General features: G+C 54.5%; 36 protein-coding genes and 17 pseudogenes across 70 annotated transcripts in view; 24 read left to right on the top strand and 29 right to left on the bottom strand.

The window, feature by feature from the left end:
- Positions 1-43,042: 43,042 nt before the first annotated feature.
- On the top strand, positions 43,043-146,129 carry KDM4B (lysine demethylase 4B). Its single transcript, XM_079701954.1, has 23 exons — positions 43,043-43,216; positions 45,817-45,982; positions 51,885-52,060; positions 52,971-53,085; positions 59,754-59,947; positions 82,052-82,101; positions 85,942-86,045; positions 90,463-90,600; positions 113,152-113,348; positions 121,054-121,155; positions 121,505-121,704; positions 129,458-129,900; positions 130,350-130,470; positions 132,473-132,651; positions 134,930-135,152; positions 136,767-136,843; positions 137,129-137,184; positions 137,366-137,474; positions 141,665-141,850; positions 141,932-142,096; positions 142,543-142,662; positions 143,156-143,248; positions 144,311-146,129. The coding sequence occupies exons 1-23, from the start codon at positions 43,182-43,184 to the stop codon at positions 144,485-144,487; spliced, it is 3,426 nt and encodes a 1,141-aa protein (XP_079558080.1). The 5' UTR covers positions 43,043-43,181; the 3' UTR covers positions 144,488-146,129.
- A 49,255-nt stretch (positions 146,130-195,384) lies between these two features.
- PTPRS (protein tyrosine phosphatase receptor type S) lies at positions 195,385-258,031 on the bottom strand (the record flags this gene model as incomplete). Of its 7 annotated transcripts, XM_079703704.1 has the most annotated exons (34): positions 195,385-195,453; positions 196,168-196,303; positions 196,495-196,649; positions 198,547-198,672; positions 198,758-198,884; positions 199,630-199,808; positions 200,032-200,317; positions 200,416-200,570; positions 203,370-203,489; positions 203,569-203,744; positions 204,329-204,452; positions 204,531-204,628; positions 205,876-205,923; positions 207,443-207,555; positions 207,735-207,746; positions 208,265-208,422; positions 208,911-209,126; positions 209,232-209,325; positions 210,209-210,462; positions 211,077-211,174; positions 211,627-212,235; positions 213,857-213,974; positions 216,054-216,080; positions 216,231-216,424; positions 217,797-218,102; positions 223,480-223,624; positions 223,873-224,006; positions 225,060-225,641; positions 227,129-227,398; positions 238,267-238,377; positions 244,502-244,690; positions 250,750-250,891; positions 251,491-251,636; positions 257,941-258,031. In XM_079703704.1, the coding sequence occupies 34 exons, from the start codon at positions 258,029-258,031 to the stop codon at positions 195,385-195,387; spliced, it is 5,808 nt and encodes a 1,935-aa protein (XP_079559830.1). The 7 variants fall into 7 exon arrangements, with proteins under 7 accessions (XP_079559830.1, XP_079559831.1, XP_079559833.1 ...); XM_079703705.1 differs by lacking the exon at positions 216,054-216,080; XM_079703707.1 differs by lacking the exon at positions 205,876-205,923.
- A 118,681-nt stretch (positions 258,032-376,712) lies between these two features.
- On the bottom strand, positions 376,713-378,222 carry ZNRF4 (zinc and ring finger 4; the record flags this gene model as incomplete). Its single annotated transcript, XM_079701455.1, has 2 exons — positions 376,713-377,932; positions 378,059-378,222. 2 exons carry the CDS (start codon positions 378,220-378,222, stop codon positions 376,720-376,722), a joined length of 1,377 nt encoding a protein of 458 aa, XP_079557581.1. The 3' UTR covers positions 376,713-376,719.
- A 66,999-nt stretch (positions 378,223-445,221) lies between these two features.
- On the bottom strand, positions 445,222-453,949 carry TINCR (TINCR ubiquitin domain containing). The gene is made up of 3 exons (XM_079702102.1): positions 453,667-453,949; positions 450,975-451,087; positions 445,222-446,263 (listed from the first exon to the last, which is right to left on the bottom strand). Exons 1-2 carry the CDS (start codon positions 453,924-453,926, stop codon positions 451,084-451,086), a joined length of 264 nt encoding a protein of 87 aa, XP_079558228.1. The 5' UTR covers positions 453,927-453,949; the 3' UTR covers positions 445,222-446,263; positions 450,975-451,083.
- A 17,655-nt stretch (positions 453,950-471,604) lies between these two features.
- On the bottom strand, positions 471,605-505,847 carry SAFB2 (scaffold attachment factor B2). Of its 4 annotated transcripts, XM_079701962.1 has the most exons (21): positions 505,625-505,847; positions 504,396-504,483; positions 499,713-499,777; positions 499,420-499,627; positions 496,987-497,045; positions 496,094-496,121; positions 494,676-495,186; positions 494,203-494,252; positions 493,578-493,678; positions 488,413-488,562; positions 488,212-488,324; positions 484,067-484,197; positions 482,681-482,772; positions 479,776-479,912; positions 478,071-478,361; positions 476,927-477,067; positions 475,706-475,748; positions 474,237-474,367; positions 472,494-472,606; positions 472,291-472,357; positions 471,605-472,001 (listed from the first exon to the last, which is right to left on the bottom strand). In XM_079701962.1, the coding sequence occupies exons 1-21, from the start codon at positions 505,808-505,810 to the stop codon at positions 471,851-471,853; spliced, it is 2,856 nt and encodes a 951-aa protein (XP_079558088.1). In that variant the 5' UTR covers positions 505,811-505,847; the 3' UTR covers positions 471,605-471,850. The 4 variants fall into 4 exon arrangements, 2 of the variants coding, with proteins under 2 accessions (XP_079558088.1, XP_079558089.1); XR_013810834.1 differs by lacking the exon at positions 472,494-472,606 and having other exon boundaries at positions 471,962-472,001; XR_013810833.1 differs by lacking the exons at positions 472,494-472,606; positions 475,706-475,748 and having other exon boundaries at positions 471,962-472,001.
- A 460-nt stretch (positions 505,848-506,307) lies between these two features.
- SAFB (scaffold attachment factor B) lies at positions 506,308-540,393 on the top strand (the record flags this gene model as incomplete). 4 transcript variants are annotated; one of them, XM_079702876.1, is made up of 21 exons in its annotated part: positions 506,308-506,511; positions 509,859-509,943; positions 519,672-519,736; positions 519,818-520,024; positions 522,724-522,786; positions 525,338-525,365; positions 526,309-526,819; positions 527,243-527,302; positions 528,035-528,119; positions 529,867-530,016; positions 530,094-530,176; positions 530,492-530,631; positions 530,778-530,866; positions 532,456-532,562; positions 534,447-534,734; positions 535,889-536,026; positions 536,470-536,512; positions 538,946-539,064; positions 539,375-539,481; positions 539,864-539,930; positions 540,100-540,393. In XM_079702876.1, the coding sequence occupies 21 exons, from the start codon at positions 506,323-506,325 to the stop codon at positions 540,215-540,217; spliced, it is 2,742 nt and encodes a 913-aa protein (XP_079559002.1). In that variant the 3' UTR covers positions 540,218-540,393. The 4 variants fall into 4 exon arrangements, with proteins under 4 accessions (XP_079559002.1, XP_079559003.1, XP_079559004.1 ...); XM_079702877.1 differs by having other exon boundaries at positions 506,323-506,511; positions 539,381-539,481; XM_079702878.1 differs by lacking the exon at positions 519,818-520,024 and having other exon boundaries at positions 506,323-506,511.
- A 3,880-nt stretch (positions 540,394-544,273) lies between these two features.
- MICOS13 (mitochondrial contact site and cristae organizing system subunit 13) lies at positions 544,274-546,055 on the bottom strand. Its single transcript, XM_079701859.1, has 4 exons — positions 545,901-546,055; positions 545,055-545,232; positions 544,805-544,856; positions 544,274-544,497 (listed from the first exon to the last, which is right to left on the bottom strand). The coding sequence occupies exons 1-4, from the start codon at positions 545,927-545,929 to the stop codon at positions 544,400-544,402; spliced, it is 357 nt and encodes a 118-aa protein (XP_079557985.1). The 5' UTR covers positions 545,930-546,055; the 3' UTR covers positions 544,274-544,399.
- Positions 546,056-547,711: 1,656 nt separating this feature from the next.
- On the top strand, positions 547,712-550,765 carry HSD11B1L (hydroxysteroid 11-beta dehydrogenase 1 like; the record flags this gene model as incomplete). Of its 2 annotated transcripts, XM_079703512.1 has the most annotated exons (8): positions 547,712-547,745; positions 548,223-548,341; positions 548,425-548,555; positions 549,189-549,300; positions 549,683-549,774; positions 550,077-550,170; positions 550,303-550,468; positions 550,570-550,765. In XM_079703512.1, the coding sequence occupies exons 2-8, from the start codon at positions 548,269-548,271 to the stop codon at positions 550,763-550,765; spliced, it is 864 nt and encodes a 287-aa protein (XP_079559638.1). In that variant the 5' UTR covers positions 547,712-547,745; positions 548,223-548,268. The 2 variants fall into 2 exon arrangements, with proteins under 2 accessions (XP_079559638.1, XP_079559637.1); XM_079703511.1 differs by lacking the exon at positions 547,712-547,745 and having other exon boundaries at positions 548,118-548,341.
- Positions 550,766-552,686: 1,921 nt separating this feature from the next.
- RPL36 (ribosomal protein L36) lies at positions 552,687-553,934 on the top strand. 2 transcript variants are annotated; one of them, XM_079702840.1, is made up of 4 exons: positions 552,687-552,749; positions 552,926-553,020; positions 553,601-553,735; positions 553,807-553,934. In XM_079702840.1, exons 2-4 carry the CDS (start codon positions 552,928-552,930, stop codon positions 553,894-553,896), a joined length of 318 nt encoding a protein of 105 aa, XP_079558966.1. In that variant the 5' UTR covers positions 552,687-552,749; positions 552,926-552,927; the 3' UTR covers positions 553,897-553,934. The 2 variants fall into 2 exon arrangements, with proteins under 2 accessions (XP_079558966.1, XP_079558967.1); XM_079702841.1 differs by having other exon boundaries at positions 552,739-552,814.
- Positions 553,935-554,057: 123 nt separating this feature from the next.
- LONP1 (lon peptidase 1, mitochondrial) lies at positions 554,058-575,527 on the bottom strand (the record flags this gene model as incomplete). 2 transcript variants are annotated; one of them, XM_079704047.1, is made up of 19 exons in its annotated part: positions 554,058-554,405; positions 555,399-555,563; positions 555,638-555,849; positions 556,626-556,791; positions 557,149-557,289; positions 559,470-559,586; positions 559,669-559,791; positions 560,182-560,269; positions 562,584-562,762; positions 563,493-563,631; positions 565,296-565,516; positions 567,007-567,090; positions 567,479-567,608; positions 567,959-568,020; positions 569,445-569,676; positions 571,538-571,657; positions 572,223-572,311; positions 575,096-575,208; positions 575,404-575,527. In XM_079704047.1, the coding sequence occupies 19 exons, from the start codon at positions 575,525-575,527 to the stop codon at positions 554,229-554,231; spliced, it is 2,682 nt and encodes an 893-aa protein (XP_079560173.1). In that variant the 3' UTR covers positions 554,058-554,228. The 2 variants fall into 2 exon arrangements, with proteins under 2 accessions (XP_079560173.1, XP_079560172.1); XM_079704046.1 differs by having other exon boundaries at positions 575,096-575,527.
- Positions 575,528-576,149: 622 nt separating this feature from the next.
- On the top strand, positions 576,150-617,570 carry CATSPERD (cation channel sperm associated auxiliary subunit delta; the record flags this gene model as incomplete). The annotated part of the gene is made up of 24 exons (XM_079701456.1): positions 576,150-576,223; positions 578,023-578,077; positions 579,277-579,353; positions 580,745-580,817; positions 581,742-581,856; positions 585,127-585,194; positions 586,663-586,776; positions 587,966-588,049; positions 592,102-592,252; positions 593,009-593,104; positions 597,910-597,992; positions 598,366-598,542; positions 600,879-600,992; positions 602,020-602,142; positions 602,858-602,916; positions 603,965-604,043; positions 604,503-604,555; positions 607,076-607,150; positions 608,512-608,640; positions 609,902-610,085; positions 613,074-613,231; positions 614,534-614,745; positions 616,654-616,780; positions 617,414-617,570. The coding sequence occupies 24 exons, from the start codon at positions 576,150-576,152 to the stop codon at positions 617,568-617,570; spliced, it is 2,637 nt and encodes an 878-aa protein (XP_079557582.1).
- A 41-nt stretch (positions 617,571-617,611) lies between these two features.
- Positions 617,612-619,607, bottom strand: LOC307051700 (proline-rich protein 22-like; the record flags this gene model as incomplete). The annotated part of the gene is given in 4 exon segments (XM_079702228.1): positions 617,612-617,785; positions 617,789-618,654; positions 619,092-619,154; positions 619,246-619,607. Coding segments are annotated over 4 exon segments (1,233 nt in total). The 5' UTR covers positions 619,376-619,607.
- Positions 619,608-621,483: 1,876 nt separating this feature from the next.
- LOC307051107 (cation channel sperm-associated auxiliary subunit delta-like) lies at positions 621,484-637,586 on the top strand (the record flags this gene model as incomplete). Its single annotated transcript, XM_079701457.1, has 12 exons — positions 621,484-621,579; positions 622,383-622,472; positions 623,221-623,279; positions 624,354-624,432; positions 624,892-624,944; positions 627,698-627,772; positions 629,138-629,266; positions 630,530-630,713; positions 633,374-633,531; positions 634,829-635,059; positions 636,984-637,069; positions 637,414-637,586. 12 exons carry the CDS (start codon positions 621,484-621,486, stop codon positions 637,584-637,586), a joined length of 1,413 nt encoding a protein of 470 aa, XP_079557583.1.
- Positions 637,587-637,900: 314 nt separating this feature from the next.
- On the bottom strand, positions 637,901-639,897 carry LOC307051496 (proline-rich protein 22-like; annotated as a pseudogene). The gene is made up of 3 exons: positions 639,536-639,897; positions 639,382-639,444; positions 637,901-638,943 (listed from the first exon to the last, which is right to left on the bottom strand). The product of its transcript is annotated as a proline-rich protein 22-like (transcript).
- A 392-nt stretch (positions 639,898-640,289) lies between these two features.
- LOC307051108 (tRNA-dihydrouridine(47) synthase [NAD(P)(+)]-like) lies at positions 640,290-641,579 on the bottom strand (the record flags this gene model as incomplete). Its single annotated transcript, XM_079701458.1, has 5 exons — positions 640,290-640,362; positions 640,482-640,610; positions 640,691-640,879; positions 641,230-641,305; positions 641,465-641,579. Coding segments are annotated over 5 exons (582 nt in total), but the record flags the coding sequence as incomplete, so codon positions are not given.
- A 190-nt stretch (positions 641,580-641,769) lies between these two features.
- Positions 641,770-658,143, top strand: LOC307051109 (cation channel sperm-associated auxiliary subunit delta-like; the record flags this gene model as incomplete). The annotated part of the gene is made up of 12 exons (XM_079701459.1): positions 641,770-641,865; positions 642,707-642,796; positions 643,545-643,603; positions 644,678-644,756; positions 645,216-645,268; positions 648,254-648,328; positions 649,694-649,822; positions 651,087-651,270; positions 653,931-654,088; positions 655,386-655,616; positions 657,541-657,626; positions 657,971-658,143. The coding sequence occupies 12 exons, from the start codon at positions 641,770-641,772 to the stop codon at positions 658,141-658,143; spliced, it is 1,413 nt and encodes a 470-aa protein (XP_079557585.1).
- A 314-nt stretch (positions 658,144-658,457) lies between these two features.
- On the bottom strand, positions 658,458-660,220 carry LOC307051631 (proline-rich protein 22-like; annotated as a pseudogene). Its single transcript has 3 exons — positions 660,091-660,220; positions 659,938-659,999; positions 658,458-659,500 (listed from the first exon to the last, which is right to left on the bottom strand). The product of its transcript is annotated as a proline-rich protein 22-like (transcript).
- Positions 660,221-662,324: 2,104 nt separating this feature from the next.
- LOC307051110 (cation channel sperm-associated auxiliary subunit delta-like) lies at positions 662,325-675,956 on the top strand (the record flags this gene model as incomplete). The annotated part of the gene is made up of 10 exons (XM_079701460.1): positions 662,325-662,420; positions 663,262-663,351; positions 664,100-664,158; positions 665,233-665,311; positions 665,771-665,823; positions 668,579-668,653; positions 670,019-670,147; positions 671,410-671,593; positions 674,264-674,421; positions 675,719-675,956. 10 exons carry the CDS (start codon positions 662,325-662,327, stop codon positions 675,954-675,956), a joined length of 1,161 nt encoding a protein of 386 aa, XP_079557586.1.
- Positions 675,957-678,790: 2,834 nt separating this feature from the next.
- LOC307052304 (proline-rich protein 22-like) lies at positions 678,791-680,787 on the bottom strand (annotated as a pseudogene). Its single transcript has 3 exons — positions 680,426-680,787; positions 680,272-680,334; positions 678,791-679,833 (listed from the first exon to the last, which is right to left on the bottom strand). The product of its transcript is annotated as a proline-rich protein 22-like (transcript).
- Positions 680,788-682,659: 1,872 nt separating this feature from the next.
- Positions 682,660-698,794, top strand: LOC307051111 (cation channel sperm-associated auxiliary subunit delta-like; the record flags this gene model as incomplete). Its single annotated transcript, XM_079701461.1, has 12 exons — positions 682,660-682,755; positions 683,597-683,686; positions 684,435-684,493; positions 685,568-685,646; positions 686,106-686,158; positions 688,913-688,987; positions 690,353-690,481; positions 691,744-691,927; positions 694,582-694,739; positions 696,037-696,267; positions 698,192-698,277; positions 698,622-698,794. The coding sequence occupies 12 exons, from the start codon at positions 682,660-682,662 to the stop codon at positions 698,792-698,794; spliced, it is 1,413 nt and encodes a 470-aa protein (XP_079557587.1).
- Positions 698,795-699,108: 314 nt separating this feature from the next.
- LOC307052172 (proline-rich protein 22-like) lies at positions 699,109-701,105 on the bottom strand (annotated as a pseudogene). The gene is made up of 3 exons: positions 700,744-701,105; positions 700,590-700,652; positions 699,109-700,151 (listed from the first exon to the last, which is right to left on the bottom strand). The product of its transcript is annotated as a proline-rich protein 22-like (transcript).
- A 1,872-nt stretch (positions 701,106-702,977) lies between these two features.
- Positions 702,978-716,955, top strand: LOC307051112 (cation channel sperm-associated auxiliary subunit delta-like; the record flags this gene model as incomplete). Its single annotated transcript, XM_079701462.1, is given in 11 exon segments — positions 702,978-703,073; positions 703,916-704,005; positions 704,755-704,813; positions 705,888-705,966; positions 706,426-706,478; positions 709,234-709,308; positions 710,673-710,801; positions 712,064-712,141; positions 712,143-712,245; positions 715,261-715,418; positions 716,718-716,955. Coding segments are annotated over 11 exon segments (1,158 nt in total).
- Positions 716,956-719,790: 2,835 nt separating this feature from the next.
- LOC307052393 (proline-rich protein 22-like) lies at positions 719,791-721,787 on the bottom strand (annotated as a pseudogene). The gene is made up of 3 exons: positions 721,426-721,787; positions 721,272-721,334; positions 719,791-720,833 (listed from the first exon to the last, which is right to left on the bottom strand). The product of its transcript is annotated as a proline-rich protein 22-like (transcript).
- A 1,872-nt stretch (positions 721,788-723,659) lies between these two features.
- On the top strand, positions 723,660-739,720 carry LOC307051113 (cation channel sperm-associated auxiliary subunit delta-like; the record flags this gene model as incomplete). The annotated part of the gene is given in 13 exon segments (XM_079701463.1): positions 723,660-723,755; positions 724,559-724,648; positions 725,388-725,446; positions 726,505-726,583; positions 727,043-727,095; positions 729,841-729,915; positions 731,278-731,406; positions 732,669-732,746; positions 732,748-732,850; positions 735,506-735,663; positions 736,963-737,174; positions 739,084-739,203; positions 739,548-739,720. Coding segments are annotated over 13 exon segments (1,425 nt in total).
- A 314-nt stretch (positions 739,721-740,034) lies between these two features.
- On the bottom strand, positions 740,035-742,031 carry LOC307052559 (proline-rich protein 22-like; annotated as a pseudogene). Its single transcript has 3 exons — positions 741,670-742,031; positions 741,516-741,578; positions 740,035-741,077 (listed from the first exon to the last, which is right to left on the bottom strand). The product of its transcript is annotated as a proline-rich protein 22-like (transcript).
- A 1,872-nt stretch (positions 742,032-743,903) lies between these two features.
- LOC307051114 (cation channel sperm-associated auxiliary subunit delta-like) lies at positions 743,904-759,949 on the top strand (the record flags this gene model as incomplete). The annotated part of the gene is given in 13 exon segments (XM_079701464.1): positions 743,904-743,999; positions 744,803-744,892; positions 745,635-745,693; positions 746,752-746,830; positions 747,290-747,342; positions 750,090-750,164; positions 751,527-751,655; positions 752,918-752,995; positions 752,997-753,099; positions 755,736-755,893; positions 757,191-757,421; positions 759,346-759,431; positions 759,777-759,949. Coding segments are annotated over 13 exon segments (1,410 nt in total).
- Positions 759,950-760,094: 145 nt separating this feature from the next.
- Positions 760,095-762,259, bottom strand: LOC307051115 (proline-rich protein 22-like; annotated as a pseudogene). The gene is made up of 3 exons: positions 761,898-762,259; positions 761,744-761,806; positions 760,095-761,305 (listed from the first exon to the last, which is right to left on the bottom strand). The product of its transcript is annotated as a proline-rich protein 22-like (transcript).
- A 1,872-nt stretch (positions 762,260-764,131) lies between these two features.
- On the top strand, positions 764,132-777,693 carry LOC307051116 (cation channel sperm-associated auxiliary subunit delta-like; the record flags this gene model as incomplete). Its single annotated transcript, XM_079701465.1, is given in 11 exon segments — positions 764,132-764,227; positions 765,031-765,120; positions 765,853-765,911; positions 766,985-767,063; positions 767,523-767,575; positions 770,330-770,404; positions 771,770-771,898; positions 773,161-773,238; positions 773,240-773,342; positions 776,001-776,158; positions 777,456-777,693. Coding segments are annotated over 11 exon segments (1,158 nt in total).
- A 2,834-nt stretch (positions 777,694-780,527) lies between these two features.
- LOC307052845 (proline-rich protein 22-like) lies at positions 780,528-782,292 on the bottom strand (annotated as a pseudogene). The gene is made up of 3 exons: positions 782,163-782,292; positions 782,009-782,071; positions 780,528-781,570 (listed from the first exon to the last, which is right to left on the bottom strand). The product of its transcript is annotated as a proline-rich protein 22-like (transcript).
- Positions 782,293-784,396: 2,104 nt separating this feature from the next.
- LOC307051117 (cation channel sperm-associated auxiliary subunit delta-like) lies at positions 784,397-798,010 on the top strand (the record flags this gene model as incomplete). Its single annotated transcript, XM_079701466.1, is given in 11 exon segments — positions 784,397-784,492; positions 785,334-785,423; positions 786,173-786,231; positions 787,306-787,384; positions 787,844-787,896; positions 790,648-790,722; positions 792,087-792,215; positions 793,478-793,555; positions 793,557-793,659; positions 796,318-796,475; positions 797,773-798,010. Coding segments are annotated over 11 exon segments (1,158 nt in total).
- A 2,834-nt stretch (positions 798,011-800,844) lies between these two features.
- Positions 800,845-802,841, bottom strand: LOC307052753 (proline-rich protein 22-like; annotated as a pseudogene). Its single transcript has 3 exons — positions 802,480-802,841; positions 802,326-802,388; positions 800,845-801,887 (listed from the first exon to the last, which is right to left on the bottom strand). The product of its transcript is annotated as a proline-rich protein 22-like (transcript).
- Positions 802,842-804,713: 1,872 nt separating this feature from the next.
- Positions 804,714-820,847, top strand: LOC307051118 (cation channel sperm-associated auxiliary subunit delta-like; the record flags this gene model as incomplete). The annotated part of the gene is given in 13 exon segments (XM_079701467.1): positions 804,714-804,809; positions 805,651-805,740; positions 806,490-806,548; positions 807,623-807,701; positions 808,161-808,213; positions 810,965-811,039; positions 812,404-812,532; positions 813,795-813,872; positions 813,874-813,976; positions 816,634-816,791; positions 818,090-818,320; positions 820,245-820,330; positions 820,675-820,847. Coding segments are annotated over 13 exon segments (1,410 nt in total).
- A 145-nt stretch (positions 820,848-820,992) lies between these two features.
- Positions 820,993-823,157, bottom strand: LOC307051119 (proline-rich protein 22-like; annotated as a pseudogene). The gene is made up of 3 exons: positions 822,796-823,157; positions 822,642-822,704; positions 820,993-822,203 (listed from the first exon to the last, which is right to left on the bottom strand). The product of its transcript is annotated as a proline-rich protein 22-like (transcript).
- A 1,871-nt stretch (positions 823,158-825,028) lies between these two features.
- Positions 825,029-841,116, top strand: LOC307051120 (cation channel sperm-associated auxiliary subunit delta-like; the record flags this gene model as incomplete). Its single annotated transcript, XM_079701468.1, is given in 13 exon segments — positions 825,029-825,124; positions 825,928-826,017; positions 826,749-826,807; positions 827,889-827,967; positions 828,427-828,479; positions 831,233-831,307; positions 832,673-832,801; positions 834,064-834,141; positions 834,143-834,245; positions 836,903-837,060; positions 838,359-838,589; positions 840,514-840,599; positions 840,944-841,116. Coding segments are annotated over 13 exon segments (1,410 nt in total).
- A 145-nt stretch (positions 841,117-841,261) lies between these two features.
- Positions 841,262-843,426, bottom strand: LOC307051121 (proline-rich protein 22-like; annotated as a pseudogene). Its single transcript has 3 exons — positions 843,065-843,426; positions 842,911-842,973; positions 841,262-842,472 (listed from the first exon to the last, which is right to left on the bottom strand). The product of its transcript is annotated as a proline-rich protein 22-like (transcript).
- A 1,871-nt stretch (positions 843,427-845,297) lies between these two features.
- On the top strand, positions 845,298-861,393 carry LOC307051122 (cation channel sperm-associated auxiliary subunit delta-like; the record flags this gene model as incomplete). The annotated part of the gene is given in 13 exon segments (XM_079701469.1): positions 845,298-845,393; positions 846,197-846,286; positions 847,027-847,085; positions 848,163-848,241; positions 848,701-848,753; positions 851,507-851,581; positions 852,947-853,075; positions 854,338-854,415; positions 854,417-854,519; positions 857,181-857,338; positions 858,636-858,866; positions 860,791-860,876; positions 861,221-861,393. Coding segments are annotated over 13 exon segments (1,410 nt in total).
- Positions 861,394-861,538: 145 nt separating this feature from the next.
- Positions 861,539-863,703, bottom strand: LOC307051123 (proline-rich protein 22-like; annotated as a pseudogene). The gene is made up of 3 exons: positions 863,342-863,703; positions 863,188-863,250; positions 861,539-862,749 (listed from the first exon to the last, which is right to left on the bottom strand). The product of its transcript is annotated as a proline-rich protein 22-like (transcript).
- Positions 863,704-865,574: 1,871 nt separating this feature from the next.
- LOC307051124 (cation channel sperm-associated auxiliary subunit delta-like) lies at positions 865,575-879,131 on the top strand (the record flags this gene model as incomplete). The annotated part of the gene is given in 11 exon segments (XM_079701470.1): positions 865,575-865,670; positions 866,474-866,563; positions 867,296-867,354; positions 868,432-868,510; positions 868,970-869,022; positions 871,769-871,843; positions 873,209-873,337; positions 874,600-874,677; positions 874,679-874,781; positions 877,439-877,596; positions 878,894-879,131. Coding segments are annotated over 11 exon segments (1,158 nt in total).
- A 2,834-nt stretch (positions 879,132-881,965) lies between these two features.
- On the bottom strand, positions 881,966-883,962 carry LOC307052844 (proline-rich protein 22-like; annotated as a pseudogene). The gene is made up of 3 exons: positions 883,601-883,962; positions 883,447-883,509; positions 881,966-883,008 (listed from the first exon to the last, which is right to left on the bottom strand). The product of its transcript is annotated as a proline-rich protein 22-like (transcript).
- Positions 883,963-885,834: 1,872 nt separating this feature from the next.
- On the top strand, positions 885,835-901,906 carry LOC307051125 (cation channel sperm-associated auxiliary subunit delta-like; the record flags this gene model as incomplete). Its single annotated transcript, XM_079701471.1, is given in 13 exon segments — positions 885,835-885,930; positions 886,734-886,829; positions 887,571-887,629; positions 888,688-888,766; positions 889,226-889,278; positions 892,027-892,101; positions 893,464-893,592; positions 894,855-894,932; positions 894,934-895,036; positions 897,694-897,851; positions 899,149-899,379; positions 901,304-901,389; positions 901,734-901,906. Coding segments are annotated over 13 exon segments (1,416 nt in total).
- Positions 901,907-902,220: 314 nt separating this feature from the next.
- LOC307052561 (proline-rich protein 22-like) lies at positions 902,221-904,217 on the bottom strand (annotated as a pseudogene). The gene is made up of 3 exons: positions 903,856-904,217; positions 903,702-903,764; positions 902,221-903,263 (listed from the first exon to the last, which is right to left on the bottom strand). The product of its transcript is annotated as a proline-rich protein 22-like (transcript).
- Positions 904,218-906,088: 1,871 nt separating this feature from the next.
- Positions 906,089-922,165, top strand: LOC307051126 (cation channel sperm-associated auxiliary subunit delta-like; the record flags this gene model as incomplete). The annotated part of the gene is given in 13 exon segments (XM_079701472.1): positions 906,089-906,184; positions 906,988-907,077; positions 907,813-907,871; positions 908,941-909,019; positions 909,479-909,531; positions 912,286-912,360; positions 913,726-913,854; positions 915,117-915,194; positions 915,196-915,298; positions 917,953-918,110; positions 919,408-919,638; positions 921,563-921,648; positions 921,993-922,165. Coding segments are annotated over 13 exon segments (1,410 nt in total).
- A 314-nt stretch (positions 922,166-922,479) lies between these two features.
- On the bottom strand, positions 922,480-924,244 carry LOC307051861 (proline-rich protein 22-like; annotated as a pseudogene). Its single transcript has 3 exons — positions 924,115-924,244; positions 923,961-924,023; positions 922,480-923,522 (listed from the first exon to the last, which is right to left on the bottom strand). The product of its transcript is annotated as a proline-rich protein 22-like (transcript).
- A 2,104-nt stretch (positions 924,245-926,348) lies between these two features.
- Positions 926,349-942,773, top strand: LOC307051127 (cation channel sperm-associated auxiliary subunit delta-like; the record flags this gene model as incomplete). Its single annotated transcript, XM_079701473.1, is given in 14 exon segments — positions 926,349-926,444; positions 927,287-927,376; positions 928,126-928,184; positions 929,259-929,337; positions 929,797-929,849; positions 932,603-932,677; positions 934,043-934,171; positions 935,433-935,451; positions 935,455-935,616; positions 938,273-938,430; positions 939,733-939,952; positions 941,856-941,982; positions 942,327-942,468; positions 942,617-942,773. Coding segments are annotated over 14 exon segments (1,566 nt in total).
- Positions 942,774-942,797: 24 nt separating this feature from the next.
- On the bottom strand, positions 942,798-944,811 carry LOC307052290 (proline-rich protein 22-like; annotated as a pseudogene). The gene is made up of 3 exons: positions 944,450-944,811; positions 944,296-944,358; positions 942,798-943,857 (listed from the first exon to the last, which is right to left on the bottom strand). The product of its transcript is annotated as a proline-rich protein 22-like (transcript).
- Positions 944,812-945,203: 392 nt separating this feature from the next.
- DUS3L (dihydrouridine synthase 3 like) lies at positions 945,204-950,406 on the bottom strand (the record flags this gene model as incomplete). 2 transcript variants are annotated; one of them, XM_079702237.1, is made up of 13 exons in its annotated part: positions 945,204-945,276; positions 945,395-945,523; positions 945,609-945,797; positions 946,145-946,220; positions 946,380-946,476; positions 946,725-946,835; positions 946,916-946,981; positions 947,161-947,277; positions 947,495-947,647; positions 947,803-947,844; positions 948,219-948,731; positions 948,985-949,273; positions 950,309-950,406. In XM_079702237.1, 13 exons carry the CDS (start codon positions 950,404-950,406, stop codon positions 945,204-945,206), a joined length of 1,953 nt encoding a protein of 650 aa, XP_079558363.1. The 2 variants fall into 2 exon arrangements, with proteins under 2 accessions (XP_079558363.1, XP_079558364.1); XM_079702238.1 differs by lacking the exon at positions 948,219-948,731 and having other exon boundaries at positions 949,198-949,273.
- A 19,495-nt stretch (positions 950,407-969,901) lies between these two features.
- On the top strand, positions 969,902-973,175 carry NRTN (neurturin; the record flags this gene model as incomplete). The annotated part of the gene is made up of 2 exons (XM_079703524.1): positions 969,902-970,070; positions 972,624-973,175. 2 exons carry the CDS (start codon positions 969,902-969,904, stop codon positions 973,046-973,048), a joined length of 594 nt encoding a protein of 197 aa, XP_079559650.1. The 3' UTR covers positions 973,049-973,175.
- A 2,679-nt stretch (positions 973,176-975,854) lies between these two features.
- LOC307052635 (3-galactosyl-N-acetylglucosaminide 4-alpha-L-fucosyltransferase FUT3-like) lies at positions 975,855-976,967 on the bottom strand (annotated as a pseudogene). The gene has a single exon. The product of its transcript is annotated as a 3-galactosyl-N-acetylglucosaminide 4-alpha-L-fucosyltransferase FUT3-like (transcript).
- Positions 976,968-1,004,313: 27,346 nt separating this feature from the next.
- NDUFA11 (NADH:ubiquinone oxidoreductase subunit A11) lies at positions 1,004,314-1,010,456 on the bottom strand. Its single transcript, XM_079702591.1, has 4 exons — positions 1,010,228-1,010,456; positions 1,006,145-1,006,237; positions 1,005,910-1,006,032; positions 1,004,314-1,004,496 (listed from the first exon to the last, which is right to left on the bottom strand). Exons 1-4 carry the CDS (start codon positions 1,010,322-1,010,324, stop codon positions 1,004,384-1,004,386), a joined length of 426 nt encoding a protein of 141 aa, XP_079558717.1. The 5' UTR covers positions 1,010,325-1,010,456; the 3' UTR covers positions 1,004,314-1,004,383.
- Positions 1,010,457-1,011,526: 1,070 nt separating this feature from the next.
- Positions 1,011,527-1,013,211, top strand: VMAC (vimentin type intermediate filament associated coiled-coil protein; the record flags this gene model as incomplete). The annotated part of the gene is made up of 2 exons (XM_079703522.1): positions 1,011,527-1,011,717; positions 1,012,893-1,013,211. The coding sequence occupies 2 exons, from the start codon at positions 1,011,527-1,011,529 to the stop codon at positions 1,013,209-1,013,211; spliced, it is 510 nt and encodes a 169-aa protein (XP_079559648.1).
- Positions 1,013,212-1,016,407: 3,196 nt separating this feature from the next.
- CAPS (calcyphosine) lies at positions 1,016,408-1,017,382 on the top strand (the record flags this gene model as incomplete). 2 transcript variants are annotated; one of them, XM_079702176.1, is made up of 4 exons in its annotated part: positions 1,016,408-1,016,490; positions 1,016,558-1,016,735; positions 1,016,878-1,017,084; positions 1,017,155-1,017,382. In XM_079702176.1, 4 exons carry the CDS (start codon positions 1,016,408-1,016,410, stop codon positions 1,017,254-1,017,256), a joined length of 570 nt encoding a protein of 189 aa, XP_079558302.1. In that variant the 3' UTR covers positions 1,017,257-1,017,382. The 2 variants fall into 2 exon arrangements, with proteins under 2 accessions (XP_079558302.1, XP_079558303.1); XM_079702177.1 differs by having other exon boundaries at positions 1,016,878-1,017,003.
- A 1,427-nt stretch (positions 1,017,383-1,018,809) lies between these two features.
- On the bottom strand, positions 1,018,810-1,072,262 carry RANBP3 (RAN binding protein 3; the record flags this gene model as incomplete). Its single annotated transcript, XM_079702175.1, has 17 exons — positions 1,018,810-1,019,135; positions 1,019,221-1,019,404; positions 1,019,803-1,019,945; positions 1,021,955-1,022,075; positions 1,023,483-1,023,592; positions 1,024,049-1,024,151; positions 1,025,263-1,025,341; positions 1,026,522-1,026,625; positions 1,028,514-1,028,630; positions 1,030,141-1,030,259; positions 1,031,109-1,031,201; positions 1,032,074-1,032,139; positions 1,039,834-1,039,920; positions 1,040,004-1,040,040; positions 1,048,513-1,048,701; positions 1,054,064-1,054,114; positions 1,072,158-1,072,262. The coding sequence occupies 17 exons, from the start codon at positions 1,072,260-1,072,262 to the stop codon at positions 1,019,092-1,019,094; spliced, it is 1,752 nt and encodes a 583-aa protein (XP_079558301.1). The 3' UTR covers positions 1,018,810-1,019,091.
- An 11,887-nt stretch (positions 1,072,263-1,084,149) lies between these two features.
- The window catches only part of RFX2 (regulatory factor X2), a gene marked incomplete at both ends in the record, with an annotated part of 44,865 nt that continues 1,555 nt past the window's right edge, over positions 1,084,150-1,127,459 (bottom strand). The window contains 16 exon segments of the mRNA XM_079701474.1: positions 1,084,150-1,084,265; positions 1,084,742-1,084,784; positions 1,085,777-1,085,930; positions 1,090,325-1,090,533; positions 1,091,210-1,091,359; positions 1,092,284-1,092,381; positions 1,093,579-1,093,733; positions 1,094,056-1,094,168; positions 1,094,486-1,094,604; positions 1,095,477-1,095,592; positions 1,097,866-1,097,985; positions 1,100,130-1,100,311; positions 1,107,075-1,107,149; positions 1,122,188-1,122,449; positions 1,123,904-1,123,983; positions 1,125,926-1,126,015. Of these exon segments, the coding sequence (XP_079557600.1) occupies positions 1,084,150-1,084,265; positions 1,084,742-1,084,784; positions 1,085,777-1,085,930; positions 1,090,325-1,090,533; positions 1,091,210-1,091,359; positions 1,092,284-1,092,381; positions 1,093,579-1,093,733; positions 1,094,056-1,094,168; positions 1,094,486-1,094,604; positions 1,095,477-1,095,592; positions 1,097,866-1,097,985; positions 1,100,130-1,100,311; positions 1,107,075-1,107,149; positions 1,122,188-1,122,449; positions 1,123,904-1,123,983; positions 1,125,926-1,126,015 (2,082 nt within the window).

Raw genomic sequence — 1,127,459 nt, forward strand, 5'->3', positions numbered from 1 at the left:
AGTGTAGGTGCACTGCTGTGCAGAAATAATCACAATGTAAGGTGTATTCATTTCCTGGTAGACTTTTGGTAGTTTTAATTTTTTTAAAGCAGTTTTATTGAGATATATTGCACATGCCATAACACCCACTTAAAGTATACAGTTCAGTGGGTTTTAGCATATTTGCACAGTTGTGCAATCATCACCTCTGTCTAGTTCCAGAATTTCATCCCCCCTCAAAAGAAGCCCGATCCCTGTTAGCAGTCACTTCCCACCCTTCCCCATCCTCTGGCAACCATTAACCTACTTTCTGTCTGTGGATTTGCCTGTTCTGGATGTTTCATATAAATAAATTAATACAACACATAGTTTTTTTGTGTCTGGCTTCTCTCACTGACCCTAGTATTTTCAAGGTCCATCCAACGTTGTAGCAAGTGTCAGCACTTCACTCCTTTTTATGGCTGAGTAATATTCCAGGGTGTGGATGGACCACCTTTTAAAATCTACCTGGTTGGTTTTTTTTTTCTTAATGTAAAACTTCCTTCTCTCCCTCCACCCCACGTTATAAAATTAATACATAATCCCTTCAGAACATTTGGAAACAATATATGAAGAAAAAGCCAAAGCACATAATCCTGCCCCTGAGAGGGTTAATATTTTTAGGCTTTATTTATACATGTGTGTTGGTACTGCAGCATTCAACCTCAGAACAACTGAGGCATAGACAGGTTAAGTGGCTTACTAGAGGATATGGCAAAGCCATGGTACATATTTGTTTACAGATGTTTCTCCATGTATTTATTACTTTTTAAATATTTATTTATTTATTTGGTTGCGTGGGGTCTTAGTTGCAACAGGAGGGCTCCTTAGTTGTGGCGTGTGAACTCTCAGCTGCAGCATGCATATGGGATCTAGTTCCCTGACCAGGGATCGAACCCAGGCCCCCTGCATTGGGATAGAGGAGTCCTATCCACTGTGCCGCGGGGGAATTCCCTCCAAGTATTTGTTTTATATACAAATTTAAGAATGACATTAGGACAGTAGTGTATGTACTATTTTGTGCCGGTTTTTCTTTTCTATTCAGCTCATTGATGGGGTAACCCGCTTTGTCTAGTACCTAAACAAACACATGAGCCGTGGTCTGGTGTTTGCTTTATGTGTCTGTGCTCATAAAAGTGAAACGTATACTACACATGTGTCTAGCGATATCTGCTTGGCGTGAAATGGAATGTTAGAATTCCTCCTCCAAATGTATTTGTTTTCTAAAAAATTTTTTTTATTAAAAAAATTAAAAAAAATTTTTATGTTTATTTTGGCTGCACCACGTGTCTTGCAGGATCATAGTTCCCTGACCAGGGATTGAACCCGGGTCACGGCGACGAAAGTGCTGAGTCCTAACCATTGGACCGCCAAGGATCTACCCGCCAAATGTATTTCTAAAAATTTATTTTTTAGAGACATAGGAAGATCTAGGGACTTCCCTGGCAGTCCAGTGGTTAAGACTCTGTGCTTCCACTGCAGGGGGGCACGGGTTCGATCCCTGCTCGGGGAACTAAGCCGCAAGCCATGTGGTGCAGTCAAAAGATAAAAATAAAGACATAGGAGGACCTATTTTTCTGTCCATCTCTATCTTTTATGCATCAGACTAGCCTATAAGTGGAAGCTGGAGGGGAGTTTTGGGAAAGCAGAGGAATGTGAAGAACAGTTAGAAATGAGCTGGCCTTGGGTCATCTGAAGGCCAGTGCCAGAGGTCCTCCTGACCTTACTTAGGGACAGATGCCTGTGATTCCCAGCCCCAGCCCTTTGTGAGATCTGCGCCTGTCTGCAAAGACTGGAAAATGATTAGTGAGTTGTTCTCAATTTGTCCATTTGAAAATTCTGAGACTGAGTCCTTCCTCCTTTGCATAGGACACCTTTTAATTAAATGACAGTGATTATAGTTTTCTTTCCTAACATTTTGTTATGAAAACTCTCAAACGTAGAAAAATTGAAAGGACTGTATGGTGAACTGTCAAATATACTTCCTGTCTGGATTCTACAACTGTGAAGTTTCTTAACATATAGATGGCATTTTAAAAAGTCCCCCTAAGAACCCTGCTACACTGCTGGTGGGAATGTAAATTGGTGAATTGGTGTACCACTGTGGTGAACAGTACAGAGGTTCCTTAAAAAGCTAAAAATAGAGTTACCATATGATCCAGCAATCCCACTCCTGGGCATATATCCAGAGAAAACTCTAATTTGAAAACATACATGCACCCCAATGTTCATAGCAGCACTATTTACAATAGCCAAGACATGGAAGCAACCTAAATGTCCACTGACAGGTGAATGGATAAAGAAGATGTGGTACATATATACAATGGGATATTAGCCATAAAAAAGTATGAAATAATGCCATTTGCAGCAACATGATGGACCTAGAGATTCTCATACTGAGTGAAGTAAAGCAGACAAAGACAAATAACATATGATATCACTTATATGTGAAATCTAAAATATGCTACAAATGAACTTATTCACAAAACAGAAACAGACTCACAGATTTAGAAAACAAATTTATGGTCACCAAAGGGAAAAGGGGGTGGGGGAGGGGTAAATTAGGAGTTTGGGATTAGCAGGTACAAGCTATTATATATAAAATAGATAAACAACAAGGTCCTACCATATAGCACAGGAAACTATATTCAATATGCTGTAATAAACCATAATGGAAAAGAATATGAAAAAGAATATATATATACATTTATGTATGTATACACATTAAAACTGAATCATTTCCCTGTACACCAGAAACTAATATAACATTGTAAATCAACTATACTGGAATTAAAAAAAAAAAAAGGAACTTGAGAAAAAATTATAAAAAGTCCCCCTAAGCAAAATTGGAAAGCTGACAACCTATTTAGGTCCCCCAATTAAAAAAAAAATTCCAGAGTCTGTGAAATCCAAACACCTGGAATTCACTGTCTAATGGGGTTAACTGGGAAGTAGAGGAAAAAAAGGCTTGGGGTAGGGGGATCCCCACACGATTGTACTTTTGAGTCTATATTACTGCTACCAGATTACATTTCTGTCTTTCCCACGGGTTAGGGAGTTCCTTGGGAGCAGTTACTGGTTCCTACTTTTTAAGTTAAATTTTAACTGCTTGAGGGAATATCTGAATATGGCCCCATGACGATGTAAGTCACCCTAGAGCAGATTAAACTCACCAACGACACTTTTTACCAACGTGGATCCCTCCTCTCCACAAAGATTTAGTTTACTCAGTTTGGGGATGGCCTTGTTCTGCGCATTGCCACAGGTATGGGCTCTTAGAAACCACAGGACAGTTGCTCTGCGTTCCTTTCCATAACAGTATTGTTCAGAATTCTGGTCCATTCTGCAGCTCTCCACGTGGCTTGTAGGGGAATCATTCCATGACAGTACATGTAGATCTACCCCCTTTTCAATTGCTACATAGTTAAAAGTATTCCAGAGTACCCTGTGCCACAAGCTCTTTATATAATCTGGAAATAGTTGTGTACAGCGCTGCAGCCGCATACTTGAACCAGGCAAGCTCCACGCTCCGGACCCTTTCTCAGGGTACAAGACCTCCAGGAATAGAGCGTAGATGCACTCGCCACGTTATTAGGAAATATCGAATTGTCCGATTTACATTCCTGCCGACGAAATGGGAGCGTGCCCAGCCTACTGCCTGGTATGCAATTAATAATCATGATGATGATGATAATGGCAAACCTTAATTAAATGCTCACTTCGCGAAGTCACAGGGTCAAAGGCTTTACGTGCCTCCTCTCACCAATTCGCGCAAACTTCCCAGGAGAGGGGCCGACGGTGAGGGGTTGTATCGCTGTCATATCCATTTCACAGGGGACTGCGGCCCAGCGAGGTTACTTCGCTGGAGGCCAACCACACTGAGGCATGTGGGCCCAGCTGAGCTTTGAACCTAAGTCAGGAGGCACCAAACTCCTTGCCTCCCTTACGTTTTAGGGAAGTCGGCGAAGGTCACCTAGCTTTATCCTGAAGACCTGGCGTCTTTGCAAAGTTTTGTCGATTGCAACGGAAATGAACTTGGAATTTTTGGGGGGGGAGGGGGCAAGGGGAGGCAGGGGCACTTGCTGCTTGACTTTTATTTCACCAGTTCTCAGTTCTCCTCCTTTTCAAATTGAGTTACGTTGGAGCTATGTTTCCTAACTCGGGACTTTGCGAATTGGAGAACACTGAACCCAATTTCCGGCTCTGGGTCTCGAACCCGGTCTCCGAGCCTGCCAGGCGCGGTGCTGATGTTGTGCTGGATCTCACGTACTCAGTTGCAGCCTGATAACCAGGGCGGGGCCCGGACCGTGATTGGCATCCGCCCCAGCCAGTCCGCGCCTGGGGCTGACCCCGTAAGCCAATATTCTCTTGCCCCCGTGCGGTCGTTGGGCGGTCCCCGAGGCGCCCTTGTCAATCTGAGGCCTAGCGCCGTCCTGTTGGTCGCGGCCTCTTGCCTGGCGTGCGCAGCCTGCAATGAGAACCAAGCCGGTCAGCGGGCACGTGGGTGGGCGCCGGCGTGTCCTAGCCGGCCGGCCAGTGGCGAGGCGAGACCGGTGCCTGCGCCCGCCCAATCGAGGCGCGCAGGGGGCGGGCCGTGCGGTGTTGGTGGGCCCCGCGGAGGGGAGGGGCGGAGCTGTCAGCGTCAGCCAATGGGTGCGCGGGCGTGGGCTCGGTGGCCAATGGCAGCCGGGGCGGAGCTGGCGCGCGGCCTTATAAGCCCCGCCCGGGGCGCTCGCGGAGGGCTCGGCCGCCAGCGACCGAGCGGGGCCCGGCCCGAGCAGGGCCTGGGGGTGCGACGCCGAGGGCGGGGGAGCGCGCTCCGCAGCTCCGGACCGGGCCGCGCGCGCCGCCTCAGGTGAGCCCGCAGGGAGGCGGCCGCCGCGTCCGATCGCGGGCCCCGTCGCCGCCGCCGCCCCCGCGCCGCGCCTGGGGCTGCGGGCGGGCGGGCGCCCGGGACTCGAGGCCCAGGCCTCGGGCGCGGCCTGCTCGGGCCGCGGCCGCAGTGCTTTGTCCCGGCCCGCGAGGCGGTTGGGGGCGTTAACCGCCCGGTCCCGGGCGCTCGCCGGGCCTCGGGCGGGGGCAGCGCGGCCGGACAATGGCGGGGCCGGGGGCGGGAGGCGGGGGCGCCCTGCCCGGGCCGGGGGCGAGCGGGGGCTGGGCCGGGGCGTCCCCGCCGGCCCCGCACAAAAGATGACAGCGTGGGTGGCCCGGCCCGGCTGGCCCTGCCTGGCGGGGCCCTCCCCTTCCATTATTCACAACAATCCTAATAATTAAAAGAAATAATAATAGTAAAGAGAAAGAGAGAGAGATATCCCAGGCCCTGGGTGAAACCCGCCTCCATTTCCGGCCCTTTGGGCACTGGTGGGGTTAACGGGGCGCTTCTCAGCGGTGTCCCCCGAAATGTCCATCACTGCATCCCACCCCACTGCCCGAGTCAACCGCTGTGCCATCGCGGCGTCCAAACTTGCACCCCATTTCCCTAAGCCCCCCTAAAATAAGCAAGCAATCAGAATTTCCTATAAAAAATTATCCACTTGATATGCACATAGCAGTTTCCAGACGCGTGCCCCCACGGCCTTCCCCTCTCTGCCCGATCGCCATCTCGAAGGCCCCTTCTCTGTAGAAATAAATCCTGGTGTCGCTCCCGCGGGGACCCCTTGGGCTGTCCTCTCCAGCCCCGTGGGATCTGGGGGACGGATTCCTTCTGAAAGGGACCTGCCCCAGATCTGCAAGGGCCTGCGTTTCCGCCCAGTGGGCGCAATGACACCAGGCAGAATGGGGTGCGCGTCTGCCGGGGCCAGGGTGGAAGGTTTTATAGGGGATTTTTTTCCCTTGGGGGCTGGGGAGACGTGGAGTGCTTCTTGGTGTGTCCCATCTGTTTGGTTGGGGGAGGATGCTTTTGTTTTAATGATTCAGGTGCACCTGGGAACTGTTTCCCGAGTTATGAAACTAGTGAGAAGGTTGTTCTGTGCAATGGAGCCTAACAATCCTGTGATATGTAAAGAGTGTGTCCTTTTCCATGTGTTTCTGTCCGTGGCATTTATTCAGCAAGCTCCTGTGGCTCCCACTGGCTGCCAGCGCTGTCTTAGGGTCTGAGGTTGCCTGCCTCACCCCTCTGCCTCAGCAGCCATTTATCCGGCTGTCCCCAGGCTGGAGAAAGCCCCTAAAAGGGGCTCACTACATGACTCCTCTGGGCTTTCCGCGCTGCCGTGCAAGAGCCGGTGACTCCCCTAATTCTCCAATAATAGCTTCCTTATGAGGCGTCGGGAGGGTTTGTCAACTCCCCGGTCAGCTTTTCCTCACCACCCTCGCAAAAGCAGTGGGCAGCCTCTGTGGTCTTTGTAGTTTGCTTTTTGGAATCCCAAAGGACAGAGTGTAAAAGTCTGGAGTCAACTTGTGATCATCTGAGGGGAGGGTTTCTGAAACTCGCTGGCCCTCTTTCCGTGTTTCTGATTGGACGCTTGTCAAACGTTGGTGCTCCCCTTTTGTGCCGGGGGCACCTCCGCGGTCAGACCGCCCTGCCCTGGGGGAAGTCACCTCCGCGAGCAGAGGTGCAGTTGCATCAATGCTCCCAGGTTTTGCGGTGATTCAAGCAGATACTGTGTCACGCGCTGCATGTACGTGTGTGCATGTGTGTGTGTGTGTGTGTGCGCGCGCGCGTGCGTGCGAGTGTGTCGTTGTTGAGACAATTTCTATACAGGTCTTAGTAACATTGTTTTTCTTGCATTTTCTAATCCTTGCCACTTTGGGAAGTGGGCTGCTAAGGAGGTGTTAAGAGCTTAAAGGTGTGGCTGATCAGTCATTTAGGACCCCGCCCTGCCTTTGTTGTACTTTTCTGTCTCCTAGTAAAGACCCTTCCCCAGTCCCTCTGGGGTGGTCGGGGGGCCCTCCATGCCCCTCTCTCCTTGCCTGGCCGCTCTGCTATACTTGACCCTGCATTTCCCCTCCTCCTCTGTGGTGTCTTGCCCCTGCCCTCATGAGCCCCGCCCCTTCCCCTGGCTGGGCCCAGCCGGAGCCTCAGCCCTGGGGAGCCCATCTGTTCCTTGGTTCCATCTGACACTCACCTGGCCTGCGGACATTGGGTTTTGAGCACTGGGGCAGGTTGCAGGGAGTCCCTAACTTCAGGGGACTTTGGGTCTAGTGGGGGAATGGGAGAGATGGGTGTCCCGAGGTGTGGGCACAACTGTGCTGGCGGTGTGGTGCCCACTGCCCCGAGGGGCCTGGCTCGGCGAGTGGGCAGCATGGGGTGAGAGGGGTGAGGGCCGAGGTGTGGGCAAATGACCATTTCCGGCTGTCTCTCTTCCCGGGATCTGGAAGTGTGGGGGGCAGTTTCAGAGCTGTGAGACCCTGCGCCAGTCACTTGCTCAAGAACAAAGCTTGCGGGGGGGGGGGGCGGGGGGGGCAGTCACTAAACCTTCCCTAAGCCCACTGGGCAGGGGCTGGGGGAAGGGCGTGGAAAGCAAAGGAACTGCGGGCAGACTGCACGACTGTTGAGGTCACCCCCCCCGCCCCCACCCCATTCCTCTCTGCCGGCCCCGAAGGGTTCCTGGCTATGCTCCAGATACCTGTTCCCCCACCCCCCGGGCTGCTCAGTGGGACCTCACCCCCACAGCTCTGACCTGCCCTGCCCCAGTCCCTCCACTTCTGAATGAGGACACCGGACGGAGGAGAGGGGCTGAAGCTGGACTCCTTTCTGACCTGTGTTCTTGTTGGTGCCCCTGGATTCCTGTCCTTGACTCCATTCCCCAAACAGAGTCTGAAAGATCCGGGTTCACATCCCTCCTCTGGGGCATGACTCTGGGCCTCGCTTTCCTCATCTGTAAAATGGGTATAATAAGAGCCCATGCTGGGTCATTGAGGGGGTCAAAGGGGATGAGAGTCACTGTGGCTTCACACAGTGCCAGGTTGCTCTGAACCTGGCACTGATTTCTTACTAACGTCAGGTCCCTTCCTACTCTGCCCCGTTCACGTTCAGGGCTGGGTCATTCTCAGGGGGGTCTGTCCCGGGCACTGTGGGGTGTGGAGCAGCATCCCTGGCTCCCACCCCGTTGATGTCAGGAGCACCCTTACCCCCACAGTTGTGACAACCACCGATGTCCCCAGACATCGCCCAGTGTCCCCTGGAGGGTGCAGTTGCCCCCAGGTGACCCTCTCTCACTTAACCTTTAACACCACAGCAGCCTGATATTTGGCCATGACCCCGATTGACCTCAAGTTCCAGGTCCGTTTGTCCCTGTCCTCCCCTCCCCCATCTAAAAGGGAGGGGCTCATATTTGCAAGCTGTGTCCGGTGCACACTCCTCGGCCTGGCTGTCCAGGTCTTTCCTACTCTGTCCCCTGGAGGAGAGGTGCTCGCCTGCAAACGTGCCCACCACTGGCCATCCACGTGGTGTGGGGGTATCCCGAGCCCCTGCAGGGCCCCCCACAGGCTTCCACATGCTCCCGGGATCTGGAAGCATGGTGGGTAGGTTTAGAGCTGTGTGACCTCTGCCTGTCCATTGGCTTTAACAGTTTGCTTCAAGTCGACTTTGAGGTGGCTCACCCCTTTCATCTTCCCTCTTCATGAGCAATGATGCCTGAGGTCACGGGACTGTTACTGTGCCAGGTGCAGGTACTTTTACACAATGAAATGAATTTAACTACGATACTTAAAAAAACCTGTGCCACCTCAAGACTAAGGCCTGAGTGGATCCATGAACTGATGATTGTGGGGTTGGATGGATTTTTTTTTAAGGCGATCATATATTTTATTTATTTATTTATATTTATTGATTGATTGAGTTTTGCCTGCATTGGGTCTTCGTTGCTGCACGTGGGCTTTCTCTAGTTGCGGTGAGTGGGGGCTGTTCTTCCTTGCAGTGCGCAGGCTTCTCATTGAGGTAGCTTGTCTTTGTTGGGGAGCATGGGCTCTAGGTGCAGGGGCTTCAGTAGTTATGGCACGCGGGCTCAGTAGTTGTGGCTCGTGGGCTCTAGAGCGCAGGCTCAGTAGTTGTGGCGCATGGGCTTAGTTGCTCCGCGGCATGCGGGATCTTCCCAGACCAGGGCTCGAACCTGTGTCCCTACATTGGCAGGTGGATTCTTAAGCACTGCGCCACCAGGGAAGTCCCATGGATTGGTTTTTGAGTTTACTCCCTGCTTTGATTTGTTCTGGGAGCATCTTGGGGGCTGGATAACGTGTCCCGACTAATCTGTCAGTTCTCACTACTGCTCCCTCAAGGGGCTTTTAAAAACTTGAAAAACGGTCTTCCTTTGCTCGGGACCCTCCAGTGGCTTCCTGTTGTCCTTGGGAAAAGTTGCAGACCCTTTCCATGGCCTCCCTGTTCTGTCCTATGAGGTGCTCTCCACCCCCCCCACCCCCGCCCCGTGCCTGCTCCCTTCAGTCGAAACCACTTTACCTGCCTACTTTTCCCCACCTCAGGGCCTTTGCACTTGCTGTTCCCTCTGCCAGAGTGCTGTCTCCTCAGGTCTGTTTGTCATTCAGGTCTTGGCTCAGAGGGGCCATCCCTGACCTCACTGCCCAAATTCACCCTTCCATCCACTCTCTCTCCCCAACCTGCCTTTTCTTCTTTGTATTCAGCACTACCAGAAATTTGTATTAATCTGTTTATGTACTTATTGTCCATCTCATCCACTAGGGCAGCAGCTTTTCCTGTAAAGGGTTAGAAAGTAACTATTTTCCTCTTTGTAGGCTGGACTGTCTCTGTCCTGACCTCTCCGCTCTGCTGTTGTAATACAAAAGTACAGAAACCAACAACTGTGCCTTTGTTCCAATAAAACTTTATTTATGGACACGGAAATGTGAATTTCACATACTTTTCACATATGATGAACTATTTTCCTTCTTTTGATTTTTGTTTTCCCCCCACCGAACCATTAAAAACCGTCAGAACCATTCTGGGCTGGTGGGCCATACAGAAACAGGCAGTGGGCTGGATTTGACCTGTGGGACATAGTGTGGGAGCACCTGCAGTAGGGTGTGAGGTTCCTGCTGTGGGAGCGACATCTGTCTTGGTCGCTGTGTGTATCCCCAGCACCTCAGGCAGTTCCTGCCCACAGTGGGTGTTCAGTAAGCATTCATTTGTTGGATGAATGAATTTCCATCTTTCCTACATCAAAGTATTTAGAATCATACTCTGTATGTTAAAAAATGGATCCTGGGTTGTTTTGAGGAAATTAAAATGCAGGGAATATAAGAAAATGTTCTGATCCCATTCACCAAAACAATCTCAAAATTGAGAAAAGAGTAGATGTAGGGACTTCTCTGGTGGTCCAGTGGTTAGTACTCCGCGCTTCAACTGCTGGGGGTGCCGGTTCGATCCCTGGTCGGGGAACTAAGATCCCTCATGCCACACGGTGCGGTCAAAAAAAAAAAAAAAAAAAAGTAGATGTAAACAGGGGCAAATACTTCATTGCTGGCAATGCCCCACCTTTCCGTGATGCCCCCTTTGTATTGCACCTCTGCAGGCAGCAGAAGATTGAGAAGGAGTGTTCTGGGCCTAAGGAGTTTGTTTTGACCTCACAGAAGTTGAGGGTTTAAAAGGAAGACACTGTTTCCCAATCCTCTTGTTTTGTAAGCATCTGGCCCATCCTCTTTACCAACACCAGCGCCCCTTCCAAAGGGGCAGCGGAGTCCTGGGAGGAGGTTGCTGCAGCCATCCGGCCGCTGGCCTGCCCGGGAACACTCGTGGAGAGGTGGCTCTCGTGTGTGTGAGAGCTGAGCTTTGTGGGGCGAGTGGATGGGAGACGGCTGTGGGGCTGTGCGCCGGCCCGTGTTGGGAGTGGGATTGTGCCGACCTCGTGCCCTTGGCCTTGCTCCCCACCGTGGAGACTGGCTGACAAGTGATTTCCCAGCCAGGCAGATTGTTAGTGTCTTAGATCTGGGTCTGTCCCAGGAGTGTTCTGACTTGTCAGGGAAGCATACCGTTAATTTACGGTCATGCTTTCTCTAGCTGATTGAGATAAACAACCTGGAGAGGATTACTCAGAACTTCTTGGCTTTCCAAAGTTGCTGTCCCTTTTTTTTTTTTTTTTTTTTTTTTGCTGGTCTCTGTCTTTGTTTGTTCCTCCGCCATCTCCCCCTTCCTCCTTCCTTCCCTCCCCTCTTTTCTTTTCTCATCCCACCTCAGTGGCTCCCGTGGACCCGAGGGCATTGATGAAAAGTTTGCTCTGCCGTCTTTGCCCCACGGGAGGCCTGTGGCTCTGGTCAAGCGGAGTCGCTCTGGGCCTCGGGTGTGTTTTGTTCAGTGGACAAAGAGTAAGAATCAGAAAGCAAGGTGCCAAGGGCTGCTGCACCCCGAATGGGTCTCTGGGTACAGAGCGGAACCAGAGCTAATGTGGGTTTGGCCCCGGCTGCCAGCACTAGCGATCATGGCTCCCATTCTCAGATGAACCTGTGCAGCGAGCTTTGAAGAGGTGATCTGCGGGTGGGGCGGCAGGATCTGTCCCAGGACCCACTTCCCTCCTGTGTTTGCAGTTGGACCCAAGTGACGGCACCTCCTGGGCAGGTAGGGGTGGAGGTGGGCCCACCTTCATGGTTTCGTGGCTGCTCGCTCCCGTCTCAGGGGAGAGAACGTGGAGAGAAGTGATTCGTGGAGGATGAGCTGGCAGGGGATCCGGAATTGTGCTTTGTGCAGGAGAACAGGGATCCCGGAGGCCTCCTTTGAGCAGGAGCCAGCCTGAAGCCGCCAGCCGGCGCAGTGACGGCGACAGGGCTGTGCTGGGGGTGCCCCGGACCACGCGTCGGGTGGAGAGGGGCCGTGTGCTGGGCGGCCCACTTGGGAAGGCGGCAGCCTGGGAGCTGCCCCCAGGATGCAGGCAGGACCCTGGCCAGGCAGCAGGACTGGGAGTTGCTGCTGGGCCCTTCAGATCCCCGCTCTTTGCCCGTCCTATCCTTTTTTTCATTTCTTATTTTTTTGGCCACGCCGCTCGGCTTGTGGGATCTTAGTCTCCTAACTAGGGATTGAACCCGGGCCCCTGGTATGGAAGCGTGGAGTCCTAACCACTGGACCGCCAGGGAAGTCCTCCGTTCTGTGCTTTAAACCCTCTGCATCAGAAAGGCCAGCGTCCGCGGGCCGGCTTCCTACCTCGGCGGCTCGGGAGCTGCATGGATCTGATTATCTCCGCACGGGTCGGGAGAGAGCCTTGCTGTCTCCAGCTTGCGTGTGAGTGAAGGCCCTGGAGTTGAAACTCCGGATTCACTGCTTCGTTCCAGCTCCTTCCCCCAAGGAAGAGGAGGGAGCCGGTGAAGAAAGCGAGCTCTCTGACACCCTCTCGGGAAGGAAGACGTCTGGTTTGCCCGCCTCTTTGTGTCCTGGGCGCTCCACAGGCAACCCGAGCCCATTCTGAGCTGGAGACTGAGGGGCAGCGCTGTCCTTGAGAAATGGGCTTCTCTGCACGTCCAGACCCCCATGCCGGGCCCCACGGAAGGAAGGGTGGTCAGCCAGCCGGTGGACAAGCTGCGGCTGGGGAGGGGTGTGGCGTGGGTAGGTCCAGGCTGGCCGCGGCGGGGAGCAGGGGTGGAGTGGCCTCTGTAAATGCCCAGCCATGCCGTCCGCCAGCTTCGAGGTGAAGATACGAAATCGGGAACCGCCAGCAGGCCCCCCATGTGGCTCTCGGCCAGGTGGTCAGCAGCTTGGTTGCGCGATCCACCAGGGCTGACTTTGCAGCAGACCCGCCGCCGTCGGGCGTGCGCCGAGCCTGGGCCCATCCATGCGTCTGCTGTCACCCAGCGGAGAGCACCAGTCATCTGGCCCGCATGCACGAGGCCAGCGGCTCAGTGTCTTTTGCCCGCAGTGGGTCCCAGCCCGTGATGAAAGCCTAGAGCCGGGCTCCCAAGAGCAGCGGGGACGGCAGGGCCTGGGGGAGCAGAACTGCCGAGACAGATGCAAACCAAGCACAGGGCCGGGGCCGTGCTTGCTGGCTCGGGTGGTGGCCCGGGAGCTGCAGAAGAGTTGCCACCTGGGCCGAGCCTTGTCATGGGCGAGGTGAACAGCAGGCAGAGGAGCAAGGACTTGGAGGGGACACTCAGCGCCCTGCCTGGGATACCCTCGTGGAGGAAGCAGGGGAAGCCGGGGTAGCCCTCCAGTCTGTCTCTCGGGCAGCTTTGGGCACCCCCTGTGCCAGGCTCCAAGGGGTAAAGCGGAAGGGGCCAGCAGCTCTGCCCTCAAGGAGCGTAGAGTCTAGTCAGCAAGGCCAGACCAGAGGTGTTCAAGTCACGTTGGAGCCATGGACGGCTGCCCAGAGGTCGGCTCTGGTGTGCTGACGACTAGATCCCACGTTCTCTAGGACAGCCCCTCTTCAAATGCTCCTGCCCTGCCTTTTTAAAAATATATTTTTAATTGTATAATAATATTCATATACCATACAATTCATCCTTTTAAAGGGGACAGTTCAGTGGTTTTTAGAACATTTACAGAGTTGTGCAACCATCACCTTTATCAAATTCCAGAACATTTCCCTTACCCCCAAAGGAAACCCCCGTACCTGTTTAACAGTCACTCACCATTCCCCCGTCCTCCTTGGCAACCATGAACCCACTCTCTGTGTCTGTGGATTTGCCTGTTCTGGATGTTTCATGTGAATGGGATCACACACTGTGTGTCCTTCTGTGTCTGGCTTCTCTCACTGAGCATCGTGTCCTCAAGGTCCATCCACGTTGTAGCAAGTGTCAGTGCTTCTCTCCTCTTCATGGCGGAGTGATGTGCCCGTGTGTGGGCGGACACGCTGTGTATCCACTACCTGCTGTGGGGATCTAGTAGTTTCTACGTTTTCCTGCCCCTTCTTTTCCCGCACTGTCTCAGAGTTCCAGAATTCCAGGGCTGTGGCGTGCAGAATGCTCACCCAGTCGGCCCACAGCAGAGGCAGCACTAAAACCCTTTGTGGGGATACAGCCTGAGGGCTGGGGTGGGGGAGGGGTCAGAGAGGGAGGCCAGAGTCAGGAGGCCCGACCGTCAGGCGTGCTGCCCCCACTCACCTGCAGGAGGAGCTCAGGCCGCCTTTTGCATACGCAGGTTCTGGATTCCTGCGTTCACTAGTGATCCTCACCTCTCTGCCCTCTGTTGCCTCCAGCTGGTGCTGGGCAGGGCCCCCAGGGGGTGGGCTGTGCTGGCCCTGCCTCGCTTGGTGGCTCGGTCCCCTGTAGTACCTTTCTGTGCGTCCGCTCCGTGGAGCAGCGTGGCCCCGGCCCCCGCCGCCTGGACTTGTGTGTTTCCTGTGCATTCTCCTCCCGGTGGGCAGCGCTGGGGCTCCCTGCCCCAGAGTCCACCAGGGCTAGAAAGGGGGTGTCCTGTTTGCTGCCTGCCCCGCTGCTGGCCTGATTGGCTGAGTGTGGTCCAAGCCCTGAGCGGGCTCCCCGAGAGCTTCACGTGGCTCGGGATTAGACCACACGTGCCCTCCTTTCCAAGCCCCACCCCCCCGCAAGCCCCCACGTGTCAGGCCAGTAGGTTTGAACGCGAGCTGCTTCCTGGGCCACTTCCCTTCCCTGGTCTGCCCGGCCCCGGCCCTGACAGGGTTGTGGGTTGTACCTTAGAAGGCAGCCACCGGGTTGTGAACATCCCCACAGAGCCACCGAGCAGAGTTCTGCAGGTGGCCATGGCTCCTGCCCAGGCATCCAGCATCCTCAGTGGATAAAGAGGCAGTCGGGTGCCCCCTTGCCCTCCAGGGGAAGTGCCGTCACCACGCTGGGCCGTTTGGAAATGCAGCTGGGCTCTCCGGGGACCGTGAGGGGACAGAGGGGGTGTGGCCTCATAGCAGGGCAGAGCCCAGCCAGCTCTGGTCCTCCCACTGGTGTTGAGGACAGTGACGTGTGTGAGAGACTTGCTGTCCCCTTAGCAGAGGATACAGGAGACCTGGGGGGGGTCCCAAGTGCCAGGGAGCTGCTCGTGGCACCGGGAGGACACCAGGGGAGACACACGTGGACGCTAATGGAATGTCACCTGGTGAAACGTCAGGCTCTGTACGGTGCCCCCCCCCCCGCCAGGCACCAAAACAAACTCCAGTGGATCTAAACCTGAATGTGAGAACTGAGATGACAAAACCCTCAGAAGAAAACAGGTGAAAGTGTAAACTGACAGCTTTTCTAAGGCAGCGCTGCCCAGTAAAGACGCAAAGCAAGCCCCGTGTGTCCTTTAAAGTTTTCTAGAAGGTGAAAAGAAGCAGGGGAAATTAATTTGAGTAATGTATTTTATTGAACCCAGTATACCCAAAATGTTATCATTTCAACGTGTAATCATTATAAAAGTTGTTAATGAGTTATTTTCCACTCTTTTTTGTGTGTGTGTGTGTGGCGCTGTCTTTGACATCCTACGTGCATTTCACACCTAGCGCTGGTCCTGGGCGAGCTGAGTGCTGTATTGGGGCCGGGGATGCTATAAAGGGGATGCCTGGTGCTCAGTGGAGGCTGGCCCCGCCATCCCCCCATCCCATTCCCGCCTGCCTGCCCAGCCCATCAGAAGTTCTGGATCTGTTAGCCTCTAGCTGGGGAGACGAGACAGATGCAAGGTGAAGCAGCTAGGGCCATGTGAAGGGTGAGTGCACCAGCCTGGCCTGCAGGATGTCAACTGGAGGGCCAGCCCCAATGGGCAGGGTGGCGTGGCCGTGGCCTCAATCCTTCTTGTGGAGGCTTGTACACAGCCTCTCATCTTTAACGGGAGCTTGAAACCTTGGCCTGGCTGTGAAGGCTGATGGGTCCTGTGGCTGAGCTCAGGGCGGTGCATTTGTGGCATGGATGCTGGCCGTTCTGGGGGGCTCTGAATTTGGGACCCGAGATGTTTCTGTGAAGCGACTTGCAGGAACTTGGGATGCTTCTTTGGCCATAGGAAAGCTGAGACCCGTGTACAAGCATAGTTTGGAAATAACATCCCACAGCTGCAGACAGTCTAAAATGGCCTGAGGTCTCAAGGTAGGATGGCCAGTGGGATCGGCAGTTGGAGGCTGGTACCCACGTGCCTGGCCTGCCTGGGCTCAGAGCCTGCCTCTGTGGGGTGTGTGTCCTTATCTCCGAAATGGGGATGACAGTGGAGATCTCTGCTTCAAGGATGGATGAGATTAACTGAGTTAATCTGTGAAAATCCCTGAGTGAAGTAGTTCCCACCCCGGGGGTAATTCTGTCCCCAGGGGACACTGGGCAGTGTCTGGGGACATCTGTGGTTGTCACAACCTGGGAGGGCGGCTCCTGGAATCGGGGTGGTGGTGCTGGGGCAGTTGCTCTGCACCCCACAGCGCCCAGGACGGCCCCGCAAGGAGAGTGACCTGGCTCTGATGTCCCAATGTCTCCCTGGCCCAGGGAGAGCGTTCAGAGATTACAGGGGCGATTTTTCTCTGGGCTTCTGTCTTTCCTTGAATGTGAATCAAGATGTTGCAAGAGAAGTTTCTGAAATCACTGCATTCCAGAATAGCCCGCGGTTTTTACGCTGCTGTTCCATATTTGTCCAGGGAAGGAAGTTGGGGAACAAGCAAGGTTATTAGAAGGCACCTTGAAAATAAGCTGGTTTCTTCTTCTCCTGGAGCTTCTTTATTTTAAAGGGGTGGGTCGGAGGGTTTGGCTGGGGTTTTGTGGACCAGGCTGCCAGGGTGGTGGTCCTGGGGGTGGCTGGACTGGAGCAGCCAGTCCAGAGCTCAGAGCCCCGCGGCCTGTTCTGCATGCCTCGTTTGGGGTCCTCCTCTGGTAACCTGGGGTCTGCTGTGGGCCACCTGCTGGAGGACCGTGGTCCTGGGGTGAGCGGTGCCCCAGGCCCTCGCCAGGGCCCTGGCGGGACAGTGGAGTTTGCCGATCAGCTCCGGGTGGGGAGGAGGACTGGGTTAGGTGTCCTCCGTGCGGCCACCGAGACAGGGGGACCCGGAGCTGCTGCCTTGGGTTCCAGCACCTGTGCTCCCGAGGCCCTGTGTTTGTTAATTTGGCCTTTAGCCAAAAGAAGGCCTGAAAACTTTGGATCGACCGAGCTGCAGTGGCTGTTTTCCTAACAAGCCTCCTAGAGGGATATTCATTGTAAAAATAATTTATCCTCCCGGTGTAAAAACCAGCAGTTACCGGAGGCAAAACCAAGACAGTGAAGGCTGCTTGTGGTCCCTGCTGAGCCCCTGACGTGTGGAATTCGTGAGGGTCTCTGAGTGCTCCTGGGGTCCAGCGGTCGGCTCGGGGGTGATAGGACCCCGAGAGGCTGATGCAGTAGTCGGGGACTCAAGGACCCCAGTGTGGGACCTGCAATGTGGCCCTGTGACCGACAGGCAGGGGTCCTGTCACACAGGCTGGGAGCCTGGGAGGGCTGGGAGCCCAGCGTGGTCGGGATCGGTCAAGGGCGAGGGAGTGGGCGTTGCTAAGTGACCCACCCCGCCCCGCACAGGGGAGAGAGCCTGAACCCACGCTCCCCTTCGTCTGCCTGCAGTGTCGGCTGAGAACGTTTGTCCCCCAGACCCGTGGTTTCATCTGAGACCCGCCGGGCTCGGGGCTCAGCCTGTGAACTTGGGTCGGGACTGTGGAGATGGGCGTGGCTAGAATGGGTGTCTCGGGCACCTGCCAGAACCCTTGGGTGTCTGCCTCCATGGATCTGCATTCGGGATGTCCCCGCTGGGTGTGGAGCGGTTCCACAGCCCTCCCCTGGGGTAGGGAGCGCCTTGCCTGGGTCCCCTAAGTGCCGGCGTCGCACCCTCAGGTGCTCACCCCCTTGCAGCTATCGGCGGAGGCTGGCACGGGAGGCATTGATGGCAAATAAAGGCTTCCCTGGAAAGCAGGGCTGCTCTGGGGTCCCCTAGTACTGCCTTACAGGGACCCCCCCCCAGCCATCTGGGCACTCAGGAAGGCCAGGGGACTTTGGGTGTGACCAGCCTCTCCACAGCCTCCAGGGCCCTCCCAGGCCTCTGCCCCAGGCAGCACTTGGTTTGGGGTCTAGAGCCAGAGCTCAGAATGGGACCTGAGCTCCCGAACCCTGTCACTGCCACCGACTTGGGGCCTCGGTGTCCTCACCTGCTCTCCTTGTTAGGGGCCAGCGAGCTGTAAACGGGGCACGTATGTTAATAAGTGCTCGGCTCGCACTCCGCTGCCAGCGAGAAGCTTCGGCTTACAGTGGGCTGCGGCAGAGAAGACAGCAGGCTCACCGCAGCTCCCAAAGCCTGGGCTCTACACTGTCAGCCAGCTCCGTGTTTATCCTGCAGGCCAGGAGCCCAGGAGCCAGCAAGGAGCCATGGCCCCTGTGTGATGGGGACCGGAGAGGGGTGTGATCGCAGAACTGGGGGAGCAGTGCTTCCTTCACGGGCGGACAGGGAAGGCCTCTCCCAGGGGACGTTTGGGCAGAGGTCTGAATGACTCGAAGGGACAAGAAGCTCCACATGGAAGCACAAGGAGCACGTGCAAAGGTCCTGAGGTGGAAATGTCGGAGAGGATTGCTGTGAGTGGAAGAGAGTGAGTACGTGTGAAGCAATGGGCTCAGCTCCCTTGAGTGGTCGTGTTGTGTTTCGGGTGCCTGGCCCAGCGTAGAAGGTCCGGGGGGAGCACCGGTTCTTGGACCGTGTTAGCTCGTTCTGTTGGTTGTGTCAACTGGTCTTCTCTTTCTTTATTGTTCTGCCTTTTTAAGCTTCCCGTTTGGAAGAGTTAAGACCTTGGTATTGCAGCAGATCATTTCCACCCGGAAACAAGGGCTTTGAAATGGAGAAACCTCTTGTAGAACCCAGGGTGCCCCCCCACCCGCCGCCCCATCTCAAATGCTTTTTGTAATACTGTCATTCTTCAAGGTGGTGTTTGGACAATCGCGCATCTTGTTATGATCTGTGTTGTGAAAACACTCAGGCGGCCCTGGTCTCCTCTCTGGCCATCGTTTTGGGGAGGGTATCAGACAAGATGGCATGCAGTCCTGACGGTGGAACATTCTGAAGCATATTTGTAAATCTGGATGGCGAAGGCACTTGTCAGTGGCCATCCTTGTGCTGGTTCCCTTTGTTTTATTTTTTGAACTTTTCATTACAGGGAATTTGAACATACGCAAAGGTAGACAAAATAGGGTAAAGAACCCCACATACTCATCACCCAGCCCCAAACCATCAGCCCATATGGCAGAATGCCCTCCTGTCCATGATGAAATATCCCCCATATTGTTTTTTATATATTTTGGTTTTAGTTTTTTTATTTTTAAAGTTATTTAGGCCTCACGGCTGTGGGAGGATTGAGCCTGGGCCCCCTGCAGTGGAAGCACTGAGGTTTTTTTTTTTTAAGATTTATGATTATTTATTTAATTTATTTTTGGCTGCGTCAAGTCTTAGTTGTGGCACGCGGGCCTCTTTGTTGCGGTGTGCGGACTTCTCTCTAGTTGTGTTGTGTGGGTTTTTTTCTCTTCTCTAGTTGTGGCACGCGAGTTCCAGAGCACGTGGGCTCTGTAGTTAGCATCACACGGGCTCTAGTTGAGGTGCGTGAGATCGGTGCACAGGCTTAGATGCCCTGCAGCATGTGGGATCTTAGTTCCCTGACCAGGGATCAAACCTGTGTCCCCTGGGCTTCCCTGGTGGCGCGGTGGTTGAGAGTCCGCCTGCCGATGCAGGGGACACGGCTTCGTGCCCCGGTCCGGGAGGATCCCACGTGCCGTGGAGCGGCTGGGCCCGTGAGCCATGGCTGCTGAGCCTGTGCGTCCAGAGCCTGTGCTCCGCAACGGGAGAGGCCACAACAGTGAGAGGGGCCCGTGTACTGCAAAAAAAACCACACAAAAAACCTGTGTCCCCTGCATTGTAAGGCGGATTCTTTACCATTGGACCACCAGGTAAGTCCTGGAAACACTGAGTCTTAACCACTGGACTGCCAGGGAATTCCCAAAACATTTTGTTTTTAAAGAATTGCAGACTCCCAAGAAGTTGCAAAAATAGTATGGAGAAGTCCCATGTGCTCTTCTCCCAGTGGTGACATTTTACACGACCACAGTCCACTGTCAAAACTAGGAAGTTGATGTTGGCACAGTACACTACAGCCCTCACTCAGATTTCACTAGTTTTAGTATGCACTCATTTTTTGGTATGTCTGTGTGATCTCTTATCAGCCGTGTAGATTTGTGTAACCACTATCACAATAAAAATACAGAACTGTCAAAAAAAAAAAAGATACAGAGCTGTCTTGTCAACACAGACCAATTACCTCGTGATCCCCCTTTAAAGTCACCCCCACCTCCCACCCTTAGCCCCTGGCAACGACTGATCTGTTTTCCAGCTCTATAACCTTGTCATTTTGACAGTGTTAGGGAATCATATGTAACCTTATGGGATTGGCTTTTTCCCATAAGATCCATCTGAACTGTTGTGTGTATCAACAGTTTATTCCTTTTTATTGCTCAGTAGTAACTCTAATTATCCAATATTATTTTATCATCCTTTTTATTTCTATAAGGTGGGTAGTAGTAGTAATGTCCCATTTGGCATTCCTGATTTTAGCGCTTTGAGTCTTCTCTCTTGTTTTTCTTGATCATTCTACCTAAAGGTTTGTCCATTTTGTTGATCTTTTCAAAGAACCAGCTTTTGGTTTAGTTAATTTTTTTCTATTTCTATTTTGTTAATTTCTGCTCTGATCTTTATTATTTCCTTCCTTCTGCTTGCTTTAGGTTCAGTTTGCTCTTCTCTTTCCAGTGCCATAAGGTAGATGTTGAGATTATTGATTTGAGCGCTTTCATCTTTTTTTCATATAGGCAGCTATAAATTTACCTCTCAGTTCTGATTTAGCTGCACTGTATAAGTTCTGGTTTGTTGTGTCTTCATTTTCATTCACCTCAAAGTGTTTTTTAATTTCACTTTTGATTTCTTCTGTGACCCATTGGTTATTTAGGAGTGTGTTGTTTAATTTTCACATATTTGTGACTCCCCACATTTCCTTCTGTTATTGACCTCTAATTTCCATTGAGGTCAGAGAACCTACTGTGTATGATTTGAATTCTTGTTAATTTGATGAGGCTTGTTTTGTAGCCTAATGTTTGGTGTATCCTGGAAAATGTTCCATATGTCCTGAGAAGAAAGGATATTTTGCTGCTCTTGGGTGGGGATTTCTATAGATGTCTGTTGGTTTGTAGTGTTGTTCAAGTCTTCTGTTTCTTTGTTGATCTTCCTTGTTTTATTCATTATTGAAAGTGAGATATTGCTGTCCCCAACTATTATTATTGAATTGTCTATTTTCCCCTTCATTTCTGTCAGTTTTTGCTTCATTTATTTTGGGGCTCTGTTATTAGGTTCGTATGTGTTTATAATTATTATATCTTCCTGATGGAGTGGCCCTTCTATCTTTATAAACTGGCCATCTTTATCTCTAATGACACTTTTATTCTGAAGTCTATTTTGTGTGATATTAGTATAACCACTCCCGCTTTCTTACGGTTGCTATTTGCATGTTATACCCCTTTCTGTCCTTTTATTTTCAGCCTATTTATGTTTTTGAATCTGAAGACTATAGACAACATATAGTAAGGTCTTTTTCTTCTTCCAATCTGATAATCTCTGTTTTTTGATTGGATTGTTTAGTCACATTTAAGTCATTATTGATATAGTTGGATTTACGTCTTCCATTTTCCTTTTTGCTTTCTGTCCAACATCTTTTGTTTCTCTCTTCCTCCTTTACTGCTTTCTTTTGCATTAAGTGAATATTTTCTAGTGTAACATTTTAATTCCTTTAATGATTTTTTTCATTATATTTTTGGAAATATATTCTTAGTGGTTGTTCTAGGTCTTATCATATACATCTTAACTTACCAGAATCTACTTCTGATTCCCAGTATTATTTGAAGCAAGTTTATACTCATCAGGATTAATTAGGATTAAACTCATTTGATCAATGAAATGGCTTGGGTGACTTGGGTTTTTCAAGGATGCTGATGTATCTGTTGGCCTCAGTGGTGCCCTTCTTTTGTTTATTCCTTTTCACATTTGGTGAAATGAACGTCTCAAAGGACCTGTAATGATCAAAAATATTTGTGAAGCTCTACCTTCTCAGGATCAGGCTTGGGAAGGCCTCGACTCCTGTGTCATCACTCTCCTTGTAGTTTTGGCCTTGTTTTCTTCTCCTTTGCCCCATCTAAGCTGACTGGTTTGTAGCCCTGATCCTGCCTCAGGATTCCAAATCTGGGTCAGTGTGTCATGCCCACTTGGAGGCAGGTCTTTGGGGTTAAGGAGTGCCCGGTGCAGGGAGGCCCAGGGCAGCCTCGAGATAAGTCTGCGAAGGCCAGCAAGATGGTTGGGCTGTGACTTGGTTGTTAGCTGTCACTCTTTTTGTGAGAGCCCAGGTGGGCGGCCTGAGGGGTGGTGGTCAGGATGGCACTGGGCAGAGAACCAGGAGCAGACCGAGTGGGTGCCTCTGGTCACCAACAGCATGAGCAGCCCCAGTATTCTGGATACATTTAGTTGAAGCTTCAAAACAGCATCAGAGTTTTTTTTTTTTTTTTTTTTTTTGCGGTACGTGGGCCTCTCACTGCTGTGGCCTCTCCCATTACGCGGGCCTCTCACTGTTGTGGCCTGTCTTGTTGTGGAGCACAGGCTCCGGACGCGCAGGCTCAGCGGCCATGGCTCACGGACCCAGCCGCTCCGCGGCATGTGGGATCCTCGTGGACCGGGGCACGAACCCGTGTCCCCTGCATCGGCAGGCGGACTCTCAACCACCGCGCCACCAGGGAAGCCCGCATCAGAGTTTTGATCAAACGTCGGGGAGCTCTCGTGCTATTTTTTTTCTGGCTTGGTATTTTTTTTTAATAGCAACTTTATTAAGTATAATTCACATGCCATAAAGTTCACCCTTTTAAAGTGTACAATTCAGTGGTTGTTAGTATATTTACAGGGATGTGCAGCCATCACCACCATTGAATTCTAGAACATTTTCATCACTCCAGAAAGAAACCCCATACCTATTAAATAATCACTCTCCATTCCCCAGCCCAGACAACCAAATGTTGTAGTGTCTCTGTGGATTTGCCTGTTCTGGATGCTTTGTATAAAGGGAATCACACACTGTGTGGCCTTCAGTGTCTGGCTTCTCTCACTGACCATCATGTTCTCAGAGGATCTGTGTTGTAGCGAGGGTCAGTACTTTACTCCTTCCATGGCTGCATAATATTCCACTGTACGAATGGACCACATTTTGTTTATCTGTTCATCCATCGATGGACATTAGGGCTGTTTCCACTTTTTTTTGTCTATTGTGAATAATACCTATGATGCATAATATGGACATTCATGTACAAGTTTCTATTTGGACACGTTTCATTTCTCTTGGGTAGATACCTAGGAGTGGAATTGCTGGGCCAGATGGAAGGTCCATGTTTGACGCTTTAGGAAACTGCCAAATTGTCTTTCACAGTGGCTACACTGTGATATAATCCCACCAGCAGTGTACGAGGGTTCCAGCGTGGCTTGGTATTTTTAAATTTGAATTAGGTTGGGGACCGTAATCATTTTGGTGATGGTTTAATCCCAGGATGCGCGGTCTCTTTGCCCTGAGATCAGCTCCCGTCCACCCAGATGGACCAGCCAGGGAGCTGCTGGGAATGGGACCTCTGGGAATGGAGCTGAAGGGATGGGACCTCTGGGTCCTGGCACGGCTCTCGAGGCTGCTCTGCGTCCCCTTTGTTTTTATAAAAGTGGTACATAAGTGTTGTCAGCAGAGACAGAAGCCTGTGTGAATTACAGATGTCCCCAGATCCTGCCACCCGGATAGAACCATTCTTGACATCGTGGTGAAGGCTCTCTGGTCATCGCCGTGTGTCAGGTGGAGGTCTTTCTAGTTTGTTGACTCCACACTCCCCAGCGGACACCCTTCTATCTTGAAGGGTGTTTTTCAGTTGTCCCCAGAAAGGTGGTCTGCTTGGATGCTCCTACGACAGCTGGGGGCTCTCATCGTCCTGGCGACAGCCCCAGCTTTTGTGCCTCCTTCTAATCTGTCACCTCCTAGTTGCTGCTTTTTTTTTGAAATGCCAGTTCATAGCCCTCGCCCATGTGTTACACTGGGGTGTTTGTTTTTTTTCTTGACTTATAACAGGGTTTCTCACCCTCAGCACTATTGATATTTCTGAGCTGGATCGTTCTGGGGGGGCCACCCTGGGCACGGGGAGGTGTTGAGCAGCATCCCTGACCCCCACCCCCTTGATGCCAGGAGCCCCTTCCCTCCCCCAGTCCTGACAAGCACAGATGTCCCCAGATGTCACCAGGTGTCCGCTGGGAGACAGACTCGCCTCTGGTTGAGAACCAGTGTTTTATTATAACCCTTTCTATATTAGGGCTGTTAGCATCTTCAGCATTATACGTTTTTTCTCAGTTTCTCATTTATCTCCCGGCTTTATTTTTGATGTGTTGTTACATAGAATATTTTAAAGCTTATTGCCAAATTTGTCATTTCCTTTAAAGCGCCTGGTCTTGTGACCTGCCTAGAGAGGTCTTCCCTTCCCTGAGATTACCAAAACACTGGCCCACTTTTTTTTCTCCTGCATTTTTATGGGTTTTAGAAGGACCCACAGTCTGGAGGCCCCGGGAGGGGGACAGAGCTTTGTGTTTTCCACGCGGCTCTCCTGTAGTCTGCACAGGCTAGTGAGGCTCGTGGTTAGGACACAGATCTCGAGCTGGGCTCCCCTGTTGCTAGCTGTGTGATCACTGCCCCATGCCTCAGCTTGCTCATCTGTGAAATGGGCTGTGAGAGCAGTACCTGCTTCCTAGGGTTTTGGGGCTGATCAGACGTGCCAGGTGCTTAGAGCCGGGCCTGCACATGTTGAACTGTGTCCCCATCATCAGCCTTTTTATCTGTCCTGGTCATCCCTGACCCTCACACTAGCTCCAGGGGAAGCTCCAGGCAAGCTCTAGAAGGACGACGCTGTTTGGGGAGGTCAGGGAACCTGTCCAGGGTCCCCAGGGCCGTGGGTGAGAGGCAGGGTCCTCTCTGGGCTCAGAACCTGTGCACACGTGCGTCGTCCGGCCCCACAAAATTACGAGGTACCTTTGCAGAGAAATAGGAAGATTATTTTGTCAATGATTATGGTTTTAAATGGTTAGTCATGGAACATTGAAGACCTGTACACACGAGTAGAGAATGGGCTGGTGTCTTGAGCGTCTGCAGGGGTGGCCTTCTGGCCGTGTGGGGAGCTTGCTGGGGTGCCACACCCCCTCCCAGGGTGCCGTTGTCCGTCCTGCTCTCTGTGTGGCACCAGCCCCTTGCCTGGGCTGTGGGCTGGGGGACAGGTGGTGGCCTTTGCCCAGGCTGCGTCCCTGACCCCCCGAGCCTAGTAAAGACGTAGGTGGGCTGGCAGGCCCTGTTCTTGTCCACGATGTTCCAAAAGCAGGTGCTGGCAGCCTCCTTGGCTCCCTGGCCTTTCACCCACGTGCCTCCTTTTTTTTTTTTTTTTGTCCTTTCAATCCAAGTGCTTCCTTTCTCTTTTTTTTCCTTTTTATTTATTTATTTATTTATTTATTTATTTATTTATTTATTTTATTTTTTGTGGTACGCGGGCCTCTCACTGTTGTGGCCTCTCCCGTTGCAGAGCACAGGCTCCGGACGCGCAGGCTCAGCGGCCACGGCTCACGGGCCCAGCCGCTCCGCGGCATGTGGGATCTTCCCGGACCGGGGCACGAACCCGTGTCCCCTGCATTGACAGGCGGACTCTCAACCACTGCGCCACCAGGGAAGCCCTTTTTTTTCCTTTTTGAATAAAAAATTTTGGAGACGTAATTTCAGATTTCCAGAAAAGTTGCAAGAATGGCACGAAGAATTCCCAGACACCTTTCACCTGGCTCCCTAGGAGTTAACCTTTCACCGCAGCTGCTCTTGTTCCTTTTCGCTCTCTCATCCTCTCTCTCTGCGCATTTCTTCCTGAACTGTTCCACATACATGCCTCTTTACCTCTAAATACCTCAGTGGGCATCTCTTCTGAACAAGGGATTCTCTTATCAAATTATCAAAACCAGGAAGTTAATTCTCAAAATTCTCAGAGTCCAGGCTCACACACTGCATTAATACGTCACATCGCTTTTGTTTCTGTTCATCTGGATCAGTGTCTTGAGTCTGTCCTTCTGGCTCGTGGCTTGGACGTTGGGAGAGTACAGGCCTGTTATCCTGTGGGGCGTCGCTCGGTGTGGGTTTGTCTGACGGTCCTCTCACGTCTGGCAGGAACATCCCAGAAGCAGTCTGGTGTCCTTCTCGGAGCATTGCCTCTGGAGCCCACGTCTGGTGGCATCAACCTGGCCCACTTGGGTAAGGGGGTGTCTTGCAGATTTCTCCACCCTGAAGTTACAATTTTACCATTTGTAATTGGTAAGTTTCTTGCGGGAGGTCCTTGGGGACCATGTAAACACCCCGTTGTTCCCCCAACATTCACTGTTTGTTTGGGCAGCCATTGTTGATTCTTGCCAAGTAGGGATTGTCTAATTCCACCATTCCTTCTGCATTTATTAGTTGGCTTTCTACTGTGAAGAACAGCTGTCTCTTCTTCCCCATCTGTTTATTTATATCAGCGAGGACGCATGGGTCCTTAACTGATTCAGTAGATTGTAATCCATTGCTGTCATTGTTTTTGGTTGCTCTAGTGGTCCCAGATTTATCCAGAGGTAGAGCTCCCTCCCGCTGGCTCCTCGTGTCCTTCAGGCACGTGCCCACCAGTCTCTGGGCACTTCCCCACTTTCGGGCACAGTGAGGTGTTCCAGGCCCATGCTGTGCACTCGCACCTCAGCTCCAGGCTTGACTGCTTCTCCAAGGAGCCCTGGTTCTTCTTGTGGACAGTGCATTTAGAAACCAAGATCTGGGTGTTCAGTTGCTCATTGCCAAGGGGGTGTCTTTGCCTCTGGGCCCTTTTGCCCGGGAAATAGGTGTGTAAATAAGTACACATGTGCATACATTAGTGCGTCTGTGTGTACATGTATCGCACAGACACCCACATCCATTTCTGCTTCTACCTGTACACACTAGTGCCCACGAGTTCACACCGACACCTCCACTTCCAGCCCTTCGTTTGTGCAGGCTGCTTGCCGGCCTCCCCTTCCCTTTTCTGTAACCCTGTCTCTGTCAGTGAGAGCCCTTCGTCACCCACAGTAAAATAAGCCCCTGGAGTAAGTCAATATTTGCTTTATCTTTATCTCAAAGGCACATAGTTCCAAAACCATGCTTAAAAGTGACATGGCTTAGTTCTTTCTTTTCCTCTTTATTGTGGTTGTATTATGTACTTGAAATACCGTTTGGTTTGCTTCTGTTTGTATTTCATTGTAGGATTCTTCTCCCTCCCACCACAGTTCTTGTTGATTTCATTCATTCCCTCATTCATTTAGTATGTGGGACATTAGCATGGTTCAAGGGTCAGAAAGGTGTCTGGAGAGATGCATCATCACCCTTCCTCGCCCTCCCTCCTGCAGGGAATGATCTCATTAGTTTATGTCTCAGAAATGCAGAACTGTGTGTGTGTGTGTGAATATATATATATATATATATATATATATATATATATATATTTTTTTTTTTTTTTTTGGCCACGCCTTGTGGCTTGTGGATCATAGTTCCCCAACCAGGAATTGAAACCATGCCCCCGGCAGTGAAAGCATGGAGTCCTAACCACTGGACTGCCATTGAAGTCCCAAGTATATTTTCTTATACATGGAAGGTGGCACGGTGGGGATCACTCTTGCACTTTTCTCTTTTCACTGCGCAGCGTGTCCTGGAAGCAGCTTCATCTGGCCATGGAGATGTGCCTGCCCTCCTGCACAGCTGCGTGGTGTCCACTGGGGGCTGCAGCACAGTTAACCCAGCCTCTCCCCTGTACGTGCATTGGGCTTGTTTCCAGTATCTTGCTGGTACAAACGGTGCAGCAGTGAATGCCCTGGTGTAGAGGTATCTTCATATTCTTGGAAGAGTATATTCAGGGTCGGTTTCTAGCAGTGGGATTGCTGGCTCAAAAGATAAGTGCCAAGATGTGTGTTAGCTTCTGGCACGTTCCCTCCTGGGGGGGCGGATGGGTTTACTCTCACTAGCACCGAGAGGGTCTGGTCCCACAGCCTCACTAGCAGGGTGTGCTGTTCTAGTGGAAACATACTTGCTGATCTGAGCCGTGAGAGATGGGGTCTCAGTGTAGTTACTTTTATTTTTTTATTTACTTTTTAAAAAAAATTTATTTTTGGCTGCATTGGGTCTTTGTTGCTGTGCGCAGGCTGTCTCTAGTTGCGGCGAGCGGGGGCTACTCTTCGTTGCAGTGCACAGGCTTCTCATTGCGGTGGCTTCTCTTGTTGCGGAGCATGGGCTCTAGGTGTGCGGGCTTCAGTAGTTGTGGCATGCAGGCTCAGTAGTTGTGCTCGCGGGCTCTAAAGCACAGGATCAGTAGTTGTGGCACACGGGCTTAGTTGCTCCGCGGCATGTGGGATCTGCCTGGACCAGGGCTCGAACCCGTGTCCCCTGCATTGACAGGCGGATTCTTAACCACTGCACCACCAGGGTGGTCCCGGGGTCTCAGTGTAGTTTCAATGAGCATTTCTGAAATTAGGGGTGAGGTCGAGCATCATTTCATGTGTTAAAAGCCAGTTTGATATCTTTTCTGTGAATAGTCTGTTTATGCTTTTCACCCACTTTTCAGTTGGATTTTTGACCTTTCCTCATTGATTCAATTCCACCCTTACCCAGTGCTTTGAGATGCCACCCTTGTCTCCCCCCACTCCCTGATCTGTGATTCCCCCAGCCCCTGGAGGAGGTCAGGCTCTAGAAAGAGACGTGCACACGCTTTCCTTTCCAGCCTGCTAGGTGTGCCTCACAGGACGTGGTTGATCTGAAGTGTGCCCTGCAGGACATGGTTGATTGCTTCCAGGCATCTCAGGTTCTCAAGATCCAGCTGGAACCTTCCTGTCCCGGTGCTCCCGACCCTGCAGAGGCAGGTCCTGCAGAGGAGTTGGGGTGGACAGGTGGGCTGTGTGTCCAGAGCACAAAGGCCTAAGAACAGCCGGTGGAAGAAGGCAGGTATTTTTTAAAAAAGAGACATTGCCAGACTGCCCTTGGGAGCAGTCCTGGGTGGCCACTGGGGGCATGTCACCAGATCTGCCTTCCTTGCCCGAGTGAAGGTCTTAAATGACAAAGCCCATGACAGCTGCCATTTACGAGGGTTTACCGTGTGCCAGGGTCTCCTTCCGGTGCTTTTGTCTGTGGCCTTGTTTAACCTCCTGCAACCCCACAATAGGGCACGGTGACCCACACTTGACAGATGAAGAAACCAAGGTGCAGAGGTTAGGAACTTGCCCCAGGTCACACGGCCGGCTGGGACCCCTCGGGGGCATCTGTGCTGGTCTCTGCAGCCCCACCACGGTCTCCAGAGAATGGAGTAGGACGTACCATGGGAAATGTGATCACAGAACTGTGTGTGAGGCTCTGCCACTGGGGAGCGGGCTCTGGGGTTTAGCCTCTTTTTGTCCCTCACTCCATTGCTGTAACGTCGAGCGTCTTCTCAGGTGCTTGCTGGCTGTTTGTATATCTCCTGCAGGGAGGTGTCCAATCAGTTCCTTTACCCACTTGTGAATTAGGTTGTCTTTATTGTTGTTGACCCATAAGAGTTCTTTATCTATTCTGGATACAAGTCCCTTTTGAGATCTAAGGTTTGCAGATATCTTCACCTATCCTGTGGGTTGTCTTTACTTTCTTGATTATGTCCTTCGAAGCACAAAGTCAGTTCATTTATTTTTTCTTTTGTTGCTTGTTCTTGTGGTGTTGTATCTAGAAACCGTTGCCTAATCCCAGGTCACAAAAATTAATTCGTGTGTTTTCTTCTAGGAGTTTTAGAGGTTTAGCTCTAACGTTCAGATATGTGAGTTAATTTTGAGTTAATTTCTGCCTGGTGTGAGGTAGGGGTCCAGCTTCATTCTTTTGCACGTGGACATCCAGTTGTGCCAGCGCCATGTGGTAAAGACTGCTCTTTACCCCTCGGACAGTCTCGGCAACCTCACTGAAAACCAACTAACTTTAAATGTGCAGGTTTATTTCTGGACTGCCCACTCTCGTCCATTGAGCTCTCTGTACATCCTGAGACCAGGACCACATTGGCTTGATCCCTGTAGCTTTGTCACCCCGAGTTATTTTATATCTAGTCTCTGGGGTGGACGTTAAAGAAAAATGATATGGTTCTTACATTTCCAGGAGATGAGATCAGAGCCTTCCTGGGGTTGGGATCCAGACAACCCAGGGTGCCCGCCACCTCCCTAGCTGAGCCATTGCCACTTCCTCAGTTGGATTTTGTTGTCTGTGAGGATACAGAGGATTTGGTGAGATATTTGTAAACGAGAGGCTCTTTCCCAGTCTGTAAAGACTGATGAAAATGTCAGCTCTTCAAGTCTCTCAGACAGGAAGCATCTGAAACTTGTGCTCAGCAGGTCGGGTCTTTAATCAGTCCTGAAACTGGACTGCAGGCTGGCGTCAACTTGCCTTCTCTTTTCTTATCGGTTTGGATCTTTTTACAGCCAGACTCTCCTCTTCCAGCTAAAACCTGCTGTGCAGTGAACTTCAGAGGACGGAGATAGAGGTTGTGTTTTTCTGTTTGTTTTGTTTTAGTTTTTTTTGCTTTTGATATTTTATTTTGAAATAATTTAAGAGGCATTGAAATGTTGCCGAGACAGTACAAAGAATTCCCATGTACCTTTCAGCCGTGTTCCCCTGGTACGAATGCCTAACGTAACTGCGGAAGGATGACCTGAAGTAATGACAACAGATTTTATTAGGATCCCACTGGGTATCCGTCTCAGCCCCTTTTCTGCCCAGGACCCAACACGGGACCACACGGTGCAGGTGTCAGGCTCCTTAGGCTCCTCCGGACTGGGGCCGTGTCTTAGTCTTTCCTTGTGTGTTGTGACCTTGACACTTCCGGAGAGCCCTGGTGGGGGGTTTTGTAGTGTCCCTCTCCTTGGCTTTGTTTCTCATGGTGACACGAAGGTTATGCATTTGAGGGAGGCTGCCCCAGGGCGATGTGCTGATATGTCTCTTTGCCTGTGGGGTCAACCTTCACCCCTCGGTTAAGGTGGCAGCTGCTTGGAGTCTCTGCCGGAAGGTTGCGGGTTCTTCCTCTGGGACCTCGCGACAGCACACCTGCTTCTCATAAACATTTGCCTGTCAGTTTCAGCGTCTGCGGTGGATCTTTCCTGCAGCAGGGATTACCGTACAGATCTCACGGTGCATTTATGTTGCCCTCACTCCTTCTGCATTATGATCTAGAATTTTTTGTGGAAGAGAGCTATCCCTTCTCCCCCATTTACATTACATGTTGAATTTCATACCAGTAAGGACCGGCATGTGTTTATGGTACTCTGTGGGTTTGTAGTCGAGACTGTCACTGTTCATCTTGTTGTCCTCGCTGTCCTCACTTTGGTTGTCCGGTGCCCCTTCCCTGCGCTCATGTCCTCCTGGGAGCCCCCGCCCTCCCTGCTCCCACGAGGGGCTCCAGCTCACCTTGGGAGCAGCGGGGAGCAGGCCGAGTTGGGCGCTGAGCCCTCCTGGATCAGGTAACACACACAGGCGAGGGCTCCCTGCCTTTGTGGGCGGAAGATGCTCATCAGCTCTCTGCCTCTCGGACCCCGGGCCCAGCTCCCGGGCCACCGTGGGCAGTGTGGGTGGTGTGGGTGGACCCGTCGCGAGGGCCAGCCCTAGGTAGCCCAGAGCTGATAAGACCAGGGGCCCGGCTACCCCCGCCCGGGGTGGGGAGGCCAGGCCTGTGGGGTCGGTCCCAGAGGTGCCAGCAGCCGGTGGCAGTTCCTGGTGCCTCAGCGTGTGGAGACAGCTGGCTTTTCCCCCTGTTCCTGCTGCTTCTTCCCGGCCCACCTGCCTGCCCTTTGCAGAGGGTGGAGGAGCCATCAGCATCTGCGGGGCGGGCACCTCGGAAGAGCGACATCATCTGATTGTCAGAGGGCGCTTTTTTAAAGGAGAAATGGTCAGAGTGTGCCTCTTTGGGGAGGTGGTGTCTGAGGCCTTGGGTCGCCGCTCAGTCTGTCCCCTCACTGCAGCTGGACGCCCCCTGCCCACCCTGAGTTCTCTTCTCAGCGCCCGGCTTTCCCGGGAACCGCTACCAGGCTAGCGGCCCAGCCCTGCCAGCCTGGGCAGCAGGAGGCACCAGGGCCTTTCTGTTTTGTTTTCCTTTTAAAAATTACATACACTTTATCGTTTAAACAGCTGTAGATTTATAGAGAAATTGAGAGCTCTAGGGAGAGTTCCTTACACCCCTGACCCCGACACCCAGTCTCCTGTTATTCTGTTTTACACGAGGCGGGTACGTTTGTTGCAGTCAGTGAACCTTATGAGTACATTCTCATTGACTAGGGTCCTGCTTCATTCAGTTTGCCTTGTTTGCCCCTGTTGTCCTCGTCTGTCCCAGGACCCCCATGACATTCAGGTGTCTCATCTCCTCGGGGTCCTCTGGGCTGTGACGGTTCCTCAGACTTTCCTTGTTCTCGACGCCCCTGACAGGTTTGAGGAGGACTGTGGCCAGAGATTTTGTAGAATCTCCCTCAGTGGGAACTTGTCCGGTGTTTTTCTCACGGTTACACTGGGGCGCAGGGTGCTGGGAGGAGGACCACCTGTGAAGGGCCGTCTCATCCTTCATCTCGGGGTGCCTGCCGTCAACAGGACTCATCACTGCTGGTGTTGACCTCGGTCCCCTGGCTGAGGTCGTGCTGCTCAGGTGTCTCCACTGGAAGGTCACACCTCCCCCCTTTCCATACTGTCCCTCTTGAAAGGAAGTCACTGTGCCCAGCCCACACTTAAGGGCCCCCTGATCCCTCAGCCCTGGCTGCCCTGTGCCGAGTGGGCTGTGGCCAGGCCCCTGGTGTCTCAGGGCCTCCAGGGTGGTGACAGACTGGCTACGGGGAGCCCTCAGTCCTTGCGGGAGCAGGGGAGGCGGGTGAACCTAGCCCATGTGGACATAGGTCAGGGTGGACAGAGGCCTTGCCTTGGCTGTGGCCTGAGGGCTGAGCCTTAACCTCAGCCCCAGAGCTTCCAGCCTCCTATTTTGGGGTCATTGCTGTCATCCCCCAGAGCACGAGGGCAGGAGGACCCCACAGCCATGGGCAGCAGCAGACTGGGGTCTGTCCAGCCGAGGACCACAGGCTCGGGTGGTCTTTGCCTTGCAGACCACGTGCTGTGTGTGGGGTGGCCCATCGTCCATCTGGGGAGACAGTGTGCAAAGAGGTAGTGACAAGTGACCAGGGAGACACATGACCCCATCAGATGTGAGTGAAAGTCAGGCCAGCTATTCTCAGCAGGGAGGCCTGCGGGCAGTGGGGGTGAGAAGGTCCCTCTCCTCTGTCAGCGGGTAGATGTACGTGGAAACCACCGGATCAGTCTCCCTTTGCTACGGTAACAAACGACCACAGACTCAGTGACTTAAAACAATGCGCATTTATCATCTCACCGCCCTGGCGGCCAGAAGTCCGACATGGGTCTCACTGGGCTAGGATCAAGGTGTGGGCACGGCTGATTGATCCTCCTGGAGGCACCAGGGAAGACCAGCTTCTAAGGCGCCGCATCCTCGGCTGGTGGCCCCTCCTCCGTCTTCAGAGCACATCGCTCTGACCTCTGCCTCTGTTATCAGTTCTTCTCTGACTCTTACCCTCTCGCCTCCCTCTTAGAAGGACTCTGGGGATGACACTGGGCCCCCTGATAACCCAGGATCATCTTCCATCTCAAGATCCTTAACTTGGACTTCCCAGCGGGCCAGCGAATAAGACTCTGCACCTCCAGTGCAGGGGGCCCGGGCTCGATCCCTGGTCGGGAAGCTAAGATCCCACGTGCGGCGCGACCAAAAAAAAGAAGAAAAAAGATGTAGAAAAAAAAGATCCTTAACTTCATCCCATCCGCAGTCTCTTGCCACCAAGGAGAGCATAGTCACAGCTCCCGGGGATTAGGATGGGGACATCCTTGGGGGCCATTTTTCCACCAGCCACAGCCATGTTGAGACATGCCAGAGTAATCAAACCCCCGGACTTCTGCTCTCGTCGCTGTCGGGCTGGTGGGGCTGCAGAGCGGGGCAGGTGGCAGCGGCCGAGGAGCCCTTGGGACTACACGTGGCCCCGGGCGGCTTAGCTGGTCCAGAGGAAGAGGCGAATGCCCGAGGGCCGGTCATTCCACAGCTCGGTGTGGCCTTTCAGCCCAGGGGCTGGCACCTGTTAGAAGACAGTGAAATCAATGTAGTGGGTTGTGCCCAGTAATTTTAAAAACCTGATTAAAAAAAAAGATAGAAAAGGTCAGCACACGTTGCCTGTTGAAAGGGAGTTTGTGGGACTTGTGCTATTTAAAGCTCCTGGTGAGTTAGGGAAGGTGTGCAGGACCAAGTTCCACACCCCCAGGGCACCCTGGCTGAGCTGCCCTGCAGCCAGGTTGGCCCCCAGCAGCTAGTCCAGTTTCAGGCAGCATGTGCAAAAGCACAGGGGCAGGGAGGGTCCGGCAGACGCCGAGCCATCAGCTCAGCTCAGGTGTCTGGGAGGTAGGGGCAGGGAGCCCAGTGAGTCGGGGCAGCTGGAGCCCAGACTGTCAGAGGCCCTGGGGCCACACCCCACGTTTAGAGTCTTGTCCTGTGTCCATTCAGCAAGTGACCCTGAGCCTGGCTGTGAATGCCGTGGGGGGGGACCCTGCCCCCCGTGGGGTCTCAGCTGCACGGCGCCTGCCACGCTCTGCCCTGTGCTCTCTGCCCCCTGGGGGTGTACATGGCGGTCACCACGCGGCAGTTCCTGTCTGACTGTCCTCCTTGGAGGGGCACCTTCCCTGCCTGCGGGGGTTCGGAAGAGGCAGAACTTCTTGTAAACCTCCCAGGAGTGCCTGTACCTTAAGGTTTCCAGAAGCATCACTGGTCTGATTTGATTGTTTTTGGAGGCTCTTGCTTCCTCAGCTACTGATGCTTAGGAGCTGAGCTTAAAATGGGCTGTCACTGGAAGGCTTTAGTGGGGCAGGTGCTCATGGTTGTGGATTTTCATGTTCTTGGAAAGTGGCGAGGATTTGGAAACATCTGAACAGAGGCAGGCATCCCTGGGCTGCACGCTGCTGCTAGGAGTGTAATTTGGAGTTAAGACTTAATCAGGCCATCGTTTTAGTTAATTGTGCTTTTGTTTTGCACATTTTAGGAACCATCGCCATTGCTGGAACCTGACAGAAACCCTAACAGAAGCCAGTTATTGGACCATCTCCCTGTAGCCTCGCTCCCCACTGCATATCAGGAACCTTGCAGTAAGTACGTGTGCGGGCCCTCGGCCCCAAGGCTGCTGGTGGAGAAGGTAGCCCTGTTTGGTTCTGAGTTCCTGGGGTGTCCAGGGGCCAGATGCCCCTAGAGGAGCCTGGACCCCTCAGCATGGTTCTGCTGGATGTGACTTCTCTCCGCGTCTGCACTCTGGCCCCTCGGCATCTGAACACCTATTCCTCACTTCTAGAAGCCCTGAGAACCATAGTGGGTTTGGGGGGACTCCAGGATGGCCCAGGATGAGCTGCCCTATCTGTATCGTGTCCCTGGGCAGGACACCACTTCTGGCTTCACCGAGGGGCATATTCACCCCACCTCACACCCTGCGGGAGATGATGATCAGTCACAGGGAGAGGGGAGGGTCTTCAAAACTGGAGGATTATTATTATTTTTTAAAAATTAATTAATTAATTATTTTTGGTTGCATTGGGTCTTTGTTGCTGCGCGCGGGCTTTCTCTAGTTGAGGCGAGCAGGGACTACTCTTTGTTGCGGTGCGTGGGCTTCTCATTGCGGTGGCTTCTCTTGTTGCGGAGCACGGGCTCTAGGTGCGCGGGCTTCAGTAGTTGTGGCTCGCAGGCTCCAGTAGTTGTGGCTCACGGGCTTAGTTGCTCCGTGGCATGTGAGATCTTCCCGGACCAGGGTTTGAACCCGTGTCCCCTGCATTGGCAGGCGGGTTCTTAACCACTGCACCACCAGGGAAACCCTGGAGGATTATTTTTAAATGCTTTGAAAAGAATCCCATGACCCAGCTGCTTCTGGGTTTCAGCTCCAGGATGTCCCCCTTCTCCTGGACTTTTCTAATTAACCAGGGACAGAGGGTTCACAGAGGTGGCCTCTGGAGGTAGCCCGGCGGGGGTCACTGGTAAGAAAAGAGGGAGCAGCCTGAGCCCCTCGTGGCTGGCACCCACGGGCAGGGGCACCTGGGTGGAGGGGTGCTCAGTGTGGGACGAGCAGTTCCCATGCTCTTGGCCACAGCGAGGAAAGCTGGCTGGGCGAGAAGGGCTCGTGTTCAGTGTTGACCTTGGACGAAGCCTCCTCCCAGGGCCACGAGGCTCATGAGGGCTCAGTGTGGACTAGAACGTGGCCTTGTCTGTTCTGCCACGATTTAGGAACCCAGGAATTGGGCCGTGGAGCTCAGGTTCCCCTTTACAAGCGGTGGAGTGCAGGTTTTGTTCCTTAAAGGGGAGATTTCAGGCATCTGGGTCCGGGGCCGGCAAGCTGCGGCCCGAGGACCACTCGGCCCACTCGGCCCATTGTGTGTTCTTGTAAATAAAGCCTTATCGGCGCAGAGCTGCTTCTGTTCACTTGCACCTTCCTCCTCGCGGTGGTGGAATTGCGTGGTTGTGACAGAGGCCTCGTGCCTGCAAAGCTGCAAACGTTTACCATGTGGTCCTGCACAGAGAAGGTGGGCCGTCCCCAGTCCCTGCCAGCTTGTCACTGTCTGGGGCTGGGTGGACCAGGCCCTCGTCGACTGGTTTAGAAATGGTCAGTTCTGACTGTGTGTCCCAAAGCGTTGCTTTACCCTTAAAGCTCACGCTTTCTTACAAGACAGTCAAGTCCCTGAAACTCGGTTATCCTCTTTGTATCCCCATCTGCACGACACGTTCTGCGTACGTAGCTCGCCCTCTGCAGTTAACTTTTTAGTAATCCCTGACAAGGATGCTAATCATCTCCCTCTATCAACCCATTTTATAGCTGGAGAAACTGAGCGCCAGCCCTGGAAGGTGTGAGAATGTTCTGGGCTGGGGGAAGAGTGGGAGACGGAAATGAGTGAGGTCATGGACACCTTCCCCAAAAGGCCTCGGGCGTTCGCAGAGATCAGGGTGCTCGTGACAAACGGGACAGGTTGACTGCGGTCTGGCAGGTCCCAAACAGGCTGCCTTGGACTTCAAAAAAATTAAGTTTTATAGAGATGTAATTACATGCCATAATGGTCACACCTCAAAGTATACAATTCAGGGAATTCCCTGGCGGCCCAGTGGTTATGACTCCGCACTTTCACTGCCTTGGGCACAGGTTCAATCCCTGGTCAGGGAACTAAGATCTCATAAGCCGCACAGTGGAGTAGACAAATTAATTAGTTAATTAATTAAAATAAAGTATGCAATTTAGTGGTTTTTAGTACGTTCACAGAGCTGTGCCGCCACCCCACCATCTAACTCCATCTAACTCCAGAACACCATTATCAACTCCCCAAAACCACTGTACATTAAGCAGACACTCCCTCTCCCTCCCTCAGGCCCTGACAACCAGGAATCCACTCTCTGTGTCTGTGGATCGGCCTGTTCTGGACGTTTCCCATCATTGGAATCACACCCTGTGTGTCCTCCTCCGTCTGGCTTCTCTCACTGAGCATCGTGTTCTCAGGCTCCATCCACGTGGTAGCGAGTGTCAGGGCTTCTCTCCTTTTCATGGCTGAGTGATGTGCCCGTGTGTGGAGGGACCACCTTTGATGTATCTGTCATCCGTTGATGGGCGGTCATGTTGTTTCCGCTTTTGGGGTTTTATGAATGATGCTGCTGTGAACGTTCAGGTGTCTTGGTGGACGTGTGGTTTTGTTTCCCTTGGGTCGGCACCTAGGGGTGGGATGGCTGGGTCAGATGGCGGCTCCACGCTTCACCTTTCACGCTCCTGGCCGCCGTGGTTGGGTTCCTGTGTGTGTGAAGAAGCCTCTGCCAGCAGGTCCCGCTCCACCCTGTCTCGTTAGGAGCAGGATCTGAGCTGGAGACACGTGGGTTCAGTTCCAAGCAGAATAGCTCCACGCGGGAGGGAGAGTGCAAGGCCGCCCCAGGCCGTGGGTGGGCTTCTCACCCAGCCTTCTTCCTGCCCCCCCGCCCTCCCGGTTCTTTGCTTTTTCGCTCATTTACTTCATTGTAAGGATTTCTTCCTCCTCAACATATTGCTTGGCCTGTTTTTTCAGGTCTGGTAGCTTTTTCCTGCCTTTTTTTTTTTTTGGTGAAAAAAGCACCCAGTTTTGCATCTGTGGGCACAGACAGGTGACGTCTCCGGGCTAATAAAAGATGCCCCTGTCATGGGCTGTGGGCGGCCCCGCCGTGGGCACTTCCTCCGGGAGGGTTGTGACAGAGAGAGCTTTTTTTCTGTAAAGTTCAAAGGTATACTAAAGATCAAGAGAAGAAGGTGGCCTTAGCGCCGGTTTTTAGGAGGAGAGGCGTGATAAACGTTCCTCGTTTGCCTCCGTCTGTTTTGAGCAAGGCCCCCGACCACGGGGGACATGTTGCTATTTATTCATTCATTTTCTCTCTGCAGTTTGGGGGGTACCTAGGTGGAAGGATTGGGTGTTGAACCAGGACACTGTCATTTTAGAGTCACGCGAGGTTGTGACTCAGATCACCATATTCATGGGACTTTGCCCCATGTGGCTTCTTGAGGCTTCCGTGGCCAGTGCTGTGGGCCCTGTGGCATCTTCCGAAAGCGTGGCCCTGATTGTCGCGGTCCCCAGGTGTCGCACGCTTGCTCTGGGATTAGTGAAGGGGCTCTGGTGGTGTGGGGGGATGGGGCCGAGCCGGGCCCCTGGGGATTCCCAGGGCCTGCCCTTCCCATGCTCAGGCCTCCTGGGGATGGGGCTCCCGGGGGCTCCCCAGGCCATCATGCAGCCCAGCTTGCGGTTCACCCCTCCTGGCTCCTCCCCACAGCTCGGCCGAGTGTCTTGGGGGCTGACGAGGTGTGAGCCTCTTAACCTGGGAGTCGGCCCGTGGGAGCACTGGCACCAACGTGAAGATGCAGGCCAAGGTTGTCTGGGGAGCGAGCGGCCAGAAAGGGCTCCTTCGGCATCACTGGGCCCTCTGGCTGTGCCCATGAGTCAGCTCTGCGGCCAGAGTGTGGCTCCAAGCTCTGTGCTCTGGGGCGCTGTGCATGTCTGAGTCGTGGGGAGGACGCGGGGGTCATGTTGCAGCCCACTGGATATCGCTTGGTCCCCTTCGTCCTCTTCTCGAAACTGTGCTTTTGTCTGAGCGAGTAGGCAGATGTGCTTGTCTTTCCAGGACGCATCTCACAGCAGCGGTCCCCGGTGGGAGGGGCATGGTGACTGTTACTTATCTCTTTGTGTGATGGATTTTTCACGTGGCTTTTGAGGCAGAGGGAACAGCGCTCCTTGAGGTGCCCACACCCTAATTGTGGAACCTGTGAAGATGCTCCCTGACGTGAGAGGGACTCTGCAGCTGGGATGAAGTTAAAGATCTGGAGATGGGTGCTCACCCTGGATTAGCCAGGCGGTCCAGTGTCATCACAGGGGTCCTTCTAAGAGGGAGGCAGGGGGGTCAGAGTCAGAGAAGGGGACGTGGTGATGGAAGCAGTGGTCAGAGAAGAGACCGGAGATGCTGTGAGTATGCAGGAAGGGGCCTCGAGCCAGGGCTGCCGTGCCTCTAGAAGCTGGAAAAGGCAGGAAACCTCCAGAAAGAGCACAGCCCACTTGAGATCCGGGAGGGACTCCTGGCCTCCAGAACTTGAAGATAAAGTTGTGCTGTTTCAGCCACTAGGTTTGTGGAGATTCGTTCGGCAGCAGTAGGGAACGAACATGCAGGGCTGCGGGTGATTCTTCCTTTGTGCCTTTCGGAGTTGGCGTCGCTCAGATAAACGTTAGCATGGTCCTGGCCTTGTGCGCGGGGCTACGCATCCGTGCCCCCCCACCCCCACCCCATGCCCACACAGCCCCGTCCGGCCAAGCTGCCTTCCTCACGTCTCTTGTCCTCACATTTCTCAGTTGGCCCTTCTGACCTTGGCCTCCCGCCTTCCTGGCTCTGGGCTCTCTGCCTGCTTTGTCCCTCTCGTCACTGTGGCTGTTTCAGTCCAGCCAGTTCCATGGGGTGGAGCCAGATCAAGGCTGGCATCCTTGCGTCCTTCGCGGGCTGCTCCTGGAGCCTGTGCTCCCCCCGGCCCGGGATCTCCTGCTCTGTGGGGCCAGCACGATGACCCCCCCAACGCCGATCTGGCTCCACAGGCCAGGGGGCAGGGGGGACAAAGGGTTCTCTGACACTGGGGCTGGTGGGTACGGTGGGGCAGCACTAGTTGCCCTGAGCGCCCCCTGGGCTTCAGGCTCTGTGTGATCAGGGAGCATGCCCAGCTTGCAGGGAACCTGGGACGTAGGGGGTGCTCCCAGCAGAGAAGGAGGAAGTGGAGGACGTTCTACCGCCAAGCTTTTCCCTGTATGAGGGCACCTGATGAGCTGCTCTCGGGACACGGTGATGGAGTGCCAGGCCCACACCCGGGGGCGGGGGACAGGGGCTGGGGGGCTCCCGTGCTGCCTTCACGGTGGGTTTCCTCTTGAGTCTTGGTGGAGGGGTGCTGGCTCCTCCTGGGGCCTGAGCCCACTCAGGGGCCCCTCAGTCATCGTCTCCTGTTGGGAACTGGGCTGTGGTGGCAGGAACTGGGCCGAGATGGGAGCAGGGCCGAGGGCTGGCTGGGAGTCATGGTGAGGCTTGGGGCTTCACCTGATGGCAGGTGGAGGGGAGGGCCTGGGAGGAGAGAGCTGGGGGAGAGACACCCCCCGGGGCTGGGGCACAGGCCCTGCAGAGAAGAACTGAAGGCACTTTGTGCTCAGAGAGCCCCCGAATCCTTTTCAAAAACAGTGCACCCCTCAGAGTAAAGCTTTTAGTAGGGTGACATTTTTTTCAGAGGACGTACCTTCCCGCATATATATTTTTTTTTTTTGGCCATGGCTCACGGGCCCAGCCGCTCCACGGCATGTGGGATCTTCCCAGACCAGGGCACGAACCCGTGTCCCCTGCATCGGCGGGCGGACTCTCAACCACTGCGCCACCAGGGAAGCCCACCTTCCCGCATGTTGAATACTGTATTCTTGTCAGAACCCCAGAGTTGCAGATTCCAGCCATCCAGTTTCTGGAAAACATCTGCCATTGGACCTCAGAAACCCTTAGTCCCCAGAGCCCCTCAGTCAGGAAGATGAGGCTGCCTGTTGGGGAAATGGCGTCCTTTACCAGTCATCTTATTTCTGAATTCTGGCTCACAGATGGACAGACAGAGTGCACCCGGCTGTGGGAGACCCACACCTTGGGGTGTCTCTCCCCCCGCCCCCCGAGGCTTGCAGGCTCAGCGCACCCCGCTCTGTCGGGCTCCTGGCGGGCGGGCATCAGCCCCAGGCCGGAGTCCAGATCTGGAGAGCCTTCTGCCCCCGAGAGGAGCAGCTGTCAGGGTGGGGCGGGAAAGACCCCCCACCTGGTCACCGTGCTGCAGCACAGGTTGGGTGGTAGCCTCCACGGGGGTGGCCAGTGTCCCCCACGGCTCAGCCTGTGAGTCCCCCAGTTTGAAGGCCGCTGGGGGAGGTGCCGGTGCAGCAGCCCAGGAGGGCCTCTCTGGGCCGGACTCATTCGTTGGGACCCAGAGAGCGGGTGGACCCCTCCTGTCACCTGTCTCTGGGTGAGGAGGAGCCGTCCAGGACAGCTGGGGAACCGCCCCTCCACGCGTGATCATGCTCATCGGTCCCAGGCTGCGGGCTGCAAGGGCTGGGCGAGCATCAGGCCCGGAAGGCCAAGGCGTGTAGGGCCTCCCCGAACACAGGACTTGAGAAAAATCATCGCTTTATTGAGAGGTAATTCACAAAGCAGACAGTTCCATCCATTTAGAATGTGTAATTCAGTGGTTGCAGCCTATAGGCATGCCTGCTCTCAGCCTCAGAATCAGGAGTGGGAAGAAAGGGACGCTCTCTTTCCTGTTAGAGGCTTCAAGGGCTGGGCCGGGGCGGGGGCGGGGGCAGGGACCCACCAAGTGTCTCTGGAGGCCGCACTTCCTGTTAGAGAAGGAACCCAGCAGACGCCGCCTCTGTGGCTGGGCTGCGGGGTGTCCTCCGTCTCTCATGGGATGGGGGCTTGGCTCTGGGGGAGCCCTTCTGTGGGCTGAGGAGTTGAAGGCTCCAGGCGCCCACCCTGCCAGGCAGCCGGAGGTTTTGTTTATTTATTATTATTTTTTTTTGGCAAGTGCAGAACTTTCTTCTTTCCTCCTCCCCTACCCTAATCTCTGTTTCCTTTCTGAGGGTAGCAGCTGTATTGAGATAGAATCCACCCGCCAACCAGGTCTCCCACTTACAGCGCACGATTCCAAAGTGTTTAGCGAATTCAGAGTCCTGCAGCCTTCACCACAATCAACTTTGGAACATTTCCATCACTCCATAAAGAAACCCAGACCTCTTAGCCTACGGTGGCCTCCTGTGTCTGGCTTCTCTCGCTGAGCATCGTGTTCTCAGGGTCCATCCACGTTGTAGTGATCACGTCAGGGCTTCTCTCCCTTCCGTGGCTGAGTGATGTGCCCATGTGTGGAGGGACCAGTTTGTGTACTATCATCTTTTGATGGACACTCGGGTTGTTTCCACCTTTTGGCTGTTGTGAATCATGCTGCTGTGAACATTTGTGTACAAGTTTTTGTGTGGACGTATGTTTTCATTTCTCTTGGGTGTATACCTAGGAGTGAGATTGCTGGCTTGTGTGGTCAGTTCCATGTTTAACTTTTTGGAGGGCTGCCCCATTTTACATTCCCCCCAGGTGGGAGTCAGGGTTCCAGTTTCTCACCAACACTTGTTGTTATCTGCTTTTTCACTCTAGCTGCCCCAGTTGGGGGAGGTGTGTGTCACTCTAGATTTGCATTCCTCTGATGGCTGATCGCCTCAAGCATCTTTTCACGTGCTTACTGGCCGTTTGAGTCTTCTCTTTGGAGAAATGTCTATTCAAGTCGTTGGCCCACTTTTTAATTGTGCTGTTTGTCTTTTTACGATGAAGTCGTTAGAACCTCACATTTTGGGCGCGGCACTGTCTGGTAAAGAGCACATTCCTTTTGTTATTTTTTAAGTATGTGCACGTCTGATTTTTATTTGCCCTCCTTCAAAAAACGTGTCAAGGGTTATGGAGTGTTGGGATTATAAACCATTTTAATTTTCTTCTTTATATTTACCTACTAAAAACTTTACTGCAACCGGCACGAATAAGACAAAAAAAAAAAAAGAAAAAGAAAACCGCACATGATCCACTGCTGAGCTGAATCTGGATGACAGCGGTGATTGGAGAAGCATATCTTGCCAGGTGCAGTGCAGGAAACTCTACCTGCTGTCATATCACCTGCTTGCTCCCCCTGCCCCCCATGGAAAAAGCGCTCCTGCAGTTATGTTTAATGGGCGAGAGAACTCGTGTGGGCAGGACCCCGGGGCTGCCCTGCCCCTGCCCAGGACAGGCTGGTCTTAGGGGGAGACGGGTGTCCTGCCTCACCTCATTTCCCACCAACAATGCCTTGTGGGAGGGCAGGGGGCAGCACTCGTGGCAGGGTGGGCTTCTCTCGTGGTGACACAGCTGGGCTTGAGGGGGAGCCTGTGTCCTCCTCCCCTGCTGGGACCGGCCTGGCCAAGAGGAGAGTTGCTGTTGCGGGTGGTCCTGGTGCCCGTCACCCACAGCGGGTGGCGGTGTGTTGGGAGACTGGTGTGGTCGCAGCAGAGCCGGGCTTCCAGGCACGCGACGCCCCCTCGTGAACTGTGCAGAGTGGACACACCACCCGCATAAAATGTGGAGAACAGGGCCGGGGCTGTTAAGCGCTGATGTGTCCACCGCTTCCGAATCTGGGCACCATCTGTGGTGGGCTGCGGAGCTGGCCTCTGGCCCTTTGCCTGGCCGTCGGGGGCTTGGGACAAGGAGCTGAGACCCGGGTGATCGTGTTCCGGCTGCAGGCCTCAGAGGATGGATTTGATGGCCATGCAAGATGGGTGGGCAGCAGGGACCCCCTCCGCTGCTCTGTGCGGGCAGGGGCGATGGGTGCAGGGAATCTGGGCGGGTGGGGAGGTGGGGTTGACAGGACGGGGCGGCTCGGGTGGCAGGCACACGAGGAAGGCTGGCGAGCGATGGCTGTGGCCGGTCGTCTGTCCTGTCCCCGCTGTGTCCTGTCCCAGGTCCCTGCCCCGGGAGGCCTCCCTCCCTACGCCCCTGTGCCTCCCTCCACAGCCCTTAGCCCAGCTCAGGTCCACACCCATGTTCCCAGATCATCGGGGTTGGGCCTGTCCCCCTGGGGCCTTGAGCTCCTTCAGGAGGCCCCGGGTGAGCCCCGTGTGGCTGGGTCTGGGCTGGAGGGGAGAGGGCAGCTGGCTTCTGGGGGCTCAGGTGGGGAGTCAGGCGCCAGGCCCCGGCTGTGGGGTGGGGAGCAGGTGGGAGACGGCGTGGTGGTCCATCCCGAGGGCTGGTCAGCCTGGCCGCGGCCTGGGCCCTCTGGTGCCTGCTGGTCCGCAGGGGGGTTTGTGATGACCCTTCCCCTTTATAAACCTGTGTGACCTCGGTGGTTCCCTGTGATCCCCCTCAGAGCTGTTGTCACACGGTCCCGGGCACCTGTGGCCTGTCCTGTGGACCGCGGCTTCGGTTGCCCTGCGAGGAGGAGTGACACAGGTTCCTGTGCACAGGGCGGAGGGGCCCAGGGGTCCCAGCCCGGATGCAGTGGTGACCCCGTGTGTGCCAGGACCTCCGGGGTCCTCAGCAGTCCAGCCGTGAGTGTGACCTTCAGAGCGTGGCCTTAGCTGCCGACCCGCTGCCCTGTGCGCCCAGGCATGGGGTGGTTGAGGGCAGGACCTGGACCTGGTCTAGTATCTGCCTGGGCCTCCAGGTCTGTCCCAGGCAACTGCTCGCCTCGGCTCCCGTTCCTGGGCTCGTGCTGCCCTCTAGCGCCCGCCGGGGGAGCGCCTTTGGGGAGCTAGTGGCTGCGTCTTGGCGACATGGACCCCCCCCACTCTCTACTTCCCGGTCTGGCGGGCTTCCTACCTTTCTCACTCCCCAGCTCACTTTGGGGTGGGGGGAGGTGGCCTTGGTTAATTGTCCTCCAAGTTCTGGGTCTGCGTGCACTTGGGTTCTGACCTCTTTCCAGTCCTGGAGGGAGTCTGGTCTCCTCTTGTCCCAGTAGGGACCCTTCCCCAGAGTCTGTCCCCCAAGCCTCTTCCTCATTGGGGTGGGTCACCAGCCACCCCGCTGGGCCCCCCTAACTCTCGTAACTCTTGGGACGGGCGGGGGCCTCTCCAGCCTGCAGCCTTGTCCCCTAGAGGAGCCTGATCCCCACCACGCTCTGTGCTGGATTGGCCAGGTGTGGTTATAGCCCAGGGTGACATGGCGGGAAATGAGCCTCTCTGGCCGGACCTCCTGCTCTCCTGGTTCCAGGTCCCGGCCTCGGGCAGCCCGTGGGTCACTGGGGCCTGGGTTCGCTGACAGCAGCCGGGCCAGTGCTGGAGGGACCCACACACTGCTCCCCTGCTTGTGGCGGCCCCGCCTGAGGAGGAAACACACAGGACCTCACTCACCTTCCCAGCCCCTCCCATGCTTCTGCCTCTGGATTCCAGCTGTGAGGTCAATGCCAGTGAATCTGGATGAGGCCCTGATAAGAAAAGGTTTTATTTCCGAGGCCCCTTGTTTGAAATGGGTGCTCTGGCCTCCAGCATCGCATGGGCTCTTAGAACGGGCTACCTCTGTTAGTAATTCGTTGCAGTCATTTGGTCTTTTGTGCCAGAGTGAGTGATGAAGTGGCCCCCAGGGTCCCCTTGGCCCTGCTCGGCTGCACGGCCTCTGTCCTCGGGGCCGGGTGGTTTGGGCGCCTCCTGGGGAGAAGGGAACCAGCCCATGGTGGTGATGGAGGTGCTGATGCTCTCTTGTCTCCCTTGCAGGTGTGGCCGTCTCTCCACTGCAGCCATGGGGTCCGAGGATCACGGGGCCCAGAACCCGAGTTGTAAAATCATGACGTTTCGCCCAACGATGGAGGAGTTTAAGGACTTCAACAAATACGTGGCCTACATCGAGTCCCAGGGGGCCCACCGGGCGGGCCTGGCCAAGGTGGGTGATGCCCCAGGCCCCCGTGCAGCTCTCCCCGGCCCCTGCCCTGTGCCCACCCAGGGGCAAGGGGCCCGAGAGGCACCCATTAATCTGCTCATTGAGCCCCTCTGACCTAATTTATCCATGAACATATGTTCTTTCCCCAAGTCAGGCACAGTTCTGGGCACCGGGGTCCCCGAGGGCGCTGATCCGGGGTGGGACACAGAGCATCATGGTGGGACCAGCAGCTGTCTCACCCTGTCAGGGGGGTCCCAGGGGAGTCGGTGCCGGGGAGGGCTTACATTTTGCCTTTATATTCCTACTTAAACACATTTTTTTGAGACTGTAACGCACGTATGAAGCGAGTTCAAGCATTGCGACAGGGTAGGAGGGAGAATGAGTGCCCCCTTCACCCACCCTGACCCAGGCTCCTCTGCCCGGAGCGGCACAGCACTGATTCCTCGTGTCTCTTTTCACGGAGCATCACACACGGACGTGCACGTGCGTGTGTGCGTGTGTGAACACTGGCAGATAGCATGCCTGCCTACGCCTCTTCTGTGCGGGGAACAGACCTTGGGGACGGGTGCCGAGTTTCTTCATGTGCACGTGAACCTGTGTGTGTGAGGGTCTACTCACCACATAATCTGGGAGATTCGTCACCTGATTCGGGTTCTTCTAGTTGCTTCCTGTGTGACCGGCACTTTATCTAATACCCAGCCCTCTATTATTTAAGCTGGGGGTCGCTAAGCCTTTTCTGCAAAGAGCCAGATAGTAAATATTTTCAGCTTCTTGGGCTGGACTGTCTGTGGCCACCACTCAGCTCTGCGGCGGGGGATGACCCATAACCCCACAAGCATGGCTGTGAGCACATGAAACCTGATTTATAGACACCGAAATATGCATTTCGTAGAATTTTCACCTGTCCTGAAAGTCTTCGTTTGTTATTTTCCCTCAACCATTTAAAATTTTTTAAAAAGGAATTCCCTGGTGGTTTAGTGGTGAGGGCTCTGCACTTTCACTGCCGAGGGCCTGGGTTCGATCCCTGGTTGTGGTACTAGGATCCCACAAGCCATGTGGGGTGGCCCAAAAATAAATAAATAAGTAAAATTTTAAAAAGTCAAAAAGAATTAAAAATTTTTTTTTCAAAAAATGAAAAAAAAATAAAAAACAGAAAGAATGCCGGCGTCAGCTCTGTGGCTGGACGGAAGCAGGTGGTGGGTGGTATTGGGCTGTGGGTCACGGTGGTCTGTCCCCCAGACGGTGTCTGCAGCGAGGGGACAGGTGTGCTGGCCTTCCTCTGCCCACCTCCCCTGCCGGGTTTGGTTGGCTGTGTGACATCCATGCCTTTAATCTCAGCTGTGCAGATGAGGAGAGAGGTGGGTCTGCGACATCTTCCCTCCTCTCCCCTCTCCTTGGTTTTCGTTCCTTGGGCCCCATGATAGCACACACCCAGCAGAACCTTCTCATCGAGGTCTGTGGCTCTGGAAGCCCCGGGCCTGGGTTCTTGGAGGTTCGGAGCCTCCCTCTGGGCTGGACCGATTGGCTGGGGTTGGTTGTCAGGTGGCTCTTTCCCTCAGGTGCCCCAGCTGGGGGCGGTGCGGGGGACTCTGAGGCCTGGTGCCCGTGGGGCTGGGCGTGGGGGGCCCTCCCTTCATCTGGAACGTGTCCTGTCCCTCACCTCGCTCCGCATTTGCGGGGACGCAGCGCCAGTTCTGTTTTTGGATCCACGTTGTCCCCTGTGCCAGGAATCTTGGTAACCTCGTGGAGTGCTCCATTGGCAGCACCTGCCACTTCCCCTGGCCCCTCTCCTTTCCTTCCTCCTCTGTCATCTCCGGCTCCGGCTTCCGGGCTGTTTCCAGCACCTTCTGTCCTGGGGCTGCTTTGGGTGCAGCCTCGTGGGGCGTGACCGAGTCTCCCCTGCACGCCCTCGCCCCGGCTCTGCTCCTTCCCTTTTCTTCTCCTTTTCTGGCTCCTGCCTTTCCTTTGAGCCCCCTGCCTCTGCTTTTAAGCCTTTAATTCCCGTGGACCAGTTTTCTGCTAACTTACTTGATCAATGGGAAACCATTCGGACTGGATGTTTTTGTGAGGCAGATGTTTTCAGGGCACGTTTTCACTCTGCCCTTTGTGGGTTTTTTTGGCTGTGTTGGGTCTTCGTTGCTGCGCGTGGGCTTTTCTCTAGTTGTGGCGAGTGGGGGCTACTCTTCGCTGAGGTGTGCAGGCTTCTCGTTGCGGTGGCTTCTCTTATTGCGGAGCACAGGCATGCGGGCTTCAGTAGTTGTGGCACGAGGGCTCAGTAGTTGTGGCTCACGGGCTTAGTTGCTCTGCAGCACGTGGGATCTTCCCGGACCAGGGCTCGAACCCGTGTCCCCTGCATTGGCAGGCGGATTCTTAACCACTGCGCCACCAGGCAAGTCCCCTTCTGTCCTTTGTTTGCATGTTCCATTCCACTCTTCTTAAGTGGTGTTTTCTTTGCTGTTTTCTCTCTGGCAAGGGCAATTCTCTCTGGAAGGGCACGGTGAGGGCGGGCAGGGGCTCCGGGGAGCAGCTCCCCCGCTGTCGCTGAGAGATCCTGTGGGGACAGTCACGCCGACACACACGCGTGCACCTGCATCCCTGCTCCCGTCAGGCAGGGACGGCGTGTAGGTGCCTCTAGCCCCTTGGGGCCTCCCTGCCACTGAGGGGACAGATGGGTCCAGGGAGGCATGTGCCACGGCCCTCGGTGCCCCCAATTCCTTCCGACGCAGGCTGGCAGCCCTGAGGGCTGCCAGCCTCTTTGGAGAAGGGACACAGTGTCCTGCTGGCCTGAATGAGTTCTGTAGTCGCTGGGGTCCCCCTCACCCTGGTCTCATCAGCCTTGACCGCCCTTCTGTGTGTGTGTGTGTGTGTGTGTGTGTGTGTGTGTGTGGTGTTGAGGTTTCTTTTTTCATCAAAGCTACATTTGATGGCCCCCCGACAAAAGCTCTGTCGGGCCCGGGGCAGTTAGGTCAGGGTGGACACTCAGCAGGCACAGCTGGGCCGGGGCCCGGAGCTGAGGGGGCTCTGGGTACGGGGGCCCCCACCCTGAGGCCATTGGGCTGGCGGGTCACATTCCTCACCCACCCTGAGTGTGCTCTGGGACCAGTGTCCAGCTGGGCTCCTTCCCCCTCAGGCTGCTTGGGAAGGGCTGGGGGAGGGAGGGAGCCAGGAAGGGGCATGGCTTAGGGTCCTGGGGAAGGGGTCAAGGGGCGTCAGTGCCCTCAGTGCCCTGCTGCCAGGCGGTGCCCTGGCTCTTCTTAGCCTCCAGGCCTGCTGCCAGCAGAATGGCTTTGGGTCCAGCTGGTTCTGGGAGGCAGAGGCTGGCCCCTCACTTCCTTCCCTCTAGAAGGGTCTCCCACACCTGCCCCAGCTGCCCGCCAAGCTGGCCACCTCCCTGGTGTCACGCCGTTCCCTTGGGTGTGTGGCCTCTCCATCCTCCTGGCCTTGGCTGAGTCTTGCCCCCCAGGAGCTTCGAGTGAGGGTCCGTCCAGGGCCACGCAGTCGGGATGCTTACGGGCCTTTAGGGGGCGTCCTTCAGGTGTCCTCTGCTTGGAGAGCCTCCTTTCAAATCCTGCTCTGCAGAGGCTTGAGGGTGTTAGGCCGTGGTGCTTTGCTGAGGGATTTTTCCAGAAGCTTCGTGTTCCAGACCAGTGGCCTTCTGTTCGTGTGCCTTTCCAGAACCTGCTTAGCATGTGCCTGGGAAAGTGTGGTCACATGTGTGAGCCAGGTGTCAGGAGCGTCTGTCGGGAGCATCTCCCCAGTGTCTAGGTGTCACACAGCAGAGCCCGAGGGGACAGGACTGAGCCCAAGGCTCTCCCCTGAGCGCGGAGGGCTGAGGAGTGGTCCATTCATCCCGCAGCCTGGTTAGGGAGGCGTTTCTCCAACAGACTTGGGGTGGGGGAGCCGGTGCAGGGTCACTGCGCTTTCCCCCAGGAGGAAACTCAGGCTTTTCTGCAACGAGGAGGCATCAGCCACGTAGTTAAAAGAGCAGCTCGGGGTCCCAGATCCCTCACCCCACCACCCGTTTCCCTGCAAGAACATCCCGTATCCTGGAGGCATGGGCCCTCTTCTCCTTTTCTTTTTTTTTTTTTTTTAAATATTCATTTATTTGGTTGCACCGGGTCTTAGTTGCAGCAGGCGGGCTCCTTAGCTGTGGCATGCGAACTCTCAGTTGCAGCATGCATGTGGGATCTTAGTTCCCCGATCAGGGATTGAACCCAGGCCCCCTGCATTGGGAGCGTGGAGTCTTAACCACTGTACCACCAGGGAAGTCCCCCTCTCTTCTTTTTATTTTTTGCATTTCTAGCCTTGAGTGTTTTAGTTCATCACCTGACTCCTCAGATTTCTCACTGGGAAGCTAACAAAACCGTCGACCGGCAGGCTGAGCCCAGCACCCTGTTGCCACGCCAGGCGCCCATGGCATTGTGACTGAACAGCTGTGTCTTCCGGGAGGGGGCTCGTCCCCATCTAACTCTAAATGACGGTCCTGCTGGCACTGCTGACATGGGGGCCAGGTCATTCTCTGGGGGGCCATCCTGGGCACTGTGGGGTGTGGAGCAGCCTCCCTGCCCCCACCCCCTCGATGCCAGGAGCCCCCCAAGTCCTGACAACTACAGACGTCCCCAGACATGACCCAGTGTCCCTTCTGGGGCAGGACTGCCCGGGTGAGGAGCGCTGACTTTCTCATCGTCGCTGCTGTCATTGTTACTGATTTATGTGGGTGGACACCCCCATGCGTGCTAGTCGTGGGTGGGCAGCACCCATTTTAGCAGGCAACTGGAGAGTCAGTGTTTTCATCGCCAAGCAGAACATTTCTTTGCACCCATGTGACAGCGGGATCCTGGGGATGGTGAGTGGACTTAGCCACTCCCGAGCTGTCGGCAAACTCGGGCCTCAGCGCCGTGTGCTTCCCTGGTGGCCCTGAGCCGGGAGAGGGTTCGGCCACCCCAGGGTGCATGGCTGATGCACCAAAAACGGGTTGGTTTAGTTCCTTTTCCCAGAGCTGTTGGGTGGGTGGCCCACTGGACGCCCTGGAAGGAGGTTCAGGGCTTGCAAACACCCACCCAGGCCCGTGGGGCTTGCGCAGAGGTCACCCCCGACCGGTAGAGAGGAAACGTGGAGGGGGAGGTCCATCCCCATCCGTGGCGCCCTCCGTGTCCCCTCCTGGGGTGGGGGGGGTGCCGCCACCTGCTGGGGGAGGGGCGTGGTGGTGCCTGCTGGGGTGGGGGCTGCAGTGTGACCTTCTCAGGCCTCCTCCCACTTGGAATTGTCACCCCCCACTGCCTGCCCCCCACCTCCTGCCTCTGGGCGGCTCACCCAGCCCCGCTTTACCCTTATTACTGTCCTACAATTTCCTTCTTCTCGCCGGGATTTATCACCTGCGCCCTCCAGTCAGGACTCAGACCCTCGCCTGAGTCCTTTGTGTCCCCATGTCTCCTCAGCACCTAGAGCTGCGATCGCCCCCAGTAGGTGTCACTGGAGCGAGTGCGCTGGAATGAGTGTGCACTGTGGCACCAGGGTCTCTGCTCTGGGGCCTCATCCGCGCGGAGTCCCGAGCCGGGCACATGGTGGCCAGAGGGCGCGGTAGCAGAGCCCCCGGGACACAGCGAGTGCATCCTGGGCCGAGGGGCGCACACAGCCCAGCCTGCCCACGTCTGCTCACTCTGTGATCGCACACGTCCTCTGGGGCCGCTCCCACCTCTCCAGGCCCTGGCCCTGTGCAGAGGCAGGCACAGCCCCCCACCCTGCTGCGTGGTGCCCAGATAGGCCTGGCTCCGGGTCTCCTGGGAGCTTGGTGACACGGACAGGGGGTGCTAGGTGCCCCCAGGCTCTCCCTGCCCCTCACCCAGTCCCGAGTGGCCGAGCCCAGGGTAGGCGCCGCTGACCACCCTCCCGCTCCGTCTCGCAGATCATCCCCCCGAAGGAGTGGAAGCCGCGGCAGACGTACGACGACATTGACGATGTGGTCATCCCGGCGCCCATCCAGCAGGTGGTGACGGGCCAGTCGGGCCTCTTCACGCAGTATAACATCCAGAAGAAGGCCATGACGGTTGGGGAGTACCGACGCCTGGCCAATAGCGAGAAGTACGCGGGCCTGGGTGGCGTGGCGGGCAAAACGCCAGCTCGGGGTGCGGAGGGAGGGGCACACGCAGCCCCCACAAATCCCTCTCTGTGTGCCCTGGGTGGGCCTCAGCACCCCCGGTTCACAGTCCCCCAGTTCTTAGGGGCAAAATCCAGACCCTCACCCGACCCAGGGCCGTGCTGTCCACCTCACGCTGCCCTCAGCGCTGGCTGCGGGGCTGGCCCTTCAGGGCCTGCCTGTGTCCCCTGTCCCCAGAGCGCCTCCCCCCTCCCCCAGGACGTCTCGGCTCTGACAGCACCTCCCCAGAGAGGGGCTCCCTGGCACGTCTCCCCAAGTGACTGGTTCGCCATGGCACACTCGGGCATGCACACACACTCCCGGGAGCTCACGGGCGCGTCGTGGGCACTCATGGCACGCGGGCACGCTCCCTGGCACACAGCACCGCTGTTCACTCCCCCTGTTCTGTGTAGCTCCCAGCCCCCCTCAGTCGCTGAAATCGTCTGTGCATCTCTGGCAGTCTCTTTTCTCTCAAACAAGCGTCCTGTAAGGGCAGGCGTTGTCTGTCCCCTCATGCTCTGCCCCTGGCCACCACGGTGCCTGTCGGTGTCTGCAGGGTGGTAGGAGGACAAGAACAGTCAAAACCCAGGTCCCTCCTCCGGCTCTCGTGGCCCTGGCGTGCGGTCTGACCTGGGGGCCCTGGGCCCCGATAGCTGGCGAGACGGGACCCCTGGGCACCGTTCCAGGCAGGGCTGCCCCCCCGCCGTCCATACACCTCACCGCCTGGCAGTCACCACAGCTCATCCGTGGGCTCCGGGGCCGTGCCCTTGCCGGGAGGGCGGGTATCTGAGCAGAGCCCTTCCCTTGGTGTGTCCGGCAGGTGCCCTGAGCCCCACACGCTCGGTTTGTCCCCAGGTACTGCACCCCCCGGCACCAGGACTTCGATGACCTGGAGCGCAAGTACTGGAAGAACCTCACCTTCGTGTCGCCCATCTATGGGGCTGACATCAGTGGCTCCTTGTACGATGAGGTAAGTACTGAGGCCCCTAGGTGTCCCCGTGGATGTGGAGGTGTGGAGGGGGGCGAGCGGGCTCCACCTTGGACCACAGAGGCTGGGATGACACGGAAAGCTCCACGGGGCCTTCTGTTTGGGCTCTGGTTGCAGGCACGTGCCAGCTTAGGATGAAAAGAAGAAGCCAGAGGTTTGTAGAATCTTCCCTGCCAGGTCATAGTGCTGCCCCCCTGCCCTGATCCCACGCTCGGCCGCTGACCTAGCGGCCTGGCCACAAAGCGGTTCTAAAAAGATGACATCGAGCATTCCGTCCCTTCTCCCAGGGGCCTCTCTGAATTCTCGGTTGTTTGAGTGCTTTTCTTCTCAAGTTTCTATCACTCCATCTTCCTGGAAACCTGGAAGCCCGAGTTCTCAGCCTTCCAGGCCACCCCTGGGTCCACTCACGTCCAGTCCCTGTGCTGGGCTGGCAGGACCCCGCTCCTTGGCCTTTGGGCCTCTGCTGCCCGCGGCCTGTCCAAGGGCAAGACAGGCCCTGGTCGAGGCTTGATGCCGAGGTTCCCGAGGGTGCTGGTGTCAAACGGAGGGAGGTTTGAGTGGGATCGTGTTTTGCGGGGGACAATTTATAAATATTTATGGGACCTCGGATAACCCTGGGTTGGATCTACCGGGGTTAATTTCAAAGCTCCGAAGCCTGACTCTTTCCTGGGTGTGTGCTGCATGGGGTGCCCTGGGCTAGGACCTGGCCCTCTCCACTCCCCGGGGGCCCCCTCTGCCTCCCTGTGTGCTGCCCCCGGTCGTTCCTCTGAAGGTCATCTGGGGGGAAGACTCTTGTCCACTCAGCCCTTCTCCCCTGAGGGCAGCACGGAGGTCGGGGCAGGAATAAAGTCCCCCTCTGAGAAGGGTTGGGACCCTCCTTGGTGCCCAGGGGAGGAGCCTGTTAGAAGAGGCGGCTTGTGATTCCCAAAAGGCGTGGGAAGCAAACGACTGCCGCTCAGGTCCCAACACCAGTCACTGCCAGTGTTTCGCTTCACCGGCTTCACGGAGCCCAGCTGACCTGGGCCCGGACCTTCCACTAGTGGGTCCGCTTTGTGGTGCATGGTGCCGAGGGCGTTAGTTTGTTACCTGGAAGATGCAGGTCAAGCTCGAAGTGAGCTCACCCACTGCCCCCAGAACCACAGGGAGACGCCCTCGCCCCGGGGGTCCAGACCGAGTTTGCCCCTGTCCTGCTACCTCCTTCCTGGGCCTCGGTTTCCCCATCAATAACATGGGGCCTGGCGGGTGCATGGCAGTCCTTCAGTGGGCGTGTCCCGGACCCTGAGCTCACATTCTTGGCCTTGATCCCAAAGGGTCAGATGACCTGCAAGGCCAGGCCTTCTCCCAGCGAGCACGCAGCCCCTGGCAGCAGGGCTGCGCCTGCTCAGAGGTCGTGGCCGCAGAGGCCCTATCGCACGCGCTGCAGCCCAGGTCCCTAACCGGCGACTCCCGCTGGCACCCGCCCCTGGGTGCACCTCGCTGTCTCCCGGCTGCGCACCTCTGAATGCCAGGATTGGTCACCTTGTTCGTGGCAGGTTTTGTGGTTATACAGGTGTGTTTTAGCACTGTGGGCCAGCTCGCCCTTGGGCTAGTGCAGAAGTTCCTGGGTCGGGTTGACGGGGGCCTGGTGGGGCTGTGGCCCCAGGGCTTCCTGGGGCCCGTTGCGGCCTGTCTACTGCTCCCCCTGCTTCTCTGCTTTCTTCGAGGGCCTCCAGGCCCGGGGAGAGGGGCCAACCTCCAGGGCCCCCATTTCCCACACCAGGCCACCGAGGCCCGGACCACCCTCCCTGGCAGCCCAGGATCAGTGCTGGGCCTCCAACCCTCTCCGGTTTCATTGTGTTTGCGGCTCCTCCTGGAAGCTGCTCGGGCAGGAGGACCGCGGTGGGTGTCCCTGGGGACACGTCTGGTCTCTGAACACAAGGAGGGCTGTTTCCCCTGGGCCTCTGCAGGCAGGGCCTGGCGTGGTCCCGGGCAGGAAGGCACCTCTGTTCTTTTTTTAAAATTTAATTTAATAAATTTATTTTTGGCTGCGTTGGGTCTTCGTTGCTGCGCACGGGCTTTCTCCAGCTGCGGTGAGCAGGGGCTACTCTTGGTTGTGGTGTGCGGGCTTCTCATTGCGGTGGCTTCTCATTGCGGAGCACGAGCTCTAGGTGCGCAGTTGCAGCGTGTGGGCTCAGTAGTTGCAGCACACAGGCTCAGTAGTTGTGGCTTGCAGGCTCAGTAGTTGCGACTTGCGGGCTCTAGAGCACAGGCTCAGTAGTTGTGGTGCACTGGCTTAGTTGCCCCGAGGCTTGTGGGATCTTCCCGGACCAGGGCTCAAACCCGTGTCCCCTGCATTTTCAGGCAGATTCTTAACCCCTGCGCCACCAGGGAAGTCCTGCGCTTCTGTTCTTTAAACACCACGTTTAGTCCTTAGAGAACCAGGCGATTTCCCCGCAACTCCAAGCGGGGACGTCGAGGCTCCGTGGCTGGGAAACTTGCCGAGTCCCACTCCCTGTGTCCAGTCCCAAGCAGGTGTTAGAATCTAGGCTGTCTGACCGGTGGCCCCAGCTGGCTATGCCCTGTGACCTCGGCCAGCTGTCCTCTTGACTTGGCCGCAGTGTGGACCTTGGTGCCTGGGGGTTGGTGTTGCCCAGCTCCACCCGCCAGCCCGATCCCAGCTTGCGGCTCTGCTGCTCGGTTTATGGATCGTGAAGGGAATTAGACCCCAGCAGCCTGATGGGATGGAATAACTGAAGTTCATGTGCTCGTGTACAGGTGGGTGTGGAGTCAGACGCCTGATTGTCAAATGAACTGTCCTTTTCCATGGAGAGTTTTAGAAAGTTAGTGCTAGTTGGATTGGTTTATTTATTTGTTGATTATCAGACTTACTGTTTTTTTTAAGCATTATTGAGATATAATTCACATACCATACAATTTACCCATTTAAAGTGTGTAATTCAGTGTTTTTTTGTATATTCACGGAGTTGTACAGCCATCACCACAGTCAATTTTAGAACATTCTTATCATCCCCAAAAGAAGCCCCATCCCCATTAGCAGTCACTCCCATCTGCCTCCTCAGCCCCTGACAATGACGAACCCACTGTCTGTCTCTGTGGATTTGCCTGTTCTGGACGTTTCATATGAATGGAATCACACACTGTGTGTCCTTCTGTCTCTGGCTTTCTCACTGAGCATCGTGTTCTCAGGGTCTGTTCACGCTGTAGTGAGTATCAGTGCTTCTCTCCTTTTCATGGCCAAATAATATGCCACTGTATGGATGGACCATATATTCTTTATCCATTCACCAGTTGATGGACATTTGGATTGTTTCCACTTTTTAGCTATTAGGAATAATGTTGCTTTGAATATTCACTTACAAGTCTGTGTGTGGACATGTGTTTTCATTTCTCTTGGACAGCTATCCAGGGGTGAATTGCAGGTCACATGGTAACTCCGTGTTTAACTTTTTGAGGACCTGCCAGATTTTTTCCAAAGCAGCTGCCCCATTTTCCATTTCCACCAGGCAAGCATGAGGGTTCTGATTTTTCCATATCCTCACCCACACTTGTCATATTCTGTATTTTTTATTTTAGCCATCCTGGCGGGTGTGAAGTAGTATCTCATTGTAGCTTTGATTTGCATTTCCTGGTGGTAATGATGTCGAGGGTCTTTTCATGTGCCGATTGACCATTTGTATATCTTCTTTGGAGAAATGTCCATTCAGATCTTTTGCCCATATTTAATTGGGTTATTTGTCTTCTCATTATTGAGTTGTAAGAATTCTTCATGCATTCAGGATACAAGTCCCTTACTTGATAAATGATTTGTGAGTATTTTCTCCCGTTCTGTGGGTTGTCTTTTTACCTTCTTGGTTGTGTTCTTTGAAGCGCGGCAGTTTTTATTTTAATAAAGTCCAATTTTTCTGTTGTTTTTTCTTTTATTTCTTGTGCTTTGGGTGTCTTATTTAAGAGTCCTTTGCCAATTCCAAGGTCGTGAAGATGTGCCCCTATGTTTTCTTCGAAGAATTTTATAATTTTGGCTCTTACATTTAGGTCTATGGTCCATTTTGAGTTAGTTTTTTTATATGGTATGAAGAGGGAGTCCAAGTTCATTCTTTTTCATGTGGACAACCAGTTGTTGCAACACTATTTATTGAAAAGGCTATTCTTTCCCCCACCGTGTAGTCTTGGTGCTGGGTGGGGTCCTGAATAACAATAGTCATAATGATCATTGTTGTTACTGTTTTAAATAGGTATCTTTTTTAGGGCAGTTTCAGATTCACGGCGCAGTCGAGAGGAGGGGACAGAGGGTCCCCATACGTGCTTTGCTCCCCTGCGCCCTCAGCCTCGCTCTCTGTCAGCGTCCCCACCAGAGCCGTGCGTTTGCTACATTGATGCCTTGTCCGCGCGTTTGTTACATTGAGTCCCTTGTCTGGGACTCTGATCCCAGGGTCCGTAGTTGACATTCAGGTTCACTCTTGGTGTCATACCTTCCATGGCTTTGGACAAGTGTATAATGGCAAGTATCCGCCATTAACGGTGTCATACAGAATAGTGTCACTGCCCTAAAAAGCCTCTGTGCTCCAGCTGTTCATCACTCCACTTCCCCCAAGCCCTGGCAGCCACTGATCTTTTTACTGTCTCCATAGTTTTGCCTTTTTCCAGAATGTCCTATAATTGGAATCATACAGTATATAATCTTTTCAGATTGGCTTTTTCCACTTAGTCACATGTAACATCTTACGGAAAAACCCAAACGAACTTTTTGGCCAACCCAATGTTTACGGGTCCTCCGTGTCTTGTCATGGCTTGACAGCTCATGTCTTTTTAGATCTGAATAACATTCCATTGTCTGGATATATCATGGTTTATCTAACCGTTCACCTACTGAAGGACATCTTGGTTGCTCCCAAGATTGGGCAATTACGAATAAGGCTGCTGTAAACAGCCGTTGCAGACTTTTGTGTGGACATAAGTTTTCGTTCGACTCCTTTGGGTAAATACCAAGGAACGTAATTGCTGCAGCGTATGGTAAGAGTATGTTTAGTTTTGTAACCTGCCTTCCGGAGTGGCTGGAGCATTTTGCATTCCCACCAGCAATGAATGAGAGTTCCTGTTGCTCCACATCCTCACCAGCATTTGGTGGTGTCAGTGTTCTGGATTTGGGCCATTCTTATCTGTGTGTGGTGGCACCTCATTGTGGTTTCGATAATGCATTTCCCTGATGATGTGGAGCATCCTTTCATGTGCTGATTTGCCATCAGTGTATCTTCTTGGGTGAAGTGTCTGTTCAGGTCTTTGGCCCAGTTTTTATGTGGATTGTTCGCTTTCTCATTGTTGAGTTTTAAGAGTTCTTTGTATATTTTGGTTAACAGTTGTTTATGTTTTACAAATATTTTCTCCAAGTCTATGGCTTATATTCTCATTCTCTTGAGGACCCCAAATTTTTGTTTTTAAATAAAAATTCAAAAATTGGAGGCTTGTCCCTTGAGAACCTCTGGCTTTGCTCTCCCGTGCTGCCGACGGTTGTAGTGATGACCCCACGAAGGGCTCCAAGGCCCAATGCAGGCTCGGCGGGGCCGAGGCAGAGCTCAGTGGGTGAGCCTGCCCTGGGTTCTGGAAGAGGATTTGGGGCTTTGGCGCCATGTGTTTGCCGTGCCTGACCTAGTACAACAGTCTCCTTGTACTGAGGGGAAACTGAGGCCCAGAGCAGAGAATGACTTGGCCCATGATGAGTTATCGCCCAGCTTAGTCTAGACCCTGGGTCCCCTGTCCATGTGGGCTGGATGGGGGCGGGTGGCAAATGGACAGGGCTTTGGGGAGGCGACTGGTTGCTGGTGCCCCCAGTCTTGGGCATCTTCCACTTGAGGCGACCCTGGGCTTCTCGTGCTCGCGGTGGGGGTCTGATCGTGGCCCTCCTCCGTGTCCTGGGCTCTGGCCACAGCTCACCTTGCAAAGACCGACCTGCCAAGTCGGGCCTAAAATGTGGATGCGGTGGGTGGCACTGGGTGGATCTGGGGCATGCAGGAACGCTGCTGTGCACTCAGCATCTCAGCAGCCCCGAGGCTTCCCCGGGGACTGGAAGTCAATGAAAGCATGTTTTACGAGCTCTTATGACAAGATAAGGTTTGTTTGCTTGTGGCGTTAGGAATAGATGAGCCTGGTGGGTGGGGATCCCTCCCTCGTTTGCCTGGCTCTGAGTGCCGTCCCCGTCTCCGCTGTGGGAAGGTGCGGGAAGGCCTGTCTGGCACGTTGCTGGGAGCCCCGCTCGGCATGTTTTTCCTCCTTCTGTGTCACTGACTTCAAGGCACGTGAATTATTCACCACCAACCGTGGCCACAGCGTGGCCTTCCCCGCCCATGATTCACGCACAGCTCAATGTGGGATCCAAGGGAAGCCTCGCCTGACCGCCTGGCCCGGGGCAGGGGGCCTGTGCCTGTGGGGTGTGCGCAGCCCAGGGTGGGTTTTGGACCCTGGGGTGGGCGAGGCTCGGAAGCAGGCAGGTGTGGGGCAGAATGCTGTTTGGGCCCTGGGCAGGGGTCACACCATGGCCCGGGCTCGGAGGGAATGACGCAGGTGTCTCACTGCCGGCGTCTGGGGGCGAGTGACGGTGGGGGAGGCTGGGTGCCTGGGGTGGCCGGCAGGCTGACCGTGTGCTCGCCGCCATGCAGGACGTGGCCCAGTGGAACATCGGGAACCTGCGGACCATCCTGGACATGGTGGAGCGCGAGTGTGGCACCATCATCGAGGGCGTCAACACCCCCTACCTGTACTTCGGCATGTGGAAGACCACCTTCGCCTGGCACACGGAGGACATGGACCTGTACAGCATCAACTACCTGCACTTCGGGGAGCCCAAGTCCTGGTGAGGGGCGGCCGCTGCTGAAGGGGGCAGGGCTGCCCGATGGGTGCGGATGGTGGGGAGGCCTTGCACGTGGCTCCTGGGGCTGCACCTGGGGCTGTCGGGCGGGGCAGGCAGAGGTTGGGGTGGGGGGCTCCACCGGCCCAGCCCCTGTTAGATGAGGGCACACACGCCCCCCAGAAACGTGCTTCCAGATCCCCGGAGCTTGTGGTTTGTGCTCAGAGCACCTTACACTGAACGTGGCTGCTGCCAGGCTTCCGGTAGCGCCTCCCAGGGCCGCGGGCCTGGGGAGCGGGCGGCCTTGTGCCTGAGCCTCCCCTCACCTCCCTCTTGGCCCCCAGATTGGGGGGTGGGGTTAGCTGTTTGCAGGGTGTGGGCGGGCATGCTGGGCCCTGCAGGGCACTCTGTGAGCAACGGGTCCCCCAGGCTGGGTCAGATTGCCAAGGTGGTCGTGTTCTGGAATCTCCCAGCTGAGCACTCACCTGACACGCAGCTTTTGCCAGGGGGCCAGCAGGAGGCCGTCTTTGTTCGCTGTGTTTTTTTTTTTTTTTTTTTTTGCGGTATGCGGGCCTCTCACTGCTGTGGCCTCTCCCGTTGCGGAGCACAGGCTCCGGACGCGCAGGCCCAGCGGCCATGGCCCACGGGCCCACCTGCTCCGCGGCATATGGGATCCTCCCGGACCGGGGCACGAACCCATATCCCCTGCATCGGCAGGCGGACTCCCAACCACCGCGCCACCAGGGAGGCCCCTGTTCGCTGTGTTTTCAGCAGAGACTTCTGAGCTGGGGGCTTCGCATCGCCCTGCCTCTCCCCAGCTGTTAGAAGGTTCTGTTGTCACAGTAATCATCGCAGCTCAGGGGAGCAGAGACAGGTGTTCAGCTCAGCCAGTGAACCCTCACCTTTGTATTGGGGGGGGGCCACCCAGCAGGGACCCAGGCGGACCCTGGCCAAGGCGCCCCTGCCTTGTCCCAACAGAGAGCTGAGCCCCACGTGGCTGAGCCTGTGCCTGCCGGCCTGGGGGAGGGCCCCCTACCCCCTTAAGTCAACAGGGACATTCTGGGGCCCTTTGCTGCGGGGCAGGAGCAGGCCCTCTGAGCAGCAGACCCGGGTGGGAAGCCAGGTCTCCCTGTCGGCCGTCGGCCGTGTGACCACCCTCTCCTCGCCTCTGCTGTGGACCGAGTGAAGCCCCTGCCCCGCTGTCTGGCAGCGGTTCCCACTCAGATGGGCAGGGAAGGCTGGGGACATGTGTGAGTTTCCCAGGGCTGCTGTAACAAAGGACTGCAGATCTGGTGGCTTTAACTCAGCTCACATTTATTCTCTGACAGTTCTGGAGACAGGAGGCTGACTCTGCCTCATGGGGCTAAATCTGGGTGTGGGCAGGGCTGGTCTCTCCGGGGGCTCCAGGGGAGCATCGGTTCCCGCCTTTTCCAGCTTCTAGAGGTGCCACATCCCTGGTTCGCAGCCCCGTCTTCCATCCTCACAGCCAGCAGCGCAGCATCTCCCGTCTCTCTCTGCCTCTGACCCTCCCGCCTCCTCTTATGAGGGACCCTGTGATGACACCGGGCTCCCCGGGGAATCCAGGGTCATCCCTGTCTCAGGGACCTTAACTTAATCCCTTCTGCAAAGTCCCCTTTGCCACATGAGGTGATATGTCCACAGGTCTCGGGATTAGGCCGTGGCCATCTTTGGGGCTGTTATTCTGCTGGCCACAGGCCCTCTGGCCTTCGCGTGGTGCTACTTTGTGTGTTTGCTGGGATCCTGTTACAATTCCACGGGCTTCCTGTTTTCAATCCACTCCTCTCCCTTTTGTGGCCTTCTGTGGCTTTACGTGAGCCCTTGATCATTGGAACCTCTGTGGGGGAGGTATTTTCCTTTGGGGAAAGATTTGGAGAGAGATTGACGTATTTGGTGATGGTGGTTGAACAAAGGCCTGAGCGTCACGCCTGCAGTGTGGTCCTGCGCACCGAGTGGAGGGGTTTCCTGGTCAGGGTGCTGTCCCCAAGCTGCCCGGGAGGCCCCAGTGACTGCGTGGCCGCCCCATCCCCCCCGACTCCTCACGGCAAGGCTGGGCTGGGACTGCATGGAGGCCCCAGTCCAGGCCTTGTGGGAGGGGCCCTTGCTCTGCGCCAGGCCCACACCTGTGGGGTGCAGTAGACCTGCCCCTTCCCTGGGGGCTCTGCCCACCGCTCCGCACAGCAGCGTCCTCCCCGTGGGCCTGGCGGGCTGAGTGCAGGTGAGTGGCCTTCAGGCTCCCCGTGCAGATAGAGCCGCAGGCTGGGGCTGCATGCGTGCGTGTGAGGGTGTGTGTGTGTGTGTGAGTGAGTGAGTGTCCGAGGGGGTGTGTGTGTATGTGAGTGTATGTTTCTGCGTATATGTATGTGTGTGTTTGTGTTTGTGTGTGTGTATACAAATGTGTGTCAGTGTATATGAGTGTATGTGAGTGTATACACGTGTGTGTGTCTGTGAGTATGCATATGAGCGTATGTATGTGTGTGTTGTATAAGTGTGTATATGTGTCTCAGGTACCTATGTGTGTGTATGTGAGTGTGTGTTAGGTATCTGTGTGTGTTGTGTGTGATGTATATGTGTGTGTATGTTTGTCAGGTATCTGTATGTCTGTATTGTGTATATAAGTCTGTGTATATGTGTGGATCAGGTACCAGTGTGCAACGAGTGTCAGATATCTGTGTGTGTGTGTATTTGTCAGGTACCTGTGTGTGTGTGCGTGCATGTGTGTGTGTGCGCATGCGCACTGCTGGGCCCAGCTCGCTGGCCTGGGCCGTGTCTCATGGGGTGGGATGGTGGTGGGAGGGACGTCTGCCCGGGTCTCTGAGTGGCCGTGTCCCAGTCCTGCCCCAGCGCGGCTGCCCCGAGGGCCGCTAGATGGCGCTCCCGCCCTTCCCTCTGGCTTGGCTCTGTGGGCTGCTGGAAATTTCCCAGGTTCTTTCATCCTTTTGTAGACTCCTCCGAGCGGCTGTGGCAGTGGTATTCCGAAGGCCCCCTGGAAGCAGCAGCAGGGGGTGAGGGAGCCTCTGCCCTTGGGCAGTGGGAACTCTTAGCCCTGGGTTTGGTCAGGGCCGCCCAGCCAGAGGGGTCCGAAGGGGAGAAAACCCACCTTTTCCTTAAAAAAAAAAGGAAAGAAAGAAAACAGAAAAAGTAAGCAAGCAGCCGCTGCTGGGTCCCCGCACTTGCTGGGCAAGGAAGGTTGAGCTTTCAGATGCAGGCCTGCCTGGGGATGGGGAGGCCTCGGGAGACTGGGGCCCTAGTGTGTTCTCTGGGGACACGTGGCCTGGGGGGGCAGGGAGGAGTGAGCGGCTGGGGGCCTCTTGAGAAGCGGCTGGGATCGAGGGCAGATGGAAGACAGTGGGACTGGGTTTGAGGAATGTCCCCCAGAGACAGGATGCTGGGAACATGAGAACCAGCAGCCCCCGGGTGACAGGGCCGGCGCCTTGCTCCCCTCGCTTGCCTGTCCCCCAGGGCAGCCCGCAGCACCCCTGCCCCCTGAGCTGCACCCCTGGTTTGCTCGGGTGGCCCCTGCTGTCCACCCACCACCCGCCTCCCCCTGCCCCACAGCCCGATTCCTGAGAGTGCTGGGGAAGCAGCCAGAAGGGTCACATTGACCACAGTGGTGATTCCTTATGGGAAGAACATTCCGGAAGGCACTTGACCTGGATCTCGGTTTCTGGTCCTGAAGGGGTGGGATTGCACGTGGGGGTCCCTCATCATGCCCGAGTGAGGCCACAGGGGCTCCGCGCCACCTGCCCTGTCGTCCCACCCCTGGTGCCCGGCCAGCTCAGCTGAGCCACCGTGCTGGAGCCCTTCCTGCTCTCTCCCCGGGACTGGGGTGGGGACCCCAGATGTTGGCAGGACACGCCATGCTCGTCCTTCAGAGCGACCACGTGCTGGCCGTGTCTGAGGTTGGTGTCAGTCTTTCCCTGCCAGACTCGGACCCCATGAGGGCAGGGCCCTCGGTGTCCCTCCCCTCCACCCAATGTCCCCATCACCAGCAGGGGCCTGGCACAGGGTGGGGATGGACGCTGTCAGGAGACCAGGGTTCTGAGAGCACAGCGACCCCGTAGCCCCTGGGAGCCCCTGTGCACGGAGGTTTACGTCGTGTGGAGGCCGCACTCCCTCTTGGGTCACCGTGGACCTCTGCAGGGGTGGGGTGCGGGGGCTGGTTTGGTGTCCTCTTGTCCCTGGGCTGGGGGTGCAGGGAGCCACTCAGGATCCCTGGGAAGGTGGTGCCCCTGCTCCCTGCCTTTCCCTGGGCCCTGTGGGGCGGGGTCTCCGGCAGAGCCGTCCCCACGTCTGTCTCCCGAATCACACCGTGCTCTTGTGTCTGCAGTAGCTTGATCGCAACCGTTTCGGGGTATTTCAGTAGCACTTTTTTTTGGAAAGTGTCGACTTACTCAGGTTTACGGCGTCTTCTGGAGCCTTTCTGGGTCTGTTGCTACTTTGGTGGTGTGATTTGTGTGTCAGAGTGACGCTCACAGCCTTGTGTCGATAAAAGCATGGAATTTGCTCCGAAAGGCCGGCATTGTGCGGCGCTCTCTGGCAGCAAGGCTAAGAATATCCGCAGCACGTGAGGGCTTCAGATCCCTTTAGAGACGGGTATTTAAAATAGACCCAGCCTTGCAGTGGCCCGGACGGTTGGTCATCGAGGCCAGGAGGTCGTGGGCCTGGGGAGGCAGGCAGAGCAGCTCTGCCTGGTTCAGGGTGCCTCCTCCCGCAGGGCCGGGCCTGGGTGCAGGGCACCGGGCTCAGCATCCAGAGGACCCCCTTGAGCCCGTGGGTGGCGCTGGGTCAGCCGTCCCGGGGCTGCTCCGTCTGCCGGGCCTCCCTCGATACCCACCCCTGGTACTGCCCCTTTGGGTCCCTGTGGGCAGCATGTCACCAGGAACTGTATCCATAGATGAGCGTGTGACACACCCACCTGGGGTCGTTTCACGCTGTTGCCCAGACGCAGGGCTCTATCCACACGCAGCAACTGCCGTGTGCCCACATGCGGGTGGGTGGAGGACATGCCACCAGAGGGCCCCAGGACAGGACAGACAGTGTTCCCCGTGGGGATTGTCTGGGCCGTGACCTTGGCCATCAGGCAGGTCCTGCAGTTGGTTTTCTCTCGGCTTCCCCAGCCCCTCCCACCCTCTGGCTTCTGTTGGCCTGGGTGTCAGGTGCCTCAAGGCGGGGGCAGGGGAGATAGGGTCTCTTGGATTGTGCTCCCACAAAGGGCACGGAGCCCCCCTGGCTCGTGAACAGTCCTGGGGTGTGATGGGTGGATCCCTGAGGGCAGTCGGTGGAGGGGCTGCTGGTGAGGGGGCCGGGGAGCCTTTTCCAGAGCTTCTCTCCCTCCCTGACCTTTAAGAAGCCTGAGCGCTGCACCAGGGTGCATTGAGAATTTCTCCTTTTGATTCCATTGCACCTGCAGTTTTTCTTCGGCATTTTCACTCAGGGGCTTTCACAGGAGAGGGAACGGGCAGCCTTTCTTTTGCTGCCGGGAAACTTGACACCCAGCAGGCAGTCATCTCGGCCTGCACTTGGTACTCCGGAGGTGTGCCTGCGCGTGTGTGAGTGTGTGTGCATGCGTGGGCATGGGTATGTGTGTATGTGCGCACGTGCACGTTTGAGGGCATGTGCTCCCTGCCGTGGGGCACAGGAGGGGCATGAGCTGGTGTGCAGATGTGGCCCAGCTCCTGTGTTTCCTGCTCTCTCTCTCTGGCTGCAGCTTGGGAGAGAGGCTGGGCGTGCTGGGCTCAGGATTCAGGGGTCTATTGCTCCTTCGGGGGCGGGGTGGGGCTGCTTGGCTGCTCCCTTCCCCCTTGATGGGCACCCTCCCAGCCCCTCGGGACCTCCCTGCAGGCCCACCCCAGGCGGCTTCAGCCCACTGCCCAGACGTGCTCCCTGTCGGTGTTGAATAGTCACCCCAGTGAGCCCCAGGGGACAGGCGCCTCCTGCCCTCCTCCCGGCCACAGGCTCCCTGGCTCTGGCTACAGGTGGCACTGCTGGACCACAATGCCAGGCGGCCGCCAGGGCCTCTGCTTTGTCCCTGGTGGCAGAATTGGGAATTCTGGTGATTGATGGAGCCAAGCAAAGCGACCGCAGGCAGCAGCTCCGAAGGCCCGTGGTGGAGAGCGCTGGTGACTCCCGGAGGAGGTCCCTGGGTGACCTCGTGGCTTCTGAGAGCCTGGCACGGCGGGGAGCAGGGGCCATTCCCTGACTCAGGTGCGGCCCCGCCTTGCCCCACGGTGGCGGGAGGGCTGGCTGGGCACCATCTGGAGTGGAGATTGGTAGGAGTGTAACGGCTGCACAGATTGGCTTTGGTAACTTAGCTTCCCAGCACTGCACCCCATCCCCTTACAGGATGCCAGCGTGAGATAGAGGCGCTGCCTCCTTTCCTCCTGGGTCTCTGGGGAGAGAGGCGCCGCAGCTCAGCCAAGCAGCTTCGCTCAGCAGCTCCACATGGCCGCAGCACCTGGGGGGCCAGGGGAAGAGACCCACCGGGATGATGCAGGGAGTCTCGGTGTGTACCTTGTGAACACACTGGGGAAACCAGCAGGCTCCTGCTTCCTCTGCCCTGCCTCGTGGGCCATGGTGACCAGAAATCCAGCAACAAAAAGAATGTTTTTGAGCAGAGAGCTCTTCCTGAGAGCAGACTGCCAGAGAGAGAGTACAGAGGTGTTAGGACCCCTGTTTATTAAAAGACAACAGATAGGTGGCAGGGTCCTGCTGTCCAAGGCCCCGAGCTTTCTTGAATCTGTTTGCGGAGATACTGGACCTAGCAGCCCTGGCGGAGTCTGTCCTCAGTCCACGCAGCCTTGCCTGAAGCTGCTTGTCGGAGGTTTTATGATGGCGGTGGTCGTGTCTCTGCAGAAGGATCCTCCTTCTGAGAGAAGATGGCTGTTGTCCTAAACAGCACGACCAGCCGAGGCCTGTCTTCCCGGCTCGTGGGTCCTTGGTCCGGAGCTCGCTGTGCACTCACTGTTTGACGCAAAGGGCTGTGGGCAGCAGGGGGCGCCTTCTCCGTCACCTCTTTTGATGGTGGCTCTGGCCACAGCAGCAGGCCTGCTTGTCGTTTATTCCCTGTGTGCCTGACCCGTGTGCCCACTGCCTCCTTCCAGGGTGCATGGTGACCTTGGCGTTAGGGTGACCAGCGCAACTTTCCTAGCTTTGGAGCCGGAAGCCTCGCATCCTGGAAACCCTCTCAGACCCGGGGGGACCTCGGTGCTTGGTCACCCTGGAGTGTGCACGCTTGTGCACTCGAGTTGCGTGTGTGGCAGCATACATGCATGCATCTAGTCAGGAAAGGACAGTGTGTCTCCTCACTCAGGCAGTTCGTGAGTCTGGCCTCCACAGGGTCCCGCCCACCACCCCTGGGGACCATGCCCAGAAGACTGGAGACCTGGCGTTCTGCGAGGTGACCGAGAGCCCCTGCTGGGAGCTGTCTCTTCCAGCTGGGCTTTGCAGCCGCGCACACACCCTGGAGCTCAGCAGCACGGGGACGCTGGCGCAGCGCTGGGAGAAGTGGTTTAGCACATGCCCAGGAGGGCCTGAGCACCCAGGGGCTTATGGCAAGCACAGCCGTGTTACTACCCCCCCACCCCGGGACCCCTCCCCGCCCTCCTCATAGAGCCCTCGGTCCGCTCTTGTCGGGACCACACTGTCGTCCCCGATGCCAACAGCCCAGCCTTTCTTCTTGTCAGGATTGTGCCGGAAATCTGAAACCGGAAGCTGGCTTTGGCATTTGAAAATTAACTCCTGATGCTGGAGTCTCAAATTGGGGCATCGTGTCATCAGGCTATGAGGATAGGATGGCATCATTAATTAACCTGGCGGGTGCGACAACAGGCAACTTTAGAGGATTTTTGTGCAGCGTGACACAGCATGGTTTGAACCACAGATCAGCCCAAACATCTGACTGCTTCTTGCCAGCCTCGCCCGCACTAAACTCAGTAGCCTGGTGCTGCCCCAGCAAAGCCAGACAGTTGCGTCAGGTGACAACCTGTGCTGCGTGCAGCTCGGGGCAGATCGTGGACCTGGGAATCCCAGTGCTCCCCCAGGGGCTCCCGCTCACCGGGCAGCAGGGTCCGTTCTGCAGGCTGCCTCCTTGAATCTCGCAGTGCTGGCGGGGACAGGCACAGTTGGTGTTCGTTCAGGGAGTGCAAAGTGATTTTAACATCACGCTCGGCAGAGGAAGGTCAGCCTTCTGCGAAGGAAAATCTCACCATATGCTCTCCTCCAGAGCTGATGAGGCTGAGTGGGGGGATCTGCTGATATTCCCAATGATCTCATGCCTTGCCGTGAGCCTGGGCAGCCGGGCAGCAGTGCAGCTGATGGATTTGGAAATTGGCTTCTTGGTGAGCAGGGGTGGGAGGGTTCATGACGGAGGGTGCCTGGTGCAAACGGTCCACTGTTTCCTTGTTCCTTCTGTGTTTGTCACAGGCTGGTCTGTTTATCCACTGTTTTGGTGGTGTACTCCCTCTCTCTCTTTTTGAAAGAGTTTATTTTTCAGAACTGTTTTAGATTTTACAGCAAAACTGAGAAGACAGTACAGAGAGTTCCCATGCACCCCACACCCAGCCTCCTTATTAGTTTACATGAGGCTGGGACATTTGTTGCAGTTAATGAACCTTATGGGTACATTCTTGTTGACTAGGGTCCTGCTTCATTCAGTTTGCCTTGTTTGTCCCTGGTGTCCCCTTCTGTCCCAGGACCCTGTCCAGGTCCCCTGTGACATTCAGGCATCCCATCTCCTCGGGTTTCTCTGGGCTGTGATGGTTCCTCAGGCTTTCCTTGTTCTTTTTAATTTTTTAAAATTTATTTTATTGAAGTATGGTTGATTTACAATGTTGTGTTACTTTCTGCTGTATAGCAAAGTGATTCAGTTATACATATATATGTTCTTTTTCATATTCTTTTCCACTATGGTATATCACAGGGTATTGAATATAGTTCCCTGTGCTATAGAGTAGGACCTTGTTGTTTATCCATTCTATATGTAATAGTTTGCATCTGCTAACCCCAAACTCCCAATCTTTCCCTCCCCGCCCCCACCCACCCCCGGCAGCCACCAGTCTGTTCTCTATGTCTGTGAGTCTGTTTTTGTTTCACAGATAAGTTCATTTGTGTCGTATTTTAGATTCCACATACAAGTGATAGCATATGGTATGTCTTTATCTTTCTGACTTACTTAACTTGGTATGATAATGTCTAGTTGCGTCCATGTTGCTGAAAATGACATTATTTCATTCTTTTGTATGGCTGAGTAATATTCCATTGTGTATATGTACCACATCTTCTTTATCCATTCATCTGTCGATGGATATTCAGATTGTTTCCATGTCCTGACTATTGTGAATAGTGCTGCTATGAACATAGGGGTGCATGTATCTTTTTGAATTAGAGTTTTCTCTGGATATATGCCCAGGAGTGGGATTGCAGGATCATATGGTAGTTCTACTTTTAGTTTTTTGAGGAACCTCCATACTGTTTTCCATAGTGACTGCACCAGTTTACATTCCCACCAACTGTGTAGGAGGGTTCCCAGACTTTCCTTGTTCTTGATGCCCTTGATGGGTTTGAGGAGGACTGTGGTCAGAGATTTTGTAGAATCTTCCTCAGTGGGAACTTGTCTGGTGTTTTTCTCCCACAGCTGGGGCTCTGGGTGCCGGGAGGAGGACCACGCATGAGGGGCCATCTCGTCCATTGTCTCGGGGTGCCTGCCGTCAACAGGGCTCATCACTGCTGGTGTCGACCTCGGTCCCCTGGCTGAGGTCGTGCTGCTCAGGTGTCTTTACTGGAAAGTCACACCTCCCCCCTTTCTGTACTGTCCTCTTTGGTGTGTACTCTTTCTTTCTTTTTTTTTTTTTTAATACTTCAAATTAAAAGGAAAGAGAATAATTAACAGAACAGCCCAGTACCCAAATCGGACAGATGTGGACGATCTGGCGTCCTTCTGTCAGACAGTTTTGATCTCTTTGCTCCTCCCTCCAGCTGGGCAGTCTTAGTTCTCCGCTGCTGCATAGCTGATCCCGTAGACAGATGGCTTGAGGTGACCGGCTCTCAGCGCCCCTGCATGGGCCTGCTGGGGCCTCAGTTTACGGCCTCAGAGGCAGAGTCGAGTGTCGGCGGGCCGGACCCGTACCCGGAGCTCTGGGGAAGGTCCATTTGGTACCGAGGGTCCCCTCATACTTGGCCCCTCTGACTTAGGGACCAATGCCTTTCCAGGGCCCACCAGATTAGGTCAGGCCCACCCACCAATTATAGGATCTGCTGATTTGGGGCCTTAATTATAACAGCCAGATCCCCTCCCAGCAGCACCAAGAGGGATGTTGGAATGACCGAGAGCAGGGATGTGAGCCTCAGGGGCACCTGAGGACTGTGTCTGTCATGGTGTGTTCCCTTTTCGGTAAATGTTTTTATTCTAAGACGTTACATGGTACAGAAAAATACATGAAATATTGTACGTGGCCGAAAGATGGATACATACATACAGTTTATCGAATGACTCTCCAGTCAACGCTGCTGAGAAATGAACCCCCTCGTTTTCTGTCCTGGGCCCCATTCCTTTGCGGCCCTTTGTGGGTTCCCCCAACCCCACAGAGCTGGGACCGTCCTCCTGCTTCTGATGGCCCGTGTGTCACTGCTTCTCTGGGCCGTTTTCTTTGTGTGTCTGTGTCCCTGGGAGACACGGCTGAGTGATGGCTGGGTTTGAACCCCACGCACACGGACTGATTTGTCTCTTGCGTTTCTGCTCTGTCTGCGAGGAGGATTCGTCCCTGCCGTGTGTGGTGATAGTTTATCCATTTTCACGCTGCAGCGTTTTCTGTTGTGTGACCACGCCTCCACCTGTTTATCTGTTCCACTGTTGGTGGACATTTGGGCTGTTTCCAGTTTGGGGCTGGGGCAAATGTCGTGTCATCTTTTACCTGCTGCTCGTGTAAGAATCTGTCACTGTACGTGACAGTGTGACAATGTGAGAAGACATAGTGGTAGCAGTGGCCACGTTCCGATGCTTCTTGTGTGCCAGGCTATGCTTGGAGTGACTCCTGGTCTCGCCCACTGCCCCACGCCGTCCTCCTTCACACGTGGGACCAGATTGGCGAGACCGTGGTTTGAGACCGCAGAGCTGGGGAGTGGTAGGGCTGGGCCCAGGCTACGGGTGTGAGCCTGCATTCCTAACCACTGCTCCGCCCTGCCCCTCGGAGTGTCCTCCTGCAAATCAGAAGGGGCGGCGGGTTCTGGGAGTGCGTGCCCAGGCAGGCGCTCCCCCGTGGGGACAGGGGGCGTCCCAGTTGGCAAAGGTGGACTGAGCTTGCAGGCGTGGGAGAGGGTGGACCCTTTTCTTAGAGTCCCCAAAACATCACTGAACGAAGCCCTGCTGAGCTGAAATCAAAGCCGGCAGGTTCTTGTGGGAGATGGAGGAGATGCTGCACAAACCCAGGGACCCAGGCCACCAGAGGCTCAGCCACCTTCAGTGCACGGCTTCTGAGGTCACCCTGGGCGTAGGCGTCCAGGTGGGGCAGGGGGAGGCCGTTTTCCCGAAACTTTCATGGGCGGGCCAGGGAGGCAGGTCCGTGGCTTCTGCCCACATCTCATTGGCCAGCGCCAGGTCACGTGGCCACACCTTCCAGCACGGGAGCCTGGGAAACGTAGTCTGACTGCGTGTACGGGGGCAGAGGGCTGGAAAGGGGCAGGTGAGCCGTAGCTTTGCTACCATGGACGAAGGTGGCTTCAAGGTTGTAGAAGGAGATGGGTCAGCTCAAACCCTGGCCAAGTGCCCGCTCTGGACCCAGCGTGAACCACTCCAGGGCAGACACCGTGTGTCAGGGCAGGAGCTAATGGTGTGCCCCCCGAGTGGGCATGGAGGGCCATGTGGGTGGCACGCGGCAGCGGGACCCCTGAGATGGAGGCAGGGAAGGCGCTGGGCTGAGACCTGTGGGAGGAGAGGCAGCAGGGCAGCCCATGGAGGGCTCTGCTGGAGGGCAGGTGGCCAGGCCAGGAGCAGGGAGACGCGAGTTACTCCACCGTTCCAGGGGGATGTTAGCCGCGGGAGGGAAGGTCCAGGGCATGGGTGTGGGAGCCCTGGGCAGGCCGGTCGGGGTAGCCCTCGCTGCCTGGGCAGGCCAGCCTGCCTCTGTGGGCGCAGTCATCTCCTGTCTGTGTGTTACTCGTGGCCGCAGGCGTGGGTGGCCTGTCACACAGCCTGCTGGCTTGGTCTGGCAGGAGCAGATGGCCCTTCATTTTGGAGTCTTTTGTTCAAAGTGGGCGCTTTGGGGTTGGAACGATATAGCGCTCTGCTGGCTCAGGCCGCTTGCGAGACTGCAGGACTTTTGCTTTAGGGCAGCAGGAGCCAAACCAGCCCACCCGGCGTTCCTGGTTCCAGTCTGGAGCGCCAGGCCGGTCGCCAGAATCCTTCCCCATCCCACCGCTCTAAGAAACTGTCAGTTCTTCTGAGAGAAGTGGCTTCGCCGGGCATTGTTCCCATCTTGAGATCCTCCCACTGGCTGTGTTTGGATGAAGGGTTGCTTGAAGCATCGGGGGTCTGTGGCCAATGCGGTCCTGGCCTGGAGTCACTCACCCTCCCCATCGTTCTGTAGATTCCTGCTCTGTGTGCAGGGTCTGGTTTCCATGGCAGATCTCTCCCGTATTGGAGAGGTTGCTCTCGGCCGATTTCAGCTCCCCAGAAGGGAGATTCCTGCAAATCTGTGAGTTGAGGGAGTCTTTGTTAGCTTTGCTTCAAAATCTGGCTAAGGCTGTGTTTTCCTCTCACGTGGGCACGGCAGCGGGAGCTGGGGAGCGGGGACCAGCAGGCTCATCCCCGGGATGAGACGTGCTGAAGGCCCTCTTGCAGCAGCTCCCCTCCAGCTTGGTCTGTTTGCTCTCCCCTGCTTAACCCATGTGTGAGCTTAACCCTTCTCAAAGCACCAGGGCCCAGAGCCACCCCGAGAGTGACCCCGAGGGCCCTGTGCCCTTCACCTTCTGGGCAGTCAGCTGAGACCCTGATGGTCTTACACGTGGAGACTGGAACTGCTGGTCACGGGACCTGCTTGTAAAGATGCCGTCACCTGAATGCTCTCCAGAGCCAGTCCCATAGCTAAGGGGCAAGTCACGGTCACCCAGGGCCCCCTCTGGTGGGGCAGGGAGAGTTCCGGGCCTGTCCTCCCAATCTCTGGGGGCCTCCATTGTCAATGTGTGTCCACACGAGGTTCAGCGGCCTCACGCGTCTGTGGGTGTGCATGCTGATGAGCACAAAAGCATCAAGGACACGGGAAGTGATTTGATAGGCCTGGCGCCTCCCCGCACTGAAGCTGCCCCGGCTCTCTCAGCCCGAGGGCAGACCTGGACTCCCAGCCACCCTCCCCAGCTCCCGGCAGCTAGCCTCCATGTCCCGGCGTGGCCCCTGCTGTTTAAGTCTTGCTCATGCACTCTCAGCGGACCACCCTCTGTTCTTTCCTGTTCCCGCCCTCCTGTGTGTTTCAGCAGAAATAAATCGGGGGCCGGGGAGCATAAGCAGGCCGTGGGTCCTGGGCGAAATGGGAGCTGCCTGCCCTTCAATTTACAGGTGGAAATTGAGGCCAGTTCGACGAGGGGGAAGTAGCGGTGGCTTTACCAGCAGCACCGGGCGCTCCCAGCACTGCATCCCCACAAATCGACCCCCTGCACGCAACCCCCCCACCCCCCCGCTGGCAGCACAAGGCCCTTCCCCAGCTCCCACTAGAGGCTGCGTTGATTATGTTGATGGGCGCCTGCCTTTTTAAAAAATTTATTCATTTATTTATTTATTTTTGGTTGCATTGGGTCCTCGTTGCTGCGCGCGGGCTTTCTCTAGTTGTGGCGAGCGGGGGCTACTCTTCGTTGTGGTGTGGTGGCTTCTCCTGTTGCGGAGCGCGGGCTCGAGGCACGTGGGCTTCAGTAGTTGTGGCTCGCGGGCTCTAGAGCGCAGGCTCAGTAGTTGTGGCTCGCAGGCGTAGTTGGTCCGCGGCATGTGGGAACTTCCTGGACCAGGGCTCGAACCTGTGTCCCCCGCATTGGCAGGCGGGTTCCCAACCTCTGCGCCACCAGGGAAGCCCCCGCCTGCCTTTTAAAACCTCACCTGAGAAGGATCCCCCACAGCTTCAAAAGCAACGTCAAAACCCAGCCCACAAGTGACTTGGCATTTTCGGTCCTGTCTATAACAAAAAGAATTCATGGGCCTGAAATAAACCCGGGCCAGGGATCAGGTACCTCCACTTCAGCATTTAATTGCAGCTCAACACTGCTCACCTTGTAAAGTCTGTTCCTTAATTAAAGTGGGCTTACGGGCTCCCGTGAACCGGGCCCTAGAGCTGGGGGGCCTTCAGGATGCTCACCCACTCCGTTTCCCTGGGAACCTCGGGGAGGTGGGGGCAGCCTGCGGGCGAGCGAGCGTGGAGCCCAGGGCGCGTCCCCACTTCCCCAGCCCCCTGAGAAGCCTGGGCGGCCCCTCTGGCTGCAGAGCTCCTGGTCCTGTCAGCAGGCTGGTCCTTTGGCATCCCCGTCAGCCGGCATCCCCATCTGAGACGCCCCATTTTCTCTGAGTGGATGCTCCCTGAACTTTGTTTATCTCTTGAACGTTTCAATAAAAATGTCATTACTTGAAATCATTGACACTGCTGGTGTGAGATACCAAATTCCATCACCTATTGTCCCGTAAAACGATCCATTAAAGATAAAACCACCGCAGCTCAATAAGGTTCTATCCTAGAGACAAGCCACCCTGGTCCTGGGCTGATCCTATCTCCCCAGCAAGTGTTCGTATCTGTCACATAAAGGGCCCCAGCACTTGGATAAATGAGGGAGGCGGCCCCCTGTGGAACAGCCTCCTCGGAGGGTGAGATGGGATTTCCTGATAGAAACAGGGCAGGCATCCTTTTGCTGTCAGGCAGTTTCAGTCGCTCTCAGGGAGGGAGCCATGCCTCCCAGGTCGAGCTCCTTTGTGCAGTGGTGGCCAGATGGGGGTGCACGGGGTGGGGGGGACGCGGAGGGGACCCACCCCACCAGGCTGGATTGCTCTCCTGAGTATTTAGGAAAGGGCTCAGTCTCCCCTCCTTCCCCCGGGCCAGGTGCCCTGCAGCCTCCCCTCCCGGGCAAACTGGGCAGGTGACAGCTCTTCTTCCTCCCCTCCCAGTGGGGCAGGGGACTGCGGGATATCTCGGTGGTTCCAGGGCTGTCCTGCCCGGCCTTTGGACCTGCTCCCTCGTGTTTCAAGGGCGAGCCTGTCTGCTTTTCCTAACATCTTTTATTTCTCCAGCCTGGTACCGGGTGACCACTCGTCCCCCTTTGACCCTGCCGTCAGCATGACTGTTAGTAGTCCGTCTTTCACGTTTGAACTGTCATGATGAGGCCTGCTCGTACCTGACAAACTAGTCTTGCCATGTGTGTACCTGGAGTCACCCGGCGATGTCACGGTCACACCTGTTACCTCCTTTACTGAAAGATGTGGGCAGGGGCAAGGGGGCTTTTTGCTGTACAGGCACACGCCTTGTTTTATTGTGCTTCTTAGATGCTTCATTGTTTACAAATTGAAGGTTTGTGGCAACCCTGCCTTGTCAGATGATGGTTAGCACTTTATAGCAGTAAAGCATTTTAAAATTAAGGTATATGCACTATTTTTTTAGACATAATGCTGTTATTGCACACTGTTAGGCTATGGTACAGTACAGTACCGTGAACGTAACTTTTTTTATGCACTGGGAAACCAAAAACTTAGTGTGACTCGCTTTATTGTGGTATTCGCTTTATTGCAGTGGTCTGGAACTGAGCCCACCACAACTCCGAGGCCTGCCTGTGTATTTGTTGCCCTGTCCTACTCCAGACAGAGACAACCGAGGGGCTGCATCTCCTGGCGGTGTCAGCCTCCCAGAGAGCACTTCCGTCTCTGGACCAAACTCTGCGATTCTGTCAGTGGCCAGTACATGCCCAGGTTTATGTTTGCCTTCGTTTGTGGTGAGGAATTCCTGCCTCTGGACCGCTAGACAAGGGATAGGGTTCACCTTAGTGGGTTTTATAGTCTTCTGTGAATGTCTTTCTGGTGCAGAGGAAGCCTGGCTGTCTGTTGATTTTTTTTTTTTTATTCTGCATCCTTGCTGGACTGTTTAGTTCTTAATTCACCAGCTCATTCTCTTAGTTTTCCCTGGTAGAAGGTTATATTACTTGACATGAAAAAGTTTGTCTCTCCCTTTTGATTGTTACTCCCCTTATATCTTTTTCTTGACTTATTACACTGGCTAGTGTCTTCAGCGCGGTGCTGTGGATTGCCTTCCCCCAAACTTTCCAGAGTACCTCTTCTGCCTCACATTGAACTGTGACCGTGGGAAGGTCCCTCCTAGTCCTGGATGGCTAAGAATTTTTTTAAAATATATTCCTTTTAAAAAAAAAGTTTTTTTTAAAATTTATTATCTTTGGCTGCTTTGGGTCTTCATTGCTGTGCGTGGGCTGTCTCTAGTTGTGGCTCGCAGGCTCAGTAGCTGTGGCGCACGGGCTTAGTTGCTCCGTAGCGTATAGGATCTTCCTGGACCAAGGCTCGAACCCGTGTCCCTTGCATTGGCAGGTGGACTCCCAACCACCATGCCACCAGGGCAGTCCTAAGAATTTTTTATACAGAACGGTTTGGAATTTAATGTAAATGCTGCACGTAAAAGTCACCTGCAGTGCTTGGACGTGTTGTGGCTGGTCTCCATGGTGATCACATTAGGGGAGACCGCCTGTGACTGTGCTTCTCTGGGCCCTTTCGCTCCTCACTGCGGAGGAGCAGAGCGAGAGGCTGCTCTGGCCCAGCTCATCTCTAACCAGTGCAGAGATGGCACCTGGGCAACTCGGGGGCGAGGGGAAGCCTGCTCCGTGACCAACTCGTTCTGCTTGGCTGCCCAGACCACGGGGCAGCGCGCCAGGACTGTCCCACGGATGCGTGGCTAGAGAGGGCGTGTGTTTGAGGATTGCAATAAAAAACGGCTTTTCCCTATGCCCAGCACACGGGGCGCTGGGGGCCGCTGGCATTCGGAGCTGCCATGGCCTCCTGGGCCCGTGCCGGCGGCTCACTTGTGCCAGGTGGCCTCCAACGTGACATGTGGTCTCGGCACTTCCTGTGGACTCTGCCTTCTTGTTTCCGTCGCTGTCATTATAGCATGTTAAACGGCGAGGGGCCTGTCTGCCCCGGCCTTGTGCAGACACTGTGAAATTAACTTCCTCACCCTCCAACTCGTGTCGGGCTGAACTGACATTTCCAAAGGGCTCCTGGCTGGACCCCTGCTCTTGGCACGCTCTCCTCAGCAGAGAGGAAGGGCCGGGAGCCGAGCCTCGTGCCGGTGGAAGCTGTCAGGCTGGGCAATGGAAGAAATCCTAAGCGCTCTTGTCACCCGGGGGAGAGTCACACACATCTCGGGGAGCAGATACAGTCCGAATTATAGCGCTTCATACCTGGCTCCGAGCAAAACGGTTCTGCAGGGCCCTGGCAGAGGCCAAGGGGGCCTCTTGGGGATGGGCAGCAGGGTTTGAGAGTCAGGACCCCATCACCTCTTATTACCCTTGCAGCTGGCGGGAGCGTGTGGGAATTACCTCGTTACCGTGGCAACACGCCCTCCTCACAGGGAACTCCGTCCACTCTGACGGGTCCTGTAGCCCAGGGTGGCCGGCCAGCCGAGCAACCGGGCCCCATTGGGGGTGCGACGCCTTCCACTGGAGCGTCCCGTTCCTCGTCTTGACAACTTGCCCTGGGACCACAGGTTTTCTTGCTGGCCTGAGAGGCAGCAGCCCATCTGGCATTGTCTGTCCCTGGCCCGGGAGAAGGAGGGCAGCGGCCAGCCCCACCCACCTTGCCTCCCGAGGTCTCATGTGGCCGTCCCAGGACAACGGTACACGGGCTCCCTGGACCTCCCGGGGGTCAGCTGGGCACAAGGTACCGTGGTGCACACCCCTCACTCAGCACAGCCCTCCCCGCTGGGAGGTGGTCCCAGACACCCACTCCCTGGGCCAGAGGGCACTGGGCAGTGGGAGTCCACACCCAGAGGCCCGGGCTCCTGCGTGGCCTGAAGCCCCTTGCTTCTTCTGCAGAACCGATGGCCCCGAGCAGGTCCCCGCTCTCCACGATGGCCCATGTTTCTCTTCCTGACACACTCATTTAATTTTTAACTCACAAGGCATTTGCTTATTTATTTTCATTGTTCTTGATAATAATTCTAAGCCATTAGAGGGGAAAATTATATTCAAAAATGCTGTTTCACACTTTATTTGTTTGATGATTTAGAGCAATAGAAAATAGCACATTTGCTGGCTTTTATAGTCTGATAATTATTCACATCCATCAAGCCATTCCAGGGGAATAAACAAAACACCAAGAAAATGACACCATTAATAGCATCCTTCACTGCAGACAGGAAGCCTTTCCCGGGTCAGCGTCTTGGGAGGATGGACGCAGCCTGTCCCCTGCCCAAGGCGAGAGCCTGCCCGCAGAGGATGTGTTTCCTTTCAACTACCTCTGCCTCTGGGCCCAAGAGCTGCCCTCCCACTAGACTGAGGCCTCTGCCCAAACAGCACCCACAGCCCCCGGCTTCCAGAGCTTCTTGACTGGACTCTGGCCTGGCCTCAGCAAGGTCCACGGGACGCCCCCCTCTGGCCAGGGGTGCACCCCTCCAGCGTCCAGCCTCAGTCCGTCCCTGGCCCCCCGTAAGCACGTCCGACCCCTGCACACGTGTCAGGACGCAGGTCTTGGACGCAATCACTGGCTGCTCCGGCCCCAGGCCTCCCTCTTGGCCTATGCCAGGTGTGCGGGTTTCCACGTTGCCTTTTTGGGGGTGGCCGTGGTTGGAGGGGGTACATCCACTACTCCAGACGTCAAGTGTAAAAGAAGAAACCTGGAAAGGAGAGGCTGGGAGACGCCCACCTGGCAGGGCCAGCCCGCCCATCTCTCCCCAGACCAGGGGGTCACTTCCTTCTGGAAAGTGGCCTCTGGACTCTGGTCACTGCCGGAAGCCTTCCCGTCAGCCGATCGTTTGAACAGTGAAACTGCTGGACTGGGATGGTCTCTTTACCATTGTGTGGCTTTGCATGCGTCTCATGTCCTCTGCCGTTGCCTCCTGGGCTGTATAGCGGATCTAAAATTGCTTTATTTTCTCGCCGAAGTCCCTGGTATTTGCAGACGACTGCCTTTCTGAAAAAGGCGTCTGGCAAACGATGCCTGAATTCGTCACTCTCGACCTCCTCGGCAATTCCACAACATTAAACCCGGAGTTATGGAGCCTGTCCAATCCTGCTGCAGCCTCCGCGGGGTCACCTGGAGCGGTTGCCAGGGACACCGAGCTGACAGCGCCGAATTTTCCACGACTTTCTGGTTGAGTGTCATCCAGAAGTGCTTTGTGTAAAATGTTGACCAGAGGAGAGAAAGGGCAGGGGGAGGGGCGCACATGATGGGCTGGTAAACTACGTGGAGATCAGGACTGGGGCTCGTGTGCTATGGCCGGAGGGACCTGCGTGACCCCGCGTGGGCAGCCCGACCCTCTGCAGACTCCCCCAAGGGGTTTCCCCCATTTCTGACTCTGCCCCCTGAAGCCCCTGGTCTGTTGTCCCTCCCATCCCTCCCTGGATTCTGGGAGTGGCTCTGCCCGTTACTGTATCCGACACGTCCAGATTCTTCTGCCATGACTTCTGTGCTGGCCTGGAGTGAGTTGACCACCAGGAGGCACCCAGCCACAGCCCAGTGTTTGGGGAGGAGCATGGTGACGGGGGCCGTCTGCGGGTGGGATGTGGTCAGCCCAGGAGGAGGCGGGGGCTGGTGGACCAAGGAGACGGCCACTGTGTAGCAGGGCACATGGGAAACCAGCCTCGTGCTGGCGGAGAGTGGGATGGGGGAGCCAGGGGGGCTCTGTGTGGGCTTGGGCAGGGCTGACCGCCAGCTGGGAAACCTCGCACCGGCCCAGTCGTGAGATCGATGTGGACCCGGGCAGGCCGTCTGTCCAAGGAAACATGCAAGCACCCTTTGCCGCCCAGGCGACCCGGGCTGCCACGTCCAGAGAGCAGCTGCCTGGGGTCGCAGGCGGGCAAAGCAGATTGATTTTGGCCGTGAGGTTTGACCTTGTGATGGGGACGGAGTTCCCAGGGAGCAAGACAAACTGCCTCCATATCGGCGACCAATAAAACCGACTCTGTTTTACGGCCCCAGAACCTGCTCACTAATGGCCAGACAGATGCTTGCCTACTTCGAGAGTTAGCGAGCAGCCCTGCTCAACCCAAAGAGCTGCTTTGCCTTCTTTTTTTTCCTCCCAGAGCCAAGCCTGGGAGTCAGGGATGCCCCAACCCAGTGGCGTGACGCCAGGCGGGGCTGTAACAAGGTTAGCGCGCCCTGGTCCCAGGCTGGAGACTATGCATGGCTCTGCCATGGGGGCCCCTCGGTCTGGGACTTTCCTTCAGTGGTGAATGTCAGCCCTGCTGGGAGGCCGGCTCACCTGAGCCTTCATTGCTCTGGGCTTGCCTGGGGCCCTGGAGGGGAGGGCCGTGGCAGGGAGGGGGCTCTATGGGCACCTGCCGCCCACATCGCTGCACAGATGGAGCCTCTGCTGCCCTCCCTGCCTCCTTTGAATGGACGGCCTACGCTCAGCGCTTGTTTCGTTAAGGACCAGGACCCCAGTTCTGCCCGCCTTCCCCTGAAGACTGAGGTTTTCAGCTTGCTGAGTCCCTGGGTGTGGGCTGGGGGAGCACAGGGGCTTCTCAGCACCTCCCAGGCTGTCGCTGGGTCGTTCCAAGCCGTGGGAGGCGCAGTGTGCTCTTGGCTGTCGGAGTGCAGACATCCCCCGTGACTGCCGGCTTCCCGTCCACGAGTCCTTTCTAATCTCTCCAGGGGCTGCTCTTCTGAACACTCAGCCCAGCGTCCTGCAGTTTGTACTTTCCGATAACAGAGGAGCCACGTTCCAATGTATTAAACTTTTAACATCCACCAGATTCAATTAATCTTATCTTTACAACTCCCAATTACAGGCGGTAATTAAGTGAAAGCAGCATTGTAGACTGGTGATATTGCATTAATCATCACAGCCTTGGAGCCATAAGTTAGTTCCTTCCTGTCCTCGGGCATCTTCCCAGAAGGGACGGAATGTTCCATTTCCCTGTTTGGTGGGGGGATGTTAATCCCACAGAGGTGCTTTGGATTGGGATTAATTTTTATCATCTTTATGTAAGTGATAAAAGGCCATTTAAAAAAGAGTCACCTCCTCTTTGTCCAGATAATGGGCAGTTCTCTGACGACAGCAGAATTAAAGGTGCCATGGCCACCTCCAGGGCCCTGAAACATGCCCAGAAATTAATTATTTTTATCCTGTTAGATTAGAGACAGCACAATGTTCACCTTATCTCCTACCCTTGTCCCCTTTTATTTTATTAAAAGTAACGATAAACCTTTCAGCTGGAGTGGACTCAGCCAGCTACTGAGCCTGGGCGATCTTCCACGTTCCGTGTCCCTCCCCATTTGGCTTCCTGCCCTGTGGGGGAGGAGGGAGCAGCTGTGGGGAACATCCTGCTGTGGACTCGTTCTAGAATTCCAGAGACTGCCGTTGTTATTCTGGAGCATGCTCCCCGCCCCCTGCAGCACTGCTGACATTGGGTGGGTCATTCTCTACTAGGGCGCATCCTGGGCGCTGTGGGGTGTGGAGCAGCATCCCTCCCCCCCGCCTCGATGCCAGGACCACTCCCCCAGTCGTGACAACTAGAAATGTGTCAGACGTGGCCCAGTGTTCCCAGGGGGCAGGATTGCTGGATCCTGGAGTTTCTCCCAGATGGGATGGGACTCGGATGCTCTAGTAGCTGTACCGTTGGACAGTTTACCACCCTCCCTCCTCCTCTGGACAGTGGCCCTACCATGCCACTGGGAACGTCTCCACTCCTGGCATTCCGAGGGTGTGTCACTGCCCCCCAAGTCCTGGGTCCTGGGCCTCCATCTCACCCCTCCTCCCATCCATGTGGCATCCCCCGACCCTGACAGCCCCTCCCCTACACCGACCACAGCCGCCCAGCTCTGCCCTGTGCCGGGCCCGCGTGTCTCCTGGGGCCCTCAGCTGTGCAGTGGCCACCCACTCTCCCCTCTGACGTGCCTCCCTTCTCTCGTAGGTACGCCATCCCCCCAGAGCATGGCAAGCGCCTGGAGCGTCTGGCAATCGGTAGGTGCCTGGGGCCCACTGGGGCCAGGGTGGGCGGTGGGCTGGCAGCCTCTCCCTCCCTGGCTTCACACTATTGTCTGGGGGTCGGTGTCCCGGAGGGTGATGTGCTCCAGGTGTCCTGGCTGTGTTCCACTCCCTTCCCTGGCGGTCAGGTCATGGACCCCCACTGTGGGTCTGTCACTTCACGAAAGCCACACGGATGCCGTCGCTTCAACACTCTTGTTTTCTAGCCTCTTGGCCCAGAGTTTGGGACAGGACCGCAGGCTTTGCCAGCTGGGGGCAGCCCGTGCTCCCCCCGCCCCCCAGCACCTGGTGCTGCATCCACACTTTTCTGTCTTTATGGAGTCTTTGCTCAGTCTACAACACGAGAAGTCCAGTTCGGAGGTCCGCAGCTGTTCCGTGCGGCCGCATGGGGACTGCAGGGCCATTTGCTAATCCCGTGCAGGGTCGGGTCACCCGGGCTCCCTCCACCACCTGGATTGAGACCCTCGCTAGGGCCTTTGGGCTGACAGGATTTGTCGGAGAGGCTCCTGGGCTGCGTCCGGGACTCTGACCACCCGGGTAAAGGCCGGCCCTCAGGGCATGGGATCCTTAGAGACAAGCCAGACACCCAGGCTGGGGGGCGCGGAGGCCTCTGTGTGCCCCGATGGGGGGCCGGGCTGTGGCCCCCCATCGCTCTCATCTCGCACCTGTCCTGTCCCCATGGAGACCCGTGTCCTGAGTGCGGACGGCTGTCAGTGCCTGGACAGACGTTCACAGACCCCACTGGCCCAGCGGGTGGGCCCTCGCTGTGCAGCCAAGAACAGCCCCTCCTTCTCAGGCAGCACCCGGGTGAGGGTGAGAGTCTGCTGTGCAGATAGCACGGGGCCTCAGGCCACCCCGACCCCCGTGGCAGCAGTAGGCAGCCGGCACCCCCAGGTGGCCACGGAACCTTCCGAAGCCATGGCCTGGTGTTGGTGAGGCTCCCTGCCAGCCGGCTGCCGGCCTCTGTGGGCGCCTCCCTGCCTGCACTTGACTTGGGGGTGGGAACGGCCCATCTCTTCTGCCCAGCAGATTCTCGCTGCGGGTTGGCGGGGTCGACAAGGTCCCAGGTGGGAGGGAGGCCGTCAGGTGAGTTGGGCAGATGCCCCCAGGCCCAGTTCCTATGCAGAGGCCATCGTCATGTCACCTTTTATGTTGGAAACTTGGACCTTGACCTCAGCTCTCAGGAACATGCTTCTCCCGGGAGAAATTCCAGTGCAGGCGGGCATGGCAAAGGCTGATTTAACTTACTTACTGAGCTCGAAAGTAAAACCAAATTAATTTTTTTCCCATTATGTTTTTTAAAATGCAAATTAAAAATGTCTTTTCCTATTGTATTAGCTTCCTGTTGATGTAACAAGTTACCACAAACCCAGTGGCTTAAAACAACACACATCCCCTCAGTTTTGCTGTGAACCTTAAACTACTCAAAAAAAAACTAATTAAAAAACGCCACAGATTTATTTTCTTACACTTCTGGAGGTCAGAAGTCCACAGTGAGCCTCTAGGGGCTAAAATCAAGGCATCAGCAGGGCTGGCTCCTTCAGGAAGCCCCGGAGGAGAACCCAGTTCCTGGCTTCTATGGCTTTTGGAGGAGCTGCATCCTGGGCGTGGGGCCGCATCGCTCTCATTTCTGTCTCCCTGGTCTGTGGTCGAGTCTCCCTCTGACCCCCTCTTATAAGGACCCTCCGGATGACACCAGCCCCCCTGGGTGGTCCAGGCCCATCCCCATCTCAGGGGCCTGAACTTTATCCCGTCTGCAGAGTTCTTCTTACCACTGAGGGGACGTTCCACAGATTGAGGGGATCGGGACATGGATGTCTTGGGGGCCACTGTTCAGCACCCCATACCTGCAGAACCACGCTTAGCCATGCCCGCTGTTCTCCCTCAGTATGCCTTTTCTACTAGAAAAGTTTTGGGTGATTGGAGCGCCAACTAGAGAAGCCGGATGCAGCATCCTCTGGGGCCCCCCGCCGACCTCAGACAGTGCCACAGCCTCTCTCCCTGGAGCTCGCCCTGTGCTCCATTCCCACAGCTGGGGCTGCTGCCGGGTCCTTTCTGATGCCCAGACCTGGATGCTGGCTCACTTCCTGGGCATCTGAGGAGGCTCAGTGGCCGGGGCTGGGAGAGGAAGAGTCGGCTAGCAGGGAGGCTGCCCCGTCCTTGCTTCTTGAAAAATCCAGACTCATTAAGTCATGTGGCTCCTGGAATTCAGGAAAGGGGCTGTCAGCTCTGGAGGGGTGGCGGGAGCCTCCTGCTTCCTCTGCAGCCCCCTCACTTAGGACTGCTCACCCCTCCTTGGAGGAAGGATGGGGGAGGCTCCAGGGCAAGTGACTCACTGCCCTCCTAGGCGTCCCTTCCAAACTTTTTGGGGGCGTGCATCAGGGGCTCCATTACTGAGATGGGTGGAACGGGTTTGCGATTAATACGGAAAATGAATAGCCGTGCTCCGAATGGGCTCGCTGGGAGAGTTGTGCGGCCCACGGGGAGAGCACTAATGTGTTGGCGCGTTATTGGTGCTAATCACTTAAAATGTGCTTCTTTATTAGAGTTTTAATGAGAGCCACTTAAACTGTGCATTAAAAAGAGGAACTGCGGAGAGGCCGGCGGGCCGGGCGTCAGGCAGCCATAACTCTCATTGAAATGCTTTTAGTGCAGAGCGGAGTTGCTGGATTCAGTCATCCCTGGCACCTTCCAGAGCCTTGCCGTTGTGTCCTTGCGGTTAGGAGCCTCCTCCAGCCTTGTCGTGTGGGTGGGGCCACGCGGGTGCACACGTGCATACACACACGCACGCATACACACACACGTGCCCTCTTTAACCAGCAGCCCCTCGAGGGTGCGCGCTGGCCTGGAGGCTGGGCCCGGTCTGGATCGGCTTCCAGAAGGGTCCTGGGGCTGCCTGCATCTGGGGATCAGTCCCAGAGGGAGGTGGCCGCTCGGGAGCGCGTGCTGGTGCCACTGCCGTGGGGACTCATCCCACACCTCGAGGAGCCATGTGGCAGCCGTCCTGTGCCCACTCTCCGTGCGGGTTTGAGCGGAGGCGCCTGGCCGCCATGGGCAGAACCTGGGACAGGCTTTTCCTTAACCACAAGACACACGTGTCATTGACTTGAGTTTCAGCCAACAGGTGATTTGGGAACGTCCCTGAACTGTGTTAGTGAAGCACGGTTTCTGGGCAGGTAGAGCTGATGGGCTTTCTGTAGGCTTGCGGAGGCTATCCCTGTTTTAAATTAGTTACGTGGTGCATCGTGGGGCAGAGAGCATAGGGGCTGTGGGCGCGGCCTGCGTTGGCCCCGTGTGTCTGGGGCCGAGGGTGGGCAGGTTGTCTCCCGGGCCTCCGTGTCCTCACCTGCCTGGTGGCGGTAGGACCACGTGGGTGGAGAGCCTGCGCCACTCAGGCAGCCCCCCTCTTTGTTGCGGACTCGTCAGTGTTGGGGGGCGGCGGGGGACCCCACTCACTCCTCATGGTCACCGTGTGTCTGGTCAAGAGCAGCAGCTCCCCTGTCCTGTCTCCGGGCTGCGCTCTCACATGGCCGAGTGACCGTGTGGAAGCAACGTAGTGGCTTTTGTCTTGGGGGAGCTTGGGGTGGGCGGCGGTCTCTAGGCAGCCGCACCCTGTCTGCGACCGCGGGTGTGTGCTGTGGGTGCGCGCCTTGTCACCCAGGACCCCGTCCCGCAGTCCCCTGTGTGTTTCGTTCCCTCGGGGCCTCGGAGGAAAGGGCTGCCCGGAGAGAGGCGTCCCGGCTGCCCCGCCGCCCCATCCCGCCGGGCAGGCCCCGCCCTGTCCTGCCAGGCTGATGCTGGTCTTCTCTGCTCTAGGCTTCTTCCCCGGGAGCTCCCAGGGCTGCGACGCTTTCCTTCGGCACAAGATGACCCTCATCTCGCCCATCATCCTCAAGAAGTATGGGATCCCGTTCAGCCGGGTACGTAGGGGCTGGGCACAGACCACCTGCTCGTGGAGGGGCTTCTGGGGCCTGTGCCCTGGTGACCACGAGTGCCCCAGGAAACTGGCGTCTTAACCCTGGAGAAGGTTCTAGGACGATGGCAAGCCAGGGCAGGGCCATCAGCCTCCAGCTCTTCCAGGGTGGGGAGTGAGGATGGAAGAGGGGCAGTCAGGAGGGGCCTTGACTTTCCTTCCCACCCAAACCCAAATGTCGGCAGGTCCTGCAGGCTGGGCTGGGGAGTGGACGGTCGGGGCAGCTCCTGCTGACCTGGCAGGAAGCGCTGAGGAGCCGGCGCTCCCCGTGGGAGTCCCTTCCCGCCCACCCGTGCCCAGGCAGACGCCTTTGAGTGAGCAAATACCTCTTTAGAAATGAGACGCCTGGCTCCCTCGCAGTGTGAAGGCTGTGAACTCATGCAGTTTCCTGCTCCAGAGGCTGCTCCACTGGTCCGCGTAGGGCTGTGAGGGGTGAGGCCGCGCTAGGAGCCGGGTTGGCAGGGACCCCACTGCCTGCGGAGGGCAGGCGGGTGGGGGCTGAGCACCGGGGCCAGGCCGCCTCTGCCCCGGGAGTGGGCCCAGCTGTCGTCACTCCAGGCCAGTCCTTCCCCGCAGACAGCCCTCCTGGACGGGAGAGTCTGCGCCCCGGTCCCTGCGTGGGTCCAGGCGAGAGGCCTGTGCCCAGAACTTACCGGACAGGTGTGTGGGCCATGGCGCCGAGGGCAGGGGGCAGAGGGGACTGTCCGGGAACCCGGCTTCTGCAGGTTTCCCCGAAGAGTGCTTCGTCAGGCGCAGGAGCGAGTTCTGGGGGCGCACCTTCATGCCTCTCTCTCTGGCCAAGGGCGTCAGCAGGTCAGAAATGATTCTGACGTTTCAGTCAAACCGCCTGCAGCATCAGCACACAGATCAGGGATTCGCCTTTCTGTCGGGGCCACAGCTGCTGCTCATGCTTATTAGGTAGCGGGATATTTCACTCTGAGAAATGCAGCTTTCCATGCTTCCCTCTTCCCACCCACCGCCCCCGCCCCTGTCTTCTGGTTGGAACGTCATTCTTTGCCGGGAACCTCGCAGACAGGTCGCGGCGTTGCTCACGGGAGTGAGAGGTGCTTGCTCTCCTGTCCCTTTGCCGCGGACCTTCTCCAGAGTCGTGCTCCCTGGAGAGGGATGCTGGTCGCGGGAGTCAGCTGGCGGGCACCCTTGTTCTCCTGGGTCAGTGCCCGTGTGGCCCTGCAGCCTGTATACGAAATGTCCGAGCGTGACCCAAAGGCGGCGGCGGCAGCCTCCTGGCCCGGAGGGGCTGCTGGTGACTGGAGAGAGGCCGGGCTCCGCAGCCACAGCGGCTGCCCACGGGGTCCAGGCAGAGCTTCGTCCCAAGGCCCTTGTCTAGCAGCAGGGAGCCCTCCGTGGGCCGCCGGCCTCAGGACCAGGCTCCAGGCCCTGTGGCATCAGGCTCCACATGGAGCCCCTCGTCTGAATTCCTGGCGGCCTTCAGAGTGACGCCCCGCACTCCGCTTATAAATCTTTGTAATGGTATTTACTTCTAGAAGAAAAAGCAGATCGATAGCAGAGCTTTTTAATAATTAAAAGTGTGTCTTTCTGTGATCTGCCACGGACTTCCTCATTTATTCTTGGAGAGCTCGCACAGGCAGCCGACTGCCGGGCTTCCTCGGTGACTGGCGTCTGGGGCTGGCGCTGCCTCCACTACTGACTGCTTTGCGTCACGGCCTATCTGTCATCCCAGGCGCCCTCTAATTTATTGTCGGGATAACGTTGACGGTGGTGACGCAGAGGACAGACACCGTGGGTTTGAAATGGAGCCACCAGGATGTAGATTTTCTGACAGGGACATAATCTTCTTGTTGCTCTAAGTGAGCACATCTTCTGTTCTGGGCCTTGATGTATGGGCGGGATCGGGCGGGGGACCAGGCCCTCAGTGTGCCTCTCCCCACGGGGGTTCCAGCTCCGTGACGGGGACCCTGCTGCGTCCCTGAGGCTCACGCAGGCCAGTGCACGCACGAAGCCGTTCTGGAAAGCGAGATAGCGCTTTACAGAATCAGCTCAAGTAGGATAAGAACATCAGTAATTGCATTTAAAAGCACATCCCCAAACCCGAATTTTATTTATCTCATTTGACGAGGCTCCGAGTCCTGCAGCAGAAGCTGGCCCAGGGGACCCTTCCTGAGAACGAGGATGCTGGCCGCTGGGCCCTGGGGACACTACATGTCCCCTCCTCCCCCGTCTGCTGCCGTCGCTTTATCCCCGCACGCGGCTGGCTGTCACTTGGACAGGAATTTAAAAATATAACTTAATGCACAGTGACTTCCCTTGATGGGTACAATTCATTATTTGAAAAGAAAAATATCTCCGTGTTCTTAAGGACTGGCTTTTCTCCAGGCTACGTCAGTTTTGATTGATTTCTGACTCTGTGGTTGGCTTCTGGAAGTCTCCCCACCTCCACCCCCCCCACCCCCGGTCGCCACCTCCCGCCACCCACCCTCCCCTGCCAGGGTTTGACTCCTCGTTGGTTACTTAGATGAATCCAGCGATTTCTGCTCCTCTCTCTGGGGTTATTAGCAGGCCCTGAAAACTACAAATCAGTGACAGAGTGCTGAAGAGCCTCTAAGTGGGGCAGAAGCCTTGAGCAGACACACTTTGCAGAAGGAGGCGTGCACAGGCGCCGGCAGGACTCGGTGGGCGGCATCCGCAGACCTCAGGGAGGGAGCCGGAGCATCACGCCCACCCCGCAGGGCCGCTGTGTGCGAATACCCCATACCCCATATGCCGCCGAGGGGGCAGGGGGAACTCGCCCTTCCCACCACGTGGGTGCAAACGGGCGGCCACTGCGAAGAGCCGCTGGGCAGTTTCTTGGGGCCCCACGGTGCCCCTTCCGGAGTCTGTTTACTCCGGAGTAATGCAAGCAACCGCCGGGAGAAGATGAATCCACAGGTGCCCCCAGCTCTGCTCACAGAGCCTCAGACCAGGAACAGCCACAGGCCTGTGAACAGGAGGCTAGATGAGCACGTAGCAACACATCCTCATAGCAGGAGACCCCTTTAGGAACGAAAAGGAGCAGACGACCGATGTGCCCAGCGGGACGGATAAACCCCGAGGATGTGCTGAGCGGAAGAGGCCAGACGCAGAGCATGGGCGGTGCGGTCCGTGTCTGTGAAACCCTAGAGAGAAACGTTGTCAGGGGGCGGGGGGGCGGGTTTGGGGCCCCGTCCTCAGAACTCCAGACAGCCTGATGTGCACCACGTGCTCAGCCTAGGAGAAGACTGGCCCTCCTGACCCCAGAGGGTCACTCCTGTGTCACAGCCTCTAGTCCAACAGCCCCGCCTCACATCCTGGGACACAGCGAGTAGGGATGGTGGCCGCTGCTATTTGTCATCCGTCTTCCGGAACACTGGTCTGTTGGAGCGCTTGCTGATGGCCGGGGGTAGTCAGTGCAGAGTGGGGAGGGGCCCGGGGAGGAGGCTGCAGCCTCCTTCTCCAGGCCTCGGGCTGGCACCTCTGGAAGCCTCTGTCTGGCGTCACTGTGGGTCCCCCACCCTGGTCCCTCACGCCCAACTTCTTGGTTTGGGGTCTCTGTCGCAGAGGCCGGACCAGAGTCTGGCCATCCAGACCATTTTGAATAGGCCTGGAAACACGCGCTCGTCCTGCAGTGTCGTGACCTTGACATGAGTCCTCCCGGCCCACTGACGTGTCGCTTTGGTCTCTTTGCCCTCACTTGGAGGGACCCATGTCTTGGGATGTAGTGGACAGATTCCCTGCTCGCGGTGGCGGGGCCGCTTAGGCCAGCTTCTGGGGACGTTTTGGAGGTGGGCCTGCTCCTTCCTCACACGAGGGCCGGGCGCTGTGCTGCTGACTCGAACCCACCCTGGGCTCCACGGGCTCCAAAGGCTCCAAGGGCTCCGAGCTCCGCCAGTGCCGACCGGCCCTCCTCGCCAGCCCTGGAGCCGCGTGGGAACATCTCACAGTGCATGGAGGCTCAACAGGCCACCTACCCCCAAAGCAGGAGGACCCGCCCCCCGCCGCCAAACGAGAAGTACCTAGAATCCTAGCATTGCTGCTCGCCTGTCTGGAGAGTGCAGACTGTCTGTCCCCTCGGGGCCTGGCGAGGTCTCAGTGAGCGGCGGGGCTGGGAGCCCAGCTGCCGCCCTGGCCACTCGCCTCACCTACTTTCCAAGCCATGTGAGAACCAGGCCACAGCCTGTCACTTGGCCGACTCCTTTGGCTCCTAAAGTTAGGCTTCCTGACACTCGTTGGGACATCCTCAAGCCCACGTCCCCCTGCTGTGCTCCTCGGTGGCTTCTTGTGGCTTTGCCATCAGCCCATGATGCCCTGTGTTGGGCGTTGCTTCTGGTCAGGCCTCGCCCCTCACCTGTTGGCCTCTTGCCCCTCAGATCACGCAGGAAGCTGGGGAGTTCATGATCACGTTCCCCTACGGCTACCACGCCGGATTCAACCACGGATTCAACTGTGCGGAATCTACCAACTTTGCCACCCTGCGGTGGATTGATTACGGCAAGGTGGCCACTCAGGTGAGTGCCCGCAGACCCTGGGGAAGGGTCTAAACGGGGCTGGCCCCCACGTGCTCACCCAGCCCAGGGCCTGGGCGGCAGCCGTTTATATTCGACCGGAGGCTCGGATTCTCCATCAGGGTCTGTTTCTGGATCCTCAGCAAACTTGTCCCCAGAATGTTCCTCACCTGGAGGCAGGGGAAGGGGGTCTGGGCAGTCCTGGGGTCGGGTCTCCCCTCCTCCTGGCAGACCCCAGGTGTGTTCCCCATCGTCTGCGGATCAGGGAAGATTTGTTCCTTGTTAGTTGACCCCTTGGAGGCCACCTGGCCGGGCGTGGGGTCTGCTTGGGCCCCAGCGCCTTTGCCCCCCTCCAGCTTCCCCATCTGGGCTTTTCTGCTGCGGGGTGCAAGAAAGACAGCGGGAGAGAGAGAGAGAGAGAGGGTGCAGAACCCTGGTAGAGCAGACCCTGCGCTCGAGCCTGAGGGCTTCTTGCTGCCTCGCCATCCACATTCAGAGGTCACTAAAAGGCCGGAACACTCCTTTGATTTTCCTCAGTAATTTGCCGTTCTGGTCCCAGAGGGCCGATTATTGGTCAACAGATTTGACATCTGAGCCAAGCGCTTGTTCTCAGGTTCCTTTTCTCCTGCACTCACCTGTCTGTGGTTTTGATGGGCAGCTTTGGGGGCATGAGGCCCCATAGTGGCGAGTCCAGGGAGCGGCTGAGCACTGGGCAGGGCCCTGGGAGGGAGAAGCTGCTAGGAGGGCTGTCGGGCAGGCAGCAGGCCCAGCCCTTCCTTGGCTGCCGGGACCAGGGGCCTTCTATCCAGGACTGGTACCACGGGTGCCGCGGAGGAAGCCGGCGAGCTCTGCCCAGCTCTGAGCTAGTCTCAGACCAAGTGGCCCCGGCTCTCAGGTTTCAATCCCTTTAACCTTCTCTCCACTGCAAAAGGGGGCCCGGCTGTTCACAAGCATGCACTCTGGTATTTGGGTCATGGGACAGGAGAGGCCTCTGCTGCTGGGCTTCCTACCAGCCTCCCAAGCCAGAGCCCTGGGGTTCCAACGCAGAATTTCTCAGCCGTCATGAGTCAGGACCCAGGGTTGGGACAGATGGTGGGTTTCTCCCAGGCCCGGAAGTGGGGGCAGTGTGGACCCGGAGGACTTGGAGCCTGGATCCTGATTCGTTCAGCGTTTCCCAGACCTTGGACCCTTGCAAAAGAGGGTCTAGGCCGTGACGATCGGGTGTCACAGCCTGGAGCCGTGGCCCGATGGAGTGGAGGGGAGCCGGTGGCGTGCAACACCGCGAGTCCACGGCAGGGCACGTGGCAAAGAGCAGGAAACCCCACACCAGGGGTGTTCAGGGGGGTTACAGACTGATGCTTTTGAACAGGTGGGGTTAAACAAGATCCATCCTTAAAGCAAATGTCGCCTGCTTCTTTCCACGTTTGAATGGGGTGAAAAATTAAGATGAAGAAAATTAAGCTTCACAGGTGGCTTTGCGTCACATCTCCGCTGGGCAGCGCGGTCTAGATGGGCTGGCTCGTCTCTGTCTTTCTAATGATCTGTTTCTCTAACTTCGCTGTGTCAGTGCAGTTGAGAAAAGGAAATGGGCTTTGTAGCCAGGAAGACTGGAGAGGCGCCCCGGGATTTAAAGTGCTGGGTTTTTTATACTTAATTCAGGAAACTGTTGGGGGATTGTCTTTGGCAGAGCCTCTGGCTTCGCTGCAAGAGGAGGGACGGGGGCGTCAGGATTGTCCCTTTAGATACACAGGGGTAATTACACCTCCCGGGGTATATTTGCAGGGAGTTCTGTGTGCGCGGGGACCACCCAGCCGCGGCTGCGATTGAGTTATCAGCCTGGCCCGGGGCTGGTCCCAGAGGTGCTGCTGGAGCCGACCCTGCTGCGGGGCCGGCGGGGGTTTCCCGGATATTAAAAGCAATTTTGGGTTCAGCCATGTGTTCACAAACAAGTGGCACTTGGGAAGCGCAGCCTTAGATGGGGCTCCACGCTCACATCGCCAGGCGGCGGAGCGTGAAATTACTGAACAAGTGATGAGCGTTGCTCTGAGCCGGCCCAGGTTCTGGGGTGCCCGGCGGCTTCTGCCAGGAGTGGCCACTGGCCAAGGGTCACCCGTCGGTTGCCACCTGATGTCAGCCTCCAGGCCTTTCGGTGGTGGAACGGGACAGCAGGTCCCGACCTCCAAGCTCCGTTGCCCCCGTAACGAGTCCGGGCTGGAGAGGCCACCTGGGCGCCTGGCCTCGCAAGTGACAAGCTGAGGGCATTGGCGGCAGGGGACTGTTCGGGTCCCGGGGTGCTGGGCCTGTGGACTTAAGGGAGGGGGGTGGGGTGGGGCACGGGGGGACCCAGGGCCCCTTCCCGCTGAGCAGGGGCCTCTCCCTGCAGCCTGAGTGCCCCCGTCCCGTCTGCATCCCCTTCCAGCACATTCCTCAGAATGCAGCCAAGGGGGAGAACGTCCACTTCCCAGATTCTAGAGACTTCTGTACTTGTTGGTTCGTTACCTCTTCTGGCACCCAGCGAGCCCCTCACTCCCCGCAGCGTCCGTTTCTGTCACTCTCCCTCGCTGACGCGTTAAAGGCTAAGCTCTCACACTCGCCAGCCTGTGTGAATTTCAGGTGTTCCTGTTCTTTCTTCTAGAGCAGAGTCGGCAAACGGGGGCCCACGGGCCAAACCTGGCAGGTCGGCTATTTTTGTATGGTCTGCAAACAGAATGATTTTTAGATTTTTAAAGAGCTGGGGGAGAAAAAAATCAAAGGAAGAGTGTGTGACAATTGAAAACTAGATGAAACTCACATTTCACGTTGATAAGTAGTTTTATTGGCACAGATGCGCCCATTCGTTGACGTGCCCTGCAGGGCTCCTTGCCTACAGCGGTGGAATTGAGTAGTTGTAACAGGACCGTCTGGCCTGCAAAGTGGAAAATATTTGCCGTTTGGTCCTTACTAGGAAGTTTGCAGTCCCTGGTCTAGAGAATCGAGGGTGTGGGCGCTCTGGCTCCAGCTCGTTAGGGCTGAAGGTCACCTCCTTTGCTCTTTTCTTTGCAGCCCAGAGTCTCCGGCACCTGAGGGGCTGTTCCCCCCAGCAGGTTGGCTCCCAGCCACTGTCTCTGGAGGTTCCGGAGGGTCCAGTGAGGGCGCTGGTGGCTTTGGTGCCCGGCAGCCCAGGCCAAATGCCGATGTGCCACTGCCGGCCCCCTGCAGAGCCCACCCGACTTCCCCACTGCGGGCAGGGTGCCCAGCCCTCGGGCCCAGGTCTGCCCTGCAGGCCACAGGGTCGCCCAGCATCCCCCTGGCTCTAAAACTCTGGAGAAAATAGGCTTGTGGCCTCTTGCCAGAGCCCCTTGGAGGGAGCACCTCTGGTCCCCGTCTACGCGACAGAGGCTGCAGACGGCTGCCCTCTCCCGCCCTCTCTGCTGAGCACAGCACGCTCGTCCCACTTGCAGTCTGCGCTCTGTGTTCACTGTCAAGTTGAGGGAGAGTTTCTTCTCCGGGATGGTCTTCCTTCGCCGTCGCTGACGCTAACCCTCATCAGCCCTCTGTGCACGGGAGGAAAGCCTCGTGGCCACCTGCTCCCTGCCTGACGCAACCTGCAGTGGGGGGCGCCCACCGTGTCCCTGCCCCGGCGCCAGGGGGAGCGGCCCTGCCTTCCTCTTGGCCAGTGACTATCCCCGCCTACAAAGGGGGTGAAATGGATAAGGATCCAGCAGAGCTCTGGGTGCAAATGGCCCTGGCCCCTCGGGCTCTGGCCCAGCCCAATCCAGGGCCCCCTCCCCACCCTCACTCCCGCCCCCTGCGGCGCTGTGACACTTGGGACCAGGTCACCCTCTGGGGGGCCATCCTGGGCGCTGTGGGGTGTGGAGCAGCCTCCCTGGCCCCACCCCCTCAGTGCCCAGTGTGACAGCCACAGACACCCCAGGCATTGCCATGTGTCTCCTGGGGACAGGATCAGCCCCAGCTGAGGGCCCTGGCTGACCTTTCTCTCTTCGGCGCAAAGGGTGGTTGGTTAGTACGGCTGTACTTTTTGGACTGTGGTAGTGAGGCTTCGTCAGCTCAGTTTAGTTCCTCTCCCTCGGGCATGTGTGCGAGACCTCGCATCTGCCCGCCACCTTTTCCTACTGAAAGGCAGTTTTCGTGGCCGTGGTCCACAGCCTCGGGGTTTGGAGTCCCTTAAGCACAACAGATGCTAGCTATTGCCAGAGCCGCGAAACCGTGCTTAACAGGGAGCGAGGGATGGACCTCTGGGGCTGTGGGTACGTTACCTCCATGTGCCTCTCTTCTCCTGGGCAGGGGCTGGGGGGCTGGGCCGACAGCAGGGCTGTGGGAACCAGGACTCTGCAGGGCGTCGATGTATCTGCTCTATAGGAACCGGTCCTCTTTCAGGAACTAGATGTTGGAGAGGTCACTGCCCCCGAGGAATCTGAAGTTCTCTACCAAGCCCGTGGGCAGAGAGGCCCCCGATCCTGGGGTCGTTCGGGGTTTAAGGGAGCCGGGCCCCTGCCCCCGTGGGTAGGAGGGGCGCCGTGTCCCGAGTGGACCCTGAGCATCCTCGGGGCTGGGCGGCATCCACACTCACACCCAAACCAGCGCCCAGCAGCTCCTGGGAAAGCGCACCCTGATGGCAGGGCTGCCTGTTTCTTCCTCCTGGACTCCCGCCAAGGGTTCTGGACCGCATGGCCCTAGCCCCATGGCACGTGGATGAGCCCCTTGCTTCCTGGGCTTCTGGACACATGGCGGAGCTGGTAGTGGAGCCGGGGCTGGGCCTCCATGCGGAGTGGAGGTCGGTGGAAGGAATTAGAACCCAAGCCCATGGGGCCGGGGCAGGCAGAGACCGCCCGAGTCTGTGGGGGGAGGGCGAGGGGCGAGGCTGCAGAGTTGCTCTGGGCCTCAGAGGAGGAGGCGGTAGCTACAGGGACAGGATGGCAGATGGAGGCTTTTACAGACTCTAGGAGGGGGCGGGGACTCCCTGCTGGCTTCATCCTCCAGTTTCGGAGATGTGGGAAGAAGAACACACACGACTTGGCCTTCCATTCCCACCCCCTTGGTCCGGAACGGTGCTGCCCCGTGGATGGACCTCGAACACATGATGCTCAGTGAGAGAAGCAGACACAAAAGGCCACGTAGTGTGTGATTCCATCGACGGGAATTGTCCACAACTGGCAGATCCACAGAGACAGTGGGTTAGTGGTTGCCAGGCACTGGGGAGGACTGCTAAGTGGTACAGGGTTTCTTTTTGGTGTGATGAAAAGGTTCGAAAATGGATTGTGGCAATGGATGCACAGCTCTGTGAGTGGAGGTGGAGTGTAGGGCATGCGAATTATAGCTCAGTGAAGCTGTTAAAGAAATCCTACCGCCTGGATTACCAGATTATCAGCGCACAGGGTGTGGGTGGGTCCACGGGGTGCACGGGGTATGCCATGCTGACTAAGCAGACCTCCCTTCCTTGGTCCACAAACACTGGGGAGCCTGTGAAGCAGGAGACAGCATTGGGAAAGGGGTTTTGGAACCGGGAGGCCCCTTTGTGGGCCACTGGGGGGACCCGTGGGGGCAGCTCCCGGAGGGTGTCTGCCGTCAGTGGGACACGTGCGTCTCTCTCTGCCGGTCCTCAGGCCTTCCTCATATGGGGACAGTCGTCGCATCGTTGATTTTCACAGTGGAAAATTTATACCCATGGCTGGGGGTCTGGGTGAACCGTGTAATATTACGCAGCCACAAAAATGGTTTCACTGTTTATTGGTGTGGAAAGATGGGCACGGCATTTTGGGTGGAAAAGCTAGGTTTTCGATCATGAATGTATAATCCCATTGTGTGTGTGTGTGGTGGGGGATTTGCCCAAATGTTGGTCAATATTAGGTCTGTGGGGTGGAATTGGGGATACCTTAAAAACAAGGACTCTCCAGGGCCTGAGATCAGAGCCGGCAGTGGGCAAGTCCCCGACTGGCCATGTGCATCCTTACGCCTGCCTCTGGTCACATGCTGCTGCTTTTGTTTTGAGCCGTCCCTTCCCTCTGTCCCCACTCCCTGGGCTCCCCCAGCCCCGCTCTGTCTCTCTCCAGCTTTACTGATGGCTCTTGCCTGCATCAAGCTCTGACTCTGGGCCTCGTGACCTTGCAAGGACCAGAGAGAGGTCAAATGAACCCGCCAGGGGTTCTGGGAGATGCTCTCTCTATCCGCACGTGTCTCGCAGGCTTGCGGCCTCCCCCAGGCGGGTGTCCGGGGCTCGGCTGTGGCTGCAGGGGCCACCTCCAGAGGCCTGTGCCTCCGTTTCCAAGAACAGAATTCCCCGGGCACGTGCTCAGCCGGGCAGACTTTGTAGTGGGATTACTAGCCAGAGAGATCAGAGGGATGCTCCAGCTTCACTGGAGAAAATAAAGTGTGCACACATCAGCCTCTTTAGGTCTGAGCTCAAATGAGTCCTGTAAGACCGCATGCCATGTTGGATTAGCTCACGAGTCCCTCCCAGCTCCCCCGGTTGGGTGGCGCCGGGTGAAGCCTGACAAGGGCCTCTTTCCTCCACCGAGGGCGCACTGGTGTCCTGGCCACCCCACAGCGTACAGGAGAAGACTTCGGATTAAACGGAGCAAGAGAGATTTAGAAGCCGGCTTGAATGGCCGGAAGCCCGGCGCACTTAGCTGGTTTTCCGCCAGCTGTCTGGGCCACCGCCTGCCAGCCCTCAGCCTCCGGGAAAGTCTGCGCCCCCATGGCTTCTGCTGAACGTGGAAGGCGGGGAGGCCCGTCCCCAGATGCACCGCTTCCAGGGGCAGCCCCCACGTCCCCCCACTCCCGCATCCAGGGCGGGGGGCCTTTCCTGAAACTCGCCCCCCCGGCTCAGCCTGGGCCACCTTGAACTTCACTGCTGTGAAATGTGAACCAAACTGTTTCCGCTGCTCCAGAACACGTGCCTTCTGTTCAGTAATGCTGCCGCCTGCTCTGGGCGATTAACTTGGAGCCCGGGGGGAGGTGACAGAAGGTGGGGTGACGGTGGGGGCCGGGCAGAGGAGGGCAGGAACAGAGCTGCAGCCCGGACGCTCCTTGGGCCCACCTGCCTCCGCGGTGCCAGCCTGTGCACTGCTGCGCCTCGCTGGCTCCCTGATTTATGGCACTGGTGGTGGCCGGTGCGCGGGGTTCGCAGTCAATTGCCGTATAAAACGTGCTTCCCCTGGAGCCTCCCCCAGAGCTTCCTGTCACTGTGTCCCTGGCAGCGGCTTCAAGCCCAGGTGCACACAGTCGCATAGCGGGGAGGCTCGGAGCGGAGAGCACGGTGCCATCGCTCTGCCTTCCGGCCCGGTTTTGTGTTGGCTTAAACTCGGACCATCTAGAACAGGTGCCACCGGATCTGGAGGGATGGGTCTCAGGCAAGGTCTCCCCACGGCACAGCAGCCTCGTGCGGCCTGAGCATTGGCATCCCCGGGCCCACCCCCTCCCAATGCCAGGGGCCCCTTCGCTTCCCCAGTCGTGGCCTGGTGCCCCCTGGGGCAGGTCCTGGATGAGAGCCTGGTCTAGAGGGCGGGTCGCAGGCCGTTCTTCCGCCTTCTTTTTCACTGTCACCCACCCCCCCACCCACAGAACACTTTTACACTTTCTTCCTCATTGCCCCTCTGTGAGATTCTAACACCGTGGATACACCACATGTCTGTTCAAAGACAGTGAGGCTTTTCTGCCCCCAAGAAGGAGTTTTCACCCCCTTAGGGGCAGTGTCCCCCGAGTGAAAACACCCTAGAGGACAGGTCTAGGGGAGCAGCCTTGGGAGCAGAGAGAGGGGCCCCCGCCAGCTCAGACGTGGACAGGACTTGAGTGCTTGGTGGGCCCCCTTGGGGAGGGACTTCCCCCGGGCCGGGGTTCAGAGGCCACCCTGCTCCCCGCTGCTGTGGCTGGGAGGGCTGGTGGGAGTTGCCCGTGGCCCAAGCCGCTCCAATACAACTTTGCAGCTGATGAACCTCCTGTCTGTCTCTTTGGGAGATGCTTGCAAAGAATCTCAAGCGTAGTTGCAGACCTCCCCCTCCCCTGCAACTGAACACACCAGCCCGTCGCGTCTTCCCTGCTCCCCTGGCTTCTCCAGGTTCTGAGTGCATCCGCAGAGCGCTGGCGCCCGCCGTGGTTCTGGAGAGCCGGTGGCTCAGCATGTGGCCGACCTCGGCTCTCCCCAGGTGAGCGATGGGCGGGCATCCCAGCCCCCTCGGCCCAAAGCCCCTGTCTCTTCCTTCCTACTTCCCCTCCTGTCCCCGCCTGGGGTTGTCTGCCTGGGTTGCAGGCAACTGTGTTCAGGCTTCCCGCCCAGAGGGTGGGCCCTGGAAATGCACACGAGTGCGAGTGCTCGCACCTCAGTCTCTCTGGAGGGGGTGCTGCCCGCTCATCACGGTACAGCTTCTGCCGGCCGCCTCCCTGGTGGGTTCCCAGCACTGGGGGGTCCCCACTGGCAGACACGTGGCCACACAGCTCTGGGAGAAGGGTGCTGGCCGCTGCCAGGCTCGCTCACACTGATGGGCCTGCTGCCCCTTGCCGCATGGCTTTGCTGCTTTTCCTGGTGGAACTGGGAGCTTGTGATTCAAATCCACACATCAGAGTTTCTCCCCCTCGGCACTGTGGACCCTGGGGCTGAACCATCTCTGGGGGCCGTCCTGGGTGCTGCGGGGTGTGGAACAGCCTCCCTGCCCCACCCACTCAATGCCAGGAGCCCCCCACCCCCTCGCGTGACAGCCACAGGTGTCCCCAGACATCGCCCAGTGTCCCCTGGAACGGCTTCCCCCTGGGTGAGAGCCCTGGGCTGCCGAGGTTCCTTGAGGGTCACCTACGCCCTGCCACAGTCTCCAGCGCGTGTTGCCCGGGGATGCCACCTGCAGGTCCGCTCCAGAGGGCAGTGACCTGCTTTTTCCTTTTCGTTCTACTTTCCTTACACCACATGTGTTGAGTCCACAGTCTCAATCTGGGCTTTTCTGCTATCCTGCCTGTGAATGGGGTTTGTTTCTTGGCCTGGAAAACGCCTTGCGGCTTTGGATGACGAGGTTGTTACAGAGGTCAGGCAGGCTGGCTCCCCTCGGAGCCTGGAGAACAGAGGGAGAGGGACTCCATGGGTCCTGGTCAGCAGGAGGGGCTGTGGGTGAAGGGAGAGAGCTGAGGGGCTGGTGGGGCCCTCGGGCAGAGCACCCTTGGGAAATGCCTGGCACCTAGGGCCTGGGTTCATCATCGTCCGCACAGAGGGGGAGGTGGGAGGGCCCTTCACAGCAGGCGGGAGAACTGTCTAGGCTGCAGGGCTGCAGCCACAGTGCCGCACGGAAGAGGCTTCCTTTATGTGGAGGAAGAAAGAGAGTGACCTTGGGGAGGGGGGCAGCATCCTGCAGATCAAAGGCCTGTGACTTTGCCCAGCCCTGGGAAGCAGCTCCGCCAGCCAGGATGGGGGAGCCCCGGGAGCCCTGCACCTAACGGTTTTGTTTATGAAGCGCTTCCGAGGGCTTCCAGTGGATTTCCTAATGAACTGGTTTGTTATCGCGTCCCCGCTGCAGTGCGGGTAATTACATCAGAAACAGGGGGCCAGCTCTGGTCCTGACAGATGCAGGCTCCTGGGAGGGTGGTTTCTGCCCCGTCTCTGGGTGCTTAACACTTTGTGGGCTGAAGCGCCCCCGGCCCCGGGATTGTTCCCTAGGAAGCACGCGTGTCGCTCCCACATCAGCATCTGCTCAGCACCGGTCATCTGCAAGTTGCTGGGAGACGGGAACAAGTCGGCGAGGTGCAGAGGAGGACACAGATGAGGGACAGGACGCCCAGGAGCGCTCCGACCCAGGGAGACCGCGAAGGGCACGGCAGGCAGGCAGGCAGCGTCAACCAGCAGGGGCTTCTTGGGGGGCGGGGTGGTTCTAGACCTTGGTGTATTCAGGTCACAAAATGCCATCAACAGGGGAGGGGTGCTGAAAGCAACAGGAAGGTGTCCCCGCCCTGCCCTGGAGGCCAGAAGTCTGACGTGGAGGTGTGGCATGGCTGAAGGCTCCAGGGGACGGTCCTTCCTGCCCCTTCCAGCCTCTGGCGTGGCCGGTAATCCTTGGTGTCCCTGGTTTGTAGACGCATCACTCCAGTCTCTGCCCATCTTCATGTGACCCTGTCCCCATGTCCGGGTCCAGCTTCCCCTCTTCTTACAAAGGCCTCGGTCACTGGATTTAGAACCCACCCTGCTCCAGCGTGACCTCACCTCGGCCAACTTGTCTGCAGAGACCCTCTTTCCAAATAAGGTCTCATTCTGAGGTCCCTGGCAGACATGCATTGGGGGACACCGTTGAGCCCTGTCCCCTGCGGAGCAGTGGGGGAGGAGCGTGAGTCCACACCCAGGAGCAGAAAGTGGGGTGGACGGGAGGGACGGTTTGGGTCTGGGTTTTAGGTGCAGTGCCTGCGGGGCTGGCAGTAGAAGGGATGTGGGGCTGCCCGGCCGCGCTGTCCAGCACGAAGCCACCGGCCCGCACAGCCCTTTAACCATAAGTTAGTTAAAGTGAAGTAATTACGTGTGCTGTACCTCAGTCACACCAGCAAGTGCTAGTTCATAGCCACGTGGGCCGGTGGTGCTCTCGGGGACAACATAGACGTAGGACGTTTCCACTGTGCGAGGAGACCCCTCGTGGAGGTGCCTCGGGCAGTGAACATTCGGGGGTCTGCAACTCGGGGCACAGCCAAAGCGAACCGTGGTCTGGAAGACAGGCCCGCGCCTGGCCCGGCCTCCCCACATCGGGTCTGCAATCCTGAGGCCTCCTCCGGTGCACACAGCAGGGCAGGCAGGAGCCCCGAGGGCAGGGAGTCGGCACCACAAAGCTGTTGGGGATGATCTCAGTGAACCCCGTTTAATAGTCTTCAGGCTGGTTGCTGTGCCTCCTCTCTCCCGCTTTGCCATCTGACATGAGCAAACTCTAATGTCTGTTCAACCTTTTAGGAAGAGGTGGTCTCCTAAAGCTTGGTGCTGTTTAAATCAGGGGAAGCATGGCAGATGAGCCCCCCAGGCTCCGGGTCCTCCCGGCCTTGTACTCTGTACCCAGCTGGCTGCGTGTGCCGAGTGGCCCCGGGCAGCGTGCAGTTCCCGAGGGGGAGCGAGGGTGTTCCTGGCATTGTCGTTGGTCCAGCAGTGACACTTCCACCTTTGCTGGGGGGACCAGCTGTCAGTGCCACGTGCCTTGGCTCAGATCAGAGCACTGGGGCAGGGGAGGGGGGGCGATGGGTGTGGCAGAGCCCTGCTGGGAGGGAAGGGGGCCTGGGGATGGAGGGGTGGGGGGGTGGGCAGAGGAGCCAGGGATGTGACACGGGCACTCCAAGGAAGCTACTGGCCCTGCTCAGCCTGGAGCAGGGCTTCTCGACCTGGGGATCCTGGGGGCCTGGTTGCCCCCGACAGATGTACCGTAGAATGTGTGCATTCCCCTAGGAATCAGATTCCAGCAGGTTCCCCAGACCCCTAGCCACTGGCCCCTGGTGGAAGAGGGCAGGGCAGTTGCCTGCAGAGGCAGGCTCGCCTTCCAGGCTGCGTGGAGTGGTCCCCAGCGAGCTTTTTGTAGGGGCTGGTAAACATTTTATGGAGGCAGAGGTTACCTCCTGAAACGCCCATGTCGTAAGTGTTTGCACAGTGAGTCTTCACAAAGTGCCCCCAGGGTCCTTCCCGCCCGGCTTCCGGCAACGCAGAGGGGTCTTACCCTCCACGGAGGATCTGGGGGGACCTGGGGCTGCCGGCTTCCTTCTCCTGCTGCAGCCCCAGACCCCAGTTCTCCACCTCCGTGAGACGGGGCATTCCTGTACCTGGCGTCGGGGGTGACTTTGGTCGTCAGTGAAGCCGTGGAAGTTCCTCTCCCTTCTGTGATGGCTCCTGCAGCCGAGTGGCCGAGGGAACCCTGAGCCGAGTGCACATAGCTTGTGGTGGGGAGAACCGTAAGGATGTTGAGGGGTTTTCTATCAGAATTGGTGTTTTGAAGACTGTGGACTCAACAGTCAGGAAAGTAGAACGAAAAGGAAAAAGCAGGTCACGTCCATCAGGAACCGAGGGAAGCAAAGTTAATGGTCACTGCAGCCAGGTTTGTATTAACTTAATATATGTGGGTGCTTAAACAGGTAGTAGGAGACTAGAAACAACCTAAATGCCCACGTGCGGGATGGGCCATCTGGGCACTGGAACACCGTGCACCCCCGAGAGGGGTGCGGGGGCTGGTTACGCCCTGCATCTCTGGGGAAGGCACCATGTAAGCAGTGACTGGAGGGGCTCTTCTCCGGAGAGGAAAAGACATCTGCATCGTGTGTTGGGATGGCCCGGAAGGAGACTCCAGAAAGTGGGAACAGCGGGGGTGGGAGGGGGGATCTGCTGCCCTTTGTTCCCCAGACTCTGCGCGCCCACCGTGCAGTCTGTCCTGAGCTCTGTCTGTGTGTGTGGCTCTGGGGGTGAACAGCTGCTGGGGGATGGGGGCCCTCGCTCTCCTCTGGTGAGGGTCCCCCCAACTCCCCAGGCTTCCACGTTCTTTACATCTCAGGCACTGGGGGGCCCAGGTGTCAGTCTGGAGTTGTTAGGCTCTGTGGAAGGTTTTTGTGTGTTTGCTCCCCAAAGAGCCCCCGGCCGTGCCTTCGGAGGATCTTGTTTGAAGCCCCGCCCAGGGAGACCCGCAGACTGAGCCCTCAAGGTCACTGGGGACAGGCCGGGGTTGGGCAGGGAGGGGAGGGTTGCACGGGGAGAGGGGTGGGTGGTCAGTGGAGTCCCCTTTCCCCACTGTTTGGGCTTGGAATTTGGGCGAGTTTTCCTTTTGAGCTGAGATGTTAAAGGAAGGTCTGGCTTTCAACGTGGTTTTCATTTTGTCTCTTTCCCAAAGCACACACTTTCCCAAAGCACACCGTTTTATGTGATTTCAGTTTTGCATGGGATTATTATGGTTTGTAAAGCATAATTCCTTAGGCATTGAGAATAGAGTAACAGGCTGGGGAATCAGACACAGAGAACAGCCCAGCTGCCTTTCACTGTCCGGGTGAGTGGGAGGGGAAGGGGCCGGAGAAATAGGAGGGAGGGGTCTTGCTTTAGGATCGGGATGCTCCAGTACTGGGAGCTCTCAGGGCGTTAGCTCATTTCAAACCCTGATTGCATGAGGCTGGACCTCTTCCCCTAGAAGGGTCTGTTATGATGACTTTCTCACATCTTGCCCCAGCCCTGCCTCCCAGGGAAGACGCAGGGCTCATACCTGAGCCAATGGGTTGATAGTTTCTTTACAGGTAGCAGAATGCTTGCAGAGGGGCCCCTGGATCCAGTGGGACCAACTCCAGCGCCATCAGCATCTGGGCGCTTCCTGGGAAGCAAAGAGGATGGTGGGGTGATAGAGCATTCGCTCCCTTTCTCTTTAAAGGTCCTGCTCTGACCGTGTGTTGGAGGGACACATCCTCTGGGGACTTCCAAGAAAAGAGCAGGGCAATGACATTTTCTGAGACTTTCCACGTCTGAAAATAGGGAACAAAAAAAGAGAAAAACACCTCAATGGAAAGGCTGACCATGGAATTTGAGGTGCTCTCCCAGAAATCTCTGCTGCGGACAGGGGCTGACAGTTTGGCTGGGTATCGACATCTCCTTGGGTGATGGTTTTCCCTCAGAACTTCAAGGGCCTGGCCCGCCTGTGGTCTTCATTCCCTGCTGTGGCAGAAAGCCAGCTGGTTTTCCGATTCCCGACCCTGGGCAGGTGATGTGCCTTTCTCCCTTCAAGAAGCTTCTCAGATCCTCTCTTTGTGTTCTGAAGCTTCTTTATTATGTACTTGGTGTGAGCCTGATTTTAGCCACCTGACATTCCTTGGGCCCTTTCGGCCTGGAAACTAGTGATTCTGGGAAATTTTCCTAAATTACTTCATAGGTGGCTTTCTTTCCAGTCTCTCTTCTGTTTCAAACTCCTGTCATTTAGGTGGATTTTCAGATCCCATGATCCCCTTTCTTTATCTTTTCCTCCCTCTTTTCTGCTTTGTCTTGTTTTTTGTTTTGTTTTGTTTTGTTTTGCCACTGGATCTTAGTTCCCTGACCAGGAATTGAACCCGGGCCCCCGGCAGAGGAAGCGCCGAGTTCTAACCGCTGGACCATCAGGGAATTCCCTGTCTTGTCTTTTTTATCTGTTTCCTGAGGGAATTCCTTGACTTTCTATCAGTGCTTTTTTTTTGCTGGGTGTTTTTAATGTCTGCCCTTTTTTGTCTTCTGTATATTCCGTTTTGTAGGCTCTGTTCTTGTTTCATGAGGCCATGTCTTTTTTTTAAAACTTTTTTTCAAAAATTAATTTATTCGGCCCCCACTGTGCGGCATGTGGGATCTTAGTTCCTGGCCAGGGATCAAATCCACACCCCCTGCAGTGGATGTGCAGAGTCTTAACCACTGGACCGCCAGGGAAGTCCCGAGGCCGTGTCTTTTATTTCTGAGGATATCAATGAGTATTTTAAACTCTTCTGGAAATTGGCTTCTCTGTCTTTTCTTTCCCATTGTATTTTCCATTTGTTTCAGTCTCCACAGACCACAGTAGATGCTTGACACTAATAATTATGAGTGGGGGCCATGGAGCTTGGCAGTAATGATTGTGAGTGGGGACTGTGACACTTGGTGGGGGTGATGGTGGGTTGGGACTCTGAAGCTGGTGGCAGCTCTGGACACAGGGCAGGTCTTTTTCGCTTGAGGCTATGCTGTGGGGTGACCAGGGGGGGCTGGGGTCTCCCAATATCAGCATCTTTGGGTCCCTCCCCTTGGACTGGCCAGGTTGTGCAGGGAAGGGCTTCCCGGCCTCCTGCCTCGGGGGAGGATGTGGAAGGGGGTGCAGAGGGCGGCCGGAGCCTGTGCCACCAGGTTCCGTATGGACGTGACCCCTTCCCCCTGGTTCCGGGGGTGGCGCCCACATCCTCCCCCTGCCTGGCGTCCCCATGTGGGCAAGGTGGGTAGGGGAGCAGGGGTTAGCATCCTCCCATGGCCTTCGCCCCGACCTCCGTAGTTTAGTGCCCCCAACCCCCCATTTTCAGAGGACCCGGGTGTGCGTTGGCTGTGGTGGCCAGTTTCTCTGCTGGTCCAGCTCCCCTGCGCCTGCATCCCACCCCTTGCTGGCCGCTCACCCTGTCCAGCCTGGGAGCATTTCTTTGTCTCCTTTCCCTCTGCCTGTGCTTGATGATGCGCCTTTCTTACAAGTCCCTGAGCTGTGGCTTCAGGAGAAGAGGAGGTGGCAGCTGTGCGCAGCCCCGTTTAGACCCCGAACAGCTGGCCCGTGGTGCTTGCCTGTCCCCACGGTGCCGTCCTCCCGCCCTGCAGCCATGGGTGCGGGGTGGCTCAAGGGTGAGGGCCTCCATGGGCCCCTGGAGGGGTCAGCAGGTGGAGGTGGATGTCACCAAGGATCAAGGCCGGGGATGAGTGGGAGTGAGTGAGGGGAACAGAGGAGTGGGCCCGGGGGCTCAGAGGCTGCGAGGCTCCTTCCCCAGAGGATTCGGGAGTCCCTGGGAGGCGCCACCGCCCCATACCCTTGGTGTGGGGCACCCGGTGCCCGTCCACTGGTTGCCAGGGGCCCCCCAGCTCGAGCCGAGCGCTCCTGGGCCCAGGGGCCACCTGCCCTGAGCCCCGCGACATTCTAATTTCTATTTTTTCATGCTTTGGTGAGAAAAAACCTCTGTTGTCTTTGCGTGGGGCCCCTGCTTTGATAACCAGAGACAAACCTCCGCCCTACCCTGTTTTCTCATTTTCTTCAAACTTAGAATCGGGTCCTGGGAGACCCAGGCATGAATGTCGCCGGTTTGATGTGTCAGTCTTCTAACACGGGCGACAGCCTCCCGGCTCCCGGCTCCCGGCTGGGTGCTCAGATTAGGCCCAGAGTCCCTGAGCTCCACGGTCGTAACTCTCGCCATTCGTCATTTGGAAGTGACAAGTGTGCGTCTTATTGAGCCCCTGGCGGGCGCTGTCAGGACCCTCAGCCTTCTGTATGGGACTGTGATGGGATGAAGCCATGGGTGGGGCCTCACATAGGCTGGCATTTATGTCACAGGAGGCTCCCTGGGTAATGGCCCAGGCCCCAGCGGCCGGGGTGCTGCCCTGTGAGGCTCCTGCTGCCCCCGACCCCTCCCTGCCCCCTCCTTCCCACCCCCCTCTGTCTGTTCTGTCCCCCACCACCCCCCGTATTCTCCCCCCTTCCCTCTCTGCACCCCCTCCTCGTGCAGAACTGCAGTAGGACAGCCATGTGCACACCGGGGTCCTTGGGGACCCTGGCGAGTCCATGAGGGTCAGTTACTGGGGTGTGAGGAGGCGGGAGGAGGGTCCCCCCGCCCAGGGCCTTAGCTGGGTAAAGAGCGCCTGGAGCTGGAGGGGCAGGACCTGAAGAGCACACAGTAGGTGCTTGTTCCTGGCAGCCAAGAGGAAGGCTCGGGCGGACCTCGGGTGGGCGTGGCCCTTCTCTGCCCCCATGTTCCTGCCCCCTCGCGTGTGTTTATTTCTCCCCATCTCACTGTCAGCTGCTGCAGGGCCGGGCCAGGCGCTGGGCCGTGAGGCCACAGCCCTTCAGCCTGATTAGCTCGGAGCATGTAATGGTTCAGCCGTGGAAGACAGACTCTGTGAGCTAAAAGTGAGAAACCATTTTGCTCTGGGATTTTATGGCTTCAGTTGCTGGATCTAATCTAAGATCAGTGCCTTTCTTTTTAAACAACTAAAACCTTGGGAAATTGAAGCCCTTAAAGTATGCTTCCACTGCGGGCCAGGCTGTTTGGAAGCTCTAGGAAGTCTTATATCCATCCTACCTGGAACTTGGGCCACATCTTAGACGTGTCTCTGAGCTGCGTACAGCATGTGACTGCAGGTAGGTGTAGCGTATTGGGATGGGTTCAGTAAGAAAAAGGGCCCACCTGCACACCTACCACCACAAAAAATAGAAGAGAAAGTCACCCCCAAGCCTGGCCCTTTTGCATCTCCTGCCATAGGCCCTGGCGAGGTGACCAAGGATCCTGACCCCTTCATTCCTTAGGTGTCATTTCAGGGAACTTCATTACCACGTTCCTCCATTTATGAGCGCCTGAGTTCATTAAAACGGAAAACCGGGACTTCCCTGGCAGTCCAGTGTTTAAGACTCCATGCTTCCACTGCAGGGGGCACGGGTTCGATCCCTGGTCAGGGAACTAAGATCTCACATGCTGCGGCATGGCCAAAACAGAACAAAACAAACCAGAAAACCTATGGCCGTCCCCGGCACAACGTGTGAGATCCGTGGCTCGGGTTTAGAAGCTGGTACCTCTGTAGGAAGGAGACTTGGCGACCCCAGACAGCATGGGGCTGGTCCCTTTGTTGGGCCCCCGAGTCTCTTTTGAAGTGGGGTCTGGGCCTGGCCCGGCTGGGGGTGTGCATAGCTGGCCTAGGCCCACTGCTCAGGTCCCCAGGGGCTCTGGTGGAGGGCACGTTCCCCCGAGAGTGGTCGGCTCGGGCTGCAGCTGTGAAAGCAGGTGCAGCCTTGAGGAGGTGGAGCCCGAGGCCAGGCCTCTGTGTGCCAGGTTCTGGGTGCTTCCTGGCACCTGGTGAGAGTCAGATTCTGGCAGCAGGTGGTGGGGATGTGCAGCTTGCTATGCTCAGTAAAAAGCGGGACTGCAGTAAGTTTCCAGGCTGACACCTGTCTTCTGTCAGCTCAGGCTGCAGAAATATGGTACCAGGGACTGGGCGGCTTAAACAACAGGCATTTATTCCTCACACTTCTGGAGGCTGGGAGCATGAGATCAGGGTGCCACTGGGGTCAGCTTCCCGTGAGGACTCTAGTCCTGGTATGTGGACCGCCAGCTTCCTGCTGTGTCCTCACATGGGAGCAGCGGGGGCAGGGGTCAGATCTGTCTCTGTTACTCTTCTGAAAAGGACACTAGTCCTCTAGGATTAGGGCTCCACCCTATGACCTCATTTAACCTTCATCACCTCCTAATTCCTTCTCTGCAGATACAGACACACTGGGGGGGTCAGGGCTTCAAGATACCTTGTGAAAATTATTCTGTGACTTAATCAAGGTTTGGCAAACTTTGTAAAGGACAAGATAGTGGATATTTGTGGATTTGGGGGCCATCCTGTTGCTGTGTAATTGCTCAGCTCTGCTGTAGCAGCACCAGTGTGGCCGTGGGCAGGGCCGTGTGCTGGGCTGTGTGCCAATAAAACTTTATTTACAAAAACAGGTGGCGGGCCAGATTTCACAGTCTGCCCACCCCCAACCAACTTAAATGATATACTTGCTCAGTAAAGAGATTTAGAAAAACAAATACTACAAAATTGTTTGACACCCCCCTCCCCCCATTGAAAGAACCGTGGTTGTTTTGGTTTTTTTTTTTGCGGTTCGCAGGCCTCTCACTGCTGTGGCCTCTCGTGTTGCGGAGCACAGGCTCCGGACGCGCAAGCCCAGAGGCCATGGCTCACGGGCCCAGCCGCTCCGCGGCACGCGGGATCCTCCCAGACCGGGGCACGAACCCGTGTCCCCTGCATCGGCAGGCGGACTCTCAACCACTGCGCCACCAGGAAAGCCCCCGTGGTTGGTTTTGATGAATAACCTTGACTTTCCCTAAAGGTTTTTGGTCGCAGTTGAGGCTTTAATGTATTCTTGACTGTGAATTTCGTATTTCTTCTGAAAACAGATCCATTGTAAGACCGTTTCTGTAGTTGAATTGGTGCTTAGGACCAAGGTTCACCAGCCCCGCACAGGGCCGTCGGGTGGCTCTTGTCACCTACCCAGGGGGTCCACAGAGGTTGACCTGTGGTTAGAGTTTTCCTGAGGCCTGTGCATGCGTGTGCGCGTGCGCACGTTTTTCTCTCTGTGATGAAGCAGAGACGGTCTTTGTCTGGATTTCTCACATCCTTGGGTGAGATCCCTGGGAGGGGAGGAAAGGGCCTCGCTGGCTCGCCCGTGGCTTGTCAGGGCTGCACCCTTGACGTCCTTGCCAGCCTTTTGCTCGGCAGGCAACTGGTGTCTCCTTCTGGGGGGCATCCTGTCCCCCCTCTTCTTGGGGGGAGGTGGGGGCGGAGCTCGTGTCTCCTCTCTGCTGTCACTTTAAACAGCTCGTTCCTCCCTCGTTAATTAACTTGGCGCCAGCAGCTCCACCGGGGGCCCTGTTAGGGGCTTTTTGAGGTGCACTTTTCGGGGCTGTCAGGCCCCCCCTTGATGAGAGGCTGCGTCAGAGAGCCAGTTCCACTCTGAGTGTCGGGGTGCCACCTCCCTCTGCTCGCATCACCTGGGGAGACCACCATTCCACGCCCAGAATCTGGGGGTGGGGCTGAGCCAATGGGAGCCAAGAGCCCTGTGGGCGGGAGGCCGACCCCCAGCCAGGCGGGCAGGCCCAGGGTGGGGACCCACAGAGAGCGCAACCTGTCTCGCATCCATAGAGGCTGGTGCTGGGACCCAGGCCATGCGCAGTGCATGTCCGCCCCCCAGCCCCCCGCCTCTTCCTTTACTCCTTCTGTCCCCAGATGTTCCCTCGGCACTAATGGGATCACCAGCCACCCCGCCTTGGCTGATTTGAGCAGGATGCTCAGCGTCCTCATTACCTAGTTGCTTGTGGAGCGCGAGCCCTGCCCCACGCCGTTCTGGTGGCTGAGTCTTGAAGGTACAGAGGGCCCCGGGGTGCGCTCAGGCTGCAGGGGGCCCTCAGGCCTCCTCCCTCCCCTTCGAGCCCGGTTTCCCCGGGGAGAGCCCACTGCGGCTGGTCTCCGGCTGATGGGGCTGCTGAGCTCAGGAGCTGGAGAGCAAGCAGCAGACACAGCCGCAGTGACTCCAGCAGGTCCTCAGGAAGGTCTGGGAGCCCGCCGGGCTGGAGGGGAGGACGCAGTCCCTCCCTGGGCGCTGCCCTGAGGGTTGTGCCCCAAGCCTCCGGCCTCCCGCCCTCCCTGAGCCCCATTTCCAGGACGGCCCTGCAGCTCAGAGCCCCCGTGCCTACTCGCAGGCCCGAAGTGAAACAGCGGCGCGGGCAGTTCTGCTGGGCAGGGGCCACAGATCAGAAGACAGTGGTGCAGGGTCCGTGGGGACGGTCTGGCGTGCTCAGCCCCTGGAAGTTGCTTTTAAGTAGCCGGATCTTTTCGCTGGTCTTAGCAAATTCTTTTGCCAAACTGTGAGCTGAAACAAGGCGATGGGGCTGTGGTGCTCAGCTGCTTAGCCCACGGAGGTGACTGTTGCTGTGTCCTGAAACGGGGGCTGTCCCTCCTGTCCCCCACGACCCAAGGGGCCTTGCCTCCTTCCCACCGTTTCCTCCCTGGTGCCCATGCCCCCCACACCTTGGTCCCCACCAGCAACAAACCCCACCACAACCAGAACCCCACGGAGACGTGAGGGTGGGTGTTCCCAGCCCTGTGCCCTGGCTGGGCGAGGGGCGCGGGCTGGGCTCCGGGACACAGGCAATGTGCTCGGGGTCCCCTCCATCCCCTCCACGGTACACACAGGTGCTTTTTTTAATTACTTAAGGAAAAGCAATTGCAAGGCCGCTTGATACAAATCCCTTAAGCTGCTGTTGGTGTTGACGCCGGGGAGGCTGCGGCCAGCCAGGAATCTGGAACCCAGGCGCCATCTGTGCTCTCGCCATCCACAGCCAAATTACACCGCCAGCCTTTCTCTGCTGCGCAGTTTCTCATTAACTGAATTGAGTTTGTGGGGAGTCGCTGGGTCATAAATATTCCCTCCCACTTGGTGTGGTCAGGCTACTGCTGTCCCCAAGCGGAGCTCCCGGATGTGGCCTGGGAGCGGGCAGGATGGGGGCGCTGGGGCTGCAGGAGACGCCATGGGACCCGCCCCCAGCAGCCTCAGGCTCCGGGTCATAAATATCTCGCTGTTTCTGAGCCAATTGAGGGAAGTCGGGAGGGGCTCGTGGGGGCAAGATACATAATCGCTGCATTCGATTAAGTCTTTTCCTTCCGCTTCCTTCATTTCCTTTGAGAAAGTGGCAGTGACGGACGGGTGGTTGTAAACAGAGGCGAGATGTGCATTTAAAACGGAGACACGTTCATAATATCCTTTGAAATTGCTTGGGATGAAAAATGAACGCATACGCAATTCTAAATACATACACACGCACGCGCACGCACACACACGCGCGCATACACACACGCAGCCTGGAAAAAAAAAATCCAGAGACACTTTTTAAGCTGTGGTTTGGGGAACGGCTTAAAAAGGGATAAGCCTGTTTATCTGACAGGGGGGTGTTTAGAGTCAGAGCTGCAAGGGCTGCAGTGCGGGTGTCCCTGAGGGGTGACTGCCCCGCGGCCTCCTGTCGCAATGCTCAGGACAGGTTCGTCCCCCTAAGGAGGCAAGGACAGTGCCCCTTCAGAGGGAGGCGAGCTCGGCCCCCCAGGGTCAGGCCCACCCTGAGGTCCCTCGTGGAGCCATCCCTGGGGAAGCTCATCTCCCAGAAGGTGGCTGCCCACCGCCAGGTGCTGCTTTGTCCTCTAGGGTCTAGACCAAGAGCCGGCAAACCTCAGCCTGTGCCGCATCCGGCCCTCTGCCTTTTTTGTAAATAAGGTTTTATCTGCACTCGTCTACACCCATTTGTTTACGAGTCCGTCTTGCTGCTCCCAAGTGACGACAGAGCTGAGAGATTGTTAACAGAGATCAGTGACCCGCACAGCTGGAAGCATCTATCCTGCTTGGTCCTTTGTGGGCAGCTCGCCAGCCCTGCCCTAGACCAGTGGTCCCCTCGGTCTCTCCTTCCCTCTCGCTCTTGGCCTTAGCCCGCAGGTAACTAGGACACCAGGGCTGTCTGATTTCTTCCCCTTGACCGAGGGCTTGCCGTCCCGAGCCTGGCTTCTGCAACCCTTGCCTGGCTTCTCCGGCCCCCAACTCCTCTGGGACGGCTGCAGCGCCTTCTGCACGGGGCCCAGTCCTGGGGGCCACCGTGACCCTGTGGCATAGAGGGACAGGCTCCCGGAACACGGGGTTTGCGTGTGGAGACATCTTCAGGGTCTAGACAGCAGAGGAGGGGGAGGAAGGACCCCATTTCAGCCCGTCCTCATTATGCTTGTTTGTTCCACGCTTGAAGGTCCCAGGCACAAGGGACTCTACTAGCCAGGCCAGCATTGGCTTGAGGCGAGTTCCGGCCGCCCTGGGGCCAGGTGCTGAGTCTCCTGGGTCCCCAGCCTCCTCTCCCAAAGCCCAAGGCAGGGACACGGGGGCGGGGGAGCACCTTCTTCAGATCACATTTGTTTCCTTGTTTGCTCTTTGGGGGCTGACAGCTTTTTCCCTCTTCCTAACTAACCTTTGGAATTACCGCTGTTATAAGACATTCCACGTGCATTTTACCTGGTCGGGGGTACGCATATCTGACAGGAGGGAGATTTTGGTTTGAACTGACCGGAGGCGGCCGAAGCTCAGAGCACGTGGCCTCGGCTCCTGAGCGGCTGGGGGCACCGTGGTGGACCACGGTCAGGTGGGGGGCTGCGACTCCGTTGGGGAGGCCAGAGGCTCCCACTGGGGGGATGCAGCAGCCTCACCTTCCCCCGCATCGGGATGAGAAGACCCCCTTTCCTGTCTCGTGAGAGAATTTCTAGGGAGGATGGGGTAGGCTCAAGGCGCCCTGCGTGGTGTGGGGTGACTGGCCCGCGGGCTCAGTGGTCTTTCTCCTGCCCGCACGCAGTGCACATGCCGGAAGGACATGGTCAAGATCTCCATGGACGTCTTTGTGCGCATCCTGCAGCCGGAGCGCTACGAGATGTGGAAGCAGGGCAAGGACCTCACGGTGCTGGACCACACACGGCCCACGGCCCTGAGCAGCCCCGAGCTGAGCACCTGGAGCGCCTCCCGGGCCTCGCTCAAGGCCAAGCTCCTCCGCAGGTGAGCCACCCAGCGAGCCCGGCCCATGGCTCCCCGCTGGCCGGGCTGCAGGCTGTCCCCCCACCCTCTCCCCTCTCCTCTCCCTCCCCCTCCCCATCCTCTGCCTCCTCCACTTCTCCCTCTTTCAGAGGCAGAGTGTTTCTCGGGCCTGACTTCCTCCGCGGGCTGTTGGGGACCCACTGCCGTCGCTGCCTGTGTTGTCAGGGGACTCAGGCTCCCACCCACTCCTTGTCTACCAGCTCCTGGGAGGTGGGCCCTTTCTGCCCTCTCAGGACCCCACACACCGTCCCTCTCAGGCTTCCGGCTCACTATCGCGCCATCCCCGGTGTGAGAGCCCCGTTTCTGCGTCGGGGCCGCGTGGCCCTTCTTGACTCTGAGCTATGGCAGGAGCCATGGGGCACAGGCCCCGAGCTCCCTCCATGAGAGCCACGTCCCTGCCCCTTTGCGTCTGTAGATGCTTGTTCTGGTGCCTCGGATAACGTGTTGCTTGAATCCGCGGACACGGAGGTGACTACAGAGACCTGTCCCCCGGACGCCCTCTGCCACCCCATTCCATCTCAGAGGCCCCCCTTCTGGCCCACCTTCCACCCAGCGTGGTCCCTGCCCGGCCGCTGCCTGGTGTCCGGCGGGGAAGGAGAGGGCAGAGTGGCCGCCCCCTCTTGGCATCTGCGCCGAGGCCACCGGGATGTGGGTGGCGGAGCTGGGGAGTGAGGGGCAGTGCCATGTGGCCTCGGAAGCGTCCGACTCCATCATGCTCTTTCTCTGGGAAACGTCCAGGCTCTCAGGGCCTGAGCTGTCTGTGGACAGGGTTCAAACAGATTCCTTCTTGGTGCCCAAGGAACGGTCGGCAGGTCCTCGCTGGGCCTGGGGTATGGCTGGAGCGCACGGGGCGGCCCAGAGCATCCTCGTGTTGGTGTTAGGGTTTCAAGGGCTCAGCAGCCTCTTCCTTGAGCACTTGGCTCCACGGCGGTCGCCCTGGACAGTAAGACATTCCGTAAACAATGAGCGTGGCGAGTCTCAATAAAACTTTATCTATGGACACTGGAGTGGGAATTTCATATCATTTTCACATGCCACAAAATGTTATTATTCTTTTAACTTTTGAACCATTTAAAAACGTAAACATCCTGCTTAGCTTGTGGGTGGCATAAACAGGCTGCAGTCGGATCTGAGCCTCGGGTGAGGTTTCCATCTGTAGCCCTTGGTCACTGCTGGCGGGTCTTGTCCCCATTGGTCAAGGGCGGCGCCTCCCCCAGAACCTGGTCCCTGAGGGGTGGGGCCTTGGCCAGTGTGTTCCTTGGGCAGTGCATCCTCGGTGGCACCCCAGCGCTCTGCAGAAACTGGGAGAAATCATCCTGGCCAAGAGGTCACGCCCAGCCCAGAACCTTCTCCCCGCTGGGCCTGTTCTCCTTTCTGCGCGCCCTCATCCTTGTGTTTTCCCCACCCGAGGCCCCTCTCTGAGAATGTTCTCTCAGCTCCTGGGTGCTTTCCCATCTGCTCCTGACAGCCCGCGTGAAGGTGTCTCTCTTTTCTGATTTCTTTTGTTGTCTCTCCTTTTGACTTTCCGCTCTCCTGTGTGTTCCTCACGAAAAGCACCTTCTTGGTGAGGCTGATCCGCTGCAGCTCCCGCTCTTTCCCGCTCTTTCCCGCTCTTTCCCGAGGGAGGGAGCGGAGTGATCCTGCATTTGCATAATGGTTGACTGGTGATGGCTCAGACTAATTGGTCAACAGAGTGACAGCCAAGGACTGGGGCCTCATTCCAGGATGGAATGGGATTAGAGGCTGTCAGAGGACGGGGACCCGGCCGCCGGGTCTTGACCGGAACCTTCTGTGCACAAAGAGCCCCATACCCCCTCCCTGTCCCCTCGTCATGTTGCACGGCAGGCGTCCTTTCTGGAACGTCCCTCTCTCCCACCTCCCCTCCCTGTGTGCCGACCTGGGACTGAATAACAAATTAAGTCGTGTTCCCAAGGATGCAATTTTCTTTAAAGCCTTTAGTATGTAAAATAAGGCTGCTTCCCCCACTTTTTAAAAAAGTCATTGGTTGTGGGGGGCTTCCTCTTAAGAGGCTGACTGGGGACTCATATTTGGAGGCCCAATGCCAAGCTGGAAGCCGCTGCCCCCGCCCCACCCACTGCCAGTGGCAGTGGCCCTCAGGAGTCCCTTGTGACTTTCTCTCCTGGCCACGTGGCCAACCTGTCCTCGCCCAGCTGTGCCTTGTCTCCAGGGCTGCCAGCTCCCCTGAGCCTCCCTTGTTGGAGAGTTGGTTTGGGGGGAGGAGTGGCACCAGCCTAGTAGCATCCTTGACTCCTGCCAGATAGGGGATGGGGGCAAATCTGGCTCTGTCCCTAGACCAGGGTCTCCCCTCGGCACTGCTGACATCCTCTGTGGGTGGCTGTCCCAGGCACCGTGGGGGGTTGAGCAGCATCCCCACCCCCGCCCACTTGATGCCAGGAGCAGCCCCCCAGTGAGACGACCACAGATGTCCCCAGACATCTCCCAGTGTCCCTTCCCGAGGGCTTGGCATTGGGGTGGGCTCCTCGTCTGCCTGCTGTGGGCACCCTCCCGCGCCCCCTTCCCTGTGCAGCCTCGCCTTCTCCTCTGGGATGCTGCATCTGTTCCTTGGTCCTCACTCAGACAGGCTCAGCCAGGCCCCCGCCCCTCGAGGGCCCAGCCTTCCTGACGGCCCCCTGCACCCCGCCCCAGATGTCACCTCAGAGCAGAGGCAGGTGTTGGCTCCTTTGGGAGAAAAGGACGCCCTCCCGTGGATTTACCTTCCACGCCTAGGTCTTGTCAGGTGAACTGACCCCGCCTCGTGCCAAACAGGGCCCGTAGCCTGTGACCTTCTTGTCCGTGCCGCGTGGCCCCCTCGCCATCGCGGCCAGGCGGGACCCCTGCCCAGCTGGCGTCTTCACCTTGCTCCCCTCCCCTGCTCCTGCCTGCCTGAGCAGCCTTCCTCCATGTGCAGCCTTCCTCCATATGCAGGCTGTGTTTTCTTCTCGGCTCCTGATTATTTTCAAGGAGAGCTTCAAGGAATGCTCCGCGTTGCCCACGTGTTCCAGCAGGTGTGCGCTCTGCTGGACACTCACACGCACCCTGTGCAGAGCATCTGAGCAGCCGGGCTTAGAGGGAAGTGGGGGAGGGGAAGCGTGCTCCTCTCCGGACCCACGGCGCCCCGTCCCTCCCCAGCTTCTGCTGCTCCCCCTGACGGGACCTCCAGCTGCCCACGCAGGAGGCTAGAGCCCGCTAGCCCTGCTCGCCCAGCCCAGCAGCTCCCGCTCACCACCTCTCCACCTCCCATCCTCGGTCATCGTGGAAACAAGGAGCCAGGGAGCACATCCCTGCCCCCTCTGCTGCCCCCAGACCTGCGAGGAGCCAGTCTGGTCTCCCCTCTCCCCCTGTGCCTGATGCCCTGGCCAGACTGTACACGACTGCACCTCCAACCCACTCCTTCCAGCCACCCTGACCCTGCCGCGCTCCTGAGCCCTTTCCCCCAGTGCAGCTCCTGTCCGCTCAGAAGGGGCCATGACTATGGGGCCTGCCAGCCCCTGCGGCCCCAGGAGCTTGTTGTCCCTGTGACTTCACCAGAAAACCCACCGAACGCCACACCTACTCGCCGTGGGTCAGGGCACGCTGGAGGAAGGGGCTGCGACTCCTGGCCAGGAAGCCCCAAGTCCCCCCCGGGGAGTCAGAGTTCTGGGCAACAGCCCCGCCTTGGGATGCCCAAGGGGTTGTGTGCCCTGGGCCCCTCAGTGAGCCCCCTCACCCTGCCTCTCCTGCCACCTGAGGTTCAAGGACACCTGCTCCCATCTTGGAAATATCAATGTAGGGATTTGGACTCAGTACCAATACTCGTTTCTTGTCATCTTCGCCAAGTGACATCCCGTTAAGCCTGGCAGGTAAAGTGCACGTTTGTGTCCACCCTGCTCTGAAACGCCATGAAAACGACTGTAAAGGAGGGGCAGGGAAGAGGAGAGGGGACGAGCAGTATCGGCAGACTCCGAAGGAAGGAAAAGAGGGGCAAGCGACACCTGACTTTACAGCACAGAGAAAACTCGAGTCCATGGACCTGCAGACGGGGAGCGGGCTGGTTCACGCCACAAGGCCTGGGACTCAGGCACGGGCGCCTGCTGGAGCGGGGACCGCGGTGTGCTGGAGGCATCGCTGAGCTCAGGGCCTCCTCCTCCACCCCATCCCCCAGCAGAAGGCGCTGGCCCTACTGCTGGGGAGATCGGACCTGCCAGCCTCACATCCCCAACCGCAGGCCGGGTCAGAGTGGCCCAACGGAACAAAGCCACACATGTGATATCGGGGGTCCCCCGTGAAGTGACAGGGCTCCCACCTGCCCGCTCCCCTTCTAGGAGCCCTGCTCACACACAGCTACCAGCGAACATGTTAGTCCCTTGTACATCACAGCCAGGGGTCCCTAAACCCCTGAGGAAACTCAATGTGAAAGAGTCTCAAACAAATAAAAGAAAAGTGGGACCCCACAGGAGAGGCCATGCAGTGAGCAGAAGAAAACTAACTTCTGCGAGAGGGCAGGTGACTTGCCATTTATGGAAGAACCTGCTGTATAAACAAAAAGGCTTTTAGCAAAGAGATGGCTCTTGGACATTTAAAAGAGAGCAAAGGACTTCGCTGGTGATGCAGTGGTTCGGAGTCTGCCTGCCAATGCAGGGGGCACGGGTTCGTTCCCTGGTCCGGGAGGATCCCACATGCCACGGAACAGCTGAGCCACAACTGCCGAGGCTGTGCCTTGTTGTGCGCCACAACTACTGAGCCTGTGCCCTGGAGCCTGCAAGCCACAAGTGCTGAGGTCCACACGCCTGGAGCCTGTGCTCCACAACGAGGGGGGGCTGCCGTGGTGAGAGGCCTGCGCACTGTGGCGAGGAGTGGCCCCCACTCGCTGCAACTAGAGGGAGCCCATGCACAGCAATGAAGACCCAACGAAACTTAAAAAAAAAAAATTTAAAAGAGAGCAAAGAAATGTAAGAGGTGGGTTGGGAGCCAGCTTGAGGAAATCTAGAATGCAGACTTTTCACAACTCAGGTTAAACAGAAGATTGCAAAGCCTCTGGAACAAACAGGTCAGCAGGGCCCAAACAGCACTGGACTTGGCGATCATGATGCTACAAGCTAATAGACAAAGGACAAGGGTCTTAAAGGTCAGGAGAGCAATCATTTCAGCCCAGAAATACCGAGCCAAATTACCAACTTCGTATGGGAAGGGAATAAAGATCTTTCTGGGCAAGCAAAGTACCAGGTTCCCCCTCCTTTCTGAGAAAGCTGCTGGAGGATGTGTTCCAGCTAAACAAGGGCATCAACCAAGGAAGACATGGGATCAAGGAAACCAGATCCAACTCAGGAGAGTCCAAGGCAGTCTCAAGATAAGAGGAGGGCCTTGGGGTGTCATTGAGGAGCATGTGACCCCTGCCTAGGAGGCCACACCAAGATCTTGGAGATAACCAGGAAAGCTAAGCGTCTAAGAGAGGGGGCCAGTTACTGACTCCAGAAGGAGCGAGCAAAGAATGCAGTGTGAGCAGCTCTGTTGCTCACGGATGAACTATATTTACAGGATCAGAAAAATGTAATATAGAATCTCACCACAACCAAAATGGCAGAGAAGCCAGGAGGGGTTGAGGTGGGCAGGATGGCCACAGTCTAAGTGTCTGTGCTGGCAACTCAGCAGAGAAGCCAGAACCAAAAAACAGCAGCAGCGTGAGGAGACACATGCAAGTCAATACAAGAAGAAATGGCTAAAAGAGGGGAAGGCATCGCATCTGGGAAGTGGGCCCAGGGGATGCTGTTACAGCCAGACTGCGATTAGGGTGTGCGCACAGCTCCCCACAGCTGTCAGCAAGTCAACCCCAGATTCCCCTGGTGTTATTTCCCAGCTTATGTTCTCACAAAACAGATTCTCCTTTGCATGCCGACGTTCACCTCACTTTCCCCTCTGCAGTAGGGCCTGTCCCTTCGCCTACGTCTCTGCCCCTAGTTCCACCCATTCGGGGGTGGGGGTGGGTCCCTGCGTTAGTGCAGCCCGGTGGCTGCTGGGGGTTTGGTGCTGGGGGCAGAGCTCTGAGCCCACTGGTGTGTCGGAGGCCGAGGAAGGCCTGGGCTCTCTGGGGACCCTGAGGCGGGTAGGGGCAGAACCCAGTTCCGGGTTGGTGGGGGTGGGGGAGGGCTGGAGAGGGGGTGAAGAGCGGGGCAGCTACAGGAAACCGAGGCCGCTACAGGAAACCGAGGCCAGGTGAGTTGGCGGTAGGAGGGTGCCCCTCTGCTGGGTGCTGGGGCCAGCATGGGGGTTTGCTTGTGGGCACCCGGCCCTGCAGCATTCCCAGACCCCAAGAGAAGCCTCCGGATGACAGCTGGGGAAAAGCCCGGAGCTTCCCGCCTGTGTCCGCGTTGGGGCTGCACCCGGCATTTCCCAAACTCACTCGGTGTGGAGAGTGTACCCGGGGAGGCCTGAGTCTTTCGTGCCCCCTCCCGCCCCCATCTGTTGCCGACTCCCCCGCCCTGTCCCCACCCGCCTGTCCTCCTGCACCCTTCCCCCTCGCAGTGCGCCCTTGCACGCCATGCTGTGTGTGATGCCATGCCTCTGCCCATGACGTGCCCTCCCCGGAATGCTCCCTGCTTTCCACCTTTGGTCATCAGGGTGGTTCATGCTGCAGACATCAAGTAGGGCTTGTCGTGTGCCAGGCATTGCCTGGGCTCAGGGCACAGAGCCAGGGGCCCTCGAGTTAGGCAGCTGAGCAGCAAGGGACAGGCAGTGGTTAGCGGTTAGCGTCAGGGGACAGTTAGAAGGAGGCACCCCCGGGGCCAGCAGCGTCGGGCAGGGAGGCAGCAAGGAAGCCGTGAGGCCCCAGCGTCCTGCTGCAGACGCCCCTGGGAGGAGATGGGGGTCCTGGCATCTGGAGCCCTCGGGGCCTCCCTGCCCACCCGTCCCCAGTCAGACAGCCCTGCTTCCCCTTGGTGAGTGCTTGGTCCTTGGAGGTGCGGCTGCCAGGGACCCTGTAGGGTCTCCTTATAAGGTCTTGGTGTCTGACCCCACTGGGGCCACATGGAGAGCTCCCTGGGGGAGGGAAGCCACGGCCAGCGCCAACAGCTCTCTCCAAAACAATCCCTCGGCTGTGAGACCCGGAGCCTGTGGCTGTCCTGGTATCCCCTGCCCAAGGCTGAGCCTCTTCACCGCCCTGGCCCCTGCATCAGCTCCCGGGCCAGTCACATACCTCCTGAGGTCTCAAAGCTGCACTGTCCCCTCCCTGGAAAGTTTCCAGGAACCGGCAAGGACGTCCCCCCAGGACCCGGCAGGGGTGCCCTGGCCACTAACCTGCAGCCCCCCTCCCTTTGTCGCTTTCCTTTCTTCCTTTTTAACCCCAATTCCCCCTCGTTTTCACTAAGAAGCCACAGCTCAGCTTCAGCGGGGATTCTCACTTGGGGCCTGAGGACCGCCCTCCATCCCGTCCGGGGACTGTCGCAGCCCCTGAGCCCGGGGCCCCGCCCTGGAGGCTGGCGTGGGCAGGAGGTGAGGGGGGCCGGGGCGCAGCTTAGAGAAGGGGCCGCCGCGGGCTCTGGGCTCTGGGCTCGGAGCTCCTGCAGGTGGAGAGGACGCAGGGAGAGCCCGGGGCCCCGCGAGGCCCTGTGGCGAAGCGTCTAGGGAGTTAACACAAGTCCTAGAGAAAAACCCCCTGACGTTTACGTTCTAGACAAATTAGTCTGAAAGAAAACAGACACTGGAAAAAGACTGAGGAGGAGAGGAAACCAAGTCTAGAGAGGAAGAAAGAGCAGACCAGGAGGCCGGGGCTGTCGTAAGTGCACCTTTTGTCTGTCGCGCAGGCATTTTCCACGAGCTGCTGTTTCCATCTGAGCCCACGCTCCCCGTGTCTCCCGCCCCACCACACAGAGGCTCCTGGAGCCCGTCCGTCCCGCCATCCCATCTCCAGCTGCCATCGGCACGCGCTTGACACCCACCTTGCCGTCCCCTCCCCTCCCCCAGGCCTCTCTCCCTCCACCGCCCCTGCCCCCAGGAGCCAACCCCACCCAGGGCCCCCGCTTCCCTGGGCCTCCTGGGGGGCTCTGTCTGCTGGACAGGGCGCACAGCCCAGGGCTTCTCCCCTCCGTTGTTTCGCCTCCCGTCTGATGAGCCTCCCTCTCCAGGTCTCACCGGAAGCGGAGCCAGCCCAAGAAGCCCAAGCCGGACGACCCCAAGTCTCCTGGCGAGGGGGCAGCTGGGACGGCCCTCCTGGAGGAGGCTGGTGGCGGCATGAAGGAGGAGGCCACACCAGAGGCCGACCCCGAGGAGGAGGAGGAGGAATCCCAGCCGCTGCCGCAGGGCCGGGAAGCCGAGGGCTCCGAAGGTCAGTCCTGCTTGGTGCCTATGCTGGCCAGGCCCCGTGCTTTCAGAATCCGATCCATGTGCCTTGTGGGCAGGGAGGGTGTTTTCTAAAAATGTGCACTCTGGGAGTGCTGTGAGAAGTCCCTCTTCTCCCAGAAACTGAAGAGAGGCTGTCCCAGTCCGTCCAGCTGCTGAAACAGAATCCACAGGTGGGCAGCTTGAAACAATGGGCTTTATTCCTCGGTGCTGGAGGCTGGGAGATCAGGGTGCTGGTGTGGCCTGGTGCTGGCGAGGGCCCACCTGCCGGTTTGCATGTGACCCTCTGTCACTATGTCCTCAGGGGGAAGAGAGAGCCAGTGAGCCCTCTGGCCTCTAAGGTCACTGATCCTTAGCCAGGGCCCCACCCTCATGACCCAGTCACCTCCCAACCAGCCCACTGCGGGCTGGGCTTCAGCATGAACTTGAGGGGACGCAGACACTGAGTCCGTAACAGAGGTGTTCTCTGCTCGGTTGGGAAAGGGGATGGCCTGCTGTTTGCAGCCAGATGCTGGACGTGCCTACGGTGGGGACGCCCCACCTGCAGGCTGGCGTTGAACAAAAAAAATGTATCTGGGCACCATGGTGGGTGTGTCTCAGAACCGTACCCTTTACACTGCCTGGGGCCCGTTAGTCGCGGAATATCACTCCGTGAGCGTTTGAACGTTCCCCACTCCCATGTTTTATGGTGCTCCTTTTTCTTTTCCACGGCTGGTTTCATTTTCCTCATTTGCAGCTTCAGCTGCTCACACGTTTGCACCTAGCAGCTGCCCCCCAGGTGTAAAGGAGGGGCTGGGCGGGGCTGGGGGGGCTGGTGGCAGATTGCCAGGCAGCAGTGCCTCAGGCCCCCATCACGGGCCGTAGGTCGCTGGAGGGTTCCTCTTCGGGGCTGTGTCTTGGAGCAGGTGAGCCAGCACAGCTCTGCCCGGCTTAGGGTCAGGCCCTCCCCGGGGTGCTCACGGCTGGTGTCACAGATGACGTGGCATTTGAGGTGACCGTCCACCAGGCACCGAGAGGGGTAGGCGCATGCCCCTGATGTCCCTACGGGCTGGAAGGGGGAGTGTCCCTGCGGGGGGCCCCCAGGAGCTGGAGGCAGGGAAGACTGGAAAGTTTCCCGGGTAAATTGCGTGCTGGCCTGTCCCAGACAGCCTGGCATGCCACTTGCCTGGTGGGCATCACGCAACAGCCCGCTTCACACGGGAGGGTCTGGACAGTCTGGGGAGGCAAGACACAGGCGGCGGGGGGCGGGGAGGGGGTGTGCGTCGGCACAGTCTGTGCGCAGGCACGATCACCCCGTGGAAATGGACCCAGAGGCTGAGGCCTGGTGACACAGGGAGCTAGCGGAGTTGCCCGAAACGGGCTGGACACACAGAGCCGCACCACACTTGTCACGTACGGGTGTTCACAGAACACATGGTTTTGAAGAATATCCTACCTATAATGAAAGCATCCAGAGGGTGATGCAGGCTGGAACAGACGTAACAGAAAATAAAATACCTTTATGGAGAAAATTAAGAGACGTTTTTGAAAGACAAGGAGGCGCTGTAACATAAACGGGGCTGCACGTGTTAGGGGGGCTCCCTGCAAAGGTGCTGGCCAGCGGCCTTGGGGGATGTTGATTTCGATGCAGCCGGAGGGAGCAAGGACCGAGGAAGAGGGGTCGGGAGAGGTCAGGGCTCTGTGACCGGCCAGCGGCCTGCAGGCAGGAGCAAGGACACTGTCCTGGGCTGCAGTGAAGGCCACTGCTCTTCCCTGGGGTGACCCTCACATGCATCCCCGAATGTCACACGGGCACCCACGCCCCATGTCCCGTTTACTTAAAGTTCAGAAAACACGCCAGGCAGACACTGGGCTGTTTAGGAAAGCATCCGAGTCTGCTGGGTCTGCCGTGTGACAAAGTACCTGACACAGGGCTTCAGGAACCGAGGTTCATTGTCTCTCGGTCTGGAGGCCGGAAGTCCGAGGTCAGGGTGTGGGCAAGGCTGGTTCCTTCTGAGACCACGAGGGAGGGTCTGTTCCAGGCTTCTCTCCTTGGCTCGTAGACGGCCACCTCCACGCTCACACGGCCTCTCCCTGTGTGCCAGTCTGTCTGCATTTTGCCTTTCAGAAGGACACCGGTCACATTGGATGAGGGCCCACCCTAATGACCTCATCTTATTAACTCATGACATTAGCAATGACTATTTCCAAATGTGGCTGCATTCTGAGGCCCCGGGGTTAGGACTTCCACATAGGAATCTGGGGGACACAGTTTAGCCTGTAACAGAGTAAACGTGCCAAAACCAAGAGGGGCTCCCTCGGAGTGGGTGGTCTGCAGCTGGGAGGGGCACGTGATCCTTCCGGCTCTGTGCCTGTGTCGTGAGTGCTCCGGGCCCCAGTTCCGTGGGGCGAGTCGGAGCATGGGCTGCGGTGGGTGAATGAATGATGGACCCTCTGCCGTGGGCTCCGGGATCCAGGGCCCCGAGTCCCATCGACAGGTGAGGCGTTTGCATCTGACTCCAGAGGCCATGGAGCTAAGCTGTAGGGAGGTTAGGACAGTGGTTGACATGGCTAGGTTGGGGTTCTGGCCCAAGAGGTTGGGAGACTCGGCGGGAGTCCCTGGTGTGACTGGCAAGGACTGGGGTGGTGACCGCCCTGCCCCAGGGTGGGCTGCATGGAGCGGGACAGGAGCAGGCTGGGCTCTGTACCCGGTCCGCCCCAGGTGGCACCTTGCAAAGTTGCCAGGGGGCATCGGTGCTCTCATGGGGGTGGGGTAAGTGGGAGGAAAAAGCAGGTGGAAATAAAGAGACCAGGTTGAAATCTGGGGACCCGGGCCCTGGACGCCACCTCGGCAGGCCAGTGGGGATGTTGGAGGGTTAAAGGAGAGGACGCACACCCCGCCCGGGGCCTGTGGGAGGACGCGCGTCCCAAGGGTCTTGGCTTCAGCCCGAAGTGGCTTTTCCCAGGAGTGGAGTCAGCCCGTCGGGGGCCAGCCAGGGTGGGTGCTCCTGGGCCGACCAGTTCAGACGGTCCCGAGAGACAAGGGTTTTAGCGGGACCCCTCCTGGGAAGGGTGGGAAGGATGCCTTGCGACCACGGGCATCTCTCCTCCCTCTCGAGCAGGCGCAAGGGGCCGCCGGCCTGAGGCTGGATGCAGGGCAGCCAGCAAGAGTAGATGCCCTGTTTACCCAACTGCTTAGCAAAGGAATAATGGTTCTCTTTTCATTAACTGAATTGAGTTAAAATGAACCTTCGCCCAAACCCATCGACTGTTTATAGAGACAGCCGCACCCCCCATGCCCCATCACTTCCTGCTTGGACCCGGCCCCGTCACAGGGACACTGTGCCTCGGTGTCTCGGGATCCCAAGAGCTGGCCTCAGGCTCATGCACGGCGAAGGCCCGGTTCCTCTCCAGTTTTCCCTTTTCTAAGCAGATTGTTACCTAAATGGGGCGGGGTAGGGGGTGGTCTCTGTGCCCACCGAGAGTAAAACATGCTGCTGCAGACCAAACCCTGCAGGATGTGTGCCCTCCTTCCTGGCATCTGCAGCCACTCTGTCCCCCTTCCAGGGCCTCAGCCCAGGACCCCCAGGGCTTCTCCAAAAGGGCTGCAGGCTCCGTGCTCTGTGGTGGGCTCAGTGTCACATGGCTGTGGACCCCAGGCAGAGCCGGGATGTTCCCAGGGAGGCGTCTCTGCTCACGGCTGGCTGCTTCCTTTTTCCAGACACCCCGTCCCTGTTCCACTCCAGAGCCTGGTTCCCAAGAAAGGAGGAGTTGGGGTGTTGGGACATCTCCTGGAACACCAGCCCCTCTAGAGGGGAAGGGGTCCCTTCAGGGGACAGAAGGAGGCTGCCACAGCTGGGGAGCCACGCGTCCCGGTCGGGGGCTGTCCCTCGAGCCCTTGGAGGAAGATTGCTCTGAACGCATCAAATAAATAAGTGCTCACAGTCGGGGGTGACAGCAAACACGTCTGGGGAACAAGTGGAAGATGTTAAAGTGGTTTCTACACTCCCTTTAACGTCAGCTTCATGCCCCTCAGAGCTGTGAGTGTGAGGAGCATTCGGGCACGAGGACAGGACATTTTGTTTTAGGTTTGCATCGGGAGGGTGTGTGCTTGCCGCCGCTGCTCACGTAGGAAGCCCCCTGACTGGAGTAGGCGGAGGCGGGCAGGATGCAGGTGCCTGGACTCTACAGGGGCAGGAGGGGGCCCGGCTGGCTGCAGGTCCCTTGGCCTGGCGGTGGGGGGCTGCTTCCCCTCCTGGCTGCCGGGTCCCACCAGCTCCCGCTGCTGGGGGTCTGCAAGAGCAGCTGCCCCGTGGCCTGGCCCAGGATGGGACCAGCAGCCTCGGGCACAGCAAGCCCTGGTCCCGGTGGGAAGGCAGCCCGTGTCCACCTGGCTTGCTGGGACCGCAGGGGCTCCCTCCTCCTGCCTGGCCCTGGCCAGCTCTGGCCAAGCACGGCCACTGTCCCTTCTGGCAGCTCTGGAGCTGGCGGTGGCAGGGGCAGTGGCAGGGCCCCAGGAGGGCTGGTCCCAGAGCATGTGGTCCCCCGCAGGGCCGGGGATGGGTGTGCAGCCGCCCTGGGTCACTTCCCCTTCCCTCATGCGCCTTTTTTGATGGCTTTAGGACAAGACCCCAGGGGGGTGGCTGCACCCAGCGGTGAGCAGCAGGCTGGGCGGGGCATTGACACTCATGCCACAGTCCCCTGGCCTGGGCTCTGCTCAGGACGGATGCGGGCTGGCTGGGCCAGGCAGGGCAGGGTCCCTAAGCCAGGCAGCAGCCCTGCGCCCCCTGCTCTCCCCTGGGAGAACTTTGGTGGGAGAGGAGGCACGGGGGCCCCAGAAGCTGGCGCGCCTGTAACATCCATCGGCAGTGGGGGGGTTCTTGGCTGAGCCTCCCCACAAAAAACAAGTGCCAGATGGGCCTCAGCAACCCTGCTGGGGCAGAGGGGGTCCCTGCCATTCTGCGTCCCCTTGCACACCGGGGGCGGTGAGAGGCCCTGTGTGCTGGGGAGGGCCCCGGCTCGGGTCTGAGCCACCGTTCCAGCTCCATTTCGAGGCTCCTTCAGGCAGGCCAACCAACAGGCTTTCCAAGCGCGGCCTGCCTGCCCTAGGCCTCCGGTGGTCCCCACGGCGTGAGGACAGACAGGGCCCGGGCCCCCCAGTGTCCCTAGTGCCCTTGGGCTTGTCCCCTAACAGGGTCCTCTGGGTGCGCCCCCGTCAGCTTCCCAGGGCCTAGTGACCGTGAGGAAGGAGCCAGGGACGTGTCCTTCCCCAGCAGCATCTGGAGCCGGGGCAGCTCGCAGGCTCTGCCGTCCTGAGGCCCAGGAGGCCGTCGTTGGACTTCCGTTCAGGTGGCTGCACTGTCAGGGAGGAGGGCATAGTGGATTTCCTTAGAGAACAAAGCCGTTTCTCCGGAAGTCCCTGCTGCCGTGTCAGAACGGGGCTCTGGGCCGCCTCAGCACCATTTCTATAAATCAGTAGAAGCGGCAGGAAAGAGCCTGATCTCCTGGGCCCTAGGTCACCTCCTGGGGCTGGGCTGCTGTCACCAAACCTTATGAGCAGTGTTTCCCCCACACCTCTCCCCGCCCCCCATCTGCCCCCCACCTTTCAACGCCCCCCCATCTCCCCTCTCCCACGTGTCCTGGGACGGGGAGGTGACCTTTAGTGGCCAGGACCATCCAAGTCCAGCATCTGTAGGGGAGAAGCAGCTTTGTCTGCGGAATGCCCGTTTCCTTTCCTCAGCCGGATAACTGTTCCTGGGGTGCTGGCAGTTGGGGGTTCCTGGGGAGCGTGCTGGGCTCCTCCAGGCGGGCAGAGGCACAGGAGGGATCCTGACTGCGCCCGTGTCCTGGGAAGGGTCAGGGCCAGAGGGCATGGGGGGCGCTGGTAAGCACTCCCTCCTCTGAGAATCTCTTGGAAAAGCTCGGCTGCCTGCTCAGGACCCTGCGGGCTGCAGCGGCCAGAGGGGCACCTCCACGAAGGCCAGGCTGGCTCAAGCCTCTGCGCTCGCCCAGTGGGGGCCGCGGGTGGGGGTCGGCTCCCTCCTAGCGCTCAGGGCGGGGGGTCTGCCTGGAGGAAGGGAGGGAGGGCCCTTGCTTGACCCCTTCCTGGGTCAGGGCCGGTCAAGGACTAAGTGATGGCCTTGCCCTTGGGAGCATCATCCCACCTGTGTCGTTATCTTTGGCTGAGGGACGGGGGTGAAACACAGACAGGTTTTTATAGCAAGAGGTAAATGTGGATGCCGCGGGGCCCATCAGACCCTGTCACGTGTCACGTTGTAACAGGTTTAGCCAGGAGAGGGACCACTGCTTTTCTGCGAGTTGTCCTTACTTTCCTGGCCCTCAGAGACCCAAACTGTGACGCATTGGAACCGATGGTTCACGGGTACCATCAGTAGAATGACCACAGTTCATCCCCGGGTATCAGCTGCTGTCACACCTCAGCTGTGACGTCACCTCCTGTGACGTCCTGAGCCTGTGGGGACCCGGGACAGGCAGTGAGGGCCTGAGCTCGTGTGCCCATTCTCCAGGTGGGCAGGGAAGGCCCGAAGGCTGTGCTCTGGGCCGCTGGTCCTTGTGGGCGGGCATCCCTGAGGCCGTGCACACCTCGCCCTGAGCACAGCAGGCCTCGTGGAGCCCCCCGCCCGCATGCATCCCTAGTGGCTGTGTGATGTGACCACAGAGACCCAGTGGCTGAAAGCAACAGTCTTATTCTCTGACATTTTTAGGGGTCAAGAGTCTGACATGGGTCCCACCGGACTAAAATCCAGTCATGGGCAGGGCTGGCTCCTCTGGAGGCTCCAGGGGAGAATCATTCCCTGCCTTTTCCAGCTTTTAGAGGTGCCGCATCCCTGGCTCTTGGCCCCATCCTCCATCCTCACAGCCAGCAGCGCAGCATCTCTCTGGCTTCTTCCGTAGTCACGGCCCCCCTGGCCCCAGCTGGATCCCCTGCTTTTAAGGATCCTTGTTAGTACATGGGGTCCGCCTCAGGATCCTCAGCTCAACCTCATCTGCAGGATCCCTGCTGCCATGTCAGGCTCCGCATGCACAGGTCCCGGGGCTACAGTGTGGGCGTCTTTGGAGGACATGACCCCTCCAACCACACCGCCCATCTCCGTTTATTTGATGAGCTGCACGCCCACTGTGGTCCTGAATTAAAATGCTGCTGAAGACACTCCCTGTCCACCTCCCTCCCCACCCTGTCACCTGTCAGGAAGCCCCCCAGTGCCGGCCCTCGCGTCTTCCGGGCCCTGCAGTCCTCTCTGGCACTTCTGTTTCACACAAGTAGAACCACTTGTTTATGGTTTGTTGTTTAAGGTTATGCTTTTTAAAACTTCCACAAACTGTGTGCGTTTACTGTAGAAATAAAGGAAACTCAGACACATGAAAAGAAAATGCATCCTGCCTCCTCCCCCCTCCCCTCAGAAAGGATGTTCAGAGCCGGTCTCTTCCCAGCTGCTTTCGGACAGCTCGCCTCGGCGCCCCGTGCTCATTCCAGAAGGTGCTCTGAGCGTGTGGCAGGACTCTTGAGGCCAGGGTGCTGCTGCTCCAGGGCTCGGCTGCCTGGCAGGGGGACCTGGCAGCAGTGAAAACTGCCCGAAGCCTGGGTTCCTTGGGGGAAGGCCTCTCTGGCCTAGAGGGGGCCCTCAACTAGTGCAGCCGGCTCCCGCTCGGGCTGGGGGGGCTCGAAGGGGGTGCCTGGCCACTGGCCCCTGGGGTGCCCCGGCCCCCGCCTCTGACTCATCTCTCTTCTGCCCCCACAGAGGACGGGAGGGGCAAGCTGCGGCCAGCCAAGGCCAAGAGCGACCGGAAGAAGAAGAGCTATGGCCCTCCGCACCTCCACCACCCGCTCATGCCCCAGCTGCCGCCGCCCCCGCCCACCCAGTTCCCCACCGAGGAGGTGCCCCTGCTGGAGATCCCGGCACCGGTCACTGGCCCTGAGGCCGCCGAGCAGACCCCCCCGCCACCGCCCCTCAACGTGGTGCCCCCCGAAGCGCCCAGCGAGGAGCCAGAGGTGAAGCCACGCCCCATCATCCCCATGCTGTTCGTGGTGCCGCGGCCCGGCCCGGCGGCAGGCGACAAGGGCCGCGTGTCCTGCCAGCAGGCCTCTGAGCACTTTGCCCAGAAGGGCCCCACCTGGAAGGAGCAGGTGGCCCCCATGGAGCTGACGGGGCCCGAGGAGGAAAGTGGAGCCGGCGAGGTGCAGGTAGGGGGCAGTGGGTGCCGGTGAGGGTCCTTGGGGCCGGGGGTCCCCCTGCCCCACGTGCTGGCCACGGCCCCACTTGTCCCAAACGGCCCCTGTGGGTCCTGTCCCGGAGGCCAGTGGCATGTATGTGGTTTAGAAACCACCATGGGGGGCCTTCCCTGGCAGTCCAGTGGTTAAGACTCTGCGCTCCCAGTGCAGGGGGCCCGGGTTTGATCCCTGGTCAGGGAACTAGATCCCACATGCCACAACGAGGACCCGGTGCAGCCAAATAAACAAATGAATATTGAAAAAAAAAAGAAAAGAAAAGAAACCACTGTGGGTGTTGGCTGCCCCCTTCCTGGGGTCTTTTGCCCCTGACTGAGGACACTGGGGTCCCTCTGAGCTGGGCTCCACCGCCTCTGCTTCTGGCCCCAGAGCTGCTCCCACAGAGGCCTCCTGTGCTGTTTTAGGCTCCGTCGACCTTTTCCAAGTTGAAGATGGAGATCAAGAAGAGCCGGCGCCACCCTCTGGGCAGGCCACCCACCCGGTCCCCGCTGTCTGTGGTCAAGCAGGAGGCCTCAAGTGACGAGGGTGAGCAAGGCTGCCCCTGGCTCTGCTGCGCCCCTGCCCTGTCTTCCTCTGCCACCCGCCCGGCCTGCTCACTCCCGCCACCCCCAGCCGAGGTCGGGCCTGCAGACCCAGCCCCGGCACAGCCTCAGACCCTCTCCCCAAATGCCGTGGGGCCGAGGTGCCCCCTGCCCAGCCCACAGCTCCCGAGGTCAGGCCCGGCTGCCCCCAGGCCTCTGCCCTGCCCTTGTTTGCTCCATTTCCCCAGGGACGCTTGCTCTACTGGGCCCAGGGCCTCAGATGTCCAGTGGGGCCTCTGATGGGCAGGTGCAGCCACCTGGGCTCACACCCTAGCCCACTGCCCAGAGCCGGGGACCGTGGTGCCATTTGCCTTTCTGTGACTCGGTTTTCCCATCTGTAAAACGGGGTCTTCTGGCCCCCTCAAGGGGTCCTGCCAGGGAGGTGCACGGGGCTGAGGCCTGTAAAGCGTGTGGCCTGGTGCCAGGCACACGGTGGGTGCTGGGAATGCCAGGAGCGCCGAGGCCAGTTGTCACCCAGAGCTCCTGGTGCGATGCTTTCACAGTCTCCGTGGTAACCTCTGCCCCCTCCTTATCCTGTGAGAACTGAGAAGATGCCGTCAGCAGAGGCTCCTGCCCACGACCCCCAGCACACTTGCTGTGGCCCTTGTGCGTTTGTGTCCCTTCCTGGCCCTCCAGGTGAGCGAGGACCACACCTCATCCTCTCACAGCCTCGGGATCTGTTCGGATGCCTGGTTGCCTGGTGCAGAGCGTTTCCAGAGGGCAGCAACGAACGATGGTAGAGGTGCTGGCCGCATCCCCCAGGGAGAGGCTTGAGAAACGGATTCAGGGTTAGAGGATCACGGAGCAGCATGGGGCCTGGAGCTGGCCCATTTCCAAGTCCATTTCCAGCAGAGACGTCCTGGCCCTGCGGTCCCTGCACCCGTCCTTGGAGACAGGGCTGCGTGGCCCCGAAGTGGGAGAAGCTGCTTCGAGAACAGAGGAAACCTCGCCCTTGGCCGTCACCCCGCAGACACCTGTGACTCACGATGCTCCGGGCTCTGATCTCTGACCTGAGGCCAAGCTGCCCGCAGGGAAAGTCAGCGCCGGACTGGGGAGCGGCCAGTCCCAACAGAAGTGACCCTTCCTGCCTGAACCCAGCGTGCGCCTGGGAGAAGTTGGAATAAGAGGCGGTGGCACTGGAGCTGGAGGGGCAGAGACGGAGAAGCTTCTATTTAACACTCGGCTGAAAGTCGGAGTGATTGTCTTATCTGCAGAAATCCTGCTAAGCCCATTTATTGTCTTCCGCTTCAGCCTTCCGTTTGAGACGCACATGGAATGTGAAAAGCGCCTGGGTGGCTTCTTTAATTCTGAAACTAATTTGAGGGCGAGGACGTGGAGGGTTCTAGAAGCGGGTCTCGGGCTGGAGCTCTGGGAGCAGGAGGGGCCTCTCTGGAGATCAGATGCGGCCCCAGGGCCCCCATGCATTGAGGCAGCCTCTGGCCTTACAGCTGGGACGGCTGTGGTACCAGCCATGCTGGCCCAGCTCCTGGGAAGGTTGGGGCCCCAGGGATGAGGACCCCGCTCCTGGGGCAGGTTCCTGGGGACCGCTGACGTTGATGCCAGGGCAGGTGGCACCCCTGTGTCCTCAGGAAGTGCAGGAATGGGATGTGGGGGATTGGGGACAGTGAGCTGGGAGTCGAGGCCGGCGGAGGCCAGCCCGGTGACAGGTAATGGGAGGGACATCTGTCAGTGCCCTCCATCTTACAGGACATTGGGGCAACAGTGCCCCCGCCCGACTCCCAGGGGAGTCTGTGCCTGACCTGCCAGGGCCTGACCATCCCATCTCCTGTCCCCAGATGGGATCAGCCCTGAGCAGAGGGGGGCCAGGGCACCTCCCTGTAGAAGGGCTCAGGGGCCGAGAAGTGGGGACCCATCCCCTGGAGCGCGCACTGGGTGGGGTGGGGTCCTGGGTGCTGAAGCTCCTCCTCCCTCCCGCTTTACTCCAGAAGCCTTCCCTTTCTCCGGGGACGAGGACGTGGGTGACCCCGAGGCCTTGAGGTCTTTGCTGTCCCTGCAGTGGAAGAACAAGGTGGCCAGCTTCCAGGCCGAGAGGAAGTTCAACGCGGCGGCCGCCCTGACGGAGCCCTACTGTGCCATCTGCACCCTCTTCTACCCGTACAGCCAGGTGAGCCGGTGCTGAGGGACCCCCGGGCCATGCCGGGCTGGGCAGCGTCCGCCTGCTCCCGATGGCGCCAGGGCTCGCTCTGCCTGAAGGGAATCCCTTCCCCCTGAAGGGAGGGTGATGGGGACCAAGAACCCATTTGCTGTTGGAGCCACAGTGGGCTCGGTAGAGAGCCCGACGGAAGGCCCCTGTGAGGGCTGCGGGGAGAGAGCCCAGGGTCTGCGTTTCAGTGGAAGGTAATTTATCAGTGTGCCTCAAAGAGGATGAGAGTGCAAGGAAGCATCTCAGATGGCTGTCCTCTGAGAGGCCCTCAGCCCAGCCCAGGGGGCAGCGCAGGCAGGGGGCCCGGGGGTGGGCCCGGGTAGGCGCCTGCGTGGTGAACAGGGGCTGGCGGTGGGGGGCTGGGGCTGGGCGAAGACCCACGCATGGCCTGGCGCCACGCGGCCCCCAGCTCTGTCCTGAGTTTCCAAGTTGTGATCGTGGCCTTTCCCCGCACTCTGCCCTGTACCATCCACCGCCAGGTCCTCCCGGTTTCCTCCTTAACCTGTTCCGTGCTGTGTCCCCCTCCCCTAACCCTGACCACTGCCTGCCTCCTGCCCTTCCTGTTAGCACCTCATCACAGCCACGCATGGCCCAGCTGGAAAGCCCGCCAGGCTCACCACGGCCTCCGGCCTCTCCACATGCCCCACAGCCACCCTCTCCTGTGATATCTGCCCCCGCACGCACACATAGCACGCTCCGTGCTGTCCCCCAGCATCTCCCACACACCCAGGCCTCTCCCTTGCCAGATGGATTTCTGTTCACTCTTTGATTCCACCCAGCTGCCACCTCTTCCAGGAAGCCTTCCTGGACCTGCTATCCCAAGCTGACTCCAGCATGCCCCCCAGCTTCCCCCACCCACCTCTGCTCTTGCCCCTGCCCTCTGTTTATCAGCCCTTGGAGGACAGGGCTGGGTCTCACTTGTTTTGGGGTCCCCGGCTTCCAGCCTAGTGCCTGGCATCTTCCACGTATTCGCTGAGCTAGCCGAGCTCTGTGCCCTGTGCTGAGGGCGGCACACCCATCTCGAGGGCCCTGCCACTCAGAGCTGCCAGGACCTGTGGTCCCTAAGTGAGCCAACATCTGGTCGTGGAAACAAGTAAGACGAAACGTCCAGACGTCTTCTCTAGGCCCGCGCCTCCTCAGCGCCGCTGGAAGTCAGCGCTGGGAACACTGGCTTAAGAGGCGAATCTCCTTAATCCCGGTTGCTAAGTGAAGTATTGTGACTCAGCTTCATCACGTCAACAGTACCAGCGGGCCTTGTGGGGCTGCCGCTTCCGCAGTCCGGAGCCCTCAGAGTTGGGGACCAGACTTCGCTTGTCCCATATCATGGGAAGGGCTGTGGCTGGATACTCTGCCTGTTTGGAAACCATCCGGTCCCCTAATCCAAGTTGCCAGGTGGGGCGCCCCAGGGCCCCACCACCACACACACAGTGCATCAGGCCAGTGGTCTCTGGTGGCCTCTTTCCTTATGACCTGAGTCGGTCAGAGTCCTTCCGTCACTCTGGGTGATGGGGAGGCTCGTCTGGGAGCCCCACCACCCTGTGACAGGCCCAGGGTTGCTGGATCCCGGTGCCATGGGCAGGATGTTTTCACCACAGTCTCTTCATCTGATTGGATTTGGGGGGACTGGGGTACAGCCATCATGGGGCGCGTGCGAGTCACAGGTGGGGAGAACGCCCCACATAGATACACAGATAACACGGCATCAGGTGATGGTCAGGACCACGAGGACAGACAGAGCAAGGAAGGCCTGGGGGCCGCTGGTTATGTGAGCAGAGATCTGAGTGCCCCAGGCAGTGGAACGGCACATGCAAAGGCCCCGGGGCAGGACCATGCCTGGTGTTCGGGAGGAACAGCGAGGAGGCCCTCGTGGCCGGAGCAGAGCGAGCCAGGGGCAGTGGGATGAAGGCGAGAGGGATGAGGGCAGCAGGGCAGTGTCTGTGCTGTGTCTGCAAGTAACCCTAAGTGGGAGGGCTTGTGGGTGGGTGGGACAGGGTCTGACTGCCTTTGGGGAGGATCTCTCAGGGGCTTCTGAAGCAGGGTTGGGGGCTGGGAGGGTACGTCAGGGACACCCATGGTGGGGCAGTTGCAGGTGTCCTGGTAGGGGTGCTAGTGCGGCAAACAGCAGCCCGGGGTGTGCTGCTTGGGGACGGAGGAGCAGAGGGTAGAGTCAAGGATGTCAGGGGTCCCCGCCCGCCCCATGCTGGGCTCTCCACTGATGATGGCGGCCCCCCTCCTGCAGTCCCTACAGACCGAGAGGGAGACTCCCCAGGCCTCCCTCGGCGAGGGCCCCTCAGCCACACCGCCTTCCAAAAGCGGTCAGAAGACGCGGCCGCTGATCCCCGAGATGTGCTTCACCTCCAGCGGGGAAAACACAGAGCCGCTCCCCGCCAATTCCTATATCGGCGACGACGGGACCAGCCTGCTGATCTCCTGTGCTAAGTGCTGCCTGCAGGTCCATGCCAGTGAGTGCTGGAGGGGGGCGAGCCGAGGGGTCCGCCACACACAGCCCCGCTTCACCCTCCCGAGACGGCCACCCTCGTGTCTGCGGGGCAGGGAAGCCCCTTCCTCTGGCTGCTGCTTCGGGCCTATAGCGGGACCTGGCGTCATGGGGTGGGGGTCTTGACCTTTGGGGGCAGGTGTCCTGGTCCTGGTCAGCCTCCTTCTGGGAGGTTCCACCGAGGCCTGCCCTCCCCGCCCAGGGCCTGGGAGGCAGCAGGAGATGAGGTACCCGTCAGGGGCCGTGACGCTTTTAAACTCCACACTTTGGGGCCGGAGTTGGAACTGATGGTAGAGCTGAGGTTCTAGAGTGGTCCAGGGGTCTGATTTATCTCTGCCATCAGTGACTACCCTCCCCCAAACCCTGAAGGCCCAACCATAGCCTGAGACAGGAAGATGCATGTCTGTCCCCTTCTTGGGTGGGAGGGGGCAGCGAATGTGAGATTAAGATCCCAGGACAGGGAGAAAGCTTCCTGGAGCCGCTTAATTTTGCGTGTGTACATCTCTGTCCGGCGCCCGCCCTGCAGAGGCCTGCCCGGAGCTCAGTCTGTCTCTTGGCTGGGAGCCCGTCTGCTCTGCCCGGCCGGGCCAGGCTGTGAGACGTGCTCCTGGGCAGACGGGCCCCCCGGGGTCGGGGTTGGGGGGAGGGGGTGGGCAGCAGCCGAGCCCACCACCCTGCCGCTCTCGAGGGGCCTGAGGTCCAGCCACGCAGGGGGAGAGGAGCCTCCCTCATTGCCCTTGGGAGGCAGAATCCTCAGCACAGGCATCTTCCTTGAGCCAGACAGAGGGGGACACCCCCAGGCCTGACCTTGGCTGAGGGCCCCAGGGGATGGAGCAGGGGGCCGGGTGTGGGCTCTCGGGTACCTTGCTATCCCTCGGGTCGCCCCCTTCCTGCTGCCTTGCTTTCTCCCTGTCCTTCCCCCAGGGACCTCTCAGCACTGGCCAATGGCCCCTCTAGCCCACAGAGCCCGTTTGGTAGGCAGCGAGCCCCAGCTGGCTCGGGGTCCCCGCAGGACTGCTGGGCAGTGACCCCGGGTGAGGCAGGGTCCTAGGGCAGGCTGTGCCTTCTGCCCTCGCTCCGGGGCATGGTCCTCCGCCCCTCCTCCATGCCCTCTCCCCCGTGCCCCCTCCGCGACTGTAAATCCGGACCACATCCCAAAGCCAACACCTTGGTAACCCAGAGCCTCCGACTGCGCTTTCGGAAACAGTGGACTCTGGGCCCAGCTCTGCCACTCTGAACTCCGGGCTCCCCGAGGCCCACCTTGCATCTCACACCACCGCTCGGCCACCTTCCTCTCTCTCAGCTCAGAAGAGCCTGGGCGAGCCTCCCAGACTGGGGTGGGGGGCGAAGGCCAGGCTGAGTCTCCAGACCCGGCAGGGCTCCCGCTTGGGGGCCAGCTCTCCTTCCCCGCGTCCGTTTCCAGACTTTCTCCGGCTCTGCGTGCAGTGGCCCGGATTGAGGTAGAGCGGTTGGTGAGCACAATTACCCTCAGTGCCGCAGCTGCCCTTCCCCCGCCGGGGGGTCCCCGTGCAGCCCGCAGGCAGCCGCAGTGACAGATGCGTCGGCCCCTGTCTTCCAGGTTGCTACGGCATCCGCCCTGAGCTGGTCAACGAGGGCTGGACGTGTTCCCGGTGCGCGGCCCACGCCTGGACTGCGGTAACTCGCCCCTGCAGCTGGGGTGGTGCTCTGAAAGCCGGCGCGGCCCGTGGGGGAGCCTGTCCTGGGCCCCGGGCTCGCCCGATCCCGCAGGGTGACCTTGGGCTGGCGGCCTCACCTCCCTGGGTCTCGGGTGGAGCCCGACGCACTCTCGGCCCATCGCTTCCTGTGGCCGCTAGTTTGAAATGTAAGGACCGTGGGCGGGGGACGGAGCAGGTCCCGGAGCAGCAGGCGGGCGGCGCCGCCCTGCACACCCCTCACCTAGCTGTTGTCTGGTCCCTGTAGGAGTGCTGCCTGTGCAACCTCCGGGGAGGCGCCCTGCAGATGACGACTGACAGGAGGTGGGTTAGAAGGGACTCTCCTCCTGGGGGGTCCTGAGGGGCGATTTGGCGCGGGGGCAGGACCGGCAGGAGCTGATGAGGTCCCCTCGGCCTGGCCAGCCGGTGCGTACAATCGTGAGATGACCCCAAGGGGACGGAGTGCACCTGTGACCCCTGACCCCACCCGTTCCGCCCCTCCCAGGTGGATCCACGTGATCTGCGCCATCGCTGTCCCGGAAGTGCGGTTCCTGAACGTGATGGAGCGCCACCCCGTGGACATCAGCGCCATCCCCGAGCAGCGGTGGAAGCTGGTAGGGACCCTGGAGTCCCTACGCCCCAGGGATGCAGGGTAGCTGCCAGGGAGCCAGAAGTCATGATTTCAGTTTGGCCAGCAGTTACTCTTTGAATAGCCATGGGGGTACCCGGAGAAAAGCAAGGCTCCCCTCCCCGCCTCTATTTCCAGCTTTTCACACAGAGGAAGCCACTCACACTCTGCCCAGTTCTTTCTTGCCTAACCTGCGATATGCTGCCAAACAGAATTTGAAGTACCCAATCCAGTTACAGTGGTCATAGAGCAGGGCTCTAGAATGTCTTCATCAGGCCTGACTGAAACTCTCACACGTTAAATGGCAGCTCCCTATTTCCCCTCCTCCACCCTTGTGACCATCACTCTGCTCTCTGCTTCTGTGAGTTTGTTTCCTATGCCTCGTGGAAGTGGAATCACGCAGCATGGGTCCTTCTGCGTCTGGCTTTTTTCACTGAGCATAACGTCCTCAACATCCATCCATATTGCTGCAAATGGCAGGATTTCCTTTTTCATAGCTGAGTAATATTCCATTGTATTTCTACACCACATCTTCTTTATCCATTTTCCGTCGAGGGACACTTAGGTTGCTTCCAGGTCTTGGCTATTGTAAACGATGCTGCAGTGAACATGGGGGTGCAGGTGTCTTTTCAAGATAGTGATTTTGTTTCCTTCAGACAAAAACCCAGGAGTGAAATTGCCAGATGATATGGTAGTTCTATTCTTAATTTTTTGAGGAACCACCATACTGTTCTCCATAGCAGCTGCACCAATTTACATTCCCACCAACAGTGCACGTGGGTTTCCTTTTCTTTCTGTCCTCAACAATATCTCTTGTCTTCTTGAGGATAGACATTCTAACAGGTGGTTTTGATTTGCATTTCCCTGATGATTAGCGATGTTGACATCTGTTCATGTACCTGTTGGCCATCTGTATGTCTTCTTTCTTTTTTTTTAAAATTAATTTATTTTTGGCTGCGTTGGGTCTTCATTGCTGCGCATGGGCTTTCTCTAGCTGCAGCGAGCGGGGGCTGCTCTTCATTGCGGTGTGCGGGCTTCTCGTTGTGGAGCATGGGCTCTAGGTACGTGGGCTTCAGTAGTTGTGGTATGCGAGCTCACTAGTTGTGGCTTGCGGGCTCTAGAGGGAAGGCTCAGTAGTTGTGGCGCACGGGCTTAGTTGCTCCACGGCATGTGGGATCTTCCCGGACAGCGCTCGAAGCCGTGTCCCCTGCATTGGCAGGCGGATTCTTAACCACTGCGCCACGAGGGAAGCCCCATCTCTATGTTTTCTTTAGGGAAATGTCTATTCAAGTCCTTTGCCCATTTTTGAACTGGGCTGGTGGCTTTTTTGCTCCTAAGTTGTAGGAGTACCATCACTGGCCCCTCTAAGGAGCACAGCCATCCTTGGGCAGATGTGGTCTTGCAAGGCTCACGCCTCCTGCTCTTGCTGGTAACACACACACCCCTCCCCCATCTGGGAGAGCCTTTGGCTCAGTGGGCAGTAGGCAGACAGTGAACAAACACTGGCTTCCCTTCCCAGCTCGGCCACCAGCCAGCTGTGTGGCTCTGGACAGATTCCTTGACCTCTCTGTGCCTCAGCCTTCCCCTCCATAAAATGGGGCTGCTAGCAGTCCCCTGTGTGGGGGGCATCAACTGGGCCACAACAGAAAGCGCTAATCTTGCCATCTGAGCACCAGCGTGTGCTCCAGGTCATCATCACTTGTGAGTTTGCAGGTGGCCATGTGGGGGACATGTGGGTGATGGGATGTGTCTTGTGGCATCTGGGAGCTGGGTCCTTGGCCAGGGGTATGGACAGCATCCTGGCTGCTTGTCCTGCCTGGTTTATTTCCCAGCTGCCTGGGGCAGGCCTGGCTAGTGACACTCCTCCAGGCCTCTAGTGGGCAGGAGGCAAAGAAATGGGGCTGCGGCCACTGAACCCAGTGGGGGAGTCCCAGTGAAGGCACAGAGACACCGACTGCGGAGCCCACAGGTGCGGGGCCCCCGGGCAGGGCTGAGGGGGCAGCCAGCTGGAGCCGTGTGGGAGGGGACGGACGGGGCTTGGTCAGGAGACGGGGCACTGGGGCCAGCGCCAGCCCCACCCAGCGAGGACGGGCGTTAGGAAGAGGCTGGCGCCTGCGGGTGATTCCTCCAGGAGCGCAGGCGGAAAAGGCCTCATTATTCAGGTGGAATGATGGTGCGGTGCGCTGTGCCGTGATAGATCCTCCCTCCCAGACGCTTTATGGATCATCTGACATTTCCAGCTTGCAGCCTCTTCATTACCAGCACTTGTAACGATGAATTAAAAATCCTTTTACACGAGGCTCGCTTGTATCGCCTAATGGAGCCTCGCAAGGAAGCCAGCGGTTAACTCCTGTGTGCCTGGCCGCCCGCCTGCCTTCCCGGGGCCATGTGCAGGCCGCAGGCTCGGGGACAGTCACACCTGGTCATCTGCCCAACTTTCTGTCCCCGTGACTCCCTGGCCACTGGTCCTGGTGAGCGGGGGTGGCCCCAGCCTGCCGGCAGCCCGAGCCTTGTGCTCACCCCCTCACCGAGCCAGGTCAGGTTGTGAGGGCCGGTGGAGGCGAGGCTGCCGGGGCAGGTGCCTTGAACCAGCTCTGCCCTCTCGTTGGCCCTGCCTTGAGGTGTAGAGGCCAGTGTCACACCCTGATGGGAGGGAGGGTGGGCTGGCAGGCAGGCAGGTGGTGAGGGATGACGGCAGGGGCCGGTGGGGAAGAGGGGAGGCCGGAGACATAGGACATGGTGTCTTGCGGCCTCCATGGCTGATGGCACACCCAGCTGTAGCCCTTGGCCTCCTGCTGGCCGCTGTTCCCCACCGATGTCCACACCCCACCATGTACCACCCCCCATCCCCACCCCCGCCTCACTGCCTCCAGTGAGGGAGTCCTAGACACAGGACTCACCCTTAAGGCAGCCCTGAGCTCAGCCCTTGACAAATGGCCCGATGGGGGCCTGGCCTGTATTCCTCATGACGTGGAAACTCAGAATAATGAGCTGCCACCGGAGGCTGGCTTGAACGAGCTGCATGTCAGGCCGGGCCGTCGGGTTTCTCCCGGGCCTCGGCTGTGGGGTCGCGGCCCGGTCTCCAGGGCGGCTGTGCTCCACCTTCCGCTCCCCGTGGAGCCACGCAGAGCCCAGCCCTCAAGGGTGGTGTTGTGCTTCTGCACCTGTCCCCGCGGGCGGGCCGGAGAATCAGGCATCGACGGCCTGATAATGAGATATCATTGCCATCGATCGGCGCCGGGCAGCACTCCTGCAGCGCCTTTGCTCTGGGGCTTCTCTGGCTTTTGAATGCGGTTTACAAAGCGGTAAAGGCCCGCTTATTAAATGCCCAGAGTGATGGGCTGGTGGTTGCTGAGTGGTGGCAGGGCGTGGCCGTGGGTGCAGCATCCGCGGCCTGGGAGCTGACGCCCAGCAGAGCAGGTCGCCCAGGCGGGGCGTTCCCACGGCGTGGGCCCTCTGCCCCACCTTATGAAGGGTTACACTGCAGCGCCTTTCATTCAAAATTCAGATAAAATCCCCCATTTTATTTATTTATTTATTTTCTTTAAAAAAAATCCCCCATTTTAAAGGGAACATTTTCCTTTTACTACATTCACAGTTAGGCAACCATCACCTCTATCTAGTTCCAGAACATTCCATCACCCCAGAAAGAAACCCCCTCCCTATTGGGTGACTGCCATCTCCCTCCCTCAGCCCCTGACAACCCCTAACGCACTGGCTGTCTCTGGATCTATCTGCCTGTTCTGGACGTTTCCCATCAGTGGAATCACACCCTGTGTGTCCTTCTGTGTCTGGCTTCTCTCACTGAGCATCGTGTTCTCGGGGTCCATCCACGTTGTAGCGAATGTCAGTGCTTCTCTCCTTTTCATGGATGAATCACGTTTCACTGTGTGATTGTTGGTGCCTATTCCAGTCGTGGAAGTGCTCCTGGGGGGCAGCTGCAGGCCGGGTTGGTGGGCCTGGGGTGGTTTGGGGGGGTGCTCTACATCGCGGTCAAGACTCTCCCAGGATGCCTCCACTCAAGGCCGGCTGCCGTGCCTCTGCACTCCAGCCCTGGGTCTCAGAGACTCCGGAGACAGACCTGGGGGCCTGGTCAGAGGCCTCCCAGCCCCAGGGGGTGGGGGCGGGGGCAGAGGCACTGGCCAGAGCCCCATTCCCACCGCCGTGTCCCTGCAGAAATGTGTGTACTGCCGGAAGCGGATGAAGAAGGTGTCGGGCGCCTGCATCCAGTGCTCCTGCGAGCACTGCTCCACCTCCTTCCACGTGACCTGCGCCCACGCCGCTGGCGTCCTCATGGAGCCAGACGACTGGCCCTACGTTGTCTCCATCACCTGCTTCAAGCACAAGTCGGGGGGTCACACTGTGAGTGCCTGCCTGCCCTCCGCCCTGTTCCCCTGCCCGCCCACCCGCCCTGCTGTGTTCTGACACCCCCTCCGCCTCCAGGTCCAGATCCTGAGGGCCGTGTCCTTAGGGCAGGTGGTCATCACCAAGAACCGCAACGGGCTTTACTACCGGTGCCGCGTCATCGGCACCACCACGCAGACCTTCTACGAAGTGAACTTTGACGACGGGTCCTACAGCGATAACCTGTACCCAGAGAGCATCACCGTGAGCAGCGCAGGGCTGAAGGGGGCGGGGCCAGGGGCGGTGGGTGGGGCGAGGGGCGGGCGCAGGCGCAGGGCAAGCGTTGCCCTTAGGAAGGGAGGTGGCCGGATCCCTCACAGAGGTCCCCTGCATCCAGGGTCACCATTGTCCCTGCTGGACAGGCCCAGGCTGTAGGGCCCCTGCTGGAAAGTGCCACCTGTTTCTGTAGAAACAGCAGAGAGCCAGGCCAGTCTAGATACGCCTGCAGGCGGGCGATTCCCCAGGGCTGGGGTGGCCACGGCACCCCTGGCCTGGGCACCTGCCCACAGCTCACCTTGATAGTTCAAGCTGAGAGCACTGCCTTCCTCCTGGCGGCAAATTCTGCCAAATGGGACCTTTCTTAGCCCAGGCGAGCGTGGTGACTGAGGCCGAGGGCGCCCCTTACCCCCCGCCCGTCCTTCCTTCCACAGAGTAGAGACTGTGCCCGGCTGGGTCCCCCACCCGAGGGCGAGTTTGTTGAGCTCCGGTGGACTGATGGCAACATCTACAGGGCCAAGTTCATTTCCTCTGTGACCAGTCACATCTACCAGGTGAGGGCGTCCTGTCTACCAGGTACAGGGATGGGCTGGGGCGGGGCCCTCGACGAGGCCCTGCTGGGGATGATGGCGTTTGCCCGCTAACTGAGAAGGTCAGCACAAGCTGGAAGGTTGTCCAGCTGTCCAATATTATCCCCTTTGGAGGTGTCTTCCCGATTTGTGTGTGTGTATGTGTGTGTGTGGTAGAACATACCTAACATAAAATTTACTGTTTTACCGATTTTTAAGCGTACAATTCAGTGCCCTTGTTTTTTTTAAAAAGCCAAGTCGGTTGTGAGTTTCTAGCCATGATTGTGGAAAAGAAGTTATTGAAAAGGGTGGAATCTTTGAAGAGAAACCACCCGTATCCCAGCGAGAAAGATGACAGCTGCTGACCCTGTGCTATTTCCCGTGGCTTGTCTGGCAAGCAGGCCGTGAGAGTGCGGGTGTCGGGCCTCAGCCAGGCCAGGCTGAGCAGCCAGCAAGCTGAACTGTGTTCCCTTGGCAGGTGGAGTTCGAGGATGGGTCCCAGCTGACGGTGAAGCGTGGTGACATCTTCACCCTGGACGAGGAGCTCCCCAAGAGGGTCCGGTCCCGGCTGGTAAGTGGGCTGGGGGTGGGGGTGAGCGCTGCTGCCTGGGAGAGTGAACCGTCCAGGTGGCCTTGACCTCCTGCCTCGGCCTTTGCCTGTTCTGGGGCGGGAGGGTCAGCCCGGCTGGCGAGGAGGAGACAGAAGCGCCTGCACATGGATCTGAGCTGCAGGTCGGTGATGCACAAAGGAACGGGGGAGACTGGCCTCTTCTCACAGCCTTTCACTGTCTTCTTTCTTTTGTGTTTAATCCAAGGTTTTGAGGATTGGGCGCCATGGCCATGGGTGGAAGAGCTGAGTCAGAGCTGGTGGGGGTCTCAGATGCCAGGTTCCCTTGGGGGACGGACAGGAGCTGCCAGGCAGACGAGTGGCCTGTGTGCAGCCTGGCCTTGCCTCCTGCACTCTGTGGATGGCAGGGCGCCCGTCCTGCTAGGGGGCCAGTGACTGGGAGCTTAGGGCCCCTCCTCTGCCTGATGGGGGGCTCACTCACAGGGTGGGGGTCCAGGCAGAGGCAGGAGGGGCCATCCCCAGTGAGCGTTGTTTCTCAGAACATTGTCATTGGCTGAGGGTCAGCAGCCCAGGGCCCTTGACCCCCAGCAGGGCAGGCATCTCCTCCAGCCAGGCCCCCGAGCGGAGCCTATATTTCAATCTGTTCTGGCTGTGATAACAAAATATCACAGACTGGAACTTACACAACAAACTATCTCTCCTGGAGGCTGGAAGTCCAAGATCAAGGTATCAGCAGATACCTTGGAGTCCTGGAGGCTGGAAGTCCAAGATCAAGGTATCAGCAGATTCGGCGCCTGGTGAGGGCCGGATCCTGGCTTACAGACACCTGCCTTCTGGTGTGCTCACATGGTGGAGAGAGAGAGAGCGAGAGAGAGCTCTCTGGGATCCCTTTATAAGGGCACTGATCCCATTCACAAGGGCTGCACCCTCATGACCTCATCACCTCCTGATACCATCACACTGTGGCAGGGTAGGGCTTCAACACAGGACTCTGGGGGTGGACACAGACCTTCAGGCTGCAGCACCCCATCCGCACTAACCCCAGTGCCGTCTGATCTCCTGCAGTCGGTCAGCACGGGGGCCCCGCAGGAAAATGTCTTCTCGGGAGAAGAGGTGAAGGCCGCCAAGCGCCCGCGGGTGGGCACCCCTCGCGCTGCGGAGAACTCGGGGCGGAACCCGGACTACCCGGCCTTCATGGAGAGCCTCCTGCAGGCGCAGTGCTGGCCCGGAGCCCCGTTCTAGGACAGCCGGCCGCCCGGCGACCCCTTGGCCCAGCAAGGCAGGCGCGGCGGGCCCAGGCATTTGCTTGCTGTGAATCCCTGTCCTCGCCTCCGTGGCCCGAGAGGCTACCTCGGCGACAGGAGCGAGCAGGACGCCACATGCGCCCCCGGACTCAGGGAGCAGGGCCACGTGGGCTCTGGGGGGCCGGCGGGGGCACGCGCCACCCCCTCGACCCAGATTCGTAAACCACGTAGGCTCTTCTTCTCGAAAAGGTGCTACTGCATTGCCTGCCTCCTGAGCAGCCTTTGAGATTGTGACTTCTGTACATAAATCACCTTTGTGAGGTTCTTTCTATAAATACCTATTGTTTAAAAAAAATGCAAGAAAAAAAGGAAAGAAAAGGAAAAACAAGCCCCAAAGTTGTTTTCTAGATTTGTGGCTTTAAAAACAACAAAACAAAATGTCCTTTTTCTCAGAACCAAGATTGCTGCGGGGAGATGAAAGCAGCTCGTCTTTTTGTTTGTTGTGTTTTCTGGTCTCGCTGGTCTGTGAGAGGCGGGGATGCACTGTAGCTGCGGTGAGGCCTGGGGGCGCCCAGGGATCCCGGACGGTGGCGCCTGGTCACTCACTCTCTCCCGATCGTGAGATCGAGAAGGTCCGGGTGGCTGGCACCGCCGCCAGCGCCCAATGGGAGGAGACCGGCAGCTCCCTGGGTGGCCTGCCCCTTGTCTGCGTGGCCTTTTGCAAAATAAACGCTCTCTCCTCTGGTGGCTCCATCTTTTGCTTCTTCCCCTCGGGAGACCCATCCCCCAGCTGAGGCCTCGGGTGGGTGGCCCTCGGGGGGTCCGGCTGTGGCCCAGGTGTGCAGGGGGTCTTCCCCGGAACCCGAGGGGCTGGCACATCCTGTATCCTCTCCGTGACGCGTGGATTTGTGTGTCCAGGAGAGAGAGAGCACGAGAGGGAATCGCTTTCAGCTCAGAGGAAATCTGCCTCGTAAGGGTTGTGGGTTGAGTTTCCAGGCAAAAACGTGCTTCTTAGCACCCCGCCTCTCAGCTGCCCCGCTGTCCCCTGTAGAGGGATTGAGGGCGTCATTTGCTTGTACAGAATTTTTTTAATTTTAAAAAAGAGGCTCCAATGGTTGCCAGGCCAGAGAGAACTATGTAAGGGGAGCGGAGAACAACTTCCTTGATGGGGAGGGGGCAGGTGCCCTGGAGGGGCGGGCGGGGCGGGAGGTGCCAGGGGAGTCGGCGGAATGTCGGGGTTTCCTCTGCATGCAGCAGCCCCTGCCCCGGGGCGCTGTCACTGTGTTCATATGTAGTTTGAAAATGCTATTTATATTGTAAAGAGAATAAAAAGAAGCGGGCAGACGCCCCTGCGGCCCTGGGTTGGGCGGTGGGCCGGGCCCTGTGGCCGCTCTGGGTCGCACCCCGTCCGTCGGTCGTGGGTTCCCAGACAACTCTTGCAGACAGATGGTCTCACAGCAAAGGGGAACGCACACTTCCCCCACGAAGATACATCAGTGTCTGTGTGCGAAAGCAAAAAACAAACCCACCCACCCTGTTTTTTTCCTACCCGAGATTAAGGATGCGCGCTGTATTTTTGCCTAATTCCCCTGCCTCTAGGTTCATAATGAATTAAAGGCTCGTGAGCACTGCGAATTACAGCTCCAGGTCGTTGCAGTGTCTTCTTTTCTGAGTGGGCGCTGGGATGGCGGTTGGCGGTCGGCGGTCTCCAGCAGGGGTGGGCTCCGGTCGCCCCCTCCAGGATGGAACAGGCGTGGAGCCTCCCTGGAGGTGGGGGCCGGGGTGGGGGGGCACGCGGCCTGGCGCCGCAGCCCCTGCTCCCCGCCTCCAGGGTGGAAGAAGTTTCCTTCCTGAGCTGGACATCTGAAGCTTGGCTCCACACAGACCCCCCGCATCAGAGGCAGTCAGGGACCCTCTTTGTCTGACCCACCCCTTGCTTGTCAGGGGCCTGCGGCCACCCTCTCCCCCAGCCCTCCCAGCCTCAACCCAGTTCTTGTGACATCTGAGCTGGGGAGCATATCTTGTGGTGGGCGGCCACTGGGCATATGCGAGACAGTGGGGTCTCCCACAGTGGGGTGAGGCTGGGACCCCCGTATTCATGACCATGGCGCTTGTCCAGCCAATACTGGGGATACAGCGGTAGGTGTGTCACCAGTGGGAGAGTTAGTACGTAAAATGGGATGTCAGCTGTGATATGGAGAACTGGGTGCCCTGAAGGAGATGAGAGGTTGAGTCATGGGGACTTCTTGGGGCACAGCCTGTGCAGAGGCTCTGGGGCAGCACCGTGCCTGGCTGTTTGGAGGAACAGCCAGGAGGCCTGTGTGTCTGGAGCAGAGTGAGCGAGGGGGAGAGAGGGAGGAGGGGAGGGCAGGGAGGGGACGGGGCAGGCCGTGCAGGGCCTTGTGGGCCGCGGGGAGGACTTGTGGTTTTCACCCCCAGGGAGGTGGGACCCTGGAGGGCTGTGGGCCGAGGAGGAGGGGCGGGGCCTGACTTAGTTGCTCACAGGTGCCCTCTGGCTACTGAGAGGAGGACAGACTGTGGGGTGAGGTGGGAGCTGGGGACCAGGGCAGAGGGGGCTGCGCTGAGCATCTGGATAGATGGCTTTTGCCATGACCTGGGATGGGTAGGCTCGGGCTGGGGAGAGGCCAGGAGCTCAGCTTTGAGCACGATTCCCCCCCCCCCCCCATATGAAGGTACATGGCTGGACATGGGGCCAAGGGCCAGAGGAGGGCCTTTAGGAGACATGAGCAACCAGGGGATATACTTACTGGACAGGTGGGCCCTGGAGTGTCTGTGCAAGACAGTGACGTGGGGGAAGTCAGGAGCATGGGGCTGTGGACAGGGCGCCCCCCTGGGCCTCGGTTTTTCTTCTGCAGAACGGATGTTCTTCAGGGTGCTGTGTCCTGAAATCTCCATCCAGTCATTGCCACCATCACCCCACTTCCCAGACCCCCTTTCATAGAGATGCTGCTTCCAGCGCCCTCAACAGAGCCACCGGGACTCAGTTTCCCCATTGCTACGGGGGATTCTCTGTGACATTGACCAGGTGAGTCAGCATCTTCTGAGCCTGCCTGGGGCCTGGCGGACATGGTCGGTCCTCAGCCCCAAGGAGGGGGCCACAGACAACAGCAGTGCAAGTGGCTGACCCAGGTGATCTCAGCAAGGCTGTAGATGGCCCGCTGTTCCCAGCGCTCTCTGAAACGTCATAAAATGAGGAGGCAGTTTGGGACAGGCCATCGTGGACTGAGGCCAGGGCTAAGACACCAGGCTGGATCCCCAACCGTGCGGCCACATGGAGCGGTGGGGTCCATGTGGTGCTGGGCTCTGTGCCCAGCACTGGAGTTTGAGTCATTTATCAGGTGGCAAATATGAACTGCCCTGTGCCAGGACCTGGAAGATGGCTGAGGAAGAGGGGCACACGGTCGCTGCTTCTCTGTAATTTAGAGTTCAGGAAAGCAGGCAAACGATGGAAATGTAAGGGACCATATATGCAGCTTTGACACGTGTCCTAACGGACAAGAAGGAGGGCAGAGACAGAGGGTAAGCCGTGGTCTCAGAGACCTGTCAGATGGAATGTCAGGATCCTAAAGAGGTGATGTTTAGACCCGACCCCTCAAGGGAGGTCGATCAGATTTGGGCCAGGGGTGCGTGGTGTTGAAGACAGCAGCCTCTTAGGGCAAGGCCCCCGCAACCTACAGCCCTCAGTCCAAATCTGGTCCGCCACTTGTTTTTATAAATAAAGTTTTATTGGCACAGGCACGCCCATTCATTGAGTACCATCTATGGTGGCTTTTGCTCTGCAAGGGAGGGCTGAGCAGTAGCAGCAGAGACCACCTGGCAGCCCGAAAGCTAGACATAGAGTATTTGGCTCTTTACAGAAAAAAACTGCTCATTTCAGACTTAGGGCCAGTGAGAGGTGACAGCCTCCATATACCCACTCTGTTCCTACGACAGAATCATTCTCTCATGGGGCATCCCTCAGTGCCCAGATCCACCTTGTCCCTCAGAGGCTCCTGATTAGGCCCTGTGTACCTAGCGCACCTCCCCCCACCCCCACCCCACAAAGAGCTTGGTGGGAAGAAAGGGACTTTGGCCTGGGCCCTTCTATCCAATCGTCATCCCTCCCCTGGGGGCTGTGCCCTCCACACCTGGAGTATCGCTGCTCATCCTGCTGATTGCTGGCAGGAGGACCAAACACCCACTGTGTTCAACCCCTTAGGCTGCCCCCACCCCCTCAGGTCACCCCAGTGCAGAGAAGGACAGCGAATTTAGGCCTCCCTTGGCCCCTGCAGTCTGCGAGTCCTGGCTCTAACCCCCGCTGTCACGATTCACGGCTTTTATGACAGTGCTGAAATCTGCGTGCCTGCTCCCCCATCTCCCCGTCACCAGCTGTCCCCCCCCCACTCTCCTGGCCACCCATCCTGGCTGCCCCCCCGCCCCAGCGAGGCTGCTCAGGGACACAGAGTCACAGCCCCGAGAACACCACCAGGGAGAAAATCTCCCAAAGACCCCAAGGCCTGGAAGCCAGGCTCAGAGAGCCCTGCAGCTCTGGGCTGGGCTTGGGGACTCACCTCGGAGCTCCGGCACCCGTGCCAGGGAGCATTATCTATGGGTTAGATTTACTTAGTGCTTTTGCTCCCTTAATGGAGAAAATAAGAATTATTTGCTGCCACGGACGGCCAGCCTGAGGGGTGACACAGTGGCCAGCGGAGGCAGGGCTGGGAGAAGTGAGTGTTAGGGTGCCTGTCGTCTCCCTGAGGTGACGGGGACAGATGGCTCCCCACCCAGCAGCTTCCGGGGGATGGGGAGGGGCCTCCCAGGCAAGACAGCCTCCCTCCCTCCTCTTCCAGGTGGCCTCCACTGGCCCCAGAACACTTAACTGCTCTGTTGCACCCAAGTTAGTTTCAAAGGACCATTAACTGGTGGCTTAAAACAGCAGACATTTATTCCTTCCTGTCCTGGAGGAGGTTGGAAGTCCGAGACCAAGCTGTCACAGGGTCACGCTCTCTCCGGATGCTCCAGGGGAGAATCCTTCCTGCCTCTTCCAGCTTCTTGTTGTCCCAGGTGTCCCTTGGCTGTGGCCGCATCCCTCCACCCTGTGTCTTCACATGGCCATCTCTCTGTGTGTCTGTGTCTTTTCTCTGTCTCCGATGTCCCTCATCCTTTCTCGTACAAGCACACCAGTCGCTGGATTTAGGGCCACCCGGGGAATCCAGGACTGCCTCATCACCTCAGAACCCTTGACTTAGTTACGTCTGCAAAGACACTTTTCCCAAAGAAGGTCATAGTCACAGGTTCCGGGAAGTAGGGTGTGAGAGTATTTTGTTGGGGGGAGGCCCCAGGCAAGCCACTCCAGTCTCCTCCCCCACCACAGCCCCAGGGACCCCTGCTGTAGCTCTCTGGTCCCATGACCATCCCCCTACTTGATCGTGAGCCCCGTGAGCATAAGGACACAGTCTCAGTCCCATCAGCAACCCCCATGCTCGGCCTAGGGCCTGACAGGCAGATGGGTCCTGAAGAACATGGTTGGTGACCTACAAGGGCTGGTGGGAGAGGGTATAAAAGAATGAGGGGGGAAGGGGAACATAGTAGCTGGAGTGAAGAGGGGGTGACTCGCTCTGAGTACACCTTTTTTTTTTTTTTTTTTTTTTTTTTTTTTTTTTTTTGTGGTATGCGGGCCTCTCACTGCTGTGGCCTCTCCCGTTGCGGAGCACAGGCTCCGGACGCGCAGGCTCAGCAGCCATGGCTCACGGGCCCAGCCGCTCCGCGGCATATGGGATCCTCCCAGACCGGGGCACGAACCCGCATCCCCTGCATCGGCAGGCGGACTCCCAACCACTGCGCCACCAGGGAGGCCCTGAGTACACCTTTTTGAAATAGCTCTGACTCTTACAATCACAGTCCTGTTTCACATACCCCAAACAATAACTAACTAATGTCAACCAGGATGTGGTGGGAACCCCAAAATGGAAAACAGTAACACATGAACCCAACTGTGCTATAAATGAAGGCAGAGGTAGAGAGAAAGGAGCTGATCAAAGTAGCTTGGAAAACAGTGTTTTGCCTGGATACTGTTAGGCTAGAAACAAAGATACCTATACACGCATACTGTATTCCAGTAGAAACTGGTTCTCCCAGGTAAGCTATGATGTAGCTCATTTATCTGAATCCCGGGGTTGAACAAATGAGTAAATAAATTGTATGTGATGAGAGCCAGGTTCCTTTCAGTCAGAGAAAGCAATTACAAGTAAGTCAAGAGGATGGGAAACTAGAACAAACCTTGTGCTAGGCTGGAATCAGAAGTCCCAGTATTAATTCATGGTCCTCAATATAGAGAGAAAGAATAGATAGATAGATAGAGTCAGATAGTACAGTTAGACACAGAAGGAAATATAGGTGTGTGTGTATGCTCGGATACTCTGATGCCCCAGTAGCAACGAGCACACCTGGCACCTGGACTTTGGTTTCTAAGTACCATTCTCTAAAAAAAGGAACCAGAGCTCCTTGGAGAAGCCATTAACTTTATGCCTGGGGCAGAGAAAACACAAGTCTGGTGCATCTTGAGTTGCCAGAAAGGAAGGAAATACTAAAAAAAAATTTACAAATATATATATGGGACACAGAACCCAAACCAAAGCCACTCCCAATAACCAACACTAGAAGAGTTTGAACAATAAAATAAATGATAGTATTGGATTATAACCTAATAGAATAAAATAAATATCCAAACTGCTATAAGTAACTGAATTAAAACATAAATGGACTGGAGGAGAAGGGACAGCTCTTCCTTACAGATGAATTCTGATTAATTAATGTAGGGGTGAAAGTTTACATTCAAACTGTTTACATTCGGTCACTCAGCAAATGCTGGCGGAGGGCCTTTGCTGTCCTGGCTCTGTTCTGCGTGCTCGGGCTACACTGGGGAAGAAGATAGGCAAAAAAATTCCTGTCCATGGGAGCTCACTGCCTCTCAGGAGAGGCAGATAGTGTGAATAACCAAACGACGGAACAGGTTAGAAGACTATAAATGCTACATGAAGAAAAGAAAGTAAGAGAGATGAGGGTGGAGAGTCAGGTTACTATTTTAAATAGAATGTTCAGAGTCTCACTGAGAAGGTGACATTTGAGCAAAGACCTGAAGGAAGTGAGGGAGTGAGTCAGGTGTACATCTAGGGGAAGAGAACTTCCATTGTAGGGCATAGCCTGTGCAAAGGCCCTGGGGCAGGACCATACCTGGTTCATCGGAGGGACAGTGAGGAGGCCCGTGTATCTGGAGCAGAGTGAGCGAGGGGGAGAGAGGGAGGAGGAGAGGGCAGGGAGGGGACGGGGCAGGTCATGCAGGGCCTTGTGGGCCATGGGGAGGACTCGGGCGCTTACCCCCAGGAAGGTGGGAGTCCTGGAGGGCTGGGGCAAAGGAGGGGCAGGACCTTATTCAGGTGCCCACAAGCTCCCTCTGGTGGCTGTGGCGGGGAGGACAGACTGTAGGTGGCCAGGGCAGGAGCCTGGAACCAGGGTGGAGGCAAGTGAGCGGGTCCAGATAGGTAATGATAGGGGCTGGACCAGGTGGAATCAGAATGACCATTCTTTGGGTTTAACAGCGTGGGGGTCCCTGCTGACCCTGAAAAGGGGCAGTTAGGGTAGAGCAGGGGCATGAATGCCTGGTTGGAGAAGGGTCCACATTTTTACACAAAGAATTGCGCTGTTCTTTGGTAAATTGGTAAAAATATTCCATAGTGCAGATGGACTGTTAATTTGTTTAATCAATACCCTATTGATGGACTTGGAGGTTATTTCCAATTTTTCCCAATTATGAACTATGCTATAGCAAAGCAGTTTTGTTATTATTCACGTGTGCATGTTTCTCTAGAATAAATATCTAAAAACGGGGGTGAGGAGGGGAGGACTGATGGGTGGAAGCTTCTGTCATTTTACTTTTAATTCCTGCAGCCAGGTGACCCCCACCCAATACCTTGTGCACCCCGACGTGCGTTGGAGGAGGATGCCTCCTCCCCATACCTTCCAGGATGAAAGCTCTCACCTAGCCTGTGATCCCCATCTATCGGATCAGTAAAAAGCTATATCTGACCATGGCCTTAACATTTATTCCTTTTATAATGAGTCAGGTTGAGCATCCTTTCAGATGATTAAAAGCCTTTTGTCAGAACTGTCTTGAAACACAGTATTTTAAAATTCCCCGATGACCATTTCCTCCCAGCGAGAGGGCTGATTTGATGTTCAATCTTTCACCATGCTGTATCCACCCAGCCCCGCGTCACTGGCTGAGCTGTGGGTCAGGGGCCACACCCACAGGCTTACCCTTCTCTTATTTGATTCTGTGAAATTAGAAAAACCAAGCCCATAATTACTGAGTAGTGAGACTGTCAGCAAATGGCTGGTGGCTGGACATCAGCTCAAACTAGGACTGGGGAAATGCAGGCATGTCTTGCCAAAGACCCCTGTCCATCACTGCAGGCTGGAAAACTGGTCCTTGCCATTTGGGGAAGGACCACACACTCCACACCCCAAGTTTGGTTGCGTTAACACTGCAAAGAATCCCACATTTGTTTCTGCTGAAGTGTTTCGATATGGTTTTAAAATATACCCCCATGATGAATCATCCATCTTCTTCTCCAGCAGGAAAAGAAAATCATCACTGAAGGCTCAGACCTCTGGTGACGGAGCTCCGTTTTCTTAAGAAACCCCAATTTGTTCTCAGAGTTAGGAATGGCAGCCCCAAAGGGATTGCCCCGGGCTTCCCGAGGGGCTGAACACCTCCTGGCCACACTCCTGGTGAGCAGCCGTCTGAAATAACAGCCGCAGACGTGGGCAGCATGATCAGTGTTGCAGAGAAATATCTCAATACGCATGTTTCAAAAATGCATGTGAGCCCTTTTTCCCAAGAATGCCTGCATCCTTCAGTGGACAAAGTCTCGTCGCTGCTGCTCAGCTTGAAGAGGGTGATGGGACTGGTTTCATAATCATTTTCATTGCTGTGTCCCCATGAGAAGGCAAGTCACTGCTACTGGCTGTTTTTGCTATATAAAGCTGTGTGGAATTTGTAGTTTATGAGCGACCACATATTTATGTAGCCATGGCTCCTCCTGGTTGTCCCCCAAGCTGGTGGCCCTTGAGTACCCACCCCACCTCGCCTTCCCCTGGCTACCCTGTGGCTCACAAAGAAATGCTTAATTGTAAAGATCCTTCCTTAGAGAAAAAGTTTTTAGTGATTAAACAAGGCAGATGCTGTTGGTGGAAAAACCCAGCAGACACCCCCAACTGCTTCTCCCTTGTCCTCCTCCTTTACATTAAAGGCTGGGAAATCAAAGTACTTGCCTTCCCAGCCTCCCTTGCAGCTATATATGGTCATATGACATGGTTCTGGGCAGTGAGACATAGGCAGGGAATTCTGGAGAAGTTTTTTACTTCCTCGTGAAAGGGACAATCAAGGCTGGTGCTGCCCTTTTTTCCCATTCCTTTTACCTCTTCCTCCCATATGGAATGTGGGCGTGATGGCCAGAGCCACAGCAGCCATTTTACAAGAGAGAGGCTGAGAAATGTCCTTGACATCCTTCCTTCATTCATTCATTCTTTGGATTGGTAGTATTTGCTTATTTACAGGGTGTAAATACTGTCACCGTGGCTGAATCCAAGCTAGCAACCTGATGTCACTGATTGCAGAATCATAAAAAGAAGCACAGTAGCCCACCATTATATAGTATTTCCACCAGATACAATAAATATAAAAAACCTGAAGAACATAGATGATAGCAAAATACAGTAAAATAAGTAGCAAGTGATGAGTTTTGAATATTTATCACTTTGTTTTTAATATAATTTATTTCATTGGAAGTTTATATAATTTTATTTTTCATAATGGCTGTGTTTAACAACCAGTTCACAACAATAATTGCCTTATTTTGCTCAAGTTTGAGAGTGGGATAAAAACGTTTGGTTGAGCCCAAAGGTCGCTGAGTTTTGTTTGAAAAGTATTTCGTCCGGTTCTGTTATTTTTTTTTTGCGGCTCAGATTGCTAGGGGCCCCACGTCATCTTTCAAGAGCATTTCCTAACCGTTGACACCAGGAACAGGGCTCGAGTGACCACAGAGCTAATAAATGCCAATCGATTGCTGTACTTTCCATTCACACTCTTTCCAGTGCTTGTGAGAAGTCCTCATGCTCACAACTTGATGAGTCCCGGCACATACAGATTCTCTGTTTCCTATTTGGGCTGACCTGTAACTACCACTCATGCTAACAGGATATTTCTAGGTATTTACCTTACGATTTTAGCACAGCTTTTACACCTCAATGAACCACTTCCAAGACACTGATACAATTAAAAAAAACTTTTTTTATTAAGCCATCATTTACATACCATAAACATATCTTCACTCTAACAGTTCTATAAGTTTGGCAAATGCATCCTCATGAATAACCACCACCCAAAACATGATATAGAACATCTCCCTCCCTCCACAATATTGCCTTATCACCCTCCAAGCTCCAAGGCAACTGTTGATCTGTTTTCTACTCCTCTAGATTAGTGTGACCTGTTCTAGAACTTTCTGTAAACAGAATCCTGAAGAATGTAGCCATGTGTGTCTGGCTTCTTTGTCTCAGCACAGTGCACTTGAGATTCACCCTCATTGTGTGTTTCAGCAGGGAGTTCCTTTTTCGTAGCTGTATAGTATTCCACGCAGGGCTGGACCACAGTTTGTTTTGTATGCTCACCAGTCAGTGGACATATGTGATTGCAAGTGAAGCCACGTGAATTCATTCATACCCACAGCTGCTTGTGGGTATTTCATGAGACTATTATTCTCAGCTTTCACTGCTTCTTACTGAACCTTCTCCAGCTGGGGTTTCCAGCATGGAGCTCTTGCAAAGAAAGTTGTAATGATTAACCTTGTATATAATTGCAGAGCAGAGGAGGGACAATGCATGGGCAGGCAAGGGACATTCACAGCCACCAGTGTGGCTGGAACAGGGTGAGTGATGGGAGAGCGGGAGGAGACAGAGGGAGCTTGCCCCAGGGAGGAGCTTGGCTTTTCTGCATTTTGCTGGAAGAGGACTGGGATCTCTGGAAGGATTCTGAGTGGGGAAATGTTAGGATCAGCCCAGAGGGGGAGTCAGGAGACCCTGTGAATCCCCTGAAGGGCCACGATGATAAAACTAGGTGGGGCTGATGGACTAGCCCTGCTTCCCCCAGGAAAGGGGTGGAGGGCAGCCCTCAAACTCCTGCCTCCGCTGGATTAAACATATTGACACCAGGGTCACGACCATCTGATAACAGAATCCATTCCGAACAGCTGCCTGGTGACAAGTATAATAAAGCGTATTAATGAGGCCATTATTACTCCCTAATTAAAAGCTAATAATGAAGAGTTAATTGCCTTTAAAAGATGAAGCAAGGCCGGGCTGGGATTTATCTCTGTTTGCCTTTGCTTGCCTGGATAGGCTGATATTTGGGAACTAATTAATTGAATCAAATGTTACAGAAAACTAATAATCTCCTCATGCCATTCGGGCTGTTGAATTAAAAGGTGTTTGCTGCGTGTCTGAGTGTATCCATTTTAAGGTCCTGGGTCCTCTGTTCCTGGCAGGGGGTGGGGTTGGCAAGGTGAGTGGGGCGTGTCTGGGGGCCATTTGTCCTCCTGATCTGGTTCACCCTCAGCTGCCCAGAGGCTGTTCCAGGGAACAGACAGACCTGGCCGAATCTCAGATCTATTTCCATAATAATAATAATTCTTACTACCTTTTATTTTGAAATAGCTTAAGACAAAAGAAGTTACCAAAAATAGTACAGAGAAGTCCTATGTCCCCTTCACCCAAGCTCCCCTAGAATCCTATTTTACACAGCTGTTCTACCTTATCCAAACCAAATTGGCATCCTACAGTTAACTCAGGCACAAGCCTTATTCTGATTTCACCATTTTCCTTTTAGAGTTTATATGGGGATATGTCACATGTCAGCAAGTTCAGCCTTTTAAAGTGTACGGTTCAGTGGCTTTTATTGTATTTACAAGGTTGTGCAGCCATCGCCTCTAATTCCAGAATATTTTATCACCCCAGAAAGAAACCCCGTCCCCATTTAGCATCATCCCCTTTCCCCCTCCCCCAGCCCCTGACAACCACGAATCCACTCTCCACTTCTGTGGATTTGCCTGTTCTGGACATTTCCCATCAATGGAATCACACACTGTGTATCCTGTGTCTGGCTTCTCTCACTGAGCATCGTGTTCTCAGGGTCCATCCACGTGGTAGCGAGTGTCAGGGCTCCTCTCCTTTTTGTGGGCAAGTTTATGAATGAATGTGTGTTTTCAATTGTCTTGGGTCTGTATTCATTTTTAATTGCACACATCAAATGCAAATATGCCACTGAACACGAGGCATAAAGCTAAATCTTTCTCCACCTCCTGCCTGTTTCCTCAGCCAGGACCCTCCTCTCAGAGGTCAGACCCTATCACATTTTGGCGGGGGGCCCTCCTACACACTGTTCTCTGTGTGTTGACAGATGTCCGCATGTCCCCAGGGAGATGCAGTCACTGTCCTGAGACTGTTTTCACGAAGATGGAATCTCAGTTCGAATGAAATTTGGCCTTGTTCCTTGTTTGTTTTTCTAGAAAATCCCCGTAGAATTACCCGCATTTATTTTTCCCTTTTGCTTTTACAAATTGAGTTATCACTTAACTCTAAAATGATGCTACAACCTTAAGAGTACAACTTGATGGTTTTGCATAGAGAGAGAGACACCTGGGTTACCACCAGCCAAAGAAGTAGAACAGGGGTTGGCAAACCCTGGCCCACCAGCCTGTTTTTGTGTGGCCTGGGGACTAAGGGTGTTTTTACATTTTTTTTTTTTCGCCGTGCCCCTTGGCATGTGGGATCTTAGTTCCCTGACCAGGGAACGAAACCGCGCCCCTTGCATTGGAAGTGCGGAGTCTTAACCACCGAACTGCCAGGCAAGTCCTGTTTTTACATTCTTAAATGAATTTTTTAAAACCAAGAGGTGGCTAAATACATCACCACACATGACAATTGTATGAAATTCCCATTTTTGTGCCATAAATAAAGTTTTACTGAAACACGGCCATGCCCATTCATTTGTGTATTATCTGTGGCTATCTTCAAATGACAGGGACATTGCTGAGAAGTTGTGACAGAGACCCTCTGGCCCATCAAGCCTAAAATATTTATTCTCTGGCTCTTTACAAAAAATGTTTGCTGACCCCCAATGGGCGGACCTCCTTCATGCTCTGAGGCTCAGAGAGGTCAAGAGCTGTGCCCAAGGTCACAAAGCTAATGTTCTCCTCCTTGGCTCACACAATAAGAGGCAAACTTCTGGTCAGTCATTTCTTTATACAATAGTTATATAACCATGTCCTCCTCTGTCCTTCCTGTGCTGGTTGAAATTGGGGCCTCAGGCTGGCTTCTGTGGAGCCCCCAGATTGGGGGAGATCAAGCTAGAACCAGACACCTCTAGTCCTTTGGGGTCAGAGCTTGGGGAGGCCAGAGTGGGCTGCAGTGGGGACCCAAGAAGGCTGATTGGGGAGCTGCTGATGGAACCAGGCTTTGGAGGACAGGAGTTCTCTGGGGAGAGTGGTGTCAAAGGTACAAAGGTACCACTGTGTCAGGTGGGGTGAGGCGATCAGAGCTTGAAGCAGCCAGAGATGCTGCTGTATCTTGAACCCCTTGTCAAGTGCGTGCACCACAACCCAAGAGTGACAGAGATCCATCGAAATCACAGAGCTGGTAGTGCCCCTCCATTACTCAGTAACCTTCCTTGGCTCTCTATTGCCCCCAGGATAAAGTCCAAACTATTTATATTATGAACATGGCTTAAAAGGGCCTTCAGCATCTGGTCCGTATTGGCCTTCCCGTGCCCCCCACCTCTCTGCTTTTAATCCATTTCTGTTTAAAATCGTTATTGACAGGTAAGGACTTACTATTGCCATTTTGTTCATCGTTTTCTAGCTCTTTTTTAGATCTTGCTTCTTATCCAGCTGTCTTTTTGTGTGTTTTGAGGCCTTGGTATCAATATGCTTTGATTTCTTTATCTGGTTCTTGTGTGTAACTACTACAGGTTTTTCCCCTTTCATTACCACAAGGCTTACATAAAGTGTCTTCAAATTGTAACAGCTACTTTTAAACTGAAAATAACTGAACCTAGATAGCATTCCTAAGCTTTACACTTTTAGTTTCCCCTTCACCTTTCAAGTTACAGTTTACATATTTTTTATATTGTGTATCCAATAAAAGATTATTATAGTTGTGATTCCTTTTTTACGTTTGCTTTTTAATTTTTAAACTCAACTTTTTATGTGAATTACACACAGCCTTACCATATCACAGAATCTTTGACCATATTTTTACCATTACCAGTGAGTTTTATGCTACCTCCTTATGTTTTAATGATGTTCATTAGTATCTTTTGTTGCCACTTAACTCCTTTTAACATTTCTTGTAAGGCAGGTGTCCTGGTGATAACTCCCTCAGCTGTTGTCCATTTTGGGGGGTCTTTCTCTCTTCTTCGTTTCTGAAGGACAGCTTTGCCGGATACAGAATTCTTGGTTGACTTTTTTTTTTTTCTTTCAATATTTTGAATCTGTCATCCCATTCCCTCCTGGCTTGAAAAGTTTTTGTTGAGCTATCCACCTATAGTGTTATGGTGGTTCCCTTGTATGTATGTACGGGGCCACTGGCTTTGCTCTGCAGACCATCAGCTCTGCCTACCAGACCCTCCCCTCCAGCCTTGCTGGGCTTCACAGCCCCCAGCTGTTACCAGTCAGGCCTACTGGTCCACAGGGCCCCCGCCCCAGCACCACACAGGGGTGGGCGGGGCTATAAATTAGCGTCCCTGCCTGAGCAGGAGGGGGCCAGATGAGGCTTCGGGGCCGCAGGGCTCCTCCTTTGAGGGTCCACATGAGGCAGACCTGCATCCTGCCAAGTTCCCTGGTCACACTGTCACCATCCTGGTTCTGCAGATGAGCAAAGCTGCTGGCTGAGATGACTACTTGGACGCCGCAGGTAGGAACTCTGTTTGCCAAGATCCCAGGGCTGATTGTTGCAAGCCCCTCCCCCCTTCTCCATCTTGGTCCTATTCCCCGTGGTCAGGCCCTGAAGATGCCCCTGCACTCTCCGTGGGGGCGAGACCAAAGCGGGGGCTCCCAAGAGGCAACCCACAACGCTGGGGGAGCTGGATGTCCACCCTGGGCTCTCTGAGCCCACTGGAGGAGACCGCTCGGTTGGTACTGCGCCGGCTGGGGGGAGGGGAAATGCGGTTTGTATGCCGCTGCTTCTCCTACCCTCTGATGCAGCCTGTCTTGGTCTCTGTGGCGCAGGAGATGCTCAGCCTTAACTGCATGTTCTAGGATATTCTCAGTGGTTCCTTGTCCATGAATAGCTGTTAGTTGTTGTTCTTGTGACAGGGAGCAAAATCGGGAATGAACTATGTCACCATCTGGGTGGCATCACCTCCCTGTTTCTCTGCTTTTATACTCCAGGCAAGACTTGCAGGCCCCCAAACTCACCTCCTCCGGACCTTTGCACTTGCTCTTCCCTCTGCCTGGGAAGCTGGGCCCCTCATCTTTACCTACCTCTCTCCTGTTTCTCCTTTGGCTCTCAATTGGAGGTCACCTCCTCCAGGAAGCCTGCCCTGCCCCCTGATTTTGCTGTGTTATGTACCCTTCCCTCTGTGTGCCCTGGTTGTCAAGGACAGCTGTGTTCACTGCTTAGCTCTCAATCTGTGGGTGTGTTGATTGACTGTGCGAGGGTAATCTGAAATCCTTAGAGGAAGATGCATCTGTAGACCAGGATGCAAGCCAGAAAAGGCTTGGCAGGACAGGAGAAGGGCTGTCAGGCAGAAGGACCAGCCCGACCAAAGGCCTGGAGGCACGACTTGCCAGAATAGGCTTTCGGGCAAGTGGTCCACGGTCTCCGTGTGTCTGGGCCCAGCACGCGCGAATCATTGGAGGTGCCCATCACTCTGCCCCCATCACACTGCACACGTGTGCCTCGTGGCCGCTCTCCGGGGACCCGGAGCATGGTGAGAACAACCAGCGAATATAGACTGTGCTTCTGCTCGCCCTGTGGTTGGTAAGGCTGATTGTTTCAATACAGCTTCTGCCAGGGTCATGGGCAATGCAGGAGGCGTCGGTTCCTAACTCTTGAAGTGCTGTGCGCCCCTTATGAGCAGATGGGGCAGTGGCTTCTGCAGAGGTCCCCGAGCTGCCTCACTCTTAGTGCTTGGGGTCTCCCAGGGAGTCATGTGATCTCGGGTGAGTCTTTGCTGCTGGGAAGATTTGTCATATATAAGACCACAGACCTCAGCCCATTCTTTTTTTTTTTTTTTTAACTTTTTATTTTGGAATGATTCTAGATCCAAAGGAAGTTGCCAAGATTGTACAGAGAGAAACGGTATACAATTATGTATATGATTATATGTATCTTACATAACCCACCCTTCATATAATATCCAAACCAGGAAACTGACATGGGTACATTGTGTCTCATTCTGTGCAATTATATCACACACGTGTGTTGACTCTTGTAACCACCATCTGGATACAAATCTGTTCCATATCCACAAAGATCTCTCCTCCATCTCTATAATTTTGGTTATTTCAAGAATGTTGTATAAAGGCAACAGTACAGTACGTTGTGCTTTGAGATTGCTGTTTTTACTCGTAGTAATGCCCTTGAGGTTCATCTAAGCGTCTGTACCTTTTCTTTACTGAGTAGTATTCCCTGGTGTGGATGGACCATGGTTTGCTTAACGGGTGAATCCCTGTTACAGGACATCGGGGTTGTTCCCAGTTTTTGTCTATTACAAATAAAGCAGCAACAAACACTCATGTCCAGGTTTTTGCAAGGACATAAGTTTCTATTTCTCTGGGATAAATGCCCAGGAGTACAATTGCTGGATTGTATGGTAAGTGTTTTGTGTTTTAAGAAACTGCCAAGCTGTGTCCCACAGGAGCTGTACCATTATACATTCTCACCAACAGAACATGAGATCCAATTTCTCTGTACTCAGAGCAGCTTTGTTTTTTTTTAACTTTTTAAAAAAATTAATTAATTAATTAATTAATTAATTTTGGCTGCATTGAGTCTTCGTTGCTGTGCATGGGTCTTTCTCTAGTTGCGATGAGTGGGGGCTACTCTTCGTTGCGTTGCACGGGCTTCTCATTGCAGTGGCTTCTCCTGTTGCGTGCAGAGCACAGGCTCTAGGCATGCAGGCTTCAGTAGTTGTGGCATGTGGGCTCAGTAGTTGTGGCTCGCGGCCTCTAGAGCGCAGTCTCAGCAGCTGTGGTGCACGGGCTTAGTTGCTCTGAGGCATGTGGGATCTTCCTGGACCAGGGCTCGAACCCGTGTCCCCTGCATTGGCAGGCGGATTCTTAACCACTGTGCCACCAGGGGAGCCCTCAGAGCAGCTTTGATCTCCATTCAGGCTTGTCCTGGAAGCCCCACATCCCAGGGTTTTTTGTTTTGTTTTGTTTTGTTTTTGTTTTCAGAGGTGGTTTCCTGGGCCCCAGGGACAGCCCTTGGAAGAGGGTGGGGGAATGTGGGCTTGTGATTCTATTTCAGGGTGAATTCTGCCATGGACTGAATGTGTCCATCCCCAACCCCTGAATCCCTATTTTGAAACCCTAATCCCCAGTGTAATGGTATTTGGAGGTGGAGCCTTTTAGAGGTAATTGGGTTTGGATGAGGTTATGAGGGTGATGCCCCCATGATGGGATTAGTGTCCTTCTAAGGAGCTGAAGGGATCAGAGCTCTCTCTCTCTCTGGGCCATGTGAGGACACAGCAAGAAAGAGGCCATGTGCAAGCCAGGGAGAGGGCTCTTACCAGAACCTAACCATGCTGGCACCCTGATCTTGGACTTCCAGCCTCCAAAACTGTGAGGAATTAAGCCGCCCAGTCGATGGTATTTTGTTATGGCAGCTCAAGCCGACTAGGACAAGTTGGAAAGCTCCCAGCCCCTGGAGCTCTGAGCCTTCCTAAGCAATATAGGATCCAAGATGCTACCAACCACCAGACAGAACATCCACACAAATCAGGTGCCAGAATTTGAAGCACATAATTGCAGGCATTCACTGAGGAATTTATCTTAAAAAACAAAATATGCAATTTGTTTATTTTATCCTGTGGTCCATACAGTTTTAGTCTTGCAGCTATGTGCGAATCTTTAAGTAAAGTAAAAGAAACCATCAACTGTTGGGGACAATTTTGGCATATTTTTCTCCCAACATATTGCACCCTGAATGACACACACCTCTCTCTGCCTCTTTGATTTTATGGTGCTAATAATCACAGGGGCTTTTTGCACACACACACACACACACACACACACACGTGAGGTTCTATTAGTCTTGCCAAGAGCCTCTGTCTCTTAACCCATTGCTAATCAGATCTAATCTTTTGGGTTTTTACCTTTTTTTTTTTTAATAATAATTATAGATGGACAGGAAGTTGCAAAAATAGTACATAGAGTCCTGTGTACCCTTCACCCAGCTTCCCCCAGTGCTGACATCTTTTATGGCTCTAGGGCAATATCAAATCCAGGAAATTGACATTGGGATAGTACTGTTAATTAGATGATGATATTCAGATTTCATTGTTTTTCTGACCTGTGTGTGTGTGTGTGTGTGTGTGTGTGTATATGCAGTTTTATTCCATAGATGGATTTGTGTACCCATCAACACTGTCAAGATCCAGGACTTCTACTTCTCCATCTCCACAAAACAATTCTCTCATGCTATTTCTTTTTTTTTAAATTTTATGGAAGTATAGTTGATTGACAATATTGTGTTAATTTCTGCTGTACAGCAAAGTGACTCATTTATACATATATATATTCTTTTCATATTCTTTTCCATTATGGTTTATCACAGGATATTGAATATAATTCACTGTGCTATACAGTAGGACCTTGTGTTTTTTTTGGCTGCGTTGGGTCTCTGTTGCTGCACGCGGGCTTTCTCTAGTTGCGGTGAGTGGGGGCTACTCTTCATTGCAGTGCGCGAGCTTCTTATTGTGGTGGCTTCTCTCGTTGTGGAGCATGGACTCTAGGCGCATGGGCTTCAGTAGTTGTGGCTCATGGGCTTAGTTGCTCTGCGGCATGTGGAATCTTCCCGGACCAGGGCTCGAACCCGTCCCCTGCACTGGCAGGTGGATTCGTAACCACTGCGCCACCAGGAAAGTCCCTAGGACCTTGTTGTTTATCCATCCTATATATAATAGTTTGCATCTGCTAACACCAAACTCCCAATCCTTCCCTTCCCCATCCCCTCTCCCCCTTGGCTGTTCTCTATGTCTGTGAGTCTATTTCTGTTTCATAGATAAGTTCATTTGTGTCATATTTTAGATTCCACATGTAAGTGATATCATATGGTATTTGTCTTTCTCCTTCTGACTTCACTTAGTATGAGAATCTCTAGGTCCATCCATGTTGCTGCAAATGGCATTATTTCATTCTTTTTTATGGCTGAGTAATATTCCATTGTATATATGTACCACATCTTCTTTATCCATTCATCTGTCGATGGACATTTAGGTTGTTTTCATGTCTTGGCTATTGTGAACAGTCTTGCTCTGAACATAGGGGTGCATGTATCTTTTCGAATTATAGTTTTCTCTGGGTCAATGCCCAGGAGTGGGATTGCTGGGTCATATTCTCATGCTAGTTCTTTGTATTAACCCCACCTGTGCTCCTCTGCCCCCAGGAAACACTAATCTGCTCTCCATCTCTTTGGTTTTGTCATTTTGAGAATATTGTATAAATGAAATCAGACACCACATAACCTTCCGTGATCGGCTGTCTTTGCTCTGCATGACTGCCCTGAGGTCTGTGCAGGTTGCTGTGTGTATCGATCAGTTTTTCCCTTTTTATGGCTGAGTAATATTCCAGGTATTGGTTTGCCAACATTTGTTCACCCATTCAATCACTGAAGGACATTTGGTTTCCAGTATTTTGCTCTTATGAGTGGAGCTGTTATGAATATTTGTGTACACTTTTTTGTATGAACATATGTTTTCATTGCTCTGGGATAAATGCCCAGGAATGCATTTGTCAAGTTGTATGGCAGCTACATGTTTGGTTTTTAAAGAATTGCCAATCCAAGGTCCAAAGTCGCTCTACCATTTTACACCCCACCAGTAACAAGTGAGAGATCCAGTTTTCCTGCAGCCTCCCTAGCATCTGGTATCGTCACCATTTTCTGTTTTAGCTCTTCTAATACATGTGATGGTATCTCATTGTGGTTTTAGTTTACGTTTCCCTAATGTCTAATGATGCTGAACATGTTTTCATGTGCTTTTTTGGTATCAGATCATTCTCTTTTTCCAAAAACAAAAAAAATTAACTGAGGCTTTCCATACAGTAAAGAGTGCATATCTTCAATGTGTCTTTTTATTTATTTATTTTTTGGCTGCATTGGGTCTTTGTTTCTGCACGTGGACTTTCTCTAGTTGCAGCCAGTGGGGGCTACTCTTCGTCACAGTGTGCGGGCTTCTCATTGCGGTGGCTTCTCTTGTTGTGGAACATGGGCTTCAGTAGTTGTGGCATGCAGGCTCAGTAGTTATGGCTTGAGGCCTCAGTAGTTGTGGCACACGGGCGCAGTAGTTGTGGCTTGCCGGCTCTAGAATGCAGGCTCAGTAGTTGTGGTGCATGGGCTTTGTTGCTCCGCGACATGTGGGATCTTCCTGGACCAGGGCTCAAGCCCGTGTCCCCTGCATTGGCAGGCAGATTCTTAACCACTGTGCCACCAGGGAAGTACCTATTTATTTATTTTTAATTGAAGTATGGTTGACCTAAAATACTATATTGGTTTCAGGTGTACCACATAGTAATTTGATATCTTTATAGAGTATATTCCATACAAAGTTACTATAAACTATTGACTCCATTCCCTGTGCTCACATGTGACTATTTAAATTCAAATTAATTCAAATGAGGGGCTTCCCTGGTGGCGCAGTGGTTGAGAGTCTGCCTGCTAATGCAGGGGACGCGGGTTCGAGCCCTGGTCTGGGAGGATCCCACATGCCGTGGAGCAACTAGGCCCGTGAGCCACAACTACTGAGCCTGCGCGTCTGGAGCCTGTGCTCCGCAATGGGAGAGGCTGCGATAGTGAGAGGCCCGCGCACCATGTTGAAGAGTGGCCCCCGCTTACCACAACTAGAGAAAGCCCTCGCACAAAAATGAAGACCCCACACAGCAAAAATAAATAAATTAATTAATAAACTCCTACCCCCAACATCTTAAAAATAAATAAATAAATAAATTCAGATTAATTCAAATGAAATAGAATTGAAAATCCAGCTCTTCAGTCATGCTGGTCATGTTTCATGTGTTCAATGGCCATGTGTAGGTAGAAGCTACTGTATTGAACAGCACAGATAGAGACCATTTCCATCACTGCAGAAAGTTCTAGGAAATAGTGCTTTTGGGGACTTCCCTGGTGGTGCAGTGGTTAAGAATCAGCCTGCCAGTGCAGGGGACACGGGTTCAAGCCCTGGTCCAGGAAGATCCCACATGCCGTGGAGCAACTAAACCTGTGCACCACAACTACTGAACCTGTGCCCTAGGGCCTGCGTGCCACAGCGACTGGAGCCTGCGTGCCACAACTACTGAATCCTGCATGCCTAGAGCCTGTGCTCTGCAACAAGAGAAGCCACCACAGTGAGAAGCCCGTGCACCGCAACGAAGAGTAGCCCCCGCTCGCCACAACTAGAAGAAAGCCAGCACGCAGCAATGAGGACCCAATGCAGCCAAAAAAAAAAAAAAAAAAAAAATAGTGCTTTTCTAGTGAGGATGAAGAGGTATCTCATTATGGCTTTAATTTGTTTTAATTGAAGTATAGTTGATTTACAGTCTTGTGTTTCTGGTATACAGCACAGTGATTCATATATATATTAATATATATATATTCAGATTTTCCATTATAGGTTACTACAAGTTACTGAATATAGTTCCCTGTGCTATACAGTAGGTCCTTGTTGTTGTTTTAATATTCCTTTCTCATACTGTCCCTGAATGAATATTTTTTGGGGGGGCACCATGCCACATGGCATGTGGGACCTTAGTTCACCAGCCAGGGATGAAACCCATGCCCCCTACAGTGGAAGCATGGAGTCCTAACCACTGGACCGCCAGGGAAGTCCCTAGGTCCTTGTAGTTTATCTCTTTTCTGTACAGTCGTGTGTCTCTGTTAATCCCGAACTCCTAATTTATCCCTCCCCCCTTTCCCCTTTGGTAATGTAAGTTTGTTTTCTATGTCTATGAGTCTGCTTCTGTTTTGTAAGTAAGTTCATTTGTATCATTTTTTAGATTCCACATATAAGTGCTATCATATGATATTTGTCTTTGTCTGACTTATTTCACTTAGTATAATAATCTCCAGGTCCATCCAAGTTGCTGCAAATGGCATTATTTCATTCTTTTTTATGGCTGAGTAATATTCCTACATAAAGTACTGAGCAAGTAGGAGGTGATCCCAGGAAGCCCTGGGAGAGGTGGAGAACTTAGATGGGAGGGAATGGAGCCAATACAGGATGCATGCATAAGTAGATGACAGCTATGGGTAACTGGGGCTCAGTCCCACTGGGGTCCCTGGAGACAGTACAGGGAACAACCTGAGTTGTCCTACCTAAAGGACGAGGGAGCTGGGGAATTGATCTACCAAATCCTACTGTCCTTGTGAGTGAGGGGTGAATGAGAGGCGAGCTTCAGGTGGAGGCCAGTAAACTCCCTACACCCAGGCTCACCCTGCACAGGGCTGAGCTTGCTCTGGCAGCCAGAGAAAAATCCCACAGCAGCGTCCGGGATTTACGTGCAGCAGCCTTTGGCATGTTGAGATGAGCACGAGGGTGTGGACATCTTCCAAGGCCCCCTATTCTTCTTAGGAAAGACTCCTCGGTGTCAGTTTCAAGGTCCAGCATCCCTTGCCTTCACCTCTTGGACCTTGTTCCACGCCACACTCTTCACCCCCAAATTCTTCAAAGGCACCAAGCCCCTTCCACCTTGAAGGCCTTTCCCTGGGCTGTTCCCTGGAGCACCTTCCACCCCCCTTTCTCCTGGCCAACTCCAGTTCATCCTTTGGGTCTCAGCTTAAATGCCACCTCCTCCAGAAGCCTCTCCTGATGCCCCCATCCAGTTTGAACCCCCTGTTCCAGCTTCCTGCATCCTTCCTGTGCTCGCCTTTGGAGAAATTCTCATAGCCATATTTATACAATTATTTGTACCTGATATAGCGTTTGTCTCATCTGCCTGCTTCCCAAAGGTGCCTCAGTGTATCTGGGGCACCCAGCCTGGGGCCTGGTACACAGCAGATGCTCAATCTACAGGGAAACTCATGAGTGCAGACCTTCCTCTGCCAGGGGAGTGAAGTGTGGCCCGGATCACACAGCAGGGCCCGCTGGCATCCTTCCTTCTGCTTCCACAGTCCCCCTGGGGACCCCCTTGGCCCTTTACTCCAGAACTCCTGTAATTGAAAGCAAATGTTCCCTCCAGAAGTTTACCATATCTGTGTTCATCTTCTTCACGGGCTAATTTTATTAAAGTTCCCCAAAGAGAGAACTGTAAATTCATTAGTGCGCATCTTGGACCAGACCCTCCTGTACGCCGGGTAAAAAAAAGATTAGAAGTAAGCTGGGCCCGATGATAATGAAACAGAAGATGCTCAAACATAATTCTTAATTAAACTGTAATGAGATAAGAAGTTGTTGCCGTCTTGTGGTCCTGGCCTGAGTCCCCCATGTTGTCACTGTAGCTCCGTGATTTATGATTTTCCTCCCTCAAAGATGTAATTAGTTTTTTTCTTCCCACTTAAAAAAAAAATCCAAAACATTATTTAGATTATTTAAAAAAAAAAAAAAAAAAGCCTGGGCCACAATTGGGGGTTGTTTTTATGCTGGTGCAATAGTAACGTCAATTTAGAAAAAAATAAATGTAGGAGGCTGAAGGAGGAGGGTTCAAGATGAGAAAATGCAGTGTAATAGCAGGACGTTGTGTCCAATTCCGCCCTGAGCCAGCCTCTTGGACTTGGGACTGGCTGGTGCTGGTGCAGGGGATGCCCTTTCTTCTCTGCAGATTGGGATCCTTTAGGGCCCCCTGCCTCCCTCAGAGCCACTTGCAACCCCACGGTGCAGGAATATTTAGGGTCCACTTGGCTTCTGTCTCCTGGTCACTGAGCCCTGTGATTAGGATGGGCTTATATCTCACAGGATTTTGGAGGGGATGGGATTGAGTGGTAGGATATGGAGGGGGACTTACAGAATGGAAATAAGGGGCAGTCAGGTTTGCTGCATGGCCTCATGATGTCTCCCTCCCCTCCTGTCACCTGTTTCAGTTTCAAAGCCCCAGGAGAGGGTGACCCAGCCTCAACCCAGGGCTGCTCCTCACACACCTTTGTACGGGGTCAGGGGAGGACCAGATCCTTCACTGAAAGAGGGCATCATGGCACCCTGAAGCCACATGCAGCGAGAGGCTCCCTGAAATGGAAGCCAGGTGCAATTAAACATGACTGCTTAGGCCCCAAATGACGACTCTGCTGTGGGACTTGCTGCAGGCTCTTTGAAGGGAGGGTTGTGGTGGAGGGTGGTGGTGGTCTGGAATCCCCAGTCAGAACATCTATTCCTCAGGAGTGGGCTCATCACTGCCACAATGACAGGAATAATCAAAACCATTGAGCCCCCTTCTGTGCATCTGACACTGTGATCAGTGTATCAGTCAGCTATTGCTGCATAACCAGTAATCCCAGAACTTAACAGCTTGAAAAACAATATTTCTTATCTCACAATCTCTGTGGGCAGGACTCTGGGTGCAGCTCAAGTAGGTGCCCTGCTTGAGGGTCTTACAGGTTATAACAAGGTGTTGGTCAGGGGCCGCCGCCTCATCTAAAGGCTCAACTGGCAAGGAGCTGCTTCCAAGCTTCCTCCATGGCTCTTGGCAGGATTCATTCCTCATGGGCTGTGGGACTGAGGGCCTCAGTTCCTTGCTGGCTGTGGGCCACAACCCGGTGTCAGTAGATTGGCATTGCTGTGTGGCGGGCAAACGGACCCAAGGTCAGTTTGGTAACATGGTGAGGCAAGGAGAGTACAGTGTTTATTGTAGGTGCCAAGTGAGGAGAACGGGCAGTTCATGCTCAAAAGACCCAAACTCCCTGGTGGCTTTCGGGGAAGGGCTTTTAAAGGCAACATTAGGGGTGTGGGTTGTGGTGTGTATGATCAGCTTGTGGACCTTCTTCTGATTGGTTGGTGGTGAGGTAACAGGGTGATGTTTCAGGAATTTCAGTCATCAGCCTTCTGGTTCCAACCAGTCTGGGGTCTAGTGCTTGTGGTCAGCATGTAGTCACCATCCTCCACCTGAGTGGGGGTCTTAGTTTCTGCAAAACTAATTCAAAGATATTGTGTCAGGTTGTTATGTATATCCCTTGAGGAGGAACTAAGACTGTTTTATCACTGAAGTATTGTTTAAGCTATTATTACTTTTCTTGCTTGACTGTTTTTCCTTTGTTTCTGCATCCCCTCACTTCCCTAATTAATAACTGCTGTGCCAGCTCTTTGGAACTCAGGGAAAGCCTAGGAGACTAGAGCGTTCCCAAACAAGAAGCAGGGGACACAGAGGGGATTTTGTACACAGGAGGGCCCTGCAGAGTCCTGCCAGTTTCAACCAAAACCCAGTAGACTGGCTTTGCTGTGCACAGGCGAGTGGACCCAAAGTCCGTTCAGTAACAATTCATTCGCCTATTCAACAGATACTTATTGTGCAACTACTATGTGCCAGGCCTCTGCTGGGTGCTGAGGACCCGGCAGTGACCAAGAGAGACCAGATCCCTGCCTTTAGGCACCTCGCGATCTAGTAGGGGGAGATCAACGTTCAATAAATAACCACACACCGAAATATAAAATCACAACTGTGATCACCACTGGGAAGGAACAGTGAGTTAGGAGGATGGTTTAAGGGGGCTCGACCTGGTCTGGGGGGTCGGTGAAGACTTCTGGAAGAAGTTTGAGCTGGGAGCTGAAGGATGCGTGTGGGGTATGGGGTCGGACAGGCCAGAGAGGAGCACGCCAGACAGAGGGAACAGCTTGGGCAAAGGCCCCGAGGTAGGACAGGAAGAGGGGCTGGAGGAAGGCCGAGAGTTAGGAGTTTGCCTCAGGAGGCCCTGAAGGTTAAAAAAAGTGATTTTTTTTTTCTTTTTTGGCTGCATTGCTCACAGCTTGTGGGATCCTAGCTCCCTGACCAGGGATTGAACCCAGGGCCTCAGCAGTGATTGTGCTGAAAGTACTGAGTCCTAACCACTGGACCACCAGAGAATTCCCTTTTTTTGTAGTTTTATTGGAGTATAGTTGACTTACAATGTTGTGTTAATTTCTGCTGTACATTAAAGTGACTCAGTTATACATATATATACATTCTTTTTCATATTCTTTTCCATTATGGTTTATCACAGGATATTGAATATAGTTTCCTGTGCTATACAGTAGGACCTTTTTGTTTATCCATCCTATATACAATAGTTTGCATCTGCTAATCCCAAACTCCCAATCCATCCCTTCCCCACCCTTCCTCCCCCTTGGCAACCACAAGTCTGTTCTCTATGTCTGTGCATCTGTTTCTGTTTCACAGATATATTCATTTGTGTCATATTTTAGATTCCACATGTAAGTGATATCATATGGTATTTGTCTTTAAAAAAAAAGGTTTTTTGGGGGTTTTTTTTTTTTTACATCTTTATTGGAGTATAATTGCTTTACAATGGTGTGTTAGTTTCTGCTTTATAACAAAGTGAATCAGCTATACATATACATATGTTCCTATATCTCTTCCCTCTTGCGTCTCCCTCCCTCCCACCCTCCCTATCCCACCCCTCCAGGTGGTCACAAAGCACCGAGCTGATCTCCCTGTGCTATGTGGCTGCTTCCCACTAGCTATCTATTTTACGTTTGGTAGTGTATATATGTCCATGCCTCTCTTTCGCTTTGTCACAGCTTACCCTTCCCCCTCCCCATATCCTCAAGTCCATTCTCTAGTAGGTCTGTGTCTTTATTCCTGTCTTACCCCTAGAAAAAAAGGTTTTTTAAATTGAGTTAATTACTGGGACTTCTCTGATGGTCCAGTGGCTAAGGCTCTGTGCTCCCAATGCAGGGGGCCTGGGTTCGATCCCTGGTCGGGGAACAAGATCCCACATACCACAACTAAGACCAGGTGCAGCCAAATAAATAAATTAAATAATTTTTTTAAAAATTGAGTTAATTACATATCCTAAAACTCACTGCTTTATACAATTCAGTGGTTTTCAGTATAGTCACAGAGTTGTGCAACTATCACCAGTATCTGATTTCAGAATATTCTCATTACCCCAAAAGGGAACTCTGTCCCCATTCCCTCTCCCCAGCCCCTGATAACCACGAATCCACTTCCTGTCTCTGTGGATTTGTCTGTTCTGGACGTTTCCCATCAATGGAATCACACACTCTGTGGCCTTATGTGTCTGGCTTCTCTCATTGAGCATCGTGTTTTCGAGGTTTATCCATGTCGTAGTGAGTGTCAGTGCTTCTCTCCTTTTCATGTCTGAATAATGCTGCATTGTATGTTTATCCACATTTTGTTTATCCATTTGGCATTGATGGACATTATGGTTATTTCCACCTTTGGCTATTGTGAATCATGCTGCTATAAACATTTCCATATACGTTTTTGTGCAAACGTATGTTTTCAGTTCTCTTGGGTAGATACCTAGGAGAATTGCTAGATTCTATGATAATTCTATGTTTAACCTTTGGAGGAACTTCCAAACTGTTCTCCTAAGTAGCTGCACGTTTTCATATCCCACCAATAGCGTATGAAGGCTCCAATTTCTCCCCATCCTCGTCGATGCTTGTTATTGTATTTTTCTTTTTTAAGTTAGCCGTCCTAGTGTATGTAGTGTGGGTTCACTCACTGTGGTTCTCATGGGTTTATTATAAGCCTAGAGGGACATTGGAGGTAGGAAGTCACTGCAGAGAGGGCTCAGATCTAGTTGATAAAGCCACTGGGCTCCGAGAGAGGATGCAACTTGCAAGTGCCCCCAGCTTTCTGGTGCTCTTCTGCCTGGTGTCCATTGTGAGGGCTCCGAGGGTGGGTGGGAGGGAGTGAGTTAAGCCAACCCAGTCCTCCCAGGACTGGGAACCATCAGCAGGGCCCCAAGACAGCAAGGTTTGCTATTCAAGAGGCTCATTCAGCTGGAGCCCCTTTCTAAAAGGGCTAGAGAGGGAGGAGGCCCTGCTGCTCCGTGCAAACAAAACTCTGAGATGGAGCGGCCTCATTCCTTCCTTTGTAGGGTCCAGCTCTGCTCTCTGCCTGGGGCACTGCGGGGGTGGGGACAGCCTCGCCTGAAGCCCTCTGGCTGCAGACGCCCATTGTTTGCCCTGATTGAAATGCAAAGAGAAAATTAGAATTCACCAGCTTCCTTTCCCCTCTTTCTTCTGGATTTTAATGAATTCAGCGGTTAAAGGCCGAGCAGGTGAAGAAAATGGCTTTTGAAATATTTTTCAAAAGAACAATTTTTGTCTCCAGGCTGGTCCTCGCGTTCAACTTCATTTGGCAGAATGTTCCTCCAAAGTTTAGGGGTCTGGGCAGCTCTTTCCCGACCCACCAACTCCCTTCTCCTTCTGATTCATAAGCTGACTTAAAGAGCCACAAATTGTGTCTGTTTATGAGACAGATCATCAGGAAAATACATATATGGGAGAATATATTTGCAAAAGGCACAGCTGATCAAGAACTGTTATCCAGAATATACAAAGAACTCTTAAAACTCAACAATAAGCTCACCTCAGACTCAATGGTGACAAGCTGAAAGCTTTTCCTCTAAGATCAGGAACAAGACAAGGGTGCCCACTTTTGTCATCTCTATTTAAAATAGTCCTGGGAATTCTCTGGTGGTGCAGTGGTTAAGAATCTGCCTGCCAACACAATGAAGAGTAGCCCCCACTCACCGCAGCTAGAGAAAGCCTGCGCACAGCAACAGAGACCCAACGCAGCCAAAAATAAAAAAAAATAAATTTATTAAAAAAAAAAAGAACTAATATTGTTAAAATGTCCATATTACCTAAAATGACCTATAGATTCAATGTAATCTCTATCAAAATTCCAGTGGCATTTTTCTGAGAAATAGGAAAAACAATCCTAAAATTTATATGGAATCACAAAAAACCCTGAATAATGAAGCAATCTTGAACCAGAAGAACAAAGGTGGAGATATCACACTTCATGATTTCAAACTGTATTACAAAGCTACAGTAATCAAAACAGTATGGTACTGGCATAAAAACAGACATAAAGACCAATGGAACAGAATGGAGAGCCCAGGGACTTCCCTGGTGGTCCAGTGGTTAAGACTCCATGCTTCCATTGCACGGGGCACTGGTTTGATCCCTGTTTGGGAACTGAGATCCCACATGCTGCACAATGCAAAAAAAAAAAAAAAAAGGAATGGAGAGCCCAGAAATAAGTCCACGCACCAATGGCTAACTCATCTTCGACAGGGGGGCTAATAACACAGAATGGGGAGAGGACAGTCTTTTCAATAAATGTTTTTGGGAAGCTGGATGTCCAAATGCAGAAGAACGAAATGGGACTCTTATCTCACAGCACGTATAAAAATCAACTCAAAATGAATTAAAAACTTAAATACAAGACCTGAAATTGTAAGAGACCAGAAGAAAACACTGGGGAAAATCTTCTTGACATTGGTCTAGGTGATGATTTTTTTCCATATGACCCCAAAAGCAAAAATAGACAAGTGGGATTATATCAGACTAAAAAGCTTTTACCCAGTGAAGGAACTAATCAACAGAGTGAAGCAACCACCTATGGGATTGGAGAAAATATTTGCCAAAAATATATCTGATGGGTTAATATCCAAAATATATGAGGAACTTAGCTCAGTAGCAAAAACCCCCAAATAACCCACTTTAAAAATGGGCAAAGGACCTGAATAGACATTTCTCATGGCCAACAGGTACATGAAAAGGCATTCAACATGATTAGTCAGCAGGGAAATGCAAATTTAAACCATGAGATATCACCTCAAACCTATCAGAATAGCTATTATCAAAAAGCCAAGAGATAACAAGTGTTGGCCAGGATGAGGAGAAAGGGGAACCCTTGTGCACTGTTGGTGGGAATGTCAACTGGTTTCAGCCACCATAGAAAACAATATGGAGGTTCCTCAAAAAAAATTAAAATAAAACTACCTTATGATCCAGCAATCCTAAGTGGGTATGTATTGAAATAAAATAAAAACAGGATCTTGAAGAGATATCTGCACCCCAGTGTTCACTGCAGCATTATTTACAATAACCAAGGCATGGAAACAACCTAAGTGTCCATCATGGATGAATGGATAAAGACAATGTGGTGTATAAATACAATGGAATATTATTCAACCTTAAAAAGGAAGGATATCCTGCCATTTGGAACAACATAGATGGTTCCAGTCTTTTTCTTATTGATGGTTGTTCAGCACTTAGTTGTGATTTTGGTGTGTTCATGAGAGAAGGTGAGCTCAAGGTCCTTCTACTCTGCCATCTTGCTCCAGATCCCTGGAACAATATGGATGGACTTTGAGGACATTATGCTGAATGAAATAAGCCAGTCACAGAAAGACAAATACTGTATGATCTCACTTATAAAAAAAAAAAAAAGTTGAACTCAAAAGCAGAGTAGAATGGTGGTGGCCAGGGCCAGGGGCAGGGAGGGGGATGGGGAGATACTGGTCAAGGGGTAGAAAGTTTCAGTTATTAAGGATGAATAGGTTCTGTGGATCTAATGTACAGAGTGGCAAATATAATTAGTAGTAGTGTATCAGGTACTTAAGATTTACCCTCTTAGCAAAGTTCAAGTGTTCTCACCACACACAAGAAAAAGTAACCATGTGAGGGGCTGGATATGTAAATTAGCTTGATTGTTGTAATTACTTCACAATGCAACTTGTATCAGAACATCACTGTTGTAACCTTAAATATATACAATCTTTATTTGTCAATTATACCTCAGTAAAGATGTGGGGGGAAAAAAACAGTAAGAAAACAAACAATCCAATTAAAAATTGGGCCAAAGACCCGAACAGACACCTCATCAAAGAAAATACACAGATGGCAAATCAGCACATGAAAAGATGCTCCACATTGTACGTCATCAGGGAAATGCATATCAAATGCACAATGAGGTATCACCACACACCCATTGAAATGGCCAAAATCCAAAACACTGATAACACCAAATGCTGGTGAGGATGTGGAGCAACAGGAACTCTCACTCATTGCTGGTGGGAATGCAAAATGCTCCAGACATTTTGGAACGCAGGTTACGAAACTAAACATACTCAACTACACGATCCATCCATCGTGTTCCTCGGTATTTAACCGAATGAGTTGAAAATGTATGTCCACAAAAAAGTTGCACATGGATGTTTATAGCAGCTTTGTTCATAATTGCCAAAACTTGAAGCTACCAAGTTGTCCTTCGGTTGGTGAATGGATAAATGGGACATCCAGACAATGGAATGTTATTCGGTGCTAAAAAGAAATGAGCTATCAAGCCATGGAAAGACATGGAGGAACCTTAAATGCACGTTACTAAGTGAAAGAAACCAATCTGAAAAGGCTACATACACTGTGATTCCAACTATAGGACATTCTAGAAAAGGCAAAACTGTGGAGACAGTAAGAAGATCAGTGGTTACTGGGAGTTAGATGAAGAGGGGTGAATAGGTGGAGTGCATGGGATTTTTAGGATGGTGAAACTATTCTGGATGATACTACAATGATGAATAGAAAAAAGAAGGAATCACATAATAAGAACAACACACAACTGCATGCTAAAGAAAGAAGCCAGACCCCAAAGAGAATGTGCTACATGATTTCATTTCTATGAATCTCAAGAACAGGAAAGACTAATTTATGGTGATGTAAATCAGAACAGCCATTCTTCCTGGGGTGGGAGCGTTGCCTGGGAGGGGGTGTGAGGGAACCTTCTTGGGGATGGTGCTGTCTCACAGAATACCAGAGGCTGGGTGGCTTATAAACAACAGGCATTTATTCCTCAAAGTTCTAGAGGGTGGGAGTCCAAGATCAAGGCTCCTACTAGTATACCAGCCGCTTGACATCAGCAGTGGTCAAATCAGAGCAAAATCCTTACTCTCCTAAAGCTGACATTCTAGCAACAGAGAAATATAATCAGTTTTTAAAAGATCATTCTGACTTTTGCATGGATAAAGTACAGGAGGAGGTGCAGGCTGGGAACAGGAAGCAGGAGCAGTTACCAGGGAGGAGTGGGGATGGAGAGTCATGGGATGAAGGATGTGGTGAGGGGCTGGATATGGGGGTGGCAAGGGGGACAGGATTCCCTGGTCATGGCCCAAAGAAAAGACTGGAAGTCCAAGATCAAGGCACTGGCAGAACTGGTGCCTGGTGAGAACCTACCTCCTGGTTCATAGATGGCCATCCTCTCACTGTGTCCTCATATGATAGAAGGAGCGAGGGAGCTCTCTGGGGTCTCCTTTTTTTTTTTTTTTTTTTTTGGCTGTATTGGGTCTTCGTTTCTGTGCGAGGGCTTTCTCTAGTTGCGGCGAGTGGGGGCCACTCTTCATCACAGTGCGCGGACCTCTCACTGTTGCGGCCTCTCTTGTTGCAGAGCACAGGCTCCAGACGCGCAGGCTCAGTAGTTGTGGCTCACAGGCCCAGTTGCTCCGCGGCATGTGGGATCCTCCCAGACCAGGGCTCGAACCCGTACCCCCTGCATTGGCAGGCAGATTCTCAATCACTGCACCACCAGGGAAGCCCCTGGGGTCTCCTTTTTAAGGGCACTAATCCCCTACACGAGGGTTCCACCCTCATGATATAATCACCTCCTAAAGGCTCCACCTCCACATACCATCACATTGGGGTGGGGTTCAATATACCAAGGGAGGGGGCACATACAGACTATATAGCAAGCTGGAAACATTCTAATTATCTTGATCTGGGTGGGTAAGTAGATATAAACATTCATCCAGCTGTACACTTAATATTTGGACTTTGATGGTGTGTAAATTATACCTCAATTTTTAAAAAAGATAAGAGGAGGTTAGCAAGAGGTGAGGTGGTTGTGATAAGTAACACTCAACTGTGTCTTTTTGCCTGGATCTGAACAGTAGAATTAAGAGAGAATTAAAACAGAATGTCCTTATTTTCAATTCAAAGGTATCTAGTGCCATTCCCTGGGCCATCTAAAATCATCCCCCTTCCCACAGATTCTACTTCCCTTCTGTGCTTTGGTTCCCAAACTTGGGAAACCAGGTACACTGGTTTGCTTGTGCTGCTGTAGCAAAGCGCCACTGATGGGGCAGCTTAAATAATAGACATTGATTGTCTCACAGTCTGGAGGCTGGAAGTCCAAGATCAAGCTGTCGGCAGGGTTGGTTCCCTCTGCTGCTTCTCTCCTTGGCTTGCAGATGGCTGTCTTCTCCCTGTGTCCTCACATGGTCATCCCTCTGTGTGGGTCTGTATCTTAATCCAGTGGTCCCCAACCTTTTGGGCACCAGGGACCAGGTTCGTGGAAGACAATTTTTCCATGGATGGGGTGGGTGGTGGGGTGGAGTGTGGAGGTGGGGGGATGGTTCAGACAGTAATGCGAGCAATGGGGAGCAATGGGGAGCAATGGGGAGCAGCAGATGAAGCTTTGCTTGCTCACCCGCTGTGCACCTTCTGCTGTGTGGCCCAGTTCCTAACAGGCCGTGGACTGGTACTGGTCCGTGGCCTGGGGGTTGGGGACCCCTGTCCTAATCTCCTCTTCTTTTTTTAATTTTTATTTATTTATATATATATATATATATATTTTTTTTTTTGCGGTACGCGGGCTTCTCACTGCTGTGGCCTCTCCCGTTGCGGAGCACAGGCTCCACACACGCAGGCTCAGCGGCCATGGCTCACGGGCCCAGCCGCTCCGCGGCATGTGGGATCCTCCCAGACCGGGGCACGAACCCAGGTCCCCTGCATCGGCAGGTGGACTCTCAACCACTGCGCCACCAGGGAAGCCCATCTCTTCTTCTTCTTTTTTTTTTTTTTATTATTAGTTTCTGCTTTACAACAAAGTGAATCAGTCATACATACACATCTGTTCCCACATCCCCTCCCTCCTGCGTCTCCCTCCCTCCCACCCTCCCTATCCCACCCCTCCAGGCGGTCACAAAGCACCGAGCTGATCTCCCTGTGCTATGCGGCTGCTTCCCACTATCTATCTACCTTACGTTTGGTACTGTATATATGTCCATGCCTCTCTCTTGCTTTGTCACAGCTTACCCTTCCCCCTCCCCATATCCTCAAGTCCATTCTCAAGTAGGTCTGTGTCTTTATTCCTGTTTTACCCCTAGGTTCTTCCTGACATTTTTTTTCTTAAATTCCATATATATGTGTTAGCATACGGTATTTGTCTTTCTCTTTCTGACCTACTTCACTCTGTATGACAGACTCTAGGTCTATCCACCTCATTACAAATAGCTCAGTTTCGTTTCTTTTTATGACTGAGTAATATTCCATTGTATATATGTGCCACATCTTCTTTATCCATTCATCCGATGATGGACACTTAGGTTGTTTCCATCTCCAGGCTATTGTGAATAGAGCTGCAATGAACATTTTGGTACATGTCTCTTTTTGAGTTACGGTTTTCTCAGGGTATATGCCTAGTAGTGGGATTGCTGGGTCATATGGTAGTACTATTTGTAGTTTTTTAAGGAACCTCCATACTGTTCTCCATAGTGGCTGTACCAATTCACATTCCCACCAGCAGTGCAAGAGTGTTCCCTTTTCTCCACACCCTCTCCAGCATTTATTGTTTCTAGATTTTTTGATGATGGCCATTCTGACTGGTGTGAGATGATATCTCATTGTAGTTTTGATTTGTATTTCTCTAATGATTAATGATGTTGAGCATTCTTTCATGTGTTTGTTGGCAGTCTGTATATCTTCTTTGGAGAAATGCCTATTTAAGTCTTCTGCCCATTTTTGGATTGGGTTGTTTGTTTTTTTGCTATTGAGCGCATGAGCTGCTTATAAATTTTGGAGATTAATCCTTTGTCAGTTGCTTCATTTGCAAATATTTTCTCCCATTCTGAGGGTTGTCTTTTGGTCTTGTTTATGGTTTCCTTTGCTGTGCAAAAGCTTTGAAGTTTCATTAGGTCCCATTTGTTTATCTTTGTTTTTATTTCCATTTCTCTAGGAGGTGGGTCCAAAAGGATCTTGCTGTGATTTATGTCATAGAGTGTTCTGCCTATGTTTTCCTCTAAGAGTTTGATAGTTTCTGGCCTTACATTTAGGTCTTTAATCCATTTTGAGCTTATTTTTGTGTATGGTATTAGGGAATGATCTAATCTCATACTTTTACATGTCCCTGTCCAGTTTTCCCAGCACCACTTATTGAAGAGGCTGTCCTTTCTCCACTGTACATTCCTGCCTCCTTTATCAAAGATAAGTTGACCATATGTACATGGGTTTATCTCTGGGCTTTCTATCCTGTTCCATTGATCTTTCTTTCTTGTGGTACAAGACAGTACCACACTGTCTTGATTACTGTAGCTTTGTAGTATAGTCTGAAGTCAGGGAGCCTGATTCCTCCAGCTCCATTTTTCGTTCTCAAGATTACTTTGGCTATTCGGGGTCTTTTGTTTTTCCAAACAAATTTTGAAATTTTTTGTTGTAGTTCTGTGGAAAATGCCAGTGGTAGTTTGATAGGGATTGCATTGAATCTGTAGATTGCTTTGGGTAGTAGAGTCATTTTCACAATATTGATTCTTCCAATCCAGGAACATGGTATATCTCTCCATCTATTTGTATCATCTTTAATTTCTTTCATCAGTGTCTTATAATTTTCTGCATACAGGTCTTTTGTCTCCTTAGGTAGGTTTATTCCTAGACATTTTATTCTTTTTGTTGCAATGGTAAATGGGAGTGTTTTCTTGATTTCACTTTCAGATTTTTCATCATTAGTGTACAGGAATGCCAGAGATTTCTGTGCATTAATTTTTGTATCATGCTACTTTACCGAATTCATTGATTAGCTCTCCATCTCCTCTTCTTATATGGACACCAGTCATACTAGAGTAGGGCCCACCGTAATAACCTCATTTTTAACCTAATCACCTCTTTAAAGACAGTATCTCCAAAGAGCCACATTCTGAGGTCCTGGGGGTTAGGACTTCAACGTATGACTTTGCAAGGACACAATTCAGCCCATAACCAGCTGGTTTAACTCAGTATATAACCAGAAAAAAGATTCAGCTGGCTGGACAAAAGCTTGAGCAAGGGCAGTCTCCAAGTGGGTGGGGCAAATCATCCTGGCAGTACTTCCCTCACTCCAGAAGCAGCTGTTTGTAGTCTATGGAATAGCGGGGGAAGGTTGACACCCCCTGGAACTGGCTCAAGATGGCTCTCTTATCTCCCAAAGATTCATCTGGTGGAGGAGCCTGCAAGTTGGGCCTGAGCGGAATTGCTGGGATAACAGCTGTCAGTCAAGGGCACAGCCACTAGTCCTCTTCCTCCTCTAGGAGTCTGTGTCCAGCTCCCCCAGACCCCGGCCGGGGTGTATGAACATTAAAACTATCCTTTGGAGGGGAGGGCCCATTGTGAGCCTGTCTGGGCCCCTCACATCAATCAAAATGTGTTGCATCTGCCATGCTGTTTTCAAATGCCATGCTCTCTGACTGGTCCTTGCGTGAGTTGTGCCTTCTTCCAGGAACCTTTCCTCTCCACAGTGAAGAAATTAAAATCCTTCTCGCCTTGACCTCTGGGAAGACTTTCCTGACCACCCTCCCATCTATGTACCCATTGACCCCATGTATTCCACCTGGCAGAAAAGAACAGAAATGTCCTGTTTATGGGTCTGTCTCCCCAACTTGGCAACAAACCTATGAAGGCAGGGGTTATATCTTATGCATTCTTAAATATCCAGTTCCCAGTGCAATGTTTGTTCAATTCCTGGCCCTGCCATTTTTCAGGCTGTGTAACCTTGGGCAAGTTACTTAACCTCTCTCTGCCTCAGTTTTCTCATCTGCAAAAAGGGGGTGATGATACTACTTTGTCACTGTGGTGTAAAAACACCACAGTTACCACTCAATAAACAGGAGCTGTTTTTCTATGATTGTGACAGGGACCCCAGGGGAGATGGCATAGTTAGCAAGATTTAGCTGTGCTCTCATGTTTGCAGGCTGCTGCTGTCAGCCCACGATGAGCTAAGTCTCTAATACCTGATGGTGGATGGAAGGACTTTATTTTTTTTAATTCATTTTAATCACAATTACTATATAAATGCATTTTCCATCGTAAAAACAGAATTGTTATAAGAACTAAAGTTCTCTTTCACTCATCTTTCATCCTAGTCTGGTCTTTGCCCTCTGTTCTAGTTTATATTGCTGTACAACCTCCACCCCCAACCTCCTGTTGTAAGCATCAGTCATTTTGTTATGCTCATGGGTCAGTCATTTGGACCAAGAGTTGTGGGGATGACTTGTTTCCATTACGTGACCTCTGGGACCTGAGCTAGGAGGCTAGGACTGCAGACCAGGGCAGCTATATGTGGCCTCTCTGTGTGGCTTGGGCTTCCTCACAGTATGGTGGGGATCCAAGAGAGCATCCTGAGAAGATGCTTCCAAGAAGTGAATGTCTCAAGGGAACCAGGTGGAAGCTGATAGCCTTATATGACCTCATTTACAATCTTTCTTTTCTTATTGTGTTAAAATAACATAAAATTTACCATTGTAATAATTTTAAAGTGTGCATCTCAAAAAAAGTGTACAGCTCAGTGGCATGAAATATATGCACACCCCCATAACTCTTTTCATCTTGTAAATCTGAAATTCTGACCCTAATAAACACTAATTCCCCATTCTCCCCACCTCCCAGCCCCTGGCAATCACCATTATGATGTAGTGTCTTTTTTTATTTACAGTTTCTAATTGGTTATTGCTGATAGTACAACTGGCTGATGACTTTAAAAAATTATTATAACTTCTTATTTTGAAATTTAGACCCACATAGAAGTTGCAAAAATTCCTGTGTAACTTTTACCCAGCTTCTCCTAATGTTAGCATCTTACATAACCACAGTACATTTATTAAAACCAGGAAATTAACATTGATACAACACTAGCAACTGACTTACAGACCTTATTCAGATGTAAGCAGTTTAAAAAAAAAACACACATTTATTTATTTATTTATTTGTGGCTGCATTGGGTCTCCGTTGTTGCCCACGGGCTTTCTCTAGTTGCGGCGAGCAGGGGCTACTCTTCATTGCGGTGCGCAGGCTTCTCATTGCGGTGGCTTCTCTTGTTGTGGAGCATGGGCTCTAGGCACGTGGGCTTCAGTAGTTGTGGCACGTGGGCCCAGTAGTTGTGGCTCACGGGCTCAGTAGTTGTGGCTCACTGGCTCTAGAGCACAGCAGGCTCAGTAGTTGTGGCACACGGGCTTAGTTGCTCCGCGGCATGTGGGCTCTTCCCACACCAAGGCTCGAACCCGTATCCCCTGCATTGGCAGGCGGATTCTTAACCACTGTGCCACCAGGGAAGCCCCCAAATGTAAGCAGTTTTGACTCTCAAGTCCTTTTTCTGGTCCATAATCAATCCAGGACCCATGTTGCATTTAGTCATCATATTCCCTAAGTGATAGATAAGATTCTCTTCTTTGTCTTTTATGTTCTTGTGTACCTGAAAGGGTACTGGTCAGTTATTTTGTAGAGAGTCCCTCAAGCTGAATTTGTCTGTTTTCTCATGATTAGATTGAGGTTATGCATTTGGGGGCAAGAATGTCACAAAAGTGATGTTGTGTCCTTCTCAGTCACTATATCAGGAGGCATATGATGTTGATATGTCTCATCACTGGGGGCCTTGACCTTGATAACTTGGTTAAGGTCCTGTAGGTCAGATTTCTCTATGGTAAAGTTACTGTTTTCCCCTTTGTAATTAAAAAAATAACATGTGTGGAGATACTTTGAGACTATGCAAATACCCTATTTTTAATCCTTTTCACCCATTATTATTATTTTTTTTGGCTGTGTTGGGTCTTTGTTGCTGTGCATGGGCTTTCTCTAGTTGTGGGGAGTGGGGACCACACTTCATTGCGGTGCACAGGCTCCTCATTGAGGTGGGTTTTGTTGCGGTGCACGGGCTCTAGGCGTGCGGGCTTCAGTAGTTGTGGCATGCGGCTAAGTAGTTGTGGTTCGCGGGCTCTAGAGTGCAGGCTCAGTAGCTGTGGCGCACAGGCTTTGTTGCTCTGCGGCATGTGGGATCTTCCCGGACCAGGTCTCGAACCCGTGTCCCCTGTATTGGCACGCGGATTCTTTTTTTTTTTATTTTATTTTATTTTATTTTTTTATTTTTTATTTTATTTTTTTTTATTAGTTTCTGCTTTATAACAAAGTGAATCAGTCATACATACACATCTGTTCCCACATCCCTTCCCTATTGCGTCTCCCTCCCTCCCACCCTCCCCATCCCACCCCTCCAGGTGGTCACAAAGCACCGAGCTGATCTCCCTGTGCTCTGCGGCTGCTTCCCACTATCTATCTACCTTACGTTTGGTAGTGTATATATGTCCATGCCTCTCTTTCGCTTTGTCACAGCTTACCCTTCCCCCTCCCCATATCCTCAAGTCCATTCTCAAGTAGGTCTCTCTTTATTCCCGTTTTACCCCTAGGTTCTTCATGACATTTTTTTTTTTAAATTCCATATATATGTGTTAGCATACGGTATTTGTCTTTCTCTTTCTGACTTACTTCACTCTGTATGACAGACTCTAGGTCTATCCACCTCATTACAAATAGCTCAGTTTCGTTCCTTTTTATGGCTGAGTAATATTCCATTGTATATATGTGGCACGCGGATTCTTAACCACTGCGCCACCAGGGAAGTCCCAGGCCAATGACTTTTTTTTTTTTTTTTTTGCGGTACGCGGGCCTCTCACTGTTGTGGCCTCTCCCGTTGTGGAGCACAGGCTCCAGACACAAAGGCTCAGCGGCCATGGCTCACGGGCCTAGCTGCTCCGTGGCATGTGGGATCTTCCTGGACTGGGGCACGAACCTGTGTCCCACGCATCGGCAGGCAGACTCTCAACCACTGCGCCATCAGGAAAGCCCAGGCCAATGACTTTTTATGGTGGCTTTGTTAACTGGTATTTTGTTGGATTTTCTTCTTACTTATAGTACAGTTTAAGATGATTCGTTCACGTTGTCTGGTAGGCAGTCATATTTCTTGCAGTAATGAAAGCTTTGTCGTTTTCCATTCATACTTGTAACTCATTTCTTGCTCTTGTCTTGTTGCACTGGCTGGGGTCCCTATTATTATATGAAATGATTGTTATGATAATGGAATTCCTTGAATCATTTCCAAGTTCACTGCATATGTTTCTAGATCAGAGACTAGCTCGCTCTGGCCTGTGGGCCAAATCCAGTTCACTATCTGTTTTTAAAAATAAAGTTTTGGGCTTCCCTGGTGGCACAGTGGTTGAGAGTCTGCCTGCTGATGCAGGGGACATGGGTTCGTGCCCCGGTCCGGGATGATCCCACATGCTGCGGAGCAGCTGGGCCCGTGAGCCATGGCCGCTGAGCCTGCGCGTCCGGAGCCTGTGCTCCACAGCGGGAGAGGCCACAGCAGTGAGAGGCCCACGTACCGCAAAAAAAAATAATAATAATAAAAAATAATAAAAAAAATAAATAAAGTTTTATTGAAACACAGCCACACCCATTTGTTTTGTCTAGGGCTGCATGTGTGCTGTAGCAGCCCAGCTGAGTAGTTGCAACAGAGACCTTCTGGCCTGCAAAACCTAAACTGTTTGCCCACTTTTGTTCTAAAGTTTCAGCATTGTCAATTACTTTATCAAATTAAGGAACGGTGGTTTATTTTTTTTAAATCAAATGCTTTGGGGTGATATTTCTTTTTTCCATGGATTGATTTATTATTTTCTTATTGCAGATATACAAAAGTGATATAATGATATCGTGGATGCCATATCCTTAACACCCAAGTTAAAAATTAAAACATATACATTGAGTTGGATATACATGTGTACCCTTTGCTGAATGCATTCCGCTTACTCCTGCCCAGAGGGAACAATTACCCTGAATTTGTTTACAGATGAGTTTTTCTAAGAGTTTTATCGTTTTAACTCTTTTACATTTAGGTCTTTGATCCATTTTGCGTTAATTTTCATATATTGTGTGAGGTGGGGTAAATTTTCATTCTTTTGCATGTGGATATGCAGTTGTCCCAGCACCATTAGCTGAAGAGACTTTTCCTTTTTCATTGAATGGTCTTGGCACCCTGGTCAAAAATCAGTTGGTCACAGATGTATGGGTTGATTTCTGGATTGTCATTTCTGTTCCATTGATCTGTATGTCTATCCTTATGCTTTATCACAGTGGTTTTTTTTTTTTTTGGTTTTTTAAATTTTTTTATTTTTTTTTATTAGTTTCTGCTTTATAACAAAGTGAATCAGTCATACATATATATCTGTTCCCACATCCCCTCCCTCATGCATCTCCCTCCCTCCCACCCCCCCCATCCCACCCCTCCAGGCGGTCACAAAGCACCGAGCTATCACAGTGTTTTGATTACTGTAGCTTTGTAGTAAATTTTTGAAATCGGGAAGTGTGAGTCTTCCAACTTTATTGTCCCTTTTCAAGGTTGTTTTGACTCTTCAGATTTCTCTGCACTTCCATATAAATTTGAGGATTAGCTTTGCCATTTCTGCAAAAAAATCATCATTAGGATTTTGATAGGTGTTGCATTGACTCTGTAGTTTGCTTTGAGTAGTATTGCCACACAGATGCGTTTTTATATATTTGCCGGTTATGCATTTATCTCTAATATATACTTGCTTTATGTGTATTAAAATGTTCTATAATGGAGTTACACTAACTTTTCTTCCTGTGGCCTGCTTGTTTTTGTTTAGTGTATTTGAGATTTGTTTATATTGTGGTGCAGAGTTCCAATTGCTTCGTGCTCATTGCTGTATAGTATTTCATTGTATGACCAAACAGAGTTCTTTATACATTCTCCTGCTAGTGGATATTTTAAAAAAATTTTACTGGAGTATAGTTTGATTTGCAATGTTGTGTTAATTTCTGCTGTAGAGCAAAGTGATTTAGTTATATATATATTCTTTTTCATATTCTTTTCCATTGTGGTTTATCACAGGATATTAAATATAGTTCCCTGTGCTATATAGTAGGACCTTGCTGTTTATCCATTCTATATATAATAGCTTGCATCTACTAATCCCAAACTCCTAATCCTTCCCTCCTCCACCCCCCGCCTTGGCAACCACAGGCCTGTTCTCTACATCTGTGTGTTTGTTTCTGTTTCATAGACATGTTCATTTCTGTTATATTTTACTTTTAAAATTTATTTATTTTATTTACTTATTTTTGGCTGTGTTGGGTCTTTGTCGCTGTGCATGGGCTTTCTTTAGCTGTGGGGAGTGGGGGCTACTCTTCATTGCGGTGCACAGGCTCCTCTTTGAGGTGGGTTTTGTTGCGGTGCACGGACTCTAGGCGTGCGTGCTTCAGTACTTGTGGCATGCGGCTAGGTAGTTGTGGCTAGCGGGCTCTATAGAGTGCAGGCTCAGTAGTTGTGGTGCACAGGCTTCGTTGCTCTGCGGCATGTGGGATCTTCCCGGACCAGGTCTCGAACCCGTGTACCCTGTATTGGCACGTGGATTCTTAACCACTGCGCCACCAGGGAAGTCCCAGGCCAATGACTTTTTTTTTTTTTTTTCCCGTTACGCGGGCCTTTCACTGTTGTGGCCTCTCCCGTTGTGGAGCACAGGCTCCAGATGCGCAGGCTCAGCGGCCATGGCTCACGGGCCTAGCTGCTCCGTGGCGTGTGGGATCTTCCTGGACCGGGGCACGAACCCATGTCCCCTGCATCGTCAGGCAGACTCTCAACCAGTGTGCCACCAGGGAAGCCCAGGCCAATGACTTTTTATGGTGGCTTTGTTGACTGGTATTTTGTTGGATTTTCTTCTTACTTATAGTACAGTTTAAGATGATTCGTTCACGTTGTCTGGTAGGCAGTCATATTTCTTGCAGTAACAAAAGCTTTGTCGTTTTCCTTTCATACTTGTAACTCATTTCTTGCTCTTGTCTTTTTGCACTGGCTGGGGTCCCTAGTATTATATGAAATGATTGTTATGATAATGGATTCCTTGAATCATTTCCAAGTTCACTGCATATGTTTCTAGATCAGAGACTGGCTCACTATGGCCTGTGGTCCAAATCCAGTTCACTACCTGTTTTTATAAATAAAGTTTTATTGAAACACAGCCACCCCCATTTGTTTTGTCTAGGGCTGCATGTGTGCTGTAGCAGCCCAGCTGAGTAGTTGCAACAGAGACCTTCTGGCCTGCAAAACCTAAACTGTTTGCCCACTTTTGTTCTAAAGTTTCAGCATTGTCAATTACTTTACCTAAGGAAGCGTGTTTTTTTTAAAAAATCAAATGCTTTGGGGTGATATTTCTTTTTTCCATGGATTGATTTATTATTTTCTTATTGCAGATATACAAAAGTGATATAATGATATCATGGATGCCATATCCTTAACACCCAAGTTAAAAATTAAAACATATACATTGAGTTGGATTTACATGTGTACCCTTTGCTGAATGCATTCCGCTTACTCCTGCCCAGAGGGAACAATTACCCTGAATTTGTTTACAGATGAGTTTTTCTAAGAGTTTTATAGTTTTAACTCTTTTACATTTAGGTCTTTGATCCATTTTGAGTTAATTTTCATATATCGTGTGAGGTAGGGGTAAATTTTCATTCTTTTGCATGTAGATATGCAGTTGTCCCAGCACCATTAGCTGAAGAGACTTTTCCTTTTTCATTGAATGGTCTTGGCACCCTGGTCAAAAATCAGTTGGTCACAGATGTATGGGTTGATTTCTGGATTGTCATTTCTGTTCCATTGATCTGTATGTCTATCCTTATGCTTTATCACAGTGTTTTGATTACTGTAGCTTTGTAGTAAATTGTGAAATCGGGAAGTGTGAGTCTTCCAACTTTATTGTCCCTTTTCAAGGTTGTTTTGACTCTTCAGATTTCTCTGCACTTCCATATAAATTTGAGGATTAGCTTTGCCATTTCTGCAAAAAAATCATCATTGGGATATTGATAGGTGTTGCATTGACTCTGTAGATTGCTTTGAGTAGTATTTCCATATAGATGAGTTTTTATATATTTGCTGGTTATGCATTTATCTCTAATATATACTTGCTTTATGTGTTTTAATATGTCCTATAATGGAGTTATACTAACTTTTCTTCCTGTGGCTTGCTTGCTTTTGCTTAGTGTATTCGAGATTTGTTTATATTGTGGTGCAGTTCCAATTGCTTCGTGTTCATTGCTGTATAGTATTTCATTGTATGACCAAATAGAGTTCTTTATACATTCTCCTGCTAGTGGATATGTTTTAAAAATTTTATTGGAGTATAGTTTGATTTGCAATGTTGTGTTAATTTCTGCTGTAGAGCAAAGTGATTTAGTTATTATATATATATTCTTTTTCATTTCCTTTTCCACTATGGTGTATCACAGGATATTAAATATAAATCCCTGTGCTATACAGTAGGACCTTGTTATCCATTCTATATATAATAGTTTTCATCTGCTAATCCCAAACTCCCAATCCTTCCCTCCTCCACCCCCCTGCCCCTTGGCAACCACAGGCCTGTTCTCTACATCTGTGAGTTTGTTTCTGTTTCACAGACATGTTCACTCCTGTTATATTTTTACAATTTATTTATTTTATTTATTTATTTTTGGCTGTGTTGGGTCTTTTTTGTTGCACGCGCCCCTTCTCTATTTGTGGCGAGCAGAGGCTACTCTTTGTTGCGGTGTGTGAGCTTCTCATTGTGGTGGGTTCTCTTGTTGCAGAGCACAGGCTCTAGGCACTCAGGCTTCAGCAGTTGTGGCATGTGGGCTCAGTAGTTGTGGTGCACAGGCTTAGTTGCTCTGCGGCATGTGGGATCTTCCCGGACCAGGGCTCAAACCTATGTCCCCTGCATTGGCAGGTAGATTCTTCACCACTGCACTATCAGGGAAGTCCCTGTGTTATATTTTAGATTGCACATATAAGTGATATCATACAGTATCTGTCTTTCTCTTTCTGATTTACTTCACATAGGATGATAATCTCTAGGTCCATCCATGTTGCTGCAAATGGCATTATTTCATTTTATGGCTGAGTAATATTCTAGATTGTGTGTGTGTGTGTGTGTGTATCACATCTTTTTTATCCATTCATCTGTTGATGGACATTTAGGTTGTTTCCATGTCTTGGCTATTGTAATTAGTACAGCTATGAACATAGGGGTGAATGATCTTTTCAAATTATAGTTTTGTCTGGGTATATGCCCAGGAGTGGGATTGCTGGATCATATGCCAACTCTATTTTCAGTTTTTTGAAGAACCTCCATACTGTTTTTCCATAGTGGCTGCACCAGTTTACATTCCCACCAGCAGTGTAGGAATGTTCCCTTTTCTCCACACCCCCTTCCTGCTGGTGGATATTTAAGTTGATTCCAATCCTTTATAAAATAAAAACATTATTTCCAGATTTTAAATTTATTTTTTGTTTATAATAAAAATGTATTATACAGTGTCCTTTTTTAAAAAAAAACAAATAATTCCACTATGGACAAACCTCTACATGTCTCCTTGGCCATATCTGCCCAAGACAAGTCTCTGTAAGATGTGTAGGAGTGGAATTGTTAAGTCTAAAGATTATGTACATTTTCAGCTTACTAGATACTGTCAATTTGCTCTCCAAGGTAGCAATTTATTCTAACTTTAATTTGAGTGGGCTTTTTTTTTTTTTTTTTGGCGGTATGTGGGCCTTTCACTGTTGTGGCCTCTCCCGTTGCGGAGCACAGGCTCCGGACGCGCAGGCTCAGCGGCCATGGCTCACGGGCCCAGCTGCTCGGCGGCATGTGGGATCTTCCCGGACCGGGGCATGAACCCGTGTCCCCTGCATCTGCAGGCGGACTCTCAACCACTGTGCCACCAGGGAAACCCTGAGTGGTCTTTCTAATGTTAAACCATCCTTGCATTCCATAAATCCTTCCCTATTGAGTCATAACATCCTGTTCTTTTGAAGAGATGCTAGATTTGCATTGCTAGTATTTTCTTAGCTTTTTTGAATCTAGGCACATGAGTGGGATAGATTTTTTTTTCTTGGCTTGTCCTGTACAGTTTGAGTACTATCTCTTTTTTTCCCTCTGTAAGCTGACATAGCTTATAAAAGATTCAAATCATCTTTTTCTTGAAGATTTGGCAAAACTCACCTGGAAAACCATCTGGGAAGGTGCCTGGTACAGCGGCTAGATCTTTCACCATCACTTCCATGTTCTTGAAGGTTATTCACTTTTTAATGACTTGGTTTTCTTAGATTTTTTCCAATTTTATCATTTATACAGTTAGTGGTATAAAGTTGTATATATGTAGTATATGCTCATCCTTTAAAATATTTCCCTTGTAAGAACTGTTGGTTCCTCTGTCATCCTTAACATTTGTGCTGTCTTCTTGCCAAAGGTTTTCCTCTTTTATGGGTGTTTCCAAAGATCCAGCTTTTTATATTATTTTGTTATTGTTACTGTAGTTTCCCATTTCATTAATTTCAGATTTTCTTAATGTTTTCCCTTGACTTTCCTTGGGTTTATTTGTCCTTTTGTGGGTGCTTGAGTTGAAAGCTTAACTAGTTTATTTTCAGTTATTTTCCTCATAAATTCATATAAGGCTACGTATTTTCCCTGAGTACTTTGACTACATATTTCATTTATATGCAGTGATCTCCCTCCCTCCATAAATGCACTTACAACTTTGAATTTACCTCTGAGTACATTTTTGGTTACATCCCAAAGGTTTTAATTTGCAGTTGTCTTATTCCGTTCTAAATGCTTTGTAATTTACATATGGCTTATCTTTAACTCATTTAACACTTCCACCTGTGTAAATTTGAGGAGCTACATGTCATCACTGATTTATAATTTTATTGCATGGTGGCTAGTGAGTGAAGCCTGAACTTTTTTTTTTTTTTTATGGTCTAATTCATGGTCCTTTTTTTGGCGATGGGCTCTTAGTGTTTGGACAGAACATACATTCTTTATTTGTTGGGCACACAGTCCTGTACATATCTATTTGCTCACGTTTGCTATTGAATTATTCATCTCCTCAAGATCCTTATTATTTTGTCAGTTTGGTCTTTCCATTTCTGAGTTAGCTTCAGCATCCAGCATCATTGTAGTCCTGTTCATTTCTCCTCATGGGTATTTTAGTTTTAAACATTTCAAAGTGATGTTATTAGTTATGGACAAAGTGTGTATTTAGGGTATTTGCACTTTCCAGAGCACTAGAATGCTTTGGCCCCTCATAGGTCTTTGCTGATGGGAGGTGGGGCTCTGTTTTAGGACCCTGTCCCTCTCAGCTTGGTGCTGATGCTGACTGTGGTCTGGAGGAGCTCCTAGATGTCGTGAACTTTCTATCACCGTGGGAACGGGCCAGATCTGGGCCCACGTCCAGATTCCACTACTTACCATCTGTGTGATCTTGGGTAAGAAACCTGGCTCCTTTGAGCCTCAGTTTTCCCACCTGTCCATTGGTGCATTGTCAGAAGGATTGAGATTGTACGAGCTAAGCATATAGTAAGTGCTCAATAAATGGGGGATGCATGTTATGGAATCCTATGGAGGGTCAAGGCAACTGGAGATGCTTAAGAGTCTTGGTGTTCCTGTTAGTGGGTTGAAGCAATTCCTCAGGGCCTTCTTGTTCCAGGAATTCGTCAGATAAATCCCTGTCTGCCACCACTTACCCCAACTATAGCCATGAGCATCTCAAGGGAGGAACCTCAGAGCTAAGGGTCACACATTCAAGGAGGGCAAGGCAGATCCTATTCAGACACCTTAGCCTCAGTGAGCTTGAGTGAAACAGAGAAGGGAAATAAGAGATGCCTTCTTCGAGGAGCTTTTAGTACTGGGCTTTGAGGACTGAGTGGAAGTCCTATGGGCAGAGAAGCCTGTTGATAAAGTCTTGGATAATTTAGGTAGGACCAGGCTTGGGTTAGACTCTGACTTTTCTATCCCTTTGGTCCCCCAGTCTATTACTAAGAGGAGGACCCCTCCACTACTTCTTGAATTCAGAACTCAGAGGCTACTAGATGTAGTCCTTTACATGCTATTTCTTCACCTTCCTCTCTTTACTGCCCGCTCTTCCCACCATCCCACAAGGGGGGAGTGAGGGACTTTTTCCCCATGTCAGCTCTGCTATCACTCCCACTATCCCTCCCTCTCTACTGTCTTTCCTGCTTGTCTCCCCTGATACTCATCTCACAATTTAAAAAAAGCCTCAATCTGTGGTTAATGTTTTCCCCCCTTTTCCTGGATTTGGATGCTCTCTTTTCTTGACTGTACTTGCCTGAGACTTATCTATTATGCTGTTTTTAAAAAAAGGTTTTTAATTCTGTTAATACAGAAGAACCTCCATCATGCCCAATTAGAGTTACTTGAACTGAAAGTTTGGTTCATATATTTTAAAAGTTGACTTGTTCTCAGAATTTGTTTTCTTATCAACATGTTCAAGGCTATGTTTTCCTCTGGGTATCCCTTTGGCTGCATCCCACAGGTTTCACTACATAATGTACTATCTGAATTGTTCAGTTTCAAAAATTTGTAATTTCTATGTTGATTCCTTAACTCATGCCTCATTTAGAAACATGTTTTTAAAATTTCTTATTGTAGGCCTTTTCAGGGGAGTCTAACTATTACAGAGTCTAATCCTGGGGCCAAGATCAGGTTATCTTATCTAATATTTGTTTCTTGAAATTTATGAACATCTCCACTGCTGGTTTTTATTAATGCTGATTTTTATAAATGTTCCATATGTGTTTGAGAATTTTAGGGGTGGGGATATAGGGTTTGGTAAATCTATTTGACTAAGCTTATTACTGGTGGTGATCACTTTTTTGATTTATTTACTTACTGACTACCGGATCTGATTGCTTCTAAAAGGGATGACCCCACTCTTTCCTAGGCTGGGCCCCTTCCCTAAGACCCTCTTCTCATCCCTGGAGCATCTCTGTGAGAACAGGGGGAATCTTTCATCCATCTCAGGGTCTTAAGCCAGATGGGGAAGGGACCCAAGCATGGGTGTAGACCCAGAATGGCTCACCCTCCATCCTCCAGGGTCTGACTCTGGCTCGGAGTAGGGTCCACTCACTGGGTGCCCTACAGCGTGGGGAAGAATAGTGCTCCCAACCCAATTCTTCCCTCCGTGAACTCAGCTTTATCACTCACCGTTCTGTGGGCTGTGGATGAGACTGGCTGGGGTATGAATCCCAGGTCCACTTCAAACCACCGTGTGACTTTGCATTGGCACCTGCCCTCTGTTTCCTCATCTATAAATTGGGTTGACTCCCACCTCAGAGGGCTGGCCCACGGTAGATGCTCAGTGGTGGTCACAGTTATCAACAAGAGTAACTATTATCAATGCGGCAGCCCCTGCAGGGCCAGGGCTTGGGGTTTGCGTTCAAGCTCTCCAGGCCCCCGGCTGCCCCAGGGAGATGGGGTAGACGAGGTGGGGGCTTGACAAAGACTCCACCACTGGCCGGGGTCAGACGATCTTCCTTTAATACAAAGTCGATTTATCTACATACACAGAGGTGGGAAAACCACCCAGCTGCTTCCGTTTGAATAAACAGTGTTGAAAGCAACGGCAGATCTGCTCTTGTACAAAGAGAAAAACTTACTTGCTCAGGGGTGGGGGTGGGGGTGGGGGTGGGGGTGGGGAATCCCATCCTTCTGCCCCAAAACTTGCCCCATGGTCCCAGGGGGCGGAAAGGGTCCCTGATCTGGGGCAGCACATGGCCTCTCTCTCCCTGAAGAAGTGAGAACCTCCTGTTTTGTTCAGTCCTTCTCCTCAGGGTGGGAGACCGGGGGATGGGGGCTGAGGCTGCGGGGAGGGGGTCGCTGCCATCTCCTCTGTGGCAGCGCCCAGCCCGTGGGCTCGAGACCTGACGCTGGTGGGCCTGAGTCCCCCTGCTCCCCACCCTCACCCTCCTGGATATGTCTGAGAATTTCATTATAAAAGAAGCAAAAAAAAAAAAAAAAAAAAAAGAAAAACCAGGAGCAAAAGGTCCTATTCTTGAGTGAGGCACACCTTTAGATGGTAGGAAAAAAAAAAAAAAAAGCAAGCCACAGGGGCAAGCCTAAGCCCACGCACGCCTGCCAACACAGCTGGCACACAAGAACGGCTGCTACAGTGAAAAAATAGACTGTCTGTGAACAGAATAGGAATAAGCCAAGTTTTTCGTTTTAAATTCGTTGACTGTCAAGTCTTCTTTTTTTTCCCCCCGTTTGTTTCTTCTTTTAAAAAAAAAAAAAGAAAAAAAAATACACTATTTAAAAAAACAGGAAATGTCACTGGATAGTTACACTGCGTTCGAAAGAGAGCTGCATCGGGTCCCCATCCCCGGCGCCCTCCAGGCTGTGGGGCAGGAAGGCTCCCCGGGGAAGGACGAGGGCCAAGTTCACAGCCCCCGCCATCCTCCGGTTCTGGGGAAGAACCCCCCACCGTTTGCTCACCGCCTCCCCCCTCCCCCCACCCCGGAATCTCTCGTTTTGGAATCTTGTTCTGGAAGGAAATGAGGAATGTGCCGAGTAGCGAAGGCGGCGGCCGGTCCAGGGGGGTGGCTGGGGCCACGCGGGGGTTTGGGACCCTGCAGAAACGCGGCCGCCGCCTCCTGCCCCGGCCGCCGGGGTCCAGGCCTCGGGGCCCGCCCGGCACGGGAGGCATCGGGGCCGGTGGAGTCGGGCCGGGCCGACAAGGCTCTAGGTTGCATAGTGGTCAAAGCTCCCGAGGTACTCCAGAGCCGCCTGGTAGCAGAACTGGTACTCGTCCTGCGTGGGGGAGGGGAGGGGTGGGCGTCTGTCAGCGCCTCTCCTGCTCTGAAGCCTCCCAGGGCTCCCCGGGACCCCCAGAGCAGCCTGCGCCTTCGCTGGGGTCTCCCCTCCTCATCTGCCTCGTCATCTCTTAGGCCGTGGCTGCTTGGCCATGCCCTGCGACACTCCCCTGGGGGCTGGCAGGCTGCCACTCCAGCTCTGTCTCCCCAGAGACGGGAGAGTTTGGAGGACATTGGTTTTTCTTTTGCTTTTAATTTTTTTTTGGCAGTGCCGCACGGCATGTGGGATCTTAGTTCCCCAACCAGGGATCCAACCCATATTCCCTGCATTGGGAGCGCAGTCTTAACCACTGGACCGCCACGGAAGTCCCTGGAGGACATTGTTAAAATGTCCCATGTGAACTCGATGGCAGGAAGTCCCTCCCTGCTCTGGGCCTCACTTCAGGATTTGCGGCCCGTGCCGGGCCTGAGCCTGACCTTGCTGTGACTCTGGGGCCGGGATGGACGCATCCCTGCCCACTCCAAGGGACGCTTCTCAGCTCTGGCCTTCAGCTTACTCTTGGGTCAGCCCAAAGCAGGAGGGGCTGAGGACCTTCCACCCACAAGCACCCAGAGAGTGGAGGGTGGCTGTGCTCATCTCACAGGGGAGAAAACAGAGGCCTGGGCCAGCACCGGCATGGGGCCCGGCCGCCGCCTCCCGTCCCGCCCTCACCTCCATCTGCACCATGGCTGGCCTCTGGGTCCGCAGCATCTTCACGGTCTGGAAGATGTCCACCACGCCTTCGTACCGCATCCGCTCCAGCACGATGCTGAGCGTGATGAAGACACCCGTCCTGCCCACGCCGGCACTGTTGGGGACAGTGTGGGAGTTCAGGGGTGGGTGCTTGGGGGAGCCTGACCTAACTGCCCGACTCCCATCCCTCCTGCTCTGATGCGTCCCAGGGATGGAAAGAGCCCAAACGGGACTGCCTGAGGCCGTCCTCATGAGGCCTCGGTTTCCCTAGCCGGGCCATGGGCCAGGGCTCGGGGAGCAGCTCACCTGCAGTGGACAGAGATGGGGCCGTCCTGGCCAAACTGTTCCTTGGTCTTGTGCACTTGGCCGATGAAGTCTATGAAGCCCTCCCCCGACTTGGGCACGCCCTGTTCCGGCCAGTCCGTGAATTGGAACTGCCGGACAGTCCGGGACTGTCCATCCTGGAACAGAGAGAGAGAGACAGAGAGCCCAGTCTTGTTATCAAGGTCAGTGGCGGTCATGGTTGTTTTCCCACCCTTGCCAAAGTCCCATCCTCCACCCCATTTTCCGCCTTGTCCTACACTGTCTAATGGCACCATCTTTCACTGAGATGCTCCAATGTCGTCTTCACCACCCAAGGATGCCATGTTCATCCTCCTCACCATCCTCTAACTTCACCACCCCGTGACACCACCTCATATGGCCATCGTTCACCCCCCACCCCCCAACTTCTCTTTGCACAGCTCCAATACCATCCACCACTGCTGTCCGCCATCTTCCATCCTGTGCCGTCCCAGAGTGCACCCAACATCTGCCCTTCTTGGTCCCATTCTCCAGCTCCCTGGCATCCTCCACTCTGCACCATCTCAGAGTACAAGAGCACTGACCCGTACCCTCACCTTCCAGTGATGCCATCTTCCATCCCCCACCACTGACTGCCCATTGTCTTCGACCACCCACCAGCGCCATCATCTACTATCCGTCACCACCCCACGGCGCCATCTTCCACCAGCCACCACTGGAAGCTCACCTTCCACCTGCGCTACCCAACACCGTTACCTCCTAACTTTCACCATCCACTGCGGGTAACTCACAGTCCTTGAGCATCCCATGATGCCGCCTCCCACTGACGTACTCCATCCCTACCACTCAACCATCCTTCTCGCCCATCCCATCTTCCCACGACCCAGCAGGGCCATCCAACATCATGGCTCTCTGCCACCTTCCATTCATCACGACCCAATGGTACCATCTTCCATGATCCGTCCCTGGTAATTCAGCACTCCCCCCCTCTAAGGACCATCTTCCACTGACGTTCACCGCCCTCCTTTACTCATCATCTACCTCTTCCCAGTCACGGTCTCTACATCAAAATGGTGCCACCCAGTGATGCCGTCTTACCCTGATGGTCTCCATCCTCCACCACTTAACGCTTCCTTCCTCCAACCCCACCTTCCTCTACCTTATACCATCAACAGCACTGTCTACTACCACTGATCGCTGAATGCTTGTCATTCTTTACTCTCTCCAGTCATTTCCCACTGATCGTCTCCATCCGCCACTGGCCAGACATCTGCCCTCTCCAATCTCATCTTCCTCCACCCGTTGCTGATAACACATCACCCTTCACTAACCCGCAGTACCATGTTCTGTTGGCATTCTCCATCCTGTTATCTATATGTTCCAATCTCCAGTCCCACCTTCCTCCTGTCCAACACCATCGTTGTTTACCACCCTCCTCCACTACCACCCAACAGCAGCATCTTCCACTGATTCTCCAATCCCCCCATTCCACCAATCCAACGGCGCCATCTTGCACTCCCCACACATGATGACTAATGATGCTCTTTATCCATCAGGCTTTGCCATCCACTGGCAACATCCTGACTGACATTCCCACGCCCCATCATGCCACCCGTGGATTCTCCGCTTTTTTCCCTTTACGGCTCCGTCAACCACCACCCGGCACCATCAATCCATTATCTCTCCCCCAGCCCGCTTTCAGCCCTCTAACGCTACTACCCTCCATGGGTTGTTGCTTCCGGGGAAACGCCCCACTCACTCCCTTTAACACGATGGCCTTGGGCCGTGTTCCCTAGTGAGTGGTGTGACGCATGCTCCAACGGGGAGGCCATGGGGTCAAGGCCCTCTCTTCCCCCCACTTGGTGGTGGGAGTGACTGTCCAACTGGCCAAGTCACTCCTCTTCCAACCAGCCCTGGGGGCTTCTCCTTCCCCTGGGCCTTTGCTTCTACCCCCAACTAGGGAAGCCCTCTCCAGGCCACTAGCGGAACGGTGAGCAGCCTGTAGGGTCCCGCCTGGGGTTCTGGTCCTTCCCAGCTCTCCGACCCCAAACTCACCCTGGCGTCTGTGACCTTGAACTCCCGCAGGATGTACTGAGGCATGTTGTATTCCGCCATCGGATCTACCACGAAGTACTGGTAGCGGGCGGAGCGCTCGGCCGGCCAGTACTGGTGACACTTCTCCTGTTGGGGAGGTGGCCACCGTGGTCAGCCCTGCCCCCCGCCACTGGCCCGGCCCCTGCCCCTCCCCCCGTGGCCCCTGGCTCACCCGGCCCATCTCCCGCAGCTTGGTCAGCATCACCACGATGGTTGAGTTGTTCTCCCAGAGCATGCGCCAGAAGTCCTCTGTGGTTTCCGCCAGCGGCCCCTGTGTGGCGATGTAGGCCTTCTGCTGCCTGCGGGGCGCGGTGTGTGAGCCCAGGGCCACGGGGAAACCCCCGGCCCAGGCATCATCTCCCTCCCTGTCTGGTTCAACCCTCCAAATAATCCCGTTTTCCACATGGATAAACCATCAGCCTGAGAATAGATTCCCACTTCTCCAGGAGGCTGCAGGACCGTCTGCTGACCTGTCTGTCCTGCCTTCCTCCTCTGCCCGCACTCAAGTACCATTAAACTAATTTCCGTTGTTTGCACAGGCCAAGCTCTCCCTAGGGCTGTGCATAGGCAGTACCCCCTCCTTGGAACAGCCCCCCTTGGCCAGGGTTTCTCAACCTCGGCACTACTGCCATTCGGGACTGGATGATTCTCTGTGACGGGGCCGTGCTCTGTGTACCCTGGGGTGCTGGGCAGCATCCCTGGCTTCTGCCCACTAGATGCCAGCAGTAATCCTCCTCCCTCACTCCCGTTATGACCATCCAAACGTCCCTAGATGCTGTCAGATTTCCCCTGGGTGGCAGAATTGCCCAGATTGAGAACCTCTGATAGAGAAGGAGAGATAGAACCATGTTACGGACAGCAGCCATCACTTAAATAGATGTCTAAAGATTCCCTCCACCTCAGCTGTGACTGAGACGGGCAAGGTCTGTCTAGCTCTCTCCCATGCAAGACTGGAGGCCCCCCGAGGGCAGGGCTGGGACCTTCCTGGAGCCTTAGCATCGCCCAGCAAAGGCCAGGGCCCCTGCAGTGGCCAGGGGCAGGTACCTGTAGCCATCAATGAAGCTGGCGTTAATGTAGTCGGAGCCCTCCACGCCCCGGATGGGCTGCAGACAGACCCGTGTGCTCTCGTAGGGCATGATGTTGACCAGGCGGTTCTTGAACTTGTTACAAGGCAGATTGGCACTGATGAAGCGGGATGTGTGGGCTTTGGAGTTGGCCAGCCGCTGTGGGGATGAGGGGACAGGGGGCCACCATCAGGACAGCCTCCGGCTGGGAACCTGCTTTCCCCAGGGATGGGATGGGCTGTGTGTTTTCAGCCAGGGCGCTAACAGGGGCCTGGCAGGCAGGGGAACACCAATCCCCCCACCCTCTGGTCCCCTTAACTCTGGTCTCCCGCTCAGCCCCCTCCCCCAGCCGGCCCACAGCAACCTCTACCCCCCAGGCCACCTTGAACTCAAGTTCCATGCCGGTGATGTGCTCGCCGGGCTCCACCTGGGTCAGCTTCTGGATGTAGGCGTAGAGGCTGCGGGCAGGCACCTCTGTGTTGCCGCAGCCCACGGCCTCCAGCAGGGCCTCGTGGATGAAGCTGTACTGGTCCTCAGTCTGCACCATGTAGTTGCGCTGGGACCGCATGAGCGTCACGTGGCCATACACGTCCACCGTCTTCTCTGGCTTGATCCGCTCAAGCATGGCATCGATGACAATGAAGCAGCCCGTGCGGCCCACGCCAGCGCTGCGGAGACAGGCAGGGTCATCAGGGGCCCCCCGGGCAAGGGGGTGGGGTAGGTGCGGCGGGGCGCAGCGGGCAGCCGGGGACTGGGACAGGGGTACCTGCAGTGGACCACGATGGGGCCCGCGTCCGGCGGGTTGCAGGTCTTGACTCTCCGCAGGAAAGCCAGGAATGGCGTCGGGTACTCGGGCACCCCATGGTCCGGCCACGCCGTGAACTGGAACTGCCGGACTTCCCGTTTCTCGCTGGAGCCGTTCTGGGGGCCAAAGGGACACCGCCAGTCACCGCAGCCCACCACCCACATGCTGGGGGCCACGTTCACGCCTCCAGACCACCACTACTCTGAATGCCTGACTCAGGTGCCCAGCTGCCCCGGGGCTTGGGGGTGTGTCTACCTGGGAGTTTCACTGGCATCTCATGCTCAACGTGGCCAGCACTGTGCCCTCCACTTTCTCCCCAAACCCTTTCCCCCCATCTCAGCTGATGGTGGTGCCATCCTTCCATGCACTCAGGCTGGAATTTAGGAGTCGCCCTTGACTCCCCTCCCCTGCCTTCCCACATCCAAGACATCAGTCAGCACCGTCAGCTCTGCCTTCAAAGTCTACCCCAAGCCCACCCACTTCTCACTTGCCCCCTCCATGGTGACCACCCGGGTCCAGCCCCATCATCATCCATCCAGACCAAAGCAGTCACCCTGGTCCCCCGGCATCCCCACCGCAGTCTATTCCCCCCTCAGCAGACAGAGGGCACTGGTGAGCACCCAAGTCAGGTCCCACCCCTCCTCTGCTTCCTCTGCCCACAGCCCTCCCTGGTGGTAAAAGCCCAAGTCTCCCCTGCAGCCCACAGAGTCCTGCACGACCTGCCCCGTCCCCTCCCCGCCCTCCCCTCCTCCCTCTCTCCCCCTCGCTCACTCTGCTCCAGACACACAGGACTCCTGGCTGTTCCTCCAGCACACCCGGCATGGTCCGGCCCGAGGGCCTTTGCACAGGCTGTGCCCTCTGCCTGGAATGCTGTTACCCCAGATCTCCTCCCTTCCTCACCAACTCTAGGTCCTCCACTACCCATTCTATTCTTCCCTGTTTTATGTGTAAGATTTCCTGTCATTTTACATATTTATTGTCTGTGTCTTGTCCACTAGACTGTAAGTCCCATGAGAACAGGACACTTTGGGTGTCCTGATGCCCAGGTAAGGGTCTGACACACAGTGTGTGCTTCAGGTGTGAATCAACTGAAAATCCATACTCCCTCGTGTCCGTTGACCATCTTCTGGCACCTGGGCCAGATGTATGCTTAATGTTGAGAGGCCCTGGCTGGTGGCCAGGGGAACACTGTGGTGCCAGGAGCACCTCCACTCCCCAGCATGACTCTAAAAAGTGTCCCCTGTCTCCCAAGGCACTAGAAATAAAAACAAAAATAAACAAATGGAACCCTAATTAAACTTACAAACCTTTGCACAGCAAAGGAAACCATAAACAAAAAGACAACGTACAAAAAATATCTGCAAACAATGCGACCGACAAGGGCTTAATTTCCAAAATACACAGACAGCTCATACAACTCAACGACGAGAAAAACAAACAACCCAATGGAAAAATGGGCAGAAGACCTAAATAGACATTTCTCCAAAGAAATACAAATGGCCAATAGGCACATGAAAAGATGCTCAACATCGCTAATTATTAGAGAAATGCAAATCAAAACTACAATGAGGTACCACCTCACACAGGTCGGAATGACCATCATTAGAAAACTCCACAAATACCAAATGCTAGAGAGGGTGTGGAGAGAAGGGAACCCTCCTACACTGCTGGTGGGAATGTAAATTCGTGCAGCTACTGTGGAAAACAATATGGAGGTTCCTCAGAAAACTAAAAACAGAGCTACCATATGATCCTGCAATCCCACTCCTGGGCATATATCCAGACAAAACCCCAATTCAAAAAGATACATGCACTTCTATGTTCATAGCACCACTATTCACAATAGCCAAGACATGGAAACAACCTATATGTCCATTGACAGATGAATGGATAAAGAATATGTAGCACATATATACAATGGAATACGACTCAGCCATAAAAAAGAACAAAATAAGGCCACTTGTAGCAACATGGATGCAATTAGAGATTACCATACTAAGTGAAGTCAGAAAGAAAATGACAAATACCATATAATATCACTTATATGCAGAATCTAATGACACAAATGAACCTATCTACAAAACAGAAACACACTCACGGACATACAGAACAGACTTGTGGTTGCCAAGGGGGAGGGGGTTGGGGGAGGGAAGGAGTGGGAGGTTGGAGTCAGCAGATATAAGTTCTTATATACAGAATGAATAAATAAGGTCCTACTATATAGCACAGGGAACTATATTCAATGTCCTGTGATAAACCATAATGGAAAAGAATATGAAAAAGAATGTATATTTATGTATAACTGAATCACTTTGCTGTACAGCAGAAATTAATACACTGTAAATGAGCTACACTTCAATAAAAAATTTTTTTAAAAGTGCCCCCAGACATTGCCAAATGTCCCCTGAATGGCAAAATGTCCCAACTGAAAACCACTGATGTACAAGGGCACACGGAACCATGTTATGCACAGCAGCCATCAGTTAAATACATATCTAAAGACTCCCCCTGCCCCAGTCTCGACTGCCCACTGTGTCTTCCATCCAAGACTGGAAGCCCCTTGAGTGCATGGCCAAGACCCTGCCAGGAATCTGCCATAAACCCAGGGTGGGTGAGGCCAGAGAGCAAGGAAGACCTGGTGGGTGGGGCAGGATGACTGATGGCAAGGGGACAGCAGGTTCCTTGCTAAGGAGGATTCTGCTGGTTTGTCCTCCTGCTGTGGCTGGAGACAAGAGCTGTTCCCCTCTGAGTCTCAATGTCCCCATCCATGAAGTGGGCCACCCGAGAATGTGGTCAGCCTGGGTCAACATGGTTTCCTCTCTGTCCCATGGGGAGCTCCCAGGGCAGAAGCTTGTCTTCCTCCTCCACCCCCATCACCCCCTCCCCAGAGCCCCCAGTCCCGGCCTGGGCCCCACCTTGTGCAGGGAGAACGTCCGCACGCAGAATGTGGCCAGCTCGATGGTGTCCAGCAGGGTGACCTGGATGAAGCCATAGGTCTCCGTGCCCCTGTTGGGCCAGTACTGATCACATTTGATCTGTACCAGGTAAGAGAACAGAGGTGAGTGTGGGCCGGAGCCGACTGAGGGCTTGGGGGCCACAGGGTCCAGGCCTCACCCGTGATTTCTCCTCTAGCCGTGTCATCATAACGATGGTAGCGGAGCGCTGCTCCCACACCATACGCCAGAAGTCACCGAAGGTCTCGGGCAGCGGCCCCTGCGTGGCAATGTATGCATTCTGCCGCCGATAGCCATCCACGTAGTTGGCGTTGATATAATCGCTGCCCACGATGCCTACGGCCGGGGTGAGAAGCCAGAGATCAGTGGGGCCACTCTGTCCTCCTAGGCTGGTTCCACCTGGTCCACCACTTCCCACTTACTGGAAGCCCTCCTGGACTGTCCCAATCTGTCCCCAAGGAAATCGTGCGGCATGTACTTCATGGTTTCTCCACCTCAACACTATAGCCATTTGGGGCCACATCATTCTATGCTGGGGGCTGTCCTGTGCATTGCAAGTTATTGAGCAGCATTCCTGGCCTCTATACCCTAGATACCACTAACACCCCCTTCCTCTAAGCCGTGACAACAAAAACATCCCCAGACATTGCCAAATGTCCCGAGTGGTGGAACTGCCCTGATGAGCGTCACTGACGTAGAGGAATAGATGGAAATATGTAATGGACAGTGGCCATCAGTTAAATACATATCTAAAACTTCCCAGTGGCTTCTGGCTAGCGTTGGACCAGGCCTCAGTCTCCCCACCTGTCTCCTAGCTAGTCCACTCTGGCCTGGCCCCGTGGCCAAGAGGAGGCATGGGGTCTATGCGCTCTCTGTGGAACGAGGCTGGGCATGATGGAGCCTGGGGCCCCGCGTGCTACCTTCAATGGGCTGGAGGATGACACGAGAGTGGTCATAGGCGATGACGTTGGCATAGCGGTTTTTGGGCTTGTTCACTTCCAGGTTGGAGTGCTCCCACGTGAACTGCTGGCCCGGATCGATGGACTGCGGGGAAGGGGAGGCAGGGGGTGTCAGGGTGGGTGTCTGTGGGCCCGGGAGAGTGGGAGGTGGGGGCCAGCTCACCTCGTACTCCTGGGAGAGCTTGAGGCTATCGTTGGCCTTGAGGCGTTCCGTGTGCTCCGCCATGTCCGCGATGGGGATGGGTGGGTGGCTGAGCATGCCTGCAGGAAGAGAAGACCCAACAGCGTGGCCGGTCACTCGGGGGCCAGCCCGGGGGCCGGCGGGGAGGGCGGGGAGGGGTGCTCTACAGTGTGAGTCTGCGATGGACGAGCTGCAGTTAGAGGGAGTGGCGGGGAGGGGAAGGTTCAGGGCAGCCCCCGCGGGGGCAGGGACCCCAGGCCTGCGGGGCTGAAGGGGGGAGCACGAGGCGGCGGCTCTGGGCTGAGCCCCAGCTCCCAGTGCCCCCCGCAACCAGCTGGGGATGCAGGGGCTGGGGGAGGGTCAACCCGCCCAGAACTTCAAGCTCCTGGTGCCTCGTGGCAAGAAGCAGGCAAGTGACACAGAGATGAGGAAGCGGATGCAGCTGGCCGGGCTTTCGGAAATACCATCCCTGGGGCAGGGGCGGGAGGCCGATACCCCTTTTGGCCCCTTGGGGATCAGAGGGACCAAAAAGTCCTCTGCCAGGTGGAGCTGAGTGACCGGGGAGGGGAGACACGGGGTATGTGTGTGTTGGATGGTGGGGCAGCTGCCACGAACCCCTGACCTCTGAAGGCTCATTTTCTCATCTGGTACATGGGATGGTGACGTCCCTTATCTTTGGAGCCCCCGGGGAGGGTGGCTGGAGGGCGTGGGGTGGGCCTGGCTCTTTCCTCCCCGTATCTGAGCCTGCCAGACCCCTGTCCTCTCCTCTCCTGGGGCCTGGTGGCCACGCATGCGCTCACACATTCGCTCTGCAGCTACAAGGAGGCTGACAGCTACGCGCCAGCACCGAAGCACTGGTGTTAAACCGATAAAGACGTGCTGAGCCAGTTGGTGAAGAGCTGTCGTTCTGAGCCCCTGCGTGTTCCCCGCGACCCCGGGTGCTGCCCCAGAGCCCACATCTAAGGGGTCTGAGGCTGGTGTCCATTTGACTGGTGGGTCCCCTATCACATGGGCGATACTTACATGTACATACATGTCTCGCCTAGACTCCTGCGCTCGCTCGCTCGCTCTCTCTCTCTCCCCCCCTCCCCCCCTCTCCCCCTCTCCCTCTCTCCCTCTCTCCCTCTCTCTCTCTCTCTCTCACACACACACACACACACACAGTCACAACCCGTGACCTCAGGGCCCGGCAGACCACCCCCCTCCCCCTGCCGAGAAGCCAGCGCAGGACAGGTGGGCAGAGAGAGAGGAGGCGGGATGGAGAAACCAAGGATGAAAACAAACAGGCGCGAAAGGAAGCTAAGAACAGAGAGACACAGGAACTAACTTTCAAAGTGAAACCCCGGCTCCCTGAGGGGGCTGCTGAGGCCTGAATCTGCAGAAACAGCAAACAATAAATAAATGAAAACACGCGGGGAGGCCACCTCCCCCCGCCCCTCGCTGGGTGCACGCACAGCAGCCGGCGGACAGACGCAAAGGGCAGAGCAACAAGTGAGGGACACACGGCCGCCTGGGCCCCAACCAGAGAACCAACAGCAGCTGCTGTGCATCCCTCCGGCTGGACATCGGCCAGTCCTGATTTTCAGCTGTGACTTCGGAAAGATCCCAAAGTTTTAGGTTCTTCTATCAATCAACATGTCCCCCCAGACCGACCTGGCCTTGGATCCCCTGTTGGGGTCAGCAGAGGGGATTTTGGAGGAGAGGCAGGATGGTGAGGGAGAAACTTGGGGGCAGGGGAAGGACATACGGGCCCATGCCAGGACCTTTAAGGAGGACAGCACCAATCACTTAAACATACACATTTAAAATCCTCATTTGGATGGAAACAGAATTGATATAAGCTGGTCCAGAGACAGAAAAGAGAAGGGAGTACATTAGGGGTGCCATGAGACCTTTCATGATCTCTTGTGGAGGACTGCAGCCATCAGTTAAAATAAATGATCAAAATCCTTGTTTGGATAAACATGGAACTAACATGAGACAGTCCAGCAGCAGAAAAGAGAGACAAATAAATATATTAGGAATAGCATGCAAGGCTATATGCATGAGCCCTTCAGGAGGACTGCAGCCATCAGTTCAATATAAATGTTTTTAAATCTCCATTTGGTTGGAAAGAGTTAATATGAACGAGTTCAGAGACAAGAAGTGAAGAGCTGGGCGCAAGCAGAGAGACAGACGTTACCATGCTGTGAGCTCATAAGGAGAACAGCAGCCATCAGTTAAATTAAAAATTCCTTATTTGGTGAGAAGCAGCTGGCATGAGCCCGTTAAGAGGGAGGAGGTGAGGGAATGAGAGGATCACTGCACATGAAGGTGATCAAGGGCAAGGTCCTGATTCAGTTCTCCCACCAAGCATGGCAGGCGACTCGGCTGAATCCTATTAACCTACAGGGAACTATAAAGAGGCAGGGAGAACATGAGCATCTGCGGCCATGGAGGGGAGAGAGACAGAGTGTGGTGGAGGCGGAATTCTTACACCTTGCTAGGGGCACATCCCTGGGGATTGGGAAAAACCCTAACACCCACCACCGAGTGGCCTTAAGACTAGAGGTGTGAACAGAAGCAGAGCTCTTTCTGCCAGAAGAAATGAGGATTCAGAAAAGTTTTGCTTTTGTCTTTGTCTGAAGATGTCCTTTAAGCTCCCAGAGAAGACAGCAACCACCAGTTAAATGCAACTCTTCGAAAGCCTCCGTTGGTTGTAAGCAGAATCAACCCATGACAGTTCCAAGCCCAGAGCCACGGAGGAATTTGGGAATTAGGAACTGAATCGTACCAAGCACAGTTCAGTGGGGGCAGTCCTCGGGATCCACCGAGGTGGCAGCTTCCTCTCTTCCTATGCTACCTCTCCCCTTCCCCCGTCGCTGTCGTCCCTGGCACCTGGGATCAGCACATACCTGGCGTCTGGAAGTTAATGCGTCTCATTTCCACGGGGTCCTTGGGGTGGTGGGGGGCGAGGTCGGCATTGTTCAGTAGGCATTTGGTGCGGGGCTCTGAGTCCTTGCGTTTACTTTGTAGGAGCAAGCAGACACGCGAACATGTGACCCAGCTGCGCGCAACTGGGGTTCCCACGACCCCGCCCAGACACGTGTGCAATGGCTGGAGCAGCCAGGCACCCGCTCACCCAACAGGCACGATGCCACCCCAGTTCCCCTTCCTTGGCCTCCGAAGGGCAGGACCAGTTCTTACCTGTCAGGCTTACTGCTCCCGAAAACAGACATAGGTGACGAGTTGGGGGGGAAAGAAGACAGGTGAGGGTGTGCTGGCCATCAAGGGCCTGTTCTGTGACTGTGGGTGGCTTTCTTTCCCTCTCTGAGTCTCGGTCTCCTCCAGAAAATGGGGCTAATCCTTCCTGCGTGGGTCCCCCGCCACAAGGAATAACATCTCAGCCCTCTCTTTCTAAGCTGGGACGTGTCCCACGTGACCTCGTTAAACTGGACAGAGGCAGCCCCCACCCCAAATCTTGCCGAGTGGAGCGCGAGACTTAAGAGGAGTCAAATCACTGGCTGGGTTGGAACACTAGCCCTGCCATTTCCCAGGCTGTGTGACTTTGATCAGGTGGCTTAATTTCTCTGAGCCCTGGTTTCCCTGTCTGGACCATACAGGGCTTCTGCGATGATCCTCTGAGATGACCGTTCCCCGCTGGATCTTTCCAGACCCCCCTCCTTTTTTAGGAAGCCTTCCCTCCTGTCAAGTGGGGGGCGGGGCAGGGGGCTCACTTCTTATAGAGCAAGATGGCAATAACGATGCAGATGATGAAAACCACAGCCAGCACGGGCCCGATCACCCAGATGAGCCCCTCCTCGCCGTCCACAATGGGCTGCGGGTCTGGGTTATCCAGCTGGAAGGGGTCTGAGAAGGGGCTTGCCGCAAATGTCTGCAGGAATGGGGTGGGGGGACCTCCATCAGTGCCCGTCCTCCTCACGGTGGCCACATGGGTCTTTCTCAAACACAAATCCATGTCCATCCCCTACTCTAAACCCCCCTACAGCTCCCAAGAACCCTGACCCTGGTGGCCTGCATGGCCTGGCCCTTGCCAATCTTCACTCTCTCCCTTCCTCACTCTGTTTCAGCCACTCTGAAATCCCTTTTGCTCCTCTTGCACCCCAGACCTTTGCACATGCAAACTGTGGGATGCCCTTTCTTTACCGAACTCCTACATATCCATCAGAGCCCTAGTTCCAAAGTCCTTTCCTCTAACAAACCTTCCCTATGGGATACTCTCAACCTCAAACTGTTCCCTCTGCCCAACTCTGACCACAGTTAGGAGGATCTGTATCTGGTTCTGAGGTCAGGGCCCTAGGGACTGGCCTGCCTCACTCAGGGGGTGTGGCTCGATATGGGCAGACACCATTTGGGACTTACGGGTTCGCTCTTCTGCAGCACAGCAAGCACAAAGAGAACATATCGGTGGCCAGGCTCCAAGCCCCTGTTGTCAAAGCCACCGTACTGCTTCTGGTCGCCGGGATGGAAGGTGGGTGGCAGCACTGAGAAGCGAGCCGCGATGTAGGGCCGGGGCACCTCCAGCTGGCGCGAGTGCCGCAGGCTGCGCCTCTGCAGCCGTGCGATATCCTGGATCAGCTGTGGGAACAGAGATGTGGGCTGCTCAGAACCTGGCTGGGAGCAACTGGGCTCACGAAAGCTGGGACATGTCTGGGCCCCACTGGTTGGGCCCCAGGCTCTTACCTCCTCCAGGTCCATTTCCTCTGGGCTGCCCAGCGGGGTCAGGAACTGGCCACCACGAGATTTACGCAGTGGCACCATCACAATGTAGTAGTTCCTATCAGGAGATGGAATCATGGGGGGTTGTCTACTAGCATGACCAAGGGATGCTATCTAGGGCTGAGCTGGGGAGCTGCCCCTCTCTGAATCTTCCCTTCTGCTCATACAATGGGCATATGGCCCCAGTCACATAGGACTATAGTTCCTGATTCAAGCCTCCAGGCTTCTGATGATACTGTACCTTTTGCCTAGAAAGCCTACCCTGTGCAATTACAGTTGACCCTTCAACAACATGGGGGTTAAGGGGGCCAACCCCCTGCACAGTCAAAAATCCATATATAAGTACAGTTGGTCCTCTGTATCCATGGTCCCCTATCTATCTGTGGATTCAACCAGCCGTGGATTGTGTAATACTGTGGTCTGTACTTCTTGAAAGAAATATGCATACAAATGGACCCATGTAATTCAAACCTGTGCTGTTCAAGGGTCAACTGTATATTTCTCAAACTCCTATACATCCTTCAAAACCCCAGCTTCCATGCCCACAGTCTTGTAATTCTCGATTTTCCCGTTTCCCAGAGTCCTCCTCTCCTTACTGGGGACTCTCAGCCCTGGTGCCTCTCACTGCCACACCATAGGACTGAGAGTGTCTGTGTCCAGCTCTGTCTCCCCACCAGTCTAGGAACCTAGAACCAGTAGAAGGTCAGGCATATGGGGGCGTCAGGGAATGCTCAAGGAGCAGACACGAGGCCATATTTAGCGACAACATCTACGAGAAGCACTGGACCTTCAGGGGAACCACACGGGGTGGGGCTGATGCAATCTCTGTTTTACAGACAGGTGAGGAAACTGAGGCACAGAGAGATCAAGCGGCTGGCCCCAGTCACAGAGCTGGCTGGTGAAGGGGTGCAAGATCCCTGAGGGGGGCGAGTTGAGCTTACTGGACAGGCACAGGGCTCTGGCCGTCGGGCAGATACACCACAATGTAGCCATCGGAGTCAGGCTTGGGGGTCACGCTGGGCTTAGAGCTGAGCAGGTTGAAGGCAGTCCAGGCAGTGACCGTCTGCTGGAGGCCACCCAGGCTGCTGCCGCGGTTGGTCAGCACGAAGTTGTAAAAGGTGTTGGGCTTGAGGTGCGTGATGAGCTTCTTGGTGGTGCGGCCGTCCACGTCCAGCGTGAGCCCATTGTACTGGATCTGTGGGACGGGCCAGCTCAGCAGGGCTCTGGGTTGAGCCCCTGGTCCTGACTGAGCCTGGATCCCAGACTTAGCCCTGACCCTGCCAACTGTGACCCCAGACTGAGCCTCAATGCCAGCTGAGCCCCAATTCTAACAGAGCCTTGATCCCAGACTAAGTGTTGACCCCAAACTCAGCCCCAACCCCAGACTGAGCCCCGAACCCAGGCTGAGCTTCAATCGCTGCCAAGTCCTGGCTCTAAGTCCCAGTCCTTAAACAGCCCTAATTCCAGACTGAGGCTCGAGCCTAGACTGAGACACTGAGCCTGAATCCTAGCTGAGCCCCGATCCCAGGCTAAGCCCCAGCTCTGACTGAGCACTAATCCCCTACTGAGCCCCAAACCCAGACTGAACTTCAACCCTTGGGACTGATCCCAGGCTAGGCCCCAATTCTGACTGAGCCTTGATCCCAGACTAATAAGTCTTGACACCAAACTAAGCCCCAACCCCAGACTGAGCCTCGAGCCTACCCGGCAGCGAGTCCAGCTGACCCCCAACCCTGGACCCAGCCCCAACTCCAGACCAGGCCTCAACCCCGGCCGAGCTCCACCCCCCGACTCATCGGGAGGCTGCACCTTGTAGGGCGTGGGTGAGTGGTAGTTGTCGGGGAACTCCCAGCTGAGCAAGACCGCCGTCTTCATGATCATCTTCACCTTGAAGTTCTTGGGCGAGACTGTGCCACGCAGCAGCAGGCGGGAAAGAGCAAAGGAGAGGTCCCGTGAGTGCTGGGGGGCGGGGGGCGCGGGGGGGACGGGGTTGTGTGGGGGGCGGCCCAGGCGCTCCCTGTCGTCCGCTGTGCCCGTGGCCTTACTGCCTGGCCCTGGCCCGGCCCTGCCTGTTCCAAGTCCCTGCCACGGGAGACGGCGCAGCTGGAGAGAAAAGGCGGAGGTGGAGGGGGGTTGGGGGGGACGGGGTGGGCTGGGGGCGGTGGAGGGGGGCGGCGGTGCCACCTAGGTGTGTCCCACCTTTGCCAACGCCGGAGCCTCGGGGTCTGGACTGGCCTTGAGCATCCACGAGGAAGCAGAAAAGTGACCACTTACCTGGGCGGGGGAGAGGGAGGGGGCTGGGGTGGGGGTGGGCGCGAGGCCCGGTCCGGCTCTGGTGCGGGGATCACCGCGCGCCTACCTTGGTCCCGCAGGAACGTCCGGTAGCGGACGGGGGGGCTGTAAGGGCCGGGGCCGCGGCGCGTGTGGGCCCGCACTTGGAGGTCATAGGCCGTGTCGGGCTTGAGGCCCTGCAGCGTGAGCACGTTCTCGGCGCCCGGCTCGGCCGCCGCGGGCAGCTCGGTCTCTCGGGCGGGGCCCAGGGCGCCGGCCTCCCGCACGGCCACCGTATACTTGACAATGGCCCCGTTGCGCTCGGCAGGCACTGGCGGCAGCCAGCGGAGCAGGACTGTGCCGGCGGAGGCGTTGCCGGCCGCCTCGAGGATCTGTGGGTGGCCGTGGGGCGTGTCCTCGGGGATGCTCAGGACCTCGGCCACCTCCTCGCCCAGGCCGCCTCGGCTCCGGGCCGCCAGCCGGAACACGTACGTGGCGCCCTTGTGCACGCCCGACGCAGTGTAGTGGTCCTCGGTGGGCGGGAACTCCAGTGTGGCCAGGGGCGACGAGTCCTCGCGGCCGAACTGCAGGCGATAGCCCAGCACCTGGTCCTCGGCGGTGCCGGCCGGGGGCTCCCAGCGTGCCAGCAGGCTGCCCTCGGGGGTCTGCTGCACCGACAGGGTGGGGCGGCCCAGCACTGTTGCGGGGGGGGGAGGATACAGGGCCGGGGTCAGCCTGGGAGCACAGGGGGAGATAGCCATTTTTTTTGGCCACACCGTGCAGCTTGTGGGATCTTAGTTCCCTGACCAGGGATTGAACCCAGGCCCTCCGCAGTGAAAGCGTGGAGTCCTAACCACTGGACCGCCAGGGAATTCCCAAGGGGTTGCCATTTTTTAAAAGCGGTCTTGGGAAGGCTTCGCTCAGAAGCAAAGACTTGAAGGAGGTGGGGGAGGGAGCCGCGGGGAGGTCTTGGGGGAACAGTGATTCAGGCAGAGGGAACAGCCAGTGCAAAGGCCCTGAGGTGAGACTGTGCTGCGTGAGTGCAAGGAACAGCGAGGAAGCAGGGGACTCAGAGGACCCGATAAACGAAAACATCAACAGATGTCACAGCAGGCCCGCATCTATGTTTCTCCTTCTTCTGTTAGTAAGTCACTCAGCTCTTGCCTCATTTATTCACCCCTTGCCTCCTGCCAGCACCTGATTAATATCCATGGAACGTAGGAGTGTCCAAAACCCTGTCCCTGCCCCCATGGTTCTCACAGTCTGGGTAGTGATCAATGTGTCAAGGCCCTGAGAAGCCCTGCAGTGCTGAAGCTCTATACATGAACAGGCTTCTCCATTGCAGGACTTATCAGGACTTTTAATGGATGGTGGTGTGAACAGTCACAGTGTATGCAGCAGGTTCTGCTTAGCAAGCACGGCTCTAATGTAACGTCCCTGAGAGAGGACAGCAGATCACAGGAAGCTTCCTGGAAGAGGTGACATGGGCGCTAGAGGACACAGAGACTAGGCAGACGAAGGGAATGGTAGGGGCATGGGCTGGCAGCAGTGTGGAGGGGTGCTGTGTCCAGCTGGGAGGCCTTGAACATCAGGCTCTGTGGTCAGCAGTGAGGCATGGAGAGTGCAGGAAGTGGGGTGGAGGCCATGGGGGCCTTTGTTCCTCTAACACACCAAGCTTGTTCTCTCCTCTGAGCCTTTGCCCAGGCTGTGCTCTCTGCCTGGAATACCCTCTCCCCTTACATTTTCATGGCTCTCTCTCTCTCCTCACTCAGCTATGTTTGGCTGGTGAAAAAACAACCTCTTGGGACTGATGGGAGGGGCCTGAGGGGGAAACTGAGGCAGGGCTGCCAGGAGAGGAGGCTTCAGGGTGCAGCGGGGGAGACGGGCACACCACCCTGAAATGACAACCCGCCTGGGGTGATCAGAGCTGGGATGGGGGAGGCACGGGGTGCTGGGGGCAGGAGGGGTGCAGCCTGACCAAGACTGTGGCATGGGGGTGAGTGGGAAAGGCTTCCTTAGGAAGTGCTGACTAACCAAAGACCCAAAGGATGCAGAGGAGACGGCCACCCCGGAGAAGGGTATCCAGGCAGGGGGAACAGGAGGCAGAGGGTGAGGAGTTAAGAGCTGGCTGTTAAAGGTTTCCATCTGGCTAGAGCTGAGCGGGGCTGGACCACACTGGGTCTTAATATCCTCTGGAGCAGCCCCACACCTTTGCTCTCCCCGTTCCTCCTGCTTGGTGCATCCTCCCCCCACCAACAGGGGCTCAAGAACTCTGCAGGGATGCTCTGAGGGCAAAGGGGCCATAGAGGGTCTCGCACCTGCTCCCTTGGTCACTACCACCTTGGGTTTACTGCGAGCGCCATCGCCTTTCATGGTGTAGGCGGCTACCGTGATGGAATAGGCGGTCTCAGGCTGCAGGTTTGTGATGATCATCTCCTGCGGGTGGGGGCAGGGGTGGGGAATCAGTGACACAACCAGGGCTGCCCACCCTCCTCCCCATGCTAGGGACAAGCAAGGCAGACACGGGGCCCAATCTGCGGGCAGAGACGTGCACCCGAGCTCATGCACAGACCCCGACACGTAGCACGTCCATGCTGACATGGGCACACGTGGTATGACATCTGTCATGGATCGCCTGGATCAGTGCAGTCCCCACCCCTCTGGTCCCCAGCTACCACTCTTGCCCCACCCCCGTTCTGTCCTCCCTGCAGTGAGTCAGGTCTCCAGGGCTCTGGTCTCCCCGGGGACAAAAGCCCAAGTCCTTCGTACCACCGGAAGTCCTCTGCCGCGCACAAGGCCCTGCACGACCTGCCCCGTCCCCTCCCTGCCCTCACCTCCTCCCTCGCTCACTCTGCTCCAGCCACACGGGGCTGCCTTTCTATCCCTCCTCCAACCAGATATGGTCCTGCCCCAGGGCCTTTGCACTGGCTGTGTCCCCCCCACCCGACCCCCGTCTCCACTACATCCATTGTTGTGCCGGAGATTCCTTATACCAGCTCTTGAAAGCCAACAGTCGAATTTTCAGAAAATTTGCAAGCCACTTATTAAACAGCCGTCATTATAAATGAAATTATATAAACGTACGATCAAATAAATAGTAAAAACAAAGGTAATACTCAAAACCCACCCCTCCGTCATTATTTTACCGTGTTTACTATTATCTGTGTCCTCGAGATTATTCTATTCTCTCATATCTGTGCGATACAAATACTACACAATGACGAGCTACCACAAATCTGGTAGGTGGCTTGAAATCGACATGGTGGGAGTATTTACACCATGGAAAAGGGCAAATGCTACCAGTCAGGATTGCACCCAACCAACAGCTGGCTGTTCAATCATTTACACCACTATCTGTGCCCCGTCCCCACCAGAGCTGTAACTAGACACGTATTTGTGCCTTGTTCCAAGTAACATCCGTCTCCCCTGAACCGTGACCCCAGGAAAACGGGCTCAGGTGTGTCTTGGTCACCGCCGCATCCACGGCACCTAGCTCAGGATCAGCAGGTGCTCAGTAAATCACTGCTCATTCAGTGAATGACAGAGCACCCTGACCCTCACACACTCACACGCGTGTCCATGTTTCCCATACATGCACACCCACAAACATGTCCGGCATGCCCGGGAGCTCCGGGGTGGCCCCAGGTCAGGAGCATAGGAGAGGGGACAGGATGCACAAACAGAGGGTCTCCTGCCCCTGAGCCTCACATTCAGTCCTTCCCAGGGTCTTAGTGGGTTGGAGGGTCTGAGCCGGAGCCATGTGGGAACCTCCCCCAAGACTGGGGTGGGGCGGGGTGGGGGAGAAGCAGAGCTACTGGAGTGGGTGAGGCCGTGTCAATTTAACATCAGGCTTGGGGCTGTCAGAAGAGCCTGTGGTCCCTATCTTAGGGGCAGAAAGACAGCCCAGAGAGATGCAGCGACTTGCCCAGAGCCACACAGCAATCCTGACTCTGGTTCAGGGTCTCCTGCAGGCCTCCTTTCCCACCTGGGGCCCACTGACCCCTCTCATCACGTCAGGGCCAGAATGAAGGGGACACTTTGGCCTAAGAGAGAAACTTCGAGGTCAGGAAGGGCTGAGTCAGGTGACAAAAGGGTCAGGCTAGGCTGGAAGGTGACTCAGTTTGGATCTGCCAGGCCTGGGTGCAACAGGGGAAGCTGTGGGCTGGAGGGGGGGGTGGTTAACGCTGTGAACAGCTGGAGCAAAGGTGTGGTGGAGAAGACCCAGGCCGGGAGCTAGGCTGGAGGAGGGAAGTGGGGAGGCAGGAGGCCAGCGGAGTTCAGGGGCCATTCAGCTAAGAATGGATATCTCCGTGGTCCCCAGCAGAAAAGCCCATGTGCCTGATGCAAAACCGAGGCTGCCGGCTAGCTCCAAGAGGTAACTAGGTGTGCATCGGGGGCCCAGGGGAGGAGACCCTTTTACAAGGGGCGTGCGGGGGATGGGGTCACAGCACTGCACGGCCCGCCCGCGGGAAGAGCACTGGCAGCGGCTCGGGGTGGCAGGGGGGCACTACTTACATATTCGGCCGTGTCGTCCGTCTCCCACTGAGCGCGGGAGGAGGCGGCAGGGGAGAGAGGAGGAGGTGAGCGGAGTAGCCAGAGAGAGAGAAACACAGAGAAGCAGCGAGAGGGCGGGAGCGCAGGGGGCCCGGGGCCCCACCCCACCGCCAGGCCCCGCCCTGGAGCCCCGCCCACCTGGGCATCGGCCAGCATGATGTCCTTGATGCGCGGCGGCCCTCGGGCCTCAGCGCCCTCCATGCGCACGTAGTGGACCTGGTAGCCGCGGATCTGGCCGTGCTGCCGGCCGGGCGCGGGTGAGCGCCACAGCACGCGAATAGCCGTGGCGTTGAGCGCCTCCGCCTCCACCTTCCGCGGCGGCGCGCTGGGCACTGGCGGGTGGGGGGGAGGGGAGGGGCGGGCGGGGCCGTTACTGGGGTGCCCAGCCCTGCCCCGGGCAGCGCCACTGACCGATGCCAAGGTGCCGAGTGACTGCCAGTTATAACCCGGCGCTCTGAGCGCTCACCGCTGGCCCGGAGGGAATACCTCCTTCACGCTTCCCACAGCCCGGGGAGGGGGCTCTGACGGTGCACCCCGTTTACAGACGGGCAACTGAGGTCCCCCCAGAGCCTAGGTCACCTGCCCAGGGCCACAAGACATGAGTGGGCCGTGCATGCCCCACTCTAAGAGGTTTACCCACACTGCTTCCAACCTCAGAGCATCCCTTCTAGATAGGGGTTCTTATGCTCTCTTTACAGATGGGGAAATCAAGGCACAGAGAGTTGATCCCAGGACCACAGGGTTATCAAGAGGCAAAGCTGGGATGGGAACCCGGGCAGTCCAGCTGCACGCTCCTACACATTCCAGGGTGCAGCCAGCGCACTCCGCACTGGAGCATTTTTTCAGCCAGCCCCCAAGCTGAGAGCCCTCGCCACCCACCCCACCCCCACCCCAAGGCCTGGCGTGAAGAACCGCTTCATTTCTTCCCCGTGGTTAGGACAAAATGTTGGGGCTGCCAACCGAAACTTCCAGGCCAATGGCTCAGAAAACAGCTGGTCCAGGTTTCCTGCAATTTTATTGGGGAAGCTGCCTGCTTCATTTTGCCCCATGCCCTCAGCTTCTACTGTGTGACTAGCGTCTTAGAACTTTCTAGCTCAGCTACGGTGGGAATATTTACAACACAGAAATCGGCCAGTGCTACAAATCAGTCTCTATGCCTCAGAGAGCTGGCGGTTAACCACCATCAGCACGCAATCTACCTACTTTCTAGGTAGGATAGCTCAGACCCAAGTAGCTCCAAATCTCAGGTTATCCCTAGAGTCTAAAAAACCAGGTTCCTGGGGTGAGGGACCATAATTTTTGTTGCAAGTGCTGCTTGCTGTTTCCTACACTCCGTTTCCATGGCTTCCACCACCGGACCAAAATACAGGGCTCCCTGCTTAACGTTCCAGGCCCAAGGTTCAGAGAGAAAATGTAGCCCGGAAGATCCAGAACAGAGAATTCCAAGATCAAGGAGCCCGGGTTGGCTTGGGGAGGCTGATGGCCACTTGTCTCCTTCTCCTGATTATGGCTTCTATGGTTGGCTAAAAAGTTCATTCGGTTTTTTCCATAAGATCTTACTGAAAAACCCGAAAGAACTTTTTGGCCAACCCAATACCTTCTGACCGCCAGCCAGCCCAGTTTTCCAGGGACAGAAGGCTCCAAGGCAGGGGCCGGGCTGGGGCCTGGGGGTCCCGGGGGTCCCAGGCCGGGGCCGGTGCTTACCGTCCTCGTCGGTGCGGATGACCACGGGCGAGCTCTCGGGCCCTGGTCCCACCTCTGTGTGAGCGATGGCCGTGATGCGGTACTCGGTCCACTTGTCCAAGGCCTCCAGCAGGATCTGGGTGGTGGTCGGGGGGATGCCGTTCACCTCCTTGGGTTGCGGGTCCTCTGAGCCCAGCGGTCGGTAGCGGACGCTATAGCTCACCAGGGCCCCGTTGTGCGTGTCCGGCGGCGGCGGGCGCCAACTTACCAAAATGGCCGTGGAGCGCGTGCTGACACATTTAACGTCTTGAGGGGGGGCTGACGGTTCTATTGGAGGGGGGGGGAGAACGTGGGGGTGGGGAAGGGAGGCGGGATGGGCGGGGAGGGGGTGGGGAAACAAAAGATGGGAAAGAGAAAATAAAAAAGAAGATGATAACAAACAAAACAGAACCAAACCAAAGAGAAGTCGAACCCAAAAGAAGCGGGTGTCAACCAAAGGTGAGATGGGCGGGTGGGTGGGTGGGTGGGCGGGCGGGGATGGGGGCAGAGAGGGCTGGCCAAGAACACTGCACTCACCACATGGGGCTGCACTTGGCACACAGTAGTTCTTAGGGAGAGGGTAGCCACAGTCCCCAAGGAGCATATGCACGTATGCTGTGCACCGTGCCAAGCGGAACAGCAGTAAAAGCCCCACTTACTGGCACCTACTATGTGCCAGGCATGGTGATAAATGAAATAGCAATAAAAGTCCCCTATACTGGGCACCTACTATGTACCAGGCACCACGCCAAGTGGAACAGCAGTAAAAGCCCCATTCACTGGGCACCTATTATGTGCCAGGCACGGTGCCAAAACAACAGTAAATGTACTTATTTATTGAGCACCTACTGTGTGCCAGGTATAACACCAGGAATACAATGACAATAAATGTACTTATCTATTGAACACCTACTGTGTGCTAGGCACTGTGCCAGAAGAATAGCAATAAAAGCCTCATTTATTGGGCACCTACTATGTGCCAGGCACCGTGCCAAGGGCTTCACAGAATAACAGTAAGTGTACTTATTTAGTGAACACCTACTGTGCACCAGGCACAGCACAGGAGCAGAATGACAGTAAATGTACTTATTTATAGAACATCTACTGTGTGCTAGGCACTGTGCCACAGGAATAGCAAAAGCTCCATTTACTGGGCACCTACTATGTGCCAGCCACTATGCCAAATGCAAAAGCAATAAAAGCTCCATTAATTCAGTAACTACTATGTGCCAGGCACGGTGCCAAGGGCTGCACAGAATGGCAGGTGAAAAATCTACTTATTGAACCCTACTATGTGCCAAGCGCCATGCCAAGGGCTTCACAGAATAACAGTGAAATATTTATTGCACACCTACTGTGTGCCAAGCACTGCACCAGAAGAATAGCAAAAGCTCCATTTACTACTGGGCACCTACTATGTGCCAGGCACAGCACCAGGGATGGAATAACTGTAAGCACTAATTTACTGAATACCTACTGTGTATCCGGGGAATAGCAGTAAAAGCTCCATTTACTGGGCACCTACTATGTGCTAGGCGTGTCTCTAAAAGCTTCATAGGTTAACAGTAAGAGCATCTGTTTACTGAACACCGGTACTGCCAGGGACCCAGAGGGCAACCCTGTGGTTACTTCTTGGCCTCACTTGCAAAGAAAACAATGTCTGAGTCTTGAGCACCTACTGTGTGCCAGTTAGCATGCCAAGGGCTATACAGAGTAATAATAAAAGCCCCTGTGTATTGGACACCTACTGTGATGGCACTGGGTCAGGGCATTACAGATAACACAGCCCACAGTTAGCACCTACTGTGTGCCAAAGTTTTAGTAACTCATAGTTCTTCTGTTTTGAGCCCCTACTGTTCACCTGATGCCAACCTAAGCCCACTGCAGATCAATAGCACGTCTCATTTATTGAACACCTACTATGGGCTGGTCACTGCAACAGCCCTCTGAAGATAAAAGTAGCCGTTGCCATTTATGCGGCACCTACTGCATGCCAGGCACTGTGCTAAGGTCTTTACTGAAACAGAAAAACAGTTCCCACATATTAGGTACCTACAACATGCTAGGTACTATACTAAGGACTATGTAGAACATTAGTTCTCATTTCTTAACAGGGCCTACTGTGTGTCAGGCCCTGTTATTTCTGGATAACAGTAATAGTCCCTACGTTTTAAGCGTCTGCTATGTGTCAAGCACCTTATATAAAAATAGTAATAGTTCTTACTTATTGAGCACCTACTATTTACACACACAGTTCCAAGAACCTTGCAGACAACAGTTTCATGTTTGGAGCAAAAACGAAACCATGCTAGGCCCTTCCAGACTGACAGTGGCTCCCATCTGAGCACCTACTATGTGCTTAGCACCAGGCCAACCTCTTTAAAGTGCCACTTATTGAGCGCTTACTGGATGCCAGGCACTGTGCCAAGGGTTTTGCAGAGCAATCATCGTAGCCCCCATGTTTCGGGGACCTACTGTGTACCTGGCACCAGGTTGACCTTGTTACAAGCTACTAATAGCTTCCATTCATGGACTGCCAACTCTGTGCCCAGCACCCTGCCGATCCATATTTAGACTGAAAATGGCAGCTGCCATTTATGGAGCACCTACTGTGTGCCAGGCAGCATGCTAAGGACTTTGTTAGATAACAGTGATACTCCCCATATATTAAGCATGAACTGTGTGTGTTAAGGGCTTTATGGAATATCAGTAATAGTCTCCATGTGCCGAGCACCTACTATGGGCCAGGCCCTGTATTAAGAGCATTACTGATGATAATCCTCATGTTCTATACATCTGCTGCACGCCCAGCAGCCTAGGCCCTCTGCAGACTCAAAATACGGCCCACTGATTGTGCCTCATTTAATTCTCATGACCCTCTTACGTGGCTGGAACTAGCACCCCTCCACCCCCCCCTCCACGTTCCAGGTGGGGAAATGGGTTTCAAAGCCCACCTGGTTTGCCTGGCATTCTTTTATCATTGGTTGTATAGCTACTGGGTGCCAGGTCCCACCCGTTCTGGGTGCTCACCTCCCATTTTACAGGTGAGGAAACTGAGGCCCAGAAAAGGCAAGTGGCCTGCCCAAGGGCACATGGCGCGAGCCAGGCCTTGAACCCAGGCTCAGCTGCTGTCCATGGGCTGTCTTGGTTGAGGCTGGGAATTCAGACCTCAGCCTGTGCCTTTATCAGCTCAGGCCAGCTGAGGATGGCTGGAGCCACACCCTCTCAAATGCCCATGACCCTAGAGCCCGCCTTGTCTGGAGGGAGGCTCAGAGAGGTCACTGGCCTTGCTTGAGGTCAAGGCATATAGAACCTTCACCATCATGCCAGCCGCACTTATTCACTGCATGGGTTTACAGACCACTTACTATGTGCACGTCCCATGCTAGGGTCTGGGACCCGGAGATGAATCAGAGGCCCCCATCCTCAAAGACATCAGGCTACCAGAGACCCCAGAGGCCACTCCAATGGCTTACTGCAACCAGAATGACTCTCTGGTCTCACTTAAATCGAAACACTGGGGTTCCCTCCTCTGGAAATAGACACTTGGGGGTCCCCTCCCCCATTTCTTGACCAGCCACCCCAACCAAAAGTGCCCGGGGGGAATCAAGCAGGGGTGGAAAGACCAACCGAGGAATGTGCCAGAAGGAATGGATTCGCTAAGAAAGGGGAAGGAAAAATAAAACCAAAACCATAATAAAAGAAGAAACAACGATGATGGTGATGATGATGAGAAAAAACATAATAAAAGAAAGAAAGACGCCTTCCAGAAAACTCCCAGTCTGGTTACCTACCTTCCACTCTTCAACTGCTAACTTAAAAGACTTTCTTACGAGGGAGGGAATGGCGGAGTGCTGAGCTACAAGGCCAGACCAAGCTCTGGGTGGGTCTCTGGCCGCGAGCGAGCGGCCGCGCAGCCCTGCTCCGGCCCCAGTGTGGGCACGCTGCAGTTCCGGGTTGGCGCCGATGAGGCAGGAAGGTGGAACGGTGTCTGGGGAGACCCATGGCTGAGTGGTCTGGCCTCCACCTACCCTTGAGTTCAGCCTAAGAAGCCCGCACTCCCCGGGGGGGATACGCCTGGCCCTGCGTCTCGGCTGCCAGTTCTCTCGGGCCCCACCCGTCTTGGGGTGCGAAGTGGGGAGTCCCTTCTCCCCCACTCCCTGTCCTGGGCCGCCCCGGAGGTTTGGAGGTTCGCGTGGCTGGGCCAAAGCCGCTTTCTCGACGACCTTGGAGGCCGCCTCCTTCACAATCCGGCCCAACCTGCGTGACTTGTCGGGAGGGTGGGGGGCAGCGTGGATGCGCACACGGATGCGCGGTGTGGGAGGGGGAGGGGCGTGGTTCCGGATTCCACGTTCCTGGGCAGGTGTGCCTCTCGGCAGCGGGGTGCAGAGTTTAGGGGACTGAATTTGGGCTCTGGACGGTCTGCACAGCCCAGAGCTGCTGGGGCACACGGGGCACAGGCTAGGGGGCACGCAGGGTGGGCCGTTTTTGTGAACCCGCTGGAGACCAGCGCGTACTCACCTTCGCGGCACCTGTGCCGGTCTCCCACGTGGCCGCCCAAGCCACAGGACACCCTCACTGATCGCCTCAAGCACAAACATTCCTGTGAGTTGCGGAGCGCTCGGCTCGGCCCCGGTGGGGCGGGGAGGAGGGGAGGGGGCCGGGGGTGACAGTGGGGTGCTGTGTCTCCAAGTCCCCTGATCCCAGCGGCTCAGACACCCCGGCCCAAGTTGCTGTCACTCTGGACTGACCCGTGACCCCCTGTGTGCGCACGCCCAGGGGCGAGGGAGGCGGGGGCTTGAAGGTTTGAACACTGAGGCAGCTTCCGGAACAAGGCCTGGGGTGGCTACCCCGTGACTGACTGAGCAGGGGGAGAGGAGAAGAAGAAAGGGGGGGTCACGGCGGGGGCCACTTGGGCCAGACTGAGCACAGAAGAAGGAGCGGAGGGAGGAGGGGGAGGCAGGGAGGCGGCGGTCGGAGGGGCCTGCCTAGGCCCTGAGCTCAGAGCAGGCAGGGAGGGCACGGCGGGCGCCACGGTGTGGCCCAGAGCCAGCTGCAGTGTCCTGGCCAAAAGGTGACTTTCTGTGACAGGGAGGCCAGGCGGGCACAGCGAACAACTCCAGGAATTCGAGGGCCCTATGTTTTGGGGGTCCTGCGCTTCCCCCAGAACCTGGCATCAGCTCGGACTCCCCCATGCCCCCGAGTCCCTGGCGATGGGGACCCAGTCCTGGGGCAAGAAGGGCCATCTGGGGAGGTAGGATCATCTCTGCATCCTCTGCTCTCTCGGAAGGATGGGGTGTGAGCTGTGACGGCGTCACAGACCCCTCCAAACACCTGTGAGATGGGCGCAACGTGGCCATTCCACTAACCCCAAAACCGGAGGAGAAAGGCAGAGGAGAGAGGAGGTGCCATCAGCGAAACCGGCCACGGCTGTACCCCAGGGAGATGGAGAAATTGGAGCCTGTGGGGTCCACGGGTGAGCCCCTCACTGCACTGGTGGGGGAACCGAGGCGCAGCATGGACGCAAGCGCGCCCGAGGCGGAGGAGCGAAGCGGGACGGGCGGAGGCGCCCCCCACCCTTGCGCAGGCCCCGCCCGGGTCAGTGCGCAGGCGCCGGCCAGGTCCCCACCCACGCAGGTCAGGACAGGGTCCGCGAGACACCTACTGGACTGCAGCGTGCGCTGCCGCACCACCGAGGTGAAGGCGCCCAGGCCTTGCGGGGAGCGCGCCGCCAGGCGGAAGGCATATTCGGTGTTGGGCTTGAGGTCGTCCACCACGAAGGCCGTGGCCGGGTCGAAGGTCCTCCCGACCTGGGGGCGAGGCGGGGAGAGAGACGGAGATGGAGAGGGACAGAGAGAAACCAGAGAGATACAGACACAGACCTCACAGAGTGATGGAAATGGAGGAGGAAAGAGTGAGTGGTGGAAAAATTAGCAACGGACAGGGGCAAAGAGAAGGGGGGAAGAGAGACATTCCGGCACAGGCTCGGGGAGACAAGAGAGTCGCCCAGAGCGGGAGCCGGGGGCGAGCGCCAGCCCGCCTCCCCCCGCCCACGCACCTCTCTGCCGTGGTCGCCTTCCCGGAAGAGGAGCTCATACTTGATGATGCTCTCCTGCCGCGGGGGGCTCCACGAGAGCCCGATGCTCGTCTCCGACTTGGCCTCGGCCCGGAAGTTCATGGGCTGGCCAGGCACTGCGGGGCAGGGGGCGAAGAGGACTGGCATTGGGGGGAGGCCTGGGAGGGATGGGCCCGCATAGGGTATCCAACCCGCCAGGTTCCCATTCTCCCAAAAAGGGCCCCGTGAAGCTCAGCACCACCCTAAAAGGAAGGGCTTGTTAGGCTCTGGATGCTTCTGGAGTGTTCTCCACTGTTCTTATTTCTCTGATTTTCCCAGGGACCCCCTACCGCCCCTCGTTGTCAGCTGCCCACCCCAATCCCCCCATCCTCTCTGCTGCCAGTGGGAAAACATTAAAAAAAATCCCCTTCTCAACGCACCCCAGCATCCTCCCCATTCCCCCAGTTAAACAGAAAACTGGTGGGGACCATAATTTGGAATGTGGATCTCCACCCTGTATCTGATTTACGGCAGCAGAGTTCCAAACCTCCTGTCCCTTTGCTTGGGCAGCTGCCTGACTCTTCCTAGATTTGAGGTTCCAAAGCCTGAGTCCATAAGAAAAAGCCCAGAAACCTGCAGAGAGCTGGGGCCCCACGCACCTAAATGCTCCACATCCCTACCCCACGTCCTTCACCCCAGCAGGTGAGAGACCAGCTCACAGACTTCGGGTTAACACACTATTATTTCAAAATGGGCGGCATGGATCCCCCCAGAGACAGCAGTGAACAGGGGTTCTCAAACTCAGAGATGGATGGGAGCCGGGGCAGTTAACAGAGAAGAGGGAGGCGAACGGAAACCACACCCCTTTTCTCAGATGCAGCCGGCGGTCGCATCTATCTGGATGCCATCGGATGACCGATTGTAGCCCTATGGGCTTGCCAAATCGGATTTTCCAAGGGTAGCCAGAAATCTGGGTTTTCTAGGACAACCTCCCGCTTTGCAACGCTGGCGTGAAAATACCTTAAAGCACCAGGCAGGCCAAATAAACCACGTGGTGGCTTCCAGGTAAGATCGGCCAGCTGCATGCTGGGAGACGCATCACCGCATGGCTGCCTCCTTCCCTCTGGTGGGACAGCCCCGAAACCTGCTGCCCCGCCACCAAGAAGCTGTGCTTCCCGCGGGCATCTCACCTCCCTGCTGTGTCTTGACCTGGATGGGGTCCGAGAGGGGCCCATCGCCTACGGAGGTGAAGGCCAGCACGCGCACGGTGTATGTCTCGTCCTCCAGCAGGCTGCCCACGGTGGTCAGCAGGCTGTCGTCCACGTTGTGCTTCTGCCAGTTGCCCACAGGGTGCTCGGGCTCCATGGTGTAGTAGACCCGGTAGCCCCGGATCAGGCCGTTGGGTTCCACGGGTTCCTCCCACTGGATGATCATGGTGGTGGCGCTGAGCATGCGGGCCTGCACGTTTCGGGGTGCGCTGGCAGGGGCCTGCTCGCCGGTGCGGGTGACCACCGACTCGCTGGGCGGACCCTGGCCGATGGAGTTGACAGCCGACACCCAGATCTCATACTCCGAGTTGGGGCTCAGGCCGCCAATGCTGTAACGCGTTGTGGTGATGTCCTCTTTGATCTGGTAGGGCCCGTCCTGGCTCTTGGATTTATATTCGATGACGTAGTAGGACACGGGGTCTGGGTTGCCAGAGTCCCACGTGATGGTGATGCTGGTGGCTGTGTTCTCTGTCACCACAGGGGTCCCAGGGGCTTTGGGGAGAGCTGTGGGTGGGAGGCAAGTTCACACATCAGGCACGCTGGCTGCAGACCCCAAAGGCTGTGTGACTTTTAGTCACACAACTGCCCTCTCTGAGCCTTCATTTCCTTGGTGGCAACCATGGGCCTAACGACCCCTAGCCCACCATCTATAGCAGGTGTTGGCAAACTACAAACCAAGGGCTGGCACCTGGTTTTGTAAATAAAGTTTTATCAGCACACAGCTACGCGTATGTATCGCTGCTGGCTGCTTTTGTGCTATGATGGTAGAATTGAGTGGCTACAGCAGAGACTAGATGGCCCATAAAGCTGAAAATTTTTACTTAAAAAAAAAAAATTGGCTGTTTAAGAAAAATATTCACTTCTAAAGGAAACAGTGGTGGCCCCTGGGCTACAGCTCTTCTCTGTGCTTTACTCTGCTTCACTCTGCTCAGCCACAGGGCCCTTCTGTCTGTTCACACTTCACACTTGCTGTTCCCTGCCCCTGGAATGCTCAGATGGCCAGATGGCTTAAGGCCACCCTCACCACCCTGGCTAAAGGTGCCTTTGCCCAGTTCTTATCACTGCTTGACGGTACGTCATGACCAGGTTTGTATGTTGTCCCCACCAGCAGGGACTGAGGATGGTTTACAGTGTGTCCCCAGCACCCAGATAAAACTGTGACTTCTCTCCCACTTGTCCCAAGATCTCATATCACACAGGCCCCAGGAAGCATGCACCAGAAGACGTTCAATCCCTCAGCAAAATGACCAACACACCAGCTGATGCTGACACTTTCTATGGCCCTAGGGCAGGGCTTGGCAACCTTTACCTGCAGAGGGCCACACAGTAAATCTTTTCAGCTTTGCAGACCACGTGGCCTTTGCTGAGAATCACTCAGCTCTGTCACTGTAGCCCCAAAGCTGCCACAAGCCAGGTGTGAACAAATGGGCAGGTGTCAATAAAGCTTTATTTATAAAAACAAGTGGAGGGCCAGATTCAGCCCATGGGCTGTAGTCTGCTGGCCCCTGTTACAAAGCTAGAAAAATTATTTGGGGTCACCCTCCTCTGAATCTCGCCACAGACTTGAGACATCAGGAGAATCTGTAATCCCTCCCCACCCCACAATGCTCTCTCTGAGTTTTGCACAACCTGTTTCCCTTTTCAACTTTTAGTCTTTCCCTGACCTAGCTTTCCCGGGAGTTGGAACGTTTATTCTGCGGGTCTGAGTGTTGCTACATAGTCCCCATCACTGCTCTAATCAGTCTGCATCATAGCTGCCGGGCTACGTGTCATCTCCCACTTTGGACTGTGAGCCCAATAGAGCAAGACTGGGTCTCGTTCCATGGGGCCAGGCCCAGAATAATTTGTCACCAATAAGTGTTTGTTGACTGTCCTCTTCACAGCCAGGAATGACTGAATCCTGAAGAGTAACTCAGAGGTTTTCCACCTGTACCCCCCACCTACATATGAGGTCTGACCTGCCTCCCCCATGCCCCATGGCCCCTGCTTACATTTCACCGTGATCTGGGCCACGGCCTCGATGACACCCAGGCTGGACATGGCCACGCACGTGTAGTTGGCAGAGTCCTTGACGTCTGTGAGTTCCAGCACGTTCCGGCCCACGGGCATGTCATCCTCAGGCGTCAGGTCCTCGGCCCCCTGCATCCACTTGACGTATGGCATGGGCGAGCCCACGGCCACACAGGTGATGTTCACGTTGCCACCTGGCATGATCTCGTGGCTCGTGGGCAAGATGGAAAACCGTGGAGCCACGCGGCGGACTGGGGAATGGGGTGGGTGGGAGATGTAGGGGTGGGGGAGGGGAGGGAGGGGGAGGGGAGGGAGGTGCAGGGGGTTGGGGGGATGGGGAGACGGAATGCAGGGGAGAAAAGAAAGAAAAGCAGGAAGAAAGAAAGGAAAGAAAGAAAAAAAGGAAAAAAAAAAGTGGAAAACAATTTAAATATAAACAGGGCTGTTTCCTTCCCCCCAATTGAAACTTTTTCTTCCAAATGAAAGAAAACAACAACAACAAAAAAAATTAAAAAACCAAATTCCAACACAAAGAAACCAAAACTTCAAAGGAAAGTACTTCACAAACAATATAGAGAGAGATATATCGATATATAATAAAAGAGACATGAAGCATTATTCCATAGCAACAGGGTTTCAGAGACCAGAGTGGCTGGTCCACAGCACAGTTAGGAACACAAAAATTTATCAGCCGTTTCTCATCTTTGCTGACAGACATGGCTTCGGGGAGCAGCCCCTCCGCCCGCTCTCCCAACTGGGGAGCTTCGGAAGATTCGTGCTGCAGGGGTCGGGGGGCTCTGGGAAGGTTGGACGGGGCGGGGTGTGTGTGTGGGAGGTCATGGGAAGAGTTGGGACCAAGAGGCAGAGGGGACCAGGATGTCGGCCCCCCATCCTCACTCCCTCTGGTGACCCAGGGGCCCTGCCCACTTCCCCGGGGGGCCCTCAAGGAAAAGATGAGAAACTCTAATGAAATTTTTGTGGTTTTTGGGTATAGAAACCCTTCTAAAAGCTTCTGTCGGATTTGACAAGTTTCCATTGATAGATGCAGCTCTCAGAATCACAAACAGCATGCAAAGTAGGTTGGTTGAGAGAGAGAGAGAGACAGAGAGAGAGAGAGAGACAGAGAGAGACGAGGGAAAGAGACAGAAGGAGGAAAAGAGAGGTTAATGTGAAGAGGCCTGGATCTCAGGGGCCTTTAGTGCATACTCACGGAGGAGGGGGGGACCAGAGAGAAGAGATAGATGGGTTCAGAGACAGAGAGAAAACAGGAACACAGAGAGGGAGGGACAGAGAAAGAGAAAGGAGGGGGGGAGGGGGCCCCTTCAATGCTGCATATTAGTTCTAGATGTGACCCAATGTGACATGTCACATTGTCACATCACAGCCCTGGCAGAATAAATAGGATATTAATAATAATAAACGAGGGAATGAACTTGAACGTTGAGAAAACAGGGACATGTTCTGTGCATTTCTTAGCGGGAAGCGAATGCAGCCTTCTGTCCCAATCTTGCAGACCATGAAGGCAGCAGGATGCATTTCGGGGGCTCCATTTTCGGAAGCTGCATGGGGTTCGGGGGGGAAGGGGCGAGTGCTAATGGACACCTGAACTGCCAAGAGGCACGGCTGCCCCGTCGGAGATGTTTCCCTGCAGTGGAAAGGACTTGGGTTAGCTAGTAAACCCTTCTAGCCAGAAGGAGCTTGTCCCTGGCTTCAAGGAGCCACGTGGACGTGCCCCCAGCTTTGGGCAGTTCAAGGAGTCTTGTCTCAAACTGTGGAGATGACGGATTGGAGGCTCAGCAAGGCTAAACAGGGCCACCAAGTGACGTTCGGCAACCCGACCTGCCTCTAATTTTCACATGGAACTGCGGTTGCAGCCGCACCCCTAAGGGGGTCGCTGTAGGGGTGTCTGCCCTGTTCTACGGAGGAGGGGACTCACTCGCTCTCTCCCTCTCTCTCTCTCCATGGGTTCCAAGCTGGAAATCTCAATCCCAGTTCTCTGAATCCCCGCTGGAGAGAAGGGGGAGCTCCGTGTGGGCGGAGGGAAGGCCAAGAAAGCTGGCAGCCCTTCGGAAAAGGAAGCCCCGCGAAAAGTCCAGGAGTCACGCTGGAGACAGGATGGAGGAAGTGGAAGGTGTTCGGCAGGGGGGAGGAGGTGGGGTGGGCAGGGAGGGGAGACAGAGGGGCCATGCAGACAGACTGGGGGTGAGGGGCGGGGCTGGGCTCTGAGATGGGGGAGCGGCTCTCCGGCAGGGCTGGGTGGAGGTATCGGGGGAGAATGGGGTCCGGCCAGCCAGCGGACGCGGTCCAGGCCAGCCGCCGGCATCCACAGCGAGGCACGAGTGGGATGCCCAAACGCTGCGTTGTCATGGAAACGGAACACAATGGGGGATGAGTGTGAGGGAGCTAATTAATCAAGGACAGAAAACGGCATCGACATCCAAAACAAAACCAGGGCAAACAAATGAAAAAACAAAGTGGGGTGGTGGGGGGAAATAATCCAAAAAAACCAACCAAACAAAAAACCCCTCCAAAACAAAACACCTGAAAGCAAGAAAAAAACCAACCAAACAAAAAAAAAACATGGAATGGGTGTGGGGCTGAAAATCGGGGTCTGAAAGGAGGACGGCTGTGGCTTCCCCAGGGAGGTGCCCCCCAACCCTGGCAGAACACAGCATCTGGCCTCCCCACCCAGCACCCAAGGGTCCTGGCAGAAGCTCGAGGCGGCCACAGAGGTGAGATCCTCATCGAAAAAGAACCTTCGGAGCAAACCAACCCAGCCACAGGAGCCCCACTTCTCAGTGATTCTCCCTGCTCTTCGTTGAGAGCTAAACAAACAGAGGCCAAGTCACTTGAATCACACAGCAAGGTAAACTCCTTAAGACCTCAGAGTCCCATGGAAAACCTGCTCCGGCAGAGGTGGGGGGCTGATGAGGCTGGATGAGCCCTGGGAAGGGCCCTCATCCTCCGGGAGCCTCAGTTTCCTCCTTTGTGAAATGGAGGCCATCGGTGATGTGTTGAGAAGGCCATTAAGCTGACTGGGGCAGTGCCCAGCACACAGAAGATGCTCAGCCTGGGCATGGGCCAGTGAAGTTTCCTTCTGGCCTTCCAGGATGCTGGAAAGATCAATGAGATGCTCATCATTGAGGGAGTTTGGGGATGAATTAGTTAAAAAAAAAAAAAAAAAAAGTAATGGGAAGAATTTCTATTGAATCCCTCCCACTTTGAGAGGCCAGTGACCTCATGCCCATTTTGTGGAGGAAGCAGTGGAGGCCCAGAGAGGAGCTAGGGCTAGTTGGAAGACACAAAGAAAGGAAGTGGTAGGGCCAGAGCTCAAAGCCAGGGATGCCTGATCCCTACCTCTGAGATAAAGTGAGCCTTCTCTTACCGTGGTAATTAGCAAGAATTATATCTACGTGTCCCTTCTTGGCTTTCAAACTTGTGTCCTTACCCTCTGGGGATACCGAAGAGGGCAAAAGTACCCATCACCCATATACACCTATCAACTGAATAATCATCAGTCGAAAAATATCCAGCAGCCATCAAAATAAGTGTCCAGAAGCCATCAGTAAAAGGTTCGTACTGAAAGGGATTATTGGAACATCAGAGGGAATAAAGGCTAGCTTTAGGATTTAAAGGTTAATATAATCCCAATTTATGTGCGTAAGGCTCAACATCATGCCCCAAAGACCCTGTTCACATTGAATCTTATCTTAAAATATCTTCCCTTAGGAGTGTCATAATTTGGAAGGTACCTCTAACACTTTTCAGAAGTAGACACAAGGCATACATCTTGAACACATAACAGACTTGCTGTACAGGGTTGTTAATTATAAGTCAGTTAAGTGTGGGACGGCATTTATCAACAACTGTAATTTTGGTGCTCACAATCCCCAACATGGCCGGCAGCCATCAATTAAATGGATCTGCCAATATGCTATAAAGGCTGACACCTAAGACACTTTGCCCACTTGCTTTCTCACCTACCCCATTCGTTTCTAAGGGTGTGCAGCAGGAAGAGGGCTGGTTTGCCACGAGTTAGGGGAGGATTGTGCCCATGAGCACTAGGTGGCTTAAAAACCCCCTGAGAGGGTCTCATAAGGCCTCTGGGCATCCTTCCAGTTGGCGAGGGCGGGCGGCTGACGCTGTGTTCTGCCCAGTTTGGTGCTGACTCCCACCCACATCATCTTTCCACCCCTGGCTGCAAGCTTGAGGTGCAGGTTAGAAAAGTAAGGTGGGCACGGAACCCATGGGACGGAGTGGCCCCGCGGGACCCCCGCCCCCAATTACCGACCTGAATGGAGGGTCCAGGCAGGTTATAAGGGGACCACACCAGCCTTGGTCCTCAGCACGCTCCAGCTGGCTCTCGTTTCCAGCTCTTCTCGTCACCGAGTAGCCGGGGGGGTCCCAGTGGGGGGGACCCGCGTGGGTGAGGGAATCAGAAGGGTGGGCGGTGGGAGGGTGGTGGGTTGGTGGGGGGTGGGTCGCTTCAAACCCCGATTCACATGGAAAAACAACTCAAAAACCTTCAAAGCAACCGGGAGACGACCCCTCCCCCAGGCAGGAAGAGGCAGAAACTCAAAAACCAAGAAAGTGGGGGTCGGGGAGGGGTGCCCCAGGGGAGGAGGGGTTGGGGAAGGGTGAGGGGGAAAACTCAAAAGTGAGGTGATCTGGTTGGAGCACTAGGTAGGGAACTCAACAGTGTCAGACATCTCAACGATTCAGCAAGCCGCAGCTCTGAAGGGTGGGGGGGCTCTGCTGGGCATTTTGGGGTGGGAGAGGCTGCTGGGTGCTCCTCCGGACTCCAAAATGAGGATGTGGATGGGGAGGGGAGGGGAGAGGTGCCAGTTCTGCAGCCTCCACAGGGTTTACTTAAGCTTAGATTACACCTGTCAGGGGACAGGAAGGGGTCCGAGGCCTAATTCCAAAGCCCCTCCCTTGAACCCCAGCCTGTGGCCCAGGGAGGGTGGGTACCGCCCTGAGGCCTGGCCTGTGCATCTTCCTTCCCCCCCCACCCTTCTCCGCCACCCTGCCTCCCCACTCCCACCACCAGCTCCCTCCGCCATCGGGATTAGCGTGCAAGGCCTGGAGGGACCTGGCTGGACCCCTGGCCCACGGGCTGACCAGCGGCCTTGACAAGCTCTTGTCATTTTGAGCTGGACATTTTGCTGCGCTAAAGATACTTTTTATTGTTGGTTTTTTTTTTTTTTTTTTTGGGTACCCTCTCTCTCTCGATTTCTTTTTCCTGGTTCTAGCAGAAAATGGGGTGATATCTTGCCAATCGACTGATTCCCCTTGTCCCCCCGCCGCGGCCGCCAGAGACACGGGGCTTTCCGAATGACAAGGTGTAATCTAATGTTCCCCTCAGCCCCCAAAAACAGAGGCAACAGCAATGCAAAGGGTGTGAGGCAGGCAGCAGGCGAGGTGTCTAGAGCTCAGTGTTCCTGGAAAACGGCCCCGCACCACCCACCCCGACCCGCCATGCCCCAATGGAGGAAAGCCCGCCTTCCCACCCCTGAGCACCCTCTCCCCTTGGGATGAGGGTGGGATGAGGAGAAGGGCTGGGTCTTGACCTGCCACTGCCTACCACCAGGGTCAAGTCAGGGGCTTTGGGGGTGAAGGGTGGGGTGGCATGCCAGGTGTGATCAGGAGCCGGGGGAGGTCGCCAACATACCCCGGTGGTAGTCTTTCTGGAGATACAGGAGGTGGCGGGGGGCGGGTTCCAGGCCCAATATCTGTATCTACTCTTGTTTGGGGGTGCCAGGAGGTAAGGGGAACACCTAGAGGTCACATCCACCAGAACTCTGGCTTGGGTGCCAGAGTTTTAATTTTAAAAACAATCTGCCCCACAGAATTCCATGCTATGAACTGATCTGAAGAGGCCTGGGGAAGGGTTTCAGATAAAAGGTTCTGAAGAACACCTGGAAATTGGGGCAATCTGGATCTCCCTCTGGTACTGTATATTGAGTCCCGATCTCTTAGCTCAGCATTGAGAACTGGCGTTAAATTATCCCCATCTGGCTTCTTCCAAGATCCTGGGAATATCCTAAGTCCCTTGAAGGTGGAAAGTTCTTTCCCCTGTCTCTAGCTCGCTCCAAGTTCTCCCCGCATGTTCCTGTCATCAGGTGGGTGGCACACCATTTAACCGGGTCCTGCACCGTGGTTCAATAATGCTATGATGCTAGACCAAGTGGTAAAGACACCATCGTTAGCCACTAATTCGCACCTTAAAGGCTGACAATTTTAAAGATTTTAAAGAATATTAACAGCCAGGGAGAATATAACCTGATCATGTTCCCACCCTGTCAAAGTCTGAGCTGCATCTTCCTTAGGAGAGCTCTGGGAGCACAGCTCCCAGCTGCATTAAGAAAATGGGCTTGGTTTTGACCTTGGTCCTTTGAATATCAGAGATATACTGCAGGAGAAGGGTAAATCTGAATATTCCACCCCGTGGATCACCCAGGGTCAGCAGAAGCTGGAGACTGTGAATTGAAAGAAGAGTTAGGTTGAGGGTGGGGATTTGGTGCAAATAACTCCCAGGATTGGTTGCTCTGGTAACACTGTAAATGCTTGTAGCTTTCAGGCCAGAACATGCTAGGCGGCTCTTCTCTTCTGCTGGGCTGGTACTTATCTGCAAAGGTAGCCTAACATCCAAACTGTTCCTTTTTTTTTTTTTTTTGCCCCCTTCTGATACTCTGGCCATAGAACTTCCTGGGGGCGTGACAGGGATTAAGATGAGAGATGTGGCTCTGGGGAGGCCACTGATCTCATGGGAATGGGGTTGGAGCCAGGAGAAAATGAGACCATGAGATGGGCTCAGAAATGCATTAGCAAAAAATGAGATCTGAGCAAATGAATTAACATCTGCCCTCCAATTCTTTTCAAAGCAGTTTCCTATAAGCCATCTTATTCAAACAGCGGATGTTTGAAATACATGATGGGGAAACTGAGGTCCCCAAAGGAAAGCGACTTGCCCAGACCATTTATCTGAACTCGATTTCCCTGTTTTACAACTTCACTTGCGATTTCCTATGTGCCATGCAGTACACAGGGCACAAGATGAGCATTAATTTGCTCGATGGAATCCTCCCTACTACCCTGTGAGCTAGGTAAATCAATGCTTCCTATTTTTCAGATGAAGAAATAGGGACTCCAAGCAACCAAGTGACTAGCCCAAGGTCACACAGCCGGGGAGGGGCAGAGGCAGTACTTGAATCTAGGTCTCCCCAAGCAGCAAGTCTGTGCTCCCACCACCAGTCTATACTGCCCCAAAAGTCCAAGTGGTCTTCAGAGACCCTCAGCCACCTCTCAGTTTCAATTCACTGGGACCCAGCTTTAGTGAAGGGGCCGGGAGACCTCTGTCTTCCATCTTTTGGAGAGGTTCTGCCTGGCAGCTCTCACTCTGGATTCAAAATGAGACAGGAAAAATAAATCCCTTGTTATTGCTTCTGAAGTCCTCTTGCCAACTTGCCCCTGAACTTAATAACTGGGAGTTTAGAGAAGGCAGGTGAGGGACAAGAGAGAGAAAAAGGTGACCCCAAACAAGCTGATCTCAGCCCTCCACTATCATCAGTGTTGGGTAGTAAGCTGGGGGCTAGTGGCTATAAATCTAAAGGGATATTTTATTGGGGGTTGTTTTTTATTTGGGGTTGGAATGGGGCTCTCAAGGGCTTGCCTTTCCTCAGGGAGGGAATAGAAGATGGGAGCGAACATCTCCAAAGGTTTCAAGAGTGAGAGAAACACACAGAGAGAAAGAGAGCTGAAAGAGAGAGAAAGGCAGAGGGAGAGCTGGGGAAGTGGGGGTGGGGGGTGGGGGCTGTGCCCAAAGTTCCCCAGGGTTTTCTCCAGAATTCCACAGTTCTGATGCTCAGGTACTCAGAAAGTGACCGTGCTGTGTTGCTGGACAAAAGACGCCTGTGACTGGGCCCAGAGCCTGTGAGGTGGTGGGGGAAGCAGCCAACATCATCTGGGAGGCAGAGGCGTAGCACTAAAGGGCAGAATAACTGGCTAAGTAGTTCTTCCAAAGTCTGTCATGCTACATTGTCTGATGGGTGGATCCGTATTGGTACCCAGCCAGGATGCAAAAAGTCATCACACCAGCTACCATGTTGAGCACTGCCTATGCAGTGCCAAGCATGCATCATTCTGGGAGGACGGTCCACTGAAAGGTGGCCAGTTCTCATATTTGGACGTGTTGCTCCAATGAACAAGAACTCAAAATGCCGGCTACACATTCAGCTGTGCTTCAAGTGCCTGTTTTGGCGTTGTTTGCGAGGGTGGGAGGTGGTCTCATGCTGAGGCAGAAGGATGGAAACATGCCTGCTTAAGCTCCCTTCCAACATGGCTGCCCTGTGGGGCTGAGGCATCAGCTCTGGGTAAAACAGAGCTGGCAAATTGGGCTGCTCTCCTCACACACCCCACCCAGGCTCTGACCTCCCACCATCTGTCTATGCCACCTCCCTTGTGCTCTTGAGCCCAGGCGGTCACTTTCTGCCCCAGCATCCCAGCTGTGGGACCCCTTCTGCCCTCCTGGATGGTAGTTGGGACAGGAACACTGGCTTTTAAATCACAATGCGTTTGGAGAACAACCACACAACAGCTCAGCCCAAGAAACCCAAACCAAAGAGCACGGAAACACAGGACAGAACCAAAGACGAAACGCTTTGGGGGAGGAGGGGGTTGGGTGAAGGGGATGGGAGGAGGGAAAAAAAGAACGAACCAATCGGTTTTTCCCCCCCAAACGAAACAAAATCAACATTAATAATTAAATAAAAGGAAGTTAGAAAGAAAAAAACGAAGAAAACCAAAGGAGAAAAACGGAACGGAAGACGAGAAACACTCCAACAGAAGGCGTTGGGAATTCACCAAACCGAACCGACAAGAGTGGCATGCAGAGAAGATTTTTACATTCTCCCAGCATGCATCAGGCCCAAGTTACCATGACGACGAGGAGTGCAAAGAACTTAGCAACAACATTACCAAAGGATGCATAGAGGCGACCACAATGCAAGCATCGCATGTGTGCGGCCGGCCCTAGGCCGGGCTGGGCGCGGCTGAAATTTTCGTGTCTTTCTGGGTTTTTGCTCTCACTTGGTGGTTTTTTGTTTTGTTTTGTTCACGTTGAGCTCATTATTTGTATTCGTCATTTTTTTTTTTAGTTCATTTTTCTATTATTTTCTGTGTGCATGTCTGCGTGTGTCCGTGTGCCTGTCTGTGTGCGTTTCTTGCGTGTGTGTGTCACTTTCGGAATGTAAAAATGTGGGTAAAGAAAGTAAAAAAGAAAAAAACACACCAACCTTCTCGAAGCTCTGAGGGATGTAAAGGGGGTTTGATGCAGAACACAATGACATGGGGAGAAGAGAAAAAATAGGGGAGATACAGAGAGTAAAAAGAGGACTTCCCAAGGCTAAAAGCTGCAATAGTTTGTTGATTTTTTTTGTTTTCTTTAAACCAAAAAAAAAAAAATTAAAATTAAAAAATAAAAAGAACAGCAACGACCTTTTAGTCTTTCCTCCGTTCTTTCCTTGACATACAAGATCTACATTTGCCTTCCACGATTTTTTTAAAATTCAATTTCGGAGCGTCTGAGACCCAGGCAAAGAATGGGAAGCTGGACCCCCCCAAAAGAAAGGACCCCACCTCTGGGACGGGGCGGGGGGTGCTGAGGACACAGAAGGCCCCCCTCCCTTGTCGCACCCTGGGCTAGAGGCCCCGCCCCCGCCCTGACCCATGCCTGCTGCCCACACTGTCCTCCTTGAACTCTGCAAGACTTACAAACCCCCATCCCAGGTGTTTGCAGAGAAATAAGCAGGTTAGACGAAGACCAGTCAGTTGGAGTCGTGGGCACGCTATAACTCACCAGAGGTGCCGTGGCATCGGATCGGATGTGTGCCCCCTGCCCGCCCCCGCCCCGGCGTCCCCGTCCCCTCCCGCCAGGCAGCCTCCTTCCTCCTCAGAGACGAGATGCAGAACCCAAGGGCAGCCAAGGTGCTGCTTCAGGGCTGGTTGGGGCCGTGCTTATTGGGGACCAAGGGGCTGAGGGTCTCCGGGTGAGGGAGGAGCCGCACGGCCTCCCAGGTGGAGAACGGCAGGGGCGTGGTGCGTCGAACGGGGGAAACGGAGGCCCAAAGATGGCTGGCATGGGGTCAAGTATACAGAGCCAATTGGGGCAGCCCGGGGGGATGAACGGGACCCTGTTTCCTGGCAGGCGGGAGCTGTTTCTACCACGAATCGGATCAGAAACAGCCAAGGGGATACAGGAGATGGAGGAGGAAACAAGTTAAAATTTCTGAAAGGACGGAAGAGAACCGACCCAGGGATGAGACGGGGTCCACAGAGACATCTAGGAGTAGGGGCAGCCCCCCCAACCTGGCACCTTTGAGGGGACACCAAGGGGCCCAGAAGAAAGTATGTGTAGCCGCTTCCCAGGCCCTCCTTGGGTGGGTGGGGGTGTCAGGGCAAGGACCCCCGTGCTTCCAGGCGTGACTAAGTGGGAAACTGACAAGCCTCAGCCCAAGCCCCAGGGTGTCTGCCTAAAGGAGCCCTTCTCTGAGGGTGACTAGGAGAGCACCGGGCTCAGAGACAGCTGAGGGCGTGGGGCTAGCAGGGGCAGCCTTGAAGACCCCTCCCCAACTCTTAGATTAGGGGGACGGTGAAGCAGGGAGCTACGAGGCCACGAGTCTGGAGAAGCGAAGCGAGCACACAGCAAAGGGGAGGCACTGCACGACACACCACAGAAGCCGACTCGGATGGGCGGGCGGGCGGGGTGGGGCAGAGGCCTGCAGGCTCCCCCGGCCCTGTAGGCCCACGACTGACCCCTCCGGCCCTGCCCCATTCCCTCCTGCCGCCCCCCACCCCAAGTCCTGCAGCCCACGGGGCAGCCATCACAAGGCACGGGGGTGGGGGTGGGGGTGGGGGTTGAAGCTGCCCCCATTTTACAGGCGAGGACACTGAGGTCCAGAGAGGGACACAGCCTCGCCCAAGGTCCCGCGGCCACAAGCGGGGCTGGGCCTGCCTGCTGGGGTCTGCAGGGGACAGGGGAGCCCGGAGGCTGTGAGCCCGAGGAGGAAGGGGGACGGGTGGTGCGGGTCCCTGCCTTCGACCTGGACGCGGCATTCCCTACCTCGCACGTAGAGATTGGCGGGTGAGGAGTAGCGCACGCCTGCGCTGTTGGTCGCCACACACTCGTATTTGCCCTGGTCGGTCTCCTCGCTGCTCTCAATCTGCAGGGCTCCTGTGGGTAAAGGGGACAAGGCCTGGCCCATTAGGGGAAACCTCGAGGTAGGGGTGGTGGGAGGGCTGTCCCAGAGTCCTGTCTCTTAGTCGGTCTGGGCCGGAGAGGCAGATGAAAAAGCTGAGTCAGCCTAGAAGCCCCCACTGGGTCAGGGCCTCCCTGCCTGCCTTTCCCCACCCCGATCCTGGCCCATCCTGGCCTGAACATACCGCCTGCCCCACAAATCCTCCACCCTCAGCTGGGACCTCGTAAACGACTGCCAAGTTGAGTGACAAAACTGGGGAGAATGTGTTTTCAGGAAAGCACCAAGCGATGTTCTCCAGGCAGGGTGGGGTGCAGGGCAGGTTGGCGGGCCCAACCCATAGCAGCCGTTCCAAAGGCCCTGACGCTTAAGGGGCCACCACAATGATGTGCCAATTCAGGGAGCCGGCGATCGCCTGCTGGTTTCAACCAGTGCCCGTGTGTAAATGACCGTGGGTCTGGGTTCCTCAAGTATGTTTGGAATCACAGGCCTCAAGGCCCACGGTGTCCAGAAACGGAGACAGGGGTGTATATCTTCGAGGGTGTTTAAATTTCAGGATATACAACAAGTATGTTTGAAAGCAAAGGCCTGGATCCACGCTTTCTGTACCTGAAACTGATTGAAGAGTGAATTTCCCCAGAGATTTAAAGTCATCTAAGTCAGTCAGTCTGAATTCACAGATCTGTTTTAAAACCACAGGCCTGGATTCAGGATTCCGGATGCTCACAAGTAAATGAATTTTCTCAAGTGTGTTTGCAATCACAGACGGAGACCCAAGTCCACGGTGCTCATAGCTTAATGGGGAGAATTTTCAAAAGTGTTTGAAATCAGGTGTGAAGGAAAACCTGTAACCCGTGCAAATAAAGTTGAGGCTGAAATGCCCCCAGCGTGCTTGAAATTATAAACCTGGATCAAAGAATTTGTTGGTCATGAGTAAATAAGAATTTTAAAAAGAGGTCAATTTTCTCAAGCTTATTTAAAATCACAGGCCCAAATCAAAGGTCTTGGTGCCCACAAGTAAATGAAAATAGGGCAGATTTTCCCACAATATGTTTGAAATCACAGGCCCAGATGAAAGACTTCACTTCCCATGAACATGTGAAAATGAATGAACCTTCTTAAGAATATTTAAAAGCACAGAGCCTTGATCACACACTACGGTGCTCACAACTAAATGAAAACGTGGCCAAGATTTCCCCAAAGATATCTGAAACCACAGGCCTGGGACAAATCTTCATTTTCACAAGTAAAATACATCTCTAAGTATGTTTGAAATCATGGGCCTTGATCAAATACTTGAGTGTCCGTGAACAAATTAAAAATGAGGCAGAGGTTTCCACAGTTATGTTTGAAATCAAAGGCCTGGACCAAAATCCTCATTTTCATAAGTAAATAAAACTGCGTAAATATCTATAAGTATGTTAGACTCACAGTCCTGGACCCTGTGACTGGTTGACTTTGGTAAATGAAGGTGAGGGAATATCTCCAAATGTGTTTCAATCACACATTGTTTTTGTTTGCTGTTCTTGTTGTTTTTGTTTGCTGTTGTTGTTGTTTCTCCCAATCACAGGTTTTGATCAGAGTCCCTGGCACCAGGAGTCCAAAAATCCAGTCCAAGGTCCCGAGCAGACCCCTCCTCCCAGCTTTGTTTGTGGGTGTCTCACGGAAGTGAGGGGAACCCACAGATCGGGAAGTTCTCTCTGGGGGCCGTGGATTAGGCTTCTGCCCCTCCATAACACTTCCTACCAACCTCAAGGTTCCAGGGAAGCAGGCAGGCAGGTATTACTATGGAGGCCCAGAAAGGGCAGGGAGCCTGCTCAAGGTCACACAGCATTTCGTGGCAAAGTCAGGACTAGACATGGACTCTTCCCTAGGGCTCCCACCCAGGCCTGTTCTAGTCTATTCTCTAAGGGCAGCACCATGGGGCTGCCTTTGAGACTGCCTGTCTCTCTGCTCCCTCAAGCTGGACCCTCCACTCCTCCTGCCCCGCCACCCAAATCAAAGCTTCAGAGCTGGAAGGCCCCCTCTGCACGTCCATTGTACAGATGGGAAAAACCAAGGCTAGAGACAGATGAGGGCTGCATACAGAGCAGTGGTCAGAAGCCTGACTGCCAGTGCTCTGGGTGGGCATGGGAGACGCTGCCCCTTCCTGAGGACACAACCCCCTGACTGTGGCCAGGTGACCCAAGGGGCCACCACGGCCACACTCAGCCCCCAGCCACAGATAGTGACATAGACACAGAGACTGCACAGACACTGGGCGGGGTGGCGAGGAGAACACATGTGGAGGGGGGCCTGGGGCAGCCCCCCGTGGAGCCTGGGGGGCTGGGGGGCAGCGAGAGAGAGTGTGAGTGGGTGGGTGGGTGAGGAGAGAGCCTCTTACCTCGGATCGGAGTGCTTTCTGTAAGGGAAGCAGAGAGAGTCAGGTGAATGTCAGAAGGCAGTCCTGGCGGGGCCAGGGGGCCCCAGGGAGGCGGGGCTGGGCCACGAGCCAGGCCTGAACACTCTGCCCCCGGGGCTGGGAGGGGGCGCTGAGGCAGCCCTGGGCCTACACACCCTGCAGGCCTTGCTGAGGAAGAATCCGGAGGGCTTCCCGCAGGAGGCAAGAATCTCCTGGGGAAGGAGGGGCTGAGTCTAGAAGCCCCTCTGGACTGGCCTGAGGGGCGTGGCCATGCCCCAGGGAGGTCCATGGCCTCGCCTGGCCCTGTGGGCTGCCTTTCTTCTGGGCTGAGGGAGGGAGGTCCACAACCTCCCCTCCTATTCCTTCTTGGGAGGGTCACGGAATGATGGGGGTCTCGGGGGTCTTGTTAGAGAAGGGGGAGAGGGGTTAGTGCCCCAGGGCTGGGCATTAATAAAGCAAAGGGAAGGTGTTACAGACAGGCCAAGTAGGAGGGACAGGGGAGGGCAGTGAAAGGGGATGGAGGGCAGAGGGAGGGCCCTGCAGCCTCCTTAACGTCCAAAAGGAAAAGAGGAAGAGAACGATCTATGTGTCTATATGGGCGCTGGGGGCTGGGACACCTCAGGAGACCAGAAATGGTGGTGCCGGGCTAGAGTTTCCCACCCTCTGCTCATCTTACCAGGGGAGATCTGGGCCCCCTCTCTCTCTGCTGAGGACCTGGGCACCCCAAGGCCAGGGCAGGGAAGCCACCGAGGGTGAGAAAACACAGCTCTTTCTGTCTGGCCCAGGCCCGTTTTGCAGATGAACAAACTGAGGCCCACAAGGGGCCAAGGAACTGTCATGCCATGAGTCAGAGGCAGGGGTGAGCCTTGAACCCAGCTCTCCGGCCTCCCAGGCTGGGGCCCCTCTAGAACTTTAGGGGGGCCCTATATTATCTCTTACAAAATCCCCAAACTAATGGGGCCACTCCCCCTCTTCACACGGAGGGAGGGGAGAGAGGAGGAGGGAGGGGAATTTGCCTAAGGCTGCACCATGGAGAGCGCAAATCTGGGTCAGTGGGAATCTAGGTCAGCTCTGGCTCAGGCTGTTTTACTACACTTGGACTATCACCATAGTCCAAGTGACAGAAGCCAGAGGCCAAAGGACAGAACTTCCCAAGATGGCCAAATAGCCCATGGCCACTATGTTGAGAGGAAAAGATACACCTCTTGGATATTAAAGGTGGTTTTGCTTTCTACTCCGAGGAAGATGAGAAGTTACTATCACGGGCCAATATCAGTCATTCTTACCTTAGTAAGAATTAGCCCAGCAAGTTGGATTCAGGGGATTTAGGCTGGGCTGGGAAAAGAGGACGAGATACACCCAGTACTAGCCCAGCTGGAACATTCCTCCCTCTCCCTAGATCCAGCCCGCAAACTTCTGTAATTTCACATTTTCCAGCAGTGTCAAGGCCCAGAATGGGGCAGGGGGTGCCGTATGTGCGAAGCTCCACTAGCCCCTCGTGGTCTTGTCTTTTTTCCTCTTTTCCTTTTGGGCTCCTCTCTCTGCAGCCCCCGGGTGCCCAGATGGGGAGGGCTGGGTGGTCAGGGGCAGGGGGGTGGGTGGGGGGAGACGTTAGTAAACATGCCACGTGGAGTGGGTCACAGTTACTGTCACGGTGGCCGTTAGTCTGAGGGGAGGGGACGGGAAGGGGGGGACACGGTGGGGGGGGGCGTTAGTTGTTGACGTGGTGAAGAAATTAAACTTACCAAAGGTTTCTGAACGTTTACAACGGAGGGACAAGAAAAGAGAACAGGAACATTAACGGGTGGTTATGCAGAAGCCTGTATCCTCGTGGGTGCGGGAGGGGAGGTCAGAATAATGATCAGATTGATTACAATTTTTTTTTTTCCTTTGGCCGTGCTGTGCGGCTCGTGGGGTCTTAGTTCCCCGACCAGGGATCAAACCCGCGCCTCCTGCAGTGGAAGCTCGGAGTCTTAACCACCAGACCACCAGGGAAGTCCCTTGATTATGATTTTTAAAGCAGCTGATGTTCACTGAGCACTTGCTACATGCCAGGAGGCCTGTCAGGGGCCCCTCACAGAAACGCTAGGGAATAGGCACAGTGTATGAGGATGCTGAGACCCAGGGGATGGGGCACCGAGGTCCACACTCTTTATCATTTCATTATATTGGGGCGACAATGGTGGAAACCAGCAGAGAAGCAACTGGACCCCAAAGGTTGCCATCACTCCCCCAGCTGAACCCCCCAAGCTGCAAATATCCTCAGACGGGTCGGGACAGGGAAGGCTACGTCTCTCCCCAGTGCGAGGTCCAGGTCTCTCCCGGGAAGAAATTCTGGGCTTAACATCTGCCCCTTTTCAGGGTTTGGGTCTTTGTTGAGGGAAGGAGAAAGCAGAGGATGGGCAGACAGGACTCCTCAGAGGACGGGACTGGGCAGTGAGTTGGGGGGGAGGGGAGCTGAGAAGGATGGGGTGGCCTTCAGGCAGGGGTGGCTCCAGGGCGGGGCCCTCAGAGGAAGGGGAGAGAGAAAAGAGAAGGTGCACCAACATGTGTCCATGTGACTGAAACATGCGTGTGTGCCCGTGGGCACATCCCGACCACACACGTGTCCACGCCCACAAGGACCAGCCTGAGACGTGCACACGGGACTGTCACGCGGATACACGTGTGACCGACACACGTGGACAAGCTTTGCTATGTGGGGTGGGGAGGCAACCCTGTGCTGATGGCACAGCCTGTGTGTGCCCACAGACGGGGAGCAGGTCAGGACACACGGGGAGCCCGGACACACACACGCGAACATTCGTGAGGCAGTTAAGACAGCTGACACAAAGCACACACAGCCCCCCAGAGAGATGGACCCACAGACAGGGGCATAGAGGTGCTGTGCTAAGACACGATTGTGAAGTGCCTGGCCCCAAGGTGGCCAAGGCCTTGTGCTCTGTCCAAGGCTCCCCTATCCCGGCCGGGGCCTGGACAAACAGGCTGGACTGCCTGTCCGTGCCCCATCACGTCCTTACTGCTTCGGTCTTGGAGACACTCTCTCCCTGCAGCCCTCTATGGCTCCCCAGTACCTTACCTGTCTATGCCCACCATCTCCTCTGGAGACACCCACTGCTTCAGCACTGGAAATACTCTCTTGCCTTTGCCTTATGCTCCCCTCTACTCCTACCTGTCTGGACCCCATTATATCCTCACTGGACAAGTCTACTGCTTTAGCACAGAAGATACCCTCCCTCTGCCACCTTCCATAGCTCCCCATCACCTCTGTCTCTCTGTTCCCCCACTGTGTCCCCGCTGTTGGGGCACTGTAGACACCCACCCTCCTCTGTGGGTTTCCATCACCCGCAACTATCTGTGCCTCATAAGGACCCCACTGCTTGCGTACTGGAGACCCTCTGCCCCTGCAGCTGCCCATCATTGTACATATCTGGGTCCATTATATCTCCATGCAGGCACTGAAGAACTCTCCCCCTACCATCCGCCATAGCTCCCCATTACCCCTGCCCGTCTATATCCTATTACATCCCCACTGGTTCAGCTCTGAAGACACTTTCTCCCCCAATACCAATGCCCTCCGTGGCTGCACATCAGCTCTGCCTTTCTGTCCTCCATCAGTCCCCAGGGCTTGGGCCCTGGGATGCTGCCCTCCCCCTTCTACCCTCTGTGGCTCCCGCATCCTCCTGGCCACCTGCGCTCACCTGATCGCAGCTGCTTGATGCGCCCATTGCTGGCACTGGGGTCCACGGGCAAGAAGTCCTTGAACCAGGTGATCTCGGGGTCAGGGTTGCCACTCGCAGCACAGAGCATAGTAGCTGTCCGTGTCCGCTCTACCACCTTCAGCTGGGGGCCCATGTCGATGTTGGGGAAACCAGGGGGCAGCTGGTCCTCTGAGGGTGGAGACGGGAAAAACAAAGCAGAGGCCCAGTTGTCACAAGGCCATCCCACCAGGGTGGGGCTCAGGGACGGGCCCTGGGTCCAGCCCCTGCCTGGCTGGGTGACCTCCTGTGGCCTGTTTCTTCCTCTGTCTGTGAGAAAGACCACTCTCATGTCGGGGAACTGTTGGAAGAACATCAGGCTAGATCAGTACCTCTGACTCGGGGCGATCCTGCCCCCAGGGGACACTGGGCCATGTCTGCGGACATCTATGGTTGTCACTCCTGGCATTGAGTCAGTGGGCCCAGGGATACTGCTCCACCCCTCCCAGCGCCTAGGACGGCCCTGCAGAGGATGATCCAGCCCTGATGTCAGCAGCGCAGAGGCTACAAAACCCTTGGGTTATTTTACAGCAGCCAGAAGGAGCTTTTTGGAATGTAAATGGCACCACACTGCCCCCCTGCTGCCCGTGGCCCCCACCAGCCTCTGGAGGAACCCAGCCTCCTTGCCCAACGCTGGCCCCCGCCGGCCTCGGCTGCCCCGTCACACGCCAGCCTCACACTTCTTGCTCTCTCCATCCAGCCACACCAGCCACCTTGGTCCCCAAAGTCATCACGCCCCCTCCTGCATCACCCCTGGGCATCCACGTCACCTCAGGCTAGCTCGTGGCCCCAACTTATAAATCCTCCTGGGGACTTCCCTGGCGGTCCAATGGTTAGGACTCCATGCTTTCACTGCAGGGAGCATGGGTTTGATCCCTGGTTGGGGAACTAAGATCCTGCATGCCGCACAGCATGGCCAAAATAATAACAATAATCATAAAAAATTCTCCTGGACTCCAGAACATCCAAGTGTCAAACTCCATGGATCATGATGTATCCGTGTCTATGCCATGTCCCTACCGCCCCATGCAGGTCCTGGCACACAGCAGGTGTGCCTACTACTGAGCCCACGCTCTAGAGCCCGCGAGCCACAACTACTGAAGCCCGTGTGCCACAACTACTGAGCCCGTGTGCCACAACTACTGAGCCCACGTGCCACAACTACTGAGGCCCGCGCGCCTAGAGCCCGTGCTCTGCAGCAAGAGAAGCCACCGCAATGAGAAGCCTCGTGCACCTCAACGAGGAGTAGCCCCTGCTCGCCACAACTAGAGAAAGCCCGCGCGCAGCAATGAAGACCCAACAGCCAAAGATAAATAAATTTAAAAAAAATCTTAAAAAAAAAGAGTGGATATATGTATTTGTATAACAGATATACTTTGCTGTACACCTGATACTAATACAACACTGTAAGTCAATTATACCCCAATAAAATTTTTTTTTAAAAAAAGAAGAATGTGGTTCGGGCCTGAGGCGATGGGGCAGGTGGCCTTCGTTCGTGTAATTTGCACATCGCACCATGGGCTCCATGGCCTGACTCAGCTGGAGTTGATGCCAGGGTGGGGTATGCAGCTCAACAGCCTCCCACCAGGTCCCATCCCCTCCTGCACCTTTGCCCTCCCCCTCCAGCACCTGGACTCCTGGATTCTTTTGTTCTCACCCCTAAAACCCCCAGCTCTGGTCTGGCCTGTCATCTGCAGTGGACAAAGGGTCCCCTGGGGTAGGGCAGGCTTCCTCAGCTAAAATTAAAACAGCCACTAGCCCCCTTGTTATGGGCTGAAATGTGTACCTTCCCCCTCCTCCAATACATAGGTTGAGGCCCTAACCCTCGGGACCTCAGAATTAGATTGTACTTGGAGACAGAGTCTTTAGAAAGGTCATTAAGTCAAATGTGGTATTAGGGTGACCCTCATCCAACACGACTGGTGTCCTCATAAGAAGAGAAGATTAAGAACCAGGCACACACAGAGTGGAGACCATGTAAAGACCCAGGAGAAGACGGCTGTCTCTGAGGCAAGGAGAGAGGCCTCAGAAGGAACCAACCCTGCCGACACCTTGATCAAGGACCTCCAGCCTCCAGACTGTGAAAAAAACATGTGATGTAAGCCGCCCAGACGGTGGTACTTTGTCAGAGTAGCCCTAGCAAACTAACACAGTCCCTGCCCCACCCCTGATGGACAAGTGACAAAAAAGTGATCGCACGCAGGGCTGATGAGACCGAGGAGAAACAGGCCTGCGAGTGGACAGCTGGCAGGAATGTTCGTTGGTACAGCGGGGCCAGAAGGGGCGAGTGGGTACCATCCACCTGAGATCCCCGAGCCCTCAGCTCAGCGGCTGCCTCCCCAGGCCCGTGCACTCAAGGAGGAAGGCAGAGGTATTCCTGAGGCACCAACAGTTAACGGGAAAATGCTGGCGACAATCTAAACACCTGTCAACAGAGACCTGGGCCATCTATGGATCGGTCCCCGAAACAAGCAGAAGGAATCGCCTTACAGACAGATTTGTAACAAACTCCAAGATGCATTCCTAAGTGGACAGAGTTCAGTGTAAAAGATGTGTAGACCAAGGATCAAAAACTACAGCCCCTGGGACTTCCCTGGTGGCGCAGTGGTTAAGAATCCGCCTTCCAATGCAGGGGATGCGGGTTCGATCCCTGCTCAGGGGACCAAGATGCCACATGCTGCGGGGCAACTAAGCCTGCGTGCTGCAACTGAGCCTGTGCGCTCTGGAGCCCGCACGCCGCAACGAGAGAAGCCCGTGCACCGCAATGAAAGATCCCATGTGCTGCAACTAAGACCCAGCGCAGTCAAATTAATTAAAGAAAACAAAAACAAAAAACTACAGCCCCTGGGCCAAACCTGAGGCCCCGCTTGTTTTTGTTGATAAAATTTTATTGGTGCACGGCCACGCCCATTGGTTTCCTCATCATCTACACGGCTTTCCTGAACTGAGAAGTTGCAAGAGACATTGTCTAGCCTGCAGAGTCAAAAATATTTACTCTGGTGTTTTATAGAAGAAGCCTGCTGCCTCCTGGTAAAGATAAAGCTGCTATTTGTGTAAAAAGGAAATAATAAATGTGTATTTGCTTACAAATGCCCAGGAGGGGCACCGGGCATGGTGGGTGTGTTGGGGGATGGACAGGGGGCTGGGGAAGAGGTGGGCCAGAGGCCACCATGTGGGGAGGGAACAGAGACCCAGGTACATGGAAGGGGCAGGAGGCCAAGACGGGGTAAGGGAGAGCCTGGCCGGGGCACCATCACCCCGTGTCCCCAGTTAAACAAGAGAGCTGTGGTTCCGGCCCAGGCAGGGGTCGCTTCGTAGAGGAAAACGGCCCCAGTCCCAAGTCCTGAGCACTATGTACCAGGCCCTGTAAGGTAGCTTTCTGTGCCCACCTCTGAGATGGGATCTATTTCACAGAGGGGGAAACTGAGGCTCAAACACATGCGTACCTGCCCGGGTCATACAACCAGGACACAGCAAGGCTGGGATTTGAACCCAGGCCGAGGTAAGCCTGGAGGAAGCTGGGTGTGGCCGGCATCTGCAGAACCCCCAAGCCGGGCCTGGACCTGTGGGGTCAGATGGAGTGGCTGGATCCTGTCTGAGCTCGGTCCGCACCCAGTTTGTTCTTCCCGGCCGGAGGCCTGGACCACCTCATGAATGGTTCTGATTGGCTACTGATGACGTCACCGGAGGTTCGGGCCAAGACAACTGGGCCTCAATTCTTGGTGCTCAAAGCTGGCCCAGGCGTGCTGGGGGCTGGGTCTGCTGGCGTCCCTCTGTGCACCCGTTTCCTCTGTGTGTATGTGCATGGGTGCATGAGTGTGCATGCGTGCTCACCCATGTATGCACCCGCACCCCACGCGTGTCCACACATGAGCACTTCCTGGGTGCGTGCAGCCCCGCGAGGGGCCCCCGTGAGTGCCTGTGGGCGGCAGCCAGCCAGGGTGGGGGAGGCCGCGGCTGCCTGACGTTACCGAGAGCTCCTAATTAAACAAAAATGTTCATCGAGTACCACATTGTGCCTGATTCCTCGGAGTTTAATTAAAACAACAGCGCGGGAGGTGTGAGCAGGGTCCACAATCAGATGGCAGCGGAGGAAGGGAAGCTGGGGGTGCTGGGCCCAGCAGCCCAGACCTTCCCGCTCAGCCGCGGGGGGGTGGGGTGGGGGGGTGGGGGGAGGGTGTCCCTGGGGCTCGGAGCGGGCGGGGGGGCCGAGGCGGGGGAGGCAGTGGGCACAGGCGTTCTGGGTCAAACGCTCTGGGCTGGGCGTCCAGCCCAAGCGCCACGTCTTTCTAGGCGGCCCGAGAACAGAGAGATGCCAAGGGTCTTGTTGGGGGAGGCGGGGAACAGAGATGTGTCTTTCCCAGACTCCCAGAGACTGGGCGGTTAATAGATTCACAGCGTGTCCTTTTAACTCTCTGAGCGCTTACAATGGAGGCTGGCACAGTAGGGGGGGGCGGGGCGGGAGGCGGGCTGTTCCTGAGAAAGGTCAGGGCAAAAATATCTGCTGGGAAGAGGCGGGGCGGGCTGGGGCAGGCTGGGGCGGGTGGACCCCTCCCCTTCCCTCCTCCTCCCTCAATCCGCCAGCAGGATGGGCTCCAGTACACACACACAATGAAACTATGAGGCCTCTTGTTAAAAAATTACTAGGAATTTCCAGGCGGTAACAGCAGAGCCTTCTGAGGGCGGTCGCACACCAGGGTCTGGGACCACGTGCCCCTGCAGCCAATGTGACAGCTCCTCCCAGAGCTCCAAGCTGACCGTGGCTCCACTGCCTGGGAGGACACTGGATGACTCCCAACCTGGGAGCCACAGGTGGGGGCCACCTGCCCCCAATGGCTGGCAGTGGCTTGTATTTTTTTTTTTCCTTTTGGCCATGCCGCGCAGCATATGGGATCTTAGTTCCCTGACCAGGGACCCCACATCCCCTGCAGTGGAAGCGCAAAGTCTTAACCAATGGACCACCAGGGAAGTTCCAAGTGGCTTCTACTTAGAGATCAGACACGGTCAGGGTGCCCCTGTAGGCGACAGGCAGAATCCACCTACCCACCCACCCACCTGACAGCTGCAGTATGGTTGGTGGCAGCTGTCTTGTCACAACCAGAATAACAACAACGACAATGATAATAATATCAGATCGGTAGAATCAACCAAATGCTTGTTCCCCTCGTGGCACCATGCTGGTCCCCCACTTGTATCTGGTTCTGAAACAATCCCTTGCGGTGAACATCATTATTATCCCACTTTGGAGGTGAGGACACTGCAGCTCAGAGAGGTTCACTAACTTGCCCAAGGTCACAAAGCTACAGAGGGGCAGTGCCAGGACGCAAACTCAAGTTGCAGGCCCCTGGGTTAAAACCACCTGGCAAGGGAGAAGGCAGCAGGGAGCAGCCGGGGTCGGGGGCAGGCGGGTTTGTGGTGAGACTGTCTGAATGATGCTGTTTTACAATAAGGAAGCCATTTCCTGGTCCCTAGTCCACCTGAATGAGGCCAGCAAGAAGCCCACAGGAAGGATCTGTGTGAATCTATGAGGAGGTGATATTTAGCTGTTTCTGCCTAGCCAGCCTCTATTCCTCCTTTGTTTCTTTAGGGGAGCCACCCCTTACTGACCCCGTCTACTTGACTCCAGGGAAGACTCTGCCCATCAGAGTACTTGTTCCTCCAGACACATTGACCAACTCAGGGATGGTCATCTGACCCAAGCTGGGCCAACGAACAGCAGCAGTCCTGGGTCATTTAGTCCAGGGGGCCCCGGAGCCTGGGGCTAATGGGGGAAATCTCACTAAGGATACAGTTGATAGGGAAGAAAACAAACCCAGAGGCAGAAAGTGAACTCTGAGAACATCATACGAGCTCCTGGATCCAGCTAAACCTGAAGCTACTCCACAGATATTTTAATTACATGAACCAATGAATTCTCAGTTTGAGTTGGATCTGCCTCTTGTAATCAGAAGAGCATGATTAAGATGACAAATGGAGATGATTCTAGTCCCTTAACACTCTTCTTTTCAGCAAAGACTCAGTAAATTCCTACCCGAAGGCTCTAGGCCCCAGTTGTATTACAGGCTAAAAAAAGGAGATCAAGGTCCCCCCAAAGAGAACATCCAAAGCAAGACTTTCACGAATCCCTTTGGTATTTGTCCCCAGAGTCCAGGCCCCAGGTCCTCCCCAACCCACCCTGGGGAGCCCAATACCTCGGAGGACAGTGAGCTTGGCATGGACAGTGATCTCCCCGACTGAGTTTTGGGCCACACACTCGTACACGTTCTCATCCCGGGGTGTCCGGAGTGGCTGGATCCTCAGCACGGCCCCTGCACTCCCATCAAACTCAATCGTCTGCCATGGGTAGGAGACAAAGGTCAGGGTGAGGCTGGGGTCCCAGGCGTGAACAGGAGAGGAGCTGGGGGCTGTACACACATGTGTGTATACATCCATGTAAAGATGCTGGAGGCAGAAAACGGTCTGTACAAGGGTATTGTGCATAAGTGGGTGTGTGACACTCGCACGTAAGTCTGGTGACAGGCATGTGACAGGCATGCGAAGGCATGTGACAGGCATGCGAAGGCATGCTGGATGTGGAAATGTGTGTGTCTGACCATGTACTTGTGCACAGAGTTGTGAATTCCCTTCTGTGTGCAGTGGTGAGATAAGATTCAGATAGGGCAGGGAGTTGCTTGAGGCCACACAGCACAAAGGTGGCAGAACAAGCGAGCCTGAAGGGCCCTCATGGGGCACATGGTGGGGGGGTGCACGTGGCAGAGAGTGGGTGGGAGAAGAGAAGGGACCTGTCTGGAGAGGGTGCCTGCCCTGACTGCCTGTGCTCCATCTGGGGAACGTTTCTGGGATGGCTTCTGTGGCTGAGCTGCCGTGGCCCGTCCAGGGGTGGGGCTGGCCCTCAGCTGTCTCCCCTCCCCTCCCCCCTCCCCCTGACTCACCTCAAAGCGCTGCGAATTGACCTTCTTGCCCTTCTTGTTCCAGGTCACACGTGGCTTGGGATCTCCCGTGGCCTGACACACAAAGGAGGCCACGCCCCCTGACACGCCAATCTGGTCCTTGGGTTCTTTGATGAACCTGGGGGGCTCTGGGGAGAGAACAGGAAGCGGAGGGGCTCTGGTGGGCCCGGGCATGTGACGAGGACCCTATGGGGCCAGGTAAACATGCCCTCCAGCCTCTGTCCAGCCAGAGGTACCATGTGGGCCCGACAGGAAGGCTTGAGAGAAGAAGAAATGATACCACTGCCCCCTGTGGGTACCCTAGGCCCTGCCCAGCACCTCCACCCCCCCCACCCGGATACAACAGCCACACATACTCACACGAGGACACACCTCACGTGGGCACACGTGCTCAGACCCAGTGCCACACGGGAAGGTGAGAGGGGATACCCCTGAGACTTTGGGGTCCCTAAATTCAGCCCCTGAAGGCCCTCAGTAGTGACCAGCCAAACTATGGAGGGTCCTTGATCTTAAAAAGACTTGAGAGGAGAGAACTTGGTCTAATCCCCTGATGGGACATGTGGGGAGACTGAGGCATCAAACAGGGAAGCAGAGGGGTGACCAAGGGACCTGAGGTCAGAGCCAGACCAGAGATCGAACCCAGGGCTCCAGCCTCTTCATCCGTGGGAGATGTCCTAACACAAGGCATCAGAGCTGGAGGCCAGAGCTCAAAATGGGTGATCGGATGCTGCCAACCACTAGAGCAAGTGCTTATTGAGTGCCTACTGTATGCGGATGGTGTACACTCAGCAACATCACATCCTTCTGACAGTGCTGGGGGACAGAGCCACCATGATCCTCATTTCACACTCGAGAAAACCAAGGCACAGACCAGGCAAGGCATTTGCTTCGACACAGCCAGCCAGTGGCTGAGCGGGGATTTGAACCGGGCTGGTCCTGTGCCCCCGTCCTTTGCCCCTCATGATGATCTGATGTGCTAAGTCTCCCCAGGAAAGTCTCAAGTGGGAGCTACTACGTCTTTGATGCCGACACAGCCTCAACTCTGCACCTCGGACAGGCTACAGTACCTGAGAGTTCATTAACATTGTCCTCTTTTTTTTATTGACTTTTCACAGTAACCTATGAATCACCCAAAGGGATACTGGATTTCCATCCACAGTAATGCTACAATGTATCCCATAAAATGAATTCAGTTACTTCTGAGAGTTTTACCAACAGACCCAAGGGCTGCAACATACTTACAAGGTCCCGAGGGAAACAACCTACATATACAACAAAACAACAAAAGGGGATGATTAAATGAACACTGGGCCACCCACTAAGTAGAATATGCAGCTGTAAAAAGGGACAAGGATGCTTTTGTAATGAACTACTAGGACAGGAACAGCAAAATACACTATGAAATGGACAAAAAGTGAGGGGTAAAAAGTATAGTAAATGCTCCTGTTTGTGTGATGAGAAAAATGAAAATGGGGAAAGTATGTGTGTGTGTATGTGTGTGTGTGTGTGTGTGCGCACGCGCGCATGCACAGAAACAACAGCTGCCCCTGGGAGGAGAAAGCAGGTGGCTGGACACGGGAAAGAAGGTTTCATACCCTGGTAACTTTTTTACATTTAGAACTATTTGAAGATAAATTGAAATTATTATTTTTGTAAGGTTTGAATAGAAAGGTGAGCCAATTAAAGAAATATATTAAGTAAGTAAAAGTTTGGGGCCTGAGGAGAGGCAGAGAGAGGATTGAACAACGCCAGGCCTCTGAGCACTGAGCCACTCAGGTTCACCTAGAAAGTTCTGGCTGCTCAGAAGTGCCAAGAAGTTCAAGGAGGCCTCAGGTTCCAAGTCTGGGTGCCACAGAGCCCAATTTCTCCCATCTGTGACTCAGGCTGAGCTTTGAACAAAATAGAGTCCCTGTCTCAGTGGCTTGACTGGCCTCACCTCCCTCATTCCAGGCTGTGCTCCCGTTGATATGACCATATAAGTCTACACTGGCCACCTCTCTGGAAAATCAGTAGATCCACTGCATGCAGGCATCAGTGGGCTCACTCAAATCCTGTGTATCTTGCTGGGGAAGTGATTGTTAATTCCACTGTACAGATGGGATTGTACAGATCCAGGGAGGTTAATGAGCTTGCATGAGGTCACACAGCTCAGAAATGACAGCACCAGGGTTTGATCCTGGGTCTATTGTCCCCAGGCCCACTTCTTCTGTTCCTCTCACCTCCAGGCCCTGAGCCTGATTTTTGATGTTTTTGCTCCACGCTGAGCCCTGGGTTGGGCCTGCCTCTCTGGCTCTGCCTGCCTGGGTTGCCCCTCCTACAGTATTGGTGACTGGGGCCATATGGGTCCCCAGCCAAGGTCATGGGGGGAAGTCTCTGTGGTCAGGTCAGGAATCTCGCTTCTGGGAAAAATCCTCCCTGGGGAGCCACTGGAAGGAAGGGAAGAAGCGGGCTGCAGGGAGTGAGACGCATCCAGCTGCCTTTTTATGACTCGGAGCCGGGAAGACACCCCGAGCACCCTCCAATCCGGGAAACGAGACACGACGGGAGCCCGTGCTGTCCCTCCTCCTCTCTTCATCTGGCGGCTTCAACCTCAGCTCAGCCAGCACCTCCCCCAGGGAACCTTCTTGGACTACCACTGGCCGGGTCAGGACGCCCTCTGTCCCCATCCTTCCATGGGTGCCTCCTTCCATCACGGCCCCGATCACACTGGGTTGAAATACTTGGTTATGTGCCACCTGGCAGGGTGGACATGAAACAGACCCTACTCCTTGGGATCCCACCACACCACTTCTCTGTGCCCAGTGACCCCTGAAAAACTGGGGCTTTGAACCTTGATGCTTGCCTAATGCTGGGCCCAATGAAGCTGCCCATTCGCTCCCTGGCGCCCCCTCGCTGCAGGGCAGACGCCTCTCAGCTTACCTCCAGGCGGCTCTGGGATCCCAGCCAGCCCGGAAGAGCTTTCTCCACCCGTTGCATCCCCCCATTAGAATATTTCTTGCAGACGCTTAGCTTCTCTCATTTGGACAAACCCTCCCGTCCTCTTCTTGACAAAGGGGCCCCAGACATAAGAAAGACACACTGGGGTATGGCCGCAGCCTGTGGCAAGCAAGCGCTCCTTTTGTGCTGGGCCTGTTCTCACACTCAGCTCTATTCTGAGACTCAGAAAGGGTGAGCCACTGGCCCCCAGTCACCCAGCTTGTGATGGGCAAGAGCTAAGATTCCAACCTGGGCCTATTGGGCTCCCAAAGCCCTGCAAATAGTACACTTGATATACAGGGTTGTGGGTCTTCAGTGATGGAGAGCACCCTGGGTGTTCCTGTTTCTTAGATGAAGAGACCGAGGTTCAGAGTGGCGATGCCAACAGCGCAGAGCATGGGAAGGGCTTGGCCTGATTTCTGTTTTTCCATTTCAGATTTTGCAGAGAAAAATCTGGTGTCAGAGCTGGAGACCCACCCACCAGTCCCCTCCAACCCAGCCTGGGCTGGCCGCACAGCACCCTGGGAAGGCCCCACAGGACCAGAAGCTGTTTTTAGGGCAGAAATCACTCTTCTTGGTGCTGGATGGTGGACACATCAGCTGCCTGCCCGGGCTCTCTACCACCTGACAGCTCTCACCTGAACGGTTTCCTGAGGACCTGGGCTACTCCTTGAAGCTGGCAGTGCCAATCACAGTGCCCACAGCCCCTCTGCTGGCCCCCAGATGACAGGGTTCCTGCTAAACAGACCACCTCCTGGGGTCAAGATGCCCCAGCTTTGGAGACGGAGACCTAGGTTTGAGTCTAGGCCACTACCAACACCTAAAGGGATACAGTAGTAACAATTCCAGGGGAATTCCCTGGAGGTCCAGTGGTTAGGACTCCGCACTTCCACTGCAGGGGGCACGGGTTCGATCCCTGGTCAGGGAACTAAGATCCCACATGCTACACGCAGTGTGGCCAAACAAAAAAAGAATTCCAGGGCTCACTGAGGGAGCATCCACAGAGCTGGCCCCGGCTACATGCCCCGTGCTGATAGCCTGGGTCACACTCCCTCATGGCTCACCTGGACCACTGCAGTCTCCTCTGCCCTGGCATCCCCCCATCCTGTCCTCCCTCAGCAGCCAGAGGGCACCTGTGAGCACCTCAGTCAGGACCTGCCCCTCCTCTGCCCACAGCCCTCCAGGGCTCCCACCTCCCTGGGGTACAAGCCACGTCCTCTCTGCTGCCCACAAGGCCCTGCACAACCTGCCTCATCCCCTCCTCCTTCTCTCCCCCTCGTTCACTCTGCTCCAGACACACGGGCCTCCTCACTGTTCCTCCAACACACCAGGCACAGTTCTGCCCCAGGACCTTTGCACAGGCTATGCCTTCTGCCCAGGACACCTTCCCCCTAGACATGCATGGGGTGCACTCCTCAGCTCCTTTAGGTTTCTGCTCAGATGTCATCTCCTTGGTGTGACCTTCCCTGATGCCCTCCCACCCATTTAAAATGCAGCCCCTAAACCTCCACTCACGCGCTCATCTCCCTTCCTGTTTATCTTGCTCCCGGGCACGTCCACCATCCAGCACACTCGGTGTCTCTCCCTCAAGATTATCAGCTCCAAAAGGGGGTGGGATATCTGTTTTGTCTCCCAGGTCTAAACCAGTGCCTGGCGCACAGTAGGTGCTTATGAAAAACCCACTGAATGAGAGCACAGCCCCACCCATGGTCACATGATAGAGCGAGGATCCGAACTCAGGACAGGATAGCCTCCAAACTCTGTGATCTCTACCCCCTCCTCACAATGGCCACTTTGCAGCCTCAGTTTCCTCACCTGTCAATGGGAATGATCTAAGCATCCTGCCCAAAGCTGGTTAATTATCACTGGAGCAAGATGTCAAAGTCGTAAATATATGATTTATTCCACTAGTGTAAGTTAAACCAGTGGTTGTCACGTGGGGGTGCCATCGGGGGGATGGGGCCAGGGATGCTACTCCGCACCCCACAGTGCTCAGGACGGCCCCCCACTCCCCGAGAATGCTCTGGCCCCGACCTCAGCAGTGCTGAGGGCAGGGGAAACCCTGCATTAAGTGAATGAATGAAAAACTAAAAATACTCAGCCCTCGGCCCACTGTTCCCACTGCAAGGAATAGAGCACAGAAGACACAGGCCCTGGGAGGTGACCAGATGGATCACAGCCCAGGCATGCCTGGCTATGTGGGGTGATGGGTAGCAACCCGGGCTCTGGCGCCAGGCAGACTGGCCGATTCCTGGCTGTAAAACATAACCTCACTATGCCTCAGTTTCCCCATCTGTACAATTGGGATGGGGAGAATAGCCTCCATCTCATCAGGTGGTGGTGGCTGATCTGAATGTGTTAGGCATTTACTACAAAATAATATAAAAACTAGAAAAAGCATGGATGGATGAGGCAGGTGTGTATGTCTTTGGTGTTCTCACCCAGGAGCAATAATTACCATGCTCGTGGTAACCCGGAATTGTGGACCTACTGTGTGCAAGCAGCATGCAGGGGCTTATCGTGTGTCCTTGTCCCAGGAATGCTGGGAGATGGATGATGCTGAGTTTCATTCTGTCAAGGTAGAAATGGCCGCTGAGCGAGATTGAATCACTAGCCCAAGGTCACACAGCAGGTTAGCAGCGAAGTCAGGATTCAAACCCAGCCTAACAGCAGATCCCAGTTTCCTTCCCTCCTGACCTGACCCTTTGTGTCCCCATCAGCCTAATGACACCTCCTCTAGGCCCCTCGTGGTGGGACAGACCGTGGCATTAGGACTAGGACTGACTCTCACCCTCTCCATGTTACTGCCAGAAGCACAGCCTTGCCCATCCCCAAACTACACCAACCTCTTTCTTCACCTCCAGGCCTTTCTGTGTGCTAACACCTTTGCCAGTAATGCCCGTTCTATTGGCAAACTCCTATACACCCACAAAACCCCAGCTCCAATGCCCTCTCTCCCAAGAAGCCTCCCCTGGCTCCGCCTGGGAAGGTTTGATTGCCTGTGTGTCTACGAACTGGGTGCTGGTATTTCTACCTGTGGCAAGGGAAGGAAAACTCTGTGGCTACCTCAGGAGTGACTTCAAGTAAGCCCCAGTCCCCGCTGAGCTTTGGTTTCTCTCATGGAAAAATGGGGATGGTAATGAAACAAGCATGCTGGGTTCTGTGAGGTGGAGGGAGATGAAGCAGGTAAAGCCTGCATTTAGCACTGGGCTTGGTGCAGATTCAACGCTGGGCAAACAGACACTGTCATCACTGTCACTATGACTGCTTTCTCATACCGTTCTTGTTATTCACCTCTGCACCTCTCAGGACCCAGTGCACAGCAAGCATTCTACTCGGCCTCGTTCACAGAGCACAGAGGCTCTGCACGGCAAAACCAGCGCCCTCCCCCACGCCGGTGGGGGGGACGACACGTGTTCACACGTGCACATGCAAACTCAAGACGCCCACACTTACCTTCTGTGGCACAGCCTCCTACCAGCAGGACCACGAGTAGGCCCATGGGACCAACCACAGATGCCACACCATGGCCCCAGGCAGGCGCCATGCTCGGCCGTGACCTGCAACCTCCAACCTCCGGCCCTGGAGGGGGGATGCCCCCCCCCCACGGTCCCTCACAGAGAGGCCTCAAGCCAAGCGTCAGTTGGGGCAGCGTCTGCAGAGACAAAAAGAGGGGCCGTGAGAGGGGAGCAGGGGAATCCAGGGGGCCTTCATGGGGGAGGCAGCAGGAGGATCACAGAGGGGCAGACGGGAGTCACAGGATGCGAGGGCGAGGGTTACAGGACAATGGGGGAGGGTCAGAGGGTGACGATGGGGCAGAAAGAAAGCGCTGAGCCCCCACGACGAACTGAATGTTGTGCCCCCCAAAATTATTATGTTGAAACCTAACCCTCAGTGTGATGGTCTTAGGGGACTTTGGGAGGTGATTAGGTCATGTGGTGGAGCCCTTGTGAATGGGATTAGTGCCCTTATAAAGAGACCCAGGGAACTCCCTCGCTCCCCACCACCATGTGAGGACATAGCAAGGTCGTCTGTGAATCAGGAAGCAGGTTCTCACCAGACACCAATTCTGCTACCGCCTTGATCTTGGACTTCTGGCCTCCAGAACCGTGACAGATGTGTGTTGTTTATAAGCCACCCAGTCTATGGCATTCTGTTATAGCAGCCAGAACAGACTGAGACAGCCCCTACCCCTGGCTGAGCCCCCGCCCCAGGCTGAGCCCCAAACCAGGACTGAGCACCCCCTCTAGAAAGCGCTCTGAACATCTAATTTCTCCCCCCTCGCAGGCTGGGCCACCCACCCAAAGGAAGAGGCTCCAGCTAACACTTCTGACTGTCCCTACAAATCTGCCCATTCGGCCACCAGACGGACCTTCCCCCCAAACACACCTGCCCGTCCCTGCCCTGCTCTAACACCTCCCATGGCTCCCGTAAGCCCCAGAGGAAGCTGCTCCTACTGGTGTCATCCCCTCTCTCATGGGAGGTGCAGCCACACAGTCCCAGCTCAGTCCCACCCTGCTGTGCTCTCTGCTGGAAATGCTGTCCCCACACTACCGCATGACAGGTCTCAACTCCACTGTCACTTCCTCTGGAAGCCCTCCCTGCCCCTGGCAGGTCAGCCCCCACCCCCAATTCCACATCCCACGGCTTCAGAAATGACGGAGATCATCCTTCACAGCATTTACCCCAGTCTGCAAATCAAGTGAGAATATTCATCACCCAGCATCTGTTTCTCCGGTGAGAATCCAAACTCCTCTAGGGCAGAAGGGTCCTTCTCAGGGGCCAAACCCTAGGACGGCCCCCTCTCCACTTTGGCCAGGGCCAGGGTGGAAGAGGGGGCAGGAGGAGGCCCAAGGATGAGGCCCTCGTGGCCGGGTCAACCTTATACACCCACCCCAGGCCATGCCCCAGGCGGGTCCACACTATGGCCACGGGGACGGGTGCCACGTAATCATGGGGCAGCCCCTGTGATTCTGGCTCCCAAAATATCCAGCTGTGGTCACTACGCCCAGCCCCAGAGTGGCCCCAGGGGAAGGCTGGGCTGGTGGTGGCCGAGTCATGGCCCAGGGTGGAGAGTGGAGAAGGTGGGATGAGGAGGGTGGGGATAGGGGCACTCAACGGGCACACAGTCAGACCACGGACAATCAGACCAGACAGAAAAGGAGGATGCTTGCACATAGGCCAGCCACAGACAGACCCAGACACACGGTCAGACCACAGACAGACAAGGAGACCAGACACAGTCACAGATGTATTTGTACAGTCAGGCAACAGAGATGGGTCCACATGTGTAGTCAGGCCAATAAAACTGACACACAGACCACAAACATGGACAGGCACAAAATCAGACCCCAGACACACAGAATCAGACAAGATACACACAAAGGGTCACAATGGGGCAGACAATACATATACACAGTCAGACCACAAGCAGTCAGGTCAGAGACACACAGGTACATGCCAAGACCACAGACACACAGCCAGATGAGATATACACACAGGGTCACGGTCAGACAGGCAATACACATACACGGTTGGGCTACAGGCAAGCATGAACACAGAGGCACGTCGGAGCTCCACAGGGCGTGGCAGGTAAAAACACACAGCTCACAGACTCGGATGCGGGCACACAGTGGGGCTACAGAGATGGGCAGTCAGCAGAGCAAACTTGCACCCAGCCAGACAATATGCACACTGACACGTAACGTCAGATCCCCCTCATCCACATGCATGTGCATAGACAGGCAGGCGCACAGTCAGACCACAGATACACACTGGGACCCAACCACGGGCCCTTTAAGAGTACAAGTGGCTGATGAGGACGGTGAAGGTCCCAGCTGGGGAAATGGCCCATGGCCAGCTGGGGCCAGGGTGACCACAGCAGCTGGTCCCGCCCACAGATGCACATCAGCTTGGCCACATCTGGGGAGGGGGCTCAGCTCTGGCCCAGACCACTTGGATTGGCTGCCCAGGCCCGCACAGAGCATCTGGGGAAACTGAGGTAGAATTTTAACACGGAGGGGCTCAAACCCACCACCCTGGGGCGGGGGGGGGTGACCTCCCTGCTCTAGTCTCCTCACCTCCGATGCCAGCTGGCATGGGCAGGGGTCACCTGCATGAAGGGCCCTGGCCACAATGCCTCCCCCACCCCCTATGCCCCACTGGAGCCAGGGACAGCTGCCTTCTAAAAAGGAGGCCCCTAATTACCCCTGGCTCCTGCAGCCCCGCCTTCCCAATTACTGGGCAGGATGGGGCCGATCCAGGCACAGGCGGGGCCCAGCCATCAGCTCCCAACTCCCCCAAAGAGGTCATTCCAGCCTGCTGGGCCGGGGGAGTACACGACACTGGGGGCTTTCAAGGCCTGGAGCAGGAATGGGGGTGGGAGGCGTGGGACAAATTCAGGGTGGAAAGGATCAGACAGAACACAGAAGGTTAAAAGTTCCAGGGTTGGGACTTCCCTATCGGTCCAGTGGTTAAGACTCTGCGCTTCCAATGCAGGGAGCGTGGGCTCGATCCCTGGTCAGGGAACTAAGTAAGATCCCACATGCCGTGAGGTACAGCCAAAAAAAAAAAAAAAAAAAAAAAAAAAAGTTCCTGGGTCTCTTAGGCCCCCATTCTCCCTGGAAGAACTTGCCATGGCAAAGCCCCAGACCCTCCCACCTCTTCCGGCTTCCTGCAAGACTAGGGGTAGGCTCCCCTGCAAGGGACTGGGGGAGAATATAAGCAAATTCTGTCAGCTCTGTCTCCAAAACCTAGGCTGAGACTGTCTACTTCTTACCCCTTCTGCCTCTACCCGGTCCAGCCCCCTCATTGCTCACCTGGACCAATGGAGTCATCTCCTGCCATGCCACCCCCCACCCCGTCTGTCTTCCCCTCAGCGCCAGAGGGCACCTATTAGCACCCGAGTCAGGTCCCATCCCTCCTCCTTTGGTGGTAAAAGTCCAAGCCCTCCCTGATGCCCACAAGGCCCTGCACGGCCTGCCCCGTCCCCTCCCTGCCCTCCCCTCCTCCCTCTCTCCCCCTCGCTCACTCTGCTCCAGCCAATGGGTCTTCTGGCTGTTCCTCCCACATGCCAGGCACGGTCCTACCCCAGGGCCTTTGCATGGGTTGGAACCCTCTGCCTGGACCTCTCTGCCTCCAGATTTAATGTTAATATTTACGACTTGACTGAGAATTAAAGGATGAATGGGAATGGGGGTGGGTGTCTCCACAGAAGGAACAGCGTGAAGAAGGACAAGAAGCAATACTGAGCGGTCCTAGCAGGGAGATGGGGAGAGATTAGGGCAGAGCGGTGGCCACACACTGAACCCACAGAGCAAGGAACCCTAGGCAGCTCTGAGCAGGAGGGGATGTGGCCAGGTTGGCACCACGCCAAGCCTCCTCTCTGACGGGTCTTGCAGTAAAGCAGCCTGAGCCATCAGCCTCCCCACTGCTGAGAAAGGGAAACTGAGGTAGGTGCCTCAGAGCTGCACGACGCGGCAACCCCCAAGTTCTTGGAGGATGAACGTGGCCATTAAGAAGGGAACAGCCACCGATGGGAGTCACAGGAAATAACTTGGGTGGGAAATGAGGCTGGGCAGGGAATGGGGAGGAGGGAAGGGAGTGGCCTCGGGACCTGGAACCCAGGGCCCCGGAAGGGTCCCTGCCCACCTCTGTGCCAGGCGCAGAGCTGCCCACCATCTGTTCCCAGCAGCTGGGCAGACGTGGGTGCCCGTCTTGCACAGATGAGGCAACTGAGGTTCACAAAGGAGCGGGGACTGTCAAGGACCCCCAGCTGGGTGGGGCCTTGGTTCCAGAGACCACGTTTACACAGGACTGTGTCCTTCCCTGGCCACTGTGTGACCTCAGGAAAGTGGACTACCCTCTCTGGGCCTGGTGCGGCCTGCTGGATGGCCTCTGGGGGCTCCCAGGCCTCGCTCACAGGGGGTGAGTGGGCATCCATTCCAGTCAGGTGCCAGGGTGCAGGTCACGCGATCCTGGAGCCAGCTCTGTGTGCCCACGCAAAGCAGGGAGCATAAAAGGGTGATTATGACCCAGGACTGGGCAGCAAATAGGCTCCATGTCACTTGTATGGGGCCGGGTGTCCCAGGGCCTGAGGACTCTGGGCTGCCTCTCCCTGCCCTGCCTGAGGGTCTGGTCTGTCCTGGGGGTCTAGGGGCTCACTTGCACAACCTTGACTCTCAGGGACTTCCCGGGGCCAGGGGAAGGAGAGGTGGGTGACACTGGCAGTGGGGCTGAAGGAAAAGCCCCCTAGGGACACACAACGTCTCCGCCCTCACACCCACGCCCCACACCTCTCCAGCCCCAAAGCTTCCCTTCAGGGCCAGGGGACTTTCCTGCTGCCTGGAACCCCTTTCCCAGGGCCTCAGAGCCCTTGGAGGGCAGGACCCGGGTCTCCAGCCTCCCTGGGTTGCTGTGTCCCCGAAGTGTGAGACAGGGTCCAAGCTCTAGCTCTGTAGCCCCTGGTGGGCTCCAAGGGGCTCTGGTCAAGCCCCTCTCCCTCCTGGGGCCTCAGTGTCGCCCCACCGGGCAACGGGCTCAGGATGTAGCTGGGTGGGACTGGCCCTGCCACCTTCCTGGAATGGGCTAGGACCAGGGCTGAGGGATCTGCCTTTAGCTGACTATCGATTTGTATTGAGTGCTGTCCCCAAGGGTCCCCACCGCCAGGAGAGGATGGGCAGGGCAGCTGGGGAGCCAGGCCCAGCCCCAGAGGGAGTAATGGGTAACGCCAGCTGGGTGCCCCCCTCCACGTGCCCAGCCCTCTTAAATGTTCCCTGTGCTTCCTTCTGTTTGACAGCAGAGGAAACTGAGGCTCAGAGAGGGCTAGCTGCACATGGAGGGTCACGCAGCGTGGAGGGGCTGGGCTGGGTTAAGATTTGAGGCCAGAGACCAGCTCTCAATCAAGCCCAGAGTCCACGCTCCCTGCGTGCCCAGCCTGCCAGGATGGCCCCTGCCGGCATGTTCCCCACGCCGGCTTCATGGAGGAGCCTGAAACACCAAGATCTGGGTGCACCCCTGCCCTGCTGCTCACACCTGCCAGGGCTCCCCAGCGCCTCTGCTCAGTGTCCTGGGCTTGCCCTGCTGCTTCTTCCCACAGGTCACCACAGTTCTCAGAATGCACCGGTCCACCTCTGGTCCTTTCTTAATACAGGTCCTACTTCCAGGTGGCCCACCTGTCAACTCATCCTTCCAGCCGTAGCCGCAGACCTACCCACCCCAGGCTGAGACTGGACTCTTCCCCCAGCCCTGGGACCCCTCCTCTGCCCAGTCTTGACCCCCCACAACCCTGGCGCTGGAAGTAGCTGTGTTTGACTCTGCCCCTCCTCTGCTCTAAAACCTTCCATGGCTTCCATCAAAATCCATTGAAATCTAGATTCTTAACCTCAGCCTCCAGAACTGCCGACTCCATCATGTTGCACCCCGACTGCCCTGTTTGCCCTATGGGTGTCCCTACTCACTGCCTTCTGGCTCACACAAGGATATTTGTGCACGCTGTTCCTTCCACCCAGCGCACCGTTCCTCGTTCTCCATCAGACCTCAGCCTTCACGCTCATCCTCGGGTCTTGGCTGAGCTGGCACCTCCTCCAGGAAGCCCTCTTGGATGCCGCAGGAGGGACCAGGGTCCCCTCTGGGCTCCCTCAGCGCCGGTATCTCCCACCCCAGCTCTGCTCCTGTCACAGATCCATCATCCTCCAGGATGGGAGTCTTCCCCCCACCCTAGGAACATGCATTTATTAGATGCCTACTACATGCCTGGCCCCACCTGACACTTTACCCATACCATTCCTGCGGTCATATCCATTTCAGAGAGGGAAACTGAGGCCAGAAGGAGCCACCACAGGCAGCAGAGGCCAACGTAGACATGGCCTCCAGGTGCAGCTTACATCTGCTCTTGGTTGCGGTGGGGGGGATGTCTGCTCAAGCCTTAAGGGATGGAGGTGAGGCTCAAGGAGGGTCAGCCCAGTAGTCACAGGAAGCCCCTCTAAGGTCGCCCAGGACTCTGAGTAGGAATCCTGGGAAGCAGGATTCTCCAGGCAATAATGGGGGGTTCAGAGGCATGGAGCTTGGAGACAGGTATGGAAAGTGGGACGGTGGGAGCTGATATGCCTGCCCAACCCCTCAGTTTATTAAAGCCCCGACTAGGCACAGCATCGATCTGGAGTCCTTAAGCCTGAGGGGCGCAGGGACAAAGTGAGAGAGGAAAACTTTCTGTGAGTTTTGGGGAGTGGCTAAGAGCAGGGATCCCAGCCACTAACCCCCCACCCCCAGCCCAGCAGTCCTGCCACCTCCTCCGCGGAGCGGGTCCCCAGCGGAAGGAAGGATGCCAAAGCACCCACCCGCTATCAGAGCGCCGCCCCCCCTCACGGCTGGCAGAGAAGGCTGCCCCAGCCTGGCTCCGCCCCCAGGAGGTGGGGGAAGAGGTCGGGCTGGGGGCCAGGCAGGGGAGGGGACCCCACAGAGCATAACGGTCTGGAGTTTTCCAAAGTACGAGAGCGACCGGCCTGAACGGGGTGGGGCGGCGCGCCAGGCAGCGGCGGGCTCGAGCTATCCCTGGAGGGCAGCTGGGCCAGGCCGCGCGGGGCGGGGGTATGGGGGGAACCCGGGGTGGGGGGGCTAGGAGACGGACAAAGGCCAGTGCAGACTGGGCCTCGAGGTGGAAGGGGGTACCGACGCACTCACCCTACGGCTCAGAAATCGGGGACCAGGCCCCACGCTGCCTCGGCCGTGCCCGCTGCAGCCCTACCCAGGGTCCGCCCGGAGCGCAGCGAGAACTCGGAGACGCCGAGGCTCAGCGAGCTCGGCCTGGGGGCGGGGTGGGGCGGGGCCAGGGGCGGGGCGGCCAGGGGGTGGGCCCGGGGAGGGGCCCCCAGAGCGAGCCTCGGGCGGGGCCCGGCCGGAAGTAGGGCGGGGGACCAGTCGGGACCCAGATCAGCGGGCACTGAAATCCTACGTGGATGGGGGTCCTGTGTCGGGGAGGCCTCCAAGGAGGTCACTGTTTCCCCGCAATGTGCACATACATGAGGGAGTGCCCCCAGTGGCACAGCTCAGGATCCTCCCTTTGGAAGCCTGATGCCAGAGGGATCCCCTACCCTGCTCCCCCTTCCCTTCCAGGAGCTGATCGTGGCCATGGCAACGGATGAAAGGGCTGGATGCTGGACAGGGCGGCAGAGAGCTCCCCAAACACACCCAAATACAGGAGGTCGAAGAAGGGGCAGAAGATCCCCTCCCAGTCTGGGTTGGATGGCAGAGGCCGCGCCCCCTACAAACACAGAAACCCACAGTGTGGGGGAGGGGCAAAGGCACAAAGAGGCTTCTCTCCTGCTGCGAATCCAGTTGGGGTCTGGGGGGGGGGGATGAACGGGGACACCGTGGCAGAGGCCTCAACCTTAGCCACAACTCTGAGGGGGTGGAGAGCGCAGGGCCAGATTGGAAACAGATGGGGCCACCGTGCCAGGCCCGAGACACCCGATCCCGAGCGGGGGTGGGGGGGGGGGGAGAAGGGGCGTCCCCACCCAGGCAGCCAATCCTGGCCGGCGCTGCTGCCCGGAGCGGGTTTGAAAACTCCAAGGGAGAGGCCGGGAACGCCAAGCCCCAGCGGCGTTGGGAGCTGGGGAGCTGGCGGGAAAGCGTCAGGGAGGGGTAGGGACCCTGACGGAGACCCAAGGGCAGCCGCCGGGGCGGGGTGGGAGGCGTTCCCCCATCTGATCCCATCCCTGGCGAATTGGGATCAGTTCCACCATTAGTGCTCTGGACGACTCCCATAGTCTATGTGTACTGAGATCTTAGTATATTCCAAGCCCTGTGACGGCTCACATCACCCTACCATCAATCAGCCCCATCAACCAAAGGGGTTAGGGAGGAATAGAGAGAAATTACCAAGGTCAGGAAGAGCAGCGATTCGAACCAATGTTTGGGTCCAGAGGCTAAGCGTCCTTACCCACAATGCTACAGAGGACTGGAGCCAGAAAATGACAAACCACTATAAATTTAAAGCCCAGGAGGAAATGGCAGTGCTGGAGACAGACAGGCCCCAGCCTCTAGAAGTGGGACAAAGAACACGGGCTTTGATGGGCGGCACCCAGGCAGCTGCTTGAGCCCCGAGGCACCCCAGATAGGGACAGGGACGACTCACTTCCCAAGGTGGCCCATCCACGCCCTGCTATGGCTGCCTTGGCAGGTCCACCCCCCCATCTCTCCCCAGCACCAAATGCATCCTCCCCTGGGTGATCTGCCCTTTCCAGTCTGGTGCCTCAGTCCCTCGCTTTGCAAAATAGAGCATATAATCCCACCTCCCCTGGCACTGGGGAGGCATGCACTGGGGTCCTCTAAGCACTGAGCACAGAGTAAATGCTCTGTGAATGTCCGCGTGCAGACTCTCCACCTGCCCCTTCTACATGGAGCACACAGTAGGTGCTGCTAAACACGAGATGCTCCAACATCTCCCCTCCCCCACACAGCCCTAACCCTGGGAGGCCCACAGTTGGTGCTTCATGGAGGTGGGACCCCTGGCGCCACAGCACCATGTGGGAAGCACACAGGAGGTGCTCTGGGTCAACGTGGGGATGAAACTGAGTGGCAGAACCTCCCCCAGCATGGCAGGACACACAGTGGGCCCTCAGAAAATGCCCCCAGAAGCATAGTAGGTGCTTTGCAGGCTGATGCCCAGGCAAAGGGCTCGTGCAGAATCGCTATGAAGATGAACAAAGCGGGGGAAGAGAGGACACATGGGGTGGGATGCAGCGTTAAAAGGGAGGGTCAGGGAGTGGGGAGGTGACATGAGTAAGACCTGAAGGAAGTATGGATGTTTAGGAGGAGTGACCCAGGCAGTGGGCACAGCATGTGCAAAGGCCTTGGGGCAGGACTGTGACTGGCATGGTGCAGGACAGCAAAGAGGCCCGTGTGGCTGGAGCAGAGTGGAGGAGGGGAGGGCAGGGAAGGGACAGGGGCAGGTCTTGCAGGGCCTGTCTACCCCGAGCGAGGTGGGAGCCCTGGAGGGCTGTGGGCAGAGGAGGACAGACTGGGGGTGGGGGGAGCCGGGGTACCAGGGCAGAGGTGACTGCACAGGTTCAGACAAGCAATGAGGGGACTGATCAGGTGGAGGCAGAGAAGGGGGGCGTGCGGGAAGCATGTACATTCTGGATAGATTATGAAGGCAGAGGCAAGGACATTTTCTAAAGGACTGGCTGTAGGGTGCAAGTTAAAGAGGGGACTCAAGATGAGCACCTTGACAACTCTGGCCTGAGCCCCTTGAAGGTTAGGGCTGCCACCTCCGGGAAGCCCTCCCTGACTGCTTTGCCCACCCAGTGCCCCCGAGGGCTGACCCCGGGAGCCCACAAACTTTCAGTTGCTACGTCCTCTGTATACACCCAGGAGGCAGCTGTCCTTGGGATGGAGCATGGGGCTAGATCACGTCAGCTCCTGCAGCTGGGACATTTGGGGGGATAATTTTTTTCAAAATAACTTTTCTTCTAATTATAAAATAGGCGTGTGCAGCAGAAAATTGGGGAAAATCAGCATAAAGAAGAAAATAAAAATGGCCCACAATCCACCCCTCTCCTGGAGAGAATCTGTTAGGTCATTTTCATTCATTCTTTCCAGAAACACTTATTGAGCACCTACTGTGTGCCGGCCCACTGAGGACACAGCAGCGGAATGACAAGTACCGCACACACGCCCCCCCCCCCCTCCCAGGGCTCAAAATAAGCAGGAGAGACAGACATTCCCAGAGAAACAAACATTGTCAATAACATAAGGCTGGAAGTACTGAGAGGCATGAAAAAGAAAATAAGATGACCTGTAAGGTTCTAGAAGCATGGAGGGGTCTGGGGGTACCTCTCAGAACACCTGGATGAATTGAGCAAATCAGACAGACAAACTCCTAGGGGAACAGAGTTTCAAGCAGGAGGAACAGCAAGTACAAAGGCCAAGGCTGACTGCCTCCTTCCAGTCTTTCTGCGATGTGTTTAAATGGGTACACAGAGATCACCAGTATGAAACCATTTGCCAGGGTCCAGCCCACAGAGTTTACTGGGACCTCACTTAATCTGTAGTATGAACAGCAGAGACATGTCTTCAGATGAAGCTGTGACCCATCGTTTACAAGCAAAGGGTCATTCCATTGGGATGGTCACAAGCCTTTGAAACCTGCCCTGATGTGGCAGTCCCAGGTAAAACTACACCCTGGACACCCTGGGCAGGACGTCCCGCTCCCAATCCCTTCCCTGACTTCACATTTGGGGCCAAAATTTCATTTAGGAGCAACCACCAAACTCCACACCCTTGGTTTTGGGAGCAAGAGAGAAACTGGTTGGGCAGCTTCCTCCTTTCTCAGGCTCCAGGGCTCCCAGGCCCCAGGTTGCCCAATGGGGCCCCTCCCTACCCAGCTCAGCATTCATGCCCCGGAGCAGCAAGCATGTGCGGACCAGCCCAGTGCCTGCCTCGCCCATACTCACATCTCAGCCCTGGCGCCGTGTCTGCCTGCCAGCCACACCGCAGCAGGCATATAGCCCGCCACAGGCACGCACCAGCTCTTCATCTGCCTTTTTCACCTTCTGGTTCCCCCAGGCCCAGCTACCATCCTCTCCTTCTGGACAAATCCAGGATGCTTTCAGGTGCAGCTGGATCCAGCAAACCTGCTCTTCCCTCTGTTCTCCCCTGCTCAGCTGATGGCAGCTCCATCCTTACAGAGGCTCAGCCTAGAAGCTGGGGGCTGACCCTGACTTCTCTTCTTCCTTCATGCTGCGCCAGTCTGGAAATACTCTCAAGTTTCCCTCCTAAATTTTTCCTGAGTTTCTTCATCTCTCTCCAGATGCCCTTCCCATCCTGTCCAGCCCCCATTAGTGCCCACCTGGACCAGTACAGTCACCTCTGCCCTGGTCCCCCAGCTCTGGCCTTTACTCCCCACAGTCTGTCCTCCCCACAGCAGCAAGAGGGTGCCTGTGAGCACCTGAGTCAGCTCCTATCCCTCCTCTGCCCACAGCCCTCCAGGGCCCCCACCTCCTTCCAGGTAAAAGCCCATGTCCTCCCTACTGCCCACAAGGCCCTGCATGACCTGCCCCGTCCCCTCCCTGCCCTCCCCTCCCTCTCTCCCCCTCGCTCACTCTGCTCCAGACACACGGGCCTCCTCGCTGTTCCTCCAACTCCCCAGGCATGGTCCTGCCCCAGGGCCTTTGTACATGCTGGTTCCCCTGTGCCTGGAACATCTTTCCCCCACATTTTCATGGCTGTTTCCTTCTCGCCATTCAGGTCTCCCTCAAACATTGCCTCCTCAGAGAAGCTGATCACCCTGGCTCAGGTACCACCTCCATCAGCCTTTATCACACATCCTTTCTCTAGCTTTTTTTCCTTTTTAGCACTTATTTTCATCTGAAATTATCTATTTCTTGTTTACTGTCTAGATCTGTGATGTCCAATAAGGAACCACTAGCCGCATGTGACTAAATTAAAATGAAATAAAGTTCAACAAAATTCAAAATCCAGTTCCTCGGTCACACATGCTGTGTTTCTGGTGTGGCTCGTGGCCACAGTATTGGCACAGACATCGCATATTTCTATCAGCGCAGAAAGTTCTGTGGACAGCTCTGATGGAGGAGGTGGGAGCCCGGAGGGCAGGGCAGGGTCGGTTTCGGCCATTGGTGGTCCTAGGGCCTGGTGTACAGTAGGTACTCAATAAATGCTTTCTAAATGAATGAAAGAGGGACTTCCCTGGTGGTCCAGTGATTAAGACTCCACGCTCCCAAAGCAGGGGGCCTGGGTTCGATCCCTGGTCAGGGAACTAGGTGCCGCATGCCGCAACTAAAGATCCTGCGTGCTGTAACGAAGACCCAGCAGAGCCAAATAAATAAATAAATATTATAAATAAATGAAAGAACAAACTAATGGCTAAGAGGCCTTGTGAAGTCTGGTGGGGCTGATTTGCAGGACAGGGCAGAGGTTGGCAGGCACCATCTGCAGCCACAAGTCCACAAAGCTGGGAATTGAACCTGGGTCGTCCGTCCCAGGCACCCTCTGGGGGCTGCTGCTCCGGCCCCAAGGGCAGAAATTTGTAAAAAGCTGCTCCAAGCACAGCCAGACTCCGCCCTGCAGCCAGGCGCCAACATGCTGACTCAGCCAGAGGCAGAGGGCGGAGGGGTAGTGCCCTTGCCAGGCACGGTCCCTCCAGGCTGGGCCCCCGCCAAGCCCCCCATCTCCCACCTTGGACCAGCTGTGGCCGCTTTAATGGATCTGGCCGCATTCTCTCTGTGAATGCCTCTGCGCTCACCAGGTCCCCAGTGAGGACATGTGTGGCATTCCCCCCCAATCCTCCCCGCCTTGTCCCCTACTTCTGCCACATCCCAATAACCCTCATTAAATCTTTCATTTAACTGGCTCACGCAGTTCTCTTAAACTAATTTACTTTAGAAACTAACTCTATAATGCAAGGCTCTAACTGCGGAGCCTTGAAAGTCACCAGAAAAATTATTACAATGAAACTATGTACCGAATTCTTCCATTTTCCCTGGATACTGTTGCTAAGGCCAGCAGCCCAATGGGATTTGGTTATAGAGAGATTGGCAGGTGTTGGTTTTAAAAATCACCCTGCACCGGACTGAGACTTTCCCCTTGACTTGTTATGGACCAAAAGCGGAGTTGCTGCTGGTCTGTGTAGCTCTGTGCTGTCGGACGCCTCCTCCACAGGTCACCCCAAAACAACCTCATCCTGGGGGGCAGGTCCCCCACTTTAGAATTCATGGCCCAGAGGAGGCAGGAGGCCTAGGTTCTCTTCCCAGCTCTGTCCCCAGGGGGCTATGTGGCCCTAAGCAAGTCCGTGCCCCTCTCAGGGCCTCTGTGTCCCCACCTGTGCAGAGGATGGTTGGGTTTTCAGTGCCTGGGGCTGATTCTTGTGGGTTCAAGGCCTTTGAAGATCAGGGAAACTGAGGCACTGGCCAGAGAGGTCCCCAGGACAGGGCTTCATGCAGCTCCTGACTGACTTCCCTTGTGAGGGTGGGATCCAGTCCTGGTCACTGCTGAAACCTCAGCATCTATCTTGTGCCAGGCCCTATCCTGAGTTTTGGGGACACAGCAGGAACCAGGACAGACAAGCTCCCAGGGCTTCTCTTCTAGGGAGGGAGAGTGACATCCTTTTTAGCACTTATTTTCTTATTTTTAGCACTTATTTAGCACTTATTTGCATAGCCATGCAAAGATAGGGGTGGGGAGGGAATTCTGAGCGGAGGACACAGCACATGCAAAGGTCCTGTGGTGAGAATGAACACACTATGTTCTAGGGAAAGAGAGGGAGATGGGATTAGAGAGGAAAGGTGGGGGGACGTCATTTGAGGAATGCACACATTGAGGCATGAACGATTATCACACTTCAGTAACAATTCTTTCACACACACACCTGCATTTATAGAGCACCTGCTGTATACCAGGCTCCAGGCTGAGCACTAGGGACACAGGATGACCCAGGCAGCTTTGGCCTGGCGTCAGGAAGTTCATAGGCTGTAGGGGAGGCAGATGGGGTCTCTGGCAGTTAAAAACCAGAAGTGAGATGGGGAATGCATCTGGCATGGGGGCGGGGCAGGCTTCTGGTAGGTGGTGATATCTAAGATGTGAAAGAAAAGGGGAACTGGGAGAGGAAATCTAAGTGGCACTGGACTGAATGGAAAAAGTGGGAATGGGAACCTTGGGCCAAGTCCCATCCCATAGGTGAGAAGCCTGAGGGACCGGGGGCTGCTGAGGGGGATGGGACAGCAGAGCTAGGTTCCCTGCTTGGCCCAGACTTGTTGTGTGAGGTCAGTTGCAGGCACAACCTCTCTGGGCAGCTCCCCAAGCTCTCAAGTCCTGGGTGACCAGGGGGAAGGTGACATCTTTGGACAGGGGTTGGGACCTGTACCCAACCCCTCCTCTCCCAAGACCTCAGAACGCTCATTAAGACCTAGTATGGGAGGGACTTCCCTGGTTGCGCAGTGGTTAAGAATCCTCCTGCCAATGCAGGGGACACGGGTTCGATCCCTGGTCCAGGAAGATCCCACATGCTGCGGAGCAACGAAGCCCATGTGCCACAACTACTGAGCCTGCGCTCTAGAGCCCGCAAGCTACAACTACTGAGCCCACATGCCACAACTACTGAAGCCTGTGCACCTAGAACCCGTGCTGCACAATAAGAGAAGCCACGGCACTGAGAAGCCCGTGCACCACAACGAAGAGTAGCTCCCGTCTGCCACAACTAGAGAAAGTCTGCACACAGCAACGAAGAAACCAGTGCAGCAAAAATAAATAAAATAAAATAAATAAATTTATTTTTTAAAAAAAGACCTAGTATGGGGCAAGGTGCTCCAAACCAAGCTGGGCACACAGTAGGTGCTCAACGAGCACACTAGCTCCTATTCCTGGCTCTTCCCACGGGCCAGGCCTCCATGAAGCCGCTCACTGAATCACCTTAAAGATTGGTGTTATTATTCTCCCCATTTTTCAGTTGGGAAAACTGAGGCCCAGAGGTTGGGTCCATATTCTCACCACTAGAACAGAACTAGGACTTGAACCCAGGCTGGGTTCTCAACTTCTCTCCCCACGCCACTCATTCAGGCCTTGGCTTCCTCTCCTCCTGCCTGACTGGAGGTCAGCCAGTCCTGGAGTTTGTGGCATCTCGAACCCAGCCCATCTGTGATTTTGCAGCCCACACGTGGGTGGGGGCTGGCTGCCTTGTGGAAGCACAAGGATGGACCACTGGTTCCCAGATGTATCAGTTATTATGATCAATTATTAATTACTCCCCAGCAGTGGCCCCCAGCAAGCCGTGCTCATTTGGGAGCCGTGATGGAGGAGGTACAGGTTTGGGTGAGAACAGTGGTTTGGGCTCAGCAATTGTCCCGGCAGATGTCACCTCCAGGCCTTTGCATTCTCTGTTCCTCTGCTGGGAACACTCTTCCCCCTGAAACCCACATGGCTCCCTCCTTCACCACCTCTGTTCAAGTGTCACTTCTGCAGTAAGGTCTTCTGGAATGCCCTCTTTAAAATTTTGCCTCCCACTCTGGGCCCTCCCCAGTCCCCTTCTCTAAATTTTTTTTCCCCCTAGAGCAACATACCACTCTCTGACATTTGATCTTTTGTTTTTTTTCCCCTGTGCTTTGTTTATTCTCAAGCTCCCCAGCTGGAGTGCTAGCTGCAAGAGGGCAGGAGATTTGTTCTTTCAAATTCCTCCTGTTGAGGACAAGAAGCAGCTGGCACACAGCAGATGCAAACCTTTGTGGAATGGAGAGTCCCTCTTATCTGCCCCTAGAAGCAACCTCTGTTGCTGGTTTGTGTCAATCTTTGCATATCTTTCCTAAGCAGTTACAGACCAAAGGTAACACCAGAATACAGAACGTTTTTCTTTTTCTTCCGTGAAACTGTATCATCTTGTCTGTATCATTTCCCAACTTGTGTTCTTTCACAAGACACTGTATCTACAGTGTGCATACACATCCCTAGACTCTTTCTACCTGCTGTGTATAATCTTCCATTACAAGGCTGTGCCCAGTTATTACAATCCCCTGTTGATGGACACTTAGGTTGGTTCCATTTTATTTCTCAGTCTCGACCAATGCCTGTGAATCTTTGCGTCCATACCTCCCACATCTCAATGCAGAGAGATGGGCAGCTGGGGTGTCTGCACTTTCCCTTTGGGCCTGCTAACATCACCTCTCAGAACTTATCTGAAAGACACATCCCCATGAAATGACATCTGTAGAAAGTCCTCACGGCAAAAGACTTGAAGCAACCTAAGTGCTCAACTATAGGGGACTGGTTAAACATACAACAGTGCAAGGGACCAAATAATGCCACAAAAGATTAGTATCTTTTAATATTATGAGACTAGTATTGCAGTTGTGAAAAGGAGAGAGCCAGATGTATAATTATGAAATTACTTTTAAGATACTACATTTTAAGGGGGGGGGAACCCCAAGGTACAGAACAGATGCTACCATTTGGTTAAACAAAGGAATACAAATCTACCTACCTACTTAATGTTCACCGAAGATGTCTAGATAACTGTGCTGTCCAAAATGGTGGCCACAAGCCACACGTGGCTATTTACATTTAAATGCAATAAAATGGAATGAAATTTAAAAGTTGAGCCCTCATTTGCACTAGCCACATTTCCAATGCTCAACAGCACACGTGGCCAGAGGCTACTTTATTAGAAAGCATCAGCAGAGAGTATTTCTAACATTGCACAAAAGTTCTGCTGGAGAGCGCTGATATTGAGCAAGGGCGAGCAAGCTACAACCCATGGACCAAATCTGGCCCACTGGCTGTTTGTGTCAATAAAGCTTTATTGGCACACGGCCACAGTATTGTCTCTGACTGCTTTCATGCTACAATGGTGGCATTGAATAGTACTGACAGAGACCACCCGCCTCACAGCAGGGCTGAAAAGATTTACAATCTGGCCCTTTACAGAAAAAGTCTACCAAACCCTGTCCTAGCAGGACGCTGGTGCTGCTTCTGAGGAAGGAGCCGGGAAGGGGACTGAGGATACGAGGGGAATGGTGGTAGAGAGGCTCTCCCCTGTGTATTCTTCTGTACATCCTCAGTTGTGTCTTACATATATGCATTATCTGGCCAGAAAAAAAAAATTAAAAATAAAAGATGTTGCAAAGTGGCAATGCTAATTTATTCTCCCGCTGATGACGCCCAGGGGTCCCTCTCCCATCTCCACTCTGGATATCATCAAGCTTCAGACATTTTTGCCAAGTGAACGGGCAAGAAATGGATCTTGTTGTTTTAATTTGCATCTTCTGGGCAAGAGATGGGGAATCTTTAAATATAGGATAAATGCTTGTCTACTCATCCATCAGTTCCCAGACTCTGAAAAGCCAGGGACCCCATCCATCTCAGTCGCTGCAGCATCGCAGCATCCCAGGACCCGTGTGGGACCAGGCAAACAGTTGGTGCCCAATAAATGTGTGTCAAGTGGATGAATGAGGGCCTGAGGGAACTGGGCCCGGGGCTGGGGCTGCATTACAAGGTCTGGGATCCTTGGGGGCAGCAGTGGGCATCGAATGCCAAGCCGAGCTTCTCTGAGGCAGGCTTACCAATGGACCTGGGGCCGGCCTGGCTCCCGAGCAGGCCAGAGTTCCCAGCCTCTTGGGCAGAAGCCTGGGGACATCCTTCCTAGGGACAATTCTCAGCAGAGGGGGTGTGGGCAGGGTGGGGGGAACCTCGGGCTCCAGGCGGGAGAGAGATTATATATTCATCAGAATCTTAAACAAAAGCCCCACGGCTGCCTGTCAGCTAGGCTCTGGCTTTTATGGTAATCGGGGATGAATTACCCACAATGCCCAGCCAAGCGCAAGTGGTTCTTGGCCCAGATCCTAAACTAATTTTTATATGTTCGTGTGTACATAATTTCGTTCACTCCCTCCTGTCCCACTTCCATCATTTGTGGGAGCATCGGGGAAGGGGCAGGGGCAGAGGGAGCCCTGGGTATGAAGCAGAGGACGCTCATCAAGACCCCCACCCCCCGCCCTTGGGCCCGCCTGGCACCAGGCCCTGGGCCCAGAGCGCGTGGAAGTGGGAGGTGAGTGCCGAGCGGGAGCCAAGGGGAGCCTGGAAACCACCAAGAACTAAAGCCGGCAGCCCCGGGGGTGGAAAACACACAGAGGAGAAGGGATAGGAGCAAGGTGGGGAGGATGTGTGGGCCCATGGGTGCTGTGCCACATGCTGTATGGCCTGGGGCAAGTGCCTTAACCTCTCTGGGCTTCAGCCTCCTGGTCTGTGAACCAGGCCTCCTCTGTATCTTGAACTGGAAGTTCAGTGAATCTCAGAATTTCTGCCCCAAGAGCCCCAGTGGAGCTTGGAGCTGGCAAAGGCCCAGCCCCATCTAAACCCAAACGTGTAGCTGGCTGTGTTCTAAGTACTCTGTACATATTAACTCATTTCATTCCCTTCTGTTACCATCCCCATTATACAGATGGGGAAACTGAGACTAAGAAAAGGATGTGCCTTGGTCAGGGGACACTGGCTTGCTTGTAGCATGGGACACTGGCCCCAGATCATACCCACGGGCTAACTTAGGAGCCACCAGATCCAGGAGGTCCCCTCCAACACCTGCAGAGAGAACCACTCCCTTTGCCTTCTGGAAACCTTGGCGGGTGTCCTGTAACACGGGGGTCCCCATGCCTGTCCCTCCCATCCTTGCAGATGCTCAGCCCAGAGATCTAGGAGTTATCCTTGATGCCTCTCAACCCCACCCTGCACCCACTGCTTGGCCAATCCACTGGCTCTTCCAAAAACAAAATCTCTCCAGCATCCACCCACTTCTCCCCCTTCTCTGTCTCCATCTGGTCCAGCCCCATCATCGCTCACCTGGACAAGTGCAGTCACCCCCACCCTGGTCCCCAGCTCCTGCAGTGGCAAAAGGGCACCTGTGGACACCTGAGTCAGGCCCCATCCCTCCTCTGCCCACAGCCCTCCAGGGCTCCCACCTCCCTGAGAGCAAAAAACCAAGTCCTCCCCTCAGCCCACAAGGTCCTGCACAACCTGCCCTGTCCCCTCCCTGCCCTCACCTCCTCCCTCTCTCCCCGTCACTCACTGTTCCAGCCACACAGGTCTCCACACACCAGGCATGGTCCTGTCCCTGGGCCTTTGCACGGCTCTCCCCCCAGCCCCCCCACCCCAGGAACACCTTTCCTCCAGATCGCCACATAAATCACTCTCTCACCTCCTGCTGGTCTTTACTGAAATGTCACCTCCTCCGAGAGGCCTGCCTTGATTCCATAGCTAAAATAGTCCCTCCTTATCACCTACTCCTCTCCCTGGCTTCATTTTTCTTAAAGGCATGCTATAGCTCCTTAAATATTTAACCTATTTATTTGTGTACTGTTCTTCTCCCTGCTATGCTTCACAAGGACAGTACTTTTTCTTGTCTTCTTCACCACTTTATTCCCAGCACCTGGGTCAGGGCCCAGCATACAGTAGGTGCTCAATAAATATCCACTGATGAATCTCTAGATGCCCCCCAGAAGGATCCTGGGCCCAGAGGAGGCACTGTGATTATTTTCTCAACACTTAGAAGCTTTTCCTGGGGTCTGAAAGAGAATTTTAGATCTGAAACCATGGGAGGTTTCTGCAACTGGTCTGGTGGGAGCCGCCAAAGAATAAAAACATTCTTATCCTACTACACTGTTAAGTGGAAGCCTGTGCTCACTTGCTGGTGGCTGGAATGGAGATTACAGACACTCTGTAGGGTGACCAGGTGAGATCCAACGAATTCTAAAATGTGCATTCCACATAGAACCTCTTACTCGTGCTTGAAGCCTATGTGTGAAAAGCACTGCAGCTCATCTCACAGGAAAGTGAAAGAGAGAGATGGGTGGGCATGACGGTCAGGAAGGGGCTGGACAAGCCAGTGGCATAGTACACAGCCCAGAAAAAGGAGATGAAGGCTCTGTACATACTGAGTCTGTTTGTGAAAAAGCACGGCACGGAAGAGTTGGGTGTAGGATGTGTGGGAAAGGAGAGAGGAGACCAACAGACCTAGAGGTACTAATCCTGAAATGACAATAACAATACTTGCTAATATTTTAAGACCATGTATTATTTGCTAGACACATATCTCACCTAATTCTCTCCATTTTACAGAAGACAAAATTGAGCCTCAGAGAGGTCAGGCCACTTACCCAAAGTCACACAGCTTGGAGGTGGCAAAGCGGGGATATGAGCACAGGTCAGCTGGGCCCAGAGCCTGACCTAGGATGAGGCGAACAAAGCTTGCTAGCAGTCGAGCTCAACACCTGGTAGAGAGTAGGTGCCCAATGCCATGGAGATGCCCAAGGGCAAAGGGAGCAGAGGAAGGACTGCTCAGGTGGAAACGGTGAGAGTTACTGAGCAGTCGGTCGGATGTTTGCTGGGGAGAAGGGAGGAGGGCTTGAGCAATCAATGCAAACGTTGGAAACCGGGCATCGGGGAGCGAGGTGGCTGGCTCGGAAGAGAACAACTGGCTGCCAATCTCATTTCCTCCTGTGACAGGGATGGGCAGGGCTGGCCGGAACCCACAGCTGGCATGAAGCCAGGGCCAGCAGGGACCTCCTCACCTGTCACCCGTTATGTGTTCATCAAGAACAAGGGGTAAGTCATAACTACACAGGGTTGGTGGCAGGAGGGAGTGTGCGTGGGCCCTTTTGGTGGGGGGGAGGGGAGAGCCTGGCCCAAGGTCAATGTGGTCCCTGGCAAACCTTTCCTCTGCTCTGCCTCAGTTGGACCAACTCACCATTCAACCTGTGTTTACAGAGAACCATATGGTATGAGGTCCAAGACCACGAGTTTGATGTGAGTTTGGTCCCAGGCTCTGCTCCTTGCTTACTCAATGGCCTGAAGTAAGTCATTTCCCTTCTATGAACCTCAGTTTTCCCATCTGTAAAATGGAGTCATCACTCCCTAGCTTGGGACAAGTCACAGGCTTTAGATTCAGAGCAACCCGACTCTGAACTGTGGCTTAACCTCCTAGCTGAGTGGCCTCTGGCAAGCAGTTTAAGCAATCTGGGTCGGCTTTTCTTTCTCTTTAACAAGGAGTTAAAGGATCCTTGTCTGAGCCCCTGGACCAAGCCATGCCTGAAGCTGGTCTATTCTAACATCAGTCTTCTCAGTTACAAGAGCTAATCAATCCATCTGCTTTTTTTAAAAAAACTAAAGTTAGTTGATTTGGGTTTCTCCTCCTTTCAAGCTGCGTGCCCACTGTGCAACTGAGGATAGAGCCTCATTAGTAGCATGGCAGGAAGCTGAGGATAACCTTCAAGGTTATCCCTGCTCAACAGTCAACCTGCTGAGGGACTTCAAACAGATTCAAACCTCTGGGTCTCAGATCTTTCAGAACGCAGATGCTGGCAAGCAACACCCACACAGCATCATCCACATCTGGGACTGAGGGCAGTGCCTGCTTACTTTGCACCTACCTCGTGCCCATTGACTGGCTGCCTATTATGGACCCATTGGTCTAACATCTACCATGATCCATTCAGTGAGCACCTACTATGAGATGGGCCCCATGAAAGACACAAGATTTAACCACTTCACCTTGAAGGCTCACAGTGACTTTGCATAGGAAATCCTTGCCCATGCTGTTCCCTCTGCCTGGAACACCATTCCCTCCTCTCTCTGCCCAAGTAACTCCTACTCAACCACCACATCTCAGATCAGCTGTCACCCCCTCCAGGAAGCCTTCTTTGACCTCCCCTCCCATTGTTCACTCTTAGAGCCTTGCATCCTCTCTCCCTCTTCCTCATCCCAGTTCCAGAGCTGACGATTTCTGTATTTCATTGAGTTTGAGTTGCATAATTATTTTATGTGTCAATAAGAAAGAAAAAATGCTACCAATTAAACTGGACATGACTTCCTTATCACACAGAATTATCATTTGAGAGCGACTGAAAGAGCTTTTTTAGACTTCTTTGGACATACACTTTGATCACCTTTCTCTCCTGAACATAAATGCAAAGTGTAAGTAAAATATATGCTTCAAGTTTTTCTAAACCACCTCTGTGTTCCAAGTCCACCTCTTCTGAATTGCTTTTCACCCCAGTGCTGCTGATTTGGGCTTCTGCACGTGGCACCAGTCCCTGTGCGGCCAGGCCCCAGGTACCTAGCATTTCCCATGGGTGGCTGCCCCAAGATTTCCCTCCAAGCCTCTGACACCCACACTAAGGGATCCACGGAAGGTACTGATAATGCATGGAAGGCTCCCACCCACCCTCGAGTGGCCCAAGCACTGTGGTTTTGTCAACTAACATTTTAGGGGCCACAGTGGTCAAGACAGGAATAACCCATCTGCCTAAAACTACCTGGCACACAGCAGGAGCTCAAAAAATATTACTGGGATGACGAGCAAATAGCTGAGTCTGATTTCACAGTAAATGAGAGTTCAGAGAGGTTGGGCAAAAGCCATGAAGTCACAAAGCAAAGTAAGAGGTAAGGGCAGATTCAAATCCAGGATCCCTGGCTTTGTCCCAGTCTACCTGCCAACAGCACTTACAATGTATTTTTCTAAAATGGGGCAGGGCGGGGACCCCAGCCAACATCTTGACTAAGAGAACTCAACCTCACAGGAGCCTTTAAATACACGGCATAAAAAAAAAATGATACAAATGAACTTATTTATAAAACAGAAACAGACTTACAGGCATCAAAAACAAACTTATGGAGTGGCACTGACATATATACACTACTAAATGTAAAATACATGGCCAGTGGGAAGCAGCCGCATAGCACAGGGAGATCACGCATAGCACAGGGAGATCAGCTCCGTGCTTTGTGACCACCTAGAGAGGTGGGATAGGGAGGGTGGGAGGGAGACGCAAGAGGGAGGGGATATGGGGATGTATGTATACATATAGCTGATTCACTTTGTTATACAGCAGAAACTAACACAACATTGTAAAGCAATTATACTCCAATAAAGATGTTAAAAAAAAACAACAGAACAAACTTATGGTTACCAAAGGGGAAACGTGGGGGGAGGGATAAATCAGGACCTTAGGATGAACATACACATACTACTATATATAAGATAGATAAGCAAAAAGGACCAACTGTATAGTACAGGGAACTCCACTCAATATTCTGTAATATCCTATATGAGAAAAGAATCTGAAAAAGAATAAATATATGTGCAACGGAATCACTTTGCTGTACTCCTGAAACTAACACAACATTGTAAATCAACTACATTCCAATAAAATTTTAAATAAACAAATAAAGAGGGTCAATCTATACATAAATTAGGAGGAAGTGACAGATGTGAAGTGCTTAGAGAGCAAGCTGCACCCCAGCCAGGCCACCCAGCCGCTGTGCAACATCTAGCTGTGTGACACTGGGCAAATGACTCAACCTCTCTGGGCCTCAGTTTCTCCACCTGCCAAATGGGTATAAGAGTCCCTGCCTCACAGAGCTACCATGAAGATTAAACCTATGAAAAGTCTGCCTTCAAACTCTATCCCAAATCTCCCCACTTCTCCCCCATCTTCTGTCTCCACCTGTTCCACCCCTCCATCCTGCCGGGACCAGTACAGTCTCCTCTGCCCTGTGCCCCCCACTCCCACCGTCTAGCCTCCCTGCAGCAGCCAAAGGGCTCCTATGAGTGCCTGAGTCAGGTACCCACCTCCCTCCTCTGGGTAAAAGCCCAAGTCCTCCCTGCCTGTGCTCTTACATGACCTGCCCCCACCCCCGTCCCCTCCCCGCCCTCCCCTCCTCCCTCTCTCCCCCTCGCTCACTCTGCTCCAGCCACACGGGCCTCCTCGATGTTCCTCCAACACGCCAGGCACGGTGCTGCCTTTGCACAGGCTGTGCCCTCTGCCCAGAACATTCGCCCCCGACACAGCCACTTGGCTTCCTCCCTCACCTCCATCAGAGTTTTACTCAAATTGTCAACTCCTCAATAAAAAGCCGTCCCTAAAACCCCATTTAAAATGATGGCCCTGGGGGCTTCCCTGATGGCACAGTGGTTGAGAGTCTGCCCCCCGATGCAGGGGACGCAGGTTCGTGCCCCGGTCCGGGAGGATCCCACGTGCCGCGGAGCGGCTGGGCCCGTGAGCCATGGCCACTGAGCCTGCGCGTCCGGAGCCTGTGCTCCACAACGGGAGAGGCCACAACAGTGAGAGGCCCGCGTACCACAAAAAAAAAACACCAAAAACATAAACGACAGCCCTCATCCCTCCACTCACGTATCCCTTTTTCTCTTTTACTGTGTTCTCTTATCACCACCTGACATGACACATATTTTGCTTATTACCTCTTCCTGATCAGAACGTGAGCCCCACAAAGGCATACACTTCTTCCCCACCGGGCCCCAGCAGAGACCCAGCACACAGTAGGTGCCCGGATGACAAGGCACAGATGTTGGGAGGCGGCAGCCACAGCTGAACCAGCCGCCGGTCCTCCAGGGCTGGCTGGCGGAGGAAGCAAATCCACGCCTCCTCTGGGGGGCCCTTCCTGTCCCCATTTCTGAGCTATCCCTGGACTCTGCCCTCTGCCCCCTTTCCTGAGCCTCCAGCCAACACCTGCTGAGAAAATGCAGGAAGCAGGGGTGGCCTCCGTGGTGCCTGTGGCCTGGGATGGGCATGTTCCTCCGGGCAGTTTAATCCCTGCCCCGTTGGAAGGGAGGCCCCAGAGGTTGAGCCAGCACCTCCAAGCCAAACAAACAGATCGACTCGAGAAGCATCCATCTCCCTGATCCCGCTGCCAGGAAGAGGTGCCACTCTGGAAGGTGCCTGATGACTATTTAGGGAATAGACGTATTATGTAGGGGCGCCGTGTCACCCTCACTCTGAGCCCAGCAGTAAGGCTTCACCCTTGCTAACTCATCGGATCCTCCCAAGGACCCTGGGAGGGTGGGGTCATCATTTTCCCTGTTTTACAGATGGGGACACTGAGGCCGGGAGGTGAAATCACAGCAGACGAGGAATAGAGCTGGGACTCGAACCCAAGCCATCTGGTCCTAGAGTCTGGTTCTTAACCACTAATCTACATGGTCTCAATGAATACAAGTATAAAACACGGCAGGAAACAGCTGCAACACCTACGGACCATTTGCTGTGTCCTTGGCCTGGTGGGGGAGGGGGAAACAGCAAGTGTACCTTATGCCTCAGCCACCCTCCAACAATCTGGTAACATGCCCCATTCTACAGATGAGGAAAACTGAGTCCCCGAGGGAGGAAGTGATTTCCTGAAGGTTCCCAGAAGCGGCAGTGTCCAGACCTGGCACCAAATTCACTCCATCCTTCCCTGGGATGGGTAATGGAGGCCGTTTCAGAGGTGGCCCGAGTGCTATAACGAGGTCGGCTCACATCTCAAGAATACCCACTGTGTGCTGGCCCGAGTGAAAAACCATCAGGGGTCTTATTTCCAGGTGGGTATACTGAGGCTCAGAGAACTTCAGCCATGTGTCTGAGTCCCGAGATGTCCCCATTTCACAGACTGGTGAACCGAGGCCCAGAGAAGTTGCTCCACGTGCCTGAGGCCACACAGCCAGCAAGAGGCAGCCCTGGGACTCGGACCCAGGGCTTCCTGACCAGACTTGGAACTGTGGGCTGGCGTGAGCCTGCAGTCGAAGCTCTTGGCTCTGCAAACCAGACACCCCTTGGCCGCGATGGAGGATCAGGATCCACAGGGACACACAGTGCGAAACCCCAAATGACAAGTGTCAGGATGGAAACAGCCTGTGGGTGGCTGGGCTTCTTCAGGCGTAAAAATGGGGGGGGGGGGGAAACACCTAACACCAACTGTATTTTTAAAAATCCCACAGCAATAAAGAGGCTGGACCGTCAGCACGGCATCACATCCGTGGGCAGGCAGAAGCCCCAGAATGCAGGGACACGGCTATTTTAAAGGGGCTATTTCTGGAGGCCGAGGTGAGAACATGGGGGCGGGAGGAAGGATCAGGAGCAGCGCTGGGTGGCCCGAACTGGCCGACTGCAGGGGGAGGGGGAGAGGCGAGTGAAAAGGGAGAACTCGGGAGCCACCTGCTTGGTTGGTGCCAATGCAGGCGCTGCCACCAGCCAGCTGGAGGACCTCAGGCATCTCAGAGCCTCATTTCTTGCCCTGTGAACAGAGATCTGTGGGTGCAAAACGTGCACGGGGCCCTACTGTGCACAGGCGCTGCTGTGGACACAGCAGAGGAGATGGCCGAAAAGGAGGTGGATGACACGTAAAAGGCATAAGACACGGAGATGGCTACAGCAATTCCAGTAAAAGCAGAGCAGGCGAGGGGAAGATGGTGGCCAGGTAGAGAGGTGGATTTGCAAATAACACTCTTACAAATCGTTTCGCAAGTAATAACTTTGCAAATCTTCACAGGGAGGTCAGGGGAAGCCTCACTTAAAAACGAGCAGAGACCCGAGGAGAGAAGGAAGAAAAGCACTGTGTCCTGAGGCTCACCTACTGCCGCTATTAGGATCAAGTTGGGCTGCGGATGCCGAAAAGTCACAAGAGGGGCATCTTCACATAAAAGAAGCTCCCAGGTCGTCCTTTCAGGGCTATTTTGCCCACCCCCTAATCATCAGGGCCCAGGCTCCTTCCATCTCTTTGATCCCCCATTCTTATCACTGATACCTGCCTCATGGTCCAAAATGGATGCCTGGGTGCCTACCATCACCTCCGTATTCCAGCTGGGGGTGGGGAGAAGGAAGCATGTGCTACCTCCCTTTGAAGGCATTTCCAGGAAATTCTGTTCATTTATCCCACTGGTCAGAACTGAATCATATAGCACAGACAGCTGCAAGGTACAATGGGAAATGTTTGTTTGTTTTTTTTCACCAGGTGGCTATGTGCCCAGATAAGTCAAAGGGTTCAATTGCTGTGGAGGAGAAAGATGGGATATTGAGAGACCCCACCAAAAACATGTAGCCCGATGGGGTTAGGTCTTACTTTTAAACCAGTGTATCTGAGAGACTTTGGCCTGCATAGAGAAGACAGATGTTATCAGGGCCAGCCCCCTGCCTCCACGCCAGGATGCTTTTCATTCATCCCAGGCTCCGCCTCCCCAAATACCCCAAGGTCAGAAACTGGCCGCAGACCAAGTTCAGGCTCCGTGTTTCCAGGGGCCCCTCGGAAGGCAGGACCCCACCTATGGTCTGTGCTCGCTAAGCACCTGGGCCCAAGGCACCAGGCATCTCCCGTCCCACCTTGCGCCTGCCTGGTGAGGATGCCCAGCCAATTCATCTCCTTCTCCTCAGTAAACAACTGTCAGGGAAAATAAATAGTTTTTAATAGGCTCATTAATTGAATTCAGGGAGAAATAACCTTCTCCCCAGGCTGTTGAGAAGGAGTACTCAAGACACACACAAGAAAGTCCTAACACCCTGGTCCGAAGGTGGAGACCCCCGAACAGTTCTAGCCATGTTCAGCCACACGGATTCGACCAGCAAGGGCGCCATCCCCCTCCCCGGCTTTTTCCAGCCTTCTCAAGGTTGGAAGTCTCCGGTGGGTGCTAACTGGGCTTTAACGCCTCAGTAGCCCTTGGCCTCTGCTCTACGCCTGTGGGCGGCAGCAAGATGATTTAATGTCAGTTTTTTTTTCTTTTTTCTTTTGGTTCTCATCACATTTACTTCAAAGGTTCTGCCTTCTTATGTCAAGGACATACCAGGTTGCCCATTCATGACAGTAGGACAAATTTTTCTCCTTTAAGTTTTCAAAGAGAATGGGTTTCAAGAAAACTACCAAGTCACTAGGAGGACCAGGTAGATGGGGCAAAAGGCACATGTCAAAGTGAGTGACTGAAATTTGGGTGATGTCGGGGAGAGCACTGGATGGGGAGTCCAGAGGCCTCGATGCAGCCCACAGGGTGACTGAGGCACAGAACTAGAAGGTCAGAACTGACCCCCTGCACCTGTCGAGGGCTCTGGCCACACAGGTGTGACTCGGTTTCCCCACCGCGGCTCAGGTGGTCCTGGGGCAGGCCTCCTGCCAGCCTGCTCTCAGCACTGCAGCAGGAGACTTGACACCCCTGGGAGAAGCCAGACTGGGGCCCTGCTGCTCCCAGGACCCCCAAACCCTTTGTCCCCCAAAGCTCTGTATGCAGGTCCCCCAATTTGCCCCCAGAAGGCATTCATCATCATGCCGTATTGTATGATGTTTAGCCAGTTACATCTTTGCCATGCCAGCACTTTCCAAGCACACTCGGTTCGGATCTTTCTAATCATTCAAGAGACAGTCTTACTCCCATTTTAAGACAAGGAGACTGAGGCCCAGGCAGGAGAATCCGCTGGCCCAGGGTCATGCTGTGCGTGAGGCCAAGACTCACACGTGGGTTATTCAGACATCCAATTCAATCCCTCAAAGAAAGCCTGGCCCATTCCTGGGGGCTCCTAAGTGACTTTTCTACCTATCTGGCCGGATGCACACGGTATCAAATGAACATCAGGGCTACTTGAGTCTTAAAAATCCCCTGGCCCAGTTACTATGCCCTTTGGGGGTTCCCTGCTCCTTTGGGCTTCTCACCTCCTCCCCAGGAGACAAGAAACCTCATGGACTGTTTCAGGGTTCCCTGACCCCATGACATCTGTCCTCAGGGCCCCTGGCTCTCAACAGCCAATCATCGTGGCTTCTGCGCCAAACAGCTCAGACATGCAGAGACTCATGAAGGCAAGCAAGTGGCCGAAGTCACACAGCATCTCCACTGGGGACTTGGTCTCCTAGCCTCCCTGCCCAGGGCAGTGGGAACTGAGTCAGGGCGTTTCAGCTGCCTGATGTGGGGCTTTCCCAGCCACCATGACCCGCCTAATCTGGACAATTAGACACGCTGGTTCTAGTGCAGGAGGGCAGTGGCTCTCAAAAACCAGGGTGGCTGGTCTGGGGAGAGGGAGCCAGGTGGAGCTCCCATCCTGAAAAGGGGGGCAGACAGACCGCAAAATAGCAACTGAAGAAGCAAAATAAAAAGAGTGCCGGGGAACACTGGCTGGATAGGGTTGGCCTGGCCAGAAATGGAGCTCCTGGCTGAGGAAACAGCAAGGACGAAAGCCTGGAAGTGGGAGAAGAAGGAAGGTCAAGGTGGTTGGCACAGAATGAGTGAGGAGGGAGTGGGTGGAGAAGCCGGCCGGGGACTGGCTGGCAAGCAGGGTTTGGGTGTGCCAACCAGAGAGGCAAAGCAACTTCCCTGAAGTCACACAGCTCGTAAGAGGCAAAAACATATCTCAGATCCAGACCAGCCGACAACATGTCCCTCCTTCTGCGACCAACCTTCTGTCTCCATAATTGCTATGTGCTCCAGCTGGGCAAAATGAAACTGCAGAGCCTCCTTGTGTAAAAATTATTAAGAATTTCAAGAAAGCAAGAGCAGATCATTCAACCAAGTAAAGACCCACTGAACCTCCATAAGCACAGAAATGCTACCTCAGTTCACCTGTGGGCACACAGGCAGCCCCAGGAAAAGGCTCCAGCGTGCCAGTTTCTCATCCTCACTCCGTACCTCAGTTTCCCCATCTGCCAGGTGGGGCGACAGCTGCCACCTCTCAGGGCTGTTCTAAGGATGAAAGGAGAAAGTTTGAGTGAAGCCGGAGCCCAGGGCCAGACACGCAGTATAGGCTCCATGACGGGGACTTCATGCCTGTTTGGGTTATTTCTCCTCCGTTGCAGTTCTTTGGGAAATTGTGGGTGTGGAGCTCCATCCACATCTCCCCCAGCGGTTCATGAAGGTGGGGGATGGGAGAGCACAGTCATTTAGTCCCTGCTTGTGTACCCTGGGTGCCAGGTCCCATATCAACGTGACAGCATTTAACTCCCAATGACACAGCAGGCAAGATGTATCCCCATTTCGTGGATGAGAAAAGCGAGGCTGGGGGGAGGGAATAAGGGGTCACCTCACACAACCGGGGAGGGCCTGTACCAGGATTCGAACTTAGTGCTCCGGCCTCCAAAGGCCAGGTGGGGAAAAAGGGGAAAGACCTGCCCGCAGCAGCCCCTCCATCTCCCAGATCCAGCACTGTCACCAGAAACCCCACCCGTTCGTGCTTCTAGAATCCATACATCAGGGGCAATTACACGCTTGTGATAATCAACTGGGCCGTGGGGCCGGGACAGGTGGGCAGCGGGAACCCGTTAGCAATCTCGGCATTTGAGTCCAGCAAGACGGTGCAAGGCATGGGAGGCGGACGTTCATGGACAAGCCAATGGCCCGGCTGCCTGATTTCTCTCACCACTGGGGTCTGGAGCACAAATCAGGTTTTCTAAGGCTCAGCATTACTGACATTTAGAACCTAATCATTCTCTGTGGAGGGCCATCCTGGGCGCTGCGGGATGTTGAGCAGCATCCCTGGCCCCACCTGCTCGATGCCAGGAGAGCCCCCAGTCGTGATGACCACAGATGTCCCCAGACATCGCCCTGTGTCCCCTGGAGGAGCGAAATCGCCCCTGGTTGAGAGCCACTGTAATGAACTCTACTGATAACGCAGGTGACCCGGTGCCCCCGAGAGCAAACAGGTATTTCCGGAAAAGACAGGAGGCGAGGAACGGATCCTGCAGCCAGAAGATAATTCACAGCCCTGCCCCGTGGGATGAGCCGGCTTCCTTCTGTGTAGCGTTTAAGTTTATCATTATGACCAATATTAATATAATCAGCCAACGTTTATCGAGCGCAGCTGCTGGCCCAGGCCCTGTTCTCAGCCCTCCCCGTGAATAATCGCGCCGCTGCCTCCAAATAACCCCTCAAGGTGGCTGTGATTCTTCAATCCATTTTACAGCCTGGGAAACTGAGGCTTGGGGACCGCAAGTGAGGTGTCGAGTCCACACAACTGGCAAACGGAGGTGTTGTAAGGAGAAGAACGATCAAAGAATGAAAAAATAGGGCCATTTCATGTAAAAAAAAAATCTAGATTTCTGGTTTATCTTGGAAAACCAAGCAGATCTGGCTGTGGAGCCATTCAGGGCTGCCCGTCTGGTGCCCACCACCCCTTGGCATGACCTGCCCAGCCCTGATGGGCACTGGGGTTTGAGAATGACATTTCTGCCATGTCTTTTTTTTTTTAATTCTTAGTGGAGTATAGTTGCTTTACAATGTTGTGTTAGTTTCTACTGTACAGCAAAGTGAATCAGCTATACATATACATATATCCCCTCTTTTCTGGATTTCCTTCCCTTTTAGGTCACCGCAGAGTACTGAGTAGAGCTCCCTGTGCTATACAGTAGGTTCTCATTAGTTATCTACTTTATACACAGTATCAATAGTGTATATATGTCAATCCCAATCTCCCAATTCATCCCACGCCTCCCTTTCCCCCTTGGTATCCAAACGTTTGTTCTGTCATGTTACCCTCTCTGGACTGGTGTGAAGACATCCAGCCCACCCTTCTAGTGCGAGGTCCAGCTGGGCAGGCAGGCAGGCAGGCGTGGCTGTGTGGCTTTGGGCAAGTTCCTCTCCCTCTCTGGGCCTCGGCATGACAGTTGTTCCAAGAGGTGTTTCCCCAGTTTCCAGGTCTCCACTCTGCACCCAAGCTCTGGGGCTTTCAGCAAACTCTAGCTGTACGTGTGGAAACTGCAATGTGAACTCCTCAGTGTCGGGACCCCATGTGGTCACCCACCTCTTGCTTCTGCTTCCCTCACCTCCTGCCACACAGCTGAAGGTGCTCCACCTCCCAGATTTGCACCTGCTGTTCCCAATACCTGTTCAACTCAGAAAGGTCCCCCTGATCCCCACCCCCAGACAAAATAGTGGCCTGGTGACCTGCCGGGGGGCATGGGATTTCCAGTCTCTGCAGAGCCCTACTGCAGCCGATATTTTTCTTGCTTAGCTTATTTATGTATTCAGTCTCTCCCAATAGACTGCAGGGTCCAGGGGATGGAGGACCGAGCCTGCTTTGTTTACGGCTGTATCCCCAGAATTCGACTTTCATTTGCTTTTATTTACAAAAAGAAAGGAAAAGAATGTACAAAGCGCTTTCTGTCTACCTGGCATGTATTTGTTCATGAGTAAAGCAACACCAAAGCACCCATTTTACAGATGAGGAAACTGAGGCACACAGCAGCTACATAACTAGTCCAAGGCTCCACAGCTGGTCTACATAAATAGTCTGAGGCCCCACAGCTGGTGAGCAGCAGAGCTGGGATTTGAACCCAGAGTCTGGCTCTTGAGTTCTCTGGCCGCCGGTATTCAACAAATACTGATTGATTGAATGAATGAATGAATTGGAAAATGAATGAATGAAGGCTCACACACCAAGCTTATAAACTGACTGCTTTCCTGAGCACGTCTCAGCAGGGCCCGAGTCAAAGCTGAGCCCACACGGCCCTGAATTGTCCCAAACCTCCCCCCAGGCACTCACCCAGATCCACCATAGCTCTGGAAGTCGGGGGGCCACTGTCTGAGGTCTCAGGAGTGCGGGAGCCACCTGCCCTCTCCGCCTGCCTTGCCTGGCTTCCTATGGCTCAGATCCTGCCAGGCCCTGGCCCGGTCCTGCTGCACAAGTGGGGCGGCCTTGATTAGGCAGCCAGTGACGGGGAACGCCCCAGTTTGCAGTGGCTGAGTCATCCTAACATTTCTCCCATGCTAGACCCCGTGAGGGGCTGAGGGTTGGGGGGTGCTGCTGGGGAGCCCCCACCAGGCAGGTCTGGCTATGGATCAACACATCACTTTACACGCATTAACTCATTTAATCCTCCCAACAAAGCTATGAGGTGGATAGCATTACTCTCCATTTTACAGATGTGACCATGGAAGCACAGAGAGGTTGGGCAACTTGCCCCAGGTCACACAGCCAGCGAGTGGCAGAGCCGGGATTTGAAACCAAGCAACCTCGGACCAGCGTCCATACTCTTACCCTCTGAGGAAGGCAGGTGGGAGTCCCGGAGTCTCCACGGTGACTCTCACCCAGCAGGTGAACCGTCATCAAAGCTACTTCTTTGACAATGGGGCAGAGCCCTGGCTCCTTCCCAGGGGTTAAGACTTCAGGTTCTGGCAGCCACTAGTCCTGGGTAAGATTTCCAGTTCTGTCACTTGTGGACTGTGTGACCTCAGGCCAGTGAAGACCTCTCTCTGTGCCTCAGTTTCCCTTCTGCAAAATGGGGTTCCGAGCATGCTCTTAAGGTGCTTACTCAGCGTAGGACCTGGCACAGGCACCAACTCCAAATGAGTCAGAGCAGCCATTATTATCCCCCGACATCCCCTCATTTGCTGATCACGGGGTTAATTATAAGTGGCATTAAATTATACACACACAGACGCATCGACCTCCCTTCCCCAGAACCCCTGAATTTCCACCAACACTCAATTACCCACACGACAGCACGACAATAGAGCATCTTCCCGGCCCCTCTCCACCTGGCCTGCCTCCATCCGAGGGTCCCAGGCCTCTGGCACTGAGGCTGCGACACCATTCGGGGGCCGGGCGTCATAAGACAGATGCAGCCAGCAACCGATGACACGTCCAAGAGCTGAGGGAGACACTTTACCTACAGCATCTCCTGTCCAGGCTTGCCATGAAGCAGGCTGTGATTGCTCTGATCTTAGAGATGAAGGAGCACAGAGAGGTCAACCAACCAGCCCAAGTATGCACAGCAGGGTGGGTGCTGGAAATCAGGCCCCCCCCACCCCGAAGCCAGAGGCATAACCTCATTTTGCAAGTGAGGAGGCTCCCACACGGAGAGGTTAAAGGGCAGAGGCGATGCCACACAGAGAGGGAGAGAGGAAGGAGAGAACCAGGAAACAAAAAAATCGGGATTTTCAGTTTCCCTAGGAGCAAACGCCTGGCCTTCCTACAGGGGACTGATGTAACAGCAAAGAGTTCAAAAAACAAACCGAAAAAACTCAAAAGCCGCAGGGACCATCCAGGGAGTTCTGGAGAAAATCTGCCCCTTCAAAAAAAGGGTATTTATGGGAGCGGGGTCACTGTGACCCAGAAACCCAAGCTCGAAGCCTCAGATCAGGGTGGAATCCATGGGAATGAGTATGGGGATCTCCGGGGAAAGAAACCTCGGTGTGTTTTCAGGTCTGGAATCCTTTTGGCCTCCGCAGGACTGGGAGGGCGCCTCGATTCTGAGAACAGGAGAGGGATTCCACGGCCAGCCCGGAATAGCACCAACCCCCAGGTCCAGCCTGGCCAGACCAGGGGGGAGGGGCAGGGGCACCGGCAGCTCCTCAGAGGAGGGGAGAGAGAAGAGAGACAAAAATAAAGCAACACGAAAGTCGGGGCCTGTCCGTGAGTCACTCCCACCCGCTCGTTAATTTTCGCCTTTGCAGAAGTGTAAGCCAATTGATTTTTTTCATGCTCCCCCTACACAACACCCCGCCCCCCGCCCCCCGACAACGCTTCTGAAATATCAGAGACAAGACAGAAATGGTACGTCGGGGTTCTTTTTTTTTTCCCCTTTGTGTGTGTGTGTGTGTGTGTGTGTGTGTGTGCGCCTTTTTTTTCCTTAGAGAATAAAGAGAGAAGGGGGAAAAACCCCACAAACCACACTCGAAACCCGTGAGCTTCTAGAAGGCCAGAGGGGGTAACAAGTTGGACCGCTGGGTCAGCAGACCCAGGTGTCACCACTTCCTGTGCATCTCAAGCTAAGATCTGCCTACGTCCGGGCTGTCCGTCCTCCTGGTGACAGGCTGACATGCGCTTGAATTTCACCCCCTTCCAACACCCCATCTTCTCCGGCTATAAGCCAGGAGCTTTCTGGTTCCAGGCTGAAGTCAGACAAAATGTTTGAAACCATCTGAAAAGCCCTCATTCTCCCCAGAGCAGTGGTGTGACTTTTGTCCATGGACACACACGGGGTTTTGTCAGCTTGGCACCTGGATCTTGCCCCCTGTCCCCACTGGAGGCTGAGCCCCCCTGCCTGGCCGGCAGCTGGGGTCTCTCCACACACCCCCGCCGGGCATCTTTTGTAGCGGGGAAGGACAGGGCAAGGGCAGAGAGGGGCACCTCCTCCTTGCAAATTCTGGGAAACGGGCCACCCATCCACGGAGGGTGTGCCAGGAGGCTGTCCTAGGTGCAGAGGAAAGCGGGGTGGCATCTCAGCGCCCCTGCCTAGGCCCCCTGCCTCTTTCCAGAAGCACAAGCCCTCCCTCTACACCCAGAAAGGGAGCCACGGCCCGCAACGTGCTGGCCAAGCCCACTGCACTTCCCAAGGACCTTTCTCAGGCTCCAGATGACTCTACAAATGGAACCTAATGCAGCTCCATCTCGGTGGGGGGGGGGCGGCGGGGATAGCTTTCAAATGCGAACATTAAGCTTTGTCAATTATCCCCCAAACCTGCCAGGTTTATAAATATCCGTCTTTATTTTTAGGGTTTTCCTCCCCATCCTGAAGTCTCTCAATGCCCCCCCACTCCCCCCATATGCAATGGCTACACTAAAGTCACGCGAAGCAGGTGAACCCGGGGCTCCCGGGTGCCGCGCCTCAGAGCCACGTAGTCCCTGCCCGTTCCTGCCTGCCCCTTCCCGGCCACCTCGCTGACCATTGTTTGGTGGAGTAATCAGCGAAGCCACAGGTCTCCCAGCGCCTGGCTCCTGGGAGCGGCAGCTAGAGGTGCGCTGTGCTCCAAAACCTGCGACAGGCTGTTCAGTGCCAACCCAGAAGGCAGGAGGGGAAATCGAGTCACCCCTGGAAAGCCGTTTGCTGAGGGGAAGTGGATCTGTCTCCCCAATCCGTCCCGGGTCTAGGGAATACCAGGCAAAGCCCCACGCTCTGAGCAGCCCAAAGAAGAAAATGAGCGCACAGTGATGGCTGCAGAATTGTCCCCCCAGATGCCACCACTAAATCCCTGACATCCAGGGAGCTTCTCCCCTTCCACCTGCTCCTGACACCTCGGCCCAGAACCACAGCCCCATTGTTGGGAAAAAAATGCCCCATGTCTCTGAATGCGGCCCACGGATATGTGAAGATGCCCGGGATCCCCTGGGAAGCAGGGAAAAAAGAAAGGTGCTTGGAATGCCGCAAGGGGCTAGAAACAGAAGCACGGTCAGTGGACGATGATTCCTGTGTGGGCAGCAGGCAGGCGCCTGGCTGGCAGTGCTCCTCTTTCTGTGCCCACCACAAGGCCAGGGCCCCTGGGGGAGGAGGATTCCCCCAAGGAGCCCAGCCCACACCCCAGCAGCGCCCTCCAACGCCACACCCCGGCCACACCAGAATGACCCATCCCCCTGTCCCCGCAGAGGGTGAGGAGTGGGCCAGGCGTGGCCTCTCCTCGCAGGATGGCCACCGACATGACAGCACCAGCCCCCGTCCCCCCCTGGGGGGCCGATGTCATCGGCTAGGTGGCAGGAATAGAAAAGCGTATGAGCTCACCAGGCAGGCCGGGTCTCCCACGACGTTTTGTTTGCCTGTGCCCAATTATACCAAACTCTCAGGGCAATCAAGTATGGCGGGTGGCTGCCCCCAGGGGGCTGGGGGGGCCGGGGCCCCAGGCAGAAGTGCACCGTCATGGTGAAGGTGCCCCCCAGGCCCGGGCACAGGGCAAGACGAAGCTTTCTGGAGGGGGAAGAATGGAGACACAACAGCAGGCATCAAGAGATGCCTCTCGGAGGGCACTGTCGGGGGCGGGTAAGGGGAGCCAGCCAGAGAGCCAGGCCCAAGTTGGTGGGCTCTAGGATTGGGGGGTGGGAAGCAGCCGCCCCCCAGCCCCAGCTGCCTGCCTTCCGCAGCCAAAGTATCAGCTGGCAGAGGAAGAAGAGAGCTGAGGGACAGAAGGTAGGCGAGATTGGCAGGGGGAGGGGGCACAAAGGAAGGGGACCCTGGGAGGGGGAGGGGAGCTATGCAAATGGTAGAATCGACAGAGTCCCTCAGCGATTAATAAAAGCTCCAGCAGCGGCGGCTGGTATCACAGGAGTCGAGGCGCGGGCTGGCTCTCTCTTCTCACTGGCGCAAGGTGGCTCAGAGGGGGAAGCAGGGCACCCCAAACAAAAGGAACCCTTGCCCCCTGAACCCCAGCAACAGCAACAATGGGGAACATCAAGGGAAGAATAGAACCCCGGCAGCCAAAGTCCTGGGGAGGGGGGGCGCGGGGAGACCAATGGGAGCCCAGAGCAGGTGGGTCCCTGTCCTCGGGACCCTCGGGGACCCTCCGGCTTTTGTCCCCGCTTCTCAGAGTCCTAATACCCGGCCTGGACACCTCAGACACCCACCCACCTCTTCGCGAGCTGGGGGCCAGGCTGGTTTTTCAGGGGTTTGGCTAGAGGCAGAAGGGCCCCACACTCAGAATGAAGACTCCCCCAGATGGAGATGGGGGGACAGGGGAATCCCAGCTGAGCCCGAGAGGGGGAGGGGAGGGGAGGCACCCCCCAGATGAAGGCGCTGGGGAGGTTTGTTAATTTGGGGGATGAGGACCCTAGCGGGTAGCTAAATTTGAGGAAGGGTTGCAGAGGAAAGGACACTCAAAAGCTGCTTATTTAGGGGGCTACTAGAGGAGGATTTGAAATCGGGGAAGAATCACTAAAGAGGGATTTGGGGGGGTGTGGCTGAAAAAAAGATTCCACTTTGGGGTGGATTCTCTGATTTGAGAATTTTGGAGAGAAAGCAGCCAAAGGAGAGTTCTCTGATTTAGGGGGAGTTTCGTGGGGGTAAGTGTCCAGGATTTGTGTGTGTGTGCTGAGGGGGGGAGGGTGGAATTCTAAATTTGGGAGTAATTTCCGTAAGGAGCAGTGAACTTGGCCGCAACCCGGACAAAACCCTTGCGCTCAGAGTATGGGCGCTCGAACTCGGGGGGCTTCCCTCCGGGCACGGCGCCCCCCACCCGCACACCCTTCAACCTGGTTCAGACGGCTCCGCCCCCGGGATGACGTCACCGCCCCTCCCCCCCCCCAGCCCCCGAGGGGGCTCCCGGGGCGTGCAGAACCCGCGAGGCTGGCAGCTCCAGGGGCGGCTTCCCCTCTCCCGGGATCCCCACGGGGCCCCCAGCTCCGAAGGGAGGTCGGGGGCCGGGCGCGCGCACCCGCCCGTCCGCCAGAGTCCCTGGGGCCGGGGGCTGCCTTGCCCCACCTGGGGGAGCTGGGAGGGGGAGCTGGGGCCACAATAGGGTGGGGCAAGGCTAAGGTAGCGGAAGGCTCCCCACCAAAGGATACATGAGGCCGGGAGGGCGCTAGGGGGAGAGAGCATTGAGTAGGGGGGTTCTCTAGGGGAGGGGGATTGGAGAGCGAAGGCGGCGGGCACAGCAGCGGCCCTGGGCGCACCGGCCAGTCGGTGCTCCCCTCGCTCCCACCTGGAGCCGACTGTCCCGGGCTGGTCTCCACTCCGGGGCGCCCGCGCGGCCCCCACCCCCAGCACAGCACCCCCTGCCTCCGGGACCCGGCCGGGCGCCGCTGGAGCCAGCACCCCCTCCCCACACACGCGCGTCCTCCCTCCGCGCCTTTGCCCCGCCCGCAGCCCGGGGTGGTGCAGCCGACGGCGCTGGGCAGCTTCCAACGCCGCGCTCCGGGCGAGTCCAGCCCAGCCCCCTCCCCCGCCGCGGCGAAGCCCCCCACCCCGCCCGCCGAGCCCTCCCCGCTGCCCCTGTCTGCCCCGGCCCAGCCCCTCAGGGGCATTGTTCGGACGCAGCTTGCCGGGCTCAGCGGCTGGGCGTGCAGCCGGCTGCAGCGGAGCATCCTCCAAGCACAATGGCCGGGCAGGCTTCCCCGGCACAAAGCCGGCGCTTTGCCCACTCCGCTGCCTCCGAGAACCCCGTTGGAGCGCCCGCATTTTTAAAAATCTAATTCATGATCTTTTTTTCCCCCTTTACCTGGAGGCTGGCTGGGCTGGGCTCCCCCGGCTCTGCCCCGCTTCACATCCTGGCTGTTGCATGGGATTCGAGCGGAGCCCGAGCGCCAGCGGCTCGCGGCGTGCGCGCGCCGGCCGGGCTGCCGGGCGGGCGGCGCGAGGACACTCACTGCGGCTCGCGCTCCCCTCGCGCCGGCTCGCGCGCCCCCCCAGCCGGTGACGTCATCCCTTCCGCTAGCGCCGCCGCCGCCGGCTGGGGGCGGGGCCGGCCCGGGCGTGTCACTGCGCAGCCGCGCAGTCGCCACGCCCCTCGGCCAATGAGGCGGCTCGGCGAGATCACCTGGCCCGGGGCGTTTAAAGGGCTGTGGGAGCACGTGGGGGCGTGGGGCTTCGCGCTACACGTGGGAGGCGGCGTCAGCCCGGGTTACCCGTCTGCCCGCGGGTCTGCCCGCTAGCCCCAGGGAGCTTGGCCCAAAGGCCATGGTGTTTGCCATGTGCTGCTCTAAACTCTGCCATGGATCCCCAGTGCCATGGCTTCCCAGTGCCCTCCGTGTAAAATCCAGCCCCCTCTGGGGGGCCCACTTCTCTGCGTTCGCACCCATCACTCTGCCTCCAGGTGTCCATACCTAAGCCAAGCCAGCTTCTTAGAGTTCTTTCAATCTGTTCACTGCTGACTCAGGGCCCTTGCCCCTGCTGTTTCTTCACCTGGAATAGGCTTCCCCCAAGATCTTTCCCTTCTCTTTTTTCCTGCCTCTGCTTAACCTGCAGCTCCTGGGAGGAGCCTTCCTTGACCATGACCATCAGCCACCCCACGCTCCATTCTCTGTGCCATTGTCCTGATTTAATTCTGGTCATGCTAGGGTGTGGATCTCCATGGGGCCTGGAGATCCCTGTGTCTTGGCTGCATGAATGAGGGAATGAGTGAGGGAACATTTCCTGCAAAGTAACCACTTTACAAACATCTCTTCTAATTACCATCAGCTGCTGCCCTTGAGGCAGGACAAACCACAGTAGGAACCCCAGCTCAAACACTAACTTGCCGTGAGGGGCCCTGCCTCAGCTTTCCCACCTGCAAAATGGGTTTGCTTCTCTGGGTCTTAGTTTCCCATCTGTGAAATGGGGCAAGGTGGCCGCTGCTCACAAGAGAGTGTAAGGATGAAGTGTGATACTGTGCCTGCCTGGCCTGTAGTTGGTGCTTGAAAATGGGATAATGAGAAGAGGAAAAAAAAAGAAGAGAAAAATGGAAAGATTACCATGGAGGGTGGGAGGGCTCAAAGACACCAAACAAGATTGCACATAAAATTATTGTATTCTGAACCTGTTGGAAGCGTTTTATTTCTCCAAGGTATGTGTTTGGAGAGGGCCTCATCTCCACAAAAGGACTCAAGTTTAGAATTTGGGTTTTTTTCCTCCAAAACCATTGATTCATTCATTCCTGGCCAAAGATGCAGATATAAACAAAAGGCATTAACTCAGGGAACAAAATGAGAAGGCGGAAGTCATAAATAGGAGAAAAGAGAGGAAGAGAATGAATAATTCAACAAGGAACCTAAATTAAGCTTGGAGTTTCCCAGCGGCCAGTGCAGGTTTGCAGAACCTATTTTGTCCTCCTTCCTAGCAGTGTGACCCTGACCTAGCCATTGACAGTCTAACCTTGGTTTTCTCATCCAAGCAATTGGGAAACAGCCTCATCTTGAAGAATCAAATGGGATGGTCTGTGCACAAACGCTTAGCTGATCTGAGGTACACAGTAGGTGTTCAAGCCTTGCGTACTCGATGGAGGTAGAGTGAAATGAGACTGCTGGCTCTGGAGGGTCTGGACATGGCATGAGCCACACTCAGCCCTGCCACCTATTAGGAGAGGGACTTTGAACAAGTCACTCAGAGGCTCACTGTTACCATCTGCAAAAAGGGTACAACCACATCTACCTCTGAGAGTTCTTGTGAGCGGCAAAGGAAAGCAGTTGTAAAATATGGTGCAGGAAACCAGCCCATTCAGGCCATCAATCTGTGTGCCAGGCTGTTTTTAGGGCTGGGGCACAGAAATAAACAAAAAGGCTAAAAAATTCCTGCCCTCCAGGAGTTGAGTCCAGTGGAGGAAATAGACAATATCTCACTTGGGGTAAAAACCCAAGTCCTCCTTGCAGCCCACAAGGTCCCCCACTGCCTGCCCCCATCACCTCCCTGCCCTCACCTCCTCCATCTGCACCCCTTGCTCACTCCATTCCACCCATGCCAGCCTCCTCACTGTTCCTTGCAAACATCAGGCACAGTCCAGCTTCAGGGCCTTTTCACTGGCTGTTCCCTCTGCCTAGGATGCTGTTCCTCCTGCTCTTCCCAAGACTGGACCCTCCTCATCCTTCAGATCTCTGAAAGACCCTCCCTGACCATCTTGCCAAAGTTTATCTTCATCTCAGTACCAGATTATTTATTACAATTTGGAACTGATTACTCTCTGGGGCAGTTTGCTTGTTTTCTGTCTGTCTCCCCACTTTATCTGTGCCTGTTTGCCCATCTGCCAATGTAGGATAGTAATAGTCTCTATCTCCTAAGGTTGTTAGGAGGGTGAAATGAGTTACACCATCTAGAGTCTGGAAGCATTGATAAATGTGACCACTGTCAATGGAAAAACCAGGATGACTAGCCAGGTGATCATAAAAATCAATACAAGGAGAACAGAACATCCTAGTCTGATATTGTTGCAGCCTCTGGCCAGCCCCAGAGGGTTGACAAGTGTCAGAAGGGCATTAAAGATCCTGTAACACCAAACCAAGACCTCCTGCAAGCTGAAGCTTGAAAAGGAAAGAGGAGAGAATGTTCTCCCTGGGGGCACAGCTTAAGCCTCAAAGTTCTACAAGGTGGAAAATACTAGAATTGGGAGGTGGGGCATAGTAGGTTCTGGGTCTCTTTTGTGTCTGCCAACCACAGGGACTGGCAAGCTGTGGATGTGACTCATTGCTTGTTGGGTGAAACGTTCAGTTAATGAACATCTCCACCTTTTGCAGGGGAGTGGTGGGTTTTCTTCACCCTTCCACCACACTCCTCCTTCCCTGACAGTCCAACCTCCACCCTAGTATCTCCCAGAACCTGGTAATTAGCTTCACTGTGTTTTTATTGAGACAACTCCAGAGAAACCATCAACAGCCCATCATGGTATGTACACAGGACTCCTCATGCCAAGTTCACAGAACCCAGCCTTAAATTCTTTTTTTTTTTTGCGGTACACGGGCCTCTCACTGTTGTGGCCTCTCTCGTTGCGGAGCACAGCCTCCGGATGCGCAGGCTCAGTGGCCATAGCTCACGGGCTCAGCCTCTCCGCGGCATGTGGGATCTTCCCGGACCAGGGCACGAACCCGTGTCCCCTGCATCGGCAGGCGGACTCTCAACCACTGTGCCACCAGGGAAGCCCCCAGCCTTAAATTCTTGCAAGCCATTTCCAAAATATCTCCCCTACAACTCTGCCCTATGCCAGAGAGTCCACTGTCTTTGTGCCTTCCTTCAAGTTAAACATTTCTCTCTCTGTCTCTTCCCAAGTTCACTTCAAATGCCAAAGAGAAAAGGGGCAGACGGAAACACCCCATTTGCTGACTGGCTGCTCTTTACAGGGTTCAATGTGGGGCCCCTTTGTGGGGCCCCTGATTTAGTTTATCAGGTAAGCATTAGGGCTCTGGAGTCAGAAAGACATGGTTTCAAATCCTGGTGGTAGCACTTAACAGAATTCAACATCCCTTCATGATAAAATACTCAGCAAACTAGGCATAGAGGGTATTTCCTTGACCTGATAAAGAACATCTACAGCTAACATCATACTTAATGATGAAAGACTGGATGATGTCCCCCTAAGATCAAGAGCAAGACAAGGATGTCAGCTCTCACTAATCCTATTTAACATTGTACTCGAGGTTATAGCCAGGCAATTAGGCAAGAAAATGAAATAAAAGGCATCCAGACTAGAAATGAAGAAGTAAAACTATCTCTATTTGCACGACATCATTTGGTAGATAGAAAATCCTAAGGAATCCACTAAAAAAAAAACTATTAAAACTAGTAAACAAGTTCAGCGAGGCTGCAGGTCACAAGATCAATACACAAAAATCCATTGTATTTCCTAAGCATTGGCAATAAACAAGCAAAATGAAATTAAGAAACCAATTCCATTTGCAACTGATCAAAAAGAATAAAATATTTAGTGATACCTTTACTGAGAAATGCAAAATTTTATACTATGAAAACAACAAGACGTTGCTGAAACAAATTGAAGAAGACCTAAATAAATGGAAAGACATCCTATGTTCATGGATTGGAAGACTTAATATTGTTAAGATAGCAATTTATCCCCAAGTTGAACTACAGGTTCAACCCAACCCTTATAAAAATCCCAGTTGGCTTCTCTGCAGAAATTGACAAGCTGATTCTAAAATTCATATGGGAATTAAAGGGACCCAGAATAGCCAAAACAATCTTGAAAAAGAACAAAGTTGAGGGGCTCACACTTCCCAATTTCAAAATTATTGCAAAGCTACAGTCATCAAGACAGTGAGGTCCTGGCATAAGGATAGATGGTCAATGGAATAGAACTGAAAGTCCAGAATAAGCCCTCTCATCTATGGTTCATTGATTTTCACAAGGTTGTCCACTCAGTGGGGGAAAGAATGGTCTTTTCAACAGGTGGCACTGGGAAAATTGTATCCATATGCAAAAGAATGAATTTGGACCCCTACCTCACACCATATGTAAAAATTAACTCAAAATGGATCCTAGACCTAAATGTAAGAGCTAAAACTGTAAAACTCTTGGGTAAAAACATAGGCATAAATCTTCATGATTTTAGACTGGACAATGGATTCTTTGGGGATGATAAAAATATTTTAAAATTAGATTGTAAATGATTGGTGATGATGATGGTGGTTTGTGAATATACTAAAAACTATTGAACTATATAACTCAAGTGGATGAATTGTATGGAGTGTGAATTATATCTCAATAAAGCTGTCATTTAAGAAACTCTTGGTTAAACTTAAAAGCTTTTGCACAGCAAAGGAAACCATAAACAAAACAAAAAGACAACATACAGAATGGGAGAAAATATTTGCAAATGAAGCAACTGACAAGAGATTAATCTCCAAAACATACAAACAGCTCATGCAGCTCAATATCAAAGAAACAAACAACCCAGTCAAAAAAATGGGTGGAAGATCTAAATAGACATTTCTCCAAAGAAGACATACAGATGGCCAAAAGTCACATGCAAAGATGCTCAACATCACTAATTATTAGAAAAATGTAGATCAAAACTACAATGAGGTATCATCTCACACTGGTCAGAATGGCCATCATCAAAAAATCTACAAACAATAAATGCTGGAGAGGGTCTGGAGAAAAGGGAACCCTCTTACACTGTTGGTGCGAATGTAAATTGGTACAACCATTATGGAGAACAGCATGGAAGTTCCTTAAAAAAAACTGTAATAAAAATAGAACTACCATATGATCTATCAATCCCACTCCTGGGCATATATCTGGAGAAAACCATAACTCAAAAAAGTACATGCGGGCTTCCCTGGTGGCGCAGTGGTTGAGAGTCCGCCTGCCGATGCAGGGGACACGGGTTCGTGCCCCGGTCCGGGAGGATCCCACATGCCGCGGAGTGGCTGGGCCCATAAGCCATGGCCGTTGAGCCTGCGCGTCCGGAGCCTGTGCTCCTCAACGGGAGAGGCCACAACAGCGCGAGGCCCACATACCGCAAAAAAAAAAAAAAAAAAAGGTACATGCACCCCAATGTTCATTGCAGCACTATTTACAATAGCCAAGATACGGAAGCAACCTAAACATCCATCGACAGAGGAATGGATAAAGAAGATGTGGTACATATATACAATGGAATATTATTCAGCCACAAAAAAGAATGAAATAATATCATTTGCAGCAACATGGATGGACCTAGAGATTATCAAATTAAGTGAAGTATGTCAAAGACAAAAACCATACGATATCACTTATAAGTGGAATCTAAAATATGACACAAATGAACTTACAAAACAGAAACAAACTCACAGATGGAGAGCAAACTTATGGTTACCAAAGTGGATAGTGGGGGTGGGGGGAAGAGATAAATTAGGAGTTTGGGATTAACATATACACACTACTATATATAAAATAGGTAAGCAATGAGGACCTACTGTATAACACTGGGAACTATACTCAATAAATTTTAATAGCCTATAATGGAAAAGAATCTGGGAAAGGATATATACATACACGTATAACTGAATCACTTTGCTGTACACTTGAAACTAACACATTGTAAATTAACTATACTTCAATTTTTAAAAAGACATTAAAACACACACACAAACAAAAACACTTGGTTATGCTACCTCTGTGTTACATGACTCTGAGCAAACCATGTGTGTCTCTGTTACTCTCAGTTTCTTTGTCCTGAAATCAGGTATAATTAGACCTACCCCACTCAGGCTTTCTGTGAGGGTCAAATGAGCCATGTCACAGGAAATTATTTTGGCAAGTGTAAAGAAATACTTGAATCCAAGAGAAGGGAACAAGCTTGAATTACCAGGTACAACCCCACTGGGGACTAGTGTACAGCTATGAAAAAGGATTGGTAGCATGGACCCATGAGGAAGGATCTCCAGGATAATTTGTTCATGATAAATGCAAGTGGAGAGCTTTGATTATCATGTTCCACCTTCCACCTACGTTTTCAGCTTATCCTTCCTTACTTTAATATGAGCAAATGCATACATTTGCATATCTATAAACCCAGTTCACCACCATCATCCAAAATAAACAAAAGATGGGATGGATGGGTCATTCAAACATTTCTTTGAAAATGGCATCTTTCTCTTTGTGGTGACAGAATAGTTCTGACTCTTCATTGTGGTTGTGGTTACACAAATCTGAACATGCGATAAAATGGTAAGGACTACACACACATCACACACACACACACACACACAAGTGCATATAAACCTGAAAAGTCTGGAAGATGTCAGTAGAATGTCAGTTTCCTGATTTTGACAATGTTCTATGATTACGGAAGATGTGACCACTGGGGGACGCTGGGTGAAGGGTACATGGACCAATCTGTACTATCTTTGCAACTCCCTGTGAATCTATAATCATTTCAAGATAAACGCTTCTCAAGGAGCATATTGGGAGGCTGAGGTGTGGTGTGCATGTTCTGTCTGCTCCCCATGACTGGGCTGGGCATGGGTGTTGCTTCCTATTTGGAGGGCCTACAGACAACACTATGCTAAACATTTTGACTCTCACCCATCCACGCAAGCTGCTTTCCCTAACGCTCCAAACCCAGCCATTCTGCATTTAAGCTCTTACAGACGGTTAGTGAGAGAAGAAAGTGAGGCAGCCCTAAATTTTTGGAGCCTGAAGAATAGGGAACCTATGTGGGTTGGAGCCCAGGCCTCTATGTCTGGACCCCTCTGCTCCCCTGGCATTTTGAACCTGTATTAGTTTCCTAGGGCTGTGGTAACAAAGCACCACAAACTGGGTTGTTTAAATGATGGAATTCTATTGTCTCACAATTCTGGAAGTTGGAAGTCCCAAATCAAGGTGTTGGCAGGGCTGTGAGGGGAAGCCTCTGTTTCAGGCCTCTCTCCTTGGCTTATAGATGGCCATCTTCCCCCGTATCTCTTCAGATCATCTTCCCTCTGTGCACGTGTGTCTCTGTGTCCAAATTTCCCCCTTTTTTAAGGACACCAGTCATTTTGGATTAGGACCCACGTTGATGACCACATTTTAACTTGATTACCTCTGTAAGCACCCTATTTCCAAATAAGGTCCCTTTTTGAAGTCCTGATGGTTAGGACTCCAACATAACTTGTTTGGGGGGGAACATGATTCAATCCAGAACAACCTCCCCCAGAAGGTGACTCAGCTGAAATCCATCTAGGACTTCAGCTGCTGCTGGGTAATTAAGGGGCTTAGCATCCCCAAGACATACTACTAGAGACACCAGACCCTGGCCCATACATCAGGAGCACCCTTTGCTGATGGCAAGAAGATCCAGGCTTTCAGGGAGGCTGGAGATGCCATGCCTCAGGTCAGCTCTAGGGCCTGCCTGGAACATGGAGAGATCAAGGGACTTTATTGCACTATCTTCCTGGGAACTCAATGACAATCTTCAAAACTGGCCTCTGTTACCACCTACCTGGTGTAGATGTGGTCTCTGGACTCACCCATTTTAAGGGACAGCGGCCTGGATTTTCCACCAGGTGGGGGCTGGGTCTTATATCCAGGGCCCAAGGGACACACCTAGTCTCACCATCCAGAGCCCCTGCTTCAACCTCACCAAGCCAGGGTCCTCCTACCACCAACACCTTGGGTCCCCAAGCATAGCACCTGAACATCTGGGTGGACCTAAGGTGATTTTAAGTTCTACATACACAGAGCATGAAACACCACAGAATCACGCTGGCCAAAGCTATTCACTTCTCTATTTTCTTTTCCAGGAGAAAGTCTTGGGTGGTGCTAGCTGAGTCATGAACGCCTGCCTGCTCACATTCTCTCAACACTTTCTCCAGGAAGGAGAGAGTTGGTCTTGCTGGGAGTCTGTGCCCGAGAATGGTGGTCACAGCTCAGATCGGATCATTGCCCTCGAATAATTTCAAGGCTGGGCCTTCATCGTTTTTCCTTGTAAACTTTGGCCTTACTTATTCATTGGATTGGTTACTTTTACTTGCTTTTGTGTATTCATTTCATTTGCCTCCAGCTCTAGAGGAGTGTAGCCTAATGTTCCTTTTTTAAAAAGAAGTTTGGTTACCTAGAAGTAAACAAGTGGACGTAAAGAAAATATGAAGTAACCAATGGTCAAGCACCTCCTCCATGTTTGAAGAGGATTAAAGTCCAGGGCACATTGAATTATCTTGATGAAGCTTGGTGATGCCCAAGCAGTATGGGCCTCCATGAGACCCATTTTACAGATGAGGAAACTGAGGCTCCAGGAGGTGACATTACCAGCTCAGGGACAAGTGTGGAACAAAGTTTAGCCTGACCGCAGAAGTTATACTCTTTCCTTCCCCGACGGTCCTCCCTCCAGATGTTTCCCAGACTCTTCCCACTTCCTGGCTTGCTCTCTCCGCCACTTTCTGCCACCCCGCAGTTTTGCCAACTCCAGCCCGCCACCTGCAGGAGGCCCTTCTTACTCTTCCAGCCCCCAAATCACTCTGAAAGCTGGGCTGGGGGCCCAGGATGGGCTGGGGGCTCATCAATCCCTCTTACAGAGCCAAGCACACCCTGGGGCTTGCTGAATACTTGTGCAGTGTGTGGGACCGTCCCTGTGTGTGAAAAGGGTTAACTCACTTCATTTGCATACCATGCCCAGATGCATTTTGGGAACAGACTGCAGCATGATGCAGGGGCTTGGGGTGGGGGCGGGAGGGTAGTCCTGTAGCACCAGGAGAAGTGGATGAAAGGGACAGGGTTTCTTCTGGGCAGAGCTAGAAGGGTCTGAGTGGGGGATGTGGGCAGGAGTGAGGCACAGATCACCCTAACTACTGGGGGGGTGCTTAGTTAGAGTGACATTCCTTTTCCCTGTAATGAACCAATCAGAGAGGTGCAGGCATCCAGAGGGGGGTCCCCCCCAGGAGCTGTCCTCAGTTTACCTATCTGCAGTTTGGGCATATGGTACGTTCTTCCAAAAGTTTAAGCGGCGCAACAATTCAACCCAGCCTGGGTTAACCACTGTGTGAATTTAATCACATGCATAGTAGGCATTTAATAGATGTCAGAGTGTTCATTTTTCACACCTCTAAAGGCAACCAGGCCTCAGAGAAGGAACGTGGCTTATCCAGAACACACAGTGGGCAGGACACACAGCAGACATGGATGTCCCAGCAGGGCTGGAGCTTAGCCCTCTTGCTGCCACCCTCTCTGGCTTCCACCCGACCACAAGTGGGATCGTCCTGGCAGCAGAGATGTGGCGCAGGATAAAACAGGAAGTGCTAAATAAATCCACTTGCCTGGCGTCCCAGTTACCCATGGAGCGCCTCTCCTGGTGCCTGGCACTCTGGGGCCCTGGAGGGGGGTGCTTTTCCTGTGCCCATGAGACTCAAGGCAGCTGCAGCATTTCAGACACTGCACATGGGTCCCCCAGGCTATGGTCACTGCCCTTGTCCCCCAGTATTGTCGTGACTTTTCTGAACTGAAAGAAACTAAAATATCGGGATGTTTCTGAGCTGGGAGCAGGCCTCCTGCTGAGGGAAAGGGAAGGGTCGCTGACACAGGATAACAGAATCCATCTGATGAGCACCTACTATGTGCTGGGCTGTGGGCTGAGAGCTTCCCTTGTCACCAAGCAGCTGGAATCATCCCCATGGAGTAAGACTGATGATTTCTGCCCATTTCACAGCAGAACAAATAGAGGCTCAGAGAGAGAAGGGGTGTACTGGCATTCATATAGCTTGGGACAAACAGGGCTGGGTATAGACACCAGGTTTGACTCAGCTCATTTCTTAATTCATTCATGCATCTGACAGATACCTATTGGGCACCTACTGTGTGCCAGGGAGTGGGAACACAGCAAGGAACAAAATAGGCAGCAATCCCTGGCTGACTTTTTAGAGGAAGAGATGGACATAAAACCAGATAAATAAATGCAAGGTGGGAAGTGCTAGGGAGGAAGAGAAAGTAGGAGTGGGGAAGGGTTGGGGGTGCAATTTTAAATCGGGTGGTAAGGGAAGGCTATGCTGTGATGAACAAAGGTCTGAAGGCATTGGATGAAGATCATCCCAGGTAAAGGGAACAGTCAGTGCAAAGGCCCTGGGGTAGGACAGTGCCTGGCATGTTGGAGGAACAGCAAGGAGCCTGTGTGTCTGGAGCAGAGTGAGGGGGTGGGGAGAGGGAGGAGGGGAGAGCAGGGAGGGGATGGTGCAGGTCATGCAGGGCCTTGTGGGCCACCTGGAGGACTTGAGCTTTTACCTCCAGGGAGGTGGGAGCCCTGGGGGGCTGTGAGCAGAGAAGAGGCAGGACCTGACTCAGGTGCTCACAGGCGCCCTCTGGCTGTTGCAGGGAGAACAGACTGTGGAGGGCGAGGGCGGAAGGTAGCTGGGAGACCAGGGGAAGGTGCCTATGCTGGTTCAGGTGGCTGATGACGGGTGTCAGACCAGGGTGCAGGCAGCTTAGGGGGAGAAGTGGCCAGATGGGGGACAGACTTGGGAGACAGAGTGACCCTTGACCACACTTCCCTTTCAGTCTTTCTGGGGCCTGGGCAACCTGAAGGGACTGAATGGGGACACATTTATATTCTAAACCCTGATAAGGGGTGGTGCCCACAGCCCGCCGCCTGAGTCCTCTGGCTCCTGCAGCTGTGCCACAGGTGTTGTGTAACGAGGTTGAGATGTGGGAGCCCCCGCCCCCCAGGCAGGGCAGCCTGTGCCCCCAAGCCTCAGTAACCAGGTGCCCGCTCTACCCTGAGCACTTGAGCAGGAGTCCCCAGAATGCTGAGCTGGAGACACCAATGACATCAAACCTAGAGGCCCATTGCCCACTCTCAGCCACTCCCAGTGTGTGCCACACCCTGCCGAGGCCCCAGTGACAACCACAGCCAACCAGTGACCGGGGCTGGAGGCATCACCAGAAATGACATTTCCTGAGCACACTCTCTGTTCCAGACTCTGTTCCCAGTGCTTTTTGGTGACCCTTCACAGTCCTGGGAGGTCTGTGCTGATACTGCTTCCACTTTACAAGTGAGGCATAGAGAGGCTGAGGACAGCCCAGGCTTCAGTGAGTCAAGCTGAGCCAATGCTGCCCTGTGGTCTCGGGTTAGTGGTCCCCTCTGCCCTTGCACTGCCGGCTCTTGAGGGGCCTGGAAGGTCAGTGGATTTCCCAGAGCAGAAACCCCTCCCTGACACAGGCCAGTCTTGAATGCTTCCAGCGATGGGACCCCCACTCCCTGTATGAGAGGGCTGCCTTGGTTTTGGACTGTGCCAAGAGTTAGTGTTTCCTTTAATCCATCTGGTCTCCGACCTCTCCCTTTAACCTCCCTCCTTTGGCCCTGGTCCTGCTCTCTGGAGGCTGCTCAGGAAATGTGCCTGTCTTCGCCCTCCTCCTTCTCCTCTGCCCTTCCCTCCACCACTTCCTCTCCTCCGCCTCCAGGCAGCCCTCAGCTTTCAGTCTAAGGAGCAGAATTGGAGAATCAATGAATTCCAGGCTTTGGAGTCAGACACGCCTGCCACTTGGCAGATCTGCGGCCTTGGGCAAGCCATGTTATCCCTTGGAACCTCTGTTTCCTCATTTGTAAAAAAGAAGGCAATATCCCGTCTTCGTCGCCCCTGTGGCCCCCATGCCCAGCTCAGGGTCTGGCACACAGCAGATGCTCAATAAACATTTGTCAAATGAATGTTTTTCCTTTCAATGATTGGTCCACTGATTACTACTCGCATGTTCCAAATCTTACCCTTCTTCTTTTTTTTTTTTTTAATAAATTTACTTATTTATTTTTGGCTGCATTGGGTCTTCGTTGCTGCACGCGGGCTTTCTCTAGTTGTGGTGAGTGGGGGCTACTCTTTGTTGTGGTGCGTGGGCTTCTCACTGTGGTGGCTTCTCTTGTTGCGGGGCACAGGCTCTAGGTGCATGGGCTTCAGTAGTTGTGGCTCGTGGGCTCCGTAGTTGTGGCTCGCAGGCTCTAGAGCGCAGGCTCAGTAGCTGTGGCGCATGGGCTTAGTTGCTCTGTGGCATGTGGGATCTTCCCGGACCAGGGCTTGAACCCGTGTCCCCTGCATTGGCAGGCGGATTCTTAACCACTGCGCCACCAGGGAAGTCCCCGAATCTGACCCTTCTTAAGAGCATTCCAGAGTAACCCCCTCACCAGCACCCAGCCAAACTCTCTCTGCTCTGCCCTCGCTCTTCTTCCTGACTCACGACCTTTGCACACGCTGTTCCTTCTACCAGGAATGCTCTTCCCTCCTGCTTTGCTTTTCATCCTTTATAGGGCAGCTGAGGAGTCCTCCATCCGGCTCCCTCTCTTCTCAAACAGTTTGCATTTAAATCATTAACTGTGATAGTTAATCATGTAATTAACCGCTTAATATCTGTCTTCCCACACATTCTGTCACGATGGCAGGACTTTTTATCTGCTTTTTCATACTTGTAGCCACAGCAGCTTGGACAGCACCTGACACATACTAAGTGCTTGATAAATGCTTGTGAGTGAAAAAAATGAAGGACTTGTGTTACACCACCATTCTGCCCGTTTCTTCCCTATGCTCCAGTTTACCAGTTTTTTGAATTGAATACATTCCTCCTAGTGAGAATGCAAACAGAGAAAGTGGTAGCATCACCTCCCTGTTTTTGCACTCCATACTCCTCTTAATACAATCAAAATGTTTTCACTTTTTCCCCCCTTTTTCAGTTTTTCTCATTCAGGAGCAGAAAATGTTAAAATATGTTGATGTAGTCAGAAGTGTTTTAAGCCTTCAGACAATTCAGACTTGAGAATCAAGTGATGGCGGAAGAGCTAAAAAAAATACATTCTCGCGTATTAGGAGGAGAAAGAAAATGCCATTTCAATAAAATCGAGACTCGTTAATGCTGGAATATAAAGATAGACACTTCCTGTCCTCGACACGCAAACTTTACCCACAGCTGTGGGTGCCAGGCCCTGCAGAATGGCTGGGGCAGGGCGGCCACAAAGAGACTATAATTGCTCCGGAGTTGAAGCCCTACGTGTTCGCGGAGCCATGCCAAGATTGGATGAAGGTCACAGAGGATGTGAAATGCTGTGGGGAAGAAATTGTCCTTGGGGCCCTCCCAGGAGATAGGAAGGGGAGGGGTTCAGCCTCCAGGAGAAGGGATTCTCATGCCCTGTTGCCTATTACAGGTGGAGTCTTGTCTCAGTCAGGTCTTGCACAGATGTTTATCCTCCTGGGGGGGGGGAGGTTTCTAGTGAACACCCAAGTACCCCTATGTAACCTTGGGTACATTGCACACCCTCTCTGTGCCTCAGCTTCCCTATCTGCCAAATGCAGGCAATAATTTAATATTAAAGTTTTAATATTAGCTATGATTATTTGCTATTATTATTAGCTCTTTGTATTGTTTTTGTTGTTGCTTTTATAATACCCTATCTGCAGGGAGTATGCCCAGCCCCTGGACTTTTCCTGACAATTGCCCCTGCCCCTCAATCCCACTAGCACAGCGCCCCCTGTCTCATTCACAGTGTTACCCCACCCTCCTGTCTTAAGAGCTTAGACCAGGGAAGCTGGCTGAGCCAATCAGATTCTTTCCTCTGGCAGTTTGAGTGAGGGCTCCAAAGCACGCAGAACATACCACTGCCTTGGGGGAGGGACAAGCAAACTGAAGAATAAAGATGGTAATTGCAGATCATGACAATTGCTACAAAGAGATAAAAGCACAGTAATATGATGGAGGGGTACCTGTGGAAGAAACTTTAGTCAAGGGGGCGGGGGATGGGAGACCTCTCTGATGGCACGCAGAGCAGAGGGTACAGCAAGGGCAAAGGCAGGGCAAAGAGTTTGAATTTCATCCTCGGGGCAATGAAAAGAAACTGAAGGGATTTTTAACAAGAAAGGGATTAAATTTGTGGCTTAAGAATGTCAATCTAGAAGATGAAGGAGCAACATTTCCTGAAAAGAGCCAGCCTGTGTTTAACCCACAGCCCCGATTGCACATCTGCTCATTGATGGGAAGTTGCTGCTTGGAGCCTGTGTTAAGAAGGATTCTGAGCCTGAGTCCCAGTTCTGCAGGGAAAGGAGTGCTGCAATCTATTAGTGATGCCTGGGTCCTGTCTCCTTGTGATAGAGTTCTGTTATTGGTTAGTGATGTCTGTCATAGGCAACTGAACAGACTATGGTTGTCTGTATGTTACATGTTTGCTGTCCAGGCTTAAGATGCTGCTTCTGCTCAGAGAAAATTCTCTACACCCTCCTGGGAAGGACAGTAAGATGGATCCTGGACCCAGAAAGACAGGGTTCAATTTTTGGCCTGAGTGCTCCCTCCCTGTGCGGCTTCGGGCAAGTTGCTTTCTTACACTGAGCTTCATTCCCTCCTCTGGGAAGAAGGAGCAGAAATCTCACCCTAAGGACTTAGTCTGTGGATTGTATGAAGTGGCATGTGGGACATCCTGCCATGCAGTAGGACTTGGCTGTAGTGGATATTGGCCTCTCCAGGCCCCCCCTTGCTGCGGCCCATGTTCTGAAGCTGAATCCATTTTATTTCCAGACTCAATTCCAGGGTTGGTTCCAACTCTGTCCCCCAGACATTGGCAGATACCCTAAGCTGCGTCTTGCACCTGGGTTCTGTCCCCACAGCTGCCAGAGCCTTGGCATCCATCACCCACAGACATGCCCCCACCTGGTGACGGTGTGCATGAAACAAAGTGGGCACAGGGACAGATGGCCGGGGACTCTCGTGGAGGGGGAGGTTTCCCACACCTGGCCTCCACTGGCTGCCCCCCAAACTGGGCCCACCAGGGAGGGTTCTCCTTGCCAACTGGAGTGGGGACTGTCCCAATGCCTGGCTGCCTCCCAGCTCTTGGCCTGCTCTCCCACCATCAGCATTTATGTTTGCAGGTGGCTGGGGCCACTTTGCCTCCCCTGTTACTTGGGACGGACGGAGGGATTTGGGGGTACTCTGAGGAGTGGGGGACACCACAAATGCATATTGCTGAGGCCTGACCCAAGGGTGACTTTGGAAAGCAGGAGGAGATAGGATGAAACCAACCTGGGGAACATCCTCCATTCAGCAACCAGAGGGACATTTTTTTCCCCACACCATGTGGTATGTGGGATCTTAGTTCCCCGACCAGGGATAGAACCCGTGCCCCCTGCATTGGAAGCCCGGAGTCTTAACCACTGGACCACCAGGGAAGTCCCCAGAGGGACATTTAAAAACACAAACTGTATCCTCTCCTTCCTCTGCTTGGATCCTTCTGCAGCTGCTTTTGCCCCCGGGCTAAATCCCAGACTCTTTGCACTGCCTAGGAGGCCCCCACACCCCCTGAGCCATCCTCTTCCTCTTCATTCCCCTCCCCCATCTGGCCCCCATTCCAGGCTAAACTCCGAGTCTCTGAACTTGCTTCATGCTTCTCACAGGCCAACCTTGGTCTCACCTCCAGGCCTTTGTGCATGCTGTTCCTCTACCCAAAATGCTTTTCCCTCCCCTTCACCTGGCCAACTCTTCAATCTTCAAGTCTCAGCTTCAATGTCACCTCTTTAAGCAAGCCCCCCCGATGACGTCCCCCGACCCCAGTCTGGGTTAGATGCCCCTCCCTGTGTGTCCACCATCAAAGCTCCGATCACCTGTTGAGCCCCAGCTGCAGCAGGCACCCAGCTCCTTGTATGCATCATCTCGATGGAATTTTCACCCCTCCTGGGAGTCGTATCTGTGAGTGTCCCCATGACTCAGGTACCAGAACACAGGCCTGCCTGGCTGGCTAGGGTTCGAAACCCAGCTGTTCCACCCATGCACCGTATGACTTTGGATCAGTGACCTCACCCATCTTGGATACTGTTCTCTCATCTGCAGATCATGACTGCAGGTGGGGCTTGTTCAATGAGTGACTCAAGAATAAATGAAGGAATGGGACTTCCCTGGTGGTCCAGTGGTTAAGACTCCGCGCTCCCAGTGCAGGGGGCCCGGGGTTTGATCCCTGGTCAGGGAACTAGATCTTGCATGCCTCAACTAAAGATCCCACATGCTACAACTAAGGACCGGCGCAGCCAAATAAATAAGTAAATATTTAAGAAAAAGAAAAAAAAGAGAGGAGGAATGAATGAACCAGCAAACGAATGAATTGTGCTTGTCAGCCTGTTTCACACACGACAGCCAGGGGCGTCTCTTTAAAACCTGAATCAGAAGATCCTGTCACTCCTGCACCAAATCCTTCCATAAGTCCAGTACCCTCTCAATAAAGTCCACATTCCTCCCCACAGCCCACAAGGCCCTGCACCACCTGCCCCCATCCCCTCCCTGCCCTCCCCTCCTCCCTCTCTCCCCTCGCTCACTCTGCTCCAGAACATGGGCCTCCTCCCTGTTCCTCCAACATTCCAGGCACAGTCCTGCCCCAGGGTCTTTGCACATGCTGTACCCACTGCCTGACACACTGTTTCCCAAACTCTTGGCCAAACCTAACTTAACCGTCACCTCTGCTGAGAAGCCTTCCCTGATCACCCTACCTGAGCACATGCCCAATTATTCTCTGCCCCATTCATTTTCTTCTTAGCTCCGATCCCCATTTGGTAAAAAATCCCTGCATTTGTCAGGGATGACTTACCTGTTCAACGTCCATGTCTCCTGCTAGAGCTGTGTCACCTTGGGCAAGCCTCTGCCTTCCTCTGAGCCTCAGTCTGTTCATCTGTCAAATAGGGGTATGAGCCACTAGGCAGTGGGCCCACAATTGGCCATCTTGTTCCCTGCTGTGTCTCAGCACCTAGAACAGCGCCAATAAATGAATGGATGGATGAACAAACAATGAACAGATTCATTCCCTCTCAGAGCCCAAGTTTATCCTGCTTAGCCCCTCTCTGGTGGCCTCTCAGAGCTCTGTCTCCCTGGGGCCAATGAGCTGGGCTTAAGTGAAGGGGTGCTGGGTCCAGATGTCACTGTGGCATTTGTGTCCCCCATATACGTCCCTGCTTCTGCCTGTGAGGGAGGCAGATGGGCTTATAACATCCAGTGAGTCTCAGCCGCTACACCTCTGTCTGGGGACATGCCCAGGCCACTCGTCAGAGGGCCCATGTGGGAGTGTGTGTGGCTGTTCTCCCATGTGGGTCAGGACCCTTTTGGCCACCTGGGCCAGCGTCACCCCTGTAAAATACCAACCTGCATCTCCTGCCATGTGTTTCCTCCTGCCAGCTGCCTCTTGGCTGTGAGTTTCAAAATCTGCCACATTGGAGGGGGGCAGGAGGGTGAGGCACATACGAATGTCCCAAGAGGAGTAATGTTAATTGAGCACTTACTATGTACCGGACCCTGTTCCAAGGCCTTTATTACAGTTTCCACATCTAATTCGCTCACAGTCCTACAAGGTAGGATGTCTGTATTATCAGCCCCATAGTATACGTAGGGAGACCGATATACCGAGAGAAAACATGACTTGCCAAAGGCAGAGAGCTGGCAAGGATGTTTGATTGCAGCACTATCTCCAAAAGCAGAAAGAACATGGAAAGCAACCTATATGTCCATCCACACGGACCAGTTACAACAGTCTCATATTCCAAAGAATTGCAAACAGGTGTTCCGACAAAAACTTGCACGCACGTATTCATAGCAGCATGATTCACAGTAGCCAAAAGGCAGAAACAACCCAATTGTCCATCGACAGGTGATGGATAAACAAAATGTGGTCCATCCATATAGTGGAATATTATTCATGTTAAAAAAAAGAAGGAAATTCTGACACATGCTACGATATGGATGAACCACAAAATATTATAAATAAAATAAGCCAGACACAAAAAGATAAATGCTGTCTGATCCCACTTGTAGGAGGTCCCTAGAAGAGTCAAATCCATAGAGACAGGAAGTAGATGGGGGGCCAGGGGCTGAGGGAGGGGGATGGGGAGTCAGTGTTTGATGGGGACAGAGTTTCAGTTTGGGGAGATGAGAAAGTTCTGGAGATGATGGTGGGGATGGTTGCCCAACATTGTGAATGCACTTAATGTCATTGAATTGCACACTTAAAAATGGTTAAAATGGTAAATTTTGTTATACATATTTTACCACAATAATTTTTAATTTCAGAAGAATCGAAGCACTGACATATTATACAGTATGGATGAATCTTGAAAACTTTATGCTCATTGAAAGAAGCCAGACAAAAAAAAGACCACACATTGTATGACTCCATTTATACGAAACGTCCAGAACGTCCACAGAGACAGAGAGTGGATTTGTGCTTGCCAGGGGCTGGGGGAGGGGAGGGGGAGTGATTGAGAATGGGGATGGGGGGTCACTTTTGGGGGGGATGGGAAAGTTCTAGAAGTAAATAATGGGGATGGTTGTACAACCTTGTGAATGTACTTGCAAAAATGAACTGTACATTTTTAAGTGTTTAAAATGGTAAATTTTATGCCACGTGTATTTCACCACAATAAAAGAAAAAACAGCTTGGTTTATTCTCTCAGTGGAGTAGCCGGCAGATTTATAAAAAGTGAGAATCCATGTACCCATAAGAAATGATCTCAAAGGTGTATTGTTAAGTGATAGCAAGGAAGGTGCAGGATAGTATTTGAGTACACACACATGTGTAAAAAAAATCGTGAAGGGAAGAAAAATATACACACAGGTGCTTATGTGTGCACATGTCAACCCTGGAAGCAACACAGGGACCTATAAAACTGGCTGACTCTGTGATGGGCACTGGATGACCTATCCCTGGGGGGATTCCTTTTTCCCCCTGTGAACTCTTTTGTACCTTGAAAGGCAGAAAAGCACGATGGTTAAAACCCCAGCTCTGCCTTTGACCAGCTGTGTGACCTTGGGCCAGTCACTTAACCTCTCTGTGCCTCAGTGGCCTCATATACAAAACAGGAATGATGATGCCCACCTCAGAGGGCTCTGTGGATGAGGATATAATGAATTAACACCAATCAGGTGCTGAAAATGGGGCTTGGCATGAGGCAGGTGCCATTTAAGCATTGCTCTTGACTTGTATACACCGGTTCATCTTTATCTATCCAAACAAAGAAATATCTAAGACCAAAATTTTAAAACATTGAATGGATGGTGTATGGAGAGTGCTTAGGGCCTGGCGCCCAGCCCATGGTTGGCATCTGCAATCTCTGAGCCAGTGAGCTCACCCCTTCACCCCACTCCCATCCTCAGCCCACAGGGGCTCAGCCTCATAGCAAGTGAGGTAACCTGGGGAAATGGAGTCCCTCTGGCCACAGGCATTCCACAACACCTTGCCTGCACAGGGGGTCAGGGGAGGGAGGGCCCTCCTGGCATTTAGTTCTCAGGGGAGGGTCGAGGGTGGGAATCATCTCCTATTTGCCTTAATTAGCATCTCGAAGGAGCTGGTTGCCATGACTTTAGGTGGAAGACATGGGCTGGGGTGGAGCCTGGCCCAGGGTGCCCCAGGAGGGACTCCATTCCTCCCCGGGTGGCTGGCCTGGCCCATCACTCAGCCTCTGGACTCAGGCTGATGTGGGCCCGCATCCAGCCTTTCTTCTCACCGTGTGGCCTGTTCCTCTTCTGTGAATGAGGACTAGGAAAACAAGAAATCTTCTTTCTCGGGCTGTTGGGGGGAATTTAACAGGATATAAAATGCCCAGCTGTGGGCTAGGAGATCTAATGATTGTTGTTGTTATTTAATTGGGGGTTAGTGGTTTTAAATATGATCCCATTTATGATCCCCAGACCGTCTCTATGCATAGAAAAATGTCTGAAGAACACACATCTCAATGTCAGTAGTGGTTATGTGTCGGGGGCTGTAATACAAATAAAATAATAGCTGGTACTTATTAAGCATCTACTATGTGCTAAGAACTTTGGATGCACAACTCATTTAGTCTTGAGGTTGGGGGAATGCGACCCCATTGTACTGATAAGGAAACTGAGGCTCAGAGAGGGAATGTGTCTTCTTTTTTTCAATAAATATAATCGTTTATTTCAATGGTTGATAATTTAAATGTTACTTTAAAAAAATCAGCCTGTTCACACATTTGTATATTAAACACTGAAACGATTAGAGAGGGAATGTGTCTTAAGGTCATGCAGCAAAGCAGGGCAGAGCTGGGACAAGACACTTCTGTGGTAGTCTCTGCTTCCCCAACTGTCCAAGTCTGTCCATTTCTCAGGGGATGGTGAGAGAAACAGAAATAAGTCAAAGTGATCCAAATAAAGAAATGTTCGATGCTGGTGCTAAGAGGTCTTCTGATCAAGGAGGGTATCAGTGAGTAGAGTTTGGGGTGCAAGGGGAGGGTGGCTTCTCTAACCTTGTTCAAGGGCCAGAAAAGCCCCCCAAAAGAATTTTCAGCTGATATAAATATTGTGGCTCCTGAGACTTGGACCCCAGAACTGGTCTTTCAGAGAAGGGCTTGGTTGGAGGGAGCTCTTTCCGATACTGAGCACATCCCACAGCTAGACAGCAGGGAGGTACAGCCTGGCTGGCTCTGGTCCATTCAACAAACTCAGGTTGATGATGGTGGGCAAGGCCTAGGGGCTAGGGGAGGTATTAAGACAGGCCTGGAGACTGAATGGAGCATAGGGTCCAGCATGTATAGACACTGAAAGGATGGGTGGAAGAATGGATGGGTAAAAACTGATGGATGAATGGGTGGGTGGGTAGATGGATGCATGGATGCATGGATGCATGGATGCATGGATAAGTGGATGGACGGATAAGTGGATGGATGGGTGAGTGGATGGATGGAGGGATGGATGGATGGATGGATGGATGGATGGATGGATGGATGGACAGATGTGTGATTGGATACATGGATGAGTAGAGGTTGGATGGATAGGTGAGTGGATGGATGGTTGGATGGATGGATGGTGGGTAGACAGATAGCACTCCTTCCTAACTGTAATGACAATAATCTAGTGACACCATCTCTGCCTTACCAAGCAGACTGTGTGCTGAGCACATGACCTCACCAGACTGACTTTGGTGGGGGCGGTCCACTGATACTTTCACCCCAGAGTTGGGGTATCTGAGGCTCAGAGAGGCAAAGTCCTTCCTTAAAATCTCAGTGGTGGGGACTTCCTTGGTGGCGCAGTGGTTAAGAATCCACCTGCCAATGCAGGAGACACGGGTTCGAGCCCTGGTCCGGGAAGAGCCCACATGCCGCGGAGCAACTAAGCCTGTGTGCCACAACTACTGAGCCTGTGCTCTAGAGCCCACGAGCCACAACTACTGAGCCCACGTGCCACAACTACTGAAGCCCGTGTGCCTAGAGCCCATGCTCCGCAAGAAGAGAAGCCACCGCAATGAGAAGCCCGCGCACCGCAACGAAGAATAGCCCCCCCAACTACAGAAAGCCCGCGCGCAGCAACAAAAACCCAACGCAGCCAAAAAATAAAAAAATAAAAAAATAAAATAAAATAAATCTCAGTGATGAACCCTTCCTACCACTGTCCTGATATTGCCCTTGTTGAGGTGACCTCCCAGTGTGCACACCAACCAATCACGTCTCAGTCCCCAACCTCCTCTCACTCCCAGGAGCATCTCACTTGGCTCGTCCCTCATCCTCCTGGAAACAATGTCATCACTTGGCCCCTGGGAACCTGCATCCACCTGGCTTCCCTCTGTCTCCTCTGTTGGACCTTCTCAGTCCCTCTGCCAACTTCTCTCCTTCTCTGATCAGGTTCTAGACACTGGACAGCCCTCGTGCATCTTCTCTCTTCCTTTTCTTCCTGGACAAATCCATCCCCATGGATTCAAATATCTTCTTCCATCAATGACCACCAGATTTATGTTTTCAGAAGGAATCTCTTCCCTGAACTCCTAATATCTAACTTGCCCCCGACATCTCCATGTGGGCACCCAATAACACATCTAAGCCAAATCTTGATTCTCACCCCTACCCCACCAACCTGTTCCTCCCTCATCCTTCCATCTCAGCTGATGGCAGCTCCAACCTTCCAGGTGCTCAATTCAGACACTAGTATCATCCTTCTCTTTCCCCTTTTCCCCACACCTCACAACCAGCCCTTCTGAAAACTCCATTGGCTCTGCCTCCACAATCTATCCAGAAAGCGCCCACTTCGCCTCCATCTTCTATATCCTCTGGTCCAGCTCCATCACTGCCAGCTTGGACCAGTGCAGTTGCCTCCACCCTGGTCCCCTGGCTCCCACCCTTGCCCCCCCACAGTCTGTCCTGCCCATAGCAGCCACCAGAGGGCACCTGTGAGCACTTGAGTCAGGCCCCGCCCCCTCCTCTGCCCACAATCCTCCAGGGCTCCCACCTCCCTTGGGGTAAAAGCCCAAGTCCTCCCCTCTGTCCACAAGGTCCTGTGTGACGTGCCCAGTCCCCTCCCTGCCCTCCCCTCCTCCCTCTCTCTCCCTCGCTCACTCTGCTCCAGACACAGGGGCCTCCTCGCTGTTCCTCCAACATTCCAGGCACAGTCCTGCCCCAGGGCCTTTGCATGGGCTGTGCCCTGTGTGCCTGCTCAAATGCCACCTTCTCACTGAGGCCTCCCCTGACCACCCTGTTTAAGATTTACCTCCCAACACATCTTCATCCTCTTTTGCTCCTTGATTTTTTCCCCTTAGCTCTCACCACCATCTGACCCACTGTACACATGTACTTGTTTATTTTTTACTGTACAATGTCAGCTCTTGTTAACTGAGACTTTTCATTCTGTTATGTTCACCATTTCCTCCCAACCTAGGAAACCTAGGACAGTGTCTGACACACATTTAATATTCGTTGAATAATTAAATGTTTAAGGGAAGTCCCAAACCATTGAATGAGTGCCTACTATTGCCAGACCTTGGACGATCTGTCCAGGGAAAAAAGGAAATACAATTAGAGACAGGTGGGTAACCCATGAAAAGACCACGCCCATAACCAGTGCAGACCAGACTTTCCTGACCTCAGCTCCAAAATGTGGCAACAAAAAAGGGAATACCTTCCCTCCGAGGTCTCCCTGGGGGCTGCGACATGCCTCCCATACCATGAACTTGGACCTCCGCCCTTGGCCTCTGCTCTCCCTTGAACATCTCGAGTTTCTGATTTAGAGGACGTTTCTCTTCTGAGAATGCTCATGGAAGCCTCTCACACTCTGGGCCAGCAGCACGTGAGCCTGGGAAGAAAATGTAAAGGTCAGTGTCTATAATTAAATTTTCCCTGAGATAAAAATAACATCTTTGTAATTGTTTAAATGGTTCTGAGGGAAGGAAGGAAGGAGAGAGAGAGAGAGAGAGAGAGATGCCTGCAGTTAAAAAATTACAGGCTCTGGTCTCAAGCCCACATGAGCACCAACTATCCCTAGTAGAGTGACCTTCTTCCCTTGTAATCTGGTGTGTGTGCATGTGTGCGAGCGTGCATGCACACACGTGATCATAGGAAACTCCAACTGATGCTGATAGTATGCTAAACTGGGGTCAGGAAGTCTGCCTGGAGATGGGGGCTGAGCTGGGATCAAGGGTTTCACCCAAATGAGTGGACCCTACATGGAGGACCCTAGGGGGTGACACAGGGAGGGATGAGGTGGGTCTGCGCCCTCTGCTCTGGGCCTTGGTTTCCCCTCCCTACACACTGGTGTGAGACTCTGTTCTCCTGCTGCCCTTCTAGGGAGAACATCCCATATGTTGTTGGGTCTGGGCTCCCCATTCTGTCCCCCGTTCTCAAATCCCACCCCCCACTCCATCCTGTGTGTGGCCTGGGGGAGGGAGAGAGGAGGGAGAGGTACATCCACATGCCACTGAAATAAATTTCCTCCCTATTAATTTTCGATGCAGAAAGATTTATCATCATCTCCTCTCGCCTTTCTGCGGAGTTGACATTGAGTCAAAGAAACTTCCTCCCGGCTGGGGTGTGTGGGGGGTGTCACGGGCCTTTTACCTGGAGCCTCTCCCTCTGCTCCCCTCTCCAGCCCTCAGATTCTCTGCTTGGGTCAGTCACTTCCCTAGACCAAGCCTCAGTTTCCTCACCTGAACTGATTATTTCACACCCATATTCACAGGCTCACAAAGAATGTATCATGATGTCAGCATGCCGGGTTGAAAAATAAAACAAGTCTTGATGTATTGTTCGTGAATTAATCCAATAGGTACTTACCAAGCCCCTACTGTGTGCCAGGCTGTCCTAGGCATCAGAGAAGCTACAGAGACACACACACCACAGACGAAACCCCTTGCTCTCACATTGGCAATTAACAAAATTGAATTTGTAATGAGGGCAGAAGCAAAGCAGGCGTATCAAGATCATGTACTCATGTGCATAGAAAAAAGACTGAAAGGAAAACCATCAAAATAGTAACAGTGGGTATCTCGGGGGAATTGGATGTCTGAGAACTGGGTAATCTGCATCAAAAGGATACATCCCAAACCTCATGATCATGACGCGAATTTCACCTTAATAAGAATTAAAAGAAGAAAAGCAAAGAGAGAGCAGCCCTGGAGCTAATGATGATGTGACATTGACAGTACAGATAAAAATCTCAGACTAGGAGCTTCATGGGAGGAAATCCTGAATATATCTGAGAATCCAGAATCAACAAGTGAAACTATATTTCTAAGGACAAAAAAAAAAAAAAGAAATAGGGTAATCTCATTCAGTGAGTCACTCACAGGAAGAACTTAATCATGCGATATTTTGCATCAAGAACCTCCATCATGCCACTTTGCTAAAAGGATGTGTCCATTTCTTTCAATTTTTCATTTGGATACTTGTGTGTAAAAATTTACTTGATATATAAAAAGCTTATATTGATATTTCCAATAAAGTTGTTTTAAATTAGTAAAAGAGAAGGAAGGAAGGAAGGAAGGGAGGGAGGGAGGGAGGAAGGAAGGAAGGATAAACAGAAAAATAGACCTTATAATATATATCTGATCTCTGATTAGTCATTCCAGGTCGCTTCCTCAGGAAGATAATTGTGGATGGGAACATACAAGTCTATAACAGCAACACATCAGATACAACCTAAGTGCTTAGCAATAGAGGATGAATTTGAAAAACACTATGTTGCCATTAAATAAATTACAATGTGTATCATTGCATAGAACAAAGACTAAAAGGAAGCACCCTTAGAAGTTTGCACACTGGGGCAAGAAAACAGCCAAGTTTCACTTCTTCTTTTTAGTATGTTGAGATTTTCTAAATTTTCTGCAGTGAACGGTGTTACTTCTGTGGTCAGAGCAGGGATAAACAACATCAGTACATCCTTGTTCTTAAAGAAAGAAGGAAGAGTGAGAAAGGAAACCTGGGTAAAGTTGGGGGTGGGGTGGGGGCATGATCCTGACTCCATCATTATCAGCTGTGGCGCTAATAAGACATGATCTTGGTTTTCTCACCTGTAGAATGGAAATAATGAGATCTACATGACCACAGGGGTTTAGGATGAGGATTTGACAAGCCCAGCTGTGGAGGGCATTACAGACTCTCACAAGAGGCTGTCACCTCTTGTCTAGAGACCACCCCTGTCTCCTCTGGCCTCCTGGCCTCCATCTCTGCCCCTGGCAGCCCAAGAGAGTTTTTGAAAGAAGTTACAGATTAAATCTCTTCCCTCCCCTGCTCAGACCCTCCTCTATTCTATGAAGCAGATACAGTATCATCAGTTCCACTTGGCAAATGATGAAACGGAAGCATGAGGATGCTATGCCCCTTTCTGGGGTCTTTGGTCCCAAGATCACCCAGCTACTGAGGAGCAGATCCAGGACTTGAACCCAGGATCATCTAGCTCTCAAGGCTATGTGCCTAACCACTGCACCACCCAACTTGTCCCCATCCCCTCCCCGCCTTCCCCTTCTCCCTCTCTCCCCCTCACTCACTCTGCTGCAGCCACACAGGCCTCCTGGCTGTTTCTCCAACACGCCAGGCACAGTCCTGCCTTAGGAAAATCAAACCAGAACGAGATTCTGCTTTGTACTGATCAGATTGGGAGAGAACTGGAAAAAAATTGTATGAAATCAAGTATTGATGGGGGTGAGGAGAACGGGATGCATATACAGCAGCTGTGCAGCCTGACGACATCTAGTAAAACCCCAGAGCAGGGGCTTCCCTGATGGCGCAGTAGTTAAGAATCCACTTGCCAATGCAGGGGTCACAGGTTTTTGTTTTTTGGGTTTTTTTGTTTTTCTCTAATCTTAAGGGTAATTTTTAATTTATTTTTTTTATTAGTCTCTGCTTTACAACAAAGTGAATCAGTCATACATATACATCTGTTCCCACATCCCCTCCCTCCTGCGTCTCCCTCCCTCCCACCCTCCCCATCCCACCCCTCCAGGCGGCCACAAAGCACCGAGCCGATCAGGGGTCACAGGTTTGATCCCTAGTCTGGGAAGATCCCACATGCCACGGAGCAACTAAGCCCATGCGCCACAACTACTGAACCTGCACTCTAGGGCCCACGAGCCACAACTACAGAAGCCCGCGCACCTAGAGCCCATGCTCCACAACAAGAGAAGCCACCGCAATTAGAAGCCCACGCACCGCAAGGAAGAGTAGCTCCCCAACTAGAGAAAGCCTGCATGCAGCAATGAAGACCCAATGCAGCCATAAATAAATAAATAAATAAATAAATAAATAAAAACAGAGCAGCAACTCCAGCCCTCAACAATTAACCCAGAGAAGCATCTGCACATGTGTGCAAAGACTCACGTTCAAGCATGTGCCCTGAGGAGTTGGTGACATGTCCAGCAGGTGGGGACATGGTAGATAAACCATGGAACATGCATCTTATGGAAACGCATGCAGCCATTAAAAAAAGAGAGACTGGTCCACATGTCCTAACCTGGCAAGGTCTCTGAGATGAAGGTTATTTGGCCCTACGAGTGGGATACTGCCTGACCTGGTAAGAGTGACTCATTTAGGGAGGGCTAAGTAGCTGTCAGGCACCATGCAAGCCACATTGTGTGAATTATTTCATTAGATGCTCCGAGAAAATGGAGGCACAGAGAGGCTAAGCAACTGACCCAAGGTCACACAGCCAGTGCATAGCAGAGCTAGGAATTAAACACGAGCTCTTTGATGCCCACCTCTGTGTTCTTACCCTGTCTGCCCCTGTTGTATCATTTATTCGTTCAACAAACATTGATCATCGCTGTGCGCCTGGCACTATTCTAGACGCTGGAGGCCCAGCAGAGAGCAGAAGGGACAATATTTCCCACCTTGCTGGAGCTTCTGGAAGTTGGAGACAGAGAATATGCAAGCAAACAAACAACAAATGGTCATTTCAAATACTGATAAGTGATAGGCAGAATTGAAACAGGGTGATGTGGAAAAAAAGTGATGGAGTGAGGGGATGCAACTTTAGCTGGGATGACAAGGGAGGGCCCCTCTGAGGAGGTGACATTTGAGCTGAGACCTGAATGATGAGAAGGAGAAAACCATGGGCACATGTGGAAGAATAGTGTCCCAAACAGAGGGTATAGCCTGTGCCAAGGGCCTGGGGCAGGACCATGCCTGGCGTGTTGGAGGAGCAGTGAGGAGGTCCATGTGTCTGGAGCAGAGTGAACGAGGGGGATAGGGAGGAGGGGAGGGCAAGGAGGAGATGGGGCTGGTTGTGCGGGGTCTTGTGGGTCTCAGGGGGACTTGGGCTCTTACCCAAGGGAGGTGGGAGCCCTGGAGGGCTGTGGGCAGAGGAACGGTAGGACCTGACTCAGTTGCTCACAGGCGCCCTCTGGCTGCTGCTGGGAGGACAAACCATAGGGGACGTGGGCAGGAGCCGGGGGACAGTACTGGTCCCGGTGGGTGATGGTGGGACTGGACCCAGGCGGACGCAGAGGATGGGAAAGAAGTTATAAACATTCCAGCTTCACCTACCACCACCGTGAGTGGTTCATCCTCAGGGTGGTGGCACGTTTCTCCCCATTACCACCTGCTTTAGAGAACCCCCAGATCAGCTGCAGCTGCCAGAGCCTCCCAGCCAGCAGTGCCCTTTGGGGCCCAGAGACACGCAGCATGGTCCCCAGGCCACACAGCAAGCCAGATGCAGGACCAGACCTCGGGGCCCCAGTGCCACCTCTCTGCTGGCTCAGCTGTGCTCTGCCTCCTCTTCCAGGGGCAAAGATGAGGAGTTTGTTGACTGGTATTATTTTTATGGATTTTTTAACAAGTGCTCAGCAAAAAAGACACACTTGGCTCAGCTACTTCCATGATATCTAAATGATTCATTTACATGGTCCTGGGTGTGCAGGCCTCTAGGTGCAAAAAGCCTGCAGTTTGATCTTTTTCGATTGTTTCTTTTTCAAGCTGTTGTACTGCGTGACCAACTCATCCTGGTTTGACAAGGACTGCCTGGTTTTAACACTGAAAGTCCCTCATTGCAAACCAGGATGGTTGATCATCTTACTCTGATGGGAAAACCGTGTGAAATACACACACTGTGCATAGGTGGAATGGGGGTTCCTCAAATGGGGTTGATGACAGTTCCTGTCTCATTAGAGTCTGTGAGAGGTGGTTGTGACAATAAATGTCCTGGTTTTGTTTGGGGCTTTGTAATAAAGTATTGTCCCATAGTTATAGTTGGACCTTGCACTTGGATCTGAGCTTCCTAATGGCAAAAGGGAAAAAAGAAACATAATTTCTTTTCTTTTTTTTTTGGCCACACCGTGCAGCTTGCAGGTTCTTAGTTCCCCGACCAGGGATCAAACACAGGCCCTGGCTGTGAAAGCGCCAAGTTCTAACCACTGGACTGCTGGAGAATTCCCCAGAAACATAATGTTTTTTTACCTGGAAAAAAAAAAAAAAAAGCCCTGGTATATAGCAAGCACTCAATAAAATTCTGGCTCTTACAGGGTGGGTGAAGGACCCAGGGTTTCTCATAAGGGCACCTATTTGGGGGAGAGGATGCTTCAAGCTCCTTCTAAACTGTATTACAGCAAAAGTGACCTCAGATATTTCTGCCCTGGATGGACGAAGAAGTTCAGTGAGCCCCAGCGGGTCTTCAGGATGTAATAGGCAACTTCTCTGTTGCTCTACAAACTTCTATGGCTCCCATGGCTCTCTGGAGTCAATCCAACCCCCTCCCCTCCAGACCACGGTGCCCATGATGACCACAATGTGTAACTTAGTCCCCCCACCCCTGAATCACCCTTAGCATCCACTCACGTTCCCACCTCCAGCCTTTTTTTTTTTTTTTTTTGCAGTACGCGGGCCTCTCACTGTTGCGGCCCCTCCCGTTGCGGAGCACAGGCTCCAGACGCGCAGGCTCAGCGGCCATGGCTCACGGGCCCAGCCGCTCCGAGGCATGTGGGATCTTCCCAGACCGGGGCACAAACCCGTGTTCCCTGCATCGGCAGGCGGACTCTCAACCACTGCGCCACCAGGGAAGCCCCTACCTCCAGACCTTTGAACGCAGTTTTCTCTGCCTGAAATACCCTTCTCTGCTCACCTGGAGAACCACTTAGGGTCAGAGGCAGCCCTTTCCTCTCAGGAGTCCTTCCCAGTATCGAACAACTATTCCTGGAGCACCTATGGCTGGAGTCAGCCAACTGCAGCCCCAGGGCCATATCTGGCCCCCTGCTTGTTTTTGTAAATAAAGTTTTGTTAAAACACAGTCATGTCCATTCATTTATATGTGTCTATGGCTGCTTTGCTGCTACAATGGCAGAATTGGGTAGTTGCCACAGAGCTCACCTAGCCTGCAAGGTAAAAATATTTACAGTCTGACACTTCAGAGAAAAAATTTGACTCCTGACCTAGTGGATGCCCAGCCCTGGGCTGGATGTGTGGACACACTGGCGAAGGAGATGGACACAGTTCTATTCTCACAGTGCTCTTGATTCAGCGAAGGAGACAGACGACAAATAAAAATCACAGGTTCTGAAGTTAGCCCCAACTCAGGTGGACACAAAATATGGCTACTTCATTTTCCATTATTCATCTTAATTTCTGATTCAGAAACCTCCACTTCTTCTAGTATCAGTTCCTCTTGGGGGTCCATTTGCTGAAACCATGCTCCCATTCCTCGGTCTTCTCCAGGGCCAGGGAGGAGTGCACCTGATTAGGTCCTTAGCCGTTCATCAGCCTACACAAGTGGCCTCCCTGCCCTTCCCAGCCTTCTCGACTCAGAGTGATAAAGATTATATTATAATTGGAAACTTCTATACATCAGAAGACACCAGAAACCAAAATAAAAAGAAGTAACAAAACAGTATGGTGGTCCTTCAAAAAGTAAACATAGAATTACCATTTCATTTAGCAATTGCAGCTATGGGTAGATACACAAAAGATTTGAAAGCAGGGACTCCAAGAGTTACTTGCACACCTGTGTTCATAGCAGCATCATTCACAGTAGTCAAAAGGTGGAAACAAACCAAGTGTCTGTCGACAGATGATGGATAAGCAAATTGTGGTCCATCCATACAGTGGAATGTTATTCAACCTTTGAAAAGGAAGAAGATTCTGACACCTGCTACAACATGGATGATCCCTGAGGACATGATGCTTGGTGAAATAAACCAGACACAAAAGGACAAATACTGTTTGATTCCACTCATAGGAGGTCCCTAGAGGAGTCAAATCCATACAGACAGAAAAGATGGTGGGGGCCAGGGGCTGGGGGAGGGGCATGGGGAGTCAGCGTTTAACTAATGCTCCCTCTCTGCCCCCACCTCTCATTCTCTACCTTATTCTCTCCCCTCCAGCCACCCAGCCTCCTCACTGTTTATTATTATTATAGTTGTTGTTATTATTAAAAACTCATTTATTTTATTGTGGTAAAATATAGGTAACATAAAAACGTTTTAACCATTTTTAAGTGCACAGCTCAGTGACACTAAGCACACTCACATTCTCGTGCAACCATCCCCACCTCCATCTCCAGAACTTTCTCATCTTCCCAAACTGAAACTCTGTCGCATTAAAAACTGACTCCCCCTCCCCCAGCCCCTGGCCCCCACCATGTACTTTCTGTCTCTATGGATTTGAGTCCACTAGGGACCTCACATAAGTGGAATCAGACAGTATTTGTCCTTTTGTGTCTGGCTTATTTTACGGAGCTTAATGTCCTCAAGGTTCATCCATGATGTAGCATGTGCCAGAATGTCCTTCCTTTTTTAAGGCTGAAAAATATTTCATTGTATGGATGGACCACAATTTGTTTATTCATCATCTGTCAGTGGACACCCGAGTTGCTTCCACATTTTGAATACTGTGAATCATGCTGCTATGAACACAGGTGTAAAAGTATCTGTCTGAGACCCTGCTTTCAATTATTTGGGTTATATATCCTCACTGTTCTTTGAATATACCAGGAATGATCCTGCCTCAGGACCTTTGCACTGGCTGTACCATCTGCCTGGAGTGCTTTCTCCCGGATCTTTCCACAACCGGCTTCTTCTCATCTAACCCTGGCAGCCTCAGGCTGACCCAGCCATCGCTCTTCATCAGGACATTGGCGACCTGGCCACCCAGAGAAATCTCCACCCAGAGAAGTCTTGCTCTGAGCAGAATGACTCCTATTTTATCAAGCCCCTCTGTACATGCCTTTGAATCCTACCATATCCCTGCCTTGGAGTCCAGATACAGTCATGCGGGAATCGTGAGAAACATTTCAGGGTGGATGACAGTAACAAAAAAATGATACACTGATGTTAATAATGACTATAAAACAGTCACCTTGTATCACATTCCTACCTCGTGCCAGGCAGGTGGCTAAGTGTTTTGTGTGTGACATCTTGTTGAATCTGGAGAGATGGGGATGATCACTGCACCCATTTTACAGATGAGGAAACTGAGGCTCAGCCAGGGGAAGGCACTTTCCCAAAGTGGCATTACCAGGACTCAAACCCAGATCTGTCTGCTCCATTGATCCCAGCTCCATGGTCCCCAGGGAACATAATTCAAGGCAGATCCATATGGGGTGGGTTATAAGGGTTGGGACAGGGTGGCAGGATCCACCTGGCCACCTCTGTATTCTTTGCAGTGAGTAAATTGCACCCTGTTAGATCTCCCAGCTTCTGTGTCCATCGTTTGCTATTTCTCTTCATCGCGTGCACTGCCCCATTCTCCCACTGTCTGGGCTGGGTGGTTAGTATCATGCACCACCTAGGACTTGGCAAAGAGCATCTCCTAGCAGGATGCCTTGCTGCTGTTTGTAATAACGATGCTTTTGTGTGACATCATCCACATGGCCTTGGTCAACCCTCTGGGGCGGGCACCATGGACATCCCCATTTTACAGATGAGAAGAATGAGGCTTAGCAAGAGGAAGTCTCTTGCTCAAGGTCCCACAGGAAGATTCGAGTCTGGGCAGACAGACTCCAGTCCTCAAGGCTGCACCACCTGGCTCTGTGCCTGGCTGCATGATGGCATTTTGCTTTATTATTTCGCGGGTGCCCTGTTAATCGTCCGAACCAAGCGATTAAGCACATCCTTTATATATGGCCCGATGTCTAATTGTCCAGACCGTGGAACCAGTGACTCAAAACCTCCCTCCCTAATTGTCTTTCCTGCACAATTAGTACATCGTTATTTATGGTTCTGTGGTTGCCTGAACTTCTGCAGTCTACCGGCCTTGCTTCTAATCATCCTGACTCTGTAATTAATGCCTTGTACTAGGCCATCTCCTTTGCTCTGTATAGTTAGAGCCATGCACATTCCTGGGGTGAGGGCTGGCAGTGCCCAGAAAAGGAAAATGCAGCCCCTGCCTACAGGGAGGTCATTGTCTAGTTGGGAAGACAACAAGCAAATGCAGAATTTGCTTTATGCTCATGGGAGCCACAAATCCTGGTTGTAGAGTGAGGCACAGATTGAAGGTGCCCTCTGCTGGAGGAAAGGCAATGAAGGCTGGGTCATGCAGGATGCATAGGAGTTTGTGATGTGGAAGGGAATTCCAAGCAGAGGGAACAGCATGTGCAAAGGTTTCAATGTTGGAAAGAGCTGGGGATTTGGGTGGGAAGGTGAAGAATTAGTGAAACAGGCTAGAGTGTAGAATTATGAGAGGAGAGAATTTAGGGAGAAGGAGAAAGACTTAATGGGGGTCCTATATGAAGACACTGAAGAGCAGGTCGAGGGGCTTAGATTTTATCCTCTGGGGATCCACAGGAGGATTTGAGCAGAAGAGAGATTTGATCAGGTTAAATTTTTAAAAAATAATTACTCTAGTCACCTTAGGGACAGTAAATTGGAGGGGGAGAAAATGGAGGCCATGAGATCAGGAAGGAGGTGATTTCTGTTGTCCAGAGATAAAGTTAAGGTGAAATTGAGTGGATCAGAGGCTGTGGGGAGGGAAAGGAGTGGATGGATAAGAGAGAGATTTAGAGGCTAGAATGGACAGGATGTCGAAACTGATAGGTGATGGGTGAGGATGTGGGAGGAGGGGCAGTGGATGCCCAGGTCTTTGATCAAAGGGGATGTGAGATGGGTTGATGGAGCCACTCCCAAGAAGAGGACAGGAAGGTTTGTAATGTTGAACCAGAGGAGGGACAAGCTGGCTATTCTTGTCTGGAGCACAGAAAGCTGTTCAGGGCTTGGGATCAGAGTGGATGAGTTCACCAAGAGAGAGAGCGGAGACCTGGAAGCAAGAAACCAGTGTCTGTTGTTATAAGCCACTGACAGCGCAGGGCAGCAGGCAGGGGCAGGGGATGTTTGTTATTCGGCATGATCACAGCATTAGCTGGTTACTACAAGTCTCCATAAACAGACTCTGAGCCCTCTGAGGTCAGGCCCCTTTTGATAGACATGGAAACATATCCCATCTGGAGCAGCTCCATCTACACACCTCAGAAATCACCAACTAGACAAGAATCCAGCCTCCGGCAGCTGCTCCCTGAATTAAGAAACTCAGGGGGTTCCAATAGGTTCTGTGGTAAATTACCCATGAAAGTACCAGGGAAAACCTAGCTCACGGTGGTGGTGGAGGGGGGAGAAGAAGACCTGTGATGATATATCTACAGGAAAAAAAAAAAAGATTTGGGAGCTCAGTGGTGGAATGTTCTATAAGAACCTTTTAAAAGCAAACACAGGAGACATGAGCAGTTTTTAAAATGACAGACAATACGATGGAAGATAATATATTTAAAACCCATATCAACTGTTAACAGACCATAAAAATACAGCTACATTAATCTGAGCTGTCTGTCACGGGCCCTCCGAGCAGCTGTGTGATTTTATAGTTTCACTCTTGGAGGTTTCCTTGACACTTTCACAAATACATCTCAATTTATTTGGATAAGGACAATAGAAATATTGAGCTTTTTTGTTTTTCTTTCTTTCTTCCCCTCTTCTTCCTCTGCTGGCTCCCTGAACAGATATGACGGAGCTGGCCGTGCAGAGCTTCTTTAAATTTTAAAATATTTTTTTTTGACTTGGAGAAAATTTCCTATTGGGTTCTAGGGCCCCAGTATATCAGGGTTGTGGGGAAAGGCCAGGTTGGTGCGTTAGTTGCTGTGTCCGCAGGCAAATGCCTCACCCTCTCTGAGGTCTGTTGGGAGAGATCCTGCACACACCTGCTCCTCTTCCCCGGGTCTCTATATACAGAGAGCACTACCCACACCTGGCTAAATCCACGCCCCTGTAGGATTGCCCACCATCACCACCACCACCACACCACAGCCGCCGCTCACCTCCAAGCCCTCCCCTCCTCCCCTCCCCTGGCTCACTCTGTACCCACCACAAGGGTCCCCTCACTCTTCTGCCTACCTGCCAGGAACTATCCTGCCCCAGGGCCTTTGCACGCGCTATTTCCTCTGTCTGGAAGGACCTCCCCTCATTCTTCCCATAGCTGGCTCTTCTTCCTGTTTCAGCTTAATGCCACCTCTTCCCAGAGGCCCACCCTGACTACCCCCAGCTAAAGAAGTTTCCCTGTCTTTCCTTTCACATCACAACATGTTCTGTATCCTTCCCAGCACTTACATTCTTTGAAAATATTTTATTTGCCCATTCGTTAGTTCATTGCCTGCCTCTCACACTAGACTGAGCTCCATGAGGTCGCGGATTGGTTGGTTGGTTTTCTTTTTTTTTTTAATTAATTAATTAATTAATTAATTTGTTTTTGGCTGCATTGAGTCTTAGTCGCTGCACGCGGGCTTTTCTCTAGTTGCGGCGAGCGGGGCCATTCTTTGTTGTGGTGCATGGGCCTCTCATTGCGGTGGCCTCTCTCATCGCGGAGCACGGGCTGTAGGCGCACAGGCTCAGTAGTTGTGGCTTGCTGGCTCCAGAGCGCAGGCTCAGTAGCTGTGGCGCACGAGCTTAGTTGCTCCATGGTATGTGGTATCCTCCCGGACCAGGGCTCGAACCCGTGTCCCCTGCATTGGCAGGCGGATTCTCAACCACTGCGCCACCAAGGAAGCCCGGTTTGTTTTCTTTTGTTGGTCTATTTCGGTCACTGATATCTTCCTCGTGCCTGGAACAGTGCTTGGTACACAGTAGGTGCTCAATAATACTTGTTGAGAGATTGAATGAAAGGGGAAGGAACTAGGCCACTCTCGGGCCAGGGAATGCTGGGACAAAGCCTTGGACGTAGAATTTGCAATTGGAAATTGTGAGCCCCAAGTGTCTGGTGTGGGACCCCAACCTTTCCTTCTTCCAGGGAGGGGTTTCTATCTGATGGTTCAAGACCCCAAATCCAGCACCATGCCAGCCACTCTGCGTTCTGCTGCTCATGTGCCCCCTCCCTGTGACAGCTGGCGACAGCTTCCTGGCCAAGAAGGGTCCTCCCCTGAGCCCAGCCCCGCCCTACTGCCTCCCCTTCAGAGGCATCCAAGAAGTTGTCACTGCTGCAGACGAAACCTGCTTGATGCCGGGGAAGGCCCGGCACAGTTGTCCCCAGGATGGAACATCTGGGCTGCATGTTACCGGCAGTTGGTGGGAGCTGGGACGCTGCGAGGCACGGTGACATCTCTGGGAGGCTGGGTGGCCCTGAGTCGCCTCCTGGTCCTACCATCTGTCTGCGACCAAAACTTGCCTGATGATTTCTCTGTGCCAGGGAGGAAAGGGTCCCAAAGCTGACTGTCATCCCTAATTCTTTCAGCCCCTCCCTCCCCATTTCCTTCCATCAGTGAGGCCTGGGGCTTTATCTCCAAATGATACCTTGAATCCAAGCACTTCGCTCTATCCCACTTCTGCTGCCGCTGTCTGGGCCAGGCCACCGTCATCGCTCACCTGGACTAGTGCAATGGCACCTCTGGGGTTTGGTTCCAGCTACCTCCCTACCCTCGCCTCCTCTCACTCTGTTCCAGCCACACCAGCCTCCCTGCTGGTCTTGGAACACACCAGGCATGGTCCAGCCTAAAAGTCTTTGCTCATGCTCTCCCCTCTGCCTGGAACAGTCTTCTCCCCAGATCTCCCCATGGCTGGCTCCTCCTCATCCTCCAAGTCTCTGCTCAAATATCACCTCCTCCAAGAAGCCCTCCTGATTTTCCTTGCATAGTCAATCTTAGTCTGGTCGGGCTGCTATAACAGAATGCCATAGACTGGGTGGCTTATAAACAAGACACTTCTCACAGTTCTGGAGGCTGTAAGTCCAAGATCAAGATGTTGGCATATTTGGTGCTGCCAAGTTCAGACACCAAATGATTTCTGGTTCGTAGACTACCATCTTCTCACTGTGTTCTCACATGGCAGAAAGGGTAAGGGAGCTCTCTGGGGTCTCTTTTATAAGGGCGCTAATCTCATTCATAAGGACTCCCCCCTCATGACCTAAGCACTTCCCAAAGGCCCCACCTCCTAGGACCATCACATCAGGGATTAGGTTTCAATGTACGAATTTGGAGAGGACACAAACATTCAACCTATAGCAATCTCCTCCATGCTCCATCCACTCCATGGGTCACCTTCTCTCTGCCTAGAACTCTCCTCTCTTTGCTTGGCAAATTCCTGTTCACGCTCTTAGTCCCAGTTTGTTCCAGTCTCCCAGCCCCCTGGGTCCCTTCTCCTTGACCCCAAGGGGCTGGGTGAGTCTGTGTCCAGCTCTGCATCCCTGCCATCCTGGGGTCCCTTGGGGACCTCACAGCCCAGGGCTGGATACACAGGGGTTATCATAAAACATTTGCTGCCCTGTCACTTTCCCTCCTCAGACACCTCTTGCCCTGGGTTTCCTTCCAGAATTTCCAGGTATCGGGGGCTCAGCTGCAGTGTCTGTTTGGAAGGGATGGGGTAGCTGGGGGTTTGAGGGGACCATCTTGAGCCTGGGTTTGCACAGTGCACTCACTTCTTAAACTTGGGTTTTCAGTTTCTTTGGGGTGGCTCCACAGTCCCTGATGGAAATTTTAGAAGGGTTTGAAGCCCCCCCCCCCAAACCTCTCTTTGGCAGTGCCCATCTCCCCCTCTGGCTACCCAAGGCCCCAACCCCCTCCTGGCATCTCTCTCTTAGTCTCAGACCCCTGTCCCCATTGCCAATGGCAGATGTCACCTCGGAACATTCAATCATATTATCAGAGGCATCAAAGAGCCTAGCGGTGAAAATGGTTGACCCTGGAGCCACGTGGCCCAAGTTCAAATCCCAGGTTGCCCTTTGAGTTCATTCTGTGTGACCTTGGGAAAAGCATTTGTCCTCTCTGAGCCTCAGTTTCTCCATCTCTAAAATGGGGGTAATGGTACCTACCTCTTAAGAATTAAATGAGTTCCTATGCTGTTTATTTCCAAAATAGGGCTGGGCACGCAGGTGTTGCCCTAAGAAGTGTGTTAGCTGCTGTTATTATTATTATTTTATTTTTTAAATCCCCCAGGGCCCAGTCTCAGCCGTGATCTCCCCTGCTCCTGAGTACAAAGTCCTGGCCCCTAGCCCCTGCTCTGTGCAGAGCAGCCACCAGTGCTGAAAGAAGATTCTAGAAGAAGGTGGAGGGGCTGCCTGGTGGCTCCTTTCAGAGCCGCATTTGCAGAGCGAGCCCAGTGCATTGACTTAGAACAGAGGTTTTTGTTGGGGACTTTGGGCAGTTTAGCAGGGAGGGGCTAAAGGTCCCAGCCCCACCCAGGTGGCTCCTGACACTCTGAGCAGCCCCAGGGGGAGTGAGTTACAAATCAAGATCTCACAGGCAACAGCCCCTTCACGTGCCTGGGGACCTTGAAGAAACCCAGTTCCAGCCCCTAGCAGTGACCCTGGGGGAGACCTTTGCCTGTAGGCACAGCCAGCCAATGAGAAACCCCGCTGCGGGTGCCTGGAAACCGTTTCCATGACACCCAGGAGCCTCGGTCCCTGGAAGGGCCTGGTCCGAGGGTGAGGGGCTGGCGGGTGGGATGGGGGGAGAGAAACGCTTGCTCGGTAACCATGGCAACGCCAGCAGCTGCCGGAGGCAAGCCCAGCTGGCACGGAGGCGCCTGTCCCCCGGATCCCAGTGCTGCCGCCGCCCCCAGGGCCCTCCTCCTGGCACAGGCAGGGAGACTGAGGCCCAGAGACACCTGTCATCCACTCTATGTTGCCCTTCGGAGATGAAAATTGCATCGTGCCTGTGCCAACGTGAGGGGCCCTCATAGGAAATGGTGGGGCCTTTGGAGACAAAGCTGAGACCCTGCAGGCTTGGCCAGGGGCAATCCAGGAGGGCTTCCTGAAAGAGGTGAGCATTTCCCAAGCATCATTGGTAATGGTTGTTGGCATGTCAGCACCCCACCTGTTCCACAATTTATTTAATATCTGCCTTTCACTGACTCATGTCTTCACAAGTAAGTGTATTTAAAAACAGAGTCTCTGCTTCCCTCCTGCAAATGGAAAGCTGGTTGCACCTGCCCAAATAGAAGAGGGTGACAAAACACACATGATGGAAACAAAACACAGTTATTCCATCTAGCGAGGAGTCACTGCCCCCTCAAGGCTGGGGGCTGCAGCCTGACCTCACCTTGCTTACAAGACGATGAGTGAGAGAAAAGGGTTAAAAACCCCTGAGTTCCCAGCACTCTCTCTTTTGCATCATCAGAAGTAATGAAAGATTGGAAAGGGACTGATTTCTCCCCATGTGAATTAACGCTATTTATGTAATCATCCAGAATCACTCTGGGCCACAATATTGAGGGGAATCCTGACCTACAGAAAGAGGATTTGGTTAGGTGGAAAGGAAGGGTGTTCTAGGCGGGGGGGCACAGCATTGACAAAGGCTCAGAGGAAGGATTCGCGAGGAGAGGGGTGCAGTTATGAGAGATTTTTTCCCCAGGCCAGAAGGAACAGCGTCTTCTGGTCTTTCTGATGTTTTCCAATGGACGAGGGGAAAAAAGCAAATGAACAATGATGTCCAAGTGGGAGGGGACTTAGGGCTTTGGGTTCTGAAAGAGTAGTGTATGGGGTTGTCTGGGTGGAGGAAGTGTTACATGGGTGGTGATTCCAGGAAGCAGCAGAAAGGGAGGGGAGATGGAGACAGGCAAGGGAAGGAGCCAATATGGGAACATCAATGAGCAGTGTCTGTTGTGAGCATCTGGGGCCCAGTCCTGCTGGGGATCTCTGGAATATTGTGTACAGAAAGCCTCAGAGTTGTCGCATTTGTATTTTAAAGGCTCTGACAAGTCCTGCAAAAGAGATACCTGTTGAACAGTTTCCCAGATGAGCCTGAACATAAACTCTTTAGCCACAGCAGTTTTCTGGACACATTTTTTGAGGCATCACATCATCCAACTGCCTCCTCTTGGCCTTCTCTTATATCTAGGTTGTGACGAGAGAGAGAGAGAGAGAGAGAGAGAGAGAGAGAGAGAGAGAGAGAGAGAGAGAGAGAGAGAGAGAGAGAGAGAGAGAGAGGAGGGCTAACAAAACTGACAATAAAATAAAATTAATATAATTGTTATTCTTTCCCCAAGCGGACATGTACTGGCTAATGTATCTGAAAAGCCCGAAGTTCTCTTCTTCCAAGTATGGCTGGATCCAGGAGCTGACATATTGCTATTGAGGCTATTTTTAAAACATATGCCTTTATCGAGGCATAATTGACATGTAAATAGGCAAAAGAGTGTACTTTGATGGGTTATGACATAGGTATATGTCCATGAAACCATCACCGCAATCAAGATAATAAATATATCATCCCCTAAATTTTCCTTGTACCCTTTTATAATGTCTGCCCAACACATGAAGAAAGGCTGGCACTGTGATAGGGCATGGAGTTTGAGAGATGAAACCTGCTGCCATGGCTCTGTTTCGGTTGTGAGAAATGGAAATTTAACAGGTCTGGGAAGAAAAACATATAAACAGATTCCAGCAACTGCAAATTCCAGGGTCCAGCTTCAGGCATAGCTGGATCCAGGAGTTGAGCTGATGTTATTGGAGGTCTCTTTCAGTGTTTCAGCTTGGCTTTCCTCTAGGTGAGCTTCATTCACAGTCAGGCCCCCCATTCATGGGGTCAAAAGAGACCCCAGAATAAGCTCCAGACTTATTTCTCTTCCCAGTCAGCCAGGCAAGCAGAAATGAAAACCCTCCTGCCTATTGGTTCCAGCAGAGACCATGCATAATTCTGACTGGCTTGGCTCAGGTCACATGGCCACCTCTGAACCAATCACTGTGGCTGAGGGATGTGACACTCCCACTAACCAGCTCAGGGTTGCTCTAGAGCAAGAAGTATGCCAGGGTGAGGTCAGGCTGGGAGTGGGGAGCAGGGGTCCCCCGAAAGCAGAGCCAGTATTTGTCACCCATGGCATCTGAACTGGCCCAAACAGCCAGGGCTTAAATCTTAGGTTCACCATGATAGGCTGTGTGACATTAGGAAAATGGCTTGCCCTCTCTGGAAGTCTGTTTTTCAATCCACAAAAAGAGACCTATAGGGAGCCCATGATTGAGTCCTTGAGACATTGGGCTTCGACGTGTCTGGAATACCCAGGAGCCTGAAGAGGACCCTGCCTTCCTCCCGCCTCTGTCCTGGGACTCCAAGGCCCTGATTACTGAGTCCTTACTATATGCCAGGCCTTATCACATGGACCCACACCAGGGGCCACCCCAGTCTCAGCACATCCTAGAGTAAAATTCATAGGCAACATAACTGACCTACACATGTAATTTCAAAAAAATATAACTTGCTAGTTATAATATAAAGGAGAAACAGAAAGAATATTCTTTATAATAAAATTCTATGGATTTCAATATGTAAATGTTCCAGCACAACCATAATAAAAGATACAGCAAAGCCAGCAGAGGCACCCTCCCCCTCATGGGCTCCCATCAATGCTTCTCTGGACCAGGGCAGTTACCTCTACCTTGGTCTCCTGGTTCTCTCCTTCGCTCCCCACAATCTGTCTTCCCTGAAGCCCCTAGAGGACCCCTGTGAGCACCTGAGTCAGGTGCCTCTCCCTCTCCTCTGCCCACACCCGTCCAGGGCTCCCACCTCCCTCAGGGTAAAAGTCCAAGTCCTCCCCACCACAGCTCCCAAATCTGTGGACCTGCTCCCTCCTTGCCCTCCTCTCCTCCCTCTCTCCCCCTCGCTCACTTTGCTCCAGCCACGTGGGTTTCTTCACTGTTCCTCCAATACACCAGGCACAGTCCTGCCCCAGGACATTTGCACAGGCTGTGCCCTCAACCTGGAAAGCTTTTCTCCCAGACATTCCTATGTCTGATTTCTCCTCGCCCCTGAAGTCTCAGTTCAAATGTCACCTTTTTTCAGAACTCCTCCCTGACCCCCAGTTAAATGCTCCCTGCCCTCCCTCCTTTACTCCCTATCACATCCCTCCCTTCGCTCTTCTTCTCTGAACACTGCTTTCTGATTTTTCTTTAATTCAGTTCATTCTTTGTTGTCTGATCCAGGAGCCCCGTGGGAGCTGCTAGAACAGTGCCTGGCACATAGCAGTCTTCAATAAGTGTTCATTCAATGAATGTTTAAATGAGTACATCTTCTCATGCCCGCTTTCTGGATGAGGAAGCTGAGGCATGGAGTGGTTAGTTTGCCTGGAGCGAGAGCCAGGCTTGAGACACTCTGAACTAACACTCTCAACTCTGATGCTGAAACCCTGGTTCCCCAAAGACCCAGACTGTGAATACAGAGGAGGGGGGAGTGGCAGTGAAGGAGTTAAACCTCCTCCCCTCCCCCCCAACTTGAGTCACCAGGCCTGGGTCACTTTGTGCCGAATTCACACATCCACACACGGTTTCTGGCTCCCTTGGCTCACCACACAACCCCCCCAGGGGGAAGCGTATTCGTCTCCATGGCAACTGTGTTGTCTCCCATCTGACTGGGGCTGAGTGACAGCCACTGGGCCAGATGAAGTCACTCACCACCCACACAGGAGAGAGAGGAGCTGGCCCAGAAGTGCCAACAGCAGGGACAGACTCAGAGGTTCACTTCACCCACCAGCAGGCAGGAGCTGGGGGGAAGAAATCTGCCCACTGCCCGCCATTCCACCATCATAGCTTCGTGCCTTGGTGTCTTAAAGACTTTGCTGGCTCTGGGGCTTCCGAGAGATCTTAGATCTCAGGTGTGTGGGATTGAATGCCCCGAAGGAGAGATTGCATCTGATCCTTTTTTGTAATTCCCACTCCCAGCACTGGGCCTGGCACATAGTAGGTGCTCAATAAATGCTTGAGAAGGAAAGGAGGGAGAAAGGGAGGTGGGGGATTGTTGGCTAAAGCACTTTAGTTCTTACCTAACCGTCTAGATTTCTTCCAGGATTTTTCTTATCATCCAGCACTTCCCTTATCGGTTAACCTTTTCATTACCAGCTCACACCTTAGTTATCAGCTCACACTTTATCAGCTAACACCTCAGCTATCTTCTTTATCAGAAATGTTCAAGGAAGGCTGAAGAATGGGGGAATGAGCCTCAGAAAACAGTATTCTTGCCCTCAAACCCTTCCTTCCCTCCCCACCAACTCCCAGGGTCGCAGAGGGAGTTGACTGGTTTTGCAGGAAGCTGGGGAGGGGAAGTTCAGAAACCAAAGGGAATCTCAAGGTGAAAAATGTGGGCTCAGTTCTTAAGGAAGGATTTTCATGCCAGTGGAACTATCCAAAACCTGAATGGGCTGCCTTAGGTGGTAATGAGGTCCCCATCACAGGAGGTAGCCAAGGCAATCTAGAGAACCATGTTTGGGATGACATGGAGGGAACTGGAGCAGGAGGATTCCAAGAGTCCTTTCTTTTTGATTCTAAGATTTGGTGACAATTCTAAGATTCTGTGCCTGAAATTCAGCAGCAAACTCCAAGCTTCCACAATGACAGAAGTCTGGGTAGTTGTTACAAAATCTTCTGATTAGCCATACAATTCACTGATTCCAGAAACATTGATTGATCACATGCTGTGAGCCAGGCCCTCTCCTAGGAGATGGGGACACAGCAGGGACCAAAATGGTCAATACATGACAGTCTTGGGTGGAGACAGACAAGAAACACTTAAACCAATGGGTTATAATCTATCCAGCTGATAAATGTGCAATGGGAGGAAAACAGAGCAGGGAGGTGGGACTCTGGGAGTGCGTGGAGGAGGGAGACTCTAGTTAATATGGTGATGGTGATGCTTGAGCTGAGAGCTGAAGAAGACGAAGGAAGAAGCCACGTGAACAAAGGGTGTTCCAAGCAGAAGAAATAGCCAGGGCAAAGGCCCTGAGGCAGGAACATGCTTGGTATGTTTGAAAAACAGCAAGGAGATGATAGAGGAGGATTGTAGGCGAGGTAGAGGTACCTGAGGATGTGCCATCTGAGCTGAGAAGAAGCTATACCTGCAAAAACCAGGGGCTTTCCAAGCAGAGGGTATAGCACATGTAAGGGTCCTGGGGCAGGAATGAGCTTGGAGAGAGAGGAAGAAAGAAAACGACACATGAACACTTAGAAGCAGAGACAGAGAGACTGTGAAACAGAGACAGACGGACAGACAGAGAAACAGAGACAGAGAGCGAAGAGTCTTCCATTGACAGGTGTTATGGGTTGGATTTGATTCTCCCCAAGTTCATATGTTGAAGTCATAACCCCCAAGAACTCCCAATGTAATCTTATTTGGAAATAGAGTGGTTGCAGATGTAATTAGCTCAGTTAAGGTGAGGTCATACTGGTGGAGTATGTGTCCCTACTTCAATATGATTGGTGTCCTTATAAAAGAGGGAAATTTGGACACAGACATGCACATAGGGAGAAAGCTTTGTGAACATGCAGATGAACATCTACAAGCCAAGGAGAGAGGCAAGGAACAGATCCTTCCCTCACAAGGGACCAACCCAGCCAACACCTTAATCTCAGACTTCCAGCCTCCAGAAATGTGACAATACCTGTTGGCTGTTTAAGCCTCCAGTTTGTGGTGTTTTGTTACAGCAGCCACTGGAAATGAATACTCTGGGTGAGCCAATGAGTTAACAAGTGACTGCATTTGGAAAGTCAGGGACTGTTCTGCAAAACTTGAGGTCTGCCCTGGTTAACCTCACCTCAGACTGGAGGGATAGACTACAGGGAATTTCCAATTCAGGGGTTTGAATCTCATACTTGTGTCTCCAGGAGTCGATAGGTTTAAAGTTGACCTACTATGCCCAGAATCTTTCTATGATTCATTGCACAGCATCCTCCCCATGGACCCCCCTCCCAAAGTAGGAACTCACTGTCCTTTTTACAGATGAGGAAACTGAGGCTCCTAGAGGGCACTGTGGTAGGCGGCTCACAAAGATCCCAAGGATCTTTGCCTCTTGGTCCTCCTGTCCATGTGTAATCCTCTCCCCTTGTTTCTAATGAATAGAATACAACCAAAATGATAGATGTCACTTCCACGGTTGGGTTATAAAAAGACTGTGACATCCATCTTGCTGGACTCTCTCTACTGACTCTGTTTTGATGAAGTAACCTGCCATGGTAGGGAAGCTCAAGTGTCAAGGACCTGGGAGCGGCCTCCAGCCAACAGCCAGTGAGGAACTGAGGCCCTCCTTCTAACAACCTGTAAGGAACTGAATAATGCTGATGACCACGGGAGATTGGAAGCAGATCCTGCCCCAGTCAGACATTCAGCTGAGACTTCATCCCTGACTGATACCTTGTTACAGCCTGAAGCACAGGACCCTGTTCAGCCATGCCCAGATCCAAGAAACTGAGGTAGTAAGTGTCATTTAAGGCACAAAGTTTTGGGGTAATTTGTTAACGCAGCAACAGCTAACCAATACAGACAAACCTTTACCTAGGTCACACAGTAGGCAATAGCAAAAGAACTTGAACCCAGGACTCCATAGAGACTTGTCCAATCCCTTGCTCTCAACAATGACCAACTGACCCCTAGATTTTCTGTTTGAGTATTGCTTTAGACTCCCCACCCCAAAAATTACATGGTTGCAGGACCCACTTGTTTGCAAATTCCCTTGACTTCTGTTTGTTTTCTTTCTCTTTCTTGAATTTACCAAGCTTTCTCCGACCTGGGGCCTTTGTGTTGGCTGTGCCCCCTGCCTGGAGCACCCTCCCCCCAGCCTGCTCCCCCACTTGCTTCAGGTCCCAGCTCAAATGTCAACTCCTCAGAAGGAGCTTCCCTGATCCCCCTTTCCCCAACTAAAGCCACTTCTTTGTCTCTCTCTAGCACGTTAGCCCATTTTATTTCCCATAGAATCCTCATCAGAAAGTATTTCAGAAAGAAAGAAAAAATTGTTGCTGCTTTATCAGCTGTCTGCTTCACAGGGCAGGAATTTTTGTCTTCCTTAGTCACTGCTGTGTCCCCAGTGCAGGGTCAGGCACACAGTGAATGCTGGAATAGAGCCCACATGGGGCTGGTCTGGGACCTTGCATATGTGCCTTCACAGCTCTGAGACTCAGTTTGCCTGCCAACGAAAGGGGACAATCATCCTCCCTCACAGAGATGACTGCTGACCCTGGGAACAGGTGAGTGGGAAAGCTCAGTGGGGTCAGAGACCACCGCCCCCCCTCCAAGAGGTGGCCTCTCCGGGTCACAAGGGCACCTCGCTGTCCGCGGTGCTGAACGGTGCAGGTGTAGGCATCTCCCGTGCCCTGCCTACTGCAACTCCTTGAAAGGGAGTCTACACCGTACACAGTCTGGGCTGTAGAATCTGGAGTTTCAGGAACCCACATGGTTTTTTCACAGAACTCCCACCCCGGCTACTATCTTTGTGACCTCTGGTGGGAGGAGCCTCTCTCACTGGAAACCCTGACCTCCCAAAGCCCCACCTGGCCCCCGTCTCAGTTCTACCTACCTAAGTGACAATTCGGGGGATCATGACTTGATACCAGTAACTTCTAATCTAGTCCCTCAGTCTCTCTGTCTGTCTGTCTCTGTCCCTATGTGTCTCTGTCTCCCTGTGTCTCTGTCTCTATGTCTCCCTGTATGTCTGTCTCTATGTCTCTTTCTGTGTCTCTATGTGTCTCTGTGTCCCTCTAGCTCTATCTCCTCTGTCTATCCCTATCTCTTTTTATTTCTATCTCTCCCCCCCCACCCCCCACCACTCTGAAAACTCCAAGCCCTTCATGCTGCCTGCAATGGACCCAACTTTCTCCAGCCACCTGTGGGGAGGCAGAAACAAAGTGAAGACTCACCCCTCTCTCCCTGTCTGCATACCAGCCTTTATATGCTGCAGTGCACTGGGGCATAAAAGGTCATCCTGTCCTGCCCCAGTCCTGCCTCCGCCTCCATCTCTACAGTGATGTCACTGGTAGACAATCTTTCAGTGCCTCCCAAGGGCCACTCCCTGCTCCCCACCTAAAAAAATCTCATTAGTCCCTGAACACCTGGAAGCAGAACATGAGGTGTGTGAATAATTTATTTTGTGAGTCATTTTAATATTTTATAATAATTGTGATGAGCCGCTTGGCTTTGTGGAGCTCTTTGGTGTCATTAAGATAGAGCCAGAGATGGGCACTGCCACCGCAATATCTCTGAATCAGCCGAGGTGACTTGTCCCCATGGGGGCACACAGCAGGGGAGCCAGGCTAGGGCTGGCTAGGGGAAGGAGACAATCTCAAGGAATACTGAGGCAGATGGGGTGTCACTAGTGGTCAGCGGGCTCAGTTGTACCAAGACTGCAGCTATAGATCAGCTTCATCTGCTTTTTACTTTCATTGCTCCAAACATTTACTCACTTATTCAAACTCTCTGTTAGGACTGAATGTTTTTGTCCTTCCCCGCATCCCCAAATCACACGTTGAAGCCCTGACCCCCAGTGGGATGGCATTTGGAGGTGGAGCCTTTGGGAGGTAACTACGGTTACATGAGGTCCCAAGGGTGGGGTCCTTATGACAGAATTAGTGCCCTCATAAGAAGAAGGAGAAACTAGAGCTCTCTCTTCTCCACATAAGGACACAGTGAGAAGGCAGCTGTCTACAATCCAGGAAGAGAGCCCTCACGAGGAATTGAATCTGCTGGCACCTTAGTCTTGGACTTCAGAGTCTCCAGAACTGTGAGAAATACATATCTGCTGCTTAAATCTCCAAGTCTATGGTATTTTGTTATAGTAGCCTGAGCAGACTATGACACTCTCCAAAGGTTTTTTGGTGCACTTAAGCTCAAACTCCCCACCATGGTCTAAAACAGCCCCCCAGATCTATCCCCTCTGTGACCTTCCTGCTCTCACCTCCTCCTCTGCCCCCAACTCTGCTCCAGCCACACCAGCCTCCCTACTGTCCCTCCAATCCACAAGCACATCCCCACCTCAGGACCTTTGCACTTTCAGTGCCCTCCTCCTTACACACTCTGTCCCAGGCTCTTCCTTTGATGAGCTCCTCCTTATTTTCAAGCCTCAGCTCACATGTCACCTCCCAGAGCTCACAGTGGTAGGATTTGGAGAGGGGGTGTGCAGTGGGAGGGTGTGCTTGGCAGGGAGCTCCGTGTGGGCAAAGACTTGGTGCCAAGAGTGTTGAGACTGAATCAGCTGAATGTAAGGATGTGCAGGTGGAGAGGTGGGCAGGGCTGGGAGAACCAGGTTGGGAGAGAAGATGCTGGAGAAAAAGTCTGGGAGCTGGGCTGGAGAGGGTCTTGAAAATCAGGGTAATACTTTGGGCTCCATACTGGAAGAAAACATTTTAGCTCAATCTTAGCCAGAGTCACCTGGCCACTTTCTCCCTCCAGAGGACGTCATTATGACCCACTCTGATTTGGTTCCTCCCAAATCTCAGCATCTTGCAGTGAGTACCAGCCTACCCCAAAGCAAGAGATGAAGAAACCCACACCTGGCATCAGTGAACAGCAGTGAACTGGCCAGACTCTATGGGGAACTCAGATGACAGGCCCCAGGAAGGCTGGAGCCCTGGGTTTGCATTGGAAATTCTCGATTTGCCCATCCTCTTCTCCAGAGCCACTCAGTTCTTTCTCATCCTTGCCCATGTCCCTGGAGAGGTTCACCTGCATAGACAGAACCCATGATCTCCCACTGGCCAGATCCTGTCGGGTTCAACCAATGAGAAGCAGTGGTGGGTGATCAGAGAAAGAGGTTGGGGTATTTATTCTCCCAGCTCCTGTTCTGCTGTACTACCACTGAGCACCTGAGCCCCTTGCAATGCTATCTCCCACTGGATTCCAGGAACCACATTCTCCCTTGTCCCACTCAGACCTAGATGTGATAAGAGCTCCCCACAGTTGCAGCCACCAGGTCCCGCAGTATGCCCTGAGGGTTTCCCATCACCCTGCCTACAGCTCTGTAAATAATCCTGTATTAAATGTTCTTTAAAGACCCTGTTTGAGTGACTTCATTTTCTCCAGGACTGTGAATGATTCAGTTATGGAATGATAAGCATCTGAGCCCTTTTCTATAGGGTTAGAGCCTTAGATGATGAGCCATAAAGTTATTATAACCAAGCAGCACCCTATGGGGCCTTCCCGGAAGAGACTGCCCCCTCCCCCCACCCCCATGTTCTCCACCTGCCTCTTGTCTGTAGAGAAACTTTAGACTCCTAGGCCTTTCCCAAGTTCCAAAGCGTAAACTTAATCAGAGAAGTAAGAAAATGCAGAAAGAAAGGAAAAGAGTTAAACAAGACAAAATAATAATAGTTTAGCCATTAAACAAAGTCAAGGACCTTTAGTTCCTGCTCAAGGGCTATAGATAATATTCTGAGCCATGTCCTTTGAGCTGTTTTGCAGATGATGAAACACCTACCAGGCGGAAGAAGCTAACTGCATGCTGCCCACAAGCATGTAGACCCCAGACCTGTTGGAAACAGAAGGTTGATGATGTTGACTCCTGATTACCTCACCACCAACCAGTCAGAAGAATGTCCATGAACTGATTATACACTCCACAACCCTTAAAAACCTTTCCCTGAAAGCTTTCAGGGAGTTCAGTCCCTTTAAGTACTAGCTACCTGGACTCCATCTTGGTGCCCTCAATAAACTCTGCCTTTCCTTCACCACAACCAAGTGTCAGTAGATTGGCTTTACTGTGTGCAGGTAAGCGGACCCAAGTTTGGTTCAGTAACATTATCAGACATTTATCAAACAATAAACCCCTAGTACAACTAGACTCTTGGGACAGCCCCACAAAGTCACAGACAATGGAATTTCCAGTGCAGTTAATAGCCTGGACATTAAGCCACAGAAATCCAGGACAATGAGCCCCCAGCAGTTAAGGGATTTCGGAAGAGTTTTTACCATGACATCTTCAGGTAATGGACAGCATGATAGAGAGGGTCTGGCATCCACCAAAAATCCATGCCCCCACCTCCCATAGTGTGAACCTCCATTCCCCCCCACCACTGGAAAAGGCAGCCTGGCAGTGGACCTCATTTTCCAAACACCCTTGCAGTGGGTGTGGTCATGTGAGCTGGCCAATGAGACATGAGTGGAAGTGATAAGCATTATTCCTGAGTGGCAGTCTGTCTTGGTTTTCTATTGCTGCTCTAGCAAATTACCACAAACTTAGTAACTTAAACCAACACGAAGTTATTATCTCAGAATTCTGGAGGTTAGAAGTGTAAAAAGCATCTGAAAGGCTGTGTTCTTTCTGAAGGCTCTTGGGAACAATATATTTCCTTGCCTTTTCCAGCTTCAGGGGCTGCTTCTATTTCTGCGCTCATGGTCCTACAGCACTCTGACCTCTTCTTCTGACTTTGCTCTCTGACCCTCCAGTTTCTTTCTTAGAAGGACCCTTGGGATTACATTAGACCCACCCAGATAATCCAGGATCGTCTCCTCTTCACAAGATCCTTAATTTAATCACGTCTACAAAATCCCTTTGCCATGTAGGGTAATATGTTCACAGGTTCTGGAGATTAGGACATGCCTTTGAAGGGCCATTATTCAGCCTACAACAGGGTCTTTAAGAAACAGGCATATCTTAATGCCATTTGCAGCAACATGGATGGACCTAGAGATTATCACACAAAGCAAGGTAAGTCAGAAAGAGAAAAACAAATACCATATGACATCACTTGTAGGTGGAATCTAAAATATGCCACAAATGAACCTATCTACAAAACAGAAACAGACTCACAGACATAGAGAACAGACTTCCCAAGGGGGAAGGGGGGTGGGGGAGGGAAGGATTGGGAGTTTGGGATTAACAGATGCAAACTATTATATATAGAATGGATAAACAACAAGGTCCTATTGTATAGCACAGGGAACTATATTTAATATCCTGTGATAAACCACAATGGAAAAGAATATGAAAAAGTATATATATATAATGTATAACTGAATCACTTTGCTGTACAGCAGAAATTAACACAACACTGTAAATCAACCATACGTCAATAAAATTTTTTAAAAAGCAGGAATTTCTTGCCTACGCTCTCATTCCCATCTATAAACTGGAAGAGGTGGCCACTGAAGTCCTGGAAGAGGGCAGAGTCACAAGATAAAAGGTTACAATCCCACCAGCAGTGCATGAGAATTACAACTTCTCTACCTCTTCACCAACACTTGCTTTTGTCTGTGTTTTCGATTCTACCCAGAACGTGACTGTATTTAGAGACAGGGACTTTAAATAGGTAATTAAGGCCAAATGAGGTCACATAGGTGGGCTCTAGTCCAGCATGACTGGTGTCCCTATATGAGGAAATTAGGACACAGAGACACACTGAGTAAAGACCATGTCAGGACACAGCGAGAAGGTGGTCATCTGCAAGCCAAGGAGAGAGGGCTCAACGCTGCTGACACTTTGATCTTGGACTTCCAGCCTCCAGGACTGTGAGAAGATACATTTCTGTTGTTTGAGTCCCCAGGTCTGCAATATTTTGTTACAGCAGCTGAGCAAACTCATACATGTTCCTTAGCTCTTCCAGCTTCTGGTGGCTGCTAGCATTCCATGTTTTGTGGCCGCATCACTCCAATCTCTGCCTTGGTGGTCACAGTTCCTTCTCTTCTTCCATATGTAGTCAAATCTCTCTCTGCTTCTCTCTTATAGACATATGTGATTGCATTTAGTGCCCACCTGGATGATCCAGGTAATCTCCTCATCACAAAACCCTTAATTTAATCACACCTGCAAAGACCTCGTGTGTGTGCATGTGCACGTGCATGTGTGTGAGTTCACACCATAGTAGGCAACTTTCATAGGTTCCAGAGATTAGGACCTGGGTCTCTTTGGGGGACCATTATTTATCTACCACAGTCATAAAAATGGAATAAAACAGTATGTAGTCTTCTGTGTCTGGCTTCTTGCACTCAGCATAATGCCTTTGGGAATCATCCAAGTTGTTGCATATATCAATAATTTGTTCCCTTTTGTTACTGAGTAGTATTCCATTGTACAGATGGACCACGGTTTGTTTATCTGTTCAGCCTGTGAAGGGCATTTTGGTTGTATCTACTTTTAGGTGATTTTGAGTAAAGCTGCTATAAACATTCACACACAGGTTTTTGTATGAACATAAGTTTTCATTTCACCTGGGTAATTTGTTTCACTTGCAATGTGATCTCTGGGTCACATGGTAAATGTTTGTCCAACTTTACAAGAAACTGTCAAGTGGTTTTCCAGAGTGGCTGAACTGATCCCTCATTGATACTGAGGGATGACTATATGATTTGCAAATATTTTCTCCCATTCAGTAGGTTGCCTTTTCATTTTGTTGATGATTTCCTTTGCTGTGCAGAAGCTTTTTAGTTTGATGTCATCCCACTTGTTGATTTTTGCTTTTGTTGTCTTTGCTTTTGGCGTGAAATCCAAAAAGTCTTAACCATGACCGATGTTAAGGAGCTTACCACCTGTTTTCTTCTAGGGGTTTTATGGTTTCAGGTCTTATATTCAAGTCTTTAATCCATTTTGAGTTAATCTTTGTGTATTGTATAAAATATGGGTCTAGCGTTTCCCTGGTGGTGCAGTGGTTGAGAGTCCACCTGCCGATGCAGGGGACACGGGTTCGTGCCCCGGTCCAGGAAGATCCCATGTGCCACAGAGCGGCTAGGCCCTTGAGACATGGCCGCTGAGCCTGCGCGTCCGGAGTCTGTGCTCCGCAACGGGAGAGGCCACAACAGTGAGAGGCCCACATACTGCAAAAAAAAAAAAAAAAAAATTGGTCTATTTTCATTCTTTTACCTGTGGCTGTCCAGTTTTCCCAACACCATTTATTAAAGAGATTTCCTTTCCCCATTGTATATTCTTGGCTCCTTTGTTGTAAATTAATTAACCATATATGTGTGGGTTTATTTCTAGGCTTTCTATTCTGTTCTATTGTGCTATGTATCTGTTTTTATGCCAATAGCATACTGTTTTGATTACTATAGCTTTGTAATATTGTTTGAAATCACGGCGTGTGATACCTCTACAGGTTTTTATATGAACATAAATTTTCATTTCTCTAGGATAAATGCCCAAGCGTGTAATTGTTGGGTCATACGGTAAGTGTATGTTTAGTTTTGTAAAACTAAGCAAAACCCAACAAACAAAACAAAACTCTGCCAAGACTCTTTTCCAGAGTGACTGTACCATTTTACACTCCTACCAACAATGTATGGGTGATTCAGTTTCTCTGCATCTTCATCAGCATCTGGAATTATCACTATTTTTTATTTTACCCTTTTTGACAGGTGTGTAGTGACATGCCAACTGTGTTTTTAATTTGCATTTCCCTAGAGGGTAATGATGTTGAACATCTTTTCATGTTCTTATTTGCCATCTGTACATCCTCTTCAGTGAAATGTTTGTTTCTGTCTCTGTCCATTTTTTTTAACTTGGTTATTTTCTTACTGTTGAGTTGTCAGTATCTAAAATGTATAAAGAGCCCTTTATACATTTTATTTTTATTTATTTATTTAAATTAAATGAATTTATTTATTTATTTTTGACTGCATTGGGTCTTTGTTGTTGCACGTGGGCTTTCTCTAGTTGCGGCGAGTGGGGGCTACTCTTCCTTGTGGTGTGAGCAGGCTTCTCATTGCGGTGGCTTCTCTTGTTGTGGAGCACGGGCTCTAGGCACGTGGGCTTCAGTAGTTGTGGCACTCAGGCTCAGGAGTTGTGGCTTGCAGGCTCTAGAGCGCAGGCTCAGTAGTTGTGGCACACGGGCTTAGTTGCTCCGCGGCACATGGGATCTTCCTGGACCAAGGTTCGAACCCGTGTCGCCTGCATTGACAGGCGGATTCTTAACTACTGCGCCACCAGGGAAGCCCTTTATACATTTTAGATACACATCCTTTGTCTGATATTTGCAAGCATCTTCTCCCAGTCTGTGGCTTGTCTTTTCCACAGTGTCTTTCACAGAGCAAATGTTATTAATTTTTGAAGTCCAATTTACCCATATTTTCTTTTATGGATCATCCTTTGGTTTCCTGCTTACAAACTCCTCTAAAACCAGGTCTTGAGGATTTTCTCCTATGTTTTTGTGTCAACGTTTTACATTTTACATGTAGATCTACAACCCATTTTGAATTCTGTTCTGAGTGTGATGTATAGCCTGAGAGGGTTTTGTATAGCCTGGGGACCTTAGGAAGCCATTGAGGGTTCTTGAGTCAACGGAGGTTTAGATGGAAAGAGAATTTAGGCAAATAGAGTCAATTAGTTCATGACAGCCCCACTCTGAGCCTCAGGCTCCCCCATCAGTAAACAAACTGACCAAACCAGAGGATCTATAATGCAGTGGTAATTAAATGAGGCCACATCCCAGGATATGTGACTCCATGCTTCCCAGAACTCAGGAGTCAAGCTCCAGTGCTTCCAGAATGTGCCTGCAACTGAGTCCCAGTGCTCAGATTTTAAGAGTGACTCAGTGGGATGGAGCAGGACTCTGGAAGACCGTGGCTCCTTTCTGCTGGGATGGCAAAGTCAGGTCATTTTTCAATTCCAGTCATTCACCTTCATACATAAAATGTGCCAAGAGTCACTTTCCCGAAAATCTAAATTGAAAGTAAATAGCACGGGGACAATTCTCAGTGATAAAACCTCCAATTCTGGAGCTTCTTGGGATAATATTTATTCTCCCCTCTCACTAATGGTCTAGCCACCTCCCCAGGTGATTAAAGTAATGGGTTTGCTTAACCTGACTGGGGCTGCATCCCACCTGGGGCTGATTAGACCCCACGTGGAGCCCCCCACTGCCCCCTCCGCTGGACAATTATATTAACTGCTGCTGGTTTGCAATTACTATAAATCAGAAAGCGCGACGGCCTGGATTTGTTTTTCTTTATTGAAAATGTTTAAACTTCATGCATTGCAAATGTCACCACCCCAGACTGGGTTTAACTCTCTTTGAGACTTGGAGGCTTGGCTCTCAAGGGACCTTCTGGGAGTAGTACTAGGATCATCTCATTTTCCAGATGAGAAAATGGAGGTTCAGAGAAGGATGCCATTTGCCCAGGGTCACACAGATTGTGGGTCACTGCGCTGAGGTTTTTTGTTTTAGTGCCCAATGGAGTTACATTCTTTGAGGTGAAATTAGAACATAAGTAAGTCTCCTGGGAAACATTGTGACAATCTGTCATCTCACTGCCAATGTTGAGAGGTATGTCCTTCCAGAATGATTTTCTATGCAGAAATATTCACTCATACACCAAATGTTTATGGAGCCCTTTCTTTGTGGTGGGCACCATTTTTAGGTGCTGAGGATACAACAAGAAACAAAAGAGACTTCCAGGGAGATCATTCCAGGCAGAGGGGACAATCCGTGCAAAGGCCCTGAGGCTGGCCAACGCCTGGAGTGTTGGAGGAACAGCAAGGCTGGAGCTAGTAAACATGTTAGGGAACCACTGACAGAAACTGCCTGCCTTGGCCAGGCATGATGATAACCACTTGCATGAGTTGTCTCACAACAGGGGGTCCCGATAAAGAACATGGTGCTGCCTCTGAAAACTAACCGGGAGAATTCAGGAGGGGCCAAAAGGAGGGAGGAGACGCCAGCCCATAATATACCCTACCAACCACCCAGAATCCATCTCGCTGGAATCCATCTTGGCTGAGAGATGCACGCGCCACCAGGAAGGACCCCGAGTCAGACCAAATATGGGCCAAGCAAGATGATTGGCCAGAGACAAAACGGGAACTAACCTCATTACCATAAAAACCTGAGACTGGAAGCCACGTGGCAGAGCACTTGTCCTGGGTTCCCTTACCCTGCTGCTCTCCACCAGGCCGCCCCTTCCCAATAAAGTCTTTTGCTTTGTCAGTAGGGGTGTCTCCTCTGACAATTCATTTCCAATTGTTAGACAATAGCCCACTCTCGGGCCCTGGAAGGGGTCCCTCTTCCTGCAACAGGCATGGGGGGTGGTGAGAGGTGAGGGCAAGAAGATCAGCAGAGGGCATGCAGGGTGGAATCAGGGGGAAAGGAGAGAACTTAATGTAATTCTTAAAAGTGGAAAACCAAGGTTTGCTGGGGATGTGGGGTGAGAGGGTGACTCCAAAATCCTGGCTAAGCAGCTCCAATAATGTAGCTGCCTTCTTCCAAGATGGGGGTCACGGGAGGAGCAGGTTTGGGTGATGGTGGGGTACAGGGTGGTCGAGGTGAGTGAGACCTCCTACGTAGAGACTTCGAGGGGCAGCTGGACCCCGAGTATGGAGCTCTGGGGAGGCCTGTGTGGACCATCAGGGCATAGTCAGGGTTCCAGGGCTGAGAGTGGACGAGGCCCCCTGGGGAGGGAGTGGGGGGGGACTGAGGAGGGGCCAGGAAATGTGGAAGGGAAGCCAGACGAGTTGGGGGGTGGTCCCTGAGACATTCCCAGGAGAAGGAGGGTCCAGCAGGGTCAGACTCCGCCTAGGGGGCGCGCGGGGGGGTGAAGAGGATTAAGCAGGCTGTCATTGACCTTGAGGCGAGCAATGTCAGTGGTGGAGGACAGGGAAGGTGCGAGAAGCTGATCGGAGAAGGTTGGGGAGAGAGACAGAAGTGGAGCCAGCGAGTATAGACAACTCCCTCAAGTCAAAAGAGGCAAAGACAATGAGAGGCAGCCAGAGGGGTTGGGAGTTGAATTTTTCCTGTAAGATGAGAAGATGTGATGGAAGAGAAAGGGGCCCTTTCTGGAGCCGTGTCCTTGAGTGAGGATCCCTGCCCACCCCACAAGGTGTTCATCCTGCCTCCATCGCCTCGTCTGCAAAATGGGCACCAGAATAGAATCTACCTCTGGGGCTGCTGGTCCCAGTGCGGTCCAGGCATCCAGCAGAGGTCCGGACTGGCCGCAAGCCTCCCTCCCCTGGGCTGCGTCTGGGAGCTGGTCGCCCCCAGCCCGAGACCTTGACGGACGCATCGCCCCTACCCCCACCCCAAGGGAAGCGGAGAGTGTCGAGGAAAAACTCGACGCCAGATCCCCTCTGAGAAACGGCCCCAGAAGTCAAAGTGCTTTTTCAAAAATAAATACCCTGATTAGCATAAGGTATGCAAATGTATGCTAATGTGACAACTATTAAAAGATTCCAAATGTCATCGAAGGAAAACACACCGGTCCGGGGCTGGGAGGGTGGGGGGATGAGAGGAGAGGACGCAGCCCAGACTCTGGAGAAAGGTCGGGGAGCTCAGCCCCAGTGTTACGGGGCTCGACACACACGGGTTATCACAGGGTGGACCACGTTTTGTCCTGGGAAGACCCACAGAGCTTTCTACAAATCCTGTCAAAGTCTGTTCCCCCAGACACACCTCCAAACGGTTGAAAAACTTGGTTCAGAGTAACAAGGACTTTCATTCCACAAGTAAGCCCAAGCTTAGGTGACAGACCCCAGCATCTTTCCTGAGAAGAGGTTAAAAGCAGAGGCTGCCTCGCAACAAAAGACACCCCCAGATCTCCCAAGAGATGTTTGCTGCCCATAACAAATCCATGTGTAGCTTACCTCACTTCAGGAGAAAATTTCCATCCCCAGTGGCGTTTTCCATTTCCAGCTTGTTTTCTGAGTCAGGAAGAGAAAATACCAGCGAGGCAGGGGAGGGAACTAGTCCCAGGGTCACACAGCTGTGCCTTCTCACCTAATCACCAAAACTATTTAAAGCATTTTCAGATGAGAAAACTGAGCAGCAGAGAGCTGAAGTGACTTGTTCTGGGTCACAAAGCAACTGTGAGGCTGCCCGAGCCTCAGATTCCCAAATCTCACAGTCCCTTTTACACCACCTTCCTAACCTCTGCTATTATATCCTGAATATTTTCCTTCAAATGGACTCACTTCTTAAAATCTGAAATCTCTTTAAAAGGAAATTGCTTATCATGACCGTAAATGAAAAGCCAGAATCACTAACCGTAAGTAGAAACTAACTCAATGAAAGACAAATCATATTATTAACTTCTGACTAGAGACAGCTGTCTCTGAGGCTCTGCGCTGGGCCCCCTTACCCTGCTCTCTCCCTTTGTCCAAGAGGGAGACTCCCAGGTGTGAGAGAGGTGTTAAAGACTGATTAGCACCCAATTAAGACTTTCTGTTTCAAAAAGAAGTGAAAAGAAGAGCTCTCTCATTATGAGATTCACTGGTATTTATCGTGGTTTTATGTGTCACCTAAAACCATCTCATAGCCACTAGGCTTGTGTCCATCTACCTGAAAGGCAGGAAGACTGTCCCAATACTCTGGAACTTTAGAATTATGGCCAGGGATCCATTTTGGGATTCCTACCCTCAGTGTCCATGGTCATATCAACATAGTCCAAAGATAATGGATGGTTTCACTCATATATAGAGCCACCCATCCACCCACTACCCACCCATCCATTCATCCATCTATCTATCCACTATCCACCCACCCCATATCCACTCACCCATCCATCCATCCATCCATCCACCCATCAATCCACCACCCATCCATCCAACTACCCATCCACCCACCCATTCATCCATCCATCCACCACCCACCACTCATCCACTAACCCACTCACCCACTCATCCATCCACCCATCCATCCATCATCTATCCACCCATTCATTCACCCCATTATCCCACCCAGCCATCCATTCACCCATTAGGTAAATATATATCCAGCACCTACTGTATGCCAGGCACTGTTCCCAGATATGGAGACACAGTCCCAACCAAGACACATCTGGTCCCCACCCTCTTGGAGCTTCTCAACTAGCTAGGATATTTTCCATCTCTTGAGCAACATCATGAAGCAGAGTGCAGAATTTCTCTCCATGTTTTTTAGTAGTTAGGGTCATTCTGGTGGGTGGACATTTGTGGCTTTTCCCAACCTGCATTCTTCCCCCCCTACCTTCAGGAGGCAGCAGTACCCTGGCTTTGCTGCTGCCTGGAAGGGGTGGGGGGTGCTCTACCACATATTAGAGACTGTTAGAGCCTTTGCCAACCCATGTCCTCTTTCTTCTGGGCACACAGCAAGACTGCATTTCCCAGCACCCCTTGCAGTTGGGGTATCCATGTGATTGAATTTAGCCAATGGAATGTGGGTGGAAGTGATGTGCCCCTCACTTCCAGTCCTAGCCATGCTCTTTCCACCTTGATGATGGAGAAGCCACAAGACAGACAAGGCTGGTCCCTGAGTCATCTGGTGGAGAAAAGCTGCCTGCTAATCAGGAACACCTGTTTGCACTTTATATGAGCAACAAACAAATTCATGTTGTGTCAAGTCACTGAGATTTGCCAGTTTCTTACAGCAAGGAGTGTTACCTTGACCAATCCACACCATTCCCAATTTCCAATCCTGTGGTTTAATTGGCCCCACCCCAGCTCTGGGTGGAGCTTAGGTGATTTCAGCCAATCACTGAATCCTTTTCCTACTAGTCTCCTGATTGGGTCAGCCATAGTCACATGGTCAAAGGATGCAGCTGGAGAGATTTGATGGGTTTCCAGGGACCACCACATTGGGAGCGCTCAGGCTGCTGAGCCCAGTGAACCAAACCAGAGAACTGAGCTTCTAACATTTGCTCCTGGGAGAGAAAAAATAACTTAAAAAAATTTTTTTTAATGCTCTGGGCTTTTTCCTGGATGGTCCAAATTCGGAAACTGTTTCCCCAGGTTTAACCACCTTGATGATTCCCAGACCTCCATCTCCAACTAGATTTGGCCCCAGTGCTCTAGCCAGTTCCTCTGGTGCCCCCTTCTGGATGTCTACCAGGTACAACCTACCCAACCACCAATGCATTTACCCCCTTTTACAGCTCCTCTTCCTGTGCCCCATCTCAGCAGTGGCCCCAGTATTTTTCTGGTAAGCTGGAAACAAGACTCAACACCTCATTTTCCGTTCCCTGCCCCCAATTCCACACTCACCAAGTCTTAACTGATTTTACTACTATTGTCTCCAGCTCACCCCCTCTCTCTATCCCCACTTACCTTTTTCAGCCAACCCCCAGCTCCTGCAACAGCCTCCTTGATGGCCTCTCAGCATCCACACAGCAGCCAGAAAGATCGATCATAAGTGTAAGTCCAATCCTTCCCCTCTCTTCCTCTATAGCTCTCAATGGCTCCCCAGTGCCCTCCAGAAAAACTCTAAATGATTTTTCAAAATACCTCTCAGTCTATAGCTACTTCATTCTTCCCTGCTCCACTCCTACTTCTCCTCATTCATCTAACACCTACTCATCTTTAGATGTCAACCTCCAGAAAGCTTCCCCTGACCCCCTACCCAGTGCTGAGAGAGGAGTCTCCCCTGCACTGCCACAGATGCCTGAGCTTCCCCCATCACAGGTCTGACCACCCGATGCTGTAACTGCCTGATTATCTGTCCTTAAGTTCCAGGAGGAAAAGGACTGAGTCTGTCTTGTCCACCCCTGTCCCCAGCCCCTTACACAGCACCTGGCATCCAGCAGGGGCTTAATAAACTTTTTGGAATGACCGAATAGATGGAGGAAATAGAGATGTGAATGCCACTGTGCAAAGTGGATGCTGGGGGTGCCCCAAGCTCATGCCCCCAACACCCACATTTTAATGGTCCTAGCCAACAACATCCTTCTGCAGTCACCTGCCTCTCCCTAGCTGAAGTTTTCTTAACCTGGGTGAGAGGCAGGTGGGAAGTGCCAGAGAGTTGATGCTTCCAGAAGCAGCCCTTGGCCAGTGATGGACAGAAGCTGATGCATAAATAATCCCAGCTCCTTATCTCTTGGATAGCTCATGCTGTCTCCCTGGGAGGGGTCCCCAGTGGGTGCCCAGGGGGACTGAGTCCCGGTCGCCCTAGACAGTCACCTGCTCCTGAGCCTTGGTCCCTTCCGTTCCCTCCCCTCCCCTCCAGGGGCTTCCTGGGATCACCTCCCACATAAACTATTTGCCCCCAAACCCTCATTTCAGAGGTTGCTTCCAGGGAGCCCAGCCTGAAACAGTGCAATGGAAATCTCTCAATCCTCTAACCCAGTTGCCAACACTTCCAGAACTTTGACGTGCTTTGGGGGAAAAAAAAAACCCAAAAACAACAAAACCCATCGCCTCTTGCTCCGTGTCAGCTGTGGACCTCGCTGTCTCCACGCACAGACTGAGACACTTGCCGTTGTGTATTAAGTGTGTGGGGGTTTTTTTTTTGAGAACAAGATTCTCTTCTGCAATGTGTGTGCGTGTGTGTGTGTTTAATGACTTTCTCATTTTGAGATCAGGCCAGACAGCTTTTTGAATAAAGTCTGTCCGGGTCCTGGAACATAAAGAAAATTCTCTCGGCTTAATAGCACTTCCACCCGCTTGCCCGTCTATCACAGACACACCACAGAATGAAAAGAAAGCACATTGATTGGATCTATTTCTAATCAACAGTCTAAGATACTGTTTGAAATCTTCCAGTAGATGGAAGAATCTGGAAATGGCTTTGCCTTGTCTCTCAAGGGTGTGGGGTCTACAGGAGATGAGAGAGAATCATGGCAGCCATCAGCAAGCATTTACTGAGCACCTACTGTGTGCTGCAACCTCGGGCTGGGTGCTGAGGACACAGCAGTGACCAAGACAGACCCAGCTCCACCTTTCCTGTGTCGAAGACAGTCAGGTCACCCGTAGCCCATGATCAGGGCCACGATAGGGAATGCTCAGGTAGCTCTGGGTGCACAGAGGGGGTGCCTGATCCAGCCTGAGATCAGGAAGGGCTTCCCAGAGTCAGAAAAAGCTGAGAACTGAAGGCTGAGGAGGAGTTAGTTGTCAAACCAAAACAAGAAATGGGGACTCTGGGGACAGGGAGTGGCATGTGTAAAGGTCCAGGGGCAAGTGAAGGTAATTTGGTGTGGCTAGAGGGTGGGAAAGTAGTGAGAGAAGAGGAGGGCGAAGTTGGCAGCATCTGGATGACCATGGGAAGGTGTTTCAACTTTCCTGTGAACAATAGGGAGCCATGGAAGCATTTAGAACAGGGGAGTGAGTGACATTTGTTAAAAATCATTTCGGCATAGAGTTATCATATGACTCAGCCATCCTGCTCTTAGGTATATCCCCAGAAGACCTGAAAACAGGGACTCAGAGAGATACTTGCACACCCATGTTCACAGTGACCAAAAGATGATTTACAGCAGTCAAAAGGTGGAAGCAACCCAAGTGTCCATTGGCAGATGGATGCATAAACAAAATGTGGTCCATCGATACAATGGACTATTACTCAGCCTACAAAAAAGAATGAAGTCCTGATACATGGCTCAACGTAGATGAACCTTGAAAACAGTATGCTCAGTTAAATAAGCCTTTTTCCATAAAAGGACAAATACTGTCTGATTCCACTTCTAGGTGGTACTTAGAACAGGCAAATTCATAGAGACAGAAAGTAGATTAGAGGTTACCGGGGGCTGAGGAAGGAGGATGGAGAGTTATTGCTTAATGGGTACAGAGTTTCTGTTTGGGGTGACAAAAAAAATTGGGGGGAATAATTTCAAAACGTCTGTGATGATTATACAACATAGTGAATGTATTTACTTTTTTTTTTTTTTTTTGGCTGCGCTGTGCGGCTTTCAGGATCTTAGTTCCCTGACCAGGGATCGAACCCCAGCCCCCCGCATTGGACACTCAGAGTCCTAACCACTGGACTGCCAGGGAATTCCCCTGCTGAATGTATTTAATACCACTGAATTGGATGCTTAAAAATGGTGAAAATGGTCAATTTTATGTTATGTTTATTTTACCACAATTTTTCTAAAAAGTTAACAATATAAAAAGAAGAAGAAAAAAATCATTTGGGCTGCTGTGGGAGATGTAAGATGAAGCAATGAGTCTGGGCAAGCAATGACAGGGGTCCAGGCCAGAGTGGAGGCAGCAGAGGTGAGAAGTGGGAGGGGGGGCGTGTTTTGGAGGCGGGGCTAACAGGATGCTATGGGGAGGTGACGTATCAGCTTCCTGTGGACCCCACCTCCAAGGATGGCCTTTACAAGCAACTGGGCTTACTGTACCCATTCTCCGGAGGCCCAGGCACTCCCACCTCACCTGCAAGTCCCCTTGGCCTCTCCCCCTCCAAATCCCACCCTTTATGGTCCATCCCGGGGAAACACCCCCTCCCCACCCCACCCCCACCCTACCCCCGCCCCCACCAGCAAGGAGTCCCAGATGGGAATTAACACCACCTCTTCCGGTGCAAAGAGCGAGGCAACCCTGGGTAAAAACACTCCGTCTCCTCGGCGATTCCTCCACCCACCTTCACTTACAAGGTGCAGATGTAATACCTGCTTTTAAATTCAATTAAGTCAGATTCAGTTCTGTTACTGGAATACATTACCCAGCTGGAGACAGCGGGGTGGGGGGAAAGACAGGAAAAAAACACACACAAAACACAACACAGACCTATTTAGAGATTTCCCTCTAAATGGATTTTAATTCTCTCGATTTATCAGAGGCCAGAGGAGCTGCTGACAGCCAGCGTTTTTGTTCATTGTCTGCGAACCCAGTTTCAGCCACAAGGAGGGGTGAGGAGAGGCTCAGCTTCTGTTCTGACATTTGCTTCCAGTGGAGGCCATGGGGGTGGAGGAGCATCTGTGGTCAGCCAGACCCGGGTTCGAATCCCAGCTTTGCCACTCACTGGCTGCCACATGACCTGGAGCCAAGTATGGCACCCTCTCTGGGCCTCAGTGTACTCATCTGTAAAATGGGGACAGCAGTTGTGCTTGTCTCCAAAGATGGGTGAACACTCGATTATCCAAGAGGATTCAGGTCAAGTGAGAATCTTCGATACAGATAGGATCACACAGGACTAGATTCGTTTTCGGAAGCCCCACCCTTCCCTCTATCAAAACTTATCCTTCCTATGTCCCATTTCATCAGGGAAAGCTCTGATAAATCCATGATGCCAGAGCACCTACGGGAGATAACGGTATAACCCACTCTTGCTCCTGGGAAGCCCACATTTGGTCCTGGGCTTCACAGATGCCCCCCCCCACCTAGTGTGGCCCACCTGAGTGGGGCATGTACCCCAGAATTCACAGCCCTGAGACCAGCACCACCTAGCTTAACCCTCAGCCTCCCATTTCACAGATGGGAAAACAGAGGCTCAGGAAAGAGAAGGGGCCATCTTGAGGCCTCACAACTGAGAGCTGTCCCCAGGAGGCCTGGGTCCTAACCTGGTTGGGTCCAGACTTACCCTCGGACCTTGGAGAAGCATCCATGCAGGGCCTCAGTTTTGCCATCTGTCCAGGAGGAGGAAGAACGGAAGGTCCCTCTGGGTCCTTCAAGTTCTGCTGTGCTAAAAGGATTGTCTGTGGGTTCAGTCAAAGTATTCTGGGACCCCTGGGAGGGCCTTTGTGTTCTTAAGAGCCTGGGCAGCAGTAATGGGGGATTTTTGCACCAGAATCCAAAGAGTTTTTGTCATGGCTACACCAGGACCTCATCTCTTGAGTCCTGGCCTGTAATATCCCTTGGGGGCCTCAGTGGGCCATAGTTGGCTTCTTGGAAAGGCCACTTTATCCACACAAGGCCTCCTGGGATCCCAGACACACAACCCCTCATCTGGCCCTGCCTTGGAAGGGCTACTGAGGAGGGCGGGAGACGTAAAGGGTACTCCGGGGAATTCCCTGGCGGTCCAGTGGTTAAGACTCTGTGCTCTCACTTCAGGGGGCACTGGTTCGATCCCTGGTCAGGGAACTAAGATTCTGCATGCCACACGGTGCAGCCAATAAATAAATAAATAAATAAATTAAAGGGTACTCTGGTCCCAGGATCAGGGGAGGAAAATTGAAAGAAAAAGATAGAATACAGTTACCCTTGAGGGGGCCTGACTGGGAGAGGGCTAAAAAAAGGGGCTTCTGAGGATTAGAATATTCTAATCTTGATCTGGTGGTGGCTACACGGGTTTATACCCATGTAATGATGCCTCAGGCCACACACTTAAGACTAGTGCACCGCAGAAGGTTTGTTGGACACGGATATAAAGGAGGGAGAAAGACCGAGAGATTGGCAAAGACAGAGACAGAGAGAGACAGACACAGAGAGATAGGTGAAGACAGAAAGAAATGGAAACAGAAATTGAGACAGAGACAGAAAGGGGGAGAGATGGAGAGAGACAGACATGAAGAGAGAAAGAGGTAGAAAGAGAGGAGGGGGGGGAAATGAAAGAAAGCCAAAGCAGAGGGGGGAAAAAAGGAGGTGGAAACAGGCAAACGGCCCAAGAGGGGGAGGGAGGCCAGGAAGCCAGGAGCCATCACACACAAACATGTCCTTAATTGTAATTACACGGGAACATTTAGTTTGTAGATGCAGCAGAAATGGAAATGCTACGCCTTGCCCATTAATCTAATGGCTGTTAGTCAGTCACTCTTCAAAAGGAGCTCCGGTTGTGGCTGCATGGGGGGTGGCCTGCGGGGAGCAGATCGGAGGAGGTTTTAACCTAATGATGCCCTTACAGAGAGACTGAGAGGCAGTTCTGGGGAGAAACAAACTTCAGAGAAAGTCCTGGTTGGTGAATTTCAGAGCCCTGCAGGTAGCCACCAGCCCAGAGCTGGGGCTGGCTGGTGAGCAGGAATTCTAATCTGCAAGGCTGGGTCAGGGGAGATACAATGTATCCCAAAGGGATCAAGCGGTTCTTTAACTCACCCTAGAGGGTAGGAGAAAACTTCCTAAATGGGCTGACATCTGAACTGTGCTTAGATGTATAAAATGAGGCCAGCAAGCAAAAAAGGAAGGGAGAAGGTCCCCCCAAGTAGAGAAAACAGCTTGTGCCAAAGGTCAGGAAGGAAATAAGTGGGTAACACGGAGTGTGACTGGGAGGGGTGAGCTGGAGAGTCCGCAGAGACCAGACCACACAGGGCCTTATAAAACATACTGAGGGGGACTTCCTTGGCGGTCCAGTGGTTAAGACTCCATGCTCCCAGTGGGAGCACGGGTTCGATCCATGGTCAGGGAATTAAGATGCCACATGCCATGCCGCACTGCGTGGCCAAAAAAAATATTAAAAATTAAAAAAATACGTATACTGAGGGAGAGGGAAGGGGGTAGGGGCAACACAGAGTTAGGGGATTAAGATGTACAAACTATTATGTATAAAACTACAAGGATATATTATACAACACAGGGAATATAGCCAATATTTTATAAGAACTATAAATGGAATATAACCTTTAGAGACTGTGAATCACTATATTGGACACCTGTAACTTATAATATTATACATCAACTATACTGCAATAAAAAAAATACTGAGATATGTGGTTCTTAGGGTAATGGGGAACCATTGAGGGTTTACAGCAGATGCACACAAGTTCAGATTTATACTTTAAAAAGGTAGCCTTGGGCTTCCCTGGTGGTGCAGTGGTTGAGAGTCCGCCTGCCGATGCAGAGGACACGGGTTCGTGTCCCGGTCCAGGAGGATGCCACGTGCCACGGAGCGGCTGGGCCCGTGAGCCGTGGCCGCTGAGCCTGCGTGTCCGCAGCCTGTGCTCCGCGACGGGAGAGGCCACAACAGTGAGAGGCCCGCGTACCACAAAAAAAAAAAAAAAAAAAAAAGATAGCCTTGCCTATGGAAGCAGATTTGGGGGTCAATCATAATATCTTTTACTCACACAAAGAGAGTGAGCTTCCTGGTCCTGGTGGTATGAAAGATAAGGCACCACTAATGACCCCGGGATGTGGGGGATTTCGACATCAGGCAGGGACTGGGATTGCAGAGTTGGGGTTCTCAGCTCGGAAGGTGGGAGGACCCTGCAGAGAGGGGTTCGATATGTTACTAATCTCACTTGGGGCCAAACTTGGATATGCAATGAGGGGTGTGGATGAGTCAAAAACACCTGGGTGGGAGGCTTGAGTCAGCATCCGGTGTGTACCTCCCCTCCCCACACCCCCCCTTGCTACTCTCAGCCTGGAGTGACTCACTCCTTCATTTGGCCTGGAGTGTGGAGGTCTGATGGGAGCAGAGGAGGGAAAGGCCACCCAATGATCCTGCTGCAACTCACCACTCCGGCTCATTTAGTGCCTACTATGGGCCAAGCGGTGTGCAGGAACCAAAACTCTGCCTCCCCCCAGACTCAGTACCTCTGGAATCTGTTGGCTCCAAAGTATATCTCAACCTCATCCACTTCTCACTCTTTCCATGGCTGCAACCCTGGTCTGGCTCCACCATTACTCATCTGGACCAGCACAGTCCCCTCCACCCTGGCCCCCCAGCTCCCGCCCTGGTCCCCCACAGGCTGTCTCCCCAAAGCAGCCAGAGGGTACCTGTGAGCACCTGAATCAGGTCCAGCCCGTCCTCTGTCCACAGACATCCAGGGCTCCCATCTTCCTTGGGGTAAAAGCCCAAGTCCTCCCCACAATTCCCAAAGCCCTGCAGGACCTGCCCCCCGCCCCGGTCCCCTCCCTGCCCTCACCTCCTCCCTCTCCTCTCCTCACTCACTCTGTCCAGCCACGTGACCCTCCTCACTGTTCCTCCAACACACCAGGCATGGTGCTGCCCCAGGACCTTTGCACTGGCTATTCCCTCTGCCAGGAATGCTATTCCCTCAGATCTTCTAATAGCTTCTTTTTATTCTGTCTAAACATCACCTCCTCAGGTGAGCCTTCCTTGATCGTTGGGCTAAAGTAGCATCCAACTTACTCTCCTCCCACCTTTGCCCCTTGCTTTTATTTTCCTCACAGCATTGGGGTCCTCTGAAATGGCTGTTTTTCTGTTTATGTTTGTTTTCCTCACCAGACCTTAAGGTCCAGTAAGCTGGGCCAAGGCTTGCCTTGGTCCGTCTCATATCTCCAGTACCTAGCACAGGGCCTGGTACACAATAAATGCTTAATATGTGCTTGTTGGCTGACTGAATGGGCCTCTTCAGCACCTCCCCGTTTGTGGGGACTTTTATGGACCCCATTTCACACCGTGGGAAACAGGCTCAGAGAGGTGCAACCTGCAGGTGCTGCAGAGGCGTCGATGGCTGGAGGGTGTGTCCTGGGACTCAGTCGGTTGAATGGTAGTGTCTCAGGCACAGACCAGCAAGCTGAGGTCCTATTTGACAGGGTTGGGGGGTGGGGTCTGTTCATGCCGTCTTGGGGACACTGTGTGTGCGCGTTTATGAGGGAGGGGGCTCCTAACCTGGGGGTGTTCTAATTTATTGGTGGAGGAACCCTCTCAGTTACCTTCAGCTTCCCCCCTAAAATCGGCCTCGGGTTGGCCAGGCAAGGGGACCCGCGTGGGGAGCGACACGAGTAAAGGGCATCACGCTTATTATAAAAACTCACAGCTCCGAACAAAGTGCAAATCCCTCTCCCACGAGCTCCCTCGTCTTCCCTTACCTTCCCTTCCCCTGCCCCCCTTTCTCCTTCCTCCTCCGTCAACACCCTCCCCGCTGGCCCCAGAAAGAGCATCCCGGTCCCCAAGAGCTAGCGCCGGTCTCCCGCCCACGGGAACCCACAGCCAATGGCCGCGCTGCCTGATGAGGTAATGCGTCCCCCTCCGCGTTCCCATTGGCCAGCCTGGAGGCCTTTCTCTTGTCGCCCCCCCAGGAAAACTCAGACCTTGTGAGGCATGGTCGGGGGGTCCCTGAAGCCTCTGGGCACCTGCACTCCCCTCCTAGCTGTGGGACCTCCATCTGCTCCTGCACGTCTGTGGGCTCAGGCCCTAGCGAGAAGGGGAAGGCTGGACTTAGAGACCCCTGCCCGCCTCACTCTGCTCCCAGGGGCGCCCAGTCCTCCCGTCTGCGCAGGAAAGATAGAAGACTCCCCCCACAACCCCGACCCAGCCCCCAGCAATCAAAAGACCCCAGAGCTTTGATTGACCTTTCAGGACAATTGCACATTAATTGAGCGCCCACTGTATGCCAGCCTGGGACCCACTGGGGATACTGCGGTGGTGAAATCGCACCCAGGTCCCTGCCCTCTGGGCTCACAGAATGAATAATGGGGAAGAGGGACAGAGCACCAGGCGGTCCCCTCTCCTTCCCCCTCTAGCCCATGCGGCTGTAGACTGAGGGCAGAAAGAGTACGCAGGGGCCGGCCGTTTCCTGGCAGCCAGGCTGCGCTGTCAGCACTGCCAAGCCTGGCAGGGATGGCAGAGGCGGTGGAGGGGGAGGCAAGGGCGGGGGCTCCCCTCTTAATTATCTTGTTCACTTGTTTATTTACTGGAAGCTTGGGCGCGTTGCGGGCTGTGCCTTCCTGTTCACTGTGTATTCATTCAACAAACATTTATTTGATTCTGCCCCTCCCCCCACGACTGGTTCTGGTTTTATATACTTATTTCTTCCTCCTTTATCACCCTCCCCACCCGGAACCGTTCTAATAGGCTTTTTTTTTTTTTTTTTTTTTTTTTTTTTTGTGGGCGTTCTTGAGACTAGATAAGGTTGTTTTGTCTGCCTGTGTCTCTTTTTTCTTAACTTTCTTTTTGAGATGGAAAGCACAAATCTTAACTGTACAGCTGGATGCACTTTTGCCCAAGCACACACATCCCCGTGGTCAGCACCCAGAGGGAGGGGTAGAACCAGGGCCAGGGGGTTGGGGGACCGCAGTGGAGGTGAGTCTTACAAGTGCAAGGTCAAATCTCATCTTTATCTGAAATTTTGATATTTTGTTCATTCTAGATTTTGTTTTGGCATTCATTTTGGTTTTTCCAAATATTGCAGTCAAATGTTACTTACTTTGATTGCTGAGTTTTGCTGTGCTCCCTTAAATTTTGTCCCTCAGGACTGTGCCTTCCTCACCTTACCCTATTTCTGACCCTGTATAGAACATTCCACCACCAGGAAGGCTTGGGGGGAGGAGGATACCCCCAGTGTCTACTCCCCTCCCCCAAGGTAATTTTCTACTCTCCATCATCACAGTTTAGTTTGCCTATCTTTATTTCTTTTAACAAGGTTTTGTTTTGTTTTTTTAAATAAATTTATTTACTTATTTTTGGCTGCATTGGGTTTTCGTTGCTGTGCGCGGGCTTTCTCTAGTTGCGGCGAGCGGGGGCTACTCCTCGTTGTGGTGTGCGGGCTTCTCATTGCAGTGGCTTCTCTTGTTGCGGAGCACGGGCTCTAGGCGCGCAGGCTCAGTAGTTGTGGCACTCGGGCTCAGTAACCACCTCAATAGATATTCAGCTGTTCCATCACCCCCAGAAAGCTCCCTCGGGGCATGTGTTTTTAATTTACAAAGAGCGGGGAGGGGAGGAGCATGAGACATCTCACTTTTTTTCTTGTTTTCTGAGCTTTCTGCTTTGTTTTGAAGTCCCATCCATGTGTCTTAAAATGAACATCTTTGTCTATTATAACTTTCTTGGGGATGACTCCCCATAATCCTCATTCTCCTGAGTCTTCTCCAGTTTATTTAATTATTTTAAAACTGAATAGCTAGTGGCTTAATAAACTATATGGGAAAAGAATCTGAAAAAGAACGGATATATGTATATGTGTAACTGAATCACTTAGCTGTACACCCGAAACTAACACCACATTGTAAATCAACTATATTCCAATATAAAATAAAAATTAAATTAAAAAATAGCTAGCGACGACTTGCTGTGGCCTGGTGACATTCCAAGCACTTTATATCTATTAAATATAAACACTATATATATATATATATATATATATATATATAAACAAAGTTATCTAATCCTGTCCCACAACAGCATCACAAATTAGATACTTATCATCCCCATTTTAGAGATGGAAAAACTGAGATACAGAAAGGTGATGTCCCCTGCTCCCATCCCAGAGTTCCAAAGTGGACAGAGCTGGGCTTTGAACCAGGCCCTGTGGCACCCCGGACTCCTGATCATGGCACACGCTGCCTCCACACTCCTGGCAGGTAAAAGCAGTCAACAAAGATCAGCCACAGGCCCACACTCCCTCTCCCATAATTCCAACACCTAAAAAGCTCCAAAAATAGAAAATTTTCATCGGATGACTCTAAAACTCATTGAGAATCAAGAGTTAATAGCCTTTGGGAATTCCCTGGGGGTCCAGCGGTTAGAACTCCACGCTTCCACTGCAGGGGGCGCGGGTTTGATCCCTGGTCAGGGAACTAAGATCCTGCAAGCTGCATGGCGTGGTCAATTGAAAAAAATAAAGAATTAATAGCCTTTGATTTTTACTAAGCTTTATTTATCCCATTTATTGTATGTATGCATGTGTGTGTGTGTATATATATATATTCTATCTACTGTTACTGTGTTTCATTGGGAAGGGAGAATGGGCTGCCCCAGGCCCTGCTGGAGGATGTTATTAATATATGCTGAGTACACCTTAATAGCGTCCTAAAATCTAGGACTATCTGAATTCCAAAACACATCTGGCCCCAAGGGTTTCAGATGAACTCTATTATTAGTTACTATTATTTATCAAGCCTACTGTGTGCCACCAATTCATTTAGGCAGTGGGGACACCGTAGTGACAAAGGCAGACCCAGCCCTCACAGAGTTCACAGTTCAGTAGGGAAAGAGGACAGATGTGGTGCTGGGTGGTTACAACACTGGGTGATTGGGCCCATTGCGGGGGAAGCACAGACCTGGTGGGGGCCCAGAGGAAGAACTTGACTCAGGCTGAGGCATTCAGAGAGGCTTCCTGGAAGACGTGATGCCTGAGTGAAGACCTGAAGGGGAAGAAAGGGATAGTAGGGGAGGGAGGACAGGGTATTCCTGTCCATAAGCAGAAAGTACAGCTTGTGCAAAGGCCCTGAGGTGCTCCAAGGGCCTGAAAACTGTCCTGTGAGCCTTCAAAATATCCTAGGAAGACCAAGAACACAGAGGTCCATGTTGGCTTTCCTGCCTGCCTGGTGAGGCTCCCATAACCCTCCTCTGACCCCAGGGTGCTGGGGCTTGAGCCTCTGCAGCTCCTGGGCATCTGGCAGTCACATCACTGGTCTCCCCTGGGATCTCCTGGGGCTCAACTCTGCAGCCGTCAGGACCTGATTACACTGTAACAAGTATGGGCACCATTCACCCCATCCTTGATGCTAGGGAGACCTCCCCAGGGGAGACTGGAGTGCAGAGGCCTGAGCTGGGGGCTCACTCCATCCAACCATGCTCCCTGGGCCTTAGCAATTGGCCTGTATGAGGCTGCAGACTTTTTTTTTTTTTTGGAAAAAGACTTCACTCTGTGCAAATCTGGCATCTTTGTGGATCAATTGTCCATTTCTTCTACTTCTGGGTCAGAGATCCAGGAATCTGCTGCTCCCTTATTTCCCTTTCTCTTACCCTTCCCCCTCCATATCATATACAACAGTCCCCCCTTATCCAGGGGGAAACGTTCCAAGACCCTCAGTGGATGCCTGCAACCTCGGAGAGTACAAAACCCTATATATACTATGTTTTTTCCTATACATACATACCTATAATAAAGTTTTTAATACAATTGTTAAAGGTTACACTCCATTTATAGTTATTACAAAATATTGGCTATTGATAAATTAGGCACAGTTAGAGAATATCCAAGTTGCCAGAATCACTACGCTTGCACTTTGCAGCCACCATGAAGTAAAATAAGGGTTACTTGAACACAAGCCCTGCAATAACATGACAGTCAACCTGATTACCTAGACAGCTACTAAATCATGAGCAGGTAGGAGATGCTGAACAAAGGAATAATTCAAGCCCCGGGCGGGACAGAGGGGGACTGTGCAAGATTTCATCACGTGGCTCAGAACGGCAGCAATTTAAAACTTATGAATTGTTGATTTCTGGAAATTTCCATTTAATATTTTCAGACCTTGGTTGATGGCAGGTAGCTGAAACCATGGAAAGCAAAACCACAGATAAGGGGGAACTACTACAATCCTGTCACCTGTGCCTGCAAAATCTATCCCAGATCGGCCCACTTCTGTCCCCTCCTCTGTCTCCACCTGGTCCAGCCCCCATCATGACTGGTCCTGCCTCAGGGCCTTTGCACTGGCTGTTCCCTCTCCCTGAATGCTCTTCCTCCAGCTGTAATAACCTCATCTATTTCCTTTGCTTTTAAAAATGTATGTCAAGGGACTTCCCTGGTGGTCCAGTGGTTAAGACTCTGTGCTCCCAGTGCAGGGCACAGGTTCGATCCCTGGTCGGGGAACTAAGATCCTGCATGCCACGCAGCACGGCCAAAAAAAAAAAAAAAAAAAGTATGTCAAGGATGTAAGTTCCAAGAAGGCAGTGACTGTGCCTACCATGGTCACTCTTGGGTCTCTAGCTCCTAACACAGTTTCTGGTACACAATAGGTGCTCAATAAAAATTTCTTCACAATGGAAAGGAATTTTTTTGGAAATACATTGAACCTCAGAAAGCAGCCTGGTTGTATTCCCAAGTCCGGGGTGGGAGCACTTGGCCACAGACACTTGATAGAGATTTAGAAAAGGAAAAAAAAAAGCCTCCAAATTTTGGTTGCCTCCCTCTGCCTTTAATTATTTTGTCGACAAGGCTCACAATTCAGCAAGTCAAGGTGGCATTTGAGAGGGACGGTTCCCTTTAGTGTAGCTGACAGCTAATTTGTGGGAAGTTTAATTACAGGCGGCGTTAATTAACTGGCAGAGTGCTGGGCAAGGAAGGCAGCCATCTGTTCCTAAAAGTGTCCTCCCCTCCTGGGCCTGGCTGGGATGCTGGGAGGGGTGGGCTAGGAAGAGGACAGGGCGTGGGGAGGAGGTGGAGACAGAGGAGGAGGGTCAGGTGATGAATCACAACCTTCACAACCTCCCTTCCAGATGCCATCAGGGCTGAGATCTGGGCAGCCAGCCTCCCTGTGGCCCGCACCATCTTGCAGCTGCCTCCAGTGGTTGCTGGGAGTTCCTTGGAATCTGCTTCTCACTGGTTGTATCATAAGGAGCAGAGGGTGTGGAGCAGAAGGGGTGACGAACACACTATCCTCAGGTCACATTGGAGTGGACTGGCACCCGCCAAAGGAGGTTGGAGGAGGAGCTGGGTCAGAGCCAGGGGTGAGGGATGCCCTAAGCAGCCTGAACTGGGAGTGGGGGGATCACTCTGCCTCTCATTCCACCATTCACCCAGCTTTGTCCCTTCTCAGCTATCTACCCTGCGGCAAGCCACTTAACTTCTCTGGGCCTCCGTTTTCTCATCTGGAAAATAGGATTGACTATAATAGGACCCAATTCCATTTGTCTTTCTAGAATAGTTGAGCCCAAGCATTTTCAGGCTGCTGAAGGCAGCTTTGTTATGAACTTGAAGTTTCATTACTTGTTATTACTAAAAATATGTATGCATATTGAGGAGGGTGTGTGTCCAATAAAGTTGAGAGCCCTTGGGCCTTGTAGGACTCTGGGTCCTTGCCTATGCTGTTCCCTCCTCCTGGAACACCCTTCCCAGCCCTGCCCAATTGCTTCTGTTCTATCCCTCAGGTCTTGAGGTAGATGCCCTCTGCCCGAGAAGCCTTCTCTGACCCTCCAGGCTGGGGTAAGTGCCCCTGTGGACCCTCACAGCACCTGTGCATCCCCCATCACCCCTGAGTCATACTGTCACTGCTTTGTCATGGCCCATTCCTCCCACTAGACTGGGAGTCCCATGCTGGCAGGGACTGTGTCTGTCTTGGTTACTGCTATGTCTAGTGTGCCCAGCACAGGCTTGAACAAGTAGTCGGTCAGCACCAACTGTTGTACAGACAGACAGCTGGAGCCATGACCCACACACCGGGAGGTGGTGGGCAGCAGAATGCAGAATCCAATGTTAGAGCCATTTAAAAAGGGACAAAATAGAGCCATTTGAAGAGACGTGGATGGACCTAGAGACTGTCATACAGAGTGAAGCAAGTCAGAAAGGGAAAAACAAATATTGTATAATATCGCTTATACGTGCAATCTAGAAATGGTAGAGATGAACTTATTTGCAAAGCAGAGTAGGGTCACAGATGTAGAGGACAACTTATGGTTACCCAGGGGGGAAGAGGGGGATAAATTGGGAGATTAGGATTGACATATATACACTACTATGTATAAAATAGATAACTGGGACTTCCCTGGCAGTCCAGTGGTTAAGACTTTGCCTTCCAATGCTGGGGGTACAGGTTCGATCCCTGGTCGGGGAGCTAAGATCCCACATGCCTTGTGGCCAAAAAGCCAAAACATAAAACAGAAGCAATATTGTAACAAATTCAATAAAGACTTTAAAAATGGTCCACATCAAAGAAAAATCTTAAAAATAAATAAATAAAATAAAATAGATAACTAATAAGGACCTACTGTATAACACAGGGAACTCTACTCAGTGCTCTGTGGTGACTTAAATGGGAAGGAAATCTGAAAAAGAGTGGATATATGTATACGCATGACTGAGTCACTTTGCTGTACAGCAAGAAACTAACACAACATTGTAAAGCAACTATATTTCTATAAAAATTAATATATAGGGCTTCCCTGGTGGTGCAGTGGTTAGGAATCTGCCTGCCAATGCAGGAGACACAAGTTTGAGCCCTAGTCCAGGAAGATCCCACATGCCGTGGAGCAACTAAGCCCATGAGCCACAACTAGTGAGCCTGTGCTTTAGAGCCTGCAAGCCACAAATACTGAAGTCCTTCCGCCTAGAGCCCATGTTCCGCAACAAGAGAAGCCACCGCAATGAGAAGCCCATGCACTGCAACTAAGAGTAGCCCCTGCTCGCTGCAACTAGAGAGAGCCAGTGTGCAGCAACGAAGACCCAACGCAACCAAAAATAAAATAAAATAAATTTTAAAAATTAATATATTAAAAAAAACAAAGTTAGAGCCATTTAAAAGTGGAGGGGGGCTTCCCTGGTGGCACAGTGGTTGAGAGCCCGCCTGCCGATGCAGGGGACGCGGGTTCATGCCCCGGTCCAGGAAGATCCCACATGCGGCAGAGAGGCTGGACCCGTGAGCCATGGCCGTTGAGCCTGCGCGTCCGGAGCCTGTGCTCCGCAACGGGAGAGGCCACAACAGTGAGAGGCCCGCGTACCGCAAAAAAAAAAAAAAAAAGGGGGGGGGGAGGGGACTGTCTCGGGTGCAGGAGTGTGGCCCTGGGAAGGCTACATCCTCTTTCAGAGTCAGTTTCTTCCTCTGGAAAATGGGACCGGATGCAAGGAGTCAGTGCCGGAAAGAGCATGGCGCAGCACCCGCCATGCCGCGTGTGCTCCGTAGTCATGCTGGTGGCTACTGTTATCCTTGAGTCCACCCCCATCACTGAGGTTGGTCCCCTTCCTCTGAGCCTCAGTTTCCCCATTTGGCCATACTCCCCCTTAGACAAACACAGCCAGGGCATGTCCTGGATGGACAAGAGGCAGCGTCTGCTGGTGCTTACCTAAAGCAGCAGTCAAGGCGGGGCCGATGGGGCTGGCACAGGCTGGCCTCACTAAGCTGGCCGTCCTTAGCAGCACCCGGCTTTCCCGGAGGCGGCTGGAGAAGGGCCCAGACCTGGCTGTGGGGAGACTGAGGAGGCTGGGATGATGCTGAGGCCTCTTCTCAGAGGGTACTGTGGGCAGGGACCTCTGTGTACACTTATTAAGCACCCACTGGATGCCAGACTAGGCTGCCTGGGGTCTTTGCCCATGCTGTTCCAGCTGCCAGGTTCACTTTTCCTTTTCACGGTGCTGATCCCTGCCCTTTCTGCTCTCAGTCTAGAAGACACTGCTTGCAGCAAGCCTCCCAGATTCTCTGGGTTGGGTCAGGCACCTCCCTTTGGGTTAACACAGTGCCTATGATTCCCCCATCACAGCACTGATCACCCAATATTATAGCTGGGCTGTAGGCAGGTCACTTAGTCAATCAACAAATACTAACAGTGTCAGGCACTGTGTATGCTTGGGGAACCCTGCAGGGCAGGTACTGTTACTGCCCCCATATTACAGATGGGAAAATCGAGGCCCAGAGAGGTTTAATAGTGGAAAGAAGCCATGTGGCCTGGGGCCTGGAGCACAGTAGGGCCTCAGTAAGAGCTGGGTTTCATCCCTGGTAACGGTGAGCTCATTCCTTCCGCTGGCATGGTCGTGAGAAAGGTCATCTCTCTGGTGAACCAGGATGTGCCTGCTCCCCTGTGGTGCCTGTGACCTTGAAGGATGCTCAGGCTTAGAGGTGTGGGGATTCATTCATTCAGTCATTCATTCATTCACTTATTCAACAAACATGTATTGGACAGCTCTTGTGGACCAGTGGCAGGCATGCTGGCCACCCCAAATATCTGTTCTCTCTTCCATGGTAGTAGAACCCCTGGCTTTCAGCTGGACCGTTGACCATTCAGAATAAAGACTACATTTCCCAGCATCCTTTTAGGCAAGTGTGGCCACATGGCTAAGTTCTGGCCAATGGGGTGTGAGCAGAAGTGGTGTATGGGGTTTCTGGGGAAGTGTCCTTAAAGGGAGAGGGCGAGCCCTTCCTCACCTCTTCCTCCTCATTGACTGGCATGCAGATGTGATGGCTAGAGGTCAAGCAGCTGCCTTGTCCCATGAGGAGAAGGTCACTTGCTAAGGATGTGGAACAATAAGATAAAAGGAACCCGGGCCCTGGACACCGTGGAGCCTCCATGCTATCCCAGGACTGACTACTCAAGTTCATGAGCAAATAACTCTCTGTGCTTAAGCTGCTCTGGGCAGGTCTCAGATCCCATGGCCAACTCCAAGCTTGACTGCTACACACGTTCCTCCCTGTCTCCACTTCTCCATCCTCATCCCAGCCCATGTCTGCTGGACAGAGAGGCCTGTCCCTGCTTGGCAGCTCTGGCCTTCCACAGCTCTTGGCAGCTTTGGGCCATCCACAGGGACCAAGGCAGTGTCCTCTGGATAGTGCAGCTTCCGTTTGCGGCCTTAGGGCCATCAGGCTAGGAGCAAAGTCCCTCAAAAGGTGGGTGGGAGGTCTTTACCATCTCCCAAGCATCCTGTGCAAGGACCTCTGCCCATGTCTCTGTGCCCCTGCCCACCCCATACACACCAGAGCTGTGACCAGCAGCCCACTCTTTGCCATCATCCATCCAAGAAGAGACCCCCTTCCTCTGAACTACCTTGGAGGTTCCCAGCTATGTAGTGAAGTGCAGACCGCAAAGCACAAGTGAAGAACACTCCCGTGTGTGAAAAAGAAGACATTTGACTAAACACAGACATTCCCTCATGAATCCACCAAGACCAGACTACCAGGTCCAAATCCCACTATCACCCGTACACTGTGCCCTCTGAGAAATTCTATATAGTATTCCCTCCTGGACCTTGCTGACCATGCTTGCCTCAAGTCTAGCATCTGCCCCTTATTCATTGCCTAGAAGACCCCCTTCACTGGTCCAACCCTTCTGAGAAGAGCATGCACTGGGACCTGAAGAGACACCTTATCTGTCCGCCATAAAGTTAAACCACATCTGAGCTGGTCTCTGAATTCAACTACAAATTAACAGAAGCTACGGGGGATGGAGGCATCTGTGAAATGACACCACAGGGACACCCAATCAGCAAAACCCAGATCCGGGACCTCTGTGCAGGGTGAATGACCTGGTGGCCTCAAATAAACAAATTGCAAGGAAAATTTGAGAGAGAAAGATGGCAAGAGAAGCTCTCGATTAACAGAGACTTAGGAGACCATCAGCAGTAACCCTAGACTCTATCTAGATCCTGATTCAAAGAGCCTAAAAAAAATTGTATATTGTAAACGTGCACATTTCCATGTGCTCCCTAGGTGGGTTTTTTTTTTTTTTTGCGGTACACGGGCCTCTCACTGTTGTGGCCTCTCCCGTTGCGGAGCACAGGCTCCGGATGCACAGGCTCAGCGGCCATGGCTCACGGGCCCAGCCTCTCTGCCGCATGTGGGATCTTCCCAGACCGGGGCAGGAACCTGTGTCCCCTGCATCGGCAGACAGACTCTCAACCACTGCTCCACCAGGGAAGCCCCACCTAGGTGGATATTTGATGCTATTTAGGAATCATTATTCTGGACATGATACAGGAGTTTGCGGAGTTTTTTAAGGGGTCTTATCTTATAAAGCAGGGTCTCTCCCCTCAGCACTGTGGACCTGCAGGCCAGATCATTCTCTGAGGTGAGGCCATCCTGGGCGCTGTGGGGTGTGGAGCAGCCTCCCTGGTCCCACGCCCTTGATGCCAGGAGCCAACCCCAGTCATGACAACCACAGATGTCCCCAGACACTGCCCAGTGTCCCCAGGGGACAACATCCCCACCCCAGCTGAGAACTACTGCTTTAGAGACACAAATTGAAACATTTACAGATGAAAAAGCATCTGGGATTTGCATCAAAATAGCGAGAGAGGAGGAAGAATAGAGGAGACCAGAGTGGCCAGTAGATAATCATTGAATCGGAGTGATGGGTACACGTGGGGAGGGTCATTATTCCATTCTTTCTACTTGGGTGTGTTTGACACTTTCCATTATAAATAGTTGAAATGCTGGGGAAATTCAAATTAAATCCATAGTTCAGTTCATCGGAACCTACCCAAGGTGCTCTCTCCATTGAATCAAAAGTGCTATGCTGATGTAAAACATGAACACTCAGGAGAAGCTGGGCAAGGGGTCCGTGGAAACTATCTCTAGTACCTTTGCAACTTTTCTGTAAAGCTAAAATTATTCCAAAGTAACAAGTTTATTTTTTGTTTAAGGTTTAAATGAATAATAAGCATATGGGGGCTTCCCTGGTGGCGCAGTGGTTGAGAGTCCGCCTGCCAATGCAGGGGACACGGGTTCATGCCCCGGTCCGGGAAGATCCCACATGCCGCTGAGCGGCTGGGCCCATGAGCCATGGCCGCTGAGCCTGCGCATCCGGAGCCTGTGCTCCGCAACGGGAGAGGCCACAACAGCGAGAGGCCCGCGTACCGCAAAAAAAAAAAAAAAAAAAAAAAAAAAAAGCATATGGGAAATCAGCCGCTCCTGTGCCCAGTATTGGAACGGAGGCACAGGGGCCCCGTCGCAGGGCCACCAAGGACATCATGCACACAGCAGCCCTGAGAATACCATGCCCCCCGCCCCCATATACCCTCACTCGCCCACAGATGCCAGGAGCCAGCCTTAGGCTCAGCTTGCCACACGCGTGGCATGAGGGGCCGGTCTGCCCCACAGCAGCCAGGGCAAGAATCCACTTTCAAACCCACTTTATTATCTAGTCTCCAGACTAGAAACACTCCTCACTTCTACCCTCCCCCCCCCCCCCAATCTCTGCCAGACAGGGGCGGCAGGCCTCAGAGGGGTTCTGGGGGCCCCTCCAAGGATTCGTTGGTCTCAGCTGTCCCCACGGAGGTGGCACTCCAGCGGCGGCGGACACTGGCTTGGGTCAGCAGGTCCAGCCTCCGGGAGCGCAGCTGGATCTGGATGGCCCAGATCAGGGGACGGTGACCAGGCAGCGAGGGGTCCTCCTCGTCCCCATAGCTGCCGATGGTGGAGCTAGAGCCGTCCTCCGTGCTGGCCACTGACTGCTTGCATACAGGGCAGGAGCGCCGGGCGGGCTGGGAGAACCAGGGGTCGATGCACTTGCAGTGGTAGGTATGGGAGCAGGGAAGGATCTTGAGCTGGTCACCTTCCTCGTATTCATCCAGGCAGATGGCACACAGGTCGTGAAGCCTCGTGAAAGTGCTCACCTGGGCCCTCTGGCTGGCCCGCGCCTTGACCACTGGCCCGCGGGCCCACCAGGCCCACAGCCAGTTCCGTAGATACCGTAGGATGAAGAAGGTGGTCGTGAGCAGGGCCAGGGTGCAGCCCAGCATCCAGGAGATGGCCAGCATGTGGTGACAGTCCAGGCCCCGGAAGGGCAGGTGGTCGGGGAGCGGGAGGACGTGGGCCAATTTGTCGCAGCGCACGATGACCCGCAGGTCCCGGGAGGTGGCCTCGCCCACGAACACTGAGGGGATGGTGATCTGGCGCCGCAGGTCCTCGTAGACATGGGCCATGAACACCAGGTTGTCAGAGCACACGTTGTACACAGTGGCCGCCTGGAAGCTGGCCCGCTGGGCGTGCAGCACCTTGAGGTCAAACGTGAAATTGTACCGGCGGATCAGCACGACGGTACCCAGGGAGCCGTTGCCCGGCCGCGGGCCCTGGATGGGATGGCACGCGTTGGTCGGTCTGGCCTCCATCAGGTAGCCCTGCACGCCTTCGGGGGCTAGGGGCACCCCGAACAGGGCCGGCAGGTCCGCAAAATCCACGGTGCTTGAGTTACCATCCAGCACGGCTCGCACCACAGGCTGTGTGGGCACCAGCAGCCCCAGAAGGATGAGTGAGACCCTGACTACCCCCAGGGCCAGGACTGGCCAGGGCTGCCCCATGGCCAGCCCCTCCTTCTCTGGCTGCGGTGTGGAGCTAGGTCCCACCGTGGACCACGGACAGGAGGCCTCTAGGCATCTCCAGGATGTCCCAGGGGGCCCGTGGCTGGGGTGTGAATGGAGCTTGAACGGGTGGCTCAGAGGCAGTTAGGCAGAGCAGGAGCCCCCAGAGTTCTAGATCCTCCCGGCCTCTGTGACATCGTCCTGTTACATCCTGGTCCCGAACCCCCCGAACCCCCCACAGAATTCCTGGGGCTCTGACCTGGGGGGCTGGGCAAACTTCGCAAAAACTTCTGGAAGGCTCAGATCATCCCCAGCTCCTGGACCTCGTAAGGCCCAGAGGTGCCACAAAGTGGGCTGGCAGCTGCCCCGCAACCACCCCGTGGCTTGGATCCAGCCCTCACACTCACATTCTGCCAACATCATCTCCCCAAGCCTCCTAGGGACCCACTGAGGAAGGGGCTAATTTTTCCCCCCTTTCGAGATTTTCAGGGGACTCAGACTTGTTCAGGGCACCCTCTGCCCATGAGGTCTTAGAGCCCAAACCCCAAATATCCTCCCTCTCTTCCCCTCGCTCACTCTGCTCCAGACACATGGGTCTCCTTGCTGTTCCTCCAACACACCAGGCCCGGTCCTGCCTTAGGGCCTTTGCACAGGCTGTTCCCTCAGCCTGAAATGCCCTTTCTCCCTGTGATCGGCTCTTTCTCACCCTTCAGGTTCTCAGTTCATATGTCCTCAGAGTCTAACTGACTTGATATGGGGGGAGGGAGAAGTGCCAAGGTCAGGGCTGTGCTGGCAGGAGTGGGTGGTCCAAGTCCTCACCATCTGGTAGACTACCTGCACTGGCTTTATTCTCTCAGGTCAGAGCTTCCTTTCTAGCTGGGTCTCCAGCTGTCCCTCATTCCTCAGCCAGAGGCCTGGCCATCAGCCTCATGACCCCCCACCTCCTCATCCCCAAATCTCCCACCGTGAGTCTGCCACCTGGCTGGGCAGCCTACTCAAACACTGATTCCTTGCTCTGTCATTGACAATCTGTGTGATGCCAGATAAGTCACCTAAGCTCTCTGCGCCCCAGCTTCCAGATCTGTAAAATGGGCGTAATGATGAGGAACCCGTCTTGTAGGACTAGTGGTATGAGAATTAAATGAGAGAATGCCTGATTGGCATTCAGCATAGGGTCTGAATTTTTTCATTCTCCCATAACAGACCTGCCTTCAGTTCACAGCTCTTTCAGTTCATCACCACATGCCAGCCAGGGATATTTCTAAAATCTCAATCCTCTGGTCTCTCCCATGCTCTAAACTCTCCCATGGCTCCCCATTGCCCTTCAGATAAAGCCCACATTCCTTTCTGTGTCCTACAAGCTCTCCCTTGGTCAAGCCCCTGGCAATCTCCAAAGCCTCAATGCTTTTCTTTCTTTTTAAAAAATTATTTGTTTATTTATTTATTTATTTTGGCTGTGTTGGGTCTTCGTTGCTGCACGCGGGCTTTCTCTAGTTGCAGAGAGCGGAGGCTACTCTTCGTTGCGGTGCATCGGCTTCTCATTGCAGTGGCTTCTCTTGTTGCAGAGCGTGGGCTCTAGGCCCATGGGCTTCAGTAGTTGTGGCTTGCAGGCTTTGTTGCTCCTCAGCATGTGGGATCTTGCCAGACCAGGGCTTGAACCCATGTCCCCTTCATTGGCAGGCAGATTCCTAACCACTGTACCACCAAGGAAGTCCCTTCAGTGCTTTTCAGTGCTCTAAATGTGTCATGATTTGCTGACCTCTAGAACTTTGCAAATGCTGTTCCCTCTGCCGGGAACAGAATTCTCTCTCCTCAACCATACTTTGCCAGGCTGTCTACTTATTCTTTAGGCTTTCTCAGTTGGTCTAATACCTCCCAGAGCAGCCCTCAGCCAATGATAGAGAAGAGACACAGGAGTGAAACAGGCAGAAGGCCATGTGACAACAGAGGCAGAGATTGGAAGGATGTGTGTACTAGCCAAGCGATGCCAAGGGTGGCCAGCAACCACCAGGAGCTGGGAGTGAGGCACGGAACAGATTCTCGCTCTGAGCCTGCAAGAAGGAATCAACTGGGCTGATACCTTGATTTTGGACTTCCAGCCTCCAGAACTGTGAGGGAATAAATTTCTGTCGTTTTGAATCCCCTGGTTATGGCAGCTGTAGAAGTGAATGCACGATGGAATCCTCGTCCTAGGGTCTGCATCTGGGTGAGGCCAAAAAAACATGAGGTGTCACCTCACTGAGACTGGAGGGTAAGGATAAAGTTGGTGTAAGGGGGCAGAGAACAGCATGTTGGGGATGCAAATGGCATGTGCAAAGGTCCTGAGGTGAGCGAGAGATATATATAGAGACAGCTGAATGGTTGGATATGACAAGCCATTCAGAGTGGCTAAAAAGAGGGTCTTATTCAAGGATAGGAGAGAGATGGGGGAAGGAAAGGCAGGACCAGACCCAAACCTTGAATGTTGATGGCCTTGGGGTTTACACAGAGAATGATGAGGAGCCATAGAAAGGTTAGATTAGAGGGAGGACATGACTGGATTTTGTTTCCCATTTCTGCTCTCTATATTTCTGCACTGTTTGCATCTTTTACGATGGGAATAAGTTCACTTATTCCTCCTGAAATAAAAAAGAGATTTATGTTTCTGAAAGAACCCTCTGGTTGTTGCGTGGAGGGTGGGTTGGAGAGAGAGAGAAAGAGGTGGAGAAGCCACGGAGGCAGCTGTAGCACCAGGGGAGGGACTGGGGAATGGGATAGAGAGACTAAGAGGGGACTATATCCCTGAATGAGTGAGTGGGTGTGAAGGACAAAAGGGGAGGTGACCATGAACGTCTCCCCCTGGGGCTTACTTCAAGAAAGTCTTGTTTGGTGCTACAGTCTTTAGTGTCTTTCTGGCAATTGCTAATTTCCCTAAGAGACAAGTCCTTGGCCCCGTTGGCATTTTAAAACATCGTTTTGTTTTCTGTGTCTTTGTTTCTTGTGAGTCTCATCCCTTTGTGGCAAGAGATATGGGTTTTTCGTTTACGACTCTCACAAAATTTTCTTTTTAAAGAAAGATAAAATGTAGATCCTTAGGGAGTATTTGGTAAATAAAGGAACAGGTGCATGATAGTAGGGGAAAAGGTCAAGAAAGAGTTCTCCAAAGATGGGCAGTTGATAAATAGGGTGTATTAGTTTCCTAGGGCTGCTGTAACAAAGTACCATAAACTGGGTGGCTGAGAACAGATGTATTATCATGTGCTTCCAGAGGCCAGAGGTCCAAGATCAAGGTGTTGGCAGGGTGGCACTCCTTTTTCTTTTCTTTTTTTTAATTTAAATATTTATTTATTTGGCTGCACCAGGTCTTAATTGCAGCATGCAGGATTTAGTTCCCTGACCAGGGATTGAACCTGGGCCCCCTGCCTTGGGAGCGTGGAGTCTTAACCACTGGACCACCAGGGAAGTCCCAGGTGGCACTCCTTCTGAAGTCTCTTCTGGTGTGCCAGAGAATTAACACCCTGCGGAGCAGCCCAGAAACAATGAAAAATGGAGGTGAGTGGACAAATGCCCCATCTCTCATTCCTCAAATGAGATAACTCTGGGGTGCACATCCCTCACCATCTCCTAGAGTCCCCCAGTGAGACTGGGCCCCAACTGTCCCCATGATAACTTGCTCTTGACAGTGCTTCCTTCATGGGTTGCCTTCCTTTTCCTGTCTCCCTCTTGCCACTCCCCTCCCAGTGTTTTCTGAGATCACTTCCAAAATAAATAACTGGCATTCAAATCCTTGTTTTGAGGTCTGCTCCTAGGCAAACCCAACCTAAGATGCTGCCTGAGAACAGAAGAATGCACAAGAAAGCAGAACAAAGAGACCAGGAGAGACCCAGGTCCTAAAAACATCATTTGAGCACCTCAGTCCATCTGAGCCTGAGGGCCGTACAAACGTGTACCCCTGTTACATGAGCCAGTTATATTCCCCTTTTTGCCTGAGAGAGGGTGTCTATCCCCACACAACAAACCTCATAGGGGAGTGGTGAGTCTTCCAGGACCTCATAGGAGAAGACACTAGGATCAACTGTAAGTTTGATTTTCTTTTTCTGCTTCATGCTGTCTCCTTCCCCAAATATTTCTAGCAAGAACCTACTTTGATGATGCTGGAGGGGACATACCATAGATGACTGGTTCCTCTGACTGTTAGTTATAAAGCACATATCAGATGGGGTGATGAGATGTGCCAGTGTTCACTCTGATTTCTCCAGAAGTCAAAGTCACATCTTCTTCCTTCCTTGGTGCATCTCCTGTAAATTGGATGCTAAACTTGCACATACATGGGTGGGCATGCAGTACACATACCCATCCAGCAGGATTGCGATTCAGGAGACCCGTGTGGCCCCAGGGGGCTGGGGCTTGAGCTGGAGGGGGAGGATGGACTTGGAGGTCTGCCAGGGGTCCTGGATAAATTGCCAGTGAGTCATCCACAGGAAGGCTGCCCTGAGCCCCTCTGTCTCTCTGTTTTTCCTCTCTATGTATCTTTATTTCTGTCTCTCTCTCCCTCCTTCTCTATATTTGTGTCTCAGTCAGGGTTGCTTTTTGTCTTTGCCTCTTTTGTTTCTGCCTCTGTCTCTGTCCCTCTCTCTCTAACTTTCTCTCTGTCTCAGTCTGTCTATGTCTCTGTGTCAATATCTCTATTTGTTACTATCTGATTCTGCTGTAAGTCTTTGTCCTGAGATCTCTGTCTCTCTGTCTGTCCCTGTCTCTCTATGTAAGTTTTTCTTGGTCTCTGTCACCTTGTCCCTGTGTCTCTTTGTCTAATTTACTCTCTTTTCTTGTCTCTCATGCTACTTTCTGTGTGTGTGTGTGTGTGTGTGTGTCTGTCTCTCTGTGTCTTTCTCTGCCTGCCTCTCTCTCATCCCCCACTTCTCAGTCCCACACCTGGCCCACAGCAGATAACCCACAGTGGGTTTTGTCGGCTTGAAAGCAAAGGCACATCTCTGTGATGTGGTGAGAGAGGGGAGCTGGGTTTAAGGCCCAACACAGCCCTCACTTACTGGCTGAGTCAGTCCCTCCCAGTCTCAGCATCACACCTCCCCATCTGTAAAATGAAGGGCATCAGTGCAGAGCCAACCATCTCTGAACACAATTGCCAATGGACCTTCCCACTGTCTTTTGAGCTTGGGGCTGTGCTTTTTCCTACTTTTCCCAGGAGGAAGCTGGCGTGCAAAGGGGGGACCATCCTCCCCAAGTGCCACAGCTAAGAGAAGAAGGGACCATCTTCCACGCCCCAGGCTCCCCAAACCTCCTGCCCTTGCTGGGCCAGGCATCCAGCTGCCCATCACAGACTTGCTGTCTGAGGTCAGATGGTTTCATGTGTCTTCCCACCTTTCCTCTCCGAGGTCCCAGTTTTATTTTTATTTTTTTTTTGCGGTACGCGAGCCTCTCACTGTTGTGGCCTCTCCCGTTGCGGAGCGCAGACTCAGCGGCCATGGCTCACGGGCCCAGCTGCTCCGCGGCATGTGGGATCTTCCCTGACCGGGGCACGAACCTGTGTCCCCTGCATCGGCAGGCAGACCCTCAACAACTGCGCCACCAGGGAAGCCCAAGGTCCCAGTTTTTCTGATAGAATAATTAAATTTGTGAAGACAGAAAACATTGTTGAGGAGAGGGATCTGTCTGCACAGGACGATGTGCCAGGTGATGGGTACACCGTAGTGACCAAGACAAAACTCCTGAATTTACAGAGATTATATTCTAGCTGAGAGGAGGGGAGATAGCCAGGACACAAATTAACTGAATGAATAAACCATCAACCATCAAAAGAAATAATTTCAAGGTGGGATGTGCTATGAAGGAAATCAAGCAGCATTAGTTGGGGCACTCAGGGAAGGGCTCCCCAAGGTGGGGACATTTGAATGGAAGCCCGAAGTGAGGGAAGGCCTTCGCTTCTAGAACATTCTTGGGATGCCACCAAATCATACTTCATGAGCACCTGGGATTTGTTGATTGGTGTCCTTTCAAATCAAATATTTGCTTATGTACCTGCTGTGTGTGTGCGCCAGGCACTGGGGACACAGGAGCGACCGGGACAGACCCAGCCCCCACCCTCTAGGAGGCTCTGTGCAGCAGAGGAAGAAAAGGTTCAAACAAAAGAATGAGAAAGTTTCACAAGACAATGTGGAGATAAGATAAAGGGTCTAAGTATCCAATCAATGGAAGAATGGTAGAATGTGTGGTTGAAAGTTTAAGGAGAAACAGGCTGGTTACCTATTGTCAAAGTAACCCTCCCACGATATTTACAGATTTGAAAGGTAAGAAGGTAACTTTCCAGGGGGAAATGTGGCGTTGTCCTAACCATGTGATCAAGGTTAACATCACTGAGGATGAGATAGAGCAACTTCCTGAGTCTCTTGACATCCTACACCAAGAAGGATGCAACATAACCCTCATGGGATTCTAGGCAAAAACGCACGAGCCCAGTCCAACCCTGAGCAGACATTGGACAGATCGGAACTGAGGGACCTTCTGCAAAATCCCTGGCCAGTGCTCTTCATAAATGTCAAGGTCATGGAAGACACGGAAAGACTGAGGAAGCGTTCCAGAGTGAAGGACGCCAGGGTGATATGACGATGAGATTCACTGAGTGATCCTGGGTGTGATCCTGGACACTCACGGTAAAACTTCAATAAGGTCTGTAAATTCGTTAGTAATATTGTACCCGTATTACTTTGCTGGTTTTCATCATCTTACCGGATTATATAGGATGTTAACATTAGGGGAAGCTGGGTGGAGGGTATGCAGGAATGCCACTTATATTTCTGCTGCTTTTCTGTAAATCTAAAATTATTCCGAAAGAAAACATTTTTTACATAAACAACCAAAGAGGCTTAAGGCACTAAAATGAAGGACGATGGGGAGGAAGAGGGAGAGGAAGCTGGGGGAGGAGCGGAGCCTGGCCTATATGGGCTCCCTGCAAGCAGCCCTGAGACAGGTTTCGGGTGCAAGCAGTTTATGTGGGAGGTGATCCCAGGAAACCCCAGGAGGGAGTGAGGGAGTGTGGGATGGATGGGAAGAAGCCCATCCAGGGTGCATTCGTGAGTAGGTGACTGTGTTGGGCAGATGGGGCTCAGTCCCACTGGGGACCTCTGCAGAGCATGAACTTCAGAGTTGCCTGGCTCTGGGAATGAGGGAGCTGGGGTACTTACACTCCTGTTCCTGCCGGCCATTGGTTGGGGGCTGCTGGAGGGAATGGCACGAACTCTGAGATACTTCTCACCTGCCATGGGTGTGAGCAGAGCAGGCTCAGGCAGAGAGTCAGAGCTGGGATGCCTGCCAGCAGTGCAGGGAAATGGTGAGGGCCCAGGGGATCTGGACAGGCCAACAGCATTAGCTGAAGAGACTTTACAGCTGCACTGACCAATATGGCAGCCACCATCTACCTGGGCTTATTTCAGTTCATTAAAATGAAATAAAATTAAACATTCAGTTCCTCACTCACACGTGCCACCTGTGCTCCATAGGTGCTCCATAGCCACCTGTGGGTGACTGTGTTTGGTGGCACAGGTCTAGAACGTTCTATTGGACAGCACTGCATTGGAGGATTTTAAGCGAGAGAGTGGCATAATCCAACTGAGGCTCTAGGAAAATCCCTCTGGCTGCTGAAGGAAAACAGTCAGTTGGGGGTAAGGGTGGAAGCCAGCAGCCCAGGAACGAGGCAGGGGCAAGCATGCAAGCTGGAGGTGACGGAGGCTCGGACTGGTGCAGTAGCAGTAGGGGAAGTAGCTGTTTGGAAATGGCATCACCAGTGAGTCCTGACCATTTGGACCTAAGAGGTGAAGGGAGAGGAAGAAGAGGAGCTGAGATCTGGACTCTGCTGTGAGCAGCAGGGGGCGGTGGGAGGCCTGTCCCTCAGATGGGGACCCAGGAGGGAAAGTCAATTCTGGTGCAAATGCTGAGCTTTGTCTGGGCCCTCCAGGGCCTGAAGGGTCAGGGAGAAGTCCAGGGCAACATCCAGTTGGCAGCTGGACTCTAATGGTGGAGGCCTGGGTAAACACAGGAATCTGGGCCCTCGGGCCATTCTGGTCACAGGCCCAGCTGGCAACCACTGGGCCATGATCTAACTTGGCAGGCGGAAGCCAAGCCCCGTCCCCAGGCTCGAAGGCACAGCTTGCCTAAATGCTAACAAGTTTTGCCTCCAAATGGTGGCAGGGTATGCGTGTGTGTATGTGTGTGTTTAATTCTGGAATGAATTTAATTCTAATTCCGCCGACTTTGGGGATGGGAAACAGCTGTCTTAATGAGTTAAACAGTGGGTTTAAAATAGCAAGCATCTGTTCGCAGTCTGAGCTAGCACCTGCTGAAGCTGCTCGGAGGCTCTGGGGCTCACAGTTTGGGGGTCCTGTGGGGATGGTGCAGGACATGGGGTTAGCAGGTCCAAGAAGCAGGTTCAAAGCTGGCCCTGCCACCAGGCAAGTTACCTCCCCCTGGAACTTCTGCTGCTTCATCTGTAAAAACAGGTTCTGTTTACCCACCACACTGAGCCGTACTCTGTGCTAGAACCAGGTGCACAGCTGAGGATGGCTCAGGCTGGTCCTGCGGGGGTGACAGACCCTGAGCACATACCCCCAGACCTTACACGCCTCCTGGCTGTGTGGACTGAATCTCTCCTTGTCTGTTTCCTCATCTGTAAATGGAGATAATAACACTACCCAACGCACAGAGTTGTTTAAAAGTTTAGATGAGGGACTTCCCTGGTGGGAAGTGGTTAAGAATCCGCCTGCCAATGCAGGGGACACAAGTTCGAGCCCTGGTCCGGGAAGATCCCACATGCCGTGGAGCAACTAAGCCTGTGTGCCACAACTACTGAGCTTGCGCTCTAGAGCCCACGAGCCACAACTACTGAGCCCGCGTGCTGCAACTACTGAAGCCTGCGCGCCTGGAGCCTGTGCTCTGCAACAAGAGAAGCCACTGCAATGAGAAGCCCGCACACCACAGAGAAGAGTAGCCCCCCGCTCGCCGCAGCTAGAGAAACACTGCGCACAGTAACAAAGACCCAACATAGCCAAAAATAAATAAATAAATAAATAAATAAATAAATAAATAAATAAATTGATTAATTAAAAAAAAGTTTAGATGAGTTAAGACACGTGAAGTCCATGCTTAGAACCAGGTCGGGCAGACAGTGAGGGCTATGTAAATATTTAATGAGTTTTTTAAGTAAATAAATGTATCATAGAATTCCAGAGAGGAATAAGAGCTAGGGAGAGGAAATCACAGGGTGATGGATGCCACAGAGGGGACTGGGTGGAGCTTATTTAGACAGGGAAGTCAGGGAGGGCTTCCCTGAGGAGGTGACTTTTGAGCTGAGACCTGAAGGCTTCCCACATGTAAGTCAAGAGTGGAGCGTTCCAGGCAGAGGGAATGGCAGGTGCAAAGGCCCTGTGGCAGGACCATGTTTGGGTATTCTGCAAATAGCAAGGAGGCTGGCATGGGTGGAAGAGGAATAGGGCCAGAATTTGAACAAACCTGTAGGTTGCATTATGGAATTTAAGCTTTACCCTAAAGGCACTGGGGAGCCACTGTGGGTTTCAGCTCAGGAAAGAGTGAGATCTGATTTGCAGCCAGATTTATGGCTCTCATCTTGGTTTCTGCTTGCATTTTTTAAGCACCTATTGGACTCCTGGCCCTCATGCAGAATCAGAGTTGCTCATGGCCAAGCTGGGAAAGAGAAACACGTTGAAATGCCACACGCTTCTATCCCAGCTCGGCAGAGTGTGGCCCACGGGTGACTTTCTGGGCACAGACAGCCCTGGGTTTGAGTCCCAGCTCTGCCACTTCTCAGCCACATGGCCTGTCCTCAATCTCTCCTTCTTGTGACTGAGTTGTCTTCTGGATGGAACAAGACGATCCACGCCCAGCGCTTCGCATGTGCTGTCATCATGTTTCCAAAGCTTAAACTAACTTCTTAAAAAGCGAAACGCACACCTACTATATGACCCAGCAATTCCACTCTTAGGGATCTGCTCAAGAAAAAGAGATCACACATCCATACAAAGACATGTACCTGCAAGTCCAGAGCAGCCCCAAACTGGAAACCACCAAAGTGTCCATCAACAGGTAAATGGATAAGCAAACCATGGTCCATAGGAACCATGGAATATTCCTCAGCTGTGGGGAGGAACGAAGCACTGAGAGAAACGACATGGAAGCCAGATGGAAGAATGCACACCACGTGATACCCAGAAAGTGCAAACGAATGTATAGTGACTGAAAGCGGATCAGCGGTTGCCTGAAAAGGATGGTGTGGGGGGGGCGGTGAGGGGGAGTAGGGAGGAGTTACAAAGGGACCCAAGGGACATGGCGGGGGGGTGCTGTGCCTGCACGAAAACACATCCAACTCACACTTCAAATATTTGCATTTTACTGTATGCAAACTATACCTCAATAAAGCTATAAAAACAAATGAATGAAATAACCCCTCCCCCCAAAATGCCAAGCACTTAGCCCAGTGCCCAGGGTGCAGGAGGTACCAGCTGGGTTGGAAAGTTCGTGGGTGACCATAATGGGGGTGGGGGACAGGCATGGGGTTGGGGGAATTTAGGAAATCTTCCTGAGGCTGCAGTCTGGGGCCACAAGCTTGCCCCAGATACACATCCTCCCCACCCTTGCCCTCCACACGCCTCCATCCGGGGAAAGGAGCCTCGCCAGCCTGCACTTCACCCAGGCCCGGAAAAGTAATTTCTTAACGTTCTGTTCCCTGCCAACAAGACACAAGATTAATTACGGCCATAAACACATTGGGCGCCGCCTAAATATTTCATAGGTCTGTGCGTGCGCGCACACACACACGCAGCTCTCTCGTTTTTTTAATATTTTGTTTTTAAAGGAGGCTGCGGGTGGGCACATGGGGAGATTCCCCCCCTCCCCTCCCGTCCCTTCGCTTTCCTTCCCCTCCTGTTCTCTCCTGTCTTTTCTTCATTCCTTCCCCTGCCAGAAGGGTCTCAAGGAGATGGGGAGCTTTTGCCCTGGCTTCAATGGAGGAATGAGTTTCCTTGGCTGCCTCTTTGCAAGGTGGCAGATGTGCCAAGAGGATGTAAGGGGTGGCAGGGGGTCTGGGCATGACCTTACTCTCAGGGGAAAAACTGGAGGCCCCTATGTCATTATGGAAAGTGGCCAAGAGCCCCCTCCTCTTTCCCAAGGATCAACACTCGTTTATTCATTCGACAGATGTTTCCTGGGGCTGTGGAGTATGACGGTTTAGAACACAGACTTGTGACCAGAAGACCTGGTCCAGTTCAGCCTCGACAATTTCTTGGTTGTGTGACCTTAGGTGACTGTCTTTACCTCTCTGAGCCTCAGTTTCCCTGTTTGCAAGATGGGGATAATAATTGTACCCTATATCACAGGGCTGCTTCAAAGCTTAAATTAGACCTAAAATACTTATAATGTTCTCAGTGTGGGGCTGCGTATACAGTAGGTGCTCAATAAGGTTAGCTATCATAAGGAGGGTATATTACTGTTTGTTGAGCTCTGGGCCCTGTCCTGGGAGCTGGAAATGGAGCAGCGAAGGAGACCAATGGTTACCACCCCCATGTTCAGACCTTATTTCTTTTTTTTTTGGCCCTGCACTTTACATATGGAGGCTCAAAGCCATGAAAGGGTTTGGTCAGAGACTCAGTGTAGGATATGGCTGAAGGAACTCAGAGATGCCTCAATAATCTCAAGGTCTCTTCTTTTTGCTGATGCAGAAATTGAGACCCAGAGAGGGACAGGGAAGTCTCCCATTCCTCCAACTCTGTGCCCAGCCCCAGGTCTCAAGAGGGAGCCCAGAAAATTTCCTGTCACGTCCCTGCCTGTCTTTGGTGCTGCAGTGTTGGGAGCCGCCTGCCTGCAATTTACCAAATATGACAGTGTCTTGGCCCCAGTGGTCCAGCCTGAGCCAGTGGCATCTGCAGGGCTGTCACCTCCCACGCTGGGTCTGAGTGATGGAATGAGAGCGAGAAACTCAGGCTCTTACCGTGTGCCAGAGCCCAGCTGGCCAAGAACTTCTGCAGAATTGGGGGATGGCCGGAGACTCTCAACAACCCTACGGAAGGACGGATCATAACCCCATTAGACAGATATGGAAACTGAGGCTCCAGGATGGAAAGTAAGTCAACCTGTGTTACACAGAAGATACTTATCTGAGCCCCTCCTATTGCTGACCCTGGGTTTCAGGTTGCAGACAAGCAGTGGCCAAGACAGACTCAGGAGCAGCCCTCTCAGGGCTCAAGTCCAGAGGGGAGGATGGGCAATGAGCAATAAACACTATAAATAATTGTATGGTGTGTTGGATAATCAATGCTGTGGGGAAAACAACGAAGCAGGGAGAAGGTATAGTATGTTAGAGAAGGAGGAGGGTGAAATGATAAGAGGGGCTCACTGAGGAGATGACATCTGAGTAGACACCTGAGGGAGGTGAGGGAGGGAGCCATGCGGGGGGGATCTGAGCAACGGTATTCCAGGCCGAGGGCACAGCCCATGCAAAGGCCCTGGGGCAGGACTGTGCCCGGCGTGTTGGAGGAACAGCAAAGAAGCCCTTGTGGCTGCAGCACAGTGAGTGAGGGGGAGAGAGGGAGGAGGGGAGGGCAGGGAGGGGACGGGGCAGGTCGTGCAGGGCCTTGTGGGCTGCAAGGGAGGACTTGAGGTTTTACCCACAGGGAGGTGGGAGCCCTGGAGGGCTGTGGGAGCCCTGGAGGGCTGTGGGCAGAGGAGGGGCGGGGCCTGACTCAGGTGCTCACAGGTGCCCTCTGGCTGCTGTGGGGAGGACAGACCATGAGAGGTGAGGATGGGAACTGGAGGACCCAGGCAGTTATAGTTATCAATAGTAAAAGGCCATGGGAGGAGAGGGGGGAGGTGAGATTTAGCCCAGGTGGTCTGGGAACGTATCTCTGCAGTGGTAAGCTTTGAGTTCTAACTGAGTGAGAAGATCTAGGTAAGAAAGGGCATTCCAGGCAGAGGCCACAGCCAGTGCAAAGGACCTGAGGCAAGAACAAACTTGGCCTGTGTGAAGAGCATAATGGAGACCGAGTGAGATGGGGTGAGGGACATGGGAGGAGAACACAGATTCTAGACAAGGCAGAGCCCTGTGGGCCCCAGTGAGGTGTTTCCGTTTTATTCTAAGGCAATGAGGATCCGTGCCTTTGAGCAGGGAAGGGACACAATGGGATAGATGATGTGGGAGGCCGAATAATATGCCCCCAAAGATGTCCTCATCCTAATGCAACCTGTGACTATGGTTCCTTACATAGTGTGGTAGGATGAATAGTGTCCCCACAAAATTCATGATCACCTGGAACCCCAGAATGTTACCTTATTTGGAAATCAGCTCCTTGCAGATGTCATTAGTTCGGGATCTGGAAATGAAATCATCCTGCGTCTAGGGTGAGCCCTAAATCCAATGACTGGTACCCATATAAAAAGAAGAGAGACTCAGCCACTAAAAAGAATGAAGTAATGCCATTTGCAACAACATGGATGGACCCAGAGATTATTATGCTAAGTGAAGTAAGTCAGACAGAGAAAGACAAATACCATATGATACTGCTTAAATGCAGAATCTTAAAAACAAAAATACAAATGAACTTATTTACAAAACAGAAACAGACTCACAGACTTAGAGAAGGAACTTATGGTTACCAGGGGAAGGGTGGGCAGGAGAGATAGATTGGGAGTTTGGGATTGACATGTACACACTGCTATATTTAAAATAGATAACTGGGCTTCCCTGGTGGCGCAGTGGTTGGGAGTCCGCCTGCCGATGCAGGGGACATGGGTTCGTGACCCGGTCCGGGTAAGTGGTTCCTGACCAAGGACTGGGTAAGCCAGGGGGCATCTCCTTTCCTCCCCACCCACCCAACCCAGGGAAAAGTGCAACCTCTAGAAAGGCAGCAGGAAGTTGGCTCTGGTGTCCTGGAGCCCCAGCTGCCGCCTGTTCCCGTGGTGAGGGATTGACTTTTCTAGAACGTTGCCCCTCCTCCCAGTTTCCATCCGGAGCCAGCAGTGCTGCATAAATTCTGCTTTACGGCTGTTATTGATGAGGAACGGGGGAACAGCCCTAGCAAGGACCAATTAATTTTCCTGTCTGGCATCTGTGCACTGGGCGAATTTCTGAGCTCCTGGAGGGAGGGGGGCGGAGCCAGCTGGGGACAGGCCAGGCTGAGGACAAGGTCATGGGCAGGTCAGGGCATTCTAGACCCTCATCCTAGGAGCACTGTTCAGAGAGTTCCAGATTCTGAGCCCCAGGCTCTTGTCTGGAAGGTAGGATAGGAGTTATCTCTAAATTCTGAGTAAACTCTGCAATTTTTAATTAGGATGAAAATGAGGGTTTCACCCAGGAGACCCTTGAGCAAAAACCCAAAGGAGGTGAGAGGGAGCCATGTAGGTTTCTGAAGGAACAGCTTGCCAGCAGAGAGAACAGCCCGTGCAAAGGTCCTGGAGCAGGACCATGCCTGGTGTGTTGGAGGAACAGTGAAGAGCCTGTGTGTCTGGAGCAGAGTGAGTGAGGGGGAGAGAGGGAGGAGGGGAGGGCAGGGAGGGGTCGGGGCAGGTCGTGCAGGGCCTTGTGGGCTGCAGGGGAGGACTTGAGGTTTTATCCCAAGGGAGGTGGGAGCCCTGGAGGGCTGTGGGCAGAGGAGGGGCGGGGCCTGACTCAGGTGCTCACTGGGGCCCTCTGGCTCTCTGCGGAGAACAGTTGGGGATCCACAGTGAAAAACAAAGCCCACTTATTAAATTCTCCCTGTCCTGGGCCCCAAGCTGTGAGCACGAGGCCTCCTTGCTCTTTAAAAGGAAAATTAGTGCATGTGAGGAGGCATTAAAGCAAGTTCTCGATGAACTTCCTGTGAAGATAGAAATGGTCTATACCTGTCCTGTCCGATATGGGAGCCACCAGCGGCATGTGGTTTCTGTGTCCAGTGCAACTGTGGGACTGCATTTTAAATTTATTTAATTATTTTATTTAAAAAATTGTGGTAAAATACACATCACATAAAATTTACCATTTTAGCCATTTTTAAGTGCACAGCTTCAGTGGCATTAAGTACATTTATATCGTCATGTGACCACCCCCATTGTCCATCTCCAGAACTTTCTCATCTTCCCAAACTGAAACTCTGTCCCCATTAACTGACTTCCCTTCCCCTCCCCCAGCCCCTGGCCCCCACCATCTACTTCCTGTCTCTATGGATGTGACTCCTCTAGGACCTCCTGTGAGTGGAATCAGACAGTATTTGTCCTTTTGTCACTAGCTTATTTCTCTGAGCATCATGTTCTCAAGGATCATCCACGTTGTAGCAGGTGTCAGAACGTCCTTTCTTTTTAAGGTTGAATAATAATCCAGTGTATGGATGGACCACATTTTGTTTATCCATTTATCTGTTGATGGACACTGGGGCTGCATCCACCTCTCAGCTATTGTGAATAATGCTGCTATCAAGATGGATGTACAAATATCTCTTTGAGACCCTGCTTTCAATCGAATTTTATTTTATTTTGATTAACTTAAATTTAAATAGCCACAGGTAACTAGTAGCTACTGTATGGGACAGTGTGGTGCTAAAAAGATTCCAAAAGACTTTGAGAGAATGAATTTTCTCTTTATTTAGTGTCATTTAATGCCCTGTCTGAGCCAACAAATGACATCGTATAAGTCACCCCCACTTATTAGCATCCCATACTATAGCCTCTTGTTCAGAGTGGGACACAGCCCAACAGCTTTGGAACTAACAGAAGAGCCCATACCCAGTATGAGGTAGCCTAAGCCCACCGCCTCCTCCTCCCCAGGGGCAGGTGGCCTGGACCCCATAGGCCTAGGAATGATGGGCACCATGTCCTTAGTTACCCCTCTCTGGCTTTTGCTACCCATCCAGCCGTGCCTGCAAGAGCCCCAATGCAGCCACATCCCACCCCATGACCCTGGGCCTCATGAGAGTGGTGCCATGGAGGCTGGATGGGGAATATGGAGCTCACTGTATGTTACCTGAGCTGTAGAAGAGCCCTGAAGGAAATGTCTAAGTGGAAATGTATCAGTCAGCTATTGCTGTGTAACAAAGTACCCACAAACATAGCAGCTTCAAAGAACACATTTACTATCTCAGTTTCTGTGGGTCAGGAATCCAGGCATGACTTAGCTGGGTGGCCCACTTCAGGGTCTCTCACGAGGCTGCAGTTTTGGTGTCTCTGGGACAATAGTCTCATCTGAGGCTCAACTGGGGAAGGATCTGCTTCTAAGCTCCTGCAGGTCATTGGCAGGACTCATTTCCTTGTGGCTATAAGCCTGAGGTCCCCAGCTTCTTGCTGACTGTCAGTTGGATGTTGCTCTCAGCTTCTAGAGGCCACCCACAGTTCCTTGCCCCATGATCCCCTCCAGGGACTATTCTCAAAATGTCTGCTTGCCCGTAAAAGAAAAATGAGTGGCAAGGCTGCTAGCAAGAAAGAGTCTTAAATAAGGCAGCATAATCACAGAAGTGGCTTCCTATCACCTCTGCCATACCCTGTTGCTTAGAATCAGGTCACGAGCCCCACCCACATGCAAGGGGAGGGGGCCACACAAAGGTGTGGGCCTCAGGAAGCAGGAATCATGAGAACCACCTTAGGGTCTGTCTGCCACAGGAAGCAAAGGGAGGGAGACATTGCAATGGCTCTGGGCCCCAAGGGGTTTCTGAGAGAGAAAGAAGGAAAGGAGGAAGAGAGAGAAGCTGAGGGTAAGAGAGTTTGGGAATCGGGAGAAAGACATTAAATCCAAACATATTTTTGGTATCCCTTTTTTGTCCAGGCTTGTGTGCAGAAAAGACACAGCCCCGAGACCTCTTGGAGCAGCACTGATACTCCCAGCCTGGTGTCATATCTGCTATGATGGTTGAGAGGGATGCACAGGACACTGGGGGAGCCCTGATCCACTCTGTGTGTCACAAAAGTCTTCCTGGATGAGGCAGCCTCTGTGATGACCCCCAGGGATGAGACAGAGGCAATGGGTGAGTTGGGGGAGTTTATTCTGGGAGGAGGGACCAGCAAGAGCAAAGGTCTGGAAGCCTCAAAAAGAGCAGAGCACCATGGTCATGGGAGGGGGTGGATGGTGAGTCATCACTTTGCCTCTGAGGGAGGTAATGCCATACCCATTGTACAGATGGGGAGACTGAGGCTCAGAGAGGTGAAACCTCTCCAGGTCACATGGCTCGGAAGAGGAGCAGCCTCATTTGTCAAATGGATGTTTGAGGTCCTTCCGTGCTCTCACACCCTGACTTTGAGATCCTCTTTATAACCTCCAGATTGAAAACAACAACAACAAACAATAACAATAGTAGTAGCATTTGTTGAGCACTTTCTATTCACTAAGTATTGATACTCTTGTAAATGCTCTATATACATAAGGAGTCAGCCAGGGGTCAAATATGACCCAACACCTGTTTTGTAGATTTTTAAATGATTGGGGAAAAAAACCAAAGAATAATATTTTGAGACACATGAAAATGATGTGAAATTCAAATTTCAGTGTCCATAAATAAAGTTTTTTTGGCACACGGCCATGCTCATTCATTTACGTATCATCTATGGGTGGGTTTTGCACAACAATGGTGGAGTGGATTATATGGTCCACAAAGATGAAAACGTTGACTTTCTGGCCCTTTACAATAAAAGTTTGCTGGTTCCTTCTGTTGGTGTATTAACTCCCTGGAACAGCTCTATGAGTTAGATGCTATTGCCTTCCTCAGTTTATACAGATGGGGTAACTGAGGCACACAAAGTTAAGGGGCTTGGCTAAGGTCACAGTGGATAAGTGGCCAAGCAGGGATTTGAACCCAAGTCTGTTGGACTCCACGTACAGTGCTGTCAACTCCGCACCAGACCTGGTCATGCCCTCTGACCCCACCCTCAGCACTTGGGGTTGGGAGTGCCTGGATCCAGCTTTTCCTGCTCCCAGCCTGGGGAGGGGGTGGCAGTCAGCAAGTGCCCAGGGCAAGCTTCCTGATTCCATCCTGCCTTCTCCAGTTGGGACTATCCAGAAAGATGGCCACTTCGGAGCAAATCAATTAAACAAACTCCATGCTGGCTGCTGCCCTGTTTTTCCGACCTCAGCCAAGAGGCTCACGTTCTGAGCCGGCCGACTTGGGTTCAAGCAAATACACTTGTGGGCAGAGCTGAGAAGGGCCTGCAGCATCAGGGATCCGCACAAAGAACTCTAGCCCGGCCCCGTGGGGGCCTGTGATATTGGATTGTGTAATCCGATCCCCCCGGGGGAGGTGCGGAGGCAGGCACTATATGAGCAAACACTGGGAGAGTGGGACCCTGGGAAAGGAGAGCCTGTTCTGTAAAAGATGAGCTTCTCAGTGTGACCGGGAGTACAAGGGGAGCAGTGGGAAGAGAAGGCTATAATTTGCTCATTTGACCTGTCAATCAAGTGATGAAGGTTGCTGTTTCTTTGTCGCGTGCTATTTGAGAGATCTGATACCTGAAAAAAGTAGTGTCTTTTTTTATAATGCAGGCTCTTCCTGCTGGGCTCAAACCTGGAAGGATATGAGGTTAGACATCTTGCTGCAGACCTCTTGTTAGGCTCTCTATGCAGAGTCTGAGAACAGAGCAATGCAGAGAAAGCAGAGCACAGAGACAGAGAGAAATGAGCTCCTGGATTCAGCCACGCCTGAAGCTCATATCCACCTGGTCTTTCCACTTACGAACTGGGCATTTATGTATATGGCTAATGCATGGTAACTAATAATGCTCTTACCAAATATTTCCTGACCACACCTTCTGGATTATGGAAGATTAGATTATTACTCAGCAAATTCCAACAGATCCCCAAACTCCACAGGAGAAACATATTTCCCTGACCCACTGATGTCAGTCCCAACCATGAGACTTGCTTAGGCCAGAGCAATATGAGCAAAAGTGATAGCGTGTCAAATCTGAGCTGAGACCCTAAGAGGGACTGCATTTTTCTGCATGCCCTCTTGTGCTACTGCCTTTAGCCATGAGACAAATATATCTTGAGTTGCCACTAATCCAAGGACGATGAGAAACACATGGACCAGATCTGGACACTGAGTACTGAGCCCAGCTGACCTACAGATGGTGCAATGAGAAATAAATGCTTGCTGCTGTATGCCAAAGAGATTCAGTGAATGTTTGTCACACAGCAATAGCTGACTGTTACATGAGCACATCCATGAATGGTTGGACTGGGTGGGCCTATATGACTAGTTCTGGCATACAGACCAGGAAATGACCTATGTCACTTTCAAGCCAGAGCATTTATTGCTAGTAAGAGAACCTCCAGAGTTCTCTTTCTCTCTGACACAGAGACCAACAATACTCTACACAGTGGTTGCTCCATCAGCCAGCATCTTTGAGTCAGGTGACATGAGGCAGGCTCCCAGCCCAAAAAACCACAGTGACTATACAATGTGAGTGAAAAATAAATCTTTTTTTTGGCCGCACCACGCAGCATGTGGGATCTTAGTTCCCAGAACAGGGATCAAACCCACGCCCCCTGCATTAGAAGCGTGGAGTCTTAACCACTGGACTGCCAGAGAAGTGCCTAAAAATAAACCTTTGATGTCATTAACCTCTGAGACCTAGGGGCTGTTTGTTACTGCAGCAAAACCAAGCCTGATCTAATAAATAAGAATGGAGGTTTTTTGACAGTTTGGGCAGAAAGAGGTGATGCAGGTTCTGGATGAAAATGAAGACTGCTGACTCTAATAGGTAATGTTGATCAAGCCCTTCCTATGGTCCAGGTGCTATGCTCAGTACTTTTCCTGAGTGATTTCATCTAACCCACATCCCCACACTACCAGGTAAGAATTGATACTGACTCTGTTTTACAGACCAAGACACTAGGCTCAGGAGGGAACAACACTTGTTCAAGGTCGCTTACCAGGAAGTGGTGGAGCCAGAATTGGCCCCTAAACCTATCTGACTCAAGAGCCTGCCTGTTTCCAGGATCTGGCTTCCTCCGGGGTATGATGCTTCGAGCCTCTGCAGCTGTGTGGTTTATCATCCCATCAAGGAGACTTGAGGCCACAATAGAAACCATGTGTCCACAGGCCAGGAAGTTGCTCCAACTTCCACAAATCAACAAAACCCAGTACCTTTGCCAGGGCAACCCCTGGGGCCACTGCCCAATGCTTCCAGCTCCTTCCAAGATCTCACCACGGTCCTACCCCAAATACCTGGGACTCCCTCTCTGGTGAGACGCTAAATATGGCTAGTCCTCTTCTAACTGCATTGTAACCACGTGATACGTGACCAGCTGCAGAAGACTTGGATGCTTCCATGGCCCCGACCCTTAGGTGTGACGTGAGCAGCAGAGTTTCTCGGCTGGGGTCAAGGACTTTGGAAAACACCATCTTTCATTTCTTCCCTCCATAGCTTTCCTCACCTTCAAACACCCCCTGCCACATACTTACTTATTACTGTATCCCATGGACTCTGAGATGCCATCAAAAAGAAAACCCACCCTTGTTTTATATCCTGCTAAGGATGAAAACATCCCTGCCAATTAAATCATGGCACAGGGGAAGAAGACACATCCCAATGTCAGAGATGTTAAAACAGGAAAATTGAACATCTTAGAATCAGTGAAATGTGATGTGTTCGTTGTTTGGTGACTGTCTCTTCTGCTAGACCCAAGAGGCAGGATGTCATTTTTCATGGTTGTTGCTGAGTTTCCGGTGCCTAAAACAGGGCCTGGCACACAGGAGGTGCTCGGTAAATATTGGTTGAGTGAACAAATGAATGAATGAATGATGAATGACCTGTTCGATCGGATGCTAAGAAGTTTTCAAGCACACTCTCATTTTATCCTCAACATGAAGCCATCACCAACCCCTGCATTTAATGGAGAAAGGAAACCAAGGCCCCCAAAGGGATGATGACTTGCCAAAGCCATACAGTCAAGCCTGAGACTGACCTTCCCGCCCTGAGGCCTGGCTCTGGCCCACAGGCCCCTGCCCGCTGATTCCCCATTGGGCCATCCAGGGCAGCTTGGGTCCAACTTCACCCTAACTTCCTTCACATCTTCCCTGCAACCTCTTTTATGAAAACCTAATCACGCCCACCCGAAAGTCGACATGGAAATTACTGCCGAGCCCTTGACTTGAGGTAATTAAGAGCATTTTGGGATGCCTTGCTTGATTAAAAGCAGATCATCCATTCAGAATGAAAATTCAGGAGGCAAATTGCTTTTGTTGCTGCCACGATGCTATTTTAAACCCACGCGCTCTGGAGCTAATAACGGCCCGTCACTCGTCACTCGGGCTGTCGGCCTGCTCTAGACCCATTTGCATGGCTCTCCACTGCTGTTTACAGCCGTCACTCCACCCCCTCATCCCACCAATCCTGGCACCCAAGCCTGGAGGGACCCCTGTCAAGGCATCAAACCCAGTGGGATCTGGACACCTCTGGATGTTGCCCCCAAACCTGCCCCCATCTCAGGGGCACCCCTCGGTTGGCCTGGTCCCTCCCTGTCCCCACTGCCCATCACAGGCCTTACCCTGTCTGCCTGAATCCCAGCCTCTGCCCCTCCCTGGTCTCCCCGCCTCCAATCCTAAGCCTTCCCATCCATCCTCCCCAAAAAGGCTCCTAAAATCTGATCTGGCTACTCACTCTCCATCTTCACCTGACTAAACTCCCTGGACCCTTCCAGACTCAGCTTAGAAATCACCCTGACCTCCAGGCTGGCTCAGGGGCTTCCTCGGGCTCTTTCAGCTGCCTGCATGCCCCCCATCAGAGGTCTCATCACCCAGTGGTCACTACCCAGTCACGCATCCATCTCTGGACTGTGAGCTCTAGGAGGACAGGGCAGGGTCTGTCTTGGTCACTGCTGTGTCCCCAGCACTCAGAACAGGTCAGGGCACTGAGGAGGGGGAGGTAGATACTGAATGAATGAATGCATGCATGCACTGGGGCAAGAGGTGCTAGGGACCCCGTGGATCTCGAGACATCAGGCCCTCAAACAGCCCCTGCCTCTGCCCTGAAGCTCACCATCCCGCAGACCTGGAGCCCTCACTCTCCTTGCTTTGTCCCTCCTTCCCCAACCAGGGACCAGACTGGATACCCCCCTCAGAGCCTCAGCTGGAAGCCGATTGCTTCCCTGTTGTTCCTCCGTCAAAGGAAGGGCCAGCCCCTCAGTCCAGGTCACAGCAGGTGGGAATTCCATCCACCCCCAGGGTAAGGGTGGGGGGCTCCCCTTCTACAGAGGCTGGTGGCAGGGGTGGGGAGTGAAGTTCCAGGCAAGGAGGGGTCAGAGATCCTATGGGACGTCCCTCCTGCAGTCTCATCTTGGGCCGGGAAGTGTTTGGTCTCATAGGTCATGATGTGTCCAGCTACCGGGAGGGTCATAGATACAACTTGACAATATTGCCATAAAATGCAGAGGACCAGCGGACAACATCTGTCAATGTTTTCAAACCATGGGCATGTGCTTTGGCCTAACCAAGTCACTTCTAAGAATTAATGATAATGGAAAGCAGGGACTTCCCTGGTGGTCCAGTAGTTAGGACTCCGTGCTTCCATCGCAGGGGGCACGGGTTTGATCCCTGGTTGGGGAACTAAGATCCTGCAAGCCGCACAGCCAAACAAAAAAAAAAATTAAAATAATAATAATAGTACTGATGAACCTAGTGGCAGGGCAGGAATAAAGACGCTAACGAAGAGAACAGACCAGAGGGTGCGGGGGGAAGGGGAAGCTGGGATGAAGTGAGAGAGTAGCACTGACATATATACACTACCAAATGCAAAATGGACGGCTAGTGGGAAGCAGCCGCATAGCACAGGGAGATCAGCTCGGTGCTTTGTGACCACCTAGATGGGTGGGATAGGGAGGGTGGGAGGGAGACACGAGAGGGAGGGGATATGGGGATATATGTATACATATAGCTGATTCATTTTGTTATACAGCAGAAACTAACACACCATTGTAAAGCACTTATTCTCCAATAAAGATGTGAAAAAAATAATAATAATGGAAAGCAGTGGTTTTCATCTGGGGGCGATCCTGCACCCAGGGGACACTGTAATGCAGGAGACAGATGGGCCCCCAGGGAAAATGGTTTGAGTTCGTTCCCTGTGGACTGATACTCAGACGGGAATAACAGGACAACTGAGAGAGGAGGTTGGGCCCTGCCCAGATAGAAGATAAGAGACCACATATTCCTCATTCTTGGAGTCAGGAGACATCCCGACTACACATGCACAGAAAGGCTCCTTGGAGGTCAAAAGGGGAGTGATGCTAAGTGACGGTAACTAATGCTCACTACCCATAGGCCTCTTCGGTAGAATCCATCTTGGCTAAGAGATGCACACTCACATGTGGGAAAATCCTGAGATATACCAAATATGGACTTTGAACCAGGCAAATCAAAATGATTGGCCAAAGGAAACCTGGAAGAAATGCCCCATAAAAGTGATTCAAACTACCAAGAGGGTGCGACTCTCTCTCTGAGCCCGCCCATGTGTCTATCCACACGTACTATACTTTTTTTCCTTTAATAAATACTCTACTTGTTTCACGACTTTCCGTCTTTGTGGGAATTCTTCTTCTGCAAAGCCATAGCGCCAGGGCCTTGTCACGGACCACTGGTCTAGTGGCTAGGATTCGGTGCTCTCACCGCCGTGACCTGATCTCAGTCACCGGCCAGAAACCAAAACCCTGCTTCAAGCTGCTGTAGGCCGAGGCTGCCCGAGATCAACTGGGCATTATCTGGATACATCTGTGGTTGTCACAACTGCGGGTGCTCCTGGCACCAAGTGGGTGGGGGCCAGGGAGCCGCCGAGAGACCCCTCTGCTGTCCTCCTCATGTCCCTGCAGCTCCCAGGGCAGCTGAGCCTCACGGGCTAGGTCCCTTCAGGATCCAGGAGGCCGTGGCTGAAGCTTAACTTCCCTATTGTGGCGCTGAAAAGGGAGCAGGTGTTGGCAGCTTTGCCGAGGAGGCCCTGCTCGGCCGCCTTTGTGATCTGAGCTGGTAGAATCCTCGCTCGAAACGGCCTCCATTCAACCCGCTGAATTCCACAATCCTCCTGAAAATCTCCCATTCTGCCCGGCCGGCCTGGAACGCAGCGTCTTTGTTCATCTTTTCTTGGCCTCCTCTGCCCTTAATCGCTTCTTCCCTGAGCTGAGAGGAGGGAAAAGGGAGGGTGAGAATAAATAGAGGGAAAAATAAAAGAGATTTGCCAAGTGTTCGGCGGAGGTTTGCATTGAAAGAGATTCTCGCCTGGCACTTTGAGATGTTGACAAAGACGGGCAGGGCCCTGGGCGGGCTTGCTTGGCCAGGGCAGCCGCATTGAGATATTCACAAAAACAAATTCATCGGGACTGTCTTTGTGATGGTCTGGCTGCCAGACGTCCATTAACCCGTGCCAGGGTGACTGCCTTCAGCACTCCCTCCTCAGGCCCAGAGAAAGAAGGGAGGCTGGGGAAGGGGTTGGTATGATCCCAAAGTTGAAGTGGGGATTGGGAAGCAGAGACCACCTGGTAGCCAGGGGCCCCTCTCACTTTGCCTTGCTGTGTGACCTTGAGGAATCCACTTGCTGTCTCTGTGCCTTGTCAGTAATCAGACCTTTAGGTTCCCTCCGTGGTGGAATGTAGGGTCTGGGAGTTGCTCAGAGGGTGGAAGGTGCTTGCCAAAAGTCACCCAGCCGTCGGGAGGCGAGCTCCTAGTACAGGGGTCCTCTTCAGAAGCTGAGAGGAGAGGAGAGCCCCAGAGGCTGGTCAGGGTATCCAGAGGGAGGACCCTAGCCACCATTCCAACATCATCCCAAGGCTAATCCCCAGATGGCCTCGGGAGCCTCCCCTCCCCATTCTGGGTCTTTTCTGTAATAATAATCCATCTTAGGTATGTTGTTTAATTCAGTTATTCAGATCAAAATATTGACTGAGCTCCTACTATGTGCTGGTTTGTGCGTGGGGCGCTGGGGACACAGCAGGTGCACTCAGCCCTCCCAGGGCTCACTGATGGTCACATGACCAGGCAGCTCCAGTCCCAGGGTGATGAGGGCTTTGATGGGGGACACAGAGGTGCTGTTGGATGCACCCAGAGTAACCTGAGTAATCAGAGACCGTTTCTTGGAGCAGGAGGTGTCTGTCCTGCCAGGTCTTCTGAAGGCTGTAGGTGGCTCGACTCAAAGCCCACATTAGCCGCATCACAGGACACGTAGCCAAGCCTGGCTGAGGTTGTTTCTGTCTCTGAGGCTCTCCACCATCCCAGAGGGATGGGCGATCGCATTTATTCCCATTTCTCAGATGAGAAAACGGAGGCTGCTCAGTGGCGAGCATGGTCGGGCCAAGGTCACAGGCCGAGTAGGGCAGCGTTGGGATCAGAGCAGATCAGGTGACCAGCACCCACTGCCCCTCCACGCACACGACTTTTACACTGAGACGTGTCAAAATAAAAGAAGCGAGCCTTCAGTGATGTTACCAAGCAAAAGGGCTTGTATCCATGGAAAGGCTGTTTGGAGCTGCCTGATGTATGAGTCTCCTTGGCTGGTGTAACCGATGACCACAAACTTAGTGAAACCCTTAGTAAGGCCGCACAAATTTATTGCCTGACAGTTCTGGAAGTCAGATGTCCCGCATGGGTCTCACTGGGCTAAAATCAAGGCATGGGCAGAGCTGATCCTTCCGGAGGCTCCAGGGGAGAATCTCTTTCCTGTCTTTTCCAGCTTCTAGAGGCGCTCGCATTTTTTGGTTCGTGGCCCCGTCCTCCATCTTCAAAATGCTTCACTCCAGCCTCTGCTTCTGTTGTCACGTCTCCTTCTCTGGCTCTAATGCTCTGCCTCCCTTTTATAAAGACCCTTGGGATGATGCTGGGTCACTCAGATAATCCAGAATCATCCCCCATCTCAGGGTCCTTAACTTAATCCCTTCTGCAGAGTCCCTTTTGCCACAGAAGGTATCATAGTCACAGGTTCCAGGGGTTAGGACGGGGATGTGTTTGGGGAACCAGGATTCTGCCTACCACACCCACCCTCTGGGGGTCATGGCCCAGAGGGGTCAGAATAGAGGATCTGGGCAAAGTCTTGGCGTCAGGGGGATCTCAGTTCCCCCATCTGTCAACTAGGGATCAATCACAGGCCTTGAGAGACTTCCCTGGTGGTCCAGTGGGTAGGACTCTGCACTCCCAATGCAGGGGGCCTGGGTTCGATCCCTGGTTGGGGAACTGGATCCCAAATGCATGCCGCAACTAAGAGTCTGCATGCTGCCACTAAGAAGTCCACGTGCTGCAACTAAGAAGGCCGCATGCCACAACTAAGACCTGGCACAGACAAAATAAATTAAAAAAAATAAATCACAGGCCTTGATTCTGAGGGTTGGAAAGTTTGGCTCAGGCATTTAACACCAAATATTCAGCAGCGGCCAAGACTAAGCATGGCCCCTGGACCCATGGGCATGATGGTGGATATTAAACATGGGGGAAAATCAGCAAAATACTGATGGAATGGAGCATAGTGGGGGGCTAGGGAAGGCTTCTCTATATAGAGAAGTAGGGGAGGGTGTTTCAGGAAGTGGAAATAGCAGGTGCAAAAGCCCTGAGGCAGGTTGGTGCCTGTTATCTGTGAGAATCAAAGAGGAGACAGGAGAGACTGGAGTGGGTTTCCTGGAAGATGTGGGGCTGCAGCATGGGCAAAAATCAGGAGTCTGACAAGCCTAGAGGGAGGGAATGGAGAAGGCCAAGGGCAGTTGGTGAACAGAATGGGAGGTACAGAGGTAGGCTCAGAAAGCTCCAGCATTCAGAGCCTTGACTTTGCCCTGGGAGCCCAAGGGAAACCCCAGGAGGGTTGTGAGAGGGAAGGGGACTGCCAGGGCCCGGTACCCAGCCTGGTGTTTAAGAACCAGCCAGTACAGGAAAAAAAAAAAATTAAAAAAAAAGAGCCAGCCACCCTGCCTGTGTTCGAATCCCAGCTCTGCCAGTCTCATGCTGTGTGACCTTGGGCAAGTCACCTTCCCTCACTGGGCCTTGTCTCCCTATCTGTCAAATGGGGATAATGGTAATGCCAACATCACAAACCTGTGTGAGGATGAAATGAATAAATCGATGATAAGCTCTGGGCTTGGAGCACAAGAAGGCAGAGGCCAAAGGCTCATTTACTTCGAGGAAAAACTAACCCCTAAAGATCCTGCAGCCACTTTTGTCCCAGCCTCAGGTTTTTATTTTCTTTGATGACACATGTGCCCATGTCCCTGGGCAGGGAACCTCCTACCCCGCCCCCGCCCAGGATCCACTCACAATGGGGGCAGTCGGGGGTGGGATGCAGAAGCCCCAAAGAGGGGGCAGAATTAATCACGGCACCGTTCGTGGGAGGCACCTCGGTCATTGCAAACGACTTAATAACAGGAAAAAAAAAATGTACTGCTGCCCTGGGGATTAGAGAGAGGCAATTCACATCAGAATTTTGTTTCTTACTTTGTTTAAGAAAAAGGGCACAATATAATCCTGTTGTTCTTGGGCCCTGGTCCTGGGTTCGAACCAGACAGAAGCACTCTAAGGAAAGGATGTCTCTTTAGGTGGGGTCCTCAAATCCACCCACCCACCCTCCAAGTCACAGAGGTTTTCTCTCTTTAAGGTACTTCCCAGGTCTTCTGTTCTGCCATCACGCACGGGTCGTCCCTCTAGTTTCCCCTCGGAGTCTGCCTTGTGCACAGTAGGGACACAGAAATGCTGGTTCAATGGAACTGAGTTGCTGCAAGGGGCCAGGGAGAGGCTTGAGGTGGGGAGTCTGACTCCATGCTGTCACTTGGGTACTTCTTCCTTCAGTAAATATTTACTGAGCACCTATTGTGTGTCTGAGCCTGTGCGGGGCGCTGGGGACACAGAGGAGCCCAAAATAGATTTTTTTTTTAAGTTTACCCTTGTGGAAGGATTTGGGCAGGCTGAAAAACAGGGTGATGGGAGTTATTTGGGAGGTGCTCAGGGTGAGGGGACCTGACCCAGGGAGGGAGGGGGCATCCTGGAAGACTTCCTGGAGGAGGTGACTCTGAGCAAAAATCCTGAAGGAAGAGATGGGAGGAGCTAAAAGAAGGGATATTGGGTGCAGCAAAGGCATGGGGGGTGGGGAAACTATGGCTCCTTCAGGCAATTGGAGGGTTCATGAGGGGTGCTGGGGGACCAGGGAGTAGGTGGGAGTGGGGGGCTACAGTCAAGGCACAGCCGTGGGGCAGAAAGGAGAGGACAGAGGGAAGAGAGGCTTTGGAGGGAGAGCAGGCAGAACCTAGGGACTCACAGGCTGTGGTGGGAGTGAAAGTGAGGCAGGGCAGGAGGCTGACATCTGGGTCTCCAACTTGGGGATGGGGGCATGGTGGGGCTACCTCAGAGATAAGGACCCAAGAGGAGGGGCAGATTTGCAGGGAAGACGCTGAGGCCAAATTGGCCCCTGAGGAGGGAGGCCCTGGGGGACATCCAGGGAGAAGCCCAGGGTGGCAGCTGGTCCTGCAGGGAGGGGGCTGGACTAAAGTCTGAACGTCTGGCACCCATGCAGTGCTGCTGTTCCCCTTGCCTAGAACACGCTTCCCTGCAGCCTCCATCCAACTACTGCCTGGAAGCTACCTCCACCTGGAAGCCCTTCTGGGTTCCCACAATGCCCGTGCCTCCCCCTTAACAGCTGGGAGCGTGCTTTGCTGTCACTGCCTGGTCACAGTGAGCCCTGTAAAGGTGGAGCTGGGTCCATCTTAGTCCCGCTGTGTCCCCAGCACCCAGTCAGAACCCTCAACCTGTCTGTTACAGGAACAAGTGGGTCTGTCATTTTCGCCATTACGTGCCTGGCACCCAACAGTGCTTCTGGCACGTGGTCGGGCCCTTCGGGTAACTCCCCTGCCAATCATCCAATCCCATGAGGTTCTTTGAGGCCTAACACTCAAGGCATCTCAGAGGCAAATGAGACCCAGGCCACTTCTAGCTGCCAAGGCCGCAGAAGAAAGCAAAAACTAAAGAAATACCCAAAGCACTGGTTTATTTTAACAGAGAATATTAATCATGAGTAGATGCTTCTGCTGCACGCCACACACAATCCGGTGCATGTAATTACGCTCTTCACGAGGTCATGACATGATGTATTTTGAATTAATAATTCAAGGCACACCAGAGGTGGGACTTGCCTATCCACTGACAGGTATGAACTGAGCACCCACTACGTACCAGGTAGTATTCTAGGCACGGTGACAGGATGACCAAGACAGTCCCACTCCCAACCCTCGCACAGTTCAGTGAGAGAGACAGATAAGAAAAGCATTGGCAAATAGACAAACAAGAAAATTTCAGACTCTGATAAGGTCAGAGCCAAAATAAATAGAATGGTGGGGTCGAGAAACCCAGGGGTGCTATTTAAGCCAGGGAAATCAGGGAGGGCCTCCGGGAGGAGGTGATATTTGAGCCAAAAGAGTTGAAAGTTGAGATGGAGCCAGCCATGTGGATATCTGGGCAGAGGGCACAGCATATGCAAAGGCCTTGAGGCAGGCCCAGGCCTGACGTGTTGGAGGAATATTCCATCCCTCCTGAGCATTTTTTACTGTCACACCCACAACCCCATATGGAAAGAATCTGAAAAGAAGACCTTTGAGGCGCTCTAGGAAGATCAAATGATCCTCACCTCCTACATGGCCCCGGCCACACACTGTCACCCCCTTCTTGACCAAACCCCTACCCTGAGCCCAAGGATGGCGCCCCTCCCATCTTCCAAGCATCTCCTGGCTGCACCCCCAAGCTGTCCCACCCTTGTCCTGGCTTCTGCTCCACACATCAAAGGCTCCAGCGAGAGCTACCTAGTGTTCCCTCCCAACACCCACAGCTGTCTCCACCGTCTCCCACCTGCCGGGACTGGGGTGGGGGGTCTGGGAGAGAAGCCACATATCCGTGGTGTCCCCACGAGTTTCTGGACACCTAGGGGGAGAAAGGTCATGACCACATCCACTAAATATGCAAGGAGAACTACGGAGCTTGTCACCGTGTCTGGATTCCACCCCTGCTGGCCCTGTAGATGTCCCTGGGGATTCCTTTATTCACTCAACAAACACTGGCTTGGTGCCCCCTTTAAGATTAGTCTAGGACTTCCCTGGTGGCACAGTGGTTAAGAATCCGCCTGCCAATGCAGGGGACACGGGTTTGAGCCCTGGTCTGGGAAGATCCCACATGCTGCAGAGCAACTAAGCCCGTGGGCCACAACTACTGAGCCCACGTGCTGCAACTATTGAAGTCCACTCGCCTAGAGCCCGTGCTCCTCAACAAGACAAGCCACTGCAATGAGAAGCCTGCGCACCGCAAGGAAGAGTAGCCCCCACTCACCACAACCAGAGAAAGCCCCCATGCAGCAACAAAAGTCCCAACGCAGCCAAAAAAAAAAAAAAAAAAGATTAGTCTAAACCAGGCTGAGCCCCAATCCAGCCTGGGATGCTAGATCCTACCCCACTCTGAGCCGCAATTTCCGTATCCATCCTTGGAAGAGGCTAGACTCCTCGCAGTCCTGACACTAAATCCTAAATCCAACCCTAATGTCCCACTGCAGGGCCTGGCCGACCCACACTGGTCTGGCTGGATCCATAGAGCAGGGCTCCTGACGCACCTTCACCCCTCAGAGCCCCCAGGACTGGAAGTTTCCTGGGGCCCAGGGCAGCGAGTGAGCAGGTGAGGGTTAAGGCCCTGGTAGTGGATGGGCCTCAAACCTCTCTGCTCTTGGAGGCCCTGCCGGGCGCTCCATCTTCTGCCCAGTGGGGGCCGCATTAGCTGCTCAAAACCTATTTGGGGGAAATTAGAGCAGAGGCCTCTGCGACAATCATGGGTCATTCTCGTCTCCGGTTCCCAGGCTCTCCTGCAGTGATGATAGCCCAGCAGCAGGTCTGGGCAGGGGGACACAGGAGGATTGGGGGGTCCCAGCCGGCCGGCTCCAGCCCAAGGCCTTCTCCAAGCCAGCCAGGGAAAGAAGAGTGCAACCACTGGGAGTTTTAAGGGAGTCGCTTCTCTGCTCCACCACCTTTGATGGCTCCCAGCTGCCAACATTTCAGTCCAGACGGTCCAACTTGATAAATAACAAGTCTTGGCAGCACCAGGGGAGAAGCCCACTCTCCCAGCTCTCCCTATTACTTCCCACCAAGTTTGTGGGTTCCCTGAATATCCTCCAGCCTCTGTGGCTCAAGAAGCAAAGTGGGGCTTGGTTTGCATTTTATTCAGAAGTAGGGTGGACTTCAGGAATGGTTTGATCCAGCATTTGAACTTGTCATCAAGAATCGAAGTGGGGGCTTCCCTGGTGGCGCAGTGGTTGGGAGTCCGCCTGCCAATGCAGGGGACACGGGTTCGTGCCCCGGTCCGGGAAGATCCCACATGCCGCGGAGTGGCTGGGCCCGTGAGCCATGGCCGCTGAGCCTACGCATCTGGAGCCTGTGCTCTGCAGCGGGAGAGGCCACAGCAGTGAGAGGCCCGTGTACCGCAAAAAAAAAAAAAAAAAGAATCGAAGTGGACTCTGTCTTCTGACATCTAGTCCCAATCTCTTCCCCAAATTCCTTAAGCTCTTCCACCCCCAGGTTTTTGCTCACACCTGGCTGGCCTGTTTCACCCCTCCTAACCAACCCCCCACCCATTCCACAGCCCAAATGTCATGCCCACAGGCAGCACAGCAGTGCAGTCCCTGGAAATGAAGCTCAGGAAGTCGGCTGCTACCCAAGCCAAGAATTCTCTGCCCTTCTCAAGGCCTCAGTTCCCCACCTGGGATAAGAGAGGCTTGAATTCAAGGATCCTTAGAATCTTTTTCAGCTCTGAGGTTCCGTGAGTCTGGCGCCCCCATAGGAGGTGCTCAACAGGGATTAGTCCTCTCAGTGGCTATTTTAGTCATGGTAATAAAAGCCAACATTAGTACATGCTTCCTATGGGTAAGGACCATGCTAGGTCCTTTGGTCTGTGATGAGGTGAGTTTGTTTGTTTGGTTCTTTTTAAGGATTTTTTGATGTGGACCATTTTTAAAGTCTTTATTGAATTTGTTACAATATTGCTTCTGTTTTATGTTTTCATTTTTTGGCCACGAGGCATGTGGGATCTTAGCTCCCCAACCAGAGATCAAACTCGCACCCCTGCATTGGAAGGCAAAGTCTTAGCCACTGGACCACCAGGGAAGTCCCTGAGGTGAGGTTTTTTTGTTTTTTTTTTTTTTGTGTGGTATGCGGGCCTCTCACTGTTGTGGCCTCTCCCGTTGCGGAGCACAGGCTCCGGATGCGCAGGCTCAGCAGCCACGGCTCACGGGCCCAGCCGCTCCGCGGCATATGGGATCCTCCCAGACCGGGGCACGAACCCGTATCCCCTGCATCGGCAGGCGGACTCTCAACCACTGCGCCACCAGGGAGGCCCCTGAAGTGAGGTTTTAATCCTCACCTCCTGTATGAAATATGTGTTAGTGTTAGCTCCATTTTACAGGTAAGAAAACTGAGGCCCAGAGAGATCCAGCATCTTGCCAAAGGTCACACAGCTGGTAGGTAGTAGAACCAAAATTTGGTACCTGTGAATCTCATTCCAGACTCTACAACCTTAGCTCCCATGCTACAGCACTGGATCTCCTGGACAAGATTTCTGGGTTCAAATCTTCAATTCAGGCAATAAGAAGGTGGGTAGAAGGAGACCTTTTCACCCATGAATGCATCTCCAGGTTTGTAAGAGAGTCAATGGACTCGGTTTACCTCCTAGGAAGTCCCCCTTTCCACATTGCTGACAAAAGAAACTCCCTCTTTCTGAACCTGTGGAAAACTCCGGTTCAGAAAGGAGAAGCAATTCTCCTAGGGTCTCCCAGCCAGGCAGTGCTATGGTGTCTTATATCAGGCAGGACGGGCTTGTTGTGCGGTTACAGCAACCTTATGGAGCCAGCCTCCAAGATGGCCCCCTGAGCCTCACCTCCTGGTACTCATGCCCTTGTGGAGTTTCTCACACCCTGAGTCAGGGCTGACCCATGTGGTCAATGGAAGTTCTGAGGGCCAAGTCAATAAAGACTCTCCAACTTCCACTTTGCTCTCTCTGGGATCACTCACTATGGGAGAAGCCAGCTACCATGTTGTGAGGAGGCTCAAGCAGTGCTGTGGAGGGGAACTGAGGCCTCCCACCAACAGCCCCAAGAGGGGGCCAGCTTGGTAGTGGCTCCTCCAGCCCCAGTCGAGCTTTCAGATGATGCAGCCCCAGCCGACAGCTAGACTGCAACCTTGTGAGAGATTCTGAACCAGAATTGCCTGGCTAAGCTGTTCCCAAATTCCTGACCCACAAAACCATGAGCAGTAACAAATCGTTATTTTTGAGCCACTAAATTTTCAAGGAATCTATACAATAATAGCAACTGGAGCAAACCCCAAAATCGTACTGCCTTAAGACAACTAAGGCTTGGGGCTTCCCTGGTGGTCCAGTGGCTAACACTCCATGCTCCCAATGCAGGGGACCCAGGTCTGATCCCTGGTCAGGGAACTAGATCCTGCATGCCGCAAGTAGGAGCCTGCATGATGCAAATAAAAAGAACCTGCAGGGCTTCCCTGGTGGCGCAGTGGTTGCGAGTCCGCCTGCCGATGCAGGGGACGCAGGTTCGTGCCCCGGTCTGGGAAGATCCCACATGCCGTGGAGCGGCTGGGCCCGTGAGCCATGGCCGCTGAGCCTGCGCATCCGGAGCCTGTGCTCCGCAACGGGAGAGGCCACAGCAGTGAGAAGCCCGCGTACCGCAAAAAAAAAAAAAAAAAAAAAAAAAAAAGAACCTGCATGCCTCGACTAAGACCTGGCACAGCCAAATAAATAAATAAATATTTTTTAATGTTAAAAAAAAAAGACAGCTAAGGCTTATTTATCACTCACACTGTATTCCCAACACAGGTTAGCAGGGAGCCTGTGAGTCTACTGTATGCAGGCATCAAGGCAGATGGGTGGAACAAGGTGGTCTCCAAGGCGGGGAGAGGACAGGGAATTGCACACTTGCTTTTAAAAGGATTCTACCTGGAAGCGATGCACATCAATTCTGTTCATGTTTTCTTGGCCATAGCAACCCATGGAGCCACGGCTCACTTCAAAAGTCATGTGTATTAGGTTGCTAGGGCTGCCACAATGAAGTACCACCAACAAAGTGACACAAACAACAGAAATTTATTATCTCACAGTTCTGGAGGCCAGAAGTTTGAGATCAAGGTGCTGGCAGGGCCATGCTCCCTCTGAAGGCTCTAGGGAAAGATCTGTTCCAGGCCTCCCTCCTGGCTTTTGGTGGGTTCTTGGCTTTTGGCTGCATAGCCCCCATCTTCACGTGGCATTTTCCCTGTGTGCGTGCGTCTCTGTATCTGAATGTACCCTTTTTATAAGGACATAATTTATAGGGAATTAAGGACCCACCCTACTCCGGGATGACCTCATCTTAATTAATTACATCTGCAGTGACCTTATTTCCAAATAAAATCACCTGTTGTGGTACTGGGGGTTAGGACTTCAACACATGAATTTGAGGGGACAGAATCCAATCTGTAACAGCAGGGAAGTGCAACTGTATCATGTCCCTGGCAGGAGGAGAACTGGAATCCAGCAAACAGCCTAGTAACCACGACACATCCATTTATTGAGCACCTACTGTGTGCTAAATCCTTTACCAGGCTCCCCACATATGCTTTCTTATCCATCTCTCAACAACCCTCCCAAAGAGATAGTCTCATCTCATTTTATCGTTGAGGAAACTGGTCTCAGAGATCACAAGACACTTGCCTAATGTCACACAGCAAATCAGAGGCAGTACCAGAGAGAAGTCTGTTCCACCAGCTCACCATCTTTCTTCCCACAGAGTTTGTGGGTTTCCTGAATTTCCTCCAGCCTCAGTAGCCTACAAGGTAAAGTGGGGCCATGCTTGGATTTAATGCGGAAGTAGAGTGGACTTCAGGGAGGGTTTGATCCAACATTTCAACAGGTCAGCCAGAATACAGGTTTATTCTCTCTTTCCTCTGCCACATCCATCTTAAATCTGGTTCCATTGGGGTTGAATGGAGGCTGTTGACAGTGACAGGTAGGGTTGGGGTGGGGAGCGGTAAGGGAGAGAGAGAGGGAGAAAGGGGGAGAGAGAGCAGATTCACGAACTAGGCTGCATTTGAAGCTACGCTGCTCTACTTGTTTTTGTCATACTTATCATCTATGCCCAATATTAATTTATCATGCTCATGGTTTTACGTCTCTTACTCCCCCCGCCCACTGGACAGTCAGCTCATGAGGACAGAGATATTTGACTGTTTGGCTCTGTATTGTATCCTAAGTGCTCAGAACAGTGCCTGGCACATAACAGGTACTCAGTAAATATCCAGTGAATGAATTAAAAACGCAGGATCATGCTTAGACAAATCACACTTCTCTCCTGGGACTGAAGTTTGGGTTGGCCTCTCTGGAGGCATGAAGCCTATGAACAAGCAAACTGGGGGTTCTGTTAGGTAGGGTAACAGAGGGCTGGGTATATATTTCCCTGGCTTTCTCTCTGCAGGGTTGCTGTGTCCCGTTCCCAAAGGCTCAAGTCTGGGTAGGTGGCCCTTCCCATACTACTCTCTCCAGGGTCCTCCCCTTGCTCCCTCAGATCTGGGGGTGGTAGGGGCTCCCCACTGTCACTAGCCTAGGTGCTGCGTCTTCCCTTAGGAATATCCCTTAACCTCACCACATTTCCAAAAATAGTACCTTTGGGCTTCCCTGGTGGGGCAGTGGTTGAAAGTCCGCCTGCCGATGCAGGGGACACGGGTTCATGCCCCGGTCTGGGAAGATCCCACATGCCGCGGAGTGGCTGGGCCCGTGAGCCATGGCCGCTGAGCCTGTGCATCCTGAGCCTGTGCTCCGCAATGGGAGAGGCCACAACAGTGGGAGGACCGCGTACAGGAAAAAAAAAAAATACTACCTTTATTCAACTTGCTACAAATTACCCAAATTTGGGTGGGCCAGCTATGTCCTGCTGGGATCCTATATCTCTCCATCTTTCCACTTGCTGCCCCTACGCTCACCAAACTCCACCCTCCTCCACACTGTCCAAGTCACAAAAGAGCCTAGTGAATGCAAGCAGAGATAAAAGGGAGTGTCTACACCAGCAGAAGCCCCACGTGCTCAGAATATACTCTGCCAGGTTTCATCCTATCTGCTTTTCCCATGTGGTGTCATTGAAGCCTCATGGACATTATCAATCTCTTTTTACAGATGAGGAAACTGAGGCTCAGAGAGGTCAAAGTATGCTGCCCATGGAGGTGGTAAGTCCCGAAGCCAAGTGTTATGTGTAGAATTGTGTGTCCCACAGAAGATACCTTGGGATCCTAACACCTGGTACCTGGGAATGTGACCTATTTGGAAATAGGGTCTTTGCAAATATAATTGCATTAAGATGAGGTCATCAGATGACCCAGCAATCCCACTACTGGGCATAAACCCAGAAAAAACCATAACTCAAAACGAGACATGTGGGCTTCCCTGGTGGCACAGTGGTTAAGAACCTGTCTGCCAACACAGGGCACACGGGTTCGAGCCCTGGTTCAGGAAGATCCCAAATACCGCAGAGCAATGAAGCCCATGCACCACAGCTACTGAGCCTGTGCTCTAGAGCCTGTGAGCCACAACTACTGAAGTCCATGCACCTAGAGCCCGTGTTCCACAACAACAGAAGCCACCACAATGAGAAGCCCGCACACCACAACGAAGAGTAGCCCCCACTCACTGCAGCTAGAGAAAGCCCATGCACAGGAACAAAGACCCAACGCAGCCAAAAATAAATAAATAAATAAATAAATGTATGAAAAATAAAGAGAGAAATGTACCGCAAGGTTCATTGCAGCAGTATTTACAATAGCCAGGACATGGAAGCAACCCAAATGTCCACCAACAGAGGAATGGATATAGAAGATATGGTACACATATACAATGGAATATTACTCAGTCATAAAAAGGAACAAAATTGCACCATTTGTAGAGACATGGATGGACCTAGAGACTGTCATACAGAGTGAAGTAAGTCAGAAAGAGAAAAACAAATATCATATATTAACACATATATGTGGAATCTGGAAAAATTGGTATAGACGAACTTATTTACAAAGCAGAAATAGAGACAGATGCAGAGAACAAATGGATGTAAACCAACGGCAAAAGGGGGGGGTGGGATGAAGTGGGAGATTGGGATTGACATACATACACTGTTGATACTATGTATAAAATAGATAACTAATGAGAACCTACTGTATAGCACAGGGAACTCTACTCAATGCTCTGTGGTGGCTAAATGAGAAAGAAATCCAGATATATGTATACATATAGCTGATTCACTTTTCTGTACAGTATAAACTAACACAATATTGTAAAGCAACTATATTCTGATAAAAATTTTTTTTTAAACTTGAAAGTAAAAAAATAATTTAAAAAAGAAGAGACAGGAAACAAACAACAAAAAATAATGGAAAATTGTTCACTTTATTTGGGATTGAGGAAAGCCTTACTAAATATGAGGTAAAATCCGGAAACCATAAAAAAAAATACTGATGTTTCACTGTATAAATTCTAAAAAAATCTATATAGCAAAAACACCTTAAAGTCAAAATCCCCCCCCAAAAAATGAGGTCATTAGAGTGGTCAAATCCAAATATGACTAGTGTCCTTATAAGAAGAGGGAAATTTAGACCCAGATCCACACACAGAGTGGACAGCACCATGTGAGGACACAGGCCCAGGGGGAAGGTGGCCATGTGAAGACAGATAGAGATGGGGAGATTTGCCAGCCCAAGCCAAAGAATGCCTGGGGCCACCAGAGGCTGGAAGAAGCAAGAAAGGATCCTCCTCAAAAAGATTCAGAGGGAGCATGGCCCTGCTGACACCTAGATTCTGGACTTCTAGCCTCCAGAACTGCGAGAGAATAAATTTCTGCTTTTTCGTGATACTTTGCTACAACAGTCCCAGGAAACAAATACACCAGGCTTCTGCCTTTCACTTCTCTTCCTGACTGCCTGTTACTTAAGATTCTCCCACTCCAACCCTCCCCATAGATGCCCAGAGCCAAGAAAATCAAATTTGTCTGTTCCTTATGTAAGGAACTTCCAGATTTCACCTTTTTCTCCTCTTGGCTTTATCTTGGCATGGTGTCTAATAGAGCAAGGTTGCAATGTCACCTTTCACCAGTAGAGGTCTCTCTCTCTTTCTCTCTCACACACGCACATGCACACACTTCTATCCTCCAGCTACACATGCATCCTTGCCCTGGTTTGCAGTGGGGTGAAACTGTGAAACTTGAAACTGTGTATGTGATCCTCTAGAAGTGAGGGAGGGACTTCCCAGATGGTCCAGTGGTTAGGACTTGGTGCTTCCACTGCAGGGGGTGTGGGTTCGATCCTGGGGAACTAAGATCCCATGTGCGGTGTGGCCAAAAATTGAAAATGAGAAAAAGAAAAAGAAAAACCCCCCACAGATGTCAGGGAGACCTCAGCATTGAGATTTACAAGGGCATGGGCTCATGGAGCTGGGTCTTTCATGGTTGTTGATTCTAAATGTGTGAGACACGGCAAAGGAAACTGTAAACAAAATGAAAAGACAACTTACAGACTGGGAGAAAATATTTGCAAATGATGTGACTGACAAGGGATTAATTTCCAAAATATACAAATAGCACATACAGCTCAATAACAAAAAAAACAACCCAATCAAAAAATGGGCAGAAGACCTAAATAGACATTTCTCCAAAGAAGACATACTGATGGCCAAGAGGCACATGAAGAGATGTTCAACATCACTAATTACTAGAGAAATGCAAATCAAAACTACAGTGAGGTACCACCTCACACTGGTCAGAATGGCCATCGTTAAAAAGTCTACAAATAATAAATGCTGGAGGAGGTGTGGAGAAAATGGAACCCACCTACACTGTTGGTGGGAATGTAAACTGGTGCAGCCACTATGGAGAACAGTATGGAGGTTCCTTAAAAAACTAAAAATAGAGTTGCCATATGATCCAGCAATCCCACTCCTGGGCATATACCCAGATAAAACTCTAATTCGAAAAGATACAGGCACCACTATGTTCACAGCAGCACTGTTTACAATAGTGAAGACACGGAAGCAATCTAAATGTCCATTAACAGAAGAATGAATAAGAAGATGTATACATATACAATGGAACACTACTCAGCCATAAAAAGTAAATAATTAATGCCATTTGCAGAAAAATAGATGGACCTAGAGATTATCATACTAAGCGAAGTAAGTCAGAAAGAGAAAGACAAATACCATATCGTATCACTTATATGTGGAATCTAAAATATGACACAAATCAACTTACCTACAAAACAGAAACAGACTCACAGACATAGAGAACAGACTTGTGTTTGCCAAGGAGGAGGGGAGGTGGGGGAGGGAAGGATTAGGAGTTTGGGATTAGCAGATGCAAACTATTGTATATTGAAAGGATAAACAACAAGGTCCTACTATATAGCACAGGGAACTATATTCAATATCCTGGGATAAACCATAATGGGAAAGAATAAAACAAATTTGTGAGACAGGTTATATCAGCCTGATTTTAGAAATTGGAAGGCTGAGGGCCTGAGAGGGGCACTGCCACAGGCCTCCTGGCTTCCATATGTGATCTCACCTTATATCCTTAAGATCTTCTTTTTTTTTGGTCTAACATCTAGTCTTTCAGTAAATCCTGTCCCCTCTGCCTTCAAAATCCATGCAGAACCTCTCTCCTCCTCTGCCTCCACCTGGTTCACCCCATGATCAGCTGCCTGGACCAGGGTAGTTGCCTCCTCCCTGGTTCCTGGGCTCCCACCCTCGCCCCCCACAGTCTGTCCTTCCTGAAGCAGCCACCAGAGGGCGCCTACTCCGATGTCACCTCCTCACTGAAGCCCCCTATGGTTAATTTTAGGTATCAGTTTGACTGGGGCGGGGTGGGGGGGAGGCAGTGCCCAGACCTTTGGTTAAACGTTATTTCTGGGTGTGTCCGTGAGGATGTTTTCGGAAGAGAGAAGCATTTGAATCGGTAGACTGCGTACAGCAGATGGTCCTCCCCAGTGTGTGTGGGTGGACCTCATCCAATCCATGGAGGGCCTGAATAGAACAAAGAGGTGGAAGAAGGGGGAATCCACTCTCACTGCCTGACTGCATGAGCTGGACATCCATCTTCTCCTGCCCTCGGACTGGGTCTCCAGCTTATGGACAGCCAATCATATGACTTCTAGTTTCCAGAATCACGTGAGCCAAATCCTCATAGTAAATCTCTTTCTAGATGTATATACATCCTATTGGTTCTGTTTCTCTGGAGAAACCAACCTCTGAAACTGCCTTCTTTATTTATTAACTCACCAACTAATTCTTCCTCTTCCCCAACTAGAATTTAAATCACCTGGGGGCAGGCGTTTTCTCCATCTTGGTGGCTGGATGCCCAATACCTACAATGGTGCTTGGTATACAGTAAGTGCTCAATATATGCTGGCTGGATCGAATCACTGGCTCCAGGATCTGTACAGCCCTGCGGGGAGGCAGGTGAGGGACCCAGAGGCCCATGTGATTGTGGCGGAAACTAAACGGAGCGAATTTTCCCTGGACTATTACACTGTCAGCCACAGACCCAGAACTTGAACCCGGGTCTCTCTGCTGCCACAGCAGGCCTGGTCCCTCCGAGCTTTGGAATAACAAGGACACAGAGCTCAGAAGTGAAGATGGGGAAGAAGGCGGGTCCTGGTCATTCTCTGTAGAGGGCCATCCTGCACACTATGGGGTGTGGAGCAGCTTCCCTGGCCCCCACCCACTCAATGCCAGGAGCAGCCCCCAGTGTGACCGCCACCAATGTCCCCAGACACTGCCCAGTGTCCTCTGGGTGGGCAGAATCATCTCTGGTTGGAACCACTGCCTTGCAGAACTGGCTCCTTGCCCGCCTCCCCCACTGCTCTATATATGTTCCCGCAGCACTTACAGGCGGGGTGGGAGACCACACATTCCAGGCTGGGCTCTGCCTGGCAGGCGGGAGGCCTTGCCCAGCTCGCCCAGTCCCATCCAGACCCAGGGAAATTGGATTAACTCGGAGAAGCTCGCCAAGACGATCCGTCATGCCATCTGAAGGACAGCGTATTGATCTCCAGGTGGCAAAAATATTACTTGATATCCCTTTTTGTTATTTAAAACGCTGCTTAAGCAATTCCGTAATGGAACGGCCCGGCCTGGGTCCAGGAACTCCCTGGCCAGCCGGCAGCCTCTCCAGATTGGGTGGAGGATGAGAGAATGTGAACGCGGGCCTGTGCTCCCTCGGGTAATTGATGACCCCCGGAGAACAGCTCCATTTTGCTGGCGACTTATGCAGCTTTGATTTATTAAAGACATAACAATTATGAATATAGCTGATTTATAATCAACTTGTCCAGGGCCCTAATTGATTTCTGGGGTGAAATTTAGAATGGGAGATATTGACACTTTGAGTGGAGGGCCACAGGCCTTGGGGATGGGCCGTGATAGGGTGGCTGGCGGGTCCAGTAGGAGGATGGAACGGGGAGACGGTGGCCTGAGTCTGACTGCATTCTTTGCCACCTCTTGAAGTTTGGGGCTTCTGCTCAGCTTTGCCTGAGATATTCAAGCCCCGATGGACGCTACCATTTCCAAATGACCGAGGCAGGCCCTGGCTCCAGCAGAGGGACGTGTGCCATATTGCCCACAAATCTCTCAGCATGTTCTGTTTTTGGAGATTTCCTTAGTAGTATATATGGTGGCCATGAGAGCCTGGCACTGTGTATGTAAATGAATCTGCCCCACAATGTCCAGAACCTTCTCTTCCTCCAGAGCCCTATGCTAAGACTGCCACATTTGGCCAGTAAAAAGACAAGAGGCCCAGTGAAATCTGAGTTTCAGACCAACAGCAAGTGAATTTTAGCATAAGTATATCCCATGCCAGAGTTGGGATATATTTATACTAGAGAATTATTCGTGGTTCATCTGCAATTCCAGTTTAACTGGGAGTTTTGTATTTTATCTGACAAACCTATGGTGACATTCAAGACCCCAACTCTCAAGATCCCCACAGGGTCGAAAAGATACGCACACCCCAGTGTTCACAGCAGCTCTATTCACAACAGCCAAGAAGTGGAAACAATCTAAATGTCCACCGACAGATGAATGGATAAAGAAGATGGAGTACATATATACAATGGAATATTACTCAGCCATAGAAAAGAATGAAATAATGCCATTTGCAGCAACATGGATGGATCTAGAGATTATCATACTAAGTGAAGTAAGCCAGAGAAAGACAAATACCATATGATGTCACTTCCATCTTGTGGAATCTAAAAAAGTGATATAAATGAACTTCTTTACCAAACAGAAATAGACTCACAGACATAGAAAACAAACTTATGGTTACCAAAGGGGAAAGGGTGGGGAAGGGATAAATTAGGAGTATGGGATTAACATATACACACTACTATATATAAAGTAGATAAACAACAAGGTCCTACTGTATAGCACAGCAAACTATATTCAATATCCTATAATAAACAATAATGGAAAAGAATATGAAAAAGAATATATATATATATAAATAAATCACTTTTTTGTACACCAGAAACTAACACAACATTGTAAATCAACTATACTTCAATTTAAAAAAAGGAAAAAAATATCCCCCCAGGGGTCCATTCACCTGATGAGGAGATTGAGGTAAGAGGATATTCAGTGTCTGCCCAAGATTATGTGGTGGCTGACTTAAGATTCAAACCCAACCCTGAGGTCTGAGCCTTGTAAAGCTTCCAAGATCCCACATTGCTTTCAGAGGGAAGGGACAACAGATATTCTTTCTATGCAGTGATAGATTATCCTTGTAGCAGGTCTGCCTTGTTATTGCTGTGTGACCGTGAAAAGAGCTTGGTCTCTCTGGGCATCAGTCTCCAGCACAGGAAAATGGGCATGATCATGGGGTCTCCATCATAGGGTGCTGGGAAGGAGAAAGTGATTTGTGGGTGACCACACTGGATGAGCACCCGATACACAGGAGGGGTAACTTGGGTCTCACCATGTACTAATAAAGACAGAAAGAGACAGAGAGAGACAGAGAGACAAAGAGAGAGATAGCAATAGAGAGAGTCAGAGACAGAAAGTCAGAAAGAGTCAAGGCAGAGAGACAAAGAAAGACAGTGATAGAGAGAGGGGTGCACCCCATTTGGAGATGGGGTGGACCCAGAGGGTGGGAATTAATTCTGCAAATCAACAGGTTCTAGCAGTTTCTGTAAGGGGAGGAGAGAGCAAAGCAGGAGCCGGAGGGATGCAGGATCCAGAGCTCAGGGGCCAGCAGCTGCCTGTGCCCAGTCTCCGTGACAGCCCTGTTGAGCAGTTTTAAGTATCATTAAAGATAAAATAATTTTTCCCCCTCTGAGCCGTGTGACTGACACGGTGATGGCCCCACCGACAGGGAGAAGGTCAGGCTGGAATGTAATCGGTTTTTTCCAGAGGGATGCATAAACATGATGGCACAGCAGCTGGAAAAGGGACCTGAGACTGTCCCCAAACCCTCTAAGCTCTCAGCTGCAGGGCATGATGGGGCCACAGGGACAGTGAGGGCCAGGGGGACTTCCTGGAGGAGGTGTGCCTGCTGCTGGGATTGGAAAGAGAAAGCATCCCAGGGAGGGGAGACTGTAGAAGCAAAGGTGTGGAGGTTGGATATGTCTCTTCATACATCTTCCTACTCCCACCTGATCTCAGTGCATTAATCCCACCTTCAGACCTTCCAGGGCTCCCAGCTACCCACCCCACCTCAGGGTTCAAATCCTGGCTCTCCCTCTTATTTGCCATGTGATCTTGGGTGTATCACCTCCCCCTCCCAGCCTCAATCTCCTAATCTGTAAAACAGGATCATCATAGGACTTTCCCACCCTGCGGATACAGCGAGAACTCAAAGAAAGGAACAATGGTGTCAATGCTTTTGGCTGCAAGTAACAGGAAAAGCCATCTTAATTTAGTCCAACATTAGGAAACATTTTTCATCTTATACAATGAACCATTAAGGTATTTACTCAAAAGGTACCTCTTCCAAGAGCCTTCACTGATCAATCCCTGTGCTCGCTTTTCATACCCTCCTTTATTTTTCTCCCTAGTACTAATCATTTCCTGAGAATATGTATTTGTCCATTTTCTGCTCCCTCTTCCTCTAAATGTCAGCTCCCCATGGACAGGAATTTTTATCTGTTTTGTTCACACGTTCCCCATGGCACACAGAGGGTGCTCATTAAATGCTTGTTAAATAAATGGATGACTTCTTTATCCAAGGATGATTCAGTTATTCAAGAACAGAGTCCTGTGTCTTCCTCAGGATATCTACCATGTTGCTCCTCATGGTCCAAAATGCTTGCCAAAGCACCAACCATCACACCCTTGTTCTAGCAGCAGGAAGGAAGAAGGGTGGAAGGACAAAGGAGGCTTTCTCCAGTGGACTGTCTCCTATACAGAGCCTTCCAAGAAGCCCCTCTCCAAGTCTTATTGGCCAGGACTCAGTCACATGGCCACACCTAGATAACTAGCTGCGAGGGAGTCTGGGAAATGGAGTCTTTAACAGAGTGCCATTCCACCTCTCCCAAAATCTAGCAACCTTTGTGAGGAAGGACAGGAGGATGGATGTTAGGAGGCAGGGAACAATGGACATATCCCTGACCCTCTACCTCTGCCAATGCCAGTGACCACCTGTATTAGTTTTCTCTGGCTGCTGTAATTTAACCAGTTACCACAAACTTAATGAAACACAGTGAAAGAACACAAATGTATTATCTTACGGTTCTGTAGGTCAGAAGTCCCACGTGGGTCTCACTGGGCTAAAATCAAGGTGTCGGCAGGGCTGGTTCCTGCTAGAAGGGAGAACCCATGTCTTGCCTTTTCCAGCTTCAAGAGGCTGCCTGCATTCCTGGGCTCCTGGCCCCTTACTCCACCTTCACAGCCAGCAATGGCAGGTCAAGTCCTTCTCACACTGCCTCTCTCTGCTTCTCCCTTTCCTGCCTCCCTCTTCCATATTTAAGGATTACATTGGGCCCACCTGGACCCTCTCTCGCTCTTAAAGTCTCTTAAAGAAAGACTAGCAACCTTCATGCCATCGACAACCTTAATTCCTCTTTGCCATGTAACAGGGATTTGCTGAGTTGTGGGAATTACGAATTTCACCCTCCTGGGCCTCCCCACTCCTCTTCACAGCCTCCACGAAGGAGAAAACACCACGGTACCCGTTGCCCAGATCAGAACATTGAGGCCCCCGGAGATTGAACAGCTTGCCCACGGTCCCCTTAAGGCTCCTAAATTCCAAAAACTGGAATTTGAACCCAGGCGTGTGTGATTGCAAAGCCCGTGCCTCCTTCAACGATGCTGTTTGTAACCACAGCTGTGGTCTGTCATTGCTGTTATTATGGTTATCATTCGGTCAGTGCCTGCTATGTCTGCACCAGCCTACAGGGTTCACCCTGACCCTCTAGAGAAGGGAGTTACAAAGGTGAGCACAGAGGCACAGGGAGATTGAAGGGCACTCCAAGTCACCCAGTGGGTGGCAAAGCCAGAACGTGAGCCCAAGTCCTCCTGGCTACAGACCACTGTCCTCCCCACCTCTGGGGAGAAAGCTACTGCCTAACAGAGGCCACAGAGGACCCAGCTAGGGTTTTCTGGCAGCACCAGGGGCTCACTAAGCCCTTTTTCTTTCTGGCAGAGGCTGGGGCAGCAGCAGTCAGTGGGGAAGCAAGCCAAGTGCTGAGTCTGCAACGTGACATGTCTCCGCAAAAGCCACCAGCCACGTGGCCACGGAGGCCCACAGCTCTGGGGATGATCAATCTCCCCCCACCCCTCTCGCTGGCTGCCACCCTCCTACCTCCACCCTGGCGTCCTCTGTCTCTCCCTCTCCCGGTCTCTGCCCAGCTTCCTGCATCCTGGGGGAGGCATCGTTCCAAGACCACCCAGGGAAGGAAGGGCAGCCCCCCATCATGGAAATGCTCAGAGGCAAGATTCACCAGTCGGAGAGAGAGCAGAGGGTAGGAGCACAAGTCATGGGGTCCGCGGACCAGGTCCCCACTTCAGCTCCTCCTCTAATGCTGGGCCAGCTAATTCATCTTGCTAGCCTCAGTTTCCTTGTCTGCAAAATGGGTTTGAGAAAAAGAATCTACACTGTAGGACTGACGTGAGGGTTATGTGAACTATGACAAGCACTTTGGATATTGACAGTAGATAAATCCTGTGTGAGGCCAGAGGAGATTTCAAGGTAGTCTGGGAAGGCTTCCTGGAAGGGGCAACATTTGATCTGGGCCTTAAAATAGGAGGAGAATTTGGAGGGACTGGCAGAAGGGAGAGGGAAGATCTGGTGGGTGGAGGAAAGAGTTGGGACTTTGCTACAGGTAATAGGGAGCCATAGAAAGTTCTCCAGCAGGATGGTGAGAGCATCGGTGCAGCTATGATTTTTAGGGCGATGAGCCCAGCAGCAGGTCAGGGTGGGTCTAAAGACCTAACCTCCAAAGCAGAGCCCATCAGGCTTCCCTCACCCCCCCACTGGGGTGCCTGGGACTGGGCAGCGATTCAGGGACCTGAGGTGGAGGAAGAAGATAAACACGTGGGTGCTCATAAGGGGAAACCAAGGCACAGAGAGGGTTACTAACTTGCCCAGAGCCACAGGACAGGCAAGTTCCAGGGCTGGGATTTGAACCCAGGCAGTCTAGCTCCAGCCAAAGCAGTTCTGCAGTTGCTCCCAGGACCTCAGAATGTGACTGTATTTGGAGAAAGGGTCTTTAAACAGGTAATTAAGTTAAAATGAGGTCATTAGGGCAGCCCCTAATCCAATATGACTGGTGTCCTTATAAGGAGAGATTAGGACACAGACACACACAGAGGGAGAGCATGTAAGGACACAGGGAGAAGACAGCCGTCTGCAAGCCAAGGAGAAGAAACCAATCCTGCCAACACCTTGTCTCAGACTTGTCTCCAGCCTCCAGAAGTGTGAGAAAATAAATTTCTGTTGTTGAAGTCCCCCAGTCTGTGGTACTTTGTTATGGCGGCCCCAGAAAACTCATACACTGCCCATGTCTCAATAGTTAGGGCTCTTTGGTCTGAAAATGACAAAACAAAACAAACACTTGATTTGGATTGGCTTAAGCAAAAAGCCAATATATAACAAAATATATAGCTTCAGGCACAATTTGATCCAGGTGCTCAAATCATGACAAGATCATCTGCTTTCCTCTCTATTAGTTCCATTCACACGGAGGTGCTTCCCACATGGTGACCAGATAGCTCCTAAGAAGACCAGGTTCCTATAAGCTCAGCAACCCCTGAGGAAAAGAGCATCATTTGTCCCCCTAAATCCAGCTAATTGTTCAGGAGTTGACTCTGTTTTTGGTTTTTTTTTTTTTTTTTTTTTTTTTTTTTTTTTGTGATACGCGCGAGGGCCTCTCACTGTTGTGGCCTCTCCCGTTGCGGAGCACAGGCTCTGGACGCACAGGCTCAGTGGCCATGGCTCACTGGCCCAGCCGCTCCGTGGCATGTGGGATCTTCCCGGACCGGGGCACAAGCCTGTCCCCTGCATCAGCAGGCAGACTCTCAACCACTGCACCACCAGGGAAGCCACAGGAGTTCACTCTGATTGAGATAACTTGGGTCACGGTGGGTGGCCCTGAGCCAATCACTGAAGCCATAGGTTCAGAATCCTGATTGGCCAGCCCTGGGTGTTTTTTGATTGGGCTCCCCCAGAAAGAGACCCTGAGGCAAGGATGGGGGGATTACTGTGTAGGCCACTGTGACCCCCTGGGGGCCTCTAGGACACTGTGTAGAGCATGCCTTGGAGTTTTCTCAACAGAAGCAAAAGGGAGCTGCAGTATTTATCCACCAACTTCCCATCTGTAAAGGCTGAGGGCTGCAATAACTCTCCTGTCTTCTGGCTTGGCCTGCCTGTGGCTAAGTGAGCTCCAACAGTCTTAAAAAAATACTTTCAGAGAAATGGTTTCAGGTGTTCACAGGAAGTAGGCTTTGCATGAAGTGAGCCCAAGAGGATATCCATGGGGCTGCTGCACTGGGTGGCAGCCTCCCTCCATGGAGCCCTAACTGAACTTCATGAACCAAAAGCAAGACGGGGGAGGGCACCCCAGGAAAATCCAAGGTACTGTTCCAGAAGAAGAAAGGATGCAGAAGAGGCTAAAAAGCCAAAAATGGTCTAACTGAAGCCAGTTTTCCTTCATTCTTCCCATGAATCTCTATGTTCCCACTGACTGCACCTTTACATTTTCCTCAAATTTTCCAAGACCCTCGAGCCCCTTGTCAGTCCAAAGGGACTCTCTCTCAAACATTAGAGGAGCAGGGGGCGGGATGGATGGGGCCATTCCCGCTGTTAATTCTGTGACTGCCACAAGGTGTCACTGTTGAACAACGGTCTTGCACAGCCTTGTCTGTTTTTCCCTTGCGTGTCCTAAGCCAGACAGATCCTTGCACGGACCCCAGTGGAACCCCAACTTGGGTCCCCAAGGTTAGAGCCGAATGGTTTACACTCATGAATCCGTTCAGGTCTCAATCACCAAGCTAGACACTTGGACAGGGGAAATGACACACCAGACACACCAGGACAGGGGAAATGAATGAAGCAGGACTTCCAGCCCCCATCACACTCTGTATTAGAACCAACCAGCTTCTTCCCCCAACCCCCCTCCCACTTCCTTTATAACTAAGTCCCCACTGGGACACCACTGAGTATCCTTTTATGCCTTTACATCTCCCTCGGGGCCACCTCAACTCATCAGAGTGAACCACAGAAGGGAAGGAAAAGGAACATCAATCCTGTCGCTCCCAAGAATTCCACCTCAGGAATTCCCTGGTGGTCCAGTGGTTAGGACTCGGTGCTTTCACTGCCATGCACCTGGGTTCGATCCCTGTTCGGGGAACTAAAATACTGCAAGCCAAGCTGCATGGCCAAAGTAAAAAAAAAAAAAAAAAAAGAGTTCCACTTCACTGCCACTGGCCCACTCTGCACATCGAGGAGTTTGGGGAGAGTTGTATCAGTCAGCTATTGCTGCATAACAAGTTGCCACAAATGCAGCAGATTAAACCAACACTCCTTTATTATTTCACAGTTTCTGAGGATCAAGAGTCCAGGCACAGCTTAGCTGGTCCTGTACTCCAGGGTTTTCTGCAAGGCTGCAATCAAGGTGTCAGCTGAGGCCACAATCATCTCCAGGTTTGACTGGAACCTGGAGCAGGGTCTGTTTCCAAGTTCAAGAGGCCTTGCACGCTTCTGCTCACTCTCCTAGAGCCCAATTGCCATGCAAATAACCCCAGGCTGGTCTGCCAGAAGAGCATCCCTGCTCTTCATGGAAGAAGTCCATGGAAGAAAGCCCAGTTGTCCCATCCAACAGCCAGCTGACCCCCAAACGAGGGAACCCAGCCAAGATTTGCAGAGCTGCCTGCAACCCCAAGTTGAGTGCAGAGGCAGTGATGAGCCTGGTTGAGATTAGAAGAATCACCTGGCTAATCTGCAGACTCGTGAACCAAAATAAATACTTAGTGCTTTCAGCTATTAGATTGGGGGCTGGTTTCACAGATCCAATCTGCTACAGCATCATCATCACCATTCCCCCATGACGATGGGCATCCACTTAAATATGAATGAAACTAGGAGGAACCATTCAACTGACTCTCCCTAAATAAAGTTGTTCTACTTCACAGAGTTTAGCTGTCTTGACTCTACAAAGGAAATGTGGCTGGCAGCTTCTCCTGATTAAAAAATGTGAAGTTCCACCTCACCAGGCATCACAATACCCTCCTTTTCCGTCCACCTTCCCAGGAAGGCTCAGGAGGGAGGGGATGCTCTTCCAGGCTTGCAGGCTGGACCAGGGGCTGGCCAGGGGCTCTCAGGACCCTTTGGCTGCCCTAAATGGGACCACTCCCTGCCATCCTAGTCCTGGCCGCTTGCTACAGAGATTCCGTAAGGATCTGTTGGCCTTTTCTTTCCAACACCCCAGACCCTCTCAAGACGAAGGAAGAGGGACTTCCTGGTGGTCCAGTAGTTGAGACTCCATGCTTCCACTACAGGGGGCACGGGTTCGATCCCTGGTCAGGGAACTGAGATTCTGCATGCCATGTGGTGCAGCCAAAAAAATAAAGTCTATTATGTTAAAGAAGAAGAAAGAGAAGGAGAAGAAGAATCCACGTGAGGTGGAGGATGACAGAACTGGCTTCGGGAAGCCTCAGACCCCAGCACTGGCAGACAGGGAGCAACACAAGCAGTGTTCCAAACTTGGCTGTGACCTTGAACTTGTCACTGTCCAGGAACACTCGGTAAATAGTTGATATATCCTGACCACGCCCCTGACCCATCCCTAAGTCCCCTGGACCTCCTCCAAGATCTGGCCACTGACAGCACTGCTGAGACCTGGCCCCAGCATGTCCATTCTCATTGGTCAATGCCACAGCCATACCTGTAGTTAAATATAGTTAATATCACCCCAAAAAGCAAGAGTTCTCAGCTGAATAGCTCGGTGATCAAGAGCAGAAACTCTAGAATTAGACCCATGTATAAAGCTTAGAAAAAGTGAAAGAAGTAAATAAAGGATAGAATGATGATCCTTCCACACCACGAAGGCCTACGCAACTGTATAAAAGAATGAGGACTCCCATGGAAGGATCACCAAGATACCTTAAGATTAAAAAGCAAGAGTAGGGCTTCCCTGGTGGCGCAGTGGTTGAGACTCTGCCTGCTGATGCAGGGGACACGGGTTCGTGCCCCGGTCCGGGAAGATCCCACAGGCCGCGGAGCGGCTGGGCCCGTGAGTCATGGCCACTGGGCCTGCGCGTCCGGAGCCTGTGCTCCGCAACGGGAGATGCCACAACAGTGAGAGGCCCGCATACCACAAAAAAAAAAAAAAAAAGCAAGAGTAATGGATACAGAGTTTCTGTTTGGGGTGATCAAAACAAAAACACATTTCGGTGGATGGATGGTGGTGGTGACTGCACAGCAATGTGAATGATGTAAAGCCACTCAGCTGTGCACTTCACCATGGTTCAGATGGTCAATTTTACGTCAGGGATGTTTGGCCACAATTGAAAATCAGGCTGGGAGGGGCAGAGGTAAAGGTTTTGTCTCTCAAAACCTTTGTGACCCCATCCTGTGTCTGTCACCCTGCAGCCCCTCACGGTAGGTTTAGAAGCAGTATGAGGAGCCAGGTTAGAGAAACTGAGACCCAGAGAGGGTGGGGAGTTGCCCAGAACCACACAGTAAGGAGGACGCATGGCCAGAACATAAGAAACTCCAACGGAACCCGAATGCATAAGACGGTCCCACAAAATCCCTCTCCAGGGAGTGGGTGATTTTGCTTAAGCTTCTAGGGGGGCGGCGGGGAGGCCAAATGAGAAGAAAGTTTTTTTTTCCTTGTGGGAGCCGTGGGAATCCCTCCCTGGGGAGAGGTGCTGGCTGATGAGGACGTCCCTGGTAAATCTCTGATCACAAGATTAGGTGATTTCATTATTGTCTGCGAAGCTTTCGGGAGGGTTGGCGCTTACAGATAATTACCCGTGATACAGGGCGCTGGAGTCATCAAGGAAGGCTGAGCCTGCTCGGAAGATGGGGCCAAGGTGTTGGGGCCAGGAAGGTGCTTGAAAACGGCCCCATCCATCACCTTCGTGCAGAGGAAGGGGCTCAGGAGACAGAGAAGGGGGAACCCGTCCAAGGTCACACAGCCAGACAGGGGCAACATACTCTGTCATAGCCACCCAAACCTGAGTCAGCTCCTATCCCCCCTCTGCCCACAGCCCTCCAGGGCTCCCACCTCCCTCGGGTTAAAGCCCAAGTCCTCCCCGTGGGCCACAAGGCTCTGCACGACCTGCCCTCACCTCCTCCCTCTGTCCCCCGGCTCCCTCCAGCCCAGCCCCCCGGCACCTAGCAAATGCTCAAAAAAAATGAAAGGACCCAATAAAGAATAAATGGGCAACTTGAGCACATCTGGGCTCTGAAAAGCACTTCTAGTCCACAGCCTCTGCTTGGACTCCTCCCTGGATGAGGAGCTCACTACGTCCCAAGGCTCCCACTTCATCTCTGAGCTGTTCTGGTCATTAGCAAGGTCCTCTGCAAAATCTGGGCTGAGTTTTGTGCCCTAGAGTGTGTGTGTGTGTGTGTGTGTGTGTGTGTGTTTTGAGGGATGGGGGAGTGACATGAGGTCATGAGCAGAAATTCTGGAATCTTTGCAGGATGGTCACTGTTTTGAATACTTGGAAAGCCTCCCCTAAAGCCCTGGGGGTGAGGTTGGTCCAGACTGACTCTCTCTCTCACACACACAGAATTTGTCTGTCTCTATTTCTCTCTCTCCTTTTCTCTTTTTTGTCTCTGTGTTTCCGTCTCTGGGTCCCCGTGCTGCTCAAAATCACACAGATACCGAAGCAGCTTCTCAGCCCCGAAAGAAAATTGCCAGCCACCCCAGCGGCAGAATAATTGAACCGGTGGGCGGCCAGGATTGAATCAAGTGTGAGGGGGTGAAGGGGGGAAGCTGGGGCAGGGGTGTGGCAGACGAGCTTAGCTCTGGGCAGTGGGAGTGCAGCCATGTGGGCTGGAGAGGGGCCATGAAATCTCACGAGCAAGCCTGGTCCCCACCAAAACCACTTCCCCCGCCCCAGACAATCTGAGCCCTGCAGACAGCGCTAGAGGTCTGTGTCTAGGTACCCCCTCAACACACAGTCTGCTGAATCCTCAGAGCCACTTGGCAGGGCTGGGGTGGGGGGTTTCACCCAGGTCCACTGCCAGGGGCAGTCCACACCCATCAAGGCCAGGTTCATTACCGTTCATTCATTCATCCACATATTTTCTCATCCCCACCCAAGCACCTATCCTTCTATCCACCCACCCACCCACCCAGCCATCCTCCCATCCCCCAACCTAAATGCCCCACTCACCCACCCACCCATGCATCCATCCATTCCCCCACCCAACACCCAACGCACAGGTCACCCATTCAACAAGCACTTATTAAGCTCCTGTAGAGCTCCCCTTTCTGTGCTAGGTCCTGGAGACACCGGGATAAAAATGACAGCCAAGGCCCCTGCTCAACTGGGGAGATTAGCGTCTAGCTGGGAAGAGAAATGTGAACAGACAGTTGAACAAACCACTCCATCACGGAAATGGTGACAGTTCCTGAAGCCATGCCCAGGCTGCCCTGGGATATAGGATAGGGGTGTGGGGCTGGCGATGAGACTAATTAGGTTGGGGGGCCATGGAAAGGCTTCCAGGGGGAAGAATGTGACAGGCAGAGGGAACAGCATAAGCAATGGAGAGGCCGATGTCCAGTGTCTGATTCAAGGGCAGGGCACGTGAAGTTGACCCTGGACAGGAAGTAGGGACACTGGATGAGAAGTAGGTTGGAGAGAAGTTGCTAACCGCAGATGAAGTGCTCTTGGGGCTTGTCCAGGGCAGATGGACAGGACTCAAAAATAGGGGACAGGAGGGACTTCCCTGGTGGCGCAGTGGTTAAGAATCCACCTGCCAGTGCAGGGGACACATGTTTGAGCCCTGGTCCGGGAAGATCCCACATGCCATGGAGCAACGAAGCAGGTGCATCACAACTACTGAGCCTGCGCTCTAGAGCCCACGAGCCACAACTACTCAGCCTGAGTGTCACAACTACTGAAGCCCGTGCGCCTAGAGCCTGTGCTCAGCAACAAGAGAAGCCATCGCAATGAGAAGCCCGCGCACCGCAATGAAGAGTAGCCACCGCTCGCTGCAACTAGAGAAAGCCCGCATGCGGCAACGAAGACCCAACGCAGCCAAAAATAAATTAATTAATTTTAAAAAAATAGGGGCGAGGAGGGACTCCCCTGGTGGTGCAGTGGTTAAGAATCCGCCTGCCAATGCAGGGGACATGGGTTTGAGCCCTGGTCCGGGAAGATCCCACATGCCATGGAGCAACTAAGCAGGTGCGCCACAACTACTGAGCCTATGCTCTAGAGCCTGCGAGCCACAACTACTGAAGCCCGCGTGCCTAGAACCTGGGCTCTGCAACAAGAGAAGCCACCGCAATGAGAAGCCCGCGCATTGCAACGAAGAGTAGCCCCCCGCTTGCTGCAACTAGGGAAAGCCTGCGCGCAGCCAGACCCAACACAGCCAAAAATAAATAAATAAATATATATATATATTTTTTTTTAAAGAAAGAAACTTATAAAAAAAATAGGGGACAGGAATGGGACTTCCCTGGCGGCCCAGTGGTTAAGACTCCGTGCTTCCACTGCAAGGGGTGCTGCTTCCATCCCTGGTCGGGGAACTAAGTAAGATCCCACATGCTGAGCGCTGTGGCCAAAACATTTTTTTTAATTAAAAAATAATAAAGATAAAAATAGGGGACAGGGACTTCCCTGGTGGTGCAGTGGTTAAGAATCCGCCTGCCAATGCAGGGGACATGGGTTCGAGCCTGGTCCGGGAAGATCCCACATGCCGCAGAGCAACTAAGCCCGTGCGCCACAACTCCTGAGCCTGCGCTCTAGAGCCCACGAGCCACAACTACTGAAGCTCGCGCACCTAGAGCCCATGCTCCGCAACAAGAAGCCACTGCAGGCTTCCCTGGTGGCGCAGTGGTTGAGAGTCTGCCTGCCGATGCAGGGGACGCGGGTTCGTGCCCCGGTCTGGGAAGATCCCACATGCCGCGGAGCGGCTGGGCCCATGAGCCATGGCCGCTGGGCCTGCGCGCCCGGAGCCTGTGCTCCGCAACGGGAGAGGCCGCAGCAGTGAGAGGCCTGCGTAACGTAAAAAAAAAAAAAAAAAAAAAGAAGCCACTGCACTGAGAAGCCCGCGCACCGCAATGAAGAGTAGCCCCCACTTGCCGCAACTAGAGAAAGCCTGTGTGCAGCAGCCAAGACCCAATGCAGCCAAAAATAAATTTTAAAAAAAATAGGGGACAGGAAGCCAAAGGAGATGAGAAGGCACAGACAGAGAGGTGAGAGAGAAGCCAGGGGTGGTGGAATCCCAAAGTCACTTTGCCCAGATTGAGAACTTAAGGTCCAGGGAGTGGATTGTGGAGTCCCACCTCCCGCCCAGGCTCTACCAATAACTTCTATGTCCTTTCCTGGTGTTGGACAGTCACAGAGGCTCTGAGGAACGTTGAGGGAGACCTTCAATAGCTGCTTTCTGATCCCAGCCCCACCAGCCCTCACTGGCCAAGCCACACACCTAATCTAGCAGCCTCCATGGTCTCATCTGTGAAATGGGTACATTTCAGCCACTGCACCAGGCCATGGGAAAGTGCTGAGGTCAAGATGACCCCAGCTAGAAGTTATTGTGTCCTCTACACCATGATTAGCATGGCCTCCTGGCTCCTGCATCATTCATTCATTCATTTATTCATTCAACAAATATATATTGAGTACCCAAACACTGTTCTGGGTGCTGAGGATACAGCTGTGAACAAAACAGACACGGTTCCTCTGTCCTCAAGGTGCTGCTATTAAAGTAAAGTAAGACTTGGACTTCCCTGGTGGTCCAGTGGTTAAGACTCGTGCTTCCACTGCAAGGGGCACAGGTTTGATCCCTGGGCAGGGAATTAAGATCTCTCATGCCATGCAGCGCAGCCAAAAAAAAAAAAAAGGAGAGTAAGACAGAGAATAACATACCAATGCCTAATCTAATTTCAGGAAGCAGTAAGAATTCTAAAGCAGGGAAAGGGGACAGAAATGGTCGTGGGGAGATGCCTTATCTCTGGAGTAGGGAGGGAAGGCTTCCCTGAGGAAGTGACATGTGAGCTGAAACTGTGTGGGGAAGTGTCAGTCTGGCCAAGGGTTTTGGCAAAAGCATTCCAGACAGCAGAAATAGCAAGTGCAAGGGCCCTGAGGCAGGACCAGGTTTGGCATTTTAAGAATCAGCTCTGTTTTTGTGGCTGGAGTGAAGGGAGGGAGAGAGAATGGGATCCATGAACCCTGATCAACCATCTCTGGCACTGCTTGCTTCTCCTCCATTGTGATCCATACTGTGTGCCATGCTATACATTTTTTATATTTATCTTGCCTGTTTTCTCTCTCTCCAACTGTTAGCTTTATAAAGATGGGGACTTCTTTCCTTCTGGGCTCCCTGTTCCCTGCTCTGCTTCCAGAGCCTAGAACAGTCCCAGACACTCAATGTGAGATTGTGGAAGAATGAATGAATGAAGAGGCATCATTCCCATTGGAAGGGCCAGATGGGAAGGCAATTAGAGGCTCCGTCCACTTCAAGAGGCCCCTTTAGGAGGTCAGAGCTGAGAGATGTGGGGTCAGAGCCTCCCTCGATTACTGAGATTCTAATTAACTCCGGGGCCGAGAGGGTCGCCCTGCTCAGAGGAATTATAGATAAGTTTGCATCCAAGTGTTTGAGCAGCGGCTCTAACGGGGCGGACAGCGGCTCTTCCTCTCCCCGGACCAGCCAGCTGGCCAAGGAGGCAGGCACCAAAAGAGGTCATTTGCATAGTCAGGTAATTGGTTTTGCAAATAAATCTGGTTCTTGAAATTTGTAGATTAGCAATAATATGTCTCCAGATGAGAGAGAAAGGTCACGGATGAATAAAACAACAATTAAACTTTCAGGAGATTATTAAACTAAACAGAAACCTGGCACGGGGCGGCCAAGGGAATAGGGAGAAAGGCAGGGAAGGTGGAAGGGGTCTGGGGTGGGCAGCCTGCAGCCCGGGGCGGCTAACTGATGCCCTTGACTTCCTGCCTCGTGGGAGCACATTCTGTATGTCGGGCTCTGGGCACAGTGGGATATACCCAGGATAGTTATCAGGATCCCATGTCCCAGTAGAGAAAACTGAGGTCCAAGGCTGGACAAGGCAGGATTCGATCCCAAGACCAGCTTTGCACTGTCCCAGGTGGCAGTGAGCCTCATCTCACAGTGGAAAGAAAGAGAGAGGGTGCACCCCTCCTCTGCTGCCTCTTGGCTGTGTGACGAGGACCATCCCTTCCCCCCACCTGTGCTTCAGTCTTTCCACACCTCTAAAATTGGGGCTGAGAGCATTTTATGTGCGATTTTTAATTTGCAAATATTTTTGTACTTGTGTGGGCAATTAAATGTGGTACAGCAGCTAATGGACCGGGCACTGTGCCTGGAATGATGGGGGTGCCCCTCTGGTCATCCTGGGCTCCTGGCTGCAAGCAACAGTAATGTGCTCCAGGAAACATAAGCAGAACTGAAATTTATAGATAACTCTCTGGGTGGAAGGGAAAGTTGGAGAAAGAGGGTCAGTCAGAGAGGAAACGGAAACTCGGCAGGTAACACAACCATATTTTGCCACCCACTAGCTTGTGACCTTGGGTGAATCACCTTTCCTCCTCGAGACCTCAGTTTCCAGAGCTCTAAAAGAGGGAATCATTGTGCCTGCTTTATTTATTCAATGTAGTCATTCAAAATATTTCCTGAGCCCTGAATGAGCACCAGGCACTGTCCTAGGCACCAGGAATGCAGCTGCAAGCAAAACAGGCAGAAATCTCTGCCTTGGTTGAGCTCAAAGCCTAATGAGGGAGACTGGCAATAAGCAAATAAATCAGTAAAGTCTATAGGGCTTTACAGAGTGCTAAGTGCTAGAAAGGAAATTAGGGCAGGGAAGGCATTGGGAAGGAACAAGAATTGAGGAGGGAGGGCAGGTTGCAATTTTAAACAGGATGTTCAAGGAAAGCCTCTGAGAAGGTGAGATCTAAGCAGAAATCTGAATGGGGGGGAGGGAGGGAGAGACCTGGGGGAAGAGCATTCCAAGCAGCGGGAACAGCACGTGCAAAGGCCCTGGGGCAGGACTGTGCCTGGCATGTTGGAGGAACAGTGAGATCTGTGTGTCTGGAGCACAGTAAGCGAGGGGGACAGAGGGAGGAGGTGAGGGCAGGGAGGGAAAGGGGGCAGGTCCTGAAGGTCTCCTTGTCCAAAGGGCATCTCCCTGCTAGGGTTGCCTCAACAGTGACAAATGTTCACTCCTTCTTCCCAACCCATTTGGTGGCAGAGGTTATGGGCTGGTCCCCAAATTTCATGCTCTACTTTCTCCTTTAGAAACAGAACCTGCCCAGGTAAAGACTACATTTCCCAGCTGCCCTTGAAGCTCAATGTGACCATCTGATTATGTGATGGACAATAGGATGTGAGCATAAATGATGCATGTAACTTCCAGGTCATAACCTCAGAAGACAAGGATAGGCCCTCCTCTACCCCTTCTCCCCTTCCCCCTCTGCCCTCATCTGGAAGGTGGCTGTGATGGCAAGGGCTAGAGCAGCCATTATGTTCCAAAAGATGGAAGTTTGGCTGAGGAGATAGAACACCAATAGAAGCCCGGATCCCTAGTGATTGTGGAGCCACCACTGCAACCTGGGCTGATGCCCAGACTGTGAGGACAGGCATCGTTTAAGCCATGGCTTCCTCTTTTAAGTCCTAGTCATGGTTCCATAGATCTCAAATAATCAAAAGCTTTGAGCACTGTCACTACCCACATTGCATTCCCCAGACTTCCTCTCTTCTCTGCTAACACTCCTCTGCTGCAAATTGCCCTTCACTCCCCCTCCTCCTCCAGATTTCCCTCTGACTCTGCTCTTGGCCTCCCTGCTCTTGCTACAACCAAGCTGTGCCATAACAAATGAGCCACCTTGTGGCCAGCCTGAAAACTGTCTTTCTTGGCTCTGGAAATCCTGCCCATCTGAGGCTGTCCACTGGCTCTCCAATAGACTTAGTTTTATTCCAAGATATTTTCATGGATGTCCATCTTCCCCCACATCCACCTCACCTTCTATCTCCCTCTCTCTTCCAAATTATGGCAACTCCACCAGAGCTTTTGACCTCTAAGTCCCATGTGTATGGCAATTTTGTAAGGCAAAAGGAGACCAGAGAGGGTGAGTGACCTGGCTGGGTCACACAGCCTGGATATCCTGTCCAAAGGAAACAGAAGAGTGAACCTGGTTGAGAGAGGATGGACCACTGACCTTCTGGCCTGGGAAGAGAGGACAGTGGGAACCCACTGAGTTGTTCACCTAGGAAAGGCCTGTATCAGAGCTGGCTAATCTCATTCCCCTATTTATTCCACAAACACTTATCGGGCAACTGCTGTGTGCCAGGTCCTATTTCAGATACCGGGACCAAAACACGCTCATCCTCTCCCTCTCAGCACTCAGGTTAGTGTCAGAGCTGTGATGGAGGAGTCCAGAAGAGGCCCCTGAGCTGGGCTGGAGCCTCAGGCTTCCTGGAGGAGGTGATGTGTAAGCTGAGATCTGAAAGATGAAGAGGGGAAGGCAGGGTGACCCACATGAAGAAAACAGCGGAAACAAAGGCTCAGAGTCAGGGTGTGGTGGGTTTGAGTCCCTGGGAGCATCCAGGGCAGGGGGAGATGAAGTCAGGGAGGCAATGGGGGTGAAAGGCTGGGGACTTCAGGCCAAGGGCAATGGGGAGCCAAAGAAGGATTTAGAACAGGGGAGGAGTGAAATCAGATTTGCCTTTGACGAAGGTCCCAGGAAGGAGGGCCAGGAGGGGCCAAGCACGGTGGCCGGTCCAGGCCGGAAGGGATGCAGGACCGGCTGCCCTTCCCCCACCACATCCCCCCCGCAGACTCGCTACGCCCGGACTCGAGCAGGAAGGAGAGCCGGGAGGGGGTACCTGGCAGCCAAAAGCCCAGCCGCTAATGAAACCGGTGCTGCGTGGGCTATTTTTAGCAGCGGCTCCTCTGGACGCCTAATCGCTCTGGCCGGCTCCAGCCAGGCTGCCATGGAAACGCACAGCGCCGCAGCGGGGATCTCGGTCCCAGATCCGGGACTGCGCTGCCCGCCCCCAGCCGCGGCCCAGGACGCTGTCGCTGCCACCGCCGGGAGGGGCGCTGCCTGCCCTCCCGCACCGCCGCTGTGTGACCCGGGGACACCTCTGCCCGTCTCTGGGCCTTAGAGGGTGAGGGGGGTCAGCACGGGCTCTGGAGGCTGAGCCCCAGGTTCAAATCCCCGCTGAGCCAGCGGTGCGAGGCGCGACTTCAGACTTATCTTGGAACCTTGGCTTCTCATCTTTAAAACGGGTCCCCCCTCATATGACTGCAGGGACTGGGATGCCTGGAGCTTGAAGCTCAGCGCCTGGCCCCAGTGCCTTCAGCAACGCATTGAGCACCTACAGTATGCCAAGCATTGCCCTAAGCTTTCCATGCATTCATTTTATGTATTTAATGCAGAGGCATTTTGTAGATTGCCTTTTGCAGATGGGGCCAGTTGCTACAGAGAGGTTAAGTGGTCTGCCTAAGGTTACACAGCATGCACAGGGTGGAGCCAGGATTTGAACCCAGGCCAGTTGGCTCTGGAATTCCAGTGCTAAACCACTCGTTGAAATGCACATATATTTAAACTGGAATGTGGAGGGGGTCATGCTTATCCCCCAAGGAAGGCTTCATGAATGGTGGCTTCTCAAGCAGTGGGGGGACCTGGTTTTCACCACCAACCTTGCTGGATGGGAAGCCAGGGGTGAGAGGCTTCACTCCCCCAGGGGACAAATGGGGACACTGTGGCACAGGCGGGGGCAGCAGGTGGTCGGATGCTGAGCCCTGGAGCCCAGGTGTCTCCCACCCACCGGGAAGAGATTTTTTGGAGGATTGTGGGCATGTGGCCCAGGGCAGCCTGCCAGCGACTGACACCCAAAGCTATTTCGGGCCATGTAGCTCAGACAAGTTGTTGGGGACTGGCTGGGTGTCAGGAGGGAGGTGTCCAAGCTGGGGAGGGGAGAACAAAGCCCCGACCTGGGCCAGGACAGGGGGGCGAAGTGGGGGAGCAGGAGAGTGGACAAGAGCATGCCGCCTGGCCTCTCCATGCTTCAGTGTCCCCATCTGTAAAATAGGTGTTGCCCATCACAGTCCCCACCTCCTAGGGGTTGTCAGGATGATCAGAACATACAGTGCAGAGTCCCATCCATCTGTATTTAATATTTGGATGTCTTGTTCCATGTGGATTTTTTTTTACATTGGTTTGAATTCTTTTTTTTAAAAAGATTTATTTATTATTTATTTAATTTATTTTTGGCTGCATTGGGTCTTAGTTGCAGTACGCGGGACCTTCGCTGAGGCATGTGGGATCTTTTGTTGTGGCGCACGGGCTTCTCTCTAGCTGTGGCTTGTGGGTTTTCTCTTCTCTAGTTGTGGCACACAGGCTCCAGGGCACGTGGGCTCTGTAGCTGTGGTACATGGGCCTAGGTGCTCCACGGCATGTGGGATCTTAGTTCCCTGACCAGGGATCGAACCCACGTCCCCTGCATTGTAAGGCGGATTCTTTACCACTGGACCACAGGGAAGTCCCAGTTTGGATTCTTTAAAATATGACTTAACCTTAAAAATGCATTCCAAGGGCTTCCCTGGTGGCACAGTGGTTGAGAGTCCGCCTGCCGATGCAGGGGACACGGGTTCGTGCCCCGGTCCGGGAAGATCCCACGTGCCGCAGAGCAGCTGGGCCTGTCAGCCATGGCTGCTGAGCCTGCGCATCTGGAGCCTGTGCTCCACAACGGGAGAGGCCACAGCAGTGACAGGCCCGCGTACCACAAAAAAAAAAAAAAAAAAAAAAAAAGCATTCCAATATACAGTAGGTGCAGACAAATACTATTTGACTCCACTTATACAAGGTACCTAGAATAGTCAAATTCACAGAGTCAGAAAGTACATTGGTAGGGCTTCCCTGGTGGCACAGTGGTTAAGAATCTGCCTGCCAATGCAGGGTACATGGGTTCAAGCCCTGGTCCGGGAAGATCCCACATGCCGCAGAACAACTGAACCCACGCACTACAACTACTGAGACTGCACTCTAGAGCCCATGAGCCACAACTACTGAAGCCCAAGTGCCTAGAGCCCGTGCACCACAACGAAGAGTAGCCCCCACTCTCCGCAACTAGAGAAAGCCCGCACGCAGCAACGAAGACCCAACACAGCCAAAAATAAAAATAAATTAATTAGTTTTTTTAAAAAAAGAAGATACATTGGTAGGTGTTGGGGAGAGGAGAATGGGAACAGAGTTGAATGGGGACAGAGTTTCAGTTTAGAAAAGTGAAAAACTCGGGAGATGGATGATGGTGAGAGTTGCACAGCAATGTGAATGTACTCAGTGCCACTGAACTGTATGGTTAAATATGGTTAAAATAATATGTTTTATATTATGTGATTTTTACCACAATAAAAAAACATTTTAAAAAATATGACTTAAAATGGTATTTACCTCTTTGGCTGCATCTGTGGGCACCCCCTCAAGTTTTGCATCTGAGGTGAGTGAGGCGTTAATCTCCGTCCGGTGTTAATCTCCGTCCGGTGACAATCATGCACGTTGCTCAGAACTGTTCCGGGCATATGGTAAGCACCCAAGGACACTGGCAAAGAATGTGGCTAAAATTTATGGAGGGCAGAATGCTACAAACAGTGCGGAATGTCACATGATCCCAGTGTGGGTTATTATTATTCACTATCATTAGGTACCAGCCGGCTCTGTCCTTGGACCTTAGGCTTTGGTGGGCCCACCTGGAAGGTGATGTAACAGCCTGTATCAACCCAGATAGTAGTATCAGTCCTGATCCGTGGGACTGAAGGAGGACAGAGGGAAGGAACCATCCTGATGCTTGCACACAGCTGCCCTGAGCTGGAATCCCCATGCTTCCCACCGCCCTGCCAGGCCCCGTGCCCGCCTTTCCGCCATGAGCACCGCCTCCATCCTCCTCCGAGCATGCACCCTAGCAGGAGGTTCAGGAGGGCTGGCTCAGCTGCCTAGAGCTGGGGCCAACAGCGGGTCACAAGCCCCCGTCCCCCGACCCTTCCCCGGTCACCCTGGCTGGCAGGAAGGGCTGGGAGGGTAGGCCAAGGTTACCACGCCCCTCCCCCAGCCTGGCTATAATTAGCCTCAAGATGAATTAAACATGAGGCCGGCCCATCTTGGGCCACAGCATCGCTCTGACTCTCTAATTGTTCCCAGGGAGCAGGCAGAGGCCTGGGCTGCTGTGTGAGGCTGGGGGGTGGGGGGAGACACGTACCACCCACAAGCACCGGCTGTGGTCCACGGGGTGTGCGGTGTCAGCCGCAGTTGCGTGAGTGTGTCCTGAGTGCTCACCAGCCTGAGGGCAGCGGTGGCCCTTGGGTCTCAAGAAGGCTGGAGGCTCAGGAGACCCAGCTGAAGGGGTGAAGCTGTCAGGCCTGGATCATTAAAGCTGCCGCCTGGCATTGTTGCCTTCCTGGGGAGTCATTACTCCAGTTTCCTGCTAACACACCTGAGTTTCCAGCATTAAGACTTCTATCAACCACTCACGTCTTCATGAGCATGAAAAGCTCCCCAGGGCAGAGCTCTGGAAGGAGGGGAGGAGAGGCACCTGGATGCGAGCCTTATGAGATCGAGAGAACTCAGGCCCGCTCCTTCCTCTCTGGACCTCAGTCTTCCCATCTGCATAATGGACCTATGGTGGCCAGAGGACGCCTTGGGGTAGGGGAATGGGTGTCAGGCTCTCACTCTGGGGTTCGCCTCTCCTAGCCTCAGCCTTGCACCGGTTAAATTAATTCCCTAGACCCTGGACCCCAGGAAATGGTGAAATGTCCCCAAAGGCCAGCCAAAAAGCCATGGGCTCCTTTAAGTATTTCTACAGCAGGAAGGGAAGTGGGTGATGGGGACAAGACAGAAGGGGCAGGAGCCTCGGTGTCCCCAGTCTGAGGACACACACTCCCTCTCCCCCACTGTGCCCCATCTCTCTCTCTCTTTCTTTTTTTTTTTGTCCTCACCGCATGGCATGCCAGATCTTAGTTCCCCGACCAGGGATCGAACCCATGCCCCCTGCAGTGGAAGTGCAGAGTCTTAACCACTAGACTGCCAGGGAAGTCCCACTGTGCCCCCATCTCTCTACCCCCCTCGCCTCCATCCTCTCATTGCAGCCTGCCCACCTTTGCCTGGGCCATGGCAACAGCTGTGAGCACTGAGTACATACTGAGTGTTTACATACCCTTCTTAGCTCGTCTCCTCCTCACAATAGCTCTTGGGGGATGGGGTGTGAGCTATCAGCACCCCCATTTTTCAAGAGCTTTCTGACACTAGAATCTGTGCTCTGGGGCCCCACGGAATACCCCAGAATGGGTTTCCCCACCAGCACTGCCATGATCTTGCCCTTCCCACCTTCCATCCAGATTCATCTTCCATTTTGATGAGGGGCCCATCCCCAGCTCCACCGCCAGGACCAGCTATATGACCTCAGCAAGCCCAGTTTGCCCCTTGGTGACTCCGTTTCCCATCTGCACAGTGTGGGGCAGTGGACACAGGAAGCTGTTCATGACAGAGCATTGGAGTTTGTCCCCTCCCTGCTGTGTGACTCAGGTCACTGGCTCTCTCCCAGCCTCAGTTTCCTCCCCTGTAAAATGGGAGGATAATACTAGTGCTTGGAGGTGAGAGGAGAAACCAAAGAGCCCATGAGTGTCCCCCCGTGACGGATATCCTACCTGAGCTGGGCTATGCAGGATCCAAAGAGCCAGCGCTGGAGAGGCCCCCAAGCTGGGAGACACAGAGACCTTCCAGCCTGAGCAATCAGGCTGGGGAGGAGACTGTGGGGGGAGCCTGTGGTGGGGTGGGTGGGTGAAGCCTCAAGTTAGGGGTTCACAAAGAAAACCTCCTGCAGACATGTGCCCCTGAGTTTTGAAAACTGAGGCGGATTCACACATACGAAGGAGGGACATGAAGGAGGGGCATTTCTGGTGGGAGGGAGCAGCCAAGGTAAATGTTTGGAGGCAGAAAGCAAAAAGTAACAAGATCTGGGCTCAACTGGAACCCAAAGTGGCTCACAGAACAGCCTGTCGGGGCTTTGCAGGACAAAATCTCAAGTCAGAACCCACTCTGGGTTATTCTGTGGGGTCCCAGAGCACAGATCCTAGTGTCAGAAAGCTCTTGAAAAATGGGGGTGCTGATAGCTTGCACCCCCCCAGAGATGTTGTGAGAAGATGAGCTAAGAAGAGTGTGTAAACGCTCAGCACATACTCATTGCTCACAGCTGTTGCCATGGTTCCAAACAGAACCACGTAGATCATTTTTTAAGTTATATATTTACTTCAGTGTATAGCTCCCCAAATTTATATACCATCTACTCTGCGCAGAAAATATGTATCTGGGTTTTCATGGTAGGATATAAAGTTGCATTTTTTTAAATAAATATATTTTGTTGGAAAAGAATGAGGAGGAGGTTTAGAGGAAAATGATGGAGAGAATGAGGGAAGCCTGGAGCCGGGAGCCACTCAGGTAATAGATTTCTCAGCCTGTTCTTGGGCCTAGTAATTAATCCTGAGGGGCTAATTAAGTTCGGGCTTCCGCTCCAGTCACTCAGTGACCTCCCTCCCTGCCTTCCCTCTCCCCGGGGGGGAGGCCCAGCTTGGCCCACCCCCACCAGGGCCTCCCTCCTGCATCACTGCTAGGCCCCCAGATCCCTGAGCTTAATTATCTGGAATGAAGGTTTAATCAGAGGCCTTTACTGCAGGGAGGGGAGGCTGGGCAGGGGGAACGGCCTCCCAGGTGCAGCAGCGCCTGGAATAGGGTGAGGCGAGGGTGGCAGGGTGGAGCCAGTGCTGGGGTCAGAGCCTGTCAATATTTAACACTTACTTTGTTCATTGCAGATGTTTTTGCATTCATTGTGAGTTTTTTCAAATGTTGCATTAAAATAGTATTTATCCGAATGACTGAATTTGGCAGTGCCTCCAAAGGTTTTTTCTCCCCCAGTTTTACTGAGAAATAATTGACATACATCCATGAATAAGTTTAAGGCCATGATGGTTTGATTTACACATACTGTGAAAGGATTATTGCAATAGGTTCAGCTCACATCCATCTTCTCATATAGATACAATCAAAAGAAGAGAATAAAGGGGAAACATTTTTTCTCCTTGTGATGAGAACTCTTCTAGCATTTACTCTTTTTTAGGATTTACTCTTTTTTAGGATTCTAGGATTTACTTTTTTTTTTTCCAACCGTGCCACACAGCTTATGGGATCTTAGTTCCCTGACCAGGAATCGAACCCAGGCCCCCTCCAGTGGAAGCACAGAGTCTTAACCACTGGTCCTCTAGGGAAGTTCTAGCTTTTACTCTCTTAACAGCTTTCCTATATATCCTACAGCAGTGTTAGCTGCAGTCATCATGTACGTTACATCCCTGGTACTTATTTTTCTTATAACCGGAAGTTTGTATCTTCTGACCACCTTCCTCCAAGCCTCCTATATTTTGTGCGAAGGCCAGCGCCTTGCTCTCTTCACCCTAATCCCAATCGTGACTGTTGCATGGAGCCAGCAGCTCCTACCCATCCTGAGCTCAGGTGAGGCTCACTGCTGTGACAGAGTGGTCTACTAGTGCACCGATTTTACAGATGAGAAACTGAGGCCCAGAAGGGCAAGTCATTAGCCTCAGTTCACTCAGCTAAGGGTAGGCAGAGACATGATTCAAACCCCTGACTCCTGGGTGGGGTCATCGCCTGTCTGGGATCCAGAGACAGTGCGAGCAGCCTTCCCCTCAGAGCTTTCGCTCTTGCAAAAACCCACCACATTCCATCCGTCTAGGAGGAAAAGCCCATGTCCTCCCCACAAGGTCTTGCACAACCTGCCCCTATCCCCTCCCTGCCCTCTCCTCCTCCCTCTCCCCACCCCCTCACTCTGCTCCAGACACATGGGCCTCCTCACTGTTCCTCCAACACGCCAGGCACGACCCTGCCTCAGGGCCTTTGCACTGGATGTTCCCTCTGCCTGGAACTCTCTTCCCCCATCATCACTCACCTGGACCAGCGCAGTCGCCTCCACCTTTGGTCCCCTGGCTCCCAAACTCACCCCCCCCACAGCCTGCCCTCCAAGAAGAGGCCACCAGAGAGCACCCGTGAGCGCCTGAGTCAGGCCCCGCCCCTCCTCTGCCCACAGCCCTCCCGGGCTCCCACATACCTCGTGGTAAAAGCCCAAGTCCTCCCCTCCGCCCACAAGGTCCTGCGCGACCTGCCCCCGAGGGCAATGAGATCCATGGAAGGCTGTGGCCTTCCAAAGTGGCCCAGCAGAGCCAGGCTTTGAACTCAGCTCCATCTGGCTCCAGTGCCTTCTGGGCTTCTCCCCTCAGCCAGCTGCCTCCCAACCTCTAATAAACTCCTGAGAAGTGCTGGGCAGACGTGGCGGTGAGGACACTCTTTATCTGTCCAGATCAGGCCAGCTCGGCGCAGCAGTCAATAATTAATTCTGAATTTCCCCCATTTATCAAAGCGGCAGGAGCCAGAGTGCCTGGAATCCCAATCCCGAGGCTCTGTGCCCCGTGGCCACCTGGAGCTGGACACAGTGGTGACAAAAACTGGGGCGGGGGACCCTGAGGGAGTCTGGGAGGGAGGGAGTCCTTGGCTCCCACTCCCTTACTCTGGGTTATTAAATGCTGTGCGATCCATCAGTGATCAGACCAGACCTCACCCCAGCCTTCACGGTGCCCAGAGGCTAGTGGGGAAAATAATACATTGAATGAATAATAATATAAATAATTAATGCTACAAAGGAATAAAACAGGATACTGTGTGAATGCAAGACCGAGGGAACGTGCTTGTTTAGAGCCTCCCCAAGGAAGTGACACTGAACCTGCAAATCGGAGGATGAAAGATAAGGGGTGGGGAGAGGGTCCTCCAAATTTAGACACAGCGCATGCAAAGGCCCTATGGCTGGAAAGAGTTTCTCCCACTTGGGGCCCGGCAAGGGGTTAAGTGGGTCTGGAGCTCAGAGCACAAGTGTGAGGTCAGTGCCAGGCCTAGAGCCATCATGGTGAGGCCAGCAGCCTTCAGTGGATAGCCAGGGGCCATCAGGGGAAGAGGCAGGAAGTTTCTCTGATGACCTGGGGGATGGCAGTGAGGCTGCTTCCACCCAAGGTGAGTCAGACAGCCGCCTGGGCAGGCGACTCCAATTTTTTTTTTTTTTTTTTTTGGCTGCATTGGGTCTTCGTTGCTGCACGTGTGCTTTCTCTAATTGCGGCGAGTGGGGGCTACTCTTCGTTGCGGTGTGCGGGCTTCTCATTGCGGTGGCTTCTCTTGTTGCGGAGCATGGGCTCTAGGCGCACAGGCTTCAGTAGTTGTGGCACGTGGGCTCCAGAGCGCAGGCTCAGTAGTTGTGGCGCACGGGTTTCGTTGCTCCACGGCATGTGGGATCTTCCCGGACCAGGGCTCGAACCTGTGTGCCCTGAATTGGCAGGCAGATTCTTAACCACTGCGCCACCAGGGAAGCCCGACTCTGATTTTTTTTCTTTTTTCTTACAACTGTTTTCCCCTCGGAGGATTCTTTCAAACCCATTTGGGTGTGGGGATGAGCCAGGATTTCTCTACCAACAAACAGCCTAGGCCTTGCAAGCAGCTTCTGGCCCAGCCACCTTAAACACCTCCCTCCTTGGGTAGGTGGGGAAACTGAGGCCCAGAGAGGGACAAGGACCACCCAAGGTCATTCAGAAGAGTGTGGGCCGAGCCCAGAGGAGGGGTTTCCAGGATCCAAGGAGCAGCGCCCCACCCTGCAGCTTCTGTCTCTTCTGCTGGACCTCAAGCTCCATGAGGGCCAACAGCTGGGTGTCCTCAGTGCCCTGCAAATTGGAGGTGCTTCATCAGTGACTATAGAATGCATGGACCCAGCAACTGTTGGAAACACCCAGAGGTCATGCTCAGAGCATCAGGGGGAAAGGATGTCCCTTTTGAGAGGGGATATGAGAGACAGATACAGGGGTATGGAGAGAGAGAGACAGAAATAAACTGCCAGAGACATGGAAGGAGACAGAGACAGAGATGGAGACAGACAGAGAGGCTCAGATAGAGAGAGTGGAGAGCAGAGATGAAGAGACACAGAGAGAAAGAGTGACAAATGGGGGCAGATACATAGAGAAGAGATTGAATGAGACACAGAGACAGATGGAGACACAGGGGGTGGGGGAGGCATCAGGGTCAAGACCACCACTAACCTGTATAGGAGACTTTGTGTGAATTATGAAAAGATTTCCCTTCCTGAGGCCCTCTCACCCCAGCTGGATGTTTTTGTGCAGTGAACAACCTGCCCCACTGTCTACAGCAGCCGAAGCAAAGTCTGTCTTGGTATCGCCAGCAGCCGAAGCAAAGTCTGTCTTGGTATCTCCAGCAGCCAGCACAGGGCTGGGCACACAGAGCTCACTTGATAAATGCCCGTTGAACTAATGGGCAGAGTTAGAGAATGCCAGAATCTGGCCTGGAGTCACACAGAGAGAGAGAGAGAGGAGGGGGTGGTGGGCACAACAGAACTAAAGCAGAAAGTCCAGGTGCTTCCAGTTTCTGGCTGAGCTATAGATGCCTCCTCTGGGAACCACCTGGATTTACTTGCCACCCAGGAAAATTCCCCTTGAACTTCTGGGAGCACAAAGTGAGTGGGCAGCCAAGGCAGGAGGTGGCCCCTCCCCGGGACACCACGGGCCCCAGGGAGAGATGGTGGCTGCCAGGTCTCACCCGAAACTCCTTGCAGCCCGGACTTGCTCCTGGGGTGGAGCCAGGAGCCTGAGAGGCCCTGAGGGGACTGGACTTCCCCATTTTCACAGCGCAGAGATGGGAGGGGCCTAGCTTGGGGTCACCCAGAATAGGAGTCAAGGGAAAACCATTCCTGGCAGAGGGAATGGCTTGTGCAGAGTTCTGGAGGTGAACGAGAGGGAAGGGCGAAGGATGTGCTTAGGACTGAACTGTCTATGGAGAGTGAAGCCCAAGGCTAAGTGAGGGAGTTTGAACTTGGCGTTGTTTCCAAACAGTCTTTTATTCCGTATCTACTCAAATTCAGTCCCTCTGTACCGAATTTGTACTATACTACAGGATCACCCTGTAATCCCAGCCTAGGTGATCCTGGGGCCCCAGAGGCAACTCCTAAGACTGGGAGGACACACAGACCTCCCCGTCCTGTGGGTCAGGGATGAAGGGATGGAGGCTGCAGGACCCAGAGGCCGACTGGGAGAGAGCTGTTGAGCCCACATGGAGGTGGGGTATTAGTGCCAGGATCTTGAAAATGTAGGACTATTCCAGGTGAAAAGGCCCAAAAGGACATTCTGGGCAGAGAATACGGAAGTCTGGAGGTGTGTGATAATCAGACAAGTGCTGGAAGCAAGCCAGAGTGGCTAGTAATGCTGCTCTCTCCAAAAGGTTCAGGGTTGGACCAGAGAGAGAGAGAGAGAGAGAGAGATCTGGGGCAACAGAAGCCCAGAGGGAAATGGAAGCTCTTCTGGAGGATCAGAAATGACTGCATGAAGAAGGGGGCACTGGAGCTGGGGCTTGGAAGGATGAATAGGAGTTTGCAAACAGAAAAGGTAGGGCCATGCAAACTGAGCAGAGACTGTGGCCCAAATTCAAGGAACATGATGATGGAGTAGCAAGACAAAGAAGGACTTCAGGAGTAAGGTCACTCAGTGTCAGATTTCTCCAGATCCAAGCCTGGCAGCCTGCCATTCTAGGCCAAGAAACCCAAGGACAGTTCCCCTTGGCTCCTCCAAGCCCTGTTAGGCCTGCTCCAGCCACTATCATCTCTCCTCCTTGGGTCACAGGTACTGTCCACTTTGGTCCATGATGACACTTGGTGGTGGATGCCTTCCACAATGTGGCTCTGGGATCTCAGTCCAGGCTTGTGCCTCTCAGTGCCTCAGTTTCCCCATCTGGAAAATGGGAACGCTGGAAGCCACTTTTGCTGTTTGTATTCATCTTGGGACTGGGAGGCCTCCAAAAAACAATGTGAAGGGAGCAAAGAGATAACAGGAAGAAAGGAAGGGAGGAGGAAAGAAAGGGAGGGAGGAAGGAAAGAAAACAGAAGGGAAGGGGAATGAAGGGAGGAAGGGAAAAACTTTGCACCCCTCCTCCAAGCCAATACCAAGGGACAGGTCCAACATTATTATTTCAGAACACACCGAAGCTGTTGAGGCTTAAGAAATGGGTGATGATTTGCGTGCGATTTGCATGTGATTTGCATACTGTTTGTTAAATGTCAAAAAGGCCTGAAAATGCTTTCTCCCACCCTCACCTCAGCCAAGATGCGGGAAACCCTCCCCCTTCCTCTATCAGGGACCTGCTCATGGGTTGGGGACCCCTCAGTTCAAGGGTTGCCAGGGCAGCAGACTAGAGGGGGCAGGGTGACCTTGGATGCCCCATCTGTAAAATGGGCCATAATCATCACCACCACCACCGAGCCTCACACTTCACAGACTAGAGTAAGTGGAGGCCAGACAAGGACGTGGCACAGACCCTGGCATGTAGTGGGAGCCAAGGAATGGAGCTGGGGTGGCTATTAAAAGCCCCACTTTCCTGCTGGGCCCTGGGGGGCAGGTCCCCCAGTGTTTGCGTGACCCACCGAGGCCAAAACCAGGCAGGAGCAGGGGCCTGGGCTGCCTGGCCCCAGGAGGAGTGATGCCGGCCCCAGAGAGGCTCTTCCAAGGGGAAGTGAGAAAAGCCCCGCAGGCCTGGGGCCGTCCCCATCCCCTGATGGACAAACGCACATCTAAGCACTACTTTCCCCATGGCCACGATTTATTATCCACCCGTCCCTGCTCTGGGCCCTGCGGGCAACACGACTCTTAATTAAAACATTATGTCTTCCCAGGCTCCCGAGCCTCTGCCCTGTGATGCCAGCACCCAGAGCGTGAACGCGGCCCTCGAGGGCCCGCGTGCCAGCATCCCCCCAGCCCGAGGGGGTCTGCACGGCGGACCGGACGCCTCATGGCCGCAGATCAGAGATCCAACTGAGTCCCAACGTTCTACTTTTTTTTTTGGCTGCGCCACGCAGAATCTTAATTCCCCAACCAAGGATCGAACTCCAGCAGTGGAAGTGCAGGGTCCTAACCTCTGGACCGCCATGGAATTCCCTACTCAGAGGGTCTTATACCCAGAAGTCCTACAACACACTGCCTGGAATAGCCCAGAGTACCCCCATGATTACCGTCAATGTCTCAGTGCTCTGCCAGGCACAGCCACCGCCCCCCCCCCAAATCCCTGCCCACTTAACCAGAGCCCTTCAGACACAACCAGGAGACCCCGTGCAGGGGGCAAAGCAGTGGGATTGAACAGGAAGGACACTGCCACGGGGGTGGACACAGGTGCAACGTGGGGAGGGGTTTGGGTTTTGGGGAGGGGTGCAGTGTGACACTGGAGCGCTGGGAGAGGGCTGGGGTCGTCCAGTCTCTACCTTTAGTCATTTGAGATTTCATGAGTGTCTGGCCACACACCCCCTGCCCCCAGCCAAAGCTGTTCACGGTAGAGGAGGCTTGAGGGGGCCCAAAAGAGGACAAGGTGCTCACTGGCTGGGGAGGAGGGAATCTGAGAAGACTTCCTGGAGGAGGCTGGAATGCTGGGTGGACTGGAGCTGCAGAGAGGGGTGTGAAAGGTGCTTCAGGCTGGGGGCACAGCTTGGGTAGAGGCGTGGCAGAGAGAATGTACCAGGCAGGTGGGGGTGATGCCCGCCCCCAAGCTCCTCTCCCCTCTGTGCTTTTCTTCATGTGACCTCCTCTGGCTGCCTCCCAAGATGGCATGTGGTTCCCACTGCAGACTGGGCACTTGAAGCCCCAAGGCGGGAGCCACCTCCTCAGGATCACACAGCACAGCTGGAAGGCTGGCTGGCCCGGAGTAGCAACATCCTAGGTCAGTGTCAGGGACTGGGGTTCCATCAGGAATGTCCCAGGCAGTGGGCAGCAGCTGGGCAGGCCAGTGTTTCACCATCTATGCTGGAAGCCCAGAACCTTGGAACAGCAGGAGGGAGGGGATAAGACAATTTCAATCCAGGCCCCCTCACAGGGTGAAACACCAGCTCTCTGGCCACTTTTCCTTCTTCCTTTTTCCCTAACAGCCCCATGGACAGAAACACCTGCAGCCAGCTCCTCCTTTGAGATGGCCCTGGTGCCCTCCAGGAGGGGCAGGGATAGCCCTTAGCCTGTGGGGAGCTTGGCACTTGAAGCCACCTGGTGGCAGTCGCAGGAATTGCAGGCAAAGAGTGCAATTAAACCAAACCTGCCAACAAAAGCCCACTCTTTGATTGTTAAGGAAGAGGAGTAACAGAGCCCAGAGAGGAGAAGCAATCTGCCCAAGGGCACACAGCAATTCAGGGCAGCATTACTCAGGCCCCTGTGTTAGTTCAAAGGTGAGAAGGTAAGGCCAGTGACCCTGCCCCAGGGGCCAGAAGCATATGGGTGTAGAGAAGGGTGATGGTCATCAGAGATGACTCTCTTCTCCTCTCTGAGCCTCAGTTTACCCGTCTGTGGTCTCCACAATCTCTAAGGTCCCTTCTGTGTCCCAAATACCGGAGTGACTTACCCAGAGTGAGGTCAAGGCTCCTGGGAGATGTCCCCCACCACCCCCAGCCTGCTTCTTCAGCCAGCACCTCTGGTCCCCTCGGTCATGACTCCACGTCCTCCAACACAGATTACCTGCAGGAGGGGGACAGAAAGATACAGGTTGCAGGCCCATGCAGCCCTCACCTTGGCACTTAAGGCCTCCTGGTCCACTCGGTGTCCAGCCAATGCATCTTGCTGCGTCTGCCCAGACTCGCCTCCACCCACGAGACCCTCTCTCTTGCTTCCAGGAAACACTAGAGTCCCAAGAAAATGTTCTGAGCATCCCCTTCTTCACCTCCAGAGATCATACATTCAGTGAACATTTACTGAGCACCTACTATGTGCCAGGCACTGAACTGGGAAACAGCAGTGAATAGGATGGACAACAATGCCCTCACAGAGCTTACAGTCTAGTGGGGGAGATGGGGCAAAAAAAAAATTAGTAAAATATTAGTAAAAATAATCAAGGAAGTATAGAGAAAGATAAAGCAGGGGTAGGGTATGGTGTTGGTGGGATGCCATTTTAAACAGGTGGTCAGGGAAGATTACACTGAGGAGGTAGGATCTGAACAAAAGCCTGAAGGAGCTGAGGAAGGGAGGTGGAAAGCATTGCAGGAGGAGGGAACAGCAGTGCAAAGGCCCTGAGGTAGGACCATGCCTAGAGAGTAGGAGGAACAGCGAGCTGACTCTATCCTAGTTCAGCCTCCACCATCACTCACCATCACTAGACCTCCACCCTGGTTCCCCGATCCCCACCCCTAGCCCTCCCCGCCCCCTCCACAGTCTGTCTTCCCTGTATCAGCCAGAGGGCACCTGTGAGTACCTGAGTCAGGTCCTGCCCCTCCTCTGCCCACAGCGCTCCAGGGCTCTCACCTCCCTGAGGGTAAAAGCCCAAGTCTTCCCCACGGCCCACAAGGCCCTGCACGACCTTCCCTGTCCCCTCCCTGCCCTCCCCTCCTCCCTCCCTCCCCCTCGCTCACTCTGCTCCAGACACACAGGCCTCTTCACTGTTCCTCCAACACGCCAGGCATGGTTCTGCCCCAGGGCCTTTGCACACTTTGTTTCCTCTTCCTGGAATACCGTCCTGCCCACTCTTGTTCTCTTTGTTTAATCAGCTCCTTCACATTGTACTGTGAAATGTCACCTTCTCCGACAGACCTCCCCTGGCCACTGTTGATAGGGTAGCAACACCTCCATCACTCTCAACCTTCCTGCATCTTTCCACAGCACTTATTACAACCTGACATTCAAACATATGTTTATTTGGTTCCTTGTCTGTCTCTCTCACTGGACTGACTGTGGGCTCCGTGAAGGCAGGCCTGGTCTCTCTGGGTCCCTGCTGGGTTCCAGTGCTGCCCAGCACATGACCCGGCACACAGTAGGCACCCAATAAATGCATATTGTATATTGAATATTGACTGTGTAGACGTCTGTGGATCGTCCAGCTGCTAGGCTTTGTTTGGCCACTGCCAGGAACACCCTCTCCCACCCCCAAGTGAGACCCTCCCTCGAGAGGGCCTGGAGAGGCAGGCCCTCCCACCACATCTTGAGCCTCCAGGACTGGCATCTGAGGCTCCTGCTCTCAAAATGTCACCCAGACTTGGTGGACCAAGCCTCTAGGGGCCCAGAGAGCATGACCCCCATAAACTCCAGGGTTACAGAGACAGCTCCAGTCCCTCCCCCACCCAGCGCCTCCATCCCAGGCTCTGGGACCAGCCCCTGCCCATCTCCACCATCTCACTGCCAATCTTGCCAAGCACCAGCCTCCACCATTTCCCAAAGCTGCCTCAGGGCTCTACATGTGCTGTTCCCACAGCCCAGCTGCCCTTCTCTGCAGACCCCTCCTTGGGTTGGGAGACCCACTCCTCTCGGGTCACCTTGGCCAGGGGACCTCTTTGGATACCCCAGACGGCCAGGTCAGAGTGTGGACAGCAAGGGTCAGGATGGGATTGTGTGGAAGGCAGGGGTAGTGGGGGAGATGGATGAACAGAAAAGGAAGAGAGAGACACACACAGAGAAAAACAGCAGAGACAGAAATGGACAGAGATGCAGAGAGAGAGCTATAGAGAGACAGAGACAGAAAGAAGGAAAGGAAAGGAGATAAACAGGGACAGTGTCACAGAGAGAGGGAGAGACAGGAGACAGAGAGAGATCGTGAGAAAGACCGGCGAGGCTGGAGAGAGGCAGACAGAGCGAGAGAAAGGAAGAAAGCCTGCAGGGGGAATCGAGCCAAGCTCCTGGCCTTTCTCAGTGCCGGGCTCTCTCCAATGAGTCCACAAGGACGAGAAGGATCCCCAGTCCACCCTTCCGCAACCATCCCACGCACTCCACCCTGACCCCAGCTAGGCCCTCCTGGCCTCCGCCCAGCCCTGACCCACTTCCCACCCCACCAGGGACGCCAGCCAGGCACTCCTGTGCCCTGCCGTCTTCCCCCCCCCCGCCCCCGCATTCCCTATCCAGGACCCCAGCCAGGCCCTCCTGTGCCCTCCAGGCCCCGCCCATCCTGACCCACCTCCCACCCCACCGGGGACGCCAGCCAAGCCCTCCTGTGCCCCGCCGTCTCCCCCCAGCCCTGACTCACCCCTCACCGGGGACCCCAGCCAGGGCTCCCTATCCCCCCCCACCCCAGGCCCCCGATCCCAGGTCGCCCCCCAGTCCCCGCCCCCGGCCACCTGGGGTCGCTGACGAGCAGCAGCACCGAGCCGTCCTGCAGGTGCACGTCGCGCACCGTCTGGTGGTCGTCCAGCCGCCGCGCGTTGTAGTAGAAGGTGCGCTTCCAGGAGCTCACGCCCTGGCCCACGAGCTGGGCGCGCAGGTCGCTGAGCGTGTCCCGCGGCCGCACCGTGAGCGGCAGCAGCAGCGCCTCGTCCGCTAGGTGCACCTGGATGTGGTAGCGCTTCCAGCGCGACAGGCCCCGCCGCAGCCCCTCCATGGCCCCTGCCGGACACTCGGACCCGGCCCGGGCCCTCGGACCCGGCCCGGGCCCCGCGCGCCCTCCGCACCCGCCCAACCGGCCCGGCCGCCCGCTCCCGCCGCGCCCGCGCCCGCGCCCGCGCCCAGCCTGCCCGGGCACGCCCAGCTCGCAGACTGGAGGCCCCACGAGGGCGGGGCGCGGCGGGTGGACCCGCGGGCCCCTAGCCCCCACCCGCAGACGCCCCTTAGTTTACGTCGACCTCTATTAAGTGCCTACTGCGAGCCAGGCGGATGAAGGCGCCCCGGGTGACCCGGGACGAAACGCACGAAAAGGAGCTGCATCATAAAGATAAATATGTAAATGCACAGTGCATCCGATCATGGGAAGTGCCAGGGAGGGACCAGAAGAGGAAGAGAGCTCGAGACTGGCCGGCTATTTTAGGGATCAAGGTCAAGGGAGGCCTCTCTGCGGAGGTGGCATTTGAATGGAGATCTGAAGGAGGAATGAGCCAACCACGCAAAGAGTCATGATCAAGAGTACTTACTGCAGGCTGAGATGGGAACAGCCTGTGCAAAGGTCCTGGGGCAGGACGGAGCCTGCTTGTTGGAGGAACAGCGAGGAGGCCTGTGTAGCTGGAGCAGAGTGAGCGAGGGGGAGACAGGGAGGAGGGGGGTCAGGGAGGGGATGGGGCAGGTCATGCAGGACCTTGTGGGCCACGGGGAGGACCTGGGCTTTTATCCCGAGGGAGGTGGGATCCCTGGAAGGAAGTGTCTGAGGTTTGTATTTGTCACTCACATATTTGACTCTCATTTACTCCCTTATTTCCTTCAAGACATATTCAACCAGTACTTATTCTGTGTCCAGGCTGGGCTGGGCGATGCTGGACACCAGAGAAATCCCAGCCTAGGGCTCTGCCCTCAAGGATCACCCAGTTGAGGGTGAAGCACACAGAGCTGGACACAGACACTCCCAGTCCCATGTGGTCAGGGTTTGAGTAGTAGGAGAGACCCCAGGCTGGGAAAGGCCAGTAGGGGGAGATGGCTTTCCAGATGAGTAGGCATTGGAGCCCTGGGGCTTTGACAGATGAGTAGGAGTTCAACACTCCCACCAAGGAGGTTCCTGCCCATGATCACCAACTATATAGTTCACTGTGTGCCCAGTGGGGAGAAGCAAGAGTCAAGGCTTGTGGCCAGTGACAGTCAGGGGAGGCTTCCATGCTGTCCTCCCCTCCCCCTTGCAACCACTTTCTCAGGCCCCGCCAGCCTCTCCAGTCTTACTTATCTAAGCACCCTCTTCCTGAAAGCCTTCCTTGACTGCTGCCTGCCCCTCTCCACAGCCATACCTACCAGGACAGGACTGACCAGTTCTGGGTATCCAGAATGTTGACTTGACCTCAGAGACTCAGTCTGTACTTAGAAGCTAGTTACGATGGAGCCCAGTGGGAACTCCTCCTCCAGCAGTGGCCAAGAGTGGGGGAGGGAGGCTGAGGCCAGAACAGGGCAGTGGGCAGATCAAGGGCTCTAATCCCGACCCTGACCCTTGGAAGTTCCTCAGGAAGGAACTTAACCTCCCTGGGCCTCGATATCACCATCTGTCCAATGGGGTTGTTATGAGGAGTAAGTTACTGCACATAAGTGCTTAGAAATGTTCCTGAAGCATAAGTCGCTGGCTAATTGGCTACACTGAGAGTCAAGTGCAATTGAAAAGCAAATAAAAACAAAAATAGCAAACAGAAAAAAAAAAAAAACAAGGGCTAAGTGACAGATGGCCTTCTAGGTACATGATTTAAAAAAAATAATAAAAGCTTCCCTTAATTCTCACATGACACTATTATCTCCCATTTTACAGATGAGTAAAGTGAGGCTCAGAGAGAGTGACTTCCCTGAGGATACACAGTGAAAAATGGCAGAGCCAGGATTTGAAGCCTAGCCACCTGGTTTCAGTCATCATGCTATTGTCCACTTACTACACAGCTTCTTAGACAACCATCAGATTTCAGATGGAGATTTTAAAGGTAGCTAAGAGCAAAATTAATTTCAGATGGATCACCCACCAACCAAGCAAAAAAAAAAGAGAGAGAGAGAAACTATTAAACTACTAGAAGAAAATGTGGAAGTTAAAAATAATAATAATCCCAGTGTGTTGAAGCATGACATGATACCTTTAATGATTTAAAAGATTAATAACTGACTACAGGACTTCCCTGGTGGCGCAGTAGTTAAGAATCCGCCTGCCAATGCAGAGGAGACGGGTTCGAGCCCTGGTCCGGGAAGATCCCACATGCCGTGGAGCCACTAAGCCCATGCGCCACAACTACTGAGCCTGAGCTCTAGAGCTTGCGAGCCACAACTACTGAAGCCCGTGCGCCTACAGCCCGTGCTCTGCAACAAGAGAAGCCATGGCAATGAGAAGCCCGCACACCACAACAAAGAGTAGCCCCCGCTCACCACAACCAGAGAAAGCCCACGCGCAGCAACAAAGACCCAACACAGCCAAAAATAAATAAATAAAATAAATAATTTTTTAAAAAAGATTAATAACTGACTACAGGACATCCTTGGTGGCGCAGTGGTTAAGAATCTGTGTGCCGGGGCTTCCCTGGTGGCGCAGTGGTTGAGAATCTGCCTGCCAATGCAGGGGACACGGGTTCGAGCCCTGGTCTGGGAAGATCCCACATGCCACAGAGCGAGTGGGCCCGTAAGCCACAACTACTGAGCCTGCGCATCTGGAGCCTGTGTTCTGCAACAAAAGAGGCCGCGATAGTGAGAGGCCCGTGCACCGCGATGAAGAGTGGCCCCCGCTTGCCACAAGTAGAGAAAGCCCACGCACAGAAACGAAGACCCAACACAGCAAAACTGACTAACTAACTAACTAAATAAATAAATCTTAAAAAAAATTAAAAAAAAAGAATCTGTGTGCCAATGCAGGGGACACGGGTTTGAGCCCTGGTCCAGGAAGATCCCACATGCTGAGGAGCAACAAAGCCCATGCACCACAACTAATGAGCCCATGTGCCACAACTACTGAGCCCGTGTGCCTAGAGCCCGTGCTCTGCAATAAGAGAAGCCACCACAACCAGAGAAAGCCCGCGCACAGCAACGAAGACCCAACGCAGCCAAAAATAAATAAATAAATAAATTTATTTTTTAAAAAAGATTAATAACTGACATACAAATGTAAAATTCCTATACACACACAAATACACACAAATAGTAGAAGGTCAATCAACAAAGGAAAACTTTTCCAAGACATGATAGACAAAAGACTGATTTCCTTAATATGTAAAAATCTTCCAGGTATCAATAAGGGCCAACAATTCAATAGAAAAAGAGGCAAAGGACATGAACAGTTTCTGAAAAGGAAGTACAAATGTCTTCCAAGCATATGAAAGGGAGTTCATTCTCACGCATGGTAAGGTCAATATAAAATAAAACTACCATGAAGTACTTTTAAAAAATCTATCAGGTTGCTAAGGATGAAAACATTTGATAATTCACCATGTTGCTGGGGTTTGGGGAAAAGAGCAATATTATGCATTGGGGTTTAGAGTATGAAATGGTGTAATCTCTCTGATAATAGCTATTGAGATGAGAAGTCGCTATATCCCTTCTGGGACTCTACTCCGGTGCCCAAGGATGGATTACAGTACAACACACACGCTGAGCAATTTACATGTAATCCACAAGGAAACCTGAGGCTGATCTCACTGAACAAAGGAGGGAAACTGAGGCCCAGAGGAGGGACAGAATGAAGGCCCAGGCTGGTGTACACTGTGTCAGGGAGAGTGGGCCGGCTGGCTCTACCTGTGGCACTGGGTCACCAGCCACCTCCCTTGTCAGGCTAAGCTCCAGGTTTCAGGCAACACACCTGCTGGTGTTTAGAACAGGTCAGAGCAAGACCCAGAGACGCTCGGCTTTAACATATGGAGGCCAAGCCAGCCACGCTGAGCTCTGTGAGTGCTGGGTGCCAGTTCTAATTAATTCTGACTTTCTCATTAAGCCGTTAGGAAAAGCCAGGTGGCTCCAGGCAGTAGGCCCTCTGCCTGGGCCGCTGGATTAGAGGGATCATGGTTTCTGCCTCGAGACACTGTATTATCTGTCACGGGCGATTATGGAAGACCCAAGCGGGCAGTGACAAGCTCGGTGAATCCCTGAGTTCTGGAACCTGGGAAGCTCAGAATCATGGGATCTCCAAAATCATGGACTCCCAGAATCTTGGAGTGCCCGGCATTCTAGATCCTCAAGAGTCTCCCCTCCTCCCGAACATTTTAGAATCCTAGAGGGAATTCCCTGGTGGTCCAGTGGTTAGGACTCAGCACCTTTACTGTCGGAGCCCAGGTTCAATCCCTGATCAGGGAACTAAGATCCCCCAAGCCATGCAGCGTGGCCAAAAAAAAAAAAGAATCCTAGAGCAGGGGTCCTGAATGGCATTCAACACATCACTTCTGGATGTCTTGCAGGGAAAAGAATGCATGGATGGTCAGAGGCAGAAGGCATATGTGTGGATGGGGGCCTGCACTCCACCAATACTGCAGGCAGATAGGAAGGGAGGGTTGGCGCTGTGCTAACTTGCCCCTATCTGTGACATACCCACTGAATTTGGCATTGCCAAATTCTCGAATCACAAATAGCCTCTTGTGACACAGGCTTCTTACCTAGACTTGTCCCCTTGGATCAGAGGTCTCTCAAACTGGAAGCCCAGGGGCTGAATGTGTTTTTGGTTTTCGTTTTTTTTTCCGGGGCTGGAGGCCCACATAAATGTTTACAAGAAGAACTTGTGAATGAGTTTTTCCATATAAGGAGCTCCATTGGATACAGTGCAATACTACTCAGCCATTAAAAAAAAAAAGAATGAAATAATGACATTTGCAGCAACATGGATGCAACTAGAAATTATCATACTAAGTGAAGTAAGTCAGACAGAGAAAGACAAATATCATATGACATCACTTGTATGTGGAATCTAAAACATGCCACAAATGAACCTGTCTACGAAACAGAAACTGACTCACAGACATAGGGAACAGACCTGTGGTTGGCAAGGGGGTGGGGGGATGGGGGAGGGATGGATTGGGAGTTTGGGGTTAGCAGATGCAAACTATTATATATAGAATGGATAGACACAAGGTCCTACTGTATAGCACAGGAAACTATGTTCAATATCCTGGGATAAACCATAATGGAAAAGAATATAAAGAAGAATGTATATATGCGTATAAGTGAGTCACTTTGCTGTACAGCAGAAATTAACACAACATTGTAAATCAACTATACATCAATTTTTAAAAAGACGCTCCATTGGGCCCCCAATCCAAGTGGCATCTGTGGACCCTCCCTGATAGGGATGTGAATTTCCTATAACCCTAGGTCCAACTCACTCCTTGAGTGAGTTTGCTCTCCCTAGGCAGTGATAGTACTAACTTTATATCCTCCTTTTAAGATCAAGAAAGTGAGTCCCAGGAGCATCTGTTTGCCAAGTTCCCCCACCTCCCAGGGAGAAGCTGAAAAGGCTTTGGAAAAAGCGAATGGACATCCCATCAAGCTTTACAAATAGTTATCCCATGGGGTCCCTGCCACAAATCCTATGAGGTCTGTACTTTTTATCCCATTTCTCAGATGACAACACTGAGTCTTGGAGAGGGAAATCACTTTCCCAAAGCCACACCTGAAGGTAGAGCCCATGGAACATGGCAGGAGTGAGTTAATGGAAAGGCTCAGGGTGCCTCTCTATCTGGAGGTGGTGCAAAAAGGAAAATGTGGTGCTTGGGGGTGGCTTTGGGAAGGGTGTGGAGAGGAGATTGGATTTCCGTCTAAAGGCAATGAGGAGCCATGGGAGTGTTTGAAGCAAGGGAGTGGCATAATCTAATTTATATGTTAGAAATGTCCCTAACAGGACTTCCCTGGTGGTCCAGTGGTTAAGACTCCATGCTTCCAGTGCAGGGGGCACGGGTTTGATCCCTGGTCAGGGAAGTTCCACATGCTGCGCTGTGCAGCCAAAAAAAAAAAAAAAAAAGAAAAAGAAATGTCCCTGACAGTGCTGAATCCAGTTCAGAAGATGGATACATTTTCTCAGCTAAGGATCTGAGAAGGGCTTTGTCTCAGGTCAAAATGCTCTCTTCCTAGCTACTGTTTCTTGGACCCATCTGTCCCCCTCCACTGGGTTTTCATAAGGAATTCATTGCTAGGATGTCTGACAAATGAGGATTCATGGTGGTCCCTGTTGATAAATTGTGTTATTCCAGTTTAGCTCTACTAGAAACAAAGGCTATTTGCCACTAACATTTTTTTTTAATTTTTTTTTTTTTTGCGGTATGCGGGCCTCTCACTGTTGTGGCCTCTCCCGTTGCGGAGCACAGGCTCCAGGCGCGCAGGCTCAGAGGCCATGGCTCACGGGCCCAGCCGCTCTGCGGCATGTGGGATCTTCCCGGACCGGGGCACGAACCCGTGTCCCCTGAATCAGCAGGCGGACCCTCAACCACTGCGCCACCAGGGAAGCCCCCCACTAACATTTTTAAAGTGGCATCCTTCATATATAAAGAGTTGTGAGAAATAAATAAGAATAGAGACATGCAAAGAACATGGATGCCACTTTGAACACACAAAAGACATAGATGGGAAATTGTAAAAAAAAAAAAACAAAGCGAAACAAAAAAAAAAGACGAAGACTTTTACATGAAAATGTGTTTAACCACTCTAGAATTCTCACTATAATAGTCAAAAAAGATATCTGATCATATTAGATTCTGTGAGGCTACAAGGCAATTGACATTCACCTCTGTTACTGTGTAAGTTAGTACTATCTTTCTGGAAGGTAAGATGGCAAAATTATCGAAAGCAAATTGATGGATAGTAACTAATTATCATGACTCACCATTGTTGGGTGACAAATGAACTTCATTTATTATGTTTTCCCCACTAGAACAGAAAGTCTGCTAAGGCAGGCATCCTTGTCTGTTTTGTTCACTGCTGAGTCCCTGGTGTTTGGGACAGCAACTGGCTTTGATTTATATACCCAGCATGATCTAATCTTCTCATTTTTCTGTACAGTGAAGTTTGAGAACCAGTGGACTAGGCCAAAAGGGAAGTTTGTGTGGAGGCAGATATCTGAGTATCCACTTATTTGGGTCTTTAAGACAACCCCCAGATCCCTAGTGGTGAGTGGAGAGTTCTCAGGGGCTCCCACTGACCCATGGGTTAATGGATGTGTTTGTAGTTAAAAGGATCAAAAGAGATGATTTCTGATACTTACTAAGTCCTTAGGCTGTGTGCCAGGCAGTGTTTGAAGAGCTTTACAAACCTCAACTCACTTAATCACTTCACAGCAATGCTATGAGGCTGGTATTAACTTCAGGCCCATTTCACAGATGAGGAAACTGAGTCCACAGCATGAAAGCAGCACAAAGTAGGTGCTTGGGTTTAGCAGAACCTAAATCTTGTTCAGTCAGCTCCATGAAAACCCATCCTTGTTGCTCCAGGGAGCACTTCCTCTGGCATCCCAGTAGAGACTCTGGACACCAGTAAGTCTCCATAAATGTTTTGGTTCTCAAATTTCTTGGGTGACTCCGTGCAGAGCTGCCAGGGAAGGTGAGGAGAAGAGAGTGTCAGGTTTCTGGGGGCACGGAGATACCAGACACACAGAGACGCCCACAGCCCCTCACACACACACACAAACACCACACACACCTTGAGACAAAACAAGACACACACAGAGACTGGCTAGATACACACCCCAAGACACACACACACACACACACACACACACACACACACACACACACAAGACCAATGCAAACACACTCCAAGACAAACACAGATACGCACAGGAGACATGCACAGAGCCTTGGCGGGGGATGGCCAGGTTATGGGGGCTGTGGACACCCTCGATCCCTGCGGAAGCCCCTATTCCAGCCTCCACCTCCGTCTCCACTCTGGGGTCCAGGGTCTCCCGCTAAGGCGGCAGTGGAGCAATAGAGGAACTGCAGGCAGAGAGAAAGAGACTCGGGCTGCCGGAAGCGCCAGGCAGGGACGGCTGCGGTGCAGTGTGTGGCTCTCTGGCGTCACCCGGTGGGCACAGGGGGCATAGCAGTCCCCGCGGCTCAACACCTCTGCGGGTCTCTGGGTCCCAGGGTATCCATCGGCGTCAGCTTTCTCTCTCTCTGCGTCTGTGTGTCTCTATTTCTCTGTGTTTCAGTCTCTGTCTCTCTTCTGTGTGCGTTGCTGCCTCTTTCTCCTGTGTCTGTCTCTTTCTGTCTCTCTACAGCTCTGTTTCTTTTGTATCTCTCCATCTCTGTCTCCCTCTCTCTCCCACCCTTCCCCCCACCTCTTCGTCTATAACTGAGCTACCCCCCCATTAGCCACATCCCCTGTCCCCCCATGGCATCTTGGCACTTCCTGCCATCCATGACTCAGTCCAGGTGGAGAGTGATGACTAAGTGATGACTGCCTGCTCCTACTTCCTATATTCTGGTCCTTGCGGCAGGGACCCCATGCCTGCAGGCTGCACGGGGTTCCCCTGTTGTTATCTTTGTCCAGATAACCTGGCCATGAGCTCACCTTCCACAGGGCTGGCGGCTGCTGGCTCCCCAGAGGCAGAAAGTGCTGGTTGCATGGGGGGGTGGGGGGCAGGGACAGTGAATATTTGGACCCCCAAGCAAGGAAGGGCACAGGGAGAGACAGTGATGGACACCCTTGAACCCTGGGGAAACATGCCATGGCCTGTGGGATGGTGGCCTGATCCCTGACCTGCCCAGGACTTGGGAGACCACTCTGACCCCAAGTCACCCACATTCCTGCTTGCTGAGTTCCTCTAAGGTGCTGCACCTGTTCTTTCCTGGGGGCTCCTGCACATTCTGTTCCCTCTCCTGGAATGCCCTTCCAGTCACTTCCTTCAGGAAGCCAGGCTCACTCCACCTCCTGCTTGAAACCCTCCCCTGGGCTCCAAAGAGCAGATCTGTCTCAGTCATGGTCACTGCTGTGTCCCTGGCACAGAACCTGACACACAGGAAATGCCTTTGGCTCTAAACAGCGAAGCTCTCTTGAGCCCAGCTCTCCCATCTTGCCTTGCTGGGGGTGTGGGCCTTGGCCTAATGGGCTGCTTGTCACTCTGCGCCCTGTTTTCCCAAGGACAGAGGGCGAGGGGACTTTTTCTGGGCCACCTGTGAAACCTGCCCTGCTGGGTCTCATTTCAGCCAAGTCTGTAAATATTTGGTCCACCATGGCTGGCAGCATCCAGGCGGAAGAAGCTTCAGTGCGTTTTACGAGCCTCCCCACGGGGGGCCAATGTGAGGTTTCTGTGGCTGAGTATGTGGGGCGCCCGGCAGTCTCACGGCTGGTTGGCACGAGGTGGGTCTGACTGCAGGATTGGAAGCAGCTGCAAGGCACCATCAGTGGCTGCTGGCACTTAACCCCACAGCGTGCAGCTTTGCAGGGGCCCAAACAGCCCCTCTTGTTTGAAAAACTGTTAATGCAACATTATAGATCACACCTGTGGTGGGAATGGGGGCCGGTCCGACCCCTTCCCCAAGTCTGCAAGGAGGCGGAAGGCCCCAGTTTAGACCTAGCTCTTCTAGGAGAATGAACTGCAACCACAATCATTGGCTAAGCACCCACTAGATGCTGGGTACTGTGCAAAGCACTTTAAATTTTATTTATTTATTTATTTGCTGGCCACGTCCTGCTGCGTGTGGGGTCTTAGTTCCCTGACCAGGGGTCGAACCTGTGCCCCCTGCAGTGAAGCGAGGAGTCTTAGGCAGTGGACCACGAGGGAAGTCCCGCAAAGCACTTTAAATGCATCATCTCCTTGTGTCCTCAGAAATCCCCCTGACCATTTTACAATGAGAAAACTCAGGTGTTCAAAGTAACTGGCTCAAAGTCATCCAGGTGGCGAAGGTCTGAGCTGGGATTATTTACTCTCCAGCCTGGCTTGATCTCACATAAGTCACCTGGCCCGCATGGGGGCCTCCCCGACAGGGCCGCGGTGAAGATCCCCTGGAAACCTCAACAGTCAGCATCCCAGGAGTGACTGGAGGGAGGGCCTGAATCAGATCAGTAGATCAGAGTTGGGGACTGGGAACCTGCATTTTAAACAAGGACCTCCTGAGGAATTCCCTGGTGGTCCAGTGGTTAGAACTCAGCCCTTTCACTGCCAGGGCCCGGGTTCAATCCCTGGTCACGGAACTAAGATCCTGCAAGCCGTGTGGCACGGCCAAAAAAAATTTTTTTTTTTTTGCAGTACGCGGGTCTCTCACTGCTGTGGCCTCTCCCATTGCGGACACAGGCTCCAGATGTGCAGGCTCAGCGGCCATGGCTCACGGGCCCAGCCGCTCCGCGGCATGTGGGATCTTCCCAGACTGGGGCACGAACCCATGTCCCCTGCATCAGCAGGCGGACTCTCAACCACTGCGCCACCAGGGAAGCCCAAGAAAAATTTTTTTAAATTAAAAATAAATAAGCAAGCACCTCCCTCCACCCCCAGGTAACTCTTGCTAGACGTGTTCCTTGGTCCTTCCTCAGGAACAGCAGCCTCACTACTGTATATGTCCCAACTTTTGCAGTGTTCCCTCTCAATCTCAGCAGGGATCGTCTGCCACCTGGTGTTTACTGAAGACACTACAAGATTTGGTGTCCCCGTCAGACATTCTAAACTAGGGGAATTTTCTGCCAGGCCCCATAAGACCCAATAGGCCAGACGAGGAATAAAGTGTTCTGAAAACTTGAAGATACAGAATTTTTGTGTTCTTTCTCTCTTTCTCCTTTCCGTAGATTCGATAAGCATTTACTATGTGTCTACCACATTCCAGGTGTATTAACCATGTCTTGATTTTCTGGTTTTTGATGCTTTGACATCTGGGGCCTCACTCACCCTGGAGGGACAGCCCCCCCAGGGCCAGCTAATTCCCAGAGACAGCAAACAAGTCCCCCTAGAGTACCTTTCACATGCAAACCAGCCAATCCAGAGCTCACACCCCAACTCCCCGCCTCCCACACTTGGGGGTGTCCCAATCCCAAGCTTGCTTATCCCCACGTCACCTGTTCCTTCCCATGGAAACCACAATAAAGGCCCTGGTCCAGGGACTTCCCTGGTGGTCCAGTGGTTAAGACTCCGCTCTCCCAATGCAGGGGGACTGGGTTTGATCCCTGGTCAGGGAACTAGATCCTGCATGCTACAAGTAAGAGCTGGTCAGCCAAATAAATGAATATATTTTTAAAAAGGTTCTGGTCTACATTTTCCCCTCCCTCTGACTCACCCTGGTGCTTCTCTGCGTGGCCCTGCCTGGCATGGATTGCCCTCCCCCTCCTCTTGGGGAATGTAACAAAAAAAAAAGTTTTCGGTAGTAGTCATCTCTTGATCTATTGTCCTCACTACCCCTGTGTAACAATAAAATCTATGTTTTGAAACTCCAGGCACTGGAGAGACAGCTGAGAAGGAGGGAGAATGAATGCCTGCCCCAGTGACGCATACATTCCAGGGGAGGGTGCGGACAATATGTTATGAGGACAGGCTGGTGTGACAATGATGAGGTAGGAGGGGAGTGGTCAGGGGGACCTCCTGGAGGAGGAGGTAGGATCTGAGCACCAACCTGCAAGATGAGAAAGAGCCATCAGCCATGGCCACACCCACACCACCCTGTGCTTAACTCACTGGACCCTGGTTCACTCACTCATCGTCCTGGAAGTTCTGTGAAAGGGGAAGCAGCTCAGGTCCCCAAGTGCTTTGTGCAGTAGTACAATGTGGTCTCTGCTTTGTCTATATTTGCCCTCAGAGGCAAACACGGGGCGGCTGCGTCTGATGTGGATTTGAGGACATGCAGTAACAACCCAGCAACCTCCTGGGTGCCCACATTTCTGGGAGTGATTTGGGGGCCTTGGCACTGCTTTAACCTTCCCTGGGGCCGTTACCCAGCCTGGTTATGGGTCTGACAGTATCAGCGACATATTATGTCACCCTGGGGGTCCACTCTAAAGGTCAGGCGCAAGGGAACCCGGGAGAACTGCTTTGCCACACGGCTCCCAGTCTCAGGTTTTATGGTAATGAAGTTAGTTCCCGTTTTGTCTCTGGCCAATCATCTTGCTTGGCCCATATTTGGTCCGACTCATGGCCCTTCCTGGTGGTGCTTGCATCTCTTAGCCAAGATGGATTCCAGCGAGAAGGATTCTGGGTGGTTGGTAAGGTATATTATGGGCTGGTGTCTCCTCCCTCCTTTTGGTCCCTCCCGAATACTCCCGGTTAGTTTTCAGAGGTGGCACCATGTTCCTTAGCTGGACCCCCTGTGGTGAGACAGTTCGGGCGAGTGGGTCTAGCCAAGGTAGGTGGTTTCGGCCAACAGCTCCCTAAGAGGGAGTTGTGACTCTGGAAAAGGGATCAGAAAGATGCGCTCTTCGGCCTGAAGATGGAGGAAGGGGCCACGAGGCAAGGAATGTGGGTGGCTTCGAGAAGCTGGAAAAGGCAGGGAATCGGATTGCTCTCCTACAGCCTCCGTAAGGAACCAGCCCTGCAGACACCTTTAATTGGAGGACTTCTGGCCTCCAGAACTGTGAGATAAGAAGTTTGTGTGAATTTGTTATGGCAGCCAGAGGAAACACACACCCAATTCTCTTGCACGTATTGTGTGAAACTCTCAAACCCTAAAATCAGTGCAGTACTCTGGGGAGAGGAGATCACTGTTCCTGAGAAACTGGCATCCCACTGACCCAATGAGGCCTCCAGCTCACAAGGCTGGACCTGACATGGTCACCCATCACATCTGCCTGGGGCGGAGGCATCATGCCCAGTTGAGAAATGAGAACTCTGAGGGCTCAGAGGGGGGTAAGTCACTTTCGCAAGGACACACAGCTGAAGGAAGAAGAGCTAGGATGCGAACCCACTGTTCACATCCTGTGAACTGTGTGACCGAAGTAGGGATGGTCTAATCTCTGGAGAATGGGGGTGGGGCAGCACTAGGAGAACTCAGCAGGGACCCCACCCCTCAACCTGCAAACCAGTTAAAAAGCACCACATCCCCACGAACTGACAACTTTGTGGCTGTACTTTAAAAAACTCGAAAGCCCTTTTTAGACCCTTGCATTTGAAATTATTTAACTAAGAGTTAACGCATGCAATTTGAGACTGGCAATCACCATGCAGGCTTGGGAATTCCTGCATAGTGAGAAATTTTAACCTAGGAGTTGTTTTGAAATGTAATGAAATCTTTATGAATACAAAATTTAGCAGTTGATGAAGCTGACACATTTTTTGTAAATGTGGAGACATTTGATAAGGTGTTCATTCTGATGTTGCAGTTTTCTCTTTGTATTTTTGGAGCCAATCGTTTCTTAGCTCTTCCTCCCCAGGCCTCAAAACATCTTACAGGTCTCCCAGAAAGCACCAGCACCCTAGGCCCTCTTCCTGCAGGCCTCCCAGGGCCTGTCAACATGTATTGAGCACTTACTGTATGCCAGGAGCAATTCTGAGCTTTTTAATATATATCAGCTAATTTAATCTTTGCAAAGACCCTCTGTGGTAAATACTATCACATTTCCAGTTAAGGAAGCCAAAGCAGAGAGGAACTATTTTAACTCCCCATGGGCAGACAGGTAGGTTGGATTCCAAGCCATCTCCCGAGGCTATTCCAGTGGCTCTCACTCCTATGACACCGAACAGCCCCCACCTCAACCTTTAAAACATTTTAAAAAATTGTGGCAGGGCTTCCCTGGTGGCACAGTGGTTGAGAGCCCACCTGCTGATGCAGGGGACACGGGTTCGCGCCCCGGTCCGGGAAGATCCCACATGCCGCAGAGCGGCTGGGCCCGTGAGCCATGGCCGCTGAGCCTGCGCGTCCGGAGCCTGTGCTCCACAACGGGAGAGGCCACAACAGTGAGAGGCCCACGTACCGCAAAAAAATAAAAAATAAAATAAAAATATACCCCCCCAAAAAAATTGTGCCAAAATACACGTAACATAAAAATTTGCCATCTTATACATGCACCCCTATGTTCGTTCACAGCAGCACAATTCACAATAGCCAAGACATGGAAACTACCTAAATGCCCATCGACAGATGAATGGATAAAGAAGGTGTGGTACATATATACACAAAGGAGTATTACTCAGCCATAAAAAAGAATGAAATAATGCCATCTGCAGCAACAACATGGATGGACCTAGAGACTATCACACTAAGTGAAGTAAGTCAGAAAAAGAAAGACAAATATATGATATCGCTTATATGTGGAATCTAAAATACGTTACACCTGAACCTATCTGCAAAACAGAAACAGACTCACAGACATAGAGAACAGACTTGTGGCTGCCAAGGGGAGGAGGGGTGGGTTGGGAGTTGGGGTTAGCAGATGGAAACTATTGTATATAGGATGGATAAACAAGGTCCTACTGTATAGTACAGGGACTATACTCAATATCCTGTGACAAACCATAATGGGAAAGAATATGAAAAGGAATATATATAACTGAGTCACTTTGCTGTACAGCAGAAATTAACACAGTATTGTAAGTCAACTATACTTCAATAACATTTTTTAGAAAATTTATCATCTTAACCATTTTTAAGTGCACTTCAGTGGCATTAAGCACATTCACATTGTCCTGCAACCATCTCCACCATCATCTCCAGAACTTCCTCTCCCCCAACTGAAACTCTGTCCCCATTGAACACTGACTCCCCATCCCCTCCCCCAGCCCCCACCATCTACCTGCTGTCTCTATGGATGTGACTCCTCTAGGGACCTCCTATGAATGGCATCAGTATTTGTCCTTGTTTCTGGCTTCTCTCACTGAGCACCATGTCAAGGTTCATCCCTGTTGTAGCAGGTGTCAGAATCGCCTTCCTTTTGAAGGCTAACATACCACTGTATGGTTGGACCACAATTTGTTTATCCATACTACTACACACCCATTAGGATGGCTATTATTAAGAAAACAAACACACCCAGAAAACAAGTGTTGGTGAAGATGTAGAGACACTTGGAACCCTCGTGTACGGCTGGTGGGAATGTAAGATGGGGCAGCCGCTGTGGAAAACAGCCTGGTGGTTCCTCAAAAGTTAAACATAGAATTACCATATAAACCAGGGATTTCACTCCCAGGTATACACCCAGGAGAACAGAAAACAGCTGTACAAAGACCTACAGGCACACTTGTCTTTATAGCAGCATGATTCATAGGAGCCAGAAGGTGGAAACCACCCAAGTATCCATTAGCAGATACTTTTTTTTTTTTTTTTTGCGGTACGCAGGCCTCTCACTGTTGGGGCCTCTCCCGTTGCGGAGCACAGCCTCCGGACATGCAGGCTCAGCGGCCATGGCTCACGGGCCCAGCCGCTCCGCGGCATATGGGATCTTCCCAGACCGGGGCACGAACCCGTGTCCCCTGCATCGGCAGGCGGACTCTCAACCACTGTGCCACCAGGGAAGCCCAGCAGATACTTTTTATAACAAGTCTTTTCTTCCACCTCCCTTTTCTCTCCTGAAATAAAAATCTGAACTAATATAACCTAATGACACACAGTTAAAAAAAAAAAAAAAAAAACAACCAGCAACCCAACCATATGATGCTCTATCAGATACAAGAAGAAATAAAAAGAAAATGATGTCTGGTAAGTGCTGTCTAATTTAGCCTGTCAATGCTGGGGCACAAGCCCTGGTTATATAACGTACAAGATGAAGTGCTCAGACGCATGGGTCTATTCAGACATTTCGTCTCAGACAGAAGCAGCAGGGGAGGTGTTTAGACCCCGCAGGTCTGTTCACAGAAACGGTGAACAACTCTTGGTAAGGTTCTGGACTAACTGACAAGCCATTTTCCCTCAATTTATCCAGTAGTTGCACTCCTGAAAAATCTGTATGTATGAAAACTGTAAACTGTGTCCCCCTCCAAATTCACATGTTGAGGTCCTGGCCCCCAGGACCTTGGGATGTGACTGTATTTGAAGACAAGGCCTGTACAGAGGTAATCAAGTTCAAATGAGGTCAGTAGGGTGGGCCCTAAATCCAGTCTGAAATTCAGACGCAGACACACACACAGGGAGAAGGCTGGGTGAAGGAGGTAGAGACGGGGTGATGGATTTACAAGTCAAGGGATGCCAAAGACTGCCAGCTGCCACCAGAGTTTGGGAGAGGACCTAAAACAGATCCTCCTCCCCTCCCCCCGCCCCCCAGCCTCAGAAGGAACCAGCCCTGCTGACACCTGACCTGGGCTCCAGAACTGGGAGAGGATAAATTTCCCTTGTTTATATCACCCAGTCTGTAGTGCCGAGTTACGGCAGCCTTGGCCAATCAATGTTGTCCTATGTAGCCACGTAAAAGAGAGACCGGTGTTAGGCCCAGCTAATGAGGAAAGGGCTTGTCTCTGCCCACAGGCTGTCCGGTGGGACTGGCCCGCACTCTCCACGCTTCCCGGGGTCCCCTCGGGCCAGCTGGGCAGCAGTGCCCTGGTCAAGCCCTGGCTCTGCACTTCAGGACTTGCTCCTATCTTGTGACAAGATCTGACAACCGGTCTCACCCTCAACCCCAAGTCAAATCTGGCTTCTCTTGGCCGACTTGGGACACCTGGACCCCAATTTCTAGACTAGCTTGCGGGGTGGGGAGATGAAGCTCTCCATGCAGGAGAAAAGATGCCACACTAGCCCCGACTGCACCATGGAGACGTCATCCTTCATCCTGTCAACCTGTCATTGGAAAATGACTCTAAAAGCCCCTGCGGTGAAGGAAGAGCATGAGGTGTTTATTTGGGGAATTCAAGCAGACAGGACTCGAGGGCCGGCCGGCCTGCCTTTCATGCTCGGGCTTCCTCAGCAAGCTGGGCAGGGTTTTCAGATTGCTCTTTTCAAACTAAACACCCCAGCAGGAACAGGGGACTCCGGGAGAATTGGCAATTGTTCTGGGGCCTGTGGGGTGGCTGTCCTAGTTGCGGAGGGGAGGGAGGGAATCAGGTTGCCAGCAGGCGGCACACGGGTTAACTCTTCACACGCCGATCCAGACCACGCAGGTCTAGGGCTGAGATTTGCGGGAAACCAGCATCCCTCTTGCCCCCAGGCCCTGCGCAGGTCCCAGGTCAGTCTTGTGGCCACCAGGCCACCTCATTCATGAGATGGGCTGGACCCCTCTTCTGCCCCAACAAGCCTGCAGTCACCCATTCCATGTCCTGACATCAGTTCTGCGTGGGCAGCAATGATCCTTCCAGAGGAACAGAGATGGCCCCTCTGGCCAGACAGGGCTCTTTAATGAATATTGCTGCTGCTTATAATCACAAATGAGATTTCACCCATGAACCTGCATTTCCAGAAAAACGGGTGGATGGGATATAGCTGGGCTCATGCCAGGCAGCGGCTGCCCCATCCCCAGCCCTCAGCCAGGCCCCCAAACCGCACACCAACACTGGCTAGACATCCCCAGGCACCCCAGCAGAAGAGGTGAAGTGCTGGTCCCAGGGGCCCCCGATGCACACACCCCTCCCCTCAGGGAAGAATTCCTAATTCCCATCCCAGCTCTGCCACCTACGAGCTCTCGGACTCTGGACAAATGATCTGACCCCGCAGCCATTTCCTCACCTGTAAGACGGGGAGGTGCACGGCCCCACTTCATTGGGAGCTGTGAGAATTCAGGAACACGAGCCGGCCTCTGCTACCCAAACAAAAGCGGTGCCGCCGAGGGCTGACACTGCTCTCTGCTCTATCATCACTGAGACACACACACGGCTGCGAACCATAAACTTTTATTAACGGAAAATGGAATGCCTCGTTAACAGAAACCTTGTTTTACAAATGGCAGAACAAGAACACATTTATTAAAAAAAAAGAAAAAAAAGTGGATTCACATTGTATTAAGCTACAACACAGTGGCAGGATTTGTTTCTGTTTCTTAAAAGACTCCACAAGTTCAAGGTAACTCTGGCTAAGAGACTCGACAGTACGTCTGCCTGCCTACCAGGACACGCGGGGTGGGTGGGCTCTAGTAGCGGCGGGTGAAGTGGGGGTATGGGTGGGGGGCGGGGGGCGGGCCTCTGCTGCCCCGGTCCTGGCCGGCCACTCCTCCACCCTCGAGGCCTCCGGAGGGCACCACGTGAGCATGGGCGTGCCCGCCGTGTGCAAAGCCGCCTCGCCTAGGAACAAAGGCACACGTTTGGCCCCAGAAGCACCTGTGTTCTCACTGTGTCACGTTGCAGCATAGGGCTCTGTGGCCTTTAGAGCCCCTTGGCTTTTTCCAGGTGAGGAAAATCATAACCACGGGTTGCATTCCGGGGAAGAGCATTAGCTGCATAAGTTGCCAAGAGCTGCTTTGGGGGTTTGTTCTCAAAGCATTCGACCCCGAAAGTGGATCAAGCATGCAAAAAGGGAGAGGAAGTGAGAACTGGGAACAAATCAATTTTATCCGCGGACAGTACTTCTTACCCCGATATTCCACCCCGACTTGCCACATGCCCTGGCCCCGAGGGCCCAGACAGGCCCCTCTCACCACCTGGAAGAGAAGAAAGAGTCTGCAAACACTCCCTTCTTGGAAGCCCTGGAAAAGCTGGCCCTCTGGAGCATGCTGGGACTGTGGCTGTCCCTCCACGGGAGGCCCTACCGACCCGCAGGCATGAGTGAACCCATACCTTGCCACCGCAAGTGCTCCCGGCCCGCCGTGCCCGCGTCCACTGTGCCCGGCCAGGCGCGCTCCTGATGCTCCTCCAGCCTCTGGCTGTGCTCCGCCCAGTCACGGCCACCCCTTTGCCAAAACGAAAGGCAGATACACAATGGTCCCACTGTGCCTCTAACGTGAGGCTGTGACATGGGGGCTCTGGGGGCTCGTGCCCCACTGTCAAGGGTTTCTGAGAGAAGTGGGCAAAGAACGGCAACAGACACTTCCCCAAAGATACACACTCGGCCAGTAAGCACACGAGTAGGTGTTCAGCACAGCTACCGTCACAACCACCTCACCCTCATTAGGACGGCTATTATCTAAAAGACAAGGATGAGTGTTGGTGAAGGTGTGCAGAAACAGGGATTCTCACACTGGGCTGGTGGGAATGTAAAAGGGTGCAGCCTCGTTGGAGAACAGTGTAGTGGCTCCTTAAAAGCTTAAACACAGAGCGACCTCATGACCCAGAGATTCCACTCCGAGGTGTCTAACCAAGAGACCGGTAAACATGCGTTTACACGAGAACTCGTACACCAACGTTCGTAGCAGCATGATTCCGTAACAGCCCCGAAGTGGAAACCACCAAGTGTCCATCAACTAATGAATGGATAAACAAAACGTGGTCCATCCACATACTGGAATATTAATCAGCCTTGAAAAGGAATGAAGCCCTGACACTCGCTACAACAAGGATGCACCTTGAGAACACAATGCTCAGTGAGCGAAGCCAGACATAAAAGGCAACACAACACACTGTGTGATTCCAACTCATGTGAAACATCCAGAACAGGCAAATCCACAGGGAAAGAAAGTGGGTTAGTGGTTGCCAGGGGGATGGGGAGTGACTGCTAATGGGGGTTTCTTTTGGGGGTGATGGAAATGCTCTGAAATGGATTGTGGTGATGGATGCACAACTCTATGAGTTAACTGAAAGCCATCAAATTGCACACTTTAAATGAGTGAACTGCACAGCATGTGAATTGTATCTCAAAAAAGCTGTTTAAAAATGGTTTCAGACAGAAACCCTGGGAGATGAAAATCCAAACACGGTACCCACGTGCAGGTGCCAACAGCCCCTGGAGGCCTACAGGAAAGCCTCCCGGCCTCAGGCTGGGTGTGGAAGGACGAGGGCACTGCCCGCCGGTGACCACCACTCGAGGCCCAGGACCAGGAAGCCAGCAGACCCCCCACACCTGTCTGCAAGGGTGAGTGCACCTCGCTACGTGCAACGCCTGTCTCAGGTGACAGCCCCCCAGTCACATGGTGACGCTGCACAGCGCAGCCTGTTGTCAGTGCAGGAGCTCGCCCATTTAAATTTAACGCAAATAGGACTAAACGACATGAAAGGACCCAGTGCTAAGTAGGTCGCTCAGGAAAGAACACTCTCATCTGTCACACTGGCACTCCAGTCTTTGATCAACACCCGAAAACCCACCTAGAGGTGCAGTAGAAACTTGTGGTAGCCGTGACACCGGTCTTACAAACACCTAAAGACAACTTCGGGGGTGGGGTGGGGTAAAGCTTCTCTACTACTGATGGGGACAAGCCTTAGACGGCTTCAGGGCTGCTGCCTTCAGCAGGCAGGGCTCACACAGGGCCAGGAGGGGCTGTTCCAGGCGACCTGGCAGGTACACACGCCCGGTTCACTTTCAGAGAAGCCAACCCGTCACCCGGCGAGGACAGTGATGCCCAGCCCCTCTGTGGCCTGCCCGCTAACCTGGGGGGAGGAGGCAGCCCCCGGCCCTCGCTCATCCTCTTGTCGGAGCCGTAGCCACCCCAGCCATCTCGGGAATCGCGGCCATGGCGCTCTGGTGGTCCTCCGTGGCCGTGGCGGTCGTCTGAGTAGTGCTGGAAGGCACAAGAGGGACAGGGCGACTCCAGTCACATGGCTCCCAGACAAGCTCGCGGCAGGCCTACCTTCTGGGTCTCGGCAACCTGCAGACCCTGCCTCAGCATGTTGGGGTGTGGCTCAGCACCCCAGCCACCCATGAGGACCTGCCCAGGCCCCTTCGGACACTTCCTGACCCCCTCCTTGAGAACCCCGAGCGCCGCTAAAGCTCCATCACTGGTGCCACATGAAGGGCCAGCAGCGGGCCCTCCCACCCAGGAGCAGGGAGAGCCCCATGCTTCAGGGTCCACTGAGAAGAGTCACTCAGACCCGCCTTCCCTGAAGAGTCAGGGCACCTGCTCCTTGCTGGAGACAGGAGGGCCCTCCCCACACCCCTAGGGCAGGCCAGCGCCCTCAGAGCCCTCTCTGCTCATAGTACTGTGGAGGCCTGGAGGCAAGTACTGAAGGCAGGAATGGCTTAGTACCCCTGGCCAACAAAGTCAGTGCTCAGGAAGCCAGCACACCTGGGGAGCAAGAGAGAATACAACACTCTCTCAAAACCCACACCCCTGTTTTAAAAAGCCATGATTCTGATGCCATCCCCCACCTTTCTCGTGGAGGCCTCCTCTCTTCTCTGAGCTGACACCCTAGGCAGCTCTCACAGGGAACCTGCAGACTATCAGACACGGGGACCCATCCCAGTACCTGACACAGAGGAATGCCCCAAAACATGACCTAAATGACCCCCTACCAGGCCGCTAACCCCCCGCTGGGGCATCCCACAGTGCCTAGATGCGAAGGCACTCCAAACACGTAGGCAACCAAGTATCTCTTCAATTAGTTTCTACTGAATAAAACGAAAAACAAGCCCTACCTATTTAAAAAACACAAACTCCAGACTCGAGACTTCCCTAGTGGCGGAGTGGTTAAGAATCTGCCTAACGCATGGGACACGGGTTCGAGCCCTGGTCCGGGAAGATCCCACATGCCGCAGAGCAACTAAGCCTGTGTGCCACAACTACTGAGCCTGCATTCTAGAGCCTGCGAGCCACAGCTACTGAGCCCATGCACCATAACTACTGAAGCCCACGCACCTAGAGCCCATGCTCCACAACAAGAGAAGCTACCACAATGAGAAGCCCGCGCACCGCAATGAAGAGTAGCCCCCGCTACTTTGCAGCAATAAAGACGCAATGCAGACAAAAAATAAATAAATAAATAAATAAATTAAATACAAAACGCAGACTCACTAATCATTTCTGTGCACATCTACTCACCGGCCAGAACTGACATCTCCACGCCCCGCCCACCCCACAGAAGCAGGCACGCCCCTGGCCTGCTATCTGGCTTTTACTCACCTGCCCATCTCGCTCTCCCATCACTGACCTTGAACCTTCCCTCCTGCAAAAAAGAAACGTCTCATTCCAAAGGCAGCTGATGGCTCTACACAACACTGCTGCAGACCACACAGAAGAGTTCCACAATTGGAGTATTTATCCCCTTTTACCACATGAGAACTGTAATTTACTGGCCTGAAAAAAAACTGCCTCGCAGCTTTCTCTGGGAGTAGGAGTGAAGTGGGATCCTAAGAAGGTGGGAACGAAGGTTTTACTGAACTAAAATCCCTTAGAGGGGTCTCAGAAGTAGAGACCCACACCATGAAGCTAATGCCTATAATTTTATCTGTGGCCTGATGACAAGTCAGATAATAAGAAAGCCTCGGCAAGTCCCTAACCTCTAGTCTGACCCAACACACGACTCACGCCACATCTGAAACCAATTCCAGCCATAATTAATTAAACGAGCGGCTTCTCAGCCTGTCTTTCCCTGCTTTTCCTTCCCAGAGCTAATGAGCGGAGAAACTGGCTCAAGGATATGCAGCCCAGGGGAGCATGATGAGAAACCTAAAGAGAGAATTCTTAAACTGGAAAAATCGAGGGCTGCTTTTCTAAAAAACGAGATACAGTCTTCATTAAAAAGGCACTGGCAAAAAAAATAACCCACCCAGACCCTCGAAACACAAAGCAGGCCTAACAGGACCTCTGCCACGTTCTGCAGTCAGCTCTCTTCACGTGGGCTGGCACGACCCCATGCCAGTCAGTGACCCCTGCAGATGGCTCAGGCGAGTCACAGCCTTTCTCTAAACTGCTTTCTCATCTGTGTGAACAAGGAGGCAGGGCCACACCCTCCTCAAAGCCCGGTGCTCCAGAGCAGCTTGTGCCGGTGGGAGGGACAGGGAGGAAGTGTGGCTGTGGAGACACCCCAGGGAGCTGTGAAACCCAGAGCCCGAGGCCACTCCCAAGAGAGCTGAGCACAGGGGAAGCCAAGGTTCAGGTCCTGCCCAGGGCCCGTCTGTCCTAAGAGGACAGTGCATGAAACGTGCTCCGAGGTGCCTTCCCCCTAGACAAAGCCAAGATGCCGTACATGACCACCGATCCCAACATCCTGCTCAAGGTCTGTTTCTAAATCCCACGTGTGACGGGGTCAGAGGCACCCACTAGGAACCTCACGAGTGCACCAGACATTAAGAGAACAGATGGAGACCGATCCCTGCTGTAGAAGTGGGGTGGGGCACTGACCTGTCGGCCACGTGCTCCTGGTACTGGCCCCGGTCACGGTGGTCAAAGTCATGGAAACGGTGATCGGGCCGAGGGAAGTCTGGGCGGTATCTGTCCTCCATGGCCATGCGCTTTCCCTCTGGCCAATAGGCATCATCTCGCCTGTTTTTTTATTTTAAAAAGAATGCAAATTTCATTTATGAAAGAGAATGAGGGTAAAAAGAAAGAGGGCAGAAGTGGGGAGGGGAGCTCTCTCTCCAGACCCAGTATCATTTAAAATGTCCCGCAGGGCTAATCTCTAAACATTCAATCATTATCGCTTTGATTTGATAAATTAAAATCCCCCAAACTGCCAAAAGGCATACTGGCATTCTCATCTGACAATCCTGAAAAAAGAACTGCTGTGAGCTAATTGTGTCACAAGGCTGTTAAGACCTTGATTCCCACATGAGCTCAGATGCAAGTGCAATGAAATCTTTGATTCTCCTGCAATGAGGTTCCAAGTCACCACGTTCTCACCTCCTCATCTGCTATGCTAACCTGAACCTCCCTCCCTCTGAGCTTCTGCAGAAGCGAAGGGAATTAGATCGGGTGATGGCAAACTACATACAACTTGGGATGGTATCCAATTATCTTCTTCCTGATTTTTACCAGAAAATTAGGCTCACGGATGGTGGGGTGATGGGTGACCGTCAATTAAGCCGCTCAGAGAAGCTGGAGAGCAATAAACCTACTTTCTGAGTAGGAAGGCAATCTCCTTTTCCACAGCACCCAACTCTGTGCCTCTCCCTCTAGGAGGACACAAGAGCCTGGCGGAGATGGCAGTGAATGTGGCATAACACATGCTTGGTTGTCTCCTACCCACTAGACAGTGGTCATGCTCTACCAGGAACCACAGTGCAAATAACGGGACGGCCTAGGCGAAAGCATCACAAACCCTTCAGCAAGTGGCAACAATCAAGATTCTCTGGAGAATAACTCGGGTGGGGAAAAAACGCTGCACTGGCCACAGAGGTGGCAGCAAGGAGCCCTGCCCAAGCGTCCAGAGGCCCAGATTCTGTCTGAAACACCTCCGACTCCCTACGCTGAGGTGGACAGGAGCGGGGTGGCTCTCTCAACATCAGGGTAAGCACCCCGTCCCCCTGCCCCGGGCCAGGGGCCATACCGCCCGACGTCGTAGGGCCTCCTGAGCACCGACCGCCGCTCCTGCTCGTAGCGCAGCTGCTCCTGCTGGTGCCGCAGCTCCTCGCGCTCCCGCTGGATGCGCTCCTGCTCCTTCCGGCGCTCCCGCTCCACGCGCTCGCGCTCCCGTTCCAGCCGCTCCCGTTCCAGCCGCTCCCGCTCCAATCGCTGCCGCTGGCGCTCGAGCTGCAGGCGCTCACGCTGCAGCCGAGCCTTCTCCTTCCCCTCGTGGAGGGCGTCCAGGCGCTGCTCCCTCTCACGCTGCTCACGCTCTCTGGGGGAACACAGAAGGCCGCCCTGACGTCCCGACGTGGTAGCACCCGGCCATCAAGACGTCGTCCTCCGAAGGAGCCTGGAACCTTCCAGCTCCCGATGGGAATTGGCTCACCCCGGGCCTGGCTGCCCCCCGCCAGCTACTAGGCGGCAGGCACTAACCGGCTCCCTAAGCTGCTCGATCGGCCAGAAACCCCAATCTCCACACTTCCCCTTTCTCCAAACAGCAAAGCTGGGGTGAGCTGGGAGGAAGGGGGTGATGACGAGCAGACACAGAGCCTCAGGTCCAGACCAGGAGGACTTGGCTCAAAGAGCACCAGAACAAAGCCATAGCTAAATAAAGGTCAGGAAAGTAAGAAAAGCAAAGGATAATTGCTACTCTGAAACTGCTGGGCACAGAGAAAACCCTGGAGTCACGGATGATAGTAGCTTTCCCTGAAGAGGGACAATCAACACTGTTTTTTTGTCACCCCTCCCCTCTACAAGGCTGTATTTTTAATGAGCACGTCATTTTGAAGAGACCTAAGAAGGTGTGGGGACAGGAAAAGGCCAGTCACCAGCGAAGGGGACGAGGTCTCATTTATCAGCCACCGCACACCAGGAGCTGAGCGGGGACTGAGGAACCCTGTCCTGCTCTCTTCACACCCTCCCATGGTGCCTGGGAAGGGTCCAAACCAAGGGCAAGCCAGCTGGAAGCAAAACATCTCCAAATAGATCAAGAAACTTTTACTTGCTAAACCCCATATGCAGAGGCTGAAATCACACTGTTTTGGAAAAGCAAACTGGAGAAGTTTCTACATGATGTGCTTCAGCTCAAGAAAGTTTCTCAAACACTGCAGCATCACAACTTCACTGGGTAATGTTTGAGGGAAAATGACGAGGGAGCTCTAGACAACCTGGTGTGAAATGGCAGAAAGCGAAAATGGAAATGACAGGCCTGCTTCAACAAACCATCTCCTCGGCAAAGGGGCACAGAATCGCTGTGGGACCGCTGCTGCCTGAAAACGCCACGAAACGCAGCCGTCTCAGGAGCGAAGATGTGAATCACAGCTCTAACAGGCCAGCCTTCCTGGGCTGCCATGTTGATCTAATTCACGTGGAAGGGTTTGGCAGCAAAAACTGAGGCCTCAACCCTGGAGAGCCTTCTACCTAAAGCCACACGCAGCGTGGGTCCGCTTGCTACCTGGTCCAGGGTGCAACTTCAGCCAGAGGAGATGCTGCTGAGCAGAAACGGGCTCTGATGAAATGTCACGGGACTACCATGGGCCAGTGTGAACGCCCCCGCCTTTCGGTCTCAGAGGAAACACACTAGGAGGCCAGTGAGCCACAGCCACACAGGCGACTCGCTTGGGAGGAAGAGCAACCCTCCCAAGAGGAGACCACGGACCCGCCGGCCTCGCTCGGCCCCCACTCACCGCCGCCTCTCTGTCTCTCGGATTTCCCGTTCCCGCTGCCTCTGGCGCTCTCGTTCCCTTTGCTCTTTGATTTTGTCAAAGGACAAGATGTCTCTCTTCTCTTTGCTTTCCGATTTGCGATCCTGACTCTTTGAGCTCTGTTTACCAAAATTGGTTTATTAATGTTAGGAAAATGCTGACAACAGATGCACGACGCAAGTAGAGTATGCACATCTGGACTAGACTAAGATCCTTCAATCCCATGTGGTTTACAGGGAGGCCCCAGCACAGGCCGCCTCACACCGCCATCTGAGTTACACTGTTAGAGTCTTGCTTTCAAAGGGCATTAATGGAAGAGAAGAGGTGGGGTGAAACCTCAGCAGTTTTTCTGCAGCAGCAGAGCCAAGGCTCTGCATTATCTAAAGCAAAACGAGGCTCCCCAGAGGCACGGGGCACGTGCACTCGATGCCCGCAGCGACCCCTTCGTTCACTGGGAAAGCTGTGGAAGCAGCTGTCTAGACAGACAGCTGGAGGAGGGGCTGCGTTTTTCACTTCTCAGCTATTGGCTCAGGCCTCAGGCAGGTGGCCTCAAAACAGAGCAAGCCAAAGGCAGTTGAATGTAAAACAGAACTGCCAGTAAGGTAGAAAGTACCAGTGGGCAACTTCTATGCTCTTCCATTTCTGGGAGAAGGCAGGAAACACTGACAGCCAATACCCATTTCTGAGGCTGTCAAAGGCTGGGACTCCCAAACGGGCCACAAGCAGACTCTCCCAGTAGCTCAGAACCCAGGGCCTCCTGCAGACCCGCCACCTCAGAATCTCCAGGGAAGGGGGGCCTGGGAGATATTATTAAAAAGCTCCTCAGCTTATTTTCTTAATTTGCTCACTAAGGGGCAAAAACATCAATGAAAGACAAAGATATCCAAAAGAAAGATAGGCAAAGGAGGGGGACACAGAGGACACCCTCATTACAGGGACAGATCTGCAACCCGAAACATCGCCATTACCCTCAAGATGGGCAGAGTTGAGAGTCTGATCACATACACTGCAGGCTGGAGTGAGGAAGGGCAAATGCCCTATGTTCCGAGGTACGGATGTGATCTTCTGGGGAGGCCAGCATGGCAATGGAGGTGCCGAATCCGACTCCAAGTTCACAGCCTGGCCTCGGCCACTTCCTAGCGGCCCAGCACACGCTACACACTCAGTGAACCTAAGTATCCTCCATAACCTTGCTGAAGGGCACTCTGATCGTATCTACCACAACGAACAACGTCCTGGCGGCTTTGGACCAGCACTGCCAAGAGGCGTGCACGCAAATGTTGCACTGCAGCCATTTTCAATAGGGGATGTGGAAACAGCCAAGTGTCCGTCACCAGGGGACTGGTTAAAAATGATCAAGGTGCATCCATAAGCTGAATGATACAAGCTTTACAAAGAAAAGTACACACACCACCACCTGGATGGATTTCAGGGACATCACGCTGAGGGAAAAGGCCCATCTCAAGGTCACGGTTGCATGATTCCATTTATACACTTCCTCACAACGACAACATGCTGGTGATGTAAGACAGGTTAGAGGTTTCCCAGCACTGGGGATGGGCTGGTGGGCTGGGTGTGACAATAAAGGGATACCAAGGAGGAGGTCTTTGTGCTGATGGACTAGTTCTGCATCTGGATTGTGGTGATGGGACACAAATCTACACGGGTGACAAAATGTCCTAGCACTGTTCACACCCCCATGCCACCCTCCTGGCTCTGCGACTGTGCTACACAGTTACACGAGATGGAACCACTGGATGAAACCAGGTGACGGGTTCCTGGGCCTCAATTTCCTGTGAATCTGTAATTATTTCACATTAAAAAAAATTTTTTTTAAGTAGAAAAAGCAGAATTGTATGTCTCAATACACAAAGCTCTCCAAGACATCACATACAAAGAGGTGTACAGCGGCAAGTTATGGGAAGACGCTTTCCCCATGGTGTTTGAGTGCAGACACGTGTGCCGCATGTGTAATGCCCTTTGAGAGGAGCCCATGCAAAGCACAGGCTTCTGCTTCGCTTACCTTGTATCTTTCTATACTACGTGTATGTTCTAATCAGGCCTGCGCTATTACTTACTTTTTTAACATCAGAGTTATTTGGGTGGTAAAATTATAGGCCTTTTTGGGTTTTCTTCTCTAGATTTCTCTGTATTTTATGATTTTCCTATAGCCCAGAGGAAAAACAGCATTAGGAACTGCTACTTTATAGAACCCAAATGTTCATTTCAAAATTAAGTCTCAAGACCATAAGTGTTCTTGGATGAATACTGTTAGCTCTGCACTCACTAACACAGCACTACTCTCCTCATTAGCCTTTTAGTTAGAACCTTCAGCTGGATGCAGAGGGTTTTGTTTTCCAGAGTAGAAGCAAAATGGACAAGCAACTAGTTTGTCCAGCAGCATGGACCACAGAAGCAATGGAGCTCATTCTCTGATAACATGGAAGACAGTTTTAGGGTGGACTCTACTTTTCTTTTTGGTTAATTTAATAGGAGACTAGAAAAACTAAAGAAAATAAATAAAGTACTATTAGATTAACCAAAGAGTAGAACCTGCCTTCCAACTTGACAAGCCCTGGGTCTTGCCCATTCCATCCAATTTGTGAATCAATTCTCCTTCTAGAAAACAGTATAACCTATAACCTAACAAGACTGGCAAAGGGTCAACACATTTATGGGGAGCAAACACCGTTAAGTATTGTTTTGAAGTAAGTTTCAGAACCTAGTTCGTGCCTGTACATATACTCTAAATAGTTAATACACCTTTTGAGTTCTTTTTCTTAACATTTCAAAGGTGAAACAACGTTGTTCTCATACCGCAAATCAGAGTGGTTGTTAAACCACCATCAGAACCAGCCGGACTTGAGAGAGCAGAAGCTATACTTACTCTCTCCTTTGACCTGCTTGTGGTTTTCACACTAATGACAGGCTCCCCTTTCGATTTATCCATCACGACTGTTCGTTCCATGCCTCTGCTTCCTTCAGGAGAAAACACAGCCACTTATGAAATCATGCTGACCGCCCCCCCTCCTGACCGCAGGCAGCAGCCCCGCCAACCGGGGGCTCTGGACGTGCCCTCCAATGACTACTGATAAGCTCTGGAGCCTCGGCGCCCCATCTCTCTCCCCTCTGTGACGTGAAGTCAGTGACGCCCACATGGCAACAGCAGGTCTGAGGTGGACAGGGCACCCCGACAGGCCTTTGCTCGTCTGGAATGAAGTGGCGTGATCTGTTCACACCTTACAGCGTAAACGGGAATTAAACTGCATTCTGCAACGTGGGCACAAACACGTCCCACACTCGGGCCTCCTTCACCCCCATGCTAAACCCCAGTGCTGCAGGGATCATGCACTTCGACGTGCATTCCTCCCACACGTTCTGGAGAGCTCTGCAGAACCCAGGCCCCTGTGCTGAGTCAGACACGGCCTGCCAACTCAGAGGGCCCCGCCAGACAGGTGGGCTCCCCTCATTCATCTACCGCAATAAAGGCTTCCAAACTGATTTTCCCCTCAATGAAACGATAAGCAGGCTCTAACCACCGGAACAATTACTGATTTAGGGAGATTTACAATACTGAAGAACATTTTAAAAATACAGTGCTCTTGAGACTGCTGGTAAATTACTCCAAACACTTGAGATGTAACTTATAATGTGCCGTACCAAATTCCAAGGTTCCAGATGGTTGGGTTGTTTCTGTTTTAAGGGGGGTGGAGGGCGTGTGTGTGTGGGGGAGTGCACTGGTTTCACTTTTCCCCACAAAACTTTCTGTGGAGTCTCATGCAAACCTGAAAGTGCATTGCACAATAAACTTTTATAATGGGTATAGATGCTCTGAGGTTTTAGTTTTCTCTACATTTTTTTCTTTTCTTTCTTTCTTTTTTTTTTTTTACTATATCTGGTTTTAACATAAATGCAAGAAAAACTCGATGACATACTTGCAGAACTGCATGGAATTAGTCACAGGAACCAGGACACCTCGCTCTTGCAAATCCCACCTTCTATTCTATCGGAGACTCAGGAAAAGCCAACACCCAGGTCACTGAGCCACCAATAAACACAGATCCCGACCAGAAAAACTACAGATTTCTGATGTTGCGGAGAACCCCCTTTTGGCCGTTTCCCCATTACCGGAGGCTCTGTCCTCTAAGAGCTTCCTGCACACAGCACAGCTCAGCAAAAGGCACCGAGCCTGCTGGGCCCTCACTCCATGCAACCCACCTGCCGCCCTCGCCACCTCTTCCCTTCTTGTGAACACTCCACAGACTCTCATCACCTGATCTGGTGACTCGGGACCGATTGGCTGCTCCTGGTTTCAGCTCATCTTCATCTTTTTCTTCCTTTTTAATGTTTTCAGGTTTTCTTTCCTCCTTCTTCTCCATCTTCTCTTCCTTCTTAATTACAGTTCTGTTTAGAAACATGGTGATCACACTTGAGGTCCTGAGATTCTCACAGGAGTAGCTCACACTCAGACTTCCACACAAAGCAAACCCGCCCGCTGCCAGTTGAAGGGAAAAAATTATTTGAAAACTGTGGTAATGATAATACCCCCTTTAGATACAGCCCCTTCCCACTTAAGTTACCTGCCGCATCTAAAAACATGCTGGATGAAACTACAGGCTCGCGGGGTGTCTTCCCAAAATGCCAGATGTACCAGTGCGTAAACAGGCCCAGAAGCAGACATGAGAAACACTCCAATTATACAGGAAAGCTTGTTAAAAACTAACTTCAAATGTTTCATCTTGTATGTGTGGAATATTACTTTTAAGTTTTATAGGGAAAAACACTTTTTCCAAAAAGCAGAGTATAAAACAGAATGGAGGTACAGTACAAGAAGGGGCAGTGCCTGCTGCAGGAAGCCCTGGACACCCCACCCGGACCACCCCCCCACCACACCTGCTAATTTCTGCACGCTTTGGGGGAGGCAAAATGGCACGTGAGGTGCCAGCAAATATGGAAACTGCTGGTGCCATTTCAACTGAAGGCAGTTTCATGCTAAGTAGTCAAACAAATCGTCGCTGCCATTCAAACGTGTCCCCCACATTCCCTACTGCTGTTTGTCCCTGGCAGTTAAACTCCACACTTAAAAAATGCCCATTGCGTGCCAGGGTCCAGGATGGAAAAGCCAGGCCCTATGGGGTCCGCTAACAAGCACCACCTGCCCTCTCCTCCCACCACCCAGGCAGAGCTCAGGATGCCCAAGGAAACCTCTCCCAGATGCCCCTCAGCTCACACTTCCTCCCTCCTAAACTTCCACAGCATGAAGCTTTAAAACTGTATTTAGGGCTTCCCTGGTGGCGCAGTAGTTGACAGAGTCCGCCTGCCGATGCAGGGGACAGGGGTTCGTGCCCCGGTCCGGGAGGATCCCACATGCCGCGGAGCGGCTGGGCCCGTGAGCCATGGTCACTGAGCCTGCGCTCCGCAACGGGAGAGGCCACAGCAGTGAGAGGCCCGCGTACCGCAAAAAAAAAAAAAACAAAAAACAAAACTTTATTTTGAGAAATATTCAATTTCAAAATGAAACAAAATAATAACTGATGGTGTCTATCAGAACTGAAAACTGTAAATGTTTGTAACATACTGCTTTCCCTTTACAACACAAGACACTCTAGATACAGCCACCCCTGTGACAGTCTCCATCCCTGTGACAGCCACCACCAGTGCCTTTACTGTCAATCGTGTGGATCCACCTCTCCTGGCTTCACTTGCATATTCCCGTAACCATGACGCCCTACAGTGATGCTCTAGGTTTCTTAAGACTGACACAGCGGGATGGTCCTCGTGTGCTGCTCTACAATGCCTTTCACCGCATGCCCTGCCGGTTGGGCTGTGTGGACACAGGCACAGATCTGGGTCCTTTCGACTGCTGCACCACAGCCCACTGTTATTTCCCGGTTCTCTTCTGACAGATTAGAGACTGCTTCTGCTCACTACCTGACTGCAAATAAACCCTAGGAACCATCTCTGACGTGCCTTTTCCACTGTTCCGGGGCAGCACCCTCTCCCTCCCAGTAGCCTTACAAAATGTCTTGAAGGGAGACCCTTCCTACTTGTTCTGGACTCACACAGCACCTCCTAGACACAAATGGACTTCTTGATAACACTAATTAAGTTAAAAACCAATTTCTTTCTTTTTTTTTTTGCTGTGCCACGCAGCTTATGGGATCTTAATTCCCCAACCAGGGTTTCAGCCTGGGCCCTCGGCAGTGAAAGCACAGAGTCCTAACCACTAGACTGCCAGGGAATTCCCTAAAAAGCAATTTCTAAAAAATATATATGTAGGAAAAAAAGACCAGAGGAATAGCTACCAAAAGTGTCAGCCCTGGGTAGTGAGATCATGCTTGACATCTGTGTGTGCTTTCCAAATGGCAATTACATAAAAACTCATCCAAGACAAGCAACCTCTTTAGGAAAAGCTTCTCTATGTCACTTAGGCTGACTACCAAACCTAGAAATTCTTAAAAACGAAAGGTCAGGGACAGCCCCAGTGGCGCAGTGGTTAAGAATCCCCCTGCCAATGCAGGGGACACAGGTTCGAGCCCTGGTCCAAGAAGATCCCACATGCCGCGAAACAAGTAAGCCCGTGCGCCACAACTACTGAGCCTTGAGCTCTAGAGCCTGTGAGCCATAACTACTGAGCCCACGTGCGACAACTACTGAAGCCCACGCGCCTAGAGCCTGTGCTGCGCAATAAGAGAAGCCACCGCGATGAGAAGCCCACGCACCACAACGAAGGGTAGCCCCCACTCGCCGCAACTGGAGAAAGCCACGCAGCAAGGAAGACCCAATGCAGCCAAAAAAAAAAACCCACACAAAAGGTCAAATGAGGGTGTTCACTGAAGAGAGTAAGATTAAAAACAAACTTTAAAATGCTCAGCCTCCTACACAAACCACTTGAAAGCAGTTTGGTTTCATTTTAAGCTCATCACCCAGTTAAGCAGCCCTGCGCTGGGGGTAGCCACCCCTTGCTCGCCTCAGGCCCGGCGCTGCTCCTTTCTGAGCTGTCTCTCCTTCCACACAGAGCACAGACCTCACAGCATCGTTCCAGGGCTGCGGAAACCACACACGCTAACTTGTTATTACATCCCTTCCCTTTCCCCATAAACATGTCTCACTTTTGTGATCAGAAAATCAACATATGAAATGCATCTCAAGGTGCTAACAATACCAAGAACTCCCAATAGCTCCCCATGTTCCCCCAGTACAGGTTTTTAGCACTACCAACAAGATGTGTCTCTTTGGAGAAGTTGCCGATAAAATTACGATCTCACCCCTAAATACAAAAAAACTAATCTGACATGCATTTCTCCTGGGTTTACAAATTCCAATTTGGCTACAATGAAGATGGATAAGTACATCTTTAAAAACCAAGTTTAACTTATGAACGTAATGCCCATAGTCATGTTTATTTAACTATAAATTTTCTTACATTAAAAAAAAAAACCCAGAAAAATGGAATTACTGTGAGACTGACATTCTCAGCAAGATTCAATTTTTAGGGAGTGGACCTAGAAATGAAAACAACCTGTGCCGACAATACAAACTCAACATAAACTGTGCATTCTGAGAATAGCACCCTGTCAAGTCCGTCAACAAAGTCTACCTTCTCAAAAAAGATAAACCTACAATTTTGGTAAAAGTATCAATAAGGAATGCTTGCTTTGAAAGGTCTGTCCCTGTTTTCATCTTGATTAAAGATGCAAATCACCTCCTTTATAACGGTAGTCTCTCAGACCTGTGGTTCCCAAACTACGGTGCCAAGGTACACCAGGATGGGTGAACTCACAACTGTCCTGGGATATTTTAAATTTCTGAGGGAAACAAAGAAATACTATCTGCCAGACAACACGTGAACTACTAGCTTGTGGTCACTCGTTTCATTATATCAGGCTACATTCCTTTGGATGAAACTGTCTTTGCAAAGCTGGGCTTCTGCAGTTGCTGTGATAAAATACAAGAAGTGCACAAAGATCAATGTGGACCAGGAAATGATTCCAAGGTTTGAGAGGTCATGCAAGGGCTCAGAATGTCAAGAATGAAGTAAAAACACAGCTGACCCTTGAAATGCATGGGGATTGGTGTGCCGACCCCCCAGTCGAAAATCCACATGTAACTTCATAATCGGCTCTCCCTATCCACGGTTCCACACCTGCAGGTTCAACCAACTCCGCACCTGTAGTACTGTAGTATTTACTCCTGAAAAAACTGCCTGTGTGAGCGGACCTGAGCAGTTCAAACCCGTGTTGTTCAAACATCTTTCAGTCTGTGTTATTTTTTCAACAGATTACTAACTTGCTTGGACATAAATACTAAGTGGCAGCAAGATGCCAAAAACCACCCAAGATTTAAATAAGGAGCTGGTGACCCTGTGGCTGCCACCTGCCCTCCTCTGAAGAGAAAGGTTTTAATAAAGCATTTTACTTTTCAACTTTGATCTCCACAGAATGATGTCTGTCAACATTAGACAATTTTTCCTTCTTCACTTCACATTCTTTTCTGTCAGACAGCTTTTTCCCAGCAGGTTCGTTTTTGGCCTAAAATACAACACAGACAGAAACAGGTTAGGGACCAGGTCTTCTGGCCTGTGAGCTTTGTGAGTTACAGCAGCAAAAAGAGCCTTACCTTCTCAACAGAGATCATTCTTCCATGAAGCTCAGTTCTGTGGAGATGGCTGATACACTTTGTGGCCTCATCGGACGTTGACATGGTGACAAACCCGTAGCACCGGGCCCCGGGACTGCGGGCATTGGTCACCACTTTGGCTCCAACAACCTTTGTGAGAAAAGGGTACTCTTATTTTCTCATGCAAATAACCACACTACGTATCAAGCACTGCTAGCAGTTAACTGATCATCAGAATCATTTCCACTTGTTTTTACTGCTCTGGAAATTGTTGTTCTTCGTAACAAGTTATTAAAGTGGTTCTAATAAATCCTGACCTATCAAAATACAATTGCTTCTAAGATTAGCTCTCACAGTGACAAAATACAAACAAGAGAAGCTAAAGACAGTTAGACTTCATTAACCACAACCTGTTAATTAATCAAAAGTCCTTCCCACTCAGACCTTTTTCTCCAATTCCACTGTTCCCATGGAAAGCTATGAGGATGCTGACTCAGAAATGCACCCCAATTCATGCAGGCCCGGGCTGAGAACAGCTCTGACGTGATGCAGAGAGGGCTTCCACTTCCAGCCAGGACAGAATACCAAGCAGTAACCCTCCTGCTGCCTGAAACTAAAAACCCGGAGGAAATGTGGGCAACAAGTGTTTTCAGACACCGGACAGCAGGCCGCATAGGATGGTGACCCCTGCAAGGGGGGAACACCCGAGGGGTGTCTCCTATGACTGCCCTGGCACACCACCTAGAAGTTCCAGCCGGCAACAGGGAGGGAGTGAGGGGCAGCATCCCTGAACAGACAGAGCTCAGAGTCAGAGGAGATGAAGGCAGCAAGCAATGAGAATACCACAGAGGAGAGGGCTGCCCACAACAGTGCACTTGTGTGAGGTGACCACCCAGGCTAGACAGACACCCACCAGTAACGGGCAGAGGGAACAATCCCCTGGGCTCACTCAGGACCATAAACGGTTCACTGTTACCGGAGTGACCCCACCAGCCAGAGTGGAAGAGCCTGTAATTCCCGGGGACGTGAGGCTGAGTACTCAGAAGGGTCCAGCCTCAGGAGTGGACAAAGCTGGCCAGAGCTAAAGGCTGCCCTAGCCTGACTGGTGAAGCTTAACAAGCCTCAGAAGGAGCAAGTGACTGAACTGTGACCCAGCAAACGCGCAAAGACATTTATGGGGACACAGGAAGGACCAGCACCCAACAAGGTGAAAGTTATCACGTGGCATCAAAGACAACAAGGCTAGCTAGCCAAGGAGCAGGAAAACAGGGCTCTAGCACAGAAAAGGACAAAGTCAACAGAAATGACACAATGACAGAACTAGTGAACAAGGAGGGCCGTATCCTGTATGTTCCAGAAGGCAGAGCAACAACTGAGCACGTCAGGTAAGCACATGGAAGATGTTTAAAAATACCCAAACAGAGGCTTCCCTGGTGGCGCAGTGGTTGAGAGTCCGCCTGCCGATGCAGGGGACACGGGTTCATGCCCTGGTCCGGGAAGATCCCACATGCCGCGGAGCGGCTGGGCCCGTGAGCCATGGCCGCTGAGCCTGCGCGTCCGGAGCCTGTGCTCCGCAATGGGAGAGGCCACAGCAATGGGAGGCCCATGTACCGCAAATAAATAAATAAATAAATAAATAAATAAAAATAAAAATACCCAAACCGAATTTCTGGAAAAGACTACACCAGATGGGCCTGAGAACAGACATGACAAAAGAAAAAATTAGGGAACTTGAAGATGTAGTAAGAAAAACCATTTGAAATGAAACCGAGAAAAAAGACAGAAAAAACAAAACGAACCAGAGCAACAGCAATATGTCCTCATAGACACGCAGCACAGGAAAAAACCTTCGCCAACGAAACCAAAGCACAGCAGCAGCAAACTTAACCGGTGGTAAAGAGAAATCGGGAAGGCAGCCAGAGGAAGACAAGACGCACAGACACTAAGGAGCAAAGGTGAGCATGACAGCCGGCTGGTTGGAGAGGACGCAAGCGAGAAGGAGCAGAGTGGCTGTGCCACCTGGAGGAAGGCAGCCAACCTTGAATTCTATACCCAGCAAGACAAAGGCAAAGCAACAGCTTTCTCAGGCATGCATATGCTGTTGAGAATTCACCGTCCACAATGCTGCACTACAAGACATGTTTAAGGAGGAAGGAAAATGATACCCAGGGGGAACGTGGACAAACAAAAAGGAAAAAAAGAGCACCCCAAAATGGTAAATACACATGAGTAACTAAAAACCCACTTTTCTTTAAAAACAAAACAACTCACCAAAAAAAAAGCCAATAATGCACTGTGTGCTTTATTAAATAGAAGTAAAACGTATGATAACGTCACAAAGGCTGGAGGAGAAAATGGCAGTGCACTGCTGTAAGGCTCTCATACTACTTAGGAACTGGTATAAAGTAACTGGGAGATAGACTGTGATGAATCAAATAACACCTCGAGACAAATGAACCTGGAAATACAACATACCAAAATTTATGAGATGCAGCAAAAGCAATCTAAGGGGAAAGTTCACAGAAATAAATGCCTACATCAAGAAACAAGAAAAATCTCCAATAAACAACCCAACTTTACACCTCAAGGAACTAAAATAGAAACTAGTTACATAGACTAGATATAGCTAATAAGGCACAAATCATAAAAAAAAACTATGCAATGCAAAATCAAGCAGATAAACAGGGACTTCCCTGGCAGTCCAGTGGTTAAGACTTCGCCTTCCAGGGACTCCCCTGCTGGCTCAGTGGTTAAGAATCCACCTGCCAACGCCGGGGACACAGATTCGATTGCTGGTCTGAGAAGATCCCACAAGCCGCGGAGCAACTAAGCCCGCATGCCGCAACTACTGAAGCCTGCGCACCTAGAGCCTGTGCTCTGCAACAAGAGGAGCCACCACAATAAGCCCACACACCACAATGAAGAGTAGCCCCCACTTGCCACAACTAGAGAAAAGCCCACGCGCAGCAACAAAGACCCAACACAGCCAAAAATAAATTAAAAAACATTAAAAAAATTTTTAATGTCTTAAAAAAAAGACTTCACCTTCCAATTCAGGGTGTCTGTGTTCGATCCCTGGTCAGGGAGCTAAGATCCCACACGCCTTGCAGCCAAAAAACCAAAACATAAAACAGAAACAATACAGTAACAAATTCAGTGAAGACTTTAAAAATGGTCCATATCAAAAAAAAAAAAAAAAAAAAAAAAGAACAGCAAACAGGTACAAGGAATCCAAGAAGAAACAGGACAGATACAAAACACAGAGCAAGAGCACAGATTTAAACTCTACCATACCAATGCTTCCGTTAAGTGTAAACGTTCCCGGAGGACATTCAAAGATGTGAGGGTTGGGATATACAAAAAGCCTGAGACACAGGAGCCATGGCTTCTGGCTGTGACCTCCTCTGAATTGAGTGGGTCAACGTGAACAAGTGCTCTCCTCTCTCTGGACCTCAGTGTACCCGACTGTGAGATGGTGAGGGGGATACATGCTCCCTAGGATCCCTGCAGACCTTGACATTTGCACTTCTGCCTGAAGAAAGCCCTGATCTGTCCAAAGCACCCCATACAGGGCCAGAGCCTCTGCTGAATGGATACAGGTGTCAGTTCGCATATCAGAGATGAAGCTTTGCCTTCTTCCCTCTCCTCAACGAGAGGGCTGAGCTAATCATGGGGCCATTTGACTTTTCCATCAAACATTATCCTTATAAGGGCATCACTTCCGATGACAGATAAAACCTAAGTGAGAGCAGATACCACAAAAAGCTCCCATGTTCCTATCTGTGCCCTTTCCCTGCTTCCTGTCCTCTGCTATCAAGCTCCTCACAGAAGCCTTTGTCTGCTCATCCACTTCCAGAGCCTTGTCCCGCTGCGGGGCCTTCCTAGGTCCTGTTGCTCTGGTTCAGAGCTGAGCTCCGAGGGCAAGGCAAACTAATCACGCAGCCCTTGGCCTAAATGTCACTTCCTCAGCGACGACTGCTGAACCTACTTCCCAAATCTAAATTAGGCCTTCCTACCACACACTGATGGCATACTGTAATCTTCAATATACTTATAATAACACATTGTTACGTATTTATTTCTTAAACCATCTTCCACCAATGTAAGATCTATGTCAATGCCCGTGTATCTGTTTGCTTTGGCTTTACAATCAGTGCCTGATTCTAAATAAGTGAGCGAATAGGTTTGGGCTTAACAGTCTTCTACACCCTTTGGAATGCTTCTTCTGGGTCCTGTCTGCTTCATTCCCTAACCCCTTCACTAACACTTACTTGGGGAACAAGGACCTGAGCAAAGGAATGACCTGGGCAGCCAGGATGACAAAGATGCCAAACCTCTGCCTGGAATCCCTGCAACTTGCTGCCGCTGAGCGGTACCTCGCCTACTTCTCTCCCGAGGGTCAATCCCCACAGGCCCCCAGCAGACCAGGGCAGTCATTAAGGCTTCTGATAAGACTATTTCACTACCTAATTCCAAGACAACAGAATCATTCTTAAATGTTCCTCGGAAGGCTTCTGAACTGTATTACTTTCCTCCTGCTCCCGTGACCAATATATCAGTAGATATATTAGTAAAAAAAATTTTTTTAATTAACTTTATTTTTGGCCACGCGGCTTGTGGGATCTTAGTTTCCCAACCAGGGATCAAACCCACGCCCCCAGCAGTGAAAGCCGTGGAGTCCTAACCACTGGACCACCAGAGAAGTCCCCAGTTGATTTATTTTTAAGCCACTGTCCTGTTCCAATTCTCAAACTATATACTTTAGATGATAGAAGATACATGAAGACCAACTCTTCACTTACCGTTAAGGGAAAACACCTCATCATGCCAGCTTCAAGTTTTCTATTGGCTAAAAGATAGTTTGTTCAAGAGAACTTGGAAGCACAGCAGGGACATGTAGACTGTAGCTTTTACATACCTTCTCTGAGCAGCGTTCTATAAGCTGTCTACCCTGCCTGTCATCCACTCTCAACCAGGAAACAAGGCTTACTACCCACCACTGGCTGGGTCCCCCTCCTTGGAGTTTTTGTTCTTATTTGTTTTCCCCCCACCCAGAAATAAGAACCAATACAATTAACAGCGAGTATCAAGTTTCTAAACTCTTAGATTTATTATATTTTAATGCCAAATCAAGGCACGGTGACAGGAGGTCAAGGGGAGTGTACCTTTCCATATTTGCTGAAAAGGTTCTTCAGATCTGTCGCTCGAGTTGTGGAAGACAGTCCACTGACCCACAGATTCCTTCCAGAACTACTGCTGATTCGACCTGAAGCAGGGGGGAGATGATTATGCTTTACCTCAAGGCAAAACAGTAAGCTCGACCACTCCTCCTAAGATGTAGCCCTCTCTTAAACCCTAACTAAATCCAGTCTCAACTCCTCTGAGTCAAGAATTACCACCAACAAACTGGACAGAAAACGAAAAATCTGGATCACAGAAACTGAGTTTTCTTACTCAAGGAATAATCACGTCTCGTCAGTTACAAACTGAAATGGCTTCAATGATCAGCTCTCAACCAAGATAGCACTTTCTAAAATTCTATTATTCCACAGGTGAACCTGTCCTATAATAGAACTTTCACTATTCCATAAGCAATAATCACAATAAAGACATAAAATACAGAAGCTCATCAACATTTAAAACTAGTCTCTCAAGATACCATTAGATGATTAATTCCAGTAATCCAAAATAAAACCAACTACTGTATCCAAATTGTGGATACTTGCAGGCCCCTCCCTCCCAAAACAAGGGATCCGTAGATGGCTCCCTGCCATGTAAATTAAATCATACCTTTTTCATCTTTAATGATTGGCTTTATATCTTTTTCTTCCTTAAAAGAGCTAGAGACAAAAGTTAATGTTACTCGTACAGGAATAAAATGAAAGACAACTAAATCAAAGTATGATTATGTGCTAAAACTGAATACCTACCAGAAAATTAGTCTGAAATAAAATTTTAACAGCACCTTTACAAGCTTATACTGGAAATCTGACCCCCCAAATACAATGGCAGATTCTTAAAAGTCAATTCGATTTAGCTGAAGATAACACTTAACGATTTAAGAGCACAACCAGAGTAGGTTGAGAAAAACAAAAGGAATTGAAATCACCCATTAAAAATACACAAAGAGAAATAAAACTTTAGAAGTAAACTATAATTGCATCAGTCTGGCTGGCCAATTGCAGAAACAACAGCTTATGTGTGTCATTAAATGACCAATGAAAAGGAGATAGCGTCTGGTCTAAAACTGAGAAAAAACAAACCTCATTTTCTGATCAGCGCCCTCACTGGCTGAGGACTCTTTAGGAGCCGGAGGGACTTCATTACAAGCTTCAAAAGCAAACTTCTTCACGTCTTCTTTGCTATCCCTGGGGTCTGGGCTTGAGGCTTCCGGGGGCGCTTCCGAGGCCTCCTCGCTACAGGCTTCCGTGTGCTCTGAGGCTTTACTACTCTGCTCAACTGGCTTCTCTAGCCCTACAGGCTCACAGTCCGTCCTCTCGCCATCGCCTGTCTGCTCCACGGGCTCCCTTTTCACTACCGCTAACAGGGTGTCTGCCTTGCTCGACTGAGCTTGTGCTGTTGACTCGCTGGCCAAATCTAAATCACCCTCTTCCGGATGGGCGCTGTCAAAAAGGTCCTCTTCCTCCGCAAGCTTTCTGTCTGGCCCCACGCTACTTGTTTCCTGTGCAAATGGCTGCTCCAGCTCGGAACCTTCTTCTTTTACTGGCTCAGATTTACAAGTTTCCCCCAAAATGTCGAGTATTTTCTCATTTTCTACGGATTTAACAGGAATAGAATGGCACAAGGTTTAATTACCAGGGAAATAAAGCAATCACAAATGTGGAACTGGCACGGCTGCCACACTAACACGAAGAGAACTGCTAGCTACACAGAGATTGGAAAACCCGCGGGTACACAAAGTTACACTGGTTACACTACCTGCGCTCCAACCGCCTGCGAGAGCAAGCCTCTACGCTACATGGAAGAGAAAAGGCCCCACAGGTTTAAACACCTACAACCGTGTGGCTGCTTCTCGACAGTCTTCATGCTTCTGTTCAAGTCTGGGTCTTCGACTTATTTTTCCAATGTCCAAGGTGCTCAATCAAACGCTATCACCATTCAAGGACAGCTCAATTTCCAAATTTCTTTGAAATTCTTTGAACGGAACAGTCCAACCGGAAAACCAGAAACTTCCGCCGGCAGGAGATAAACGCAGTCCAGGAGGGGAACAACATGTTGGAAATTTTCATGAAGAAACTGTTTCCTCTTCTGGAATCCAGTCACTTCTCAGGCTATAAGTGCCCTGACCACCGCTTTATCCTGCCTTAACTGCATTAATCAAAATGACTGCAGCAAATATCACAAGATCTGTTTCATGTGTAGAAACACATGGAAGAATCATGGGGTTGGGGGGAATTACTTAAATGCCACTGTACGTGGTTAGAGAGATGAAAGTAATCACTACATCTCACCAAATGTATTTGACCTCCAGAAACCAGAACGGTACTTCCACAGATCTGGTGATATGAATGGGTTTCCAATCTCTGATCCTTGTACGATCTGGATTGTCCACCATTAAAATAATTTACAACACCATAAACAACTTAAAATATATAGACAGCTTAAAAAATACAGTGGGAAAACTTTCAAACCATAACTGTTGTGTCTCTCTTATCAGTACCTGGCTCCAATAGAGGTTCTTCAATATCCTATTGAAAAGGAAAGACAAAGAAAATCCACAAAGCACTTTAAAAATTGGACAGATTCCCCTAGCAGATACAACTTTCAATCAAGTATGAATAAATGCTTGTTCCAAACAAGTTTCTCCACTCAAAACAAAGTATGCCATTCTACAATAATTCAATGACAAGCTCACTGTGTTGGTTTCTCCCCAGCAAAAGCAGACAGGTAGCAGTAATATTAGCCCGTCCCATTCCCCCCTTGGAGTTGGGCTCTGCAGCTGGCAACGACTCCCACGGTCCAGGCAGAGGTCACACACATGGCCGCTGCTTTACACATCACACCGGATTTGAAAAAAAATATATTTCTCCCAACGCAGAACTGTTCTTTATAACTGAAATGTGTCAACGAAAGACCTTCTCCACCCTGCTGAAAACCTCTCCCTAACTCCCCCAGGACGGAAGACAAAGGCTCCTGGACTCTGGCAGCCAGACCCACCTGTCTCTGCATCCCCACCCCCACCCTGTGCTCTCCATCCCTACAATGCACCATCCCCTCCTGCCCCAGTCTTCTTCCCCTTCACCTGGCTACCTTGACTGGCCTGTCAGACCTCAATTGGAACACATAGGACTTCCTCTGGGAAGCCCTCTCACGGTTTTGTAACTCAATCACCCAAACTTCTACTTTCTAGTTACACTCACTGGTCATCAACACCACGCCCACTAGGCTGCAAACCCTGACACTGACAATTTGGCTCAACCTCTTATCCCTAGCACCCAGCTCAGGACTGATGCTCAATGAATTGTTCACACACCCACACTTACACTCTTTTCCACTATGGAAAATTAACCATTCACGTCAGCTTTCCAGCCACAGAACCAGGTAGTAACCTACCGGAGGCACTTTGAAGTCCAACGATGAAGCATCCAAAGTGTTCTCGAAGCCCTCTCCATCTACCTGAAAGACAAAATGCAAAACTACTTTGTGGAGACAGAATTATGAATGCCAGGGCCTACACCTCACCAGTTTCCAGGCCACCTACACGTCTATTTCCTGCACAATGCCTACTGCCATCTGCAAGCCCACTGCTGAATCACAGCGGCCCCCCCTACCCACAAGGGATATGCTCCCACAGCCCCAATGGATGTCTAAAACTTCAGCCAGCACCAGACCCCATATACACTGTGCTTTTTCCTACACTGGCAGGCAGGTAACATATATAGCGTGGATAACTGGACAAAGGGATAATTTCCGTCCCGGCAGGATGGCGCAAGGTTTCATCACGCTACTCAGAACGGTATGCGACTGAAAACTTAGGAATTGTTTACTTCATTTAATATTTTTAGACCCGGTTCACTGTGGGTAACTAAAACCTCAGAAAGCAAATCCATGGGTAAGGGTTGGGGGGGGGCTACAGTATTCAGTTTATCACCTGCCTCCTGGCCCCCAGGCCCACTCCAGGACTAGGTGGCACCAGCAACTCTGACAGAGGCTCACAGAGGGCTGGCGCTCTGTCCACACTGGCCAAATGAATGAACGAGCAAATTCATTTCCCAGGCAGTTTCCACACACTGGTGGTCAGCATACACCACCCAGCTGCAGAATTTCCAAAGCTAAACTCAAAAGGAAAATGAACTTTGTACTCCTCCGATTTCACTTGGTAGCAATGCTTTTCAAATAACAATAGAGGGGCTTCCCTGGTGGCACAGTTGTTGAGAGTCTGCCTGCCGATGCAGGGGACACAGGTTCGTGCCCCGGTCTGGGAAGATCCCACATGCCGCGGAGCAGCTGGGCCCGTGAGCCATGGCTGCTGAGCCTGCGTGTCCGGAGCCTGTGGTCCGCAACGGAAGAGGCCACAGCGGTGAGAGGCCCGCATACCGCAAAAAGAAATAAAATAAAATAACAATAGGGAATTCCCTGGCAGTCCAGTGGTTAGGACTCCACACTTTCAGTGCCAAGGGAATGGGTTTGATCCCTGGTCAGGGAACTAAGATCCCGCAAACCACGCAGCTTGACCAAAAAAAAAAAAAAAAAAAGATAAAATAATAATAACTGGGCACTTTCTTCTAGAGCACTTTGTATAAAACAAACATTTAACTTGACTGTTTTCTCTTTTTATTATCTACTATACCAAAAAAACTGGTATCTTAGAGGTTATTAAGTTAGAAAACCTTTTAACTTTTTAAGTGAAATATAAAAATACTCCTCCCCTGGGCTTCCCTGGTGGCGCAGCGGTTGAGAGTCCGCCTGCCAATCCAGGGGACACAGGTTTGTGCCCCGGTCCGGGAAGATCCCACATGCCGCGGAGCGGCTGGGCCCATGAGCCATGGCCCCTGAGCCTGTGCGTCCAGAGCCTGTGCTCTGCAACGGGAGAGGCCACAGCAGTGAGAGGCCCGCGTACCGCAAAAAAAAAAATACTCCTCCCCACATACTTTTTTCTTTTTCTAGGTTTGGATGTTTCCATTAACCAAGAAGTTAGAAGCCAAGTCCATGCTATGGAAATAATTCACACACAACAGAATCTCACTGAGAGGACAAATCAAAGCTCACTGCCTAGCCTAGGCCAAGCTGTGGTGATAATGTGAAATTTGTGACTTTTGACTTTTAAGGTTTAAGGTTCAGTCCTACAAGGGCACTTTTTCTTCCAATTTAAAGCTAGAATGCCTTAAATAAAACCAAACTAAGATGGCTGGGCACGCCAAGGTGGTGAGATTAAACTGGCAATCAGTTCTAGGAGGGCTACCAGAGAGCTCTATGGCAACAGATGACAAGTGAGAAGCTGGAAAAGCGACACCGGCAACAGAATTAAAGCCCTCCCTTATACACAAGAAGTTAATAGTGGATTCCTTTAATTGGAGGGGTTCTTCTGGGGGGACAAATACTTTTCTTCACTGTATTTCACATCTTTTAATATAACTGTCTAAATTTATACACGGAAAACATCTTTAAAATATCAACAGGATTATCTGGATGGCGAGATTATGAACTGTTTTTTTCTTACCTTTCTATAGTTTTTAAACCTTTTTCCTTTTTAAGAAAAATACTTTTTATCAACAGTGTCAACCTTCCATTTTATAACTTATGCTAAGAAAAGTGTCTCCTACCCAATTATAAAAATATCCTCCAACAATACAGAAAAGTTATCCGTTAATTAACATCTGACCTATGTGGAGTTTAAATGGATATAATTTACCCCAAGGTTTAGACACCGAGTTAAGTGTTTGTTTATGGTGACGGGTGATTTAGCTGCGTGCTCTGGCTCTGACAAAGAGCCCATAAGCAGCGAGGAGCCCCAGGGTGCAGCGCGCTGTACTGCATCTGCGTTACCTACAGAGTGTCCTGTGAACTGAGCTGGGAGCTCCCTCAGCTGCACGGCCACGTAGTCTTTGCTCTCGCACAGGGACTCGAGAATGCTGTCAGCGCCATCCTCCCCGAAGTCTGGAGCACTGCTATTCTCGACTTCGGTTTCTTCTAACACATTAACGTCCATCATGTCAATATTCTGCAAACTCTCCAAACTTGCTTCCATGTCCTCCTGTAATGAGGAACGAAAGGTGTCAGCGACCAGGTGGACCAGAATGTGGAGCTCCTGCCGCCATCTCGGCTGTGATGCCACATACCTGCCCGTCTCTGGAATCTTCTTCCAGGCCATTGTCTTCTGTGCCTTCCTCCTCCATCTTTTGTCCTAATTACAGAATAATTGTTCAATCAGACAACATTCAGGTTCTGGCCTCATAATTAGTTTATGCAGGATGACACAGCTCAATCTTGGTGAGAACATGTTACAGGGAAGCTAAATGTGCCTGTTCTTCTATCATGTATAGTTCTGTCTCAATTGGAACATAAAAATCTAGGATTTCTGTAATACTATCAAAGTATTTTGACTTTGCACAAAATATCCAAAAGCTTCAAAAGATTTCAAAACCACTCCAAACTAAGACTAACATCCCTAAAGAAAAATGAGCAAAGGATAAACATAGGCATTTCCCAATGAGTAAATTAAAAAATGTAATGTCCATATAGCACCCAAAGAACTGCAACCTAAGAGAGCGAGCCCAACGACGGACCTGCTGGTTCCCCTTCACTCCACCCACTGTAAGCAGGCCCCCTGCCTTCCTTCATTCTTCAGCCCAGGAATTATTTTTTTGGCTCAAGGCAAAAAGGCAAAGGCTACCATAAAGTCGATTTTCACCCTGAGTTCTGTGAACGCAAAGGGACTATTAAGAGTTATGTCAGGTATTCTCAATGGGGCTGGAAGGGAAGGAGAGTGGAAACTTCTAGACTCAGAAAGGAAGTAAAATCTTTGGGCTCCCTATGTAACAATAGACTTAAAAATATACATGCCTTTATCCTGGAATTCCCCTTAGGATGTGCACCAAAATGTCTGACAAGGAATTCAAAACAAAGGTTACTTATTCTATGGAGTGCATACAGACTAAATATCCCAAAGGGAAGCAAACTATGGCATGTTATGCTCAAATGTGGGATGCCAGTATGGGGAGTCAGGGCGGGCGTGGGCTGTAATGCGGCGATGTTTGGAGACATTTTGGTGTTATGACTGGCAGTGCTACTGGCATGTAGTGGACAGTGGCCAGGGATGCTGTGCAGCACACGGTAACACACAGGACAGCACCCTACCACGAAGCACTCAGTTCAAACTGCCAACAGTGCCGAGCCTGCAAAACCCTGTGGCATACCACACACTTTGCAACTTAAAAAAGAAAAAATTATGCCTTTAAAGACTATTTAATGATATGGAAAAATGTCCACAAAGTTACCACATAGATCTACTCATTAAAATGCACGTGGATATTTTATACACGCAAGTGTGAAGATGCAGTGGTAGAACATACAGATGGATATGGCTAAGGCAATCCATCAACCATGGTTAAAACACTGAGCAATAAGAGCTCACTTCTATAATTTTTTAAAAAGAGAAAATTAAACGCAAGAAATCTCAATTTTTACTTTATTGAAGTTTAGTTGATTTATTGATTTTGCTGTACAGCAAAGTGATTCAGTTATACATATACCTTCTTTTTCATATTCTTTTCCATTATGGTTTATCACAGGACATTGCATACAGGTCCCTGGGCTATACGGTAGGACCTGTTGTTGATCCATCCTGTATATAATACACTGCATCTGTTAACCCCAAACCCCCATTCCATCCCTCCCCTAACCTCCCCCCGCCACAACCACAAGTCTGTTCTCTCTGTGAGTCTGAAGAAACCTCAATCTTTGATTAAAGATGCCAACTGCAATGTCTACACTTAAGTTATCTCGTTTGCCATTATTATCAGTGATTACTCAAAAAATGTAGTTTTATTACACACTGGGCACTGTGCTCTTCGCATTATTTAATACTCCCCACAATGCTAGCAGGTTTATTATCTGCATTTGATGCAAGAATTTCGCTCTGCTCCAAAGCTCTGACTCAAAAACTCAGCTGTACCACCTCCCATTATATCTAAACCCTGAATATCCTTTTAAAATACGCTGTTTAAAAATGTTTGATAATTGCACCCAATTCCTAGGCCTCAAATAGTAGCCTGCAGTACCCACAAAGAATGTAAATAGAAGAGAGGCAGCCCAAAAAGCCTCACCAAAAAGCACCCTAAGTGGGAGTGACAATGAGACAAATGCTGGGCAGACAGGCTACACCCAAATCCCAAGGGCCTGCTCTTGGCTGACTAAAAGCTGAAGGGTGGAGGGGAACGGGACAGGAGACGGGCACAGACACCAGAAAATCAAATTTTAACCCCAGACGTAACCTAATTCAAAATTTTAATCTTTCAAAACGCACCCAGTTTCCAGCAATTTTGCGCATTTAGATGAGCTGGGGAAAGGACCCTTGTTCCTACTTACAATGAAACTTACAAAGTTCAGCTACTTTTCACTTTTGAAAGGCAGTGGTTACTCATGAATTCCCAGATTTAGTCCAACTTTGTGGCAGACTCTGGAAACCAACTGGTTGATTCCTATTCATCTCGAGGACCTAATTTCAACCAGGCCACCATGAGGACCTAGCACTTCATATAACTAACCATGTGCCCACACGCCTCCAAAGGACACACCAGCTCTACAATTTGCAGGAGCTATCCTCTTCCCCAGGACTTAACCCACCTGTTTCTTCCTTGAAGGGGAAGGGACCAGTGCCTTTTAAATCCCAATTCCCAACAACAGCTACCTGTTCTGGTACAAACACTCTCTTTACACCAACGGAAGTAACTATTATCGAGGCTTTCCTCACAAAATGCTAACTCCAAGTAGCTCTGATTTGACTTATGCTTCAACCCAGGCATTCAGACGTATATCTGAAGCACTAAGCTAGGTTTAGTTTTTCTAATGATTCAAAGATTGCCGTTAGAAGCCAAGAACGTTTTGATTAGTAGGGCTTGAACCTCACGGTTTTTTTTTTTTTTTTTTTGCGTTATGCGGGCCTCTCACTGTTGTGGCCTCTCCCGTTGCGGAGCATAGGCTCCGGACGCGCAGGCTCAGCGACCACGGCTCACGAGCCCAGCCACTCCGCGACAGGTGGGATCCTCCCGCACCGGGGCACGAACCCGTGTCCCCTGCATCGGCAGGCGGACTCTCAACCACTGCGCCGCCAGGGAAGCCCGAACCTCACGGTTTTAAATGAGCATCTACACAAAAAAAGTTCTAAACGATTATTAAGTCGTATCAACTATTCAAAACCAAACTTTCAGATCACTGGTAACTTGACAGCAAAGTACAAAGAGCTATTTGTATGTTTCCTGCTACAGACCCATCCCTCACCATCTGTATGTTTGGATGGTCAGTGTTTATAGCTGAAATACGGACAGTTTCACAAGCAGTAAACACACACCAATGTTTTAGACTTCAATTCCTTATGTAACCTAACTCAAAAATTTAACCTTTCAAAACACGTGCACAAGATTTAAAGTTAGATGAGTTCTGGAAAAGTTGTTCTGCTAGAAAAAGCTGTTAAAAACATAAACTGAAGTTGTTGAAAATGCTACAAGGTCATTTCTTTTTACTTTCTAAGCAGCTGTCTCCCACTGCCTGAATTGAGCACTTCTTTAGATGAATGGGACACAAACAGCTGTGAGAATTTTTGTGCAGCACCATTCAAGAAAACAAGCCTTGGGCTTCCCTGGTGGCGCAGTGGTTGAGAGTCCGCCTGCCGATGCAGGAGACATGGGTTCGTTCCCTGGTCCGGGAAGATCCCACATGCCGCGGAGCGGCTGGGTCCGTGCGCCATGGCCGCTGAGCCTGCGCATCCGGAGCCTGTGCTCCGCAACGGGAGAGGCCAGAGCAGTGAGAAGCCCGCGTACCGCAAAAAAAAAAAAAAAAAAAAAAAAAAGCCTGTCATGTGGGAGTTTCATATTACACTGTCCTTATCACAGTAAAATCTGACAATGAGAGCAACAGCTAATGAGGTTCCGAAGTTTTATGGAAGTAAATCCTCCCCAAAATAAGTGCTATCAGCCATAAAAAATGGAGCACTGATGTATGTTACACCATGGATAAACCTTAAAAACATTTTGCTCAGTGAAAGATGTCAGACACAAAAAGCCACATGTTATATGATTCTATTTATATGAAATGTCCAGAATAGGCAAATCCTTAGAGAAAGAACCTCAATTAGATACTGCCAGGGGGAGCAGGGGGGGACATGGGAACTGACCGCTAATGGGCATGGGGGATTCCTCTTGGGGTGATGAAAATATTCTAGAATTAGAGAGTGGTGATGGTTGCATAGCCTTGTAAATATACTGCAAAGCACAGCATAGTACACTTTAAATAATATGTGAATTTTAAAGTATGTGAATTATAACTTCATTAAAAAAAAAATCAGTGTTAAAATGGGCTGGGTGCAAATACTCCGACAATCTATTCTGGACCCCAGAGAAGTTGGGTTCTGTTGGATCTCTGGTTGGCGTCATTTTCCTTGGTTTAAGGCGTAGTTTTTTGAACTAGGAAGGAAGCCAAGCAGGTGCATTTGGTTGCTCAGACCAGTTGGGGCAGCTTCCAGAGAGTGCCTTACTCTAGTTCTTTTTTAGTCCCAACGACGAGAGCCGCGAGGTTTTCAGTACGTATTTTAATTTTACCTGGCACCTACAAATCTCTTCACTCCCCCCCAGCACGCTGACATCGTTACACATTAGGTGGTGGAAAAGCAAGCCTAACTGTTAGATGGAGAAGAATGAGGGCCGCTCTCCCCACCTGGAGGGCAGGAAGAATGCTAAAACAACCAGTTCTCTACGGAAGCCCTCTCAAGGCAGAGGCCTCAAGCAGCAACAAGTTCAAGTGGATACCTTTAACGCATTTCTTTGTCGTCCTCTTGCTTGTGGCTTCCAACGCGATGCCAATTTCGTCAGGATCTTGCCCTTCTTCCTTAACCGCCTATTGGGAAGAGACAAGTTTTACAACGTGGCTAAGAGCTGCAGGACAGACACTGTTCTTCCTAGGTAACAACTTCCCAGCGAACAAGCACAAACCTTTTCTTGCAAAGAGCAACTCTGGTTCTGGTTATCTGGGCTGCCAGCCCCAAAGACACAGGAAGAACCCAGCGTCACTCGGTTCTCTCTGCAGAAGCCCCCCACCCAAAAGACAAAGAGATGTGTGAGCTGGGGCTCCACAGAGTCTGTGACGAGTCCCGAAATGGTCCCTAAGCTCCAAACTACCTCCACTTTAAGTCAACGATGTAACAAACAGGAGAGGCTCCACTTGGTCTGGGCAGAGAGGGCTGCGTGCTGTTCCGCAGGCCACCTTTGACCTCGGAGAAGGAAGAACACTGAACAAACTGGGTAGAGGGCAGGTTGGTGGTTCCAGGCGACAGTGCCTTTCGCGTGCTTGGGGACTCCGCGCTCAACTCACAAGGGCCCTACCCTCAAGAGCCTGTTCCCATCAGGGAGGTGACACCTCCCCCCAACTCCCGGTACCCAACTCTGTGTTAAGTGCTGCGAGGTGGGACAAGAAACAGAGGATGGTGCGACACAGGGAGTCAGGGAGGTGGAACAACACTTAGGAAGGGTGGGCAGGGTGGCGACATTTCAGACAGACCCAAAATGACAACAAAGCGCCAGCCAGATGGAGACCTGGGAGACGAGCAGCCAGGTGGAAGGCACGCTAAGAGCAAAGGTCCTGGGGCAAGAACAAGCACAGCCCCACCCTTCCTGGGAAACATCAAAGGCTCTTCAATCATCCGCTCCGCAGGGGACGAAACTGAGGCGCGGGGAGGGGACGGCACTTGTCCAAGGTCACACAGCCCCGGGAAGAATCCAGGGGCCACCCTGCGGCTAAAACGGGCTTTCAGCACACCGGAGGCGACCGACGGGAGGGAAAGGAGGAGGCAAAGCACAGCGAGGGGCGGTGACGGGCCAAGGTCACACAGCCGGGGCCCCCGGGGCCTGACAGCTCGGGCCGGGATCGGCCACGAGAGAAGCGGACCGGGGGCGCCCCGCCCCGAAGAGTCGCGGTGACAGGCCCGCGCGGGGGCGTGCCTCGGCCTCAGGCGCCACCCCGGGGCCCCGGGCCGCCTCACCTTCTTGAGCCGCTCCATCAGGACGCTCTTGTTGCCGCCCGTGTCCAGGTTCCGCTTCTTCAGCTCCGCCCGCAAATCGATCACCCGCAAGTCGCTGAGCCGCCGCGTCCCGACCTCTGAGGCGCCCGAGACGACAGCGGCTGTGCCAGAACCCGAGTCGCCGGACCCTGCCAGAGTCTCCGCCATCCCGGGTTTCCCGTCTCTGCCACCTATTCCACACACCGCCGGCGGCCGTAGCTGCTCTGAGCACAAAATGGCGCCGCCTGAGAGGAAAACGCACTCCCTTCCTCCCGCCCCGTTTTCCGGCCGCGCATGCGCGCTGCCTGGATCAGGGCTCTTAGCAGCAAGCGAGCTCGCGCGCCGACCAACCGCACGTGTCCAGCCGCAACGCGCAGGCGCCGTAATCGCAGTACGCATGTGTCCCGGCAGTTCGCGGCGGGAGGCCGGCGAGACGACCGGCGCCTGCGCGTATCCCCCCTCCCCACACACACACCGCCCCCTCCCTCCCAAGGCTCTCACCACGCATGGGCAGACGCAACCGGGAGCGTCGAACCCACGCCGGGTACGCCTGCGCAGAAGCGAAGCGCGCCGGGGCGGCTGGAGCGGTTCCTTCGCAAGCGGCGCCATTTTGTGCTGGGAGCCGAGGTAAATCCGGCCCGGTTTTCTGTGAAGTGGGCGGCGGAGCCAGGGTCCCTAGAATGGCGGAGACTCTGTCAGGCCTAGGTGATTCGGGTGCGGCGGGCGCAGCGGCTCTGAGCTCCGCCTCGTCGGAGACCGGGACGCGGCGCCTCAGCGATTTGCGGGTGATCGATCTGCGGGCGGAGCTGAGGAAACGGAACCTGGATTCGAGCGGCAACAAGAGCGTTTTGATGGAGCGGCTTAAAAAGGTAGAGCCGGGGCTCTGGGGGTGGGCAGGAGGTGGGTCGGGGGACCCTCGCGGCCGCGACGGGGGTCTTCTGGCGTCGGGGTCCGCCCCCGGCCCCGTTTGCGGCCTGCGCCGGGCCTGGCGCTCCGGGCTTCTCCCGGCTCCTCCCAGGCCCCGGCGGGAGCTGCGAGCCCCGCCGGGCCCAGGTTCAAAGCCCAGCGCCGCATCGGGGCGAGAACAAGAAAAAGAAAATCTCGACGCGAACGGGGGAGGTTGGGGGTGACGGGTGACATCGGCTGAGCGCTTGTGTTATCCGCATCAGCTCCTGCTTTTCAAGGGCTTTTTTCGGCTGGTTGCATTCCGGCCTCTGAAAGTGGACACGGAACCCTGAAATCCTCGCTTCCTCTGCGGCGTTAGGGGACTCGGCCAAGGTCACTTGGCCGGGGTGAGGAGGTCGGGATTTGAACCGAGGCCGGCCGATTTTCTGAGCCCGTGTCGGCCGCGGGGGCGTCCTCTGGGAAGAGAGATGCTTCTTGATCCGTTAGGGCCCAGAAGCCTTGAATAGGGGACTAATTTTTAAAGTAACCATATCGAGGGAATACTCAAAGGGGGGGGGATGGGGAAACGGCTTAGGGATTTGCCAGTACGGGCTTGGGGATTTAGCCTGGAGGGAAAAGTGCTATTTGTAATAACCACCAGACTTGCGGAGGATCTAAAGGCTCCGTCAGATCTGCGTGATCTTGAGCGTGGAACACATTTAATCCCTTCTGGGTCTGTTTCTCCTTGTGTCCAGTAGAAGAAAATAATAGTGTTTTCGCGTTAGGATTAAGTAAAATGGCATGAAACGGGCTTGGCGTGTTGCCCAGCGCATGTAAACACTCGAGGTGCGATCGCTGTCACGTTTCACTTTTTTCTCTGTGCCACCGTTTGGTATTTGCAAACAGGAGGTATTAGCCCCCTACCTCGAGGGTTCTGCGAAAAGCAGGGAGTTAAGTAAGCGTTTGTGCCCTTCTGCTTCCCCTGTGCTTGCCTTGTTCCGGTGGCTTCTTTCTTTTTTGCCGCCTAGCGACTCTTGTCTGGGGACTTCTCCTGTGTAATCGCCAAGCCTTGTTACCTATCCCCCACCCCCCCGAGACAGTGCGGTTTGTCATTCATTCCACCCTCCGGCCTCCCAAACAACAGAGGATCAGAGTTTTACTTATTAATTGCTGTTTAGAGGAAGTAAGGATTATTTCCTATTATCTGGATGAGGAAGCTCAGGCTTGAGAGTAGTGAGTTATTTGCTCCGAGTCAGTTGGGCCTTTCTAACTTGAGTCTGTTTTCTTTCACTATGGTTACTAACTTCCTTTACCCAGACGGGGCAGGCGGTTCATCCACCGAGATGTTACCTGGAGAAGATGCCAGGAGGGTGAGGGTTGGCACCCGGGGACAGATGATCCATGTTGTTAGTAGCTGCAAGGCCTCCTATCAACAAAGTCAAATTGGAGGGCTTTAGCCTTTATTCCCCCAGATAGTCCACAAGCCTGCAATGCTGATAGGATGGCATTGAACCTTCCCGTCAGGCGGGGGTTGAGACTTGTGTGATCTTCCATCACTAACGTCTCTGAGGGGACAAACCCATCCCTTCTTCCTTCTTTTCAGTTTCTTAGCGATGTGTTCAAAATACATAAATACCATTAGCACATATACCCATCTGCTACCCTGCCCAAGCAAGTCTGGAAGTACTGATGTTCTTCTCTTGTACTTCCGTTATCTAGTTGTTGTTGTTGTTGGTTTTTTTTTTAGGAAGGGCAAAGGAGGGAAAGGTGGAGGCAAAACACAAAGTGTAATTTGGCAAGTCCTGTAAGGATGGCTCGTAGCCTACAGTCCCCACTAGGGCTGACCCTGTGAACACTACACCTAGAGGAGACACACTGAGGGGCAAACTGATACACCTTCTGTCTGGGGTAGTTTTTGTATTCTCCTGATAGTGTTCCAGAATCTTCTGTCTCCAGGAAGAGAGTGAAAGACTTTATGTTTGTGCTTTCCTTGATGCCAGGGCATAACTCCAATTCTTGCTTCTGGTTCTGGCTTCAGAGAGAAGGGAGAGGTTTCTTTGTTCCTGGTACAGGTTAGGTGTGGAGCCTCCACGCTGCATTCTGAATTTAGACTTTTCCAAGCTAGGAAACTCCTCAGAATCTTTGAGACTTCTGATACTGTTTACAAATAAAACAGCATTTGAAATGGGTTTAAACAGAGTTTGAGAGTCCAGTAAAGATAGGGTTTTCAGTAAAACCTAAACGTGAAGCCCAGTGTCTATGGATATCAGCATTGACACGCTCAGTCCTGTTTGTTTTGTTGTTGTTGTTTCTGTTGTTGTTCTTTTTTCTTCTGAGTGCCTCCTTGGTGCTGGCACAGTGCAGAGCATAAGTGGGGGCTGCTCAAGTGAAGGGCAGGCTCTTGGGATGGGGAGGCGGGACTTGCCAGGAGATCCTTATAATTCTGTATCCGATGAAGCAGGCCCCCTAGTGGTTGACGGCAAGACCTCTGGAGTCAGTCAGAGATGATTGTGAAGGGATGAGGTAGTACGTGTCACATCCCAAACCGTGCCACACACAGCAGGAACTCAGGCAGTGAGTGTTAGTCTTCTGTACAGACGGTGCCTAGTACAGGCATGGCGTGGAGAGGGGATCAGGGAGGGTCGAACAGCCCATTGTTGAGTGAAGTCATAGGTAACTGGAGAGTGTGCCTTTCCCTTTTTTGAGTTCTTTTGGGCCCAGGAATAGGATCAATCAGATTGTGGTGATAATGTTAAAAATAACCCTAACGTTTGGTGAGTGCTTGCTTTACATGGATAATACGAATTCTCATGACAGCTTTCCAGGGTAAGAACTTTTATTAGCCCCTTGTTCCAGAGTAAAAAACAAACTCACGGGCTTCCCAGGTGGCGCAGTGGTTGGGAGTCCGCCTGCCGATGCAGGGGACGCGGGTTCGTGCCCCGGTCCGGGAGGATCCCACGTGCCGCTGAGCGGCTGGGCCCGTGAGCCATGGCCGCTGAGCCTGCGCGTTCGGAGCCTGTGCCCCGCAAGGGGAGAGGCCACAGCACTGAGAGGTCTGTGTACCACAAAACAAAACAAACAAACAAAAAAAAACAAAACAAAACAAAAAAAACAAACTCACAGGGATTAAGTAAGCCTGCCTGAGACCACACAGCTAAGATCTGGTAGAATCCATCTAAATCCAGAGCCCTTGCTTGCTCCAACGTAGAAAAAGAAAGAACGAATGAACAGGTGGGGAGAGGCCCTTTCCAGAGCAGCACCCTGAAGCTTCTGTGAAAGTCAAATCTGTATGCTGCCTTTTTGGGTGAACTTTTTTTTATCTTTTCTCTAGGCAATTGAAGATGAGGGGGGTAATCCTGATGAAATTGAAATTACCTCTGAAGGAAATAAGAAGACATCAAAGAGATCCAGCAAAGGTATGGAGGATTTTATAAGCATTGCTAATGTTAGGAACGTTTTTCAGAACTGACTTCTTTTGCTAATGTGCTTGTGGACTGCCCTGTGAATCAGAAGGACCTTGAATGAAGGTTTGCATTTTCTTTCAAGATCCCTCCACTGTATTTTTGTTTCCATGGTTCTTGGGAATTCAGAGGATGGAAGAGGTACTTACACCTCTACTTATTTTCCTCTGTAGGTTCCTCAGCAGCCGTTGCTTATCCAGACTCTTAACCTTCTTTAAGTAGAGAGTGTTTAGAATTACTTGAGTCTCCTATTGACCTGACTTGTGGAAAATAACTTCCCTTTTAAATACTGCCTGGCCAAAACAGAGTTGTCACTTTTACGGGCATTGCTTTCAAAAACTGCATACCGCATAAAAGCCAGATTCCACGTGGCATTAATGACCTTCACCGTCTGCCCCAAATCTTCCCTTCCCCGCTTCCTCCCCCACCACCTTCCTCTGTTACATATACCTTAATCAGTTCCCAAACATGTGGTTTACTTTCTTGGCTCTCTGGGCCTTAGCTTATATGTTCCACCCACTCCTCTTCCCCATTTGTCTGCATTCAAGTCCTAGTTCATCAAGAGACAACTTCTGATCCCACCAACAGCAGGTCTTCTCTCCTTAGGTCCTCTGTGCTGCCATGGCCTGAGTTTTAATGCTTACGTCTCATTCTGCCTTGTGTCACAATCAGGTTGTTGAGGACAGGGGCTGCGTCTTCCTTGTCTTTCTTCCTGCTTAGTATTTATTCATTGAGTTACTAATGGAATTCAGTGACATTCAACTACTGTTTTAAGAAAGAATTAGCTAAAACTGCGCATTTGGGCTGTCCTGAAAGTTCTCTTGGTAATTGGAGGTTTTATTGCTCAGGCCCCAAAACAAAACAAAATATTTTTACCTGGTCAGTGGTGAAGAATTGGGTGTGAAATGTCTAAGAGGCAGGCACCAATATCAGCCATGCTCTGGGCTATATAAGCTCTGGGAGAACAGCAGTCAATGACCTCACTTTGGAATGAAGTCACCTCTGTGGTCCACAGTTCATCGAGCATTTTTGGTTTTGCCCAAGTCAGTGTTTTTGCCAAGGCAAAGAGTGCTGAAAAATCAACAGAGAAAGACAATTATAGACTGGGAAAAAGTAGAGCCTGTGGATATCCTTTTTGCTTTCTTTTTCTTTTTAACAGAAAAAAATGCTTGTGTTAAGGTCTTTGGAAATACAAATGTGCATTAAGTAAAGTGTTGAAATTCCTTTCCATTCAGGAGGCAACCCGTTATTAAAAGTGTGGGCATATTTTCCCAGACTTATCTGTGTGTCTGCAGTCATCTAAAAATGCAGAAAGATGTGCACACACCTGTGTGCCTTTGTCTTTCCTTTAAAAAAATCGGTTCTACTACACACCGTATTCTCTAATTTGTTTTTTTTCACTTAGCATGTTGAGGACATTTTTCGATAGTGCTGAAGATAAAAAGAACTCATTCTTTTAACAGCTGAGTAGTCGTCCTTCATATGATTGTACCACAGTTGAGCTCGTCAGTCTTATTACTAGACCGTTGGGGTTTGTTCCAGTTTTCAGCACAGCCATGAACCAGAGCTATCTCTGCTGAAGGATATGTTTTTGTTAACTTATTGGAAGTAGAATTCCGGGGTCAAAAGATATGTGCCTTTTATTTTAAAAATAGCTACTAACAAATAGCTCTCCAACAGGCTGTACTGGTTAATATCTGGCCACATAGGGGGTGGGAGAGGGTGCCAATTTCTTTAAATTCTTACTTAATGCTGAATGTTATGGTTTTTTTAATGTTGTCTTATATATAGAAGAAAAGTATTTCATTGTATTTATCTGAATTTCTCCCCAGGTAAAGTTTCCATTTACATTTCTTCACAGATTAGACAGTTTCTGATAATTGGCCATCTGTATTTTCTGAATTGCCTTTTCATGCCCTTTGCCCGTTTTTCTGCTGGGTTGTTGGTCTTATTGACTCTTGTGGGCTCTCTCTCTGTAAAATGTCACAGTTGTTTTTTCCCTGTCTCTCATTTGACTTAACTAGTTTGTGGTGTTTTGGTCTTTAAAGTTTCAATCTGTAACACAGGCAATGCAGTCAACTTATTCTATACGGGTTCTAGATTTTATGTTGTATTTTAAAAGGCCGTCCTTTGCTTTAAAATTATTATTTTTTAAATCATTCCGCATTTTGGAGTGGTATTTATGGCTTTATTTTGAGTTCATTTGGAGTTTATTTTTGCATATGATGTGAGATAATGAGGGATCAAAATATGGAACATTCCTATCAGACTCCTCGTGCCCTTGCCCAGTCATAGTCCCTGCCTGTCCCTCGAAGGGGGGGAAAATATGTGATTACTTTGACCATAGATTAGTTTTGCCTGTTTAGAGCTTCAAGTGAAATAGACCCATTTAATACAGATTTTTTTATTTTGTTGGCAGCACCGCACGGCTTGTGGGATCTTAGTTCCCTGACCAGGGATTGAACCCGGGCCCTCAGCAGTGAGACCATGGAGTCCTAACCACTGGACTGCCAGGGAATTCCCAATACAAACTCTTTTGTGTCTGGTTTCTTATGCTTGGTGTGGTTCTATTCTGGAGTTTTACAGTACATATTGATATTTAATAGGGCAAGTCTATAAGTTCTGAATTATTTACAACTATCTTATTAGATTTTATCATGATTTTAACTGAAAATAATTTTTTCATCCGCCCTGTTTGAACAAACTCAAAATGGTTTGAAATCTGATTATTTTAATCAGAATCCTAGAAAGCATACCTCAGGTAATCTCAGCATCCCTCCAAAGTAGTTTCACACCAATACTTTGTTTAGCAGAATCTTTTAAAATAATTACCAGCAAAATAATTTAACTAGAAAAGCAAGGTCAGCATGTTTGCTTTTTAAGCTATTGCCTGATTCTGTGTTGCTGGGTTGTTTTTGTTTCTTTTGATATAATTTCTTTCTTTTTTTTAGAATAACCATCAAATGCATTTTAATAATTGGCAAAATTTTGAACAGATACTTCACAAGAGAATATAAATAAATGGCCAGTGACCACATCAAAAAATGCTTATCATTAGCTATCAAATAAAGAAAATAAAGAAATAAAGACTATCATTAGCTATCAAATAAAGAAAATAAAATTAAAATGACTAGAAATGGTAGAAAACAACTATTAAAATAGCAAAGATATAGAAAAACAAACTCCCATACACTGCAGTAGAGTATGTAAAATGATGCTATTTGGGGAAAAAAATTGGCACATACTTATTACAAAATTGAAACTTCAACTAAAATACAACCCAATTATTCCACTCCTGTGTCTTTAGCCAAAATAAATGAAAGCATAGATCCACACAAAAATTTGAAAATGAATGTGCAACGTATCTTTTTTTTAGGAGACATAATTTCATACTTAGAAAAGATGCAAGAATAATACAAGGAATTCTCATATACCTCATCCAGATTCCCCAAATGTTAGCATTTTATTATATTTGTTTTATCCTTTTCTTTCTCAGGACAGGGAAGGAGGGGGGAGAGAGAAAGAAAGAAAGAGAAAGAGATAAAATAAATGTAATATATATATATATATTTTTTTCCCCCTGAACTGTTTGAGAATAATTTGCATGTATGTGCCCCTTTGCCCCTAGAGACCGCAGTATTTTCTAAAAGCAGGGCCATTACATAATTGTACATAGTTACCAAAATCAAGAAATTAATGTTAATATAATACTGTAATCTAAGCTTAGACCTTATTTAGATTTAGCCATTTGTTCCAATAATGTTCTTCATAACTCAAAAGAAGAAAAAATCTAGGGTCTTTTCATTGCCTTCAGTTGTCACGTCTTTTTGGTTTCCTTTAATCTGCAACAGTTCCTAAGACTTTCTTTGTATTTGTGACATTACCATTTTTTGAAGAGCACAGACCACTTATTTTGAGGCCAGTTTTTCAATTTGGGTTTTTTTGGTTTGGTTTGGTTTGGTTTTTTTCCCCTCGTGATTAGGTTCAAATCATACACTTTTGTCACAAATACCACCGGAAGTGTTATTTTTCTCATTTAACCTCCCTAGAGGCAGGCACATCCTGACCATTTGTGTAAGTGACTTGAGGTGGTATTGGTTGGGTTTCTCCACTGGAAAGTTAACTATTTTACTCTTTGTAATTGTATTTATGGGGAACATACTTTGTGACTTATAAATATCTGTTTCACCCTCCACTAGTGTCAGCATTCACTGAGTCTCGTCCAGTGGTGATTTTCTAAATTTATCATTCCATCTCTGTTAGTTGGTTTTCTGCCATAAGAGGTAGCTTGCCCTTTTCCCCCACTTATCAGTGTGAACTTAGAGATTCCTATTTTATTCAGTAGGTGATAAGTAAGCCTTTATGATTATTATTTTTTTTGATGCTCAGATTGTCCCAATGAGAGTCCTTCAGGCTGGCTCCTGTGTCTTTTTGACATGATCACTTCATTCTTTGAACACTTACTTTCTGGCACAAGACAGTGTTCCAGTGTCTGTTGCTTTCCCTGTCCCGCACTGGGAATCAGGCATTTCTTCCAGGTACCCTCCTTCCTTTTTGTGGAGCGTGCTGTTGTACTCTTTGCTACTGGAATGTCAACTCCTTGACCAGTGCTGGGTCTGTAAGGTCTTTTGGTCTCAGTGTGCCTCATGAAATTAAATAATGCTAAAGCAATCTGAAATAAGCCAATGACAGCTTAAGAAACGAGAAAAAAAATATGGGAATTCCTTGGTGGTCCAGTGGTTAGGACTCTGCGCTCTCACTGCCAAGGGCCGGGGTTCGATCCCTGGTCAGGGGACTAAGATCCCGCAAGCTGAACAGCGTGGCCACAAAAAAATAAATAAAGCTCTGGCTAATATGAACAGTGCACCTGAAAAACTCACTAGCTAGTTATAATTGTTCATCACTTGATTCTCTTGCGTTTTTGAGGTGGCAATGATAGATCATCCACAAGTCAAAGACTTAAGCAAGTTATTGCCAGAAGCCATTAAAAATAGATATACTATTCTTAAATAGTAAGTAAAGCTAAAGGGAAATAGTCTAGTAGCGTGACGTGACTAATTCTGAGGTTTTCCTAGATGTGATGACTTGATATCATAAAGTTCTCAATTCCCCCCAAAGTAACCTAAAAGAAACTTTGAGATTTGTCTGTTCTAAAATTAATCAAAAAGAAAATACACAAGAATAACTAAAATTGAAAAACAGTGTTGCATACTTGCTCTTATTTTAACGGTAAGATATTGAAACAGTGGGGAGTTTAAGGATTTGTTCATTATAAAGGAAGCACTAAGGATTTTTCAGTAAACAATGTTGGAACAGTTGGCTATCTGGTGGTAGGGAAAAGCTCTATTAACCTTCTTCTATGCAAAATAGAAATTCCAACTAGAATATTATTTTTGTAATATAGTGATAAGGAAGGCCTGAAATGAGACTTAAAAAAAAGAAACTATAAAGAAAAATAAATTTGGCTACTTGAAAACTCTAAGTCTCTCTTAATAAAAGATACCATAAGTAAGATACAACAACTGGGAGAAAATATTACAGCATGCAAGCATCCAGAAAGCATTAAATATTCCTACAAATTAATAAAATAGACAATCCAGTTGACAAAGAACAACAGAGATTATGAATAGGCAGTTCACAGATGAAAGAAAAAACAAACAAGGCCTATATACAAGAAAAAAAATTCCCTTTTGGTAACTGAAGGAAAGCAAATAAAAATAATGAGATATCATTTTTGCCTGTTACACTGGTAAAAATTTACACAATTCTCAATATCCCACATTGGCAAGGGTGTGAGGAAATGGGTAGTTATTGGAGATGGTAAATTAATAAAGCTGCTTTGGGAGGTTAACTAAACTAAGGAACTCCATAATATGGAATAAAAGATGGAAGTGAATCAATATATAGCACAAGAAACTATTCCAAGGCCTTTATTGAGTAACAAAAGCAAGTAACAGGATGTATATACTATATGATTCCATTACATAACAAGTTTATTTCCATTTGAATGATATATATGTGTAAATCCCCAAGAAAATGTTTTGAAGGATCACCAAGCTGGTAACAATGGTTACCTCTTAGAAGTGCAATGGGGAGAAGGGAGACTAGCTTTTTTCATGTATTTATGAGGGTGGATCTTTTATTAATAAGTGGTGTGAATTTATTTATTTTATTTATTTTTGGCTGCGTTGGGTCTTCGTTGCTGCGCACGGGCTTTCTCTAGTTGCGTCGAGCAGGGGCTACTCTTTGTTGTGGTGCGCAGCCTTCATTCACATTGCGGTGGCTTCTCTTGTTTCAGAGCGCAGGCTATAGGCACGCGGGCTTCAGTAGTTGTAGCACGCAGCCTCAGTAGTTGTGGCGCACGGGCTTAGCTGCTCCGCGGCATGTGGGATCTTCCCGGACCAGGGCTCGAACCCATGTCCCCTGCATTGGCAGGCGGATTCTTAACCACTGCGCCACCGAGGACACCCCAGTGGTGTGAATCTTTTAATGAGTGTATTTGTGTAATTGTGTGGATGTATTTATGTAATCAAGCAAATTTTTAAAAATATTGACCTTTCCACATGCAGCAGGCCACTCGGGATACTGGGGGGATATCCCAGCAGAAGTCCAGGGAGGTGGTCTAACAGGTGAGTTGGACGTAATTGCCAAAGCAGAAGCTCAGCAGGGAGAAGAAACTGGAATCCCAGGCGAGGGGGCTGGGAGCAGGTTATGGAGACAAGCGCTGAGCGAGGCCTGTAGTTTGGAGACTGCGAACATTGGAGGCGTTTTACTCTGCGGAAGAAGGCTTTGAGGGGTACCTTTCCCCTTAGTACCAAAAAGAGTCGCTTTAGTTTTTGCCAGAGTGATATTTTTCATTCACATTAATTTTGGATTCGTTTAGACACACTGTTTTTCATCTTTGGAAAGTAGGGTATCTTACCCCAAACCTACTTCCCCCCAAAGTAGGCGATTGTTGATAAGCATCCCAGTAGGGGTGTGCTTTCTATATTGAAGACTAAACGTTCTTAGAACTGTATATTCTCTTGACGTTTCTGGTCAGGTCATTTAGCTGGGAGAGTTCTCCCGTGGAAGGGATTTGAGCTGCAGTGTACCTGTGCTTACTGCTCAGGAGAACAGTGGATTGTGAGATCTGAGTCTGCCTGATGAAAACCTGCTGCCTTTCTTGTGAAAGGGAGAAAGACAGTATAAAGGGTGGCAAGTTTGTGGTAGTCTACTTAGATTTTTTCCTAGTAGTAATTCAATGGAATTGGACAAAAACCAATGTGCATGTTCTAGAATGGTGACCAGCTTTATCAAATACAGTAAGTCTGTGGAAACGTTGCTGGTGTATCTTCCTGGCATATTTACAAAGACCACTGGGTTGAGTTCCAGACATTTTTGAAGCTCAAGACATGTTTTGCCATAGGAATATTATAAAATGGTATTGGGGTTCCCAGTCAGCCGCCAAGGCTACTTGCACGTAATGTATTGCATTCTAGTATTAGTGTCACAATTCCCTGTGTTCCTAAATAAGATATTCCTGAGAACATAAGTGAAATTAGAATGTGGAAGAATCAAGTAACACACGTTATAAGAAAATTCTCACCCTTGAGAGAGGTTTTTTTAACGTCTCAATGATGGTATAAATGATTAGGGTTGAGCTCCCCGCACACACAGATTCTATATACACTTACGAGATTAATCATTAAATATAGGCAAATTCATGTCTAGTTCTTTTATATTACTTGAAAAATACTTAGTAGTCTTAAGAAATTGATCTTTGCTTTGGGGAAATAGTCGTCGCAGGAAGTGAGTCCTCCTGAGGTTGTGCAGCTAAGGACAGGTGGCTGATTAGCACCTCTTTCCATAGACCAACATTTCAGATCAGTTGGGGGGAAAGATTAGTAAATGGTGTTGGAGAATCAGTTTCCAGATGGAACAGGCATTTGTAAAATAGTCTTACTCAGCAGGAAACTGAAAGAATCAAATGTTAAAAAATGAAATCAGAAAAGAACTAAATATAGGTGAATATTTGTGTGGTCTTGGTGTGGAGATGGGCTTCTAAACATGAAGGTAAAAACCATTTACATAAAAACCGATTAATAGCTTTGGCTGCATGAAAGTAAAATTTACCCAGAACCCAAAAACAAAACTAAAAGATTGGTGAAGAGCTGGGAGAAAATGTGTTGTGTATATGACATGCAAATTAAAGATGAGGAGAAATGGAACAGAGGTTTTTTAATTGGGGAAAAGGTATAAATGAGAAATTTTTACAAATGTGCGAATGATTGACCAAAAAATGCAACCTAAGCAGTGATCAGATAAATTCATGTTAAAACAAGTATTCCTTTTTTGCCTAGCACATTGGCGTGGGTAAAGAAATAGCTGATTTTAACAAAGATTCAGAAAAATTGGTACTTTGATTCACTGTTGATGGAACTATGGATTGTAATACTCTTCCTCTGGGGTATCACGATAATATGTGGGGTGTTTCTTTTTAATAAAAGACTTTAAAATGTTCGTACTCTTTGTCCCAACTATGCCATTTATAGAAATATGTCCTAATATGACAGTTAACCTGGATGCAAAAAAAGAATTACCAGAATGTTCATTTTATAAGCATTTTCTTAAATCTCCATCCATAGGTATTACTTACGTCAATGACGGTGTCTCCATATAATGCTATGAAATTATAGAAAGATTTTCACAATACATTAAGTGAAAAGATTTTAAAATGGCAGTACAGTGCCATTTTAAAAAGCGAAGTACATGTATATACATAGCACAGTATGGGAGGATATCTATCAATATATGCCACTGTATGATAGCTCGAGGGCTAACTCTATATGGTAAAATTGTGAAAGGCTTTTACTTTCTTTTTGCTTTTTTATGTTTTCCTTTTATGTCATTGTTTCCGTGGGAAAACATGTTCCACGTTCCTTAACTAAAAAGCAGCACAGGGACTTCCCTGGTGGTCCAGTGGCTAAGACTCCACGCTCCCAATGCAGGCGGCCCGGGTTCGATCCCTGTTCAGGAAACTAGATCCCACATGCTGCCACTAAGAGTTCTCCTGCCGCAGCTAAAGATCCCGCATGCCGCAACGAAGGTCCTACATGCACAACGAAGATCCCGCGTGCTGCAACTGAGACCCAATACAGCCATGTAAATAGATAGATAGATTTTTTTTTTTAAAGCAGCACTTTTTCTCTCCCCACCTCTTTTTTTTTTTTTTCTTTTTGCCACAGCACGCAGCTTGCGGGGTCTTAGTTCCCCGACCAGGGATTGAACCCAGGCTGTGGGCAGTGAAAGTGCAGAATCCTAACCACTGGACCGCTAGGGAAGTCTCCAAAGCAGCACATTTGTGTAAGATACTCTTCTTCCCATAACCAAAGCCACTTAACAGGAAGGGCAGTCCTGGAAAAGGTCTAGTCTACCTCCACCTTATTAAGAATCCATTTCAGGCTCCTCATACTTCCACAGCCAGTTGATAAGAACAGAACCACTTCTACTTGGGGGTAGTAGAGGGGCTGCCTTATGCAGAATGGCCTTCCCATTCCTGGATAATGGTGTTCCTAAATGGAGAAGTGCCACGGGTGTTTTAGGTTGTCTTATTTCTGTAGTGCTTAGGGCCTATAAAACTGAAAGTTGTCACGTCTGGAAAGTGCATATCGATGATGTCATGCTGTAAATTATTCCTCCAGGGCGCAAACCAGAAGAAGAGGGTGTGGAAGATAACGGGCTAGAGGAAAATTCTGGGGATGGACAGGTATGTGCAGCCTTGTCAGTGAATCAGCTCCGTGCGTGGACCCATGACAGTCATCTGATGGTGGTATTTTGTTTGTCACAGGAGGATGTTGAGACCACTTTGGAGAACTTGCAGGACATCGACATGATGGATATCAGTGTGTTGGATGAAGCAGAAATCGATAATGGAAGTGTTGCAGATTGTGTGGACGATGACGATGCTGATAATCTCCCGGAGTCCCTGTCTGATAGTAGAGAGCTAGTCGAGGGAGAAATGAAGGAGCTTCCTGAGCCGCTTCAAGAACATGCTGTAGGTAACTCGGCAGTGTCTCTGCAGTGTACCCTAAACGTAATAATTCCTCAAATAGCTTAATAGATGATAAGTTTTATATCTGGAGTTAAGTTCTTTTAATGCCAGTTGAGTAGAATGGTGGCTAATCCATTCACATGTAAAAATCAGATGAGTCTGAAAAACACACTTCGCTTCATTGAAAAATGGTGTCTTGTGAGGAACTTGAGTATATGCTCTCCATTTGTATCATGCGGTGTTAAGCCTTTTGAGGATACTATTGTAGATCTTCCTGTTTATTATAGGAGATTGGTCTGTGGTGTAACACCTGGGATGCCTTGAAAATACCAAAACAGAGGTTGAAAGTTGGTCTTTTGCTGTCAACCAATTGGTACTCGCCTAGTCAATCTTTAACACTAACTTTGATGTTTTTAAAGCCTTAGTTTTTTTTCTTTTTAGATGCAATTATGGTGGGCATTATTTATTGAACTTTGTCTGCCAGTCATTAGGGATTATTTCCTTTAATCCTTTCAACAACAGTGTGATATATAGATGCTGTTATGCCCATTTTCCAGTTGGGGAAATTGGGGAGTAAAAAGGTAAAGAAATATCTCCAGACAATATATAGGTCATATGAGAATAAGAATTAAGACCAGGCTAATTCCAGAGTCCATGTACTTAACTCATATACCACATTATCTCAGTGCTGTTAAGTTTACTGGATTGTGTCGTTTCCGTGAGGATGAACGTTTCTCAGGTAGCCAGACGAGGCAATGAAAAATAGAAGCCATGAGGCATCTTTGTAGGAATTCCTAGGGCTTGGTCCTAGGAGGCACCTTGTTTTCGTAGTCCTCCTCAGATCTTTTGTGGAGTGTCTCCCGAGTACTCCAGTACTCCCGAGGGGAGGAAGCCCTGTTCTCTGTTGGTCCACCCATGCCCTCCTTGGAATGTGTTTGCATTTTCTTTTGGAACTGATCCCCAGTACCCTTAGAGGTAGCAGATAGTCATCTTTGAAGGGGGGGGGTTTGAGAAACGATTGAGTCATTTTGACACAGATAGGGTATGCAATTGTTTCATCTTTTGATGAGTCTCATTCACTGGCTTCCTAAAAAGGAGTACCAGAAACACGAGAGCAGTGAAACCCTTCCTTATTGGCTGCTTTTCCTTAAGGCTGTTTTATTCCCTGTGATTAGAAAATAATATATTCAGTAACAAAAGCTTGGAAACGCGTAAATGCCTATCAGTAATTGTTAAATAACCATGGTTTAGTGGAAGCAGTTGTTTAAGAGTTAACAGCATTGACTAGAGGTCTGCCACTTAACTTGCTGTGTGACCTTGGCTAATTTACTTAATCTTTCTGGGCCTCATTTGCAAAAATAGTAGGTTTGAGGAGAACTAAATAGATGAATGCCTATCGCTAATTTACAGCAAAAGTCATCAAGCTGGCCAAAGATCTACTGGAACACAACCACACCTATTTGTGACAATTGTCTGTGGCTGATTTCTGGAAACAACAGCAGAGTAGAATAGTCATGACAGACCGTCTGGCCTACAAAGCCTAAAATATTCACTATCTGGCCCTTGACCCTGGCTTAGAGCAGCGCCTATTGTATAGCAAGTGGCAGTAGGGTTATTGCTACTGTTACTGTAACATTTATTACTCCTTCCGGTAATACATTCACTACTTCTATATACCATCTCAATGAACTAAGCTTATTTATATGAACTAGAATAATCTCCAAGATGGCAGCAAAAGTAAGGCAGGGAACAGAATAGTGTGCTACTAATGGAGACAGAGAAAGGAGAGATGGTCTTTCACGTGCCCATGCTCTTGTGAGCATGTGTAGAATGTCTTGAGATGGCTGTGTCAGGGGAAGGGAAGGAGTGGTGCAAGGTGGTTTCCTAGTCAAGTAAAGGTAATAACAATACATGCTAATTATAAAATATTTTGAAACTATCTCCCCCCAAAAAAAATAAACCAACATTCAGGGCTTTATAACAAACAATCTAAATTATGTTAGGTCACACAACAATGATCTTATGAACCCCCTTTCTATATTTGGGGAATCCCTTGCCTTACGGACAGAGCCCACCTCATAGAGTAGAAGCTCAACATACCAGTTATTCTTCCCCTGCAGGTGGGGCAGTGTTGGGTCACCTGGGCTTTGCCAGTCCTATGCTCCTGTCCCCACACTGAGTTTGGAAGTTGATGATGCTGAGTGGCAGGGTTCCTGGAGAAGCCCTTCCCATGTGGGCAGTAGCCACCCTAGCAGCAGCAGTCCCAGTGGCAGTAGCATCCAGGCTCGGGAAGCTGTGGTGGCCATGGAAATCCAAGAACCCACTCTGCAGCATGATTCTAGATGTTGTTCCTGGAAGAACAGCCCCAAACCTGGTGGTCCAGTCTACCAGGAGAGCCCATGTAGTGCCCAGTTATGCTTTTTTTTTTGCTTAACTTAGACTTTCGTTTTTCTTTGTTTGGCTTGCATCTTGAAACCCAAACTGATACCATTTTAGTGGGTCTCCTAGTCTGCAGGTATATGTTTATGTACATTTCTTTTATTTGAGGTGGAATCACAATATAATGCTTTTTTGATTCCTGCACTGTGTTTAGAATTTCATCTTAAGTGACTTTTCATGGCTGAAGCTTTTCACTGTACGGATGTACCATTATGTTACTTTATTATTGATGTAATAAATTTTATTATCCATTTATTTTACAGGTAGAGGACAAAGAAACTATAAACAATTTAGATACTTCATCATCTGACTTCACTATATTACAGGTAAATTGTTGTATGTCTCAATAATTTTAGAATCAAACATTAGACCACAGTCTCTGGAAACCACTTCCAGTATTGTATGGCAGTCCCAACTAAAAGTCATTGCAAAGTTTATTTCCTTTGTTGGCTTCTGTAGAGGGGGTTTTGCTTTCCACTTTCCCCTAATATGACATGCCTATTGAAAAGGGCTCATCGTCTTGGCTTCCGTTCCAAGCACTGTGGCATCCCTGCAGCTGAGAGGAGGGTGTGTTTGCAGGGTTCTTGTTAATTTGATTGGTGGGAGAAGGGCAGCCTTTCGGGTCTGTTCTGGATGGCATCCTCTGCAGAAAGACTATTAGATGAGACATGAGACAGCAAGGGGGACACCCCCTCCTCAGGAGAGACGAATGGGGCATGGATGAGGATGCAAGGGGGTGACCAGAGCGCTGACCTCACAGCTGGGAAGAAACATGGATTCTCAGGGGTTCTGGTTCTGCCTTTGGGAAGTTTTTCTCAGAAAGTACACAGATTTCTTTTGATAACTATGTCATCTTGGCTGTTTGACTACCATCTGTGTAGAAGTTAAATCTTACATGAGAACAAATGAGATGTGGCCTAACTTTCAGGTATGCTTTGCATAAATGTGGATCTTGAGTTTCCTTTTTCTTTTTCTGCCAGCCTGTAGATGTAAACTGTTGGAATAAAGCTGGGTAGCTAATTTTCAGTAGAAAGTTTTGTGAGGAAATGAAAATACTTAGGCCAGTCATAAGTAAGCTGACTGCCATTCAACTTATACCAGTCCTTGTTTTTTGTTTGCTTTAATAATGTCACCTGTACTGCTTAATTGGAAATCACCTTTTAGACAAGATCTTCATTTGCTTCTGCCAGGCAGGGGCAAGGTTTGTTATTAGCGAGCCAGAACCCCGGCCTTGAGGGTGCAAATCTCAAGGAAACTTGGTGAAACCCAATTCACCTTTAGGGCTGATGTCTCTCTCCAGCAGCAAAGTGACACAACCTGTTTCTGACTCAGAAGGGAAAGGAGGAGTGGGTCTTGTCATTTTCTTGAGTGTCTCTGTAGGTCAAAGGCTCCTGTATATATTATCCTAACCAGATGCTTATATATAGCCCCTCTCAGAGACAAATAGAAACATGTGCATTTCTCTCTAGGGAAAGTCAGGAGAGAATTGTTCTGCCTAAAATGATTGTTTCCTTCAGTGTAGAATCTTTAATTCCCAGCATGAAATGAAAAATAATTGATTACCAATAAATGAAACTATTATGAAAGTGAACAGTTTCCTAGGGCTCTCCAGAATGGCAGGTCAGTGCTCAGTGGAAGTTGCAAACCATTCACGTCCATGTAACTTATATGCTAAGCACCTGTGCTGTGTCAGATGCATGAGAAGAAAGGTTGGTCTCCATCCTTCCTGTGTAAGCAGAGTGATGAGTTGAGGCCTGGACTGATAAACAGACTCTCAGTCACATAGCCTTTGCTTAAATCTTGGCTTTGCTGTGTGTCCTTGAGGAAGTTTGTCAGCCACTCTGTGCCTGTCTCCTAATCTGTGAAAAGAAGGATGATACTAATAGTACCAACCTGCTAGGGCTGTGTGATGATTGGTTAATATATATATAGTAAGGTGCTTGAATTTGTGCCTGGAACCTAGACAGTGCTTATCAGTGTTGGCTGGAATTCCAGAATATTGTAGTTTGTGCAGAGGGAATGTAGGGGTCAGGGACCACATATTGAGAGAAAGTCCCTTCCTTTAGTTGGGCAGCCTCTCTATGACAAGGTAGCCCCTAAGCTAAATGCCAAGGGATGTGTAGGACTTGGTCAGGGGTGGGGTGAGTTGCAGATGGCCCTGCTGGAGAGGGAGGTGGGAATGGGGGTGGTAAAACCAACGCTACTGTCGGCAAGGAATAACAATGGTGTGACTTGACAGGGCTTCCTGGGAAGGGTTGGAGGGATATTTAGGAATTAGGGCTGCCTGGTGGGTCGTTGGTTAGAAGAGATAAAGGAGCAGGTATGTGTAACACTGGAGAGGGCTCAGTTGACCAGGTGGGCAGGGATGGTATGACCGTGCAAAGAGCAGAGGTCAAGCCACCTGTGCCTTCTTTCCCTCGATCTTTTCAATTTTTGGAAACTAATGCTATATTAATTAAGTGATGATATGTGTCAGGCATTCTACTAGGCACTAAACGTAGAAAAAATGAAAACACTGCCCTCCAGGGCAGTGTTTAAGACAATTTAGAGGGACAGACAAGCATGTGATGGGTTCATCACCATTAAAAGTGATATAATGTTGCCAGGCGCTGGGAAGTGCAGCAAAGCAAACAACACAGTAATAAACCAGGCCCCTTGAGAGCATCCTGGGCTGTGGGGCTTGGGGCCAAGGTGAATGAGGTGGGCTGCCAGCTGTGTGGGCTCTTGCCCAGAACGAGCAGGTTCTCCACCTGTTGCATTTGTGAGGTCCCTTGTCTGTGCTTTTAAAATTCCCTTCTTAGTTATTACAGTTTTTGGTGTAAATAAATTCTAGGTTTCATCCATCTGGCACAATCTTATTTATATTTTTTGTTGTAGGAAATTGAAGAACCATCCTTGGAGCCAGGTACTGTTAAATGAAAAATTTAGCAGCGGGGTTTGGAATCATTCTAGTTTTCCACCTTCTCTAATTTGAATTCTTTAATTTTAAAAAGTTACCTTAACTGTAGTATACATTGTTCTAAAGGTTTGCGATCCAGAACATACCAGGATCATAGAGATTGGAAACCCAGCCATATCACCAGATCTGTGAAAGTGGCTAACTTCTCATTTCGCAAAATGTATTGGTGAGATGAAACTATCTCATGCCTTTTTAAATGTACACGGCACTTAAACGTATGTAGAGAGAGTTTGCATGCCTCTCGAGAGCAAATACCTCTGTACCCCACAGAACAGATCTTGTGATATTGGGCAGTATCTTAACTTTGTGGTTTTTAATTCAGGCAGCGCAGGCAGTGGTAGGGAGATACGGTTTAAAACATTGAGACGTAACTGGATTCCAGAAGAGGAAAGAGTTTCTTCATGAGAATTCCAAACAAATAACTGTTCACTTTCTGGACTACAAATATCTCAGAGCACCGATGGAAGAGATTCTGGTTTTCATGTTGGACTGTTCTGTTAAAAGAAATTCAAAGAAATTTGGAAATTGAGCTGTTCAGTGAATGGTGATACATTCAGTTAAGCAACTTGGACTTTGGAAGCTAAATTTGGAAGAGTCATATATAAACGACGACAGAATGAAGACTGTCAAGAATCAGCCAGAAGGTTATGGGGGTTAAATCTCTGGGATGCTTTTCTCTTCCATGTAGCGTAGAGGCTTGCTCTCGCAGGCGGTTGGAGCGCAGGTAGTGTAACCAGTGTAACTTTGTGTACCCGCGGGTTTTCCAATCTCTGTGTAGCTAGCAGTTCTCTTCGTGTTAGTGTGGCAGCCGTGCCAGTTCCACATTTGTGATTGCTTTATTTCCCTGGTAATTAAACCTTGTGCCATTCTATTCCTGTTAAATCCGTAGAAAATGAGAAAATACTCGACATTTTGGGGGAAACTTGTAAATCTGAGCCAGTAAAAGAAGAAGGTTCCGAGCTGGAGCAGCCATTTGCACAGGAAACAAGTAGCGTGGGGCCAGACAGAAAGCTTGCGGAGGAAGAGGACCTTTTTGACAGCGCCCATCCGGAAGAGGGTGATTTAGATTTGGCCAGCGAGTCAACAGCACAAGCTCAGTCGAGCAAGGCAGACACCCTGTTAGCGGTAGTGAAAAGGGAGCCCGTGGAGCAGACAGGCGATGGCGAGAGGACGGACTGTGAGCCTGTAGGGCTAGAGAAGCCAGTTGAGCAGAGTAGTAAAGCCTCAGAGCACACGGAAGCCTGTAGCGAGGAGGCCTCGGAAGCGCCCCCGGAAGCCTCAAGCCCAGACCCCAGGGATAGCAAAGAAGACGTGAAGAAGTTTGCTTTTGAAGCTTGTAATGAAGTCCCTCCGGCTCCTAAAGAGTCCTCAGCCAGTGAGGGCGCTGATCAGAAAATGAGGTTTGTTTTTTCTCAGTTTTAGACCAGACGCTATCTCCTTTTCATTGGTCATTTAATGACACACATAAGCTGTTGTTTCTGCAATTGGCCAGCCAGACTGATGCAATTGTAGTTTACTTCTAAAGAATGTTTTATTTCTCTTTGTTTATTTTAAGCTGATTACATAATCTTTTTTCTTTTCTCAACCTATCATGGTTGTTTTCTTTAATTCTTCCTAATTATCTTTAGCCCAGCAGAATTAATTAACTCCTGTGGGTCTGAAATCTTATGGTTAGGTCAGATTTCCAATACACGTTTGTCGGGGTATCATTTTTTCAGAACTAAATTTCGGGTAGGTATGCAACCTCAGCACGTATTTTATAATTTTGAGTTTGTTTCCTGTCTGCTTCTTCCTTCTGGAGTGACATTGTCTTTTGTCTCTAGTTCTGTCGAAGATGACTTGGATACCAAAAGGCTTTCCAAAGAGGAAAAGGGTAGGTCAGCGTGGCATCGTCCCCAAGAGCATGTTTGGCCCCCGTGGTGGTGGGTGTTTGGTTCTGGGCTGTCCACGCCCATTTCTGCCTCACATATGCCTGTGAGCCCATCTTGAAGCCTTTTCTCCACTCTGTCGCCTGCTCCTCACTGCAGGTTCTGGGTTGCAGGGCAGAGTTGACACATTGATTTGATGCTCATGCTTGATTTTGCTAGAGGGCTTTGAGCTCCTCCATCCTGACAGATACCTTGGGGCGGTGAGGGGCGGTTTCCCTGGTATTGCAGATTTATCAACACCAGAGCCCTTTATTGATTCACTGATTGAGAAGTAGTTTTGCTGGTCCAGATTCCTCCTTAATCAGTGTTCTAATAAAAACAAAAACCAGGGGTAGGTTGTGCTCTGTGGTTCTACACTGATAGCACCTGCCTTACATTCCAAAGTCGCCTCACTGGATTGGGTGATGCCATTTGGTAGCTAAGGGACTCTCCCACGGGCTGAGCAGCCCCCGACTCACCATGGTAAGTGGCGTTGCCAGTGGTCCCATCTGCCTAGTGTGCAGCTCCAGAGTTTGTGTAAGGACAGTGGGCGGGGCCCCACACCCCAGCTGGCTTTGCGTACTGCTGGCATCTGGGACAAGAAGGGAAAGTGTCTGGTTTGGAATGATTTTAAGCTTTTTTTAAGACTCAGGATATTGTTGGTGTCGTGTTTTTGACCTGAACTTTTTTTGTGATAGGTCGTAGCAGTTGTGGTAGGAATTTCTGGGTTAGTGGACTCTCTTCTACCACCAGAGCTACAGATTTGAAAAATCTTTTCAGCAAGTATGGGAAGGTAAGACCGGGGATGATACTTTTAAGCCCATGCAGTATGGCTTCTACGCGCAAATTATTGTCCCCACGCAGTGAGGACTTGGAGTGACCGTGCTGCTCTTTGACTTCACATTTGCTCACATTGCTCGTGGCGGGTCCACCCCCCCCCCACAGGGAGAGATGCAAGCCCAGTGGGAGTTCCCAGAGCCCACGTCCACTTTGTATTTCTCACCTTTCCCCAGCCCCAGGCCACCACACGACTTGATAGCCTCCTGAATCCATTTCTCTGGCTTTAGGCCTTAAATCCAGGGAGGGCTGTGGAGGGTGGAGCAGAGGGTGGGAAGGTGCTGGTAGCATTTTCGTGAGATGGTGGTGATTACAGAACACAGTGAAGCTGTAGATATGGTTACGAACGAGATCTGTGGAGCCAGGCTGGTGTGGGCAACTATGGGCCCCAGCTCTGCCGCTCAGAGTTGTGTGGCCGGGGCATGTCGCCTCTCCCGTGTGAACCTCATCTCATCACCTGGGAGCCCTCAAAGTCTCTGCCTCCTTACGATGGCGTGTAACTGGAGCAGAGCTGCTGGTGCCCTATCTCTGCCCACCTGCTTTCACCCCCAGCTGGGTAGCTCTGGCCCCCTCTTCTCTGCCACCCCTGCCTGTCTCCCTCCGTCCTCAGCCCGGCAAGGGTGGCTGTGATGCCCAGGTGGGCCACCTCCCCGCCTGGGTGCCAACTGCAGTCCCCCCTGTGCTGCCTTTAGTCCCTCCTCTTTCTCCCCCTCCCTTCCTCCCTATGCTTCCTGGACTCACCTCCAGGTAAACTGCTGCACCTGTGCCTCCTTGTCTCAGTCAGCCTTGGCCAAGTGAGACTTAGCACAGGCTCGTGTTCGTAAGGGTTCAGCAATGATAACAGAGAAAACCAATGTCATTTACCTTGGTTGTTGACGTGCAGGAACTAACAAGGAAAACTAAACTTGACACGTTTCTCAAAATGACTCACGACTTCCTGGGCCTCAGTAATACAAGGTGGGACCCTTTTCTTGATTCTGCTGTGGCCCTCCAAGCAGATGGCTGCTCTCAGCAGAGGAGTGTCAGCCTGGAGCCTGCAGTGTCTTGGGTTCATTGCTGGCTCGAATAAGGGACCAGACCACTCTGAAACCTTTGTGGGTAAGACTCTATGTAGCACAGTGAGGATGAATACCAGCCATGGCCACTGGTTCCGGTGGGACCTCTCCTGAGCCGTGGTGCCTTCTGCCATGAAAGGGTTTCCCTAACTTCAGCTTACTGAGGTTGTTGGGAGAGTTAAATAGCATATAAGGATGTATCTGTAGTGCCTGAAACATTTCCTTGAATTTTGTTTGGTTAGTAGTCGGATGGGCTCTGCATTACAGAGCGCTCTTTATGAACCTGTCCTGTCGCTCTCCTTCTGTAGATGTGTCTTCCTACTTCACTGGCCACGTAGATGACTGCATATTCAGAAACATTTCTTTACAAATTTTACATAGTGTTAACGGCATGCTGGCCGGACTCTGCCTTCTGCTTCACTTTCTTTCTCCTCCACACGCTGTCATCCTGGTGCCCTAGAAGAGCAGGCAGGATGGAGTAGGAGCATCCAGATAGTAGCATTACCCTCCCCAGCCTTTACCTGCTACTTGTCGTCCACCTGTTCTCAGTGTCTCTGGTCGGGGGCGGCGGGGAGCAGCATGAACCACAGTGTTGGGGTCTGTGGGGGGGCTTCGTGTCCAAGCCATATTTGTGTGCTTTCCTTCAAGGTGGTGGGCGCCAAGGTTGTGACCAATGCCCGGAGTCCTGGAGCTCGCTGCTACGGCTTTGTTACAATGTCCACAGCAGAAGAGGCCACAAAATGCATTAACCACCTGCACAAAACAGAGCTCCATGGGAAGATGATCTCAGTGGAAAAAGTAAGGGGCTGTTTTCTTCCCGGGATGTGACCATGTTAGGAAATAAGGTAATACTTCCACCTGATTTTCTTTTTCAGGCAAAAAATGAACCTGCTGGGAAGAAAACTTCTGACAAAAGAGAAGGGGAGGGGAAAAAAGAGAAGTCTAGCAATGCTGACAGGTATTACTCTTCCCGAGGGGATTGTGGCCAAGGTGACCCTTTTCTTCATTTCACGTCCTTCACGTTTTCCACGGATGGGGAAGGCTGTGAGGCCCTAGCCCCCTTTACTTTTTTGCATTTGTTGAGGACGGTTTCACCACCAGTCCTGGGAGATGACTCCAGTCCCTCTGCAGGCTCCTTGTTCTCCATCCTGTTGATGCCTTAGAGGCAGCCTCCTCATCACTTGGTGCTCATTGCAAGAGTCCTGTCGTCGTCGCTGGCTTTTTTCCCTCAATCTCTCTTCTCACCCACTTGTGTCTGGGGTGTTATTTTTAGATCTGCAAACCTTAAGAGAGAAGAGAAGCCCGACAGAAAAGATGATGCTAAAAAGGGTGAAGATGGAAGTGGAGAGAAGAGCAAAGATCAGGATGATCAGAAACCTGGCCCTTCAGAACGATCTCGAACCACAAAATCAGGTAGCTGACCGATGGGTATGGGAGATTTCACCTTGTGTTCTGTTCCTAGCTGGTGTGGTTAGTGAACTACACTTGTTTTCTATGGAGTTGAGTGTTGTTCCTCATTTGGAGGTGCCGCTTCTTATCTTGCTCCTTTCTTCCTGTAGGAAGTCGAGGAACTGAGCGGACTGTGGTGATGGATAAATCTAAAGGTGTACCTGTTATCAGTGTCAAAACGTCAGGATCCAAAGACAGAGTGAGTGTTCCTTTCCCACCTAGGGTATTTATTTCCTCTGACGTTCCTATGTGTGTTTTAGGGGATTCTTCAGCTTGAGAAAAGTTGTCAACCTTTTCAAAATGTAGGGTTTTTTGAACTTTAAAAATGGGAAAGCTTAAAAGCTTTGCTTCATAGTTTGTATGATAAGAATTGTTGCTTTTTCATCTTCTATAACTCATTTTCAAATTCAATTATGGGAGTGGTTGGCTTTGTTTGCCTGAATCAGGGTACAGTAGTCCATTTTCTTTGTCAGCCTGGAATTTTCAGCAGCTCTCCATCGTGCATTCCTAAACCCCCATGTGACCCAGCCAGCCTTCCGGCCCACCTTTACAGCCAGTCCATACTCAGACTCCTTGCAGGTGCTCCACAGAACACGGAATCCACAAAGTGCCAGTCTTAGGTTCTTACCACATCACTCTGCCTGCCACTGGGGTCATGTAGCTGTTGATATTCATACGTTCAACTTTTGACAGGCTTACAACTTTAATGGATGTGGGTCCAGGTCTCCAAGGCTACCCACATTCTGAGATCCACTGGGGGGCCCCCTGGACTCGGCACATAGTTGTAGTCACAGTCAAGATTGGCTTCAGTGATGCAGAGAGGATACACAGCTAGGAAGGCGGGGAAAGACAGGTGGGGGGAGTCTGGAGGGGACCCTGCTGGCTCCTTTGTGTTCTCTCTCCCATGATGGCTCCCTCAACAGCGACAGTGCAGCCGTTGAGGGTGATACTTCTGCCCTGGGGGGCCCGTTGGAGCCTCAGCTCCCAGGGTTTTTACTGGGGCTGGTCACGTGGGCCCCTCTCCAGGCAAGTAACCAAAGGAGAGCAGGTTTTCAGCAGAAACCATCGTTTGCATGGTCTGGGCACAGTGAACCACCTTTGCCAGTTAACTCTTGACTAGGGACACTCTGATTGCCAAGTTCTCTAACACTGGCCTCAGGCCTGCCATGTTAACCTGTGCTGCCCAGAAGATAAACCGTTTAAGCTTTTGAATGTTGTGGACCAGTTGCAAGCTGACATTTCTATTATGGCATTTCAGTCTGCCTGTGTTTGTGCAAATATTTTACTGTGTTAGAGCGTTTTCCCCTTACTTTATAATAAATGATGTAGAATGGCAAATTGGAAGTGTGAATTTGAGGGCTGAGGCAGGTAGATCTCAAAAAATAATGTAGTCGGCACAAATAAGGAATCCTCAAACATACCAGAAGCAGCCTCAATTGGGCATCGCCGCATGTTTAATATTAAAGAATGTTTGGGACGCAAAAGGCAAAGTGAAAAAAAATACTTTTTTATCTTACAAAAAGTTTCTGGTAAGATACTCGTTTCCATTTTGACTAGTGAAAGTACTCGATGTACTTACTCATATTTTAGCATTAAATGGTAATGACAGTCTGTGACTCTGAATTACGATAAGCAAACATGAAGTTCCTTAGGAGAGAAGGCTTTGTTATCTAATTGTTTCGTTAAACGTTAATCTTCACTTCTGATCTTGGATGCTTGGACTGGACACACCTGGTTCTTCCTGTTGTTGTTTCTACCTTAACTTTTCAATGTTTCTTGGTGAACCAGGTTTCCAAGAGCCAGGATCGCAAATCGGCCAGCAGGGAGAAGCGGTCTGTTGTGTCCTTTGATAAAGTCAAAGAGTCGAGGAAGTCACGAGACTCAGAGTCCCGCAGGTGAGTTGGGTGTTGGGCTGGTTTGGGTGTTGCCATTGACTGGTGATAACTCTGTCCTGGGAGGATATTTTCCAAGTCCCCTGTGGGTGGAATATTGCTTTAAACCTCTGCTCCTTTGGCTTTTAGTTCACAGACTTCCTGTGCTCTGGCTTTCCTCTGTGACTTTTTTCAAACTGTTTTCTCGGGCAGATATTTTGAAGATTCTGGGAGGTAGCAATGGCAGGGAGATGGAATGCTTTCCTGGGACAGTAGTGCTAGTTAACAGAACATAACAAATTTGCTCCAGAAGCTGTGAATAGGGAAAAACAGTGGGACAGACCCAGTGAGAGAGCTGAGAGGTCCTCATCCTTAAATAAGCCCAAGACAAGGTCCTCATAATTTTAAAAAACTAAACAGAAATGTTGTCGATCACGTTGAGTGACAGTTAATATTTCCTATCAAGAAAAAATTTTAACTGTAGTTTAAAAAATAAGAACCATTAGTAAAAAGGCTAGCAGAATGAGACTGAGAAAGGGGGCAGGAGCACCGTTTTCTGTAGTACGTACACCGTACAGAACTTTGTACTGAAAAGGGAAAGGCAGTGGGCAAAGACAAAGTGCGGTTTTGGTGAGGTAATTAGCAAATGAGTAGAACTGACCCATGTGCATGTGGGAATTTAACATGATAAAATTGACATTTCCCACTAGTGAGAAAAGGACGGGCTCGCCCCAGAATGGCTTCAGGTCACTTGGCTGTGCCTTCGGACAGTCCTTTGGATCTCTGGCTCACATCACTACAAATTGTCAACATAAACTGCTGGCTGAATATAAACATAAAAATTAGTTATCCGTGTAATGCAAAAGTAAATATGTTTATGAGTTTGAGCTTTTGAAAGGACTGAAAATTTATAAAGGAGAGGTAGACTAAATTAAAATTTCTGTACAATGAAAGACCAAAGAGAAAGTGCAAAGATGTGTGACAGATGGTAGTAAAGGTGTTTTGAAATAGATAAAAAATAACCCAATAGAAGATGGACAGAAGGGGCTGTGTACATATGGTCATGAAACATGACACGTCGTTCAGCCTCACCAGGCATCAGGGACATGCAGGTGAAAACAGCAGTGAGACTGGTTTTCCATCCGTTAATTTGATCTGAATTACAGTTGGAGGGAGACGGATGCTTGTAGTGGTGGGAGTGACCTGTCCGGGGGGCACAGCAGCCTGGAGAGCAGTCCTGAGGTAGCATGGGCTTCTGAATCCTGGTGTTCCAGACCTAGCAATGCCACTTCCCCCAACTTGCCCGAGAGGAACCTGTGCTAAGAAAATGGGGCGGGGTGGCCGTTTCCCTGAGGCTGGGAACAACCAGAAGGCCCACGTCTGCGAGTGGTCATGTAAACTGTGGCCTCTCACTCCATGGGCTCCTTCCCAAGCATGCCGTACATCTGTGGAGGTGGGGGGACACACAGGGTCCAGGGCATGGTGCCTGAAAGCAAGGAAGCTGCAGCCATTTTTTTCTAAGACGCAGACACAAAGTAAGGCAAGATTAGACATTTCTGCTGGTATGATTATGTGTCTAAACACAGAGCAGAGGATGGACAGGAGACAACCTGGCAGCTGTACATGGAGACTGGAGGGAAGCTCACTGGGCACCATCATATCACCTGCAAAAGCAGGGCTGTCAGTGCCCTCAGCCTTGGTGGGGTCCTGCACAGCCTGGCTGTGTCCACCACCCAGCGGCTGCTGGCCCTTGCTTGTTGCTAAATGTATCTGCAGCTCTGGGCCCCCCATCCCACCCCGGGGCTGAGCTGTGGCTCCATCCATAGCTCCCCCTGCTGGGAGAGGCCCTCGGTTACTGGGTGCTGCTGCGGCTCCTGGGCCCTTGCAGCCTCTGCTCTTTGCCTCCAGGGTGCGTGAGCGCAGTGAGCGAGAGCAGTGCATGCAGGCGCAGCTGGAGCGGGAGGAGCGCAAGCGGCTGCTCATCGCCCGTGAGAGGCTGGCTTTCCACAGACATCGCCTGGAGCGCGAGCGGCTGGAGCGCGAGCGGCTGGAGCGCGAGCGCATGCGCGTGGAGCACGAGCGCAGGCGTGAGCAGGAGCGCATCCACCACGAGCGCGAGGAGCTGCGGCGCCAACAGGAGCTGCGCTACGAGCAGGAGCGGCGGCCCGCCGTGCGGAGGCCCTACGACGACGGGCGGTAAGCCATGCCACTGCTAGCCGCCGCCCCTGAGGTGGCCCCTGGCGTTTAGAATTGTGCCGTGGTCCCCAGAGTCCTGTTAACACAACGATTTTTACTTAAAAGAAAGCAGAAGTACTTGTTACAGTCAAATTTGGTATTCTGTACTTCATCTGGGAACCTGAGATAGTTTGAGATCGGTGGAGAAATGGTTGGATAAAGTGGTGCTTATTAAATCATTAGGTTCAGGTCCCAGTACAGACCACCGCCCCCTCCCCCAGGAAGGAGTTCAGACACCCAGAGCAGCACATAACACATGGGGCTGGGCATGTGGCCAGCACCTCCTTCTGGGCACCTTCCAGGTTTTGTAATCATTGCAGTAATTTGTGTTGGTTCATTCTGTTAATGAGATTGGTTTTAATTCCCCAGACATGCTGATGTGCCATACGAATACTAAAACGCTAACCACCAGTGAAAGGCCTGTTTCAGATCTTGCTGTCACAAGTCTGGGGTGATAATCCTAGCATTGATCCTATCAGAGCTTTTCCACATGCATGGTGTCTTGGGGGAGACTGCCTGGTGGTGTGTGTTTGTTCCTTTGTTTTAATCTTCTTTCTACTGGCGTGGGTTAGAGAGGTCCCTGTGTAATGTAACACTGAGACTTCTGTAAAGGGCCTTTAAGGTGTCTTAGGACTTTTTATGCATTATACAAGATACTGAGGGGAGAGTCTGTTATGGTCAGAAATGTTTTTGAACCAGTACATTTCAAGTGCTACTGAAAGTCATCCCCACCTGGTGTCTGCTGGGTCAAGTCTGCATGGGGATAGAAGGACAGCAGTGTACTAATTGTCCTGGTAGACTGGCCGACCCTCATGGCCGTGAGAGGTTCCCAGAGGGGATCTGCTGACACCCACTTCACTGATCCCCTCCTATAGGGAGACCTGAGCTTTTCTGTGGGGGACAAGGGGCATGTGGGGTAAGGGAGAACGGAGCCCTTCAGTCACATCCCACGTCACCCCTCCAGGCGCTCTCAGCTCATGTGGGCTCTCATGATAAAGTTCCTTCTCGTTCTGTGAAGTGATAGGGGCAGTGGGAGGGTCAAGTTTACCAGCTTCCACAAAGGTAATCTATTTGGAGGGGGAAATGCACGTCCTCTTTCTTGCTTCCTCTCCTAGGCGAGATGATGCTTACTGGCCGGAAGCTAAGCGGGCCGCCCTGGATGAGCGTTACCATTCTGACTTCAACCGCCAGGACCGCTTCCACGACTTTGACCACAGGGACCGGGGCCGCTACCCTGACCACTCGGTCGACAGGTCAGCCACTGACCCTGCCTGCTTGATGCATGTTTTCTTTGTCCTGGTTCATTCTTTTATTTTCTTTTTTTTTTTTTTAATGTGGACCATTTTTAAAATCTTTATTGAATTTGTTACAATATTGCTTCTGTTTTATGTTTTTGTTTTTCGGCCCCGAGCCATGGGATCTTTCTTAGCCCCCCAACCAAGGATCAAACCCTAGGCCCCTTCATTGGAAGGCAAAGTCTTAACCACTGGACCGCCAGGGAAGTCCCTGTCCTGGTTCATTCTTAATGACAAAGAGCTCGAGTGGCCCTTCTAGGCTCTAGGTTTCTAGGTAACTAGCCCACTTGAACCAGCAGAGTGTGTGTGAATTACCTGGGTTCAAGTGGAAATGTTTTCCATTCGGGGACTTAACCAACTTATCTTTCTCCTTATGCTTTCATTTAAATTGCTTTTTTCAGGAGAGAAGGTTCAAGGTCAATCATGGGAGAAAGAGAAGGACAGGTAAGTCAGAAGCTGTGATTGTAGCCAGTTTTCCCTGTACAGTTGGTTCTCTTCCCTTTGCCTGCCTTTTTCCTCCTCCACCTGAGTTAGAGGAAGAACGAGTAAGGGAGTGCGGCACCTGCAACATTTTGTGGGATGACCGTGTGAATAGCTTGTGCTTTGTGCTGGCCCAAAATTCAAACAAGTAATGTGAAGCCTTGTTTGGCTTTGACCCTAAGGTTCTATACACCTTAGTGACTACACTGGTACTAAAGTGCTGGAGAGCCTTGCATGAGTCTGGCAGGCTCTGTTGGGAAATGCCTTGTGACCCACAGCGCTGACTAGACGCTATGCCTCGTGTTACGGAGCCCGAGTGCACCTGGAGTGTCAATGGTCGCAGGGTTAACCCGCCCCTGCTGAGCCTCGGGAAGCAACTGAGTCAGACTTTTTAGTGGGTTTCCTTGGAGAATCAGAGGGATGAGGGAAAGTTGTGGTCAGGGCATCGTTCTGGCAGAATCGCTGCCCCGTGGGTCGGTCTTCTCCCTGACTGCAGCACCAACGTTCAGTCGTATCCTCCCTCCATGCCTGAGAACATGGCTCGGAATGGCTAAGCTCCTTAACTGCATCTGAGGAGTTCGCTGCCACCTCAGGAGCAATTCCATGACCCTCACAGGATTCCTGTTTCTCTGCTCCCAGGCATAAATCTCCCATGCAGCTAAATGTACCCCTAGTGTCATGGGTTTCCTTTGGTGGAGACATTGAGCACAGTGGTTAAATGTCCAGGCTCCGGAATCAGGACCAGGGTCACATTGCGGTGCCACCACTTCTGCTGAGCCTGTTTCTCCAGCTGTGAAAGGAGGGGAGGGAGGGTGGGGTGGAGTGGAGGGTTAAATGAGATGACATACGTGTCTGCGGCAAGTGTTTGCCCAGTCCTGCTGTGTTGCTCTTGATCATGGATAGCTATTCTCATCTGATTCGATAGTGCTCTCCTGACTGAAAGGAGTGTTTGTGTTCTCACGTCCATAATCACTGCTGCCCCAAACGGCAAATGGTGACATCTGACACAGAAAGGGAAAACCAGCACAGGCCTCAGGGCCTTGTTGAACTGGTCTGTGGGTGGGTGGGTTGTTAGAACGTTGGTTAAATTTTAAAACACCAGGGAGAGATGGGAATGGGCTTTAAAGAACTAGGTCTTGCTGAGATGAACTTCCATCCTTTAAATGCTTTTCTGTCTGATAAGGCTTCAGAAGGCTATTGATAGATAAAAGGTCATTCTTAAATGTTTGTCCAAAATTAAATGAAGCTGTGTAAAGCATGAGCTATAATTTTTTTAAAGTCAGTGCACCTTGAAGGTTGTTCATAGAACTACTTCCGGAATCCCGTTTGAGAGCCCTTGTTACATTTGCCAGCACTGACTTTCCTGGACACGTTGCCTTGTGATTTTGCCCCTTGAAGGAACAATGTTCTATCTTGTCCATCTTGTAAGATTGACCCCCTTTTGTTTAGGGCGGTGTGGGCACACATTTGGGGAAGAGCGGCCGGGGGGAGCAGGCAGTGGTGCTGCCCGTGCACCAAGGGCCACGAAGTCAGGGTTCCCATGTGGAGCCACCGTGTACCTGCCCTGGCCCAGGAGATTCCCGTGGATGCAGACGGGGACAGGGCCGCTGGGGCGGGACCCCAAGGGGCTTCGTTACCAGGACGCCTTTCTCCTTCCTTCTCAGTTAGACCATAAGTCCTGGGCAAAAGCCCCAAAGCCACAGATAAGGTTTGTGGAACAACAAGAGAACAGGGCTGTGGAGCCAGAGCCACCTCGCCAGCTCCGTGAAAGTCAGCCTGGGCCTTCTTGCAGCCGGCAGGGATGGGCTCGGGGTGAAGGGAACGGGGCTAGAGTATGAGGTGTCCTCTTTCATCCTCTTGGGGTCCTTGCCGGCCAAGCAGTTCACGTGGCCATGCCACTGAGTAAGCCGCTGGGCTGCCAAGGAGTCGTGTCTGGACAAAGCAGGACAGGATGCCAGGCCCCGGACTGAATCATGTCAAAGGATCCCTGGTGGCTCTTCTGCTCTGGTGGCTCCCTGATTATATTCTGAGCACAGGCACCTGGCACAGTGTGGTCCATTCCTGGTGTGGGGCAGTCGCTCAGCCCCAGCACGCTTCAGTCCATTGGTGCCTGAATCTCTGCCTTCTGATGAGGGAGAACTTAATTTGGTCTTGGGCTCCATGAGCACTGCTCCTCCCCAGACCTTGAGCAGACTTCGGGGGTGCAGCTGTGTTGTGCCAGCTGAAAGGTCCTGTGTGGCCCCAGACAGTGTACAGAATGCCTGCCAGCATTGTCTCGGGCCTGCAAAGGCTCCTGTCTGAGTTATCGTCCTTGTCATTATTAACTTGTTGCTCCAAAGGCCCTGGGATCCAGGGTTGTACTTAGGCCTTCTTTCATTTTGACCCTTTAACATCCAGCATTACCCCGAACGCCACGGAGGACCAGAGCGCCACGGACGGGATTCCCGTGATGGGTGGGGTGGATACAGCTCTGACAAGAGGATGAGCGAGGGCCGGGGGCTGCCTCCTCCCCCCAGGTTTGTGTCTCACGTCCCATGTTGCCCACCGGGGCCTCTCACCCAGCTGGCAGGATTGGTGTGTCCGGCCGAGGACCCCTGGTCTTGGGCATAAGCTGAGTGCCGGCCCAGCGTACTCGCCACGGCCCGGGCTGCCTCTGAGCTCTCTGAGCAGCATCGGATCGAGTGCCACTTCCGTTCCCCCGCAGCCCCCGTTGCTCAAAGGGCTGGGGTCACAAAGTGCTAAACGTACCCTCCCAAACCCAGTGCCACTTGCTCTCCTGGAGGGCAGAGGTGGGGGCAATCCAAATCAGAGATGTTTTTTTCCAAGGGGCAGACGTGAGTGGGGGGACCACAGCCGAAGAATGGAGGATGACCGTGCGTGGCAGGGTGCTGCTGACGGAGGCATGATGGACAGGGACCATAGGAGGTGGCAAGGTGAGGACTGGCCCTTGGCCAAGGCGCATTTGTCTCGTTGGAGAAGCATCCGGGCAGCTGGGGTTGCCCCTGCTGTACGTCGGGCACTGCTCATGAGGGCGGGAGCAGCTTTTTCTGCTCTCCTAGCATGTGGCCTTGCTCCTGATGGCCTGGGTGGGTGAGTGGGTGAGGTCTGGCACAGGTGGGGTGCCACGGGTGCTGTAGCTCCTCTTCACCGTGACTTAGCAAGGAGAGTGGGTGTGTGCAATCCGTGTGTTCACACATCCTCCACAGACGGACCTGTGGCTCAAGAAAGGGACTGGAGTTGTCTGAGCCCTGTGTCCTCTGAACTCGACGTCCTGTGCCTGAAGGCGCTGTGTGAAAAGTGTTCCTTGTTTTCCAGGCGGTGAGAGAAGTATGTCTGGTCACTCCGGGCCAGGTCACATGATGAACCGGGGAGGCATGTCGGGGTAAGGCGCATTGTCACCGGTCTCGTCTTTGCTTGTGGGCTTTCCTCGGTGAAGGTGCTGTGTGTTTGGGTGGGTGTCACTGCTGCTAAAAGGAAGGAGGCCCCAGAGAGCACAGGCACAGGGCAGAGCCCACTGAGTGAAAAATAAAAATAATTTGCCTTTGTTTCAGGCGTGGCAGCTTTGCCCCCGGGGGGGCCTCTCGGGGCCACGTGATCCCTCGCGGCGGCTTCGGGGGCCAGAACCGGGGGAGCCGACCCAACGACGCCCGCTTCACTCGCCGCTACTAAGTGCTTGGGCTCCTGTGTTATGTCACGTGGCAACAAGAATATGTTCTGTTAAGAGTTCCCTTAAACTGTGTACAATAATTTTTTTTTATCTGCTGCCATATTGTAGCTCAATACAATGTGAATTTGTTTTTTTTTGGTTTTTTGTAATAAATGTGTTTCTGTTCACATACCCTTTATTTAAAGCGTTGTGTCTTTTTATTTTCACGTCTTTAAGTAAAATGAAATTATACTCATAAGTGCTAAGCCACAGCTCTTCTTTCAGGAAAGGAGGATGGAAAGGGGCAGCTTTCGGGAACTGTTGGGTTTTCCAGAAGCACTTTGCCAGCAGCACACACCTTCCAGCCTGCGTGAGCCCGGACCTGGAGTTCATAGGACCGTCTGGGTCGTGTGTCTCAGCTATCTGTCCGTCCTCGGGGGCCTTGTGACATACCTCAGATGTTTGTTCCAATCGCCCACATTTTGCCTCCGTGTATGACACCCTTGCTGAACGGGCTGTTCTGTGGGTTTTGTGTGGTAAAATACACGTTAAATGAAATTGACCATTTTAACCATTTAAGGGTAGAGTTCAGTGGCATTATGTACATTCTCAGTGTCATACAACCATCCCCACCGTCCATCTCTGGAACTTTTCTTTCTTCCCAAACTAAAACTCTGTCCCCATCAAACACTCAGTCCCCAGCCCCTGGCCCCCACCACCTACTTTCTGTCTCTGAATCTGACTCCTCTAGGGACCTCGTGAGTGGGATTGCATCCTAGTGGGGAGGAGAGATGACCACGTGTGCCGTGAGAGGAGCAGAAGAGCTGCTGGACACCAGGTGATGACGTCCACCTCGGGGAGTGGCAAGGGCCGGAGTGGAAGGAGAGCTGCCGGGACAGAGGAGTTGGGGTCGGGGTGGGGGGGGTCTCACCCCACATAAGGTGCAGGTGTGTTCAGGGTTGAAGTGCTGCCTGGACTCCAGGGGTGGCCGGGTGGGACAGTGCCACCTCCCCAGGTCAGCTGTGTTCCTTGTCTCTAGGGGCCCTGGGTCTGTATGGATGGGGCTGGGGGCAGGCCCCCCTATTAGGGGAATAGTGCTCAGAGGCCTGCCTCTTGGCTCCATCTCACACTCGAGTAGGGTCCGGCCCTGTCTGAAGGCTGAGATGTACCAAAAACCAAGGCTGACCAGGCCCCTGTCCCCACAGGGCCCACAGACAAGGGAAGACAGACACAGGACCAGGCCTTTCCACCTGTTGGCTGAATACACCTCCTCCACCAGGCCAGGCACATCCCCCTCCTAATCCCTGTAAATTTATACCGCACGTGGCAAGAGGGACCTGCAGACAGGATTAAACTAACCTTCACATGGGAGAGTATCTGGGGTTACCCAGGTGGGTCCAGTTACCAGAAGGGCCCTTGTAAGGGAAATAGGGAGGGAGAAGGGCAAGATGGGGACACGACAGCAGAAGACCGCACTGCTGGCTGTGAGGACAGAGGAAAGGACGCCAGCCAAGGATCACAGTGGCTTCTCGAAGCTGGGAAAGGCAGGAAATGGATTCTTTCCAGCGTCCAGAAGGAACCGGCCATGCCCACACCTGGATTTCAGCCCACTGAGACCCACGTTGGACGTCCAACCACGAGGTGATTCTGTCCCGCGAAGACACCTGGCAGCACCTGGGGACATTTGCGGTTGTCATACGTGGTGGGTAAGGAGGGGCCGCTGGCATTTTGGGGGTTGGAGGCAGGGATGCTGCTCAACACCCCGTCCCTGGGGTGGCCCCAACACAGATTTATCCTTCCCGATATCAGCGATGCCAAGCTGTGGAAATCTGCCCCAAGGTGTTGGGCGCTGTCATGGGGCACCCACGGGGCACTGAGGAAGCCCAGAGAGGGCACTCGAGGAAGGGGACAGGGGAGGCTTCCCAAATGAGGGGGCATCTCAGCTGGGGGCAGGATGAACAGGAGTCAGCCAGGAGGAAGGATGGCCTAGTGAGGGGCTGCAAAGTTGTGGGCAAAAGCTGGCGGGAAAGCCAGCTGTGTTCTGGGAACTGAGGGCTGCTGGGCTGGCATGTCCAAGAAGGACTGAGGGGAGGCAGGGCCCCTGAGGAGTCTGGGCTCACAGGGAGGGCAGGGGGAGCTGCAGGTGTTTGAACGGGGAAGTGATGTCATCAGACATGGTCTCGGGAACAGATGGAGGGGGTGGGCCCGGAGGTCGGGTCAGCAGGGAAGTGATGACTGGCAACAAATACAAGTCGATGGAGAGGAACAGGGGTCTGACTGGATGAGGGGACACAGAGGCAAGAGCAGCACTGGTCTCCAGGCTGTCAGCTTGGTCTGTGTGGACAGTGGGAAAGCCATGGGGTGAAGGAGAGCCCATGGCCAACCCTGGGCCAGTGACTGTGGCCACCACAGGCTGGGTTCAGTCCTAGAAAACGCACGCACACAGTGCGCATGCGCGTCTAGAGCCAATGGAAGAGAACCAGGGATGCTGAGCATGTCCCCAGGGCAGCTCCTCGACCTCCTACAAAGACTGGCATCCTTTCCTGTGTGCTTTTCTGGGCCAGAATTGGCAGCTAATAGAGGGGGAGACCTGCCAAGGCTCCTCCTCCCCGTAAAATGGTCGTGAGGTTTCAGGGAGCCTCGTGGAGCACATGGCACCACCCCAGCTCCCTGCGCCCTGAGCACAAACCCCTCCTATATTCAAAGCCGGGAGTGAGTCTGTGGGGTGACATGGTTGGAAGTCTGCACTCCAGGGAGGGTCTCTTGGCAGAGAGAGGGAACCTGGCAGTGAAAGTTTCTCCATGGGTAAAAAATGGGCCCAGGAGGCTGCTGCAAGGACTCTGTGGACGGAGAGTCAGGCTGGGACAGCTCACAGGGCTTGTCCTTGAACTCAGGATGTGCCCTCAGCCTCCAAAATGGCCAGCACCAGCTCCTTCCTGGGCGGCAGAGGGTCAGGGATGGCCCCAGGCCCCACCCATCCCACCCTCATCGTAGACCCGCTCCCACCTCCACAGGGGCCCAGGTGGCTTTCAGGTGACACACAGGACATGGGAGACCCCACCTGGAGGCCATTCCTGGAGACCAGGGTGGCACAGGTCACTCAGGGCTCTCCCTCCCCGAGCACCCTGCCTTCTCCACTCCTCCCTGGCCAGATGGATGGATGGACGCGTGCTGGCTTCTGCTCCCAGGCGAGCCTGGGAAATGCCCCGGCCTCTGGTCTCTGCTTCCCTCATCTGTAACAGTGCTGTCCCCTCCTGAGTCATGTCCCTGGGTGAGTTCTATCCCCTAAACCAACTGACATGAACTCCAGAACTCTTGGGAACAGAGGATCCTGTGCCAGCTCAGGGCACCATTACCCAGGCCTCCTCCCTGTTCCCAGGGTAGCTTCCTGGGCCAGTCATTGGCTCCCACCCAAGCCCACCTCCTACCCTGTCTGGGGCAGAGGTTTCCTCCTGCCATCACCATGGTGGGATGCTCTGTGTGACTGGGTGCTAGGGACCTCACAGGGAGCATCTCAAGGGCCCACCCTCCCCAGAGCTCCAGCTGGACGGGGAGACATTTAGGTCACCAGGCAGCTGACACAGCGGGTGTCAGAGAAGGCTTCCCAGGGGAGCAGGGAACATCTGGAAGACAGGGCCCTTGTGGGCCAGGGAGACCCCCTACACGGCCATGACCGCCAGGTCTGTGCTCCCCAGGAATCCCCAGGTTGTGGGGAGAGGGTGGAATGAGAGTGGAAACCAGGTGAGGGCAGGAGGGTGGGGACTAGACTAGGCAGGCAGATCAGTGAGCCGAGCAGGACAGAGAATCAGTGGCTCTGGGGGCTCCCAGCTGTGTAGACCAGCCCTTACCCCCAGATTGACCCACCCTGTGCTCAGCCCTCCAAGAATTGAGAAGACCCCAGACGGGCCCTGAGGCCCGGGGCAATGGTCTGCTCCCACTCACCATATGAGGTCGAGGGCCCACCAGTGGGCAGGGCCCAGATACAAAGGGGTGAACCTTGGCCTTCAGTCAAGGTCAGGCCCTGAAGAGCCCCCAGGAGCCAGAAGCCCACGCCCCGGGGGCCAGCACACGGATCGGGGAACACTTCCAAGTCCTTTATTGGGCCGGCAAGGCCGGGAGCTGCCCTAGGAGTGGGGTCCCAGTCTGGCGTCCATGGCGCCCCGGCCCCTGTTCCCGTCTGGGGCAGGCAGCTTCCTCTTGACAGGCTACTTGGTTCGCTCCTTCAGGTATTCCCAGCCCTCCTTGGAGTACTCCCAGGCCTTGGAGGGGGCCACGGACAGAGCGGACATCACCGTGATGATGCCTGTGGGGAAGGAGGGCCCAGCGCTTTCAGCGGAGAGTTTGAGAGGCACCACTTCCGGCTCTGTCAATTCCACGCAGGGAAACAGGTGGAGGCCACATATTGCTCCCACCTCCCTGGAATCTCCACTCCCTTTTCTCTTTCAGATCCGTTGGGGGTAGCAGGGCGGGGCGGGGCGGGGCGTGGTGGGTGGGTGGGGGGCAGCAGGTGCACACAGAGCAGGAAGGAGAGTGATGGAAAGGCATGGCCAGGAAGGGAGGTGGGAAGTATCTGGGGCCACTCTCCTGCAAGCAGACGGACCAAGGCCTACCTGAATTCCAGGACTCGCGGATGTGAAAGTTAAACTTTGGAGGGGCTGGGAGCTGGGAAGAGAGGGGAAGAAGGGGCTGGTGAACGGGGAAGGCCTGGCAGCCCGCGCCTCCCTCACAGGCAGGGAGAGCAGCACACGCCCCAGCGTGGAGAAAGCCAAGCAGGGCTGGAGGGACCGGGGATCAAAGGCCACCCCAGAGCTGACGACCCTGCTCCCGCCGAGCCGTAGCCTCAATCCAAGCTCGGAGTACCTGGGGTATCTTCAGGCCTGTCTGCTCGCACACGTACTGGCTGAACTGGTACACGGCGGTGGGGACCACCTCCTCAGCTTTCTGAAGGACCGCCTGGCTCTTGTCGCTGGGCCCCAGCAGCTCCTGGTCGTACACCAGATAAACAGCGCCCCCAGCCACACTGCCCTTGATGAGGAACCTGCAGGCAGAGAAAGGAACCACAGCAGCTCAGCAGATTCTGCTGGCCACCTCCCGGGTCTAGGCCCGCGGGTATGGGGGGTGAGGGTTAGACCCCTAGGGGGAGGGGCGTGCCCACAGTCCAAAGAGTGACACACCTGAAGCCAGGCAGCTAATGCGGGAAGCACAGGGCATTTTGGGAGCCCAGAAGCGTGCCTGACCCACAGCACTTAATTTAAGGCGTGCAGGGATACTCAGCTCCATTTAACTGGTAAACTGAAGCCTGGAGAGGAACAGTGTCAGTCAAGATCCCGCAGAGGGCAGGGAACAGTGAAGACTTAAGACTCCTGACCACCTTCTACCTTCCAGCCCCGAGGGATGCTCCGCGAGGAACCCGCGGGGGTTTTCTAAGTGTCCCTGGTCATTTCCTGTCATACGCAGCTCTGGGTGCGCATTAACCTCCCAACAAAGGCGGCAGCTGAGGCTCGGAGGGGTCTCGGGTACAGAGTAGGAAAGGCACGGACTCGCCAGGAAGCGGGAGGGGGGCGAGAAGCTCCACCCTGTCTGGACAGACACGGGAGACCTGACACTACGGGCGGCGAAAAGCTGATCGGGAGCAAACCAGATGGAGGGTGCTCGCAGAAGGGAACATTCTCGGGGGCTTGGGGCCCTCCTGGTGGCCCCACGAACCTCATCAGCGACCACACTCGGGGTACCATGACCGCTCCGCTCCCCTCCGCGCGCAAGGACACTCGGCTCGCCCGCCACTTCCGGTCGCGGCGTCGCAGAGGCCTCTGGGAGGCGTAGTCTCTTGTCAGCCGCAAAGGCCTCCGGGAGTCGGAGTCTCGGCACCGAGACAACAGAAAGAGTTTGCGGTCCCACTGCAAAACAACTGTGCGAAGCTTAGTCCTCAGGGCCCGGCCGCCGCAAAGCTGTCTGGGAAAAGTAGTCGGCAAGTCACGTGAGGCGCCGGACGGCTCGTCTAGCCGCCAAGCCTCCTGGGAAATGCAGTCGGGCGCGGCACGGCCCTCGTGACGTGAGGGAAAGAGGAATCGGGTGACATGAGTGGGGCCTGAGGGGGGACCCACAAGATGTCGGAGCCCGGGAGATCCACCCGCGCCGGCGCAGGGGACTAAGGGCCCAGGCACAGGAAGAGAGTGCCTGGAAGCCGGTTGTCACGGCAACGCGAGGGCTGATTTGTACGAGAAAGGCGGGCCTTTAGTCACGTGATCAGGCCAGTGGTTGAGGCCAGAGGAGAGCTAGGCGGGAGGCTGTTGCCCGGCAACGTCTGGGCGCGGAGTCCCCACAGTATAGCCCCTCCCCCCGAGGAGGTGGGCTCGGAGTCACGTGACTCAGACCCTACGGGAGGGGGCGCGGTCGGAGCCTGGCGGACGCAGCAGCGAAGTGAGGGCAGAGGGGCGCGCGCGTGGCTCCCAGGCCTGGACCCCAGCCCCGCTGGACAGCGGGAGAAACTGAGACCTGAGTGGGTGAGTTCGCGGTTGGGAGAGTGCAGTGAGTCGCACGCCCCCTTTGTCCAGAGGGGAAACTGAGGCCCGGCGAGGTCAGGGGGCCGGTGGGTTCTGCAAGGATCGGGTTTCCTCCTTTCCTCCCCCATCAGAGCCTGGCTGTTTCATCCATCCATTCATCTATCCGCCCACTCACCCACCCAGCTTGCCAGCCAACCCCTGCGGGGGAACTATGGTCAGGGCCAGTTTGAGGAGAGTGTTGAGCTGTGGGACTTCAGGGCTTTCCCTGGAAGTGGGGAGAGGTGGGAGAGTGTTCCCTGCTGAGTGGACGCTGGCGTGACTGGGTTAGGGCGAGGAGTTCACTTTTCTGAGAACTGATAGATTCATGGATAGGAAGTGGGGAAGATGAGGATGGACAGAGAGCCGAGGCCAGACCTGCTGGGTCTCGTGGGCTGAGGTGAGGAGGGTGTGGTCTTCATCTGGGGCAGTGGTGCGCCCTGGGAGGGTTTGGAGCAGGAAGAGACATCCCAGATGGTTTTGGACAAAGATCCCTATGGCCTTTCCTCTTTGCCCCATGCAGTTCAGCGGATAGAAACCCTAAGATGTGATGGGCTTGTGCCCTTTTCAGGGGAGATCCATTACCCCCTTAACCTTAATCACCTGGCCTGTTTATATCTTTCACCTTCTCCCTGGAACAAGTAAATCGGCTCCCCCAGCTGAAGTCACATCTTAACCCTGATGACACGGGTACCTCCATCTCCAAGCCAGTCCTGAGTGTCTGATTCCTTCTGGGTGTCTCCAGACAGAGTTATCTTTCTGGGCTCCCCCACCTCTCACCTCCCACATTCCTCATATCACTCTGGGTCAGTCTATCTGTTGAGTACCTACTGCATGTCTGGCAGTTCAGGGCACGGAAGATCCAAAAGGGAGCAAAACAGAAGCAGGTTTCCATTTCCTTTTTGCCCTCATGGAGCTGAGTCTAAGGGGAGAGAGGGATCCTGAACAGGTAACAAATCATCAAGATGATTTCAGGGGATGACAGGTGCTGAGAAGGAGAAAAGTTCTACAGGTAAGAGAGAGGGGGCGACCAGGAACAGAGGTGCTTTAGAGAAGGAGGCCAGGGAAGTGCCCTCTGAGGAGGTGATTTTTGCGGCCAAGACTTGAAACAGCAAGCCATTGGGTTGTATTTGGGAAGAGCATTCCTCGTAGAGGGAAGAGCCAATGCAAGGGCCCTGAGGCATGATGGTGACTGGCTGGTTGGCTGGTTCCAATGAACAGTGAAGAGGCTGGTGTGGCAAACAGTGAAGAGGGGCTGGTCCAAGCAGACCCTTTTTGGTCACCAAGGCTTTTGTTCTAAGTGAAACAGGCAGGGTTTTCAGTAGGAGAAGATTGCTGCAGTGGTTCAGGTGAGCTAGATGATGACCTGGACCAGGTGGTGGCTATGGAGATGGAGAAGGGGGGGCAGGGCCAGGAGCCTCACCACTGGCTCTTCGAACAAAGACGCCGTTGGGAAAATGGGTGTGACTGGGGTGCGACTGTGGGCCAGGCCTGCGCCGGTCACCCTCTCTCCCGCTGCAGGCCCAGGGAGGGCCATGAAGGTGCTGCTCCTCGTGGGGCTGGGAGCCCTGTTCTTTGCCTATTATTGGGATGACAACTTTGACCCAGGTGAGTGCCTGGGGGTGGGGGTGGGAGGAACGTTCTGGCTGTCCTGTCTATCCCCCAAGCTGACCACCTCTACTCGCTGCCAGCCAGCCTCCAGGGAGCCCGTGTGCTGCTGACTGGAGCCAGTGTGGGCGTCGGGGAGGAGCTGGCATATCACTACGCGCGCCTGGGCTCCCACCTGGTGCTCACTGCCCACACCGAGGCTCTCCTGCAGAAGGTGAGACACTTCGTCTCAAGTTTAATTGGTGGGGTGGGGCGGGGAACAGGGCCTGGGTTTGAATCCCTGCAAACATTCAGGCTTCCTGTGTGGCCTTGGGTAAGTCACTTAATCTCTCTGAGGCTTAGTTTCCTCATTTGTAAATCAGAGACAATAAAAGGACCTTCTCCTGGGTTGTGATGTGGGGTTGAATCAGTAAGACAGTTGTAAAGCAAGGACTGTTCCTCACTAAATAGGAGTATTGATAGTAACCAAAGGCTGTGTGGATAGCTAGGGTTCTCAAGTTCAAAAGCGGGTTGGGTAGACATTTCTTAGCAACAGCCCAGTGTTATTTCAAGGAAATGTGCAGCTCCTGGGGATAAACCTTCAAAAATTTCCAGAGGCCAGAAATCTCAAGATTTATTTGAAATCTGCGTTTTAAATGTTGATGGTTGAACAAGCAAAATGTCCCCTATTCTGGCCCATGGGCTGGCCAGTTTGCTACCCCAGTGGTAAAGCTTCAGGCATGATGTTGAATGGAACCTGAGGCTCATAGCAGGGGAGGGGGCTTCAGGCTGGGGCCCCTTTAGGGCCGGCAGGTGGAGGGGGGCCAGCTGGGGTGGAGGGGCCCACGGGCAGCTCTGGCCCCCCCAGGTGGTAGGGAACTGCCGGAAGCTGGGCGCTCCCAAGGTCTTCTACATCGCTGCGGACATGGCCTCCCCTGAGGTGCCCGAGCGCGTGGTGCAGTTTGCGCTGGACAAGCTGGGTGAGGGGCGGGGCCTGGAGTCTGGGACCTTGGCCTAGGCCTTAGGGGCACGACCCAAATTGGGGCGGGGGTGTGGTAGTAACGGCCGTCTGAGGGCGGAGATTTATGGGTCCGGGGGCAAGGCTAGGGGTGGAGCCTCATGGCATCCAGTGGGTGGAACTCTGGACCGGGCCTCATTAGATCAGGGATGAAGCCTGGTTAGGGAGTAGGGCGGGGGTCTCTTTGATCTTAGTTGGGGCGCTACCTGAGTCAGAGCTCATTGTGTCAATGCTCTGGCCGGAGCATCGCTAGTTCAGGGGGCAGGGCTATGGGTGGTGTCTCATAGGGCGCGGGGGGCGGAGCCTTAAGGACAGCTCCGGGCTGATGGGCCTCTCCGGGCCAGGAGGGCTGGACTACCTGGTGCTGAACCACCTCGGCGCCGCCCCAGCAGGCACGCGGGCCCGCAGCGCCCAGGCGACTCGCTGGCTCATGCAGGTGCTCCGCCCCTCCGCGGCCCCGGTTCCGCCCTCCCGCCAGACTCCACCCTCTCACCATTCCCCTCTCGGGCCCTGCCCTTCCCAGCTCCAGACCCCAACTTTCCTGGTTCTAGGCTCCGCCCTCTTGACCTTGGCTCCGCCCCGGGCTGGTGTTCCCCCTCGTCCATTCGGAACTCCGCCCCAGTCCTAGAGCCCCGCCCCTACATACCAAGGCCCCGCCCCCAGGCTCTAGGCTCCGCCCCTGCCCCTTCTGGCCTTCGGTTCCTCCTCCGCCCGGTGACTCGCAGTCGCCACCTCCAGGTGAACTTCCTGAGTTACGTGCAACTGACTTCGTTGGCGCTGCCGAGTCTGACTGACAGCAAGGGCTCCCTGGTGGTGGTGTCCTCGTTGCTAGGTGCGTGTACGCGGGGCGGGGAGTGGGGAAGCCAGGAGGCCGATGGGGGCGAGCCTGGAGCGGGCAGGAAGGCTTCCTGGAGGAGGAGCAGCGGCGTGTGGCCGCTCAGCCGCTGCCCTCCCGCGCCCCCAGGCCGCGTGCCCACGTCCTTCTCCAGCCCCTACTCGGCGGCCAAGTTCGCGCTGGATAGCTTCTTCGGCTCTCTCCGGCGAGAGCTGGACGTGCAGGACGTGAACGTCGCCATCACCATGTGCGTCCTGGGCCTCCGGGATCGCGCCTCGGCCGCCGAGGGAGTCAGGTGAGGCCCAGGACGCGAGCCGGGGCCAGGCTGAGCGGGGAGGGGGTGTGTGGGGCCGCTCAGCCGTAGCCACAGTCCCCACCGCACCCTCCTGTCCCCAGGGGCGTCACGAGGGCCAAGGCGGCCCCAGGGCCCAAGGCAGCCCTGGCCGTGGTTCGTGGCAGCGTCACGCGTGCCTCCAGCGTCTTCTACCCGTGGCGCTTCCATCTGCTCTGCCTGCTTCGCGGCTGGATGCCACAGCCAAGGGCCTGGTTCATCCGCCAGGAGCTCAACATCACGACCCCCGCTGCTGCCTGAGCCCCTGGGCTTAATGCCCCTTCGTCTTCCCAGAAGAAGACCCTCCAGCCAATCGTCCTGGAGCCTGGACAGACACCTCTGAGCGGGTGGCCAAGGGCCAAAAGAAAGTCATCAAGACAGAAAAGTAAACCTGAGAAAAACTACCAGCACCTGAAAACAGTCAGAACTCGGGGCGAGCCCGGCATCTTGTCAGGGACTTGGAAGGCAATTAATTACCTCAGTCTTCTCAGCTGTCATTGATGATATGATTGCTGCTTCCATTTTGCAGATGAACAAACAGGCTCAGCGAGGCTATGTGACTTGCCTCAGGGCCCTAGCCACATCAAGCAGGTCACAACACCACTGAGCCACCCTTGGAACCCTCTCTACTTGTGACCTGAAACCACTGCGTCCCTGATTTATTCTTTCCACTCACTCAGCCTCGGAGCATCCCCCAACCATTTTCCCGAGCAGGGGAGCCCTCGAAGCTGTCGAGTTGATGGTGGGGTCTGAGGAGGGGGAAGAGGAAAAGAATGTGTTCTGGACTGGATCCAGCCTCCCATTTGATAATAAAAATCTTTCTTCCCTTGCACATCTGTTGTTCAGACTCCTTGGTCCTTCCAGTTTGCTGGTGGCAGGAGGTGAAGAGGGATGTGTGTATTGGTGCCAGAACTCTCACCTTCATTTCACAGGTGGAGAAGCGGAGGCTGAGAGACAGATGGACGTCATCCAGGAAGTCAGGGATGGGAGGAAGTGTAACCGATTGTGGGCCAAAGGCTATATTTGCAGCACGAAGAACATGGTTTGTGCACCAATAATGATAACCTGCATCAGGCGCTACGCACTTGACATTCATGACATCTTCACAACTAGAGGTTAGTGCTACCATTGTTACCATTTTATGGATGGGGAAACTTAGACGGGAAGTGAGAGGCAGAAGCTGGGATTCTGACACCAGACTGTCCCTCTTTAAGGCAACGTGTGGGCTGCATCTGCACATCACTGGTATTTAGATTAATGGATTAAAAACTGACACTTTCCTTAAAATGGTAAACCAGCAGTGGTCGCATAAAGAAAAAGCAACTGTAAAGATAAAAACTAAATGAAAGCAATGTTATAAAAACAAAACAATGTTTTGAAGAATGAAACAATGTTATAAACAGCTAGCTACGGGTGGGATAGGGAGGGTGGGAGGGAGATGCAAGAGGGAGGGGATATGGGGATATAAGTATAGCTGATTCACTTTGTTATACAGCAGAAACTAACAACAATGTAAAGCAACTATACTCTAATAAAGATGTTTAAAAAATAAATAAATCTAGCTCCTGTTGGCTGTCCAAGCCTCCAGGATTAGCAGGTGTTCCAAGGGCTAACCCCAAACAGACCAGCCTCAAATCGATACTGTCTCTTGGAAATAAATAGGATTGAAAGATAAAAACCAGGAAAAAAAATAGTTTTTTGTTCCCACCACGCCTCCTATCCCTGCACCTAAAATTACATCAAGTTATATCAGATGCCACCAGGGGGCACTACTATATCACAACGCTTTCCTTAGCTCTAGCCCAGAGCTTGGCTTCATATATAGTAAAACCAATTTCTCCGTTTGTGGAAATTTTATTTTGTGCCAGTTATCATATCTTGCTCATACAGTTTGGAATAGGTACTATTGTTGTCATCATTCTATAAATGGAGAAATTCGAGTAGTGGGAGCTGAAGTCTCTGGCGCTGGGACAGCCAGCTGGCGGCAGAGGTTGGATTCCACCTCTCAACCCACCCGCAGAGGGAGACACCGCAGCCACAGCCACGCCCACCCGGTCCGACTACTGGTTTGGGCCCGTGAGGGTAAGCGCGCATGCTCAGGGGGCCCACAGGGACGCCTCCCGCCGCCAGGGGGAGCCCGCGACCTTCCTGCCTCTCTGGCCCGCGCCGCCCGCGGGTCGGTAGAAATCCCAGAGTTCTGCGCGTTTGAGGCTTTTCCGCCGCGGCAGCCATTGAGGAGCGGCAGGTTAGTGAAGCCCAGCGTACCATCCGCTGCCATCCGGACCCTTGGGGCCCCAGTGCAGCTCGGGGGTATGGTTGGGTGCAGCGAGCAAACCCGGGGGAGCTGAGGCGCGGGGTTCCGGGCGGCGGGGACCGAGCCGGGACTCACCTCCACCCCCCTCTACCCATCCCTGTCTGCAGCCATGGCTCTGCGCTACCCCATGGCCGTGGGCCTCAACAAGGGCCACAAGGTGACCAAGAACGTGAGCAAGCCGAGGCACAGCCGCCGCCGTGGGGTGAGTGCCGGGACCGCAGTCGGGGTTTCGAGTCCCGAGAGCAGTGGGGAGCCCTGGTGTCTTAAACGGAGGAAAGGGGGTGTCGGGCTTGCCCGGAGCAGAGAGTGAAGATGCCGGTTACGCGCCTGCGCGGCGAACGCCCGCCGGGGCTAAGTATCGGGACCCACCCGGCCCGTGGATTCAGAAGCTAGGGCAGGAGCGAATTGGGAGCAGATTTTGACGCATGAGCAGGAGTTTGCCGAGTAGAAGGGTTTCTGGATCGGAGTTAGAATGTGGAGGGACAGCGGATTCCGTGTGTGTCAGGTTGAGGAATCGTAGGCTCATGGGGGTTTATATATTTCTTCATTAAGCGGCCCCGACTCCACGGTGCCCAGCTTGTGTCCAGGGCGAGAGGGTTCTGGGCCCGGGGAACAGCCCGTGCAAGGGCCGGGTGTGACGTGCCACTTTAATGTTGATAAGATTGGGGACTGGGGAGGATTTGGGCTTCCCTTGTTAGCAGACATACAACACTCCACCCGGAGACCCTGAGCGGCCGGGCGCCCCCTCGGAGCCCCGCCCTGACGCCTCCCTTCTCCCGCAGCGCCTCACCAAGCACACCAAGTTCGTGCGGGACATGATCCGGGAGGTGTGCGGCTTTGCCCCTTATGAGCGGCGCGCCATGGAGCTGCTCAAGGTCTCCAAGGACAAGCGGGCCCTCAAGTTCATCAAGAAAAGGGTAGGTAGGATCCCTGTGTTAGGGTCGGGTGGGACTTGCGGCTTAGGCTCACGGCCCTCCTTGCCCGGCAGGTGGGGACACATATCCGTGCCAAGAGAAAGAGAGAGGAGCTGAGCAATGTCCTGGCCGCCATGAGGAAGGCGGCAGCCAAGAAGGACTGAGCCCTTCCCCTCTGTGCACAATAAAACTTTTCCAGGAACTTGGGGTCTCTGTGCTGCCAGTGGGAAAGGGGGGGCCCATCTGCTGGGGCACACGTGTCCCTGGGCACCTTGGTGACGGGCAGGGTGGTGAGCACAGAAAGAAGCCACAGCCAACCAGGCAGTACTGGAAACGGCTTTTAATCATAATTAAATAGTCAGTGATTAAGCCATGATTGAGGTCGGGCTCCAGGCCTCTCCGGAGCTTCCTGTGGCTCAGCTGCCTGGAGCCTCTCCCCCGAGCGCGGTTCCAGCCCCGGCGGGCCCAGCGGTGCCTGCAGTGCCCGGAGCCGGCGTCACCGCTCCACAGCCAGGGCCTCGGCCTGCTCCTCAGGGAAGGCGATGTTGAAGATCTCGCGGTAGTGCTCCACGAAGTGCACCTCCAGGCCCTCGGTGATGAAGGCCGCCAGGTCGTAGAAATCCTTCTTGTTCTCGGTTGGCAGGATGATGCATGTCACTCCGGCACGCTTGGCCTGGAATGGGTGGGGGGGGGTCAGCAGGTCAGTGTGGGAGGGAGGAGAGGGCTGGGCATGGAGCCAGGTTTCCAGTGCCCACCCTGCCTCACCCAGATGAGGAAACTGAGGCCCAAGGTAACATCACCCAGCCTCTGTTCCAGTAGCTTGGCAGCAGGAACCCAGGCCTCTTCTGGTGTGCTGTCACCCCAGAGGCTCTCCCCACCCCCAAAGGTGTCTGGAAATACAGGAATTATGAGGTCCATGGTTTCTGGGATTAATCAGTACCCGCTGCTTTACATTTAGAGGTCTGGCACCTAAAAATGCACAGGAACTGAAGACTGCCACGTGCCCAGGGCCTCTGAGCTGCTGTCCCTCAGCCTGACTCTGCCCCTTGGTGGACAAGGGTCACCATGTGTTGCTCTAGGGACAGCACGCAGTGACTCGCTGAACCTCCCACTTTGCAAGAGAGGAAAGCAAGGTGCAGAGAGCCTCCCACACACCTTGCCTGGGTGTCCCTATCACGGGAGCCCCTCCCTGTGGGCAGCTGGGGCTGCGGTCCCTTTGAGGTAGACAGGGAGAGGCCTGGGGGCTCAGGTGAGAGAGACTGGGGCACTGCCAGGAGCTTGGGGGGACCCCCATCCACCACAGTCAAACCTACAGCACGCCCAGTGAGACACTGGGCCCTCTGTCCACCCGCAGTGCCCAAGCCTTGCTCCTCCAGCCTCTCCTGCACCCCCAGGTCTCAGTGCTGGGCCACGTGGGCAGCGAGGAAGCAGGAGACCCTACTCTGATCCCTGAGGAGCTTAGATGAGGGCTGAGAAGGCTGAGAAGCACTGTGGAGGGAGGGGCAGCTAGGCAGTCAGCTCAGCAGGGGTTCCAGGCCAGGCAGATCCAGATCCCATACCCGCTGAGCCTCACTTTCCCCTTCTGAAAAATGGGCCTGTCATTCTCGCCTGGCGGTGTTAGCCCTGACATGAACGACGGCTGTGCGCTATCACGCAGGACACTCACCGCAATGGTCTTCTCCTTGATGCCTCCCACAGGCAGGACCTTGCCTGTGAGGGAGACCTCGCCTGTCATGGCCAGGTTCTGCCGTACCGGCCGGTCCAGAGCCAGGGAGAGCAGGGCCGTGACAATGGTGCAGCCAGCACTCGGGCCATCCTTGGGGGTGGCACCCTGGGGGGAGACAGGCTGGTGGGCAGGTGCTGCCAGGTGGTGGGCGTGGGGCGTGGGCACGGGTCCAGCCTCACCTCAGGCACATGCAGGTGGATGTGCGAGGTCACCAGGTACTCGTTGGTGGGGTCGTACCGCATCAGGAAGGCCCTGGCGAAGGTGTAGGCGATGCGGGCGCTCTCCTTCATCACCTCCCCCAGCTGGCCTGTAACCTCCAGGCTCCCGTCCTTGTCCCCCTTGCTATCACGCGGCCGCCTCAGGGACGTCTCAACAAATAGCGTGGAGCCTCCTGGGGAACCGAGGGCAGAGCCCATGAGCCCAGGATGCCTCAGACTCCTGGACGGCGGCTCCCGCCACGTCCTCACCCTCGTCCCCAGTGATGGGACACCCCTCACCGTCCCTTCCCTGGCTCATCCCAGCCTAGAGCCTTCTCATCCCTCACACCTCAGTGCCCGCACTGTCCCCGCAGTCACCTCCTCGGGGCAGCAGATCCATCTGCGGGGACCGGGTTACGTGAAAACCTGAAGACGATCTCTGTGCTGGGCCTCCACGTTCTACCTGCCCGCGGCACAGAGCCTGCCGGTGCCAAGCTCGCGTCCTCCCGTGCAGTTCCTCAGTGCAGCCCAAATCAATCAGCAGAGGCTCTGCCTCCTCTGTGCCCCGCCCCCAGGACCGCACCCAACCCTGCCTGCTACACAGACCTCGAGCCGCTCCCCCTCCGCCCTTGTAGCTCCCAGACCCAGCATCCCCAGTGCGGGTGGGCTGAGCCACGTCGCCTGGACAGGAAGCCCCTCGGACCCTTCTCCCCCACTGGGTGGTGGCCCCCCAGGCGACAGGGTCTCGTGCTGTGAAGGGCTGTCTTTCAGGCAAACCTGAAAACCACGAGCCCAAAGAAAGCTCACGGGGCACTGCTGCCACCTCGCGGTCCCATCGTCCCTGATGGTCCCCTGGCCTCACTGCACCCCGCCCCCCAGTGGAGAGGGCGCCCACCTCTACTGAGGGACAGACGACCACAGGGACGTGCAGAGCCCCCGGCGCTGCCTTGCTCTAGCGCAGGCCACTCACCCATGGCAGTCCAGGCCAGGCCCATGGCCACGCCAGGAGGTGTCACGTCGTACATGCGCTCCACCGTGAACACCGGCTTCCCCACGAAGTCATGCAGGTTCTCCGGCGTTACCTCCACAAACTCGGCCTCGCCGCTGACGATCTTGTAGGCGGACTTTCGTAACACCTGTGTGGATGCAGCGGGCTGGCGGGTGGCCGGGCCACAGAACCAGCCCCCCACCCCCTGCCCCCAACTCTCCTCCACCTGCGTTTAATTTTTTACAGTTGTGATAAAGTACATGTGACCTAAAACCATCTTAACCATTTTTAAGTGTACAGCTCAGTGGCAGGAAGTGCACTTGCACTGGTGTCCAACCATCCCTCTAGAACTTTTACCTTCCCAAACTGAAACTCTGTCCTGATTAAACACTGCCTCCCCAGCCCCACCATCTACTTCCTGTCTGTGGCTGTGACTCCCCCAGGCACCTGCTGTGAGTGCACTCAGACAGCATGTGTTCCTCTGCCGCCGGCCAGGCGGGCTCACCTTCTCCACCTGCTTCTGCAGGTTGCGGACGCCGCTCTCCCGGCAGTAATGCTTGATGAGGAGGGCGAGCACGTCTGATGACAATGTGGCCTTGCTCTCGTCCAGGCCACACTGGGCGCGGGCCTGAGGCACCAGGTACTGCTGCCAGGGAGGAGGAGAGCCGCCATCAGCACCCCCAGGGCCTCTCCCGTGGCCCCTGCCCACCCTTCCAAAGACCCCTGGCCGGGTAAACGAGGTCACCGAGGTAGACCCTGGGCCTGCCCCGGGGAGCCCCTCTCCCCGGGGATAGCTGGGGGCCATTCAGCAGAGGGTGTGAGGGGCGGCTGCTCCTGGACCACACCTAAGCCGAGACCTGAAGGGAGGAGAGCCAGCAGGGCCAGGAGGGGGTGGCAGAGTGTCCAGGGAGAGAGCCCGGCAGGTGCCAGGATCCTGAACGGTGGGCCTAGGACCTGCAGATGCCCGGCCTGCCGCCTCCATGTGCTCCCAAGGCTCATCTTAGCTGCCTCTTCCTCCAGGAAGGCCTCCTTGAACCCCCCGACTTCCTCCTCATACAGAGACAGGTTATGTGACCACTGCACAGAGCAGGTGGGGATGGGGAGCAGGTCAGAGGCTCCAGGGTCACTCCGGGCCCAGCACCACCCCTGCCGCACAGCGATCAGTGGAGTCTGAGCAGTCCTGAGCACTGACTGCGGGGCAGAAGCGTCCCAAAGCCCTCGTGGGCCTCCTGCTGTCCCTTCAGGGGTTTGAAGGAACCCCTCCACCCACACCCCCAAGCCTGCCCCTCCTCTGCCTGGTCGAGTGTCCAGGCTGCTGGGGTACAGGGGAAGTGACGGGGAGTCCCAGTACCCCTTCGACCACCCCAGCCAAGAGCTCCTCTTCCTCGCCTCCCACCCCCCAGGGGATGCAGAAGACTGCAAGCCTGCACCTGTCACAGGGCTGCGAAGGGCTCAAGGGGACAAGATGCACTAAAGCCCTCTCTGGAAAGAAAACACTGTATCAGGAATTCGAGCCCTCTGGAAAGGAAATCCGGCTCTCCCCTGACTGACTGCAGGCTAGTAAAGCACCGCACACACCCGGGCACCAGGAAAAGGGAAGGATCCCACCAGCCCAGGAAGAGCTTTCTTACAAATAGAAATGCAGAAAGAGGCCCGCATCCCGGGGGACCCTGGGCCCAGGAAAGCCCAGGTAGGCAGTCCCATAACCCGGGGAAGCACGGCTGGTGGGTAGATGGACAGCAGCCTCACTCTCGCACCCACAGCCGTTACTGACCCGGCACGACACCGGCCATGGTGCGTGACCACGAGGCAGCGGGGCAACTCAAGGGGTAACTTACTGTCAGAGCTGAACTCACAACCCCAAGACAGTGCTGGGCCCTGAAGGCCAGGGTGGGGTTGTGTTACCTTCAGCACTGTGCTCACAGAGTGTCTTTCCTTGCTCTTGTTCTACTGCCTGTGATTATAACAAGAAATACATCTTGGGTCTTTGGCCCCAATTCCCTGCACAAGCGATTCTAAGACGCTTGGAATTTCCTGAGTGACAGGGAGGAGAGGCACGCATCCTTTCTTATTCACAAGAAGCCCCTTTCAAGAAGTGATCATTAGCGTAGCTGGATGGGGGCTGGTGGCCAGAGGAACCAACCAAGGGACTGGAGGGACAGAACTTTCAGCCCCACCCTCAGCCCCCAGGGAGGGGAGCTAATCACCAGTGACCAATGATGCAATCAATCATCCAGTCAACCGTGCCTAGTAATGGGCCCTTCCCCACACCTGCCCCAGGAGTCTCTGTTTTGGCTGCTCCCTAGTTGTATCCTTTATAAATAAACTGGTAACAGTAAGTAAAACTCTTGTCTTCCTGAGTTCTGTAGGCTGTTCCAGCAAATTATCAAACCGAGGAGGGGGCCGTGGGAACCCCCGATTTATACCCAGTCAGTCTAAAGTAAGAGCGGCCAGGGACTTGGGGGCTGACATCCAAAGTGGGGGCAGTGCTTTGGTCTGAGCCCTGAACCTGGGGTCTGATGCTGTTTCCGGGTGGGTAGTGTCAGAACTGCACTGAATCGTAAGACCCTTGGCTGACAACTGGTTGGGGTGGGGAGCCCCCGAACCCCCGCCTTGGTGTTGTCCGTGTCTTGTAATCACACTACACGGGCAGATCCTGTCCATCTGTCTGTCTCCTCCTGGCTCGGGAGCCCCCGAACAGGATCTGCGGGTTGCACCCCTAGCTCCGGTTAAGGGCCTGGCACCTAGTGGGCACTCGGATATTTCCTGAGCCCAAGTGGCCGCGGAGTGCCCCTCCCCAGGGCCGGGCCAGCGGGGCCGCCTTACCTCTGCGATGGCGAGCTTCTCCTGGGCCACGTAGCCCGACACGTTGATCATCTCCATCCGGTCCCGCAGCGGCTCTGGGATGGTCTCGGTGATGTTGGCCGTGCAGATGAACAGCACCTGGGGGAGGCAGCAGTGAGGTGCGGTAGGATGGGGCGTCTGGACTCTCCCCACTGGCCCAGCCCCCGGGTGGGACACGCACCTTGGACAAGTCCACAGGCACGTCCAGGTAGTGGTCCAGGAAGTTTGCATTCTGCTCAGGGTCCAGCAGCTCGAGCAGTGCTGACGAGGGGTCCCCCTGGTAGCCCCGGCCAATCTTGTCCACCTGAAGGGGCAGCAGGGGGCGGGCAGGTGTTAGCCCCTTGTCCTCCCCCAGCACCCGCTTGCCAGACACCCCAGCGGGAGACCAGACCACTGGGGGTTGGGGCTAGGGAAGCCCGGAGCAGGAGGGCTGGCCTGACTGTGTGGCCATGGGCAGGGACCAGGTCCTCCAGGGCAGGAGGGGGCCGGTGTCATGAGACAGCCGGCTGCAACAAGGCCGCCCACAGTGACTCAGGCACCATGGAAACCACAGGGGGCCACAGTTTCACCTTGAACACAGACTCCGTCTGGTCAGGGCCGCCTGGAGCTGTGGGCCAGGAAGGCCCAGGGGCCACGTCCAACCTCAGGGAAGGGTATGAGCCCAGCCAGGGCCCAGCCCTCAGGCCACACCCACCTCGTCTATCAGAACCAGGGGGTTCTCCGTCTTGGTCTTCTTCAGGCACTGGATGATCTTGCCGGGCATGGCGCCCACGTACGTCCGCCTGTGGAACAGGGCACAGCGGGGCGGTCGGTGCCCCGGCACCTGGGCTAGCCACACTGGCGCCCAAGGCCCAGCTCCCCTGGAGCTGCGGGATCACCACATGCCTTCCAAGGCAGCCCAGAGGAGACACAGGGAGACGCACACAGCGTGGCCCCGGCGAAGGATAAATGCTTCCGCACTGTGCAGGCGGGCAGAGCACTGGGCCACCCTGACGGCGTAATGGTCCCAAGTGCTGGGCTGTCAACGTGCTCCCCCAGCTCAGGCTCAGGGCGGGGGTCAGATTCACAGCCAAGTCTCACTCAGACTCTTCCCGCTAGCCAGCACCTCCTATCCAGACGGCAAAACCCAGCCGGCATTGCCCGATCCAACAGAAGGAGAGGGGCAGGGAGCAGCCAGGGCCTGCGGCAGGAACATCCCCCACGCCTGGGTCCTTGGGCCTCAGGGTCACCAGGCCCAGGGCCCGGCCCCAGCTGGCATGTCCTTTCAGGAGTGTTTCCTGAGAGCCTACTTGTCTGCCCAGTTCGGCTGCAGGTGCCTGCCTGGCATTCTTAGGAAACCAGACATGAGTCCAGTGCTGTGAGCTAAGGCCCAGCTGGGCAGACAGACCACAAACCACGCAGAGGAGAAAATCACAAGGTACGAAAGACTTCGTATCTGCGACAAAGAAGAAAAGAAGGCATGGGGGATCTGGAACGCCACTTTGAGGGTGAGGCAGTATTTTAAGGAAGAGATAAAGAACATCTTAGGGAAAGGCTACAAGCAGAGGAGGTGAGGGGGAGCCACATGGGTGTCTGGGGGAGGGGCATTCCAGGCAGAGGGCACAACCCGTGCAAACGCCCTGGGGCACCACCGTGCCTGGTGTGTTGGAGGAACAGTGAGGAGGCCCATATGTCTGGAGCAGAGTGGGCGAGCGGGTGAGAGGGAGGAGGGGAGGGCAGGGAGGGGACGGGGCAGGTCGTGCAGGGCCCACGGGGAGGACTTGGGCTTTAACCCGAGGGAGGTGGGAGCCCTGGAGGGCTGTGGGCAGAGGAGGATTTGGCTGTCAACCAGTATAACAGCAGTCAATTCCCTGTCCCTAGATCAACAGCAGCACAGAACGCTCACCTGCTCGCACCCTGCTGGGTGCCCTTTCCCCGATGGCTCACCACCAGCGTCACAGACCTCCTGTGTTTGTTTAGAAACTCCAGCACATGGTGCTGGTCTGCAGCTCCCTGTCCTTCCTGAACCAGGGCCCGGCTCTGCCTCTGCCTCCCTCTCTGCCCCCAACCCCTCCACCTCCATCCTGGTGCACCTCCCAGCTCAGAACGCAGCTCCCGGGCACGCCTGCACCATTCCAGCCTGCAGGCCTCCCAGTGACCCCGCCCCCAAGGCTGTGCCGGCCTCGTCCCCTCCTGACCCTCACCCAGGCCCTACCATGCTCCGGCTCCCTTCTCCAAACCCCTGGAGCTCACACCGGGCTCCGGGCTGGGGAGGTCTGGAGACTGGCCACCGTCCAGGGGACTCAAGAGAGCCAGGAGTGGAGGGGGGCTGCAGCAGACTGGGGTGCTTGCACCCTGCCCAGCGGGCGGCCCGGCTCTGGAGCATTGCTGCCAGGAGGGCCTGTGAACCCTGGTACCCAGAACTGTCCGTGCTTTTAGAAAAGCCAGAAAAGTAACTTTTAAACACAGATTTAAACCTTCTTTGGACACTACAGGATGGAAATGCATGGCCAACTCGGAACAGACACTCGTGTACCCACTGCACTTGTGTCTCACCGAGGCTTTTCAAAAAACCACCCTCTGCGGAAGCCAGCGTGGCGGGAAGCCCCGGAACCAACACCCTTAATGTCCCACAGAAGGACACCACGCACAGGCCAGGTGGCTGTCAGAGCCTGCACACAGGGGATGCCAGCCCCGCTCTGGGCCTGACAAGGGAGGCAAGAACCAAGACAGGTGCTGAGGCCTCACTGGGGAGACCATCTCACCTCCCACTCTAGTCCCCAGTCCCCGGGCCTGCGGCCAGTGTTGCCGGGGTGCGGGGTGCTGAGCTGGTGGGATGGAACCTGGAACCGGGGGGCCGTCTGCGGACAGCCTGGCCGAGAGGCCTTTCCAGTGGTTGAGAGGCCGAGATTTTGATCCAATTTGATCCGAGGTTTTTAAGCACCTGGACTGAGCCAGACCTGACGTCAGATGGACATGCTGACTTTTCAGTTACCTATTCCAGCGTGAGCGGGGTTTGCTGCCTGCCACCATCACGCTACAGAGTAGGAACAGACCCAGGAGAAGGAAGGCTGATGGGAGGCAGGGTGAGCCCCGAGGGGGAGGGGCTGGGCCAACCTGTGCCCCTTGATTTCGGCCACGTCCGTCATGCCCCCGACGCTGAAACGGAAGTACTCGCGGTTCAGGGCCCGGGCGATGGAGCGGGCGATGCTGGTCTTGCCCACACCTGGGGGACCGTAGAAGCAGAGGATCTTGCCCTGGGTCGACGCCCGAAGCTGGCTGACAGCAATGAATTCCTGCGGGCAGAGGTAGGAGGACCCCGTGAGACAGCGCTGCCCTTTCCACAGGGCAAGGGCCCCCGCCGGGCCTGAGCCTCCCCACCGTCCAGGCATCTGGGGCTGCGAGAAGGGACAGGGCCTGACCCAGAGGGGCCGAGCTGACTGGACTATCATTTGACACAGGAAGGACAGCCTGTGGCACCAACAGGCCGAGCAGGCGGCAAGGGGACGCGGGTGACGGACTCTGGGTGACCCCAATGCCAGGCCCACCCAGCAGCTCCCCACCTGGATCACAGCGTCCTCTCTCCCCACCGGCCCACCCGCTCTCAGCCAGACGCCTCTGGCCCTCGTCTCCTCCTATCGCGAGCACAATTTTTATCCCCCTGGGGAACCCGTGAGCCCCCCTGGAGCGGGCAGGTGGGCCTGGATGGCCCCTAACACCTCCAAGCCACTCCAACCCCGGTCCCTCTGGCTGGGCCCCTCCATCCCTCACCCTCCTCGGCCCCTGCTGACCCCACACCAGCCTTGGCCCAGCCAAGCGCCCCCCAGACCCCCAGGTTCTCCAGGGAGCTCCCCTGGGTTTCCCCCACCGCACAGGGGGAGTCCTGGCTCCCAGGCCCCAAGGCCCCCGCCACCCTCGCAGATCCAGACACGACGGCCGCTGCCTCTCAGAGCTCGGCCGGTGCCCCGCACACGAGCGGGGGGTGCGGACATGGCCCCCCGGGGAAGGCGGGCAGCCGAGCCTCACCAGGATGCGCTTTTTGACATCCTCCATCCCATAGTGGTCCTCCTCCAGCACCGCCTGGGCCCGGGACAGGTCCAGGTTCTCGTCGCTGTACTTGCCCCATGGGATGGACGTCAGCCAGTCCAGGTAGTTGCGGGTGACGCTGCCACAGAACAGACAAGAGCCGGTGAGCAGGCCCAGTGAGCTGCCCGAACCCCGCTCCGTACATCCACAGCACTGGGACCCACGCACCCGATGTGAGAACTACACCAAGTGTCAGCTGGGGCCCGAACTGCCCTGAGAAGCCGGCCCAGCCTGGCCTGCCCCACTCCCAGCACGGTGCAGCCACGCCTCGCCTACCGTGCTAGGTGGACACCACGTGTTTTACACCTTGAAGGTTTGTGGTAACCGTGCCTTGTCAGGTGACGGTCGTCTTAGCAATAAAGTACTTTTTAATAAAGGCATATACGTTGTCTTTTTTTATACATAACGCAACCGCACACTTAAAAGACTACAGTAGAGCGTGAACTAACTTTTACAGGAATAGGGAAACCAAGAAACTTCATGCGACTCGCTTTTTTGCTATGAAACCAACCCATGGTGTCCCCGAGGTCTGCCTGTATGGGTGTAGTTCCTGGCACAAGGGCTACATTTGCTTTCCAGACCAGAGACTCTGCGAGCATGGGGCTGGCTCAGGGTCCCACAGCACAGGAGGGGCCAGCGAGTAGGATGGGGGAGGGACAACCTGATGAGGGCAAGTGGGGAAACTGAGGCCTGGAGCGTGACCCCAAGCCGAGGGCTGTGCACCCAGGGACAGAGGCGCCCCTCACAAAGGGCCTGATAAGGAGGAGGCAGGGAGGTCAGAGGAAGAGGCGAGGCGGACAACAGAAGCAGAGGCTGGAGTGACGTGCTCGGAAGATGGAGGAAGGGCCGGGAGCCATGGAACATTTCCGAGAAACTGAAAAGGCTGGAGACAGAGTTTCCCCAGAGCCTCCAGAAGGAGCCCGTCCTGCCCACCACACCAGACGTGAGGGCCACTGCCTCCAGACCGCGACATGAGTCTGTGATGTTCTAAGGGACTAAGCGTGTGGTCACCCTGACGTCGGTGTGGGAAGCGCACTCACTGCCCCGGGAGAGGAGCTGGGGGCGTCTCTGGTGGGGAGGCCTGTGGCGTCCGGGGCAACCAGCGTCTCCCAGGGTCCTCGTGCAAAGAGACCAACCTTCCCTAGACACCCTGAGCCAGAGAGGGGCCTGACCCAGCAGCCCGGGAGGGTCCGGTGCTGCAGGCCCGCTCAGATCCTCCCTATGAGCTAGTGGGATGGAAGCTGGAACCGGGGGGCCTCCCCAGAGCAACGCCCAGGCCTGGGCTGCGGGCAGAGCCAGAAGCATCCCACGGGGTCCCGATCCCTAGCCAGTGTGCACAGGACAACACTCGCCGGGCAAGGCCAGGGCCCCAGGAAGACGCTTGTTTCCTGGCTGACTCTCAAAGCCGCCAGAGGGAGGCCAGGGGAGGGGGTGACCTTGGGGCAATGGCCCTGGGGACTCCTGGTCCTGACTGGTGGCACTGGCTTAGAGCCAGATGTCCCTGGCTTCAAATCCCTGTCCCCAAATCCCTGTCCCCATCTGCCAGCCCAGAGGCAGGGGCACTGATGTAACTTCTCCAAGCCTCGACTCCCTCATCTGTGAAACAGGGGCAACAGAGACACGGCCCGCACAGGGGCGATACGAGAGGATGGACACCCACCGTGACCAGCACATGCATGAGGGGCCCACCCTCCTGGCTTCCCAGGGACCCCAGTCAGATGCCCAGCCTCCCCCGGCGCTCACTTGAACTCGGAGGAGTGGTTGTCCAGCAGGCCCAGCTTGCTCAGCTCCTCGTCCACCACGTCCATGACATGCTTGGGCACCACGAGCTCCTTCAGCCGCTCGCGGAACTTCTCCTCGATGGCGTCCTTGTCGTCCTTCTCCAGGCCCAGCTCCTTCTTGATGATCTTCAGCTGCTCCTGCAGCAGGTACTTGCGGTGCGTCTGCTTGATCTTCTCCTCCACCTGCAGGGCCCAGAAGCCGCTGTCAGAGCAGAGGGGACACAGCCCAGGGTGGGCCTGCTGCTTCCTCAGGACATGGGAGAGAAACTCAGGGCACCCAGGCTCCGATTTCCCCCACGTTCCACCCTAAGTCCTCCTGGTCATGGGCCTCGCGAGAAGTAACACCGAATTCCAGGGGAGGAAGGGATCCGCCCTTCAATCCTGGTTACGACCAGGAAAAGCTGGGCCTGATGCCAGCGTGTCCGCCACGTTAATCAAAGGGGTGCCACGCTCCCTCTAACAGCTGGAACAGCAGGACGCGGGCTCAGGGCCCTAGGTCAGCATCGGCGCCCGCCTAGTGCCCTTGCATGTGACAGCTGCCTAGTGGCTTTTCCAATTAACGATATGATACAAGAGATTTTCCTGGTGGCACAGTGGTTAAAAACTCTGCGCTCCCAATGCAGAGGGCCCGGGTTTGATCCCTGGTCAGGAAACTAGATCCCACATGCATGCCGCAACTACGAGTTCGCCGGTAAGCCAAGCTGCAACTAAGGAGCCCGCCTGCCACAACTAAGGAGCTGGCGAGCCGCAACTAACGAGGCTAAGAGCCACAACTAAGGAGCCTGCCTGCTGCAACTAAGGCCTGGAGCAACCAAATAAATAAATATTTAAAAATAAATAAATAAAATATACGAATTTTTTTCCTAACGTAAAAACTAAGTGAGGGCTTCCCTGGTGGCACAGTGATTAAGAATCTGCCTGCCAATGCAGGAGACACGGGTTTGAGCCCTGGTCTGGGAAGATCCCACATGCCACGGAGCAACTAAGCCCATGCGCCACAACTACTGAGCCTGCGCTCTAGAGCCCGCGAGACACAACTACTGAAGCCCGCGTTCTGCAACAAAAGAAGCCACCACAATGAGAAGCCCATGCACCACCACGAAGAGTAGCCCCCGCTCGCCGCAACTAGAGAAAAGCCCAGGTGCAACAACGAAGACCCAACGCAGCCAAAATTAAATAAATACATTCATTAAAAAAAAAAAAACCTAAGTGCTATAACAGCCTCTATGGGAAAAGAATCTAAAAAAGAGTGGCTATATACATACATATAACTGATTCACTTTGATGTACAGCAGAAACTAACACAACATTGTAAATCAACTATGCTCCAATAAAAATAAAAAAAAAAACAACTAAGTGATAAAAGTGAGTTAAATCTGGAAAATGTTAAGTAATCGACAATCCAGGCAGTCCATGGGTTTGCCCAGTTGGGAAGGTGGGCCTGCAACAGCTGAGTCTGGGGAAACAGCTTTCGACCTCTCCCAGGCTGGCTCCTAATTTCTAGCATTTCCCCCCGGGCCCCCTCAATGGTCAGGAGGGTCCCAGGACCTCTCACTCTGCACTCAGCTGCTGGCACCAGTTTGACATTTTCGCACAGGTTCCCAGCCCCGACGGGGAGCGGGGCCTCGCAGCAGAGACCCTCCTGGGCGCTGGGGCCCCACCCCGCCGCTCACCTCCCGGCCCAGGCGCTGCTGCAGCTTGCTCAGCTCAAACTCCTTCTTGAGGAGGGACAGGGCCTTATACAGCCGCTTGGGAATCTGCCAAGAAAGGGAAGACGTGAGAGGATGGCCATCTGTGCGGAGGGGCAGCAGGGAGGGAGCGCGAACCGGGACAGGTGGACAGGCCACGCCTCCCCAAATCCGAGAGAGGCGCACGCTCTGCCCCAGCAAGCCCAGTGCTCCAGTCACACTCCACAGGTCTGCAGGCCATGTGGACCAGGACACTGGCAGAGGTGCTGCTCGTAACAACGAGACTGGCGGCAACCCAAACACACCACCCACTGAATGACGGGCGCCGCCCAGTGGGACACCACACAGCCGCTACCAAGAACGAGGGGCCAGACGTGCACAGAAGGACGCGGGCTAACGTGAACCCACCCCAATGCCGGAGCCCAGGACAGCAGCCAGGTGGGGAGGCCGCACTCACGTTGGTCTCCTCCAGGACGTCCTGCAGCTCGTGGGACTCGGCCCCAGTTAGCGCGGCGCCCATGTCGCTCAGGTAGATGGGGTTGTCCACCACCCTGTGGCCGGCCTGCATCATCTGCAGCACAGACTCTCTGGAAGGGACGGAGATGCTGCCACGGAGCACCGGGACCGCCATGGTCCTCACTGGGCCGTGGCCCATCCTGGAGCGGGACTAACGCCCCAACACCCAGACATAAGTCACCCTGGCAGCCATCCAGCAGCCCTCCTGAGATGCCCTCCCCCGACCTGGCTGATGACGAGAGAGCCGGGGCCGGGCAGGCTGCGCCCCCTCCAACCTCCTGCCCGCCCCGGGGCCTCCCTGCTGGGATGGAAGCAGCTCCCCCCTCAGAGGCTAGGCAGTCCCCAAGCCCAGCCAGGATCTCAATGAGGACAAGCAGCCAGACAGGCCCAGCCTGGCCTCGTCAGGAGACAGGAGACCAACCTGTAGAGCGGGTTCAAGGCGATGATGTCCCGGATGGTCTTCACGATCTCCGCCGTCAGGGCCTGGCAAGCAGGGAGGCCACGTGGGTCACTGGGACCAGAGGGGGCTGTGGCCCTGGAGCCCCTCCCACCCAGCCCAGCCAAGGACGGCCCCAGAGGCCCAGGAGCCGAGCCCCAGTTCACAAGTCACAGGGCCTCAGGACCCAAGAGCAAAAACTAAACCAACTCTGTCTCCGTGGACCACTCTGAACCTCGACCTTAGAACGAGCCATCCTGGGTGGGGAGAAGGGGCTCGAGGTCTGCCCCCCCAGAACCTTGCCCCAGCCGGCTCTGCTATGGGTGCCACAGGTATTGCTATCCTTCTTGCCTTCACTGCCGCCACAGTGAAGCCAGTGACACTCCCGGCAGGATCACTGGACACAGTTTATGGCATAAATCCTGCACCTCATTTCCAGAGGCCACAGGTCCCGGCACCTGGCACTCTGCTCAGGGCACTGCTGGCAAGAAGCAAGCAGCCACTACTGCTGGGCTTTTTCAGTGTGATCCACCGGTCTCTGGTTAATGGGTTTGTCCCTGATCTGCCTGGGATGACCTTTGTAGAAGGAACCAGAACAGGCCAGCTGGAGGGCCTGCACGGCATGCGTCAAGAGGGACAGGTGCGCTCCGAGCTCCCCACTCCCCTCCCCTCCCCTCCCCCCAGACGAGAGCCTTCAAGGAAACACTAAGGCTGGGCTGCCCAGGACAGCTGCCACCAGGCGCTGCTCACATTTGAGTTGAAATGAGATACAATTAGATGTTCTGCTCCACAATCGCAGCAGCCACAGGTCAAGTGCTCAACAGTCACAGAGGCCGAATGGTACAGTCACAGAATGCATCCAGCACGTGGGAAGTTCTCCCTGGCAGAGCTGCTCTGGAGGGCCCCACGGAGCTAACAGCCGGCCCCGGGCCCCTTCCAGCGCCCACAGCAGACATCACCAATGGATTGTGGCACTCCTTCCCACCAAGCTCAGAACCCACCCCAGGCTCAGACCAAAGCTGTCAGCTATGCCAAGCTGGTGTTCCCCTTGGGGAGGCCAAGGACACCCGGTGCGGGTGCACCCAAGGAGCCTTCCACCTGCCTTGCCTTTCTTCTTCATCTCTCCCCGTTGGAGGCAGGTCACCCTGCCCATAACCTACATGAGAAGGACGGTGGAAGGACATTTCCCGACACCCTCTCGAAAGCTGGCTCGCCATGCTATGGAGAAGAAGGCAGGCCAGCCTAGGCTTGGGGTCAAGGTGGCCAGAGGCTCTTTCCCATCTTCGAAGCACGGGTCACAGAACCAGCTACATGTGCCTTGCCCACTCCCCCAGCCCTGGGCCTGGGAGGTGGAGCCAGGACCCGGTTCCTTCACAGCAGCCAAGGCTGCAGCGCACTTCCAACCCTCCCGACGCCAGCTCCTCCCAGGCCTCCTGGAGGAAGAGGCGCTCTGCCCCCCATGCGCACTCACCTTCACCTCCTCCGTGACCTGGAAGTCCTCGTGGGCGACGTTCTCCACCTCCACCATGAGCACCTCACCAGCGGGGCTGGGCTCCGGCTCCACCACCACCTGCAGCTGCTGCCTGGCGCCGCCATCCTCCTCCGCGTCCTTCTTGCCCCGCTTCGGCTTCCTGCGCAGCTTCTGCCTGTTCTCGCCCTCGGGCTCCTCCGGCTCCACCTCCAGCTGCCTGTTGATGTGAACCCTGAAGACGGGGAGGAGGAGGTGAAGCCACCGAGGCTGGGGGGAAGGGGGGCGTCCTGCCGGCCACAACACTCTGCGGTGCTGATGACACAAGGGCTCGCTGGGCCCAGGCCCCTGCAGCCACCAGGGCCGGCGGGGAGAGGGGAGCTGCTGTCTCAGAACCCAAGACCCGCAGGCCCTCTGCCCCTGGACTCCAGCCGAGCCGTCCGTTACTTCCCACACCAACATCCGCTGTCCTCCAGGCACGAGGACGCCAGTGGCAGCTCGTGCTCTGGGGCCCATCAGGGACTCCGCCTGCCCTTCCCCCGGCCTCCAGCTCACCACACAGTGGCTCCTGCACAAGATTCAGCTCCAGGTTCAAGGGCGCCTCCACTGAGGTCCTCCCCAACCACTCCACATGAAGTCCAGCCCCACGTGCGCACACACCCACCCCACCCCCCATCCATCGTCATTTTCACCCCAAAGCACCCGCCACCGTCAGATTTAGCTGGTGACCTGTTTTCCCCATGCGAGGGGCGGGCTCCCCAAGTTGGGCCCCTCGCCGGCTACTCCGCTCACACCCGAGGGCCTGGCAGACACCAGGCGCCGGGTGTTTGGTGACGTGTTGGCTCTTTTCTGCCACACGGGGTACCTAACAACAGTACCGCCCTTAGAGAGCAGGCCTGAGTGCTACCGGGGACGCGGACTCAGTGGCGGGCGGACACCAGCAAGATGCACAGAGAAAAGGAGGTTGGGACTCGGTGAACGCCGGGGCGGCCTGGCCTCAGCACTCAGCAGGACTCGTTCTTCAAGGCACCCTGCAGGTTAGCAGAGCCGTGAGTAGCCGCACCGTCTTTACTGATTTTGGTTGTATCTTATTCTGTTCTTTCTGAGCCATGAATCCTCTCAGGAGACAAAGGAGCAGCCTCTTCCCTAAAACAGACTCTAACGCAAGCAGGTGAAAACAGGCATGGGGGCTCGGCGCAGCAGGGACGCCACCAGGACAGTCCACGGAAGCGCTGCCGGCCGGGACCGCTTCCCCGGTGTGCTCTGGGGGAGCTGCCGGCTGACACAGAAAAAGGCTCCCTGAGAGGAAAGGATGAAGGGCTCTCGAGTCAACAAACACCAGCGGGCATCTGCAGTAAGCAGCTTTTCCGAACACTACGACCTGAACGGCTGGTGAGTCTGAAACGTCTCCCACATGTCTGTGATCACAGGACACCTTTGACAAGCATCTCATCTTGGGAGACCAATGTTCCTTGGAACACGTGAAAAGAAACGAACACGTTCATTTCTTCCAGCTTCAACCCAGCTGATCATGTAGGTTTTTCTTAATTAGCCGTAACAATACAGCGGGTTAGACTGGGCTTGCAAATGCCTTATGAAGCCCTTCGGCAGAGGAGGTAGAGGTAGACTGGCTGAGTAAAAAACCGCAACCTGGACTTCTCTGGGGGTCCAGTGGTTAAGACTCCGTGCTTCCACTGCCGGGGGCACGGGTTCGATCCCTGGTCCGGGAACTAAGATCCCGCAAGCTGCAAGGTGCAGCCAGGAAAAACAAAAAACAAAAAACCCAACCTGCCAAGCTGAATGGAGACGCAGATGCCAGCACCAGGGGGAAGGCGTGCTGACACCCAGACATGAACCATGAGGCAACGTGCTATCTTCTGTTTCGTGGTGCTTTTTGGACTAACGGGCGTGAGAAATGCCTTCTCACTGACCACCCAGACTGCCGCTTAAGCAGAGCGGCTCTGAGAAGCTGGGGGGGGTCCACCTCCAGCTTTGGCCTGGTCACTGCGGTGACCGAGAAGGGCAGGTCGGTGCTGGAACCTGGGGCGCCCCAGGCCACTCTTCCCACCCCACCCCACGAACTCCGGCTCCCGCACCTTCTGTGTCCCATGACGATCATGCGCAGCTTGTCCCCAAGGTCCTGCATCTCGTGGATCTGGACAAATGTCCCCGTATGGTAGATCTCATCCAGGCTCTCAACCACGTCAGACTCGTTGCTGAGGGAGAAGGGACACAAAGGAACATGGGCACACATGCTCTGGCTCTCTTGAAAAGAGAGAGAAGAGAAACACCCCTCCTGGCCTTGACCTCCTTGCTCCTACAGGTGCTCTGGGCCGCCCGAGGGTCACTGCATACAGGCAGACGGGGCCAGATGGAATCTGGGTTCCACTCCACACCTCCTCTTATGGAGCCTGAGTAGAACACACCTTCCGACTTGGAAGTGGAACTCATTCCTACCTGGAGTCGAGGTGGATGTGCCCGGAGCCCCCGCATCTGCCCGCCTAGCTCTGCTCTGAAGCAGCCTCACCCTGGCCTAACACCAGGGGTCCCCAAGGTTAGCTTCCCCCCACCTGGACCATGCATGAAGCCCAGGGCCTGGGGCAGAGTCTTCAGCCCAGACTGAAAAGGGATGCTCAGCTCTCAGCCTCATCCCCCGGAGGTCTGACTTGGTTTCTTTCAGGTCAGGAGCCAGAGGTCCAGGCTACTCTACGGAGCAGGCTCTGCGGTGAGCTACAATCCAGGGCAGCTTCAACAAAGGAGTGAAGGAAAAATTACACTTACTTGTCATCTTTCTTTAGAAAGACGCCGGCATACGGCTGGGCGAGGCGGACTTTCCTTCTTAGCAGCTCAACCAACTTCTTATTTTTAACCTAGCATGACAATGACCCCAAGGTGAAACGCAGGGTAGGCTTTTTAGCTGACGCTTTGACAGCAGCTCTAGCGTTTTCTGTGATACTCTCTAGGGGTGTGCTAATCTGATTCAGGACTAACCAACACGGTCCAGGAACCTCTGAACCAAACAAACAAAAAAAAAGGACAGGCAGTATTGATGATCTGCATTCCTTAGTTTTTCCCTCTTCCTAAAGAAAACTAAAAGGAGACAAACGGCCAGTACCAAGAAACTGATTTCACATCCAATTTCAAGAGCTGTTTCTGTGGCGAAATGCCTTGGCTTGAAAATCTCAACTCTCTGCTTTTCTTTACGGGAGGACAAAAGTAAATGTGCGTAATTCAAATGTGACACACCCCACAGGCTGGTAATTTCCTGCAATTTTCATGGAAAGTATATCCCAATCACATCTATATCCTATTCATTGATCATCAACCCCCCCCCCCCCAATCACAGCACATTCTCCTGTCATTCCATTGGCAGGTAGAGGGCTAATGATGTTTCCTAGGAAACAGCTGATAGGGAGGAGCACAGGTGTCCTTAGGGCTCAAATGATTTCCTTCAAGCCTGTGTTAATTCCTAGACCAGACTCTAACTAAACTTAATGGCCCTCAAACTTTGGCACAAGTCAGAATTCGCTGGAGGGCTTCTTAAAACAGATGGCTGGGCCCCACCCCTGGAGTTTCTGATTTGGGAGGGCTGAAGCAGGCCTGAGAGTCTGCACTTCAAGCAGACTCCCAGGTGATGGCTGCTGGTCTAGGAACCCGGCTGAGAAGCAGCGTTTTAACTCACTCCATGACCACACGGTATGGGAATTCCTGTCACTCTAAATGCATTCTCCCCAGAACAAAGGTCCATGACATCCGTCAGGAGGGTTACATGACCCACCCCAAATTAAGAGCCACTGGTCTATACTCAAGAGGTCACTAATAAGGAGAGACGCCACTGGGGCACGTTAGCCGCATGCAGCGTCAACTACCAAATCAAGGGTAATCAGAGCTTGGCTAACAGGTTCAGAAACACTTATTGGGTCCCCTGGGAGCTCCCACTTTCTCCTTGGCTAACAGCTGACCATTGCATCTTAGCACCTGTCCCTCCCTCTGGTGGCACCCCTTTTTCGTTATTTATAAAGTAAGAGCAACAGGAATGCCACAAGCGAGTTCCACATGCCAGTCTCACACTACCCGCAGCATCTCACGTACCCCTCCTGGCTAGCCCTAGGTGGACACATAGAATCTCTTGGAAGAATCCTGTCTCTACTTAAGCACTGGGGACAGGGGGCATCTGCCACTTTGAGGGGCTGAGGGGACCATACCTGCTGAACATCCTGGCCCCAGGGGCCTGGGAGGGTAGAGAGGACAGCTGGGGTTGGGGGGGTCAAGTATGGAGAAAAGACCCCCAGGGCTTGTTTCTGACGTGTCAAAAGCACACCACATGGGTAACAGCAGCCGCTCCTTATGAAGGCGTATCGAGCACCAGGCACGGTTCTGCAGCCTTTACACATGACCTCATTTACCTCCCATCACAGCTCTAAGAAATGAGGTACTATTACTACGCCCATTTCACAGATGAGACAATGGAGGCCCAGAGGAACAGCTTGCCCAAGGTTACGGAGCGAGGGGTGGAGGGACCAGGATATGAACCCACAGGGTCCGGCCCTGGGGCCTGCCAGTAACCACTACAGAACATCAGGGAAGGCCCTTGGAAGGGCAGCTCGGACGCAAACAGTCACAGTGCTGGAGAGGAGGTGGAGGGGGCTCCTTCTGCCCACCCCCCACTGGCTGAATGCTGTCCCTCTGTACCGTCCTTTCCCTTTCCAAGGGATCGCTGAGATTTATTCAGGAGAGACTGGAGAGGGAGGGCAGAGGCTGGAGGGTGAATGAAGAGCTGACTCATTGTATGACCTTGCTTAGACAGTTAAGAGATAACGCTTCTCCTCCACGGACTCGTTTCCACATCATTAAAAAACTCAAGTTCCTTGCACTCCTGCTGCTTTCTATTACATCACCCTGGTCCATGTGCACGACCCCGCACCCCGTGGCTCTTAGTCTGAAAAGATCTTTACTGTCTCTTGCACCAGAACATAAGTTCCTTAGGCAGAGGGGCTGTGTCTGACTTGTTCTGCTGAATCCTCAAGCCGGCTACACGGGAACAAGAACACCCTACTGAATAAATGAATGAATAACCCCCTGGGAACACCCTTAGGCCATGTTCCTCCTAAGACTCCTGGACAATCCCTAGGTCTATCATCCCCTGTAGTACTTACAGCCTTCCAGTCCATAATTTACGAATCCCGCTGGAACCTAAGCTCCAAAGGCAGGAAAGTGTGTCCGTTTTGTTCAGGGCTGTATCCCTAACACTTAGAACCGTACCTAGCACATGACCTCAAGAAATTTAAGGAAGGAATGAATCCGGATCCCAAAGGGGCTCTTAACCAGAAGGCAGACCGCCCTGGGGGAGACTGTCACAAAACATTTACCAAGACCAGCAGAAAAGTAACCGAGTGGCAAGACTGTTCTGAGCTTTCCCGGGACCGAATTTCTATGACTAGGACTGTTAAGTGGACAATCCTAAGCTCGTTGGATCCAACTCTCCTGAAGGGATCTGAAAGGGGGCGGAAACTGCCTCAAGTTCACTAGTAGTGAGAAAACTAGGACTCGAACTTTTTCAAGTTGTGAGGCATGAGGGTGCTGAGCGATCCCTCAGCCCAAGCCGCAGCTTGCAGACGTGGGGGAAAGGAGGCCAAGGCGGGGGCTCTCATTACCTCGACAATCTTGATAAAGCGCGGGAACACTGGGTTGCGCGTAACGGCGATGAGCGGCAGGTGCGGGAATACGTCCGGGATCATCATGGGCGTCAGCGCCGTTATGACAGGGCCTTCCCCGCCGCCCGCGCTGCCCCCCACGCCCGAGGCCCCGTCCTCCGCGCCGCCCTCGGAGGCATCCTCGCCGCCCGAGAAGGCGCCGCCGCCGCTGCGGTTGTTAGCATCCCGAAGTCCCCGCCAGTGGCCCGCGGCGGCGGGGCCTTGGCCCCCCAGCGCCCAGGGAGGAGAGGCGTCGCAGGCCCGCCGGCCTCTGGGCAACCAAGCTCCGGCCGCAGTCGGGACCCGCCCCCCGGCGGCGGCCAGCAGCGGCCGCCGAAGCGCCCAACACCTCGCAGCTCCCCACAGCCGCACGTAGCCTGCACCCGCCGCCATAGCCCAGCCATCCTGGCGGCGCGCGGGACTTGCGTCATTTCCGCGGGCCCGGCTGGGGCGTACGTGACGGCCGCCACGTGCCTGCGTGCCCGCGTGCCCGCGGGAGGGGTGGCCGGAAACGGAAGGCTGCAGGGGCGGGACTTGGAAGTGTGGAGGCGGGGCCTACACGAAGTAGAGCTAGAAGCGTTCCAGCTCCCTCGTCGCATCCAGCTTTTCCGATAGGCTCTTTCGGATCGCGGGGAGGGCGGTGGGCACGCATGACGGCCCCTAGAAAGAGAGCAGCTGTGCCTGCAAGCGCAGCTTTGGGAACGTGTGGGCAGCCCGGTCCAAACACTTGGGCTTAGGAATTTGAGTGACACGCGCAAGCTCAAGCTCTGGCGCGCGCCACGGTTGGTGGATTCGGGCTTCCTGGGAGACGCTAAGCCCGTGCTCAAACTGTAGACAGCCCAAGGGCGGCAGTGTGCGCATGCCTAGGCGCTGACGGCTTGTTGGGATGGGCGGATTCAGGCTTCTTGGGGAACAAGGTGCGCTTGCCCAGGCTCCGCGGCAGACTGCGCATGCCCAGGCTGTGAAGCGACTTCCCGTGGCAGTTGAGGAACTGTGTGTTAGCGGGTAGTATGAGATGCTGCTGTTAATGCTGGTGGCAGCGACTACCTTGCGGCTCTGCCCGCTGGCCAGAACTCAGCCGCTCTGCCGGTGGGGCCGCCCTCCCGGGTCTGGGGCGCTGCCAGGGGTCTGGGAGGGGGCAGGCTCATCCCTGCGCGGAATCCAGGAAAGATGCTCCGCTCGCCAACCTTATTGAGGCTTCCCAGTTTACTCCTCTAGGAAGCGAACTTGATACCCACCCTTTCACCCCAGCGCCTCCAGCTCATCACCATGTCCTCCCATTGCCACTTCAAGACTTTGGCCCAATTCCGATGCCTTCAAGCGACCTCCACCGCCATCACCCTAGGCTGTGCCATCCTGTCCATCCTGGCAGCCAGAGGGGTTGTTTATAAACGAATCTGGTCTTGTCATTACCCTTCCCTGTGGCACCCGGAATAAAACCCAATCTCCTCGCGCCGTATCTGGCGCAGCGTTCCTCAGCGGCGCTGCTGACATTTAGGGCCTGATCATTCTCTGGGGTGGGACCGTCCTGTACATTGTAGGATACTGAGCAGCATCCTTGGCCTCCACCCACTCGTTGCCAGTAGTACCTCCTTCCCCAGAGTTGACCATCAATCACATGTCTCTAGACATTACCAAGGGTCCCCTAGGGATGTGACAACCACTGATGTGGCCCCTGCCCGCCCCTGAATCACTGCTCCCAGCCACCGGTCCTTTGAACTTGCCAAACTCGCGAACGGGGGAGACTTGGTGCCTGCGTCTCCCTCTGCCTGGAACGCTTTGCTTCCAGATTTTCTCCATGACTTCTTCCTGATTATTCAGATGCTGACAAACAGTACACTTCCTCATCTAAAGACCCTCTCCCTATAGCTGCTTTTTCCTATCAATCACTAAATTCTGCTACTTGTCGCAAATTTTTTCTTGTCTGTTGCTGTCACTAGGCTATTAGCTCCATGAGGGTATAGAGTGTTTTCTGTTATTCACTGCTTGCCCAGAACATTTTTGGATTTCAGTAAATGTTAGATTAGTAAATACTGTACATGCGGTGCCGTGGGCACGGGACAGATGCTGAAGTCCAGTTCCCACCCTCAGGGAACTCCTGCCTGGAATGAGCTGTCACATTCAGCAGGGCCCTGTTTGCTGAAGAAATAGAGAATGCATTTCTGGTGCATGGCCCCATTTGATCTTTACAACGAGTTTCACGGGGAAGTGATTCCTTAACCTTATTTTATAGACATGAAAACAGACCCAGCAAAATTAACGATGCACTTGCCTTTTATAGGGAGTGGGGAGTAGGACTTTCCATCAAGATTTACTAGCACGATGTGTCTCAAAGTCTGCAAAGATTGGTCACATCCAATTCTCCCGTTTCCCCACACTGGTTCTCAGAGAGTGGTCCTGGACCAGCAGCATCAGCATCACCTGGGAATTTGTTAGAACTGCAGTTCCCTGGATCTGCTGAACCAAAGACTCAGCAGTGTGGCCCAGCAATCTACAGTTTATCAGGCACCCCCCCACCAGGTGCTTCTGACTCACATCCAAGATTGAGAACCTGCTGTAAACTGGAGCAACATTCTCCCAGCCACCAACACCTCCCCACCCCGCAGACAAAAAACAAAATCTGGCAGTAGGCATTCCTCATTTGCCTAATCTGGAGTCTGCAAATGAGCCTTAATGAGCTCTCAGGAACCACATCTCCATTTTTGCATATACATATGTCTGTTTCTAGGAGAGGAGGGTCCACTGTTTCATCAGATTTTCCAAGGGCTCCCATAACCCTAAAAGCTTCAAGAACAGGTACTGCACCGTTAACCCAGAGGCAGCCTGGTAGGAGTCATGCCGACTGTTTCATAAACATTGACAGATGTTTTCTTATCTCTTACCACTAGTATTCGTACGGTGAGGACAGGAAAGGTGTTTCACGTCAGAGAGCAAATTCCAGGGGTATGTGGCTCCACAGTTAACATTCATTCTTCACTTTTATCTAATCGCTGGATCAGAACTAATATTTCCTAGTATTTCTTGGATGCCAGCGCTGTTTCCGGCATAGAACATTACTTCATCTAATCCTTACCATTGCCTTTTGAAATAGGCATTAACCTTTTGCATGTCACTAAAAAGCTAAATGAGAGAAGTCAAGTAGCCTGAACAAAGACAAGAGCTGCAGCTAGGTTTAGAACTCAGATCACCTGAGTTTTTATCCAGCGTTCTATCCGATAGGACTTTTTAAATGCAGAGTGACATAGGAAGCAAACTTACTTTGTTTACAGGACACAGTGCAGCAGGAAACTTCCTTTCACCTGTATGTGCCTAAAAGGCATGAAGAAAAAAATATTTTGTCAGCTCAAATGTTTTTCCTATTGACATTGTGTTATTCCAGAAGTGGTGTCAGCATTGCTAAATAATCAAGTGACTGGTTTCTAACTTTTTTTTTTTGGCCTCTGGCCTCTCAAATAATAAGTAATCTGTAAATAAGTAACATATACATAGAGGGGATGTGATAGGAGTCATTATCCTGTGAGTCTTTTTAAGCTTTTTATTTTGACATAATTATAGATTCACAGCATGCTGCAAAACAGTGCCGAGATGTCCCTGGTCCCTCTCACCCAGCTTCCCCCATTGGTGACCTCTGACAGAGCCAGAGGATAATATCAAAAGAGGAAAATGTGCTTCCCTGGTGGTACAGTGGTTAAGAATCTGCCTGCCAAGGCAGTCTGGTCCAGGAAGATCCCCCATGCTGTGAAGCAACAAGCCCATGTGCCACAACTACTGAGCCTGTGCTCTAGAGCCCACGAGCCACAGCTACTGAGCCCGAGTGCCACAACTACTGAAGCCGGTGCGCCTGGAGCCAGTGCTCCACAAGAAAAGCCATGGCAATGAGAAGCTCATGCACTGCAATGAAGAGTAGCCCCTGCTCACCACAACTAGAGAAAGCCTGCACTCAGGAACAAAGACCCAATGCAGCCAAAAATAAAATTAATTAATTAATTATTTTAAAAAAATAGGAAAATGACATAGATGCCATCCACCTGCCTAATTCAGATTTCACCTTTACATCTTCAGTGTTGCACGTTAGGAAACTGTTTTCATCAGGCGTTTATTAGCATTGATAGGATTAAGATTTTGTGACTCTCTCTCTCTAGGACCACCTGTATTTTTCATCTGGGACAACTCGCTTGATGAAGCATCCTTGCAAGAAAAACATAGCCCTGTATCTAGGGTAAGATATCGCTACTTTTTTTATTATTATTAAAACATTACATTTGCCCTCATTCTTCGATTCCACAAACATTAAAAGAGACGGCTCTGTCCTGTGTTGCTAGATGCTGGCCTACAGGGAGTCCACAGTTGGGGTAGAGTTAGGGAGAGACAGGTGAAGAGACACACAAGTAGCTAAAATAATTACGTGTAGCTTGTCACAGATGCTTGACCTAAGGCAGTTATGAATGGTGCCATTCACAGTAGCAACAAAAAGTTTATTTTTAAATATCTATTTATTTATTTTTTGGCTGTGTCAGGTCTTAGTTGTGGCACACGGGCTCTTCGTTGTGGTGTGCAGGCTTCTCTATAGTTGTGGCACATGGGCTCTCTAGTTGTGGCATGCGGGCTCTCAAGTTGTGGCACATGGGCTTAGTTTCTCCACAGCAGGTGGGATCTTAGTTCTCCGACCAGGGATTGAACCAGTGTCCCCTGCACTGCAAGACAGATTCTTAACCACTGGACCACCAAGGAAGTCCCCAAAACTTTAAAATACATAGGAATTAACTCAGTAACTCCTGTCTGCCTCAAACCATAAAATTCTTCTGGAGGGGGCAAGAGAAGGAGATCTGGATAAGGAAGCAATATACCATGTTCATGGATGGCCTTTTGCTTCTTAAAAGTTCGCTGCATAAGGGAACATACTGTTTCTTTTTTACATACACATTCCTGGTCTGAAAGCCTTTACTTTAGTGGGATCAGAGTAAAATAAAGGACAAAACTGAAGTTCGCCCTGAGCAAAACAAGCTGTCGCTTAATGTACATTTTATATAATTTTATTTTTGACATGGTCACACTTTTCAAATAATGTTATTTCAAGAAGTCAAATATCCAGGCTATAGAGGATTACTCACAAAAATAAATAGATGATCGGGGCTTCCCTGGTGGTGCAGTGGTTGAGAATATGCCTGCTAATGCAGGGGACACGGGTTCGAGCCCTGGTCTGGGAGGATCCCACATGCCACGGAGCAACTGGGCCCGTGAGCCACAACTACTGAGCCTGCGCATCTGGAGCCTGTGCTCTGCAACAAGAGAGGCCGCGACAGTGAGATGCCCGCACACCGCGACAAAGAGTGGCCCCCACTCGCCACAACTGGAGAAAGCCCTCGCAAAGAAACGAAGACCCAACACAGCAAAAATAAATAAATTAATTAATAAACTCCTACTCCCAACATCAAAAAATTTTTTAAATAAATAAATAGATGATAGATAGATAGATAGATAGAGGCAAAATGGTTCCTTGTTAAGAAAAGAATTTCATTTGAATAGAACATTTTTAGAATGCCTCCCGTTGTCTTTTTTCTTTTCTTGTGTGAAATTGTCCTAATTGAACCCTTTTATTGTTTATTTCAGAAGACAACTTTTTCTCACGAAGAATAGCTTTGAGAGTAGTCTCCTTCCATTTTCCATCCCTACGTCAATGCAGGTAGTTATTTTGCTGAACGATCCAAGGGATGCTTGAAATAAGTAATACTTAGGGTTAGATATAGTTCAGAAAACACCACGCTAGTCTGTTTTTGTTAGTTTGGGGGCTTATTTTACGATGTACCTTTTAAAGACATTGAGAGCAATTTCTAAGCCAAAAGAAGGCTTGATTCTATTCTGCCCTTACTACCAAAACAAGTGCTTTTTTTTTCCCCTGAAAAAAGAACCGGAATTCTTGCAAGAGCTCCTTATAATTGGTTGTGTGATAGATTACATACACTGATTTCAGGGCCTCCCCAAATTGCCCTCAACCAAAACAGAAAAACCTGTACTCTCTCAGGAACTATCTTGAGAAATTTGACAGTTAGTACCTATGCTCCAGAAGGTTCCGCCATCTGCTAAAATACAAGTTTCTCTCATAAGTGACAAATTTATCAGTTATGCTTATCATTCATCATCTATGCTGTAGCCTTTATCCTCAGAGAAGATTTTTAAAAAATATTTATTTATGTAGGCCGTGCTGGGTCGTAGTTGCAGCACTTGGGATCTTCATTGCGGCATGCAGATTTCTTAGTTGTGGCATGCAGGATCTAGTTCCCCGACCAGGGATCGAACCCAGGCCCCCTGCATTGGGAGCATGGAGTCTTCACCAGTGGACCACCAGGGAAGTGCCTATCCTCAGAGAAGGTTTTGACACAGGAGAAGGAGATGGAGCGAATTTAGCTATCCGAGGGCACCAAACACCAATTTTGACCTCCCAGTTTTGCTTTCAGCTAATCCCCAAGATACATAGTTCCCAATATCTAGGACCCAAAGAACTCTTGCTGGAATGAATGTTCCACGGATGCGTGTCTAGAAGTACTGCTTTCTGAATCGATGTCCAAAGAGATGTACATACTGATATCGTATATGTCATTACCCTTAGGTTGGCATACCAGAAGTAACATCAGCACATTTTGCTGGTTCAGTATTGCTGTTAGTAGTGAATCGAAAAGTCTATGTTTATGATTATGAAGCCAATTCCTGGAATGCATCTACAGGTATGCGTATTTTGTATTTTTTAATCTTGTTTGCATTTGACCAACATCAGAGAAAAGGCTCTGAAGTACAGACGATGCAGCTACTTGGATGTCAGCCCCTGGACATTTTTAAAAAATATTTATTTATTTATTTGGCTACGTCAGGTCTTAGTTGCAGCCCACGGGATCTTTGTTGCCACGTGTGGGATCTTCACTGAGGCGAGTGGGATCTTTAGTTGCTGGCATGCAGGATCTTTTAGTTGCGGCATGCGAACTCTTAGTTGCAGCATGTGGGCTCCTAGTTGTGGCATGTGGGATCTAGTTCCCTGACCAGGGATCGAACCTGGGCCCCCTGCATTGGGAGCGTGGAGTCTTAGCCACTGGACCACCAGGGAAGTCCCAGCCCCTGGACATTACACTGTCTGTTGTTTTTTTTTTTTCTGCTGCACCAAATGGCTTGCAGGATCTTAATTCCCCAGGCAGGGATTGAACCTGGGTCCCAGCAGTGAAAGCGTTGAGTCCTAACCACTGGACCACCAGGGAATTCCCTACATTGTCCTTTAAAATTCAATAAAAATTGGCCTGAACCCCCATCCCACAGGTTGGGGACTGAGTGTTTCCATCGAGGATCATGGTAAACACAGCATGAATGGGCCACAGAGACTGGATAACCCAAATAAAGCTGGGCTGCCTTGGGGCCAGTCTTTTTTTTTTTAATATGCATTTATTTATTTGGCTGAGCCAGGTTTTAGTTTGACATTCGGGATCTTTTAGTTGCGGCACATGGACTCTTAGTTGCAGCATGCGGGATCTAGTTCTCTGACCAGGGATCAAACCTAGGCCCCCTGCATTGGGAGCGCAGAGTCTTAACTGCTGGACCACCAGGGAAGTCCCTGGGGACCAGTCTCATAACCATCTCATCAACTGGTCATATCCAACCCAAACATGCATCTGCTTCCAAAACATCAGTTGACCTACTCTTTACAGATCTTCCCACCCACAGCTATACTGCCTAAAATCCCTCCCTCCTCACCACCTTCCCCTCTCTTCCTCCAAAATTCACCCATGTTGGTGGACTTTTCCTTCACGCCCCAATCCTCTCCCAGTGCCCCTCCTGATCTTCCAGTTCAATTTTTTTCTCTCTCACAATTCAAGGCTCTTTTCCCTTTCTGGGGGGGGAGGGGCATACAATCCACATACAATTCACCATTTTAACCATTTTTAAGTGTACAGTTCAATGGCATTTAGTACATTCACAATGTTGTGCACAAGTCACCACTGTTGAGTACCAGCACATTTTCATCCCCCCAAAAAGAAACCCCGTCCTCGTTCACAGTCACTCCCCCTCCCCCTCCCCCAGCCCCTGGCAACCACTCACCCACTCCCCATCTTTGTGGATTTGCCTGTTCTGGATGTTTCATATAAATGGAATCACACAACATGTGGCCTTTTTCATCTGGGTTCTCTCACTGAGCATCACGTTTCTGAGGTTCATCCATGTCATAGTGTGTATTAGGAGGTCATTCCTTCTTAGGGCTGAGTAATACTCCATTGTATGGATTGACCACTTCTGTGTATCCATTCATCATCTGGTGGACATTGAGATCATCTCCCCCTTTTGGCCATGGTGAATAGTGCTGCTGTGAACATTTGTGTACAATTTTTTGTGTGGATACATATTTTCAATTCTCTTGGTTAGATACCTAGGAGCGGAATTGCTGGGTCAGATGGAAACTCTATATTTAACTTATGAAGGAACCATCAGGGCTCCTTGTAACATAAGTCAGTCTACTCTCTGTCCTTCCTCTTCTCTCCATCAATTTGTTTAATAGCATCCCAACAGCTAACTCCCCATCCTCCTCCCCAGCCCTGCACCCACAATTCTAATTTGTCTCTATGAATGTGTCTCCTCTAGGGACCTCAAATGAGTGGGATCATACAGTATTGGGATCATACTTCACTGAGCATAATGTCCTCAAGGTTCATCCATGTTGTAACATGTGTCAGAATTTCCTTCCTTTTTGGGACTTCCCTGGTGGCACAGTGGTTAAGAATCCATCTGCCAATGCAGGGGGCATGGGTTCGATCCCTGGTCCGGGAAGATCCCACATGCCGTGGAGCAACTAAGCCCATGTGCCACAACTACTGAGCCTGAGCTCTAGAGCCCATGCTCTGCAACAAGAGAAACCACTGCAATGAGAAGCCCATGCACCGCAACGAAGAGTAGCCCCTGCTCGCCACAGCTAGAGAAAGCCCGCACACAGCAACCAACACAGCCAAAAATAAATAAAATAAAATAAATGAATTTACATATAAAAAAGAATTTCCTTCCTTTTTAATGCTGAATAGTATTCTATTGTATGCATGGACCACATTTTCTTATCCATTTATCTGTCAATGGACACTCGGCTGCTTCCATGTTTTAGCTATTGTGAATAATGCCAGTTTGAACATGTGTATACAGATGTCTCCTTGAGTCCCTGTTGTTAATTTTTGGTGGGTGTGTACCCAGAAGTGGAATTGCTGGATCATATTTTCCATTTTGTGAGGAACCTCCACACTGTTTTCCACAGTACCCGAACCATTTTACATACCCACAACCAGTGCACAAAGGTTCCAATTTTTTTACATCACCCGCCAGATGACACTTGGCAATGTCTGAAGACATTTTTGGTTGTCAAGACTAGAGGAGAGGGACTTCCCTGGAGGTCCAGTGGGTAAGACTCCAAGCTCCCAATGCAGAGGGCCCAGGTTCGATCCCTGGTCGGGGAACTAGAGCCCACACGCATGCCACAACTAAAAGAGTTCACATGCTGCAACTAAGAGTTTGCATGCCACAGCTAAGATCCCTCATGCCGCAACTAAGACCTGGCATAGCCTAAATAAATAAATTCTATTTGGAAAAAAAAAAAAAGACTCCGTGCTTTCACTGCAGGGGCCACGGGTTCAATCCCTGGTCAGGAACTAAGATCCTACATGCCATAAATAAAAAAAAATTTGTTAAATTAAAAAAAAAGGATGCTTTGTGATCTAAAGCTTAAGAAAACCTTTAAAAAAAAGACTGGTGTAGAGTTCCACTGGTTAAATAAATCATTATATAACTAAGTTAATTAGTTAAATAAGTCAGTAGAAGCAGGGATGCTGCAAAACATCCTACAGTGCCCAGGAGCCCCTTCAACTGAGAACAATCTGGCCCCAGATGTCAGTGTGGAGGGTGAGAAGCCCTGCTCTAACCTTCTCTCTGAACATTCAGGGAACTCAGAGAGCATTTCAATTCCCTTTTCCTTTCAGGTGTAGAACACCCTGTTTCACATATTTCTGGTGACAACTGTTGTTACAGTGGAAATTCCTTTTGCATGGTGAGTACCATGTGTTGTATCTCATTTTTTACTCTGCTGTGAGCTAATTATGAATGGAAATAAAGACAGTGTAGGGACTTCCCTGGCGGTCCAGCGGTTAGGACTCCACGCTTCCACTGCAGGGGGCACAGGTTTGATCCCTGGTCAGGGAACTAAGTTCCCGCATGCCATGCAGTGCAGCAAAAAAAAAAAAAAAAACAAAAGACAGTGTAAGCCTTGAGGGCTGGGACAGTGATGGACTCAGGACTCAGGCCATGTTTCTCCCAGGGTTCAGAAGAGGACTGAGAGCCCATGGGAGGGCTCTGGAGCTCCTCGGAGCATCTGGCTGACACACTGTGAATATATCCATCTATCTTCTTTTTTTTTAACCTGTGATTTTGACATCATTATAGATGTACAGGAAGTTGAAAAAATAATACAGAGTCCCATGTATCCCTCACCCAGTTTCCCCCAGTGGTTACATCTTACATAACTATAGTGATACAAACAGGAAATTGACATGGATACAACTGCCTAAAGTCAGAGAACTGCTGTTGCCATCAAAACACTGAACTGGGGCTTCCCTGGTGGCACAGTGGTTGAGAGTCCACCTGCCGATGCAGGGGACACGGGTTCGTGCCCCGGTCAGGGAGGATCCCACATGCCGCGGAGCAGCTGGGCCCGTGAGCCATGGCCGCTGAGCCTGCGCGTCTGGAGCCTGTGGTCCGCAACGGGAGAGGCCACAACAGTGAGAGGCCCGTGTACCGCAAAAAACAAAACAAAACACTGAACTGTTTACTGGCCCCAAAACTCTCCATACCTCTGTGCCCTGTCCTAACCCCTGGCAACCACTAACATGTTCTCCATCTCTCTAATTTTATCATCTCAAGAATGTTGTATAAATAGAATCATTCAATATGAAACCTTTGGGGACTAGCTTTTCTCAGCCAAATTCTCAGGAGACTCATCCGATTTGTCACGTATATGTCTAGTCTGTTCTTTTCCACAGTGGTGGGTGTACCAGAATTGGGTTGTTTCCACTTTTTGGCTGGTGCAAATAAAGCCACTATAAATGTTCACGTACAGGTGTTTGTGTGGACATAAGTTTTCATTTCTCTGGGATAAATGCCCAGGCATGTAATCACTGGCATCTGTCCTCCCTGCTTTTTAAATTGAGATGTAACTGACATACCACACTGTGTAAATTTAAGGTATACAATGTGTTGATTTGCTACATTTACATGTTGCAGTATGATTACCATCCTGTCATGTCACAGAATTATCATTGCTTTTCTGTTGTGGAAACAAGATCTAGTTTCTTAGGAACTTTGAAGTTTCTAATACGGTATTGTTGTCTGTGGTCACTATGCTGTGCATTAAGACCTCCAGAACTGATTTATCTGTTTAAAGAACATCTCCCCAGCCGGCACCCCCCCCCCCACCTTCTATCTCCTTTTAAAGAGACTGTTTTATGTGTGTGTTCTTCCAGGATATAAGTAACTCAGTTTTTGCTTATTTGCATGGAGATCAGATATCTCAGGCCAATATCTATTTCTCAAATACCCGGGGATACAGATTTCAGAAATATTCCCAGGAAAGACAGGTATGTTCAATTTGGTAAGAAAATGAACAAACAAACAGAAAAATGTGTCCTGTGGGATAGGAGTAATTTAGCTGTCCGTGGTGAGCAAGGACTTTTCTCTCTCGAAGAGTCCAGCCGGATGGGAGGGTAGGGAAGAATTTCAGGTCAGAGCAGCTGGCTAGGGAGATTAGGAAGTTAGGAAAGGAGACAGCACGGTTCATGGAAAAAGCTGGTGCCATAGTAAAGGCTGCACATGGATTACAACATCAGGTACCACCAGCATCCCCATTTTACAGATGAGAGAACTGGACTGGGTTGAACCTGTGTCCCCCCAAAATTCATGTCCACCCTGAAACCTCAGAATGTCACCTTCCTTGGAAATAGGATTTTTGTACATGTAATTATTTAAGATGAGGTTATCCTGGATTAGGGCTTAGTAAACTTAATTGCTACCCAAAGACCATACCTCCAAATACCATCATTTTGGGGGTGCTATGGTCTGAATGTTTGTGTCCCCCCAAAATTCATATGTTGAAATCCTAATGCCTGATGTGATGTATTAGGAGATGGGGGCCTTTGGGAGGTGCTTAGGTCATGAGGGTGGTGCCCTTATGAATGAGAGTAGTGCCCTTATAAAGGAAGGCACTGTTGTTATAAGCCTCCCAGTCTATGGTATTTTGTTATAGCAGCCCTAACAGACTAAGACATGGGGTTAGGGTTTCAACCTATGAATTGGGGGAGGACACTGTATATAATAGAAATACTCCCCACCCCGACACACACACACACAACCAAATAACAGAGGCTTAAATAAGATGGTGGTCTTTCTCTCTTACCTGAAAGGTGTCTGGAGGGAGCCAGCTGGGTTGCCATGGCAATCTGTCCCACTGTCCCTAGGTTGGGGTCCTTGGCCTCATGCTCCAACTTGCCTGCTCGTGGGCACTTTGCTGACCAGCCAAAGATCAGGAATGAGGAACCTAGGCAGGCACCTCACAGTGTGGGCCACACCACTTCCTCTATCAGCCCAGGCAAAGCCAACTTCATTCAAAGTTCTGCCCTACATGCTACATTTTTACAGAGGGGAAATAGATCACAGTATTGTTAAAAAAAAAAAAAGACTTTCCTTCCTTTTAGCTTGCTGGATAATCTAGAGTTAAATTTAGAATTAAGCACATGTTTATGACTTACTTATATTTTGTTTGTTTCGTAGGCAGAACTAGTCGGGTCCTTGGGTGGGATCTTCTACTTTTACTCCCTCTCACAGGTTGGGCTGCTTCTCGTTGACCAATGGAAGGTAAGTACCTTTTGGACTGGGAAGAACCACTTCAGTGACCCTTACCCCAAGCCAGGTTTTTGTCAAAACTCACACACTTAGATTTTCATATCTGAAATCCATCTAGCTTTTCATTCACCTGTCCATCCATGTATCTATCCACCCACTCATTGACCCACCTACTCATCCATCCACATATCCATCCATCAATCTATCCATTCTTCCATTTATCTATTTATCCAACCACCCACCCATCCTTCCATCTACCTACCTACTCATCCATCCATCCATTAACCTACTTATTCATTAATCCATCCACCCATCCATCCACCAACCCACCTACCCACCCATCTACTCATCCATCCACCCATCCATCCATCTATTCATCCTTCCATTTATCTATTTATCCATCCACCTATCTACCCACCTACTCATCCGTCCATCAACCTACTTATCCATCCATCGACCCAACCATTAACCTGCTTATCCCTCCATCCACACATCCATCCACACATCCATCCATTCATCCATCTACTCAACCATCCATCCACCCAGCTACCTATTCATCCATATACCCTTCCACCCACCCACACAGCCCCCATCCCTCTCTCCCCCCATTCATTAGCTCATTCAGGCATGCACTCAGCAATATTTAAGCAGGGTCTAGGAGGTGCTGGGCACTAGGGATAAAATACAAGGTGTGGTGCATGTGTCACTGGGGGCACCCAAGACCATTTTAAATGCCTCATGTCAACCCTTTTGTTAATTATTTTCACGTGGATTCAGAAAATCGGGACATGAAAACCGTGACTTCACAGGTATCATTTAGGATAAGACTAAGTTAAGAAGAGGAATCAGTCCATGCAAAGTGCATTTGAAGAAAAAATATTAAGTCAGGCAAAGATTAAAGTACAGTCAGTACCCTCGTGTTGCAAAATTTGTAAGCAAGGTGTGCCACTCTGAAGTTTGCGGGAGACCCACAATCAGGAAGCTCCCAGAGGCTGGGCTGCTACCTGGTGGCTGAAAGCCTCACCCTCTAATCACACGGTGGGCCCAGCCCCCCCCCATCCAGAGTCCCCTCATGAGCACGCAGTGCCAGGGCACCTGGTGAATGAGACACTCCCAGACTCTGGAAATCCCAAGAATGTAGAGGTGGCTGAGGAGTCTGGCTCTGGTTACAACCTGTGCATGGTTTCCCAGGCCTGACCACAGGCAGTCACAAGGCTTTACCTGGTGGGCATGGGGGCAGAGGTTGGGGGAGCTGCCCTCTCCACTCCACACCTGGGGCACGATGCACAGGCAGGCTCTGAAGGTGTTGCGGTCAAGGACTCCTGCGTCTGGTCAGGCAGGCTCTGTGCATCTCTGCATTCCCAGCCCAGGCTTGGTCTTCAGACCTCTGACTCCTGAGGGAGGGAGGAGGGGGAAGCCTGGAGCCACTTCCTGGTCTCTGACTCCGTACTTTTCCGTTCCTGGCCCTTCCACCTCCCGAGGCAGAGGCCCTGGGTGGTTTTTTTTTTTTTTTTGCTTGTTTGTTTTTGTTTTTTGGCCACACCATGTGGCATGCGAGATCTTAGTTCCCCAACCAGATCAGGGATCAAACCGTGCACCCTGCAGTAGAAGCACGGATTCCTAACCACTGGACCGTCAGGGAAGCCCCTGCAGGCGCCTTTTGATTGGGGCTCCCCACACAGGGAAATGAACCCCACCCCTGCGCTGACCCAGGGGACCCTCCGCGGTTCCGTTGGGGAGGGACAGACAGGGGCTCTTGGCGTTTTCTCTGGCCTGGGCTCTTACCCCACCGCAGTGAGCAGTTAAAAGCGGAATGCACTCTAATGTTTAGCTTGTTGTCTTAACTGGCTACTCCGACCCCTGGCAGCTCACCTGAGGTGCCTCTCAGGCTCCAGGGACCGGCAGGCAGCCAATCCATCGCTGAGCAGGCGTGGGCTGGGGGCTGCGGACTCACATTCACGGTCCCTTAGCGGTAGTGAGGATGGGTGGGTCTGGCCCCTGCGGCCGCAGTGGTGGCGGAGCGAGTCAAGGTCAGCAGCCCGTGCACAGTCCACCCTCGCCCTGAACACTAAGCTTCTCTCCTCGCCCCAGGAGGCACTTAGAAAGCAGCCCAGGGAACGCCCTGGTGGTCCAGTGGTTAGGACTCGGCACTTTCACTGCAGGGGCCACGTGTTCGACCCGTGGTCGGGGAACTAGGATCCTGCAAACCAAGTACACATGCTGCAAACTTGGAGGCACTCGGCAAGCCATCCTGCGGAAAATCTCTCCCTCTGCCACGGTGTATCTTCTGGAAAATGGATGCCGGTATCTTGGTGGGACTCACTTATGAACCAGTGTCAGTGTTGGGTTTTTTTTAATATATAAATTTATTTATTTATTTATTTATTTTTGGCTACGTTGGGTCTTCGTTGCTGCACGCAGGTTTTCTCTAGTTGAGGAGAGCGGAGCTACTCTTCGTTGCGGTGTGCGGGCTTCTCATTGCAGTGGCTTCTCTTATTGCGGAGCACGGGCTCTAGGCGCGCAGGCTTCAGTAGTTGTGGCTCGCAGGCTCTAGAATGCAGGCTCAGTAGTTGTGGTGCATGGGCTTAGTTGCTCCGTGGCATGTGGGATCTTCCCAGACAAGGGCTCGAACCCATGTCCCCTGCATTGGCAGGCAGATTCTTAACTGCTGCGCCACCAGGGAAGCCCCAGTGTTGGTGGGTTTTTTTGTTTTTTTGTTTTTGTTTTTTTTTGGCTGCATTGGGTCTTCGTTGCTTCACGTGGGCTTTCTCTAGTAGCAGCGAGCGGGGACTACTCTTCGTTGCAGTGCACGGGCTTCTCATTGCGGTGGCTTCTCTTGTTGCAGAGCACAGGCTCTAGGCACATGGGCTTCAGTAGTTGTGGCATGGGGGCTCAGTAGTTGTGGTACACGGGCTTAGTTGCTCTGCAGCATGTAGGATCTTCCCGGACCAGGGCTCGAACCCACGTCCCCTGCATTGGCAGGTGGGTTCCTAACCACTGCACCACCAGGGAGGCCCCAGTGTTGGGTTTTTTTAATTCCATCCTTGTGTAGTGCTGTCAGAGGTCTTCTGTAAAGAACAGATGATAGAAAAGAATCTGAAAAAGAATTTCTATATAACTGAATCACTTTGCTATACACCAGAAACTATTGCAACATTGTAAATCAACTATACTTTAATTTAAAAAAAAAAGAGCAGATGAGAGAGAACTTTGAGAACCACAGAGAGTAATTTAGACTTTACTTAAGAACCAGCCCTTAGAGGGTCACAAGACACAAAAGGCTGTTAGGAAAGGAATTGGTGGGGGGGGGCGGTGGGCGCGGGTGCAGAATTCCCTGGCGGTCCAGTGGTTAGGACTCTGCGCTTTCACTGCCAGGGCTGGGTTTGATTGCTGATCGTGGAATTAAGATCCCGTAAGCCACAGGGCATGGTCAAAAAAAAAAAAAAGAAAAGAATCTGGGGACCAGCCCTGGGAAATCAGCTTGAATAATAATCCAGGTACAGGGCTTCCCTGGTGGCGCAGTGGTTGAGAGTCCGCCTGCTGATGCAGGGGACACGGGTTCATGCCCCGGTCCGGGGGGATCCCATGTGCCGTGGAGCGGCTGGGCCCGTGAACCATGGCTGCTGAGCCTGTGCGTCCGGAGCCTGTGCTCCGCAATGGGAGAGGCCACAGCAGTGAGAGGCCCGCGTACTGCAAAAAAAAAAAAAAAATCCAGGTACAAGGGCACCAACATGGGCGTGTCAGAGCAGAAGGAGAGAGAGAGAACTGGGCTCTCAGCACCGCGGGGGTGTCCTTTGTCGTGAGAGCCCATCCCGGGTGCTGTGGGGTGTAAAGCAGCCACCCTGCCCCCACTCATTCGATACCAGGAGCCCCGCAAGTCATGACATACACAGATGAGCCCAGACTCTGTCCAGTGTCCCCTGGGGGCAGAATCACCCCAAGCTGAGAACCATCGGACTAGGTAATAAGGTCTGAAGAAAGTTCCAGTGACAAAGCACATGGACTCACACAGTTCTATTGCAGTCATTTCTTTTCTTGCTCAAGATTCAATACTCTTCTCTCAGGCCATGTTCGGCTACTCAGACCACCCCCTGAACCGCAGTTTCGGGCTGCCCTTTGACTACAACGGGACCCTTGACATCCTTATCGCCCCGGGCCAGAAAGGCATCCTGATCTTCTGGTTTGAGAAGAGCCTGCTGGTTTCCCGAAACGCAGGTGAGCGAGGCCCAGGCTCAGGGTGGGCAAGCACAAGCGGTCATTTTTTCTCTCCCCTGACCTGAGTGGATGATGACAAACCCATTGTCACTTTGCCATCCTCACTTCGATCCCCCAACCCCCATTTTCCTCCTCCTGGGATATTTAGGCCCTGTAGGCAGGTTCTGAAAGTCACTGGACGCCTAGGGCAGAGGGGCCAAGTCCAGGAACTGCAGATCTTGTTTTGAGGCCTAGACACATGAGCCCCAGCCTACCAACCCAAGTAAGGAGAAGAGCAAAAGGCAGCTCCCCAGGAGGAGGTGCTGTCAGGGACCTCTGGGCACAATAGTGGCTGCCAGAGCACCCACAATTGCAGCACACCCCCTAGTACCAGTCAGCCACCTGAACACAGCTGTTTCCTTCCAATGCAAGAAAAGGGCTTAGGGCTGGCCTGGCCATGGGGTGGGGGGTGCATTCCAGAAAGAAAGTTCTGCCTGATTACATGCTACCTGTATAGTAAAAGGCATCCTGCAGTTCACCTGGTATCCAGTCCATTCCTCAGAGCTCTCACATCAAGAAGATTGCGGAGGGGGGGCGGGGGTCGGATTTTCTTAAACCTAATGTATTCTATGTGATGCTTTACAGCATTGCATCTCATGGCTGCATTTTCTTTGATTCTTTATCATCTGAGTCGTAAACCGACGGGCCAGGTGGGCAGCAGGGGATCCCCTTCCTAATACGTGCACACGTCTCACGATTTGCCCTGTCATCTCCTAGGTCAGCTGGTCAACCCTGTCCAGGTGCGAGAAGGACAACACATCTTGTATTCTTCCATCTTTGAAGCCAACATCACCATCCACAGCGTTGCTGCCAGTGCGTGCCCGACCTATGGGTAGCTTTCTAGAAGTGCTTTAGACCTGACTTATTCACCTCTGACCCCCTAGATCCAGCCTGGCCAAAACAGAAACAAAACACAGTCGTTACACATTCTGGAACTCAGAGCAGAAACTTCTGTGCCCTTTCACAATGAAATGGAATGTCAGTTGGATATCGTTTGCTGGGGCTGCTCTAACAAAGCACCCCAAACTGGGCAAATTAGAACAACAGACATTTATCGTCTCCCAGTTCTGGAGGCCAGAAGTCTGAGACGAAGGTGTCGGCAGCGCCAGTTCCTTCAGAGGCCTCTCCCCTCGGCTTGCAGACGGCCGTCTTCCCCTTGTGCCTTCCCATCATCTTCCCTCTGTGTATGCCTGTGTCCAAATTTCCCCTTTTTACAGGGACGCCAGTCCTATTGGATTAGGGCCGACCCGAATGACCTCACCTTAACCGTACCACCTGTGTAAAGACCCTGGCTCCAAATCAGGCCACATCCTGGGGAGGTCCTGGGGGTTAGGGCTTCAACATATCTTGTTTGGAGGGGACACAATTCAGCCCATGACAGATGGCACCCCCAGGAGTTCTTTGCCAGTGAATTGTTGTCCTGCTGCTGTCCTGCTGCTGGTTCAGTCTGGTAAAATGAAACCCACCAGTGTAATTTTGCTCCTCACACGCTTCTCACTATTTGAGGCAAATAGTGCAGCAAACTGTGGAGTCATGTGACCTTTCTTTTCTTTTTCTTTTTCTTTTTTTTTTTGGCCACGCAGCACGGCATGTGGGATCTTCCCTGTCCCTGGATCGAACCCGTACCCCCTGCAGTGGAAGCACAGAGTCTTAACCACTGGACCACCAGCGAAGTCCCCATGTAATTTTTAAAAATATTTTTTTTATTTGGTTGCACCAGGTCTCAGTTGTGGCAGGCATGCTCCTTAGTTGTGGCTCACAGGCTCCTTAGTTGTGGCATGCGAACTCTCAGTTGCAGCATGCGTGTGGGATCTAGTTCCCTGACAAGGGATCGAACCCAGGCCCCCTGCATTGGAAGCACAGGGTCTTACCCACTGTGACACCAGGGAAGCCCCACCCGTGTAACTTTTAAGATCCCATATTTCCCTGTTTGCCCATCACTGAGTTACCTCCTACTGTCTATGTCCATTTATCTGTTAAATGTTAATTTATCATGATAGAAAGTAATGATGTAAAAGTAATTTATAATTATGCCAGTGATGCATGGTCCTTTAAAAGTTTTTTTTTTAAACATTACAACTATAATTAAAGTCCTTTTGACCAGCTTTTTGAATCCAGGCCCCTCTTTGGCTTCCTAAAGGTCATCACAGTTAGGAATCTGGAAAGTATCTTTTTAGCCAGTTGAAAGCCTCACAACATATATTAAATATGGACCTGCAGAAAATGTACAGCACCATCTGTGTAGCTTGTTGTGGTTGCTTTTTTTTTCCTTTTTTCCCCATTTTTTCTTTTCATTTACTGAAATAGAGTTGATATACACTATTATATTGGTTTCAGGTGTACTACATAGTGATTTGACACTTGCCTACATTATGAAGTGATGAGTCACAAGGATGTGATATACAGTATAAGGAATATGGTGAATATTATTGTAATAACTTGGTAGGGGGATAGATGTTGTGGTTGCTTTTTATGAAAATGGTATCGTATTTATCATGTGAGTCATTCTACTGTTTGCCTTTTCCATTACCCATCATTTTCTTTTTTATTGTGGTAACAACACTTAACATGAGATCTACCCTCTGAACACATTTTTAAGTGCACAGTACAGTTTTAAGTATAGGCACAATGTTGTCCAGCCAATCTCTGGAATGTATTCATCATGTGTAACTGAAACTCTGCCCCAGTAAACACGAACTCCCCGTCCCCCTCCCCCAGCCCCTGGCCCCCACCATCCTACTTCCTGTCTCTATGGATGTGACTCCACTAGGGACCTCCTGTGAATGGGACCACACAGTATTTGTCCTTTCCAATTTCCGCACATCCTCACCCATACTTGGCTTTTTCTGTCTTTTTCACTAGGGCCGTGCTAGTGGCTGTGAAGTGGTATCTCATTGTGGCCTCGATTTGCATTTCCTTACTGACTAATGACGTTGAGGGTCTCTTCACGTGCTTATTGGCCATTTGTGTATCTTTTCTGGAGAAATGTCCATTTAGATCTTTTGCTTATTTTTTGCTTATTTTTTAATTGGGCTGTTGGTCTTTTATTACTGAATTATTATATGTTCTGGATACAAGTCCCTTATCAGAGATGGGATGAGAATATGTATCAGAGATATATTCTCTCCCATTCTATGGGCTGTTTTCCCCCTCCTTTTTTTTTTTTTAAACCATGAGTACACATCACTTCCCATGTCTAGAATCTTTAATGGTTCCTTATTTTCTTTTTTTATATATTTTTTTATTTTTTTATTGAAGTATAGCTGATTTACAATGTTTCAGGTGTACAGCAAAGGGATTCAGTTTCATATCTCTATATATAACTGAATATATATATTCTTTTTCAGATTATTTTCCATTATAGGTTATTATAATATATTGAGTTTAGTTCCCTGTACTATACAATAGGTCCTTGTTGATTATCTATTTTATATAAAGTAGTGTGTATCTGTTAATCCCAAATTCCTAACTTATCCCTCCCCCTTTTCCCCTTTGGTAACCATAAGTTTGTTCTCTATGTCTGTGAGTCTATTTCTATTTTGTAAATAAGTTCATTAGTATCATTTTTTTAGATTCCACATGTAAATGGTATCATATGACATTTGTCTTTCTCTGACTTACTTCACTTAATATGATAATCTCTAGGTCCATCCATGTTGCTGTGAATGGCATTATTTCATTCTTTTTTCATGGCTGAGTAATATTCCATTTTATATACGTATACGACATCTTTGTTCATTCATCTGTTGATGGATATTTAGGTTGCTTCCATGTCTTGACTGCTGTAAATAGTGAACATTGGGGTGCATGTATCTTTTTGAATTAGCGTTTTCACCTTTTCTGGATATATGCCCAGGAGTGGGATTGCTGAATTGGTTCCTTATTTTCTAAAGAATAGGGTCCAAACTTGCAAGGATTGCATTCAGGTTTGTGTATCTGGAATCTCATCCCATAGCTTACCGCTGCCCTGAGGGATCCCTTTTCTCCATCTAACCGCTGGCTCTCAGCCTGGGGACACTGGGCAGTGTCTGGAGACATGTATAGTCATCACGGCTCAGGGGGCTCCTGGTATCTTCTGGGTGGAGGCTGGGGATGCTGCTCCACACCCCACTGTGGCCACGACGGCCCCACCACGAAGAACCATCCTGCCCCAGGTGTCAATAGAGCCCCAAACCTTGCTTCTTCTGAAAACTTCCTTTTTTATTTTATTTATTTTTGATTGATTGATTGATTCATTGAATGATTGACCATTTTGGCTGTGTCGGCTCTTTGTTGCGGCACGCGAGATCTTTCATTGAGGCACGCGGGATCTTGTGTTGCGGCGCGCAGGCTCCAGAGCGCATGGGCTCTGTGGTTTGTGGCACTCAGACTCTCTAGTTGAGGCGCGTGAGCTCTGTAGTTGTGGCACGCAGGCTTAGTTGCCCCGCGGCCTGTGGGATCTTAGTTTCCTGACCAGGGATCGAACCCACATCCCACCCGCTGGAAGGCAGATTCTTTACCACTGGACCACCAGGGAAGTCCCTGTCTTTTTTAAACAGAATAAAAATGTACATTGGATCTTGCCATCCCCTCTCATAAAACCTTTTAATGATGTCTTGCATTCCTTGGAACTCTGTATCTGCCAAAGACTGGAAACAACCTCAATGTCCATCAGTGGTGCATTGGTTAAATAAGTTATGGTTCATGCAGGCACCAGAATGCCAACGGGCCAAGTACACTCATGTACATGGAAGGAAAGAAAACTATATTTCAACCATACTTCAATTTAAAAATAAATAAATAAATAAACTGAACTTGTACTATCAAAAAAAAAAGAGAGAGAAAAATATAAAGCAGCTTGAAGGGTCCCAGAATATAATCCCCACATATATAAAACTACCGGAAAGGATGTTTACTAAAATACTAACAGTCGTTACCTACAACAGGGGTCAGCAAACCATGGCCTGTGGGCCAATTCCAGCCCACCACTTGTTTTTTTTAAAATAAAGTTTTATTGGCACATAGTTCTGCCTATCCATTTACAAGTTATATCCATAAGCTGCTTTTGCAGGGTCCAATACTTGTAACAGACATCACATGACCAGCAAAGCAGAAAATCCTTATCATCTCGTCCTTTTTCTCCTTTTATTTATTTATTTGTTTGTTTGTTTTTTATTTATTTATTTTGGCTGTGTTGGGTCTTCGTTGCTACACGTGGGCTTTGTCTAGTTGTAGCAAGTGGGGGCTACTCTTCGTTGCGGTGCATGGGCTTCTCATTGCGGTGGCTTCTCTTGTTGCGGAGCATGGGCTCTTGTTGCGGAGCATGGGCGGGCTTCAGTAGTTGTGGCGCACGGGCTCAGCAGTTGTGGTGGACGGGCTTAGTTGCTCCATGGCATGTGGGGATCTTCCTGGACCAGTGCTCGATCCCATGTCCCCTGCACTGGCAGGCGGATTCTTAACCACTGCGCCACCAGGGAAGTCCCCATCTCGTCCTTTAAAGAAGAAATTTGCTGACCCCTGGTCTGTATGATGGAACTTGGGGTAATTTTCTAATTTTAATATTTAACATATTTTATATTTTTGTCCATGGAAACAACCCTTGTTTCAATTTTTGTTCTGTCTTGTTTGGTTTTCCCTAGATGAAAATGAACTGGCCGTTTTAACTCGGGAAAATAATTTATACTATGGAAGCCTGGGAATCCTGTCAAGTTCTCTAATCAAAGTAGGTAAAATCCTGGTGCTACCTGGTTGGTAAGGAATAACAGTCTTCCTCTCAAATGTCTGATCCTTTTTCTTTTTCTTTTTCTTTTGTCTGATCCTTTTTCTGAAGAAATTGCTCTAGTTATTAAAATAGTAATAGTATTTTTAATAGCAATAGTGATAATATAACAGTAATTTTAATTAATTTTACACCTGAAGAGTAGGTGCCTCAACAAAGTGTACTTATGACTTTGCTTGGTTTTTTGGTTTCTTAGGGTTTGGGTTTTTTTTTTTTTTTTTTGGTCTACCTTCTTTAAATATGAATCATAAGAAAAAGGTTAAATCCTCAAAAAAGAATGAGAATGAACTGATCTCAGAAGCCATTTTTCTCTTAGTTTGCAGACCAAAACATCTGGTCTGAAGAGGCGGTCCTGATGTTCACTGACGTGGGGATGCTTGAAATACTGACCCCACTTCCTGACTCAGCCTTTCCAGCTTCTGATTTCCAGAAGTGCCCCGTGAACATCCAGGCGATTCTCATGGATCCCCAACTCCAAGTTGATGTCTGCAAAGTATGTGGTCGTGATACTATGGATTAATTTCCAGAAAGATGTTAGAGTGTCCATTTCCAAAGGGCCTTTGAGTCCATGGTGATCGGTGAAATGAAAAATAAAAGAAAGGCAACTGTGCCATGTACAGTTTATCGATAAAACACACTTTGTCTAAAACATCCTTTTATGAGATGATGGTGCTAATAGATGGGAACAGGCTTTTTTCTTATTTTCTTTACTTGCCACAGTAAAATGTCATTCCCCAGCCCTGAGCATTTTCCTGTGGGTCTTTGAAATCACATGTCTGGCATGTCTGGGAATTGCTGGTTTTATGCAAAGTGCAGGAAAATGAAAGAAAGAGAGAATGAGAGAGAGAGAGGAAGCAACAGCAAGGCTTTTATGCAACTATTTGGCCACTGAAACTGTTCTGAGAAAGATGGCGTTAGCAAATAGTATTTCCCCATCAAAAAAGACAAAGCGACTATGTAGCATATCAAGATCCTATGGATGAAAGCTGAAATAGTTGTGAGTCACAAAAATAACACAGTATTGGATAAGAAGCTAAAGTATAAAATAAATATACATGAGTCCATACCGATGTAAATAAATGACTGAATAAATAAACGGATGGGAGACACCTCTCCATCACAGAAGAGTTCCAAATAACATAAGTACATACTCTCCCCTCCAGGAGGTGGCGTTGAATGACCCCTGCCTGAGTGTGGACTGGCCTTAGAGATTTGCTTTTAAAGAATAGAGTCTGGGGCTTCCCTGCTGGCGCAGTGGTTGAGAATCCGACTGCCAATTCAGGGGACACGGGTTCGAGCCCTGGTCTGGGAAGATCCCACATGCCGCAGAGCAACTGGGCTCGTGAGCCACAATTACTGAGCCTGCGCGTCTGGAGCCTGTGCTCCGCAACAAGAGAGGCCGCGATAGTGAGAGGCCCATGCACCGCGATGAAGAGTGGCCCCTGCTTGCCACAACTAGAGAAAGCCCTCGCACAGAAACGAAGACCCAACGCAGCCAAAAATAAATTAAAAAAAAAAAAAAAGAATAGAGTCTGGACGAGGTAAATAGCCTGGCAGACGCTGCCTTCACCAGGAGACCAGTATGCACATGGGCAGTCCTTGCCAGGACAGGACATTTCAGTTAACCTTGTCATTCCTTGCCAACCCCAGACCTGGAATTAGAAGCAACTTATTGGTTCCCCTCCTAGCACGGCAGGCAACCAACCCACTGTCTTAAAAATGGGATAAATAGGGCTTATGTGGTGGCGCAGTAGTTAAGAATCCGCCTGCCAATGCAGGGGACACGGGTTTGAGCCCTGGTCTGGGAAGATCCCACATGCCGTGGAGCAACTAAGCCCGTGCGCCGCAACTACTGAGCCTGAGCTCTAGAGCCTGCGAGCCACAACTACTGAAGCCCACGCCCCTAGAGCCCGTGCTCTGCAACAAGAGAAGCCACCACAATGAGAAGCCCACGCACCGCAACAAAGAGTAGCCCCCGCTCTCTGCAACTAGAGAAAGCCTGTGCGCAGCAAAAAAAAAAAAAAAAAAAAAAAGATATATAAAAGGCAAGATGCAAGCATTTCTCCTCCTCTCCTTCACACCCTTCTACTGGGTCAGCACAGGGAAAGGGTCTCTTTATAAAATTATTCTGGTGACTATATGAAAACAAAATGATAAGGTATCGCCCTGTGGCAACCCCAGCGTCGGAAAAGAGAGACAGCGGGCCATTACGTGCCACCTACGGAATATCATTCACCTGCTGGGTCTTGCCAATTCGATCCCACCATAATCTGATGGATCCAGCCACCCATCTGCCAAAAAGGCAGAGCACATAGGAACATGTGTCCATCTGCCCCAGGAAAATCCAGACAGTGGGAAATCTACAGGTCCCATGGTCTGGGTTCTTCAAAGATGCCTAGAAAGGAAAATGAAGGTGATGGAGGGGAAGCTGTGGATTGAAAGAGACTTAAAAAGACAAAATGTTCACAAACAGAAAAATTATATCATCTAGGGATGCACACTTGGCAATAATTCTAGGAAGAAACGCAAGGAGGCAATTACTGCAGAAGTCAGGCGGGGAGTGGAGGGGCCAGGGTACTTCTGGAGAGAAGCGGGGCTGGGTCCGTGGGTGGGGGGAACCTTGAGGGTCTTCTGCGAGTGCAGGGTCTAGCAGGGAAGACAGTGGCTTGAGTGACAGCTCAGGCTGCTGCCCCCGAGAGACTGGAAGGTTCCATCCTGGGGAGCCCCCTCCTGCCACTGACCACTTGCCCTGTAGTTTGGGGAACAGACGCTTGATCTGATTGAATGAATGACAGATGAATTTTTTTTTTTTTTTGCATTTCTAACTAGGTGGAACTTCTGCAGGGAGAATTTGAAAATAAAATGTATACCATTGATATGAACAGTGAGTTGGAGTTGACGGCCCTCATGATACCCCGGCCCAGCACATCACCAGTCCCACTAGTAAGCATGCATTATCTGTTTTTTTTGTTTTTTTTTTTTGTGGTACACGGGCCTCTCACTGTTGTGGCCTCTCCCGTTGCGGAGCACAGGCTCCGGACATGCAGGCTCGGCGGCCATGGATCACGGGCCCAGCCGCTCCGTGGCATGTGGGATCTTTCCGGACCGGGGCACGAACCCGTGTCCCCTGCATCGGCAGGCGGACTCTCAACCACTGCGCCACCAGGGAAGCCCTGCTTTATCTGTTTGACAAGTGTTTCTGATACCTGGCATCCCTAGCATCCCTGGCCTCACATCCTGTGCCCACAATTCCCAGGCTCTGGAAATTCCCTGGCATCCTCCCGGAAGACACACTCACTCAGGAAGCCCCCTAGAAACTCCTCTTCCTCCTCATCAGTGTCCACATGCCTGGCCGTGGCTGTCCATCTGCCAGCCCAGCCTCCCCTCCCACCACCCCTGTGCCGGCTCTCCACCCTTCTTCGGAGCTGCCCCAGAACCTTTCCAAAAATGCCTTTTCCTCCCTCTCAGCTCAGCCAGCGCCGGCTTCCCTCCTGGAAACCCACGTGTCCAAGCCTGGACTCTTGGGTGCAAACAATGAAGCTGAAAACGGGGGTGGGCGGGGTGGGCCAGTGTAAGGATTCAAGGGGATGTCTAGCCAGCTGGGACCAGGGCCCGCGAGGGGGCGCCAGGCTGGCTCTGGCTCTTGCCTTGTGCCCTCTCATCACCCCCCCTTCCCCCACCCCTGCAGGACGGGCCCCTCCGCGCACCAGGGACAGTTCTGCGTCTTGCAGGCTGCAACCCCAGGCTGTCTGCACAACGGGACTCAGAGCCACAGTTAGGGGGTGTGGATGACACGGGGGGCCGTGGGGGGGCGAGTGCATCTGGGGACGGAGCCGGCAGCTGCGTTTGCAGAGCAAGCTGGGTCTTCAGTTTGAAGGGGGACCGGGGTCACCTGTGGGTGCGCCCCCAGCTGCTCCACGCCGCGCCTGCTGGCGCTGTACAAGGCGTGCGTCTCCCATCCTGCCCCCAGGTGATGGTGAGCAACCCCCATTCCCTGGGGCTGCAGGCTGTCATCTACGAGGACGGCTACACCTACGAGGGGAACACCAAGCACAGACTGGTGAGCTCGCCCCTCCCCCTCCCCTCCCCCTCCCCCCCCAAACCCGGATCAACGGGAGAGGGGCTCGGCCTTGACCGACTGGGCCAGCCAGGTCCAGCCGCCTCAGGGTGTCCCTCGTCGGACCTCCTTCCTGCTTCCCTTCCTTACACACACCCAGATAAGGTGCTGTGGAATGTTGAGGGGACACAGCCCCCGCCCCTCCCCCACCCCAGGCAGGCCGCAGTCCCCCAGAGAGTGAGGGCAGCAGGTGTCACACAGAAGGGTCAAGGAGGATGTGGCGGGGAGCCTGACCCACCCGGGGAGGGCGTGAGACCTGAGTTAGCTGGGTAAACCCAGGCATCAGGAGACAAGCCGGGGCCACCGGGAGGGTCTTGGCCAAATATGGGTCTGGGGGATCCATAGGGCAGAGCCAGGCCTCACAGTCACACCAGGGAGTTGGGACTTGACCCCAGACCACAACAGACTCTTTGGATCAGACCATGTCACATCACAGCTAAGTAGGAGGGGAAACTAAGTCACGCCCCACTGTGGGTCCCCGGGACAAAGGCAGGGAGCTTGGAGAACGGGGGTCATTCCCATGAGCTTCCAGAAGCCTTTCACGGGCTTAGAACCAGAGGCAGGCTGGATGGCTCCCGGGTTCCTCCTCCCAACACCCCCATCCTGCCCTCCGTCTCTCCTGAACCCTGATTGCGGGACCACCCTGGGCTGTTCCACTCTTGTAGTTGCATTTTCTCTTTTGCTTCTGCAGAACATTTCACTGAGGCAGCAGCAGCACTGGGGCAGGGCTGACCCCAACTTCACCTCCAGGTATGTCATCACCCGGATGGTAGTGGTGGGTGGCCCCAGGGTGTCCCCTTAGCAGGAGCCAAGGAATCAGGGCCGAGATCCAGACTCCCCCACTCCAAGGACAGTAAGGCGAGAACGATTAAACTCTTACAGAGAGACAAATACCATATGATATCACTTATTTGTGGAATCTAAACTGTGACACGAATGGACTTATTTATGAAATAGAAACAGACTCAGATATAGAGAACAGACTTGTGGTTGCAAAGGGGAAGGGGGAGATAGGGGAGGGATGGGTTGGGAGTTTGGGGTTAGCAGGTGCAAACTATTATATATAGGAGAGGTAAACAACAAGGCCCTGCTGTATAGCACAAGAACTAGATTCAATATCCTGTGATAAACCATAATGGAAAAGAATCTGAAAAAGAATATATATAGAGGGCTTCCCTGGTGGTGCAGTGGTTAAGAATACGCCTGCCAATGCAGGGGACACGGGTTCAAGCCCTGGTCTGGGAGGATCCCACATGCCGTGGAGCAACAAGGCCCGTGTGCCACAACTACTGAGCCTGCGCGTCTGGAGCCTGTACTCCGCAACAAGAGAGGCCGCGACAGTGAGAGGCCCGCGCACCGCGACGAAGAGTGGCCCCCGCTTGCCACAACTAGAGAAAGCCCTCACACAGAAACGAAGACCCAACACAGCCAAAAATAAAAATAAATCTAAAAATTAAAAAAATTAAAAAAAGAACAATGAGAAAACATTGTATGCAGCTAGGTGATAATAAAACGGGCTCAGATGCTCTTTTCAATAAGTAATTATATATAAATTAACAAAACTGACTCAAGAAGAGGTAGAAACTAGAGGGAGGGTGGTGCCACCATGTGTGAGCAGATGTTCTTGGTCAATATTCTGGACAGACTGGATGAACAGATGAATGAATGAATGAAGAAATGGATGGATGGATGGATGGGTGGATGGATGGGTGGATGGATGGGTGGATGGATAGATAAATGAATGAGTGGGTTGTCGATGCTTTTTACTGCAATAACACACACTCCCATTGCCTTGCAGCATAAAGAGACCCACAATATCAACCATCACTCTGGACATAGCCAACAAAGAAATTTCATGCTTGGACCTTAAGCCACTGGTATGACCAAAACTTTTGCTGTGCCATACTCTTTGTCCTTAGTGTTAAGACTGATGACAGCAGGCCTTGGCTGGCTTGTCCCCTAGCGGCTGGCTAAGCTCACACTCAGGATCTGGAAACGGAGGTGATTCTGCCCTGGTTGCCAAGGTCACTGCCCCTTCCCCATCGTCTTCCCCCAGGGCTGTGCCTCAGGACACACCAACCTCGGAGCAGGTGTACTAGCTGGGGGTTATCAGAAGGCGGGACCTTAGCGGTGCCCCACAGATCAGGCAGGCTCTTAGGACTTGACTCTGTGAGTCCCAGGCACCTGGACACCGCATTGCGACCCAGGCGCAGGGTTTCTGGTCCCGGCTGCGTCAAGTGCGCCCCCTCGTGGGCTTTCATGGTGCTCTCGCTGACCGGAGTCAGCGTCCCCATCCCCGCCTTGTCTCTCCCCCCCACATCCCCCCGCCGCTGCAGACAGCCCTCATTTCAGTCGGTTGTGACCTGGAGAAGAAGATCGTCATTCAGAAGTGAGTATGTCGATATGGGGTGGGGAGGGGAGAAGTGAGGGGTGGCGAGGTGGGGAGTGGGGACTGGATGAGATGGTCACCATTGCTTCAGAACTGCTAAAGTCGGGTGACACTACTCTGTCTGCTTTTGCATACGTTTAACATTTCCATAACGAACAGCTCAATAATTAATCCTAACAGATTAAGTTAGAGTCTACAGTGGGTGGCTGCCCTCTCCCACCCCCCCCACCGACTTGGTGAAACTTATATGTTCTCCCTGCTCCCTCATCCTTTGCTCATTCCCTTTCTCCCTTTTAGTCCCTGAGTTCCTCATTTTGATGAAAATTGCTCAGAGAGGGCTTCCCTGGTGGTGCAGTGGTTAGGAATCCGCCTGCCAATGCAGGGGACACAGGTTCAAGCCCTGGTCCGGGAAGATCCCACATGCCGCGGAGCAACTCAGCCCATGCGCCATAACTACTGAGCCTGCGCTCTAGAGCCTGCAAGCCACAACTACGGAGCCCGCCTGCCACAACTACTGAGCCCACGCGCCTCGAACCTGTGCCCCGCAACAAGAGAAGCCACCGCACTGAGAAGCCCACGCACCACAAGGAAGAGCAGCCCCCACTCGCCGCAACTAGAGAAAGCCCGTGCACAGCAACGAAGATCCAATGCAGCCAAAAATAAATAAATGAAATAAATAAATTTATAAAACTGCTCAGAGATTTTGGGTTTAATCGCCTGCTGAAAATCTGAGGAACTTTGCCTCCAGGATCCATAGTTACTGCAGAGAACGCAGCCATGAGAGACCAAGAAAAAGAAAGGAAGAACCCCTGAAGACTGGCCAAACTGCCCTACGTTTTCCCCTTCGGGCGGTGGGGTGCCAGCAAATGAGCGACAGCCAGTTCTGGGGGAGGCCCAGATTTGTAGCATTTGCCACTTCCCGTGGTGTAAATGCTCCCATGGAGCCTACAGATCACTACCAAAGTGAGTCTCTACTGGCTCATGAAACTCCTGAGGATATAACAGCTGTCTCTCGGAGCTAGTAAGAGCCAGCCTCAGCGCTCCACTGCACGGGGCAATAATAAAGTCAAGTGACGGTTTTACCAGATTTTCCCCCCAAAAGGGAAATGCTTTATTGGGTCAATAAATGATGTTAGCAGTATTTAGAACATATGTGCAGGAAAGTCTTTAAAACAATCTTTTCAAAGCTGCTGCCATAAAGAGAGTGGGAAAGGTATTTGCCACACGTGTAACTAAAAAGGGACTTGTATCCAGAATTTATAAAGAATTCCTACGAATCAGAAAAAAAAAGGTATAGAAAAAAATGGGCAAAAGGCTTGAGCAGGCACTCCCAAAAAAGGGGGGGAAAAGGCTGATAAACACAAAAAGGTGTTGAAAAAGTGGTCCATTTCATAGGAAAATGAAAATGAACGCTACGATAGAGACCGATACTCGGCACGAGCATGGCAGAATTGACAAAGCCTGCAAAGTAGTACTATAAGGATGGAAACTCCTCTGGCAGCCTCAGGAACCCCCAGACATTGCCAGTGGGCGTGTACCTTTTTCGGCTGCTTTGGAAAGCACTTCTTTCCACCAGCAATTCCACTCATGCACATCTGCACTGATCTAGGTTCCAGAATGTTCTCAGCAGCATTACTCTGAATAGCTCCAAGCTGGAAGCAGGCCAACTGAAATGTCCATCGACAGAAGGATGGGTAAACCAAGTGCAGGGTTTTGGTACAACAGAATGTCACAGCAGCGAAAACGAACGGGGCAGAATTGTCTGGATGGATCGTACAAACGTGGGCATGGAATCAAAAGAATACACAGCATGATTCTAGTCTTAAAAAAAAAAAATCAAAAATCAGGGGAACTCCCTGGCAGTCCAGTGGTTAGGACTCTGCACTGCCAATGCAAGGGGCACAGGTTCCATCCCTGGTTGGGGAACTAAGATCCCACAAGCTGGGTGGCACAGAAAAAAAAATCCAAAATCGGGCAAAAATAAACTACAGTCAGCCCTTGTATCTGCAGGTTCTGCATCCCCAGATTCAACCAGCCAAGGGTGGATCGTGTTTGAGTTCGTGGCTGGTTGAATCTGTGGCTGTGGACCCCGAGGATACAGAGGCCCCACTATGGGACTTGAGCATCCTCGGATTTTGTTATCTACGGCAGATCCTGGACCAATCCCCTGCAGATACCAAGGGAGGACTGCATGTTGCTTAAGAATACATGCACAGATGGTAACAGTACAAAGAAAAACAGGGAAAGGACTGTCTCAAAAGTCAGGACACCCAGCTCCCACATCTCCACGTGTAACATCATTCTCCAATACAAGGAATTAGGGCTCCTTGGCAAAATGGCTGATTCTAGGCCCGGAAAGGAAGATTCAAGATGAGCCTGGAGCATCTTGGAGAACCAGAAAGTAAGAAAGGGCTCAAAATTCAACCAATGGGGAGATAACATATGTCAAAGGGAACAATTCACAATTCTTTGGTCCCGCATGGGTTCAGGCAGCTTCTCACTATCTTTTGTTGCTCGCAGTGAAATCTCAGCCTGTTACAATGGCGTCCTCGACCCCGTGGCCCTTCAGGACAACTATAGCTACGTCATTGAGAGGTGAACCCCCCCCCCACACACACATGACCATTAGGTATGCATGAGCCAAAGGCGAATCAAGAATCATTATTTAAATTTTTATTTATGTATTTGGCCGCACCGCGCCAGCATGAGGAATCTTAGTTCCCCCACCAGGGATTGAAACCCCCTGCAGTGGAAGCTCAGAGTCTTAACCACTGGACCTCCAGGGAAGTCCCAAGAATCATTTTTAAACCGTAATGGAAAAGAAAACAATTTTTTTTTGAAGAAAGGAAAAAAAGGATCATTTTAAAATTGATACCGTGCCAATTGATATCCAGCCCACAAGGAATCCGAGGGAGCGAGCAGACAGGTAGGGAAGGTGGCTGGGCCTTCGGGGAATCAGTGTGATGTGGCAGGGCCCCTGGCCCAGGTCTGCCCAGGCTCTGCCACCTTCTGGGCCAGCCTTCAGACTCCTCCCCAGCCTGCCACCAGCTCCTGGAGCCAGGTCCCCTGCTCATCCCAGCTAGCGGAGTTGGCCAGACACTGTCCAGCCAAGGCAGGAGGGGGTGGCCGACCAAGGTGACCCCCTCTGCAGGGCGGCACAGAGAGCCCCTCCCACACTGGTGCACACCACCATCCTCCTGGCATGGGAAGACACTCGTGGGTCTTCTACGACGTGACCCTCCCCCCTCCAACACAAGCCAAGAGTCCGTCCCCCATCCAGAACCACGGCCGAGACGGAAACCGGTGCTGCTGGACTTGCCAACCAGTGAGGCTGCAGCCAGAGCGCCTGGGGGCATGAGAGTGTGTGAGTCAGGGTCTCCAGAGAAAGAGAAGCCACAGGATGTATGTGTGAGACACAGAGACACAGAGGCACAGAGAGATAGAAAGACGGACAGAGTGACAGAGACAGAGATTTATTTTAAGGACTTGGTTCCCAGACTGTAGAGGTCTGGTGAGTGCACAGTCTGATGGGGGAGGCTGGGGGCTGGCAGCTCAGGGAAGAGTTGCAGTTCTAGTTCAAGGCCATCTGCAGGCCGACTTCTTTCTTGCTGGGGGAGGCCCATGTTTGTTCTACTCAGGCCTCCAGCTGCACCCACATTAGGGAGAGCACTGCTTTACTGATTTCAATATTAACCTCTGCCCCAAAGAAGAGCCTCACAGAAACACCCAGAATCTCATCTGACCACAGTCGAGGTGCTGGGGCCCAGCTAAGTGGACCCGGAATGTCAACCACCGCAGGGGTCCCAAAGTCATTTCAACCATGACTCTGAATCCCCCGTTCAGACACGCCTCCATGATCATGACCCCATGTGCAGGGAAGAAGCGGAGCTGTGGGTGGGTGGACGTCCGGGCGCCTGGTGGGAGCTCGCCCGTGTCTGTGTCCTGCTCTCCCACAGGGAAGCCTACGACCCCAACTTCCATGGTCAAGAGGCCACGGAGGACCTGGAGGTGCCTTACCACTACGAGAAGCTGGGCTGCCCCATTCTCGTCTACTACGACACCCCATGGAAGCCGGTGGTGGAGCTGTGAGGACCCACCCCCCAGTCCCCCTCCCCGCCAGCCCCCCGCCGCCCTCACCATCATCACAGGCCCCCAGAGCCCTCTCCACCCCTTTGCTCTGGCCGCATCCTCTCCCTGCCTTTTCCCTCCGTAGCTCTCAGCTCACACGTCCCCTCCCCTTCCCCGTCTTAGCTCGGCGGCCTTAACAAAACACCACAGACTCGGGGGCTTAAACAGCAGACACTGACCTTCTCACAGTCCTAGAGGCCGGAAGTCCAAGTTCAAGGTGTGGGCAGGCTGCTTCCCCCAGGCCTCTCTCCTTGGCCGCAGAGGCTGCCACTTCCCGTGGCATCAGGGCCCACCCTGATGACCTCACTCAACTTTGATTGCCTCGTTAAAGGCCCCACCTCCAAATCCAGTCGCACTGGGTGTTAGGGCTTCACATAGGAATTTGGGGGACACATTTCAGGCCATGCCAGTGGCTCTGCCCTCTTCGGTGGATTCTGTCTTCCTTCATTCCGTCCCCATCCCCACGCCGCCCCCGCACACCACTGCACTAAATAGCTGTTGACGGACTGAACGGTGGCAGAAACCACTCACACGTGGCGACACTTTGGTTCATTAGAACGTCACGTGTTAGCTCCTCGTGGCCTCAGTCCCACACCCAGGTGAGACTGTGGGCTGGGCACGCCCCGAACTCAGAGCTGCAACGTGGTGGGGTGCCTGCCGGCCTGGGGTGAGGAACAAGGGAAGGGTCCCATCAGAGGAGGGGTGTAAGCCCCAACCTGGCAGGAGACAAACGTGCATCCAAAAATAAGTTTTGTTTTTCTTTTTTCTGGCCCCCGCGTCTTGTGGGGAACTTAGTTCCCCGTCCAGGGATGGAAGCCGGATACGCGGCAGTGGAAGCCCGGACCCCTAACCACTGGACCACCAGGGAATTTCCCCCCAAATAAGGATTTAGAACAACCTTAATTCACTGCCCTAAATGTACACCTCTGGAATGTTTGCAGGTGTCAAAAAATAAGCAACCCCCAGTCCCTGACCCCGAACTCGTCAGCGTCCTGTCCAAATAAGCAACCCCGACCCCGTCAGCGTCCTGTCCCCACCTGCCACTGCATATCCGCGTTGTCTGTCCCAGAAGTGTCAGCCTGGTGGGGGGAGAGGGTGGCCCTGCCCTGCTCTGCCACCTCCCACCACCCCCAGATGGTCTCACAACACGTCAGGGCCCCCAGCCTCCCCCCCCACCGACGGCCCCCAGCAGCCTTGCCTGTGTATGGTGTGTCCCAGGTGGAGGGAAGGAAAGTTCCAGGAGGTGGTCGAGGCCGAGTACGTCCTGCTGGAGGTGAACGGGCTGTTCACGTACACTTACTCCCTGACGGCCGACATGGCCCTCTGCAGTTCCCAGCCGCAGAACTGGACCACCATCGCCAAGACGGCCGGCGACAAAGGGCCCTTCGCCTGGGACCGAGAGGTAGGGCCTGCGTTCTGATTATTCCCAAAACAGGTCGCAGAAGGCGACGACTGGTCAGGCCCACTGTGTGTTGGGGGCCGACTCAGCCTGTTCAGGCTGCTGTAAAGATCACCATGGACCCTGTGGCTTGTAACAGCAGCATTGGTTTCTCACGGTTCTGGAGGCTGAGTCCAAGATCAAGGCGCCAGCAGATTTGGTGTCTGGCTCCTGGGTGGTGCCTTCTGTGTCCTCACATGGCAGAAGGAGGAGGGAGCACTCCTGGGTCCCTTTATAAGGGCGCCAATCTCCTTCAGGAGGGCTGCACCCCCAGGACCTAATCAGCTCCCAAAGGCCCCGCCTCCTAATACATCACCTTCTGGGGTAGGTTTCAACAGATGAATGGGGGGGGCGTGGCAGACATTCAGTCTCTAGATGGGGCGGCAGGGGATGGGAATGTAAGACGCACAAACTCTTTGGGAATCTCTCCCAAGGGAATCGGAGACGATCGGAGGTGTAGGGACGAAGGCGCTCATGGAGCAGACTGCTGATGATGTGCAAACTTCTGGAACCATCCAAATGCCCGTCATTTAAGGGGCTTGATTATGTTTACAGTGCGTTCTGCTCAACGAGCGTTTCCATCACAAACGTTGGTTGGTACACGATTGACAAGGTTATGGTGTCAGCGAAAGGAAGACATCGCATTGTTTCTCTGGGGGTGGGGGGGCTTCTGGCGCATATGAATTAGTTTCCATCCACCCTTGGCCTCTCAACGCCAAGGGCAAGAACACGGCGCAATGAGGCCACGTCACCAGCAGGGGAGCGCGCGCTCTTCGCGCCCAAAGCCGGTTACGGCGAGAACTCCTGGCTCCTTAATTTTGTATTTGCTTTCTCAAAAGCCCGCAGCCTCACCCGTTCCTTACACCCCATTCCATCGAGTGAGTTTGGTCATATATTTTGGTTGGTGACGTTGGTTTTATTTTTTAACCGAGGTGAAATTCACATAACCGATAATGAACGATTTTAACGCGTGCAACTCCTACAACTCGGGTAAGCGTTTTGTGCATTCGCAACATTACCCAAACACCACCACCCTGACCGTTTCTTTAAAAAGAACGAGCCACACACGGAGCTTTGCTTATTTATTATTTTCTGACTGTGCCGGTGTTTGTATTTGCATTCTTTTTATTAGCCCTCTCGTTCAAAGTGGCATGCATGCATTTAAGAGATTGTCCCATTACTTTTTTTTCCCACCAGCCCTGGTGGCCGATTTTGTAGAACCCTGAGGGCTTTTCTATCAAGACAGAGCCACAGTGCCTGCATGTCCAGCACAGTCATTGGATGGGCTGGCTGTTAAACAGCCACTGAACTGCTAAAACACTAAAAACCATGAGGTGGAGCTAGCTGTGGCAAATAAATGGTCTTTAGGCAAAGCAGCTGTCTCCATTGTATTTCACATAGTTTTTATGCGGTCCAGCTTTTTTTCTTTTACTCACAAAGGATTTTTTTTTTTTTTTTTTTTTTTTTGCTGTATGGACCCAGCTGCTCTGCGGCATGTGGCTTCTTGCCGGACCGGGGCACAAACCCATGTCCCCTGCACTGGCAGGCGGACTCTCAACCACTGCGCCACCAGGGAAGGCCCCTTCTCTGCATTTTTAAGAGCTCTTTATAGACCCATGAGATTAAGCTTTTATTTGCGATGTAATTTGCTAATAGTTCCCCCAGTTTGCCTCTTTTGTCTTTCGGTTTTTGCTTACTTTGCCATGCAGAATGAGTTCCTTCTATTCTCTTTCTTTATTTTTGGCTGCACCATGGTGCATGCGGGATCTTAGTTCCCCAACCAGGAATCAGCCCCATGCCCCCTGCAGTGGAAGCGTGGAGTCTTAACCACTGGACCGCCAGGGAAGTGGACTCACTGCTATTTTTACACTTTTGCTTTGGGAATGTCCATCTCTTCTCTTGTTTACAAGCCTAGCCCCATCCTCCCTTCTGGGTCCACAGGCAAATAGTGCAGAAGATCAAAGTGTAGGCGAGACCCTTAGTATGTGTTTAGCTCAGGGAGCCAGCGTGATGCACCGGTGAAGGGCAAACAGTTGAGTTCAAGGGCATATCCCCCTTTATGTGACACCCCGGGATCTGAAGGCAGGGTGGAGAAGCCACAGCTGCCACCTGGGCACCCACGACTGCTTCCCGAGAAGCCCTGGTGGCTCTGTCTCACTTCCACCGTCAGGTTCCCCAGGTGTGTTAGTCAGCTAGGGCTGTGTAACAAAAGGACCATAAACCAGATGGGTTAAACACCAGAAATTTATCCTCTCCCAGTTCTGGAGGCCAAAAGTCCCAGATCGAGGTGTCGGTAGGGCTGGTTCCTTCTGAGTCCATGAGGGAGAATCTGTCCCAGGCCTCTGGCCTGGTTTCTGGTGATTTGCTGGCCATCTTTGCATTCCTTGGCTTGTAGATGCATCGCCCCAATCGCTTGCTTCATCTTCCCATGGTCTTGTCCCTGGGCGTGTCGTCTCTGGGTCTAAATTTCCCCTTATTCTAAGGACACCAGCCATACTGGATCAGGCCCACTCTAGTGACCTCATGTTCACTTGATTCCCTGTAAAGACCCCATCTCCAAATAAGGTCACCACCTGAGGTCCTGGGGGTTAGGACTCTGACATATGACTTGTGGGAGGGACTCAACTCAGCCCATAACACCAAGAGCACATGCCATCAGCAGCATCTGATTCCTACCAAGACTGACAGCTGCAAGGGACCCTGGTGAGCAGAGCTGTTATGCCTGCAGCCCCCAAAGCTGGGGCAGGCACAGGAGAAGGAAGGTGGGAAGAAGGCTCCACAGTCACCAATCGGCTGGCCTGCCCAGCGGGCACTTGGTCCTGGACTCACACCCCTGGGTGCTGGTGGGTGGTGGCACCGGTGGGGCCGTGTGTGCGGCGGTAGCGCCTGTGGGCTGGCACGGTCCTTCCCGGCCCCCGGGGCCAGCAGGCATGTCTCTGTCCTCCTCCCCAGAATTATGTGAGCTGCCACGACCCTAACAACAATGCGCCCTTGAGATGGCCCAAAGTCCCGTATCAGATCTTGGGAGGCCCGACAGAGAACAAGGTCGTTTTCGACCAAAGAAACGGCATCTACATCTTCTTCATTTCCATCGTGGATCCATACTACAGGTGAGTCGCCCTGTACCAGGGGCCTCTGGGGGAAGAGCTGGCTCTCTGGGGGCAGGTTGCACACATGAGGGGGACCCACTTTTCTCCCTCCTCTAGGATGACATTTGTTCACTTCCTAAATAAATCCTCATTCAAAGGCCATGCTGGGTGCGGGGGAACAGCAATGACCAGCAGCCCTGTCCCCGCCCTCAGGGACCAGAGTCACCCTCATTCCATGTCTAACAGGTGGGGTGCAGGGGCCGGTGTAGACTGGCTCCCAAACATGGATCATTAGATATCCAGGGATTTTGCAAGCCGGTTGGCTTCCCGCTGGCAGCTGGATTACTGACACCACGGAAAGGAAACTGACACACATTACAGGGCAGCCCAACCCTGCCCCAGGAGCTGGCTGTTAATACTCGCCACCCACTGTGCTGGTTCAGATCATTAATGTCTCCCACTGGGAGGGGGAATATGGGCGGCATTATTCCCCGCTCCCCCATCACCTATCCCTTCCAGACGGACACAAAGTCCACCCCCAAAAGCGCGGGGAGACCCTGCCTTCCCTAAAGGCCCCAGACCCTGGACCAGCTCTGGGATGCCACTGGCAGAAGGCACCAGGGTGGGGATGCCCAGGGGAGAGAGGCGTCTGCCTGCAAGGCTCATCCCCTGCCCTCCCTGCACCTTGCCTCCAGCAGAGCCCCCAGCGACTTCCCCCCCTTACCTGGGTGTCCTTCCCTCCATCCTGCCATCCCCACCTGCTCGCAGCCACCTGAGGGACGCTTGTGGCCCCGCTCAAGCCCCCCACTCCGCGTCCACTGTGATGAGAGCTTTGTTGGTCTCTTCTGCCCGCCCCCCACACTGAGCCTGGGCATGGAGGCGGGGGGAATCCCTTGTCTCCAGAGCAGGGGACCACAGGGGTCCTGGGGAAAAATACGATCTCTGCGAAAATATGTAAGATGTTACGGAAAAACCCAAACGAACTTTTTGGCCAACACGATACAGAGACGACCACAGATTTATAGAGGATAGAAGTTAAGTGGATATAAATGGAACTCAGTGCCCGGCGTCAATGCTCCAGGCCCAGCTCTTGTCCCCGTGAGTTTTAAAACGTTTGCCGGGGGAATTCCCTGGCGGTCCAGTGGTTAGGCTCTGCGCTTTCACTGCCGAGGACCTGGGTTCGATCCTCGGTCGGGGAACTAAGATACTGCAAGCTGAGCAGCGTGGCCAAAAAAAAAAAAAAAAAACAACCAGTTTGCTGGGGTGAAGGGTGAGGCCCCCAAAGGCGGTGCCCCACGGCCTCTCCCTGCCCGCCCCTCGCAGCTACTGTCACCTGGAGACCACCTTCAGCGTCTACGTCTACGGGGCCTTCCCACTGCCCATCTTCCCGCCTGAGATCACCATCGTCCTGCTCACGGGGGCCACCCTGCTGTCTGTATGGCTGGCCTACATGATCCCCGAGCTGCTGCACACTGAGCAGGGCCTCAGGGTCAAGGGCTTCTGGGTCAGTCTGCGCAGGAGATGCAGGAAGTCTTGTGCGTGTGTCTGGGCCAGGCGCTGAGCACGCTCTGGGGTTGGAGGCGGGGTGGCAGGGAGGGGGCAGAGTTGTCTTGAAATAAAGCGTTTGGTAAGAGAGCCGGTAGCAGTGGGTGTCACTCATGTTTTGTGGGGTTTCTACACCCACCTGCCTCCCTCAACATTCTGGCACCACAGTCCCTTTGAACTACGGCACCTACGTGGGTTGTCAACAGTGAGAAGGTGGGCGGCCCAAGTCCCAGCGAACAGGAGCTTTTGGTGAAACGAGCCGGCACAGGCATGTGGTGAGATCATCAACCGGCAAGTCCCAGAGATGCATCGGACACTTGACGTGTTCTGTTAGAGAAACGTGAGACCCAAGGAAAAGGGCGGGGGCTGCAGAAGACGGGGACGGGGCGTGGGTCCACCTCTGTTGATAAGCCCTGACATATACGCAGACCAACATGCTTACGTGTGTTTCGTGATGTCCATGAACAAAACTTGGAAGCATAGCACATATTTCACACGTACCTGTGTTATGCATACATATGTATACAGATGATGTGCACACATGCATGTGTATACGTATGTGCAGAGGTATGTATACATACATGTATATAACACGTAGGTACATAAGGCATACACATACACGCGTGTGTAGATATTGTGCATGTATGTGCCTGTGTGTATACATGTACATGCATATTGCCTATGTGTGGATGATGTGTACATACATCTACACGTGTATTCATATGTCTATAATACATGTTCACGTACGTGTGTAGGCATGTGTGGGTGATGTGTATGTCACACGCGAGCACTTGTATAATGTGAACACACGTGTGCGCATGTATATATCCATAAGGTCATCACGCACGTGTGTAGATAACATGCATGCTCACACGTGTACATGCACGTATGCATGTGTACAGATGCATGCATCTGTACGTGTACACACCTGTGTATGCACGTGTGAATACACATATAGGTGTGCATACAATGTACACATACGTGTATATGCATGTCTGATCAGTCTATCCATCCGTTCAGAGCTTCCCTCTCCCACACTTCATTCAAACCCCAGGTGGCACGGGACAGTTGTCTCATTCTAGTGAAAACTTTCTCAATGACTTTTCTGATCACTCTGAGGTTAAAAGAACACATCCAACGGTCATTTAAACTGCGCGACACAGGGAATTCCCTGGAGGTCCCGTGGTAGGACTCTGTGCTTTCACTGCTGGGGCCTGGGTTCAATCCCTGGTCGGGAAGTACGATCCCGCAAGTGGCTCGGCCAGAAAAAAAAAAAAATTGCCCAGTACGCTCTCCACCCAGTCGTTAAAAACCTCCACTCCCACACCCACTGCAGTGGGCAGTCACCACACCCCCACCTCCGGGGGCTGCCTGGTCCACCTTCCACGCCTCTCTGGAGGGGACGGGTTAGGCTGCCAGGTGATCCTCATTTCACAACCCTTGGCCCGCATTAATCTTAAAGAAAATCAAGCCCATCCTGTCACATCTGCCTCATTTGCCAGGGCCTTCCCTTCTTGGGGGCACTTCGTATTTGTCTCAAAAATACCCCTAACACGGCTGCAGGCACAGCAGGCTGAGAGGGAAGCGGGGGAAGGGAGCTCCTGGCTCCTCCAGGCCCGCATCCTGTTCACAACACAGACAGGCGGTGATCCCGGTACAGCCCAGACTGGCTGGCCACCTCTGTCTCCCTGAGCCCTGGAACCCGTAGGCTCAAGGCATGGTGCCAGCAGCCAAGACCCCCTGCCCACACGCAGCCACCTCCTGGATCCTAGTCAAGCGCCCTGGGTTCCCCAGCAGAGACCAGCAGGGAAGGTCCCCGAGACCCAGCCCAGGGCCTGGGGCAGGAGGGCCCTTCCTCTGGCAGGGGAGGGGAGCTCCATCTCTCCTTACCTCCTTAGGTGTCACTGGGAAACCGACTCAACCCCTTCACAGTCGCCTGGAGTATTTCAGGGGAGGGTGTGGCCGGCGGCTGCCCAGGGCTCTCCAGAAGCAAAAGGCAGATGGCAGACGAGAGCCTGGCCCAGGGTACAGGGGGGAGGGAGCTCCGTGGACTGGAGAGGGAAGGAGCGGAGGCAGGAGGGAACAGGTGTGAGCACTGAAGCTCCAAACCACTGCAAGCCCACCCCGTGCCTGCCCCCTGGGAAGCAGAACCCAGGTGTGGCTGGGCCCTGAGGCAGAGATGCAGGGGCCTGGCTGGATGCCCATCCTGGGACAGGCACACCCACCCTGGCCTCTGGCCCCCAGCTGGGCTGCAGGTGCACTCTGCATGCCCGTCTGGGTCACCTGTGAGCCAGGTGGACACCGTCTCCCACATGCCTGCCCTGCCCCCAATCTCAGACCTCCACCCAGCACTTGCCTCTGCACCCCAGACCCCCCAGCTCTCCGCGTGAACACGAGAGGGCGCGTTCCCATTCACCATCGGGGACACCGGCCCCTCCACCTGGGCCGAGGCCGAGCCCAGCCCGCAGGCCTCTCCCCAGGCCCCACCCCGCTTGCTGCTGTGTCTCCAGGCAAGTTCCTGCCCATCTCTGGGCAGACCTGACCTTCCCCATCAAACATGGAGGTGAAATCCTTGCAGTGCACGAGTCCGGGCAGTGTCTCCCCACCTCCCAGCAGCACCCCCATCCCTGCCGGGTGACTTGGATTTTCTGGGGCTAGGAGACGAGGGATTGTCCCGAACCCCAAGTCTAGGGCTCCCCGACTCTACTCTGGAAGCCCGGCACCCGGAAGGCGCCGGGGTCCCGAGGGGCCTCGCCACATGGCCCTGGGCCCGCTGGACGACAGGGAGGGCGAGGAGACAGCCCACGGCCCCTGAATGCCACTGACCGGACACTGCGCAAACAGCTCAAATTCGCTTTAATGGGGGGCGGCTCCCAGGTCCTGCCTGGGCCCCAAGGGGCTGGCGCTGGTGGGGACCGCAGTCTGCTTGCCCTTGCTGCCCTGCTTCCCCTTCCTGGCAGTCGGGTTGCCGGCCTTCCTCTTGCCCGAGGGCTTGGCGGTGGGGGGCCCCCCCGGGCGGGGCGGCGGCTCCTAGTCCAGCACCATGAAGTTGTAAAAGTAGTCCATGTCGGACACGGTATCTAGGACCTCGGGCACGCTGTAGTCCGAGGACTGCAGCTCGTCGGGCAGGTGCAGCGAGCGGATGTCGCTGGACGAGTCGTCCTTGCCGCCCCCGCTGTCGGGCAGGGCGGGCCCAGGGGGCTTGCACGGGGCCCCAGCGGGCTCAGCGCCACCCGGCAGGCAGTCAAAGAGCTTCCTCGTGTCCTCGAGCATCACCTTCTTGGGCCTCGTGAAGGCCCTGGCCACCTCAGGGGTCCTGGCCTCGCCTGCCCCCAGCGGGACCGCCTTGGGCTTGGTGGGGCCCGGCGGGTACAGCGGGCCGGGCCCGGCGCCGGGGGGCGGCTCCTTGAAGGCGAAGGTCAAGGGCTCGCCGGGCCCATCCAGCCAGCTCAGGCGGCCCTTGAGAGGTCCATAGGCGCCAGGGGGCAGCGTGGCCTCGGCGGGCAGCGTGGTGAGCAGCAGGGGCAACTTGCTCTCCTTGGGGGGCAGCGGGGGCGCCAGGCCTTGCTTGATCAAGGTGGGGGGCAGCTCCGCGAAGGCCGGGGACCCTCTGTCCCCTACGAAGCCCAGGGCCTCGGCCCCGGGTCCCTTGGACTGGAAGCAGGGCATGCGGTACCAGGGCCCCAAGGGGGGCGGCTGGTAGTGGCGGAACAGTGGGGGCAGCGGGGGCGGCACCGGGGCCCTGAGGCAGTGCTGTGCCTCCGGGAAGTAGGTGCCTGGCGAGGCGGGGCCCCCAGCCGCCAGCTTGTACAGGGACGACTGGCCAAAGTCGGTGGTGGCCCACTCGATTCGGTAGACGCGGGGGTCAAAGAAGCAGCCGCAGGGCGCCATCTGGAAACCTGTGGCCAGGGAGGGCGGCCCTGAGAGGGGCAGTTCTGGGACCCGCCTGGGGTGGACGGGGTCCAAACTGTGGGGCACGTCTGGGGCATGGAGAACACGGACCAATTTTGGGGTCCATTTGGGGAACAGGGACATAGGCTTTGCCTTTGGGGCCCTCTCTAGAGGTCAGGGGCCCCAGGCCTTGCTTTGGGGGCCATCTGGGGGGCTGGGGACACCGGCCTGCCTTTGGGAGACCTGTTTGGGGAACAAGAAACATAGGCTTTGCCTTCAGGGCCCCATCTAGGGGATGAGGGACACAGACCTTGGTCCAGGGGTCTCTTTGGGGGACAGGGATTCGGGCCTTGCCTTCGGAGGAGGGAGCCATCTAGGGTCAAGGGTGGGAGCAAGATGCCCCTGCCCACTCCCCGGTCATCAAAGGTTGGTGGGAGGCCGGTACCTGCTGGAGGAGCTGGAAACACCTCTTTCTCCAGGTTTGGGGGGTGATAGACGTTGGAGGAACCTGTGGACAAAAACAGGCAGCTGGGTGGGGTCCTGAGGCTGGCGGGCAGAGCCCTGGTCCCTGCCCCGATGGGTGCCCCCCACCCTCGTACCCGCAGTGGGAAGAGGCTCTGTGCAGGCGGAAGCAGGCTGGCTGCCGGGCCCTTTGGTGGCGTCCAGGCTCCAGGGACTGAAGCCTTCTTGGGGAGCGGCGGGTGCATAGAAGGGTTTGGGGTGCTGCATGGGGAGGCGGGGGCCTGGCCAGGCAGGCCAGGAGGGCAGCAGTTGGGAGCACAGGCAGCCCACTCAGAGAGGAGGCTCACTGTCCTGTGTAGTTCTGTTTCTACGGTTACTCCAGGCACAGGCTGTGGCCCGCCCACTGGTCAGGGTTCCGAGTAAGGGGTGGGGGAGGGGCGGGGCAGGCAGGGGCAGATGGGAAACCAAGGCAGCCAGAGATGGGCGTCACAGAGAGCATGGTGGACACTGGGCCCGGTCTGCTGCCTTCCGCCTCCCACCTCTGCCAGCAATGCCTGCCTGACAGCTCCAAGGCCCCTTCCTTCAGGCAGCCCGCCCTGATCCACACCCACACAGGCCAAGGCCCCATCTCATGAGCTATGGTGGCTTGTTTGTGGTCAAGGCCTTTGGGCACCAGCAGTGGCCAGTATGGGGCTGGTGAATGAGTGAGGAAGGAGGGAGCTGTGGGGATAGGGATGGTGGGGGAAAGCTGGGGTGGGGTGGGGTGGGGGGGTGGGGCAGCATGAGACAGCCTCAGGGTCACAAAAGGGCCTGGGTTTTAAAAGAATAAAATTTATTGCCTTCTCATTCCTTGGGGAGCCCGCTGGGCTCTCAGACACCCCTGCCCGCCCCTGCAGCTACTTGTAGGCGTTGGCCTTGTGCTTGGGCAGGAAGACGACATTGGGCGGCACCGGTCCCAGCAGCATCTCGCTGTGAGGAGGGCGGGAGCAGGGTCAGGCCTGGGGCGGGGTGGCCCCCGGCCCAGCTGGCCCCACACCCACTGGCTCCCTGGTGCACTATCTCCCAGGGCCTCGGCGGTTCCCGGGCACCTGATGCGGATCCAGTCGGCCGCCTTCTGGCTGGCCATGAGCGTCTCCAGGTAGTCGCGGCCCAGGTAGTAGGGCGGCCGCTCGTTGATCCTCTGCGGGAGCCGCTCCAGCAGGCCAACGGGCACGTACCTACAGACGGGGTGGGGGCGGCGGGGACGGGGTTGGGCCGGGCCTCCCCAAGACACCCCGCCCCGCCACCCCAATCCCACCTGCACAGGAAGGAGAGCCACTCAAGGAGGAAGCGGCGTGTCTTCTCCACGCCCTGCGTGTCCGAGCCCCAGCGCTCCAGGCCGTAGTGTGCGAAGTCCCGCAGGATGTCCAGGCGCTCCGACGACGAGATGTCCCAATGCCGCTGCTCCTTGATCTCCGTGAACAGCCACGGCTTGAGCAGGGCGCCGCTGCAGGCGGGCGGTGGTCAGCAGGCCGGTGGCGGAACCCCAGCCCCCAAACCCATGGTCCCCAACCTCCCGGCCATGCTCACACAACCTGCAAAGCCCAAGAGTTCCAAGCCACAACCCTGAGCCCACAGCTACAGAAAGTTCCAGTACCCTTCACCCCGGCCCCATAAGCAGCCACCTCTGACATCTCCCTGCCCGGGGAATAACAGAGCAGTGGGCGGGCTGGCGGGCTGGGGGCACCGGCGTTGGGCACAAACTCAGGCGCGCCCTCACCTTCCCCGAGCTGGAGGCTGGGCGCTCAGGGGTAGCCCTGGCTGGTTCTTTGTATCCCCGCCCCGGGCACACTTACCGGGCGATCATGATCCCAGCGACGCCAGTCTGCATGGCGCGGTTGGCGTCCACGTACGACAAGATGTCCCTGTTTCCTGAAGGACAGAGACTGGGGCCTCAGGGAGCTGTGTTTAGGCGGGGATGCCGGGGTTTCGGGAGTTCTCGTCAGCCCAGCAGCATTCCCCATCGGGGCACGAGGGGGCCCAGGTGAGGAGTGGGCCCCGGTGCGTGGCCTCTGGTGGCAGGGGACCCACCGAAAAGGGGCATGGGGCTGGCTGCTGTCACGCACCGCTCGATGTAGTGCCAGTCGGCCAGCTTGGTGTAGCGCTGCTCCCGAGAGCGGCCCTGGAGCTGGAGGAGAGGCAGCCAGGTAGGGAGGGAGGGAGGGGCAGGGGGCGGAGAATCAGACAGAGACAGAGAGAGAGAAAGACCCAGAGAGCCCGGGAGAGACAGACTGAGAGAGACAGACAGACACACAGACAGACAGGTGGAGACAGAGATGGAGGGAGAGCCAAAGACCAGGAGGGAGGAGCAGGAAGGGAGGAATGGTTAGAAAGGGATGCGCCTCGGGGGTCCCAACACCCGCTGCGCCCCGAGTGAGTTGGAGTTGACGGCCCTCATGATACCCCGGCCCAACACATCACCAATCCCACTAGTAAGCATGCTTTATCTGTTTGACAAGTGTTTCTGATACCTGGCATCCCTAGCATCCCTGGCCTCACATCCTGTGCCCACAATTCCCAGGCTCTGGAAATTCCCTGGCATCCTCCCGGAAGACACACTCACTCAGGAAGCCCCCTAGAAACTCCTCTTCCTCCTCATCAGTGTCCACATGCCTGGCCGTGGCTGTCCATCTGCCAGCCCAGACTCCCCTCCCACCACCCCTGTGCCGGCTCTCCACCCTTCTTCGGAGCTGCCCCAGAACCTTTCCAAAAATGCCTTTTCCTCCCTCTCAGCTCAGCCAGCGCCGGCTTCCCTCCTGGAAACCCACGTGTCCAAGCCTGGACTCTTGGGTGCAAACAATGAAGCTGAAAACGGGGGTGGGCGGGGTGGGCCAGTGTAAGGATTCAAGGGGATGTCTAGCCAGCTGGGACCAGGGCCCGCGAGGGGGCGCCAGGCTGGCTCTGGCTCTTGCCTTGTGCCCTCTCATCACCCCCCCTTCCCCCACCCCTGCAGGACGGGCCCCTCCGCGCACCAGGGACAGTTCTGCGTCTTGCAGGCTGCAACCCCAGGCTGTCTGCACAACGGGACTCAGAGCCACAGTTAGGGGGTGTGGATGACACGGGGGGCCGTGGGGGGGCGAGTGCATTTGGGGACGGAGCCGGCAGCTGCGTTTGCAGAGCCAGCTGGGTCTTCAGTTTGAAGGGGGACCGGGGTCACCTGTGGGTGCGCCCCCAGCTGCTCCCCGCCGCGCCTGCTGGCGCCTTACAGAGCGTGCGTCTCCCATCCCGCCCCCAGGTGATGGTGAGCAACCCCCATTCCCTGGGGCTGCAGGCTGTCATCTACGAGGACGGCTACACCTACGAGGGGAACACCAAGCACAGACTGGTGAGCTCGCCCCTCCCCCTCCCCTCCCCCTCCCCCCCCAAACCCGGATCAACGGGAGAGGGGCTCGGCCTTGACCGACTGGGCCAGCCAGGTCCAGCCGCCTCAGGGTGTCCCTCGTCGGACCTCCTCCCTGCTTCCCTTCCTTACACACACCCAGATAAGGTGCTGTGGAATGTTGAGGGGACACAGCCCCCGCCCCTCCCCCACCCCAGGCAGGCCGCAGTCCCCCAGAGAGTGAGGGCAGCAGGTGTCACACAGAAGGGTCAAGGAGGATGTGGCGGGGAGCCTGACCCACCCGGGGAGGGCGTGAGACCTGAGTTAGCTGGGTAAACCCAGGCATCAGGAGACAAGCCGGGGCCACCGGGAGGGTCTTGGCCAAATATGGGTCTGGGGGATCCATAGGGCAGAGCCAGGCCTCACAGTCACACCAGGGAGTTGGGACTTGACCCCAGACCACAACAGACTCTTTGGATCAGACCATGTCACATCACAGCTAAGTAGGAGGGGAAACTAAGTCACGCCCCACTGTGGGTCCCCGGGACAAAGGCAGGGAGCTTGGAGAACGGGGGTCATTCCCATGAGCTTCCAGAAGCCTTTCACGGGCTTAGAACCAGAGGCAGGCTGGATGGCTCCCGGGTTCCTCCTCCCAACACCCCCATCCTGCCCTCCGTCTCTCCTGAACCCTGATTGCGGGACCACCCTGGGCTGTTCCACTCTTGTAGTTGCATTTTCTCTTTTGCTTCTGCAGAACATTTCACTGAGGCAGCAGCAGCACTGGGGCAGGGCTGACCCCAACTTCACCTCCAGGTATGTCATCACCCGGATGGTAGTGGTGGGTGGCCCCAGGGTGTCCCCTTAGCAGGAGCCAAGGAATCAGGGCCGACATCCAGACTACCCCCACTCCAAGGACAGTAAGGCGAGAACCATTAAACTCTTACAGAGACACAAATACCATATGATATCACTTATTTGTGGAATCTAAACTGTGACACGAATGGACTTATTTATGAAATAGAAACAGACTCAGATATAGAGAACAGACTTGTGGTTGCAAAGGGGAAGGGGGAGGTGGGGGAGGGATGGGTTGGGAGTTTGGGGTTAGCAGGTGCAAACTATTATATATAGGAGAGGTAAACAACAAGGCCCTGCTGTATAGCACAAGAACTAGATTCAATATCCTGTGATAAACCATAATGGAAAAGAATCTGAAAAAGAATATATATACAGGGCTTCCCTGGTGGTGCAGTGGTTAAGAATACGCCTGCCAATGCAGGGGACACGGGTTCAAGCCCTGGTCTGGGAGGATCCCACATGCCGTGGAGCAACAAGGCCCGTGTGCCACAACTACTGAGCCTGCGCGTCTGGAGCCTGTACTCCGCAACAAGAGAGGCCGCGACAGTGAGAGGCCCGCGCACCGCGACGAAGAGTGGCCCCCGCTTGCCACAACTAGAGAAAGCCCTCGCACGGAAACGAAGACCCAACACAGCCAAAAATAAAAATAAATCTAAAAATTAAAAAATTTTAAAAAAAGAACAATGAGAAAACATTGTATGCAGCTAGGTGATAATAAAACGGGCTCAGATGCTCTTTTCAATAAGTAATTATATATAAATTAACAAAACTGACTCAAAAAGAGGAAGAAACTAGAGGGAGGGTGGTGCCACCATGTGTGAGCAGATGTTCTTGGTCAATATTCTGGACAGACTGGATGAACAGATGAATGAATGAATGGAGAAATGGAGAAATGGATGGATGGATGGATGGATGGATGGATGGGTGGATGGATGGATGGATGGATGGATGGGTGGATGCATAGATAAATGAATGAGTGGGTTGTTGATGCTTTTTACTGCAATAACACACACTCCCATTGCCTTGCAGCATAAAGAGACCCACAATATCAACCATCACTCTGGACATAGCCAACAAAGAAATTTCATGCTTGGACCTTAAGCCACCGGTAGGACCAAAACTTTTGCTGTCCCATACTCTTTGTCCTTAGTGTTAAGACTGATGACAGCAGGCCTTGGCTGGTTTGTCCCCTAGTGGCTGGCTAAGCTCACACTCAGGATCTGGAAACGGAGGTGATTCTGCCCTGGTTGCCAAGGTCACTGCCCCTTCCCCATCGTCTTCCCCCAGGGTTGTGCCTCAGGACACACCAACCTCGGAGCAGTTGTACTAGCTGGGGGTTATCAGACGGCGGGACCTTAGCGGTGCCCCACAGATCAGGCAGCTTCTTAGGACTTGACTCTGTGAGTCCCAGGCACCTGGACACCGCATTGTGACCCAGGCGCAGGGTTTCTGGTCCCGGCTGCGTCAAGTGCGCCCCCTCGTGGGCTTTCATGGTGCTCTCGCTGACCGGAGTCAGCGTCCACATCCCCGCCTTGTCTCTCCCCGCCACATCCCCCCGCCGCTGCAGACAGCCCTCATTTCAGTCCCTTGTGACCTGGAGAAGAAGATCGTCATTCAGAAGTGAGTATGTCGATATGGGGTGGGGAGGGGAGAAGTGAGAGGTGGCGAGGTGGGGAGTGGGGACTGGATGAGATGGTCACCATTGCTTCAGAACTGCTAAAGTCGGGTGACACTACTCTGTCTGCTTTTGCATACGTTTAACATTTCCATAACGAACAGCTCAATAATTAATCCTAACAGATTAAGTTAGAGTCTACAGTGGGTGGCTGCCCTCTCTCACCCCCCCACCCCCACCGACTTGGTGAAATTTACATGTTCTCCCTGCTCCCTCATCCTTTGCTCATTCCCTTTCTCCCTTTTAGTCCCTGAGTTCCTCATTTTGATGAAAATTGCTCAGAGAGGGCTTCCCTGGTGGTGCAGTGGTTAGGAATCCGCCTGCCAATGCAGGGGACACAGGTTCAAGCCCTGGTCCGGGAAGATCCCACATGCCGCGGAGCAACTCAGCCCATGCGCCATAACTACTGAGCCTGCGCTCTAGAGCCTGCAAGCCACAACTACGGAGCCCGCCTGCCACAACTACTGAGTCCACGCACCTCGAAACTGTGGCCCGCAACAAGAGAAGCCACCGCAGTGAGAAGCCCACGCACCGCAAGGAAGAGCAGCCCCCGCTCACCGCAACTAGACAAAGCCCGTGCACAGCAACAAAGATCCAATGCAGCCAAAAATAAATAAATGAAATAAATAAATTTATAAAACTGCTCAGAGATTTTGCGTTTAATCGCCTGCTGAAAATCTGAGGAACTTTGCCTCCAGGATCCATAGTTACTGCAGAGAACGCAGCCATGAGAGACCAAGAAAAAGAAAGGAAGAACCCCTGAAGACTGGCCAAACTGCCCTACGTTTTCCCCTTCGGGCGGTGGGGTGCCAGCAACTGAGCGACAACCAGTTCTGGGGGAGGCCCAGATTTGTGGCATTTGCCAATTCCCGTGGTGTAAATGCTCCCATGGAGCCTACAGATCACTACCAAAGTGAGTCTCTACTGGCTCATGAAACTCCTGAGGATATAACAGCTGTCTCTCGGAGCTAGTAAGAGCCAGCCTCAGCGCTCCACTGCATGGGGCAATAATAAAGTCAAGTGACGGTTTTACCAGATTTTCCCCCCAAAAGGGAAACGCTTTATTGAGTCAATAAATGATGTTAGCAGTATTTAGAACATATGTGCAGGAAAGTCTTTAAAACAATCTTTTCAAAGCTGCTGCCATGGGCTTCCCTGGTGGCGCAGTGGTTGAGAGTCCGCCTGCCGATGCAGGGGACACAGGTTCATGCCCCGGTCCGGGAAGATCCCACATGCCGTGGAGCGGCTGGGCGCGTGAGCCATGGCTGCTGAGCCTTTGAGTCCGGAGCCTGTGCTCCACAACGGGAGAGGCCACAACAGTGAGAGGCCTGCGTAACGCAAAAAAAAAAAAAAAAAAAAAAAAGCTGCTGCCATAAAGAGAGTGGGAAAGGTATTTGCCACACGTGTAACTAAAAAGGGACTTGTATCCAGAATTTATAAAGAATTCCTACGAATCAGAAAAAAAAAAGTATAGAAAAAAATGGGCAAAAGGCTTGAGCAGGCACTCCCAAAAAAGGGGGGGAAAAGGCTGATAAACACAAAAAGGTGTTGAAAAAGTGGTCCATTTCATAGGAAAATGAAAATGAACTCTACGATAGAGACCGATACTCGGCACGAGCATGGCAGAATTGGCAAAGCCTGCAAAGTAGTACTATAAGGATGGGAACCCCTCTGGCAGCCTCAGGAACCCCCAGACATTGCCGGTGGGCGTGTACATTTTTCGGCTGCTTTGGAAAGCACTTCTTTCCACCAGCAATTCCACTCATGCACATCTGCACTGATCTAGGTTCCAGAATGTTCTCAGCAGCATTACTCTGAATAGCTCCAAGCTGGAAGCAGGCCAACTGAAATGTCCATCGACAGAAGGATGGGTAAACCAAGTGCAGGGTTTTGGTACAGCAGAATGTCACAACAGCGAAAACGAACGGGGCAGAATTGCCTGGATGGATCGTACAAACGTGGGCACGGAATCAAAAGAATACACAGCATGATTCTAGTCTTAAAAAAAAAAAATCCAAAATCAGGGGAACTCCCTGGCAGTCCAGTGGTTAGGACTCTGCACTGCCACTGCAAGGGGCACAGGTTCCATCCCTGGTTGGGGAACTAAGATCCCACAAGCTGGGTGGCACAGAAAAAAAAAATCCAAAATCGGGCAAAAATAAACTACAGTCAGCCCTTGTATCTGCAGGTTCTGCATCCCCGGATTCAACAAGCCAAGGGTGGATCGTGTTTAAGTTCGTGGCTGGTTGAATCTGTGGCTGTGGACCCCGAGGATACAGAGGCCCCACTATGGGACTTGAGCATCCTCGGATTTTGTTATCTACGGCAGATCCTGGACCAATCCCTTGCAGATACCAAGGGAGGACTGCATGTTGCTTAAGAATACATGCACAGATGGTAACAGTACAAAGAAAAACAGGGAAAGGATTGTCTCAAAAGTCAGGACACCCAGCTCCCACATCTCCACGTGTAACATCATTCTCCAATACAAGGAATTAGGGCTCCTTGGCGAAATGGCTGATTCTAGGCCAGGCAGGGAAGATTCAAGATGAGCCTGGAGCATCTTGGAGAACCAGAAAGTAAGAAAGGGCTCAAAATTCAACCAATGGGGAGATAACATATGTCAAAGGGAACAATTCACAATTCTTTGGTCCCGCATGGGTTCGGGCAGCTTCTCACTATCTTTTGTTGCTCGCAGTGAAATCTCAGCCTGTTACAATGGCGTCCTCGACCCCGTGGCCCTTCAGGACAACTATAGCTACGTCATTGAGAGGTGAGCCCCCCCACACACACACACATGACCATTAGGTATGCATGAGCCAAAGGCGAATCAAGAATCATTATTTAAATTTTTATTTATGTATTTGGCCGCACGGCGCCAGCATGAGGAATCTTAGTTCCCCCACCAGGGATTGAAACCCCCTGCAGTGGAAGCTCAGAGTCTTAACCACTGGACCTCCAGGGAAGTCCCAAGAATCATTTTTAAACCGTAATGGAAAAGAAAACAATTTTTTTTTTGAAGAAAGGAAAAAAAGGATCATTTTAAAATTGATACCGTGCCAATTGATATCCAGCCCACAAGGAATCCGAGGGAGCGAGCAGACAGGTAGGGAAGGTGGCTGGGCCTTCGGGGAATCAGTGTGATGTGGCAGGGCCCCTGGCCCAGGTCTGCCCAGGCTCTGCCACCTTCTGGGCCAGCCTTCAGACCCCTCCCCAGCCTGCCACCAGCTCCTGGAGCCAGGTCCCCTCTTCATCCCAGCTAGCGGAGTTGGCCAGACACTGTCCAGCCAAGGCAGGAGGGGGTGGCCGGCCAAGGTGACCCCCTCTGCAGGGCGGCACAGAGAGCCCCTCCCACACTGGTGCACACCACCAACCTCCTGGCATGGGAAGACACTCGTGGGTCTCCTACGACGTGACCCTCCCCCCTCCAACACAAGCCAAGAGTCCGTCCCCCATCCAGACCCAAGGCCGAGACGGAAACCGGTGCTGCTGGACTTGCCAACCAGTGAGGCTGCAGCCAGAGCGCCTGGGGGCATGAGAGTGTGTGAGTCAGGGTCTCCAGAGAGAGAGAAGCCACAGGATGTATGTGTGAGACAGAGAGACACAGAGGCACAGAGGCACAGAGAGACAGAGACAGAGTGACAGAGACAGAGATTTATTTTAAGGACTTGGTTCCCGGACTGTAGAGGTCTGGTGAGTGCACAGTCTGATGGGGGAGGCTGGGGGCTGGCAGCTCAGGGAAGAGTTGCAGTTCTAGTTCAAGGCCATCTGCAGGCCGACTTCTTTCTTGCTGGGGGAGGCCCATGTTTGTTCTACTCAGGCCTCCAGCTGCACCCACATTAGGGAGAGCACTGCTTTACTGATTTCAATATTAACCTCTGCCCCAAAGAAGAGCCTCACAGAAACACCCAGAATCTCATCTGAACACAGTCGAGGTGCTGGGGCCCAGCTAAATGGACCCGGAATGTCAACCACCGCAGGGGTCCCAAGGTCATTTCGACCATGACTCTGACTCCCCCGCTCAGACACGCCTCCATGATCGTGACCCCATGTGCAGGGAAGAAGCGGAGCTGTGGGTGGGGGGACGTCCGGGCGCCTGGTGGGAGCTCGCCCGTGTCTGTGTCCTGCTCTCCCACACGGAAGCCTACGACCCCAACTTCCGGGGTCAGAAGGCCACGGAGGACCTGGAGGTGCCTTACCACTACGAGAAGCTGGGCTGCCCCATTCACGTCTACTACGACACCCCATGGAAGCCGGTGGTGGAGCTGTGAGGACCCACCCCCCAGTCCCCCTCCCCGCCAGCCCCCCGCCGCCCTCACCATCATCACAGGCCCCCAGAGCCCTCTCCACCCCTTTGCTCTGGCCGCATCCTCTCCCTGCCTTTTCCCTCCATAGCTCTCAGCTCACACGTCCCCTCCCCTTCCCCGTCTTAGCTCGGCGGCCTTAACAAAACACCACAGACTCGGGGGCTTAAACAGCAGACACTGACCTTCTCACAGTCCTAGAGGCCGGAAGTCCAAGTTCAAGGTGTGGGCAGGCTGCTTCCCCCAGGCCTCTCTCCTTGGCCGCAGAGGCTGCCACTTCCCGTGGCATCAGGGCCCACCCTTATCACCTCACTCAACTTTGATTGCCTCGTTAAAGGCCCCACCTCCAAATCCAGTCGCACTGGGTGTTAGGGCTTCACATAGGAATTTGGGGGACACATTTCAGGCCATGCCACTGGCTCTGCCCCCTTCGGTGGATTCTGTCTTCCTTCATTCCGTCCCCATCCCCACGCCGCCCCCGCACACCACTGCACTAAATAGCTGTTGACGGACTGAACGGTCGCAGAAACCACTCACACGTGGCAACACTTAGGTTCATTAGAACGTCACGTGTTAGCTCCTCGTGGCCTCAGTCCCACACCCAGGTGAGACTGTGGGCTGGGCACGCCCCGAACTCAGAGCTGCCACGTGGTGGGGTGCCTGCCGGCCTGGGGTGAGGAACAAGGGAAGGGTCCCATCAGAGGAGGGGTGTAAGCCCCAACCTGGCAGGAGACAAACGTGCATCCAAAAATAAGTTTTGTTTTTCTTTTTTCTGGCCCCCGCGTCTTGTGGGGAACTTAGTTCCCCGTCCAGGGATGGAAGCCGGGTACGCGGCAGTGGAAGCCCGGACCCCTAACCACTGGACCACCAGGGAATTCCCCCCCAAATAAGGATTTAGAACAACCTTAATTCACCGCCCTAAATGTATACCTCTGGAATGTTTGCAGGTGTCAAAAAATAAGCAACCCCCAGTCCCTGACCCCGAACTCGTCAGCGTCCTGTCCAAATAAGCAACCCCGACCCCGTCAGCGTCCTGTCCCCACCTGCCACTGCATATCCGCGTTGTCTGTCCCAGAAGTGTCAGCCTGGTGGGGGGAGAGGGTGGCCCTGCCCTGCTCTGCCACCTCCCACCACCCCCAGATGGTCTCACAACACGTCAGGGCCCCCAGCCTCCCTCCCCCAACGACGGCCCCCCAGCAGCCTTGCCTGTGTATGGTGTGTCCCAGGTGGAGGGAAGGAAAGTTCCAGGAGGTGGTCGAGGCCGAGTACGTCCTGCTGGAGGTGAACGGGCTGTTCACGTACACGTACGCCCTGACGGCCGACATGGCCCTCTGCAGTTCCCAGCCGCAGAACTGGACCACCATCGCCAAGACGGCCGGCGACAAAGGGCCCTTCGCCTGGGACCGAGAGGTAGGGCCTGCGTTCTGATTATTCCCAAAACAGGTCGCAGAAGGCGACGACTGGTCAGGCCCACTGTGTGTTGGGGGCCGACTCAGTCTGTTCAGGCTGCTGTAAAGATCACCATGGACCCTGCGGCTTGTAACAACAGCATTGGTTTCTCACGGTTCTGGAGGCTGAGTCCAAGATCAAGGCGCCAGCAGATTTGGTGTCTGGCTCCTGGGTGGTGCCTTCTGTGTCCTCACATGGCAGAAGGAGGAGGGAGCACTCCTGGGTCCCTTTATAAGGGCGCCAATCTCCTTCAGGAGGGCTCCACCCCCAGGACCTAATCAGCTCCCAAAGGCCCCGCCTCCTAATACATCACCTTCTGGGGTAGGTTTCAACATATGAATGGGTGGGGGGCGTGGCAGACATTCAGTCTCTAGATGGGGCGGCAGGGGATGGAAATGTAAGATGCACAAACTCTTTGGGAATCTCTCCCAAGGGAATCGGAGACGATCGGAGGTGTAGGGACGAAGGCGCTCATGGAGCAGACTGCTGATGATGTGCAAACTTCTGGAACCATCCAAATGCCCGTCATTTAAGGGGCTTGATTATATTTACGGTCTGTTCTGCTCAAGGTGAAATTCACATAACCGATAATGAACGATTTTAACGCGTGCAACTCCTACAACTCGGGTATGCGTTTTGTGCATTCGCAATATTACCAAACACCACCACCCTGACCGTTTCTTTAAAAAGAACAAGCCACACACGGAGCTTTGCTTATTTATTATTTTCTGACTGTGCCGGTGTTTGTATTTGCATTCTTTTTATTAGCCCTCTCGTTCAAAGTGGCATGCATGCATTTAAGAGATTGTCCCATTACTTTTTTTTCCCATCAGCCCTGGTGGCCGATTTTGTAGAACCCTGAGGGCTTTTCTATCAAGACAGAGCCACAGTGCCTGCATGTCCAGCACAGTCATTGGATGGGCTGGCTGTTAAACAGCCACTGAACTGCTAAAACACTAAAAACCATGAGGTGGAGCTAGCTGTGGCAAATAAATGGTTTTTAGGCAAAGCAGCTGTCTCCATTTTATTTCACATAGTTTATATGCAGTCCAGCTTTTCTTCTTTTACTCCCAAAGGATTTTTTTTTTTTTTTTTTTTTTTTTTTTTTTGCGCTATGGACCCAGCTGCTCTGCGGCATGTGGGATCTTCCCGGACCAGGGCTCGAACCCATGTCCCCTGCACTGGCAGGCGGACTCTCAACCACTGCGCCACCAGGGAAGGCCCCTTCTCTGCATTTTTAAGAGCTCTTTATAGACCCATGAGATTAAGCTTTTATTTGCGATGTAATTTGCTAATAGTTCCCCCAGTTTGCCTCTTTTGTCTTTCGGTTTTTGCTTACTTTGCCATGCAAAATGAGTTCCTTCTATTCTCTTTCTTTATTTTTGGCTGCACCACGGTGCATGCGGGATCTTAGTTCCCCGACCAGGAATCAGCCCCATGCCCCCTGCAGTGGAAGCGTGGATTCTTAACCACTGGACCGCCAGGGAAGTCCCGAGTTCCTTATTTCTCATAACGTTGGACTCACTGCTATTTTTACACTTTTGCTTTGGGAATGTCCATCTCTTCTCTTGTTTACAAGCCTAGCCCCATCCTCCCTTCTGGGTCCACAGGCAAATAGTGCAGAAGATCAGGGTGTAGGCGAGACCCTTAGTATGTGTTTAGCTCAGGGAGCCAGCGTGATGCACCGGTGAAGGGCAAACAGTTGAGTTCAAGGGCATATTCCCCTTTATGTGACACCCCGGGATCTGAAGGCAGGGTGGAGAAGCCACAGCTGCCACCTGGGCACCCACGACTGCTTCCCGAGAAGCCCTGGTGGCTCTGTCTCACTTCCACCGTCAGGTTCCCCAGGTGTGTTAGTCAGCTAGGGCTGTGTAACAAAAGGACCACAAACCAGATGGGTTAAACACCAGAAATTTATCCTCTCCCAGTTCTGGAGGCCAAAAGTCCCAGATCGAGGTGTCGGTAGGGCTGGTTCCCTCTGAGTCCATGAGGGAGAATCTGTCCCAGGCCTCTGGCCTGGTTTCTGGTGATTTGCTGGCCATCTTTGCATTCCTTGGCTTGTAGATGCATCGCCCCAATCGCTTGCTTCATCTTCCCATGGTCTTGTCCCTGTGCGTGTCGTCTCTGGGTCTAAATTTCCCCTTATTCTAAGGACACCAGCCATACTGGATCAGGCCCACTCTAGTGACCTCATGTTCACTTGATTCCCTGTAAAGACCCCATCTCCAAATAAGGTCACCACCTGAGGTCCTGGGGGTTAGGACTCTGACATATGACTTGTGGGAGGGACTCAACTCAGCCCATAACACCAAGAGCACATGCCATCAGCAGCATGTGATTCATACCAAGACTCACAGTTGCAAGGGACCCTGGTGAGCAGAGCTGTTATGCCTGCAGCCCCCAAAGCTGGGGCAGGCACAGGAGAAGGAAGGTGGGAAGAAGGCTCCACAGTCACCAATCGGCTGGCCTGCCCAGCGGGCACTTGGTCCTGGACTCACACCCCTGGGTGCTGGTGGGTGGTGGCACCGGTGGGGCCGTGTGTGCGGCGGTAGCGCCTGTGGGCTGGCACGGTCCTTCCCGGCCCCCGGGGCCAGCAGGCACGTCTCTGTCCTCCTCCCCAGAATTATGTGAGCTGCCACGACCCTAACAACAATGCACCCTTGAGATGGCCCAAAGTCCCGTATCAGATCTTGGGAGGCCCGACAGAGAACAAGGTCGTTTTCGACCAAAGAAACGGCATCTACATCTTCTTCATTTCCATCGTGGATCCATACTACAGGTGAGTCACCCTGTACCAGGGGCCTCTGGGGGAAGAGCTGGCTCTCTGGGGGCAGGTTGCACACATGAGGGGGACCCACTTTTCTCCCTCCTCTAGGATGACATTTGTTCACTTCCTAAATAAATCCTCATTCAAAGGCCATGCTGGGTGCGGGGGAACAGCAATGACCAGCAGCCCTGTCCCCGCCCTCAGGGACCAGAGTCACCCTCATGCCATGTCTAACGGGTGGGGTGCAGGGGCCGGTGTAGACTGGCTCCCAAACACGGATCATTAGATATCCAGGGATTTTGCAAGCCGGTTGGCTTCCCGCTGGCAGCCGGAGTACTGACACCACGGAAAGGAAACTGACACTCATTACAGGCCAGCCCAACCCTGCCCCAGGAGCTGGCTGTTAATACTCGCCACCCACTGTGCTGGTTCAGATCATTAACGTCTCCCACTGGGAGGGGGAACATGGGCGGCATTATTCCCTGCTCCCCCATCACCTATCCCTTCCACACGGACACAAAGTCCACCCCCAAAAGCGCGGGGAGACCCTGCCTTCCCTAAAGGCCCCAGACCCTGGACCAGCTCTGGGATGCCACTGGCAGAAGGCACCAGGGTGGGGATGCCCAGGGGAGAGAGGCGTCTGCCTGCAAGGCTCATCCCCTGCCCTCCCTGCACCTTGCCTCCAGCAGAGCCCCCAGCGACTTCCCCCCCTTACCTGGGTGTCCTTCCCTCCATCCTGCCATCCCCACCTGCTCGCAGCCACCTGAGGGACGCTTGTGGCCCCGCTCAAGCCCCCCACTCCGCGTCCACTGTGATGAGAGCTTTGTTGATCTCTTCTGCCCGCCCCCCACACTGAGCCTGGGCATGGAGGTGGGGGGAATCCCTTGTCTCCAGAGCAGGGGACCACAGGGGTCCTGGGGAAAAATACGATCTCTGCGAAAATATGTAAGATGTTACGGAAAAACCCAAACGAACTTTTTGGCCAACACAATACAGAGACGACCACAGATTTATAGAGGATAGAAGTTAAGTGGATATAAATGGAACTCAGTGCCCGGCGTCAATGCTCCAGGCCCAGCTCTTGTCCCCGTGAGTTTTAAAACGTTTGCCGGGGGAATTCCCTGGCGGTCCAGTGGTTAGGCTCTGCGCTTTCACTGCCGAGGACCTGGGTTCGATCCTCGGTCGGGGAACTAAGATACTGCAAGCTGAGCAGCGTGGCCAAAAAATAAAAAAAACCCAGTTTGCTGGGGTGAAGGGTGAGGCCCCCAAAGGCGGTGCCCCACGGCCTCTCCCTGCCCGCCCCTCGCAGCTACTGTCACCTGGAGACCACCTTCAGCGTCTACGTCTACGGGGCCTTCCCACTGCCCATCTTCCCGCCTGAGATCACCATCGTCCTGCTCACGGGGGCCACCCTGCTGTCTGTATGGCTGGCCTACATGATCCCCGAGCTGCTGCACACTGAGCAGGGCCTCAGGGTCAAGGGCTTCTGGGTCAGTCTGCGCAGGAGATGCAGGAAGTCTCGTGCGTGTGTCTGGGCCAGGTGCTGAGCACGCCCTGGGGTTGGAGGTGGGGTGGCAGGGAGGGGGCAGAGTTGTCTTGAAATAAAGCGTTTGGTAAGAGAGCCGGCAGCAGTGGGTGTCACTCATGTTTTGTGGGGTTTCTACACCCACCTGCCTCCCTCAACATTCTGGCACCACAGTCCCTTTGAACTACGGCACCTACGTGGGTTGTCAACAGTGAGAAGGTGGGCGGCCCAAGTCCCAGCGAACAGGAGCTTTTGGTGAAACGAGCCGGCACGGGCATGTGGTGAGATCATCAACCGGCAAGTCCCAGAGATGCACCGGACACTTGACGTGTTCTGTTAGAGAAACGTGAGACCCAAGGAAAAGGGCGGGGGCTGCAGAAGACGGGGACGGGGCGTGGGTCCACCTCTGTTGATAAGCCCTGACATATACGCAGACCAACATGCTTACGTGTGTTTCGTGATGTCCATGAACAAAACTTGGAAGCATAGCACATATTTCACACGTACCTGTGTTATGCATACATATGTATACAGATGATGTGCACACATGCATGTGTATACGTATGTGCAGAGGTATGTATACATACATGTATATAACACGTAGGTACATAAGGCATACACATACACGCGTGTGTAGATATTGTGCATGTATGTGCCTGTGTGTATACATGTACATGCATATTGCCTATGTGTGGATGATGTGTACATACATCTACACGTGTATTCATATGTCTATAATACACGTTCACGTACGTGTGTAGGCATGTGTGGGTGATGTGTATGTCACACGCGAGCACTTGTATAATGTGAACACACGTGTGCGCATGTATATATGCATAAGCTCATCACGCACGTGTGTAGATAACATGCATGCTCACACGTGTACATGCACGTATGCATGTGTACAGATGCATGCATCTGTACGTGTACACACCTGTGTATGCACATGTGAATACACATATAGGTGTGCATACAATGTACACATACGTGTATATGCATGTCTGATCAGTCTATCCATCCGTTCAGAGCTTCCCTCTCCCACACTTCATTCAAACCCCAGGTGGCACGGGACAGTTGTCTCATTCTAGTGAAAACTTTCTCAATGACTTTTCTGATCACTCTGAGGTTAAAAGAACACATCCAACGGTCATTTAAACTGCGCGACACAGGGAATTCCCTGGAGGTCCCGTGGTAGGACTCTGTGCTTTCACTGCTGGGGCCTGGGTTCAATCCCTGGTCGGGAAGTACGATCCCGCAAGTGGCTCGGCCAGAAAAAAAAAAAAAATTGCCCAGTACGCTCTCCACCCAGTCGTTAAAAACCTCCACTCCCACACCCACTGCAGTGGGCAGTCACCACACCCCCACCTCCGGGGGCTGCCTGGTCCACCTTCCACGCCTCTCTGGAGGGGACGGGTTAGGCTGCCAGGTGATCCTCATTTCACAACCCTTGGCCCGCATTAATCTTAAAGAAAATCAAGCCCATCCTGTCACATCTGCCTCATTTGCCAGGGCCTTCCCTTCTTGGGGGCACTTCGTATTTGTCTCAAAAATACCCCTAACACGGCTGCAGGCACAGCAGGCTGAGAGGGAAGCGGGGGAAGGGAGCTCCTGGCTCCTCCAGGCCCGCATCCTGTTCACAACACAGACAGGCGGTGATCCCGGTACAGCCCAGACTGGCTGGCCACCTCTGTCTCCCTGAGCCCTGGAACCCGTAGGCTCGAGGCATGGTGCCAGCAGCCAAGACCCCCTGCCCACACGCAGCCACCTCCTGGATCCTAGTCAAGCGCCCTGGGTTCCCCAGCAGACACCAGCAGGGAAGGTCCCCGAGACCCAGCCCAGGGCCTGGGGCAGGAGGGCCCTTCCTCTGGCAGGGGAGGGGAGCTCCATCTCTCCTTACCTCCTTAGGTGTCACTGGGAAACCAACTCACCCCCTTCACAGTCGCCTGGAGTATTTCAGGGGAGGGTGTGGCCGGCGGCTGCCCCGGGCTCTCCAGAAGCAAAAGGCAGACGAGAGCCTGGCCCAGGGTACAGGGGGGAGGGAGCGCCGTGGACTGGAGAGGGAAGGAGCGGAGGCAGGAGGGAACAGGTGTGAGCACTGAAGCTCCAAAACCACTGCAAGCCCGCCCCGTGCCTGCCCCCTGGGAAGCAGAACCCAGGTGTGGCTGGGCCCGAGGCAGAGATGCAGGGGCCTGGCTGGATGCCCATCCTGGGACAGGTACACCCACCCTGGCCTCTGGCCCCCAGCTGGGCTGCAGGTGCACTCTGCATGCCCGTCTGGGTCACCTGTGAGCCAGGTGGACACCGTCTCCCACATGCCTGCCCTGCCCCCACTCTCAGACCTCCACCCAGCACTTGCCTCTGCACCCCAGGCCCCCCAGCTCTCCGCGTGAACACGAGCGGGGGCGTTCCCATTCACCATCGGGGACACCGGCCCCTCCACCTGGGCCGAGGCCGAGCCCAGCCCGCAGGCCTCTCCCCAGGCCCCACCCCGCTTGCTGCTGTGTCTCCAGGCAAGTTCCTGCCCATCTCTGGGCAGACCTGACTTTCCCCATCAAACATGGAGGTGAAATCCTTGCAGTGCACGAGTCCGGGCAGTGTCTCCCCACTTTCCAGCAGCATCCCCATCCCTGCCGGGTGACTTGGATTTTCTGGGGCTAGGAGACGAGGGATTGTCCCGAACCCCAAGTCTAGGGCTCCCCGACTCTACTCTGGAAGCCCGGCACCCGGAAGGCGCCGGGGTCCCGAGGGGCCTCGCCACATGGCCCTGGGCCCGCTGGACGACAGGGAGGGTGAGGAGACAGCCCACGGCCCCTGAATGCCACTGACCGGACACTGCGCAAACAGCTCAAATTCGCTTTAATGGGGGGCAGCTCCCAGGTCCTGCCTGGGCCCCAAGGGGCTGGCGCTGGTGGGGACCGCAGTCTGCTTGCCCTTGCTGCCCTGCCTCCCCTTCCTGGCAGTCGGGTTGCCGGCCTTCCTCTTGCCCGAGGGCTTGGCGGTGGGGGGCCCCCCCGGGCGGGGCGGCGGCTCCTAGTCCAGCACCATGAAGTTGTAAAAGTAGTCCATGTCGGACACGGTATCTAGGACCTCGGGCACGCTGTAGTCCGAGGACTGCAGCTCGTCGGGCAGGTGCAGCGAGCGGATGTCGCTGGACGAGTCGTCCTTGCCGCCCCCGCTGTCGGGCAGGGCGGGCCCAGGGGGCTTGCACGGGGCCCCAGCGGGCTCAGCGCCACCCGGCAGGCAGTCAAAGAGCTTCCTCGTGTCCTCGAGCATCACCTTCTTGGGCGTCGTCAAGGCCCTTGCCACCTCAGGGGTCCTGGCCTCGCCTGCCCCCAGCGGGACCGCCTTGGGCTTGGTGGGGCCCGGCGGGTACAGCGGGCCGGGCCCGGCGCCGGGGGGCGGCTCCTTGAAGGCGAAGGTCAAGGGCTCGCCGGGCCCATCCAGCCAGCTCAGGCGGCCCTTGAGAGGTCCATAGGCGCCAGGGGGCAGTGTGGCCTCGGCGGGCAGCGTGCTGAGCAGGAGGGGCAACTTGCTCTCCTTGGGGGGCAGCGGGGGCGCCAGGCCTTGCTTGATCAAGGTGGGGGGCAGCTCCGCGAAGGCCGGGGACCCTCTGTCCCCTACGAAGCCCAGGGCCTCGGCCCCGGGTCCCTTGGACTGGAAGCAGGGCATGCGGTACCAGGGCCCCAAGGGGGGCGGCTGGTAGTGGCGGAACAGTGGGGGCAGCGGGGGCGGCACCGGGGCCCTGAGGCAGTGCTGTGCCTCCGGGAAGTAGGTGCCTGGCGAGGCGGGGCCCCCAGCCGCCAGCTTGTACAGGGACGACTGGCCAAAGTCGGTGGTGGCCCACTCGATTCGGTAGACGCGGGGGTCAAAGAAGCAGCCGCAGGGCGCCATCTGGAAACCTGTGGCCAGGGAGGGCGGCCCTGAGAGGGGCAGTTCTGGGACCCGCCTGGGGTGGACGGGGTCCAAACTGTGGGGCACGTCTGGGGCATGGAGAACACGGACCAATTTTGGGGTCCATTTGGGGAACAGGGACATAGGCTTTGCCTTTGGGGCCCTCTCTAGAGGTCAGGGGCCCCAGGCCTTGCTTTGGGGGCCCATCTGGGGGGCTGGGGACACCGGCCTGCCTTTGGGAGACCTGTTTGGGGAACAAGAAACATAGGCTTTGCCTTCAGGGCCCCATCTAGGGGATGAGGGACACAGACCTTGGTCCAGGGGTCTCTTTGGGGGACAGGGATTCGGGCCTTGCCTTCGGAGGAGGGAGCCATCTAGGGTCAAGGGTGGGAGCAAGATGCCCCTGCCCACTCCCCGGTCATCAAAGGTTGGTGGGAGGCCGGTACCTGCTGGAGAAGCTGGAAACACCTCTTTCTCCAGGTTTGGGGGGTGATAGACGTTGGAGGAACCTGTGGACAAAAACAGGCAGCTGGGTGGGGTCCTGAGGCTGGCGGGCAGAGCCCTGGTCCCTGCCCCGATGGGTGCCCCCCACCCTCGTACCCGCAGTGGGAAGAGGCTCTGTGCAGGCGGAAGCAGGCTGGCTGCCGGGCCCTTTGGTGGCGTCCAGGCTCCAGGGACTGAAGCCTTCTTGGGGAGCGGCAGGTGCATAGAAGGGTTTGGGGTGCTGCATGGGGAGGCGGGGGCCTGGCCAGGCAGGCCAGGAGGGCAGCAGTTGGGAGCACAGGCAGCCCACTCAGAGAGGAGGCTCACTGTCCTGTGTAGTTCTGTTTCTACGGTTACTCCAGGCACAGGCTGTGGCCCGCCCACTGGTCAGGGTTCCGAGTAAGGGGCGGGGGAGGGGCGGGGCAGGCAGGGGCAGATGGGAAACCAAGGCAGCCAGAGATGGGCGTCACAGAGAGCATGGTGGACACTGGGCCCGGTCTGCTGCCTTCCGCCTCCCACCTCTGCCAGCAATGCCTGCCTGACAGCTCCAAGGCCCCTTCCTTCAGGCAGCCCGCCCTGATCCACACCCACACAGGCCAAGGCCCCATCTCATGAGCTATGGTGGCTTGTTTGTGGTCAAGGCCTTTGGGCACCAGCAGTGGCCAGTATGGGGCTGGTGAATGAGTGAGGAAGGAGGGAGCTGCGGGGATGGGGATGGTGGGGGAAAGCTGGGGTGGGGTGGGGGGGTGGGGCAGCATGAGACAGCCTCAGGGTCACAAAAGGGCCTGGGTTTTAAAAGAATAAAATTTATTGCCTTCTCATTCCTTGGGGAGCCCGCTGGGCGCTCAGACACCCCCGCCCGCCCCTGCAGCTACTTGTAGGCGTTGGCCTTGTGCTTGGGCAGGAAGACGACATTGGGCGGCACCGGTCCCAGCAGCATCTCGCTGTGAGGAGGGCGGGAGCAGGGTCAGGCCTGGGGCGGGGTGGCCCCCGGCCCAGCTGGCCCCACACCCACTGGCTCCCTGGTGCACTATCTCCCAGGGCCTCGGCGGTTCCCGGGCACCTGATGCGGATCCAGTCGGCCGCCTTCTGGCTGGCCATGAGCGTCTCCAGGTAGTCGCGGCCCAGGTAGTAGGGCGGCCGCTCGTTGATCCTCTGCGGGAGCCGCTCCAGCAGGCCAACGGGCACGTACCTACAGACGGGGTGGGGGCGGCGGGGACGGGGTTGGGCCGGGCCTCCCCAAGACACCCCGCCCCGCCACCCCAATCCCACCTGCACAGGAAGGAGAGCCACTCAAGGAGGAAGCGGCGTGTCTTCTCCACGCCCTGCGTGTCCGAGCCCCAGCGCTCCAGGCCGTAGTGTGCGAAGTCCCGCAGGATGTCCAGGCGCTCAGACGACGAGATGTCCCAATGCCGCTGCTCCTTGATCTCCGTGAACAGCCACGGCTTGAGCAGGGCGCCGCTGCAGGCGGGCGGTGGTCAGCAGGCCGGTGGCGGAACCCCAGCCCCCAAACCCATGGTCCCCAACCTCCCGGCCATGCTCACACAACCTGCAAAGCCCAAGAGTTCCAAGCCACAACCCTGAGCCCACAGCTACAGAAAGTTCCAGTACCCTTCACCCCGGCCCCATAAGCAGCCACCTCTGACATCTCCCTGCCCGGGGAATAACAGAGCAGGGGGCGGGCTGGCGGGCTGGGGGGCACCGGCGTTGGGCACAAACTCAGACGCGCCCTCACCTTCCCCGAGCTGCAGGCTGGGCGCTCAGGGGTAGCCCTGGCTGGTTCTTTGTATCCCCGCCCCGGGCACACTTACCGGGCGATCATGATCCCAGCGACGCCAGTCTGCATGGCGCGGTTGGCGTCCTCGTACGACAAGATGTCCCCGTTTCCTGAGGGACAGAGACTGGGGCCTCAGGGAGCTGTGTGCAGGCGGGGATGCCGGGGCTTCGGGAGTTCTCCTCAGCCCAGCAGCATTCCCCATCGGGGCACGAGGGGGCCCAGGTGAGGAGTGGGCCCCGGTGCGTGGCCTCTGGTGGCAGGGGACCCACCGAAAAGGGGCATGGGGCTGGCTGCTGTCACGCACCGCTCGATGTAGTGCCAGTCGGCCAGCTTGGTGTAGCGCTGCTCCCGCGAGCGGCCCTGGAGCTGGAGGAGAGGCAGCCAGGTAGGGAGGGAGGGAGGGGCAGGGGGCGGAGAATCAGACAGAGACAGAGAGAGAGAAAGACCCAGAGAGCCCGGGAGAGACAGACTGAGAGAGACAGACAGACACACAGACAGACAGGTGGAGACAGAGATGGAGGGAGAGCCAAAGACCAGGAGGGAGGAGCAGGAAGGGAGGAATGGTTAGAAAGGGATGCGCCTCGGGGGTCCCAACACCCGCTGCGCCCCGAGTGAGTTGGAGTTGACGGCCCTCATGATACCCCGGCCCAACACATCACCAATCCCACTAGTAAGCATGCTTTATCTGTTTGACAAGTGTTTCTGATACCTGGCATCCCTAGCATCCCTGGCCTCACATCCTGTGCCCACAATTCCCAGGCTCTGGAAATTCCCTGGCATCCTCCCGGAAGACACACTCACTCAGGAAGCCCCCTAGAAACTCCTCTTCCTCCTCATCAGTGTCCACATGCCTGGCCGTGGCTGTCCATCTGCCAGCCCAGCCTCCTCTCCCACCACCTCTGTGCCGGCTCTCCACCCTTCTTCGGAGCTGCCCCAGAACCTTTCCAAAAATGCCTTTTCCTCCCTCTCAGCTCAGCCAGCGCCGGCTTCCCTCCTGGAGGGGATGCCTGAAAAAGAGTGGGCGTTCCTGGACCTGAAACCCACGTGTCCAAGCCTGGACTCTTGGGTGCAAACAATCAAGCTGAAAACGGGGGTGGGCGGGGTGGGCCAGTGTAAGGATTCAAGGGGATGTCTAGCCAGCTGGGACCAGGGCCCGCGAGGGGGCGCCAGGCTGGCTCTGGCTCTTGCCTTGTGCCCTCTCATCACCCCCCCTTCCCCCACCCCTGCAGGACGGGCCCCTCCGCGCACCAGGGACAGTTCTGCATCTTGCAGGCTGCAACCCCAGGCTGTCTGCACGACGGGACTCAGAGCCACAGTTAGGGGGTGTGGATGACACGGGGGGCCGTGGGGGGGCGAGTGCATTTGGGGACGGAGCCGGCAGCTGCGTTTGCAGAGCAAGCTGGGTCTTCAGTTTGAAGGGGGACCGGGGTCACCCGTGGGTGCGCCCCCAGCTGCTCCCCGCCGCGCCTGCTGGCGCCTTACAGAGCGTGCGTCTCCCATCCCGCCCCCAGGTGATGGTGAGCAACCCCCATTCCCTGGGGCTGCAGGCTGTCATCTACGAGGACGGCTACACCTACGAGGGGAACACCAAGCACAGACTGGTGAGCTCGCCCCTCCCCCTCCCCTCCCCCTCCCCCCCCAAACCCGGATCAACGGGAGAGGGGCTCGGCCTTGACCGACTGGGCCAGCCAGGTCCAGCCGCCTCAGGGTGTCCCTCGTCGGACCTCCTCCCTGCTTCCCTTCCTTACACACACCCAGATAAGGTGCTGTGGAATGTTGAGGGGACACAGCCCCCGCCCCTCCCCCACCCCAGGCAGGCCGCAGTCCCCCAGAGAGTGAGGGCAGCAGGTGTCACACAGAAGGGTCAAGGAGGATGTGGCGGGGAGCCTGACCCACCCGGGGAGGGCGTGAGACCTGAGTTAGCTGGGTAAACCCAGGCATCAGGAGACAAGCCGGGGCCACCGGGAGGGTCTTGGCCAAATATGGGTCTGGGGGATCCATAGGGCAGAGCCAGGCCTCACAGTCACACCAGGGAGTTGGGACTTGACCCCAGACCACAACAGACTCTTTGGATCAGACCATGTCACATCACAGCTAAGTAGGAGGGGAAACTAAGTCACGCCCCACTGTGGGTCCCCGGGACAAAGGCAGGGAGCTTGGAGAACGGGGGTCATTCCCATGAGCTTCCAGAAGCCTTTCACGGGCTTAGAACCAGAGGCAGGCTGGATGGCTCCCGGGTTCCTCCTCCCAACACCCCCATCCTGCCCTCCGTCTCTCCTGAACCCTGATTGCGGGACCACCCTGGGCTGTTCCACTCTTGTAGTTGCATTTTCTCTTTTGCTTCTGCAGAACATTTCACTGAGGCAGCAGCAGCACTGGGGCAGGGCTGACCCCAACTTCACCTCCAGGTATGTCATCACCCGGATGGTAGTGCTGGGTGGCCCCAGGGTGTCCCCTTAGCAGGAGCCAAGGAATCAGGGCCGACATCCAGACTACCCCCACTCCAAGGACAGTAAGGCGAGAACCATTAAACTCTTACAGAGACACAAATACCATATGATATCACTTATTTGTGGAATCTAAACTGTGACACGAATGGACTTATTTATGAAATAGAAACAGACTCAGATATAGAGAACAGACTTGTGGTTGCAAAGGGGAAGGGGGAGGTGGGGGAGGGATGGGTTGGGAGTTTGGGGTTAGCAGGTGCAAACTATTATATATAGGAGAGGTAAACAACAAGGCCCTGCTGTATAGCACAAGAACTAGATTCAATATCCTGTGATAAACCATAATGGAAAAGAATCTGAAAAAGAATATATATACAGGGCTTCCCTGGTGGTGCAGTGGTTAAGAATACGCCTGCCAATGCAGGGGACACGGGTTCAAGCCCTGGTCTGGGAGGATCCCACATGCCGTGGAGCAACAAGGCCCGTGTGCCACAACTACTGAGCCTGCGCGTCTGGAGCCTGTACTCCGCAACAAGAGAGGCCGCGACAGTGAGAGGCCCGCGCACCGCGACGAAGAGTGGCCCCCGCTTGCCACAACTAGAGAAAGCCCTCGCACGGAAACGAAGACCCAACACAGCCAAAAATAAAAATAAATCTAAAAATTAAAAAATTTTAAAAAAAGAACAATGAGAAAACATTGTATGCAGCTAGGTGATAATAAAACGGGCTCAGATGCTCTTTTCAATAAGTAATTATATATAAATTAACAAAACTGACTCAAAAAGAGGAAGAAACTAGAGGGAGGGTGGTGCCACCATGTGTGAGCAGATGTTCTTGGTCAATATTCTGGACAGACTGGATGAACAGATGAATGAATGAATGGAGAAATGGAGAAATGGATGGATGGATGGATGGATGGATGGATGGGTGGATGGATGGATGGATGGATGGATGGGTGGATGCATAGATAAATGAATGAGTGGGTTGTTGATGCTTTTTACTGCAATAACACACACTCCCATTGCCTTGCAGCATAAAGAGACCCACAATATCAACCATCACTCTGGACATAGCCAACAAAGAAATTTCATGCTTGGACCTTAAGCCACCGGTAGGACCAAAACTTTTGCTGTCCCATACTCTTTGTCCTTAGTGTTAAGACTGATGACAGCAGGCCTTGGCTGGTTTGTCCCCTAGTGGCTGGCTAAGCTCACACTCAGGATCTGGAAACGGAGGTGATTCTGCCCTGGTTGCCAAGGTCACTGCCCCTTCCCCATCGTCTTCCCCCAGGGTTGTGCCTCAGGACACACCAACCTCGGAGCAGTTGTACTAGCTGGGGGTTATCAGACGGCGGGACCTTAGCGGTGCCCCACAGATCAGGCAGCTTCTTAGGACTTGACTCTGTGAGTCCCAGGCACCTGGACACCGCATTGTGACCCAGGCGCAAGGTTTCTGGTCCCGGCTGCGTCAAGTGCGCCCCCTCGTGGGCTTTCATGGTGCTCTCGCTGACCGGAGTCAGCGTCCACATCCCCGCCTTGTCTCTCCCCGCCACATCCCCCCGCCGCTGCAGACAGCCCTCATTTCAGTCCCTTGTGACCTGGAGAAGAAGATCGTCATTCAGAAGTGAGTATGTCGATATGGGGTGGGGAGGGGAGAAGTGAGAGGTGGCGAGGTGGGGAGTGGGGACTGGATGAGATGGTCACCATTGCTTCAGAACTGCTAAAGTCGGGTGACACTACTCTGTCTGCTTTTGCATACGTTTAACATTTCCATAACGAACAGCTCAATAATTAATCCTAACAGATTAAGTTAGAGTCTACAGTGGGTGGCTGCCCTCTCTCACCCCCCCACCCCCACCGACTTGGTGAAATTTACATGTTCTCCCTGCTCCCTCATCCTTTGCTCATTCCCTTTCTCCCTTTTAGTCCCTGAGTTCCTCATTTTGATGAAAATTGCTCAGAGAGGGCTTCCCTGGTGGTGCAGTGGTTAGGAATCCGCCTGCCAATGCAGGGGACACAGGTTCAAGCCCTGGTCCGGGAAGATCCCACATGCCGCGGAGCAACTCAGCCCATGCGCCATAACTACTGAGCCTGCGCTCTAGAGCCTGCAAGCCACAACTACGGAGCCCGCCTGCCACAACTACTGAGTCCACGCACCTCGAAACTGTGGCCCGCAACAAGAGAAGCCACCGCAGTGAGAAGCCCACGCACCGCAAGGAAGAGCAGCCCCCGCTCACCGCAACTAGACAAAGCCCGTGCACAGCAACAAAGATCCAATGCAGCCAAAAATAAATAAATGAAATAAATAAATTTATAAAACTGCTCAGAGATTTTGCGTTTAATCGCCTGCTGAAAATCTGAGGAACTTTGCCTCCAGGATCCATAGTTACTGCAGAGAACGCAGCCATGAGAGACCAAGAAAAAGAAAGGAAGAACCCCTGAAGACTGGCCAAACTGCCCTACGTTTTCCCCTTCGGGCGGTGGGGTGCCAGCAACTGAGCGACAACCAGTTCTGGGGGAGGCCCAGATTTGTGGCATTTGCCAATTCCCGTGGTGTAAATGCTCCCATGGAGCCTACAGATCACTACCAAAGTGAGTCTCTACTGGCTCATGAAACTCCTGAGGATATAACAGCTGTCTCTCGGAGCTAGTAAGAGCCAGCCTCAGCGCTCCACTGCATGGGGCAATAATAAAGTCAAGTGACGGTTTTACCAGATTTTCCCCCCAAAAGGGAAACGCTTTATTGAGTCAATAAATGATGTTAGCAGTATTTAGAACATATGTGCAGGAAAGTCTTTAAAACAATCTTTTCAAAGCTGCTGCCATGGGCTTCCCTGGTGGCGCAGTGGTTGAGAGTCCGCCTGCCGATGCAGGGGACACAGGTTCATGCCCCGGTCCGGGAAGATCCCACATGCCGTGGAGCGGCTGGGCGCGTGAGCCATGGCTGCTGAGCCTTTGAGTCCGGAGCCTGTGCTCCACAACGGGAGAGGCCACAACAGTGAGAGGCCTGCGTAACGCAAAAAAAAAAAAAAAAAAAAAAAAAGCTGCTGCCATAAAGAGAGTGGGAAAGGTATTTGCCACACGTGTAACTAAAAAGGGACTTGTATCCAGAATTTATAAAGAATTCCTACGAATCAGAAAAAAAAAAGTATAGAAAAAAATGGGCAAAAGGCTTGAGCAGGCACTCCCAAAAAAGGGGGGGAAAAGGCTGATAAACACAAAAAGGTGTTGAAAAAGTGGTCCATTTCATAGGAAAATGAAAATGAACTCTACGATAGAGACCGATACTCGGCACGAGCATGGCAGAATTGGCAAAGCCTGCAAAGTAGTACTATAAGGATGGGAACCCCTCTGGCAGCCTCAGGAACCCCCAGACATTGCCGGTGGGCGTGTACATTTTTCGGCTGCTTTGGAAAGCACTTCTTTCCACCAGCAATTCCACTCATGCACATCTGCACTGATCTAGGTTCCAGAATGTTCTCAGCAGCATTACTCTGAATAGCTCCAAGCTGGAAGCAGGCCAACTGAAATGTCCATCGACAGAAGGATGGGTAAACCAAGTGCAGGGTTTTGGTACAGCAGAATGTCACAACAGCGAAAACGAACGGGGCAGAATTGCCTGGATGGATCGTACAAACGTGGGCACGGAATCAAAAGAATACACAGCATGATTCTAGTCTTAAAAAAAAAAAAATCCAAAATCAGGGGAACTCCCTGGCAGTCCAGTGGTTAGGACTCTGCACTGCCACTGCAAGGGGCACAGGTTCCATCCCTGGTTGGGGAACTAAGATCCCACAAGCTGGGTGGCACAGAAAAAAAAAATCCAAAATCGGGCAAAAATAAACTACAGTCAGCCCTTGTATCTGCAGGTTCTGCATCCCCGGATTCAACAAGCCAAGGGTGGATCGTGTTTTTTTTTTTTTTTTTTTTTTTTTTTTTGTGGTATGCGGGCCTCTCACTGTTGTGGCCTCTCCCGTTGCGGAGCACAGGCTCCGGATGCGCAGGCTCAGCAGCCATGGCTCACGGGCCCAGCCGCTCCGCGGCATATGGGATCCTCCCAGACCGGGGCACGAACCCGTATCCCCTGCATCGGCAGGCGGACTCTCAACCACTGCGCCACCAGGGAGGCCCTGGATCGTGTTTAAGTTCGTGGCTGGTTGAATCTGTGGCTGTGGACCCCGAGGATACAGAGGCCCCACTATGGGACTTGAGCATCCTCGGATTTTGTTATCTACGGCAGATCCTGGACCAATCCCCTGCAGATACCAAGGGAGGACTGCATGTTGCTTAAGAATACATGCACAGATGGTAACAGTACAAAGAAAAACAGGGAAAGGATTGTCTCAAAAGTCAGGACACCCAGCTCCCACATCTCCACGTGTAACATCATTCTCCAATACAAGGAATTAGGGCTCCTTGGCGAAATGGCTGATTCTAGGCCAGGCAGGGAAGATTCAAGATGAGCCTGGAGCATCTTGGAGAACCAGAAAGTAAGAAAGGGCTCAAAATTCAACCAATGGGGAGATAACATATGTCAAAGGGAACAATTCACAATTCTTTGGTCCCGCATGGGTTCGGGCAGCTTCTCACTATCTTTTGTTGCTCGCAGTGAAATCTCAGCCTGTTACAATGGCGTCCTCGACCCCGTGGCCCTTCAGGACAACTATAGCTACGTCATTGAGAGGTGAGCCCCCCCACACACACACACATGACCATTAGGTATGCATGAGCCAAAGGCGAATCAAGAATCATTATTTAAATTTTTATTTATGTATTTGGCCGCACGGCGCCAGCATGAGGAATCTTAGTTCCCCCACCAGGGATTGAAACCCCCTGCAGTGGAAGCTCAGAGTCTTAACCACTGGACCTCCAGGGAAGTCCCAAGAATCATTTTTAAACCGTAATGGAAAAGAAAACAATTTTTTTTTTGAAGAAAGGAAAAAAAGGATCATTTTAAAATTGATACCGTGCCAATTGATATCCAGCCCACAAGGAATCCGAGGGAGCGAGCAGACAGGTAGGGAAGGTGGCTGGGCCTTCGGGGAATCAGTGTGATGTGGCAGGGCCCCTGGCCCAGGTCTGCCCAGGCTCTGCCACCTTCTGGGCCAGCCTTCAGACCCCTCCCCAGCCTGCCACCAGCTCCTGGAGCCAGGTCCCCTCTTCATCCCAGCTAGCGGAGTTGGCCAGACACTGTCCAGCCAAGGCAGGAGGGGGTGGCCGGCCAAGGTGACCCCCTCTGCAGGGCGGCACAGAGAGCCCCTCCCACACTGGTGCACACCACCAACCTCCTGGCATGGGAAGACACTCGTGGGTCTCCTACGACGTGACCCTCCCCCCTCCAACACAAGCCAAGAGTCCGTCCCCCATCCAGACCCAAGGCCGAGACGGAAACCGGTGCTGCTGGACTTGCCAACCAGTGAGGCTGCAGCCAGAGCGCCTGGGGGCATGAGAGTGTGTGAGTCAGGGTCTCCAGAGAGAGAGAAGCCACAGGATGTATGTGTGAGACAGAGAGACACAGAGGCACAGAGGCACAGAGAGACAGAGACAGAGTGACAGAGACAGAGATTTATTTTAAGGACTTGGTTCCCGGACTGTAGAGGTCTGGTGAGTGCACAGTCTGATGGGGGAGGCTGGGGGCTGGCAGCTCAGGGAAGAGTTGCAGTTCTAGTTCAAGGCCATCTGCAGGCCGACTTCTTTCTTGCTGGGGGAGGCCCATGTTTGTTCTACTCAGGCCTCCAGCTGCACCCACATTAGGGAGAGCACTGCTTTACTGATTTCAATATTAACCTCTGCCCCAAAGAAGAGCCTCACAGAAACACCCAGAATCTCATCTGAACACAGTCGAGGTGCTGGGGCCCAGCTAAATGGACCCGGAATGTCAACCACCGCAGGGGTCCCAAGGTCATTTCGACCATGACTCTGACTCCCCCGCTCAGACACGCCTCCATGATCGTGACCCCATGTGCAGGGAAGAAGCGGAGCTGTGGGTGGGGGGACGTCCGGGCGCCTGGTGGGAGCTCGCCCGTGTCTGTGTCCTGCTCTCCCACACGGAAGCCTACGACCCCAACTTCCGGGGTCAGAAGGCCACGGAGGACCTGGAGGTGCCTTACCACTACGAGAAGCTGGGCTGCCCCATTCTCGTCTACTACGACACCCCATGGAAGCCGGTGGTGGAGCTGTGAGGACCCACCCCCCAGTCCCCCTCCCCGCCAGCCCCCCGCCGCCCTCACCATCATCACAGGCCCCCAGAGCCCTCTCCACCCCTTTGCTCTGGCCGCATCCTCTCCCTGCCTTTTCCCTCCGTAGCTCTCAGCTCACACGTCCCCTCCCCTTCCCCGTCTTAGCTCGGCGGCCTTAACAAAACACCACAGACTCGGGGGCTTAAACAGCAGACACTGACCTTCTCACAGTCCTAGAGGCCGGAAGTCCAAGTTCAAGGTGTGGGCAGGCTGCTTCCCCCAGGCCTCTCTCCTTGGCCGCAGAGGCTGCCACTTCCCGTGGCATCAGGGCCCACCCTTATCACCTCACTCAACTTTGATTGCCTCGTTAAAGGCCCCACCTCCAAATCCAGTCGCACTGGGTGTTAGGGCTTCACATAGGAATTTGGGGGACACATTTCAGGCCATGCCACTGGCTCTGCCCCCTTCGGTGGATTCTGTCTTCCTTCATTCCGTCCCCATCCCCACGCCGCCCCCGCACACCACTGCACTAAATAGCTGTTGACGGACTGAACGGTCGCAGAAACCACTCACACGTGGCAACACTTAGGTTCATTAGAACGTCACGTGTTAGCTCCTCGTGGCCTCAGTCCCACACCCAGGTGAGACTGTGGGCTGGGCACGCCCCGAACTCAGAGCTGCCACGTGGTGGGGTGCCTGCCGGCCTGGGGTGAGGAACAAGGGAAGGGTCCCATCAGAGGAGGGGTGTAAGCCCCAACCTGGCAGGAGACAAACGTGCATCCAAAAATAAGTTTTGTTTTTCTTTTTTCTGGCCCCCGCGTCTTGTGGGGAACTTAGTTCCCCGTCCAGGGATGGAAGCCGGGTACGCGGCAGTGGAAGCCCGGACCCCTAACCACTGGACCACCAGGGAATTCCCCCCCAAATAAGGATTTAGAACAACCTTAATTCACCGCCCTAAATGTATACCTCTGGAATGTTTGCAGGTGTCAAAAAATAAGCAACCCCCAGTCCCTGACCCCGAACTCGTCAGCGTCCTGTCCAAATAAGCAACCCCGACCCCGTCAGCGTCCTGTCCCCACCTGCCACTGCATATCCGCGTTGTCTGTCCCAGAAGTGTCAGCCTGGTGGGGGGAGAGGGTGGCCCTGCCCTGCTCTGCCACCTCCCACCACCCCCAGATGGTCTCACAACACGTCAGGGCCCCCAGCCTCCCCCCCCCCAACGACGGCCCCCCAGCAGCCTTGCCTGTGTATGGTGTGTCCCAGGTGGAGGGAAGGAAAGTTCCAGGAGGTGGTCGAGGCCGAGTACGTCCTGCTGGAGGTGAACGGGCTGTTCACGTACACGTACGCCCTGACGGCCGACATGGCCCTCTGCAGTTCCCAGCCGCAGAACTGGACCACCATCGCCAAGACGGCCGGCGACAAAGGGCCCTTCGCCTGGGACCGAGAGGTAGGGCCTGCGTTCTGATTATTCCCAAAACAGGTCGCAGAAGGCGACGACTGGTCAGGCCCACTGTGTGTTGGGGGCCGACTCAGTCTGTTCAGGCTGCTGTAAAGATCACCATGGACCCTGCGGCTTGTAACAGCAGCATTGGTTTCTCACGGTTCTGGAGGCTGAGTCCAAGATCAAGGCGCCAGCAGATTTGGTGTCTGGCTCCTGGGTGGTGCCTTCTGTGTCCTCACATGGCAGAAGGAGGAGGGAGCACTCCTGGGTCCCTTTATAAGGGCGCCAATCTCCTTCAGGAGGGCTCCACCCCCAGGACCTAATCAGCTCCCAAAGGCCCCGCCTCCTAATACATCACCTTCTGGGGTAGGTTTCAACATATGAATGGGTGGGGGGCGTGGCAGACATTCAGTCTCTAGATGGGGCGGCAGGGGATGGAAATGTAAGATGCACAAACTCTTTGGGAATCTCTCCCAAGGGAATCGGAGACGATTGGAGGTGTAGGGACGAAGGCGCTCATGGAGCAGACTGCTGATGATGTGCAAACTTCTGGAACCATCCAAATGCCCGTCATTTAAGGGGCTTGATTATATTTACGGTCTGTTCTGCTCAAGGTGAAATTCACATAACCGATAATGAACGATTTTAACGCGTGCAACTCCTACAACTCGGGTATGCGTTTTGTGCATTCGCAATATTACCAAACACCACCACCCTGACCGTTTCTTTAAAAAGAACAAGCCACACACGGAGTTTTGCTTATTTATTATTTTCTGACTGTGCCGGTGTTTGTATTTGCATTCTTTTTATTAGCCCTCTCGTTCAAAGTGGCATGCATGCATTTAAGAGATTGTCCCATTACTTTTTTTTCCCATCAGCCCTGGTGGCCGATTTTGTAGAACCCTGAGGGCTTTTCTATCAAGACAGAGCCACAGTGCCTGCATGTCCAGCACAGTCATTGGATGGGCTGGCTGTTAAACAGCCACTGAACTGCTAAAACACTAAAAACCATGAGGTGGAGCTAGCTGTGGCAAATAAATGGTTTTTAGGCAAAGCAGCTGTCTCCATTTTATTTCACATAGTTTATATGCAGTCCAGCTTTTCTTCTTTTACTCCCAAAGGATTTTTTTTTTTTTTTTTTTTTTTTTTTTTTTGCGCTATGGACCCAGCTGCTCTGCGGCATGTGGGATCTTCCCGGACCGGGGCTCGAACCCATGTCCCCTGCACTGGCAGGCGGACTCTCAACCACTGCACCACCAGGGAAGGCCCCTTCTCTGCATTTTTAAGAGCTCTTTATAGACCCATGAGATTAAGCTTTTATTTGCGATGTAATTTGCTAATAGTTCCCCCAGTTTGCCTCTTTTGTCTTTCGGTTTTTGCTTACTTTGCCATGCAAAATGAGTTCCTTCTATTCTCTTTCTTTATTTTTGGCTGCACCACGGTGCATGCGGGATCTTAGTTCCCCGACCAGGAATCAGCCCCATGCCCCCTGCAGTGGAAGCGTGGATTCTTAACCACTGGACCGCCAGGGAAGTCCCGAGTTCCTTATTTCTCATAACGTTGGACTCACTGCTATTTTTACACTTTTGCTTTGGGAATGTCCATCTCTTCTCTTGTTTACAAGCCTAGCCCCATCCTCCCTTCTGGGTCCACAGGCAAATAGTGCAGAAGATCAGGGTGTAGGCGAGACCCTTAGTATGTGTTTAGCTCAGGGAGCCAGCGTGATGCACCGGTGAAGGGCAAACAGTTGAGTTCAAGGGCATATTCCCCTTTATGTGACACCCCGGGATCTGAAGGCAGGGTGGAGAAGCCACAGCTGCCACCTGGGCACCCACGACTGCTTCCCGAGAAGCCCTGGTGGCTCTGTCTCACTTCCACCGTCAGGTTCCCCAGGTGTGTTAGTCAGCTAGGGCTGTGTAACAAAAGGACCACAAACCAGATGGGTTAAACACCAGAAATTTATCCTCTCCCAGTTCTGGAGGCCAAAAGTCCCAGATCGAGGTGTCGGTAGGGCTGGTTCCCTCTGAGTCCATGAGGGAGAATCTGTCCCAGGCCTCTGGCCTGGTTTCTGGTGATTTGCTGGCCATCTTTGCATTCCTTGGCTTGTAGATGCATCGCCCCAATCGCTTGCTTCATCTTCCCATGGTCTTGTCCCTGTGCGTGTCGTCTCTGGGTCTAAATTTCCCCTTATTCTAAGGACACCAGCCATACTGGATCAGGCCCACTCTAGTGACCTCATGTTCACTTGATTCCCTGTAAAGACCCCATCTCCAAATAAGGTCACCACCTGAGGTCCTGGGGGTTAGGACTCTGACATATGACTTGTGGGAGGGACTCAACTCAGCCCATAACACCAAGAGCACATGCCATCAGCAGCATGTGATTCATACCAAGACTCACAGTTGCAAGGGACCCTGGTGAGCAGAGCTGTTATGCCTGCAGCCCCCAAAGCTGGGGCAGGCACAGGAGAAGGAAGGTGGGAAGAAGGCTCCACAGTCACCAATCGGCTGGCCTGCCCAGCGGGCACTTGGTCCTGGACTCACACCCCTGGGTGCTGGTGGGTGGTGGCACCGGTGGGGCCGTGTGTGCGGCGGTAGCGCCTGTGGGCTGGCACGGTCCTTCCCGGCCCCCGGGGCCAGCAGGCACGTCTCTGTCCTCCTCCCCAGAATTATGTGAGCTGCCACGACCCTAACAACAATGCACCCTTGAGATGGCCCAAAGTCCCGTATCAGATCTTGGGAGGCCCGACAGAGAACAAGGTCGTTTTCGACCAAAGAAACGGCATCTACATCTTCTTCATTTCCATCGTGGATCCATACTACAGGTGAGTCACCCTGTACCAGGGGCCTCTGGGGGAAGAGCTGGCTCTCTGGGGGCAGGTTGCACACATGAGGGGGACCCACTTTTCTCCCTCCTCTAGGATGACATTTGTTCACTTCCTAAATAAATCCTCATTCAAAGGCCATGCTGGGTGCGGGGGAACAGCAATGACCAGCAGCCCTGTCCCCGCCCTCAGGGACCAGAGTCACCCTCATGCCATGTCTAACGGGTGGGGTGCAGGGGCCGGTGTAGACTGGCTCCCAAACACGGATCATTAGATATCCAGGGATTTTGCAAGCCGGTTGGCTTCCCGCTGGCAGCCGGTGTACTGACACCACGGAAAGGAAACTGACACTCATTACAGGCCAGCCCAACCCTGCCCCAGGAGCTGGCTGTTAATACTCGCCACCCACTGTGCTGGTTCAGATCATTAACGTCTCCCACTGGGAGGGGGAACATGGACGGCATTATTCCCTGCTCCCCCATCACCTATCCCTTCCACACGGACACAAAGTCCACCCCCAAAAGCGCGGGGAGACCCTGCCTTCCCTAAAGGCCCCAGACCCTGGACCAGCTCTGGGATGCCACTGGCAGAAGGCACCAGGGTGGGGATGCCCAGGGGAGAGAGGCGTCTGCCTGCAAGGCTCATCCCCTGCCCTCCCTGCACCTTGCCTCCAGCAGAGCCCCCAGCGACTTCCCCCCCTTACCTGGGTGTCCTTCCCTCCATCCTGCCATCCCCACCTGCTCGCAGCCACCTGAGGGACGCTTGTGGCCCCGCTCAAGCCCCCCACTCCGCGTCCACTGTGATGAGAGCTTTGTTGGTCTCTTCTGCCCGCCCCCCACACTGAGCCTGGGCATGGAGGTGGGGGGAATCCCTTGTCTCCAGAGCAGGGGACCACAGGGGTCCTGGGGAAAAATACGATCTCTGCGAAAATATGTAAGATGTTACGGAAAAACCCAAACGAACTTTTTGGCCAACACAATACAGAGACGACCACAGATTTATAGAGGATAGAAGTTAAGTGGATATAAATGGAACTCAGTGCCCGGCGTCAATGCTCCAGGCCCAGCTCTTGTCCCCGTGAGTTTTAAAACGTTTGCCGGGGGAATTCCCTGGCGGTCCAGTGGTTAGGCTCTGCGCTTTCACTGCCGAGGACCTGGGTTCGATCCTCGGTCGGGGAACTAAGATACTGCAAGCTGAGCAGCGTGGCCAAAAAATAAAAAAAAACCAGTTTGCTGGGGTGAAGGGTGAGGCCCCCAAAGGCGGTGCCCCACGGCCTCTCCCTGCCCGCCCCTCGCAGCTACTGTCACCTGGAGACCACCTTCAGCGTCTACGTCTACGGGGCCTTCCCACTGCCCATCTTCCCGCCTGAGATCACCATCGTCCTGCTCACGGGGGCCACCCTGCTGTCTGTATGGCTGGCCTACATGATCCCCGAGCTGCTGCACACTGAGCAGGGCCTCAGGGTCAAGGGCTTCTGGGTCAGTCTGCGCAGGAGATGCAGGAAGTCTCGTGCGTGTGTCTGGGCCAGGTGCTGAGCACGCCCTGGGGTTGGAGGTGGGGTGGCAGGGAGGGGGCAGAGTTGTCTTGAAATAAAGCGTTTGGTAAGAGAGCCGGCAGCAGTGGGTGTCACTCATGTTTTGTGGGGTTTCTACACCCACCTGCCTCCCTCAACATTCTGGCACCACAGTCCCTTTGAACTACGGCACCTACGTGGGTTGTCAACAGTGAGAAGGTGGGCGGCCCAAGTCCCAGCGAACAGGAGCTTTTGGTGAAACGAGCCGGCACGGGCATGTGGTGAGATCATCAACCGGCAAGTCCCAGAGATGCACCGGACACTTGACGTGTTCTGTTAGAGAAACGTGAGACCCAAGGAAAAGGGCGGGGGCTGCAGAAGACGGGGACGGGGCGTGGGTCCACCTCTGTTGATAAGCCCTGACATATACGCAGACCAACATGCTTACGTGTGTTTCGTGATGTCCATGAACAAAACTTGGAAGCATAGCACATATTTCACACGTACCTGTGTTATGCATACATATGTATACAGATGATGTGCACACATGCATGTGTATACGTATGTGCAGAGGTATGTATACATACATGTATATAACACGTAGGTACATAAGGCATACACATACACGCGTGTGTAGATATTGTGCATGTATGTGCCTGTGTGTATACATGTACATGCATATTGCCTATGTGTGGATGATGTGTACATACATCTACACGTGTATTCATATGTCTATAATACACGTTCACGTACCTGTGTAGGCATGTGTGGGTGATGTGTATGTCACACGCGAGCACTTGTATAATGTGAACACACGTGTGCGCATGTATATATGCATAAGCTCATCACGCACGTGTGTAGATAACATGCATGCTCACACGTGTACATGCACGTATGCATGTGTACAGATGCATGCATCTGTACGTGTACACACCTGTGTATGCACATGTGAATACACATATAGGTGTGCATACAATGTACACATACGTGTATATGCATGTCTGATCAGTCTATCCATCCGTTCAGAGCTTCCCTCTCCCACACTTCATTCAAACCCCAGGTGGCACGGGACAGTTGTCTCATTCTAGTGAAAACTTTCTCAATGACTTTTCTGATCACTCTGAGGTTAAAAGAACACATCCAACGGTCATTTAAACTGCGCGACACAGGGAATTCCCTGGAGGTCCCGTGGTAGGACTCTGTGCTTTCACTGCTGGGGCCTGGGTTCAATCCCTGGTCGGGAAGTACGATCCCGCAAGTGGCTCGGCCAGAAAAAAAAAAAAAATTGCCCAGTACGCTCTCCACCCAGTCGTTAAAAACCTCCACTCCCACACCCACTGCAGTGGGCAGTCACCACACCCCCACCTCCGGGGGCTGCCTGGTCCACCTTCCACGCCTCTCTGGAGGGGACGGGTTAGGCTGCCAGGTGATCCTCATTTCACAACCCTTGGCCCGCATTAATCTTAAAGAAAATCAAGCCCATCCTGTCACATCTGCCTCATTTGCCAGGGCCTTCCCTTCTTGGGGGCACTTCGTATTTGTCTCAAAAATACCCGTAACACGGCTGCAGGCACAGCAGGCTGAGAGGGAAGCGGGGGAAGGGAGCTCCTGGCTCCTCCAGGCCCGCATCCTGTTCACAACACAGACAGGCGGTGATCCCGGTACAGCCCAGACTGGCTGGCCACCTCTGTCTCCCTGAGCCCTGGAACCCGTAGGCTCGAGGCATGGTGCCAGCAGCCAAGACCCCCTGCCCACACGCAGCCACCTCCTGGATCCTAGTCAAGCGCCCTGGGTTCCCCAGCAGACACCAGCAGGGAAGGTCCCCGAGACCCAGCCCAGGGCCTGGGGCAGGAGGGCCCTTCCTCTGGCAGGGGAGGGGAGCTCCATCTCTCCTTACCTCCTTAGGTGTCACTGGGAAACCGACTCACCCCCTTCACAGTCGCCTGGAGTATTTCAGGGGAGGGTGTGGCCGGCGGCTGCCCCGGGCTCTCCAGAAGCAAAAGGCAGACGAGAGCCTGGCCCAGGGTACAGGGGGGAGGGAGCTCCGTGGACTGGAGAGGGAAGGAGCGGAGGCAGGAGGGAACAGGTGTGAGCACTGAAGCTCCAAAACCACTGCAAGCCCACCCCGTGCCTGCCCCCTGGGAAGCAGAACCCAGGTGTGGCTGGGCCCGAGGCAGAGATGCAGGGGCCTGGCTGGATGCCCATCCTGGGACAGGCACACCCACCCTGGCCTCTGGCCCCCAGCTGGGCTGCAGGTGCACTCTGCATGCCCGTCTGCGTCACCTGTGTGCCAGGTGGACACCGTCTCCCACATGCCTGCCCTGCCCCCACTCTCAGACCTCCACCCAGCACTTGCCTCTGCACCCCAGGCCCCCCAGCTCTCCGCGTGAACACGAGCGGGGGCGTTCCCATTCACCATCGGGGACACCGGCCCCTCCACCTGGGCCGAGGCCGAGCCCAGCCCGCAGGCTTCTCCCCAGGCCCCACCCCGCTTGCTGCTGTGTCTCCAGGCAAGTTCCTGCCCATCTCTGGGCAGACCTGACTTTCCCCATCAAACATGGAGGTGAAATCCTTGCAGTGCACGAGTCCGGGCAGTGTCTCCCCACCTCCCAGCAGCACCCCCATCCCTGCCGGGTGACTTGGATTTTCTGGGGCTAGGAGACGAGGGATTGTCCCGAACCCCAAGTCTAGGGCTCCCCGACTCTACTCTGGAAGCCCGGCACCCGGAAGGCGCCGGGGTCCCGAGGGGCCTCGCCACATGGCCCTGGGCCCGCTGGACGACAGGGAGGGCGAGGAGACAGCCCACGGCCCCTGAATGCCACTGACCGGACACTGCGCAAACAGCTCAAATTCGCTTTAATGGGGGGCGGCTCCCAGGTCCTGCCTGGGCCCCAAGGGGCTGGCGCTGGTGGGGACCGCAGTCTGCTTGCCCTTGCTGCCCTGCCTCCCCTTCCTGGCAGTCGGGTTGCCGGCCTTCCTCTTGCCCGAGGGCTTGGCGGTGGGGGGCCCCCCCGGGCGGGGCGGCGGCTCCTAGTCCAGCACCATGAAGTTGTAAAAGTAGTCGATGTCGGACACGGTATCTAGGACCTCGGGCACGCTGTAGTCCGAGGACTGCAGCTCGTCGGGCAGGTGCAGCGAGCGGATGTCGCTGGACGAGTCGTCCTTGCCGCCCCCGCTGTCGGGCAGGGCGGGCCCAGGGGGCTTGCACGGGGCCCCAGCGGGCTCAGCGCCACCCGGCAGGCAGTCAAAGAGCTTCCTCGTGTCCTCGAGCATCACCTTCTTGGGCGTCGTCAAGGCCCTTGCCACCTCAGGGGTCCTGGCCTCGCCTGCCCCCAGCGGGACCGCCTTGGGCTTGGTGGGGCCCGGCGGGTACAGCGGGCCGGGCCCGGCGCCGGGGGGCGGCTCCTTGAAGGCGAAGGTCAAGGGCTCGCCGGGCCCATCCAGCCAGCTCAGGCGGCCCTTGAGAGGTCCATAGGCGCCAGGGGGCAGCGTGGCCTCGGCGGGCAGCGTGGTGAGCAGCAGGGGCAACTTGCTCTCCTTGGGGGGCAGCGGGGGCGCCAGGCCTTGCTTGATCAAGGTGGGGGGCAGCTCCGCGAAGGCCGGGGACCCTCTGTCCCCTACGAAGCCCAGGGCCTCGGCCCCGGGTCCCTTGGACTGGAAGCAGGGCATGCGGTACCAGGGCCCCAAGGGGGGCGGCTGGTAGTGGCGGAACAGTGGGGGCAGCGTGGGCGGCACCGGGGCCCTGAGGCAGTGCTGTGCCTCCGGGAAGTAGGTGCCTGGCGAGGCGGGGCCCCCAGCCGCCAGCTTGTACAGGGACGACTGGCCAAAGTCGGTGGTGGCCCACTCGATTCGGTAGACGCGGGGGTCAAAGAAGCAGCCGCAGGGCGCCATCTGGAAACCTGTGGCCAGGGAGGGAGGCCCTGAGAGGGGCAGTTCTGGGACCCGCCTGGGGTGGACGGGGTCCAAACTGTGGGGCACGTCTGGGGCATGGAGAACACGGACCAATTTTGGGGTCCATTTGGGGAACAGGGACATAGGCTTTGCCTTTGGGGCCCTCTCTAGAGGTCAGGGGCCCCAGGCCTTGCTTTGGGGGCCCATCTGGGGGCTGGGGACACCGGCCTGCCTTTGGGAGACCTGTTTGGGGAACAAGAAACATAGGCTTTGCCTTCAGGGCCCCACCTAGGGGATGAGGGACACAGACCTTGGTCCAGGGGTCTCTTTGGGGGACAGGGATTCGGGCCTTGCCTTCGGAGGAGGGAGCCATCTAGGGTCAAGGGTGGGAGCAAGATGCCCCTGCCCACTCCCCGGTCATCAAAGGTTGGTGGGAGGCCGGTACCTGCTGGAGAAGCTGGAAACACCTCTTTCTCCAGGTTTGGGGGTGATAGACGTTGGAGGAACCTGTGGACAAAAACAGGCAGCTGGGTGGGGTCCTGAGGCTGGCGGGCAGAGCCCTGGTCCCTGCCCCGATGGGTGCCCCCCACCCTCGTACCCGCAGTGGGAAGAGGCTCTGTGCAGGCGGAAGCAGGCTGGCTGCCGGGCCCTTTGGTGGCGTCCAGGCTCCAGGGACTGAAGCCTTCTTGGGGAGCGGCAGGTGCATAGAAGGGTTTGGGGTGCTGCATGGGGAGGCGGGGGCCTGGCCAGGCAGGCCAGGAGGGCAGCAGTTGGGAGCACAGGCAGCCCACTCAGAGAGGAGGCTCACTGTCCTGTGTAGTTCTGTTTCTACGGTTACTCCAGGCACAGGCTGTGGCCCGCCCACTGGTCAGGGTTCCGAGTAAGGGGCGGGGGAGGGGCGGGGCAGGCAGGGGCAGATGGGAAACCAAGGCAGCCAGAGATGGGCGTCACAGAGAGCATGGTGGACACTGGGCCCGGTCTGCTGCCTTCCGCCTCCCACCTCTGCCAGCAATGCCTGCCTGACAGCTCCAAGGCCCCTTCCTTCAGGCAGCCCGCCCTGATCCACACCCACACAGGCCAAGGCCCCATCTCATGAGCTATGGTGGCTTGTTTGTGGTCAAGGCCTTTGGGCACCAGCAGTGGCCAGTATGGGGCTGGTGAATGAGTGAGGAAGGAGGGAGCTGCGGGGATGGGGATGGTGGGGGAAAGCTGGGGTGGGGTGGGGGGGTGGGGCAGCATGAGACAGCCTCAGGGTCACAAAAGGGCCTGGGTTTTAAAAGAATAAAATTTATTGCCTTCTCATTCCTTGGGGAGCCCGCTGGGCGCTCAGACACCCCCGCCCGCCCCTGCAGCTACTTGTAGGCGTTGGCCTTGTGCTTGGGCAGGAAGACGACATTGGGCGGCACCGGTCCCAGCAGCATCTCGCTGTGAGGAGGGCGGGAGCAGGGTCAGGCCTGGGGCGGGGTGGCCCCCGGCCCAGCTGGCCCCACACCCACTGGCTCCCTGGTGCACTATCTCCCAGGGCCTCGGCGGTTCCCGGGCACCTGATGCGGATCCAGTCGGCCGCCTTCTGGCTGGCCATGAGCGTCTCCAGGTAGTCGCGGCCCAGGTAGTAGGGCGGCCGCTCGTTGATCCTCTGCGGGAGCCGCTCCAGCAGGCCAACGGGCACGTACCTACAGACGGGGTGGGGGCGGCGGGGACGGGGTTGGGCCGGGCCTCCCCAAGACACCCCGCCCCGCCACCCCAATCCCACCTGCACAGGAAGGAGAGCCACTCAAGGAGGAAGCGGCGTGTCTTCTCCACGCCCTGCGTGTCCGAGCCCCAGCGCTCCAGGCCGTAGTGTGCGAAGTCCCGCAGGATGTCCAGGCGCTCAGACGACGAGATGTCCCAATGCCGCTGCTCCTTGATCTCCGTGAACAGCCACGGCTTGAGCAGGGCGCCGCTGCAGGCGGGCGGTGGTCAGCAGGCCGGTGGCGGAACCCCAACCCCCAAACCCATGGTCCCCAACCTCCCGGCCATGCTCACACAACCTGCAAAGCCCAAGAGTTCCAAGCCACAACCCTGAGCCCACAGCTACAGAAAGTTCCAGTACCCTTCACCCCGGCCCCATAAGCAGCCACCTCTGACATCTCCCTGCCCGGGGAATAACAGAGCAGGGGGCGGGCTGGCGGGCTGGGGGGCACCGGCGTTGGGCACAAACTCAGACGCGCCCTCACCTTCCCCGAGCTGCAGGCTGGGCGCTCAGGGGTAGCCCTGGCTGGTTCTTTGTATCCCCGCCCCGGGCACACTTACCGGGCGATCATGATCCCAGCGACGCCAGTCTGCATGGCGCGGTTGGCGTCCTCGTACGACAAGATGTCCCCGTTTCCTGAGGGACAGAGACTGGGGCCTCAGGGAGCTGTGTGCAGGCGGGGATGCCGGGGCTTCGGGAGTTCTCCTCAGCCCAGCAGCATTCCCCATCGGGGCACGAGGGGGCCCAGGTGAGGAGTGGGCCCCGGTGCGTGGCCTCTGGTGGCAGGGGACCCACCGAAAAGGGGCATGGGGCTGGCTGCTGTCACGCACCGCTCGATGTAGTGCCAGTCGGCCAGCTTGGTGTAGCGCTGCTCCCGCGAGCGGCCCTGGAGCTGGAGGAGAGGCAGCCAGGTAGGGAGGGAGGGAGGGGCAGGGGGCGGAGAATCAGACAGAGACAGAGAGAGAGAAAGACCCAGAGAGCCCGGGAGAGACAGACTGAGAGAGACAGACAGACACACAGACAGACAGGTGGAGACAGAGATGGAGGGAGAGCCAAAGACCAGGAGGGAGGAGCAGGAAGGGAGGAATGGTTAGAAAGGGATGCGCCTCGGGGGTCCCAACACCCGCTGCGCCCCGAGTGAGTTGGAGTTGACGGCCCTCATGATACCCCGGCCCAACACATCACCAATCCCACTAGTAAGCATGCTTTATCTGTTTGACAAGTGTTTCTGATACCTGGCATCCCTAGCACCCCTGGCCTCACATCCTGTGCCCACAATTCCCAGGCTCTGGAAATTCCCTGGCATCCTCCCGGAAGACACACTCACTCAGGAAGCCCCCTAGAAACTCCTCTTCCTCCTCATCAGTGTCCACATGCCTGGCCGTGGCTGTCCATCTGCCAGCCCAGCCTCCTCTCCCACCACCTCTGTGCCGGCTCTCCACCCTTCTTCGGAGCTGCCCCAGAACCTTTCCAAAAATGCCTTTTCCTCCCTCTCAGCTCAGCCAGCGCCGGCTTCCCTCCTGGAGGGGATGCCTGAAAAAGAGTGGGCGTTCCTGGACCTGAAACCCACGTGTCCAAGCCTGGACTCTTGGGTGCAAACAATCAAGCTGAAAACGGGGGTGGGCGGGGTGGGCCAGTGTAAGGATTCAAGGGGATGTCTAGCCAGCTGGGACCAGGGCCCGCGAGGGGGCGCCAGGCTGGCTCTGGCTCTTGCCTTGTGCCCTCTCATCACCCCCCCTTCCCCCACCCCTGCAGGACGGGCCCCTCCGCGCACCAGGGACAGTTCTGCATCTTGCAGGCTGCAACCCCAGGCTGTCTGCACGACGGGACTCAGAGCCACAGTTAGGGGGTGTGGATGACACGGGGGGCCGTGGGGGGGCGAGTGCATTTGGGGACGGAGCCGGCAGCTGCGTTTGCAGAGCAAGCTGGGTCTTCAGTTTGAAGGGGGACCGGGGTCACCCGTGGGTGCGCCCCCAGCTGCTCCCCGCCGCGCCTGCTGGCGCCTTACAGAGCGTGCGTCTCCCATCCCGCCCCCAGGTGATGGTGAGCAACCCCCATTCCCTGGGGCTGCAGGCTGTCATCTACGAGGACGGCTACACCTACGAGGGGAACACCAAGCACAGACTGGTGAGCTCGCCCCTCCCCCTCCCCTCCCCCTCCCCCCCCAAACCCGGATCAACGGGAGAGGGGCTCGGCCTTGACCGACTGGGCCAGCCAGGTCCAGCCGCCTCAGGGTGTCCCTCGTCGGACCTCCTCCCTGCTTCCCTTCCTTACACACACCCAGATAAGGTGCTGTGGAATGTTGAGGGGACACAGCCCCCGCCCCTCCCCCACCCCAGGCAGGCCGCAGTCCCCCAGAGAGTGAGGGCAGCAGGTGTCACACAGAAGGGTCAAGGAGGATGTGGCGGGGAGCCTGACCCACCCGGGGAGGGCGTGAGACCTGAGTTAGCTGGGTAAACCCAGGCATCAGGAGACAAGCCGGGGCCACCGGGAGGGTCTTGGCCAAATATGGGTCTGGGGGATCCATAGGGCAGAGCCAGGCCTCACAGTCACACCAGGGAGTTGGGACTTGACCCCAGACCACAACAGACTCTTTGGATCAGACCATGTCACATCACAGCTAAGTAGGAGGGGAAACTAAGTCACGCCCCACTGTGGGTCCCCGGGACAAAGGCAGGGAGCTTGGAGAACGGGGGTCATTCCCATGAGCTTCCAGAAGCCTTTCACGGGCTTAGAACCAGAGGCAGGCTGGATGGCTCCCGGGTTCCTCCTCCCAACACCCCCATCCTGCCCTCCGTCTCTCCTGAACCCTGATTGCGGGACCACCCTGGGCTGTTCCACTCTTGTAGTTGCATTTTCTCTTTTGCTTCTGCAGAACATTTCACTGAGGCAGCAGCAGCACTGGGGCAGGGCTGACCCCAACTTCACCTCCAGGTATGTCATCACCCGGATGGTAGTGCTGGGTGGCCCCAGGGTGTCCCCTTAGCAGGAGCCAAGGAATCAGGGCCGACATCCAGACTACCCCCACTCCAAGGACAGTAAGGCGAGAACCATTAAACTCTTACAGAGACACAAATACCATATGATATCACTTATTTGTGGAATCTAAACTGTGACACGAATGGACTTATTTATGAAATAGAAACAGACTCAGATATAGAGAACAGACTTGTGGTTGCAAAGGGGAAGGGGGAGGTGGGGGAGGGATGGGTTGGGAGTTTGGGGTTAGCAGGTGCAAACTATTATATATAGGAGAGGTAAACAACAAGGCCCTGCTGTATAGCACAAGAACTAGATTCAATATCCTGTGATAAACCATAATGGAAAAGAATCTGAAAAAGAATATATATACAGGGCTTCCCTGGTGGTGCAGTGGTTAAGAATACGCCTGCCAATGCAGGGGACACGGGTTCAAGCCCTGGTCTGGGAGGATCCCACATGCCGTGGAGCAACAAGGCCCGTGTGCCACAACTACTGAGCCTGCGCGTCTGGAGCCTGTACTCCGCAACAAGAGAGGCCGCGACAGTGAGAGGCCCGCGCACCGCGACGAAGAGTGGCCCCCGCTTGCCACAACTAGAGAAAGCCCTCGCACGGAAACGAAGACCCAACACAGCCAAAAATAAAAATAAATCTAAAAATTAAAAAATTTTAAAAAAAGAACAATGAGAAAACATTGTATGCAGCTAGGTGATAATAAAACGGGCTCAGATGCTCTTTTCAATAAGTAATTATATATAAATTAACAAAACTGACTCAAAAAGAGGAAGAAACTAGAGGGAGGGTGGTGCCACCATGTGTGAGCAGATGTTCTTGGTCAATATTCTGGACAGACTGGATGAACAGATGAATGAATGAATGGAGAAATGGAGAAATGGATGGATGGATGGATGGATGGATGGATGGGTGGATGGATGGATGGATGGATGGATGGGTGGATGCATAGATAAATGAATGAGTGGGTTGTTGATGCTTTTTACTGCAATAACACACACTCCCATTGCCTTGCAGCATAAAGAGACCCACAATATCAACCATCACTCTGGACATAGCCAACAAAGAAATTTCATGCTTGGACCTTAAGCCACCGGTAGGACCAAAACTTTTGCTGTCCCATACTCTTTGTCCTTAGTGTTAAGACTGATGACAGCAGGCCTTGGCTGGTTTGTCCCCTAGTGGCTGGCTAAGCTCGCACTCAGGATCTGGAAACGGAGGTGATTCTGCCCTGGTTGCCAAGGTCACTGCCCCTTCCCCATCGTCTTCCCCCAGGGTTGTGCCTCAGGACACACCAACCTCGGAGCAGTTGTACTAGCTGGGGGTTATCAGACGGCGGGACCTTAGCGGTGCCCCACAGATCAGGCAGCTTCTTAGGACTTGACTCTGTGAGTCCCAGGCACCTGGACACCGCATTGTGACCCAGGCGCAGGGTTTCTGGTCCCGGCTGCGTCAAGTGCGCCCCCTCGTGGGCTTTCATGGTGCTCTCGCTGACCGGAGTCAGCGTCCACATCCCCGCCTTGTCTCTCCCCGCCACATCCCCCCGCCGCTGCAGACAGCCCTCATTTCAGTCCCTTGTGACCTGGAGAAGAAGATCGTCATTCAGAAGTGAGTATGTCGATATGGGGTGGGGAGGGGAGAAGTGAGAGGTGGCGAGGTGGGGAGTGGGGACTGGATGAGATGGTCACCATTGCTTCAGAACTGCTAAAGTCGGGTGACACTACTCTGTCTGCTTTTGCATACGTTTAACATTTCCATAACGAACAGCTCAATAATTAATCCTAACAGATTAAGTTAGAGTCTACAGTGGGTGGCTGCCCTCTCTCACCCCCCCACCCCCACCGACTTGGTGAAATTTACATGTTCTCCCTGCTCCCTCATCCTTTGCTCATTCCCTTTCTCCCTTTTAGTCCCTAAGTTCCTCATTTTGATGAAAATTGCTCAGAGAGGGCTTCCCTGGTGGTGCAGTGGTTAGGAATCCGCCTGCCAATGCAGGGGACACAGGTTCAAGCCCTGGTCCGGGAAGATCCCACATGCCGCGGAGCAACTCAGCCCATGCGCCATAACTACTGAGCCTGCGCTCTAGAGCCTGCAAGCCACAACTACGGAGCCCGCCTGCCACAACTACTGAGTCCACGCGCCTCGAAACTGTGGCCCGCAACAAGAGAAGCCACCGCAGTGAGAAGCCCACGCACCGCAAGGAAGAGCAGCCCCCGCTCACCGCAACTAGACAAAGCCCGTGCACAGCAACAAAGATCCAATGCAGCCAAAAATAAATAAATGAAATAAATAAATTTATAAAACTGCTCAGAGATTTTGCGTTTAATCGCCTGCTGAAAATCTGAGGAACTTTGCCTCCAGGATCCATAGTTACTGCAGAGAACGCAGCCATGAGAGACCAAGAAAAAGAAAGGAAGAACCCCTGAAGACTGGCCAAACTGCCCTACGTTTTCCCCTTCGGGCGGTGGGGTGCCAGCAACTGAGCGACAACCAGTTCTGGGGGAGGCCCAGATTTGTGGCATTTGCCAATTCCCGTGGTGTAAATGCTCCCATGGAGCCTACAGATCACTACCAAAGTGAGTCTCTACTGGCTCATGAAACTCCTGAGGATATAACAGCTGTCTCTCGGAGCTAGTAAGAGCCAGCCTCAGCGCTCCACTGCATGGGGCAATAATAAAGTCAAGTGACGGTTTTACCAGATTTTCCCCCCAAAAGGGAAACGCTTTATTGAGTCAATAAATGATGTTAGCAGTATTTAGAACATATGTGCAGGAAAGTCTTTAAAACAATCTTTTCAAAGCTGCTGCCATGGGCTTCCCTGGTGGCGCAGTGGTTGAGAGTCCGCCTGCCGATGCAGGGGACACAGGTTCATGCCCCGGTCCGGGAAGATCCCACATGCCGTGGAGCGGCTGGGCGCGTGAGCCATGGCTGCTGAGCCTTTGAGTCCGGAGCCTGTGCTCCACAACGGGAGAGGCCACAACAGTGAGAGGCCTGCGTAACGCAAAAAAAAAAAAAAAAAAAAAAAAAGCTGCTGCCATAAAGAGAGTGGGAAAGGTATTTGCCACACGTGTAACTAAAAAGGGACTTGTATCCAGAATTTATAAAGAATTCCTACGAATCAGAAAAAAAAAAGTATAGAAAAAAATGGGCAAAAGGCTTGAGCAGGCACTCCCAAAAAAGGGGGGGAAAAGGCTGATAAACACAAAAAGGTGTTGAAAAAGTGGTCCATTTCATAGGAAAATGAAAATGAACTCTACGATAGAGACCGATACTCGGCACGAGCATGGCAGAATTGGCAAAGCCTGCAAAGTAGTACTATAAGGATGGGAACCCCTCTGGCAGCCTCAGGAACCCCCAGACATTGCCGGTGGGCGTGTACATTTTTCGGCTGCTTTGGAAAGCACTTCTTTCCACCAGCAATTCCACTCATGCACATCTGCACTGATCTAGGTTCCAGAATGTTCTCAGCAGCATTACTCTGAATAGCTCCAAGCTGGAAGCAGGCCAACTGAAATGTCCATCGACAGAAGGATGGGTAAACCAAGTGCAGGGTTTTGGTACAGCAGAATGTCACAACAGCGAAAACGAACGGGGCAGAATTGCCTGGATGGATCGTACAAACGTGGGCACGGAATCAAAAGAATACACAGCATGATTCTAGTCTTAAAAAAAAAAAAATCCAAAATCAGGGGAACTCCCTGGCAGTCCAGTGGTTAGGACTCTGCACTGCCACTGCAAGGGGCACAGGTTCCATCCCTGGTTGGGGAACTAAGATCCCACAAGCTGGGTGGCACAGAAAAAAAAAATCCAAAATCGGGCAAAAATAAACTACAGTCAGCCCTTGTATCTGCAGGTTCTGCATCCCCGGATTCAACAAGCCAAGGGTGGATCGTGTTTAAGTTCGTGGCTGGTTGAATCTGTGGCTGTGGACCCCGAGGATACAGAGGCCCCACTATGGGACTTGAGCATCCTCGGATTTTGTTATCTACGGCAGATCCTGGACCAATCCCCTGCAGATACCAAGGGAGGACTGCATGTTGCTTAAGAATACATGCACAGATGGTAACAGTACAAAGAAAAACAGGGAAAGGATTGTCTCAAAAGTCAGGACACCCAGCTCCCACATCTCCACGTGTAACATCATTCTCCAATACAAGGAATTAGGGCTCCTTGGCGAAATGGCTGATTCTAGGCCAGGCAGGGAAGATTCAAGATGAGCCTGGAGCATCTTGGAGAACCAGAAAGTAAGAAAGGGCTCAAAATTCAACCAATGGGGAGATAACATATGTCAAAGGGAACAATTCACAATTCTTTGGTCCCGCGTGGGTTCGGGCAGCTTCTCACTATCTTTTGTTGCTCGCAGTGAAATCTCAGCCTGTTACAATGGCGTCCTCGACCCCGTGGCCCTTCAGGACAACTATAGCTACGTCATTGAGAGGTGAGCCCCCCCCCACACACACACATGACCATTAGGTATGCATGAGCCAAAGGCGAATCAAGAATCATTATTTAAATTTTTATTTATGTATTTGGCCGCACGGCGCCAGCATGAGGAATCTTAGTTCCCCCACCAGGGATTGAAACCCCCTGCAGTGGAAGCTCAGAGTCTTAACCACTGGACCTCCAGGGAAGTCCCAAGAATCATTTTTAAACCGTAATGGAAAAGAAAACAATTTTTTTTTTGAAGAAAGGAAAAAAAGGATCATTTTAAAATTGATACCGTGCCAATTGATATCCAGCCCACAAGGAATCCGAGGGAGCGAGCAGACAGGTAGGGAAGGTGGCTGGGCCTTCGGGGAATCAGTGTGATGTGGCAGGGCCCCTGGCCCAGGTCTGCCCAGGCTCTGCCACCTTCTGGGCCAGCCTTCAGACCCCTCCCCAGCCTGCCACCAGCTCCTGGAGCCAGGTCCCCTCTTCATCCCAGCTAGCGGAGTTGGCCAGACACTGTCCAGCCAAGGCAGGAGGGGGTGGCCGGCCAAGGTGACCCCCTCTGCAGGGCGGCACAGAGAGCCCCTCCCACACTGGTGCACACCACCAACCTCCTGGCATGGGAAGACACTCGTGGGTCTCCTACGACGTGACCCTCCCCCCTCCAACACAAGCCAAGAGTCCGTCCCCCATCCAGACCCAAGGCCGAGACGGAAACCGGTGCTGCTGGACTTGCCAACCAGTGAGGCTGCAGCCAGAGCGCCTGGGGGCATGAGAGTGTGTGAGTCAGGGTCTCCAGAGAGAGAGAAGCCACAGGATGTATGTGTGAGACAGAGAGACACAGAGGCACAGAGGCACAGAGAGACAGAGACAGAGTGACAGAGACAGAGATTTATTTTAAGGACTTGGTTCCCGGACTGTAGAGGTCTGGTGAGTGCACAGTCTGATGGGGGAGGCTGGGGGCTGGCAGCTCAGGGAAGAGTTGCAGTTCTAGTTCAAGGCCATCTGCAGGCCGACTTCTTTCTTGCTGGGGGAGGCCCATGTTTGTTCTACTCAGGCCTCCAGCTGCACCCACATTAGGGAGAGCACTGCTTTACTGATTTCAATATTAACCTCTGCCCCAAAGAAGAGCCTCACAGAAACACCCAGAATCTCATCTGAACACAGTCGAGGTGCTGGGGCCCAGCTAAATGGACCCGGAATGTCAACCACCGCAGGGGTCCCAAGGTCATTTCGACCATGACTCTGACTCCCCCGCTCAGACACGCCTCCATGATCGTGACCCCATGTGCAGGGAAGAAGCGGAGCTGTGGGTGGGGGGACGTCCGGGCGCCTGGTGGGAGCTCGCCCGTGTCTGTGTCCTGCTCTCCCACACGGAAGCCTACGACCCCAACTTCCGGGGTCAGAAGGCCACGGAGGACCTGGAGGTGCCTTACCACTACGAGAAGCTGGGCTGCCCCATTCTCGTCTACTACGACACCCCATGGAAGCCGGTGGTGGAGCTGTGAGGACCCACCCCCCAGTCCCCCTCCCCGCCAGCCCCCCGCCGCCCTCACCATCATCACAGGCCCCCAGAGCCCTCTCCACCCCTTTGCTCTGGCCGCATCCTCTCCCTGCCTTTTCCCTCCGTAGCTCTCAGCTCACACGTCCCCTCCCCTTCCCCGTCTTAGCTCGGCGGCCTTAACAAAACACCACAGACTCGGGGGCTTAAACAGCAGACACTGACCTTCTCACAGTCCTAGAGGCCGGAAGTCCAAGTTCAAGGTGTGGGCAGGCTGCTTCCCCCAGGCCTCTCTCCTTGGCCGCAGAGGCTGCCACTTCCCGTGGCATCAGGGCCCACCCTTATCACCTCACTCAACTTTGATTGCCTCGTTAAAGGCCCCACCTCCAAATCCAGTCGCACTGGGTGTTAGGGCTTCACATAGGAATTTGGGGGACACATTTCAGGCCATGCCACTGGCTCTGCCCCCTTCGGTGGATTCTGTCTTCCTTCATTCCGTCCCCATCCCCACGCCGCCCCCGCACACCACTGCACTAAATAGCTGTTGACGGACTGAACGGTCGCAGAAACCACTCACACGTGGCAACACTTAGGTTCATTAGAACGTCACGTGTTAGCTCCTCGTGGCCTCAGTCCCACACCCAGGTGAGACTGTGGGCTGGGCACGCCCCGAACTCAGAGCTGCCACGTGGTGGGGTGCCTGCCGGCCTGGGGTGAGGAACAAGGGAAGGGTCCCATCAGAGGAGGGGTGTAAGCCCCAACCTGGCAGGAGACAAACGTGCATCCAAAAATAAGTTTTGTTTTTCTTTTTTCTGGCCCCCGCGTCTTGTGGGGAACTTAGTTCCCCGTCCAGGGATGGAAGCCGGGTACGCGGCAGTGGAAGCCCGGACCCCTAACCACTGGACCACCAGGGAATTCCCCCCCAAATAAGGATTTAGAACAACCTTAATTCACCGCCCTAAATGTATACCTCTGGAATGTTTGCAGGTGTCAAAAAATAAGCAACCCCCAGTCCCTGACCCCGAACTCGTCAGCGTCCTGTCCAAATAAGCAACCCCGACCCCGTCAGCGTCCTGTCCCCACCTGCCACTGCATATCCGCGTTGTCTGTCCCAGAAGTGTCAGCCTGGTGGGGGGAGAGGGTGGCCCTGCCCTGCTCTGCCACCTCCCACCACCCCCAGATGGTCTCACAACACGTCAGGGCCCCCAGCCTCCCCCCCCAACGACGGCCCCCCAGCAGCCTTGCCTGTGTATGGTGTGTCCCAGGTGGAGGGAAGGAAAGTTCCAGGAGGTGGTCGAGGCCGAGTACGTCCTGCTGGAGGTGAACGGGCTGTTCACGTACACGTACGCCCTGACGGCCGACATGGCCCTCTGCAGTTCCCAGCCGCAGAACTGGACCACCATCGCCAAGACGGCCGGCGACAAAGGGCCCTTCGCCTGGGACCGAGAGGTAGGGCCTGCGTTCTGATTATTCCCAAAACAGGTCGCAGAAGGCGACGACTGGTCAGGCCCACTGTGTGTTGGGGGCCGACTCAGTCTGTTCAGGCTGCTGTAAAGATCACCATGGACCCTGCGGCTTGTAACAGCAGCATTGGTTTCTCACGGTTCTGGAGGCTGAGTCCAAGATCAAGGCGCCAGCAGATTTGGTGTCTGGCTCCTGGGTGGTGCCTTCTGTGTCCTCACATGGCAGAAGGAGGAGGGAGCACTCCTGGGTCCCTTTATAAGGGCGCCAATCTCCTTCAGGAGGGCTCCACCCCCAGGACCTAATCAGCTCCCAAAGGCCCCGCCTCCTAATACATCACCTTCTGGGGTAGGTTTCAACATATGAATGGGTGGGGGGCGTGGCAGGCATTCAGTCTCTAGATGGGGCGGCAGGGGATGGAAATGTAAGATGCACAAACTCTTTGGGAATCTCTCCCAAGGGAATCGGAGACGATCGGAGGTGTAGGGACGAAGGCGCTCATGGAGCAGACTGCTGATGATGTGCAAACTTCTGGAACCATCCAAATGCCCGTCATTTAAGGGGCTTGATTATATTTACGGTCTGTTCTGCTCAAGGTGAAATTCACATAACCGATAATGAACGATTTTAACGCGTGCAACTCCTACAACTCGGGTATGCGTTTTGTGCATTCGCAATATTACCCAAACACCACCACCCTGACCGTTTCTTTAAAAAGAACAAGCCACACACGGAGCTTTGCTTATTTATTATTTTCTGACTGTGCCGGTGTTTGTATTTGCATTCTTTTTATTAGCCCTCTCGTTCAAAGTGGCATGCATGCATTTAAGAGATTGTCCCATTACTTTTTTTTCCCATCAGCCCTGGTGGCCGATTTTGTAGAACCCTGAGGGCTTTTCTATCAAGACAGAGCCACAGTGCCTGCATGTCCAGCACAGTCATTGGATGGGCTGGCTGTTAAACAGCCACTGAACTGCTAAAACACTAAAAACCATGAGGTGGAGCTAGCTGTGGCAAATAAAAGGTTTTTAGGCAAAGCAGCTGTCTCCATTTTATTTCACATAGTTTATATGCAGTCCAGCTTTTCTTCTTTTACTCCCAAAGGATTTTTTTTTTTTTTTTTTTTTTTTTTTTTTTTTTTTTTTTGCGCTATGGACCCAGCTGCTCTGCGGCATGTGGGATCTTCCCGGACCGGGGCTCGAACCCATGTCCCCTGCACTGGCAGGCAGACTCTCAACCACTGCGCCACCAGGGAAGGCCCCTTCTCTGCATTTTTAAGAGCTCTTTATAGACCCATGAGATTAAGCTTTTATTTGCGATGTAATTTGCTAATAGTTCCCCCAGTTTGCCTCTTTTGTCTTTCGGTTTTTGCTTACTTTGCCATGCAAAATGAGTTCCTTCTATTCTCTTTCTTTATTTTTGGCTGCACCACGGTGCATGCGGGATCTTAGTTCCCCGACCAGGAATCAGCCCCATGCCCCCTGCAGTGGAAGCGTGGATTCTTAACCACTGGACCACCAGGGAAGTCCCGAGTTCCTTATTTCTCATAACGTTGGACTCACTGCTATTTTTACACTTTTGCTTTGGGAATGTCCATCTCTTCTCTTGTTTACAAGCCTAGCCCCATCCTCCCTTCTGGGTCCACAGGCAAATAGTGCAGAAGATCAGGGTGTAGGCGAGACCCTTAGTATGTGTTTAGCTCAGGGAGCCAGCGTGATGCACCGGTGAAGGGCAAACAGTTGAGTTCAAGGGCATATCCCCCTTTATGTGACACCCCGGGATCTGAAGGCAGGGTGGAGAAGCCACAGCTGCCACCTGGGCACCCACGACTGCTTCCCGAGAAGCCCTGGTGGCTCTGTCTCACTTCCACCGTCAGGTTCCCCAGGTGTGTTAGTCAGCTAGGGCTGTGTAACAAAAGGACCACAAACCAGATGGGTTAAACACCAGAAATTTATCCTCTCCCAGTTCTGGAGGCCAAAAGTCCCAGATCGAGGTGTCGGTAGGGCTGGTTCCCTCTGAGTCCATGAGGGAGAATCTGTCCCAGGCCTCTGGCCTGGTTTCTGGTGATTTGCTGGCCATCTTTGCATTCCTTGGCTTGTAGATGCATCGCCCCAATCGCTTGCTTCATCTTCCCATGGTCTTGTCCCTGTGCGTGTCGTCTCTGGGTCTAAATTTCCCTTTATTCTAAGGACACCAGCCATACTGGATCAGGCCCACTCTAGTGACCTCATGTTCACTTGATTCCCTGTAAAGACCCCATCTCCAAATAAGGTCACCACCTGAGGTCCTGGGGGTTAGGACTCTGACATATGACTTGTGGGAGGGACTCAACTCAGCCCATAACACCAAGAGCACATGCCATCAGCAGCATGTGATTCATACCAAGACTCACAGTTGCAAGGGACCCTGGTGAGCAGAGCTGTTATGCCTGCAGCCCCCAAAGCTGGGGCAGGCACAGGAGAAGGAAGGTGGGAAGAAGGCTCCACAGTCACCAATCGGCTGGCCTGCCCAGCGGGCACTTGGTCCTGGACTCACACCCCTGGGTGCTGGTGGGTGGTGGCACCGGTGGGGCCGTGTGTGCGGCGGTAGCGCCTGTGGGCTGGCACGGTCCTTCCCGGCCCCCGGGGCCAGCAGGCACGTCTCTGTCCTCCTCCCCAGAATTATGTGAGCTGCCACGACCCTAACAACAATGCACCCTTGAGATGGCCCAAAGTCCCGTATCAGATCTTGGGAGGCCCGACAGAGAACAAGGTCGTTTTCGACCAAAGAAACGGCATCTACATCTTCTTCATTTCCATCGTGGATCCATACTACAGGTGAGTCACCCTGTACCAGGGGCCTCTGGGGGAAGAGCTGGCTCTCTGGGGGCAGGTTGCACACATGAGGGGGACCCACTTTTCTCCCTCCTCTAGGATGACATTTGTTCACTTCCTAAATAAATCCTCATTCAAAGGCCATGCTGGGTGCGGGGGAACAGCAATGACCAGCAGCCCTGTCCCCGCCCTCAGGGACCAGAGTCACCCTCATGCCATGTCTAACGGGTGGGGTGCAGGGGCCGGTGTAGACTGGCTCCCAAACACGGATCATTAGATATCCAGGGATTTTGCAAGCCGGTTGGCTTCCCGCTGGCAGCTGGAGTACTGACACCACGGAAAGGAAACTGACACTCATTACAGGCCAGCCCAACCCTGCCCCAGGAGCTGGCTGTTAATACTCGCCACCCACTGTGCTGGTTCAGATCATTAACGTCTCCCACTGGGAGGGGGAACATGGGCGGCATTATTCCCTGCTCCCCCATCACCTATCCCTTCCACACGGACACAAAGTCCACCCCCAAAAGCGCGGGGAGACCCTGCCTTCCCTAAAGGCCCCAGACCCTGGACCAGCTCTGGGATGCCACTGGCAGAAGGCACCAGGGTGGGGATGCCCAGGGGAGAGAGGCATCTGCCTGCAAGGCTCATCCCCTGCCCTCCCTGCACCTTGCCTCCAGCAGAGCCCCCAGCGACTTCCCCCCCTTACCTGGGTGTCCTTCCCTCCATCCTGCCATCCCCACCTGCTCGCAGCCACCTGAGGGACGCTTGTGGCCCCCCTCACGCACTCCACTCCGCGTCCACTGTGATGAGTGCTTTGTTGGTCTCTTCTGCCCGCCCCCCACACTGAGCCTGGGCATGGAGGCGGGGGGAATCCCTTGTCTCCAGAGCAGGGGACCACAGGGGTCCTGGGGAAAAATACGATCTCTGCGAAAATATGTAAGATGTTACGGAAAAACCCAAACGAACTTTTTGGCCAACACAATACAGAGACGACCACAGATTTATAGAGGATAGAAGTTAAGTGGATATAAATGGAACTCAGTGCCCGGCGTCAATGCTCCAGGCCCAGCTCTTGTCCCCGTGAGTTTTAAAACGTTTGCCGGGGGAATTCCCTGGCGGTCCAGTGGTTAGGCTCTGCGCTTTCACTGCCGAGGACCTGGGTTCGATCCTCGGTCGGGGAACTAAGATACTGCAAGCTGAGCAGCGTGGCCAAAAAATAAAAAAAACCCAGTTTGCTGGGGTGAAGGGTGAGGCCCCCAAAGGCGGTGCCCCACGGCCTCTCCCTGCCCGCCCCTCGCAGCTACTGTCACCTGGAGACCACCTTCAGCGTCTACGTCTACGGGGCCTTCCCACTGCCCATCTTCCCGCCTGAGATCACCATCGTCCTGCTCACGGGGGCCACCCTGCTGTCTGTATGGCTGGCCTACATGATCCCCGAGCTGCTGCACACTGAGCAGGGCCTCAGGGTCAAGGGCTTCTGGGTCAGTCTGCGCAGGAGATGCAGGAAGTCTCGTGCGTGTGTCTGGGCCAGGCGCTGAGCACGCCCTGGGGTTGGAGACGGGGTGGCAGGGAGGGGGCAGAGTTGTCTTGAAATAAAGCATTTGGTAAGAGAGCCGGTAGCAGTGGGTGTCACTCATGTTTTGTGGGCTTTCTACACCCACCTGCCTCCCTCAGCATTCTGGCACCACAGTCCCTTTGAACTACGGCACCTACGTGGGTTGTCAACAGTGAGAAGGTGGGCGGCCCAAGTCCCAGCGAACAGGAGCTTTTGGTGAAACGAGCTGGCACAGGCATGTGGTGAGATCATCAACCGGCAAGTCCCAGAGATGCACCGGACACTTGACGTGTTCTGTTAGAGAAACGTGAGACCCAAGGAAAAGGGCGGGGGCTGCAGAAGACGGGGACGGGGCGTGGGTCCACCTCTGTTGATAAGCCCTGACATATACGCAGACCAACATGCTTACGTGTGTTTCGTGATGTCCATGAACAAAACTTGGAAGCATAGCACATATTTCACACGTACCTGTGTTATGCATACATATGTATACAGATGATGTGCACACATGCATGTGTATACGTATGTGCAGAGGTATGTATACATACATGTATATAACACGTAGGTACATAAGGCATACACATACACGCGTGTGTAGATATTGTGCATGTATGTGCCTGTGTGTATACATGTACATGCATATTGCCTATGTGTGGATGATGTGTACATACATCTACACGTGTATTCATATGTCTATAATACACGTTCACGTACGTGTGTAGGCATGTGTGGGTGATGTGTATGTCACACGCGAGCACTTGTATAACGTGAACACATGTGTGCGCATGTATGTATGCATAAGGTCATCACGCACGTGTGTAGATAACATGCATGCTCACACGTGTACATGCACGTATGCATGTGTACAGATGCATGCATCTGTACGTGTACACACCTGTGTATGCACATGTGAATACACATATAGGTGTGCATACAATGTACACATACGTGTATATGCATGTCTGATCAGTCTATCCATCCGTTCAGAGCTTCCCTCTCCCACACTTCATTCAAACCCCAGGTGGCACGGGACAGTTGTCTCATTCTAGTGAAAACTTTCTCAATGACTTTTCTGATCACTCTGAGGTTAAAAGAACACATCCAACGGTCATTTAAACTGTGCGACACAGGGAATTCCCTGGAGGTCCCGTGGTAGGACTCTGTGCTTTCACTGCTGGGGCCTGGGTTCAATCCCTGGTCGGGAAGTACGATCCCGCAAGTGGCTCGGCCAGAAAAAAAAAAAAAATTGCCCAGTACGCTCTCCACCCAGTCGTTAAAAACCTCCACTCCCACACCCACTGCAGTGGGCAGTCACCACACCCCCACCTCCGGGGGCTGCCTGGTCCACCTTCCACGCCTCTCTGGAGGGGACGGGTTAGGCTGCCAGGTGATCCTCATTTCACAACCCTTGGCCCGCATTAATCTTAAAGAAAATCAAGCCCATCCTGTCACATCTGCCTCATTTGCCAGGGCCTTCCCTTCTTGGGGGCACTTCGTATTTGTCTCAAAAATACCCCTAACACGGCTGCAGGCACAGCAGGCTGAGAGGGAAGCGGGGGAAGGGAGCTCCTGGCTCCTCCAGGCCCGCATCCTGTTCACAACACAGACAGGCGGTGATCCCGGTACAGCCCAGACTGGCTGGCCACCTCTGTCTCCCTGAGCCCTGGAACCCGTAGGCTCGAGGCATGGTGCCAGCAGCCAAGACCCCCTGCCCACACGCAGCCACCTCCTGGATCCTAGTCAAGCGCCCTGGGTTCCCCAGCAGACACCAGCAGGGAAGGTCCCCGAGACCCAGCCCAGGGCCTGGGGCAGGAGGGCCCTTCCTCTGGCAGGGGAGGGGAGCTCCATCTCTCCTTACCTCCTTAGGTGTCACTGGGAAACCGACTCACCCCCTTCACAGTCGCCTGGAGTATTTCAGGGGAGGGTGTGGCCGGCGGCTGCCCCGGGCTCTCCAGAAGCAAAAGGCAGACGAGAGCCTGGCCCAGGGTACAGGGGGGAGGGAGCTCCGTGGACTGGAGAGGGAAGGAGCGGAGGCAGGAGGGAACAGGTGTGAGCACTGAAGCTCCAAAACCACTGCAAGCCCACCCCGTGCCTGCCCCCTGGGAAGCAGAACCCAGGTGTGGCTGGGCCCGAGGCAGAGATGCAGGGGCCTGGCTGGATGCCCATCCTGGGACAGGCACACCCACCCTGGCCTCTGGCCCCCAGCTGGGCTGCAGGTGCACTCTGCATGCCCGTCTGGGTCACCTGTGAGCCAGGTGGACACCGTCTCCCACATGCCTGCCCTGCCCCCACTCTCAGACCTCCACCCAGCACTTGCCTCTGCACCCCAGGCCCCCCAGCTCTCCGCGTGAACACGAGCGGGGGCGTTCCCATTCACCATCGGGGACACCGGCCCCTCCACCTGGGCCGAGGCCGAGCCCAGCCCGCAGGCCTCTCCCCAGGCCCCACCCCGCTTGCTGCTGTGTCTCCAGGCAAGTTCCTGCCCATCTCTGGGCAGACCTGACTTTCCCCATCAAACATGGAGGTGAAATCCTTGCAGTGCACGAGTCCGGGCAGTGTCTCCCCACCTCCCAGCAGCACCCCCATCCCTGCCGGGTGACTTGGATTTTCTGGGGCTAGGAGACGAGGGATTGTCCCGAACCCCAAGTCTAGGGCTCCCCGACTCTACTCTGGAAGCCCGGCACCCGGAAGGCGCCGGGGTCCCGAGGGGCCTCGCCACATGGCCCTGGGCCCGCTGGACGACAGGGAGGGCGAGGAGACAGCCCACGGCCCCTGAATGCCACTGACCGGACACTGCGCAAACAGCTCAAATTCGCTTTAATGGGGGGCGGCTCCCAGGTCCTGCCGGGGCCCCAAGGGGCTGGCGCTGGTGGGGACCGCAGTCTGCTTGCCCTTGCTGCCCTGCCTCCCCTTCCTGGCAGTCGGGTTGCCGGCCTTCCTCTTGCCCGAGAGCTTGGCGGTGCGGGGCCCCCCCGGGCGGGGCGGCGGCTCCTAGTCCAGCACCATGAAGTTGTAAAAGTAGTCCATGTCGGACACGGTATCTAGGACCTCGGGCACGCTGTAGTCCGAGGACTGCAGCTCGTCGGGCAGGTGCAGCGAGCGGATGTCGCTGGACGAGTCGTCCTTGCCGCCCCCGCTGTCGGGCAGGGCGGGCCCAGGGGGCTTGCACGGGGCCCCAGCGGGCTCAGCGCCACCCGGCAGGCAGTCAAAGAGCTTCCTCGTGTCCTCGAGCATCACCTCCTTGGGCGTCGTCAAGGCCCTGGCCACCTCAGGGGTCCTGGCCTCGCCTGCCCCCAGCGGGACCGCCTTGGGCTTGGTGGGGCCCGGCGGGTACAGCGGGCCGGGCCCGGCGCCGGGGGGCGGCTCCTTGAAGGCGAAGGTCAAGGGCTCGCCGGGCCCATCCAGCCAGCTCAGGCGGCCCTTGAGAGGTCCATAGGCGCCAGGGGGCAGCGTGGCCTCGGCGGGCAGCGTGGTGAGCAGCAGGGGCAACTTGCTCTCCTTGGGGGGCAGCGGGGGCGCCAGGCCTTGCTTGATCAAGGTGGGGGGCAGCTCCGCGAAGGCTGGGGACCCTCTGTCCCCTACGAAGCCCAGGGCCTCGGCCCCGGGTCCCTTGGACTGGAAGCAGGGCATGCGGTACCAGGGCCCCAAGGGGGGCGGCTGGTAGTGGCGGAACAGTGGGGGCAGCGTGGGCGGCACCGGGGCCCTGAGGCAGTGCTGTGCCTCCGGGAAGTAGGTGCCTGGCGAGGCGGGGCCCCCAGCCGCCAGCTTGTACAGGGACGACTGGCCAAAGTCGGTGGCGGCCCACTCGATTCGGTAGACGCGGGGGTCAAAGAAGCAGCCGCAGGGCGCCATCTGGAAACCTGTGGCCAGGGAGGGCGGCCCTGAGAGGGGCAGTTCTGGGACCCGCCTGGGGTGGACGGGGTCCAAAGTGTGGGGCACGTCTGGGGCATGGAGAACACGGACCAATTTTGGGGTCCATTTGGGGAACAGGGACATAGGCTTTGCCTTTGGGGCCCTCTCTAGAGGTCAGGGGCCCCAGGCCTTGCTTTGGGGGCCCATCTGGGGGGCTGGGGACACCGGCCTGCCTTTGGGAGACCTGTTTGGGGAACAAGAAACATAGGCTTTGCCTTCAGGGCCCCATCTAGGGGATGAGGGACACAGACCTTGGTCCAGGGGTCTCTTTGGGGGACAGGGATTCGGGCCTTGCCTTCGGAGGAGGGAGCCATCTAGGGTCAAGGGTGGGAGCAAGATGCCCCTGCCCACTCCCCGGTCATCAAAGGTTGGTGGGAGGCCGGTACCTGCTGGAGGAGCTGGAAACACCTCTTTCTCCAGGTTTGGGGGGTGATAGACGTTGGAGGAACCTGTGGACAAAAACAGGCAGCTGGGTGGGGTCCTGAGGCTGGCGGGCAGAGCCCTGGTCCCTGCCCCGATGGGTGCCCCCCACCCTCGTACCCGCAGTGGGAAGAGGCTCTGTGCAGGCGGAAGCAGGCTGGCTGCCGGGCCCTTTGGTGGCGTCCAGGCTCCAGGGACTGAAGCCTTCTTGGGGAGCGGCGGGTGCATAGAAGGGTTTGGGGTGCTGCATGGGGAGGCGGGGGCCTGGCCAGGCAGGCCAGGAGGGCAGCAGTTGGGAGCACAGGCAGCCCACTCAGAGAGGAGGCTCACTGTCCTGTGTAGTTCTGTTTCTACGGTTACTCCAGGCACAGGCTGTGGCCCGCCCACTGGTCAGGGTTCCGAGTAAGGGGCGGGGGAGGGGCGGGGCAGGCAGGGGCAGATGGGAAACCAAGGCAGCCAGAGATGGGCGTCACAGAGAGCATGGTGGACACTGGGCCCGGTCTGCTGCCTTCCGCCTCCCACCTCTGCCAGCAATGCCTGCCTGACAGCTCCAAGGCCCCTTCCTTCAGGCAGCCCGCCCTGATCCACACCCACACAGGCCAAGGCCCCATCTCATGAGCTATGGTGGCTTGTTTGTGGTCAAGGCCTTTGGGCACCAGCAGTGGCCAGTATGGGGCTGGTGAATGAGTGAGGAAGGAGGGAGCTGCGGGGATGGGGATGGTGGGGGAAAGCTGGGGTGGGGTGGGGGGGTGGGGCAGCATGAGACAGCCTCAGGGTCACAAAAGGGCCTGGGTTTTAAAAGAATAAAATTTATTGCCTTCTCATTCCTTGGGGAGCCCGTTGGGCGCTCAGACACCCCCGCCCGCCCCTGCAGCTACTTGTAGGCGTTGGCCTTGTGCTTGGGCAGGAAGACGACATTGGGCGGCACCGGTCCCAGCAGCATCTCGCTGTGAGGAGGGCGGGAGCAGGGTCAGGCCTGGGGCGGGGTGGCCCCTGGCCCAGCTGGCCCCACACCCACTGGCTCCCTGGTGCACTATCTCCCAGGGCCTCGGCGGTTCCCGGGCACCTGATGCGGATCCAGTCGGCCGCCTTCTGGCTGGCCATGAGCGTCTCCAGGTAGTCGCGGCCCAGGTAGTAGGGCGGCCGCTCGTTGATCCTCTGCGGGAGCCGCTCCAGCAGGCCAACGGGCACGTACCTACAGACGGGGTGGGGGCGGCGGGGACGGGGTTGGGCCGGGCCTCCCCAAGACACCCCGCCCCGCCACCCCAATCCCACCTGCACAGGAAGGAGAGCCACTCAAGGAGGAAGCGGCGTGTCTTCTCCACGCCCTGCGTGTCCGAGCCCCAGCGCTCCAGGCCGTAGTGTGCGAAGTCCCGCAGGATGTCCAGGCGCTCAGACGACGAGATGTCCCAATGCCGCTGCTCCTTGATCTCCGTGAACAGCCACGGCTTGAGCAGGGCGCCGCTGCAGGCGGGCGGTGGTCAGCAGGCCGGTGGCGGAACCCCAGCCCCCAAACCCATGGTCCCCAACCTCCCGGCCATGCTCACACAACCTGCAAAGCCCAAGAGTTCCAAGCCACAACCCTGAGCCCACAGCTACAGAAAGTTCCAGTACCCTTCACCCCGGCCCCATAAGCAGCCACCTCTGACATCTCCCTGCCCGGGGAATAACAGAGCAGGGGGCGGGCTGGCGGGCTGGGGGGCACCGGCGTTGGGCACAAACTCAGACGCGCCCTCACCTCCCCCGAGCTGCAGGCTGGGCGCTCAGGGGTAGCCCTGGCTGGTTCTTTGTATCCCCGCCCCGGGCACACTTACCGGGCGATCATGATCCCAGCGACGCCAGTCTGCATGGCGCGGTTGGCGTCCTCGTACGACAAGATGTCCCCGTTTCCTGAGGGACAGAGACTGGGGCCTCAGGGAGCTGTGTGCAGGCGGGGATGCCGGGGCTTCGGGAGTTCTCCTCAGCCCAGCAGCATTCCCCATCGGGGCACGAGGGGGCCCAGGTGAGGAGTGGGCCCCGGTGCGTGGCCTCTGGTGGCAGGGGACCCACCGAAAAGGGGCATGGGGCTGGCTGCTGTCACGCACCGCTCGATGTAGTGCCAGTCGGCCAGCTTGGTGTAGCGCTGCTCCCGCGAGCGGCCCTGGAGCTGGAGGAGAGGCAGCCAGGTAGGGAGGGAGGGAGGGGCAGGGGGCGGAGAATCAGACAGAGACAGAGAGAGAGAAAGACCCAGAGAGCCCGGGAGAGACAGACTGAGAGAGACAGACAGACACACAGACAGACAGGTGGAGACAGAGATGGAGGGAGAGCCAAAGACCAGGAGGGAGGAGCAGGAAGGGAGGAATGGTTAGAAAGGGATGCGCCTCGGGGGTCCCAACACCCGCTGCGCCCCGAGTGAGTTGGAGTTGACGGCCCTCATGATACCCCGGCCCAACACATCACCAATCCCACTAGTAAGCATGCTTTATCTGTTTGACAAGTGTTTCTGATACCTGGCATCCCTAGCACCCCTGGCCTCACATCCTGTGCCCACAATTCCCAGGCTCTGGAAATTCCCTGGCATCCTCCCGGAAGACACACTCACTCAGGAAGCCCCCTAGAAACTCCTCTTCCTCCTCATCAGTGTCCACATGCCTGGCCGTGGCTGTCCATCTGCCAGCCCAGCCTCCTCTCCCACCACCTCTGTGCCGGCTCTCCACCCTTCTTCGGAGCTGCCCCAGAACCTTTCCAAAAATGCCTTTTCCTCCCTCTCAGCTCAGCCAGCGCCGGCTTCCCTCCTGGAGGGGATGCCTGAAAAAGAGTGGGCGTTCCTGGACCTGAAACCCACGTGTCCAAGCCTGGACTCTTGGGTGCAAACAATCAAGCTGAAAACGGGGGTGGGCGGGGTGGGCCAGTGTAAGGATTCAAGGGGATGTCTAGCCAGCTGGGACCAGGGCCCGCGAGGGGGCGCCAGGCTGGCTCTGGCTCTTGCCTTGTGCCCTCTCATCACCCCCCCTTCCCCCACCCCTGCAGGACGGGCCCCTCCGCGCACCAGGGACAGTTCTGCATCTTGCAGGCTGCAACCCCAGGCTGTCTGCACGACGGGACTCAGAGCCACAGTTAGGGGGTGTGGATGACACGGGGGGCCGTGGGGGGGCGAGTGCATTTGGGGACGGAGCCGGCAGCTGCGTTTGCAGAGCAAGCTGGGTCTTCAGTTTGAAGGGGGACCGGGGTCACCCGTGGGTGCGCCCCCAGCTGCTCCCCGCCGCGCCTGCTGGCGCCTTACAGAGCGTGCGTCTCCCATCCCGCCCCCAGGTGATGGTGAGCAACCCCCATTCCCTGGGGCTGCAGGCTGTCATCTACGAGGACGGCTACACCTACGAGGGGAACACCAAGCACAGACTGGTGAGCTCGCCCCTCCCCCTCCCCTCCCCCTCCCCCCCCAAACCCGGATCAACGGGAGAGGGGCTCGGCCTTGACCGACTGGGCCAGCCAGGTCCAGCCGCCTCAGGGTGTCCCTCGTCGGACCTCCTCCCTGCTTCCCTTCCTTACACACACCCAGATAAGGTGCTGTGGAATGTTGAGGGGACACAGCCCCCGCCCCTCCCCCACCCCAGGCAGGCCGCAGTCCCCCAGAGAGTGAGGGCAGCAGGTGTCACACAGAAGGGTCAAGGAGGATGTGGCGGGGAGCCTGACCCACCCGGGGAGGGCGTGAGACCTGAGTTAGCTGGGTAAACCCAGGCATCAGGAGACAAGCCGGGGCCACCGGGAGGGTCTTGGCCAAATATGGGTCTGGGGGATCCATAGGGCAGAGCCAGGCCTCACAGTCACACCAGGGAGTTGGGACTTGACCCCAGACCACAACAGACTCTTTGGATCAGACCATGTCACATCACAGCTAAGTAGGAGGGGAAACTAAGTCACGCCCCACTGTGGGTCCCCGGGACAAAGGCAGGGAGCTTGGAGAACGGGGGTCATTCCCATGAGCTTCCAGAAGCCTTTCACGGGCTTAGAACCAGAGGCAGGCTGGATGGCTCCCGGGTTCCTCCTCCCAACACCCCCATCCTGCCCTCCGTCTCTCCTGAACCCTGATTGCGGGACCACCCTGGGCTGTTCCACTCTTGTAGTTGCATTTTCTCTTTTGCTTCTGCAGAACATTTCACTGAGGCAGCAGCAGCACTGGGGCAGGGCTGACCCCAACTTCACCTCCAGGTATGTCATCACCCGGATGGTAGTGCTGGGTGGCCCCAGGGTGTCCCCTTAGCAGGAGCCAAGGAATCAGGGCCGACATCCAGACTACCCCCACTCCAAGGACAGTAAGGCGAGAACCATTAAACTCTTACAGAGACACAAATACCATATGATATCACTTATTTGTGGAATCTAAACTGTGACACGAATGGACTTATTTATGAAATAGAAACAGACTCAGATATAGAGAACAGACTTGTGGTTGCAAAGGGGAAGGGGGAGGTGGGGGAGGGATGGGTTGGGAGTTTGGGGTTAGCAGGTGCAAACTATTATATATAGGAGAGGTAAACAACAAGGCCCTGCTGTATAGCACAAGAACTAGATTCAATATCCTGTGATAAACCATAATGGAAAAGAATCTGAAAAAGAATATATATACAGGGCTTCCCTGGTGGTGCAGTGGTTAAGAATACGCCTGCCAATGCAGGGGACACGGGTTCAAGCCCTGGTCTGGGAGGATCCCACATGCCGTGGAGCAACAAGGCCCGTGTGCCACAACTACTGAGCCTGCGCGTCTGGAGCCTGTACTCCGCAACAAGAGAGGCCGCGACAGTGAGAGGCCCGCGCACCGCGACGAAGAGTGGCCCCCGCTTGCCACAACTAGAGAAAGCCCTCGCACGGAAACGAAGACCCAACACAGCCAAAAATAAAAATAAATCTAAAAATTAAAAAATTTTAAAAAAAGAACAATGAGAAAACATTGTATGCAGCTAGGTGATAATAAAACGGGCTCAGATGCTCTTTTCAATAAGTAATTATATATAAATTAACAAAACTGACTCAAAAAGAGGAAGAAACTAGAGGGAGGGTGGTGCCACCATGTGTGAGCAGATGTTCTTGGTCAATATTCTGGACAGACTGGATGAACAGATGAATGAATGAATGGAGAAATGGAGAAATGGATGGATGGATGGATGGATGGATGGATGGGTGGATGGATGGATGGATGGATGGATGGGTGGATGCATAGATAAATGAATGAGTGGGTTGTTGATGCTTTTTACTGCAATAACACACACTCCCATTGCCTTGCAGCATAAAGAGACCCACAATATCAACCATCACTCTGGACATAGCCAACAAAGAAATTTCATGCTTGGACCTTAAGCCACCGGTAGGACCAAAACTTTTGCTGTCCCATACTCTTTGTCCTTAGTGTTAAGACTGATGACAGCAGGCCTTGGCTGGTTTGTCCCCTAGTGGCTGGCTAAGCTCACACTCAGGATCTGGAAACGGAGGTGATTCTGCCCTGGTTGCCAAGGTCACTGCCCCTTCCCCATCGTCTTCCCCCAGGGTTGTGCCTCAGGACACACCAACCTCGGAGCAGTTGTACTAGCTGGGGGTTATCAGACGGCGGGACCTTAGCGGTGCCCCACAGATCAGGCAGCTTCTTAGGACTTGACTCTGTGAGTCCCAGGCACCTGGACACCGCATTGTGACCCAGGCGCAGGGTTTCTGGTCCCGGCTGCGTCAAGTGCGCCCCCTCGTGGGCTTTCATGGTGCTCTCGCTGACCGGAGTCAGCGTCCACATCCCCGCCTTGTCTCTCCCCGCCACATCCCCCCGCCGCTGCAGACAGCCCTCATTTCAGTCCCTTGTGACCTGGAGAAGAAGATCGTCATTCAGAAGTGAGTATGTCGATATGGGGTGGGGAGGGGAGAAGTGAGAGGTGGCGAGGTGGGGAGTGGGGACTGGATGAGATGGTCACCATTGCTTCAGAACTGCTAAAGTCGGGTGACACTACTCTGTCTGCTTTTGCATACGTTTAACATTTCCATAACGAACAGCTCAATAATTAATCCTAACAGATTAAGTTAGAGTCTACAGTGGGTGGCTGCCCTCTCTCACCCCCCCACCCCCACCGACTTGGTGAAATTTACATGTTCTCCCTGCTCCCTCATCCTTTGCTCATTCCCTTTCTCCCTTTTAGTCCCTAAGTTCCTCATTTTGATGAAAATTGCTCAGAGAGGGCTTCCCTGGTGGTGCAGTGGTTAGGAATCCGCCTGCCAATGCAGGGGACACAGGTTCAAGCCCTGGTCCGGGAAGATCCCACATGCCGCGGAGCAACTCAGCCCATGCGCCATAACTACTGAGCCTGCGCTCTAGAGCCTGCAAGCCACAACTACGGAGCCCGCCTGCCACAACTACTGAGTCCACGCGCCTCGAACCTGTGCCCCGCAACAAGAGAAGCCACCGCAGTGAGAAGCCCACGCACCGCAAGGAAGAGCAGCCCCCGCTCACCGCAACTAGAGAAAGCCCGTGCACAGCAACAAAGATCCAATGCAGCCAAAAATAAATAAATGAAATAAATAAATTTATAAAACTGCTCAGAGATTTTGCGTTTAATCGCCTGCTGAAAATCTGAGGAACTTTGCCTCCAGGATCCATAGTTACTGCAGAGAACGCAGCCATGAGAGACCAAGAAAAAGAAAGGAAGAACCCCTGAAGACTGGCCAAACTGCCCTACGTTTTCCCCTTCGGGCGGTGGGGTGCCAGCAAATGAGCGACAACCAGTTCTGGGGGAGGCCCAGATTTGTGGCATTTGCCAATTCCCGTGGTGTAAATGCTCCCATGGAGCCTACAGATCACTACCAAAGTGAGTCTCTACTGGCTCATGAAACTCCTGAGGATATAACAGCTGTCTCTCGGAGCTAGTAAGAGCCAGCCTCAGCGCTCCACTGCATGGGGCAATAATAAAGTCAAGTGACGGTTTTACCAGATTTTCCCCCCAAAAGGGAAACGCTTTATTGAGTCAATAAATGATGTTAGCAGTATTTAGAACATATGTGCAGGAAAGTCTTTAAAACAATCTTTTCAAAGCTGCTGCCATGGGCTTCCCTGGTGGCGCAGTGGTTGAGAGTCCGCCTGCCGATGCAGGGGACACAGGTTCATGCCCCGGTCCGGGAAGATCCCACATGCCGTGGAGCGGCTGGGCGCGTGAGCCATGGCCGCTGAGCCTGTGAGTCCGGAGCCTGTGCTCCACAACGGGAGAGGCCACAACAGTGAGAGGCCTGCGTAACGCAAAAAAAAAAAAAAAAAAAAAAAAGCTGCTGCCATAAAGAGAGTGGGAAAGGTATTTGCCACACGTGTAACTAAAAAGGGACTTGTATCCAGAATTTATAAAGAATTCCTACGAATCAGAAAAAAAAAAGTATAGAAAAAAATGGGCAAAAGGCTTGAGCAGGCACTCCCAAAAAAGGGGGGGAAAAGGCTGATAAACACAAAAAGGTGTTGAAAAAGTGGTCCATTTCATAGGAAAATGAAAATGAACGCTACGATAGAGACCGATACTCGGCACGAGCATGGCAGAATTGACAAAGCCTGCAAAGTAGTACTATAAGGATGGGAACCCCTCTGGCAGCCTCAGGAACCCCCAGACATTGCCGGTGGGCGTGTACATTTTTCAGCTGCTTTGGAAAGCACTTCTTTCCACCAGCAATTCCACTCATGCACATCTGCACTGATCTAGGTTCCAGAATGTTCTCAGCAGCATTACTCTGAATAGCTCCAAGCTGGAAGCAGGCCAACTGAAATATCCATCGACAGAAGGATGGGTAAACCAAGTGCAGGGTTTTGGTACAACAGAATGTCACAGCAGGTAAAACGAACGGGGCAGAAGTGCCTGGATGGATCGTACAAACGTGGGCATGGAATCAAAAGAATACACAGCATGATTCTAGTCTTAAAAAAAAAAAAATCCAAAATCAGGGGAACTCCCTGGCAGTCCAGTGGTTAGGACTCTGCACTGCCACTGCAAGGGGCACAGGTTCCATCCCTGGTTGGGGAACTAAGATCCCACAAGCTGGGTGGCACAGAAAAAAAAAATCCAAAATCAGGCAAAAATAAACTACAGTCAGCCCTTGTATCTGCAGGTTCTGCATCCCCGGATTCAACAAGCCAAGGGTGGATCGTGTTTAAGTTCGTGGCTGGTTGAATCTGTGGCTGTGGACCCCGAGGATACAGAGGCCCCACTATGGGACTTGAGCATCCTCGGATTTTGTTATCTACGGCAGATCCTGGACCAATCCCCTGCAGATACCAAGGGAGGACTGCATGTTGCTTAAGAATACATGCACAGATGGTAACAGTACAAAGAAAAACAGGGAAAGGATTGTCTCAAAAGTCAGGACACCCAGCTCCCACATCTCCACGTGTAACATCATTCTCCAATACAAGGAATTAGGGCTCCTTGGCGAAATGGCTGATTCTAGGCCAGGCAGGGAAGATTCAAGATGAGCCTGGAGCATCTTGGAGAACCAGAAAGTAAGAAAGGGCTCAAAATTCAACCAATGGGGAGATAACATATGTCAAAGGGAACAATTCACAATTCTTTGGTCCCGCGTGGGTTCGGGCAGCTTCTCACTATCTTTTGTTGCTCGCAGTGAAATCTCAGCCTGTTACAATGGCGTCCTCGACCCCGTGGCCCTTCAGGACAACTATAGCTACGTCATTGAGAGGTGAGCCCCCCCACACACACACACATGACCATTAGGTATGCATGAGCCAAAGGCGAATCAAGAATCATTATTTAAATTTTTATTTATGTATTTGGCCGCACGGCGCCAGCATGAGGAATCTTAGTTCCCCCACCAGGGATTGAAACCCCCTGCAGTGGAAGCTCAGAGTCTTAACCACTGGACCTCCAGGGAAGTCCCAAGAATCATTTTTAAACCGTAATGGAAAAGAAAACAATTTTTTTTTTGAAGAAAGGAAAAAAAGGATCATTTTAAAATTGATACCGTGCCAATTGATATCCAGCCCACAAGGAATCCGAGGGAGCGAGCAGACAGGTAGGGAAGGTGGCTGGGCCTTCGGGGAATCAGTGTGATGTGGCAGGGCCCCTGGCCCAGGTCTGCCCAGGCTCTGCCACCTTCTGGGCCAGCCTTCAGACCCCTCCCCAGCCTGCCACCAGCTCCTGGAGCCAGGTCCCCTCTTCATCCCAGCTAGCGGAGTTGGCCAGACACTGTCCAGCCAAGGCAGGAGGGGGTGGCCGGCCAAGGTGACCCCCTCTGCAGGGCGGCACAGAGAGCCCCTCCCACACTGGTGCACACCACCAACCTCCTGGCATGGGAAGACACTCGTGGGTCTCCTACGACGTGACCCTCCCCCCTCCAACACAAGCCAAGAGTCCGTCCCCCATCCAGACCCACGGCCGAGACGGAAACCGGTGCTGCTGGACTTGCCAACCAGTGAGGCTGCAGCCAGAGCGCCTGGGGGCATGAGAGTGTGTGAGTCAGGGTCTCCAGAGAGAGAGAAGCCACAGGATGTATGTGTGAGACAGAGAGACACAGAGGCACAGAGGCACAGAGAGACAGAGACAGAGTGACAGAGACAGAGATTTATTTTAAGGACTTGGTTCCCGGACTGTAGAGGTCTGGTGAGTGCACAGTCTGATGGGGGAGGCTGGGGGCTGGCAGCTCAGGGAAGAGTTGCAGTTCTAGTTCAAGGCCATCTGCAGGCCGACTTCTTTCTTGCTGGGGGAGGCCCATGTTTGTTCTACTCAGGCCTCCAGCTGCACCCACATTAGGGAGAGCACTGCTTTACTGATTTCAATATTAACCTCTGCCCCAAAGAAGAGCCTCACAGAAACACCCAGAATCTCATCTGAACACAGTCGAGGTGCTGGGGCCCAGCTAAATGGACCCGGAATGTCAACCACCGCAGGGGTCCCAAGGTCATTTCGACCATGACTCTGACTCCCCCGCTCAGACACGCCTCCATGATCGTGACCCCATGTGCAGGGAAGAAGCGGAGCTGTGGGTGGGGGGACGTCCGGGCGCCTGGTGGGAGCTCGCCCGTGTCTGTGTCCTGCTCTCCCACACGGAAGCCTACGACCCCAACTTCCGGGGTCAGAAGGCCACGGAGGACCTGGAGGTGCCTTACCACTACGAGAAGCTGGGCTGCCCCATTCTCGTCTACTACGACACCCCATGGAAGCCGGTGGTGGAGCTGTGAGGACCCACCCCCCAGTCCCCCTCCCCGCCAGCCCCCCGCCGCCCTCACCATCATCACAGGCCCCCAGAGCCCTCTCCACCCCTTTGCTCTGGCCGCATCCTCTCCCTGCCTTTTCCCTCCGTAGCTCTCAGCTCACACGTCCCCTCCCCTTCCCCGTCTTAGCTCGGCGGCCTTAACAAAACACCACAGACTCGGGGGCTTAAACAGCAGACACTGACCTTCTCACAGTCCTAGAGGCCGGAAGTCCAAGTTCAAGGTGTGGGCAGGCTGCTTCCCCCAGGCCTCTCTCCTTGGCCGCAGAGGCTGCCACTTCCCGTGGCATCAGGGCCCACCCTTATCACCTCACTCAACTTTGATTGCCTCGTTAAAGGCCCCACCTCCAAATCCAGTCGCACTGGGTGTTAGGGCTTCACATAGGAATTTGGGGGACACATTTCAGGCCATGCCACTGGCTCTGCCCCCTTCGGTGGATTCTGTCTTCCTTCATTCCGTCCCCATCCCCACGCCGCCCCCGCACACCACTGCACTAAATAGCTGTTGCCGGACTGAACGGTCGCAGAAACCACTCACACGTGGCAACACTTAGGTTCATTAGAACGTCACGTGTTAGCTCCTCTTGGCCTCAGTCGCACACCCAGGTGAGACTGTGGGCTGGGCACGCCCCGAACTCAGAGCTGCCACGTGGTGGGGTGCCTGCCGGCCTGGGGTGAGGAACAAGGGAAGGGTCCCATCAGAGGAGGGGTGTAAGCCCCAACCTGGCAGGAGACAAACGTGCATCCAAAAATAAGTTTTGTTTTTCTTTTTTCTGGCCCCCGCGTCTTGTGGGGAACTTAGTTCCCCGTCCAGGGATGGAAGCCGGGTACGCGGCAGTGGAAGCCCGGACCCCTAACCACTGGACCACCAGGGAATTCCCCCCCAAATAAGGATTTAGAACAACCTTAATTCACCGCCCTAAATGTATACCTCTGGAATGTTTGCAGGTGTCAAAAAATAAGCAACCCCCAGTCCCTGACCCCGACCTCGTCAGCGTCCTGTCCAAATAAGCAACCCCGACCCCGTCAGCGTCCTGTCCCCACCTGCCACTGCATATCCGCGTTGTCTGTCCCAGAAGTGTCAGCCTGGTGGGGGGAGAGGGTGGCCCTGCCCTGCTCTGCCACCTCCCACCACCCCCAGATGGTCTCACAACACGTCAGGGCCCCCAGCCTCCCCCCCCAACGACGGCCCCCCAGCAGCCTTGCCTGTGTATGGTGTGTCCCAGGTGGAGGGAAGGAAAGTTCCAGGAGGTGGTCGAGGCCGAGTACGTCCTGCTGGAGGTGAACGGGCTGTTCACGTACACGTACGCCCTGACGGCCGACATGGCCCTCTGCAGTTCCCAGCCGCAGAACTGGACCACCATCGCCAAGACGGCCGGCGACAAAGGGCCCTTCGCCTGGGACCGAGAGGTAGGGCCTGCGTTCTGATTATTCCCAAAACAGGTCGCAGAAGGCGACGACTGGTCAGGCCCACTGTGTGTTGGGGGCCGACTCAGTCTGTTCAGGCTGCTGTAAAGATCACCATGGACCCTGCGGCTTGTAACAACAGCATTGGTTTCTCACGGTTCTGGAGGCTGAGTCCAAGATCAAGGCGCCAGCAGATTTGGTGTCTGGCTCCTGGGTGGTGCCTTCTGTGTCCTCACATGGCAGAAGGAGGAGGGAGCACTCCTGGGTCCCTTTATAAGGGCGCCAATCTCCTTCAGGAGGGCTCCACCCCCAGGACCTAATCAGCTCCCAAAGGCCCCGCCTCCTAATACATCACCTTCTGGGGTAGGTTTCAACATATGAATGGGGGGGGCGTGGCAGACATTCAGTCTCTAGATGGGGCGGCAGGGGATGGAAATGTAAGATGCACAAACTCTTTGGGAATCTCTCCCAAGGGAATCGGAGACGATTGGAGGTGTAGGGACGAAGGCGCTCATGGAGCAGACTGCTGATGATGTGCAAACTTCTGGAACCATCCAAATGCCCGTCATTTAAGGGGCTTGATTATATTTACGGTCTGTTCTGCTCAAGGTGAAATTCACATAACCGATAATGAACGATTTTAACGCGTGCAACTCCTACAACTCGGGTATGCGTTTTGTGCATTCGCAATATTACCCAAACACCACCACCCTGACCGTTTCTTTAAAAAGAACAAGCCACACACGGAGCTTTGCTTATTTATTATTTTCTGACTGTGCCGGTGTTTGTATTTGCATTCTTTTTATTAGCCCTCTCGTTCAAAGTGGCATGCATGCATTTAAGAGATTGTCCCATTACTTTTTTTCCCATCAGCCCTGGTGGCCGATTTTGTAGAACCCTGAGGGCTTTTCTATCAAGACAGAGCCACAGTGCCTGCATGTCCAGCACAGTCATTGGATGGGCTGGCTGTTAAACAGCCACTGAACTGCTAAAACACTAAAAACCATGAGGTGGAGCTAGCTGTGGCAAATAAATGGTTTTTAGGAAAAGCAGCTGTCTCCATTTTATTTCACATAGTTTATATGCAGTCCAGCTTTTCTTCTTTTACTCCCAAAGGATTTTTTTTTTTTTTTTTTTTTTTTTTTGCGCTATGGACCCAGCTGCTCTGCGGCATGTGGGATCTTCCCGGACCGGGGCACGAACCCATGTCCCCTGCACTGGCAGGCAGACTCTCAACCACTGCGCCACCAGGGAAGGCCCCTTCTCTGTATTTTTAAGAGCTCTTTATAGACCCATGAGATTAAGCTTTTATTTGCGATGTAATTTGCTAATAGTTCCCCCAGTTTGCCTCTTTTGTCTTTCGGTTTTTGCTTACTTTGCCATGCAAAATGAGTTCCTTCTATTCTCTTTCTTTATTTTTGGCTGCACCACGGTGCATGCGGGATCTTAGTTCCCCGACCAGGAATCAGCCCCATGCCCCCTGCAGTGGAAGCGTAGATTCTTAACCACTGGACCGCCAGGGAAGTCCCGAGTTCCTTATTTCTCATAACGTTGGACTCACTGCTATTTTTACACTTTTGCTTTGGGAATGTCCATCTCTTCTCTTGTTTACAAGCCTAGCCCCATCCTCCCTTCTGGGTCCACAGGCAAATAGTGCAGAAGATCAGGGTGTAGGCGAGACCCTTAGTATGTGTTTAGCTCAGGGAGCCAGCGTGATGCACCGGTGAAGGGCAAACAGTTGAGTTCAAGGGCATATCCCCCTTTATGTGACACCCCGGGATCTGAAGGCAGGGTGGAGAAGCCACAGCTGCCACCTGGGCACCCACGACTGCTTCCCGAGAAGCCCTGGTGGCTCTGTCTCACTTCCACCGTCAGGTTCCCCAGGTGTGTTAGTCAGCTAGGGCTGTGTAACAAAAGGACCACAAACCAGATGGGTTAAACACCAGAAATTTATCCTCTCCCAGTTCTGGAGGCCAAAAGTCCCAGATCGAGGTGTCGGTAGGGCTGGTTCCCTCTGAGTCCATGAGGGAGAATCTGTCCCAGGCCTCTGGCCTGGTTTCTGGTGATTTGCTGGCCATCTTTGCATTCCTTGGCTTGTAGATGCATCGCCCCAATCGCTTGCTTCATCTTCCCATGGTCTTGTCCCTGTGCGTGTCGTCTCTGGGTCTAAATTTCCCGTTATTCTAAGGACACCAGCCATACTGGATCAGGCCCACTCTAGTGACCTCATGTTCACTTGATTCCCTGTAAAGACCCCATCTCCAAATAAGGTCACCACCTGAGGTCCTGGGGGTTAGGACTCTGACATATGACTTGTGGGAGGGACTCAACTCAGCCCATAACACCAAGAGCACATGCCATCAGCAGCATCTGATTCCTACCAAGACTGACAGTTGCAAGGGACCCTGGTGAGCAGAGCTGTTATGCCTGCAGCCCCCAAAGCTGGGGCAGGCACAGGAGAAGGAAGGTGGGAAGAAGGCTCCACAGTCACCAATCGGCTGGCCTGCCCAGCGGGCACTTGGTCCTGGACTCACACCCCTGGGTGCTGGTGGGTGGTGGCACCGGTGGGGCCGTGTGTGCGGCGGTAGCGCCTGTGGGCTGGCACGGTCCTTCCCGGCCCCCGGGGCCAGCAGGCACGTCTCTGTCCTCCTCCCCAGAATTATGTGAGCTGCCACGACCCTAACAACAATGCACCCTTGAGATGGCCCAAAGTCCCGTATCAGATCTTGGGAGGCCCGACAGAGAACAAGGTCATTTTCGACCAAAGAAACGGCATCTACATCTTCTTCATTTCCATCGTGGATCCATACTACAGGTGAGTCACCCTGTACCAGGGGCCTCTGGGGGAAGAGCTGGCTCTCTGGGGGCAGGTTGCACACATGAGGGGGACCCACTTTTCTCCCTCCTCTAGGATGACATTTGTTCACTTCCTAAATAAATCCTCATTCAAAGGCCATGCTGGGTGCGGGGGAACAGCAATGACCAGCAGCCCTGTCCCCGCCCTCAGGGACCAGAGTCACCCTCATGCCATGTCTAACGGGTGGGGTGCAGGGGCCGGTGTAGACTGGCTCCCAAACACGGATCATTAGATATCCAGGGATTTTGCAAGCCGGTTGGCTTCCCGCTGGCAGCCGGAGTACTGACACCACGGAAAGGAAACTGACACTCATTACAGGCCAGCCCAACCCTGCGCCAGGAGCTGGCTGTTAATACTCGCCACCCACTGTGCTGGTTCAGATCATTAACGTCTCCCACTGGGAGGGGGAACATGGGCGGCATTATTCCCTGCTCCCCCATCACCTATCCCTTCCACACGGACACAAAGTCCACCCCCAAAAGCGCGGGGAGACCCTGCCTTCCCTAAAGGCCCCAGACCCTGGACCAGCTCTGGGATGCCACTGGCAGAAGGCACCAGGGTGGGGATGCCCAGGGGAGAGAGGCGTCTGCCTGCAAGGCTCATCCCCTGCCCTCCCTGCACCTTGCCTCCAGCAGAGCCCCCAGCGACTTCCCCCCCTTACCTGGGTGTCCTTCCCTCCATCCTGCCATCCCCACCTGCTCGCAGCCACCTGAGGGACGCTTGTGGCCCCCCTCACGCACCCCACTCCGCGTCCACTGTGATGAGTGCTTTGTTGGTCTCTTCTGCCCGCCCCCCACACTGAGCCTGGGCATGGAGGCGGGGGGAATCCCTTGTCTCCAGAGCAGGGGACCACAGGGGTCCTGGGGAAAAATACGATCTCTGCGAAAATATGTAAGATGTTACAGAAAAACCCAAACGAACTTTTTGGCCAACACAATACAGAGACGACCACAGATTTGTAGAGGATAGAAGTTAAGTGGATATAAATGGAACTCAGTGCCCGGCGTCAATGCTCCAGGCCCAGCTCTTGTCCCCGTGAGTTTTAAAACGTTTGCCGGGGGAATTCCCTGGCGGTCCAGTGGTTAGGCTCTGCGCTTTCACTGCCGAGGACCTGGGTTCGATCCTCGGTCGGGGAACTAAGATACTGCAAGCTGAGCAGCGTGGCCAAAAAATAAAAAAAAACCAGTTTGCTGGGGTGAAGGGTGAGGCCCCCAAAGGCGGTGCCCCACGGCCTCTCCCTGCCCGCCCCTCGCAGCTACTGTCACCTGGAGACCACCTTCAGCGTCTACGTCTACGGGGCCTTCCCACTGCCCATCTTCCCGCCTGAGATCACCATCGTCCTGCTCACGGGGGCCACCCTGCTGTCTGTATGGCTGGCCTACATGATCCCCGAGCTGCTGCACACTGAGCAGGGCCTCAGGGTCAAGGGCTTCTGGGTCAGTCTGCGCAGGAGATGCAGGAAGTCTCGTGCGTGTGTCTGGGCCAGGTGCTGAGCACGCCCTGGGGTTGGAGGCGGGGTGGCAGGGAGGGGGCAGAGTTGTCTTGAAATAAAGCGTTTGGTAAGAGAGCCGGCAGCAATGGGTGTCACTCATGTTTTGTGGGCTTTCTACACCCACCTGCCTCCCTCAGCATTCTGGCACCACAGTCCCTTTGAACTACGGCACCTACGTGGGTTGTCAACAGTGAGAAGGTGGGCGGCCCAATTCCCAGCGAACAGGAGCTTTTGGTGAAACGAGCCGGCACAGGCATGTGGTGAGATCATCAACCGGCAAGTCCCAGAGATGCACCGGACACTTGACGTGTTCTGTTAGAGAAACGTGAGACCCAAGGAAAAGGGCGGGGGCTGCAGAAGACGGGGACGGGGCGTGGGTCCACCTCTGTTGATAAGCCCTGACATATACGCAGACCAACATGCTTACGTGTGTTTCGTGATGTCCATGAACAAAACTTGGAAACATAGCACATATTTCACACGTACCTGTGTTATGCATACATATGTATACAGATGATGTGCACACATGCATGTGTATACGTATGTGCAGAGGTATGTATACATACATGTATATAACACGTAGGTACATAAGGCATACACATACACGCGTGTGTAGATATTGTGCATGTATGTGCCTGTGTGTATACATGTACATGCATATTGCCTATGTGTGGATGATGTGTACATACATCTACACGTGTATTCATATGTCTATAATACACGTTCACGTACGTGTGTAGGCATGTGTGGGTGATGTGTATGTCACACGCGAGCACTTGTATAACGTGAACACATGTGTGCGCATGTATGTATGCATAAGGTCATCACGCACGTGTGTAGATAACATGCATGCTCACACGTGTACATGCACGTATGCATGTGTACAGATGCATGCATCTGTACGTGTACACACCTGTGTATGCACATGTGAATACACATATAGGTGTGCATACAATGTACACATACGTGTATATGCATGTCTGATCAGTCTATCCATCCGTTCAGAGCTTCCCTCTCCCACACTTCATTCAAACCCCAGGTGGCACGGGACAGTTGTCTCATTCTAGTGAAAACTTTCTCAATGACTTTTCTGATCACTCTGAGGTTAAAAGAACACATCCAACGGTCATTTAAACTGCGCGACACAGGGAATTCCCTGGAGGTCCCGTGGTAGGACTCTGTGCTTTCACTGCTGGGGCCTGGGTTCAATCCCTGGTCGGGAAGTACGATCCCGCAAGTGGCTCGGCCAGAAAAAAAAAAAAAATTGCCCAGTACGCTCTCCACCCAGTCGTTAAAAACCTCCACTCCCACACCCACTGCAGTGGGCAGTCACCACACCCCCACCTCCGGGGGCTGCCTGGTCCACCTTCCACGCCTCTCTGGAGGGGACGGGTTAGGCTGCCAGGTGATCCTCATTTCACAACCCTTGGCCCGCATTAATCTTAAAGAAAATCAAGCCCATCCTGTCACATCTGCCTCATTTGCCAGGGCCTTCCCTTCTTGGGGGCACTTCGTATTTGTCTCAAAAATACCCGTAACACGGCTGCAGGCACAGCAGGCTGAGAGGGAAGCGGGGGAAGGGAGCTCCTGGCTCCTCCAGGCCCGCATCCTGTTCACAACACAGACAGGCGGTGATCCCGGTACAGCCCAGACTGGCTGGCCACCTCTGTCTCCCTGAGCCCTGGAACCCGTAGGCTCGAGGCATGGTGCCAGCAGCCAAGACCCCCTGCCCACACGCAGCCACCTCCTGGATCCTAGTCAAGCGCCCTGGGTTCCCCAGCAGACACCAGCAGGGAAGGTCCCCGAGACCCAGCCCAGGGCCTGGGGCAGGAGGGCCCTTCCTCTGGCAGGGGAGGGGAGCTCCATCTCTCCTTACCTCCTTAGGTGTCACTGGGAAACCGACTCACCCCCTTCACAGTCGCCTGGAGTATTTCAGGGGAGGGTGTGGCCGGCGGCTGCCCCGGGCTCTCCAGAAGCAAAAGGCAGACGAGAGCCTGGCCCAGGGTACAGGGGGGAGGGAGCTCCGTGGACTGGAGAGGGAAGGAGCGGAGGCAGGAGGGAACAGGTGTGAGCACTGAAGCTCCAAAACCACTGCAAGCCCACCCCGTGCCTGCCCCCTGGGAAGCAGAACCCAGGTGTGGCTGGGCCCGAGGCAGAGATGCAGGGGCCTGGCTGGATGCCCATCCTGGGACAGGCACACCCACCCTGGCCTCTGGCCCCCAGCTGGGCTGCAGGTGCACTCTGCATGCCCGTCTGGGTCACCTGTGAGCCAGGTGGACACCGTCTCCCACATGCCTGCCCTGCCCCCACTCTCAGACCTCCACCCAGCACTTGCCTCTGCACCCCAGGCCCCCCAGCTCTCCGCGTGAACACGAGCGGGGGCGTTCCCATTCACCATCGGGGACACCGGCCCCTCCACCTGGGCCGAGGCCGAGCCCAGCCCGCAGGCCTCTCCCCAGGCCCCACCCCGCTTGCTGCTGTGTCTCCAGGCAAGTTCCTGCCCATCTCTGGGCAGACCTGACTTTCCCCATCAAACATGGAGGTGAAATCCTTGCAGTGCACGAGTCCGGGCAGTGTCTCCCCACTTTCCAGCAGCACCCCCATCCCTGCCGGGTGACTTGGATTTTCTGGGGCTAGGAGACGAGGGATTGTCCCGAACCCCAAGTCTAGGGCTCCCCGACTCGACTCTGGAAGCCCGGCACCCGGAAGGCGCCGGGGTCCCGAGGGGCCTCGCCACATGGCCCTGGGCCCGCTGGACGACAGGGAGGGCGAGGAGACAGCCCACGGCCCCTGAATGCCACTGACCGGACACTGCGCAAACAGCTCAAATTCGCTTTAATGGGGGGCGGCTCCCAGGTCCTGCCTGGGCCCCAAGGGTCTGGCGCTGGTGGGGACCGCAGTCTGCTTGCCCTTGCTGCCCTGCCTCCCCTTCCTGGCAGTCGGGTTGCCGGCCTTCCTCTTGCCCGAGGGCTTGGCGGTGGGGGGCCCCCCCGGGCGGGGCGGCGGCTCCTAGTCCAGCACCATGAAGTTGTAAAAGTAGTCCATGTCGGACACGGTATCTAGGACCTCGGGCACGCTGTAGTCCGAGGACTGCAGCTCGTCGGGCAGGTGCAGCGAGCGGATGTCGCTGGACGAGTCGTCCTTGCCGCCCCCGCTGTCGGGCAGGGCGGGCCCAGGGGGCTTGCACGGGGCCCCAGCGGGCTCAGCGCCACCCGGCAGGCAGTCAAAGAGCTTCCTCGTGTCCTCGAGCATCACCTTCTTGGGCGTCGTGAAGGCCCTGGCCACCTCAGGGGTCCTGGCCTCGCCTGCCCCCAGCGGGACCGCCTTGGGCTTGGTGGGGCCCGGCGGGTAAAGCGGGCCGGGCCCGGCGCCGGGGGGCGGCTCCTTGAAGGCGAAGGTCAAGGGCTCGCCGGGCCCATCCAGCCAGCTCAGGCGGCCCTTGAGAGGTCCATAGGCGCCAGGGGGCAGCGTGGCCTCGGCGGGCAGCGTGGTGAGCAGCAGGGGCAACTTGCTCTCCTTGGGGGGCAGCGGGGGCGCCAGGCCTTGCTTGATCAAGGTGGGGGGCAGCTCCGCGAAGGCCGGGGACCCTCTGTCCCCTACGAAGCCCAGGGCCTCGGACCCGGGTCCCTTGGACTGGAAGCAGGGCATGCGGTACCAGGGCCCCGCGGGGGGCGGCTGGTAGTGGCGGAACAATGGGGGCAGCGGGGGCGGCACCGGGGCCCTGAGGCAGTGCTGTGCCTCCGGGAAGTAGGTGCCTGGCGAGGCGGGGCCCCCAGCCGCCAGCTTGTACAGGGACGACTGGCCAAAGTCGGTGGTGGCCCACTCGATTCGGTAGACGCGGGGGTCAAAGAAGCAGCCGCAGGGCGCCATCTGGAAACCTGTGGCCAGGGAGGGCGGCCCTGAGAGGGGCAGTTCTGGGACCCGCCTGGGGTGGACGGGGTCCAAAGTGTGGGGCACGTCTGGGGCATGGAGAACACGGACCAATTTTGGGGTCCATTTGGGGAACAGGGACATAGGCTTTGCCTTTGGGGCCCTCTCTAGAGGTCAGGGGCCCCAGGCCTTGCTTTGGGGGCCCATCTGGGGGGCTGGGGACACCGGCCTGCCTTTGGGAGACCTGTTTGGGGAACAAGAAACATAGGCTTTGCCTTCAGGGCCCCATCTAGGGGATGAGGGACACAGACCTTGGTCCAGGGGTCTCTTTGGGGGACAGGGATTCGGGCCTTGCCTTCGGAGGAGGGAGCCATCTAGGGTCAAGGGTGGGAGCAAGATGCCCCTGCCCACTCCCCGGTCATCAAAGGTTGGTGGGAGGCCGGTACCTGCTGGAGGAGCTGGAAACACCTCTTTCTCCAGGTTTGGGGGGTGATAGACGTTGGAGGAACCTGTGGACAAAAACAGGCAGCTGGGTGGGGTCCTGAGGCTGGCGGGCAGAGCCCTGGTCCCTGCCCCGATGGGTGCCCCCCACCCTCGTACCCGCAGTGGGAAGAGGCTCTGTGCAGGCGGAAGCAGGCTGGCTGCCGGGCCCTTTGGTGGCGTCCAGGCTCCAGGGACTGAAGCCTTCTTGGGGAGCGGCGGGTGCGTAGAAGGGTTTGGGGTGCTGCATGGGGAGGCGGGGGCCTGGCCAGGCAGGCCAGGAGGGCAGCAGTTGGGAGCACAGGCAGCCCACTCAGAGAGGAGGCTCACTGTCCTGTGTAGTTCTGTTTCTACGGTTACTCCAGGCACAGGCTGTGGCCCGCCCACTGGTCAGGGTTCCGAGTAAGGGGCGGGGGAGGGGCACGGCAGGCAGGGGCAGATGGGAAACCAAGGCAGCCAGAGATGGGCGTCACAGAGAGCATGGTGGACACTGGGCCCGGTCTGCTGCCTTCCGCCTCCCACCTCTGCCAGCAATGCCTGCCTGACAGCTCCAAGGCCCCTTCCTTCAGGCAGCCCGCCCTGATCCACACCCACACAGGCCAAGGCCCCATCTCATGAGCTATGGTGGCTTGTTTGTGGTCAAGGCCTTTGGGCACCAGCAGTGGCCAGTATGGGGCTGGTGAATGAGTGAGGAAGGAGGGAGCTGCGGGGATGGGGATGGTGGGGGAAAGCTGGGGTGGGGTGGGGGGGTGGGGCAGCATGAGACAGCCTCAGGGTCACAAAAGGGCCTGGGTTTTAAAAGAATAAAATTTATTGCCTTCTCATTCCTTGGGGAGCCCGCTGGGCGCTCAGACACCCCCGCCCGCCCCTGCAGCTACTTGTAGGCGTTGGCCTTGTGCTTGGGAAGGAAGACGACATTGGGCGGCACCGGTCCCAGCAGCATCTCGCTGTGAGGAGGGCGGGAGCAGGGTCAGGCCTGGGGCGGGGTGGCCCCCGGCCCAGCTGGCCCCACACCCACTGGCTCCCTGGTGCACTATCTCCCAGGGCCTCGGCGGTTCCCGGGCACCTGATGCGGATCCAGTCGGCCGCCTTCTGGCTGGCCATGAGCGTCTCCAGGTAGTCGCGGCCCAGGTAGTAGGGCGGCCGCTCGTTGATCCTCTGCGGGAGCCGCTCCAGCAGGCCAACGGGCACGTACCTACAGACGGGGTGGGGGCGGCGGGGACGGGGTTGGGCCGGGCCTCCCCAAGACACCCCGCCCCGCCACCCCAATCCCACCTGCACAGGAAGGAGAGCCACTCAAGGAGGAAGCGGCGTGTCTTCTCCACGCCCTGCGTGTCCGAGCCCCAGCGCTCCAGGCCGTAGTGTGCGAAGTCCCGCAGGATGTCCAGGCGCTCAGACGACGAGATGTCCCAATGCCGCTGCTCCTTGATCTCCGTGAACAGCCACGGCTTGAGCAGGGCGCCGCTGCAGGCGGGCGGTGGTCAGCAGGCCGGTGGCGGAACCCCAGCCCCCAAACCCATGGTCCCCAACCTCCCGGCCATGCTCACACAACCTGCAAAGCCCAAGAGTTCCAAGCCACAACCCTGAGCCCACAGCTACAGAAAGTTCCAGTACCCTTCACCCCGGCCCCATAAGCAGCCACCTCTGACATCTCCCTGCCCGGGGAATAACAGAGCAGGGGGCGGGCTGGCGGGCTGGGGGGCACCGGCGTTGGGCACAAACTCAGACGCGCCCTCACCTCCCCCGAGCTGCAGGCTGGGCGCTCAGGGGTAGCCCTGGCTGGTTCTTTGTATCCCCGCCCCGGGCACACTTACCGGGCGATCATGATCCCAGCGACGCCAGTCTGCATGGCGCGGTTGGCGTCCTCGTACGACAAGATGTCCCCGTTTCCTGAGGGACAGAGACTGGGGCCTCAGGGAGCTGTGTGCAGGCGGGGATGCCGGGGCTTCGGGAGTTCTCCTCAGCCCAGCAGCATTCCCCATCGGGGCACGAGGGGGCCCAGGTGAGGAGTGGGCCCCGGTGCGTGGCCTCTGGTGGCAGGGGACCCACCGAAAAGGGGCATGGGGCTGGCTGCTGTCACGCACCGCTCGATGTAGTGCCAGTCGGCCAGCTTGGTGTAGCGCTGCTCCCGCGAGCGGCCCTGGAGCTGGAGGAGAGGCAGCCAGGTAGGGAGGGAGGGAGGGGCAGGGGGCGGAGAATCAGACAGAGACAGAGAGAGAGAAAGACCCAGAGAGCCCGGGAGAGACAGACTGAGAGAGACAGACAGACACACAGACAGACAGGTGGAGACAGAGATGGAGGGAGAGCCAAAGACCAGGAGGGAGGAGCAGGAAGGGAGGAATGGTTAGAAAGGGATGCGCCTCGGGGGTCCCAACACCCGCTGCGCCCCGAGTGAGTTGGAGTTGACGGCCCTCATGATACCCCGGCCCAACACATCACCAATCCCACTAGTAAGCATGCTTTATCTGTTTGACAAGTGTTTCTGATACCTGGCATCCCTAGCACCCCTGGCCTCACATCCTGTGCCCACAATTCCCAGGCTCTGGAAATTCCCTGGCATCCTCCCGGAAGACACACTCACTCAGGAAGCCCCCTAGAAACTCCTCTTCCTCCTCATCAGTGTCCACATGCCTGGCCGTGGCTGTCCATCTGCCAGCCCAGCCTCCTCTCCCACCACCTCTGTGCCGGCTCTCCACCCTTCTTCGGAGCTGCCCCAGAACCTTTCCAAAAATGCCTTTTCCTCCCTCTCAGCTCAGCCAGCGCCGGCTTCCCTCCTGGAGGGGATGCCTGAAAAACAGTGGGCGTTCCTGGACCTGAAACCCACGTGTCCAAGCCTGGACTCTTGGGTGCAAACAATCAAGCTGAAAACGGGGGTGGGGCGGGGTGGGCCAGTGTAAGGATTCAAGGGGATGTCTAGCCAGCTGGGACCAGGGCCCGCGAGGGGGCGCCAGGCTGGCTCTGGCTCTTGCCTTGTGCCCTCTCATCACCCCCCCTTCCCCCACCCCTGCAGGACGGGCCCCTCCGCGCACCAGGGACAGTTCTGCGTCTTGCAGGCTGCAACCCCAGGCTGTCTGCACGACGGGACTCAGAGCCACAGTTAGGGGGTGTGGATGACACGGGGGGCCGTGGGGGGGCGAGTGCATTTGGGGTCGGAGCCGGCAGCTGCGTTTGCAGAGCAAGCTGGGTCTTCAGTTTGAAGGGGGACCGGGGTCACCTGTGGGTGCGCCCCCAGCTGCTCCCCGCCGCGCCTGCTGGCGCCTTACAGAGCGTGCGTCTCCCATCCCGCCCCCAGGTGATGGTGAGCAACCCCCATTCCCTGGGGCTGCAGGCTGTCATCTACGAGGACGGCTACACCTACGAGGGGAACACCAAGCACAGACTGGTGAGCTCGCCCCTCCCCGTCCCCTCCCCCTCCCCCCCCAAACCCGGATCAACGGGAGAGGGGCTCGGCCTTGACCGACTGGGCCAGCCAGGTCCAGCCGCCTCAGGGTGTCCCTCGTTGGACCTCCTTCCTGCTTCCCTTCCTTACACACACCCAGATAAGGTGCTGTGGAATGTTGAGGGGACACAGCCCCCGCCCCTCCCACACCCCCCGGCAGGCCGCAGTCCCCCAGAGAGTGAGGGCAGCAGGTGTCACACAGAAGGGTCAAGGAGGATGTGGCGGGGAGCCTGACCCACCCGGGGAGGGCGTGAGACCTGAGTTAGCTGGGTAAACCCAGGCATCAGGAGACAAGCCGGGGCCACCGGGAGGGTCTTGGCCAAATATGGGTCTGGGGGATCCATAGGGCAGAGCCAGGCCTCACAGTCACACCAGGGAGTTGGGACTTGACCCCAGACCACAACAGACTCTTTGGATCAGACCATGTCACATCACAGCTAAGTAGGAGGGGAAACTAAGTCACGCCCCACTGTGGGTCCCCGGGACAAAGGCAGGGAGCTTGGAGAACGGGGGTCATTCCCATGAGCTTCCAGAAGCCTTTCACGGGCTTAGAACCAGAGGCAGGCTGGATGGCTCCCGGGTTCCTCCTCCCAACACCCCCATCCTGCCCTCCGTCTCTCCTGAACCCTGATTGCGGGACCACCCTGGGCTGTTCCACTCTTGTAGTTGCATTTTCTCTTTTGCTTCTGCAGAACATTTCACTGAGGCAGCAGCAGCACTGGGGCAGGGCTGACCCCAACTTCACCTCCAGGTATGTCATCACCCGGATTGTAGTGCTGGGTGGCCCCAGGGTGTCCCCTTAGCAGGAGCCAAGGAATCAGGGCCGACATCCAGACTACCCCCACTCCAAGGACAGTAAGGCGAGAACCATTAAACTCTTACAGAGACACAAATACCATATGATATCACTTATTTGTGGAATCTAAACTGTGACACGAATGGACTTATTTATGAAATAGAAACAGACTCAGATATAGAGAACAGACTTGTGGTTGCAAAGGGGAAGGGGGAGGTGGGGGAGGGATGGGTTGGGAGTTTGGGGTTAGCAGGTGCAAACTATTATATATAGGAGAGGTAAACAACAAGGCCCTGCTGTATAGCACAAGAACTAGATTCAATATCCTGTGATAAACCATAATGGAAAAGAATCTGAAAAAGAATATATATACAGGGCTTCCCTGGTGGTGCAGTGGTTAAGAATACGCCTGCCAATGCAGGGGACACGGGTTCAAGCCCTGGTCTGGGAGGATCCCACATGCCGTGGAGCAACAAGGCCCGTGTGCCACAACTACTGAGCCTGCGCGTCTGGAGCCTGTACTCCGCAACAAGAGAGGCCGCGACAGTGAGAGGCCCGCTCACCGCGATGAAGAGTGGCCCCCGCTTGCCACAACTAGAGAAAGCCCTCGCACGGAAACGAAGACCCAACACAGCCAAAAATAAAAATAAATCTAAAAATTAAAAAATTTTAAAAAAAGAACAATGAGAAAACATTGTATGCAGCTAGGTGATAATAAAACGGGCTCAGATGCTCTTTTCAATAAGTAATTATATATAAATTAACAAAACTGACTCAAAAAGAGGAAGAAACTAGAGGGAGGGTGGTGCCACCATGTGTGAGCAGATGTTCTTGGTCAATATTCTGGACAGACTGGATGAACAGATGAATGAATGAATGGAGAAATGGAGAAGTGGATGGGTGGATGGATGGATGGATGTGTGGATGGATGGATGGATGGATGGATGGATGGGTGGATGCATAGATAAATGAATGAGTGGGTTGTTGATGCTTTTTACTGCAATAACACACACTCCCATTGCCTTGCAGCATAAAGAGACCCACAATATCAACCATCACTCTGGACATAGCCAACAAAGAAATTTCATGCTTGGACCTTAAGCAACCGGTATGACCAAAACTTTTGCTGTCCCATACTCTTTGTCCTTAGTGTTAAGACTGATGACAGCAGGCCTTGGCTGGTTTGTCCCCTAGTGGCTGGCTAAGCTCACACTCAGGATCTGGAAACGGAGGTGATTCTGCCCTGGTTGCCAAGGTCACTGCCCCTTCCCCATCGTCTTCCCCCAGGGTTGTGCCTCAGGACACACCAACCTCGGAGCAGTTGTACTAGCTGGGGGTTATCAGACGGCGGGACCTTAGCGGTGCCCCACAGATCAGGCAGCTTCTTAGGACTTGACTCTGTGAGTCCCAGGCACCTGGACACCGCATTGTGACCCAGGCGCAGGGTTTCTGGTCCCGGCTGCGTCAAGTGCGCCCCCTCGTGGGCTTTCATGGTGCTCTCGCTGACCGGAGTCAGCGTCCACATCCCCGCCTTGTCTCTCCCCGCCAAATCCTCCCGCCGCTGCAGACAGGCCTCATTTCAGTCGGTTGTGACCTGGAGAAGAAGATCGTCATTCAGAAGTGAGTATGTCGATATGGGGTGGGGAGGGGAGAAGTGAGAGGTGGCGAGGTGGGGCGTGGGGACTGGATGAGATGGTCACCATTGCTTCACAACTGCTAAAGTCGGGTGACACTACTCTGTCTGCTTTTGCATACGTTTAACATTTCCATAACGAACAGCTCAATAATTAATCCTAACAGATTAAGTTAGAGTCTACAGTGGGTGGCTGCCCTCTCCCACCCCCCCCCCACCGACTTGGTGAAATTTACATGTTCTCCCTGCTCCCTCATCCTTTGCTCATTCCCTTTCTCCCTTTTAGTCCCTGAGTTCCTCATTTTGATGAAAATTGCTCAGAGAGGGCTTCCCTGGTGGTGCAGTGGTTAGGAATCCGCCTGCCAATGCAGGGGACACAGGTTCAAGCCCTGGTCCGGGAAGATCCCACATGCCGGGGAGCAACTCAGCCCATGCGCCATAACTACTGAGCCTGCGCTCTAGAGCCTGCAAGCCACAACTACGGAGCCCGCCTGCCACAACTACTGAGCCCACGCGCCTCGAACCTGTGCCCCGCAACAAGAGAAGCCACCGCAGTGAGAAGCCCACGCACCGCAAGGAAGAGCAGCCCCCGCTCGCAGCAACTAGAGAAAGCCCGTGCACAGCAACGAAGATCCAATGCAGCCAAAAATAAATAAATGTAGCAAATAAATTTATAAAACTGCTCAGAGATTTTGCGTTTAATCGCCTGCTGAAAATCTGAGGAACTTTGCCTCCAGGATCCATAGTTACTGCAGAGAACGCAGCCATGAGAGACCAAGAAAAAGAAAGGAAGAACCCCTGAAGACTGGCCAAACTGCCCTACGTTTTCCCCTTCGGGCGGTGGGGTGCCAGCAAATGAGCGACAGCCACTTCTGGGGGAGGCCCAGATTTGTGGCATTTGCCAATTCCCGTGGTGTAAATGCTCCCATGGAGCCTACAGATCACTACCAAAGTGAGTCTCTACTGGCTCATGAAACTCCTGAGGATATAACAGCTGTCTCTCGGAGCTAGTAAGAGCCAGCCTCAGCGCTCCACTGCATGGGGCAATAATGAAGTCAAGTGACGGTTTTACCAGATTTTCCCCCCAAAAGGGAAACGCTTTATTGGGTCAATAAATGATGTTAGCAGTATTTAGAACATATGTGCAGGAAAGTCTTTAAAACAATCTTTTCAAAGCTGCTGCCATGGGCTTCCCTGGTGGCGCAGTGGTTGAGAGTCCGCCTGCCGATGCAGGGGACACAGGTTCATGCCCCGGTCCGGGAAGATCCCACATGCCGTGGAGCGGCTGGGCGCGTGAGCCATGGCCGCTGAGCCTGTGAGTCCGGAGCCTGTGCTCCACAATGGGAGAGGCCACAGCAGTGAGAGGCCTGCGTAACGCAAACAAAAAAAAAAAAAAAAAAAAAAGCTGCTGCCATAAAGAGAGTGGGAAAGGTATTTGCCACACGTGTAACTAAAAAGGGACTTGTATCCAGAATTTATAAAGAATTCCTACGAATCAGAAAAAAAAAAAAGTATAGAAAAAAATGGGCAAAAGGCTTGAGCAGGCACTCCCAAAAAAGGGGGGGGAAGGCAGATAAACACAAAAAGGTGTTGAAAAAGTGGTCCATTTCATAGGAAAATGAAAATGAACTCTACGATAGAGACCGATACTCGGCACGAGAATGGCAGAATTGGCAAAGCCTGCAAAGTAGTACTATAAGGATGGGAACCCCTCTGGCAGCCTCAGGAACCCCCAGACATTGCCGGTGGGCGTGTACATTTTTCGGCTGCTTTGGAAAGCACTTCTTTCCACCAGCAATTCCACTCATGCACATCTGCACTGATCTAGGTTCCAGAATGTTCTCAGCAGCATTACTCTGAATAGCTCCAAGCTGGAAGCAGGCCAACTGAAATGTCCATCGACAGAAGGATGGGTAAACCAAGTGCAGGGTTTTGGTACAACAGAATGTTACAGCAGGGAAAACGAACGGGGCAGAATTGCCTGGATGGATCGTACAAACGTGGGCATGGAATCAAAAGAATACACAGCATGATTCTAGTCTTAAAAAAAAAAAAAATCCAAAATCAGGGGAACTCCCTGGCAGTCCAGTGGTTAGGACTCTGCACTGCCACTGCAAGGGGCACAGGTTCCATCCCTGGTTGGGGAACTAAGATCCCACAAGCTGGGTGGCACAGAAAAAAAAAATCCAAAATCGGGCAAAAATAAACTACAGTCAGCCCTTGTATCTGTAGGTTCTGCATCCCCGGATTCAACCAGCCAAGGGTGGATCGTGTTTAAGTTCGTGGCTGGTTGAATCTGTGGCTGTGGACCCCGAGGATACAGAGGCCCCACTATGGGACTTGAGCATCCTCGGATTTTGTTATCTACGGCAGATCCTGGACCAATCCCCTGCAGATACCAAGGGAGGACTGCATGTTGCTTAAGAATACATGCACAGATGGTAACAGTACAAAGAAAAACAGGGAAAGGATTGTCTCAAAAGTCAGGACACCCAGCTCCCACATCTCCACGTGTAACATCATTCTCCAATACAAGGAATTAGGGCTCCTTGGCGAAATGGCTGATTCTAGGCCAGGCAGGGAAGATTCAAGATGAGCCTGGAGCATCTTGGAGAACCAGAAAGTAAGAAAGGGCTCAAAATTCAACCAATGGGGAGATAACATATGTCAAAGGGAACAATTCACAATTCTTTGGTCCCGCATGGGTTCGGGCAGCTTCTCACTATCTTTTGTTGCTCGCAGTGAAATCTCAGCCTGTTACAATGGCGTCCTCGACCCCGTGGCCCTTCAGGACAACTATAGCTACGTCATTGAGAGGTGAGCCCCCCCCCCACACACACATGACCATTAGGTATGCATGAGCCAAAGGCGAATCAAGAATCATTATTTAAATTTTTATTTATGTATTTGGCCGCACGGCGCCAGCATGAGGAATCTTAGTTCCCCCACCAGGGACTGAAACCCCCTGCAGTGGAAGCTCAGAGTCTTAACCACTGGACCTCCAGGGAAGTCCCAAGAATCATTTTTAAACCGTAATGGAAAAGAAAACAATTTTTTTTTTGAAGAAAGGAAAAAAAGGATCATTTTAAAATTGATACCGTGCCAATTGATATCCAGCCCACAAGGAATCCGAGGGAGCGAGCAGACAGGTAGGGAAGGTGGCTGGGCCTTCGGGGAATCAGTGTGATGTGGCAGGGCCCCTGGCCCAGGTCTGCCCAGGCTCTGCCACCTTCTGGGCCAGCCTTCAGACCCCTCCCCAGCCTGCCACCAGCTCCTGGAGCCAGGTCCCCTCTTCATCCCAGCTAGCGGAGTTGGCCAGACACTGTCCAGCCAAGGCAGGAGGGGGTGGCCAGCCAAGGTGACCTCCTCTGCAGGGCGGCACAGAGAGCCCCTCCCACACTGGTGCACACCACCAACCCCCTGGCATGGGAAGACACTCGTGGGTCTTCTACGACGTGACCCTCCCCCCTCCAACACAAGCCAAGAGTCCGTCCCCCATCCAGACCCACGGCCGAGACGGAAACCGGTGCTGCTGGACTTGCCAACCAGTGAGGCTGCAGCCAGAGCGCCTGGGGGCATGAGAGTGTGTGAGTCAGGGTCTCCAGAGAGAGAGAAGCCACAGGATGTATGTGTGAGACACAGAGACACAGAGGCACAGAGGCACAGAGAGACAGAGACAGAGTGACAGAGACAGAGATTTATTTTAAGGACTTGGTTCCCGGACTGTAGAGGTCTGGTGAGTGCACAGTCTGATGGGGGAGGCTGGGGGCTGGCAGCTCAGGGAAGAGTTGCAGTTCTAGTTCAAGGCCATCTGCAGGCCGACTTCTTTCTTGCTGGGGGAGGCCCATGTTTGTTCTACTCAGGCCTCCAGCTGCACCCACATTAGGGAGAGCACTGCTTTACTGATTTCAATATTAACCTCTGCCCCAAAGAAGAGCCTCACAGAAACACCCAGAATCTCATCTGAACACAGTCGAGGTGCTGGGGCCCAGCTAAGTGGACCCGGAATGTCAACCACCGCAGGGGTCCCAAGGTCATTTCGACCATGACTCTGACTCCCCCGCTCAGACACGCCTCCATGATCGTGACCCCATGTGCAGGGAAGAAGCGGAGCTGTGGGTGGGGGGACGTCCGGGCGCCTGGTGGGAGCTCGCCCGTGTCTGTGTCCTGCTCTCCCACACGGAAGCCTACGACCCCAACTTCCGGGGTCAGAAGGCCACGGAGGACCTGGAGGTGCCTAACCACTACGAGAAGCTGGGCTGCCCCATTCTCGTCTACTACGACACCCCATGGAAGCCGGTGGTGGAGCTGTGAGGACCCACCCCCCAGTCCCCCTCCCCGCCAGCCCCCCGCCGCCCTCACCATCATCACAGGCCCCCAGAGCCCTCTCCACCCCTTTGCTCTGGCCGCATCCTCTCCCTGCCTTTTCCCTCCGTAGCTCTCAGCTCACACGTCCCCTCCCCTTCCCCGTCTTAGCTCGGCGGCCTTAACAAAACACCACAGACTCGGGGGCTTAAACAGCAGACACTGACCTTCTCACAGTCCTAGAGGCCGGAAGTCCAAGTTCAAGGTGTGGGCAGGCTGCTTCCCCCAGGCCTCTCTCCTTGGCCGCAGAGGCTGCCACTTCCCGTGGCATCAGGGCCCACCCTTATCACCTCACTCAACTTTGATTGCCTCGTTGAAGGCCCCACCTCCAAATCCAGTCGCACTGGGTGTTAGGGCTTCACATAGGAATTTGGGGGACACATTTCAGGCCATGCCACTGGCTCTGCCCCCTTCGGTGGATTCTGTCTTCCTTCATTCCGTCCCCATCCCCACGCCGCCCCCGCACACCACTGCACTAAATAGCTGTTGACGGACTGAACGGTGGCAGAAACCACTCACACGTGGCAACACTTAGGTTCATTAGAACGTCACGTGTTAGCTCCTCGTGGCCTCAGTCGCACACCCAGGTGAGACTGTGGGCTGGGCACGCCCCGAACTCAGAGCTGCCACGTGGTGGGGTGCCTGCCGGCCTGGGGTGAGGAACAAGGGAAGGGTCCCATCAGAGGAGGGGTGTAAGCCCCAACCTGGCAGGAGACAAACGTGCATCCAAAAATAAGTTTTGTTTTTCTTTTTTCTGGCCCCCGCGTCTTGTGGGGAACTTAGTTCCCCGTCCAGGGATGGAAGCCGGGTACGCGGCAGTGGAAGCCCGGACCCCTAACCACTGGACCACCAGGGAATTCCCCCCCAAATAAGGATTTAGAACAACCTTAATTCACCGCCCTAAATGTATACCTCTGGAATGTTTGCAGGTGTCAAAAAATAAGCAACCCCCAGTCCCTGACCCCGACCTCGTCAGCGTCCTGTCCAAATAAGCAACCCCGACCCCGTCAGCGTCCTGTCCCCACCTGCCACTGCATATCCGCGTTGTCTGTCCCAGAAGTGTCAGCCTGGTGGGGGGAGAGGGTGGCCCTGCCCTGCTCTGCCACCTCCCACCACCCCCAGATGGTCTCAGAACACGTCAGGGCCCCCAGCCTCCCCCCCCAACGACGGCCCCCCAGCAGCCTTGCCTGTGTATGGTGTGTCCCAGGTGGAGGGAAGGAAAGTTCCAGGAGGTGGTCGAGGCCGAGTACGTCCTGCTGGAGGTGAACGGGCTGTTCACGTACACACGCCCTGACGGCCGACATGGCCCTCTGCAGTTCCCAGCCGCAGAACTGGACCACCATCGCCAAGACGGCCGGCGACAAAGGGCCCTTCGCCTGGGACCGAGAGGTAGGGCCTGCGTTCTGATTATTCCCAAAACAGGTCGCAGAAGGCGACGACTGGTCAGGCCCACTGTGTGTTGGGGGCCGACTCAGTCTGTTCAGGCTGCTGTAAAGATCACCATGGACCCTGCGGCTTGTAACAACAGCATTGGTTTCTCACGGTTCTGGAGGCTGAGTCCAAGATCAAGGCGCCAGCAGATTTGGTGTCTGGCTCCTGGGTGGTGCCTTCTGTGTCCTCACATGGCAGAAGGAGGAGGGAGCACTCCTGGGTCCCTTTATAAGGGCGCCAATCTCCTTCAGGAGGGCTCCACCCCCAGGACCTAATCAGCTCCCAAAGGCCCCGCCTCCTAATACATCACCTTCTGGGGTAGGTTTCAACATATGAATGGGGGGGGGCGTGGCAGACATTCAGTCTCTAGATGGGGCGGCAGGGGATGGAAATGTAAGATGCACAAACTCTTTGGGAATCTCTCCCAAGGGAATCGGAGACGATCGGAGGTGTAGGGACGAAGGCGCTCATGGAGCAGACTGCTGATGATGTGCAAACTTCTGGAACCATCCAAATGCCCGTCATTTAAGGGGCTTGATTATATTTACGGTCCGTTCTGCTCAACGAGCGTTTCTATCACAAACGTTGGTTGGTACACGATTGACAAGGTTATGGTGTCAGCGAAAGGAAGACATCGCATTGTTTCTCTGGGGGTGGGGGGGCTTCTGGCGCATATGAATTAGTTTCCATCCACCCTCGGCCTCTCAACGCCAAGGGCAAGAACACGGCGCAATGAGGCCACGTCACCAGCAGGGGAGCGCGCGCTCTTCGCGCCCAAAGCCGGTTCCGGCGAGAACTCCTGGCTCCTTAATTTTGTATTTGCTTTCTTAAAAGCCCGCAGCCTCACCCGTTCCTTACACCCCATTCCATCGAGTGAGTTTGGTCATATATTTTGGTTGGTGACGTTGGTTTTATTTTTTAACCGAGGTGAAATTCACATAACCGATAATGAACGATTTTAACGCGTGCAACTCCTACAACTCGGGTATGCGTTTTGTGCATTCGCAATATTACCCAAACACCACCACCCTGACCGTTTCTTTAAAAAGAACGAGCCACACACGGAGCTTTGCTTATTTATTATTTTCTGACTGTGCCGGTGTTTGTATTTGCATTCTTTTTATTAGCCCTCTCGTTCAAAGTGGCATGCATGCATTTAAGAGATTGTCCCATTACTTTTTTTTCCCATCAGCCCTGGTGGCCGATTTTGTAGAACCCTGAGGGCTTTTCTATCAAGACAGAGCCACAGTGCCTGCATGTCCAGCACAGTCATTGGATGGGCTGGCTGTTAAACAGCCACTGAACTGCTAAAACACTAAAAACCATGAGGTGGAGCTAGCTGTGGCAAATAAATGGTTTTTAGGCAAAGCAGCTGTCTCCATTTTATTTCACATAGTTTATATGCGGTCCAGCTTTTTTTCTTTTACTCCCAAAGGATTTTTTTTTTTTTTTTTTTTTTTTTGCCGTATGGACCCAGCTGCTCTGCAGCATGTGGGATCTTCCCGGACCGGGGCACGAACCCATGTCCCCTGCACTGGCAGGCGGACTCTCAACCACTGCGCCACCAGGGAAGGCCCCTTCTCTGCATTTTTAAGAGCTCTTTATAGACCCATGAGATAAGCTTTTATTTGCGATGTAATTTGCTAATAGTTCCCCCAGTTTGCCTCTTTTGTCTTTCGGTTTTTGCTTACTTTGCCATGCAAAATGAGTTCCTTCTATTCTCTTTCTTTATTTTTGGCTGCACCACGGTGCATGCGGGATCTTAGTTCCCTGAACAGGAATCAGCCCCATGCCCCCTGCAGTGGAAGCGTGGATTCTTAACCACTGGACCGCCAGGGAAGTCCCGAGTTCCTTATTTCTCATAACGTTGGACTCACTGCTATTTTTACACTTTTGCTTTGGGAATTTCCATCTCTTCTCTTGTTTACAAGCCTAGCCCCATCCTCCCTTCTGGGTCCACAGGCAAATAGTGCAGAAGATCAGGGTGTAGGCGAGACCCTTAGTATGTGTTTAGCTCAGGGAGCCAGCGTGATGCACCGGTGAAGGGCAAACAGTTGAGTTCAAGGGCATATCCCCCTTTATGTGACACCCCGGGATCTGAAGGCAGGGTGGAGAAGCCACAGCTGCCACCTGGGCACCCACGACTGCTTCCCGAGAAGCCCTGGTGGCTCTGTCTCACTTCCACCGTCAGGTTCCCCAGGTGTGTTAGTCAGCTAGGGCTGTGTAACAAAAGGACCACAAACCAGATGGGTTAAACACCAGAAATTTATCCTCTCCCAGTTCTGGAGGCCAAAAGTCCCAGATCGAGGTGTCGGTAGGGCTGGTTCCTTCTGAGTCCATGAGGGAGAATCTGTCCCAGGCCTCTGGCCTGGTTTCTGGTGATTTGCTGGCCATCTTTGCATTCCTTGGCTTGTAGATGCATCGCCCCAATCGCTTGCTTCATCTTCCCATGGTCTTGTCCCTGTGCGTGTCGTCTCTGGGTCTAAATTTCCCCTTATTCTAAGGACACCAGCCATACTGGATCAGGCCCACTCTAGTGACCTCATGTTCACTTGATTCCCTGTAAAGACCCCATCTCCAAATAAGGTCACCACCTGAGGTCCTGGGGGTTAGGACTCTGACATATGACTTGTGGGAGGGACTCAACTCAGCCCATAACACCAAGAGCACATGCCATCAGCAGCATCTGATTCCTACCAAGACTGACAGCTGCAAGGGACCCTGGTGAGCAGAGCTGTTATGCCTGCAGCCCCCAAAGCTGGGGCAGGCACAGGAGAAGGAAGGTGGGAAGAAGGCTCCACAGTCACCAATCGGCTGGCCTGCCCAGCGGGCACTTGGTCCTGGACTCACACCCCTGGGTGCTGGTGGGTGGTGGCACCGGTGGGGCCGTGTGTGCGGCGGTAGCGCCTGTGGGCTGGCACGGTCCTTCCCGGCCCCCGGGGCCAGCAGGCATGTCTCTGTCCTCCTCCCCAGAATTATGTGAGCTGCCACGACCCTAACAACAATGCACCCTTGAGATGGCCCAAAGTCCCGTATCAGATCTTGGGAGGCCCGACAGAGAACAAGGTCGTTTTCGACCAAAGAAACGGCATCTACATCTTCTTCATTTCCATCGTGGATCCATACTACAGGTGAGTCGCCCTGTACCAGGGGCCTCTGGGGGAAGAGCTGGCTCTCTGGGGGCAGGTTGCACACATGAGGGGGACCCACTTTTCTCCCTCCTCTAGGATGACACTTGTTCACTTCCTAAATAAATCCTCATTCAAAGGCCATGCTGGGTGCGGGGGAACAGCAATGACCAGCAGCCCTGTCCCCGCCCTCAGGGACCAGAGTCACCCTCATGCCATGTCTAACGGGTGGGGTGCAGGGGCCGGTGTAGACTGGCTCCCAAACACGGATCATTAGATATCCAGGGATTTTGCAAGCCGGTTGGCTTCCCGCTGGCAGCTGGAGTACTGACACCACGGAAAGGAAACTGACACTCATTACAGGCCAGCCCAACCCTGCCCCAGGAGCTGGCTGTTAATACTCGCCACCCACTGTGCTGGTTCAGATCATTAACGTCTCCCACTGGGAGGGGGAACATGGGCGGCATTATTTCCCGCTCCACCATCACCTATCCCTTCCAGACGGACACAAAGTCCACCCCCAAAAGCGCGGGGAGACCCTGCCTTCCCTAAAGGCCCCAGACCCTGGACCAGCTCTGGGATGCCACTGGCAGAAGGCACCAGGGTGGGGATGCCCAGGGGAGAGAGGCGTCTGCCTGCAAGGCTCATCCCCTGCCCTCCCTGCACCTTGCCTCCAGCAGAGCCCCCAGCGACTTCCCCCCCTTACCTGGGTGTCCTTCCCTCCATCCTGCCATCCCCACCTGCTCGCAGCCACCTGAGGGACGCTTGTGGCCCCGCTCAAGCCCCCCACTCCGCGTCCACTGTGATGAGTGCTGTGTTGGTCTCTTCTGCCCGCCCCCCACACTGAGCCTGGGCATGGAGGCGGGGGGAATCCCTTGTATCCAGAGCAGGGGACCACAGGGGTCATGGGGAAAAATACGATCTCTGCGAAAATATGTAAGATGTTACGGAAAAACCCAAACGAACTTTTTGGCCAACACAATACAGAGACGACCACAGATTTATAGAGGATAGAAGTTAAGTGGATATAAATGGAACTCAGTGCCCAGCGTCAATGCTCCAGGCCCAGCTCTTGTCCCCGTGAGTTTTAAAACGTTTGCCGGGGGAATTCCCTGGCGGTCCAGTGGTTAGGCTCTGCGCTTTCACTGCCGAGGACCTGGGTTCGATCCTCGGTCGGGGAACTAAGATACTGCGAGCTGAGCAGCGTGGCCAAAAAAAAAAAAAAAAAACCAGTTTGCTGGGGTGAAGAGTCAGGCCCCCAAAGGCGGTGCCCCACAGCCTCTCCCTGCCCGCCCCTCGCAGCTACTGTCACCTGGAGACCACCTTCAGCGTCTACGTCTACGGGGCCTTCCCACTGCCCATCTTCCCGCCTGAGATCACCATCGTCCTGCTCACGGGGGCCACCCTGCTGTCTGTATGGCTGGCCTACATGATCCCCGAGCTGCTGCACACTGAGCAGGGCCTCAGGGTCAAGGGCTTCTGGGTCAGTCTGCGCAGGAGATGCAGGAAGTCTCGTGCGTGTGTCTGGGCCAGGCGCTGAGCACGCCCTGGGGTTGGAGGCGGGGTGGCAGGGAGGGGGCAGAGTTGTCTTGAAATAAAGCGTTTGGTAAGAGAGCTGGTAGCAGTGGGTGTCACTCATGTTTTGTGGGCTTTCTACACCCACCTGCCTCCCTCAGCATTCTGGCACCACAGTCCCTTTGAACTACGGCACCTACGTGGGTTGTCAACAGTGAGAAGGTGGGCGGCCCAAGTCCCAGCGAACAGGAGCTTTTGGTGAAACGAGCCGGCACAGGCATGTGGTGAGATCATCAACCGGCAAGTCCCAGAGATGCACCGGACACTTGACGTGTTCTGTTAGAGAAACGTGAGACCCAAGGAAAAGGGCGGGGGCTGCAGAAGACGGGGACGGGGCGTGGGTCCACCTCTGTTGATAAGCCCTGACATATACGCAGACCAACATGCTTACGTGTGTTTCCTGATGTCCATGAACAAAACTTGGAAGCATAGCACATATTTCACACGTACCTGTGTTATGCATACATATGTATACAGATGATGTGCACACATGCATGTGTATACGTATGTGCAGAGGTATGTATACATACATGTATATAACACGTAGGTACATAAGGCATACACATACACGCGTGTGTAGATATTGTGCATGTATGTGCCTGTGTGTATACATGTACATGCATATTGCCTATGTGTGGATGATGTGTACATACATCTACACGTGTATTCATATGTCTATAATACACGTTCACGTACGTGTGTAGGCATGTGTGGGTGATGTGTATGTCACACGCGAGCACTTGTATAACGTGAACACATGTGTGCGCATGTATGTATGCATAAGGTCATCACGCACGTGTGTAGATAACATGCATGCTCACACGTGTACATGCACGTATGCATGTGTACAGATGCATGCATCTGTACGTGTACACACCTGTGTATGCACATGTGAATACACATATAGGTGTGCATACAATGTACACATACGTGTATATGCATGTCTGATCAGTCTATCCATCCGTTCAGAGCTTCCCTCTCCCACACTTCATTCAAACCCCAGGTGGCACGGGACAGTTGTCTCATTCTAGTGAAAACTTTCTCAATGACTTTTCTGATCACTCTGAGGTTAAAAGAACACATCCAACGGTCATTTAAACTGCGCGACACAGGGAATTCCCTGGAGGTCCCGTGGTAGGACTCTGTGCTTTCACTGCTGGGGCCTGGGTTCAATCCCTGGTCGGGAAGTACGATCCCGCAAGTGGCTCAGCCAGAAAAAAAAAAAAAAATTGCCCAGTACGCTCTCCACCCAGTCGTTAAAAACCTCCACTCCCACACCCACTGCAGTGGGCAGTCACCACACCCCCACCTCCGGGGGCTGCCTGGTCCACCTTCCACGCCTCTCTGGAGGGGACGGGTTAGGCTGCCAGGTGATCCTCATTTCACAACCCTTGGCCCGCATTAATCTTAAAGAAAATCAAGCCCATCCTGTCACATCTGCCTCATTTGCCAGGGCCTTCCCTTCTTGGGGGCACTTCGTATTTGTCTCAAAAATACCCCTAACACGGCTGCAGGCACAGCAGGCTGAGAGGGAAGAGGGGGAAGGGAGCTCCTGGCTCCTCCAGGCCCGCATCCTGTTCACAACACAGACAGGCGGTGATCCCGGTACAGCCCAGACTGGCTGGCCACCTCTGTCTCCCTGAGCCCTGGAACCCGTAGGCTCGAGGCATGGTGCCAGCAGCCAAGACCCCCTGCCCACACGCAGCCACCTCCTGGATCCTAGTCAAGCGCCCTGGGTTCCCCAGCAGACACCAGCAGGGAAGGTCCCCGAGACCCAGCCCAGGGCCTGGGGCAGGAGGGCCCTTCCTCTGGCAGGGGAGGGGAGCTCCATCTCTCCTTACCTCCTTAGGTGTCACTGGGAAACCAACTCACCCCGTTCACAGTCGCCTGGAGTATTTCAGGGTAGGGTGTGGCCGGCGGCTGCCCCGGGCTCTCCAGAAGCAAAAGGCAGACGAGAGCCTGGCCCAGGGTACAGGGGGGAGGGAGCGCCGTGGACTGGAGAGGGAAGGAGCGGAGGCAGGAGGGAACAGGTGTGAGCACTGAAGCTCCAAAACCACTGCAAGCCCGCCCCGTGCCTGCCCCCTGGGAAGCAGAACCCAGGTGTGGCTGGGCCCGAGGCAGAGATGCAGGGGCCTGGCTGGATGCCCATCCTGGGACAGGCACACCCACCCTGGCCTCTGGCCCCCAGCTGGGCTGCAGGTGCACTCTGCATGCCCGTCTGGGTCACCTGTGTGCCAGGTGGACACCGTCTCCCACATGCCTGCCCTGCCCCCACTCTCAGACCTCCACCCAGCACTTGCCTCTGCACCCCAGGCCCCCCAGCTCTCCGCGTGAACACGAGCGGGGGCGTTCCCATTCACCATCGGGGACACCGGCCCCTCCACCTGGGCCGAGGCCGAGCCCAGCCCGCAGGCCTCTCCCCAGGCCCCACCCCGCTTGCTGCTGTGTCTCCAGGCAAGTTCCTGCCCATCTCTGGGCAGACCTGACTTTCCCCATCAAACATGGAGGTGAAATCCTTGCAGTGCACGAGTCCGGGCAGTGTCTCCCCACCTCCCAGCAGCACCCCCATCCCTGCCGGGTGACTTGGATTTTCTGGGGCTAGGAGACGAGGGATTGTCCCGAACCCCAAGTCTAGGGCTCCCCGACTCTACTCTGGAAGCCCGGCACCCGGAAGGCGCCGGGGTCCCGAGGGGCCTCGCCACATGGCCCTGGGCCCGCTGGACGACAGGGAGGGCGAGGAGACAGCCCACGGCCCCTGAATGCCACTGACCGGACACTGCGCAAACAGCTCAAATTCGCTTTAATGGGGGGCGGCTCCCAGGTCCTGCCTGGGCCCCAAGGGGCTGGCGCTGGTGGGGACCGCAGTCTGCTTGCCCTTGCTGCCCTGCCTCCCCTTCCTGGCAGTCGGGTTGCCGGCCTTCCTCTTGCCCGAGGGCTTGGCGGTGGGGGGCCCCCCCGGGCGGGGCGGCGGCTCCTAGTCCAGCACCATGAAGTTGTAAAAGTAGTCCATGTCGGACACGGTATCTAGGACCTCGGGCACGCTGTAGTCCGAGGACTGCAGCTCGTCGGGCAGGTGCAGCGAGCGGATGTCGCTGGACGAGTCGTCCTTGCCGCCCCCGCTGTCGGGCAGGGCGGGCCCAGGGGGCTTGCACGGGGCCCCAGCGGGCTCAGCGCCACCCGGCAGGCAGTCAAAGAGCTTCCTCGTGTCCTCGAGCATCACCTTCTTGGGCCTCGTGAAGGCCCTGGCCACCTCAGGGGTCCTGGCCTCGCCTGCCCCCAGCGGGACCGCCTTGGGCTTGGTGGGGCCCGGCGGGTACAGCGGGCCGGGCCCGGCGCCGGGGGGCGGCTCCTTGAAGGCGAAGGTCAAGGGCTCGCCGGGCCCATCCAGCCAGCTCAGGCGGCCCTTGAGAGGTCCATAGGCGCCAGGGGGCAGCGTGGCCTCGGCGGGCAGCGTGGTGAGCAGCAGGGGCAACTTGCTCTCCTTGGGGGGCAGCGGGGGCGCCAGGCCTTGCTTGATCAAGGTGGGGGGCAGCTCCGCGAAGGCCGGGGACCCTCTGTCCCCTACGAAGCCCAGGGCCTCGGCCCCGGGTCCCTTGGACTGGAAGCAGGGCATGCGGTACCAGGGCCCCAAGGGGGGCGGCTGGTAGTGGCGGAACAGTGGGGGCAGCGGGGGCGGCACCGGGGCCCTGAGGCAGTGCTGTGCCTCCGGGAAGTAGGTGCCTGGCGAGGCGGGGCCCCCAGCCGCCAGCTTGTACAGGGACGACTGGCCAAAGTCGGTGGTGGCCCACTCGATTCGGTAGACGCGGGGGTCAAAGAAGCAGCCGCAGGGCGCCATCTGGAAACCTGTGGCCAGGGAGGGCGGCCCTGAGAGGGGCAGTTCTGGGACCCGCCTGGGGTGGACGGGGTCCAAAGTGTGGGGCACGTCTGGGGCATGGAGAACACGGACCAATTTTGGGGTCCATTTGGGGAACAGGGACATAGGCTTTGCCTTTGGGGCCCTCTCTAGAGGTCAGGGGCCCCAGGCCTTGCTTTGGGGGCCCATCTGGGGGGCTGGGGACACCGGCCTGCCTTTGGGAGACCTGTTTGGGGAACAAGAAACATAGGCTTTGCCTTCAGGGCCCCATCTAGGGGATGAGGGACACAGACCTTGGTCCAGGGGTCTCTTTGGGGGACAGGGATTCGGGCCTTGCCTTCGGAGGAGGGAGCCATCTAGGGTCAAGGGTGGGAGCAAGATGCCCCTGCCCACTCCCCGGTCATCAAAGGTTGGTGGGAGGCCGGTACCTGCTGGAGGAGCTGGAAACACCTCTTTCTCCAGGTTTGGGGGGTGATAGACGTTGGAGGAACCTGTGGACAAAAACAGGCAGCTGGGTGGGGTCCTGAGGCTGGCGGGCAGAGCCCTGGTCCCTGCCCCGATGGGTGCCCCCCACCCTCGTACCCGCAGTGGGAAGAGGCTCTGTGCAGGCGGAAGCAGGCTGGCTGCCGGGCCCTTTGGTGGCGTCCAGGCTCCAGGGACTGAAGCCTTCTTGGGGAGCGGCGGGTGCGTAGAAGGGTTTGGGGTGCTGCATGGGGAGGCGGGGGCCTGGCCAGGCAGGCCAGGAGGGCAGCAGTTGGGAGCACAGGCAGCCCACTCAGAGAGGAGGCTCACTGTCCTGTGTAGTTCTGTTTCTACGGTTACTCCAGGCACAGGCTGTGGCCCGCCCACTGGTCAGGGTTCCGAGTAAGGGGCGGGGGAGGGGCACGGCAGGCAGGGGCAGATGGGAAACCAAGGCAGCCAGAGATGGGCGTCACAGAGAGCATGGTGGACACTGGGCCCGGTCTGCTGCCTTCCGCCTCCCACCTCTGCCAGCAATGCCTGCCTGACAGCTCCAAGGCCCCTTCCTTCAGGCAGCCCGCCCTGATCCACACCCACACAGGCCAAGGCCCCATCTCATGAGCTATGGTGGCTTGTTTGTGGTCAAGGCCTTTGGGCACCAGCAGTGGCCAGTATGGGGCTGGTGAATGAGTGAGGAAGGAGGGAGCTGCGGGGATGGGGATGGTGGGGGAAAGCTGGGGTGGGGTGGGGGGGTGGGGCAGCATGAGACAGCCTCAGGGTCACAAAAGGGCCTGGGTTTTAAAAGAATAAAATTTATTGCCTTCTCATTCCTTGGGGAGCCCGCTGGGCGCTCAGACACCCCCGCCCGCCCCTGCAGCTACTTGTAGGCGTTGGCCTTGTGCTTGGGCAGGAAGACGACATTGGGCGGCACCGGTCCCAGCAGCATCTCGCTGTGAGGAGGGCGGGAGCAGGGTCAGGCCTGGGGCGGGGTGGCCCCCGGCCCAGCTGGCCCCACACCCACTGGCTCCCTGGTGCACTATCTCCCAGGGCCTCGGCGGTTCCCGGGCACCTGATGCGGATCCAGTCGGCCGCCTTCTGGCTGGCCATGAGCGTCTCCAGGTAGTCGCGGCCCAGGTAGTAGGGCGGCCGCTCGTTGATCCTCTGCGGGAGCCGCTCCAGCAGGCCAACGGGCACGTACCTACAGACGGGGTGGGGGCGGCGGGGACGGGGTTGGGCCGGGCCTCCCCAAGACACCCCGCCCCGCCACCCCAATCCCACCTGCACAGGAAGGAGAGCCACTCAAGGAGGAAGCGGCGTGTCTTCTCCACGCCCTGCGTGTCCGAGCCCCAGCGCTCCAGGCCGTAGTGTGCGAAGTCCCGCAGGATGTCCAGGCGCTCAGACGACGAGATGTCCCAATGCCGCTGCTCCTTGATCTCCGTGAACAGCCACGGCTTGAGCAGGGCGCCGCTGCAGGCGGGCGGTGGTCAGCAGGCCGGTGGCGGAACCCCAGCCCCCAAACCCATGGTCCCCAACCTCCCGGCCATGCTCACACAACCTGCAAAGCCCAAGAGTTCCAAGCCACAACCCTGAGCCCACAGCTACAGAAAGTTCCAGTACCCTTCACCCCGGCCCCATAAGCAGCCACCTCTGACATCTCCCTGCCCGGGGAATAACAGAGCAGGGGGCGGGCTGGCGGGCTGGGGGGCACCGGCGTTGGGCACAAACTCAGACGCGCCCTCACCTTCCCCGAGCTGCAGGCTGGGCGCTCAGGGGTAGCCCTGGCTGGTTCTTTGTATCCCCGCCCCGGGCACACTTACCGGGCGATCATGATCCCAGCGACGCCAGTCTGCATGGCGCGGTTGGCGTCCTCGTACGACAAGATGTCCCCGTTTCCTGAAGGACAGAGACTGGGGCCTCAGGGAGCTGTGTGCAGGCGGGGATGCCGGGGCTTCGGGAGTTCTCCTCAGCCCAGCAGCATTCCCCATCGGGGCACGAGGGGGCCCAGGTGAGGAGTGGGCCCCGGTGCGTGGCCTCTGGTGGCAGGGGACCCACCGAAAAGGGGCATGGGGCTGGCTGCTGTCACGCACCGCTCGATGTAGTGCCAGTCGGCCAGCTTGGTGTAGCGCTGCTCCCGAGAGCGGCCCTGGAGCTGGAGGAGAGGCAGCCAGGTAGGGAGGGAGGGAGGGGCAGGGGGCGGAGAATCAGACAGAGACAGAGAGAGAGAAAGACCCAGAGAGCCCGGGAGAGACAGACTGAGAGAGACAGACAGACACACAGACAGACAGGTGGAGACAGAGATGGAGGGAGAGCCAAAGACCAGGAGGGAGGAGCAGGAAGGGAGGAATGGTTAGAAAGGGATGTGCCTCGGGGGTCCCAACACCCGCTGCGCCCCGAGTGAGTTGGAGTTGACGGCCCTCATGATACCCCGGCCCAACACATCACCAATCCCACTAGTAAGCATGCTTTATCTGTTTGACAAGTGTTTCTGATACCTGGCATCCCTAGCATCCCTGGCCTCACATCCTGTGCCCACAATTCCCAGGCTCTGGAAATTCCCTGGCATCCTCCCGGAAGACACACTCACTCAGGAAGCCCCCTAGAAACTCCTCTTCCTCCTCATCAGTGTCCACATGCCTGGCCGTGGCTGTCCATCTGCCAGCCCAGCCTCCTCTCCCACCACCTCTGTGCCGGCTCTCCACCCTTCTTCGGAGCTGCCCCAGAACCTTTCCAAAAATGCCTTTTCCTCCCTCTCAGCTCAGCCAGCGCCGGCTTCCCTCCTGGAAACCCACGTGTCCAAGCCTGGACTCTTGGGTGCAAACAATGAAGCTGAAAACGGGGGTGGGCGGGGTGGGCCAGTGTAAGGATTCAAGGGGATGTCTAGCCAGCTGGGACCAGGGCCCGCGAGGGGGCGCCAGGCTGGCTCTGGCTCTTGCCTTGTGCCCTCTCATCACCCCCCCTTCCCCCACCCCTGCAGGACGGGCCCCTCCGCACACCAGGGACAGTTCTGCGTCTTGCAGGCTGCAACCCCAGGCTGTCTGCACAACGGGACTCAGAGCCACAGTTAGGGGGTGTGGATGACACGGGGGGCCGTGGGGGGGCGAGTGCATTTGGGGACGGAGCCGGCAGCTGCGTTTGCAGAGCAAGCTGGGTCTTCAGTTTGAAGGGGGACCGGGGTCACCTGTGGGTGCGCCCCCAGCTGCTCCCCGCCGCGCCTGCTGGCGCCTTACAGAGCGTGCGTCTCCCATCCCGCCCCCAGGTGATGGTGAGCAACCCCCATTCCCTGGGGCTGCAGGCTGTCATCTACGAGGACGGCTACACCTACGAGGGGAACACCAAGCACACACTGGTGAGCTCGCCCCTCCCCCCCCTCCCCCTCCCCCCCCAAACCCGGATCAACGGGAGAGGGGCTCGGCCTTGACCGACTGGGCCAGCCAGGTCCAGCCGCCTCAGGGTGTCCCTCGTCGGACCTCCTTCCTGCTTCCCTTCCTTACACACACCCAGATAAGGTGCTGTGGAATGTTGAGGGGACACAGCCCCCGCCCCTCCCCCACCCCAGGCAGGCCGCAGTCCCCCAGAGAGTGAGGGCAGCAGGTGTCACACAGAAGGGTCAAGGAGGATGTGGCGGGGAGCCTGACCCACCCGGGGAGGGCGTGAGACCTGAGTTAGCTGGGTAAACCCAGGCATCAGGAGACAAGCCGGGGCCACCGGGAGGGTCTTGGCCAAATATGGGTCTGGGGGATCCATAGGGCAGAGCCAGGCCTCACAGTCACACCAGGGAGTTGGGACTTGACCCCAGACCACAACAGACTCTTTGGATCAGACCATGTCACATCACAGCTAAGTAGGAGGGGAAACTAAGTCACGCCCCACTGTGGGTCCCCGGGACAAAGGCAGGGAGCTTGGGGGTCATTCCCATGAGCTTCCAGAAGCCTTTCACGGGCTTAGAACCAGAGGCAGGCTGGATGGCTCCCGGGTTCCTCCTCCCAACACCCCCATCCTGCCCTCCGTCTCTCCTGAACCCTGATTGCGGGACCACCCTGGGCTGTTCCACTCTTGTAGTTGCATTTTCTCTTTTGCTTCTGCAGAACATTTCACTGAGGCAGCAGCAGCACTGGGGCAGGGCTGACCCCAACTTCACCTCCAGGTATGTCATCACCCGGATGGTAGTGCTGGGTGGCCCCAGGGTGTCCCCTTAGCAGGAGCCAAGGAATCAGGGCCGACATCCAGACTCCCCCCACTCCAAGGACAGTAAGGCGAGAACCATTAAACTCTTACAGAGAGACAAATACCATATGATATCACTTATTTGTGGAATCTAAACTGTGACACGAATGGACTTATTTATGAAATAGAAACAGACTCAGATATAGAGAACAGACTTGTGGTTGCAAAGGGGAAGGGGGAGGTGGGGGAGGGATGCGTTGGGAGTTTGGGGTTAGCAGGTGCAAACTATTATATATAGGAGAGGTAAACAACAAGGCCCTGCTGTATAGCACAAGAACTAGATTCAATATCCTGTGATAAACCATAATGGAAAAGAATCTGAAAAAGAATATACATACAGGGCTTCCCTGGTGGTGCAGTGGTTAAGAATACGCCTGCCAATGCAGGGGACACGGGTTCAAGCCCTGGTCTGGGAGGATCCCACATGCCGTGGAGCAACAAGGCCCGTGTGCCACAACTACTGAGCCTGCGCGTCAGGAGCCTGTACTCCGCAACAAGAGAGGCCGCGACAGTGAGAGGCCCGCGCACCGCGACGAAGAGTGGCCCCCGCTTGCCACAACTAGAGAAAGCCCTCGCACAGAAACGAAGACCCAACACAGCCAAAAATAAAAATAAATTTAAAAATTAAAAAATTTTAAAAAAAGAACAATGAGAAAACATTGTATGCAGCTAGGTGATAATAAAACGGGCTCAGATGCTCTTTTCAATAAGTAATTCTATATAAATTAACAAAACTGACTCAAGAAGAGGAAGAAACTAGAGGGAGGGTGGTGCCACCATGTGTGAGCAGATGTTCTTGGTCAATATTCTGGACAGACTGGATGAACAGATGAATGAATGAATGGAGAAATGGATGGATGGATGGATGGATGGATGGATGGATGGATGGGTGGATGGATGGGTGGATGGATAGATTAATGAATGAGTGGGTTGTCGATGCTTTTTACTGCAATAACACACACTCCCATTGCCTTGCAGCATAAAGAGACCCACAATATCAACCATCACTCTGGACATAGCCAACAAAGAAATTTCATGCTTGGACCTTAAGCCACTGGTACGACCAAAACTTTTGCTGTGCCATACTCTTTGTCCTTAGTGTTAAGACTGATGACAGCAGGCCTTGGCTGGCTTGTCCCCTAGCGGCTGGCTAAGCTCACACTCAGGATCTGGAAACGGAGGTGATTCTGCCCTGGTTGCCAAGGTCACTGCCCCTTCCCCATCGTCTTCCCCCAGGGTTGTGCCTCAGGACACACCAACCTCGGAGCAGGTGTACTAGCTGGGGGTTATCAGAAGGCGGGACCTTAGCGGTGCCCCACAGATCAGGCAGGCTCTTAGGACTTGACTCTGTGAGTCCCAGGCACCTGGACACCGCATTGCGACCCAGGCGCAGGGTTTCTGGTCCCGGCTGCGTCAAGTGCGCCCCCTCGTGGGCTTTCATGGTGCTCTCGCTGACCGGAGTCAGCGTCCACATCCCCGCCTTGGCTCTCCCCCCCACATTCCCCCGCCGCTGCAGACAGCCCTCATTTCAGTCGGTTGTGACCTGGAGAAGAAGATCGTCATTCAGAAGTGAGTATGTCGATATGGGGTGGGGAGGGGAGAAGTGAGGGGTGGCGAGGTGGGGAGTGGGGACTGGATGAGATGGTCACCATTGCTTCAGAACTGCTAAAGTCGGGTGACACTACTCTGTCTGCTTTTGCATACGTTTAACATTTCCATAACGAACAGCTCAATAATTAATCCTAACAGATTAAGTTAGAGTTTACAGTGGGTGGCTGCCCTCTCCCACCCCCCCCCACCGACTTGGTGAAATTTACATGTTCTCCCTGCTCCCTCATCCTTTGCTCATTCCCTTTCTCCCTTTTAGTCCCTGAGTTCCTCATTTTGATGAAAATTGCTCAGAGAGGGCTTCCCTGGTGGTGCAGTGGTTAGGAATCCGCCTGCCAATGCAGGGGACACAGGTTCAAGCCCTGGTCCGGGAAGATCCCACATGCCGCGGAGCAACTCAGCCCATGCGCCATAACTACTGAGCCTGCGCTCTAGAGCCTGCAAGCCACAATTACGGAGCCCGCCTGCCACAACTACTGAGCCCACGCGCCTCGAACCTGTGCCCCGCAACAAGAGAAGCCACCGCACTGAGAAGCCCACGCACCACAAGGAAGAGCAGCCCCCACTCGCCGCAAATAGAGAAAGCCCGTGCACAGCAACGAAGATCCAATGCAGCCAAAAATAAATAAATGAAATAAATAAATTTATAAAACTGCTCAGAATTTTGGGTTTAATCGCCTGCTGAAAATCTGAGGAACTTTGCCTCCAGGATCCATAGTTACTGCAGAGAACGCAGCCATGAGAGACCAAGAAAAAGAAAGGAAGAACCCCTGAAGACTGGCCAAACTGCCCTACGTTTTCCCCTTCGGGCGGTGGGGTGCCAGCAAATGAGCGACAGCCAGTTCTGGGGGAGGCCCAGATTTGTAGCATTTGCCAATTCCCGTGGTGTAAATGCTCCCATGGAGCCTACAGATCACTACCAAAGTGAGTCTCTACTGGCTCATGAAACTCCTGAGGATATAACAGCTGTCTCTCGGAGCTAGTAAGAGCCAGCCTCAGCGCTCCACTGCATGGGGCAATAATAAAGTCAAGTGACGGTTTTAACAGATTTTCCCCCCAAAAGGGAAACGCTTTATTGAGTCAATAAATGATGTTAGCAGTATTTAGAACATATGTGCAGGAAAGTCTTTAAAACAATCTTTTCAAAGCTGCTGCCATGGGCTTCCCTGGTGGCGCAGTGGTTGAGAGTCCGCCTGCCGATGCAGGGGACACAGGTTCATGCCCCGGTCCGGGAAGATCCCACATGCCGTGGAGCGCCTGGGCGCGTGAGCCATGGCCGCTGAGCCTGTGAGTCCGGAGCCTGTGCTCCACAACGGGAGAGGCCACAGCAGTGAGAGGCCTGCGTAACGCAAAGAAAAAAAAAAAAAAAGCTGCTGCCATAAAGAGAGTGGGAAAGGTATTTGCCACACGTGTAACTAAAAAGGGACTTGTATCCAGAATTTATAAAGAATTCCTACGAATCAGAAAAAAAAAAGTATAGAAAAAAATGGGCAAAAGGCTTGAGCAGGCACTCCCAAAAAAGGGGGGGAAAAGGCTGATAAACACAAAAAGGTGTTGAAAAAGTGGTCCATTTCATAGGAAAATGAAAATGAACGCTACGATAGAGACCGATACTCGGCACGAGCATGGCAGAATTGACAAAGCCTGCAAAGTAGTACTATAAGGATGGGAACCCCTCTGGCAGCCTCAGGAACCCCCAGACATTGCCGGTGGGCGTGTACCTTTCTCGGCTGCTTTGGAAAGCACTTCTTTCCACCAGCAATTCCACTCATGCACATCTGCACTGATCTAGGTTCCAGAATGTTCTCAGCAGCATTACTCTGAATAGCTCCAAGCTGGAAGCAGGCCAACTGAAATGTCCATCGACAGAAGGATGGGTAAACCAAGTGCAGGGTTTTGGTACAACAGAATGTCACAGCAGCGAAAACGAACGGGGCAGAATTGCCTGGATGGATCGTACAAACGTGGGCATGGAATCAAGAGAATACACAGCATGATTCTAGTCTTAAAAAAAAAAAAAATCCAAAATCAGGGGAACTCCCTGGCAGTCCAGTGGTTAGGACTCTGCACTGCCACTGCAAGGGGCACAGGTTCCATCCCTGGTTGGGGAACTAAGATCCCACAAGCTGGGTGGCACAGAAAAAAAAAATCCAAAATCAGGCAAAAATAAACTACAGTCAGCCCTTGTATCTGCAGGTTCTGCATCCCCGGATTCAACAAGCCAAGGGTGGATCGTGTTTAAGTTCGTGGCTGGTTGAATCTGTGGCTGTGGACCCCGAGGATACAGAGGCCCCACTATGGGACTTGAGCATCCTCGGATTTTGTTATCTACGGCAGATCCTGGACCAATCCCCTGCAGATACCAAGGGAGGACTGCATGTTGCTTAAGAATACATGCACAGATGGTAACAGTACAAAGAAAAACAGGGAAAGGATTGTCTCAAAAGTCAGGACACCCAGCTCCCACATCTCCATGTGTAACGTCATTCTCCAATACAAGGAATTAGGGCTCCTTGGCGAAATGGCTGATTCTAGGCCAGGCAGGGAAGATTTAAGATGAGCCTGGAGCATCTTGGAGAACCAGAAAGTAAGAAAGGGCTCAAAATTCAACCAATGGGGAGATAACATATGTCAAAGGGAACAATTCACAATTCTTTGGTCCCGCATGGGTTCGGGCAGCTTCTCACTATCTTTTGTTGCTCGCAGTGAAATCTCAGCCTGTTACAATGGCGTCCTCGACCCCGTGGCCCTTCAGGACAACTATAGCTACGTCATTGAGAGGTGAACCCCCACACACACACATGACCATTAGGTATGCATGAGCCAAAGGCGAATCAAGAATCATTATTTAAATTTTTATTTATGTATTTGGCCGCACCGCGCCAGCATGAGGAATCTTAGTTCCCCCACCAGGGATTGAAACCCCCTGCAGTGGAAGCTCAGAGTCTTAACCACTGGACCTCCAGGGAAGTCCCAAGAATCATTTTTAAACCGTAATGGAAAAGAAAACAATTTTTTTTTTTGAAGAAAGGAAAAAAAGGATCATTTTAAAATTGATACCGTGCCAATTGATATCCAGCCCACAAGGAATCCGAGGGAGCGAGCAGACAGGTAGGGAAGGTGGCTGGGCCTTCGGGGAATCAGTGTGATGTGGCAGGGCCCCTGGCCCAGGTCTGCCCAGGCTCTGCCACCTTCTGGGCCAGCCTTCAGACCCCTCCCCAGCCTGCCACCAGCTCCTGGAGCCAGGTCCCCTCTTCATCCCAGCTAGCGGAGTTGGCCAGACACTGTCCAGCCAAGGCAGGAGGGGGTGGCCGGCCAAGGTGACCCCCTCTGCAGGGCGGCACAGAGAGCCCCTCCCACACTGGTGCACACCACCAACCCCCTGGCATGGGAAGACACTCGTGGGTCTCCTACGACGTGACCCTCCCCCCTCCAACACAAGCCAAGAGTCCGTCCCCCATCCAGACCCACGGCCGAGACGGAAACCGGTGCTGCTGGACTTGCCAACCAGTGAGGCTGCAGCCAGAGCGCCTGGGGGCATGAGAGTGTGTGAGTCAGGGTCTCCAGAGAGAGAGAAGCCACAGGATGTATGTGTGAGACACAGAGACACAGAGGCACAGAGGCACAGAGAGACAGAGACAGAGTGACAGAGACAGAGATTTATTTTAAGGACTTGGTTCCCGGACTGTAGAGGTCTGGTGAGTGCACAGTCTGATGGGGGAGGCTGGGGGCTGGCAGCTCAGGGAAGAGTTGCAGTTCTAGTTCAAGGCCATCTGCAGGCCGACTTCTTTCTTGCTGGGGGAGGCCCATGTTTGTTCTACTCAGGCCTCCAGCTGCACCCACATTAGGGAGAGCACTGCTTTACTGATTTCAATATTAACCTCTGCCCCAAAGAAGAGCCTCACAGAAACACCCAGAATCTCATCTGAACACAGTCGAGGTGCTGGGGCCCAGCTAAGTGGACCCGGAATGTCAACCACCGCAGGGGTCCCAAGGTCATTTCGACCATGACTCTGACTCCCCCGCTCAGACACGCCTCCATGATCGTGACCCCATGTGCAGGGAAGAAGCGGAGCTGTGGGTGGGGGGACGTCCGGGCGCCTGGTGGGAGCTCGCCCGTGTCTGTGTCCTGCTCTCCCACACGGAAGCCTACGACCCCAACTTCCGGGGTCAGAAGGCCACGGAGGACCTGGAGGTGCCTAACCACTACGAGAAGCTGGGCTGCCCCATTCTCGTCTACTACGACACCCCATGGAAGCCGGTGGTGGAGCTGTGAGGACCCACCCCCCAGTCCCCCTCCCCGCCAGCCCCCCGCCGCCCTCACCATCATCACAGGCCCCCAGAGCCCTCTCCACCCCTTTGCTCTGGCCGCATCCTCTCCCTGCCTTTTCCCTCCGTAGCTCTCAGCTCACACGTCCCCTCCCCTTCCCCGTCTTAGCTCGGCGGCCTTAACAAAACACCACAGACTCGGGGGCTTAAACAGCAGACACTGACCTTCTCACAGTCCTAGAGGCCGGAAGTCCAAGTTCAAGGTGTGGGCAGGCTGCTTCCCCCAGGCCTCTCTCCTTGGCCGCAGAGGCTGCCACTTCCCGTGGCATCAGGGCCCACCCTTATCACCTCACTCAACTTTGATTGCCTCGTTGAAGGCCCCACCTCCAAATCCAGTCGCACTGGGTGTTAGGGCTTCACATAGGAATTTGGGGGACACATTTCAGGCCATGCCACTGGCTCTGCCCCCTTCGGTGGATTCTGTCTTCCTTCATTCCGTCCCCATCCCCACGCCGCCCCCGCACACCACTGCACTAAATAGCTGTTGACGGACTGAACGGTGGCAGAAACCACTCACACGTGGCAACACTTAGGTTCATTAGAACGTCACGTGTTAGCTCCTCGTGGCCTCAGTCGCACACCCAGGTGAGACTGTGGGCTGGGCACGCCCCGAACTCAGAGCTGCCACGTGGTGGGGTGCCTGCCGGCCTGGGGTGAGGACCAAGGGAAGGGTCCCATCAGAGGAGGGGTGTAAGCCCCAACCTGGCAGGAGACAAACGTGCATCCAAAAATAAGTTTTGTTTTTCTTTTTTCTGGCCCCCGCGTCTTGTGGGGAACTTAGTTCCCCGTCCAGGGATGGAAGCCGGGTACGCGGCAGTGGAAGCCCGGACCCCTAACCACTGGACCACCAGGGAATTCCCCCCCAAATAAGGATTTAGAACAACCTTAATTCACCGCCCTAAATGTATACCTCTGGAATGTTTGCAGGTGTCAAAAAATAAGCAACCCCCAGTCCCTGACCCCGACCTCGTCAGCGTCCTGTCCAAATAAGCAACCCCGACCCCGTCAGCGTCCTGTCCCCACCTGCCACTGCATATCCGCGTTGTCTGTCCCAGAAGTGTCAGCCTGGTGGGGGGAGAGGGTGGCCCTGCCCTGCTCTGCCACCTCCCACCACCCCCAGATGGTCTCAGAACACGTCAGGGCCCCCAGCCTCCCCCCCCAACGACGGCCCCCCAGCAGCCTTGCCTGTGTATGGTGTGTCCCAGGTGGAGGGAAGGAAAGTTCCAGGAGGTGGTCGAGGCCGAGTACGTCCTGCTGGAGGTGAACGGGCTGTTCACGTACACACGCCCTGACGGCCGACATGGCCCTCTGCAGTTCCCAGCCGCAGAACTGGACCACCATCGCCAAGACGGCCGGCGACAAAGGGCCCTTCGCCTGGGACCGAGAGGTAGGGCCTGCGTTCTGATTATTCCCAAAACAGGTCGCAGAAGGCGACGACTGGTCAGGCCCACTGTGTGTTGGGGGCCGACTCAGTCTGTTCAGGCTGCTGTAAAGATCACCATGGACCCTGCGGCTTGTAACAACAGCATTGGTTTCTCACGGTTCTGGAGGCTGAGTCCAAGATCAAGGCGCCAGCAGATTTGGTGTCTGGCTCCTGGGTGGTGCCTTCTGTGTCCTCACATGGCAGAAGGAGGAGGGAGCACTCCTGGGTCCCTTTATAAGGGCGCCAATCTCCTTCAGGAGGGCTCCACCCCCAGGACCTAATCAGCTCCCAAAGGCCCCGCCTCCTAATACATCACCTTCTGGGGTAGGTTTCAACATATGAATGGGGGGGGGCGTGGCAGACATTCAGTCTCTAGATGGGGCGGCAGGGGATGGAAATGTAAGATGCACAAACTCTTTGGGAATCTCTCCCAAGGGAATCGGAGACGATCGGAGGTGTAGGGACGAAGGCGCTCATGGAGCAGACTGCTGATGATGTGCAAACTTCTGGAACCATCCAAATGCCCGTCATTTAAGGGGCTTGATTATATTTACGGTCTGTTCTGCTCAAGGTGAAATTCACATAACCGATAATGAACGATTTTAACGCGTGCAACTCCTACAACTCGGGTATGCGTTTTGTGCATTCGCAATATTACCCAAACACCACCACCCTGACCGTTTCTTTAAAAAGAACAAGCCACACACGGAGCTTTGCTTATTTATTATTTTCTGACTGTGCCGGTGTTTGTATTTGCATTCTTTTTGTTAGCCCTCTCGTTCAAAGTGGCATGCATGCATTTAAGAGATTGTCCCATTACTTTTTTTTCCCATCAGCCCTGGTGGCCGATTTTGTAGAACCCTGAGGGCTTTTCTATCAAGACAGAGCCACAGTGCCTGCATGTCCAGCACAGTCATTGGATGGGCTGGCTGTTAAACAGCCACTGAACTGCTAAAACACTAAAAACCATGAGGTGGAGCTAGCTGTGGCAAATAAATGGTCTTTAGGCAAAGCAGCTGTCTCCATTTTATTTCACATAGTTTATATGCAGTCCAGCTTTTCTTCTTTTACTCCCAAAGGATTTTTTTTTTTTTTTTTTTTTTTTTTGCGCTATGGACCCAGCTGCTCTGCAGCATGTGGGATCTTCCCGGACCGGGGCACGAACCCATGTCCCCTGCACTGGCAGGCGGACTCTCAACCACTGCACCACCAGGGAAGGCCCCTTCTCTGCATTTTTAAGAGCTCTTTATAGACCCATGAGATTAAGCTTTTATTTGCGATGTAATTTGCTAATAGTTCCCCCAGTTTGCCTCTTTTGTCTTTCGGTTTTTGCTTACTTTGCCATGCAAAATGAGTTCCTTCTATTCTCTTTCTTTATTTTTGGCTGCACCACGGTGCATGCGGGATCTTAGTTCCCCGACCAGGAATCAGCCCCATGCCCCCTGCAGTGGAAGCGTGGATTCTTAACCACTGGACCGCCAGGGAAGTCCCGAGTTCCTTATTTCTCATAACGTTGGACTCACTGCTATTTTTACACTTTTGCTTTGGGAATGTCCATCTCTTCTCTTGTTTACAAGCCTAGCCCCATCCTCCCTTCTGGGTCCACAGGCAAATAGTGCAGAAGATCAGGGTGTAGGCGAGACCCTTAGTATGTGTTTAGCTCAGGGAGCCAGCGTGATGCACCGGTGAAGGGCAAACAGTTGAGTTCAAGGGCATATCCCCCTTTATGTGACACCCCGGGATCTGAAGGCAGGGTGGAGAAGCCACAGCTGCCACCTGGGCACCCACGACTGCTTCCCGAGAAGCCCTGGTGGCTCTGTCTCACTTCCACCGTCAGGTTCCCCAGGTGTGTTAGTCAGCTAGGGCTGTGTAACAAAAGGACCACAAACCAGATGGGTTAAACACCAGAAATTTATCCTCTCCCAGTTCTGGAGGCCAAAAGTCCCAGATCGAGGTGTCGGTAGGGCTGGTTCCTTCTGAGTCCATGAGGGAGAATCTGTCCCAGGCCTCTGGCCTGGTTTCTGGTGATTTGCTGGCCATCTTTGCATTCCTTGGCTTGTAGATGCATCGCCCCAATCGCTTGCTTCATCTTCCCATGGTCTTGTCCCTGTGCGTGTCGTCTCTGGGTCTAAATTTCCCCTTATTCTAAGGACACCAGCCATACTGGATCAGGCCCACTCTAGTGACCTCATGTTCACTTGATTCCCTGTAAAGACCCCATCTCCAAATAAGGTCACCACCTGAGGTCCTGGGGGTTAGGACTCTGACATATGACTTGTGGGAGGGACTCAACTCAGCCCATAACACCAAGAGCACATGCCATCAGCAGCATGTGATTCATACCAAGACTCACAGTTGCAAGGGACCCTGGTGAGCAGAGCTGTTATGCCTGCAGCCCCCAAAGCTGGGGCAGGCACAGGAGAAGGAAGGTGGGAAGAAGGCTCCACAGTCACCAATCGGCTGGCCTGCCCAGCGGGCACTTGGTCCTGGACTCACACCCCTGGGTGCTGGTGGGTGGTGGCACCGGTGGGGCCGTGTGTGCGGCGGTAGCGCCTGTGGGCTGGCACGGTCCTTCCCGGCCCCCGGGGCCAGCAGGCACGTCTCTGTCCTCCTCCCCAGAATTATGTGAGCTGCCACGACCCTAACAACAATGCACCCTTGAGATGGCCCAAAGTCCCGTATCAGATCTTGGGAGGCCCGACAGAGAACAAGGTCGTTTTCGACCAAAGAAACGGCATCTACATCTTCTTCATTTCCATCGTGGATCCATACTACAGGTGAGTCACCCTGTACCAGGGGCCTCTGGGGGAAGAGCTGGCTCTCTGGGGGCAGGTTGCACACATGAGGGGGACCCACTTTTCTCCCTCCTCTAGGATGACATTTGTTCACTTCCTAAATAAATCCTCATTCAAAGGCCATGCTGGGTGCGGGGGAACAGCAATGACCAGCAGCCCTGTCCCCGCCCTCAGGGACCAGAGTCACCCTCATGCCATGTCTAACGGGTGGGGTGCAGGGGCCGGTGTAGACTGGCTCCCAAACACGGATCATTAGATATCCAGGGATTTTGCAAGCCGGTTGGCTTCCCGCTGGCAGCCGGAGTACTGACACCACGGAAAGGAAACTGACACTCATTACAGGCCAGCCCAACCCTGCCCCAGGAGCTGGCTGTTAATACTCGCCACCCACTGTGCTGGTTCAGATCATTAACGTCTCCCACTGGGAGGGGGAACATGGGCGGCATTATTCCCTGCTCCCCCATCACCTATCCCTTCCACACGGACACAAAGTCCACCCCCAAAAGCGCGGGGAGACCCTGCCTTCCCTAAAGGCCCCAGACCCTGGACCAGCTCTGGGATGCCACTGGCAGAAGGCACCAGGGTGGGGATGCCCAGGGGAGAGAGGCGTCTGCCTGCAAGGCTCATCCCCTGCCCTCCCTGCACCTTGCCTCCAGCAGAGCCCCCAGCGACTTCCCCCCCTTACCTGGGTGTCCTTCCCTCCATCCTGCCATCCCTACCTGCTCGCAGCCACCTGAGGGACGCTTGTGGCCCCGCTCAAGCCCCCCACTCCGCGTCCACTGTGATGAGAGCTTTGTTGGTCTCTTCTGCCCGCCCCCCACACTGAGCCTGGGCATGGAGGCGGGGGGGAATCCCTTGTCTCCAGAGCAGGGGACCACAGGGGTCCTGGGGAAAAATACGATCTCTGCGAAAATATGTAAGATGTTACGGAAAAACCCAAACGAACTTTTTGGCCAACACGATACAGAGACGACCACAGATTTATAGAGGATAGAAGTTAAGTGGATATAAATGGAACTCAGTGCCCGGCGTCAATGCTCCAGGCCCAGCTCTTGTCCCCGTGAGTTTTAAAACGTTTGCCGGGGGAATTCCCTGGCGGTCCAGTGGTTAGGCTCTGCGCTTTCACTGCCGAGGACCTGGGTTCGATCCTCGGTCGGGGAACTAAGATACTGCAAGCTGAGCAGCGTGGCCAAAAAATAAAAAAAAACCCAGTTTGCTGGGGTGAAGGGTGAGGCCCCCAAAGGCGGTGCCCCACGGCCTCTCCCTGCCCGCCCCTCGCAGCTACTGTCACCTGGAGACCACCTTCAGCGTCTACGTCTACGGGGCCTTCCCACTGCCCATCTTCCCGCCTGAGATCACCATCGTCCTGCTCACGGGGGCCACCCTGCTGTCTGTATGGCTGGCCTACATGATCCCCGAGCTGCTGCACACTGAGCAGGGCCTCAGGGTCAAGGGCTTCTGGGTCAGTCTGCGCAGGAGATGCAGGAAGTCTCGTGCGTGTGTCTGGGCCAGGTGCTGAGCACGCCCTGGGGTTGGAGGTGGGGTGGCAGGGAGGGGGCAGTGTTGTCTTGAAATAAAGCGTTTGGTAAGAGAGCCGGCAGCAGTGGGTGTCACTCATGTTTTGTGGGGTTTCTACACCCACCTGCCTCCCTCAACATTCTGGCACCACAGTCCCTTTGAACTACGGCACCTACGTGGGTTGTCAACAGTGAGAAGGTGGGCGGCCCAAGTCCCAGCGAACAGGAGCTTTTGGTGAAACGAGCCGGCACGGGCATGTGGTGAGATCATCAACCGGCAAGTCCCAGAGATGCATCGGACACTTGACGTGTTCTGTTAGAGAAACGTGAGACCCAAGGAAAAGGGCGGGGGCTGCAGAAGACGGGGACGGGGCGTGGGTCCACCTCTGTTGATAAGCCCTGACATATACGCAGACCAACATGCTTACGTGTGTTTCGTGATGTCCATGAACAAAACTTGGAAGCATAGCACATATTTCACACGTACCTGTGTTATGCATACATATGTATACAGATGATGTGCGCACATGCATGTGTATACGTATGTGCAGAGGTATGTATACATACATGTATATAACACGTAGGTACATAAGGCATACACATACACGCGTGTGTAGATATTGTGCATGTATGTGCCTGTGTGTATACATGTACATGCATATTGCCTATGTGTGGATGATGTGTACATACATCTACACGTGTATTCATATGTCTATAATACACGTTCACGTACGTGTGTAGGCATGTGTGGGTGATGTGTATGTCACACGCGAGCACTTGTATAATGTGAACACACGTGTGCGCATGTATATATGCATAAGCTCATCACGCACGTGTGTAGATAACATGCATGCTCACACGTGTACATGAACGTATGCATGTGTACAGATGCATGCATCTGTACGTGTACACACCTGTGTATGCACATGTGAATACACATATAGGTGTGCATACAATGTACACATACGTGTATATGCATGTCTGATCAGTCTATCCATCCGTTCAGAGCTTCCCTCTCCCACACTTCATTCAAACCCCAGGTGGCACGGGACAGTTGTCTCATTCTAGTGAAAACTTTCTCAATGACTTTTCTGATCACTCTGAGGTTAAAAGAACACATCCAACGGTCATTTAAACTGCGCGACACAGGGAATTCCCTGGAGGTCCCGTGGTAGGACTCTGTGCTTTCACTGCTGGGGCCTGGGTTCAATCCCTGGTCGGGAAGTACGATCCCGCAAGTGGCTCGGCCAGAAAAAAAAAAAAAATTGCCCAGTACGCTCTCCACCCAGTCGTTAAAAACCTCCACTCCCACACCCACTGCAGTGGGCAGTCACCACACCCCCACCTCCGGGGGCTGCCTGGTCCACCTTCCACGCCTCTCTGGAGGGGACGGGTTAGGCTGCCAGGTGATCCTCATTTCACAACCCTTGGCCCGCATTAATCTTAAAGAAAATCAAGCCCATCCTGTCACATCTGCCTCATTTGCCAGGGCCTTCCCTTCTTGGGGGCACTTCGTATTTGTCTCAAAAATACCCCTAACACGGCTGCAGGCACAGCAGGCTGAGAGGGAAGCGGGGGAAGGGAGCTCCTGGCTCCCCCAGGCCCGCATCCTGTTCACAACACAGACAGGCGGTGATCCCGGTACAGCCCAGACTGGCTGGCCACCTCTGTCTCCCTGAGCCCTGGAACCCGTAGGCTCGAGGCATGGTGCCAGCAGCCAAGACCCCCTGCCCACACGCAGCCACCTCCTGGATCCTAGTCAAGCGCCCTGGGTTCCCCAGCAGACACCAGCAGGGAAGGTCCCCGAGACCCAGCCCAGGGCCTGGGGCAGGAGGGCCCTTCCTCTGGCAGGGGAGGGGAGCTCCATCTCTCCTTACCTCCTTAGGTGTCACTGGGAAACCAACTCACCCCCTTCACAGTCGCCTGGAGTATTTCAGGGGAGGGTGTGGCCGGCGGCTGCCCCGGGCTCTCCAGAAGCAAAAGGCAGACGAGAGCCTGGCCCAGGGTACAGGGGGGAGGGAGCTCCGTGGACTGGAGAGGGAAGGAGCGGAGGCAGGAGGGAACAGGTGTGAGCACTGAAGCTCCAAAACCACTGCAAGCCCACCCCGTGCCTGCCCCCTGGGAAGCAGAACCCAGGTGTGGCTGGGCCCGAGGCAGAGATGCAGGGGCCTGGCTGGATGCCCATCCTGGGACAGGCACACCCACCCTGGCCTCTGGCCCCCAGCTGGGCTGCAGGTGCACTCTGCATGCCCGTCTGGGTCACCTGTGTGCCAGGTGGACACCGTCTCCCACATGCCTGCCCTGCCCCCACTCTCAGACCTCCACCCAGCACTTGCCTCTGCACCCCAGGCCCCCCAGCTCTCCGCGTGAACACGAGCGGGGGCGTTCCCATTCACCATCGGGGACACCGGCCCCTCCACCTGGGCCGAGGCCGAGCCCAGCCCGCAGGCCTCTCCCCAGGCCCCACCCCGCTTGCTGCTGTGTCTCCAGGCAAGTTCCTGCCCATCTCTGGGCAGACCTGACTTTCCCCATCAAACATGGAGGTGAAATCCTTGCAGTGCACGAGTCCGGGCAGTGTCTCCCCACCTCCCAGCAGCACCCCCATCCCTGCCGGGTGACTTGGATTTTCTGGGGCTAGGAGACGAGGGATTGTCCCGAACCCCAAGTCTAGGGCTCCCCGACTCTACTCTGGAAGCCCGGCACCCGGAAGGCGCCGGGGTCCCGAGGGGCCTCGCCACATGGCCCTGGGCCCGCTGGACGACAGGGAGGGCGAGGAGACAGCCCACGGCCCCTGAATGCCACTGACCGGACACTGCGCAAACAGCTCAAATTCGCTTTAATGGGGGGCGGCTCCCAGGTCCTGCCTGGGCCCCAAGGGGCTGGCGCTGGTGGGGACCGCAGTCTGCTTGCCCTTGCTGCCCTGCCTCCCCTTCCTGGCAGTCGGGTTGCCGGCCTTCCTCTTGCCCGAGGGCTTGGCGGTGGGGGGCCCCCCCGGGCGGGGCGGCGGCTCCTAGTCCAGCACCATGAAGTTGTAAAAGTAGTCCATGTCGGACACGGTATCTAGGACCTCGGGCACGCTGTAGTCCGAGGACTGCAGCTCGTCGGGCAGGTGCAGCGAGCGGATGTCGCTGGACGAGTCGTCCTTGCCGCCCCCGCTATCGGGCAGGGCGGGCCCAGGGGGCTTGCACGGGGCCCCAGCGGGCTCAGCGCCACCCGGCAGGCAGTCAAAGAGCTTCCTCGTGTCCTCGAGCATCACCTTCTTGGGCCTCGTGAAGGCCCTGGCCACCTCAGGGGTCCTGGCCTCGCCTGCCCCCAGCGGGACCGCCTTGGGCTTGGTGGGGCCCGGCGGGTACAGCGGGCCGGGCCCGGCGCCGGGGGGCGGCTCCTTGAAGGCGAAGGTCAAGGGCTCGCCGGGCCCATCCAGCCAGCTCAGGCGGCCCTTGAGAGGTCCATAGGCGCCAGGGGGCAGCGTGGCCTCGGCGGGCAGCGTGGTGAGCAGCAGGGGCAACTTGCTCTCCTTGGGGGGCAGCGGGGGCGCCAGGCCTTGCTTGATCAAGGTGGGGGGCAGCTCCGCGAAGGCCGGGGACCCTCTGTCCCCTACGAAGCCCAGGGCCTCGGCCCCGGGTCCCTTGGACTGGAAGCAGGGCATGCGGTACCAGGGCCCCGCGGGGGGCGGCTGGTAGTGGCGGAACAGTGGGGGCAGCGGGGGCGGCACCGGGGCCCTGAGGCAGTGCTGTGCCTCCGGGAAGTAGGTGCCTGGCGAGGCGGGGCCCCCAGCCGCCAGCTTGTACAGGGACGACTGGCCAAAGTCGGTGGCGGCCCACTCGATTCGGTAGACGCGGGGGTCAAAGAAGCAGCCGCAGGGCGCCATCTGGAAACCTGTGGCCAGGGAGGGCGGCCCTGAGAGGGGCAGTTCTGGGACCCGCCTGGGGTGGACGGGGTCCAAACTGTGGGGCACGTCTGGGGCATGGAGAACACGGACCAATTTTGGGGTCCATTTGGGGAACAGGGACATAGGCTTTGCCTTTGGGGCCCTCTCTAGAGGTCAGGGGCCCCAGGCCTTGCTTTGGGGGCCCATCTGGGGGGCTGGGGACACCGGCCTGCCTTTGGGAGACCTGTTTGGGGAACAAGAAACATAGGCTTTGCCTTCAGGGCCCCATCTAGGGGATGAGGGACACAGACCTTGGTCCAGGGGTCTCTTTGGGGGACAGGGATTCGGGCCTTGCCTTCGGAGGAGGGAGCCATCTAGGGTCAAGGGTGGGAGCAAGATGCCCCTGCCCACTCCCCGGTCATCAAAGGTTGGTGGGAGGCCGGTACCTGCTGGAGGAGCTGGAAACACCTCTTTCTCCAGGTTTGGGGGGTGATAGACGTTGGAGGAACCTGTGGACAAAAACAGGCAGCTGGGTGGGGTCCTGAGGCTGGCGGGCAGAGCCCTGGTCCCTGCCCCGATGGGTGCCCCCCACCCTCGTACCCGCAGTGGGAAGAGGCTCTGTGCAGGCGGAAGCAGGCTGGCTGCCGGGCCCTTTGGTGGCGTCCAGGCTCCAGGGACTGAAGCCTTCTTGGGGAGCGGCGGGTGCGTAGAAGGGTTTGGGGTGCTGCATGGGGAGGCGGGGGCCTGGCCAGGCAGGCCAGGAGGGCAGCAGTTGGGAGCACAGGCAGCCCACTCAGAGAGGAGGCTCACTGTCCTGTGTAGTTCTGTTTCTACGGTTACTCCAGGCACAGGCTGTGGCCCGCCCACTGGTCAGGGTTCCGAGTAAGGGGTGGGGGAGGGGCGGGGCAGGCAGGGGCAGATGGGAAACCAAGGCAGCCAGAGATGGGCGTCACAGAGAGCATGGTGGACACTGGGCCCGGTCTGCTGCCTTCCGCCTCCCACCTCTGCCAGCAATGCCTGCCTGACAGCTCCAAGGCCCCTTCCTTCAGGCAGCCCGCCCTGATCCACACCCACACAGGCCAAGGCCCCATCTCATGAGCTATGGTGGCTTGTTTGTGGTCAAGGCCTTTGGGCACCAGCAGTGGCCAGTATGGGGCTGGTGAATGAGTGAGGAAGGAGGGAGCTGCGGGGATGGGGATGGTGGGGGAAAGCTGGGGTGGGGTGGGGGGGTGGGGCAGCATGAGACAGCCTCAGGGTCACAAAAGGGCCTGGGTTTTAAAAGAATAAAATTTATTGCCTTCTCATTCCTTGGGGAGCCCGCTGGGCGCTCAGACACCCCCGCCCGCCCCTGCAGCTACTTGTAGGCGTTGGCCTTGTGCTTGGGCAGGAAGACGACATTGGGCGGCACCGGTCCCAGCAGCATCTCGCTGTGAGGAGGGCGGGAGCAGGGTCAGGCCTGGGGCGGGGTGGCCCCCGGCCCAGCTGGCCCCACACCCACTGGCTCCCTGGTGCACTATCTCCCAGGGCCTCGGCGGTTCCCGGGCACCTGATGCGGATCCAGTCGGCCGCCTTCTGGCTGGCCATGAGCGTCTCCAGGTAGTCGCGGCCCAGGTAGTAGGGCGGCCGCTCGTTGATCCTCTGCGGGAGCCGCTCCAGCAGGCCAACGGGCACGTACCTACAGACGGGGTGGGGGCGGCGGGGACGGGGTTGGGCCGGGCCTCCCCAAGACACCCCGCCCCGCCACCCCAATCCCACCTGCACAGGAAGGAGAGCCACTCAAGGAGGAAGCGGCGTGTCTTCTCCACGCCCTGCGTGTCCGAGCCCCAGCGCTCCAGGCCGTAGTGTGCGAAGTCCCGCAGGATGTCCAGGCGCTCAGACGACGAGATGTCCCAATGCCGCTGCTCCTTGATCTCCGTGAACAGCCACGGCTTGAGCAGGGCGCCGCTGCAGGCGGGCGGTGGTCAGCAGGCCGGTGGCGGAACCCCAGCCCCCAAACCCATGGTCCCCAACCTCCCGGCCATGCTCACACAACCTGCAAAGCCCAAGAGTTCCAAGCCACAACCCTGAGCCCACAGCTACAGAAAGTTCCAGTACCCTTCACCCCGGCCCCATAAGCAGCCACCTCTGACATCTCCCTGCCCGGGGAATAACAGAGCAGGGGGCGGGCTGGCGGGCTGGGGGGCACCGGCGTTGGGCACAAACTCAGACGCGCCCTCACCTTCCCCGAGCTGCAGGCTGGGCGCTCAGGGGTAGCCCTGGCTGGTTCTTTGTATCCCCGCCCCGGGCACACTTACCGGGCGATCATGATCCCAGCGACGCCAGTCTGCATGGCGCGGTTGGCGTCCTCGTACGACAAGATGTCCCCGTTTCCTGAGGGACAGAGACTGGGGCCTCAGGGAGCTGTGTGCAGGCAGGGATGCCGGGGCTTCGGGAGTTCTCCTCAGCCCAGCAGCATTCCCCATCGGGGCACGAGGGGGCCCAGGTGAGGAGTGGGCCCCGGTGCGTGGCCTCTGGTGGCAGGGGACCCACCGAAAAGGGGCATGGGGCTGGCTGCTGTCACGCACCGCTCGATGTAGTGCCAGTCGGCCAGCTTGGTGTAGCGCTGCTCCCGCGAGCGGCCCTGGAGCTGGAGGAGAGGCAGCCAGGTAGGGAGGGAGGGAGGGGCAGGGGGCGGAGAATCAGACAGAGACAGAGAGAGAGAAAGACCCAGAGAGCCCGGGAGAGACAGACTGAGAGAGACAGACAGACACACAGACAGACAGGTGGAGACAGAGATGGAGGGAGAGCCAAAGACCAGGAGGGAGGAGCAGGAAGGGAGGAATGGTTAGAAAGGGATGCGCCTCGGGGGTCCCAACACCCGCTGCGCCCCGAGTGAGTTGGAGTTGACGGCCCTCATGATACCCCGGCCCAACACATCACCAATCCCACTAGTAAGCATGCTTTATCTATTTGACAAGTGTTTCTGATACCTGGCATCCCTAGCATCCCTGGCCTCACATCCTGTGCCCACAATTCCCAGGCTCTGGAAATTCCCTGGCATCCTCCCGGAAGACACACTCACTCAGGAAGCCCCCTAGAAACTCCTCTTCCTCCTCATCAGTGTCCACATGCCTGGCCGTGGCTGTCCATCTGCCAGCCCAGCCTCCTCTCCCACCACCTCTGTGCCGGCTCTCCACCCTTCTTCGGAGCTGCCCCAGAACCTTTCCAAAAATGCCTTTTCCTCCCTCTCAGCTCAGCCAGCGCCGGCTTCCCTCCTGGAAACCCACGTGTCCAAGCCTGGACTCTTGGGTGCAAACAATGAAGCTGAAAACGGGGGTGGGCGGGGTGGGCCAGTGTAAGGATTCAAGGGGATGTCTAGCCAGCTGGGACCAGGGCCCGCGAGGGGGCGCCAGGCTGGCTCTGGCTCTTGCCTTGTGCCCTCTCATCACCCCCCCTTCCCCCACCCCTGCAGGACGGGCCCCTCCGCGCACCAGGGACAGTTCTGCGTCTTGCAGGCTGCAACCCCAGGCTGTCTGCACAACGGGACTCAGAGCCACAGTTAGGGGGTGTGGATGACACGGGGGGCCGTGGGGGGGCGAGTGCATTTGGGGACGGAGCCGGCAGCTGCGTTTGCAGAGCAAGCTGGGTCTTCAGTTTGAAGGGGGACCGGGGTCACCTGTGGGTGCGCCCCCAGCTGCTCCCCGCCGCGCCTGCTGGCGCCTTACAGAGCGTGCATCTCCCATCCCGCCCCCAGGTGATGGTGAGCAACCCCCATTCCCTGGGGCTGCAGGCTGTCATCTACGAGGACGGCTACACCTACGAGGGGAACACCAAGCACAGACTGGTGAGCTCGCCCCTCCCCCCTCCCCTCCCCCTCCCCCCCCAAACCCGGATCAACGGGAGAGGGGCTCGGCCTTGACCGACTGGGCCAGCCAGGTCCAGCCGCCTCAGGGTGTCCCTCGTCGGACCTCCTTCCTGCTTCCCTTCCTTACACACACCCAGATAAGGTGCTGTGGAATGTTGAGGGGACACAGCCCCCGCCCCTCCCCCACCCCAGGCAGGCCGCAGTCCCCCAGAGAGTGAGGGCAGCAGGTGTCACACAGAAGGGTCAAGGAGGATGTGGCGGGGAGCCTGACCCACCCGGGGAGGGCGTGAGACCTGAGTTAGCTGGGTAAACCCAGGCATCAGGAGACAAGCCGGGGCCACCGGGAGGGTCTTGGCCAAATATGGGTCTGGGGGATCCATAGGGCAGAGCCAGGCCTCACAGTCACACCAGGGAGTTGGGACTTGACCCCAGACCACAACAGACTCTTTGGATCAGACCATGTCACATCACAGCTAAGTAGGAGGGGAAACTAAGTCACGCCCCACTGTGGGTCCCCGGGACAAAGGCAGGGAGCTTGGGGGTCATTCCCATGAGCTTCCAGAAGCCTTTCACGGGCTTAGAACCAGAGGCAGGCTGGATGGCTCCCGGGTTCCTCCTCCCAACACCCCCATCCTGCCCTCCGTCTCTCCTGAACCCTGATTGCGGGACCACCCTGGGCTGTTCCACTCTTGTAGTTGCATTTTCTCTTTTGCTTCTGCAGAACATTTCACTGAGGCAGCAGCAGCACTGGGGCAGGGCTGACCCCAACTTCACCTCCAGGTATGTCATCACCCGGATGGTAGTGCTGGGTGGCCCCAGGGTGTCCCCTTAGCAGGAGCCAAGGAATCAGGGCCGACATCCAGACTCCCCCCACTCCAAGGACAGTAAGGCGAGAACCATTAAACTCTTACAGAGAGACAAATACCATATGATATCACTTATTTGTGGAATCTAAACTGTGACACGAATGGACTTATTTATGAAATAGAAACAGACTCAGATATAGAGAACAGACTTGTGGTTGCAAAGGGGAAGGGGGAGGTGGGGGAGGGATGCGTTGGGAGTTTGGGGTTAGCAGGTGCAAACTATTATATATAGGAGAGGTAAACAACAAGGCCCTGCTGTATAGCACAAGAACTAGATTCAATATCCTGTAATAAACCATAATGGAAAAGAATCTGAAAAAGAATATACATACAGGGCTTCCCTGGTGGTGCAGTGGTTAAGAATACGCCTGCCAATGCAGGGGACACGGGTTCAAGCCCTGGTCTGGGAGGATCCCACATGCCGTGGAGCAACAAGGCCCGTGTGCCACAACTACTGAGCCTGCGCGTCAGGAGCCTGTACTCCGCAACAAGAGAGGCCGCGACAGTGAGAGGCCCGCGCACCGCGACGAAGAGTGGCCCCCGCTTGCCACAACTAGAGAAAGCCCTCGCACAGAAACGAAGACCCAACACAGCCAAAAATAAAAATAAATTTAAAAATTAAAAAATTTTAAAAAAAGAACAATGAGAAAACATTGTATGCAGCTAGGTGATAATAAAACGGGCTCAGATGCTCTTTTCAATAAGTAATTATATATAAATTAACAAAACTGACTCAAGAAGAGGAAGAAACTAGAGGGAGGGTGGTGCCACCATGTGTGAGCAGATGTTCTTGGTCAATATTCTGGACAGACTGGATGAACAGATGAATGAATGAATGGAGAAATGGATGGATGGATGGATGGATGGATGGATGGATGGATGGGTGGATGGATGGGTGGATGGATAGATTAATGAATGAGTGGGTTGTCGATGCTTTTTACTGCAATAACACACACTCCCATTGCCTTGCAGCATAAAGAGACCCACAATATCAACCATCACTCTGGACATAGCCAACAAAGAAATTTCATGCTTGGACCTTAAGCCACTGGTACGACCAAAACTTTTGCTGTGCCATACTCTTTGTCCTTAGTGTTAAGACTGATGACAGCAGGCCTTGGCTGGTTTGTCCCCTAGCGGCTGGCTAAGCTCACACTCAGGATCTGGAAACGGAGGTGATTCTGCCCTGGTTGCCAAGGTCACTGCCCCTTCCCCATCGTCTTCCCCCAGGGTTGTGCCTCAGGACACACCAACCTCGGAGCAGGTGTACTAGCTGGGGGTTATCAGAAGGCGGGACCTTAGCGGTGCCCCACAGATCAGGCAGGCTCTTAGGACTTGACTCTGTGAGTCCCAGGCACCTGGACACCGCATTGCGACCCAGGCGCAGGGTTTCTGGTCCCGGCTGCGTCAAGTGCGCCCCCTCGTGGGCTTTCATGGTGCTCTCGCTGACCGGAGTCAGCGTCCACATCCCCGCCTTGTCTCTCCCCCCCACATTCCCCCGCCGCTGCAGACAGCCCTCATTTCAGTCGGTTGTGACCTGGAGAAGAAGATCGTCATTCAGAAGTGAGTATGTCGATATGGGGTGGGGAGGGGAGAAGTGAGGGGTGGCGAGGTGGGGAGTGGGGACTGGATGAGATGGTCACCATTGCTTCAGAACTGCTAAAGTCGGGTGACACTACTCTGTCTGCTTTTGCATACGTTTAACATTTCCATAACGAACAGCTCAATAATTAATCCTAACAGATTAAGTTAGAGTTTACAGTGGGTGGCTGCCCTCTCCCACCACCCCCCCACCGACTTGGTGAAATTTACATGTTCTCCCTGCTCCCTCATCCTTTGCTCATTCCCTTTCTCCCTTTTAGTCCCTGAGTTCCTCATTTTGATGAAAATTGCTCAGAGAGGGCTTCCCTGGTGGTGCAGTGGTTAGGAATCCGCCTGCCAATGCAGGGGACACAGGTTCAAGCCCTGGTCCGGGAAGATCCCACATGCCGCGGAGCAACTCAGCCCATGCGCCATAACTACTGAGCCTGCGCTCTAGAGCCTGCAAGCCACAATTACGGAGCCCGCCTGCCACAACTACTGAGCCCACGCGCCTCGAACCTGTGCCCCGCAACAAGAGAAGCCACCGCACTGAGAAGCCCACGCACCACAAGGAAGAGCAGCCCCCACTCGCCGCAACTAGAGAAAGCCCGTGCACAGCAACGAAGATCCAATGCAGCCAAAAATAAATAAATGAAATAAATAAATTTATAAAACTGCTCAGAATTTTGGGTTTAATCGCCTGCTGAAAATCTGAGGAACTTTGCCTCCAGGATCCATAGTTACTGCAGAGAACGCAGCCATGAGAGACCAAGAAAAAGAAAGGAAGAACCCCTGAAGACTGGCCAAACTGCCCTACGTTTTCCCCTTCGGGCGGTGGGGTGCCAGCAAATGAGCGACAGCCAGTTCTGGGGGAGGCCCAGATTTGTAGCATTTGCCAATTCCCGTGGTGTAAATGCTCCCATGGAGCCTACAGATCACTACCAAAGTGAGTCTCTACTGGCTCATGAAACTCCTGAGGATATAACAGCTGTCTCTCGGAGCTAGTAAGAGCCAGCCTCAGCGCTCCACTGCATGGGGCAATAATAAAGTCAAGTGACGGTTTTACCAGATTTTCCCCCCAAAAGGGAAACGCTTTATTGAGTCAATAAATGATGTTAGCAGTATTTAGAACATATGTGCAGGAAAGTCTTTAAAACAATCTTTTCAAAGCTGCTGCCATGGGCTTCCCTGGTGGCGCAGTGGTTGAGAGTCCGCCTGCCGATGCAGGGGACACAGGTTCATGCCCCGGTCCGGGAAGATCCCACATGCCGTGGAGCGCCTGGGCGCGTGAGCCATGGCCGCTGAGCCTGTGAGTCCGGAGCCTGTGCTCCACAACGGGAGAGGCCACAGCAGTGAGAGGCCTGCGTAACGCAAAGAAAAAAAAAAAAAAAAGCTGCTGCCATAAAGAGAGTGGGAAAGGTATTTGCCACACGTGTAACTAACAAGGGACTTGTATCCAGAATTTATAAAGAATTCCTACGAATCAGAAAAAAAAAAGTATAGAAAAAAATGGGCAAAAGGCTTCAGCAGGCACTCCCAAAAAAGGGGGGGAAAAGGCTGATAAACACAAAAAGGTGTTGAAAAAGTGGTCCATTTCATAGGAAAATGAAAATGAACGCTACGATAGAGACCGATACTCGGCACGAGCATGGCAGAATTGACAAAGCCTGCAAAGTAGTACTATAAGGATGGGAACCCCTCTGGCAGCCTCAGGAACCCCCAGACATTGCCGGTGGGCGTGTACATTTTTCGGCTGCTTTGGAAAGCACTTCTTTCCACCAGCAATTCCACTCATGCACATCTGCACTGATCTAGGTTCCAGAATGTTCTCAGCAGCATTACTCTGAATAGCTCCAAGCTGGAAGCAGGCCAACTGAAATGTCCATCGACAGAAGGATGGGTAAACCAAGTGCAGGGTTTTGGTACAACAGAATGTCACAGCAGCGAAAACGAACGGGGCAGAATTGCCTGGATGGATCGTACAAACGTGGGCATGGAATCAAGAGAATACACAGCATGATTCTAGTCTTAAAAAAAAAAAAAATCCAAAATCAGGGGAACTCCCTGGCAGTCCAGTGGTTAGGACTCTGCACTGCCACTGCAAGGGGCACAGGTTCCATCCCTGGTTGGGGAACTAAGATCCCACAAGCTGGGTGGCACAGAAAAAAAAAATCCAAAATCAGGCAAAAATAAACTACAGTCAGCCCTTGTATCTGCAGGTTCTGCATCCCCGGATTCAACAAGCCAAGGGTGGATCGTGTTTAAGTTCGTGGCTGGTTGAATCTGTGGCTGTGGACCCCGAGGATACAGAGGCCCCACTATGGGACTTGAGCATCCTCGGATTTTGTTATCTACGGCAGATCCTGGACCAATCCCCTGCAGATACCAAGGGAGGACTGCATGTTGCTTAAGAATACATGCACAGATGGTAACAGTACAAAGAAAAACAGGGAAAGGATTGTCTCAAAAGTCAGGACACCCAGCTCCCACATCTCCATGTGTAACGTCATTCTCCAATACAAGGAATTAGGGCTCCTTGGCGAAATGGCTGATTCTAGGCCAGGCAGGGAAGATTTAAGATGAGCCTGGAGCATCTTGGAGAACCAGAAAGTAAGAAAGGGCTCAAAATTCAACCAATGGGGAGATAACATATGTCAAAGGGAACAATTCACAATTCTTTGGTCCCGCATGGGTTCGGGCAGCTTCTCACTATCTTTTGTTGCTCGCAGTGAAATCTCAGCCTGTTACAATGGCGTCCTCGACCCCGTGGCCCTTCAGGACAACTATAGCTACGTCATTGAGAGGTGAACCCCCACACACACACATGACCATTAGGTATGCATGAGCCAAAGGCGAATCAAGAATCATTATTTAAATTTTTATTTATGTATTTGGCCGCACCGCGCCAGCATGAGGAATCTTAGTTCCCCCACCAGGGATTGAAACCCCCTGCAGTGGAAGCTCAGAGTCTTAACCACTGGACCTCCAGGGAAGTCCCAAGAATCATTTTTAAACCGTAATGGAAAAGAAAACAATTTTTTTTTTTGAAGAAAGGAAAAAAAGGATCATTTTAAAATTGATACCGTGCCAATTGATATCCAGCCCACAAGGAATCCGAGGGAGCGAGCAGACAGGTAGGGAAGGTGGCTGGGCCTTCGGGGAATCAGTGTGATGTGGCAGGGCCCCTGGCCCAGGTCTGCCCAGGCTCTGCCACCTTCTGGGCCAGCCTTCAGACCCCTCCCCAGCCTGCCACCAGCTCCTGGAGCCAGGTCCCCTCTTCATCCCAGCTAGCGGAGTTGGCCAGACACTGTCCAGCCAAGGCAGGAGGGGGTGGCCGGCCAAGGTGACCCCCTCTGCAGGGCGGCACAGAGAGCCCCTCCCACACTGGTGCACACCACCAACCCCCTGGCATGGGAAGACACTCGTGGGTCTTCTACGACGTGACCCTCCCCCCTCCAACACAAGCCAAGAGTCCGTCCCCCATCCAGACCCACGGCCGAGACGGAAACCGGTGCTGCTGGACTTGCCAACCAGTGAGGCTGCAGCCAGAGCGCCTGGGGGCATGAGAGTGTGTGAGTCAGGGTCTCCAGAGACAGAGAAGCCACAGGATGTATGTGTGAGACACAGAGACACAGAGGCACAGAGGCACAGAGAGACAGAGACAGAGTGACAGAGACAGAGATTTATTTTAAGGACTTGGTTCCCGGACTGTAGAGGTCTGGTGAGTGCACAGTCTGATGGGGGAGGCTGGGGGCTGGCAGCTCAGGGAAGAGTTGCAGTTCTAGTTCAAGGCCATCTGCAGGCCGACTTCTTTCTTGCTGGGGGAGGCCCATGTTTGTTCTACTCAGGCCTCCAGCTGCACCCACATTAGGGAGAGCACTGCTTTACTGATTTCAATATTAACCTCTGCCCCAAAGAAGAGCCTCACAGAAACACCCAGAATCTCATCTGAACACAGTCGAGGTGCTGGGGCCCAGCTAAGTGGACCCGGAATGTCAACCACCGCAGGGGTCCCAAGGTCATTTCGACCATGACTCTGACTCCCCCGCTCAGACACGCCTCCATGATCGTGACCCCATGTGCAGGGAAGAAGCGGAGCTGTGGGTGGGGGGACGTCCGGGCGCCTGGTGGGAGCTCGCCCGTGTCTGTGTCCTGCTCTCCCACACGGAAGCCTACGACCCCAACTTCCGGGGTCAGAAGGCCACGGAGGACCTGGAGGTGCCTAACCACTACGAGAAGCTGGGCTGCCCCATTCTCGTCTACTACGACACCCCATGGAAGCCGGTGGTGGAGCTGTGAGGACCCACCCCCCAGTCCCCCTCCCCGCCAGCCCCCCGCCGCCCTCACCATCATCACAGGCCCCCAGAGCCCTCTCCACCCCTTTGCTCTGGCCGCATCCTCTCCCTGCCTTTTCCCTCCGTAGCTCTCAGCTCACACGTCCCCTCCCCTTCCCCGTCTTAGCTCGGCGGCCTTAACAAAACACCACAGACTCGGGGGCTTAAACAGCAGACACTGACCTTCTCACAGTCCTAGAGGCCGGAAGTCCAAGTTCAAGGTGTGGGCAGGCTGCTTCCCCCAGGCCTCTCTCCTTGGCCGCAGAGGCTGCCACTTCCCGTGGCATCAGGGCCCACCCTGATGACCTCACTCAACTTTGATTGCCTCGTTGAAGGCCCCACCTCCAAATCCAGTCGCACTGGGTGTTAGGGCTTCACATAGGAATTTGGGGGACACATTTCAGGCCATGCCACTGGCTCTGCCCCCTTCGGTGGATTCTGTCTTCCTTCATTCCGTCCCCATCCCCACGCCGCCCCCGCACACCACTGCACTAAATAGCTGTTGACGGACTGAACGGTGGCAGAAACCACTCACACGTGGCAACACTTAGGTTCATTAGAACGTCACGTGTTAGCTCCTCGTGGCCTCAGTCGCACACCCAGGTGAGACTGTGGGCTGGGCACGCCCCGAACTCAGAGCTGCCACGTGGTGGGGTGCCTGCCGGCCTGGGGTGAGGACCAAGGGAAGGGTCCCATCAGAGGAGGGGTGTAAGCCCCAACCTGGCAGGAGACAAACGTGCATCCAAAAATAAGTTTTGTTTTTCTTTTTTCTGGCCCCCGCGTCTTGTGGGGAACTTAGTTCCCCGTCCAGGGATGGAAGCCGGGTACGCGGCAGTGGAAGCCCGGACCCCTAACCACTGGACCACCAGGGAATTCCCCCCCAAATAAGGATTTAGAACAACCTTAATTCACCGCCCTAAATGTATACCTCTGGAATGTTTGCAGGTGTCAAAAAATAAGCAACCCCCAGTCCCTGACCCCGACCTCGTCAGCGTCCTGTCCAAATAAGCAACCCCGACCCCGTCAGCGTCCTGTCCCCACCTGCCACTGCATATCCGCGTTGTCTGTCCCAGAAGTGTCAGCCTGGTGGGGGGAGAGGGTGGCCCTGCCCTGCTCTGCCACCTCCCACCACCCCCAGATGGTCTCAGAACACGTCAGGGCCCCCAGCCTCCCCCCCCAACGACGGCCCCCCAGCAGCCTTGCCTGTGTATGGTGTGTCCCAGGTGGAGGGAAGGAAAGTTCCAGGAGGTGGTCGAGGCCGAGTACGTCCTGCTGGAGGTGAACGGGCTGTTCACGTACACACGCCCTGACGGCCGACATGGCCCTCTGCAGTTCCCAGCCGCAGAACTGGACCACCATCGCCAAGACGGCCGGCGACAAAGGGCCCTTCGCCTGGGACCGAGAGGTAGGGCCTGCGTTCTGATTATTCCCAAAACAGGTCGCAGAAGGCGACGACTGGTCAGGCCCACTGTGTGTTGGGGGCCGACTCAGTCTGTTCAGGCTGCTGTAAAGATCACCATGGACCCTGCGGCTTGTAACAACAGCATTGGTTTCTCACGGTTCTGGAGGCTGAGTCCAAGATCAAGGCGCCAGCAGATTTGGTGTCTGGCTCCTGGGTGGTGCCTTCTGTGTCCTCACATGGCAGAAGGAGGAGGGAGCACTCCTGGGTCCCTTTATAAGGGCGCCAATCTCCTTCAGGAGGGCTCCACCCCCAGGACCTAATCAGCTCCCAAAGGCCCCGCCTCCTAATACATCACCTTCTGGGGTAGGTTTCAACATATGAATGGGGGGGGCGTGGCAGACATTCAGTCTCTAGATGGGGCGGCAGGGGATGGAAATGTAAGATGCACAAACTCTTTGGGAATCTCTCCCAAGGGAATCGGAGACGATCGGAGGTGTAGGGACGAAGGCGCTCATGGAGCAGACTGCTGATGATGTGCAAACTTCTGGAACCATCCAAATGCCCGTCATTTAAGGGGCTTGATTATATTTACGGTCTGTTCTGCTCAAGGTGAAATTCACATAACCGATAATGAACGATTTTAACGCGTGCAACTCCTACAACTCGGGTATGCGTTTTGTGCATTCGCAATATTACCCAAACACCACCACCCTGACCGTTTCTTTAAAAAGAACAAGCCACACACGGAGCTTTGCTTATTTATTATTTTCTGACTGTGCCGGTGTTTGTATTTGCATTCTTTTTGTTAGCCCTCTCGTTCAAAGTGGCATGCATGCATTTAAGAGATTGTCCCATTACTTTTTTTTCCCATCAGCCCTGGTGGCCGATTTTGTAGAACCCTGAGGGCTTTTCTATCAAGACAGAGCCACAGTGCCTGCATGTCCAGCACAGTCATTGGATGGGCTGGCTGTTAAACAGCCACTGAACTGCTAAAACACTAAAAACCATGAGGTGGAGCTAGCTGTGGCAAATAAATGGTCTTTAGGCAAAGCAGCTGTCTCCATTTTATTTCACATAGTTTATATGCAGTCCAGCTTTTCTTCTTTTACTCCCAAAGGATTTTTTTTTTTTTTTTTTTTTTTTTTTTGCGCTATGGACCCAGCTGCTCTGCGGCATGTGGGATCTTCATGTCCCCTGCACTGGCAGGCGGACTCTCAACCACTGCGCCACCAGGGAAGGCCCCTTCTCTGTATTTTTAAGAGCTCTTTATAGACCCATGAGATTAAGCTTTTATTTGCGATGTAATTTGCTAATAGTTCCCCCAGTTTGCCTCTTTTGTCTTTCGGTTTTTGCTTACTTTGCCATGCAAAATGAGTTCCTTCTATTCTCTTTCTTTATTTTTGGCTGCACCACGGTGCATGCGGGATCTTAGTTCCCCGACCAGGAATCAGCCCCATGCCCCCTGCAGTGGAAGCGTGGATTCTTAACCACTGGACCGCCAGGGAAGTCCCGAGTTCCTTATTTCTCATAACGTTGGACTCACTGCTATTTTTACACTTTTGCTTTGGGAATGTCCATCTCTTCTCTTGTTTACAAGCCTAGCCCCATCCTCCCTTCTGGGTCCACAGGCAAATAGTGCAGAAGATCAGGGTGTAGGCGAGACCCTTAGTATGTGTTTAGCTCAGGGAGCCAGCGTGATGCACCGGTGAAGGGCAAACAGTTGAGTTCAAGGGCATATCCCCCTTTATGTGACACCCCGGGATCTGAAGGCAGGGTGGAGAAGCCACAGCTGCCACCTGGGCACCCACGACTGCTTCCCGAGAAGCCCTGGTGGCTCTGTCTCACTTCCACCGTCAGGTTCCCCAGGTGTGTTAGTCAGCTAGGGCTGTGTAACAAAAGGACCACAAACCAGATGGGTTAAACACCAGAAATTTATCCTCTCCCAGTTCTGGAGGCCAAAAGTCCCAGATCGAGGTGTCGGTAGGGCTGGTTCCTTCTGAGTCCATGAGGGAGAATCTGTCCCAGGCCTCTGGCCTGGTTTCTGGTGATTTGCTGGCCATCTTTGCATTCCTTGGCTTGTAGATGCATCGCCCCAATCGCTTGCTTCATCTTCCCATGGTCTTGTCCCTGTGCGTGTCGTCTCTGGGTCTAAATTTCCCCTTATTCTAAGGACACCAGCCATACTGGATCAGGCCCACTCTAGTGACCTCATGTTCACTTGATTCCCTGTAAAGACCCCATCTCCAAATAAGGTCACCACCTGAGGTCCTGGGGGTTAGGACTCTGACATATGACTTGTGGGAGGGACTCAACTCAGCCCATAACACCAAGAGCACATGCCATCAGCAGCATCTGATTCCTACCAAGACTGACAGCTGCAAGGGACCCTGGTGAGCAGAGCTGTTATGCCTGCAGCCCCCAAAGCTGGGGCAGGCACAGGAGAAGGAAGGTGGGAAGAAGGCTCCACAGTCACCAATCGGCTGGCCTGCCCAGCGGGCACTTGGTCCTGGACTCACACCCCTGGGTGCTGGTGGGTGGTGGCACCGGTGGGGCCGTGTGTGCGGCGGTAGCGCCTGTGGGCTGGCACGGTCCTTCCCGGCCCCCGGGGCCAGCAGGCACGTCTCTGTCCTCCTCCCCAGAATTATGTGAGCTGCCACGACCCTAACAACAATGCACCCTTGAGATGGCCCAAAGTCCCGTATCAGATCTTGGGAGGCCCGACAGAGAACAAGGTCGTTTTCGACCAAAGAAACGGCATCTACATCTTCTTCATTTCCATCGTGGATCCATACTACAGGTGAGTCACCCTGTACCAGGGGCCTCTGGGGGAAGAGCTGGCTCTCTGGGGGCAGGTTGCACACATGAGGGGGACCCACTTTTCTCCCTCCTCTAGGATGACATTTGTTCACTTCCTAAATAAATCCTCATTCAAAGGCCATGCTGGGTGCGGGGGAACAGCAATGACCAGCAGCCCTGTCCCCGCCCTCAGGGACCAGAGTCACCCTCATGCCATGTCTAACGGGTGGGGTGCAGGGGCCGGTGTAGACTGGCTCCCAAACACGGATCATTAGATATCCAGGGATTTTGCAAGCCGGTTGGCTTCCCGCTGGCAGCCGGAGTACTGACACCACGGAAAGGAAACTGACACTCATTACAGGCCAGCCCAACCCTGCCCCAGGAGCTGGCTGTTAATACTCGCCACCCACTGTGCTGGTTCAGATCATTAACATCTCCCACTGGGAGGGGGAACATGGGCGGCATTATTCCCTGCTCCCCCATCACCTATCCCTTCCACACGGACACAAAGTCCACCCCAAAAGCACGGGGAGACCCTGCCTTCCCTAAAGGCCCCAGACCCTGGACCAGCTCTGGGATGCCACTGGCAGAAGGCACCAGGGTGGGGATGCCCAGGGGAGAGAGGCGTCTGCCTGCAAGGCTCATCCCCTGCCCTCCCTGCACCTTGCCTCCAGCAGAGCCCCCAGCGACTTCCCCCCCTTACCTGGGTGTCCTTCCCTCCATCCTGCCATCCCCACCTGCTCGCAGCCACCTGAGGGACGCTTGTGGCCCCGCTCAAGCCCCCCACTCCGCGTCCACTGTGATGAGAGCTTTGTTGGTCTCTTCTGCCCGCCCCCCACACTGAGCCTGGGCATGGAGGCGGGGGGGAATCCCTTGTCTCCAGAGCAGGGGACCACAGGGGTCCTGGGGAAAAATACGATCTCTGCGAAAATATGTAAGATGTTACGGAAAAACCCAAACGAACTTTTTGGCCAACACAATACAGAGACGACCACAGATTTATAGAGGATAGAAGTTAAGTGGATATAAATGGAACTCAGTGCCCGGCGTCAATGCTCCAGGCCCAGCTCTTGTCCCCGTGAGTTTTAAAACGTTTGCCGGGGGAATTCCCTGGCGGTCCAGTGGTTAGGCTCTGCGCTTTCACTGCCGAGGACCTGGGTTCGATCCTCGGTCGGGGAACTAAGATACTGCAAGCTGAGCAGCGTGGCCAAAAAATAAAAAAAAACCAGTTTGCTAGGGTGAAGGGTGAGGCCCCCAAAGGCGGTGCCCCACGGCCTCTCCCTGCCCGCCCCTCGCAGCTACTGTCACCTGGAGACCACCTTCAGCGTCTACGTCTACGGGGCCTTCCCACTGCCCATCTTCCCGCCTGAGATCACCATCGTCCTGCTCACGGGGGCCACCCTGCTGTCTGTATGGCTGGCCTACATGATCCCCGAGCTGCTGCACACTGAGCAGGGCCTCAGGGTCAAGGGCTTCTGGGTCAGTCTGCGCAGGAGATGCAGGAAGTCTCGTGCGTGTGTCTGGGCCAGGTGCTGAGCACGCCCTGGGGTTGGAGGTGGGGTGGCAGGGAGGGGGCAGAGTTGTCTTGAAATAAAGCGTTTGGTAAGAGAGCCGGCAGCAGTGGGTGTCACTCATGTTTTGTGGGGTTTCTACACCCACCTGCCTCCCTCAACATTCTGGCACCACAGTCCCTTTGAACTACGGCACCTACGTGGGTTGTCAACAGTGAGAAGGTGGGCGGCCCAAGTCCCAGCGAACAGGAGCTTTTGGTGAAACGAGCCGGCACGGGCATGTGGTGAGATCATCAACCGGCAAGTCCCAGAGATGCATCGGACACTTGACGTGTTCTGTTAGAGAAACGTGAGACCCAAGGAAAAGGGCGGGGGCTGCAGAAGACGGGGACGGGGCGTGGGTCCACCTCTGTTGATAAGCCCTGACATATACGCAGACCAACATGCTTACGTGTGTTTCGTGATGTCCATGAACAAAACTTGGAAGCATAGCACATATTTCACACGTACCTGTGTTATGCATACATATGTATACAGATGATGTGCACACATGCATGTGTATACGTATGTGCAGAGGTATGTATACATACATGTATATAACACGTAGGTACATAAGGCATACACATACACGCGTGTGTAGATATTGTGCATGTATGTGCCTGTGTGTATACATGTACATGCATATTGCCTATGTGTGGATGATGTGTACATACATCTACACGTGTATTCATATGTCTATAATACACGTTCACGTACGTGTGTAGGCATGTGTGGGTGATGTGTATGTCACACGCGAGCACTTGTATAATGTGAACACACGTGTGCGCATGTATATATGCATAAGCTCATCACGCACGTGTGTAGATAACATGCATGCTCACACGTGTACATGCACGTATGCATGTGTACAGATGCATGCATCTGTACGTGTACACACCTGTGTATGCACATGTGAATACACATATAGGTGTGCATACAATGTACACATACGTGTATATGCATGTCTGATCAGTCTATCCATCCGTTCAGAGCTTCCCTCTCCCACACTTCATTCAAACCCCAGGTGGCACGGGACAGTTGTCTCATTCTAGTGAAAACTTTCTCAATGACTTTTCTGATCACTCTGAGGTTAAAAGAACACATCCAACGGTCATTTAAACTGCGCGACACAGGGAATTCCCTGGAGGTCCCGTGGTAGGACTCTGTGCTTTCACTGCTGGGGCCTGGGTTCAATCCCTGGTCGGGAAGTACGATCCCGCAAGTGGCTCGGCCAGAAGAAAAAAAAAAATTGCCCAGTACGCTCTCCACCCAGTCGTTAAAAACCTCCACTCCCACACCCACTGCAGTGGGCAGTCACCACACCCCCACCTCCGGGGGCTGCCTGGTCCACCTTCCACGCCTCTCTGGAGGGGACGGGTTAGGCTGCCAGGTGATCCTCATTTCACAACCCTTGGCCCGCATTAATCTTAAAGAAAATCAAGCCCATCCTGTCACATCTGCCTCATTTGCCAGGGCCTTCCCTTCTTGGGGGCACTTCGTATTTGTCTCAAAAATACCCCTAACACGGCTGCAGGCACAGCAGGCTGAGAGGGAAGCGGGGGAAGGGAGCTCCTGGCTCCTCCAGGCCCGCATCCTGTTCACAACACAGACAGGCGGTGATCCCGGTACAGCCCAGACTGGCTGGCCACCTCTGTCTCCCTGAGCCCTGGAACCCGTAGGCTCGAGGCATGGTGCCAGCAGCCAAGACCCCCTGCCCACACGCAGCCACCTCCTGGATCCTAGTCAAGCGCCCTGGGTTCCCCAGCAGACACCAGCAGGGAAGGTCCCCGAGACCCAGCCCAGGGCCTGGGGCAGGAGGGCCCTTCCTCTGGCAGGGGAGGGGAGCTCCATCTCTCCTTACCTCCTTAGGTGTCACTGGGAAACCAACTCACCCCCTTCACAGTCGCCTGGAGTATTTCAGGGGAGGGTGTGGCCGGCGGCTGCCCCGGGCTCTCCAGAAGCAAAAGGCAGACGAGAGCCTGGCCCAGGGTACAGGGGGGAGGGAGCGCCGTGGACTGGAGAGGGAAGGAGCGGAGGCAGGAGGGAACAGGTGTGAGCACTGAAGCTCCAAAACCACTGCAAGCCCACCCCGTGCCTGCCCCCTGGGAAGCAGAACCCAGGTGTGGCTGGGCCCTGAGGAAGAGATGCAGGGGCCTGGCTGGATGCCCATCCTGGGACAGGCACACCCACCCTGGCCTCTGGCCCCCAGCTGGGCTGCAGGTGCACTCTGCATGCCCGTCTGGGTCACCTGTGTGCCAGGTGGACACCGTCTCCCACATGCCTGCCCTGCCCCCACTCTCAGACCTCCACCCAGCACTTGCCTCTGCACCCCAGGCCCCCCAGCTCTCCGCGTGAACACGAGCGGGGGCGTTCCCATTCACCATCGGGGACACCGGCCCCTCCACCTGGGCCGAGGCCGAGCCCAGCCCGCAGGCCTCTCCCCAGGCCCCACCCCGCTTGCTGCTGTGTCTCCAGGCAAGTTCCTGCCCATCTCTGGGCAGACCTGACTTTCCCCATCAAACATGGAGGTGAAATCCTTGCAGTGCACGAGTCCGGGCAGTGTCTCCCCACCTCCCAGCAGCACCCCCATCCCTGCCGGGTGACTTGGATTTTCTGGGGCTAGGAGACGAGGGATTGTCCCGAACCCCAAGTCTAGGGCTCCCCGACTCTACTCTGGAAGCCCGGCACCCGGAAGGCGCCGGGGTCCCGAGGGGCCTCGCCACATGGCCCTGGGCCCGCTGGACGACAGGGAGGGCGAGGAGACAGCCCACGGCCCCTGAATGCCACTGACCGGACACTGCGCAAACAGCTCAAATTCGCTTTAATGGGGGCGGCTCCCAGGTCCTGCCTGGGCCCCAAGGGTCTGGCGCTGGTGGGGACCGCAGTCTGCTTGCCCTTGCTGCCCTGCCTCCCCTTCCTGGCAGTCGGGTTGCCGGCCTTCCTCTTGCCCGAGGGCTTGGCGGTGGGGGGCCCCCCCGGGCGGGGCGGCGGCTCCTAGTCCAGCACCATGAAGTTGTAAAAGTAGTCCATGTCGGACACGGTATCTAGGACCTCGGGCACGCTGTAGTCCGAGGACTGCAGCTCGTCGGGCAGGTGCAGCGAGCGGATGTCGCTGGACGAGTCGTCCTTGCTGCCCCCGCTGTCGGGCAGGGCGGGCCCAGGGGGCTTGCACGGGGCCCCAGCGGGCTCAGCGCCACCCGGCAGGCAGTCAAAGAGCTTCCTCGTGTCCTCGAGCATCACCTTCTTGGGCGTCGTGAAGGCCCTGGCCACCTCAGGGGTCCTGGCCTCGCCTGCCCCCAGCGGGACCGCCTTGGGCTTGGTGGGGCCCGGCGGGTACAGCGGGCCGGGCCCGGCGCCGGGGGGCGGCTCCTTGAAGGCGAAGGTCAAGGGCTCGCCGGGCCCATCCAGCCAGCTCAGGCGGCCCTTGAGAGGTCCATAGGCGCCAGGGGGCAGCGTGGCCTCGGCGGGCAGCGTGGTGAGCAGCAGGGGCAACTTGCTCTCCTTGGGGGGCAGCGGGGGCGCCAGGCCTTGCTTGATCAAGGTGGGGGGCAGCTCCGCGAAGGCCGGGGACCCTCTGTCCCCTACGAAGCCCAGGGCCTCGGCCCCGGGTCCCTTGGACTGGAAGCAGGGCATGCGGTACCAGGGCCCCGCGGGGGGCGGCTGGTAGTGGCGGAACAGTGGGGGCAGCGGGGGCGGCACCGGGGCCCTGAAGCAGTGCTGTGCCTCCGGGAAGTAGGTGCCTGGCGAGGCGGGGCCCCCAGCCGCCAGCTTGTACAGGGACGACTGGCCAAAGTCGGTGGCGGCCCACTCGATTCGGTAGACGCGGGGGTCAAAGAAGCAGCCGCAGGGCGCCATCTGCAAACCTGTGGCCAGGGAGGGAGGCCCTGAGAGGGGCAGTTCTGGGACCCGCCTGGGGTGGACGGGGTCCAAACTGTGGGGCACGTCTGGGGCATGGAGAACACGGACCAATTTTGGGGTCCATTTGGGGAACAGGGACATAGGCTTTGCCTTTGGGGCCCTCTCTAGAGGTCAGGGGCCCCAGGCCTTGCTTTGGGGGCCCATCTGGGGGGCTGGGGACACCGGCCTGCCTTTGGGAGACCTGTTTGGGGAACAAGAAACATAGGCTTTGCCTTCAGGGCCCCATCTAGGGGATGAGGGACACAGACCTTGGTCCAGGGGTCTCTTTGGGGGACAGGGATTCGGGCCTTGCCTTCGGAGGAGGGAGCCATCTAGGGTCAAGGGTGGGAGCAAGATGCCCCTGCCCACTCCCCGGTCATCAAAGGTTGGTGGGAGGCCGGTACCTGCTGGAGGAGCTGGAAACACCTCTTTCTCCAGGTTTGGGGGGTGATAGACGTTGGAGGAACCTGTGGACAAAAACAGGCAGCTGGGTGGGGTCCTGAGGCTGGCGGGCAGAGCCCTGGTCCCTGCCCCGATGGGTGCCCCCCACCCTCGTACCCGCAGTGGGAAGAGGCTCTGTGCAGGCGGAAGCAGGCTGGCTGCCGGGCCCTTTGGTGGCGTCCAGGCTCCAGGGACTGAAGCCTTCTTGGGGAGCGGCGGGTGCGTAGAAGGGTTTGGGGTGCTGCATGGGGAGGCGGGGGCCTGGCCAGGCAGGCCAGGAGGGCAGCAGTTGGGAGCACAGGCAGCCCACTCAGAGAGGAGGCTCACTGTCCTGTGTAGTTCTGTTTCTACGGTTACTCCAGGCACAGGCTGTGGCCCGCCCACTGGTCAGGGTTCCGAGTAAGGGGTGGGGGAGGGGCGGGGCAGGCAGGGGCAGATGGGAAACCAAGGCAGCCAGAGATGGGCGTCACAGAGAGCATGGTGGACACTGGGCCCGGTCTGCTGCCTTCCGCCTCCCACCTCTGCCAGCAATGCCTGCCTGACAGCTCCAAGGCCCCTTCCTTCAGGCAGCCCGCCCTGATCCACACCCACACAGGCCAAGGCCCCATCTCATGAGCTATGGTGGCTTGTTTGTGGTCAAGGCCTTTGGGCACCAGCAGTGGCCAGTATGGGGCTGGTGAATGAGTGAGGAAGGAGGGAGCTGCGGGGATGGGGATGGTGGGGGAAAGCTGGGGTGGGGTGGGGGGGTGGGGCAGCATGAGACAGCCTCAGGGTCACAAAAGGGCCTGGGTTTTAAAAGAATAAAATTTATTGCCTTCTCATTCCTTGGGGAGCCCGCTGGGCGCTCAGACACCCCCGCCCGCCCCTGCAGCTACTTGTAGGCGTTGGCCTTGTGCTTGGGCAGGAAGACGACATTGGGCGGCACCGGTCCCAGCAGCATCTCGCTGTGAGGAGGGCGGGAGCAGGGTCAGGCCTGGGGCGGGGTGGCCCCCGGCCCAGCTGGCCCCACACCCACTGGCTCCCTGGTGCACTATCTCCCAGGGCCTCGGCGGTTCCCGGGCACCTGATGCGGATCCAGTCGGCCGCCTTCTGGCTGGCCATGAGCGTCTCCAGGTAGTCGCGGCCCAGGTAGTAGGGCGGCCGCTCGTTGATCCTCTGCGGGAGCCGCTCCAGCAGGCCAACGGGCACGTACCTACAGACGGGGTGGGGGCGGCGGGGACGGGGTTGGGCCGGGCCTCCCCAAGACACCCCGCCCCGCCACCCCAATCCCACCTGCACAGGAAGGAGAGCCACTCAAGGAGGAAGCGGCGTGTCTTCTCCACGCCCTGCGTGTCCGAGCCCCAGCGCTCCAGGCCGTAGTGTGCGAAGTCCCGCAGGATGTCCAGGCGCTCAGACGACGAGATGTCCCAATGCCGCTGCTCCTTGATCTCCGTGAACAGCCACGGCTTGAGCAGGGCGCCGCTGCAGGCGGGCGGTGGTCAGCAGGCCGGTGGCGGAACCCCAGCCCCCAAACCCATGGTCCCCAACCTCCCGGCCATGCTCACACAACCTGCAAAGCCCAAGAGTTCCAAGCCACAACCCTGAGCCCACAGCTACAGAAAGTTCCAGTACCCTTCACCCCGGCCCCATAAGCAGCCACCTCTGACATCTCCCTGCCCGGGGAATAACAGAGCAGGGGGCGGGCTGGCGGGCTGGGGGGCACCGGCGTTGGGCACAAACTCAGACGCGCCCTCACCTTCCCCGAGCTGCAGGCTGGGCGCTCAGGGGTAGCCCTGGCTGGTTCTTTGTATCCCCGCCCCGGGCACACTTACCGGGCGATCATGATCCCAGCGACGCCAGTCTGCATGGCGCGGTTGGCGTCCTCGTACGACAAGATGTCCCCGTTTCCTGAAGGACAGAGACTGGGGCCTCAGGGAGCTGTGTGCAGGCGGGGATGCCGGGGCTTCGGGAGTTCTCCTCAGCCCAGCAGCATTCCCCATCGGGGCACGAGGGGGCCCAGGTGAGGAGTGGGCCCCGGTGCGTGGCCTCTGGTGGCAGGGGACCCACCGAAAAGGGGCATGGGGCTGGCTGCTGTCACGCACCGCTCGATGTAGTGCCAGTCGGCCAGCTTGGTGTAGCGCTGCTCCCGAGAGCGGCCCTGGAGCTGGAGGAGAGGCAGCCAGGTAGGGAGGGAGGGAGGGGCAGGGGGCGGAGAATCAGACAGAGACAGAGAGAGAGAAAGACCCAGAGAGCCCGGGAGAGACAGACTGAGAGAGACAGACAGACACACAGACAGACAGGTGGAGACAGAGATGGAGGGAGAGCCAAAGACCAGGAGGGAGGAGCAGGAAGGGAGGAATGGTTAGAAAGGGATGTGCCTCGGGGGTCCCAACACCCGCTGCGCCCCGAGTGAGTTGGAGTTGACGGCCCTCATGATACCCCGGCCCAACACATCACCAATCCCACTAGTAAGCATGCTTTATCTGTTTGACAAGTGTTTCTGATACCTGGCATCCCTAGCATCCCTGGCCTCACATCCTGTGCCCACAATTCCCAGGCTCTGGAAATTCCCTGGCATCCTCCCGGAAGACACACTCACTCAGGAAGCCCCCTAGAAACTCCTCTTCCTCCTCATCAGTGTCCACATGCCTGGCCGTGGCTGTCCATCTGCCAGCCCAGCCTCCTCTCCCACCACCTCTGTGCCGGCTCTCCACCCTTCTTCGGAGCTGCCCCAGAACCTTTCCAAAAATGCCTTTTCCTCCCTCTCAGCTCAGCCAGCGCCGGCTTCCCTCCTGGAAACCCACGTGTCCAAGCCTGGACTCTTGGGTGCAAACAATGAAGCTGAAAACGGGGGTGGGCGGGGTGGGCCAGTGTAAGGATTCAAGGGGATGTCTAGCCAGCTGGGACCAGGGCCCGCGAGGGGGCGCCAGGCTGGCTCTGGCTCTTGCCTTGTGCCCTCTCATCACCCCCCCTTCCCCCACCCCTGCAGGACGGGCCCCTCCGCACACCAGGGACAGTTCTGCGTCTTGCAGGCTGCAACCCCAGGCTGTCTGCACAACGGGACTCAGAGCCACAGTTAGGGGGTGTGGATGACACGGGGGGCCGTGGGGGGGCGAGTGCATTTGGGGACGGAGCCGGCAGCTGCGTTTGCAGAGCAAGCTGGGTCTTCAGTTTGAAGGGGGACCGGGGTCACCTGTGGGTGCGCCCCCAGCTGCTCCCCGCCGCGCCTGCTGGCGCCTTACAGAGCGTGCGTCTCCCATCCCGCCCCCAGGTGATGGTGAGCAACCCCCATTCCCTGGGGCTGCAGGCTGTCATCTACGAGGACGGCTACACCTACGAGGGGAACACCAAGCACAGACTGGTGAGCTCGCCCCTCCCCGTCCCCTCCCCCCCCCCCAAACCCACGGGAGAGGGGCTCGGCCTTAACCGACTGGGCCAGCCAGGTCCAGCCGCCTCAGGGTGTCCCTCGTCGGACCTCCTTCCTGCTTCCCTTCCTTACACACACCCAGATAAGGTGCTGTGGAATGTTGAGGGGACACAGCCCCCGCCCCTCCCCCACCCCAGGCAGGCCGCAGTCCCCCAGAGAGTGAGGGCAGCAGGTGTCACACAGAAGGGTCAAGGAGGATGTGGCGGGGAGCCTGACCCACCCGGGGAGGGCGTGAGACCTGAGTTAGCTGGGTAAACCCAGGCATCAGGAGACAAGCCGGGGCCACCGGGAGGGTCTTGGCCAAATATGGGTCTGGGGGATCCATAGGGCAGAGCCAGGCCTCACAGTCACACCAGGGAGTTGGGACTTGACCCCAGACCACAACAGACTCTTTGGATCAGACCATGTCACATCACAGCTAAGTAGGAGGGGAAACTAAGTCACGCCCCACTGTGGGTCCCCGGGACAAAGGCAGGGAGCTTGGGGGTCATTCCCATGAGCTTCCAGAAGCCTTTCACGGGCTTAGAACCAGAGGCAGGCTGGATGGCTCCCAGGTTCCTCCTCCCAACACCCCCATCCTGCCCTCCGTCTCTCCTGAACCCTGATTGCGGGACCACCCTGGGCTGTTCCACTCTTGTAGTTGCATTTTCTCTTTTGCTTCTGCAGAACATTTCACTGAGGCAGCAGCAGCACTGGGTCAGGGCTGACCCCAACTTCACCTCCAGGTATGTCATCACCCGGATGGTAGTGCTGGGTGGCCCCAGGGTGTCCCCTTAGCAGGAGCCAAGGAATCAGGGCCGACATCCAGACTCCCCCCACTCCAAGGACAGTAAGGCGAGAACCATTAAACTCTTACAGAGAGACAAATACCATATGATATCACTTATTTGTGGAATCTAAACTGTGACACGAATGGACTTATTTATGAAATAGAAACAGACTCAGATATAGAGAACAGACTTGTGGTTGCAAAGGGGAAGGGGGAGGTGGGGGAGGGATGCGTTGGGAGTTTGGGGTTAGCAGGTGCAAACTATTATATATAGGAGAGGTAAACAACAAGGCCCTGCTGTATAGCACAAGAACTAGATTCAATATCCTGTGATAAACCATAATGGAAAAGAATCTGAAAAAGAATATACATACAGGGCTTCCCTGGTGGTGCAGTGGTTAAGAATACGCCTGCCAATGCAGGGGACACGGGTTCAAGCCCTGGTCTGGGAGGATCCCACATGCCGTGGAGCAACAAGGCCCGTGTGCCACAACTACTGAGCCTGCGCGTCTGGAGCCTGTACTCCGCAACAAGAGAGGCCGCGACAGTGAGAGGCCCGCGCACCGCGACGAAAGTGGCCCCCGCTTGCCACAACTAGAGAAAGCCCTCGCACGGAAACGAAGACCCAACACAGCCAAAAATAAAAATAAATCGAAAAATTAAAAAATTTTTAAAAAAGAACAATGAGAAAACATTGTATGCAGCTAGGTGGTAATAAAACGGGCTCAGATGCTCTTTTCAATAAGTAATTCTATATAAATTAACAAAACTGACTCAAAAAGAGGAAGAAACTAGAGGGAGGGTGGTGCCACCATGCGTGAGCAGATGTTCTTGGTCAATATTCTGGACAGACTGGATGAACAGATGAATGAATGAATGGAGAAATGGATGGATGGATGGATGGATGGATGGATGGATGGATGGATGGGTGGATGGATGGATGGAAGGATGGGTGGATGCATAGATAAATGAATGAGTGGGTTGTTGATGCTTTTTACTGCAATAACACACACTCCCATTGCCTTGCAGCATAAAGAGACCCACAATATCAACCATCACTCTGGACATAGCCAACAAAGAAATTTCATGCTTGGACCTTAAGCCACTGTTATGACCAAAACTTTTGCTGTCCCATACTCTTTGTCCTTAGTGTTAAGACTGATGACAGCAGGCCTTGGCTGGCTTGTCCCCTAGTGGCTGGCCAAGCTCACACTCAGGATCTGGAAACGGAGGTGATTCTGCCCTGGTTGCCAAGGTCGCTGCCCCTTCCCCATCGTCTTCCCCCAGGGTTGTGCCTCAGGACACACCAACCTCGGAGCAGGTGTACTAGCTGGGGGTTATCAGACGGCGGGACCTTAGCGGTGCCCCACAGATCAGGCAGCTTCTTAGGACTTGACTCTGTGAGTCCCAGGCACCTGGACACCGCATTGCGACCCAGGCGCAGGGTTTCTGGTCCCGGCTGCGTCAAGTGCGCCCCCTCGTGGGCTTTCATGGTGCTCTCGCTGACCGGAGTCAGCGTCCACATCCCCGCCTTGGCTCTCCCCGCCACATCCCCCCGCCGCTGCAGACAGCCCGCATTTCAGTCGGTTGTGACCTGGAGAAGAAGATCGTCATTCAGAAGTGAGTATGTCGATATGGGGTGGAGAGTGGAGAAGTGAGAGGTGGCGAGGTGGGGAGTGGGGACTGGATGAGATGGTCACCATTGCTTCACAACTGCTAAAGTCGGGTGACACTACTCTGTCTGCTTTTGCATACGTTTAACATTTCCATAACGAATAGCTCAATAATTAATCCTAACAGATTAAGTTAGAGTCTACAGTGGGTGGCTGCCCTCTCCCACCACCCCCCACCGACTTGGTGAAATTTACATGTTCTCCCTGCTCCCTCATCCTTTGCTCATTCCCTTTCTCCCTTTTAGTCCCTGAGTTCCTCATTTTGATGAAAATTGCTCAGAGAGGGCTTCCCTGGTGGTGCAGTGGTTAGGAATCCGCCTGCCAATGCAGGGGACACAGGTTCAAGCCCTGGTCCGGGAAGATCCCACATGCCGCGGAGCAACTCAGCCCATGCGCCATAACTACTGAGCCTGCGCTCTAGAGCCTGCAAGCCACAACTACGGAGCCCGCCTGCCACAACTACTGAGCCCACGTGCCTCGAACCTGTGCCCCGCAACAAGAGAAGCCACCGCAGTGAGAAGCCCACGCTCCGCAAGGAAGAGCAGCCCCCGCTCGCCGCAACTAGAGAAAGCCCGTGCACAGCAACGAAGATCCAATGTAGCCAAAAATGAATAAATGAAGTAAATAAATTTATAAAACTGCTCAGAGATTTTGGGTTTAATCGCCTGCTGAAAATCTGAGGAACTTTGCCTCCAGGATCCATAGTTACTGCAAAGAACGCAGCCATGAGAGACCAAGAAAAAGAAAGGAAGAACCCCTGAAGACTGGCCAAACTGCCCTACGTTTTCCCCTTCGGGCGGTGGGGTGCCAGCAAATGAGCGACAGCCAGTTCTGGGGGAGGCCCAGATTTGTGGCATTTGCCAATTCCCGTGGTGTAAATGCTCCCATGGAGCCTACAGATCACTACCAAAGTGAGTCTCTACTGGCTCATGAAACTCCTGAGGATATAACAGCTGTCTCTCGGAGCTAGTAAGAGCCAGCCTCAGCGCTCCACTGCATGGGGCAATAATAAAGTCAAGTGACGGTTTTACCAGATTTTCCCCCCAAAAGGGAAACGCTTTATTGAGTCAATAAATGATGTTAGCAGTATTTAGAACATATGTGCAGGAAAGTCTTTAAAACAATCTTTTCAAAGCTGCTGCCATGGGCTTCCCTGGTGGCGCAGTGGTTGAGAGTCCGCCTGCCAATGCAGGGGACACAGGTTCATGCCCCGGTCCGGGAAGATCCCACATGCCGTGGAGCGGCTGGGCGCGTGAGCCATGGCTGCTGAGCCTTTGAGTCCGGAGCCTGTGCTCCACAACGGGAGACGCCACAGCAGTGAGAGGCCTGCGTAACGCAAAGAAAAAAAAAAAAAAAAAAAAAAAAGCTGCTGCCATAAAGAGAGTGGGAAAGGTATTTGCCACACGTGTAACTAAAAAGGGACTTGTATCCAGAATTTATAAAGAATTCCTACGAATCAGAAAAAAAAAAGTATAGAAAAAAATGGGCAAAAGGCTTGAGCAGGCACTCCCAAAAAAGGGGGGGAAAAGGCTGATAAACACAAAAAGGTGTTGAAAAAGTGGTCCATTTCATAGGAAAATGAAAATGAACGCTACGATAGAGACCGATACTCGGCACGAGCATGGCAGAATTGACAAAGCCTGCAAAGTAGTACTATAAGGATGGGAACCCCTCTGGCAGCCTCAGGAACCCCCAGACATTGCCGGTGGGCGTGTACATTTTTCGGCTGCTTTGGAAAGCACTTCTTTCCACCAGCAATTCCACTCATGCACATCTGCACTGATCTAGGTTCCAGAATGTTCTCAGCAGCATTACTCTGAATAGCTCCAAGCTGGAAGCAGGCCAACTGAAATGTCCATCGACAGAAGGATGGGTAAACCAAGTGCAGGGTTTTGGTACAACAGAATGTCACAGCAGGGAAAACGAACGGGGCAGAAGTGCCTGGATGGATCGTACAAACGTGGGCATGGAATCAAAAGAATACACAGCATGATTCTAGTCTTAAAAAAAAAAAAATCCAAAATCAGGGGAACTCCCTGGCAGTCCAGTGGTTAGGACTCTGCACTGCCACTGCAAGGGGCACAGGTTCCATCCCTGGTTGGGGAACTAAGATCCCACAAGCTGGGTGGCACAGAAAAAAAAAATCCAAAATCGGGCAAAAATAAACTACAGTCAGCCCTTGTATCTGCAGGTTCTGCATCCCCGGATTCAACCAGCCAAGGGTGGATCGTGTTTAAGTTCGTGGCTGGTTGAATCTGTGGCTGTGGACCCCGAGGATACAGAGGCCCCACTATGGGACTTGAGCATCCTCGGATTTTGTTATCTACGGCAGATCCTGGACCAATCCCCTGCAGATACCAAGGGAGGACTGCATGTTGCTTAAGAATACATGCACAGATGGTAACAGTACAAAGAAAAACAGGGAAAGGATTGTCTCAAAAGTCAGGACACCCAGCTCCCACATCTCCACGTGTAACATCATTCTCCAATACAAGGAATTAGGGCTCCTTGGCGAAATGGCTGATTCTAGGCCAGGCAGGGAAGATTCAAGATGAGCCTGGAGCATCTTGGAGAACCAGAAAGTAAGAAAGGGCTCAAAATTCAACCAATGGGGAGATAACATATGTCAAAGGGAACAATTCACAATTCTTTGGTCCCGCATGGGTTCGGGCAGCTTCTCACTATCTTTTGTTGCTCGCAGTGAAATCTCAGCCTGTTACAATGGCGTCCTCGACCCCGTGGCCCTTCAGGACAACTATAGCTACGTCATTGAGAGGTGAGCCCCCCCACACACACACACATGTCCATTAGGTATGCATGAGCCAAAGGCGAATCAAGAATCATTATTTAAATTTTTATTTATGTATTTGGCCGCACGGCGCCAGCATGAGGAATCTTAGTTCCCCCACCAGGGACTGAAACCCCCTGCAGTGGAAGCTCAGAGTCTTAACCACTGGACCTCCAGGGAAGTCCCAAGAATCATTTTTAAACCGTAATGGAAAAGAAAACAATTTTTTTTTTGAAGAAAGGAAAAAAAGGATCATTTTAAAATTGATACCGTGCCAATTGATATCCAGCCCACAAGGAATCCGAGGGAGCGAGCAGACAGGTAGGGAAGGTGGCTGGGCCTTCGGGGAATCAGTGTGATGTGGCAGGGCCCCTGGCCCAGGTCTGCCCAGGCTCTGCCACCTTCTGGGCCAGCCTTCAGACCCCTCCCCAGCCTGCCACCAGCTCCTGGAGCCAGGTCCCCTCTTCATCCCAGCTAGCGGAGTTGGCCAGACACTGTCCAGCCAAGGCAGGAGGGGGTGGCCGGCCAAGGTGACCCCCTCTGCAGGGCGGCACAGAGAGCCCCTCCCACACTGGTGCACACCACCAACCCCCTGGCATGGGAAGACACTCGTGGGTCTTCTACGACGTGACCCTCCCCCCTCCAACACAAGCCAAGAGTCCGTCCCCCATCCAGACCCACGGCCGAGACGGAAACCGGTGCTGCTGGACTTGCCAACCAGTGAGGCTGCAGCCAGAGCGCCTGGGGGCATGAGAGTGTGTGAGTCAGGGGCTCCAGAGAGAGAGAAGCCACAGGATGTATGTGTGAGACAGAGAGACACAGAGGCACAGAGGCACAGAGAGACAGAGACAGAGTGACAGAGACAGAGATTTATTTTAAGGACTTGGTTCCCGGACTGTAGAGGTCTGGTGAGTGCACAGTCTGATGGGGGAGGCTGGGGGCTGGCAGCTCAGGGAAGAGTTGCAGTTCTAGTTCAAGGCCATCTGCAGGCCGACTTCTTTCTTGCTGGGGGAGGCCCATGTTTGTTCTACTCAGGCCTCCAGCTGCACCCACATTAGGGAGAGCACTGCTTTACTGATTTCAATATTAACCTCTGCCCCAAAGAAGAGCCTCACAGAAACACCCAGAATCTCATCTGAACACAGTCGAGGTGCTGGGGCCCAGCTAAATGGACCCGGAATGTCAACCACCGCAGGGGTCCCAAGGTCATTTCGACCATGACTCTGACTCCCCCGCTCAGACACGCCTCCATGATCGTGACCCCATGTGCAGGGAAGAAGCGGAGCTGTGGGTGGGGGGACGTCCGGGCGCCTGGTGGGAGCTCGCCCGTGTCTGTGTCCTGCTCTCCCACACGGAAGCCTACGACCCCAACTTCCGGGGTCAGAAGGCCACGGAGGACCTGGAGGTGCCTTACCACTATGAGAAGCTGGGCTGCCCCATTCTCGTCTACTACGACACCCCATGGAAGCCGGTGGTGGAGCTGTGAGGACCCACCCCCCAGTCCCCCTCCCCGCCAGCCCCCCGCCGCCCTCACCATCATCACAGGCCCCCAGAGCCCTCTCCACCCCTTTGCTCTGGCCGCATCCTCTCCCTGCCTTTTCCCTCCGTAGCTCTCAGCTCACACGTCCCCTCCCCTTCCCCGTCTTAGCTCGGCGGCCTTAACAAAACACCACAGACTCGGGGGCTTAAACAGCAGACACTGACCTTCTCACAGTCCTAGAGGCCGGAAGTCCAAGTTCAAGGTGTGGGCAGGCTGCTTCCCCCAGGCCTCTCTCCTTGGCCGCAGAGGCTGCCACTTCCCGTGGCATCAGGGCCCACCCTTATGACCTCACTCAACTTTGATTGCCTCGTTAAAGGCCCCACCTCCAAATCCAGTCGCACTGGGTGTTAGGGCTTCACATAGGAATTTGGGGGACACATTTCAGGCCATGCCACTGGCTCTGCCCCCTTCGGTGGATTCTGTCTTCCTTCATTCCGTCCCCATCCCCACGCCGCCCCCGCACACCACTGCACTAAATAGCTGTTGACGGACTGAACGGTGGCAGAAACCACTCACACGTGGCAACACTTAGGTTCATTAGAACGTCACGTGTTAGCTCCTCGTGGCCTCAGTCGCACACCCAGGTGAGACTGTGGGCTGGGCACGCCCCGAACTCAGAGCTGCCACGTGGTGGGGTGCCTGCCGGCCTGGGGTGAGGACCAAGGGAAGGGTCCCATCAGAGGAGGGGTGTAAGCCCCAACCTGGCAGGAGACAAACGTGCATCCAAAAATAAGTTTTGTTTTTCTTTTTTCTGGCCCCCGCGTCTTGTGGGGAACTTAGTTCCCCGTCCCGGGATGGAAGCCGGGTACGCGGCAGTGGAAGCCCAGACCCCTAACCACTGGACCACCAGGGAATTCCCCCCCAAATAAGGATTTAGAACAACCTTAATTCACCGACCTAAATGTATACCTCTGGAATGTTTGCAGGTGTCAAAAAATAAGCAACCCCCAGTCCCTGACCCCGACCTCGTCAGCGTCCTGTCCAAATAAGCAACCCCGACCCCGTCAGCGTCCTGTCCCCACCTGCCACTGCATATCCGCGTTGTCTGTCCCAGAAGTGTCAGCCTGGTGGGGGGAGAGGGTGGCCCTGCCCTGCTCTGCCACCTCCCACCACCCCCAGATGGTCTCAGAACACATCAGGGCCCCCAGCCTCCCCCCCCAACGACGGCCCCCCAGCAGCCTTGCCTGTGTATGGTGTGTCCCAGGTGGAGGGAAGGAAAGTTCCAGGAGGTGGTCGAGGCCGAGTACGTCCTGCTGGAGGTGAACGGGCTGTTCACGTACACACGCCCTGACGGCCGACATGGCCCTCTGCAGTTCCCAGCCGCAGAACTGGACCACCATCGCCAAGACGGCCGGCGACAAAGGGCCCTTCGCCTGGGACCGAGAGGTAGGGCCTGCGTTCTGATTATTCCCAAAACAGGTCGCAGAAGGCGACGACAGGTCAGGCCCACTGTGTGTTGGGGGCCGACTCAGTCTGTTCAGGCTGCTGTAAAGATCACCATGGACCCTGCGGCTTGTAACAACAGCATTGGTTTCTCACGGTTCTGGAGGCTGAGTCCAAGATCAAGGCGCCAGCAGATTTGGTGTCTGGCTCCTGGGTGGTGCCTTCTGTGTCCTCACATGGCAGAAGGAGGAGGGAGCACTCCTGGGTCCCTTTATAAGGGCGCCAATCTCCTTCAGGAGGGCTCCACCCCCAGGACCTAATCAGCTCCCAAAGGCCCCGCCTCCTAATACATCACCTTCTGGGGTAGGTTTCAACATATGAATGGGTGGGGGGCGTGGCAGACATTCAGTCTCTAGATGGGGCGGCAGGGGATGGAAATGTAAGATGCACAAACTCTTTGGGAATCTCTCCCAAGGGAATCGGAGACGATCGGAGGTGTAGGGACGAAGGCGCTCATGGAGCAGACTGCTGATGATGTGCAAACTTCTGGAACCATCCAAATGCCTGTCATTTAAGGGGCTTGATTATATTTACGGTCTGTTCTGCTCAAGGTGAAATTCACATAACCGATAATGAACGATTTTAACGCGTGCAACTCCTACAACTCGGGTATGCGTTTTGTGCATTCGCAATATTACCCAAACACCACCACCCTGACCGTTTCTTTAAAAAGAACGAGCCACACACGGAGCTTTGCTTATTTATTATTTTCTGACTGTGCCGGTGTTTGTATTTGCATTCTTTTTATTAGCCCTCTCGTTCAAAGTGGCATGCATGCATTTAAGAGATTGTCCCATTACTTTTTTTTCCCATCAGCCCTGGTGGCCGATTTTGTAGAACCCTGAGGGCTTTTCTATCAAGACAGAGCCACAGTGCCTGCATGTCCAGCACAGTCATTGGATGGGCTGGCTGTTAAACAGCCACTGAACTGCTAAAACACTAAAAACCATGAGGTGGAGCTAGCTGTGGCAAATAAATGGTCTTTAGGCAAAGCAGCTGTCTCCATTTTATTTCACATAGTTTATATGCAGTCCAGCTTTTCTTCTTTTACTCCCAAAGGATTTTTTTTTTTTTTTTTTTTTTTTTTTTGCGCTATGGACCCAGCTGCTCTGCGGCATGTGGGATCTTCCCGGACCGGGGCACGAACCCATGTCCCCTGCACTGGCAGGCGGACTCTCAACCACTGCACCACCAGGGAAGGCCCCTTCTCTGCATTTTTAAGAGCTCTTTATAGACCCATGAGATTAAGCTTTTATTTGCGATGTAATTTGCTAATAGTTCCCCCAGTTTGCCTCTTTTGTCTTTCGGTTTTTGCTTACTTTGCCATGCAAAATGAGTTCCTTCTATTCTCTTTCTTTATTTTTGGCTGCACCACGGTGCATGCGGGATCTTAGTTCCCCGACCAGGAATCAGCCCCATGCCCCCTGCAGTGGAAGCGTGGATTCTTAACCACTGGACCGCCAGGGAAGTCCCGAGTTCCTTATTTCTCATAACGTTGGACTCACTGCTATTTTTACACTTTTGCTTTGGGAATGTCCATCTCTTCTCTTGTTTACAAGCCTAGCCCCATCCTCCCTTCTGGGTCCACAGGCAAATAGTGCAGAAGATCAGGGTGTAGGCGAGACCCTTAGTATGTGTTTAGCTCAGGGAGCCAGCGTGATGCACCGGTGAAGGGCAAACAGTTGAGTTCAAGGGCATATCCCCCTTTATGTGACACCCCGGGATCTGAAGGCAGGGTGGAGAAGCCACAGCTGCCACCTGGGCACCCACGACTGCTTCCCGAGAAGCCCTGGTGGCTCTGTCTCACTTCCACCGTCAGGTTCCCCAGGTGTGTTAGTCAGCTAGGGCTGTGTAACAAAAGGACCACAAACCAGATGGGTTAAACACCAGAAATTTATCCTCTCCCAGTTCTGGAGGCCAAAAGTCCCAGATCGAGGTGTCGGTAGGGCTGGTTCCTTCTGAGTCCATGAGGGAGAATCTGTCCCAGGCCTCTGGCCTGGTTTCTGGTGATTTGCTGGCCATCTTTGCATTCCTTGGCTTGTAGATGCATCGCCCCAATCGCTTGCTTCATCTTCCCATGGTCTTGTCCCTGTGCGTGTCGTCTCTGGGTCTAAATTTCCCCTTATTCTAAGGACACCAGCCATACTGGATCAGGCCCACTCTAGTGACCTCATGTTCACTTGATTCCCTGTAAAGACCCCATCTCCAAATAAGGTCACCACCTGAGGTCCTGGGGGTTAGGACTCTGACATATGACTTGTGGGAGGGACTCAACTCAGCCCATAACACCAAGAGCACATGCCATCAGCAGCATGTGATTCATACCAAGACTCACAGTTGCAAGGGACCCTGGTGAGCAGAGCTGTTATGCCTGCAGCCCCCAAAGCTGGGGCAGGCACAGGAGAAGGAAGGTGGGAAGAAGGCTCCACAGTCACCAATCGGCTGGCCTGCCCAGCGGGCACTTGGTCCTGGACTCACACCCCTGGGTGCTGGTGGGTGGTGGCACCGGTGGGGCCGTGTGTGCGGCGGTAGCGCCTGTGGGCTGGCACGGTCCTTCCCGGCCCCCGGGGCCAGCAGGCACGTCTCTGTCCTCCTCCCCAGAATTATGTGAGCTGCCACGACCCTAACAACAATGCACCCTTGAGATGGCCCAAAGTCCCGTATCAGATCTTGGGAGGCCCGACAGAGAACAAGGTCGTTTTCGACCAAAGAAACGGCATCTACATCTTCTTCATTTCCATCGTGGATCCATACTACAGGTGAGTCACCCTGTACCAGGGGCCTCTGGGGGAAGAGCTGGCTCTCTGGGGGCAGGTTGCACACATGAGGGGGACCCACTTTTCTCCCTCCTCTAGGATGACATTTGTTCACTTCCTAAATAAATCCTCATTCAAAGGCCATGCTGGGTGCGGGGGAACAGCAATGACCAGCAGCCCTGTCCCCGCCCTCAGGGACCAGAGTCACCCTCATGCCATGTCTAACGGGTGGGGTGCAGGGGCCGGTGTAGACTGGCTCCCAAACACGGATCATTAGATATCCAGGGATTTTGCAAGCCGGTTGGCTTCCCGCTGGCAGCCGGAGTACTGACACCACGGAAAGGAAACTGACACTCATTACAGGCCAGCCCAACCCTGCCCCAGGAGCTGGCTGTTAATACTCGCCACCCACTGTGCTGGTTCAGATCATTAACGTCTCCCACTGGGAGGGGGAACATGGGCGGCATTATTCCCTGCTCCCCCATCACCTATCCCTTCCACACGGACACAAAGTCCACCCCAAAAGCACGGGGAGACCCTGCCTTCCCTAAAGGCCCCAGACCCTGGACCAGCTCTGGGATGCCACTGGCAGAAGGCACCAGGGTGGGGATGCCCAGGGGAGAGAGGCGTCTGCCTGCAAGGCTCATCCCCTGCCCTCCCTGCACCTTGCCTCCAGCAGAGCCCCCAGCGACTTCCCCCCCTTACCTGGGTGTCCTTCCCTCCATCCTGCCATCCCCACCTGCTCGCAGCCACCTGAGGGACGCTTGTGGCCCCGCTCAAGCCCCCCACTCCGCGTCCACTGTGATGAGAGCTTTGTTGGTCTCTTCTGCCCGCCCCCCACACTGAGCCTGGGCATGGAGGCGGGGGGGAATCCCTTGTCTCCAGAGCAGGGGACCACAGGGGTCCTGGGGAAAAATACGATCTCTGCGAAAATATGTAAGATGTTACGGAAAAACCCAAACGAACTTTTTGGCCAACACGATACAGAGACGACCGCAGATTTATAGAGGATAGAAGTTAAGTGGATATAAATGGAACTCAGTGCCCGGCGTCAATGCTCCAGGCCCAGCTCTTGTCCCCGTGAGTTTTAAAACGTTTGCCGGGGGAATTCCCTGGCGGTCCAGTGGTTTGGCTCTGCGCTTTCACTGCCGAGGACCTGGGTTCGATCCTCGGTCGGGGAACTAAGATACTGCAAGCTGAGCAGCGTGGCCAAAAAATAAAAAAAAACCAGTTTGCTGGGGTGAAGGGTGAGGCCCCCAAAGGCGGTGCCCCACGGCCTCTCCCTGCCCGCCCCTCGCAGCTACTGTCACCTGGAGACCACCTTCAGCGTCTACGTCTACGGGGCCTTCCCACTGCCCATCTTCCCGCCTGAGATCACCATCGTCCTGCTCACGGGGGCCACCCTGCTGTCTGTATGGCTGGCCTACATGATCCCCGAGCTGCTGCACACTGAGCAGGGCCTCAGGGTCAAGGGCTTCTGGGTCAGTCTGCGCAGGAGATGCAGGAAGTCTCGTGCGTGTGTCTGGGCCAGGTGCTGAGCACGCCCTGGGGTTGGAGGTGGGGTGGCAGGGAGGGGGCAGAGTTGTCTTGAAATAAAGCGTTTGGTAAGAGAGCCGGCAGCAGTGGGTGTCACTCATGTTTTGTGGGGTTTCTACACCCACCTGCCTCCCTCAACATTCTGGCACCACAGTCCCTTTGAACTACGGCACCTACGTGGGTTGTCAACAGTGAGAAGGTGGGCGGCCCAAGTCCCAGCGAACAGGAGCTTTTGGTGAAACGAGCCGGCACGGGCATGTGGTGAGATCATCAACCGGCAAGTCCCAGAGATGCATCGGACACTTGACGTGTTCTGTTAGAGAAACGTGAGACCCAAGGAAAAGGGCGGGGGCTGCAGAAGACGGGGACGGGGCGTGGGTCCACCTCTGTTGATAAGCCCTGACATATACGCAGACCAACATGCTTACGTGTGTTTCGTGATGTCCATGAACAAAACTTGGAAGCATAGCACATATTTCACACGTACCTGTGTTATGCATACATATGTATACAGATGATGTGCACACATGCATGTGTATACGTATGTGCAGAGGTATGTATACATACATGTATATAACACGTAGGTACATAAGGCATACACATACACGCGTGTGTAGATATTGTGCATGTATGTGCCTGTGTGTATACATGTACATGCATATTGCCTATGTGTGGATGATGTGTACATACATCTACACGTGTATTCATATGTCTATAATACACGTTCACGTACGTGTGTAGGCATGTGTGGGTGATGTGTATGTCACACGCGAGCACTTGTATAATGTGAACACACGTGTGCGCATGTATATATGCATAAGCTCATCACGCACGTGTGTAGATAACATGCATGCTCACACGTGTACATGAACGTATGCATGTGTACAGATGCATGCATCTGTACGTGTACACACCTGTGTATGCACATGTGAATACACATATAGGTGTGCATACAATGTACACATACGTGTATATGCATGTCTGATCAGTCTATCCATCCGTTCAGAGCTTCCCTCTCCCACACTTCATTCAAACCCCAGGTGGCACGGGACAGTTGTCTCATTCTAGTGAAAACTTTCTCAATGACTTTTCTGATCACTCTGAGGTTAAAAGAACACATCCAACGGTCATTTAAACTGCGCGACACAGGGAATTCCCTGGAGGTCCCGTGGTAGGACTCTGTGCTTTCACTGCTGGGGCCTGGGTTCAATCCCTGGTCGGGAAGTACGATCCCGCAAGTGGCTCGGCCAGAAAAAAAAAAAAAATTGCCCAGTACGCTCTCCACCCAGTCGTTAAAAACCTCCACTCCCACACCCACTGCAGTGGGCAGTCACCACACCCCCACCTCCGGGGGCTGCCTGGTCCACCTTCCACGCCTCTCTGGAGGGGACGGGTTAGGCTGCCAGGTGATCCTCATTTCACAACCCTTGGCCCGCATTAATCTTAAAGAAAATCAAGCCCATCCTGTCACATCTGCCTCATTTGCCAGGGCCTTCCCTTCTTGGGGGCACTTCGTATTTGTCTCAAAAATACCCCTAACACGGCTGCAGGCACAGCAGGCTGAGAGGGAAGCGGGGGAAGGGAGCTCCTGGCTCCTCCAGGCCCGCATCCTGTTCACAACACAGACAGGCGGTGATCCCGGTACAGCCCAGACTGGCTGGCCACCTCTGTCTCCCTGAGCCCTGGAACCCGTAGGCTCGAGGCATGGTGCCAGCAGCCAAGACCCCCTGCCCACACGCAGCCACCTCCTGGATCCTAGTCAAGCGCCCTGGGTTCCCCAGCAGACACCAGCAGGGAAGGTCCCCGAGACCCAGCCCAGGGCCTGGGGCAGGAGGGCCCTTCCTCTGGCAGGGGAGGGGAGCTCCATCTCTCCTTACCTCCTTAGGTGTCACTGGGAAACCAACTCACCCCCTTCACAGTCGCCTGGAGTATTTCAGGGGAGGGTGTGGCCGGCGGCTGCCCCGGGCTCTCCAGAAGCAAAAGGCAGACGAGAGCCTGGCCCAGGGTACAGGGGGGAGGGAGCTCCGTGGACTGGAGAGGGAAGGAGCGGAGGCAGGAGGGAACAGGTGTGAGCACTGAAGCTCCAAAACCACTGCAAGCCCACCCCGTGCCTGCCCCCTGGGAAGCAGAACCCAGGTGTGGCTGGGCCCGAGGCAGAGATGCAGGGGCCTGGCTGGATGCCCATCCTGGGACAGGCACACCCACCCTGGCCTCTGGCCCCCAGCTGGGCTGCAGGTGCACTCTGCATGCCCGTCTGGGTCACCTGTGTGCCAGGTGGACACCGTCTCCCACATGCCTGCCCTGCCCCCACTCTCAGACCTCCACCCAGCACTTGCCTCTGCACCCCAGGCCCCCCAGCTCTCCGCGTGAACACGAGCGGGGGCGTTCCCATTCACCATCGGGGACACCGGCCCCTCCACCTGGGCCGAGGCCGAGCCCAGCCCGCAGGCCTCTCCCCAGGCCCCACCCCGCTTGCTGCTGTGTCTCCAGGCAAGTTCCTGCCCATCTCTGGGCAGACCTGACTTTCCCCATCAAACATGGAGGTGAAATCCTTGCAGTGCACGAGTCCGGGCAGTGTCTCCCCACTTTCCAGCAGCACCCCCATCCCTGCCGGGTGACTTGGATTTTCTGGGGCTAGGAGACGAGGGATTGTCCCGAACCCCAAGTCTAGGGCTCCCCGACTCTACTCTGGAAGCCCGGCACCCGGAAGGCGCCGGGGTCCCGAGGGGCCTCGCCACATGGCCCTGGGCCCGCTGGACGACAGGGAGGGCGAGGAGACAGCCCACGGCCCCTGAATGCCACTGACCGGACACTGCGCAAACAGCTCAAATTCGCTTTAATGGGGGGCGGCTCCCAGGTCCTGCCTGGGCCCCAAGGGGCTGGCGCTGGTGGGGACCGCAGTCTGCTTGCCCTTGCTGCCCTGCCTCCCCTTCCTGGCAGTCGGGTTGCCGGCCTTCCTCTTGCCCGAGGGCTTGGCGGTGGGGGGCCCCCCCGGGCGGGGCGGCGGCTCCTAGTCCAGCACCATGAAGTTGTAAAAGTAGTCCATGTCGGACACGGTATCTAGGACCTCGGGCACGCTGTAGTCCGAGGACTGCAGCTCGTCGGGCAGGTGCAGCGAGCGGATGTCGCTGGACGAGTCGTCCTTGCCGCCCCCGCTGTCGGGCAGGGCGGGCCCAGGGGGCTTGCACGGGGCCCCAGCGGGCTCAGCGCCACCCGGCAGGCAGTCAAAGAGCTTCCTCGTGTCCTCGAGCATCACCTTCTTGGGCCTCGTGAAGGCCCTGGCCACCTCAGGGGTCCTGGCCTCGCCTGCCCCCAGCGGGACCGCCTTGGGCTTGGTGGGGCCCGGCGGGTACAGCGGGCCGGGCCCGGCGCCGGGGGGCGGCTCCTTGAAGGCGAAGGTCAAGGGCTCGCCGGGCCCATCCAGCCAGCTCAGGCGGCCCTTGAGAGGTCCATAGGCGCCAGGGGGCAGCGTGGCCTCGGCGGGCAGCGTGGTGAGCAGCAGGGGCAACTTGCTCTCCTTGGGGGGCAGCGGGGGCGCCAGGCCTTGCTTGATCAAGGTGGGGGGCAGCTCCGCGAAGGCCGGGGACCCTCTGTCCCCTACGAAGCCCAGGGCCTCGGCCCCGGGTCCCTTGGACTGGAAGCAGGGCATGCGGTACCAGGGCCCCGCGGGGGGCGGCTGGTAGTGGCGGAACAGTGGGGGCAGCGGGGGCGGCACCGGGGCCCTGAGGCAGTGCTGTGCCTCCGGGAAGTAGGTGCCTGGCGAGGCGGGGCCCCCAGCCGCCAGCTTGTACAGGGACGACTGGCCAAAGTCGGTGGCGGCCCACTCGATTCGGTAGACGCGGGGGTCAAAGAAGCAGCCGCAGGGCGCCATCTGGAAACCTGTGGCCAGGGAGGGCGGCCCTGAGAGGGGCAGTTCTGGGACCCGCCTGGGGTGGACGGGGTCCAAACTGTGGGGCACGTCTGGGGCATGGAGAACACGGACCAATTTTGGGGTCCATTTGGGGAACAGGGACATAGGCTTTGCCTTTGGGGCCCTCTCTAGAGGTCAGGGGCCCCAGGCCTTGCTTTGGGGGCCCATCTGGGGGGCTGGGGACACCGGCCTGCCTTTGGGAGACCTGTTTGGGGAACAAGAAACATAGGCTTTGCCTTCAGGGCCCCATCTAGGGGATGAGGGACACAGACCTTGGTCCAGGGGTCTCTTTGGGGGACAGGGATTCGGGCCTTGCCTTCGGAGGAGGGAGCCATCTAGGGTCAAGGGTGGGAGCAAGATGCCCCTGCCCACTCCCCGGTCATCAAAGGTTGGTGGGAGGCCGGTACCTGCTGGAGGAGCTGGAAACACCTCTTTCTCCAGGTTTGGGGGGTGATAGACGTTGGAGGAACCTGTGGACAAAAACAGGCAGCTGGGTGGGGTCCTGAGGCTGGCGGGCAGAGCCCTGGTCCCTGCCCCGATGGGTGCCCCCCACCCTCGTACCCGCAGTGGGAAGAGGCTCTGTGCAGGCGGAAGCAGGCTGGCTGCCGGGCCCTTTGGTGGCGTCCAGGCTCCAGGGACTGAAGCCTTCTTGGGGAGCGGCGGGTGCGTAGAAGGGTTTGGGGTGCTGCATGGGGAGGCGGGGGCCTGGCCAGGCAGGCCAGGAGGGCAGCAGTTGGGAGCACAGGCAGCCCACTCAGAGAGGAGGCTCACTGTCCTGTGTAGTTCTGTTTCTACGGTTACTCCAGGCACAGGCTGTGGCCCGCCCACTGGTCAGGGTTCCGAGTAAGGGGTGGGGGAGGGGCGGGGCAGGCAGGGGCAGATGGGAAACCAAGGCAGCCAGAGATGGGCGTCACAGAGAGCATGGTGGACACTGGGCCCGGTCTGCTGCCTTCCGCCTCCCACCTCTGCCAGCAATGCCTGCCTGACAGCTCCAAGGCCCCTTCCTTCAGGCAGCCCGCCCTGATCCACACCCACACAGGCCAAGGCCCCATCTCATGAGCTATGGTGGCTTGTTTGTGGTCAAGGCCTTTGGGCACCAGCAGTGGCCAGTATGGGGCTGGTGAATGAGTGAGGAAGGAGGGAGCTGCGGGGATGGGGATGGTGGGGGAAAGCTGGGGTGGGGTGGGGGGGTGGGGCAGCATGAGACAGCCTCAGGGTCACAAAAGGGCCTGGGTTTTAAAAGAATAAAATTTATTGCCTTCTCATTCCTTGGGGAGCCCGCTGGGCGCTCAGACACCCCCGCCCGCCCCTGCAGCTACTTGTAGGCGTTGGCCTTGTGCTTGGGCAGGAAGACGACATTGGGCGGCACCGGTCCCAGCAGCATCTCGCTGTGAGGAGGGCGGGAGCAGGGTCAGGCCTGGGGCGGGGTGGCCCCCGGCCCAGCTGGCCCCACACCCACTGGCTCCCTGGTGCACTATCTCCCAGGGCCTCGGCGGTTCCCGGGCACCTGATGCGGATCCAGTCGGCCGCCTTCTGGCTGGCCATGAGCGTCTCCAGGTAGTCGCGGCCCAGGTAGTAGGGCGGCCGCTCGTTGATCCTCTGCGGGAGCCGCTCCAGCAGGCCAACGGGCACGTACCTACAGACGGGGTGGGGGCGGCGGGGACGGGGTTGGGCCGGGCCTCCCCAAGACACCCCGCCCCGCCACCCCAATCCCACCTGCACAGGAAGGAGAGCCACTCAAGGAGGAAGCGGCGTGTCTTCTCCACGCCCTGCGTGTCCGAGCCCCAGCGCTCCAGGCCGTAGTGTGCGAAGTCCCGCAGGATGTCCAGGCGCTCAGACGACGAGATGTCCCAATGCCGCTGCTCCTTGATCTCCGTGAACAGCCACGGCTTGAGCAGGGCGCCGCTGCAGGCGGGCGGTGGTCAGCAGGCCGGTGGCGGAACCCCAGCCCCCAAACCCATGGTCCCCAACCTCCCGGCCATGCTCACACAACCTGCAAAGCCCAAGAGTTCCAAGCCACAACCCTGAGCCCACAGCTACAGAAAGTTCCAGTACCCTTCACCCCGGCCCCATAAGCAGCCACCTCTGACATCTCCCTGCCCGGGGAATAACAGAGCAGGGGGCGGGCTGGCGGGCTGGGGGGCACCGGCGTTGGGCACAAACTCAGACGCGCCCTCACCTTCCCCGAGCTGCAGGCTGGGCGCTCAGGGGTAGCCCTGGCTGGTTCTTTGTATCCCCGCCCCGGGCACACTTACCGGGCGATCATGATCCCAGCGACGCCAGTCTGCATGGCGCGGTTGGCGTCCTCGTACGACAAGATGTCCCCGTTTCCTGAGGGACAGAGACTGGGGCCTCAGGGAGCTGTGTGCAGGCGGGGATGCCGGGGCTTCGGGAGTTCTCCTCAGCCCAGCAGCATTCCCCATCGGGGCACGAGGGGGCCCAGGTGAGGAGTGGGCCCCGGTGCGTGGCCTCTGGTGGCAGGGGACCCACCGAAAAGGGGCATGGGGCTGGCTGCTGTCACGCACCGCTCGATGTAGTGCCAGTCGGCCAGCTTGGTGTAGCGCTGCTCCCGAGAGCGGCCCTGGAGCTGGAGGAGAGGCAGCCAGGTAGGGAGGGAGGGAGGGGCAGGGGGCGGAGAATCAGACAGAGACAGAGAGAGAGAAAGACCCAGAGAGCCCGGGAGAGACAGACTGAGAGAGACAGACAGACACACAGACAGACAGGTGGAGACAGAGATGGAGGGAGAGCCAAAGACCAGGAGGGAGGAGCAGGAAGGGAGGAATGGTTAGAAAGGGATGCGCCTCGGGGGTCCCAACACCCGCTGCGCCCCGAGTGAGTTGGAGTTGACGGCCCTCATGATACCCCGGCCCAACACATCACCAATCCCACTAGTAAGCATGCTTTATCTGTTTGACAAGTGTTTCTGATACCTGGCATCCCTAGCACCCCTGGCCTCACATCCTGTGCCCACAATTCCCAGGCTCTGGAAATTCCCTGGCATCCTCCCGGAAGACACACTCACTCAGGAAGCCCCCTAGAAACTCCTCTTCCTCCTCATCAGTGTCCACATGCCTGGCCGTGGCTGTCCATCTGCCAGCCCAGCCTCCTCTCCCACCACCTCTGTGCCGGCTCTCCACCCTTCTTCGGAGCTGCCCCAGAACCTTTCCAAATATGCCTTTTCCTCCCTCTCAGCTCAGCCAGCGCCGGCTTCCCTCCTGGAGGGGATGCCTGAAAAACAGTGGGCGTTCCTGGACCTGAAACCCACGTGTCCAAGCCTGGACTCTTGGGTGCAAACAATCAAGCTGAAAACGGGGGTGGGCGGGGTGGGCCAGTGTAAGGATTCAAGGGGATGTCTAGCCAGCTGGGACCAGGGCCCGCGAGGGGGCGCCAGGCTGGCTCTGGCTCTTGCCTTGTGCCCTCTCATCACCCCCCCTTCCCCCACCCCTGCAGGACGGGCCCCTCCGCGCACCAGGGACAGTTCTGCGTCTTGCAGGCTGCAACCCCAGGCTGTCTGCACAACGGGACTCAGAGCCACAGTTAGGGGGTGTGGATGACACGGGGGGCCGTGGGGGGGCGAGTGCATTTGGGGACGGAGCCGGCAGCTGCGTTTGCAGAGCCAGCTGGGTCTTCAGTTTGAAGGGGGACCGGGGTCACCTGTGGGTGCGCCCCCAGCTGCTCCCCGCCGCGCCTGCTGGCGCCTTACAGAGCGTGCGTCTCCCATCCCGCCCCCAGGTGATGGTGAGCAACCCCCATTCCCTGGGGCTGCAGGCTGTCATCTACGAGGACGGCTACACCTACGAGGGGAACACCAAGCACAGACTGGTGAGCTCGCCCCTCCCCGTCCCCTCCCCCTCCCCCCCCAAACCCGGATCAACGGGAGAGGGGCTCGGCCTTGACCGACTGGGCCAGCCAGGTCCAGCCGCCTCAGGGTGTCCCTCGTCGGACCTCCTTCCTGCTTCCCTTCCTTACACACACCCAGATAAGGTGCTGTGGAATGTTGAGGGGACACAGCCCCCGCCCCTCCCACACCCCCCGGCAGGCCGCAGTCCCCCAGAGAGTGAGGGCAGCAGGTGTCACACAGAAGGGTCAAGGAGGATGTGGCGGGGAGCCTGACCCACCCGGGGAGGGCGTGAGACCTGAGTTAGCTGGGTAAACCCAGGCATCAGGAGACAAGCCGGGGCCACCGGGAGGGTCTTGGCCAAATATGGGTCTGGGGGATCCATAGGGCAGAGCCAGGCCTCACAGTCACACCAGGGAGTTGGGACTTGACCCCAGACCACAACAGACTCTTTGGATCAGACCATGTCACATCACAGCTAAGTAGGAGGGGAAACTAAGTCACGCCCCACTGTGGGTCCCCGGGACAAAGGCAGGGAGCTTGGAGAACGGGGGTCATTCCCATGAGCTTCCAGAAGCCTTTCACGGGCTTAGAACCAGAGGCAGGCTGGATGGCTCCCGGGTTCCTCCTCCCAACACCCCCATCCTGCCCTCCGTCTCTCCTGAACCCTGATTGCGGGACCACCCTGGGCTGTTCCACTCTTGTAGTTGCATTTTCTCTTTTGCTTCTGCAGAACATTTCACTGAGGCAGCAGCAGCACTGGGGCAGGGCTGACCCCAACTTCACCTCCAGGTATGTCATCACCCAGATGGTAGTGCTGGGTGGCCCCAGGGTGTCCCCTTAGCAGGAGCCAAGGAATCAGGGCCGAGATCCAGACTCCCCCCACTCCAAGGACAGTAAGGCGAGAACCATTAAACTCTTACAGAGAGACAAATACCATATGATATCACTTATTTGTGGAATCTAAACTGTGACACGAATGGACTTATTTATGAAATAGAAACAGACTCAGATATAGAGAACAGACTTGTGGTTGCAAAGGGGAAGGGGGAGGTAGGAGAGGGATGGGTTGGGAGTTTGGGGTTAGCAGGTGCAAACTATTATATATAGGAGAGGTAAACAACAAGGCCCTGCTGTATAGCACAAGAACTAGATTCAATATCCTGTGATAAACCATAATGGAAAAGAATCTGAAAAAGAATATATATACAGGGCTTCCCTGGTGGTGCAGTGGTTAAGAATACGCCTGCCAATGCAGGGGACACGGGTTCAAGCCCTGGTCTGGGAGGATCCCACATGCCGTGGAGCAACAAGGCCCATGTGCCACAACTACTGAGCCTGCGCATCTGGAGCCTGTACTCCGCAACAAGAGAGGCCGCGACAGTGAGAGGCCCGCTCACCGCGATGAAGAGTGGCCCCCGCTTGCCACAACTAGAGAAAGCCCTCGCACGGAAACGAAGACCCAACACAGCCAAAAATAAAAATACATCTAAAAATTAAAAAATTTTAAAAAAAGAACAATGAGAAAACATTGTATGCAGCTAGGTGATAATAAAACGGGCTCAGATGCTCTTTTCAATAAGTAATTATATATAAATTAACAAAACTGACTCAAAAAGAGGAAGAAACTAGAGGGAGGGTGGTGCCACCATGTGTGAGCAGATGTTCTTGGTCAATATTCTGGACAGACTGGATGAACAGATGAATGAATGAATGGAGAAATGGAGAAGTGGATGGGTGGATGGATGGATGGATGTGTGGATGGATGGATGGATGGATGGATGGATGGGTGGATGCATAGATAAATGAATGAGTGGGTTGTTGATGCTTTTTACTGCAATAACACACACTCCCATTGCCTTGCAGCATAAAGAGACCCACAATATCAACCATCACTCTGGACATAGCCAACAAAGAAATTTCATGCTTGGACCTTAAGCCACCGGTAGGACCAAAACTTTTGCTGTCCCATACTCTTTGTCCTTAGTGTTAAGACTGATGACAGCAGGCCTTGGCTGGTTTCTCCCCTAGTGGCTGGCTAAGCTCACACTCAGGATCTGGAAACGGAGGTGATTCTGCCCTGGTTGCCAAGGTCACTGCCCCTTCCCCATCGTCTTCCCCCAGGGTTGTGCCTCAGGACACACCAACCTCGGAGCAGTTGTACTAGCTGGGGGTTATCAGACGGCGGGACCTTAGCGGTGCCCCACAGATCAGGCAGCTTCTTAGGACTTGACTCTGTGAGTCCCAGGCACCTGGACACCGCATTGTGACCCAGGCGCAGGGTTTCTGGTCCCGGCTGCGTCAAGTGCGCCCCCTCGTGGGCTTTCATGGTGCTCTCGCTGACCGGAGTCAGCGTCCACATCCCCGCCTTGTCTCTCCCCGCCAAATCCTCCCGCCGCTGCAGACAGCCCTCATTTCAGTCGGTTGTGACCTGGAGAAGAAGATCGTCATTCAGAAGTGAGTATGTCGATATGGGGTGGGGAGGGGAGAAGTGAGAGGTGGCGAGGTGGGGCGTGGGGACTGGATGAGATGGTCACCATTGCTTCACAACTGCTAAAGTCGGGTGACACTACTCTGTCTGCTTTTGCATACGTTTAACATTTCCATAACGAACAGCTCAATAATTAATCCTAACAGATTAAGTTAGAGTCTACAGTGGGTGGCTGCCCTCTCCCACCACCCCCCACCGACTTGGTGAAATTTACATGTTCTCCCTGCTCCCTCATCCTTTGCTCATTCCCTTTCTCCCTTTTAGTCCCTGAGTTCCTCATTTTGATGAAAATTGCTCAGAGAGGGCTTCCCTGGTGGTGCAGTGGTTAGGAATCCGCCTGCCAATGCAGGGGACACAGGTTCAAGCCCTGGTCCGGGAAGATCCCACATGCCGCGGAGCAACTCAGCCCATGCGCCATAACTACTGAGCCTGCGCTCTAGAGCCTGCAAGCCACAACTACGGAGCCCGCCTGCCACAACTACTGAGCCCACGCGCCTCGAACCTGTGCCCCGCAACAAGAGAAGCCACCGCAGTGAGAAGCCCACGCTCCGCAAGGAAGAGCAGCCCCCGCTCGCCGCAACTAGAGAAAGCCCGTGCACAGCAACGAAGATCCAATGTAGCCAAAAATGAATAAATGAAGTAAATAAATTTATAAAACTGCTCAGAGATTTTGGGTTTAATCGCCTGCTGAAAATCTGAGGAACTTTGCCTCCAGGATCCATAGTTACTGCAAAGAACGCAGCCATGAGAGACCAAGAAAAAGAAAGGAAGAACCCCTGAAGACTGGCCAAACTGCCCTACGTTTTCCCCTTCGGGCGGTGGGGTGCCAGCAAATGAGCGACAGCCAGTTCTGGGGGAGGCCCAGATTTGTGGCATTTGCCAATTCCCGTGGTGTAAATGCTCCCATGGAGCCTACAGATCACTACCAAAGTGAGTCTCTACTGGCTCATGAAACTCCTGAGGATATAACAGCTGTCTCTCGGAGCTAGTAAGAGCCAGCCTCAGCGCTCCACTGCATGGGGCAATAATAAAGTCAAGTGACGGTTTTACCAGATTTTCCCCCCAAAAGGGAAACGCTTTATTGAGTCAATAAATGATGTTAGCAGTATTTAGAACATATGTGCAGGAAAGTCTTTAAAACAATCTTTTCAAAGCTGCTGCCATGGGCTTCCCTGGTGGCGCAGTGGTTGAGAGTCTGCCTGCCAATGCAGGGGACACAGGTTCATGCCCCGGTCCGGGAAGATCCCACATGCCGTGGAGCGGCTGGGCGCGTGAGCCATGGCTGCTGAGCCTTTGAGTCCGGAGCCTGTGCTCCACAACGGGAGACGCCACAGCAGTGAGAGGCCTGCGTAACGCAAAGAAAAAAAAAAAAAAAAAAAAAGCTGCTGCCATAAAGAGAGTGGGAAAGGTATTTGCCACACGTGTAACTAAAAAGGGACTTGTATCCAGAATTTATAAAGAATTCCTACGAATCAGAAAAAAAAAAGTATAGAAAAAAATGGGCAAAAGGCTTCAGCAGGCACTCCCAAAAAAGGGGGGGAAAAGGCTGATAAACACAAAAAGGTGTTGAAAAAGTGGTCCATTTCATAGGAAAATGAAAATGAACGCTACGATAGAGACCGATACTCGGCACGAGCATGGCAGAATTGACAAAGCCTGCAAAGTAGTACTATAAGGATGGGAACCCCTCTGGCAGCCTCAGGAACCCCCAGACATTGCCGGTGGGCGTGTACATTTTTCGGCTGCTTTGGAAAGCACTTCTTTCCACCAGCAATTCCACTCATGCACATCTGCACTGATCTAGGTTCCAGAATGTTCTCAGCAGCATTACTCTGAATAGCTCCAAGCTGGAAGCAGGCCAACTGAAATGTCCATCGACAGAAGGATGGGTAAACCAAGTGCAGGGTTTTGGTACAACAGAATGTCACAGCAGGGAAAACGAACGGGGCAGAAGTGCCTGGATGGATCGTACAAACGTGGGCATGGAATCAAAAGAATACACAGCATGATTCTAGTCTTAAAAAAAAAAAAATCCAAAATCAGGGGAACTCCCTGGCAGTCCAGTGGTTAGGACTCTGCACTGCCACTGCAAGGGGCACAGGTTCCATCCCTGGTTGGGGAACTAAGATCCCACAAGCTGGGTGGCACAGAAAAAAAAAATCCAAAATCGGGCAAAAATAAACTACAGTCAGCCCTTGTATCTGCAGGTTCTGCATCCCCGGATTCAACCAGCCAAGGGTGGATCGTGTTTAAGTTCGTGGCTGGTTGAATCTGTGGCTGTGGACCCCGAGGATACAGAGGCCCCACTATGGGACTTGAGCATCCTCGGATTTTGTTATCTACGGCAGATCCTGGACCAATCCCCTGCAGATACCAAGGGAGGACTGCATGTTGCTTAAGAATACATGCACAGATGGTAACAGTACAAAGAAAAACAGGGAAAGGATTGTCTCAAAAGTCAGGACACCCAGCTCCCACATCTCCACGTGTAACATCATTCTCCAATACAAGGAATTAGGGCTCCTTGGCGAAATGGCTGATTCTAGGCCAGGCAGGGAAGATTCAAGATGAGCCTGGAGCATCTTGGAGAACCAGAAAGTAAGAAAGGGCTCAAAATTCAACCAATGGGGAGATAACATATGTCAAAGGGAACAATTCACAATTCTTTGGTCCCGCATGGGTTCGGGCAGCTTCTCACTATCTTTTGTTGCTCGCAGTGAAATCTCAGCCTGTTACAATGGCGTCCTCGACCCCGTGGCCCTTCAGGACAACTATAGCTACGTCATTGAGAGGTGAGCCCCCCCCACACACACACATGTCCATTAGGTATGCATGAGCCAAAGGCGAATCAAGAATCATTATTTAAATTTTTATTTATGTATTTGGCCGCACGGCGCCAGCATGAGGAATCTTAGTTCCCCCACCAGGGACTGAAACCCCCTGCAGTGGAAGCTCAGAGTCTTAACCACTGGACCTCCAGGGAAGTCCCAAGAATCATTTTTAAACCGTAATGGAAAAGAAAACAATTTTTTTTTTGAAGAAAGGAAAAAAAGGATCATTTTAAAATTGATACCGTGCCAATTGATATCCAGCCCACAAGGAATCCGAGGGAGCGAGCAGACAGGTAGGGAAGGTGGCTGGGCCTTCGGGGAATCAGTGTGATGTGGCAGGGCCCCTGGCCCAGGTCTGCCCAGGCTCTGCCACCTTCTGGGCCAGCCTTCAGACCCCTCCCCAGCCTGCCACCAGCTCCTGGAGCCAGGTCCCCTCTTCATCCCAGCTAGCGGAGTTGGCCAGACACTGTCCAGCCAAGGCAGGAGGGGGTGGCCGGCCAAGGTGACCCCCTCTGCAGGGCGGCACAGAGAGCCCCTCCCACACTGGTGCACACCACCAACCCCCTGGCATGGGAAGACACTCGTGGGTCTTCTACGACGTGACCCTCCCCCCTCCAACACAAGCCAAGAGTCCGTCCCCCATCCAGACCCACGGCCGAGACGGAAACCGGTGCTGCTGGACTTGCCAACCAGTGAGGCTGCAGCCAGAGCGCCTGGGGGCATGAGAGTGTGTGAGTCAGGGGCTCCAGAGAGAGAGAAGCCACAGGATGTATGTGTGAGACAGAGAGACACAGAGGCACAGAGGCACAGAGAGACAGAGACAGAGTGACAGAGACAGAGATTTATTTTAAGGACTTGGTTCCCGGACTGTAGAGGTCTGGTGAGTGCACAGTCTGATGGGGGAGGCTGGGGGCTGGCAGCTCAGGGAAGAGTTGCAGTTCTAGTTCAAGGCCATCTGCAGGCCGACTTCTTTCTTGCTGGGGGAGGCCCATGTTTGTTCTACTCAGGCCTCCAGCTGCACCCACATTAGGGAGAGCACTGCTTTACTGATTTCAATATTAACCTCTGCCCCAAAGAAGAGCCTCACAGAAACACCCAGAATCTCATCTGAACACAGTCGAGGTGCTGGGGCCCAGCTAAGTGGACCCGGAATGTCAACCACCGCAGGGGTCCCAAGGTCATTTCGACCATGACTCTGACTCCCCCGCTCAGACACGCCTCCATGATCGTGACCCCATGTGCAGGGAAGAAGCGGAGCTGTGGGTGGGGGGACGTCCGGGCGCCTGGTGGGAGCTCGCCCGTGTCTGTGTCCTGCTCTCCCACACGGAAGCCTACGACCCCAACTTCCGGGGTCAGAAGGCCACGGAGGACCTGGAGGTGCCTTACCACTATGAGAAGCTGGGCTGCCCCATTCTCGTCTACTACGACACCCCATGGAAGCCGGTGGTGGAGCTGTGAGGACCCACCCCCCAGTCCCCCTCCCCGCCAGCCCCCCGCCGCCCTCACCATCATCACAGGCCCCCAGAGCCCTCTCCACCCCTTTGCTCTGGCCGCATCCTCTCCCTGCCTTTTCCCTCCGTAGCTCTCAGCTCACACGTCCCCTCCCCTTCCCCGTCTTAGCTCGGCGGCCTTAACAAAACACCACAGACTCGGGGGCTTAAACAGCAGACACTGACCTTCTCACAGTCCTAGAGGCCGGAAGTCCAAGTTCAAGGTGTGGGCAGGCTGCTTCCCCCAGGCCTCTCTCCTTGGCCGCAGAGGCTGCCACTTCCCGTGGCATCAGGGCCCACCCTTATCACCTCACTCAACTTTGATTGCCTCGTTAAAGGCCCCACCTCCAAATCCAGTCGCACTGGGTGTTAGGGCTTCACATAGGAATTTGGGGGACACATTTCAGGCCATGCCACTGGCTCTGCCCCCTTCGGTGGATTCTGTCTTCCTTCATTCCGTCCCCATCCCCACGCCGCCCCCGCACACCACTGCACTAAATAGCTGTTGACGGACTGAACGGTGGCAGAAACCACTCACACGTGGCAACACTTAGGTTCATTAGAACGTCACGTGTTAGCTCCTCGTGGCCTCAGTCGCACACCCAGGTGAGACTGTGGGCTGGGCACGCCCCGAACTCAGAGCTGCCACGTGGTGGGGTGCCTGCCGGCCTGGGGTGAGGACCAAGGGAAGGGTCCCATCAGAGGAGGGGTGTAAGCCCCAACCTGGCAGGAGACAAACGTGCATCCAAAAATAAGTTTTGTTTTTCTTTTTTCTGGCCCCCGCGTCTTGTGGGGAACTTAGTTCCCCGTCCCGGGATGGAAGCCGGGTACGCGGCAGTGGAAGCCCAGACCCCTAACCACTGGACCACCAGGGAATTCCCCCCCAAATAAGGATTTAGAACAACCTTAATTCACCGACCTAAATGTATACCTCTGGAATGTTTGCAGGTGTCAAAAAATAAGCAACCCCCAGTCCCTGACCCCGACCTCGTCAGCGTCCTGTCCAAATAAGCAACCCCGACCCCGTCAGCGTCCTGTCCCCACCTGCCACTGCATATCCGCGTTGTCTGTCCCAGAAGTGTCAGCCTGGTGGGGGGAGAGGGTGGCCCTGCCCTGCTCTGCCACCTCCCACCACCCCCAGATGGTCTCAGAACACATCAGGGCCCCCAGCCTCCCCCCCCAACGACGGCCCCCCAGCAGCCTTGCCTGTGTATGGTGTGTCCCAGGTGGAGGGAAGGAAAGTTCCAGGAGGTGGTCGAGGCCGAGTACGTCCTGCTGGAGGTGAACGGGCTGTTCACGTACACACGCCCTGACGGCCGACATGGCCCTCTGCAGTTCCCAGCCGCAGAACTGGACCACCATCGCCAAGACGGCCGGCGACAAAGGGCCCTTCGCCTGGGACCGAGAGGTAGGGCCTGCGTTCTGATTATTCCCAAAACAGGTCGCAGAAGGCGACGACAGGTCAGGCCCACTGTGTGTTGGGGGCCGACTCAGTCTGTTCAGGCTGCTGTAAAGATCACCATGGACCCTGCGGCTTGTAACAACAGCATTGGTTTCTCACGGTTCTGGAGGCTGAGTCCAAGATCAAGGCGCCAGCAGATTTGGTGTCTGGCTCCTGGGTGGTGCCTTCTGTGTCCTCACATGGCAGAAGGAGGAGGGAGCACTCCTGGGTCCCTTTATAAGGGCGCCAATCTCCTTCAGGAGGGCTCCACCCCCAGGACCTAATCAGCTCCCAAAGGCCCCGCCTCCTAATACATCACCTTCTGGGGTAGGTTTCAACATATGAATGGGTGGGGGGCGTGGCAGACATTCAGTCTCTAGATGGGGCGGCAGGGGATGGAAATGTAAGATGCACAAACTCTTTGGGAATCTCTCCCAAGGGAATCGGAGACGATCGGAGGTGTAGGGACGAAGGCGCTCATGGAGCAGACTGCTGATGATGTGCAAACTTCTGGAACCATCCAAATGCCTGTCATTTAAGGGGCTTGATTATATTTACGGTCTGTTCTGCTCAAGGTGAAATTCACATAACCGATAATGAACGATTTTAACGCGTGCAACTCCTACAACTCGGGTATGCGTTTTGTGCATTCGCAATATTACCCAAACACCACCACCCTGACCGTTTCTTTAAAAAGAACGAGCCACACACGGAGCTTTGCTTATTTATTATTTTCTGACTGTGCCGGTGTTTGTATTTGCATTCTTTTTATTAGCCCTCTCGTTCAAAGTGGCATGCATGCATTTAAGAGATTGTCCCATTACTTTTTTTTCCCATCAGCCCTGGTGGCCGATTTTGTAGAACCCTGAGGGCTTTTCTATCAAGACAGAGCCACAGTGCCTGCATGTCCAGCACAGTCATTGGATGGGCTGGCTGTTAAACAGCCACTGAACTGCTAAAACACTAAAAACCATGAGGTGGAGCTAGCTGTGGCAAATAAATGGTCTTTAGGCAAAGCAGCTGTCTCCATTTTATTTCACATAGTTTATATGCAGTCCAGCTTTTCTTCTTTTACTCCCAAAGGATTTTTTTTTTTTTTTTTTTTTTTTTTTTGCGCTATGGACCCAGCTGCTCTGCGGCATGTGGGATCTTCCCGGACCGGGGCACGAACCCATGTCCCCTGCACTGGCAGGCGGACTCTCAACCACTGCACCACCAGGGAAGGCCCCTTCTCTGCATTTTTAAGAGCTCTTTATAGACCCATGAGATTAAGCTTTTATTTGCGATGTAATTTGCTAATAGTTCCCCCAGTTTGCCTCTTTTGTCTTTCGGTTTTTGCTTACTTTGCCATGCAAAATGAGTTCCTTCTATTCTCTTTCTTTATTTTTGGCTGCACCACGGTGCATGCGGGATCTTAGTTCCCCGACCAGGAATCAGCCCCATGCCCCCTGCAGTGGAAGCGTGGATTCTTAACCACTGGACCGCCAGGGAAGTCCCGAGTTCCTTATTTCTCATAACGTTGGACTCACTGCTATTTTTACACTTTTGCTTTGGGAATGTCCATCTCTTCTCTTGTTTACAAGCCTAGCCCCATCCTCCCTTCTGGGTCCACAGGCAAATAGTGCAGAAGATCAGGGTGTAGGCGAGACCCTTAGTATGTGTTTAGCTCAGGGAGCCAGCGTGATGCACCGGTGAAGGGCAAACAGTTGAGTTCAAGGGCATATCCCCCTTTATGTGACACCCCGGGATCTGAAGGCAGGGTGGAGAAGCCACAGCTGCCACCTGGGCACCCACGACTGCTTCCCGAGAAGCCCTGGTGGCTCTGTCTCACTTCCACCGTCAGGTTCCCCAGGTGTGTTAGTCAGCTAGGGCTGTGTAACAAAAGGACCACAAACCAGATGGGTTAAACACCAGAAATTTATCCTCTCCCAGTTCTGGAGGCCAAAAGTCCCAGATCGAGGTGTCGGTAGGGCTGGTTCCTTCTGAGTCCATGAGGGAGAATCTGTCCCAGGCCTCTGGCCTGGTTTCTGGTGATTTGCTGGCCATCTTTGCATTCCTTGGCTTGTAGATGCATCGCCCCAATCGCTTGCTTCATCTTCCCATGGTCTTGTCCCTGTGCGTGTCGTCTCTGGGTCTAAATTTCCCCTTATTCTAAGGACACCAGCCATACTGGATCAGGCCCACTCTAGTGACCTCATGTTCACTTGATTCCCTGTAAAGACCCCATCTCCAAATAAGGTCACCACCTGAGGTCCTGGGGGTTAGGACTCTGACATATGACTTGTGGGAGGGACTCAACTCAGCCCATAACACCAAGAGCACATGCCATCAGCAGCATGTGATTCATACCAAGACTCACAGTTGCAAGGGACCCTGGTGAGCAGAGCTGTTATGCCTGCAGCCCCCAAAGCTGGGGCAGGCACAGGAGAAGGAAGGTGGGAAGAAGGCTCCACAGTCACCAATCGGCTGGCCTGCCCAGCGGGCACTTGGTCCTGGACTCACACCCCTGGGTGCTGGTGGGTGGTGGCACCGGTGGGGCCGTGTGTGCGGCGGTAGCGCCTGTGGGCTGGCACGGTCCTTCCCGGCCCCCGGGGCCAGCAGGCACGTCTCTGTCCTCCTCCCCAGAATTATGTGAGCTGCCACGACCCTAACAACAATGCACCCTTGAGATGGCCCAAAGTCCCGTATCAGATCTTGGGAGGCCCGACAGAGAACAAGGTCGTTTTCGACCAAAGAAACGGCATCTACATCTTCTTCATTTCCATCGTGGATCCATACTACAGGTGAGTCACCCTGTACCAGGGGCCTCTGGGGGAAGAGCTGGCTCTCTGGGGGCAGGTTGCACACATGAGGGGGACCCACTTTTCTCCCTCCTCTAGGATGACATTTGTTCACTTCCTAAATAAATCCTCATTCAAAGGCCATGCTGGGTGCGGGGGAACAGCAATGACCAGCAGCCCTGTCCCCGCCCTCAGGGACCAGAGTCACCCTCATGCCATGTCTAACGGGTGGGGTGCAGGGGCCGGTGTAGACTGGCTCCCAAACACGGATCATTAGATATCCAGGGATTTTGCAAGCCGGTTGGCTTCCCGCTGGCAGCCGGAGTACTGACACCACGGAAAGGAAACTGACACTCATTACAGGCCAGCCCAACCCTGCCCCAGGAGCTGGCTGTTAATACTCGCCACCCACTGTGCTGGTTCAGATCATTAACGTCTCCCACTGGGAGGGGGAACATGGGCGGCATTATTCCCTGCTCCCCCATCACCTATCCCTTCCACACGGACACAAAGTCCACCCCAAAAGCACGGGGAGACCCTGCCTTCCCTAAAGGCCCCAGACCCTGGACCAGCTCTGGGATGCCACTGGCAGAAGGCACCAGGGTGGGGATGCCCAGGGGAGAGAGGCGTCTGCCTGCAAGGCTCATCCCCTGCCCTCCCTGCACCTTGCCTCCAGCAGAGCCCCCAGCGACTTCCCCCCCTTACCTGGGTGTCCTTCCCTCCATCCTGCCATCCCCACCTGCTCGCAGCCACCTGAGGGACGCTTGTGGCCCCGCTCAAGCCCCCCACTCCGCGTCCACTGTGATGAGAGCTTTGTTGGTCTCTTCTGCCCGCCCCCCACACTGAGCCTGGGCATGGAGGCGGGGGGGAATCCCTTGTCTCCAGAGCAGGGGACCACAGGGGTCCTGGGGAAAAATACGATCTCTGCGAAAATATGTAAGATGTTACGGAAAAACCCAAACGAACTTTTTGGCCAACACGATACAGAGACGACCGCAGATTTATAGAGGATAGAAGTTAAGTGGATATAAATGGAACTCAGTGCCCGGCGTCAATGCTCCAGGCCCAGCTCTTGTCCCCGTGAGTTTTAAAACGTTTGCCGGGGGAATTCCCTGGCGGTCCAGTGGTTTGGCTCTGCGCTTTCACTGCCGAGGACCTGGGTTCGATCCTCGGTCGGGGAACTAAGATACTGCAAGCTGAGCAGCGTGGCCAAAAAATAAAAAAAAACCAGTTTGCTGGGGTGAAGGGTGAGGCCCCCAAAGGCGGTGCCCCACGGCCTCTCCCTGCCCGCCCCTCGCAGCTACTGTCACCTGGAGACCACCTTCAGCGTCTACGTCTACGGGGCCTTCCCACTGCCCATCTTCCCGCCTGAGATCACCATCGTCCTGCTCACGGGGGCCACCCTGCTGTCTGTATGGCTGGCCTACATGATCCCCGAGCTGCTGCACACTGAGCAGGGCCTCAGGGTCAAGGGCTTCTGGGTCAGTCTGCGCAGGAGATGCAGGAAGTCTCGTGCGTGTGTCTGGGCCAGGTGCTGAGCACGCCCTGGGGTTGGAGGTGGGGTGGCAGGGAGGGGGCAGAGTTGTCTTGAAATAAAGCGTTTGGTAAGAGAGCCGGCAGCAGTGGGTGTCACTCATGTTTTGTGGGGTTTCTACACCCACCTGCCTCCCTCAACATTCTGGCACCACAGTCCCTTTGAACTACGGCACCTACGTGGGTTGTCAACAGTGAGAAGGTGGGCGGCCCAAGTCCCAGCGAACAGGAGCTTTTGGTGAAACGAGCCGGCACGGGCATGTGGTGAGATCATCAACCGGCAAGTCCCAGAGATGCACCGGACACTTGACGTGTTCTGTTAGAGAAACGTGAGACCCAAGGAAAAGGGCGGGGGCTGCAGAAGACGGGGACGGGGCGTGGGTCCACCTCTGTTGATAAGCCCTGACATATACGCAGACCAACATGCTTACGTGTGTTTCGTGATGTCCATGAACAAAACTTGGAAGCATAGCACATATTTCACACGTACCTGTGTTATGCATACATATGTATACAGATGATGTGCACACATGCATGTGTATACGTATGTGCAGAGGTATGTATACATACATGTATATAACACGTAGGTACATAAGGCATACACATACACGCGTGTGTAGATATTGTGCATGTATGTGCCTGTGTGTATACATGTACATGCATATTGCCTATGTGTGGATGATGTGTACATACATCTACACGTGTATTCATATGTCTATAATACACGTTCACGTACGTGTGTAGGCATGTGTGGGTGATGTGTATGTCACACGCGAGCACTTGTATAATGTGAACACACGTGTGCGCATGTATATATGCATAAGCTCATCACGCACGTGTGTAGATAACATGCATGCTCACACGTGTACATGAACGTATGCATGTGTACAGATGCATGCATCTGTACGTGTACACACCTGTGTATGCACATGTGAATACACATATAGGTGTGCATACAATGTACACATACGTGTATATGCATGTCTGATCAGTCTATCCATCCGTTCAGAGCTTCCCTCTCCCACACTTCATTCAAACCCCAGGTGGCACGGGACAGTTGTCTCATTCTAGTGAAAACTTTCTCAATGACTTTTCTGATCACTCTGAGGTTAAAAGAACACATCCAACGGTCATTTAAACTGCGCGACACAGGGAATTCCCTGGAGGTCCCGTGGTAGGACTCTGTGCTTTCACTGCTGGGGCCTGGGTTCAATCCCTGGTCGGGAAGTACGATCCCGCAAGTGGCTCGGCCAGAAAAAAAAAAAAAATTGCCCAGTACGCTCTCCACCCAGTCGTTAAAAACCTCCACTCCCACACCCACTGCAGTGGGCAGTCACCACACCCCCACCTCCGGGGGCTGCCTGGTCCACCTTCCACGCCTCTCTGGAGGGGACGGGTTAGGCTGCCAGGTGATCCTCATTTCACAACCCTTGGCCCGCATTAATCTTAAAGAAAATCAAGCCCATCCTGTCACATCTGCCTCATTTGCCAGGGCCTTCCCTTCTTGGGGGCACTTCGTATTTGTCTCAAAAATACCCCTAACACGGCTGCAGGCACAGCAGGCTGAGAGGGAAGCGGGGGAAGGGAGCTCCTGGCTCCTCCAGGCCCGCATCCTGTTCACAACACAGACAGGCGGTGATCCCGGTACAGCCCAGACTGGCTGGCCACCTCTGTCTCCCTGAGCCCTGGAACCCGTAGGCTCGAGGCATGGTGCCAGCAGCCAAGACCCCCTGCCCACACGCAGCCACCTCCTGGATCCTAGTCAAGCGCCCTGGGTTCCCCAGCAGAGACCAGCAGGGAAGGTCCCCGAGACCCAGCCCAGGGCCTGGGGCAGGAGGGCCCTTCCTCTGGCAGGGGAGGGGAGCTCCATCTCTCCTTACCTCCTTAGGTGTCACTGGGAAACCAACTCACCCCCTTCACAGTCGCCTGGAGTATTTCAGGGGAGGGTGTGGCCGGCGGCTGCCCCGGGCTCTCCAGAAGCAAAAGGCAGACGAGAGCCTGGCCCAGGGTACAGGGGGGAGGGAGCTCCGTGGACTGGAGAGGGAAGGAGCGGAGGCAGGAGGGAACAGGTGTGAGCACTGAAGCTCCAAAACCACTGCAAGCCCACCCCGTGCCTGCCCCCTGGGAAGCAGAACCCAGGTGTGGCTGGGCCCGAGGCAGAGATGCAGGGGCCTGGCTGGATGCCCATCCTGGGACAGGCACACCCACCCTGGCCTCTGGCCCCCAGCTGGGCTGCAGGTGCACTCTGCATGCCCGTCTGGGTCACCTGTGTGCCAGGTGGACACCGTCTCCCACATGCCTGCCCTGCCCCCACTCTCAGACCTCCACCCAGCACTTGCCTCTGCACCCCAGGCCCCCCAGCTCTCCGCGTGAACACGAGCGGGGGCGTTCCCATTCACCATCGGGGACACCGGCCCCTCCACCTGGGCCGAGGCCGAGCCCAGCCCGCAGGCCTCTCCCCAGGCCCCACCCCGCTTGCTGCTGTGTCTCCAGGCAAGTTCCTGCCCATCTCTGGGCAGACCTGACTTTCCCCATCAAACATGGAGGTGAAATCCTTGCAGTGCACGAGTCCGGGCAGTGTCTCCCCACTTTCCAGCAGCACCCCCATCCCTGCCGGGTGACTTGGATTTTCTGGGGCTAGGAGACGAGGGATTGTCCCGAACCCCAAGTCTAGGGCTCCCCGACTCTACTCTGGAAGCCCGGCACCCGGAAGGCGCCGGGGTCCCGAGGGGCCTCGCCACATGGCCCTGGGCCCGCTGGACGACAGGGAGGGCGAGGAGACAGCCCACGGCCCCTGAATGCCACTGACCGGACACTGCGCAAACAGCTCAAATTCGCTTTAATGGGGGGCGGCTCCCAGGTCCTGCCTGGGCCCCAAGGGGCTGGCGCTGGTGGGGACCGCAGTCTGCTTGCCCTTGCTGCCCTGCCTCCCCTTCCTGGCAGTCGGGTTGCCGGCCTTCCTCTTGCCCGAGGGCTTGGCGGTGGGGGGCCCCCCCGGGCGGGGCGGCGGCTCCTAGTCCAGCACCATGAAGTTGTAAAAGTAGTCCATGTCGGACACGGTATCTAGGACCTCGGGCACGCTGTAGTCCGAGGACTGCAGCTCGTCGGGCAGGTGCAGCGAGCGGATGTCGCTGGACGAGTCGTCCTTGCCGCCCCCGCTGTCGGGCAGGGCGGGCCCAGGGGGCTTGCACGGGGCCCCAGCGGGCTCAGCGCCACCCGGCAGGCAGTCAAAGAGCTTCCTCGTGTCCTCGAGCATCACCTTCTTGGGCCTCGTGAAGGCCCTGGCCACCTCAGGGGTCCTGGCCTCGCCTGCCCCCAGCGGGACCGCCTTGGGCTTGGTGGGGCCCGGCGGGTACAGCGGGCCGGGCCCGGCGCCGGGGGGCGGCTCCTTGAAGGCGAAGGTCAAGGGCTCGCCGGGCCCATCCAGCCAGCTCAGGCGGCCCTTGAGAGGTCCATAGGCGCCAGGGGGCAGCGTGGCCTCGGCGGGCAGCGTGGTGAGCAGCAGGGGCAACTTGCTCTCCTTGGGGGGCAGCGGGGGCGCCAGGCCTTGCTTGATCAAGGTGGGGGGCAGCTCCGCGAAGGCCGGGGACCCTCTGTCCCCTACGAAGCCCAGGGCCTCGGCCCCGGGTCCCTTGGACTGGAAGCAGGGCATGCGGTACCAGGGCCCCGCGGGGGGCGGCTGGTAGTGGCGGAACAGTGGGGGCAGCGGGGGCGGCACCGGGGCCCTGAGGCAGTGCTGTGCCTCCGGGAAGTAGGTGCCTGGCGAGGCGGGGCCCCCAGCCGCCAGCTTGTACAGGGACGACTGGCCAAAGTCGGTGGCGGCCCACTCGATTCGGTAGACGCGGGGGTCAAAGAAGCAGCCGCAGGGCGCCATCTGGAAACCTGTGGCCAGGGAGGGCGGCCCTGAGAGGGGCAGTTCTGGGACCCGCCTGGGGTGGACGGGGTCCAAACTGTGGGGCACGTCTGGGGCATGGAGAACACGGACCAATTTTGGGGTCCATTTGGGGAACAGGGACATAGGCTTTGCCTTTGGGGCCCTCTCTAGAGGTCAGGGGCCCCAGGCCTTGCTTTGGGGGCCCATCTGGGGGGCTGGGGACACCGGCCTGCCTTTGGGAGACCTGTTTGGGGAACAAGAAACATAGGCTTTGCCTTCAGGGCCCCATCTAGGGGATGAGGGACACAGACCTTGGTCCAGGGGTCTCTTTGGGGGACAGGGATTCGGGCCTTGCCTTCGGAGGAGGGAGCCATCTAGGGTCAAGGGTGGGAGCAAGATGCCCCTGCCCACTCCCCGGTCATCAAAGGTTGGTGGGAGGCCGGTACCTGCTGGAGGAGCTGGAAACACCTCTTTCTCCAGGTTTGGGGGGTGATAGACGTTGGAGGAACCTGTGGACAAAAACAGGCAGCTGGGTGGGGTCCTGAGGCTGGCGGGCAGAGCCCTGGTCCCTGCCCCGATGGGTGCCCCCCACCCTCGTACCCGCAGTGGGAAGAGGCTCTGTGCAGGCGGAAGCAGGCTGGCTGCCGGGCCCTTTGGTGGCGTCCAGGCTCCAGGGACTGAAGCCTTCTTGGGGAGCGGCGGGTGCGTAGAAGGGTTTGGGGTGCTGCATGGGGAGGCGGGGGCCTGGCCAGGCAGGCCAGGAGGGCAGCAGTTGGGAGCACAGGCAGCCCACTCAGAGAGGAGGCTCACTGTCCTGTGTAGTTCTGTTTCTACGGTTACTCCAGGCACAGGCTGTGGCCCGCCCACTGGTCAGGGTTCCGAGTAAGGGGTGGGGGAGGGGCGGGGCAGGCAGGGGCAGATGGGAAACCAAGGCAGCCAGAGATGGGCGTCACAGAGAGCATGGTGGACACTGGGCCCGGTCTGCTGCCTTCCGCCTCCCACCTCTGCCAGCAATGCCTGCCTGACAGCTCCAAGGCCCCTTCCTTCAGGCAGCCCGCCCTGATCCACACCCACACAGGCCAAGGCCCCATCTCATGAGCTATGGTGGCTTGTTTGTGGTCAAGGCCTTTGGGCACCAGCAGTGGCCAGTATGGGGCTGGTGAATGAGTGAGGAAGGAGGGAGCTGCGGGGATGGGGATGGTGGGGGAAAGCTGGGGTGGGGTGGGGGGGTGGGGCAGCATGAGACAGCCTCAGGGTCACAAAAGGGCCTGGGTTTTAAAAGAATAAAATTTATTGCCTTCTCATTCCTTGGGGAGCCCGCTGGGCGCTCAGACACCCCCGCCCGCCCCTGCAGCTACTTGTAGGCGTTGGCCTTGTGCTTGGGCAGGAAGACGACATTGGGCGGCACCGGTCCCAGCAGCATCTCGCTGTGAGGAGGGCGGGAGCAGGGTCAGGCCTGGGGCGGGGTGGCCCCCGGCCCAGCTGGCCCCACACCCACTGGCTCCCTGGTGCACTATCTCCCAGGGCCTCGGCGGTTCCCGGGCACCTGATGCGGATCCAGTCGGCCGCCTTCTGGCTGGCCATGAGCGTCTCCAGGTAGTCGCGGCCCAGGTAGTAGGGCGGCCGCTCGTTGATCCTCTGCGGGAGCCGCTCCAGCAGGCCAACGGGCACGTACCTACAGACGGGGTGGGGGCGGCGGGGACGGGGTTGGGCCGGGCCTCCCCAAGACACCCCGCCCCGCCACCCCAATCCCACCTGCACAGGAAGGAGAGCCACTCAAGGAGGAAGCGGCGTGTCTTCTCCACGCCCTGCGTGTCCGAGCCCCAGCGCTCCAGGCCGTAGTGTGCGAAGTCCCGCAGGATGTCCAGGCGCTCAGACGACGAGATGTCCCAATGCCGCTGCTCCTTGATCTCCGTGAACAGCCACGGCTTGAGCAGGGCGCCGCTGCAGGCGGGCGGTGGTCAGCAGGCCGGTGGCGGAACCCCAGCCCCCAAACCCATGGTCCCCAACCTCCCGGCCATGCTCACACAACCTGCAAAGCCCAAGAGTTCCAAGCCACAACCCTGAGCCCACAGCTACAGAAAGTTCCAGTACCCTTCACCCCGGCCCCATAAGCAGCCACCTCTGACATCTCCCTGCCCGGGGAATAACAGAGCAGGGGGCGGGCTGGCGGGCTGGGGGGCACCGGCGTTGGGCACAAACTCAGACGCGCCCTCACCTTCCCCGAGCTGCAGGCTGGGCGCTCAGGGGTAGCCCTGGCTGGTTCTTTGTATCCCCGCCCCGGGCACACTTACCGGGCGATCATGATCCCAGCGACGCCAGTCTGCATGGCGCGGTTGGCGTCCTCGTACGACAAGATGTCCCCGTTTCCTGAGGGACAGAGACTGGGGCCTCAGGGAGCTGTGTGCAGGCGGGGATGCCGGGGCTTCGGGAGTTCTCCTCAGCCCAGCAGCATTCCCCATCGGGGCACGAGGGGGCCCAGGTGAGGAGTGGGCCCCGGTGCGTGGCCTCTGGTGGCAGGGGACCCACCGAAAAGGGGCATGGGGCTGGCTGCTGTCACGCACCGCTCGATGTAGTGCCAGTCGGCCAGCTTGGTGTAGCGCTGCTCCCGAGAGCGGCCCTGGAGCTGGAGGAGAGGCAGCCAGGTAGGGAGGGAGGGAGGGGCAGGGGGCGGAGAATCAGACAGAGACAGAGAGAGAGAAAGACCCAGAGAGCCCGGGAGAGACAGACTGAGAGAGACAGACAGACACACAGACAGACAGGTGGAGACAGAGATGGAGGGAGAGCCAAAGACCAGGAGGGAGGAGCAGGAAGGGAGGAATGGTTAGAAAGGGATGCGCCTCGGGGGTCCCAACACCCGCTGCGCCCCGAGTGAGTTGGAGTTGACGGCCCTCATGATACCCCGGCCCAACACATCACCAATCCCACTAGTAAGCATGCTTTATCTGTTTGACAAGTGTTTCTGATACCTGGCATCCCTAGCACCCCTGGCCTCACATCCTGTGCCCACAATTCCCAGGCTCTGGAAATTCCCTGGCATCCTCCCGGAAGACACACTCACTCAGGAAGCCCCCTAGAAACTCCTCTTCCTCCTCATCAGTGTCCACATGCCTGGCCGTGGCTGTCCATCTGCCAGCCCAGCCTCCTCTCCCACCACCTCTGTGCCGGCTCTCCACCCTTCTTCGGAGCTGCCCCAGAACCTTTCCAAATATGCCTTTTCCTCCCTCTCAGCTCAGCCAGCGCCGGCTTCCCTCCTGGAGGGGATGCCTGAAAAACAGTGGGCGTTCCTGGACCTGAAACCCACGTGTCCAAGCCTGGACTCTTGGGTGCAAACAATCAAGCTGAAAACGGGGGTGGGCGGGGTGGGCCAGTGTAAGGATTCAAGGGGATGTCTAGCCAGCTGGGACCAGGGCCCGCGAGGGGGCGCCAGGCTGGCTCTGGCTCTTGCCTTGTGCCCTCTCATCACCCCCCCTTCCCCCACCCCTGCAGGACGGGCCCCTCCGCGCACCAGGGACAGTTCTGCGTCTTGCAGGCTGCAACCCCAGGCTGTCTGCACAACGGGACTCAGAGCCACAGTTAGGGGGTGTGGATGACACGGGGGGCCGTGGGGGGGCGAGTGCATTTGGGGACGGAGCCGGCAGCTGCGTTTGCAGAGCCAGCTGGGTCTTCAGTTTGAAGGGGGACCGGGGTCACCTGTGGGTGCGCCCCCAGCTGCTCCCCGCCGCGCCTGCTGGCGCCTTACAGAGCGTGCGTCTCCCATCCCGCCCCCAGGTGATGGTGAGCAACCCCCATTCCCTGGGGCTGCAGGCTGTCATCTACGAGGACGGCTACACCTACGAGGGGAACACCAAGCACAGACTGGTGAGCTCGCCCCTCCCCGTCCCCTCCCCCTCCCCCCCCAAACCCGGATCAACGGGAGAGGGGCTCGGCCTTGACCGACTGGGCCAGCCAGGTCCAGCCGCCTCAGGGTGTCCCTCGTCGGACCTCCTTCCTGCTTCCCTTCCTTACACACACCCAGATAAGGTGCTGTGGAATGTTGAGGGGACACAGCCCCCGCCCCTCCCACACCCCCCGGCAGGCCGCAGTCCCCCAGAGAGTGAGGGCAGCAGGTGTCACACAGAAGGGTCAAGGAGGATGTGGCGGGGAGCCTGACCCACCCGGGGAGGGCGTGAGACCTGAGTTAGCTGGGTAAACCCAGGCATCAGGAGACAAGCCGGGGCCACCGGGAGGGTCTTGGCCAAATATGGGTCTGGGGGATCCATAGGGCAGAGCCAGGCCTCACAGTCACACCAGGGAGTTGGGACTTGACCCCAGACCACAACAGACTCTTTGGATCAGACCATGTCACATCACAGCTAAGTAGGAGGGGAAACTAAGTCACGCCCCACTGTGGGTCCCCGGGACAAAGGCAGGGAGCTTGGAGAACGGGGGTCATTCCCATGAGCTTCCAGAAGCCTTTCACGGGCTTAGAACCAGAGGCAGGCTGGATGGCTCCCGGGTTCCTCCTCCCAACACCCCCATCCTGCCCTCCGTCTCTCCTGAACCCTGATTGCGGGACCACCCTGGGCTGTTCCACTCTTGTAGTTGCATTTTCTCTTTTGCTTCTGCAGAACATTTCACTGAGGCAGCAGCAGCACTGGGGCAGGGCTGACCCCAACTTCACCTCCAGGTATGTCATCACCCAGATGGTAGTGCTGGGTGGCCCCAGGGTGTCCCCTTAGCAGGAGCCAAGGAATCAGGGCCGAGATCCAGACTCCCCCCACTCCAAGGACAGTAAGGCGAGAACCATTAAACTCTTACAGAGAGACAAATACCATATGATATCACTTATTTGTGGAATCTAAACTGTGACACGAATGGACTTATTTATGAAATAGAAACAGACTCAGATATAGAGAACAGACTTGTGGTTGCAAAGGGGAAGGGGGAGGTAGGAGAGGGATGGGTTGGGAGTTTGGGGTTAGCAGGTGCAAACTATTATATATAGGAGAGGTAAACAACAAGGCCCTGCTGTATAGCACAAGAACTAGATTCAATATCCTGTGATAAACCATAATGGAAAAGAATCTGAAAAAGAATATATATACAGGGCTTCCCTGGTGGTGCAGTGGTTAAGAATACGCCTGCCAATGCAGGGGACACGGGTTCAAGCCCTGGTCTGGGAGGATCCCACATGCCGTGGAGCAACAAGGCCCATGTGCCACAACTACTGAGCCTGCGCATCTGGAGCCTGTACTCCGCAACAAGAGAGGCCGCGACAGTGAGAGGCCCGCTCACCGCGATGAAGAGTGGCCCCCGCTTGCCACAACTAGAGAAAGCCCTCGCACGGAAACGAAGACCCAACACAGCCAAAAATAAAAATACATCTAAAAATTAAAAAATTTTAAAAAAAGAACAATGAGAAAACATTGTATGCAGCTAGGTGATAATAAAACGGGCTCAGATGCTCTTTTCAATAAGTAATTATATATAAATTAACAAAACTGACTCAAAAAGAGGAAGAAACTAGAGGGAGGGTGGTGCCACCATGTGTGAGCAGATGTTCTTGGTCAATATTCTGGACAGACTGGATGAACAGATGAATGAATGAATGGAGAAATGGAGAAGTGGATGGGTGGATGGATGGATGGATGTGTGGATGGATGGATGGATGGATGGATGGATGGGTGGATGCATAGATAAATGAATGAGTGGGTTGTTGATGCTTTTTACTGCAATAACACACACTCCCATTGCCTTGCAGCATAAAGAGACCCACAATATCAACCATCACTCTGGACATAGCCAACAAAGAAATTTCATGCTTGGACCTTAAGCCACCGGTAGGACCAAAACTTTTGCTGTCCCATACTCTTTGTCCTTAGTGTTAAGACTGATGACAGCAGGCCTTGGCTGGTTTCTCCCCTAGTGGCTGGCTAAGCTCACACTCAGGATCTGGAAACGGAGGTGATTCTGCCCTGGTTGCCAAGGTCACTGCCCCTTCCCCATCGTCTTCCCCCAGGGTTGTGCCTCAGGACACACCAACCTCGGAGCAGTTGTACTAGCTGGGGGTTATCAGACGGCGGGACCTTAGCGGTGCCCCACAGATCAGGCAGCTTCTTAGGACTTGACTCTGTGAGTCCCAGGCACCTGGACACCGCATTGTGACCCAGGCGCAGGGTTTCTGGTCCCGGCTGCGTCAAGTGCGCCCCCTCGTGGGCTTTCATGGTGCTCTCGCTGACCGGAGTCAGCGTCCACATCCCCGCCTTGTCTCTCCCCGCCAAATCCTCCCGCCGCTGCAGACAGCCCTCATTTCAGTCGGTTGTGACCTGGAGAAGAAGATCGTCATTCAGAAGTGAGTATGTCGATATGGGGTGGGGAGGGGAGAAGTGAGAGGTGGCGAGGTGGGGCGTGGGGACTGGATGAGATGGTCACCATTGCTTCACAACTGCTAAAGTCGGGTGACACTACTCTGTCTGCTTTTGCATACGTTTAACATTTCCATAACGAACAGCTCAATAATTAATCCTAACAGATTAAGTTAGAGTCTACAGTGGGTGGCTGCCCTCTCCCACCACCCCCCACCGACTTGGTGAAATTTACATGTTCTCCCTGCTCCCTCATCCTTTGCTCATTCCCTTTCTCCCTTTTAGTCCCTGAGTTCCTCATTTTGATGAAAATTGCTCAGAGAGGGCTTCCCTGGTGGTGCAGTGGTTAGGAATCCGCCTGCCAATGCAGGGGACACAGGTTCAAGCCCTGGTCCGGGAAGATCCCACATGCCGCGGAGCAACTCAGCCCATGCGCCATAACTACTGAGCCTGCGCTCTAGAGCCTGCAAGCCACAACTACGGAGCCCGCCTGCCACAACTACTGAGTCCACGCGCCTCGAACCTGTGCCCCGCAACAAGAGAAGCCACCGCAGTGAGAAGCCCACGCTCCGCAAGGAAGAGCAGCCCCCGCTCGCCGCAACTAGAGAAAGCCCGTGCACAGCAACGAAGATCCAATGTAGCCAAAAATGAATAAATGAAGTAAATAAATTTATAAAACTGCTCAGAGATTTTGGGTTTAATCGCCTGCTGAAAATCTGAGGAACTTTGCCTCCAGGATCCATAGTTACTGCAAAGAACGCAGCCATGAGAGACCAAGAAAAAGAAAGGAAGAACCCCTGAAGACTGGCCAAACTGCCCTACGTTTTCCCCTTCGGGCGGTGGGGTGCCAGCAAATGAGCGACAGCCAGTTCTGGGGGAGGCCCAGATTTGTGGCATTTGCCAATTCCCGTGGTGTAAATGCTCCCATGGAGCCTACAGATCACTACCAAAGTGAGTCTCTACTGGCTCATGAAACTCCTGAGGATATAACAGCTGTCTCTCGGAGCTAGTAAGAGCCAGCCTCAGCGCTCCACTGCATGGGGCAATAATAAAGTCAAGTGACGGTTTTACCAGATTTTCCCCCCAAAAGGGAAACGCTTTATTGAGTCAATAAATGATGTTAGCAGTATTTAGAACATATGTGCAGGAAAGTCTTTAAAACAATCTTTTCAAAGCTGCTGCCATGGGCTTCCCTGGTGGCGCAGTGGTTGAGAGTCCGCCTGCCAATGCAGGGGACACAGGTTCATGCCCCGGTCCGGGAAGATCCCACATGCCGTGGAGCGGCTGGGCGCGTGAGCCATGGCTGCTGAGCCTTTGAGTCCGGAGCCTGTGCTCCACAACGGGAGACGCCACAGCAGTGAGAGGCCTGCGTAACGCAAAGAAAAAAAAAAAAAAAAAAAAAGCTGCTGCCATAAAGAGAGTGGGAAAGGTATTTGCCACACGTGTAACTAAAAAGGGACTTGTATCCAGAATTTATAAAGAATTCCTACGAATCAGAAAAAAAAAAGTATAGAAAAAAATGGGCAAAAGGCTTCAGCAGGCACTCCCAAAAAAGGGGGGGAAAAGGCTGATAAACACAAAAAGGTGTTGAAAAAGTGGTCCATTTCATAGGAAAATGAAAATGAACGCTACGATAGAGACCGATACTCGGCACGAGCATGGCAGAATTGACAAAGCCTGCAAAGTAGTACTATAAGGATGGGAACCCCTCTGGCAGCCTCAGGAACCCCCAGACATTGCCGGTGGGCGTGTACATTTTTCGGCTGCTTTGGAAAGCACTTCTTTCCACCAGCAATTCCACTCATGCACATCTGCACTGATCTAGGTTCCAGAATGTTCTCAGCAGCATTACTCTGAATAGCTCCAAGCTGGAAGCAGGCCAACTGAAATGTCCATCGACAGAAGGATGGGTAAACCAAGTGCAGGGTTTTGGTACAACAGAATGTCACAGCAGGGAAAACGAACGGGGCAGAAGTGCCTGGATGGATCGTACAAACGTGGGCATGGAATCAAAAGAATACACAGCATGATTCTAGTCTTAAAAAAAAAAAAATCCAAAATCAGGGGAACTCCCTGGCAGTCCAGTGGTTAGGACTCTGCACTGCCACTGCAAGGGGCACAGGTTCCATCCCTGGTTGGGGAACTAAGATCCCACAAGCTGGGTGGCACAGAAAAAAAAAATCCAAAATCGGGCAAAAATAAACTACAGTCAGCCCTTGTATCTGCAGGTTCTGCATCCCCGGATTCAACCAGCCAAGGGTGGATCGTGTTTAAGTTCGTGGCTGGTTGAATCTGTGGCTGTGGACCCCGAGGATACAGAGGCCCCACTATGGGACTTGAGCATCCTCGGATTTTGTTATCTACGGCAGATCCTGGACCAATCCCCTGCAGATACCAAGGGAGGACTGCATGTTGCTTAAGAATACATGCACAGATGGTAACAGTACAAAGAAAAACAGGGAAAGGATTGTCTCAAAAGTCAGGACACCCAGCTCCCACATCTCCACGTGTAACATCATTCTCCAATACAAGGAATTAGGGCTCCTTGGCGAAATGGCTGATTCTAGGCCAGGCAGGGAAGATTCAAGATGAGCCTGGAGCATCTTGGAGAACCAGAAAGTAAGAAAGGGCTCAAAATTCAACCAATGGGGAGATAACATATGTCAAAGGGAACAATTCACAATTCTTTGGTCCCGCATGGGTTCGGGCAGCTTCTCACTATCTTTTGTTGCTCGCAGTGAAATCTCAGCCTGTTACAATGGCGTCCTCGACCCCGTGGCCCTTCAGGACAACTATAGCTACGTCATTGAGAGGTGAGCCCCCCCCACACACACACATGTCCATTAGGTATGCATGAGCCAAAGGCGAATCAAGAATCATTATTTAAATTTTTATTTATGTATTTGGCCGCACGGCGCCAGCATGAGGAATCTTAGTTCCCCCACCAGGGACTGAAACCCCCTGCAGTGGAAGCTCAGAGTCTTAACCACTGGACCTCCAGGGAAGTCCCAAGAATCATTTTTAAACCGTAATGGAAAAGAAAACAATTTTTTTTTTGAAGAAAGGAAAAAAAGGATCATTTTAAAATTGATACCGTGCCAATTGATATCCAGCCCACAAGGAATCCGAGGGAGCGAGCAGACAGGTAGGGAAGGTGGCTGGGCCTTCGGGGAATCAGTGTGATGTGGCAGGGCCCCTGGCCCAGGTCTGCCCAGGCTCTGCCACCTTCTGGGCCAGCCTTCAGACCCCTCCCCAGCCTGCCACCAGCTCCTGGAGCCAGGTCCCCTCTTCATCCCAGCTAGCGGAGTTGGCCAGACACTGTCCAGCCAAGGCAGGAGGGGGTGGCCGGCCAAGGTGACCCCCTCTGCAGGGCGGCACAGAGAGCCCCTCCCACACTGGTGCACACCACCAACCCCCTGGCATGGGAAGACACTCGTGGGTCTTCTACGACGTGACCCTCCCCCCTCCAACACAAGCCAAGAGTCCGTCCCCCATCCAGACCCACGGCCGAGACGGAAACCGGTGCTGCTGGACTTGCCAACCAGTGAGGCTGCAGCCAGAGCGCCTGGGGGCATGAGAGTGTGTGAGTCAGGGGCTCCAGAGAGAGAGAAGCCACAGGATGTATGTGTGAGACAGAGAGACACAGAGGCACAGAGGCACAGAGAGACAGAGACAGAGTGACAGAGACAGAGATTTATTTTAAGGACTTGGTTCCCGGACTGTAGAGGTCTGGTGAGTGCACAGTCTGATGGGGGAGGCTGGGGGCTGGCAGCTCAGGGAAGAGTTGCAGTTCTAGTTCAAGGCCATCTGCAGGCCGACTTCTTTCTTGCTGGGGGAGGCCCATGTTTGTTCTACTCAGGCCTCCAGCTGCACCCACATTAGGGAGAGCACTGCTTTACTGATTTCAATATTAACCTCTGCCCCAAAGAAGAGCCTCACAGAAACACCCAGAATCTCATCTGAACACAGTCGAGGTGCTGGGGCCCAGCTAAGTGGACCCGGAATGTCAACCACCGCAGGGGTCCCAAGGTCATTTCGACCATGACTCTGACTCCCCCGCTCAGACACGCCTCCATGATCGTGACCCCATGTGCAGGGAAGAAGCGGAGCTGTGGGTGGGGGGACGTCCGGGCGCCTGGTGGGAGCTCGCCCGTGTCTGTGTCCTGCTCTCCCACACGGAAGCCTACGACCCCAACTTCCGGGGTCAGAAGGCCACGGAGGACCTGGAGGTGCCTTACCACTATGAGAAGCTGGGCTGCCCCATTCTCGTCTACTACGACACCCCATGGAAGCCGGTGGTGGAGCTGTGAGGACCCACCCCCCAGTCCCCCTCCCCGCCAGCCCCCCGCCGCCCTCACCATCATCACAGGCCCCCAGAGCCCTCTCCACCCCTTTGCTCTGGCCGCATCCTCTCCCTGCCTTTTCCCTCCGTAGCTCTCAGCTCACACGTCCCCTCCCCTTCCCCGTCTTAGCTCGGCGGCCTTAACAAAACACCACAGACTCGGGGGCTTAAACAGCAGACACTGACCTTCTCACAGTCCTAGAGGCCGGAAGTCCAAGTTCAAGGTGTGGGCAGGCTGCTTCCCCCAGGCCTCTCTCCTTGGCCGCAGAGGCTGCCACTTCCCGTGGCATCAGGGCCCACCCTTATCACCTCACTCAACTTTGATTGCCTCGTTAAAGGCCCCACCTCCAAATCCAGTCGCACTGGGTGTTAGGGCTTCACATAGGAATTTGGGGGACACATTTCAGGCCATGCCACTGGCTCTGCCCCCTTCGGTGGATTCTGTCTTCCTTCATTCCGTCCCCATCCCCACGCCGCCCCCGCACACCACTGCACTAAATAGCTGTTGACGGACTGAACGGTGGCAGAAACCACTCACACGTGGCAACACTTAGGTTCATTAGAACGTCACGTGTTAGCTCCTCGTGGCCTCAGTCGCACACCCAGGTGAGACTGTGGGCTGGGCACGCCCCGAACTCAGAGCTGCCACGTGGTGGGGTGCCTGCCGGCCTGGGGTGAGGACCAAGGGAAGGGTCCCATCAGAGGAGGGGTGTAAGCCCCAACCTGGCAGGAGACAAACGTGCATCCAAAAATAAGTTTTGTTTTTCTTTTTTCTGGCCCCCGCGTCTTGTGGGGAACTTAGTTCCCCGTCCAGGGATGGAAGCCGGGTACGCGGCAGTGGAAGCCCAGACCCCTAACCACTGGACCACCAGGGAATTCCCCCCCAAATAAGGATTTAGAACAACCTTAATTCACCGACCTAAATGTATACCTCTGGAATGTTTGCAGGTGTCAAAAAATAAGCAACCCCCAGTCCCTGACCCCGACCTCGTCAGCGTCCTGTCCAAATAAGCAACCCCGACCCCGTCAGCGTCCTGTCCCCACCTGCCACTGCATATCCGCGTTGTCTGTCCCAGAAGTGTCAGCCTGGTGGGGGGAGAGGGTGGCCCTGCCCTGCTCTGCCACCTCCCACCACCCCCAGATGGTCTCAGAACACATCAGGGCCCCCAGCCTCCCCCCCCAACGACGGCCCCCCAGCAGCCTTGCCTGTGTATGGTGTGTCCCAGGTGGAGGGAAGGAAAGTTCCAGGAGGTGGTCGAGGCCGAGTACGTCCTGCTGGAGGTGAACGGGCTGTTCACGTACACACGCCCTGACGGCCGACATGGCCCTCTGCAGTTCCCAGCCGCAGAACTGGACCACCATCGCCAAGACGGCCGGCGACAAAGGGCCCTTCGCCTGGGACCGAGAGGTAGGGCCTGCGTTCTGATTATTCCCAAAACAGGTCGCAGAAGGCGACGACAGGTCAGGCCCACTGTGTGTTGGGGGCCGACTCAGTCTGTTCAGGCTGCTGTAAAGATCACCATGGACCCTGCGGCTTGTAACAACAGCATTGGTTTCTCACGGTTCTGGAGGCTGAGTCCAAGATCAAGGCGCCAGCAGATTTGGTGTCTGGCTCCTGGGTGGTGCCTTCTGTGTCCTCACATGGCAGAAGGAGGAGGGAGCACTCCTGGGTCCCTTTATAAGGGCGCCAATCTCCTTCAGGAGGGCTCCACCCCCAGGACCTAATCAGCTCCCAAAGGCCCCGCCTCCTAATACATCACCTTCTGGGGTAGGTTTCAACATATGAATGGGTGGGGGGCGTGGCAGACATTCAGTCTCTAGATGGGGCGGCAGGGGATGGAAATGTAAGATGCACAAACTCTTTGGGAATCTCTCCCAAGGGAATCGGAGACGATCGGAGGTGTAGGGACGAAGGCGCTCATGGAGCAGACTGCTGATGATGTGCAAACTTCTGGAACCATCCAAATGCCTGTCATTTAAGGGGCTTGATTATATTTACGGTCTGTTCTGCTCAAGGTGAAATTCACATAACCGATAATGAACGATTTTAACGCGTGCAACTCCTACAACTCGGGTATGCGTTTTGTGCATTCGCAATATTACCCAAACACCACCACCCTGACCGTTTCTTTAAAAAGAACGAGCCACACACGGAGCTTTGCTTATTTATTATTTTCTGACTGTGCCGGTGTTTGTATTTGCATTCTTTTTATTAGCCCTCTCGTTCAAAGTGGCATGCATGCATTTAAGAGATTGTCCCATTACTTTTTTTTCCCATCAGCCCTGGTGGCCGATTTTGTAGAACCCTGAGGGCTTTTCTATCAAGACAGAGCCACAGTGCCTGCATGTCCAGCACAGTCATTGGATGGGCTGGCTGTTAAACAGCCACTGAACTGCTAAAACACTAAAAACCATGAGGTGGAGCTAGCTGTGGCAAATAAATGGTCTTTAGGCAAAGCAGCTGTCTCCATTTTATTTCACATAGTTTATATGCAGTCCAGCTTTTCTTCTTTTACTCCCAAAGGATTTTTTTTTTTTTTTTTTTTTTTTTTTGCGCTATGGACCCAGCTGCTCTGCAGCATGTGGGATCTTCCCGGACCGGGGCACGAACCCATGTCCCCTGTACTGGCAGGCGGACTCTCAACCACTGCACCACCAGGGAAGGCCCCTTCTCTGCATTTTTAAGAGCTCTTTATAGATCCATGAGATTAAGCTTTTATTTGCGATGTAATTTGCTAATAGTTCCCCCAGTTTGCCTCTTTTGTCTTTCGGTTTTTGCTTACTTTGCCATGCAAAATGAGTTCCTTCTATTCTCTTTCTTTATTTTTGGCTGCACCACGGTGCATGCGGGATCTTAGTTCCCCGACCAGGAATCAGCCCCATGCCCCCTGCAGTGGAAGCGTGGATTCTTAACCACTGGACCGCCAGGGAAGTCCCGAGTTCCTTATTTCTCATAACGTTGGACTCACTGCTATTTTTACACTTTTGCTTTGGGAATGTCCATCTCTTCTCTTGTTTACAAGCCTAGCCCCATCCTCCCTTCTGGGTCCACAGGCAAATAGTGCAGAAGATCAGGGTGTAGGCGAGACCCTTAGTATGTGTTTAGCTCAGGGAGCCAGCGTGATGCACCGGTGAAGGGCAAACAGTTGAGTTCAAGGGCATATCCCCCTTTATGTGACACCCCGGGATCTGAAGGCAGGGTGGAGAAGCCACAGCTGCCACCTGGGCACCCACGACTGCTTCCCGAGAAGCCCTGGTGGCTCTGTCTCACTTCCACCGTCAGGTTCCCCAGGTGTGTTAGTCAGCTAGGGCTGTGTAACAAAAGGACCACAAACCAGATGGGTTAAACACCAGAAATTTATCCTCTCCCAGTTCTGGAGGCCAAAAGTCCCAGATCGAGGTGTCGGTAGGGCTGGTTCCTTCTGAGTCCATGAGGGAGAATCTGTCCCAGGCCTCTGGCCTGGTTTCTGGTGATTTGCTGGCCATCTTTGCATTCCTTGGCTTGTAGATGCATCGCCCCAATCGCTTGCTTCATCTTCCCATGGTCTTGTCCCTGTGCGTGTCGTCTCTGGGTCTAAATTTCCCCTTATTCTAAGGACACCAGCCATACTGGATCAGGCCCACTCTAGTGACCTCATGTTCACTTGATTCCCTGTAAAGACCCCATCTCCAAATAAGGTCACCACCTGAGGTCCTGGGGGTTAGGACTCTGACATATGACTTGTGGGAGGGACTCAACTCAGCCCATAACACCAAGAGCACATGCCATCAGCAGCATGTGATTCATACCAAGACTCACAGTTGCAAGGGACCCTGGTGAGCAGAGCTGTTATGCCTGCAGCCCCCAAAGCTGGGGCAGGCACAGGAGAAGGAAGGTGGGAAGAAGGCTCCACAGTCACCAATCGGCTGGCCTGCCCAGCGGGCACTTGGTCCTGGACTCACACCCCTGGGTGCTGGTGGGTGGTGGCACCGGTGGGGCCGTGTGTGCGGCGGTAGCGCCTGTGGGCTGGCACGGTCCTTCCCGGCCCCCGGGGCCAGCAGGCACGTCTCTGTCCTCCTCCCCAGAATTATGTGAGCTGCCACGACCCTAACAACAATGCACCCTTGAGATGGCCCAAAGTCCCGTATCAGATCTTGGGAGGCCCGACAGAGAACAAGGTCGTTTTCGACCAAAGAAACGGCATCTACATCTTCTTCATTTCCATCGTGGATCCATACTACAGGTGAGTCACCCTGTACCAGGGGCCTCTGGGGGAAGAGCTGGCTCTCTGGGGGCAGGTTGCACACATGAGGGGGACCCACTTTTCTCCCTCCTCTAGGATGACATTTGTTCACTTCCTAAATAAATCCTCATTCAAAGGCCATGCTGGGTGCGGGGGAACAGCAATGACCAGCAGCCCTGTCCCCGCCCTCAGGGACCAGAGTCACCCTCATGCCATGTCTAACGGGTGGGGTGCAGGGGCCGGTGTAGACTGGCTCCCAAACACGGATCATTAGATATCCAGGGATTTTGCAAGCCGGTTGGCTTCCCGCTGGCAGCCGGAGTACTGACACCACGGAAAGGAAACTGACACTCATTACAGGCCAGCCCAACCCTGCCCCAGGAGCTGGCTGTTAATACTCGCCACCCACTGTGCTGGTTCAGATCATTAACGTCTCCCACTGGGAGGGGGAACATGGGCGGCATTATTCCCTGCTCCCCCATCACCTATCCCTTCCACACGGACACAAAGTCCACCCCAAAAGCACGGGGAGACCCTGCCTTCCCTAAAGGCCCCAGACCCTGGACCAGCTCTGGGATGCCACTGGCAGAAGGCACCAGGGTGGGGATGCCCAGGGGAGAGAGGTGTCTGCCTGCAAGGCTCATCCCCTGCCCTCCCTGCACCTTGCCTCCAGCAGAGCCCCCAGCGACTTCCCCCCCTTACCTGGGTGTCCTTCCCTCCATCCTGCCATCCCTACCTGCTCGCAGCCACCTGAGGGACGCTTGTGGCCCCGCTCAAGCCCCCCACTCCGCGTCCACTGTGATGAGAGCTTTGTTGGTCTCTTCTGCCCGCCCCCCACACTGAGCCTGGGCATGGAGGCGGGGGGGAATCCCTTGTCTCCAGAGCAGGGGACCACAGGGGTCCTGGGGAAAAATACGATCTCTGCGAAAATATGTAAGATGTTACGGAAAAACCCAAACGAACTTTTTGGCCAACACGATACAGAGACGACCACAGATTTATAGAGGATAGAAGTTAAGTGGATATAAATGGAACTCAGTGCCCGGCGTCAATGCTCCAGGCCCAGCTCTTGTCCCCGTGAGTTTTAAAACGTTTGCCGGGGGAATTCCCTGGCGGTCCAGTGGTTAGGCTCTGCGCTTTCACTGCCGAGGACCTGGGTTCGATCCTCGGTCGGGGAACTAAGATACTGCAAGCTGAGCAGCGTGGCCAAAAAATAAAAAAAAACCCAGTTTGCTGGGGTGAAGGGTGAGGCCCCCAAAGGCGGTGCCCCACGGCCTCTCCCTGCCCGCCCCTCGCAGCTACTGTCACCTGGAGACCACCTTCAGCGTCTACGTCTACGGGGCCTTCCCACTGCCCATCTTCCCGCCTGAGATCACCATCGTCCTGCTCACGGGGGCCACCCTGCTGTCTGTATGGCTGGCCTACATGATCCCCGAGCTGCTGCACACTGAGCAGGGCCTCAGGGTCAAGGGCTTCTGGGTCAGTCTGCGCAGGAGATGCAGGAAGTCTCGTGCGTGTGTCTGGGCCAGGTGCTGAGCACGCCCTGGGGTTGGAGGTGGGGTGGCAGGGAGGGGGCAGAGTTGTCTTGAAATAAAGCGTTTGGTAAGAGAGCCGGCAGCAGTGGGTGTCACTCATGTTTTGTGGGGTTTCTACACCCACCTGCCTCCCTCAACATTCTGGCACCACAGTCCCTTTGAACTACGGCACCTACGTGGGTTGTGAACAGTGAGAAGGTGGGCGGCCCAAGTCCCAGCGAACAGGAGCTTTTGGTGAAACGAGCCGGCACAGGCATGTGGTGAGATCATCAACCGGCAAGTCCCAGAGATGCATCGGACACTTGACGTGTTCTGTTAGAGAAACGTGAGACCCAAGGAAAAGGGCGGGGGCTGCAGAAGACGGGGACGGGGCGTGGGTCCACCTCTGTTGATAAGCCCTGACATATACGCAGACCAACATGCTTACGTGTGTTTCGTGATGTCCATGAACAAAACTTGGAAGCATAGCACATATTTCACACGTACCTGTGTTATGCATACATATGTATACAGATGATGTGCACACATGCATGTGTATACGTATGTGCAGAGGTATGTATACATACATGTATATAACACATAGGTACATAAGGCATACACATACACGCGTGTGTAGATATTGTGCATGTATGTGCCTGTGTGTATACATGTACATGCATATTGCCTATGTGTGGATGATGTGTACATACATCTACACGTGTATTCATATGTCTATAATACACGTTCACGTACGTGTGTAGGCATGTGTGGGTGATGTGTATGTCACACGCGAGCACTTGTATAATGTGAACACACGTGTGCGCATGTATATATGCATAAGCTCATCACGCACGTGTGTAGATAACATGCATGCTCACACGTGTACATGCACGTATGCATGTGTACAGATGCATGCATCTGTACGTGTACACACCTGTGTATGCACATGTGAATACACATATAGGTGTGCATACAATGTACACATACGTGTATATGCATGTCTGATCAGTCTATCCATCCGTTCAGAGCTTCCCTCTCCCACACTTCATTCAAACCCCAGGTGGCACGGGACAGTTGTCTCATTCTAGTGAAAACTTTCTCAATGACTTTTCTGATCACTCTGAGGTTAAAAGAACACATCCAACGGTCATTTAAACTGCGCGACACAGGGAATTCCCTGGAGGTCCCGTGGTAGGACTCTGTGCTTTCACTGCTGGGGCCTGGGTTCAATCCCTGGTCGGGAAGTACGATCCCGCAAGTGGCTCGGCCAGAAAAAAAAAAAAAATTGCCCAGTACGCTCTCCACCCAGTCGTTAAAAACCTCCACTCCCACACCCACTGCAGTGGGCAGTCACCACACCCCCACCTCCGGGGGCTGCCTGGTCCACCTTCCACGCCTCTCTGGAGGGGACGGGTTAGGCTGCCAGGTGATCCTCATTTCACAACCCTTGGCCCGCATTAATCTTAAAGAAAATCAAGCCCATCCTGTCACATCTGCCTCATTTGCCAGGGCCTTCCCTTCTTGGGGGCACTTCGTATTTGTCTCAAAAATACCCCTAACACGGCTGCAGGCACAGCAGGCTGAGAGGGAAGCGGGGGAAGGGAGCTCCTGGCTCCTCCAGGCCCGCATCCTGTTCACAACACAGACAGGCGGTGATCCCGGTACAGCCCAGACTGGCTGGCCACCTCTGTCTCCCTGAGCCCTGGAACCCGTAGGCTCGAGGCATGGTGCCAGCAGCCAAGACCCCCTGCCCACACGCAGCCACCTCCTGGATCCTAGTCAAGCGCCCTGGGTTCCCCAGCAGACACCAGCAGGGAAGGTCCCCGAGACCCAGCCCAGGGCCTGGGGCAGGAGGGCCCTTCCTCTGGCAGGGGAGGGGAGCTCCATCTCTCCTTACCTCCTTAGGTGTCACTGGGAAACCAACTCACCCCGTTCACAGTCGCCTGGAGTATTTCAGGGGAGGGTGTGGCCGGCGGCTGCCCCGGGCTCTCCAGAAGCAAAAGGCAGACGAGAGCCTGGCCCAGGGTACAGGGGGGAGGGAGCTCCGTGGACTGGAGAGGGAAGGAGCGGAGGCAGGAGGGAACAGGTGTGAGCACTGAAGCTCCAAAACCACTGCAAGCCCGCCCCGTGCCTGCCCCCTGGGAAGCAGAACCCAGGTGTGGCTGGGCCCGAGGCAGAGATGCAGGGGCCTGGCTGGATGCCCATCCTGGGACAGGCACACCCACCCTGGCCTCTGGCCCCCAGCTGGGCTGCAGGTGCACTCTGCATGCCCGTCTGGGTCACCTGTGAGCCAGGTGGACACCGTCTCCCACATGCCTGCCCTGCCCCCACTCTCAGACCTCCACCCAGCACTTGCCTCTGCACCCCAGGCCCCCCAGCTCTCCGCGTGAACACGAGCGGGGGCGTTCCCATTCACCATCGGGGACACCGGCCCCTCCACCTGGGCCGAGGCCGAGCCCAGCCCGCAGGCCTCTCCCCAGGCCCCACCCCGCTTGCTGCTGTGTCTCCAGGCAAGTTCCTGCCCATCTCTGGGCAGACCTGACTTTCCCCATCAAACATGGAGGTGAAATCCTTGCAGTGCACGAGTCCGGGCAGTGTCTCCCCACCTCCCAGCAGCACCCCCATCCCTGCCGGGTGACTTGGATTTTCTGGGGCTAGGAGACGAGGGATTGTCCCGAACCCCAAGTCTAGGGCTCCCCGACTCTACTCTGGAAGCCCGGCACCCGGAAGGCGCCGGGGTCCCGAGGGGCCTCGCCACATGGCCCTGGGCCCGCTGGACGACAGGGAGGGCGAGGAGACAGCCCACGGCCCCTGAATGCCACTGACCGGACACTGCGCAAACAGCTCAAATTCGCTTTAATGGGGGCGGCTCCCAGGTCCTGCCTGGGCCCCAAGGGTCTGGCGCTGGTGGGGACCGCAGTCTGCTTGCCCTTGCTGCCCTGCCTCCCCTTCCTGGCAGTCGGGTTGCCGGCCTTCCTCTTGCCCGAGGGCTTGGCGGTGGGGGGCCCCCCCGGGCGGGGCGGCGGCTCCTAGTCCAGCACCATGAAGTTGTAAAAGTAGTCCATGTCGGACACGGTATCTAGGACCTCGGGCACGCTGTAGTCCGAGGACTGCAGCTCGTCGGGCAGGTGCAGCGAGCGGATGTCGCTGGACGAGTCGTCCTTGCTGCCCCCGCTGTCGGGCAGGGCGGGCCCAGGGGGCTTGCACGGGGCCCCAGCGGGCTCAGCGCCACCCGGCAGGCAGTCAAAGAGCTTCCTCGTGTCCTCGAGCATCACCTTCTTGGGCGTCGTGAAGGCCCTGGCCACCTCAGGGGTCCTGGCCTCGCCTGCCCCCAGCGGGACCGCCTTGGGCTTGGTGGGGCCCGGCGGGTACAGCGGGCCGGGCCCGGCGCCGGGGGGCGGCTCCTTGAAGGCGAAGGTCAAGGGCTCGCCGGGCCCATCCAGCCAGCTCAGGCGGCCCTTGAGAGGTCCATAGGCGCCAGGGGGCAGCGTGGCCTCGGCGGGCAGCGTGGTGAGCAGCAGGGGCAACTTGCTCTCCTTGGGGGGCAGCGGGGGCGCCAGGCCTTGCTTGATCAAGGTGGGGGGCAGCTCCGCGAAGGCCGGGGACCCTCTGTCCCCTACGAAGCCCAGGGCCTCGGCCCCGGGTCCCTTGGACTGGAAGCAGGGCATGCGGTACCAGGGCCCCGCGGGGGGCGGCTGGTAGTGGCGGAACAGTGGGGGCAGCGGGGGCGGCACCGGGGCCCTGAAGCAGTGCTGTGCCTCCGGGAAGTAGGTGCCTGGCGAGGCGGGGCCCCCAGCCGCCAGCTTGTACAGGGACGACTGGCCAAAGTCGGTGGCGGCCCACTCGATTCGGTAGACGCGGGGGTCAAAGAAGCAGCCGCAGGGCGCCATCTGCAAACCTGTGGCCAGGGAGGGAGGCCCTGAGAGGGGCAGTTCTGGGACCCGCCTGGGGTGGACGGGGTCCAAACTGTGGGGCACGTCTGGGGCATGGAGAACACGGACCAATTTTGGGGTCCATTTGGGGAACAGGGACATAGGCTTTGCCTTTGGGGCCCTCTCTAGAGGTCAGGGGCCCCAGGCCTTGCTTTGGGGGCCCATCTGGGGGGCTGGGGACACCGGCCTGCCTTTGGGAGACCTGTTTGGGGAACAAGAAACATAGGCTTTGCCTTCAGGGCCCCATCTAGGGGATGAGGGACACAGACCTTGGTCCAGGGGTCTCTTTGGGGGACAGGGATTCGGGCCTTGCCTTCGGAGGAGGGAGCCATCTAGGGTCAAGGGTGGGAGCAAGATGCCCCTGCCCACTCCCCGGTCATCAAAGGTTGGTGGGAGGCCGGTACCTGCTGGAGGAGCTGGAAACACCTCTTTCTCCAGGTTTGGGGGGTGATAGACGTTGGAGGAACCTGTGGACAAAAACAGGCAGCTGGGTGGGGTCCTGAGGCTGGCGGGCAGAGCCCTGGTCCCTGCCCCGATGGGTGCCCCCCACCCTCGTACCCGCAGTGGGAAGAGGCTCTGTGCAGGCGGAAGCAGGCTGGCTGCCGGGCCCTTTGGTGGCGTCCAGGCTCCAGGGACTGAAGCCTTCTTGGGGAGCGGCGGGTGCGTAGAAGGGTTTGGGGTGCTGCATGGGGAGGCGGGGGCCTGGCCAGGCAGGCCAGGAGGGCAGCAGTTGGGAGCACAGGCAGCCCACTCAGAGAGGAGGCTCACTGTCCTGTGTAGTTCTGTTTCTACGGTTACTCCAGGCACAGGCTGTGGCCCGCCCACTGGTCAGGGTTCCGAGTAAGGGGCGGGGGAGGGGCGGGGCAGGCAGGGGCAGATGGGAAACCAAGGCAGCCAGAGATGGGCGTCACAGAGAGCATGGTGGACACTGGGCCCGGTCTGCTGCCTTCCGCCTCCCACCTCTGCCAGCAATGCCTGCCTGACAGCTCCAAGGCCCCTTCCTTCAGGCAGCCCGCCCTGATCCACACCCACACAGGCCAAGGCCCCATCTCATGAGCTATGGTGGCTTGTTTGTGGTCAAGGCCTTTGGGCACCAGCAGTGGCCAGTATGGGGCTGGTGAATGAGTGAGGAAGGAGGGAGCTGCGGGGATGGGGATGGTGGGGGAAAGCTGGGGTGGGGTGGGGGGTGGGGCAGCATGAGACAGCCTCAGGGTCACAAAAGGGCCTGGGTTTTAAAAGAATAAAATTTATTGCCTTCTCATTCCTTGGGGAGCCCGCTGGGCGCTCAGACACCCCCGCCCGCCCCTGCAGCTACTTGTAGGCGTTGGCCTTGTGCTTGGGCAGGAAGACGACATTGGGCGGCACCGGTCCCAGCAGCATCTCGCTGTGAGGAGGGCGGGAGCAGGGTCAGGCCTGGGGCGGGGTGGCCCCCGGCCCAGCTGGCCCCACACCCACTGGCTCCCTGGTGCACTATCTCCCAGGGCCTCGGCGGTTCCCGGGCACCTGATGCGGATCCAGTCGGCCGCCTTCTGGCTGGCCATGAGCGTCTCCAGGTAGTCGCGGCCCAGGTAGTAGGGCGGCCGCTCGTTGATCCTCTGCGGGAGCCGCTCCAGCAGGCCAACGGGCACGTACCTACAGACGGGGTGGGGGCGGCGGGGACGGGGTTGGGCCGGGCCTCCCCAAGACACCCCGCCCCGCCACCCCAATCCCACCTGCACAGGAAGGAGAGCCACTCAAGGAGGAAGCGGCGTGTCTTCTCCACGCCCTGCGTGTCCGAGCCCCAGCGCTCCAGGCCGTAGTGTGCGAAGTCCCGCAGGATGTCCAGGCGCTCAGACGACGAGATGTCCCAATGCCGCTGCTCCTTGATCTCCGTGAACAGCCACGGCTTGAGCAGGGCGCCGCTGCAGGCGGGCGGTGGTCAGCAGGCCGGTGGCGGAACCCCAGCCCCCAAACCCATGGTCCCCAACCTCCCGGCCATGCTCACACAACCTGCAAAGCCCAAGAGTTCCAAGCCACAACCCTGAGCCCACAGCTACAGAAAGTTCCAGTACCCTTCACCCCGGCCCCATAAGCAGCCACCTCTGACATCTCCCTGCCCGGGGAATAACAGAGCAGGGGGCGGGCTGGCGGGCTGGGGGGCACCGGCGTTGGGCACAAACTCAGACGCGCCCTCACCTCCCCCGAGCTGCAGGCTGGGCGCTCAGGGGTAGCCCTGGCTGGTTCTTTGTATCCCCGCCCCGGGCACACTTACCGGGCGATCATGATCCCAGCGACGCCAGTCTGCATGGCGCGGTTGGCGTCCTCGTACGACAAGATGTCCCCGTTTCCTGAAGGACAGAGACTGGGGCCTCAGGGAGCTGTGTGCAGGCGGGGATGCCGGGGCTTCGGGAGTTCTCCTCAGCCCAGCAGCATTCCCCATCGGGGCACGAGGGGGCCCAGGTGAGGAGTGGGCCCCGGTGCGTGGCCTCTGGTGGCAGGGGACCCACCGAAAAGGGGCATGGGGCTGGCTGCTGTCACGCACCGCTCGATGTAGTGCCAGTCGGCCAGCTTGGTGTAGCGCTGCTCCCGAGAGCGGCCCTGGAGCTGGAGGAGAGGCAGCCAGGTAGGGAGGGAGGGAGGGGCAGGGGGCGGAGAATCAGACAGAGACAGAGAGAGAGAAAGACCCAGAGAGCCCGGGAGAGACAGACTGAGAGAGACAGACAGACACACAGACAGACAGGTGGAGACAGAGATGGAGGGAGAGCCAAAGACCAGGAGGGAGGAGCAGGAAGGGAGGAATGGTTAGAAAGGGATGTGCCTCGGGGGTCCCAACACCCGCTGCGCCCCGAGTGAGTTGGAGTTGACGGCCCTCATGATACCCCGGCCCAACACATCACCAATCCCACTAGTAAGCATGCTTTATCTGTTTGACAAGTGTTTCTGATACCTGGCATCCCTAGCATCCCTGGCCTCACATCCTGTGCCCACAATTCCCAGGCTCTGGAAATTCCCTGGCATCCTCCCGGAAGACACACTCACTCAGGAAGCCCCCTAGAAACTCCTCTTCCTCCTCATCAGTGTCCACATGCCTGGCCGTGGCTGTCCATCTGCCAGCCCAGCCTCCTCTCCCACCACCTCTGTGCCGGCTCTCCACCCTTCTTCGGAGCTGCCCCAGAACCTTTCCAAAAATGCCTTTTCCTCCCTCTCAGCTCAGCCAGCGCCGGCTTCCCTCCTGGAAACCCACGTGTCCAAGCCTGGACTCTTGGGTGCAAACAATGAAGCTGAAAACGGGGGTGGGCGGGGTGGGCCAGTGTAAGGATTCAAGGGGATGTCTAGCCAGCTGGGACCAGGGCCCGCGAGGGGGCGCCAGGCTGGCTCTGGCTCTTGCCTTGTGCCCTCTCATCACCCCCCCTTCCCCCACCCCTGCAGGACGGGCCCCTCCGCGCACCAGGGACAGTTCTGCGTCTTGCAGGCTGCAACCCCAGGCTGTCTGCACGACGGGACTCAGAGCCACAGTTAGGGGGTGTGGATGACACGGGGGGCCGTGGGGGGGCGAGTGCATTTGGGGTCGGAGCCGGCAGCTGCGTTTGCAGAGCAAGCTGGGTCTTCAGTTTGAAGGGGGACCGGGGTCACCTGTGGGTGCGCCCCCAGCTGCTCCCCGCCGCGCCTGCTGGCGCCTTACAGAGCGTGCGTCTCCCATCCCGCCCCCAGGTGATGGTGAGCAACCCCCATTCCCTGGGGCTGCAGGCTGTCATCTACGAGGACGGCTACACCTACGAGGGGAACACCAAGCACAGACTGGTGAGCTCGCCCCTCCCCGTCCCCTCCCCCCCCCCAAACCCACGGGAGAGGGGCTCGGCCTTAACCGACTGGGCCAGCCAGGTCCAGCCGCCTCAGGGTGTCCCTCGTCGGACCTCCTTCCTGCTTCCCTTCCTTACACACACCCAGATAAGGTGCTGTGGAATGTTGAGGGGACACAGCCCCCGCCCCTCCCCCACCCCAGGCAGGCCGCAGTCCCCCAGAGAGTGAGGGCAGCAGGTGTCACACAGAAGGGTCAAGGAGGATGTGGCGGGGAGCCTGACCCACCCGGGGAGGGCGTGAGACCTGAGTTAGCTGGGTAAACCCAGGCATCAGGAGACAAGCCGGGGCCACCGGGAGGGTCTTGGCCAAATATGGGTCTGGGGGATCCATAGGGCAGAGCCAGGCCTCACAGTCACACCAGGGAGTTGGGACTTGACCCCAGACCACAACAGACTCTTTGGATCAGACCATGTCACATCACAGCTAAGTAGGAGGGGAAACTAAGTCACGCCCCACTGTGGGTCCCCGGGACAAAGGCAGGGAGCTTGGGGGTCATTCCCATGAGCTTCCAGAAGCCTTTCACGGGCTTAGAACCAGAGGCAGGCTGGATGGCTCCCGGGTTCCTCCTCCCAACACCCCCATCCTGCCCTCCGTCTCTCCTGAACCCTGATTGCGGGACCACCCTGGGCTGTTCCACTCTTGTAGTTGCATTTTCTCTTTTGCTTCTGCAGAACATTTCACTGAGGCAGCAGCAGCACTGGGGCAGGGCTGACCCCAACTTCACCTCCAGGTATGTCATCACCCGGATGGTAGTGCTGGGTGGCCCCAGGGTGTCCCCTTAGCAGGAGCCAAGGAATCAGGGCCGACATCCAGACTCCCCCCACTCCAAGGACAGTAAGGCGAGAACCATTAAACTCTTACAGAGAGACAAATACCATATGATATCACTTATTTGTGGAATCTAAACTGTGACACGAATGGACTTATTTATGAAATAGAAACAGACTCAGATATAGAGAACAGACTTGTGGTTGCAAAGGGGAAGGGGGAGGTGGGGGAGGGATGCGTTGGGAGTTTGGGGTTAGCAGGTGCAAACTATTATATATAGGAGAGGTAAACAACAAGGCCCTGCTGTATAGCACAAGAACTAGATTCAATATCCTGTAATAAACCATAATGGAAAAGAATCTGAAAAAGAATATACATACAGGGCTTCCCTGGTGGTGCAGTGGTTAAGAATACGCCTGCCAATGCAGGGGACACGGGTTCAAGCCCTGGTCTGGGAGGATCCCACATGCCGTGGAGCAACAAGGCCCGTGTGCCACAACTACTGAGCCTGCGCGTCTGGAGCCTGTACTCCGCAACAAGAGAGGCCGCGACAGTGAGAGGCCCGCGCACCGCGACGAAAGTGGCCCCCGCTTGCCACAACTAGAGAAAGCCCTCGCACGGAAACGAAGACCCAACACAGCCAAAAATAAAAATAAATCGAAAAATTAAAAAATTTTTAAAAAAGAACAATGAGAAAACATTGTATGCAGCTAGGTGATAATAAAACGGGCTCAGATGCTCTTTTCAATAAGTAATTCTATATAAATTAACAAAACTGACTCAAAAAGAGGAAGAAACTAGAGGGAGGGTGGTGCCACCATGCGTGAGCAGATGTTCTTGGTCAATATTCTGGACAGACTGGATGAACAGATGAATGAATGAATGGAGAAATGGATGGATGGATGGATGGATGGATGGATGGATGGATGGATGGATGGATGGGTGGATGGATGGATGGAAGGATGGGTGGATGCATAGATAAATGAATGAGTGGGTTGTTGATGCTTTTTACTGCAATAACACACACTCCCATTGCCTTGCAGCATAAAGAGACCCACAATATCAACCATCACTCTGGACATAGCCAACAAAGAAATTTCATGCTTGGACCTTAAGCCACTGTTATGACCAAAACTTTTGCTGTCCCATACTCTTTGTCCTTAGTGTTAAGACTGATGACAGCAGGCCTTGGCTGGCTTGTCCCCTAGTGGCTGGCCAAGCTCACACTCAGGATCTGGAAACGGAGGTGATTCTGCCCTGGTTGCCAAGGTCGCTGCCCCTTCCCCATCGTCTTCCCCCAGGGTTGTGCCTCAGGACACACCAACCTCGGAGCAGGTGTACTAGCTGGGGGTTATCAGACGGCGGGACCTTAGCGGTGCCCCACAGATCAGGCAGCTTCTTAGGACTTGACTCTGTGAGTCCCAGGCACCTGGACACCGCATTGCGACCCAGGCGCAGGGTTTCTGGTCCCGGCTGCGTCAAGTGCGCCCCCTCGTGGGCTTTCATGGTGCTCTCGCTGACCGGAGTCAGCGTCCACATCCCCGCCTTGGCTCTCCCCGCCACATCCCCCCGCCGCTGCAGACAGCCCGCATTTCAGTCGGTTGTGACCTGGAGAAGAAGATCGTCATTCAGAAGTGAGTATGTCGATATGGGGTGGAGAGTGGAGAAGTGAGAGGTGGCGAGGTGGGGAGTGGGGACTGGATGAGATGGTCACCATTGCTTCACAACTGCTAAAGTCGGGTGACACTACTCTGTCTGCTTTTGCATACGTTTAACATTTCCATAACGAATAGCTCAATAATTAATCCTAACAGATTAAGTTAGAGTCTACAGTGGGTGGCTGCCCTCTCCCACCACCCCCCACCGACTTGGTGAAATTTACATGTTCTCCCTGCTCCCTCATCCTTTGCTCATTCCCTTTCTCCCTTTTAGTCCCTGAGTTCCTCATTTTGATGAAAATTGCTCAGAGAGGGCTTCCCTGGTGGTGCAGTGGTTAGGAATCCGCCTGCCAATGCAGGGGACACAGGTTCAAGCCCTGGTCCGGGAAGATCCCACATGCCGCGGAGCAACTCAGCCCATGCGCCATAACTACTGAGCCTGCGCTCTAGAGCCTGCAAGCCACAACTACGGAGCCCGCCTGCCACAACTACTGAGCCCACGCGCCTCGAACCTGTGCCCCGCAACAAGAGAAGCCACCGCAGTGAGAAGCCCACGCTCCGCAAGGAAGAGCAGCCCCCGCTCGCCGCAACTAGAGAAAGCCCGTGCACAGCAACGAAGATCCAATGTAGCCAAAAATGAATAAATGAAGTAAATAAATTTATAAAACTGCTCAGAGATTTTGGGTTTAATCGCCTGCTGAAAATCTGAGGAACTTTGCCTCCAGGATCCATAGTTACTGCAAAGAACGCAGCCATGAGAGACCAAGAAAAAGAAAGGAAGAACCCCTGAAGACTGGCCAAACTGCCCTACGTTTTCCCCTTCGGGCGGTGGGGTGCCAGCAAATGAGCGACAGCCAGTTCTGGGGGAGGCCCAGATTTGTGGCATTTGCCAATTCCCGTGGTGTAAATGCTCCCATGGAGCCTACAGATCACTACCAAAGTGAGTCTCTACTGGCTCATGAAACTCCTGAGGATATAACAGCTGTCTCTCGGAGCTAGTAAGAGCCAGCCTCAGCGCTCCACTGCATGGGGCAATAATAAAGTCAAGTGACGGTTTTACCAGATTTTCCCCCCAAAAGGGAAACGCTTTATTGAGTCAATAAATGATGTTAGCAGTATTTAGAACATATGTGCAGGAAAGTCTTTAAAACAATCTTTTCAAAGCTGCTGCCATGGGCTTCCCTGGTGGCGCAGTGGTTGAGAGTCCGCCTGCCAATGCAGGGGACACAGGTTCATGCCCCGGTCCGGGAAGATCCCACATGCCGTGGAGCGGCTGGGCGCGTGAGCCATGGCTGCTGAGCCTTTGAGTCCGGAGCCTGTGCTCCACAACGGGAGACGCCACAGCAGTGAGAGGCCTGCGTAACGCAAAGAAAAAAAAAAAAAAAAAAAAAAAGCTGCTGCCATAAAGAGAGTGGGAAAGGTATTTGCCACACGTGTAACTAAAAAGGGACTTGTATCCAGAATTTATAAAGAATTCCTACGAATCAGAAAAAAAAAAGTATAGAAAAAAATGGGCAAAAGGCTTCAGCAGGCACTCCCAAAAAAGGGGGGGAAAAGGCTGATAAACACAAAAAGGTGTTGAAAAAGTGGTCCATTTCATAGGAAAATGAAAATGAACGCTACGATAGAGACCGATACTCGGCACGAGCATGGCAGAATTGACAAAGCCTGCAAAGTAGTACTATAAGGATGGGAACCCCTCTGGCAGCCTCAGGAACCCCCAGACATTGCCGGTGGGCGTGTACATTTTTCGGCTGCTTTGGAAAGCACTTCTTTCCACCAGCAATTCCACTCATGCACATCTGCACTGATCTAGGTTCCAGAATGTTCTCAGCAGCATTACTCTGAATAGCTCCAAGCTGGAAGCAGGCCAACTGAAATGTCCATCGACAGAAGGATGGGTAAACCAAGTGCAGGGTTTTGGTACAACAGAATGTCACAGCAGGGAAAACGAACGGGGCAGAAGTGCCTGGATGGATCGTACAAACGTGGGCATGGAATCAAAAGAATACACAGCATGATTCTAGTCTTAAAAAAAAAAAAATCCAAAATCAGGGGAACTCCCTGGCAGTCCAGTGGTTAGGACTCTGCACTGCCACTGCAAGGGGCACAGGTTCCATCCCTGGTTGGGGAACTAAGATCCCACAAGCTGGGTGGCACAGAAAAAAAAAATCCAAAATCGGGCAAAAATAAACTACAGTCAGCCCTTGTATCTGCAGGTTCTGCATCCCCGGATTCAACCAGCCAAGGGTGGATCGTGTTTAAGTTCGTGGCTGGTTGAATCTGTGGCTGTGGACCCCGAGGATACAGAGGCCCCACTATGGGACTTGAGCATCCTCGGATTTTGTTATCTACGGCAGATCCTGGACCAATCCCCTGCAGATACCAAGGGAGGACTGCATGTTGCTTAAGAATACATGCACAGATGGTAACAGTACAAAGAAAAACAGGGAAAGGATTGTCTCAAAAGTCAGGACACCCAGCTCCCACATCTCCACGTGTAACATCATTCTCCAATACAAGGAATTAGGGCTCCTTGGCGAAATGGCTGATTCTAGGCCAGGCAGGGAAGATTCAAGATGAGCCTGGAGCATCTTGGAGAACCAGAAAGTAAGAAAGGGCTCAAAATTCAACCAATGGGGAGATAACATATGTCAAAGGGAACAATTCACAATTCTTTGGTCCCGCATGGGTTCGGGCAGCTTCTCACTATCTTTTGTTGCTCGCAGTGAAATCTCAGCCTGTTACAATGGCGTCCTCGACCCCGTGGCCCTTCAGGACAACTATAGCTACGTCATTGAGAGGTGAGCCCCCCCCCACACACACACATGTCCATTAGGTATGCATGAGCCAAAGGCGAATCAAGAATCATTATTTAAATTTTTATTTATGTATTTGGCCGCACGGCGCCAGCATGAGGAATCTTAGTTCCCCCACCAGGGACTGAAACCCCCTGCAGTGGAAGCTCAGAGTCTTAACCACTGGACCTCCAGGGAAGTCCCAAGAATCATTTTTAAACCGTAATGGAAAAGAAAACAATTTTTTTTTTGAAGAAAGGAAAAAAAGGATCATTTTAAAATTGATACCGTGCCAATTGATATCCAGCCCACAAGGAATCCGAGGGAGCGAGCAGACAGGTAGGGAAGGTGGCTGGGCCTTCGGGGAATCAGTGTGATGTGGCAGGGCCCCTGGCCCAGGTCTGCCCAGGCTCTGCCACCTTCTGGGCCAGCCTTCAGACCCCTCCCCAGCCTGCCACCAGCTCCTGGAGCCAGGTCCCCTCTTCATCCCAGCTAGCGGAGTTGGCCAGACACTGTCCAGCCAAGGCAGGAGGGGGTGGCCGGCCAAGGTGACCCCCTCTGCAGGGCGGCACAGAGAGCCCCTCCCACACTGGTGCACACCACCAACCCCCTGGCATGGGAAGACACTCGTGGGTCTTCTACGACGTGACCCTCCCCCCTCCAACACAAGCCAAGAGTCCGTCCCCCATCCAGACCCACGGCCGAGACGGAAACCGGTGCTGCTGGACTTGCCAACCAGTGAGGCTGCAGCCAGAGCGCCTGGGGGCATGAGAGTGTGTGAGTCAGGGGCTCCAGAGAGAGAGAAGCCACAGGATGTATGTGTGAGACAGAGAGACACAGAGGCACAGAGGCACAGAGAGACAGAGACAGAGTGACAGAGACAGAGATTTATTTTAAGGACTTGGTTCCCGGACTGTAGAGGTCTGGTGAGTGCACAGTCTGATGGGGGAGGCTGGGGGCTGGCAGCTCAGGGAAGAGTTGCAGTTCTAGTTCAAGGCCATCTGCAGGCCGACTTCTTTCTTGCTGGGGGAGGCCCATGTTTGTTCTACTCAGGCCTCCAGCTGCACCCACATTAGGGAGAGCACTGCTTTACTGATTTCAATATTAACCTCTGCCCCAAAGAAGAGCCTCACAGAAACACCCAGAATCTCATCTGAACACAGTCGAGGTGCTGGGGCCCAGCTAAGTGGACCCGGAATGTCAACCACCGCAGGGGTCCCAAGGTCATTTCGACCATGACTCTGACTCCCCCGCTCAGACACGCCTCCATGATCGTGACCCCATGTGCAGGGAAGAAGCGGAGCTGTGGGTGGGGGGACGTCCGGGCGCCTGGTGGGAGCTCGCCCGTGTCTGTGTCCTGCTCTCCCACACGGAAGCCTACGACCCCAACTTCCGGGGTCAGAAGGCCACGGAGGACCTGGAGGTGCCTTACCACTATGAGAAGCTGGGCTGCCCCATTCTCGTCTACTACGACACCCCATGGAAGCCGGTGGTGGAGCTGTGAGGACCCACCCCCCAGTCCCCCTCCCCGCCAGCCCCCCGCCGCCCTCACCATCATCACAGGCCCCCAGAGCCCTCTCCACCCCTTTGCTCTGGCCGCATCCTCTCCCTGCCTTTTCCCTCCGTAGCTCTCAGCTCACACGTCCCCTCCCCTTCCCCGTCTTAGCTCGGCGGCCTTAACAAAACACCACAGACTCGGGGGCTTAAACAGCAGACACTGACCTTCTCACAGTCCTAGAGGCCGGAAGTCCAAGTTCAAGGTGTGGGCAGGCTGCTTCCCCCAGGCCTCTCTCCTTGGCCGCAGAGGCTGCCACTTCCCGTGGCATCAGGGCCCACCCTTATCACCTCACTCAACTTTGATTGCCTCGTTAAAGGCCCCACCTCCAAATCCAGTCGCACTGGGTGTTAGGGCTTCACATAGGAATTTGGGGGACACATTTCAGGCCATGCCACTGGCTCTGCCCCCTTCGGTGGATTCTGTCTTCCTTCATTCCGTCCCCATCCCCACGCCGCCCCCGCACACCACTGCACTAAATAGCTGTTGACGGACTGAACGGTGGCAGAAACCACTCACACGTGGCAACACTTAGGTTCATTAGAACGTCACGTGTTAGCTCCTCGTGGCCTCAGTCGCACACCCAGGTGAGACTGTGGGCTGGGCACGCCCCGAACTCAGAGCTGCCACGTGGTGGGGTGCCTGCCGGCCTGGGGTGAGGACCAAGGGAAGGGTCCCATCAGAGGAGGGGTGTAAGCCCCAACCTGGCAGGAGACAAACGTGCATCCAAAAATAAGTTTTGTTTTTCTTTTTTCTGGCCCCCGCGTCTTGTGGGGAACTTAGTTCCCCGTCCAGGGATGGAAGCCGGGTACGCGGCAGTGGAAGCCCAGACCCCTAACCACTGGACCACCAGGGAATTCCCCCCCAAATAAGGATTTAGAACAACCTTAATTCACCGACCTAAATGTATACCTCTGGAATGTTTGCAGGTGTCAAAAAATAAGCAACCCCCAGTCCCTGACCCCGACCTCGTCAGCGTCCTGTCCAAATAAGCAACCCCGACCCCGTCAGCGTCCTGTCCCCACCTGCCACTGCATATCCGCGTTGTCTGTCCCAGAAGTGTCAGCCTGGTGGGGGGAGAGGGTGGCCCTGCCCTGCTCTGCCACCTCCCACCACCCCCAGATGGTCTCAGAACACATCAGGGCCCCCAGCCTCCCCCCCCAACGACGGCCCCCCAGCAGCCTTGCCTGTGTATGGTGTGTCCCAGGTGGAGGGAAGGAAAGTTCCAGGAGGTGGTCGAGGCCGAGTACGTCCTGCTGGAGGTGAACGGGCTGTTCACGTACACACGCCCTGACGGCCGACATGGCCCTCTGCAGTTCCCAGCCGCAGAACTGGACCACCATCGCCAAGACGGCCGGCGACAAAGGGCCCTTCGCCTGGGACCGAGAGGTAGGGCCTGCGTTCTGATTATTCCCAAAACAGGTCGCAGAAGGCGACGACAGGTCAGGCCCACTGTGTGTTGGGGGCCGACTCAGTCTGTTCAGGCTGCTGTAAAGATCACCATGGACCCTGCGGCTTGTAACAGCAGCATTGGTTTCTCACGGTTCTGGAGGCTGAGTCAAAGATCAAGGCGCCAGCAGATTTGGTGTCTGGCTCCTGGGTGGTGCCTTCTGTGTCCTCACATGGCAGAAGGAGGAGGGAGCACTCCTGGGTCCCTTTATAAGGGCGCCAATCTCCTTCAGGAGGGCTCCACCCCCAGGACCTAATCAGCTCCCAAAGGCCCCGCCTCCTAATACATCACCTTCTGGGGTAGGTTTCAACATATGAATGGGTGGGGGGCGTGGCAGACATTCAGTCTCTAGATGGGGCGGCAGGGGATGGAAATGTAAGATGCACAAACTCTTTGGGAATCTCTCCCAAGGGAATCGGAGACGATCGGAGGTGTAGGGACGAAGGCGCTCATGGAGCAGACTGCTGATGATGTGCAAACTTCTGGAACCATCCAAATGCCCGTCATTTAAGGGGCTTGATTATATTTACGGTCTGTTCTGCTCAAGGTGAAATTCACATAACCGATAATGAACGATTTTAACGCGTGCAACTCCTACAACTCGGGTATGCGTTTTGTGCATTCGCAATATTACCCAAACACCACCACCCTGACCGTTTCTTTAAAAAGAACGAGCCACACACGGAGCTTTGCTTATTTATTATTTTCTGACTGTGCCGGTGTTTGTATTTGCATTCTTTTTATTAGCCCTCTCGTTCAAAGTGGCATGCATGCATTTAAGAGATTGTCCCATTACTTTTTTTTCCCATCAGCCCTGGTGGCCGATTTTGTAGAACCCTGAGGGCTTTTCTATCAAGACAGAGCCACAGTGCCTGCATGTCCAGCACAGTCATTGGATGGGCTGGCTGTTAAACAGCCACTGAACTGCTAAAACACTAAAAACCATGAGGTGGAGCTAGCTGTGGCAAATAAATGGTCTTTAGGCAAAGCAGCTGTCTCCATTTTATTTCACATAGTTTATATGCAGTCCAGCTTTTCTTCTTTTACTCCCAAAGGATTTTTTTTTTTTTTTTTTTTTTTTTTTGCGCTATGGACCCAGCTGCTCTGCAGCATGTGGGATCTTCCCGGACCGGGGCACGAACCCATGTCCCCTGTACTGGCAGGCGGACTCTCAACCACTGCACCACCAGGGAAGGCCCCTTCTCTGCATTTTTAAGAGCTCTTTATAGATCCATGAGATTAAGCTTTTATTTGCGATGTAATTTGCTAATAGTTCCCCCAGTTTGCCTCTTTTGTCTTTCGGTTTTTGCTTACTTTGCCATGCAAAATGAGTTCCTTCTATTCTCTTTCTTTATTTTTGGCTGCACCACGGTGCATGCGGGATCTTAGTTCCCCGACCAGGAATCAGCCCCATGCCCCCTGCAGTGGAAGCGTGGATTCTTAACCACTGGACCGCCAGGGAAGTCCCGAGTTCCTTATTTCTCATAACGTTGGACTCACTGCTATTTTTACACTTTTGCTTTGGGAATGTCCATCTCTTCTCTTGTTTACAAGCCTAGCCCCATCCTCCCTTCTGGGTCCACAGGCAAATAGTGCAGAAGATCAGGGTGTAGGCGAGACCCTTAGTATGTGTTTAGCTCAGGGAGCCAGCGTGATGCACCGGTGAAGGGCAAACAGTTGAGTTCAAGGGCATATCCCCCTTTATGTGACACCCCGGGATCTGAAGGCAGGGTGGAGAAGCCACAGCTGCCACCTGGGCACCCACGACTGCTTCCCGAGAAGCCCTGGTGGCTCTGTCTCACTTCCACCGTCAGGTTCCCCAGGTGTGTTAGTCAGCTAGGGCTGTGTAACAAAAGGACCACAAACCAGATGGGTTAAACACCAGAAATTTATCCTCTCCCAGTTCTGGAGGCCAAAAGTCCCAGATCGAGGTGTCGGTAGGGCTGGTTCCTTCTGAGTCCATGAGGGAGAATCTGTCCCAGGCCTCTGGCCTGGTTTCTGGTGATTTGCTGGCCATCTTTGCATTCCTTGGCTTGTAGATGCATCGCCCCAATCGCTTGCTTCATCTTCCCATGGTCTTGTCCCTGTGCGTGTCGTCTCTGGGTCTAAATTTCCCCTTATTCTAAGGACACCAGCCATACTGGATCAGGCCCACTCTAGTGACCTCATGTTCACTTGATTCCCTGTAAAGACCCCATCTCCAAATAAGGTCACCACCTGAGGTCCTGGGGGTTAGGACTCTGACATATGACTTGTGGGAGGGACTCAACTCAGCCCATAACACCAAGAGCACATGCCATCAGCAGCATGTGATTCATACCAAGACTCACAGTTGCAAGGGACCCTGGTGAGCAGAGCTGTTATGCCTGCAGCCCCCAAAGCTGGGGCAGGCACAGGAGAAGGAAGGTGGGAAGAAGGCTCCACAGTCACCAATCGGCTGGCCTGCCCAGCGGGCACTTGGTCCTGGACTCACACCCCTGGGTGCTGGTGGGTGGTGGCACCGGTGGGGCCGTGTGTGCGGCGGTAGCGCCTGTGGGCTGGCACGGTCCTTCCCGGCCCCCGGGGCCAGCAGGCACGTCTCTGTCCTCCTCCCCAGAATTATGTGAGCTGCCACGACCCTAACAACAATGCACCCTTGAGATGGCCCAAAGTCCCGTATCAGATCTTGGGAGGCCCGACAGAGAACAAGGTCGTTTTCGACCAAAGAAACGGCATCTACATCTTCTTCATTTCCATCGTGGATCCATACTACAGGTGAGTCACCCTGTACCAGGGGCCTCTGGGGGAAGAGCTGGCTCTCTGGGGGCAGGTTGCACACATGAGGGGGACCCACTTTTCTCCCTCCTCTAGGATGACATTTGTTCACTTCCTAAATAAATCCTCATTCAAAGGCCATGCTGGGTGCGGGGGAACAGCAATGACCAGCAGCCCTGTTCCCGCCCTCAGGGACCAGAGTCACCCTCATGCCATGTCTAACGGGTGGGGTGCAGGGGCCGGTGTAGACTGGCTCCCAAACACGGATCATTAGATATCCAGGGATTTTGCAAGCCGGTTGGCTTCCCGCTGGCAGCCGGAGTACTGACACCACGGAAAGGAAACTGACACTCATTACAGGCCAGCCCAACCCTGCCCCAGGAGCTGGCTGTTAATACTCGCCACCCACTGTGCTGGTTCAGATCATTAACGTCTCCCACTGGGAGGGGGAACATGGGCGGCATTATTCCCTGCTCCCCCATCACCTATCCCTTCCACACGGACACAAAGTCCACCCCAAAAGCACGGGGAGACCCTGCCTTCCCTAAAGGCCCCAGACCCTGGACCAGCTCTGGGATGCCACTGGCAGAAGGCACCAGGGTGGGGATGCCCAGGGGAGAGAGGTGTCTGCCTGCAAGGCTCATCCCCTGCCCTCCCTGCACCTTGCCTCCAGCAGAGCCCCCAGCGACTTCCCCCCCTTACCTGGGTGTCCTTCCCTCCATCCTGCCATCCCTACCTGCTCGCAGCCACCTGAGGGACGCTTGTGGCCCCGCTCAAGCCCCCCACTCCGCGTCCACTGTGATGAGAGCTTTGTTGGTCTCTTCTGCCCGCCCCCCACACTGAGCCTGGGCATGGAGGCGGGGGGGAATCCCTTGTCTCCAGAGCAGGGGACCACAGGGGTCCTGGGGAAAAATACGATCTCTGCGAAAATATGTAAGATGTTACGGAAAAACCCAAACGAACTTTTTGGCCAACACGATACAGAGACGACCACAGATTTATAGAGGATAGAAGTTAAGTGGATATAAATGGAACTCAGTGCCCGGCGTCAATGCTCCAGGCCCAGCTCTTGTCCCCGTGAGTTTTAAAACGTTTGCCGGGGGAATTCCCTGGCGGTCCAGTGGTTAGGCTCTGCGCTTTCACTGCCGAGGACCTGGGTTCGATCCTCGGTCGGGGAACTAAGATACTGCAAGCTGAGCAGCGTGGCCAAAAAATAAAAAAAAACCCAGTTTGCTGGGGTGAAGGGTGAGGCCCCCAAAGGCGGTGCCCCACGGCCTCTCCCTGCCCGCCCCTCGCAGCTACTGTCACCTGGAGACCACCTTCAGCGTCTACGTCTACGGGGCCTTCCCACTGCCCATCTTCCCGCCTGAGATCACCATCGTCCTGCTCACGGGGGCCACCCTGCTGTCTGTATGGCTGGCCTACATGATCCCCGAGCTGCTGCACACTGAGCAGGGCCTCAGGGTCAAGGGCTTCTGGGTCAGTCTGCGCAGGAGATGCAGGAAGTCTCGTGCGTGTGTCTGGGCCAGGTGCTGAGCACGCCCTGGGGTTGGAGGTGGGGTGGCAGGGAGGGGGCAGAGTTGTCTTGAAATAAAGCGTTTGGTAAGAGAGCCGGCAGCAGTGGGTGTCACTCATGTTTTGTGGGGTTTCTACACCCACCTGCCTCCCTCAACATTCTGGCACCACAGTCCCTTTGAACTACGGCACCTACGTGGGTTGTGAACAGTGAGAAGGTGGGCGGCCCAAGTCCCAGCGAACAGGAGCTTTTGGTGAAACGAGCCGGCACAGGCATGTGGTGAGATCATCAACCGGCAAGTCCCAGAGATGCATCGGACACTTGACGTGTTCTGTTAGAGAAACGTGAGACCCAAGGAAAAGGGCGGGGGCTGCAGAAGACGGGGACGGGGCGTGGGTCCACCTCTGTTGATAAGCCCTGACATATACGCAGACCAACATGCTTACGTGTGTTTCGTGATGTCCATGAACAAAACTTGGAAGCATAGCACATATTTCACACGTACCTGTGTTATGCATACATATGTATACAGATGATGTGCACACATGCATGTGTATACGTATGTGCAGAGGTATGTATACATACATGTATATAACACATAGGTACATAAGGCATACACATACACGCGTGTGTAGATATTGTGCATGTATGTGCCTGTGTGTATACATGTACATGCATATTGCCTATGTGTGGATGATGTGTACATACATCTACACGTGTATTCATATGTCTATAATACACGTTCACGTACGTGTGTAGGCATGTGTGGGTGATGTGTATGTCACACGCGAGCACTTGTATAATGTGAACACACGTGTGCGCATGTATATATGCATAAGCTCATCACGCACGTGTGTAGATAACATGCATGCTCACACGTGTACATGCACGTATGCATGTGTACAGATGCATGCATCTGTACGTGTACACACCTGTGTATGCACATGTGAATACACATATAGGTGTGCATACAATGTACACATACGTGTATATGCATGTCTGATCAGTCTATCCATCCGTTCAGAGCTTCCCTCTCCCACACTTCATTCAAACCCCAGGTGGCACGGGACAGTTGTCTCATTCTAGTGAAAACTTTCTCAATGACTTTTCTGATCACTCTGAGGTTAAAAGAACACATCCAACGGTCATTTAAACTGCGCGACACAGGGAATTCCCTGGAGGTCCCGTGGTAGGACTCTGTGCTTTCACTGCTGGGGCCTGGGTTCAATCCCTGGTCGGGAAGTACGATCCCGCAAGTGGCTCGGCCAGAAAAAAAAAAAAAATTGCCCAGTACGCTCTCCACCCAGTCGTTAAAAACCTCCACTCCCACACCCACTGCAGTGGGCAGTCACCACACCCCCACCTCCGGGGGCTGCCTGGTCCACCTTCCACGCCTCTCTGGAGGGGACGGGTTAGGCTGCCAGGTGATCCTCATTTCACAACCCTTGGCCCGCATTAATCTTAAAGAAAATCAAGCCCATCCTGTCACATCTGCCTCATTTGCCAGGGCCTTCCCTTCTTGGGGGCACTTCGTATTTGTCTCAAAAATACCCCTAACACGGCTGCAGGCACAGCAGGCTGAGAGGGAAGCGGGGGAAGGGAGCTCCTGGCTCCTCCAGGCCCGCATCCTGTTCACAACACAGACAGGCGGTGATCCCGGTACAGCCCAGACTGGCTGGCCACCTCTGTCTCCCTGAGCCCTGGAACCCGTAGGCTCGAGGCATGGTGCCAGCAGCCAAGACCCCCTGCCCACACGCAGCCACCTCCTGGATCCTAGTCAAGCGCCCTGGGTTCCCCAGCAGACACCAGCAGGGAAGGTCCCCGAGACCCAGCCCAGGGCCTGGGGCAGGAGGGCCCTTCCTCTGGCAGGGGAGGGGAGCTCCATCTCTCCTTACCTCCTTAGGTGTCACTGGGAAACCAACTCACCCCGTTCACAGTCGCCTGGAGTATTTCAGGGGAGGGTGTGGCCGGCGGCTGCCCCGGGCTCTCCAGAAGCAAAAGGCAGACGAGAGCCTGGCCCAGGGTACAGGGGGGAGGGAGCTCCGTGGACTGGAGAGGGAAGGAGCGGAGGCAGGAGGGAACAGGTGTGAGCACTGAAGCTCCAAAACCACTGCAAGCCCGCCCCGTGCCTGCCCCCTGGGAAGCAGAACCCAGGTGTGGCTGGGCCCGAGGCAGAGATGCAGGGGCCTGGCTGGATGCCCATCCTGGGACAGGCACACCCACCCTGGCCTCTGGCCCCCAGCTGGGCTGCAGGTGCACTCTGCATGCCCGTCTGGGTCACCTGTGAGCCAGGTGGACACCGTCTCCCACATGCCTGCCCTGCCCCCACTCTCAGACCTCCACCCAGCACTTGCCTCTGCACCCCAGGCCCCCCAGCTCTCCGCGTGAACACGAGCGGGGGCGTTCCCATTCACCATCGGGGACACCGGCCCCTCCACCTGGGCCGAGGCCGAGCCCAGCCCGCAGGCCTCTCCCCAGGCCCCACCCCGCTTGCTGCTGTGTCTCCAGGCAAGTTCCTGCCCATCTCTGGGCAGACCTGACTTTCCCCATCAAACATGGAGGTGAAATCCTTGCAGTGCACGAGTCCGGGCAGTGTCTCCCCACCTCCCAGCAGCACCCCCATCCCTGCCGGGTGACTTGGATTTTCTGGGGCTAGGAGACGAGGGATTGTCCCGAACCCCAAGTCTAGGGCTCCCCGACTCTACTCTGGAAGCCCGGCACCCGGAAGGCGCCGGGGTCCCGAGGGGCCTCGCCACATGGCCCTGGGCCCGCTGGACGACAGGGAGGGCGAGGAGACAGCCCACGGCCCCTGAATGCCACTGACCGGACACTGCGCAAACAGCTCAAATTCGCTTTAATGGGGGCGGCTCCCAGGTCCTGCCTGGGCCCCAAGGGTCTGGCGCTGGTGGGGACCGCAGTCTGCTTGCCCTTGCTGCCCTGCCTCCCCTTCCTGGCAGTCGGGTTGCCGGCCTTCCTCTTGCCCGAGGGCTTGGCGGTGGGGGGCCCCCCCGGGCGGGGCGGCGGCTCCTAGTCCAGCACCATGAAGTTGTAAAAGTAGTCCATGTCGGACACGGTATCTAGGACCTCGGGCACGCTGTAGTCCGAGGACTGCAGCTCGTCGGGCAGGTGCAGCGAGCGGATGTCGCTGGACGAGTCGTCCTTGCTGCCCCCGCTGTCGGGCAGGGCGGGCCCAGGGGGCTTGCACGGGGCCCCAGCGGGCTCAGCGCCACCCGGCAGGCAGTCAAAGAGCTTCCTCGTGTCCTCGAGCATCACCTTCTTGGGCGTCGTGAAGGCCCTGGCCACCTCAGGGGTCCTGGCCTCGCCTGCCCCCAGCGGGACCGCCTTGGGCTTGGTGGGGCCCGGCGGGTACAGCGGGCCGGGCCCGGCGCCGGGGGGCGGCTCCTTGAAGGCGAAGGTCAAGGGCTCGCCGGGCCCATCCAGCCAGCTCAGGCGGCCCTTGAGAGGTCCATAGGCGCCAGGGGGCAGCGTGGCCTCGGCGGGCAGCGTGGTGAGCAGCAGGGGCAACTTGCTCTCCTTGGGGGGCAGCGGGGGCGCCAGGCCTTGCTTGATCAAGGTGGGGGGCAGCTCCGCGAAGGCCGGGGACCCTCTGTCCCCTACGAAGCCCAGGGCCTCGGCCCCGGGTCCCTTGGACTGGAAGCAGGGCATGCGGTACCAGGGCCCCGCGGGGGGCGGCTGGTAGTGGCGGAACAGTGGGGGCAGCGGGGGCGGCACCGGGGCCCTGAAGCAGTGCTGTGCCTCCGGGAAGTAGGTGCCTGGCGAGGCGGGGCCCCCAGCCGCCAGCTTGTACAGGGACGACTGGCCAAAGTCGGTGGCGGCCCACTCGATTCGGTAGACGCGGGGGTCAAAGAAGCAGCCGCAGGGCGCCATCTGCAAACCTGTGGCCAGGGAGGGAGGCCCTGAGAGGGGCAGTTCTGGGACCCGCCTGGGGTGGACGGGGTCCAAACTGTGGGGCACGTCTGGGGCATGGAGAACACGGACCAATTTTGGGGTCCATTTGGGGAACAGGGACATAGGCTTTGCCTTTGGGGCCCTCTCTAGAGGTCAGGGGCCCCAGGCCTTGCTTTGGGGGCCCATCTGGGGGGCTGGGGACACCGGCCTGCCTTTGGGAGACCTGTTTGGGGAACAAGAAACATAGGCTTTGCCTTCAGGGCCCCATCTAGGGGATGAGGGACACAGACCTTGGTCCAGGGGTCTCTTTGGGGGACAGGGATTCGGGCCTTGCCTTCGGAGGAGGGAGCCATCTAGGGTCAAGGGTGGGAGCAAGATGCCCCTGCCCACTCCCCGGTCATCAAAGGTTGGTGGGAGGCCGGTACCTGCTGGAGGAGCTGGAAACACCTCTTTCTCCAGGTTTGGGGGGTGATAGACGTTGGAGGAACCTGTGGACAAAAACAGGCAGCTGGGTGGGGTCCTGAGGCTGGCGGGCAGAGCCCTGGTCCCTGCCCCGATGGGTGCCCCCCACCCTCGTACCCGCAGTGGGAAGAGGCTCTGTGCAGGCGGAAGCAGGCTGGCTGCCGGGCCCTTTGGTGGCGTCCAGGCTCCAGGGACTGAAGCCTTCTTGGGGAGCGGCGGGTGCGTAGAAGGGTTTGGGGTGCTGCATGGGGAGGCGGGGGCCTGGCCAGGCAGGCCAGGAGGGCAGCAGTTGGGAGCACAGGCAGCCCACTCAGAGAGGAGGCTCACTGTCCTGTGTAGTTCTGTTTCTACGGTTACTCCAGGCACAGGCTGTGGCCCGCCCACTGGTCAGGGTTCCGAGTAAGGGGCGGGGGAGGGGCGGGGCAGGCAGGGGCAGATGGGAAACCAAGGCAGCCAGAGATGGGCGTCACAGAGAGCATGGTGGACACTGGGCCCGGTCTGCTGCCTTCCGCCTCCCACCTCTGCCAGCAATGCCTGCCTGACAGCTCCAAGGCCCCTTCCTTCAGGCAGCCCGCCCTGATCCACACCCACACAGGCCAAGGCCCCATCTCATGAGCTATGGTGGCTTGTTTGTGGTCAAGGCCTTTGGGCACCAGCAGTGGCCAGTATGGGGCTGGTGAATGAGTGAGGAAGGAGGGAGCTGCGGGGATGGGGATGGTGGGGGAAAGCTGGGGTGGGGTGGGGGGTGGGGCAGCATGAGACAGCCTCAGGGTCACAAAAGGGCCTGGGTTTTAAAAGAATAAAATTTATTGCCTTCTCATTCCTTGGGGAGCCCGCTGGGCGCTCAGACACCCCCGCCCGCCCCTGCAGCTACTTGTAGGCGTTGGCCTTGTGCTTGGGCAGGAAGACGACATTGGGCGGCACCGGTCCCAGCAGCATCTCGCTGTGAGGAGGGCGGGAGCAGGGTCAGGCCTGGGGCGGGGTGGCCCCCGGCCCAGCTGGCCCCACACCCACTGGCTCCCTGGTGCACTATCTCCCAGGGCCTCGGCGGTTCCCGGGCACCTGATGCGGATCCAGTCGGCCGCCTTCTGGCTGGCCATGAGCGTCTCCAGGTAGTCGCGGCCCAGGTAGTAGGGCGGCCGCTCGTTGATCCTCTGCGGGAGCCGCTCCAGCAGGCCAACGGGCACGTACCTACAGACGGGGTGGGGGCGGCGGGGACGGGGTTGGGCCGGGCCTCCCCAAGACACCCCGCCCCGCCACCCCAATCCCACCTGCACAGGAAGGAGAGCCACTCAAGGAGGAAGCGGCGTGTCTTCTCCACGCCCTGCGTGTCCGAGCCCCAGCGCTCCAGGCCGTAGTGTGCGAAGTCCCGCAGGATGTCCAGGCGCTCAGACGACGAGATGTCCCAATGCCGCTGCTCCTTGATCTCCGTGAACAGCCACGGCTTGAGCAGGGCGCCGCTGCAGGCGGGCGGTGGTCAGCAGGCCGGTGGCGGAACCCCAGCCCCCAAACCCATGGTCCCCAACCTCCCGGCCATGCTCACACAACCTGCAAAGCCCAAGAGTTCCAAGCCACAACCCTGAGCCCACAGCTACAGAAAGTTCCAGTACCCTTCACCCCGGCCCCATAAGCAGCCACCTCTGACATCTCCCTGCCCGGGGAATAACAGAGCAGGGGGCGGGCTGGCGGGCTGGGGGGCACCGGCGTTGGGCACAAACTCAGACGCGCCCTCACCTCCCCCGAGCTGCAGGCTGGGCGCTCAGGGGTAGCCCTGGCTGGTTCTTTGTATCCCCGCCCCGGGCACACTTACCGGGCGATCATGATCCCAGCGACGCCAGTCTGCATGGCGCGGTTGGCGTCCTCGTACGACAAGATGTCCCCGTTTCCTGAAGGACAGAGACTGGGGCCTCAGGGAGCTGTGTGCAGGCGGGGATGCCGGGGCTTCGGGAGTTCTCCTCAGCCCAGCAGCATTCCCCATCGGGGCACGAGGGGGCCCAGGTGAGGAGTGGGCCCCGGTGCGTGGCCTCTGGTGGCAGGGGACCCACCGAAAAGGGGCATGGGGCTGGCTGCTGTCACGCACCGCTCGATGTAGTGCCAGTCGGCCAGCTTGGTGTAGCGCTGCTCCCGAGAGCGGCCCTGGAGCTGGAGGAGAGGCAGCCAGGTAGGGAGGGAGGGAGGGGCAGGGGGCGGAGAATCAGACAGAGACAGAGAGAGAGAAAGACCCAGAGAGCCCGGGAGAGACAGACTGAGAGAGACAGACAGACACACAGACAGACAGGTGGAGACAGAGATGGAGGGAGAGCCAAAGACCAGGAGGGAGGAGCAGGAAGGGAGGAATGGTTAGAAAGGGATGTGCCTCGGGGGTCCCAACACCCGCTGCGCCCCGAGTGAGTTGGAGTTGACGGCCCTCATGATACCCCGGCCCAACACATCACCAATCCCACTAGTAAGCATGCTTTATCTGTTTGACAAGTGTTTCTGATACCTGGCATCCCTAGCATCCCTGGCCTCACATCCTGTGCCCACAATTCCCAGGCTCTGGAAATTCCCTGGCATCCTCCCGGAAGACACACTCACTCAGGAAGCCCCCTAGAAACTCCTCTTCCTCCTCATCAGTGTCCACATGCCTGGCCGTGGCTGTCCATCTGCCAGCCCAGCCTCCTCTCCCACCACCTCTGTGCCGGCTCTCCACCCTTCTTCGGAGCTGCCCCAGAACCTTTCCAAAAATGCCTTTTCCTCCCTCTCAGCTCAGCCAGCGCCGGCTTCCCTCCTGGAAACCCACGTGTCCAAGCCTGGACTCTTGGGTGCAAACAATGAAGCTGAAAACGGGGGTGGGCGGGGTGGGCCAGTGTAAGGATTCAAGGGGATGTCTAGCCAGCTGGGACCAGGGCCCGCGAGGGGGCGCCAGGCTGGCTCTGGCTCTTGCCTTGTGCCCTCTCATCACCCCCCCTTCCCCCACCCCTGCAGGACGGGCCCCTCCGCGCACCAGGGACAGTTCTGCGTCTTGCAGGCTGCAACCCCAGGCTGTCTGCACGACGGGACTCAGAGCCACAGTTAGGGGGTGTGGATGACACGGGGGGCCGTGGGGGGGCGAGTGCATTTGGGGTCGGAGCCGGCAGCTGCGTTTGCAGAGCAAGCTGGGTCTTCAGTTTGAAGGGGGACCGGGGTCACCTGTGGGTGCGCCCCCAGCTGCTCCCCGCCGCGCCTGCTGGCGCCTTACAGAGCGTGCGTCTCCCATCCCGCCCCCAGGTGATGGTGAGCAACCCCCATTCCCTGGGGCTGCAGGCTGTCATCTACGAGGACGGCTACACCTACGAGGGGAACACCAAGCACAGACTGGTGAGCTCGCCCCTCCCCCCCCCTCCCCCTCCCCCCCCAAACCCGGATCAACGGGAGAGGGGCTCGGCCTTGACCGACTGGGCCAGCCAGGTCCAGCCGCCTCAGGGTGTCCCTCGTCGGACCTCCTTCCTGCTTCCCTTCCTTACACACACCCAGATAAGGTGCTGTGGAATGTTGAGGGGACACAGCCCCCGCCCCTCCCCCACCCCAGGCAGGCCGCAGTCCCCCAGAGAGTGAGGGCAGCAGGTGTCACACAGAAGGGTCAAGGAGGATGTGGCGGGGAGCCTGACCCACCCGGGGAGGGCGTGAGACCTGAGTTAGCTGGGTAAACCCAGGCATCAGGAGACAAGCCGGGGCCACCGGGAGGGTCTTGGCCAAATATGGGTCTGGGGGATCCATAGGGCAGAGCCAGGCCTCACAGTCACACCAGGGAGTTGGGACTTGACCCCAGACCACAACAGACTCTTTGGATCAGACCATGTCACATCACAGCTAAGTAGGAGGGGAAACTAAGTCACGCCCCACTGTGGGTCCCCGGGACAAAGGCAGGGAGCTTGGGGGTCATTCCCATGAGCTTCCAGAAGCCTTTCACGGGCTTAGAACCAGAGGCAGGCTGGATGGCTCCCGGGTTCCTCCTCCCAACACCCCCATCCTGCCCTCCGTCTCTCCTGAACCCTGATTGCGGGACCACCCTGGGCTGTTCCACTCTTGTAGTTGCATTTTCTCTTTTGCTTCTGCAGAACATTTCACTGAGGCAGCAGCAGCACTGGGGCAGGGCTGACCCCAACTTCACCTCCAGGTATGTCATCACCCGGATGGTAGTGCTGGGTGGCCCCAGGGTGTCCCCTTAGCAGGAGCCAAGGAATCAGGGCCGACATCCAGACTCCCCCCACTCCAAGGACAGTAAGGCGAGAACCATTAAACTCTTACAGAGAGACAAATACCATATGATATCACTTATTTGTGGAATCTAAACTGTGACACGAATGGACTTATTTATGAAATAGAAACAGACTCAGATATAGAGAACAGACTTGTGGTTGCAAAGGGGAAGGGGGAGGTGGGGGAGGGATGCGTTGGGAGTTTGGGGTTAGCAGGTGCAAACTATTATATATAGGAGAGGTAAACAACAAGGCCCTGCTGTATAGCACAAGAACTAGATTCAATATCCTGTGATAAACCATAATGGAAAAGAATCTGAAAAAGAATATACATACAGGGCTTCCCTGGTGGTGCAGTGGTTAAGAATACGCCTGCCAATGCAGGGGACACGGGTTCAAGCCCTGGTCTGGGAGGATCCCACATGCCGTGGAGCAACAAGGCCCGTGTGCCACAACTACTGAGCCTGCGCGTCTGGAGCCTGTACTCCGCAACAAGAGAGGCCGCGACAGTGAGAGGCCCGCGCACCGCGACGAAAGTGGCCCCCGCTTGCCACAACTAGAGAAAGCCCTCGCACGGAAACGAAGACCCAACACAGCCAAAAATAAAAATAAATCGAAAAATTAAAAAATTTTTAAAAAAGAACAATGAGAAAACATTGTATGCAGCTAGGTGATAATAAAACGGGCTCAGATGCTCTTTTCAATAAGTAATTCTATATAAATTAACAAAACTGACTCAAAAAGAGGAAGAAACTAGAGGGAGGGTGGTGCCACCATGCGTGAGCAGATGTTCTTGGTCAATATTCTGGACAGACTGGATGAACAGATGAATGAATGAATGGAGAAATGGATGGATGGATGGATGGATGGATGGATGGATGGATGGATGGATGGGTGGATGGATGGATGGAAGGATGGGTGGATGCATAGATAAATGAATGAGTGGGTTGTTGATGCTTTTTACTGCAATAACACACACTCCCATTGCCTTGCAGCATAAAGAGACCCACAATATCAACCATCACTCTGGACATAGCCAACAAAGAAATTTCATGCTTGGACCTTAAGCCACTGTTATGACCAAAACTTTTGCTGTCCCATACTCTTTGTCCTTAGTGTTAAGACTGATGACAGCAGGCCTTGGCTGGCTTGTCCCCTAGTGGCTGGCCAAGCTCACACTCAGGATCTGGAAACGGAGGTGATTCTGCCCTGGTTGCCAAGGTCGCTGCCCCTTCCCCATCGTCTTCCCCCAGGGTTGTGCCTCAGGACACACCAACCTCGGAGCAGGTGTACTAGCTGGGGGTTATCAGACGGCGGGACCTTAGCGGTGCCCCACAGATCAGGCAGCTTCTTAGGACTTGACTCTGTGAGTCCCAGGCACCTGGACACCGCATTGCGACCCAGGCGCAGGGTTTCTGGTCCCGGCTGCGTCAAGTGCGCCCCCTCGTGGGCTTTCATGGTGCTCTCGCTGACCGGAGTCAGCGTCCACATCCCCGCCTTGGCTCTCCCCGCCACATCCCCCCGCCGCTGCAGACAGCCCGCATTTCAGTCGGTTGTGACCTGGAGAAGAAGATCGTCATTCAGAAGTGAGTATGTCGATATGGGGTGGAGAGTGGAGAAGTGAGAGGTGGCGAGGTGGGGAGTGGGGACTGGATGAGATGGTCACCATTGCTTCACAACTGCTAAAGTCGGGTGACACTACTCTGTCTGCTTTTGCATACGTTTAACATTTCCATAACGAATAGCTCAATAATTAATCCTAACAGATTAAGTTAGAGTCTACAGTGGGTGGCTGCCCTCTCCCACCACCCCCCACCGACTTGGTGAAATTTACATGTTCTCCCTGCTCCCTCATCCTTTGCTCATTCCCTTTCTCCCTTTTAGTCCCTGAGTTCCTCATTTTGATGAAAATTGCTCAGAGAGGGCTTCCCTGGTGGTGCAGTGGTTAGGAATCCGCCTGCCAATGCAGGGGACACAGGTTCAAGCCCTGGTCCGGGAAGATCCCACATGCCGCGGAGCAACTCAGCCCATGCGCCATAACTACTGAGCCTGCGCTCTAGAGCCTGCAAGCCACAACTACGGAGCCCGCCTGCCACAACTACTGAGCCCACGCGCCTCGAACCTGTGCCCCGCAACAAGAGAAGCCACCGCAGTGAGAAGCCCACGCTCCGCAAGGAAGAGCAGCCCCCGCTCGCCGCAACTAGAGAAAGCCCGTGCACAGCAACGAAGATCCAATGTAGCCAAAAATGAATAAATGAAGTAAATAAATTTATAAAACTGCTCAGAGATTTTGGGTTTAATCGCCTGCTGAAAATCTGAGGAACTTTGCCTCCAGGATCCATAGTTACTGCAAAGAACGCAGCCATGAGAGACCAAGAAAAAGAAAGGAAGAACCCCTGAAGACTGGCCAAACTGCCCTACGTTTTCCCCTTCGGGCGGTGGGGTGCCAGCAAATGAGCGACAGCCAGTTCTGGGGGAGGCCCAGATTTGTGGCATTTGCCAATTCCCGTGGTGTAAATGCTCCCATGGAGCCTACAGATCACTACCAAAGTGAGTCTCTACTGGCTCATGAAACTCCTGAGGATATAACAGCTGTCTCTCGGAGCTAGTAAGAGCCAGCCTCAGCGCTCCACTGCATGGGGCAATAATAAAGTCAAGTGACGGTTTTACCAGATTTTCCCCCCAAAAGGGAAACGCTTTATTGAGTCAATAAATGATGTTAGCAGTATTTAGAACATATGTGCAGGAAAGTCTTTAAAACAATCTTTTCAAAGCTGCTGCCATGGGCTTCCCTGGTGGCGCAGTGGTTGAGAGTCCGCCTGCCAATGCAGGGGACACAGGTTCATGCCCCGGTCCGGGAAGATCCCACATGCCGTGGAGCGGCTGGGCGCGTGAGCCATGGCTGCTGAGCCTTTGAGTCCGGAGCCTGTGCTCCACAACGGGAGACGCCACAGCAGTGAGAGGCCTGCGTAACGCAAAGAAAAAAAAAAAAAAAAAAAAAAAGCTGCTGCCATAAAGAGAGTGGGAAAGGTATTTGCCACACGTGTAACTAAAAAGGGACTTGTATCCAGAATTTATAAAGAATTCCTACGAATCAGAAAAAAAAAAGTATAGAAAAAAATGGGCAAAAGGCTTCAGCAGGCACTCCCAAAAAAGGGGGGGAAAAGGCTGATAAACACAAAAAGGTGTTGAAAAAGTGGTCCATTTCATAGGAAAATGAAAATGAACGCTACGATAGAGACCGATACTCGGCACGAGCATGGCAGAATTGACAAAGCCTGCAAAGTAGTACTATAAGGATGGGAACCCCTCTGGCAGCCTCAGGAACCCCCAGACATTGCCGGTGGGCGTGTACATTTTTCGGCTGCTTTGGAAAGCACTTCTTTCCACCAGCAATTCCACTCATGCACATCTGCACTGATCTAGGTTCCAGAATGTTCTCAGCAGCATTACTCTGAATAGCTCCAAGCTGGAAGCAGGCCAACTGAAATGTCCATCGACAGAAGGATGGGTAAACCAAGTGCAGGGTTTTGGTACAACAGAATGTCACAGCAGGGAAAACGAACGGGGCAGAAGTGCCTGGATGGATCGTACAAACGTGGGCATGGAATCAAAAGAATACACAGCATGATTCTAGTCTTAAAAAAAAAAAAATCCAAAATCAGGGGAACTCCCTGGCAGTCCAGTGGTTAGGACTCTGCACTGCCACTGCAAGGGGCACAGGTTCCATCCCTGGTTGGGGAACTAAGATCCCACAAGCTGGGTGGCACAGAAAAAAAAAATCCAAAATCGGGCAAAAATAAACTACAGTCAGCCCTTGTATCTGCAGGTTCTGCATCCCCGGATTCAACCAGCCAAGGGTGGATCGTGTTTAAGTTCGTGGCTGGTTGAATCTGTGGCTGTGGACCCCGAGGATACAGAGGCCCCACTATGGGACTTGAGCATCCTCGGATTTTGTTATCTACGGCAGATCCTGGACCAATCCCCTGCAGATACCAAGGGAGGACTGCATGTTGCTTAAGAATACATGCACAGATGGTAACAGTACAAAGAAAAACAGGGAAAGGATTGTCTCAAAAGTCAGGACACCCAGCTCCCACATCTCCACGTGTAACATCATTCTCCAATACAAGGAATTAGGGCTCCTTGGCGAAATGGCTGATTCTAGGCCAGGCAGGGAAGATTCAAGATGAGCCTGGAGCATCTTGGAGAACCAGAAAGTAAGAAAGGGCTCAAAATTCAACCAATGGGGAGATAACATATGTCAAAGGGAACAATTCACAATTCTTTGGTCCCGCATGGGTTCGGGCAGCTTCTCACTATCTTTTGTTGCTCGCAGTGAAATCTCAGCCTGTTACAATGGCGTCCTCGACCCCGTGGCCCTTCAGGACAACTATAGCTACGTCATTGAGAGGTGAGCCCCCCCCCACACACACACATGTCCATTAGGTATGCATGAGCCAAAGGCGAATCAAGAATCATTATTTAAATTTTTATTTATGTATTTGGCCGCACGGCGCCAGCATGAGGAATCTTAGTTCCCCCACCAGGGACTGAAACCCCCTGCAGTGGAAGCTCAGAGTCTTAACCACTGGACCTCCAGGGAAGTCCCAAGAATCATTTTTAAACCGTAATGGAAAAGAAAACAATTTTTTTTTTGAAGAAAGGAAAAAAAGGATCATTTTAAAATTGATACCGTGCCAATTGATATCCAGCCCACAAGGAATCCGAGGGAGCGAGCAGACAGGTAGGGAAGGTGGCTGGGCCTTCGGGGAATCAGTGTGATGTGGCAGGGCCCCTGGCCCAGGTCTGCCCAGGCTCTGCCACCTTCTGGGCCAGCCTTCAGACCCCTCCCCAGCCTGCCACCAGCTCCTGGAGCCAGGTCCCCTCTTCATCCCAGCTAGCGGAGTTGGCCAGACACTGTCCAGCCAAGGCAGGAGGGGGTGGCCGGCCAAGGTGACCCCCTCTGCAGGGCGGCACAGAGAGCCCCTCCCACACTGGTGCACACCACCAACCCCCTGGCATGGGAAGACACTCGTGGGTCTTCTACGACGTGACCCTCCCCCCTCCAACACAAGCCAAGAGTCCGTCCCCCATCCAGACCCACGGCCGAGACGGAAACCGGTGCTGCTGGACTTGCCAACCAGTGAGGCTGCAGCCAGAGCGCCTGGGGGCATGAGAGTGTGTGAGTCAGGGGCTCCAGAGAGAGAGAAGCCACAGGATGTATGTGTGAGACAGAGAGACACAGAGGCACAGAGGCACAGAGAGACAGAGACAGAGTGACAGAGACAGAGATTTATTTTAAGGACTTGGTTCCCGGACTGTAGAGGTCTGGTGAGTGCACAGTCTGATGGGGGAGGCTGGGGGCTGGCAGCTCAGGGAAGAGTTGCAGTTCTAGTTCAAGGCCATCTGCAGGCCGACTTCTTTCTTGCTGGGGGAGGCCCATGTTTGTTCTACTCAGGCCTCCAGCTGCACCCACATTAGGGAGAGCACTGCTTTACTGATTTCAATATTAACCTCTGCCCCAAAGAAGAGCCTCACAGAAACACCCAGAATCTCATCTGAACACAGTCGAGGTGCTGGGGCCCAGCTAAGTGGACCCGGAATGTCAACCACCGCAGGGGTCCCAAGGTCATTTCGACCATGACTCTGACTCCCCCGCTCAGACACGCCTCCATGATCGTGACCCCATGTGCAGGGAAGAAGCGGAGCTGTGGGTGGGGGGACGTCCGGGCGCCTGGTGGGAGCTCGCCCGTGTCTGTGTCCTGCTCTCCCACACGGAAGCCTACGACCCCAACTTCCGGGGTCAGAAGGCCACGGAGGACCTGGAGGTGCCTTACCACTATGAGAAGCTGGGCTGCCCCATTCTCGTCTACTACGACACCCCATGGAAGCCGGTGGTGGAGCTGTGAGGACCCACCCCCCAGTCCCCCTCCCCGCCAGCCCCCCGCCGCCCTCACCATCATCACAGGCCCCCAGAGCCCTCTCCACCCCTTTGCTCTGGCCGCATCCTCTCCCTGCCTTTTCCCTCCGTAGCTCTCAGCTCACACGTCCCCTCCCCTTCCCCGTCTTAGCTCGGCGGCCTTAACAAAACACCACAGACTCGGGGGCTTAAACAGCAGACACTGACCTTCTCACAGTCCTAGAGGCCGGAAGTCCAAGTTCAAGGTGTGGGCAGGCTGCTTCCCCCAGGCCTCTCTCCTTGGCCGCAGAGGCTGCCACTTCCCGTGGCATCAGGGCCCACCCTTATCACCTCACTCAACTTTGATTGCCTCGTTAAAGGCCCCACCTCCAAATCCAGTCGCACTGGGTGTTAGGGCTTCACATAGGAATTTGGGGGACACATTTCAGGCCATGCCACTGGCTCTGCCCCCTTCGGTGGATTCTGTCTTCCTTCATTCCGTCCCCATCCCCACGCCGCCCCCGCACACCACTGCACTAAATAGCTGTTGACGGACTGAACGGTGGCAGAAACCACTCACACGTGGCAACACTTAGGTTCATTAGAACGTCACGTGTTAGCTCCTCGTGGCCTCAGTCGCACACCCAGGTGAGACTGTGGGCTGGGCACGCCCCGAACTCAGAGCTGCCACGTGGTGGGGTGCCTGCCGGCCTGGGGTGAGGACCAAGGGAAGGGTCCCATCAGAGGAGGGGTGTAAGCCCCAACCTGGCAGGAGACAAACGTGCATCCAAAAATAAGTTTTGTTTTTCTTTTTTCTGGCCCCCGCGTCTTGTGGGGAACTTAGTTCCCCGTCCAGGGATGGAAGCCGGGTACGCGGCAGTGGAAGCCCAGACCCCTAACCACTGGACCACCAGGGAATTCCCCCCCAAATAAGGATTTAGAACAACCTTAATTCACCGACCTAAATGTATACCTCTGGAATGTTTGCAGGTGTCAAAAAATAAGCAACCCCCAGTCCCTGACCCCGACCTCGTCAGCGTCCTGTCCAAATAAGCAACCCCGACCCCGTCAGCGTCCTGTCCCCACCTGCCACTGCATATCCGCGTTGTCTGTCCCAGAAGTGTCAGCCTGGTGGGGGGAGAGGGTGGCCCTGCCCTGCTCTGCCACCTCCCACCACCCCCAGATGGTCTCAGAACACATCAGGGCCCCCAGCCTCCCCCCCCAACGACGGCCCCCCAGCAGCCTTGCCTGTGTATGGTGTGTCCCAGGTGGAGGGAAGGAAAGTTCCAGGAGGTGGTCGAGGCCGAGTACGTCCTGCTGGAGGTGAACGGGCTGTTCACGTACACACGCCCTGACGGCCGACATGGCCCTCTGCAGTTCCCAGCCGCAGAACTGGACCACCATCGCCAAGACGGCCGGCGACAAAGGGCCCTTCGCCTGGGACCGAGAGGTAGGGCCTGCGTTCTGATTATTCCCAAAACAGGTCGCAGAAGGCGACGACAGGTCAGGCCCACTGTGTGTTGGGGGCCGACTCAGTCTGTTCAGGCTGCTGTAAAGATCACCATGGACCCTGCGGCTTGTAACAGCAGCATTGGTTTCTCACGGTTCTGGAGGCTGAGTCAAAGATCAAGGCGCCAGCAGATTTGGTGTCTGGCTCCTGGGTGGTGCCTTCTGTGTCCTCACATGGCAGAAGGAGGAGGGAGCACTCCTGGGTCCCTTTATAAGGGCGCCAATCTCCTTCAGGAGGGCTCCACCCCCAGGACCTAATCAGCTCCCAAAGGCCCCGCCTCCTAATACATCACCTTCTGGGGTAGGTTTCAACATATGAATGGGTGGGGGGCGTGGCAGACATTCAGTCTCTAGATGGGGCGGCAGGGGATGGAAATGTAAGATGCACAAACTCTTTGGGAATCTCTCCCAAGGGAATCGGAGACGATCGGAGGTGTAGGGACGAAGGCGCTCATGGAGCAGACTGCTGATGATGTGCAAACTTCTGGAACCATCCAAATGCCCGTCATTTAAGGGGCTTGATTATATTTACGGTCTGTTCTGCTCAAGGTGAAATTCACATAACCGATAATGAACGATTTTAACGCGTGCAACTCCTACAACTCGGGTATGCGTTTTGTGCATTCGCAATATTACCCAAACACCACCACCCTGACCGTTTCTTTAAAAAGAACGAGCCACACACGGAGCTTTGCTTATTTATTATTTTCTGACTGTGCCGGTGTTTGTATTTGCATTCTTTTTATTAGCCCTCTCGTTCAAAGTGGCATGCATGCATTTAAGAGATTGTCCCATTACTTTTTTTTCCCATCAGCCCTGGTGGCCGATTTTGTAGAACCCTGAGGGCTTTTCTATCAAGACAGAGCCACAGTGCCTGCATGTCCAGCACAGTCATTGGATGGGCTGGCTGTTAAACAGCCACTGAACTGCTAAAACACTAAAAACCATGAGGTGGAGCTAGCTGTGGCAAATAAATGGTCTTTAGGCAAAGCAGCTGTCTCCATTTTATTTCACATAGTTTATATGCAGTCCAGCTTTTCTTCTTTTACTCCCAAAGGATTTTTTTTTTTTTTTTTTTTTTTTTTTTTTTGCGCTATGGACCCAGCTGCTCTGCGGCATGTGGGATCTTCCCGGACCGGGGCACGAACCCATGTCCCCTGCACTGGCAGGCGGACTCTCAACCACTGCACCACCAGGGAAGGCCCCTTCTCTGCATTTTTAAGAGCTCTTTATAGACCCATGAGATTAAGCTTTTATTTGCGATGTAATTTGCTAATAGTTCCCCCAGTTTGCCTCTTTTGTCTTTCGGTTTTTGCTTACTTTGCCATGCAAAATGAGTTCCTTCTATTCTCTTTCTTTATTTTTGGCTGCACCACGGTGCATGCGGGATCTTAGTTCCCCGACCAGGAATCAGCCCCATGCCCCCTGCAGTGGAAGCGTGGATTCTTAACCACTGGACCGCCAGGGAAGTCCCGAGTTCCTTATTTCTCATAACGTTGGACTCACTGCTATTTTTACACTTTTGCTTTGGGAATGTCCATCTCTTCTCTTGTTTACAAGCCTAGCCCCATCCTCCCTTCTGGGTCCACAGGCAAATAGTGCAGAAGATCAGGGTGTAGGCGAGACCCTTAGTATGTGTTTAGCTCAGGGAGCCAGCGTGATGCACCGGTGAAGGGCAAACAGTTGAGTTCAAGGGCATATCCCCCTTTATGTGACACCCCGGGATCTGAAGGCAGGGTGGAGAAGCCACAGCTGCCACCTGGGCACCCACGACTGCTTCCCGAGAAGCCCTGGTGGCTCTGTCTCACTTCCACCGTCAGGTTCCCCAGGTGTGTTAGTCAGCTAGGGCTGTGTAACAAAAGGACCACAAACCAGATGGGTTAAACACCAGAAATTTATCCTCTCCCAGTTCTGGAGGCCAAAAGTCCCAGATCGAGGTGTCGGTAGGGCTGGTTCCTTCTGAGTCCATGAGGGAGAATCTGTCCCAGGCCTCTGGCCTGGTTTCTGGTGATTTGCTGGCCATCTTTGCATTCCTTGGCTTGTAGATGCATCGCCCCAATCGCTTGCTTCATCTTCCCATGGTCTTGTCCCTGTGCGTGTCGTCTCTGGGTCTAAATTTCCCCTTATTCTAAGGACACCAGCCATACTGGATCAGGCCCACTCTAGTGACCTCATGTTCACTTGATTCCCTGTAAAGACCCCATCTCCAAATAAGGTCACCACCTGAGGTCCTGGGGGTTAGGACTCTGACATATGACTTGTGGGAGGGACTCAACTCAGCCCATAACACCAAGAGCACATGCCATCAGCAGCATGTGATTCATACCAAGACTCACAGTTGCAAGGGACCCTGGTGAGCAGAGCTGTTATGCCTGCAGCCCCCAAAGCTGGGGCAGGCACAGGAGAAGGAAGGTGGGAAGAAGGCTCCACAGTCACCAATCGGCTGGCCTGCCCAGCGGGCACTTGGTCCTGGACTCACACCCCTGGGTGCTGGTGGGTGGTGGCACCGGTGGGGCCGTGTGTGCGGCGGTAGCGCCTGTGGGCTGGCACGGTCCTTCCCGGCCCCCGGGGCCAGCAGGCACGTCTCTGTCCTCCTCCCCAGAATTATGTGAGCTGCCACGACCCTAACAACAATGCACCCTTGAGATGGCCCAAAGTCCCGTATCAGATCTTGGGAGGCCCGACAGAGAACAAGGTCGTTTTCGACCAAAGAAACGGCATCTACATCTTCTTCATTTCCATCGTGGATCCATACTACAGGTGAGTCACCCTGTACCAGGGGCCTCTGGGGGAAGAGCTGGCTCTCTGGGGGCAGGTTGCACACATGAGGGGGACCCACTTTTCTCCCTCCTCTAGGATGACATTTGTTCACTTCCTAAATAAATCCTCATTCAAAGGCCATGCTGGGTGCGGGGGAACAGCAATGACCAGCAGCCCTGTCCCCGCCCTCAGGGACCAGAGTCACCCTCATGCCATGTCTAACGGGTGGGGTGCAGGGGCCGGTGTAGACTGGCTCCCAAACACGGATCATTAGATATCCAGGGATTTTGCAAGCCGGTTGGCTTCCCGCTGGCAGCCGGAGTACTGACACCACGGAAAGGAAACTGACACTCATTACAGGCCAGCCCAACCCTGCCCCAGGAGCTGGCTGTTAATACTCGCCACCCACTGTGCTGGTTCAGATCATTAACGTCTCCCACTGGGAGGGGGAACATGGACGGCATTATTCCCTGCTCCCCCATCACCTATCCCTTCCACACGGACACAAAGTCCACCCCAAAAGCACGGGGAGACCCTGCCTTCCCTAAAGGTCCCAGACCCTGGACCAGCTCTGGGATGCCACTGGCAGAAGGCACCAGGGTGGGGATGCCCAGGGGAGAGAGGCGTCTGCCTGCAAGGCTCATCCCCTGCCCTCCCTGCACCTTGCCTCCAGCAGAGCCCCCAGCGACTTCCCCCCCTTACCTGGGTGTCCTTCCCTCCATCCTGCCATCCCCACCTGCTCGCAGCCACCTGAGGGACGCTTGTGGCCCCGCTCAAGCCCCCCACTCCGCGTCCACTGTGATGAGAGCTTTGTTGGTCTCTTCTGCCCGCCCCCCACACTGAGCCTGGGCATGGAGGCGGGGGGGAATCCCTTGTCTCCAGAGCAGGGGACCACAGGGGTCCTGGGGAAAAATACGATCTCTGCGAAAATATGTAAGATGTTACGGAAAAACCCAAACGAACTTTTTGGCCAACACAATACAGAGACGACCGCAGATTTATAGAGGATAGAAGTTAAGTGGATATAAATGGAACTCAGTGCCCGGCGTCAATGCTCCAGGCCCAGCTCTTGTCCCCGTGAGTTTTAAAACGTTTGCCGGGGGAATTCCCTGGCGGTCCAGTGGTTAGGCTCTGCGCTTTCACTGCCGAGGACCTGGGTTCGATCCTCGGTCGGGGAACTAAGATACTGCAAGCTGAGCAGCGTGGCCAAAAAATAAAAAAAAACCAGTTTGCTGGGGTGAAGGGTGAGGCCCCCAAAGGCGGTGCCCCACGGCCTCTCCCTGCCCGCCCCTCGCAGCTACTGTCACCTGGAGACCACCTTCAGCGTCTACGTCTACGGGGCCTTCCCACTGCCCATCTTCCCGCCTGAGATCACCATCGTCCTGCTCACGGGGGCCACCCTGCTGTCTGTATGGCTGGCCTACATGATCCCCGAGCTGCTGCACACTGAGCAGGGCCTCAGGGTCAAGGGCTTCTGGGTCAGTCTGCGCAGGAGATGCAGGAAGTCTCGTGCGTGTGTCTGGGCCAGGTGCTGAGCACGCCCTGGGGTTGGAGGTGGGGTGGCAGGGAGGGGGCAGAGTTGTCTTGAAATAAAGCGTTTGGTAAGAGAGCCGGCAGCAGTGGGTGTCACTCATGTTTTGTGGGGTTTCTACACCCACCTGCCTCCCTCAACATTCTGGCACCACAGTCCCTTTGAACTACGGCACCTACGTGGGTTGTCAACAGTGAGAAGGTGGGCGGCCCAAGTCCCAGCGAACAGGAGCTTTTGGTGAAACGAGCCGGCACGGGCATGTGGTGAGATCATCAACCGGCAAGTCCCAGAGATGCATCGGACACTTGACGTGTTCTGTTAGAGAAACGTGAGACCCAAGGAAAAGGGCGGGGGCTGCAGAAGACGGGGACGGGGCGTGGGTCCACCTCTGTTGATAAGCCCTGACATATACGCAGACCAACATGCTTACGTGTGTTTCGTGATGTCCATGAACAAAACTTGGAAGCATAGCACATATTTCACACGTACCTGTGTTATGCATACATATGTATACAGATGATGTGCACACATGCATGTGTATACGTATGTGCAGAGGTATGTATACATACATGTATATAACACGTAGGTACATAAGGCATACACATACACGCGTGTGTAGATATTGTGCATGTATGTGCCTGTGTGTATACATGTACATGCATATTGCCTATGTGTGGATGATGTGTACATACATCTACACGTGTATTCATATGTCTATAATACACGTTCACGTACGTGTGTAGGCATGTGTGGGTGATGTGTATGTCACACGCGAGCACTTGTATAATGTGAACACACGTGTGCGCATGTATATATGCATAAGCTCATCACGCACGTGTGTAGATAACATGCATGCTCACACGTGTACATGCACGTATGCATGTGTACAGATGCATGCATCTGTACGTGTACACACCTGTGTATGCACATGTGAATACACATATAGGTGTGCATACAATGTACACATACGTGTATATGCATGTCTGATCAGTCTATCCATCCGTTCAGAGCTTCCCTCTCCCACACTTCATTCAAACCCCAGGTGGCACGGGACAGTTGTCTCATTCTAGTGAAAACTTTCTCAATGACTTTTCTGATCACTCTGAGGTTAAAAGAACACATCCAACGGTCATTTAAACTGCGCGACACAGGGAATTCCCTGGAGGTCCCGTGGTAGGACTCTGTGCTTTCACTGCTGGGGCCTGGGTTCAATCCCTGGTCGGGAAGTACGATCCCGCAAGTGGCTCGGCCAGAAAAAAAAAAAAAATTGCCCAGTACGCTCTCCACCCAGTCGTTAAAAACCTCCACTCCCACACCCACTGCAGTGGGCAGTCACCACACCCCCACCTCCGGGGGCTGCCTGGTCCACCTTCCACGCCTCTCTGGAGGGGACGGGTTAGGCTGCCAGGTGATCCTCATTTCACAACCCTTGGCCCGCATTAATCTTAAAGAAAATCAAGCCCATCCTGTCACATCTGCCTCATTTGCCAGGGCCTTCCCTTCTTGGGGGCACTTCGTATTTGTCTCAAAAATACCCCTAACACGGCTGCAGGCACAGCAGGCTGAGAGGGAAGCGGGGGAAGGGAGCTCCTGGCTCCTCCAGGCCCGCATCCTGTTCACAACACAGACAGGCGGTGATCCCGGTACAGCCCAGACTGGCTGGCCACCTCTGTCTCCCTGAGCCCTGGAACCCGTAGGCTCGAGGCATGGTGCCAGCAGCCAAGACCCCCTGCCCACACGCAGCCACCTCCTGGATCCTAGTCAAGCGCCCTGGGTTCCCCAGCAGACACCAGCAGGGAAGGTCCCCGAGACCCAGCCCAGGGCCTGGGGCAGGAGGGCCCTTCCTCTGGCAGGGGAGGGGAGCTCCATCTCTCCTTACCTCCTTAGGTGTCACTGGGAAACCAACTCACCCCGTTCACAGTCGCCTGGAGTATTTCAGGGGAGGGTGTGGCCGGCGGCTGCCCCGGGCTCTCCAGAAGCAAAAGGCAGACGAGAGCCTGGCCCAGGGTACAGGGGGGAGGGAGCGCCGTGGACTGGAGAGGGAAGGAGCGGAGGCAGGAGGGAACAGGTGTGAGCACTGAAGCTCCAAAACCACTGCAAGCCCGCCCCGTGCCTGCCCCCTGGGAAGCAGAACCCAGGTGTGGCTGGGCCCGAGGCAGAGATGCAGGGGCCTGGCTGGATGCCCATCCTGGGACAGGCACACCCACCCTGGCCTCTGGCCCCCAGCTGGGCTGCAGGTGCACTCTGCATGCCCGTCTGGGTCACCTGTGAGCCAGGTGGACACCGTCTCCCACATGCCTGCCCTGCCCCCACTCTCAGACCTCCACCCAGCACTTGCCTCTGCACCCCAGGCCCCCCAGCTCTCCGCGTGAACACGAGCGGGGGCGTTCCCATTCACCATCGGGGACACCGGCCCCTCCACCTGGGCCGAGGCCGAGCCCAGCCCGCAGGCCTCTCCCCAGGCCCCACCCCGCTTGCTGCTGTGTCTCCAGGCAAGTTCCTGCCCATCTCTGGGCAGACCTGACTTTCCCCATCAAACATGGAGGTGAAATCCTTGCAGTGCACGAGTCCGGGCAGTGTCTCCCCACCTCCCAGCAGCACCCCCATCCCTGCCGGGTGACTTGGATTTTCTGGGGCTAGGAGACGAGGGATTGTCCCGAACCCCAAGTCTAGGGCTCCCCGACTCTACTCTGGAAGCCCGGCACCCGGAAGGCGCCGGGGTCCCGAGGGGCCTCGCCACATGGCCCTGGGCCCGCTGGACGACAGGGAGGGCGAGGAGACAGCCCACGGCCCCTGAATGCCACTGACCGGACACTGCGCAAACAGCTCAAATTCGCTTTAATGGGGGCGGCTCCCAGGTCCTGCCTGGGCCCCAAGGGGCTGGCGCTGGTGGGGACCGCAGTCTGCTTGCCCTTGCTGCCCTGCCTCCCCTTCCTGGCAGTCGGGTTGCCGGCCTTCCTCTTGCCCGAGGGCTTGGCGGTGGGGGGCCCCCCCGGGCGGGGCGGCGGCTCCTAGTCCAGCACCATGAAGTTGTAAAAGTAGTCCATGTCGGACACGGTATCTAGGACCTCGGGCACGCTGTAGTCCGAGGACTGCAGCTCGTCGGGCAGGTGCAGCGAGCGGATGTCGCTGGACGAGTCGTCCTTGCTGCCCCCGCTGTCGGGCAGGGCGGGCCCAGGGGGCTTGCACGGGGCCCCAGCGGGCTCAGCGCCACCCGGCAGGCAGTCAAAGAGCTTCCTCGTGTCCTCGAGCATCACCTTCTTGGGCGTCGTGAAGGCCCTGGCCACCTCAGGGGTCCTGGCCTCGCCTGCCCCCAGCGGGACCGCCTTGGGCTTGGTGGGGCCCGGCGGGTACAGCGGGCCGGGCCCGGCGCCGGGGGGCGGCTCCTTGAAGGCGAAGGTCAAGGGCTCGCCGGGCCCATCCAGCCAGCTCAGGCGGCCCTTGAGAGGTCCATAGGCGCCAGGGGGCAGCGTGGCCTCGGCGGGCAGCGTGGTGAGCAGCAGGGGCAACTTGCTCTCCTTGGGGGGCAGCGGGGGCGCCAGGCCTTGCTTGATCAAGGTGGGGGGCAGCTCCGCGAAGGCCGGGGACCCTCTGTCCCCTACGAAGCCCAGGGCCTCGGCCCCGGGTCCCTTGGACTGGAAGCAGGGCATGCGGTACCAGGGCCCCGCGGGGGGCGGCTGGTAGTGGCGGAACAGTGGGGGCAGCGGGGGCGGCACCGGGGCCCTGAAGCAGTGCTGTGCCTCCGGGAAGTAGGTGCCTGGCGAGGCGGGGCCCCCAGCCGCCAGCTTGTACAGGGACGACTGGCCAAAGTCGGTGGCGGCCCACTCGATTCGGTAGACGCGGGGGTCAAAGAAGCAGCCGCAGGGCGCCATCTGCAAACCTGTGGCCAGGGAGGGAGGCCCTGAGAGGGGCAGTTCTGGGACCCGCCTGGGGTGGACGGGGTCCAAACTGTGGGGCACGTCTGGGGCATGGAGAACACGGACCAATTTTGGGGTCCATTTGGGGAACAGGGACATAGGCTTTGCCTTTGGGGCCCTCTCTAGAGGTCAAGGGCCCCAGGCCTTGCTTTGGGGGCCCATCTGGGGGGCTGGGGACACCGGCCTGCCTTTGGGAGACCTGTTTGGGGAACAAGAAACATAGGCTTTGCCTTCAGGGCCCCATCTAGGGGATGAGGGACACAGACCTTGGTCCAGGGGTCTCTTTGGGGGACAGGGATTCGGGCCTTGCCTTCGGAGGAGGGAGCCATCTAGGGTCAAGGGTGGGAGCAAGATGCCCCTGCCCACTCCCCGGTCATCAAAGGTTGGTGGGAGGCCGGTACCTGCTGGAGGAGCTGGAAACACCTCTTTCTCCAGGTTTGGGGGGTGATAGACGTTGGAGGAACCTGTGGACAAAAACAGGCAGCTGGGTGGGGTCCTGAGGCTGGCGGGCAGAGCCCTGGTCCCTGCCCCGATGGGTGCCCCCCACCCTCGTACCCGCAGTGGGAAGAGGCTCTGTGCAGGCGGAAGCAGGCTGGCTGCCGGGCCCTTTGGTGGCGTCCAGGCTCCAGGGACTGAAGCCTTCTTGGGGAGCGGCGGGTGCGTAGAAGGGTTTGGGGTGCTGCATGGGGAGGCGGGGGCCTGGCCAGGCAGGCCAGGAGGGCAGCAGTTGGGAGCACAGGCAGCCCACTCAGAGAGGAGGCTCACTGTCCTGTGTAGTTCTGTTTCTACGGTTACTCCAGGCACAGGCTGTGGCCCGCCCACTGGTCAGGGTTCCGAGTAAGAGGCGGGGGAGGGGCGGGGCAGGCAGGGGCAGATGGGAAACCAAGGCAGCCAGAGATGGGCGTCACAGAGAGCATGGTGGACACTGGGCCCGGTCTGCTGCCTTCCGCCTCCCACCTCTGCCAGCAATGCCTGCCTGACAGCTCCAAGGCCCCTTCCTTCAGGCAGCCCGCCCTGATCCACACCCACACAGGCCAAGGCCCCATCTCATGAGCTATGGTGGCTTGTTTGTGGTCAAGGCCTTTGGGCACCAGCAGTGGCCAGTATGGGGCTGGTGAATGAGTGAGGAAGGAGGGAGCTGCGGGGATGGGGATGGTGGGGGAAAGCTGGGGTGGGGTGGGGGGTGGGGCAGCATGAGACAGCCTCAGGGTCACAAAAGGGCCTGGGTTTTAAAAGAATAAAATTTATTGCCTTCTCATTCCTTGGGGAGCCCGCTGGGCGCTCAGACACCCCCGCCCGCCCCTGCAGCTACTTGTAGGCGTTGGCCTTGTGCTTGGGCAGGAAGACGACATTGGGCGGCACCGGTCCCAGCAGCATCTCGCTGTGAGGAGGGCGGGAGCAGGGTCAGGCCTGGGGCGGGGTGGCCCCCGGCCCAGCTGGCCCCACACCCACTGGCTCCCTGGTGCACTATCTCCCAGGGCCTCGGCGGTTCCCGGGCACCTGATGCGGATCCAGTCGGCCGCCTTCTGGCTGGCCATGAGCGTCTCCAGGTAGTCGCGGCCCAGGTAGTAGGGCGGCCGCTCGTTGATCCTCTGCGGGAGCCGCTCCAGCAGGCCAACGGGCACGTACCTACAGACGGGGTGGGGGCGGCGGGGACGGGGTTGGGCCGGGCCTCCCCAAGACACCCCGCCCCGCCACCCCAATCCCACCTGCACAGGAAGGAGAGCCACTCAAGGAGGAAGCGGCGTGTCTTCTCCACGCCCTGCGTGTCCGAGCCCCAGCGCTCCAGGCCGTAGTGTGCGAAGTCCCGCAGGATGTCCAGGCGCTCAGACGACGAGATGTCCCAATGCCGCTGCTCCTTGATCTCCGTGAACAGCCACGGCTTGAGCAGGGCGCCGCTGCAGGCGGGCGGTGGTCAGCAGGCCGGTGGCGGAACCCCAGCCCCCAAACCCATGGTCCCCAACCTCCCGGCCATGCTCACACAACCTGCAAAGCCCAAGAGTTCCAAGCCACAACCCTGAGCCCACAGCTACAGAAAGTTCCAGTACCCTTCACCCCGGCCCCATAAGCAGCCACCTCTGACATCTCCCTGCCCGGGGAATAACAGAGCAGGGGGCGGGCTGGCGGGCTGGGGGGCACCGGCGTTGGGCACAAACTCAGACGCGCCCTCACCTTCCCCGAGCTGCAGGCTGGGCGCTCAGGGGTAGCCCTGGCTGGTTCTTTGTATCCCCGCCCCGGGCACACTTACCGGGCGATCATGATCCCAGCGACGCCAGTCTGCATGGCGCGGTTGGCGTCCTCGTACGACAAGATGTCCCCGTTTCCTGAAGGACAGAGACTGGGGCCTCAGGGAGCTGTGTGCAGGCGGGGATGCCGGGGCTTCGGGAGTTCTCCTCAGCCCAGCAGCATTCCCCATCGGGGCACGAGGGGGCCCAGGTGAGGAGTGGGCCCCGGTGCGTGGCCTCTGGTGGCAGGGGACCCACCGAAAAGGGGCATGGGGCTGGCTGCTGTCACGCACCGCTCGATGTAGTGCCAGTCGGCCAGCTTGGTGTAGCGCTGCTCCCGAGAGCGGCCCTGGAGCTGGAGGAGAGGCAGCCAGGTAGGGAGGGAGGGAGGGGCAGGGGGCGGAGAATCAGACAGAGACAGAGAGAGAGAAAGACCCAGAGAGCCCGGGAGAGACAGACTGAGAGAGACAGACAGACACACAGACAGACAGGTGGAGACAGAGATGGAGGGAGAGCCAAAGACCAGGAGGGAGGAGCAGGAAGGGAGGAATGGTTAGAAAGGGATGTGCCTCGGGGGTCCCAACACCCGCTGCGCCCCGAGTGAGTTGGAGTTGACGGCCCTCATGATACCCCGGCCCAACACATCACCAATCCCACTAGTAAGCATGCTTTATCTGTTTGACAAGTGTTTCTGATACCTGGCATCCCTAGCATCCCTGGCCTCACATCCTGTGCCCACAATTCCCAGGCTCTGGAAATTCCCTGGCATCCTCCCGGAAGACACACTCACTCAGGAAGCCCCCTAGAAACTCCTCTTCCTCCTCATCAGTGTCCACATGCCTGGCCGTGGCTGTCCATCTGCCAGCCCAGCCTCCTCTCCCACCACCTCTGTGCCGGCTCTCCACCCTTCTTCGGAGCTGCCCCAGAACCTTTCCAAAAATGCCTTTTCCTCCCTCTCAGCTCAGCCAGCGCCGGCTTCCCTCCTGGAAACCCACGTGTCCAAGCCTGGACTCTTGGGTGCAAACAATGAAGCTGAAAACGGGGGTGGGCGGGGTGGGCCAGTGTAAGGATTCAAGGGGATGTCTAGCCAGCTGGGACCAGGGCCCGCGAGGGGGCGCCAGGCTGGCTCTGGCTCTTGCCTTGTGCCCTCTCATCACCCCCCCTTCCCCCACCCCTGCAGGACGGGCCCCTCCGCGCACCAGGGACAGTTCTGCGTCTTGCAGGCTGCAACCCCAGGCTGTCTGCACGACGGGACTCAGAGCCACAGTTAGGGGGTGTGGATGACACGGGGGGCCGTGGGGGGGCGAGTGCATTTGGGGTCGGAGCCGGCAGCTGCGTTTGCAGAGCAAGCTGGGTCTTCAGTTTGAAGGGGGACCGGGGTCACCTGTGGGTGCGCCCCCAGCTGCTCCCCGCCGCGCCTGCTGGCGCCTTACAGAGCGTGCGTCTCCCATCCCGCCCCCAGGTGATGGTGAGCAACCCCCATTCCCTGGGGCTGCAGGCTGTCATCTACGAGGACGGCTACACCTACGAGGGGAACACCAAGCACAGACTGGTGAGCTCGCCCCTCCCCGTCCCCTCCCCCCCCCCCAAACCCACGGGAGAGGGGCTCGGCCTTAACCGACTGGGCCAGCCAGGTCCAGCCGCCTCAGGGTGTCCCTCGTCGGACCTCCTTCCTGCTTCCCTTCCTTACACACACCCAGATAAGGTGCTGTGGAATGTTGAGGGGACACAGCCCCCGCCCCTCCCCCACCCCAGGCAGGCCGCAGTCCCCCAGAGAGTGAGGGCAGCAGGTGTCACACAGAAGGGTCAAGGAGGATGTGGCGGGGAGCCTGACCCACCCGGGGAGGGCGTGAGACCTGAGTTAGCTGGGTAAACCCAGGCATCAGGAGACAAGCCGGGGCCACCGGGAGGGTCTTGGCCAAATATGGGTCTGGGGGATCCATAGGGCAGAGCCAGGCCTCACAGTCACACCAGGGAGTTGGGACTTGACCCCAGACCACAACAGACTCTTTGGATCAGACCATGTCACATCACAGCTAAGTAGGAGGGGAAACTAAGTCACGCCCCACTGTGGGTCCCCGGGACAAAGGCAGGGAGCTTGGGGGTCATTCCCATGAGCTTCCAGAAGCCTTTCACGGGCTTAGAACCAGAGGCAGGCTGGATGGCTCCCGGGTTCCTCCTCCCAACACCCCCATCCTGCCCTCCGTCTCTCCTGAACCCTGATTGCGGGACCACCCTGGGCTGTTCCACTCTTGTAGTTGCATTTTCTCTTTTGCTTCTGCAGAACATTTCACTGAGGCAGCAGCAGCACTGGGTCAGGGCTGACCCCAACTTCACCTCCAGGTATGTCATCACCCGGATGGTAGTGCTGGGTGGCCCCAGGGTGTCCCCTTAGCAGGAGCCAAGGAATCAGGGCCGACATCCAGACTCCCCCCACTCCAAGGACAGTAAGGCGAGAACCATTAAACTCTTACAGAGAGACAAATACCATATGATATCACTTATTTGTGGAATCTAAACTGTGACACGAATGGACTTATTTATGAAATAGAAACAGACTCAGATATAGAGAACAGACTTGTGGTTGCAAAGGGGAAGGGGGAGGTGGGGGAGGGATGCGTTGGGAGTTTGGGGTTAGCAGGTGCAAACTATTATATATAGGAGAGGTAAACAACAAGGCCCTGCTGTATAGCACAAGAACTAGATTCAATATCCTGTGATAAACCATAATGGAAAAGAATCTGAAAAAGAATATACATACAGGGCTTCCCTGGTGGTGCAGTGGTTAAGAATACGCCTGCCAATGCAGGGGACACGGGTTCAAGCCCTGGTCTGGGAGGATCCCACATGCCGTGGAGCAACAAGGCCCGTGTGCCACAACTACTGAGCCTGCGCGTCTGGAGCCTGTACTCCGCAACAAGAGAGGCCGCGACAGTGAGAGGCCCGCGCACCGCGACGAAAGTGGCCCCCGCTTGCCACAACTAGAGAAAGCCCTCGCACGGAAACGAAGACCCAACACAGCCAAAAATAAAAATAAATCGAAAAATTAAAAAATTTTTAAAAAAGAACAATGAGAAAACATTGTATGCAGCTAGGTGATAATAAAACGGGCTCAGATGCTCTTTTCAATAAGTAATTCTATATAAATTAACAAAACTGACTCAAAAAGAGGAAGAAACTAGAGGGAGGGTGGTGCCACCATGCGTGAGCAGATGTTCTTGGTCAATATTCTGGACAGACTGGATGAACAGATGAATGAATGAATGGAGAAATGGATGGATGGATGGATGGATGGATGGATGGATGGATGGATGGATGGGTGGATGGATGGATGGAAGGATGGGTGGATGCATAGATAAATGAATGAGTGGGTTGTTGATGCTTTTTACTGCAATAACACACACTCCCATTGCCTTGCAGCATAAAGAGACCCACAATATCAACCATCACTCTGGACATAGCCAACAAAGAAATTTCATGCTTGGACCTTAAGCCACTGTTATGACCAAAACTTTTGCTGTCCCATACTCTTTGTCCTTAGTGTTAAGACTGATGACAGCAGGCCTTGGCTGGCTTGTCCCCTAGTGGCTGGCCAAGCTCACACTCAGGATCTGGAAACGGAGGTGATTCTGCCCTGGTTGCCAAGGTCGCTGCCCCTTCCCCATCGTCTTCCCCCAGGGTTGTGCCTCAGGACACACCAACCTCGGAGCAGGTGTACTAGCTGGGGGTTATCAGACGGCGGGACCTTAGCGGTGCCCCACAGATCAGGCAGCTTCTTAGGACTTGACTCTGTGAGTCCCAGGCACCTGGACACCGCATTGCGACCCAGGCGCAGGGTTTCTGGTCCCGGCTGCGTCAAGTGCGCCCCCTCGTGGGCTTTCATGGTGCTCTCGCTGACCGGAGTCAGCGTCCACATCCCCGCCTTGGCTCTCCCCGCCACATCCCCCCGCCGCTGCAGACAGCCCGCATTTCAGTCGGTTGTGACCTGGAGAAGAAGATCGTCATTCAGAAGTGAGTATGTCGATATGGGGTGGAGAGTGGAGAAGTGAGAGGTGGCGAGGTGGGGAGTGGGGACTGGATGAGATGGTCACCATTGCTTCACAACTGCTAAAGTCGGGTGACACTACTCTGTCTGCTTTTGCATACGTTTAACATTTCCATAACGAATAGCTCAATAATTAATCCTAACAGATTAAGTTAGAGTCTACAGTGGGTGGCTGCCCTCTCCCACCACCCCCCACCGACTTGGTGAAATTTACATGTTCTCCCTGCTCCCTCATCCTTTGCTCATTCCCTTTCTCCCTTTTAGTCCCTGAGTTCCTCATTTTGATGAAAATTGCTCAGAGAGGGCTTCCCTGGTGGTGCAGTGGTTAGGAATCCGCCTGCCAATGCAGGGGACACAGGTTCAAGCCCTGGTCCGGGAAGATCCCACATGCCGCGGAGCAACTCAGCCCATGCGCCATAACTACTGAGCCTGCGCTCTAGAGCCTGCAAGCCACAACTACGGAGCCCGCCTGCCACAACTACTGAGCCCACGCGCCTCGAACCTGTGCCCCGCAACAAGAGAAGCCACCGCAGTGAGAAGCCCACGCTCCGCAAGGAAGAGCAGCCCCCGCTCGCCGCAACTAGAGAAAGCCCGTGCACAGCAACGAAGATCCAATGTAGCCAAAAATGAATAAATGAAGTAAATAAATTTATAAAACTGCTCAGAGATTTTGGGTTTAATCGCCTGCTGAAAATCTGAGGAACTTTGCCTCCAGGATCCATAGTTACTGCAAAGAACGCAGCCATGAGAGACCAAGAAAAAGAAAGGAAGAACCCCTGAAGACTGGCCAAACTGCCCTACGTTTTCCCCTTCGGGCGGTGGGGTGCCAGCAAATGAGCGACAGCCAGTTCTGGGGGAGGCCCAGATTTGTGGCATTTGCCAATTCCCGTGGTGTAAATGCTCCCATGGAGCCTACAGATCACTACCAAAGTGAGTCTCTACTGGCTCATGAAACTCCTGAGGATATAACAGCTGTCTCTCGGAGCTAGTAAGAGCCAGCCTCAGCGCTCCACTGCATGGGGCAATAATAAAGTCAAGTGACGGTTTTACCAGATTTTCCCCCCAAAAGGGAAACGCTTTATTGAGTCAATAAATGATGTTAGCAGTATTTAGAACATATGTGCAGGAAAGTCTTTAAAACAATCTTTTCAAAGCTGCTGCCATGGGCTTCCCTGGTGGCGCAGTGGTTGAGAGTCCGCCTGCCGATGCAGGGGACACAGGTTCATGCCCCGGTCCGGGAAGATCCCACATGCCGTGGAGCGCCTGGGCGCGTGAGCCATGGCCGCTGAGCCTGTGAGTCCGGAGCCTGTGCTCCACAACGGGAGAGGCCACAGCAGTGAGAGGCCTGCGTAACGCAAAGAAAAAAAAAAAAAAAAGCTGCTGCCATAAAGAGAGTGGGAAAGGTATTTGCCACACGTGTAACTAACAAGGGACTTGTATCCAGAATTTATAAAGAATTCCTACGAATCAGAAAAAAAAAAGTATAGAAAAAAATGGGCAAAAGGCTTGAGCAGGCACTCCCAAAAAAGGGGGGGAAAAGGCTGATAAACACAAAAAGGTGTTGAAAAAGTGGTCCATTTCATAGGAAAATGAAAATGAACGCTACGATAGAGACCGATACTCGGCACGAGCATGGCAGAATTGACAAAGCCTGCAAAGTAGTACTATAAGGATGGGAACCCCTCTGGCAGCCTCAGGAACCCCCAGACATTGCCGGTGGGCGTGTACATTTTTCGGCTGCTTTGGAAAGCACTTCTTTCCACCAGCAATTCCACTCATGCACATCTGCACTGATCTAGGTTCCAGAATGTTCTCAGCAGCATTACTCTGAATAGCTCCAAGCTGGAAGCAGGCCAACTGAAATGTCCATCGACAGAAGGATGGGTAAACCAAGTGCAGGGTTTTGGTACAACAGAATGTCACAGCAGGGAAAACGAACGGGGCAGAAGTGCCTGGATGGATCGTACAAACGTGGGCATGGAATCAAAAGAATACACAGCATGATTCTAGTCTTAAAAAAAAAAAAATCCAAAATCAGGGGAACTCCCTGGCAGTCCAGTGGTTAGGACTCTGCACTGCCACTGCAAGGGGCACAGGTTCCATCCCTGGTTGGGGAACTAAGATCCCACAAGCTGGGTGGCACAGAAAAAAAAAATCCAAAATCGGGCAAAAATAAACTACAGTCAGCCCTTGTATCTGCAGGTTCTGCATCCCCGGATTCAACCAGCCAAGGGTGGATCGTGTTTAAGTTCGTGGCTGGTTGAATCTGTGGCTGTGGACCCCGAGGATACAGAGGCCCCACTATGGGACTTGAGCATCCTCGGATTTTGTTATCTACGGCAGATCCTGGACCAATCCCCTGCAGATACCAAGGGAGGACTGCATGTTGCTTAAGAATACATGCACAGATGGTAACAGTACAAAGAAAAACAGGGAAAGGATTGTCTCAAAAGTCAGGACACCCAGCTCCCACATCTCCACGTGTAACATCATTCTCCAATACAAGGAATTAGGGCTCCTTGGCGAAATGGCTGATTCTAGGCCAGGCAGGGAAGATTCAAGATGAGCCTGGAGCATCTTGGAGAACCAGAAAGTAAGAAAGGGCTCAAAATTCAACCAATGGGGAGATAACATATGTCAAAGGGAACAATTCACAATTCTTTGGTCCCGCATGGGTTCGGGCAGCTTCTCACTATCTTTTGTTGCTCGCAGTGAAATCTCAGCCTGTTACAATGGCGTCCTCGACCCCGTGGCCCTTCAGGACAACTATAGCTACGTCATTGAGAGGTGAGCCCCCCCCCACACACACACATGTCCATTAGGTATGCATGAGCCAAAGGCGAATCAAGAATCATTATTTAAATTTTTATTTATGTATTTGGCCGCACGGCGCCAGCATGAGGAATCTTAGTTCCCCCACCAGGGACTGAAACCCCCTGCAGTGGAAGCTCAGAGTCTTAACCACTGGACCTCCAGGGAAGTCCCAAGAATCATTTTTAAACCGTAATGGAAAAGAAAACAATTTTTTTTTTGAAGAAAGGAAAAAAAGGATCATTTTAAAATTGATACCGTGCCAATTGATATCCAGCCCACAAGGAATCCGAGGGAGCGAGCAGACAGGTAGGGAAGGTGGCTGGGCCTTCGGGGAATCAGTGTGATGTGGCAGGGCCCCTGGCCCAGGTCTGCCCAGGCTCTGCCACCTTCTGGGCCAGCCTTCAGACCCCTCCCCAGCCTGCCACCAGCTCCTGGAGCCAGGTCCCCTCTTCATCCCAGCTAGCGGAGTTGGCCAGACACTGTCCAGCCAAGGCAGGAGGGGGTGGCCGGCCAAGGTGACCCCCTCTGCAGGGCGGCACAGAGAGCCCCTCCCACACTGGTGCACACCACCAACCCCCTGGCATGGGAAGACACTCGTGGGTCTTCTACGACGTGACCCTCCCCCCTCCAACACAAGCCAAGAGTCCGTCCCCCATCCAGACCCACGGCCGAGACGGAAACCGGTGCTGCTGGACTTGCCAACCAGTGAGGCTGCAGCCAGAGCGCCTGGGGGCATGAGAGTGTGTGAGTCAGGGGCTCCAGAGAGAGAGAAGCCACAGGATGTATGTGTGAGACAGAGAGACACAGAGGCACAGAGGCACAGAGAGACAGAGACAGAGTGACAGAGACAGAGATTTATTTTAAGGACTTGGTTCCCGGACTGTAGAGGTCTGGTGAGTGCACAGTCTGATGGGGGAGGCTGGGGGCTGGCAGCTCAGGGAAGAGTTGCAGTTCTAGTTCAAGGCCATCTGCAGGCCGACTTCTTTCTTGCTGGGGGAGGCCCATGTTTGTTCTACTCAGGCCTCCAGCTGCACCCACATTAGGGAGAGCACTGCTTTACTGATTTCAATATTAACCTCTGCCCCAAAGAAGAGCCTCACAGAAACACCCAGAATCTCATCTGAACACAGTCGAGGTGCTGGGGCCCAGCTAAGTGGACCCGGAATGTCAACCACCGCAGGGGTCCCAAGGTCATTTCGACCATGACTCTGACTCCCCCGCTCAGACACGCCTCCATGATCGTGACCCCATGTGCAGGGAAGAAGCGGAGCTGTGGGTGGGGGGACGTCCGGGCGCCTGGTGGGAGCTCGCCCGTGTCTGTGTCCTGCTCTCCCACACGGAAGCCTACGACCCCAACTTCCGGGGTCAGAAGGCCACGGAGGACCTGGAGGTGCCTTACCACTATGAGAAGCTGGGCTGCCCCATTCTCGTCTACTACGACACCCCATGGAAGCCGGTGGTGGAGCTGTGAGGACCCACCCCCCAGTCCCCCTCCCCGCCAGCCCCCCGCCGCCCTCACCATCATCACAGGCCCCCAGAGCCCTCTCCACCCCTTTGCTCTGGCCGCATCCTCTCCCTGCCTTTTCCCTCCGTAGCTCTCAGCTCACACGTCCCCTCCCCTTCCCCGTCTTAGCTCGGCGGCCTTAACAAAACACCACAGACTCGGGGGCTTAAACAGCAGACACTGACCTTCTCACAGTCCTAGAGGCCGGAAGTCCAAGTTCAAGGTGTGGGCAGGCTGCTTCCCCCAGGCCTCTCTCCTTGGCCGCAGAGGCTGCCACTTCCCGTGGCATCAGGGCCCACCCTTATCACCTCACTCAACTTTGATTGCCTCGTTAAAGGCCCCACCTCCAAATCCAGTCGCACTGGGTGTTAGGGCTTCACATAGGAATTTGGGGGACACATTTCAGGCCATGCCACTGGCTCTGCCCCCTTCGGTGGATTCTGTCTTCCTTCATTCCGTCCCCATCCCCACGCCGCCCCCGCACACCACTGCACTAAATAGCTGTTGACGGACTGAACGGTGGCAGAAACCACTCACACGTGGCAACACTTAGGTTCATTAGAACGTCACGTGTTAGCTCCTCGTGGCCTCAGTCGCACACCCAGGTGAGACTGTGGGCTGGGCACGCCCCGAACTCAGAGCTGCCACGTGGTGGGGTGCCTGCCGGCCTGGGGTGAGGACCAAGGGAAGGGTCCCATCAGAGGAGGGGTGTAAGCCCCAACCTGGCAGGAGACAAACGTGCATCCAAAAATAAGTTTTGTTTTTCTTTTTTCTGGCCCCCGCGTCTTGTGGGGAACTTAGTTCCCCGTCCCGGGATGGAAGCCGGGTACGCGGCAGTGGAAGCCCAGACCCCTAACCACTGGACCACCAGGGAATTCCCCCCCAAATAAGGATTTAGAACAACCTTAATTCACCGCCCTAAATGTATACCTCTGGAATGTTTGCAGGTGTCAAAAAATAAGCAACCCCCAGTCCCTGACCCCGACCTCGTCAGCGTCCTGTCCAAATAAGCAACCCCGACCCCGTCAGCGTCCTGTCCCCACCTGCCACTGCATATCCGCGTTGTCTGTCCCAGAAGTGTCAGCCTGGTGGGGGGAGAGGGTGGCCCTGCCCTGCTCTGCCACCTCCCACCACCCCCAGATGGTCTCACAACACATCAGGGCCCCCAGCCTCCCCCCCCAACGACGGCCCCCCAGCAGCCTTGCCTGTGTATGGTGTGTCCCAGGTGGAGGGAAGGAAAGTTCCAGGAGGTGGTCGAGGCCGAGTACGTCCTGCTGGAGGTGAACGGGCTGTTCACGTACACACGCCCTGACGGCCGACATGGCCCTCTGCAGTTCCCAGCCGCAGAACTGGACCACCATCGCCAAGACGGCCGGCGACAAAGGGCCCTTCGCCTGGGACCGAGAGGTAGGGCCTGCGTTCTGATTATTCCCAAAACAGGTCGCAGAAGGCGACGACAGGTCAGGCCCACTGTGTGTTGGGGGCCGACTCAGTCTGTTCAGGCTGCTGTAAAGATCACCATGGACCCTGCGGCTTGTAACAACAGCATTGGTTTCTCACGGTTCTGGAGGCTGAGTCCAAGATCAAGGCGCCAGCAGATTTGGTGTCTGGCTCCTGGGTGGTGCCTTCTGTGTCCTCACATGGCAGAAGGAGGAGGGAGCACTCCTGGGTCCCTTTATAAGGGCGCCAATCTCCTTCAGGAGGGCTCCACCCCCAGGACCTAATCAGCTCCCAAAGGCCCCGCCTCCTAATACATCACCTTCTGGGGTAGGTTTCAACATATGAATGGGTGGGGGGCGTGGCAGACATTCAGTCTCTAGATGGGGCGGCAGGGGATGGAAATGTAAGATGCACAAACTCTTTGGGAATCTCTCCCAAGGGAATCGGAGACGATCGGAGGTGTAGGGACGAAGGCGCTCATGGAGCAGACTGCTGATGATGTGCAAACTTCTGGAACCATCCAAATGCCTGTCATTTAAGGGGCTTGATTATATTTACGGTCTGTTCTGCTCAAGGTGAAATTCACATAACCGATAATGAACGATTTTAACGCGTGCAACTCCTACAACTCGGGTATGCGTTTTGTGCATTCGCAATATTACCCAAACACCACCACCCTGACCGTTTCTTTAAAAAGAACGAGCCACACACGGAGCTTTGCTTATTTATTATTTTCTGACTGTGCCGGTGTTTGTATTTGCATTCTTTTTATTAGCCCTCTCGTTCAAAGTGGCATGCATGCATTTAAGAGATTGTCCCATTACTTTTTTTTCCCATCAGCCCTGGTGGCCGATTTTGTAGAACCCTGAGGGCTTTTCTATCAAGACAGAGCCACAGTGCCTGCATGTCCAGCACAGTCATTGGATGGGCTGGCTGTTAAACAGCCACTGAACTGCTAAAACACTAAAAACCATGAGGTGGAGCTAGCTGTGGCAAATAAATGGTCTTTAGGCAAAGCAGCTGTCTCCATTTTATTTCACATAGTTTATATGCAGTCCAGCTTTTCTTCTTTTACTCCCAAAGGATTTTTTTTTTTTTTTTTTTTTTTTTTTGCGCCATGGACCCAGCTGCTCTGCAGCATGTGGGATCTTCCCGGACCGGGGCACGAACCCATGTCCCCTGCACTGGCAGGCGGACTCTCAACCACTGCACCACCAGGGAAGGCCCCTTCTCTGCATTTTTAAGAGCTCTTTATAGACCCATGAGATTAAGCTTTTATTTGCGATGTAATTTGCTAATAGTTCCCCCAGTTTGCCTCTTTTGTCTTTCGGTTTTTGCTTACTTTGCCATGCAAAATGAGTTCCTTCTATTCTCTTTCTTTATTTTTGGCTGCACCACGGTGCATGCGGGATCTTAGTTCCCCGACCAGGAATCAGCCCCATGCCCCCTGCAGTGGAAGCGTGGATTCTTAACCACTGGACCGCCAGGGAAGTCCCGAGTTCCTTATTTCTCATAACGTTGGACTCACTGCTATTTTTACACTTTTGCTTTGGGAATGTCCATCTCTTCTCTTGTTTACAAGCCTAGCCCCATCCTCCCTTCTGGGTCCACAGGCAAATAGTGCAGAAGATCAGGGTGTAGGCGAGACCCTTAGTATGTGTTTAGCTCAGGGAGCCAGCGTGATGCACCGGTGAAGGGCAAACAGTTGAGTTCAAGGGCATATCCCCCTTTATGTGACACCCCGGGATCTGAAGGCAGGGTGGAGAAGCCACAGCTGCCACCTGGGCACCCACGACTGCTTCCCGAGAAGCCCTGGTGGCTCTGTCTCACTTCCACCGTCAGGTTCCCCAGGTGTGTTAGTCAGCTAGGGCTGTGTAACAAAAGGACCACAAACCAGATGGGTTAAACACCAGAAATTTATCCTCTCCCAGTTCTGGAGGCCAAAAGTCCCAGATCGAGGTGTCGGTAGGGCTGGTTCCTTCTGAGTCCATGAGGGAGAATCTGTCCCAGGCCTCTGGCCTGGTTTCTGGTGATTTGCTGGCCATCTTTGCATTCCTTGGCTTGTAGATGCATCGCCCCAATCGCTTGCTTCATCTTCCCATGGTCTTGTCCCTGTGCGTGTCGTCTCTGGGTCTAAATTTCCCCTTATTCTAAGGACACCAGCCATACTGGATCAGGCCCACTCTAGTGACCTCATGTTCACTTGATTCCCTGTAAAGACCCCATCTCCAAATAAGGTCACCACCTGAGGTCCTGGGGGTTAGGACTCTGACATATGACTTGTGGGAGGGACTCAACTCAGCCCATAACACCAAGAGCACATGCCATCAGCAGCATGTGATTCATACCAAGACTCACAGTTGCAAGGGACCCTGGTGAGCAGAGCTGTTATGCCTGCAGCCCCCAAAGCTGGGGCAGGCACAGGAGAAGGAAGGTGGGAAGAAGGCTCCACAGTCACCAATCGGCTGGCCTGCCCAGCGGGCACTTGGTCCTGGACTCACACCCCTGGGTGCTGGTGGGTGGTGGCACCGGTGGGGCCGTGTGTGCGGCGGTAGCGCCTGTGGGCTGGCACGGTCCTTCCCGGCCCCCGGGGCCAGCAGGCACGTCTCTGTCCTCCTCCCCAGAATTATGTGAGCTGCCACGACCCTAACAACAATGCACCCTTGAGATGGCCCAAAGTCCCGTATCAGATCTTGGGAGGCCCGACAGAGAACAAGGTCGTTTTCGACCAAAGAAACGGCATCTACATCTTCTTCATTTCCATCGTGGATCCATACTACAGGTGAGTCACCCTGTACCAGGGGCCTCTGGGGGAAGAGCTGGCTCTCTGGGGGCAGGTTGCACACATGAGGGGGACCCACTTTTCTCCCTCCTCTAGGATGACATTTGTTCACTTCCTAAATAAATCCTCATTCAAAGGCCATGCTGGGTGCGGGGGAACAGCAATGACCAGCAGCCCTGTCCCCGCCCTCAGGGACCAGAGTCACCCTCATGCCATGTCTAACGGGTGGGGTGCAGGGGCCGGTGTAGACTGGCTCCCAAACACGGATCATTAGATATCCAGGGATTTTGCAAGCCGGTTGGCTTCCCGCTGGCAGCCGGAGTACTGACACCACGGAAAGGAAACTGACACTCATTACAGGCCAGCCCAACCCTGCCCCAGGAGCTGGCTGTTAATACTCGCCACCCACTGTGCTGGTTCAGATCATTAACGTCTCCCACTGGGAGGGGGAACATGGACGGCATTATTCCCTGCTCCCCCATCACCTATCCCTTCCACACGGACACAAAGTCCACCCCAAAAGCACGGGGAGACCCTGCCTTCCCTAAAGGTCCCAGACCCTGGACCAGCTCTGGGATGCCACTGGCAGAAGGCACCAGGGTGGGGATGCCCAGGGGAGAGAGGCGTCTGCCTGCAAGGCTCATCCCCTGCCCTCCCTGCACCTTGCCTCCAGCAGAGCCCCCAGCGACTTCCCCCCCTTACCTGGGTGTCCTTCCCTCCATCCTGCCATCCCCACCTGCTCGCAGCCACCTGAGGGACGCTTGTGGCCCCGCTCAAGCCCCCCACTCCGCGTCCACTGTGATGAGAGCTTTGTTGGTCTCTTCTGCCCGCCCCCCACACTGAGCCTGGGCATGGAGGCGGGGGGGAATCCCTTGTCTCCAGAGCAGGGGACCACAGGGGTCCTGGGGAAAAATACGATCTCTGCGAAAATATGTAAGATGTTACGGAAAAACCCAAACGAACTTTTTGGCCAACACAATACAGAGACGACCGCAGATTTATAGAGGATAGAAGTTAAGTGGATATAAATGGAACTCAGTGCCCGGCGTCAATGCTCCAGGCCCAGCTCTTGTCCCCGTGAGTTTTAAAACGTTTGCCGGGGGAATTCCCTGGCGGTCCAGTGGTTAGGCTCTGCGCTTTCACTGCCGAGGACCTGGGTTCGATCCTCGGTCGGGGAACTAAGATACTGCAAGCTGAGCAGCGTGGCCAAAAAATAAAAAAAAACCAGTTTGCTGGGGTGAAGGGTGAGGCCCCCAAAGGCGGTGCCCCACGGCCTCTCCCTGCCCGCCCCTCGCAGCTACTGTCACCTGGAGACCACCTTCAGCGTCTACGTCTACGGGGCCTTCCCACTGCCCATCTTCCCGCCTGAGATCACCATCGTCCTGCTCACGGGGGCCACCCTGCTGTCTGTATGGCTGGCCTACATGATCCCCGAGCTGCTGCACACTGAGCAGGGCCTCAGGGTCAAGGGCTTCTGGGTCAGTCTGCGCAGGAGATGCAGGAAGTCTCGTGCGTGTGTCTGGGCCAGGTGCTGAGCACGCCCTGGGGTTGGAGGTGGGGTGGCAGGGAGGGGGCAGAGTTGTCTTGAAATAAAGCGTTTGGTAAGAGAGCCGGCAGCAGTGGGTGTCACTCATGTTTTGTGGGGTTTCTACACCCACCTGCCTCCCTCAACATTCTGGCACCACAGTCCCTTTGAACTACGGCACCTACGTGGGTTGTCAACAGTGAGAATGTGGGCGGCCCAAGTCCCAGCGAACAGGAGCTTTTGGTGAAACGAGCCGGCACGGGCATGTGGTGAGATCATCAACCGGCAAGTCCCAGAGATGCATCGGACACTTGACGTGTTCTGTTAGAGAAACGTGAGACCCAAGGAAAAGGGCGGGGGCTGCAGAAGACGGGGACGGGGCGTGGGTCCACCTCTGTTGATAAGCCCTGACATATACGCAGACCAACATGCTTACGTGTGTTTCGTGATGTCCATGAACAAAACTTGGAAGCATAGCACATATTTCACACGTACCTGTGTTATGCATACATATGTATACAGATGATGTGCGCACATGCATGTGTATACGTATGTGCAGAGGTATGTATACATACATGTATATAACACGTAGGTACATAAGGCATACACATACACGCGTGTGTAGATATTGTGCATGTATGTGCCTGTGTGTATACATGTACATGCATATTGCCTATGTGTGGATGATGTGTACATACATCTACACGTGTATTCATATGTCTATAATACACGTTCACGTACGTGTGTAGGCATGTGTGGGTGATGTGTATGTCACACGCGAGCACTTGTATAATGTGAACACACGTGTGCGCATGTATATATGCATAAGCTCATCACGCACGTGTGTAGATAACATGCATGCTCACACGTGTACATGCACGTATGCATGTGTACAGATGCATGCATCTGTACGTGTACACACCTGTGTATGCACATGTGAATACACATATAGGTGTGCATACAATGTACACATACGTGTATATGCATGTCTGATCAGTCTATCCATCCGTTCAGAGCTTCCCTCTCCCACACTTCATTCAAACCCCAGGTGGCACGGGACAGTTGTCTCATTCTAGTGAAAACTTTCTCAATGACTTTTCTGATCACTCTGAGGTTAAAAGAACACATCCAACGGTCATTTAAACTGCGCGACACAGGGAATTCCCTGGAGGTCCCGTGGTAGGACTCTGTGCTTTCACTGCTGGGGCCTGGGTTCAATCCCTGGTCGGGAAGTACGATCCCGCAAGTGGCTCGGCCAGAAAAAAAAAAAAAATTGCCCAGTACGCTCTCCACCCAGTCGTTAAAAACCTCCACTCCCACACCCACTGCAGTGGGCAGTCACCACACCCCCACCTCCGGGGGCTGCCTGGTCCACCTTCCACGCCTCTCTGGAGGGGACGGGTTAGGCTGCCAGGTGATCCTCATTTCACAACCCTTGGCCCGCATTAATCTTAAAGAAAATCAAGCCCATCCTGTCACATCTGCCTCATTTGCCAGGGCCTTCCCTTCTTGGGGGCACTTCGTATTTGTCTCAAAAATACCCCTAACACGGCTGCAGGCACAGCAGGCTGAGAGGGAAGCGGGGGAAGGGAGCTCCTGGCTCCTCCAGGCCCGCATCCTGTTCACAACACAGACAGGCGGTGATCCCGGTACAGCCCAGACTGGCTGGCCACCTCTGTCTCCCTGAGCCCTGGAACCCGTAGGCTCGAGGCATGGTGCCAGCAGCCAAGACCCCCTGCCCACACGCAGCCACCTCCTGGATCCTAGTCAAGCGCCCTGGGTTCCCCAGCAGAGACCAGCAGGGAAGGTCCCCGAGACCCAGCCCAGGGCCTGGGGCAGGAGGGCCCTTCCTCTGGCAGGGGAGGGGAGCTCCATCTCTCCTTACCTCCTTAGGTGTCACTGGGAAACCAACTCACCCCCTTCACAGTCGCCTGGAGTATTTCAGGGGAGGGTGTGGCCGGCGGCTGCCCCGGGCTCTCCAGAAGCAAAAGGCAGACGAGAGCCTGGCCCAGGGTACAGGGGGGAGGGAGCTCCGTGGACTGGAGAGGGAAGGAGCGGAGGCAGGAGGGAACAGGTGTGAGCACTGAAGCTCCAAAACCACTGCAAGCCCACCCCGTGCCTGCCCCCTGGGAAGCAGAACCCAGGTGTGGCTGGGCCCGAGGCAGAGATGCAGGGGCCTGGCTGGATGCCCATCCTGGGACAGGCACACCCACCCTGGCCTCTGGCCCCCAGCTGGGCTGCAGGTGCACTCTGCATGCCCGTCTGGGTCACCTGTGTGCCAGGTGGACACCGTCTCCCACATGCCTGCCCTGCCCCCACTCTCAGACCTCCACCCAGCACTTGCCTCTGCACCCCAGGCCCCCCAGCTCTCCGCGTGAACACGAGCGGGGGCGTTCCCATTCACCATCGGGGACACCGGCCCCTCCACCTGGGCCGAGGCCGAGCCCAGCCCGCAGGCCTCTCCCCAGGCCCCACCCCGCTTGCTGCTGTGTCTCCAGGCAAGTTCCTGCCCATCTCTGGGCAGACCTGACTTTCCCCATCAAACATGGAGGTGAAATCCTTGCAGTGCACGAGTCCGGGCAGTGTCTCCCCACTTTCCAGCAGCACCCCCATCCCTGCCGGGTGACTTGGATTTTCTGGGGCTAGGAGACGAGGGATTGTCCCGAACCCCAAGTCTAGGGCTCCCCGACTCTACTCTGGAAGCCCGGCACCCGGAAGGCGCCGGGGTCCCGAGGGGCCTCGCCACATGGCCCTGGGCCCGCTGGACGACAGGGAGGGCGAGGAGACAGCCCACGGCCCCTGAATGCCACTGACCGGACACTGCGCAAACAGCTCAAATTCGCTTTAATGGGGGGCGGCTCCCAGGTCCTGCCTGGGCCCCAAGGGGCTGGCGCTGGTGGGGACCGCAGTCTGCTTGCCCTTGCTGCCCTGCCTCCCCTTCCTGGCAGTCGGGTTGCCGGCCTTCCTCTTGCCCGAGGGCTTGGCGGTGGGGGGCCCCCCCGGGCGGGGCGGCGGCTCCTAGTCCAGCACCATGAAGTTGTAAAAGTAGTCCATGTCGGACACGGTATCTAGGACCTCGGGCACGCTGTAGTCCGAGGACTGCAGCTCGTCGGGCAGGTGCAGCGAGCGGATGTCGCTGGACGAGTCGTCCTTGCCGCCCCCGCTGTCGGGCAGGGCGGGCCCAGGGGGCTTGCACGGGGCCCCAGCGGGCTCAGCGCCACCCGGCAGGCAGTCAAAGAGCTTCCTCGTGTCCTCGAGCATCACCTTCTTGGGCCTCGTGAAGGCCCTGGCCACCTCAGGGGTCCTGGCCTCGCCTGCCCCCAGCGGGACCGCCTTGGGCTTGGTGGGGCCCGGCGGGTACAGCGGGCCGGGCCCGGCGCCGGGGGGCGGCTCCTTGAAGGCGAAGGTCAAGGGCTCGCCGGGCCCATCCAGCCAGCTCAGGCGGCCCTTGAGAGGTCCATAGGCGCCAGGGGGCAGCGTGGCCTCGGCGGGCAGCGTGGTGAGCAGCAGGGGCAACTTGCTCTCCTTGGGGGGCAGCGGGGGCGCCAGGCCTTGCTTGATCAAGGTGGGGGGCAGCTCCGCGAAGGCCGGGGACCCTCTGTCCCCTACGAAGCCCAGGGCCTCGGCCCCGGGTCCCTTGGACTGGAAGCAGGGCATGCGGTACCAGGGCCCCGCGGGGGGCGGCTGGTAGTGGCGGAACAGTGGGGGCAGCGGGGGCGGCACCGGGGCCCTGAGGCAGTGCTGTGCCTCCGGGAAGTAGGTGCCTGGCGAGGCGGGGCCCCCAGCCGCCAGCTTGTACAGGGACGACTGGCCAAAGTCGGTGGTGGCCCACTCGATTCGGTAGACGCGGGGGTCAAAGAAGCAGCCGCAGGGCGCCATCTGGAAACCTGTGGCCAGGGAGGGCGGCCCTGAGAGGGGCAGTTCTGGGACCCGCCTGGGGTGGACGGGGTCCAAAGTGTGGGGCACGTCTGGGGCATGGAGAACACGGACCAATTTTGGGGTCCATTTGGGGAACAGGGACATAGGCTTTGCCTTTGGGGCCCTCTCTAGAGGTCAGGGGCCCCAGGCCTTGCTTTGGGGGCCCATCTGGGGGGCTGGGGACACCGGCCTGCCTTTGGGAGACCTGTTTGGGGAACAAGAAACATAGGCTTTGCCTTCAGGGCCCCATCTAGGGGATGAGGGACACAGACCTTGGTCCAGGGGTCTCTTTGGGGGACAGGGATTCGGGCCTTGCCTTCGGAGGAGGGAGCCATCTAGGGTCAAGGGTGGGAGCAAGATGCCCCTGCCCACTCCCCGGTCATCAAAGGTTGGTGGGAGGCCGGTACCTGCTGGAGGAGCTGGAAACACCTCTTTCTCCAGGTTTGGGGGGTGATAGACGTTGGAGGAACCTGTGGACAAAAACAGGCAGCTGGGTGGGGTCCTGAGGCTGGCGGGCAGAGCCCTGGTCCCTGCCCCGATGGGTGCCCCCCACCCTCGTACCCGCAGTGGGAAGAGGCTCTGTGCAGGCGGAAGCAGGCTGGCTGCCGGGCCCTTTGGTGGCGTCCAGGCTCCAGGGACTGAAGCCTTCTTGGGGAGCGGCGGATGCGTAGAAGGGTTTGGGGTGCTGCATGGGGAGGCGGGGGCCTGGCCAGGCAGGCCAGGAGGGCAGCAGTTGGGAGCACAGGCAGCCCACTCAGAGAGGAGGCTCACTGTCCTGTGTAGTTCTGTTTCTACGGTTACTCCAGGCACAGGCTGTGGCCCGCCCACTGGTCAGGGTTCCGAGTAAGGGGCGGGGGAGGGGCGGGGCAGGCAGGGGCAGATGGGAAACCAAGGCAGCCAGAGATGGGCGTCACAGAGAGCATGGTGGACACTGGGCCCGGTCTGCTGCCTTCCGCCTCCCACCTCTGCCAGCAATGCCTGCCTGACAGCTCCAAGGCCCCTTCCTTCAGGCAGCCCGCCCTGATCCACACCCACACAGGCCAAGGCCCCATCTCATGAGCTATGGTGGCTTGTTTGTGGTCAAGGCCTTTGGGCACCAGCAGTGGCCAGTATGGGGCTGGTGAATGAGTGAGGAAGGAGGGAGCTGCGGGGATGGGGATGGTGGGGGAAAGCTGGGGTGGGGTGGGGGGGTGGGGCAGCATGAGACAGCCTCAGGGTCACAAAAGGGCCTGGGTTTTAAAAGAATAAAATTTATTGCCTTCTCATTCCTTGGGGAGCCCGCTGGGCGCTCAGACACCCCCGCCCGCCCCTGCAGCTACTTGTAGGCGTTGGCCTTGTGCTTGGGCAGGAAGACGACATTGGGCGGCACCGGTCCCAGCAGCATCTCGCTGTGAGGAGGGCGGGAGCAGGGTCAGGCCTGGGGCGGGGTGGCCCCCGGCCCAGCTGGCCCCACACCCACTGGCTCCCTGGTGCACTATCTCCCAGGGCCTCGGCGGTTCCCGGGCACCTGATGCGGATCCAGTCGGCCGCCTTCTGGCTGGCCATGAGCGTCTCCAGGTAGTCGCGGCCCAGGTAGTAGGGCGGCCGCTCGTTGATCCTCTGCGGGAGCCGCTCCAGCAGGCCAACGGGCACGTACCTACAGACGGGGTGGGGGCGGCGGGGACGGGGTTGGGCCGGGCCTCCCCAAGACACCCCGCCCCGCCACCCCAATCCCACCTGCACAGGAAGGAGAGCCACTCAAGGAGGAAGCGGCGTGTCTTCTCCACGCCCTGCGTGTCCGAGCCCCAGCGCTCCAGGCCGTAGTGTGCGAAGTCCCGCAGGATGTCCAGGCGCTCAGACGACGAGATGTCCCAATGCCGCTGCTCCTTGATCTCCGTGAACAGCCACGGCTTGAGCAGGGCGCCGCTGCAGGCGGGCGGTGGTCAGCAGGCCGGTGGCGGAACCCCAGCCCCCAAACCCATGGTCCCCAACCTCCCGGCCATGCTCACACAACCTGCAAAGCCCAAGAGTTCCAAGCCACAACCCTGAGCCCACAGCTACAGAAAGTTCCAGTACCCTTCACCCCGGCCCCATAAGCAGCCACCTCTGACATCTCCCTGCCCGGGGAATAACAGAGCAGGGGGCGGGCTGGCGGGCTGGGGGGCACCGGCGTTGGGCACAAACTCAGACGCGCCCTCACCTTCCCCGAGCTGCAGGCTGGGCGCTCAGGGGTAGCCCTGGCTGGTTCTTTGTATCCCCGCCCCGGGCACACTTACCGGGCGATCATGATCCCAGCGACGCCAGTCTGCATGGCGCGGTTGGCGTCCTCGTACGACAAGATGTCCCCGTTTCCTGAGGGACAGAGACTGGGGCCTCAGGGAGCTGTGTGCAGGCGGGGATGCCGGGGCTTCGGGAGTTCTCCTCAGCCCAGCAGCATTCCCCATCGGGGCACGAGGGGGCCCAGGTGAGGAGTGGGCCCCGGTGCGTGGCCTCTGGTGGCAGGGGACCCACCGAAAAGGGGCATGGGGCTGGCTGCTGTCACGCACCGCTCGATGTAGTGCCAGTCGGCCAGCTTGGTGTAGCGCTGCTCCCGCGAGCGGCCCTGGAGCTGGAGGAGAGGCAGCCAGGTAGGGAGGGAGGGAGGGGCAGGGGGCGGAGAATCAGACAGAGACAGAGAGAGAGAAAGACCCAGAGAGCCCGGGAGAGACAGACTGAGAGAGACAGACAGACACACAGACAGACAGGTGGAGACAGAGATGGAGGGAGAGCCAAAGACCAGGAGGGAGGAGCAGGAAGGGAGGAATGGTTAGAAAGGGATGCGCCTCGGGGGTCCCAACACCCGCTGCGCCCCGAGTGAGTTGGAGTTGACGGCGCTCATGATACCCCGGCCCAACACATCACCAATCCCACTAGTAAGCATGCTTTATCTGTTTGACAAGTGTTTCTGATACCTGGCATCCCTAGCATCCCTGGCCTCACATCCTGTGCCCACAATTCCCAGGCTCTGGAAATTCCCTGGCATCCTCCCGGAAGACACACTCACTCAGGAAGCCCCCTAGAAACTCCTCTTCCTCCTCATCAGTGTCCACATGCCTGGCCGTGGCTGTCCATCTGCCAGCCCAGCCTCCTCTCCCACCACCTCTGTGCCGGCTCTCCACCCTTCTTCGGAGCTGCCCCAGAACCTTTCCAAAAATGCCTTTTCCTCCCTCTCAGCTCAGCCAGCGCCGGCTTCCCTCCTGGAAACCCACGTGTCCAAGCCTGGACTCTTGGGTGCAAACAATGAAGCTGAAAACGGGGGTGGGCGGGGTGGGCCAGTGTAAGGATTCAAGGGGATGTCTAGCCAGCTGGGACCAGGGCCCGCGAGGGGGCGCCAGGCTGGCTCTGGCTCTTGCCTTGTGCCCTCTCATCACCCCCCCTTCCCCCACCCCTGCAGGACGGGCCCCTCCGCGCACCAGGGACAGTTCTGCGTCTTGCAGGCTGCAACCCCAGGCTGTCTGCACAACGGGACTCAGAGCCACAGTTAGGGGGTGTGGATGACACGGGGGGCCGTGGGGGGGCGAGTGCATTTGGGGACGGAGCCGGCAGCTGCGTTTGCAGAGCCAGCTGGGTCTTCAGTTTGAAGAGGGACCGGGGTCACCTGTGGGTGCGCCCCCAGCTGCTCCCCGCCGCGCCTGCTGGCGCCTTACAGAGCGTGCGTCTCCCATCCCGCCCCCAGGTGATGGTGAGCAACCCCCATTCCCTGGGGCTGCAGGCTGTCATCTACGAGGACGAGGACGGCTACACCTACGAGGGGAACACCAAGCACAGACTGGTGAGCTCGCCCCTCCCCCTCCCCTCCCCCTCCCCCCCCAAACCCGGATCAACGGGAGAGGGGCTCGGCCTTGACCGACTGGGCCAGCCAGGTCCAGCCGCCTCAGGGTGTCCCTCGTCGGACCTCCTTCCTGCTTCCCTTCCTTACACACACCCAGATAAGGTGCTGTGGAATGTTGAGGGGACACAGCCCCCGCCCCTCCCCCACCCCAGGCAGGCCGCAGTCCCCCAGAGAGTGAGGGCAGCAGGTGTCACACAGAAGGGTCAAGGAGGATGTGGCGGGGAGCCTGACCCACCCGGGGAGGGCGTGAGACCTGAGTTAGCTGGGTAAACCCAGGCATCAGGAGACAAGCCGGGGCCACCGGGAGGGTCTTGGCCAAATATGGGTCTGGGGGATCCATAGGGCAGAGCCAGGCCTCACAGTCACACCAGGGAGTTGGGACTTGACCCCAGACCACAACAGACTCTTTGGATCAGACCATGTCACATCACAGCTAAGTAGGAGGGGAAACTAAGTCACGCCCCACTGTGGGTCCCCGGGACAAAGGCAGGGAGCTTGGGGGTCATTCCCATGAGCTTCCAGAAGCCTTTCACGGGCTTAGAACCAGAGGCAGGCTGGATGGCTCCCGGGTTCCTCCTCCCAACACCCCCATCCTGCCCTCCGTCTCTCCTGAACCCTGATTGCGGGACCACCCTGGGCTGTTCCACTCTTGTAGTTGCATTTTCTCTTTTGCTTCTGCAGAACATTTCACTGAGGCAGCAGCAGCACTGGGGCAGGGCTGACCCCAACTTCACCTCCAGGTATGTCATCACCCGGATGGTAGTGCTGGGTGGCCCCAGGGTGTCCCCTTAGCAGGAGCCAAGGAATCAGGGCCGACATCCAGACTCCCCCCACTCCAAGGACAGTAAGGCGAGAACCATTAAACTCTTACAGAGAGACAAATACCATATGATATCACTTATTTGTGGAATCTAAACTGTGACACGAATGGACTTATTTATGAAATAGAAACAGACTCAGATATAGAGAACAGACTTGTGGTTGCAAAGGGGAAGGGGGAGGTGGGGGAGGGATGCGTTGGGAGTTTGGGGTTAGCAGGTGCAAACTATTATATATAGGAGAGGTAAACAACAAGGCCCTGCTGTATAGCACAAGAACTAGATTCAATATCCTGTAATAAACCATAATGGAAAAGAATCTGAAAAAGAATATACATACAGGGCTTCCCTGGTGGTGCAGTGGTTAAGAATACGCCTGCCAATGCAGGGGACACGGGTTCAAGCCCTGGTCTGGGAGGATCCCACATGCCGTGGAGCAACAAGGCCCGTGTGCCACAACTACTGAGCCTGCGCGTCAGGAGCCTGTACTCCGCAACAAGAGAGGCCGCGACAGTGAGAGGCCCGCGCACCGCGACGAAGAGTGGCCCCCGCTTGCCACAACTAGAGAAAGCCCTCGCACAGAAACGAAGACCCAACACAGCCAAAAATAAAAATAAATTTAAAAATTAAAAAATTTTAAAAAAAGAACAATGAGAAAACATTGTATGCAGCTAGGTGATAATAAAACGGGCTCAGATGCTCTTTTCAATAAGTAATTCTATATAAATTAACAAAACTGACTCAAGAAGAGGAAGAAACTAGAGGGAGGGTGGTGCCACCATGTGTGAGCAGATGTTCTTGGTCAATATTCTGGACAGACTGGATGAACAGATGAATGAATGAATGGAGAAATGGATGGATGGATGGATGGATGGATGGATGGATGGATGGGTGGATGGATGGGTGGATGGATAGATTAATGAATGAGTGGGTTGTCGATGCTTTTTACTGCAATAACACACACTCCCATTGCCTTGCAGCATAAAGAGACCCACAATATCAACCATCACTCTGGACATAGCCAACAAAGAAATTTCATGCTTGGACCTTAAGCCACTGGTACGACCAAAACTTTTGCTGTGCCATACTCTTTGTCCTTAGTGTTAAGACTGATGACAGCAGGCCTTGGCTGGTTTGTCCCCTAGCGGCTGGCTAAGCTCACACTCAGGATCTGGAAACGGAGGTGATTCTGCCCTGGTTGCCAAGGTCACTGCCCCTTCCCCATCGTCTTCCCCCAGGGTTGTGCCTCAGGACACACCAACCTCGGAGCAGGTGTACTAGCTGGGGGTTATCAGAAGGCGGGACCTTAGCGGTGCCCCACAGATCAGGCAGGCTCTTAGGACTTGACTCTGTGAGTCCCAGGCACCTGGACACCGCATTGCGACCCAGGCGCAGGGTTTCTGGTCCCGGCTGCGTCAAGTGCGCCCCCTCGTGGGCTTTCATGGTGCTCTCGCTGACCGGAGTCAGCGTCCACATCCCCGCCTTGTCTCTCCCCCCCACATTCCCCCGCCGCTGCAGACAGCCCTCATTTCAGTCGGTTGTGACCTGGAGAAGAAGATCGTCATTCAGAAGTGAGTATGTCGATATGGGGTGGGGAGGGGAGAAGTGAGGGGTGGCGAGGTGGGGAGTGGGGACTGGATGAGATGGTCACCATTGCTTCAGAACTGCTAAAGTCGGGTGACACTACTCTGTCTGCTTTTGCATACGTTTAACATTTCCATAACGAACAGCTCAATAATTAATCCTAACAGATTAAGTTAGAGTTTACAGTGGGTGGCTGCCCTCTCCCACCCCCCCCCCCACCGACTTGGTGAAATTTACATGTTCTCCCTGCTCCCTCATCCTTTGCTCATTCCCTTTCTCCCTTTTAGTCCCTGAGTTCCTCATTTTGATGAAAATTGCTCAGAGAGGGCTTCCCTGGTGGTGCAGTGGTTAGGAATCCGCCTGCCAATGCAGGGGACACAGGTTCAAGCCCTGGTCCGGGAAGATCCCACATGCCGCGGAGCAACTCAGCCCATGCGCCATAACTACTGAGCCTGCGCTCTAGAGCCTGCAAGCCACAATTACGGAGCCCGCCTGCCACAACTATTGAGCCCACGCGCCTCGAACCTGTGCCCCGCAACAAGAGAAGCCACCGCACTGAGAAGCCCACGCACCACAAGGAAGAGCAGCCCCCACTCGCCGCAAATAGAGAAAGCCCGTGCACAGCAACGAAGATCCAATGCAGCCAAAAATAAATAAATGAAATAAATAAATTTATAAAACTGCTCAGAATTTTGGGTTTAATCGCCTGCTGAAAATCTGAGGAACTTTGCCTCCAGGATCCATAGTTACTGCAGAGAACGCAGCCATGAGAGACCAAGAAAAAGAAAGGAAGAACCCCTGAAGACTGGCCAAACTGCCCTACGTTTTCCCCTTCGGGCGGTGGGGTGCCAGCAAATGAGCGACAGCCAGTTCTGGGGGAGGCCCAGATTTGTAGCATTTGCCAATTCCCGTGGTGTAAATGCTCCCATGGAGCCTACAGATCACTACCAAAGTGAGTCTCTACTGGCTCATGAAACTCCTGAGGATATAACAGCTGTCTCTCGGAGCTAGTAAGAGCCAGCCTCAGCGCTCCACTGCATGGGGCAATAATAAAGTCAAGTGACGGTTTTAACAGATTTTCCCCCCAAAAGGGAAACGCTTTATTGAGTCAATAAATGATGTTAGCAGTATTTAGAACATATGTGCAGGAAAGTCTTTAAAACAATCTTTTCAAAGCTGCTGCCATGGGCTTCCCTGGTGGCGCAGTAGTTGAGAGTCCGCCTGCCGATGCAGGGGACACAGGTTCATGCCCCGGTCCGGGAAGATCCCACATGCCGTGGAGCGCCTGGGCGCGTGAGCCATGGCCGCTGAGCCTGTGAGTCCGGAGCCTGTGCTCCACAACGGGAGAGGCCACAGCAGTGAGAGGCCTGCGTAACGCAAAGAAAAAAAAAAAAAAAAGCTGCTGCCATAAAGAGAGTGGGAAAGGTATTTGCCACACGTGTAACTAAAAAGGGACTTGTATCCAGAATTTATAAAGAATTCCTACGAATCAGAAAAAAAAAAGTATAGAAAAAAATGGGCAAAAGGCTTGAGCAGGCACTCCCAAAAAAGGGGGGGAAAAGGCTGATAAACACAAAAAGGTGTTGAAAAAGTGGTCCATTTCATAGGAAAATGAAAATGAACGCTACGATAGAGACCGATACTCGGCACGAGCATGGCAGAATTGACAAAGCCTGCAAAGTAGTACTATAAGGATGGGAACCCCTCTGGCAGCCTCAGGAACCCCCAGACATTGCCGGTGGGCGTGTACCTTTCTCGGCTGCTTTGGAAAGCACTTCTTTCCACCAGCAATTCCACTCATGCACATCTGCACTGATCTAGGTTCCAGAATGTTCTCAGCAGCATTACTCTGAATAGCTCCAAGCTGGAAGCAGGCCAACTGAAATGTCCATCGACAGAAGGATGGGTAAACCAAGTGCAGGGTTTTGGTACAACAGAATGTCACAGCAGCGAAAACGAACGGGGCAGAATTGCCTGGATGGATCGTACAAACGTGGGCATGGAATCAAGAGAATACACAGCATGATTCTAGTCTTAAAAAAAAAAAAAATCCAAAATCAGGGGAACTCCCTGGCAGTCCAGTGGTTAGGACTCTGCACTGCCACTGCAAGGGGCACAGGTTCCATCCCTGGTTGGGGAACTAAGATCCCACAAGCTGGGTGGCACAGAAAAAAAAAATCCAAAATCAGGCAAAAATAAACTACAGTCAGCCCTTGTATCTGCAGGTTCTGCATCCCCGGATTCAACAAGCCAAGGGTGGATCGTGTTTAAGTTCGTGGCTGGTTGAATCTGTGGCTGTGGACCCCGAGGATACAGAGGCCCCACTATGGGACTTGAGCATCCTCGGATTTTGTTATCTACGGCAGATCCTGGACCAATCCCCTGCAGATACCAAGGGAGGACTGCATGTTGCTTAAGAATACATGCACAGATGGTAACAGTACAAAGAAAAACAGGGAAAGGATTGTCTCAAAAGTCAGGACACCCAGCTCCCACATCTCCATGTGTAACGTCATTCTCCAATACAAGGAATTAGGGCTCCTTGGCGAAATGGCTGATTCTAGGCCAGGCAGGGAAGATTTAAGATGAGCCTGGAGCATCTTGGAGAACCAGAAAGTAAGAAAGGGCTCAAAATTCAACCAATGGGGAGATAACATATGTCAAAGGGAACAATTCACAATTCTTTGGTCCCGCATGGGTTCGGGCAGCTTCTCACTATCTTTTGTTGCTCGCAGTGAAATCTCAGCCTGTTACAATGGCGTCCTCGACCCCGTGGCCCTTCAGGACAACTATAGCTACGTCATTGAGAGGTGAACCCCCACACACACACATGACCATTAGGTATGCATGAGCCAAAGGCGAATCAAGAATCATTATTTAAATTTTTATTTATGTATTTGGCCGCACCGCGCCAGCATGAGGAATCTTAGTTCCCCCACCAGGGATTGAAACCCCCTGCAGTGGAAGCTCAGAGTCTTAACCACTGGACCTCCAGGGAAGTCCCAAGAATCATTTTTAAACCGTAATGGAAAAGAAAACAATTTTTTTTTTTGAAGAAAGGAAAAAAAGGATCATTTTAAAATTGATACCGTGCCAATTGATATCCAGCCCACAAGGAATCCGAGGGAGCGAGCAGACAGGTAGGGAAGGTGGCTGGGCCTTCGGGGAATCAGTGTGATGTGGCAGGGCCCCTGGCCCAGGTCTGCCCAGGCTCTGCCACCTTCTGGGCCAGCCTTCAGACCCCTCCCCAGCCTGCCACCAGCTCCTGGAGCCAGGTCCCCTCTTCATCCCAGCTAGCGGAGTTGGCCAGACACTGTCCAGCCAAGGCAGGAGGGGGTGGCCGGCCAAGGTGACCCCCTCTGCAGGGCGGCACAGAGAGCCCCTCCCACACTGGTGCACACCACCAACCCCCTGGCATGGGAAGACACTCGTGGGTCTTCTACGACGTGACCCTCCCCCCTCCAACACAAGCCAAGAGTCCGTCCCCCATCCAGACCCACGGCCGAGACGGAAACCGGTGCTGCTGGACTTGCCAACCAGTGAGGCTGCAGCCAGAGCGCCTGGGGGCATGAGAGTGTGTGAGTCAGGGTCTCCAGAGAGAGAGAAGCCACAGGATGTATGTGTGAGACACAGAGACACAGAGGCACAGAGGCACAGAGAGACAGAGACAGAGTGACAGAGACAGAGATTTATTTTAAGGACTTGGTTCCCGGACTGTAGAGGTCTGGTGAGTGCACAGTCTGATGGGGGAGGCTGGGGGCTGGCAGCTCAGGGAAGAGTTGCAGTTCTAGTTCAAGGCCATCTGCAGGCCGACTTCTTTCTTGCTGGGGGAGGCCCATGTTTGTTCTACTCAGGCCTCCAGCTGCACCCACATTAGGGAGAGCACTGCTTTACTGATTTCAATATTAACCTCTGCCCCAAAGAAGAGCCTCACAGAAACACCCAGAATCTCATCTGAACACAGTCGAGGTGCTGGGGCCCAGCTAAGTGGACCCGGAATGTCAACCACCGCAGGGGTCCCAAGGTCATTTCGACCATGACTCTGACTCCCCCGCTCAGACACGCCTCCATGATCGTGACCCCATGTGCAGGGAAGAAGCGGAGCTGTGGGTGGGGGGACGTCCGGGCGCCTGGTGGGAGCTCGCCCGTGTCTGTGTCCTGCTCTCCCACACGGAAGCCTACGACCCCAACTTCCGGGGTCAGAAGGCCACGGAGGACCTGGAGGTGCCTAACCACTACGAGAAGCTGGGCTGCCCCATTCTCGTCTACTACGACACCCCATGGAAGCCGGTGGTGGAGCTGTGAGGACCCACCCCCCAGTCCCCCTCCCCGCCAGCCCCCCGCCGCCCTCACCATCATCACAGGCCCCCAGAGCCCTCTCCACCCCTTTGCTCTGGCCGCATCCTCTCCCTGCCTTTTCCCTCCGTAGCTCTCAGCTCACACGTCCCCTCCCCTTCCCCGTCTTAGCTCGGCGGCCTTAACAAAACACCACAGACTCGGGGGCTTAAACAGCAGACACTGACCTTCTCACAGTCCTAGAGGCCGGAAGTCCAAGTTCAAGGTGTGGGCAGGCTGCTTCCCCCAGGCCTCTCTCCTTGGCCGCAGAGGCTGCCACTTCCCGTGGCATCAGGGCCCACCCTGATGACCTCACTCAACTTTGATTGCCTCGTTGAAGGCCCCACCTCCAAATCCAGTCGCACTGGGTGTTAGGGCTTCACATAGGAATTTGGGGGACACATTTCAGGCCATGCCACTGGCTCTGCCCCCTTCGGTGGATTCTGTCTTCCTTCATTCCGTCCCCATCCCCACGCCGCCCCCGCACACCACTGCACTAAATAGCTGTTGACGGACTGAACGGTGGCAGAAACCACTCACACGTGGCAACACTTAGGTTCATTAGAACGTCACGTGTTAGCTCCTCGTGGCCTCAGTCGCACACCCAGGTGAGACTGTGGGCTGGGCACGCCCCGAACTCAGAGCTGCCACGTGGTGGGGTGCCTGCCGGCCTGGGGTGAGGACCAAGGGAAGGGTCCCATCAGAGGAGGGGTGTAAGCCCCAACCTGGCAGGAGACAAACGTGCATCCAAAAATAAGTTTTGTTTTTCTTTTTTCTGGCCCCCGCGTCTTGTGGGGAACTTAGTTCCCCGTCCAGGGATGGAAGCCGGGTACGCGGCAGTGGAAGCCCGGACCCCTAACCACTGGACCACCAGGGAATTCCCCCCCAAATAAGGATTTAGAACAACCTTAATTCACCGCCCTAAATGTATACCTCTGGAATGTTTGCAGGTGTCAAAAAATAAGCAACCCCCAGTCCCTGACCCCGACCTCGTCAGCGTCCTGTCCAAATAAGCAACCCCGACCCCGTCAGCGTCCTGTCCCCACCTGCCACTGCATATCCGCGTTGTCTGTCCCAGAAGTGTCAGCCTGGTGGGGGGAGAGGGTGGCCCTGCCCTGCTCTGCCACCTCCCACCACCCCCAGATGGTCTCACAACACGTCAGGGCCCCCAGCCTCCCCCCCCAACGACGGCCCCCCAGCAGCCTTGCCTGTGTATGGTGTGTCCCAGGTGGAGGGAAGGAAAGTTCCAGGAGGTGGTCGAGGCCGAGTACGTCCTGCTGGAGGTGAACGGGCTGTTCACGTACACACGCCCTGACGGCCGACATGGCCCTCTGCAGTTCCCAGCCGCAGAACTGGACCACCATCGCCAAGACGGCCGGCGACAAAGGGCCCTTCGCCTGGGACCGAGAGGTAGGGCCTGCGTTCTGATTATTCCCAAAACAGGTCGCAGAAGGCGACGACTGGTCAGGCCCACTGTGTGTTGGGGGCCGACTCAGTCTGTTCAGGCTGCTGTAAAGATCACCATGGACCCTGCGGCTTGTAACAACAGCATTGGTTTCTCACGGTTCTGGAGGCTGAGTCCAAGATCAAGGCGCCAGCAGATTTGGTGTCTGGCTCCTGGGTGGTGCCTTCTGTGTCCTCACATGGCAGAAGGAGGAGGGAGCACTCCTGGGTCCCTTTATAAGGGCGCCAATCTCCTTCAGGAGGGCTCCACCCCCAGGACCTAATCAGCTCCCAAAGGCCCCGCCTCCTAATACATCACCTTCTGGGGTAGGTTTCAACATATGAATGGGTGGGGGGCGTGGCAGACATTCAGTCTCTAGATGGGGCGGCAGGGGATGGAAATGTAAGATGCACAAACTCTTTGGGAATCTCTCCCAAGGGAATCGGAGACGATCGGAGGTGTAGGGACGAAGGCGCTCATGGAGCAGACTGCTGATGATGTGCAAACTTCTGGAACCATCCAAATGCCCGTCATTTAAGGGGCTTGATTATATTTACGGTCTGTTCTGCTCAAGGTGAAATTCACATAACCGATAATGAACGATTTTAACGCGTGCAACTCCTACAACTCGGGTATGCGTTTTGTGCATTCGCAATATTACCCAAACACCACCACCCTGACCGTTTCTTTAAAAAGAACAAGCCACACACGGAGCTTTGCTTATTTATTATTTTCTGACTGTGCCGGTGTTTGTATTTGCATTCTTTTTGTTAGCCCTCTCGTTCAAAGTGGCATGCATGCATTTAAGAGATTGTCCCATTACTTTTTTTTCCCATCAGCCCTGGTGGCCGATTTTGTAGAACCCTGAGGGCTTTTCTATCAAGACAGAGCCACAGTGCCTGCATGTCCAGCACAGTCATTGGATGGGCTGGCTGTTAAACAGCCACTGAACTGCTAAAACACTAAAAACCATGAGGTGGAGCTAGCTGTGGCAAATAAATGGTCTTTAGGCAAAGCAGCTGTCTCCATTTTATTTCACATAGTTTATATGCAGTCCAGCTTTTCTTCTTTTACTCCCAAAGGATTTTTTTTTTTTTTTTTTTTTTTTTTTGCGCCATGGACCCAGCTGCTCTGCAGCATGTGGGATCTTCCCGGACCGGGGCACGAACCCATGTCCCCTGCACTGGCAGGCGGACTCTCAACCACTGCGCCACCAGGGAAGGCCCCTTCTCTGCATTTTTAAGAGCTCTTTATAGACCCATGAGATTAAGCTTTTATTTGCGATGTAATTTGCTAATAGTTCCCCCAGTTTGCCTCTTTTGTCTTTCGGTTTTTGCTTACTTTGCCATGCAAAATGAGTTCCTTCTATTCTCTTTCTTTATTTTTGGCTGCACCACGGTGCATGCGGGATCTTAGTTCCCCGACCAGGAATCAGCCCCATGCCCCCTGCAGTGGAAGCGTGGATTCTTAACCACTGGACCGCCAGGGAAGTCCCGAGTTCCTTATTTCTCATAACGTTGGACTCACTGCTATTTTTACACTTTTGCTTTGGGAATGTCCATCTCTTCTCTTGTTTACAAGCCTAGCCCCATCCTCCCTTCTGGGTCCACAGGCAAATAGTGCAGAAGATCAGGGTGTAGGCGAGACCCTTAGTATGTGTTTAGCTCAGGGAGCCAGCGTGATGCACCGGTGAAGGGCAAACAGTTGAGTTCAAGGGCATATCCCCCTTTATGTGACACCCCGGGATCTGAAGGCAGGGTGGAGAAGCCACAGCTGCCACCTGGGCACCCACGACTGCTTCCCGAGAAGCCCTGGTGGCTCTGTCTCACTTCCACCGTCAGGTTCCCCAGGTGTGTTAGTCAGCTAGGGCTGTGTAACAAAAGGACCACAAACCAGATGGGTTAAACACCAGAAATTTATCCTCTCCCAGTTCTGGAGGCCAAAAGTCCCAGATCGAGGTGTCGGTAGGGCTGGTTCCTTCTGAGTCCATGAGGGAGAATCTGTCCCAGGCCTCTGGCCTGGTTTCTGGTGATTTGCTGGCCATCTTTGCATTCCTTGGCTTGTAGATGCATCGCCCCAATCGCTTGCTTCATCTTCCCATGGTCTTGTCCCTGTGCGTGTCGTCTCTGGGTCTAAATTTCCCCTTATTCTAAGGACACCAGCCATACTGGATCAGGCCCACTCTAGTGACCTCATGTTCACTTGATTCCCTGTAAAGACCCCATCTCCAAATAAGGTCACCACCTGAGGTCCTGGGGGTTAGGACTCTGACATATGACTTGTGGGAGGGACTCAACTCAGCCCATAACACCAAGAGCACATGCCATCAGCAGCATGTGATTCATACCAAGACTCACAGTTGCAAGGGACCCTGGTGAGCAGAGCTGTTATGCCTGCAGCCCCCAAAGCTGGGGCAGGCACAGGAGAAGGAAGGTGGGAAGAAGGCTCCACAGTCACCAATCGGCTGGCCTGCCCAGCGGGCACTTGGTCCTGGACTCACACCCCTGGGTGCTGGTGGGTGGTGGCACCGGTGGGGCCGTGTGTGCGGCGGTAGCGCCTGTGGGCTGGCACGGTCCTTCCCGGCCCCCGGGGCCAGCAGGCACGTCTCTGTCCTCCTCCCCAGAATTATGTGAGCTGCCACGACCCTAACAACAATGCACCCTTGAGATGGCCCAAAGTCCCGTATCAGATCTTGGGAGGCCCGACAGAGAACAAGGTCGTTTTCGACCAAAGAAACGGCATCTACATCTTCTTCATTTCCATCGTGGATCCATACTACAGGTGAGTCACCCTGTACCAGGGGCCTCTGGGGGAAGAGCTGGCTCTCTGGGGGCAGGTTGCACACATGAGGGGGACCCACTTTTCTCCCTCCTCTAGGATGACATTTGTTCACTTCCTAAATAAATCCTCATTCAAAGGCCATGCTGGGTGCGGGGGAACAGCAATGACCAGCAGCCCTGTCCCCGCCCTCAGGGACCAGAGTCACCCTCATGCCATGTCTAACGGGTGGGGTGCAGGGGCCGGTGTAGACTGGCTCCCAAACACGGATCATTAGATATCCAGGGATTTTGCAAGCCGGTTGGCTTCCCGCTGGCAGCCGGAGTACTGACACCACGGAAAGGAAACTGACACTCATTACAGGCCAGCCCAACCCTGCCCCAGGAGCTGGCTGTTAATACTCGCCACCCACTGTGCTGGTTCAGATCATTAACGTCTCCCACTGGGAGGGGGAACATGGGCGGCATTATTCCCTGCTCCCCCATCACCTATCCCTTCCACACGGACACAAAGTCCACCCCAAAAGCACGGGGAGACCCTGCCTTCCCTAAAGGCCCCAGACCCTGGACCAGCTCTGGGATGCCACTGGCAGAAGGCACCAGGGTGGGGATGCCCAGGGGAGAGAGGCGTCTGCCTGCAAGGCTCATCCCCTGCCCTCCCTGCACCTTGCCTCCAGCAGAGCCCCCAGCGACTTCCCCCCCTTACCTGGGTGTCCTTCCCTCCATCCTGCCATCCCCACCTGCTCGCAGCCACCTGAGGGACGCTTGTGGCCCCGCTCAAGCCCCCCACTCCGCGTCCACTGTGATGAGAGCTTTGTTGGTCTCTTCTGCCCGCCCCCCACACTGAGCCTGGGCATGGAGGCGGGGGGGAATCCCTTGTCTCCAGAGCAGGGGACCACAGGGGTCCTGGGGAAAAATACGATCTCTGCGAAAATATGTAAGATGTTACGGAAAAACCCAAACGAACTTTTTGGCCAACACGATACAGAGACGACCGCAGATTTATAGAGGATAGAAGTTAAGTGGATATAAATGGAACTCAGTGCCCGGCGTCAATGCTCCAGGCCCAGCTCTTGTCCCCGTGAGTTTTAAAACGTTTGCCGGGGGAATTCCCTGGCGGTCCAGTGGTTAGGCTCTGCGCTTTCACTGCCGAGGACCTGGGTTCGATCCTCGGTCGGGGAACTAAGATACTGCAAGCTGAGCAGCGTGGCCAAAAAATAAAAAAAAACCAGTTTGCTAGGGTGAAGGGTGAGGCCCCCAAAGGCGGTGCCCCACGGCCTCTCCCTGCCCGCCCCTCGCAGCTACTGTCACCTGGAGACCACCTTCAGCGTCTACGTCTACGGGGCCTTCCCACTGCCCATCTTCCCGCCTGAGATCACCATCGTCCTGCTCACGGGGGCCACCCTGCTGTCTGTATGGCTGGCCTACATGATCCCCGAGCTGCTGCACACTGAGCAGGGCCTCAGGGTCAAGGGCTTCTGGGTCAGTCTGCGCAGGAGATGCAGGAAGTCTCGTGCGTGTGTCTGGGCCAGGTGCTGAGCACGCCCTGGGGTTGGAGGTGGGGTGGCAGGGAGGGGGCAGAGTTGTCTTGAAATAAAGCGTTTGGTAAGAGAGCCGGCAGCAGTGGGTGTCACTCATGTTTTGTGGGGTTTCTACACCCACCTGCCTCCCTCAACATTCTGGCACCACAGTCCCTTTGAACTACGGCACCTACGTGGGTTGTCAACAGTGAGAAGGTGGGCGGCCCAAGTCCCAGCGAACAGGAGCTTTTGGTGAAACGAGCCGGCACGGGCATGTGGTGAGATCATCAACCGGCAAGTCCCAGAGATGCATCGGACACTTGACGTGTTCTGTTAGAGAAACGTGAGACCCAAGGAAAAGGGCGGGGGCTGCAGAAGACGGGGACGGGGCGTGGGTCCACCTCTGTTGATAAGCCCTGACATATACGCAGACCAACATGCTTACGTGTGTTTCGTGATGTCCATGAACAAAACTTGGAAGCATAGCACATATTTCACACGTACCTGTGTTATGCATACATATGTATACAGATGATGTGCACACATGCATGTGTATACGTATGTGCAGAGGTATGTATACATACATGTATATAACACGTAGGTACATAAGGCATACACATACACGCGTGTGTAGATATTGTGCATGTATGTGCCTGTGTGTATACATGTACATGCATATTGCCTATGTGTGGATGATGTGTACATACATCTACACGTGTATTCATATGTCTATAATACACGTTCACGTACGTGTGTAGGCATGTGTGGGTGATGTGTATGTCACACGCGAGCACTTGTATAATGTGAACACACGTGTGCGCATGTATATATGCATAAGCTCATCACGCACGTGTGTAGATAACATGCATGCTCACACGTGTACATGCACGTATGCATGTGTACAGATGCATGCATCTGTACGTGTACACACCTGTGTATGCACATGTGAATACACATATAGGTGTGCATACAATGTACACATACGTGTATATGCATGTCTGATCAGTCTATCCATCCGTTCAGAGCTTCCCTCTCCCACACTTCATTCAAACCCCAGGTGGCACGGGACAGTTGTCTCATTCTAGTGAAAACTTTCTCAATGACTTTTCTGATCACTCTGAGGTTAAAAGAACACATCCAACGGTCATTTAAACTGCGCGACACAGGGAATTCCCTGGAGGTCCCGTGGTAGGACTCTGTGCTTTCACTGCTGGGGCCTGGGTTCAATCCCTGGTCGGGAAGTACGATCCCGCAAGTGGCTCGGCCAGAAAAAAAAAAAAAATTGCCCAGTACGCTCTCCACCCAGTCGTTAAAAACCTCCACTCCCACACCCACTGCAGTGGGCAGTCACCACACCCCCACCTCCGGGGGCTGCCTGGTCCACCTTCCACGCCTCTCTGGAGGGGACGGGTTAGGCTGCCAGGTGATCCTCATTTCACAACCCTTGGCCCGCATTAATCTTAAAGAAAATCAAGCCCATCCTGTCACATCTGCCTCATTTGCCAGGGCCTTCCCTTCTTGGGGGCACTTCGTATTTGTCTCAAAAATACCCCTAACACGGCTGCAGGCACAGCAGGCTGAGAGGGAAGCGGGGGAAGGGAGCTCCTGGCTCCTCCAGGCCCGCATCCTGTTCACAACACAGACAGGCGGTGATCCCGGTACAGCCCAGACTGGCTGGCCACCTCTGTCTCCCTGAGCCCTGGAACCCGTAGGCTCGAGGCATGGTGCCAGCAGCCAAGACCCCCTGCCCACACGCAGCCACCTCCTGGATCCTAGTCAAGCGCCCTGGGTTCCCCAGCAGACACCAGCAGGGAAGGTCCCCGAGACCCAGCCCAGGGCCTGGGGCAGGAGGGCCCTTCCTCTGGCAGGGGAGGGGAGCTCCATCTCTCCTTACCTCCTTAGGTGTCACTGGGAAACCAACTCACCCCCTTCACAGTCGCCTGGAGTATTTCAGGGGAGGGTGTGGCCGGCGGCTGCCCCGGGCTCTCCAGAAGCAAAAGGCAGACGAGAGCCTGGCCCAGGGTACAGGGGGGAGGGAGCGCCGTGGACTGGAGAGGGAAGGAGCGGAGGCAGGAGGGAACAGGTGTGAGCACTGAAGCTCCAAAACCACTGCAAGCCCGCCCCGTGCCTGCCCCCTGGGAAGCAGAACCCAGGTGTGGCTGGGCCCGAGGCAGAGATGCAGGGGCCTGGCTGGATGCCCATCCTGGGACAGGCACACCCACCCTGGCCTCTGGCCCCCAGCTGGGCTGCAGGTGCACTCTGCATGCCCGTCTGGGTCACCTGTGAGCCAGGTGGACACCGTCTCCCACATGCCTGCCCTGCCCCCACTCTCAGACCTCCACCCAGCACTTGCCTCTGCACCCCAGGCCCCCCAGCTCTCCGCGTGAACACGAGCGGGGGCGTTCCCATTCACCATCGGGGACACCGGCCCCTCCACCTGGGCCGAGGCCGAGCCCAGCCCGCAGGCCTCTCCCCAGGCCCCACCCCGCTTGCTGCTGTGTCTCCAGGCAAGTTCCTGCCCATCTCTGGGCAGACCTGACTTTCCCCATCAAACATGGAGGTGAAATCCTTGCAGTGCACGAGTCCGGGCAGTGTCTCCCCACCTCCCAGCAGCACCCCCATCCCTGCCGGGTGACTTGGATTTTCTGGGGCTAGGAGACGAGGGATTGTCCCGAACCCCAAGTCTAGGGCTCCCCGACTCTACTCTGGAAGCCCGGCACCCGGAAGGCGCCGGGGTCCCGAGGGGCCTCGCCACATGGCCCTGGGCCCGCTGGACGACAGGGAGGGCGAGGAGACAGCCCACGGCCCCTGAATGCCACTGACCGGACACTGCGCAAACAGCTCAAATTCGCTTTAATGGGGGGCGGCTCCCAGGTCCTGCCTGGGCCCCAAGGGTCTGGCGCTGGTGGGGACCGCAGTCTGCTTGCCCTTGCTGCCCTGCCTCCCCTTCCTGGCAGTCGGGTTGCCGGCCTTCCTCTTGCCCGAGGGCTTGGCGGTGGGGGGCCCCCCTGGGCGGGGCGGCGGCTCCTAGTCCAGCACCATGAAGTTGTAAAAGTAGTCCATGTCGGACACGGTATCTAGGACCTCGGGCACGCTGTAGTCCGAGGACTGCAGCTCGTCGGGCAGCTGCAGCGAGCGGATGTCGCTGGACGAGTCGTCCTTGCCGCCCCCGCTGTCGGGCAGGGCGGGCCCAGGGGGCTTGCACGGGGCCCCAGCGGGCTCAGCGCCACCCGGCAGGCAGTCAAAGAGCTTCCTCGTGTCCTCGAGCATCACCTTCTTGGGCCTCGTGAAGGCCCTGGCCACCTCAGGGGTCCTGGCCTCGCCTGCCCCCAGCGGGACCGCCTTGGGCTTGGTGGGGCCCGGCGGGTACAGCGGGCCGGGCCCGGCGCCGGGGGGCGGCTCCTTGAAGGCGAAGGTCAAGGGCTCGCCGGGCCCATCCAGCCAGCTCAGGCGGCCCTTGAGAGGTCCATAGGCGCCAGGGGGCAGCGTGGCCTCGGCGGGCAGCGTGGTGAGCAGCAGGGGCAACTTGCTCTCCTTGGGGGGCTGCGGGGGCGCCAGGCCTTGCTTGATCAAGGTGGGGGGCAGCTCCGCGAAGGCCGGGGACCCTCTGTCCCCTACGAAGCCCAGGGCCTCGGCCCCGGGTCCCTTGGACTGGAAGCAGGGCATGCGGTACCAGGGCCCCGCGGGGGGCGGCTGGTAGTGGCGGAACAGTGGGGGCAGCGGGGGCGGCACCGGGGCCCTGAGGCAGTGCTGTGCCTCCGGGAAGTAGGTGCCTGGCGAGGCGGGGCCCCCAGCCGCCAGCTTGTACAGGGACGACTGGCCAAAGTCGGTGGCGGCCCACTCGATTCGGTAGACGCGGGGGTCAAAGAAGCAGCCGCAGGGCGCCATCTGGAAACCTGTGGCCAGGGAGGGCGGCCCTGAGAGGGGCAGTTCTGGGACCCGCCTGGGGTGGACGGGGTCCAAACTGTGGGGCACGTCTGGGGCATGGAGAACACGGACCAATTTTGGGGTCCATTTGGGGAACAGGGACATAGGCTTTGCCTTTGGGGCCCTCTCTAGAGGTCAGGGGCCCCAGGCCTTGCTTTGGGGGCCCATCTGGGGGGCTGGGGACACCGGCCTGCCTTTGGGAGACCTGTTTGGGGAACAAGAAACATAGGCTTTGCCTTCAGGGCCCCATCTAGGGGATGAGGGACACAGACCTTGGTCCAGGGGTCTCTTTGGGGGACAGGGATTCGGGCCTTGCCTTCGGAGGAGGGAGCCATCTAGGGTCAAGGGTGGGAGCAAGATGCCCCTGCCCACTCCCCGGTCATCAAAGGTTGGTGGGAGGCCGGTACCTGCTGGAGGAGCTGGAAACACCTCTTTCTCCAGGTTTGGGGGGTGATAGACGTTGGAGGAACCTGTGGACAAAAACAGGCAGCTGGGTGGGGTCCTGAGGCTGGCGGGCAGAGCCCTGGTCCCTGCCCCGATGGGTGCCCCCCACCCTCGTACCCGCAGTGGGAAGAGGCTCTGTGCAGGCGGAAGCAGGCTGGCTGCCGGGCCCTTTGGTGGCGTCCAGGCTCCAGGGACTGAAGCCTTCTTGGGGAGCGGCGGGTGCGTAGAAGGGTTTGGGGTGCTGCATGGGGAGGCGGGGGCCTGGCCAGGCAGGCCAGGAGGGCAGCAGTTGGGAGCACAGGCAGCCCACTCAGAGAGGAGGCTCACTGTCCTGTGTAGTTCTGTTTCTACGGTTACTCCAGGCACAGGCTGTGGCCCGCCCACTGGTCAGGGTTCCGAGTAAGGGGCGGGGGAGGGGCGGGGCAGGCAGGGGCAGATGGGAAACCAAGGCAGCCAGAGATGGGCGTCACAGAGAGCATGGTGGACACTGGGCCCGGTCTGCTGCCTTCCGCCTCCCACCTCTGCCAGCAATGCCTGCCTGACAGCTCCAAGGCCCCTTCCTTCAGGCAGCCCGCCCTGATCCACACCCACACAGGCCAAGGCCCCATCTCATGAGCTATGGTGGCTTGTTTGTGGTCAAGGCCTTTGGGCACCAGCAGTGGCCAGTATGGGGCTGGTGAATGAGTGAGGAAGGAGGGAGCTGCGGGGATGGGGATGGTGGGGGAAAGCTGGGGTGGGGTGGGGGGTGGGGCAGCATGAGACAGCCTCAGGGTCACAAAAGGGCCTGGGTTTTAAAAGAATAAAATTTATTGCCTTCTCATTCCTTGGGGAGCCCGCTGGGCGCTCAGACACCCCCGCCCGCCCCTGCAGCTACTTGTAGGCGTTGGCCTTGTGCTTGGGCAGGAAGACGACATTGGGCGGCACCGGTCCCAGCAGCATCTCGCTGTGAGGAGGGCGGGAGCAGGGTCAGGCCTGGGGCGGGGTGGCCCCCGGCCCAGCTGGCCCCACACCCACTGGCTCCCTGGTGCACTATCTCCCAGGGCCTCGGCGGTTCCCGGGCACCTGATGCGGATCCAGTCGGCCGCCTTCTGGCTGGCCATGAGCGTCTCCAGGTAGTCGCGGCCCAGGTAGTAGGGCGGCCGCTCGTTGATCCTCTGCGGGAGCCGCTCCAGCAGGCCAACGGGCACGTACCTACAGACGGGGTGGGGGCGGCGGGGACGGGGTTGGGCCGGGCCTCCCCAAGACACCCCGCCCCGCCACCCCAATCCCACCTGCACAGGAAGGAGAGCCACTCAAGGAGGAAGCGGCGTGTCTTCTCCACGCCCTGCGTGTCCGAGCCCCAGCGCTCCAGGCCGTAGTGTGCGAAGTCCCGCAGGATGTCCAGGCGCTCAGACGACGAGATGTCCCAATGCCGCTGCTCCTTGATCTCCGTGAACAGCCACGGCTTGAGCAGGGCGCCGCTGCAGGCGGGCGGTGGTCAGCAGGCCGGTGGCGGAACCCCAGCCCCCAAACCCATGGTCCCCAACCTCCCGGCCATGCTCACACAACCTGCAAAGCCCAAGAGTTCCAAGCCACAACCCTGAGCCCACAGCTACAGAAAGTTCCAGTACCCTTCACCCCGGCCCCATAAGCAGCCACCTCTGACATCTCCCTGCCCGGGGAATAACAGAGCAGGGGGCGGGCTGGCGGGCTGGGGGGCACCGGCGTTGGGCACAAACTCAGACGCGCCCTCACCTTCCCCGAGCTGCAGGCTGGGCGCTCAGGGGTAGCCCTGGCTGGTTCTTTGTATCCCCGCCCCGGGCACACTTACCGGGCGATCATGATCCCAGCGACGCCAGTCTGCATGGCGCGGTTGGCGTCCTCGTACGACAAGATGTCCCCGTTTCCTGAAGGACAGAGACTGGGGCCTCAGGGAGCTGTGTGCAGGCGGGGATGCCGGGGCTTCGGGAGTTCTCCTCAGCCCAGCAGCATTCCCCATCGGGGCACGAGGGGGCCCAGGTGAGGAGTGGGCCCCGGTGCGTGGCCTCTGGTGGCAGGGGACCCACCGAAAAGGGGCATGGGGCTGGCTGCTGTCACGCACCGCTCGATGTAGTGCCAGTCGGCCAGCTTGGTGTAGCGCTGCTCCCGAGAGCGGCCCTGGAGCTGGAGGAGAGGCAGCCAGGTAGGGAGGGAGGGAGGGGCAGGGGGCGGAGAATCAGACAGAGACAGAGAGAGAGAAAGACCCAGAGAGCCCGGGAGAGACAGACTGAGAGAGACAGACAGACACACAGACAGACAGGTGGAGACAGAGATGGAGGGAGAGCCAAAGACCAGGAGGGAGGAGCAGGAAGGGAGGAATGGTTAGAAAGGGATGTGCCTCGGGGGTCCCAACACCCGCTGCGCCCCGAGTGAGTTGGAGTTGACGGCCCTCATGATACCCCGGCCCAACACATCACCAATCCCACTAGTAAGCATGCTTTATCTGTTTGACAAGTGTTTCTGATACCTGGCATCCCTAGCATCCCTGGCCTCACATCCTGTGCCCACAATTCCCAGGCTCTGGAAATTCCCTGGCATCCTCCCGGAAGACACACTCACTCAGGAAGCCCCCTAGAAACTCCTCTTCCTCCTCATCAGTGTCCACATGCCTGGCCGTGGCTGTCCATCTGCCAGCCCAGCCTCCTCTCCCACCACCTCTGTGCCGGCTCTCCACCCTTCTTCGGAGCTGCCCCAGAACCTTTCCAAAAATGCCTTTTCCTCCCTCTCAGCTCAGCCAGCGCCGGCTTCCCTCCTGGAAACCCACGTGTCCAAGCCTGGACTCTTGGGTGCAAACAATGAAGCTGAAAACGGGGGTGGGCGGGGTGGGCCAGTGTAAGGATTCAAGGGGATGTCTAGCCAGCTGGGACCAGGGCCCGCGAGGGGGCGCCAGGCTGGCTCTGGCTCTTGCCTTGTGCCCTCTCATCACCCCCCCTTCCCCCACCCCTGCAGGACGGGCCCCTCCGCGCACCAGGGACAGTTCTGCGTCTTGCAGGCTGCAACCCCAGGCTGTCTGCACAACGGGACTCAGAGCCACAGTTAGGGGGTGTGGATGACACGGGGGGCCGTGGGGGGGCGAGTGCATTTGGGGACGGAGCCGGCAGCTGCGTTTGCAGAGCAAGCTGGGTCTTCAGTTTGAAGGGGGACCGGGGTCACCTGTGGGTGCGCCCCCAGCTGCTCCCCGCCGCGCCTGCTGGCGCCTTACAGAGCGTGCGTCTCCCATCCCGCCCCCAGGTGATGGTGAGCAACCCCCATTCCCTGGGGCTGCAGGCTGTCATCTACGAGGACGGCTACACCTACGAGGGGAACACCAAGCACAGACTGGTGAGCTCGCCCCTCCCCGTCCCCTCCCCCCCCCCCCCCAAACCCACGGGAGAGGGGCTCGGCCTTAACCGACTGGGCCAGCCAGGTCCAGCCGCCTCAGGGTGTCCCTCGTCGGACCTCCTTCCTGCTTCCCTTCCTTACACACACCCAGATAAGGTGCTGTGGAATGTTGAGGGGACACAGCCCCCGCCCCTCCCCCACCCCAGGCAGGCCGCAGTCCCCCAGAGAGTGAGGGCAGCAGGTGTCACACAGAAGGGTCAAGGAGGATGTGGCGGGGAGCCTGACCCACCCGGGGAGGGCGTGAGACCTGAGTTAGCTGGGTAAACCCAGGCATCAGGAGACAAGCCGGGGCCACCGGGAGGGTCTTGGCCAAATATGGGTCTGGGGGATCCATAGGGCAGAGCCAGGCCTCACAGTCACACCAGGGAGTTGGGACTTGACCCCAGACCACAACAGACTCTTTGGATCAGACCATGTCACATCACAGCTAAGTAGGAGGGGAAACTAAGTCACGCCCCACTGTGGGTCCCCGGGACAAAGGCAGGGAGCTTGGGGGTCATTCCCATGAGCTTCCAGAAGCCTTTCACGGGCTTAGAACCAGAGGCAGGCTGGATGGCTCCCGGGTTCCTCCTCCCAACACCCCCATCCTGCCCTCCGTCTCTCCTGAACCCTGATTGCGGGACCACCCTGGGCTGTTCCACTCTTGTAGTTGCATTTTCTCTTTTGCTTCTGCAGAACATTTCACTGAGGCAGCAGCAGCACTGGGGCAGGGCTGACCCCAACTTCACCTCCAGGTATGTCATCACCCGGATGGTAGTGCTGGGTGGCCCCAGGGTGTCCCCTTAGCAGGAGCCAAGGAATCAGGGCCGACATCCAGACTCCCCCCACTCCAAGGACAGTAAGGCGAGAACCATTAAACTCTTACAGAGAGACAAATACCATATGATATCACTTATTTGTGGAATCTAAACTGTGACACGAATGGACTTATTTATGAAATAGAAACAGACTCAGATATAGAGAACAGACTTGTGGTTGCAAAGGGGAAGGGGGAGGTGGGGGAGGGATGCGTTGGGAGTTTGGGGTTAGCAGGTGCAAACTATTATATATAGGAGAGGTAAACAACAAGGCCCTGCTGTATAGCACAAGAACTAGATTCAATATCCTGTGATAAACCATAATGGAAAAGAATCTGAAAAAGAATATACATACAGGGCTTCCCTGGTGGTGCAGTGGTTAAGAATACGCCTGCCAATGCAGGGGACACGGGTTCAAGCCCTGGTCTGGGAGGATCCCACATGCCGTGGAGCAACAAGGCCCGTGTGCCACAACTACTGAGCCTGCGCGTCTGGAGCCTGTACTCCGCAACAAGAGAGGCCGCGACAGTGAGAGGCCCGCGCACCGCGACGAAAGTGGCCCCCGCTTGCCACAACTAGAGAAAGCCCTCGCACGGAAACGAAGACCCAACACAGCCAAAAATAAAAATAAATCGAAAAATTAAAAAATTTTTAAAAAAGAACAATGAGAAAACATTGTATGCAGCTAGGTGATAATAAAACGGGCTCAGATGCTCTTTTCAATAAGTAATTCTATATAAATTAACAAAACTGACTCAAAAAGAGGAAGAAACTAGAGGGAGGGTGGTGCCACCATGCGTGAGCAGATGTTCTTGGTCAATATTCTGGACAGACTGGATGAACAGATGAATGAATGAATGGAGAAATGGATGGATGGATGGATGGATGGATGGATGGATGGATGGGTGGATGGATGGATGGAAGGATGGGTGGATGCATAGATAAATGAATGAGTGGGTTGTTGATGCTTTTTACTGCAATAACACACACTCCCATTGCCTTGCAGCATAAAGAGACCCACAATATCAACCATCACTCTGGACATAGCCAACAAAGAAATTTCATGCTTGGACCTTAAGCCACTGTTATGACCAAAACTTTTGCTGTCCCATACTCTTTGTCCTTAGTGTTAAGACTGATGACAGCAGGCCTTGGCTGGCTTGTCCCCTAGTGGCTGGCCAAGCTCACACTCAGGATCTGGAAACGGAGGTGATTCTGCCCTGGTTGCCAAGGTCGCTGCCCCTTCCCCATCGTCTTCCCCCAGGGTTGTGCCTCAGGACACACCAACCTCGGAGCAGGTGTACTAGCTGGGGGTTATCAGACGGCGGGACCTTAGCGGTGCCCCACAGATCAGGCAGCTTCTTAGGACTTGACTCTGTGAGTCCCATGCACCTGGACACCGCTTTGCGACCCAGGCGCAGGGTTTCTGGTCCCGGCTGCGTCAAGTGCGCCCCCTCGTGGGCTTTCATGGTGCTCTCGCTGACCGGAGTCAGCGTCCACATCCCCGCCTTGTCTCTCCCCGCCACATCCCCCCGCCGCTGCAGACAGCCCGCATTTCAGTCGGTTGTGACCTGGAGAAGAAGATCGTCATTCAGAAGTGAGTATGTCGATATGGGGTGGAGAGTGGAGAAGTGAGAGGTGGCGAGGTGGGGAGTGGGGACTGGATGAGATGGTCACCATTGCTTCACAACTGCTAAAGTCGGGTGACACTACTCTGTCTGCTTTTGCATACGTTTAACATTTCCATAACGAATAGCTCAATAATTAATCCTAACAGATTAAGTTAGAGTCTACAGTGGGTGGCTGCCCTCTCCCACCACCCCCCACCGACTTGGTGAAATTTACATGTTCTCCCTGCTCCCTCATCCTTTGCTCATTCCCTTTCTCCCTTTTAGTCCCTGAGTTCCTCATTTTGATGAAAATTGCTCAGAGAGGGCTTCCCTGGTGGTGCAGTGGTTAGGAATCCGCCTGCCAATGCAGGGGACACAGGTTCAAGCCCTGGTCCGGGAAGATCCCACATGCCGCGGAGCAACTCAGCCCATGCGCCATAACTACTGAGCCTGCGCTCTAGAGCCTGCAAGCCACAACTACGGAGCCCGCCTGCCACAACTACTGAGCCCACGCGCCTCGAACCTGTGCCCCGCAACAAGAGAAGCCACCGCAGTGAGAAGCCCACGCTCCGCAAGGAAGAGCAGCCCCCGCTCGCCGCAACTAGAGAAAGCCCGTGCACAGCAACGAAGATCCAATGTAGCCAAAAATGAATAAATGAAGTAAATAAATTTATAAAACTGCTCAGAGATTTTGGGTTTAATCGCCTGCTGAAAATCTGAGGAACTTTGCCTCCAGGATCCATAGTTACTGCAAAGAACGCAGCCATGAGAGACCAAGAAAAAGAAAGGAAGAACCCCTGAAGACTGGCCAAACTGCCCTACGTTTTCCCCTTCGGGCGGTGGGGTGCCAGCAAATGAGCGACAGCCAGTTCTGGGGGAGGCCCAGATTTGTGGCATTTGCCAATTCCCGTGGTGTAAATGCTCCCATGGAGCCTACAGATCACTACCAAAGTGAGTCTCTACTGGCTCATGAAACTCCTGAGGATATAACAGCTGTCTCTCGGAGCTAGTAAGAGCCAGCCTCAGCGCTCCACTGCATGGGGCAATAATAAAGTCAAGTGACGGTTTTACCAGATTTTCCCCCCAAAAGGGAAACGCTTTATTGAGTCAATAAATGATGTTAGCAGTATTTAGAACATATGTGCAGGAAAGTCTTTAAAACAATCTTTTCAAAGCTGCTGCCATGGGCTTCCCTGGTGGCGCAGTGGTTGAGAGTCCGCCTGCCAATGCAGGGGACACAGGTTCATGCCCCGGTCCGGGAAGATCCCACATGCCGTGGAGCGGCTGGGCGCGTGAGCCATGGCTGCTGAGCCTTTGAGTCCGGAGCCTGTGCTCCACAACGGGAGACGCCACAGCAGTGAGAGGCCTGCGTAACGCAAAGAAAAAAAAAAAAAAAAAAAAAAAAGCTGCTGCCATAAAGAGAGTGGGAAAGGTATTTGCCACACGTGTAACTAAAAAGGGACTTGTATCCAGAATTTATAAAGAATTCCTACGAATCAGAAAAAAAAAAGTATAGAAAAAAATGGGCAAAAGGCTTGAGCAGGCACTCCCAAAAAAGGGGGGGAAAAGGCTGATAAACACAAAAAGGTGTTGAAAAAGTGGTCCATTTCATAGGAAAATGAAAATGAACGCTACGATAGAGACCGATACTCGGCACGAGCATGGCAGAATTGACAAAGCCTGCAAAGTAGTACTATAAGGATGGGAACCCCTCTGGCAGCCTCAGGAACCCCCAGACATTGCCGGTGGGCGTGTACATTTTTCGGCTGCTTTGGAAAGCACTTCTTTCCACCAGCAATTCCACTCATGCACATCTGCACTGATCTAGGTTCCAGAATGTTCTCAGCAGCATTACTCTGAATAGCTCCAAGCTGGAAGCAGGCCAACTGAAATGTCCATCGACAGAAGGATGGGTAAACCAAGTGCAGGGTTTTGGTACAACAGAATGTCACAGCAGGGAAAACGAACGGGGCAGAAGTGCCTGGATGGATCGTACAAACGTGGGCATGGAATCAAAAGAATACACAGCATGATTCTAGTCTTAAAAAAAAAAAAATCCAAAATCAGGGGAACTCCCTGGCAGTCCAGTGGTTAGGACTCTGCACTGCCACTGCAAGGGGCACAGGTTCCATCCCTGGTTGGGGAACTAAGATCCCACAAGCTGGGTGGCACAGAAAAAAAAAATCCAAAATCGGGCAAAAATAAACTACAGTCAGCCCTTGTATCTGCAGGTTCTGCATCCCCGGATTCAACCAGCCAAGGGTGGATCGTGTTTAAGTTCGTGGCTGGTTGAATCTGTGGCTGTGGACCCCGAGGATACAGAGGCCCCACTATGGGACTTGAGCATCCTCGGATTTTGTTATCTACGGCAGATCCTGGACCAATCCCCTGCAGATACCAAGGGAGGACTGCATGTTGCTTAAGAATACATGCACAGATGGTAACAGTACAAAGAAAAACAGGGAAAGGATTGTCTCAAAAGTCAGGACACCCAGCTCCCACATCTCCACGTGTAACATCATTCTCCAATACAAGGAATTAGGGCTCCTTGGCGAAATGGCTGATTCTAGGCCAGGCAGGGAAGATTCAAGATGAGCCTGGAGCATCTTGGAGAACCAGAAAGTAAGAAAGGGCTCAAAATTCAACCAATGGGGAGATAACATATGTCAAAGGGAACAATTCACAATTCTTTGGTCCCGCATGGGTTCGGGCAGCTTCTCACTATCTTTTGTTGCTCGCAGTGAAATCTCAGCCTGTTACAATGGCGTCCTCGACCCCGTGGCCCTTCAGGACAACTATAGCTACGTCATTGAGAGGTGAGCCCCCCCACACACACACACATGTCCATTAGGTATGCATGAGCCAAAGGCGAATCAAGAATCATTATTTAAATTTTTATTTATGTATTTGGCCGCACGGCGCCAGCATGAGGAATCTTAGTTCCCCCACCAGGGACTGAAACCCCCTGCAGTGGAAGCTCAGAGTCTTAACCACTGGACCTCCAGGGAAGTCCCAAGAATCATTTTTAAACCGTAATGGAAAAGAAAACAATTTTTTTTTTGAAGAAAGGAAAAAAAGGATCATTTTAAAATTGATACCGTGCCAATTGATATCCAGCCCACAAGGAATCCGAGGGAGCGAGCAGACAGGTAGGGAAGGTGGCTGGGCCTTCGGGGAATCAGTGTGATGTGGCAGGGCCCCTGGCCCAGGTCTGCCCAGGCTCTGCCACCTTCTGGGCCAGCCTTCAGACCCCTCCCCAGCCTGCCACCAGCTCCTGGAGCCAGGTCCCCTCTTCATCCCAGCTAGCGGAGTTGGCCAGACACTGTCCAGCCAAGGCAGGAGGGGGTGGCCGGCCAAGGTGACCCCCTCTGCAGGGCGGCACAGAGAGCCCCTCCCACACTGGTGCACACCACCAACCCCCTGGCATGGGAAGACACTCGTGGGTCTTCTACGACGTGACCCTCCCCCCTCCAACACAAGCCAAGAGTCCGTCCCCCATCCAGACCCACGGCCGAGACGGAAACCGGTGCTGCTGGACTTGCCAACCAGTGAGGCTGCAGCCAGAGCGCCTGGGGGCATGAGAGTGTGTGAGTCAGGGGCTCCAGAGAGAGAGAAGCCACAGGATGTATGTGTGAGACAGAGAGACACAGAGGCACAGAGGCACAGAGAGACAGAGACAGAGTGACAGAGACAGAGATTTATTTTAAGGACTTGGTTCCCGGACTGTAGAGGTCTGGTGAGTGCACAGTCTGATGGGGGAGGCTGGGGGCTGGCAGCTCAGGGAAGAGTTGCAGTTCTAGTTCAAGGCCATCTGCAGGCCGACTTCTTTCTTGCTGGGGGAGGCCCATGTTTGTTCTACTCAGGCCTCCAGCTGCACCCACATTAGGGAGAGCACTGCTTTACTGATTTCAATATTAACCTCTGCCCCAAAGAAGAGCCTCACAGAAACACCCAGAATCTCATCTGAACACAGTCGAGGTGCTGGGGCCCAGCTAAGTGGACCCGGAATGTCAACCACCGCAGGGGTCCCAAGGTCATTTCGACCATGACTCTGACTCCCCCGCTCAGACACGCCTCCATGATCGTGACCCCATGTGCAGGGAAGAAGCGGAGCTGTGGGTGGGGGGACGTCCGGGCGCCTGGTGGGAGCTCGCCCGTGTCTGTGTCCTGCTCTCCCACACGGAAGCCTACGACCCCAACTTCCGGGGTCAGAAGGCCACGGAGGACCTGGAGGTGCCTTACCACTATGAGAAGCTGGGCTGCCCCATTCTCGTCTACTACGACACCCCATGGAAGCCGGTGGTGGAGCTGTGAGGACCCACCCCCCAGTCCCCCTCCCCGCCAGCCCCCCGCCGCCCTCACCATCATCACAGGCCCCCAGAGCCCTCTCCACCCCTTTGCTCTGGCCGCATCCTCTCCCTGCCTTTTCCCTCCGTAGCTCTCAGCTCACACGTCCCCTCCCCTTCCCCGTCTTAGCTCGGCGGCCTTAACAAAACACCACAGACTCGGGGGCTTAAACAGCAGACACTGACCTTCTCACAGTCCTAGAGGCCGGAAGTCCAAGTTCAAGGTGTGGGCAGGCTGCTTCCCCCAGGCCTCTCTCCTTGGCCGCAGAGGCTGCCACTTCCCGTGGCATCAGGGCCCACCCTTATCACCTCACTCAACTTTGATTGCCTCGTTAAAGGCCCCACCTCCAAATCCAGTCGCACTGGGTGTTAGGGCTTCACATAGGAATTTGGGGGACACATTTCAGGCCATGCCACTGGCTCTGCCCCCTTCGGTGGATTCTGTCTTCCTTCATTCCGTCCCCATCCCCACGCCGCCCCCGCACACCACTGCACTAAATAGCTGTTGACGGACTGAACGGTGGCAGAAACCACTCACACGTGGCAACACTTAGGTTCATTAGAACGTCACGTGTTAGCTCCTCGTGGCCTCAGTCGCACACCCAGGTGAGACTGTGGGCTGGGCACGCCCCGAACTCAGAGCTGCCACGTGGTGGGGTGCCTGCCGGCCTGGGGTGAGGACCAAGGGAAGGGTCCCATCAGAGGAGGGGTGTAAGCCCCAACCTGGCAGGAGACAAACGTGCATCCAAAAATAAGTTTTGTTTTTCTTTTTTCTGGCCCCCGCGTCTTGTGGGGAACTTAGTTCCCCGTCCAGGGATGGAAGCCGGGTACGCGGCAGTGGAAGCCCAGACCCCTAACCACTGGACCACCAGGGAATTCCCCCCCAAATAAGGATTTAGAACAACCTTAATTCACCGACCTAAATGTATACCTCTGGAATGTTTGCAGGTGTCAAAAAATAAGCAACCCCCAGTCCCTGACCCCGACCTCGTCAGCGTCCTGTCCAAATAAGCAACCCCGACCCCGTCAGCGTCCTGTCCCCACCTGCCACTGCATATCCGCGTTGTCTGTCCCAGAAGTGTCAGCCTGGTGGGGGGAGAGGGTGGCCCTGCCCTGCTCTGCCACCTCCCACCACCCCCAGATGGTCTCAGAACACATCAGGGCCCCCAGCCTCCCCCCCCAACGACGGCCCCCCAGCAGCCTTGCCTGTGTATGGTGTGTCCCAGGTGGAGGGAAGGAAAGTTCCAGGAGGTGGTCGAGGCCGAGTACGTCCTGCTGGAGGTGAACGGGCTGTTCACGTACACACGCCCTGACGGCCGACATGGCCCTCTGCAGTTCCCAGCCGCAGAACTGGACCACCATCGCCAAGACGGCCGGCGACCAAGGGCCCTTCGCCTGGGACCGAGAGGTAGGGCCTGCGTTCTGATTATTCCCAAAACAGGTCGCAGAAGGCGACGACAGGTCAGGCCCACTGTGTGTTGGGGGCCGACTCAGTCTGTTCAGGCTGCTGTAAAGATCACCATGGACCCTGCGGCTTGTAACAACAGCATTGGTTTCTCACGGTTCTGGAGGCTGAGTCCAAGATCAAGGCGCCAGCAGATTTGGTGTCTGGCTCCTGGGTGGTGCCTTCTGTGTCCTCACATGGCAGAAGGAGGAGGGAGCACTCCTGGGTCCCTTTATAAGGGCGCCAATCTCCTTCAGGAGGGCTCCACCCCCAGGACCTAATCAGCTCCCAAAGGCCCCGCCTCCTAATACATCACCTTCTGGGGTAGGTTTCAACATATGAATGGGTGGGGGGCGTGGCAGACATTCAGTCTCTAGATGGGGCGGCAGGGGATGGAAATGTAAGATGCACAAACTCTTTGGGAATCTCTCCCAAGGGAATCGGAGACGATCGGAGGTGTAGGGACGAAGGCGCTCATGGAGCAGACTGCTGATGATGTGCAAACTTCTGGAACCATCCAAATGCCCGTCATTTAAGGGGCTTGATTATATTTACGGTCTGTTCTGCTCAAGGTGAAATTCACATAACCGATAATGAACGATTTTAACGCGTGCAACTCCTACAACTCGGGTATGCGTTTTGTGCATTCGCAATATTACCCAAACACCACCACCCTGACCGTTTCTTTAAAAAGAACGAGCCACACACGGAGCTTTGCTTATTTATTATTTTCTGACTGTGCCGGTGTTTGTATTTGCATTCTTTTTATTAGCCCTCTCGTTCAAAGTGGCATGCATGCATTTAAGAGATTGTCCCATTACTTTTTTTTCCCATCAGCCCTGGTGGCCGATTTTGTAGAACCCTGAGGGCTTTTCTATCAAGACAGAGCCACAGTGCCTGCATGTCCAGCACAGTCATTGGATGGGCTGGCTGTTAAACAGCCACTGAACTGCTAAAACACTAAAAACCATGAGGTGGAGCTAGCTGTGGCAAATAAATGGTCTTTAGGCAAAGCAGCTGTCTCCATTTTATTTCACATAGTTTATATGCAGTCCAGCTTTTCTTCTTTTACTCCCAAAGGATTTTTTTTTTTTTTTTTTTTTTTTGCGCTATGGACCCAGCTGCTCTGCGGCATGTGGGATCTTCCCGGACCGGGGCACGAACCCATGTCCCCTGCACTGGCAGGCGGACTCTCAACCACTGCACCACCAGGGAAGGCCCCTTCTCTGCATTTTTAAGAGCTCTTTATAGACCCATGAGATTAAGCTTTTATTTGCGATGTAATTTGCTAATAGTTCCCCCAGTTTGCCTCTTTTGTCTTTCGGTTTTTGCTTACTTTGCCATGCAAAATGAGTTCCTTCTATTCTCTTTCTTTATTTTTGGCTGCACCACGGTGCATGCGGGATCTTAGTTCCCCGACCAGGAATCAGCCCCATGCCCCCTGCAGTGGAAGCGTGGATTCTTAACCACTGGACCGCCAGGGAAGTCCCGAGTTCCTTATTTCTCATAACGTTGGACTCACTGCTATTTTTACACTTTTGCTTTGGGAATGTCCATCTCTTCTCTTGTTTACAAGCCTAGCCCCATCCTCCCTTCTGGGTCCACAGGCAAATAGTGCAGAAGATCAGGGTGTAGGCGAGACCCTTAGTATGTGTTTAGCTCAGGGAGCCAGCGTGATGCACCGGTGAAGGGCAAACAGTTGAGTTCAAGGGCATATCCCCCTTTATGTGACACCCCGGGATCTGAAGGCAGGGTGGAGAAGCCACAGCTGCCACCTGGGCACCCACGACTGCTTCCCGAGAAGCCCTGGTGGCTCTGTCTCACTTCCACCGTCAGGTTCCCCAGGTGTGTTAGTCAGCTAGGGCTGTGTAACAAAAGGACCACAAACCAGATGGGTTAAACACCAGAAATTTATCCTCTCCCAGTTCTGGAGGCCAAAAGTCCCAGATCGAGGTGTCGGTAGGGCTGGTTCCTTCTGAGTCCATGAGGGAGAATCTGTCCCAGGCCTCTGGCCTGGTTTCTGGTGATTTGCTGGCCATCTTTGCATTCCTTGGCTTGTAGATGCATCGCCCCAATCGCTTGCTTCATCTTCCCATGGTCTTGTCCCTGTGCGTGTCGTCTCTGGGTCTAAATTTCCCCTTATTCTAAGGACACCAGCCATACTGGATCAGGCCCACTCTAGTGACCTCATGTTCACTTGATTCCCTGTAAAGACCCCATCTCCAAATAAGGTCACCACCTGAGGTCCTGGGGGTTAGGACTCTGACATATGACTTGTGGGAGGGACTCAACTCAGCCCATAACACCAAGAGCACATGCCATCAGCAGCATGTGATTCATACCAAGACTCACAGTTGCAAGGGACCCTGGTGAGCAGAGCTGTTATGCCTGCAGCCCCCAAAGCTGGGGCAGGCACAGGAGAAGGAAGGTGGGAAGAAGGCTCCACAGTCACCAATCGGCTGGCCTGCCCAGCGGGCACTTGGTCCTGGACTCACACCCCTGGGTGCTGGTGGGTGGTGGCACCGGTGGGGCCGTGTGTGCGGCGGTAGCGCCTGTGGGCTGGCACGGTCCTTCCCGGCCCCCGGGGCCAGCAGGCACGTCTCTGTCCTCCTCCCCAGAATTATGTGAGCTGCCACGACCCTAACAACAATGCACCCTTGAGATGGCCCAAAGTCCCGTATCAGATCTTGGGAGGCCCGACAGAGAACAAGGTCGTTTTCGACCAAAGAAACGGCATCTACATCTTCTTCATTTCCATCGTGGATCCATACTACAGGTGAGTCACCCTGTACCAGGGGCCTCTGGGGGAAGAGCTGGCTCTCTGGGGGCAGGTTGCACACATGAGGGGGACCCACTTTTCTCCCTCCTCTAGGATGACATTTGTTCACTTCCTAAATAAATCCTCATTCAAAGGCCATGCTGGGTGCGGGGGAACAGCAATGACCAGCAGCCCTGTCCCCGCCCTCAGGGACCAGAGTCACCCTCATGCCATGTCTAACGGGTGGGGTGCAGGGGCCGGTGTAGACTGGCTCCCAAACACGGATCATTAGATATCCAGGGATTTTGCAAGCCGGTTGGCTTCCCGCTGGCAGCCGGAGTACTGACACCACGGAAAGGAAACTGACACTCATTACAGGCCAGCCCAACCCTGCCCCAGGAGCTGGCTGTTAATACTCGCCACCCACTGTGCTGGTTCAGATCATTAACGTCTCCCACTGGGAGGGGGAACATGGGCGGCATTATTCCCTGCTCCCCCATCACCTATCCCTTCCACACGGACACAAAGTCCACCCCAAAAGCACGGGGAGACCCTGCCTTCCCTAAAGGCCCCAGACCCTGGACCAGCTCTGGGATGCCACTGGCAGAAGGCACCAGGGTGGGGATGCCCAGGGGAGAGAGGCGTCTGCCTGCAAGGCTCATCCCCTGCCCTCCCTGCACCTTGCCTCCAGCAGAGCCCCCAGCGACTTCCCCCCCTTACCTGGGTGTCCTTCCCTCCATCCTGCCATCCCCACCTGCTCGCAGCCACCTGAGGGACGCTTGTGGCCCCGCTCAAGCCCCCCACTCCGCGTCCACTGTGATGAGAGCTTTGTTGGTCTCTTCTGCCCGCCCCCCACACTGAGCCTGGGCATGGAGGCGGGGGGGAATCCCTTGTCTCCAGAGCAGGGGACCACAGGGGTCCTGGGGAAAAATACGATCTCTGCGAAAATATGTAAGATGTTACGGAAAAACCCAAACGAACTTTTTGGCCAACACAATACAGAGACGACCGCAGATTTATAGAGGATAGAAGTTAAGTGGATATAAATGGAACTCAGTGCCCGGCGTCAATGCTCCAGGCCCAGCTCTTGTCCCCGTGAGTTTTAAAACGTTTGCCGGGGGAATTCCCTGGCGGTCCAGTGGTTAGGCTCTGCGCTTTCACTGCCGAGGACCTGGGTTCGATCCTCGGTCGGGGAACTAAGGTACTGCAAGCTGAGCAGCGTGGCCAAAAAATAAAAAAAAACCAGTTTGCTGGGGTGAAGGGTGAGGCCCCCAAAGGCGGTGCCCCACGGCCTCTCCCTGCCCGCCCCTCGCAGCTACTGTCACCTGGAGACCACCTTCAGCGTCTACGTCTACGGGGCCTTCCCACTGCCCATCTTCCCGCCTGAGATCACCATCGTCCTGCTCACGGGGGCCACCCTGCTGTCTGTATGGCTGGCCTACATGATCCCCGAGCTGCTGCACACTGAGCAGGGCCTCAGGGTCAAGGGCTTCTGGGTCAGTCTGCGCAGGAGATGCAGGAAGTCTCGTGCGTGTGTCTGGGCCAGGTGCTGAGCATGCCCTGGGGTTGGAGGTGGGGTGGCAGGGAGGGGGCAGAGTTGTCTTGAAATAAAGCGTTTGGTAAGAGAGCCGGCAGCAGTGGGTGTCACTCATGTTTTGTGGGGTTTCTACACCCACCTGCCTCCCTCAACATTCTGGCACCACAGTCCCTTTGAACTACGGCACCTACGTGGGTTGTCAACAGTGAGAAGGTGGGCGGCCCAAGTCCCAGCGAACAGGAGCTTTTGGTGAAACGAGCCGGCACGGGCATGTGGTGAGATCATCAACCGGCAAGTCCCAGAGATGCATCGGACACTTGACGTGTTCTGTTAGAGAAACGTGAGACCCAAGGAAAAGGGCGGGGGCTGCAGAAGACGGGGACGGGGCGTGGGTCCACCTCTGTTGATAAGCCCTGACATATACGCAGACCAACATGCTTACGTGTGTTTCGTGATGTCCATGAACAAAACTTGGAAGCATAGCACATATTTCACACGTACCTGTGTTATGCATACATATGTATACAGATGATGTGCACACATGCATGTGTATACGTATGTGCAGAGGTATGTATACATACATGTATATAACACGTAGGTACATAAGGCATACACATACACGCGTGTGTAGATATTGTGCATGTATGTGCCTGTGTGTATACATGTACATGCATATTGCCTATGTGTGGATGATGTGTACATACATCTACACGTGTATTCATATGTCTATAATACACGTTCACGTACGTGTGTAGGCATGTGTGGGTGATGTGTATGTCACACGCGAGCACTTGTATAATGTGAACACACGTGTGCGCATGTATATATGCATAAGCTCATCACGCACGTGTGTAGATAACATGCATGCTCACACGTGTACATGCACGTATGCATGTGTACAGATGCATGCATCTGTACGTGTACACACCTGTGTATGCACATGTGAATACACATATAGGTGTGCATACAATGTACACATACGTGTATATGCATGTCTGATCAGTCTATCCATCCGTTCAGAGCTTCCCTCTCCCACACTTCATTCAAACCCCAGGTGGCACGGGACAGTTGTCTCATTCTAGTGAAAACTTTCTCAATGACTTTTCTGATCACTCTGAGGTTAAAAGAACACATCCAACGGTCATTTAAACTGCGCGACACAGGGAATTCCCTGGAGGTCCCGTGGTAGGACTCTGTGCTTTCACTGCTGGGGCCTGGGTTCAATCCCTGGTCGGGAAGTACGATCCCGCAAGTGGCTCGGCCAGAAAAAAAAAAAAAATTGCCCAGTACGCTCTCCACCCAGTCGTTAAAAACCTCCACTCCCACACCCACTGCAGTGGGCAGTCACCACACCCCCACCTCCGGGGGCTGCCTGGTCCACCTTCCACGCCTCTCTGGAGGGGACGGGTTAGGCTGCCAGGTGATCCTCATTTCACAACCCTTGGCCCGCATTAATCTTAAAGAAAATCAAGCCCATCCTGTCACATCTGCCTCATTTGCCAGGGCCTTCCCTTCTTGGGGGCACTTCGTATTTGTCTCAAAAATACCCCTAACACGGCTGCAGGCACAGCAGGCTGAGAGGGAAGCGGGGGAAGGGAGCTCCTGGCTCCTCCAGGCCCGCATCCTGTTCACAACACAGACTGGCGGTGATCCCGGTACAGCCCAGACTGGCTGGCCACCTCTGTCTCCCTGAGCCCTGGAACCCGTAGGCTCGAGGCATGGTGCCAGCAGCCAAGACCCCCTGCCCACACGCAGCCACCTCCTGGATCCTAGTCAAGCGCCCTGGGTTCCCCAGCAGAGACCAGCAGGGAAGGTCCCCGAGACCCAGCCCAGGGCCTGGGGCAGGAGGGCCCTTCCTCTGGCAGGGGAGGGGAGCTCCATCTCTCCTTACCTCCTTAGGTGTCACTGGGAAACCAACTCACCCCCTTCACAGTCGCCTGGAGTATTTCAGGGGAGGGTGTGGCCGGCGGCTGCCCCGGGCTCTCCAGAAGCAAAAGGCAGACGAGAGCCTGGCCCAGGGTACAGGGGGGAGGGAGCTCCGTGGACTGGAGAGGGAAGGAGCGGAGGCAGGAGGGAACAGGTGTGAGCACTGAAGCTCCAAAACCACTGCAAGCCCACCCCGTGCCTGCCCCCTGGGAAGCAGAACCCAGGTGTGGCTGGGCCCGAGGCAGAGATGCAGGGGCCTGGCTGGATGCCCATCCTGGGACAGGCACACCCACCCTGGCCTCTGGCCCCCAGCTGGGCTGCAGGTGCACTCTGCATGCCCGTCTGGGTCACCTGTGTGCCAGGTGGACACCGTCTCCCACATGCCTGCCCTGCCCCCACTCTCAGACCTCCACCCAGCACTTGCCTCTGCACCCCAGGCCCCCCAGCTCTCCGCGTGAACACGAGCGGGGGCGTTCCCATTCACCATCGGGGACACCGGCCCCTCCACCTGGGCCGAGGCCGAGCCCAGCCCGCAGGCCTCTCCCCAGGCCCCACCCCGCTTGCTGCTGTGTCTCCAGGCAAGTTCCTGCCCATCTCTGGGCAGACCTGACTTTCCCCATCAAACATGGAGGTGAAATCCTTGCAGTGCACGAGTCCGGGCAGTGTCTCCCCACTTTCCAGCAGCACCCCCATCCCTGCCGGGTGACTTGGATTTTCTGGGGCTAGGAGACGAGGGATTGTCCCGAACCCCAAGTCTAGGGCTCCCCGACTCTACTCTGGAAGCCCGGCACCCGGAAGGCGCCGGGGTCCCGAGGGGCCTCGCCACATGGCCCTGGGCCCGCTGGACGACAGGGAGGGCGAGGAGACAGCCCACGGCCCCTGAATGCCACTGACCGGACACTGCGCAAACAGCTCAAATTCGCTTTAATGGGGGGCGGCTCCCAGGTCCTGCCTGGGCCCCAAGGGGCCGGCGCTGGTGGGGACCGCAGTCTGCTTGCCCTTGCTGCCCTGCCTCCCCTTCCTGGCAGTCGGGTTGCCGGCCTTCCTCTTGCCCGAGGGCTTGGCGGTGGGGGGCCCCCCCGGGCGGGGCGGCGGCTCCTAGTCCAGCACCATGAAGTTGTAAAAGTAGTCCATGTCGGACACGGTATCTAGGACCTCGGGCACGCTGTAGTCCGAGGACTGCAGCTCGTCGGGCAGGTGCAGCGAGCGGATGTCGCTGGACGAGTCGTCCTTGCCGCCCCCGCTGTCGGGCAGGGCGGGCCCAGGGGGCTTGCACGGGGCCCCAGCGGGCTCAGCGCCACCCGGCAGGCAGTCAAAGAGCTTCCTCGTGTCCTCGAGCATCACCTTCTTGGGCCTCGTGAAGGCCCTGGCCACCTCAGGGGTCCTGGCCTCGCCTGCCCCCAGCGGGACCGCCTTGGGCTTGGTGGGGCCCGGCGGGTACAGCGGGCCGGGCCCGGCGCCGGGGGGCGGCTCCTTGAAGGCGAAGGTCAAGGGCTCGCCGGGCCCATCCAGCCAGCTCAGGCGGCCCTTGAGAGGTCCATAGGCGCCAGGGGGCAGCGTGGCCTCGGCGGGCAGCGTGGTGAGCAGCAGGGGCAACTTGCTCTCCTTGGGGGGCTGCGGGGGCGCCAGGCCTTGCTTGATCAAGGTGGGGGGCAGCTCCGCGAAGGCCGGGGACCCTCTGTCCCCTACGAAGCCCAGGGCCTCGGCCCCGGGTCCCTTGGACTGGAAGCAGGGCATGCGGTACCAGGGCCCCGCGGGGGGCGGCTGGTAGTGGCGGAACAGTGGGGGCAGCGGGGGCGGCACCGGGGCCCTGAGGCAGTGCTGTGCCTCCGGGAAGTAGGTGCCTGGCGAGGCGGGGCCCCCAGCCGCCAGCTTGTACAGGGACGACTGGCCAAAGTCGGTGGCGGCCCACTCGATTCGGTAGACGCGGGGGTCAAAGAAGCAGCCGCAGGGCGCCATCTGGAAACCTGTGGCCAGGGAGGGCGGCCCTGAGAGGGGCAGTTCTGGGACCCGCCTGGGGTGGACGGGGTCCAAACTGTGGGGCACGTCTGGGGCATGGAGAACACGGACCAATTTTGGGGTCCATTTGGGGAACAGGGACATAGGCTTTGCCTTTGGGGCCCTCTCTAGAGGTCAGGGGCCCCAGGCCTTGCTTTGGGGGCCCATCTGGGGGGCTGGGGACACCGGCCTGCCTTTGGGAGACCTGTTTGGGGAACAAGAAACATAGGCTTTGCCTTCAGGGCCCCATCTAGGGGATGAGGGACACAGACCTTGGTCCAGGGGTCTCTTTGGGGGACAGGGATTCGGGCCTTGCCTTCGGAGGAGGGAGCCATCTAGGGTCAAGGGTGGGAGCAAGATGCCCCTGCCCACTCCCCGGTCATCAAAGGTTGGTGGGAGGCCGGTACCTGCTGGAGGAGCTGGAAACACCTCTTTCTCCAGGTTTGGGGGGTGATAGACGTTGGAGGAACCTGTGGACAAAAACAGGCAGCTGGGTGGGGTCCTGAGGCTGGCGGGCAGAGCCCTGGTCCCTGCCCCGATGGGTGCCCCCCACCCTCGTACCCGCAGTGGGAAGAGGCTCTGTGCAGGCGGAAGCAGGCTGGCTGCCGGGCCCTTTGGTGGCGTCCAGGCTCCAGGGACTGAAGCCTTCTTGGGGAGCGGCGGGTGCGTAGAAGGGTTTGGGGTGCTGCATGGGGAGGCGGGGGCCTGGCCAGGCAGGCCAGGAGGGCAGCAGTTGGGAGCACAGGCAGCCCACTCAGAGAGGAGGCTCACTGTCCTGTGTAGTTCTGTTTCTACGGTTACTCCAGGCACAGGCTGTGGCCCGCCCACTGGTCAGGGTTCCGAGTAAGGGGTGGGGGAGGGGCGGGGCAGGCAGGGGCAGATGGGAAACCAAGGCAGCCAGAGATGGGCGTCACAGAGAGCATGGTGGACACTGGGCCCGGTCTGCTGCCTTCCGCCTCCCACCTCTGCCAGCAATGCCTGCCTGACAGCTCCAAGGCCCCTTCCTTCAGGCAGCCCGCCCTGATCCACACCCACACAGGCCAAGGCCCCATCTCATGAGCTATGGTGGCTTGTTTGTGGTCAAGGCCTTTGGGCACCAGCAGTGGCCAGTATGGGGCTGGTGAATGAGTGAGGAAGGAGGGAGCTGCGGGGATGGGGATGGTGGGGGAAAGCTGGGGTGGGGTGGGGGGGTGGGGCAGCATGAGACAGCCTCAGGGTCACAAAAGGGCCTGGGTTTTAAAAGAATAAAATTTATTGCCTTCTCATTCCTTGGGGAGCCCGCTGGGCGCTCAGACACCCCCGCCCGCCCCTGCAGCTACTTGTAGGCGTTGGCCTTGTGCTTGGGCAGGAAGACGACATTGGGCGGCACCGGTCCCAGCAGCATCTCGCTGTGAGGAGGGCGGGAGCAGGGTCAGGCCTGGGGCGGGGTGGCCCCCGGCCCAGCTGGCCCCACACCCACTGGCTCCCTGGTGCACTATCTCCCAGGGCCTCGGCGGTTCCCGGGCACCTGATGCGGATCCAGTCGGCCGCCTTCTGGCTGGCCATGAGCGTCTCCAGGTAGTCGCGGCCCAGGTAGTAGGGCGGCCGCTCGTTGATCCTCTGCGGGAGCCGCTCCAGCAGGCCAACGGGCACGTACCTACAGACGGGGTGGGGGCGGCGGGGACGGGGTTGGGCCGGGCCTCCCCAAGACACCCCGCCCCGCCACCCCAATCCCACCTGCACAGGAAGGAGAGCCACTCAAGGAGGAAGCGGCGTGTCTTCTCCACGCCCTGCGTGTCCGAGCCCCAGCGCTCCAGGCCGTAGTGTGCGAAGTCCCGCAGGATGTCCAGGCGCTCAGACGACGAGATGTCCCAATGCCGCTGCTCCTTGATCTCCGTGAACAGCCACGGCTTGAGCAGGGCGCCGCTGCAGGCGGGCGGTGGTCAGCAGGCCGGTGGCGGAACCCCAGCCCCCAAACCCATGGTCCCCAACCTCCCGGCCATGCTCACACAACCTGCAAAGCCCAAGAGTTCCAAGCCACAACCCTGAGCCCACAGCTACAGAAAGTTCCAGTACCCTTCACCCCGGCCCCATAAGCAGCCACCTCTGACATCTCCCTGCCCGGGGAATAACAGAGCAGGGGGCGGGCTGGCGGGCTGGGGGGCACCGGCGTTGGGCACAAACTCAGACGCGCCCTCACCTCCCCCGAGCTGCAGGCTGGGCGCTCAGGGGTAGCCCTGGCTGGTTCTTTGTATCCCCGCCCCGGGCACACTTACCGGGCGATCATGATCCCAGCGACGCCAGTCTGCATGGCGCGGTTGGCGTCCTCGTACGACAAGATGTCCCCGTTTCCTGAGGGACAGAGACTGGGGCCTCAGGGAGCTGTGTGCAGGCGGGGATGCCGGGGCTTCGGGAGTTCTCCTCAGCCCAGCAGCATTCCCCATCGGGGCACGAGGGGGCCCAGGTGAGGAGTGGGCCCCGGTGCGTGGCCTCTGGTGGCAGGGGACCCACCGAAAAGGGGCATGGGGCTGGCTGCTGTCACGCACCGCTCGATGTAGTGCCAGTCGGCCAGCTTGGTGTAGCGCTGCTCCCGAGAGCGGCCCTGGAGCTGGAGGAGAGGCAGCCAGGTAGGGAGGGAGGGAGGGGCAGGGGGCGGAGAATCAGACAGAGACAGAGAGAGAGAAAGACCCAGAGAGCCCGGGAGAGACAGACTGAGAGAGACAGACAGACACACAGACAGACAGGTGGAGACAGAGATGGAGGGAGAGCCAAAGACCAGGAGGGAGGAGCAGGAAGGGAGGAATGGTTAGAAAGGGATGCGCCTCGGGGGTCCCAACACCCGCTGTGCCCCGAGTGAGTTGGAGTTGACGGCCCTCATGATACCCCGGCCCAACACATCACCAATCCCACTAGTAAGCATGCTTTATCTGTTTGACAAGTGTTTCTGATACCTGGCATCCCTAGCACCCCTGGCCTCACATCCTGTGCCCACAATTCCCAGGCTCTGGAAATTCCCTGGCATCCTCCCGGAAGACACACTCACTCAGGAAGCCCCCTAGAAACTCCTCTTCCTCCTCATCAGTGTCCACATGCCTGGCCGTGGCTGTCCATCTGCCAGCCCAGCCTCCTCTCCCACCACCTCTGTGCCGGCTCTCCACCCTTCTTCGGAGCTGCCCCAGAACCTTTCCAAATATGCCTTTTCCTCCCTCTCAGCTCAGCCAGCGCCGGCTTCCCTCCTGGAGGGGATGCCTGAAAAACAGTGGGCGTTCCTGGACCTGAAACCCACGTGTCCAAGCCTGGACTCTTGGGTGCAAACAATCAAGCTGAAAACGGGGGTGGGGCGGGGTGGGCCAGTGTAAGGATTCAAGGGGATGTCTAGCCAGCTGGGACCAGGGCCCGCGAGGGGGCGCCAGGCTGGCTCTGGCTCTTGCCTTGTGCCCTCTCATCACCCCCCCTTCCCCCACCCCTGCAGGACGGGCCCCTCCGCGCACCAGAGACAGTTCTGCGTCTTGCAGGCTGCAACCCCAGGCTGTCTGCACAACGGGACTCAGAGCCACAGTTAGGGGGTGTGGATGACACGGGGGGCCGTGGGGGGGCGAGTGCATTTGGGGACGGAGCCGGCAGCTGCGTTTGCAGAGCCAGCTGGGTCTTCAGTTTGAAGGGGGACCGGGGTCACCTGTGGGTGCGCCCCCAGCTGCTCCCCGCCGCGCCTGCTGGCGCCTTACAGAGCGTGCGTCTCCCATCCCGCCCCCAGGTGATGGTGAGCAACCCCCATTCCCTGGGGCTGCAGGCTGTCATCTACGAGGACGGCTACACCTACGAGGGGAACACCAAGCACAGACTGGTGAGCTCGCCCCTCCCCGTCCCCTCCCCCTCCCCCCCCAAACCCGGATCAACGGGAGAGGGGCTCGGCCTTGACCGACTGGGCCAGCCAGGTCCAGCCGCCTCAGGGTGTCCCTCGTCGGACCTCCTTCCTGCTTCCCTTCCTTACACACACCCAGATAAGGTGCTGTGGAATGTTGAGGGGACACAGCCCCCGCCCCTCCCACACCCCCCGGCAGGCCGCAGTCCCCCAGAGAGTGAGGGCAGCAGGTGTCACACAGAAGGGTCAAGGAGGATGTGGCGGGGAGCCTGACCCACCCGGGGAGGGCGTGAGACCTGAGTTAGCTGGGTAAACCCAGGCATCAGGAGACAAGCCGGGGCCACCGGGAGGGTCTTGGCCAAATATGGGTCTGGGGGATCCATAGGGCAGAGCCAGGCCTCACAGTCACACCAGGGAGTTGGGACTTGACCCCAGACCACAACAGACTCTTTGGATCAGACCATGTCACATCACAGCTAAGTAGGAGGGGAAACTAAGTCACGCCCCACTGTGGGTCCCCGGGACAAAGGCAGGGAGCTTGGAGAACGGGGGTCATTCCCATGAGCTTCCAGAAGCCTTTCACGGGCTTAGAACCAGAGGCAGGCTGGATGGCTCCCGGGTTCCTCCTCCCAACACCCCCATCCTGCCCTCCGTCTCTCCTGAACCCTGATTGCGGGACCACCCTGGGCTGTTCCACTCTTGTAGTTGCATTTTCTCTTTTGCTTCTGCAGAACATTTCACTGAGGCAGCAGCAGCACTGGGGCAGGGCTGACCCCAACTTCACCTCCAGGTATGTCATCACCCGGATGGTAGTGCTGGGTGGCCCCAGGGTGTCCCCTTAGCAGGAGCCAAGGAATCAGGGCCGAGATCCAGACTCCCCCCACTCCAAGGACAGTAAGGCGAGAACCATTAAACTCTTACAGAGAGACAAATACCATATGATATCACTTATTTGTGGAATCTAAACTGTGACACGAATGGACTTATTTATGAAATAGAAACAGACTCAGATATAGAGAACAGACTTGTGGTTGCAAAGGGGAAGGGGGAGGTAGGAGAGGGATGGGTTGGGAGTTTGGGGTTAGCAGGTGCAAACTATTATATATAGGAGAGGTAAACAACAAGGCCCTGCTGTATAGCACAAGAACTAGATTCAATATCCTGTGATAAACCATAATGGAAAAGAATCTGAAAAAGAATATACATACAGGGCTTCCCTGGTGGTGCAGTGGTTAAGAATACGCCTGCCAATGCAGGGGACACGGGTTCAAGCCCTGGTCTGGGAGGATCCCACATGCCGTGGAGCAACAAGGCCCATGTGCCACAACTACTGAGCCTGCGCATCTGGAGCCTGTACTCCGCAACAAGAGAGGCCGCGACAGTGAGAGGCCCGCTCACCGCGATGAAGAGTGGCCCCCGCTTGCCACAACTAGAGAAAGCCCTCGCACGGAAACGAAGACCCAACACAGCCAAAAATAAAAATACATCTAAAAATTAAAAAATTTTAAAAAAAGAACAATGAGAAAACATTGTATGCAGCTAGGTGATAATAAAACGGGCTCAGATGCTCTTTTCAATAAGTAATTATATATAAATTAACAAAACTGACTCAAAAAGAGGAAGAAACTAGAGGGAGGGTGGTGCCACCATGTGTGAGCAGATGTTCTTGGTCAATATTCTGGACAGACTGGATGAACAGATGAATGAATGAATGGAGAAATGGAGAAGTGGATGGGTGGATGGATGGATGGATGTGTGGATGGATGGATGGATGGATGGATGGATGGGTGGATGCATAGATAAATGAATGAGTGGGTTGTTGATGCTTTTTACTGCAATAACACACACTCCCATTGCCTTGCAGCATAAAGAGACCCACAATATCAACCATCACTCTGGACATAGCCAACAAAGAAATTTCATGCTTGGACCTTAAGCCACCGGTAGGACCAAAACTTTTGCTGTCCCATACTCTTTGTCCTTAGTGTTAAGACTGATGACAGCAGGCCTTGGCTGGTTTGTCCCCTAGTGGCTGGCTAAGCTCACACTCAGGATCTGGAAACGGAGGTGATTCTGCCCTGGTTGCCAAGGTCACTGCCCCTTCCCCATCGTCTTCCCCCAGGGTTGTGCCTCAGGACACACCAACCTCGGAGCAGTTGTACTAGCTGGGGGTTATCAGACGGCGGGACCTTAGCGGTGCCCCACAGATCAGGCAGCTTCTTAGGACTTGACTCTGTGAGTCCCAGGCACCTGGACACCGCATTGTGACCCAGGCGCAGGGTTTCTGGTCCCGGCTGCGTCAAGTGCGCCCCCTCGTGGGCTTTCATGGTGCTCTCGCTGACCGGAGTCAGCGTCCACATCCCCGCCTTGTCTCTCCCCGCCAAATCCTCCCGCCGCTGCAGACAGCCCTCATTTCAGTCGGTTGTGACCTGGAGAAGAAGATCGTCATTCAGAAGTGAGTATGTCGATATGGGGTGGGGAGGGGAGAAGTGAGAGGTGGCGAGGTGGGGCGTGGGGACTGGATGAGATGGTCACCATTGCTTCACAACTGCTAAAGTCGGGTGACACTACTCTGTCTGCTTTTGCATACGTTTAACATTTCCATAACGAACAGCTCAATAATTAATCCTAACAGATTAAGTTAGAGTCTACAGTGGGTGGCTGCCCTCTCCCACCACCCCCCACCGACTTGGTGAAATTTACATGTTCTCCCTGCTCCCTCATCCTTTGCTCATTCCCTTTCTCCCTTTTAGTCCCTGAGTTCCTCATTTTGATGAAAATTGCTCAGAGAGGGCTTCCCTGGTGGTGCAGTGGTTAGGAATCCGCCTGCCAATGCAGGGGACACAGGTTCAAGCCCTGGTCCGGGAAGATCCCACATGCCGCGGAGCAACTCAGCCCATGCGCCATAACTACTGAGCCTGCGCTCTAGAGCCTGCAAGCCACAACTACGGAGCCCGCCTGCCACAACTACTGAGCCCACGCGCCTCGAACCTGTGCCCCACAACAAGAGAAGCCACCGCAGTGAGAAGCCCACGCACCGCAAGAAAGAGCAGCCCCCGCTCGCCGCAACTAGAGAAAGCCCGTGCACAGCAACGAAGATCCAATGCAGCCAAAAATAAATAAATGAAGCAAATAAATTTATAAAACTGCTCAGAGATTTTGCGTTTAATCGCCTGCTGAAAATCTGAGGAACTTTGCCTCCAGGATCCATAGTTACTGCAGAGAACGCAGCCATGAGAGACCAAGAAAAAGAAAGGAAGAACCCCTGAAGACTGGCCAAACTGCCCTACGTTTTCCCCTTCGGGCGGTGGGGTGCCAGCAAATGAGCGACAGCCAGTTCTGGGGGAGGCCCAGATTTGTGGCATTTGCCAATTCCCGTGGTGTAAATGCTCCCATGGAGCCTACAGATCACTACCAAAGTGAGTCTCTACTGGCTCATGAAACTCCTGAGGATATAACAGCTGTCTCTCGGAGCTAGTAAGAGCCAGCCTCAGCGCTCCACTGCATGGGGCAATAATAAAGTCAAGTGACGGTTTTACCAGATTTTCCCCCCAAAAGGGAAACGCTTTATTGGGTCAATAAATGATATTAGCAGTATTTAGAACATATGTGCAGGAAAGTCTTTAAAACAATCTTTTCAAAGCTGCTGCCATGGGCTTCCCTGGTGGCGCAGTGGTTGAGAGTCCGCCTGCCGATGCAGGGGACACAGGTTCATGCCCCGGTCCGGGAAGATCCCACATGCCGTGGAGCGGCTGGGCGCGTGAGCCATGGCCGCTGAGCCTGTGAGTCCGGAGCCTGTGCTCCACAACGGGAGAGGCCACAGCAGTGAGAGGCCTGCGTAACGCAAACAAAAAAAAAAAAAAAAAAAAAGCTGCTGCCATAAAGAGAGTGGGAAAGGTATTTGCCACACGTGTAACTAAAAAGGGACTTGTATGCAGAATTTATAAAGAATTCCTACGAATCAGAAAAAAAAAAGTATAGACAAAAATGGGCAAAAGGCTTGAGCAGGCACTCCCAAAAAAGGGGGGGAAAAGGCTGATAAACACAAAAAGGTGTTGAAAAAGTGGTCCATTTCATAGGAAAATGAAAATGAACGCTACGATAGAGACCGATACTCGGCACGAGCATGGCAGAATTGACAAAGCCTGCAAAGTAGTACTATAAGGATGGGAACCCCTCTGGCAGCCTCAGGAACCCCCAGACATTGCCGGTGGGCGTGTACATTTTTCGGCTGCTTTGGAAAGCACTTCTTTCCACCAGCAATTCCACTCATGCACATCTGCACTGATCTAGGTTCCAGAATGTTCTTCAGCAGCATTACTCTGAATAGCTCCAAGCTGGAAGCAGGCCAACTGAAATGTCCATCGACAGAAGGATGGGTAAACCAAGTGCAGGGTTTTGGTACAACAGAATGTTACAGCAGGGAAAACGAACGGGGCAGAAGTGCCTGGATGGATCGTACAAACGTGGGCATGGAATCAAAAGAATACACAGCATGATTCTAGTCTTAAAAAAAAAAAAAATCCAAAATCAGGGGAACTCCCTGGCAGTCCAGTGGTTAGGACTCTGCACTGCCACTGCAAGGGGCACAGGTTCCATCCCTGGTTGGGGAACTAAGATCCCACAAGCTGGGTGGCACAGAAAAAAAAAATCCAAAATCGGGCAAAAATAAACTACAGTCAGCCCTTGTATCTGTAGGTTCTGCATCCCCGGATTCAACCAGCCAAGGGTGGATCGTGTTTAAGTTCGTGGCTGGTTGAATCTGTGGCTGTGGACCCCGAGGATACAGAGGCCCCACTATGGGACTTGAGCATCCTCGGATTTTGTTATCTACGGCAGATCCTGGACCAATCCCCTGCAGATACCAAGGGAGGACTGCATGTTGCTTAAGAATACATGCACAGATGGTAACAGTACAAAGAAAAACAGGGAAAGGATTGTCTCAAAAGTCAGGACACCCAGCTCCCACATCTCCACGTGTAACATCATTCTCCAATACAAGGAATTAGGGCTCCTTGGCGAAATGGCTGATTCTAGGCCAGGCAGGGAAGATTCAAGATGAGCCTGGAGCATCTTGGAGAACCAGAAAGTAAGAAAGGGCTCAAAATTCAACCAATGGGGAGATAACATATGTCAAAGGGAACAATTCACAATTCTTTGGTCCCGCATGGGTTCGGGCAGCTTCTCACTATCTTTTGTTGCTCGCAGTGAAATCTCAGCCTGTTACAATGGCGTCCTCGACCCCGTGGCCCTTCAGGACAACTATAGCTACGTCATTGAGAGGTGAGCCCCCACACACACACACACATGACCATTAGGTATGCATGAGCCAAAGGCGAATCAAGAATCATTATTTAAATTTTTATTTATGTATTTGGCCGCACGGCGCCAGCATGAGGAATCTTAGTTCCCCCACCAGGGACTGAAACCCCCTGCAGTGGAAGCTCAGAGTCTTAACCACTGGACCTCCAGGGAAGTCCCAAGAATCATTTTTAAACCGTAATGGAAAAGAAAACAATTTTTTTTTTGAAGAAAGGAAAAAAAGGATCATTTTAAAATTGATACCGTGCCAATTGATATCCAGCCCACAAGGAATCCGAGGGAGCGAGCAGACAGGTAGGGAAGGTGGCTGGGCCTTCGGGGAATCAGTGTGATGTGGCAGGGCCCCTGGCCCAGGTCTGCCCAGGCTCTGCCACCTTCTGGGCCAGCCTTCAGACCCCTCCCCAGCCTGCCACCAGCTCCTGGAGCCAGGTCCCCTCTTCATCCCAGCTAGCGGAGTTGGCCAGACACTGTCCAGCCAAGGCAGGAGGGGGTGGCCGGCCAAGGTGACCCCCTCTGCAGGGCGGCACAGAGAGCCCCTCCCACACTGGTGCACACCACCAACCCCCTGGCATGGGAAGACACTCGTGGGTCTTCTACGACGTGACCCTCCCCCCTCCAACACAAGCCAAGAGTCCGTCCCCCATCCAGACCCACGGCCGAGACGGAAACCGGTGCTGCTGGACTTGCCAACCAGTGAGGCTGCAGCCAGAGCGCCTGGGGGCATGAGAGTGTGTGAGTCAGGGGCTCCAGAGAGAGAGAAGCCACAGGATGTATGTGTGAGACAGAGAGACACAGAGGCACAGAGGCACAGAGAGACAGAGACAGAGTGACAGAGACAGAGATTTATTTTAAGGACTTGGTTCCCGGACTGTAGAGGTCTGGTGAGTGCACAGTCTGATGGGGGAGGCTGGGCGCTGGCAGCTCAGGGAAGAGTTGCAGTTCTAGTTCAAGGCCATCTGCAGGCCCACTTCTTTCTTGCTGGGGGAGGCCCATGTTTGTTCTACTCAGGCCTCCAGCTGCACCCACATTAGGGAGAGCACTGCTTTACTGATTTCAATATTAACCTCTGCCCCAAAGAAGAGCCTCACAGAAACACCCAGAATCTCATCTGAACACAGTCGAGGTGCTGGGGCCCAGCTAAGTGGACCCGGAATGTCAACCACCGCAGGGGTCCCAAGGTCATTTCGACCATGACTCTGACTCCCCCGCTCAGACACGCCTCCATGATCGTGACCCCATGTGCAGGGAAGAAGCGGAGCTGTGGGTGGGGGGACGTCCGGGCGCCTGGTGGGAGCTCGCCCGTGTCTGTGTCCTGCTCTCCCACACGGAAGCCTACGACCCCAACTTCCGGGGTCAGAAGGCCACGGAGGACCTGGAGGTGCCTTACCACTACGAGAAGCTGGGCTGCCCCATTCTCGTCTACTACGACACCCCATGGAAGCCGGTGGTGGAGCTGTGAGGACCCACCCCCCAGTCCCCCTCCCCGCCAGCCCCCCGCCGCCCTCACCATCATCACAGGCCCCCAGAGCCCTCTCCACCCCTTTGCTCTGGCCGCATCCTCTCCCTGCCTTTTCCCTCCGTAGCTCTCAGCTCACACGTCCCCTCCCCTTCCCCGTCTTAGCTCGGCGGCCTTAACAAAACACCACAGACTCGGGGGCTTAAACAGCAGACACTGACCTTCTCACAGTCCTAGAGGCCGGAAGTCCAAGTTCAAGGTGTGGGCAGGCTGCTTCCCCCAGGCCTCTCTCCTTGGCCGCAGAGGCTGCCACTTCCCGTGGCATCAGGGCCCACCCTTATCACCTCACTCAACTTTGATTGCCTCGTTAAAGGCCCCACCTCCAAATCCAGTCGCACTGGGTGTTAGGGCTTCACATAGGAATTTGGGGGACACATTTCAGGCCATGCCACTGGCTCTGCCCCCTTCGGTGGATTCTGTCTTCCTTCATTCCGTCCCCATCCCCACGCCGCCCCCGCACACCACTGCACTAAATAGCTGTTGACGGACTGAACGGTCGCAGAAACCACTCACACGTGGCAACACTTAGGTTCATTAGAACGTCACGTGTTAGCTCCTCGTGGCCTCAGTCGCACACCCAGGTGAGACTGTGGGCTGGGCACGCCCCGAACTCAGAGCTGCCACGTGGTGGGGTGCCTGCCGGCCTGGGGTGAGGAACAAGGGAAGGGTCCCATCAGAGGAGGGGTGTAAGCCCCAACCTGGCAGGAGACAAACGTGCATCCAAAAATAAGTTTTGTTTTTCTTTTTTCTGGCCCCCGCGTCTTGTGGGGAACTTAGTTCCCCGTCCAGGGATGGAAGCCGGGTACGCGGCAGTGGAAGCCCGGACCCCTAACCACTGGACCACCAGGGAATTCCCCCCCAAATAAGGATTTAGAACAACCTTAATTCACCGACCTAAATGTATACCTCTGGAATGTTTGCAGGTGTCAAAAAATAAGCAACCCCCAGTCCCTGACCCCGACCTCGTCAGCGTCCTGTCCAAATAAGCAACCCCGACCCCGTCAGCGTCCTGTCCCCACCTGCCACTGCATATCCGCGTTGTCTGTCCCAGAAGTGTCAGCCTGGTGGGGGAGAGGGTGGCCCTGCCCTGCTCTGCCACCTCCCACCACCCCCAGATGGTCTCACAACACGTCAGGGCCACCAGCCTCCCCCCCCAACGACGGCCCCCCAGCAGCCTTGCCTGTGTATGGTGTGTCCCAGGTGGAGGGAAGGAAAGTTCTAGGAGGTGGTCGAGGCCGAGTACGTCCTGCTGGAGGTGAACGGGCTGTTCACGTACACGTACGCCCTGACGACCGACATGGCCCTCTGCAGTTCCCAGCCGCAGAACTGGACCACCATCGCCAAGACGGCCGGCGACCAAGGGCCCTTCGCCTGGGACCGAGAGGTAGGGCCTGCGTTCTGATTATTCCCAAAACAGGTCGCAGAAGGCGACGACTGGTCAGGCCCACTGTGTGTTGGGGGCCGACTCAGTCTGTTCAGGCTGCTGTAAAGATCACCATGGACCCTGCGGCTTGTAACAGCAGCATTGGTTTCTCACGGTTCTGGAGGCTGAGTCCAAGATCAAGGCGCCAGCAGATTTGGTGTCTGGCTCCTGGGTGGTGCCTTCTGTGTCCTCACATGGCAGAAGGAGGAGGGAGCACTCCTGGGTCCCTTTATAAGGGCGCCAATCTCCTTCAGGAGGGCTCCACCCCCAGGACCTAATCAGCTCCCAAAGGCCCCGCCTCCTAATACATCACCTTCTGGGGTAGGTTTCAACATATGAATGGGGGGGGCGTGGCAGACATTCAGTCTCTAGATGGGGCGGCAGGGGATGGAAATGTAAGATGCACAAACTCTTTGGGAATCTCTCCCAAGGGAATCGGAGACGATCGGAGGTGTAGGGACGAAGGCGCTCATGGAGCAGACTGCTGATGATGTGCAAACTTCTGGAACCATCCAAATGCCCGTCATTTAAGGGGCTTGATTATATTTACGGTCTGTTCTGCTCAAGGTGAAATTCACATAACCGATAATGAACGATTTTAACGCGTGCAACTCCTACAACTCGGGTATGCGTTTTGTGCATTCGCAATATTACCAAACACCACCACCCTGACCGTTTCTTTAAAAAGAACAAGCCACACACGGAGCTTTGCTTATTTATTATTTTCTGACTGTGCCGGTGTTTGTATTTGCATTCTTTTTATTAGCCCTCTCGTTCAAAGTGGCATGCATGCATTTAAGAGATTGTCCCATTACTTTTTTTTCCCATCAGCCCTGGTGGCCGATTTTGTAGAACCCTGAGGGCTTTTCTATCAAGACAGAGCCACACTGCCTGCATGTCCAGCACAGTCATTGGATGGGCTGGCTGTTAAACAGCCACTGAACTGCTAAAACACTAAAAACCATGAGGTGGAGCTAGCTGTGGCAAATAAATGGTCTTTAGGCAAAGCAGCTGTCCCCATTTTATTTCACATAGTTTATATGCAGACCAGTTTTTTTCTTTTACTCCCAAAGGATTTTTTTTTTTTTTTTTTTTTTTTTTTTTTGCGCTATGGACCCAGCTGCTCTGCGGCATGTGGGATCTTCCCGGACCGGGGCACAAACCCATGTCCCCTGCACTGGCAGGCGGACTCTCAACCACTGCGCCACCAGGGAAGGCCCCTTCTCTGCATTTTTAAGAGCTCTTTATAGACCCATGAGATTAAGCTTTTATTTGCGATGTAATTTGCTAATAGTTCCCCCAGTTTGCCTCTTTTGTCTTTCGGTTTTTGCTTACTTTGCCATGCAAAATGAGTTCCTTCTATTCTCTTTCTTTATTTTTGGCTGCACCACGGTGCATGCGGGATCTTAGTTCCCCGACCAGGAATCAGCCCCATGCCCCCTGCAGTGGAAGCGTGGATTCTTAACCACTGGACCGCCAGGGAAGTCCCGAGTTCCTTATTTCTCATAACGTTGGACTCACTGCTATTTTTACACTTTTGCTTTGGGAATTTCCATCTCTTCTCTTGTTTACAAGCCTAGCCCCATCCTCCCTTCTGGGTCCACAGGCAAATAGTGCAGAAGATCAGAGTGTAGGCGAGACCCTTAGTATGTGTTTAGCTCAGGGAGCCAGCGTGATGCACCGGTGAAGGGCAAACAGTTGAGTTCAAGGGCATATCCCCCTTTATGTGACACCCCGGGATCTGAAGGCAGGGTGGAGAAGCCACAGCTGCCACCTGGGCACCCACGACTGCTTCCCGAGAAGCCCTGGTGGCTCTGTCTCACTTCCACCGTCAGGTTCCCCAGGTGTGTTAGTCAGCTAGGGCTGTGTAACAAAAGGACCACAAACCAGATGGGTTAAACACCAGAAATTTATCCTCTCCCAGTTCTGGAGGCCAAAAGTCCCAGATCGAGGTGTCGGTAGGGCTGGTTCCTTCTGAGTCCATGAGGGAGAATCTGTCCCAGGCCTCTGGCCTGGTTTCTGGTGATTTGCTGGCCATATTTGCATTCCTTGGCTTGTAGATGCATCGCCCCAATCGCTTGCTTCATCTTCCCATGGCCTTGTCCCTGTGCGTGTCGTCTCTGGGTCTAAATTTCCCCTTATTCTAAGGACACCAGAAATACTGGATCAGGCCCACTCTAGTGACCTCATGTTCACTTGATTCCCTGTAAAGACCCCATCTCCAAATAAGGTCACCACCTGAGGTCCTGGGGGTTAGGACTCTGACATATGACTTGTGGGAGGGACTCAACTCAGCCCATAACACCAAGAGCACATGCCATCAGCAGCATCTGATTCCTACCAAGACTCACAGCTGGAAGGGACCCTGGTGAGCAGAGCTGTTATGCCCGCAGCCCCCAAAGCTGGGGCAGGCACAGGAGAAGGAAGGTGGGAAGAAGGCTCCACAGTCACCAATCGGCTGGCCTGCCCAGCGGGCACTTGGTCCTGGACTCACACCCCTGGGTGCTGGTGGGTGGTGGCACCGGTGGGGCCGTGTGTGCGGCGGTAGCGCCTGTGGGCTGGCACGGTCCTTCCCGGCCCCCGGGGCCAGCAGGCATGTCTCTGTCCTCCTCCCCAGAATTATGTGAGCTGCCACGACCCTAACAACAATGCGCCCTTGAGATGGCCCAAAGTCCCGTATCAGATCTTGGGAAGCCCGACAGAGAACAAGGTCGTTTTCGACCAAAGAAACGGCATCTACATCTTCTTCATTTCCATCGTGGATCCATACTACAGGTGAGTCGCCCTGTACCAGGGGCCTCTGGGGGAAGAGCTGGCTCTCTGGGGGCAGGTTGCACACATGAGGGGGACCCACTTTTCTCCCTCCTCTAGGATGACATTTGTTCACTTCCTAAATAAATCCTCATTCAAAGGCCATGCTGGGTGCGGGGGAACAGCAATGACCAGCAGCCCTGTCCCCGCCCTCAGGGACCAGAGTCACCCTCATGCCATGTCTAACGGGTGGGGTGCAGGGGCCAGTGTAGACTGGCTCCCAAACACGGATCATTAGATATCCAGGGATTTTGAAAGCCGGTTGGCTTCCCGCTGGCAGCTGGAGTACTGACACCACGGAAAGGAAACTGACACTCATTACAGGCCAGCCCAACCCTGCCCCAGGAGCTGGCTGTTAATACTCGCCACCCACTGTGCTGGTTCAGATCATTAACGTCTCCCACTGGGAGGGGGAACATGGGCGGCATTATTCCCCGCTCCCCCATCACCTATCCCTTCCAGACGGACACAAAGTCCACCCCCAAAAGCGCGGGGAGACCCTGCCTTCCCTAAAGGCCCCAGACCCTGGACCAGCTCTGGGATGCCACTGGCAGAAGGCACCAGGGTGGGGATGCCCAGGGGAGAGAGGCGTCTGCCTGCAAGGCTCATCCCCTGCCCTCCCTGCACCTTGCCTCCAGCAGAGCCCCCAGCGACTTCCCCCCCTTACCTGGGTGTCCTTCCCTCCATCCTGCCATCCCCACCTGCTCGCAGCCACCTGAGGGACGCTTGTGGCCCCGCTCAAGCCCCCCACTCCGCGTCCACTGTGATGAGAGCTTTGTTGGTCTCTTCTGCCCGCCCCCCACACTGAGCCTGGGCATGGAGGTGGGGGGAATCCCTTGTCTCCAGAGCAGGGGACCACAGGGGTCATGGGGAAAAATACGATCTCTGCGAAAATATGTAAGACGTTACGGAAAAACCCAAACGAACTTTTTGGCCAACACAATACAGAGACGACCACAGATTTATAGAGGATAGAAGTTAAGTGGATATAAATGGAACTCAGTGCCCGGCGTCAATGCTCCAGGCCCAGCTCTTGTCCCCGTGAGTTTTAAAACGTTTGCCGGGGGAATTCCCTGGCGGTCCAGTGGTTAGGCTCTGCGCTTTCACTGCCGAGGACCTGGGTTCGATCCTCGGTCGGGGAACTAAGATACTGCAAGCTGAGCAGCGTGGCCAAAAAATAAAAAAAAAAACAACCAGTTTGCTGGGGTGAAGGGTGAGGCCCCCAAAGGCGGTGCCCCACGGCCTCTCCCTGCCCGCCCCTCGCAGCTACTGTCACCTGGAGACCACCTTCAGCGTCTACGTCTACGGGGCCTTCCCACTGCCCATCTTCCCGCCTGAGATCACCATCGTCCTGCTCACGGGGGCCACCCTGCTGTCTGTATGGCTGGCCTACATGATCCCCGAGCTGCTGCACACTGAGCAGGGCCTCAGGGTCAAGGGCTTCTGGGTCAGTCTGCGCAGGAGATGCAGGAAGTCTCGTGCGTGTGTCTGGGCCAGGTGCTGAGCACGCCCTGGGGTTGGAGGTGGGGTGGCAGGGAGGGGGCAGAGTTGTCTTGAAATAAAGCGTTTGGTAAGAGAGCCGGCAGCAGTGGGTGTCACTCATGTTTTGTGGGGTTTCTACACCCACCTGCCTCCCTCAACATTCTGGCACCACAGTCCCTTTGAACTACGGCACCTACGTGGGTTGTCAACAGTGAGAAGGTGGGCGGCCCAAGTCCCAGCGAACAGGAGCTTTTGGTGAAACGAGCCGGCACGGGCATGTGGTGAGATCATCAACCGGCAAGTCCCAGAGATGCATCGGACACTTGACGTGTTCTGTTAGAGAAACGTGAGACCCAAGGAAAAGGGCGGGGGCTGCAGAAGACGGGGACGGGGCGTGGGTCCACCTCTGTTGATAAGCCCTGACATATACGCAGACCAACATGCTTACGTGTGTTTCGTGATGTCCATGAACAAAACTTGGAAGCATAGCACATATTTCACACGTACCTGTGTTATGCATACATATGTATACAGATGATGTGCACACATGCATGTGTATACGTATGTGCAGAGGTATGTATACATACATGTATATAACACGTAGGTACATAAGGCATACACATACACGCGTGTGTAGATATTGTGCATGTATGTGCCTGTGTGTATACATGTACATGCATATTGCCTATGTGTGGATGATGTGTACATACATCTACACGTGTATTCATATGTCTATAATACACGTTCATGTACGTGTGTAGGCATGTGTGGGTGATGTGTATGTCACACGCGAGCACTTGTATAATGTGAACACACGTGTGCGCATGTATATATGCATAAGCTCATCACGCACGTGTGTAGATAACATGCATGCTCACACGTGTACATGCACGTATGCATGTGTACAGATGCATGCATCTGTACGTGTACACACCTGTGTATGCACATGTGAATACACATATAGGTGTGCATACAATGTACACATACGTGTATATGCATGTCTGATCAGTCTATCCATCCGTTCAGAGCTTCCCTCTCCCACACTTCATTCAAACCCCAGGTGGCACGGGACAGTTGTCTCATTCTAGTGAAAACTTTCTCAATGACTTTTCTGATCACTCTGAGGTTAAAAGAACACATCCAACGGTCATTTAAACTGTGCGACACAGGGAATTCCCTGGAGGTCCCGTGGTAGGACTCTGTGCTTTCACTGCTGGGGCCTGGGTTCAATCCCTGGTCGGGAAGTATGATCCTGCTAGTGGCTCGGCCAGAAAAAAAAAAAAAAAATTGCCTACTACGGTCTCCACCCAGTCGTTAAAAACCTCCACTCCCACACCCACTGCAGTGGGCAGTCACCTCACCCCCACCTCCGGGGGCTGCCTGGTCCACCTTCCACGCCTCTCTGGAGGGGACGGGTTAGGCTGTCAGGTGATACTCGTTTCACAACCCTTGGCCCGCATTAATCTTAAAGAAAATCAAGCCCATCCTGTCACATCCGCCTCATTTGCCAGGGCCTTCCCTTCTTGGGGGCACTTCATATTTGTCTCAAAAATACCCCTAACACGGCTGCAGGCACAGCAGGCTGAGAGGGAAGCGGGGGAAGGGAGCTCCTGGCTCCTCCAGGCCCGCATCCTGTTCACAACACAGACAGGCGGTGATCCCGGTACAGCCCAGACTGGCTGGCCACCTCTGTCTCCCTGAGCCCTGGAACCCGTAGGCTCAAGGCATGGTGCCAGCAGCCAAGACCCCCTGCCCACACGCAGCCACCTCCTGGATCCTAGTCAAGCGCCCTGGGTTCCCCAGCAGAGACCAGCAGGGAAGGTCCCCGAGACCCAGCCCAGGGCCTGGGGCAGGAGGGCCCTTCCTCTGGCAGGGGAGGGGAGCTCCATCTCTCCTTACCTCCTTAGGTGTCACTGGGAAACCGACTCACCCCCTTCACAGTCGCCTGGAGTATTTCAGGGGAGGGTGTGGCCGGCGGCTGCCCCGGGCTCTCCAGAAGCAAAAGGCAGATGGCAGAGGAGAGCCTGGCCCAGGGTACAGGGGGGAGAGAGCTCCGTGGACTGGAGGGGGAAAGAGCTGAGGCAGGAGGGAACAGGTGTGAGCACTGAAGCTCCAAAACCACCGCAAGCCCGCCCCGTGCCTGCACCCTGGGAAGCAGAACCCAGGTGTGGCTGGGCCCGAGGCAGAGATGCAGGGGCCTGGCTGGATGCCCATCCTGGGACAGGCACACCCACCCTGGCCTCTGGCCCCCAGCTGGGCTGCAGGTGCACTCTGCATGCCCGCCTGGGTCACCTGTGTCCCAGGTGGACACCATCTCCCACATGCCTGCCCTGCCCCCACTCTCAGACCTCCACCCAGCACTTGCCTCTGCACCCCAGGCCCCCCAGCTCTCCGCGTGAACACGAGCGGGGGCGTTCCCATTCACCATCGGGGACACCGGCCCCTCCACCTGGGCCGAGGCCGAGCCCAGCCCGCAGGCCTCTTCCCCGGGCCCCACCCCGCTTGCTGCTGTGTCTCCAGGCAAGTTCCTGCCCATCTCTGGGCAGACCTGACTTTCCCCATCAAACATGGAGGTGAAATCCTTGCAGCGCACGAGTCCGGGCAGTGTCTCCCCACCTCCCAGCAGCACCCCCATCCCTGCCGGGTGACTTGGATTTTCTGGGGCTAGGAGACGAGGGATTGTCCCGAACCCCAAGTCTAGGGCTCCCCGACTCTACTCTGGAAGCCCGGCACCCGGAAGGCGCCGGGGTCACGAGGGGCCTCGCCACATGGCCCTGGGCCCGCTGGACGACAGGGAGGGCGAGGAGACAGCCCACGGCCCCTGAATGCCACTGACCGGACACTGCGCAAACAGCTCAAATTCGCTTTAATGGGGGGCGGCTCCCAGGTCCTGCCGGGGCCCCAAGGGGCTGGCGCTGGTGGGGACCGCAGTCTGCTTGCCCTTGCTGCCCTGCCTCCCCTTCCTGGCAGTCGGGTTGCCGGCCTTCCTCTTGCCCGAGGGCTTGGCGGTGGGGGGCCCCCCCGGGCGGGGCGGCGGCTCCTAGTCCAGCACCATGAAGTTGTAAAAGTAGTCCATGTCGGACACGGTATCTAGGACCTCGGGCACGCTGTAGTCCGAGGACTGCAGCTCGTCGGGCAGGTGCAGCGAGCGGATGTCGCTGGACGAGTCGTCCCTGCCGCCCCCGCTGTCGGGCAGGGCGGGACCAGGGGGCTTGCACGGGGCCCCAGCGGGCTCGGTGCCACCCGGCAGGCAGTCAAAGAGCTTCATCGCGTCCTTGAGCATCACCTTTTTGGGCGTCGTGAAGGCCCTGGCCACCTCAGGGGTCCTGGCCTCGCCTGCCCCCAGCGGGACCGCCTTGGGCTTGGTGGGGCCCGGCGGGTACAGCGGGCCGGGCCCGGCGCCGGGGGACGGTTCCTTGAAGGCGAAGGTCAAGGGCTCGCCGGGCCCATCCAGCCAGCTCAGGCGGCCCTTTAGAGGGCCATAGGTGCCAGGGGGCAGCGTGGCCTCGGCGGGCAGCGTGGTGAGCAGCAGGGGCAGCTTGCTTTCCTTGGGGGGCAGCGGGGGCGCCAGGCCTTGCTTGATCAAGGTGGGGGGCAGCTCCGCGAAGGCCGGGGACCCTCTGTCCCCTACGAAGCCCAGGGCCTCGGCCCCGGGTCCCTTGGACTGGAAGCAGGGCATGCGGTACCAGGGCCCCAAGGGGGGCGGCTGGTAGTGGCGGAACAGTGGGGGCAGCGTGGGCGGCACCGGGGCCCTGAGGCAGTGCTGTGCCTCCGGGAAGTAGGTGCCTGGCGAGGCGGGGCCCCCAGCCGCCAGCTTGTACAGGGACGACTGGCCAAAGTCGGTGGCGGCCCACTCGATTCGGTAGACGCGGGGGTCAAAGAAGCAGCCGCAGGGCGCCATCTGGAAACCTGTGGCCAGGGAGGGCGGCCCTGAGAGGGGCAGTTCTGGGACCCGCCTGGGGTGGACGGGGTCCAAACTGTGGGGCACGTCTGGGGCATGGAGAACACGGACCAATTTTGGGGTCCATTTGGGGAACAGGGACATAGGCTTTGCCTTTGGGGCCCTCTCTAGAGGTCAGGGGCCCCAGGCCTTGCTTTGGGGGCCCATCTGGGGGGCTGGGGACACCGGCCTGCCTTTGGGAGACCTGTTTGGGGAACAAGAAACATAGGCTTTGCCTTCAGGGCCCCATCTAGGGGATGAGGGACACAGACCTTGGTCCAGGGGTCTCTTTGGGGGACAGGGATTCGGGCCTTGCCTTCGGAGGAGGGAGCCATCTAGGGTCAAGGGTGGGAGCAAGATGCCCCTGCCCACTCCCCGGTCATCAAAGGTTGGTGGGAGGCCGGTACCTGCTGGAGGAGCTGGAAACACCTCTTTCTCCAGGTTTGGGGGGTGATAGACGTTGGAGGAACCTGTGGACAAAAACAGGCAGCTGGGTGGGGTCCTGAGGCTGGCGGGCAGAGCCCTGGTCCCTGCCCCGATGGGTGCCCCCCACCCTCGTACCCGCAGTGGGAAGAGGCTCTGTGCAGGCGGAAGCAGGCTGGCTGCCGGGCCCTTTGGTGGCGTCCAGGCTCCAGGGACTGAAGCCTTCTTGGGGAGCGGCGGGTGCGTAGAAGGGTTTGGGGTGCTGCATGGGGAGGCGGGGGCCTGGCCAGGCAGGCCAGGAGGGCAGCAGGTGGGAGCACAGGCAGCCCACCCAGAGAGGAGGCTCACTGTCCTGTGTAGTTCTGTTTCTACGGTTACTCCAGGCACAGGCTGTGGCCCGCCCACTGGTCAGGGTTCCGAGTAAGGGGCGGGGGAGGGGCAGGGCAGGCAGGGGCACATGGGAAACCAAGGCAGCCAGAGATGGGCGTCACAGAGAGCATGGTGGACACTGGGCCCGGTCTGCTGCCTTCCGCCTCCCACCTCTGCCAGCAATGCCTGCCTGACAGCTCCAAGGCCCCTTCCTTCAGGCAGCCCGCCCTGATCCACACCCACACAGGCCAAGGCCCCATCTCATGAGCTATGGTGGCTTGTTTGTGGTCAAGGCCTTTGGGCACCAGCAGTGGCCAGTATGGGGCTGGTGAATGAGTGAGGAAGGAGGGAGCTGCGGGGATGGGGATGGTGGGGGAAAGCTGGGGTGGGGTGGGGGGGCGGGGCAGCATGAGACAGCCTCAGGGTCACAAAAGGGCCTGGGTTTTAAAAGAATAAAATTTATTGCCTTCTCATTCCTTGGGGAGCCCGCTGGGCGCTCAGACACCCCCGCCCGCCCCTGCAGCTACTTGTAGGCGTTGGCCTTGTGCTTGGGCAGGAAGACGAAATTGGGCGGCACCGGTCCCAGCAGCATCTCGCTGTGAGGAGGGCGGGAGCAGGGTCAGGCCTGGGGCGGGGTGGCCCCCGGCCCAGCTGGCCCCACACCCACTGGCTCCCTGGTGCACTATCTCCCAGGGCCTTGGAGGTTCCGGGCACCTGATGCGGATCCAGTCGGCCGCCTTCTGGCTGGCCATGAGCGTCTCCAGGTAGTCGCGGCCCAGGTAGTAGGGCGGCCGCTCGTTGATCCTCTGCGGGAGCCGCTCCAGCAGGCCAACGGGCACGTACCTACAGACGGGGGGGGGTGGGGGCGGCGGGGACGGGGTTGGGCCGGGCCTCCCCAAGACACCCCGCCCCGCCACCCCAATCCCACCTGCACAGGAAGGAGAGCCACTCAAGGAGGAAGCGGCGTGTCTTCTCCACGCCCTGCGTGTCAGAGCCCCAGTGCTCCAGGCCGTAGTGTGCGAAGTCCCGCAGGATGTCCAGGCGCTCAGACGACGAGATGTCCCAATGCCGCTGCTCCTTGATCTCCGTGAACAGCCACGGCTTGAGCAGGGCGCCGCTGCAGGCGGGCGGTGGTCAGCAGGCCGGTGGCGGAACCCCAGCCCCCAAACCCATGGTCCCCAACCTCCAGGCCATGCTCACACAACCTGCAAAGCCCAAGAGTTCTAAGCCACAACCCTGAACCCACAGCTACAAAGTTCCAGTACCCTTCACCCCGGCCCCATAAGCAGCCACCTCTGACATCTCCCTGCCCGGGGAATAACAGAGCAGTGGGCGGGCTGGCGGGCTGGGGGCACCGGCGTTGGGCACAAACTCAGATGCGCCCTCACCTTCCCCGAGCTGCAGGCTGGGCGCTCAGGGGTAGCCCTGGCTGGTTCTTTGTATCCCCGCCCCGGGCACACTTACCGGGCGATCATGATCCCAGCGACGCCAGTCTGCATGGCGCGGTTGGCGTCCTCGTACGACAAGATGTCCCCGTTTCCTGAGGGACAGAGACTGGGGCCTCAGGGAGCTGTGTGCAGGCGGGGATGCCGGGGCTTCGGGAGTTCTCCTCAGCCCAGCAGCATTCCCCATCGGGGCACGAGGGGGCCCAGGTGAGGAGTGGGCCCCGGTGCGTGGCCTCTGGTGGCAGGGGACCCACCGAAAAGGGGCATGGGGCTGGCTGCTGTCACGCACTGCTCGATGTAGTGCCAGTCGGCCAGCTTGGTGTAGCGCTGCTCCCGCGAGCGGCCGTGGAGCTGGAGGAGAGGCAGCCAGGTAGGGACGGAGGGAGGGGCAGGGGGCGGAGAATCAGACAGAGACAGAGAGAGAGAAAGACCCAGAGAGCCCGGGAGAGACAGACTGAGAGAGACAGACAGACAGACAGACAGGCGGAGACAGAGATGGAGGGAGAGCCAAAGACCAGGAGCGAGGAGCAGGAAGGGAGGAATGGTTAGAAAGGGATGTGCCTCGGGGGTCCCAACACCCGCTGTGCCCCGAGACCCACCGTGACCAGCGCAGCCCCCCAGTCCCGCAGCTCGGGCAGCAGCCGGTGGGCCAGATTCGCGCGCTCATGGACACCCGTTCGGAGCTTCACGGTCAGCGGCACGTCCAGCACCTTTGGGCGCGGGTGTGGTTGGTGGGGCCTGGGGTCAGGCCGCAGGGGATGGTCGCGGGGGAGGGTGTCTCGGGATGTACCTGGTTCATGCCGCGGACGATCTGCTGGAACTTGGTTGAGCGGTTCATGAGGGCGCAGCCCCCGCCCTGGGAGAGACGGGCGGCTCGGTCTTAGGAACGTGTGACCCTGGCTGGGCCCGACATCCCCTGCTGTCCTCACTGTACAGATGGGGAAAGCGAGGCCCACAGGCCCCCACAGGTTCCCCAGGGACTCCGCCCACCCACATTCTGCCCTTTGTGGGGCGCCAGGGTTGAGCGGCTGGTACCTTTTTGTACACGAGGTCGATGGGGCAGCCGACGTTGATGTCCACGAAATCCACCTCAATGGTGCGGTTCAGCAGCTCGGCACACTTGGTCATGGTGTCGGGGAAGGAGCCCTCAAGCTGTGTCGGGTGGCCGGGCAGGGCGTGAGGGGCCCTCCCTGCCTGGCCCTGTGCCAAGGCCAGCAGCTACTTGACGTGCGTCAGGCTGGCACCTGGCCTGTGGCTGAGGCAGGGGTTCTGGGAGGTGAGCCAGGAGAGCCCGGACCTGAACCTGGCTCTGAAACATGGCAGCTGAGAGCCCCTCCTCCCTCCCTCCCTCCCTCGGGGCTGCACCGACCTGGACGCCGAAGACATCCTCGCAGGGGTGGCGTTTGAGCAGGGCCCACTCAGACGTCTGGCCCTGCAGCAGGTTGATGCATACAGCCATCTCCCCGCACGTCACATCTGCCCCAAAGCGCTTACAGACCCGCCGGAAGGGCAGGTTCCCACACTGGCGACAGCAGGGGACAGATTCACATGTGAGGGCACGGCAGGCAGGGACCCCAGACACCCGCCCAGGCCCCAAGCCCCCAGGGTGGGGAGGCAGTGGGTACTGCTGGGATGACCACGCTGCCAGCTCCCGGCCCACCTCACTGTGGGTCCTACCGTGGTGAGGGGGGCAAGGTACAGTTTGCCACTGATGTCCAGCTGGTGGGAAAGAAAATGCACAATGAACTTCCACCCTCCAACCTGGCTTTCAAGGCCTCTCAAGCCTCAAGCCTCCCCAGTCTTTGCCCCACACGCTTTGTCCTGCCCCAATCAGCCTGGCTCCCTTTCACCACCGTGCCTCTGCACAGGCCAACCAACCCCTCCACCAGGAATGTTCTTTTCTCCATGTTCTCCTCCACTAGAGACTTCTACTCAACCGTCAAAACCCCAGTCCCAATGCCTTCTCTTCCAGGAAGCCTTTCCCAGTGCCCCCCTCTGCCACAGCCCGGACCCTCCAGAGCTGGGAGTGAGTGTCCAGCTCTATTTGCCCCCAACATTGCTAGTGTCCTCTGCAGGAAGCCCATGACACGTACCCGCTTCTTCTCACAGGGCTGCAACCTGACTACATCCTCATCTGTCAGGGGCCCACAGGTCTTTAAAGGGCCCCTGGGAGGGGTAACGGTGCCCGGCCCCTGGGGGGCCTGCTGGGCGTCACAGTTGTCCTGCCCTGGGGCACCCTCAGCCTCCATGACCTCGGGGACAGTGGCTTCAGGAGTGGGGCCTGGCAGCTGGCCCTTGCTCAGCTGGCGCAGGGCCTGCTCTGCACGCTTGAAGTGGATCTTGCGCTTTCGCAGTTGCTGCTGCAGGACCTTGTCCAGGCCATTGCGGATGGGCGGGGCCTGGACCAACCCCTCCTTCACCAGATTCTGGCCCTCGGGCCCCAGATGGGCCCCGGCAAAGCGGCAGGTCACACCATAGGGGCACCTGCCGAAGGTCTCAAAGAGCACACAGTGGGGGCCCAGGTCAGCTGGCTTGGTCTCCAGGTAGCGGCCCACATCGTGCAGGAAGCGGCAGCGGTCACCATAGAAACACTTAGCGGCGGATTCCTGCAGGGAAACAGGGAGGCAATGAGCGAGGACAGGGAGATGCTGAGGCAGCCAGGCAGCCTGGGCTTGAACCTCAGCTCTCTCCCCTCCTGTGTGTCCTCAGACAAGTCAGTAACCTCACCAAACCAGTTTCTTCACCTGGAAGACGGGAACAATAACGATACTTACATCATAACGTCATGAAGGTTGAATGGGGGGGCATAGAGGCTCACACTTAAGGCCTCGGGGACTTTCTGGGGACAATGGCACTCACCTGGACCAGGGAGGGGCAGAGCCTGTTCTTGTCATAGTGGGTGGGCTTCACATGGGGCCGGCATTTGTTCTGACCCCGGGCCCTCTTCTGAGCCTGTGGCTGCTCCTCAGGCTCAACAGCCTCCTCTGTCTGCCTGTCCTCTGTCTGCCCATCCTCCAGCCGGATCCGCTTGGCCTCAGGCTCAGCCAGGTCATTGCCAGCAGGGTCTCCAGCCTTGGTTTCCTGGCTGGGCTTCTCCTGCCCTTTGGCTTCCAGGAATTCGTGGAAGTGCTCCTTGGTGGTTAGGTATCTGCCAGCAGAGGGGCAGGGGAAAGCAGGGCTTGTGGAAGAAGTCCCTCCCCTGAGCTCAGATTCAATGAACGCTGGGGAAAGGGACTGAGAACACTTGTCCCTGATTACACGCTTCTACTGATGGGGTGCTCACTACTTAGAACTAGCCAGCCGCCAGCCTAGGAGCACCTCAAGGCCACAGGGAGGACCTATTTGCTTATTTTCCTTATTATTATTTTTTGGCTGCGTCGGGTCTTAGTTGCTGCACGCGCGGTCTTCATTGTGGAGCGCAGGCTTCTCTCTAGTTGTGGCGTGCGGCTTTTCTCTCTCTCTAGTTGTGTCACACGGACTCCAGGGCGCATGGGCTCTGCAGTTTGCAGCACACGAGCTCAGTGGTTGTGGAACGCGGGCTTAGTTGCCCCCCAGCAAGTGGGATCTTAGTTCCTCCACCAGGGATGGAGCCCGCGTCCCCTACATCGGAAGGCGGATTCTTTACCACTGGACCACCAGGGAAATCCCAGGGAGGACGTATTTTGTTCCTGGGTCCCCAGTGCTCAGACTGACGAAGTACAGGTGTGAGGTGTGAACGTCCCCAGCTCTGTTAGGCTAAAGGAAACTACATGTTCCCGCATGCCTTGCAACGGGTCCAGAACCGCCACATTTCCTAGCATGCCCTTCAGCCCTACAAGCCCCAGCATGCCCCCCGGCACTCACTTCAGACACAATTCCCTGCCTGTAACTGCGGCTGGCCTGAAGTGCACTTGCGCTGTTCCCGCCATATGCTGGGACTACACTCCCCAGCATGCACTGCGGCCTCCGCCTCAAACCCCGCCCACCCCAGCATGGACCGCGGTGTCTTTCGCACATGTGACAGTCGCCAACGTGCGCGACCCCGGGAGCTCGCTGACCCTGCGAGCGGAGGAAGGGCCCAAACAGAAGAGCCTGCGAGCTTCCCACGCTGGGCCGCTGCCCCAGCTCCCGGCATGCGCCGCTCGGGCCGCGCTACGGGTGCCGGGAAGGCTCCGTGAACTGCTCCCCCGACCCAGCGACTCACTGAAGTTTAATGGACGCTACTCCCCGTTCCGGCTCGATGGCTCCTGGGCCGCCACCACCACCACTCTCTGCTGGGGCTTCCACCGCTCCCTCCGCCATTGGCCCCCCTCACGCCCGCTTTGGAGTGTTGCGGCGAGGCCTTCCGGGTCGCGCGTGTGTCTTCCCCGGTCTACTGGTGAAATGCGCATGCGTGGGTCGCTCCAAGTGACGCCATTGTATGCGCGTCGACACAGTTGGGCGGAGCCTAACAGTGGGTGGGGCCTCGGGTCCCGTAAATACCTCTGAGCCTTTTGCGGGAACCGGAAATGTTAAGTAATCCACTTGGGGCTTCCCGTCGGCCACAGTCGGCCCACAGGAGTGTTTTAATTTCCTGATGGGGTTTTTAATTGTTTAAATACTGCTACTTTTATTTAGGGTGTTCATTCAACATATAACTCATCGAATGCCTGTGTGCTAGATGCTGTCCTAGATGCCAAGGATACAGTAGTGAATAAAACAGACCAAAAACTCCTTGCCTTTCAAAGCTGAGATAGGAGTGGTGAAGACAATGAACATAATACATAAGTAAGGTATACTGTATGTCGGACAGTAATGAAGCAGGGAAGGGGAAGTGGGAAAGCCGTTTTTGGTGGTTGCAGGTCTTAATAGAATGGTCAGGGAAAGCTTCTTCACTGAGAAGGTAACATTTGAGTATTTTCGAAAGAAGTGAAGGAGAGAAATAGGGATATCGGAGGAAAAAGTGTTCCACGTTGAGGGAACAGCCAGTGCAAAGGCCCTGAGGCAGGATCGTGCCTGGTGTGTTGGAGAAACAGTGAGCCCTGTGTGATTGCTGCTGAGTGAGGGAGGAGGTGAGGGCAGGGAGGTGAAGGGAGTAGGTCTTGCAGGGCCTTGTGGGCCTTTGGGAGAACTTGGGATTTTACCCCGAGGGAAGTGGGAGGGCAAACAGCCAAGGACGGCAGAATCTAGTCCTCATTTTCCAGTCCCCACCATGCCCTGTTGCACCCTCCTAAAGCTCCCTGTTGCTGAAAGAGCCTTGATGTAGTACAGGGACCTCAGGGCTCTGGACTCAGCCTGCCAGTTTCGAATCCCAGAACTTCCACTTACCATCTGGGAACATTGTCCTTTTATTTTTTTTTCTAAAATATTTATTTATTTATTTTTGGCTGTGCCGGGTCTTAGTTGCAGCATGAGGGATCTTCGTTGCGGCATGCAGGATCTTTTAGTTGCAGCATGCCGGATCTTTTAGTTGTGGCATGGGCTTCTTAGTTGCAGCATGCAGACTTCTTAGTTGCAGCATGTATGAGGGATCTAGTTCCCTGACCAGGGATCGAACCTGGGCCCCCTGCATTGGGAGCTCGGAGTCTGGACCACCAGGGAAGTCCCGGGACATTGTCCTTTTTAAAAATTTATTTATTTATTCATTTTTAAAATTTATTTATTTTTGGCTGCGTTGGATCTTCTTTGCTGCACGCGGGCTTTCTTTAGTTGCGGCGAGCGGGAGCAACCCTTCATTGCGGTGCACAGGCTTCTCATTGCGGTGGCTTCTCTTGTTGCGGAGCACGGGCTCTAGGCGCATGGGCTTCAGTAGTTGTGGCACGTGGGCTCAGTAGTTGTGGCTCGAGGGCGCTAGAGCACAGGCTCAGTAGTTGTGGCGCACGGGCTTAGTTGCTCCGCGGCATGTGGGATTTTCCCGGACCAGGCATCAAACCCATGTCCCCTGCATTGGCAGGCAGATTCCTAACCACTGCTCCACCAGGGAAGTCCAGAACCTTGTCCTTTAACTGCTCTGTGCCTCAGTCTCCTCATCAGAAAAATGGGGCGGATAGAAATATCTCTTTTAGAAAGTAAGGATTCAATAAATAACAATCAACAAATGTTAATGACTACTGTGGTTACTGTTACTTTATTACTATTATTTGCCTTGAATTACATGAACACAGTGCAGAATGGGAATAACCAATCCCTTAGCTCCCCCCTGCATTTCACTGCTAAACTTGACAGAGCTTTCCCTGAGCAGGAAGTGAGGCAGGGACTGTGTTCCTTGAGTGACAGATGGAGAAACTGAGGCCTGAGGAGGGAAAGGATTTGCCTGAGCCCACAACAGGCTCAGCAACAGCTTTTCCGAGACCTGGGAGAAAATGGAATGGGGGCGGGGAGCAGCTTGTCTTCCATCTCTGGCCTCTGCCGCCCTCTATAGGACAATCTGGGAATAAAACAGTGGAGTCGGGGACTCTGGAAGCAACTACAGCGGTGCTTGGGAGACTCAGCCCGCCTTACCCACCTCCAGGGACGAGAGCTCGCTTCTTCATGAGGTGCCTGTCCCATTGCCTCCTGAGGTTCTACCATCGTCTCCCTGACATCATCCCAGGGGCACCCAGACCACTCTGAGGAGACAACTGTTCAGGTGGGGAAACTGAGGCCCACAGAGGGCAACCTCAGGAATGAGCCTCCCCTCTCTGAGCCTCAGCCTCCAAGGAGAACCCTCCTAGGGCTCCCTGGCACTGCCCTGTGATGACCTGCCTTCTCTGTGTAAGGCAATCCCGGAACGCTTCTTGTGGGGAGGGGGAGAAAAGGAGACTGTGGACTGGCCATTAATAACTATGGTATTAATATAAGTGACACACTATTAATTGCTTGCTTTTTTTTTTTTTTTGGCTGCACTGTGCGGCTTGCGGAATCTTAGTTTCCCAACCAGGGATTGAACCTGAGGCCCTAGCAGTGAAAGCGCCAAGTCCTAACCACTGGACCGCCAGGGAATTCCTGTTCATTGTTATTATTTATTATGTTATTATAATGGTGCAATATTAATCATCTACCAGTAGCTAGGCAAGTTTTGAGCACTTACTGTATGCCAGGCTCTGTTCTAAGGTCTTTTCATGTATTAACTCCGTTATTCCTCTCTCTGATCTTATATGGAGAGAACAGGTATTCATCCCAATGCTACCTGAATCCACGGGCTGCAGAGGTCCCTGGCCCAGGGGCTGCCCCACCGCCTAGCCAGAGACCTGGGCATCAGCCTCCCTGCCTGTCTCTCTCCCACAGCCTGTCAGTCCCCATGTCCTCCCTGCTTTCTCTCCAGGGTCTCCCTATAGTCTATCCCCTCTCCCACCAACACCCCTTCCAGGCCTCAATCTCCCATCCTGCCCCCAACAGCCCAGCCTCCCACAGCTCTTTCTAGACACAGATCTGACCATGGCCCTCCCCTGCTCCCAATCCTTCCATGGCTCCCTACTGCCCCAGCCCTGTACCACAGCCCCAAGTTTCCTGCATAATCCAGCCCCTGCTGCCTTCCCCAGCTTCATCCCTCTTTACCTCCTCACTCCCTAAACTCAAGCACCGAGTTCATTCCAGACCTTCCATGAGCCGGTCTTACCTCCCAGCCTTTGCACATGCTGTTCCCTCTCCCAGGAACACTATTCCCTGCACCCAGTCACCTTGCTCATTCCACTCACTCTTCTGTTCTCAACTTCTCCTTCTCTGGAAAAGGGATGCGTTGAGGATCTTCCCCATTAAACTATGAGCCCAGGGCTGGTGGGAGTCAGGTCTGCTCCGGTCACTCTGTGTCGCCACCACGCAGCACCGGGCCTGGCACACGGTAGGTGCTCAGTGAACACTTGCTAAGTGAATGCATCTTGTCATAGCTAGGGAAACTGAGGCACAGGGGGCAGGACCTGCTGGGTGGGGGTCCCACCTTCACTGAGGATTTTGCAGGAAGCTGAGGACTTCCCGGGTGTCAGCCTGGAGAGCGTGGGGACATTGAGAAAGAAGTCCCCCGCCAACCCTGAACCAGGTGTGAGTCGTACCAATGCCTGACCTTGTCTGATCTGAGGAGGCAGGAGGGAGGCAGGTCGCGCTGGGGCCCCGAGCAGGTGGAGAGACTGAGGCACCCAGGAGGGGGTGGGGCAGAGCCTTGGGAAGGTGCCCCTGGCACTCAGCCAGTCACTGGGGCTCCCTCTGCCTCTGTCCCTTTCTTTTATTCTTCCTGTTTCTGTCTCAGTGTTTTTGGGTCTCTTTCTGTATTCCTTTCTCTCTGTGTGTCCATCCCATATCTTTCTCTGAATTTCTCTTTTCCCCGTGTATTGTCTCTCTCTATCTGTCTCTCTCTCTGCATCTCTCTCTGTATCTGTCTCCATTTCTCTGCTGCCCGCCCCTGCCAGGCATCTCCCCCCTCTGTCTCTCTCTCCCTCCACGTCTCTGTCTCCCCTGCCCTCTCTCTGTCCCTCTCAACCAGGCTAGATAGGGGAGGAAGCACAGGGCAGGTGCGGCCTGGGCTCTTTGCCCGTTGCCGCCGGGGCCGCCCCGGATTTGTGGCTGTGCCTCCTTTATCTGGGGCTGCAGCTGCCCCTTATCTTCTGGCTTCAGGACACGAGACCAGGATTAGGGCAGCCCGGGCCAAGGACGAGAGCAGGCAGGGCCAGGCTGGCGGGTGGCGAGAGCCGGGGTGCCGGGATGTATGTGGCGCCAGTGAGCCTCAGGGGCTGGGGCTGCCGTACGCATCTGAGTGTGTGTGTGTGTACTATGTGTGTCTGTGTGAGTGTGTGTGATGGTGTGTACGCATTTGCGGAGTATGACTGACTTTGGAGGACATCTGTGTGCATCATTGTGTGTCTGCGTGTCGATGTGCATATTTAAGAGTCTGTGAGCGTGTGTCTGTGTGTCTACTGTATGTGTGTGCGTGGATACACACATAGTGTCCACACATTTGTGGCTTCTTGGGGGGGGTGTCTGTAAGCTTCCATAAGGTCTTCAGCCCGGGCCGCACCTCTCAGGTGTCCCCCAGCCCCAAGGCCTACCCCACCCACCTCCCCACCCCTCTGCCCCCAGGCCTGATGGCTTTCCCGCCTTGCCAACATGGGCCCCCCAGGGACAGGGCCCTCGATCTGTGACCTGCGGCTGCAAATGGGCCTGTGGGGACGGCTGCTGGCCTTGCTTTTCCCATCCTCTTCTGGAACCAGCCAGCTCCTTCCTGCCACCCACAAGGCCTCGTGGGCCCCATTCCAGCCAGTCGGGCCGGCTCCTTCCCTGGTCCCCACGGCCCTTGCTCTGACCCCCAGCCAGGAGTGGGGGTCCAGCTGTGCTCCCTATAGGGGCTGAGGCCTCTCTCGGCCCTCAGCATCATCCAGCTCTTGGTGAGGATAACTTTGTCAAATCAAGAGCCCCGAAACCTGGTTTCAGGGAGCCTCTTGGCTGATAATCAGCAGCCCTGTGCTGAGCCGGCCCAGTGACCCTGGACGATCCCCTCATGTCTCCATGGGAAGACAACACTCACTTCCCACAGCCGCGGGTCTGCACTGGGCACAGAACAAACATAGGAACCATTTCACAGATGGGGAAACTGAGGATCAGCAAGCTCAGCCACCAGCGCTGGGGGATGGAGTAACGCTTATTGTGGGGGGATGCTCTGGCTGGGGGGCAGCTGGAGGGACAGAGGACACAGAAGGTGCCGGGCCACTGCCACCCCTATGGGGCTGCTCCCTGGAGGGGTCCCTGAGGTGCAGCCCTGGGCCTGCAGGGCCTGGACCAGCTCCTGGCGCTAAGATGGAAACTTCTCCACCAGCCAAGTCCGTGTCTTGGCCAGCGGCTGCTGGCCTCCCAAAACCTCCACCTAGGCCTCCACCCATGAACAGAATACTCCCCCTGGGGAGCAGTGGCCATCAGGGGAGGGCAGGGGGCCAGCCCCCAGGGGACAGGGGTGGAGGAGCAGCTGGGGGCCATGGCTGAACGTTCTGGAGTCATCCAGCCCCAGATTTGAACCTCCGCCTTACTGTGTGACCTTGGGCCAGTGTCTTGGCCTCTCTGACCCTCGGTTTTCATGCCACGTGGGCTCCAAGCATGCTGGGGAAGGGGAGGCGTTGCCTGGAGCTACCTGGGGGTGGTGAGGAGGCAGTGAAGGAGCGGATCTAATTTCCCAGCAAACACCAGGGTGGGGGCGGGCAAGTGGCGGGGCCTGGGTTCTGGCTGCCCCTGCACTGTCCCACCCCTGCCTCAGCCTTGACCTTGGGGCCAGCAGGCTCAAATCAGCCCCAGGGGCCACAGGCCCTTGGGTGCCCCCTGCTCTTCGCTGAGCTTCTTCCCCAGCATCTGTGCACTGGGGAGACCACAGTCCCTGGCCACGGGCTGCACTTTCAGCGTGGGAGGTTCAAGGCTGAGTTCCACCCACCCTGCCCCACAGCAGCCCCAGTCTGGAACAAGGAAGGTTTAAAAATAAAGCACTGTAAATACCCGTGTTTCCTGAAAATGGAACCAGCCCCTGAATCCCCTCGGCCTCCCGGGCAGCTGGGACCAGATGGCTCCTCGACGGGAGTGGGGGCCAAAGGTGGGCATGCCCGTGTGTGCCCCAGTTCCCGCTACCATGTGAGTCAGCCAGTGTGACAGGGTGTCCGTCTGTCACCACCTGTCCAGGGGGTGACAAAGCCTGTGGTTGACGACAGAGAGTGGCTGGGGTGCTCGGTTGTATGAGGTGACACACTGGTGTGTGAGGGCATCACACCTGTGTCTGGTGTGATCACGGGCCGGCCCCAAGCGAGGCAGGGTCTCTGGGGGCCTGAGTGTGACGGGGAGCCTTCTCCGTGTGTGACTGGGTCAATGTGTGTGTCCCTGAGTGTGGAGGGGTCTCCCCCCAGGCCGGAGTATGACTGGGTCTCCCCATGGTGGAAGGCGGGCATGGGTCCTACTAGCCCCGCCGGGCCCCGTCCCTACGCCCCTGCCCCTGTCCACTCCGGAGGAAGAACCGAGTCTTTCAAGTCGCTGTTACCAGGGCAACCGTTTTATGAGGATCCACATGGTGGGCACATGTGTGTGTCCTGCACCTCATGTGTCTGCACGCATGGGGTCCCATGGCGCCCAGCCCAGCTGGGGAAGGGTGGGCAAGCAGAGGCAGCCAAAGGGCAGCTGGTGACAGCTTAATGATGGCTGGCCGGGGTGGGGGTGGGCTCCTGGTCTGGCTACGTGTATGCAGGGGGGCTATGCTTCCCGGACCAGCCCAGCATGTGCATGTGCGCCCGAGTGTGCATAGCAGCAGGGTCTCCTCGATTCCTGTCCGTGCATGGCTGTGGGGTGGGCACCCGGCGCTCGGGGTTGAGTGTGTCAGAGGGTTTTGTGTGAAAAGTGTGTGTGTGTGTAACGATCCGAGCGTACACGTGTGTAGGAGCAATCCTACCCTGTTCCCTGGAGTCGCCCCTGGAGCTGCTCTGAGGGCCAGTGGGCTGCTAAGTGTGTGTCTGTGTCTCTACAGGGAACTCTGTGTGTGTGTGTGTGTGTAGGAATGGCACTGTTCTCAGAAGGGTGTCCGGGTATGTGTGAGAACGAGGATGGTGCTGGGTGTGACCCTGCCTAGAACAAGGTTTGGGGGTCCGTGCGTGAATGGCCACCAGTGCCTCCACCCTCCCTTCAGGACAGGGTGTGTGTGTCACTGATAGTGAGTCCCTTAGCGTCACCAGTAGTGACAGACGCTTGGGCATTGCTCACCTCCAGCGGGCACGGTTACTCATACTTAACTCATCTGATCCTTACTGCAGCCCTAGTAGGATCTACTGCTAATACCCCCTGTTACAGATGGGGAAAACGAGGCACGGAGAGGCACACACAGACCCCTGTTCTTTCCCTCCTGGACCGTGACGGGGCAGCCGCAGCGCCGCCGCTTTGACACACGCTCACCCTCATGCCCCCACTCACCCACTCACAAACTCACAATCGGGCTACATCCTGCTCGCGCATCCAGCACGATCCACACCCGCATGAGCCCGCTTACAGCGGGTGATGCTGCCTGAGTGTCCCCTGTCACCACGTACACTGCGTAGTAGTGCAAGTTGCACAGGCCACTGGCGGGGGTGTGTGTGTTTTGGGGTGGGGGCGGGGGTCTTAGGAAGACCTAATGCCCTTACAAACCCCCAGGCTGCTGGGATCAGAGGAATGCAGACGGCCTGAATCAGAGTGAGGAGGCCCCAAGAAATCAGGCGGCGGGAGTGAGAGCCAGAGCTCCCGGCCCCAGGAACGCGGGCGGCGGCGGGGACACTCCGGCAGGAGCCTAAGTGCTGCGGCCGAGGGCCGGGCTGCGCGGCGGGTGTTTCTCAGTAACTAGGCCGGGGCGGGGCGGGGCCATGGAGGGTCCAGCCCCGCCCACCCCGCCACAGTCCCGCCCTGAGTCAGCTTGGGGGCCGCTAGGGGGCGCATTGGGAACGCGGAGCCGTCGGGGAGGGGGCGGGGTGGGTTTGGGCTCGCTGACGGGTCGGGGGCAGTCCTGGGCCTTGGTGCTCGGGAGAGCGCCGTCGGGTGCCAGGGGTGGGAAAGGTATCCCCCCGCAGGATCTGGCTCGGACGCCAGAATGGGGAGAAGTGCCACTTGATGAGGGGTGCTATGGACAGCTGGCGGCGTCGTCAGTCTCAGGGTATCACTTACTGTTTTAGGGGAAAACTTTTTTTTTTTTTTTTTGAGGTATGTGGGCCTCTCACTGTTGTGGCCTCTCCCATTGCGGAGCACAGGCTCCGGACGCGCAGGCTCAACGGCCATGGCTCACGGGCCCAGCCGCTCCGCGGCATGTGGGATCTTCCCGGACCGGAGCACGAACCCGTGTCCCCTGCATCGGCAGGCGGACTCTCAACCACTGCGCCACCAGGGAAGCCCTAGGGGAAAACTTTGGGTCTCAGTTCTCTGGAATGACTTTCTTAGGAAGGGGGCTTCTTTTGCTTTCTTGAAAGAGGACCTGGGGAGGACTAGGGGCCCACAGTACTCAGTGGGGTGCGGGGAAATTGTGGGCCATGATTACCGCCGGCAAGGGGAGTGTTGTGGCTCTTAATTCCGCGAAGGGGAATCTGAGGAGGGGTCTTGAGAGGTCCCGGATTTACGGAAGATGCGCCGTCGGGGTTCTTGGAGCGGGGGTGGGAAACTTTTAATCTGGAGGGACTCTGTCCTGGGGATTCCCCCGAGGGGATTCCTTGGTGAGGGGACTTCTTGGGGCCTTGTTTCCGGAAGGGGAGCGGGCAGGACGGGGAGGGGAGGGGTCTGGCAGTAAGACCAGGTTCTCAGTGGAGTGGGGGGACGCTGAAGGTCGAGGGACTGGTGTCAGGGGCGCTGTGGCTCTTACCTCTGGGAAGAGGCCCTCGGAGGGGGGCATTCTGGGGCCCTGGCTTTTCTAAAGGATCGCCGCCGGGGTCTCTGGGGACGGGGACAACGCTGTCTAGGGGTGTGCTATGGCCCCGCACCCTTGTCACCTGCGCTTTTCAGGCACCCTCGGGCGGGGCGGGACGGGGCGGGGGCGGCTCCCTGTCCCGGGAAATCCGAGCCACCGCCCCTGGCCCCGCCCCCGGTCCCGCCCCCGGCCCCGCGCCGGCCGAGCTGTCCGCGGCGGGAGCGGCGGAGGCGGCGGGACAGCGCGCCGTGGAGCCGCTCCGAGCGCCCGGGCCCCTCGCGCCGCCGCCCCGGAGCCCCGCGCCGTCCGTGCGCCCCTGCACCCCGCGCCCTCCGAGCCTCCGGCCGTCCAGGGCACCCCCTCAGCCCCAGCCTCCGCCGGGCGGGGATGGCCGCAGCCCGCGGCTGAGCGAGCCCGGGGGAGCCCCATGGGCCGGCTCGCGCCGCGGCCGCCCCGCGGCCGCCCCCTCCGGCCCGGGGCCCCCCGGGCGCCGCGGGCCCAGGCGGCCCGGATGGCGGTCGCGGCGGCAGGGGCAGGGGCTGGGGCCGACGCGGGCGGCAGGCGCGGCCGCCACTGACGGCTAATCGGGCGCCCGGAGCAGGTAAGCAAGGGCAGACGGGGGGCCCGCGCGGTACCGGCGCGGGGGGAGGACCGGCCCCAGGGACAGAGATTGGGAGGGCTTCCAGGGACTCCGGGTAGATCGGTAGTTTCCCGCCTCTAGCCAAGAACCAGCGTGTGTATGAGGGTATGGTCAAGGAGCGACAGGTCCGCGCGTGGCAGGGGCGCGGGGGGCGGGAGGGCGATCTTAAGCTTCTCTCCAAGCCAGGGTCTGGCCAGGGGAGGGGGGCGTTCCCTGTCCGACGAGGCGGGAGGGCTTCTGCCTTCTCGGGCGCCCTTGGGAGCGTCTGGAGCGGGGTGGAAGCGGGGGTAGCCGGAATCCCCTCCCCAGCCTCTAGGAGGGCGAGACCCGGACACCCCTTATGCCTTGTGGTCTACAAGGGGCCGCGGGGGGCATCCGGATCCCGCAGACCCTGGGCGGAGGGCTGCCGTCGCGGCCCAGCTGCACGCAGAAGTAAACATCTGTCAGTGGCGCGTTCCAGCCGCGTTCCCTGCGCGCCGCCGCCGCTGCCGCCGGGGACACGGTGTCCTCCGGTAAGGGCCTGGCTTTCTCAGCTCCTGGAGCCGCTTGTTTAGCCACAAGAGGGCGCGAAACCCTTTGCGGGGGGGCGGGGGGTGCTTAACGGCAAAGACCGGATTTGAAGGAGAGGAGGCTGTCTTCCTTCCTCGCTTTTTACAAAAGGCATCTCTTGCTCGGGATGGTCTCAGAATTCTCCCAGAAGGTGCGGTTTGTCAGTTCGCAGTCTTTAGGCCGAGGGGGCTGCAGACAGTGGGCAGATGTGGGCTGGGACTGGAGAGAGAAGTGGCCTCTCCCAGGGGTGGATGTCACCATGGTCCCCTCCCCAAGAAGTACTAGCATCCATATAGCATGGGGCCACTGGCCTGGCTCAGCGGGCCTGTGGTTACCTGCAAGGCTGGGCCACCAGCCCAGATTTGGGGAGCAGGACCAGGGGCCTAGGTGGGGGGCATGGAAGGCCAGACCCCTGACTTTCCTCACTCCTTTCTGCCCCGCCCCTCCCCCCCCGCCCTGCATCCTTTTCTCTCTGTTCCATGACACTCTTTGTCTTTAAGAGCCCCGGGCTGAGGAAGCCCCAATGGGGCGTGACTGGTCTAGGCGGATGTCAGTGGGGGGAGACTCCCAGCTTTGCCAGCTTCTCCCCACCCCCACACCCATCCCCTTGCCTTGGGCCCGTTGGACACCCCTCCCCACACCCTTCATTCTAGGACTGCTGAGGTTCGGGGCTCTGCAGCCACTCCCAGGCCTTGCAGCCCACTCCCAGCGACCTGCAAAGAGCTAGTTCCAGGGGCGCAGGGAAGAAAACAAAACGTGCCCCCCTGCAGCTGGGCACAGTGTCTGAAATTCCACCATCACTGCTTGTCCCTCAGGTTATAGGCCTCAGTTTTCAGGGGAGTGAGAAGAGGATATAGCTTTCAAGAGCCTGGAACAGGAGAGGGAACCAAACAGTCTGCAGCCAGGCACAAGGACACAATCAAGACATTGTTTCCACCAATGTTTGTTGGACAGCGATGGTGTGCGTGACTCTGTTTGGTGTCAGGCTCCTGGGCCTCGTCCTTCCAGACTTGAATCCAGGGTGGAGCCCAGAGTGGGGAGCAAAGGCACTACCTCAGGGTAGGAGGGTCAGGGGAGACTTCCTGGAGGAGGGGCATTGCGGCTGGGGCTATGAAGGATGAGTAGGAGTTCTTTAAATGGGAAAGGCAAGGGCATTCCAGGTGGTGGGAACTGCATATGCAAAGATCTGGAGGCAGGAAATAGCATGGGTGGTTTTGGAAAATCCAGGGTGCCTGGGGTGACCATGGGAGGGAGAGACTTTTCTGAAAGGTTGACAGAGGGAGAACTGGGCTGGGGCCTTCAAGGATGGATTCCTGGAGATGGGGGCTGGAAACACAGAGAGAGGAACGGGTCTTTAATGCATCTGGCATCCCTGGGCCCAGCTGTCTTTGCTGAGAGGCTGTGGGATTCCTCTGCAGATGCAATTTTCCTGGTCCCCCAAGGTGGGGCAGAGGGGTCTGGGGCTCAAGGCCCTCGAGGGGAGATAGGGTCTTCCCTCTGCCGTATGAGCACCAACTGAGCAGGCGCCATGGGAGGCTGGTTCTCCCTATTTCGCAGCTGAGAAAACTGAGGCTGAGCGAGCTGGAGGGATCTTTCCTTATGCTCCATGTAATTAATTCCCAAGCCCTAAGCTACTGTGTGCCAAGCTGTGTAGTAGGACGAAGCAGAGAACAAGACAGGCCCGGTGCCTGCTGCACTTGGCAGGGCAGGGGTGCGGGTTAGGGGGTGGACAGGAGGCTTTCAAACCAGCCAGCCAGCCTCCTGGACTTTCAGGGGAGGTAACGGCCACAAAGTAAGCCTGAATGGGGCCTGGGACACTTTGGCGTGGGTGTTCAGGAGCAGAAAGATCTTCCCTTCAAATCCAAGTGAACTCAGGCTTTGGCTGGTCCTGGAAGAAATCCAGCAGGTGGCTCTCACATCCCAGTTGAGGAAACCGAGGCCCAGAGAGGGGCCATGCCGAAAGAGCTCAGTGTGTCAGGGACCCAAGGCAGAATTTGAACTTGGAGACATGGAAGAGGTGACTTAGGTCCCCTGGTTCCTAGGAAACCAGTGTGAGGGTTTGAGTTGCATTGGGGTCTGTGCCTTGGTTTCCCTTTCTGTCAGATGGTCAGCTTTGTGTGGTATCCTCCTGGCCACTCCCGGAGGACCCACGTCCCTCGCACCACCCACCGGGCTCCATGCCAGCTGCTTAGCCGTGCCAGGCCTCATTAGGCTGATCCTGTTATTCCCCCCCAGGGAGGGCCCCCTGCCCGCCCCAGATGCCTGCGAGGCCGGTCCCAGACCGGCCTGGCTAAGCCAGACCGGTCTGGTATGGTTGAGGTGGGAATTTTACGGGCCGGCTGCAGAGGGCCGGGCCAGAAACGGCGGGTCTGAAAAGCTGGTGGCCCCAACACACACACACACACACACACACACACACACACACACGCACGCACACATGCGTGCGCTCCCCGGCCCAGTCTTCCCGAGAACACGCCCGAGTAGCGGCCGGTACAGGAAGAGGGCTCCAGGCACTGGTGGGGAATGGAGGGCTGACCCTGCGGGGCACAGGACACCCCCTTATCTTTCCTCATCTCCCTGTGCTGTCCCCTGGCCGTTTGCTCCGGTCACACCGGTCCCCTTGAAAAGCCATCATCCTGCCTCTGAGCCTTTGCTCGTGCGGTTCCCTCCACCTAGAACACTCTTCCTAGATCTTCACGTGGGCTTAGCACAAATGCTGCCTCCTCTGGGAAGCCCTCCTTGACCACTCAGCTTAAAAGCAGCACCAGTCACTATCGCTTCACCTTGTTTTATTTGGGGGCTGTTGTTGCACTGTCAACCTCTAAATACCTTGTTTCTTTTCTTTCTTTCTTTCTTTGGCTGCGTGGCTTGAGGTATCTTAGTTCCCCAACCAGGGATCGAACCCGGGGCCCCAGCAGTGGAAGCGCTGAGTCCTAACCAGTGGACCACCAGGGAATTCCCTAAATTACCTTCTTTTTTTCTTTTTTTGTTATTATCCATCTCCCTGATTGGATGGTGAGCTTGGCGAAGATGGGGGCCCAGGTTGGCCTTGGTCATCCTGAGTTCCCTGGCTGGCGCAGCACACAGTAGGCACTCAATAAATGTTGGGTGAATGTGTTGGGAGCAGAACCCAGCCTGGCACACTGGGCTTTCTGCCATGTGGGCCATCTGTTTACTTGCTAGTTCTGCTCTGCTGTGTGTCTTTGAGAAAACCTTTTACTTCCCTGGATCTCAGCCCCACTGGCCTCCCAAGCAGCAAGACCCTGCTTTTCCCTTTCCTCCCAGCATCACCCTCATTACTGGGGTTGTGGAGACATTGAGAGAACAAGTTTAGAGTCAGACCCAGGTTCAACCGCAGCTCAGCCATTTAATTTCTGTGTGACCTTGAGTGAGTCACTCTACCTCTCCAAGCCTCAGTTTCCCTGTGTGGTAAATGGGGCTAATAATAATAATAATAACATCTTTTCCAGGGACTGCGGGGAGAATCAAACATGTGGAAAGCACTTAGCAGAGTGCTTGGTACTAAATAAATGGAATAGCCAACATTGCCAGGTGTTAGTGTTATTATTCTTGGTCTTGTTGTTGTTATTAGGGAGGCCATATGGTACAGTGGTCAAGAATGTGGAAGAGGGGGATTGAGGCTGGGGCTTTGAGGGATGAGTAGGAGTTTGCCCAACCTCCTGAGTTCAAAACCCAGCTTGGCCACTTATGCTCCGTTGGACCCTGAGGAAGTCACTTCAGTCTTTTGGACCTCAGTTTTTCTGTCTACAAAATGGTGATAAAACGGTCCACACCTTTCTATGAGGCACTACATGTAAAGTGCTTAGAACAGCACCAATGGTGGTGTTTGCTAGTGTTAGTATTAGCTAATTTTTTTTTACTACTATTATTAACACAAAGCAGCCAACACAGTCTTCCCCAGAAATCACCCTCTCTGTATGTCCACCCCTCAGCCTCACTTTGGCAAAGATAGACCCAGATCCCCTTAAGACAAGCTCAGGACCCGCGACTTGATTCTCAGAGTAGCAGGGAGCCAGTGATGGTTCTAGCAATTGGGCAGCAGGCAGCTCCTGGGCTGGGGGGAAAAAAGGAGATGCTGGGCTCCCACCTCTGGGCAGGCCTGGAAGGTTCTGCTGGGGGTGTCTGTGCCTGCACCCTCCCATGAAGCCGCCCCACAGGCTGGCCCCTGGCCCCCGCAGATGTGACATCGGAACCAGCTGTGCTAGCCAGATGTTCCTGGTTTACCCCCAGATGTGCATTGCCGGCTTGTGCCTGCCCTGGCCTCCCGGTTCCCACCATGGGGTGAGGCTGGGCCCTGGGCCCTCCAAGGGAGGGGGCACATTTTTGTGGGCTGTGGAATTTGTTTCTTGTTTTGCAGAACCATTGAATCTTGTCTTGAGAGAGGCGCAAGTCCCGCCCCTCATGGGGCCTCAGTTTCCCCATCAGTGGAACCCTAGGGAACCCCCAGGGGCCACCTGGGGGAAAGGAGATGAACAGGGCTGCCCTGGGAATGGGCCCAGCTGCCAGCCCCAGACCTATAACACTGATGGAGGAAATGGAATTAGGGGTGTGCAAGCATGTGTCTGATGCTCGGGGCCCACTGCTGCAGGACTTCGGCCAGGCCTGCAGGACTTCACTGAATGAAACGGCCCTCCAGATGAGCAAGGTGTCCTGTGCAGCCCCTTGTACAGATGGGGAACTGAGGCTTCAAGAGGGGGAGGAGCTTGCTCCCACGTTATTCAGCCACGAAGAGGCAGATCGGGGTGCGAATTCCGCTGTCTGCACCCCAGGTGCCACAGCATTCAGAAGTATCCTTCCTCAAGGCTGGCCCACATGTGCAGGCTGCCCCCACAGCTGCCCATGTGGCTTCCCAGCCTGGCTCGCTCTGCCTGTGGGCAGTGATGACAGCCCCACAAGCCACCCAGTCATTCCCACAGTTCTGGGCAGCCCGCCTCGGGCCCTTTCTGAAGTTGGGGAAACAGAGGTACGGGAGGACCAGAGACATGTCTGGGAGTGAAGCGCAGAGGAAGAACGGTGCTTGTGGAGGGAGGCACCACAGCTCCACCTGGCAACGGTGGATGGAATTACCAAAGCCCGCCCTTGCCTTCAGAGGACCCAGCCCAGGGTGCCCCTCCAGAAGCACCTCCACCGTCCAGCAAAGACAGACGTGGACCCAGACACTATTTTGGCAGAACTGGGCAAGAGGGAGGGAACTGCGGCTGGGAGGGGGCAAGATGGGGAGCAGGAATGGCTTCCTGGAGGAGGGGCTCTAAGAGCTGGGGCTTTGAAGGATAAGTAGGAGTTTGCCTGATGGGGCCAGTCCCCGATTCCAGGCCTCCCCAGACTAGAGAGATGAGTGGATGGAGGGGGGGTTCCCCTCCCCTCCTTCCTTTTCCTGGGAACAAGCATGAAGTAGTTTCCTCCCTGAGGTCAGGAGCTCTGCAGGACAAAGGCTGTTGACCCTGGGGACAGGTATGCCTGGTGGGTGTTCCCTGGGAAGCTCGATGGAAAGGTGGAGCCCTGGAACTTAGCCGGGACATCAAGATAATAAGCAGTGTTTCCTGGTACCATCAAGGAAGCTGCCAGAAACACCTACACACCCTCACCCTACTTCTCTGCTCTCTGAATAACTGGAGGTTTCTGCCTGGCTGTGTCTGTGGGCTACTCATCTCCCCTCTCTGAGCCTCAGTTTCTCCTCCTTCCCTGTCCCAGCCCTGGGCACTCTGTGGCCTCCAGCTAGGAGTGGAAGTCTATCCCAGATCCCTCTTGCTGCACTTCAGACTGGCCTGGCCCCCAGGAAGGGAGGTGTCCCCTTCCCTGGGCAGTGAGGATTCTCCAGGGTCTGGATATTGGTGGGTTGGGAGGGGACCCTGGGCCAGGCCCTGTCTGGGCAGATGGGTGGCACCTGAAGTGCCAGCAGGTGTGGGGCTGGGCCGGGTACCAGTGGCCCTTTCCCCTGGGTCGCTCTTCTCTTCTTCCCACTTGCAGCCTGTGTCTGTGCCGCTCACTCTCCCCCTGGAATCTTTGCAGCCGAGGGCCCGCCAGCACTGGCAGCGTGTTCATGTGTGTGCCCCCCGGGTGTGTGTGCGCGTGGCTGGAATGCGGGATGCAGGTGATGATGGGCATGCCCGTGCACGCCCAAGTTCAAGTTCAATTGCTCACAGGAGGGCTTGGAGGAGGCATGTGTGTGTTGTGCCCATTCTCTGTGTCAGTGTGCAAGAGACAATGTATCTCTGAGTGTGAAGGTGCTTGAGTGTGAGTGTATCGAGGGTGTGCAGGAGCTTCCACGGGCACGAGAAAGTGTAAGGGGTGTGATTGGGGGAGCTCCTGAGTGCAAGTCAGAGGGCGTGTGTGCACGTGTGCAAATGCTAGTGTGAGTGGTAGCGCTCGAGGGTGATGTTTGTGCATGAAATGCCCACGTGTGAGAGTGAAACACACTAGCATGTGAGTGTGGTGATGTTCAGGTGTGTGTGTAATCCTGTTTGAGGGTGTGTGAGAACACTGAGTGTGTAAGCGGGATAGCATCTGAGTGTGCAAGAACATGTCGGAATATGTGAGCAGGGTAGTGTCTGAGGGTGTGTGTGCAACAGTGGGCACACGTGAGAGGGTGTGTGTGTGAGTGGGTCAGAGCATATGTGAGCATGGGAATGCTGGGTGTGAGGGTGAGCCCCCAAGTGTGCCGTGTGAGTGCCCGCCTCCCCTTGACACAAGCACACACATCATGCACCCCTGTTCCCCTCCCTGTGCCCTCTGCCACACCTGCTCCCTGTCAGGTCTGTGCCAGAGACAAACCAGTTGGGTGACCCCCATACAGAAAGGCCCATTGTTAACAGAGCTTATCAGCTATGCCTGCCAGGCCCCCTCCACCAGCGGCCCCCTGCTTTCCTGTCCCCCATCAAAGCTCTGGGGGATCTGCGGCTCCAAGTGCTCCTGTGGCTGGGCCATCTCAGGGCTGGAGACCCATCTACCCTCTCAGCCCCCTGTTTTAGGCCGGCACTGTGCAGGGGTCTTATTCCAGTCTAACAGGGAAACCGAGGCACGCCACTCCAAGACTTGGGTGTGAGGACAAGCAGGGTGCTGGGGGTCCAGAGAGGACTTTGCCCACCTGAGGTCTTGAGCCTGGGTGGGTTTCCCTGCCTGTCTCCCCTTCCCAGGTTGGGTGTGGCCACTAGAGTTCTAATCTCAGCTCTGTGATCCTGGGCAAGTCACTTCACCACTCTGGGTCTCAGTTTCCCCATCTGTAAAATGGGGACAAGGACTCTTGTGAGGTTGAAATGACTTAATAATACGCATTAAGTTTGTGGAATGGGATCTGGCATAAAGTAGGGGCTCGTTAAGAGTAAAGGCAGTGGGTTTGAGCACCTGACAAAGGCAAGGGCTGACCTCAGCTTGCTGCACAACCTTGAGAATGAAATCTTCTCCCCGCATCCCACAGGCCGTTCATGACCTGTCCCCATCCCCTCCCTGCCCTCACCTCCTCCCGTGCTCACTCTGCTCCAGCCACACGGGGCTGCCTTGATGGTTCCTTCAACAAGCCAGGCATGGCTCTGTCCCAGGGCCTTTGCACTTGTGCTGTGTCCTCAGACCTCCAGGCTGGGCCAGGGTTTGTTTACATGCTCCCATGTTGGGGAGCTCACTGTCCATCACCACCACCAACAGTAATAATAATGGCAGTATCAAATACCACCAATAGTGTAAGGTCCTCGGACTGACTCCACAGCATTTGCTCCCCCCCATGTGGTGTGTGTCATGTCAAAGAACCAGGGTGTGAATCCCAGATCCTTTCCTAGCTGTGCCCTTGGCCGAGCCCCCTCTCTGTTTTGTGCCTCAGTTTCCCCAGCTGTAAAATGGAGGTTATAATGCCTCCTTCGTGGTCTCAGAAGCTGATCTGGTACACAGCAGGCGCTTAATAGGTGTCCTTTGTTACTAACTGTCTGCCATAGTTCCAGTGCCGGTGCATCCATGGGGCGGGGGGAGAGACGGTTCCAGCCTTACTGCTCTTAACCACGCTCCACCCCACCCCCTTGCGCCACCGCATGCAAATCACATGCAAATCACATGCAAACTAGATGCAAACAGCACGCAAATAACTGCTCAGCTCAGCTCTGGCCAGCCTGCGCGGCCCGAAACACGCGCGTGGGGGCGCCCCGCATCCCGCGGCCGAGCCCAGGCGCTGACCGCCGTCCAGCCGGGCTTTCAGCTCTCCGTGTAAATGTTTACACCGGGCCGGCCGCCAGGCCCCGCGAGGGCCGACACCAGGCAGCCGGGCGGGGAAATGTAAACGCGGGCTGGAGGCCGCTCAGTGGCGGGGAGCTTCTCGGATAGGGTGGCGGTGTGGAGGTGCGCCTGGGTTATTAAACATCGACTGCGAGAATGACGCGACTAGGCAGCCACAACACTGAGTAATCGGTGCCCTAATGGGGGACGCTTAGGGCATTTTGGGGGCCCAGAGAGTGCCCCTGCGCCGGCCTGGGGCTGGGGGGTTGGAGCCGTCAGGGAAGGCTTCCTGAGGGAGCCGCCGTCCAAGCTAAGACTGAAAATGGAATGGGAGTGGGAAGCAGTGGAGAAGAGAATGTTCTGGATGGAAGAACCCGCTTGTGCAAAGGCCTGGAGGTGGGTCGAGGGCAGCTGTAGTCCTTTGCTGCTCACTTCTGGGCATCAGTTTGTCTGGAGGGGAAACCTAGGCTCAGAGAAGGTCAGGAAGTCACTCCCAGGACATCAACATGTCTCAACCCCAGGGCTCCGGCCTCCCGGACTGTATTCGAAGCACCACCTCTCCTCGCCGTCATGGTCCCACAGTGCCCCCTGCTGGTGATGTCCTCACCTTCGTCCACTCTTCCCCAAATTCACTGGGCTCCAGCCACCCCAGCCTCCTGGCTGGATTGGCCATCTGGGGTCACCGCCCAGGACCTTTGCACTGGCTGTTTCCCCTGCCTAAGGTGCCGTTCTCTTCTGCCTGGCCAACTCCTACCTTTGTTCAGGTCTCAACTTTCCTCAATCCTCAGGAAAGCGCTCTGGGACCCCCAGATGGGGGTGGTTCCCAGGTTACCCCTGGCACAGTGCCCACCCCGTCCTTGGCAGCATTCTTCCCAACCTTGTTCAGTGGTTCCTTGATGAATCACTTCTATGTTATGATTGATCATTAAGCAGGAGTGGTTCAAAATCAGGGGCCCCACTGTATCTCCGGTGCCTGGTCCAGCACCCCGTGCCCGTTCATTTGTTGCCTGACAGACAGACGGAGGCCGTGTGGCTGACCATCCCGTGCACGCAGGCTGAGGATGCAGCGCTGGAAGGCGGCGGCCTTGGCCTCGGTGCTCTGCAGCTCCGTGCTCTCCCTCTGGATGTGTTGGGAAGGCCTGCTCCTCAGCCACCGCCTCGGACCCGCGCTTGCCCCGCTGCGCCGGCCGCCTCGAACCCTGGACGCTCGAATCGCCCGCCTGGCCCAGTGTAAGCCCTCCCCCCTGTCTTGGGTCAGATACCCCCAACGACGCAGCGGCCACAATGGTGGAATGTCACGCAGTGGAGCAGGGCCACAGAGGCTTATTTTAGACGGGGTGGAGGGAGGGTGCAAATCCCCACAACGGCCTGGCGGGGGCGTCGGAGGGGATGGCCGCTGGGAACTGGGGTCTCTCGGCTCAGCTGTCACAAGGAATTAGGCTCTAGCCCTGAGGGGCCAGGGGACCAGATGGAGATTAGACCTGGGCATTCGGCCTGGGAGGCCACTGCAGCGCAGCGGGGGGTGGAGGGAGAGGGAGGCCGAACCCGAGGCCCTAGTGACCTGCCAGGGTGGACAGGGACCAAGGGGAGGGGGAGACACAGATGACCCCTAGAAATAGGAAGAGTCCTAGAAACGGGGAGAGAAGCAGAAACAGAGAGGCACAGAAAGAGAGAAGGATGGGAGAGAAGACGTGGGAAGAAGCTGGGAGGTATAAAAATGGAAACGCCCACCCCGGCGGGCGTGGCTGCCACGGCCCAGCTCCCCACTCGCCCCTGGCGCCTGCGCTCTGCAGGTTCTGTGGGGCCAGGGCGGTGCGTGGGCCTCGACTTCTTGTGCGCTCATCCACACGTGCACCCGCGCGGGCGGGGTGCGGGCGTGGCCCCCCGTGGGTAGGGGTTGCGTGCACGTCCGCACCCGCCCTGCCGGCCTACACAATCCTTCTTTCTTGTCCTCACAATGGACAAGCGTGGCCTCAGGCACAGGCTCCACTTCCGCCCCTGCCGCTCCCCCCTACAGGCGGCAAAGTCCCTCCCAGGACACTGAGTCCCAGAGACCCGGGGGTGCCCCCCAAAGCTAGTGCCCCAGGCCCGGGGGGCAAAGCACCCGTGGTGGAATTTCAGGCACCGGGGAGGATCTCAGCCCATGGTTGGGTCCTGCCTGCCTGGCGTCCTGTCCCCGGAACCAGCCCTACTGGGGGAAGGGAGTGGCTCCCGATCCCCCAAAGTCCCAATGTTCTAGGCCCTGGGGCTAATGCGCTGATGGTGGAATTTCAGGCTTGGGCCAGGGGGGTGCGGACCTCATCTCTTTTGTGTTCCAGACCCTGTGCACGTGGCCAGGCCTGCTGGAGGAAGGCAGGGACAGATAATATACTAGAAGATTATTCATTGTTTACTTGAAATTCACATTTAGCTGGGCATCTGGCATCTGTATCTTAACCGGCAATCCCCTGAATTAACTCTCTAGAGACACATCTTTGGGGTGGGCACACTAAATGGTGGAATTGTAGGCATCAGAAGTGAGCCAGGTTCAACCTAACCCCAGAGCAGGCAGTGCCGGCCACCCTGCTCCTGCCCCTGGGCATCAAGAACTCAAAAGATGCTGTTCGGTGGCCCCCCACCCCTTTCCACCCTCCCAGTCCCAGCCAAAGTGGGGACTCTGCAAGTCTCACTGAGCAAACAAGGAAACTGGGGCACACAACAGGGCCATCACCTGCCTGAAACTACAAGGCTGACAGTGGCAGAGCAAGGCACCAGAACCTGGGCTTGTCTGCTTTCTGAGACCCCCTGTGGGAACAGACACACGCCCAGGGTGACAGACAGCCCTTCCCCCCTCGGACCTCCCAGGAAGCTATTTCTTTTGACAGCCAGGTGCGCCAGCTTTGGGGGCAGGTGCGGGCTAAACTCAGGATTTCCTCTCTCAACTGCAAGTGTGACTGCCACCTGCTCAGGGGCTGGGAGCCCCCTGCCTGCAGACCCACTGTCAACACTGCCTGCCACTGCAACGTCTGCACTTATCTCCTGGGGCTGAGGAGTACTGGGTCAGGGGCAGCCACTTGGGAAATAAATGTAGACTGTGGGGTCCTGGGGATCTATGGCTCCGGGCACGAGCAGCTGTGGGAGAAGAGGGCTGGACTTGGGCCAAACCTGGGCACACGATGGAAGCAAAACTGCTGTTTGGGCTTCTCTCTCTCTGCCACTTGCACCTGCCTCGGGCACGTCTTTTCCCCTTTGGATGCCCAGTTTCCTCACCTGTAACATGGGGGTGGCCCAGCATAGGGGTGGGGGCAGCTGGGGCTGAGTAGGAACAGGGATTTGGATCATCACACCCCCTGCTGAGCCCTCCCTTTTCTTCAATGAGGTGAGAGCAGCTCAGTGAAAAGGGGCAAAATCCCCAGTGCTGCTCTGCATAGGGATGGGGTCCACAGAGAGTGCTGGGGGCAGGGGGTGTCCAGAGGAAGACAGACACTCGAGTCAGCTCAGCTCAAGGTGGGGCAGGCTGGAACGTGCCAGGTTCTGAGCAGCCCATCGTAGGTGCAGGGTCCAGAGAAGGGTGTCAGTAGCCCTGGGGACCCAGCGTGCGGGTGTGGATATGCACCCCCCCGACACCGCACAGAGAGGGTGCATGAGCGGGAATCCGGCAGCAAGATAAGTGGTCGGGAGAGGGTGCACTAGCACCTCTGAGTCTCCACAAGGCTCCTTTTTCTCAGGGAACAGCGAGGGTAGGGGGCTCCTTGCCACCCACCCACCCACTGACCCCACCCCATTCTCTCCATCCCCTCGCAGACCGTGCACTGCTGCAGGGCGCCCCGGACGCGGTGGAGCTTCGCGAACTGACGCCCTGGGCCGGGAGGTCCCCGGGTCCGCGCCGTCGGGCGGGGCCCCGGCGGCGGCGCGCGCGTGCGCGGTCGGGGACCCGGCCGTGCGGGCTGCGCGAGCTCGAGGTGCGCGTGAGCGAGCTGGGCCTGGGCTACGCGTCGGACGAGACGGTGCTGTTCCGCTACTGCGCAGGCGCGTGCGAGGCGGCCGCGCGCGTCTACGACCTGGGGCTGCGGCGCCTGCGCCAGCGGCGGCGAGTGCGGCGAGAGCGGGTGCGAGCGCAGCCCTGCTGCCGCCCGACGGCCTACGAGGACGAGGTGTCCTTCCTGGACACGCACAGTCGCTACCACACGGTCCACGAGCTGTCGGCGCGCGAGTGCGCCTGCGTGTGACCCTACCTCACCGGGCCTGGCGAGACGGCGGCCACGCCCCCCGCCCCGCCGGCACCCACCGTCCCGCCTGGCAAGCCCTGCGACAGACTGCTCATGCGCAGAAAATGCCGTCGAGGGCTCAGGACTCTCGCGATAACTGTACCAAGATAAAGTGTGGAAAATCGAGCCCCTGTTGTGATTACGCGCTCGGGGGGTGCCCACATCTTGGAGGCGCATGAGGGCGTACGGGGAGGAGGCGCCATCTCCATTGGGAAAGGGGGACGGGTGCGGGTACCACCTGCAGGATGGTGGGAGGATCCCATTTGCTTAGGGGGAAAAGGAAAGTAGATGCAAAGAGGGTCTTGTTTCCGGGGTACAAAAAGGAAAGTGGGGTGAATGGGGGGATGTCGGCAGGGACCTTCTCTCCCACCTCTCTACAGGTCCCCGTGCCCCTTCCCTCCCCGCCTCCCCGCAGGGTGTCCTTCTAGGGAGGGAAGGTGTAACTACAGTGCAGATGAGAAGACTGAGGTCCAGGTGGACCAGGTCTCCCTCACCCAACAGGCCTCCTCGGGCCTGGTCAGCGCTCACCAGGGTGAACTCAGAGCCACTATCTCCTTTCACTAGCTAAAAATATAGTTCGCTGCCCACCTCCCTGCGGGGATAGGTCTGGGGCGGGCGCCAACCCCATCCAACCCGAAACCGGTGCCTGCTGCGGCAGAGCCGGGTCCCCAGGGACCTAGGTCCTGGGACCATAAAAGCTCTGGCCGGAGCCCGAGGGAGAATTTACGACAAGCCCCTGTGGAGGATGGAAAAAGCGCGGTGCGGTGTTTAGATTTGCCTGTGGTGTCACCTTGATGCTTGGCAAGTCCAGGACTGCGCCGGGGTGTTGGGTTCCCAGCTGGCGGGGAGGGGTCGGCAGGTCGCACGGGCTGAGGAGGGGCGGGGAAGAGTGGGTGCTCCCAGCACGGAGCTGGCACCCGGGAGACTGGATGGCGTGGACCCCTCCCCTTCCTCCCCTCAGACTGGGGTGGGGGTCTCGATGGCGCAACTCCCCCTTCCCATACAGCTTTCCCTAAGGCATAGTCGTCTCTCCTCTTCCCTCCCCCCACCCCAGACCGGGGCTCTCAGAGAACAGCCCCTTCCCTCCTTTACTGTTGTGTCTCCTACACTGGCCCCCTCCCCCATTTTCACACACATCTGCGCTCCGGCCTTCCCAGACCCAACCCCCATCCTGAAGCTGGAGGACTCGAATCAGAAGCTGCCCCCAGGGAGTCTCACCCAGCCAGGCTGGAACACCCCCAGCTCCCTGCTCCCCAGCACCCGCCCTGCCCCCAGGCTGCAGCTGGAGACACTGGAGTCAGCTAACAGGCAGGACTTCCAGGGAGCTCCGAGAGCAGGGCTTGGAGGCCAGGTCCCAAACCGTGGGTGGCCTGCTTGGAAGGCAATTTCAGAGCAGGCAGGCTGGCTGGGGCCCCCACCCATCCGCGCAATCCTCTGACTCTGAGGTTTGGGGTGGTGGATTCCTACACTGTTTGGGCTGACTCAGCCCAGCCATGGCAGAGAAGCCAGAGTTCCCAGACGCTGGGGAAGCTGAGCCTCAGTTTCCCCATCCTAGAAGGCCCTGAGCCTCAGAGAGGGAAGTTGCTCAGCCCAGGACACACAGCAGGAAAATTGGCCTTGGAGCCCGGGTCTGTGGCCCCTGAAGCTTGGCTGCCTTGGTGTGCGTGTGAGTGTGTGTGTGTGCGCGCGCGCGCACCCACAGCCTCCTGGGACCTCGGCCTTCCCATCTCCCACCCAGATCCAACTCACAGGGCAGTGGCCCAGCCCACTAGAGAATTGGAACGTAAACAGGGCTGCCCCCGCAGACCCCAAGGCTGGGGTTCTCAGCAGTGCACGCCACACACACACACATTCACACTCACACTCGGCACAGAGACTGCCACCCACACAGGGCTTAGGATCACACGCAGACCCACAGTCCACATGCTTACATGCTCAGTGGTCAGGCACACTCAGAGAGGGGCGTCCTCAAGGTCACCTGCAAGAACACAGGGGCCGCCTGTTCAGTCACACACGGCCACGCCCACCCGCACTCCAAGCCCCTTGTGGTCATCCCGTCACACCCGCTCTCACGGTCACACGCGCCGTGTCACACCCTCTCCCCTTGCCCTCCTCTGGGCCCCTCCTCTATCCTTGCGCTGGGTGGAGAACGTCCCCTTCTCCCAGCCCTGCCCCACGTGGACCCCCAGACAGCCCTGCCCCCAGTCCTACCCGCTCTGCGCCCCAGTCTCCCAGGCGGGCGCTGTAGGTTGTTGAGCAGCATTTCTGGCCCCCTCCCACTCGATGCTATCAGCCCACCCCCCAGGCTGTGACAACCACAGATGTCCCCAGACACTCCAAGCATCCCCTGGGAGCAGAATCGTCCTGGAGTGAGAACCGCTGGTCTGGAGTAAGGGAGGACACACCAGTTTTCCTCAGAGCATTCCCATCTGGAAAATGGTGTCAGTATTGCCAACCTGCATACCCCCGAGGTGGTTCACTGACAGAGCAGCAGTACTCACAAGCCAATCCACCAGAGCCATCACCAGTGGGCGGGGCACCCAGCCCAGTTCCCCAGGGGGTGAGTGTCTTGGTGGGTGCCCAGCAGCCACAGCCCCTGGTAGGTGACCGCCCCGTCCCCAGCAGGTGAAGCTCCTAGCAAGCGAGGTCCCACGGAAGCAACATTCCTGGCAGCAGAGGTGCCCGGTAGGGGAAGCCCCAGGTAAGGGAGAGCTCCAGCCACCAAGGTCCCCAGATGCCCAGCAGCCCAGGCCCCAGGCTGGCTGGCTCACGTGAACCAAGACGTGATACTGGTCACCATCTGGTAGTTGGGATCCTGCTGCAGCTGCCAGCAGGCCTTACAGAACATCAAGCCCCAGCTGAAGGACCTGGGCCGCAGCGTCTCCCGCCAGCGGAAGCAGCTCAGGTAGCGGGTGTGGTCCTTGTCCAGCGCCAGCAGATACTGGGCCAAGTCCTTGGGGCTCTGAAAGTCTTCAATGTGGATAAAGGCTTCGGGTGGCAGGAACTGTTCATAGTTCCTCCTGCTGGGGCCCAGCACCACTGGCACGGCCCAGGCCTGCTGGGCGTTCTTCCACAGCTTCTCTGTGATATATTTCAGGGTGCAAGGAGTTCTCGAAAGCCAGGTAAAACTTGTACTGGGACAGCCTCTCAGTCATGACCTCCTGGGGCAGTGGCATGTGGGAGCGTCCATACACATCCATTTGGAGGTGAGGTTGCAGCTTCTGATCATACTGCACCCTGACTGAGTCCGCCCTCCAGCTGGCCACCACCCAGGCCACCAGCTTGGTCTTGGCCGAGACGTTCACCAGTGTGTCCACAGGCTGGCCAGGCCATGGCTCGAGCTAGCTGTATGGCGTGAAGATATCTGAGTCCTGGCGGTAGGACACAGTGAGGATGAAGTAGCCATCCAGGGCCTTCAGTTTGGGGCAGTTGCTGGGCGATTCCATGCTGAACCAGACCCAGCGCTGGCTGGGGGGCCGCAGGGAAGGAGTGAGCTGTGCCTTGGGCCTGGAGCTGACCTTTCAGTGATGCACAAGGACCGCATCCGCCCGAGGGTACTCACTGCGGTTGACGGTCAGGTGGCAGTTGGCTGTGCCGGGCCACATCTCCGAGCAGCGGGACAGAAACACCGGGGTGTTGAATGGCCACGTCCACAGCAGGAGACGCAGGGGCAGGTGGGTGGAGGGCCCTGCAGTGGCCTGGGAGGGGGCCCCCAATTCGGGGACCCATGTGGGCTTGTCTCGGGACACACGCAGGTAGGAGAAGAAGCACGGAGCCAAAAGCAGCTGTAGCAACAGCCCGGGGAGACAGTGCCAGGAACATTTTATCTTGGCCTAGCCAGGTGGATCCATGGGTCAGAGAGGAGCTGGGAGGAGGGGACAGTGAACACAGTATTACTGCTAACAAAAATAATAACACATGCCTAGAGGGCAGATGCAGGTTACCCAAGTTCATCTTTATGAGTCCTGAGGTAGGAGGCACTGTTCTTATCCCTATTTTACAGACGAGAAAACTGAGGCCAAGGACTCAATACAAGAAAATGGCAGAACTGGAATTCCAACGAAAAGCATCTAGCTTCAGAGTCCACTCATTGCTACCCACTAGGCCACATGATCTCTGGACCTGGGATATGTCCCGATGGCTCTCGGGTCCCACCTTGACCTTGACCCTGCCCTTTCCCAGCTTTCCCAGAGTCTTTCCCAGCCTAGGGAGAAGACAGAGCTGGTTACAAGATGCTCCCCAGTGCCCTGGAGCTAAGGCTTGGAGCCAGGGCTCTGTCTGGGAGCGGTACAATGTGATTACGTTGGAAGGTTATCTGATGGCTCACCAGGTAGTGTAGGAGTTGGGGGAAAGGGCATTCCTGGTGGACGAAACAGCCAACGCAAAGGTCCGGAGGTGACGGAGAGCCTGACAAGTTTATGGGGAGAGCACAGGAAGTGCTCAGGGAATAAGCATCCAAAGATGGCCCCCCTGGTCCCGCACTGGGGGATCCTGGGTGGCCTCTTGGCCTGACCAATGTCTTTCCACTCCCCGGTCCTTTCCGTCCCTGCAGGCGGTCACAAAGTCCTCCCAGACTCCAAAGCCCAACCACCAGAGCGGAATCTAGGACTTCGGTCCTGCCCCTCTCCACTTCCTGCGGCCCCGGAGCCACCCATTTTACAGATAAGAAAACGGAGGTTCTGAGTGATAGATATGTCTCTTGCCCAAATACACACAGCTAGAGCCCTTATGATCCAGAATCCAAACTCTCTCCTCTTAATGTAATTCCAAACTCCTCTCCCTCTTTGCAGGTGGAGCTCTCTGATCTACAGCCTGGCACTGTCCACTAGAACTTTCTGCTATCGTGGAAATGTTCTGTATCTGCACCATCGCGTGCACCCCTGTGGCTCTTGAGTCCTTGAAATGCAGCTGTTGTGTTGGACAGAGTTTTTAATGCTAAATTAAAATTTTAAAAGGTTCTCTCTTCTGTAAATCGAAGACAACTTCAAGATAAAAAGTAAAGGCAAAGCCAAAAACAGCCTCTGATAGCCAATTCAATGACTGAAAAACTTGACAGTACATTTGGAACCTCCTGGAAGGGCAAATCTGCTCCAACGAGACATTTTTATGGAGTCTAATTACAGATCAAGGATCTACGACGAAAACTGAGTGTCCGAATTAGGTGTGCTGGGGGTGTAAAATACACCCTGGTTTCTAAGACTTCGGATGAGAACGAGACAGTAAAATTATCTCAATACTTCCTCTGTTCATTACACATTTAAATAATACTAGTTTGGATCTGTTGGGTTAAAGAAAGCATATTATTAAAATTAATTTCACCTGCGTCTTTTACATTTTTAAAGTCGGTGGCTACTAGAAAAATATTAATTACACATGTGGCTTGTGTTCTGTTTCTACTGGACAGCATGTGCTGCTCCAGAATTTCTAAGAAAGGGAAATGAGGGATAATGACTCATTATTTGAAATGCACTCACCCTCTGGCCAGAGGGATTGGTGCAAATACCCACAGACATGCCAACAAAACAAGGGCGTTTTGGATAAGCTACCTGTCCATCGATGTGGGACTGGTCGAATTAGGGTCCCTTCTGACAACGGAATACTATGCAGTTATGAAAAATGAATAAAGCCTGGTTTTGGTATTGGGGTATCTTTGTCTGAAAAAACTTAAAATAGAACTAACATATGATCCAGCAATCCCTCTTCTGGGCATATATCAGGAGAAAACCATAATCTGAAAAGATACACGCACCCCAGTGTTCATTGCAGTACTATTTACAATAGCCAAGACATGGAACCAACCTAAATAGCCATTCACAGAGGAATGGATGAAGAAGATGTGGTACACATATACAATGGAATATTACTCAGCCATACAAAAGAATGAAATAATGTCATTTGCAGCAACATGGATGGACCCAGAAATTATCATACTAAGTGAAGTAAGTCAGAAAGCGAAAGACAAATATCATGTGATATCACTCATATGTGTAATCTAATTAAAAATGATACAGATGAACATATTTACAAAATAGAAATAGACTTACAGATACTGAAAACAAACTTCTGGTTACCAAAGGGGAAACATGGTGGGGAGGGATAAATCAGGAGCTTGGGATGAACATACACACACTACTATATATGAGATAGATAACAAACAAAGACCTACTGTATAGCACAGGGAACTCTACTCAATATTCTGTGATAACCTATATGAGAGTAGAATCTGAAAAAGAATGAATATATGTGTATGTATAACTGAATTACTTTGCTGTACACCTGAAACTAACACAACTTTGCAAATCAACTATACTCCAATAAAATTAACATAAAATTTAGGGCTTCCCTGGTGGCGCAGTGGTTGAGAGTCCACCTGCCGATGCAGGGGACACGGGTTCGTGCCCCGGTCCAGGAGGATCCCACATGCCGTGGAGCAGCTGGGCCCGTGAGCCATGGCTGCTGAGCCTGTGCATCCGGAGCCTGTACTCCGCAGCGGGAGAGGCCGCAACAGTGAGAGGCCTGCGTACCGAAAAAAAAAAAAAAATTAACATAAAATTTTAAAAAATGAATAAAGCCACTGTATTGGCACAGCTCTGCAGGGTGGATCCAGGTTTTCTGGAAGCTGAACTTCCATATTTTGGGAGCCTCTCTAAGAAACGGCAAACAAAATTGAGTCCAGACTTAGATACAGAAAGTAAACTTTATTTAGGGGTCCCTGAAGCTTAAGCTTCATCCACTTCATGGTAAATCCATGCCTGCCTGATACAAAACAGGTTCCAGAATTAAGTAGCTGGGTCTAAATCTGCACCATCCAATATGGGGGCCACTAGCCCCATGTGTTTAATGCAACAGAGGAACAGAAATTGTGAAAGTCAGTAAATTTCAAATGTAAATTTAAAAACTGAACAACATAAAACAAAAAAAATTTTTTTTATTAAACACTACCCCTTTCACTCCAGCCGTTGAAAATTTAGCATCCAAATAGAAACGGGCTTCAAGTGTAAAATACATGCCAGATTGCCAAGATTTCATATGAAAGAAAGAATGTAAAATATCCTATGTAAAATATCTCATTAGTAATTTTCTATGTCGATTACATATTGAGATAATGCTTTGGATGTATGGGGTGAAATAAGATATAGCATTAAAATTAATTTTACTGGTACCTTTCTATTCTTTTTAATGTGTCTGGTAAAAAGTTGAAAATTACATATGTGGCAGAAATCAGTTTGGCGGTTCCTCAGAAGGCTAAACACATAATTCCATATCACCCAGCAATTCCACTCCTAGATATCTACCCAAAGGAACTGAAAAGCAGGGAGTCTAAGAGATATTTGTATATCCATGCTCATAGAAACGTGATTCACAATAGCCAAAAGTTGGAAACAACCCAGATGTCCATCAAAGGATGAGTGTATAAACAAATGTGGTCCATCCATACAATGGAACATTATTCAGCCTTAAGAAGGAAAGAGATTCTGACACACGCTATACCATGGATGAACCTTGAGGACATGAGGCTCAGTAAAATAAGCCAGATGCAAAAGGACACATATTATATTATCCTGCTTCTATGAAATATCTAGAATAGGTAAATTCATAGTGACAGACAATAGATTGGCGGTTACCAGGGGCTGGGAGGGTTGTAAGGAGAATGAGTTTTTGCTTACTGGATATAAAGTTTCTATTTGGGGTGATGAAAAATTTTTGGAAATACTGGCGGTGGTTGCACACCATTGGGAATATACTTAATGCTACTGAACTGCACCCTTAAAAATGGTTAAAATGTCAAATTTTGTGTCATATATTCTGCCACAGTTTAAAAAATAATGTGGGACTTCCCTGGCAGTCCAGTGGTTAAGACTCCCCGCCCCAGGCACAGGTTCAATCCCTGGTTGGGGAACTAAGCTTCTGCATGCTGCATGGCGTGGCCAAAAAATAAAATTAAAAAATAGGGCTTCCCTGGTGGCGCAGTGGTTGAGAGTCCGCCTGCCGATGCAGGGGACACAGGTTCGTGCCCCGGTCCGGGAGATCCCACATGCCGCGGAGCGGCTGGGCCCGTGAGCCATGGCCACTGAGCCTGCGCGTCCGGAGCGTGTGCTCCGCAACGGGAGAGGCCACAACAGTGCGAGGTCCGCGCACCGCAAAAAAAAAAAAAAAAAAAAATTAAAAAATTAAAAATAGGGCTTCCCTGGTGGCGCAGTGGTTAAGCATCCACCTGCCAATGCAGGGGACATGGGTTCGAGCCCTGGTCTGGGAAGATCCCACATGCCGCGGAGCAACTAAGCCCGTGCACCACAACTACTGAGCCTGCGTTCTAGAGCCCGCAAGCCACAACTACTGAACCTGCGCGCCACAACTACTGAAGCCCCCGCGCCTAGAGCCCATGCTCCAAAACAAAAGAAGCCACCGCAACGAGAAGCCCGCGCACCTCAACAAGGAGTAGCCCCCGCTCGCCGTAACTAGAGAAAGCCTGTGTGCAGCAACGAAGACCCAACAGAGCCAAAAATAAATAAATTAAATAAATAAAAATTTAAATAAAGAAATAAAAATAAAAAATAAAAAGACCCTGATGGCTGGCGGGCTCCTTCTACTGGGCAGAGCTGGCGTAACCCCCCGAATGCAGAGGGAGAAGCTGGCAGGTGGCCTTGTGTGATATAAAGGGAGCGCGATTTGGAATTACACGTTCATGCCAAAGTTTCTGGAAAGAGACCCAAAAGACAGGCCTTTGGGGAGACAGCCCCAAGCAGGAGTGGGATGGAGGCTGAACTCTGACCACAAGCTACTTTGCGCCGCCAGGGATTTTGGCCGTGCACAGAAGGTTAATATGTGGAAATGTACTTAAGATGGATATAGTTTGTTTGTCCTGGGTTTATGGTGGCTCCTCCTAGGAGGCATGGAGGCCCTTGGCAGGGACCTTGAGAAGCGAGGATCCAGGAACGGGGCTGTGGGAGGCCGGGGGCTGTGGGAGGCCGGGGGCTGAGATCCCACCCAAGTGGAACTGGAGATATTTTTTTTCCTAGAAAGGAACTGAAAAACGCCATGATGGTGGGACACCGCAAAGATCAGAAAAACAAAACAAAGTTCCCCCTGCTCCACCGCACCTCAGGTCCTCTTCCCACAGGACAGGGTGGGAAGGAGGAAGGGCTCTGTGTTGCTGATGGGGGCGGGCCAGGAAGCAGCGGGGGTTCTAATCCAGAGCTTTGCCAGAGAGAGAGAGACAGACAGACAGGGAGAGAAATGCTGCTCCTCCTGGTTTGGCAAATCAATCAGAACTTCCCACACCTGCTACACCTCTGGCGCACCTGGTACCCAGAAAGACCCTGGGGAGAGCAGCCTGAAGGGCCTTCCCAGGGGGCAACGATGCCTCCTGGGAGAGGGGACATTTTCCCCAGGAGGCCTTACCTGGATGGACACTGTGCAGGACGGCAAGCAGCTGACCAGGAAGTTTAGGGCCGAGTCACAGCTTGTCACCCAGGGTGTGGATGAGGCAACACCAGGGAGGAGAAGGAGATGGACTTATTTATAGACGCAGCACAGCTCAGCCCAACACCACCACAACTGCCATCAGATGACACAGGGTGTCCTGCCCCATGAGCCGGGTCATCATCTAAAAGCAAAGGTGGTGGGCTTCCCTGGTGGCGCAGTGGTTGAGAATCTGCCTACTAATGCAGGGGACACGGGTTCGAGCCCTGGTCTGGGAGGATCCCACATCCCACATGGCGCGGAGCAACTAGGCCCGTGAGCCACAACTACTGAGCCTGCGCGTCTGGAGCCTGTGCTCCGCAACAAGAGAGGCCGCGATAGTGAGAGGCCCGCGCACCGCAATGAAGAGTGGCCCCCGCTCGCCGCAACTAGAGAAAGCCCTTGCACAGAAACAAAGACCCAACACAGCAAAAATAAATAGATTAATTAATAAATCCTACGCCCAACATCTTCTTAAAAAAAAATAAAAAATAAAAAATAAATAAAAGCAAAGGTGGGACTCTGCTAATCTCCACCATAAGATCTGATGAGGGAGGGGGTGGAGGAAGTTGGGGACTAGAGTCACCACCCTGGCCTCCCCTGTGGCCTCGAAGCACGCATGGCTTTGGGTGTAAAGTTGACCCATCCATAAAGGGAAAAGGGCTGACCCAAACCACTGGTTCTCAAAGTGGTTTCCGTGGGGGCACCAGGGGTTCCATGGAGGATGGGGAGGGGCAGGTGACCAGAATTTCAAGCTTCTCACTTTCCTTTCCAGCAGATCCCACCCCCTTCTTCCGTCTCAGTCAGCAAACGTTTCTTGTGTACCTGCTACATGTTGGGCCCCAGGGATATTGCGTGAAAAAATGGGTGAGACAGATAACCCATAAGGAAACTTGTAAACAAACATAAATTATAAATTGCAAAAAAGGAGGCTGTGGCCTGGTCTGGACTTCCTGGATGTGTGAGCTGAGAGCTAAAGCCCCGTAAGAATTCTCTAAGTAAAAAGGAGGATGCAAGAGCTTCCCAGGCAGGGGGTTCTCTGGTGGCGCAGTGGTTGAGAGTCTGCCTGCCAACACAGGGGACACGGGTTCAAGCCCTGGTCCAGGAAGATCCCACATGCCACAGAGCAACTAAGCCCGTGCATCACAACTGCTGAGCCTGCGCTCTAGAGCCCTCTAGTCACAACTACTGAAGCCTGCGTGCCTAGAGCCCGAGATCCACAATGGGAGAAGCCACCACTATGAGAAGCCCCGCACTGCAACAAGGAGAGGCCCCCTCTCGCCGCAACTAGAGAAAGCTCGCGTGCAGCAATGGAGACCCAACGCAGCCAAAAATAAAATAAATAAAATAAATAAATTACAAAAAAAAAGATGTCTGCTTTAAAAAAAAAAAAAAAAAAGAGCTTTCCAGGCAGAAGGGACAGCCTGTGCAAAGGCCCTGAGGCAGTAAGGAATGGCAGCATTGGAGGAAATTCAGGAAGGCTGAGTATTCAGGAGCAGGAGATGAGGTCACCACGTTGAGCTGCGTCCGGCTGTGGTCATGATGGATATTTAACACAAAGGTGACAGGGAGCCATGGGAAGCTTCCAGCAGACCAGTCACCACCACAGACTGTTTTGAGATGCTGTTTCAGCCCGCAACGGGGGGACAGGGAAGACAGTAGGGCAGAGGCAGGGAGGCTGGGGAGGAGGGGGCTGCTTCGGGCAGGCCAAAGCCCGAGCTCCAGCTCCCAGGTACTACGATTCCCCTGTTCCCAGATGAGAAATCACTTCTGTGAGGCTGCTTCACACTGCCTGGATATCTACCATCTGGGTGTCCAGTTAGTTCCAGGCTGGCAGAGGTTCCAGGAGGCTGGGGTCCCCCAAGGCAGGGCATTTGTTTGTTTGTTTTTAAATGCACTGATTTTTTAATATAAATTTATTTATTTATTTTTGGCTACGTTGGGTCTTCGTTGCTGCACGTGGGCTTTTCTCTAGTTGCGGCAAGTGGGGGCTACTCTTCGTTGCAGTGTGTGGGCTTCTCATTGTGGTGGCTTCTCTTGTTGCGGAGCACAGGCTCTAGGCACACGGGCTTCAGTAGTTGTGGCAAGTGGACTCAGTAGTTGTGGCTCGCGGGCTCTAGAGCACAGGCTCAGTAGTTGTGGCATGCAGGCTTAGTTGCTCTGCGGCATGTGGGATCTTCCTGGACCAGGGCTCGAACCCGTGTCCCCTGCATTGGCAGGAGGATTCACAACCACTGTGCCACCAGGGAAGCCCAGGCCATTTGTAATAGGGAAGAACAAGTCTTTTTTTTTTGGCCGCACCACCAGCATGTGGGATCTTGGTTCCCTGACCAGGGATCAAACCCATGCCCCTGAAATGGAAGCACCCAGTCCTAACCACTGGACCATCAGGGAAGTCCCAGGAAGGACAAATCTGATTCTATATTAAGGCATAACCCTCCCAGACTTCAGACAATACTACAAAGCTACAGTAATCAGAACAGCATGGTATTGGCACACAAACAGACATATGGATCAATGGAACAGAATAGAGAGCCCAGAAATAAAACCACATACCTACAGTCAATTAATCTTTGACAAAGGAGGCAAGAATATACAATGGGGAAAAGTCCCTTCAGCAAGTGGTGTTGGGAAAGCTGGATAGCCACATGTAAATTAATGAAGTTAGAACACACCCTGACACCATACACAAAAATAAACTCAAAATGGCTTAAAGACTTAAACATAAGACATGACACCATAAAATTCCTAGAAGAGAGCATAGGCAAAACATTCCCTGACATAAATTGTTCCACTGTTTTCTTAGGTCCGTCTACCAAGGCAAAAGAAATAAAAATAAACAAATGGGACCTAATCAAACTTACAAGCTTTTGCACAGCAAAGGAAACCATAAACAAAAAGAAAAGACAACCTACAGACTGGGAGAAAATATCTGCAAATGATGCGACCAACAAGGGTTTAATCTCCAAAATACACAAACAGCTCATACAACTCAACAACAACAAAATAACCGAATCAGAAAATGGGCAGAAGACCTAAATAAACATTGCTCCAAAGAAGAAATACAGATGGCCAATAGGCACATGAAAAGATGCTCAACATCACTAATTACTAGAGAAAAGCAAATCAAAACTACAGTGAGGTACCACCTCACGCCGGTCAGAATGGCCACCATTAAAATGTCTACAAAAAACAAATCTTGGAGAGGGTGTGGAGGAAAGGGAACCCTCCTACACTGTTGGTGGGAATGTAAGTTGGTGCAGCCACTGTGGAAAAACAGTGTGGAGCTTCCTCAAAAAACTAAAAATAGAATTACCATATGATCCAGCAATCCCACTCCTGGGCATATATCTGGACAACTCCATTTTGAAAAGATACAAGCACCTCTATGTTCATAGCAGCACTATTCACAATAGCCAAGACATGGAAACCACCTAAATGTCCATTGGCAGATGAATGGATAAAGAAGGAGTGATAGCTACATAGCACAGGGAGATCAGCTCGGTGCTTTGTGACCACTTAGAGGTGTGGGATAGGGAGGATGGAAGGGAGATGCAAGAGGGAAGGGATATGGGGATATATGTATACATATAGCTGATTCACTTTGTCGTACAGCAGAAAGTAACACAACACTGTAAAGCAATTATACTCCAATAAAGATGTTTTAAAAATTAATTAATTAATTTAAAAAAGTGGTACCTATATACAATGGAGTACTACTCAGCCATAAAAAAGAATGAAACAAAGCCATTTGCAGCAACATGGATGCAACTAAAGATTATCATACTAAGTGAAGTAAGTCAGAAAGAGAAAGACAAATACCATATGATTTCACTTGCATGTGGAGTCTAAAATATGACACAAATGAACCTATCTATGAAACAGAAACAGACTCATGGGCATAGAGAACAAACCTGTGGTTGCCAAGGGGAGTGGGTTGGGAGAGGGATGGACTGGGAGGTTAGGGTTAGCAGACGTAAGCTTTTATATATTGACTGGGTAAACAACAAGGTCCTACCGTCTAGCACAGGGAACTATATTCAATACCCTATGATAAGCCATAATGGAAAAGAATATAAAAAAAAAGAATGTACATATATATTTGTATCATTGATTCACTTTGCTGTACAGCAGAAATTAACACAACACTGTAAATCAACTATACTTCAATTAAAAAAAAATTTGATTAAAAAAAAATCTGACTCGGGATTTCCCTGGCGGTCCAGTGGTTAAGACTCTGCACTTCCAACGCAGGGGGTGCAGGTTCGATCCCTGGTTGGGGAACTAAGATCCCACATGCCACAGGGCGCAGCCAAAAAAAACCCAACAACAACAACCTTTGATCTGTACGATAAGATATGTGCCTTTTATAATATCTAAGTTAGGGCTTCCCTGGTGGTGCAGTGGTTGAGAGTCTGCCTGCCGATGCAGGGGACACCGGTTCGTTTCCCGGTCCGGGAAGATCCCACATGCCACAGAGTGGCTGGGCCCGTAAGCCATGGCTGTTGAGCCTGGGCATCCGGAGCCTGTGCTCCGCAACGGGAGAGGCCACAACAGTGAGAGGCCCACATACCGAAAAAAAAAAAAAAAAATTAAGTTATAGCAATAAAGCATTAAAAAGAAAAATCTGACTCCATTTAATTTTTTTTATTTTTTTTGTGGTACGCGGGCCTCTCACTGTTGTGGCCTCTCCCGTTGCGGAGCACAGGCTCCGGACGCGCAGGCTCAGTGGCCATGGCTCACAGGCCCAGCCGCTCGGCGGCATGTGGGATCTTCCCAGACCGGGAAACGAACCGGTGTCCCCTGCATCGGCAGGCGGACTCTCAACCACTGCGCCACCAGGGAAGCCCTCTGACTCCATTTTAGTTCTGACCTTTTACTTTAACTCTGTGCTCCTATTGTCTGTGCTTAGACATGCTGACTGCACCTTTTGTAAAAGGATGTTGCCTATAGCTTGAAATATACAGAATAGCCTGACCATGACCTGACCTGACACAGAATAACATTTGTTTTCTTGGAGGTTTACAGGAACATCGTGACCCGACCTTGACCTGACCTACATGGACAGATGCAAGAACAAAGGATCTGACACCACGCCCCTCACTCAACTGGGCTTTAGTAGTGCTTTGCTGAAACCCTTCGAGGAGTTTGGGCTTTTTAAGGCACAAGCCACCGTCTCCTTGCATGGCCCTGAGATAAACATTTCTCTGCTCCAAACTCCGACGATGTTTCAGTACTGTTTGGCCTCACTGTGCGCTGGGCACGTGGACTTACATTGGGTGGGTAACACATTTACAGAGGAGCCTTACCCAAAGCTGCTCATGGCTCGCTCCTGACAGGCAGAATTATCTGGTGACTTATTAAAATATAACTCATGAAGGTCACTGTGTCCTCAGCCCAAGGCCAAACCTTAATAGGCAAGCCTTCAGCCTTCGCACAGCCGCCCTGCCGATATGGAAACTGAGGTCTAGAGATGGTCTCTCAGAATCTCAAGGGCACAGCGGGGTCTCCAGCTACACAAGCTGCTCTGCCAGGAACACTCTTTGCTCGCCCCCACCCCCCACTCGGCCACCTTGTTAATCCCTAGTCATCCTGCAGAGCTCCTCCAGGGAGCCTACCCAGATTCCTCCCCTGTCCCCTGAGCTGAATCAGATCCCTCCTCTGGCCCCCACAGCTGCCTGGTGTCCCCCATCATAGCTTTGGCCACCCTGTGTCATTTCCTCTGCTGGGCTGACAGCCCCATGAGGACAGAAAAGCCAGGAGAGCACAAGAGTGGGGAAGAGAGAGTAAGCACTTGGGCTGGGGCTTCCCTGGTGGCACAGTGGTTCAGAATCCGCCTGCCAATGCAGGGGACACGGGTTCGAGCCCTGGTCCAGGAAGATCCCACATGCCGCAGAGCAACTAAGCCTGCGTACCACAACTACTGACCCCACGCGCCTAGAGCCCGCGTGCAAGAAGAGAAGTCACCGCAGTGAAAAGCCCGCTCACCGCAACGAAAAGTAGCCCCCACTCATCGCAACTAGAGAAAAAGCCCGCACACAGCAACAAAGACCCAATGCAGCCAAAAGTAAAAAACAAACAAACAAAAAACAAAAAGAAAAAACTCTATTCACTTAAAAAAAAAAGAAAAGAAAAAAGAAAAGAACTTGGGCTGTATCTCAAGGATTTAAAACCCCAAGGCAGGTCTCTTGTGGAGGGCTGACAGTGGGCAGGGCACTGCCTATTATTCCACGTTTGGGATCAGAGTTTGGCTGGCTCTCTCTGCAACTATGTTGGGTGGGGACCCTGGTCCTGCCTTTTACTCACTGAGAGAGCTGAGGAGAGGGACTGCCCTTCTCAGAGCCTCAATTTCCCCCTATATAACATAGGGCCTGTGCTAGCACTGCCAATGCTCCCTTACTCGCTCTAGAGGGAATGAGCTCCCCGTCGAGGGGAGGATCCAAGCAGGAAGGTTCCTCTGTGGAAAGAGTTGCTGTTCAACGGTGCTTTGAGAGGCCCCAAAGGAGCCAAGGAGGGCCTTCATCTGCCCTGGGGCCGGGCCAGGAAGATTCCAGGAGGCCTCTGTCTGACAGCTCCTGGTAGGCCGGGTCTGCAGCCAGAGGGAGGCCCTGGTGCTGCTCTTCTCCCACCTGTTTCCGGGCCCTGTGCTTCAGACCCGCTTGTCGCTGTGTGGCAGCTGGGTGATGGGGGTGGTCTCCACACACATCTGCACCTCAGGACCCCCAGACCCCTACAGTCCCCGGGAGTTCTAGCCATCTGTCACCAGGTCGTGGGTGGGGTGCAGGTTGGGGCAGGGGCAGCCGGGGGAGGGGGAGGGCACAGATGAGGATCTTTCTGTAACCCACCTGCCTGAGCCTCCCACGGGCCTGTCACAGCCTGAACTTGGCTCCATGGGGTAACAGGAGGCTGGGTCGGGGATGATCAGTAACTGTAGCCAGGCGGAGCCCCGACCCGGCTGAGCCCCAGTCCCAGCTGAGCCCTGATCCCGACTGAAGAGAAGGGGAAGTTGGTGACTGGGGTTCATGGGGGGCATTTGGGGCTCCTGATCACTGACACTCTGCCCACCCACACCCCTCCAGCAAGTCCTGTCACTTCACAGGGACTGGTGATGAAACCCATGTGTGTAACTGAAACACAGGTTACCTGCTGCCCGTCCAAATCCCATGCTGGACCAGCCTAGTGAGTTCCGGCCCCGCCCAGATATCACACCTGGCGCCAAGGGGCACACCTGACCGTGTCCTCACCCGGTGATTCCCCCCACCGCCCCTAACATCCTCCTTCTGAGTCCTCCTGCCACTGTCCCTCCCATCATTTAGTTTTTTTTTTCTTTTTTAATTTAATTTAATTTAGTTTTTTTTATGCAGCAGGTTCTTATTAGTTATCTGTTTTATACATGTTGGTGTATACATGTCGATCCCAATCTCTCTCTTTTTTTTTTTTGCGGTATGTGGGCCTCTCACTGTTGTGGTCTCTCCCGTTGTGGAGCACAGGCTCCGACGCACAGGCTCAGCGGCCATGGCTCACGGGCCCAGCCGCTCCGCGGCATGTGGGATCCTCCCAGACCGGGGCACGAACCCGTGTCCCCTGCATCGGCAGGCGGACTCTCAACCACTGCGCCACCAGGGAAGCCCCATCATTTAGTTTTATGGCCTCAAATCCACCTGTTCTGCCTGCGATTTTTGTGTTTTTTACATTAAAATTTTTTTAAATTAATTAATTAATTTTATTTTTGGCTGCGTGTTCAGTCTTCGCTGCTGCGTGCGGGCTTTCTCTAGTTGCGGCGAGCGGGGGCTACTCTTCGTTGTGGTGCGCAGGCTTCTCACTGCGGTGGCTTCTCTTGTTGAGGAGCAGGGGCTCCAGGTGCGCGGGCTTCAGTGGTTGCAGCACGTGGGTTCAGCAGTTGTGGCTTGCGGGCTCTAGAGCGCAGGCTCAGTAGTTGTGGTGCATGGGCTTAGATGCTCCACAGCATGCGGGACCTTCCCAGACCGGGGCACGAACCCGTGTCCGCTGCATCGGCAGGCGGACTCTCAACCACTGCGCCACCAGGGAAGCCCCCTACCTAGGATTTAATTTCAGACTTTGTTGACATTTTTGCCTGCCTCACACAGCTGGGAAGTGGAGCAGAGGGTGGGAGTGGAGGGGGCTGGGATTTGAACCAAGGCCTCCTGGCCTCGGGATGTGTAGCCGGACCAAACACCAGGCCCTGGGGTCCAGCCTTTGGGGGCTAGAGGAACCCCCTGCCCAAAGCCAGAGAGAGCCGAGAGACTTCCTGACTCTCTCTGGGGGAGGCTCGCCTGGCCAATGCCAGGTGGGGCCTCCCTGGAAAGAGGTTGGTGCCAGGGCCAAGCGTGGGGGACCCTAGTGACCCCCTCACCTCAGGCTTGACCTGAGGACCAGCATGGGGGTGGTGAGGTGGGGCCGTCTGCGCCCTCAGCCCTGGTCTCTGCCCGCATTGGACCCCTAGAGCGTTGCTCAGCCTGGGCTGGTGGGTGAGGGAGCTGCCAGCCCGCTGGAAATTGCACTCCCTGGGGCCTCAGGCTGTGAGCCAAGGGGCAACTGGCGGCTCAGGAGCAGGCCCCCAACACCGCCCCAGCCTGGGATGGGTGAGAAACGAACCACACGTGCAATGTGGGACCGGGATGGCGCTTCGGTACGAGGAGGGGCGCCCTGGTGTCTCCTGATGGCCCCGGTGGCCGGGGCCCAAGGAGGGTTCCCATTCCCCTCTGAGCCTCATAAAAACTTCCAGAAAGAGGGAGACAGAGAGGTAGTCAGCTGCCAAGCATCAGCTCAGTTGGAGGTGGAGACCACACTGTACCCACTGGCCCTGCCCCAGCCTGCAAGGGAACCCTGGCCTGGCCCCCTGAGGGCCCCATCTGCCTCCCAAGATCCTGGCTCGTAGCCAGCCCGTGGGGAGGGCCCCAGGTGTGAGGTGTGTGTGGCAGGGGAGCCATGGGCCCAGCGAGGCTGGCTCAGGCCCGGGCTCACTGGTGGGCTTGGCACTGCAGCTGCCCACCTCACCCACCAGTGCCCCCACCCCCCATCCTGGGGCCTGGCTCCAGTCAAAGGTATCACAGGGGTCCCCGGGTGTCCACTGAGGCTCAGAGGGTGCCTGGACTTCACCTCTGCCCCCAACTCAGTCTCCCTTGGCAGAGCAGCAATTTCCCCCAGCCCCAGAAGGTTCTGGAATGTTCAGGAAGGCCTCATTTAACATCAGAATCCACCTGCAGCCCCTAAGTGGCGGAGCTGGGCTGCTATCTGGCCTCAGAGCTCTTGACTCCAGGAGCTTTGGAGTCTCTCTGGCCGGCAGCTGTGTGACCTTGGGTGAGTGGCGTAGCCTCTCTGGGCCTCAGTCGTGTCATCTGCAAAACGGAGCCCATACCGGTATCCTCTTCAGGTGATTATCCTCCCACACCTTCTCTGCAAGGCGGGATTGTGGGCAGGGGCTGGAAACCCACAGGCCTGGGCCTCAGTTTCCCCTCTGATGGTATTTTAAAGGATATGGCTTCTCCCTGCCCGGCGTCATGGTGCATGGGGCTGCTGTGTGCAGAGGGGAACGGGGTGACAGAAACCTGGCGTCCCTGTGCTGCCCGCCCCCAGCCTCTCTTCACCCGGGCCCCCTGGCACGTTGGGGTCTGCCTGCCCCGGCACCCAGCCCGGCTGGGTTCATGGGGCTTAAATTTCAGCCAGTGGTGGGTTGAGGAGGTGCGGGCCAGACACGCTTCATTTTCCAATTTCTGGAAATGAAAGCTGTAGGGCCACCTATTGTCGAGCGGAAAAACCGTGTGAGAAAAAAACAATAGCGCCTAGGTGCACTACTGCTGCTGAGACAGAGAATTCCAGGGGCTACGCGGGGCCGGGGAACAAAGGGCCTTTTTTCTCTCCCTGGAAAGTCTGGTGGAGTGTGTGTGGCAGTTTCAGGGTCAGAAAAGCCAATGAAGGTATTTTGCAAGAAGGAAAACGGTTCGGAGAAGATCTGTCGGGACAAGGAGCCAGAAGAGCATACATTTTGTTGGTTTGTTGTCAGAGGATGTTTTCCAATTTTCTAAGACACCTGTCCCTCCACTGGCAAAACACTGAGCCGGGAATGCTGGCAACCTGGGCACCGGGCCCGGCCCTGCAGGAAGCATACGGAGATGCCATGTGGGGAAGGTGTGCACAGAATTCCCCCACCCCCCTGCCCCCATCACTACTGGTGGTCTCCAGAGAGCAGCAATTTCCCCCAGTGCAGGCTCTCCAAATGTCTCGGAAGTCCTCATTTACAGTTGGAATCCCACCTGCAGCCACTTGGGTCTCAAAAGACCAGCTGCAGCCCCTGGCCCAGCCCCTCAGCCTGCAGGGTGACAGTTCCGGGGATTGACCTCAGAACGAGGGGAGAGCCAGGCAGGAGAATGTCAGGCCACATCGGGCTCATCCTCTGCTCCGGACCTTCTCGTGGCCCCCACCGATTCCCGAGGCAGAGCCCACAGGTTCTGCTGCATCTCCCCCAACTCGTGTCCTCACTGTTCATGCCCCAGGACCTTTGCACGTGCTCTTCCCACTGCCTGGAACTCCCTCCACCCTGACAGCCACCTGATTCCCTCAAATAACTCCCTCTCAAATCACTTTATTGCTAACTGCCCTCTGCCAGTACTCCCCGTCCCCTTTCCTGCTTTATTTTTCTCCACAGCAATGACCACCATTTAACTTGACCATGTATTTGACTTATTTCTGTGATTTACTGTCTCTTGCCTCTCTCCCCAACCAGAATGTCAGCTCCATGAGGGATCTTGGTCTGTTTTGTGCCCTGCTGAGCCCCAAGCACCCTGAACGGTGCCTGACATACAGGACAGCCTTAATAAACACGCCTCGAATGAACAAATGAATGAACAGTATTAAGCACGGTGGAAAAATTCTCCTGTTTCCTGGCTTGTCATTGCCTTACCCAAGACTGGGAGTCCTGTGGAGGCAAGGCCTGGGTCTCCAGCAGGACTTGGCACTCAGTAAATAGGTGCTGAATAAATGACGGCGCTGGGAGTCCCCACAGACAGAAGCTTGGGCTCTTACTCGGAGAACTGTAAACAAAGACTCCGGGGGACGCTGGACTGTAGAGCAGGAGTGACTCTTGTCCACCCTTCTCCCTGCACCCACCCCCGACTGCCCCTGGCCACGCACGGGCTGTCTCCAACGGGCCTACAGGTGAGGTGGTCCTGACCCTGGGCAACACGGGGCGGGCGACATGGGGCTCGGAGGGAGCCATATGACAGGCACAGGCAGGCAGCAGGCGGGAGAGGAATGCTCTGGCCGACAGGAATGAATAAACAGGCTCCTTGGATGTCAGAGGTTGGGGGGTGGGGGACGCCTTGAATCTCATGCTTGGCTGAGGATGTTTGGACAAGGCAGGCGGCCAGGTGGTGTCATCAAGGCTAAAATTAGCCTCCGATTCCCGCTTAACCCCTCCCTCCTGGGCCGGGAGGCAGGGACAGGCCATCACTTCAGTGAGCACTAGCTTTGTGCCAGGCTAAGCTCCTCTGTTACATGAATGCATTGAATCCTCTCAATGACCCCGACAGTCGGTACTATTATTAGCAGTATTATTATTAATCCCCATTTTACAGGTGAGGAAACTGAGGCACCGAGAGAACACTTGGTGTTCTCACAACTCGCATGGGGCAGAGCTGGGATTTGCACCTGGGCTTCAGGGATGGTGCTCTCACCATCGGAGCCTTGCTGAAGGCTGGGGGACACAACAGGGACCCCAAGCAGTGGGTCCCCAAGGTGGGCACACTCCCCCCCCCTTTTCCTCTCCCCCAGGGACCTCTTCAGAGCCACAATTTCAGCATCCAAATTCAAATATGTCCACTACAGTTGGCAGCTAGATGCGGCCTCAACTTCCCCCATCCACACCTGGGCCCTGATCCAGAGCCCAGAGCCCCAGGTCCAGCACCTCAGAGGGAGACACACCTGATAGGGAGGCACCCAGGGTCCCGTGGGACCGGGGTCCCTCTGATTGGTCAGTGTGGATCAGCATCCGGGTGTTTGCCCATAACGCAGGAAGGCCAGCCGAGGCCTGCTGTTCACCCAGGCAGGATCAGGAAAGGGCTGCCAGAGAGAATCCAGCTGAATCTGAACTTCAGGTAGAAAATTAATCATGTTTTAGTGTAAGTATATCCCACGTATTGCGTGGTTCTTTGCTTATTGGGAGTTCAAACTTCACCGGCCGTCTGTATTTTTATTTGCTTAATCTGACAACTTTAGCTCGCCAACGCCGTGCAGGCAGGCTACGAGGAGGTTAGATAAGCCACAGGAGGTGCTGGGTGGTGAAGGGGACTCCTGCCCAGCTCCTCAGGGCTGGAGTGGAGGGAGGACTGCTTGGGGGAGGAGGTGCGGGAGGAGCTTTGGGGCCTGTCTTCCCCACCCCCACCCCTCCAGGTCCTGCCTGCCCCGCCCGTTATTCATTTTTAGTGATGGTCACTGGGGCAGAGTGTGGGCAGGGAACACCTGGGCCTGAGGCTCCCGCAGCTGGTGGCCTCACTAATGGGGACTAGACGGTGAGTTGGGGGGGGGGGCGGTCCCTGCCCACCAGGGGTCCCGCCTGGGGCAAGAAGTGTCCAATTTGGGGCAGGGGCAGGAAGCAGACCTCCACTGCACCCTGCCATTTCCTTTTACATTGAGATGGGAGACCAGGGACTGCATCTCTGGATGCTTTTACCTGATTCTACCACCACCCGGGCCAGGTCCTCCTGGGCCCCCCCGAGTTCCAGATGCTCAGGGGCGGGGCAGAGGGGGTGCTGCTCTGGCCCTCCTGGCTTCCTCCCACCCTCTGGTTCCCCACGTGCCTGCCTGGCCCAGTGCGGTACCCATGGGGGTTACTGAATCCTCACAGCCAAGCTATGCTGCGGAGTGGCAACCGAGGCCGGGAGAAGGGGCTGATTGGCCACCAGTGGCAGAGCTGTGACTGGAACCTAGGACCTTCTCCCACCAGAGTCGGTGCTCTTGGCCACGTCCCTTTCTCTCTTACTTCTGAGCCATCTTCCATGCTGTTCCTCTGGCCTGGGTCACTCTTTTGCCTTTCTCCTGTAAAGCTCCTACACATGCTTCAGCACCCCTTTCTCCCTGGACACCCAGGCCAGGTCAGGTGCCTCCTCTGAGTCCCCCCCTGCCCTGTGCCTGTGCAACCACATTACAGCCCCGGTCAGCACAAGCTATAACTAACTGCCTGCTCACGTGTCCGTATCCACCACTGGACTGTGAACCTTGGGAGGGTAGACTGGGTCAGTCTTGGTCATTGCTACGTCCCTAGTGCCCAGCACAGGGCCTGGGACACTGCAGATGGAAGTGCTCTGGAGTTAGTCACAGGGCCTTGGCTCTACCCCCATTTGCTGTGTGACCCTGGGCAAACAGCTATCCTTCTCTGAGCCTTGGTTTCCTCATCTGCAAAATGAGGCACTAGCACCTCCTTCCTAGCCTGAATCGTACAAGAGATGCTGGAACCATGCTTTTGGCTCCCAACAGGAGGCTCAACAAAGGTTTATCTAAACATTTAGGCAAATTAAAACCACAACGAGGGGGCTTCCCTCCTGGCGCCGTGGTGAAGAATCCGCCTGCCCATGCAGGGGACACAGGTTCGATCCCTGGTACGGGGAGATCCCACATGCTGCAGAGCAACTAAGCCCGTGCGCCACAACTACTGAGCCTGCACTCTAGAACCCGCAAGCCACAACTACTGAGCCCACATGCCACAACTACTGAAGCCCGTCTGCCTAGAGCCCATGCTCCGCAACAAGAGAAGCCACTGCAATGAGAAGCCTGTGCACCACAATGAAGTGTAGCCCCCACTCTCCGCAACTAGAGAAACCCCGCGTGCAGCAACGAAGGCCCAACGCAGCCAAAAATAAATAAATTAAATAAATAAATTAAAAAAAAACACACAATGAGGTACAACTACACACCCACTGAAATGCCCCAAATCTGGAACACTGACAACATCAAATGCTGGCGAGGATGTGGAGCAACAAAACTCAGGTTCATTGCTGCTGGGATGCAAAATGGTCCAGCCACTCTGGAAGGCAGTTTGGCGGTTTCTTGCAAAATGAAACGTACTCTGACCATAGGACCCAGCACTCACCCTCCTTGGAATTCACCCAAAGGAGCGGAAAACTAACGTCCACACAGAAACCTGCACATATGAATAAACCGGCAGGTTTATTCATAATTGCCAAAACTTGGAAGCAACTCAGATGTCCTTCAGCAGGTACACGGATAAACAAAGTGTGGCACATCCAGACAATGGGAATGTTATTCAGTGCTAAAAAGAAATGAGCTATCAGGCCATGACAAGTCGTGGAGGAAGCTTAAATGCATGTTATTAAGTGAAAGAAGCTGATCTGAAAAGGCTACAGAGACTTTGATTCCAACTACAGGACATTCTGGAAAAGGCGTAACTACAGAGACAGGAAAAGGATCAGTGGCGGCCAGGGGTGGCCGAAGGAGGGCTGAGTAGCCGGAGCACAGCGGATTTTTCGGGCAGTGAAACTACTGTGCATGATGATATAATGGTGGATACCTGTCATCACACATCTGTCCAAACCCACAGAATGTACAACACCAAGTGTGAACCCATATCCCAGTGTTCATAGCAGCACTGTTTACAATAGCCAAGATACGGGAGCAACCTAAATGTCCATCGACAGATAAACGGATAAAGAAGATAACGGTATATACATATATACATTGGAATACTGCTCAGCCATAAAAAAAAGAATGAAATGATGCCATTTGCAGCAACATGGATGGACCTAGAGATTATCATACTCAGTGAAGTATGCCAGACAGCGAAAAACAAATACTATATGATATCATTTATATGTGGAATCTAAAAAAATGATACAAATGAACTTATTGACAAAAGAGAAATGGATTCAGACATGGAAAACAAACTTATGGTTACCAAAGGGAAAAGGGGAAGAGAGATAAATTAGGAGTTTGGGATTAACAGATACACACTACTAAATATAAAATAGATAAACAACAAGGTCCTACTGTATAGCACAGGGAACTATACTCAGTATCTTGTAATAACCTATAAAGGAAAAGGATATGAAAAAGAATATATATGTATAACTGAATCACTTTGCTGTACACTGAGACTAACACAACATTGTAAATCAACTATACTTCAGCAGAAAAAAATCATACCTTTAGATAACCAAAAAGAAAGAGCGAACCCTGATGCCAACTATGGACTTCAGTTTATAACAATGTATCAGTATTAGTTCATCAAATGTGACAAATGGAGCATACTAATATAAGACGTTAATAATAGGGGAAACAGTGCATGCCCGCCGGGGGAGCAAGGTGCTATATGAGAACTCTGCACTTTCTGCTCAGTTTTCCTATAAGCCTAAAACTGCTCTAAAAATATCAAGTTTATTACTTAAAAAAACTTTCAGGGAGTTCCCTGGTGGTCCTGGTTAAGACTCCGCCCTTCCACTGACGAGGTCGTGGGTTCGATCCCTGGTTGGGGAAGTTCTGCATGCCACAGGGTGTGGCCAAAAAAAAAAAAATTTTTTTTCAGGAAGGGTGTGAGTATATTGACCCACATGCACAGCGACATTCATTACAGGTTTTGCATCACATCGCTGTTTATACCAGGGAATGTGCTTTAATGCAGATAACAAACAATTCAGCCACAGGAGGGAATATTACACAGCCGTTAAAAGGCCAGGGACACTTCTTTTTTTTTTTTTTTTTTTTTTTTGCGGTACGCGGGCCTCTCACTGTTGTGGCCACTCCCGTTGCAGAGCACAGGCTCCGGACGCGCAGGCTCAGCGGCCATGGCTCACGGGCCCAGCCGCTCCGCGGCATGTGGGATCTTCCCAGACCGGGGCACGAACCCGTATCCCCTGCATCGGCAGGCGGACTCTCAACCACTGCGCCACCAGGGAAGCCCCAGGGACACTTCTTAATGGAAAGAAATCTGAGACCTATTGTTGGGAAGAAATCGGATGGGCTGCAAAATAGCAGGGACTGACAGTGTAATGCAGTTTCTGTGACGGGAAAGGAAAAATATACAGATGCGCTTGTTTGGGTGAGAAACACTGTGGGAAGGAGAAACAAGAAACTGGCCGGTGGGCTCTGGGGAGGCTGGGTGGCTGGGGTCTTTCCTGAACACCCTTTGGTATATTTTATACTGTGTGGCCTGAGGCTGTTTTACCTATTGAAAAAAATAATAAACTTGTAAAATACATTTTAAAAAAGACTTCTATGGGGACTTCCCTGGCAGTCCAGTCGTTAAGACTCCACACTTCCATTGCAGGGGGCATGGGTTTGATCCCTGGTCAGGGAACTAAGATCCCACATGCTGAGAGGCACGGCCAAAAAGTTTAAAAAAAAAAAAAAAAAAAAGGCTGTTGTGAAAAAAAAAAAAAAAGGGCAAAATAAAAGCATTTGGATGGACTTTAAAAGAAGGTGGGTCCGTGGGGGTAATTTTAGGCCAGGCCATGGGTTTGCCTGCAGCCGCTCCGTTTGAGCTGAAAGCCTCCCTCGGCTCCCGGAGCCTGGCCACCCTCGGCTCACACCTTTGTTGCTCTGCATTCGGAGTATTCAGAGCCCGCGGGGCCCCCAGAGGTGAGATGTTGGCTGGTCTGGGGTCAGGTCTGACTGAGCCCCTCACACCTGGGCCGACCACCCAGCATTCTGGGAAGGCCCTGGGAGGCGTGGCTGGCTCCGAGGAGGGACCTGTGAGTGCCAATGCGGGGCTGGGGGCCCAGCCAGACCTCTCTGGATGCCAAATCCAAGGAGGGCCAGAGTGGAGGGACGGAGGGTGGGTGACTGGAGGGGAGCTACTGGAGGCCCCCGGGGCAGCCCGGTGGCTGCTGCGTGCCTCAGTTTCCCCACAGGCAGTCACTCTCTGGCCCAGGATGCTGGAGATGGCCTGTATCCCGGGCACTGGGGGTTCCCCTGGGTTCTGAGCTCTGGATGTCGAGCCAGACAGGGTGAGAGGGGGCAAAGCTCTGCCACCCACTTCCAGAGCCCTGAAGCGACGACTAACCCGGCTTCGGGCTTCGAGGGTGGGCCGGGGCCTCACACGCCCACCAGAACCCAGCCAGGAACCCTCGGCTCTCCCTTTCCCGAGACTCCACCCTCCAGTCTCCTTCTTGCTCGTTCTACCCTCCCCTAGGTGTGGGGACCCTGTGGGCACAGCAGTGGGTGCCCCAAGGCACTCAGGGCCCCTGCTCCCTCCTGGAGCAGCCCTTTCCAGGGTGCTCAGACGGGCCAGGACCCAAAGCGCCTGCTATGGTGGACGCAGGATGGATTCCAAAGTGTGTGCCCTGACTTGCTGTGTCCACCTGGGAACATGCCAGGCTTTGGCCCTTCCTCTCTCTGGCTGGGTTTCGCGTCACCTTGGTTTTGTCTCTCGAGCACGGTTTTGTCTAAATCGCTCTTTTTCATTTACATGTTTGCTCATTTTACTGTTTTACTATTTTTTTTTATACTGTTTTACTATTTCTTCCTTCAGACCAAAGGCTGAGTTCCAGGAAGGCGGGGGCCTCGTCGGTCTTGCTGGCTGATGGGATCCCAGGCCCGAGTCTCTGCCCGACACACGTAGGTGCTCGGTAAACACTTGTAAGTCTTGGCTCCGAGACCCTCACAACACAGACGGTTCCTACCTGTCCCCACCTCCCCCCACCCCCCAACAGCCATCATCTATGGGGGTGAAGTGAGTGGGACCCTGCCCAGAGCAGGGCTGGGCCATGTATCTACAGAGCCCTGCTGTGTTCCTAGGCTGGGTGCTGACCCAAGGGTATAACAACCAGGATATGTCCCATGCTCCACTAAACAGTACACAGGAGGATGATGGGGGATTTGGAAGCTGGTGTGATGGACAAAAAGAGAAGAGGGTACACGGCGTGTGGGGCACTGCAGGCTGGGTGGGGCACCATTTCACTGGCGTGTCAGGGAGGCTTCAATGAGGAGGTGACATTTGAACTGAGAACTGAAGGAGGTGAGTTGGTGAGTTGTAGGGGACATCTGCGGGGAGAGACGTCCAGGCAGAGGGCACAGCCTGTGCAAAGGCCCTGGGGCAGGACCAGGCCTGGCGTGTTGGAGGAACAGTGAGGAGGCCCGTGTGTCTGGAGCAGAGTGAGCGAGGGGGAGAGAGGGAGGAGGGGAGGGCAGGGAGGGGACGGGGCAGGCCTTGTAGGGCCTTGTGGGCCGCGGGGAGGACCTGGGCTTTTACCCCCAGGGAGGTGGGAGCCCTGGAGGGCTGTGGGCAGAGGAGGGGCGGGGCCTGACTCTGGTGCTGTCACTGGCTGTTGGGGTGAGGACAGACTGGGGGCGAGGGCGGAGCCGGAGACCAGGATGGGGGTGAGTACCCAGGTCCCGGCGGTGCTGATGGGGGCCGGACCCGGGTGGGAGCTGCGGAGGGAGTGAGATGTGGGCAGAGCCAGGATGGACTCTGAAGGCAGAAGGGTGTGAGAAGGGGTGAGAGGGCAGAGGACCAGCCTCCAGGTCCAGCAGGGGCAAACGGCAGGCCTGTGGGGCCTCCTCGAAAGCGTCGTCTGTCCTGCAGCCCACGTCCAACATAAGTTTTTACAGGAATTTGTGAGGGTATAACTTTGCTTTTAAGATCACTTGGCCGCAAAAACACCTCCCTTGTCCCACTGGGCGGCTTTTGTTCCTGCCACGGCGACCACATGGGAAGTCTTTCAGAGACAGTCTATAACGCTCTTTGCCAACAACAGCTATAATAATAAAAGAACTAACACTGGGGACTTCCCTGGCGGTCCAGTGGTTAAGACTCTGCACTTCCAGTGCAGGGGGCGCAGGTTTGATCCCTAGTCAGGGAACTAAGATCCTGCACGCCGTGCCGTGCGGCCAAAAGAATAAACAAAATAAAATAAAGAACTAACACTGAGTGCCTGCTGTGAGCTGGGCCCTGTGACGTCACCTCTTGGGGCCTCAGTTTCCTCATCTGTAAAACAGGACTAATGTGAAGAGCTCACCCCCGGGGCTGTTGTCAGGATTCAACAAGCCCACAAAATGACAGCAACATCAACCATCGACAAATGGGCCCTGCTGGCAGGTGGGAAGGGCTCGAAGGGTTTTCTCCTTTTCTCTTACTTGGATGGCTCACATTTTCTCGGCTTGCAAAGAGCTCAGAGACCCGGCCCGGCCTGGAGGGCTGGGTCAGTCCTTGCAGCTTTGTCCCCACTGGCAAGTGTCCCCAGGGCTAGGGTCCTCGGGGAGGGAGTGCCCCACCACTGACCCCAGGCCTGTATCGCTCACCTGCTGTGCCCTCTCCCAGGCCTTTGATCTTGTTCTGTCCTCTGCCTGGGACACCCTTCCCCTCTGTGCACGTCTGGAAAGACCTCTTCATGCCCAGGTCCTCCCTTCTCTGCCTCATCCAGGAAGCCCTCCTGTCGCCCCCTCCCCTCGCTAGTCCAGACTCTCTGGGGCTGGGGGTGGCTTCGTCGAGGCGGGGGATGAGTGTCTCTGGAAAGGTCCTCCACTGCCCCACTTCGGGGCTGCTGTGGCAGGATGTGGGGTTCCAGGTCGAGGAGCAGGGGAACTGGATCCACTGGGCAGGGGCCGTGCCCCCGGGGCCTGTGTGTGGGGATGATGTGGGCCCCTCACAGCCTAGTACATGTTAACGGCCGAGGGGTCTGGGGCGGGCTGCCTGGAGCCTGGGGAGCAGCTGCTCCCTCCTGCCCCGTTCTGGGAGGGCCTGGGCCGTTGCTGGGGGCACTGCTCCAACGCTGGCCACCAGCCCACAAAGGGCTTGGTGGGCGGCAGAACAGCCCTGGCCTGAGCTAGAGGGGAAACCGAGACCCGGAAGTGGGCTGGGGCTGGCTGGCCGTGAATGAGCTCTTCCTGCTCTCTGTGAGCCCTTGGACCTGGCACGGGGTTTGGGCTTCAGGAGAGCAGGGGCTGAGGAAGGGTGTAGCGGGGAGGGGGTCCCTGGGTAGATCTGGTTCTGGAAGCTACTGCTGTGCGGGGGCTGGGAAGCGACCAGCTGCGGGGCCTTGAACAGGTCCTCCCGGCTTCAGCTCTTGGCAGCCCCGATGACGATCACAGGCCCTATTTACGGTGACGACGGGGCCACGCTACCAACCCGCCACCAACTCGAACCTGTCTCCCCTGCTGCCCCGGCTGCTGCGGGGCGGGACAGGCGGGAAGCCATGGAAGGAGGGAGAGGCAGGCAGCAGGGATGGAACCTGACTTCTCTGCGGTCGGGGCAGGGCCACAGTGCCGGGGACCTGTGGGGGGGACGGAGCACGGTGGGCTCTGCCCCCTGCCAGCATAGCAGGGACAGACCAGGCTGGTGCAGGAGCAGGGGACCCCAGCCGCCGCCTAGAGGGCAGGGAAAGGGCGCTTCCATGGGGTGTAGCTATTTTCCCTCTTCAGGGAACATCTCTGAGGGAGGGACATGGTCATCCCCACTTCCCAGGCGGGGAAACTGAAGACAGAGCCAGGAAAGAACCAAGTGTTGGGTTTCGAACGCAGGTCTCGGAGCCCAGAGCCCTCGTGGGCCCTCCCCTCCTAGTCCATGGGCCGGTGGGGCATCTCCACCCTCTCTCAAAGACTCCGAAGTCCAGGCTCGGGTAGCTAGGCCTGGACGTGACCCCAAGCCGGTGGCTGGTCCCAGGCCGCACGTGGACGCTGGCGCCCACTCCCTGGAGGGCATGCTGGACGAGGGGCCGTGTCAGCGTGGAGAGGCTCAGTGTGGCAGGTGGGGAGGCTGAGGGGCCTGGGCTGGGAGGGACCTGAATGGCTGTATGGCGGCTGGGGGCATAAGGAAATGGCGGTGAGGCCAGCCCAGCCAATGGCTGTGGGGCTGGGGCCCTGTGCTCTGCTTAACACCCAGATGAGTTATTAGCTGGGGTGGACAGAGGAAAGCAAGGCTCCAAGCTTGGCTTTCAACCACATCCAGGCCCCCAAGAGAGGAGGAAGGGGAAGGAGGGACAGGCCACACACCAGGGAGGGGGTGCACGAGGGCTGCGACCCGCCTGGCCCGCTCCTGCCACCCCCGGGCCACCTGCAGCGCCCAGACCCCTGCCAGGACCTGATCCCACCCTCACCCGACCCCGCTCCCTAGGGTGGGCCCCGAGAGCCCTAATTTATGGCCCATCGAGGTATGCTGGAACATGCCGGGCCTTCCTTTCTGGCTTCCAGGAAGAACTGAGCCCGTTGTGCAGAAAGCCCGGGGCCAGGCCGTGCCAGCATTCTGGAGCCACCTAAATCACCAGGCCTGACAGGCAGGAGCGGGCGAGGACCTCGAGTCTCTCTTCTCGTTGTTGCCGTGGGCGCCTGCCCTGAGGGCTCCCGGTGGCCTGTCACCCACCTGTCAGATGGGGACAAGGCTCCGGGGCCAGGCTGTCCAGGGCTCTCTGCTCCAACACCCAGGAATTTGGAAACGGGCCGTGCATGGGGCCTGGGTGTGTTTTCCACATGCTGTTGGCTTTGGGGGGAGGCCCAGAGAGGGGCCTGCGGGGGGGGGCCGCAGGAAGGGCTGTAGGCAGCAGGGCCCAGTCCCGCCCCCCCATGGGCTCCCGCCCGCCAAGAGAACAGGCGGAGGCCCGCGGACCCCTGCCCGACGCCTGCTCCTCCTCCGGGGCCCAGCTGGCGCCGTCGGCCCGTCAGGCACAGACCCAGATGCCTTATCTCCTGCCGCTTCCTCACTCCTCCAGCATCCGCCCTGCGGCCCTCACCAGCGCTGGCCTGTCACCCAGCCCTCCCCGGACAGGGCTGCACCCCAGAGAACAACGGAGCAGGGGAAACTCACACAGACATACACAGAATTTATTATTTTTAGACGAATTTCAACCTGCCCGAAGTCCCAGGAGGCGGCAGGGCTCACACCTTGGGCTCTGCAAACACCTTCCAGCCTTCCAGCTGGCCCATCTTGACCAGGGCGGCCGTCATGCCCATGTACGCACAGGCAGCAGCTCCAATCCCGTAGCTGTGGGCTGTGAGAGCGGGGAGGCTGGCGTCAGGCACGCACGCGGGCAGCTCACCCGTGCCCACTCGGGGCGCCGGCAGTGACCGCAAGAGGACAGCCCCCACTCCAAGCTCGGGTGGCCGGGACGAGCCCCCAGGCCCCGTGCCTTTGAAGATGGGCGTGGAAACTGAGGCAGGGAGGAGGGAGGGGGGAGGCAGCAGTCCAGGCTGCTGGGTCCGGGGGCGGGAGGGGACGGATGGCGTGTCAGTCGGTCTCAGCTCGTGTCCTGGCTGAGCCTGCCCTGCGGTCCGGGAAGCGGAGAACATAAGACGCCTGTGGCCTGAGAGCGGCTGCAGGGAGGAGGTCTGCCTGCTGGGCACGGGGCTCACACCCCCATCGCAGGCTCAGGGGCGCTGGTCAAACCCAGACCCCAGCCAAGGTCTCGAAGCGAAGGCCAGGAGGGCGCGGGCCTTCCTCCTCAGCATCCTCCCTCTCTGCCCTGCTGGAACCGTCCACGGAGCACTCCCGGTCTGCTGGGCCCCAGGCCCGGCGGTTTATCTGAGTGTGGCCTCTGCCCGCCGCGCACCCCCGCCCCGCCCAGGCGAGAAGAGCCGTCTGCTTCCTAGTCCAGGAGGCTCCACTGTGCAAGGCTGGCCTGGGGCCCGGCCCGCCTCCCACTAGGGAGGCATCCGCTCCTGCTTCCCGGGTGCCCTCGGGCCACCTCATCCCCCCTCAGAGCCTCAGTCCCTGCATCTGTAAAGTGGGGATGGTGAGAACGGCTCTCCTGCAGGGCCCTGGGTGCTGGGAGAGGGGCGGCAGCTCCAAGGCCAGCCCCACCTGCTCTGTGCGTGCTCAGGGGTCGGCGGGGGAGCCAGGCGGCGACCTCGTGTTCTCTGACAAGACGCGGCAGCCAGAGGAGAGAGATATGAAGCGAGGGCGGGTGGGGGCCAGGATCACATGCCCTGGATCGTACGTTGGGGCTCGGAACAGCGAGAGGGGCCGCCATGCTGACATCTGGGGGAAGGGGGTTCAGGCAGAGGGCACAGCCCATGCCGAGGCCCTGGGGCAGGACCGTGCCTGGTGTGCAGGGGGCACAGCAAGGAGGCCACGGGGTTGGAGCGGAGCAGAGCGAGCGAGGCGGCGAGGGCAGGGAGGGGGCGGGAAGAGTCCGCGCGCCGGGCCTCGGGGGGCCATGCCAAGTGTCACAGGCAGCCACGGGAGGGCGAGAGGGTGTGGCGCGGTGGGCGTGGATAGCTGCCTGAGCAGCAGCAGCTCAAACCACTGCTACGCTAGCTGGTGGCCAAGGTTCAAAGGTGCTGGGAGCTCTCAGGCTCTGCAGCTGGACGCGTGTTCTTGCTGCCCGCCACCCCCACCGGGCCCAGGCCCAGGAGACAAGAGAGGAGGGAGGGGTGGCAGAGGTCAGGGGCGCGGGCTCACTCACTGCGTGCTCCCAGGGTCAAGCCTCCAGCGCAGCCTCCGAGGAAGTAGTTGAGAGGGTCGTCAGGCTTCTCGCGGACCTGGGCGCTGATGCAGGAGGTGAGGCCGAATATGGCACCGATGGCGGCTGTAGGGGCGGAGGGGAGGGACGGGCCCTGAGTCTGAGTCAGGGGCCCAGACCAGCGCCGGGAGGGCCCCCGAAGGAGAAGCCGACGCGCCGGGCGGGCTCGCTCGCTCACCTGCGGTAAATGTGTACCGTCCTGTCCTCGCTACTCCCTCCAGGAAGGAGGCCGGGGTCCGGAGCGCCACGCTGTAGGCGGAGACGATGAGGCCTGTGGGAAGAGAGGGTGGGGAGGTGAGTCAGACCCTGGCCCTGGCTGGGGCAGGCCCCTCCCCATCCCACAGTGACCGCTCCCTTCATCCTCACGGTAGCCACCAAGGCGGCTCCTGGCGCCACTGCTTGGCCCAGGGGGGGCTGTTTCAGGGCTCACCCGGGGTCCCACAGTCGATGAGCTGGGGCCCAAACCCGGCTCCAAGGCCTGGGCTCTCACCCGCCCCCTCCAGCCCCCAGGCCTCCCCCCACCAAGGCCTGCACAGTGCCACCTGCGTCCCCCTGCCCTTGCTGGCCCCCCGCAGGGCACCAGCCCAGCACACGGCCTCTGCAAAGATGGGCTGGGGCCTTGGTGGCTGCGCCGGCAACCTGGCCCTGCTCCCCACTCCCATGACAGCCTCCATCCACCCGCAGGGCCCAGGGTTCCTTAGCAGAGGCTTGGAGGCTCGCTCCGGGGCCACCAACGCCTCTTTCTTGCCACCGCCGGGCCCGTCCCTCGCCCCTGGCTGGCTCAGCCTCGCCACTCTCGTCAGCTCTTACATCTCTGCCGCTGCCCCGGCTGCCCTGCCCCTGACGTTGGCTTTTACGTGTGAGGGGCCCTGGTGGGGGCCAGGCCTGGAGCCAAGTGCCAGGTGGGTGGCCAGGCCCGAGATCCTAGCCTGGGGCATCCTGAGGGAACGCTGACCTGGGCCGTGCGTGGGTGTGGGGTAAGGCTGGGGCAGCCTCGGGCAGCCTCCCCAGCCAGACCCTCTTCAGTGGACATTAGACCAAAGCCCAGCTGGCTGGCTCCAACACGGGGCTCCCCACCCTCCAGCTGACCCCGCTCGGGGCAGACAATGCACCCCTCCTCCCCCGACAGACCACCAGGGTGAGCAGGCCACCAGCACAGACCTCCTGGGGCCAGCCCACCCCAGACAAAACACAACTGCCACCTGCCAGGCGGCAAGGGCACCCACCGCCCCATTCACTCTCCTCGGGGCCCAGTGGGCTCAGTCCCCTCTGATCCGTCGCTTCGTGGCGGGGCGGGGTGTGTCCTCAGACAGGCAGAGCGACTTGCCCGATGCCACCCAGCAGAGCAGCCTGGAAGCCAGAAGGGTCTGTGACCCAAAGCCACCTTCACCGATGCCCCAGGGATGTGGGCCCCGCCAGGTCCCCAAGCCTGCAGCTTCTGGAGACAGCTTGCGTGCAGCCCTCACATGACCTTCCTGGCTGAGCAGTGTTCCCCTCAGCCTTGGCTGGGGTTCAGCTCACAAGAGCTGTGGGGAACTCTTCACAGTGCACAGCGGGGGGTAACCTTGAGAGCAACCCTGAGGAGGGCCAAGACGGCCACCCAGCTTGCCAGACAGGGAAACTGAGCCCCAGGGACGACAGGAAAAGAGTTACACATACAGAAGGCTCCCTCATGCAAGGCGCCCCCCTGGGGACTCCCCAGATCGAATCCCTCCTGGTCCCACGATGAACCCTAGGGTCCCTGCTCCCCTCAGAGTGGCTGAAGGCTGGGAAGGGGGGAGGGGGCCGGAGTCTGGGGTTCCCCCAAGCCTGCACGGCCTGCCCGGGCCCAACAAACCCCCTTCTTCAGTCATTCTCTCACACGTCCCCACCCCCAAACCCCACCTTGTAAAGAGGCTGAATCAGAGGGGGCTCCCCATCCTGCCTGGGACCTGGGGAGGCATGATTTCCAGAGCTGGGCCAGGAACGAGGATTTATGACCCTCTGCCGAAGAACCACTGACAAGATTCAGTGACGGTCCCCAAACCCAGTCAGGCAGTGAGTCCTGGCGGGGGAACCTGATTGACCCCACCCCCATTTGCCTGCGGTCCTGCCTGAGGGACGCCCAGTTCACAGGCCACGTGGGACACAGAGTGCCCCAAAATCCCAAGACCTCTCAGAAGTCCTTTACCTGGGAGCGGATGACCTGGAAGGCACCGGACTATCCCAGGGTCAAGGACTGGCCCCCTCCCCCCAGCAGTCATTCAGTAGGTGATGTGCCAGCCCGCGCCCCCGGGAGCCCACCTAACTCCTCAGACGCTGCAGCCACCCTCCCCAGCACTCACCCCCTCAAAAGGCCCCTCCCCAGCCCCTGCGCCTGCTCCTAGCCTCCTGAAGTGACCGTCTTGACACGGTGCACGTTCATTCATTCACAATCTGCAACTGTGGGCCCACATACATTCATTCACTCATTTACTGTGTACCTTCCCTCACTCATTAATTCATTCACAAGTCACTCATTCATTCATCCTAGTTACTGCGGGCCTTCCTTCTCTCGTTCATTCACAAAATCATTCATTCACTCATGAAGTCACTCATTCGTTCATTCCTAGTTACTGCCCTTCCTTCCTTCCGTCACTCATTTGTTCCTCCAGTTATTGTGTTCCCACAGGGTGCTGGGCTGGGCTAGAGCCTGGCTCCCTGCCCTCCAGGGGCTCACCATCCCAGGGAAGCCAAGTGTGAAACGAGTTCCCTGGGTGGAGGGCTGAGGGGCGGCAGGGATGGAAGGAGCGGGGAGGTGAGGGAGGATCCAGGAGCACGTTTAACCAGGTCTTGAGTGTTGAGTGGAGTTGGTCAGTGAGAAAATGCGGGCGGGCAGAGTGAGTGACACACGCACACAGCGACGCCCTCGAAGACCCCTGGGCCCCCTGCAGGGCTCCTGGAAGCCAGTGACCACCCCCAAAACTGAGTCTCTCCGCGACCACCCGACATAGCGCCTCCGTCAAAGGTTTCCACCCGCACCCCCTCAAACACCTTCCAACAAGTCCCCTCCAGGCTCTGTTCAAGCAGGCGCCACAAAACCCATCCCCTAGGGCTCCCCCTTCAGCCTTCCTGAAGACCATTCAGGAGGACCCTGGAGGCGCTTTCCTTGCCCCAGTCACCCCCGGGAGCAGACCGGGATTTGCAGCCCGGCTCCCAAAGACGCCGGGGCAGCTCATCCACCTCTCTAACCTTCAGTTTCCGCCTCTGAGAAATGAAGATGATAATGGTGCCTCTTATTAAATATGCAGAAAATGGTAGCGATGACTAGGTCCTAATGCAAATCCTCCCAGTGCAGACTCAAATTCTGCCAGGCCCTGTTGCAGGAGCTGGAGATACAGAGGTGGCCCCCAAACTCATCATACCTATGTCTCAGACTGAGATTGGGAAGGAGACCAGAAGAGGCGAGACTCCAGGGTCTCCCTTGCAGAGGACTGCCAAGGCTGTGGGTCCCCTCAGATTCCCCCGAGGCTACCCTTATGGTAGCTGCTGACTCACTTCATTTATCATCTGCGCAGCGCCCCTAAGACCCCTCTGATGGCCCCCAATAAAAGTTTCAGATGTCTCTGACCACCCAGTTCTCCTGGATCCTACAAAGACCTCATCCCACTCCAGAACCTTCTCAAACTTCTGCCTTCGGACGCCTCAGTAATAACCCACGATCCTCCCAAATTATCTCAAAGACACCCAGTTGGAAAGTCTCAGAACCCTCCAGCTTCTCTGACCCCGATAACGGCCCCGTCCCACTCCACACCTTCCCACTCCATCTCTTTCCCAGAGCCTGGTGAGCGTTTCAACAATAACCTCAAAATGCCAGCACCCAGGGATTTTGACGACCCCAGTAACCAGCTTGTCACATGTACCACGACCTCCCAGGGCCCTCCAACCCTGCCACACCCATCCCCCCACAACGTCTATCTCACACCAGCGGTCCCCATGGCCGGCTCAGACACCCCGACGATGGTCACGTACCACTCCGCGAGATTCCCAGCCCCCATGGGACCCCCTCGGACTGCTCCCAGTGACCCTATGACCTCTCTGCGCCCTGTAAAGTAGTCCGACACCTCCACAAAGTCTATCTTGTACGAGAGCCCCCCAGCGTCCCAAGGCCGCCCCAGACACCCCGACGATGACCACTGCCACCCCGCGAGATCCGCAGCCCCTCCAGGACGCCCTCGGACAGCCCCCAGTGACCCCATGGCCTCCCTGCGCCCTCCGCCCTGGGGACCCGACCGGCGCTCACCAGTGGCACCACCGATACTGGTGGTGGCGTAGGCCTTGCGGTGGCACTCGGTACCTTCGGGGATGTCCCAGTACTGGTGAAGAAGCGTCTTAGCCATGACGGAATACCCCAGGCCCCGCACCGCAAGACGCCCCGGCTCCCAGCGCCCAAGGGCGGACGCCGCTGACTCTCGCGAGATTTGCTGGGCGGCGCGCTCAGCCTCTCTTGCGGGCGGGACGGCAACAAGCGAGCAACTTTATTGAGCGCCGCGGACGTGGACACGGGTCGTGCTCAAGCGCTGGCATCGGGACTGGCGTAAAGGAAGAGCGCGTACAGCCCTGGCCGACTTCTGGAGGGGGAAACTGAGGCCGACCAGGATCAGTGAAGGCAGACGTCTCTAGTTCAGTTCAGAAAGTCCTGGGTCAGGAGTGGTTTGACTCCCGGAGGTGGGGCCTAACTAGGGGCGGGACTATCAAAGGTACTAGCCCTATCCACAGGCACAGACGAGACCGCGGGGCCGTACTCCACTTGATAGGAGAGAGACGTCATTATGGGGCGGGACGTGGAGGGATGTGGTCACTCCCAGCGCCCGAATCTGTGGGGAGGCTTGGTCACGCCCAGTGGCCAGTCTTAAGCCAGAGTCTGAACAGCGTGCGACTATTTGGGGGCGTGGTCAGTTCAGGGGCTTAACGCGAAAGTGTCCAATCCCAGTGCTCGGATTCTTAGCGCGATGTGGTCTGTGCCCAGTTTGTGGCTAGTCCAACCCCTGGGCGGGATGAAGAATGCTCTAGGCTTGGGGCGCGGCCAGAGCCCAAACATAACCTGAAGGGCACTTACTTGACCAATCCGGAGCTGTACGATTGCCTAAGGCGCAGGAACGTGGCCAATGAGAGAAGGGCAGCCTGTTCCAGGGGCGTGGTCAGGCTTGTGGGCCTGACCAACGCGGCGCGTCAGCTTCTAAGCAGTGGGGGGGGGGGGGGGGGGGGTCCTGTCTCGAGGGAATGACCAATCCTGTTGCCAGAGCCCGAACTGGGGCGCCACCAGAGGACAAGGCCAACCCGGGGGCGTGGTTTGTTAAGACCATGGCCAATCTTGGAGTTAGGCCCGGCTCAGGGGTGGAGTTTCGAGTTGCCGGAACCAGCGAGGGTGTTCGGGTTCGAGCAGGGCGAGACCCAGCCCTGGGGGCGGAGCCTAGCAGTGATCGCGGCCAATCACGCTGAAGCCCTGAACGGACCCCTGGGGGCGTGGCCCCGCGGGCGTGGCCAGGCCCGGTTCCGGGCCGCCCGCGGGCGTGGCCGGGCCTGGACCGCGGCCGGGGCCATGTCAGCGCCGCCGCCCCTGCAGATCCGCGAGGCGAATGCACACCTGGCTGCGGTGCACCGGCGCGCGGCGGAGCTGGAGGCGCGGCTGGACGCGGCCGAGCGCACGGTGCGCACCCAGGCCGAGCGCCTGGCCCGCCACGACCAGCAGCTGCGCGCCGCCCTAGACGAGCTGGGCCGCGCCAAGGACCGGTGAGACTCGGGGCCGGCCACATGGACTTCTTGGAGGAGGTGGGCGGAGGCAGAGCCGAGACTGGAAAGGAGGACCGGCAGGGGAAATCGTGTGCATTCACGTGGAGCCGAACTACTGGTGGGATTGGAAAAACAAACACCAAAATACTTGACTTAGTTTTCACTATGTAAAGTTGAGAGATGTCATACAAGTGTGGGTATCTAACTTAAACACGGTCCATTTTACCGCTAGGCAAAATCGGGTGGTCCTGAGTGGTGCAGGGACCACCAGCCGCCTGATGTAGGTACTGGAGCCATGGCAGGTTCTTGAGGAGGAGAGGATGGGATGATATCAGCAGTTTTGAAGAGTCCCTCTAGCTGAGGGTTGAAAGGGACGAGACAAGTGCCCAGGGAGGAAGGTGGTGCTGAGGACCGGGTGGGAAAAAACTCAGAGCTGGTTGGATTTATTACTTCATCTTTACTGAGCATCTACTATGGGGCCAGGCACTGTGCTGGGTATTAGGGCACATCAGTAAGACCTAATGCAGCCCTGCCCTCAAGCAGACACATTGTTAGGCAGTTCCAATATGGGGTGATTGGGTGTGTGTGATGGAGGGCCACATGGCTCTGAGGGGGCCCAGAGGGAAGGCTTCCTGGAGGGGGAGCCATCTAAGCTGAACAACAAATAGGAAAAGATGTAGGGGACAAGGGAACTGCAGGAAGAGCTACGGGGATGGATGAGGGAGTGTGTTAGTCTGCTGAGGTTGCCGTTAAAGAATACCAAGGGCTGGGTGCCTTAAACAACAGCAAATCATTTCTCACAGTTCTGGAGGCTGGGAAATCCAAGATCAAGGTACTGACAGATTCAGTTCCTTGTGAGGGTCCTCTTCCTGGCTTGCAGATGGTCATCTTCTCACTGTGTCCTCACGTGGCACACAGAGAGAGCAAGCTCTCTGGTGTCTCTTCTTATAAGGAAACCCTCATGACCTCATCTAAACTTACCTCTCAAGGCCCCATCTCCAAGTACTATCACATTGTGGCGTAGGGATTCAGTATATGAATTCGGGGAGGGAGGGACACAGGCATTCAGTCCGTAATAGGAGGGCTTTATCCTGACAGGGTTGGAGGTCAGGAGCAGGGGAAGAGAACCTCCGGCTCCCCCGTGCCATAACTGCCCCGTCTTGCCTTCCTGCCAGTGAGATTGCCACTCTCCAGGAGCAGCTGCTGACCTCCGAGGCTACTGTCCAGAGTCTGCAGGCTGCCGTGTGCCAGAGGGACAAGCTCATCAGGCAGCTGCAGCCCCGGGCTGAACTGCTGCAGGACATCTGCCGCCGCCGGCCACCCCTGGCTGGGCTGATGGCCACCCTGGCTGAGGCTGAGCGCCTGGGGCCCCTGCCGGCCAGTGACCCCAGTCACCCACTCCCTGGTGGACCCAGTTCATACCTTGCCAACAGTACTGGGGAGGAAGAGGACAGAGACCACCTCCAGCCTGCTGTGTTTGGGACCACTGTGTGAGTCCCAGAGTAGATTCCAGAATGGAGAAAGAGGACCCCTACGGGGACTTTTTCCACTGCTGTGGGTGTCCTTGGGGGCCACCAGTACCCCCAGAGAGGACCCCGTGGCAGAGCCATAATCCTGTCCAAACGTCAGAACCTGCTAAAGAGTCATAGGTTTCAAATGGGCGGCCTGCAGGCCAAATGCAGATGTTGAACCCGGAGAGAAGTTTTTCTTTTTTAAAAAACAGAACTTTGAATCAGTCACCCTTGTTGGAGAACTGACAGTGCTGACACAAAAATCTGGATTTCTAGCTTCAGACTGGGCCGTGCCTGCCTGGATCTGAGTCCAGGGCACCCTCTTTAGTGAGTGTGAGTTTCAGGCCCCACACGTCTCTTAGGGCCAGATGTCTGGCCCCTGAGGCATCTGAGTTTGAGACCTCTCTTTCTCGTGGAGGCGGATGATTTGAGTTTCTCTCTTTTCCCCTTGCCCTGATTTTTGTTCCTCCCGAAGCATTCCCCATCCTAAAGCTTTTTCTTATTCTCATCTCAGTCCAGAATTGTGAGCCTCAACCCTCAGGCCATTTTGCATTGGTTATATGAAGACAAAGTTTTAATCCTAGATTTTTTTCCCCCGAATTCTATCCTTCCCTCAACCCAGAGAAGAGCGTGCATGTGGGATGTGCTGAGATGTCTGCAGCCAGGCTTTGCTGCCCAGGCAAACTCGGGCATCCCATAAGCTTTTCTTGATAGCGTCCTGCCTCAGGGTCTTTACACTGGCTGTTCCCTCTGCCTAGAATGCTCTTCCCCCAGCTGTCACATGACTAGCTCCTTGTCACTCAGGTCTTTGCTCAAACGTCACTTCCTCCCAGAGGCCTTCCCTGACCACCTTATTGGAAGTCATTCTTCTCCACTCCACCCCCACTGCCTCATTTTATTTTCTTTATGTAACTTCTTACATCAGAGTGGAAGCTCCATGAAGGCAGGGTTTTTGTTCTCTGTTTGTCAGCAGTGGCTAGCACACCCTGGGACACCTGTAGGAACAGGATGGGTCTATGGGCCCTGAAGGGAGCCAGGGACCCCAGCACATCCCATGAGGCACCCCGGCCAGTGTAGCTTTTGTAGCAGCAGCTGGCTCCTTTTTATATTCCTTAGAGAATCTATTTTTTCACTCCTTATTTCTATGCTGCCCTTCTTGGCCCAAGATATTCGGGGTGCTTTTTTAAAAAAATCAAAACAGGGAACCCTGTGCCCTTCTCTGCCCAGCTCAAGTGCCTGGCCTGGTACCATTGTAGCTTTTTCCCGCCTCCTGACTCAGGGAATTGTCATACCAGGAAGCATGGCGGGGCACAGGCCCTTTCAGCCCGGAAAGCTCAGCATCCACCCTCAGCCCTCAGGATGGGGCCGCCTGGCGTCTCACAGTGACCCCTCAGTGTGGCAACAATGGCCCGGTTTTCTCCTTTGGACGAATAAGGCTTGGGGGGTGCTGTCCGTAGGAGGCGAAGGCAGGCTGGCGCCTGTCGGAGCTCAAGAATAAACCAAATGATTTCATGGCATTGGTCTTTCCTCCTTTCTTCCTGGTGTGGGAGCTGAAGAGGGGGCTGCTGTGCTGCTCCTGGTCCAGGGTGGGGCCCCGCTGGGTGGGGAGACACAAGCTACAGTCCCGGGAGCTTGTGCCAGGCACTCTACATACACGGTTGTGTCTCATCTCCTCAGACAACTATGCACACAGGCATCACCCCATTTTACAGCTGTGCAAAGCAAGGCTCAGAGAGGTAAAGTGAAAACAGCCTCTGGGTCGGAAGGGCCCTGGCCACTTCCAATTTTTTATTGTTGAAATTCTGATTCTCTTAAAAATGTGGAGATGCCCAAACAGAGCTACAATAGTTGTGGTTACATTCTACATTTTTCTATAAAAAAAAAAAAACTCGACATTTGTAACCCTCATAAAAATACACAATGGAGTATTTCTTTGCCTACGCAAAGAATTTTGGACTGCAGCAAGCCACAAGAATTTCTGCAGCAAAGTGCCACTGCAGTTTCTCATAAAACTGATGGTGTTGCAATCAGCTGTAGCTTGAATCGCAGCGCCGGGTGGCTTGTGATCCACGGCTTGGCTTCTGACTGTGGCAGCAATTTTCGACAATACCACTGTGCTGTGTGCAACTGCAAGCTTTGAAAAGCTTCTGATGATCGCTGGGTCTCTGCGGGTGGCGGCGTCCCCAAACGGGGGCCCACGTTTTAAGTCCTGGGAAATCCATTATCATTTTCAATCCTGACTGTTGGTGTAACGCTCTCGGTTGGCAAGATGTCCAAAGTCTCGACAGAAGGCATTCAGTGATGGCAGCCTTGGTTCCTCTTGGATTACGGATGTCAGGGGTCAGGGTCGCTTCTCTGGCCAGTACTGAAGCCCCTGGCTCAGCAGCTTGTCATGAGCCAGCCCACCAAGTGATGTTTGAGAACTGGAAACCAACCACCAGGTGACCCATATTGACTGGCCCTAAGTAACTACCAAGAATTGCTTTGTCCAAGTCAACGTTGATGTCTGTACGACCCAGCTGTGAGCACCACCTGCTGGACGGGGGCCTGGGTCACCTCCAGTCCTTTAAACTTGGATCCCTCAGTAGCTTTGGCTGCGGCCCTGTGAAAAGGGGCTGGTGGCTGGTGAAGCCCAGAGAGGGGAGGGGACCTGCTCCAGGTCACACAAGAATTGGGCCTTGCCTCCCTCCATCCAGGACACTGGTCCCCGCAGGGCTGTGGCCCACCCTTCCTCCTTGTGGTTAGGAAGCGACCCCCTCCCCCACCCACCACCTGGGCCTGGCTTTATCCCAGGACCTGGGCACTGCAGGGCTGGGAGCAAGCGAGCAGGACAGCAGGTGGACAGCGGCGGCAGCAACAGCACTGCCCTGTCCCTCTCGGCCCGCCATATGCCCCCACAGGGCCGTGCTGAGGGCCATGAGGCTCTGGTGCATAGAGAGTTACAGCTGGGGCCCCTCCCAGTCTCCAGGGCACCGTCCCTTAGCAACAGCCTGGCCCGGCAGGACATACTGCCAACGCCGGGCAGAGCAGGCAGGAGGCAGGCGGAGCGGCTACCCAGACTCCAGGACAGACGAAGGCCAGGTGAGTGAGCGGGGGCACCCGGCCTGTAGCCTGGTTGCCGAGCGGGAGCCCCTCCAGATCTCTCTCCCATCCAGCAGCCCAGGGAGCCCTGACCCATCATGGATGCTGTGGACGCCACGATGGAGAAGCTCCGGGCCCAGTGCCTGTCCCGAGGGGCCTCGGGCATCCAGGGTCTGGCCAGGTGAGCTGTCCCCTCACACCTCCCCAACCCCCCGGATCACTTTCCAACCACGCACTCTGCCCCCCAGGTTTTTCCGCCGCATGGACCGGGACAGGAGCCGGTCCCTGGATGCAGGGGAGCTCCAGCGGGGCCTGGCCGAGCTGGGGCTGGTGCTGGACACAGCCGAGGCGCAGGGCGTGTGCAGGCGCTGGGACCGTGACAGCAGTGGGACGCTGGACCTGGAGGAGTTCCTGCGGGCGCTGCGGGTGAGGCCGGGCGGGTGACTGCGGGCAAGTCCCTTCACCCTGTCGTCCGGGGGTGCCAAGTCCTTGCGGGCTTATCCACATCGGTGTGAGGACTCGGGGGACCTCCCGAGCTCCACCCCCCCAGTCACAACCGCCCCCCCAGCCCCCCATGTCCCAGGTCCGGGAGGCAGTTATCACAGCCGCGTTTGCCAAGCTGGACCGCAGCGGGGACGGCGTGGTGACTGTGGATGACCTCCGGGGGGTGTACAGCGGCCGTGCTCACCCCAGGGTGCAGAGCGGGGAGTGCACGGAGGAGGAGGTGCTCCGCCGCTTCCTGGACAACTTTGACTCCTCGGAGAAGGACGGGCAGGTGGGTGCACGGGTACCCCACCCCCTCTGCCCACGCCTGCGGTCCCCCCTGACAGCCCGTCTGCCCCCAGGTCACGCTGGCCGAGTTCCAGGACTACTACAGTGGCGTGAGTGCCTCTGTGGACACGGATGAGGAGTTTGTGGCTATGATGACCAGCGCCTGGCGGCTGTGAGCGGTGCACACCCACTCGGCTGGCACCATGCAGCGTAGGGCCCCACCCGGCACCCCTGGGCCAGGGCCCCTCTCACCTGGGCTTTGAGCTGAGCAGTCCCGGGGTGGGGGATGGAGGGGACTGTGGGAAGACTGAGGCCGCAGAACCGGCTGGACCAGGTCTCCAGGGACACGGCTTGGCCACCAGGTGTCAGTGGGACAAAGGTTCCAAAGATGGGTCACTGGTTCAGGAGCCCAGGGAGTAAGACCGTCCGTGCCCACGCCATGCCGACCCCAGGTCTCCTCCTGGCTCTGCTCAAGTGAACCCTGCCAGCACCCTCACCCCTCCCTTGTGACTCCTCCAGGAAGCCAGGCAGCGCCCGGGTGGGGAAGCAAACTGCTCTTCAGTGAAGCAAGGCTCTGCACGGAGCGGCCGGTCTCAGAAGGCAGCCGAGCTTGGTCACCTGCCCAGGTGTGGAGTGCGGGGCAGGCCAGGCTGCTGAGGAACTGTTCCTGGCCAGGTTGCCTGGCTTCCTGAGGCCCCTGGGGCACGCAGGAGGCCAGAGTTTTAGTTAAAAGTTTTAATGTAGTTCCCAAATACATTTCATATGACAATCTTACATAAATGTTCCAAAACACATGGGCGTTATCTGGTTTTACTTGTCACTAGTTGGCTAAGGCTTAAAGCAGAGAAGTGTGACCGGATCTGCTGGGAGGGCCTTTGGTGTCGTCCCGTGGCTCAGGCGCGGACGCAGATGCGGGCTGCACAGGCCACCCCGAGGTGTGGGCGGCACAGCTCAGACGGGCCTCCCCCTCACCCTGTGAGGGCCCTGTGCACAGAGGCGGGCGGCACCCAGCTGGCTCTTGGCCACGCTACGGGGTGGGACAGGTAGAGGGCGCCGCTCCTGTGTGTGCTACGAGCATGGGTTCTGCCCGTTGTCTGGAACCGGTCCGCTCGCTGCCCCCTCCTTGAAGGCCCTGCCAGGGTCCCCCTCTGCCTCTCACAGAGGCCCCCAGCCCTCGACGGTCTTGGGGGCAGAGATGTCCAGGGCTGGGCAAGGAAGGAACAGCCAACAGCAGGAAGCAGGTTTGCACCTGGGTGCCTGATGACGAGTGACCCATGTTATGGGGACAGACAGGATGTGGGGGAAAGCCCTCCCACGCCCAGTGACCCTTTTCTAGATAGGCTCTCCAGGCCCAGGGCCCAACCCCTCCACACCCCATGACTTGGCCTGGAGGAACCCCAGGTGGGGAGCACCCCCAGCACGGGGGCCAGGGCCACAGGGGGAACGAGGACGCAGCCCGCGACGGAGCCGTGCCTGCTCAACACACAGAAGAGAAGCGCCTCGATCTAGGAAACCAAACACAAAGCCTTGGGGGGGAAAGAAAAAGTCTAAAAATAACCCCCCCAAATCAGAACGTGGGAGCTGGGAGGTAAAGACAGTAGTAACAGAAGGTCCAGCAGGCCCAGCGTGACATTGTGTGGACAGACCCGGTGCCCGGGCAGGTGGAGGCGGGGAGAGCCGGCGACACGACGAGGGTGGGGTGAAGAAACGAGGGGTCCCAGTCCCAGTGAGAAGCCGTGACAAGTCTTAATGTGCCATTTCAATTCAAGGTGGGGAGGGAAGAAATGTTCTTTTTCGTTTTGCTCATCAATATGATGAGGTTCGTGTCCCAAACCACATTCAGGCAGTTCCCGAGTCTGCTTCTGAACGGGACGTGCGGATCCAGACTGTGGCCACCCAGCGGGGAGTGTGGTTCCCGAGCCCCGCGCCTCGACGCTGCCGGAGGGAGGGGCGGGCGGGCGGGCAGACAGACGGACAAAGCAGCAGGCTCGTGGGCAGCCGGCTCCCGGCGCTATGTGCTCCCGGCCGTCTGCCCGTCCCCTTCGTCGCCAGCGCCTGTGGGGAGCGGTGGCCTGGCCGTCAGGTGTCTGCCCTGGACACAGCCCCACCCCTTGGGTCAGCCCCGGGACCCCTGGCTCACCGCCTCCAGTGGCCCCCGACGGGGCCAGGACGTCGTCGTCGTCGCTGTCGTCCTCGTTGGACGGGGCCACCCCGGGCTCGGGGGCCGGCGTCCTGGCCTCCTGCTCCTGCTCCACGCGGCTGCGCAGGGCCAGGATGCGGTGGTGCAGGGCCGCATACAGCTGGCCCGTGTCCTTGGAGCTGGCCTGGCGGAGGCAGAGGGAAGGGCCAGGTTACAAGGCCTCATGGGGAGACCCCTCCTCAGGTGATGTGGCCGCAGTCCCTGCCGTAATGGGATGCTCCAGCTCCCGGGCTGGACTGGGGAGGAGCCTGACCTCTCTCCTCAACAAACCCGGGGAAAGCAGACCGAAGCTCCCCCAGGCCCAGGGCCTGTCCTCCCGAGGGGTCCACAGAGCCTGAGGCTGGGCCAGCCTTCGGCGAGCCATCCCGACCCTGGAGGCCTCCTACTCTCCCCGGCCAGGCCCTCAGTGCAGGGCTCTGAGTGCTGGGCATGGGGCTGCCCTGCCCTTGTCCAGGGGCTGTTTGGACAGCTTTGCTCCCTGAGAGGCCGGGGGCAGCCCAGCCCGTCCCTGGGGCTGCTCACCGAGATCAGGAAGACCTTCACGCCCTGGTCCTCCGTGTCCATGGCTGTGATGCGGATGCTCTTCTCACTGGCCTTGTCCATCTGCATCTGGGCCCACAGCTTGGTGTTGAGGATCAGCCGCAGGCTGCCCTGGGTCCGCATCACTGCAACCAACGAGGCCATCAGCCCTGCCCCCCACCCCTCGACGAAGCCGCTATGAGAACAGACACAATCTGCAGGAAGGCCAACACCCCCAGGGTGAAATCCCACAATTCCCCCAAGGTCCATGAAAGCCTCCTGTCTGCTGAGCGGCAGCCCTGGCAACCCCCCACCCCTGGTGGCACATCCAGTGGGTGGAGCTGGTGCCAGGATGGCGGATTCCCTGGGGAAGGGGCTGGTCAGGCGGCAGCAGGAGGCGCAGGTGGGGCTGCACACTTGGACACGCCACACGAAGTCTACGCCCCCTGACTGTTGCCACCCACAGGCCAAGGCGCAGCTCCTGCCCCATGAAAAGGAGCTAACTGCTTAGAGGAAGGGTCAGGGCTGACTGCTGCTCAGAGCTTCCATCAGGAGGGAGACAAAGGTAGACTGAGGGCAGCACACAGTGGAGAAGAACAGGGGACAGGCCTTCCCTCTCTGGAAATGTGTGTGAGACCATGAGTTCCACCCACAGCGGGCCCAAGGCCAATGTCGTCCTGCTCAATTTGTCCGAGCCTATCCACCCTGCCCGAGCCCCAACCCTGTGGACACAGGTGAGCCCTGGCCTTCCTGCCAGCCCGGCCCTCCCCACTGGAAAACCCGGCGCAGATTACGAGCGGTCACCCCAATCTGGGTGACCCTCACCCCCGGCAGCCCTCTGGGCCCAGTCTCACAGCCCAACCTGCCCCCCGAGGTGGACTTGGAGGGAAGGAAGGTCAATGCCAAGGATCAAAGGCTGCGTGGGGTGAAAGGAGACGATGGCCGGGAAGGATCTCAACAAGGGAGGGGACAGTGCAGTTACAATGAGGCTGGTCACAGGCTGATGACCCAGGGGCAGAGCCACGAGCCGCGGGGGCTCAAATTCCTGCGCCCTCTCTTTCCACATACACTTGCATGTTTCCATTAGGGAAAATGAAGAAGAACGGTGCCCGAACAGAAGCCCAAGTGCATAAAAATAGTGCTGAAAGGACGCAGCATGAGCTACGCCTGGGCCAGGAATGGACGTTTCTGTAAAGGCCGCAGGACTATTTTAACTTGGGAGGATTAAAAAAATAAAACAAAACAAACAAACGAAAAAAGCTTCCCTGGTGGCGCAGTGGTTGAGAGTCCGCCTGCTAATGCAGGGGACACGGGTTCGTGCCCCGGTCCGGGAAGATCCCACATGCCGCGGAGCAGCTAGGCCCGTGAGCCATGGCCGCTGAGCCATGGCCGCTGAGCCTGCGCGTCCGGAGCCTGTGCTCCACAACAGGAGAGGCCACAACAGTGAGAGGCCCGCATACCGCAAAAAAAAGAAATAAAACAAAAAACAAAAAACGAACACACACGTTTCACATATATACAAACGTGCCCGCACACACATCCGTTCTGTAACAAGCGTACTTCCGGGAATAAGATTCGTACTTCGGGGAATAAGATTCACGTTTAGATGGCCCCAGTAGCATTATTTACAAGTCAAAAAAAATTAGGAACAACCTAAATGTCCATCAACAGGGAAATGGCTAAATACATTCACGGTCGATGGAATGTTAATTAATATAGAAGCTTGTCAAAAGCAGTCATATTTTAAGGAAAATTTCACAACACAGGAACACGCCCACAAAATGGCAAGTGAAAAGAGCAAGAGACAAAGTCACCCCACTTCCTTAACAAAGATCCACAGAACAGGAATGGACCGCCAAAACATTCTTGGCAGACAGAGATTTCCCTCTTTTTATAAAGAGATTTTCGTTGATGTTTGATTTCTTTGTTTACTCACCACGAAACAACTGACACTTTATAAGAAAATAAGTTTGAAAATGGCTAAATCCTTTTATCCACTTTCACGATCAGGAAGAGGAACATCACAGAAGGGCTGGCAGCTGGAGCCTCTGGGCCAGGCCGGGTCCCATAGGCTGAGGGCCCGCTGTGGGTGCAGATAGGGAGCCCCACCCCGCCCCGCCCCAGGCCCCTCCACAGAAACCTGGCCGAAGCTCACCTAGTCGGGACTGCAATGTCCCATCGTCAGTTGATGCCATGTCGTTGAGTCTGAGCAGCCCCCGGCCTCTCTCCACCCACGACTGCGAGGTCTTGTCAAAGACAAACAGCTTACACTGGATCTGGAACACAAGGCGGTCCTCTGGGTGAGCAGGGACCCTGGCCGGCAGACAGACCTCGAGAGCCTGCAGGGAACCCGCGATGAACCAGCAGGGTCAACGAACTATGGTCTGGGGGACCCGTCTGGCCCTTGGCCACTTTTCTGTCCTGCCCTCGAGTTAGAATGGATTTTACATCTTTACGAGTATTAAAAAAAAAAAAATCATTAAGGAAATGCAAATCAAAACCACAATGAGATACCACTTCACACCCACTAGGATGGTAATAACCAAAAGGACAGATGACAACAGGTATTGGGAGGATGTGGAGAAATCAGAACCCTCACACCTTGCTGATGGGGATGGAAAACGGGGCAGCCGCAGTGGAAAACTGTTCTCCAACATCTTAAACATGGAGTTATCACATGGCCCAGAAATTCCACTCCTAGGTATCTACCCACGAGAAGTGAAGCACGTGTTCACATAGAAACTATTACGTGAATGTTCACAGAGCATCATTCTTAATACCTCAGAAGTGGAAACAAACCAAGCGCCCACCAACAAGTGACTGGATAAACAAATGTGGTCTGTCAATACAGTGGACTGTTATTTATTCAGCCTTGAAGAGGAGTGAAGAGCTGACACATGGTCCACCAGGGATGAACCTCGAAAACGTGGCGCTCAGTGAGAGAAGCCAGACACAAGGCCACATGTTATACGATCCCATTCACATGAAATGTCCACAACAGGCAAATCCACAGAAACAGAAAGTGGGTTTGCCTGGGGCTGCAGGAAGGGGGATGGGCAGTGACTGCTCATGGGCACAAGGCTTCTTTTTGGGGGGGCAAAAATGTTCTAAATTAGTGAATACAGTAAAAACCACTGAACTATACGCTTTAAAAGGGTGAATTTCATAGTATGTGCACTGTACCTCAATAAAGTTGTTATACAAAAAAAAAAAAAATGCAAGAGAGACCACACATGGCCCTTTACAGGAAAAGTTTGCAGATCTTTGTAAGTCAATATTTCTCAAGATGGATAGATAAGAAAAACTGTGAGTGGGGGAAAAAAGTACCACTAAAAACTCCCCAAAGCCACATATACGTGGTTTATAGACACACACGCAGGTATGCGTGAAAGGACGAAGAGCAGATGGAGGCCCACCACACTGGACGTGCTGCCCCACGAGGGGAGGGAGATGGGGACGGGGCACGGGTGCCATGAAGTCTGGTCTAAGAAAAGAACACAACACCACCGGGACAAAATAATCACAGCTGTTGACTCTGGGTGGCAAGAGGTGTTTGTTACACGTCTTTGTAGTTCCCTGAATTACCGAGACCGTCTCAAAACAGACCGTTTTGCTCTAAAACAAAGCAGTACAAGAAGTCCGCTAGCCGCACCGACGGGTCCCCAAGGCCGGGCGCGCCTCACCTGCAGCACGTTGCTCTCGGCCTCCTCCCCGGTGATCACCTCCACCTTCTCCAGCAAGCACTTCCGCGCCGTTGCCTTGGTGTAGGCGGCTGCCGACTCGGCCAGGGACTCTGCAATGTTATTAGCTAAACGACATTGACTATTGATTTGGTCAGGGGGAGGGTGTACCTCACAGGACACCCAAAGGGTGGCTCTGGCCTCAAGGGGGCCAGCGCCTCGGGCCCACAGCAGACCCTGGCAACGCGCCCGGTAACTCTGCCTCGGAGTCTGCAGGGCGGCCACCGGGAGCGGCCAGTGCAGCTGCGGCCTCCCACTCTCTCACTCAGGCGAGGACAGCAGACAGCGAGAGACCTCCGAGGGCGCTGAGGAGCGTCTGCCGCCTCAGGGCGAGGAGGAGGGTGACAATCACCTCAACCCCATCCTGGTCGCCAGGCAGGGCCCCGGGCCTCACACCCTTCCTGCTCACTGGACCTCAGCACGCACGGCTGTGGGCTGTGGCCGAGGTCCCCGTACCTTCCTGCCTCCCGGACCACCCCCCCACAGGAGGGGGCAGGACCGAGGCCTACCTTTCTCGGGGGTGGCCTCCTGGGACGAGGACTCGGACCCGGACTCGGCCACTGTGTTTTCTCTGTTGGCATCTGGGCTGACCTCGTTTAACTTGGGCGGGCTCTGCGGGGAGCGAAGGCGCAAAGGAGGAGGGGGCGTGTGGGGGTGGTCCCGGGGGGCCGACCGCTGCAGGACAGGGAACCACTCTGCCGGAAGGCAGCTCCTGGTGCCCCTGCCCAGCAGAGGACCCCCCTCTGCCGACGCTGGCTACCCTCCCGCACTCTGGGGACCCGCCCAGCCCCAGCCCCTCCCCACTCAGTGCCTGCCGAGCACCATCAGATAGAGGCAGTTCTCAGTCCTCACAGGCCCGCCCGGGATGTGCACGCGAGCTGCCTCTGGAGCCTCTGTGGCATCACCTGGAGGCGTGTGCCACCAGCTGACCTTGGGCCACCTGGTCCCCCTGGCCCGTGAAGCAATTCTTTGCCTACTTCATTGTAATCGAAAAAGGACAGTACTGACGCTCGAGAACAGAAGCAGGCGGCTCCTTAGCGTTACAAACACTGAGACCAAGACGGCAGGAATCAGGTGGGCCCCAAACAGCGCCTGAGCTGCCCTCACAATGGACACAGCGGGGCTGTGTGTATATGATTTGAAAAGAAAAGGAAGAAAAAGAAGGAAGCAGGTAACAACCCTAGAAGCCCATCCCGGGCTGGCTGGGCTCTCTGGGACCGGGATGTGGCCCGTGGTCAGCCATGTGCCTCGGCCGTGGTGTGTCAGGAGTGCAGGGGACACTGGAGACCCTGCAGGGTCGCCCCCTCACCCCCTGCTCTGTGCTGCAGCCTCGCGGTGGCAATGGGGCTGCCCTCCCTTGGCTTCAGAGGTGGCACAGGGTGGTCCCGGCCCACATGGCTAAGGAGTCTGGCCTGACGGCTGTCACCGCACCTGCCCTTAGCCGGGAGGAAGCGCGGCCCGTGACTCAAGGGAAGCCCCTCTCAGGATGAGGAAGGACAGGATGCGCGACACTGGCTCCTACAGAGCCTCCCTAGGCCACCAGCGCCTCCCCCCGTTTAAGCTGAGTCTGAGCTGGGTCTTTTTTCTCTTACTTGGAAAAGAAAGAGTTCTAATTTCACAGGACTCAAGGCAGCAGCCACACCCCATGTGTCCCGGTGACCTGTGGGAGGCTCCGAAAGCCTTCCGGGCCCCGAGAAGGACAGTCCCCACGGGGGTCACTCACCAACACGCGCTCACTCATGTTCTGGCCAAATATGAATTTGCTGCTGGCAGCGTCGGCACTGTTGGCTGAGCTCTCTAAACTGAAGAGGAGACACGCTGTGAGCGCAGGGTGGCACAGGGCCAGGCGGTGTGCACGCCCACGTGCGCCGTGCACACACACGGTCGGAGCGGAAAGCACGGTCGAGGCCCCGCTCCGCCTTGGGCTGGACGGGCGTGCGAGGGACAGGTACCCGCAGGCCTCCGTGCCAGGCCTCTCCAGGTGCCAAACACGGACCCTTGGCTCGCACTGCCTGGTACCAACTGCACAGGGGCTCCGTGTGACACACCAGATGCCCGTCTTTCCCAACCCCCAGGAGGTGGGCAGCACCGCACAGAGGCCGAGCGCAGGGGCGTTCTGTCCACTCCCCGCAGACAAACCCGGCTGTCTCTCGCCAGTGGGCTGCCCCCGGGAGGCACTGCAGCTCTCTGGGCCCCTCCCCAGGCCTGCACCAAGGAGGTGATGCCTCCTACGGGGCGGCCGGCGGGTCACACGGGATGACCTTTGGGGAGCACTCAGCAAACGGCAGCTGCCCTGGCGGTCACACTTCATCCGGTTTAAGACATCACAGGCTGCACGTGCCTCCCAATTTGGGAAACACTTAGGTGCAAAAAATGCGTCTTAAAATATCTGATGCGCTCTGCTAACCGGGGGCCAGGCAGCCAAGCAGCGAGGTCACTGTTCCCACCGGGCCTCTCCGAGGTGGGAGCCTGCACGGCGCCTGCTCTGCTGGCCCATCTCCCAGGCAGGGACGAGCCTTCCTTCTCAAACACCCTGGCAGCCAGGCTGCTGGCAAGTGCCACCACCAGTAGCGCCAACGGCGAGCCCGGATCCAGGGCAGGGAGCACGTGGTGACAGGAGGCAGCCGAGCTGTCACTGGCCCACCGGGTTCTGTTCCGGGCACGAGGCCCGGGTGACAGAGGTCACTCCCGGGGCTGGGCTGAACAAGCCCACGGGACTGGGGTCCTGCCTCAGATGTCCACTGAAGCCCGCCATCCCAGCCCCTCCACATCTGTGTCCAGAGTGGAAAAGAGGGAGGGGCTGCAGGGTGACCGGGATTCTGGCTGCACGTGCCCTTGCCCTCCCGAGGAAGGACTGGGCTGGCTCCTGGTCCAGGAGGGTCCAGGCTTCTCTGGGCCCTGAGGCAGGTACCGTGGGTGACCGCGGGCCTGAGGCGGAGGCTCTCCCCAGACAAGGCTGGGCACCAGGCCCGAGGCGCAGACCTGGAGCTGATGTACTGAAGGAAGTAGTTGGTGGCGGCTGGCGCTTCTGAACTGGGGTGTCCGGTGTTCTCCATGTCCACTACTTCAGCGTTCTCATTTATTAACTGGGAAACAGAGAGGAAACACTGCTCAGAGAACGGCACGTCCTGGACCTCTGCAGCTCAGCCTGCCTCCACAGGCCCTACACCGACATGCGGCATGGCTCCGTCTACATGTGTGTACCCTGGGGTGTGGTAAGAGTTAAGATACGAAAACAGTCCGTAAGGCACTAGTGAGCCTTTTCTACCTTGTTTTAAAAAAGCACACTCAGGCTGGCACCTTGTTGGCATTTTTAGCAATGCTTCTGCACCGAGGAATCACAGATCGCTTACAAATCTTACACTTTAAGGGGTTCATTATAAACAAAACAGAAGCATCATTTCTCGAGGCTGCTTCTATGCCAACTGCCATGCTAGCCTGGTTAAATACATCCTCCGCTGGAGCTCTCCTGGGAACGCTGAGAGGTGGGTGTTAGCGACCCTGCTCTGAGTGAGGAAGCAGAGGCTCAGAGGGGCTAAGAAACCACGGCTTCGAGTCGCCCCCCCCAACTGAGAAGCTGGGATGCAACCATGAGACGCCCGGATCCCCACGAGACATCGTCCCCACTCCAATCTCAAGGCAGCGGGGAACAGACTCGACCTGATGGCTCAGGCCAGGCCCCCGGTCCCCAGCATGGGTGGATTTCCAGGCCCTTCCTGCTTTTGCTTCCTGCTCCCGGGAGGGAGCAGCTGCCAAGGGACTCATTATTTTGCCTAAAGCTGTGCAACATCAACACCTATTTTTGTGTCTCTTGGGGTATCTGTGCTTCTACTGGACAGTGGGCACCAAAGGAGGAAGCTGACGGCGTGGCTTGACATCTCCTCCGCACCCAACTCGTTTTCTCATTTCAGGGCTTCTCACCTTCTGCGTTACTGACCCCGGGCGCGGATGGTTCCCTGAGGGGGGATGGGGGCTTCCTGGGCACTGTGGGGTGTTGGTCAGCATCTCTGGCCTCCACCTACTTAGTATCAGTGGCACTTACCCCCCAGCTGTGGCAATGACAAATGTCCCCTGACACAGCCACTGACACTGCCCCTCAAGCCTCTAGGAGCTTCTTGCCAGATGAGCTGCTGGAAATGGCACAGAGGGACCTTCAACCCCTGGGGCTGGGGCAGGTCTTCCGAGAGGGCCAGCACGTGGGGTCCAGAACCCAGATCCCCTGCCACTGCCACATGCTCCCCACTCCCGACTCAAAGTCCCCAGACTAGACCAACACACCTGGGGGGCAGCCAGGAGGTGACAGATCCTGTTGCCTCCTGTGGGAGAGAAAACAGTATCTTTCCACCTGCCCTCCTTGAAAAAAACAAGGTGATGGTTCTCAATTGGGGGTGACATGGTCCCATGGGGAACATTCAGGACCGCTGGGGATGCTTTTGGTGGTCATCACTGGGGGTGGGGAGAGGGGGTGCTGCTGGCATCTAGAGGGCGGGGGCCGGGGATGCTGCTCAACACCCTACAGTGCCCAGGACGGCCTTCCACAACTAAGAAGGAGCCGGGCTGAACGATGCTAATGCTGAAAGAAACCCTTAAGTAAGCACATAAAAATCTCTCTGGCGACCTGGAAAGCATCGGATCCTAATGTCTGCTTGTTCCTTGGCTATAAACACGTCAGCTGTCAGGGCTAAGTTGCTTCTCTGAGCCTGGCTCCTGGAAGAACGAGGGAGCCTGCCACCAGGAGCCACCACTCAGCCCCACACTGGCAGGGGTGGGGCAGGGTGGGGGGCAGCCGGCCGGGGTGCTGCCAGGAGTCAGCAGCACAGCATGGAAGGGACAACAAGCAGCTGCTGGGCGCTGAGGCCCAGGACCACCCCAGACACGGCCCCCACTCCCCACCCCCGGGAAAACAAACCTGGGGGAGGCGTAAAAAGATCCCTTCACTGGGTCAACAGCTCATCCGGCCCTCTGACCACATACCTTAACTCTGTCCCTCAGGTTCTGCCCGAACACAAACGCCTGCTGTGCAAGCTGCTCCTTCTTCTCGCAGCTCTCCTCAGAAGCACTGCCAGGCTCATTTTTCTGCGAGTCTTTCTCCTGGTTAAAACAAGCAAACAGAACAACTGAAAAGAAGCAATACATCAGCCCTGAGAAGCGAGATGAGCCATCTCACACCACTGCATTTGCCTGGCGTGAATCCTGTCGCGAGGGCCCTGGGGTGGGGGACCAGGGAGACGCCTTAGGGCTGGGCGGGACCAGACCTCTCCAGGGAGGGGAGGGGCGAGGTCTTGGCAGTGCCCTCGTCACCGGGAACACTGGGTGGAGACGGCGGGGTGGGGGGTCACGTCCAGGTCTCCCTCCAGCTCAGAGCCCTAGCCACCAGTTTCTGAGAAGCAGTATGCTGTGGGAATGACTCCTTTTTCCAATTCCACTAACTGTGGTTTCAGGGTGGGGGGCTCAGGGACATCTGAAGATTGAATTGGAGATGTTCATTTTCACCATTTGAGCCTGAACATCCGGCGGCAGTATGGCAGGGGGTGGGGGAGGCAGAGGGTGGAGAACCTCAGGCATCGACCTGTCTGCTGAAACTGGCAGAGTGGAGATAAACACACGGGTGCAATCTGTCTCCGTACGTGGAGCCCTGGGTGTGTTGGTGCAACTCGGATTTCAAGTCCAGTCTCTGCCAACCGTAAATGCAGGCTCTTCATTAAATGCCCCTTATTTTCAGCTGCTATGCAACGCTACTGGAAAACATATGCATCTGGCCTATATAATCCCAGAACGCTAGAGGACTTTTTTAAAAAAAACAAACGATTTCTGGGCTTCCCTGGTGGCGCAGTGGTTGAGAATCCGCCTGCCAATGCAGGGGACATGGGTTCGAGCCCTGGTCCGGGAAGATTCCCACATGCCGCGGAGCAACTAAGCCTGTGCACCACAACTACTGAGCCTGTGCTCTAGAGCCCACGAGCCACAACTACTGAGCCCACGTGCCACAGCTACTGAAGCCTGCACGCCTAGAGCCCATGCTCCGTAACGAGAAGCCACCGCAATGAGAGGCCCGCGCACTGCAACAGAGAGTAGCCCCCGCTTGCTGCAATTAAAAAGAAAGCCTGCGCACAGCAATAAAGACCCAACGCAGCCAAAAATACATAAATATATACATAAAAATAATAAAAATAAATAAATAAAACAAACGATTTCCAAGCGGACTCCCAAGCACACTTCTGCCACTAGAAGCAGCACATGTGTATGAACCCCTGAGGAGCTGCTCGGCTGTAGAAAAGGGACAGATGACATCTCTCCACACACGGCGGTACAAGGCCCCAACAGACTACGTGCGTGGAAATGAAACAGGCCTTGGGCTATCCGGCCCTAAGCGCCAGAGCCCTGCTCGTGGCCCCTTTCTCTCGGAACCAACTGTGGAGTTCCTGGCGGTCTGGTGACCTGGCCAGTCAGTTGTGGTTACACATGGAGACCTCTGAGCAAATCAGGATGCTTTAGCATGGGCCAGCCTGGATACGGCCCAGAGTGGCCAACAGCCCACGCGCCCGGTGAGGCCCTGAGAAGCTTCGCGTGCGGTGCACTCCCTGCCCCATCGCCGACAGACCTCAAGTGCTGGCGCCTCGTCAGAGGGACTCCTCCGGGCGGGGTTGTCAGGGGAAGCCGATGTCGCTGCCCCTGGGCAGTCTGCCGGGACACTGACCCCGTTGGTGCCGCTGCTCGGGACTGTGGGGAGAAAAGGACAGCAGACATCTCAGAGGTCAGCCCGCACCACCTTCAGTACCGCTGCCTTCTACCATTTGGGCTGACAGTGTAATGTCTCCTTCTTAAAGGAAAGGATCTGGAATCAATACTGAAAGTCACAAATTCTTAGGTTAGAAAAACCCAAACCCAAACCTAAAACCTCACAAAAGAAAGAATCCTTTATTGCTTATTCCACAAAAAATCATGTGAATTTTCAGTTTATTTAGAAATACTACTACTTAAGGGAAAAAAATATATATATTTGTGAAATAATTATGAGTTTTATAAAACTAGTTTTACTAATAAGAGTCTTTTTTCTATGCACTTTCTCCTTTAAACAGTTGAGATTATGTGACATGTACAACTTTAAATCTGGCTTTGTTTAGTATTAGACCAAAACAATTTTCCATGTAATTAAAACCCTTCAGAAATATTAACTATTTTTGCTCCCGATGAAGGGCTCTTGAATTGTAGGGAAAGATTAAGAGGAAGAGAAGAAAAGCTTATCAGTATTAAGAAAATTAGGGATGAACTGAAAACCCCACCCTTTGTGGATATAATGGAAATATGGTTCAGGTCTCTTAGACATACAGGGCTGAGTTTTGCCTGCAAACACACAGGGACACATCTGGGCCGCTCAGGGCTGGGGGGCCAGCTCTCAGGAGGCCAGTGGAACTGCCTGTCTTCCAGGCTCATTGGGGATTTGAGGGCTTGTTTCTCCAGCACTCTATTTCCCAGTGCATTCAGTAGACAGGGCCAAAGCCACCTGTGTTGTGACGCGGCTGTGCCCTGACGTGTGAGCCTGGGAGGGGCCAGGGCTGAGTCACTCACCGGTCTGTGAGAGTGCCTTTGGCTGCGGGGCTTGTAGCACTGCTGGGCGAAGCACACTCCGCTGCTGCTCCTTGGGCTTCTGGCTCGGCAGACCTGGGGACAGAGGTCGGCTTGCCCAGGCCCTCCAACCGCAAGGGCAGAAATGCAACCCACCCCCACGCCGGCTCTCAGGCACTTTACAGAAGAATTCACCCCAGCAACCCATCTGAGGTCCCTCCTGGGCTAGACTTTACAGGGAAGCATACTGAAAAAATTAAAGACCCAAAGTATTTTCTTTACAGTTAGACATACAAATTCTGGCTATTGTTATTTTTATATGTGATTAAATGAAACTCCCATGAAACTGATCATGTCTGCAAATTAATCCAGTGAGTACAGGAATGCTACAGGGGGGACCAAGAGACAGCTGTTCTCAAGGGTGGGGCTCGAGGGTCAAGGGCAGACGGTGAGGGGAAAGCAGCGAAGCCACAGTTCACCTCTCAAAGTTTAGGACTCTGTTAGGGGTCACGTAAAGGTACCCCTTGCACCTGCTTCTCAAAATGCCACGTTGAGAAAATCCCTCTGCCAAACATACAGGGCAAGGACCACGAGAACGCTCCCGGCCCTGCAAGGGCTTCCCGCTGGATGTGACGTGTCTCGATGGCGCGAGTGCCGGGCCCCGCTCACTAGCGGCTGCTCTGCTACTTGGGGTTAACGCTGTGGGCAGATCGCTCAGCAGAGACAGTCTCACAACTGAGCTACTGCCGGGCATGGAGCCTGAACGCCACCCACCAAGCCGGGCCCGCTCCCTCGCCGCCACCTCCTCGGGACAGCGGGCTCACAGGCAGGAGAACCTCCCTGGTCCGACGGGCTCTTTCCAGCGGTGTTCCCGTGCTCACGTGTCAGAAGAGTGAGCCCGGACCACACTGGCACGCAGAGGCCGCAAGGCAGCCACTCTGTGCTCCTCCTTCAAGGCGGACACCCACCTGCACTGGGTGCCTGGCCGTGGATCAGGGTCGGCGGCTTCAACCGGAATCCACTGCTCTTTTCCTCTACAAGCATAAGAGAAAAAATAAAAAGCGGGCCTGCCTGGGGTGGGGCAGCAAAGCTAGGAGGGACCGGGGCAGAAGAGGGCTGTGGTCTGGGCTTCAGTGGCCATTGGCCTGGGGAACTAGGGAAAATGTTTCCAAGTTAAAACAGAAGAGCAGAGGCCCATCCAATCCCGTCTGTAAGGGAGGAGGCTGAGGGCTGCAGGCAGTGCTGGCCCTGAGGTGAACTACTGGCAACAGAAAACTGGAGGGCGTGTGTGGGGCTGGTCAAGCTGCAGTCCACCCACCCAGCTACCTGCCGGGGCTGAGAGCTCAGAGGCAGGGCTGTGCTCGCGGGCCCCAAGGAATATCAGGGAGCCACAGAGTTCTGGTTCCTGGGACCCAGCTCCCTTTCCAGGAGGACACGTCTGTAATCAGGAGAAGCTTCTCTACTACCAGCAGACCTCTGAGAAATGAGATGCATTTTCTGTGGTGAAAGATCAAAGGTGGCAGACGGCAGGCTCTCTCCAGATGTGCCCGGAGTGCTTGCGGCTAATGAGGGCGCTGGGAGGCCCAGGAGGAGGAGGCGGGGCCTCCCTCAGGACGAAGTCTGGGATGGACAACTATGCAGAGCTGACAAACACAGGGGCTCAAAGCCTGGTTTCAGCTCAGCCACCAGTACACACAGATCCCTTAATCCCTGCACCTTGGTGACTCTGCCCATCTCAGGGGGCGGGGGAGACGACAATCTAATGCATTCCCTGATCAGAAGGATCAGGATAAAAAGCCTTGTGACTCCAACAGGACACGTCTGTCCCCAGAAAAGCCCAGGGACAGCAGCATTTTGGGCCCCAGAGGCAGCCTCACTTTTGTGCTAAGGTCCAGCCCACGGGGAAAAAAAACCCTTTTCGGGTCATAGGGAACAAGATCAATACAGAGAAATCACTTGCGTGTTTTTACACACCAGCAGCGAGGAATCCGAAAGCGAAGAAAACAATTCCATTTACAACAGCACCACAAAGAATGTAATACTTGGGAATAAACTGAACCAGCGAGAACTACAAAACATTGCTGGAAGAAAGTAAAGATTTAAATAAATGGAAAGATACCCCAGAAGGCCACACAGTGTATGACTCCATTTACATGAAATGTCCAGAGCTGGCAAATCCACGGAGACAGAAAAGTCGATTTGTGGTTGCCAGGGGCTGTGAAAGACAAAGTGGGGAGTGACTGCTCACGGGCATAGGGTCTCTTTTTGGAGTGACAAAAATGTTCTAAAATTATTTATGGTGATGGGTGCACAACTCTGTAGATACACTAGAAACCCTTCAACTGTACACAGAAACACCACCACAAACACACCTGGTGAGCCCACACTTTCAGGTATGAAACAAAATCAAAGCAGAATTCCCAAACAGGGGGCTTCCCTGGTGGCGCAGTGGTTGAGAATCCACCTGCCAATGCAGGGGGCACGGGTTTGAATCCTGGTCCGGGAAGATCCTACATGCCACGGAGCAACTAAGCCCGTGCGCCACAACTACTGAGCCTGCGCTCTAGAGCCCACGAGCCACAACTACTGAGCCCGCATGCCACAACTACTGAAGCCCGTGCACCTAGAGCCCGTGCCCTGCAACAAGAGACGCCACCGCAATGAGAAGCCCGTGCACCACAACGAATAGTAGCCCCTGCAACTAGAGGAAGCCCGCGCACAGCAATGAAGACCCAACTCAGCCAAAAAAAAAAAAAAAAAAAAAAAAGAAAACAAAAGAATTCCTAAACAGGAAGGCCCTCTTCCTGCGGGCTATGTGTTGGTGAGCCAAACTGCTCTCCTTGGGCAAAAACAGGTTTACAATAAGTAACTCTCACTGCTAGCTGGCATGAAGGAGCTGATCCCGACGGGCTCCGGGGAGCCTGCGCTGGTGGAGCTGGTGTCTCTCCCGTAGAGGGGTCGTTAAAACCACACTCAGGAGAGCCAGACAGCACAGGACGCAGGGGAGGACATGTTGCCAGATGTTCCTTTTGGGAAGGGAAATACTGAATTACATTTTCAAAGCCCAGGATTATTCAGAAGATGATTGGCAATTTAGAAACACTAAAAAAAAACTGCGATGAAATTCGTAATTCAGGTATTTTAAAAAGCCCTCAGAGCTGGCTTTGCGGTGTTCACACTGGGGCTAGACACTGCGCTCACCACCCTGCTCTGACCGTCGGACCCCTGGGGCTGACCAGGCTAACCAGCAGGAGCGACAGGCCTAGAAAATCACTGCCACTGGGCCCGCACCCCAAGGATGCACAGGACATCCACGCTGAATGTTGAGGTGAATGGACACACAGACGGGTGTGTGTGCTGCACTCGCGATGGCAGCCGGAGACTGGGGACGGCAGGGCCCAGAGCAGCAGGGAGGGTGCTTACAGGGCGGAGCACCCTGGAGGTCCTGCCACAAGCCCCGTCTGCACTGAAACAAACGCGGTCTCTTCTCATGGCCTCCAGAAGCTCACTTTTCCTGCAACGCAGTCAGGGTGCAGTGAAGAGGCACTGCCTGACAGCCAGAGCCCATCACAGGGGTGCAAGGTCATGCCAAGGTCACAGGGGTGCACAGGCCGCTGTACCCGTGTCTTCTCAAGGGCACATGCATGGCCCCCCGTGAGCTTGCTGTGGGGCAGCCTCCGTCCTCTGAATCATGCCTGAAGCAAGCAGGCTTCTTTGTGCCCCACCTCAGAGAGACCCAGGTGATGAGGGAACTCCGGATTTAACCAGGAAGACAGATCAGAATTTACCTGGTGTGTACCACAGGCTAAAAAGAATCGGAGAGAAGGCAGCTTGGCGGGGGCTTGAGAGATGAGTAAGTGCGTTGAGGACAAAGGGAGCCAGATTTCTTACTGTCAGAAAACAGGCAGAAATACGAAGGGGGGACGGGGGGGAGGTGGGGCTACAATGAACCCTGTTGGTGCTGGAAGCACCCACCCGAACCGGGGGTGACCTATACAAGGAGACAGAACAGCAGAGACACAGAAACACGTGCAGATGTGAGTGTGTGTATGCGAATAGGTCTACGTATGCGTGTGCTCCTGGCTGCGTGTGTTCTCAGCTCTGGGCACGGAGAGGGCCCGGGAGCAGCGACAGCCCCGCGGCGACCAGCACGCAGAGCACTCCGATCTTGGTCTCTAGAGCCCACTCTCCACTAAGCAGAACCAGGATCCCCTTGAGGAAAGGGAGGGAAGAAGATGAGCCTGGAACCCCTTATGACAGAAAGAAAAGGACATGCTTGAAAGAATGACGCGGACATGGCCAAGGGGCACAGGCTTGACGTGGCTCCCGGTGGCCAACTGTGAGATGATTAAAATAAACTGATGGTGAAGATAAAATCTGAATGTTAAGGTAAACACTACTAACAACAGATTATAAGCCACTGACTAAAACAGGAATGCAAACATCCATGTGGATCTAGTAAACACGTGAGCAAGTGAGTGGCGGAGAAGAGCTCTGCTGTCCAGCAGAGTGCCGACCGACAAGAGGCAGAAAATCCCCGCCCGGCCATCACCAGAGTAGTAGCTGCTCCCAGCAAGAAAACATCTCTGGAGGCTAACACTGCAGCAAAAAGTAAGAAGAGGAATGAGATTTTCCAGAGTCTCAAAGTATCTCTCCAGAAAATATTAATCAAAGGGTGAAAAATGACTTTTCAGAGGAGAACCTGGGCGGGCTCCGCCCTATTCAAGTAACAGGACAGTAAACACCATGAGTCAGTCACCAGCTGCGGTGCACAGGAGGCACACAGCTTCACCTGTGTGGTGTTCTAGCCCCCAAGGGTAAGTTGGTCCAGTCACCGGGAAACAGCGGGAAAGCCAGATTGAAGGCCTTCTCCAATGTAACCGGCCTGCACCCTGAAAGGTCATAAAAGCCAAGGCAAGCCCAAGGGACTGTTGCAGATACGTGATGTGTGAGCCAGGATCTGATGCCTTTGCCATGAAGGACATCACTGGGACGCCCAGGGAAAATCGAATGGGGTCTCTAGGTAGAGGGATAGAGAAGTGCTTTACCATTCTTAAGTGTTACATTTTTTCCTGCAAAAATTAAAGCTAAAAAAAATAAAAGGCAGGCAGGCAAGGAGCTAAGAATAAGAAGTTCACTCTGCAGAGTGGCGGAGCCACCCTATCACCGCTGCACGCGGCAGCGGGTCCAGGGGCCGGGCTGTGGCAGGCCCGCCTTGCTCAGGGCTGCCCTGCTCTCCATGCTGCAGGATAAAGGTTTCGGGGAAGAAGCGGGAGTGAGGCCGTCGCTCAGAGACCTCAGGGGCGAGCATTAGATTCCTAACAGAGCTCAAGGGCTGGCTTCAGTGGCTCATCACCCACCCCGGCTGACATGGCCCCCGCGGTTCAGAACGTGACTTGCTAGGCCAGTGCCCAGGTCTTCCCAAGGACCCCTAAAAACCAAGCTCCTCTTCAGGCCCCGTGACGGGGGTCAGCTCAGAACAGTTTGCCTTTAGAGTCAAAATGAATTCAACTGTTTGAAACAGTGTCATCAAATCAACCCTCAAAGTTCTAACAACTTGCCTCTTCCCTCGACAGTGCCCTTGTGCCAGAGTATGACTGATCTCGCAGCGCTTTTGAAGTCGGCAATGAATTTATATAAGGCAGGCTCGGTTACAGAATTCGGATGGTTACACTCGCTCATTAAATCTTTTATGAGGAATTTCAGCCACGTGGGAGAAACTTTCAGGAAATCTTGGAGTTGGTTCTCTAGTGAGAGACCAAAAAAGGAAAGCTCCACATTCTTCAGAAAGGATCAAGCTATTTTCCTTGAAGTTTTAAGGCTCTAATTAAATATATTTATCTAAACAGATCTAAGTAATGTTAATTCATGTGAGAATTTAATACACAGAGAAGGGGTCTGGAAAATTACATAAACTTCAGAGTGATTACCATTGGGATGGCAGAGTGCGTGGGAAATGGAGAGGTGGATTCTTTTACTCTATGTATTTCTGAGTTTTTAATGATACAAATGTATTATTTGTGTAAACTTTTGAAAAATGAGTAGTATACTTCATTACAGGTTTTTTTGTTTTTGCTTGTCTTTTTTTTTTTTTAAAAAGGACTTGAGGGGCTTCCCTGGTGGCGCAGTGGTTGGGAATCTGCCTGCCAATGCAGGGGACACGGGTTCGAGCCCTGGTCTGGGAGGATCCCACATGCCGCGGAGCGACTGGCCCCGTGAGCCACAATTACTGAGCTTGCGCATCTGGAGACTGTGATCCGCAACGAGAGGCCGCGATAGTGAGAGGCCCGCGCGCCGCGATGAGGATTGGCCCCTGCTTGCCACAACTAGAGAAAGCCCTCGCACAGAAACGAAGAGCCAACACAGCCATAAATAAATAAATAATTAAATAATTAAAAAAAAAAAAAAAAAAGGACTTGAAACTCCTTGTAACCAGGCCCTGCTTGTAGAAACAGAAGTTAAGGGCTGATGAAGCCTGCCTCACACCAGATTCCAAATCTGAGCAGTGAAGAGTTGGGGAGCATCTAGGAACTGAAAAAGAAGGTTGCCTTCAAACCACCCATTCCCGTTTAAGACCTTGCTTTTCATCCCAGGAAACCCCCAGTGACCAGCCGAGAAAGGTAAAGGGACGCGAGGGCTCACCTGGTTCTGAGTCAGAATTGCCTGCAGATGGCTCGCAGAAGGTGGATGGCATAAAAACATTGTTTTTTGATACTGTCAACATGGAGGTGCAGGCAGGGGAGGGAACAAGAGGAAAAACAGCGTGAGTAGGCAGGGCAGACATGCACAGGATCACTTCTCCCACCTGAGGGGTCGTCTCCAGGCCCCACCGCTGGGGAAGGGGGGTCAGCATTGTGAACCTGGCCTTAGGCAACTCCCAATAAAAGTGAAACCCTGGGACTCTTTCTAAAGCAAAAGAAAGGTGGGTGTCCAGTGGAATGGCCTGAATCTGTTTGATATCTAGCAGTTGACTCTGGCCTGCTGTGGCCACCTGCCTCGTCCTTGTGTCCCTGTGGGAGCAGCCAGGAGGGAAGCGGACGCACCCGATGCTCCGAGTCTCCCCTGGGGCCAAGCCTCAGGCCCTGCTCCTTGTCACCAGCCGGGGCTCGGCTGGCTGCAGACCCCCTCGCCTCACCTGTCTAGGATCTTACAAAATCAACTGCTTCCCGGGGTGTGGGCCAGGCAACAACGCAGTGGGGCTGAAGATCTAACTGTGCGGACAGAAGGCAGCTAGCTAAGTGGAAACAGAGTGCAGTGCCAAGGCCTCCAAACGTGGGACTGCTCGTGGCTCCACTCCCCTGATGGCTGAGTGCTGAGCATCCCCTAGGCGGTGACGCGCGAGGAGAGGGCTAACGCCTGCTGGTCCTCGACCCCTTTAGCCTACGGTCACAGCACAAACCACCTCCTCTCTCCTCCGCTGCACCTTCTCGACGCACAAAGTGCGGTTCAGCAGTGGATGGTGAGCAGGAAGGAGCACGACCAGCGGCCGGAAGTGGACGCTCCCTCCTCCTGTAGTAAGGCTCACGCGACAAGCGTGCAGAGATCCTTAGAAAAGGACGTAACCGCAGCCTGCACTGTAGACCGCCCGGAAGGCTCCTCAATGCCTGGCTAGCAAACGACAGTGCCTCTATTCAGGAGGGTCTCCCGCAGTTGTGAAAAAGGATGAGGCAATGTCCAAAACAAGTGTTCAGGGAACAGGCATGAAATCAAGTGTTACAGGGATGATCGTAAGAGGACACTCACTTTCTGCACTGTACGTTCCTGTGACTTTCACATTATTCTTGGAAGCAGAAACAAAGCTTCCAGGAGTGTCTTTTTTTTCCCTTAAAGTGATATCCTTAGGGCTCACACTTGTAAATGTTTTACATGAATTCCCAAGAATGAACTTCAAGCTGGGGAACTGGAGAGTGTCTGTAAGCCAGCACTGCAGACAGCACAGGGCGATGCCAGAGTGGACGGAGCCAGGACCGGGGGCGGGCGTGGGGAACTCTGCCGCAGCTTTTACCCTCCAAGGCGCAGGGGTGTCCCCAGGCTTGCAGAGCCCCCTGCTAAGTAGTCCCAGCATCTCCCTCTACCCCAGGAACCCGCCTCTTTCCTGCACCAGCCTGGGTCCACCAGCTGGTCCGCTGGCCTGTGTGTGTGTGCAGACCTGGCCCCAGGCTGGAGCTTCCAAGCCCTTGGGCCCACCCGCACCCACAGGGACAGGGTCCCAGCCTGGCCAACCCTTCCAGGCTCCCCCAAGCCCCCTTGTCGGGGAGCTCACGGTATTCCACCACCAAAGTCCCTGCTGGGGCCACTGGACTCCCTCCTATGTACTGTCTGTGTGTGTGTCTGGGCTTCTCAACTGGCCCACTGGGCTCTAGGCACACGGATGAAGGGCCAGGAGGACACCCCATTTCCCCCACCTTCAGTCAACACATAGCCAGCGGCCCTTGCAAGGTGGACGTGCGCTTAATGGTCAGAGCCCCGACCAGGGCCCTGACGGTCCCTTTCAGAGGGACGATTTCTTCGCAAGTCTTGCTTATTAATAGTCTACTAGGTCCCACCCCTCCAGACGGGGGCACCTGTGCTACCCTCGGGCACGCTCCAGCCTCACTCCTGACGGAGACTGAGTTAATTCTAACGGGGCATGCACAGGGGACAGACAGGGGTGTGAGGCGCTGGAGGGGAACAGCGGGCTTGGAAACACAGGTGCTTTCACCGTCTAACAAAGGGCTGCAACTGTTACCTGACTGTGAAGGTGGGAATTGCGTTAAAGAGGATGTTCTTTCTCGCTTGATGGGAGGGCAGTAATTTCCATCTTCTCGGTCAGAATCTACAGAAAATGAGGAGGAGAAAAATCAGGCTGCTTCCGCTTTTACAACCAAAGCTGGTGAAACATTTGAGAGATTTCCTCACCTTCTCCACCTTCGGGGCTGGAGCCTCCGGCTGACCTCTGAAACAAGAACACATGTAAGGGTGGTCAGAGAGGGCCGCGTGGCCCAGGGCCCGGCAGCTCCCGACTTCTGCCACAAACGGATCCCGAAATGTAGTGCTGAGGGCGTGTGGCCTGGGCTCAGTCACCCGGGTCACAGACAGGCTTTCAACCTAATGCTCAAAAATCCCCCATGAACCGTCATGCCTCTGCCTCACCAGGCCTCGTGCCAAGGAATCCTCTTAACGGCTGGGAACGCGTTCCCAGCACAGGATCAGTTTCCGTGTTTCTCCACCGGGTACAGCTAACTGGCGTTCCCCCACCCCAGCCCCCCAATTCAAACAGTGAAACTGGATCTGGCCAAGTTCACTTTGCCAAGAGCTGGAAAGCGACCCTCTCTGCACCCTGAAGGGCTGCAGGAACGCTGACACTGGCTGCGTGACACCGGGTCATGGTGGTTCCCATTCCTGGCCCTGGCACACCCCATGGTGTGGAACCGTTTCGAGGTGGGCTGTTATTTCCAGAGCAGCCGAGAGCTTTGAAGCCTTGGGCCAAAGTGTTCAGAACAGAATCCCCAGGTACAACAGCTCAGACCGCAGGACCCACCGAACGATCATCAGCTGAGAGAGAAAGGTGGCTGAAGAATCTCCTCCTTGACAACCTTTAATTTTAGAATGCGAACGAGCAATTAAGAAGCTTACAATGAGTCCCCACCCCATGTGGGATAATACACAGTCCCTGCTGTACATCCCCTCTCAGGGACTTGAGATTCTTCAGAACTAAGCAGCCAAAAGCAAACTTTGAAGGGTGAACATCACCACCCCCGCCCCCGGGTCACCGGTTTAAGAGCAAGCAGGGGAGCCAATTTTCTTATTTTCAGAAAAGCCCCTCAGGAGTCAAGTTTAGCCAAAGAAGGACCACCTGCCTCGAGGAGCTGTTAGGGATTAAATGAGATGATGCAGGGAAAGTGCTTGGCAAGCTGCAAAGCTGCGTGTAAAAGCACTAACTGCTGTAAATAAGAAAACTGCAGACGAGGAGCCGGGGGACCTCCTAGAGCTGGGGCAGCACTTTCCCTGTAAAGGGCCAGAGAGTATTTTCAGCTTCACAGGCCCCATTCGGGCCACACGTTGTATATTCTTTATTTTGTTTTTACAATCCTTTAAAACACCATCTTAGCTTGCAGGCTGGACAAAAACAGGCGGGGGGCAGAGTTTGCAGACCCATACTAAAGGACAGTGAGAGCCTGGACGGTAAGAAAAGGACCCCAACCTGGCCTTCCCCCCCAACCCCCGCATCAGAGACCATCCACCAAAATGCCTGGGAGGGCTTCCGTGGTGGCGCAGTGGTTGAGAGTCCGCCTGCCGATGCAGGGGACACGGGTTCGTGCCCCGGTCTGGGAAGATCCCACATGCCGCCGAGCGGCTGGGCCCGTGAGCCACGGCCGCTGAGCCTGTGCTCCGCAACGGGAGAGGCCACAACAGTGAGAGGCCCGCGTACCGCAAAAAAAAAAAAAAAAAGCCTGGGAAACGCAAAACCCTCCTAACACAACAGGGGCTCAATACGTGAACATATCATGGGGCCCAAAATGAAATAAAATACCCAAGGGTCCAGCAGGCTGGCTCTACATGAGTGCAAAACAGTGGCCAGGGCTCGAGCTCAGAGCATGAAGGCACTAAATCCTGCTCTCGAAGGCTTGCCAAGCCTAGTCAGCTTCTCCTAGCTCTGCATGTCCTAAACCTGAAACACGGGGCAAATTATTTCACCGGACCAAGCTTCCACTTCCTCACTTGGAAAATGGTGGGGCCAGCGCTTCCTCCATAGGGAGGGAGGTGCAGGGGGTCAGTGGGCTAAGCAGGCAGCGCTGCGTGGCTCACACCCGGACAGGCCACGCCCTCCCAGCCAGCTCACCCCCTCGGGATGTCATACCTCGGGGCAGCGCTGGGGGAGGTGGGAGAGCCAGGTGAGGGACCAGGGGACCCTTGGAGGAGTGGAGAAGAGGGTCTTAGCATGGGGGGCCCAGAGAGGCGCTCTTGCAGTGCTGTCATTCTATGGGGCCCAGGCTGGCATCTGACAGAATGGAGCCGTGTCACCAGAACATCGGGTGCTCCTCTCGGATGCTCCCCTGCCCTGGGTGACACCATGAAGGCACAGGCTCCAGGCCCCTCCCTCCTACTCCTCCACAGCAGGCCCAGCCATCCCCAGCCCAGCCCAGTCCTCGCCCTCAAGTCCCATCCTCGACTCTCCCCCCCACCCCCCGCCTTTTCACTCAACAAGCATCTCAACTCTCCCAAACCCACCCATGGCAGCCTCTGGGGCCTGTGGGATCCACTGCTTCCTGAATGACTTCTGGCACCTGGAAAATGGCCAGCCCCCTGCCTCTGTAGACACTGCTCCCTCACCCATGGACACCTGTCCCTTCCCTTGCCCCCCAGATGAAAATCCCTCAGGCCATGGCCTCACCGCTCCCTGCACTTCTCCATGGCTCTCACTCCAGTCATGGGTCGGTGTCAGGGTCCCCCTCTAGCCTCTAAGTTCCAGGAGGGTATGGCCCCAGCACACGGTGGGGCTCGACTGGCCTGTGTTCAGTGGAAGCAGCCGGATTCCAGGCACTCCATGGGCCATGGAGAAGCCGCCAAGGCACATGTCCCCCACGTTACACACAGAGCCACGGACCCGAAAGCTGTGAGGCCAGAGCGTCCTCCTGTTTCTCAGCTGCTGGGGAGGACAGTTCTCTGTCACCTCAATCCCAAGAGGACCCCCGCCTTTCCTCTTGGCTAGCTAGGTTAATTTCCACATGTGTGAATTTCCGAGCATTCCTTCTGCTATGGATTTCTAATTTTATTCCATTGTGGTCAGAGAAGACTGTGTGATTTCAATCCTTTTAAATCTACTGAGACTTGTTTTGTGGCCTAGTGAGTGGTCCATCCTGCAGCTTCCTGCATGCCCCTGAGAGGACCGTGTACCCTGCAGCTGCTGAAGTGCTCTCTGTCCTCGTCCTGCTTCTGTCTGGACGTTCTAGCACCTGAACATGAATGTGGAGCACTGAGGTCTCCAACAATGTACTGGATTGTCTATTCTCCCTTCATTCTGTCAGTTTTTGCTTCGTGTATTTTGGGGCACTTTTAACAACACTTAACTTCCTCGCCTCTGCCAGTGACACCCCAAACCTCTCAGGGATCTGGGTCTCCTTGAAAATTTGATGGGTGCTAGGAGCCCTTCTCCAGAAAAGTACCCAGACCTCAGGGCCTGCAGCCCCGCCTCTTGGGGCCCAGGACTGCTGAGGCCGGGCAGCCTCCTGCAGCACTGGGCCCCCTTCGTCCATCACACCCTAGCCTTGCTGTCTCCCTCCTGTCTCCTGAACATGTCAACCCTGTTCCTGCCTCAGTGTTCCTTCTTCACGTGCTACTTGCACAGCCGTCCCTGACCACCTCCAGGGTGAACCCCTGCTCACGGGCTGCCCCATCGCCCAGCAAGCAGGAGCAGCTCCTCTCTACCCTACCCTCCAGCCTCTCTCGGGCCTCTGCCCTGTTTTGTGCATCACAGTTGGGTGTGATATAATGTGTCCACCTGTTGTTTGTCTCCTGCTACCATGAGGCCTTACCCTGCCTGTTCTGCTCACAGCTCATACACCCCACACCCAGGACACTGCACAAAAGACGCTCAGCCAAGTATCTACTGCACAAATAGAGCCTGTCCTCTGCCACAGCCCCTTTGGTGACCTGGAGAAGAAAGGGCACCTGGCCAGACAAGATCAGATACTCCTAGACCCCCGACCCCAGGAGACCCTCAAATCCATGCTCCGAGTCTATTCTAAGACCCACCCCACAGGCATGTGGCAGGCCTCTTGGTCCTGGAAAAGCTGGGAGGCTAAGGCCTGCAAAGGACAGCACAGGAAGATTCCCCAACTGGAAGGACCTTCCAGAGGCTGCTGGAACTTCCTGGTGGATCTGAAACAGCCGACTCAGAAACAGTGAGGAAAGTGACGCCAGCAACTCTCCTCAATAGGAACTAGGGCAAGGAAGCAGGAAGACAGACTGCAAAGCGAAGTCATTTCTGCTTGCCTTTGGAGCCTACTTGACAGCTAAAAACCCTCCACCACTGCTCATGCGAGAAGCAGCCTGCCCCCTGCTCCTGCCGGGGAAGGCCTGCGCTTGCCGTCTGGGCCTGGCTGCCTCGTGCTGTCTTCCCCCAAAGCAGGAAAAGGCCTGGTGTGCAGCAGCTCCCCTTCAACCCACACAAGGCCAATGCCAGCTCCACAGACACTGTCCTAGGGCACAGCAGCCTGGGGGGCAGGACCTCTTTCATGTCAAAGTGGTCTGGGGGCCACCCCTCGCCCCAGCCAAGGGAACAGCTCTTCAGGGATCAGTCTAGAACAATGCCTGGGACACACATGGAGTCAGGCCTTGCAATCCCAACTCCTTGGAGCCCAGAAGGCTGCAGCCAAAGCTCAGGAGCCACTGCTCCAGGGACTCCTGTGAGGAGGATTTTAAGAGCAGGCTTTCAGGATCTGCGCCTCTGGGGAGGAGCGAGGACAGAGCAGGGTGTGGAAGCCCCATTTCCTCCTCTGCTTCTTCCCATAGCAGAAGCCGCCACTCAAGGATTGGGGCTTCAGGATGACACCCCGGGGACGCTGGGACCAGCACCCTTTAGGGATGCCACGACGAAAATATGCCCAACGAACACTTACATGAGGAGGCTGAAGAGAAAGAAGACCAAAGAGAACACTTCAACTTATTTTTCTGGCGCTGGTGAATGAATGAAGTGGACGGCGGCCAGGCCGCGGCCTAGCGAGCAAGCCCGCCCTGACTGCGCGCCGCAAGGTGGCCTGAGTCCCACCAGCGGGCGGGGCAGGCAGCGCAGTCCTCTCCCCTCAGAAGACACTGGAACCTCAGGGGAAGCAGCTCATCCTGTGAGGTGCGTAAGTCCCTGTTGCCAAGTACAAAATAGGAGGGAACGCCTAACGCAGGATGGGGCCACAGGCGTGAGAAGCTTCTGGTCTTGGTGTAAAGGATGAAACAATGAAAATTACAATCGTTAACTGAATCACTCTGCTGTACACCTGAAACCAACACAACATTGTAAATCAACGATATTTCAATAAAAGTTAATAAATACAATTATGACTGTAAAAAAAAAAAAGAAAATTACGATCGTTCACTTTGCTAAGGCTTGAACCCTTCCCCCCCCCAAACATGGCTCTCATGAGGCTGCCTGGTGTGGCCTCGAGAGGACAAGGCTGCCAGGCCAGTCCAGGAGGAGGGGACGGAGCTGAGACACAGACACAGACAAATGGGCAGTGAGCAGGAATGAATGGTGCTGCCTTCCTGACCTCCCGGAAAAGACCAGAAAGCAAGACCATGTCAGGGAAATTCCTTCCAGAAAATGCCAGACACCGTTTGGCCTGCCTGGGACTCAGTGATTCCCCATTTGGACAGCCCAGTTAGAAAGCCCGCTGCTGGACTTCCCTGGTAGCGCAGTGGTTAAGAATCTGCCTGCCAGTGCAGGGGACACGGGTTCGAGCCCTGGTCCAGGAAGATCCCACATGCCGCGGAGCAACTAAGACCGTGCGCCACAACTACTGAAGCCCACGCACCTAGAGCCCATGCTCCTCAACAAGAGAAGCCACTGCAATGAGAAGCCCGTGCACCACAACAAAGAGTAGTCCCCGCTCGCTGCAACGAGAGAAAGCCCGCACATGGCAACGATGACCCAACGCAGCCAAAAATAAAATAAATAAATAAATAAATAAATAAATTTTAGAAAGCCCACTGCTGGGGCTGCAGGAAAATGGACGCCTGGGATTAAAAGTCACTTAAGGGGTGTCCTTGCTTTCATGTGGACCACAGGCAGATTCACTGCTGTTTATTCTGTAACTGAGGAAACCAGCTCAGAGATTTTTACCAAAAAGGCAGACATCGAAAAAAGAAAAAGAGAGGTGGCCTCCCAAGATGTGAAAGCTGGGCAGGGGTGGGGCAGAACCAGGGTCAAACCCCGTGCAGATGCCAGAGGATGAGGGGCTGGGCCCAGGCTCTTTCTGAGCTTCCTGGTGGGTCTCATAAACATATTTCAGGCTCGGCAGTGCCTTGGTGCAGAGCTTCAGTCTGGTAGACTTCAGCCAGCCTCCAAGTGAGCATTGGGAACGCTCGCTGTCTCCAGATCAAACGGACAACTTAATCTGGATGCGGTTTGGTCTCCTTCAAGCTGCCTTGTGAGAGCCAGGAAGTCTGATATATTTGAGACTTTTTCCTGGTACTGAGTCTTCAATGGCCAGAGTTCTGATGAGACTGAAAGACGATAAGGGCCCTTTATAGGCAACAATTCAGCGAGCCACTATTTATTATAAAGAATTTGCAGCTTTACACTCGCCCAAGGGATCGTGGAATAAAGAAGACACTAAACGTGAGGGATGAGACCTGTCGGGTAACATGTGGGTGTGTCCTGAACTCCAGTGTGGTACCGAGCAAGCTCCAAATCTGCTCTGATGCAAAAGCAACTAGTCCGAGTTAGCCATAGAAACATCTCAGCTCGGGAAGAAGCTGGGCTCAGGTTCCATCTGCCTTGATCTATGCCCTAATTGACCTAAAAAACAAAGGTTACTTTGCCTTGATGCCTAATCAGCAGAGAAAGCCCTGGTTGGCTCAGAGCTGTCACAAGTGATGTGATGGTTGCGCTGCTGGGACTTCTGACAGAACTGGGATCCCCACAGTTACGTGTGTGTATGTCACGGGCACGGCCTTGGCTGCGATGCTGGTACATTCAGAAACTGCTTCCCCCAGCCCCGACTCTCTCCCACGTGACGTAACAACCATCCCCAGGCTCCCTGCCATCGCGCTTGACCTTGCATTTGCCAGTTGGGGCACTGCTTGAATGTCTTGGAATTAGAGTCTCTGACCCACAGTCCAAAAGAATTGAGGAGCCGAGCTCCACCGGCCAGGCCTCAGAAATCACCATTTGGACCGGCCACAGCCCGAAGGCGAGGCCCCCAGGGTGCTTCCTGCACAGGCCCCGTCTCACCAAGTGGTCGTTAGAAGTAAGGGGCCCGAAAGAGCCTCGCTTCTGGAAGGGCAGTTGCCGTGACACAGCCTCTACTGTTTGCCACCCTCCACTGAAAACCCTCAACCTCTTCAGCAGGAGATGCTCCGTAAACTGTGCTTTTCAACCCAGGCAGCAGCAGAAGGGCCCAGTCTCCTGGGCAGATCCGCACAAAGATCACCTGTTCTCAGGGAACTGAAAACGTGTACCTGCAAAGGCCGAAGGCATGAAACTCATAACGCCCAATTTGGGAGAAGGTTCCAGCAGCTGCTCTGCCTCCAACCCCAAAAGTTGAAATGCCTCTGAATTCTTGCTGTCAGCCCTCGTGTGAGGACTACGCTCCCAGAACTCTCTGGTGTAAGCACCTCGGGCCGGAACCTCTTGTGGGCTTCCTTACCCCAAGCCCACTTCTATGCCACGTGGGACTCCCCCATACCCCGCCCCACACAGGGAAAGCCTTCTTTTCCCACCACACACCGATTCCTCCAGAATGTTAAAGTTTGGCTCCAACCTCACCTTGGCTGAGTACCACTTCTTCCTGCGTATCCCAGGGTTTGGTGGCTCTAACTGAATTTTAGCGGCTTCCTTAAGGACACAGGAGACTGGTGATGGGACACAGGGAACCGCTAAAGGCCTGGGATTGTGACACCCTGCAAGGCTGCCCAGGGTTCAGTGTGGCAGAGCGGGATCCTCTGTTTTCTTGAGAGTCATTTTTCCCTGTCATGAGAATGGGGGACTCTGGCACTAGGTACCGAGAGGACAAGGTTTCGATCCTGAATGTAGGCTAATGTTTACCTTTCCCAATTTATCAAACTCCAAAAACTCAAGACATTTCTTGTTCTGGAGAGCTCACAATCTTCTCCACCTATAATCTTCAAAAGCCTTCTGAATACAAAGATAAAGGGCTCAAGGGATTCCCTCTGGATTCAAAGGAAGAGTCTCTTCTTCTTCCTGCTTTGATTGAAGACAAGCAGTTCACAGCCCAACCACAGTCCAAACACAACCGGTCTTGCAAAGCAATCTGCGGTAGACACCTTTTCCTATAGGTCAAGGAAGCCGGAGCCTTTCGTGTTTCTAAGGTAACTGAACTTGAATGCCCAAATTCAGGGAGAGGAGAAGGAAAAGCGGAAGGAGGGAGAAGGGGCCGAATTTGATGTGGAAGGTTCTACCCCACTACTCAATTCCTCTTTTGACCCCTCGCCTCTTTCAGGAACCAAGACTAGCTTCTGGCTATGGGTAAATGTTCCCCCAACTAGAAAAGTCTCAATATAAAAGGGGACTTCCTCTTTCCTGACTTTTTGGCAGCAGGAATTAAAGGGAGCTGAAGAGGGCCTTTGTCGTCTTTTCAGTTATCATCAGCTGTTGACAACCTGGGGTGTGGATCTGAGGGGCCCAGAGGGAAAGGGGCCAGTCTGGGTTGGGAGCCCCGGGCCGTGGGATGCCGGGTGGAGGTGGACTTACCCCTGCCAGTTCTCGTGGAAAAGGAAGAAGCTGGGCTTCAGGAGCGCTGGCTGAAGCACTAGCGGGGGCAGGAAGCTCTAGGGCATGCTCACCAGCTGACTCGGGGTGACCCGTGCCATGGTGGGGGGCCTCAGCCTCCCCCCGAGGCTCCTCTCCCGAATCCGACAAGTCTTTTTGCTCTGCAGAGGACTGGGAGCAAAAAAGACAATTTTCCTTCAATGTAGATAAAGCCAGCAACGCGGGGCAGGGGATGGGGACAGGGGAAGGTCTGGAGATGCTCGGCCTTCAGCAGCTCCTGCCCGGGAGGTCAGGCCAAGAGAGCTGGCACATGCTACTGTGTTCCGCTCCACAGAGCCAGCCCTCCACACTGACAGAAGAGCAGTGAGCGCGGACCTGCTGCTGTCGGACCTGGCAGGGAGCTCTGAGGTGTGCAAGAAGTTGGACCCTCCTTCTGAAAACTGCAAGGTGGCCCCTGTGGCACAGAGACCCTCTGCCGATGGCAGCGACTGAGGAAACACACCCCTGTGACCAAGACGGGGGCAGTGCCTCTAGCAGAGGGGAACAGGGGCAATTGTGTCAAACTGTCCCCAGGGCTTAATAACCCACCCACTCAAACATACTCGTGAGGGGAGGTGGGCGCCAGTACCCTGTCTGGCCACTGGGAGAGCCAGGGCGGCGGGGGCCAGGGCTTCTGCACTGGCTGCGGCCCCGCCAGCACCTTCCCATCTCTGCCGCTTAAACCCGAGAGGAAGGGAATGCTTTCTTGCTCGGCGAGCGCAGGTGTGGGGTGACCCCGCAAGCTGGCAGACACACAGAGAGCCAGTTTTGTATCAACGGACAGGTGGGTGGGGCTCCGGCTGAAGGAGGGAGCCCCTCGGCCTAGAATTCTCCCAGGCTCCCCCCGCACATCCCGGGCCAGGGCTTATCTAGAAAACAGCCAGGGAAAGGGGAAGCCGGTCCCCGAAGTCTTCGTCCTCAAAAGCACAGACACCCCCCTCCGGCATCCTTTGAGGTGGTTCTTGGGATTCTGAAGGGGCTTCCATGGGCCGAGGGCTCCATGGCCAAGACTCTTCTTGAGAGGTGCGTTACAAAGCTGGTGTCCTGGAATAAATACGTGGGCTCCGGTCCCCAAGCCTCCCGCCTGGCATCGTCCACCACACGTTTCTCTCGCGTTGTGAACTAAAAGACCACGGGGCCACCCTGTCTCCCTGCAGACACAGCTGTGTTCTTCCTGCCTGTGAAGTGACTGAAACCTCTTTAGATAGGACTTGGGACTATTTTTAAATGTGTGAGCCTGCTAGATGAAAGGAACTACACAGAGGATTTTAAGAGAACTTTCAAACATTCTTAGGAAAAAGCAAAAGCAACACAACTCATCCATACATCTAAAAAAGCCACCCAAATTGACTCTTCCTATGCAGGGGAGAGCTAAAGACATAAAAGGCCCTCCTTCCCAGGCCGCCCCTCAAACCTGTCCAAGGCACCAAGGTTGGTCCATGCACCAGTCTGCTGCTACTTTATGGCTAGAGATTTAACACCATTTTAGAGAGAAAATGAAACCCAGAGCTCTAGGGGAAATTGCCTATCTCTGTTCAGAACCACTTGGATTTTTTTTTTAAATCCCTGCTTTTCGAATATAAATGTTGAAATGCCCTCATGGCATGGCAGACTAGAGATGAAGCTGACGTCGGAGGACCAAAAAGAAATACAAATGCCATTCCAGCATTTTCTCCTTGGGTCTGAGTAAGCTCTAAGGAACCAAGATAGAGCCTGTAGTTTTTCAACATGTTTGTTAAAATCGGACTTCGAGATTTTGGCAGGCTTTGACATCATCCTAAAATATACGTGGCTGACAAAAAACCACGCATACAGGGTACGCTTGTTACACACACAGTAAGCTTCCAGTGTTGTTGGTGACACCCTGTTTTCTGCCCAACTGCTGTTGTAACTGCTTTCTGCCTTTTTGCTAAATGGACATTATCCTGCCAGTGCAACCCCAAAATCTTCTGCCTTCAGATTAGCAAATATTTGGAAAATAAAGTAAATGAAAGAAACGTTCAGTCGTCACAAACAGTGAAACAAACTACGGAAGGAGATTCAAATTCTCTTCACGTTAAAGAGAAAAAACCCGTCTGTCTCCATTCAAGGCAGTTAAGAAAAGGTTTCATTTTTGCCCCTAAAACACAAATGGATGGAAACGCAAGCATTTTGTGAAGAGCGCCATCTTGAGGAAGCTCAAGAACAGGAACACAGTAGAGACAGTTCCTGTGCTGTCAGTCTGGCTCCAGGTTTGCGTTTCGGGTGTCAGGACTGGAGTTCCGCTGCTGCCCGATGCTCTAACACGGAACAGTGGGAGGATTTGACAACTTGTCCTGAGACCAAGGGACGTCACCGGCAGGCCACCACCACCAACCTGTGGTTTGCTGCGAATGCAACTCCAACTGTCTATGGTCCTGACGGAAAATCCTGTGTGTCTCTGTCACCAAACCAACACCAAAACGCCTGGGCTGGCAGCCTAATTTTCTTCTTTTTGATTTCAAAGACTTTGAAGGGGGCCGTGGGCTCTTGGAATGCATCCCACTGGGGCACTGGTGGTTTAGAGATCATTCACTGAAAGAAGGTAATGCTCCCACAGTTGACAACAGGACTTCTTGATCTTTGTGGATCAAAAAGTGGCTCAAAAAATAGCTGTATGGGAGACCTAGGTGACAATTAGGAAAATTTCAATGTGGACTATATATTAGAGAGCACTTCTGAATTAATGATCATTTTCTCAGGCGTGCCCATGACACTGGGGCCATGGAGAAGAATTCCTAGGAGGCACCTGCTGAAGTATTTAGGGGAAAACTGTCAGGTGGGTGCAACTTATAGTCGAGCGTTTCTGGCATTTATGATAAAAATGGTAACGGTGAAGCCAGGTGAAGGATACCCAAGGGTCCACAGTACCATTCTTTTAACTTTTCTGAGGATTTGAAAAAATTTTCAAAAACAAAGTTGAAAAGGGAAAATAAAAGCTCCCTCAGAAAAAAACAACGGCAACCTGAAAAGATCTTCCCAACTCTTGCTACTGTGGCGTGAGGAGGGAGGGCTGAAATCACAGCAAGAGGGGGAAGCTGGGAGGGTCTCAAGGTGTCATTTTGTGAGAAGTGTCGTGGCCACTCCTTGCAGACCTACCTTCCCGTCGTTTCCCCTGGGCCGGGGAGCCATGCGGCCATGGAGCCGGCTGTCCAAGCCTCTCCGCTTCCTTCCCGCCCGACGCCCGAGCTGTCATAGCAGCAGAGAAAGGAGGAGGGCTCCGTGTCCACTGGGCAGCTGCCCACCCGGCAGCTCAGAGGGCGGCCCCGACGGACATGCAGGCTCCTCCGGCCTCTGCCGTTAGACGCAGAGGTTTTCCGTGCCCTTCCGATGATCTTGTCACACAAAAATATGACAGCAGGCGAACTCTGAAGAGCTGGAGGTCAGTTATTTCTAGAAGCCCATTTAGAGCTGGCACTGAGTCAATATTTTGCTGCGCACGTTTTCACGGTGACGAGCACCTCCCTGGAGACTCTTCGGGTTCAACCTCACCCCGTTTACGTAATTGGCATCAACCTTCTGAAGGTGACACGTGTAAGTCAGCCTTTGAATTACGAAGCGACAGAACCACCTCAACCGTGAAAACAGTACTGAAATAAGAGTTAGCCATTTTAAAAGCATTTTAAAGTCAGTCAAATAAACACTATGTTCTAGCGTTTCACCCTGCTGGCTGTCAGAAAGTCTTCAGGTTTTAAGAATTATTCATTCCAATTACTTGTTTCAAATCTGGGTTGGCAAACTTTTTCTGTAAAGGGCTAGATACTAAATATGTTCGACTTTGCAGGCCACCTGGTCTCAATCCAAACCCCTTCACTCTGCTGTGGACAGCACGGGTGCGGCCTCAGCTCTCTGCACGGGCCAGGCGGGGCCGAGCGCCAATAAAGCTTTATTGACAAAAACAGCAGTGGTGGCAACCCTCTTAGTTGGCTGACCCCTGTTTCAAACTAAAAGTGGTTCAAAAGAAAATCATAATAAAACTCAAAATTCTAGAAAATCCCGATTTTACGGAAAACCTAAGAGATTTTACATCTGAAGCAGAAACTGAACACATCCACCTCTAAAAGCCAGAAGCACATCAAGCCCCTTCACGGTGACTGAACTTCCAAAGGACAAATGATAAAAACACATGTATGCACTGGTCAGGGCCCAAGGGAGAGGGGACGCCAGAGGTTGATGTATCTTGAAAATACCACTCTGAAAACTGAAACCAAAAGGGAAGAAGATTTCCTTGTTTCCTAAAAAGATTCTTCGGCATAAGAATTAACAACGGGAAAGATTAATTTGAGAACAAGCCAAGCAGATGAGCCCCGGCTGACACAGAAGACACCCTGCACGGGGGTGCGGGTAGGGGTCTCAGGGCAGCCGCTTCTCCTTCCCGCCCCCTCCACGCACTCACGCCTTCCCCGGCACAGCCCTTGAACGCCGGGGCTGCTCTCTTTTCAGGCCAAGGGGCAGGGTTTACAAGCAGCAGCTGGGCCGCCAGGAGTCCCGAATCACCAGGCCAGCAGCCCCCAAACTCAAAGCCGGCCACCCTGTGGGGGGACCGGACATCCACCCAAGCACCTGGTCTGTGGGTCACGAGCCCTGAGCCAAGAAGCCCCTCAGATGCTGTCCTCATCAACAAGACGCACACGGATTTCAGAACACCTGCATCAACGCAGCACATTGGTCACCCTGAAATCTTGCCGTGGTTATGACATCACACCTACTGTCCCCGGGCATGAGGGCAGGGACCATCCATTTTTTGGACAAATAGAGGGGGTCCTCATACAAGCTTGGGAGGCATCACCACAGAACATCAACCATCTCTGGACACAACCCGGACCTTCCAGGCTGATCCGTTCAGGAGGGAGACAACCCCAATGACTTCAAGATAAGCAACCACACGCGACTTTGTGGAAAGGCACCGCTGCACGCACCCACCAGTCCTCTGACGGGCTGCTAGCTCATCAAGATGAATTAGGCGAGGTACTTCCACCATCAGGGAAAATGAGACATTTAAAGCCCAAGAAGGGGGAAGCAAGCTAACAAAGATGGGTGGTGAATATATAATGCAAGCTGACTACTAATTGTTCGAAATGCATTTATGCCAAGTTGGTTGGGGCCAAAAAAATCCCGTGAAAATCTTTAAAGGTCCTATTTTCCCCTTAACCAGCACTGCTCCCTCTCCTCTCCTCCCTCCCCCCGTCCCCGGCCCCCTTTCTCTCCCTCCTACCAGATTTCCTAATGCACAGTACTTCTAAAGCAAATCATTAGGAATGAGAAGGAAGCTGATTCTTCCACTGTTTTTTTAAAGCAGGGTCTCTGAGCCCTGTCCATACACACCCCGTCTTAACCTCGTGCCATGGTAACCTAAAGCCACTGGGCCTTTTCTCCGTGGCAGAAGGTTCCTCGGCCATGCGACCTGGGGAGAGAGAGCTTGGGGAGAAAACAAGGCAGAGTAACCAAGTGAAGGGAGAACATACCGGCCCCTTACCTTTTGTCCTTTATCCTTCTGAAACACAAAGACGGGCGGAGCAATGGCAGGCTTTTCTGCAAAAAGAAAAATTGGTGTTTTTCCCCCCAACACTATATTCGTACAGTAAACAAAGCTACATTCGTTTGTAATAAGTTAAAAACAAAAAACAAACCTGGTATAAAACTAGTAACTCGCAAGATCATCAAATAGCTCAGAAAACAGTTTCTTCACATGGATGAGGGGAAGTGTTCGGTGTGTAAAAACTTGACACAGTGGTAGGATACGTGCACTTTTCTGTGTGCATGTACACACCAATAAAAAGGTTTCAAGACTCACTCAGAACAGGCCATGTCACTGACGGAGGGAGTGCGATGTGGAGGGTGGCAGGCTGCAGGGTGCCTGGGCGGCTGCTACTCAGCGCCACCAACCGTGGTGCTGCAGGAACAAGGCACAGAGACGGCAGGTCCCCAATTTCAAAGGCTGGAGACTAGTTTAGTTTTTTAATTTCTTTTTTTTTTTGGTCGCGCCACGTGGCTTGCAGGATCTTAGTTCCCTGACCAGGGATTGAACCCGGGCCCCGGCAATGAAACTGTCGATTTTTGACCACTGGCCCGCCAGGGAAATCCCTAGGTTTTTAATTTTTCCACATCTGCAGGCCAGCTGAGGCCAGGGGTGACCCATTTGCAACCTCTGCCCACGGGACGCATGCTCTTTGGAGAGCTTACTCCGCTCAAGTCAGCCCTACATTCCACCTGGGTCTCTAAGTGAGCACCCGTTAAAAAAAAGAAGTGTGGAGTTGTAAGAAGTCTGAAAGGCCATCTTGCACAGCTGCTGTTGAAGGAAGAAACCCTTTGGGATGTTGTCACTGGACCAGGGAGATGCCGCCGGTAGTTCTCAGGCAGCTGAGTCCATGGCTCTTGGGCACTTGCCCAAGCGGGCGGCCGCTCAGGAAGGCCCTGCCGCTGGCCAGCGGGTTCTGGACAAGGACTGCCTTAACCCATGGGGGGCCCGGAGGCGCCTGCCTCACTGCCTGGGGCCGGGGCGCGCGGCTCTGGGTGTGCTGATGAGCCCTGCTGGCGTGCCCAGGGCCTCCCTCAGCACTCGAGGCCTGGAGAGTGGCGTTGATGGGAAGCCGGGGGGTCATGAATTTGCGGAGCACTCGCACAACTCTTCCCCGTCCCTCAGTTGTGGGGAACCGAGGTGAACCAGGAACCCGCACTCACACAGCTTTAACCCGGCAGGACCACTATGCGGGAGGGGACACAGTCTGCGGGCCATGAGAGCGCTTGTGTGGGACGCGGTCGGAGGGTCTGGTCTGGAGCATCAGGGAAACGCTCCCGAGAAGAGGCAGCTGTGTTGAAGCCTCAAGGAGAAGAGTGAAGGGAGAGGGGCAGGTGTGAAGGTGACAGGGAGCCCGAGGGGCGGATGGTGGCGACGCCAAGGATTTGGGGCGGTTGTAAAAGGAGTGGAGGAAGCACAGAGAGAACAGAGTTTGGGGAAGGGGGCGAAGGCGATCACCCACAGGAAAGCAGAGGGGGGGCGGGGGGGACAAGGTTTGGGGGGCAAAAGGACAAGACCGAGATGGGCAAATGGACACTGTCCCACTCCCCACCCCCAAAATTCCCACCCCACAGAGGAGCAGGACAGACGTCAATCTTCACTTTGGGGCCACAGCCCACTGACGGTGACCATTCCCTCCGCTGTGCTCACTGAAGCCTTGTGGCACTTGGGTCCGATTCACCACGACAGTCCTCCCCAGGCACAGCCCACACAACCACTGGGGTGAATGACATCTAGGAGACCAAACTGCCACAAGGGAGGAGGGTGGAGGCGTGGAAGGGTCTTCCATGCTTCCCAAGACAGCTGTCTCCCCGGCACAGATGCACAGTTGCTGCTCCACAAACCCGGGGGATCGAATGAAAGCATGAATGTGCTTACTGCCGGGCAGTAAATGACAGCAAAGGAAAGCTGGAGGGACTCTGGGGACAGCTGCAGCTTCTCCACACCATGTCTACCACGGGCAAGCCCAGACACCTTCCGGCGCCGCCCTTTACCCCATAAGCCTAGCACCCGGGGCTGTGGGGCCAGACTCCAGCCTCACTTCTGCATCCGACTGCCGGCCAACCGCAAGGCTCGGGGGTGTGCAGGAAGGAGCTGGGATTTTGGTCAGCCTAGGGCCCCCCGGCCTTCCTCACCTCCGTGGTTTAGATGGAGCCCAACCTGGCTCCAGGCCCGAGGAGGAGAATACTGCATGCCCTGGCCCCAGGGGACACGGCGGCACATGAATAAGGCCAGGCCGCAGCCAGCGAATGAGACTCAGGTCCAGGACTTCCGTTGGAGCTACTGGGGAAGGGGCGCTCTTTCTCTGCTGGGGCTGCCAGCAGCCGGGTGTCACCACAAGGGGTCCTGGAGCAGAGCCAATCCAGCAGGAAGCAGAGCTGGGGATGGAGGAAGAAACTGAATCCTGGAGACACGGCTGGAAGCCTTGGGCCAGCAGGCCCGAAGCTAACCCCACCCCCACCCTGACTCTTCAGTGAGGCCAGCAAATGCTGATTTTTGCTTAAGCTGGCCTAAGCTTGACTTCTGTCTGTCCCTTGTCTCTAAGAGCCTCCGGCCTCTCCGGGAGAAGAGGACTAGCCGCTGTAGACTTAATTAAACACACACCATACCCTGTAGAAGAAACCTGGGACTGGCCTCACAGTGAAGCCAAAATGCTCTTTCTCTTCCTAGCAGGCATCACCACCTGATGTACCGTGTGTGTGGGGGTTTATTATGGTCTGTCTCCCCTACTAAGGGATCAACTCTATGAGATCGGAGCCTCTGCCTCGTGCCCCTTGTGTCCCACGGTCTGAGAACAGTAATCGGCACCCTGCAGGGATTCAACAAGTACTTGGTGGAGGGATCAGTAAGGCAAGAGGGGCACTGAGAAAATGACTGCCAGGCTGTAAGGAAGACTGGAACGGAGAGGAAGCATCTGAGTGGTAGAGGAAGAGCTTCCTGGTGCTGGAACTGTGATGGCTGATGTGCAGGCACCCAGGAGGGGCTGCCTGTGGGCCCCCGGGGCAGGACGGGAACAGAATTAGTTTCAGCAGGAGGCTGCCTGTGGTGCGAAGGTCCTGCCCAGCACCTCCTGGACCACACGGCAGGGTCTGGGCGCAAGCTGGGAGAGGTCCCATCTGCTGGAGGAACCCTCCTGCATGGCAACGGGGCATGTCGCACGGCTGCGGGCAGAGGCCAGCGAGAGGGGGGCATGGGGCTCTGAGCTTGGAAAGCAGACCTCCCCTCATCACCTCCACTGCTGTAGTTCAGACCTCCCTTCTCTCTCTGCCTCTACCCTCACCCCCTGAAGTGAGGCCTCCACAGAGCAGCCAGAACCACTGGTGTGAAACTCACACTTTCAACTCGGCAACTCCTCCCATACTAGGGTTGAAGGCCGTTCAAGAAGGCCACCCCACACCGACCATGACTGTGGCACTGAAGAGCCCCCAGCATGTCCCACGCCTCTGGACTTCTGCCTGGCTTAGTCCCTCTGCCTCCAAGACATTCTCAACTTCTCTTCCGTGGCCGACACACATTCAGGTAGAGACACCACCTCCTCCAGGATGCTCCCAGTTTGAACTGGGCTCCTGAAGCCTGCTCTGGCTTATATCCTGCATGGGTTACACCAAGGCTACCTGTCCGGGAGGCTGAGAGATCACAGACACAGCATCTGAAACAGCTCTGCACGCAGCCTGTCACCTGGTGTGTGCAGTGTAAGAACCGTCCAGTAAATGTTTGAACTAAACCCCTTCTGTACTTCTTCACATGGGTAGCACCAGCTGCTATGTGATCACATAAATATTTATGAAGCCCTTGCTCTGTGCAAGGCATCACAGGAAAAATGCGGAAAATGCGGAACGGGAAGCCGGGGGCAGAAAACTTCAGGGTAAAATGTCTGATGAAAAGGGAGGGTTGTGTCTGTTTACTTGGCCGTGTGTGTGTGTGTGTGTGTGTGTGTGTGCATGTGTGTGTGTGCGCGCGCATGCTACTTGCTTATTTGCTCCCCTGGCAGTATCCTCTCCTGGACCTTAAGCTCCATAAGAGTGGGGCCTCTGTTGTGTTCGCCTCTGTATCTTCAGAGCCAAACGCAGTCTCACACATAACACATGCTCAACAAGCAGTTAGAGAGCAAGCGGAACGCCGTGGGCCACACGGGCTGGGGCCAGGGAGGCCTGGGCCCTGGAAGCCCACCTTGCGGGCCACAGGGACCCCTGAGGAGGGCAGGTTTGGGGGACAGAACTTCGGTCAGTTCTCTACCAAAGACACAAAGCATCAGAGCCATGCGTGTTTCATTTCTGCTCATCCGCTTTAGGGCCCAAAGTCCGTAAACTGCAAGCTAGTCCCGAGTCCACGGCAGCAACACACACGTGCCCCCTTCCAGGCAGACTGTCTTTAACTGTCCCACATCACCAATGCTTCTGGTTGTCACCGAAAAAGCAGCGTCATCCAGCCAACTGAAACCCAAGTTCGGGGAACGAACAGGGGACAGAAGCAACGAGGCTCCTTGGACCTGCCTGAAGCCCCAGTCCAGCTTTTCTTTCACAAGTGAAGGGAAAACCACCACCAGAGATTTGCAGAGAGACCTAGGCCACCGCAAAGACCTAAAATATTAAAACGTTAACCAAATACACATTACTTGATCCAGCTTCTGTCCACCAGGTGTTTTTTTCTTTGTTTTTTGGTTCTGTGAAGTGCTCCCTGGGACTTCCCTGGTGATCCAGTGGTTAAGAATCTACCTTCCAATGCAGGGGACGTGGGTTCGATCCCTGGTCGGGGAGCTAAGATCCCACAAGCTGTGGAGCAACTAAGCCCGCGCACCAAGTAGGGAGAAGCCCGCGCACCGCAGCAAACAGTCCGCATGCAGCTAAGACCCGACGCAGCCAAATAAATAAATACTCCTTCATCAAATTAGTCTGTAAAAAAACAGCCCACCTGGAGCATTGAACAGACTCATCAACATAAGAAAGGTTAAGAAAACCAACAGTAAAGAAACCTGTTTCACCAAATGTTCCCCAAAGTTATCTGACCAGGCAACCCCTTTCCAGGAACACCCGTGACGAGGCCTGAGAACTGTGGGTGACTGCGGCCAACACTGCTGTGTGAAGTGGGGTGGGATTCGGAACCCTCAAGTCACCTCAAAGAACAGCCCTGCTCTGGGTGGCACAGGCACTACCGTCTGGGACACGCTGAGTGCGTCGGCCTCACCTCAGCTTCCCAAGGTGCCGATGCCAAGTCCAAGGTGGCTGCTCTTGGTCTGAACCCCTCCCCCATTCTCCTCCACACGACCCTCCTCAGCTCCTGTGCCCCAGATGGCTCCCTGCCTGAGCCCAACCGTGATCCCAGCTCCCAGCAAGGGAAAGCCCCTGCTTCCCCGATCCCCCAGGGGGCGGTGGGTGGTGGCTGGGAGGCCGGGGACAGACCTGGACAGGCTGAAAGGAGTAGCCCCTGGTGACACCTCCCCGGTGACATCCCGGCCCACAGCACGGGCTCTCCCTCCTGTCCCCTGCCACCCTCCACCCAACTGTCTGCTTTGGATGTAAACCTTGGGGCAGCACAGCTGTGATCCCCAAGGACCAGGACTGGGTTCTGGACTTGGTCTTCGCAGTCCTGGTGATAAGCACAGACAGGTAAGCCCAGGTGTGGGAAGTCGCAGATCTCTGCTCCTGTGCCACCCCTCTGCCAGATGTCTGGGACCCCTCCCTGCTCCCAGGGGCACTGCTGACGTGGCTGTGACCGTCAGGGTGCCCTGCCCACCCAGCTGAGCCGGGAACCACTCCTCCAGCTGCACCTCGCGCTACGTTCATAGAGGCAATCATGACAGTCACTTGTCAACTACAACTTCCAGCGATTCCACACATCTGAGTGCCCACTGTGCACCAGGCACCATGCTGGCTTTTACGGTGTGCTGGTGACATGGAGAGACATGTCCCCTGCCTGCCAGGAGCTGACATCAGACTTAGTTGGACGTTACAACACAGGGGAAGCACAGAAGGCACTCAGACCGTGGAGCTGGGGCACCCAACCCGGTGAGGCTGCAGAGAAGGAGCAGATCAGGGAGGGCTTCTTGAAGGAAATGCCACTTAAGCAGAAGGAACAGCATTTAGCCAGGTGACCAGGAGCGGGGAGGAATGAGGCAGCACTGGAGGAACTGGAGGAAGGTCAGGGTGGCACCACTGGACTCCCTTAAAGACAGATGGGAAACACGCCAGCCCAGGGCGAGAGGAGCGGAGTGCAATCCCTCACACCTGCATGGCCCGGCGTAGAAGCTCCTGGCAGGTAAGCACCAATCACACTCAGGCAGTTCCTATCTTGAGCAAAGGAACCAAAGACGGCTCCAAAGAAGTCGGGGGTCCCTAAGGTGCAGGCTGCCTCCTGACCCAAAGGGCCGTAGACCATTCTCCCTGCAGGGAGTGGAGGTCTCTGGGTAACAAAGGGGTCACCAAGGAGGCAGGCCCTTCTACTAAAGCAGAAACGACTGACCAGGGGCACTGGGACAAGGGAAAGTCCTCGGATGGCTTGGGTGGGTGCGTGCGTGCGTGGGAAGTTCTAAAAGCCCCACCCTGAAGGCATCGCTGTAATCTGTGTACAATGTCTTTGTCAGGGAGAGAGCCTGTAAACTGCCTCCTCAAATAGTGGGTAAGGAGGGTACAAAGGAGGAGGAGAGTTTTAAGAAGCCCCACACTTGTCAGAATTAAAACAGTGGGATTCCTGATACCACCACTACAAGTAGGCCAGGGTAACAGCACTCAGGGTTTCATCTGTGTCTTTTCTGCCCAGAGATTGACTGGTGGCAAAACCCTTGAAACAAAATGCCTCCTGTATCTATTTCAGACCAGCAAGGAAGGGGACGGAGAGGGTACTGCCCTGCAGCCAGTCTAAGGAGGAGGAACTCCTAGGGAGAGGGTGGGTGATGGCAGCTGCCCGGATGTGAGGAAAGGAGGCCAAGTCCCTACTGCAAGCAAGGGAAGGGGAGCGAGGAGCTGGCCTGGACCCCAGAGGTGGCCCCGGGGTAGAAGGGTGTGTGCCCCCACCCTCCAGGCCTCTGCCACGTAGTCACAGCGAGGACATTCCCAGATGGGGTTTCCCAGAACCCTGGGATGGTCTCTCACACAGGCCAGCAGTCATCGATCAGAAAGCTTACGGGCCAGGCACCAAGGTGCTCAGCGCTTTATCCACATCACTGTCCTGAAACTTCACAACCACCTTAGGAGGTAGGTCCTTAGTTTACAGAACAGGAACGGAGACTCAGAGAGGGCGAGCGACTTGTCCAAGGTGGGGCTGGGTCTCCAAGCCAGGCGGGCCTGTCCCTGGTCCCTGACCCCCGCTACTACCCATGCACCGCAAGGGCAAAAGGGAGAAGTCACCACCCCATTTTGCTTCCTCCCATCTTTCCCGCTCAGGTGGGCCTCGAAGCTAAGAAACTGAGACTCTTCTTTTGAGAAGTAACATCAGGAATAAAGCAGCTGTCAGTGAACATTCTAGACAAACATCTCTGGAAGAGTACAAACGAAACTAGAGGGTGAGCGATGGACTGTGGGGTGGGCCCGAGGCTTCCAGCAAGTCTTGCGACCATCTGCTTCAGATGAGTGTGCAGTTACACCAAGGGCAGACCCTCAGGCTCCTCGAGGAGAGAATGGAGACCCACGCTTAACGGTGAGGCCTGCTACGCCTCTGCAGCTGTCAAATGTGTAACCGTGGGAGACTCTACGTAACACATTCACACCAAAGGTGAAAACACACACATTCTCTGTGTGTTTTCAGCCCCGCATGCAGGTTTTCCTTCTTCACACTGTGCAGGGAGGCAAGTACACAGAAGCCACGGGCAGACCTGCCCCTCGACAAGCTCTGGCACGCCCCCGTGGCTGCCTCCAGCCTCTGTCTCTGAGGATGTCTGCTAAACTAAACAGAAGAAAATATGTAGACCCAGGAAAACACACAGAGAAGGGAATCTGGAATATCTTGGCCTGTTCTGTTTATTCCCCTCCTAAACGATGGATCGAACACCTGCCAGGAAATAGCCCCCATCTGGAAAGCCACATAGAATTCTTGTCCAAAATGTCAGCAAGGTAGTTGTGCAAAATGAGCTTTAATCCTGCGCTGATGTGTCTTAATCTTATCTGTGCAAAAAATATGGAAAGCATCTTGCCAACACAAACAACAGTCTGTTAATACGTGGCAACTGCTTTAATCCTGCGACACTTACTATCTCAACCCTTCGAGTCCTTTCTTTTCTCAGGAATTATTATAAACAGTCCTGCGCAGCAACATAAAGGTGAATTTGTCACCGATGTGTCAACTCTGTTCGCCAACTAATTCTTTGGTGAAGAGTAGAACTGATCTCAATCATGCTGTTGCTAGGCAATACCTCTCTGATTTCAGTGTACCGCAGGCTCAGCTAGTGGGCAGTGGGTCCCTTCATTCTTTTTTTGGTACTTGAATATATTTTTCCTCAGGCAGCTCTCAACTGGTCTCGTGGAAATCATAGGGGGGCACAGTTTTGGGAGATGATGGTATATCTTTCATCTTATGCCCTTCTTGCTGGGATGCTCTTCATCACAAAATTACCATCACCTACTGAAACCCGAGCCACTCTTCAGGGCTCTAACATGACCCTACATTTCTGACAACAGCGGGGGTAATAAGCCACTTGGATTTGCTGAATGGCCCTAACTAGACCCAGAGGCAGGCGCTTTACATACCCCGTCTCATTCAATGTCATCACAGCCCTACGGCATAGAAATTATTTATCGTCTCTGATTTGCAAATCACAAAACAAGACTGAGAGGCCTCGGAGAGACACGTGCCCTGCCCAAGTCACGAAGCTGGTACACAGCAGAGGTGGGACCAGAACCCTAAGCCTGACTTCCAAGCTGGGTGCCTCACATCTCGCTCGACCCCTCTCAGGCCAAGCCACATCCACCTTCTTTACTTCTAGAAGCACCAGCCCTGCAGCCCTCTCCGATCCCTCCACCCCTGCCCCATCCACTCAGACTACAAGCTGCTGGGGCAGACCCTGCACTTTGGATACCTCTGTGCCTTAAATCCAGGAAAACCCCCATAAACCTATTAAAAAATCAAACAAAGTCAGCAACCTCACATAAAACTACTGAGAAATCGGGGAGCCAGCTTTGACAGCACTTTTCTATTCTGCCACTAGATGGCGCGACACAAGCACAGCTGAGATGAAGTATCGATGCAAGCGGCCGCTGAAGATTCAGGGGAAAGTTCCAGTGAAGACAGCGGAAATCCCCTCACAGGAAGGAGAGCTAAGGACTCCAGAAAATCTGCTGAGGCTGCAGACCAAATGATGAAGTTTGGGAACGCGGGCGCTGGTTTCTGGGTGTGTTCAGATGGGCCTCAACCACCTGCGGCTGGGACCCTGGGCTAATTCACGCACTTTCCCCACCTACTGCCTGTGTCTGTCAACAGGGATGGTACCTACACCCCAGTCGGTTCGGAAGGACTGAAGGAAATGATGCCTATCAAGTGCTTGGGAAGCGGCTGGCACGCAGTCCAAATTCCACGCTGGCGTTACTATTGTTACTAGAATTCCACACAGAGACTGCAGATACACTGACGCCGTCTCAAAGCAGGGGTCTTGGACTCCAGGACTGTCTCCAGTCGCCAGGCCCTCAACGATGATAAACACCTCCCGGTCTGGCCCCTTCCAAGAGTTACCTGGACATGAGGACACCTCACCACAAATAGTCTCTCATAATCCCTTGAGCCCTTCTGAGGCCGAGGGAATCACTGAGGTGAGAGCCGACGGCAGGCCCGCTAGCCAAGCCCTGCTCACAGCAACACGACTTCCTGAGAACCCACGATGAGCCAGGTGCGAGGCACCAGGCACTGGAGACAGGAGGAAAGGTGGACGAGGCCGCAGCCATCTAGTGGGAAGAGAAGAGAAAAACAAGCAGCCGGAGGCGTGCGGGGATAATGAGGAAACCCTGGAGGCAGGCGCTAGACGGCCGCTGGAGCAGGGCGGTGGGCAGAAGGGGGCCGCGGTGGTGGGGGGTGGGGGGAAGGCCTCTCCCAGGCACCATCTGAACCTTGGGTGTGAAGGAGCGACCAGGTGAAGGCAGAGTATGCCGGGCAGAGGGAGCCCCAAGAACGAACAACCTAAGGACAGGAAGAACCCGGAAGAGCCCATGTGACCCCAGAGTTTCCTTAGGGGAGGGTAGGAGTTTGGGGAGGGGGAGCATGGTGAGGAGTCCAAGCAGGGGTGTGATATGATCCGGTTCATTTTTCGGAAAGACCACCTGGCAGTGGTCCTCACGAATCCTTTCCATTTCTGCGTGTCATGAAATTTTGTAATATGATGTCGGGGAAGGTCACCCTGGGAGTGGTGAGGAGAACAGATCTCAGGGAGGCAGGAGTTGTTGCCAGGGGGCCAGCGAGGAGCCCTCAGGTGCTGTCCGGGTGAGAAGCGGCAGTGACAGGGAGGCTCAGGCAAGTCTTGTGGCCTTGCAGCCTGGGCGAGGCGGCTGGAGCCTGACTATTCTGGAGACAGAGCGTGCTGGTGCCTGAGCTGTGGAAGCACGCCTCGCTCACTCAGTGGCCGACGTGGTCAGCAAACACAACCCCCATTTTTCTGACAAGACTCCACAAGCAGGCGGCCCCCTCCAAGTGGCACTGATGAAGAGTAACCCAGGCCCTGGACTCTCAGATCCCCAGCGGCCACGTCAATGCTGCAAAACATCCTTTCTCCTCCGAGCAAACAGGAGCCTGTTTTCTCACTCCTGCCACCTGAGAAGCCAAACTCTACGGAACTGTGTTCCCCACTCCCGCTCTGCTGTTACAGATGCAACACAGGCGTTAATTCTGGGCCGATGAATTATCAAAATTCTGGGTGGCAAGCCTGGGGGAGTTTAACTTAGCAAAGGCATTTAAAATGTACTGCAAAAGCAAAGCTTACCTCCTAGACACGTGCATGGAGAAACCACTGTCGTCTCTGTCAGGTTTCAGAACGAGGGCCCAGGGAGTCAAAATGATCCACTGGAAAGGATGAGCTGGGCTCCTAGACTCAGTGGCTGGAGGTGGGCACACTGGGACAGGCCGACTCCTCTTACAGACACGGCCTTGGGCTTCCGCCCCCGTGGAAGGGAATGGCCCAGATGCAGAGCATCTCGGAAGGTCCTCCCCTTGAACTTGGAACAGTGCTGAAGGTCACGGAAAACACTGTTCCCCCTTAACAGGGACATGAAGTCCATGATGCCAAAGGCTGCCAAAAGGCCATAATGGAAAAAAAAGGTTGGGAGGGTGAGCCCTAAGCTCTAGTTGGCAAACAGCTTATTCTCGGACGCTTTTATTTTGCCCCCGATTCCACCCCCCGGACACTGGGCAATGTCTGAAAACATTCTTGGGTATTACGATGGGGAGGAGTTACTAACAGCATCCAGTGGATGGAGGTCAGGGGTGCTGATCAGCCTCCTACTGTGCACAGGACGCTCCCCCAACCACAAATGATCCAACCCCAAATATCAACTGTGCTGAGGTTGAGAAAAAGACTGAGTCAGATCCCTAACTCACATAATACACCAAAGTAAATTCTCAGTGTGTCAGACGGCACAAACCAGGGTGACGGCCCAGCATCTGTGAATTACCTCCTCTCTCCCTCCGGCTCCATTTGTGTATTTAAATGTGTGCAGCATCCTAGGACTTTAGTAGATCAGAGGACTATGTTGCACAGTCTCTTGGCAGGGGGAGGGTCAACAGAATCCCCTAACACAGGGGTACTCAAACAGGGGCGATTTTGCCCCCGAGGGGACATCTGACAACGTCTAGAGACATTTGGGTAGAGGTCAGGGGCACTGCCAAACATCCCACAATACACAGGACAGATCCCACTGGAATGTCTCAATGAAACTCTGCTATAACCCGAAAGGAGCTCTCTCTCTACCTAGGCATCCAATCAGAAGACTAACAGCCAGTAGTAACTGACATAGATCTGCACCCACCAGTGGGCCAATCCCGTGCCATACGTTCCTTTCACACAACAATCCTCAGACTTGATTGGCATTGTTCCCATTCTACAGATGAAGGAATTTAGGTCAAACAATTTGCCCAAGCTCCTGGGCAAGTGGCAGAGACAAGACACAAACCAAGGGCACTTCCGACTGTGCCACAAGCTATCACCCGGAGCCTGCCAGTCAGTTCCGGTCTAAAATTCCTTTGAGGCTTGAGACGGGGAGAAACCCACATGGATCTCCCTACAGGCCCCACTCAGGCCAAGCACCTGTCTAAGAGGTGCTACGACAGGGCTGAAACCCAAATGCCAGCCAAGGTCAGGCAGGCACTGGAAAAGGGGGAAGCGGGCCAGGTCCCAAGCAAGTCGGTGGAGACAGCGGCGTCCAGGAAGGCACAGTCTATCTCAAGGTGGCAGCTGCTCCTTAGTCCTGGCAAATCATTACTGTGCAGGAATGCAGGCTGAGGCTGGTTGCTGTTTTTCAAGAGAAATCAGAAGCCTGGATTATTCTTTCCCCTGAAATCTCGGAATTCTTAAGTACTGGCTCCTAATTAAAAGCAAACAAAGGCAAACCTTAATGAGCCAAATTATATACGTCTGTTTGCCCCCAAAGCAAGGTTACAACTTCTGCCTGTGGTTTTTGACTCTGGCTCCACGTCGTAAAACATCTGTGGGGTCCTAGACACTGTGGACCTTCTGCAACAATCTCCAACGGTGCAGCCAAAGCATCAGTTTTAATTCTCCTCCACAACCTCCTCAAATAAGCGTGAAGCGCGGTCAGGGTTAAGATTCACAGCAAGTGCTACGCAATAGCACCAAGTGCCAAGACAACCGAGGATGAAGTGGAGTACAGGGACTTTACTCTGAGACCCTGTGCTGTATAGTTTTCTACCAAGCAGTGCACAGCCACACCGAACACGGCTCGTGGGACCACAGGAAGGTTAGTGCACGAAGGTGGCAAAAACAAACCCCCTTCAAACAAAACAGAGAACCCCTGCTGCTTGCTGCCAGCACTACCACCAGATCCTGAATAGACAACGAAGCAAACCCATCTGCCTCCTGATGCTTTCAAAGTACCATGGAGAGCTACCAAGGCTCGGCCAGGTCAATACCAGCTGCCTTTCCCACGTAGTTTCCATTACACGAGAAAGGCCCTTTTCAAGTCCCCCAAATCCATCCCATTGCTCCCCAAATGGCCCCCATTTCCCACTCTACCCCAGCCTATTCTCTGGGCCTGAACTCACTTACTAGGCAGGAATTCGACTGGTACCTAAAATGCCCCCTTGGCCGGCCCCAAACACCGTCCCCGCTCCCAAGGCCATTCTAAGCTCCCTGGCTCTGACCCTAGGAACTTCCTGTCGCCTCCTCTCTCTCCAGCTCCTTCAGCGTACAAGCACACAGCAGATCCCGACCGGCCCTCATACCCCAGGATGCCCGCAGGTAACGGGACTGCTGGGGTGAGTCCATTTCCCAGTTAACTGGGAGGCAGGCTGGAGACGTGGTGGAGAAGTTTTAAACTTGCAGAACTGCAAGCTTTTCTGTCTATACAAAGGATCCCCGTCAAAACTTAAATTTTCTTCCAAGTACATAAAGACTTTAGTATGGTACCCTCAGCTGCCGCCAGGCCCCATCCGCCCCGGGGGTGAGAGGCACGCGAGAGTTGACCTCAGGACAAACCCCAGGGTTAATGTTTATCATAACTTCATGAAAACTTTGAAAAATTGCTTCTCACTTCTCCTAAGGATTAAGTTTAGGGCAGGGGAAGGGGGTGATGAGAATCAAGTGAACTGAGGACTCCAACTGTTCTGAGTTCTAGCTCATCAATAAAAACTCAGCTGCATCCCATCTTCTCTGGGCTTAGGTTTTAAATCAAAAAGTAAGGTGAGAACTGATGAAAGCCAAACCACCCTTGAAAATCTCTGGACTGATACTTGGTCAGGCCAGATCGGGGGTTCTCAATGGGGGGCAACTGTGGGGGGGCTCCCCCCACCAGGGGACACTGAGCAATGTCTGGACACTTGTGGTTGACATGACTGGCGGAGGGGGGAGGGTGCTATTGGCATCTAGTGGGTCGAGACCAGGGAAGCTGATCAACATCCTACAATGCCCAGCACAGCCTGACAACAGAGAATTATCTGGCCCCAAATGCCTAGAGTGCCGAGGCTGAGAGCCCCTGCCTAGATGATCACGCAATCAAAGTCAAGACAGAACCTAAGAGGACGACAGCCCAGCTCTGGCTGCCTCTCATCCTGGGCTCACCCCAGGGGGTGGATTCAGTGGGGGTGGATTCACCTGCACTGTTCAGACTCACTTCTTGCCCTCTCTTGCTTCGCTTTGAACACTTCAGCTAAATGGGTCTGTAACATAAGTCCACCACAGTAAAAATAGCTACTATTTACTGTTTATTACCAGGCTGAGATAGGCGCTAAAGAATTTATATGCGTTAATTCAGCCAAGGGTCACAGCAACCATGGGATAGATACGATCATCGTTATCCTCATTTTGTTGGTTAGAAAACTGAGGCTCAAAGGAGTTAAGAATTTGGCCAAAGTCACTCAGAGAGTACAAGGCAGAGTAAAAACACAAACCCGGTTCTAATGCAAAGCCTGTGCCCAACCATCACTTTATATGGAGGCTCTCATTGAGGGTGATTCTCCCCACCTCCTGCCCTGGGACACTACACAATGTCTGAAGACATTTTTGGCTGTCACGACCCCTGGGGTAGGGGTGCAGGGGAGGGTGTGTGCTACTGGGATCTTATGTGTAGTCAGGGATGCTGCTATGATGCTCAACATCCTACAGAGCAGAGGACAGCCCCTCAACAGAGAATCACCTGGTCCAAAATGTCAATAGGGCCAAAGTCGAGAACCCTGCTTTATACGGTCTCTTGGGTTTCCACCCTGCATGTCCGCAGGCTGGCAAGGCGTCATATGCACGTGGTATCTTTTAAGGCTGGGATCTAGAATCCAAGATCTCCTATAGCTCAAATATGCTTTGCTCACCCTCTTCTCAGTCTCTTTACCTTTACCAGGGACCAAACGCTGCCTTCAAATCCCGATGCCGGTCTACAAGGCAGAATAACCCCAGAGACAGGATGATTAACGACTTTGGGATGTATCAGTAGCGAAATGCCAAGCAGAAGAGAATATCCCAGGACACAAGTGTACAACACCCACACACTCCTAGGAGAGAAACATTCCAGTTGGACCTTAGTAGTCATGGACTACAGGACTACCAACAAAGGGCCATGGGAGTTGCTGTCACAGCTGAGATCGCCATGGCAAGGAGAGCCAGCAAGATGCTATTCTGGATACACAACTGGAAGTGTTTCTTTCCACACAAGCACAGCGCTCCCAACCTGTACTACTCAAGCCAGTGCTTCTCAACCCTAGCTGCACATCGGGACCACCCGTGCTGTTTTCTGTCTCTATAGATGCCCAGGTGTGAGGACGGATATGCTTAGGATCCCAGTCTGGAAAGGCAGAAGCCGAGAGGGGCGTCTGAGATTAAACAACAAGTGGGAAAGCACACGTATGGCACAGTCCCTAAAGCTTCAAAATGCATAGGCAAGGAATTCCTAGTTCACATAGTGGATAAGAAATTAAAGATCCTAACAGGCTGCACAAGCCCAAACCAGAAATGGAGTGGAGAAACACATGACAACCAATTAAAGGGCAGCAGAGATATGAGAGGCATAAAAGACCACTAAGATTTGATGTTTTTGGAGACAGCTAGGCCAGAACTAGTGTCAGAGGCAAAGTACTAGGTGAGTGTGGCATTTACTAGGCAAAAACTTTAAGTACTACAGAACAGTCCGTTTTCTCTATCTTACACTTAACCTGTTCAACCACGCAATTTACAATCGACAGCTCATGTGTCAGCGCATATGCTAGAAATGGTGTCCCTGGAAAACAGGAATCCATAATTTTCCCTTTGTGCTCAAAGGTATACCTCACCACGAAGGTCCTGACTGATGAATGCACTCATTCCTTCAACAAACATTTCTTGGACACCTATTCTGCGCCAGGCACTATCCTAATTGGGGTGGGGGATCCATCAGTGGCAGAGAGAAATCCTCGCCCTCATGGAGCTTACGTTCTAGAAGCAAACAAGCAGACCTAGCACACCGGTTGGTGCTAAGTGCCGTGGGGCAACATGAGGCGGGGCAGAGGGGATAGGGAACGCGGATACGATTTGAAATAGGTGGCCAGAGAAGTTCTCAACGATAAGGGAACATGTGAGTAAAAACCTACAGGAGGGGCAGGAGCGAGCCGTGGGGACACGTGCAGGAAGGCTGACTCAGGCAGAGGAACCAGCGGGTCCAAAGGCATACAGGAGAGAGGATGTGGACCACGCAAGGGACGCGGAGACAGCCAGAGTGGATAAAGCAGGGCCCGTCGGGGACAGAGTGGCGGGAGAGGAGGACAGGGAGGTCTCGGGGGCCATCTGCCTTCGGGGTTGGGAAACTGTCAGCTGGCTAAAGGTGGAAGGGAGGCCCAGGCAGCAGCAGTGGTGGTGGTGAGAAGTGGTCACTCCCGGAAAGATTTTTAAGGTAGAACTGACAAGATGTGCTGTGGCACGGGAGAGAAAGAGGAGTCAAGGGCGACATCAAGGTGTTTGGTCTGAGCCATTCAAAGGATGGACTTGCCATTTACTACAAGTGGAGAACGACGGTGGGGTGGGCGGGTTTGGGGGAGAAAGACAGGGGTTTTGTGTGATGTGACTATATTGCACATCCAAATGGAGATGTCGAACGCGACGTCGCACGAGTCTTGAATTCAAGAAAATGAATGAGTCCAGTACACAAACACACAAAATGTGTCATACTGACTCGCATTTATCCAGTCCCCGTTCTGCCTGTAAATGGATCTTGTGAATGGAATGCCTCAACCCTCCACCGGCTCCTTTGTCTTATCAAAGACATGCGGCGTACATGGCGGGGTGGGAGTGGGGGGTGTTCTGAAGTCAGACCACCTTGACCACATCCCTGCTCCTTACTAGCTGTGTGACCTGCCTTGGACAAGTAACTTAACCACTCTAACTCAGCTTCCTCATGGAGAACAGGAGCCCACGGTACCTTCCTCCGGGAGCTTTTGTGAGGAGTGAGGGTTACTCCAGATCACACGCGCCCAAGGCTTTGAACAGTACCTGGTAGCACTCCAAATGCTCCAGCAGGGTGAGCACTTATTATTTGTCATTCGTGCATTCGTGCCGCTCAGTACAAACCTCAGGCCAGCAGGGAGCAGGGTATGGGGGGAAATCAGGGCCAGGCAGGTAGATCGCTTGCCTGTAGTTGTGCACCTGGACACGGAGGGAGCTAAAAATAGGCCTCAGAAAGTCTTGAAGCTACTAGAGATCTCAACGCCACGATTGATTTCATCAGACAGCGGCTGATGGGGCGCTCTCCCTGGGCCATTCGGAACTGTAACCTTGTCAAAATCGCTCAGCCAGGATGTCAGCGCTCCGCAGAGGAGGGGATCGCACAGTCTCTGTCTCTGTCTGAGAGTGCAACCAAAAAAAACGGCCGAAAAGCCGCCAGGGCTTTCAGTGGCTCACATCCTGCGGCTGGACCTAAATGAGCGGAGACGAGACGCGACTCTCGGGTCGCCAGGAAGGATCCGAGGGAACTGGCGGGAACTGGGGGGCTGAATTGGGGGTGGGGGTGAAAACAAACAGGACGTTCTCCATCCTCGGCGTGGGGCAGGCCCGCGGAGGATGAGAAGCCCACAGGACCAGTGGGTGGGCCGGCTCGGCAGCCAGGCCGGGGAAGGGGAAAAGCCGGGGTCCCCGATAACGAGGGGGCGGGGAGGGAGCGTGGCGCGCTGGGCCCGCGACCAGGCCCGGAGATCCATTTACATCCGAGGCCGAGGCGTTGAGGCCGCGCTCCCGCCCCCTTCGGCCCCCGGCCTGGCCTGCGAGGCGGAAGGGCCTCAGGGCCGCGGCCCCCGCCGTCTCCAGAGCCGTATGGCCGGACGGTGGTAGGGCCGGGGCTACCGGGAGTGATGGGCCGGGCCGGTGAGCCCGGCCTGAGGGGACGCAATGGGGGACGGCTGCGGGACCCGCTGGGCCGCTCTCCCGGAGGAGACAGGCCCCCCGCACCCCGGGGTGCTCAGCCCTCGGGCCTGTGGCCCCCGGGCCTCCCGCCGCCCGTTCCCTGGCCGCCGGCTGGCCCCCGACGGCGCCTCCCCTACCTTCGTTCGCCAGGTCCGCCATTTTACTTCCTTAAGCCCTCCCACAAGGCCCCGCGCCGGCCCGGGCTCGTCTGCCTTCTGCCAGAAACTCCCGCGCGTGCGCACTTGCCAAGTCGACTCCGAGCAAAGCGGGCAGTTAGCGGCTGCGCGCGGAGCCCAGCGCGGAGAAGCTCTCGGGATCCGGGTCCGAGCCGGGCCAAGCTCGGAGCAGGCGCCTGCGCAGTAACCGCCCCCGCCTCCTTTTCCCGCCGACCGAGGGGGCGTGGGCAGGGCAGGGCAGGGCGCACGCGTAGTGGGCCTCGCGCGCGCCGCGAGCAATGTGGGAATCTGCGTTCCCTGCGGCTGCGCGCCCGGAGTGGGCCTTCACGCTGCTGCTTTCCGCTTGTTTTTCGGCCTCGCACCCTCGGTGGGAGCTTGAACCGTGGAGGGCGCCGCGACCGACGCCTTCTCCTAGGTAGATCCCTGGGTCGGGGCGGGGGGCGGGGCTTTCCATGTGCGCAGTCCCGAGGCCCGGAGGGAGGCCTGTAGGGGGTCGTGGGGCGCCTTGTGTCACCCCAGGCCTCAGTTTCCCCTTCTAAGGGACCAGTACTTTAGGCAAACTTTCTGAGGCCACGTGGAGAGGTGGGGGATGGTTGGGGGAGTAGAGGTCAGAGGTTGAGGATCACTGGCCAAAGGGAAGGTTCATGGCGGGGCGGGGCACAGGTGTTGATCCGGGACTTGACCTCACAGAGCCATCAGAATGGGAGCTCCAGGACGACTGGCCCCTGAGGCCCCGTACTGAACAGCGCCTGGCACCGAGCCTCATCGAGTGTCTTCATCGATCACGTGGGCTGATGGCCACTCCCTCCCGCCCCCCACCCCCACCCCCACCCCCACCCCCACGACTGAGAGGAGAATATTGGACGCCCTGGGCTCATTCGCGACTCACCTGCTACGCAACATCCCGCGGGCTCTGCCTCATCTCCTAAATAGAGCCCAGATCTCCCCAGCAGGGCTCTCTCTCCCTACTCCAGGACAGACCATTCTCATCTCTCTCCTGGAAAACCCGATAGCATCTTTCTCTCTCTCTGCTCTCTTTCCTTTCATTCTTATGAAATAAGCAGCACACAGAGGAATCTTTCAAAAATGTGAGTTAGATCAAGGGCACATCTTTCCTCAGTGCTTCCAAAGGGCTTTCTACTGAACTTGGAATAAATTCTAAACCTCTTGTTCAGGCTTACAAAGCCCCCGTTTTTTGCTGCCATGCTTCCCCTTGCTCGTTGCAGTTCAGCCATATGGGTCTTTCTGTGTCCTTGGAGCTCACCAAACCCCTTCCAGCCTCAGGATCTTTGCACTGGCTGATCCCTCTGCTTGGGACTTTGTGTCCCCTTTTTTCCTGTTTGAGTCCCAGCTTCACTCCTGCTCCAGTATGATCTGGAGGAGGAGGTCCTGTAGCCTGTGGGCCACATTTTTAATTATTGGGAGAAAACCAAAAGAAGAATTGCTCATGACATGTGAAAATTGTATGGAATTTAAATTTCAGTGTCCATAAATATAGAGTTATTTGAAAACAGCCATACTTAGTCATTGACATAATGTCTATGGCTGCTTTTGAGCTGCAGAAGCAGAGCTGAGCCCTTTTAACGGACTGTCGGGCCAACAAACTTAAAATATTTACTCTTTGTGGCTTTATAGAAGTTTGCCAACCTCTAATCTAGGACACGTGTATTTACATGGTTGTTCTACACATTTCTGTACAACCAGTGGGGTGTGGTGAATGTTTAACAACAGCTGCTTCTCTGGGGGGAGAATGTGTGTTTCTGTCTGTCTGTGTTTATATGTGTGCCTGGGTGTGTATAGTTTATTGTAAATTTTACTATTTTCCCATCACTTTAAGTCTTGAAGACAATAAAACAATAAATCGGACCCTGGCTTGTAGTGCTGATTTTCTTGGTATAAGTAGGTATACTTCAACTATGGCTGATTTCAAGCTACCAATATGAATGTCACTAACCAGAGTTGAGCAGAGGTGTGCGGTAGCACACTTAGATTTTTTTTTTTCTTCTGGAGCTTGCTGCTTTCTTGCTGCAGCTCCCAAAACAGCATCAGCATCACCTGGAAATCTGTTGAAAATACAGACTCCCAGGCCCCAACCCAGATCTGAATCAGAATCTGCATTTTAGCAAGATACCCAATAGACACCTGATTTTGCTACCCTGGATTTTGCCTCCAGGCTGAAGGCACAGGCCACAGAGCTTGGTTAGAAATTCTTCAGGAATAGCTAGAATGTCACTGTTGGTCACCCGCAGTGTGTAGACTTAGGTTTGCTCATTTCTAGCTTATTGGTATCACTCTATTCAGTACATTTCGTTATCTATAACTTCTCTTGAGTAAGTGTTATTAGTTTAGGTTTACATTAAGTAGGTACTGTATATCACCATTTCAAGTATAAAACCACTAAGCCACGAATAGGAGATAACTGTTTATCACGAATAGGAGATAAACATGAAAACAGTAATGTTTTTAAATTCTGGGTAGATACTATTGCCTGCCAAGGTGCTGTGCCCCAAGCCTGCTTTTTTTTTTTCTTTTTTAATGTAAAGAGATTAGCAAAGTATTGGAGGCATATTAAAGGCACATTATCACTCAACTGAAAACGCGATGAGGAGTGAAAGAGAATTGAAAATGGGATAACTCTAATCCACGAGATTCCTTGTCATTTAATGCCCTGTCTGCATGTCTCCAAAAGTCATTTCATATACCACATCCATCCCACAGTTCGGGAAACTCCCAGCAACATGTCACCACTTGCTAAATATAATCCAGTTGTGGTTTTTTAAGGGACATGGAGAGATGCTAAACCCATCAGCCTGATGAGCCGACTCAATCTCCCTTGGTTTCACAATTCTTATCCCAGTGCCGAGGCTGCCAACATCGTGCCCCTTAGTTGTTCCTTTGCTTTCTTTATTTTGTCTCCTCTAACACATTTAGTCAACGTTTTTGTTTTTGTTGGCTGTGCTGGGTCTTCGTTGCTGTGTGCGGGCTTCTCATTGTGGTGGCTTCTCTTGTTGCAGCTCATGGGCTCAGTAGTTGCGGCACGCGGGCCCTAGAGTGAGTGGGCTTCAGTAGTTGTGGTGTGTGGGCTTAGTTGCTCTGTGGCATGTGGAATCTTCCCAGACCAGGGATTGAACCCGTGTCCCCCGCATTGGCAGGCGGATTCTTGACCACTGTGCCACCAGGGAAGTCCTCAACATTTACTTATTAAACAAATATTTGTTGATTACCTACTGTGGTGGTTTTAAAACGGCCCCAAATTCTTTGACCCTCTTCCCATCAAGAGGTGAGGTCTTAAACGCCACCTGATATCACTTATATGTAGAATCTAAAACATGACACAAATGAACTTATCTACAAAGCAGAAACAGACTCAGACATAAGAGAACAGACTTCTGGTTGCCAAAGGGGAGGGGAAGCGGGGGAGGGATGGATTGGGAGTTTCGGATTAGCAGATGCAAACTATTAAGTATAGGATGGATAAACAACAAGGTCCTACTGGGAACTATATTTAGTATCCTGTGATAAACCACAATGGAAAAGACTATGAAAAAGAATGTATGTGTATATATATATATATATATATATATATATATATATATGTATATAACTGAATCACTTCGCTGTACAGCAGAAGTTAACAACATTGTTAATCAACTATACTTCAATAAAAAAAAAAAGAGGTGAGGGCTCTGCTTCCCATGAATGGGAGTGGCTGGTTACTGGTCCATCAGTAGAGTCTGTGGAAATGACAGCATGTGACTTACGAGGCTGGGTCATGACAGGGACAAAGGATGTAACTTCTGCCTGCTTTGCTGGAACAACTGCCCTAAAAGCCTTCAGCCGTCATGGATGCTGTCCACCCGCCCTGAGGCTGCCATTCTATAAGGAAGCTGAAACAGACACTGAAAGGCAAAGCCCTGAGAGAGACCTGCCCAACCTGGCCCTTCCTGTTTCTCACCCCCATGAAAGATAAATGACAGTTGCTGTTATGAGCCAAGCCACTAAGTTTAGGAATATGGGTTACACAGCGGTATATATCCACCACACCTCCTGTGCCTGACACACTTCTACATGACATTCTAGTAGAAGACCTGCAGGAGAAGCACTCTAGACAGAACAGTGAGTGCAAAGGTCCTGAGGCAGGAACCAGCTTGCTGAGCTGGGGACAGCGAGGAGCTCAGTGTGGCCAGGGCAGAGTGAGCGAGGGGCCATGCAGGGCCTTGTAGGCCATAGAGTTCTCAGAGGAGTTTGAGGTTTTTCCCAAGACAAGGGTTGGAAGTGGGAGATGGAGGGATCCAGATGGTTTCCCTTGACCATCTTACCTCTCTGCTGCCTGCTTCCTCCTTGGCTCATCAGGAGACAAGTCCGAGGAACCCCCAACCCACCGAGCCCGGGCTGAGCTCTGAGAACTGGGAACTTCCTTCTCTACAGCCAAGTTGGAAAACAGCTTCTGTAGTTGGGCCCAGGAAAAAGGGCTTTCACAGCTGTAACTCTGTTCTCATCTTCCCATCATGGGCAGGGAGCTGGCCCCGTGAAGTATCTGCTCTGTGCCCAGCCCCACGCAAAGGGTGAGGACCCAGATATTAATCAGCTACAGTTCCTGGCCTCCTCTGCTCGGCAGCCCCACCCCCCACGCCACCTCCGCGCCCCCCGCCTCCCGCCCCGCAGTCCACGGGGTCAAGTTCTTGACAGCAAGGTGTCCATTGTGGCTGACGCTGAGGCCAAGAGGGGGACCCCTGACTCGAGCTGGGTGCACTAGCTTCTCTCACTCCCATATTCTGCAGTAGCTAAATGTGGTATGGAGCTAGGAGGAAATGCTGATCGTACTCTATTTTATTTGTAATTAAGAAGATTTAACCTCCAATTTAAAATAAATTCAGACTTACCCTAACCCTAAAAAAAAAAGAAAAAAAGGCAAGTTTACAAAGAAGTTGCAAAAATAGTACCAAGAAATTCCATACAGCCTTCACCCAGCTTCCCCAAATGTTAACATCTTACGTAAACAGCACGATGATCAAAACCAGGAAATTCACACTGACGCAGTAGGACTCACTAGCGTAAAAACCTATTCAGGTCTCATCTGCTGACTGCCAGTGTTTTGTTCCTGTTCCAGGATCCGGTCCAGGATTCCTTGTTGCATTTAGATGTCATCACTCCTCAGTTTCATTTAGTCTGGATTAATTCCTCTTATTTTTCCTTCACCATGACACTGGTGAGGCATGCTGCTCAACTATTTTGCAGAATACCCTTTCATTTTGGGTCTGTTGACTGTTTCCTCCTGATTAAATTCAGGTGATGAAGTTTTGGTGCAAATAACATGGATTAACCTATCAGGAGGCACCTGATGTCGATTTGTACCATTTACAACTCAGATCACTGGTGTCGGCCAGTTTACCACTGATACTTTTCCCTTTGTAGTTATTGAATATCTTGTGGGGAGATAAATAAATAGGGAATAGTTGAGGAAGAGGAGAGGCAGACGGAGAAAAGAGGCAGCTAGCTCTTGCACTCCATTGCTTGTGGTCTTTCCATGCATGACTGCAATTTTAGTAAACAAAACAGCCTCCATTCTAGGCATAATTCCGAGCTGGCTGGTTTCCCCGGGTAAAAAGGAAGAGGCTGTGTCACATAGTGACCACAGGGGAGCAGCAGAGGATTGGGAATGAAATCAAAACTGGGCTCTAGGATGAAAAGGCAGTTCAGTTCCTTCTAAGTAAATAAACTTGCAGAAACTCAAAGGCTTTGCCCCAGCTGAGGCCTGGCATCTTCTGGGAAACAGGTCAGGTAGTTGCTGGCTGCTCTGATTACACTCCCAGCACTAGGCATGCGCCACGTCCAAAACAGGGGCTCTTTATCCTGGGAGGGCTTCAGGGGGGCCTGAGAATCCCTTCTGAAACTGCCTACAAAACTCATGGGTACTGAGGGTGTATCGGTTTGGAGACTGCTTGCAAACCCCCCAAAACATCCGTGTCAAATGTGAGCAAGTGGAAAATTTGCTGGAAAGTGAGGAGCATGCTCCTGAGATCAGAGAGAAAAGAGAAGAAACTGGGCAGCTCCAGTGGGTCTTGGGAATCGGTGGGTCACCCCCGAGAATGCTCAAACCTCAAGCGCTTTCAGTCTTATATTCAGCTCACAATTCAGATTCTGAGGAGGAGGTGTCAGATGCGTCCAGCATGGCAGGGCACGTTATTAATCCCTGCCCCCTCCTGCTTTCCCCGACTCTATCCACTTTATGCTCCGGTCAGTTATTCACTGAGCAAGAGCCTTTAGGTGGAGGGGTCCAGTGGACAGTTGTACAGAAGAGGGCTGACAGAGGGAAGTTTGACGTCCATTTTGAAGTCATGGGCCATCACTCCCGGGATGCAACCCCCAGTCCCCGCCAAGATCTAGGAAGCCCTCCCTGTCTCCCTCCCAGCTCACCCTGGGTCACCTCACATGTCAAGCCCGTCCCCTCCGTCCCCTCGGCCAGGAGCAGCCTCCTTCAGTGTGTGCAAGCGCCCACTTACAGATGGTGTTTCAAACGGTGGGAAGAAGGGTCACTGCCCAGAAGGAATCGGAGTGTTATGTCCAAAGAAGGTGGAACAGATAGATGCTCGGTAGCAAAACCCCACAGGCGTCCATCACAGAGGATCCTCAAAGGGATCCATGACCTCAGCACAGGTGAGAACTAGTCTCTAGGACTGTGGCTTTCAATACGTATGTATGTTCAGTACACTTTACATGCAGCCCAATCCTGTATGTGTATGTACACACACATCGTATAACGTATACTGAGACGTTACAAAGCCATAGTTATCTTTGCTAATTACACTGACACTCCTGATCTTTTCTATTTCGAGCTTGGTCCATTACAAAGAAAACGGGTCAAATCCACCGACTTGATGTCATAGCCGCTTGGCCTGCTGCTCTAGCAGCCCTCTTGCCTCTGGTCCCCTGCCTTCATCTGCACTGCAACACTTTGACCCCCCGCCGGCCTGTACCATCTTCACAAGTACCTAGTGACCCTTGCTTCCATTTTCTTCGTGTGTGATCCGCGCGCCAGAATGTCTTTCTAAAGCCCAGCTTCGATTATATCAAAAAATGGTGGTGGTGGCCTCCTGAATGAATTTGATTTTATCTGTGCAAGATTTGGGAAATACAGTATTGAGCAAGGCAGATCAGAGCTACTCACCCTCAGAGCTCATGGGAAAGAGATTTGCCAACAATCACAATAAAGTATAGTGCAGGAAATACGGGGTAGAAGGGATCCATCCTAATCTAGCTGGGGATCTTCCAGGAAGGCTTCCTGGAGGAGGTGTCAGTTAAGATGAATGCTAAAGAGGAAGGGTTGTGTGTGTGTGGAGTGGAGTTTAGGTGGGAAGAGCAATGAAGGTGAAAGAGCCTGAAATGAGACACTGGGGTGAGTTCCAGGAGCAAGAAGTCAGAGCAGGGACTTCCCTGGTGGTCCAGCGGTTAAGACTCCACACTCTCATTGCAGGGGACCGGGGTTCGGTCCCGCACACTGCAACTAAAGACCCCGCATGCCGCAACTAAAGTGCAGCCAAATAAATAAATATTTTTTAAAAAAGATCATGCTATCTTAAAAAAAAAAAAAGTCAGAGCAGCAAGTGGGTCACGGGAGGAAAAGACGAGTGACAAGTGATATGGCTGCCAAGGTGTGAAAGATGCAGAGAACTGATAATAATGAGAATGCTATTACCGGGTGGTTCTCACCCGGGGGCAGGGGACACTTGGCAATCAGTATCTGGAGATATTTATGGTTTTCGCCACTGGGGGTGTGGTGCTAGTGGGCCAGGGATGCTGCTCAACGACCCCCAGTGTCCAGAATGGCCCCCCTCCAACCCAAAGACTTAGCCAACCCCAAATGCCAAAGGTGCCAAGGTTGAGAAACAATTGTTGAATGCTTACTCCAGTACTTTCTATAAATTATTTAAATCTCACAACAACACTGTGAGGTAGGAGTTTTCACTACCCTTTTTTCCCAGATGGGGAAACTGATCTAAGTAATTTACCTGAGGGCACAGCTAGTGTCCAAGCCCAGCTGCCCTGCTGCATCTCCAGGTGGGGAGGTCTCAGGGAGTGGCCAGGAGGAAGGAACCAGTGGCCATGTTAGGGGCAGTCTGGAGGAGGAAGGAGGGACGGAGGGCATGCAGGTGGCCCTGGGTTTCTGGCTCGGGCAGTGGGATGGGAGTACAGGCAGGAGGTCTGGATCGTCAGATGCTGAGCTCCTGTCTTGCCCTTTGAAGGGCGAGGCACCCACAAACCTGAGCCGTGGTGGGCGGGCAGCCGTGGAGCAAGTCAGCAGCACGTGGATGAGGTCATGGAGGGTGTGGAAGGAGCAGGACCCAGGTGCAGGGGGTGGGGGGGCAGCTAGAGAAGTGGGAGGAAAACTGGGGTGGGGGTGACACTCCCAGCCAGGGAGAATCTCTCCCTTCTTACTTAGTATTCCTGCAGCTGATGTGTGTGTGTGTGTGTGTGTGTGTGTGTGTGTGTGCGTGCGTGCACACGCACACACATGCACACCTCGCATCTCACTTCAGAGTTCTTGCTACCAGAGAGTTCTTGGAGGCTAGAATGCCTCTGGGTCCCCCTGCAACCCTCCCAAACTGTGGCTTATTGAACTCTGACTCGTGGCCATTAGGGTTATAATGATCACCAGGAACCCAGGTTCCTTCTGTCTCATTGCTTTGCCATCCTTATTTTATGATGTCCACCTTGAGGTCCAAGATGGCTGCCAGGGCTCCAGCCATCCTGCTTGCATTTCAGCCAGCAGCCTCATTTTCCCCATGTGCACAATGGTGGACGGGGTTAACACCAACCTTGGAAGACTGTCAAAAAGAAGAGAAGAATGGACCACAGTGGCGAGAAGCCACTGTGATTGGTCAGGACCTCCTGGAGGCTCTTGGTAGAACTGGGCCCCCCTTTCGCTGTGCCTGTGCCCCAGAAACCTACCCAACGGGGCACCCGAGGGACTCGATGGCCCACGGGCCTTTGGCAGCCTCCCCTCCCCTCCTCATCTCCTCTCCAGCTCCTGAGGCAGGAATCACGTGGGCATCTCCTGTGCTCAAGAGCCTCGCCAGCCACCCAGGTCCTAAGGTGCTCTCCCCTCCCAGGGACCCTGCCGCCTGGCCCCGGGCCGGGATCTCCAAGGGGGAAGATTGGGGGGCGGCTCCTGCTCCCCGCAAGAGCTGGTGCTGCTCAGAGGGCCTCGGGCTGAAATCGTGAACCACGGGAGCGTAGGGACGAGTCTGGGTTCCGCTGGGTTCTCAGAGCCTGGCAGAGGTCGGCCTGGAATCAGGGCCTGGCCACCCGGCTGAGGGGAGGCTGCGTTTTTGCGTCCTGAGGGCTCCTCCCCAGGACTGGCCACAGTATTTGTGGGGCCCAGTGCAAAATTAAAGCATGGGCCCTTTGGTGGAAAGCTCTTTGAGAATTTCAAGATGGTGGCAGCAGAGCCTTAAGCCAAGCGCAGGCCCTGGAGTTCCCAGCCTGGGATAGCGATGGATGATTTTAGTGTCACCTGGGGTCCCCAGGGCCTCCACCCCGGACAGAGGGGCCTGGGCTGGGGCCAAGGCTGAGCATCTCTGGCGGCACACGGGGCACCAGCCTGGCCCCTGAGAAGCAGCTTTTATGGACGACTAACAGGGAACTGCGTCCACGTTTCTGGAACATCCTCCCACCTGTGGGCCCTTCCTGAGCACATCGCTCTCCTCTGCAGGGTTTCTTCAAAGTCCTATAATCCCCTGTGTCACGGTCCCCCAGAGTGGGTGGTCACAACAGTATGGATGCCCGGCCCGCACCTTAAGCCCACGAACCAGGCTCTCTGGGGATGGGGCCCAGGAACTGGCGATTTCAGAAGAAGCTCACGCCCTGATTCTTAGGGGGTTCTGAAGTTCGGGCCCCACCGCTTTACCAGATAAACCCCGTAAACAACCAGTGGGCTGTGTCAGCAGCCGGAGCGTGGATTTATTCTGCGTCTGAACCAGTTTAGTCTGTTTACAAACAGTCTCGCCCATCCTGGGCTGAGAGTTGTTTTCTTGCCCTCTCTGGCCTTGCTAAATGCTCCTTGTGTAACATTCCCCAGAGAGCCGGAGGAAAGCACCGCAGCCCTCCCTTCCTGGGCTCGTGTGGCCCAGGTCTGGCCAGGCTGGCTGTGCCAGGGCCAGGGGAGTGTGGGAGGGAGGGCTGCGTCCTCCAAGGCCACTGGAGTGGGCGGCGGGACAAAGGCTGGAGTGTGGATTGTGACCCACAACGGGCATGTTCAGTGTGTTTATTGCAACGGGAAACGAGAACGGGCTCGGAAGGCTGGTGTCTTTACTGTCATTTATATTCCTCCTCGCAGAATCCGGCAAAGGACTAGACAGAGCGTAAGGCAGAAATGTGGAAGAAAAGGCAGGCATCACAATCCAAGAGCCGTGAGCTTGAACGTCTCCCAGGAAAGGAGATGTAGCTTTAGAGACATTCCTTCTGTCTGAGTTCATCTGAGTCTGCAACTTTAAGACCACACGCACGTTGTGATCATGACGGGCTTTTGGTTTCTTAAAATGAGATTTCTCGTCCTTCCCTGCTGCTCTCCCCAGGCACCTGCGGGTGCCAGGGATGCACAGCGCTCCTGCTTGTCGAGAAGTAGGGTTTTTAAAGGCCTCGTGAGTTTACATTAGTACCTTCTGCATGAATGAGAAAACAACATGGGGGACTGAATATACTGCGATATACACATTCATAAGGAATGTTCTAATAACAGAGCACAAAACTATTTGTATGAACATATTTCCAAAAGGAGAAATTATTGCATTTGAGAAGCCGATGCTGCTTAGACCAGAGGTTTGTCTTTCTTCTTTGCAGCTGCTTCGGGAGCAGAACTCTGGCACAGGGCTTACTGGTGCAACATGTTACGAGGGACACAGATCCGGAGAGTTTCGAGGTCAGGGCTGGGACAGCCCTTGGGATTCGTTTGTCCCCAGAGAAGAGTTTGGACCCTGAGCAGTTCAAGATGGGACCTACCGGGGTCACAGTGCTCTGGGATCACTACTTCAAAGGCAGACATTCTGGAAGGTTCTGTGGAGCGGGGCTCAGGCACGGCTGTTCGTGCACAGACTTGGCAGGATGGCTGCCCTCGGAAGGCGCAGCGGAGACCCTGACCTCCCGGCCCCCTTGGAACAAACTCATTCCAGACCTCACAGTTTAACTTGACGTTGGCTGTGAACCTGGACAGATCCCCAGTCCTTCTGGTTGCTGATCAAGCTTCTGGGTTTGATTTTGAAAGGCTCCGCCATGTCTTGGCATGAGCGGGCCTGCTTCGGTGACTTGTTCTTTGAGCCATGTGGGGCCGTGGGATGCGCGCCGTCCGGGGACGCAATTGGCGGTTGCTTCTGATCCCTTTGGGGTCTAGAGACGGGGCGCCTGGCGGCCGGCAGGGCAGGAGGCCACGGGGAGAGGACTGAGATGGCCTCTCCCCACCACAGGGCCTGAGGGGGGCTGCAGGGACATGGCCAGCTTGGCGCTGCCCAACGGCTGTGGGACATCCCTTCCTCCCCGGGACCCGCCAGAGTTTTTTCAAATCAGGGTGAAAATCGGAGCCAGCTGGCAGGGGGAGATGCCCAAAGTGGAGGTAGCGACTCGCTCAGCACAGCCCCTTCCAGCTCTGGAGGCGGATGTTTGTGGTGGGGGAAAGAACATTCAGAAGAAGGAAAAGGGGTCTGGGCGCCCCATCTGAGCCTCGGCCGTGCGCGCAACGGTTTTCCTCTTGCGGGAGAGTGTGTCCTTTAAGGGCGCCCTGGCCCGGGGGCCCCGGCACTCAGAGTAAAGGTCACTTCATCCAGGAGGCACTACCGCGGCGGAGCTCTGGGACCTGGAGCCGGGGCAGCGCGGCCCAGCTAGACGCCCTGCAGCGGGTGGTTGGGGTCGCTGCGCTCCCGCTTCACCAGGGGCTCGCCCCGGCCTCGGGCCTCCGAACGGGCCTCGCTGCCTCCACGGTCCTCGCTGAGGTCATCTGTGGAGGCGGGGTGGGGCGCGGGGCACATCTTCAGGGGGCGCGAAGGGGCCAGGGCAGGGCACTGCCTCCGCCTGGGCCTGGGTTGACCCAGTCAACCTGGAGGCCTTCCTCCCCACGACCAATGCCCACGTGCCTGGGCCGTGCTGCCGGCAGCGTCGCCCTTGGCGGTTGGGCCGCAGGGGATGGGCCCCCAGGCGGGGGCACTCTCTGGCCCGCCTGCCCTGCTCCCCCTCTGGACGTGGCCGCAGGAGGCCCTCACCCAGCCAGCCCCCGCCCCGGCACCAGTCCTGGCCGTGGCCCTGCCCTGAGGGGCCTGGTGTGCAGGGACCCAGGGAGCAGGACTAAACGTAATCCAGCAGGAGGGGCCCCTCTGCTCTGAGCCCCCAGTGGGCTGCTGTCCAGTGTCCCCGCCCCAGGGGCCGCCCTGATCGCCACCAGGCCCAGGACAGGAGGGAAAGCCCAGACACACCCACCTTTGTCGAGCAGTGTCAGCGACAGGGAGGCAAGATCGTTGAACTGAAAGAGAGAAGCCCGGAGTGAGGGCCCTCCGCAGAGCAGGTGCTGGGGAAGGTTAGCAATGTTCTCGTCCACAGAGGAATCGGACTTTTGCTTTGTAAGTGAGAGGGCTTCTGCCGTGAGAAGCGGCCCTGAGGCTGCTGGGTGTCTGGGTGTGGCCCCTCTAACACTTTCCAGGGCCCTGCTGGGAGCCGCTGGAGGGCTGTGGCCTCTGAGTGGTCAGTGAAGGAAGAGCCGCTATTTATCACGGGCTTATCACGTACTAAAAGCTCTACAAGTGTCGCCTCATTTCTTCCTTGAAACAACCCTGTCATGACCCAGCAATTCTGCTCCTCGGGCTATACCCCAAAGAATGGAGACAGGTGTTCAAACAAAATGTGTACATGAATGCTCACAGCAGCACGATTCACACCAGCCAAAAGGTGGAAACAGCCCATCTATCAACAGATCAGCAAAGTGGTGCACATCTGTGCAATCAAACAGTGTTTCGCCATAAGAAGGACAGAAGCACCGACACTCGCTACCACGTGGACGGACCCTGAGAACACGATGCTCAGTGAGAGAAGCCAGACACAGAAGGACACACAGGGTGTGATTCCATTGATGGGAAACGGCCAGAACAGGCCGATCCACAGAGACAGAGAGTGGGTTCCTGGTTGCCAGGGGTTGGGGGGTTTACTGCCAAGGGGGTGGGGCTTTCTTTTGGGGTGATGGAATGTTCTGGAACAAGATAGGTGGTGGTTTCACAACGCTGTGAATGTACTAAATGCCACTGAATTGTTTCCTCTGAGATGGTTAAAAAGGTAAATTTTACTTTCTGTGTATTTTACCACAATGAGGCAGAAATCCTGCCTGGGCCACGTAAGTAGGGGACGGAGGAGCCAGGGTCTGTCCTGTTTGGGCAGGCGAGCTTTTTCCCACCCGCCGCCTGCCCCCCACGAGTGTGTTCTCTTGGGCCCCAAGGCCGGCCCTCTCATCCCGGGGGCGCTCACCTCTCCCATCACGGCAATGGGCGTCTCCCCAGTGGCCTCGGCGACGCGGTGCTCCACCAGGTAGAACATGTACTCGTCGTAGAGCAGCCGGATGAGGTGGAAGGAGCCAAAGCTGGCAGCGCTGCGCAGCGTGAGGTCGCGGATCACCATGGAGCTGAGGTGGCAGACACGGGCTGGCACCTCCGGGACGCCAGGCTCCCCTCCAGCCCCAAGCTGGCCTGTGAGGGGCCTGCCAGCCTCCCAGACCACCCCACAGCCTTTCCCACCCTCCCCATCCTTAGCCAGCAGTTGTAGGCGCCTAAAAACAAGATTCAAGTTCAGGGCACCTTTGCCTCTTTCATCCAAAGCAGGGGTTGGCAAACTGCGGCCCAAGCCAGACCAGATCCAGCCTGCCAGCCAGGAATGGTTTTTACAGTTTTGAATGGTTGGCAAAAAAAGTCAAAAGAACTGTATTTCACGACACATGGAAAGTACCTGAAATTCACACTGCAGCGTCCATTAATAAAGTTTTATTGGCTGTGCCTGTCGTTGATGTGCTGTGTGCCTGGAAAACTTTATCCCTCAAAAAGATCTACTATCTGATTCTTTCCAGAGAAAGCGAGCGCTGATCTAAAGGAGTTATTTAACGTGGTACCCGACCAAAAACCCTGGCCTATACGTGCACTGCCACGTGGCCCCAAACACCTGGACACTCCAGCTCAGAACTCACCTACCCTCAGTGACGTCTAATCGCTGTGGTAGCGAGAAAAGAAACAGGAAGGGATAAGACAGGAGAGGAACCACGGGGCGTCGCCCCGGGGTGGCCCTGCCGCCCTGGAGTCCAAGCATCCAGAACCTGGCGAGATCAGTCAGAGCACCCAAGCTGCAGCCATCAAATCATTTCCATCTGTGTAAACACCTCTCCCCTGGCTCCTGTCCGCGGAGTCTGTTAATGACTTTGGCTTTCAAAGCAATGTTTGCTCAAATAACCTTTTTATTTATTTATTTATTTTTGGCTGCGTTGGGTCTTCGTTGCAGTCGGTGCTCAGGCTTCTCACTGAGGTGGCGTCTCTTGCTGCGGAGCACAGGCTCTAGGCGCACGGGCTCAGTAGTTGTGGCTCGCAGGCTCTGGAGAGCGGGCTCAGTAGTTGTGGCGCACGGGCTTCGTTGCTCCACGGCATATGGGATCTTCCTGGAGCAGGGCTTGAACCCGTGTCCCCTGCATTGGCAGGTGGATTCTTAACCGCTGCACCACCAGGGAGGTCCCTCAAAGAATCTTTTGAAAATTTAACGAGCCTCAGTTTATCTTTTAACAGGTTGAAACTGCTGCTGCTTGCGTGTTAGCAATGGGGCATGCGGGCAAGTCAGCAAAGACAGGCGACAACAAATCAGTTTACTTGATTCTTCTTGCATCTTCCCAGGCCAGTGTGCAGACACGCTCTGACGGCACTTTGGTTCAGCAGTGGCAAAGGAGAGCTGGCTCCAGCCGGCTGTGGCTTCGAGATGCCCTGGAAGGGCAACCAAGGAGGGGACCCGGGTGGTGCCTGCCTGTGTCCAAATGAGCACGTTAGGAAGCAAAGGTCACCTGAAGAACGTTCACAAAGAATGAACACAAAGGCCGCGTAAGTGGGCACAGGGAACAGGCTCGGGGTTCGGGATGTGTTTTCTGCTCAGAAGCTCCTTTGGCTCTGTATGGCTGACCCCCTAAAGGTAAGCGAGTGAACACAGACCACGGGTCCCTGGGAAGGGGCCCCTCACCCCCTCCCACCCTCCCTTCCCCACGTCTGGAAGCGGTGCTTGGTTTTCATGCTGCTGCCGATAACACAGGCCTGGAACGAAGCTGCTCGCATTTCAAAGTGTTAAAATGTGGTCTGTGCTGCTGCCGCTCTAACAGGAGACCCCCAGGCCCGAATGCTTCGAGTCACCCTCCCTCTCTGTGCCCACCCAGAGGGGTACCCGGCACCCTTCCCTGAAGGACCCCCTGGATCGGGCACTGGTACCCGGCACCCCCCAAGCCTCAGTGTCTGGTTTGAAGCTTTGGCTCGAGAGGCTTTTCTGAACCGTCTCCATGGCCACCTTGGTATGTTTTGGGTTCTCCAAACGGGCTTGCGACTTTCTGCAGTGGGAACATCAGTGAAACTCCACTGGGAGAAGCTGGACTCGAGCCCAGCCGTCAGCTCACCCAGCCCCTGCCCACCGCTGTCCATTTGCTGGTGGACGCTACAGAGACAAGTCCCTTAAACTCAACAAGCTGGAGTCAGGTGGAGCCTCCGTCGTTACAGAGAAAAGCAGCCCCCTCGCACGGAGGGCACAGCCACTTTCAAGCCTCGGCTGGGTTCTCATCTCTGCAGTGTAAGTCACGGGGTCACCCTGCCAGTCCCAATTCCTCAGGTCACGACTTCCGGCCACGGGGGCGGGGGCTGAGTCCCCAGCGGCTTTCTCTGCAGCCACCGACTCCGACTCCCTTCCCCCCATCACCCCAGTGTTGCTTTATCGCACTTTTTGACGAAATCCTGTTCCCTCTGTGGTGATGGGGTGTAAGTCCACAGCTGAGCCACGTGGTCAATCAGGCTTACAATCCCTTTCTTGTTCATTCATCACTCAACATTCGGATGCTGAGAAGCGGCAGTGAACAAGGGCGACGTCCCGGCTCTTGAGGAGACACGGGTGATTGTTGAGGAGACAGGCAACAGACAAGCAAACAGAGAACAGGGTGACAGGCAATGGAAGAAAATCCAGGCGCAGGGGACAGAGGACGAGAAGGGGAATGCTATTTCACTCGGGAGGTCTACAGGCTTCTCTGAGGATGATCGGGCCACAGGGCTCCCTGGGGAAGGAGGCTCCAGGCAGGGGAGGGCAGTGCAGAGGCCCTGAGGCCAGCAGGCCAGGGCAGAGCATGAGGACGGCGCCGGGGACAGGGAGTGACTGGGCCAGCAGCTGGCCGAGGGGTCAGGAAACTCTCCGTTAAGAGCCAGACAGTAGTCTTCTGCTCGTCACTGCTCAACGCTGCTAAGGATCTGTACACGAATGGGCCTGGCCTCATGCCAATAACATTTATCTGCACAGCCAGGTGGACAGCGACCTGAGCCCCGGGCCACAGCTGGCTGGCGGGCTGTCCTGCACGGCCTGCAGGCAGACAACAGCTGATTGCCTCCGTTTAGCAAAACGCTCCACTTCCACGTGTTTATCGCTGATTGGGACCGGAACTCTGCCGCAGGGCTTCTCTGGGTGAGCACAGCCCACGTTTTCCGGGCCGGGCAGGGTTCACCACTCCCGTTCGCCCAGGTGAGAAGTGCAGCGTGGGAACAGCTTTCCCTCGGCATCCTGACTACACGGCTCCCCTGCCTCCTGGGCCCTGCATGGCCGCACCCAAGTCTGATGCTGCTCTGGTTCCTGGCCTGCAGTGTGACCTGCTGTTTTCTCCCTGGAAGCCTTTATGATCTTCTCTTATCCTAGGTGTCTGAATGTCACAGTGAGGCTTGGAAGCTCATCCACTGGGCGGGGAACCCGGCAGCTCGCGGAAACTTGAGCCCTTAGTTATTATTTTCTTTCCCTCCGTTTTCTCTCTCTTAAAAAAAAAAAATTCCTATCAGCTGGATAGTAAACTGCCGGGATTGATCCTTTCATGTCTTTTTCTTTCTCTCTTGGTTTTCTTTCATGGGTTCTCTTTCTCACGTTTTTTTTTCTTTCTCCATATGTTTTTCTCTCTCATGTTTACTTTCTGTGACGGTTAGTCTTCTGTGTCAGTGATGGGCAGTGATTCAGTGAAACATTAGTCTAGGCGTCGCCATGGTTCCCGTCCACCATCCCTCGACTTGAGGTGGAGAAGCTCAGCCTCCACACTGGGGGTGGGCCTCACCTAGTCAGCAGAGGGGCCTTGGGAGCAAAACTGAGGTTTCCCGGAGGAGAAAGGGGTCCCCGCCTGCGGACAGCAGCATCTGCTCCCCGGCTTGAGCGTCCAGCCCGCCAGTCCCTGCTACGGACTTCGGACGTGCTGGCCCCGCGATCACGCCTGCCCGTTCCCTGAAATAAATCTCCTTACATTCACACACACACACACACCTAATTCACTATAATACAGTTACACATTGTTTTAAAACATGTCCACCTAACCCTCGCCCAGAACCATCCTGTGGGGAGTTGACGCCCGTCCCTGCCCCCTGCTTGCACTTGGCAGTGAGGGGATAAAGGCTCACGTCGCATCCTGTTTTCATCCTGTTGCTGTCCTAGCTGGCCCCTCGCACCGCGATTCCCCACCTGGTTCTTATCTCCCATCTGCCACCACCTGCGCTCCTGTTCTCTCTAGATTCTTCCTTTACCTCACTCCGTGGGGATGCTCTGGGGGCAGAAACAAAGGCTCGTGCTTGAGCTGCCGTGTCTCTCCAGCAGGTGGGCCCGAGGTGACGGTTTCTGTCTGCAGAAGCCTTTGTAACCCAGTTTTAGGCCCCAGGGGGCTCTGGGCCTGCCCCGGGAGCCCCCAGGAGTGAGGCCCACAGGCTGGTCTGCGTCTCTGGGCCTTGGCCTCCCTCCCAGGCCTGGAGCTCTCTGGGAGATCGAGGGCACGCCTACCTGTAGAAGGACCATTTCAGCAGGAACTGCCGCGCAGCCTTCGGGAAGCTGGGGCTGCCCGCGTGCTGCTTCAGGACCTGCGTGACTACGTTGTCCAGCCAGCTGGCCCACTGGTCCAGGGAGCTCTGCTGCTGCAGGGTCAGCTTGAAGTCCTGCTCCAGCCGCTGCACCACGGCCTCCTCGCACTGGCACACCCAAGAGGCCTGCTCCTGTAGGGCGCGGGCAGGCGAGGGCTGGGTCAGGACGGAGGGACAGCGATGTCTCCCGGGTGCGGCCCTAGGCCGGACACACACAAGCACAGACACCTGCTGCTCTTGACCTTTTCCAACTGTGAGCTCGGCACCCGCTTCACGGGGCAGAGACGGATGGCCATCCAGAGGGAACCTGCCCGGCTTCCAAGGGCCTAAATCCAGGCTCCCTGCATCCTAGGCCCAGGCTGTACCACATCTTCGCGTTGTGTTATTTCTAAGTGGCCACTCCTCTGTGTGTGTGTTTTTGTTTATTCGGTGGATAAACTCAGGGCCTACACTAGACGTAAACAAAGCAGCAGGACTCCCCTGATGGCAGCTGCGCTTTCCTAAGCCCAGAGGAGAGAGCCGTGAACATGGCAGTGGGAAGGCAAATTTTTAATGAAAACGGACCAAGGTGTCGTCCCAGAGCCTGAAGGCCAGGGGGACGATCACGCAGTGGAGCCCGGGGGTCCCTGATGACTGTGGGCGCTTCAACCCCGACCCTTTTCATGCAACAGAAACGTGAGCCGGGCCCGGGTGTGGGGCTGGTTTTGCAGTAGGCTGAGTTTGGTGGGTCTGCGCATTTTTCTAGCGGGTGGAAGCCGGGTCCGCGTGCCCTGGTCCCAGGCCGCGGGGAGGTGCGCAGGAGAGTCACCTGCACGTTGGCGAAGTCCACGCGGTTGAGGTCGCTGAGCATCTGGCTGATCTGCGCCGTGTTCTGCAGCACTGCCCGGGCTGCCTGCGCCAGGTGGTTGAGCGACGTGTAGCGCCGCAGGGTCTGCGCGAAGGCGCCGACCACGCCGACCTGGGGCCCAGGAAGGTGTGAGGCTAAGCCTGTCTCCCTTCTCAGAGGCATGGCGGCGGAGGGACCAAGAGAGAGCTGTTCTGGCAGGGGAGAGGGACCCGCCCTCCGGACAGTCTCAGAGACCCCAAAATGGAGAATCAGACAGGCGTCACCAATGCATGGAGTGGCATCTACAGCAGACGCCACAGCACGGGTGAGATGGAATTCAGGACAGCATGGCCAGGCCCTGGCTTCTAGGATTCCTCTGGCTCTCTGGGAGGGACGGTAAAAATACCAATTCCCAGGCACCACTGGATCAGACGTTGTGGGGTGTGGCCTGGAAATCTGCAGTTCTGAACAGCTACCCAGGCGATTCCTAAGCATCCCGACGTTTTAGACTCACTGGCCTAACCAGTCAACTCCAGCTTGTGGGGAGCAGGCAGGCGGGATGCCGAGATCTGGCCTTGCCTGTCTGAGGCCGTAAGAATGCTCTCGAGAAGGGAACGGGATCACCTCTTTTCCACAAGTAGGCCTCATGGCCATGTTTTACATTCTGATCTGTGGCCGAGACGCGAGCAGTAAGGGTGACCACAAGGAGATTAAATCCCCCTCCTATGATGAGCAGAGCAACACTCGATCTGCTCTGAATCAACCCAAAAGTATCACAGCAAAGACATCTGCTGTCGGGCGCTCCCAGCCAGCACCTGTCCTCCACCAGCAGCAGCCCTGGGCCTTCCTGGAAGGACCACTTACCCTCAGGACACACAGCAGCAGCCCCCTTTCTCTGGGGCCCAGCGGTCCTCAAGTTCCCTGGGGGCAGAGGGACAGGAGCCCCCTCCCTTCACAGCACAGCGGGGCCCGAGGGGGCCCCAGGCTGTAGCCTCTGCCCTCCCCTCCCCCACCCCCCAGCGTGGTCTGGAGACCCAGACCCCAACCGACTGTTACCTTGGTCTGGATGACCTGCTGTGGGAAATCACTCATGGCATTCGTCAACCAGCCTTCCAAGCTCTTGGCAAAATTGCGGATGGCCTGTGTCAGGGTACCTGGGGGACACGAGTATTAACTGTGAGAAAGGCAGTCTTGCCTGTCAGAATCAGATCACGTGTAAGAGATGCACATGCTGTGGAAATGACCACCCACTGAGAACAAGCAACACAGAGGAGAAGAGATGGTGAGAATTTAGGGCACTTAGTGACGGAGGAATTAGGGCCAGCGCCGCTGATCTCTGCTCATCTACCCGTCTATGCTGGCAGTTCTCACCTGGGGTGATCCTGACCCCAGGGGACACTGGGCCATGTTTGGGGACATCATGGTTGTCACACTGGGGCGGCTCCTGGCATAGAGGGGATGGGGCCACAGTGCCCAGGATCGCCCCCCGGAGACGGACCCACGCCAATGTCACTGGGTTGAGTGGAGGGGGGGAGACCCTGATACACACACATGCATGTCAACATATTCTACCAACTTCCAAATTTATTCTGAGATGGCTTGCAATAAGAAATACATTTTTTTGAAAAAAGAAAACCATCCCTAGTGTTATAAAAGGAAATACTCCCCAATCTCAAACCTTAATACACAGAGACTCTAAAAGCACACTACACTGAACAGTTTCCAGGCAGGCAAGGCCAAAGGACAACTGCAACGGTTTTGCTGTTTCCCATTTTCTGGCAAAAAAAAAGAGCAGCAGACCAGGTCATCAAAAAGACGGAGGTTCCCCAGTGCTAACAGGCACGGATGTTTACAGGCAGCCATTCGGGAAGAGGGAGGCTCAGCACCCGGCCTCCTCGCCCTCACAGGGTCTGGACTCGCGCCCTCAGGGTCCTGGGGGCCCGAGGGACAGCCCCTATGTAGGGGGCCTGCAGGCGGGCGCCCCCTGGTGGCGGGTGTTGTCACCACCTCCGGAGGCCACAAGGGCGGGTGGGGGCAGAGGCCTTGGGAGGGTCCCCACGGCCCACATCAGCCCCAGACGGGTGTAGCCATCAAGGGCCACCATCTCCTTTTCTCTCCCTTCCTCAGTCAAGGCCGCTGGGATCTGGAGAAAGTCTGAAGAATCCACCCCTTCATGCTGCAGACTCACAGTGCTGGGAGGAAGCCGAGCTCAGCGTCAGATCAGCTGGGGAAGCGGGTTAGAACCCGACTCAGTCCGCCCCCCTGAGGGTGTCCCGCGACCTCGGTTGGCCTCCGCTCTGGGAGTCTCCTCTGGGGAGGTCGCGGGCAGGGGTGTGGGGAGGGGCGCTTACTGGGCACGGGCCGCAGCACGTCTGGGATGAGGATCTCCACCAGTGCCTGGTACAGGATGTGGTCGCAGGTCCTCATCCACCTGAGCACGGGGTCGCACTTGCACAGAGATACCAGCTTGTCCTTGGGGAGGACGGCGCCCTCCGGCTCCTCGTCACTGCGGGGAACGGGGTCACGGGGGACACAGGTGAGCCGTCAGCCCAGGGCCTGCCCTCGCGGGATAAGCCGAGTGAGGCTGCAGGACCACCTGGTGCAGGCAAGCTCCCTGCCCCGTGGTCACCCCTGAGATCCTCGCCGAACAAAGGGACACGCCATACGAGTCGCACACCAAGTCAGGGGAAAGACCACACGTGCGTGAGGGGGTCTGAGCGCTGATTCTTGGAAAGCTGGTGCATTTGTGGGTGTCAGCAGGAGACGGTCTGCAGGGCAAACCCAGGCCCCGTGAAACTGAGGCCTGTCTGGGGGCTGACGGGCAGTACCTGGCAGGTAGAGAGGCAGGGCCGTCGCTGGAGGAGGCTTTAGAATTCCAGAAGGAAAGCCACAGCTTCTCAACGTAGTGGAACTGGAGGTTCATCACGACATCTAAAGTGGCCTAGGAATAAACACGGCTGGATAAACACTCCGCTGTACTCACACCATATGTCTGCCATCAGAATGGGCCAAGCAAGCGGCCAGGATACGGGCTGCAGAGGGGTCTTTCCAAACTCAGATGGACCACGAGAGGGGATGGGAGTGAACGAAGGAAGATTCCATCCACTCCTTGGCCAGAGGGAGGGGGGGCCAGTCCCGTCTGCTCCTTGTCACCGGCGGGGAGACCCAGCGATGCTCTGGCACTGACCTTGCGCAGCTGACCGAGGCGCCCACCGGAGCCCCCAGGGCTCGGGGTTTGGGGGTTCGGGGGGCAGTCACCTCGCAGTGCCGCCGGTAGGCCAGCTGAAGGGCCTTGAAGTCGTGCAGCGTGATGTTCTCCTGCAGCAGGACGCTGCCCAGGTCGGGCGCCGGGAACTCCGGGAAGACGTGGGACACATCTGGGGCGGGGTGGGGGGGAACGCGGGGGCAGGTCAGCAGGGCTGGGGACGCCGGCCGTACGTGTTGGTGACCCCATGACAGCCCTGGCCCCTCTCACACCACACAACTCTTAAGCTTTGGTTTTCTCAGGTGCAGGGAGGGGACAACATCGTCAGCTCCCGGTGACGCACAACGCACAGGGCCCTGGCCTGGCACACATTGCGCTCCATCCCCCCAGTGTTGGGGGCACGCACCCAGGTGGGTGACAGCGTCTCCAGAAGACACAACAGGGGAGGGTTCAGTCGGGGCTCAAAGGTACACTAAAGTACACAGAGGCCACCCGTGTCTTTAGCGTATCCCGTCACTCCGGGGCAGGGAGGGTGCCAGCTGGGGAGGGACTCTCCCAGGGAGGGGCCCGGCTCAGCTGAAAGTACATCCAGTCTTCTTTCCGATGGGCATTTCATTTTACTTATTTTTTTTTCAGTTTAGTACATTTTACATTTTAATTTTTTGGCCGAGCCACGTGGCTTGTGGGACCTTAGTTCCCTGATCAGGGATCAAACCTGTGCCTCCTGCGGTGGAAGTGCGGAGTCCTAACCACTGGACCACCAGGGAATTCCCCTTATTTACTTATTTTTATCATGGTCACTTTAATCCATTATTTTTGGATTAATATCCATTAATTTGGAAGGAACATGCTGATTATTCCAAAGTCTCAGGGATTCCACAAAGAAGGTTTATCTAGAACTTTCTACGTAATTGAAAAGGTGATATACAAGAAAACTGTCTAAAGCATCCCTGTAGATGCTGCTGGTGCCGAAACCCAGCCCCAGTGGTGCCGAGTGGCCCCAGAGCCTTGCCAGGAGGCCCTGCGCCGGGGTGGAGGGCTCACCGATGTACTGCTGGTGGTGTTGGCTCTGGGCAGCCATGGCATGCTCAGGTGTGCTGTGCAGGCTGCCGTGCGAGCCGCTCTCCCCAAGGCTGTCCGTCTTCTGGGCTGGCCGGTACCTGGGCAGGGAACACGTGTGCCACCGTGAGGCCCTAACAGCACTTCCCAGAAGGGACCCAAGGAGCGGAGGACAGAGCAGGATTCAGTTTGGGGTGTGTGTGTAATTTTCTAAAACTTGTGGTCAAATAGAAAACACAAAATTTACCATTAAAATGGTACTTTTAAGTGCACAGCTCAGTGGCATTAAATACATTCACATTGTCGGGCAACCAGCCCCACCATCCATCTCCAGAACTTTCTCATCTTCCCAAACTGAAACTCTGTCCCCATGAAACACGGACCCCCCCTTCCCCTCTCCTAGCCCCTGGCCCCCACCATCTACTTCCTGTCTCTATGGCTGTGACTCCTCTAGGGACCTCGCATAAGTGGAATCAGACAGTATTTGTCCTTTTGTGTCTGGCTTATTTCACTGAGCATCACGTCCTCTGGGTCCATCCATGTTGTAGTGTGTGTCAGAATCTCCTTCCTTTTGAAGGCTGAATACCACTCCACTGTATGGATGGACCACATTTGTTTATCCATTCATCTGCTGATGGACACCCGGGTTGCTATTACATGTATATATTCTAACACTTCTCTCTTAGAAGACAAGTGAACTTCTTTACATAGAGTCCCAAACGTCTTACTATTATGTGATCTCAAAGCACCTTCTGAAACTTTTGTTTTGCCCTGAGCCAGAAAACAGTGGACAGCCTGTCCAGGCAGCAAACTGAGAAACGTAACAGAGAAGGGCTTCCTGGGATGACTTGCTTGAGCCCTGAGGGATGCGCATGCCAGGTGGGATGGGTGCGAGGGACCCATCCTGAGCTGGGAGCACCTTTCCTTGTGGGATGTAGGGCCAGGCTCACTGGGAGGAGGGAGGACGCCGCTCAGAGGTATATGGACCACCTGACTTTGGTGGGGTGGGTGGCTCTAAGTGTCAATGGCACAAGCCTGTGGCCCGAACCCCACAATGGAAGCTACAGAGTCCTTGTCTGTGGACGATCAGGTACAGGATGGACTCCTGGTCCTGGAGAATGTTCCAGGCTCTCTCCTGCGACCTCCAACTCCCGTGATCGGCCACGTGGTTGGGAGTCACTGGGACCCCTTAGAGCAGCTAAAATGGGGTGTCAGCCACGCAGCTCAGCTGAGGCACGAAGGTGCCACGTGGAAGAGAGTGGGGTGCATCCCTGCCTTGGAGCAGAATGGACCCCGGAGAGGGGCCGGGGACAGAGGCGGGCAGAGGGATGAGTGGAAGGGGCCAGGGAGCTGGTATTCGAGTGGGGCCCTGAACGGGGCGTCTCCAACTAGGGCTGCAGAGGGCCATTTCTGCCCCTTGTTTTGAAAATAAAGTTTGATGGCCACATGGCCACACCCGTTGCTTTAACCTGGTCTGTGAAGGCTTTCACGCTACACGGGCAGAGCTGAAGTGTCTCCACAGTGTCTGCCTGCGAAGCTGAACATATGTGCTCTCTGGCCCTTTACAGAAGAAGTGTGCTGACCCCTGCCTTAAAAGATGAGCAGGTCTGTGAGGCAGAGAAGAGAACATTCCAGAAAATGACCAGGCCTTTCCAGCCATCAGATCCAAAGGTCAGGAGGAAGCAGCAACTTAAGTGTATAAGCTTCTTTATCCTGGCTTCTGGGGTTATGTTCAGTGTTCTCTCTCTTTCTTTGAAGACAGAGAGGAAAAGTCAAAGATCTGTGATTCTAACTCCATGGCATTCTGGAAAAGGCAAAAACTATGGAGCCAGTAAAAGAAGATGGGCGCTCGCCGGAGGTTGGCGGGGAGGAGGGACCAACAGGAGGAACAGGGAGAGTTTTTAGGGCAGTGAAACTACTCTGTACCATCCTCTAATAGTGGATACAGGTCATTGCACCTTCGTCCAAAGCTACAGCGTGTACGACACAGAGAGTGAACCCTAATGTCGGCTATGGACTTGGGGTTACAAGAACGGGTCTATGTCGGTTCATCAACTGTAACAGAGGCACAGCACTGGAGGCCGGGGTGTGGGGGGCACGTGGGAGATCTCTGCACCTTCCACTCACTTCTGTTGTGACCCTGAAACTGCCTGCATCCTGCTGGCCTCACTCCACGCCAGGTGCAAGTGAAAGGCAGGGCTCTCCCAGGACGCCGGGGTGGGGGCGAATGTGAACTGGTTTTCTCCACTCCATCCATGTTTCGTCCATTTCCAGGTTGTGGTCAATGCTCAAGAAACCCCTCTCCCTCCATTCCTGCTAGTGAAACCTCTCCGCGGGCTGACTGATCCTGAGGCCGGCCGGGCAGCTCACCCACCTGGGCTTCTGATGCACAGGCTGCTGCCGCATGGCCATGTACTGCGTGTCCTCCTGCAGCCGGTTCAGGGGAGAGTCTGGCTTCAGACGGATCCCGTAGTAATGATACTTGGAGTTGCCCCTAGGAACCAAACATCTGGGGTCAGCTCTCTTTGCAGATGTCCTGAACCACAAGACAGGGCTCTTTCCTGGCCCTTCTCCCTGGGCTCTTGGGGCCAGTGTTCCCTGGACCGTGTGGGCAACATTCATGGGCTGTCCCGTGGTCAGAGAGGTTCAGGAAATTCTGTAATGACTTCCCCCTCTGGGAGACTCCCCGCTTGTATTTTAGTATGATAAAGGCTCTGAGAAGTCCTGCAGTAAAAAAGCCAGTTCAACTTTGTTTAACCCAGCATGGTCTAATAATAATAATAATAGCAATAATAATACTTATTATAATAAATAATAATACTTATTATAATAAACAATAATATAATAATAATACTTATAATAATAATACTTACTATTATAATAAATAATAATTACTATTATTAACTCTCCCCTTCCAAGCATCTAATAACACGTTTTAGAAATGGTACAGTTTGGGAAACACTACCTTATTTTATTATGGGAGAAATGATGCTCAAAGGGTTTTAAATAATTTCCTTAAGGAAAAAGGTCAGAAGGGGCTCATCAGGAGGGAAGGACAGACACACGGCCTTGCAAACACCCCCAGCTCACGGGCTGCCATTTTCCCTGAGCTGGCAACACGGACAAGCCGGGGAGCCTGGGTCCTTCCCAGGTGAGGTGCGGGCTGAACTGGTGCTCGGAGGGGGAAAGCGGGGAGGACGAGCCCCAATTCTGAGGCCAGCATCTGGGACCCTCTGAAGGTGGAGGCCCCAGGAGCCATCTGGAAAGGCCCCAGGGCAGCGGTGGCCGTGTCCCCAGAGGTCATGGACTCCTCCTCCCTGCCCCCCTCTGGCTGCCCATGTTTTGTAAGGATGTCCTCCGTCAGGGATCCCAAGGTGGTAGAGAACTCTCCTGGCCCCGTCCTTTAAGACAACCAGCATGCCCGCTTCTGGGAGGGGGTGAGTGAACGCCGAGACCCACGTGTGTGCACCTTCACCCGGCCACAGGTCAAAGCCGTGCAAGGTGATCTCACGTGTGGGCGAAGCACACACACACACACACACACACACACACACACACACACACACCCCGCTTTGAACAGAGCAAGGCCGTCTTTGCCTAGTGGGAGGAGCCAAACGCTACCGCCCGGGTCCGGGGTGGAGGGAGAAAGATTCCTGCCTGCTGTCTGCCAAGAGCAGCCCACAGTGGGTTGGTCCAGGCACAGCAAAAAGCATCAGGACATGGTAACTCCACCTCGACTAGACAATCCAGAGGCTGCTATTTAAAAAGCCTGCTATGGCCAGGACATGGAAGCAACCTAAGTGTCCATCGGCAGATGAATGGATAAAGATGTGGCACGTATATACAATGGAATATCACTTAGCCATAAAAAGAAGCGAAACTGAACTATTTGTAGTGAGGTGGATGGACCTAGAGTCTGTCATACAGAGTGAAGTAAGTCAGAAACAGAAAAACAAATACCATATGCTAACACATATATATGGAATCTAAAAAAAAAGGTAATGAAGAACCTAGGGGCAGGACAGGAATAAAGACGCAGACATAGAGAATGGACTTGAGAACACAGGGAGGGGGAAGGGTAAGCTGGGATGAAGTGAGAGAGTGGCATGGACATATATACACTATCAAATGTAAAATAGATAGCTAGTGGGAAGCTGCCGCATAGCACAGGGAGATCAGCTCGGTGCTTTGTGACCACCTAGAGGGGTGGGATAGGGAGGGTGGGAGGGAGACGCAAGAGGGAGGGGATATGGGGATATACGTATGCATATAGCTGATTCACTTTGTTATACAGCAGAAACTACCACACCATTGTAAAGCAATTATACTCCAACAAAGATGTTAATAAATAAATAAATAAAATAAAAAGGCTGCTATGGAAAATTTCAAACGAAGGGAGAGAGCGGAGGTGAAGCCCGTGTCCCGTCACCAGGAAAGAAGCGATCACGGCCCACGGGTGGCCAGGCTGCGCCCAGGCTACCGCCAATTCAGGGCAACTCCAGGTGCACCCGGAGCCGTGGACGTCAGGACGTGGCAGGAGGAGGGAGCCTCACGTTCTCCCGAAGCTTGATGTCTGTATAAGGGAATAGGAGGGTGGGGGGCAGGTGCAAGGGCTGCCAGACACCCTCACCAACCCACCTGGTACCCAGCCGCCGCGTCCTCAAGCCCATGAACACGGAGCGGATCAGCTTCCCAAAGGAGGCCGCGTTCACGGGGTCCAGCTTGTGTTCCTGGCAGTGGCGAAGGTAGTGGTTGTAGAGCGAACTTCTGGGGAGACTCACGCCTTCTGCGGTTTCGTAATTATCCAAGAGCCACTGGAGCTGGATGGACAAGATAGGCCGAATGCTGACGTGGACGCACCGACAGCATCACACGCCTTCCGTCCTCCAACACGACGGGGAACCTCACCTCTACTGTCACCCATTCAGGTTCAATTTGGGGCACGTTCATTACTTAATAGCTTCTTTTCACTTGCTTGTTTATTCCTTCGATTTCTAGCCAAGCTTTCAGGTTCCTTGACTTAATTTATAAAAACCTGCCCGTGATGGAGACTGAAATCCCCATAGGCCTCACACACCAAATGCTTCCTAAACCTAGGGGGATGGAGCTGATCTGAGCACACGGGAAAGGAAGATGAAGGAAAACCCCACGGCCCATCGGCACGGGCCCCTGCGGCGCCCACCGCAGTCCCTGTACTCAGGACTGAGAGGAAAACAAACAGGAAACTGAATAAAAGACTGAAAGGCTCGTGTGCCAGGTTTTGTGCTCAGGCCAACGGGAGGGAAAAGGATCCAAGGCCGAAGTCGAGGGCCCCAGAGGTCAGCACTGATTCAGAACTGTCCACACAGAGAGCTCAGTTCCCACCCCGAGGGAGGCTGCCCCCCCCGCCCCCTTTGCACCCGCTGCAGAGCACCCCAAAGGCTGCGGTTTGATTCTGGCTTCAAGACTGTTCCCCTACGGAGGGAGGTCTGGAGTTGGAAGAGCGAGTGCGGGAACGAGGCCAGAGGCAGGATTCCGCGTCAGGATCCGGATGGGGCTCCCTGCTGCCGGGGCCCCTGTTCTCTGTGCTCCCACACCCTCTGTCCTTCTCCCTGGGAGATCGCCGCCCCACCCCCCTACCCCCGGCCCCCTCTGGTGCTCGGCCCTGCAAGCCAGGTCGCGGCCCCGCCCAGACAGCCCGCAGGCTGCGAAGTCTGCTCGCGTCGCCCTTTTAGACACGTTTCGTTAGGGAAAGGTTTTAACACGCACAGAGGTAGAGAGAACAGACTCATGAACTCCTGCTTCAACAATCATCACCTCAGGGCCAATTTACTTCCTCTAAGCCCCACACACCGCCTCTGCCACTTTATCTTATTTTAAACTCATTTTTATTGGAGTATAGTTGCTTTACAACGCTTTTGTTTGTTCGTTCGTTTGGGGCCACGCCTCGCAGCATACAGAACTTCCCCGACCAGGGATCAAACCCGCGTCTCCTGCAGCGGCAGCGCGGAGCCTTAACCACTGGACCGCCAGGGAGGCCCCCTCCTGCCATTTTAAAGTGAACCTGACACGTGCCTTCGTTTCCTCCCTGGAGCCTCCCCGCTCTAACATGGACCTGAGTGAGAGGCGGGTGGTGGGGTCAGCTGGTGGCAGGGATGCTAGAATAAGGAGAGTTTCAGAGGCAGGGGGTGGGCCTGGGCTGGATGTGCAGGATGAAGGTGGGGAAAAGGTCAAAGGTGCAGGTGAAGGGGCCCTGGGGGACTGGCAGAGCAGAGGGTCCTATAACACAGCGCTCCCCAACCTTTTTGGCACCAGGGACCGGTCTTCCATAGACGGTGGGGGGAGGGGGGAGGGTTCAGGTGGGAAGGCGAGTGACCGGAGGAGCGCCGGGCAGCAGCAGGTGAAGCTTCACTGGCTCCCCTGCCGCTCACTTCCTGCTGTGCACCCAGTTCTTAACAGGCCGTGGACCTGGACCGGTGACCCCTGCTCTAACAGAAAGACAGACCTCTGGCATCCAGAAGGGCTGGGGTGATGGGTTCTGCTTTTGGGAGGAGGGGGAGGAGTGCTGGGCTGGCACTCAGGGTGCAGGTCGGGACCAGATGTGTCAATGTGACACCAAGGAGCCGAGAGCGGGTCTGTGCGGGTGGGGCTGAGGAGGAGTGTGTGAGGCGTAGCATGAGGCCTGGGGTTAGGTGCTGCCCCGGGGAAGAGCCGGCAGCAGGCCCTCCCCAGCTGCCCCACAGATGAGGTCTCTGCCACACCACCTCCCCACTGAGGGACCAGCCCAGCTGCCCATCCGAGTAGCAGGTTTGAACCAGGGGCCGCCGGCCCTCCTGTCACCACGAAGCGTGCCTCATGCAGCTCTGGGTGCACGGGAACAGCTGTCCACTCATCTGTCCGTGTGCTGTGGGATGTCGTGTGCTGGCCGCGCCCGTGACCCCGCAGGGGGATCCCACCCCCACCAGTGGGTGAAGGGGGGCAGTTACCACGGGGACGTGGGGAGGAGGGGGCAGCAGCCAGGGGCTGAGGGAAACAGGAAAGGTCCTTCAGTTCCCCCTTTGGGAAAGAACATCATGGTTTCTGCTTTCCATCAAGTCACCTAGATATATAATTTTCAAACTTTCCTTAAATGTGCTCTTTCTACACAAAGGTGGCAGAGCACCCCCCATTCTCTCTCCAAGGCTTTGCTCTGGCCCACGGCTCCCACTCTTAGGGGCCATCTCCTCGGCGCCCCTTGTTCTGACCGCCCCCCGTCTTTGATGCTATGAACAAACTGTGAACTTAAGTGGTTTAATCACTGCCCACGGCCTGCCCCAGGAGGCACCCTCCTCCCCACCCCTGAGGCCCCCCTGCACTCACCCCGCCCCCCGCTGCCTTGACTCTGGGGCTAAGGGACTGACACCACCGGGAAGTTGGGAAGGAGGGCCTGGGTGGCACAGTGAAGCTGCTCCTTTCTTGCGGGTACGCCCCGGCCGGCTTTGCGCTCACAGCGGGGGGGTGCCTGTCCCACCAGCTACGAGCCTTCCCACAGCAGCCTCACAAGCCACAGGGGAGAACTGGGTTCTGTCTGTTGCCCCGTTGTCTAGTTTCAATTGGCTCAGGATCCAGGATCCAGGTGACAAAGGGCTGGTATTTGCTGGCCCCTGAGCCCCAAGGTTTTCCAGAGCACTGCTCGCCGACACAAGCATTCATTTTCTATCGCTTGTCTCCCGGCTGAAATGGGAGCTCCGGGAAGCAGAGACAGAACCGGGTCTGCCCACGTTTGCACCCCGTGAAGATGCCTCAAGAAACGCTGATGGAGAGGAGGAGGGGTCCTGCAGAGCGGAGGGGACCCCAGCACGAGGAGAGCCGAGAGCCTCTGGATATGGAAACAGGAGGCTCTTCCTGTCTCTGCCACCCTGGCTGGGGAGCGTAGGCTGCTTCTATGGGAGTCCTCTGTGGGAGGGAGAAGCCGGGACCAGGGGCCCAAATGTCTCAGGGTCTGAGCGCCCGGGCGAGTCCTCAGGAGGATCCTCAGGCCGTGAGGTGGAGGCCTGGAAGGGGCCCCGGACCAGGTCCTGAGAGATGGAGGCTGAGACCCCGCCCGGCGCCTGACACGACTGGCCCAACGTGAAAAGGAAGGTTTGGGCAAGATGATTGCTTCTGCTCCTCAGCACCTGGGCCAAATCCCAAGAATTACACGAAAAGCAGACTTCCTTGCTGGGTGACTACATGGACACTGACACCAAGGATGTGTGGTTAACTCCCTCCTGAGTAGAGGTAAGTACAGAGAGAACAGATGCCACCGGCAGCCTCCGAAGCAATAATGGGTTCACTGTCACCCTCTCCGGCAATGAGAGGTGACCCGGAAGGGAGGCTGGTCTACGGGCTCTGAGAAGGCAGAGCCTCCCCTGTAGGCTGAGCGAGCGCCGGCGGGGTTTGCGCACCGCACCCCCAGACGCCGCTACCTGGTGTCGTCCCGACTGGCTGAGCATCGCACGTCAGTGACACTAGGTGGACGGGAGGCCCATCTCCCCACCACACAGCCCTGCCTCACCCGCGGCAGACTGACCGGGTGTCATGGTAGGGAGGCTGTGGCCATGGTGGGTGGGTGGGGAGAAGTGGTGTGATTCCGGATGGGTCTGAAGGTCAAGGAGCATTGGATGCGGGCTGTGGGAGGAGGAGGGGGGACAAGGATGAGCCTACAGCAGGACGGCGCTGCCCTGGATGAGCCAGGAAGGTGGCGGGAGGTGCAGGGTCTGTTGTGGGGCGGGGGCAGGGGGCGGTCAGGGCTCGGCCCCTGACACATGTGCGCAGCTGTGCCTCCAGGCGGGCAGGCGCCCTTGGAGACTCAAGGGTGCAGCTGACGGGAGAGGCCCGGCCTCGACGCCCACTGGGAAAGAGACTGTCCCGCCAGGAGACCAGGCGGGGTTGTCAAGGTGGTGAGGGGGCCGGGGAGACTCCAAAAAACAGCAGTCCAACCGCGACCACTGACGGAGGCCTTCGCCGCCATCATCTGGAGCAACTTCTAGGCAGAGCGCCCAGCCCATGAAGCTGCCACAGCCCATCCCCAGCCCAGACGGCAGGGCATGGCTCTGTCACTACACCACCACCTGAAGGCTAAGTCATCTTTGACAATTTATGTTTCTTGATTTAAAAAAAAAAAAAAGTCATATAATCTGAACACAATTCACCTAAAAGCAGGTCCTTCTCCCAGGGGCTGGAAATAGTAGTTTATGTACAGTAAGCAGCGGCCACCTCTGTAGGGACCCAGGATGGGGGTCCCTGAGTCAGCAGGGGTTGGGGGCCTCTCCCGATAGACCTGGGGGACAGCAGAGGGGCAGGCCTCGCTGGCGTGGCTGCACCCACAGGCCACAGTGACACCCTGGTGAGGGACGGCATGTCCATTCCCAGCTCAACTTTCTATGCCTCCTTCCTCCAAAACAGTTATCCCTCATTTCCTGCCACCAAATCATGCGTTCCCCTGTTTTAAAGATGGCTTGAGGCCCACCTCTTCCCTCAGGGGCTCCCACACCAGGCTGAAAGGTCCCTTCAACCCTCAGACCCCCTGGTCCGAGTCCCGAGGGCAGCCTGGGGAGCTGGGGTGACCCTGATGTCGGGCTGGGTCTGGAAGGCACAGCCCAGCCTTCCTGGGCTCTGGGCATCTTGCCACCCGGCACCAGGCTCTTCTGCCCGGGCACGGGGACTGCAGCCAGTGGTGCCCAGGGACAACTGTCTCAAGTGAGCACGGCCACCTAGGACCACGAAGGGCTCTGCAGGACACATGGCCGTCTGTCGCCAGGACACACCCTAACTCTCTCCCCCGACTCCCTGCCCAGACAGCTCCTGGCAGGCTGACTGCAGCACGTGGGGTCGACTCTTCACAGAGATCTTCTTTCTATCCTCTTTGAGTCACCAAGCCTCAGATCCTACTTCTCATGGCTCCCAATGGAAGAAAACGACTCAACAACAAATCGCCAGAAAGAAAACGGACACAAGGAGGTTCTTCCTGCTCGGAAACTAAACTCAGGAATGGAAACTGGTTTCGGAGAAGCAACTAAGGCAAGCCCGCCTTCCAGAGAAAAAGTGTTAGAAAGCCAGAGGCATCCCTACAGCCAGAGACTGAGGCTCATGCGTTTCGCATAGACATTTTAAACTTCCCGCGGATACGCCGCCGGCCTGGGGTCCGCACCCATCCTGCCTTCCTCGTGGCTCTCTGGGGCTGCCCTAGCGCCTGGCCTTGCAGGCTGTGCCGTGGCCACGTTGTCTGCTCGAGATCTGAAGAACTCTGGTCCCCGAGCAGAGAATGCCGTCTTGCGGACTTTCTACACACCCTGCTCTAAGGCTGCAGCTTCCCTTCTCTAGACGTGCCCACCAGCTGACATCGTCTGGCAGTGATGGACAACAGGGTGGCCATGACCCACCTAGCCTGGGGCCTGATGGACTTTTGTTTTTCCTTCGAGACAGCCGGGGTGAGGCTGCTCTTCCTCCAGTGACCAGCCCTCTGAGGCTCAGCCAATGGGCTGGAGTTGCTGGCCACGCCTGTGCCCCCTGACAAACCCAGAAGCTCCTGGATCTTTCCCTAGCGGGGTTTCTGGCCCCGCACCCTGAATCACTCACTTTGAATGTCAGCCAGTATGAAACTCTTGCTGGGGTCACAGCTGGGATCGGGTTCAACTAAAGGGGACTTCTTTTCTTTGATGTTTTAATTCTCAAAAGGATGCCAATCCCAACCCAAGTGCTTGAGAAAAGCTGCCAGAAGTGCGCTCTGAACTCCTGCGGCCTGTCCTACCTCCAAAATCCCGAACAAAGTTCCAGTTAAAGCCGAATTGAGGGCGTTTGGAGAAGTAAGGGGAAAAGGGACGAGTGTGGGGAGAGACAGGAGCTTTCCCTCCTCAACTATCCCCAGAAGCCGAGTCCCTGCACTGTCATCTCTTCCAGCCTCGTCCTGCCACTCAAAGCCACCCAGAGGCAAAGACCTTTGTGCCCTCCTGGCCTTGGGGCCTACGATCATGTGGTGTCCCCATCAGAGAAAGGTCTTATGCAGCTAAAATCAATAGGAATTAGTTGCTTTGCCCTTTTGTCAAGTTACCAATTTTTTTTTTTTTTCAAAGAGCCAATCACAGGAGAATTAGCTAAGAACATTTATGGCATCCCCAATCCGGTATCATTTTTTGGCTGTGGCTTGTTTGAGTACGAATTTATTTACAGTGCTTATCCTCTGCCAGGCACGGTGGGTAGGACGTTACATACACTAAGCAGTTTAATCCCTGTTCCCCGCAAGGAGGGAGGCGCTGTCACCCCGCCTTCACAAAGGAAGAGCCTGCCTTAATTTCCCTTCGCTGTGGAAGGAAGTGTTTGCTGAGTGTAGAAGTCTAGGTTGGTTCCCCCCTCTGCACCTTTTCGGCACTTTAAAGGTGTCAACTCACTGCTTTTTTTTTTTTCGGCCGTACCGCGCGACTTGCAGGATCTCAGTTTCCTGAACCAGGGACTGAACCAGGGTCATGGCAGTGAAAGCCTGGAATCCTAACCGTTAGGCAACCAGGGAACTCCCTGTTTGTTTTTAAAATGCCTATGAAGGTGACAAGCAGAGCAGGGCAGACCAGCAGGTTGACACACACTTACATGACTGTTGAGTAAATCGCTTTTGTGTGATGTGATCCCTTCGCTTTTTTGGAGGTTTTCAATCGCCATTTCAAGCTAAAGAAAATGTGCGCAGAAACAAAACAAAACAAAATGGAAAAAAAAAAAAAACGAAATCAGATGGTTAGCATCAGCCAAGATTTGTTTGTATTAATATCCAAATAAAGATCCGAGTGCCTACAAAATAGAAAGCAGGCGGGATGCAGGCGGGGGGGGCAGGGGCGAATGGGTTAGGTCGGGGGCTGAAGCCTCAGCAGGAGCGTTGCTTCATCACGTGCAGAGGAGCCCAGGAGCCTGTCAGACACCAGCAGCAGATGGGGTCCTACTGTCTACACTGGCAGCTGAGTTTTAACACGTCTGCATGTGCACATGCACAACGGGAATACTTAGTCACTGCATAAGTTCAAGTGTAAGCAAAAGCCAGCATGATAACTGCCTGCTGCTCCCCAAATCCATCATCTGCACTGGGAGAATCAGAGGACCACAGACCCGGGGACAGTTGATGGCACTGGTTTCCCAGCCAGCCTGCCCTGTCGCAAAGCCCAGGGTCTCCCAGCTGGAGGGCTTTGGGAAAATACCAGTAGGCCACGACCCCAGCCCTGCCATTGGGAGGCACAGGACCCTGGGGCCACGGAGATGAGACAGCTCACAGAGGGGTCCTCCTGGGGGAGGGCCTCTGAGATGGGTCCTCAGACCTCGCGGAGGCGAGGGCTGAGGGGCCATGGCAGGTCTATGCAAAGGAAGAGACACCTGGCCGAGTGTGGCAACCACCACATCTGAGCCCGACTTGTACATGAAAAATGCAAACATAAGCTCTGCTGGAGGCAATGACCCTTAAACACCAAGGGGAGGCAAAGACCACAGAGATGATTCTGTAAAAAGCAGGCCCAACACATTCATAAAGTGCAGCTGGACCGCTTCCCCAGAGCTGAGTTCAGGAACGAGGGGTTTCTGCTTCGCCCCCCACCTCTTCTGACCACTGTTGAGAACATCTACTCTTTCCACTGCTATTCAACACTGTACTGGAAATTCTAGCCCGGGTCATTAGGCCACAGAAGAAAATAAAAGAAATCCACACAGGAAAGGAAGAAGCAAAACTACCTCTATCTGCAGATAGCATGATCTTAAATACGGAAAATCCCGAAGGATCTCCCCCAAAACTATCAGCACCAGGGCTGCAAGATATAAGATCAATATACAAAAGTCAATTATATTTCTAAACAATGAACGATATGAAAATGAAATGGAGAAAACAATCCCATTTGCAATAGTATCAGAGAGAATAAAATACCTAGGAATAAATTTAACCAAGGAGGTGAAATACTTGTACACTGAAAAAACTATGAAACACTGTTGAGAGAAATTAAAGACGACCCAAACAAACAGAAAGACGTCTTATGTTCATGGATTGGAAGACTTACTATTAAGATGGTAATACTGTCCTAATCGATCTGTAGACTCAATGCAGTCTCTATCAAAATTCTCTACAAAGCTTCCAGCTGCCTTTCAAATGGACAAGTTGATCTTAAAATTCATATGGCATTGCAAGGGACCCCAAATAACCAAAACAATCTCGAAAAAGAAGTACCAGGTCGAAGACTCACAAGTTCCCATTTCAAAACTGATTACAAAGTTACAGTAAACACAACAGTGCAGTACTGGGATAGGATAGACATACAGATCAATGGGATAGAATTGAGAGTCCAGAAATAAACCCATACATCTAGGGTCAATTGGTTTTCAACAAGGGTGTTTAGACCAGTTAATGGAGAAAGAATACACTCTTCAATGAACGGTCCTGGGATAAATAGATAGTCACGTGCAAAAGAATGAAGCAGGACCCTTACCTCACAGCATATACAAAAATCCACTCCAAAGGGATCAAAGAACTACATGTAAGAGCTAAAACTATAAAACTCTTAGAGGAAAACATGAGGTAATCACATAAAATAAGGTTATCTCCATGACCTTGGATTTGGGAATAGAATCTTAGATATGACACCAAAAGCACAAACAAAAAATAAAAGATTAAAGCTTTTAAAAAACATAAATTGGACTTCATCAAAATTTAAAACTTCTGTACATCAAAGGACACTATCAACAGAGCGAAGAGACAACCATAGACTGGGAGAACATATTTGCAAATCATGTATCTAATAAGGGTCTTATATCCAGAATATTATAAAGAACTATGGAGACTAACAACAAAATGATAAAATGACACGATTAAAAAATGGGCAATGAACACAACATTGTTAATCAGCTATGCTCCAATATAAAATAAAAAGTTTGAAAAAATGGGCAAAGGCCTGGAATAGGCATGTCTCCAATAAGCACATAAAAAGATGCTCAACATCGTTAGTCACTAAGGAAATACAAACTAAAACTACAGTGAGATACCACTTCACACCCACTAGGATGGCTATTAAGAGAAAAAAGAAAAGTAACAAGTGTCAGTGAGGATGTGGAGAAACTCGAACCCTCCTCAGTTGCTGGTGGGACTGCAAAATGGTTCAGCTACCGTGGTAAACAGCTGTTAAAATATAAACTCAGTTAAACCACATGACCCAGCAACGTCACTCTACCCAAGATAACTGAAAACAGGTGTTCAAACAAAAACTTGCTCATAGCAGCCTGATTCATAACAGCAAAAAAAGCAGAAAAACACAAATGTCAGTCACCAATGAATGGATAAACAAGATATGGTCCATACATACAACTGAATATTATTCATCCCTAAAAAGGAATGAAGTTTTGACATATGTTACAATGTGGATGAGCCTTGAAAACATGATGCTCAGTGAGAGAAGCCAATCACAAAAGGCCACGTGCTGAGGGATTCCATTTGTATGAAACGTCCAAAACAGGCAAATCCAGAGACAGAAAGCAGATTAGTTGCCCTGGGGCTGAAGGAGGAAGGAATGGGAGGTGACGACTAACTGGTACAGGGTTCCTTTGGGGGTGATGAAAATGTTCTGGAACTCGACAGGGTAATGGTTACAGAACATTGTGAATGTACCAAATGCCACTGAATTACATGATTAAAATGGTGCATTTTATGTTATGTGAATTTTACCTCAATAAAAACTATGCAACTAATTAAAAGAAACTTTAGTCTTTCTTGCAATTTGAATGGATCTTTCACCCACATGCATGGTTTTGTAACAACATGCACTGGTCACTTGGAAAATATTGGTTCACTGAGCTTGCAGATCTTTCAAATGTTGATACATTTCATCACATGGTATTGAAAAAAGTCACATTGGTTAATATCACTACCAACAACTTCACCAAGATACCAGTTTTCCAAAATTCTATTTTTTTGTTTTTTTGGTTTGAGAACATATTGACAATAAAACCTGTCGTGTTTTCCTCGATATGTCAAGCTCACAACCGTTCAGTTTTGAGAAAATGTGTACCAAATCTTCGAGTCTGAATAATCATAATTTGTCTGTCATCCTTTCAAGGAAAAATAGCGTTTCATGAAAAAAGTAGCTCATTCTGCTCACAAGCCATTTGCCCATGAGCTTTTCCTCAAGGCTGTCATCATACTTCGGGAAGAAGCAGAAGCACTTTTCGTCACACAGAATATTAAAGCGTTCTCGAGGATTGAGATTTAATAAAATTAATAATTTTTACTTCATCAGGGAATTTTGCTTCATCAGGGAATTCCTGAGTGAAACTAACATTTGGTATTTCTCCTTTTTTTTTTTTTTTTTTTTTTTACTGTGCGTGCATGATGGTGAGGATTATAGTGACTTCTAGAGACTCTGATGTGTCTACTCTGATTTGTGCGCGGCTGTGTCAGCCGTGCTGGTTTTGCATCGTTGGGGCAAATGTCAACACAGGGAAAACAGCAACTAATGGGTTAGTATTATTATGAAAACAGTTTTGATCTCGTGGAGCTCCTGAGAGGGTCCTGGGGACACCCAGAAGTTTGCCAGATATGTGTAAGACTGCTGAAAATCGTGCAGTTCGCAGTATTGTGGGAAAGAATACAAATGAACTTTTGCTTTGTAAGACCATCCTCAAAACCTCATAACTATTAAATAGGGTCAGAACAAGCCCACTGATACCTTAAATTAACTTAATACACAGTGGAACCTCCCAAGGTGTTCACTGCGTTTTAAAATTAAGACGTCAGGTAAACCTCTGAAGGTGATGAAGTTGAGGAAAACGTCACCAGTCCCCGAAGTTCAGATGGAGGGGTTGGTGCCCAGGAGTTAGGACCGGAGGCGCAGCGCAGTGCATCCAGCAGAGGGCGCTGTGGCGCCACCTCCCAGCTCCAAGCTGAGGCCGTCCAGCATCCTTGAAAAAGGAGCATCTCACGCTTGAAGTCTCGGGGCTGGAGTGGGAGGCTTCCTTACAGACCTGACCGAGGGATTCTTACTGCACAAGTACAAAAGGCTTGATAAGTCCTCTCAGTGGCTGGAAAAGTTAGTGTTTAATCTTTGGATATACTTAAAATGGAAATTAAATTTATACTTGACTGGAGCTTAATTTTTTGTTATTTAAAAAATTTTATCAAAGTGGTACCTGCACAGGCCAACGTGTCAAACTGTAAGGAAGAGCCAAGGATAGACGCAGAGGTGCCCCTTTGCCACCCCAGGGCCAGGCAGCTTTCCCTAAAATCGTTTCTGTTTTCTGAGCTTCTCAAAGATTTCTTTCCATCTTGGTATTATGCATACACTTGTCTACCTATTTCTTGACTTATCAGGAGCTTCATCTTTATTTCTGATTGGGTGCAGTGCAGCCCATATTACTTTTTATTGGCCGTTTAATTTCACTGGTTTCTGCTGCGTGAATTACTAGCAGAATGCCTGGGGAAAAGGGCACACACATATCACACTTTAGGCGTTCGGGAGAAAGGAGGGGAGAAAATGCCTAACGACTTGTGATCAAAGATACAGTGTTTCAAGAACTCAACATGATAGCAGAGTGCAGATAAGCTTTATTAACTCACAAGTATATTAAAATTAGTCGGTTATTTAAAAATTTTTAAAGGAATTTTAAAAACTCCTTTCCTTTCATGTATAATCCTAGCAAAATTTTACCTGACATAAGGACTAGATTTGTGTCTTCTAAGTGAGGGTGCAGGTTACTTCTCCTCTGAATTCATTAGCGTCCACTCTAATGACCATTCCATTTATAACACAATAACCTCATTAAAATGACCTGCCAGGACTTCCCTGGTGGCGCAGTGGTTAAGAATCCTCCTGCCAATGCAGGGGACATGGGTTCGAGCCCTGGTAGGGGAAGGCCCCACATGCCATGGAGCAACTAAGCCCGTGGGCCACAACTACTGAGCTCGCGTGCAAGGAGAAGCCCGCGCACCACAACGAAGAGTAGCCCGGCTTGCCACAACTAGAGAAAGCCCGCGTGCAGCAACGAAGACCCAACGCAGCCAAGAAAAAAAAAAAACGACCTGCCAGGCCAAGGTCACCCCTGCAAAGGGCCAGCAATGACCAGTATCAAAGCAACACCGGTGGGCTTCCCTGGTGGCGCAGTGGTTGAGAGTCTGCCTGCCGATGCAGGGGACATGGGTTCGTGCCCCGGTCTGGGAGGATCCCACATGCCACGGAGCGGCTGGGCCCATGAGCCACGGCCGCTGAGCCTGCGTGTCCGGAGCCTGTGCTCCGCAACGGGAGAGGCCACAACAGTGAGAGGTCGGCGTACCGCAAAAACAAAACAAACAAACAAAAAAACCCCAAAAAAGCAACACCTGTATCTCCAGGCTGGGTCTGCCATAATTTGATTTCAGGACCACGCCTCCTGGGCCAGAAGTGGGAAGGGGGAGAGGATGCTCCTGGAAAACCAGGGAGAAGTGGGGGTGAGGACAGAAAACTGCTGCAGTAAATGTCCTGTCCTAAAATACAGCTTATTATGTGACCACAGAAGGAGGAAATAAACGTTTAAATGTTTTATGAACGCTTTTGGAGCTTTAAAGAAAATGGAGAGTATTTAAAAGAACCAAAGTGTCATGGCTGGAGTTTTGAGGGCAGGGATAGAAATCACAGAATTCTGCCTGGAGAAAGGAAACAGCTGCAGTTAAGGGCCAGGTGGGAGGATGGAGAGAAGGGCAGGGCTCACCACTGGGGAGACAGGGAGGCTGGCTGGGGGAAATGGGCATTTTCAATTTGTCCAGTTTTATTTTGCTAATTAAGCATTAAAAAATTATGTAGTAATATTATATGCACTTGCCATACAAAAACCCGATTAGGCCAGAGACATACCAGGGCCAGGACTGGGGTGGTGCCCATGAAGTGCCCAGGGCACCAAACTGAAGGAAGAGCTCATTGTCAAGGTCGTGCCATGGCAGGGTCAGCCCCCGGAGGGGAGCAACTCCCTAAATTTGGTGCCCTGGGCACCTCGCTTGCCCCATCCCAGCCCCACCTCAGCTTCTCCCCAGCCTCCACCAACTCCCACTCAGGAGAGGAAGCCTCTTCCTTCCTTAACAGCCCAGTGTGCATCCATGAGGGGGCGTGGCTGTGTGCCAATAAAACTTTATTTACAAAACCAGGGGGCTGGCAGGATTTGGCTGGAGGGCAGCACTCTGCCGCCTCTGCCCCCAGAGATTTACTAAGCAGTTGTAAATCACTCACACAATTGCATTGTATGGATTATACTTTACTGCTAAACTGATTTTTAAAATTTTTAGGTAGAGAGGGGATTGTTGCACAGCACCATGGATGTCCTAAATGCTACCGAATTATGCACTTTAAAGTGGTTAATTTTATGTTATATGAATTTTACCTCAATAAAAAATGTATAAGGTAATGCATGCATGTGGTTAAAATTCAAATATAAGAAAAAGGTATAAAAAAAGCAAGTCTTCCTCTTTTCTTTCTATCTCATGGAGATATCTTTTTTGGTAATCATTTTTAACAGCTAACATGTTTAGTTCTTGTTGTAGTTCCTAGAACTTTAAAAAACATAGTTCTACCTCTTAATTTATCAATTGAAAAATTTTTAACTTTTAAGTTTGGAAATAACTCCAGATTGTAAAAAAAGTTGCAAAAATAGCACAAAGCATTCCCATATGCCCTTCAGCCAGGCTCCCCAAATGTCAACATCTTCCGTGACCTGGAAATTAACCCCCACTCAACACGGTTAACTGAACGAATCACTTGATGGAAGTCCTGTTTGTGGACCAGGATCCAATCGGGGGTCACACACTGTGCTCATTTACATACGGAGCCATGAAAGAAAATAGTAGGAACACAAGGAACAGATGAAGGAAATTAGGAAAAGGCTTTTATTAAGTGGATGACCCATGTAGCCCTTGACATGGTAAGTGGGTTTGTGTTACTCTAAACAGGATGATGACTTCTCTGGTAAGTTAACTGAGACTTTTCAGAATAAGAACTGCAGTGCTTTCCAGTACGCATTCTTTAATTTTGTCACTTAAAGCAGAGCAGAGGTGAACCTTAGATAGATCTTTCAAAGGGGCACTGCTCCCACCTTTGCAAAGAAACTTGCAAAACCAGATTCAAAAGTGATGATATTGGGACTTCCCTGGTGGCGCAGTGGTTAAGAATCTGCCTGCTAATGCAGGGGACACGGGTTCGAGCCCTGGTCCTGGAAGATCCCACATGGCGTGGAGCAACTAAGCCCGTGTGCCACAACTACTGAGCCTGCGCGCTAGAGCCTGTGAGCCACAATTACTGAACCCGCGAGCCATGACTACTGAAGCCCGCGCGCCTAGAGCCCGTGCTCCACAACAAGAGAAGCCACTGCAATGAGAAGCCTGTGCCCCGCAACGAAGAGCAGCCCCCGCTCACCGCAACTAAAGAAAGCCCGTGCACAGCAACGAGGACCCAATGCAGCCAAAAATAAATTTTTTTAAAAAGTGATGATATCATTAGATGTTTGTCAAAACCCATAGAACATACAACATAGGGTGAACCCTGATGTCACCAAGGGCTTTAGTTAATAATGATAACGGGTCAATATTGGCTTATTGGCTGTAACAAATGCACCAAACTTAGATGTTAATAATAAGGAAAACTGCGTGGGGTACAGGGTGGGGCATTACGGGAATTCTCTGTACTTTCTGTTCGATTTTTCTGTAAACCTGAAATTGCTCTAAGAGAAAGTCTATTAAAAGGATAAAAAGTGATGATGCATTATTTATTTATTTATTTTTGACCGAGCCACGGGGCTTGCGGGATCTTAGTTCCCCACCCAGGGATTGAAACCATGCCTCCTGCCGTGGAAGCACCAAGTCTTAACCACTGGTCGGCCAGGGAAGTCCAATGATGAATATTTTAGAGAAAAAGCGGATGTACTATTGGCAAAACTCCTTTATCAAATAGTGTGCTTTTGCTGGCAAACGGTTTGCTCTTGTGGTTGGACAAAAGCTCTGTGCAGGGGGCGAGGAAGCTTCTAGCGAATGTCCAGTAGGCGTGTGAGTTCGTAGTCCAGTCAAGATATCCTGGGTCTTCCCCGAGAACACAGGCTCCAGAGAAGAGCTGCTTAGCGGTTGGCGATCCATCGTGAGCTGTGACGCCGCGTGGATGGTGCACCAGCCCCGTGGGCCACCAGGAAGGGTCACCGTGAGAACGGAGGTGCCCGAGTGGGAAGCCAGTCCACACACAGGGAGCCGTGGACGGTCCAGGGTCCCTGCTGGCCTTGACTCAGCACTCAGGACTGAAGCAGGTCCCTTACAGACACATCCACTCGAAGCGGCCCCAAGACCATCTTCCCAGCGAGCTGGATACAGGATAGAAGATTCGTCTCTTCTGTATCCACGTGTGCTGGTGGTCAGAGTGAAGATGCTCGCTGGAGTTTCGAAAGCAGGAGCTGCGTTTCTGATGACTCAGCAAAGAAATGCCTATGATTTCAAGTGGCACATCTCAGGGATGTCTGCTGTAGCTTGAACACTGCAGAACTTGAATCTAGCATTCCAGGGCCCCAAGTATTGTGACTTTTAAAAAATATATATATTCTTTTTCATATTCTTTTCCATTATGGTTTATTACAGGATACTGAATATAGTTCCCTGGGCTATACAGTAGGTCCTTGTTGTTTATCTATTTTATACATAGTAGTTTGTATCTGCTAATCCCGAACTCCTAATTTATCCCTCCCCGACACCCTTTCCCCTCTGGTAACTGGAAATTTGTTTTCTATGTCTGTGAGTCTGTTTCTGTTTTGTAAATAAGTTCATTTGTATCATATTTTAGATTCCCCATATAAGCGATATCATATGATATTTGTCTTCCTCTATCTGGCTTACTTCACTTAGTATGATAATCTCTAGGTCCATCCATGTTGCCGCAAATGGCATTATTTCATTATTTTTTATGGCTGAGTAATATTCCACTGTATACATGTACCACACCTTCTTTATCCATTCATCTGTTGCTGGACATTTAAGTAGGTTGCTTCCATGTCTTGGCTACTGTAAATAGTGCTGCAATGAACATAGGGGTGCACAAATCTTTTTGAATTAGAGCTTTGTCTGTACCAATTTACATTCCCACCAACAGTGTAGGAGGGTTCCCTTTTCTCCACACCCTCTCCAGAATTTATTATTTGTAGACTTTTTTTTAAAAACAAATTTTATTTTATTTTATTTATTTATTTTTGGCTGCGTTGGGTCTTCATTGCTGCGTGTGGGCTTTCTCTAGTTGCAGCGAGCAGGGGCTACTCTTCGTTGCGGTGCGCGGGCTTCTCATGCGGTGGCTTCTCTTGCTGCGGAGCACGGGCTCCAGGCGCGCGCGCTCAGTAGTTGTGGCGCATGGGCTTAGTCACTCCACAGCATGTGGGATCTTCCCGGACCAGGGATCGAACCCGTGTCCCTTGCATTGGCAGGTGGATTCTTAACCACTGCGCCAGCAGGGAAGTCCCTACTTGTAGACTTTTTAATGATGGCCATTCTGACCCATGTGAGGTGGTACCTCATTGTAGTTTTCATTTGCATATTGCGACTTTTAATATTAAAAGCTCAGTTTTTTTGAAGAAGACCCGAAGTGTTCCATGGGGCTGGGCTGCTGACACTCTGCTCCACATACCCAGACAGGAGGATTTTCCTCACTTGGGGGTGGAAGACATTGATGATGCTTTCTTAGGTGTGTATGAAAATCACATCAGATGCCACAAAGCTTACAGAAGCTGAACGTAACCAGAGAAAGATGGAACCCATGTGCCGCCATCCTCCAAGGTGAAGCGCTGGCCCTTCCAGCTTCTATGTAGCTCTTGCTTATGCACCAGTTGTCTGGCCTGCCTGAGTGGGGTCGCCTGGGCAGGCAGCCCCCAACCTCCGTGGGACTGGAGCACCCAGGGCCACCACTGCCTGTGTGCTGGCCCTCTCTGACTTCCTGGAAATGCAGAGTCCAACGGGTCTTCACCAGACCAGGTCCCAGAGCCCTGATGAGACACTGCAATGGTACATCCCCTCACGGACAGGGACGCTGTATTTTTATCATCTTCAAAATTGGATAGATGATTTGTCTTCATCAGCCTCCACTGCGTGGCCCAGGGGGGCCGCCTGCTTACCTCTCAGCTTAGCATCTCAGCTCCATGGGGTCAAAAAAAAAAAGCACAACAGGAAAAGTTATCAAAAACTTACCATTTGGGCAATTCACTTCTAAGATTTCAATACGGATGAAATTTTAACCAGAAATGAGATTCAAGAAAATGTGTCACTGAAAGTCTGAAGTCCCTCACTGGGGCTGTAGGTGCCGATTTGCTCTGGTGTTTGTGCTCTGTTTGCAGGATTAACTTGAAGTCCCTAGAAACACAACTCTGACATAAGAAAACTGATAGACGTGAAATGCCAGACCCAGGAGCCGTCAATACTTCTGTTGCAACCTCAGGGCCAGTCCTGTTCTTGGCTATTGGCTGGATCTCTGCTGATCCTTGTGAGATGTCCCCACACCAAAAGCAAGTCAAAAAACCACAGCAGAGCAGAGGGAGTCTGGAGGCAGATCCTCATCCAAGGTGATAACTGTCCTGGAGCTTTTGGGGCTGGTGAGGGGTGGGCAGAGTGCCAAAACATAGCCTGTTCATGGATTTCCAACTGATTTAAAAACTTGATTCTTCTAGTGCAACCCAGACATCAGACTACAGTAACCAGGCGGCCCGGGGTCTGAGCTGCACATTTGTTTCCAGCGAGGCAGTGTGGACTGCAGAGAATATCATGACCTATGATCTCAGTAGGCCTGCGACCTGCAACCCTAGCTTATTCACTATTATGAGTTGATGTAGTTTGCTGATATGGAGACGTCACATTCATGAAAGTTAATGTAGTCTGTGAGGAAGGCTTCTGATCAATGGCAGCTCTACACTCAGGTCTGCCAGCCAATCCTCTGAGGGTGTGCTGAGGGCCCTGGAGGGCCCAAGTGAGGCAAGGGACAGGCTGGTGCCCCTGGGATGGAGTGGCAGGCAACACCCCACAGTCACCGCTCTAGACAGCAAATGACTTCTCTTCATGCCTGTCCTCAGAGCCAGGTCCTGGGGAAAGGGAGAGAACAGCTAAGCTCAGAGGGCCTGTAACGTCAGGGTGACCCGGAAACACATCAGGACCAAGAGAACAGGGATGAGGCTCGAACATCATCTTCTACTTCAGATTAAGCCCACACAAAAATAGGAAGTTATTTTTTAATTGACAATCAATCAATATAATCCATCACATTCGTAGTCTAAAGAAGAAAAAACGTCATCATATCAATAAGAAAAAAGCATTTGACAAAACTCAACATCCAATTATGATAAAGACTCTCAGAAAACTAGGAATAGAAGGAAACTTCCTCAACCTGAAAAGAGGCATTTGTGAAAAACATACAGGTAACATTACACTTAGGGGTGAAAGACTGAAGCTTTTCCCCTAAGACTGAGAACAAGGCAAGGATGTCCACTTTCACCACTCTTACACAACATCGTACTGGATGTTCTAGGCAGTGCAATAAGGCAAGAAAAAGAAATAAAAGTCATCCACACTGGAAAAGAACTAAAACTGTTCCTATTCGCAGACCACAAAAAACTCTTAGAACTAAAGACTGAGTTCAGCATGGTCACAGGAGGCAAGGTCAAGAGCCAGAAATCAACCATACTTTTGTACACTAGCAATGAACAGTTGAAAACTGAAATTTCAAATCAGTACCATTTAAAATAGCTCCAGGGGACTTCCCTGGTGGTCCAGTGGTAAAGAATCTGCCTTCCAATGCAGGGGACGCGGGTTCGTTCCCTTGTCAGGGAACTAAGATCCCACATGCCGTGGGGCAACTAAGCCCGCACGCCACAACTACTGAGCTTGTGCGCCTCAACTAGAGCCTGCGTGCCACAAACTATAGAGCCCACGCGCCCTGGAGCCTGTGCGCCACAACTAGAGAGAGAACACCCGCACACCACAGCTAGAGAGAAGCCCGTGCGCCACAACGAAGAGTCTGCATGCTGCGACTAAGACCCAACATAGCCAAAAAAAAAAAAAAAGCTCCAAAACCAAAAAATATTTAGGCATAAATATAACAAAATAAGTACAGGATCTGCGTGCTAAAAATGACCAAATGCTGATGAAAGAAATCAAAGAAGATCTAAATAAATGGAGAAAACACACCACGTTCATGGATTGGAAGACCCAACATAGTAAAGATTTCAATTCTCCCCAAATTGATACACAGCTTTAATGCTGTTTAATCAAAATCTCACTAGGAATTTTTTTGTAGATATAGATAAACTGATCTAAAATTTATATAGAAAATTCTAAATTTATATAAATAGCCAATACAATACTGAAGAATAAAGTGAGAGGAGTCACTCTATCCATTTCTGAGACTGACTAAAGCTGTCGTAATTAAGACAGTGTGGTACTGGTAAAGGGACAGGCACATAGATAAATGGAACAGAACAGAGTGTTCTGAAATAGGCCAATTGATTTTTTTTGGCTGCATTAGGTCTTCATTGCTGCACGTGGGCTTTCTCTAGCTGCAGCGAGCGCGGCCTACTCTTCATTGTGGTGTGCGGGCTTCTTATTGTGGTGGCTTCTCTTGCTGCGGAGCACGGGCTCTAGGCGCGCGGGCTTCAGTAGCTGTGGCATTGGGCTCAGAAGTTGTGGCTCACGGGCTCTAGAGCGCAGGCTCAGTAGTTGTAGCACACGGGGTTAGCTGCTCCACAGCATGTGGGATCTTCCTGGACCAGGGATTGAACCTGTGTCTCCGGCATTGGCAGGCAGACTCTTAACCACTGTGCCACCGGGGAAGTCCCAGGCCAATTGATTTTTGACAAATGTACAAAAGCAATCCGATAAAGGATAGTGTTTTTAACAAATGATGCTGGAACAACTGGTTGTTTCGTATGCATAAAAATGAACCTCGACATAAACTTTATGTCTTATACAAAAGTTAGCTCGGAATGAAGCGGAGCTAAATGTAAAATGTAAAACTATAAAACTTTTCAAAGAAAACAGAGGAGAAAATGTTCACGACCTCGGGACAGGCGAAGAGTTCTCAGGCGTGGCATCAAAAGCACGATCTTTCCAAAAAAGAAAAACTGCTAAATTGGATTTGATCAAAATTATTGGGAAAAATTTTTTTTCTCTGCAAAAGACACTTTAAAAAAAATTTTTTTTTTTTTTTAATTTTTGGCTGCAGAGCACAGCAATGTGGGATCTTAGTTCCCCAACCAGGGGCCGAAACTGGGCTCCCTGCAGTAGAAGCGTGGAGTCTTAACCACTGGACCGCCAGGGAAGTCCCCAAAAGACACTTTTAAGAGAATGAAAAAACACTTTAATGACTGGGAGAGAATATTTGCAAATCACATATCCGGCAGGGGACTTGTATCCAGAATATACAAACAATTCTCAAAATTAACAGTAAGAAAACAAACAACACAGTTAAAAAAATAAACAAACTTCAACTGACATATCACCGAAGAACATACATGAAAGGCAAAGCCCCTGAACAGGTGCTTGCCATCGTTACGAAAATGCAAAATGACAACCACAGTAAGATAACACCACACACCAACGAGAATGGCTAAAAAGAAAGATGCTGACAACACCTGACAACAAACAATGCTGGTGAGGAGGTGGGACGAGAGGAACTCACACCTGGCTGGGGGAGCTCGAAATGGTACGCGCCCCCGCCCCGGGAAAACACGGGTGGTTTCAGATAAAGTTAAACATACACTTACTGTAGGAGCCAGCAATCCCATTCGTAGGTATTGACTGACCCCAAAGAAAGGAAAACATGTGTCTATACGTGAGAGTACTTCTAGCTGTTTTATTCACAATCACGAAAAACTGGAAACAGCCCAAATGGCCCCGCAGCTGGTGAATGGATGAACGAGTCGTTAGGGTCGCAGAACATGACTCAGCAACAAGAAGGAATCACTGACTCACAGGACAGCTGGACGGGATCTCCAGGCTCCACACTGGGTGAAAGAAGCCGGTCACAAAAGGTGTCTCCTGGATGATCCCCTTTATACGGCATCCCCACAGAGACAAAAGTACAGTGACGGAGAGTAGATCCACGGGTGCCAGGGGTTGAGGGTGAGAGGAGGTCGTGACTACCAAGAAACACCCGAGGGAGTTTTGGGGGTTATGCAACCATTCTGTGTACTGATGTGGGGACAGATACCCGAGTCTGTACGTGAGTCAAAACTCATGGGTCTGTGTAGCCCACACCGTCCACTTTACTCTGTGCTAATTTAAAAAATAAGAGTAAATATGGGAAATAGAGTTTTCAAAGCAGATACATCTTTAAAGCAGGTAAGCCACCGTTTTGGACAGAGGTGTGGGGTACCAGTCCCGTATAGCTCTGCTTGGGTTCAGCCCAGTTTTCGCGCGGATGGGTTGATCTCCGCCTGGGAGAGGCTGATGACGATGAGGACGGTCATGGTGGACCAGCAGCGGCAGCAGCATCTCCCAGCACTGAGCTGCCTCCCCATCTGCAACGCTCCCAGCACCAGCTACAGCCATCTACCCTCTGTCTTTACCAAGGGAGGACCCGAGGTTCAAAGACGGGGCACTTGTCGGAGGCTGGTGGGGTTCCGACGCTCGTGCTCCCGGCTGCCTTCTACTCACCGTCCCTGCTGCTGCCGGGAGTCTATTCAGGGCCTAACCTGCTGCCCCCGAGAGCCTGGGACGTACATACCGTAGCGGGTGACGAGCGGGATGTGTGCGCCAGGGAGTGCCGGGTGCCGTCCATGCCCCCGTGGATGAGGTAGGCTCCCGCGCTGGAGACGATGGGGCTGCCCCCAACATCCATGGTGATGCCCACCATGCTGTGGGCAGGGACTGCGGTCGGGGAGGAGCCTGCCACGGTCACCTGGGCACCGCCCGGGGCCTCGAAGTACGACGCGGAGCTGCTGGGGGCGTACATCTGGGGTTCTGGGTTGTAGGCGTACGCCGTCCGCCTGGCGGGAGAGAGAAGGCTTCACGTAAACGCCGGAAACCACGGCGCCGAGCACGTGGCTAAGTCAGACCCGGCTGTCAACACAGCGCGTTCACAGCCATGGTCTCCGAAAGCATTCGGGATCCCAGCTGACCCCTCAGCAACTGGTCATTTACAAACCGCACGTGCAAATTGCACTGGACGGGGGCGGGGCTTGGTGGGTGGGGCGGGGCTTGGTGGGTGGAGCAGGGCTGGACCTGACCCTGGTTACTGGAGGTCTACCCCTGGGATAAGACCATGTAGAGCTGTATACACACACACACACACACACACACACACACACACACACACACTCGTGTGCACACGTGCGCCTAAAGGCTGTGAAGCTGAATATGGCCCGATGTGGTGCCCTGGTTTTGATACCATCCTGCAGTCATAGAAGATGTCACCACCGGGGGTGCGGAGGCTGGGTGAAAGGTACAAGGGACTCTGGGCTAATTTTGCAACTTCCTGGGAGTCTCTAGTTCTTTCAAACCAGAAAGTTTTTTTTAAAAAATGTAATTGCATAATAAAAAGAATGTCTAAGGGATTCCAAGAATTTGTCTGAAATCCTTTAACATCTGGATCAAATCATTAACCATGTCGGTTGATGTACATCCGGCCGCAGTGAAAGGCGGTCAGTAGGGGTTTTTCCTCAGGGGTGACTGAGGGAAGGCCCCTCTGGGGGACAGGGCAGCCTCTCCGACCCCCGGGGGACATCCTGTCTGACCGCAGTGCAATCAAACCAGGATGCTGCGGAGGAGGGTCCCCCAGAGCCTGCTGGGGGTTCACAGGCTTCACACGCGCTCCTTTGGGTCAGTGTGTGTCATGCCTTCAGTGTTGTGCTGCGGGCGCCCACGACTCCAGCAATCACATCTCTTTAACCACAACCAAACCTTCCCGCGCCCTCAGGACGGGAGTTGTGGAAACCAGAGGCAGAAACAAGCAAAAGGACGCGCGTCCCGAGCGCAGTGAGCTTCTGGGAAACGCATCATTTTCTGCCCCAAGCATCACTGAGTTTGAAGGCAGAAAACCCTAGACGTCCTTGACAAATGGAAGATCAAGTTTTGCCAACATCAGAAAAAGCCAGAGGTTAACAGAGGCCAGGATGAAATAGCAGAGATGGACACGGTTTCTGGATTGCAAAGGATGTCTTCAGACTTAGAAGGTGGATTGGTTTTTTTTGTTTGATTTTGAAGACTGCCTTTTCTAGAAGTAAAAGTATAACAGTCTGTGGTTTCTGAAATCTCCACCAGGCTGTGATGTACTTATGCCATTGTAATAGTTGGGACACATCACCCGAAGGGTAAGGGAAAGGATTTTGTGTAAACACATCCCCAAGGGAGCTCAGTGGGCGTCATGAAAGAAGGTTGGGATGTGGCCTACAGTTGGTTCCCTGTGAGGCCCCTTTCGGGGGAGGGGGAGGACACCACGTACAAGGCTCCGTTGGTGTAGACGGCGTCCCCCCCTTCCACGTACTGCACCTGGGGGGGATACACGTGCTGCACGGGCTGGACCTGAAACAACAGCAGATATTTGGTGTTACACGGAGTCTCCTTGCTCAGGATTTCCAGATTATTCAGGCAGAAGTATCTCCTATTGTCTTTTGTGAACACTTAGTACCACATCACAGTTATCCTGCCCCCAGCTGGCACTTCTAGAAAGAAACCAGGAGAGACAGTCATGTCAAGGCCATGTATTCCGGATGAGCCCAAATGGAAATGAAACCGCAGCGGGTCTGGGCCCCTGTTCTGTGCCGGGGGGAGCCCAGCTCAGAGCAAAGGTGCAGAGCAGGGCTGGGGGGATGCCTGCGGCCTGTTGGCCACTGGGCAGAGGGGCCAGTCTTGCTGGACAGCAGACGCCAGAGATGTGGACGGAATGCGGACCTCGGAGTGCCCGATGCCCCCACGGCCCCTTGGCAGGGGAGTGGGCTCAGGCTGCTCATAGCTCCACCGCCCCCCTGCCACTCTTTTCGGTGGCCCTGGAGGTCGTCCCCAGCAACGGGTCGGGGTCCTGGGAGCCACGCTGGAAGAGACTCTGAAGGTCTGAGCAGAATCAGCAGGAGTGCTGTGCCTGGAGTGGGGCGGGGGGGTGGGTGGAGGGAGGAGGCCGGTGGGAAGACCCCTCCCTCGTCGGTCAGTTCACAGCCTCAGCTGATGACCCCCAAGGGACTCGGGCCCTGCTGGTGGAGGCCCAGAGCTCTGTGTGCAGAACTTCGGGACCCCACCGCAGAGGGAGGCTTAGCGGGTCCCTGATTCAACCTTGTTTGGGGGTGAGAAAACCAAGGGCCAGTCTCATCGTGCCCTCTCTGTAAGCCTTCTCATGCAGCAGCAGGACAGGGCCGATTCCCACCTCTGAGGACAGCCCAACCCGGGGGACACATGCACACACACAACCCCCTGCATCTTAGCGGACTGGGTAAGATGCAGAGGGCAGCCCCAAAGTCCGGGTGGCCCAGGAGAAACAGCGGGCACAGGCCCAGCCCCACAGAGGAGAGCAAGCTTCTGGAATCACAGGAGTCGTGGTCGCCCCTCCCTTAAGGAGCTAAAGCAGGGCCGCTGGTTCCCTGCTAGCCCCCCACCCCACCCCCATGCCTTCGCTTCTCCCCTAGGACCCCGAAAATCACACAGCACCAGGCAAACATCTCTAAACACCCTATTAATCTGGGCAGGAGCCCCTCGAAGAGAGAGGTGTGTCCTCTGGGGTCTCGGCATCTCCATATTATGCTCCTGGTTCCTTTCAGGCAGGAGCCTGAACGAATTTTAATTCAGCATCTTACAGAGCAGGAGTCGGCAAATTCTGGCCCTCGGGTCAAATCTGGCCCGCCTGTTCTTATAAATAAAGCTTTATTGGCACACAGCCACACCATTCCTTTATGACTTTCACGAGTGTTGCACGGTTGTGCCAGAGACCATCTGGCCTGCAAAGCCGAAAAAGAAAAATGTACGGCTAGGCCTTTTCCAGAAAAGGTTTGCCAACCCCTGCTCAGATCACACTGCTTGTATGAGCTGATGATCTGGGCTGAGGTTTGGCTGGTGAGCCCACGCATTCAAGCTTTCTTCTCATATCATTTAATTTCACAAGAAGTGCCCGTCTGAGGGTCCAGCACTTGCCTGCAGATGAGTTTGCCTCCCCAGGGGGTTCCGTGCTCTTCCAATCCAGAAACCTCCTCTATCTGCCTGCGTGTCTACCGCTGCACCCCGTGCTCTACCTAGGGGCTCGCTTGCGCCCCAAAGGCTGAATATCTGAATGAATGAAAGATCATAAGCTTTCTTCGCTTGATGCAACCTATCTGCAGCAAAAGATTTTTTTTTTTAAACACAGATTCCAAAAGAACTTTCTGGTAAGGAACTGAACACATCAAACGAAAAGGAACAGCGACAACAGAAAAGCATGCATCGTGGTTCAGACAGGGTGCTACGTGCTAACCTCCTCCCGAGTCACCTGTGCTGTGGTTACCTGCTGTGGCACCTGCTGCACTCTGGGGAGGGAGATGGGCTGCATCTGAGCCCCCTTGGGAGCCGAGCCTGCTGCCTGGACCAACACCCTCTAAAAGGGAAGGAAAGAGGACATTTAGGCTTGTCAGAGGTTAGTCCTGGAAACAAACACAGGTCACAGCCAGCTCGACTGCGCCCACTGTCGCTTTATGGAAACATAGTGGGACGGCTAGGAAAGGAGAGGTGGGCGCACACACACGCGGCTCAGGTTGATTTAGGTGGGCACAGTGGGGACTCGAGCACACGCGCACACACGCGCACACACACACACACCCAGCAGCTTTGCCTCCTTGGGGTCGGTAGTCATCAAGGTGACATGGGCTGAGAGCTGGATGCCAAGGCTGGTCGTCCACACCACCTCCTCTGCCAGACGAGCTGGGTCACACCCCACTGTTTCTCAGTACCCCCTGGACCTGCCCCCATTTTACACATGAGGGAAAAGGAAGCTTAGAATGGTCAAGGCCAGGTCGATGTCCTGCGGCCTCAGCATCAGAAGTTCTACAACCCAGACTTAGTCCAGGCCCTTCCTGGACTCCATGACTGCTCTCTGGGCCCCTGAGCTGTCTTCCCAGTGTGGCTTTGTCACTTGGCCTGGAGGACTGGTTGGACATACAAAGCTAGGAAAACATGAAGGATCAAAATATACCCTCAAGGTGAGGGAGGAAAAAGAGCGCTTTGTTTCTGTAAAGCCTGGGCTTTGGAAGTCATCAACTGTGAGTCTATGATCGTCCCACTTGGACCCTAAGTAACACCAGTTGTGGTGATTCTGTGGGGCTTGGCTTTATAAACACCACTCTTCTAATAAGAATTCAATACACTCGGCCCTCCAAAGGCAAAGAGAACACAGACGGTACAGAAATCAGTAGAGTGGATGGATAAACCCACATGGGAACATCACTCAGCCAGAAAAAGGACAGAAGCAATGACACTCGCTACAATGTGAATGGACCTTCAGAACATGATGCTCAGTGAGAGAAGCCAGACACAGAAGGACACATAGTGTGTGACTCCATTTATATGAAACACCCAGAACAGGCAAATCCACAGGGACACAGAGTGCATTCGTGGTTGCCAGGGGCTGGGGGAGAGGGATGGAGGGTGACTGCTCATGGGGACAGGGTTTCTTCTCTGGGGGATGAAAATGTTCTGGAACTAGATAGAGGTGGAGGTCGCAAAACACTGTGAATGTCTTAAATGTCACTGAATTGTTCACCTTAAAATGGTGAATTTTGTGCCATGTGAATTTTGCCTCAAATAAATAAGAATATTAAGGATATACATGCACACACTCCAAAGCTGAGCTGTTCAATACGGAAGCTACTAGCTGTGTAGCTCTGTGGACACTGAAATTTACTTCAATTTAAGTGAACTGCAGAATTCAGTTCCTCAGTGGCCCTGGCTACATTGCCAGCGCTCGGAGCCTGGTGGGGCTGGTGGCAGAACACGCCCATTGTGGTGGGAAGTCCTGGTGGATGTCCAAGGCTGAGAGGGGAAGC

Source organism: Hyperoodon ampullatus, assembly GCF_949752795.1.
Source record: "Hyperoodon ampullatus genome assembly, chromosome: 4".
In the NCBI taxonomy this organism is placed as follows: Eukaryota; Metazoa; Chordata; class Mammalia; order Artiodactyla; family Ziphiidae; genus Hyperoodon; species Hyperoodon ampullatus.

Excerpts from the sequence above, each read along its gene's own strand:
- TINCR (XM_079702102.1), bottom strand. The coding sequence starts at position 453,926 with ATGGAGGGGCTGCGGCGGGGCCTGTCGCGCTGGAAGCGCTACCACATC.
- RPL36 (XM_079702840.1), top strand. The coding sequence starts at position 552,928 with ATGGCTCTGCGCTACCCCATGGCCGTGGGCCTCAACAAGGGCCACAAG. Across the intron at positions 553,021-553,600 it reads GGCACAGCCGCCGCCGTGGG|CGCCTCACCAAGCACACCAA; the intron begins GTGAGTGCCGGG and ends CTTCTCCCGCAG. Across the intron at positions 553,736-553,806 it reads TCAAGTTCATCAAGAAAAGG|GTGGGGACACATATCCGTGC; the intron begins GTAGGTAGGATC and ends CTTGCCCGGCAG.
- MICOS13 (XM_079701859.1), bottom strand. The coding sequence starts at position 545,929 with ATGGTACCCCGAGTGTGGTCGCTGATGAG. Across the intron at positions 545,233-545,900 it reads CGAGTGTGGTCGCTGATGAG|GTTCCTCATCAAGGGCAGTG; the intron begins GTTCGTGGGGCC and ends CTCTGCCTGCAG. Across the intron at positions 544,498-544,804 it reads CCGCGAGTCCTGGAATTCAG|GCATCATCACGGTGATGTCC; the intron begins GTAGGCCTTGGT and ends CCTTCCCCACAG.
- SAFB2 (XM_079701962.1), bottom strand. The coding sequence starts at position 505,810 with ATGGCGGAGACTCTGGCAGGGTCCGGCGACTCGGGTTCTGGCACAGCC. Across the intron at positions 488,325-488,412 it reads GAATGATCTCTGTTGAGAAG|GCCAAAAACGAACCTGCTGG; the intron begins GTAAGGCTCTTT and ends GTTGTATTTTAG. Across the intron at positions 478,362-479,775 it reads CGAGAGACAGAGAGGCGGCG|AGAGCGTGAGCAGCGTGAGA; the intron begins GTGAGTGGGGGC and ends GTGTTCCCCCAG.
- NDUFA11 (XM_079702591.1), bottom strand. The coding sequence starts at position 1,010,324 with ATGGCTAAGACGCTTCTTCACCAGTACTGGGACATCCCCGAAGGTACC. Across the intron at positions 1,006,033-1,006,144 it reads ACGGTACACATTTACCGCAG|CCGCCATCGGTGCCATATTC; the intron begins GTGAGCGAGCGA and ends CCGCCCCTACAG. Across the intron at positions 1,004,497-1,005,909 it reads CTTGACCCTGGGAGCACGCA|CCCACAGCTACGGGATTGGA; the intron begins GTGAGTGAGCCC and ends CCGCTCTCACAG.
- KDM4B (XM_079701954.1), top strand. The coding sequence starts at position 43,182 with ATGACAGCGGTGATTGGAGAAGCATATCTTGCCAG. Across the intron at positions 86,046-90,462 it reads ATGGGATCCCGTTCAGCCGG|ATCACGCAGGAAGCTGGGGA; the intron begins GTACGTAGGGGC and ends CTTGCCCCTCAG. Across the intron at positions 137,185-137,365 it reads CAGATGACGACTGACAGGAG|GTGGATCCACGTGATCTGCG; the intron begins GTGGGTTAGAAG and ends CGCCCCTCCCAG.